This window comes from Channa argus, chromosome 1, assembly GCF_033026475.1.
Source record: "Channa argus isolate prfri chromosome 1, Channa argus male v1.0, whole genome shotgun sequence".
In the NCBI taxonomy this organism is placed as follows: Eukaryota; Metazoa; Chordata; class Actinopteri; order Anabantiformes; family Channidae; genus Channa; species Channa argus.
Window position 1 is genome coordinate 6,137,727 of NC_090197.1, and position 1,143,184 is coordinate 7,280,910.

Here is a 1,143,184-nt window from a genome sequence, read left to right on the forward strand (position 1 = left end):
TGTCATCCAGGTTTGGTTATCTGAATCATGTCAACTGGACTAATTTCTGACAGCTCTCAACGCCTGTGGTTATGCTAAGTGGGCCTTAAACAAGATGGCGTCCAGATCCAGCAGAAGTGTCAGAAGCTAAGAGGGATCTTCAGAAATAACACATACCTGTTCACTTCATACCCACCAAACAGAGACTCGTCCACCCAAAAGACTTAAAACCCAAACACAAGAGCAGCAACATAGTGTATGATGTCCAGTGAAGTGTTCAGAGCTCTACACTGGAGAAACCAAACAGCATCTACACAGGAGGAGCAGTACTGTAGGACCAGAATCAGCAGTGTACCTAAACTTGAAGGACAAAGTGGTGTTAAAGTCGTGATCATCACATCTTCATGAGTTCATCCTCTTCTCACCTCCCTACCTAATGAGCCTGTTCAGACCAGGTGTGAAACCAGGCTGTCATTGTTGTTGTTGACAGTCTGCATCCCTGGACTCCTTTGGAAGAGATGTGAGACTGATGCTCAGAATTTGCGACTCAATCAGTAAAGACGTCTGCTTGTAATCAGCCGAAACATTTCGCTTTTCTGGAGCCTCTGTCGGTGACACGGGGGAGAAAATTCTCTTGGGCAACAACAGTTTGTGTCATTTGTGCCAAAGTGTATCACAAACGGTTCAACCAGCTGAAACGTGACAATCTCACCTTATGACTCACTGGAGAGTTACTGCGACAGACGTTTCTTCATCTACGGCCTAATTCCCACACTGGGTCTTGGTTTTGGCTGGTTCTACGCCAGACTCCTGTGGCTTCATGGCTCTTTTACATAGTCAATTTTAATCCTATCTGGGATCGTCAAACAAGATGGTCTGCACCCAAACTGTCTGGGATCCCAGGTCTTAACATAGAAAACTGTCCACAGCATCAGTTTCTGGTGACTGGTTGACCATTGGAAACACCTGTGGCTCTGATGTGCTCCCCTCCTCTGCATCCTCCCCTCCAACCACTGACAACATCCAGATGTATGCACATTCTGAGATGTTTCTAGAATCTGACATTACCAACAGACACAGTTCTGCTCTTATGGACTAAAATTTTTTACCCGGGGAATTTTATCAGTTTCTTGAATTTTATGATCATTGCACAATCACCAATATAACTGTCATCAATCACCCAGATAATTCACCAAATACGACATTTGCTTTGCCTTGTTTTGTTGTTGACTTCTTTTTTTTTTAATTCCAATTTTGTTGGACCTCATCACTGTTATGATTATTTATCTTGTTTTGGTTTTTTTAACTTCCAGTCTTCTGGCAAGTACTTTCTATTATCTGAACGAAAGGTGCTACATTGTGTAAATAAAGTTTTGAGTGTTTCCAGCATAGACGACGGCTGATTTAGCGAATGAGCATAAATTATGAAAGATGCATTTATGGTGTTGTCTGTTTTCCAGAACAGTACAATGCTTTATTAGAAAGTTCAAATTTAGGTCTGACCATGAAACAATTTTATACATAAACGTAGGTACTTTCAAAGGATTTATGTAGATTTACTGTATTTTGGATAAAATACTTAATAATTTATGCACTTGTGTGTTTTCCCTAGGTAGACAATAAAAATCTGTGGTTTAGAGGAGAAATATCAGCAGATGGAAAATTTGGTTTCACTTCTTCTCTTGTCTTTTACAGTATATGCCACCACAAACTCCCCCAGCCTTTGATCCACATAAGTATTTGTCATGTGGTTTTATTAGTATTATTGAAAGATAGAAATTAAATTTTTTTGTCTGACTTTGCAAAACAAACATCTGTAGAGAACTGAAACTCCTGTCCAGACGTTTATGCAGCCCATTGTGGGGAGGCAGCAGCTACCACAGACCAAAAAGAACAGAACATTTCTGCATGCAACACAGCAGCTGGAACTTCATTTTTAAAAAATCTGTCATGTGGCTGTTACACTGATTTAAGATGTAAATCCTGCTGAGCTGGGGATGAGTCCAGTTCCAATAAAGTGCAAAATCACTTTCTGTGAAGACAATATTCTGTCAAGTTGATTTCTACAGGGAGTTTAATTTTTATTTATTAAAACCATTCTCTCTGCAGGCGTGACATTACTGCAACATGTCAACGGGTATCATGACTGAAGTGAAAAAGGCGTAAATGTTACAGTAAGTGGCCCGAAATTTCTGCATTAATACACAGATGAAAATTTCAGGATTTTCTAAAATACTGCAAAAAACTTACAACGGTGGCAGAGGATTTTCTATTTACCCACAGGCCTCTGTATTTGGCAAGAGTTGGTTTAACCAAATTGTCAAGATACAGGAAAGGCCTTATTTCCCAATGTTTGCTGGCTTCTAATGAATGACATAGTGTAATTTGGGTTAAACTTTTTATGGAGAGGTTTTCTGGAGCAATAAATTGTGTATCATGTTCCCTCATACTATGAGATATACAGTAACTCTTGATGTGATGTTCTTACATATTTCAGTAAGAACTGCTGACTAGGCAAACTGTAAAAAGAAACTGCAAACTGTTGTGGTGGAAGTTAACCCTCCTGTTATGTTTGTTTCTGAGGAACAGCCTTGATGTTCCCGGGTCAATTTGACCCGGGGGACACTTAATTATACAAAATTGTCAGAAACCAAAAAGTCCCAAAAAACATTGTTTATATTTCATCATTAACTCCATTACTAACCATTTCAATCAAGTTTTAGTTCAATAATGTTCTTTACTGTTCACAGATCATGGTTCAATGAGCATAGGTCACTCGTTTATTAAAGAAAGATCATGTTAAAATTTTTTTTAATGTAAACTGAAAAGACCTACATATAAATTACGATACTTTATATGCAATAGATTTTTAAACATTTTATTTTATATTTAGAATTTTTTTTTGTTTATGGAGTGATGTTGATAAATTGAAATGAGACACCTCTTCTGTTCAGGGTCAAATTGACCCATTTTAAAGTTAACAATCTAAAAAAAATACTTAAAAGTATTTTTTCACCTTGAAATTTCTCCTGCTTGGCTTATTTAGTGTAATCAACATAAAATAAAAATGGTTCAGTTCACACTACATGTTTCTATTACAAAGCTACTGTTTGGGTCAATTTGACCCGGCGACAAAATGGAAGGTAAAAACACTTAGAAAGATCTACTATTTGTTTCTTTGCAACTATGAGACATAATACACCCCTGTCTCACACTCACACACACAAACATACATTCACACTCTCTCTCTCTCACACACACACGCACACTCACACACACACACTCACACACATGTATTCTCTTGACCTCGTCTTTGAAGTGTGAGAATGCAGGTGTTGACTTTTGACAGGAACCTTCAAACTCTACCCACAGTGGCCACTCAGATGTGTATTTGGGGACGAAGACCACTGATTTCAAACATTTTTTGATGTGAATGTCTTCAAAGACGAGGTCAAGAGGATGCATGTGTGTGTGTGTGTGTGGTGTGAGTCTGAGACAGGGGTGTATTATGTCTCATAGATGCAAAGAAACAAACAGTATTTGATCTTTCTGACTGTTTTTAGCTTCCATTTTGTCGCCGTGTCAAATTGACCCGAACAGTATCTTTGTAATAGAAACATGTAGGGGGGGGTTGCAAATATGTGAACTGAACCATTTTTATTTTATATGTTGATTACACTAAATAAGCCAAGCAGGAGAAGTTTCAAAGTGAAAAAAATACTTTTAAGTATGATGATGCACAATGTATGCTATGATGATGATGCAATGTATGATGATGCAAAATGTTTAGATGCAAAGAAACAAACAGTATTTGATCTTTCTGACTGTTTTTAGCTTCCATTTTGTCGCCGTGTCAAATTGACCCGAACAGTATCTTTGTAATAGAAACATGTAGGGGGGGGTTGCAAATATGTGAACTGAACCATTTTTATTTTATATGTTGATTACACTAAATAAGCCAAGCAGGAGAAGTTTCAAAGTGAAAAAAATACTTTTAAGTATTTTTGTTTGAGATTGTTAAGCTTTAAAACGGGTCAATTTGACCCTGAACATAACAGGAGGGTTAAGGAAGTGAAACTGAAGGTGCATGGGCAACTAAAGAAAGACAAATATGTAAAGCATGGAGACGAGGGGGTCATGGTGCATAATTTCTTAATGCTCCATAGACTCCATAACCTCAAATTGTATCAAGCAGGTTTGGTTTCTACTACAATGTGAAATCCTGTTGTTTGAAAGTGTTTGATCACTAAGCAAAAAACCCAAAAACCCTTATTTTTTGTGCACAAAACGGCACAAATGCTTCTTGCAGACATATCTGGCAATGATGAGCCGCTTCCATATTGTGGTTTTTACTTTTGATTTTATCCAAGATGTTTCTGTGAGATCCCAGGTCCCTGAAATGACTGCTCTAAAATTTACCAAAAATGCCAATTTTATTGTTTTAGTTCTTGAATCTTCTGGTTTAAAATCCAAAGAAATCAGTTGAATCTGTCTTTGTCTGTTTTCTCACTTTTTTGAAATGGTTAAGATTTGAAACCCTCTGTGCCTCAGACTTTAGTCAAGTGTTGGGCCCCATTTGCCACCAAATAAACCTGTTGGTCTAATATTCTTCCTTTAGCCAACCAATGTAGCAGAGTTTTCATTTCTGCAGTCGCACCACTCGAGCTCCTTCTTGGCTGGTGAAGCAGTAACAGCACACCACCTAAGGGCCACCAGAACCCCTCACTGCTGAGGGGTCGAACATTCAGGCCTGTGTACTGCTTGCTTGGTTTACACTGTGGAGATTTGTGCACAGTTTGACACACAGCCATCACATGTGCACTGTTGAGCACATTTACTGATCTTTCCCACACATTTAAATACAGATGTAACATTAGTCGAGTCCTTTGTGAAGCCCACAACCACGGAGGGTACTTTTTTGGGGCGGTGGGGGAGAATCAGGCTGTCCTTCCTGGTTTGTAGGAAAAGGGATGTGGCTAAGAGTGAAGGACTGAGACTAGCTCCTTGGAAACAGTGTGCACAGATGTCATATGCTTCTCGCTGCAGGTTTTCAGTACTGTAGTTGGAACAGAGCAGGTAGACGCCTGATAGGTAGATTCGCTTTGAGTCAACATACTATATGTTTGATTTTCTTGCATGTAAAGTTAACGCCGAAACGTGAGTTTTTATCATATGGTCACTACCTGCACTCAATAGGACCTAAAAAGATGGTGGAACTTCTTTTTCTGCTCGTCCTCCTTCCTGCCACACTTTCAGGTAAGATCATCTACCGAATCCTAATCTGCACTGTTGGTTGGATTGAACTCTAATTTAAAATTTAATTTGGAAAAAAAAAGAAATTAAATTGAAGGTTAAATACCTTAAGCTTAATATTTTAGATGTAGCAATTACTGGGACCTACAGTACCACTTCAGGTAATCATACGGTCAGCTAAGTAGAGACAATGCACGTGAGGTATATGCAGTAATTAACAAAAGATTATGACGAGATGTCTGTTGCAAACTTCAAAATGTAGCTATTGATGCTCAGAATGCAGCACATGGCCTCTCACTGTTGTGGTGGGGCAGTAGTGCTCACTTCCTGATCTTTGATCGCAACCAGTTTGACTTTTATCAAACCAAACAATGGGACATTAGCCAGTGTTTGTTACATTAGTTCTGATGAGAAGGAGGCAGCTGTATTAAATGTGACTCTTTAAGGGCAAACAGGGTTAATTTTTTTGCTCTTGGTTTTTGCCGTGTGAACTTTTGAAATAAATAAATAAATAAGAAGATATATTTCAAAGTGCTGAAAGGCTTTTGGACTTTTGAAAGTCAAATAACTGTCACACGTTCTAATATGTGACATAGTTCGTTCTACTTTTCTATACGGAAGTAGGAAACCATAAAATATTCATTGAATTATGTTTATCAGAGCAGGAAAACATAAAAAAATCTGTTGGGTATTTTTTCGGTTTTTTTTCCTTTTGGTTTTTGTAGGGTTGAATTCAGAACTAGTACTAGTATTGCAAATAGAGAATGTGAAGTTGTGACACAACTGTTGGGGGACAGTTGAGGACAAATTCACACCCAGGAACAGGGGCCTGTACCACAAAGCAAGTTCAACTTATTCTGTGTAAATTGTCGTTACCAGGAGTCATTGAGCCAAACTGTCCTGAAACTGTTACCATGAAGCAGGTTATCAGTTTGCTCTGTGAGAGCTGTGTTTCCCTGTCTGGCTTGAAACGTCACACGACTACATCATATTGAATTGCTTCAAGCACTAAAAAATAGTAGTCACCACGATGTTACAATATTCAGTTTTATACAATATATAAAACTGTATAAAAACATGTGTTCAAATATTTCAAAAATGCTTGAAATATATTATTATCTACTATGTAAGCATGAGGAGAACATGGAAACTCCACACAGGGAGGCCACAGCCAGCAAGTATTCGAACTGCACAACAAATTTTGACTTTAAAAACTTAAAACTTTGACTTTGAACACAAAACTCCTTTTAGGGATTCTACAATCTCAAGGCTCTGGTCAACTGTTTTAATAGTTTCAGACAAAATGAAAAGATCAAACCTCCGGCAACACTTACAGAATGTTGAACAACTTTATCGTTATATGACCAATGCGTTTTGGCCTATAGCCTTCATCAAGATCTGGTAATAGCACATAGTAAAAAAAATTACAGTAAAGTTGTTCTATAATCTATAAAAAGTGTTGCCGGCTATTTGATCTTTTCAGTTTGTGTTTCCAAGTCTGTGCACCTTAACAGTAGGTGGGATTGTGCCAGAGGAGAGGTTCCTTTCTAACACCAGACGAACATCAGAAATCAGGATTAAATTCATAAACTTCCAAATACTGTATTAACTTAGTGTACATGAAATTGATGATTGTTGTGTTTTTTATTTCATGGCTTTCAAAGCTCGATTTTAAAGTAAAGATCGGTTTAAAAAACGTCTTAATGCCTTAATGCAAAAATGTCTGGGATTAACTGGGTCAGCTGTGGGTCCAATACGAAGATATTGGTGTTGTGTTAGGAATTGCCGCCAGAGTAAACAAGGCATACAGAGATGATTTTTTTCTAAGATCATATATATATATTTGTGGCAGAACTTTGTTGCATTACAGCCTGTTCTCATTAAAGAGCGATGCTTTGTCCATTCCGTTCTGTGTTACATGCTGACGCTTAAGTTACCCATTTGCATCTGTGATTGACCCTCAGTGTAGTAAATTAGAAATGTTAAAATGCTGATTTTTGATTTTGCATTTTCTCTTGTGGGCAGCACTGTAGTGGAGTCTGCCAGCCTCTATGTGTTGAAATTGCATGTTCTCCCAGTGCTTGCATTAGTTTACTCCCACAGTCCAAAGAAATGCATGTTAGGTTAAATGCCAACTCTAAATTGTCTATAGGTATGAACGTGAGTGTGAGTGGTTGTCTGTCTGTGTATGTCTCTCTGTGTTGGCCCTGAGAGAGACTGGAGACCTGTCCAGGATGGACCCGACCTCTCATCCAAAAGCCAGCTTGGAAAAGGACAATTGGTTAATATAATAAATGAATTTCCTCTTGTCACTGAGCAAGTCTGTGAGTGGTCTATTAAATCATAACAGGATCTTTATATGTGCAGGGCCTTGGGAAAGTTTAAGACTGCGGGCGTTCTGTGCACAAATCTACAGTACACTGAGTTACAGAATAGGATGACAGTCATGTTCTGTGGCAACTGACTTGGCTGAACGTTTTTTAAGAGAATCATGAAGATCTTCCCAGACTTTTATACCCAATATTTACAACATTATTCTATATAATTGAAGATTAGAATCATATAATTAAATTTAGCTTAATGTGAATGCATCAAATTGTTGGAAAGATAAGTGTGAAGATTCTATAAAGCCCCAGTGAGGCCATAATCTCAGAGAATGTCAGTTTCTAATGTAGTTGATATTTTAGCTGTCCCTAGCGGTCCTGAAGTGTTTGGAGGTTTATCGGTAATTTGAAGCAGTCCAGTGTGTCATTAATGGACCATCATGACATTCTTCAGATTTTTCTTTGCAGTTTTACTTCATGTTTTGTTCTTGAAAGGTTATAAAGAGCAATTCCTCTGTATCAAATTTCAATTTACAGTGTGGGAGGGTAGAATTGAGATTGAAACATTATTGGATCTGAGGTGTTAACAACACGCTGACACATCCAGACATGACTATTGTCAGAGCTACAAGACCTATGGTGTGACTGGCTGATTATTTCATTATTTCCACACCCATGTTTCCAAACTGCACTTTCTTTTTGCACTTTGTGCTGCTGCACTGAGGCTGGATGAACAGTAAACTGAAAGCTCCTCACTAAAGAAACAATGGAGCTTTGTTTCCTACTCGTCTTCTTTCCCGTAACATATTCAGGTAAGATCGACTTGAAAAATTGTGTTTTAAAAATCCTTACACTTGATGCAGTCTAAATGTCTTATCGTTACAACATGAACAGACTTTGTGTTTTCAGTTTAAATGAAAATACAACTTTTCTACTTTAAGTTTTCAAAACAACAGAATAGACTACAAACTCCACAAATGCTCTTTTATCTTATTCTGAATGATATTGTGTTGGACATATTGAATCAAATAAAATAAAGTAAACAACAGTTTCTAGTGATTTAATCTTTTTGTGTGTGTGTTAACTTGTCATCAGTAACTGGTTTAGGGAGTTGACAGTAACCTACAAACCACAGGAACTAAGACTCTAATTACTGTGATGCCACCTTCAGAAAACGTGTTCCATTGTCTAAATAAAGTTCCCGTTTGAAATAAGCAACCTTATACCAGAACTGCCACTGCTTATTATGTCTGGTTCTTTTTTCTTGGCTGTTTTTTTTTTACAACAGGATATTATCAAATGTATCTATTTGTGCCATGATCAAACATAAATTTGCACACATTGACATCTCTGTCAATAAAAAAAAGCTGTTTCTCGAAAACCTAACACCGTTTTCTTGCCCAACAGTTAAACACTCCCTGACATATTTCGTCACTACATCCTCTGAGCTTAAAACCTTCCCAGAATATGTGGTTGTTTCAGAGTTTGATGGAGTTCAGCTCGGTTACTGTGACAGCACCAATCTGATAGCTGAGTTCAGACTGGACTGGGTGAAAAAACTAAATGAAGATGATCCTGAGCACATGGAATGGCATGCTGAGAGTTGTAAGAATTACTATTATGACCAAAGAGCTATACTAGAGGGAATAAAACAGCACTTTAACCAAACTGAAGGTACATGTTTATTTTTTTATTTTTTTTGCACTACCTTAATGTTGACATGTTTTGCTGGTTATTTCTTTGTTTTTGTCTACGTGAACAAAATATAATTTTCCTGAATGTCTCATATAATTGTGTTGACTGTCTACAAAGCAAATTTTACATTTTTAAAGAGAATTTTAGAAAGCTCAGTTTTAGAGTCTGTGGATCAGTGTCTTTGTACCGTTTGTATCTGACTGTACGGAGATCTTACTTGCTTTTTTTCGTCTCTTTCTTCCAGGTGTTCACTATTTACAACTCTTCTCTGGCTGTGAATGGGACAATGAGACTGAGGAGATGAATGGATATGTGAAGTACAGTTATGATGGAGAAGACTTTATAACAATGGACATGAAAAACCAGAGGTGGCTGTACACAGAACAGGCTGCCACCTACAAACACAAGTGGGATCCAGACAAAGCTAGATTATACAGGGATATTGTTCTCCTTGAAAACAATGTGTTTCAATGGTTAAAGAAGTATTTGGCCAATGGGAAGAGCTACCTGCTGAGAAAAGGTACAAATACATGACTTCATATAACAGTAATAAACACAAGAATATTTCATTTCTAAAGTCTCACCCTCCTCTCTCTCCTCCAGATCGTCCCTCAGTGTCTCTCCTCCAGAAGTCTCCGTCCTCTCCAGTCAGATGCCATGCTACAGGTTTCTACCCTGACAGAGCCACAATGTTCTGGAGGAAAGATGGACAGGAGCTTCATGAGGACGTGGATCATGGAGAGATCCTCCCCAACCATGATGGAACCTTCCAGATGAGAGTTGATCTGAACATTTCATCAGTCAAACCTGAAGACTGGAAGAGATACAACTGTGTGTTTCAGCTCTCTAGTGTTGAGGACATCATCACTAAACTGGACAAAGCTGTGATCAGGACCAACTGGGAAAAAACTGGGATTAGAAACAATGAAGGTGAGAAACAGTGAATTTTAGTTAAAACCTTGAATGTTCCCTTTGTTTGTTTACTGGGTTATGACTGGAAACTGATTTGGAGATTAAAAATTCACCCGTTACATTAATATACTGGTGGCGTCCCGCAACAATATCGTCTCTGACATCACTAAGTAAAACAGATAAAATCTTCATTGTGGAGCTTCCTTTCTGTTTTGTGTTGTTTACCATATTAAGATAAATACAATAATATAAAAGCTGAAAGTCGTAACTCTCACCTCAGAATCATATTTTAATAATATAACCCAAATGTCTCCAGTGTTGAGCCAAAACAAATGAATCAGCCATTCTGTCCAAATACTTCTGAAAGGGACTGTACTTAATTCTAAAGTGGATTCCCTCCACTCAACAATAGATAGTGTGAATGTTGTGTTCTGGTTCCAGTTCCTCCTGTTGGTGCTGTCATTGGAGTTGTTGTAGCACTGATGCTGCTGACAGTCAGCATCGGTGGATTCTTCATCTGGAGGAAGAAGAAGACGAAGAAGAAGAAGAAGAAGAAGAAGAAGAAGAAGAAGAAGAAGAATGGTGAGAATAAAATAGGTTTTCATTCTTTGTTTTTACACCACTTTTCAATGTAACCTGCAGATTGAACTTTAAATTAAATTTAAATATAAGTATAATTTGAAATAATAAATGTGTTAAAGGATAACTTTTAAATATTTTTTCCACAATCCCCATACAGACACTAAAACCAACAATGAGTTTCCTCTACTCACAGGTGAAGTTCATAAGCAGACGTCTGCAAAAATTAAAAACACATCAGTCAGACACACAGCTCCACTAGTTGACATGATTCTTCTCCAAAATGCATGAGTGAGATATTGTTAAGAAAATGTTGCCTGGAGGTTTATGGCAAAAACAAATGAGCTAATCCAGTTTGCAGGGTGATAGACACGAAATATAAGTAGAGGCAAATCTTTGATTTGCTGTTTGTATGGGGATTGTTAAAATACTGGTAATTAAAACAAAACATGATGTAAATATTGTTTTAATGTCTAAATGTTTGGTTGACTTCTTATAAATATGTTTTAGTGTCTTTGCTTGCTTAAAGCATCATAATTTTAATGCTGTAATGTCTTTTCTGTATTTCAGGATTCCAACCTGCAAACAGTAAGTTTCCATGTGACAAGTTATTTTTTGTTTTTAAAAAAATCAGAACAATTTGTTTTAAAAGATTAGAAATCACTCTTTTTATTTTTAGTCCAATTTTTAATTTCATTATCTGTAATTTGAATAAATAATAATATTAATATTCTGCTTCTAGTTTCAGACTCAAACACAAATTTAGCTCCTACAGTCACAGTGAGGACGTCATTATTATCAGGCTGCATAATGTACAAATGTCATCCTGTATTTTATATGTAGCTGATAATTCACATACATTATAAAACGTCTTCTGACTTACCCAGTAAAACTACAAGAAGCAGTGACACTGTGGTTTTAACATAGTACTTAATGCACATATTAAGTGCTGTCAGTGATTGGTTAGAAAGATAAGCTGCACTAAAAAAGTGAATATCTAGAAGTAGATATTTTTAATACATATTGTTTGAACAGTGAATATAACAACAAGTCAAAGGCAAAAACGTCCATCTACAGAGGCTAAAAGGAAAATGCTTTAGAAAACTACAATTAAATTAACTTTGTACAAAAGGATTTGAGATAATAAATAGTTTTACCTTACACAGCTTCTAGTAAATAGTAGTATTTCAATAAGTACTTAACCACTTACTTATATATATAATTTATTGTCTATGAATCTGTTTTGACAGGTTCGTAGTGAAGATTAGAAGAAGACCTCAGTTAAGTCACTGTGGATACAAAACCATTATTTCTTGGAGAACAATTGAAAACAAAAATTTAGAAATAACAACGAGAGAGAAGTGAGGCTGCTGGTCGGCTGTTTGTTCTGTTTGTGTGTGTGTGTGTGTGTGTGTGTGTGTGTATTAAAATGACTAAAGATTTGAAGATACTAAAAATAATGATGTCTTAATAATGAACTTTCCTTAGACATTTGTCTTAGGTGGTGAGAGATGTTGTCCATTAAATACAGACATGTTGAAGCTGAAGCCCAACGTGTCTGTCAGCACACATCTGTTTAAATTCTTCCCCTTTAACAGCTCAACATTGGCGCCTTCTGTCTTTTACAATGGCAGCTGTTGTTGAACCATTTTCTTCTTGAACTTTTGAAATCACTGTATTACTGTACAACTGGTGCGTAAACCAAACACAGATTAGGTTTAGATACTAAATAAACATGGTTATGTTTAGTAAAAATGTTCTGGTTTAGCTTAAAATCACTGCTTCCCTAATATTATGCAGAGTACTGCATGTACATACAGAACATCCTGGTGGTCACAGTAACAACAAAGTGTGTTTCCAGTCTCCTGTTGGATGTTTTTGGCTCTAAATATAATGTAACTGTTTCCAGTTAAAGTTGCTTTACCAAATGCTGCTCTTCCTTCTTCTGAACATGTTTGGTTGCTGTTACGTTTTTCTTAATTTTGTTTTTCCATGTTTTTTTATTTTCCATGGTTTTGCCTCTGTCCCGTTACACAGTAGCTAATCTGTTTACCTTTCACACAATAAAAGTCTGATCAAAAAAAGTTTTGCCATATTTTATTTGTTTAGTTCTTATTATTGTATGTTCATATTAGTTTCTATCACAATTTCAGTGTGATAGAAAAAGGTGTAAAAAACAAACCAACAAACATACATGTGGCTGGGATGCACACAGACATTGGTTGTAATTTCTGTGTGTTTTAAATATGTGTTTAAACTTTTATAATAAATCAAAAACATATTCAAAAAGCAAATATGATCAAAACGTTTACCATCATTTTTTAAATGACCCTTTAGGATTCTCTTTTTACAACTCTCTTTGGTTTTAAGCAATTTATACAAAATAATACCAAAATAGTAACTGGAGACAGTGTATCTTCCAATAAGTAATTCAAGTACTACATTTGTATTCTGGACTTTCACAAAAATGTTGCTGCATATTTTGGTTAAGGAGAGAAAGCTGTTTGTACAGTATGAAATTGGATCTTGGTCCAGTGTTAAAGTCCTTAAATCACCCCATGAACAGACATGCAGTGTGTTTTCATACTGTGACAAAGGGCAGTTTCACTGGTTAGAGGAAGATATGCAGAAGCCTTTTGGTGCCTAATGTTGACTAGATTCCAACAGGAATTGTTGCAGAGGTTGAGCCACAGGTACATAAACAACACTCACTGATATGTTTGTATTTAACAAGTATAAGAAGGATGAGAAAGGAAAGAGTCAGTGGATATCAACATTGTCAGGTCATGTTACAGAGCAACACTCCCAGTACAGAAGACGAACCCTAAAGATTCACAATAACAGACTCAAATTGTAAGGTTAATGTGCAATTTATTTTTTTTTTTTTTTTCAGCTTATCCAATGAGTTCAGGGTTGCAACAGTGGATCATTGTCCACATGTTGATTTGGCCCATTTTGTATGCCAGATGCACTTACTGACACTACTGGGTTTGGGGATGGGATGGGAATTAGCTGATAGGAGTTCAGTGCCTTTAGTGACTTTGACAAATTGAACCATTGGGATTAAACCACTGACCCTGTGGTCTGTGAACGACTGCCTTACCAACTGAGCTACAGCTGCCCCCTTACTGTGCAACAAATCTTCAGAGGAAATGCTGGTAAGTATTCATTGCATTGCAATAGACAGAAAAAAATAAATAAACCCAAAACATGATGCTCTCTAAATATTGAGTTAAGTTCATTCCTGCCAACTACAGTAGTGAAAGAGCTACTGCAGGTGCATTCAGGGTTAAACAACAAGGTGCGTCTGTTGTGTTTGTTGGGTCTGGAAAGCATGAAGAAGTGACGACTTGCAAAACAAGTTCTCCAAAAACACAACACATCATGAAGTTTCACTATGTTAATTCGAGGAATAAAAATAAACTGTAGTTACTTTGAAAACAGAGTGAAAGTAAAGGTTCACAAGTCCCACCCATTCTTAAACCCTTCATTTGCACAAATAAAAAGGCCCATAACTTTATAAATGTATGTAAAGAAAATGTAAAAACAAAAAATGAATTCAGGCTATAAATGACATGGCCATTGAATGGCCTGTATATTTGTCTGTGGTGTTTGTGTCAGTTTGCTAGTGTAGTTGTATGTTAAATCCTATTATTAAGGAGAATGAGCTGTAATTGATACTTGCCTGATACCTTTTAAAGAATGTCACTCATCAGTCAAATGTATACAAATTTACAGTTATTCACCTTTAAACACTGCATAATGTCACCATTTGGTGATTTTCTGCCTTATGTTTGCTATATGTATTTGCTTTTTTTGCAATGGATGGATCACTGAACAGGTCTATGAAGCACAGGTCCAGGGAGCAGAGCCTGACTACAAAGACAAAAACCTGCAAAATGTCTCCAAAAGTATGAGGTGAGAAAGTCCTATCAACAAGACTGTTGGACTTAAAATGCGCAATATAAAGATTCAGTTCCAAAGATGTATTTACTAGAAGTTTCTGTTGTGCTGTAAAGTTTATGGATGAATTGTTCCAAAAAATGCAGAGTTGTTGTCTTTTTATAAAAAATGTGGTCTATTTTTGCTTCTTTAGAATCATTTTTCTTCAGTCTCTTAGAGGTCCACCCTGAAAACAGTAAGTTGTCCTCCCATTAAATTTGTATTATTTTACTGACAAATGTTGTGGATGATGTTTTGCATCATTTATTTGTAATAGATCAGTTTTGTTTGATTAGTCTGAGCTGGTCACAATTACAGTTTTACATTGAAGCATTTCACTGTTTTTTTCTTCTTTCTTTGACCCGACTCAGCTCATTACTGATCATAGTACTAGTAAGTAAGTACTGCAAGGACATTAATTCTCCCTGTGTGCTGAAAAACTATGCATTAAATAAAAAGCACATCACATTTTACTTTTTTCATGAACAAACACAGATGGAACTGTCCAGTATGAATTCTAATAACAATTTAAATCATTGCTCAACTTGTTCATTTATTTATTTTTTTGTCTTGTCAGGCTCCCAGTGAAGATGGGAGAACTGCAGTAAAGTTTCTGCATCATAACTAGTATTTCCTTACTAAAGAGCAACACACAAATGTGAATTAAAGTCAGATTTGTAAACTCTTGTCACCTCAGTGTCTCACAAAATGAGTTTATGATCCTTCTGATTGTAAAAATGTCCTGGACAGCCCAAAGATTCATCACTGACCTTCTTTTATATGCCAGTATTTGATGTAGCTACATCCCACAAAATACTACAAGATACTTACACATCCAGGTGGTCTGTAAAATGTCAGCATGCTGCCGAATATGTGAGATCACTAGATTAATGAGGTATCACAGTGTGACACTCATTTAGTTTTTCATTGCAGGTTTGAAATGCAATAAATATACAATAATGTTTTATCACATTTTAAAATACAACTTGAGGAAGCAAAATTAAGATTAAAATTAAATGAAATTATACCAGCCCTACTACAGGAGAAATGATTGTATTACTACTTGGAACAATATGAAAAGCCAACCACAAATATGAACATTCAGAAGCATTAAATCTCATGTCTGCCTGCCACTGCTTTGCCACCGTCTGACTGTTGTGTTTGTGCCTGTTACAGTACATTACTTTTCAATTTTCCTTTGTCCTATGATCAAACAGAATTTTATTACACATTGACATCTCTGCAGTAAACATAAAGTAAAAAACTGTTTCTCAAAAACAAGACCTTGGGCAAGACACTGAACCCCAAGTTGCTCCGGTGGGTCAGGTGAGCACCTTGCATGGCAGCCTCGGCTATCGTTGTGTGAATGGGTGAATGAGAATCAACATTGTAAAGTGCTTTGGATAAGGGCGCTATATAAGCGACTATTTACCATTTACCATTTAGACTGACCTGTCCAGGTTTTACCACCTCTGGACCAGTGACAGCTGGCTCCACTCTCCGTGACCCTAACCAGGATAAGTGGTTACAGATAATGGATGGAATTGTATACTACAGTTCTGTTCTGCTTGTGTATTAAGTCTAAATACCTGTACTTGGCCATACTGCAGTATTTCCTATTTCTATGAGTTCGCCTGGTGGCGTAGCGGCTCACTTATCTGCAGTTTTGTCTGTGCAAACAAAACTCAAGCGGTGATGGGCTTGAAGCACATGAGAACATCTTGACACACAGTACTCACTAAAAAATGGAGCTATTTATTCTGCTCATCTTTGTTCCTGTAACATATTCAAGTAACCCTCTGTAAAAACTAGAACTAGAATCTTGATACTGACTAATTTGCTTATATCTTGAGTTTATGGGACAAACTTTTATATTTATTTACTGTATATTTGTATTTCTTATTTTGGGTTTTTAAAGCACAAGAAAAAAAATATCTATTTGCCAAATAGTCTTATTTTGTTTTGGAATGAGTGCGTTTACAAGCACTCAAGAAACCTGTTTACTGGAAATCCCCATCTACATGAAGCAGCAATGTGACTTTTCCACCTCAGACTTATTTTAGAAGTGATGGAAAACACTGCTTTTTGACTTAAATTTTTGTGTATCGAACATAGTGACAGCGATATAAAGATATAATAGTATATATACATATATATTTGCATACATATGTATATATACTCACTGCTTACATCAGTACATGTGTGGTATATATATAATATATGTGGTGGTATATAATAATATATAATATTACACAGCCTCAGTGTGATGATGTGCTATGAGACTTCACTGAAGGACACGTGCCACATCCCCCACATATGAAAAGACCACTTGGAGAAATAATTTCTTTGAGACATCCAGCCTGCTGAAATTAAAAGCTGGTGTAAAATTCCCTCTGCCTGGTTAAAGACAATTAAGCTGTAGCTGCTTCTAATTACCAGCCTTAAACGTTACCTCGCGTTCTGTCTGCGCAAACTGAACGTGGGCTTCTGCTGTTGTAAGAACTCAGAGTGGATCCTGTTGATTTATATGCTGGATTGACACAATGTTCTGTTCACAGCTGCTTCTGAAACATTTCTGACCCTGAGGGCAGCAGGGCACGTGCGCTAGTGAGCAGTGGGATTACGGTAACGCGCGACCACCCACCGTATTAACCTGGATTAAATCATGTGCAAAGGAGACAAATTTGCCTTGTATAGCTTTGTATACGTTTTTCTGTGGCTCCTGACCTTATTTCCAGCTCTCATGAGACTTTATCAGTGGTCCATGCTCCATTCTTACAGCCCTTACACTGACGCGATGGGATGTTAACTCAGTCAACTAAAAAAAGCATCAGATCATTGGATCTAAACAGCTTCGACAAATTTCTTGTCTGTTGGCATTGGGTAGTTAAAGTGTCATGTTTGCCTGCCAACCTTGTTATCTTCAGTAAACACCGCCCCTTCCAAGAAACGCTTATGGAAACGTTGTCGTTTTCTTTCAAGAACCGGATCAGTTGACTCCAGCTTTTGAGCTCCACTCATCAAAACAACATAACATGGTGATGTTATATGTGCTGCTGCTCCTCTGTCAGGTTACATCTGCAGGTAACATCACACTTTAACTCTGCTGTGATTTTGGACACTGTAAAATTTTTTTTATATGATCACTTTTACTTTGAGCACAACAGATTTAGTTTCACTTTCAACTTTTAAAGTCACACTGTGCTCACATAATGTGCTCATTTGACATATAGTAATTGTTATTATTGGTTTTATAAACTCGCTGCATTACGGAATTTGCTCTAAATCAAATAAATTACATTTTTCCCCCTTGTACCTCACTTGTAAGTCGCTTTGGATAAAAGTCTAAAATCTAAATGTGAATGTAACAGTAAATCCTGTAGACATTATTTATACTCGTTATTTATATGAATGTGCTATACTTTGATTTGGCAATGAACTATGTATTTTAGGGAAAAAATACTTATAAAGTAGCTTTACATTGTAGAATGAGAGTGCTCATGTGGCTGGATAGATGAGGAAAAAGTTAGGTGCATTTTTCTTATTAGGAAAAAAACAGTTTTAATCATTTTGGGATTTAATTGATTTCTTCTTTTGCTGAAAACCTCTCTAGCTTTGAAAAATGTTCTCTCACAGGGCACAGTTGTTGCAGGTATGGAGAGATATTCCTTAGCAAGATTGTACAGATCTCAAACGATGCATATATAACTGCTCCCACACAAGTGAACTCATTCTGCAGGACGCTCCTTCCATTTCAACAAATCTCTTCAAATTCTTTTTCTTTTTCTTTGTTTATATTTCCTCTTCATAAACAAACAAAGTCTGGCCTTTTTAAAGGTGTTTTTATGGTGACAGTGAGTAAAACCAATTTACATCTTGTGAGCTAAAGACAAACATTATCACTGATTGGGTATCACCCTGAACTCATTTGAATATTCATGTAGTGCAAGTGTCAACTGACTCAACTGACTCGGTATCAGTTGCTGTTTATGTTCTGTGAAAGATTCAACTTCAGGACGATCAAAGTGAAATTTCAAACTTTCATGAAGCGATTACGACACAACCACATGATATGGTCACATTGATACACGCAGCATGTAACGGAAGTGTCGTAAATGTTTTGAAGTACTAAACGGTCTATTTCATTTCCGCGCATCACTTCCTGTGAGGGAATGATTGTTATGAAATGCGGAATACCTGCAAATATATATTTTGTTTACAATCGTGATGTATATCTGAGCAGTAAACCAAGACCGAGCTGTCAATTAGGAGTTTAACATTAGCTAAAACGAGATATCGGTTTACATTCTCACCAGAAGCGAACCGCTCCTTAGTTCATTTCGGACCTGCAAAACTATATCGAGTTAATGTTCTCGGAGCAGTTGTCGTGGTCCACAGCCAAGTGCAATTGTGATGTTCAGATGTGCGCAAACGAACCACACGAAGGGGGAAAACTAACTAGAGTCCGATTCGAGAAAGAGGGTAGAAGCGTTTAGGCAACTTCAAGACTTTGTGGTCTTTGGGGAATTGTCTTTACTGTTGTCATGGCTGAGAAAATTAGAAGATGAGACACAAACCTCATGAACACAGGTGTGGAGATAGTTTCAAGATTTTATCAGTCAAATTAACCGTTGACTGTTCAGTGGATGTATATTCAGCCTCCCAGTATTAGTGTTAGGTTATTTTGTTTATTTGGTAAGAAACAGTCACATAACATTTGTATATGAGCATCCTTTTAATTTCATATATCAAAAAATGAAATAAAATAAACATCTCCTTTGTTCTGCAGCAAAACACTCCTTGAAATATTTCCTTACTGGAACCCCCGGAGTGCCAGACCTTCCAGAATTTGTGGGTGTTGCATTGGTTGATGATGTCTTGTTGGGCTATTGTGATAGCACAATCAAGACAGCTGAACCCAAACAAGACTGGATGAAAAAATTAATCAAGGACGACCCACAGCACCTAGATTGGTATTCTCTAGAGTGCTCAAGGTATCAGCAGGTCTTTAGAGCCAACATCAACAGCTTGAAGCAACGCTTAAACCATACTGACGGTATGTAATTCACAGTAATTCATGTCAGTGTGCACCTTTAACTCTACATCTGTAAGATGTTTTTCTCCTGGGGCCAATTGAAACACACACACTGCCTCTAAGGTAGGGTAACAGGACTGTTGGACAGTCTTGTGATGATTCAGATTATCCAAAAACAGTAGTGGGTGCTATAGTCTTTGTGGATTAGTGTGTCTCTGTGGCAAACATTTAATGGTTTGCATCTCTCTTTGTCTTAGGTGTCCACATTTTACAGAGAATGAATGGCTGTGAATGGGATGATGAGACTGGTGACATCACAGGTTTTAACCAGTACGGTTACGACGGTGAAGACTTCATTGCACTAGACCTGAAGACGCTGACATGGACTGCTCCAAAACCACAGGCATTCATCACTAAACTGAGATGGGACACTGAAAAGGCGAGATTTTAATATAATAAGAACTTTTACATCTACATATGTCCAGACTGGCTGAAGAAGTATGTGCACTATCTGCAAAAACCAGGTAGAATTCCATGAAGGGATGTAACATACTATTGGAAATGATACAACAATGGGTCCGTGCATGAAGTGCAAATCATTATTCATATGTAACATGGATATTGGGGATAGTCTTTTCATGCTGTGTTTAGTTGAAGTAAGTTATTTCCCAATATATTAGGGACACCTAAACAAATGCAGTTTGATCCACAGCCCTGTGACAAAATCTCTGGAAATGACAAATATCGTGTTAATTTTTGTGTAGCAATTTTTTTTGGAGAAGAAAATTGCTCATTTTCATGTGAAAAGGACAACAACAATATAAATTCTTAGAACCTTTACCTTTATAACATTAGCACCTATTAGAAAGATATCTAGACATAATGAGTTTCAATCGGTAATTTTTAGAAATCTTAAACACCAAATCGTTACTTGGCAGAGATGCAAACAACCATAGTGACTGAACCACAGTTTCTTACAGTCTGTAAAATAGCAAAATCGTTGTTCAAATCCATTATCTGTAAAATTAAGTCATTTTAACTGAGATTCTTTTATAACAAGTTTGTAATTGAGCACTTACAGATGCAAACGTGAGCCGTTTTAACAATTAATGCAGGTCTGCTCATGCTCTCTCACTGCTCCTTAATGCGGTTGTGACAGGTAATGTGCTCTGACTGCTGCTGAATATAAAAACATACTTAAATGAATAAACCAAAGCCGTTTTCTCAAATATTACCTAATTAAATAATGACAAATAAGAGCACCACTACACAATGACCTTATGGCAAACTGAACTATCAGAATAAACAGGACCAAGAAAATAAGGCAGGACAAGCAAGGTAGTGGAAGAACTTAATCCTCCCAAATCCACAATGACTGCAGAGATAAATGCAGCTAATAAATATGTATAACTGAAACACACTGTAGAACAAGCTAATATCATTCTCATTGAGTGCTGACCAAAGTCTTTATGCTCTTGGCATTGAACTGATTAACCCTAACTAAACAGAATCTTCTTCTTTTCCTTTCAGGTGTCGCCACAGCGAATCATGTGCCTCCTTCTAACTCTGTCCTCTGCATCCTCTTCTCTCATACCAACTAACGTCATGTCCTCTCTCACTACATCCATAAATCTCCTCTTTGGTCTTCCTCTAGACCTCCTGCCTGGCAGCTCCAACCTCAGCATCCTTCTACTGATATATTCACAGTTTCTCCTCTGAACATGTCCAAACCGCCTCAATCTGGCCTCTCTGACTTTATCTCCAACACATTTAACATGATCTGTCCCTCTGATGTCCTCATTCCTCATCCTGTCCATCCTCGTCCCTCCCAAAGAGAACCTCAACATCTTAAGCTCTGCTACCTCCAGCTCTGCCTCCTGTCTTTTCTTCAGTGCCACTGTCTCTAAGCCGAACAACATCTCTGGTGTCACCACCGTCTTGAACATCTTTCCTTTCATTCTCACTGATACTCTTTTATCACACAACACCTGACACTTTTCTCCACCTGTTCCAACCTGCCTGCACTCGCCTCTTCACCTCTTTTCCACACTCTCCGTTGCTCTGAACCATTGACCCTAAGTACTTAAAGTCCTGCACCTTCTTCACCTCTGCTCTCTGTAACCTCACCGTTCAGCCTGTCCATCACCAGAGCAAACAAGATGGGGCTCAGAGCCGATCCTTGATGCAGACCCACCTCCACCTTGAACTCCTCTGTCACACCTACAGCACCTCACCACGGTCTTACAGCTCTCATACATGTCCTGCACCACTCTAACATACTTCTCTGCCACTCCAGACGTCCTCATACAATACCACAGCTACTCTCTCGGCACCCTGTCATACGCTTTCTCTAAATCTACGAAGACACAATGCAACTCCCTCTGACCTTGTCTGTACTTCTCCATCAGCATCCTCAAAGCAAATACTGCATCTGTTGGACTCTTTCTAGACCAGAAACCATTTTGCTGCTCACAAATGTTCACCTCTGTCCTTAGCCAAGCTTCCACTACTCTTTCCCACAACTTCATTAATCGGCTCATCAGCTTTATTCCTCTGTAGTTGCCACAGCTCTGCACATCTCCCTTGTTCTTAAAATTGGTACCAGTACACTTCTCCTCCAGTCCTCAGCATCCTCTCACTCTCCAAGATCTTGTTAAACAAACTAGTCAGAAACTCTACTGCCACCTCTCCTAGACACTTCCATACCTCCACAGGTATGTCATCAGGACCAACTGCCTTTCCACTCTTCATCCTCTTCAACGTCATCCTCACTTCACTCTTACTAATCTTTGCTACTTCCTGCTCCACACCAGTCACCTCTTCTACTCTTCGTTCCCTTTCATTTTCCTCGTTCATCAACTCTTCAAAGTTCTCCTTCCATCTTCCCATCACAGTCCTGGCACCTGTCAATACATTTCCATCCTTATCTTTAATCACACTAACCTGCTGCACATCCTTCCCATCTCTATCTCTTTGTCTGTCCAACCTGTACAAATCCACCTCTCCCTCTTTAGTGTCCAACCTAACATACAAGTCCTCATATTCTCTTTGTTTGGCCTTTGCCACCTCTACCTTCACCTTACGCTGTATCTCCCTGTACTCCTGTCTACTCTCTTCAGTCCTCTCAGTGTCCCACTTCTTCTTAGCTAACCTCTTTCTCTGTATACACTCCTGAACTTCCTCGTTCCACCACAAAGTCTCCTTGTCCGCTTTCCTCTTTCCAGATGACACACTGAGTACCCTCCTACCTGTCTCCCTGATCAAATTAGCTGTAGTGGTCCAGTCATCTGGAAGCACCTCCAAACCACCCAGAGTCTGTCTCAACTCCTCACTGAAAACTACACAACATTCTTTCTTTTTCAACTTCCAACACTTCGTCCTCTGCTCTGCCTTAGTCCTCTTCATCTTCCTCACCACCAGCATCATTTTACACACCACCATCCTGTGTTGTCTGGCTACACTCTCCCCTACCAATACTTTACAGTCACTGATCTCTTTCAGATTACAGCGTCTACACAAGATGTCGTCTACCTGAGTGCTTCTCCCTCCGCTCTTATACGTCACCCTATGTTCCTGCCTCTTCTGGAAGAAAGTGTTCACTACAGCCATTTCCATCCTCTTTGCAAAGTCAACCACCATCTGTCCTTCTGTGTTCCTGTCCTGAAGACCAAACCTGCCCATCACATCCTCATCACCTCTGTTCCCTTCACCTACATGTCCATTGAAATCTGCACCAATCACCACTCTCTCACCTCTGGGGATGCTCTGCATCACTTCATCTAACTCACTCCAGAATTTCTCCTTCTCTTCTAACTCACATCCTACATGTGGGGCAGAACCACTCACAACATTGAACATCACCCCTTCAACTTCCAACTTCAGACTCATCAACCTGTCTGATACTCTAATCACCTCTAGAACATTCCTCACAAACTCCTCTTTCAGGATAACTCCTACTCCATTTCTCTTCCTATCTGACCCATGGTAGAACAACTTAAACCCTGCTCCTAAGCTTCTAGCCTTGCTACCTTTCCGCCTGGTCTCCTGGACACACAGTATGTCCACCTTCCTTCTCTGCATCATGTCAATCAACTCTCTATCCTTCCCTGTCATAGTCCCAACATTCAAAGTCCCTACTGTCAGTCCTACATTCTTAGCTTTCCTCTTCTTTCTCTGACTACGAACACACCTTCCTCCTCTTCTTCTTCGTCTTCGACCAACAGTAGTCTAATTTCCACCGGTACCCTGTAGGTCAAAAGAACCGGTGGCGGTCTTTGTTAACCTGGGCCCCGACCGATCCGGTATGGAAGTCATTGTCACGATTAGCATGTTTGATTTGGCATGTGTTTTACGTCGGATGCCCTTCCTGCATCAACCCTCTGCATTTATCCAGACTTGGGACTGGCACAAGAAGACACTGGCTTGTGCCCCTTTGCGGTTGCATTAACCCTAACTAAACAGAATGCTATCAGCTAACTGGCTAACTTTCCTTTAGTGTTACACGTTTGTGTTATGTTTCAGCAAGAGATTGTCCGTAGACATCTAGTGATGTGTGATATTTGAACAGTTGGACAGTGAAAGTTATTTTGTACATTGAGGTTAAACAGCAGGTAACACTGACACAGGTAACCAGGTGTATCAGGAGAGATGAGCTGGATGACCAGAAGTCTCTCCAGTCCCTCTGAAGATTCAGGTCGTTAGCACAGAGAACTGATGAGCTTCAGTTCAATATATCTCACTCATATAAGTTCCTCAGGTATCAGCCAGTATCTGTCAGAGCACAGCATCAGACCTCAGAAAACCATGAGCTTATTCGATGCTGTACTTCAAATTACTCGCAGGTGTTTTAACGTGAAAGTCTGGTGACTGGCCGCGTCCCCTGCTTTTTTCTTCTTTCACTGTGCAAATGAAGAGATGGAGAATAAAGAAAGCGCTATGTCACAAGAGTGTTAGATCGACTTACTTCAAATATGGACCAACAATCATCTCTGTTTTTTATTTTCAATGTACAATAACATTTGAATTAACATGGGACTGTATCTGTATCTCTCTGTGTCTCTCTGCAGATCGTCCCTCAGTGTCTCTCTCCAGAAGTTTCCATCCTCTCCAGTCAGCTGCCATGCTACAGGTTTCTACCCTAACAGAGCCACAATGTTCTGGAGGAAAGATGGACAGGAGCTTCATGAGGACGTGGACCATGGAGAGATCCTCCCCAACCATGATGGAACCTTCCAGATGACAGTTGATCTGAAACTTTCATCAGTCAAACTTGAAGACTGGAGGAGATACGACTGTGTGTTTCAGCTCTCTGATGCTGATGATGACATCGTCACAAAACTGAAGGAAACTGCCATCAGGACCAACTGGGGTAAGAATGAGATTATAGGTGCTGATGGCTGAGTTTTTGTTAACTGTCCTGTTGGTCATGTCTTGTATATTTGTTTTTGTATTCACGTTATCTGCAAACTCTCAAATATTTTGTTTAAACAAATTAACAGCCTAATTAGAGTTGCAGTAACAGTCCAAGGTGTCCTGTTATGGCTTTACATTAAGTCATTTAGCAGATGCTTTTATCCAAAGCGACTTACAAGTGAGGCACAAGGCATTAAAAAATTCTGAAAAAATCAAAAGCAAAGTTTGCTAAGTGTGCAGAGTTTTGCTTGGTGTCTTCTGTGTGGTGCTGGGACCACCAGACATCATTCACTGGCAGACTGCAGCGGAGGGGAGGGATTGTAGACCTGAGTGAGGGAGTTGAGGTAGGCAGGAGCTGTTGAGTTGACCACCCTGTAGGCAAGAGACAGAGCTTTGTACCTCTTTACAGGAAGAGACCTGAAGATCCGTGTGACATGAGTCATTTCTGACCGATTAAAAATGAGGTGAGCTGCCACATTTTAGATCATCTGCAAGAGTTTGATTGTTCAAACCAATAACCCCATTAACAGGGCAGTGCAGTAATCAAGATCAGATAAGAGCAGCACCTGTACAAGTTGGGTTGGGTTGAGTTGGGTTGTATATTCTGTGACATAAGGTCTGATCTTTCTGATGTTGTAGAGGGCAAATCTGCTGCCCTAGAGACTGAGGAGATGTGGTCCTTAAAGCTCAGTTGGTCATCGATGATGAAAAGCCATGTGGGTTGATGATAGAACCCAGGGATGTAGTATAGACGGAAAAAAGAAGAGGACCAAGAACTGAACCCTGTAGAGACCGGTAGAGAGGCTGTGAGAGTTAGAACCTTTCACACACACATTCACACTTATGGGCAATTAAATTTTTTATTTTAGATTCACCAATTAACCTAACATGCATGTTTTTGGATTGTTTTTGGAACTACGCAAGCACGGGGAGAACATGCAAACTCCACACAGAAAGGCCCATTTATTTTATGAACCAGAATAATGCAGTAGAGCTGTGAGAAACTGGCACCACCCTGCGGTTAGTTATATCATGAACTCACAAGTATAAAGGCAAATGTTTTTTCTTGCTTCAAAACAGATCTAAAGAAGATGTTGTTTGGACTTGCTAAGATTCCTTCCAGTGGACAGCTACACTTAGAATAAAAGACTTGCTGCTGTTCATGTCTTTGTCTAAACTAGGTTTTAGTGACTGGAGAGTTGATTGTCCAGTTGTAACTGCCAGAAATAATTACTGTCCAAATAAACACTGGAAAAGATTTAGAGATGAATACTCAGAGCTAGGACACCAGTGGTTCAGAACTACACAGCTTGGAATGAAGGAATGAAGTCAAAGTGTAAATGTTGTGTTCTGGTTCCAGTTCCTCCCTCACAGGTTCCTGTTGGTGCTGTCGTTGGAGTTGTTGTAGGACTGATGCTGCTGTCAGTCTGCATCACTGGACTCTTTATCTGGAGGAAGAAGAAGACGACTGGTAAGGAAAACATTTTACATTCATAAATAATTTAAAAGGACCTGCACATATTATATTGTATTTTTGATAAGTGATAGTTGAGCACAAAGTATTTTTTTTCTCCTTCCATAAACTTTACATTTTATTCATTTTCTAATATTGTTGTCTGTCATCTGTATTTCAGATCTCCAGCTCACTAAAGGTAACTATTTCACTTTTAAATATTTCAAATTCATTTCTGTTTTTTTCTTGTAGACAAGCACCCAATATATTTTCTCTTTAACAAGCAAAAGTGCATTTATTACCATGTATTTACTGTGTATCTTTATCAAAATAACTAATAAGACTTTCTCCTCAAGAAAAGCCTCTGAATGTTACTGCTGTTGAATAGAGAGCTGCACCAGTGGTTCAGAACTACACAGCATGGAATGGAAGTGTAAATGCTCTGTTCTGGTTCCAGTTCCTCCCTCACAGGTTCCTCTTGGTGCTGGGAACAACTTGGGGTTCACTGTCTTGCCCAAGGACACTTTGACATGTAGGTGGGAGCAGGGATCGAACCACTGACCCTGTCGTCCATGGACAACTGCCTTACCAACTGAGCTACAACCGCCCCTTTTTTCTTTGTGTTGATGCAAGCAACTGTGCAGTGATTACTTATGTCATTTAAAAAAATACCAACTGAATAATATTTTTGAGGTGCATCTGTTTACATTATATCAATTAAAGTATTTCCACGGAGACGTGACAGATTCACTAAGTTGAGTGAGATTCAGAGAGTCGCACATCTGTTCAGATTTATCACGTAGCCAGTCTAGGTTTAAATCACCCATTAGAATAATTTCTGGGGATAACAAGTAAGAGAATATGTTAGTCAAGCTCCTGATTGAATCACTTGCAGCTTATGGGGTCTATTACAGCCAACAACAGTGATGGGTGTTTTTTTTTTCACAACCAATATTTGTGCTCAAGCTAACTTATGGTTCCCTACTTATACATATTGAATGGATACATACAATAAAAAGATTTTTTTAAAGTGAACGCTGTCTGTTTTTGTGAGTTCAAACATCTGCTATTAATTATAATGTACACATTTATAATGGGGCTGCAGGGCATGATTTGGTTTTGTGTTTTTGTTTTACCCTGCAAAAAATTTCCTTTCCAAACAAATCTGCAAATCAGTAGTTTAATATATGTAAGCAAACCAGCAAAAGCCCAACAGGTATTTATAATAACTATTTGATGATATTTTAGTACAACAACTCCACAGTGTTTGTCTTTCCAAATAATGTGAATCTTCACTAAATCGCCTATAAATTATATAAGAAATGATGATTTGTTTGTCTACTTTAGGTGATTTAACACAATAAAAGCACAACCAATTCCCCAAACTCTGTTTTATCTTATTCTGAATGTTATGTGTTGTGTCATATGTAATCAAACAGAGGTCGGCACTGATTTCACCTTTTGTTAACATACCATCAGTAACTGGTTTGGGGAGTTGTCAATAGTCTGTTTGTGTGTGTTTAGTGTTTTGTTGTTCACATATGTCAGTAACAGTTGGTCAATGGAAGGTATAATTTCTGTTGACTTGCTGTTTCACCAGAATGCAGTATCATATTAATCTGTGTGTGTTGCTTATTAAATTTCACAATAAATATGATAAACAGAGCTGTGCTGAATATGAGAGAATGATGAATGTGTTGGACAGAATCACAATCTCCTGCCTCTGCTTTAATTACATTGAATTGTCTTTTTAAATGTGTGATGTACACAGGAAATTGCTGTTAAACACATTTACCACACAATATTTTTTGTCCCATGATCAACTTTAAAACAAAATGAAAAAACAGGATCAAAAACCAAATATCACCAAAAACATTTTTTTTTTAATGATCTTGTATTATTCTCTTTTTACAACTCTCTTTTATTAAATGTAGTTTAAACAACATAATAACAAAATGGTAGTGAATGACACATATCTTCTAATAAGTATTTCAGTTAGTACATTTGTATTCTGGCTTTTTATGACAGTGTTGCTGTGTAATTTGTTTGAGGAGATGAGGCCGTTTGTACAGTTTGAAACTGGATCTTGGCCCAGTGTTAAAGTCCTTAAATCAATCACATGAACAGACATGCAGTGTGTTTTCATACGGTGCCTGTCAAAGATAAAACCAGTTCAGTCTGGTTCAGTTCTGTTTGATATCAATAAAATTTGTCCACAGAAAGTGAAAGATGTTCAGTCAGTATAGTTATGAAAAATGATCTCAATCGGGCAAATGTTGACTTCATGCACATAACAACTGATAGTAGATGTTTTCACATATTAAACAACTATTGATGTAATAATATCTTTCAGTAACCTCACACATTTAAAGTGTAGCTGCTGTTGAAAAGGTCAGATTATTGGTTTTGGAGACATAATTTTTTATAGTTTTGAAATTTCAAAGCACACTTTATTCTGTCGTTAAGCACAATAAACATTTTTAATTTCTGTAACAAAATTAAAATTCATGTTTTTGAGAGCTAGGAGAGATCCTCCACAACCACGATTAGATGTTTAATTAGTGTGTTTTTAATCAGACTTTCATTCATTGGCTATTGGAGGTTGTTAATATAGGTGTCGGTAAACTGCAATGCAATAAATAGCCAGTAATGTTTTATCACATTTTAATTTACAACGTGAGGATGTAAAATTAGGATTAAAATGAAATTAAGTTATACCAGCCCTACTACAGGAGAAATTATTAAATTACCACTTAGAACAATATGAAAACCAACCACAAATATGAACATTCAGAAGCATTAAATCTCATGTCTGCCTGCCACTGCTTTAATCACCTCTGACTGTTGCGTTTGTGCCTGTTACAGTACATTACTTTTCAATTTTCCTTTGTCCTATGATCAAACTGAATTTTATTACACACTAACATCTCTGCAGTAAACATAAAGTAAAAAGCTGTTTCTCAAAAACCTAAAAACAGTTTCTTGTCCTACAGTGAAACATTCCTTGATACATGTTGCCTCTGCTCTAACTACATTGAATTTAATTTCTTCCAATGTGGCTCCCATTCATCCCTCAACATCCCATTTGTCCCTACTGTGTATATAACTATAAGTGTTACTTGCTAAAATGAAACGTTAGAAATCTATTTTTTCAAGGGCCTCAGATACAGGAAACCAGTCAAACCTCAAACCAATCATTCATCTTTTTTTATTTTCATTTGTATTTTATTTTATTTCTATTTTTTGTATATTCTCATCTTCTTTACTGTGTGACATTCAGAGTGGAGGGCAAAGTAAGAATTTCATTGTACAGGGAAACATGCGTTCTATCTGTGCATATGACAATAAACTTTGAATCTTGAATCTTGAATCTCGGTCACACCATCACCCACACCACTTCTAGTTCCTGACCCCGTTTCTGAGTTGGCTGATGTTCTTTTTGTTCCCGAGTTGGCTTCGGATTCAACCACAGTCCTGCCTGTCCCTGAGTCACTGCGCTGCCCACCTGTTCCTGTTTAAGTTCCTGATTCAACCTTCCACCAGACCACAACCTCCACGCTACTTATTTCTGAACTGCCAGTTCCTGTTTCTGAGCCACAGGTGGCTGACACCACCAGTCGTAGGATCAACCAACAAGACGTCAGAGATCCCGCCACACCTGTTCCCCCAGGCTTCAAACATCCCTGCCATGCACCTCACTCCAACACCACCCCTGTAACAGACTCACCAGCCTATACAGTAACAGACCTAGAGCAGCAAGTACAATATCCGGTCATTTATCAGGTAATGGCAATCCTCCAAAACAAGATGGAGACTTCCAGAAACCCTGAATCCTGCTGTGCCACAGCTCATCAAATGGAGGAGATAATAAAGTCTAGATCTTGGCTACTTTACTGGGAGGGTATACCCTCCCCTAGCCCAGGTCTCCTCACCTGTTTATGTTGTGGACATCCCTGCGCCTGCCTTTGGTCCTGGGTAGAGAGACACTCTCTCTTCCCCCGTTCCGGTTTCCGAGCGTGTTCACTCCGCCTCCAGTTCTGGTCCTGTTCCTGTTAGTCCAGTTCCTGTTCGCCCTGTTCCTGTCTTTGAGTCGGCCGACACCACGTCTGCTTCTGCTTCTGATCTTGTTCCTGTCCCCGAGCGGGTTTGTCCTGTCCATGTTTCTCCTGTCCCTATTCCTCCAGGTCCTGTCCTGGTGCCGGGGTCAGCTGACTCTCCTGTTTCTGTTTTCCCAGTTCCTGTCTCTGGGTTGGTCAATGTCTGTGAGTGGGTCAACGCCGGCCCCGGTCCTGGTCTTACCCCTGGCTCCGGGTCGGCCGAGGTCCGGACGGGTTCTGATCCTGTTCCCGGCTCTGGGTCAGCCAAGGTCCGACCTGATTCTGTTCCTAAACCAGGCTCCAGGTCGGCCGAGGTCCGGCCTGGTTCTGATCCTGTTCCTGCCTCCGGGGTTGGCCGATGTCCCTTCGGGTCCAGCTCCTGGTCCTCCATTGCTGGGTTCCAGCCTTCACCGCCAGCCTCCTGCCCGGCCCCCGGAGGGTTTCAGCCATCATCGCCGGCCTCCTGCCCAACCTCCTATGGACCAGCTGCCCCAGGCAGGGACAGTTCGATCTCTGCAATACTCTTCACTATGCTATTTGGGATGTGCTACTGTATCAGCCTGGTCTCCACTGATGGTCAGAGTGAAGTCCGTCTGTGATCCACTATCTGAAAAATGATCTGGAATCCCTGATGCTCATTGATCAGTATAATATATAAGAAGTTTAGAGGTTTCTTCATCTTTATGTTGGTACCAGTTGGAATAGGGTCTAGCAGGCAGGTTGTTGGTTTAGATGAGGTAATAATTAAAGTTAATTCAGAGAGATCTATGGGTAAAAAGCAGTCTAACAGGGATTGGGGCCTTATCCATGATTCTAGCACTGCTGTACATGAAGATCTATCTGTAATATTTGGGGGGAGGATCTGGTGATTTCTTTCTCTAATAGCTACAATTTTATTCATAAAAAAAGTCATGAAGTCATTGCTGCTCAGAGTTAAGGGAAAACTAGGCTCAACAGAACTATGGCTCTTAGTCAGTCTGGCTACAGTGCTGAACAGAAACCGGGGTTTTTTCTTGTTTTCTTCTATTAATGATCAATAATATGTTGTTCTGGCATCACAGAGAGCCTTTTTGTACATTTTTAAACTATTTTTCCAGGGTAAATGAGATTCTTCTAAATTTCTGGAACCACTTCCTTTCTAACTTTCATGTTGCCTGTTTTAAGTTGTGTGTTTGTGAACTATACCATGGAGATCACCTCTTCTGGTTTACTGCCTTCTTTTTCAGAGGGGCAACACTATCGAGTATTGTATGTAGTGAGGCTGCAGAATTGTCAACAAGATAATCAACTTGTGCAGGAGTAACATTAAGGTGGCTACTTTCCATTGTCAAATGGTGAAGCAAATGAAAGAATTGTTTCTTTAAATTTGTTGACAGCTTTTTCACTTAAGCATCTGCTATAATGGAATTTTAGTGTTTTAAGCTGTCTGGACTTATTGTGCCCCCCCGTGTTTCATGGTGCCAAAGTGGAACATCCTTAATCACGCCTTCTCCCCATTTATCTGCCATTATTTTAGCAGGGCCTGTAAGAGGATCAGATCATTTTTCTAGTTTCCCTGTTTTGTTTCCCATGTTTTCTAGACTCACTCAACTTTTTATGGGCTTATCATTCACACACAATTTACTCTCTCATACTGATCATTCCATCGCATCGTATGGTTGGATCTTGTCACACATACACTAATTTCAGCCAGGTAGTTTGTATGACACATTCGTTCTGACCAACTACCCCATAGTATGCACAGTGGTTTGTGCACACTAGACACTGAAGGAGTCATCACAAAGCTTTTTTTTTTTAGTAATATTTATTTATGTTTTAATCTGTATTGAGTCAGTCATACGCCCATTTTGTTCAAATGGAACCTAAACCAGACTTTCATATATGTAAGATGACTTATCTAGGTATTTATTTCTTTAAACGTATCTAATTATTGATTTATTTCTTTATTTATTGAGGATGGTACTTCTCAGTACTATACATGTATTTATTTTCCCTTATTTCACCTTTTTTCCTTATTTTCCTTTTTCTTACACTACATGTAGAATTACACAGACAATTGTTCACTACCACACAGGCTTTACAAGAATATTACAGTTGCTATCACACACATTTTATGGAACCTCGGTGGCTATTACTAAAAATAAATTGTTCATAACACTGTACTCACTTATTGTTTGAATGGAGCATCTGCCTGCCACCACTTGTCCCTGACATCAGATGTGATCCAATGTGATAGATGCAAATATTCTAAGGCCTAATTAGGAAAACACAAAGACTCAGGGTGGACAGTGTGGATGACTTGGTGCAAGAGTGAACATTATCAACACAAACCTGACAGCAACCTAAATGATTGGCAGTAATGAAAGAACCATCCAAATGTTTCTCTTGAGTCCAAGTATCAATGGTGCAGAGTGTGTGAGATGGTAAACAAAGGGAACTTTGATTTTAGCAGCTGATCTTCAGTCAGGACAGTTTCTGTCCTCAGGAGACACTCTCACACCTACACACTGCACAGAGACAACGAGGAACCAGGACTAAACCTGAACCCAGGATACAGAGGTTCAGTGAATGTGGTGTTGAAGGTGTGGAGGTGGATCAGTTTGTCAGAGGAGACACTGTAGAAGGACAGAGAGCCAGCAGGACAGTCCACATACACTGCTACTCTGTGAGAGACAGAGGACGAGGAGATGGTTGTGTTTTTTTTATTGTGCCTGACAGAGTAACCACGATCAGAGCACCTCAGACTCCAGGACTGATCGTTAGCTCCAAACAAACAGTCATTAGTGACTCCTTTCCTTCTGATTCCTCTGTAACTCACTGATATATAAACTGTTCTTCTCCACTCGACCTCCCAGTAACAGCGACCAGTCAGAACATTTCTACACAGCAGCTGAGACCAGAAGTTAAATCTGTCTGGATGATCAGGATATGACTGATCATCCTCCACATCTGTCACCTTCCTGTTGTTGTCAGACAGTTGTAGGTTTCTGTTTACTGTGTTTGCGTCCAGTTCCAGTTCACAGGCATCTGATGGAGAGAACAAGACACAAACAGCTGCAGTTTATCATCTGTTGATTTATCACCAACTTTACTGACAATGACTGAAAGTAAATCGTTCCAACTTCCATTTCATCTTCAACTGTGAAGAATGTTTGACTCCATTTCAAGTGAAATTCAACAATCCAGTTAGAACAACAATCCACATGAGCATCTCACGGAGCAGATAGAATTGCATTTTATCAAATGGATCAATGAAATCCACATCATACACACATTAGACACAAGTCAACTCTGGAACATCTGTTTTTTTTTTATTTTTCTCCTCCTGGTGTTTAGTGAAGTTTCATCTTTAAAGACACGTGTTTCAATGTGTTTTAAAGCTGTTGCAAACTTTTTCCTGGTGTCTTTATTAGTGTTGTCAATAGTATTGATTTATCAATACATGTCTATACTGAATATTTGAAAAAGTTTTAATATACACACAGATCATTGCCAGTGTTTTCACACAAATGACCCAAACATTCATGTGTCCTCCTCACAGAGCCTGAAGTTAAACCTCCTTCCTTTATAGACCAAATGAACTGCACCCAATCAGCGAGCAGCTAAAAACTCACCTCTTCAGTCTTTGACTGAATCAACTTGGTCTGAATGTGGCTAATGAGGATTCTGTCCTCATGGTCTCCACCACATACTCTGCTACAAGCCACCTTAGCTCCTTCAAAGACCCTGTTTTTACCAATGCCAAATTTAGTTTCTACCAGTTACCGGGCAGCACCTGAAGGTAACAAAACTCAAAGTCAAAAAACCCAGAAGAAACAAACTTCACTTTTTGTTGGCTCCACTGTTAATAAAATGTATTTCTTAGTTTTGTTGGATCACTGTGTTCACTTTGTTGTGTTTGTGGATTTGAAATTGATTGATTGAATTCTAACATCTTTCCAGCCACACTGACAAAAAACAGAAGGTAAATCCTGAATGAAACTCTGGAGAAATTCATCTTTGTTCTTCAGTCAAGAAAAGCTTCAAATCTAGTGAAACATGTGCAGCTGTGTTCTCAGGAATCAAACTTAAAACACACTCACACTTCCTCACACCAGGTTTCCGTCTCTGTGGTCCACCATGGTCCAACCTGGAGACAGAGACAAAGTCAGAATCCGCTTCATCCACCTTCACTCATCTCCACCATTAAACATGAACCAGAGTTCTTCAGTTAGTCAGAGACACAGAGAAACAGTGTGAGAGCTGCTGTTGTCCATCTCTCCATACCTGAGAGTGTCCAGTCTCCAGTGTTTCTCCTTCAGTCCAGCAGACAGCAAATTCACTCCTGAGTCTCCTGGATGATTGTAGCTCAGGTCCAGCTCTCTCAGATGGGAGGGGTTGGAGCTCAGAGCTGAGGCCAGAGAAGAACAGCCTTCCTCTGTGATCAGACAACCTGACAGACTAAACACACACACACACACACACACACACATTTCCATAACAAGACAAGACATTGACTTTATTAATTTGCTGGAGACATAACCATAAACTAAATATAGGCTATAAAATGTCATAATTCAAATTCATGCTCCACCTTTTTACCAACTAAACTGTACAAACTAGAATTAAGGTGGATCATGGAGCCAAGTCAGGTTGTGGACTTGCACTTTGCCTTTGCAAGGACACTGGAGAGGTCATATTTTCCTGCTTATGATCTGCAGAATCTCGTGTGTTATAGTAACTAATGTCCATCATTTGTTCCTTTCATTTCTGACAATAATACAATGACATTGGAGCCTTGTAGTTAGTGTGAAGTAAACGCTCTGCATTAGTTCATCTGTGTACAATTCAATTATTGATATTTTATTGGTTGTGGGGATTATTCTCTTCAGACCAAACATGTTGGAGTCCAACTGAATATAGTTGAGCAACTTTACTCAATCAGTTTTTATAAACAAGTCGAGTTTCTGTGGTTAGAACAAAGCTGACAATCTGCTGAGTCAGCAAACTTCTTGATCACGATAGCTTGTCAAATGACTGAAAAATCTGCATCCTGACCTGAGAGTTTCCAGTCTGCAGTGATGTTGCTTCAGTCCAGCACACAACAGCTTCACTCCTGAATCCTGCAGGTCATTATTACTCAGGTCCAGTTCTCTCAGACGAGAGGACTGGGAGCTGAGAACTGAGGACAGAGCTTCACAGCTTCTCTCTGAGAGGTTACAGCCACTCAGTCTAAAAATAATCCAGTAAAACAAAAGAAACCAGTTACAAACATTAGTTTTGTGTCATGCCAACAACAATCCACTTAATCTGAAATAGTCTATGTGCACATACAGAGCTTTGTTGGAGGCTTTGACCACTGGCAGCAGCCTCAGAAGAGCCTCCTCTGAAGCAGAGTATTTCTTCAGGTCAAACACGTCCAGATCTTTTTCTGATGACAGTAAGATGAAGACCAGAGCTGACCACTGAGCAGGAGACAGTTTATCTGTGGAGAGACGTCCTGATCTCAGGGACTGTTGGATCTCCTCCACTAGAGAACCATCATTCAGTTCAGTCAGACAGTGGAACAGGTTGATGCTTTTCTCTGCAGACAGATTCTCACTGATCTTCTTCTTGATGTACTGGACTGTTTCCTGATTGGTCTGTGATCTACTTCCTGTCTGGGTCAGCAGGCCTCGTAGGAGAGTCTGATTGTTCTGCAGTGAAAGACCAAGGAGGAAGCGGAGGAACAAGTCCAGGTGTCCGTTTGGACTCTGTAAGGCCTTGTCCACAGCACTGTGGCAGAGAAGTTTTAGATCAGGACTAAACAGTTTAGACCACAGAGATGTTGATTCTTTCTCTGACAGCAGATTGACTCCAGAGTTGCTGAATGTCAGATGGACATGAAGAGCAGCCAGAAACTCCTGAACACTCAGATGGACGAAGCAGAATACCTTGTCCTGGTACAGTCCTCTCTCCTCTTTAAAGATCTGTGTGAACACTCCTGAGTACACTGAGGCTGCTGTGATATCGATGCCACACTCTGTCAGGTCTGATTCATAGAAGATCAGGTTTCCTTTCTGCAGCTGCTCAAAAGCCACTTTTCCCAGAGACTTAATCATCTTCCTTCCCTTTTTATTCCAGAGTGGATCTGTCTCAGCTCCTCCATCATACTTGGTGTTCTTCAGTTTGGACTGAACCACCAGGAAGTGGATGTACATCTCAGTCAGGGTCTTGGGCAGCTCTCCTCCCTCTCTGGTTTTCAACACATCCTCCAGAACTGTAGCAGTGATCCAGCAGAAGACTGGGATGTGGCACATGATGTGGAGGCTTCGTGATGTCTTGATGTGGGAGATGATTCTGCTGGCCTGCTCCTCATCTCTGAATCTCTTCCTGAAGTATTCCTCCTTCTGTGGGTCAGTGAACCCTCTGACCTCTGTCACTATGTCTACACACTCAGGAAGGATCTGATTGGCTGCTGCAGGCCGAGTGGTTATCCAGAGGCGAGCAGAGGGAAGCAGGTTCCCCCGGATGAGGTTTGTCAGCAGAACATCCACTGAGGTGGACTCTGTAACATCAGTCAGGATCTCATTGTTGTGGAAGTCCAGAGGAAGTCGACACTCATCCAGACCGTCAAAGATGAACACAACCTGGAACTCTTCAAACCTGCTGATTCCTGCTTCTTTGGTTTCAGGAAAGAAGTGATGAACAAGTTCCACCAAGCTGAACTTTTTCTCTTTCAGCACATTCAGCTCTCTGAAAGTCAATGGAAATGTGAACTGTATGTCCTGGTTGTCTTTGTCTTCGGTCCAGTCCAGAGTGAACTTCTGTGTTAAGACTGTTTTCCCAATTCCAGCCACTCCCTTTGTCATCACTGTTCTGATTGGTCCATCTCTTACAGGTGAGGCTTTAAAGATGTCTTCATGTCTGATTGTTGTTTCTGGTCTGTCTGGTTTCCTGGATGCTGTTTCAATCTGTCTGACCTCATGTTCATCATTGACCTCTCCAGTCCCTCCCTCTGTGATGTAGAGCTCTGTGTAGATCTGATTCAGAAGGGTTGGGTTTCCTGCTTTAGCGATGCCCTCAAACACACACTGGAACTTCTTCTTCAGTTTACACTTGAGTTTACGTCCACACACTGCAGCATCAAATCCTGAATGAACAAAGAAGAAATGAAATCAGTGAGTGGATCCTTCAGAAAATCAGAGAATCTGAACATTTAAGTGTTTGTTTTTCTTCCTCCATCAGTTTTATCATCAGTGGAGGACAAACAGCCTCTGATCTGATACAGATGTGTGCAGCATAATTACAGCAGAGTTTGGAAATGGAAACCTCTCTCCTGCTGTTTCCATTTCCTCTTTCCATCATGTTAAATCTGTTCAAATCCTCTTACTGCTCTGCAGACAGTCAGCCAGCTCCTCCTGCTTCATTCTCCTCAGGAAGTTCACTGTGATCTTCACAAATGACTCTCTGCTGCTCCGCCTCTGCTCTTCATACTCACTGTCCAACACCTCCTCATCCTCCTTCTGACTCTCTGAGCATTCTGGGTAATCTGGTCTCAGGCCCCTCTGGATCTCCTTCAGCTGGTTCTTCACAAAAGTGACAATGTTGTCCTCCAGCAGCTGGAACAGAATGAGAAGTGAACATTTCATTTAAACTGGTAGAAGACAACATGTGATTCATCTGTCAGACTGAAGACCTGCTGGTCTGAACACAGCAGCATGGACTCTGTTAGGACCTGAATGGTTGTTGAACATTCAGTCTGGGTTTTATGTAGTTCATAGTCAAAGTGTGATTGGACATGTACAGACCATAAATATGGAGTCCAGGTCTGGTTGATGCTGCTGGGCAAACTGATCACTGTGAACCTCTGAGCTCTGCTGCTCAACTCTGGGGAGAAAATAGAAACTTTAAGGAAATGTAATGACTCATGAACAAAGTCAGTAAAAATTAAGTGTTCATGTGGACACCTGGTGGACACCTTCACTTCAGGACAAATGGGAAACATTGAGTAAAAGTTGCAGTACAGTGGCTGAATGTGGACAGGGTGTAAACCTGTATGTCCTGCACATATTAAAAGATGTTTCTTTCCTTTTAAGACTGAAATTGGTAATCGAAGGCCAAAAATGTCTTGTTTGCTTTACAGGTCAGTTGCATGGACTTCTGAATGTCAAGATTCAGTTTGAAATTCTTACCTTCCATCAGCAAATTGTTCATCTTAAAAGTCAATAGAATGAATCTTAAACCTGTCAGTCCTCATGGAGACCGAGCTGTGTATCATCCTGATATAAACAAGTGACAAAGTATTTTAAAGCTAAAAAATAGATGATTTTTGACTGAATCTCATTTGCAGTTTTCCTGTTTTGGTTTGTTGCTGACTCAATACAAAGTGTTTGTGCTGTAAACGTCTGAACTGTGATAACAGTATTTTGAATCAACCTTAATAAACTGCTGATGTTATGTGACACAAACAAGACACTGGATAAAGTCTAAGTCTTCAGTTCACTAAAGCTCATATGGATATTGTCCTGTCAGGGTTATGACTAAAGTCGTGTTGCCACCAACAACTGTGAAGGTGATAGAAAGGGAGATGAGCAGCTGGTCAGACAAGATCAGGCTGATCACTGTGAACCTCTGAGCTCTGTGGCTGAACTCTGGAGAGAAAATAGAAACTTTAAAGGACGACTTCACTGATTTCACTGAACTGGCTTCTTTTGGTTCTAGTTTGGTTAGTACAAAGGAAATTATTTTAACATAAGGAAGTCAGATAGAAGTTTAAAATCAGTAATGCATATTTACACCCTGAACTAATAACTAATAAATACAAATTTTAGTTTAAACTTCTTACCTTTGACCAGGAGCAACTTTAAAGCTAATTGGGTTTTCCATAGACCGGTCACTCTTGATGGATACACAGCTGGGTTCAGCAGAGTCTGGTCTCTGCTTCTTCATCCTGATCCAAACAAACAAGAGAAAATTGAAGTCGCCCTTTAAGTGAAATTACAATTAGTTATTTGTTAGATGCTTTTATCCAAAGCGACTGCTTGGGATCTTTTTTGTAGTGATGGGACCAGCAGACCCTGTTCATTGGCAGAGCGCAGTAGACCCCAATAAAAATAAGTAAGGAGCACACATCAAGGACAACTTGGGGATTCAGTGTCTTGCCCAAAGACACTTTGACATGTACCCAGAAGGAACCTGGGACTGAAATACTCTCTTCTCAGGATAATCACATAAAACCACAGTTATCATCTAATTTGTAGTTGTTGTTGTTTTGTATGTTGCTGACACTTGACTCAATACAAACTCTGTGAATTTGTGAACTGTGATGATCATAATAATAATAATAATAATAATAATAATAATAATAATAATAATCATTATCATCATCATTATAATCATTTTTTAACTTTTTACAGGAATGTAACATATAGGGCTGCACGTAATGCTTATCTTTTTTTTCTCACATCAAGTTTTTTTTCAATTAATATATAATGTAGCTACACTGGTCCAAAGAAATACTGCCCACGCATCATACAGGTGTCTTAAGTATTTATTTTCCACTCTCTCTCTCTCTCTCTCTCTCTCTCTCTCTTCATTTGACACCGTGAAAACTACAAGAAATAAAAGAACATACAACTTTTGAAATGAAAACATGTTTTCCAGTCAAAATCTCTCAGGCTAGCGTTCGTACAAAAGCACATCAACATGAATAGAGCACTGTTACTGTGTGCGCCTCTTGAACCAAGTGCAGAATAATTCTTTTGGGGCCTCGTGTCTTTCCTCAGGATGCACGTTAGCTTGACCCATATTGCCACCGTGATGCCCCTCACCAACTCTAGTCACATGACCCGTCCATCAAAATAAAAGCTTTTACAAGCCCATTCAACTTTGACCAAACATTTTGTATTTCACAAAAATGTATTTACAAATAAATTTTAACAGTTGTATGTAATAAAATAATTCTGAACTTATAACAGAAACATAATAATAAACATGTCATTCAGACAGTTACATATAATAATATAAAAAATAATTAATTTATCAAAAATTTAAAAAAAATAATTAAATAGTCATTTATATATCAATAGAATAATTCAAAGTATGCACTGCAGGTCATTATTCGTCCCCCCTAAAATAGGCCAAGAGTTCGACGTAAAGCAGGAGTTTGTTCCATTTAAGTTAAAGCCAGTTACAGTTACTGTAACAGAACAGAAGGATGAACATGAAATCAGTCCCTATCACTGATCCCTGTCCTCCTCTGTCTGCTGCTGACAGCTACAGGGTCCTGTCTGGTTTGGGACTGTGACTGTCTCAGTGTCCACCAGTGGCACATTAGGTTAAACAGCATTAAGTGCAGCACATCCAGCTTTTGATGACTTCCAGCTTTAAGTGGATGGAAACTAACATGTTTGTAGCAGTCAGTGATTAACCAACAAGCTTGTTGTGGTGATGAGGAACTGTGGTCACAGCTGAAATGATCACTTTTCTGCACATTTATGCCACAGACAGGGAAACTTGGCTGAAATCCGTCCTCACTCAGACTCAGAGAGAAGAAGCTGATCCACAAGTTTATTTTCTTATTCACTAATCTCAGTGGTGTCTGTAAGAATTCATACCCGGTGATTTCAGAACACAAATATTTATATTTTTGTGCTCTACTTCACCTTTAACAAGTAAATCTGCACACTGCGAGGTCATTTCTTTATTGTCCCAGGTACCTAATCTTTGTGTAGCGTTAATGTGTAGCCCAACATGTGACGTGTTGAAGCACTTTTCATCAATCAATGTATTTTGTAATCGATTATGTTGACGTGTCGCCCCACCACTAAATATAAAGAAGGTACTGGATAATGTGTAAGTGTTCAGTTCACTGACACACACATGTGCACATTGTCCTGTCAGGGTTATGTGTAAACTACCACCAACAGTGGAGTTGATAGTGACAGAGATCAGCAGTTATTAAAGCAGGAAGTTCAGTAAAGTTCTGGAGTAAAGTAATTATTATTTTTCTCTGTCAATTAAATACATAGTTCAGTTTGAGATTCTTAACTTTGATCAGGAGCTTGTTCATCTTTAAAGTGAATAATTTGATCCTTAATTTGATCAACTGCTCTACCTCCTGTGCCACAGTCGCCCTTAGCTCAGCAGAATATTTCTATTTAATTATCTTTTATGTCACAGGTTATGTTTATTATATTTTGCTTGCATGTCTCTCAGATTTCTGGTGTTGTTGTATTGACTTTGACATGGACTCAGGTTGGCAAAAGCAGGATGTGCTGTTTCATGTGCTGCTTTATTTAACAAAATTTAACAAAAACTATAAAGCTCGGGACCAAGAGAAGTCTTCTAATCTGAGTCTGACAGTAACTAAAACATTTCTTACCTTCCATGAGCAGGTTGTTCACCTTTAAAGTCAATATTGCGACTTGCAGACCGGTCACTCTTCATAGAGACACAGCTGGGTTCAGCAGAGTCTGGTCTCTGCTTCTTCATCCTGATCCAAACAAACAAACGTTAAATGAAAAGTAGTTTAAAGCTGAAAGCAGATGAATTGTGATCAGACTGTCAGCAGCTGAAATGTTAGAAGCAGATAGAAAGTCAGTAAGAAGACAGTGGATGAGGAACGTTGTCCTGTTCATCAACATGGAATCTGATGAAAGATGCTGTCTCATCTTAGTTGGTTAGTGGACTAATCAGTGGTTGGCTCTTTGTTAACTAAGGCAGTTAGTAGTTCATGATTAGTTCTTCTAAGCTGTTATTGAGGAGCTGAGTGGCAGATGTGACAGTGAGTGGGAATAATGATGGTGGACTGATTTGACAAGGACAAGAGTCATGGACAGTTAGAGATCCTCATCTCACCTCTGGTCTTTGGTCTCTCTCTCATGTCCCCCACACAGAGTGGTTTTAGAGGGAGGGACTCCCTCCTCTCTGTCCTCACACTGATTCATAGCAGAGTCAACACCTGCTGGAGAGCTGAGCTCAGTCTTTACAGCAACAACACTGATAATGTTCCCTTGAAGCAGCTCAGCTGCTGAATTCACATCCAGTCACAGAGACTTTGGAGCTTCAGCTGGAAACACAGAGAAGATCAGAGACAAATGAAACATATAAAGTTTTATTAAACATCCTTCACTGCAAATTAGACTTTTTTTTTTTTTTTTTCTCAAGGCTTGTGCACTATTTTCCTGTTACTTGTGCTAATTATTGTGCTCAGGTTAGAGGAGTCAGAGAGACCAGGGGATGGGAGAGAGGGGGGAATCAGACAGCATCTCAGAGGAGGAAATAAACCCCTGATGCCTTCCATTTTGATTATCCACATATGCTTCCCTAAGGGGAAAAGTTCTGTTATAAATACTGTGATTCATGGGTCATGGTTTTCACAGAAATTTGGCTTAATCAGTCTATTCCAGATTTGTGAGGTAGAAGTTTGGACTGGACATACGGTAAGAGAGACACTGTGCAGACTGGACACTGAATTGCTGAGCCTGAGTTTAAGACCATGTTACCTACAAAGAGAATGTGGATGCATTATTTTATGTGCTGTTTATGTTCCACTGAGTGACAGTGTAATCACTTTATGTGACAACAATTGTCACAAAGAAATTATTATTTTTTGTCCTTTCAGTTTATCCCGTGAGTTCAGGGTCGCCACAGCGGATCATTGTCCGCATGTTTATTTGGCACAGTTTTTACGCCTTCCTGACGCAAACCTCCCCAATTTCTACCAGGTTTGGACAGGCACTGCACAGCTGGGGTGGGGAATGGGCTGTTAGGGGTTCAGTGTCTTCAAGACACTTCAACATATAGCCAGGACCGGGGATCGAACCACTGACCCTGTTGTCCGTTGACAACTTTTTTTTTGCCAACTGAGCTACAGCCGCCCCTGTTGCAGAAACTATTACGAAAGAAACAAATAACATGTTATCCAAATAATAAATCATATGTAACCAAAGAAATTAAAGAAAGTATAAATAGGAAAAAGCTGGCTTTTATAAAGCAGGACAGACGACTGAAGAAAAGCCTACAAATAGAACTAAATGACTTGCTACAAGAAGCAAGAAGAGAAAAAAAGACATCATGGAACAATCAATTTCTACTGGGAATTCTAAGAACATCTGGGATAAGATGAAAGCCATCGCAAACATGAACCCACCCAGGAAGACTATGTATGACTCCAGTGACTTGGCTGAAGTCACTGAGCTGAATTTCATGACTTTTTTTTGTTGCTTTAATAAACAGGCTCTTGTTGTTGCTGTGGAATTTAGTATGGCTGATTTGTAGTTATGGGCCATACAGCAAAAGTTTGTATCGATCCGATACCAAGTAAATACCAATACTTTTTTATTTTTAGCACACAATATAAATAACATTTACTTTCTTGCATAGGGGATATCACTGTATCACAATTTATGAAGTGATTGCGTAATTTTGCTAAATCTGAATACATCCGTGATTTGTGATGTGATTTGCTCTGTGCCTGTAAGTAGTCATGTGTGAGGTTAACAAAAAACAGGACATTTTCAAATATGAAAAAAAATATAATAAACTCAATATGCAAACATGAAACTGCATGAAAATTACAAGAATAGTAATAAAATTAAGAACTGAAAAACAAAACAGATCTGATTTGCCTCCTCTCTTTCTTTTTGTAGTTCCGAGCTCCTTGTCATGTTGTTTTATGCGTTTGTGTAAGTTGGTGTTGTTACCACAGTAGCAAATAACCTTTTTACAGACGTCTCAATTCGTTGTGTTTTCATTCACAGCAGTAAAATACTTCCACACAGTGCTGTTTTTTTATCTGCCAGCTCCATGATACCAAGGCAGGACCACCTCACTCTCACTCTCTCTGCAGCTGCTTGCTGTTGGTGCTGCTGAGTCACGTGATAGTAGGGCAACAAAACATAGCAGAGCAGGGAGGGGTGACCCATGTGCGTGACGTGTGAAAGGAGCTGCATAAGAGAAAGCGTTATATACAAGCTCACTTTAAATATTGTATTTCAGGCAAAATAAATAAAATCCCTGGTTTTAAAAAGCCCTTAATATCAATATTTTGACTTTTGGATCGATCATTTTCAATACAACCCCTATATCAAAAGTATCGATATTAAGGATTGATCCACCATCCATTCATCAAATCACTGATTTGGTAAATGGAAACCATATTGCTGCTCTCAAATGTTCACCTCTGCCCTTAGCCGAGCTTCCACTACCCTTTCCCACAACTTCATTGTTTGGCTCATCAGGTTTATTCCTCTGTAGTTGCCACAGCTCTGCACATCTCCCTTGTTCTTAAAATTGGGCACCAGTACACTTCTCCAGGGTGGAGAATGTTCTGCCCAGCAACAGAAGGTTAGAAAACTAATGTGTGATGTATGAAGTTTAGAACTGCATAGGATGGAGACTCTGTTGTTCTTCTCTCTTGCAAGATAATAAAACCCTAAAAGACGTCCTGGATGCTGAAGCTTCTTTAATAATTACACTTGAGGTGTCTAAGACCAGATATTGTCATTTTTGTCATGACAACACTTCTCCTCCAGTCCTCAGCATCCTCTCACTCTTGATAAACAAACTAGTCAGAAACTCTACTGCCACCTCTCTCCTAACAACATCGAACATCACAACTTCAATTTCCAGCTTCAGACTCATCAACCTGTCTAATTCTCTTTTCCCCTCCAGAACCCCTCAACAACTTGAACCCTGCTCCTAAGCTTCTAGCCTTGCTACCTTTCCACCTGGTCTCCTGGACACACAGTATGTCCACCTTCCTTCTCTGCATCATGTCAATCAAATCTCTTACCTTCCCCGTCATAGTCCCAACATTCAAAGTCCCTACTGTCAGTCCTACATTCTTGACTTTCCTCTTCTCTCTCTGCCTACAAACACACCTTCATCCTCTTCTTATTTCAGAGTAACAGGCCTAAACATTGTATTAATTGACAAGTAGCTGATTTTCATTTGCCTATTTTAGCATTAAAACTGGAGGCAGAGATAAGTTTATCTCTTTTTCTTCTCCTTCGTGGATTCAATATTTTAAATAATGAATTAGATGCTGTTGATAATATAAATGTACAAATCCAGTCAAACATTGTTCAACAAACTTTTAAAAAGGGAAAGTTATGTGGACGAAAAGTCATAGCAATGAATGAAAAAAGGACAAAGATCTGTATTACATATGGTTTAAGTATGTTGAGTTTAGGAACCTTAACAGGTTTTATTCATGATTAAAAGAAACCAATGATGACTGTTGGCGATGGGATGTCAGTTTTTCTACAGATTTGTGCAAACAGGATGTTGAGACAAATTTGTTCACAGATAGTGAACATTAAGACGTGAACATTAAGACTTGTATTTTAAGATCAATGTACAAGTTTAGTCCAGATATGTTCAACAAACTATGACAAATTAGGTGCAAATACATTTTCTAAAAATAATTTCCACCTGAGAAGGAAGATCAGTGTTACTATAGAGACTTTGTGTGGAACAAGAACAGGAACAGCTGTAAGTGGAGCCACTTTTAATGACTTTGAAATACTTTCCGCAGCTACATGTGTAATAATACATCAGCATTAGTGGAACTAAAGTAACTGTGAACCAAAAGCTCAAATAAAAAAATCTATTCCGACCATCAAACGTGAAAACACACGCCAATAATTAGCAGCAATAACACATGGGAAATATGAAGAATCATTAACAGCGAGCTAAACAACCCTCACATAGTTAAGCAGATAATGTCGACCTTCGTTCACATTAGACTCTAGCGCTAAATATAGAAGAGTAGTGGTACATGTCGCTTCGTTCTTCCCTTTGCTGCCACTTCAATCAAATCTGGGGGACAAATGTACAGTTTACTTGCTTCTGCAGACACCAATAAGCCGCTGGTTAGAGTCCGCAGAGTTCCTGACAACTTTCTGCTACTGGCTCCTCTACTGAAACTGCGTCGCCGTCGTTTGTTGGAACACGGTCCATCCAGCCGGCGCTATAGTTTGTTGCGCATTTCCCCTGTACTTACGGTACGAGTAGGAGGAAAAGCTGAGGCTGGGGGATTGTTTGGATGCTCAGAAAGTATCAGGTAACCTTCATAGGTTACCTCAAAGCTTCAATGTATTCTTGTTCACACTCATGTCTACTATAACACTCATTTTGGACTCATTTTACTGTACAGTTTGAGTAAAATAAAGGGAAAGTTTCTCCCCCAACACCATTAGAAATAAATTGGCATGATGAGGATACACATCACTCTAAAAGAGAATGCATTGAAAGTGTCTTATAACCTCTAAAGAACAGCTTTTTATGAAAGTTCAAAGGTAAAGAGTGTGAGTTACTTTGCTGTTAGGGGAGAATTTCGCTTTAATGTTTTCAAAACCTGTACAGTAGAATTGGCTCAAAATGAGTATAGTTAGACATCACTCTTAACGAGAATGCTTTGAAATATTGTGGTAACCTCTGAAGAAAAACTTTTTATAAGAATCCAAACGTGAGAACACCGTTAGTTAAAATGGTGACTTGGGGGATTTTCCCTTTACTTTATTAAAACTACTAAAAGAATGTAACTAAAGAGACTAAAGAAGGTATAAATAGGAAAAAGCTGGCTTTTATAAAGCAGGACAGACGACCAGAGAATAGCATACAAATAGAACTAAATGACTTACTACAAGAAACATAGAAGAGACAAAAAGACATCATGGAACAATCAATTTCTACTGGGAATTTCAAGAACATCTGGGATAAGATGACAAATTAGGTGCAAACCTTTTGCTTCTAAAAATAATTTCCAACTAAGAAGGAAGTGTACAGAATTTGTTACTTTCTAAGTTTGACACATTTTCACTATATATTGGAAAATACCCTATTTCACATATCAGAATTTTTACTGGTTTTATTGGTTCTGTTATGATTTATATTTGTCATATTCCAATGAAGTGTTAATTAATACAGTCTATCAACTACGTGTAAAATATATTGCAACTTGTCTGATTGCAACACTCTCCGTGTCAGGATTTTGGTTTGGACCCAAGCGAAGAGAGAAGAACTGAAACAGGTTTTATTGAAAAAGGCTAAAGGGTTAACAAACTCACTCCTGAGAGGAGGACACTAAAGAAAACAAGCCAGGTAGCAAACATGAAACACGAGGATATACAGCAGGGATAATTAAACTGAATCATAAACCGAGCGAACCAAAACCTCGGACAGGGAACAGAGTTCGAAAACCAGAGTCCGGAATCCAAAGACAGAAGACAAGAAAACCATACTAAATCTGAATGGATAGACGGGGAAAACTAAAGTAACAAACACCAAATAAAATACAGGGATGAGAAACATAAACCACTAAAATAGAATGAACACAAAAAACTAATAAACGGGAGCACAGAGACTAACACAGGAACTCAGGGGAGGCAGACATGAACAAATTAAACATAAAGTACTTTCAAATAGAAAAACACAGAAGCAAAACCTGAAATAACCAGGGCCAAACAAGTGGAAAATAGATCAAATCACTAAATCAAACAAAAGGCAAACCTCAGACCAAAGGGGACAGCTGCACAGGGTCCCGAATACAAAAGTCCAAAAAGAAACAAGAGTCCAGAATAGAAGGGTCCATGAAACACGCGTTCAGCTTTAGTCTAATTGTGGGGTTGGTGACGGTAATAATGACGGCAGGGGAGTGAGGGGAAGACTGAACTTAAATAGAGGAGGGAACAGGTGCAAACCATCAGGGACAAATGAAAGCAAAGCTGGGGAAAAGAACCAAGGCACAGGAAGTGGGGAGAAGGGGCCACAAAATAAAGGTCCAGGAACAGTAAGTGCACTTAGATCCTGACAGTCCGAGCTTCTACGCTCCTTTTTTTAGCCTATACCGTAAGTACGGGAAGAAAGGGGCAACTAAACTTTAGCGGCGACGGGTGTGTCGGAGCTTTTACTTCTCCTGCTCCATCAGTCAGTTTGTCTGTTAAACACAAAATGTCACTTTGAATGAGTTTCATTTCAAGTTTATTCCCCTTTCGGACGTTTATCTTGTCTTTTAATTGGTGTTTTCGGGGGTAAAACTAATGTGAAAGCAGATAAACTAAAGTCAAACCAACATGTTCCTGTTCTTCACTGCCGGAGCGGTGGAGGGTTTCGGTGGTGTGGAAGAAGTATTCAGGTTCCTTGAGTAGTAAAAATATCAATACCAGAGTAAAAGTACTCCATTACCTGTTAAAGTCCTACTCTGAAAAGTACTGACTGTCTGTTTGGACCCAGTAGTTGTTGCCGCCTTAATAATCAACATCTAAAATAGTATTTAAAAAATACAGAGGCTAAAAGTAGCTGCTGGGTTTTTTCATAAGAAAATTCAAAAGAAAATGAGCAACAATTGTTTGTAATTGTTTTATTATTTCATAATTTCAGTCAGATTTCTGTCAGAAATGCTAAATGTTCTCTGGTTCCAGCTCTTCAGATGTGAGGATTTGCTGCTTTTTGAAAAACCATTCACCTGCACGTACTGTGGCCGGGCCTTCGTGGAGAAGGGCAACCTGACGGTTCACCTGAGGACGCAGACCGGCGAGAGGCCGTACTGGTGCTTCACATGTGCCCGGTGCTTCAGCCAGCTGTCCTGCTTCTAAACACCCCTGTCGGAGGAGACCCCTCATCTCCACTCGCGTCAATCCCACCTGACCACCTAAAAACATGACGGGGATTCTGTAGCTCTGCAAATGAAACAGTCAACATGTGGTGGACGTTTCCACAGGTCCACTCTTGAGGACAGAGGCTGAGTCTAATTTTACTGCTGCAGGTGTCTGGTCTGTGTGTCAGCATGTTTAACACCTGAGAGGATCTGATTGGACCTCGGTGTGTGAGGTGTCAGGTGGGTTTCAGGTGAGATGAGCATGAAGAAGTTCACAGCTCAGCTTTGTTCTGACAGAAGAAGAAAAATTAGTTCACGTGATTTTTCTGCTGTCGATATGAAACAGATCAGAATATTGACTTTGTCTTTTATTCTGAATGACAGAGGTCAGATACAGTTGTTGTACTAGCTGAGGCCTAATGTTTAGACTGTTACTGTTCACACTAACTAATGAAACAGACCCTGGGACTAAATGAAAATGTAATAATTGTTAAAAGCAAAAACCGTAACCGTGATGTGTTTGGCTTTTCTGAATTTCTATTGGTCCGAATTTTCTGCAGCACAGACGACATTTAAATTTAAATGTCGACGAGCTCCAGCTGATGCTTTGCTGCTTTTTCTTTCTTTTTTCCATGTTTAAAACTAGTCAGGCTGCTTTTTCTGCTGTTGATACTTCACCTTGCATCTCCAGGTGAGATCATATTCCAGGTGTTATGTTTTAAAGACGTTTCTTGGACTTTGAGTGTTGCTTCATCAGTTTGCTGTAAAACAACAGATAATCCTGCATGTTCAGACAGTACAAAGCTTCTTTCACCGTCAGAAATAACAACAAATGATCAAAAAAAGGTTTAGTAAGATAATGAACATTGTTAGGTCAAAGGTTTACAACCCCCTTGATAAAAAGAAAATTAAATCCATTTTTCACAGATCCAGTTCTGAAAATATTGATTATTATTATCATCAGAAACATATTTCGTTCTCCATTTTCCTTGTTGATCACAATATGCAGCATAGGACCATTTTGTGTCATGCAGCTCTGCTGTGGACAATGTTAGTGTTGAACTCAGTTCAAACACCTCATTATAAAAACATTAAAACTGACTGAGAGTTTAAATCCACGAGTTTCTGGCAGATTTGCAGTTTTTGATCAGTGACTCTGCTCAGACTCCAGCAGCATTTAGTTTCTTCCTGCTCTGATTCCTGCACATGTTCAGTAGTGTTTCTCTCTCTGAGCCCAGTCACTGTCTGTTAGACTTTTCACTTTGTCAACAGGTTTCCTCACATCACTTTCAGCTTTGTCTCTGAGGAAAAGACAGCAGCAGTCTCATGTTACTGTCAGCACTGATCCATCCACCCATTCCCACTGACATCCTCCTGAAGTGTATTGAGTCATTAAACCAATCCAAGACTCCTCATTTATATTCAGCTCAGTGACAAATTCCTAATAATTAACAAGAGATGATCATTTTACTATTTATATTTCAGTTTTTCTTTCTGTTGGGAGTAAAATCTGTTAAATCTGTTACATTTCTTTTTCTCTGTGTCGCACATCCACCAACTATTGTCACAGTTCACACAACTTTAACCATTTCCAACAAAAGAGAAGCCTCCATTTTCAGGGCTTTGACCCCTATATATTCTGATTCTGAAGAAGTTCTAAAACACTGTACACTGGTCACACACACAGTAACAAACACTCACCTGTTCCTCTTTGCTGGTGATGATCACCAGATGTTCACCTCTGTTCTGTTCTCAGACCAAGTTTTCTTTTTAGTGGATTTAAAGTAACAGCTGGATCCAAATCTCTTCCATCCTTCACAACATTCTGATCAAACGAGTTTAAAAGTTAGATTCATGTCAGTCAAATGCACTTTCACTTAATAGTTTAGTGTCACTTTGTTCTCTGACTATATTTCCATATTTTTAAATGACCACAGAGGAAAACAGTTTAAAATATGAAGTAAAGGCACATTTTTGTACTTTTACATAAAACTAAACTGTCAAACTTCTCTCACCTTTAGTTTTGACCTGCTGTTTCTTTACTTCATCCTGCAGATGACTGTTGATAACCAACAAGTTTGGAGAGAAACAATCAGTAAAACAAAGACAGACAGACATATTTCTGCAGGAGGATTTTTGGAGGATTTTCTCACCTGTAATTTGACCCTGAAGCTCCTTCACCTCATTCTGTGACTGATCCAGTGAATTTGTGTCTGACCGTGGGCTCCACACATCAGCAGAGCAGAGGTGGACGTGTGTCCCTGTTGAATTGTGCTTTAGAACATAATCACAGTGAAACCATCAGATTCCTCAGATTTACTGCTTTGTTCTTGTTACCACCACTTACTCTCTTCATTCCATCTCTACAACACTTGACCACTCTGTCTTTCTGTCTTGCTCACTGACTAAGGGACAAAGGGGCAACTGATTTCTGTTTCTGACTAATCAGTTCATATGGTCCAGTAGTTATATAACTGAATGTCCATACAACTGTAACTGAGAGACACTGTGGGTAACTTCATTAACCAGAACATCATTGGACTAAACACTCACAGTCCGCAGCAGTGGGACGCAGCCACCCACCATATTGTTTTTATCATCTATGTTGAAACCTATAAAGGTTCAGTGGTTAAAGCAATGCTCTCATATCAAGAGCTCACTGGTTCAGACCTACCTGGGCTTCTCTTAATAGGAATTCTCTCAATCTCTTAACAGGGAAAACCAGGAAGGATTAGTCTTAGTTCCTGAAACCAGATGCTGAAAGTGAACAGTTACTTTACACCTCCCACTTCTTCCTGTTGTGTGTTTGTTCCACTCTGTGGTAAAACTCTCTTTACCAGAGCTGATGCTTCTACAGATCTGAAAACTGATTCAATGTTAAACTGTGACCAGTAGGACTGATGCCAAACACTGAACACATTCAGCAACAAAACCCCTGAAAATGAGTTTTCTGTGGAGACTTAGTGTTACTGTACATTTTGGTAACAGAACATCATCCAACTAACTGAAACATGTAGGGACAAAGATACAGAGATGAGTTTTATATTCCAAAATAAGGAATTTGCCTAAAGTACCTTTATGATCTGCAACAACAATGATCCTTTAGTAAACACTCGGATCATATTAGGAAATGTGTCCCAGCTCAAAACACCTTTAATGGAGAATAATGTAAACAAAATTCAGGAAGAGCAACAAGATGAACAGATGTGCAGTAGATGCTGTGTGGACAGAACACAGCAACAAAGCAGATTTACACCTGTGTCCAATCACTTACCTTCTTCCTGTGCCTGAATATCAGTGACATCATCTCTGATAACATCTCTACTCTTGTAGATATCCACCTCTCTTTCCTCCCACTCTCCTCCATCTTCCTCCACCTTTCTGTTGTATCTCACCTTCTTGGAAAAATCTGGTTTGGTGTAAATATCTGAAGACATCTTGAGACGACTGAGACAGACGGACAGTAGCTGAACTTCACTGACTGTTACTGTGCTGCAGTAAAACAGTTAAAGTTATACTGTAGTATAAACTACTTTCTGTGGCAGATAGAAAGTAACATGATCGACTTTACTGATGCTGCTGTCAGGGTTCAACCTTCTGTCTGGTTCAGGAAGTAACAAGAAAGTAAATGTGTTCACACCTTTTTATTCATTTGTCTGGTGGATAAAAAAAGAATAGTTTGTTGTTTCATTTACTCCAGTCAGGAAACTGTGATTTTCTGTTTTTGGATTTATGAAACTATTTAAAGTAGAACAACCTGGCTACAAAACTGAAAACATTTTATTTTTAAATATTGTTTTCAGTTTCTGATCTCCAGCACACACACACACACACACACACCAAAAGCAGATTAACAGGAGATAATTAAATGAAACAGGAAATTATTCTTTCTTTCTTACAAATGAACAGAAACATTTTGATGAAGGAAACATTAATGACAATAAATGATAAACTAATGTCTTTGCTCTGGAACGAAGTATCAGACCATCAGTCTGTCAATGATTTAACAACATCATAGTGTCACTAATGCAGAGCAGGCTGCAATGAAAATGGTTGTGGTCAGACTCTGATGTTTCCATTAGTACAAACAAACCTGCTGTTGAATTTAGTAGAATAGTCGAATTTCCAGCAGTGAATTTAGGAAGTTTTTGGTCATGATTAGTGTTTCACCTGGTAAAGCAGTAAACTGCAAGTTCATTATCCTGAGCAGTGGCTTCAGCGTCATTGATGTTTGAACTTGAACTGATGTTTGAGCCAAAATTCAGATCAACTCAAGTTTATTATCGTAGCAAAGAGAAACAGATTATGAATTTGCTGATGCAGACAACACAGTTAATAAAGCACCATTTTTAATTTCATAACAAACATGGAGATTATGATGGTGAAATGGTGATGCACCACCTCCTGACTCAAAGCACAGTAAAAGCATTAAATAAAATCCAACATTTGACTCTACATCTGCATAAAATACATGTTTCTTTCTGTGTGGCTGTGTGCTGCTTGTTACGTAGCACTAGGAAGCTCTGCTGGTTTGATGCTGATCTTCATCAGCTGATAAATGTTTTGATTGAACACTCGTGAAGAGCAGACTCGTGTCAAACGTTCATTATATTGGCTTATTTAATTCCATCATAAGATATTTTTAATCAAATACAGTGTTTGGATCCACACAGCCAGCAGCTTCACCATCTCACCACCACAGTCTTCTGATTGTTGTATGTTGTACTTTACTATGTTGTCTGTGTGAGAATGTCCATAATTTGTTGCTGTTTAACTTTAGTTAGTTAATATCAGAGTAAATATAAGGTGTGGACGTGGCTCCAGCAGCAACTTGGCGTCCTTCCTTTAGCAGGAGACAAAATTCAACTTCCCAATGTGGAGATAAAGAGCATTTCAGATTACATTCCTCTGATTGTGACTGCAGACAGAATTCAGAAAAATTAAATGCAGTCACAAAATCTTCCTCCTTTTTACTTTGACCTTTGATTCTGACCGATTTTGCTCTCTACAATACACAGCATTTTGACTTTTTACTCCCCCAGATTTGACGTACTCTACATCCCTCTTTGTCTCAGATATAAAATGAATTATTATTATTATTACCATCCAATATCTTCCAGTTATCTGGATCATGGTGGCAGCAGGTTTAGTAGGCTTTCCAGATGTCCCTCTTCCTAGCAACTATTTACAGTTCCTCCATGTACACAAAGGTTAGCTATGGAGTTCCACAAGGCTCTGTGTTAGGACCAATACTTTTTACTTTACATATGTCTCCTTTAGGCAACATTATTAGAAAACACTGCTATGCTGATGATAAACAGTTTTATCTATCTATGGAACCAGCGGGAAAAAAAACAGTTAATCAAGCTTCAAACCTACAAGACACAAAGACTTGGATGTCCCACAATTTTTTACTTCTAAACTCAGACAAAACTGAAGTCATAGTATTTGGGCCCAAAAATTTCTGAAATATGATGTCCAACCATATCATTACTCTAGATGGCATAAATCTGGCCTCCAGTACTACTGCAAGGAACCTTGGAGTTATTTTTGATCAGGATTTGTCCTTTACCTCACATATAAAACAAATATCTAGAACAGCCTCCTTCTACCTACGGAACATTGCTAAAATTAGGAGCATTCTGTCTCAAAGTGATGCCGAAAAACTGGTCCATGCATTTGTTACTTCTAGGTTGGACTGCTGTAATTCCCTACTTTCAGGATGCCCCAGTAACTCCCTAAAGAGCCTGCAATTAATCCAAAATGCTGCAGCACGAGTGCTGACTGGAACTAGCAAGAGATATCATATTTCACCTTCACTAGCTTCTCTCCATTGGCTTCCCATTAAATCTAGAATAGAATTTAAAACCCTCTTACATATAAAGCTCTGAATGGGCACGCTCCATCATAGACCACTTCAATGCCAGAATACAAGCCTACTTGTGGTTCCCAGAATTTCCAAAGGTAGAATGGGAGGCAGAGCCTTTAGCTATTAAGCTCCTCTCCTGTGGAACCAGCTCCCAGTTCAGATTCAGGAATTGCCGATTATGTGAGATCACTGGATTAATGAGGTGTCACAGTGTGACACTCAATAAATTTTTCATTGCAGGTTTGAAATGCAATAAATAGACAATAATGTTTTATCACATTTTAAAATACAATGTGAGGAAGCAAAATTAAGATTAAATTAAATTAAATTAAACCAGCCCTACTACAGGAGAAATTATTAAATTACCAACAATATTAAAAGACAACCACAAATATGAACATTCAGAAGCATTAAATCTCTTGTCTGCCTGCCACTGCTTTAATCACATCTGACTGTCGTGTTTGTGCCTGCTACAGTACATTACTTTTCAATTTTACTGTCCTTCTTTTAAATTGTTTTTTAATTCATCCCATTGTTGAATAAATGTTAAAATGCACGTTGGCAACTGATGTGTAACTGCAAACCTTTTGTTAACTGTAAAATCAGTGCTAAGGAAACCAAAGCTGACTGCGCCTGGATAATTTATCACATGTGGAGTTTAAAGGACAGAGTTGGTAAAATTTGGCTGTTGATCCTCCAATACAAGAGGTTGTGCTGTTGTCAGTCACCATCACCCACACTATATAATGCAAATGTTAGATTTATTATAATTCCAGACAACTTGAAATTTGTTTTGTATGCTTTTGTTCTCAAAACATGGGAGGCCTCCCAGCACGAGAACTCAATCCAAAAAACTCCTCACTCATCAGTTGCAGAACATCATCAGAAAGATCTTCTATGCAAGACTGCCCTCTCAACATAGATGGATGGATTTAAAAAATAAATAAATGCAAATGGTGACAGAAATGGCAAAGAATGTTCTAAAGAAAAAGATGGTTTTCTTTGTGCAAGCATTAAGGGAAACATTAGAGCTGCATTATCTGTTCCTTCCTGGTTAAATGACGATTTCTGAAATACCATTTCAACTGTTACTATATATAATGTCCTGACAGAATCTGCTAGAACAACGGCAATTTTCTTTTTCTCAAAAGGTTTTTAGTACAATTCTTGACAATTTGGCTTTACAAATCGAATCTGGAGGTTTTCACACTACAGAAAATAGTAGTATTGTTAAATGCTGATTCTCTCAAAGTTACATGTTTACTGGTACATACATATAGGTATACATATAATCTTGAAAGAACTGATTAGAATTTGCATCTGGACAGACATGAAGAGACAATGCTATTTGACTGGTTGGCAGCAGGATACAATGATGTAATTTTAGTTTTTCTTCGTACAGAATTTTTGTTTTGCCCTGGTTGCTGAGCTCAGAGAGGGAAGTGAAACACTGAAGACCAGTTTGTCTTCCCATCCTCGTCGCCAAAATCTAATAGAAATTTTCCCAATTCCTTAGTCAACTGTTACTAGATCTTGGAAGAATTTTAAAACAGAAGACAGAGACTCAGCGTGATGAACCATCTCAGTTTAACACATGCCGGCACTGAGAAGAACACATGGATGTTGGTGTCTTCTGGCTTGTCTTTCTCAAACCCCTTCTATTTATACTTAAACCCAAGAAGTTACCACCCTCACAAAACATGACTGAAGAAACCAGGTGCACATAATTGACATCATTCTTGTTCCTTTTTAGATTATCTGTTAATGTCAGTTGTAAAGCAATAAAACTTTTTATTTCACTTTCTTGTAGATCTTGTGAACCCAGGACCCTCTATCTACTACATTCTTTCAGGCCTTATAACAACAAAGTGCCTACTGTGATCTTAAGCCGTCCTCTAAACATGACACATCCTGTGACTTCTTATCCTATTTGTGAAATTTCAGGAATATCAGCTGTTTCCTTTTTTATCTGATTTAATTAAAGAGATCAGTTGCCTCCAACTCCCCTGTGACAAGAAAAGCAGTTCATATAATGGAAAGATGTTTTTTAAAATTAATAAAACAATTCAAGCACTATTTGAAATTTCTAATAAAAAAATAGTTTTTTTGAAAATCAGGAAATGTTCTTTTTTGAGTTTGTCAGTCGTCTCTCAGCTCAGTGACTTTTTATCACTGTGGTGGACTTTTGGTGGAGGAATCAGACCGGATGATAAGTATAAGTACGTATGACATCTGCATGAATTCAAATGAAGTAGTAGAACATTTCCTGAAGAAAATGCTCGTGATCGCTGAAGCCAAGCTGCCGTTGCTTACAGCCATCATCACTGTGAGACTGAAAACACTGAAAAATGTGAAAGTAAAAACAGATGCAAGAAAAATATTTCCCCATAAATCCATAGATCCATAAATGGCCAGTTGGTGGTGTGGTGGCTACCATCTTGTATGTGAAGCAGTACATCATGATGTAGTGGTGAACCAAGTGTCATTACTCTGACATTTAGTTTCTGAGACACAAAGATGAACTCTGCTCCACACTAACCACACAAGTCGAGCGTCCACATCAGAGTTTTCATTATTCTCCTACTTATATCGGAGGCAGGATCACAGTCTGTGCATCCTGCTCATTCTTTTTCTCTTTCTTTGCTGTTAGTGCTGAAGTTCTGTGGAAATGTGATAGATGCTATTGTCTTAAAACAATGACATTTGTCATGTTCTAATTAGGAAAACACAAAGACTCAGGGTGGACAGTGTGGATGACTTGGTGCAAGAGTGAACATCATCAACACAAACCTGACAGCAACCTAAATGATTGGCAGTAATGAAAGAACCATCCAAATGTTTCTCTTAAGTCCAAGTATCAATGGTGCAGAGTGTGTGTGATGGTGAACAGAGGGAACTTTGATTTCAGCAGCTGATCTTCAGTCAGCACAGTTTTTGTCCACAGGAGACACTCTCACACCTACACAATGCACAGAGACAACGAGGAACTAGGATAGATCAAGAACCCCGGACACAGAGGTTCAGTGAATGTCGTGTTGAAGGTGTGGAGGTGGATCAGTTTGTCAGAGGAGACACTGTAGAAGGACAGAGAGCCAGCAGGACAGTCCACATACACTGCTACTCTGTGAGAGACTGAGGACGAGGAGATGGGTGTTTTTATCTTATTATGGATGACAGAGTAACTATGATCAGAGCAGCTCAGACTCCAGGACTGATCGTTCCATCCAAACAAACAGTCATAACTATTTCCTTTCCTTCTGATTCCTCTGTAACTCACTGATATATAAACTCTTCCTCTCCACTCGACCTCCCAGTAACAGCGACCAGTCACAACATTTCTACACAGCAGCTGAGGACAGAAGTCAAATCTGTCTGGATGATCAGGATATGACTGATCCTCCGTCACACGTGTCACCTTCCTGTTGTTGTCAGACAGTTGTAGTTTTCGGTTTACTGTGTTTGGGTCCAGTTCCAGTTCACAGGCATCTGATGGAGAGAACAAGACACAAACAGCTGCAGTTTATCATCTGTTGAATTATCACCAACTTTACTGACAATGACTGAAAGTAAATCATTCCAACTTCCATTTCATCATCAACTGTGAAGAATGTTTGACTCCATTTCAAATGAAATTCAACAATCCAGTTAGAACAACAATCCACTTGAGCATCTCACAGAGCAGATAGAATTGCATGTTATGAAATGTATCAATGAAATCCACATCATACACATATTAGACACAAGTCAACTCTGGAACATCTGTTTTCTTCCACTTGAAGTCTATTTTTCACCTCCTGGTGTTTAGTGAAGCTTCATCTTTAAAGACACGTGTTTCAATGTGTTTTAAAGCTGTTGCAAACTTTTTCCTAGTGTCTGTATGTGTTGTCAATAGTATTGATACAATCAATACATGTCTTTACTGAATATTTGAAAAGGTTTTAATATACACACAGATCATCGCCAGTGCTTTCACACAAATGACCCAAACATTCATGTGTCCTCCTCACAGAGCCTGAAGTTAAACCTCCTTCCTTTATAGACCAAATGAACTGCACCCAATCAGCGAGCAGCTAAAAACTCACCTCTTCAGTCTTTGACTGAATCAACTTGGTCTGAATGTGGCTAATGAGGATTCTGTCCTCATGCTCTCCACCACATACTCTGCTACAAGCCACCTTAGCTCCTTCAAAGACCCTGTTTTTACCAATTACAGGGCTTCATCTCCAACTTTTAGTGCTCTACACCTTCCTGCTGCACAGAGACAGCATTTCTGAACAGTCTTTTCTGCACCACAAAGTTGTCAGAAGTGGACAAGATCAGGATGGAACCTCCAATAAGGGGATGTGGCCCTGATACCAGATTATGCTGCTTCTCACAATGTCTGGATAAAGGGGCAGAGCACCAAAGCCAAACGTACAGTAAGACATGTCATCATGCAGAACATTAAACTAGACAGACCTGGGAGTGAGCTTTGTTTGATACAAGTCACTATAAAAAATGACTCCAAGACATGTGATCTGTGAGCCTTAACTGAGTGGGAGACAATCAGGCTTAAGAGCACAGTTTTCTAACCAAACTAGGAAGGACCAACCTATCAATCTAAGACTAACTTTGAGCTTCCAGCTAACTGAAGAAAGAAACTATTTCCATTATTTGAATGCTTTGTACAGTAAATTCAGTTTCTGAACACTGATTTATTAAACACACAGAAGAAAGTGAGGGGTCCTTGAACACAACTTCCATTGGTCAAACCTGTGAAGTACTAGTTACCGAGCAGCACCTGAAGGTAACAAAACTCTTCAGTGACAGTCAAAAGACCCAGAAGAAACAAAGTTCACTTTCTGTTGGCTCCACTGTTAATAAAATGTATTTCTAAGTTTTGTTGGATCACTGTGTTCACTTTGTTGTGTTTGTGGATTTGAAATTGATTGATTGAATTCTAACATCTTTCCAGCCACACTGACAAAAAACAGAAGCTAAATCCTGAATGAAACTCTGGAGAAATTCATCTTTGTTCTTCAGTCAAGAAAAGCTTCAAATCTAGTGGAACATGTGCAGCTGTGTTCTCAGGAATCAAACTTAAAACACACTCACACTTCCTCAGACCAGGTTTCAGTCTCTGTGGTCCACCATGGTCCAACCTGGAGACAGAGACAAAGTCAGAATCAGCTTCATCCACCTTCACTCATCTCCACCATTAAACATGAACCAGAGTTCATCAGTTAGTCACAGACACAGAGAAACAGTGTGAGAGCTGCTGTTGTCTGTCCATCTGTCCATACCTGAGAGTGTCCAGTCTCCAGTTTGGATCCTCCAGTCCAGCAGACAGCAACTTCACTCCCAAGTCTCCTGGATGATTGTAGCTCAGGTCCAGCTCTCTCAGATGGGAGGGGTTGGAGCTCAGAGCTGAGGCCAGAGAAGCACAGCCTTCCTCTGTGATCAGACAACCTGACAGACTAAACACACACACACACACACACACACACACGTTTCTATAACAGGACAAGACTTTATTAATTTGCTGGAGACATAACCATAAACTAAATCTAGGCTATAAAATGTCATAATTTAAATTCCTGCTCCACCTTTTTACCAACTAAACAGCCAACTGTACAAACTACAATTAAGGTGGATCGTGGAACCAAGTCAGGTTGTGGACCTGCTCTTTGCCTCTGCAAGGACACTGGAGAGGTCAGAGGAGTTTGCTACACAAGTGAAAACATATTTTCCTGCTTATGATCTGCAGAATCTCATGTGTGTTATAGTAACTAATGTTCATCATTTGTTCCTTTCATTTCTGACAATAATACAATGACATTAGAGCCTTGTAGTTAGTGAGAAGTAAACGCTCTGCATTAGTTCATCTGTGTACACTTCAATTATTGATATTTTATCGGTTGTGGGGATTATTTTATATTATTTATATCATCATGAGATGATCAAATTCAGTGTCTTGGAGCAATGATGGTTTGATGTTAGATTGACTATTCTCTGGATTAGGTGCCAAGTCTGATTGAACCTGTTGGGCTCCTCGTGCGGTAAGCGTATTGCGTCACTTCCTGTTTCTGCACACTCTTGGGTTTCTACCGGACTGTTTAATGATTAATTGTAGCTGTTATTTTTACTTAAATAAGTGATTTCTTCACACAAGAATTAATACTTAGTCGTAACATACGCTTGTAGTACACAAGCACCTGCTTTTGCAAAACATAACCAGCTAAAGTTTACAAATTCTAGATTTCACCTATATTAGCTTCGTTAGCTTAGCAGTTATCCATTAGCAATGGCTTCTCTGTCTCCCTCTGTCTCTCCTTCTCTCACTTGCTTGGTGTGTCTCATGTTCAGTTTTTCCTCTGCCTCCTTTAGTGATAATGGTTTATGTAATAAGTGTAAGGTTTTTGCAGCTTTGGAGGCGAGGCTCACGGAATTGGAAGCGCGGCTCCGCACCATGGAAAACAACTCAGCTAGTCAGGCCCCGGTAGCTGGTGTGGGTCGACCTAGCGTAGCCCCTGCTAGCTGTCCCCCGTCAGTTCCCGTGCAGCCGGGAAGCCAGTCCAGCTGGGTGACGGTTCGTAAGAGATCTAATGCTAAACAGACGCCCGAGGTTCAGCACCAGTCGGTTCACGTTTCTAATCGATTTTCCCCACTAAGCGACAAACCCGCTGAGAAACCAACTCTGGTAATTGGCAGCTCCATAGTCAGAAACGTGAAGTTAGAGACTCCAGCGGCCGTAGTCAAATGTCTTCCTGGGGCCAGAGCAGGCGACGTTGAATCATATTTGAAACTCCTGGCTAAGGATAAACGTAAATACAGTAAGATTATTATTCACGTGGGAGTTAATGACGCCCGATTACGCAAATCGGAGGTCACTAAAATGAATGTTGAATCGGTGTGTAACTTTGCCAAAACAATGTCGGACTCCGTAATTTTCTCTGGTCCCCTGCCAAATCTGACCAGTGACGACATGTACACCCGCATGTCGTCATTCAACCGCTGGCTGTCTAGGTGGTGTCCAGCAAACGATGTGGGCTACATAGATAATTGGAAACGTTTTTGGGGAAAACCTAGGCTGATTAGGAGAGATGGCATCCATCCTACTTTAGATGGTGCAGCTTTCTTATCCAGAAATATGGCTGGTTTTATTAGACAACCAAAAGTATGACAATCCAGATTTGAGCCTAGGGTGCTGAGATCCAGTCCTACACGCCTCTCTGCAGTATCCTTACAACCGTCACCCCCCCACAACTCCCGCATACCTATAGAGACTGTGTCTGTTCCCCGACCTAAATTACATAAAGTAAATATGACAACAAGAGGAGTTAATCATGAAAACCTAATAAAAGTTAAGACTACTCCTCTTACAGAACAAAACCCCAAAACTATTAAATGTGGATTATTAAATATCAGATCTCTCTCTTCTAAATCTCTGTTAGTAAATGACTTGATAAATGATCATCAAATTGATTTATTTTGTCTTACTGAAACCTGGTTGCAGCAGGAAGAATATGTCAGTTTAAATGAGTCAACCCCCCCAAGTCATATTAATTATCATGTTCCTAGAAGCACAGGCCGAGGTGGAGGAGTAGCAGCAATATTTCACTCTAGCTTATCAATAATTCCTAAACCTAAACATAGTTATAACTCATTTGAGAGTCTTACTCTTAGCCTTTCACACCCAAACTGGAAAACTCAAAAACCACTATTATTTGTTATTGTGTACCGTCCTCCAGTCCCTTATTCAGAGTTTTTGATAAAATTTTCTGATTTTCTATCTGATTTATTGCTTAGTACAGATAAAGTCATTATAGTGGGTGACTTTAACATTCATGTAGATGCTGACAGTAACTGCCTGAGCACTGCGTTTAATTCATTATTAGATTCAATTGGTTTTTCCCAAAATGTAAATAAACCCACTCACTGTTTTAGTCACAAGTTAGACCTTGTCCTTACGTATGGAACTGAAGCGGATAATTTAACCATATTTCCTCACAACTGTCTTCTGTCTGACCATTTTTTAATAACATTTGAATTTACAATAACGGACTATACAGCAGTTAGGGAAAAATTCCACTATAGCAGATGCTTAAGTGAAAAAGCTGTCAACAAATTTAAAGAAATTATTTCTTCATCATTTGCTTCACCATATGTTAATACAATGGAAAGTAGTCTCCTTAATGTTACTACTGCACAAGTAGATTATCTTGTTGACAATTCTGCAGCCTCACTACGTACAATACTCGATAGTGTTGCCCCTCTGAAAAAGAAGGCAGTAAACCAGAAGAGGTGATCTCCATGGTATAGTTCACAAACACGCAACTTAAAACAGAAAACACGAAAGTTAGAAAGGAAGTGTTCCAGAAATTTAGAAGAATCTCATTTAGCCTGGAAAAATAGTTTAAAAATGTACAAAAAAGCTCCGTGATGCCAGAACAGCATATTATTCATCATTAATAGAAGAAAACAAGAACAACCCCCGGTTTCTGTTCAGCACTGTAGCCAGGCTGACTAAGAGCCATAGTTCTGTTGAGCCTAGTTTTCCCTTAACTCTGAGCAGCAATGACTTCATGACTTTCTTTATGAATAAAATTGAAGATATTAGAGAAAGAATTCACCAGATCCTCCCCCCAAAAATTACAGATAGATCTTCATGTACAGCAGTGCTAGAATCATCAATAAGGCCCCAATCCCTGTTAGACTGCTTTTTACCCATAGATCTCTCTGAGCTAACTTCAATTATTACCTCATCTAAACCAACAACCTGTCTGCTAGACCCTATTCCAACTAAGCTGCTCAAGGAAGCTTTACCCTTAATAGATACGTTCATATTAGATATCATCAATCTGTCTTTAGAAACAGGCTATGTACCACAGGCCTATAAGGTAGCTGTAATTAAACCACTACTTAAAAAACCCTGTCTTGACCCAGGTGTTTTAGCCAATTACAGACCAATATCTAATCTCCCCTTTATTTCTAAAATAATTGAAAAAGTAGTTGAAAAACAATTATGTGATCACCTTCATAGGAATAATTTGTATGAAGACTTTCAGTCAGGATTTAGAGTTCATCATAGTACAGAAACAGCACTGGTAAAAGTCACCAACGATCTTCTCATGGCCTCAGATACTGGACTCATCTCTATACTTGTTCTGTTAGATCTTAGTGCTGCATTTGATACCATTGATCATAACATTTTATTACAGAGACTGGAACATGAAATTAGAATTACAGGAACTGCACTAGGTTGGTTTAAATCTTATCTATCTGATAGATTTCAATGTGTTAATGTTAATGATTAATCCTTCATGCACACAAAGGTTAGCTATGGAGTCCCACAAGGCTCTGTGTTAGGACCAATACTTTTTACTTTATATATGTCTCCTTTAGGCAACATTATTAGAAAGCGCTCCATAAATTTCCACTGCTATGCTGATGATACCCAGCTATATTTATCTATGGAACCAGATGAAAATAATCAGTTAATAAAGCTTCAAGCCTACAAGACATAAAGGCCTGGATGTCCCACAATTTTTTACTTCTAAACTCAGACAAAATTGAAGTCATAGTATTTGGGCCCAAAAATCTCAGAGATATGATGTCCAACAATATTGTTACACTAGATGGCATAAGTCTGGCCTCCAGTACTACTGCAAGGAACCTTGGAGTTATTTTTGATCAGGATCTGTCCTTTAAGTCACATATAAAACAAATCTCTAGAACAGCCTTCTTCCACCTACAGAACATTGCCAAAATTAGGAGCATACTGTCTCAAAGTGATGCTGAAAAACTGGTCCATGCATTTGTTACTTCTAGGTTGGACTACTGTAATTCCCTACTTTCAGGATGCCCCAATAACTCCCTAAAGAGCCTGCAATTAATCCAAAATGCTGCAGCAAGAGTGCTGACTGGAACTAGCAAGAGAGATCATATTTCACCTTCACTAGCTTCTCTCCATTGGCTTCCCATTAAATCTAGAATAGAATTTAAAACCCTGCTTCTTACATATAAAGCTCTGAATGGTCAGGCTCCATCATATATAGAAGACCTCATAGCACCATATCATCCCAGTAGACCACTTCGCTCTCAGAATGCAGGCCTACTTGTGGTTCCCAGAATTTCCAAAGGTAGAATGGGAGGCAGAGCCTTTAGGTATCAAGCTCCTCTCCTGTGGAACCAGCTCCCAGTTCAGATTCAGGAAGCAGACACACTCTCTACTTTTAAGTCTAGGCTTAAAACCTTCCTCTTTAATAAAGCATATAGTTAGTTATAGTTATGCTGCCATAGGCTTAGACTGCTGGGGGACCCACCCCCCAATGCACTGAGCTCCTTTCCTCCTCTTGACCATCTCTCCTCTCCTCTCACCCCGCAATTGTCACCACTGTATGTCATTAACTCTGTGTGTTCTCTCCCGTAGTTGTCTTTGTCCTCCTCTGTCCCCTTCTCTCTGTCCCTTTCTGCAGGTGTCCCCCGGCTTTGAAGCTGTGTGTCTTCCAGCGTGCAGCTACTGGTCCTACCAACCTGCCTGATATTTTGTTGTTGCTTTTTGTTGCTCTGTTCTTTTCTCTCTCCCCTTTCCACTCACCCCAACCGGTCGAGGCAGATGGCCGTCCACCCTGAGCCTGGTTCTGCTGGAGTTAAAGGAAGTTTTTCCTCTCCACTGTTGCCTATGGCTTGCTCCAGGGGGAATTGTTGGGTTCTCTCTATACATCTTTATAATCTTGACTTTATTCTGTAAAGTGCCCTGAGATGACTTTGTTGTGAATTGGCGCTATATAAATAAAGTTGAATTGAAATTGAATTGAATATTATTTATTCTTCAGATCAAACATGTTGAAGTCCAACTGAATATAGTTTAGCAACTTTACTCAATCAGTTTTTTTATAAACAAGTCAAGTTTCTGTGGTTAGAACAAAGCTAACAATCTGCTGAGTCACCAAACCTCTTCATCAGGATAGTTTGTCAAATGAATGTTTACAAAAATCTGAATCTTGACCTGAGAGTTTCCAGTCTGCAGTGATGTTGCTTCAGTCCAGCACACAGCAGCTTCACTCCTGAATCCTGCAGGTCATTGTTACTCAGGTCCAGTTCTCTCAGACTAGAGGACTGGGAGCTGAGAACTGAGGACAGAGCTTCACAACTTATCTCTGAGAGTTTACAGTCACTCAGCCTGAAATAGATTTTTAGTCAGTTAAAACAAAGTTCAGATATAGAAACACAAACAATTGAATGTGTAAACTTGAAAAAAATAGCTGTTAAGTGACCTGAGAGTTTCCAGTCTACAGTGATGTTGCTTCAGTTCATCACACAACAGCTTTACTCCTGAATCCTGCAGGTCATTGTTACTCAGGTCCAGTTCTCTCAGACTAGAGGACTGGGAGCTGAGAACTGAGGACAGAGCTTCACAGCTTCTCTCTGAGAGGTTACAGCCACTCAGTCTAAAAATTATCCAGTAAAACAAACAAGTTACAAACATTAGTTTTCTGTCATGCCAACAACAATCCACTTAATCTGAAATAGTCTATGTGCACATACAGAGCTTTGTTGGAGGCTTTGACCACTGGCAGCAGCCTCAGAAGAGCCTCCTCTGAAGCAGAGTAGTTCTTCAGGTCAAACATGTCCAGATCTTTTTCTGATGACAGTAAGATGAAGACCAGAGCTGACCACTGAGCAGGAGACAGTTTATCTGTGGAGAGACATCCTGATCTCAGGGACTGTTGGATCTCCTCCACTAGAGAACCATCATTCAGTTCATTCAGACAGTGGAACAGGTTGATGCTTTTCTCTGCAGACAGATTCTCACTGATCTTCTCCTTGATGTACTGGACTGTTTCCTGATTGGTCTGTGATCCACTTCCTGTCTGGGTCAGCAGGCCTCGTAGGAGAGTCTGATTGTTCAGCACTGAAAACCCAACGAGGAAGCGGAGGAACAAGTCCAGGTGTCCATTTGGACTCTGTAAAGCCTTGTCCACTGCAGTCTGGTAGAGATTTTTTAGTTTATGTTTGTCTCTAAATTTTTTAGATGAGTTAGATGTTGATTCTGACAACAGATTGATTCCAGAGTTGCTGAATGTCAGATGGACATGAAGAGCAGCCAGAAACTCCTGCACACTCATATGGACGAAGCAGAACACCTTGTCCTGGTACAGTCCTCTCTCCTCTTTAAAGATCTGTGTGAACACTCCTGAGTACACTGAGGCTGCTCTGATATTGATGTCACACTCTGTCAGGTCTGATTCATAAAAGATCAGGTTTCCTTTCTGCAGCTGCTCAAAAGCCAGTTTTCCCAGAGACTCAATCATCTTCCAGCTCCCTGGACTCCAGGGTGGATCTGTCTCAGCTCCTCCATCATACTTGATGTTCTTCAGTTTGGACTGAACCACCAGGAAGTGGATGTACATCTCAGTCAGGGTCTTGGGCAGCTCTCCTCCCTCTCTAGTTTTCAACACATCCTCCAGAACTGTAGCAGTCATCCAGCAGAAGACTGGGATGTGGCACATGATGTGGAGGCTTCGTGATGTCTTGATGTGGGAGATGATTCTGCTGGCCTGCTCCTCATCTCTGAATCTCTTCCTGAAGTACTCCTCCTTCTGTGGGTCAGTGAACCCTCTGACCTCTGTCACCATGTCTACACACTCAGGAGGGATCTGATTGGCTGCTGCAGGTCGTGTGGTTATCCAGAGGCGAGCAGAGGGAAGCAGGTTTCCCCTGATGAGGTTTGTCAGCAGCACATCCACTGAGGTGGACTCTGTAAGATTAGTCAGGATCTCATTGTTGTGGAAGTCCAGAGGAAGTCGACACTCATCCAGACCGTCAAAGATGAACACAACCTGGAACTCTTCAAACCTGCTGATTCCTGCTTCTTTGGTTTCAGGAAAGAAGTGATGAACAAGTTTCACCAAGCTGAACCTTTTCTCTTTCAGCACATTCAGCTCTCTGAAAGTCAATGGAAATGTGAACTGTATGTCCTGGTTGGCTTTGTCTTCAGCCCAGTCCAGAGTGAACTTCTGTGTTAAGACTGTTTTCCCAATGCCAGCCACTCCCTTTGTCATCACTGTTCTAATTGGTTCCACTCTTCCAGGTGAGGCTTTAAAGATGTCTTCTTGTCTGATTGTTGTTTCTGGTTTGTCTGGTTTCCTGGATGCTGTTTCAATCTGTCTGACCTCATGTTCATCATTGACCTCTCCAGTCCCTCCCTCTGTGATGTAGAGCTCTGTGTAGATCTGATTCAGAAGGGTTGGGTTTCCTGCTTTAGCGATGCCCTCAAACACACACTGGAACTTCTTCTTCAGGTTAGACTTGAGTTTACGTCCACACACTGCAGCATCAAATCCTGAATGAACAAAGAAGAAATGAAATCAGTGAGTGGATCCTTCAGAAAATCAGAGAATCTAAACATTTAAGTGTCTATAGAGTTTTTCTTCCTCCATCAGTTTTATCATCAGTGGAGGACAAACAGCCTTTGATTTGATACAGATGTGTGCAGCATATTTACAGCAGATTTTGGAAATGGAAACCTCTCTCCTGCTGTTTCCATTTCCTCTTTCCATCATGTTAAATCTGTTCAAATCCTCTTACTGCTCTGCAGACAGTCAGCCAGCTCCTCCTGCTTCATTCTCCTCAGGAAGTTCACTGTGATCTTCACAAATGACTCTCTGCTGTTCCTCCTCTGTTCTTCATCCTCACTGTCCAACACCTCCTCATCCTCCTTCTGACTCTCTGAGCATTCTGGGTAATCTGGTCTCAGGACCCTCTGGATCTCTTTCAGCTGGTTCTTCACAAAAGTGACAATGTTGTCCTCCAGCAGCTGGAACAGAATGAGAAGTGAACATTTCATTTAAACTGGTAGAAGACAACATGTGATTCATCTGTCAGTCTGAAGACCTGCTGGTCTGAACACAGCAGCATGGACTCTGTTAGGACCTGAATGGTTGTTGAACATTCAGTCTGGGGTTTATGTAGTTCATAGACAAAGTGTGATTGTACATGTACAGACCATAAATATGGAGTCCAGGTCTGGTTGATGCTGCTGGGCAAACTGATCACTGTGAACCTCTGAGCTCTGCTGCTCAACTCTGGGGAGAAAATAGAAATGAATGGATGGATGAGTAAACAAGTTAAATGGAAATTGCTTACGTGAACAAATATGAAACACTGACAATTGCAGTACAGTGGCTAAATGTGTACAGATTTTAGATTCATTGACCTTCACATATGAAGTGATTTGTTTTTCTTTATTAACTCTCTAGTTGAGCTGGGAATTGAAATGCATGGACATCTGAACTTCAAGTGGATGAGGAACTGTGGTCACAGCTGAAATTTTCACTTTTCTGCACATTTATTATATTATTATATAGCGTTTTTACACATGGAACCAAACGACCACTGATGTTGTCCTGTCGAGCTAAGGAGTAATTGTGACTTTACCTGAGCTGTGTCCCTCTCTGCTGCAGACAGGGACACTTGGCTGAGCTCCGTCCTCACTCAGACTCAGAGAGAAGAAGCTGCTCCACAAGTTTATTTTCTTATTCACTAATCTCAGTGGTGTCTGTAAGAATTCATACCCGGTGATTTCAGAACACAAATATTTATATTTTTGTGCTCTACTTCACCTTTAACAAGTAAATCTGCACACTGCGAGGTCATTTCTTTGTTGTACCAGGTACCGAATCTTTGTGTAGCATTAATGTGTAGCCCAACATGTGACGTGTTGAAGCACTTTTCATTAATCAATGTATTTTGTAATCGATTATGTTGACGTGTCGCCCCACCACTAAATATAAAGAAGGTACTGGATAATGTGTAAGTGTTCAGTTCACTGACACACACGTGCACATTGTCCTGTCAGGCTTATGTGTAAACTACCACCAACAGCTGTGGAGTTGATAGTGACAGAGATCAGCAGTTATTAAAGCAGGAAGTTCAGTAAAGTTCTGAAGTAAAGTAATTATTATTTTTCTCTGTCAATTAAATACATAGTTCAGTTTGAGATTCTTAACTTTGCTTGTTCATCTTTAAAGTGAATAATTTGATCCTTAATTTGATCAACTGCTCTACCTCCTGTGGCACAGTCGCCCTTAGCTCAGCAGAATATTTCTATTTAATTATCTTCTATGTCACAGGTTATGTTTATTATATTTTGCCTGCATGTCTCTCAGATTTCCGGTGTTCTTGTATCGACTTTGACATGGACTCAGGTTGGCAAAAGCAGCATGTGCCGCTTTATTTAACAAAATTTAACAAAAATTATAAAGCTCGGGACCAAGAGAAGTCTTCCAATCTTAGAGTCTTGAGTCTGACAATAACTAAAACATTTCTTACCTTCCATGAGCAGGTTGTTCACCTTTAAAGTCAATATTGCGACCAACAGACCGGTCACTCTTCATAGAGACCCAGCTGAGTTCAGCAGAGCCTGGTCTCTGCTTCTTCATCCTGATCCAAACAAACAAGAGACAAATGAAAAGTAGTTTAAAGCTGAAAGCAGATGAATTGTGAGCAGACTGTCAGCAGCTGAAATGTTAGAAGCAGATACAAAGTCAGTAAGAAGACAGTGGATGAGGAACGTTCTCCTGTTCATCCACATGGAATCTGATGAAAGACTCTGTCTCATCTTAGTTGGTTAGTTGACTAATCAGTGGTTGGCTCTTTGTTAACTGAGACAGTTAGTAGTTCATGATTAGTTCTTCTAAGCTGTTATTGAGGAGCTGAGTGGCAGATGTGACAGTGAGTGGGAATAATGATGGTGGACTGATTTGACACGGACAAGAGTCATGGACAGTTAGAGATCCTCATCTCACCTCTGGTCTTTGGTCTGGCTCTTATGTCCCCCACATAGAGTGGTTTTAGAGGGAGGGACTCCCTCCTCTCTGTCCTCACACTGATTCATAAAGTCCATACCTGCAGGGAGAGCTTACAGCAAGGTTTCATCACAGGACACATTAGTTGTCCTTCCTCTCTAACATATAACGGATAAAGTAGAAAACAGTGAAGCAGCTGATCTTTCCATCAGACCCACTGAGCAGGTCCATCTAAGGACTCTGCAACCTCTGGGACAGTCCACATATGGACTGTGCTAAAGAGCTTTCATTCAAACCAAATCTGTCTCAGTGTTGGAAGATGTTTGTGTTTTGGATAAAATGCAGCTCAGCCAGTTTGATCCAAGTCGTCCGACCAGTTCTGACACTCTGAGCTCAGATTACAATCAAACTGCTGTTGGTTCTACCTGAGAACCACTGACAGTAAAATCTGCAAATCATTCTCAATCCACTCTCCTTTAACTCAGAGAGAAACTCTGAAGAATCAAAATCTGAAGAATTCAACAGATCTTAGGAAACAGACCATCATCATCCAGAAAAATTTCTACTCTCCAGTCAATCAGTGATACAACACAATGTGATCCCAGTGATCCTGTTCATCACACATTTACACATTTCTCTAGTAGGATTCTCACCTGCTGAACTCACTTCAAGTCCACTTCCAGACACTTTCCACCTTCATGTGTAAAGAAGAAGCTCCTCAGTCCTGGTGTCTGTGAGCATTTGATCTGAAGACGCCGTCACATTCTCATAACTTCAGAGTCCAAGTCTAAAAAAACAATCGAGTGATGTCAAAACCAGTGGAACCTGTTTCAGAAACCCAGTGTCAAAGAACTCCCACATCAGATGATGGAGTTCTACTACCTGTCCACTAGATGGTGCTGACTGACCAGAGAATCTCCATGACAGCAACATCCTCAGGAAATGGAAAATGGTGGAGATCCACCACTGATGCTGCTCTGCAAACACACTTGAACTGGAACTGAATGATGTTCAGTCTGTGTCACATTAATCAGAGAAGCAGCTAAGAGGCCCATGTTAACTCTGGAGGAGCTGCAGAGATCCACAGCTCAGGTGGGAGAATCTGTCCACAGGACAACTATTAGTTGTGCACTCCACAAATGTGGTGTTTATGGGAGAGTAGCAAGAAGAAAGCCATTGTTGAAAGAAAGCCATAAGAACTCCCCACCAAACCATGTAGGAGACACAGCAAACCTGTGGAGAAGGTTCTCTGGTCAGATGAGACTAAAATTGAACTTTTCGCCTAAATGCAAAATCCTATGTGTGAAACACTGCACATCACCCTGAACACACCATCCCCACCCTGAAACATGGTGGTGCCAGCATCCTGTTCTGGGGATGCTTTTTTCAGCAGGGACAGGGAAGCTGGTCAGAGTTCATGGGAAGATGGATGGAGCCAAATACAGAACAATCCTAGAAGAAAACCTGTGAGAGTCTGCAAAAGACTAGAGACTGGGAAAGAGGTTCACCTTCCAGCAGGACAACAACCCTAAACATACAGTCAGAGCTACAATGGAATGGTTTAGATCAAAGCATATTCATGTGTTAGAATGACCCAGTAACAGTCCAGTGTCACAGCATCTGCCCTTCCATCCTCCCCTCCATCTCTCTCTCACAGTCCAGACCTAAATCCAACTGAGAATCTGTGGCAAGACTTAAAAATTGCTGTTCACAGACACTTTCCATCCAATCTGACTGAGCTTGAGCTATTTTGCAAAGAAGAATTTGCAAAAGTTTTACTCTCTAGATGTGCAAAGCTGGTAGAGACAAACCCCAAAAGACTTTTGTTATTGCATCAAAAGGTGGTTTTACAAAGTATTGACTCAGCTGAATACAAATACAGGCCACAATTTGTGGATATTTATTTCTGAAAAACTGTGAAAACCATTTATCATTTTCCCTTCAGTTCACAATTATGTTCCACTTTGTGTCAAAGGTCACAGGTGCTGGAAATACTCAGTTTTTACAGCAGTGTGAAGTCACCAAGAGTTTACTGCACATGCACAAGTTCTCTGTGCAGCAGCTGTTGTGTTTAGACTCTGCTTTGTGAGCTCTTCATGCTACACAGCTTGACTTTAGGTTAAAGTCAAGCTGTCTGTTTCATGTCAAAGACATGAAACAGTTGAATATGATGAACTTATAGAGCCATTGTTTGATCAATCTTTGCTTCTTATTGACTTGTGCTGCATTTGCCTGTGACATTAGGGTTAGGGGAAGGGGCGGGGCTGCCTCTGGACTATGTTCGGGATACAAGATGCACCAGATGGTCCTGACCTTGTTCCTTCCTTGTTTGTATGATATAATCAATGTTGAATAGAAACACTCTCCATTTTGACTGTAATATTGCACATGTCAATCAGGATTCCTGCAAAGTTATCTTTGAAAACTAGATCTGTGTTGCTCTATTATCTCAGCCTTTAATGGCTTTGTCCTCTCAGCCAATATTTCTATAATGCAATAATGTTTTTCAGATTGATTTTCTTTTTCATTTACAATAAATAATGTAAATGTGGAATCTCTTTTTATATTTAGCAGAGCAATGAAGAAAAAAATATTTTCCAAACTAAACCTCTCAGTCTCCTGATGAAGGTTTTCACTGGAAGATGAACATAAAGAGTTTCCTGTGACTGCAGCAGTTTAGTGGGACTACAGAGTTAGTAAGTCCACATGTAGTTGTTGTGTTGACGACTTCCAACCCCACTACTCTGTCTGCACCATAGAGCACAGAGGGACAATATCTATGGAATAAAGAGGATTGAACATGTGACACAGAATGAACAAGTCAACAAATGTGAGATGACTCTGAGGATCAGGAAGAACATTTCAGAGTTTGGTCTCTCTGCTCTGATTTGACATCAGTGGAAGCAGGACATCTTTTTCTCCCAGATCCACTTGTTTTGACCAGAGTTTGGTTTTTGTGTCCATTTTCTGTGTGAATACAATCCGATATGGCAGCTCTGCCATAAAATCTACTACAAGGTTTTAACTTTTTAGTTTGTTTTTTAACAAAAACTGTTTCTGACCTCAACTTTGACACTGTAATAGAAAAAAGACACGTCTTACATTTCTGTCAGCAGTGATCCGTCCACCCATACCCACATATCTTTTCCTGATTTTAGTTCTGTCCAATCCAGGACGCTTCGTTAATATTTAGCTCACTGACAAAGTCCTAACAATTCAAAAGAGACAACAATCGTTTCTTCAGTCATAATTTGTACTAAAGCTGTGACTGTGAAAATATGAATCAGTTGCAACATTTCTTTTCCTCCGTGATGCAGAAACACACAAAGAACTAATGAAGAGCATCTCCCCCTGTTGACCAACCAATATTAACAACTGTAACATGTCTTTTTCCCCCCAAAATATATAAAAAGAGAAAATAAACATGCTGGGGATTTAAATATTAATGAGTTTGTTTTCCAGAAATGATACAACATTTTTATGCAGATGTTGTTGAATTGATTAAAATTTCACATAATTTCCTCCATTCATGCTGTTGATCACATTCTATGCAGGTTTACATTTTTTATGAAATGGGTCAAAAACATTTATTCTACTGTTTTCTCAGATGTGTAGAAATACAGTGATTTTAAAAGTATTCATCCCCCTTGGAGATTTTCAACTTTTATAGTTTTTAACAATATTTAATCACAGTCAAATTAATTTGAATGTTTTAAATAAAAAAGTTTACAAATGAGACTTTGTCTTGCCAAAGTAAAAACAGATCATTTGAAAGAACCATGAAAATCAAACTCAAGTAGGTGAAAATGTCGACTTATGGCTATTTCCTGGAGTCAGTTGCTTCCTGGATAATCTTGATAATCTGATTAGTTCATCTTGGAATAGCAGAAAAATAAACCCATCGGGGTCCAGACAGGAAGCAGGTCACAAACCAAAGGAACAGATCTTTGGTAGTTCCATTAAAGATCACACACATTAACAAACACACTCACATGTTCCTTTGGCTGTAGATCACCACCAGATCTGATCTCTGCTCTGATACCAACCTTTCTTTTCAGTGGACATAAATTAACAGCTCCATCCAAATATCTTCCATTCCTCAGGACACAATGTCTCTAAATGTCAAAAGGACAAAAAGAGCTTTAAGTCATTATGCATCAAACTAATGATGTGTGGGTCTTGGAATCTACAATTCACCATGACAATTCAGTGGTGTTAGAAGTACTAATGTGTGACAATGTTGATTTGTGATTTTAAAATGGAACAACAGGAGATAAAAGTAAAGATGACAGTTACTCTGATACATCATTCATTCATTCTTTAGTAATTCTTTGGATAACAGACCTAATTCTTCAGCTATAATCTGACAGGGGCAAAATGCCTATGCAGACAGATTCATCTATTAAAAAATATGGTTCTTCCACAGCAAAACACTCCTTGAAGTATATCCTCACTGTTACTTCCGGAATCCTGAACTTTGCAGAGTTTGTGGCTGTTGCAGCAGTGAATGATGTTGAGATGGGTTACTGTGATGGCAGCAGTAAACATCCAGAGCCCAAAACAAAGTGGATGAAAAAACTTTTAGAGGACGACCCTCAGCACCTGGAGTGGTACATGAGCAAGTGTGTTGGTAACCAGTACGACCTCCGAGCCAAAATCGAAAGTTTAAAGCAGCGCTTTAACAAATCTGGAAGTATGTTACAGGTGGCTAAACTCATCCACTAAAAGAAATTTGCAGATCTTTAATTAATTTTTTCATTTGTGTCATTAGTTTGTTAACCTGCAAATAGTTGAAAACTGTAAAACTATTGGAAGGACTGTGTACATTTACAATTGCTTTTAATCACTGGGCAGCGACTTTTATCCAAAGTGACTTACAGTGAGGTACAAGTCAGGCAAAAGGAGAAGACCCTGCAGAGTTTTGTAGCCCGTTCCAGCATCGTGGGACCACTGAGCTCAAGAGTTGTCCTTGCTGTTTTTTTGCTGTGTAGTGAAGGGACCATCAGATGCTGATGTTGTGTTGTTGATACTGAGTTGAAATGCGTGATGAGACAGTGGAGTCATCTGGTGGAAAGGACAGGAAGGACTGTTTGTCATTTGCATAGCAATGATAGAAAACGTCGTGCGAGTGTATGTTCAAACCCAGGGATGTAGTTTAGATGGAAAACAGAAGAGTACCAACAACTGAGCCTTGTGGCACAGCGGTAGAGAGGTTGTGAGAGTTAGAAACCAGCCCCCTAACACTGATCCTTTCTTTATTCAACTCTATGTTTTGTTCATCTCAACCTGCTGGTGTTGCTGCAAACAAGGGACAAAGTGACAATAAACCGGACTTACCTGTGAGTGAGTCTGAGTTCAAACACTCCTATTGTTAAAATGTGCTAAACTTTGTTCGTCTTTTATAAATGTCAGTTTAAAACTAAATCATTCAGCTATCGGTTCCTCATTTGTGGCCTGTGTTAACTGCTGCATTTACTGGTTGTAGTGACAAACGATTTCAGTTGTTACTGTAGTGAAAATCAATTCAATGAGCAAACTTGTTAGTTAAAGATGAACAACCAGCAGAGAGTTGATGCATGTATTTAAATAATGCTTCACCTCTGATGTTTAACCTGTTTTTGACACATTGTCACCACATGAATGTATTTTTAGGTTTGTAGAGGACATGGTTTGTAGTTCTTCTCCTACAAACCACTACAACCTTGCTGCAGTCTCTTGTCTTTTCAAGGTGTCCACATTTTTCAGAGGATGAATGGCTGTGAATGGGATGACAAGACCGGAGACATCAAAGGCTTTAATCAATATGGCTACAATGGAGAAAACTACTTAACGTTTGACTTGAACACTCTGACGTGGGTTTCTCCGGCGTCACAGGCCGTCCTCTCCAAACATGACTGGGACAGAGATAGACAAATAAATCTGTTTTGGAAGAATGCACTGACCTTTCAATGCACCCATTTCCTTAAGAAGTATGTGACGTATGGGAAGGACTCCCTGCTGTCAACAGGTGGAGTCACATCATGTGACATGATGTAGTTAGAGACAAATAGTCTATGAATATAGGGACCAATGTAGATTATATCACATGTTAAGTACACTCACTGGACAAGGTACATATCTATAATTACTGAAATTCAAAATATAATGTCATGTTAATGTCCTTGTCCAGAAAAATAAAAATAAAAAATAAAAATAAACCAAAACAAAAAAACAATTCCACATAAGTTACCTCTCCATTGACTACTTCTCTCCTCCAGTTCCTCCCTCAGTGTCTCTCCTCCAGAAGTCTCTGTCCTCTCCAGTCAGCTGCCACGCTACAGGTTTCTACCCTAACAGAGCCACAATGTTCTGGAGCAAAGATGGACAGGACCTTCATGAGGACGTGGACCATGGAGAGATCCTCCCCAACCATGATGGAACCTTCCAGATGAGAGTTGATCTGAACATCTCATCAGTCAAACCTGAAGACTGGAGGAGATACGAATGTGTGTTTCAGCTCTCTGGTGTTAAGGACATTGTCAACAAACTGGACAAAGCTGTGATCAGGACCAACTGGGAAAAAACTGGGATTAGAAACAATGAAGGTGAGAAAGAGTGAATTTTAGTTAATACCTTAAAGGTTCCCTTTGTTTGTTTACTGGGTTATGACTGGAAACAGATTTGGAAATTTGAAATACATTTGTTACATTAATTTACTGGTGGCGTCCCGCAACAATATCATCTCTGACATCACTTAGGATGATTTTATCTACTGATAAAATCTTCATTGTGGAGCTTCCTTTCTCTTTTGTGTTGTTTACCATATTAAGATAAATACAATAAAATAAAAGCTGAAAGTCGTAACTCTCACCTCAGAATCATATTTTGATCCTATAACCCAAATGTCTCCAGTGTTGAGCCAAAACAAATGAATCAGCCATTCTGTCCATATACTTCTGAAAGGGACTGTACTTAATTCTAAAGTGGATTCCCTCCACTCAACAATAGATAGTGTGAATGTTGTGTTCTGGTTCCAGTTCCTCCTGTTGGTGCTGTCATTGGAGTTGTTGTAGGACTGATGCTGCTGACAGTCAGCATCGGTGGATTCTTCATCTGGAGGAAGAAGAAGAAGAATGGTGAGAATGAAATAGGTTTTCATTCTTTGTTTTTACACCACTTTTCAATGTAACCTGCAGATTGAACTTTAAATGAATTTCAATATAAGTATAATTTGAAATAATAAATGTTTTAAAGGAAAACTCCATTTTAAATATATTTTCCACAATCCTCATACTGACACTAAAACCAACAATGAGTTTCCTCTACTCACAGGTGAATTTCATAAGCAGACGTCTGATGTGCAAAAGTTAAAAACAGTCAGACACACAGCTCCACTAGTTGACATGATTCTTCTCCAAAATGCATGAGTGAGATAATGTTCCCTGGAGGTTTATGGCAAAAACAAATGAGCTAATCCAGTTTGCAGGGTGATAGACACTAAATATAAGTAGAGGCAAATCTTTGATTTGCTGTTTGTATGGGGATTGTTAAAATACTGGTAATTAAAACAAAACACAATGTATTTTTTTAATGTGGGAATGTTTGGTTGACTTCTTATAAATATGTTTTGGTGTCTTTGCCTGCATAAAGCTTCCTAATTTTAATGCTGTAATGTCTTTTCTATATTTCAGGATTCCAACCTGCAAACAGTAATGTGCCAAGTTATTTTTTGTTTTGCTTTTTAAAAAATCTGAATAATTTGCTTTAAAAGATTAGAAATTTTCATTTTTAGTCCCATTTTTCATTTCATTATTGGTAATTTGAATAAACAATATTTGACTTAATTTTCTGTTTCTAGCTTCAGACTCAAACACAAATTCAGCTCCTACAGTCACAGTGAGTACGTCATTATTATCAGGCTGCATAATGTACAAATGTCATCCTGTATTTTACATGTGGCTGATAATTCACACGCATAATAAAAAGTCCCAGTAAAACTACAAGAAGCAGTGACACTGTGGTTTTATCATAGTACTTAATGCACATATTAGGTGCTGTCAGTGATTGGTTAGAAAGATAAGCCTCACTAAAAAGTGAATATCTAGAAGTGAATAATACAGATCTTATATTAAAAAGTAACATATTAACACAGCAAGATAAAAATTGTCCATTAAAACTAAAGTTCTGAATCTCAACCTATTTACTGACATTATCTCATTATTGTTTGAACAGTGAGTATAACAACAAGTCAAAGGCAAAAACTTCCATCTTCAGAGGCTAAAAGGAAAATGCTTTAGAAAACTACAATTAATTTAACTTTGTACCAAAGATAATACATTTGAGATAATAAATAATTTTTCTTTACACAGCTTGTAGCTTCTAACCACTTACTCATCTAACTAATTTATTGTCTATGAATCTGTTTTGACAGGTTTGCAGTGAAGAATAGAAGAAGACCTCAGTGAAGTCACTGTGGATACAAAACAATTATTTCTCTGAGAAAATTTGAAAATAAAAATTCTGTTAGAAACAATGAGAGAGAAGTGAAGCTGCTGATCAGCTGTTTGTTCAGTGTATACGTATTAAAATGACCCGGGTCAATTTGACCCGGCAGACACATCAAGGCTGTTCATCAGAAACGAACATAACAGGAGGGTTAACAGCTCAATATTGGCGCCTTCTGTCTTTTACAATGGCAGCTGTTGTTACACCATTTTCTTCTTGAACTTTCAAAATCACTGTATTACTGTACAACTGGTGCGTAAACCAAACACAGATTAGGTTTAGATACTAAATAAACATGGTCATGTTTAGCAAAAATGTTTTGGTTTAGCTTAAAATCACTGCTTCCCTAATAATATGCAGAGTACTGCATGTACATACAGAACATCCTGATGATCACAGAAAACAAAAAAGAGTTTTTCCTGTTGGATGTTTTTGGCTCTAAATTTAATGTAACTGTTTCCAGTTAAAGTTACTTTACCAAATGCTGCTCTTGCTTCTAATGAACATGTTTGGTTGCCGTTACATTTTCCTTATTTTTGTTTTTCCAGGTTTTTTTATTTTCCATGGTTTTGCCTCTGACCTGTTACACAGTAGCTTTTCTGTTTAGCTTTCACACAATAAAAGTCTGATCAAAAAAAGTTTTGTCATATTTTATTTGTACAGTTTGAAACTGGATCTTGGTCCAGTGTTAAAGTCCTTAAATCACCACATGAACAGACATGCAGTGTGTTTTCATACTGTGACAAAAAGGGAGTTTCACTGGTTAGAGGAAGATATGCAGAAGCTTTTAGGTGACTAATGTTGACTAGATTCCAACAGTAATTGTTGCAGAGGTTGAGCCACAGGTACATAAACAACACTCACTGATATGCTTGTATTTAACAAGTATAAGAAGGATGAGAAAGGAAAAATTTACTTGATATTAACATTGTCAGATCATGTTACAGAGCAACAGTCCCAGTAAAGAAGACAAACAGACTGTGTTCTCAAATTGTAAAGTTAATGTGCAACAAATTATTTTCTTTTTTTTGGCTTATTATCCAATGAGTTCAGGGTTGCAACAGTGGATCATTGTCCACATTTTGATTTGGCACAGTTTTTACACTAGATGCCCTTACTGACACAACTGGGCTAGCACTGCACACTCCCACAGGATGGGAATGGGCTGATAGGGGTTCAGTGTCATCATTGTCCAGAGACACTTTGACAAATAGCCATGACGGGGGGATTGAACCGTGAACAACTGCCTTACCAACTGAGCTACAGCTGCCCCCTCACTGTGCAAAAAAACTTCATGGGAAGATCATTGCATCGCAATAGACGGAAAAGAATAAATAAACCCAAAACATGATGCTCTCTAATTATTGAGGTAAGTTCATTCCTGCCAACTACAGTAGTGAAAGAGTTACTGCAGGTGCATTCAGGGTTAAACAACAAGGTGCGTCTGTTGTGTTTGTTGGGTCTGGAAAGCATGAGAAATGACGACTTGTGAAACAAGTTCTGCAAAAACACAGCACATCATGAAGTTTCACTAAGTTAATTAGAGGAATAAAAATAAGCTGTAGTTACCTTGAAAACAGAGCGAAAGTAAAGGCTCACAAGTCCCACCCCCCTCCCCATTCTTAAACCCTTCATTTGCACAAGTAAAAAGGCCCATAACTCTATAAGTTGTTGTGTTTTTATAAAAAATTAGGTCTATTTTTGTTTCTTTAGAATCATTTTTCTTCTGTCTCTTAGAGGTCCACCCTGCAAACAGTAAGTTGTCCTCCCATTACATTTTTATTATTTTACTATCAAATGCTGTTGATGATGTTTTGCATCATTTATTTGTAATTAATCAGTTTTGTTTGATCAGTCTGATCTGGTCACAATTCCATTTTTTAAATTGAAGAATTTCACAGTTTTTTTCTTCTTTCTTTGACCCGACTCAGCTCATTACTGATCATAGTACTAGTAAGTAAGTACTGCAAGGAAAAAAATTCTCCCCGTGTGCTGAAAAACTATGCATTAAATAAAATGCACATCACATTCAATTTTTTTCATGAACAAACGCTGATGGAACTGTCCAGTATGAATTCTAAATAACAATTTAAATAACAATTTAAATCATTGCTCAACTCCTTCATTTATTTTATTTTTTTGTCTTGTCAGGCTCCCAGTGAAGATGGGAAAACTGCAGTAAAGTTGCTGCATCATAACTAGTATTTCCTTACTAAAGAGCAACACACAAATGTGAACTAAAGTCAGATTTGTAAACTCTTGTCACCTCAGTGTGTCACAAAATGAGTTGTAAGATCCGTCTGATTGGGCCATTCAGGGCTTTTTTTTTTTTACAAAGATTCATCTCTGACCTATCGGTATTTGAAGCTACATCCCACAACTCAAGCCTTAAAATACCCTATAGTGTAAAACTCAGCTTTTGTACATATTACTGAAATACTTAAAATAAGGCAGGAGTAAGTGCAATGATAGTGGAATGTATTGACAAAAATATTACCAACAAAATCAAGCAGAAACTTTCAGACTGAAGAAAACAGCCCAAAACACATTGATTAAAAATTGAAGTCTTCCAGTGACCTGCTCTCCATCTCCATTCACCTGTATCATGTTTAACCTTCTCAGCCTCACCTTACTGGGACCTACCACCTCATCAGACAGGGCCAGACTGTTAAGGTGAAGACCATGGATTCCCCGCAACCATTTCTACAGGACACTCAATCACAGAATAAGAGGATTTTGTTTACATCTGTTCATTGTTCAGCCATTGTGCTAAAGTATCAATGCAAAGAAACAACTACAACTTGAACTACCCACTTTATGCTGATATTTTCTAAAGAAGTAATGTTCTGTGGCAACAGCCTTGTCTGGGTGTTTTTAGATAAGACAAGCCTGGATGACTGACAATCTTCAGACTTTTTTTCTGAATGTTCCCAGTTTCTTAATTGATGTGTGGGTACTAATCTTGCAGACTAATAGAGGAAAATGCATGTTGAAAAACAGAACATACTAAAACAATAAGAAAAGAAAATGATTAACAGTTTGTTATAAATGGGAAAATGGCATTTAGGGTTTTTCACCTGATAAAAGCTAAATTTAAACTTTTCTGCTGGGTTTACAACTACTACTGATGAATACACCCCAAACTGCAAGAAGACAATATGTTAGAAGCCTACACTTCACTTTAGCTGTATCTAGCTCGCATTCATTTTACTATTTCATTAACAATTGTGTCTTTTACATGCTCTCACCTGACACCTGAGTTAGTCCTGATGTGCCGCTGGCACTTTTTTAAATCCCTATTTACTGCCGCATGTCACATCCTGGGTTTCTTCCTCTTTTCTGTCTTCTCTCTTACCTCTCGTTTACTCTCTGAGAATATAAAAGTTAAAACGGGGGTGTTATGAAGCAGCAAACATGATAAATACCACTGGTTACACAACATGATATAAAATAGTATAACTCATAAAATAAGCTCATAACTGCTAATTTTGTGCTCATGTTTAAAATCGAGATGTCATGTGATCCCTGATCAACTCTGTGATCATGAAAGCTGCAGGGTGTCTTCAGCTCAAAGTTTAAGTCCAGTATAGCAGTGGGTGGTAGATTGATATTTGCTGAGTAATTAGTCTCCAAAATCCAGTGCTCCAAGAGTTTGTGACAGAAATTGAGACGGGGAGCCTGGTTTTAGCACATGAACAGGTGAAAAGTGTCCTTACACACTCACTGAGGTGGGGGTGCTTCAGTATTGATCCTATTGGCAGTAGTAATGATGTCAGTGACATTGACATTTTCTTGATTAATCCTCACACCCCTCACAAGAACTGCAGCCTCTGGATTTCAGAGTGCAGTGCTGTAACACACGACCCCCCACTGTGAACCTTCACTAAATCACCTATAAATGATATAAAGCTGATTCTTCATTTGTTGAGCTGTCATAGGTTACTCAGCACAGACATGAGACCTGTGATGTGACTGGATAAAATATTAATCACCACACCCACTCATGTATAATTTCCACCCTACCGAGTCTTTTTTGCACTTTGTTCTGCTGCACTGAGGCTGCATGAACCACATTTTGTCTGTGCTGCTCTGTTCTAACACTGTGGATTTGGTGAATTCAGTAGACCGATAGCTGCTCACCTTTACAAAAATGGAGCTTGTTTTTCTGTTTATCTTCTTTCCTGTAACATATTCAGGTAAGATCAACTTGAAAAATCATATTTTAAATATCTAGTTGTTGAAACTAAATTGTTTAATAGCTCTTCACTTAGCCCACACTTTGTACAGTCTAAATACTTTATCATTGTAAGTCAGACAGAGATTTGTGGTTTTATATTTTAAAGAAATTGATAAATCTTGTCTACTTTAGCTTAAGGAACGTAAAGAACCACAAACTCTAATTTATTTATTTTATCTTTATCTTTATGTGTTGTTCAAATGAAATCCAACAGAAGACAGAAACATAGAGATCAGCACTGATTCGACCACTAAATGTTCTGGTTCAATGACAATTTGTATTTAAACAGTCCTCTTCATCGTGCTTTTCACATTTTGACATCGTGAGACCAAGATGACACTTGATCAACAGTACCTGGCCATTCCGAGGCTTCAAATAGGATGAAAAAAGTTGCCACTGAGCTTAGAGTGTCACAGAGGGTCATCAGCAGGTTGCAACAGAAAGTGGACGTCCTCTGGCCACATCCCATGCTGATGACTGCTTCACTGTGAACAGTGCCCTGCACTGCATAAGCCACTGTTGTCACCAGACGAGCCTGGTGTTACAGTCTGGGCAGGTGTGTCTAGTCAATACAGTCAATACAGAACTGCCCTACACCTTGTGAATGGTAGAGGGTTGTAACCCTGCACCAGAGAACCTCAATGACCTGAGGGGAGCACTTCAAGATGAGTGGATAACAGACTATAAGTTGACTATTGACATCACCAGATGTCGTCAAGCTGTAATTGATGCTTAAGGACAAGTTATTGAGAAATTGACATTTTTTGTTGTGGTCAACCCACCACTGTTGTTAGGGTTTGTTTCAAAAAATAGTTTGAGATGAAGAAATTACTATTTCATGCTTCTACGTATGCCCTACTTTCATAATATAATATCACTGTAGCACAAACTTTTTACAATTTCCATACATTTCACCCAAAAGTCAAATATCCCTAACTTTTTGTGAGTAGTGTATGTTATACAGACCTCTGCTGAGTATGATAGAATGATGAATGTGTTGGTCAAAACCACAAAATCCCCTGCATCTGCTCAAATTACACGTGATTCTCTTATTGACATTTCAGCAGAAAAAAAAAATCTCTATATATAAAGGAACTGTTTTTCAAAAACCTGAAATCTTTTTCTTGTCTTGCAGTTAAACATTCCCTGAGATATTTCTTCACTACATGCTCTGGACTCCAAAGCTTCCCAGAGTATGTGGCTGTGTCAAAGATTGATGGAGTTCAGGTCGGTTGCTGTGACAGCATCAACCTGACAGTAGCGTACAAACCAGACTGGGTGAAAAAACTAAATAAAGAAGATCCTCAACACTTGGATTGGCAGAATCAGGCATGCAGGAATCGCTATCACCACATGAAAACTCTACTTGAGGGTTTAAAGCAGCACTTTAACCAAACTGAAGGTATGAATTTTTTATTTGTACTATATGTTTATTGACATGTTTTAGTAACTTGGAGACTACATCTATAAGTACTTGCACCTGTTTGCAATGCTTAATCTGTTATTCTTATGTTAAGGATGTTTTATATTTTTTAAGACACTTTTGATACTGTAGAATTTTATGTAAAAAGGCAGTCGTCCACGGACCACAGGGTCAGTGGTTTGATCCCCGGCCCTGGCTATATGTGGACGTGTCTCTGGGCAAGACACTGAACCCCTAACAGCCCATTCCCCTCCCCAGCTGTGCAGTGCCAGTCCAGGGTAGAAATTGGGGAGGGTTGTGTCAGGAAGGGCATCCGGCGTAAAAAACTGTGCCAAATCAACATGCGGACAATGATCTGCTGTGGCGACCCTGAACTCATGGGATAAGGCGAAAGGACAAAAAAAAAAAGAAAATTGCAATGTTTTTGTGAAACAGATAATCTGTATAAATAAAGAAATAATAAGATAAAAATAACTATATTTATTTATTCATGTTAGTTTGCACACACATCATTGGTACATTAGATACAATACTTCAAAAGTCTTATCATATTGTATAATGCAAATTATTTATCTTACATTAATCTCACCTCCCTTGGTCTATGGTTACTGTGCGCTTATGAACCTAGGCTGGTTTATTTTAAAAGAGGCATCATAAGTGCAGTCTTTAATAAAGTTTCTGTCCAGGTTGTTCTGATCCTATCCACCAAGTTTCAGATTGATTTCATTGTTAAAACTTCCCAGAATTCAGAGCTGAATGTCTCAAAGAAATGCGTTGAATGTCTACAAAGCAAATTTTAAATGTTATAAAATGTTTGTAATGTGTTAGTATCTAACTTCATAGAGGTGAAGTTGCTCAGTTTTAGTGTTTGGAAATCAGTGTCTCATCCGTTCATATCTGACTGAGATATCACCCTGGTTTTCTAATGCCTCTGTCTTTTTTCAGGTGTTCACATCTTACAGAGATTTTCTAGCTGTGAATGGGATGATGAGACTGGAGAGACTAATGTATATATACAGTTCGGTTATGATGGAGAAGACTTCGTATCATTGGACCCAAAGAACCAGAGGTGGCTGTTCTCAGAACAGGCTGCGACCTACAAAGACAAGTGGGATCCAGACAAAACTAAATTATACTACAATATTAACCTTGCCAATAATTATATATTTCCCTGGTTGAAGAAGTATTTGACCTATGGGAAGAGCTATCTGCTGAGAAAAGGTACAAACATGACTTAATGTAATAATAAAAATATACAATTTTTAAAGTCTCTCACCATCCACTCTCTCCGATTCCTCCCTCAGTGTCTCTCCTCCAGAAGTCTCCGTCCTCTCCAGTCAGCTGCCACGCTACAGGTTTCTACCCTGACAGAGCCACAATGTTCTGGAGGAAAGATGGAGAGGAGCTTCATGAGGACGTGGACCATGGAGAGATCCTCCCCAACCATGATGGAACCTTCCAGATGAGAGTTGATCTGAACATTTCTTCAGTCAAACCTGAAGACTGGAGGAGATACGACTGTGTGTTTCAGCTCCCTGGTGTGAAGGACGACATTGTCACCAAACTGGACAAAGCAGTGATCAGGACGAACAGGGAAAAAACTGGGATGAGAAGTGATGAAGGTGAGACACAGTTAATTTTGTAGTCCTAAAAGGTCTCTTTGTTTGTTTCCTGGGGTATGATCTGAATCAGATGTGATGCAGATTTTAAATATACAAAACATATATTATATATTTATATATATTCAAATATATATTAATGGTTAAAATGGGTGACCTGTCAAGAATGTACTGTAAGAGGTGGAATGTGCAGGAAACACTGCAGGATGTGACGTGCGAGACAACGCAGGAGAGGGCGGCACAAAGACCCTGACATGGCAGCATCTAGTCAGTGAACCAAAAACAAACTAACAACTTTCCCATTCCATTTTGAAAAAAACGGACTATTACTACTGATTTTAAGAAAAATACTAAGACAGCTCAACCCGCAAACAACACCCGGAACAGATTTTTTCTTTTTTTTCATTTTTCGCTTTACACTGGAAGACTTAACGGACTTGGAAGCATTCATAGATCAAAACTACTTCCACTGCAACATGGATAACAACACACAAACATCCCAGCATCCTCCAACCCGAGCAAAAGATGAAAAACATCATCATCTACAGTCTCTTTTAAAATAAACCAGCCTACAAATGAAAGAAACTATATTTGATATTCAAACTAGAAGCATGCGCGACAACCTGATATCCCAGACTGTGCACCGTTTCGGTGTCAGGATTGCCAACTTGTACCACCTTCCACCCAATTCCACCTACTGGACTTTTATTTTGCACCGTCTTCCTGTTCCTGGTCCCGTCACATTTTCCCTGTTTAACCAACCACCAGTAATCAGTTTCACCTGCTCTCACCACTCTGCTTATATACGTCCTCAGTCCTCTCACCAAGCTGACAGATCATCTGTGACTTTCCAGCCTTCATTGAAATCCTCATTACTGTCTACGGTTCAGACCACGCTACATTTTTCTGACCTGACTCTGCTGCTACTCTGGTTTTGTGAGTAACCGCTTCCTATTGACTCTCTGTTGCCGACCACACGTGTGTGACTAAGGATTATGAGTATTGTTATATGTCCCTAAAGAATCAAGATTATCACGAGCTCTTGTAACCACGTCAATCTAAGAAGAGGATTTACCACGTTATGTCTATGCTTTAATCATGCACACGTTTGTTTTACCAAGTCATGTGATTATCTGTTTTCTACTTTTTACGGAACCCAGAGCTCAGAGATTTTGGAGAATTTGATTTTGTATCACTAAAGAGGAATTTTAGGTTTTTAAGTTCTTTTCACGTCAGGGATTGAAGATTCATCACGGCTACGTTCCACACGCTCACTACCAGACCTTCCTCTGTGTTACGGATCCAGACCACTACATCTTCCCCAGTGGACCCTCCTCCTGCCATTTCCCTACACTTTCCTCAAGTTACTCATCTTCTCTGCATCTAAAGACCTATGTACTCTGCCAGCACCATACTCCACTCTTCTCCATAAAAACCTTGCTTCTCCTCTAGACTTCGCTCGTCACCCCACCCACTCTAACTGGAGTTCAGCACCACTTCTCCATCTCCATCCTGTCCCTAACACTTGGATCACGTTCAAACAGAACACCCCGACCCATCATCGCCCAACTTAAATGCTATAAACACAAAGAACTGATTGAGAGCAAAGGAAAAGAACTAAAAGGAACCAAATGGCGGAAAATACTCTATCCCATCATGAAACAACACAGACAAAACAATAATTATTATAAATGCATCGATTAATCACACAAAGCTTACACTTGTTAACATCTATGGCCCAAACAATGACGATCCATTTTTTTTCCATAATCTATTTTTATTATTATATGACTCAACAAACATCATTATCACTGGAGACATTAATACTGTCATAAACCCCAAAATTGATCGCTCAAACACATCTGACAACACAAGAAATTGGCTTCTTCTTTTCCTTTGGGCTGTTCCCTTTCAGGTGTCGCCACAGTGAATCATGTGCCTCCATATAACTCTGTCCTCTGCATCCTCTTCTATCACACCAACTAACTTCATGTCCTCCCTCACTACATCCATAAATCTCCTCTTTGATCTTCCTCTAGACCTCCTGCCTGGCAGCTCCAACCTCAGCATCCTTCAACCGATGTATTCACAGTTTCTCCTCTGAACATGTCCAAACCACCTCAATCTGGCCTCTCTGACTTTATCTTCAACACATCTAACATGAGCTGTCCCTCTGATGTCCTCATTCCTGATCCTGTCCATCCTCGTCACTCCCAAAGAGAACCTCAACATCTTAAGCTCTGCTACCTCCAGCTCTGCCATCTGTCTTTTCTTCAGTGCCACTGTCTCTAAGCCGAACAACATCTCTGGTCTCACCACCGTCTTTCCTTTCATTCTCGCTGATACTCTTTTATCACACAACACACCTGACACTTTTTTCCACCCGTTCCAACCTGCTTGCACTCACCTCTTTACCTCTTTTCCACACTCTCCGTTGCTCTGAACCGTTGGCCCTAATATCACGATCTGGCCCCCAGTTACACTTCCTCCCTTTGGACTTTTATTTTGTAGCCCCTTTTTCCCCACTTCCTGTTCCTAGTCCTGTTCTTTAACGTTACCTTTTGTTATCCCTCTTTATTGTTTGCACCTGTTCCCCTCAGTATTTAGGTCCAGCCTTCCCCACAGTTCCCTGCCAGATCCTCACTCCCAGCCTACGTTCTTAACTCATGGTTTACCTGATTGTAGCAATCCTGACTGCTGTGTATTGGTCTCTGTTTTTCCAGCAACTTTTGGTGTGAAGTTTGGTCTGTTTCTGTTTATTAGTTTCCTACTCTTTTCCTTTGTGCTCATTTAGATTTATGTTTCACATCCTTGTCTTATTATATAACATAGCCTTTTTGTAGTCTTGATTTTGGTTAACTATGTATCCTTCCTGTTCTTGACATTAGTTCTGTTTGGCGTATTGTTTTCTTTAAGTTAACTTCCCTAGTGTTCAGTCAAGTGGATAAGTTTGTTAGTCTTTTATCTGCCATGAGCCTGTTTCTTTGTACCCTCCTGTTAGGAGCGGTTTTCTGTTTGTCATTAGGTTTTTATCAATAAACGCTCTTTGATACACCTAAGTCTGCCCCTGTTTCTGAGGGTATCTCTGGGCCAGCTGATGCTGCTTCTGCCCCTGACACTACCCCTGAGCCTGTCACAGCACCGCCCTTCTTCAAGCCAGCCGGCTGTCCACCTGTGTCCGTTTTGGCTCCATTAGAACCAACTCCACCAACGCCTGAGAAGTCAGCTCCTGTTTCTGGGCTACCTGCATGTCTGGCCGAAGCTATGTCTGACTCGGCGTGGGAAACGCTCAGCCAGACATCGAAGGTCCCATCATGCCAGCTCCTCCAAACCCCCCAGCCAGGAACCTCTTTCCTGTACCATCCCCAAAATCTGACAATCCAGTTATAACAGCTCCGGACACTAATCAACAAGATCAATACCCGGTTGTCCAGCAGCTGCTCGTATATCTACATGAGACCATGGCCACCTCCGTGGATCCTGAGGCTCGCTGTTCAGCAGCACGGAAATTGAAGAAGATCATCAGGTCCAGATTGTGGTTGTTGAGCCTGCATGTGGTGCCCCAAATACTGGCCAGTTTAGGTGCGTTCAGGGCAGAGTTTGGACGAGCAGAACCTCCCCCTGCCCAGAACTGCGCTTCTGAGTTGACCAATGTTCCGCCTGTTCAGGTTTCCGAGCTTACAAGCACTCCACCTGAACCCGCTCCTAGTTTGGCTAACACCCCTGAGCCTGCTTCTGGTCCTGACTCTGATCCTGCTCTGGCATCTGCCTCTGGGTCAACCAACATTTCTACTGTCCCTGTTTGTCCTGTCCCTGTTTGTCCCGTCCCTGTTTGTCCTGTCCCTGTTCATCCAGGTCCTGTCCTCAGGCCGGAGTCAGCTGCCGCTCTTTTGGTTCCAGTTCCTGCTTGTCCTGTTCCCATTTCTGGGTTGGCTTATGTCTCCAGGCGGGCCAACATCACCAGTTCCAGCTCAGTTCCTGTTCCTGTCTCTGAGCGGGTCAACGCCTCCTCCGGTCCTGTTCGTGTCTCCGAGCGGGTCGACGCTGCCTCTGGCTATGTTTGTCCAGGTCCTGCTCCGGGTCGGCCGAGTTCCAACCGGGCCCTAGGAGGGCTTCAGCCATTGTTGCCGGCCTCCAGCCCGTCCCCCGGAGGAGTTCTGCCTTTGTCGTCACCTCCTGCCCGGCCCCCAGAGGGCCTCCACCTTCATCGATGGCCTCCCGTCCGTCCCTGGAGGGCTTCAGCCATCATCGCCGGCCTCCTGCTCGGCCTCCAAGATATTCAACTTTTCAACTTTCAACTTTATTTTATTTATATAGCGCCAAATTACAACAAAGTCATCTCAGGGCACTTTACAGAATAAAGTCAAGATTATAAAAGATGTATAGAGAGAACCCAACAATTCCCCCAGGAGCAAGCCATAGGCAACAGTGGAGAGGAAAAACTCCCTTTAACGGAAGAAACCTCCAGCAGAACCAGGCTCAGAGTGGATGGCTATCTGCCTCGACCGGTTGGGGTAAGTGGAAAGTGAAGAGAGAAAAGAACTGAGCAACAAAAAGCAACAACAAAACATCGGGTAGATTGGTAGGACCAGTAGCTGCACGCTGGAAGACACACAACTTCAAAGCTGGGGACACCTGCAGAAAGGGACAGAGAGAGGGGGACAGAGAAGAACAAAGACAACTACGGGAGAAAACAAACAGAGTTAATATCATGCAGTGGTGACAATTGTGGGGTGAGAGGAGAGGAGAGATGGTCAAGAGGAGGAAAGGAGCTCAGTGCATCGGGGGGTGGGTCCCCCAGCAGTCTAAGCCTATGGCAGCATAACTATAACTAACTATAAACTTTATTAAAGAGGAAGGTTTTAAGCCCAGACTTAAAAGTAGAGAGGGTGTCTGCTTCCCGAATCTGAACTGGGAGCTGGTTCCACAAGAGAGGAGCTTGATAGCTAAAGGCTCTGCCTCTCATTCTACCTTTGGAAATTCTGGGAACCACAAGTAGGCCTGCATTCTGAGAGCGAAGTGGTCTACTGGGATGATATGGTGCTATGAGGTCTTCTATATATGATGGAGCCTGAACATTCAGAGCTTTATATGTAATAAGCAGGGTTTTAAATTCTATTCTAGATTTAATGGGAAGCCAATGGAGAGAAGCTAGTGAAGGTGAAATATGATCTCACTTGCTAGTTCCAGTCAGCACTCTTGCTGCAGCATTTTGGATTAATTGCAGGTTCTTTAGGAAGTTACTGGGGCATCCTGAAAGTAGGGAATTACAGTAGTCCAACCTAGAGGTAACAAATGCATGGACCAGTTTTTCGGCATCATTTTGAGACAAGATGTTACAGGATATCAATCCAAGATAGAGAGAAGACACATTGGGAGTATATAGTGGTGGTATATGTGTTTATCTTTGTTCTCCTGCAGTATTGTCATGAGCTCTTTCACTTTTTTTCTCTATTCTCTACTTAGGTTTTCCACATACTCAGACATTCTTTATGCAAGTCATATATGTTTCTGTGACCCTCTCTTTTTAACCTTCAGATTCTTTTCTTGTCTCAACAATTTTTCTTCTAATTTTACGAGTTAATTATTACTAAAGGAACCACCTTGAGGAAAACCAAAAGTATGTGTTCAGTCCTCCTTCAGTCCTCCTTCTCTCGCTTATTCTTGAAGTGGAAGTTGAAGCCGAAGTTTGTTTCTTTTCAAGGGCGCATTCAAACCAATGTTTACACACTCCTCCAGCAGCCACTCGCACATCCTGTTCGTGATGCCAAAATTGTCGTGGCAAAATTCGACATTTACTGGTGACAGACACCACGAGTGTAATCACTAAAGAAGCTTCCACATACAGAATATCTTTAAGGGTTTTATTTTCTTGCAAGAGAAAAGTGCACCAACAAAGTTTCAAGCCTCCAGCCAGTGCAATTCTAGGGACTTAACATGTCAAACATGAATTTATATCATTCTGTTGCTGGGCAGAATACTCTTTATAAACCCCCTAAAATACATTAAGCACATAGGAATCTGGCGTAACTTTGAGACATCTCCGTGTGGACAGTCTACCATATAGCTGACCTTGCACACTTGCGCACAAAACATGTTGTGACACATCAAACCAAGTGTCACAACATCCCTATAAAACATCCTGCATAAGTATAATGAGCACATTTTATCATTACAGCTAGACAAAACATAAGCATTAAAATTATTCATAGTGGATTTTCCATCACAATACCAACGATTTTATTAATATCCATCATTACAATTATTAGCAGTAGCAATCTAATCTTCACCACAAAACAAAAAGTGCAAATCACACAATACAAAAGATAATATATATATATATATATATATATATATATATATATATATATATATATATATACACACACACATATACATACACATATATATATGTATATGTATATACACATTATTATCTTTTGTATTGTGTGATTTGCACTTTTTGTTTTGTGGTGAATTAAACAAAAAAGAAACAAGTTGTTAAGATAGTGTTACCCTTACATTGAATTACTGGTACCGTCCCGCAACAATATCAAATGTCAACTGAGTTCCACTCAGTGATATCTTATAGTATATAATGTGTAAATGTTCTGGTTCCAGTTCCTCCCTCACAGGTTGCTGTTGGTGCTGTTATTGGAGTTGTTGTAGCACTGATGCTGCTGACAGTCTGCATCACTGGACTCTTCATCTGGAGGAAGAAGAAGAACAATAGTGACAATGGTAAGAGACAGAGATATTCATTCTTTATTTTTACGCTTTTGAATTTAACATGCAGGTTCAACTAAAAACCAATCAGTCAGAAAACTTAAGCAAAAATAAGTCTGGTTTGCAGGCTAATGAAGACTTGTGAGTAAAGAATGTTGAAAATACCTCTAATTTCAAAAAAATAATGCAACATTTTTTTTTTCAGAACTCTCCTTTTATAATAAGAGCAGACATTTGTGGTGTGTGTGTGCATTTATATAAACATGTTTTTGTGTCTTTGCTGCACAAAGTTTCATTATTTTATTACTGTAATCTCTTTGCTGTATTTCAGGATTCCAACCTGCAAACAGTAAGTTTTTACATATTTGTTCATTTCATTTCTAGTCCTCTTTGTCATTTTATTACTGTTAATCTAAATTTTATAAAAAATTAACTAACCTTCTGTTTCTTCTTCTAGCTTCAGAGTCAAACACAAATTCAGCTCCTACAGTCACAGTAAGTTCTTCACTATTATTAGGCTGTAAAATGTACAAATCTCATCCTGTATTTTTATGCAGCTGATGGTTATAATTCACATATATAATAAAATATCTTCTCAGTGACCCAGTATAACTACAAGATACAGAGACACTATCACAGTGCTCAATACACACAAGAAGTATTTTCAATGACTGGTTAGAAAGAAGGGCCTTGCTCAAAAACTTAGGAACTTATATCTACTATAAATAACATACTAACACTGCAAGATAGAAATCTACTAAAAGTATCATGAGTATAAAGTAAAAATGTGAAGTATTAGTACAGGTGAGGCTTATTTTTTTCTCCTACCTAAACAGAATTTCTCTAGTGTTATTTTTGAAAGTGTGTTTAATGTAAAATCTTAATTTCATAAGTAAGTATAACAACAAGTGAAAGGCAAAAATATCCTTCTATAGAGGCATAAAAGGAAATTGCTTTAGCAGAGTACAATTAATTTAACTTTGCACTAAAGCATTTGAGATAATAACCAGAGTTTCGTTCTACAGCTTCCAAAAACACAGTACATAGAAGTATTTCAACAAGTGTTTAACTACTTGTACCTAATTGTCTATGAATCTGTTTTGACAGGCTCACAGTGAAGATTAGAAGAAGACTTCAGTCAAGTCATGCAGCAACAAAATCATTATTTCTTAGAGAACAGTTGAAAAAAAACCTCCATTAGTAACAACAATGAGAGAGAAGTGATGCTGCTTGTCAGCTGTTTGTTCAGTGTATATCTATATCTATATAGATATCGATCATAAAGACTCTGGTCTTAGGTGGTTAGAGATGTTGTCCACATGTTGAAGCTGAAGCCCAATGTGTCTTTCAGCACACACGTTTAAATTGTTCCCATTTCCCAGCTCAATATTGGCGCCGGCTTTTATGAAATCACTGCTTCCCCAATATTACACAAAATACTACAAGTCACAAACAAAACATCCTGATGGTCACAGTAACAACCCAGAGTTGTTTCCCAGTCTCCTGTTGGAAGGTCTTTTGCTGTTTGGGTCTAATTGTAATGTAACTGTGTCATGTCCTGTAGCTGCTACATGTCACACTTTTACTGAGCCGTGATTCTACTGTATTTATAAAGTTTCCAGTTAAAGTTGCTTTAACAAATGCTGCTCTTCCTTCTAATGAACATGTTTGGTTGCTGTTACAATTTCTTAATTTTGTTTTTCTTATTTCTGTGGTTTTTTTTGATTACCTTTTTAGAAAATAAAGTCTGATCAATAGCACTTTTGACATGTTTTATTTGTTCTGTTTATATTTATATCATAGTATGTTAATATTTAAAGTTTGATTAAAAAAATATGTAAAAAACAAACCAAAACACATGGGGCAGAAATGTGTCATTTTTCCTGCTTATAGTTGTAATTTCTGTGTCTTTTAAAATGTGTTTCAACAAAATGTTAATATAAAAACATGACCAAAACATTTACTATCACATTTTTAAAACAATCTTGTATGATTCTCTTTTTAAAACGTTCTTTTATTTAATGCGGTTTAAACACAATAATACCAAAATGGTAATGGATGCTGTTTATTTAATTAATTCATGTAGTACATTTGTATTCTGGCCTTTCACAAAAATGTTGCTGCATATTTGGGTTAAGGAGAGAAAGCTGTTTGTACAAAACTGAATCTTGGTCCAGTGTTAAAGTCCTTAAATCACCACATGAACAGACATGCAGTGTGTTTTCATACTGTGACAAAAGGCAGTTTCACTTGTTAGAGGAAGATATGCAGAAGCCTTTTGGTGCCTAATGTTGACTAGATTCCAACAGTAATTGTTGCAGAGGTTGAACCACAGGTACATAAACAACACTCACTGATATGTTTGTATTTAACAAGTATAAGAAGGATGAGAAAGGAAAGATTTACTTGATATAAACATTGTCAGGTGACTCCCAGTTTTCATCTTACTGTGCAACAAATTTTGAATATTTTCAGAGGAAATGTTGGAAGTATTCACTGCATTGTAATAGATGGAAAAAAGGAAGAAAAAAAAAACACCATGTTCTCTATTTATAAAGGTAAGTTAATTCCTGCCCACTACAGTAGTGAAAGAGTTACTGCAGGTGCATTCAGGGTTAAACAACAAGGTGCGTCTGTTGTGTTTGTTGGGTCTGAAAAGCATGAAAAAGTGACGACTTGCAAAACAAGTTCTGCAAAAACACAGCACATCATGAAGTTTCATTCGGTCAATTAGAGGGATGAAAAACTCAAACACTGTAATGTCACCGTTTTTACAAAGCACGGTGAACTTCTTCTGCCTTATGTTTGCTATATGCTAAATGCTTCTTTAACAATGGATCTCTGAACAGTCCCACTGAGCACAGTGTTGCAGGTGGTGGAGTATAAGGCAACCGACTCATATCTTTCTTTTGCTTGACACTAAAGGTTTTCTTCATTTAAAGAAACAAACCGAATTGTAAAACCTTTTACTAGTATTCATTCATTTAGTTTAGTAACAAAAATATTTACAGCAGTTATTTTAACTTTTATTCTCTCACAGTTTGTAGATTATTTTCCACCACATTATTTTACAGTCACTAAGCAGGTGTGTGTAGTTTTAAATAATAGGCTATGCTACAGTATTTCCGGTTTGTGTGTAGTTCCTGGATGACGTCACCAGGTGGCGCTTGAATTTCCTTCATCCATAACCAATCTTTACTTCGTTGTTAGTTTTACTGACATGATAAAACGGTTTTGAACAGGTGCTGAGGCGACACACAACTCTTCACCTTTACAGTCTGAAGTGATATAAATCTTCCCAGACGCAGTGACACTGTGGTTTTCTCATAGTACTTCAAATCAACGAGTCTTCGTCTTCCCAGCCAGACCTTCCACGCAACACATCAGCATTAACATTGGAGCTACAGTGATTGTTCCCACTAAGTTGGCCAGAAATCTGGGGGTCATCATCGACGACCAACTGAGCTTTAAGGATCACATCTCCTCAGTCTCTAGAGGATGCAGATATACAACCCAACTCATTGTACAGGTGCTGGTCACATCTCGTCTTGATTACTGCAACGCTTTGTTGATGGGGTCACCGATATCCACAATCAAACCCTTGCAAATGATCCAAAATGCAGCAGCTCACCTCATTTTTAATCAGCCAAAAAGGACTCATGTCACACCCCTCTTCAGATCTCTACACTGGCTTCCTGTAGCTGCTCGCATCAGGTTCAAAGCTCAGTCTCTCCCCTACAGGGTGATCAACTTACCAGCTCCTGTGTACCTCAACTCACTCATTCAGGTCTACAATCCTTCCCGTCCGTTGCGGTCTGCCAACGAACGACGTCTGGAAGACACCAAGCAAAACTCTTCTACACCAATATACATTTTCAGCAAAATCTACTGATGTATTACTAGCATTAATGTGCATAAATGTGAAAATGTTCAGTATTACTACAGGTGAAGCTACTTTTTACCAACGTATTTCATAGATTATAAACAGTTTTACCTTTCACAGTTTCCATAAACACAGTACATAGAAGTATTTAAAGTGTTTAACTACTTGTAACTAATCAATTGTCTATGAATCTGTTTTGACAGGCTCACAGTGAAGATTAGGAGAAAACCTCAGCGAAGTCACTGTGGCAATAAAAACCATTATTACTTTTACTGAACTCTGATTGTACTGTATTTATAAAGTTTCCAGTTAAAGTTGCTTTACCAAATGCTGCTCGTCCTTCTAATGAACATGTTTGGTTGCTGTTACATTTTCTTGTTTTTGTTTGTCCATGTTTTTCCATTTTTGCCTCTCACCTGTTAGACAGTAGCTTTTCTGGTTACCTTTCACCAAATACAAGTCTGATCAAAAACACTTTTGACATGCTTTATTTTTTTCAGTTCTTATCATTGTATGTTAATATAGACATTTTCATTGTGATAATGATAATGTCTGTGCATCGACAATTGATCACTTTATGTCTTTTAAATATGTGTTTCAACTTTTATACAAAATCAAAAACATATTGAAAAAGCAAAACTTTTACCATAATTTTTAAATGACCCTCTATGATTCTCTTTTTACAACTCTCTTTGTTTGAAAGCAGTTTAAACAAAATAACACTGAAATAGTAATGGGTAACGTGTATCTTCCAAAAAGTACTTTGGGAGTACTTTTGTATTCTGGCCTTTCACAAAAATGTTGCTGCATATTTTGGTTAAGGAGAGAAGGTGGTTTGTACACTGGATCTTGGTCCAGTGTTAAAGTCCTTAAATCATCACATGAACAGACATGCAGTGTGTTTTCATACTGTGAAAAAGGGGAGTTTCACTGGTTAGAGGAAGATATGCAGAAGCCTTTTGGTGACTAATGTTGACTAGATTCCAAAAGTAACTGTTGCAGAGGTTGAACCACAGGTACATAAACATGACTCACTGATATGTTTGTATTTAACAAGTATAAGAAGGATGAGATTTAGTTGATATCAACATTGTCAGGTCATGTTATAGAGCAACACTCCCAGTACAGAAGACAAACCCTAAAGATTCACAATAACAGAAAGCTGAGGCTGCTCTCTCAAATTCTAATGTAACAAACTTATTTGAATATTTTCAGAGGAAATGCTAGAAGTATTCACTGCATTGTAGTAGATGAAAAAAACAAACAAATCAAAACACAATGCTCTCCTTTTATTGAGGTAAGTTCATTCCTGCCCACTACAGTAGTGAAAGAGTTACTGCAGGTGCATTCAGGGTTAAACAACAAGGTGCGTCTGTTGTGTTTGTTGGGTCTGGAAAGCATGAGAAATGACGACTTGCAAAACAAGTTCTGCAAAAACACAGCACATTTTGAAGTTTCATTCAGTCAATTCGAGGGATGAAAAACTCAAACACTGTAATGTCACCATTTTTTACAAATCACGGTGAACTTCTTCTGCCTTATGTTTGCTGTATGTAAATGCTTCTTTAACTTTGGATCTCTGAACAGGCCCAATGAGCACAGGCCCGTTGGGTCAGAGAACGGCTGCAAAAAAGCCTGAAAAATGTCTCAAAATGATGAACATCGCCCTGAAACTGTCAGACCGGTTCCCAGACCTTCACACGCCCAGATTCTCCTTAATGTTCGTGTTTTCCTCTATTACTTTAAATAAGTTTAAATATAACAAATGAGTATTTTATTCTGCAGTCCATAGTGTGGATATGATGTGGATTTGTTCATAGTTAGTTCAGTTTTCTTTACTTTACCTTGACTGACATAAAACTCATAAGACAGGTCCCCACAAATGTCCAAGCAGCAACAGGGGACAGTGTAAGAAGGTTTGGTTTCAGCTAAAAGTGCTGCATTTAAAATAGTACAAAAGGCTTTGTCCCCTCAGGGGTCGCCACAGCGGAACATGTTCCTCACGTTGATTTAACAGGCGTTTTTACGCCCGATGCCCGTCCTGCCGCACCCCTCCCGTGCTCGGGACCGGCACCGGGGTCTCGCCCTTTGTTGGCTGGGTCGCCTGACGGGGTGGGAGTCGAATACAAGTACAAACGTATTATCGGAAAAAATCTCGCATATTGTTGAATATTATTAGTTTTGGATGCGTTCATGTGTTCCTCACTATGGTGTCGCAGATGGAGCTACAGTTTAATTCCTTTATTTACTTATTGTCTTAATTTAATCATGCACCATATTTGTTTACATGTATCTATTTGTTATTTCATATCTTGATATGAAAAGTAACTACAGCAATGAGCTAAATGTAGCGTAGTGAAACATATTATAGAATGGAAATACTGAAATATTGTAGAAATACATCCAAATTGCGTTTAAGTACTTGAGGAAATGTACTTTCTAACTTCCCCCACTGCAGAAAACGTCATGTTTCTCATCCAGCGGCTCCTTAAAAGCAACACTATAGTTTAGGACAAATAAGGTGCTGAGTTACCTGTAACTTGGATTGATCTGCACCTAAATAACAAGTTACTTTAATCTCAGGACCATCCATTAAACATCTTCACACCTGGCTGTGACCTGTGATCTGTGCCTGATTCAGTTTGTTTGTCTGGTGTTTGGACCTGGACAGGATAGTCTGTAAAAGAGCATTTACACCCACCATCCCAGAGCTGAACAAGAACTGAAAGTCTCCTCATTTGTTTCACAGTGAAAAACACCCTGACATATTTCTTCACCACGTCGTCTGGACTCCAAACCATCCCAGAGTTCACAACCGTTGCAGTGGTTGATGGAGTTCAGGTGGGATACTGTGACAGCAACAACAGGACGGCACAACCCAAAGTAGACTGGATCACTAAATTTGCTGACTCCTTGTGCTGACGATGATCCTCAGCACTTGGAGTTGAACACTCAGGCCTGCAGAGACATGTGCGATGAGTCAAAAGCTCTGATTGAGGATTTAAATCAGCACTTTAACCAAAGTGGAGGTACAGTATATTATAAGTTATATATCTGTATCACCTCAGTGTGCTGTGCAACATTTCTTTATACATTTGTATGTTTACTCTTAGATACACACATTGTACTAACTTACACAAGATTTACTAACTTCAGTAAAAAAATCCATCATGATAAACTGCACACATCAGTTTGTAAATACAAATTATTATTGATGATTGGAGCAGTAGCATGCTGCAAACACGCTGTGCACGTTCTTCATTATAATGAAGGAGTTCAATCTAAGAGACGATTTAATAAAGTTACTGCTGCTGTGCCGCCTTTTCCCAGTACATGCAAACAGCAGTTCTCTCACTCTGGAGACATTAATTATGATCCTGCTGCTGTTTGACAGTTACAGATATCTAATAAACTCGGAGGTCAGACTCCTAGAAAAACAGCAGCTGTAAAAACTGTAGCTTCTGTTAACATGTCGGTAGAACTTGGATACATTCATACAATAAGATTCACACAGACTGAGGGTGAGTGTTACAGGCCAGAAGAGGTGAACAAAAATGTCCAACATTTAAACATTGTTACCAGAGTCTCAGTGATTGTAAAAGTCCAGGATTTGGTTGAATCTGTATCTGCTGCTCAGGATAAGATGTTCATTATTAGAACAGATGACTGAGGTGGACCTCACTCTGTCTCTCTCCCTCAGGTGTCCACATTTTACAGGAGTTTTATGGCTGTGAAGTGGATGATAAAACTGAAGAGCTTCATGGATTTGATCGCTACAGTTATGACGGAGAGGACTTCACGACATTTGACCTGAGGACATTGACGTGGGCGTACACAGAAAAGGCAGCCACGTTCCAAACCAAGTGGGAAAGACTTTATTCTGAAGTAGAGAACAACAATAACTTCCTCAAAACAATCTGCCCTCAGTGGTTGAAGAGTTACATGGACTATGGGAGGAGCTATCTGCAGAGAAAAGGTAGATTCACGTGGCTTAAAGATTTTAGGAAGTAAAGTGCACAAAAAGTTCAGTTACATGACCAACAGAGTGAGACACACTGGAATTAAAGATGAGATGGTCCTGAGTTTGAGTTTCAGGACATAATAAACTTCCAGTCTAGTTCTGCAGTTTCTGTTCTGGTGCTGTCACCTTTCACTTGGAAATGATACAAACATTACTTTAAAAGTACGACAGAATAAGATGGCAAACATGACTTCATTGACTGTACACTTCAGTCCATGTTTCATAGCCAAAAACCTGGTTCTGTTCTGTGACATTGTGAGTGCTGTCAGAACAGGCTGCTGTCTGCTGTCTTTCAGAAACCCTGTCATCCTGCCTTTCATGTGTCCTTTAAACTGTATGAATACACTGATCATGGTTCAACAGTTTCTATCGTCTACCTGATTCAGGATTTTGTCCTTGTGCAGATGTTGAAGTCCATATTGCTACTGTGCCACAGCAGAGGATCAGTTAATCAGTTATTGTTTGGACATGTGCTCATAGAAAATTGTTTATCTGTGTTTTATGTAGAAGAAAGTTTTATGGTAAATGCTCTGCACTTATTTAGCGCTTTTCTACCTGTTGGTACTCAAAGTGCTTTACACTGCTTCTGATTCACCCATTCACACTGACAATCACACACACACACACACACACACACACACACACACACACACACACACACTCCTACACCGATGGGGGAGCTGCTATGCAGCTGGCCAACACTCACCGGGAGCAACTAAGTTGGGGTTCAGTGTCTTGCTCAAGGACACATTGACATGTGACGGGAGGAGCCAGGGATTGAACCAACAACTGTGACATTGGTGGACAACTGCTCTACCTTCCTGCGCCACAGTCGCCCAACAATATTTTTTATTTTTATATTTTATATTTTTTCGTCTCTCTCTTCCAGTTCCTCCCTCAGTGTCTCTCCTCCAGAAGTCTCCGTCCTCTTCAGTCAGCTGCCACGCTACAGGTTTCTACCCTGACAGAGCCACAATGTTCTGGAGGAAAGATGGAGAGGAGCTTCATGAGGACGTGGACCATGGAGAGATCCTCCCCAACCATGATGGAACCTTTCAGATGAGAGTTGACCTGAAACTTTCATTGCTGCTACATGAAGACTGGAGCAGGTACGAATGTGTCTTTCAGCTCTCTGGTTTAGAGGACGACATTATCACCAAACTGGACAAAGGAGCGGTCAGAAGCAACGGAGGTAAGAAGGATTTCAGAGGACACTGGATGTTTGTTGGTAATTTAGCTGTTGTCCTTCAGTTCAGCTGGTTGTTTGGACTGTGAGACAAAACTTTGTCGCTGTGAGGAGACAGTGCCACCACTTCACTGCTGTGTTGCCCGTGTTTACCTTTTTATTTGTTTATTGCTGTCACCTGTTTTCAGTCTAACTTACAACCTATCATTATTTTTGGAGTCAAATCATTGATCATATTGTGATGGTTTGAAAGTTGAACCTGTTTCTGTTCTGACCTTCTTAATACTATTTATTTTGTTGTTTCTCCCCCAGAGAGGCACATTAATACGACCCTTCTCATCGTGATGATGTTTTTTCTTGTTCTCATCCTCATTGCTGCAGCTGGATTCATGTTTTACAAAAAGAAGACAGGTGAGATGGAAAAATGAGCATATTTGTAGCTTCAGCGACTTTCTCAGTACAGTACTGTTGGGGAGAAGTGGTAGGAAATAAAGTAATGATGTGGATGAGGAGTCAGATGACCTCTTTCAAGTTTGTGTCACTAAGTTCACTGCAGGACATGTGGATTAACTTTGTGTTTCTGACCTTACAGCTCCCGTTGGAAGCTTTGAGCTCTTTGAGAGACTGAATTCAGAAACCTGATTCACAAACACCTTGAGTTTCCTGCAGTGAGATGAAAAAAATCACTAACATTTGCCAAATTTTATACTTTACATCCAGTAAATCATTTGTGTTTTTTATGTCATTTATTTATGTTGATGCTGTTAAATGTTTTGACCATTTTGTGCACAAAATGTTTTTTTTTTTGATGTTGCTAACTACACTAGTGACCATCAGTATGACTAATGGAAGGACAAACAATGGTTATAACTGGACTATGGACTATGTACTGTATATTCACATGATGTTTCCCATCAGGACAGTTGAGCCAGTCGACATCCAGCCTGACCTAAGCAGATACAGTGTAGGTATAAACACAAAGCAAGCTGCTGAGAATCTGCTATTTACTTGAGCCAATGTAGGATCTGAAGGCAGCTCACAGGTACATCAGCTCAGGGACAGAGGAAGGTTAGCAGATTATTGAAGGTGCAGCCTGATTCCACATAAGGCCTAGTGAATGGCCATTTTATATGAACACTGAGCTTCCACAGCAATGTTCATCACTTTTTAGCCCATTTACTGTGTTTTAATCATTATACATTACATGATTATGTTTGTAACAGGTGTACAATTTTGTACACCTGGTACATATTTTCTTTTAATATGCTAATGCTTCACTTTTCAATAAAGCCCTTAAATATAATTTTAAAAACGTCTTTTTTTCTACAGTATGTCCACTTGTATATGACTGTAGTAGTTGTAATCATAAATACTGCCTGTGGAGGAAGAGACAAGCATAATCTAAAATGAACAACGCAGAAGTGGACTGCAAACATGAGGGGGGAGATCAGGTACTGTATGACATGCAGCAAAGGCCTCCAGCTGGACTTAATTCCAGAATGCATGTCCATGTCTATATTAATTTTAACATAAGAAGAATTATTTACAATTGTTTGAGTTGGTCTTCATTTTGCCCAGGGCCCAGCAGACACACATGCCAATCGTGTGTTTGTGTAGGTGAGCAGATAAGGTGTGTGTGTCTGTTCACATGGATTAAAATGTCATGAATACCATTATGGGGTGTGTCCTTTCACAAACTGTACATGGCCAATGGTCATTACTCAGTGCACATAGTAACACAACTACAAAATATCCTTCAGTTATATCCAAACAATGATGACAGTAGATTAGAAAAGTACTGATGAGGTTTGGAAAAATGAAAGTCTTTAGATTTCATGGAGCTCTTTTAGCCTGACACACGTAAAAGTTTCATGAAATAGGAAGGAAACATTTAAGTTGCAAGAGCAATAAAACACTAAGTTTATATTAAGTTTAAAACAAAGCTTTACAGAATAAGAATCAACTACATTATCTCACATAGTGAAGATCTTTGGCCTCCAACTAATCTGAGCAGTCAAGTCAGTTTATTGTAGCCTAATATCAGGTATCAATATCATTAATTTAAATTTAATGCAATTTAATTTAATTAATTTAATGCAACCGCAAGGGGCCACAAGCCAGTGTCTTCTTGTGCCAGTCCCAAGTCTGGATAAATGCAGAGGGTTGTGGCAGGAAGGGCATCCGACGTAAAACACATGCCAAATCAAACATGCGAACCGTGACAAAGACTTCCATACCGGATCGGTCGGGGCCCGGGTTAACAACGACCGCCACCGGTGCTGTTGACCTACAGGGTACCAGTGGAAATTGGACTACTGTTGGTCGAAGACGAAGAAGAAGAGGAGGAAGGTGTGTTCGTAGGCAGAGAGAGAAGAGGAAAGCTAAGAATGTAGGACTGACAGTAGGGACTTTGAATGTTGGTACTATGACAGGGAAGGATAGAGAGTTGATCGACATGATGCAGAGAAGGAAGGTGGACATACTGTGTGTCCAGGAGACCAGGTGGAAAGGTAGCAAGGCTAGAAGCTTAGGAGCAGGGTTTAAGTTGTTTTACCATGGGTCAGATAGGAGGAGAAATGGAGTAGGAGTTATATTGAAAGAGGAGTTTGTGAGGAATGTTCTAGAGGTGAAAAGAGTATCAGACAGGTTGATGAGTCTGAAGCTGGAAATTGAAGGGGTGATGTTCAGTGTTGTGAGTGTTTCTGCCCCACAGGTAGGATGTGAGTTAGAAGAGAAGGAGAAATTCTGGAGTGAGTTAGATGAAGTGATGCAGAGCATCACCAGAGGTGAGAGAGTTGTCATTGGTGCAGATTTCAATGGGCATGTAGGTGAAGGGAACAGAGGTGATGAGACAGTTATGGGCAGGTTTGGTCTTCAGGACAGAAACACAGAAGGTCAGATGGTGGTAGACTTTGCAAAGAGGATGGAAATGGCTGTAGTGAACACTTTCTTTCAGAAGAGGCAGGAACATAGGGTGACATATAAGAGTGGAGGTAGAAAGACTCAGGTGGACGACATCTTGTGTAGATGTTGTAATCTGAAAGAGATCAGTGACTGTAAAGCATTGGTAGGGGAGAGTGTAGCCAGACAACACAGGATGGTGGTGTGTAAAATGACGCTGGTGATGAGGAAGATGAAGAGGACAAAGGCAGAGCAGAGGATGAAGTGGTGGTCTGCATCAGACAGATGAGGTTAGACAAGAATCTCCATGGACTATGATGTTTGCAGATGACATTGTGATTTGTAGCGAGAGCAGAGAGCAGGTGGAGGAAAATCTAGAGAGGTGGAGGTCTGCTCTGGAAAACAGAGGAATGAAGTTTAGCCGCAGAAAGACAGAATACATGTGTGTGAATGAGAGGGACCCAGGTGGAATGGTGAGGTTACAGGGAGCAGAGGTGAAGAAGGTGCAGGGCTTTAAGTACTTAGGGTCAACGGTTCAGAGCAACGGAGAGTGTGGAAAAGAGGTGAAGAGGCGAGTGCAGGCAGGTTGGAACAGGTGGAGAAAAGTGTCAGGTGTGTTGTGTGATAAAAGAGTATCAGCGAGAATGAAAGGAAAGGTGTTCAAGATGGTGGTGAGACCAGAGATGTTGTTCGGCTTAGAGACAGTGGCACTGAAGAAAAGACAGGAGGCAGAGCTGGAGGTAGCAGAGCTTAAGATGTTGAGGTTCTCTTTGGGAGTGACGAGGATGGACAGGATCAGGAATGAGGACATCAGAGGGACAGCTCATGTTAGATGTGTTGGAGATAAAGTCAGAGAGGACAGATTGAGGTGGTTTGGACATGTTCAGAGAAGACATTGTGAATATATCGGTAGAAGGATGCTGAGGTTGGAGCTGCCAGGCAGGAGGTCTAGAGGAAGAGCAAAGAGGAGATTTATGGATGTAGTGAGGGAGGACATGAAGTTAGTTGGTGTGAGAGAAGAGGATGCAGAGGACAGAGTTACATGGAGGCACATGATTCGCCGTGGCGACTCCTGAAAGGGAACAGCCCAAAGGAAAAGAAGAATATCATTAATTTGTCTGAAGTTGCTTCAAAATCAGTTTTTTATTTACTAATTTGTTTTTCAGACAATTCTCTGTAAACCTTGTGGATGGTGCATGAAAAGCCCAGTAGATTTTCAGTTTCTAAAATAATTACCAACCATGTCATGTTCAAACAGGTTTACCTAATAAAGTGGCTGGTGAGTGTATATAGTCTTGAGCATCATTAGTAGTATTTATTATTTTGCTTTTTTAATACTTTTGTGACGGAGTAATTGTGCTACTTTCTAAATCGAACTCGTTATTCCTGCTTTAACCTACAGGAAAAAAGGAAAATTCCACAGTCATGTGGTGAGAACATTTTCCAAACAGTATCTGTGTTCTGTATGGTTGGGAAAATGCAATGACAGTGCCCTGCTCTTCCCAACCACATGTCAAAATGTCCCTGGGCAAGACGCTGAACCCCTACTCCCTAGCCAGTCCCAAGCCAAGTAGAAATTGGGGAGGGTTGTGTCAGGAAGGGCATCTGGTGTGAAAACTGTACCAAGTGACCATGTGGACAAATGATCTGCTGTGGCGACCTGGAAGGTTCGGGATAAGCTGAAAGGGCAAAACAAGATAATCTGTGTTCTGTGTGGTTGAGAGTGAATGCATCTATGAAATCTAAACTTGACCCCATAAACTGAACATTCAGTGGTAGGAACGGTTTTTAATGGTTTCCTGTTTGCAGAGCTTCCTATTGGTGCTTTTGCTGTCTGTCTGCATCCGAGGACAAAGAAGATCAGCTTCAAATGTTGGAGCCAATGAAATTCAAACTTTAAATGTTAATGACAATAGGTTTTGTACACAATACTTTCAAAAAAGAACATTTTTATGGATGTTACTTTATGTTCATTAATTTGATTTTTGAGCTGGAGAAATTCTAAAGTCATTTTTATGTGATTATTCCTGTAGTTTGAACTATTAAAACCGACATTAAACATAAAGGTTCTACTTTAAATTCATTGACATTGCTGCACTACATTACATGCACCAGTAGGTGACATTATTGTCAGAATATTAATCATCTGAATGTGGTTTAACTCTGACATCTTCAGCTTAATTGTAGTTTGACTGCTGTTGGTTCAAATTGTGAAGTTCAGTTCACAATGGAAGGTAAACTAAGTATGTGCAGGTTAAGCACGTTTTTCCCAACAGGGGTTGCAGAAACACATTAAACATAACAAAAGAGACCCATTTATAACTAATATCCCACTGTGTGTGTGTGTGTGTGTGTGTGTGTGTGTGTGTCAGACTCTAATCCTGCTGTGTTGTCTCTGAGTGATACTGTTTGATTTGGAATTTAGCAGACAGACAAGTACAGAGTTATTAAGTAGTGAACATGTCTCATGTGTCAGAAAGCAAAAATTCAAGTCTTGAAACCAGGAAACAGCGTGCGACTGAAAAATAATCACATCGCTTTGCTTGACTTTGCGCTATAGCTCAACTTCTCTCTCAAATATGAACTTTGTTTTGTTGCTCCTCATCTGTCATGTTTCATACACAGGTAAGACAACATTTAAAATCTTTACCTTAAGTTTATTGCTGCCACAGAAGCTTACAGAAATACCATTTGGAGGTGTGTCCTGTAACTGCTATTGTAATCGTACTTTTGCACAGAGGATTTAAAAAAAATTCAAATGCTGTTTTTAACTAAAAACCCCGTATTCCTGTTTGTACTACAGTGAAACACTCTGTGAAGGTTTTCTTCACTGCATCTTCTGGGGTCCCAAACTTCCCAGAGGTTGTGGCTGTTGCACTGGTTAATGATGTCTAGGTGAGTTACTGTGACAGCAAACTGAAGACAGCAATACCCAAACAGGACTGGGTGAAAAACCTAAGAGACGGGGATCCAGACTACTGGAGGCGACACATAGGGGAAGTGCACAGTGCATCAGCAGCTCTTCAAAGATGAACTTCACAATTTGAAGAAGCGCTTAAACCAAACTGGAAGTATGTTACTGCAAATATGCTTTACAGATACACACGTAGGGCAGAAACGCAAACACAGACACACAGCATCTTTCCTTCTTCTATACTGTTTAACACAAAATCAATCCACCCAAGGCCTCAAATACTGACACTGTTTCAACCTCTGTGGAGTCCAGAGGTACATTTTATGCTCAAGTAAGAGATTTTTAAATGTTAACATCTCTTTCAGGTGTCCACATTTTACAATGCCTGTCCAGCTGTGAATTGGATGATGAAGCTGGAGCCATCAGTGGTTTCCATCAGTATGGTTTTGACGGAGAAGACTTACTAGTATTTCACCTGGAGACGCAAACATGGATCGCCCCAAAGCCCCAGTCTGTCATCATCAAACACCTGTGGGATGCAGATAAAAGGAGAAATGAGCTTTGGAAGAACTTTATTAACTATGTTTGTGTTGATGGTCTGCTGAAGCATTTGAAGTATGGGAGCAGGTTTCTGCTGACAACAGGTTATTAACAGGTTCTGGTCTTACTGCAGAATGTGTCGCACAGTAATTCTCCATTTGTAGAGTGCAGTTACATTATTATAAACCAATACAGGGAGGCCTGTCATATCTGGAATTGGAGTTTCTTTTTTAACTTTTCAGTTCCTCCCTCAGTGTCTCTCCTCCAGAAGTCTCCGTCCTCTCCAGTCAGCTGCCACGCTACAGGTTTCTACCCTGACAGAGCCACAATGTTCTGGAGGAAAGATGGACAGGAGCTTCATGAGGACGTGGACCATGGAGAGATCCTCCCCAACCATGATGGAACCTTCCAGATGACAGTTGACCTGAACATTTCATCAGTCAAACCTGAAGACTAGAAATACAAGACTTTGCACACAAAGAATTCAAAGGAACGTTGCCACAACAATATGATGATAATATGAAGTTTGGGTGGAGACTCCTGGCAGAGGGCTCTGGAGTCTTGAGCCCTCTGCTGGTAGGTGGTGGTGACAGGTGGTGGCTGCAAGATGAGCATGATGGACAATAAGGTTTTTCAAAGGTTTATGAATGAGAGGAGAAGAAATAGAAAGTGTGAATGTGTGCAGTGACTTCCCAAACAGGATGAAGGGTGTGTTCTGACTTATCCAGCAAGTGTCTGGGGAGGACAAGGCTTTTGCTGGACATTTAAACTGTGACAATATGACACCTGCTTTCCTAAAATCATGAAGACACAGACTCATAACAAGTCATGGATCTTAAAGAAAACTTTAATTGATGTAAAATGTCAGTGATGTGGTAAAATATTTATGAAAAAGCTTTTATTATTTAATATTTAGTTACCAATGTATAATTATTATAAAATAATTCCCAATCAGCTTGCTCCCATGGATGTTGCTGGTGTCTCCTCTGTGTTTTTTACAGCGGCTCCCAGATTTTGGACCAGTGCTAATTCTCCCCTTCGGCTCCATCAGCTGATTCTGACCCTTGGTTTTGTGTTGCCACCTGTTAGGTGTGTCCCAATTCGGTTTGGCAGTGAGCGCGAGGACTTTAAACTCCTTCAAATAGGGGGTTTTAAAAGGTAGAATCAAAGCTGAGGTTTATGAATGAAGGTCAGTATTTCTCAGTATTTTTCTTGTAATTGACCTGCAACAAAATCAGTTAGCAACATAATTATCATAGTTTATCCTTGTTTTTATATTTTTAAAATGATCACTAGTTCACCTGATGTAAATAAGGAGTGCAACTCTGTACAATTTATTCAATATGAATGACTGTGGCCTCTATAGGATTTGTAGAGTCATACTTAAATAATCATTAAATATAATCATTTCTATCATTTCTAAATATATGTGATAATATAGGATTCATGTGTGGAGTATGTGGCAGTGTGTTTCTGGACATACAAACATCTGACAGGGATCTGTTGACCGGAAGTTTTTCCAACCAAACATCTGCGAATATCCAACTTGAAACCAGGTTCACCGCCCTTTAAAGCTTCTCTCATAGCTGCAGCAGATGGATCTTATTCAAGGATACTTGCTCTTACTGTTGCATACATTTAGCTGTAATATATGATGTAGCACAATCAATATTTGGAAATATAGTTGGTTTTTCTTTGTTTGTTTGTTTGTTTTGTTTTTTCCATTGTCTGGCGAAAGGATACAGTGACCCCAGTGGGTATTTATAACTAGCTGGAGTGAGTGAACATTGCCCTTGATGCTTTTAACTGTACTATTAATCCGAGAGTGAAAATATCTCTGATTATATAATTTACTATTATTAAGTATCACATTTGAATATTTACTCAGCTGGTAAAGGTTAAGCTGATTTTACGTACTGACAGGTAGTTAATCTACAATATACATAAATATATTTATTAGTTAATTAGATTTTGTGTTAAGACTCTTAATGGGAAAATTGTAACTAGTAACCAAAGCTATAAAAAATGTAGTGGAATAAAAGTAAAATATTTTGTTCAGAACTGTAGTGGAGTAGAAGTAGAAGTAGACTGAAATAAAAATACTCCAGTGATGGACAAGTACTGCAAAACTGTACTTAAATAGGCCACACTATTTACAGTTGGATGCCAAAGTTTTCATGCCTTTATTTTCAACATACTATTTAATGCACAATTAGCTTGTACAAATGTTCCTTGATCAGAAATAAAAGTTAATTCTTAATTTATAAAGGGGGATGGAAACCTTGGCATCAATGTAATTGTCATTGTTTTACTAAAACATTTTATACACTCTGACCATTTTTGTTACTTCTGATGATAAAAGAATATTTGTATAAGCTGAATGTGAATTAGATTCAGGGTTAAGTTTGCATCACCTTACTCTGAAATTGCATCCAAACCTAACAACAAACCAATAGTTGTTGAGTATATTTTAAAAAAGTTATAGTAAAATAATTAGAAATGTAAAATGTAAATGAATAACGGGCCAAGCTGTTGTACAGGTGGACCTAGTGAAGTGGCCACTGAGTTTATGTGGTTTTGAATCAGCAGTGACCCTGTTCTCACAGACCAGACCACATGTACTGTAAATGTGTGTAACTGATCCTCCTCAGTGCTGCTCAGCTCATGATGTTCTTTGGCTTCTCTGCTGTCTGTGGCTTTTATATAGATGTCAGTGTTGCCATGGTAAACACCACTGAGCCCAAACCAGCACTGAACAGCCCAATCATCTTTGCCTGTCCACTGAAGGACAAAACGGTTGTGCAGAACGGTTTTGGTATTTATTGTTCTAGGGAATCTGCTGGACCAGAATTGTTTTAGAACTTGAAGAAAAAAGAAAATCATAAATTTACTTTCCAAAGGTCTTGAATGTATATTCTTGTCTGACAAATTTTGTAACTTTATTTGAGTTTTTTTTTTTTATATTCTGTTGTCTCCTTTTAAGAGATACATCTGTAAACAACACCTGAGATGGATAAGAAAGTGGACTGTGCTGTTTAGTCTCTTTTTAATGGAATTTCAATCGTGCATAACTTACCACTTATGAGTGTTATGATGTTTCACATACAATTACCTGCAAACCTGACTGAATGTCATTTAGAAGTAAAAGTGTAGCTGTTTACATTGTCTCTCGTCTTTCTGTTTGGTATTAATCTGACTCCCCTCTGATCCCAGTTTCCTCAGTACTCATGCAGACTCATCTCAGAGAGATGTCTCTAACACTTGGTGACACAGAGCTCTTTAAAAAAGTAATAGTTGTGTCACAATTGATTGACTTTTGTCAGAGAAGAACCTTAAACCTCACTGTTCTTGTAATGTGGATTCATTTTCTGTGGAAATTCGAAAATGACAGCTTGATTTGTTTTCTCAGTTTACGTGGATGAACAAAACAAAGAGCAGAAAACATTAGAAACTGAATATTATTTAGTTTAATACAGCTCCATGACAAGCTTGAACAATAAATGATTTAATGAAAGAGCCAAAAAGATTTAGTATAAAACATTTGGAAACATCTTCAGATGTCAGTGCAGATCAGATCTGGCATTTTTCAGGAAGATGCTTTGGAAATGTGCAATAATGTAAAAATGTGTGTATACAGGTAATGGCAGCAAGCTCATTATGTCACAATTCAGAACAAACAAACCCAACATTTAACTACAATACGCTACTTTATGACACACTGAAGGGACTTTGTGTTTACAGCTGGCATTTTAAAATGCTAAATGTTAAGAGAACTTGTTTATGAGATATGATTATGTTTCTACTAATTCTGCTATGTACTGTTACTACTGATCATCATCAGAGACAACACATTAGAAAACATCCCGATGTCTTAACGATGTACACCGATCAGCCAAAACTTTATGACCACCTGTACAATCTAATGCAATCAAATGCAGCCGATCTGCCATGAATGATGCTGTTACAAGTTTACAGTTTCTCAGCGTTTCAGTTGTGACTGTGAAAAAAGTGATAGTGGTCACAGTAGGTGATGGAGTTATACTTGTTTTACAATATTAAAAGGTGGTTCTAATGCTTTTACTAATGGTTTTACCTGCATATGTGGTACTGTACCTCCTGGAGGACTTTCCATGGTAATTATATTTATTCATATGGTACTTGTCCACTTTGACTTATCCTCAGATGCTGAGAATCAACTGCAAGAACAGCTCTGATGCCACAGTGACTTACGTCCTTCTCTAATTGTCCCTGGGAGCCTGTCAAGACACATTAATAAAGGAACAAGAAGAACACATGGTGAAGTTCACACTGAGTTCACACTGAATATTATTATAGTTGATTGTATGAGAGAGTGAATAATGTTCTTAGGCGCAAGTTGGAGGTAAATTATTTACTCTTACATTACATTTATTGGAGAGCTATTCTTTTTCAGATAAAGATTTGACAATCAAATGTGTATGAAAATAAACTGTTTGAGCGTCGGCCAGTGGTTACCAGTTTTTTGTACTTTACAAAAAAGCAGCAGAATTAAATTTGTTCTTTTCAAATACTCTCAAGGCTTCCTATATTCTTTGAGTCACCCTTTAGCCCATTAGTAAGCGACCACAGTACTAAACTACTTATATCCCTAAGTGTGTTTTACGTCATTACTGTTATTTACATAAAACTTTGAATGCAGCATTTGACTTGTAATTGAGTATTGAGCTTCACTGCTGCCTATGGTTGACTAGCTGAAAATTGCTTTCCCAGAATTGAAATGATATTTGCTTATTTGATTTGTTTCAAGAATGAACTTCACATTCTGCAAGAATGGTGTCCACAGAATATCTGAAATACTCACTGTGATCAGTCAGGAGCTGAATTTGTGCTTGATGAAAAGTCTGAAGTTAGCAGGAGAAAAACAATTAAAATCATTTATTTAAAACTGACAGTAATTCTATGAAAGTCATGACTTCAATCAGCATTAACATCAAATACTAAACCTAATTAATTGTGAATAAGACAATATACCTTTTGAAAACTGTGGGAAACTGTTTGTAGGTCTGAACCCTGAAACACAGAGACCAGTTATAAATGGTATATAAATATCCTTAAGCTGAACCCAGATGTTAAATCCAACAGTGGAGTTGATACCTTTGTAAGACGTGAAAACCTTTTTCTTCTTCTTCCACCAGATGAAGAGTCCAGTGATGCAGACTGACAGCAGCATCAGTCCTACAACAACTCCAATGACAGCACCAGCAGGAACCTGTGAGGGAGGAACTGGAACCAGAACAGAACATTTAAAATTTACAACTACCATTGGATGGAAATTAATATGTTTGATTTAAGGAATAAATTTGTTTATATGGAGCACATCAAATATATTAACTCTTAACACGTAGATTGGCTCAAAGCTGAGAAACAATTTGTTTTTTGTGTTGTACAAATTACCAACATTTTTATAATGGTACCATGAGATGAATGTATAAAAATAAAAAAGTAATAATTCTGTTAGCCCAATTTAAGAATAAGCATTTAAAATTCCGTGCTATGAGTTAACATCCTGGTCTACTTCAAATCCTGGTCTGAATATTTGGTAATGAGATGCATCAGTTTTTGATTTGTTAATCAATTTGCAAAGAAAGTGATGCCAATAATGATTCTGATTAAGGCTGTTTCACTGTATTTATCTCTGTCTTACCCCAGTTGGTCCTGATCACAGCTTTGTCCAGTTTAGTGATGATGTCATCAACACCAGAGAGCTGAAACACACAGTCGTATCTCCTCCAGTCTTCAGGTTTGATTGATGAAATGTTCAGATCAACTCTCATCTGGAAGGTTCCATCATGGTTGGGGAGGATCTCTCCATGGTCCACGTCCTCATGAAGCTCCTCTTCATCTTTCCTCCAGAACATTGTGGCTCTGTCAGGGTAGAAACCTGTAGCGTGGCAGCTGACTGGAGAGGACGGAGACTTCTGGAGCAGAGACACTGAGGGAGGAACTGGAGGAGAGACAGTGGAAAAGGGAGAAAAATTGAAAAAGCAAGAGTAAATTGGGTAGAAAAAGAAGGAAGATAACAAAGAGGGAAGCAAAGGAAATCAGGATGTCAGAGAATGACTTCTCTGGACACTATCAATATTTTTACACAGTTTTGTGGCAATTCATCATTTGCTGTCCAGAGAAAACAAAGAAAGGCTGTGGTGAGGTATTGCCAAAATTATTACTGTACATTGTGTAAACCATTACTGTCAAAAACCTCATTACTGTCACAGGAAGAATTAGCTTTTTGTGTGGTTCACAGCAGTCAAACATTGTAAACTAGAGATTTCATGACTAAATTAGGCTTAACTTCCGATTTAGTGAATACACCAGTTTGAGTACTAAATTAAACTGTCCATGAAACCACTGTTGCGTCAGATTATGTGATTCTACCTGTTATAAGTGAAGAGCTATTCCCATACTCCACATACGTCTTCAGCCATGGAAGACACCGATTTGCAAAGAAGCTCTCAGTCTTTGTTATTCTGTGTTTGTCAGTATCCCATTGCAGTTTGGTATGAACAGCTAGTGGTACCAGAGCATCCCAAGACTTTTTCTTCAGGTCCAGTTTTATAAAGTCCTCTCCATCATAACCATACTTTAAAAAACTTGAAGTCTTTCCTGTATTTTGGTCCCAAACACAGCCGCACATTCGCTGTAAAATGTGGACTCCTGAGAGAGAAGGAGACAGACAATAATTACCAATGGTGAATAGTTGATATAGACTATACTCACCGAAAAAGATGATATCAAAAATATTGAGCCTCGTGCTCTGTAGTAGCTTACATGTGGATTAAGATATGTTGGGCATTCACCAGTTTATTTTCTTTTCTCTTAGGTCCAAATGAAATCTACAAATGGTCCTGGTGTCAAGAAGAGGTAAACATCTTTTTTCATAGGGAGAAAACACATGACTTAAGTATTACAGTGGCTCAAATGAAAAAAAAAAAATCAGTTTAAATGTACCAAAAATAATTTAATTAGAACATTTTAATTAGAACTTAATACAAAACTAACATTCTACCTCAACGCTCTACCTCAGTTGGAGTTAAGATTACTAAAAACCTGCTGAAATCCCAGACAATCTCAAGACTGGCAGACCTTCAGTGTTTTTCTCTTTATTTGAATGGTTGCAAATTATAGGCATGATCACCAAAATATTACTACCTGATAGTTTAAGTTAAATATGTTTTTATAACATAATTCTGAAGTAAAAAATATTCAAGTACCATTACGTGTTAATCACCTTTTTGTTTTACTTTTATTATTATACTTTAAGTCAAATGTAGATCATTTGCTCCGTACTTTTACTTCCGTATTAAGTCTGTGTACTTCTACTACTTTTGCACACAAAGTATCACATTTTGATGTGTAGCTGCAGACTGCTCAGAGTGGACATGCTGACCCTTGTCCTCCATGACAATAGAAATATTAAGTGATAATGTTGGTGTAAATAATGACCAGTCATAAGTTGCCATGCATTATATGTGACTAGAGTGACTTTTACAACTTGTTGAATAATATGACAACTCAATTGAAGCTTTTTTCAGTTATGAGCATGGTTGGTACTTGTACTTTAAGAGGGACAGGTCATAATAAGAAACAATAGTTTGGTGGAAAACTACTGTACCTCCACTTTGGTTGAGGGGCTGCGTGACAGTGTGGAGCTTGGCCCTGAACAGCTTGGGCATAGTTGTTAAACATATCCGAGTGAAGAACTCGGACAGCGGCGGATTGTCACCCAACAACCGTTTCCACGCATCCTGTTTCACTTCCGTTTTATTGCTGCTGTCGCAGTAACCCGTCTCAATGTCATTAACCACAGCGACAGCCAGAAAATCTGGGAGGTTTGAGGTTCCAGAAGATGCCATGAGGAAAAACTTCAAAGTGTGATTCACTGTGGGAGAAATATTACATAATCATAATTCACACGCATTCATCGCACTTATCACAAACACACTGGCTGCGCAAGATGAATCAGTTTTACGAAGCTGACGTAAAAGTGAAACCGAATTCCAAGTGTGAGGACGGCGATGCAGAGTCCGGATGCGGACCCGAGGGAAAGTGAAGTAAAGAGTCGCCTTACGTGGAGATGAAAGGTGACAGAAGAAGACAAGCAACAACAATGGCGTCTTCATGCTGCTTTAAGAAAGACGGCTGGAGAAAACACCGAGTTGCTGCAGATGCGTCTCCGCGGTAGGAGACGGATGAATCCAAGTGTTAGGAATTAATTCAGTATGGTAAGATTTACATTTTTGTGTGTGCGTGTTCAGCGTAATTGTTATAAAAAACTAATTTCCTAGACAAGAAGAGGGAAACGCAATGGTCATGGGCTGTTCCTGTGTCCACATCTTCTTGACGTAATTAGGTTTCACAACTATCACATAAGGGAAAACATCTCATATGAAAAAGTGATTTTTACTATTTTGTTATTAGGAAAACTGGAATGATTGAAATTCTAGTGCCGTGTGTCATATTATTATTATTATTATTATTATGTTTAGGGAGGCCGCAACCAACGGCGATTCCATCAACTTGGAGGAATACACGTCAACAGTAACCAGCTACATCAGCAAGTGCGTTGACGATGTGACCATCTCCAAGACCATCACTACACGCTCCAACAGGAAGCCGTGGATAAATGCCAATGTGTGTGCGCTGCTGAAACAAAGAGACGCTGCCTTCAGAACAGGAGACAAGACGGCCTTGAGAACAGCAAGGGCCAAACTGTCCCGTGCCATTAGAGAGGCAAAGCGCGCACACTCAAAGAAAATCCACGACCACTTCGAAGACAGCGGAGACACCCGGCGCATGTGGCAGGGCATCCAGGCGATCACGAACTACAAGACAACTTCACCTGATTGTGACCGGGACGCCTCCCTCCCAGATGCGCTGAACCACTTCTACGCCCGGTTTGAGGCACAGAACAACGTGAAGGCGAGGAAGTCCACTCCACCTCCCAGTGACCAGGTGCTCTGTCTAACCACAGCTGAAGTGAGGAAAACTCTATGCAGAGTTAACCCATGGAAGTCTGCTGGACCAGACAACATTCCTGGCAGAGTGCTCAGGGAATGTGCAGCTAGCGGATGTCTTTACAGACATCTTCAACATCTCCCTGAGCAGCAACGTTGTTCCTACGTGCCTCAAGGCAACGACCATCGTGCCTGTGCCTAAGAAGTCTACTGTCTCCTGCCTCAATGACTACCGTCCCGTCGCGCTCACACCCATCGTGATGAAGTGCTTCGAGAGGCTCGTCATGAGGCACATTAAGACCCAACTCCCAACCTCCCTGGACCCCATGCAGTTTGCGTATCGTCCAAATCGTTCCACGGACGATGCCATCTCCACGACCCTCCATCTGGCCCTCACCCACCTGGACAGTAAGGATTCATACGTACGAATGCTGTTCATTGACTTCAGCTCAGCATTCAACACAATCATCCCTCAGCACCTGACCGAGAAATTGAGCATACTGGGCCTGAACACCTCCCTCTGCAACTGGATTCTGGACTTCCTGACTGGGAGGCCCCAGTCAGTCCGGATCGGGAACAACATCTCCAGCACCACCACACTGAGCACTGGGGCCCCTCAGGGCTGTGTGCTCAGCCCTCTGCTGTTCACTCTGCTGACGCACGACTGTGTAGCAATGCACAGCTCAAACCACATAGTCAAGTTTGCTGATGACACGACCGTGGTGGGTCTAATCAGCAAGAACGACGAGTCAGCCTACAGAGAGGAGGTGCAACGATTAACAGCCTGGTGTGGAGCAAACAACCTGTCTCTGAACGTTGACAAAACTAAAGAGATGGTTGTGGACTTCAGGAGAGCACAGGGTGACCATTCTCCATTGATCATCGATGGATCCTCAGTGGAGATAGTCAAGAGCACCAAATTCCTTGGTGTTCATCTGGCGGACAACCTCACCTGGTCAGTCAACACCAGCTCCATCACCAAGAAGGCCCAGCAGCGTCTCTACTTCCTGAGAAGGCTGAGGAAAGCCCATCTCCCTCCCCCCATCCTGACCATGTTCTACAGAGGGACCATTGAGAGCATCCTGAGCAGCTGCATCACTGCCTGGTTTGGGAACTGCACCGTCGCGGATCGCAAGACCCTACAGAGGATAGTGAGGACAGCTGAGAAGATCATCGGAGTCTCTCTGCCCTCTATCATGCACATTTACACCACACGCTGCATCCGCAAAGCCAACAGCATTGTGGACGACCCCACACACCCATCACACACACTCTTCACACTCCTGCCATCAGGAAAGAGGTTCCGAAGCATTCGGGCCACCACATCCAGACTATGCAACAGTTTTTTCCCACAAGCCATCAGGCTCCTCAACACACAGAACTGAAATAGAACTTAAACACACTGCAAACCGAACTCAGCACATTCTCATCACTCACTACTCATCTCATTCCACCACCACTTATTTATTATTATTTACTTTTATCATTCTACATTTACTGCACTACACTGTTTACCTGCTGTTTTTTGCACATTCCAATGCAATTGCACTTTTTTTACATGCTGGACATTTAAATGCACTATACCGTTTACATGCTGCTCTTGTTTTTAACACCCCTAGCACACTTAACTGAACTGTACTGTACTGTAAAATAGTATACAGTAGGTTTACTGGTCGGCACTGTCTTGGGTTTTGTGTCTTGTGTCCTGTCCTGTGTTACTTGTGTTGTCTGTCTACACTGTCCCTCTGTACTGTTTTTTTTCGTCTGCACTGTTTGCACTTGGTTGCACTCGATGCACTTTATTATAGCTTGTGTTGTTTGTAGCACCTTGGTTCTTGGAGGAACGTTATCTCGTTTCTACTGTGTACTGTGTACCACTGTGTATAGTAGAAATGACAATAAAAGCCACTTGACTTGACTTGACTTATTACTGATCATCTAAATTTTAAATTAATTTACCTAATTCTTCTGTTTCCAGCTTCAGACTCACACACAAATTCAGCTCCTACAGTCACAGTGAGTACGTCATTATTATCAGGCTGCATAATGTACAAATGTCATCCTGTTTTTTATATGCAGCTGATGCTTATATTTCACATACATAATAAAAGTATCATCTCAGTGTAACTACAAGATGCAGTGACACTGTGGTTAAATCACAGTACTCAGTACACAAAAGAAGTGATGTGAGTGACTGGTTAGAAAGCTTAGGAACCTTATGTTTACTATAAATTTTCCAAAAAGTAACATACTAACACTGCAAGATAAAAATTATCTATTAAATTTAAAGTTCAGAATCTATTTACTGTATGTGAAATAGCAAGACATTGTCAGCACATTATCACAAGTATAAAGGAAAAATGTGAAAATGTGCAGTAATAGTACAAGTGGGGCTACTTTTTATTCCTACCTAAACAGAGTTTCTCTAAAGTTATTTCTAAACCTACTTTACTTTTTTTTTTACTTCGTTAAACTGTGTTTTTAACTTTGTGTTTATTAGTTACTGTATATATAGTAAGAAAACTCCCCCTGATTCTACAGGCCTGGGCGACTTTCCATAACTGAGGGGAACATGATGCTGTGGCAGGACCTTAAACACGTTGTCCCCATTTGTCTCCAGTGTGTCTGAAGAAGATTGGACCACTGCACCTCTAATACTGAACTCCAGTTATCTAAAGTGTTTGTTGCTGCTAAATGTGGCAGGTATCAGGTTATTAGGTCAAATGAGCTCAAAGTGACTTATTTACTTCAGTAAGTGCATTTAACATTTGCTCATCTTGCAGACAGACTGAGCCTCTTTTGGTTGGTTTAAACCTCATCAATCCCAAATCTCTCCTCCTGCAGCTCTTTTGCCTTATAGTTGTGTTTATAATTTGTTTGTTGCCTTTGTTGTATTTTCTAGGACAACAACTTAATTTACCTTATTGTCAGCATGTAAATACATTCAGCCTGTTGCCGTTTGCCCCAGGTGCTTTTGGGCTTTAGACACAAAGATGTGTGGAAGCTCACGTGGGGTCAGTCCTCATTCTCACTTAACGGGGTCACAGCTGATAATTCTCATGTTCGTGTATATTGAAATAAGACCCCGCCAGTTTCTAGCTAAATTTAGAATCATCTTGAAGCATAACGATTGAAAATTGAAGACAAACTTCTGTTATGAAGCAAAATTAAAATCAAAGTGGGAAACAACACGGTCATCTATTGTGGATTTAGCTAAATGTATGAGTTTAAATTATATTCAGCTTCTTAATGGAAGAGTTAGTCTCCTTATGTTTTTTAGATAGATTAAATTGTGGCATACACTGATCAGCCACATCATTAATAACGGTGGTCTTAATAATGTTATGGAGGTCAAGGGTCAGCATGTCCACTCTGAGCAGCCTGCAGCTACAAAGAAAGAATGTGATACACTGTGCACAGAGGTGGTGGAAATACACAAACTCAATACTGAAGTACAAGTGCAAGTATTGGCTTAAGAAATGATCCAGTACCACTTCAAACTCCAACAACAGTCAGATTATTGACATTCTACCTAAAGTACAACAGTAAAAGTACTCACATAAGAAAACAATGTATTTTAAACAATGTTTATTGTGGTAATTCTGGCAAAACAATAATAAAAAAATAAGTGTCAAATGTCTCATTTTAACAACTTTATGTGCTGACAGGTGGTTAACTCATAACAATTCCATGGGTTTTTCTCTCTCAGAGAGGAAGAACAGATTTTGAGTTGCCAGATTGTGGAGAATTGAATTTAAATAAGAATTAAAATGGCATTTCACTATTTTTTTTTACATATTACAAAACTGCAAACGAGATAACTGTATGTGCACTTCTGCAGTTGTAAATAATAAGGTTTTATAATAAGAATTGTCGATTTTTACTCTTACAATATTTAAAATACCACAAATTGGTAACTTCTCAAAGTCTCAAACCTATAATTTAAATTGAAAACATTAGAATTCACATTTGTATGAGTGAAGCCGTTATTTTTGACTATGTGTCTCTGGTGTTGACATTGACATCATAATCATCATTAAACTTGACAAGCAGTGATCAGGACCAAGAGATGTAAGACTCACAGGTGTCAGTGTTTTAAGTTTTCAGAATATAAACCTCACAAACTATGTTTAAATTATTCTCTAGTGTCTCTTTTATAATCTAGATCTAATCTGAACGGTCTAAGTGTGGTATTTGATCTGTGCCTGGTCAACAGGTGAGAACATCAACCTCAAATCCTTAATTTTTTGCAGTTATGAAGAAAATACATTTGAAAATATATAGCATAAAGTGTGTAGACCAGATCTACTTAAGTACAAATAAAGAAATAAATGCTCTCTGGTTATTAAGTAGAAGCTCTTTACTGACATTTCTACCTAAATAAAAGAACATGATGTATAATTTACTAACCAGACAGCTTTTCTCCCTGACTTTTTCTCTGGACCTTTATGATGTTGTTAAATCAGTAAATGCTTGTCTTATTTAACAAAATGCCTACAAATCATTCTACTAAATTTACTGACCATCATATATCAACTACATCAAATATTACTGTATTATCTACTAAATTTCCTCCATGATATACTTCACACCAGTATTCAGTAAAGCAGCACAGTCTTGATGTCACCTGCCAAACAAAATACTATTAAACAAAATGGTGGCAATAAGAAAATATGTATTATCAGATTAGTGTCAGCTGCCAACTTGGTTGTTAGTTTTACTACAGTTTCACTTTCAGTCTTAGCAATAATTTCTCGACAGGACTCCGCAACATAACCACGATGGAGGTTATTTTTCTGCTGTTGTTTCTTTCAGGCGCACATTCAGGTAAGAGGAAATGTTAATTTTAAACATTTTATTGTTGAAATCGACTTGTTGTTGTCAATGACAATGACATTTGAATATTATATTATTCTAAACATTATTAATATCCATTAATAAGTGTTTTTTATCCCTGAATCGGAGGATGTAGTTATAGGTTAAAATGTTATGAGAAATATTAGGATCCTATCTGGTTCTAATGTGTTCACAGAAAAGTGAGTCATGGTATCTAAGAATTTCTAGTGTTTCTGCAACAGCGTCACAGTACGCAGTAGGTTTTAGTAGGCGTTTATGGTACAGGCACTAGACGCTAGAATGCTTGAACTTCATTAAGACATATTTTAGTTATATTTCTGTAGTGTGTTAAATAATACACTTTCATTAACTATGTGAAAAATTAATTTCTATTGCATTTCGCTGTGTGCAACGATCCCTGATCCTGTCCACGTTCAGCTTCCCTGCTCCTTGTACTCGTACCGTACGTACTGCAGAAAATGCGTAACAAGAGGCAACTGGTTTGTCAGGAGTTTTGCTGGACCCCACGTTTGCCACCAGGGCTGTAGCCAGCACTGATGTCACTAAGAGCAGTGTAAAGTTCTTACCTCGTAAAAATACACACACAATATCTGTGCTGTTACTCTACTGTTTACCAGCAAATATATGTTAAAATTGCTTGTAAAGGCATGAAAACATAACACTAAGGTAATAATATTGCAGACTGAACTATTAAAAATGTTCCTTCATCATCAGAAGTAACAAAAATGCTCAAGGAGTTTGTAAAGAAGTTATGGGAAAATAATCTAAATTATGCCACTGCAAAACATTAACATTTTAAAATGACCTTTATTTTTTATGAGGAAACATTTGTACTAGATGAATGTGCATTAAATATTATGTTGACGAAAAAAATCTTTGTATTATGTTTTTTGCCATTTCAAAATAAGGGGCAGCAAAATATTGTACCCAACTGTTTGTCAAGCTTAGCACAGAATGTTCCAGACAGAAAGATAACTTCAGTCAGAATTACATAGGGATGTGTCTGAGTTGATTTTTGGCTCATTCTCTTTGGGATTGCAAGTATGAAAACAATAGCGGACAGCTGTGTATATTCAACTCCCTTATGTCAGTGTTCACCGTATCACATTTATTACTGATGCAGATTCTACGTCACTTCCGTAGTTTCGAAATGGCGGTCTGTTCAAACTGTGTACACGTTTTCACGCAGTTGCAAGAAACAATCAAACTTTTGGAAAACGAACTAAGAAAAAAAAATGAACTTATCTTGGGGTTTTCCAACGTTGCCGCCACACAAGCGAAGCACCTCGCAGCTCTTAACACCTCGAGCTACATGGAACAAACAGTTTCTATCCACCCAGCTGTTTGTTCAGTGACCCAGGACACCGATGACACGCTGCCGTGGTCTGGCCCTGTTGCTACTGCTGGAATAGCGATGCCAACCCGCGGCCTTCTGGCCCTGTCGGATGACCAATGGCCTGTCCCGACACGGGCCTGCTCCTCGCCGCTGACACAGGAGGCCTGGATCCCGGCTAAAAGGAGACATCGGACGACACCTGCTGCAGCTAATCTTGTCAACCAATCCATTGGACCACCTTCCCCGGTCCAGATGGAGAACCGTTTCACTGTTCTTGAAGAGCTGGAAAGGCCGACTTCCCCGGCGGCGGTTCCCTGTGACTCCCTGCCCCGTGAGATACCACACTGCTCCACCTCCCGCGGGCAGCGCGGTCGGGGCCTCGCCAGACCAGACGTGCCACCGCCACCAACACCATGCCTCCAGAGAGGAATCCACATGCTCCTCCTTGGCGCACCTCTCCACCGCACCGTCCTCCCGGTCCGACCATGCTAATTATTGGCGACTCCATCGTTAGAGACGTCCGCTTAAAATTTGCTAAAACGTTTTGCTTTCCTGGAGCCACAGTCACTGACATAGCGGAGAAAATTCCAAACCTGATTGAAAGACATCCTACAGCAACAAAAGTAGTGATACACGTTGGCACAAATGACACTAAACGCCAACAGTCTGAGTTGCTGAAACGTGACTTCATGTCATTTTTCAACTCACTGGAGAGTTTCCACGACAGACGGTTCTTCATTTCCGGCCCAATTCCCACGCTGGGTCGCGGTGTTGGCTGGTTCTCCAGACTCCTCAGCCTGCACACATGGCTTCAACCACAAGTCTCCGCACACGGACTCTTCTACGTAGACAATTTCAATCTTTTTTGGGATCGTCCTCAGTACTTCAAGCAAGATGGACTGCACCCGAACTTTCTGGGATCACGGATGTTGACTGAGAACATTGTCCACAGCATCTCAGTCTCCGGAGACTGACTGACCATTGAAAACACCTGTGGCTCTGATGTGCTCACCTGTCCTGCATCCTCCGCTCCAACACCCGACAACATCCACAGGTATAAACAGTCCGAGATATTTATAGAATCTGACGTTACCAACAGACAAAATGCAGCTGTTATGGATTCTAATTTTTCACACAGGGAATATTATTATTTTGCTGAATGTTATGATCTTAACCACACTGCTATTTGCCCCATAGAGACTATGTCTGCTCCACGACCAATTAAACTTTTTAAACCAAAAATGAACACAAGGGGAGTTAATCATAAAAATCTAATACAAGTTAAGACTAATGCTCATACTGAACCAAAACCCAAAACTATTAAATGTGGATTATTAAATATCAGATCTCTCTCTTCTAAATCTCTGTTAGTAAATGACTTAATAAGCGATCATCCATTCGATTTATTTTGTCTCACTGAAACTTGGTTGCAGCAGGAAGAATATGTCAGTCTAAATGAGTCAAACCCCCCCAAGTCATATTAATTATCATGTTCCTAGATGCACAGGCCGAGGTGGAGGAGTAGCAGCAATATTTCACTCTAGCTTATCAATAATTCCTAGACCTAAACATAGTTATAACTCATTTGAGAGTCTTACTCTTAACCTTTCACACCCAAACTGGAAAACTCAAAAACCACTATTATTTGTTATCATGTACCGTCCTCCAGTCCCTTATTCAGAGTTTTTGATAGAATTTTCTGATTTTCTATCTGATTTAGTGCTTAGTACAGATAAAGTCATTATAGTAGGTGACTTTAACATTCATGTAGATGCTGACAGTAACTGCCTGAGCACTGCATTTAATTCATTACTAGATTCAATTGGTTTTTCCCAAAATGTAAATAAACCCACTCACTGTTTTAGTCACACATTAGACCTTGTACTTACATATGGCATTGAAACTGATAATTTAATAGTATTTCCTCATAATTCTCTTCTGTCCGACCATTTTCTAATAACATTTGAATTTACAATAACTGACTATACAGCAGTTAGGAAAAAATTCCACTACAGCAGATGTTTATCTGAAAATGCTGTGAATACATTTAAAGAAATTATTTCTTCATCTTTTTCACCACCATGTGTCAATACTATGGTGAGTAGCCATCTTACTCCTGTACAAATTGATTACTTAGTTGACGATTCTGCAGCCTCATTGCGTATGATACTAGATACAGTTGCTCCTCTGAAAAAGAAGGCAGTGAATCAGAGGAGCCGACCTCCATGGTACAATTCACAAATGCACAGCTTAAAGCAGGCGTCACGAAAATTAGAGAGGAAGTGGCGTTCCACTAATTTAGAAGAATCCCGGTTAGCCTGGAAAAACAGTTTAAAAATGTACAAAAAAGCTCTCCGTGATGCCAGAACAGCATATTATTCCGCACTAATAGAGGAAAACAAGAACAACCCCCGGTTTCTGTTCAGCACTGTAGCCAGGCTGACTAAGAGCCATAGTTCTGTTGAGCCTAGTTTTCCCTTAACTTTGAGCAGCAATTACTTTATGACTTTCTTTACTGATAAAATTGCAGCCATTAGGGAAAAGGTTCACCAGATCCTCCCTACAAATATTACAGATAGATCTTCATGTACAACAGCTCTAGAATCCTCAATAAGGCCCCAATCCATCTTAGACTGTTTTTCACCCATAGATCTCACTGAGCTAAGTTCAACTATCGCCTCCTCAAAACTAACATGTCTTTTAGACCCTGTTCCAACCAAATTGCTTAAAGATGTTCTACCTTTAATAGACACATTCATATTAGATTTGATTAACCTATCTTTAGAAACTGGCTATGTACCAAAGGCTTATAAAGTTGCTGTAATCAAACCATTACTTAAAAAACCCTGTCTTGATCCAGGTGATTTAGCCAACTATAGACCAATATCAAATCTCCCGTTTATTTCTAAAATCCTGGAAAAAGTAGTTGCAAAACAATTATGTGATCACCTTTACAGGAATAATTTGTATGAAGATTTTCAGTCAGGATTCAGAGCTCATCACAGTACAGAAACAGCACTGGTAAAAGTCTCCAATGATCTTCTCCTCGCTTCAGATAATGGACTTGTGTCCGTACTCGTCTTACTAGACCTTAGTGCCGCATTTGACACCATTGACCACAACATTTTATTACAGAGACAAGAACATAGATTTGGGATTAAAGGAACCACATTACATTGGTTTAAATCTTATCTGTCAGACAGATTCCAACTTGTTCATGTTAATGATGACTCTTCTTTATGCACCAAAGTTAGCTATGGAGTTCCACAGGGCTCTGTGCTAGGACCAATACTTTTTAATCTGTACATGTCACCTTTAGGCAAAATTATTAGGAAACATTCCATAAACTTCCACTGCTATGCAGATGATACCCAGCTCTATTTATCTGTGAAACCAGAAGATACTAACCAATTAGTCAAACTTGAAGCATGTCTAAAAGACATAAAGACCTGGATGTCCCACAATTTCCTACTTCTAAATTCAGACAAAACTGAAATCATCCTCTTTGGGCCTAAAAACATGAGAAATATGCTGTCTAACAATATAGTTACTTTAGATGACATCACTTTGGCCTCCAGTACTGCGGTGAGGAACCTTGGAGTTATTTTTGACCAGGATTTGGCATTTACGTCACATATAAGACAAATCTCTAGAACAGCTTTCTTCCACCTACGGAACATTGCTAAAATTAGAAGCATCCTGTCTCAAAGTGATGCCGAAAAACTGGTCCATGCATTTGTTACTTCTAGGTTGGACTACTGTAATTCCCTACTTCTGGAGTTCTCCTAATAAGTCTCTAAAAAGCCTTCAATTAATCAAAAATGCTGCAGCAAGAGTGCTGACTGGATTAGGAAAGAGAGATCATATTTCACCTTCACTAGCTTCTCTTCATTGGCTTCCCATAAAATCTAGAATAGAGTTCAAAACCCTCCTCCTTACATACAAAGCTCTTAATGGTCAAGCTCCATCATATTTAAAAGATCTCATAGTTCTGTATCGCCCGATTAGACCACTTCGATCCCAAAATACAGGCCTACTTGTGGTTCCCAGAGTTTGCAAAAGTAGAATGGGAGGCAGAGCCTTTAGCTATCAAGCTCCTCTCCTGTGGAACCAGCTTCCAATCCAAATTCGGGGAGCAGACACCCTCTCTACTTTTAAGACTAGGCTTAAAACCTTCCTTTTTGATAAAGCTTATAGTTAAACTGCTCACTCAACCTGAACTAGCTTTTCTCTATACATTTACTTGTCACTACTGTATACCATTAATTCTATATCCTACAACCTGTACGATGCTTTGTTGTTGCTTTTTTGTTGTTTTGTTGTTGCTTTTCTTGTTTTGTTGTTGCTTTTTGTTGTTTTGTTGTTGCTTTTTTGTTGTTTTGTTGTTGCTTTTCGTTGCTCTTTTCTTTTCTTTCTCCACTTTCCACTCACCCCAACCGGTCAAGGCAGATGGCCGCCCACCCTGAGCCTGGTTCTGCTGGAGGTTTCTCCCATTAAAGGGAGTTTTTCCTCTCCACTGTTGCCTAGGGCTTGCTCAAGGGGGATTTGTTGGGTTGCTTCTACATACTTGTGTAGTCTGGACTTTATTCTGTAAAGTGCCTTGAGATGACTTTGTTGTAAATTGGCGCTATATAAATAAAGTTGAATTGAATTGAATTGAAATGCACTGATCCGTCAACATCAAGTAGTGTAATATACTGTTTGGTGATTCATTTAAAACATAAGAATATGTAATAAATTATATCATAAATAAATGGTTTAATATCAATGCCAATATATTTCATTTATTTAATATGTGTTGCTGCAAGTGCTGCCTGTGATGAATGTGATTCCCCTTTTAGTGATAAGCTGTACCTGTATTTTAATGTATTTTGTTTCTACTACAGTGAAACACTCCATGAAATATGTCCTCACTGGATCTTCTGGAGTCCCAAACTTCCCTGAGTTTGTGGGTATTGCAAAGGTTAATGACGTTCAGGTGGGATACTGTGACAGCAACATGAAGAGAGTTGAACTCAAACATGAATGGATGAAGAAAATACAAGAGATTAATCCACAATACATTGAGTGGAACATCCAGGAGTGTTTGAATAGTCAGTATTACTTCACAGACTTCACTGAAGACTTAAAGCAGCGCTTTAACCACTCTGGAGGTAAAGTATGTAATATGTGTACTTTACTATACCATGTATAAAAAATGTTATTTATTATATCTGTGATTTTGTTGCATTTAGTTGTTAAGGTTAATTTCCAACATGCAAAAAAAGTCTGACCCTAAAGAAAGATAGACCTCGTACAGTATTTAGTGGAGAATTTCACACTGTTACCTCACAATCTAGACACATTACCAGCAGGGGAAGAAACAGCCATTTGCTTCTTGTAAGCTTCACTGGGACGTATAAAATAAAAGGAAACAGCATTAGTATGTGATGGATCTGTGTCTTACTGTGTTGGAGTTTCACTGATTGGATAAAGTCTCGGTCCTGCTCTCTCAGGTGTCTTTGTCCAGCAGATTTTTGGCATTGAATGGGATGATGAGACTGGAGAGGTTACTGGCTTCAATCAGTTTAGTTATGATGGAGAAGACTTCATAGCGCTCGACATGAAGACACTGACATGGATCGCTCCCAAGTCACAAGCTGTCTTTACCAAACACAAGTGGGACAATGACAAGGCCAGACTGAACCACAACAAAATGTTTCTCACTGAACGTTTTCCTGAGTGGCTGAAGATGTATTTGAAGTTTGGAAGAAGTTATCTACAGAGAATAGGTTTATTCACAATGATCTCATAGACACAGCATTGTCTTTTACAGTAACGTTACAATTAAGAGAGAAATTTTACAATCACAATCTTTCTATTTTCATGTCTATCAATAATTGTCACAATTTAATTCAAGTCATCATAGTAAAAGTTAAAGGGGTTTGTTACTGCTGTTGATCTCTGGCATCTTTTATTATCTGCTCTGTACATTGTCTGTGTTTGTGTTCGATTGGTTTGAATACTGATAATATTTGCAATATGATGATATGATACTGTAAGGCATAGCTGGTCATATGTTACTTCTCTCCTCCAGTTCGTCCCTCAGTGTCTCTCCTCCAGAAGTCTCCGTCCTCTCCAGTCAGCTGCCACGCTACAGGTTTCTACCCTGACAGAGCCACAATGTTCTGGAGGAAAGATGGACCGGAGCTTCATGAGGACGTGGACAATGGAGAGATCCTCCCCAACCATGATGGAACCTTCCAGATGAGAGTTGATCTGGACATTTCATCAGTCAAACCTGAAGACTGGAGGAGATACGACTGTGTGTTTCAGCTCTCTGGTGTTGAGGACGACAGTGTCATTAGACTGGACAAAGCAGTGATCAGGACCAACTCAGGTACGAGTGAATCATGACTTTATAGTGTTTATAAAATGTATTTTGAAGGTACTATTTGCTCTGAATCTGGAGATTGAGTCATATCAACTGGACTTCTGCTCAAAAGACTTTTTTAGAAAACATCAGCAAGACACTGACACAGAGACTCGTCCAGCTAAAAGATCAGACATTAAAACACAATTGGTACACTAGTGTATGCAATCCAAAGCAGTAAAGAGTGTTCAGAGCTCTACTTTGGAAAAACCAAACAGGAGAGTGGGCTAGCACAGCAGAGTCAACACCTCAGGACCAGAATCTGCACTGTACCTACACCTGAAGGACAAAGAACACTCGTTTGAGGACAACAATATACTGTCCACATTTTAGACAAAGAAGACAAATGGTATGAGAGAGGAGTTTGTGAAGCCATAACAGTTAGGTTTATTGAAATATTGGAACAAGCCTCTATACACCACCACATTGAATCTGAGATGAAACTCACATCAAAGTGTGAGTGAAACCAGGACTTTCAGCTTTAATTCAAGGGGTTTGACAAATGTGTGGCATTAACCACTCAGGAATTACTGCAATTTTCAAACACACACACCCATTTTTGCTGGCTCACAAGTAAAAGAACAAATGGTTCATAAGCAGTTGCATTGCCATTTATGGTCGGTTTTCTTTGTTACTCCATGTTTTATCAAGGAGATAAAAGGTCTGGAGTTGGTTCTGAGTGTTACATTTACATTTGGTAGCTGTTCACTGAAACTCAAGGTTCAAAGAGGTGTCTATGCAAGTGAAGGAGGCCATCATCAGGCGGAAAATAAACGGTAACACCTTAGATTACAGCCTGCATCTTACCATATACAGTACATCCAGAAAGTATTCCCATCACTTAACTTTTCCCACATTTTGTTATGCTACAGCTTTAATTCTACAATCAATACCCCATAATGACAACTGAAAGAAGTTTGTTTGAAATTTTGGTAAATTTATTAAAACTAAAAAAAAATGAAAAAAAGTATTCACGGCCAATGCCATGAAACTCAGAACTGAGCGCTGGTGGATCCTGTTTCCATTGATCATCCTTGAGATGTTACTAGAACTTGACTGGAGTCCACCTGTGGAAAGTTCAGTTGACTGGACATTGTAGAGGCGTCTCACTCGTATCCAATGGTCCAACAATTATCCACTCTAGAGATCGTTGTATGATGAACACTGAAGATTTCTTGAATTCCACGTTTTTCAACTTAACCGATAACAGAGTAATTCTATAGTACACATTTACGAATAGTAACTTCACAACGTGTTCACAAATCAGTTCCACTGAACAACGTAGGAAACCGCGTGCCTCCACAGTTATACACTTAACTTTCCACCGCTACCTTGTTGCTCTCCAAATTCTTGTTGTCAGTTCCTTCCGATAGCTTCAATAGCTGTATCTTGTAGCTCCAATAGCTGTGTGTGCGATATGATGTCATTAATGACATCATCAGTACATACATACATTTCCTAATCTAACTATCCTTACAATACACAATACAAAAAAAACAAACAAAAAAAAAACAAAAAAAAAAAAAAACAGAGGAAACCCTGGTTGGCTCATACAGGCATGATTTAGAAAATCATACACCTGTCTGTATAAGGTCCCACAGTGCAGGTGCATTAAGAGTGCATGTCAGGTTGTTAAAACTGTATAATATTACTGTAGCATGTCAGTTAGCATCATTGTTTGGTCTCAGATGATTTTCTTTGCCAGTTCAGCAAAAGCTTCAGCTTGTAAACAAATGCACAAGGACCACTGTCCATGATGGGGACTCAAACCCTTATTTTGCTTCCAGTTCCTCCCTCACAGGTTCCTGTTGGTGCTGTCATTGGAGTTGTTGTAGGACTGTTGCTGCTGTTAGTCTGCATCATTGGACTCTTCATCTGGAGAACGAAGAAGAAGAAGACTGGTGAGAAACAAAGATCAATCAATCAATACACTGGTTTAAATAAAAATAGTAGATTTATTCCTAAAATGTATTTCATTGATTTCAAAAGGCTGTTTTTTATTCAGTAACTTTATTGACAAAAGAACCAAGTTAATGTTTAGTACCAATGTAGTGTGTTTGTTGTAAAAAAAAATTGTACAATTCACTCCTTTTCATTTGTTTTAATCATTTAGCATTGTATCTCTTATCTCTATTTCAGGGTTCAGACCTGCAAACAGTAAGTTTTCCCATATTAAAAGAATATAATACTAGTGTATCCCAGTAAACTATAAGGAAAAAAGTGAAAACATATATACAATATTTTTTTTTACTTTTTTCTAATTTAATTAAAATAGTGAAAATCTCATGTATTTTAGATTCTTTAAATGTAAAGTGAAATAGTTCTGTATATAAAAATATTAGAATACTTCATTTTGATTTAGAGCATCGTGTATCTCTGTCTAGTTCATTACATTTATCCACAATCATGGGGAACACAGCTGGCTTGACAGTTGTCCAGATGACCATCTTTGACCCCCTCCACGAGGAGGTTAAACCTCAAACAGCCAATTCTGGTAGTATTGGCTGTTTGCAGATTTCTGTATTGAAGCATATTCCAATTCCAATACAATTACAAGTATTACAATTACAAGTATTGGGATTGTTACAGATTAAAATGTGTGATATTGCTAAGGCTTTTAAAAAAAAGTGTTACATAGTGTTTAATTTACACAGAATTCATGGCAGATTGGGTGAATTAATTATTTTGATCACATCATCGCAAATTCTTGGGGTGACTGATATTCATGGAAAGTTGACTGGAAGGGAAAAGTGTGCACAGGCAACAGAAATGATCGTAGACTTAACAACATGGTTTCACAAAAAGTGGAGTTAAGCTTGAACCAATGCATCCAGAGCCACCACGCACAGCCATCTTCAGGAGATGGGCTATAACTGTTGCGTTCTTAATATCAACCCCGTGCTGGATCAGTGACAATGTCAGAAGGGGCTTACCTGGGGTAAGAAAAAAAAGAACTGGGCCGTTAGTCAGTGGCCCAAAGTCTTCTTCAGGTGAAAGTAAATGTTGCATTTCATTCGGAAATCAAAGTATCCAGAGTCTAGCAGAAGTGTGAAGAGACAAAGAATCCAACTCGCTTAGAGTGTAGAGTGAACTTTCCACAGTCTGCAATGATTTGTGGTATCATGTCAGCAGCTGGTGTTGGTCCACTGTGTTTTATTAAGTCCAAAGGCAACACAGTCACCTACAATGAGAGCTTGAAATAGCTGAATGCCATCAAAACAACCTGGTCTTCAGTAACACCTCAGCAGTTCAATACGCTGAATGCCTCCATGGCATGCCACACTGATAAATGAACACACCTTTCAGACGTTGGAAATGTATGTGTGCTTATTTGATTGATTCAAATTTATTCAAATTAAAATTAGCATAATGAATTTAGAGTATATGAGAATTTCCATCTATCCATTATCTGTAACCGCTTATCCTGTTCAGGGTCACGGGGGTGTAGTAGCCTATCCCAGCTGTCATAGGGTGAGAGGTGTGGTACACCCTGGACATGTCTCCACGTCTATCTCAGGGCCAACACAGAGAGACATACACAGACAGACAAACCATTCACACTCACATTCAGAGCTACAGGCAATTTAGAGTCAACAGTTAGCCTAACATGCATGTCTTTGGACTGTGGGAGGAAAGTCACACAAGCACAGGGAGAACATGCAAATTCCACACAGAAAGGCCACAACCGGTCAGGGGCATGAACTTCTATGTGAATTTCACTTTTTGACTTTAATTACCAAAAAATGTAACTTTTCCATTATATTCTAATTTACTAAGATAATATATCTACAGCCCTAACAACATAATATCCATGTTGCACTTCTCCTATCATCTACATCCTTCACTGCTGACTTTTACAGATGTCTCCCAAAGGCTTGTTTTGTATTTTGATGTACATTGTTAAAAATGAAACAATTTTAATGTGCAGTTTATTGCTCATGTGTCTCCTGTTTTTGTCGCAGTCTAAGAGCTTAGCTGTAACACATCATTGGTCTTTTCAAATTAAATAATTAATAATTAATAACTTAATTTTCTGTTTCCAGCTTCAGAATCTACCTTATCATCTGAATAAAATTCAGCTCCTGATTGATCAGTGAGTATTTCCTTTTTTTTCATCTAAGCTGTGCGGATACATATAGCAGTACACTGGTCGAATGTATCATTTTCACCATGAATTTTAAATGCATTTAATGTTTATAATTCGCAAACATATTCCACGTGATTTATTTTTCAGTTAGTGATCCATTCGAACTATAGGAGGCAGTGACACAGTCTACATACACATTTGATACCTGAGCAGGACTCTATAGTAGAAGTAGCATTCAGATTCTGCACCTGTAGCTGTTTTATACAACTATGTGAAAAGTACTCCATTACAGGTCAAAGTCCTGCATTCAAAATCTTACTGAGGTGCTGTCAGCTAAATGTAATCGAAAGTACTAAAATTGTATGCTGTTAGAAAATGTCAGTCATATCAGTAACGTGGAGCTAGTTTTTGGTTTAATTTGGGATAAAGAATAACAATCCCCATACAGACATGTATATGTCTATGTGAATATAATCCCAATTGTTGTATTGGAGTATAATTAAAAGCACCAGCTGCACACATTGCTCCATAGGGTGACACGTTTTTCATCAAAAAATGCTGGGTCGAGACTTTGTTACAATTTATGTTGTGCCACGGTGGCACAGACAAAGAAGCTAATCCAGTCTGCAGACTGATTGTGGTTCCAGACAAGCAAATTTCCTTGTTGGTTTAGTGTCTGTATGGGAATTGTTGAAAAGTTATGCTTAAAGTAATTTAGTCCAGTTATTCCCAATATGTTTAAATACAAAGTTACATATATATATATATATATATATATATATATATATATATATTGGTTAAATCTTTGCTGTTTTGTGACAAACTGGATATTTTTCCCCATTGAAGTTTAAGACTTGAGGACCACTGACCTACTCTCTTGACAACTGAGTGCATTTCATAAGATGATCATATGCTTTCATCAATGTCAAAACTTTATCTGAAAAGTAATTATAGACGTCAAATAAAAGTAAAAAAGTTTTTTCCATTTGGAATGTAGCTGGCTAGAAGTCCAAAGCAATTGTATAAGTGCGAAGAAGAAGGTGTAATCACATCCAAACTGCATCTTACTACAACATTTTAATTAAAGTAATGGTTTGCTTATTTTCCACCAATGCTAGAACTCTGCAAACTCAGCAATGCTGTGATGTTCAGCTTTTCCTTTCATGTATCTGTTTGACAGGCTACTAATGGGAAAAAAAGAAGAGGACTCCACTGAAATGATTGTTGCTTAAAAGCAGTTTCTTCTATTAGAGAGCATTTCATTCAAATTAGCAAAAACTAGAAATTAGATCTTACTTTCTCCCCCAACTCTGACTTTTGGATACAAATCTGTAACAACACCTTCTCCATGACTAGCAACACAAACTTACAACTTATACAATACAAAACCATTCACAGAACCCACATCACTCAAAGCAAAATCTTTAAAATGGGCTTTAACCAACACGGATACCTGCTCACAATGCACCTCAGGTAGCACAGACAGTTACTTCCACACCACTTGGGCCTGCAACCCGATGCATTTTTTCTGTGTAGCGATGACAGACACTCTCCTCTATCCTGAGCTGCAGAATCCCCACATCTCCGTCTCTCTGTTTACTTGGAAACATCTCAGAAGTGGATCATCTCCAAGTTAAAAACTGGAAATCTAAACTCACTACATATCAGTCACTGGACAAATCTTCTCTTATTATTATTGTTATTATCATTCTTGTTATTATTATTATTATTAAGTGGTATCAGTAGACATTGGGGTTTAAGATCAAAATGTGGATATGAGAATAATTTTCAAATCATTCTTTGATGGTATTAACACCTTAATATGTTTAACAAAATAGAGGATAGCACCTTCATTAAAAAGTTTATCAAATTTTACATGTGTAAAAGAATTGGAAATCTCTTTTCTCTTGCTTAATTCGACAAAAACAAAATAATTAAATATTGTTCTAAGTTAAAAATATTTTTTTAACATTATGCATTAAGTTAAGTTTAAACTCTGGCATGATTTTAATTTGTTTTATGCAGTATTTTAGGAGACTTTGTTTTTCTTCAAAAATAACAATTTATTAAATGTGTTTGATTGTAATAATCATAGAAATCTGTAAAATAAACTGATGGTGGTGGCCAAATGGTATAGAAGATATTTTCTTGGTCCCTTAGTACCAATTTGAGCTTTGTCCTATAAATGTTCAGTCTGTTAATTCCAACAAAGCGAGACAACATTTTTTTGCACTTGTTTGATTTAGTGCACTGCATTTATCAACTGAGGGCCCATGGTCTTCAACTTGCCAAGGGCCTCAGAGACACACAGACTGTGTGTGTAAATGAGCAGGTAAGGTGTGTGTGCGTGTGTCTGTTTAAATTGAATAAAATGTCATGATTATGATTATGGGGTGTGTCCTGTCACAAACTGTACATGGCCAATAGTCTTTTTTCAGTGCACATAGTAACACAACTTCAAAATATCCTTCAGTTATAGCCAAACAATGATGACAGTGGTTTAGTGCTCTCAACCACATGAACAGACATGCAGTGTGTTTTCATACTGTGACAAAAAGGGAGTTTCACTGGTTAGAGGAAGAAGCCTTTTGGTGACTAATGTTGACTAGATTCCAACAGTAATTGTTGCAGAGGTTGAGCCACAGGTACATAAACAACACTCACTGATATGTTTGTATTTAACAAACATATCATAATGTTTAAGAATGTTTAAGTATAAGAAGGATGAGAAAGGAAAGATTTAGTTGATATCAACATTGTCAGGTCATGTTACAGAGCAACACTCCCAGTACAGAAGACGAAGCTGAGGCTGCTCTCTCAAATTCTAATAACTTATTTGGAAATGCTGGAAGTATTCACTGCATTCTAGTAGATTAAAAAAAAGAAGAAAAAAAACACCATGGTCACTCTATTTATAGGGGTAAGTTCATTCCTGCCAACTACATTAGTGAAAGAGTTACTGCAGGTGCATTCAGGGTTAAACAACAAGGTGCGTCTGTTGTGTTTGTTGGGTCAGGAAAGCATGAGAAATGACGACTTGTGAAACAAGTTCTGCAAAAACACAGCACATTTTGAAGTTTCATTCAGTCAATTACAGAGGTGAAAAACTCAAACACTGTAATGTCACCGTTTTTACAAATCACGGTGAACTTCTTCTGCCTTATGTTTGCTGTATGTAAATGCTTCTTTAACTTTGGATCTCTGAACAGGCCCAATGAGCACAGGCCCGTTGGGTCAGAGAATGGCTGCAAAAAAGCCTGAAAAATGTCTCAAAATGATGAACATCGCCCTGAAACTGTCAGACCGGTTCCCAGACCTTCACACGCCCAGATTCTCCTTAATGTTCGTGTTTTCCTCTATTACTTTAAATAAGTTTAAATATAACAAATGAGTATTTTATTCTGCAGTCCATAGTGTGGATATGATGTGGATTTGTTCATAGTTAGTTCAGTTTTCTTTACTTTACCTTGACTGACATAAAACTCATAAGACAGGTCCCCACAAATGTCCAAGCAGCAACAGGGGACAGTGTAAGAAGGTTTGGTTTCAGCTAAAAGTTCTGCATTTAAAGTAGAGTACAAAAGGCTTTGTCCCCTCAGGGGTCGCCACAGCGGAACATGTTCCTCACGTTGATTTAACAGGCGTTTTTACGCCCGATGCCCGTCCTGCCGCACCCCTCCTGGGCTCGGGACCGGCACCGGGGTCGCCCTTTGTTGGCTGGGTCGCCTGACGGGGTGGGACTCGAATACAAGTACAAACGTATTATCGGTAAAAATCTCGCATATTGTTGAATATTATTAGTTTTGGATGCGTTCATGTGTTCCTCACTATGGTGTCGCAGATGGAGCTACAGTTTAATTCCTTTATTTACTTATTGTCTTAATTTAATCATGTACCATATTTGTTTACATGTATCTATTTGTTATTTCATATCTTGATATGAAAAGTAACTACAGTAATGAGCTAAATGTAGCGTAGTGAAACATATTATAGAATGGAAATACTGAAATATTGTAGAAATACATCCAAATTGCGTTTAAGTACTTGAGTAAATGTACTTTCTAACTTTCCCCACTGCAGAAAACGTCATGTTTCTCATCCAGCGGCTCCTTAAAAGCAACACTATAGTTTAGGACAAATAAGGTGCTGAGTTACCTGTAACTTGGATTGATCTGCACCTAAATAACAAGTTACTTTAATCTCAGGACCATCCATTAAACATCTTCACACCTGGCTGTGACCTGTGATCTGTGCCTGATTCAGTTTGTTTGTCTGGTGTTTGGACCTGGACAGGATAGTCTGTAAAAGAGCATTTACACCCACCATCCCAGAGCTGAACAAGAACTGAAAGTCTCCTCATTTGTTTCACAGTGAAAAACACCCTGACATATTTCTTCACCACGTCGTCTGGACTCCAAACCATCCCAGAGTTTACAACCGTCGCAGTGGTTGATGGAGTTCAGGTGGGATACTGTGACAGCAACAACAGGACGGCACAGCCCAAAGTAGACTGGATCACTAAATTTGCTGACGATGATCCTCGGCACTTGGTGTCGAACACTCAGACCTGCAGAGACATGTGCGATGAGTCAAAAGCTCTGATTGAGGATTTAAATCAGCACTTTAACCAAAGTGGAGGTACAGTATATTATAAGTTATATATCTGTATCACCTCAGTGTGCTGTGCAATATTTCTTTATACATTTTTATATCTGTATGTTTACTCTTAGATACACACATTGTACTAACTTACACAAGATTTACTAACTTCAGTAAAAAAATCCATCATGATAAACTGCACACATCAGTTTGTAAATACAAATTATTATTGATGATTGGAGCAGTAGCATGTTGCGAACACGCTGTGCACGTTCTTCATTATAATGAAGGAGTTCAATCTAAGAGATGATTTAATAAAGTTAATGCTGCTGTGCCGCCTTTTCCCAGTACATGCAAACAGCAGTTATCTCACTTTGGAGACATTAATTATGATCCTGCTGCTGTTTGACAGTTACAGATATCTAATAAACTCGGAGGTCAGATTCCTAGAAAAACAGCAGCTGTAAAAACTGTAGCTTCTGTTAACATGTCGGTAGAACTTGGATACATTCATACGATAAGATTCACAGACTGAGGGTGAGTGTTACAGGCCAGAAGAGGTGAACAAAAATGTCCAACATTTAAACATTGTTACCAGAGTCTCAGTGATTGTAAAAGTCCAGGATTTGGTTGAATCTGTATCTGCTGCTCAGGATAAGATGTTCATTATTAGAACAGATGACTGAGGTGGACCTCACTCTGTCTCTCTCCCTCAGGTGTCCACATTTTACAGGAGTTTTATGGCTGTGAAGTGGATGATAAAACTGAAGAGCTTCTTGGATTTGATCGCTACAGTTATGACGGAGAGAACTTCATGATGTTTGACCTGAAGACAATGAAGTGGGCGTACACAGAAAAGGCAGCCACGTTCCAAACCAAGTGGGAAAGACTTTATTCTGAAGTAGAGGTCAACAATAACTTCCTCAAAACAATCTGCCCTCAGTGGTTGAGGAGTTACATGGACTATGGGAGGAGCTATCTGCAGAGAAAAGGTAGATTCACGTGGCTTAAAGATTTTAGGAAGTAAAGTGCAAAAAAAGTTCAGTTACATGACCAACAGAGTGAGACACACTGGAATTAAAGATGAGATGGTCCTGAGTTTGGGTTTCAGGACATAATAAACTTCCAGTCTAGTTCTGCAGTTTCTGTTCTGGTGCTGTCACCTTTCACTTGGAAATGATACAAACATTACTTTAAAAGTACGACAGAATAAGATGGCAAACATGACTTCATTGACTGTACACTTCAGTCCATGTTTCATAGCCAAAAACCTGGTTCTGTTCTGTGACATTGTGAGTGCTGTCAGAACAGGCTGCTGTCTGCTGTCTTTCAGAAACCCTGTCATCCTGCCTTTCATGTGTCCTTTAAACTGTATGAATACACTGATCATGGTTCAACAGTTTCTATCGTCTACCTGATTCAGGATTTTGTCCTTGTGCAGATGTTGAAGTCCATATTGCTACTGTGCCACAGCAGAGGATCAGTTAATCAGTTATTGTTTGGACATGTGCTCATAGAAAATTGTTTATCTGTGTTTCATGTAGAAGAAAGTTTTATGGTAAATGTTCTGCACTTATTTAGCACTTTTCTACCTGTTGGTACTCAAAGTGCTTTACACTGCTTCTGATTCACCCATTCATACTCACAATCACACACACACTGATGGGGAGCTGCTATGCAGCTGGCCAACACTCACCGGGAGCAACTAAGTTGGGGTTCAGTGTCTTGCTCAAGGACACATTGACATGTGACGGGAGGAGCCAGGGATTGAACCAACAACTGTGACATTGGTGGACAACTGCTCTACCTTCCTGCGCCACAGTCGCCCAACAATATTTTTTATTTTTATATTTTATATTTTTTCGTCTCTCTCTTCCAGTTCCTCCCTCAGTGTCTCTCCTCCAGAAGTCTCCGTCCTCTTCAGTCAGCTGCCACGCTACAGGTTTCTACCCTGACAGAGCCACGATGTTCTGGAGGAAAGATGAAGAGGAGCTTCATGAGGACGCTGACCATGGAGAGATCCTCCCCAACCATGATGGAACCTTTCAGATGAGAGTTGACCTGAAACTTTCATTGCTGCTACATGAAGACTGGAGCAGGTACGAATGTGTCTTACAGCTCTCTGGTTTAGAGGACGACATTATCACCAAACTGGACAAAGGAGCGGTCAGAAGCAACGGAGGTAAGAAGGATTTCAGAGGACACTGGATGTTTGTTGGTAATTTAGCTGTTGTCCTTCAGTTCAGCTGGTTGTTTGGACTGTGAGACAAAACCTTGTCGCTGTGAGGAGACAGTGCCACCACTTCACTGCTGTGTTGCCCGTGTTTACCTTTTTATTTGTTTATTGCTGTCACCTGTTTTCAGTCCAACATACAACCTATCATTATTTTTGGAGTCAAATCATTGATCATATTGTGATGGTTTGAAAGTTGAACCTGTTTCTGTTCTGACCTTCTTAATACTATTTATTTTGTTGTTTCTCCCCCAGAGAGGCACATTAATACGACGCTTCTCATCGTGATGATGTTTTTTCTTGTTCTCATCCTCATTGCTGCAGCTGGATTCATGTTTTACAAAAAGAAGACAGGTGAGATGGAAAAATGAGCATATTTGTAGCTTCAGTGACTTTCTCAGTACAGTACTGTTGGGGAGAAGTGGTAGGAAATAAAGTAATGATGTGGATGAGGAGTCAGATGACCTCTTTCAAGTTTGTGTCACTAAGTTCACTGCAGGACATGTGGATTAACTTTGTGTTTCTGACCTTACAGCTCCCGTTGGAAGCTTTGAGCTCTTTGAGAGACTGAATTCAGAAACCTGATTCACAAACACCTTGAGTTTCCTGCAGTGAGATGAAAAAAATCACTAACATTTGCCAAATTTTATACTTCATATCCAGTAAATCATTTGTGTTTTTTATGTCATTTATTTATGTTGATGCTGTTAAATGTTTTGACCATTTTGTGCACAAAATGTTTTTTTTTTTGATGTTGCTAACTACACTAGTGACCATCAGTATGACTAATGGAAGGACAAACAATGGTTATAACTGGACTATGGACTATGTACTGTATATTCACATGATGTTTCCCATCAGGACAGTTGAGCCAGTCGACATCCAGCCTGACCTAAGCAGATACAGTGTAGGTATAAACACAAAGCAAGCTGCTGAGAATCTGCTATTTACTTGAGCCAATGTAGGATCTGAAGGCAGCTCACAGGTACATCAGCTCAGGGACAGAGGAAGGTTAGCAGATTATTGAAGGTGCAGCCTGATTCCACATAAGGCCTAGTGAATGGCCATTTTATATGAACACTGAGCTTCCACAGCAATGTTCACCACTTTTAAGCCCATTTACTGTGTTTTAATCATTATACATTACATGATTATGTTTGTAACAGGTGTACAATTTTGTACACCTGGTACATATTTTCTTTTAATATGCTAATGCTTCACTTTTCAATAAAGCCCTTAAATATAATTTTAAAAACGTCTTTTTTTCTACAGTATGTCCACTTGTATATGACTGTAGTAGTTGTAATCATAAATACTGCCTGTGGAGGAAGAGAAAAGCATAATCTAAAATGAACAACGCAGAAGTGGACTGCAAACATGAGGGGGGAGATCAGGTACTGTATGACATGCAGCAAAGGCCTCCAGCTGGACTTAATTCCAGAATCCATGTCCATGTCTATGTTAATTTTAACATAAGAAGAATTATTTACAATTGTTTGAGTTGGTCTTCATTTTGCCCAGGGCCCAGCAGACACACATGCCAATCGTGTGTTTGTGTAGGTGAGCAGATAAGGTGTGTGTGTCTGTTCACATGGATTAAAATGTCATGAATACCATTATGGGGTGTGTCCTTTCACAAACTGTACATGGCCAATGGTCATTACTCAGTGCACATAGTAACACAACTACAAAATATCCTTCAGTTATATCCAAACAATGATGACAGTAGATTAGAAAAGTACTGATGAGGTTTGGAAAAATGAAAGTCTTTAGATTTCATGGAGCTCTTTTAGCCTGACACACGTAAAAGTTTCATGAAATAGGAAGGAAACATTTAAGTTGCAAGAGCAATAAAACACTAAGTTTATATTAAGTTTAAAACAAAGCTTTACAGAATAAGAATCAACTACATTATCTCACATAGTGAAGATCTTTGGCCTCCAACTAATCTGAGCAGTCAAGTCAGTTTATTGTAGCCTAATATCAGGTATCAATATCATTAATTTAAATTTAATGCAATTTAATTTAATTAATTTAATGCAACCGCAAGGGGCCACAAGCCAGTGTCTTCTTGTGCCAGTCCCAAGTCTGGATAAATGCAGAGGGTTGTGGCAGGAAGGGCATCCGACGTAAAACACATGCCAAATCAAACATGCGAACCGTGACAAAGACTTCCATACCGGATCGGTCGGGGCCCGGGTTAACAACGACCGCCACCGGTGCTGTTGACCTACAGGGTACCAGTGGAAATTGGACTACTGTTGGTCGAAGACGAAGAAGAAGAGGAGGAAGGTGTGTTCGTAGGCAGAGAGAGAAGAGGAAAGCTAAGAATGTAGGACTGACAGTAGGGACTTTGAATGTTGGTACTATGACAGGGAAGGATAGAGAGTTGATCGACATGATGCAGAGAAGGAAGGTGGACATACTGTGTGTCCAGGAGACCAGGTGGAAAGGTAGCAAGGCTAGAAGCTTAGGAGCAGGGTTTAAGTTGTTTTACCATGGGTCAGATAGGAGGAGAAATGGAGTAGGAGTTATATTGAAAGAGGAGTTTGTGAGGAATGTTCTAGAGGTGAAAAGAGTATCAGACAGGTTGATGAGTCTGAAGCTGGAAATTGAAGGGGTGATGTTCAGTGTTGTGAGTGTTTCTGCCCCACAGGTAGGATGTGAGTTAGAAGAGAAGGAGAAATTCTGGAGTGAGTTAGATGAAGTGATGCAGAGCATCACCAGAGGTGAGAGAGTTGTCATTGGTGCAGATTTCAATGGGCATGTAGGTGAAGGGAACAGAGGTGATGAGACAGTTATGGGCAGGTTTGGTCTTCAGGACAGAAACACAGAAGGTCAGATGGTGGTAGACTTTGCAAAGAGGATGGAAATGGCTGTAGTGAACACTTTCTTTCAGAAGAGGCAGGAACATAGGGTGACATATAAGAGTGGAGGTAGAAAGACTCAGGTGGACGACATCTTGTGTAGATGTTGTAATCTGAAAGAGATCAGTGACTGTAAAGCATTGGTAGGGGAGAGTGTAGCCAGACAACACAGGATGGTGGTGTGTAAAATGACGCTGGTGATGAGGAAGATGAAGAGGACAAAGGCAGAGCAGAGGATGAAGTGGTGGTCTGCATCAGACAGATGAGGTTAGACAAGAATCTCCATGGACTATGATGTTTGCAGATGACATTGTGATTTGTAGCGAGAGCAGAGAGCAGGTGGAGGAAAATCTAGAGAGGTGGAGGTCTGCTCTGGAAAACAGAGGAATGAAGTTTAGCCGCAGAAAGACAGAATACATGTGTGTGAATGAGAGGGACCCAGGTGGAATGGTGAGGTTACAGGGAGCAGAGGTGAAGAAGGTGCAGGGCTTTAAGTACTTAGGGTCAACGGTTCAGAGCAACGGAGAGTGTGGAAAAGAGGTGAAGAGGCGAGTGCAGGCAGGTTGGAACAGGTGGAGAAAAGTGTCAGGTGTGTTGTGTGATAAAAGAGTATCAGCGAGAATGAAAGGAAAGGTGTTCAAGATGGTGGTGAGACCAGAGATGTTGTTCGGCTTAGAGACAGTGGCACTGAAGAAAAGACAGGAGGCAGAGCTGGAGGTAGCAGAGCTTAAGATGTTGAGGTTCTCTTTGGGAGTGACGAGGATGGACAGGATCAGGAATGAGGACATCAGAGGGACAGCTCATGTTAGATGTGTTGGAGATAAAGTCAGAGAGGACAGATTGAGGTGGTTTGGACATGTTCAGAGAAGACATTGTGAATATATCGGTAGAAGGATGCTGAGGTTGGAGCTGCCAGGCAGGAGGTCTAGAGGAAGAGCAAAGAGGAGATTTATGGATGTAGTGAGGGAGGACATGAAGTTAGTTGGTGTGAGAGAAGAGGATGCAGAGGACAGAGTTACATGGAGGCACATGATTCGCCGTGGCGACTCCTGAAAGGGAACAGCCCAAAGGAAAAGAAGAATATCATTAATTTGTCTGAAGTTGCTTCAAAATCAGTTTTTTATTTACTAATTTGTTTTTCAGACAATTCTCTGTAAACCTTGTGGATGGTGCATGAAAAGCCCAGTAGATTTTCAGTTTCTAAAATAATTACCAACCATGTCATGTTCAAACAGGTTTACCTAATAAAGTGGCTGGTGAGTGTATATAGTCTTGAGCATCATTAGTAGTATTTATTATTTTGCTTTTTTAATACTTTTGTGACGGAGTAATTGTGCTACTTTCTAAATCGAACTCGTTATTCCTGCTTTAACCTACAGGAAAAAAGGAAAATTCCACAGTCATGTGGTGAGAACATTTTCCAAACAGTATCTGTGTTCTGTATGGTTGGGAAAATGCAATGACAGTGCCCTGCTCTTCCCAACCACATGTCAAAATGTCCCTGGGCAAGACGCTGAACCCCTACTCCCTAGCCAGTCCCAAGCCAAGTAGAAATTGGGGAGGGTTGTGTCAGGAAGGGCATCTGGTGTGAAAACTGTACCAAGTGACCATGTGGACAAATGATCTGCTGTGGCGACCTGGAAGGTTCGGGATAAGCTGAAAGGGCAAAACAAGATAATCTGTGTTCTGTGTGGTTGAGAGTGAATGCATCTATGAAATCTAAACTTGACCCCATAAACTGAACATTCAGTGGTAGGAACGGTTTTTAATGGTTTCCTGTTTGCAGAGCTTCCTATTGGTGCTTTTGCTGTCTGTCTGCATCCGAGGACAAAGAAGATCAGCTTCAAATGTTGGAGCCAATGAAATTCAAACTTTAAATGTTAATGACAATAGGTTTTGTACACAATACTTTCAAAAAAGAACATTTTTATGGATGTTACTTTATGTTCATTAATTTGATTTTTGAGCTGGAGAAATTCTAAAGTCATTTTTATGTGATTATTCCTGTAGTTTGAACTATTAAAACCGACATTAAACATAAAGGTTCTACTTTAAATTCATTGACATTGCTGCACTACATTACATGCACCAGTAGGTGACATTATTGTCAGAATATTAATCATCTGAATGTGGTTTAACTCTGACATCTTCAGCTTAATTGTAGTTTGACTGCTGTTGGTTCAAATTGTGAAGTTCAGTTCACAATGGAAGGTAAACTAAGTATGTGCAGGTTAAGCACGTTTTTCCCAACAGGGGTTGCAGAAACACATTAAACATAACAAAAGAGACCCATTTATAACTAATATCCCACTGTGTGTGTGTGTGTGTGTGTGTGTGTGTGTGTGTCAGACTCTAATCCTGCTGTGTTGTCTCTGAGTGATACTGTTTGATTTGGAATTTAGCAGACAGACAAGTACAGAGTTATTAAGTAGTGAACATGTCTCATGTGTCAGAAAGCAAAAATTCAAGTCTTGAAACCAGGAAACAGCGTGCGACTGAAAAATAATCACATCGCTTTGCTTGACTTTGCGCTATAGCTCAACTTCTCTCTCAAATATGAACTTTGTTTTGTTGCTCCTCATCTGTCATGTTTCATACACAGGTAAGACAACATTTAAAATCTTTACCTTAAGTTTATTGCTGCCACAGAAGCTTACAGAAATACCATTTGGAGGTGTGTCCTGTAACTGCTATTGTAATCGTACTTTTGCACAGAGGATTTAAAAAAAATTCAAATGCTGTTTTTAACTAAAAACCCCGTATTCCTGTTTGTACTACAGTGAAACACTCTGTGAAGGTTTTCTTCACTGCATCTTCTGGGGTCCCAAACTTCCCAGAGGTTGTGGCTGTTGCACTGGTTAATGATGTCTAGGTGAGTTACTGTGACAGCAAACTGAAGACAGCAATACCCAAACAGGACTGGGTGAAAAACCTAAGAGACGGGGATCCAGACTACTGGAGGCGACACATAGGGGAAGTGCACAGTGCATCAGCAGCTCTTCAAAGATGAACTTCACAATTTGAAGAAGCGCTTAAACCAAACTGGAAGTATGTTACTGCAAATATGCTTTACAGATACACACGTAGGGCAGAAACGCAAACACAGACACACAGCATCTTTCCTTCTTCTATACTGTTTAACACAAAATCAATCCACCCAAGGCCTCAAATACTGACACTGTTTCAACCTCTGTGGAGTCCAGAGGTACATTTTATGCTCAAGTAAGAGATTTTTAAATGTTAACATCTCTTTCAGGTGTCCACATTTTACAATGCCTGTCCAGCTGTGAATTGGATGATGAAGCTGGAGCCATCAGTGGTTTCCATCAGTATGGTTTTGACGGAGAAGACTTACTAGTATTTCACCTGGAGACGCAAACATGGATCGCCCCAAAGCCCCAGTCTGTCATCATCAAACACCTGTGGGATGCAGATAAAAGGAGAAATGAGCTTTGGAAGAACTTTATTAACTATGTTTGTGTTGATGGTCTGCTGAAGCATTTGAAGTATGGGAGCAGGTTTCTGCTGACAACAGGTTATTAACAGGTTCTGGTCTTACTGCAGAATGTGTCGCACAGTAATTCTCCATTTGTAGAGTGCAGTTACATTATTATAAACCAATACAGGGAGGCCTGTCATATCTGGAATTGGAGTTTCTTTTTTAACTTTTCAGTTCCTCCCTCAGTGTCTCTCCTCCAGAAGTCTCCGTCCTCTCCAGTCAGCTGCCACGCTACAGGTTTCTACCCTGACAGAGCCACAATGTTCTGGAGGAAAGATGGACAGGAGCTTCATGAGGACGTGGACCATGGAGAGATCCTCCCCAACCATGATGGAACCTTCCAGATGACAGTTGACCTGAACATTTCATCAGTCAAACCTGAAGACTAGAAATACAAGACTTTGCACACAAAGAATTCAAAGGAAGTTGCCACAACAATATGATGATAATATGAAGTTTGGGTGGAGCCTCCTGGCAGAGGGCTCTGGAGTCTTGAGCCCTCTGCTGGTAGGTGGTGGTGACAGGTGGTGGCTGCAAGATGAGCATGATGGACAATAAGGTTTTTCAAAGGTTTATGAATGAGAGGAGAAGAAATAGAAAGTGTGAATGTGTGCAGTGACTTCCCAAACAGGATGAAGGGTGTGTTCTGACTTATCCAGCAAGTGTCTGGGGAGGACAAGGCTTTTGCTGGACATTTAAACTGTGACAATATGACACCTGCTTTCCTAAAATCATGAAGACACAGACTCATAACAAGTCATGGATCTTAAAGAAAACTTTTAATGATGTAAAATGTCAGTGATGTGGTAAAATATTTTATGAAAAAGCTTTTATTATTTAATATTTATTTACCAATGTATAATTATTATAAAATAATTCCCAATCAGCTTGCTCCCATGGCTGTTGCTGGTGTCTCCTCTGTGTTTTTTACAGCGGCTCCCAGATTTTGGACCAGTGCTAATTCTCCCCTTCGGCTCCATCAGCTGATTCTGACCCTTGGTTTTGTGTTGCCACCTGTTAGGTGTGTCCCAATTCGGTTTGGCAGTGAGCGCGAGGACTTTAAACTCCTTCAAATAGGGGGTTTTAAAAGGTAGAATCAAAGCTGAGGTTTATGAATGAAGGTCAGTATTTCTCAGTATTTTTCTTGTAATTGACCTGCAACAAAATCAGTTAGCAACATAATTATCATAGTTTATCCTTGTTTTTATATTTTTAAAATGATCACTAGTTCACCTGATGTAAATAAGGAGTGCAACTCTGTACAATTTATTCAATATGAATGACTGTGGCCTCTATAGGATTTGTAGAGTCATACTTAAATAATCATTAAATATAATCATTTCTATCATTTCTAAATATATGTGATAATATAGGATTCATGTGTGGAGTATGTGGCAGTGTGTTTCTGGACATACAAACATCTGACAGGGATCTGTTGACCGGAAGTTTTTCCAACCAAACATCTGCGAATATCCAACTTGAAACCAGGTTCACCGCCCTTTAAAGCTTCTCTCATAGCTGCAGCAGATGGATCTTATTCAAGGATACTTGCTCTTACTGTTGCATACATTTAGCTGTAATATATGATGTAGCACAATCAATATTTGGAAATATAGTTGGTTTTTCTTTGTTTGTTTGTTTGTTTTGTTTTTTCCATTGTCTGGCGAAAGGATACAGTGACCCCAGTGGGTATTTATAACTAGCTGGAGTGAGTGAACATTGCCCTTGATGCTTTTAACTGTACTATTAATCCGAGAGTGAAAATATCTCTGATTATATAATTTACTATTATTAAGTATCACATTTGAATATTTACTCAGCTGGTAAAGGTTAAGCTGATTTTACGTACTGACAGGTAGTTAATCTACAATATACATAAATATATTTATTAGTTAATTAGATTTTGTGTTAAGACTCTTAATGGGAAAATTGTAACTAGTAACCAAAGCTATAAAAAATGTAGTGGAATAAAAGTAAAATATTTTGTTCAGAACTGTAGTGGAGTAGAAGTAGAAGTAGACTGAAATAAAAATACTCCAGTGATGGACAAGTACTGCAAAACTGTACTTAAATAGGCCACACTATTTACAGTTGGATGCCAAAGTTTTCATGCCTTTATTTTCAACATACTATTTAATGCACAATTAGCTTGTACAAATGTTCCTTGATCAGAAATAAAAGTTAATTCTTAATTTATAAAGGGGGATGGAAACCTTGGCATCAATGTAATTGTCATTGTTTTACTAAAACATTTTATACACTCTGACCATTTTTGTTACTTCTGATGATAAAAGAATATTTGTATAAGCTGAATGTGAATTAGATTCAGGGTTAAGTTTGCATCACCTTACTCTGAAATTGCATCCAAACCTAACAACAAACCAATAGTTGTTGAGTATATTTTAAAAAAGTTATAGTAAAATAATTAGAAATGTAAAATGTAAATGAATAACGGGCCAAGCTGTTGTACAGGTGGACCTAGTGAAGTGGCCACTGAGTTTATGTGGTTTTGAATCAGCAGTGACCCTGTTCTCACAGACCAGACCACATGTACTGTAAATGTGTGTAACTGATCCTCCTCAGTGCTGCTCAGCTCATGATGTTCTTTGGCTTCTCTGCTGTCTGTGGCTTTTATATAGATGTCAGTGTTGCCATGGTAAACACCACTGAGCCCAAACCAGCACTGAACAGCCCAATCATCTTTGCCTGTCCACTGAAGGACAAAACGGTTGTGCAGAACGGTTTTGGTATTTATTGTTCTAGGGAATCTGCTGGACCAGAATTGTTTTAGAACTTGAAGAAAAAAGAAAATCATAAATTTACTTTCCAAAGGTCTTGAATGTATATTCTTGTCTGACAAATTTTGTAACTTTATTTGAGTTTTTTTTTTTTATATTCTGTTGTCTCCTTTTAAGAGATACATCTGTAAACAACACCTGAGATGGATAAGAAAGTGGACTGTGCTGTTTAGTCTCTTTTTAATGGAATTTCAATCGTGCATAACTTACCACTTATGAGTGTTATGATGTTTCACATACAATTACCTGCAAACCTGACTGAATGTCATTTAGAAGTAAAAGTGTAGCTGTTTACATTGTCTCTCGTCTTTCTGTTTGGTATTAATCTGACTCCCCTCTGATCCCAGTTTCCTCAGTACTCATGCAGACTCATCTCAGAGAGATGTCTCTAACACTTGGTGACACAGAGCTCTTTAAAAAAGTAATAGTTGTGTCACAATTGATTGACTTTTGTCAGAGAAGAACCTTAAACCTCACTGTTCTTGTAATGTGGATTCATTTTCTGTGGAAATTCGAAAATGACAGCTTGATTTGTTTTCTCAGTTTACGTGGATGAACAAAACAAAGAGCAGAAAACATTAGAAACTGAATATTATTTAGTTTAATACAGCTCCATGACAAGCTTGAACAATAAATGATTTAATGAAAGAGCCAAAAAGATTTAGTATAAAACATTTGGAAACATCTTCAGATGTCAGTGCAGATCAGATCTGGCATTTTTCAGGAAGATGCTTTGGAAATGTGCAATAATGTAAAAATGTGTGTATACAGGTAATGGCAGCAAGCTCATTATGTCACAATTCAGAACAAACAAACCCAACATTTAACTACAATACGCTACTTTATGACACACTGAAGGGACTTTGTGTTTACAGCTGGCATTTTAAAATGCTAAATGTTAAGAGAACTTGTTTATGAGATATGATTATGTTTCTACTAATTCTGCTATGTACTGTTACTACTGATCATCATCAGAGACAACACATTAGAAAACATCCCGATGTCTTAACGATGTACACCGATCAGCCAAAACTTTATGACCACCTGTACAATCTAATGCAATCAAATGCAGCCGATCTGCCATGAATGATGCTGTTACAAGTTTACAGTTTCTCAGCGTTTCAGTTGTGACTGTGAAAAAAGTGATAGTGGTCACAGTAGGTGATGGAGTTATACTTGTTTTACAATATTAAAAGGTGGTTCTAATGCTTTTACTAATGGTTTTACCTGCATATGTGGTACTGTACCTCCTGGAGGACTTTCCATGGTAATTATATTTATTCATATGGTACTTGTCCACTTTGACTTATCCTCAGATGCTGAGAATCAACTGCAAGAACAGCTCTGATGCCACAGTGACTTACGTCCTTCTCTAATTGTCCCTGGGAGCCTGTCAAGACACATTAATAAAGGAACAAGAAGAACACATGGTGAAGTTCACACTGAGTTCACACTGAATATTATTATAGTTGATTGTATGAGAGAGTGAATAATGTTCTTAGGCGCAAGTTGGAGGTAAATTATTTACTCTTACATTACATTTATTGGAGAGCTATTCTTTTTCAGATAAAGATTTGACAATCAAATGTGTATGAAAATAAACTGTTTGAGCGTCGGCCAGTGGTTACCAGTTTTTTGTACTTTACAAAAAAGCAGCAGAATTAAATTTGTTCTTTTCAAATACTCTCAAGGCTTCCTATATTCTTTGAGTCACCCTTTAGCCCATTAGTAAGCGACCACAGTACTAAACTACTTATATCCCTAAGTGTGTTTTACGTCATTACTGTTATTTACATAAAACTTTGAATGCAGCATTTGACTTGTAATTGAGTATTGAGCTTCACTGCTGCCTATGGTTGACTAGCTGAAAATTGCTTTCCCAGAATTGAAATGATATTTGCTTATTTGATTTGTTTCAAGAATGAACTTCACATTCTGCAAGAATGGTGTCCACAGAATATCTGAAATACTCACTGTGATCAGTCAGGAGCTGAATTTGTGCTTGATGAAAAGTCTGAAGTTAGCAGGAGAAAAACAATTAAAATCATTTATTTAAAACTGACAGTAATTCTATGAAAGTCATGACTTCAATCAGCATTAACATCAAATACTAAACCTAATTAATTGTGAATAAGACAATATACCTTTTGAAAACTGTGGGAAACTGTTTGTAGGTCTGAACCCTGAAACACAGAGACCAGTTATAAATGGTATATAAATATCCTTAAGCTGAACCCAGATGTTAAATCCAACAGTGGAGTTGATACCTTTGTAAGACGTGAAAACCTTTTTCTTCTTCTTCCACCAGATGAAGAGTCCAGTGATGCAGACTGACAGCAGCATCAGTCCTACAACAACTCCAATGACAGCACCAGCAGGAACCTGTGAGGGAGGAACTGGAACCAGAACAGAACATTTAAAATTTACAACTACCATTGGATGGAAATTAATATGTTTGATTTAAGGAATAAATTTGTTTATATGGAGCACATCAAATATATTAACTCTTAACACGTAGATTGGCTCAAAGCTGAGAAACAATTTGTTTTTTGTGTTGTACAAATTACCAACATTTTTATAATGGTACCATGAGATGAATGTATAAAAATAAAAAAGTAATAATTCTGTTAGCCCAATTTAAGAATAAGCATTTAAAATTCCGTGCTATGAGTTAACATCCTGGTCTACTTCAAATCCTGGTCTGAATATTTGGTAATGAGATGCATCAGTTTTTGATTTGTTAATCAATTTGCAAAGAAAGTGATGCCAATAATGATTCTGATTAAGGCTGTTTCACTGTATTTATCTCTGTCTTACCCCAGTTGGTCCTGATCACAGCTTTGTCCAGTTTAGTGATGATGTCATCAACACCAGAGAGCTGAAACACACAGTCGTATCTCCTCCAGTCTTCAGGTTTGATTGATGAAATGTTCAGATCAACTCTCATCTGGAAGGTTCCATCATGGTTGGGGAGGATCTCTCCATGGTCCACGTCCTCATGAAGCTCCTCTTCATCTTTCCTCCAGAACATTGTGGCTCTGTCAGGGTAGAAACCTGTAGCGTGGCAGCTGACTGGAGAGGACGGAGACTTCTGGAGCAGAGACACTGAGGGAGGAACTGGAGGAGAGACAGTGGAAAAGGGAGAAAAATTGAAAAAGCAAGAGTAAATTGGGTAGAAAAAGAAGGAAGATAACAAAGAGGGAAGCAAAGGAAATCAGGATGTCAGAGAATGACTTCTCTGGACACTATCAATATTTTTACACAGTTTTGTGGCAATTCATCATTTGCTGTCCAGAGAAAACAAAGAAAGGCTGTGGTGAGGTATTGCCAAAATTATTACTGTACATTGTGTAAACCATTACTGTCAAAAACCTCATTACTGTCACAGGAAGAATTAGCTTTTTGTGTGGTTCACAGCAGTCAAACATTGTAAACTAGAGATTTCATGACTAAATTAGGCTTAACTTCCGATTTAGTGAATACACCAGTTTGAGTACTAAATTAAACTGTCCATGAAACCACTGTTGCGTCAGATTATGTGATTCTACCTGTTATAAGTGAAGAGCTATTCCCATACTCCACATACGTCTTCAGCCATGGAAGACACCGATTTGCAAAGAAGCTCTCAGTCTTTGTTATTCTGTGTTTGTCAGTATCCCATTGCAGTTTGGTATGAACAGCTAGTGGTACCAGAGCATCCCAAGACTTTTTCTTCAGGTCCAGTTTTATAAAGTCCTCTCCATCATAACCATACTTTAAAAAACTTGAAGTCTTTCCTGTATTTTGGTCCCAAACACAGCCGCACATTCGCTGTAAAATGTGGACTCCTGAGAGAGAAGGAGACAGACAATAATTACCAATGGTGAATAGTTGATATAGACTATACTCACCGAAAAAGATGATATCAAAAATATTGAGCCTCGTGCTCTGTAGTAGCTTACATGTGGATTAAGATATGTTGGGCATTCACCAGTTTATTTTCTTTTCTCTTAGGTCCAAATGAAATCTACAAATGGTCCTGGTGTCAAGAAGAGGTAAACATCTTTTTTCATAGGGAGAAAACACATGACTTAAGTATTACAGTGGCTCAAATGAAAAAAAAAAAATCAGTTTAAATGTACCAAAAATAATTTAATTAGAACATTTTAATTAGAACTTAATACAAAACTAACATTCTACCTCAACGCTCTACCTCAGTTGGAGTTAAGATTACTAAAAACCTGCTGAAATCCCAGACAATCTCAAGACTGGCAGACCTTCAGTGTTTTTCTCTTTATTTGAATGGTTGCAAATTATAGGCATGATCACCAAAATATTACTACCTGATAGTTTAAGTTAAATATGTTTTTATAACATAATTCTGAAGTAAAAAATATTCAAGTACCATTACGTGTTAATCACCTTTTTGTTTTACTTTTATTATTATACTTTAAGTCAAATGTAGATCATTTGCTCCGTACTTTTACTTCCGTATTAAGTCTGTGTACTTCTACTACTTTTGCACACAAAGTATCACATTTTGATGTGTAGCTGCAGACTGCTCAGAGTGGACATGCTGACCCTTGTCCTCCATGACAATAGAAATATTAAGTGATAATGTTGGTGTAAATAATGACCAGTCATAAGTTGCCATGCATTATATGTGACTAGAGTGACTTTTACAACTTGTTGAATAATATGACAACTCAATTGAAGCTTTTTTCAGTTATGAGCATGGTTGGTACTTGTACTTTAAGAGGGACAGGTCATAATAAGAAACAATAGTTTGGTGGAAAACTACTGTACCTCCACTTTGGTTGAGGGGCTGCGTGACAGTGTGGAGCTTGGCCCTGAACAGCTTGGGCATAGTTGTTAAACATATCCGAGTGAAGAACTCGGACAGCGGCGGATTGTCACCCAACAACCGTTTCCACGCATCCTGTTTCACTTCCGTTTTATTGCTGCTGTCGCAGTAACCCGTCTCAATGTCATTAACCACAGCGACAGCCAGAAAATCTGGGAGGTTTGAGGTTCCAGAAGATGCCATGAGGAAAAACTTCAAAGTGTGATTCACTGTGGGAGAAATATTACATAATCATAATTCACACGCATTCATCGCACTTATCACAAACACACTGGCTGCGCAAGATGAATCAGTTTTACGAAGCTGACGTAAAAGTGAAACCGAATTCCAAGTGTGAGGACGGCGATGCAGAGTCCGGATGCGGACCCGAGGGAAAGTGAAGTAAAGAGTCGCCTTACGTGGAGATGAAAGGTGACAGAAGAAGACAAGCAACAACAATGGCGTCTTCATGCTGCTTTAAGAAAGACGGCTGGAGAAAACACCGAGTTGCTGCAGATGCGTCTCCGCGGTAGGAGACGGATGAATCCAAGTGTTAGGAATTAATTCAGTATGGTAAGATTTACATTTTTGTGTGTGCGTGTTCAGCGTAATTGTTATAAAAAACTAATTTCCTAGACAAGAAGAGGGAAACGCAATGGTCATGGGCTGTTCCTGTGTCCACATCTTCTTGACGTAATTAGGTTTCACAACTATCACATAAGGGAAAACATCTCATATGAAAAAGTGATTTTTACTATTTTGTTATTAGGAAAACTGGAATGATTGAAATTCTAGTGCCGTGTGTCATATTATTATTATTATTATTATTATGTTTAGGGAGGCCGCAACCAACGGCGATTCCATCAACTTGGAGGAATACACGTCAACAGTAACCAGCTACATCAGCAAGTGCGTTGACGATGTGACCATCTCCAAGACCATCACTACACGCTCCAACAGGAAGCCGTGGATAAATGCCAATGTGTGTGCGCTGCTGAAACAAAGAGACGCTGCCTTCAGAACAGGAGACAAGACGGCCTTGAGAACAGCAAGGGCCAAACTGTCCCGTGCCATTAGAGAGGCAAAGCGCGCACACTCAAAGAAAATCCACGACCACTTCGAAGACAGCGGAGACACCCGGCGCATGTGGCAGGGCATCCAGGCGATCACGAACTACAAGACAACTTCACCTGATTGTGACCGGGACGCCTCCCTCCCAGATGCGCTGAACCACTTCTACGCCCGGTTTGAGGCACAGAACAACGTGAAGGCGAGGAAGTCCACTCCACCTCCCAGTGACCAGGTGCTCTGTCTAACCACAGCTGAAGTGAGGAAAACTCTATGCAGAGTTAACCCATGGAAGTCTGCTGGACCAGACAACATTCCTGGCAGAGTGCTCAGGGAATGTGCAGCTAGCGGATGTCTTTACAGACATCTTCAACATCTCCCTGAGCAGCAACGTTGTTCCTACGTGCCTCAAGGCAACGACCATCGTGCCTGTGCCTAAGAAGTCTACTGTCTCCTGCCTCAATGACTACCGTCCCGTCGCGCTCACACCCATCGTGATGAAGTGCTTCGAGAGGCTCGTCATGAGGCACATTAAGACCCAACTCCCAACCTCCCTGGACCCCATGCAGTTTGCGTATCGTCCAAATCGTTCCACGGACGATGCCATCTCCACGACCCTCCATCTGGCCCTCACCCACCTGGACAGTAAGGATTCATACGTACGAATGCTGTTCATTGACTTCAGCTCAGCATTCAACACAATCATCCCTCAGCACCTGACCGAGAAATTGAGCATACTGGGCCTGAACACCTCCCTCTGCAACTGGATTCTGGACTTCCTGACTGGGAGGCCCCAGTCAGTCCGGATCGGGAACAACATCTCCAGCACCACCACACTGAGCACTGGGGCCCCTCAGGGCTGTGTGCTCAGCCCTCTGCTGTTCACTCTGCTGACGCACGACTGTGTAGCAATGCACAGCTCAAACCACATAGTCAAGTTTGCTGATGACACGACCGTGGTGGGTCTAATCAGCAAGAACGACGAGTCAGCCTACAGAGAGGAGGTGCAACGATTAACAGCCTGGTGTGGAGCAAACAACCTGTCTCTGAACGTTGACAAAACTAAAGAGATGGTTGTGGACTTCAGGAGAGCACAGGGTGACCATTCTCCATTGATCATCGATGGATCCTCAGTGGAGATAGTCAAGAGCACCAAATTCCTTGGTGTTCATCTGGCGGACAACCTCACCTGGTCAGTCAACACCAGCTCCATCACCAAGAAGGCCCAGCAGCGTCTCTACTTCCTGAGAAGGCTGAGGAAAGCCCATCTCCCTCCCCCCATCCTGACCATGTTCTACAGAGGGACCATTGAGAGCATCCTGAGCAGCTGCATCACTGCCTGGTTTGGGAACTGCACCGTCGCGGATCGCAAGACCCTACAGAGGATAGTGAGGACAGCTGAGAAGATCATCGGAGTCTCTCTGCCCTCTATCATGCACATTTACACCACACGCTGCATCCGCAAAGCCAACAGCATTGTGGACGACCCCACACACCCATCACACACACTCTTCACACTCCTGCCATCAGGAAAGAGGTTCCGAAGCATTCGGGCCACCACATCCAGACTATGCAACAGTTTTTTCCCACAAGCCATCAGGCTCCTCAACACACAGAACTGAAATAGAACTTAAACACACTGCAAACGAACTCAGCACATTCTCATCACTCACTACTCATCTCATTCCACCACCACTTATTTATTATTATTTACTTTTATCATTCTACATTTACTGCACTACACTGTTTACCTGCTGTTTTTTGCACATTCCAATGCAATTGCACTTTTTTTACATGCTGGACATTTAAATGCACTATACCGTTTACATGCTGCTCTTGTTTTTAACACCCCTAGCACACTTAACTGAACTGTACTGTACTGTAAAATAGTATACAGTAGGTTTACTGGTCGGCACTGTCTTGGGTTTTGTGTCTTGTGTCCTGTCCTGTGTTACTTGTGTTGTCTGTCTACACTGTCCCTCTGTACTGTTTTTTTTCGTCTGCACTGTTTGCACTTGGTTGCACTCGATGCACTTTATTATAGCTTGTGTTGTTTGTAGCACCTTGGTTCTTGGAGGAACGTTATCTCGTTTCTACTGTGTACTGTGTACCACTGTGTATAGTAGAAATGACAATAAAAGCCACTTGACTTGACTTGACTTATTACTGATCATCTAAATTTTAAATTAATTTACCTAATTCTTCTGTTTCCAGCTTCAGACTCACACACAAATTCAGCTCCTACAGTCACAGTGAGTACGTCATTATTATCAGGCTGCATAATGTACAAATGTCATCCTGTTTTTTATATGCAGCTGATGCTTATATTTCACATACATAATAAAAGTATCATCTCAGTGTAACTACAAGATGCAGTGACACTGTGGTTAAATCACAGTACTCAGTACACAAAAGAAGTGATGTGAGTGACTGGTTAGAAAGCTTAGGAACCTTATGTTTACTATAAATTTTCCAAAAAGTAACATACTAACACTGCAAGATAAAAATTATCTATTAAATTTAAAGTTCAGAATCTATTTACTGTATGTGAAATAGCAAGACATTGTCAGCACATTATCACAAGTATAAAGGAAAAATGTGAAAATGTGCAGTAATAGTACAAGTGGGGCTACTTTTTATTCCTACCTAAACAGAGTTTCTCTAAAGTTATTTCTAAACCTACTTTACTTTTTTTTTTACTTCGTTAAACTGTGTTTTTAACTTTGTGTTTATTAGTTACTGTATATATAGTAAGAAAACTCCCCCTGATTCTACAGGCCTGGGCGACTTTCCATAACTGAGGGGAACATGATGCTGTGGCAGGACCTTAAACACGTTGTCCCCATTTGTCTCCAGTGTGTCTGAAGAAGATTGGACCACTGCACCTCTAATACTGAACTCCAGTTATCTAAAGTGTTTGTTGCTGCTAAATGTGGCAGGTATCAGGTTATTAGGTCAAATGAGCTCAAAGTGACTTATTTACTTCAGTAAGTGCATTTAACATTTGCTCATCTTGCAGACAGACTGAGCCTCTTTTGGTTGGTTTAAACCTCATCAATCCCAAATCTCTCCTCCTGCAGCTCTTTTGCCTTATAGTTGTGTTTATAATTTGTTTGTTGCCTTTGTTGTATTTTCTAGGACAACAACTTAATTTACCTTATTGTCAGCATGTAAATACATTCAGCCTGTTGCCGTTTGCCCCAGGTGCTTTTGGGCTTTAGACACAAAGATGTGTGGAAGCTCACGTGGGGTCAGTCCTCATTCTCACTTAACGGGGTCACAGCTGATAATTCTCATGTTCGTGTATATTGAAATAAGACCCCGCCAGTTTCTAGCTAAATTTAGAATCATCTTGAAGCATAACGATTGAAAATTGAAGACAAACTTCTGTTATGAAGCAAAATTAAAATCAAAGTGGGAAACAACACGGTCATCTATTGTGGATTTAGCTAAATGTATGAGTTTAAATTATATTCAGCTTCTTAATGGAAGAGTTAGTCTCCTTATGTTTTTTAGATAGATTAAATTGTGGCATACACTGATCAGCCACATCATTAATAACGGTGGTCTTAATAATGTTATGGAGGTCAAGGGTCAGCATGTCCACTCTGAGCAGCCTGCAGCTACAAAGAAAGAATGTGATACACTGTGCACAGAGGTGGTGGAAATACACAAACTCAATACTGAAGTACAAGTGCAAGTATTGGCTTAAGAAATGATCCAGTACCACTTCAAACTCCAACAACAGTCAGATTATTGACATTCTACCTAAAGTACAACAGTAAAAGTACTCACATAAGAAAACAATGTATTTTAAACAATGTTTATTGTGGTAATTCTGGCAAAACAATAATAAAAAAATAAGTGTCAAATGTCTCATTTTAACAACTTTATGTGCTGACAGGTGGTTAACTCATAACAATTCCATGGGTTTTTCTCTCTCAGAGAGGAAGGACAGATTTTGAGTTGCCAGATTGTGGAGAATTGAATTTAAATAAGAATTAAAATGGCATTTCACTATTTTTTTTTACATATTACAAAACTGCAAACGAGATAACTGTATGTGCACTTCTGCAGTTGTAAATAATAAGGTTTTATAATAAGAATTGTCGATTTTTACTCTTACAATATTTAAAATACCACAAATTGGTAACTTCTCAAAGTCTCAAACCTATAATTTAAATTGAAAACATTAGAATTCACATTTGTATGAGTGAAGCCGTTATTTTTGACTATGTGTCTCTGGTGTTGACATTGACATCATAATCATCATTAAACTTGACAAGCAGTGATCAGGACCAAGAGATGTAAGACTCACAGGTGTCAGTGTTTTAAGTTTTCAGAATATAAACCTCACAAACTATGTTTAAATTATTCTCTAGTGTCTCTTTTATAATCTAGATCTAATCTGAACGGTCTAAGTGTGGTATTTGATCTGTGCCTGGTCAACAGGTGAGAACATCAACCTCAAATCCTTAATTTTTTGCAGTTATGAAGAAAATACATTTGAAAATATATAGCATAAAGTGTGTAGACCAGATCTACTTAAGTACAAATAAAGAAATAAATGCTCTCTGGTTATTAAGTAGAAGCTCTTTACTGACATTTCTACCTAAATAAAAGAACATGATGTATAATTTACTAACCAGACAGCTTTTCTCCCTGACTTTTTCTCTGGACCTTTATGATGTTGTTAAATCAGTAAATGCTTGTCTTATTTAACAAAATGCCTACAAATCATTCTACTAAATTTACTGACCATCATATATCAACTACATCAAATATTACTGTATTATCTACTAAATTTCCTCCATGATATACTTCACACCAGTATTCAGTAAAGCAGCACAGTCTTGATGTCACCTGCCAAACAAAATACTATTAAACAAAATGGTGGCAATAAGAAAATATGTATTATCAGATTAGTGTCAGCTGCCAACTTGGTTGTTAGTTTTACTACAGTTTCACTTTCAGTCTTAGCAATAATTTCTCGACAGGACTCCGCAACATAACCACGATGGAGGTTATTTTTCTGCTGTTGTTTCTTTCAGGCGCACATTCAGGTAAGAGGAAATGTTAATTTTAAACATTTTATTGTTGAAATCGACTTGTTGTTGTCAATGACAATGACATTTGAATATTATATTATTCTAAACATTATTAATATCCATTAATAAGTGTTTTTTATCCCTGAATCGGAGGATGTAGTTATAGGTTAAAATGTTATGAGAAATATTAGGATCCTATCTGGTTCTAATGTGTTCACAGAAAAGTGAGTCATGGTATCTAAGAATTTCTAGTGTTTCTGCAACAGCGTCACAGTACGCAGTAGGTTTTAGTAGGCGTTTATGGTACAGGCACTAGACGCTAGAATGCTTGAACTTCATTAAGACATATTTTAGTTATATTTCTGTAGTGTGTTAAATAATACACTTTCATTAACTATGTGAAAAATTAATTTCTATTGCATTTCGCTGTGTGCAACGATCCCTGATCCTGTCCACGTTCAGCTTCCCTGCTCCTTGTACTCGTACCGTACGTACTGCAGAAAATGCGTAACAAGAGGCAACTGGTTTGTCAGGAGTTTTGCTGGACCCCACGTTTGCCACCAGGGCTGTAGCCAGCACTGATGTCACTAAGAGCAGTGTAAAGTTCTTACCTCGTAAAAATACACACACAATATCTGTGCTGTTACTCTACTGTTTACCAGCAAATATATGTTAAAATTGCTTGTAAAGGCATGAAAACATAACACTAAGGTAATAATATTGCAGACTGAACTATTAAAAATGTTCCTTCATCATCAGAAGTAACAAAAATGCTCAAGGAGTTTGTAAAGAAGTTATGGGAAAATAATCTAAATTATGCCACTGCAAAACATTAACATTTTAAAATGACCTTTATTTTTTATGAGGAAACATTTGTACTAGATGAATGTGCATTAAATATTATGTTGACGAAAAAAATCTTTGTATTATGTTTTTTGCCATTTCAAAATAAGGGGCAGCAAAATATTGTACCCAACTGTTTGTCAAGCTTAGCACAGAATGTTCCAGACAGAAAGATAACTTCAGTCAGAATTACATAGGGATGTGTCTGAGTTGATTTTTGGCTCATTCTCTTTGGGATTGCAAGTATGAAAACAATAGCGGACAGCTGTGTATATTCAACTCCCTTATGTCAGTGTTCACCGTATCACATTTATTACTGATGCAGATTCTACGTCACTTCCGTAGTTTCGAAATGGCGGTCTGTTCAAACTGTGTACACGTTTTCACGCAGTTGCAAGAAACAATCAAACTTTTGGAAAACGAACTAAGAAAAAAAAATGAACTTATCTTGGGGTTTTCCAACGTTGCCGCCACACAAGCGAAGCACCTCGCAGCTCTTAACACCTCGAGCTACATGGAACAAACAGTTTCTATCCACCCAGCTGTTTGTTCAGTGACCCAGGACACCGATGACACGCTGCCGTGGTCTGGCCCTGTTGCTACTGCTGGAATAGCGATGCCAACCCGCGGCCTTCTGGCCCTGTCGGATGACCAATGGCCTGTCCCGACACGGGCCTGCTCCTCGCCGCTGACACAGGAGGCCTGGATCCCGGCTAAAAGGAGACATCGGACGACACCTGCTGCAGCTAATCTTGTCAACCAATCCATTGGACCACCTTCCCCGGTCCAGATGGAGAACCGTTTCACTGTTCTTGAAGAGCTGGAAAGGCCGACTTCCCCGGCGGCGGTTCCCTGTGACTCCCTGCCCCGTGAGATACCACACTGCTCCACCTCCCGCGGGCAGCGCGGTCGGGGCCTCGCCAGACCAGACGTGCCACCGCCACCAACACCATGCCTCCAGAGAGGAATCCACATGCTCCTCCTTGGCGCACCTCTCCACCGCACCGTCCTCCCGGTCCGACCATGCTAATTATTGGCGACTCCATCGTTAGAGACGTCCGCTTAAAATTTGCTAAAACGTTTTGCTTTCCTGGAGCCACAGTCACTGACATAGCGGAGAAAATTCCAAACCTGATTGAAAGACATCCTACAGCAACAAAAGTAGTGATACACGTTGGCACAAATGACACCAAACGCCAACAGTCTGAGTTGCTGAAACGTGACTTCATGTCATTTTTCAACTCACTGGAGAGTTTCCACGACAGACGGTTCTTCATTTCCGGCCCAATTCCCACGCTGGGTCGCGGTGTTGGCTGGTTCTCCAGACTCCTCAGCCTGCACACATGGCTTCAACCACAAGTCTCCGCACACGGACTCTTCTACGTAGACAATTTCAATCTTTTTTGGGATCGTCCTCAGTACTTCAAGCAAGATGGACTGCACCCGAACTTTCTGGGATCACGGATGTTGACTGAGAACATTGTCCACAGCATCTCAGTCTCCGGAGACTGACTGACCATTGAAAACACCTGTGGCTCTGATGTGCTCACCTGTCCTGCATCCTCCGCTCCAACACCCGACAACATCCACAGGTATAAACAGTCCGAGATATTTATAGAATCTGACGTTACCAACAGACAAAATGCAGCTGTTATGGATTCTAATTTTTCACACAGGGAATATTATTATTTTGCTGAATGTTATGATCTTAACCACACTGCTATTTGCCCCATAGAGACTATGTCTGCTCCACGACCAATTAAACTTTTTAAACCAAAAATGAACACAAGGGGAGTTAATCATAAAAATCTAATACAAGTTAAGACTAATGCTCATACTGAACCAAAACCCAAAACTATTAAATGTGGATTATTAAATATCAGATCTCTCTCTTCTAAATCTCTGTTAGTAAATGACTTAATAAGCGATCATCCATTCGATTTATTTTGTCTCACTGAAACTTGGTTGCAGCAGGAAGAATATGTCAGTCTAAATGAGTCAAACCCCCCCAAGTCATATTAATTATCATGTTCCTAGATGCACAGGCCGAGGTGGAGGAGTAGCAGCAATATTTCACTCTAGCTTATCAATAATTCCTAGACCTAAACATAGTTATAACTCATTTGAGAGTCTTACTCTTAACCTTTCACACCCAAACTGGAAAACTCAAAAACCACTATTATTTGTTATCATGTACCGTCCTCCAGTCCCTTATTCAGAGTTTTTGATAGAATTTTCTGATTTTCTATCTGATTTAGTGCTTAGTACAGATAAAGTCATTATAGTAGGTGACTTTAACATTCATGTAGATGCTGACAGTAACTGCCTGAGCACTGCATTTAATTCATTACTAGATTCAATTGGTTTTTCCCAAAATGTAAATAAACCCACTCACTGTTTTAGTCACACATTAGACCTTGTACTTACATATGGCATTGAAACTGATAATTTAATAGTATTTCCTCATAATTCTCTTCTGTCCGACCATTTTCTAATAACATTTGAATTTACAATAACTGACTATACAGCAGTTAGGAAAAAATTCCACTACAGCAGATGTTTATCTGAAAATGCTGTGAATACATTTAAAGAAATTATTTCTTCATCTTTTTCACCACCATGTGTCAATACTATGGTGAGTAGCCATCTTACTCCTGTACAAATTGATTACTTAGTTGACGATTCTGCAGCCTCATTGCGTATGATACTAGATACAGTTGCTCCTCTGAAAAAGAAGGCAGTGAATCAGAGGAGCCGACCTCCATGGTACAATTCACAAATGCACAGCTTAAAGCAGGCGTCACGAAAATTAGAGAGGAAGTGGCGTTCCACTAATTTAGAAGAATCCCGGTTAGCCTGGAAAAACAGTTTAAAAATGTACAAAAAAGCTCTCCGTGATGCCAGAACAGCATATTATTCCGCACTAATAGAGGAAAACAAGAACAACCCCCGGTTTCTGTTCAGCACTGTAGCCAGGCTGACTAAGAGCCATAGTTCTGTTGAGCCTAGTTTTCCCTTAACTTTGAGCAGCAATTACTTTATGACTTTCTTTACTGATAAAATTGCAGCCATTAGGGAAAAGGTTCACCAGATCCTCCCTACAAATATTACAGATAGATCTTCATGTACAACAGCTCTAGAATCCTCAATAAGGCCCCAATCCATCTTAGACTGTTTTTCACCCATAGATCTCACTGAGCTAAGTTCAACTATCGCCTCCTCAAAACTAACATGTCTTTTAGACCCTGTTCCAACCAAATTGCTTAAAGATGTTCTACCTTTAATAGACACATTCATATTAGATTTGATTAACCTATCTTTAGAAACTGGCTATGTACCAAAGGCTTATAAAGTTGCTGTAATCAAACCATTACTTAAAAAACCCTGTCTTGATCCAGGTGATTTAGCCAACTATAGACCAATATCAAATCTCCCGTTTATTTCTAAAATCCTGGAAAAAGTAGTTGCAAAACAATTATGTGATCACCTTTACAGGAATAATTTGTATGAAGATTTTCAGTCAGGATTCAGAGCTCATCACAGTACAGAAACAGCACTGGTAAAAGTCTCCAATGATCTTCTCCTCGCTTCAGATAATGGACTTGTGTCCGTACTCGTCTTACTAGACCTTAGTGCCGCATTTGACACCATTGACCACAACATTTTATTACAGAGACAAGAACATAGATTTGGGATTAAAGGAACCACATTACATTGGTTTAAATCTTATCTGTCAGACAGATTCCAACTTGTTCATGTTAATGATGACTCTTCTTTATGCACCAAAGTTAGCTATGGAGTTCCACAGGGCTCTGTGCTAGGACCAATACTTTTTAATCTGTACATGTCACCTTTAGGCAAAATTATTAGGAAACATTCCATAAACTTCCACTGCTATGCAGATGATACCCAGCTCTATTTATCTGTGAAACCAGAAGATACTAACCAATTAGTCAAACTTGAAGCATGTCTAAAAGACATAAAGACCTGGATGTCCCACAATTTCCTACTTCTAAATTCAGACAAAACTGAAATCATCCTCTTTGGGCCTAAAAACATGAGAAATATGCTGTCTAACAATATAGTTACTTTAGATGACATCACTTTGGCCTCCAGTACTGCGGTGAGGAACCTTGGAGTTATTTTTGACCAGGATTTGGCATTTACGTCACATATAAGACAAATCTCTAGAACAGCTTTCTTCCACCTACGGAACATTGCTAAAATTAGAAGCATCCTGTCTCAAAGTGATGCCGAAAAACTGGTCCATGCATTTGTTACTTCTAGGTTGGACTACTGTAATTCCCTACTTCTGGAGTTCTCCTAATAAGTCTCTAAAAAGCCTTCAATTAATCAAAAATGCTGCAGCAAGAGTGCTGACTGGATTAGGAAAGAGAGATCATATTTCACCTTCACTAGCTTCTCTTCATTGGCTTCCCATAAAATCTAGAATAGAGTTCAAAACCCTCCTCCTTACATACAAAGCTCTTAATGGTCAAGCTCCATCATATTTAAAAGATCTCATAGTTCTGTATCGCCCGATTAGACCACTTCGATCCCAAAATACAGGCCTACTTGTGGTTCCCAGAGTTTGCAAAAGTAGAATGGGAGGCAGAGCCTTTAGCTATCAAGCTCCTCTCCTGTGGAACCAGCTTCCAATCCAAATTCGGGGAGCAGACACCCTCTCTACTTTTAAGACTAGGCTTAAAACCTTCCTTTTTGATAAAGCTTATAGTTAAACTGCTCACTCAACCTGAACTAGCTTTTCTCTATACATTTACTTGTCACTACTGTATACCATTAATTCTATATCCTACAACCTGTACGATGCTTTGTTGTTGCTTTTTTGTTGTTTTGTTGTTGCTTTTCTTGTTTTGTTGTTGCTTTTTGTTGTTTTGTTGTTGCTTTTTTGTTGTTTTGTTGTTGCTTTTCGTTGCTCTTTTCTTTTCTTTCTCCACTTTCCACTCACCCCAACCGGTCAAGGCAGATGGCCGCCCACCCTGAGCCTGGTTCTGCTGGAGGTTTCTCCCATTAAAGGGAGTTTTTCCTCTCCACTGTTGCCTAGGGCTTGCTCAAGGGGGATTTGTTGGGTTGCTTCTACATACTTGTGTAGTCTGGACTTTATTCTGTAAAGTGCCTTGAGATGACTTTGTTGTAAATTGGCGCTATATAAATAAAGTTGAATTGAATTGAATTGAAATGCACTGATCCGTCAACATCAAGTAGTGTAATATACTGTTTGGTGATTCATTTAAAACATAAGAATATGTAATAAATTATATCATAAATAAATGGTTTAATATCAATGCCAATATATTTCATTTATTTAATATGTGTTGCTGCAAGTGCTGCCTGTGATGAATGTGATTCCCCTTTTAGTGATAAGCTGTACCTGTATTTTAATGTATTTTGTTTCTACTACAGTGAAACACTCCATGAAATATGTCCTCACTGGATCTTCTGGAGTCCCAAACTTCCCTGAGTTTGTGGGTATTGCAAAGGTTAATGACGTTCAGGTGGGATACTGTGACAGCAACATGAAGAGAGTTGAACTCAAACATGAATGGATGAAGAAAATACAAGAGATTAATCCACAATACATTGAGTGGAACATCCAGGAGTGTTTGAATAGTCAGTATTACTTCACAGACTTCACTGAAGACTTAAAGCAGCGCTTTAACCACTCTGGAGGTAAAGTATGTAATATGTGTACTTTACTATACCATGTATAAAAAATGTTATTTATTATATCTGTGATTTTGTTGCATTTAGTTGTTAAGGTTAATTTCCAACATGCAAAAAAAGTCTGACCCTAAAGAAAGATAGACCTCGTACAGTATTTAGTGGAGAATTTCACACTGTTACCTCACAATCTAGACACATTACCAGCAGGGGAAGAAACAGCCATTTGCTTCTTGTAAGCTTCACTGGGACGTATAAAATAAAAGGAAACAGCATTAGTATGTGATGGATCTGTGTCTTACTGTGTTGGAGTTTCACTGATTGGATAAAGTCTCGGTCCTGCTCTCTCAGGTGTCTTTGTCCAGCAGATTTTTGGCATTGAATGGGATGATGAGACTGGAGAGGTTACTGGCTTCAATCAGTTTAGTTATGATGGAGAAGACTTCATAGCGCTCGACATGAAGACACTGACATGGATCGCTCCCAAGTCACAAGCTGTCTTTACCAAACACAAGTGGGACAATGACAAGGCCAGACTGAACCACAACAAAATGTTTCTCACTGAACGTTTTCCTGAGTGGCTGAAGATGTATTTGAAGTTTGGAAGAAGTTATCTACAGAGAATAGGTTTATTCACAATGATCTCATAGACACAGCATTGTCTTTTACAGTAACGTTACAATTAAGAGAGAAATTTTACAATCACAATCTTTCTATTTTCATGTCTATCAATAATTGTCACAATTTAATTCAAGTCATCATAGTAAAAGTTAAAGGGGTTTGTTACTGCTGTTGATCTCTGGCATCTTTTATTATCTGCTCTGTACATTGTCTGTGTTTGTGTTCGATTGGTTTGAATACTGATAATATTTGCAATATGATGATATGATACTGTAAGGCATAGCTGGTCATATGTTACTTCTCTCCTCCAGTTCGTCCCTCAGTGTCTCTCCTCCAGAAGTCTCCGTCCTCTCCAGTCAGCTGCCACGCTACAGGTTTCTACCCTGACAGAGCCACAATGTTCTGGAGGAAAGATGGACCGGAGCTTCATGAGGACGTGGACAATGGAGAGATCCTCCCCAACCATGATGGAACCTTCCAGATGAGAGTTGATCTGGACATTTCATCAGTCAAACCTGAAGACTGGAGGAGATACGACTGTGTGTTTCAGCTCTCTGGTGTTGAGGACGACAGTGTCATTAGACTGGACAAAGCAGTGATCAGGACCAACTCAGGTACGAGTGAATCATGACTTTATAGTGTTTATAAAATGTATTTTGAAGGTACTATTTGCTCTGAATCTGGAGATTGAGTCATATCAACTGGACTTCTGCTCAAAAGACTTTTTTAGAAAACATCAGCAAGACACTGACACAGAGACTCGTCCAGCTAAAAGATCAGACATTAAAACACAATTGGTACACTAGTGTATGCAATCCAAAGCAGTAAAGAGTGTTCAGAGCTCTACTTTGGAAAAACCAAACAGGAGAGTGGGCTAGCACAGCAGAGTCAACACCTCAGGACCAGAATCTGCACTGTACCTACACCTGAAGGACAAAGAACACTCGTTTGAGGACAACAATATACTGTCCACATTTTAGACAAAGAAGACAAATGGTATGAGAGAGGAGTTTGTGAAGCCATAACAGTTAGGTTTATTGAAATATTGGAACAAGCCTCTATACACCACCACATTGAATCTGAGATGAAACTCACATCAAAGTGTGAGTGAAACCAGGACTTTCAGCTTTAATTCAAGGGGTTTGACAAATGTGTGGCATTAACCACTCAGGAATTACTGCAATTTTCAAACACACACACCCATTTTTGCTGGCTCACAAGTAAAAGAACAAATGGTTCATAAGCAGTTGCATTGCCATTTATGGTCGGTTTTCTTTGTTACTCCATGTTTTATCAAGGAGATAAAAGGTCTGGAGTTGGTTCTGAGTGTTACATTTACATTTGGTAGCTGTTCACTGAAACTCAAGGTTCAAAGAGGTGTCTATGCAAGTGAAGGAGGCCATCATCAGGCGGAAAATAAACGGTAACACCTTAGATTACAGCCTGCATCTTACCATATACAGTACATCCAGAAAGTATTCCCATCACTTAACTTTTCCCACATTTTGTTATGCTACAGCTTTAATTCTACAATCAATACCCCATAATGACAACTGAAAGAAGTTTGTTTGAAATTTTGGTAAATTTATTAAAACTAAAAAAAAATGAAAAAAAGTATTCACGGCCAATGCCATGAAACTCAGAACTGAGCGCTGGTGGATCCTGTTTCCATTGATCATCCTTGAGATGTTACTAGAACTTGACTGGAGTCCACCTGTGGAAAGTTCAGTTGACTGGACATTGTAGAGGCGTCTCACTCGTATCCAATGGTCCAACAATTATCCACTCTAGAGATCGTTGTATGATGAACACTGAAGATTTCTTGAATTCCACGTTTTTCAACTTAACCGATAACAGAGTAATTCTATAGTACACATTTACGAATAGTAACTTCACAACGTGTTCACAAATCAGTTCCACTGAACAACGTAGGAAACCGCGTGCCTCCACAGTTATACACGTAACTTTCCACCGCTACCTTGTTGCTCTCCAAATTCTTGTTGTCAGTTCCTTCCGATAGCTTCAATAGCTGTATCTTGTAGCTCCAATAGCTGTGTGTGCGATATGATGTCATTAATGACATCATCAGTACATACATACATTTCCTAATCTAACTATCCTTACAATACACAATACAAAAAAAACAAACAAAAAAAAAACAAAAAAAAAAAAAAACAGAGGAAACCCTGGTTGGCTCATACAGGCATGATTTAGAAAATCATACACCTGTCTGTATAAGGTCCCACAGTGCAGGTGCATTAAGAGTGCATGTCAGGTTGTTAAAACTGTATAATATTACTGTAGCATGTCAGTTAGCATCATTGTTTGGTCTCAGATGATTTTCTTTGCCAGTTCAGCAAAAGCTTCAGCTTGTAAACAAATGCACAAGGACCACTGTCCATGATGGGGACTCAAACCCTTATTTTGCTTCCAGTTCCTCCCTCACAGGTTCCTGTTGGTGCTGTCATTGGAGTTGTTGTAGGACTGTTGCTGCTGTTAGTCTGCATCATTGGACTCTTCATCTGGAGAACGAAGAAGAAGAAGACTGGTGAGAAACAAAGATCAATCAATCAATACACTGGTTTAAATAAAAATAGTAGATTTATTCCTAAAATGTATTTCATTGATTTCAAAAGGCTGTTTTTTATTCAGTAACTTTATTGACAAAAGAACCAAGTTAATGTTTAGTACCAATGTAGTGTGTTTGTTGTAAAAAAAAATTGTACAATTCACTCCTTTTCATTTGTTTTAATCATTTAGCATTGTATCTCTTATCTCTATTTCAGGGTTCAGACCTGCAAACAGTAAGTTTTCCCATATTAAAAGAATATAATACTAGTGTATCCCAGTAAACTATAAGGAAAAAAGTGAAAACATATATACAATATTTTTTTTTACTTTTTTCTAATTTAATTAAAATAGTGAAAATCTCATGTATTTTAGATTCTTTAAATGTAAAGTGAAATAGTTCTGTATATAAAAATATTAGAATACTTCATTTTGATTTAGAGCATCGTGTATCTCTGTCTAGTTCATTACATTTATCCACAATCATGGGGAACACAGCTGGCTTGACAGTTGTCCAGATGACCATCTTTGACCCCCTCCACGAGGAGGTTAAACCTCAAACAGCCAATTCTGGTAGTATTGGCTGTTTGCAGATTTCTGTATTGAAGCATATTCCAATTCCAATACAATTACAAGTATTACAATTACAAGTATTGGGATTGTTACAGATTAAAATGTGTGATATTGCTAAGGCTTTTAAAAAAAAGTGTTACATAGTGTTTAATTTACACAGAATTCATGGCAGATTGGGTGAATTAATTATTTTGATCACATCATCGCAAATTCTTGGGGTGACTGATATTCATGGAAAGTTGACTGGAAGGGAAAAGTGTGCACAGGCAACAGAAATGATCGTAGACTTAACAACATGGTTTCACAAAAAGTGGAGTTAAGCTTGAACCAATGCATCCAGAGCCACCACGCACAGCCATCTTCAGGAGATGGGCTATAACTGTTGCGTTCTTAATATCAACCCCGTGCTGGATCAGTGACAATGTCAGAAGGGGCTTACCTGGGGTAAGAAAAAAAAGAACTGGGCCGTTAGTCAGTGGCCCAAAGTCTTCTTCAGGTGAAAGTAAATGTTGCATTTCATTCGGAAATCAAAGTATCCAGAGTCTAGCAGAAGTGTGAAGAGACAAAGAATCCAACTCGCTTAGAGTGTAGAGTGAACTTTCCACAGTCTGCAATGATTTGTGGTATCATGTCAGCAGCTGGTGTTGGTCCACTGTGTTTTATTAAGTCCAAAGGCAACACAGTCACCTACAATGAGAGCTTGAAATAGCTGAATGCCATCAAAACAACCTGGTCTTCAGTAACACCTCAGCAGTTCAATACGCTGAATGCCTCCATGGCATGCCACACTGATAAATGAACACACCTTTCAGACGTTGGAAATGTATGTGTGCTTATTTGATTGATTCAAATTTATTCAAATTAAAATTAGCATAATGAATTTAGAGTATATGAGAATTTCCATCTATCCATTATCTGTAACCGCTTATCCTGTTCAGGGTCACGGGGGTGTAGTAGCCTATCCCAGCTGTCATAGGGTGAGAGGTGTGGTACACCCTGGACATGTCTCCACGTCTATCTCAGGGCCAACACAGAGAGACATACACAGACAGACAAACCATTCACACTCACATTCAGAGCTACAGGCAATTTAGAGTCAACAGTTAGCCTAACATGCATGTCTTTGGACTGTGGGAGGAAAGTCACACAAGCACAGGGAGAACATGCAAATTCCACACAGAAAGGCCACAACCGGTCAGGGGCATGAACTTCTATGTGAATTTCACTTTTTGACTTTAATTACCAAAAAATGTAACTTTTCCATTATATTCTAATTTACTAAGATAATATATCTACAGCCCTAACAACATAATATCCATGTTGCACTTCTCCTATCATCTACATCCTTCACTGCTGACTTTTACAGATGTCTCCCAAAGGCTTGTTTTGTATTTTGATGTACATTGTTAAAAATGAAACAATTTTAATGTGCAGTTTATTGCTCATGTGTCTCCTGTTTTTGTCGCAGTCTAAGAGCTTAGCTGTAACACATCATTGGTCTTTTCAAATTAAATAATTAATAATTAATAACTTAATTTTCTGTTTCCAGCTTCAGAATCTACCTTATCATCTGAATAAAATTCAGCTCCTGATTGATCAGTGAGTATTTCCTTTTTTTTCATCTAAGCTGTGCGGATACATATAGCAGTACACTGGTCGAATGTATCATTTTCACCATGAATTTTAAATGCATTTAATGTTTATAATTCGCAAACATATTCCACGTGATTTATTTTTCAGTTAGTGATCCATTCGAACTATAGGAGGCAGTGACACAGTCTACATACACATTTGATACCTGAGCAGGACTCTATAGTAGAAGTAGCATTCAGATTCTGCACCTGTAGCTGTTTTATACAACTATGTGAAAAGTACTCCATTACAGGTCAAAGTCCTGCATTCAAAATCTTACTGAGGTGCTGTCAGCTAAATGTAATCGAAAGTACTAAAATTGTATGCTGTTAGAAAATGTCAGTCATATCAGTAACGTGGAGCTAGTTTTTGGTTTAATTTGGGATAAAGAATAACAATCCCCATACAGACATGTATATGTCTATGTGAATATAATCCCAATTGTTGTATTGGAGTATAATTAAAAGCACCAGCTGCACACATTGCTCCATAGGGTGACACGTTTTTCATCAAAAAATGCTGGGTCGAGACTTTGTTACAATTTATGTTGTGCCACGGTGGCACAGACAAAGAAGCTAATCCAGTCTGCAGACTGATTGTGGTTCCAGACAAGCAAATTTCCTTGTTGGTTTAGTGTCTGTATGGGAATTGTTGAAAAGTTATGCTTAAAGTAATTTAGTCCAGTTATTCCCAATATGTTTAAATACAAAGTTACATATATATATATATATATATATATATATATATATATATATTGGTTAAATCTTTGCTGTTTTGTGACAAACTGGATATTTTTCCCCATTGAAGTTTAAGACTTGAGGACCACTGACCTACTCTCTTGACAACTGAGTGCATTTCATAAGATGATCATATGCTTTCATCAATGTCAAAACTTTATCTGAAAAGTAATTATAGACGTCAAATAAAAGTAAAAAAGTTTTTTCCATTTGGAATGTAGCTGGCTAGAAGTCCAAAGCAATTGTATAAGTGCGAAGAAGAAGGTGTAATCACATCCAAACTGCATCTTACTACAACATTTTAATTAAAGTAATGGTTTGCTTATTTTCCACCAATGCTAGAACTCTGCAAACTCAGCAATGCTGTGATGTTCAGCTTTTCCTTTCATGTATCTGTTTGACAGGCTACTAATGGGAAAAAAAGAAGAGGACTCCACTGAAATGATTGTTGCTTAAAAGCAGTTTCTTCTATTAGAGAGCATTTCATTCAAATTAGCAAAAACTAGAAATTAGATCTTACTTTCTCCCCCAACTCTGACTTTTGGATACAAATCTGTAACAACACCTTCTCCATGACTAGCAACACAAACTTACAACTTATACAATACAAAACCATTCACAGAACCCACATCACTCAAAGCAAAATCTTTAAAATGGGCTTTAACCAACACGGATACCTGCTCACAATGCACCTCAGGTAGCACAGACAGTTACTTCCACACCACTTGGGCCTGCAACCCGATGCATTTTTTCTGTGTAGCGATGACAGACACTCTCCTCTATCCTGAGCTGCAGAATCCCCACATCTCCGTCTCTCTGTTTACTTGGAAACATCTCAGAAGTGGATCATCTCCAAGTTAAAAACTGGAAATCTAAACTCACTACATATCAGTCACTGGACAAATCTTCTCTTATTATTATTGTTATTATCATTCTTGTTATTATTATTATTATTAAGTGGTATCAGTAGACATTGGGGTTTAAGATCAAAATGTGGATATGAGAATAATTTTCAAATCATTCTTTGATGGTATTAACACCTTAATATGTTTAACAAAATAGAGGATAGCACCTTCATTAAAAAGTTTATCAAATTTTACATGTGTAAAAGAATTGGAAATCTCTTTTCTCTTGCTTAATTCGACAAAAACAAAATAATTAAATATTGTTCTAAGTTAAAAATATTTTTTTAACATTATGCATTAAGTTAAGTTTAAACTCTGGCATGATTTTAATTTGTTTTATGCAGTATTTTAGGAGACTTTGTTTTTCTTCAAAAATAACAATTTATTAAATGTGTTTGATTGTAATAATCATAGAAATCTGTAAAATAAACTGATGGTGGTGGCCAAATGGTATAGAAGATATTTTCTTGGTCCCTTAGTACCAATTTGAGCTTTGTCCTATAAATGTTCAGTCTGTTAATTCCAACAAAGCGAGACAACATTTTTTTGCACTTGTTTGATTTAGTGCACTGCATTTATCAACTGAGGGCCCATGGTCTTCAACTTGCCAAGGGCCTCAGAGACACACAGACTGTGTGTGTAAATGAGCAGGTAAGGTGTGTGTGCGTGTGTCTGTTTAAATTGAATAAAATGTCATGATTATGATTATGGGGTGTGTCCTGTCACAAACTGTACATGGCCAATAGTCTTTTTTCAGTGCACATAGTAACACAACTTCAAAATATCCTTCAGTTATAGCCAAACAATGATGACAGTGGTTTAGTGCTCTCAACCACATGAACAGACATGCAGTGTGTTTTCATACTGTGACAAAAAGGGAGTTTCACTGGTTAGAGGAAGAAGCCTTTTGGTGACTAATGTTGACTAGATTCCAACAGTAATTGTTGCAGAGGTTGAGCCACAGGTACATAAACAACACTCACTGATATGTTTGTATTTAACAAACATATCATAATGTTTAAGAATGTTTAAGTATAAGAAGGATGAGAAAGGAAAGATTTAGTTGATATCAACATTGTCAGGTCATGTTACAGAGCAACACTCCCAGTACAGAAGACGAAGCTGAGGCTGCTCTCTCAAATTCTAATAACTTATTTGGAAATGCTGGAAGTATTCACTGCATTCTAGTAGATTAAAAAAAAGAAGAAAAAAAACACCATGGTCACTCTATTTATAGGGGTAAGTTCATTCCTGCCAACTACATTAGTGAAAGAGTTACTGCAGGTGCATTCAGGGTTAAACAACAAGGTGCGTCTGTTGTGTTTGTTGGGTCAGGAAAGCATGAGAAATGACGACTTGTGAAACAAGTTCTGCAAAAACACAGCACATTTTGAAGTTTCATTCAGTCAATTACAGAGGTGAAAAACTCAAACACTGTAATGTCACCGTTTTTACAAATCACGGTGAACTTCTTCTGCCTTATGTTTGCTGTATGTAAATGCTTCTTTAACTTTGGATCTCTGAACAGGCCCAATGAGCACAGGCCCGTTGGGTCAGAGAATGGCTGCAAAAAAGCCTGAAAAATGTCTCAAAATGATGAACATCGCCCTGAAACTGTCAGACCGGTTCCCAGACCTTCACACGCCCAGATTCTCCTTAATGTTCGTGTTTTCCTCTATTACTTTAAATAAGTTTAAATATAACAAATGAGTATTTTATTCTGCAGTCCATAGTGTGGATATGATGTGGATTTGTTCATAGTTAGTTCAGTTTTCTTTACTTTACCTTGACTGACATAAAACTCATAAGACAGGTCCCCACAAATGTCCAAGCAGCAACAGGGGACAGTGTAAGAAGGTTTGGTTTCAGCTAAAAGTTCTGCATTTAAAGTAGAGTACAAAAGGCTTTGTCCCCTCAGGGGTCGCCACAGCGGAACATGTTCCTCACGTTGATTTAACAGGCGTTTTTACGCCCGATGCCCGTCCTGCCGCACCCCTCCTGGGCTCGGGACCGGCACCGGGGTCGCCCTTTGTTGGCTGGGTCGCCTGACGGGGTGGGATTCGAATACAAGTACAAACGTATTATCGGTAAAAATCTCGCATATTGTTGAATATTATTAGTTTTGGATGCGTTCATGTGTTCCTCACTATGGTGTCGCAGATGGAGCTACAGTTTAATTCCTTTATTTACTTATTGTCTTAATTTAATCATGTACCATATTTGTTTACATGTATCTATTTGTTATTTCATATCTTGATATGAAAAGTAACTACAGTAATGAGCTAAATGTAGCGTAGTGAAACATATTATAGAATGGAAATACTGAAATATTGTAGAAATACATCCAAATTGCGTTTAAGTACTTGAGTAAATGTACTTTCTAACTTTCCCCACTGCAGAAAACGTCATGTTTCTCATCCAGCGGCTCCTTAAAAGCAACACTATAGTTTAGGACAAATAAGGTGCTGAGTTACCTGTAACTTGGATTGATCTGCACCTAAATAACAAGTTACTTTAATCTCAGGACCATCCATTAAACATCTTCACACCTGGCTGTGACCTGTGATCTGTGCCTGATTCAGTTTGTTTGTCTGGTGTTTGGACCTGGACAGGATAGTCTGTAAAAGAGCATTTACACCCACCATCCCAGAGCTGAACAAGAACTGAAAGTCTCCTCATTTGTTTCACAGTGAAAAACACCCTGACATATTTCTTCACCACGTCGTCTGGACTCCAAACCATCCCAGAGTTTACAACCGTCGCAGTGGTTGATGGAGTTCAGGTGGGATACTGTGACAGCAACAACAGGACGGCACAGCCCAAAGTAGACTGGATCACTAAATTTGCTGACGATGATCCTCGGCACTTGGTGTCGAACACTCAGACCTGCAGAGACATGTGCGATGAGTCAAAAGCTCTGATTGAGGATTTAAATCAGCACTTTAACCAAAGTGGAGGTACAGTATATTATAAGTTATATATCTGTATCACCTCAGTGTGCTGTGCAATATTTCTTTATACATTTTTATATCTGTATGTTTACTCTTAGATACACACATTGTACTAACTTACACAAGATTTACTAACTTCAGTAAAAAAATCCATCATGATAAACTGCACACATCAGTTTGTAAATACAAATTATTATTGATGATTGGAGCAGTAGCATGTTGCGAACACGCTGTGCACGTTCTTCATTATAATGAAGGAGTTCAATCTAAGAGATGATTTAATAAAGTTAATGCTGCTGTGCCGCCTTTTCCCAGTACATGCAAACAGCAGTTATCTCACTTTGGAGACATTAATTATGATCCTGCTGCTGTTTGACAGTTACAGATATCTAATAAACTCGGAGGTCAGATTCCTAGAAAAACAGCAGCTGTAAAAACTGTAGCTTCTGTTAACATGTCGGTAGAACTTGGATACATTCATACGATAAGATTCACAGACTGAGGGTGAGTGTTACAGGCCAGAAGAGGTGAACAAAAATGTCCAACATTTAAACATTGTTACCAGAGTCTCAGTGATTGTAAAAGTCCAGGATTTGGTTGAATCTGTATCTGCTGCTCAGGATAAGATGTTCATTATTAGAACAGATGACTGAGGTGGACCTCACTCTGTCTCTCTCCCTCAGGTGTCCACATTTTACAGGAGTTTTATGGCTGTGAAGTGGATGATAAAACTGAAGAGCTTCTTGGATTTGATCGCTACAGTTATGACGGAGAGAACTTCATGATGTTTGACCTGAAGACAATGAAGTGGGCGTACACAGAAAAGGCAGCCACGTTCCAAACCAAGTGGGAAAGACTTTATTCTGAAGTAGAGGTCAACAATAACTTCCTCAAAACAATCTGCCCTCAGTGGTTGAGGAGTTACATGGACTATGGGAGGAGCTATCTGCAGAGAAAAGGTAGATTCACGTGGCTTAAAGATTTTAGGAAGTAAAGTGCAAAAAAAGTTCAGTTACATGACCAACAGAGTGAGACACACTGGAATTAAAGATGAGATGGTCCTGAGTTTGGGTTTCAGGACATAATAAACTTCCAGTCTAGTTCTGCAGTTTCTGTTCTGGTGCTGTCACCTTTCACTTGGAAATGATACAAACATTACTTTAAAAGTACGACAGAATAAGATGGCAAACATGACTTCATTGACTGTACACTTCAGTCCATGTTTCATAGCCAAAAACCTGGTTCTGTTCTGTGACATTGTGAGTGCTGTCAGAACAGGCTGCTGTCTGCTGTCTTTCAGAAACCCTGTCATCCTGCCTTTCATGTGTCCTTTAAACTGTATGAATACACTGATCATGGTTCAACAGTTTCTATCGTCTACCTGATTCAGGATTTTGTCCTTGTGCAGATGTTGAAGTCCATATTGCTACTGTGCCACAGCAGAGGATCAGTTAATCAGTTATTGTTTGGACATGTGCTCATAGAAAATTGTTTATCTGTGTTTCATGTAGAAGAAAGTTTTATGGTAAATGTTCTGCACTTATTTAGCACTTTTCTACCTGTTGGTACTCAAAGTGCTTTACACTGCTTCTGATTCACCCATTCATACTCACAATCACACACACACTGATGGGGAGCTGCTATGCAGCTGGCCAACACTCACCGGGAGCAACTAAGTTGGGGTTCAGTGTCTTGCTCAAGGACACATTGACATGTGACGGGAGGAGCCAGGGATTGAACCAACAACTGTGACATTGGTGGACAACTGCTCTACCTTCCTGCGCCACAGTCGCCCAACAATATTTTTTATTTTTATATTTTATATTTTTTCGTCTCTCTCTTCCAGTTCCTCCCTCAGTGTCTCTCCTCCAGAAGTCTCCGTCCTCTTCAGTCAGCTGCCACGCTACAGGTTTCTACCCTGACAGAGCCACGATGTTCTGGAGGAAAGATGAAGAGGAGCTTCATGAGGACGCTGACCATGGAGAGATCCTCCCCAACCATGATGGAACCTTTCAGATGAGAGTTGACCTGAAACTTTCATTGCTGCTACATGAAGACTGGAGCAGGTACGAATGTGTCTTACAGCTCTCTGGTTTAGAGGACGACATTATCACCAAACTGGACAAAGGAGCGGTCAGAAGCAACGGAGGTAAGAAGGATTTCAGAGGACACTGGATGTTTGTTGGTAATTTAGCTGTTGTCCTTCAGTTCAGCTGGTTGTTTGGACTGTGAGACAAAACCTTGTCGCTGTGAGGAGACAGTGCCACCACTTCACTGCTGTGTTGCCCGTGTTTACCTTTTTATTTGTTTATTGCTGTCACCTGTTTTCAGTCCAACATACAACCTATCATTATTTTTGGAGTCAAATCATTGATCATATTGTGATGGTTTGAAAGTTGAACCTGTTTCTGTTCTGACCTTCTTAATACTATTTATTTTGTTGTTTCTCCCCCAGAGAGGCACATTAATACGACGCTTCTCATCGTGATGATGTTTTTTCTTGTTCTCATCCTCATTGCTGCAGCTGGATTCATGTTTTACAAAAAGAAGACAGGTGAGATGGAAAAATGAGCATATTTGTAGCTTCAGTGACTTTCTCAGTACAGTACTGTTGGGGAGAAGTGGTAGGAAATAAAGTAATGATGTGGATGAGGAGTCAGATGACCTCTTTCAAGTTTGTGTCACTAAGTTCACTGCAGGACATGTGGATTAACTTTGTGTTTCTGACCTTACAGCTCCCGTTGGTAGCTTTGAGCTCTTTGAGAGACTGAATTCAGAAACCTGATTCACAAACACCTTGAGTTTCCTGCAGTGAGATGAAAAAAATCACTAACATTTGCCAAATTTTATACTTCATATCCAGTAAATCATTTGTGTTTTTTATGTCATTTATTTATGTTGATGCTGTTAAATGTTTTGACCATTTTGTGCACAAAATGTTTTTTTTTTTGATGTTGCTAACTACACTAGTGGCCATCAGTATGACTAATGGAAGGACAAACAATGGTTATAACTGGACTATGGACTATGTACTGTATATTCACATGATGTTTCCCATCAGGACAGTTGAGCCAGTCGACATCCAGCCTGACCTAAGCAGATACAGTGTAGGTATAAACACAAAGCAAGCTGCTGAGAATCTGCTATTTACTTGAGCCAATGTAGGATCTGAAGGCAGCTCACAGGTACATCAGCTCAGGGACAGAGGAAGGTTAGCAGATTATTGAAGGTGCAGCCTGATTCCACATAAGGCCTAGTGAATGGCCATTTTATATGAACACTGAGCTTCCACAGCAATGTTCACCACTTTTAAGCCCATTTACTGTGTTTTAATCATTATACATTACATGATTATGTTTGTAACAGGTGTACAATTTTGTACACCTGGTACATATTTTCTTTTAATATGCTAATGCTTCACTTTTCAATAAAGCCCTTAAATATAATTTTAAAAACGTCTTTTTTTCTACAGTATGTCCACTTGTATATGACTGTAGTAGTTGTAATCATAAATACTGCCTGTGGAGGAAGAGAAAAGCATAATCTAAAATGAACAACGCAGAAGTGGACTGCAAACATGAGGGGGGAGATCAGGTACTGTATGACATGCAGCAAAGGCCTCCAGCTGGACTTAATTCCAGAATCCATGTCCATGTCTATGTTAATTTTAACATAAGAAGAATTATTTACAATTGTTTGAGTTGGTCTTCATTTTGCCCAGGGCCCAGCAGACACACATGCCAATCGTGTGTTTGTGTAGGTGAGCAGATAAGGTGTGTGTGTCTGTTCACATGGATTAAAATGTCATGAATACCATTATGGGGTGTGTCCTTTCACAAACTGTACATGGCCAATGGTCATTACTCAGTGCACATAGTAACACAACTACAAAATATCCTTCAGTTATATCCAAACAATGATGACAGTAGATTAGAAAAGTACTGATGAGGTTTGGAAAAATGAAAGTCTTTAGATTTCATGGAGCTCTTTTAGCCTGACACACGTAAAAGTTTCATGAAATAGGAAGGAAACATTTAAGTTGCAAGAGCAATAAAACACTAAGTTTATATTAAGTTTAAAACAAAGCTTTACAGAATAAGAATCAACTACATTATCTCACATAGTGAAGATCTTTGGCCTCCAACTAATCTGAGCAGTCAAGTCAGTTTATTGTAGCCTAATATCAGGTATCAATATCATTAATTTAAATTTAATGCAATTTAATTTAATTAATTTAATGCAACCGCAAGGGGCCACAAGCCAGTGTCTTCTTGTGCCAGTCCCAAGTCTGGATAAATGCAGAGGGTTGTGGCAGGAAGGGCATCCGACGTAAAACACATGCCAAATCAAACATGCGAACCGTGACAAAGACTTCCATACCGGATCGGTCGGGGCCCGGGTTAACAACGACCGCCACCGGTGCTGTTGACCTACAGGGTACCAGTGGAAATTGGACTACTGTTGGTCGAAGACGAAGAAGAAGAGGAGGAAGGTGTGTTCGTAGGCAGAGAGAGAAGAGGAAAGCTAAGAATGTAGGACTGACAGTAGGGACTTTGAATGTTGGTACTATGACAGGGAAGGATAGAGAGTTGATCGACATGATGCAGAGAAGGAAGGTGGACATACTGTGTGTCCAGGAGACCAGGTGGAAAGGTAGCAAGGCTAGAAGCTTAGGAGCAGGGTTTAAGTTGTTTTACCATGGGTCAGATAGGAGGAGAAATGGAGTAGGAGTTATATTGAAAGAGGAGTTTGTGAGGAATGTTCTAGAGGTGAAAAGAGTATCAGACAGGTTGATGAGTCTGAAGCTGGAAATTGAAGGGGTGATGTTCAGTGTTGTGAGTGTTTCTGCCCCACAGGTAGGATGTGAGTTAGAAGAGAAGGAGAAATTCTGGAGTGAGTTAGATGAAGTGATGCAGAGCATCACCAGAGGTGAGAGAGTTGTCATTGGTGCAGATTTCAATGGGCATGTAGGTGAAGGGAACAGAGGTGATGAGACAGTTATGGGCAGGTTTGGTCTTCAGGACAGAAACACAGAAGGTCAGATGGTGGTAGACTTTGCAAAGAGGATGGAAATGGCTGTAGTGAACACTTTCTTTCAGAAGAGGCAGGAACATAGGGTGACATATAAGAGTGGAGGTAGAAAGACTCAGGTGGACGACATCTTGTGTAGATGTTGTAATCTGAAAGAGATCAGTGACTGTAAAGCATTGGTAGGGGAGAGTGTAGCCAGACAACACAGGATGGTGGTGTGTAAAATGACGCTGGTGATGAGGAAGATGAAGAGGACAAAGGCAGAGCAGAGGATGAAGTGGTGGTCTGCATCAGACAGATGAGGTTAGACAAGAATCTCCATGGACTATGATGTTTGCAGATGACATTGTGATTTGTAGCGAGAGCAGAGAGCAGGTGGAGGAAAATCTAGAGAGGTGGAGGTCTGCTCTGGAAAACAGAGGAATGAAGTTTAGCCGCAGAAAGACAGAATACATGTGTGTGAATGAGAGGGACCCAGGTGGAATGGTGAGGTTACAGGGAGCAGAGGTGAAGAAGGTGCAGGGCTTTAAGTACTTAGGGTCAACGGTTCAGAGCAACGGAGAGTGTGGAAAAGAGGTGAAGAGGCGAGTGCAGGCAGGTTGGAACAGGTGGAGAAAAGTGTCAGGTGTGTTGTGTGATAAAAGAGTATCAGCGAGAATGAAAGGAAAGGTGTTCAAGATGGTGGTGAGACCAGAGATGTTGTTCGGCTTAGAGACAGTGGCACTGAAGAAAAGACAGGAGGCAGAGCTGGAGGTAGCAGAGCTTAAGATGTTGAGGTTCTCTTTGGGAGTGACGAGGATGGACAGGATCAGGAATGAGGACATCAGAGGGACAGCTCATGTTAGATGTGTTGGAGATAAAGTCAGAGAGGACAGATTGAGGTGGTTTGGACATGTTCAGAGAAGACATTGTGAATATATCGGTAGAAGGATGCTGAGGTTGGAGCTGCCAGGCAGGAGGTCTAGAGGAAGAGCAAAGAGGAGATTTATGGATGTAGTGAGGGAGGACATGAAGTTAGTTGGTGTGAGAGAAGAGGATGCAGAGGACAGAGTTACATGGAGGCACATGATTCGCCGTGGCGACTCCTGAAAGGGAACAGCCCAAAGGAAAAGAAGAATATCATTAATTTGTCTGAAGTTGCTTCAAAATCAGTTTTTTATTTACTAATTTGTTTTTCAGACAATTCTCTGTAAACCTTGTGGATGGTGCATGAAAAGCCCAGTAGATTTTCAGTTTCTAAAATAATTACCAACCATGTCATGTTCAAACAGGTTTACCTAATAAAGTGGCTGGTGAGTGTATATAGTCTTGAGCATCATTAGTAGTATTTATTATTTTGCTTTTTTAATACTTTTGTGACGGAGTAATTGTGCTACTTTCTAAATCGAACTCGTTATTCCTGCTTTAACCTACAGGAAAAAAGGAAAATTCCACAGTCATGTGGTGAGAACATTTTCCAAACAGTATCTGTGTTCTGTATGGTTGGGAAAATGCAATGACAGTGCCCTGCTCTTCCCAACCACATGTCAAAATGTCCCTGGGCAAGACGCTGAACCCCTACTCCCTAGCCAGTCCCAAGCCAAGTAGAAATTGGGGAGGGTTGTGTCAGGAAGGGCATCTGGTGTGAAAACTGTACCAAGTGACCATGTGGACAAATGATCTGCTGTGGTGACCTGGAAGGTTCGGGATAAGCTGAAAGGGCAAAACAAGATAATCTGTGTTCTGTGTGGTTGAGAGTGAATGCATCTATGAAATCTAAACTTGACCCCATAAACTGAACATTCAGTGGTAGGAACGGTTTTTAATGGTTTCCTGTTTGCAGAGCTTCCTATTGGTGCTTTTGCTGTCTGTCTGCATCCGAGGACAAAGAAGATCAGCTTCAAATGTTGGAGCCAATGAAATTCAAACTTTAAATGTTAATGACAATAGGTTTTGTACACAATACTTTCAAAAAAGAACATTTTTATGGATGTTACTTTATGTTCATTAATTTGATTTTTGAGCTGGAGAAATTCTAAAGTCATTTTTATGTGATTATTCCTGTAGTTTGAACTATTAAAACCGACATTAAACATAAAGGTTCTACTTTAAATTCATTGACATTGCTGCACTACATTACATGCACCAGTAGGTGACATTATTGTCAGAATATTAATCATCTGAATGTGGTTTAACTCTGACATCTTCAGCTTAATTGTAGTTTGACTGCTGTTGGTTCAAATTGTGAAGTTCAGTTCACAATGGAAGGTAAACTAAGTATGTGCAGGTTAAGCACGTTTTTCCCAACAGGGGTTGCAGAAACACATTAAACATAACAAAAGAGACCCATTTATAACTAATATCCCACTGTGTGTGTGTGTGTGTGTGTGTGTGTGTGTCAGACTCTAATCCTGCTGTGTTGTCTCTGAGTGATACTGTTTGATTTGGAATTTAGCAGACAGACAAGTACAGAGTTATTAAGTAGTGAACATGTCTCGTGTGTCAGAAAGCAAAAATTCAAGTCTTGAAACCAGGAAACAGCGTGCGACTGAAAAATAATCACATCGCTTTGCTTGACTTTGCGCTATAGCTCAACTTCTCTCTCAAATATGAACTTTGTTTTGTTGCTCCTCATCTGTCATGTTTCATACACAGGTAAGACAACATTTAAAATCTTTACCTTAAGTTTATTGCTGCCACAGAAGCTTACAGAAATACCATTTGGAGGTGTGTCCTGTAACTGCTATTGTAATCGTACTTTTGCACAGAGGATTTTTAAAAAATGCTGTTCTTAAATAAAAACCCCTTATTCCTGTTTGTCCTACAGTGAAACACTCTGTGAAGGTTTTCTTCACTGCATCTTCTGGGGTCCCAAACTTCCCAGAGGTTGTGGCTGTTGCACTGGTTAATGATGTCTAGGGGAGTTACTGTGACAGCAAACTGAAGACAGCAATACCCAAACAGGACTGGGTGAAAAACCTAAGAGACGGGGATCCAGACTACTGGAGGCGACACATAGGGGAAGTGCACAGTGCATCAGCAGCTCTTCAAAGATGAACTTCACAATTTGAAGAAGCGCTTAAACCAAACTGGAAGTATGTTACTGCAAATATGCTTTACAGATACACACGTGGGGCAGAAACGCAAACACAGACACACAGCATCTTTCCTTCTTCTATACTGTTTAACACAAAATCAATCCACCCAAGGCCTCAAATACTGACACTGTTTCAACCTCTGTGGAGTCCAGAGGTACATTTTATGCTCAAGTAAGAGATTTTTAAATGTTAACATCTCTTTCAGGTGTCCACATTTTACAATGCCTGTCCAGCTGTGAATTGGATGATGAAGCTGGAGCCATCAGTGGTTTCCATCAGTATGGTTTTGACGGAGAAGACTTACTAGTATTTCACCTGGAGACGCAAACATGGATCGCCCCAAAGCCCCAGTCTGTCATCATCAAACACCTGTGGGATGCAGATAAAAGGAGAAATGAGCTTTGGAAGAACTTTATTAACTATGTTTGTGTTGATGGTCTGCTGAAGCATTTGAAGTATGGGAGCAGGTTTCTGCTGACAACAGGTTATTAACAGGTTCTGGTCTTACTGCAGAATGTGTCGCACAGTAATTCTCCATTTGTAGAGTGCAGTTACATTATTATAAACCAATACAGGGAGGCCTGTCATATCTGGAATTGGAGTTTCTTTTTTAACTTTTCAGTTCCTCCCTCAGTGTCTGTCCTCCAGAAGTCTCCGTCCTCTCCAGTCAGCTGCCACGCTACAGGTTTCTACCCTGACAGAGCCACAATGTTCTGGAGGAAAGATGGACAGGAGCTTCATGAGGATGTGGACCATGGAGAGATCCTCCCCAACCATGATGGAACCTTCCAGATGAGAGTTGATCTGAACATTTCATCAGTCAAACCTGAAGACTGGAGGAGATACGACTGTGTGTTTCAGCTTTATGGTGTTGAAGACATCATCACTAAACTGGACGAAACTGTGATCAGGACCAACTGTGGTAAGATCGGACTTGAAAGGTGGAAAATCATCTTCTAATGTGTAGTTGCTCTACATTTCATACATGACTTGTTGCTGGATGGAAATCTTAGTAGCTTACTTTTAGTTAACAAGAGTCACCAACTCTGCAGAAGTTTTTTATTTTATGTCTGCTCAACTTTTGCCATTAGTTCAGTTTGCAATTTGTCATGTCAAAAAGGATTTTAAAGCTTTTATTTAAGATTTATTTATTTAAATCTTTTATTTTCAAACCAATGCATAAAATGTCCCATACAATCAGTTCATCTGTTCTAAACTGCCATGTCTGCATGGTTTGTTGTTTGCTCAACAGAGACACCTCTGTCATTATCGTTCTAGTCATTGCCGCTGTGTCTCTTCTTGCTGCCATTCTCATGGCTGTTACTGGATTCACTGTTTTAAAAAAGAAGAAAGGTAAGTGGGGGACATTTAAACGTTATCTGCTTTCATGAAGGAAAAAGCCTTAAACAAAAATATTTGTTCATTCACGGTTCTGACTTTTTGGATTTTTGACTGTTAGTTGATGCTTTTACCCAATTTACTACAATAAAAGGGAGGAAGAGAAAACACCTTAACGGTTATGTGAAGCCACCATTAGTAAGACTGTTGGAAGGAGATAGAGAAAAAAATATGGAAATGGAAAGAGATGTTTCTTTAATGCATGTAGCACAATAATTGAATCTAACAGTGTTTGTTAAAGGCAGCTTAGTGCACGATACGTTGACTCACAGTGTGTTTCCTTCACAGCTCCTGACCACAGCTCTGAACTGTCTGAGAAACTGCATCCAGAAACCTGATTTAAAACACCTGCACTCTGATTTACTTCCAATGAGATAGCAAAGCATTAAATCCTGCACTGTGAGCTATTTACACCACCAGTTAAACTTACCATAAGAAATTATTAGCAAAAGAAACTTGTTTCCTGCTTTGTCTCCGTGTTAAGCAAGAGAACTCTGACAAAAATGTATTTTTTCTATACAACAAAGATAAAGGAATCTTTGTATTAAAGCCTCTGATAGCATGTCTTTAATTTAATTTAAATAAGGTGATGAGCTGGGAGAAAATACTAGAAATACAAGACTTTGCACACAAAAAATTCAAAGGAACGTTGCCACAACAATATAATGATAATATGATTTACTAATAAAGTTTGGGTGGAGACTCCTGGCAGAGGGCTCTGGAGTCTTGAGCCCTCTGCTGGTAGGTGGTGGTGACAGGTGGTGGCTGCAAGATGAGCATGATGGACAATAAGGTTTTTCAAAGGTTTATGAATGAGAGGAGAAGAAATAGAAAGTGTGAATGTGTGCAGTGACTTCCCAAACAGGATGAAGGGTGTGTTCTGACTTATCCAGCAAGTGTCTGGGGAGGACAAGGCTTTTGCTGGACATTTAAACTGTGACAATATGACACCTGCTTTCCTAAAATCATGAAGACACAGACTCATAACAAGTCATGGATCTTAAAGAAAACTTTACTTGATGTAAAATGTCAGTGATGTGGTAAAATATTTATGAAAAAGCTTTTATTATTTAATATTTAGTTACCAATGTATAATTATTATAAAATAATTCCCAATCAGCTTGCTCCCATGGCTGTTGCTGGTGTCTCCTCTGTGTTTTTTACAGCGGCTCCCAGATTTTGGACCAGTGCTAATTCTCCCCTTCGGCTCCATCAGCTGATTCTGACCCTTGGTTTTGTGTTGCCACCTGTTAGGTGTGTCCCAATTCGGTTTGGCAGTGAGCGCGAGGACTTTAAACTCCTTCAAATAGGGGGTTTTAAAAGGTAGAATCAAAGCTGAGGTTTATGAATGAAGGTCAGTATTTCTCAGTATTTTTCTTGTAATTGACCTGCAACAAAATCAGTTAGCAACATAATTATCATAGTTTATCCTTGTTTTTATATTTTTAAAATGATCACTAGTTCACCTGATGTAAATAAGGAGTGCAACTCTGTACAATTTATTCAATATGAATGACTGTGGCCTCTATAGGATTTGTAGACTCATACTTAAATAATCATTAAATATAATCATTTCTATCATTTCTAAATATATGTGATAATATAGTATTCATGTGTGGAGTATGTGGCAGTGTGTTTCTGGACATACAAACATCTGACAGGGATCTGTTGACCGGAAGTTTTTCCAACCAAACATCTGCGAATATCCAACTTGAAACCAGGTTCACTGCCCTTTAAAGCTTCTCTCATAGCTGCAGCAGATGGATCTTATTCAAGGATACTTGCTCTTACTGTTGCATACATTTAGCTGTAATATATGATGTAGCACAATCAATATTTGGAAATATAGTTGGTTTTTGTTTGTTTGTTTGTTTGTTTTGTTTTTTCCATTGTCTGGCGAAAGGATACAGTGACCCCAGTGGGTATTTATAACTAGCTGGAGAGAGTGAACATTACCCTTGATGCTTTTAACTGTACTATTAATCCGAGAGTGAAAATATCTCTGATTATATAATTTACTATTATTAAGTATCACATTTGAATATTTACTCAGCTGGTAAAGGTTAAGCTGATTTTACGTACTGGCAGGTAGTTAATCTACAATATACATAAATATATTTATTAGTTAGTTAGATTTTGTGTTAAGAATCTTAATGGGAAAATTGTAACTAGTAACCAAAGCTATAAAAAATGTAGTGGAATAGAAGTAAAATACTTTGTTCAGAACTGTAGTGGAGTAAAAGTAGAAGTAGACTGAAATAAAAATACTCCAGTGATGGACAAGTACTGCAAAACTGTACTTAAATAGGCCACACTATTTACAGTTGGATGCCAAAGTTTTCATGGCTTTATTTTCAACATACTATTTAATGCACAATTAGCTTGTACAAATGTTCCTTGATCAGAAATAAAAGTTAATTTATAAAGGGGGATGGAAACCTTGGCATCAATGTAATTGTCATTGTTTTACTAAAACATTTTATACACTCTGTGACCATTTTTGTTACTTCTGATGATAAAAGAATATTTGTATAAGCTGAATGTGACTTAGATTCAGGGTTAAGTTTGCATCACCTTACTCTGAAATTGCATCCAAACCTAACAACAAACCAATAGTTGTTGAGTATATTTAAAAAAAAGTTATAGTAAAATAATTAGAAATGTAAAATGTAAATGAATAACGGGCCAAGCTGTTGTACAGGTGGACCTAGTGAAGTGGCCACTGAGTTTATGTGGTTTTGAATCAGCAGTTGTTCTAGTTGTTCTATTGTTCTAGGGAATCTGCCGGACCAGAATCGTTTTAGAACTTGAAGAAAAAAGAAAATCATAAATTTAAGGTCTTGAATATATATTCTTGTCTGACAAATCTTGTAACTTTATTTGAGTTGTTTTTTTTAAATATTTTGTTGTCTGCTTTAAAGAGATACATCTGTAAACAACACCTGAGATGGATAAGACAGTGGACTGTGCTGCAGGAGCCTGTTTGGTCTTTTTTAAATGGAATTTCAATTGTGCATAACTTACCACTTATGAGTGTTATGATGTTTCACATACAATTACCTGCAAACCTGACTGAATGTCATTTAGAAGTAAAAGTGTAGCTGTTTACATTGTCTCTTATCTTTCTGTTTGGTATTAATCTGTCTCCCCTCTGATCCCAGTTTCCTCAGTACTCATGCAGACTCATCTCAGAGAGATGTCTCTAACACTTGGTGACACAGAGCTCTTTAAAAAAGTAATAGTTGTGTCACAATTGATTGACTTTTGTCAGAGAAGAACCTTAAACCTCACTGTTCTTGTAATGTGGATTCATTTTCTGTGGAAATTCGAAAATGACTGCTTGATTTGTTTTCTCAGGTTACGTGGATGAACAAAACAAAGAGCAGAAAACATTAGAAACTGAATAATATTTAGTTTAATACAGCTCCATCACAAGCTTAGTGTTTACAAAAACCTGAACAATAAATGATTTAATGAAAGAGCCAAAAAGATTTAGTATAAAACATTTGGAAACATCTTCAGATGTCAGTGCAGATCAGATCTGGCATTTTTCAGGAAGATGCTTTGGAAATGTGCAATAATGTAAAAATGTGTGTATACAGGTAATGGCAGCAAGCTCATTATGTCACAATTCAGAACAAACAAACCCAACATTTAACTACAATACGCTACTTTATGACACACTGAAGGGACTTTGTGTTTACAGCTGGGATTTTAAAATGCTAAATGTTAAGAGAACTTGTGTATGAGATATGATTATGTTTCTACTAGTTCTGCTATGTACTGTTACTACTGATCATCATCAGAGACAACCACAGTCAACCAGCCACAGTGACTTACGTCCTTCTCTAATCGTCCCTGGGAGCCTGTAAAGACACATTAATGAAGGAACAAGTTGAACAAATGGTTCAGTACTCGAGTTCACACTGAATATTATTATAGTTGATTGTATGAGAGAGTGAATAATGTTCTTAGGCGCAAGTTGGAGGTAAATTATTTACTCTTACATTACATTTATTGGAGAGCTATTCTTTTTCAGATAAAGATTTGACAATCAAATGTGTATGAAAATAAACTGTTTGAGCGTCGGCCAGTGGTTACCAGTTTTTTGTACTTTACAAAAAAGCAGCAGAATTAAATTTGTTCTTTTCAAATACTCTTAAGGCTTCCTATACTCTTTGAGTCACCCTTTAGCCCATTAGTAAGCGACCACAGTACTAAACTACTTATATCCCTAAGTGTGTTTTACGTCATTACTGTTATTTACATACAGCTTTGAATGCAGCATTTGTCTTGTAATTGAGTATTGAGCTTCACTGCTGCCTATGGTTGACTAGCTGAAAATTGCTTTCCCAGAATTGAAATGATATTTGCTTATTTGATTTGTTTAAAGAATGAACTTCACATTATGCAAGAATGGTGTCCACAGAATATCTGAAATACTCACTGTGATCAGTCAGGAGCTGAATTTGTGCTTGATGAAAAGTCTGAAGTTAGCAGGAGAAAAACAATTAAAATCATTTATTTAAAACTGACAGTAATTCTACGAAAGTCATGACTTCAATCAGCATTAACATCAAATACTAAACCTAATTAATTGTGAATAAGACAATATACCTTTTGAAAACTGTTTGAAACTGTTTGTAGGTCTGAACCCTGAAACACAGAGACCAGTTATAAATGGTATATAAATATCCTTAAGCTGAACCCAGATGTTAAATCCAACAGTGGAGTTGATACCTTTGTAAGACGTGAAAACCTTTTTCTTCTTCTTCCACCAGATGAAGAGTCCAGTGATGCAGACTGACAGCAGCATCAGTCCTACAACAACTCCAATGACAGCACCAGCAGGAACCTGTGAGGGAGGAACTGGAACCAGAACACAACATTTAAAATTTACATCTACCATTGGATGGAAATTAATATGTTTGATTTAAGGAATTAAATTTGTTTATATGGAGCACATCAAATATATTAACTCTTTTAACACGTAGATTGGCTCAAAGCTGAGAAAAAATTTGTTTTTTTGTGTTGTACAAATTACGAACATTTTTATAATGGTACCATGAGATGAATGTATAAAAATAAAAAGTAATAATTCTGTTAGCCCAATTTAAGAATAAGCATTTAAAATTCCGTGCTATGAGTTAACATCCTGGTCTACTTCAAATCCTGGTCTGAATATTTGGTAATGAGATGCATCAGTTTTTGATTTGTTAATCAATTTGCAAAGAAAGTGATGCCAATAATGATTCTGATTAAGGCTGTTTCACTGTATTTATCTCTGTCTTACCCCAGTTGGTCCTGATCACAGCTTTGTCCAGTTTGGTGACGATGTCATCAACACCAGAGAGATGAAACACACAGTTGTATCTCCTCCAGTCTTCAGGTTTGATTGATGAAATGTTCAGATCAACTCTCATCTGGAAGGTTCCATCATGGTTGGGGAGGATCTCTTCATGGTCCACGTCCTCATGAAGCTCCTGTCCATCTTTCCTCCAGAACATTGTGGCTCTGTCAGGGTAGAAACCTGTAGTGTGGCAGCTGACTGGAGAGGACGGAGACTTCTGGAGGAGAGACACTGAGGGAGGAACTGGAGGAGAGACAGTGGAAAAGGGAGGAAAATTGAAAAAGCAAGAATAAATTGGGTAGAAAAAGAAGGAAGATAACAAAGAGGGAAGCAAAGGAAATCAGGATGTCAGAGAATGACTTCTCTTCATTTTTACACAGTTTTGTGGCAATTCATCATTTGCTGTCCAGAGAAAACAAAGAAAGGCTGTGGTGAGGTATTGCCAAAATTATTACTGTACATTGTGTAAACCATTACTGTCAAAAACCTCATTACTATCACAGGAAGAATTAGCTTTTTGTGTGGTTCACAGCAGTCAAACATTGTAAACTAGAGATTTCATGACTAAATTAGGCCTAACTTCTGATTTAGTGAATACACCAGTTTGAGTACTAAATTAAACTGTCCATGAAACCACTGTTGCGTCAGATTATGTGATTCTACCTGTTATAAGTGAAGAGCTATTCCCATACTCCACGTACGTCTTCAGCCATGGAAGACACCGATTTGCAAAGAAGCTCTCAGTCTTTGTTATTCTGTGTTTGTCAGTATCCCATTGCAGTTTGGTATGAACAGCTAGTGGTACCAGAGCATCCCAAGACTTTTTCTTCAGGTCCAGTTTTATAAAGTCCTCTCCATCATAACCATACTTTAAAAAACTTGTATTCTTTCCTGTATTTTGGTCCCAAACACAGCCGCACATTCGCTGTAAAATGTGGACTCCTGAGAGAGAAGGAGACAGACAATAATTACCAATGGTGAATAGTTGATATAGACTATACTCACCGAAAAAGATGATATCAAAAATATTGAGCCTCGTGCTCTGTAGTAGCTTACATGTGGATTAAGATAAGTTGGACATTCACCAGTTTATTTTCTTTTCTCTTAGGTCCAAATGAAATCTACAAATGGTCCTGGTGTCAAGAAGAGGTAAACATCTTTTTTCATAGGGAGAAAACACATGACTTAAGTATTTCTCTTTATTTGAATGGTTGCAAATTATAAGCATGATCAACCAAAATATTACTACCTGTTAGTTTAAGTTAAATATGTTTTTATAACATAATTCTGAAGTAAAAAATATTAATGTACCATTACGTCTTAATCACCTTTTTGTTTTACTTTTATTATTATACTTTAAGTCAAATGTAGATCATTTGCGCCGTACTTTTACTTCCGTATTAAGTTTGTGTACTTCTACTACTTTTGCACACAAAGTATCACATTTTGATGTGTAGCTGCAGACTGCTCAGAGTGGACATGCTGACCCTTGTCCTCCATGACAATAGAAATATTAAGTGATAATGTTGGTGTAAATAATGACCAGTCATAAGTTGCCATGCATTATATGTGACTAGAGTGACTTTTACAACTTGTTGAATAATATGACAACTCAATTGAAGCTTTTTTCAGTTATGAGCATGGTTGGTACTTGTACTTTAAGAGGGACAGGTCATAATAAGAAACAATAGTTTGGTGAAAAACTACTGTACCTCCACTTTGGTTGAGGGGCTGCGTGACAGTGTGGAGCTTGGCCCTGAACAGCTTGGGCATAGTTGTTAAACATGTCCGAGTGAAGAACTCGGACAGCGGCGGATTGTCACCCAACAACCGTTTCCACGCATCCTGTTTCACTTCCGTTTTATTGCTGCTGTCGCAGTAACCCGTCTCAATGTCATTAACCACAGCGACAGCCAGAAAATCTGGGAGGTTTGAGGTTCCAGAAGATGCCATGAGGAAAAACTTCATGGTGTGATTCACTGTGGGAGAAATATTACATAATCATAATTCACACGCATTCATCGCACTTATCACAAACACACTGGCTGCGCAAGATGAATCAGTTTTACGAAGCTGACGTAAAAGTGAAACCGAATTCCAAGTGTGAGGACGGCGATGCAGAGTCCGGATGCGGACCCGAGGGAAAGTGAAGTAAAGAGTCGCCTTACGTGGAGATGAAAGGTGACAGAAGAACACAAGCAACAACAATGGCGTCTTCATGCTGCTTTAAGAAAGACGGCTGGAGAAAACACCGAGTTGCTGCAGATGCGTCTCCGCGGTAGGAGACGGATGAATCCAAGTGTTAGGAATTAATTCAGTATGGTAAGATTTACATTTTTGTGTGTGCGTGTTCAGCGTAATTGTTATAAAAAACGAATTTCCTAGACAAGAAGAGGGAAACGCAATGGTCATGGGCTGTTCCTGTGTCCACATCTTCTTGACGTAATTAGGTTTCACAACTATCACATAAGGGAAAACATCTCATATGAAAAAGTGATTTTTACTGTTTTGTTATTAGGAAAACTGGAATGATTGAAATTCTAGTCCCGTGTGTCATATTATTACTGATTTAAAATTAATTTACCTAATTCTTCTGTTTCCAGCTTCAGACTCACACACAAATTCACAAATTCAGCTCCTACAGTCACAGTGAGTACAAATGTCATCCTGTATTTTATATGCAGCTGATGCTTATATTTCACATACATAATAAAAGTATCATCTCAGTGTAACTACAAGATGCTGTGACACTGTGGTTTTATCACAGTGCTCAGTACACACAAGAAGTGATGTGAGTGACTGGTTAGAAAGCTTAGGAACCTTATGTTTACTATAAATTTTCCAAAAAGTAACATACTAACACTGCAAGATAAAAATTATCTATTAAATTTAAAGTTCTTAATCTATTTACTGTATGTGAAATAGCAAGACATTATCAGCAAAATCTACTAAAAGTATCACAAGTATAAAGGAAAAATGTGAAAATGTGCAGTAATAGTACAAGTGGGGCTACTTTTTATTCCCACCTAAACAGAGTTTCTCTAAAGTTATTTCTAAACCTACTTTACTTTTTTTTTACTTCGTTAAACTGTGTTTTTAACTTTGTGTTTATTAGTTACTGTATATATAGTAAGAAAACTCCCCCTGATTCTACAGGCCTGGGCGACTTTCCATAACTGAGGGGAACATGATGCTGTGGCAGGACCTTAAACACGTTGTTCCCATTTGTCTCCAGTGTGTCTGAAGAAGATTGGACCACTGCACCTCTAATACTGAACTCCAGTTATCTAAAGTGTTTGTTGCTGCTAAATGTGGCAGGTATCAGGTTATTAGGTCAAATGAGCTCAAAGTGACTTATTTACTTCAGTAAGTGCATTTAACATTTGCTCATCTTGCAGACAGACTGAGCCTCTTTTGGTTGGTTTAAACCTCATCAATCCCAAATCTCTCCTCCTGCAGCTCTTTTGCCTTATAGTTGTGTTTATAATTTGTTTGTTGCCTTTGTTGTATTTTCTAGGACAACAACTTAATTTAACTTATTGTCAGCATTTAAATACATTCAGCCTGTTGCCGTTTGCCTCAGGTGCTTTTGGGCTTTAGACACAAAGATGTGTGGAAGCTCACGTGGGGTCAGTCCTCATTCTCACTTAACGGCGTCACAGCTGATAATTCTCATGTTCGTGTATATTTGGATCCACCCTGTGAAATAAGACCCTGCCAGTTTCTAGCTAAATTTAGAATCATCTTGAAGCATAATGATTGAAAATTGAAGACAAACTTCTGTTATGAAGCAAAATTAAAATCAAAGTGGGAAACAACAAGGTCATCTATTGTGGATTTAGCTAAATGTATGAGTTTAAATTATATTCAGCTTCTTAATGGAAGAGTTAGTCTCCTTATGTTTTTTAGATAGATTAAATTGTGGCATACACTGATCAGCCACATCATTAATACCGGTGGTCTTAATAATGTTATGGAGGTCAAGGGTCAGCATGTCCACTCTGAGCAGCCTGCAGCTACAAAGAAAGAATGTGATACACTGTGCACAGAGGTGGTGGAAATACACAAACTCAATACTGAAGTACAAGTGCAAGTATTGGCTTAAGAAATGATCCAGTACCACTTCAAACTCCAACAACAGTCAGATTATTGACATTCTACCTAAAGTACAACAGTAAAAGTACTCACATAAGAAAACAATGTATTTTAAACAATGTTTATTGTGGTAATTCTGGCAAAACAATAATAAAAAAATAAGTGTCAAATGTCTCATTTTAACAACTTTATGTGCTGACAGGTGGTTAACTCATAACAATTCCATGGGTTTTTCTCTCTCAGAGAGGAAGAACAGATTTTGAGTTGCCAGATTGTGGAGAATTGAATTTAAATAAGAATTAAAATGCCATTTCACTATTTTTTTTTACATTTTACAAAACTGCAAACGAGATAACTGTATGTGCACTTCTGCAGTTGTAAATAATAAGGTTTTATAATAAGAATTGTCGATTTCTACTCTTACAATATTTAAAATACCACAAATTGGTAACTTCTCAAAGTCTCAAACCTATAATTTAAATTGAAAACATTAGAATTCACATTTGTATGAGTGAAGCCGTTATTTTTGACTATGTGTCTCTGGTGTTGACATTGACATCATAATCATCATTAAACTTGACAAGCAGTGATCAGGACCAAGAGGTGTAAGACTCACAGGTGTCAGAGATGACACAGCCATTATTTAATAAACAAGGAACTGCTGGAGAATCATGATGGTGGTCTACATGTAGAAAAATGTAAAAGTAAAATAGCCCTTTTTTAAGTTTTCAGAATATAAACCTCACAAACTATGTTTAAATAATTCTCTAGTGTCTCTTTTATAATCTAGATCTAATCTTAACGGTCTAAGTGTGGTTTTTGATCTGTGCCTGGTCAACAGGTGAGAACATCAACCTCAAATCCTTAATTTTTTGCAGTTATGAAGAAAATACATTTGAAAATATATAGCATAAAGTGTGTAGACCACATCTACTTAGGTACAAATAAAGAAATAAATGCTCTCTGGTTAAAGCTCTTTACTGACATTTCTACCTAAATAAAAGAACATGATGTATAATTTACTAACCAGACAGCTTTTCTCCCTGACTTTTTCTCTGGACCTTTATGATGTTGTTAAATCAGTAAATGCTTGTCTTATTTAACAAAATGCCTACAAATCATTCTACTAAATTTACTGACCATCATATATCAACTATATCAAATATTACTGTATTATCTACTAAATTTCCTCCATGATATACTTCACACCAGTATTCAGTAAAGCAGCACAGTCTTGATGTCACCTGCCAAACAAAATACTATTAAACAAAATGGTGGCAACAAGAAAATATGTATTATCAGATTAGTGTCAGCTGCCAACTTGGTTGTTAATTTTACTACAGTTTCACTTTCAGTCTTAGCAATAATTTCTCGACAGGACTCCGCAACATAACCACGATGGAGGTTATTTTTCTGCTGTTGTTTCTTTCAGGCGCACATTCAGGTAAGATGAAATGTTAATTTTAAACATTTTATTGTTGAAATCGACTTGTTGTTGTCAATGACAATGACATTTGAATATTATATTATTCGAAACATTATTAATATCCATTAATAAGTGTTTTTTATCCCTGAATCGGAGGATGTAGTTATAGGTTAAAATGTTATGAGAAATATTAGGATCCTATCTGGTTCTAATGTGTTCACAGAAAAGTGAGTTATGGTATCTAAGAATTTCTAGTGTTTCTGCAACAGCGTCACAGTACGCAGTAGGTTTTAGTAGGCGTTTATGGTACAGGCACTAGACGCTTGAATGCTTGAACTTCATTAAGACATATTTTAGTTATATTTCTGTAGTGTGTTAAATAATACACTTTCATTAACTATGTGAAAAATTAATTTCTATTGCATTTCGCTGTGTGCAACAATCCCTGATCCTGTCCACATTCAGCTTCCCTGCTCCTTGTACTCGTACCGTACGTACTGCAGAAAATGCGTAACAAGAGGCAACAGGTTTGTCAGGAGTTTTGCAGGACCCCACTGATGTCACTAAGAGCAGTGTAAAGTTCTTACCTCGTAAAAATACACACACAATATCTGTGCTGTTACTCTACTGTTTACCAGCAAATATATGTTAAAATTGCTTGTAAAGGCATGAAAACATAACACTAAGGTAATAATATTGCAGACTGAACTATTAAAAATGTTCCTTCATCATCAGAAGTAACAAAAATGCTCAAGGAGTTTGTAAAGAAGTTATGGAAAAATAATCTAAATTATGCCATTGCAAAACATTAACATTTTAAAATGACCTTTATTTTTTATGAGGAAACATTTGTATTAGATGAAAGTGCATTAAATATTATGTTGACGAAAAAAATCTTTGTATTATGTTTTTTGCCATTTCAAAATAAGGGGCAGCAAAATATTGTACCCAACTGTTTGTCAAGCTTAGCACAGAATGTTCCAGACAGAAAGATAACTTCAGTCAGAATTACATAGGGATGTGTCTGAGTTGATTTTTGGCTCATTCTCTTTGGGATTGCAAGTATGAAAACAATAGCGGACAGCTGTGTATATTCAACTCCCTTATGTCAGTGTTCACCGTATCACATTTATTACTGATGCACTGATCCGTCAATATCAAGTAGTGTAATATACTGTTTGGTGATTCATTTAAAACATAAGAATATGTAATAAATTATATCATAAATAAATGGTTTAATATCAATGCCAATATTATTAAATTTATTTAATATGTGTTGCTGCAAGTGCTGCCTGTGATGAATGTGATTCCCCTTTTAGTGATAAGCTGTACCTGTATTTTAATGTATTTTGTTTCTACTACAGTGAAACACTCCATGAAATATGTCCTCACTGGATCTTCTGGAGTCCCAAACTTCCCTGAGTTTGTGGGTATTCCAAAGGTTAATGATGTTCCGGTGGGATACTGTGACAGCATCATGAAGAGAGCTGAACCCAAACATGAATGGATGAAGAAAATACAAGAGACTGATCCACAACACATGGAGTGGAACATCCAGGAGTGTTTGAATAGTCAGTATTACTTCAAAGATATAACTGAAGACTTAAAGCAGCGCTTTAACCACTCTGGAGGTAAAGTATGTAATATGTGTACTTTACTATACTATGTATAAAAAATGTTATTTATTATATCTGTGATTTTGTTGCATTTAGTTGTTAAGATTAATTTACAACATGCAACAAAAGTCTGTCCCTAAAGAAAAGATAGACCTCGTACAGTATTTAGTGGAGAATTTCACACTGTTACCTCACAATCTAGACACATTACCAGCAGGGGAAGAAACAGCCATTTGCTTCTTGTAAGCTTCACTGGGACGTATAAAATAAAAGGAAACAGCATTAGTATGTGATGGATCTGTGTCTTACTGTGTTGGAGTTTCACTGATTGGATAAAGTCTCGGTCCTGCTCTCTCAGGTGTCTTTGTCCAGCAGATTATTGGCAGTGAATGGGATGATGAGACTGGAGAGGTTACTGGCTTCAATCAGTATAGTTATGATGGAGAAGACTTCATTTCGCTCGACCTGAAGACACTGACATGGATCGCTCCCAAGTCACAAGCTGTCCTTACCAAACACAAGTGGGACAATGACAAGGCCAGACTGAACCACAACAAAATGCTTCTCACTGGACCTTTTGCTGAGTGGCTGAAGATGTATTTGAAGTTTGGAAGAAGTTATCTACAGAGAATAGGTTTATTCACAATGATCTCATAGACACAGCATTGTCTTTTACAGTAATGATACAATTAAGAGAGAAATTTTACAATCACAATCATTCTATTTTCATGTCTATCAATAATTGTCACAATTTAATTCAAGTCATCATAGTAAAAGTTAAAGGGGTTTGTTACTGCTGTTGATCTCTGGCATCTTTTATTATCTCCTCTGTACATTGTTGGTGTTTGTGTTCAGATGGTTTGAAAGTACTGATACTATTTGCAATATGATGATATGACAATGTAAGGCATAGCTGGTCATATGTTACTTCTATCCTCCAGATCTACCCTCAGTGTCTGTCCTCCAGAAGTCTCCGTCCTCTCCAGTCAGCTGCCACGCTACAGGATTCTACCCTGACAGAGCCACAATGTACTGGAGGAAAGATGGACAGGAGCTTCATGAGGACGTGGACCATGGAGAGATCCTCCCCAACCATGATGGAACCTTCCAGATGAGAGTTGATCTGAACATGTCATCAGTCAAACCTGAAGACTGGAGGAGATACGAGTGTGTGTTTCAGTTCTCTGTTGTGAAGGACAACATCATCACTAAACTGGACAAAACTGGGATCAGGACCAACCCAGGTAGGAGTGAATCATGACTTTATAGTGTCTGTAAAATGTATTTTGATGGTACTATTTGCTGTGAATCATGAGATTGAGTTGTGTCAACTGGACTTCTGCTCAAAAGATTTTGCAAAAAAACATCACCTACACTATCTGATCACTTTACTTGACAAGTGGAAAAACATCTTCTATTCTTCAGGCTCGACCTTTCTGTTGTCTTCTTGCTGGATGGACCTCTTAGTAGTGTGACTCTTATTTAGCAAATGAGCTTTGATTTAATCTATTGAAGCCCATGCAAATGTATAAAATCTCACATACATTTAGTTCATCTGTACTATTTGTTTTTTGTTCAACAGAGGACATTTCTGACTTTATCATGTACATCCTTATCCCACTGTCTCTTGTCGTTGTCTTGCCTGTTGCTGTCACTTTTTGCAAATGGAAGAAAGGTAAGTGGGAAAAAGTGTAATGTTTTGAATTTTTGAATTTTGCAGTTTACAGAGGAAATTGATCCCCAAACAAAAATGCTTGCTCATTACATTTTCTGACTTATTATCGATTTTTTACTGTTAGTTGATGCTTTTACCCGATTTACAAAGACAAAACAGAGAAAGAGAACACACCTTAACTGTTAATATGAAGCAATGATTAGCAAAGCTGTAAATCTAATGCACGTAGCATAATAATTAAATATATAAAATAATTTGCATTAGATTGATTTGGGAGAAAGTGACAATATTCTCGCACATACAGCTGTGACAGCTAAAATTATTTGTCTCCTCTTCTTTCAGCCAAATATCCACCATGTTTTAAGTAGACCCTGATTTTATTGTTTTCTGTCTAATGGGTTTGTTTAAGTCCACTTGGTGCAGGATACATTAACTAACAGTGTGTTTCTTTTTACAGCTCCTGACAACGGCTCTGAACTGTCTGAGAAAACTGGCGTAAAGACATAAATGATGTGATATGAATGATTTACAGCAAGAAACTATAAGCAAAAGACATTTGTTTCCTGGTTTGTCTCTGTGTTAAGCAAGGAAACGTTGACAAAAAAGTTATTTTTCTATACAACAAAGATTTCAGTTCCACTTGAGATTTGGACTCTGTTTTCCCTGTTACTTTTATGTCTGAGGTTTGGTGTGTCTTTCATTCTGTTTCATTCGTTCCCCCGAGTGTTCATTTAAGGTTTGTGGTATTTTTGTCTGCAGTCAGCCCAGACTACAGTCTGCCAGACCTCCAGCCTGGCTTCAGGCTCTAGGTCTGGAGCCTGGCTTCAGTCATCTATGTCGGACTTCTCATTTTTCTAGTGTTCATTTTGGGCCATGCTCTAGATTTCATATCCCAGATTCCCTGTAGCTCAGTGTTTCAAGTGTCTCAAGTGTCTTTTTCAATAAACTGGTTTATTAGTTAGTGTTACACAAAAAATATTGTTTCTAGTGAAATTGCCAACGCAGACTTACATATGTGGGCCAAACCAAGCATCATGGATCAGCTTCTACTCTTCAATTTATTGCCTTAACCCAGGAGGAAGTGATGCTGTGAAACAGCTACTGAGAAACTAAACACCTAGTTTATTATGTTCTCTGTATTTACAGGTGTACAGGGAAAGTTTCAGCTGTTTTGTTCAAATAGATACATTTTGGATATTTATTATGAATTTTCAAGTGTATTTTCAGCTGCAAAACTTTGCTTGCATTTTTTTGTTTTTGTTTGGTTATTTTGTAATAGTTTTATTGATTGTATTTAGAACAAATGTGAAACATTGTGTTGTAAGAGATGATTAAATAATAGATTGAATGTGATAAACACCAGTGTTAATGTTTTTAGAAAAAACATAAGAGTCCTTGTGACTGACAGGTCTCATCCCTAATTATCAAGTGTAAAAAAGATGTCATGTGAAATGTGTTGTTCACAGACTGGTTCATGTAGGAATATTAATAAATTAAAGATCCAAAAGTGTTTTTGTTATTAAAATATAAATACACACAAACAGATTAAGGTCATTGCAGGTTATTTTACAGACCTGCAGACACACACCCACTGTGTGTGTCTGTAAGTGAGCAGATAAAGTGGGTGTGTCTCTGTTCACATGGATTAAAATGTCATGATTAGCATTATGGGGTGTGTCCTATTACAAACTGTACATGGCCAATAGTCATTTCTCAGTGCACATAGTAACACAACTACAAAATATCTTTCAGTTCTATCCAAACAATGATGACAGTAGATTAGAAAAGTACTGATGAGGTTTGGAAAAATGAAAGTCTTAAGATTTCATGGAGCTCTTTTTGACTTAGTGGTGTAACATGGAGAGGTGGGTGCACTTGTTAAACAAGTTCTGCAAAGCAGCCTGACACATGTAGAAGTTTTATTAAATAAACCATAGCAAGAAAAACGTAACGCTGCAAAAGCAATAAAACACCAATCTACTACATTATCTCACACAGTGAGGATTGTTAGCATCCAACTAATCTGAGCTTTCAAGTCAGTTTATTGTAGCCTAATAACAGCCATCAATATCATTACTTTGTCTGAAGGGGCTTCACAATCTGTTTCTTTATTTCCCAATTTGTTTCAGACAATTCTCTGTAAACCCTGTGGATGTTCCATGGAAATCCCAGTAGATTTACAGTTTCTAAAATACTTACCAACCATTTCATGTTCAAAATCACTTAAATTTCCTTTCTCACTGTTCTGATGCTCAGTTTGAACTTCATCAGATCATATTATTTTTACTGCAGTTTCACTTTCACTACTGACTTTCACAGGGACTCACCAACATAAACACGATGGAGGTTCTGTTTCTGCTCTTCTTTCTTTCAAGCGCACAATCAGGTAAGAATTTTTTTTCGATTTGTTGCTTGTACAATGAGTATAGAGTATACAAGTTATTATATCATTCTATAAAGCAGTAATATCTATTATAATATCCATAGTAACAAAGTGGTTCTTATCTCTGAGTCTGCAAATTCAGCTATACGTTAAAATGTTGTTATGAGAAATTTTAGGATCCTATCTAATTCTATGGTTCCAATGTGTTCACAGAAAAGTGAGTTATGCTAACTGAGAATTTCTAGTGTTTCTGGAACTCCATCAGAGCACCCAGTAGTAATGTAATGTAAGGACATGCAAACGTAACACTAAGGTAATAACAATGTACACTGGACTAGTAAAAATGTCCATCATCCAAAAGGAGTGTATGAAAAAGTTATGGCAAAATAATGTAAATTATATCAGTGTAAAAGTTTGTGTCCCCTGGAATAAATTAGTTCACTTTTAAAATGACGTTACATATGTGGGCCAAACCAAGCATGATCGTAAACTGAGAATAGCTGAACATAAATTAGCGATGCGAATGCACATTTAAATTATATAGATTAAACACTGATCCATGAAGTGATGCTGTAAAACAGTAACTGGGAAACTAAACATGTTCTCTGTATTTAAAGGTAAATTGTGTAACTATTTTTCAAATAGATCAATTTTGGATATTTATTATGAATTTTCCTTGTAGTTGCTACTTGTTTTCAATCGCAAATATTTGCTTGCATTTGTTTTGTTTGTTTGTAATAATTTTATTGATTTTATTTAGAACAAATGTGAAATGTAGTGTTGTTGGAAATGATTAAATCATGGAATAAATGTGATAAACACCAGTGTTAATGTTTTTAGAAAAAACATGTATTGTTTTTATATTCTATGAGTCCTTGTGACTGACAGCGCTCATCTTATCAGTCCCCAACGAGGGGTTTGCACCTTCCAATATTATTTCCAATTACTGAAAGAAAACAAGGTTTGATAAAATAGGCACTGTGTTCAACTTAAATTACAGCCATTTTGTGCAAAATGCCCAACTTTACCTTTTCTTTAGTTCAGGTTCAGAGGGTCTCCCTCCTCTAATGTTGCGATCTGTCGTTTCCTGGTTTAGGATTGAAGTTGATTGTGATCGAATATCAAATTGTTATGACTTTTAACAATTAAGATGAAGGAGTTATTTGCAGTTCTGTTCTTTCTTTTCTGTCTTGATGTATCTCCAGGTGAAATCCTATGATTTCCTTTTAAACCATTTTCATTTTCTGTAGCAACAGTTAAAATTATTTGACTAAACATGACTTGGCCTAAAAACTTAATTACAATTGTAAAATATTATTTTTTTAGCCAAAAGTGTCTTAAAACATATAGAATATGTATGTTTATGTCCATTCGGTGCCCAAAACCTATTTTTCTCCACAGTGAAACATTCCCTGAAGTTTTTCTTCATCGGATCGTCTGGAGTTACAAACATCCCAGCATTTTTGAGTGTGGTGAAGATTGATGAAATTGAGGTGGTGCACTTTGACAGCAACGTCAAGAAAGCAGAACCCAAACAGGAGTGGATGGATTTCTTCATTCAGTTTCCAGAGGAGAAACAGTTCTACATTTTGGAATGTTTGCATAGTTCTAAATTCTTCATTAATGCCATTGATGTTCTGACAAAGTGCTGCATCCAAACTGAAGGTACATGTTTTTGAAGTTTTCACCTTTAAAGTGTATCACAGCACATACACAGATACAAACACTCATATTGTTTGTTGCGTGTGCATGTAAACATAATCTTACACTGTTTAACCAATTGTGGCACAATATTTGACTAATGCAGTACCAACACTGTTACTGTGGTCATTAATGTATATCTGTACTGCATACGTTGGTACTACATATGATAACATGTACCAAATTAATCATGTTTAGTAATTTTTAATCAGAATATTCCATTTCTGACTCAGTGTGTCAGGATGGAATGAATGTGTGTAATAAGTATGAAATGCAACCACTCATAATAGCTGACTGTGCTGAATTCTCATGTCGATTTACTCCTGTCTCTGTCTCTCAGGTGTTCACACCTTCCAGAGGATGTATGGCTGTGAATGGGACGATGAGAGTAAAGAGTTGAAAGATTTTGATCAGTATAGTTACGATGGAGAAAACGTTACACAGGGAAACACTGTCCAACATGAGTGGGACAAAATTAGAATAGAACACATGAAGCATTATGTCTACAAGTGTCCTTACTGGCTGGAGAAGTTTTTGAACTATGGGAAGAGCTTTCTTCAGAGAACAGGTAGAATCACTTGGTGTGATGCAGTTTTATGGAAACATTATATTATTAGTATGATGCTTCTGTTCATAATGTGCAGTAACATTACCCTGAATATGCATAGTATAAAGAATCAGTGCACAGACAATGTGATGACATCACACCGTGAACAGCTGGAGTCTGTGTTCTGACAAAACAAATTATATGCAGGTAACCCACTCAAACCACCTCAGCTGTCAGAGGTAAACAGATTTTATACCTCATAAGATTTTCGCCACGTCCCCCAACAGTTAACACGTTGTGATGTAACTTCATATTATCTATTGATTTACACTATGTTACATTTATAAAAAACTTTTTTTTTCATTATCTTTCTCCAGTTCGTCCCTCAGTGTCTCTCCTCCAGAACTCTCTGTCCTCTCCAATCAGCTGCCATGCTACAGGTTTCTACCCTGACAGAGCCACAATGTTCTGGAGGAAAGATGGACAGGAGCTTCATGAGGACGTGGACCATGGAGAGATCCTCCCCAACCATGATGGAACCTTCCAGATGACAGTTGACCTGAAATGTCAATCACTCTTGGATGAAGACTGGTGGAGATACGACTGTGTGTTTCAGTTCTCTGATGTTAAGGACGCCATCATCACCAGACTGGACAAAGCAGTGATCAGAACCAACACAGGTAAGAGGAACTGTTTGTATGCTTGTGTGAGTTTAGCTTTTTATCAGAACCCACTTGGCTAAGTTACATCACACATTTGGTTAAAAATAGAAAGATTGACTATAAGAAAGACTATGAATCAGTGACTCACACATTGATCCTGGAATGCTTGGAACTCTACAAGATCAACACGATCCTGATGTTTGATGAAGAGCCTTCATCGAGAACTCATTGGGGAAGTGGAAAACAACCCTAGAGACGATCGGTATGTCATTCAGACTGGATAAGTGTGGTCAGTTTGTAAAAGGGAGAGGAAAAGTAGTCAGAACTGAGGGCGTTGTACAACCAGTAGGCAAGATAGCAGAAGTTGAGGACAGCTACAAGTACCTTGAAATCCCACAGGCAAATGTTAAGCATGAAGAGGCCACAAGGAAAGCAGCTACTACCAAGCACCTACAAGGAGTAAGGTCCTCGAGACATCGAGACAGAACAGTACTGCAGTACTGATCTTGTGGGACTTCCAGATACAGATTGACAAACTGGTAACTAACCAGACATAGTATTTGTGGGCAAACAGAAGAACAAGGCCAAGGTGGAAGATGTTGCTATCCCAAGCGATAGCAACATCAGGAAGAAGGAACACAAGAAGTTCTAGAAATGCCAAGGGCTGAAAAGATGTGGAAGGTGAAGGTACAATTGGTCCACGTGGTAACAGGAACACTGGGGGCTGTGACCCCCAAACTGGGAGAGGGGCTCCAGCACATTCCAGGAAAAACCTCTAAGATCTCTGTCCAGAAGTGTGCAGTCCTGAGATACTGCACAGGACCCTCAAGCTCCCAGGCCTTTGGCAGATGTGTGTGTGTGTGTGTGTGTGTATGTATATATATATATATATATATATATATATATATATTTGTATTCATCTTTGTTCTGCTTTTCTTCTAGATTACGCCATATGTACTAATCCTGAAATTAAAAACACCATCATTGTTACAGCGATCACCATTATTGCTCTGCTCTTAATTGAACTTGGATTACTTGTCTACAAAACTATGACAGGTGAGAGTACAAAGAAAAAATATGTATTTATTTGACATTTATTTGACACAAGTCTTTTTGTTTTACTATTGAAATTTGTTCTTTGATTGAGATGAAGTAAAACAAACTCTCATCTCTAGTGCATCACAAGACAGTATAATGTAAGGCTCAGATGATGCTAATATTAGTCTGGTTATGAAGCAGAGTCAGAATAATTCACCAAGTAGCAAGTACAAGGACGTTTACAGCAAAAGTGAACATATAGCAAGAGGCATAATTTAATGTCAACAGTATAGACGTACAGTATAGAGGTTTTCCTCTATACTTCACACATTACACTGAATTTAGCCAAAGTAAAGTGGACTTAGTGTAACGGACCTTGTATCTGAGGGCTGTATGCAGATATATGTTACAATACCTGTAAACAACAGTAAAATTATGAGACGGACGACATTGGTCTGTTTTCTTCCCCTGCTTCAGCCAGACTTTATTACTCAAATCTACAATGACATTTAAATGCACCTTAACTGTAGTTCTCCAACCAAAATGTCCCATGCAAGTCTCTTACAACTCATTTTCAAAGAAAAATCTAAAATCTAATCACAATTATTGTGCCTTAAGTACTTCCCTCAGAAAGAAGAAAAGAAAATAAATAAGAAAATAAATTTTTATCATTCTGCTGTTTTACAAGCTTGACATCTGCACCATTAAGTACAAATATGTTACCAAATGCATTATCTGCTGGGCTACTGAGCTTATTTAATACTGTTAGCGAGCAGCAGAATTCCCTGAAGCAAAGTAGTGAATCTAGCGAAGACATAATGTTCCTCAAAAACTCATTTAAACCGGTTTACACTCTACGCAAACAAACCCAAATCAATGGAATAAACTTATAACATTCAGCAAACAGGTGATAACATAGCAGGAGCCAGGTGCTAACACAGGTGTTTGGTAGGCTAAGCTAAGCTAGCTTCCTTAGCTTTAGCATACTGTTCACATCATGTTCCAAACAAATAAAAATATAATATATACATTCTTGTACACAGAAATAATTTCAGACACACATTTGTGTCTTTATTTGTATTGTTACTGACCTGTAAACAACAGTAAAATTATGAGACGGACGACGTTGGTGTGTTTTCTTCCCCTGCTTCAGCCAGACTGAAGTAGAGAGCGAGCTGCAGGCCACTATGAACGTCTCAGCTGGGTGACGAGCCCCCCTGTGGCAGGAAGTGTGTACTACCTCTCCAAACAGATATTCAAATAAAGGACATCTTTAATTTGTTTCTTCATTTATATATGCATACAACGTCACCACATGGTGCTGTGCATCACATTAGCCAAAGATGCTAATAGTGGTAAATATCACATCAGACATCAGCATGTTATCAGCATGTGCGTGTGCTCATGTCAGCACTGTTCCTCTTAGAGCCTCACAGATCCATTAGCAGGTCTCTTTAGACTGTTAGTCTGGTTTATACTGAATAGTATTTATTATACAGCATATCATAATGCAAACTCATATTTTTATAAAACTATAGCAATTGCAGTATCCATGCTACTTCGTCTTTATGACCTTCTTTTTAAATTAATGTTTGTGTGAACTGTGTGAAGATTTAAGTAGTGAATAATAATATGAATGATAATAAATAATAATACACATAAGTTGTAACTTACCTTTCATAACTTGCAAGTTATTCAATTAAAATATCAAAGAAATCATTGCAAGTTGAGCCACAGTGTCTCTATTGACTCATGACTAGTCAACCACAAGATTGGAAAGGAAGTAAATGTTAAATTGAACCGTTGCATTACAGCAGACATTTCAAAGACAGAAAAGTTTCTGCCCACTGAGCTTGCAGGGACGGTATGTTACTGGCTATAATGTTAAATAGGTTCTGTATGTGCAAAGGAAGCATCACTCATCTCTTTCTTAGCAAAACTAATATTCACACCAGGAGTCCCACACATATGTTTGCATGGTTTAATAATTTTTACACTTGTTCATTAGGTAAATTGTACCATTGTCTGAGCTGATATTAATTTGCACTGTCAAGACGCAGAATTGCCATCTATGCTTTGATTTCTTTGCATGTGTGGATTGCATGAGTTGTTACCAAGATCTAGTGAACATTTCATGTCAATAGCACCTTTAGAAATATAGTTATTTGGAAAAACGCTGACGTATCTAATAAATATTTTACCCGCTGTTTGTTTTCTCCTAAACTGTTTTGTTTGAACAGGTAACTTGAGATCCTACATGCCCATTCTTCTTCCTGTCATCCTCTTGGGTTTTCATGGATTCCTATTTTATAAACTGAAGAACGGTGAGAGACTGAAATTCAGACCAAAACGATTAAGATAAATGTAAACAGGCTGTTAGGTCTCAGTTCTACTCATTCCACATAATCAAGAATTTCCTTCTATTTCAGTGGGTTGAAGTTTCTCAAACATAGATGATCATTTACACCTGTGATGTCTTTGTCTTCTTTTTTCAGTTTTTTACCTCATCCTTTCAACTCGTAAGAAAAACTCACACTTTGTCCACACACAAATACACATATATGCAATCATGCTATTGTGTACAATATTATTTTTGTCTGTTAGTTTCAAGTAATGATTCTTTCTCTTTCTTTAGGTGATTTGTTGAAATGGAGAAGGCTTTTACCTAGAAAAGGATAGACATTCTAAACAAAATATAATCACAAGATTGTATTAGCAGACACAGTGCTGCAGAGATCGATTCCTGACTGACCTTTAACCTTTCTCCCAGACGAAGGAGAGTGGACACCCTCCTTTCTCAGAATGTGTCTTGGGTGGCTGTTGCTCAGTTGGTAGAGCAGTTGTCCATAAACCAGAGGGAAGAACACAACTCAAGTTATCACAGCAACACAAATTCTCACAACCCAAAACAATATACATAAATACATAATGTAGGCCAAGTACAAAATTAATTATCTTATAACTTACAGTTTTATAGTTTCTCTAAAGTGCATTCAGAGCTTCACTGTCTGTGCAGTATTTTACACATGCTGCACCTACATGTACCTGTTTGTGGAGTAAATATTTGAAGGACTATAAGGATGCAGGTGGCAGGGCCCTTTAACTGATAGTCTGCATGGTTTCACATCTATGGCCAAGCAGAGCAGGCTACAGAAGGTCGTCAACACCAAAGTGTTTCTGATTTGTTTTTCAGCTTTTATGTTTATTACTTAACACAGTATTTAGAGTTACATTCAGTAAAGTTTGTGTGTGTGTTAATGTTCTTGTAAATGTTGGAGTAGTGTTATTAAATATTTTGAATTCCAAGCTGTTTTAACTACTGGCAGTTTATTTGTGACGTCCTCGTTGCTCCTGTAAATTGGAAATTATTAAGAAGATACAGCAGATCATTGGGGGCGGGTGTAGCTCAGTGGGTAAGGCAGTCGTCCACGGACCACAATGATCCGCTGTGGCGACCCTGAACTCATGGGATAAGCTGAAAGGACAAAGAACAATGAAAAAGAAGATATGGATCATTATTGAGGTTTGGCAGCTTGTAAATATTCATCGTACTGACTTAGTTTTCTACTTTTACTATGGGAATGAGCAGGCCTACATTTCCCTCATGTTTCTGCACCAGTTGCCTGTTGGCAAGTTGATCGCTGGAAGATAAATTTAATGCCAGCTATTATATCAATTGTTTGGCTACTGGCACCAAAATTCGTAACTTTTAGTTCTGATTGTGAACTAGGTGCTGTTCTTCAAAGAGTATGAATGTGTAATTCTGTTTCATTCAGACATATTAGGCAAAAAGTTGTTTAATAACTTTATCCAAATCATCCTAAATGGTGATCAGTTGACTTCTCTCCACCTCTACCACCTCCCTGGCTTTAATCATCTGGCTTCTCCCACAGTTTCGTTGATATGCTGACGACACACAGCTCTTCCCTTCCATCATGCATTTTGACATGTATTTCTGACATTTTACTGGATAAGAGAAAGAGAGAGAGACATCTTCAATGGAGCCTCTGCAAGACAGGAGTTTGGCTTGATTAAATATTATATTGAATTTGATATACACAAAGGTGGTGGTTAATGAGTCCTTTTCACTGACAGGTCTTATCCTTATTTATCAAACATGAAAAAGATGTCACGTGAAATGTGTTATTCACATACTGGTTCATGTAGAAATATTAGAGTAAAGATCTGAAAGTGCACTGGAACTTTTGTTATTAAATATAAACACACACAAACAAACAGACCCAACAGATTAAGATGCTACAAAAATTGTTGAGACTCTTGGCAACGATCATCTGTAATAAAGATTTGAGGAAGAAAGGGATGTTGCACACTCCTGGAGCTTCCAGTAAAGCTTCAGACATTATAAAACATAAAGAAAATATACCAGAAGCAAATCCATATGGATTAGTGTTTATTAAATTGGTAGAAATAACTCATAGATCCAGTCAATTCGGTGTCTATAATGCAGCTGAAGAAAACGTGTTGCTTAACGAGGGGTTTGCACCTTCCAATATTTATTACTGAAAAAAAAGGTTTGCTAAAATATGCATTGTGTTAAACTTATATTGTTTTTTTTTCACTAAGAGTCATTTTGAAATAATGAACAATATGATGGAACCACTCATAATAGCTGACTTAGCTGAATTCTCATTTCAATTTACTTCTGCCTCTGTCTCTCAGGTGTTCACACCTTCCAGAGGATGTATGGCTGTGAATGGGACGATGAGAGTAAAGAGTTGAAAGATTTTTATCAGTATAGTTACGATGGAGAAAACGTTACACAGGGAACATCAGGACAGTTGAGCCAGTGGACATATCCTGACCTAAGCAGATACAGTGTAGGTATAAACACAAAGCAAGCTGCTGAGAATCTGCTATTTGCTTGGGCTAATGTAGGATCTGAAGACAGCTCACAGCTACATCAGCTCAGGAACAGAGGAAGGTTAGTAGATTATTGAAGGTACAGCCTGAGGCTCAACATATGAACATTTAATATAAACAACCAGTAGTTTTACTGTGTCATTATCTACCAGTTTTCTGATGCTTCACTTTGCAATAAAGCTCTTATATATGATAATAAAAATATCTTCTTTTCTACAGTACCTCCACGTGTATGTGACTGTAGTAGTTGTAATTATATAATACTTCCTGTGGAGGAAGGGAAAATTACAATCTGACCTAAGACGGTTGAACTGCAGCTTACTGTAATGTAAAGATGATTTCTCTGCTCATGTTAAATTTTGCCTTAAGGTGGAGAAAAGACAGCTGGACCTGATCCCAGGACACAAGTGCTCTAACAGTTTCATATAAAAATATAGATATATATTTTATTTTATAGATTTTTTTGCACTTGTTTGATTTGCAGCACTGGATATTTATACACTGAGGACCTGTGGTCTTCATTTTACGGACCTGCAGACACACACGCCAACTGAGTGTGTGTGTAAGTGAGCAGATAAAGTGGGTGTGTCTCTGTTCACATGGATTAAAATGTCATGATTAGCATTATGGGGTGTGTCCTATTACAAACTGTACATGGCCAATAGTCATTTCTCAGTGTACATAGTAACACAACTACAAAATATCTTTCAGTTCTATCTAAACAATAATGACAGTAGATTAGAAAAGTACTGATGAGGTTTAGAAAAATGAAAGTCTTTAGATTTCATGGAGCTCTTTTTGACTTTGTGGTGTAACATGGAGAGGTGGGTGCACTTGTTAAACAAGCAGCCTGACACATGTAGAAGTTTTATTAAATAAACCATAGCAAGAAAAACGTAACGCTGCAAAAGCAATAAAACACCAATCTACTACATTATCTCACACAGTGAAGATTGTTAGCATCCAACTAATCTGAGCAGTCAACTCAGTTTATTGTAGCCTAATAACAGCCATCAATATCATTACTTTGTCTGAAGGGGCTTCACAATCTGTTTCTTTATTTCCCAATTTGTTTCAGACAATTCTCTGTAAACCCTGTGGATGGTCCATGAATATCCCAGTAGATTTACAATTTCTAAAATACTTACCAACCATTTCATGTTCAAAATCACTTAAATTTCCTTTCTCACTGTTCTGATGCTCAGTTTGAATTTCATCAGATCATAATATTTTTACTGCAGTTTCACTTTCACTCCTGACTTTCACAGGGACTCACCAACATAAACACGATTGAGGTTCTGTTTCTGCTCTTCTTTCTTTCAAGCGCACAATCAGGTAAGAATTTTTATTTCAAACGTTTTATTGTTTAAATCGACTTGTTGCTTGTACAATGAGTATAGAGTATACAAGTTATTATATCATTCTACACATTAGTAATATCCATTATAATATCCATAGTAACAAAGTGGTTCTTATCTTTGAGTCGGCAAATTCAGCTATAGGTTAAAATGTTGTTATGAGAAATTTTAGGATCCTATCTAATTCTATGGTTCCAATGTGTTCACAGAAAACTAAGTTATGCTAATTATGCACTAATTTCTAGTGTTTCTGGAACTCCATCAGAGCACCCAGGAGGTTTTGTTGCGCATCTTACGCAGTAGTTACGGGGCAAGTAATTACTGCGTAAGATGCGCAATTACTATACGTAATTAGGCGCTTTAATCCTTCAATGTTATTAAGACATATTTTAATTATATTTCAGCGAAGTGTTAAATAATACACTTTCATTAACTATCTGAAAAGTGAAGCTCTATTGCATTTCGCTGTGTGAAACGATCCCTGATCCTGTCCACATTCAATTTGCCTGCTCGTTGTACACTTACCGTAAGTACTATAGACAATGCGCAACAAGAGGCAGCTGGTTTGTCAGGAGTTTTGCTGGACCCCACAGTTGGCACCAGGACTGTAGCCAGCACTGAAGTCACTAACAGCAGTGTAAAGTTATCTTATATAATAATATCTATGCTGTTACTTTACTGTTTACCAGCAGATGTTAAAATGTAAGGACATGCAACCGTAACACTAAGGTAATAACAATGTACACTGAACTAGTAAAAATGTCCATCATCTAAAGTAACACAAATGCAAAAGGAGTGTATAAAAAAGTTATGGCAAAATAATGTAAATTATATCAGTGTAAAAGTTTGTGTCCCTTTGAATAAATTACTTCATATTTAAAATGACGTTACATATTCGGGCCAAACCAAGCATGATCGTAAACTGAGAATAGCTGAACATAAATGAGCGATGCGAATGCACATTTAAATTATATAGATTAAACACATGGATCAGCTTCTACTGATCCACTGAACCATGAAGTGATGCTGTAAAACAGCAACTGGGAAACTAAACATGTTTTCTGTATTTACAGGTAAATTTTTTGTGTAGAGGGAAAGATTTAGCTGTTTTTTTCAAATAGATCAATTTTGGATATTATTTATGAATTTTCCTTGTACTTGCTACTTGTTTTCAATTCCAAATGTTTGCTTGCATTTGTTTTGTTTGTTTGTAATAGTTTTATTGATTGTATTTAGAACAAATGTGAAATGTAGTGTTGTTGGAAATGATTAAATCATGGAATAAATGTGATAAACACCAGTGGTAATGTTTTTAGAAAATAATTATATTATTTTTATATTCTATGAGTCCTTGTGACTGACAGCTCTCATCCATTTTCATTTTCTGTATACAGTTACAATTATTTGACTAAACATTAATTGGCCTAAAAACTTTCACATTCCAATTGTAATATATTATTATTTTGTCCATCCGGAGCCCAAAACCTATTTTTCTCCACAGTGAAACATTCCCTGAAGTTTTTCTTCACCGGATCGTCTGGAGTTACAAACATCCCAGCATTTTTGAGTGTGGTGAAGATTGATGAAATTGAGGTGGTGCACTTTGACAGCAACGTCAAGAAAGCAGAACCCAAACAGGAGTGGATGGATTTCTTCATTCAGTTTCCAGGGGACAAACAGTTCTACACTGTGGAATGTTTGCATAGTTCTAAATTCTTCATTAATGCCATTGATGTTCTGACAAAGTGCTGCATCCAAACTGAAGGTACATGTTTTTGAAGTTTTCATCTTTAAAGTGTATCACAGCACATACACAGATACAAACACTCATATTGTTTGTTGCGTGTGCATGTAAACATAATCTTACACTGTTTAACCAATTGTGGCACAATATTTGACTAATGCAGTACCAACACTGTTACTGTGGTCATTAATGTATATCTGTACTGCATACGTTGGTACTACATATGATAACATGTACCAAATTAATCATGTTTAGTAATTTTTAATCAGAATATTCCATTTCTGACTCAGTGTGTCAGGATGGAATGAATGTGTGTAATAAGTATGAAATGCAACCACTCATAATAGCTGACTGTGCTGAATTCTCATGTCGATTTACTCCTGTCTCTGTCTCTCAGGTGTTCACACCTTCCAGAGGATGTATGGCTGTGAATGGGACGATGAGAGTAAAGAGTTGAAAGATTTTGATCAGTATAGTTACGATGGAGAAAACGTTACACAGGGAAACACTGTCCAACATGAGTTGGACAAAATTAGAATAGAAGACATGAAGCATTATGTCTACAAGTGTCCTTACTGGCTGGAGAAGTTTTTGAACTATGGGAAGAGCTTTCTTCAGAGAACAGGTAGAATCACTTGGTGTGATGCAGTTTTATGGAAACATTATATTATTAGTATGATGCTTCTGTTCATAATGTGCAGTAACATTACCCTGAATATGCATAGTATAAAGAATCAGTGCACAGACAATGTGATGACATCACACCGTGAACAGCTGGAGTCTGTGTTCTGACAAAACAAATTATATGCAGGTAACCCACTCAAACCACCTCAGCTGTCAGAGGTAAACAGACTTTATACCTCCTAAGATTTTTGCCACGTCCCCCAACAGTTAACACGTTGTGATGTAACTTCATATTATCTATTGAGTTACACTATGTTACATTTATAAAAAACTTTTTTTTCATTATCTTTCTCCAGGTCCTCCCTCAGTGTCTCTCCTCCAGAACTCTCCAATCAGCTGCCATGCTACAGGTTTCTACCCTGACAGAGCCACAATGTTCTGGAGGAAAGATGGACAGGAGCTTCATGAGGACGTGGACCATGGAGAGATCCTCCCCAACCATGATGGAACCTTCCAGATGACAGTTGACCTGAAATGTCAATCACTCTTGGATGAAGACTGGTGGAGATACGACTGTGTGTTTCAGTTCTCTGATGTTAAGGACGCCATCATCACCAGACTGGACAAATCAGTGATCAGAACCAACACAGGTAAGAGGAACTGTTTGTATGCTTGTGTGAGTTTAGCTTTTTATCAGAACCCACTTGGCTAAGTTACATCACACATTTGGTTAAAAATAGAAAGATTGACTATAAGAAAGACTATGAATCAATGACTCAGACATTGATCCTGGAATGCTTGGAACTCTACAAGATCAACACGATCCTGATGTTTGATGAAGAGCCTTCATCGAGAACTCATTGGGGAAGTGGAAAACAACCCTAGAGACGATCGGTATGTCATTCAGACTGGATAAGTGTGGTCAGTTTGTAAAAGGGAGAGGAAAAGTAGTCAGAACTGAGGGCGTTGTACAACCAGTAGGCAAGATAGCAGAAGTTGAGGACAGCTACAAGTACCTTGAAATCCCACAGGCAAATGTTAAGCATGAAGAGGCCACAAGGAAAGCAGCTACTACCAAGCACCTACAAGGAGTAAGGTCCTCGAGACATCGAGACAGAACAGTACTGCAAATAACTCCTTCATCATAATCTTTAAAAGTCATAAAGTCATGAGATTTCAGCTGAATGGGAAGAACAAAGTATGGACAATGCATGGAGGCTTTCACCCCAAATCCAGCATCCTGAGACTGTACACTAATCAAAAGGAAGGAGGCAGAGGCTTAGTGAACATCAGAGCCACTATCAATTAAATTCAATTCAACTTTATTTATATAGCGCAACTTTACAACACAGGCATCTCAAGGCACTTTACAGAATGAAGTCCAGACTATACAAGCATGTAAAGGCAACCCAACAAATCCCCGTTGAACAAGCCCTTGGCAACAGTAGAGAGGAAAAACTCCCTTTAATGGAACAAACCTCCAGTAGAACCAGGCTCAGGGTGGGCGGCCATCTGCCTTGACCGGTTGGGGTGAATGGATTAAACAACCAAAATCCAGAAATCAGAGAAGCAATGGAAAGAAGAGCAGGAATCCTCATGGAAGGACAAACCGCCATCAGATAGAAGAAGTGGCTAATATCAAAAAATCCTACCAGTGGCTGGATAAAGCTGGACTGAAAGACAGCACAGAGGCACTAATCCTGGCACCACAGGAGCAGGCTCTAAGTACAATATCAATAGAGGCCGCGGTCTACCATACCAGACAGAACTCTAGGTGCAGGCTGTGCAAAGACAATCCAGCACATAACAGTGGAGTGCAAGCTGCTAGCAGGCAGGGCACACATGGAACGTCACAACCCAGTGGCTGGCAAAGTGTACCGAAACATCTGTGCCGAGTACGGGCTGGAAGTCCTAAAGTCAAATTGGGACACACTTCCAAAGGTGGTTGAGAATGACAGAGATAAGATCTTGTGGGACTTCCAGTTACAGATTGACAAACTGGTAACTAACCAGACATAGTATTTGTGGGCAAACAGAAGAACAAGGCCGAGGTGGAAGATGTTGCTCTCCCAAGTGATAGCAACATCAGGAAGAAGGAACACAAGAAGCTCTAGAAATACCAAGTGCTGAAAAGACGTGAAAGGTGAAGGTACAATTGGTCTACGTGGTAACAGGAACACTGGGGGCTGTGACCCCCAAACTGGGAGAGGGGCTCCAGCACATTCCAGGAAAAACCTCTGAGATCTCTGTCCAGAAGTGTGCAGTCCTGAGATACTGCACAGGACCCTCAAGCTCCCAGGCCTCTGGCAGATGTGTGTGTGTGTATATATATATATATACGTATATATATATACGTATATATATATATATACGTATATATATATATATATATATATATATATATATGCACCTGTAAAAAACAAAGTATGACAACAGCATCACTGTTTTTTTAAACTATGTGGATTCATTTGTATTCATCTTTGTTCTGCTTTTCTTCTAGATTACGCCATATGTACTAATCCTGAAATTACCTACACCATCATTGTTACAGCGATCACCATTATTGCTCTGCTCTTAACTGAACTTGGATTACTTGTCTACAAAACTATGACAGGTGAGAGTACAAAGAAAAAATATGTATTTATTTGACATTTATTTGACACAAGTCTTTTTGTTTTACTATTGAAATTTGTTCTTTGATTGAGATGAAGTAAAACAAACTTTCTTCTCTAGTGCGTCAACGAACAGTATGTGACGTAAGACTCAGATGATGCTAATATTAGTATGGTTATGAAGCAGAGTCAGAATAATTCACCAAGTAGCAAGTACAAGGACGTTTACAGCATAAGTGAACATATAGCAAGAGGCACAATTTAATGTCAACAGTATAGACGTACAGTATATAGGTTTTCCTCTATACTTCACACATTACACTGAATTTAGCCAAAGTAAAGTGGACTTAGTGTAACGGACCTTGTATCTGAGGGCTGTATGCAGATATATGTTACAATACCTGTAAACAACAGTAAAATTATGAGACGGACGACATTGGTCTGTTTTCAGATTTTGCCAGATTTTATTACTCAAATCTACAATGACATTTAAATGCACCTTAACTGTAGTTCTCCAACCAAAATGTTCCATGCAAGTTTCTTACAACTCATGTTCAAAGAAAAATCTAAAATATAATCACAATTATTGTGCCTTAAGTACTTCCCTCAGAAATACAAAGAAAATAAATTTTTATCATTCTGCTGTTTTACAAGCTTGACATCTGCACCATTAAGTACAAATATGTTACCAAAGGCATTATCTGCTGGGCTACTGAGCTTATTTAATACTGTTAGCGAGCAGCAGAATTCCCTGAAGCAAAATAGTGAATCTAGCAAAGACATAATGTTCCTCAAAAACTCATTTAAACCAGTTTACACTCTACGCAAACAAACCCAAATCAATGACCTTCTTTTTAAATTTATGTTTGTGTGAACTGTGTGAAGATTTAAGTAGTGACTAATAATATGAATGATAATAAATAATAATGTGTTAACTAACAGTATATTTCTGACTTTACAGCGGATGAAGGAAAAGAACATAAGTTGTAACTTACCTTACATAACTTGCAAGTTATTCAATTAAAATATCAAAGAAATCATTGCAAGTTGAGCCACGGTGTCTGTATTGACTCATGACTAGTCAACCACAAGATTGGAAAGGAAGTAAATGTTAAATTGAACCGTTGCATTACAGCAGACATTTCAAAGACAGAAAAGTTTCTGCCCACTGAGCTTGCAGGGACGGTATGTTACTGGCTATAATGTTAAATAGGTTCTGTATGTGCAAAGGAAGCATCACTCATCTCTTTCTTAGCAAAACTAATATTCACACCAGGAGTCCCACACATATGTTTGCATGGTTTAATAATTTTTACATTTGTTCATTAGGTAAATTGTACCATTGTCTGAGCTGATATTAATTTGCACTGTCAAGACGCAGAATTGCCATCTATGCTTTGATTTCTTTGCATGTGTGTATTGCATGAGTTGTTACCAACATCTGGTGAACATTTCATGTCAATAGCACCATGCTATTGTGTACAATATTATTTTTGTCTGTTAGTTTCAAGTAATGATTCTTTCTCTTTCTTTAGGTGATTTGTTGAAATGGAGAAGGCTTTTACCTAGAAAAGGATAGACATCCTAAACAAAATATAATCACAAGATTGTATTAGCAGACACAGTGCTGCAGAGATCGATTCCTGACTGACCTTTAACCTTTCTCCCAGACGAAGGAGAGTGGACACCCTCCTTTCTCAGAATGTGTCTTGGGTGGCTGTTGCTCAGTTGGTAGAGCAGTTGTCCATGAACCAGAGGGAAGAACACAACTCAAGTTATCACAGCAACACAAATTCTCACAACCCAAAACAATATATATAAATACATAATGTAGGCCAAGTACAAAATAAATTATCTTATTACTTACAGTTTTATAGTTTCTCTAAAGTGCATTCAGAGCTTCACTGTCTGTGCAGTATTTTAAACATGCTGCACCTACATGTACCTGTTTGTGGAGTAAATATTTGAAGGACTATAAGGATGCAGGTGGCAGGGCCCTTTAACTGATAGTCTGCATGGTTTCACATCTATGGCCAAGCAGAGCAGGCTACAGAAGGTCGTCAACACCAAAGTGTTTCTGATTTGTTTTTCAGCTTTTATGTTTATTACTTAACACAGTATTTAGAGTTACATTCAGTAAACTTACATTCAGTAGACATTTCAAAGACAGAAAAGTTTCTGCCCACTGAGCTTGCAGGGACGGTATGTTACTGGCTATAATGTTAAATAGGTTCTGTATGTGCAAAGGAAGCATCACTCATCTCTTTCTTAGCAAAACTAATATTCACACCAGGAGTCCCACACATATGTTTGCATGGTTTAAAAAAAATTACACTTGTTCATTAGGTAAATTATACCATTGTCTCTCCTGGTTAAAAATCAATCATTATTTTTTTTTGTGGAACACATATTGGATGGACACCAGTAAAAATAACATAATGTTTATTTTTATGTTGCTTCCAGCAAAAGAAAACTGACTGTAGCACTGAGGTGATTATTTTTTAATCCTAAATTCTTCTCACTTGTATGTAGCCCCAAGAACTTTCAGCATCTGTGATATATTGTGAGAATGAACTAGATAAAGATCTGTATCAATGTATGTGTAGATATAGCAGGTAAAATAAGTACTGAATAATGTACCATTTAAATGTATTTCTAAAGGTGCTATTGACATGAAATGTTCACCAGATGTTGGTAACAACTCATGCAATCCACACATGTCCATAAATTAAGTCACGTGTAATAATGTGAAATGACACCAGGTAAAAGTATTGAACACACTTCCTGAAATTTATTTAATACTTGATGATGACAGCTTCAAGATGTCTCCTGTATGGAGAAACTAGTCGCATGCAGTGCTCAGGTTCTTTGTTCCACACAAACCGTCTTCAAATGTTGAAGGTTCCGTGGGCCTCTTCTATGAAATCTGTTCTTTAGTTCTTTCCATAGATTTTGAGTTGGATTCAAGTCAGGTGATTGGCTGGGCCTTTCATTGTTTTCTTTCTCTGAAAGTAACTGAGAGCTTCCTTGGCCTCGTGTTTGGGTTCATTATCTTGCTGAAATGTCCCCCCTCGTTTCAGCTTCATCATCCTGGTAGATGGCAGCAGATGGCTGTAGATTTTTTTCACTCATCTTTTCTGTAATTATATAAAGTTTGTCAAAGGCAACTTTTCATAAGCCATCAGTTGAGACTCAATGAGCTGATATTAATTTGCACTGACAAGACGCAGAATTGCTTTCTAATTACTGGTGTCTTGGCGTTCCATGTCTTCATGTGTTCAATATGTTTTCCTTATGTCATTTCACATCAATACACCTAATTTGTGGACATCTATGCTTTGATTTCTTTGCATGTGTGGATGCATGTGTTGTTACCAACATCTGGTGAACATTTCACGTCAATAGCATATTTTGAAATATAGTTATTTAGAAAAATGGTGACGCGTTCAATGGTTATTTTACCCGCTGCTTGTTTCTCTACTAAACTGTTTTGTTTAAACAGGTAACTTGAAATTCTACATGGTTATAGCCATTGTTATTCCTTTCATCCTCCTGGATGGATTTCTAATAGAGAAACTGAAGGAAGGTGAGAGACCAGAATTCAAGAACTGAATTATTATACCTTTCAATAGTATTTAGTAGAAAACCTTTTTTTTCCAGCAGTCACTGGCTTAAGACTAAAAGGTTTGAGGCTTGGATTCACAGCTAAAATGAATTAAAGTACAAAGTGTAACGTACACTATCAAGAAACTGTGTCTATAGCATAATGATGTAGGAAACAGGCTGTTAGAAAGAATTTCTTGATTATGTGGAATGAGTAGAACTGAGACCTATTTCAGTGGGTTGAAGTTTCTCAAACATAGATTAGCATTTACACCTGTGATGTCTTTGTCTTCTTTTTTCAGTTTTTTACCTCATCCTTTCGTCTCGTAAGAAAAACTCACACTTTATCCACACACAAATACACACATATATATATTTTACATATATATATAAAAAAAAAAAAAAAAAATCCTTTCTGCTCTCTTGCACTTGCATCTCGTGAACTGTGAACACATTTCTCATAGGACTTTGCTTTGATGTTTTCTCCTTGGCTTAGATTTTTGCTGCCTTGTACCTCACTTGTAAGTCGCTTTGGATAAAAGCGTCTGCTAAATGACTAAATGTAAATGTAAATGTAAATATATGCATTTATGCTATTGTGTATAATATTATTTTTGTCTGTTAGTTTTAAGTTTTAGGTGATTTGTTGAAATCGAAAAGGCTTTTACCTGGAAATGGATACCTGCCCTAAACAACATATAATCACAAGATTGTATTAGCAGACACAGTGCTGCAGAGATCGATTCCTGACTGACCTTTAACCTTGCTCCCAGAAGAAGGAGAGTGGACACCCTCCTTTCTCAGACCGTGTCTTGGGTGGCTGTTGCTCAGTTGGTAGAGCAGTTGTCCATGAACCAGAGGGAAGAACACAACTCAAGTTATCACAGCAACACAAATTCTCACAACCCAAAACAATATACATAAATACATAATGTAGGCCAAGCCCAAGATAAGTACAAAGCAAATTATCTTATTATTTGCAGTAAAAAACATAATGAGCCAGCATCCATATCAATGTGCAAACAATAAAAACAAAAAAACTTGTAAGAATATTACTAATATTGGAGTTTAGAGTTTTCGATCCATAACTGTTTGCACATGATAAACAGAATTCACCATAGACTGTTGCCTGGGAAATGTTTTTTATGTCATTGGCTTGCTGCTTTCCACCTCAGGGGTCGCCACAGTGAAATGTGCTCCACATGTTGATGTTTTTGGCATGACCACCCCAATCCAATGCTCTATCACTGAACCACCAGGCCCCCGTAGAATAAAAATGTAGTCTGTTGTTATATTAAACATTATAATTATCAACCCCAATTCAAAAAAGTTGGGACCATGTACCAAATGTTTTCTATTAGTGAAAGGTTCCAACTTTTTTAAAATGTGTTGCTGCCATCAAATCCAATTTGAGCTAATATTTTCCATGAAATGGTAAAATGCCTGTTTCAACTTCTGATATGTTGTTTATATTTATGTTCTACTGTGAATAAAATATGGGTTGATGAGGTCTGCAAATCTTTGCATTTTGTTTTTATTTACATTTTAAACATTGTGCCAGGTTTTTTAAAATTGGGGTTGTACAATATCTCATTAAAGCATAGGTGAAGTCCATATCACCAGATAGATACAATTTTACCACATAGTGCTGGTCACTTATCTTCGTTTTATTACTTTAACAAGTACAATGTGTAAATCAATGCAGAAACCTCTAAAAAGTGACAGCTAACTAATAGTCATATATAGCTTAGTCAAAATTACACTTAAAGGTTGAGATAATATTTTTTTAAGTACTACATCAAAAACCTCATTGTTCAAATTAGCAAACTATTGTCACAATAAATATTGTAATAAATTTGGCAAAGAGCGAGACCACAATTAACTCAGCTGAGTTAGCAATATTCCACTCAGAGCAATAATTTACTGCCACAATAGTCCAAAATAATTAACAAGAGGCCTAATATGTAGCAGTAACATACTAGGTTTATAAAATACACACTAAACTTAAAAAACTAATCTTAGCTAATTCTGAAGTAATATGGCAAATATCTGAGAGACAACTTCCACTGGACAGTGACACAGCAGACATCTTCAGAAACACTAACGCTGGCTTTATGAGCACACAAATCCTCTCCAGCTAACTCACATTAATCTGAGGTTAGTGTCAGATGAGAGCATGTGGACCAAAAGACAGAAAATTGTAAAATAAATGCCACTTGCTTTGCACTTACTCCTTAGTATGTGTATAATATGTACAAAAAGTTATATACAAAAATATATACATTAGGGAGGCAAGAGATTACAACTTTGTGTGTTTAGTTCACATTTTCTTTAGTTCGAAGTCAGTTGCTATCTAATGGGAAACACCAGTTTTGATGCAGTAATTTTGTTGGCATCCAATCTTCACTGGCAGCCTGTCAAAACAAAAATAAGTACAAGTTGAGCATTGCATTAAAATAATTCATTAGATTTTACATTGAACATTATCTATTTATCAGATTGTGTTCTGAGAGACAACTTAGATTATGAGTAACATGATAAACCAAAATTCTTGTTCCAGCATAATGTGATTTATTTAATGCATAATTTTGCAGCACACAGGGAGAATTTATTTCTTTGCAGTACTTACATATTAGTACTATGATCAGTTATGAGCTGAGTCGGGTCAGTCAGGAGTCAGAGGCTACAAGAAGAAAATAGCAAAATGCTTCAATCTAACACCTGCATTTTTTTTCAGTTTAAAACTAACCATGATCAGACTGCTTGATCACAAATTTCCACTAATATATGACACAAAACATCATCAACAGCATCTGATAGTAAAATAATAAAAGAAAACGTACTGTTTGCACGGCGGAACCCTGAAAAACAGGAGGAAAATTATTCTAAAAAAATTCTAGATAGACCTCACTTTTTATAAAAAAGACAACCGCTTTGCATTTTTTGGAACAATTCATCCATAAACTTAACAGCAGGACAGAAACTCCTGGTAAATACATATGTGGAGCTGAATCTCCATATTTTGATTTTAAGTCCTTCTTAACACTTCCTTACTATTCTTCTTCTTCCTCCAGATGAAGAGTCCAGTGATGCAGGCTGACAGCAGCATCAGTCCTACAACAACTGCGATGGCAGCACCAGCAGGAACCTCTGAGGGAAGAACTGGAACCAGAAAAGAACATTCACACTTTATAACTATCATTGGATGGAAATTAATATTTTTGGTTTAAGGAATTCAATATTGTTTACACATCTCTGCACTGCAGAAGGAAACTGAAGTATCTGGACAAAACCCATATATGCAAAAATAACGGGAAGCCCCTTCCTTGTGCAGCAGCTCAATCATGTGTGACCCCAGTCTTACCTAAGTTGGTTCTGATCACAGCTTTGTCCAGTTTGGTGACAATGTCTTCAACACCAGAGAGCTGAAACATACAGTCGTATCTCTTCCAGTCTTCAGGTTTGACTGATGAAATGTTCAGATCAACTCTCATCTGGAAGGTTCCATCATGGTTGGGGAGGATCTCTTCATGGTCCACGTCCTCATGAAGCTCCTGTCCATCTTTCCTCCAGAACATTGTGGCTCTGTCAGGGTAGAAACCTGTAGCGTGGCAGCTGACTGGAGAGGACGGAGACTTCTGGAGGAGAGACACTGAGGGACGATCTGGAGCAGAGGGAGAGAGAAAGTTAAACAGAAAGATGGGAGAATGAAGTAAACCATGGAGGATGAGAAAGATAAGGGCGACTGTGGCACAGGAGGGATAGCGGTCATCCACAAATCCCACAGTTGTTAGTTTAATCCCCGGGTCCTCCGGTCAAATGTCGAAGTGTCTTTGAGCAAGACACTTGACTCCAACTTAGTTGCTCTGAAGTATCTAGTCAAAACCCATACATGCAAAATAATGTGAAGCCCCTGCCTTGTGCAGCAGCTAAATCAAAGTTTGTGTTACTAAATTTCCAAATATGAAAGGGCAGCACCTGGATTTTAATATTAAACAATAATGTGGCTTTTACAATACTTACACTTTGTGATGTAGATAGTTTTTAATATCATTAAAAAGATGAGAGCCTGCAGAACTGAATGCATGTAATCTCCTCCAAAATTTTTTATTTGCTCACTTTCAGAAATGCTCAGTTCTCCTCTGAGGGAATGTAGTCAACTGCTATGCAGCTCCCATGTGTGTGCATGTGGTTGTGATTGTGAATGGGTGAATGAGAAGCAGTGTAAAGTGCTTTGAGTACCAACAGGTAGAAAAGCGCTAAATAACTGCTGACCACATACCATGAAAAGGAAAGGGAACAATGAAAAGTGTTAAATTCAGGAGGGATATACCAGGATTAAAAAAGAAAAGGAAAAAGAGGAAGAAGACACATACATAAGTGTGGTTACTGTATATGAACATAGCCGTGACCATGAAATTTCATCAGGTCATGTGATTCTACCTGTTCTTGACAAGAAGCTCCTCCCATAATTTAGAAACATCCTCAGCCACTTCGGGTAATTCTGAGTAACAAAGTTAACATATGTGTCCATTCTGGTTTTGTCAGCCTCCCACTCCTGTTTGATGGCGTCGGCCTCTGGTTTCACAGTGATCCACATTCGCTTCTTCAGGTCTATTGACATGAAGTCTTCTCCATCATAACCACCCTGTACAAAAACAACCTCTCCAGTCTGTTCATCTGATTCATAGCTTTCCGTCAACTGTAAAATGTGGATACCTGAGAGAGACAGAGAAAAACAAAGTCTACAATGATGCATAAATGATGTCTGCAGTGGAAAGATGATCTTATTGCATCCTTTATAAATACTACTCTTCCCTCAGTATAACAGTTCGTTTCTGATTCAAAAGCTTAATGAGGGATTAAACCAAATGCTATGTTTTAGTTTAAAAGTGCATATTAACAGTCTTCAAGTTGCACCCATGACATTAACCCTCAGGGCTCATTACGCCAGCAAGATCAAATCAAATGATTGGTTCAATATGAGAAACTTTTTTCACTTGTTTTACTTTGTATTTTCCTTTTTACCACTGATAACTGTTATCACGAGGAGTTGAGCATGTTTCATAAAGATGCACAGAGCTAGGTTGGCTTTCAGGCATGCAACAGCTGTGTGGAGCAGGTAAGAAGACAGGACTTCAGTGTCCTCTGTAAGGAGAAACACGGTCCTTTGTGAGGCTTCTTTAAGACTAGCCTATTACAGTCTGGACTATTAAGGAGGAGATGTTGAAGCTGGAACCATGTCAGACTGATATTTCATCTCACACTGCCCCCGTCACAGATCCAATAACTGGCGAAGAGGTTACCATGGAGATGATGTTTGATTTACTGTCATGTTGGTCTCTATAACCACTATCCATGCACACATGCAATTATGATTATTCAATATTTTTACTTAAATGGTTTGACATACACCAATCAACCACAACATTAATACCACTTGGTTGCTGTGATGTCAACTGTGGTGGACTTTTTTGCAAACAGCAAACTGTAACATATAAATGTGTGTTTTGACACTTGCAATCATAATGTTTTCTCATATTATCAGTGGAGTGTGTATTCAAGATTTTCACACTTTCATTCTTGTGCTGTGGATCAGTGTGTTATGGTCTTGATATGTCATTTCTGTGAGGAGCAGCCATGTCATGTAATTCAAGCTCAGAGGCCCTGTCACCTTTAATCTGCCCCCAGTGAAAACTCCCTCCCATTACTTTCCAAGTGATGTAGAACATAGAACATACTGCACCTTCAGTTTGATTGAAGTGCTGCATAATTCTGTTGAGTATGGATTTAAAGCGTTTAGGCTGTATCTCGAAACATCGCTGAGTGAACACCTCCATTAGCCAGGGATTGTCTTTCAATAGTTTTTTCCACACGTCCTGTTTTATTTCTATGGTTTTGTTGCTGTTGCAGAAAGCTGCCTGAACGTCATCAACCATGGCAGCAGCCATCAGCTCTGGGAGGTTTTGGCTTCCAGAAGATGTAGTGAAGAGAAACTTAAGCGAATGTTTCACTGTGAGACAACATAAAAATACATTCAGTATTCAGCCTTAATATACTGTACACATATTGTCCCAAATGGGACAATTACAGTGTGAACATGTTCAGTTGAAGCCTAAAGTCTTTTCAAACTGAGGTAAAACTGTGGACGCAGGGACAAAGTGCAGACTGAAGTAAAGAGTTTAGAGATTGAAATGTGAACTTACCTGGTGATGAAACGTGACAGAAGAGAAGCAACAGAAATAACGACTTCATCCTGATTTGACCAAGAATCACGGAGAAATAATCGAGTTGCTTCGGTCTCTGTGAAAGATGGGAGTGTTGAACCTAAAAATAGTCCTTAAAAGTCATTTGTTTAGTTGATTTATCATACACCGTGTGACTGAATATGTTTTCCTTTCTCCTGGGTGAAACGATCAGATGTAAAACTTTACCAAAAAAAGCAGGAAGTGGCTTATAACAGCAATTTACAAAACGATACCGAAATATGTTTCAGAGGAACAAAAGCTCCGCCCACAAACGTTTGACAAGTGATTCATTAAGTAACAATTAACAGGTAATGTAGTTCACACGCGTGTAAACTCATATTTCACTGGTTTGAACCAAGTTTTTTTAACGTTAGGAGAAACTGTTAGCAGTTTATCATTGATATCTGTCAGTGAAGTGCTGTGACACGAAAAACGTGTAACAACGGCAGGATTCTCGCCGATCGCGGACTAGATCCCGTTTTCCTGCCCACCCGTGTTATTGTTTGTTGTAATAACATTTTTATTTTATTTTTTTTTTGGCTATGTAATTTCTAACCAAAAGCCCACTGGATCATAGACAGTACGCTGAGTGTGAAGATTTGGATTATCCCGTCAACTTCGACGTTAAAGACACTTCAACGACTATGCAAAATTACATTATCACCCCCAAAAAAATACTCTGCTGCAAGTTAAAGTCTGTCAGTCAGCCTTTACTAAAGGGGAAGTACAGATCTAACTGTAAAATAATGCCTAGAATCTATTAAACATAATAAAAGTAGAAAAATAAATACTCATTATATATTTAATATAATTATTAATGTTATCCTGTATAGAAAAGCAGCACTTTCTGTAACATGGCATAATCTAATATGCCCATTTACCTCAAGATGTAAAAAAAATCCAGAAATTGGGTTCAGGTTTAATGTGACATCAGTTTTTGAACGTTAAGTAAAAAACAGCGAATGGACATGTGAATTTACAGGAGATGCAACAATGTCGCAAAGGCAACACAATTCATCTCGTTTTTAATGATATCTGTTGTTAACTACTAGTAGAGTTGAATTTGTTTGAACTGAACTGAAGTAGAACTATCTACAAGTATTTGACACTGCGTTTATTAGCAGCATTTATACAAAATGTAACACTTTACTGACTTTACGTGGTGGCGAGGAGCAGGTCTTTGGAGAAACGCAAGAATAGAGCATTTTTAACAGTATAAATCAGTGGGCCAGGACAGTGAGGACGGAGTAGGAGGACATCCTGTATAGCAAATTATACGGACTGGATTTCCATTCCTTTTTGGGTCAGAAGGTCAGAAAGAGACATTGATTTTACATTTTCACAAGACAAAGACACTCGTTATTTTACTAATTACTAAATAACCAAAGAACTTCGGAGCTAATATCTACTACACATTTTTTCAAAAAAGCGACACACTTACACTGCAAGATAAAGTATTTTTTATTTTATGTAAAAACTGTGCAGTATTAGTACAGGTGAGGCCACTTTTTTCTCCTACCTAAACAGAGTTTCTCTAGTGTTTTTCTAGTTTTAGAATTGTGAGTGTAACAACAAGTGAAAGGCAAAAATTTCCTTCTGTAGAGGCATAAAATGAAAACGCTTTAGCAAAGTATAATTAATTCAACTTTGCACCAGACACTTTCAGGTAATAACCAGAGCTGCGTTTGACAGCTTCCAAAAACAACAGTTCATAACAATGTTTCAAAAAGGGTTTTACTGCTTAGAACTAATTGTCTATGAATCTGTTTTGACAGGCTCACAGTGAAGATTAGAAGAAAACCTCAGCAAAGTCACTGTGGCATCAAAACCATAATTTCTTGGAGGGAACTTGAAAAAAACCTCCATTAATAACAAAGATGAGAGAGAAGTGATGCTGCTGGTCAACTGTTTGTTCTAAAGACTCTGTCTTAGGTGGTTGAACATGGTGTCCATTAATTACAGACATGTTGGAGCTGAAGCTAAATTGTTCCCATTTCCCAGCTCAACATTGGAGCTGGCTCTTATGAAATCACTGCTTCCCTAATGTTACGCAAAATACTACAAGTCACAAACATATCATCCTGATGGTCACAGTAACAACCCAGGAAGGTCTTTGGCTGTTTGGGTCTAATTGTAATGTAACTGTGTCATGTCCTGTAGCTGCTACATGTCACACTTTTACCAAGCTGTGATTCTACTGTATTAATAAAGTTTCCAGTTAAAGTTGCTTTAACAAATGCTGCTCTTCCTTCTAATGAACATGTTTGGTTGCTGTTACATTTTTTTTAATTTTGTTTTTCGCTATTTTTTCCATTTTCAGTGATTTTGTCTCTCTTCCCTTACACAGAAGCTTTTCCTGGTTAACATTCACACAATGAAAAAACAGTTAAAAAAAATGTTTTGACCTGTTTTATTTCTTCTGTTTATACTCGTGTCATAGTATATTAATATTTGCACATTTTCAGTGTGATAAAAATGGAAAAAAACAAGCGCACACACACAGGACTGGAGCGTGCACAGACATTGGCCACTTTACAAATACAATTTTTGTGTCTTCTACAAATGTGTTTCAACTTTTATACACAATAAAAAACAGAATAAAGAACACACAGCGGATGCTTAGTGACTGGAGTAATGGCAGGACTGCGGCTCCTCCTCACACTCATCATCTGGAAACATAAAGGTATTTCTGAGTGTGACATCATGTGATGGTATGGTTAGTGCAACATACAAACAGCTGCTGTTGTAGGACTTTCACAGCAATTACCATTATATCCCCCAAATAACTTCATAAAGCCAAGTGAGTGAACTGCAAAAACAAGGTGAGTGTACATCACATTTCCGTCAAGACTGACAAACTCTGACCGTGGTCAATCTGACTGAATAAGTTTGAGGGGGGGGCAGGTTATTTCCAGCCTCCTCCTGACCTCCGTCCGGCCCCCGGAGTTCTAGACACTTGACACTTACCAGGATCTGGAAGGGGACGATGGCGCATCCACGTAGACATCTACATCTGTGCTTCCTTCTGGGCTCTTCCTCAAGCCTGCGTCTGTGTCTTGGGGGGGGGACACAATGAGACAAATGGATGTGAAATTGAAAAAACTGACTGTGGATGGTTTGGACTGTATGTATCTGGATGGGACAGTGCACAGAGATGCTCTAACTGTGAGTTATGTATCACTGGAAGAGAAAAAATGATTGGAACCGGGGACTCCAGAAACATCAGGGACGTGTAGCTACTAAGAAATTGTCAGGCCAGAGAAAAATCAGTGGCTACGGAAAACGCTGATTTGTTTGCCATCAATACAACGGTCAACCACAACATTAATACCCTCTGGTGGTGTCAGTGTGCTTCAACGCAGACACGGGGGAAAAAAAATCATATTTTTATATTTTATACTCCTACCACTCAAACTAAATTACATTCAGTTTCTCATGTTGTTGCACAGATGTGATTGATACCTGTCATTCTCTCTGCTTCTGCTCCTCCCTCTTTGGTTTGTTCATCCACGAGACCTGAGAGAACAAGTAAGTCATTTTGTAATTTCCACAGAAAACTCTTTTACAGCATTTCTGCAAAGTGCTGTGTGACTATCAGAGAACTACAGCATAAAGAGCTCTGTGTCGATAGGTGTTAGAGACGTCTCTTCTCAGTGTTAGAGACATCTGCACGTCTCTGCCTCAGGTATCTCCCAACGATCAAGACCAACTCCCAACGATCACGACCTCACAGTTGTTGTATGCCAGCGTGATTTTTTTTTTAAGTTAAAACTGTTGATAATTTGCTCTAATTCAACTTCAAAAGTGGCTCCAAAACTAGGTCACTGAATTGTTGCCCCGTTCGGAGTGATTTCCTCCTGTGAGACGCTTGATAAATCCAGCTGCGTGTTATTGTTTGAAACACTGCAGACACTGTTAAAACCAACACACTACTTTCTGATTATTCCTGATCAAATAATTCCAGTCAATAAAGTATGATGTCATTTCTGGCTAATTATAACTGTCTTACACGTGTGAATACTGCACATGATCATATACATATTAATAACAATTCACAGATGTAGAACTGTGTATTTTTACCATAATTCTTACCATCTATTACAACTTTACTGCTTCTGCAAAGATATTTTGTCTTGTGGCTGGACATTTGTGGATTATGTTGAGATGGATCTGCTCTTCTCCTTCTTCTTCTTCTTCTTTCTGCTGCCGTGCTCTCCTCCTCTATGACCACCGGCTGATTCCTGCTGGTGCAGCATGAACTGAGGAGCAGGGCGCTGCTAACATTGATCCCAAAGGCGAGCCAGAACACTTTCCTCCAGCCCTGCAGAGTGCGCTGACCACCAGAGAAGGAGACGAAGAGGCGTCAGTACCGCATCACTGCAGTGAGTCTGTATCTTCAGCATGTGCATGTAAATAATATCTTCATTATAACTTTAACTGAAATTGATCCGTTTCCAGCAGTACAGTTTACAGTAGATACTACTGCATCACAGTACAGGGTTACTAATAACTTCCTGATAGTTATTTTTCACACAGTTGAACAAATTTATTTATGTTATTTTCGTGAAATTTAAAGCAATTTTCCAGCTTAATGTTATTGTTCAACTGTTTCACAATTGGCAACTGACAAGGCTCGAAAAACATGAAATACTTTTAGCCACTGTGAGCTCACGTGCTATACTGTACATCATCTTTTGAGACACTTCCGGCCTTTTAAGACATTTAGGACCTTAAATGTCGAAAATCAAATGTACGAGTTTTTAAGACTTTTTAAGATGTGCAGACACCCTGAAACTAAGAGTTTAATTTTTACAGACTTACATCTTTTGTGATGTAGCCTACGACAATCGGTACCATGAATCCAGGAATGGCACTGAACGTGCGGCTGATTCCCAGAACAAATCCTCTGTACCCAAAGTGGAGAGAAAAACAAAAGGTCTTCAGCATTTTGTAACAATTAACACACAAGAAGAGGAGGGAGCTCAACTATTTGTCTACTTTTCATTTATACAAAGATCACAGTTCAATTCAGTTTTACTGTAGCGTCACTAACAATTCCAGCCAGCAGCTTGGAGGAAACACATTAATGCAGCTGTTAATAGTTGATTAAATCCACAAACCAGCAGTGGCTAGTAATGAAGAGCATGATGCTCCTGCAGCCTAAGAGATAAGGTACATATCACGTAACTGGAACAGAATGCCCCAAAATAATCATTCAAAAGATTAAGAGCAATTTTGCAACGCTGCTCTTTGCTACAAATGCTACAAAGGGTCAATAGAAGATTTGTTAGACAGCATAACAGGAAGCCTGCACTACATGTATCCCAACAGTATTTATCTGAAAGACATGAGGATCATGAATGTGAATTCATTCAATGAATTCAGAGATGAACTACTGGTCAGACAAAACAACATTTATATGTAAAATCATTTTTCAGCAGGCAGCGACAGACAGGAGCACCCACCGTTGAGCAATTTGCTTTTCCATGACGCTGGAGATTCGGGTCCCTGTGGCGAGCGCCGCGAAGGTGAGCAAGGCGATGCTGAGGCTGTGTCTGCACCCGGCGTAGCCAAGAGCCACGAGGGGAACTGCAGAGAGCAACATACCTACAGACATAGGTCGACACGACATTGATTCAGTAAGTGCCTGTTCTCAATCCCTCTGACATAAACTTGAAAAATAAAATACTCATATACAAACGTTCAGGTACGTTCTGTGGCTGGCTCATCAAAACCTGTATCAATCATTAGTTCACTTACATGTAACTATAAAGAGTTTTTGAATCCTCCACTTCTTTAAGTTGTCCGCTGCAATACGTAATAATACTGCAAACAGGAAGGCACAGAGGAACGGCAAAGCAGACAGGAGGCCAATCTGGAGAAAGGAGATAGACAAATAATCTATTGACTACATATTCTCAAATGACAGGACACGCTGCCTTTCTTTGTTATACACTTTGTATCTACATATTACTGTGTATTTGGAAGATTCATCTAAAATAAGACATTTAAAATGGAAATTTCTGCCTACTTTGAGATGTTTAATAAAAAAATTATTTAATGTACAAAACAATGTGAAAACTCTAATTACATTATCCCTAAACACTTTCAATTACAATGCATCAACATGTTTCTTTTAAAACATAAAAACCAAATAATGAAAAGCTCACAGTTCTGATATCGAACTTCAGGACGGTCGCCATGTATGAGGGCAGAAAGGTGAGCAGGGTGTAGTAGCACCAATCTGAGCACATCTGCGTGGTGATGATGATCCACAGAGGGACGGACAACAGCACAGAATGCAGAGGAATGAATGAGCCCTGAGCTGCACCCTGCAGTTTCAGTGCAGATAAAAAAGTGAGCACAGCACGACGCAGCTGTTACAAGTGATATTAGTAAAACACACTTAGATTCTCTTACGTCTAAATGCAGCTTGGGAACTATTGGGTTCATAAGCTTTAATAAATATATAGTAATACTCTTTACAATTGTGTGAACATTTTGATAATGATATGCTAAAATACACATTTTTCACTATTCAATTTGACTCCCGCTCACACATACAAGTACTCAGTATTGTTAGTATTCTAATGTCTGTGATGTTTTTATATGAAAAATAAAAAGCAATTTTGTTGCAGAAATAAATGAAATCCATTCACACTGAGGATAATCCTAACAGGACAAGTCAGCCAGCAGGTTCACATGCTAAATGATGAGCATATTTATTTTTGTGTTTGCAAATTTATTTTTTTAAATGTGCAATTTAAAGGGTTCATGTTTTGTGTTCACCTGAGACTGAAGAGACTCGGTCATGGTACCTGCTTCATCAATGTCCCCAGACACAAAAAAGAACCAGACAATGGCCCAAATACAACCAGCACCCCCTGAAAGAAGAAGAGTCAAAAATGTGTTGTACAAGGTGGTGAATAATAAAACGAATTCGACAGTTTTCAGTGACAGTACTCAGTGAGCCTCTGAGGTTTACTGTTATCTTTGGAGCCCGTAAGATAGACACTGTCATAAAAATTGAAATAACACTACAAAATCAGAACACTCCTGTTATTTTTGTTATGTGGTGGTGAAACAGTTTACCAGTCTACACATTTAATAAAATCCAATACAGCAGCTCTGCCATGAATTTCACTTTTACAAGGTCATAATTTCTCAGTTTTTAGGTTGAAACTATCAGAAAGGTGATAATTGTATGTGTTTGTTATTGAGATCGAAGTGGGCAGTGGAGTCGTACTGGAGTGTATAATGAGAAGAGGTGGTTCTAATGTTTTGGCCTCCTCACTCATTTTAAAAAGGTGAACACAATTCATGGCAGAGCCACTGTACAGAACTACATTCAATTGCACAGGTGGTCATAATCTTATGCCTGATCGGTGTATCTTATATTTTATTTCTTGAATATTAATCCCTACAAAGATTTGCACACCCAAATTCAAGGGAAATTTACTAGCACATGCAAAATCTGCACCAGGGTGGAAAACTGCTAACATTTCAGCTTCTTTAGTTTAACCAGAAACCTGATTTAAGACCAACAATGAATTCAGGTCCTGCATATCTTGCTCTGTAACAAGAAAAGGAAAAGCACCTCAACCAAACCAAGGAGAAACCACACCGGCAACTTCAATTGCTTAATATTGTTTACTTTCCAGGCAATCTGACAATATTACACTACGGACACATTTTGAAGAAGTCCAAACTCTCTGATTTCATGTAAATCACCAGAAAATGTCATTTTATGGCAAACGCATTTTGATTGTGATTAACAATACTGCGATATTATTATCTGTGATGTTATCTCCTAAATTCCACGATGTATGTTATATGATGAATGTGAGCATTTGATCCTATTCAGGATTGCGTAGAGAATTTTTCCTCCCTCACCGCAGATGTAAAAGATGGTGGGCCAGTTGATTCCTTGGTAGAGGAAGCTGGTGAGCAGCATAGCCCAAATGGCTCCGAAGTCGGTCCCCAATTCTGACAGGCTCATCAGCCAAGAGTGGCTCTGAGGTGTAGCCCAGCGAGCCCACATTGCCAGCATGGCTGGGTAAGTCAGACCCTGGAGAAGCATGAACACAGACTCCTAAACACCACGGCTCAATCATGGCATAATAAAAAAAAAAAAAAAAACTGAAAAAACATTTCCAAAAGGAAAAAATCTGAACTGTTTTTGCTGAAATAGCTGAAATGTGATGTAAAATTCCTTCCTTATATACTGGTTAGGCAAAGTTCAACGCCGGTTAGCCTTAAAAGCTTCAAAGGCAAAAACTTCAAAGGCCGTTATGTGACGTCATGTGTCGATGCCATCGATGAGGGAGATATTATCGAGCCTATGTGGTGACTTGGCCGTTGGAGATATGGATGAATGAATTTCCACTCAGCTGAAAGTTCATTACGCTCAGACCCGGTCATTCTAAGTAACAGTCCTGCAGTTAATCCTCCCTCACAAAGGTGATAATGTTCAGTTTGGGTTCAGACTTGCTTCAATTTTGGAGGCTGTTTTTGTGCTGCTGTTAGTGCACACAGGAGATTTTTTTATTCAGCCAGCAGTGACTTATTAAATGGGGTGGACAAAATAATAATGACATGCAGCTCTGCAGACATAGGTACAGAAACAGGTTACTGTTGGAATTGGGTTATTTCTCTTTAGTTTCCTGTGTTTTCCCACTGTGTCTACTCAAATTTCCCACATTGTTTGTTTCAAGCCCCCCCTCTTGTTTCCAGCACCATCTTACCTCCCCTAAGCCGTTCAACACTCTTATCACAAACAGTATGTATGGATCATCCTGAGCCGTCTGGGGGGTGAGCAGGGTGAGGGCAGAGGTACCCAGCACACTCCAGCCCAACAATTTCCTCCCCCCATAGTAACCACCCAGGAGATGTCCAGGCACATTTGCACACAATTGGCCAAAGAAGAATCCTCCGAGCAGCCAGCCCTGAGTCTGCGAGCCCCACGAGTACTGAGGGAACTGGGATCAGAGGGGAGTCAGATTAATACCAAACAGAAAGGTGAGAGACAATGTAAACAGCTACACTTTTACTTATTTGATATACAGGGTCAACATGAGAAAGGATAACGAGTTTGGGTGCTGTACCTGGACAAGTGGCACAAAACGGATTTATGGATGAACCAATTAAAAAAGAGTTAAAGTGGTTTTTAAATTGACACTGCACTTGTTAGCAGTAGCTGCTAAGCTATGAACTATTTGCTTTAGGTATAATAATCCCGATTGAAATTCCATAAAAGCAGATTAAACAGGCTCCTGCAGCATCTTATCCATCTCAGGTGTTGTTTACAGATGTACCGCTTAAAAGCAGACAACAGAATATTCAAAAATATTTCAATAAAATTGAAAAATAATAACATTATCAAAAAAACTTAACCCTTTGAGGCGGTAGAGTTGTGTTGTCTTTTCCTCTCTCTGACGGCAGCGGACAGGCAAAGGTGCTCAAGTGGTTCGCGGCTGGTTTGGGCCCAGTGGTATTTACCATGGCAACCATGATGACGCTGAAGTTGACATGGAGGCCACAGACCACAGAGAAGCCAATGAACATGACAATGGTCAGGTTTCGAGGAAACGAGGAGCACTGAGGAGGAACTGTTCACAAACAGAACCACAACATCTTTAGTACGTTGTAATATGTATAGTACATGCTTTATATTAAGAGGTGGTTCTAATATTTTACAACCCTCATTTATTTTACAGTTGGGTGTAAATGTTTGCATTTAATTTAAAATGGCAAGAAAAGAGTAAAAAATGTACTACAAAACTTAGAAATGTAAGTAAAGTTTTAATTAATATCTCATACATTTTTCTTCTACTTCTGAATTAAATTTGTACTTGCTGAATGTTCATTGTTATTCCGTTAGGTTTACACGCAATTTCAATAGAAGGCGGATACAAAAAGTTTTTGTAAAACAACGAAAATTACACTTGTTGCAAATGTATAAAAAAAGCATTAATTAATTTCTGATGAAGGGAGATTTGTACTAGCAAATTGTGCATTAAATATTACTTCTTTCGCCATTTCAAAATAAAGGAAATGCAACCGTTGGCATCCCAACTGTAAATAGGGCCTATTCAAGTAAAATATTGTACTACGTTTACTTCACTGGAGTATTTCCATTTCAGTCTACTTTTATTTTCACTTCACTATAATGTGGGGGAGAATGTTGTACTTGTGTTCCACTACATTTATTTGAGTTACTAGTTCAGTTACCTTTTTTCACATTAAGTTTCTTAACACAAACTCTAAATCTCAGTAAATGATTACGTGTTAAGTAGATTAATCACCTGTTGGTACATAAAGTGGTTGAAAGCTTAAACTTTACCAGTTAAGTGATAATTCTATTTGTAGCAGAGTATGTTTTAGCTATAACCCGCACTTTTACTTGAACAGTGAGTTTGTGTACCTGCACCACCTCTGTTGTCTTCGTTGTCCAAAGAGGCTGAATGTTTGGAGGGAGTTGATGGCGACATGCCGGTCCAGTTTTCTGTTACTGAGGTGCAGCTTAAAGCGGGAAAACAATGGAAATCAATTACGAGGCGGCGATAACAAGTCTGGGATACCCTACTGATCTGGACTAAGTTTTGGATAGTGATGGGTACTGAGTCCTTGTCCTGAACAACAAGGTGGAGTGGAGATCAATGCACACACACACACACACACACACACACACACACACACACACACACACAGGCGGTGCATTTGGTGACTATGCGGGTCCTTCTTAGCTAACTGACGAGCTACGAATGCTAATTTATGAAATTTAGATGCAAAGGATTTTAGAGCAGGTAAGTTATTGTGCTATGTGCAGTGTGGTATGGTGTGTATTTTATGGTATTTTCCATATCTTAAACACGGCAGTTTTATGTTTGCCTGGGCCCCATCAGACACTAGGAGCTTCGCCACTGATCTTCACAGACAGTTAGCTGCCGTTAGTGTGAATCAGAAACATCAATATACAGAAAAAGTTTCACATCTAAAGCACCTACCAACCACATCCAGGCATATTGTAAACCTCAACTAATTCAAACTGTTCTTACCTTTTTTCAACGCAACCCATCGCACATAGAAATATTCACTTCTGTATCAAAGTTATGCGTCGTCACGGTAACCGATTGCCAAGGCAATATTCAAGATTCGAAGAGCTTTATTGATCCCATAAAGGGGATGTGTTGCATCGTTACAGCTGCTCTGTAACAAGAAAGGAAAAGCACCTGTGGAGAAACCACACCGGCAACTTCAATTGCTTAATATTGTTTACTTTCCAGACTATCTGACAATATTACATTATGATCAAATTTTGAAGGAGTCCAAACTCCAAACAGATTAAGTCATTTTATGTCACACACTGCTTACTCCTATGTTGTCGTATGGTTGTTCTCTACAGGACATTTAAAAAACCAGATTTCAAGAATTTGATTGTGATTAAAAAGACTGATATTATCTGTGATGTTATCCAGCCTCAGCGGGACGGTATTGTGGATCTTTGGGGTTCGTCTTCTGTACTGGGGGTACAGAGGGTACTGGGTCCTTTGTCATCCTTTTGAGTGTCTGCTCTCAAAAAATAGGAATTTTACTCAAATGTCCAATCCAGTAACCCGAACTGCACAATGACTTCACCGCAAATGTATGAGTTTATTGACATATTTAAAAAGATATTAATACATCCATAGTAGTTTAAGATGTGATTGGATTCAACATTTGCCTGATTTCAGAGTGAGATCATTTTTCATAACTATACTGACCGAACAACTTTCACTTTCTGTGGACAAATTTTCCTGATATCAAACAGAACTGAACCAGCCTGAAATGGTTTTATCAAACCACATGTCTGCATGTCTGTTCATGTGGTGGATTTAAGGACTTTAACACTGGACCAAGCTCCGGTTTCAAATTGTATAAACAGGAACTACAACCAATGTACAAAGCACATTTCAGCCTCCTTCTTTTTTTTTTCTTGCCTCACATTAAAAAAAGTCTACACTTACACAAATATGAGCATAGGTTCTGTACAATGACATGACTGTGATTTTAGGCTAAACCACAACATTTGTACTGAATCTAACCATTTTATTTAGTGCCTCAACCTAATCTATGTTCGGTTTAGGCGCTAAACTGCTGTTGTAAGCGAGTTTTAAGGAAGGAATGTTTATGAGGAAAACGGTTTAATACCAGCCGCCACTGTGAGAGACAGCAGACACCAATATGGTGTCTGACATTAAAGAGGAACAACATCTTTACATCATTTACAACCTCGCTAACCCACTGAGCCACAGTCATTACAGTATATAACTATATAATGGTTTTTAGTATCTTCAAATCTTTACTCATTAATATACCCTGAACAAACAGAAACAAGAAGTAATGGTGTCACTGAGCTCCTCTTCTAATCTTCACTGTGAGCCTGTCAACACCGATTCATAGACAGTTATTTAATTGGTTAAATAAGTGATTTAAAACAGTTCTGCAAGCTGAAGACTACTGTGGAAGGTTGTACTCCACAAAAGCATTTTCATTTCATGATCTATAGAGAGAAGTTTCATTCCTTTTACACCTCATGCATTAGTTTCTCTAATATATATATCAATAGTATAGGCAGGTGTAGAAAGTAGACCCATTTGTACTAATACTGCATATTTTTACTTTATACTTGAGATACTTATAGTAGATTTTGGTGATAATACATCAGTAGTTTTCCACAGTTATTTTTGAATATTTATAGTAGGATGCGGATGTGTTTGGGTGGGTTTCCTCCGGGTACTCCGTCTCCTTCCACAGTCCAAAAACATGCAGGTTAGGTTAATTGGTGACTCTAACATTGTCCGTAGGTGTGAATGTGAGAGTGACTGGTTGTCTGTCTGTGTCTGTCAGTCTGTGTGTGGCCCTCCGAACACAGACAGTGTTGCAGCCCCCCCCAACAAACCAAATAGGATAAGTGGTTACAGATAATGGATGGATGGATAGTAGAATGCTTCCACTTATCTTAATATGGAGATGTGCTGTGAAGACAGACTCAAAGAACAAAGAGATATTTACAGCTACGTTTTGACTGAGGCTCATCCTTCTAACCAAACATTCACAACACTTCATGTTTGTATTGAGTACTGTGATAAAACCCTAGTGTCTCTGCATCTTGTAGTTATACTGGGTCACTGAGAACATATTTATTATGCAGCCTGAGAATTATAAATATCAGCTGCATATAAAATACAGGATGAAATGTGAATATTATACCAGTCTAATAATAATGATATTCACTGTGTGATCAGTAACTGTAGGAAATTCAAATCACATTTAAATCAGATAAGTATTACTTTACACTGAGATTTCTGGTTACACATACGTGGGAGCTTCATTATCTGATCGTTTCTAAGTGAATCCCGTCTTAAGTTTGTCGGCGGAGCGTTTGTTCCTCAGAAACAGGTGCGCGTATCGTGTTGTAAAGTGTTGGATAAGTCCCTTCCTGATTCTTTTGGAAGGTTTGACACCTGTCCATACGAGGAGACATTTAAAACTCATTTAAATACGCGGTGTATCATCAATGAAACAAATGGCTTTTTAAGGACATTTGTATTAGGTTCTTCTGGGAGACGTTTTATATTCAGACCTGCAGAATCTGCTTTTCATCTTCATATAATCTGCTCCATATACTTCAAATCTAAAGTGGATTTGAAGTGGACATACCTCCAATTCTATTAGTTTGTTCCATCAAGCTGGCAGAATAGAGTTGTTGTTGTTGTCTAGTTGTGTGGACAAATGCAGTGCACCAGATAACACCATAGACACATTTTCTAAAAACTGTTACCAATGTGACACTTACCACATGTTTATGTGTGCTTCACTCCATCCACCAACAGGCAACAGGTCCACACTGTCAAACATCAAACAGGAGCTTTGAAAGCTCTTTATAGCAGAGGGAAATGAGTCCAAACCATACTGGGCTGAACTAGAGGGGGAAATCATTTCTACCCTAAATAACATCCATTGGATCCATCCACAAACTAGAATAATATAGTGAAGTGAAGTTTATATTGTTTCTACATAGAAAAAGTAATCGATTGTCTTAATTGGTTATTAATTAGTGGTGGTTTGTCTTTGTAGGAGGGGCTTCTGGTCTATAATACCAGGAGTAAAAGCTCCTTGACAGTGATTGTTTGCAGGAGTTCAGATGTAGACCTGCTGCTACTGTCATGTGTTCCTGCTCTGTTTCCTGTTTCTTGGCTTTTATTTTGTACTTCCCTCCATCTCACTTCCTGTTTCACTCTGGTAACTTCACTTCTCATCATTAGCCCTGATTGTTCTCACCTGTGCCCCCGTCTCTAAACCCAGCTCCCCTCACAGTTCTCTGCATTTCTACAGTGAGAGTTTCAGAATTGTCCACATGTTGATTTGGCACAGTTTTTACGCAGGATGCTCTTCCTGACGCAACCCTCCCCAATTTCTACCGGGCTTGAACCGTTCGCTGCACAGCTGGGGAGGGGGATGGGCTGTTAGGGGTTCAGTGTCTTCCCCAGAGACACTTCGACATATAGCTGAGACCGGGGATCGAGCTACTGACCCTGTGGTCCGTGGACGACTGCCCCCACTACCCCCCAATAACTTTATAAAGGGATGTCATTTTATTCATCTCTGTGTTCTGAGCTTTTTGGCTCCTACACACCTTCAGCTAGTTGCCCAATAGTAATGAGCCTGGCTTAGTTTTTCCCTTTCTGTTGACTTTCAGTTTTTATTTGGACCAGGTTTTAGCTTTAATTTTTTTGCGTTTATGTCTTCATCACTTTGCCAACTCTTGATATATTTGATGGATCTGTGTAAACTGGTTAATTTAAGTCTCTGTTACATGTTTTTTGCTGCTTCCACTAAACTTCTTGTTTCTGCTCGTCCGTTGCTAAAGTCTGACACCTGCTGGTTCATGTAACACAGTACAGTACATCAAGGTGACAGAGATCCTCAGATGTGGAGATGAATGTAGATCTGTTAATGAAACTCCTCAATTGTCAGAACAACATCATCTGTTAAACAGGTTATAAAGGTTATATTTAGTTGAACTTTTGTTATTGATCAAATACTTATTTTACGCAGGAATTTATAAATGAATTCTTTAAAAAAACAATAAGTTGATGTCCTGTTTTTTTTCTCCACATTCTGTCTCTCACAGTTGAAGTGTACTATGATGAAAATTACAGACCTCTGTCATCATTTTAAGCTGGAGAACTTGCACAATCGGTGGCTGACTAAATATTTTTTTTGCCTCACGTGGGAACTTAATTTCGTAATTGTTCTTTAATGTTTGTTCCTCAGAAACACATTTGTGTATCGTGTTGTAAAGTGGGTCCCGTGGGTGACTTCCTGATTCTTTGGAAAGATTTACTTCTGTAAAGAGGCAGAGACGTTTAACATGTAATGTAACTCAAAAGAAAGGAAAACTCATTTAAATACGCGGTGTATCATCAATGAAACAAATGGCTTTTTAAGGACATTTGTATTAGGTTCTTGTCTCTACTTTACTATTTCAGTGTTTTCTTATTATCGCAGCATTGAAATCTGGCGACGTTGTGGGATTTGTGCCAAATATCCAACCACTCCCATCTTTCACAGAGACCGAAGCAACTCGATTATTTCTCCGTGATTCTTGATCAAATCAGGATGAAGTCGTTATTTCTGTTGCTTCTCTTCTGTCATGTTTCATCACCAGGTAAGTTCACATTTCAATCTCTAAACTCTTTACTTCAGTCTGCACTTTGTCCCTGCGTCCACAGTTTTACCTCAGTTTGAAAAGACTTTAGGCTTCAACTGAACATGTTCACACTGTAAATGTCCCATTTGGGACAATATGTGTACAGTATATTAAGGCTGAATACTGAATGTAGCGTCCAGTCAGAAATTTGAAGTCTTACTGATGGTCTGATAATAGTTTATTGTTCTTATCTTTTTCCTCAAACCAACGTAAGAGCTACACAAAGCAAACACAGACAAAACAATAGATTAAAACCACATCAGACCGTTAATACGTCCTATAGCAGATTTACGTTAAACTAACATAAAGACAAATTACCATCTTACAAATTTATATAAATCATAAAACCAACCTTGTTACCACTTTCAACTGGAGCTAAACACAAAAACATACTATCCGTAACCGTCTCCTTAATGTCTTCAGTCTCCTTTTATTTCTCCGTCTGTTACCTTTTACCGTCTTCTACCGTTGTTAAGTTTCATTCTTTATTATGTGTTAGCTGTCCTTTCAAAATAAAACATATCCATCTTACAGGAAGTTATAAAAATAAAAGCCACAAAACAAATCACAAAGGTTTGAACTAGGAACATTTGCAGGAGAAAAAGATTGTAAGGACGTTACACTGAATGTATTTTTATGTTGTCTCACAGTGAAACATTCCCTCAAGTTTCTCTTCACTGCATCTTCTGGAATCCAAAACCTCCCAGAGTTGGTGATTGTTGCCCTGGTTGATGACGTTCAGGCAGGTTACTGCAACAGCAACAAAACCATAGAAATACACCAGGAAGTTTGGAAAAAACTGTTCAAAGACAATCCTTGGCTAATGGAGCTGTTTACTCCACAATGTTTCGAGATACTGCCAATATACTTTAAATCTACACTTGACCGAATTATGCAGCACTTCAATCAAACTGAAGGTGCAGTATGTTCTATGTTCTACATCACTTGGAAAGTAATGGGAGGGAGTTTTCACTGGGGGCAGATTAAAGGTGACAGGGCCTCTGAGCTTGAACTACATGACATGGCTGCTCCTCACAGAAATGACATATCAAAACCACAACACACTGATCAAAGCACAAGAATGAAAGTGTGAACTGATCATCACACAGGGAGTTTTTAAGAAGGTCAACATGACAGTAAGTAACATAGTAGGTCTTTACCAGTGATTGGGTGTAACTAAATACACTAAGTGTATTAATAGTGTATATAGGAAATATTATACTATACATTTTACTCCACCTCATTTGTCAGACAGGTAGGTTTTATTTATGTTTCCTTTCTGATTAGAAGTTTTCATACCATTGCTGCTCAGTGAAAACAATGTATATTTGAATTTGTTGTCCTGTTTGAAATATCAAATGATCCTTAACATGTTAAAGCAAAAGTCTCAAAATCCTTAAGGTTAATAAAATGTATAAAGCAATTTAATGAAGTTGTTTTAATCACCTGGCTTGAATGTCGAGCTGGATCTGTGAGTGGGGGCAGTGTGAGATTAAATCTTATTCTGACACCGTCCCAGCTCCAACATCTCTTCCTAAATTAAATTGTCCAGAATATAATCCTCTAGTCTTACATGAGCAGCTTAAGGACAGTGTGTCCTTGGAGGCATAAAACCTAAGCTTGCTCTGTTCCTCTTCCAGTTAACAAATCGAGTATTTACCTGGTATTAACATCCTTAACTCCTCCCGGTAACAGTTAACAGTGGTAAACAGTTAAAAGTGAAAAACGTTCTATCTGCTCAGACTTATCACCACTCTTTACTAAGGCAGAGCTGACTCCCTCAACTCCCTGTAATTTGATTAGTTGTGTAAAAACAGCTATTTTTAAGAGCAGAGCTCAAACTCTTATCTTATGTCTTGTACAATAAAATAAAAATGTGTATTTCATTTTTCATTGGACATTTCCAGGTTAATTTTATGTTTAAAACTTTTGAACTGAAACGTAAAACCACTCATAAAGAAAAGGACACAGAATCATAATCAAACTGTAATACTGTGAGAAGAGCAGGACTTTATAAAACATGCAATATTGTTAAGTTCAGCTTTCTACTGGAGACATCACTTATACATCATTGTAAACTGTGTTTTCTCTCTCAGGTTTCCACATTTTACAGTTGATACAAAGTTTTGAATCTGACGAAAAGACCGAAAAGAGTTCTTCTGTACAGTATGGTTATGATGGAGAAGACTTCATGTCATTAGACCTGAATAATCAAAAGTGGATCCCTCTGAAACCAGAGGCTGATGTGATCAAACAGGAATGGGATGCTGACAAAGTCCTAACAGAAGATACTGTTCGCTTTGTCACTCAGATTCATCCTGAGTGGCTGATGAACGCTGTGAATTATGGGAGGAGCTTCTTGTTGAGAACAGGTAGGATCACATGACCTGATGAGATTTTATAACTATGTTCATATAAACACACTGAATTATCGCTTTAATTGCTTTTCTTCTTACCCGTTCTTTTAATCTTGATGTATTACTATTGCATTTAATCCTTGTGGTTTCGTTTCCTTTCTCATTTATCTTTCTCAGCCTACATGGTTTATTTCTTTCTCTAACTTCTCCAGATCCTCCCTCATTTTTATAATTTATTTTACTGTTCATTTCTTCCTACCCCTCTCTCCATTCATTGTTTGAAATTTCAGAAGAAAGTGTGTTTGTTGATTTTTCTAACAGTATTACGAGGAATTGGAGTATTGCAGGAATTCTTAAAGGTTTATCATTTTTATAAAAATACTGAGATTGTTAATGTCTGGATTTATCAGAGGCCACTGTGCAGATAATCTATTTTTGTTGTTTTCTTGTTATTGAACAATGCATAGTGATAAACACAATTCTCTCTTTCCTCCAGATCGTCCCTCAGTGTTTCTCCTCCAGAAGTCTCCGTCCTCTCCAGTCAGCTGCCACGCTACAGGTTTCTACCCTGACAAAGCCACAATGTTCTGGAGGAAAGATGGACAGGAGCTTCATGAGGACGTGGACCATGGAGAGATCCTCCCCAACCATGATGGAACCTTCCAGATGAGAGTTGATCTGAACATTTCATCAGTCAAACCTGAAGACTGGAGGAGATACGACTGTGTGTTTCAGCTCTCTGGTGTTGAGGACGACAGTGTCATTAGACTGGACAAAGCAGTGATCAGAACAAACTGGGGTAAGACTGGAGTCAGATGTGATGAAACTTGAAAACACACACCAGTTTGTCTGGTAACCAAAGTAGACCCTGAATGCAACCCAGAGTTTGATCCATCCATTATCTTTAACCGCTCATCCTGGTTGGGGTCTGGGGGGGTAGGAACCTATCCCAGCTGTCATGGGGTGAGAGTCAGGGTCCACCCTGGACATCTCTCCAGTCTATCTGGAGAGATGTCACATCATGTATTGGACTTATAACATAATAGGAAATAGTTAAACACAGAGATACATACAAACACATTCACACTCACATTCACATCTACAGGCAATTTCAGAGTCACCTATTAACCTAACATGTCTTTGGACTGTGGGAGGAAACCTACACAAGCACAGGGAGAATATGAACACTGCAACCCAGAGTTTTACACCATGAAGAATTAATTATCAGTTCAAATTCTGACAAGATGTTAGGATGTCAAGTCTTGACTCTTATTTTAAAAGATAATTCCATTTAATGTTCCTTTTTTTTTTTTAGTTTGTAAAACATTGTCAAATTTAAAGTCAGTGACAATTATGTGAACACAGAACATCTGAACAAGTGTGTGAGAAACCAGGTTCAATAATCTTCTGTTCTGGTTCCAGTTCCTCCCTCACAGGTTCCTGCTGGTGCTGTCATTGGAGTTGTTGTAGGACTGCTGCTGCTGTCAGTCTGCATCACTGGACTCTTCATCTGGTGGAAGAAGAAAAATGGTGAGAAACAAAGATGGTTCAGGGACAACACATTAGATATTAAGGATAAAAGATATTTTCCTATTTTCCATTAATTTATTTGTAACATCTGGCTGATTCAGTAACTTCTGAAAACCCAAGAAAAATCACATATGGAGTCTTTAGTCACTGTACAGAATCTGTTGAGCTGTTTTTATACCATTATATGGGAAACAACTACAAAACATAAACCAATGTATTTCTGTTTATATTTTTATTATATTTACAATATTTATTAGATTTTAATAGATATTACTGTAAACTTTCATTTATATTTTAGGTTTCAGACATATAAACTAGTAAGTGTTTTATAAATCATTGGTGTATTATTACAAATTTAATGTCAGTTGTCAGTTGACATCAGACAAACTGATCACAGTGAGTACTTCATTATTTCACTATACACTATGCTGTGTACATAACAGTACTACAAACATCAGCTACAATACTATTATTATTACTATTAATATCATGATGGAGGACAATCATCAGCATGGCCACTCTGAGCAATCTGCAGCTACACAACCCCAAACACCGCAAACTGTGATACACTGTGTACAGAGGTGGTAGAAATACACAAACTCAACAGTCAAGTAAAAGTACTAAGCAGATAAACTACATTTAATAAAGTACAAAAGTAAAGGAACTTGAAGGAACGATATTTGTATTTAAAACCACCAGGTGTTGTTAATGTTGTAGCTGATCACATCATATCATAATGTAAAATTATGATCCTGTAGTTTACATTCAGATAATATTTGAGTGGAAGTGTAAAATAAAATATAATAGAGATTTTTTTATAGCCCAGTATCACAAACTTGACTTAAGGTGCTTTATAATGTCTTAACAGGGTCCAGAGAAATAAGAAGAGACGTCCTGTGAAGCTACTTGTCATGGTCACTTCCTGGTTTTGGACTTTTATTTTGTGGCCCCTTCTCCTTACTTCCTGTCCCTGGTTCTTTTTGCCCAGCTTTACCCTCGTTGTCCCTCATTGTTTGCACCTGTTCCCGCCTCTATTTAAGTTCAGTCTTCCCTTCACTCCCCTGCCAGATTCTTGTGGTCATTGTGGTTGTTATTACCCCACAAACCCCTCAGACTCTGGACTCTAGGTAAAAGCTGAATGTGTGTTTCATGGACTCTTGTTTCTCTTGGACTTTTGTATTCTGGACCCTGTGCATCTTTCCCCTTTGGTCTGAGGTTTGGTCATATTCCTGTTTGCAGTTTTGTTTTTCTGTGTCTCGTTAATTTAGTTTATCTGTTTGTTAATTAGACTTCCCCATGTGTTTACCTGTTTAGGGACTTTTATGTTTGTTTTTTTATGTATGTTTCTTATTTATCTGGTTTACCTCTGTTTATCAGTTTTCCTTAGTCCCCCTCTGTGTATTACCTGTTACTAGTCAGTTCATGTTTATCCCTGTCTTGTTTATTTAGTAGCATATGCTTTTCCCAGTGTCCTGTTTTCATTTTGGAGTTTTATTTCAGTTTGTTAATCTCCTAGTTTTTCCCCTGTGTGGTCATTTAGACTATTAGATTTTCCAGCCTTGTTATTCCTGACTCTAGTGTTTATTTTTGGTTAACTAAGTTCCTCTCTTGTTGTCGACCTTAGTTTCTGTTGTCTTCCTATTTTCTATAATGTTAACGCCCCTCGTGTTTCGGTCCTGTGGATAGTTTTGTCTGTCTTATCTGTTCTGAACCTGTTTTCTGTACCCTCCTGTTAGGAGCGATTTCTGTTTACCCTTTTCAGTCTGTCAATAAAAGCACTTTAGTTCATCCCTCACACTGTCTCTTGGGTCCATCCCTAACCAAAACCGTGACACTACTGTCACCTCAAAATCTGAGTTTATGCATTTCATTTAATCTAAACATAACTATCAGAAGATCACAGATCAAACTGGTTAAATGACTTTTTTATTTCTCTTGAATTATCAAAGTGGAATGAAAACTACAATATTTGAGTACATCAGATTTACATCAAAATTGCACTTAAATATATGACAGCTTCATGTACTTTTAGAATCAGAATCAGAGAACTTTATTGCCAGGCATGTTTACACATACTAGGAATTAGTTTTGATGACAAAGCTTCACAGTGCAACAGAATGACAGTGACAATACAAGAACAAATAATAAGAATAAAGGAATAATATACAATATAAAGATAAATGCAAAAAGCTAAACAAAATGTAAAATTGACAAATGTGAACACAGTAGTTATGTGTGCAACATGAAAAGTAAAAGAGTGAGTTTTAATTAGATTATATGCAATAGTGTTATGTGTTCTGTGATGGTCAAGTGTTCATGAGGGTGATTGCCTGAGGGAAGAAACTGTTCCTGTGTCTGGTCGTTCTGGTACTCAGGGCTCTGTAGCGTCGACCAGAAGGCAACAGTTCAAACAGGGAGTGTGCTGGATGTGAGGGGTCCAGAGTGATCTTCTTTGCCTTTTTCCTCACTCTGGATAAGTACAGTTCTTGGAGGCTGGGGAGTGCTATACCAATGATTCGTTCAGCAGTCCGGACTACTCTCCGTAGTCTTCTGAGATCAGACTGGGTAGCTGAGCTGAACCAGACAGATATAGCAGTGCAGAGGATGGATTCTATGATTACAGAGTAAAACTGTTTCAGCAGCTCCTGTGGGAGGTTGAACTTCTTCAGCTGGCGAAGAAAGTACAACCTCTGCTGGGCCTTTTTCACAATGGAGTCAATGTGTATGTCCCACTTCAGGTCCTGGGAGATTGTGGTGCCCAGGAATCTGAATGACTCCACTGCAGTCACAGTGCTGTCCATGATGGTGAGTGGGGGGAGAGCAGGAGGGGTTCTCCTGAAGTCTACGATCATCTCCACTGTCTTGAGCGTGTTGAGCTCCAGGTTGTTAAGGCCGCACCAGACGGCCAGCTGTTCCACCTCCAGTCTGTAAGCCGACTCGTCACCGTCCTGGATGAGGCCTATAAGTGTGGTGTCGTCCGCAAACTTCAGGAGCTTGACAGAGGAGTGTTTAGAGGTGCAGTCGTTGGTGTACAGGGAGAAGAGCAGTGGGGAGAGAACACAGCCCTGAGGGGCGCCGGTGCTGATGGTGCGAGTGCTGGATGAGAGTTTACCCAGCCTCACTAGCTGCTGTCTGTCTGTCAGGAAGCTGGTGATCCACTGACAGACAGAGGAGGGCACGGAGAGCTGAGTAAGTTTGAGCTGGAGGAGTGATGGGATAATGGTGTTAAAAGCAGAGCTGAAGTCCACAAACAGGATCCTCACATAAGTCCCTGGTCTGTCCAGATGCTGTAGAACATAATGCAGTCCCATGTTCACCGCATCGTTCACAGACCGGTTTGTTCGGTAAGCAAACTGCAAGGGGTCCAGTAAGGGTCCAGTGATGTCCTTCAGATAAGCCAAAACCAGTCTTTCAAATGACTTCATGACCACAGACGTCAGAGCCACGGGTCTGTAGTCACTAAATCCAGTGATTTTGGGTTTGTTTGGGGCCGGAAAAATGGTGGAGCGTTTAAAGCAAGCTGGGACTTCGCACAGCTCCATTGATCTATTGAAAATCCGTGTAAAGATGGGGGGCCAGCTGTTCAGAACAGGTTTTCAGACAGGCTGATGACACGCCGACTGGGCCTGGTGCTTTACTTCTTTTGTTCTTTCTGAAGACCTGACGCACATCATCTTCACTGAACTGAATTTCAGGTGTGGGGGGGACGGGGGTTACCGGAGGTGTGAATGGGGATCTTGTAGTTCCTGCTCTGTTTCTGTAGTCCATCTCTTTACAGTCTTTGCTACGGGTTTAGCTGATTTTAGTTTCTGCCTGTAGGTCGGTATGAGATGAACTAAGCAGTGATCAGAGACCCCCAAAGCTGCCCGTGGGACAGAGTGATATGCATCTTTTATTGCAGTGTAACAGTGATCCAATGTGTAACTGTCTCTGGTGGGACATGCGACATGCTGTCTGTATTTTGGCAGTTCACGTGAGAGAATTGCTTTATTAAAGTCTCCGAGAATGATTAAAACAGAGTCCGGGTGTTGTTGCTCGCTCTCTGTGATCATATCAGCGAGTAACTGTAAAGCAGAGCTCACGTGCGCTTGCGGAGGGATATAAACACTGACTAGAATGAACGAGCAGAACTCCCGCGGTGAATAGAACGGCTTACAGTTAATGACGAGTGATTCAAGATCGGAACAGCACATCTTCTTTAACACAGTCACATCTGAACACCACCTGTTGTTAATGTAGAAGCACGTCCCACCGCCGCGCGATTTCCCCGTTGATTCAGCGTCGCGATCAGATCTAAACAGCTGAAAGCCCGGCAGACTTAACACGCTGTCCGGAATGGCGTCGTTCAGCCAGGTCTCCGTGAAGCACAAAACAGCCGAGTTGAAGAAGTCCTTATTTGTCCGGGAGAGCAGAAGAAGTTCGTCCGTTTTGTTGGGAAGAGAGCGAAGATTCGCCAGGTGGATGCTAGGCAGTGGCGTTCTCAGTCCGCGCTGTCGGAGCTTCACGAGAGCGCCAGCGCGCTTCCCCCGTCTGCGCGTCCTGGAGATATACAGCGCAGCCGCTCCACCGACTACAACATTGAGCAAAACGTCTGAGTACTGGAAATCTGGTAAAAGATTTTGTGGTGTGTGCTGCCTGATGATCAGCAGTTCGTCCTTGGTAAAACTGATCATGTTAGAGTAGCAAAAAACAGGAAAAACTAACAAAGACAGTTTAGTTGTAAGTTTGTTTCCAACGCTGCCAGAAACACAGAAATCACCACCACACTGAACGTTACAACTCTGTCTCCTCTATCCAACTAAACCAGATACATATTCACATGTTTGTGGCGAAAATAACTTATGCAACATAATTTGAAAATGAATTCAATGTTTGGGGAAGAAGGCGCCTGCACAAGAGCAGGACTGTCACACCACAGACTGCAGAGTACGATATGTGGCTGGGTTTAGGCAACAAAGGCACTTTGGTTAAGGTTAGAGGAAGATTGTGGTTGGATTTAAAAGCAAATCAACACGTGTGTGAAGTGATGGTTTTTTCCTGTGAGAGTCTAAATACAGCAATAATGTTTAATAACTGTAGTCAGACAAATTAGATATTGTACTGCAACAATTGATAAATGATAGACAGTATTTGGGTTGAAAAAGGATCATTGTCTGGGAACATGCTGCTGATAGTTTCAGTATTAACATATTTGCAACATGTTGTTTAAATTACCTGTCAATAGGTAACTTAATCCAACTGTAATATTCTTTTAAATTACTATTTGTTATTGCATTTTTTAGAAGAAGTATTTAACAAACTATTTAACTTAATTTATTGGTTTGTCTTGACAGGCTCCCAGTGGAGATTAGAGGACTGTAGTGACGTTAGTCTGAAGTCAAAACAACATTTTTTTTAAATTTTCTTAGAGCATGTCATCTAAATTTACTGGATTTATTTACAAGAATTTTTTTTTCATTTATTATTGAGTTATGAAATTGTTGAGCCAGTCAACTGGTCAGTGTGAGGTTCAGTAAATCACTGAGCTGAATGAAACTTTATGGCCTGTGTCTTTAAGTTCTATTTTATATTTGTTATAGTAATGTTTACATTTCATCTGTTTTATTGTCATTATATCAATGTTGCACTGTGTTAAACAACATTTTGAGTTGCTCTTCCAGTTTATTTCCAAATTGTGTATATGTGTGTAGTTCATTAAGTCTCTGTTACATGTTTCTGCTGCTTCCACTAAACTTCTTGTCTCTGGTCGTCTGATGCTAAAGTCTAACACCTGCTGGTTCATGTAACACAGCACAGTACATCAAGGTGATGGAGTTCCTCAGATGTGGAGATGATGTCTCCAGCTGCAGCTTGTCACTGAATTCTTTTATTATCTTTACTCTCTGTGGGTGTGGGGGCAATGAAGATCTGTTCATTAACCTCTTCAATTAAAGCTCTTTAGATAAAGTGTAGTTGAATGAATTCTTGTTTGTGGATTTATGTTTCACATTCAGTAACCTCACAAAAACAAGTGCTTGTTTATTGTTCTTCCATCTCATTCTGTTCACTTTCTCTATAGACAAATTCACAGGTTTACTGTAACCTGTCAGAATGACATCAACTGTTAAACAGCTCCATCCCTGTGACCTTGTTGTTATTCTGATCCCATTATTACAACATGGTCCCTGCACTGAGCAGAGTGACTGAGACACAAACAACCATCTGCTCTGAAGTACGGAGCAGATTCAACTTTAACCCGTAATGATGTTTGATTCGTATAAATATATAATTGTCCTCAACACTTTGTTCTTTAGACTAAATCAAGCAAATTGTCAATAAAAACTGTCTTCATCATTACAAAGCTAAAGGCCTCAACAAAACCTGTATCATATATCAAAAAATCTCTAATCTTCAAAAACATAAGTAGGCAAACAGCTCTATTCTGAAGCATTTTAGTAACAGAAACTCTGATTCCCTGATGTTGTTAAACAACATGAGAGATGTACAAAAAAGAAAAAAAAAATGATAATAAATACATGTCAGTCTAAAACAAATGCTAAATTAATACTTATAATTTCTCTATACTATAGACTGTGCCGGGTTTTCCTGTCTCCATAATTTCACTCATGTTTAAAAAGTCATTATAATTAGTCCACTAGTGTGTAGAGCGTTTGACAGTGATCCATTAAACGGTGTGATAAGATGCTGCTGTAGCCTTTGTGTTTGGAGTTTGCATGTTCTCCCCGTGGTTGCGTTGGTTTCCTGCAGATACTTTGGGTGTGATTTTCTTCCCACAGTCCAAAAAAATGCATGTTAGCTTAATAAGTGACTCTAAAATTGCCAGTTGGTGTGAATGTGAGTATGAATGGTTGTGTGACGACTTCTCAGTATATTCTGTCTGAGATATGTCAAACCAACTGATTTTTCATATGTGCCTCATCCTACTACATGCACAGTAGTTTTTTTTTATTTTCAAGACACCCCACGAGGAAAGGGGGCCAGTCAGGGCTGCAAATGATTACAATTATTTATTAGATTGTGTTTATTGTTTAAAAAAAGTTAGTTTTTTTGCAGCAGCACCCTCTCCAGCAGGTGGCGCCCTGGGCAACCGCCTTCTATGGCCTATGCCAAGATCCAGTTCTGTGTGGAGTAAAGGTTGGTCTGTTTGGTTGAATCTTCCACAAGAGCTTCTGTAGAACATCTGCTGAAAGACTGTACTGTGTACTGAGCATAATCAACAGGTGTCAGAACACACAGTGTAACACAGCTTGCTGAGACTGATCACAGGGTCCCTGCATTGTGTTTCTCATGCTACAGCTGATTGTTCTTACTCACTGTAAGAATGGACGTCCATGGATGTTGCTGTGTTTCTGTGTTGAAGGACACTTCATCTCCACAGTGGTGGTGTTGTATTTGAACCCATGCACAGTGACAGAGAATTATATAGCTTATAGAAGTAACACAGATGTCCAGGTGTGATGGCATCTCCTGGGAACTAATATTATTTTCTCTTTCATACATCTATGGCCATCATCCCAAGACACAGAGCTTTTACTGCATAAAAGCTTTCACTGCCACACCCCCACGTCCATTTGATGACTTAGTTAAATTCAAACTTTCCTTCCCCTTTTTCAGTCTTTTATTTTCAAAATAGGAACAGAAAAATGTAAATTTGTGCAATATACATATGTGAAAGCAAAAAAGGCAATTTCTCTTTTTTCATTCTCGTATTTGAAATTGAAGAATTAACTTGTTTTTCCATTTTCCCATTTCTGATCTCAAAACAGATATGGACTCTGGCCTTTTTATGTTAAATCTAACTATTGACACCTGAAATTGCATTTTGACTAGTCATATGAAATGTGGACATTTAGACTGGTAACAATTCAAAGTTACATTATAGATATGTGAAATGCTTTTTTCAGTTTGGACATGTGAAAGTATGACTGGTAACAGTTGCACTGTAAACATCTGAAATGGGAGTTTTTCTCAGCACCTCTAAAGTGTTGTATTGTCTCTTACAGTATAATTTCTGCTCCTGTTTCTGGTTTGGCCTGATGTTGATAGCTGCCTTTCATGGCCCACTTCCTCATTTGAAACATCTGTTGTAAATTATCTTTGGCTGTCAGATTTCCCTCACTCTGTCACGTTGGCTTTGTCTGTTTTCTTTAGTTCCTGACCTTAGTTCCAGATCTTCTGCCTCAGCTTGTACTAGTCCTGTTTTCTCTCTGTGGATTGGATTTTGGATGTATGAGGATCTTGGATATACGTTTTGGATTTTTCTCTTCTGTGGTAATTGCTTCTGTTCTGGTGGGGCTGCTCTAAGAGGAGGATAGTGTGTATATTTATCCTCTATTCACTAATGTCTAATCTCTTCTTCCTTCTGACTATGTACATGCAGGCACATGTTTTTTCACACGTCAGCTCTCTGTCAGCCCCAGTCTTTCCACTTCCTGGTCTCTGTGATAGAGAGTCATACATCAGCACTGGTGTTGCCATGTCCTGCAGAGGAATAACTATTCCCTTCTTCCCCTACTCCATCATTATTCCTTTCAAATACTTACCTTAATTTTTCAAACTTACCTGTCGTGTGTGTGCTTCTCACTGTGTCTAACTAAAATCAAACTGAACACACATCCAAGCTTAATGTGTTATTTGCATCTATTCCCACTTTTGTCATTAAAAAGTAGGAAAAATCCAACAATTAGCAGTGAATGAGTGTCTCTGTGATGAATATCTGAAATCAACTGATAACTAACTTCAATTTAACTCTGGTTTGCTGCAATTTCCGTCACATTTCTTTTCACATTTTCCAGGAGTGTTTTGCCTGTGAATGGGATGATGAGTCTGGACAGGATGGTGGATATCAACAGTTTGGTTATGATGGAGAGGACTTCATTTCATTAGACCTGAAGAATCTAAGATGGAATTACACAGACCAGGCTGCCACCCACGAACAAAACATCACTACTATAATAAACTCTTCAGCAATTTGTCCTTGAATGTTGAAGCAGTGTTTGCATTATGGGAGCAGAATCACATGACCAGATGTAGTTTTAAAATCATAAGGTTACTCAGTGTGCAGTAACATATACGTGGTTTATGAAACATTGAAGTGAGTCTCACTGAAAACTGACAAACTGAATCAATCTGTGCCTCTTATACCCCCGTAGTTCCTCCCTCAGTGTCTGTCCTCCAGAAGTCTCTGTCCTCTCCAGTCAGCTGCCACGCTACAGGTTTCTACCCTGACAGAGCCACAGTGTTCTGGAGGAAAGATTGAGAGAAGCTTCATGAGGACGTGGACCATGGAGAGATCCTCCCCAACCTTGATGGAACCTTCCAGATGAGACAGGAGATACGACTGTGTGTTTCAGGCTCTAAGGTGTTGAGGACATCATCATCACTAAACTGGACAAAGCAGTGATCAGGACCAACTGGGGTAAGACTGAAGTTAGATGTAAAATGACAAATATACACCAGTTTCTTTGCTTGTTTTCCCTCTAAAACTTTAGTTCTCAAAATGTTTGAGAGCACACTGTTAAGTTCATATACTGCTCCAAAACAAGTATGAAAATATTATATATTTGCCCTCAGCTTTAACAGTAGCACGGTTAGTAGGGAAACCACACATTGTGCTGTGTGTCTCAAAATAGTCATAGCCAGTCATTTCCTGATTAGGCAATTGCTCAATGTGGTTCCTACAAAACAGTCTACAGAGTCACCAAGTATGAAAAAAACCCACACTAACGTGCACAAAGCACAGTCCATGCATGTCCATCACCAGCTGCTGACTTCAGCACAGAGGAAATCTGACTCCTATTTAACAGTGAGGCTGCAGTTTGGGTCCAAGACCTGAACTTCTAGGCTACACTTCTACTGTTCCTCCACATCCCACTTGTGTCATGGATTCCAGGTCAAAGCTGGACAAATGAGCTCAGAGTGTCAGTCTCACAGCTACTGCTGCACTTTAACAGGGTCTGACACACTGTAGAACTAAATGCTGCTATTTAAAAAAAACAAGCTTTTCTCCAACAGGATCAATATGATTTATGACTATTGTCATAGTTCAGTTTTGATAGTAGTATACTAGTCAAATTCATCATATCTGTAACACAGCTCTCTGTGGTTTCCTACCTCACCATCTTATTCATGTGATTTGCTCTATGTTCTTAAAAACTAACAACCTAAACACAAATTATGTGCAGCTATAGAGACAGGGTCTGAATGTTCTGTTCTGTTCTGCTGTTTGTGCAGTAATTCTAAGAATCTACTGAGTCTAAACACAGAGTCATGTCCTTATCCTCCAAATATCTAATGCACAATCTCGGGCACCAGTTGGTTTAATGCGCTGCCTTTGGTGGTGATTAGTCATAAGTCCAGTCATGGGAGATCAAGTCAGACACATCAGTGTCTTTGTCATTTCATGGACCTTTGAAACACATTACTGAAGCTTCTGCACCAACTTCTAGTTGTTATCTCTTGTTTCATAAAATGGATGGATTGATGGAAAACTTGATGGTTCTCTTCCATCCAGACTTTATCTTTAACCTCAGCTGATGTCATTTTGCTTTCAAATGTTTTTATTACACTGATGAATTAGATTTTTTTCTTTGTAAAGCACCTGGAACTGTCATTTTGTATAGAGTGTTGGCCAACTATAATTATAATGAGTTTTAGTTTTTATTTGTTCACTTGTGTGGACTGAAATTTTAGCTGAAAAAGAACAAACACGCTCAGTAGCCACAACGTTACAACCACCTGCCAAATATTGAGTAGGTCTCCGTTTTACAGGCATCAAGCCGTCAGTAGCTGATGCTTGAAGTCCTGTGAGCTGGGCCTCCATGGATCACACTTGTTTTCCAGCACATCCCACAGATGCTCGATTGGACTGAGATCTGGAGAATTTAGAGGCTGAGTCAACACCTGAAAGTGCTGTTCCTCAAACAATGTGTCAGGGTGATTTATCCTGCTAAAACAGGCCACTGCATTCAGGAAGACCATTTCCAAGAGGGGGTGGACTTGGACCTCAACAATATTTAGGTACTGTATTTGTCAGAGTAACATCTACATGAAAAGACCCAAGGTTTTCGCAGCAAAACATTTCCCAAAGCATCACGCTGCCTCCACTGGTTGCCTTTTTCCCCATAGTGCATCCTGGTGTTATCTCTTTCTTAGGTAAGTGACGCAACACACTCAACCTTCTGCATGATGAAAAAGGAAGCGTGATTCATAGGATCTGTGTCTGACTCATCAGACCAGGCCACCTCCTTCCATTGCTCTGTGGTCAAGTTCTAATGCTCACATGCCCATTGTAGGCAGTTTTTGCAATGGACACGGGTCAACATGGGCACCATAGTCTGTGACTATGCAGCCCCACACACAACTGACTACAATGTGTATTCTGACACTTTTCTATTGGAACCAGCAACTTGAGCTGCAGTAGCTGTTCTACTGAATCGGGACTACAAGGCTCAGCCTTCGCTCCCCGCGTGTATCAATGAGCCATGACGCTGTCGCCCGCTCACCAGTTTTGTTTCTATGGACAAATTTGTTTGGTCCTGACCATTGCAGGCTGAGAACATCCTACAAGAGCTGCAGTTTTAGATCCAGTCACTTGAGTTGTTGTCAACGTCGCTTAAATCCTCTCTTCATGTTTTGTGCTTCACACATTAACTCCAGGGACAAAAAGGTCATTTGCAGCCTGATACATCCCACCCACTTCCAGGTGCTGCTGTAATGAGAGAGAAAACATTAACTGTACCTGTCAGCGGTCTTAATATTATGGCTGATCGGCATGTTGTAACAAAACATTTCACCTTTTTACAGTTTCATTTCTGTGTTGAATCTGTCTCTTAATGTTTGTTCAGTGTTTATAGTCTGTTGGAATTTGAGCATTTAGCTCAAGTGTGTAGTGAAGTTGATCAAGTGTAACCTGTTCATTGTGTTGCCGTTTGCTCAAATGTTGCATCTCCTGTAAATTCATGTCTTTAAGTTTATGTGAATGTTCAGTGGCTGATTTTTACTCAACTGATTTAAAAACTGATGTCACATTAAACTGAACTCAGTTTCTGGATTATTAACATTCTGAGGTAATTGTGCATATTTGAATATTTCCATGTTACAAAAAGTGCTTTTCTATACAGAATAACATTAATAATTATATAAGATACAGAATATTTATTTCTAAAAAGGGCCTTTCTCCATAGTGAACATTTATATATTTGATATTTTACAAACACTATTTTGCTGTTAATTCAGTACTTTCCCTGAAGTGAAGGGTGACTGACAAACTTTTGCTTGTATTGGAGTATTTTTTGGTGGTATTACTGCTTTTAACATTAGAATTGACCGGTTGACAGGAAACACTTCAGTTTAAAGCACCACACTGAATTATATCTATTAAGCTTCTGATAATGAATTACATAGCTATAATAAAAGCAAAATCAAGAATTCATAATCATAACACAAGAATGACAAACTAATAATTTTAGGCAAATGGGATCTAAAGGTTTTTTTATGTGCTCTCCTGCTGCTCCCACAAAATCCTGGAAACGAAATCTCAAGAGAATCGTTCCGTTTTTAAATTGTCTTCATTATCAGGGTAATTAACTGACAAATATCAGTGACAGACATCAGAGGTGTGGTGAATATAATATATGTAATTCATCCAATCAACATTTTTATTAATGGCACAAAGACTCAAATCCTGCAGCTATTTGGTTTCTAATTTTCCATCAAATTATCTTTTATGGGCACTGCACTTCCTCCCTGGAGGAGGCGGGAGATGTCACGTTTGATTCCTACCTTCCAAACATCACCTGTGGACACGTTCTGGGACAGAGTCTGTTGTGGTTTGTGTCTTTCAAAGCACATGTTTTACTTGACCAGTGTACTGTGGCACAAGGAGTCTCATTCAATTGTGATGGAAAATCAAGTATTATTAAATGATGATTACATTTAATCCTTAGAATTTTACCTAGTTATAATAGCAACTTGTACTCAGTGTACTTTTGAAGAATGTTTAAAAGATTGTATGTTGTTCAAACTTTGTCTCGTATATATGTTTTGTCTTGAAGTGTTTGCAGAACTGCTCCAAGGTCAGTTATTGTCTAACAGCAGACCATCCCACACTGCAGTGACCCAGAGTCACTCCATGCTCACAGGTGCTTATCAAAGTGCTGAAAAGGGAAAAGGTTTCCATAAAAGGAGAAAGGAGCTGGGAGCAGTAGCCTGAGGGTGGAGAATGTTCTGCCCAGTAAGAGAAAGATATTAAAACTAATGTGTGATGTATAAAGTTTAGAACTGCATAGGATGGAGAACTGAAACTCTGTTGATGTTCTTCTCTCTTGCAAGATAATAAAACCCTAAAAAACATCCTGGATGTTGAAGCTTCTTTACTAATTACACTTGAGGTGTCTAAAACCAGATATGATCATTTTTTGCCATGACAATCAGTAAAGTAAATGATGTAATGGAAACAGCAGCTGCTAACAGTGAATTCGGTGGACTTCAATTTTCTAAATATAAACAGCACTGTGTTAAAAACCGGATTTAAATCAGTGACATTTGTGTGAACTTCATTACCTGATTGTCTGTTAGTGAATCACCTGTCTGAAGTTTGTGGGCGGAGCGTCTGCGCCTCACTAACTCATTTGTTTACAGTTTTGGTTCCCGTTATAAATCACTTCCTGAGTTTTTAGGAAGTTGCACAACTGATCATCGGGGAAACATTTAACATCTAATGTAACACTCAAAAGAAAGGAAAACTGATATAAATACGCGGTGTATGATTGATGAACTTAAAAGGTTTTTGTGGCACTGATTTGATGGAAATTGCTCATGTTATAAAGAACTTCAGCCAAATAGTCCTAACACTCCGATTATTTCTCTGTGATTCTTGATCAAATCAGGATGAAGTTGTTATTTCTGTTGCTTCTCTTCTGTCACGTTTCATCACCAGGTAAGTTCACATTTCAATCTCTAAACTCTTTACTTCAGTCTGCACTTTGTCCCTGCGTCCACAGTTTGACCTCAGTTTGAAAAGACTTTAGGCTTCAACTGAACATGTTCACACTGTAAATGTCCCATTTGGGACAATATGTAAACAGTATATATGACTTTTTTTTATTTTGTCCCACAGTGAAACATTCCCTTAAGACTCTCTACACTGTAACATCTGGATTCCCAAACCTCCCAGAGTTGATGATATCTGTCCTGGTTGATAATGTTCAGGCAGGTTACTGCGACAGCAACAAAACCATCTCAGTAAACCACGATGTGTGGAAAAAACTGTTCAAAGACAATCCTGGGCTCCTGGACCTGTGCACTGAACAATGTGTGGAGATACAGCCTAAACACTTTAAATCCAGACTTGACAGAATTATGCAGCACTTCAATCAAACTGAAGGTGCAGTATGTTCTATGTTCTACATCACCCAGATTAAAGGTGACAGGGCCTCTGAGCTTGAATTACATGACATGGCTGCTCCTCACAGAAATGACATATCAAGACCACAACACACTGATCCACAGCACAAGAATGAAAGTGTGAACTGATTTCTGCTTCATGACCTCATCATGAAAACACACACTCCACTAATCATTAACTCCACCTAGTGGTGTGAAGTGAATATGGGGAAAATAATGTTAACTTATGTTCCAGTTTGCTGTGTGTGGGGCTTCAAAACTGAGTCCATCACAACACTGAAGGATCCAGATGGTGTTAATGTTGTGGTTGACTGGTGTAAGTCAAACTATTTAAGTAAAGATATGAAATAATCATTATTAATGCATGTGTGCATGGAGAGTGGTTAAAGAGACCAACATGACACTAAATAACAAACATAATCTACATATTGGCTCTTTACTAGTGATTAGATGTAGCTAAATATACTTAGTGTCAATTTCATGTATTTACACTTTACTTAAATATAAACAAATAATTTATTATTTATCTCCATCACATTTCACAAGGAAATAATAATATACATTTTTCTTTTCATTTAAATTTTTATACCATTGCTACCCAGTAAAAACCATGTTATTCAACCTTTAAATGATCCTTAATATCTCAAGGTAAATAAACAATTCAATGCAGTTTAATAAAGTTGTTTGAATCTTGAATGTGGAGCTGGATCTGTGACTGGGGGGCAGTGAGAGAGTCTGACATGGTCCAGGCTTCAACATCTCCTAAATGAAATAGTTCAGAATATAATTTCAAATAAACAGCGTGAAGGACCATGTGTCCTCACAGAGACAGCAGTGATGTCCCCTCTTTTCACCTGCTCTGCAGATATGAAAGCTGACCTTGCTCTGTTCCTCTGTGTGAAACATGCTCTGTTCCTCATGATAACGGTTCACAGTGGTGAACAGTAATGTAGTTATGGATGCACTTTGAAAACAGTTTAACCTGTAAGATGCACTTAAACCTTTAAAACTGAAACTTATAATTTGGGTTAATCACTCATCAACCACAGAATCTGCTTTAAAGTCATGAAGAAGCTGTGATACTAGAAGAAGAGCAGAACATTGTTGTTAAAATCCTCATTTATACGTCATCGTGAACTGTTTGTTCTTCTCTGACTCTCTCAGGTGTCCACATTTTACAGTTCATAGAAGGAGTTCAATTGGATGAACAGAGCAGAGAACACACTCTTTTTGTACAGTGTGGTTATGATGGAGAAGGCTTCATGTCATTAGACCTGATGATGCAAACGTGGATCAGTGTGAAACCAGAGGCTGACGCCATCAAACAGGACTGGGAGGCTGACAAAGCTGGAATAGGAACATATATTCACTTCCTCACTCAGACTTATCCTGCGTGGCTGGGGATGTGTTTATATCATGGGGGGAGCTTCTTGTTGAAAACAGGTAGAATCACATGATCTGATGACATTTCACAACTGTGTTCATATAAACACAGTGAATTATGTCTTTGATTGCTTCTCCTCCTTTTGTCTTGTAAGCCTGATATGTCCCTGTTCAATTTAATACTTTGTCTTTCTCTCTCTCCCTCTTTCTCCAGATCTCCCCTCAGTGTCTCTCCTCCAGAAGTCTCCGTCCTCTCCAGTCAGCTGCCACGCTACAGGTTTCTACCCTGACAGAGCCACAATGTTCTGGAGGAAAGATGGACAGGAGCTTCATGAGGACGTGGACCATGGAGAGATCCTCCCCAACCCTGATAGAACCTTCCAGATGAGAGTTGATCTGAATATTTCATCAATCAAACCTGAAGACTGGAGGAGATACGATTGTGTGTTTCAGCTTTTTGCTGTAAAGAAAAACATCACCACCAAACTGGACAAAGCTGTGATCAGGACCAACTGTGGTAAGAAGAAAGTCAGACGTTTTGAAAATATGTGTTTCTTTGTTAGTTTTGATTGTCCTCTAAAGTTGGACCAGGACCTCTATTTATCGAGCATCTCAGAGTAGGAAATCACTCCTGTCTGCACCAAAATGTAGCAGAGCTTCAGAGGTGTCTGAACTGGTGAGAAATTACCAGGAGAGATTCTCTCAGTTAATGGAAAAATCATTGCAACTTCACATTTTGACTTAACAGGACGAGTGTAGACCAGTAAAGGTTAGAATTGTTATAAGGCACTTTATGAAAACTTTGTGTATTATTTGTATTATGATTTTAAAGACAAACTTCGATAGTGATTTGAGAATTTCAGTTTTCAATTCTCTAAAACATTGAACTTCAATTGTTACAAAAAGACTCCAACACGTCCCTACAACTTGTGAGGTCACATTGTTTCCTGGTCGTCCTTCACCTTCACCAAAAGTAAGAGTAGGACGCTTCATAAATACTGTAAGTTTTACTCAGTGGTAGAATTGTTTATAGTTTTAATTTAACTTTCAGAGCCATGAAGTAAGTGATTCTGAGATGCTGGACAAATACAGAAATATAATAAATATGAGTGAAAGCCAAAACTACATTTGACTAACTACTTGGTCTTATTCATATAATCTGCTCCATATACTTCAAATCTAAAGTGGATTCTATAAACTGAGCATTTTCATTTCCACCCAAGTGTAGATGTTACAGGCCCCAAACAACAGTGACCTGTACACAGGTTAGATGTTCTGTTTTGGACAGGACAAAGTAGAGACAGGAGACGTTAGTTGTGTCCCTTCAATCAGGCTGTTTCTGTGTGAGAAGCAGAAGCCTGAAGATTTTCAGCCTTCAGTTCAGTTTCAGTTTCAGTTTGAACTAGCGCTCACTTTGGTGAATAATCCACCTAGTGGTGTAATTTGACAGTTACAATGTAGAAGACCTTGGTTCTTCAAACCATGGTAGATGTACAGACATTTAGCCTCTTTACACAAAAATACAAAAAAAACATAATCTTACTCAACAATTGTGATCGATCATTGGTGGGTGTCACATAGACACAAATCTAAATGCTGTGTCCTGGTTCCAGTTTCTCCTGTCGGTGCCATCGTTGGAGTTGTTGCAGGACTGATGCTGCTGTCAGTCTGCATCACTGCACTCGTCATCTGGAGCAAGAAGAAGAAGAATATTAGTGAGAGACTGGTGAATGATTTCTTGTGTGGCTGAATTTCAGTAACTTTACTGCCAAAAGAACCCAGTTAACATCCTCAGCAGAAGTATTTATTAAGACTTGATATCTTGTCTTTATAATCCCAGCAACAAAAAAAAAGAAATAGTATTTTTCCCTCATAAAATAATTTACCTATTTATTATTACCATATTATTTTTTTAAATAATAAAAAAACAATCAATGTGTCTGGTATTATTTGATAATCATCAGATAAAACTTCACCTCCTGACTGATCACAGTGACTTTGTTTTTATGATATTAGCATAATGTATCCTACAATTTACATCCTGTATTTCACATGTGGCTGATTATTATTCACATTCTGCATTAAGAACAATGTTCTGTTAAACCGATCAAAAGCTAAAAGAAGCTTCCACACTCTGAAAAATGTCTCTTGATGAGCAAAACTGTCCAGTTGTTTGAATAGAGCCCATAAGACCAGAAATGTACCTAAAGTAAGCACAGCACGGTGGGGGAGGGGTTTGTGCTGGTGCCTCACAGCTAGAAGGTCAACAGTTTGAATCTCAACCGGTTGTTCACTCTGCAATTCAGCCAGTTTGAAAATGATTGGTTAAACATCTAACAATTTATTGTATTCTATGAACTTATTATGTATTTTTATATTGTAAAATCTAAATTTGAACATAACTGAAAAATTACATTTCTCTCCTAAAACTTTGTGTAAAATGTAAAACAAAAGTACAATATTCAAGTAAACTACAATTACATCAAAATTCCACTTAAAAACACGACGAGTTGTAAGTTTGTTTCCAGTGCTGCCAGAAACACAGAAATCATAATCACACTGAATGTTACAACCCTGTCTCCTAAAAACCTTCTATGCAACATTTGTAGTGAACAGAACTTATGAAGAAATAAGTCATTAGATTTATCACCAGAAAAAAACTGCAAACGTGTTTTGGGGCAGAAGGTGTCTGTACAAAAGCAGGACTGTGACACCAAAGACTCCAGAGTGGGTTTAACAAAAGCAGCTTGGTTAAGGTTAGAGGAAGATTGTGGTTTGGTTTAAAAGCAAAATATACAAGTGATGTTCTTTTTGCCATAATAATGTTTAATAACTGTAGTCAGTCGAGTTAAATATTGTAGTTAAAGTTGCAACATATGATATATGATGTACAAAATGCTGCAGCAAGAGTTCTGACTGGAACTAGCAAGAGAGATCATATTTCACCTTCACTAGCTTCTCTCCATTGGCTTCCCATTAAATCTAGAATAGAATTTAAAACCCTGCTTCTTACATATAAAGCTCTGAATCCTCAGGCTCCATCATATATAGAAGATCTCATAGCGCCATATCATCCTAGTAGACCACTTCCATCTCAGAATGCAGGCCTACTTGTGGTTCCCAGAATTTCCAAAGGTAGAATGGGAGGCAGAGCCTTTAGCTATCAAGCTCCTCTCCTGTGGAACCAGCTCCCAGTTCAGATTCGGGAAGCAGACACCCTCTCTACTTTTAAGTCTAGGCTTAAAACCTTCCTCTTTAATAAAGCTTATAGTTAGTTATAGTTATGCTGCTATAGGCTTAGACTGCTGGGGGACCCACCCCCCCAATGCACTGAGCTCCTTTCCTCCTCTTGACCCTCTCTCCTCTCCTCTCACCCCACAATTGTTACAACTGTATGTCATCAACTCTGTGTGTTTTCTCCTGTAGTTGTCTTTGTCCTTCTCTGTCCCCCTCTCCCTGTCCCTTTCTGCAGGTGTCCCTGGCTTTAAAGCTGTGTGTTTTCCAGTGTGCAGCTACTGGTCCTACTAACCTGCCCGATGTTTTGTTGTTGCTTTTTGTTGCTCTTTTCTTTTCTCTCTTCACTTTCCACTCACCCCAACCGGTCGAGGCAGATGGCCGAACACCCTGAGCCTGGTTCTGCTGGAGTTTCTTCCATTAAAGGGAGTTTTTCCTCTCCACTGATGCCTATGGCTTGTTCAAGGGGGATGTGTTATATAGTATAGTATAGTTTTGAGTTTCAGTTCTGAATTTGCGCTATATAAATAAAGTTAAATTGAATCGAACACTGGTAGAAAAAAGATCATTGTCTGGGAACTTGCTGTTGAAAGTTTCAGTATTAGCATATTTTCACATGTTTACATTACAGAAATATATATGTCAGTAGGTCACTTAATGCAATATTTGATTTTGTTTTTTAGAAAAAGTATTTAACAAACTATTCAACTTTGTCTTGACAGGCTCCCAGTGAAGATTAGGACTCTAGTGAAGATACTGAAGTCAAAACCACTATTTTTATTATTTTTCACAGCACTAAATGTACTAAATATATTTTTATACCAAGTAATATTTTTACATTTATTGTTAAGATATGTAATTGTTGAGCCTGGTCAGTGTGGAGGTTCAGTACATCACTGACCTGAATGAAACTTTATGGCCTGTGTCCTTAAAATTCTCTTTAAAATTTGTTATCATTTTTGTATTTCATCTGTTTTAATTGTGTGTAAATGTGTCTGTTTTAACACTGTGTGTTAAACCTGCAACAGCAACTCAAAGCTTAATTTATTTAAAGAATTTTGGTGTTTTTTTATTTTATCTGTTATATTCTGAAGTACTAAAGCTTAAAGTGTGTGTCTGTAGCTCAGCATCCCACCTGTTACACAGATGAACTTTATGGTTACACCTGTGGAGATTCTCCATCAAAGTTCTTGAGGACATTTATCTGACATGAAGTCTGATGAAAACTAAATAAGATGTATTTTTATCCATTTGTGACTTCAAAGTGTGAGAACTTCCTTTTACAGGAACATCCAGATACATGATGATACCTTTCAACCTATGGAAGTAGATACAGATGTTTCCTTTCATACGTTTTCTAAAGTTCTTTATTGTGGCAAAATGTGTAACATCTCATCTTCAGGCTAAAACAAACAAAGCAGGCAAAAATTCAAGCTGTGAAATGATGATGAGATCTGTTGCATGTAAACAAGTAACAAATGAAGGAAGAGCATTTCAATAAATATCACATGGTAAATAAAACAGTCAGATCACATTATTTCTTTAAGCATTTCACCATCTACCTTCTCATTTCCCTGTTGATTCTGTCATGTAACTTGTAGTCGTCCACTCTGTTCACTTTTGTTAAAAAACAACAAATTACTGAGTTAAGTTTGATCATCCAAACAAAAAATGAGGTTTTCTACCTCACAGTGGCAGATACACAGGAATATGATCTAAATTGTTTGTTTTAATTGTATTAAAGTGTCGTTGAAGGACTTCTTGTGTTGTGGGTTTATGTTTCACATGCAGTAACTTAACTTAACTCTCTCTAGACAAATTCACAGGTTTACTGTAACTCGTCAGAGATCAAGTACTTTTGAAGTACTTCAAAACTACTTCTCCAATCAAACTGTTTGTGTGGAACTAACTGTTGTGTAATTTTACTTAACTGGTTTAAAAACTGATGTCATATTAAACCAGAATTCAAATACAGTATTTTTAACATTTTGAGATATTTGTGCATATTTGAATATTTCCATGTTATAAAAAGCTACAGAATAAAATAAACAATTATATATTATATAATTCTTTCTCTATATTGAGCATTTATATGTTTGATAGCAAAACAATGTTTGTAATGTCTCAGTTCTACACTTTTCCTTTAGTAAAGGACGACTGACTGTTCCTTAATAATTCACCTGTCATATGATCCTCAGAAACACATTTGTGTATCATGTTGTGAAGTGGGTCCCGTTATAAGTCACTTCCTGATCTGTCCAGAGGGGGGAGACATCAATGACACAAATGGCTTTTTAAGGACATTTGTATTAGGTTCTTGTCTTTACTTTACTATTTCATTGTTTTCTTATTATCGCAGCATTGAAATCTGGCGACGTTGTGGGATTTGTGCCAAATATCCAAACACTCCCATCTTTCACAGAGACCGAAGCAACTCGATTATTTCTCCGTGATTCTTGATCAAATCAGGATGAAGTCGTTATTTCTGTTGCTTCTCTTTTGTCACGTTTCATCACCAGGTAAGTTCACATTTCAATCTCTAAACTCTTTACTTCAGTCTGCACTTTGTCCCTGCGTCCACAGTTTTACCTCAGTTTGAAAAGACTTTAGGCTTCAACTGAACATGTTCACACTGTAAATGTCCCATTTGGGACAATATGTGTACAGTATATTAAGGCTGAATACTGAATGTATTTTTATGTTGTCTCACAGTGAAACATTCCCTCAAGATTCTCATCACTGCATCTTCTGGAATCCAAAACCTCCCAGATTTGGTTATTGTTGCCCTGGTTGATGACGTTCAGGCAGTTTACTGCAACAGCAACAAAACTATAGAGATGAAGCAGGATGTGTGGAAAACGTTATTCTAAGAAAATCCTCAGCTAATGGAGCTGTTCACTTGGCGATGTTTCGAGATTCTGCCTAAATTCTTCAAATCAGTACTTGGCAGAATTATGCAGCAACTCCAACACAGAGGAGGTTAAATATCTTCTATGTTCTACATCTGACTTGAAAAATAAATGGAGGGAGCAGCAGAGCTCAACACAGGTCCTGGAGGCATGAAAGCTAAGTCTGTTCTGTTCCTCTTCCAGGAAACAAACCGGGTGAAACAGGCTCAACTCCTCACGGTAACAGTTAACAGTTTTAAACAGTAAAATACAAAGTAAAACAAGTGGAAAAAAGTTCTATATACTCTATATACAATTTTCCAACAGTACAAAGAGGAAATGGAGTATTGCAGTAATTCTTAAAGGTTAAACATGTTTTTTATAAAAATACTGAGATTGTTAATGTACTGCAGTTTTTATGGAAAATTTAAAGTTAGTCCGGATTTATCAGGGGCCACTGTGGAAATGACCTATATTTGTTTTCTTGTTTTTGTACAATAACAAGAAAACAAATATTTAAGGATAAATTTAAGGATAAAAGACAAAACATTTCACCCTCTAACTTCTCATTTCCCTGTTGATTCTGTCATGTAACTTGTTTTAAATATTTAAAAACAGGATAATTGGGTTAATGTTGGTGCTTCTCTATCTTCTCTAATGTTGCTCTGTAAAGAGGTTTATTATTAATTATATGATTATATATCTTCTTCTTTTCCTTTGGGTTGTACCCTTTTAGGGGTCTCCAGAGTGAATCATGTGCCTCCATCTAACTCTGTCCTCTGCATCCTCTTCACTCACACCAACTAACTTCATGTCCTCCCTCACTACATCCATAAATCTCCTCTTTGGTCTTCCTCTAGACCTCCTGCCTGGCAGCTCCAACCTCAGCATCCTTCTACCGATATATTCACAGTTTCTCCTCTGAACATGTCTAAACCACCTCAATCTGGCCTCTCTACATTTCCATCCTTATCTTTAATCACACTAACCTGTACAAATCCATCTCTCCCTCTTTAGTGTCCAACCTAACATACAAGTCCTCATATGCTCTTTGTTTGGCCTTTGCCACCTCTATCTTCACCTTATGCTGCATCTCCCTGTGCTCCTGACTGGCTTTAATTTGCATAAATTCAGAGGTTTCTAGGCAGGTATCATTTGATGATACCATAGATGCCTTTGCCGCAAGGACGTTCAGATGTGTACAAATTAAATGAAAGATTTTAGTTCTACATTATAGTTTTATGTTGTCTTGTTTGCACATTTTGCCCCATTGTTACCAAATACATGTACAAAGTATTCACTGACCATAGCACCGTTTCCATTTATGTTGTTTCTATTGTTGTTTGTGTTATTTTATGTTATTTTAGTGTGTGTGTGTTTGTTTGTGTGTTTGATCAACAATTAAACCTTTAAGGTCAGTTTCATTATATCCTGGATGGAGCTCTGAGAACTGTATGACTAAGTGTAAGCTCCTGACAACACAGCAGGCTGAGAATGTGAATTATTAGATAAAATATTCAAGTTGATGAGCCTGAAGAAAAAAAACAGTTGAATGTGGGTCATGTTTAAAGGAGGAACTCATTATTTAGAGACGTTTATAATTAAAAAAAACTAACAAATGATGCTCACTGATAAAAAACATTGGTTTTATTGGTGCAAACTAATGTTTCAACATCACTGAGTCTTCACAGAGTAAAATCATTAAAACATTAAAACAATAAACATTAGTAAAACCCAACATGTACATGGACTGGATGACCAATAAAAAGAATTTTAATCTTTCAACCACTTTATAAATCATAAAAGAAATATGTTCAAAATCTAAACCAAATTTACAAAAACAAACAAAAACACAAAACTCAAACCTAAACTCATCACCTACAGGAAACATGACAAGTTAAGTTCTTCACTGTGGACTTTCTGGTTCATCAGTAATGAAAGAAGAGACAGCAGAGCCTCAAACACAGATGATCATATCACTGCTTCTTCTTTCTGAGTATCTCACTCTTTATCTTACTTGTCATTCTCTCCTTTCATCACATCATTTTTAGTCGTCTTTATTATAGTTTTACAGTTGCTCAGTTCCCCAAAAGTAGTTTGTAGTTAAACATGAAGATCAATTGAGTCTCTTTAAAATGTTGTCAATTAAAATAATTTACTTCCTCAAAATAAACTGAAAATTGATAAGGAAGTTGACGTTTTACACAATTGTACATATTCTCATTCAGTTCAAGTGAAGTCAAGTGGAACTTATGAAAAATCATTCTTGCATATAAACAAGTTAAAAGGATGTAAATGAATGAGGATGGAAACTCAACATGGAGCAAAATCTCCTCTCACTGGTTCAAGTGGGAATTTACATCATTGGCAATGTTTGAATTAAAGAGGATTTAGAGGGGAGCACAGGAAAACACAATGAGGGTTAACAAGGAGAAAGCTAAAGTAACTAACTAGGAAATGGTACTGAGGGACTTCAAAATAAAAGCCAGGGGCAGGAAGTAAATCCAAGAACCAGGACCATGACTGATATAGGTTTTGTTATCCAGCCAATTAATAAACTACATATATTTAGAACATATGTAATATGTTATGACTCTCCAGTGACAGAGAACCATCAGTTGTTGTTGATGTTGCGGTTGATTGATTTTGATAGAAAGAGTTGAGGAGAGTGGAGATGAGTGTGTTTGAAGGAGGGACTCTGTCTTCTAGAGAAGTGACAAGTTCCTGGTTTGACAGTGAAGAAGGAAGAGAGGCAGCATTAAGTCATCAGAGCCTCAACATGGACGTTCATCACATTTTAATCTGCTTCTTCTTCCTCTGTGAGTATTTTTATTTTCTAGACTTATTTGGATTTTCTGAATGAGCTTTTTCTCTTAGTTTTAATGGAGGTTTAGTTTAGTCACACACACATCAGCATTGCTCTGTTTGTTCTGTCTCTTCCATGTCTCAATACTATGCAGCATTAGTGCAACTTTTCTCCACTTGCTCTTCATCATAACCTAAGACTGTCACTGGGCGTCTGTCTGGACATGACTCACTTCTTAGTAAAAAATGGTGATAAATTGTGCAGCACAAACCCTGTTTCAGCAGAAGTTCCTCTTTAAATATGTCACTTATTTAACTTTACTCTGTTGTATAGTAGAAGGAGTTTGTCAATGTGAAAAATATCAAAAATATAAATTATTTTCAAATCTTTATTACGGAAAATGGAAAACAAGTCTGTGTTCGTGTCTCAGTTATGCTGCTTCTATCTTTAGGTGTTTTCTGTCTATTCAGTGCTGCTAACACACAAAGTAAGTTCCTGTTCATGCTGCACACAAAGTGGTACTTCTGACTTTTTCATGGTGGGTTCCTCCCATACACAGCACACCACTTGTGTCTTATTTAGGTTAGTCCAGCGTCTTCTTCATGGGTTGTTGCTCATCCAGCTGTTGTCCTCTGAGTTGCTCTAGTCACAGCTAAACAGCCCCTGCAGAACCCACATGGAAAAATAAAATTAATTTATTGATTGTACAACTGGATGAATGAAGAAATACCTGCAGTCTGTAAAGTAAAAGTATAACTACTTTTACTAACAAGTAAAAATGACTATAGTTGGTTGTCCAGGATGCTTCCTGAGCAGGTAAATAATAATTGTAGTCTGTGTGTTCACACATAACTTGTAACAGTAGTAGCTACAGGAAACCCACATTTTAACACTGCAACTCATTCTCCACCTCACCCACCCAGCCCCAGCACATAATGTGGAAATCCTCAGTGACAACACCACAGCAGATTGACCTAAGTTCCATTATAAAGTTACAGTTATAAAGTTAATTATTAAACATTCCTGGTGTGACTCTAAAGTTACTTTACAAAATAAGAAGTAGATACAGTAAATTCTACTCACTGACTCCATATGTTGATCAAAGGAATTGGTGCATTCACCCTCATACCAGAACAAATCTGACTCCAGATCAAAGAAATCACCTTGATTATCCTGCTCACTATTCTCTTCTTTTTACTTTGACTTTTTATCTCTGTGTTTTCCTCTGTTCCCTTCTTGTAACTTACAAACTTGGAATCTCTGTTTTAGTCTGTAGTATGAACATCATTTGTCTACACACATCTCTTTCTCACCTGCTCACACCAACCGTGTCATCTGATTGGCTGTTCAAAACAACAAAAAATAAATGCCTCCTACAAATGTTAACTAACCCAAAACCAAGGACCCAAAAAACAATTATTGCAGATGATTTTTATCAAATAATGCTTAAAAATACACATATGCATTTGACTGGGAAGGTGTTGTATTAGTGCAGAGTTCAGATTGTTTAACACTTTGTCTGCATGAAGGATTTCATGTTGTGGTTGATTGATTTTGATAGGGACCCACCCCCCAATGCACTGAGCTCCTTTCCTCCTCTTGACCCTCTCTCCTCTCCTCTCACCCCACAATTGTCACCACTGTATGTCATTAACTCTGTGTGTTTTCTCCCATAGTTGTCTTTGTCCTCCTCTGTCCCCCTCTCTCTGTCCCTTTCTGCAGGTGTCCCCAGCTTTAAGCTGTGTGTTTTCCAGTGTGCAGCTACTGGTTCTACCAACCTGCCCGATGTTTTGTTGTTGCATTTGCTGCTCTTTTTCTTTTCTCCCTTCACTTTCCACTCACCCCAACCGGTCAAGGCAGATGGCCGAAAACCCTGAGCCTGGTTCTGCTGGAGGTTTCTTCCGTTAAAGGGAGTTTTTCCTCTCCACTGTTGCCCAGAGCTTGATCAAGGGGAAATTGTTGGGTTTTCTCTATACATCTTTATAGTCTTGACTTTATTCTGCAAAGTGCGTTGAGATGACTTTGTTGTAAATTGGTGTTGTATAAATAAAGTTGAATAAAATTGGGGGAAAAAAAGGCATTAAAATATTTTTGATCACAGATGGACCAATATCTACGGTATTTTAAAGATGGTTTAGTGAATTTCATCATTAATGACTCACCTGATCTCATAGATTCAACTGTTCCAGCTTAATTTCATGTAACATGAAATGAACAAACTGTACAGTCAAATACAGTCTAACAGAAAACTATGGTTGTGATATGCAACACATCTACAACATTGCAGCATTGTATTCTCATGCAAAGAGAAAACACTCAGGGCAAAATGTGTGCAGGAACAGATATCAAACAAACGTTTGGGTCACTGCCCACATCTCCAGTTTGTCTAGAAGTTCAGCAGGTCTGGTCTTGTGATTGACAGCTATTTTTCCCTAAAGAAAAAGAAAACAGTTTGGACACATTCTCATTCAGTGTTTATGCTATTTTTCTACAATGTAGAATAAATTTCAAGGACACATCTTAACATCAGCTTTTCCGAGAGGACACTTTATAAACCAGGCCTTAATGGTTTAATTGCTGCAAAGAAGCTGAGAGGGACCAGAAAGAAGATGAGAATTGCTTTAGACCAAGAGATACAAAAAAGAAATAGGTGTTAGACCAGTAGAACATGTACGGTTTAGTCTGACAAGTCTGAACTTGGGGTTTGGTTTGGCTGCATAGTTGGTTCAAACTGCTGGGACTTTGTGACTCTGTGGTGTAATATCTGCATGTCTGGTTCCCACTGTGAAGCATGGATGAGGTGATGGTGTGGGGTGTTAGTCAGTGATTTCTTCAAGGAGTTCAGGACACCTTCAGCCAGCATGTCTACTACAACATACTGTGGGATTTGCATTTAGTGAGACCAAGATTATTTTTTCAACAGGACAATGAGCGAGCATCAGGTGACCTGGCCTCCACAATCACCTGACTTGAACCCAAATGAGATGGTTTGAGAGTAGTTGCCAACAGAGTGATGGAAACTCAACCTTTCCAGGTCCCTGTCTCTCAAAGCTGGCTGAGACACAAAGTGGTCACTTTTAAGAATTTACCATTTAAACTCATTTGCTTTGTGTTTGGATCTTAATTGTTTGATGTCAACAAAATAAACCCAAAAAATATAAAAATGAGAACAGAGACTGACTCCCAACAAAAAAGCAGTGTGGAAAATCAGCCCAATCAGACAAGTGAAATTTAAACTGTCAAGTTTAACAATCAACACAGTTTGTGTTCAGCTAATATGTAAAATGATGGACCTGCTTAAAGGGAAATTTAAAGAAGAATCTTTAGCTACGTACATTGTTTTTACTCCAGTCTGAGATTTGGATCAGTTTCTTCTGACACGAGGCTGTTGAGCAACAATCTTCCTCTACACTGTTAAAATGTTTCAGAGTTGATGCACATCTTACTCTCCTTGTTTCATTTCATAGCACATGCAGTGAGCTGCCTGTCAATGTTATTACAGGTTACAGCAGCCTATTGAATATCTGTGTGGGATATATGTAATGTGTACAGGACACAATTTATTGAAAGAAGAACAAACAGACCAGCCCTCTCACACTGAGACAGACTGACCCACTAGGAGAATTCATGAGCTTCCTAGGTTGTAATTCACAAGCTACTACACTAAACCAATTAATAACTGTGAAAGATAAAAATGGTCACTGTAATGTTGAAAAGCTTGAATGAGATCAACACATCTGTTGAGGAACATGTGATAATAACTGATTAGGAAAAGAAATCAAACCACAAATAGTGATCACATGAACACAATGACAGACTGAATGACTGAAGGGAAACAAAATGATCAACATCACTCAGTTAAAACAGACTCAAACAGGTGGATGAGAGAATTTTTCTAAATCTTTGACAGAATCAAAAAGTGTGACTGTAGTAGAAGTGATGAGCTCTGTGCTCAGTGTGACTGTGTGGAAATGTAAAACAGGAATCATCATCAGACTGTAGCATCTTACAGGAAGATAGTAATTATTGATTGTTCATCTTTTCAACAGCTCTGCAGGATGGAAACACTGGTCTCACCAATGCACAAATCACCACTCGTACAGGAACTGAAGGAGGAAACATCACAGTTAAATGCTCATTTTATTTCTCTGGAAGCAGGAAGTTGTTCTGTAAAGGAGACTGTACAACAGGAAACATTCTCATTGAAACAACCAGTAACAGAGCTCAGAGCGGCAGATACAGTATTGAATATAAAGAAGGATTTTTTCCATCAACACCAACACTCATGTATGTGAGCATCACACAGCTGAACAAGTCTGACTCAGGATTGTACAGGTGTAGTTTGGACAGACGTCTGCGCCCAGATTCACATGATGAGTTTAAGATCACTGTCACAAAAGGTGAGTTTCTACTGAAAGTTCTGAAAATGTTCCTTCATGTCTGTGAAACTGTGAGAAAACTGACTGTTCTCTGACAGCTTCTCATGTTACAAATCAGCAGGTAAAATAAGTGCTGCATCTTTTCATCATTAACAGTAAAAACAAGCTAAACAACTAACAGCTAATGTTCTACATGAATCAGCACAAGAGCAGGTGTTACCACTTCCAATCTCCTGTTAGTGGCTTATTCAGAAACATTGGTACATTTGCTGAACCTCTGTCAACATGTGTGGATGATCAAAAACTAGAACTTCACTAACACAAAATGTAACATCAGCTAAAAAGAATGATTTACTCATCTACCAGCAAGAACTAGTCAGCTCCACATCCATCTTGTTTCCTTTTCTCTCTTTTAGCTCTCACTAACCAGTAACAGCCAGTCTGATGTTCTTCTCTGCACAGTCTCCTCAAACGTTGTTTTCTTGCTGCATCTGTGATGTTTAGTGAACACCTATGGATGAACTCCATGAATGGATGTATTACAAGAATACTGAGCTACAGTAATCTCACAATTGAGGCCTGTTGTCAGGACGACAGAAAAGCAGTTCATCTTATTAACATCATGAGGAAAACAGCATCTCCTCTGGATCATTATCTGATTGTTTCATTGTTCACAGCTTCAACCTCTTCACCACCAAGCACAGCTCTCCAACCTTCAACAACATCACGTACATTCTCTTCATCATCATCCTTTGAAACCTACAAACAGCCTGAAACTGGATCATCAGGTACATTTAAAGTTCCCTCTATAATAAACATAGTGTTACTCAGCACAGAAACATGAACATGACCCTCAGTGACAGTTGCTGTAGACCTGATACAATGATGCACTAAAGAAAGTAAAAAGTAAAAATGCTACACTGCAATATCAGTGCATTATTATGTGATCTTTAAAACTCATAAGATCATAGTGAGATATGGAGTCAAAACATGAAACGAGACTTTCTAGAGCGAGTGGGGAGACGCAAGGTTTCTAATGGGGAGGAGTGGAGTATGGTGCTGGCAGAGTAGTTAGGTCTTTAGATGCAGAGGTGATGAGTAACTTGAGGAAAGTGTAGGGAAATGGCAGGAGGAGGGTCCACTGGGGAAGATGTAGTGGTCTGGATCCGTAACACAGAGGAAGGTCTGGTAGTGAGCGTGTGGAACGTAACTGTGATGAATCTTCAATCCCTGACGTGAAAACAACTCCAAATTCCTCTTTAGTGATCAAATTCTCCAAAATCTGAGCTCTGGTCTCCGTAAAAAGAAGAAAACAGATAATCACATGACTTGGTAAAACAAACGTGTGCATGATTAAAGCATAGACATAACGTGGTAAATCCTCTTCTTAGATTGACGTGGTTACAAGAGTTCATGATAATCTTGATTCTTTAGGGACAAATAACTTCTTCTTTTCCTTTCGGCTGCTCCCTTTCAGGTGTCGCCACAGACATTCATGTGCCTCCATCTAACTCTGTCCTCTGCATCCTCTTCTCTCACACCAACTAACTTCATGTCCTCTCTCACTACATCCATAAATCTCCTCTTTGGTCTTCCTCTAGACCTCCTGCCTGGCAGCTCCAACCTCAGCATCCTTCTACCGATATATTCACAGTTTCTCCTCTGAACGTGTCCAAACCACCTCAATCTGTCCTCTCTGACTTTATCTCCAACACATCTAACATGAGCTGTCCCTCTGATGTACTCATTCCTGATCCTGTCCATCCTCGTCACTCCCAAAGAGAACCTCAACATCTTAAGCTCTGCTACCTCCAGCTCTGCCTCCTGTCTTTTCTTCAGTGCCACTGTCTCTAAGCCGAACAACATCGCTGGTCTCACCACCGTCTTGAACACCTTTCCTTTCATTCTCACTGATTCTCTTTTATCACACAACACACCTGACACTTTTCTCCACCCGTTCCAACCTGCCTGCACTCGCCTCTTCACCTCTTTTCCACACTCACCGTTGCTCTGAACCGTTGACCCTAAGTACTTAAAGTCCTGCACCTTCTTCACCTCTGCTCCCTGTAACCTCACCATTCCACCTGGGTCCCTCTCATTGACACACATGTATTCTGTCTTGCTGCGGCTAAGCTTCATTCCTCTGTTTTCCAGAGCAGACCTCCACCTCTCTAGATTTTCCTCCACCTGCTCCCTGCTCTCACTACAAATCACAATGTCATCTGCAAACATCATAGTCCAGGGAGATTCTTGTCTAACCTCATCTGTCAGTCTGTCCATCACCAGAGCAAACAAGAAGGGGCTCAAAGCCGATCCTTGATGCAGACCCACCTCCACCTTGAACTCCTCTGTCACACCTACAGCACCTCACCACGGTCTTACAGCTCTCATACATGTCCTGCACCACTCTAACATACTTCTCTGCCGCTCCAGACGTCCTCATACAATACCACAGCTCCTCTCTCTGCACCCTGTCATACGCTTTTTCTAAATCTACGAAGACACAATGCAACTCCCTATGACCCTCTCTGTACTTCTCCATCAGCGTCCTCAAAGCAAATACTGCATCTGTTGTACTCTTTCTAGGCATGAAACCATATTGCTGCTCACAAATGTTCACCTCTGCCCTTAGCCGAGCTTCCACTACTCTTTCCCACAACTTCATTGTGTGACTCATCAGCTTTATTCCTCTGTAGTTGCCACAGCTCTGCACATCTCCCTTGTTCTTAAAAATTGGTACCAGTACACTTTTCCTCCAGTCCTCTGGCATCCTCTCACTCTCCAAGATCTTGTTAAACAAACTAGTCAAAAACTCTACTGTCACCTCTCCTAGACACTTCCATACCTCCACAGGTATGTCATCAGGACCAACTGCCTTTCCGCTCTTCATCCTCTTCAATGTCCTCCTCACTTCACTCTTACTAATCTTTGCTACTTCCTGCTCCACACCAGTCACCTCTTCTACTCTTCGTTCCCTTTCATTTTCCTCGTTCATCAACTCTTCAAAGTTCTCCTTCAATCTTCCCATCACACTCCTGGCACCTGTCAATACATTTCCATCCTTATCTTTAATCACACTAACCTGCTGCACATCCTTCCCACCTCTCCCTCTTTAGTGTCCAACCTAACATACAAGTCCTCATATGCTCTTTGTTTGGCCTTTGCCACCTCTATCTTCACCTTACGCTGTATCTCCCTGTGCTCCTGTCTACTCTCTTCAGTCCTCTCAGTGTCCCACTTCTTCTTAGCTAACCTCTTTCTCTGTATACACTCCTGAACTTCCTCGTTCCACCACCAAGTCTCCTTGTCCGCTTTCCTCTTTCCAGATGACACACCGAGTACCCTCCTACCTGTCTCCCTGATCAAATTAGCTGTAGTAGTCCAGTCATCTGGAAGCACCTCCAAACCACCCAGAGTCTGTCTCAGCTCCTCTCTGAAAACTAAATGACATTCTTCCTTTTTCAACTTCCACCACTTCGTCCTCTGCTCTGCCTTAGTCCTCCTTATCTTCCTCACCACCAGTATCATTTTACACACCACCAACCTGTGTTGTCTGGCTACACTCTCCCCTACCAATGCTTTACAGTCACTGATCTCTTTCAGATTACAGCGTCTACACAAGATGTCGTCCACCTGAGAGCTTCTACCTCCACTCTTATATGTCACTCTCTGTTTCTGCCTCTTCTGGAAAAAAATGTTCACTACAGCCATTTCCATTCTCTTTGCAAAGTCAACCACCATCTGTCCTTCTGTGTTCCTGTCCTGAAGACCAAACCTGTCCATCACATTGTCATCACCTCTGTTCCCTTCACCTACATGTCCATTGAAATCTGCACCAATCACCACTCTCTCACCTCTGGAGATGCTCTGCATCACTTCATCTAACTCACTCCAGAATTTCTCCTTCTCTTCTAACTCACATCCTACCTGTTGGGCAGAACCACTCACAATATTGAACATCACCCCTTCAATTTCCAGCTTCAGACTCATCAACCTGTCTGATACTCTAATCACCTCTAGAACATTCCTCACAAACTCCTCTTTCAGGATAACTCCTACTCCATTTCTCCTCCTATCTGACCCATGGTAGAACAACTTGAACCCTGCTCCTAAGCTTCTAGCCTTGCTACCTTTCCACCTGGTCTCCTGGACACACAGTATGTCCACCTCCCTTCTCTGCATCATGTCAATCAACTCTCTATCCTTCCCTGTCATAGTCCCAACATTCAAAGTCCCTACTGTCAGTCCTACATTCTTAGCTTTCCTCTTCTCTCTCTGTGTACGAACACACCTTCCTGCTCTCCTTCTTTGACTTCGACCAACAGTAGTCCAATTTCAACCCGTACCCTGTAGGTCAACAGGGTAACCCGGGCCCCAACTGATCTGGTATGGAAGTTGCATTTTTAATTTGGCATGTGTTTTACGTTGGATGCCCTTCCTGACACAACACTCTGCATTTATCCAGACTTGGGACTGGCACAAGTAGAAACTGGCTTGTGCCCCTTTGCGGTAGCATCAGGTACATTTAAAGTTCCCTCTATAATAAACATAGTGTTACTCAGCACAGAAACATGAACATGACCCTCAGTGACAGTTGCTGTAGACCTGATACAATGATGCACTAAAGAAAGTTAAAAGTAAAAATGCTACACTACAATATCAGAGTATTATGATGTAAAATTCATACTGTGATTTGTCGGCTGTTTCTCTTTTTATTAAGAATCTGGATCTGCAGAGTAACTCAAGGAATGAAATGTAGTGGAGTAAAAAGTTGAACAGTTCCTTCTGAAGTGTAAAGGACTAGAAGTACAATATAACAGGAGGCAGAGAGTTTACCAGCAAGTACAGAAGCAGACGTCTTTAACAAAACAAAGACTAAGGAAAGACGTCTTTAAGATCAGGATGTGAAGCCTGTTTCACACTAGTTAGACTTTTCCTAACTAGAAAAACCTGTTTTAAATGTTCCCGTGTTCACATACAAGTTAGCAGGATATTGTAATGGGAAAGGATGTAGGAGTGGAATATAATAAAGTGTTAAACATACAGTATCATCTCAGGCCTGTAGCAGAGCTGAAATGATGTGGCTCATCAGTCTGGTTCAGGAGGTTTCTTTAGGTGAAGAAGAACCAACTACGATGTCCTCACTGCTGTGTATTTCCATCAAGCTACTGCAGTTTTCACAACATTGTTACAAAATCCCAAATGTTAATGTTTGTTACTTTGTGCAGCTGCTAAGTAGTTGTGTTTAATCTGTGTGTGAAAGTATGTTGTCTTCTAGTGAGTAACATGAATGCAGTATTTGTACTTTTACTCTGTGATCACTGCAGCAAAACATCGTTGCTGTTGTACATTTGCAGAGCTGTATAATGACTATGATAAATCACTGTGCAGCATTTTGGCATCTGACGAGTCTTTAAACTTCCACATGGGTCTCACTGCTAACACGACTCCTTGTACTGTGTTAAGGCAGAGCTGCTTTTGATCTGTATGTCTGAGGCAGAGAGGGGCTTTAAATGATGTCTTAGATGTGTTAGATAAGCTTAGTGCAGGTTACACAGTTTGACAAAACTAACAAACGTAATTAGAATGTGACACTGACATCATGCAGACGACATTGTGATCTTTGCTTTCTGTTTACTGTGTCTAATACAGTTGTTTGAATGAGTTACCAGCATATCATCTAAAAAAAAGTTCTATCAATTATTTACATTTTATGGAGATGGGAAGAGACAAGTGGAAGAAAATGGATCCTACCCAGAGACATTAAATCTCACAAGATGGTGCATCTGTCCCCTAACAGTTACCAAGTTCATATTGTCATTAACTTGACAGTGCTGCTTCAAACGGTCCTGTAGAAATTCAAACCAGCCAATATGTCACAATGAGCCATGAAGTTTCAGAGTAAAACAAACTGGTTTTACTGTTAATTCTGCCACAGGTGCAGCGCTGGTTATCAGTCTGATTCTGGTCTTCATGATCATCATATTATCAGTGGCTGTGCTGATATTCTGCAGGAAGAGGAGCAGTAAATTCAAAGGTACACACACACACACACACACACACACACACACACACACACACAGAAAAGAGCTGGAATCTGGAATCTAAGGCATGAAGACTTTCAGAGTTGGGGCCTCTGAGCAACTATCATAAGAAGGAATCAGGTAGCAACTTGTAATCTGTTACCCAGTTCTACTAAATACATCCATGATGTGCACAGGATGGTCTGGGTAGATGAACGGGTTAATAAATGCAAAACGTACAGATATGGAAAACAACTTTAGATTGTGTTTCTAACTAGAGGATTTAGTTTCTTTTAACCTGTTTCACAGTTGTGTGTTGATAATCAGAACCATGATGTCAATGGTCCAGTGATCTATTTCAATTCAAATCATTGTAACCATGGTGATGAAGTTGTAGTACAGCTGCTGTGGCTCATATCAGAGGGTTGGGACTAACTATCTACATTATGACTGTTTAGGTTGAATGGAAAATGTCATAATGCAACATGTACAGAGCTGTTCCACTTTTGATGTAGTGCTTAAAAAAGTACAGTGTTTTTTCTTTCTTTCAGCACTTTCTTTCAGCACAAAATTGAAATAAGAATTTCTGAAGCTTTAGTCTGAGCTGATGTGTTTTTAAGTCTCTGAACCATGTTTTTCAGGAAGTCCTGTGGAAACAGTGTATGATAATGTTAGAGAGGTGAGTCTGAATAAATCCTATCATCAGTAATATTTGTTAAAACCAGCTGATACATATCAAACCTTTCTCCTCCTACAGTCCAGCAGAGTGTATGAAGAGGTCAGAGATCCTGTGGAAGTGTCTACAGTTTACACTTTGATCCATCAAGATGAGGTCAGGACCACAGATATATACAGCTTGGCCACTGCCACCTGTGCTCAGGATGTAAGTATGTAAAAAAAAAAGCTTTTGGACCAGAACATTGTTTAAGCCCAGACCCAAAGATTGTAGTTAGAAATAAGCTAATTGTCTTCTCTTTTGCCTTAATAACACTTAGCAGCACTTCTCAAAGTCACAAAAACCTTAACAGTAAAAAGAATAAAACTAATAGATGAAAAGATGTAAAACTAAAACTTACATTAAACAAATTACACCAATATTACAGATTAAGAAAAAGTCAAAACAAGTGAGTTTGAGGAAGAGATTTAAGAAGACTGAGTTCACCTGTGACAGATACAAGCAGATACAGTCTGATCATTCAAAGCTCCTGTATGTCTCACTGGGGGCCTCAGTTAAAGCCCTCTGGGATGTTCCTCCTCTAACAGGCTGTTTATGCTGATGGCTTATACAACAGAATATTCCTTTATTCATTTACAAGGGCACATGTCATAATGAATGAATACAATTTGAAATACACATTACCAACAATAAGTTCAAATAAACAATAGTTTAGGTTTTGGATACAGCTTAACATTACAAAGTGCAGTAGTTGAGGTCAAGGTAACAGTTTAAAAACACAAGCACTGTCCAAAGGACTCTCGTTGTTTGGTGATTAGGAAAGAACAGAAGGTTTCAAGTGAAATGACTTCTGTTTGGAGATTAAGCAACAGCTTAAGCAAAACACAAGAACAACAACATAGTGTGTCCAGTCCAGTGCAGTGAAGAGTCTTCAGAGCTCTACATTGGAGAAACCAACAATATCACTATCAGGAGAAGCAAGACTTCAGAACCAGAATCAGCAGTGTATCTACACCTAAAGGACACTTGTTTGAGGTCAACAATGTAACCACTTAGGACCCAAACACAATTTGTCTCCCATTTATCATGCACACATCCATCTGGGGATTCCACACCTAACAATCCCTCCTAGAAGGATGATGGATGGTGATCATTACAATCCCATGACTCTGTCCTACTCTCACCTTCTCTATTATTCAGCTAACAAGCCTATTTAGGCAACCTGGAGGATAGAACTGGGTGCCCTAGCCCACTTTCCGTCGGGGTGAAAAGGTGGTTGGACAAGTAGGAAAATGTTTTAAAAAGCACATGACTTAACCTCCTGATAACTAGACCTGGATGACTTAACACCTTCACTAACATCTGATAAGAAATGCTGTTGTTACGCATTGTATGACACAATAGTAGCATGTATGGAATAAAAAGAAGAGGTTCTAGGACTGACCCTTACAGTATTTTACAGGTCTGTACCAGATCTTTACCCATTGAGAGCAGCTACACACCCAGTTTTGTAGCCTTTGAAGCAACACTCCATGGTCCCAGTAGACAATGCAGCAGTAACATCAAGTAGGACTAAGACTGAAATAAACTTTTTTTTTACTTCTCATAATATCTGGAGATTCAGGTCAGGATATTCTCTGCAGTGGGTCTACACAAAGTATGCTGTAGAAATCGCAGCATTTTATTTACAGCACAACAAAGATCATATGCAAAAAAAAGAAGTGAAAGAAGTCAGTGGCTAATTGTGAGGGTTGATTCATTTATCCTTTAATAACAGCATTAAGATAAATTATATGTGATGATGCTCATCTAACAAAACAGAGAAAAACTAAAACTATCAGACTGCTGCAGTGCAGCTTCCTGTTCTGGTGGTTGTGACTCAGCTGGTGTCCTTCACAAACCACAGGGTCAGTGTTTGACTTCCGCTTCCTCTTGGCTACATGTCAAAGTGTCCCTGGACAAGACACTGAACACACAGTTGCCTCTAGTGTCTGCTAATTACTTGTAAGCTGCTTTGGATAAAATCATCTGCTAAATGTCTAATGTGGCTTCCTGACTCTTAAGTATAAGTCAAGACAAGATGAACTTAAATAAAGTTTTAAACACATGTGACAGTGATTAAGAGCTAATTTCTGACCTGTGATTTTTACATTTCAGACTGAAGACAATTCTGGTAACTTAGTCTACTCCAAGGTGGACGTTCCTAAAAGAGAAGCCAGCTCCCCCTGTGCTGACACAGACAAAGTTGTCTACTCTGAACCTCGGGTAGAAGCGAGTTCTCGCAGCCTCCCTGAAGATGCTTCACCTCCTCTCTACTCTGTTGCTTTACCTCAGGAGAAACTTCTTTGCTAATGTAGCTACATTCACTCTCTCACAGACTGAGCGTTGTACTAGATGTAGTCTTCATTCTTTTTCATATATTTTTTTATATTGTATAATATTGTATAATGTAGCACACTTGACAAAACACGCAGACAGGGTCTTGTGGTTTTCCTCTCTTTACTGCAAAATTACAGACAAAGCAGTAAACTGTTGTTAACATAGTTCTGTCTCGTGTCTCATCTCAGCGCTATATGACAGTGTGTCTGCGCTGTCTGTCTCCCTCTTGTGGCGAATATCGGTAACAACACTTATAAAAGCTCACTGTATTGTCTGTGTGCAGAAAACTGAAGTGCAGATGTCTCAAAATAAGGTAAACTAGCAAATCAAATGTGCCAAAAGAACAGTGTAGAATATGAACTAAGATACAATGGGGTTAAATAACAATATGTGTTGGGGCTCTGACCTGTTTTAATTCACTGCCCTCACAATAAGTTATAACTCTCTCATGTGTACGATACAGTGTGTTGTCATGTGCCATTTAAAGTTTAAATATCAAGACTAAATTGTATCATAACATACAGCACTTTTAGGAGTAAAGTTAGCTATTGCTGTTTGTTAGCTGTTAGCTACACTAGCTGTAGCTGTTGAGCTGCCTGCATCTGCTAACGTTAGCTGCTGTAGCTAACAGTACAGAAACACTAGAAACACTGTTTGGCTGAGCAGGACAAAGTCAAGGACAAATCTCTGTACACACAGACAAATGTCCCAGATGACAGGACAGAAGCAATAATCCACGTGTAAAAAAACAGCCAGTTGTGAGTCTTTTCACCTCTTTTAGTTAAAAACTGTGTTTTCTATGATAACTAGATATTTACATTTAGTTTTTGGAGTGAATACATTTGCACATTATTTTACATACACAATTACAGATTTGTGTACAGACACACAAGTCTGATTTAAAGTCTGATTTCTAATTTTGTTTTGATGCATATTGCGCATTTTCTGTTAATCCAATAAACCTCATTTCACTAATGAAATATTACTGTGTCCTTCAGTTATTTGATAGATAAAAATGAAATTGATGATCCAAACACCCAAATATTTATAAATGAAACTTCCTAAACTTTTGCATACAACTGTATTTACCAGCAGTCCAAGCAGGCTCATATCACGGGATTCTCTTTTGGAGCTAAGCCGCCTGCAGCAGGAGCCAGCGGAGGTGGCGCCACCTAGATTCCAGGTGAGAAGCCTTGGAACAATAGTAAACCTTCCCAGAAGTGACTAAAACTCCAAATTATTCATCCAGGAAGTCAGAATAACTTGGATTCTAGGTGGTGAATGAACTTTTGGCGGGTCTGAAGAAACAGACTCTGTGTTGACTCACAGCCGAGACATCAGTGACGCTGCAGTGAAAGTTAGATACCTGTTTGCTAATGAAATCGCAGGCTTCCAAACCATTTAGTGACGGTGAATTTGTAAAAACATGCATGATGAAGGCAGCGGAGATTGTGAGCCCTGAAAAGCTCCAGGCTTTTGCAAATATCAGCCTGACAAGAAACACAGTTGCAGACAGGATTTCCGATCTTTCAGTGGATCTGGACAGTCAGTTGAAGCGAGAAGTAAAGTTATTTATTGCGTTTTCAGTTACAATTGGTGAAAGCACGGACTTTACAGATGTTACACAACTGGCCATTTTCATCCTCGGAGTTGATGACACATTGACCGTCACCGAGGATTTCGTGGAGTTGGTGCCGATGACAGATACAACGACATCACCTGATATTTTCACCACAGTCGTCGGTGCGCTGGACAGGGTCGGAGTGGACTGGTGTTCAAAACCAGGCGTTGTGACAAAGTGCAGAGAGAAAGTGCAATCTGCAAATGGAGGACGTGAATTTTGGACTTTTCACTGTATTTTGCACCAGGAGGCTTTGTGTTGCAAGTCATTAAAGATGGACAACGTCATGAAGGTGTCATCCAAACTGTTACTTTCATCCGATCCAGAAGCCTGAATCACCGTCAGTTTGACGGTCTTCTCACAGAGAAAGACCACATCTATGGCCTGTCATACCACACTGAGGCAAGATGGTTAAGCCGAGGTGCTGTGCTGAGGCGTTTCTTTGATTTACGAGAAGAAATTGAACAGTTCATGGAAGAAAAGGACAAACCAGTGTTAGAATTTCATTCCGCAGAGTGGATACAGGACCTTGCATTTATGGTGGATGTTACAGAGCAGCTGAATAACTTGAACAAACAGCTGCAAGGGCGCAACAAAGTTGTCACGCAGTATCATGACAAACGTTCTTTCAAGTTGAAGCTGTCAGTGTGGGAGACGCAACTCGCCGGTGGTGATGCAGCTCACTTCCCCTGTCTGAAAACTGTGTGCACGACCCAACATGAAGCGGTTCAAAGATAAAATAACGGGACTTCAGATTTTTGGTGAACTGGAGAAAGACTTCAAAGTTTGTTGCTCGCCATTCACCGCGAATCCCTCTGATCTGCCCGTCAGCATCCAACTTGAAATAATAGACTTGCAGTGTGACTCGGATTTGAAGCTGACTTGGACACATTTTATCAGAATCTCTTGCCTTGTTACCACAACTTGACAGCCCTCGCTGCAAAACTGTTGTGCATGTTTGGAACCACATATCTCTGTGAGCAAGTTTTCTCTGTAATGAGCATAAATAAAACAAAGCTTCGCTCAAGGCTCACGCACAAGCACGTGAATCACATCCTGAAGTTGGCTGCCACTCAGGATGTGACGCCTGATATTGATGCGCTGGTGAAAACTAAAACATGCCAAGTAACAGGAGTCAAATACACTATGCAACCCAACTTAAAGTGCTGCATGAGACACCGTGATATACTTCTGTGAATCACTGAGGCTTTGTGTGTTTCTATGTTCTTTTTCTTTACAATTTTCAAATAAACTTGAGGTGTTTTATGATTAATAGTGATGTTGTGCTTCTACTATTTTGGACACACTGTCCTCAGGCTCCAGCTTTATCTTTTTTGTTGATCGTATTAAAACAATCAAACAAAAAAACAATCTGAAGTTGTTGTTTTTAAGTTATCTATACCGTGATTTCACCGGTCCGGCCCACTTGGGAATAGATTTTCCTCCATGTGGCCCCTGAGCTAAAATGAGTTTGACATCCCTGACCTAGATGATACCGTTGGAGTTACTTCGGGGATACAAGCGAAGGCGAAGATTAAGGAAAAGAGGCTCCAGAGGAGGGATACGGAACAGACTGAGGCGAAGGGGCAACCGGCTACATCACGCTGTGTTGAGCGCAGGAACACTTCGTTCACTCTGCGTGTGGAGATAAAGTAAAAATCATTCTGGTCTCTTTGGCCACACAATGAAACGTTTATTTAGCAAAAGAACAGCTTTGTCGGCTCTGTCCATCCGACACGGTCAGTCAGAACGTGACAACAGTTTTCTTCTCCTCTCTCCTAAAAGGTGTTTACCGTAATACAGGTAATGAGAAGGTACAGAACATTTTGGGTGTAACACTACCGTATACAATGAGTAAAGAGCGCATATGATGTACAGACCTCAACACCCCCACTCGCTCTTAGCTCATCAACTTAACACTTATGCACAAACATCTCAAGACTATTATATTGTCTTGATCATATGGTACATTATAGACATTCTTAAGTACCAAACATGTCTTCAGTAAACATAGACAACTTCAGTTTAGTGGCTGGTTTTGTCATTATGTCAGCAACCATCTTTTCACTTGGGCAATATTCTAGATTGACTCTGCCACTGTTGACAGTTTCCCTCATAAAGTGGTACTTGATGTCAATGTGTTTACACCTCTGCCTGTTAACTGGGTTTCTGGCTAGTGCTATAGTACCTTGGTTGTCTTCGTACACTATGGTGCTTGTATATTCATACGAATCAATCCCTGTGAGTAGTTGTTCCAGATAGATGCTTTCCTGTATAGCTGATGCTAAGGACACATATTCTGCCTCACAAGTAGACAGTGCTACTGTTGGTTGTTTCCTTGTCTTCCATGCAATCAGAGCACTGTTTTTGCTTAGACTGATACAATAACCTGATGTACTGCGTCTGTCCGTAGTGTCTGATGCCCAGTCAGCATCACTGTACACTATTAGACCCAATTTCTCCCTGATTGTTTGAGACCATAAAGTGATTTCTGTAATTTACATACAAGTTTGTCACCTGTTTTTGACCTTTTTTCGTAGCCTTCTGGTTGTTCAATGTATATTTCACAGTCAATTGGTGCATGTAGGTAGGCAGTTTTAACATCCATCTGGTGTAAAACTAAGTTTTCTTGAACTGCCTTCTGCATGACCACTCTTACACTTGTCATATCAGCTGTGGGTGAAAATTTCTCCTCATAGTCAGTTCCTGGTTTCTGACTGTAGCCTTTCGCTACGAACCTTGCCTTGTACTTTTCACGTCCATCAATGTCCGTTTTTATTGCGTAGACCCATCTACCTCCCACTGTCCTTTTCCCTGGTGGTAGCTGTGTGAGTGTGAAGGTTTTGTTCTCTTCCAACGAACTCATCTCCTCGTCCATAGCTCTTTTCCACTGCTGTGAGTCGGTTGATGATATGGCCTCCTCATAGTTCTGGGGTATGTTACATATCATTCTGTAACAAAAGTCAACACACATTTTAAGATTGTCCTGAGTACTCGGTCTCAAATCCCAATAGATGTGTTGGTTTCCTCCTAGTTCTTGGGGGGTTTCTTCTGATCATTTCTGTGTGTTTTTCTGGGCATGTGGGCTCACTTTGTTCAGGTAAAACTTCATGAACATCCTTTCCATCTTTTTCCACCATTACATCATTTCTCTCTTGGTTTTGAACCCCAGGATACACATTCTCATACCCTGTGTGCGATTCAGAAGTTTGTGTTTCCTTCTCTTCAGTCGCTTTAGTTTTAAATTTCACCAACCTGTGCTTCTGAATCTTTTCTGTGTCTGGGTAGTACACTAAGTAAGCCAGGCTGTTTTTATCATAGCCAATGAAAATACCCTGATCACATCTGGAGTCTAATTTTCCACTCTCTTGCTTGTAAGCAAAACATATAGATCCAAATTTTTGCATCTTGGATAAATTTGGCTTCCTGCCTGTGAACAACTCGTATGTTGTTTTCTTCGTGTACCTATTGTAGCACCTGTTCCTCACATACGCTGACGTTTGCATGGCATAGTTCCATAACTTATTGGGTAATCCACTCTCTATTAGTAAGCATCTACTCATCTCATATAGAGTTCTCCAACTCCTCTCTGCAGTGCCGTTTTGATGAGGTGAGTAAGGTGCAGATGTTTCATGCCTTATCCTGTTCTTTGTTAGCAATGTTTGGAAGTCTCGGCTTGTAAACTCAGTGCCATTATCCGAACGGATGCATTTTACTTCTCCATATGGTGCTATGTCTGCCAGGAATTTTTCTGTGGCTTTTACTGTATCACTTTTGGATCTTAGGAAATACACAAATATAGTACCTGAATAGTCATCTGTGATGGACTGAGCATATCTGTACCCTTCAACAGTTGGTGTTGGCATGGGGCCAGCTAAATCAGTGTGGACTAGCTCTAAGGGTTTCTTTGCCTTTATATCTGGCTCCCTATTTCTCGTCTGACTGAATTTTCCTTGAGTGCACACTTCACATAGCTTGTCTGGCTTTGTGTTTCCCTTCATCCCCATTCTTCTCACTACACCTTGTAGTTTTTGTATATCATCGTAATTGCAATGACCTAGAATTTCATGCCAGGTTTGAATATCATGACATACATTGCATTGGTCAACATTCTCTTCTACGGTTGACAAGTAGTACAAAGTTCCTGTCTCATGAATGTCAAACCTGCTGCCATCTTTGGTAATCAAGTGATTGTCCTCCCTTTTGAAAGTAATAGTCGCTCCTCCATTTGTTGCTTTCACTACTGAGAAGATATCTTGTGGGTAGGAGGATACGTAGAGTGTGTCTCGTAGCTGTGCTCTGTGTTGTTTTCCAGCATTGTCCAGAAGGTAGATCACTGCTGTACCTCTTTTTTCTGCTATTCCACTGCATCTTGTCCCGTCGGCCAGCTCTACAGAATGAGAACCCGGTTGGAATGAAGAGTCGAAGTTGATGAACTTTCTTATGTCGTTGATAATGTGGGATGTCGCTCCTGTGTCCACCATGATGCCTTTTAAGTTTTTCGTACCTGCTGGTTTCTCCTTCTTTGTGTGCTTAGCCTTGAAGAGGTGGTCTTTATCCATCTCTTGGTTCTCTGCAATCTTTCTGAGATCATCGCGTTCTCCCTTTTTCTTGCAAATAGATTCTGTGTGCGTGTTGCTTTTACAATGATTACACCACACTTTTCTGGAACACTTTCTTGCTTTGTGTCCTTTCGTTCCACATTTGTAACAGATTACATTTATGTCTTCATCTTTCCTGTTGTGTGATTTAGTACTAACTCTTCCATGTAGTGTTTTCATTACATTATCTGTTGTCCCCGTTATTCTCATTTTTTCTGACTCTTCGTAGACTCGTAATCTTCTCTTAAAGTCTGCAAAAGTGACATTGTCCTCATTTTGTGTCACATGGACAGCTAGTGGTTTGAAGGAGTCTGGGAGCCCGCCTAGGATCATGGCTACAATTAGACCGTCACTCAATGGCTCGCCAGCATTTCTCAGAGCTGTAATAATGTTCTCTGCCCTTATAATGTAGTCTGTAACACTCTCGGTTTCTGCCATTCTTAAATTAGTTAGAGATGTGTACATGTTTATTATCCGTGGCTTGCTTTTTCCACAATAATGTTCCTTTAATATCTTCAGGGCTCCTCTACCATCATCACTGGCTTCATGTCTTATCAGCGAGAGGCTTCTGTCGTCTATTAGCCTTATTAGCTCAGCATAGCAATCTGCATTTTTCGTGCGTCTTCGGCTAGTTCTTCATCATTAGCATTAGCAGGCACATTCAGGATAGTGTCTTTTAGCTTTAGCACGTGCAAATATCCTAGGAATCTTGTTTCCCAAAGCTCATACTTAGCTTCTGTGCCGTCGAAGTAAAGTTGGCGAGTCGTGATCCCGGTCGCTCGACTTGCCATTTTATCAGTTTCTCTGTTCTTGCTAAATCGGCTTCTTTATCGCGCGTAATGCGTCACGCCAAAAATGTCCATAAAAGAGACTGTTAAGACGTTCACTTATCTTCCACTCTGGGCCCATAACCTGTTGGAGATAGAGTAAAAATCATTCTGGTCTCTTTGGCCACACAATGAAACGTTTATTTAGCAAAAGAACAGCTTTGTCGGCTCTGTCCATCCGACACGGTCAGTCATAACGTGACAACAGTTTTCTTCTTCTCATCCCTAAAAGGTGTTTACCGTAATACAGGTAATGAGAAGGTACAGAACATTTTGGGTGTAACACTACCGTATACAATGAGTAAAGAGCGCATATGATGTACAGACCTCAACACATTTGAATTTTTGTGTTGATTAAATTGCTAATTTGTCTTTATGTTAGTTTAACGTAAATCTGCTATAGGACGTATTAACGGTCTGATGTGGTTTTAATTTATTGTTTTTTCTGTGTTTGCTTTGTGTAGTTCTCCTGACAAATATGTCAGGAAATGTTTCAGGACTGTGCCAGACCCGAGCGGATCCAAACACGAGTTTTGTTCAATATGTAGCTATTAAAACACACACACACACACACACACACACACACACACACACACACAGCTTCTTTTTTAAGCCTTTAATATAACTTTTCTGAATGTATAAGTAAAACAGAGGTAACAACTTTTCTCTCTCTCTTTCTTAAGCCTGTTTCATACATGAAGTCCAGACAATGTCCGGAGAAATCAGCTCCAGTGTCCAGACTTCATGTATGAAACAGGCTTTACAGAGAGAGAGAAGACATGGACGACCAAGAAACTCTTTTTGAGTCTGTGTCAGACTGAAGAAGAGCAGTAAATGAAGCAAACTTTAATTCACAAAATGGGCAGAAACACAAAAACGAGCTCATCTACATGTTTTTTGTCTCGTGAAAAATGTCAGTTGTGAAAAATGAAAGAGAAAGAAATTCACAAAACAGAGCAAGACTTTAAATGATATCAACCTCAGGAATACTCTGTTACAAGTAGTTGTATTTTTACAGTATTGGACTTTAAAATATCATGTACCACATTTAAAGGCAACATTATTATTTTATACATATTACACATTACTGAAAAGTAACCTCCAGTATATTCATCTACATCACCAACCAAAGCTCGTTTCACTGATTACTTTCTGAACCATCTTCTAGACTTATAATAACTCCACCTGTACTGCACACACCAATACATATTTGTAGGTGGACAGAAGAACAATGTGCAAAGCTCGGGGTCAAAGGGGTCAAAGACTTAATAACTTCAAATCTATTTTACTGTAAGTACTTTTTAAGTAAGAGGTACAATTGACTGACAAAAACACACCAGGCACTGCTCATCAGGTGGTGAACACCATCCCTATGGGGGCAGCATCATCCTGTGGGTGGGCTTCTCAGCCCGAGGAACAGGGAGACTGGTCATTGAATTGAAGTTAGATGAATGCAGCAAAATGTAGAAGGACGCTTAAAGAAAACCTGCTGAGTCTGGGATGATGTTCACCTTTCAGCATGAGCATAATTCAAGGATCTATATTAATTCAGTGCATTGAGGAGTATTGGAATAAAGCAGACATGAGACTTACCCATAGAAATGATACTGTGGCTGTAATTATTGTCTAAGAGGGGAAATACTTCTAATCTATACTATAAATGACAGATTTCACTTTACAGTCTGAAGGCCTCTGGTGTATATGTGTCATGAATATCAATTACATTTATGTCAACAGAGTCCAATATTTGAGTATAGACTGGATGGAGCTGTGGGGACTGGATGACTTTAGGTGTGAGTAACTTACAAGCTACAAGGAAAACTTACAATGTGAATTAATACATGAAACATTCAGGATCCGTCTGAAGAAAATGATGGATGAATGTAGATTAACTTTGAAGGAGGAACTCAAACATTTAGAGAAGTGGAGTTTCTGCTTTAAAACCAAAGAAAAAACTGCAGCCCACTAATAAACATGTTGGTTTTATTGGTGCAAACAAACGTTTCAACACTACTGTGTCTTCATCAGAGTAAAAACACTGATATAATAATAAAACCCAAAGGCTACATGTGATGGACTGAATGACCAAGAAACAGAATCCAGACCTACTAGATGATCAATAGAATAATCAACATCCCCAAGTCTATGTCTGCTGCTGATGACATCATGTCAAATCATCATCATCAAATACATCATATCCACTAAAACCTAAACTCATCACCTACAGGAAACATGACAAGTTCTTCATGGTGGAGTTTGTGGTTCATCGGTAAAGAAGGAAGAGACAGCAGAGCATTAAACATTAGGATCGAGTCTCTTTAAAATGTTGTCAATTATATTAATTTCTTACTTCCTCAAAAAAAAAGTTAATTAATAAGGAATTGGGGGTCAAATGTACATATTGTCATTTAGTTCCAGTAAAGTCAAGTGGAACTATTTAGAAATCATACTTGCATGTACAAAGGAGGCAAATGAATGAGGAAGAAAAACAAGAACTGAATTTATTAAATGCATTTAAATGTATTTTCATAAATTTGGGCACCCTTGTCATTTTGTTGATTTGAATACCTCAATACCACAATTGGTTTGTTGACCTCATTAAGCCTTGAACTGCATAGACAGGTGCATCCCATCATGAGAAAAGATATTTGAGGTGGCCAATTGCAAGTTGTTGTTCTCTTTGACTCTCCTCTGAAGAGTGGCAACATGGGGGTCTCAAAACAACCCTCCAATGACCCGAAAAAAAGATTGTTCAACATTATTGTTTAGGGGAAGGCTACAAAATGTTATCGCAGAGATCTAATCTGTCAGTGTCCACTGTGAGGAACATAGTGAGGAAATGGAAGAGCACAGGCACAGTTCTTGTTAAGACCAGAAGTGGTAGGAAACATAAAATATTGGAGAGACAAAGGTGAAGGATGGTGAGAACGGTCAAAAACAGCCCACAGACCACCTCCAAAGACCTACAACATCAACTTGCTGCAGATGGTGTCACTGTGCATCGTTCAACAATTCAGTGCACTTTGCACAAGGAGAAGCTGGGAGAGTGATGCCAAAGAAGCCTTTTCTGCACACACGCCACAAATGGAGTCACTTGAGGTATGGAAACGCACATTTGGACAAGCCAGCTTCATTTTGGAATAAGGTGCTGTGGACTGATGAAACAAAGATTGAGTTATTTGGTCATAACAAGGGGCTCATGCATGGCAGCAAAAAAACACAGCGTTCCAATAAATACACTTGCTACCCACAGTAAAATTTGGGCAAGGTTCCATCATGCTGTGGGGCTGTGTGGCCAGTGCCGGTACTGGGAATCTGGTTGAAGTTAAGAGTCACAAGGGTCCAGTCAATATCAGCAGATTCTTGAGAATAATGTTGAGGAATCAGTCACAAAGTTGAAGTTACGCTGGGGCTGGATATTTCAACAAGACAACAACCCAAAACACTGCTCAAAATCTACTCTGCATTTATGCAGAGGAACAAGTACAATGAAAGGAAAGGCCATCCCAGTCCCCAGACCTTAATGTCATTGAACATCTGTGGGGTGATTTGAAGCGGGCTGTCCGTGCTCAGCAGCCATCAAACCTAACTGAAGTGGAGATGATTTGTAAGGAGGTGTAGCGTGGTCAAAATCAGGAGAGGACTATGACTGTCTTTTAAGATGCTTTATTCTATGATAACAAAATTAATACTATAATCTAATTAATACAAGGTACAAATGCAAAATGTATGGAGCTCCGGGTCAGAGTTCTCTTCCCTAACAACAACAGAGAGTGTCAGGGCAGAAGTCTGACTAGATATCTCTCCCTTGACCCAATCTTATATAGAGAGTCTGTTTTGATGATTTTACAGCTTCCTGCCAGGAGTGTGTCTTTTCGGGTTGTCTTCCTTATCAGGAGAAGTATAGAAGAAGAGTTGTGAAATGGTTTAAAATGGTGATCTCCAGGAGATCACCATTTTAAACCATTTCCACCATGATTAGATCAAGGCTCCCTGAAAAACATTGTGACACTGTTGGTTAATTCACTTCGTCTTATACACAAACTTATGTTCAAGAGATGGTAACCTTCGAAATAACTGTTAAACACTCAATAACTTGTGTTTCCAAAGAGACAATGTCTTTTTGAATTCACTCAATACTTCTCTGAGGCTCTTCAGCAGGCGTTGTCATACTCCAGTGAAACCAAGTGTCTCATTTGCCCTTGAGCCTCACTGCATGCCATGTTCTCTCCACTACGTCGAATGGTCCTGTCCAACGTGGCTCCTGATTTTGTTTTTCAGATTTTGTTCATCCTTTCTACTTTTCCCTGTGATTGTGGGTGATACACTGTGCCATAACGATGGGTGAGGCCTAGTGCTTGTTCTACCTGAGCCAGGTCCTTATTTTTGAAATGTGTACAATTATCAGATCTGATAAGTTTGGGGAACCCGTGTCTGGGAATGTAATCATTTATCAAACACTTTATTACCGCTTTAGCATCTTCTTTCCCTGTAGGCCAGGCTTCGGGCCATCCTGTACAGGCGTCCACTGCAACTAAAAGATACCTCTTTCCTCCAACTCTATCAATCATGTCAGTGAAGTCAATGATAATTTCTTCCCCCAGAAATGTTCTAATGGGAAAGGCTCCAGCTGTTACTTTTACAGTAGGTTTTTGATTAAATTCATTACACACAACTCTTCACATGGTGTTTTACCAGGTCTTAAAGAAATGGGTGCCACCAACCACCCATCTGTCTCATCATCTGTTTGAATCCTATATGCCCTATCCATGTGCTTCCTTGAACACCGCTCTTCTCAACTCTCCTTGTGGTACTACCACTCTACCATCTGCAATCCTCCACAATCCCTCTGTCTGTGTTGCACCTCATTGCTTCCACACTGACTTCTCCTGAGGATCTACTCTTTCCTGTTCTTTCACAATCACTTCTTCTGTCAATTCAGGTAGTAAATTAATTACCTCCTGTGACACCATTCTAAGATTATCACCATCCTTGTAACCCGCTGCATGTTTAGCTACCTCATCTGCTCTGTTATTTCCCTGCGCCACTGCTCCTTGATCTCCTGCATGTCCTCTACATTTCACAATGGCCACCTCTGCTGGGAGCAAAATGGCCTCTGCCAGTTCTCTCATCTGTTCCTGGTGTCTTATAGGCTTTCCTCCTGCTGTCAAAAACCCTGCTCTTAGCCACTGTGGTAGCTCCACCAATGCTGCTCCTACCGCGTAAGCTGAGTCTGAGTAAATGTTAACCCGTTTTCCTTTTGCCCATTTCAGAGCTTCCATCATTGCTACCAATTCAGCTGTCTGTGCTGATGGCTGTTTTGCCCTGCACTGACAACTTCATACTGACCTTCTATAGTCCTTCTGACCACTCCATAACCTGTTTTAATCCTTCTATGCTATGCCTGAAACAACATCCATCTGTAAACACCATCTCTGCTTTGCCTTTTAGCATTTCTGTTTGGAGATCTGCTCTAACTTTTGTCTCTATCTGCACTCTGTCTTCACGCATGTGCGGCTGCCCATCCACCATATGGTCTGCGATGTTAATACCGTTGTGTGTGTATATAATATTTGGTCGGTCTAAAACTTTTAGGATTCTTTGTTGACGTGTGTTTGTCATTGTGAACGCCGCTAAATTTATAAATGCCATGATGCTATGTGTTGTTAGCACAATCATTTGATGTCCCATCACAATGTGCCGTTTTCTGGATCAGTTTTGCTACTCCTGCTATGTTCAATTCAATTCAATTCAACTTTATTTATATAGCGCCAATTCACAACAAAGTCATCTCAGGGCACTTTACAGAATAAAGTCAAGATTATAAAGATATATAAAGAGAACCCAACAATTCCCCCTGGAGCAAGCCATAGGCAACAGTGGAGAGGAAAAACTCCCTTTAACGGAAGAAACCTCCAGCAGAACCAGGCTCAGGGTGGACGGCCATCTGCCTCGACCGGTTGGGGTGAGTGGAAAGGGGAGAAATGTGTCGTGTGCATCCTGGTTGTCTACTCTCCATATTGTCTAAAGGGATGCTGCAGTACAAATGAACAACCTCCTCGATGTCAACCAGTCAGGCTTCAAGAGGGGTCATTCCACGGAAACGGCACTCCTGACTGTTGTGGAATATCTTCGAGCTGCAAAAGCCACAGGTCAATCATCTGTCTTAATTCTACTTGATCTATCATCAACCATCAGATACTCTTGTCCACACTCTTTGACTTGGGCATCTCTGGATCAGCTCTAGACTGGCTTTGTTCTTACCTATCAGGACGAAGCTTCAAGGTATCCTGGAGGGGGCATCTTTCTCACTCTCATAGCCTCTCTACCGGTGTGCCGCAGGACTCAGTTCTTGGTCCTCTCCTCTTTTCTATCTATACTTCATCCCTAGGTGCCATCATTCACTCACATGGTCTTTCCTATCACTGCTATGCTGATGACACACATCTCTTCCTGTCCTTTCCACCGGACGAGTCCACTGTCTCATCGCGCATTTCTGCCTGTCTCTCAGACATGTCAGCCTGGATGAGTGAGAGACACCTTCAACTCAACCTCTCTAAGACCGAAGTCCTTGTCTTCCCAGCCAGATCTTTGATGCAACACAACATCAGCATCAACATTGGATCTACAGTGATTGTCCCCACTAATTCGGCCAAAAATCTGGGGGTCATCATCGACGACCAACTGAGCTTTAAGGACCACATCTCCTCAGTCTCTAGGGCAGCAGATTTGCTTTTTACAACATCAGGAAGATCAGACCCTACATCACGGAATATACAACCCAACTCATTTTACAGGCGCTGGTCACATCTCGTCTTGATTACTGCAACGCTTTGTTGATGGGGTTACTGATATCCACAATCAAACCTGTTAGAGTTTGTTATATTTTCTATTATATTCTATATTATATTCTTTGTGTTATTATCATTATGTGAAGAGTGGTAGGTCACAGGACTCACATGGTCAACTTGGTGTGATGTATGTATTCTATGCTACATTCCTTCTTAATTTAGTTTACCCTTGGGACAGAGCAGGATGTGCATCCTGTTCTGTAAATCTTCTAGTTTAGGGCCTGTAGAGCAGGACATAAATCCTGTGTCCACATTCCTTCTTGGGTGAGAATATCTGGTTGTTCAGTAACCAGATGGTTTGACTTAAAGAGAAGTAATGTATGCATGAAATGTCCAATCATGTAAAGGCATACCCTTCTCTGTTCTGTCCTGTTTACAATAAAAAGAGCTTGCAAGGGGATACTCTTTGGAGTGGCTGTGTTCGGGTGAGTGCAACTGTCACTGAGACCCGCCGACTCCCCTTGCAGCAAGTAAAAGACAAAGTCGACTTCTGTGTTTATTTCACTGTTGTAGAACTGTACTTCCTGGTGTAATCAGCGCTGTTGTGGTTATTAGAACCCAACAAAACCCTTGCAGATGATCCAAAATGCGGCAGCTCGCCTAATTTTTAATCAGCCAAAAAAGACCCATGTCACACCACTTTTTAGATCTCTACACTGGCTTCCTGTAGCTGCTCGCATCAGGTTCAAAGCTCTGTCTCTTGCTCACAGGGTGGTTAACTCGACAGCTCCTGCTTACCTCAACTCACTCATTCAAGTCTACAATCCTTCTCGCCCGCTGCGGTCTGCCAACGAACGACGTCTGGTGGTCCCAGCACCGCACAGAAGACACCAAGCAAAACTGTTCAGCACAATGATCCCACGATGGTGGAACGAGCTACCAAATGCTGCACGCTCAGCTGACTCTCTCCCAATATTCAAAAAACTGCTGAAAACTGAACTCTTCCGCATCTTCCTATGCACTTAAATCTTTAACAAAAAAAAAAAAAAAAAAAAACCTTTCTGCTCTCTTGCACTTGTATCTCGTGAACTGTGAACACTTTTCTGATAGGACTTTGCTTTGATGTTTTCTCCTTGACTTAGATTTTTGATGCCTTGTACCTCACTTGTAAGTCGCTTTGGATAAAAGCGTCTGCTAAATGACTAAATGTAAATGTAAATGTAAATGTACTCTTCTTGCTCCCCCTTTTTTCTGTAACAGCACACCATTGGCTTTGTGTGCTGTTACAGAAACATCTAAGTGAAATGGCAGTTTGTGATCTGGGACTGCTAAATCTGCGGCTGAGGACAAAGCTGTTTGATGTCAATAAATTTTCTGCAATTTCAGTCCATGTTAATGAAGCTGAAAGGTTTCTAACTCCACACTCGCGCACTAAGTCTCTCAACCCGGATGTCAATCCTACGTAATCTGTAAGACCTAAAAATGACAACATATCTTTTACTGTCACTGGCTTTGTGTGGTGTAAAATGGACGTGCGATGTGTGGGAGAGACACCTGAGCCTAGTGAGGTTACTATTCTTCCCAAACAGATGACCTCCTTTTGGCAACACTGCAATTTCGAGCGGCTGACTTTAAATCCAGCCTGAAAAAGGTGGAGAAGGACAGCTTTGGCGGCTGTAAGACAGACATCTGCTGTAGTGGCTGCTAATAACAGATCATCAACATATTGTACGAGAACCGCTCCATCAGGTAAAGGACAGTCCTTCAACAACATTTTCAATGCATGATTGAACAATCCAGGAGACAATGCAAAGCCCTGTGGCAGTCTAGTATATCTCAGTTGCTGACCTATACGTGAAAGAAAACCAGTCCCTGCACTCCTGGGCCAATGGCAAACAGAAAAATGCATTAGCTAATTCAATACATGTAAACCACTGATGATCAGGAGTAACAGCAGCTAAAGCTGTGAAAGGGTTTGGCACTGGGAGTGTGGGTGTCGCTGTAATGTTATTAATGCGCCTAAGATCATCTGCCATCCGATATTTACCTGTGTTTTGTTTCTCTACTGGTAAGATGGGTGTGTTCCATGTAGAATTAGAAGGCTCTAAAACACCACTTTCAATGAGACCTTCTATGGTTGATTTAATTCCCTCACAAGCAGCTGGCTTGTGGGGGTACCAAGGTTGCCAAATAGGAGTGTATGTTTTCAGTTGACATGTAATTGGTGGTATAGCAGGGCAGAACCCCACGTCAGTTGCTGACGTGGACCATAGCTGCATAGGTAATGAGTCTAATAAGACTGCAGCCTGTTCATGGTCTGTTCTAAGGCGACCATGGTATCTTTAGATGATTTGATGTGTCAAGAGTGCTGTGTCAGTCGCAGGTGTTTTTACAAAATATGCGTTATTAGCAGGAGAGAACTGTAACATGGGAATCTGGGTGTTCTGCCAATCTGATGCTGTATGTAATTTACGCACTATCTGTCCTAAATCTTTTGGTTGGTGACCAGGACTAACTGCCAAAGTGACATGTGGAAGTGCCTCCTCCGTCATCCTATACCACTGTTTCTGTTCTGAAGTTAACTGAACATCAGTTGCTACACCCTCTTGCAATACTTTGAAATTCTTCCAGATACACCCAGTCATTTTGTCTGCCATAATACAAAGTCACATGTAATGGGTCAGGTGGGGGAACATAGGGTGCCAGCATGTTCAGCCAAGGATTCAACTGCAGGTATAGGGAGTATAGGCCCACACTTGGCCTGACCGCTTGGTGTTCAGGTTGAATCAGTCCCCAATATATGTCAGCTGTGTCTTGCTGTCCTGCTGACTCATCTATGGCCCCTAACAACCACTGGGTGCCACTGAAAAGGGCATTTTCAGAGCAACTGTGCTGTTGTCCATTTGGAAAGCGGACTACAAAGCCCTTTTCATCACATAAGATCATCACTCCCATTTGAAGTAAAAGGTCTCTTCCCAAGAGATTGACAGGCATTTGTGGGGACACCAGAAATGAATGTTTCAGCATTTGTCCCGCTACTTTAACTTGACATGGCTTAGTGAGTGGCAGCTGTGTTGGTACCCCAGAAAAACCCATAACAGTCACTGTTTTAGTCGAGAGTTGAGATGGAGAGAAATCGCCTCAAAGTGTGGAGTATGTGGCTCCCGTGTAGACCAGAAAAGGCAGATTCTGTCCGTCCACCTTCATTGCCAACATGGGGTCTGCCGTTCCCATGTGGCTGGGTTCCTGTGGGCACCTTCAGAGCTCATGTTCTTCCTCGTAGGTTCACACCGGGAACTTTCCACAAGGAGCTACGGCTGAGTTGGGAGCCACGTGTGTTCCTCGACCACGAGGTGCTCCTCTGCCGCGGATGGAAGGGCCCTGGCCTTGTAGCTGTCGACCAGGATATGGATTTACAGGACAATCTCTTTGGAAATGTCCAAGTTGGCCACTGGCATGGCAGGCCCAATTCCCTCCCCAGCTTCCACCTCTGTTTCCCATGCAACCCCCACGTCCCCGATTACCACCATAATATTGAAACCCACCTCTATGTGGTGCTGGGTCATACCCTGCAGGACCGTAACCACTGTACATTGGATAGGGACCCCACTCAGGAGTGGGGTTTAAATCGGGGTATTTAGGTTCAATCGGGGCTTCTGCTCCCTGCTGAACCATCTGTTTTTTTACCCTTCTTTTCTTCATTAATTTTCTTTCTAGCCTCCCCCAGCTGTAATTTAAAAAGCTGGACCTCTAAATCTGCTTTTTCCTTACTTGCTTGCTCTTCTTCATCCACATAACGTTGTAGGTGATGGTGGAGGTGGCGCTCCCATGTCTCAGTGTTGCATCCTGGAATGTCCGGATTGGCTTCCATCGCATCTTTTACAGTTTTGGGTACACCTGCCAAGACTGCTCCTCTAAACATGGTCTCTTGCACTTGGTCTACATGCGGGTGCATACCTGTGTGATCCAGCCACTCTCCCTGTGCACTGGCCAGAAATGCTGAGGGTTTTTCGCCTGGGTTTGGAATAAATTTAGTAATTACAGGTGCTTTAGAACTCGGATATTTTTATCTCATGGCTAACCCTATATCTGTGGCATATGGTGCAAATATTCTATCATCTGGAACATCTTCCACATGTGCATGAGCTTCTAATTGTTGCATATCAAACCTATTAGTTTGTCTTCCCACCAAAGCTCTCCAATCTCCCATCGTAACAGTATATTCATTAGTTAGCTGGGCCCATGAAGAGAGCCATTTAGCTCCTCCATCGGTCAGCGGAGGCATCTTTTCCACTATCATATTCATGTCTGTCATGGACCATGGTTTATAGAGAATCTGTCCAGTTGAACTACGCAGTAATGGTGCTTGTATGTGCGTCCCTTTTTCTTTATCAATTTTAGATCTCAAATAATATCCCCCATATGTTTTTGGTGTGCTATGTGGTGGGCTTGTTCCATGTGTGATCATTTCCCCAAAAATTGTAACCCTCTTAGGGTTTCTATCTTCCAGACCTACTTCTTCTCCTTCGCTATCACTACTCCTTAGGCTATTAACACTAACTTCTTCTTCCTCTTCTGCATCATAACCATTTCTCTGACTCCTTTTATTAAACATCTGTTCAACACTACCAACCTTAACACTCCCTCCATCAGCTTGCTGTTTCTTCCTTGCCTTGTTGCAATCATCTAAAGTCTGCAGTGGAGCCTGTACTTCCCTTTGTCTGACTTCCTCTTTTTTAGTTTCTTCTACAACACATTCCAACAACAATTTACTAAGACTCTGCACTGTCCTACTCTTTTCTTCAAGCTGCCTACGCAATACTGCATTCTCCTCCAGTGTTATTGCTCCCTGTGCCGGCTCCATGTCCAGCAATCCCCCTTTAACTTTCATTAATGGGGTTTGTATACTAACTCCTCCTTTCTGATATGGGGGAGGGGTGGAAGGTAGGACTGGGTAGAGTCCTGTTTTCGCCCCTCCTTTCTCTTTCTTCTCCTGAACTCTCCTACTCACCAGAGAGGCCATTGCAGCCATCTGGTGTCTGTGTTGATGCAGGGTCTCTAATGCGTCTATCTTTTTCTTTTTCAACCCGCACACATTCTGTGGCTTCATATTCACTTTTTTTTTTTTTTTTCCTCCCAGGCTACCATATGTTTCCCTAAATTCTCTATTTCTTCGCCCGTTTTTCCTTTTAATTTCTTCCATTCTGCATAATAATTATCTAATTGCTTTCTTTTCCTTTTAATTTTATCGCGCTCTATTCCACTAATAATTTGCTTGACTGTCTCAGTCCACTGTGCGTCCAGCGACAAATACTCTCCACCTTCCTCACATTCTTTAGCGCACTCCTCCACCATGCTAACCTACTATGTCTGTGTGATTGGGTGTGTGTATGTGTATCACCTATCCTCTGTGTGATCTCCAGCTCCTCTTCTTTGTCTTCTTTTTCGTGTTCAAAAGGCCAGGCGGTTTGTATGGAATTCACCGGAGCAACAACCCTTAGAACATAATACTCTGTGTCTTTTACTGTTTTTGTTGACACCGTTAGGTTTCCATACAGTTAGACACTTTTCTTATTTTCAGACACCTTTTGAACACTGTTGATTCAACTCTGGAGGATTTTGACGGAGCCTATCCCGTCGGGCTTTTCCACACCCAGCCACACTGGTCCTCGTCAGGTCCCAGTCTTGGTTGCCAACCTAGCTTTTCCACATGCGACTTCTTTACCTTAATTTCCTAGGATTATACTGGCAGTGACCCAGTTAGTCAATTCAAGCGCTTTTCGCATGTCACAACTCATATTCCATTTCTTTAACTTCACTTCTTTAATTCTACTTCTTCTTTTAATCACAATTTTTGATTTTGCATTTGTCCCTTTTTTTCCAAAGCATTTTTTTCTTTCAGGGAAAACTCCCAGTCCTTCTCCGGATCACGTCGGGGTCACCAAATTCTAGCGTGGTCAAAATCAGGAGAGGACTACGACTAAGATGCTTTATTCTATGATAACAAAATTAATACTATAATCTAATTAATACAAGGCACAAATGCAAAATGTACGGAGCTCCGGGTCAGAGTTCTCTTCCCTAACAACAACAGAGAGTGTCAGGGCAGAAGTCTGACTAGATATCTCTCCCTTGACCCAATCTTATATAGAGAGTCTGTTTTGATGATTTTACAGCTTCCTGCCAGGTGTGTGTCTTTTCGGGTTGTCTTCCTTATCAGGAGAAGCATAGAAGAAGAGTTGTTTCTGTTCTTCCGCAGTTCCCTGGTAGCCACCTGGAAGACAACTCCCATGCATTCCTCACCTTATCTTTCACACTCCCCATCCACTATGCTTGGTTTTATTATCATTCATACAATATTCTACTCATGTTACCTCTATACACTTCTCTATGCTATAATAACACATGTTACATATAAAACTACATTACATACATTATTAATATAAGTAAAACAAAAATATAAGGCATATTCAAATAATATTTCCCACAGAGGAATGGTCCAAAATACATTCATCCAGAATCCAGAGACTCATTACAGGCTATAGGAAGCGTCTAGAGGCTGTTATTTCTGCTAAAGGATGCTCTACTAAATATTGATGTGATTTTTCTGTTTGGTGCCCAAATTTATGCACCTGTCTAATTTTGTTTCGATGCATATTGCACATTTTCTGCTAATCCAATAAACCTCATTTCACTACTGAAATATTACTGTGTCCTTCAGTTATTTGATAGATCACAATGAAATTGATGATCCAAACACCCAAATATTTATAAATGTAAATCATGGACATTGTCAGGGGATCCTAAACTTAAGCATACAACTGTACCTGTGCCGGTTTGAAATAAAGTCCATTCACATGGCATTGGCCCATAAATGTGAGCCAACGGCATGTTGAGAAGAACACTGTCGTCAATAACACACAAAAAAAACAAGCCTTTTTTCAGGAGTTGCTCTCTCAGAGCAGTGCCCCCGTTTTCATATGAAACAATGAACAAACACAGTAATAGATCATATAAAAAAGAAAACACTGATTAAAATTAGCACAGATGCATGAATGATTAAATTAGCCAGTGTCTTAAGGTCAGCAACTCCTGCCACATGATGCCATGACAATGACAGATCCAATAACAGGTGAACCTTCTGACTCAGCAGGAGAAACAGTTGTTCTGCTTATGTTTAGGACATGTGCTCATTCAGGTGGATGAGGACTATGGTGTGGACTGGACAGGACCACATAATCACCATCCATCAACCAAAGTCACCTGAGATCCAGCTCCCACGTGGACTGAATGAACAAGAACTTGCAGCATTACCAAACCCCAATGTTCCACTTTGCAAGTTGACTTTGAAACTGTTCTCGTACTCAAACATATGTTGAAGACATTGTGTGACTTTTTATTTTGTCTCATATTTAATTTAATTAGTAATTTCTGTGCTTGACAGAACAGTTGTAGCTAATACAGAGTAGCTCTTATAACAGATTCACCAAGTGAACTCCTTTTAAACTAAAGTATGGGAGCAGAATAGTAGCTCAATTATTTGTATATGTACATGGATTTATGCTTGTGGACTCAGACTTGTGTGTCTGTACACAAATCTGTAATTGTGTATGTAAAATAATGTGCAAATGTATTCACTCCAAAAACTAAATGTAAATATCTAGTTATCAGAGAAAACACAGTTTTTAACTAAAAGAGGTGGAAAGACTCACAACTGGCTGTTTTTTTTTACACGTGGATTATTGCTTCTGTCCTGTCTTCTGGGACATTTGTCTGTGTGTACAGAGATTTGTCCTTGACTTTGTCCTGCTCAGCCAAACAGTGTTTCTAGTGTTTCTGTACTGTTAGCTACAGCAGCTAACGTTAGCAGATGCAGGCAGCTCAACAGCTACAGCTAGTGTAGCTAACAGCTAACAAACAGCAGGAGCTAACTTTACTCCTAAAAGTGCTGTTCAGTGGCAACTGCACTTGTGCTTGAACAAACCTTTCAGAGGACAGGGGACACGTCTTGGAGACCTACAAGCAGAAGTCCACTTTCCACTGAACAGCACTCTGGGACAACCAGGACCTGTCTAGACTGAAGGTTTGGATCCAAATATGAACAGTGTAGGAAGTGAAGCTACTGATTTTACTTGTGATGATACTTTTAGCAAATATCATTTCACCAGTTATGATACAATTTAGTCTTGATATTTAACTTTAAATGGCACATGACAAAACACTGTATCCTACAAATGAGAGAGTTATAACTTATACAATATAAATAATATATAAAAAAGAATGAAGACTACATCTAGTACAACGTTGAGTCTGTGAGAGAGTGAATGTAGCTACATTAGCAAAGAAGTTTCTCCTGAGGTAAAGCAACAGAGTAGAGAGGAGGTGAAGCATCTTCAGGGAGGCTGCGAGAACTCGCGTCTACCCGAGGTTCAGAGTAGACAACTTTGTCTGTGTCAGCACAGGGGGAGCTGGCTTCTTGTGGCTTCTTGTGAAGCATGGATGAGGTGATGGTGTGAGGTGTTAGTCAGTGATTTCTTCAAGGAGTTCAGGACATCTTCAGCCAGCAGGTCTACTACAACATACTGTAGGATTTGCATTTAGTGAGACCAAGATTATTCTTTCAACAGGACAATGAGCGAGCATCAGGTGACCTGGCCTGAACCATCACCTGACTTGAACCCAAATGAGATGGTTTGAGAGTAGTTGCCAACAGAGTGATGGAAACTCAACCTTTCCAGGTCCCTGTCTCTCAAAGCTGAATGAGACACAAAGGTAAAATAACTGCTGCATATTTACTAAGTGTAAGCTCCTCACAACCAAAACAGGCTGAGAATGTGTATTAATAAATACAATATACAAGTTGATGAGCCTGAAGAAAAAAAACTGTGGGTCATGTTTAAAGGAGGAACTCATTATTTAGAGAAGTTTATGGTTTTAAAAAACTAACAAATGATGCTCACTGATAAATCCATTGGTTTTATTGGTGCAAACTAATGTTTCAACATCACTGAGTCTTCACAGAGTAAAATCATTAAAACATTAAAACAATAAACATTAGTAAAACCCAACATCTACATTTGATGGACTGGATGACCAAAAAAAAGAATTTTAATCTGTCAACCACTTTATAAATCATAAAAGAAATATATTCAAAATCTGAATCAAATGTAAAAACACAAACACAAAACTCAACCTACATGAAACATGACAAGTTAAATTCTTCATTGTGGACTTTCTGGTTCATAGAAATAAGGAAGTAAAGAAGAAGGAAGAGACAGCAGAGCCTCAAACACAGATGATCATATCACTGCTTCTTCTTTCTGAGTATCTCACTCTTTATCTTACTTGTCATTCTCTCCTTTCATCACATCGTTTTTAGTCGTCGATTAATATAATTTCTTACTTCCTCAAAATAAACTGAAAATTGATAAGGAATTTGGGGTTTTACAAAATTGTACATATTCTAATTCAGTTCCAGTGAAGTCAAGTGGAACTTATGAAAAATCAGTCCTGCATGTAAACAAGTTAAAGGATGTAAATGAATAAGGAAGAAAAACAAGAACTGAATTGATTAATGGCCATTTAAACTAATCAGCTTTTTTCTGACTAACGTCTCTGAGCACAGTTTTCTGCCCAAATGTGACCTGTTTATTTCATATCAAAGATGTTTTAGTATTTTTGTTTCTGTTTCAGCCTGTGTGGTAACTGGTTTGGAAATGTGACTTAAGTGTCTAAGCAAAAGAGAAAAACTGTAGCACTACCTGGTGGTTTGAATGTTGTGGTGGACAGAGGTCAGTGTGGGACAAACATGCACAGTAGGTGTGGAGATGTGTGGTCTGTGTGTCCATGCTGACCCCTGTCCACCAGAACCATCAGTTGGTGTTGATGTTGTGGTCGATTGATTTTGATAGAAAGAGTTGAGGAGAGTGGAGATGAGTGTGTTTGAAGGAGGGACTCTGTCTTCTAGAGAAGTGACAAGTTCCTGGTTTGACAGTGAAGAAGGAAGAGAGGCAGCATTAAGTCATCAGAGCCTCAACATGGACGTTCATCACATTTTAATCTGCTTCTTCTTCCTCTGTGAGTATTTTTATTTTCTAGACTTATTTGGATTTTCTGAATGAGCTTTTTCTCTTAGTTTTAATGGAGGTTAATTTAGTCACACACACATCAGCATTGCTCTGTTTGTTCTGTCTCTTCCATGTCTCAATACTATGCAGCATTAGTGCAACTTTTCTCCACTTGCTCTTCATCATAACCTAAGACTGTCACTGGGCGTCTGTCTGGACATGACTCACTTCTTAGTGAAAAATGGTGATAAACTGTGCAGCACAAACACTGTTTCAGCAGAAGTTCCTCTTTAAATATGTCACGTATTTAACTTTAACTGCTGTACAGTAGAAGTAGTAGTTTTTCAATATGAAAACTATCAAAAATGTTAATTATTTTCAGTCTTTTTTTGTGTCTCAGTTTTTATCTCTGCTCCTTCTGTCTTTAGCATTTTCTTTAGCTGTTTTCTGTCTATTCAGTGCTGCTAACACACAAAGTAAGTTCCTGTTCACGCTAAGTTTTTCACAGTAGGTTCCTCCCATACACAGCACACCACTTGTGTCTCATTTAGGTTAGTCCAGCGTCTTCTTCATGGATTGTTGCTTGTCCAGCTGTTGTCCTCTGAGTTGCTCTAGTCTCAGCGAATTAGCTCCAGCAAAACCACAACATTAACACCAACTGATGATTGTGGTGAACAGGCTCCAGGCCTTCTGTGACCCACAGGGAATAACCGGTTACAGATAATAGATGAATGTATATTGTTCTTACTGCTTTTTCCTTAGTTACCTTCTTGTAATTTTGTACTTTTTTCAAACTTGGCATCTCTGTTTTAGCCTGTAACATAGGCATCATTGGTCTGCACACATTTCTTGCTCACCTCCTCACACTAACCCTGTCATCTGATGTAATCAACAAAAAACAATATGGCTCCTCACAGCTTATCTAAAAATGGAACTAAAGCCAAGGTCCTCAAAAACCCAGTTATGACCCAGTTATTCCAGATGAACTTTACCACATTACAACAATGCTTGAAAACACACATGGTGAATTGACTGGGAATGTGTTGCATGTCAGTGCAAAGTTCGGATTGTGTAGTTTAAAGTTAAATTAAATTGTTCTCAAATCTACAGCATTTTAAAGATGGTTTGTTATATTTCATCACTGAGTGATGATTCGCATGATCTCAGAGATTCAACCAAACCTCTTAGTTTACCTCCTTAGAGTTAAAGAGGAAACTGTTCCAGCTTTGTTTCACGTAACCTAAGATAAACAAACACTATGAAAAATTAGTGGCAGCTTTTTTAACTAACAGAAAGGTATGGTTGTTTTATGCAACACATTTAAAACTTTGATTCTCGTGCAAAGAGGAAATACTGTGACAATGTGTGCAGGAACAGAAATATCAAACTTTAGGTCACTGCCCACATCTCCAGTTAGTCTAGAAGTTCAGCAGGTCTGGTCTGAATTCTCAGTGTTTTTCTCTTCATTTATTATTTCTACAATGTACAATTTGAAAGACACATCTCAACATCAGGTTCCCAGGTCCCTGTCTTTCAAAGCTGGCTGAGACACAAAGTGGCCACATTGAAGAATCTAACATTTAAAATGATTTGCTTTGTGTTTGGATCTTAATTGTTTAAAGTCAATAAAATAAACCCAAAAAATATTAATTGAAAACAGAGACCGACTCCCAACATTAAAAGCAGTGTGGAAAATCAGCCCAATCAGACAAGTGAAATATAAACTTAATTTTTACAGACACAGTTTGTGTTCAGCTAATATGTAAAATGATGGACCTGCTTAAAGGGAAATTTAAAGAAGAATCTTTAGCTACGTACATTGTTTTTACTCCAGTCTGAGATTTTGATCAGTTTCTTCTGACATGAGGCTGTTGAGCAACAATCTTCCTCTACACTGTTCAAATGTTTCAGAGTTGATGCGCATCTTACTCTCCTTGTTTCATTTCATAGCACATGCAGTGAGCTGCCTGTCAATGTTATTACAGGTTGCACCAGCCTATTGAATATCTGTGTGGGATATATGTAATGTGTACAGGACACAATTTATTGAAAGAAGAACAAACAGACCAGCCCTCTCACACTGAGACAGACTGACCCACTAGGAGAATTCATGAGCTTCCTAGGTTGTAATTCACAAGCTACTACACTAAACCAATTAATAACTGTGATAGATAAAAATGGTCACTGTAATGTTGACAAGCTTGAATGAGATCAACACATCTGTTGAGGCACATGTAATAATAACTGATTAGGAAAAGAAATCAAACCACAAATAGTGATCACATGAACACAATGACAGACTGAATGACTGAAGGGAAACAAAATGATCAACATCACTCAGTTAAAACAGACTCAAACAGGTGGATGAGAGAATTTGACATTTTCTAAATCTTTGACAGAATCAAAAAGTGTGACTGTAGTAGAAGTGATGAGCTCTGTGCTCAGTGTGACTGTGTGGAAATGTAAAACAGGAATCATCATCAGACTGTAGCATCTTACAGGAAGATAGTAACTATTGATTGTTCATCTTTTCAGCAGCTCTGCAGGATGGAAACACTGGTCTCACCAATGCAGAAATCACCACTCGTACAGGAACTGAAGGAGGAAACATCACAGTTGGATGCTCATTTTCTTTCTCTGGAAGCAGGAAGTTGTTCTGTAAAGGAGGCTGTACAACAGGAAACATTCTCATTGAAACAACCAGTAACAGAGCTCAGAGCGGCAGATACAGTATTGAATATAAAGAAGGATTTTTACAATCACATCAGACACACATGTATGTGAGCATCACACAGCTGAACAAGTCTGACTCAGGATTGTACAGGTGTAGTTTGGACAGACCTTGGTTCAGAGATCCACATAATGAGTTTGAGATCATTGTCACAGAAGGTGAGTTTCTACTGAAAGTTCTGAAAATGTTCCTTCATGTCTGTGAAGCTGTGAGAAAACTGACTGTTCTCTGACAGCTTCTCATGTTACAAATAAGCAGGTAAAATAAGTGCTGCATCTTTTCATCATTAACAGTAAAAACAAGCTAAACTACTAACAGCTAATGTTCTACATGAATCAGCACAAGAGCAGGTGTTACCACTTCCAATCTCCTGTTAGTGGCTTATTCAGAAACATTGGTACATTTGCTGAACCTCTGTCAACATGTGTGGATGATCAAAAACTAGAACTTCACTAACACAAAATGTAACATCAGCTAAAAAGAATGATTTACTCATCTACCAGCAAGAACTAGTCAGCTCCACATCCATCTTGTTTCCTTTTCTCTCTTTTAGCTCTCACTAACCAGTAACAGCCAGTCTGATGTTCTTCTCTGCACAGTCTCCTCAAACGTTGTTTTCTTGCTGCATCTGTGATGTTTAGTGAACACCTATGGATGAACTCCATGAATGGATGTATTACAAGAATACTGAGCTACAGTAATCTCACAATTGAGGCCTGTTGTCAGGACGACAGAAAAGCAGTTCATCTTATTAACATCATGAGGAAAACAGCATCTCCTCTGGATCATTATCTGATTGTTTCATTGTTCACAGCTTCAACCTCTTCACCACCAAGCACAGCTCTACAACCTTCAACAACATCACGAACATTCTCTTCATCATCATCCTTTGAAACCTACAAACAGCCTGAAACTGGATCATCAGGTACATTTAAAGTTCCCTCTATAATTAAAGTACTGTTACTCAGCACAGAAACATGAACATGACCCTCAGTGACAGTTGCTGTAGACCTGATACAATGATGCACTAAAGAAAGTAAAAAGTAAAAATGCTACACTGCAATATCAGTGCATTATTATGTGACCTTTAAAACTCATAAGATCATAGTGAGATATGGAGTCAAAACATGAAACGAGACTTTCTAGAGCGAGTGGGGAGACGCAAGGTTTCTAATGGGGAGGAGTGGAGTATGGTGCTGGCAGAGTAGTTAGGTCTTTAGATGCAGAGGTGATGAGTAACTTGAGGAAAGTGTAGGGAAATGGCAGGAGGAGGGTCCACTGGGGAAGATGTAGTGGTCTGGATCCGTAACACAGAGGAAGGTCTGGTAGTGAGCGTGTGGAACGTAACCGTGATGAATCTTCAATCCCTGACATGAAAACAACTCCAAATTCCTCTTTAGTGATCAAATTCTCCAAAATCTGAGCTCTGGGCTCCGTAAAAAGTAGAAAACAGATAATCACATGACTTGGTAAAACAAACGTGTGCATGATTAAAGCATAGACATAACGTGGTAAATCCTCTTCTTAGATTGACGTGGTTACAAGAGCTCGTGATAATTTTGATTCTTTAGGGACATATAACAATACTCATAATCCTTAGTCACACACGCGTCGGCAAAAGAGAGTCAATAGGAAGCAGTTACTCACAAAACCAGAGTAGCAGCAGAGTCAGGTCAGAAAAACGTTGCGTGGTCTGAACCGTAGACAGTAATGAGGATTTCAATGAAGGCTGGAAAGTCACAGATGATCTGGCAGCTTGGTGAGAGGACTGAGGACGTATATAAGCAGAGTGGTGAGAGCAGGTGAAACTGATTACTGGTGGTTGGTTAAACAGGGAAAATGTGACGGGACCAGGAACAGGAAGTGGTGGTTTTTCTTTGACTGTGGTTTGATTTGCATTTTTTGCTAAAGCCTTTGTTTAAAAAGGAGGAAGAAATTGACAGTAAATGATTCAGACTGAATATACAGCTGAGGAGAACTGGAAGTGAGCTGTCAGTTTAGATGTGACCTGCACCTGCCCCCCTCCCATGAGCAATGCTGAGCAGTCCTACACACTTAGAGGAGACAAACTTTGAAGCAGCAACTACTTTTTTCTTTGCATTTATCCATTTATACTTACAAGCACATTTAGATTTGCAAGTTTACTGAAGACGTTAAATCTGTTGGATTTCTTCATTCACTCATTTGTTAGATTTTATTTTGTGTGAGAGTTGAAGTTTAAAGGCTACAGAGGGAGTTTATCTAGTATCTGACCTGCCAGGCTCAGAGGAGGGAATAGATAACAGATAGTTAGAAAGACATTGAAGCTTTCAGGTAGAAATCCCAGACATAGAAGTGATATCATCATAATGTCATTGTGACAGTGGTTTGTGGATATAATGTAAAACATGTTTAAATTATGTGAGATAATTTGAGATACGTGATATAACAATCAAACATTGTGGTCTCTAAAGTCTTATTTATTAGTTTGAGATTAAAGTCTTTGATATTTGTGTATTTGTTAATAGAAATCCTTCATCCTCTCTCCTCTTTCTCACTCACCTTCTGTGTCTCTTGTTCAGTTTCCCTCCTGGTTCCTTTGGTTCCTGTACTTGTGGTGGTGGTGGTTGTAGTTGTGTTAGTTGTTGTTGGGCTGCTCCTCTGCAAAAAGAAGACAAACGACTCTGATGGTGAGTTATCTCATGACAACAGTGGAAACACAAAAGACATTAAGCACTTTTGTTTGTCCTCCACTAAAATTCAGAGACAAATATACGTTTTACTGCATCACATTTGTTTGATAGTTAGAGTTATTTAGTTCTAGATGCAGATTGTAATGTAAAATACCCTGTTAGTACATAAAGTGGTAAAAATCAGCTCCATCTTTTAGCAGCTGCAATATTAGTGATGTGGACATGTCATCAGTAAGAACCATCCAATAATATGATGTTCTATTACATTACATGTTATATTTGGACAAATAAACTGCTGCTTATACTTCTATACTATTACTTAAAGTTTCTCATGCAGGACTTTCACTTGTAATATTGTAGTTTTACTCAGTAGCAATGATACATTTACTTTTTACTTCTTCCACCACTGCTCAGTGATGCCATAAACATGGTGATGATCAATAAAATGTTTTCTCTATAATCACATAAGTCAAAGTTAAAATTTGAAGAAGTAGAATTTAAATCGAGTACTGAGTTTGTGTACTTTTACCACCTCTGTCTCTCACCATGATCTGTATCTGGAATAATAACTCATTTAAATGTGTCTGTTCCACAGGTTTGAACATGAGGGGAATCTCAGACCAAACCAACATGGAGGTGATTTTAAAGCTTTTTTCCTCTGTTTCTTCTCACTGTCAGCTCTTTTCATTAGTCTCATGTCCCATCGACTGGGGGTGAACATAAAGGCCTCACCCCCACCTGCTATTGAATAATCAAAACGTTCCATTTTCTTTTCTTGCTTTCAAAAAGACAGAAGAGAATCTGGACTTTTTGTAAAGATGGATTCAGAGAACTCTAAACAACTTAATGTTGTAGATATGTTTAAATCAAATACAGACAGATTGAACTATGGCAGAGATGTAGGATGAAAGAAAACCAGTGTTCAGTCACATTTTTCTTCCTTGTTGAAACATTCTCCCCTAAATCAAAGTGAACAGAGTCTAACATCACCCCTCATACTGACACTAAGCTCACTGGCAAATGAAGCATGTTTCAGCTCCTGTTTTCACAGGTTTCCTCATGTGCGAGCTGATCCCACACTGAAATCTAATCTCTTTCCTCACACTAACACTAAGCTCAGAGAAGAAGCACAAGTCAACCAGAGTGGAGGGACACAATCAAGGGAATGAAGCATTTGCCGCTTGCATTCACTTTGTACTAAGTGAACAACTCTTCCGTTCACTTTCTTATGTTGCAAATTCATTTGCACATTTCAACAAAGTTCTTCAAAAAAAATCAGCCTGTTCAATGAACAAAGCTCTTTTATTGACTGGCAGTTACTGGTTAAGAAACATTGAGTTTATAGATGTTCAGCACCAAATGAGACAAAACAAAGTGATTATAGGAGACAAACAGAGTTTGAGGGACAAACATCTGTCTCTGGGCCTTAATTGTTCCCGTTTAAAACATCACCTGTACAAATGTATTGACAGCTCCTGTTTTCACAGATTTCAGCTGTTCTGTCATTTCCTGTCACGTCTGTAAACTTCCTGTTGTTTTTCTTTGTTCCTTCAGTTTTCCAACTATGAGAACTGTCCACCAGCCTCCACAGGCCAAGACTCCACCTACCAGAGCCTCAGTCCAGTAACCAGGGACCAGGACCAGATCTACTGTTCACTCACACAGAAACACTAGTGATACTGTCTGGGTTTTGTTTCTGTGCAGCTTCATGCTCTGGTGTCACAGTATGAATATGAGGGAGCTCCAATTTAAGATCCAAGTTATTATGACTTCCTGGATGAATCGCTGTGGTCTTGGACTAATTTGGAATTTTAGTCACTTCTGTTCTTCTTCTCTTTTCAACACAAATATTATATTTTCTAATTAGAAATTCAAGTTTGTAAATGTGTCTTTTTAAGGGTTTCAATGCTTAATTTTGTCTTTAGTCACTTTTAAAATGTTTAATTCAATAATGTCCAGAGGAATCAGCTCTAGTGTCCAGACTTCATATATGAAACAGGCTTTAGAGAGAGAGGAGACATGGACGATCAAGAAACTGCAGGTGTCTCTCTTTGTGAGTCTGTGTCAGACAGAAGAAGAACAGAAAAGGAAACTTTAATTTACAAAAGAAATAAAAACAAAAAACACAAAAATTGTCTAATCTCCATCAATCAGAGATGAGCACCGTGTTTATTATCTCTGAAAATGTCATTGTGATTTGCTTATGACAAAGGACTGTGTTCCAGAAATAAATAAGTTGGAAAAACGTAACAACAAAACTCTTCCGCATCTTCCTATGCACTTAAATCTATAAAAAAAAACAAAGAAAAAAAAACTTCCTCTTTGCTCTTTCTCTCACTTGCATCTCGTGAAATGTGAACACTTTTTTGATAAGACTTTGCTTTGATGTTTTCTCCTTGACTTAGATTCTTTCTCTTGTACGTCACTTTTAAGTTGCTTTGCATAAAAGCATCTGTTAAATGACTAAATGTAAATGTAAATCTCATTGAAAAATCATAAATTCCATTGAGGTTCCATTTTTTTTTTTACATTAAGCTATTTAATCGATTTCTCCTGTTTTGTTAAATGATAAACAATTTTGAAAAATTAAAAAGAAAAAATTCACTTGTGAAACAGCAAAACCACCTCAGAAATATCTATTATAAGTATCTATATTTTCACAATATTTGAGTTTAAAATACCATGTAAGGCACAATTATCCTTAATCAATAGATATTCTACATTTTCTGAAAAGAAAACTACAGTATATTCATCTACATCAACAATTAAAGCTTGTGAAAGAAGAGACAGGGACACCTACAGAAAGGGACAGAGAGACGGAGACAGAGAAGGAGAAAGACAACTACGGGAGAGAGAACACACAAAGTTAATGTCGTACAGTGGTGACAAACAAATGTGGGGCAAAAGGAGAGAAGAGAGGGAAGAGAGGAGCTCAGTGCATTGGGGGGTGGGTCCCCCAGCAGTCTAACAATGTGCAAAGTTTGGAGAAAAATGGGGGGAAAACATGGAAACATGAAATGTATTTCTACTAGAAGTACTTTCTAAGTAATTGATTGACAAAATGAAGCTCTTTGAAACTTTAAGCTCTATATGTCTGGGAAACACCAGGCACTGCTCATCAGGTGGTGGATGCCATACACCATGTGGGGGCAGCATCATCCTGTGGGTGGGCTTCTCAATAGGAGGCACACAGCCAAGATCATGTTGTAGTAGCTTCAGGACATGTCTCTGATTGTCCTTAATTGGCTGCAATTACTGCTGAAGGCTTTTCCACAAGGTCCAGAATAAAGTAAATACTGTACTATAAATGACAGATTTCACTTTACAGTCTGAAGACCTCTGGTCTAAGTGTCTCATGAACAGCCATGACATTTATTATGGGTATGTTAATAAAAACAATACACTGGTACTGGTACATGCACTAAAATCCCGGTAATGTGAGAGACCTCTCTGGGTAAATATGTGGTCTGAAGGATACAGTCATTACTTCACAGTGTTTCCAGCACTGTGATGTTTGCTGCCAGACAGATTCTGCCCCCAATCGACTTCCCTGTTGTTGCAGTGTCTCTGTCAAAACGAATGAAGTTAAATCCATCAAGCTGCACGTCCACATCCTCAGAAAGCCAAGTCCCTGTGAAGCAGAACAGGCTGGTTTGCCGATAGTCCACATCCGACTTCACGAGTGTGGAAAGTTCCTCACTTTTGTTCCGTAGCGATCGGACATTTGACAGCGTGATGTAGCCGGTTGCCCCTTCGCCTCAGTCTGTTCCGTTTCCCTCCTCTGGAGCCTCTTTTCCTTCTTCTTCGCCTTCGCCTGTATCCCCGAAGTAACTCCAACGGTATCATCTAGTTCAGGGATGTCAAACTCATTTTAGCTCAGCGGCCACATGGAGGAAAATCTATTCCCAAGTGGGAATTATTTCAAGTTGGATGCTGACGGGCAGATCAGAGGGATTCGCGGTGAATGGCGAGCAACAAACTTTGAAGTCTTTCTCCAGTTCACCAAAAATCTGAAGTCCCGTTATTTTATCTTTGAACCGCTTCATTTTGGGTCGTGCACACAGTTTTCAGACAGGGAAAGTGAGCTGCATCACCACCGGCGAGTTGCGTCTCCCACACTGACAGCTTCAACTTGAAAGAACGTTTGTCATGATACTGCGTGACAACTTTGTTGCGCCCTTGCAGCTGTTTGTTCAAGTTATTCAGCTGCTCTGTAACATCCACCATAAATGCAAGGTCCTGTATCCACTCTGCGGAATGAAATTCTAACACTGGTTTGTCCTTTTCTTCCATGAACTGTTCAATTTCTTCTCGTAAATCAAAGAAACGCCTCAGCACAGCACCTCGGCTTAACCATCTTGCCTCAGTGTGGTATGACAGGCCATAGATGTGGTCTTTCTCTGTGAGAAGCCCGTCAAACTGACGGTGATTCAGGCTTCTGGATCGGATGAAAGTAACAGTTTGGATGACACCTTCATGACGTTGTCCATCTTTAATGACTTGCAACACAAAGCCTCCTGGTGCAAAATACAGTGAAAAGTCCAAAATTCACGTCCTCCATTTGCAGATTGCACTTTCTCTCTGCACTTTGTCACAACGCCTGGTTTGTTACCGATCATTGAAGGCGCAACATCTGTAGCCAGGCTGACAGCGCGGGACCAGTCCACTCAGACCCTGTCCAGCGGACCGACGACTGTGGTGAAAATATCAGGTGATGTCGTTGTATCTGTCATCGGCACCAACTCCACGAAATCCTTGGTGACGGTCAATGTGTCATCAACTCCGCGCGTGAAAATGGCCAGTTGTGCAACATCTGTAAAGTCCGTGCTTTCACCAATTGCAACTGAAAACGCAATAAATGACTTTACTTCTCGCTTCAACTGACTGTTCAGATCCACTGAAAGATCGGAAATCCTGTCTGCAACTGTGTTTCTTGTCAGGCTGATATTTGCAAAAGCCTGGAGCTTTTCAGGGCTCACAATCTCCGCTGCCTTCATCATGCATGTTTTTACAAATTCACCGTCACTAAATGGTTTGGAAGCCTGCGATTTCATTAGCAAACAGGTATCTAACTTTCACTGCAGCGTCACTGATGTCTCGGCTGTGAGTCAACACAGAGTTTGTTTCTTCAGACCCGCCAAAAGTTCATTCACCACCTAGAATCCGAGTTATTCTGACTTCCTGGATGAATCGCGGTGGTCTTGGACTAATTTGGAGTTTTAGTCACTTCTGGGAAGGTTTACTATTGTTCCAAGGCTTCTCACCTGGAATCTAGGTGGCGCCACCTCCGCTGGCTCCTGCTGCAGGCGGCTTAGCTCCAAAAGAGAATCCCGTGATATGAGCCTGCTTGGACTGCTGGTAAATACAGTTGTATGCAAAAGTTGGACAATGTGCATGATTTTCGTTTATAAATATTTGGGTGTTTGGATCATCAATTTCATTTTAATCTATCAAATAACTGAAGGACACAGTAATATTTCAGTAGTGAAATGAGGTTTATTGGATTAACAGTAAAGGCACAATATACATCAAAACAAAATTAGAAATCAGACTTTAAATCAGACTTGTGTGTCTGTACACAAATCTGTATTTGTGTATGTAAAATAATGTGCAAATGTATTCACTCCAAAAACTAAATGTAAATATCTAGTTATCAGAGAAAACACAGTTTTTAACTAAAAGAGGTGGAAAGACTCACAACTGGCTGTTTTTTTTACACGTGGATTATTGCTTCTGTCCTGTCGTCTGGGACATTTGTCTGTGTGTACAGAGATTTGTCCTTGACTTTGTCCTGCTCAGCCAAACAGTGTTTCTAGTGTTTCTGTACTGTTAGCTACAGCAGCTAACGTTAGCAGATGCAGGCAGCTCAACAGCTACAGCTAGTGTAGCTAACAGCTAACAAACAGCAGGAGCTAACTTTACTCCTAAAAGTGCTGTTCAGTGGCAACTGCACTTGTGCTTGAACAAACCTTTCAGAGGACAGGGGACACGTCTTGGAGACCTACAAGCAGAAGTCCAGTTTCCACTGAACAGCACTCTGGGACAACCAGGACCTGTCTAGACTGAAGGTTTGGATCCAAATATGAACAGTGTAGGAAGTGAAGCTACTGATTTTACTTGTGATGATACTTTTAGCAAAGATCATTTCACCAGTTATGATACAATTTAGTCTTGATATTTAAACTTTAAATGGCACATGACAACACACTGTATCCTACAAATGAGAGAGTTATAACTTATACCATATAAATAATATATAAAAAAGAATGAAGACTACATCTAGTACAACGCTCAGTCTGTGAGAGAGTGAATGTAGCTACATTAGCAAAGAAGTTTCTCCTGAGGTAAAGCAACAGAGTAGAGAGGAGGTGAAGCATCTTCAGGGAGGCTGCGAGAACTCGCTTCTACCCGAGGTTCAGAGTAGACAACTTTGTCTGTGTCAGCACAGGGGAACTGGCTTCTCTTTTAGGAACGTCCACCTCGGAGTAGACTAAGTTACCAGAATTGTCTTCAGTCTGAAATGTAAAAAACACAGGTCAGAAATTAGCTCTTAATCACTGTCACATGTGTTTAAAACTTTATTTAAGTTTATCTTGTCTTGACTTATACTTAAGAGTCAGGAAGCCACATTAGCCATTTAGCAGATGCTTTTATCCAAAGCAGCTTACAAGTAATTAGCAGACACTAGAGGCAACTGTGTGTTCAGTGTCTTGTCCAGGGACACTTTGACTTGTAGCTAAGAGGAACCTGAAGTCAAACACTGACCCTGTGGTTTGTGAAGGACTGTTACACCAGCTGAGTCACAAGCACCAGAACAGGAAGCTGCACTGCAGCAGTCTGATAGTTTTAGTTTTTCTCTGTTTTGTTAGATGAGCGTCATTACATATAATTTATCTTAATGCTGTTATTAAAGGATAAATGAATCAACCCTCACAATTAGCTGCTGACTTCCTTGACTTGATAAATGTAATGTGTATGTGATGTGTAATATAAAGTTTTAGCTTGAAAGCTGTTGCTTAACGTTTAGATGATTACATGGACTTAATTGCAACACTTTCTTTCCTCCTCGCTCTGTCTGTTCAAAACAGTGGAACCTTTCAGTCAGAGATTCACTGATAAATCTGACTAAATCTAAATCTTTGGACTGAACTGGGGAAGCATTGGGGAGCATTCAGTTTTGCTGCCCCCTCTGATTGGAATAATCTCCAAACAGAAGTCATTTCACTTGAAGCCTTCTGTTCTTTCCTAATCACCAAACAACGAGAGTCCTTTGGACAGTGCTTGTGTTTTTAAACTGTTACCTTGACCTCAACTACTGCACTTTGTAATGTTAAGCTGTATCCAAAACCTAAACTATTGTTTATGTTAACTTATTGTTGGTAATGTGAATTTCAAATTGTATTCATTCATTATGACGTGTGCCCTTGTAAATGAATAAAGGAATATTCTGTTGTATAAGCCATCAGCATAAACAGCCTGTTAGAGGAGGAACATCCCAGAGGGCTTTAACTGAGGCCCCCAGTGAGACATACAGGAGCTTTGAATGATCAGACTGTATCTGCTTGTATCTGTCACAGGTGAACTCAGTCTTCTTAAATCTCTTCCTCAAACTCACTTGTTTTGGATTTTTTCTTAATCTGTAATATTGGTGTAATTTGTTTAATGTAAGTTTTAGTTTTACATCCTTTCATCTATTAGTTTTATTCTTTTTACTGTTAAGGTTTTTGTGACTTTGAGAAGTGCTGCTAAGTGTTATTAAGGCAAAAGAGAAGACAATTAGCTTATTTTTAATTACAATCTTTGTGTCTGGGCTTATACAGTGTTCAGTGTTCTGGTCCAAAAGCTTTTTTTTTACATACTTACATACTGAGCACAGGTGGCTGTGGCCAAGCTGTATATATCTGTGGTCCTGACCTCATCTTGATGGATCAAAGTGTAAACTGTAGACGCTTCCACAGGATCTCTGACCTCTTCATACACTCTGCTGGACTGTAGGAGGAGAAAGGTTTGATATGTATCAGCTGGTTTTAACAAATATTACTGATGATAGGATTTATTCAGACTCACCTCTCTAACATTATCATACACTGTTTCCACAGGACTTCCTGAAAAACATGGTTCAGAGACTTAAAAACACATCAGCTCAGACTAAAGCTTCAGAAATTCTTATTTCAATTTTGTGCTGAAAGAAAGTGCTGAAAGAAAGAAAAAACACTGTACTTTTTTAAGCACTACATCAAAAGTGGAACAGCTCTGTACATGTTGCATTATGACATTTTCCATTCAACCTAAACAGTCATAATGTAGATAGTTAGTCCCAACCCTCTGATATGAGCCACAGCAGCTGTACTACAACTTCATCACCATGGTTACAATGATTTGAATTGAAATAGATCACTGGACCTTTGACATCATGGTTCTGATTATCAACACACAACTGTTAAACAGGTTAAAAGAAACTAAATCCTCTAGTTAGAAACACAATCTAAAGTTGTTTTCCATATCTGTACGTTTTGCATTTATTAACCCGTTCATCTACCCAGACCATCCTGTGCACATCATGGATGTATTTAGTAGAACTGGGTAACAGATTACAAGTTGGTACCTGATTCCTTCTTATGATAGTTGCTCAGAGGCCCCAACTCTGAAAGTCTTCATGCCTTAGATTCCAGATTCCAGCTCTTTTCTGTGTGTGTGTGTGTGTGTGTGTGTGTGTGTGTGTGTGTGTGTGTGTGTGTTTACCTTTGAATTTACTGCTCCTCTTCCTGCAGAATATCAGCACAGCCACTGATAATATGATGATCATGAAGACCAGAATCAGACTGATAACCAGCGCTGCACCTGTGGCAGAATTAATAGTAAAACCAGTTTGTTTTACTCTGAAACTTCATGGCTCATTGTGACATATTGTCTGGATTGAATTTCTACAGGACTGTTTGAAGCAGCACTGTCAAGTTAATGACAATATGAACTTGGTAACTGTTGGGGACAGAGGCACCATCTTGTGAGATTTAATGTCTCTGGGTAGGATCCATTTTCTTCCACTTGGTCTCTTCCCATCTCCATAAAATGTAAATAATTGATAGGACTTTTTTTTAGATGATATGCTGGTAACTCATTCAAACAACTGTATTAGACACAGTAAACAGAAAGCAAAGATCACAATGTCGTCTGCATGATGTCAGTGTCACATTCTATCTACGTTTGTTAGTTTTGTCAAACTGTGTAACCTGCACTAAGCTTATCTAACACATCTAAGACATCATTTAAAGCCCCTCTCTGCCTCAGACATACAGATCAAAAACAGCTCTGCCTTAACACAGTACAAGGAGTCGTGTTAGCAGTGAGACCCATGTGGAAGTTTAAAGACTCGTCAGATGCCAAAATGCTGCACAGTCATTTATCATAGTCATTATACAGCTCTGCAAATGTACAACAGCAACGATGTTTTGCTGCAGTGATCACAGAGTAAAAGTATAAATACTGCATTCATGTTACTCAGTAGAAGACAACATACTTTCACACACAGCTTAAACACAACTACTTAGCAGCTGCACAAAGTAACAAACATTAACATTTGGGATTTTGTAACAATATTGTGAAAACTGCAGTAGCTTGATGGAAATACACAGCAGTGAGGACATCATAGTTGGTTCTTCTTCACCTAAGGAGACATCCTGAGCCAGACTGATGAGCCACATCATTTCAGCTCTGCTACAGGTCTGAGATGATACTGTTAGGGTTTGTTAATTGTTTCAAAAATTAAATGTAATGTTTGCCAGTGTGTGTAATGTAATGTATGTTTGTGATGTGTCTATGTACTGATGATGTCATTAGTGACGCCATATAGCTTTGATAGTTGCCTTTGTAGTTTACCTTTAAAGTCTGTTGACCAGTGGTCAAGGAAACAATGCAACGCTATATTATCATTATGTGATGAATTGCATTTTTCATTGGCCTGTACTTATACGGAGTTGTTTTTTTTGCATTGAACTCTCTATCTGCTTTGATCTCTGTTTTCCAATAAATGGTGCCGACAAGGAAGAGCCCGGTGGAGTTGGCTGAGTTCGGGTAAAGTGTTATGTCACTAACCCGCGGGGCTCCCCTTGTGCAAGTAAAACACAAAAGTCGACTCTTGTGTGTTATTTCACTGTTGTTGAACTGTATTTCCAGGTGTAATCAGCGCTGTTGTGGTTGTCAGAACCCAACAGATACTGTATGTTTAACACTTTATTATATTCCACTCCTACACCCTTTCCCATTACAATATCCTGCTAACTTGTATGTGAACACGGGAACATTTAAAACAGGTTTCTCTAGTTAGGAAAAGTCTAACTAGTGTGAAACAGGCTTTTAGAGTGAGTTTATGAATTTTTACTTTCTTTAGTGCATCATTGTATCAGGTCTACAGCAACTGTCACTGAGGGTCATGTTCATGTTTCTGTGCTGAGTAACACTATGTTTATTATACAGGGAACTTTAAATGTACCTGATGATCCTGTTTCAGGTTGTTTGTAGGTTTCAGTGGAGGATGAGGATGAAGTTGTGAATCTTCCTGAACTGGAGCTTAAACTCTGTGTTGATGACAATGGTGAAGATGATGAAGGTGATGATGATGATGATAATAAGAAGAATGTTCGTGATGTTGTAAAAGGTTGGAGAGCTGTGCTTGGTGGTGAAGAGGTTGAAGCTGTGAACAATGAAACAATCAGATAATGATCCAGAGGAGATGCTGTTTTCCTCATGATGTTAATAAGATGAACTGCTTTTCTGTCGTCCTGACAACAGGCCTCAATTGTGAGATTACTGTAGCTCAGTATTCTTGTAATACATCCATTCATGGAGTACATCCATAGGTGTTCACTAAACATCACAGATGCAGCAAGAAAACAACGTTTGAGGAGACTGTGCAGAGAAGAACATCAGACTGGCTGTTAGTTAGTTGTTTAGCTTGTTTTTACTGTTAATGATGAAAAGATGCAGCACTTATTTTACCTGCTTATTTGTAACATGAGAAGCTGTCAGAGAACAGTCAGTTTTCTCACAGCTTCACAGACATGAAGGAAAATTTTCAGAACTTTCAGTAGAAACTCACCTTCTGTGACAATGATCTCAAACTCATTATGTGGATCTCTGAACCAAGGTCTGTCCAAACTACACCTGTACAATCCTGAGTCAGACTTTTTCAGCTGTGTGATGCTCACATACATGTGTGTCTGATGTGATTGTAAAGATCCTTCTTTATATTCAATACTGTATCTGCCGCTCTGAGCTCTGTTACTGGTTGTTTCAATGATAATGTTTCCTTTTGTACAGCCTCCTTTACAGAACAAAGTCCTTCTTCCAGAGAAAGAAAATGAGCATGAAACTGTGATGTTTCCTCCTTCAGTTCCTGTATGAGTGGGGATTTGTGCATTGATGAGACCAGTGTTTCCATCCTGCAGAGCTGTTGAAAAGATGAACAATCAATAGTTACTATCTTCCTGTAAGATGCTACAGTCTGATGATGATTCCTGTTTTACATTTCCACACAGTCACACTGAGCACAGAGCTCATCACTTCTACTACAGTCACACTTTTTGATTCTGTCAAAGATTTAGAAAATGTCAAATTCTCTCATCCACCTTTTTGAGTCTGTTTTAACTGAGTGATGTTGATCATTTTGTTTCCCTTCAGTCATTCAGTCTGTCATTGTGTTCATGTGATCACTATTTGTGGTTTGATTTCTTTTCTTAATCAGTTATTATCACGTGTTCCTCAACAGATGTGTTGATCTCATTCAAGCTTGTCAACATTACAGTGATCATTTTTATCTATCACAGTTATTAATTGGTTTAGTGTAGTAGCTTGTGAATTACAACCTAGGAAGCTCATGAATTCTCCTAGTGGGTCAGTCTGTCTCAGTGTGAGAGGGCTGGTCTGTTTGTTCTTCTTTCAATAAATTGTGTCCTGTACACATCACATATATCCACACAGATATTCAATAGGCTGGTGCAACCTGTAATAACATTGACAGGCAGCTCACTGCATGTGCTATGAAATGAAACAAGGAGAGTAAGATGTGCATCAACTCTGAAACATTTTAACAGTGTAGAGGAAGATTGTTGCTCAACAGCCTCGTGTCAGAAGAAACTGATCAAAATCTCAGACTGGAGTAAAAACAATGTACGTAGCTAAAGATTCTTCTTTAAATTTCCCTTTAAGCAGGTCCATCATTTTACATATTAGCTGAACACAAACTGTGTTGATTGTTAAACTTGACAGTTTAAATTTCACTTGTCTGATTGGGCTGATTTTCCACACTGCTTTTTTGTTGGGAGTCAGTCTCTGTTCTCATTTTTATATTTTTTGGGTTTATTTTGTTGACATCAAACAATTAAGATCGAGACGCAAAGCAAATGAGTTTAAATGTTAGATTCTTCAAAGTGGCCACTTTGTGTCTCAGCCAGCTTTGAGAGACAGGGACCTGGAAAGGTTGAGTTTCCATCACTCTGTTGGCAGCTACTCTCAAACCATCTCATTTGGGTTCAAGTCAGGTGATTGTGGAGGCCAGGTCACCTGATGCTCGCTCATTGTCCTGTTGAAAAAATAATCTTGGTCTCACTAAATGCAAATCCTACAGTATGTTGTAGTAGACATGCTGGCTGAAGGTGTCCTGAACTCCTTGAGGAAATCACTGACTAACACCCCACACCATCACCTCATCCATGCTTCACAGTGGGAACCAGACATGCAGATATTACACCACAGATTCACAAAGTCACAGCAGTTGGAACCAACAATGCAGCCAAACCAAACCCCAAGTTCAGACTCATCAGACTAAACCGTACATGTTCTACTGGTCTAACACCTATTTCTTTTTTGTATTTTTTGGTCTTAAGCAATTCTCATCTTCTTTCTGGTCCCACTCAGCTTCTTTGCAGCACTTAAACCATTAAGGCCTTGTTTATAAAGTGTCCTCTCGGAAAAGCTGATGTTGAGATGTGTCCTTGAAATTTATTCTATATTGTAGAAAAAAAAAGAAAAACACTGAATGAGAATGTGTCCAAACTGTTTTCTTTTTCTTTAGGGAAAAATAGCTGTCAATCACAAGACCAGACCTGCTGAACTTCTAGACAAACTGGAGATGTGGGCAGTGACCCAAACTTTTGTTTGATATCTTTTCCTGCACACATTTTGCCCTGAGTGTTTTCTCTTTGCATGAGAATGCAATTTTGCAATTTTGTAGATGTGTTGCATGTCACAACCATAGTTTTCTGTTAGACTGTATTTGACTGTACAGTTTGTTCATTTCAGGTTACGTGAAATTAAGCTGGAACAGTTTCCTCTGTAGCTCTAAGGAGGTAAACTAAGTGCTTGGTTGAATCTCTGAGATCAGGTGAATCATTAATTATGAAATTCACTAAACCATCTTTAAAATGCCGTAGATATTGGTCCATCTGTGATCAAAAACATTTTAATGCCTTTTTTCCCCCCAATTCTATTCAACTTTATTTATATAGCGCCAATTCCCAACAAAGTCATCTCAAGGCACTTTACAGAATAAAGTCAAGATTATAAATGTAACCAGGTGGTGAAAATCACCTATATCCTGTCAACTGTATTTTGTGGTGTAGTAGTTTTGCTGCAGTTACCGAGTTTCAACACCAGAGGGCAAAGTCATAACTGTGTGAACAGCGGTGTATTGCGCTCAGGTGAAGGGCTGCCGGGAAAAATACAGGAAGTGGGAAAACACGCGCTCGACGAGTGGAGAGTACTGCAGTTAAGCACGGAGTGGAAATATTTGTGCATTAAAAACACATGCCCCACTGCGTGATATGTGAGTTGAGATAAATGAATGTTTTCTAAAGTGTTTAATAGTATTTCCTGTACATTATTTCAAAGCAAAGAGAAATATGACGGTTAATGAGCACCACGCGGTGTGGAGTTGTGAACGTTTTCTGTTTCTTCCACCCTTTAGAGGTGCCACTGCCGTCTTTATACGTTATTTGTGTGAATATTTGAATCTAGTTGTGCTACACAGTTTGTCAAATTATCCTTTTTGAGGGTTATTATTTTTATTCTATTTACCATAGAACTTGCACTGGGCTTCTAGTGTTTGTTTGTTTCTTTTTGAAATTTCTACATTTGTTAAAAACTTTAGTCACTGTCCATCAGTGGGAAATAATACCTTTAATACTTTTAAGAAATAAAGAACCCACATAAAATTTATTTGAAGTGTGGAGTGTCATTTGCCCGGCTTCATAAAGATGTATAGAGAGAACCCAACAATTCCCCCTTGATCAAGCTCTGGGCAACAGTGGAGAGGAAAAACTCCCTTTAACGGAAGAAACCTCCAGCAGAACCAGGCTCAGGGTGTTCGGCCATCTGCCTTGACCAGTTGGGGTGAGTGGAAAGTGAAGGGAGAAAAGAAAAAGAGCAACAAATGCAACAACAAAACATGGGCAGATTGGTAGGACCAGTAGCTGCACACTGGAAAACACACAGCTTCAAAGCCGGGGACACCTGCAGAAATGGACAGAGAGAGGGGGACAGAGGAGGACAAAGACAACTATGGGAGAAAACACACAGAGTTAATGTCATACAGTGGTGACAATTGTGGGGTGAGAGGAGAGGAGAGAGGGTCAAGAGGAGGAAAGGAGCTCAGTGCATTGGGGGGTGGGTCCCTATCAAAATCATTCAGCTACAACATGAAATCCTTCATGCAGACAAAGTGTTAAACAATCTGAACTTTGCACAAATACAACACATTCCCAGTCAAATGCATGTGTGTATTTCTAAGCATTATTTGGTAAAAATCCTTCTTATTTTGTAAAGTAACTTTAGAGTCACACCAGGAATGTTTAATAATTAACTTTATAACTGTAACTTTATAATGGAACTTAGGTCAATCTGCTGTGGTGTTGTCACTGAGGATTTCCACATTATGTGCTGGGGCTGGGTGGGTGAGGTGGAGAATGAGTTGCAGTGTTAAAATGTGGGTTTCCTGTAGCTACTACTGTTACAAGTTATGTGTGAACACACAGACTACAATTATTATTTACCTGCTCAGGAAGCATCCTGGACAACCAACTATAGTCATTTTTACTTGTTAGCAAAAGTAGTTATACTTTTACTTTATAGGCTGCAGGTATTTCAAAAAGTCAGAAGTACCACTTTGTGTGCAGCATGAACAGGAACTTACTTTGTGTGTTAGCAGCACTGAATAGACAGAAAACAGCTAAAGAAAATGCTAAAGATAGAAGGAGCAGAAGTGAAACTGAGACATGAACACAGACTCATTTTTCATTTTCCGTAGTAAAGATTGGAAAATAATTTATATTTTTGATATTTTTCACATCGACAAACTTCTTCTACTATACAACAGAGTAAATTTAAATAAGTGACATATTTAAAGAGGAACTTCTGCTGAATCAGTGTTTGTGCTGCACAATTTATCACCATTTTTCACTAAGAAGTGAGTCATGTCCAGACAGACGCCCAGTGACAGTCTTAGGTTATGATGAAGAGCAAGTGGAGAAAAGTTGCACTAATGCTGCATAGTATTGAGACATGGAAGAGACAGAACAAACAGAGCAATGCTGATGTGTGTGTGACTAAACTAAACCTCCATTAAAACTAAGAGAAAAAGCTTATTCAGAAAATCCAAACAAGTCTAGAAAATAAAAATACTCACAGAGGAAGAAGAAGCAGATTAAAATGTGATGAACGTCCATGTTGAGGCTCTGATGACTTAATGCTGCCTCTCTTCCTTCTTCACTGTCAAACCAGGAACTTGCCACTTCTCTAGAAGACAGAGTCCCTCCTTCAAACACACTCATTTCCACTCTCCTCAACTCTTTCTATCAAAATCAATCGACCACAACATTAACACCACCAGGTAGTTTTACAGTTTTTCTCTTTTGCTTAGACACTTGTGTTCACTCTGAAGTCACATTTCCAAACCAGTTACCACACAGGCTGAAACAGAAGCTCACTGCTCAAAATGTGCTCAAAAAGAAGCAGAAGTAAGCTTTTACACTTGTTCCTTCTGTTACTATACAATAGGCAACACAATACTAAATAAATCTAGATCTGAAAATCCCATGTTGATACCAGAGAAAACAACAAACAAAAACTGCTGTACTCTGCACCTGCACTTTATTCAAGATGGCCTGTTGAAATACTGTAAAGAGATTTACTGAGAAAGATTGTTGATGTACATGTTCCTCTGTGCAGGTCCTTTTGCATCCAACTGTCTTTGACATGCAGTGAGCATCAGACAGGACAAATTCAGACACTCGTTATTCCCATTGTACTGTTTTCTTTCCCCAGAGAAAGAAAAAAATAGAAATTTCACCTAAAATCTGTATTTGATTTCATTATTTTTCCATATTGTTCAAACACAGAAAATACTACTGAGAAAATACAGACAAACAAAAAGAAACCAAATGAATCTTATTGGTGATTATATCCAAAAAGTCAAAACGAAGACATGAAATCAAATTTTATATTTAGTCCATTTGCTCCTGTCAATCAGATAAGACTGAAAACACAATGGATTCAAAACACCCACATTAACTGTCCTCTAAGTCCAACACTGCCAAAAGTGTAACTTCCCATTTGTACCAATGACAAGAGCGAAAGTAAAACAAAAATACAAGAACATATGTGATATGAAATAAACAGGTTAAATTTGGGCAGAAAACTTTTCTCATGTACATTACTCATAGAAAAAATCTGATTGTGAAAATACATTTAAATGCATTTAATGAATTCAGGTCTTGTTTTTCTTCCTCATTCATTTGCCTCCTTTCTACATGCAAGTATGATTTCTAAATAGTTCCACTTGACTTTACTGGAACTAAATGACAATATGTACATTTGTTGAAAACCCCCAATTCCTTATTAACTTTTTTTTTGAGGAAGTAAGAAACTTATATAATTGACAACATTTTAAAGAGACTCGATCCTAATGTTTACCTACAAATGTATGTTGGGGAACAGAATGACTAAAAAAATAATACAGATGCCTAAAAATGATGTGATGAAAGGAGAGAATGACAGAATAAGATAAAGAGTGAGATACTCAGAAAGAAGAAGCAGTGATATGATCATCTGTGTTTGAGGCTCTGCTGTCTCTTCCTTCATTACTGACGAACCAGAAAGTCCACAGTGAAGAACTTAACTTGTCATGTTTCCTGTAGGTGATGAGCTTAGTTTTTAGTTTATATGATGTATTTTTTATATACTTATTTTGTAATTTCTGAAGCATTTATTTTGTTACTTTTGTTACACGATGTCATCAGCAGCAGACATAGACTTGGGGATATTGATTATTCTATTGATCATCTAGTAGGTCTGGATTCTGTTTCTTGGTCATTCAGTCCATCACATGTAGCCTTTGAGTTTTATTATTATATCAGTGTTTTTACTCTGATGAAGACACAGTAGTGTTGAAACTTTGTTTGCACCAATAAAACCAACATCTTTATTAGTGGGCTGCAGTTTTTTCTTTGGTTTTAAAGCAGAAACTCCACTTCTCTAAATGTTTGAGTTCCTCCTTCAAAGTTAATCTACATTCATCCATCATTTTCTTCAGACGGATCCTGAATGTTTCATGTATTAATTCACATTGTAAGTTTTCCTTGTGGCTTGTAAGTTACTTACACCTAAAGTCATCCAGTCCCCAGAGCTCCATCCAGTCTATACTCAAATATTGGACTCTGTTGACATAACAGTTATAAATGTAATTGATATTCATGACACATATACACCAGAGGCCTTCAGACTGTAAAGTGAAATCTGTCATTTATAGTATAGATTAGAAGTATTTCCCCTCTTAGACAATAATTACAGCCACAGTATCATTTCTATTGGTAAGTCTCATGTCTGCTTTATTCCAATACTCCTCAATGCACTGAATTAATATAGATCCTTGAATTATGCTCATGCTGAAAGGTGAACATCATCCCAGACTCAGCAGGTTTTCTTTAAGCGTCCTTCTACATTTTGCTGCATTCATCTAACTTCAATTCAATGACCAGTCTCCCTGTTCCTCGGGCTGAGAAGCCCACCCACAGGATGATGCTGCCCCCATAGGGATGGTGTTCACCACCAGATGAGCAGTGCCTGGTGTGTTTTTGTCAGTCAATTGTACCTCTTACTTAAAAAGTACTTACAGTAAAAATAGATTTGAAGTTATTAAGTCTTTGACCCCTTTGACCCCGAGCTTTGCACATTGTTCTTCTGTCCACCTACAAATATGTATTGGTGTGTTCGTCAAAAATGACCCACTTATGCATCGAAGTGGTAAAAAAGAAGCTAACATTAGTGAATGTACTGTGTGTGTGTGTGTGTGTGTGTGTGTTTTATATAGCTACATATTGAACAAAACTCGTGTTTGGATCCACTCGGGTCTGGCACAGTCCTGAAACATTTCCTGACATATTTGTCATAGTTTCAGTGTTGGATGGAGTTCAGGTGCATCACTGTGACTGCAGCATAAAGAAAAGCAGAATTAAAGCAGGACTGGGTCCAGAAAGTTCAGGAGGCAAACACACATTTTATATTTTTATATAAAGTCAAACACCATAACTTTCACCAGGTGGTCAGACTGCTCAACTTTTTAACCCATAAATGTTATGACAGACCCAAAACCTCAGGGGATTTAAAGCCCTACTTTTACTACATACATTAAAATACAAAACACGTCCACAGTTTTACCTCAGTTTGAAAAGACTTTAGGCTTCAACTGAACATGTTCACACTGTAAATGTCCCATTTGGGACAATATGTGTACAGTATATTAAGGCTGAATACTGAATGTAGCGTCCAGTCAGAAATTTGAAGTCTTACTGATGGTCTGATAATAGTTTATTGTTCTTATCTTTTTCCTCAAACCAACGTAAGAGCTACACAAAGCAAACACAGACAAAACAATAGATTAAAACCACATCAGACCGTTAATACGTCCTATAGCAGATTTACGTTAAACTAACATAAAGACAAATTAGCAACTTACAAATTTATATAAATCATAAAACCAACCTTGTTACCACTTTCAACTGCAGCTAAACACAAAAACATACTATCCGTAACCGTCTCCTTAATGTCTTCAGTCTCCTTTTATTTCTCCGTCTGTTACCTTTCTCCGTCTTCTACCGTTTTTAAGCTTCATTCTTTATTATGTGTTGGCTGTCCTTTCAAAATAAAACACATCCGTCTTACAGGAAGTTATAAAAATAAAAGCCACAAAACAAATCACAAAGGTTTGAACTAGGAACATTTGCAGGAGAAAAAGATTGTAAGGACGTTACACTGAATGTATTTTCATGTTGTCTCACAGTGAAACATTCCCTCAAGATTCTCTACACTGCATCTTCTGGAATCCAAAACCTCCCAGAGTTGATGATTGTTGTCCTGGTTGATGACGTTCAGGCAGGTTACTGCAACAGCAACAAAACCATAGAAATACACCAGGAAGTGTGGAAAAAACTGTTCAAAGACAAACCTGAGCTAATGGAGCTGTGCACTCGATGGTGTTTCGACATACTGCCTAAACTCTTTAAATCTACACTTGACAGAATTATGCAGCAATTCAATCAAACTGAAGGTGCAGTATGTTCTATGTTCTACATCACTTGGAAAGTAATGGGAGGGAGTTTTCACTGGGGGCAGATTACACACTTCACTCATCATTAACTCCACCTATTGGTGTTAAGTGAATATGGGAAAAATAATGTTAACTTATGAACCAGATGGTGTTAGTGTTGTGGTTGACTGGTGTAAGTCAAACTATTTAAGTAAAGATATGAAATAATCATTATTAATGCATGTGTGCATGGAGAGTGGTTAAAGAGACCAACATGACAGTAAATAACAAACATAATCTACATATTGGCTCTTTACCAGTGATGGTGTGTAACTAAGGACACTTCTTAGTAACTAAGGACACTTCCTAGTAACTAAGGACACTTCCTAGTGCACTTAGTGCCATCTTCATGAACTTGAATATTTATTATTTTTCTCCATCACATTTCATAAGGAATCTGTATAATGTACTTTTTCATTCATAATTGGTCGATTTGTTTGAACCATTAAATGATCCTTAACAGGGTTAAGGAAAGTCTCATTTTCTTAAGTTAAATAAACAATTTAAAGCCATTTCCCTCTTTGATTAATTAAGTGGTTTTAATCTTGAATGTTTTAAATCATCAACAAACTGCAGTACTGGGAGACGAGCAATACTTAAAAACTGTAAACTGTATTTGATTATCTCTGTCTCTCTCAGGTGTCCACATTTTACAGTACATGGAAAGCTGTGAATCGGATGAACAGACCGGAAACACTTATCTTGTGGAGGGTGGTTATGATGGAGAAGACTTCATATCATTTGATGTGACGAAGCGAAAGTGGACCAGTCAGAAACCAGAGGCTGACGTCATAAAGCAGGAATTAGAGGCTGACAAAGACAGAATAGAAGAGACTGTTTACCTTATCACTCAGACTAGTTCTGTGTGGCTGAAGTTAGCTTTGAATTATGGGGAGAGCTTCTTGTTGAGAACAGGTAGAATCACATGACCAGAGGACATTTCATGGACACAACTATGTTCATATAACCACACTGAAGTATTTTTTTAAATGTTTCTCACTCTCTTCCCTTTTCTCTGTTCCTTCTCATATGACCCCATTGAATTTAGTCCTTTTTCTTTTTCCTTTTCTGATCTTTCTCAGCCTCCATGGTTTACTTCTTTCATTCATTCTTTCTCTTTAACCTTTTCTCCCTCTTTCTCCAGTTCCTCCCTCAGTGTCTCTCCTCCAGAAGTCTCCGTCCTCTCCAGTCAGCTGCCACGCTACAGGTTTCTACCCTGACAGAGCCACAATGTTCTGGAGGAAAGATGGAGAGGAGCTTCATGAGGACGTGGACCATGGAGAGATCCTCCCCAACCATGATGGAACCTTCCAGATGAGAGTTGATCTGAACATTTCATCAGTCAAACCTGAAGACTGGAGGAGATACGACTGTGTGTTTCAGCTCTCTGGTGTTGAGGACGACAGTGTCATTAGACTGGACAAAGCAGTGATCAGAACAAACTGGGGTAAGACTGGAGTCAGATGTGATGAAACTTGAAAACACACACCAGTTTGTCTGGTAACCAAAGTAGACCCTGAATGCAACCCAGAGTTACATCCATCCATTATCTTTAATTGCTTATCCTGGTTGGGGTCTTGGGGGGGTTGGAGCCTATTCCAGCTGTCATGGGGTGAGAGTCAGGGTCCACCCTGGACATCTCTCCAGTCTATCTCAGAACAAACACAGAGATACATACAAACACATTCACACTCACATTCACATCTACAGGCAATTTCAGAGTCACCTATTAACCTAACATGTCTTTGGACTGTGGGAGGAAACCTACACAAGCACAGGGAGAATATGAACACTGCAACCCAGAGTTTTACACCATGAAGAATTAATTATCAGTTCAAATTCTGACAAGATGTTAGGATGTCAAGTCTTGACTCTTATTTTAAAAGATAATTCCATTGAATGTTCCTTTTTTTTTTTAGTTTGTAAAACATTGTCAAATTTAAAGTCAGTGACAATTATGTGAACACAGAACATCTGAACAAGTGTGTGAGAAACCAGGTTCAATAATCTTCTGTTCTGGTTCCAGTTCCTCCCTCACAGGTTCCTGCTGGTGCTGTCATTGGAGTTTTTGTAGGACTGATGCTGCTGTCAGTCTGCATCACTGGACTCTTCATCTGGAGGAAGAAGAAGAACAATGGTGAGAAACAAAGATGGTTCAGGGACAACACATTAGATATTAAGGATAAAAGATATTTTCCTATTTTCCATTAATTTATTTGTAACATCTGGCTGATTCAGTAACTTCTGAAAACCCAAGAAAAATCACATATGGAGTCTTCAGTCACTGTACAGAATCTGTTGAGCTGTTTTTATACCATTATATGGGAAACAACTACAAAACATAAACCAATATATTTCTGTTTATATTTTTATTATATTTACAATGTTTATTAGATTTTAATAGATATTACTGTAAACTTTCATCTATATTTTAGGTTTCAGACATATAAACTAGTAAGTTTTTTATAAATCATTGGTGTATTATTACAAATTTAATGTCAGTTGTCAGTTGACATCAGACAAACTGATCACAGTGAGTACTTCATTATTTCACTATACACTATGCTGTGTACATAACAGTACTACAAACATCAGCTACAATACTATTATTATTACTATTAATATCATGATGAGGACAATCATCAACATGGCCACTCTGAGCAATCTGCAGCTACACAACCCCAAACACCGCAAACTGTGATACACTGTGTACAGAGGTGGTAGAAATACACAAACTCAACAGTCAAGTAAAAGTACTAAGCAGATAAACTACATTTTAATAAAGTACAAAAGTAAAGGAACTTGAAGGAACGATATTTGTATTTAAAACCACCAGGTGTTAATGTTGTAGCTGATCACATCATATCATAATGTATAATTATGATCCTGTAGTTTACATTCAAATAATATTTGAGTGGAAGTGTAAAATAAAATATAATAGAGATTTTTTTATAGCCCAGTATCACAAACTTGACTTAAGGTGCTTTATAATGTCTTAACAGGGTCTAGAGAAATAAGAAGAGACGTCCTGTGAAGCTACTTGTCATGGTCACTTCCTGGTTTTGGACTTTTATTTTGTGGCCCCTTCTCCTTACTTCCTGTCCCTGGTTCTTTTTGCCAAGCTTTACCCTCGTTGTCCCTCATTGTTTGCACCTGTTCCCGCCTCTATTTAAGTTCAGTCTTCCCTTCACTCCCCTGCCAGATTCTTGTGGTCATTGTGGTTGTTATTACCCTCACAAACCCCTCAGACTGTGGACTTTAGGTAAAAGCTGAATGTGTGTTTCTTGGACTTTTGTATTCTGGACCCTGTGCATCTTTCCCCTTTGGTCTGAGGTTTGGTCATATTCCTGTTTGCAGTTTTGTTTTTCCGTGTCTCGTTAATTTAGTTTATCTGTTTGTTAATTAGACTTCCCCATGTGTTTACCTGTATAGGGACTTTTATGTTTGTTTTTTTATGTATGTTTCTTATTTATCTGGTTTACCTCTGTTTATCAGTTTTCCTTAGTCCCCCTCTGTGTATTACCTGTTACTAGTCAGTTCATGTTTATCCCTGTCTTGTTTATTTAGTAGCATATGCTTTTCCCAGTGTCCTGTTTTCATTTTGGAGTTTTATTTCAGTTTGTTAATCTCCTAGTTTTCCCCCTGTGTGGTCATTTAGACTATTAGATTTTCCAGCCTTGTTATTCCTGAGTCTAGTGTTTATTTTTGGTTAACTAAGTTCCTCAATTGTTGTCGACGTTAGTTTCTGTTGTCTTCGTATTTTCTATAATGTTAACGCCCCTCGTGTTTCGGTCCTGTGGATAGTTTTGTCTGTCTTATCTGTTCTGAACCTGTTTTCTGTACCCTCCTGTTAGGAGCGATTTCTGTTTACCCTTTTCAGTCTGTCAATAAAAGCACTTTAGTTCATCCCTCACACTGTCTCTTGGGTCCATCCCTAATCAAAACCGTGACACTACTGTGACATCAAAACCTGACTTTGTTTTCATTTAATCTGAACATGTAACTATCAGAAGATCACAGATCAATCAAACTGGTTAAATGACTTTATGATAATTCAAGAGAAAAAATAAAGTGGAATGAAAACTACAATATTTGAGTAAATTAGATTTACATCAAAATTGCACTTAAATATACGACAGCTTCATGTAGTTAATATGTTTAGTTGTAAGTTTGTTTCCAACGCTGCCAGAAACACAGAAATCACCACCAATTTTTTTCATTTTATTATTGAGATAGAAATTGTTGAGCCGGTCAACTGGTCAGTAAATCACTGAGCTGAATGAAACTTTATGGCCTGTTTCTTTAAGTTCTATTTTATATTTGTTAAAGTAAGTTTTGTATTTCATCTGTTTTAATGTCAAGATATCGATGTTGCTGTGTGTTAAACAACATTTTGTGTTGCTGTTCCAGTTTATTTCCATTAATTTTGGTGTTTGTTTTTTATAATTGTTATATTATATTATGAAGTACTGAACCTTAAATTGTGTATATGTGTAGCTCAGCATCCCACCTGTTACACAGATAAGCTTTATTGTTACACCTGTGGAGATTCTCCATCATCCAGCTCATGGTATTTTCCAAAGATGCTATTTGATGACTGCTGGTCAAAGTCTGAACTAAATAAGATGTTTTTTTTGTCCATTTGTGAGTTTAAAATGTCAGAACTTTCTGCTTTGCATCCATCCTGTCTTTTACAGGAACATCTAGATACTTGATACCTTTTAAACCATGGAAGTAAATACAGAAGTTTATTTTCTTAATCGTGGCAAAATGTGCAACACCTCCTGTTTTCAGACTAAAGCAAACAAAGCAGGCAGAAATTCAATAAATACCACATGGTAAATAAAACATGTATTGTGAAGATTATTTCTAATATAAAAATCAAAGCATTTCACACTCTACATTCTCATTTTCTCTGAATCTGTCAGACTCTACTAATACAGTGAGTTCAGTTTCACCTTTTGTTAAAAAAATAACACGTTAAGACAATTTTACTGACTTATTTCTAAATTCTTATTGGTTGACATGTTTTAAATATTTAAAAACACGATGAATGGGTTAATTTTGTTGCTTCTCTGTAATGTTGCTCTGTAAAATGTATTAATTATATGATCATCTTATAAAATATCATGTATTGGACCTATAACATAATAGGAAATAGTTAAAATTAGCTAAAGTTGTCATGGGGCTATAGTCCATGTCCTGCAGAGAGCAGATTTCTAAGTTTTATATTGTGACATACCTCCAATTCTATTAGTTTGTTCCATCAAGCTGGCAGAATAGAGTTGTTGTTGTTGTCTAGTTGTGTGGACAAATGCAGTGCACCAGATAACACCATAGACACATTTTCTAAAAACTGTTACCAATGTGACACTTACCAAATGTTTATGTGTGCTTCACTCCATCCACCAACAGGCAACAGGTCCACACTGTCAAACATCAAACAGGAGCTTTGAAAGCTCTTTATAGCAGAGGGAAATGAGTCCAAACCATACTGGGCTGAACTAGAGGGGAAATCATTTCTACCCTGAATAACATCCATTGGGAGACAAACTAGAATAATATAGTGAAGGAGTTTATATTGTTTCTACATATGAAAAGTAATCAATTGTCTTAATTGGTTATTAATTAGTGGTGGTTTGTCTTTGTAGGAGGGGCTTCTGGTCTATAATACCAGGAGTAAAAGCTCCTTGTCAGTGATTGTTTGCAGGAGTTCAGATGTAGACCTGCTGCTACTGTCATGTGTTCCTGCTCTGTTTCCTGTTTCTTGGCTTTTATTTTGTACTTCCCTCCATCTCACTTCCTGTTTCACTCTGGTAACTTCACTTCTCATCATTAGCCCTGATTGTTCTCACCTGTGCCCCCGTCTCTAAACCCAGTTCTCCTCACAGTTCTCTGCATTTCTACAGTGAGAGTTTCAGCTTTGATCTGTGTTGAGTTTGGATCCTGGTTTTCTGTTCACTCATCAGCTGCCTGCTTGTTATCTGCTGCCTGCCTCTACATTGCTGGACCTGGATACCTGTAATTCACCTGAGCCTCCACCTACACCTCGCAGTCCTCAGTCCCCTCCTTCTTCTTTTGTTGTGTTGTTTTGATACATTAAAATTGGATCCTGGACTGGATACTGATTGGGATTTTGAGTGGGATTAGTTTGTTGCATGTTGTCATATGCTCTATGTAACTGACCCGCTCTGTTCTTACTGTGGATCTGGACATTATTCTTGTGTGCTTTTCTCCTCCACACTCGTCAGATGTGGAGATGATGTCTCCATCTGCAGCTTGTCGCTGAATTCTTTTATTATCTTTAGTTTCTGTGGGGGCAATGTAGATCTGGGGTTTTCTAACTCACACACACACAATCACACAAAAATAGGATTTGATACAATAAAAACTTTCGATAAAGTGTAGCTAAAAGACTTATTTTGTTATGGATTGATGTTTCACAAGATGTAAACAAGTGCTTGTTTATTGTTCTTCATATCCTTGAGAGGTTGCTCTCAAAGACATGTTCAAGCAGTAACAATGCAGACAATGTGAAAATGACAAATAAACAAGAAAAACAGAAAAAAATGTAAGAATGGCTTAAAGAAGGCTTTCAATGTGTCCAAGTCCTGGAGAGTGGGCAGGGGAGCAGCAATGATTCATTCGGCAGTTCTTCCTGTCCACTGCAGGAGTGTGGAACTGGACCAGCAGCTCCTGTAGCAGGGTGAACTTCATCCGCGGTCGTAGGAAATGCATCCTGTCCTGAGCCTTTGGCACAGTTTTTAGGCCAGATGCCCTTCCTGACGCAGGAATGATGATTTCTACCAGGCTTGGACCAGCACTGCACAGCTGGGGATGGGAAATGGCTGGTGGGGTTCAATGTCTTGCCCAGAGACACTTCGACATATAGCCAGGACCGGGGATCAAACCACTGACCCCTATGTCTTTAATTGCTTCTCTCTCCCCCTTTATCTTAATATCTACATTTCACCTTTCTTTCCTGTTTCTCACATTTCTCCACCTCCTTCACTTTCTCTTCCTCCATTGTCTCAGTTCCTCTTTCCCACCTTCCACCTTCCCTCAGTAGAGCTTCACATACTGTATCATAAAGAAGTTTTCAGTTTGGATCTCTCTGTCCTCCATTACCTCCCTCAGTGTCTGTCCTCCAGAAGTCTCCGTCCTCTCCAGTCAGCTGCCACGCTACAGGTTTCTACCCTGACAGAGCCACAATGTTCTGGAGGAAAGATGGACAGGAGCTTCATGAGGATGTGGATCATGGATAAATCCTCCCCAACCATGATGGAACCTTTCAGATGAGAGTTGATCTGAACATTTCATCAGTCAAACATGAAGACTGGAGCAGATACGACTGTGTGTTTCAGCTTTATGGTGTTAAAGACACCATCACTAAACTGTACGAAGCTCCGATCAATGTTGTCTGTGGTAAGACGAAAATCAGACGTGTTGAAAATATGTGTTTCTTTGTTAGTTTTGATTGACCTCTAAAGTTGGACCAGGACCTCTATTTATCGAGCATCTCAGAGTAGGAAATCACTCCTGTCTCCACCAAAATGTAGCAGAGCTTCAGAGGTGTCTGAACTGGTGAGAAATTGCCAGTTAATGGAAAAATCATTGCAACTTCACATTTTGAATTAACAGGACGAGGACACTTACATGAATCTAAAACATTATCACAGCTTCAACATTTAAATGAAAGACTACAAACTATGGACCAGATTTATATATTTGCCTACAGGATCCTAAGTGATAACAGAATAAATCATTTGTCTGAAAATAACCCTGTTCCTATGAATCCAAAGGATTGATTATGTAGAACTGATGAGGATAATTTTAGAGTTGAGTCACAGTTTAAGTTGCTATCCACTAAACTGTAGCACAATAAAGTAAAAGGTTATAAAGAACATTATTAAAACTTTGTGTATTATTTGTATTATGATTTTAAAGCGAAGTTTGGCTTTAAATTATGATTTGAGAATTTCATTTTTCAATTCTCTAAAACATGGAACTTCAATTGTTACAAAAAGACTCCAACACGTCCCTACAACTTGTGAGGTCACATTGTTTCCTGGTCGTCCTTCATTTTCACTAAAAGTAAGAGTATGACGCTTCATAAATACTGTAAGTTTTACTCAGTGGTAGAAGTGTTTATAGTTTTAATTTAACTTTCAGAGCCATGAAGTAAGTGATTCTGAGATGCTGGACAAATACAGAAATATAATAAATATGAGTGAAAACCAAAACTACATTTGACTAACTACTTGGTCTTATTCATATAATCTGCTCCATATACTTCAAATCTAAAGTGGATTCTATAAACTGAGCATTTTCATTTCCACCCAAGTGTAGAGACAAAGTCTAAATGTTGTGTCCTGGTTTCAGGTCGTCCTTTCAATCACATCATTGGAGTTGCTGTAGCACTGATGCTGCTGCCAGTCTGCATCACTGCACTGTTTTGGAGGAAGAAGAAGAAGAATATTGGTGAGAGACTGGTGAATGATTTTTTGTGTGGCTGAATTTCAGTAACTTAGTAACGGCTATAACTTCAGTAACTGCCAAAAGAACCCAGCTGACATCCTCAGCAGAAGTATTCATTAAGACTTGATTACTTGTCTTTATAATCCCAGCAAAAACAAAAGGAAATAGAAAAAAATACTATCATAAAAGTATTTATCTATTTATTATTACTATATTATGTCACAGTGACTTTGTTTTTATGATATTAGCATAATGTCACCTACAATTTACATCCAGTATTTCACATGTAGCTGATTATTATTCACATTCTGCATTAAGAAGAATGTTCTCACTCAATGATCCAGAATAAATAGAAGAAGCAGAGACACTGGAGTTTCACCATATTTTTCCATGCACACATTTGATGCCTGTTAAACCAATCGAAGGTTTAAAGAAGCTTCCACACTCTGAAAGTTGTTTGATTAGTGTCTGTTAGACCAGAAAAGCAACATTTGATGCCTGTTAAGCAACATTTGATGCCTGTTAAACCAATCGAAGGTTTAAAGAAGCTTCCACACTCTGAAAGTTGTTTGATTAGTGTCTGTTAGACCAGAAAAGCAACAATGTACAATTAAGTAAAATCCTCCAACGGTACTGAAGTATTATCAGCAATCTCCCAGTGGAGATTAGAGGACTGTAGTGACGTTAGTCTGAAGTCAAAACAACATTTTTTTTAAATTTTCTTAGAGCATGTCATCTAAATTTACTGGATTTATTTACAAGAATTTTTTTTCATTTATTATTGAGTTATGAAATTGTTGAGCCAGTCAACTGGTCAGTGTGAAGTTCAGTAAATCACTGAGCTGAATGAAACTTTATGGCCTGTGTCTTTAAGTTCTATTTTATATTTGTTATAGTAATGTTTGTATTTCATGTGTTTTATTGTCATTATATCAATGTTGCACTGTGTTAAACAACATTTTGAGTTGCTCTTCCAGTTTATTTCCAAATTGTGTATGTGTGTAGTTCATTAAGTCTCTGTTACATGTTTCTGCTGCTTCCACTAAACTTCTTGTCTCTGGTCGTCTGATGCTAAAGTCTAACACCTGCTGGTTCATGTAACACAGCACAGTACATCAAGGTGATTGAGTTCCTCAGATGTGGAGATGATGTCTCCAGCTGCAGCTTGTCACTGAATTCTTTTATTATCTTTACTCTCTGTGGGTGTGGGGGCAATGAAGATCTGTTCATTAAACTCTTCAATTAAAGCTCTTTAGATAAAGTGTAGTTGAAGGAATTCTTGTTTGTGGATTTATGTTTCACATTCAGTAACTTCAAAAAAAAAACAAGTGCTTGTTTATTGTTCTTCCATCTCATTCTGTTCACTTTCTCTATAGACAAATTCACAGGTTTACTGTAACCTGTCAGAATGACATCAACTGTTAAACAGCTCCATCCCTGTGACCTTGTTGTTATTCTGATCCCATTATTACAACATGGTCCCTGCACTGAGCAGAGAGACTGAGACACAAACAACCATCTGCTCTGAAGTACGGAGCAGATTCAACTTTAACCCGTAATGATGTTTGATTCGTATAAATATATAATTGTCCTCAACAATTTGTTATTTAAGACTAAATCAAGAAAATAGTCAATAAAAACTGTCTTCATCATTACAAAGCTAAAGGCCTCAACAAAACCTGTATCATATATAAAAATATCTCTAATCTTCACAAACATAAGTAGGCAAACAGCTCTATTCTGAAGCATTTTAGTAACAGAAACTCTGATTCCCTGATGTTGTTAAACAACATGAGAGATGTACAAAAAAGAAAAAAAATGATAAGGCCACAAGTAAATACATGTCAGTCTAAAACAAATGATAAATTAACACTTATAATTTCTCTATATTATGCACTGTGTAGACTGGTTTTAATGTCTCCATACTTTCACTCATGTTTAAAAACTAATTACATTTCCAAAAGTTATACATTAATTATATTAAATATTAATGAGGCCTAAAACTACCGTTTTTTGCATGATGATGACGTTCTGGGCTCATTATAGTTTCCCTTTGACTTTGGCCATTAAACCGTGTGATAATATGCTGCAGTAGTCTTTGGTCCGAACATTTACGAACGTGGTCCGAACGTGGTCCGAACATCTCCGAACGTCATCCGAACACAGATGCGACCACTCCGAAGAAACGGGACAAAAGAGCCAATCAATTCCTAACAAAAAGTCGCCCGTGGATTGGATGTTTCCTCCTGGTGGGAGGGTCGAAAAGTTCATGACGGTCAAGCTTCGAGAAGATGCTGTTTTAAATCAAACATTTAACACGAATTCTGGCCGCTGGAGGTTACAGGTAAAGTTTGTAAAACACGGAATGAATTAAAGAAAGTTTTAACTTCTTTATTACATTTAGTAAAGTGAGTGAAATCCTCGGTAGTGTTGCTGTCCTATCTACATTACATTGGTTAACGTCGTTCACTAGTTAAGTTACTGTGGTTCGAGTATTTGTTGGGTTTCAGTTGTTAAAGCAGAGCTAGCTTCTAAATGCACTAGCTTAACTCTAACATTACAATGCTAAAGGCCGTGGGGTGAATTGTGGGATATCTTGGCAACATCACAGTGACATTTACCTCTCTGACATAAATTCTACTTTTACAAGGTTATAATAGTGGAGATTGTAATAAGAGGTGGTTTTTGGTGGTCACAGAGCTTCAGTATGTTAAATATCCTGGCCAGTGTTACAAGTGGCAACAGCTTATTTGTTTCTGCAGCTATGACTAAAACAGGGAAGTCCACCTCCTACTGGATGGACATCTGCTTTAAGTGTGCACAGGGCAAGTTCCATTTCACTACTGGAAAAAACTTCAGACTCTCTACTTCAGAGATGGTCCCTAACTTCAGACTGTAAACATCAGTATGTGCACTGTGAGAAACCTTTTTCTCTTTCCTTTTGCCCTACAGCTAAACATTCCCTGACATATTTCCTCACCACGTCCTCTGGACTCCAAACCTTCCCAGAGTTTGTGGCTGTTACGGTGGTTGATGGAGTTCAGGTGGGATACTGTGATAGCATTAATAAGACAGCGGTATCAAAACAGGACTGTGTGAAAAACCTTCTGGAAGCTGATCCTGAACACTTGGAGTGACACACTGCAGCCTGCACCAATGTCCATCTGTATTTTAAAGCAAAGCTGGAAAACATACAACAGCACTTTAACCAAACTGGAGGTTTGTGTGTTTTTTAGTAACTATATGTTAATTTCTTTAGTTGCATGAATGTATTGACAGATAGATACAGCAGATTAGTACATTTAGAGAAACTATACATCATCCAGTAAACAAAGTAAATTGACTTAATGATTTGGGGCGACTGGCTCAGGAGATAGAGAAGTCGCCCACCTGGGGTTGGCAGTTCGATGCCCACTGGAGCACAAATTGCTGAGCTTGGCTAACATCCCTCTCACCCACCCCCTCCACAGAGTCCAGCGGGCAGCCCAGGACAGAGCTGGCCTTCTTTACCAGCTTGTTCAGTCTCTTCCTGTCCCGGACATTGCTGCCTGCACCCTATTTAATATGAGTTGTTGTTGATGTCCATCAATAGGAACCGCTACCTGAGATGTGCACCGATAACTCTTCCCATCCCCATCAATCAAAAAATGAGAAACAACAGAAGGGGACTTTGTTCCTGTTGATTATTTTATTTTCAAGACAGCCCACGAGGAAAGGGGGCCAGTCAGGGCTGCAAATGATTACAACTATTTATTAGATTGTATTTATTGTTTAAAAAAAGTTAGTTTTTTGCAGCAGCACCCTCTCCAGCAGGTGGCGCCCTGGGCAACCGCCTTCTATGGCCTATGCCAAGATCCAGCTCTGTGTGGAGTAAAGGTTGGTCTGTTGGAGATACGACTGTGTGTTTCAGCTGTAATAGAATTTTTTCCTCTTGGAAGAGTTGTAGACAGAACTCAGCGTGATGAACCATCTCAGTTTAATACATGCCGGCTTGGAGAAGAACACATGGATGTTGAGTGTTGTTTCTGACTTGTATCTCTCAAACCCCTTCTATTTATACTTAAACCCAAGAAAGGAACCACCCTCACAAAACATGACTAAAGAAACCAGGTGCATGCAGTTGACAGTCATCACTCTTGTCCCTATCTAGGTTCTCTGAAGATGTCAGTTGAGAAGCAATAAAACCCTTTTCATTGCACCTTCTTGTAGATCTTGTGACCCCAGGACTCACTATCTACTACATTGCTTTGGGCCTTGTAACAACAAAGTGCCTGCTGTGATCTCAAACATTCCCCCAAACATGACCCATCCTATGATCTCTTGTCCTCTTTGTGACCTCTTCAATAACTCATCTTGGTTGATTGTTTGCTAATTATCTAATCATATGACTAAATTTACTCTATTCCCTCACACAGCTCTCTGGTGTTGAGAAAAACATCATCACCAAACTGGACAAACTTTGTCTTTTTAAGGATAAAAGACAAAACATTTCACCCTCTAACATCTCATTTCCCTGTTGTTCTGGCATGTAACTTGTTTTAAATATTTAAAAACAGGATAATTGGGTTAATGTTGGTGCTTCTCTATCTTCTCTAATGTTGCTCTGTAAAGAGGTTTATTATTAATTATATGATTATATATCTTCTTCTTTTCCTTTGGGTTGTACCCTTTTAGGGGTCTCCAGAGTGAATCATGTGCCTCCATCTAACTCTGTCCTCTGCATCCTCTTCTCTCACACCAACTAACTTCATGTCCTCTCTCACTACATCCATAAATCTCCTCTTTGGTCTTCCTCTAGACCTCCTGCCTGGCAGCTCCAACCTCAGCATCCTCCTACCGATATATTCACAGTTTCTCCTCTGAACATGTCTAAACCACCTCAATCTGGCCTCTCTACATTTCCATCCTTATCTTTAATCACACTAACCTGCTGCACATCCTTCCCATCTCTGTCTCTTTGTCTGGCCAACCTGTACAAATCCATTTCTCCCTCTTTAGTGTCCAACCTAACATACAAGTCCTCATACGCTCTTTGTTTGGCCTTTGCCACCTCTACCTTCACCTTATGCTGCATCTCCCTGTGCTCCTGGCTGGCTTTAATTTGCATAAATTCAGAGGTTTCTATGCAGGTATCATTTGATGATACCATAGATGCCTTTGCCGCAAGGACGTTCAGACGTGTACAAATTAAATGAAAGATTGTAGTTCTACATTATAGTTTTATGTTGTCTTGTTTCCACATGTTGCCCCATTGTTTACAAGGCCCATTGTTACCAAATACATGTACAAAGTATTCACTGACCATAGCACCATGTCCATTTATGTTGTTTCTATTGTTGTTTGTGTTATTTTATGTTATTTTAGTGTGTGTGTGTTTGTTTGTGTGTTTGATCAACAATTAAACCTTTAAGGTCAGTTTCATTATATCCTGGATGGAGCTCTGAGAACTGTATGACTAAGTGTAAGCTCCTGACAACACAGCAGGCTGAGAATGTGAATTATTAGATAAAATATTCAAGTTGATGAGCCTGAAGAAATTAATTGGTTAATTGGTTTAATTGGTGCAAACTAATGTTTCAACATCACTGAGTCTTCACAGAGTAAAATCATTAAAACATTAAAACAATAAACATTAGTAAAACCCAACATCTACATTTGATGGACTTGATGACCAATAAAAACAACTTTAATCTTTCAACCACTTCATATATCATAAAAGACATATGTTCAAAATCAAAAACAAATTTACAAAAACAGACAAAAACACAAAACTCAAACCTAAACTCATCACCTACAGGAAACATGACAAGTTAACAAGTTCTTCATTGTGGACTTTCTGGTTCGTCAGTAATGAAGGAAGAGACAGCAGAGCCTCAAACACAGATGATCATATCACTGCTTCTTCTTTCTGAGTATCTCACTCTGTCATTCTCTCCTTTCATCACATCATTTTTAGTCGTCTTTATTATAGTTTTACAGTTGCTCAGTTCCCCAAAAGTAGTTTGTAGTTAAACATGAAGATCACTTCAAATGTTGTCAATTAAAATAATTTACTTCCTCAAAATAAACTGAAAATTGATAAGGAAGTTGAGGTTTTACACAATTGTACATATTCTCATTCAGTTCAGGTGAAGTCAAGTGGAACTTATGAAAAATCATTCTTGCATGTAAACAAGTTAAAACGATGTAAATGAATGAGGATGGAAACTCAACAAGGAGCAAAAGCTCCTCTCACTGGTTCAAGTGGGAATTTACATCACTGGCAATGTTTGAATTAAAGAGGATTAGAGGGGAGAACAGGTGAACACAATGAGGGTTAACAAGGAGAAAGCTAAACAAACTAACTAGGAAATGGTACTGAGGGACTTCAAAATAAAAGCCAGGGGCAGGAAGTAAATCCAAGAACCAGGACTGTGACAGATATAGGTTTTGTTATCCAGCCAATTAATAAACTACTTATAATTAGAACATATGTAATATGTTATGACTCTCCAGTGACAGAGAACCATCAGTTGTTGTTGATGTTGTGGTTGATTGATTTTGATAGAAAGAGTTGAGGAGAGTGGAGATGAGTGTGTTTGAAGGAGGGACTCTGTCTTCTAGAGAAGTGAGAAGTTCCTGGTTTGACAGTGAAGAAGGAAGAGAGCCTCAGTCATCAGAGCCTCAACATGGACGTTCATCACATTTTAATCTGCTTCTTCTTCCTCTGTGAGTATTTTTATTTTCTAGACTTATTTGGATTTTCTGAATGAGCTTTTTCTCTTAGTTTTAATGGAGGTTTAGTTTAGTCACACACACATCAGCATTGCTCTGTTTGTTCTGTCTCTTCCATGTCTCAATACTATGCAGCATTAGTGCAACTTTTCTCCACTTGCTCTTCATCATAACCTAAGACTGTCACTGGGCGTCTGTCTGGACATGACTCACTTCTTAGTGAAAAATGGTGATAAATTGTGCAGCACAAACACTGTTTCAGCAGAAGTTCCTCTTTATATATGTCACTTATTTAAATTTACTCTGTTGTATAGTAGAAGAAGTTTGTCGAGGTGAAAAATATAAATTATAAATTATTATATAAATTATTTTCAAATCTTTATTACGGAAAATGGAAAACAAGTCTGTGTTCGTGTCTCAGTTATGCTGCTTCTATCTTTAGGTGTTTTCTGTCTATTCAGTGCTGCTAACACACAAAGTAAGTTCCTGTTCATGCTGCACACAAAGTGGTACTTCTGACTTTTTCATGGTGGGTTCCTCCCATACACAGCACACCACCTGTGTCTCATTTAGGTTAGTCCAGCGTCTTCTTCATGTTGCTTGTCCAGCTGTTGTCCTCTGAGTTGCTCTAGTCACAGCTAAATAGCCCCTGCAGAACCCACATGGAAAAATAAAATTAATTTATTGACTGTTCAACTGGATGGATGAAGAAATACCTGCAGTCTGTAAAGTAAAAGTATAACTACTTTTGCTAACAAGTAAAAATGACTATAGTTGGTTGTCCAGGATGCTTCCTGAGCAGATAAATAATAATTGTAGTCTGTGTGTTCACACATAACTTGTAACAGTAGTAGCTACAGGAAACCCACATTTTAACACTGCAACTCATTCTCCACCTCACCCACCCAGCCCCAGCACATAATGTGGAAATCCTCAGTGACAACACCACAGCAGATTGACCTAAGTTCCATTATAAAGTTACAGTTATAAAGTTAATTATTAAACATTCCTGGTGTGACTCTAAAGTTACTTTACAAAATAAGAAGTAGATACAGTAAATTCTACTCACTGACTCCATATGTTGATCAAAGGAATTGGTGCATTCACCCTCATACCAGAACAAATCTGACTCCAGATCAAAGAAATCACCTTCATTATCCTGCTCACTATTCTCTTCTTTGTACTTTGACTTTTTATCTACTTTTTATCTTTGTGTTTTCCTCTGTTCCCTTCTTGTAACTTACAAACTTGGAATCTCTGTTTTAGTCTGTAGTATGAACATCATTTGTCTACACACATCTCTTCCTCACCTCCTCACACCAACCGTGTCATCTGATTGGCTGTTCAAAACAACAATAAATAAATGCCTCCTACAAATGTAACTAAACCCAAAACCAAAGACCCAAAAAACAGATATTCCAGAGGATTTTTACCACATAATGCTTAAAAATACACACATGCATTTGACTGGGAATGTGTTGTATTAGTGCAGAGTTCAGATTGTTTAACACTTTGTCTGCATGAAGGATTTCATGTTGTGGTTGATTGATTTTGATAGGGACCCACCCCCCAATGCACTGAGCTCCTTTCCTCCTCTTGACCCTCTCTCCTCTCCTCTCACCCCACAATTGTCACCACTGTATGACATTAACTCTGTGTGTTTTCTCTCGTAGTTGTCTTTGTCCTTCTCTGTCTCCCTCTCTCTGTCCCTTTCTGCAGGTGTCCTCAGCTTTAAGCTGTGTGTTTTCCAGTGTGCAGCTACTGGTTCTACCAACCTGCCCGATGTTTTGTTGTTGCATTTGCTGCTCTTTTTCTTTTCTCCCTTCACTTTCCACTCACCCCAACCGGTCAAGGCAGATGGTCGAACACCCTGAGCCTGGTTCTGCTGGAGGTTTCTTCCGTTAAAGGGAGTTTTTTCCTCTCCACTGTTGCCCAGAGCTTGATCAAGGGGGAATTGTTGGGTTCTCTTTGTACATCTTTATAGTCTTGACTTTATTCTGCAAAGTGCCTTGAGATGACTTTGTTGTAAATTGGTGTTGTATAAATAAAGTTGAATAGAATTGGGGGGAAAAAGGCATTAAAATGTTTTTGATCACAGATGGACCAATATCTACGGTATTTTAAAGATGGTTTAGTGAATTTCATCATTAATGACTCACCTGATCTCAGAGATTCAACCAGGCACTTAGTTTACCTCCTTAGAGCTACAGAGGAAACTGTTCCAGCTTAATTTCACGTAACCTGAAATGAACAAACTGTACAGTCAAATACAGTCTAACAGAAAACTATGGTTGTGACATGCAACACATCTACAAAATTGCAACATTGCATTCTCATGCAAAGAGAAAACACTCAGGGCAAAATGTGTGCAGGAACAGATATCAAACAAAAGTTTGGGTCACTGCCCACATCTCCAGTTTGTCTAGAAGTTCAGCAGGTCTGGTCTTGTGATTGACAGCTATTTTTCCCTAAAGAAAAATAAAACAGTTTGGACACATTCTCATTCAGTGTTTATGCTATTTTTCTACAATGTAGAATAAATATCAAGGACACATCTTAACATCAGCTTTTCTGAGAGGACACTTTATAAACCAGGCCTTAATGGTTTAATTGCTGCAAAGAAGCTGAGTGGGACCAGAAAGAAGATGAGAATTGCTTTAGGCCAAGAAATACAAAAAAGAAATAGGTGTTAGACCAGTAGAACATGTACGGTTTAGTCTGACGAGTCTGAACTTGGGGTTTGGTTTGGCTGCATTGTTGGTTCCAACTGCTGTGACTCTGTGGTGTAATATCTGCATGTCTGGTTCCCACTGTGAAGCATGGATGAGGTGATGGTGTGGGGTGTTAGTCAGTGATTTCTTCAAGGAGTTCAGGAAACCTTCAGCCAGCATGTCTACTACAACATACTGTAGGATTTGCATTTAGTGAGACCAAGATTATTCTTTCAACAGGACAATGAGCGAGCATCAGGTGACCTGGCCTCCACAATCACCTGACTTGAACCCAAATGAGATGGTTTGAGAGTAGTTGCCAACAGAGTGATGGAAACTCAACCTTTCCAGGTCCCTGTCTCTCAAAGCTGGCTGAGACACAAAGTGGTCACTTTTAAGAATTTACCATTTAAACTCATTTGCTTTGTGTTTGGATCTTAATTGTTCGATGTCAACAAAATAAACCAAAAAAATATTAAATGAGAACAGAGACTGACTCCCAACAAAAAAGCAGTGTGGAAAATCAGCCCAATCAGACAAGTGAAATTTAAACTGTCAAGTTTAACAATCAACACAGTTTGTGTTCAGCTAATATGTAAAATGATGGACCTGCTTAAAAGGAAATTTAAAGAAGAATCTTTAGCTACGTACATTGTTTTTACTCCAGTCTGAGATTTTGATCAGTTTCTTCTGACACGAGGCTGTTGAGCAACAATCTTCCTCTACACTGTTAAAATGTTTCAGAGTTGATGCACATCTTACTCTCCTTGTTTCATTTCATAGCACATGCAGTGAGCTGCCTGTCAATGTTATTACAGGTTGCACCAGCCTATTGAATATCTGTGTGGGATATATGTAATGTGTACAGGACACAATTATTGAAAGAAGAACAAACAGACCAGCCCTCTCACACTGAGGCAGACTGACCCACTAGGAGAATTCATGAGCTTCCTAGGTTGTAATTCACAAGCTACTACACTAAACCAATTAATAACTGTGAAAGATAAAAATGGTCACTGTAATGTTGACAAGCTTGAATGATATCAACACATCTGTTGAGGAACATGTGATAATAACTGATTAGGAAAAGAAATCAAACCACAAATAGTGATCACATGAACACAATGACAGAATGAATGACTGAAGGGAAACAAAATGATCAACATCACTCAGTTAAAACAGACTCAAACAGGTGGATGAGAGAATTTTACATTTTCTAAATCTTTGACAGAATCAAAAAGTATGACTGTAGTAAAAGTGATGAGCTCTGTGCTCAGTGTGACTGTGTGGAAATGTAAAACAGGAATCATCATCAGACTGTAGCATCTTACAGGAAGATAGTAACTATTGATTGTTCATCTTTTCAACAGCTCTGCAGGATGGAAACACTGGTCTCACCAATGCACAAATCACCACTCGTACAGGAACTGAAGGAGGAAACATCACAGTTGGATGCTCATTTTCTTTCTCTGGAAGCAGGAAGTTGTTCTGTAAAGGAGACTGTACAACAGGAAACATTCTCATTGAAACAACCAGTAACAGAGCTCAGAGCGGCAGATACAGTATTGAATATAAAGAAGGATCTTTACAATCACTCATTTATGTGAGCATCACACAGCTGAACAAGTCTGACTCAGGATTGTACAGGTGTAGTTTGGACAGAATTCTGTTCCCAGATTCACATCATAAGTTTGAGATCATTGTCACAGAAGGTGAGTTTCTATGAAAGTTCTGAAAATGTTCCTTCATGTCTGTGAAGCTGTGAGAAAACTGACTGTTCTCTGACAGCTTCTCATGTTACGAATCTTCTTCTTCTTCTTTTCCTTTGGGCTGTTCCCTTTCAGGAGTCGCCACAGTGAATCATGTGCCTCCATCTAACTCTATCCTCTGCGTCCTCTTCACTCACACCAACTAACTTCATGTCCTCCCTCACTACATCCATAAATCTCCTCTTTGATCTTCCTCTAGACCTCCTGCCTGGCAGCTCCAACCTCAGCATCCTTCTACCGATATATTCTCAGTTTCTCCTCTGAACATGTCCAAACCACCTCAATCTGGCCTCTCTGACTTTATCTCCAAAACATCTAACATGAGCTGTCCCTCTGATGTCCTCATTCCTGATCCTGTCCATCCTCGTCACTCCCAAAGAGAACCTCAACATCTTAAGCTCTGCTACCTCCAGCTCTGCCTCCTGTCTTTTCTTCAGTGCCACTGTCTCTAAGCCGAACAACATTGCTGGTCTCACCACCGTCTTGAACACCTTTCCTTTCATTCTCGCTGATACTCTTTTATCACACAACACACCTGACACTTTTCTCCACCCGTTCCAACCTGCCTGCACTCGCCTCTTCACCTCTTTTCCACACTCACCGTTGCTCTGAACCGTTGACCCTAAGTACTTAAAGTCCTGCACCTTCTTCACCTCTGCTCCCTGTAACCTCACCATTCCACCTGGGTCCCTCTCATTGACACACATGTATTCTGTCTTGCTGCGGCTAAGCTTCATTCCTCTGTTTTCCAGAGCAGACCTCCACCTCTCTAGATTTTCCTCCACCTGCTCCCTGCTCTCACTACAAATAACAATGTCATCTGCAAACATCATAGTCCAGGGAGATTCTTGTCTAACCTCATCTGTCAGTCTGTCCATCACCAGAGCAAACAAGAAGGGGCTCAAAGCCGATCCTTGATGCAGACCTACCTCCACCTTGAACTCCTCTGTCACACCTACAGCACCTCACCACGGTCTTACAGCTCTCATACATGTCCTGCACCACTCTAACATACTTCTCTGCCACTCCAGACGTCCTCATACAATACCACAGCTCCTCTCTCGGCACCCTGTCATACGCTTTTTCTAAATCTAGGAAGACACAATGCAACTCCCTCTGACCTTCTCTGTACGTCTCCATCAGCGTCCTCAAAGCAAATACTGCATGTGTTGGACTCTTTCTAGGCATGAAACCATATTGCTGCTCACAAATGTTCACCTCTGCCCTTAGCCGAGCTTCCACTACTCTTTCCCACAACTTCATTGTGTGACTCATCAGCTTTATTCCTCTGTAGTTGCCACAGCTCTGCACATCTCCCTTGTTCCTTCTCATGTTACGAATAAGCAGGTAAAATAAGTGCTGCATCTTTTCATCATTAACAGTAAAAACAAGCTAAACTACTAACAGCTAATGTTCTACATGAATCAGCACAAGAGCAGGTGTTACCACTTCCAATCTCATGTTAGTGGCTTATTCAGAAACATTGGTACATTTGCTGAACCTCTGTCAACATGTGTGGATGATCAAAAACTAGAACTTCACCAACACAACCACACACCAAGCAAACACAACACAAAATGTAACAAGCAGCTAAAAAGAATGATTTACTCATCTACCAGCAAGAACTAGTCAGCTCCACATCCATCTTGTTTCCTTTTCTCTCTTTTAGCTCTCACTAACCAGTAACAGCCAGTCTGATGTTCTTCTCTGCACAGTCTCCTCAAACGTTGTTTTCTTGCTGCATCTGTGATGTTTAGTGAACACCTATGGATGAACTCCATGAATGGATGTATTACAAGAATACTGAGCTACAGTAATCTCACAATTGAGGCCTGTTGTCAGGACGACAGAAAAGCAGTTCATCTTATTAACATCATGAGGAAAACAGCATCTCCTCTGGATCATTATTTGATTGTTTCACTGTTCACAGCTTCAACCTCTTCACCACCAAGCACAGCTCTCCAACCTTCTACAACATCATGTACATTCTCTTCATTATCATCGTCATCATCACCATCATCATCTTCACCATTGTCATCAACAGAGAGTTTAAGCTCCAGTTCAGGAAGATTCATAACTTTATCCTCATCCTCCACTGACACCCACCAACAGCCTGAAATGGGATCATCAGGTACATATAAAGGTCTTCTTCTTCTTTTCCTTTGGGCTGTTCCCTTTCAGGAGTCACCACAGAGAATCATGTGCCTCCATCTAACCCTGTCCTCTGCATCCTCTTCTCTCACACCAACTAACTTCATTTCCTCCCTCACTACATCCATAAATCTCCTCTTTATTCTTCGTCTAGACCTCCTGCCTGGCAGCTCCAACCTCAGCATCCTTCTACCGATATATTCACAGTTTCTCCTCTGAACATGTCCAAACCACCTCAATCTGTCCTCTCTGACTTTATCTCCAACACATCTAACATTAGCTGTCCCTCTGATGTCCTCATTCCTGATCCTGTCCATCCTCGTCTCTCCCAAAGTTCACCTCAACATCTTAAGCTCTGCTACCTCCAGCTCTGCCTCCTGTCTTTTCTTCAGTGCCACTGTCTCTAAGCCGAACAACATCTCTGGTCTCACCACCGTCTTGAACAAATTCAAACACATTCAAAGTCCCTACTGTCAGTCCTACATTCTTATCTTTCCTCTTCTCTCTCTGCGTATAAAACACACTTTCCTGCTCTCCTTCTTTGACTTCGACCAACAGTAGTCCAATTTCAACCCGTACCCTGTAGGTCAACAGGGTAACCCGGGCCCCAACTGATCTGGTATGGAAGTTGCATTTTTAATTTGGCAAGTGTTTTACATTGGATGCCCTTCCTGACACAACCCACTGCATTTATCCAGACTTGGGACTAGCACAAGTAGAAACTGGCTTGTGCCCCCTTGCGGTAGCATCATTTAAAGTTCCCTCTATAATAAACGTAGTGTTACTCAGCACAGAAACATGAACATGACCCTCAGTGACAGTTGCTGTAGACCTGATACAATGATGCACTAAAGAAAGTAAAAAGTAAAAATGCTACACTACAATATCAGAGCATTATGATGTAAAATTCATAAGCTCACTCTAAAACACACTGTGATTTGTCGACTTTTTCTCTTTTTATTAAGAATCTGGATCTGCAGAGTAACTCAAGGAATCAAATGTAGTGGAGTAAAAAGTTGAACATTTCCTTCTGAAGTGTAAAGGACTAGAAGTACAATATAACAGGAGGCAGGGAGTTTACCAGCAAGTACAGAAGACAAAGACTAAGGAAAGACGTCCTTAAGATCAGGATGTGAAGCCTGTTTCACACTAGTTAGACTTTTCCTAATTAGAAAAACCTGTTTTAAATGTTCCCGTGTTCACATACAAGTTAGCAGGATATTGTAATGGGAAAGGATGTAGGAGTGGAATATAATAAAGTGTTAAACATACAGTATCATCTCAGGCCTGTAGCAGAGCTGAAATGATGTGGCTCATCAGTCTGGCTCAGGAGGTTTCTTTAGGTGAAGAAGAACCAACTACGATGTCCTCACTGCTGTGTATTTCCATCAAGCTACTGCAGTTTTCACAACATTGTTACAAAATCCCAAATGTTAATGTTTGTTACTTTGTGCAGCTGCTAAGTAGTTGTGTTTAAGCTGTGTGTGAAAGTATGTTGTCTTCTAGTGAGTAACATGAATGCAGTATTTGTACTTTTACTCTGTGATCACTGCAGCAAAACTTTGTTGCTGTTGTACATTTGCAGAGCTGTATAATGACTATGATAAATCACTGTGCAGCATTTTGGCATCTGACAAGTCTTTAAACTTCCACATGGGTCTCACTGCTAACACGACTCCTTGTACTGTGTTAAGGCAGAGCTGTTTTTGATCTGTATGTCTGAGGCAGAGAGGGGCTTTAAATGATGTCTTAGATGTGTTAGATAAGCTTAGTGCAGGTTACACAGTTTGACAAAAGTAACAAATGTAGATAGACTGTGACACTGACATCATGCAGACGACATTGTGATCTGTTTACTGTGTCTAATACAGTTGTTTGAATGAGTTACCAGCATATCATCTAAAAAAAAGGAGATGGGAAGAGACCAAGTGGAAGAAAATGGATCCTACCCAGAGACATTAAATCTCACAAGACAGTGCCTCTGTCCCCTAACAGTTACCAAGTTCATATTGTCATTAACTTGACAGTGCTGCTTCAAACGGTCCTGTAGAAATTCAATCCAGACAATATGTCACAATGAGACATGAAGTTTCAGAGTAAAACAAACTGGTTTTACTGTTAATTCTGCCACAGGTGCAGCGCTGGTTATCAGTCTGATTCTGGTCTTCATGATCATCATATTATCAGTGGCTGTGCTGATATTCTGCAGGAAGAGGAGCAGTAAATTCAAAGGTGCACACACACACACACACACACACACACACACACACACACACACAGAAAAGAGCTGGAATCTGGAATCTAAGGCATGAAGACTTTCAGAGTTGGGGCCTCTGAGCAACTATCATAAGAAGGAATCAGGTAGCAACTTGTAATCTGTTACCCAGTTCTACTAAATACATCCATGATGTGCACAGGATGGTCTGGGTAGATGAACGGGTTAATAAATGCAAAACGTACAGATATGGAAAACAACTTTAGATTGTGTTTCTAACTAGAGGATTTAGTTTCTTTTAACCTGTTTCACAGTTGTGTGTTGATAATCAGAACCATGATGTCAATGGTACAGTGATCTATTTCAATTCAAATCATTGCTTTATTATTGTAACCATGGTGATGAAGTTGTAGTACAGCTGCTGTGGCTCATATCAGAGGGTTGGGACTAACTATCTACATTATGACTGTTTAGGTTGAATGGAAAATGTCATAATGCAACATGTACAGAGCTGTTCCACTTTTGATGTAGTGCTTAAAAAAGTACAGTGTTTTTTCTTTCTTCAACCAGCACAAAATTGAAATTAGAATTTCTGAAGCTTTAGTCTGAGCTGATGTGTTTTTAAGTCTCTGAACCATGTTTTTCAGGTCCTGTGGAAACAGTGTATGATAATGTTAGAGAGGTGAGTCTGAATAAATCCTATCATCAGTAATATTTGTTAAAACCAGCTGATACATATCAAACCTTTCTCCTCCTACAGTCCAGCAGAGTGTATGAAGAGGTCAGAGATCCTGTGGAAGCGTCTACAGTTTACACTTTGATCCATCAAGATGAGGTCAGGACCACAGATATATACAGCTTGGCCACTGACACCTGTGGTCAGGATGTAAGTATGTAAAAAAAAAAGCTTTTAGACCAGAACATTGTTTAAGCCCAGACACAAAGATTGTAGTTAGAAATAAGCTAATTGTTCACTTTTTGTTTTGTGGCCTGTGAAACAAAGACTTTTTAGTCATTATGTTGTAATAAAAGTATTGGTAAATAAAGCCTCAGGAAATAGAAAAGTGAAGGAAGTCAGCAGCTAATTGTGAGGGTTGATTAATTTATCCTTTAATAACAGCATTAAGATAAATTATATGTGATGATGCTCATCTAACAAAACAGAGAAAAACTAAAACTATCAGACTGCTGCAGTGCAGCTTCCTGTTCTGGTGGTTGTGGCTCAGCTGGTGTAACAGTCCTTCACAAACCACAGGGTCAGTGTTTGACTTCCACTTCCTCTTGGCTACATGTCAAAGTGTCCCTGGACAAGACACTGAACACACAGTTGCCTCTAGTGTCTGCTCATTACTTGTAAGCTGCTTTGGATAAAAGCATCTGCTAAATGTCTAATGTGGCTTCCTGACTCTTAAGTATAAGTCAAGACAAGATGAACTTAAATAAAGTTTTAAACACATGTGACAGTGATGAAGAGCTAATTTCTGACCTGTGTTTTTTACATTTCAGACTGAAGACAATTCTGGTAACTTAGTCTAAGGTGGACGTTCCTAAAAGAGAAGCCAGCTCCCCCTGTGCTGACACAGACAAAGTTGTCTACTCTGAACCTCGGGTAGAAGCGAGTTCTCGCAGCCTCCCTGAAGATGCTTCACCTCCTCTCTACTCTGTTGCTTTACCTCAGGAGAAACTTCTTTGCTAATGTAGCTACATTCACTCTCTCACAGACTCAGCGTTGTACTAGATGTAGTCTTCATTCTTTTTTATATATTTTTTTTATATTGTATAAGTTATAACTCTCTCATTTGTAGGATACAGTGTGTTGTCATGTGCCATTTAAAGTTAAATTTTAAGACTAAATTGTATCATAACTGGTGAAATGATCTTTGCTAAAAGTATCATCACAAGTAAAATCAGTAGCTTCACTTCCTACACTGTTCATATTTGGATCCAAACCTTCAGTCTAGACAGGTCCTGGTTGTCCCAGAGTGCTGTTCAGTGGAAACTGGACTTCAGCTTGTAGGTCTCCAAGACGTGTCCCCTGTCCTCTGAAAGGTTTGTTCAAGAACAAGTGCAGTTGCCCCTGAACAGCACTTTTAGGAGTAAAGTTAGCTCCTGCTGTTTGTTAGCTGTTAGCTACACTAGCTGTAGCTGTTGAGCTGCCTGCATCTGCTAACGTTAGCTGCTGTAGCTAACAGTACAGAAACACTAGAAACACTGTTTGGCTGAGCAGGACAAAGTCAAGGACAAATCTCTGTACACACAGACAAATCTCCCAGACGACAGGACAGAAGCAATAATCCACGTGTAAAAAAAACAGCCAGTTGTGAGTCTTTCCACCTCTTTTAGTTAAAAACTGTGTTTTCTCTCAAACTAGATATTTGCATTTAGTTTTTGGAGTGAATACATTTGCACATTATTTTACATACACAATTACAGATTTGTGTACAGACACACAAGTCTGATTTAAAGTCTGATTTCTAATTTTGTTTCGATGCATATTGCACCTTTTCTGTTAATCCAATAAACCTCATTTCACTACTGAAATATTACTGTGTCCTTCAGTTATTTGATAGATTAAAATGAAATTGATGATCCAAACACCCAAATATTTATAAACGAAAATCATGGACATTGTCCAACTTTTGCATACAACTGTATTTACCAGCAGTCCAAGCAGGCTCATATCACGGGATTCTCTTTTGGAGCTAAGCCGCCTGCAGCAGGAGCCAGTGGAGGTGGCGCCACCTAGATTCCAGGTGAGAAGCCTTGGAACAATAGTAAACCTTCCCAGAAGTGACTAAAACTCCAAATTAGTCCAAGACCACAGCGATTCATCCAGGAAGTCAGAATTGGATTCTAGGTGGTGAATGAACTTTTAGCGGGTCTGAAGAAACAAACTCTGTGTTGACTCACAGCCGAGACATCAGTGACGCTGCAGTGAAAGTTAGATACCTGTTTGCTAATGAAATCGCAGGCTTCCAAACCATTTAGTGACGGTGAATTTGTAAAAACATGCATGATGAAGGCAGCGGAGATTGTGAGCCCTGAAAAGCTCCAGGCTTTTGCAAATATCAGCCTGACAAGAAACACAGTTGCAGACAGGATTTCCGATCTTTCAGTGGATCTGGACAGTCAGTTGAAGCGAGAAGTAAAGTCATTTATTGCGTTTTCAGTTACAATTGCTGAAAGCACGGACTTTACAGATGTTGCACAACTGGCCATTTTCATCCTCGGAGTTGATGACACATTGACCGTCACCGAGGATTTCGTGGAGTTGGTGCCGATGACAGATACAACGACATCAGCTGATATTTTCACCACAGTCGTCGGTGCGCTGGACAGGGTCTGAGTGGACTGGTCCCGCGCTGTCAGCCTGGCTACAGATGTTGCGCCTTCAATGATCGGTAAAAAAAACAGGCGTTGAGACAAAGTGCAGAGAGAAAGTGCAATCTGCAAATGGAGGACGTGAATTTTGGACTTTTCACTGTATTTTGCACCAGGAGGCTTTGTGTTGCAAGTCATTAAAGATGGACAACGTCATGAAGGTGTCATCCAAACTGTTACTTTCATCCGATCCAGAAGCCTGAATCACCGTCAGTTTGACGGCCTTCTCACAGACAAAGACCACATCTATGGCCTGTCATACCACACTGAGGCAAGATGGTTAAGCCGAGGTGCTGTGCTGAGGCGTTTCTTTGATTTACGAGAAGAAATTGAACAGTTCATGGAAGAAAAGGACAAACCAGTGTTAGAATTTCATTCCGCAGAGTGGATACAGGACCTTGCATTTATGGTGGATGTTACAGAGCAGCTGAATAACTTGAACAAACAGCTGCAAGGGCGCAACAAAGTTGTCACGCAGTATCATGACAAACGTTCTTTCAAGTTGAAGCTGTCAGTGTGGGAGACGCAACTCGCCGGTGGTGATGCAGCTCACTTCCCCTGTCTGAAAACTGTGTGCACGACCCAACATGAAGCGGTTCAAAGATAAAATAACGGGACTTCAGATTTTTGGTGAACTGGAGAAAGACTTCAAAGTTTGTTGCTCGCCATTCACCGCGAATCCCTCTGATCTGCCCGTCAGCATCCAACTTGAAATAATTCCCACTTGGGAATAGATTTTCCTCCATGTGGCCGCTGAGCTAAAATGAGTTTGACATCCCTGAACTAGATGATACCGTTGGAGTTACTTCGGGGATACAGGCGAAGGCGAAGAAGAAGGAAAAGAGGCTCCAGAGGAGGGAAACGGAACAGACTGAGGCGAAGGGGCAACCGGCTACATCACGCTGTCAAATGTCCGATCGCTACGGAACAAAGTGAGGAACTTTCCACACTCGTGAAGTCGGATCTGGACTATCGGCAAACCAGCCTGTTCTGCTTCACAGGGACTTGGCTTTCTGAGGATGTGGACGTGCAGCTTGATGGATTTAACTTCATTCGTTTTGACATAGACACTGCAACAACAGGGAAGTCGATTGGGGGCAGAATCTGTCTGGCAGCAAACATCACAGTGCTGGAAACACTGTGAAGTAATGACTGTATCCTTCAGACCACATATTTACCCAGAGAGGTCTCTCACATTACCGGGATTTTAGTGCATGTACCAGGGCCTGAGCCGAGCACATCGTGGACAGTTATAATAGAGCTGTCAATCAGACTGGAGATCAGCCTGTGTTCATACTGGGGGATTTTAAAAAGTGTGACATCGCTCCACATCTGTCCAGTTTGGAACAATATGTCCCAACCCCCACCAGAAAAGAGAAAACACTGGACTTGTGCTTTGGCAACATCCTTAATGCGAACACTTCAAAATCATTTCCACCCCTTGGCCTTTCTGACCATAATGTTATTTTGTTATCTCAACTGAAAACTGGTGAACCCATCAAAAAAAACATAAAGTCTGGAATAAAGATGCAGTCGAAGCACTAACAGGATGTTTAGAGCCGACAGACTGGGACTTGTTTTTTAATGACTGTGGTGATGACTTTAATCAGCTGACTGAGGTATTGACCTCATATATTTTGTTCTGTGAAGGTATTTTTACCTCCACCCGGCAGATAACTATATATCCTATAACTTAAAGTCATGTAGTCTCCAGAGCTCTATTCATAACCAAATATTGTTTTTATTAACATACCCATAATAAATGTCATGGCTGTTCATGAGACACTTAGACCAGAGGTCTTCAGACTGTAAAGTGAAATCTGTCATTTATAGTACAGGAGTATTTACTTTATTCTGGACCTTGTGGAAAAGCCTTCAGCAGTAATTGCAGCCAATTAAGGACAATCAGAGACATGTCCTGAAGCTACTACAACATGATCTTGGCTGTGTGCCTCCTGTTGAGAAGCCCACCCACAGGATGATGCTGCCCCCACATGGTGTATGGCATCCACCACCTGATGAGCAGTGCCTGGTGTTTCCCAGACATATAGAGCTTAAAGTTTCAAAGAGCTTAATTTTGTCAATCAATTACTTAGAAAGTCCTTCTAGTAGAAATACATTTCATGTTTTCATGTTTTCCCCCCATTTTTCTCCAAACGTTGCACATTGTTAGACTGCTGGGGGACCCACCCCCCAATGCACTGAGCTCCTTTCCTCCTCTCTTCCCTCTCTTCTCTCCTCTTACCCCACATTTGTTTGTCACCACTGTACGACATTAACTTTGTGTGTTCTCTCTCCCGTATTTGTCTTTCTCCTTCTCTGTCTCCGTCTCTCTGTCCCTTTCTGTAGGTGTCCCTGTCTCTTCTTTCACAAGCTTTAATTGTTGATGTAGATGAATATATTGTAGTTTTCTTTTCAGAAAATGTAGAATATCTATTAATTAAGGATAATTGTGCCTTACATGGTATTTTAAACTCACATATTGTAAAAATACAGATACTTATAATAGATTTTTCTGAGGTGGTTTTGTTGTTTCACAAGTGAATTTTTTCCCTTTCATTTTTCACAGTTATAGTTCAATTAATTTTTCGTGTTTTGTTAAATGATAAACAGCTTAATGTAAATACAAACCAACAAAAAACAGAACCTTAAACGAATTTATGATTTTGTTAACGAGATTTTTTGTTGGTCCAACTTATTTATTTCTGGAACACAGTCCTTTCTCATAAGCAAGTCACAATGACATTTTCAGAGATAATAAACACGGTGCTCATCTCTGAATGAAGGAGATGTTTTTGTGTTTTTTTATTTCTTTTTTAAATTAAAGTTTCATTTTCTGTTCCTCTTCTGTCTAACAGACTCACAAAGAGAGACACCTGCAGTTTCTTGATCGTCCATGTCTCCTCTCTCTTTAAAGCCTGTTTCATATATGAAGTGTGGACACTAGAGCTGATTTCTCTGGACATTATTGAATTTAAAAAGTTTTAAAATTGACTAAAGACTAAATTAAGCATTGAAGCCCTTAAAAAGACACATTTACAAACTTGACTTTCTAATGAGCAAATATAATATTTATGTTAAAAAGAGAAGCCTTGGAACAATAGTAAACCTTCCCAGAAGTGACTAAAATTCCAAATTAGTCCAAGACCACAGCGATTCATCCAGGAAGTCATAATAACTTGGATCTTAAATTGGAGCTCCCTCATATTCATACTGTGACACCAGAGCATGAAGCTGCACAGAAACAAAACCCAGACAGTATCACTAGTGTTTCTGTGTGAGTGAACAGTAGATCTGGTCCTGGTTCCTGGTTACTGGATTGAGGCTCTGGTAGGTGGAGTCTTGGCCTGTGGAGGCTGGTTGACAGTTCTCATAGTCGAAAAACTGAAACAACAGGAAGTTTACAGACGTGACAGGAAATGACAGAACAGCTGAAATCTGTGAAAACAGGAGCTGTCAATACATTTGTACAAGTGATGTTTTAAACAGTAACAATTAAGGCCCAGAGACAGATGTTTGTCCCTCAAACTGTGTTTGTGTCCTATAATCACTGTGTTTTGTCTCGTTTGGTGCTGAACATAGATCAGGTAGATCAGAGAGTCAGAACTGTTCTCACGGGAGAAACTCTGCTAGATTTCAGTGTGGGATCAGCTCACGTATGAGGAAACCTGTAAAACCAGGAGCTGAAACATGCTTCATTTGCCAGTGAGCTTAGTGTCAGTGTGAGGGGTGAGATTAGACTCTGTTCACTTTGATTTAGGGGAGAATATTTCAACAAGGAAGAAAACTGTGACTGAACACTGGTTTTCTTTCATCCTACATCTCTGCCATAGTTCAATCTGTCTGTATTTGATGTTTGGGATGTGAGAGCATAAAAAACGTAGGTCATTTCTGTTTCATAAGAGCCAAACTGAATCACAGACACTGCAACTAACAACTTCTGACCCACCAATGACACAAGTATCTCACAGAAATGAAGTTTTCTAGGTTGTGACATGAACTAATTTAAATTGTGTGAACTGAACTTTAGTCGAGCTCTTAGAAAGTGGGAACTTCCACAACTAAAAACAGCTGCCTGCTACGTCTCTTCATGGGCTTTAATAACACATTAGAAGACTTTTTGTATCAACTGGAGGGAGACAGAAATAACAGGAAAAATTAATAACACAACCAAGTCATGAAAATACAGAAAAGAACAACAGTAATAATAATAACAATAGTTTGTCATTGAAACATATCTACAACATTAAGTTGTTTAGAGTTCTCTGTATCCATCTTTACAAAAAGTCCAGATTCTCTTCTGTCTTCTTGAAAGCAAGAAAAGAAAATGGAACGTTTTGATTATTCAATAGCAGGTGGGGGTGAAGCCTTTACGTTCACCCCCAGTCGATGGGACATGAGACTAATGAATAATCTGATGTTTTGGCTTCAGCTGGAAATAATCCAGGTTACAGACTGACAGACACTAACAGTGAGTAGAGAAGATTCAGTGTTGGTTTGAACCTCTGAGTGGGGATCATGGATTATATGATTCATTTAGAAAATGTCCTAAGAGCTGACAGTGAGAAGAAACAGAGGAAAAAAGCTTTAAAATCACCTCCATGTTGGTTTGGTCTGAGATTCCCCTCATGTTCAAACCTGTGGAACAGACACATTTAAATTAGTTATTATTCCAGATACAGATCATGGTGAGAGACAGAGGTGGTAAAAGTACACAAACTCAGTACTCGATTTAAATTCTACTTCTTCAAATTTTAACTTTGACTTATGTGATTATAAAGAAAACATTTTATTGATCATCACCATGTTTATGGCATCACTGAGCAGTGGTGGAAGAAGTAAAAAGTAAATGTATCATTGCTACTGAGTAAAACTACAATATTACAAGTGAAAGTCCTGCATCAGAAACTTTAAGTAATAGTATAGAAGTATAAGCAGCAGTTTATTTGTCCAAATATAACATGTAATGTAATAGAACATCATATTATTGGATGGTTCTTACTGATGACATGTCCACATCACTAATAGTGCAGCTGCTAAAAGATGGAGCTGATTTTTACCACTTTATGTACTAACAGGGTATTTTACATTACAATCTGCATCTAGAACTAAATAACTCTAACTATCAAACAAATGTGATGCAGTAAAACGTATATTTGTCTCTGAATTTTAGTGGAGGACAAACAAAAGTGCTTAATGTCTTTTGTGTTTCCACTGTTGTCATGAGATAACTCACCATCAGAGTCGTTTGTCTTCTTTTTGCAGAGGAGCAGCCCAACAACAACTAACACAACTACAACCACCACCACCACAAGTACAGGAACCAAAGGAACCAGGAGGGAAACTGAACAAGAGACACAGAAGGTGAGTGAGAAAGAGGAGAGAGGATGAAGGATTTCTACTAACAAATACACAAATATCAAAGACTTTAATCTCAAACTAATAAATAAGACTTTAGAGACCACAATGTTTGATTGTTATATCACGTATCTCAAATTATCTCACATAATTTAAACATGTTTTACATTATATCCACAAACCACTGTCACAATGACATTATGATGATATCACTTCTATGTCTGGGATTTCTACCTGAAAGCTTCAATGTCTTTCTAACTATCTGTTATCTATTCCCTCCTCTGAGCCTGGCAGGTCAGACACTAGATAAACTCCCTCTGTAGCCTTTAAACTTCAACTCTCGCACAAAATAAAATCTAACAAATCGGTGATTGAAGAAATCCAACAGATTTAACGTCTTCAGCAAACTTGCAAATCTAAATGTGCTTGAAGTATAAATGGATAAATGCAAAGAAAAACCACCACTTCCTGTTCCTGGTCCCGTCACATTTTCCCTGTTTAACCAACCACCAGTAATCAGTTTCACCTGCTCTCACCACTCTGCTTATATACGTCCTCAGTCCTCTCACCAAGCTGCCAGATCATCTGTGACTTTCCAGCCTTCATTGAAATCCTCATTGCTGTCTACGGTTCAGACCACGCTACGTTTTTCTGACCTGACTCTGCTGCTACTCTGGTTTTGTGAGTAACTGCTTCCTATTGACTCTCTGTTGCCGACCACACGTGTGTGACTAAGGATTATGAGTATTGTTATATGTCCCTAAAGAATCAAGATTATCACAAGCTCTTGTAACCACGTCAATCTAAGAAGAGGATTTACCACGTTATGATTTTGGAGAATTTGATTTTGTATCACTAAAGAGGAATTTTAGGTTTTTAAGTTCTTTTCACGTCAGGGATTGAAGATTCATCACGGTTACGTTCCACACGATCATTACCATTAAAGATCCAGACCACTACATCTTCCCCAGTGAACCCTCCTCCTGCCATTTCCCTACACTTTCCTCAAGTTACTCATATTCTCTGCATCTAAAGACCTAACTACTCTGCCAGCACCATACTCCACTCCTCCCCATTAGAAACCTTCCGTCTCCCCACTCGCTCTAGAAAGTCTCGTTTCATGTTTTGACTCCATATCTCACTGGTCATTGCCATTACTCATCTTTGTGTCCTCTCTAATAGACTGGAGTTCAGCACCACTTGGTGATTTTATGAATTTTAAAGATCACATAATAATGCACTGATATTGTAGTGTAGGATTTTTACTTTCTTTAGTGCATCATTGTATCAGGTCTACAGCAACTGTCACTGAGGGTCATGTTCATGTTTCTGTGCTGAGTAACACTATGTTTATTATAGAGGGAACTTTAAATGTACCTGATGATCCCGTTTCAGGCTGTTTGTAGGTTTCAGTGGAGGATGAGGATGAAGTTGTGAATCTTCCTGAACTGAAGCTTAAACTCTGTGTTGGTGATAATAAAGAGACTGTACGTGATGTTGTTGAAGGTTGGAGAGCTGTGCTTGGTGGTGAAGAGGTTGAAGCTGTGAACAATGAAACAATCAGATAATGATCCAGAGGAGATGCTGTTTTCCTCATGATGTTAATAAGATGAACTGCTTTTCTGTCGTCCTGACAACAGGCCTCAATTGTGAGATTACTGTAGCTCAGTATTCTTGTAATACATCCATTCATGGAGTTCATCCATAGGTGTTCACTAAACATCACAGATGCAGCAAGAAAACAACGTTTGAGGAGACTGTGCAGAGAAGAACATCAGACTGGCTGTTACTGGTTAGTGAGAGCTAAAAGAGAGAAAAGGAAACAAGATGGATGTGGAGCTGACTAGTTCTTGCTGGTAGATGAGTAAATCATTCTTTTTAGCTGCTTGTTACATTTTGTGTTAGTGAAGTTCTAGTTTTTGATCATCCACACATGTTGACAGAGGTTCAGCAAATGTACCAATGTTTCTGAATAAGCCACTAACAGGAGATTGGAAGTGGTAACACCTGCTCTTGTGCTGATTCATGTAGAACATTAGCTGTTAGTAGTTTAGCTTGTTTTTACTGTTAATGATGAAAAGATGCAGCACTTATTTTACCTGCTTATTTGTAACATGAGAAGCTGTCAGAGAACAGTCAGTTTTCTCACAGCTTCACAGACATGAAGGAACATTTTTAGAACTTTCAGTAGAAACTCACCTTCTGTGACAATGATCTCAAACTCATGATGCGAATCTGGGAACAGAATTCTGTCCAAACTACACCTGTACAATCCTGAGTCAGACTTTTTCAGCTGTGTGATGCTCACATACATGAGTGATTGTAAAGATCCTTCTTTATATTCAATACTGTATCTGCCGCTCTGAGCTCTGTTACTGGTTGTTTCAATGAGAATGTTTCCTGTTGTACAGTCTCCTTTACAGAACAACGTTCTTCTTCCGAAAAAAGAAAATGAGCATCGAACTCTGATGTTTCCTCCTTCAGTTCCTGTATGAGTGGTGATTTGTGCATTGGTGAGACCAGTGTTTCCATCCTGCAGAGCTGTTGAAAAGATGAACAATCAATAGTTACTATCTTCCTGGAAGATGCTACAGTCTGATGATTCCTGTTTTACATTTCCACACAGTCACACTGAGCACAGAGCTCATCACTTCTACTACAGTCACACTTTTTGATTCTGTCAAAGATTTAGAAAATGTAAAATTCTCTCATCCACCTTTTTGAGTCTGTTTTAACTGAGTGATGTTGATCATTTTGTTTCCCTTCAGTCATTCAGTCTGTCATTGTGTTCATGTGATCACTATTTGTGGTTTGATTTCTTTTCCTAATCAGTTATTATCACATGTGCCTCAAAAGATGTGTTGATCTCATTCAAGCTTGTCAACATTACAGTGACCATTTTTATCTATCACAGTTATTAGTTGGTTTAGTGTAGTGTTGTGCATCCTGGACAACCAACTATAGTAATTTTTACTTGTTAGCAAAAGTAGTTATACTTTTACTTTACAGACTGCAGGTATTTCTTCATCCATCCAGTTGTACAATCAATAAATTAATTTTATTTTTCCATGTGGGTTCTGCAGGGGCTATTTAGCTGTGACTAGAGCACCTCAGAGGACAACAGCTGGACGAGCAACAACCCATGAAGAAGACGCTGGACTGACCTAAATGAGACACAAGTGGTGTGCTGTGTATGGGAGGAACCCACCATGAAAAAGTCAGAAGTACCACTTTGTGTGCAGCATGAACAGGAACTTACTTTGTGTGTTAGCAGCACTGACTAGACAGAAAACAGCTAAAGAAAATGCTAAAGATAGAAGGAGCAGAAGTAAAACTGAGACACGAACACAGACTTGTTTCATTTGTCGTAATAAAAATTTGAAAATAATTTATATTTTTGATATTTTTCACCTCGACAAACTTCTTCTACTATACAACAGAGTAAAGTTAAATACGTGACATATTTAAAGAGGAACTTCTGCTGAAACAGTGTTTGTGCTGCACAATTTATCACCATTTTTCACTAAGAAGTGAGTCATGTCCAGACAGACGCCCAGTGACAGTCTTAGGTTATGATGAAGAGCAAGTGGAGAAAAGTTGCACTAATGCTGCTTAGTATTGAGACATGGAAGAGACAGAACAAACAGAGCAATGCTGATGTGTGTGTGACTAAACTAAACCTCCATTAAAACTAAGAGAAAAAGCTCATTCAGAAAATCCAAATAAGTCTAGAAAATAAAAATACTCACAGAGGAAGAAGAAGCAGATTAAAATGTGATGAACGTCCATGTTGAGGCTCTGATGACTTAATGCTGCCTCTCTTCCTTCTTCACTGTCAAACCAGGAACTTGTCACTTCTCTAGAAGACAGAGTCCCTCCTTCAAACACACTCATCTCCACTCTCCTCAACTCTTTCAATCAAAATCAATCAACCGCAACATCAACACCAACTGATGGTTCTGGTGGACAGCATGGACACACAGACCACACATCTCCACAGCTTGCTGTGCATGTTTGTCCCACACTGACCTCTGTCCACCACAACATTAACACCACCAGGTAGTGTTATAGTTTTTCTTTTTTGCTTAGACACTTGTGTTCACTCTGAAGTCACATTTCCAAACCAGTTACCACACAGGCTGAAACAGAAGCTCACTGCTCAAAATGTTCTCACACTAACAAATCAGTAAGAACATGTGAAAACAAAATAACTTGTGGTCAAGCTTTTACACTTGTTCCTTCTGTTACTATACAATAGACAACAAAATACTAAATAAATCGGGATCTGAAAATCCCATGTTGATACCAGAGAAAAGAACAAACAAAAACTGCTGTACTCTGCACCTGCACTTTATTCAAGATGGCCTGTTGAAATACTGTAAAGAGATTTACTGAGAAAGATTGTTGATGTACATGTTCCTCTGTGCAGGTCCTTTTGCATCCAACTGTCTTTGACATGCAGTGAGCATCAGTCAGGACAAATTCAGACACTCGTTATTCCCATTGTACTGTTTTCTTTCCCCAGAGAAAGAAAAAAATAGAAATTTCACCTCAAATCTGAATTTTGTATCAATTTGCTCCTGTCAATCAGATAAGACTGAAAACACAATGGATTCAAAACACCCACATTAACTGTCCTCTAAGTCCAACACTGCCAAAAGTGTAACTTCCCATTTGTACCAATGACAAGAGCGAATGTAAAACAAAAATACAAAAACATATGTGATATGAAATAAACAGGTTAAATTTGGGCAGAAAACTTTTCTCATGTACATTACTCATAAAAAAAAATCTGATTGTGAAAATACATTTAAATGCATTTAATGAATTCAGTTCTTGTTTTTCTTCCTCATTCATTTGCCTCCTTTGTACATGCAAGTATGATTTCTAAATAGTTCCACTTGACTTTACTGGAACTAAATGACAATATGTACATTTGTCAAAAACCCCCAATTCCTTATTAACTTTTTTTTTGAGGTAAGAAGTAAGAAACTAATATAATTGACAACATTTTAAAGAGACTCGATGCTAATGTTTACCTACAAATGTATATTGGGGAACAGAATGACTAAAAATATAATACAGATGGCTGAAAATGATGTGATGAAAGGAGAGAATGACAGAATAAGATAAAGAGTGAGATACTGAGAAAGAAGAAGCAGTGATATGATCATCTGTGTCTCTTCCTTCATTACCGATGAACCACAAACTCCACCATGAAGAACTTAACTTGTCATGTTTCCTGTAGGTGATGAGTTTAGTTTTTAGTTTATATGATCTATTTTTTTATATACTTATTTTGTAATTTATGAAGCATTTATTTTGTTATTCTTGTTACACGATGTCATCAGCAGCAGACATAGACTTGGGGATATTGATTAATCTATTGATCATCTAGAAGGTCTGGATTCAGTTTCTTGGTCATTCAGTCCATCACATGTAGCCTTTGGGTTTTATTATTATATCAGTGTTATTACTCTGATGAAGACACAGTAGTGTTGAAACTTTGTTTGCACCAATATAACCAACATGTTTATTAGTGGGCTGCAGTTTTTTCTTTGGTTTTAAAGCAGAAACTCCACTTCTCTAAATGTTTGAGTTCCTCCTTCAAAGTTAATCTACATTCATCCATCATTTTCTTCAGACGGATCCTGAATGTTTCATGTATTAATTCACATTGTAAGTTTTCCTTGTAGCTTGTAAGTTACTTACACCTAAAGTCATCCAGTCCCCAGAGCTCCATCCAGTCTATACTCACATATTGGCCTCTGTTGACATAACAGTTATAAATGTAATTGATATTCATGACACATATACACCAGAGGCCTTCAGACTGTAAAGTGAAATCTGTCATTTATAGTATAGATTAGAAGTATTTCCCCTCTTAGACAATAATTACAGCCACAGTATCATTTCTATGGGTAAGTCTCATGTCTGCTTTATTCCAATACTCCTCAATGCACTGAATTAATATAGATCCTTGAATTATGCTCATGCTGAAAGGTGAACATCATCCCAGACTCAGCAGGTTTTCTTTAAGCGTCCTTCTACATTTTGCTGCATTCATCTAATCCAATTCAATGACCAGTCTCCCTGTTCCTCGGGCTGAGAAGCCCACCCACAGGATGATGCTGCCCCCATAGGGATGGTGTTCACCACCTGATGAGCAGTGCCTGGTGTGTTTTTGTCAGTCAATTGTACCTCTTACTTAAAAAGTACTTACAGTAAAATAGATTTGAAGTTATTAAGTCTTTGAACCCTTTGACCCCGAGCTTTGCACATTGTTCTTCTGTCCACCTACAAATATGTATTGGTGTGTGCAGTACAGGTGGAGTTATACAGTTAGTTTACAATACTGTAAAAATACAACTACTTGTAACAGAGTATTTCTGAGGTTGATACCATTTAAAGTCTTGTTCTGTTTTGTGAATTTCTTTCACTTTCATTTATCACAACTGACATTTTTCACAAGACAAAAAGATGTAGATGAGCTTGTTTTTGTGTTTCTGCCCAATTTGTGAATTAAAGTTTGTTTCATTTACTGCTCTTCTTCAGTCTGACACAGACTCACAAAGAGTTTCTTGGTCGTCCATGTCTTCTCTCTCTCTGTAAAGCCTGTTTCATACATGAAGTCTGGAAACTGGAGCTGATTTTTGTCTGGACTTCATGTATGAAACAGGCTTAAGAAAGAGAGAGAGAAAAGTTGTTACCTCTGTTTTACTTATACATTCAGAAAAGTTAAATTAAAGGCTTAAAAAAGAAGCTAACATTAGTGAATGTACTGTGTGTGTGTGTGTGTGTGTGTGTGTGTTTTATATAGCTACATATTGAACAAAACTCGTGTTTGGATCCACTCGGGTCTGGCACAGTCCTGAAACATTTCCTGACATATTTGTCATAGTTTCAGTGTTGGATGGAGTTCAGGTGCATCAGTGTGACTGCAGCATAAAGAAAAGCAGAATTAAAGCAGGACTGGGTCCAGAAAGTTCCGGAGGCAAACACACATTTTATATTTTTATATAAAGTCAAACACCATAACTTACACCAGGTGGTCAGACTGCTCAACTTTTTAACCCATAAATGTTATGACAGACCCAAAACCTCAGGGGATTTAAAGCCCTACTTTTACTACATACATTAAAATACAAAACACGTCCACAGTTTTACCTCAGTTTGAAAAGACTTTAGGCTTCAACTGAACATGTTCACACTGTAAATGTCCCATTTGGGACAATATGTGTACAGTATATTAAGGCTGAATACTGAATGTAGCGTCCAGTCAGAAATTTGAAGTCTTACTGATGGTCTGATAATAGTTTATTGTTCTTATCTTTTTCCTCAAACCAACGTAAGAGCTACACAAAGCAAACACAGACAAAATAATAGATTAAAACCACATCAGACCGTTAATACGTCCTATAGCAGATTTACGTTAAACTAACATAAAGACAAATTACCATCTTACAAATTTATATAAATCATAAAACCAACCTTGTTACCACTTTCAACTGGAGCTAAACACAAAAACATACTATCCGTAACCGTCTCCTTAATGTCTTCAGTCTCCTTTTATTTCTCCGTCTGTTACCTTTTACCGTCTTCTACCGTTGTTAAGTTTCATTCTTTATTATGTGTTGGCTGTCCTTTCAAAATAAAACACATCCGTCTTACAGGAAATTATACAAATAAAAGCCACAAAACAAATCACAAAGGTTTGAACTAGGAACATTTGCAGGAGAAAAAGATTGTAAGGACGTTACACTGAATGTATTTTCATGTTGTCTCACAGTGAAACATTCCCTCAAGTTTCTCTTCACTGCATCTTCTGGAATCCAAAACCTCCCAGAGTTGGTGATTGTTGCCCTGGTTGATGACGTTCAGGCAGGTTACTGCAACAGCAACAAAACCATAGAAATACACCAGGAAGTTTGGAAAAAACTGTTCAAAGACAAACCTGAGCTAATGGAGCTGTTCACTCCACAGTGTTTTGAGATACAGCCAATATACTTTAAATCTACACTTGACAGAATTATGCAGCACTTCAATCAAACTGAAGGTGCAGTATGTTCTATGTTCTACATCACTTGGAAAGTAATGGGAGGGAGTTTTCACTGGGGGCAGATTAAAGGTGACAGGGCCTCTGAGCTTGAATTACATGACATGGCTGCTCCTCACAGAAATGACATATCAAGACCACAACACACTGATCCACAGCACAAGAATGAAAGTGTGAACTGATTTCTGCTTCATGACCTCATCTTGAAAACACACACTCAACTAATCATTAACTCCACCTAGTGGTGTTAAGTGAATATGGAAAAAAATAATGTTAACTTATGAACCAGATGGTGTTAATGTTGTGGTTGACTGGTGTAAGTCAAACTATTTAAGTAAAGATATGAAATAATCATTATTAATGCATGTGTGCATGGAGAGTGGTTAAAGAGACCAACATGACAGTAAATCACAAACATAATCTACATATTGGCTCTTTACCAGTGATGGTGTGTAACTAAGGACACTTCTTAGTAACTAAGGACACTTCCTAGTAACTAAGGACACTTCCTAGTGCACTTAGTGACATCTTCATGAACTTGTACTTCACTTGAATATTTATTATTTTTCTCCATCACATTTCATAAGGAATCTGTATAATGTACTTTTTCATTCATAATTGGTTGATTTGTTTGAACCATTAAATGATCCTTAACAGGGTTAAGGAAAGTCTCATTTTCTTAAGGTAAATAAACAATTTAAAGCCATTTCCCTCTTTGATTAATTAAGTGGTTTTAATCTTGAATATTTTAAATCATCAACAAACTGCAGTACTGTGAGACGAGCAATACTTAAAAACTGTAAACTGTATTTGATTATCTCTGTCTCTCTCAGGTGTCCACATTTTACAGTACATGGAAAGCTGTGAATCGGATGAACAGACCGGAAACACTTATCTTGTGGAGGGTGGTTATGATGGAGAAGACTTCATATCATTTGATGTGACGAAGCGAAAGTGGACCAGTCAGAAACCAGAGGCTGACGTCATAAAGCAGGAATTAGAGGCTGACAAAGACAGAATAGAAGAGACTGTTTACCTTATCACTCAGACTTGTTCTGTGTGGCTGAAGTTAGCTTTGAATTATGGGGAGAGCTTCTTGTTGAGAACAGGTAGAATCACATGACCAGAGGACATTTCATGGACACAACTATGTTCATATAACCACACTGAAGTATTTTTTTAAATGTTTCTCACTCTCTTCCCTTTTCTCTGTTCCTTCTCATATGACCCCATTGAATTTAGTCCTTTTTCTTTTTCCTTTTCTGATCTTTCTCAGCTTCAATGGTTTACTTCTTTCATCCGTTCTTTCTCTTTAACCTTTTCTCCCTCTTTCTCCAGATCTTCCCTCAGTGTCTCTCCTCCAGAAGTCTCCGTCCTCTCCAGTCAGCTGCCACGCTACAGGTTTCTACCCTGACAGAGCCACAATGTTCTGGAGGAAAGATGGAGAGGAGCTTCATGAGGACGTGGACCATGGAGAGATCCTCCCCAACCATGATGGAACCTTCCAGATGAGAGTTGATCTGAACATTTCATCAGTCAAACCTGAAGACTGGAGGAGATACGACTGTGTGTTTCAGCTCTCTTGTGTTGAGGACGACAGTGTCATTAGACTGGACAAAGCAGTGATCAGAACAAACTGGGGTAAGACTGGAGTCAGATGTGATGAAACTTGAAAACACACACCAGTTTGTCTGGTAAACAAAGTAGACCCTGAATGCAACCCAGAGTTTGATCCATCCATTATCTTTAATTGCTTATCCTGGTTGGGGTCTTGGGGGGGTTGGAGCCTATCCCAGCTGTCATGGGGTGAGAGTCAGGGTCCACCCTGGACATCTCTCCAGTCTATCTCAGAACAAACACAGAGATACATTCAAACACATTCACACTCACATTCACATCTACAGGCAATTTCAGAGTCACCTATTAACCTAACATGTCTTTGGACTGTGGGAGGAAACCTACACAAGCACAGGGAGAATATGAACACTGCAACCCAGAGTTTTACACCATGAAGAATTAATTATCAGTTCAAATTCTGACAAGATGTTAGGATGTCAAGTCTTGACTCTTATTTTAAAAGATAATTCCATTGAATGTTCCTTTTTTTTTTAGTTTGTAAAACATTGTCAAATTTAAAGTCAGTGACAATTATGTGAACACAGAACATCTGAACAAGTGTGTGAGAAACCAGCTTCAATAATCTTCTGTTCTGGTTCCAGTTCCTCCCTCACAGGTTCCTGCTGGTGCTGTCATTGGAGTTGTTGTAGGACTGATGCTGCTGTCAGTCTGCATCACTGGACTCTTCATCTGGTGGAAGAAGAAAAATGGTGAGAAACAAAGATGGTTCAGGGACAACACATTAGATATTAAGGATAAAAGATATTTTCCTATTTTCCATTAATTTATTTGTAACATCTGGCTGATTCAGTAACTTCTGAAAACCCAAGAAAAATCACATATGGAGTCTTCAGTCACTGTACAGAATCTGTTGAGCTGTTTTTATACCATTATATGGGAGACAACTACAAAATAATAAACCAATGTATTTCTGTTTATATTTTTATTATATTTACAATGTTTAATAGATTTTAATAGATATTACTGTAAACTTTCATTTATATTTTAGGTTTCAGACATATAAACTAGTAAGTCATTTATAAATCATTGGTGTATTATTACAAATTTAATGTCAGTTGTCAGTTGACATCAGACAAACTGATCACAGTGAGTACTTCATTATTTCACTATACACTATGCTGTGTACATAACAGTACTACAAACATCAGCTACAATCTTATTATTATTACTATTAATATCATGATGGAGGACAATCATCAGCATGGCCACTCTGAGCAATCTGCAGCTACACAACCCCAAACACCGCAAACTGTGATACACTGTGTACAGAGGTGGTAGAAGTACACAAACTCAACAGTCAAGTAAAAGTACTAAGCAGATAAACTACATTTAATAAAGTACAAAAGTAAAGGAACTTGAAGGAACGATATTTGTATTTAAAACCACCAGGTGTTGTTAATGTTGTAGCTGATCACATCATATCATAATGTATAATTATGATCCTGTAGTTTACATTCAGATAATATTTGAATGGAAGTGTAAAATAAAATATAATAGAGATTTTTTTATAGCCCAGTATCACAAACTTGACTTAAGGTGCTTTATAATGTCTTAACAGGGTCCAGAGAAATAAGAAGAGACGTCCTGTGAAGCTACTTGTCATGGTCACTTCCTGGTTTTGGACTTTTATTTTGTGGCCCCTTCTCCTTACTTCCTGTCCCTGGTTCTTTTTGCCCAGCTTTACCCTCGTTGTCCCTCATTGTTTGCACCTGTTCCCGCCTCTATTTAAGTTCAGTCTTCCCTTCACTCCCCTGCCAGATTCTTGTGGTCATTGTGGTTGTTATTACCCTCACAAACCCCTCAGACTCTGGACTCTAGGTAAAAGCTGAATGTGTGTTTCATGGACTCTTGTTTCTCTTGGACTTTTGTATTCTGGACCCTGTGCATCTTTCCCCTTTGGTCTGAGGTTTGGTCATATTCCTGTTTGCAGTTTTGTTTTTCCGTGTCTCGTTAATTTAGTTTATCTGTTTGTTAATTAGACTTCCCCATGTGTTTACCTGTATAGGGACTTTTATGTTGGTTTTTTTATGTATGTTTCTTATTTATCTGGTTTACCTCTGTTTATCAGTTTTCCTTAGTCCCCCTCCGTTTATTACCTGTTACTAGTCAGTTCATGTTTATCCCTGTCTTGTTTATGTAGTAGCATATGCTTTTCCCCATGTCCTGTTTTCATTTTGGAGTTTTATTTCAGTTTGTTAATCTCCTAGTTTTCCCCCTGTGTGGTCATTTAGACTATTAGATTTTCCAGCCTTGTTATTCCTGACTCTAGTGTTTATTTTTGGTTAACTAAGTTCCTCTCTTGTTGTCGACCTTAGTTTCTGTTGTCTTCCTATTTTCTATAATGTTAACGCCCCTCGTGTTTCGGTCCTGTGGATAGTTTTGTCTGTCTTATCTGTTCTGAACCTGTTTTCTGTACCCTCCTGTTAGGAGCGATTTTCCGTTTACCCTTTTCAGTCTGTCAATAAAAGCACTTTAGTTCATCCCTCACACTGTCTCTTGGGTCCATCCCTAACCAAAACCGTGACACTACTGTCACCTCAAAATCTGAGTTTATGTATTTCATTTAATCTAAACATAACTATCAGAAGATCACAGATCAAACTGGTTAAATGACTTTTTTTTTTCTCTTGAATTATCAAAGTGGAATGAAAACTACAATATTTGAGTAAATCAGATTTACATCAAAATTGCACTTAAATATATGACAGCTTCATGTACTTTTAGAATCAGAATCAGAAAGAACTTTATTGCCAGGCATGTTTACACATACTAGGAATTTGTTTTGATGACAAAGCTTCACAGTGCAACAGAATGACAGTGACAATACAAGAACAAATAATAAGAATAAAGGAATAATATACAATATAAAGATAAATGCAAAAAGCTAAACAAAATGTAAAATTGACAAATGTGAACACAGTAGTAATGTGTGCAACATGAAAAGTAAAAGAGTGAGTTTTAATTAGATTATATGCAATAGTGTTATGTGTTCTGTGATGGTCAAGTGTTCATGAGGGTGATTGCCTGAGGGAAGAAACTGTTCCTGTGTCTGGTCGTTCTGGTACTCAGGGCTCTGTAGCGTCGACCAGAAGGCAACAGTTCAAACAGGGAGTGTGCTGGATGTGAGGGGTCCAGAGTGATCTTCTTTGCCTTTTTCCTCACTCTGGATAAGTACAGTTCTTGGAGACTGGGGAGTGCTATACCAATGATTCGCTCAGCAGTCCGGACTACCCTCCGTAGTCTTCTAAGATCAGACTGGGTAGCTGAGCTGAACCAAACAGATATAGCAGTGCAGAGGATGGATTCTATGATTACAGAGTAAAACTGTTTCAGCAGCTCCTGTGGGAGGTTGAACTTCTTCAGCTGGCGAAGAAAGTACAACCTCTGCTGGGCCTTTTTCACAATAGAGTCAATGTGTATGTCCCACTTCAGGTTCTGGTAGATTGTGGTGCCCAGGAATCTGAATGACTCCACTGCAGTCACAGTGCTGTCCATGATGGTGAGTGGGGGGAGAGCAGGAGGGGTTCTCCTGAAGTCTACGATCATCTCCACTGTCTTGAGCGTGTTGAGCTCCAGGTTGTTAAGGCCGCACCAGACGGCCAGCTGTTCCACCTCCAGTCTGTAAGCCGACTCGTCACCGTCCTGGATGAGGCCTATAAGTGTGGTGTCGTCCGCAAACTTCAGGAGCTTGACAGAGGGGTGTTTAGAGGTGCAGTTGTTGGTGTACAGGGAGAAGAGCAGTGGGGAGAGAACACAGCCTTGAGGGGCGCCGGTGCTGATGGTGCGAGTGCTGGATGAGAGTTTACCCAGCCTCACTAGCTGCTGTCTGTCTGTCAGGAAGCTGGTGATCCACTGACAGACAGAGGAGGCCACGGAGAGCTGAGTAAGTTTGAGCTGGAGGAGTGATGGGATAATGGTGTTAAAAGCAGAGCAGAAGTCCACAAACAGGATCCTCACATAAGTCCCTGGTCTGTCCAGATGCTGTAGAACATAATGCAGTCCCATGTTCACCGCATCGTTCACAGACCGGTTTGTTCGGTAAGCAAACTGCAAGGGGTCCAGTAAGGGTCCGTGATGTCCTTCAGATAAGCCAAAACCAGTCTTTCAAATGACTTCATGACCACAGACGTCAGAGCCACGGGTCTGTAGTCACTAAATCCAGTGATTTTGGGTTTGTTTGGGGCCGGAAAAATGGTGGAGCGTTTAAAGCAAGCTGGGACTTCGCACAGCTCCATTGATCTATTGAAAATCCGTGTAAAGATGGGGGCCAGCTGTTCAGAACAGGTTTTCAGACAGGCTGATGACACGCCGTCTGGGCCTGGTGCTTTACTTCTTTTGTTCTTTCTGAAGACCTGACGCACATCATCTTCACTGAACTGAATTTCAGGTGTGGGGGGGACGGGGGTTACCGGAGGTGTGAATGGTGATCTTTCAAACCTGCAGTAGAACTCGTTCAGATCGTCTGCCAGTCGTTGATTCTCCACAGAGCTGGGGGATGGCGTCTTGTAGTTGGTAATGGCTTTCACACCTCTCCAGACGGAGGATGAGTCGTTAGAGGAGAACTGTTTCCGAAGATTATCAGAATAATTCCTTTTCACTACTCTGATCTCCTTTTCCAGTGTGTATTTGGCCTGTTTGTACAAGACCCTGTCCCCATTTCTGCGAGCATCTTCTTTGGCCTGACGGAGCTGGCTGAGTTTTGCAGTGAACCATGGCTTGTTGTTATTGAATGTTAAATAAGTCTTTGTTGGAATGCACATATCCTCACAGAAACTGATGTATGAAGTTACAGTCTCAGTGAGCTCATCCAGATCGTTGGCAGCAGCTTCAAAAACACTCCAATCAGTGCATTGGAAGCAGGCTTGTAGTTCCTGCTCTGTTTCTGTAGTCCATCTCTTTACAGTCTTTGCTACGGGTTTAGCTGATTTTAGTTTCTGCCTGTAGGTCGGTATGAGATGAACTAAGCAGTGATCAGAGACCCCCAAAGCTGCCCGTGGGACAGAGTGATATGCATCTTTTATTGCAGTGTAACAGTGATCCAATGTGTAACTGTCTCTGGTGGGACATGCGACATGCTGTCTGTATTTTGGCAGTTCACGTGAGAGAATTGCTTTATTAAAGTCTCCGAGAATGATTAAAACAGAGTCCGGGTGTTGTTGCTCGCTCTCTGTGATCATATCAGCGAGTAACTGTAAAGCAGAGCTCACGTGCGCTTGCGGAGGGATATTAACACTGACTAGAATGAACGAGCAGAACTCCCGCGGTGAATAGAACGGCTTACAGTTAATGACGAGTGATTCAAGATCGGAACAGCACATATTCTTTAACACAGTCACATCTGAACACCACCTGTTGTTAATGTAGAAGCACGTCCCACCGCCGCGCGATTTCCCCGTTGATTCAGCGTCGCGATCAGATCTAAACAGCTGAAAGCCCGGCAGACTGAACACGCTGTCCGGAATGGCGTCGTTCAGCCAGGTCTCCGTGAGGCACAAAACAGCCGAGTTGAAGAAGTCCTTATTTGTCCGGGAGAGCAGAAGAAGTTCGTCCGTTTTGTTGGGAAGAGAGCGAAGATTCGCCAGGTGGATGCTAGGCAGTGGCGTTCTCAGTCCGCGCTGTCGGAGCTTCACGAGAGCGCCAGCGCGCTTCCCCCGTCTGCGCGTCCTGGAGATATACAGCGCAGCCGCTCCACCGACTACAACATTGAGCAAAACGTCTGAGTACTGGAAATCTGGTAAAAGATTTTGTGGTGTGTGCTGCCTGATGATCAGCAGTTCGTCCTTGGTAAAACTGATCATGTTAGAGTAGCAAAAAACAGGAAAAACTAACAAAGACAGTTTAGTTGTAAGTTTGTTTCCAACGCTGCCAGAAACACAGAAATCACCACCACACTGAATGTTACAACTCTGTCTCCTCTATCCAACTAAACCAGGTACATATTCACATGTTTGTGGCGAAAATAACTTATGCAACATAATTTGAAAATGAATTCAATGTTTGGGGAAGAAGGCGCCTGCACAAGAGCAGGACTGTCACACCACAGACTGCAGAGTACGATATGTGGCTGGGTTTAGGCAACAAAAGCACTTTGGTTAAGGTTAGAGGAAGATTGTGGTTGGATTTAAAAGCAAATCAACACGTGTGTGAAGTGATGGTTTTTTCCTGTGAGAGTCTAAATACAGCAATAATGTTTAATAACTGTAGTCAGACAAATTAGATATTGTACTGCAACAATTGATAAATGATAGACAGTATTTGGGTTGAAAAAGGATCATTGTCTGTGAAGATGCAGATGATAGTTTCAGTATTAACATATTTGCAACATGTTGTTTAAATTAACTGTCTATAAGTAACTTAATCCAATTGTAATGTTTTGTAAAAAAAAAATAAGATTTGTGATTTTTTTTTTTTTTTTTTAAGAAGTATTTTACAAACTAACTTATTTCTTTTTAGAGGAATCTAGTGAAATTACTCTGAAGTCAAAAAATTAAATATTTTTATAGAGCAGGTCATTTAAATTTCCTGAATGTATTTTCCTGAAAGAAATGTTTTTCATTTTATTATTGAGATAGAAATTGTTGAGCCGGTCAACTGGTCAGTGTGAAGTTCAGTAAATCACTGAGCTGAATGAAACTTTATGGCCTGTTTCTTTAAGTTCTATTTTATATTTGTTAAAGTAAGTTTTGTATTTCATCTGTTTTAATGTCAAGATATCGATGTTGCTGTGTGTTAAACAACATTTTGTGTTGCTGTTCCAGTTTATTTCCATTAATATTGGTGTTTTTTTATAATTGTTATATTATATTATGAAGTACTGAACCTTAAATTGTGTATATGTGTAGCTCAGCATCCCACCTGTTACACAGATAAGCTTTATTGTTACACCTGTGGAGATTCTCCATCATATCCAGCTCATGGTATTTTCCAAAGATGGTATTTGATGACTGCTGGTCAAAGTCTGAACTAAATAAGATGTTTTTTTTGTCCATTTGTGAGTTTAAAATGTCAGAATCCTGTCTTTTACAGGAACATCTAGATACTTGATACCTTTTAAACCATGGAAGAACATCCAGAAGTTTATTTTCTTAATCGTGGCAAAATGTGCAACACCTCCTGTTTTCAGACTAAAGCAAACAAAGCAGGCAGAAATTCAATAAATACCACATGGTAAATAAAACATGTATTGTGAAGATTATTTCTAATATAAAAATCAAAGCATTTCACACTCTACATTCTCATTTTCTCTCTGAATCTCCTTGACAGTGATTGTTTGCAGGAGTTCAGATGTAGACCTGCTGCTACTGTCATGTGTTCCTGCTCTGTTTCCTGTTTCTTGGCTTTTATTTTGTACTTCCCTCCATCTCACTTCCTGTTTCACTCTGGTAACTTCACTTCTCATCATTAGCCCTGATTGTTCTCACCTGTGCCCCCGTCTCTAAACCCAGTTCTCCTCACAGTTCTCTGCATTTCTACAGTGAGGGTTTAGCTTTGATCTGTGTTGAGTTTGGATCCTGGTTTTCTGTTCACTCATCAGCTGCCTGCTTGTTATCTGCTGCCTGCCTCTACATTGCTGGACCTGGATACCTGTAATTCACCTGAGCCTCCACCTACACCTCTCAATCCTCAGTCTCCTCCTTCTTCTTTTGTTGTGTTGTTTTGATACATTAAAATTGGATCCTGGACTGGATACTGATTGGGATTTTGAGTGGGATTAGTTTGTTGCATGTTGTCATATGCTCTATGTAACTGACCTGCTCTGTTCTTACTGTGGATCTGGACATTATTCTTGTGTGCTTTTCTCCTCCACACTCGTCAGATGTGGAGATGATGTCTCCATCTGCAGCTTGTCGCTGAATTCTTTTATTATCTTTAGTTTCTGTGGGGGCAATGTAGATCTGGGGTTTTCTACCTCACACACACACAATCACACAAACATAGGATTTGATACAATAAAAACTTTCGATAAAGTGTAGCTAAAAGACTTATTATGTTATGGATTGATGTTTCACAAGATGTAAACAAGTGCTTGTTTATTGTTCTTCATGTCCTTTAGAGGTTGCTCTCAAAGACATGTTCAAGGAGTAACAATGCAGACAATGTGAAAATGACACACAAGAAAAACAGAAAAAAAATGTAAGAATGACCTAAAGAAGGCTTTCAATGTGTCCAAGTCCTGGAGAGTGGGCAGGGGAGCAGCAATGATTCTTTCTGCAGTTCTTCCTGTCCACTGCAGGTCCTGTTTGGAGTGTGGAACTGGACCAGCAGCTCCTGTAGCAGGGTGAACTTCATCAGCTGTCGTAGGAAATGCATCCTTTCCTGAGCCTTTGGCACAGTTTTTACGCCAGATGCCCTTCCTGACGCAGGAATGATGATTTGGGGTTCAGTGTCTTGCCCAGGGACACTTCGACATATAGCCAGGGCCGGGGATCGAACCACTCACCCTGTGGACGACTGCCCTTACCAACTGAGCTGCCCCGTTCAGGTGACTTGTGTAATGTCTTTAATTGCTTCTCTCTCCCCCTTTATCTTAATATCTACATTTCACCTTTCTTTTCTGTTTCTCACATTTCTCCACCTCCTTCACTTTCTCTTCCTCCATTGTCTCAGTTCCTCTCTCCCACCTTTTTCTCAGTAGAGTTCCACATACTGTATCATACAGAAGTTTTCAGTTTGGATCTCTCTGTCCTCCATTACCTCCCTCAGTGTCTGTCCTCCAGAAGTCTCCGTCCTCTCCAGTCAGCTGCCACACTAAAGGTTTCTACCCTGACAGAGCCACAATGTTTTGGAGGAAAGATGGACAGGAGCTTCATGAGGACGTGGACCATGGAGAGATCCTCCCCAACCATGATGGAACCTTCCAGATGAGAGTTGATCTGAACATTTCATAAACCAATTTATGTTTAATTATTAGTAGTTGGTCGATATTTTTGTCCAGTCTTGAGTTTCATTTAATACCTGTTAATTTCAGATTCAATAATTTCACTTAATCTTCTGCTTCACTCTTTATCACTTGACATCAGGCAAACGTTAGTTCCTGACTGATCACTGAGTACTTTGGGATTTCAACTACACAATGTTGTGTACATAACAGTACAACACTAACACTGGGGGTCTTAATAATGTGGCCTGTAGCTACACTGGTCCAAAGAAATACTGCCCACACATCATACAGGTGTCTGTAAGTATTTATTTTCCGCTCTCTCTCTTTCTCTCTCTTCATTTGACACCGTGAAAACTACAAGAAATAAAAGGACATACAACTTTTGAAATGAAAACATGTTTTCCAGTCAAAATCTCTCAGGCTAGTGTTCGTACAAAACCACATCAACATGAATACAGCACTGTTCCCGTGTGCGCCTCTGGAACCAAGTGCAGAATAATTCTTTTGGGGCCGCGTGTCTTTCCTCAGTATGAACGTTAGCTTGACCCATATTGCCACCGTGATGCCCCTCACCAACTCTAGTCACATGACCCGTCCATCAAAATAAAAGCTTGTACAAGCCCATTCAACTTTGACCAAACATTTTTTATTTCACATAAAATGTATTTACAAATACATGTTAACAGTTGTATGTAATAAAATAATTCTGAACTTATAACAGAACCATAATAATAAACATTTCAATAAACATGTCATTCAGACAGTTACATGGCCACTCTGAGCAGTCTGCGACTACACAACCCCATACACAAACTCAGTACTGAAGTAAAATGAGCAGATTATCTACATTTTACTAATGTACAAAAGTAAAAGTCCTCAGTAAGAATCAATTTATGATACTGATAATGGTAAAAAACATGGACAGTAATTAATTTTTCTCAGGAATCTGTCACTTAATGTCTATTTCACTGTCGTGAGTGTATTGAGAGTCAGATACTCGTAGATACTTGTACTAGTGGACTCTGACTTTAGTTTCATTTTTGTTAAGCTTGAAGGCGGAGCATTTGTTCCACAGTGCGTCCCGTTATAAGATACGTCCTGTTTGACATCAGTCTATGGGGGGAGACACTCCAAATCTAACACCCAAAAGAATGGGGAAGGACATCTCTACAGGGTGGACGATAGACCAACTAAACTAATGGCTTTTTAAGGACATTTGTATTAGGTTCTTGTCTCTACGTTACTATTTTATTGTTTTCTTATTATCGCAGCATTAAAATCTGGCGACGTTGCGGGATTTGTCTGTCACAGAGACCGAAGCAACTCGATTATTTCTCCGTGATTCTTGATTAAATCAGGATGAAGTCGTTATTTCTGTTGCTTCTCTTCTGTCACGTTTCATCACCAGGTCAGTTCACATTTCAATCTCTAAACTCTTTACTTCAGTCTGCACTTTGTCCCTGCGTCCTCCCTTTATACACTCGCGGTTTAGTTTCTTAATGTGTATGTCAGATCCATGAGGGCTGTGATGACGATGTGTGAATATTTCTGTTATACTGAAACTTTTTATTTTTTTTCCCAGCAGTAAAAAACTCCCTTAAGTTTGTCTACATTGTATCTTCTGGAGTCACAAATCACCCGGAGTTCCTGGGCAATCTATTGGTTGATGACAATCAGGTGGGTTACTGTGCCAGCAACAAGAAGCCAGAAGTAAAGGATGTGTGGAAGAAATTATTCGAAGACAAACCTCAGCTCTTAAAGGATTATACTCAAATATGTTTGGAGAGACTACCTACACGCTTGAAAACCAGACTTCATAGATTCATGCAGCATTTCAACCAAAGTGGAGGTACAGCACTGCACACTTTAGGTTTTATTTTACTTTGAACTTCTGCACAGTTTTTCGTTATAATTTAAGAATAATGGGATCCTATGCATTGTTTCATTCATGCCTTGATCATAACAGGTTTATTTAGCTTCTGAGGCTAAACAAACTATTAAAAGCATCAAGCACATTAGCATATTAGGTCATTAATACATGGGAGATAAATGCAGCAAAGGTCCTTCAAGCAGACATGTTGCAACTTGTGCTCAGCATCCTAAACCATAAGCTACAGCAGTCATCTGTGAATTTACAGAACAATTGCTTTTAAAATGTAAACTGCAAATCTTCACAAAGAACATCTTTTCTTAAATCATGAACCACAAGACTGGGCAACATAATACTTCATAAAGCATGCAGTATGGTTACTGCAGACATCATTTATACATCACTGTTATCTTTGTTAACTTTGGTTAACTTTGGTTTTTCTGTATCTCTCTCAGGAATCCACATTTTACAGTTGATTGAAGGCTGTGAAGTGGATGAAATTACCAAAGAGAGAAATGGTTTTCTAAACTATGGTTATGATGGAGAAGACTTCATATCATTAGACCTGACGATGCGGATGTGGATCCCTCTGAACCCAGAGGCTGACACCATCAAACAGGAATGGGATCCTGACAATGGCAGAATAAAAAGTAATGATCGTGTTCTCACTGAGCTTTGCCCTGTGTGGCTGGAGATGTACTTGGATTATGGGAAGAGCTTCCTGCTGAGAACAGGTAGAATCACATGACCTGATGAAATTTCTCATATTAACACTCCAATCATTACCATCCTTTTGACTGTTTTTCACCACATGGCTGCAGTAAGATCTGAATTTGCTCTGACTTCTTAGTGGAGACTTTGGACATGTTTAGGTGCTTTGACATTACTTTTGGAATTGATTACCACTGACACTTCACTTCACTGCCCCTCCGTTTCCTACCTGTTCAGAGACCCTTTCCGTTGACCACAGTGCTACTTAAAAGGCAGGAATGCTACTCGGCTATTGCGAGACACAATGATATGTGCTTAGAATTAAGTAAAGTGTCCCGGTTTTGTATAAATCAAAGACAAAGTAAAAAATCACCACAGGAGGAAGGACAAATCTGATGTGAACCTAAACCAAGACTGAATAAGTCTTTGACAACTAAATAAACTGAACTTTAGGAAGGAAGCTTTGTGGCAATGGCTTTTATATTGACGAGTAACTAACATTCATTAAGACATTGCAGCATCCAGTCAGGAAGAGTGAGTAGGCTTCTAATGCTTCAGTTTGATGGGAACCCATACGGAAACCTACGGAATTGAATCATTTTTCTTTTCTAATCTTTCTAAGCATCCATGGTCTCCTCCCTGAGAACTGCATCTCTTTCTCTTTAACCTTCTCTCCCTCTTTGTCCAGTTCGTCCCTCGGTGTCTCTCCTCCAGAAGTCTCCGTCCTCTCCAGTCAGCTGCCACGCTACAAGTTTCTACCCTGACAGAGCCACAATGTTCTGGAGGAAAGATGGACAGGAGCTTCATGAGGACATGGACCATGGAGAGATCCTCCCCAACCATGATGGAACCTTCCAGATGAGAGTTGATCTGGACATTTCATCAGTCAAACCTGAAGACTGGAGGAGATATGACTGTGTGTTTCAGCTCTCTGGTGCTGAGAACAGCACAGTCATCAGACTGGACAAAGCTGTGATTAGGACTAATTGGGGTAAGAGTTTACTTTGTTTGCTTTTATATTGTGTACTGAAACACGACCTGAGTCCATTTTTTTCAAGTGTTTTAGAAAAGGGAAACACAACTAACTTGGCAAAAATCCTGCAAGAAATTCATCTTTGGTCCTATTTTAAAAGAGGTAAGAGCAATTAATTCACATATTTGTTATTTAGACAATCCACTCGAGTGTCAGAGGCGTCCTTACTGGTTAGGAATAACCAAGACAAGATGTTTTGGACATTAAATGACACATTAAATTCAAAGTTACAATTCAGAAATTTTTTTAAAAAGGTTTTATGACAGGTCTACCTAGAAATTATTGTAACTTTACACTTTTAACAGAGATGTTGTAGACAGCAAAAGCATTAAAATGAGCATCTTGGACACTGAGGAGGACACGTACGTGAATCTAAAACATTATCACAGCATTACCACTTAAATAGATGGCTACAAACTATCCATCATCTTCTCCACCTGTTTAGGATTGCGGGACAGCTGGAGCCTATACTAGCTGTCATAGGGCAAGAGGCAGGGTCCAATTGTTGTCGCTAATCTTCCTGAATTCCACATCATAAATCATAATTCATGATTTTAAGTAAATCCAAAGTCTAAGATTAAATACACACAATTCTGACATTGCAGATGTCAGCAGTAGAATACAATCAATCTTAATCAAACCAGCTTCACATGTAAATGCAGTTACAAACATTTTATATGATTGATGAGAACAACTTCACAGAGTTGAGTCACAGTTTAAAGATGTAATGTGGCTCAAAAGTGTTTAACTCTGATGTAGAAGTGTTTAAAGTTTAGTTTAAGTTTCAGTGCTGTGCAGCAAATGATTCTGGATGTTTGACAAATATGGGATGATGATTTTAATACTATATAATATGTAAGTGAAAAACAGATCTACAGTTGTTTAACTTGATTAACTTGTTCATATGATCAAAAAAATTAAAGTGGATTTGATAATTCAAATGTTTTTTAAACCAGATAGAGATAAAGTCTAAATGTTGTGTTCTTGTTCCAGTTTCTCCTGTTGGGGCTGTCGTTGGAGTTGTTGTAGGACTGATGCTGCTCCTGTCCCTCTGCATCGGTGGACTCGTCGTCTGGAGGTTAAAGGAGAATGGTGAGAGACAAATTATGCTTTTTCTGAAGTGTGGCTGATGTTCAGTAACTTTACTGCCAAAAGATGTCCTCAAAAGAAGTAAGTCCTAAGACCTGCTCCATTCACACATCTAAACACTAAGTTTCACTTATAAAAATATATTTTGACATTTTTTAAATTAAACGTCTGGTAACAATCACTTAAATTTATATACACTAATTTGGCCAACTTTTCATGGTTTTAAACATTGTCAGCAGACATCATCCAATATAAGATATTGGCTTTATGTATCAATTTACATCCTGTATTTCACATGTGGCTGATTATTATTCACATTCTGCATTAAGAAGAGTTTTCTCACTCAATGATCCTGAATAAAAAGTGGAAGCAGAGACACTGGAGTTTCATCATATTTTTCCTTACATATATTTGATGGCTGTTAAACCAATCAAAGGTTTAAAGAAGCTTCCACACTCTGAAAGTCTCTTGTTCAGCAAAACTGTCCCGTTGTTTGATTAGTGTCTATTAGACCAGAAATCAAGTAGAAGACGTTTTCAGTAGCTTGAGTATCATGAACCTTAGTTAAAGCAACAATACAACAATGTGAAGATGCACATTACAAGTAAACCCCTGCCTTAAAATCCTACAAAGGTACTGAAGTATTATCAGCTAAAGTTAAGACGGCACAGAGGTGCAGGGGTTACTGCTGCTGCCTCACAGCTAGAAGGTCAACAGTTGGAATCTTGGCCTTTCTGTCCGGTCTGTCCAGGGTGTACTTTGCCGTTTGCCAAATGACAGCTGGGATCAACTGCGGTTAGTGGAATAAAAATTGCAATATTCAAGTAAACTACAGTTACCTCAAAATTCCACTGAAATACACGACTGGTTCATGTACTTAACATGTTTCTAATTGTAAGTTTGTTTCCAGTGCTGGCAGAAACACAGAAATCATGATCACACTTAACCACAAACATATTTACATTTTTGTAATCAACATCACTGATGCAACCTATTTTTTAAATATGAAATAATTACCACCAGAAACTGGTGAGCCAACTATTCAACTTGTCCATTGATTGATTTGTCTTAACAGGGTCCCAGTGAAGATGAGAGGAAGTTACTGTGAAGTTAAAAGCAAGATTTTCATTTTTTATTTTCACTGCACTGTTCTACTAAATGTACTAAATATCTTTTTAGACAAAGAAATAAATTTACATTTATTGTTGAGATATGAAATTGTTGGGCCGGTCCGTAAATCACAAACTGGTCAGTGTGGAGGTTCAGTACATCACTGACCTGTACAGAATGAAACTTTATGGCCGGTGTCTTTAAATTTTCTTTTACATTTTTTATAATAGTTTTTGTACTTCATTTGTTTGAATGTCGTTATTATAAATGTTGCACTGTCTGTTAAAGTTTTGAGTTGCTGTTACAGTTTATTTCAAATTATTTTGGTGTTTTTGTTTATTAGAATCGGTTATATTCTGAAGTATTAAAGCTTAAATATGTGTAGCTCAGCATCCCACCTGTTGTAAAGATAAGCTTTATGGTTACATCTGTGGAGATTCTCCATCATCCAGGTCATCGTATTTCTAAAGATGCTGTTTGATGACAGCTGGTCATGTTTGAAATTCTTGAGCACATTTATCTGACATGAAGTCAAATGAGAACTAAATAAGATGTTTTTCTCCATTTGTGAGTTCCTGCTTTGCATCCATCCTGTGTTTTACAGGAACATCCAGATATGTGATGATACCTTTTGACCTATGAGAAGTAGATATAGAAATTAAATTTTTACGTTTTCTGAAGTTGTTTATCTGCCAAAATGTGTAACATCTCCCCTTCAGACTAAAGCAAACAAAGCAGGCAGAAATTCAAGCTGTGAAATGAGGATGAGAGATCATGTTTGAAATATTTAAAAACAGGAAGAATGGGTTTGATTTGCCACTTCTCTGTAAAGTGGTTTCATATTGTATAAGATCATGTATTGGACCTTTTCTTATAGATAAAAATGTTGAGCATAATATGAAATAGTTTAAACTAGATGACGTTTAACCATCCAAACAACACTTTTCTATGAAGACCATATGCTGCCATTAACAATCACTTTGGCCCAGTCAAGCTGGTAAACTTTAAATGTCACTTTATCTGGAGATGAATCGTGGCAGAAGCTACAGAAATTAATGTGGTATTTTGCAGAAGCAGAGCTGAGAGGTTCTGATCTTCACTGGTTCATATCTGTGTTTCCTGGTTTAATGAGATGTGAATGTTTCATCATCAGCATATGAGCTGAGTTCACCTGAGAATGACTCCTTCAGGGTGAACACGCTCTTACTTCTGACCAATGAGAAGTCAGTTTAAAGGACCTTGTCATGGGGCTATAGTCCATGTCCTGCAGAGAGCAGATTTCTAAGTTTTATATTGTGACATACCTCCAATTCTATTAGTTTGTTCCATCAAGCTGGCAGAATAGAGTTGTTGTTGTTGTCTAGTTGTGTGGACAAATGCAGTGCACCAGATAACACCATAGACACATTTTCTAAAAACTGTTACCAATGTGACACTTACCACATGTTTATGTGTGCTTCACTCCATCCACCAACAGGCAACAGGTCCAGACTGTCAAACATCAAACAGGAGCTTTGAAAGCTCTTTATAGCAGAGGGAAATGAGTCCAAACCATACTGGGCTGAACTAGAGGGGAAATCATTTCTACCCTGAATAACATCCATTGGGAGACAAACTAGAATAATATAGTGAAGGAGTTTATATTGTTTCTACATATGAAAAGTAATCAATTGTCTTAATTGGTTATTAATTAGTGGTGGTTTGTCTTTGTAGGAGGGGCTTCTGGTCTATAATACCAGGAGTAAAAGCTCCTTGTCAGTGATTGTTTGCAGGAGTTCAGATGTAGACCTGCTGCTACTGTCATGTGTTCCTGCTCTGTTTCCTGTTTCTTGGCTTTTATTTTGTACTTCCCTCCATCTCACTTCCTGTTTCACTCTGGTAACTTCTCATCATTAGCCCTGATTGTTCTCACCTGTGCCCCCGTCTCTAAACCCAGCTCCCCTCACAGTTCTCTGCATTTCTACAATGAGAGTTTCAGCTTTGTCCACATGTAGCTGAGACCAGGGCTCGAGCTACTGTCCCTGTGGTCCATGGACGACAGATGTTTATCCATCTCTGTGTTCTGAGCTTTTTGGCTCCTACACACCTTCACAGCTAGTTGCCCAATAGTAATGAGCCTGGCTTAGTTTTTCCCTTTCTGTTGACTTTCAGTTTTTATTTGGACCAGTTTTTAGCTTTATTTTGTTTGCGTTTATGTCTTCATCACTTTGCCAACTCTTGATATATTTGATGGATCTGTGTAAACTGGTTAATTTAAGTCTCTGTTACATGTTTTTTGCTGCTTCCACAAAACTTCTTGTTTCTGCTCGTCCGTTACTAAAGTCTGACACCTGGTTCATGTAACACAGTACAGTACATCAAGGTGACAGAGATCCTCAGATGTGGAGATGAATGTAGATCTGTTAATGAAACTCCTCAATTAAAACTTGTCAGAACAACATCATCTGTTAAACAGGTTATATTGAGTTGAACTTTTGTTATTGACCAAATACTTATTTTACGCAGGAATTTATAAATAAATTCTTTAAAAAAACAATAAGTTGATGTCCTGTTTTTTTCTCCACATTCTGTCTCTCACAGTTGAAGTGTAATATGATCAAAATTACAGACCTCTGTCATTTTAAGCTGGAGAACTTGCACAATCGGTGGCTGACTAAATACTTTTTTGCCTCATTGTACGTGGGAACTTAATTTCGTAATTGTTCTTTAATGTTTGTTCCTCAGAAACACATTTGTGTATCGTGTTGTAAAGTGGATTCCGTTATAAGTCACTTCCTGATTCTTTGGAAAGATTTACATCTGTACAGAGGCGGAGACGTTTAACATGTAATGTAACTCAAAAGAAAGAAAAACTCATTTAAATACGCGGTGTATCATCAATGAAACAAATGGCTTTTTAAGGACATTTGTATTAGGTTCTTGTCTCTACTTTACTATTTCATTGTTTTCTTATTATCGCAGCATTGAAATCTGGCGACGTTGTGGGATTTGTGCCAAATATCCAACCACTCCCATCTTTCACAGAGACCGAAGCAACTCGATTATTTCTCCGTGATTCTTGATCAAATCAGGATGAAGTCGTTATTTCTGTTGCTTCTCTTCTGTCACGTTTCATCACCAGGTAAGTTCACATTTCAATCTCTAAACTCTTTACTTCAGTCTGCACTTTGTCCCTGCGTCCACAGTTTTACCTCAGTTTGAAAAGACTTTAGGCTTCAACTGAACATGTTCACACTGTAAATGTCCCATTTGGGACAATATGTGTACAGTATATTAAGGCTGAATACTGAATGTAGCGTCCAGTCAGAAATTTGAAGTCTTACTGATGGTCTGATAATAGTTTATTGTTCTTATCTTTTTCCTCAAACCAACGTAAGAGCTACACAAAGCAAACACAGACAAAACAATAGATTAAAACCACATCAGACCGTTAATACGTCCTATAGCAGATTTACGTTAAACTAACATAAAGACAAATTACCATCTTACAAATTTATATAAATCATAAAACCAACCTTGTTACCACTTTCAACTGCAGCTAAACACAAAAACATACTATCCGTAACCGTCTCCTTTTATTTTTCCGTCTGTTACCTTTTACCGTCTTCTACCGTTGTTAAGTTTCATTCTTTATTATGTGTTAGCTGTCCTTTCAAAATAAAACACATCCGTCTTACAGGAAGTTATAAAAATAAAAGCCACAAAACAAATCACAAAGGTTTGAACTAGGAACATTTGCAGGAGAAAAAGATTGTAAGGACGTTACACTGAATGTATTTTTATTTTGTCTCACACTGAAACATTCCCTCAAGTTTCTCTACACTGGATCTTCTGGAATCCAAAACCTCCCAGAGTTGGTGATTGTTGCCCTGGTTGATGACGTTCAGGCAGGTTACTGCAACAGCAACAAAACCATAGAAATACACCAGGAAGTTTGGAAAAAACTGTTCAAAGACAAACCTGAGCTAATGGAGCTGTTCACTCAACAGTGTTTCGACACACTGCCTAAACTCTTTAAATCTACACTTGACAGAATTATGCAGCACTTCAACCAAACTGAAGGTGCAGTATGTTCTATGTTCTACATCACTTGGAAAGTAATGGGAGGGAGTTTTCACTGGGGGCAGATTAAAGGTGACAGGGCCTCTGAGCTTGAATTACATGACATGGCTGCTCCTCACAGAAATGACATATCAAGACCACAACACACTGATCCACAGCACAAGAATGAAAGTGAACTGATTTCTGCTTCATGACCTCATCTTGAAAACACACTGATCATTAAGTATGAGGAAAAAATACTGCTTTACTTGAATGTTTATGAATTAGTTTATTCTTTTTCTGCATCACATTTCAGGATGAAATAGTATAATATACATTTTGCTGCAGCTCATTTGTCAGACAGCTATTACACTGATTATTTGTCAGTAATCCTGTGCACATCTGCTCACTTACCAATCAGGAAAAAAATTGTTTTTCTACCACAAATCTCTGTGCATTCCACAGACTTTTACATCTTCACTTTATTAATAATCTTATGTGACCCAGTCTGGGCAGCACAGTGGGGGAGTGTCCACAGCTAAAAGGTCCCCGTTTGAATCCACCTGCCGGCTGCAGCCTTTCTGTGTGGAGTTTGCATGTCCTCCCTGTGTTTGTGTGGGTTTCCTCCATGTACTCTGGTTTCCTCCCACAGTCCAACAACATGCATGTTAGGTTCATTCCTGTCCATGTTGTTCCCCACCTCTTAGTACTAGATATATTCTTGTCAAAGAATGATGTATATGTGTCGACTTCTGGAAGATAATTCCAATAAAAGTCTGGGTGATATTATGGTTGTTGATGGCAGTGATGGACTCAGGCTGCTAATGATTGATGCAGAGTGTTCAGCAGGTTCATGCTTATGAAGGTAACCTTCACCAAGTGACTAGACAAATTAATCAGGAGGCCTGGAGACACATCAGAAACTCATCACTGTGCTTCAAAGAGCAACAGAAGAGAACATTTCTCACAGTGACCATTAACTGTACAACTCATCCCCAGAAAATCAACTGAAAAAAAATATGTTGTTCTCTGTTGTTCTCAGGTTTCCACATCTTACAGTTGATGGAAGGCTGTGAATTGGATGAACAGACTGGAGAGACAGTTTTTTTCACAGTATGGTTATGATGAAGGAGACTTCATGTCATTTGACCTGAAGAAGCGAACGTGGATCCTTCTGAAACCAGAGGCTGACGTCATCCAACAGGAATGGGAGGCTGACAAAGCCAGAATAGACATGTATATGAATGTCCTCACTCAGAATTATTCTGAGTGGCTGAGGAAATCTGTGAATTATGGGAAGAACTTCTTGTTGAGAACAGGTAGAATCACAAGGACTCATGAAATCTTTTAATTATTTATCATTAAATGTTTTTATCTTTTGTATCCTCCATGGTTTACATCTTTTCTCCCTTCTTTTTCTTTAACTTTCTCCTTCTCTCCTCCAGAACTTCCCTCAGTTCCCTCTCCTCTGGAAGTCTCCGTCCTCTCCAGTCAGCTGCCACGCTACAGGTTTCTACCCTGACAGAGCCAAAATGTTCTGGAGGAAAGATGGACAGGAGCTTCATGAGGACGTGGACCATGGAGAGATCCTCCCCAACCATGATGGAACCTTCCAGATGAGAGTTGATCTGAATATTTCATCAATCAAACCTGAAGACTGGAGGAGATACGATTGTGTGTTTCAGTTTTCTGGTGTAAAGAAAAACATCACCACCAAACTGGACAAAGCTGTGATCAGGACCAACTGTGGTAAGACGAAAGTCAGACGTTTTGAAAATATGTGTTTCTTTGTTAGTTTTGATTGACCTCTAAAGTTGGACCAGGACCTCTATTTATCGAGCATCTCAGAGTAGGAAATCACTCCTGTCTGCACCAAAATGTAGCAGAGCTTCAGAGGTGTCTGAACTGGTGAGAAATTACCAGGAGAGACTCTCTCAGTTAATGGAAAGATCATTGCAACTTTACATTTTGAATTAACAGGATGAGTGTAGACCAGTAAAGGTTAGAATTGTTAGGTTCAAAGGCACTTTATGAAAACTTTGTGTATTATTTGTATTATGATTTTAAAGACAAACTTCAACTGTGATTTGAGAATTTCAGTTTTCAATTCTCTAAAACATTGAACTTCAATTGTTACAAAAAGACTCCAACACGTCCCTACAACTTGTGAGGTCACATTGTTTCCTGGTCGTCCTTCACCTTCACTAAAAGTAAGAGTAGGACGCTTCATAAATACTGTAAGTTTTACTCAGTGGTAGAAGTGTTTATGGTTTTAATTTAACTTTCAGAGCCATGAAGTAAGTGATTCTGAGATGCTGGACAAATACAGGCCCTGTCTGTGCTACAGAAATATAATAAATATGAGTGAAAACCAAAACTACATTTGACTAACTACTTGGTCTTATTCATATAATCTGCTCCATATACTTCAAATCTAAAGTGGATTCTATAAACTGAGCATTTTAATTTCCACCCAAGTGTAGAGACAAAGTCTAAATGTTGTGTTCTGGTTCCAGGTCCTCCTGTCTTTGAGGTCGTTGGAGTTGTTGTAGGACTGATGCTGCTGTCAGTCTGCATCACTGCACTCGTCATCTGGAGGAAGAAGAAGAAGAATATTGGTGAGAGACTGGTGAATGATTTTTTTGTGTGGCTGAATTTCAGTAACTTTACTGCTAAAAGAGCCCAGTTGACATCCTCAGCAGAAGTATTTATTAAGACTTGATTGCTTGTCTTTATAATCCCAGCAAAAAAAAAATACTATAATAAAAGTATTTATCTATTTATTATTATTATTATTTCACATTCTGCATTAAGAAGAATGTTCTCACTCAATGATCCAAAATAAATAGAGGAAGCAGAGACACTGGAGTTTCACCATGATTTTCCATGCACACATTTGATGCCTGTTAAACCAATCGAAGGTTTAAAGAAGCTTCCACACTCTGAAAGTTGTTTGATTAGTGTCTGTTAGACCAGAAAAGCAACAATGTACAATTAAGTAAAATCCTACCACGGTACTGAAGTATTATCAGCAAAATGCACTTGAAGTAAGGGCAGCACGGTGGAGGAGCGGTTAGTGCTGCTGCCTCACAACTAGAAGGTCAATAGCTTGAATCTCAGCTTGCTGTGGACTCAGTGTTGACCACAATTCAACAAGTTTGGAAATGATTGGTTAAACATCTAACAATTTATTGTTATTATGTATTAATGTAAAATCTAAATTTGAACATAACATAAAAAAATACATTTTGAATTTATTATAAAGTGGAATGAAAACTACAATATTTGAGTAAATCAGATTTACATCAAAATTGCACTTAAATACACGACAGCTTCATGTACTTAACATGTTTAGTTGTAAGTTTGTTTCCAACGCTGCCAGAAACACAGAAATCACCACCACACTGAATGTTACAACTCTGTCTCCTCTATCCAACTAAACCAGATACATATTCACATGTCTGTGGTGAAAATAACTTATGCAACATCATTTGAAAATGAATTAATTGTTTGGGGAAGAAGGCGCCTGCAGAAGAGCAGGACTGTAACACCACAGACTGCAGAGTACGATATGTGGCTGGGTTTAGGCAACAAAAGCACTTTGGTTAAGGTTAGAGGAAGATTGTGGTTAGATTTAAAATCAAATCAACACGTGTGTGAAGTGATGTTTTTTCCTCCAGACCACAATCTTTCTGTAATCTTAGCAAAGTCCTGTGAGAGTCTAAATACAGCCATAATAATGTTTAATAACTGTAGTCAGACAAATTAGATATTGTACTGCAACAATTGATAAATGATAGACAGTATTTGGGTTGAAAAAGGATCATTGTCTGGGAACATGCTGCTGATAGTTTCAGTATTAACATATTTGCAACATGTTGTTTAAATTACCTGTCAATAGGTAAATTAATCCAACTGTAATGTTCTTTTAAATTACTATTTGTTATTGCATTTTTTAAAAGAAGTATTTAACAAAGTATTTAACTTGTCCATTTATTGGTTTGTCTTGACAGGCTCCCAGTGGAGATTAGAGGAGTCAAAACAACAATTTTTTAGATTTTCTTAGACAATGTCATCTAAATTTACTGAATTTATTTCTATACCAAATTATTAAACCTTAAATTGTGTATATGTGTAGTTCATTAAGTCTCTGTTACATGTTTCTGCTGCTTCCACTAAACTTCTTGTTTCTGCTCGTCTGATACTAAAGTCTGACACCTGCTGGTTCATGTAACACAGCACAGTACATCAAGAGACTTCAGCGATGGTCCCTAACTTCAGACTGTAAACATCAGTATGTGCACTGTGAAAAAGCTTTTTCTCTTTCCTTTTGCCCTACAGCTAAACATTCCCTGACATATTTCCTCACCACGTCCTCTGGACTCCAAACCTTCCCAGAGTTTGTGGCTGTTACGGTGGTTGATGGAGTTCAGGTGGGATACTGTGATAGCATTAATAAGACAGCGGTATCAAAACAGGACTGGGTGAAAAACCTTCTGGAAGCTGATCCTGAGCACTTGGAGTGACACACTGCAGCCTGCACCAATGTCCATCTGTATTTTAAAGCAAAGCTGGAAAACATACAACAGCACTTTAACCAAACTGGAGGTTTGTGTGTTTTTTAGTAACTATATGTTAATTTCTTTAGTTGCATGAATGTATTGACAGATAGATACAGCAGATTAGTACATTTAGAGAAACTCTATACATCATCCAGTAAACAAAGAAATTTGTCTTAATGATTTGGGGCGACTGGCTCAGGAGATAGAGAAGTCGTCCACCTGGGGTTGGCAGTTTGATGCCCACTGGAGCACAAATTGCTGAGCTTGGCTAACATCCCTCTCACCCACCCCCTCCACAGATTCCAGCGGGCAGCCCAGGACAGAGCTGGCCTTCTTTACCAGCTTGTTCAGTCTCTTCCTGTCCCGGACATTGCTGCCCGCACCCCATTTAATATGAGTTGTTGTTGATGTCCATCAATAGGAACCACTACCTGAGATGTGCACCGATAACTCTTCCCATCCCCATCAATCAAAACATGAGAAACAGCAGAAGGGGAGGTTGTTCCTGTTAATTTTTTTATTTTGAAGACACTCCACGAGGAAAGGGGGCCAGTCAGGGCTGCAAATGATTACAATTATTTATTAGATTGTATTTATTGTTAAAAAAAGTTAGTTTTTTGCAGCAGCACCCTCTCCAGCAGGTGGCGCCCTGGGCAACCGCCTTCTATGGCCTATGCCAAGATCCAGCACTGTGTGGAGTAAAGGTTGGTCTGTTTGGTCGAATCTTCCACAAGAGCTTCTGTAGAACATCTGCTGAAAGACTGTACTGTGTACTGAGCATAATCAACAGGTGTCAGAACACACAGTGTAACACAGCTTGCTGAGTTTGGGGCTGTGCGGCTGCAGACTGATCACAGGGTCCCTGCATTGTGTTTCTCATGCTACAGCTGATTGTTCTTACTCACTGTAAGAATGGACGTCCATGGATGTTGCTGTGTTTCTGTGTTGAAGGACACTTCATCTCCACAGTGGTGGTGTTGGATTTGAACCCATGCACAGTGACAGAGAATTATATAGCTTATAGAAGTAACACAGATGTCCAGGTGTGATGGCATCTCCTGGGAATTAATATTATTTTCTCTTTCATACATCTATGGCCGTCATCCCAAGACACAGAGCTTTTACTGCATAAAAGCTTTCACTGCCACACTCCCACATCCATTTGATGACTTAGTTAAATTCAAACTTTCCTTCCCCTTTTTCGGTCTTTTATTTTTAAAATAGGAACAGAAAAATGTAAATTTGTCTAATATACATATGGGGGAAAGTAAAAAAGGCAATTTCTCTTTTTTCATTCTTGTATTTGAAATTGAAGAATTAACTTGTTTTTCCATTTTCCCATTTCTGATCTCAAAACAGATATGGACTCTGGCCTTTTTATGTTAAATCTAACTATTGACACCTGAAATTGCATTTTGACTAGTCATATGAAATGTGGACATTTAGACTGGTAACAATTCAAAGTTACATTATAGATATGTGAAATGCTTTTTTCAGTTTGGACATGTGAAAGTATGACTGGTAACAGTTGCACTGTAAACATCTGAAATGGGAGTTTTTCTCAGCACCTCTAAAGTGTTGTATTGTCTCTTACAGTATAATTTCTGCTCCTGTTTCTGGTTTGGCCTGATGTTGATAGCTGCCTTTCATGGCCCACTTCCTCATTTGAAACATCTGTTGTAAATTATCTTTGGCTGTCAGATTTCCCTCACTCTGTCACGTTGGCTTTGTCTGTTTTCTTTAGTTCCTGACCTTAGTTCCAGATCTTCTGCCTCAGCTTGTACTAGTCCTGTTTTCTCCCTGTGGATTAGATTTTGGATGTATGAGGATCTTGGATATACATTTTGGATTTTTCTCTTCTGTGTTAATTGCTTCTATTCTGGTGGGGCTGCTCTAAGAGGAGGATAGTGTGTATATTTATCCTCTATTCACTAATGTCTAATCTCTTCTTCCTTCTGACTATGTACATGCAGGCACATGTTTTTTCACACGTCAGCTCTCTGTCAGCCCCAGTCTTTCCACTTCCTGGTCTCTGTGATAAATATCTGAAATCAACTGATAACTAACTTCAATTTAACTCTGGTTTTCTGCAATTTCCGTCACATTTCTTTTCACATTTTCCAGGAGTGTTTTGCCTGTGAATGGGATGATGAGTCTGGAGATGATGGTGGATATAAACAGTTTGGTTATGATAGAGAGGACTTCATTTCATTAGACCTGAAGAATCTAAGATGGAATTACACAGACCAGGCTGCCACCTACGAACAAAACATCACTACTATAATAAACTCTTCAGCAATTTGTCCTTGATGGTCGAAGCAGTGTTTGCATTATGGGAGCAGAATCACATGACCAGATGTAGTTTTAAAATCATAAGGTTACTCAGTGTGCAGTAACATATACGTGGTTTATGAAACATTGAAGTGAGTCTCACTGAAAACTGACAGTCAATCAATCTGTGCCTCTTATACCCCCGTAGTTCCTCCCTCAGTGTCTGTCCTCCAGAAGTCTCCGTCCTCTCCAGTCAGCTGCCACGCTACAGGTTTCTACCCTGACAGAGCCACAATGTTCTGGAGGAAAGATGGAGAGAAGCTTCATGAGGACGTGGACCATGGAGAGATCCTCCCCAACCTTGATGGAACCTTCCAGATGAGACAGGAGAGACGACTGTGTGTTTCAGGCTCTAAGGTGTTGAGGACATCATCATCACTAAACTGGACAAAGCAGTGATCAGGACCAACTGGGGTAAGACTGAAGTTAGATGTAAAATGACAAATACACACCAGTTTCTTTGCTTGTTTTCCCTCTAAAACTTTAGTTCTCAAAATGTTTGAGAACACACTGCTAAGTTCATATACTGCTCCAAAACAAGTATGAAAATATTATATATTTGCCCTCAGCTTTAACAGTAGCACGGTTAGTAGGGAAACCACACATTGTGCTGTGTGTCTCAAAATAGTCATAGCCAGTCATTTCCTGATTAGGCAATTGCTCAATGTGGTTCCTACAAAACAGTCTACAGAGTCACCAAGTATGAAAAAAACCCACACTAACGTGCACAAAGCACAGTCCATGCATGTCCATCACCAGCTGCTGACTTCAGCACAGAGGAAATCTGACTCCTATTTAACAATGAGGCTGCAGTTTGGGTCCAAGACCTGAACTTCTAGGCTACACTTCTACTGTTCCTCCACATCCCACTTGTGTCATGGATTCCAGGTCAAAGCTGGACAAATTTGTTTAGAGTGTCAGTCTCACAGCTGCTGCTGCACTTTAACAGGCTCTGACACACTGTAGAACTAAATGCTGCTATTTAAAAAAAACAAGCTTTTCTCCAACAGGATCAATATGATTTATGACTATTGTCATAGTTCAGTTTTGATAGTAGTATACTAGTCAAATTCATCATATCTGTAACACAGCTCTCTGTGGTTTCCTACCTCACCATCTTATTCATGTGATTTGCTCTATGTTCTTAAAAACTAACAACCTAAACACAAATTATGTGCAGCTATAGAGACAGGGTCTGAATGTTCTGTTCTGTTCTGCTGTTTGTGCAGTAATTCTAAGAATCTACTGAGTCTAAACACAGAGTCATGTCCTTATCCTCCAAATATCTAATGCACAATCTCGGGCACCAGTTGGTTTAATGCGCTGCCTTTGGTGGTGATTAGTCATAAGTCCAGTCATGGGAGATCAAGTCAGACACATCAGTGTCTTTGTCATTTCATGGACCTTTGAAACACATTACTGAAGCTTCTGCACCAACTTCTAGTTGTTATCTCTTGTTTCATAAAATGGATGGATTGATGGAAAACTTGATGGTTCTCTTCCATCCAGACTTTATCTTTAACCTCAGCTGATGTCATTTTGCTTTCAAATGTTTTTATTACACTGATGAATTAGATTTTTTTCTTTGTAAAGCACCTGGAACTGTCATTTTGTATAGAGTGTTGGCCAACTATAATTATAATGAGTTTTAGTTTTTATTTGTTCACTTGTGTGGACTGAAATTTTAGCTGAAAAAGAACAAACACGCTCAGTAGCCACAACGTTACAACCACCTGCCAAATATTGAGTAGGTCTCCGTTTTACAGGCATCAAGCCGTCAGTAGCTGATGCTTGAAGTCCTGTGAGCTGGGCCTCCATGGATCACACTTGTTTTCCAGCACATTCACATACACAGATGCTCGATTGGACTGAGATCTGGAGAATTTAGAGGCTGAGTCAACACCTGAAAGTGCTGTTCCTCAAACAATGTGTCAGGGTGATTTATCCTGCTAAAACAGGCCACTGCATTCAGGAAGACCATTTCCAAGAGGGGGTGGACTTGGACCTCAACAATATTTAGGTACTGTATTTGTCAGAGTAACATCTACATGAAAAGACCCAAGGTTTTCCCAGCAAAACATTTCCCAAAGCATCACGCTGCCTCCATTGGTTGCCTTTTTCCCCATAGTGCATCCTGGTGTTATCTCTTTCTTAGGTAAGTGACGCAACACACTCAACCTTCTGCATGATGAAAAAGGAAGCATGATTCATAGGATCTGTGTGTGACTCATCAGACCAGGCCACCTCCTTCCATTGCTCTGTGGTCAAGTTCTAATGCTCACATGCCCATTGTAGGCAGTTTTTGCAATGGACACGGGTCAACATGGGCACCATAGTCTGCGACTATGCAGCCCCACACACAACTGACTACAATGTGTATTCTGACACTTTTCTATTGGAACCAGCAACTTGAGCTGCAGTAGCTGTTCTACTGAATCGGGACTACAAGGCTCAGCCTTCGCTCCCCGCGTGTATCAATGAGCCATGACGCTGTCGCCCGCTCACCAGTTTTGTTTCTATAGACAAATTTGTTTGGTCCTGACCATTGCAGGCTGAGAACATCCTACAAGAGCTGCAGTTTTAGATCCAGTCACTTGAGTTGTTGTCAACGTCGCTTAAATCCTCTCTTCATGTTTTGTGCTTCACACATTAACTCCAGGGACAAAAAGGTCATTTGCAGCCTGATACATCCCACCCACTTCCAGGTGCTGCTGTAATGAGATAGAAAACGTTAACTGTACCTGTCAGCGGTCTTAATATTATGGCTGATCGGCATGTTGTAACAAAACATTTCACCTTTTTACAGTTTCATTTCTGTGTTGAATCTGTCTCTTAATGTTTGTTCAGTGTTTATAGTCTGTTGGAATTTGAGCATTTAGCTCAAGTGTGTAGTGAAGTTGATCAAGTGTAACCTGTTCATTGTGTTGCCGTTTGCTCAAATGTTGCATCTCCTGTAAATTCATGTCTTTAAGTTTATGTGAATGTTCAGTGGCTGATTTTTACTCAACTGATTTAAAAACTGATGTCACATTAAACTGAACTCAGTTTCTGGATTATTAACATTCTGAGGTAATTGTGCATATTTGAATATTTCCATGTTACAAAAAGTGCTTTTCTATACAGAATAACATTAATAATTATATAAGATACAGAATATTTATTTCTAAAAAGGGCCTTTCTCCATAGTGAACATTTATATATTTGATATTTTACAAACACTATTTTGTTGTTAATTCAGTACTTTCCCTGAAGTGAAGGGTGACTGACAAACTTTTGCTTGTATTGGAGTATTTTTTGGTGGTATTACTGCTTTTAACATTAGAATTGACGGGTTGACAGGAAACACTTCAGTTTAAAGCACCACACTGAATTATATCTATTAAGCTTCTGATAATGAATTACATAGCTATAATAAAAGCAAAATCAAGAATTCATATTCATAACACAAAAATGACAGACAAACTAATAATTTTATGCAAATGGGATCTAAAGGTTTTTTTATGTGCTCTCCTGCTGCTCCCACAAAATCCTGGAAACAAAATCTCCAGAGAATCGTTCCGTTTTTAAATTGTCTTCGTTATCAGGGTAATTAACTGACAAATATCAGTGACAGACATCAGAAGTGTGGTGAATATAATATATGTAATTCATCCAATCAACATTTTTATTAATGGCACAAAGACTCAAATCCTGCAGCTATTTGGTTTCTAATTTTCCATCAAATTATCTTTTATGGGCACTGCACTTCCTCCCTGGAGGAGGCGGGAGATGTCACGTTTGATTCCTACCTTCGATTCCAAACATCACCTGTGGACACGTTCTGGGACAGAGTCTGTTGTGGTTTGTGTCTTTCAAAGCACATGTTTTACTCGACCAGTGTACTGTGGCACAAGGAGTCTCATTCAATTGTGATGGAAAATCAAGTATTATTGAATTATGATTACATTTAATCCTTAGCATGTTACCTAGTTATAATAGCAACTTGTACTCAGTGTACTTTTGAAGAATGTTTAAAAGATTGTATGTTGTTCAAATGTTGTCTCGTATATATGTTTTGTCTCGAAGTGTTTGCAGAACTGCTCCAAGGTCAGTTATTGTCTAACAGCAGACCATCCCACACTGTAGTGACCCAGAGTCACTCCATGCTCACAGGTGCTTATCAAAGTGCTGAAAAGGGAAAAGGTTTCCATAAAAGGAGAAAGGAGCTGGGAGCAGTAGCCTGAGGGTGGAGAATGTTCTGCCCAGTAAGAGAAAGATATTAAAACTAATGTGTGATGTATAAAGTTTAGAACTGCATAGGATGGAGAACTGAAACTCTGTTGATGTTCTTCTCTCTTGCAAGATAATAAAACCCTAAAAAACATCCTGGATGTTGAAGCTTCTTTACTAATTACACTTGAGGTGTCTAAAACCAGATATGATCATTTTTTGCCATGACAATCAGTAAAGTAAATGATGTAATGGAAACAGCAGCTGCTAACAGTGAATTCGGTGGACTTCAATTTTCTAAATGTAAACAGCACTGTGTTAAAAACCGGATTTAAATCAGTGACATTTGTGTGAACTTCATTACCTGATTGTCCGTTAGTGAATCACCTGTCTGAAGTTTGTGGGCGGAGCGTCTGCTCCTCACTAACTCATTTGTTTACAGTTTTGGTTCCCGTTATAAATCACTTCCTGAGTTTTTAGGAAGTTGCACAAGTGATCATCGAGGAAACATTTAACATCTAATGTAACACTCAAAAGAAAGGAAAACTGATATAAATACGCGGTGTATGATAGATCAACTTAAAAAGGTTTTTGTGGCACTGATTTGATGGAAATTGCTCACATTATAAAGAACTTCAGCCAAATAGTCCTAACACTCCGATTATTTCTCTGTGATTCTTGATCAAATCAGGATGAAGTCGTTATTTCTGTTGCTTCTCTTCTGTCACGTTTCATCACCAGGTAAGTTCACATTTCAATCTCTAAACTCTTTACTTCAGTCTGCACTTTGTCCCTGCGTCCACAGTTTTACCTCAGTTTGAAAAGACTTTAGGCTTCAACTGAACATGTTCACACTGTAAATGTCCCATTTGGGACAATATGTGTACAGTATATTAAGGCTGAATACTGAATGTATTTTTATGTTGTCTCACAGTGAAACATTCCCTCAAGTTTCTCATCACTGCATCTTCTGGAATCCAAAACCTCCCAGATTTGGTTATTGTTGCCCTGGTTGATGACGTTCAGGCAAGTTACTGCAACAGCAACAAAACTATAGAGATGAAGCAGGATGTGTGGAAAACGTTATTCTAAGAAAATCCTCAGCTAATGGAGCTGTTCACTTGGCGATGTTTCGAGATTCTGCCTAAATTCTTCAAATCAGTACTTGACAGAATTATGCAGCAACTCCAACACAGAGGAGGTTAAATATCTTCTATGTTCTACATCTGACTTGAAAAATAAATGGAGGGAGCAGCAGAGCTCAACACAGGTCCTGGAGGCATGAAAGCTAAGTCTGTTCTGTTCCTCTTCCAGGAAACAAACCGGGTGAAACAGGCTCAACTCCTCACAGTAACAGTTAACAGTTTTAAACAGTAAAATACAAAGTAAAACAAGTGAAAAAGTTCTATCTACTCAGACTTATCACCACTCTTTACGTTACTAAGACTAAATTTGATAAGTTGTGTAAAAACAGCCATTTTTAAGAGCAGAGCTCAAAATCTTATCTATCCTTTGAATATCTGTCCTTATGTCTTGTACAATAAAATAAAAATGTGTATTTACTTTTTCATTGGACATTTCCAGGTTAATTTTATTTTTGCATTAAAACTTTTGAACTGAAACGTAAAACCACTCATAAAGAAAAGGTCACAGAATCATAATCAAACTGTAATACTGTGAGAAGAGCAGGACTTTATAAAACATGCAATATTGTTAAGTTCAGCTTTCTACTGGAGACATCACTTATACATCATTGTAAACTGTGTTTTCTCTCTCAGGTTTCCACATTTTACAGTCGATAGAAAGATTTGAATCTGATGAAAAGACCAGAAAGACTTTTTCTGCACAGTATGGTTATGATGGAGAAGACTTCATGTCATTAGACCTGAAGAATTGAAAGTGGATCCCTCTGAAACCAGAGGCTGATGTGGTCAAACAGGACAAAGTCCTAACGGAAGATACTGTTCACTTTGTTACTCAGATTTATCCTGAGTGGCTGAGCATGTGTCTGAATTATGGGAGGAGCTTCTTGTTGAGAACAGGTAGAATCACATGACCTGATGAAATTTCAGAACTATGTTCATATAAACGCACTAAATTACAACTTTAATTGCTTCTCTTCTTCCCTTTTCTCTTTTAAGCCTGATGTGTCTCTATTGAATTTAATCCTTGTTCCCTTTTCTCTTTCTCAGCCTCTATGGTTTACTTCTTTCTCCCCTCTCTCTTTAACTTTCTCTCCTCCCTGTTTTTATTGCCTTCTCTCTCACCTACCAATTTATTTTACTGTTGCTCTCTTCCTTCCCCTCTGTGCATTCAGTCTTTTACATTTCAGAAGAAAGTGCATTTGTCAATTTTCCAACAGTACAAAGAGGAAATGGAGTATTGCAGTAATTCTTAAAGGTTGATGTTAAACATGTTTTTATAAAAATACTGAGATTGTTAATGTTCTGCAGTTTTTATGGAAAACTTAAAGTTAGTCCGGATTTATCAGGGGCCACTGTGCAAATGACCTATATTTGTGTTGTTGTGTTGTTTTTGTACAATATATAAAATTCTCTCTCTCCTCCAGATCGTCCCTCAGTGTCTGTCCTCCAGAAGTCTCCATCCTCTCCAGTCAGCTGCCACGCTACAGGTTTCTACCCTGACAGAGCCACAATGTTCTGGAGCAAAGATGGAGAGGAGCTTCATGAGGACGTGGACCATGGAGAGATCCTCCCCAACCATGATGGAACCTTCCAGATGACAGTTGATCTGAACATTTCATCAGTCAAACCTGAAGACTGGAGGAGATACGACTGTGTGTTTCAGCTGTAATAGAATTTTTTCCTCTTGGAAGAATTGTAGACAGAAATCCGCGTGATGAACCATCTCAGTTTAATACATGCCAGCATGGAGAAGAACACATGGATGTTGAGTGTTGTTTCTGACTTGTATCTCTCAAACCCCTTCTATTTATACTCAAACCCAAGAAAGGAACCACCCTCACAAAACATGACTGAAGAAACCAGGTGCATGCAGTTGACAGTCATCACTCTTGTCCCTATCTAGGTTCTCTGAAGATGTCAGTTGAGAAGCAATAAAACCCTTTTCATTGCACCTTCTTGTAGATCTTGTGACCCCAGGACTCACTATCTACTACATTGCTTTGGGCCTTGTAACAACAAAGTGCCTGCTGTGATCTCAAACATTCCCCCAAACACGACCCATCCTATGATCTCTTGTCCTCTTTGTGACCTCTTCAATAACTCATCTTGGTTGATTGTTTGCTAATTATCTAATCATATGACTAAATTTACTCTATTCCCTCACACAGCTCTCTGGTGTTGAGAAAAACATCATCACCAAACTGGACAAACTTTGTCTTTTTAAGGATAAAAGACAAAACATTTCACCCTCTAACATCTCATTTCCCTGTTGTTCTGTCATGTAGCTTGTTTTAAATATTTAAAAACAGGATAATTGGGTTAATGTTGGTGCTTCTCTATCTTCTCTAATGTTGCTCTGTAAAGAGGTTTAATATTAATTATATGATTATATATCTTCTTCTTTTCCTTTGGGTTGTACCCTTTTAGGGGTCTCCAGAGTGAATCATGTGCCTCCATCTAACTCTGTCCTCTGCATCCTCTTCTCTCACACCAACTAACTTCATGTCCTCCCTCACTACATCCATAAATCTCCTCTTTGTTCTTCCTCTAGACCTCCTGCCTGGCAGCTCCAACCTCAGCATCCTTCTACCGATATATTCACAGTTTCTCCTCTGAACATGTCTAAACCACCTCAATCTGGCCTCTCTACATTTCCATCCTTATCTTTAATCACACCAACCTGTACAAATCCACCTCTCCCTCTTTAGTGTCCAACCTAACATACAAGTCCTCATACGCTCTTTGTTTGGCCTTTGCCACCTCTACCTTCACCTTATGCTGCATCTCCCTGTGCTCCTTGCTGGCTTTAATTTGCATAAATTCTGAGGTTTCTAGGCAGGTATCATTTGATGATACCATAGATGCCTTTGCTGCAAGGACGTTCAGACGTGTACAAATTAAATGAAAGATTTTAGTTCTACATTATAGTTTTATGTTGTCTTGTTTCCACATGTTGCCTCATTGTTTACAAGGCCCATTGTTACCAAATACATGTACAAAGTATTCACTGACCATAGCACCGTTTCAATTTATGTTGTTTCTATTGTTGTTTGTGTTATTTTATGTTATTTTAGTGTGTGTGTGTTTGTTTGTGTGTTTGATCAACAATTAAACCTTTAAGGTCAGTTTCATTATATCCTGGATGGAGCTCTGAGAACTGTATGACTAAGTGTAAGCTCCTGACAACACAGCAGGCTGAGAATGTGAATTATTAGATAAAATATTCAAGTTGATGAGCCTGAAGAAATTAATTGGTTAATTGGTTTAATTGGTGCAAACTAATGTTTCAACATCACTGTGTCTTCACAGAGTAAAATCATTAAAACATTAAAACACTAAACATTAGTAAAACCCAACATCTACATTTGATGGACTTGATGACCAATAAAAACAACTTTAATCTTTCAACCACTTTATATATCATAAAAGACATATGTTCAAAATCAAAACCAAATTTACAAAAACAGACAAAAACACAAAACTCAAACCTAAACTCATCACCTACAGGAAACATGACAAGTTAAGTTCTTCATTGTGGACTTTCTGGTTCGTCAGTAATGAAAGAAGAGACAGCAGAGCCTCAAACACAGATGATCATATCACTGCTTCTTCTTTCTGAGTATCTCACTCTTTATCTTACTCTGTCATTCTCTCCTTTCATCACATCATTTTTAGTCGTCTTTATTATATTTTTACAGTTGCTCAGTTCCCCAAAAGTAGTTTGTAGTTAAACATGAAGATCACTTGAGTCTCTTTAAAATGTTGTCAATTAAAATAATTTATTTCCTCAAAATAAACTGAAAATTGATAAGGAAGTTGACGTTTTACACAATTGTACATATTCTCATTCAGTTACAGTGAAGTCAAGTGGAACTTATGAAAAATCATTCTTGCATGTAAACAAGTTAAAAGGATGTAAATGAATGAGGATGGAAACTCAACAAGGAGCAAAAGCTCCTCTCACTGGTTCAAGTGGGAATTTACATCAATGGCAATGTTTGAATTAAAGAGGATTTAGAGGGGAGCACAGGAAAACATAATGAGGGTTAACAAGGAGAAAGCAAAAGTAACTACCTAGGAAATGGTACTGAGGGACTTCAAAATAAAAGCCAGGGGCAGGAAGTAAATCCAAGAACCAGGACCGAGACAGATATAGGTTTTGTTATCCAGCCAATTAATAAACTACTTATAATTAGAACATATGTAATATGTTATGACTCTCCAGTGACAGAGAACCATCAGTTGGTGTTAATGTTGTGGTTGATTGATTTTGATAGAAAGAGTTGAGGAGAGTGGAGATGAGTGTGTTTGAAGGAGGGACTCTGTCTTCTAGAGAAGTGACAAGTTCCTGGTTTGACAGTGAAGAAGGAAGAGAGGCTGCATTAAGTCATCAGAGCCTCAACATGGACGTTCATCACATTTTAATCTGCTTCTTCTTCCTCTGTGAGTATTTTTATTTTCTAGACTTATTTGGATTTTCTGAATGAGCTTTTTCTCTTAGTTTTAATGGAGGTTTAGTTTAGTCACACACACATCAGCATTGCTCTGTTTGTTCTGTCTCTTCCATGTCTCAATACTAAGCAGCATTAGTGCAACTTTTCTCCACTTGCTCTTCATCATAACCTAAGACTGTCACTGGGCGTCTGTCTGGACATGACTCACTTCTTAGTGAAAAATGGTGATAAATTGTTCCTCTTTAAATATGTCACTTATTTAAATTTACTCTGTTGTATAGTAGAAGAAGTTTGTCAATGTGAAAATATCAAAAATATAAATTATTTTCAAATCTTTACTACGGAAAATGAAAAATGAGTCTGTGTTCATGTCTCAGTTTCACTTTTGCGCCTTCTATCTTTAGCATTTTCTTTAGGTGTTTTCTGTCTATTCAGTGCTGCTAACACACAAAGTAAGTTCCTGTTCATGCTGCACACAAAGTGGTACTTCTGACTTTTTCATGGTGGGTTCCTCCCATACACAGCACACCACTTGTGTCTCATTTAGGTTAGTCCAGCGTCTTCTTCATGGGTTGTTGCTTGTCCAGCTGTTGTCCTCTGAGTTTCTCTAGCCCCTGCAGAACCCACATGGAAAAATAAAATTAATTTATTGATTGTACAACTGGATGAATGAAGAAATACCTGCAGTCTGTAAAGTAAAAGTATAACTACTTTTACTAACAAGTAAAAATGACTATAGTTGGTTGTCCAGGATGCTTCCTGAGCAGGTAAATAATAATTGTAGTCTGTGTGTTCACACATAACTTGTAACAGTAGTAGCTACAGGAAACACACATTTTAACACTGCAACTCATTCTCCACCTCACCCACCCAGCCCCAGCACATAATGTGGAAATCCTCAGTGACAACACCACAGCAGATTGACCTAAGTTCCATTATAAAGTTACAGTTATAAAGTTAATTATTAAACATTCCTGCTGTGACTCTAAAGTTACTTTACAAAATAAGAAGTAGATACAGTATATTCTACTCACTGACTCCATATGTTGATCAAAGGAATTGGTGCATTCACCCTCATACCAGAACAAATCTGACTCCAGATCAAAGAAATCACCTTGATTATCCTGCTCACTATTCTCTTCTTTTTACTTTGACTTTTTATCTACTTTTTATCTCTGTGTTTTCCTCTGTTCCCTTCTTGTAACTTACAAACTTGGAATCTCTGTTTTAGTCTGTAGTATGAACATCATTTGTCTACACACATCTGTTTCTCACCTGCTCACACCAACCGTCATCTGATTGGCTGTTCAAAACAACAAAAAATAAATGCCTCCTACAAATGTAACTAAACCCAAGGCCAAGGACCCAAAACCCAGATATTCCAGAGGAGTTTTACCACATAATGCTTAAAAATACACACATGCATTTGACTGGGAATGTGTTGTATTTGTGCAGAGTTCAGATTGTTTAACACTTTGTCTGCATGAAGGATTTCATGTTGTGGTTGATTGATTTTCATAGGGACCCACCCCCCAATGCACTGAGCTCCTTTCCTCCTCTTGACCCTCTCTCCTCTCCTCTCACCCCACAATTGTCACCACTGTATGACATTAACTCTGTGTGTTTTCTCCCATAGTTGTCTTTGTCCTTCTCTGTCTCCCTCTCTCTGTCCCTTTCTGCAGGTGTCCTCAGCTTTAAGCTGTGTGTCTTCCAGTGTGCAGCTACTGGTCCTAACAACCTGCCCGATGTTTTGGTGTTGCATTTGTTGATCTTTTTCTTTTCTCCCTTCACTTTCCACTCACCCCAACCGGTCAAGGCAGATGGCCGAACACCCTGAGCCTGGTTCTGCTGGAGGTTTCTTCCGTTAAAGGGAGTTTTTTCCTCTCCACTGTTGCCCAGAGCTTGATCAAGGGGAAATTGTTGGGTTTTCTCTATACATCTTTATAATCTTGACTTTATTCTGCAAAGTGCGTTGAGATGACCTTGTTGTAAATTGGTGTTGTATAAATAAAGTTGAATAAAATTGGGGGAAAAAAAGGCATTAAAATATTTTTGATCACAGATGGACCAATATCTACGGTATTTTAAAGATGGTTTAGTGAATTTCATCATTAATGACTCACCTGATCTCATAGATTCAACTGTTCCAGCTTAATTTCATGTAACATGAAATGAACAAACTGTACAGTCAAATACAGTCTAACAGAAAACTATGGTTGTGATATGCAACACATCTACAACATTGCAGCATTGTATTCTCATGCAAAGAGAAAACACTCAGGGCAAAATATGTGCAGGAACAGATATCAAACAAACGTTTGGGTCACTGCCCACATCTCCAGTTTGTCTAAAAGTTCAGCAGGTCTGGTCTTGTGATTGACAGCTGTTTGTCCCTAAAGAAAAATAAAACAGTTTGGACACATTCTCATTCAGTGTTTTTCTTTTTTTTTCTACAATGTAGAATAAATTTCAAGGACACATCTCAACATCAGCTTTTCTGAGAGGACACTTTATAAACCAGGCCTTCATGGTTTAATTGCTGCAAAGAAGCTGAGAGGGACCAGAAAGAAGATGAGAATTGCTTTAGACCAAGAAATACAAAAAAGAAATAGCTATTAGACCAGTAGAACATGTACGGTTTAGTCTGACGAGTCTGAACTTGGGGTTTGGTTTGGCTGCATTGTTCCACCTGCTGTGACTTTGTGGTGTAATATCTGCATGTCTGGTTCCCACTGTGAAGCATGGATGAGGTGATGGTGTGAGGTGTTAGTCAGTGATTTCTTCAAGGAGTTCAGGACACCTTCAGCCAGCATGTCTACTACAACATACTGTAGGATTTCCATTTAGTGAGACCAAGATTATTCTTTCAACAGGACAATGAGCGAGCATCAGGTGACCTGGCCTCCACAATCACCTGACTTGAACCCAAATGAGATGGTTTGAGAGTAGTTGCCAACAGAGTGATGGGAACTCAACCTTTCCAGGTCCCTGTCTCTCAAAGCTGGCTGAGACACAAAGTGGCCACTTTGAAGAATCTAACATTAAAACCCATTGGCTTTGTGTTTGATGTCAACAAAATAAACCCAAAAATTATTATATGAGCATATAGACTGACTCCCAACAAAAAAGCAGTGTGGAAAATCAGCCCAATCAGACAAGTGAAATTTAAACTGTCAAGTTTAACAATTTGTTTAACAGTTTGTGTTCAGCTAATATGTAAAATGATGGACCTGCTTAAAGGGAAATTTAAAGAAGAATCTTTAGCTACGTACATTGTTTTTAATCCAGTCTGAGATTTTGATCAGTTTCTTCTGACACGAGGCTGTTGAGCAACAATCTTCCTCTACACTGTTAAAATGTTTCAGAGTTGATGCACATCTTACTCTCCTTGTTTCATTTCATAGCACATGCAGTGAGCTGCCTGTTAATGTTATTACAGGTTGCACCAGCCTATTGAATATCTGTGTGGATATATGTAATGTGTACAGGACACAATTATTGAAAGAAGAACAAACAGACCAGCCCTCTCACACTGAGACAGACTGACCCACTAGGAGAATTCATGAGCTTCCTAGGTTGCAATTCACAAGCTACTACACTAAACCAATTAATAACTGTGATAGATAAAAATGATCACTGTAATGTTGACAAGCTTGAATGAGATCAACACATCTGTTGAGGAACATGTGATAATAACTGATTAGGAAAAGAAATCAAACCACAAATAGTGATCACATGAACACAATGACAGACTGAATGACTGAAGGGAAACAAAATGATCAACATCACTCAGTTACAACAGACTCAAAAAGGTGGATGAGAGAATTTGACATTTTCTAAATCTTTGACAGAATCAAAAAGTGTGACTGTGTGGAAATGTAAAACAGGAATCATCATCAGACTGTAGCATCTTACAGGAAGATAGTAACTATTGATTGTTCATCTTTTCAACAGCTCTGCAGGATGGAAACACTGGTCTCACCACTCATACAGGAACTGAAGGAGGAAACATCACAGTTAAATGCTCATTTTATTTCTCTGGAAGCAGGAAGTTGTTCTGTAAAGGAGACTGTACAACAGGAAACATTCTCATTGAAACAACCAGTAACAGAGCTCAGAGCGGCAGATACAGTATTGAATATAAAGAAGGATTTTTTCTATCAACTCAGACACTCATGTATGTGAGCATCACACAGCTGAACAAGTCTGACTCAGGATTGTACAGGTGTAGTTTGAACAGAATTCTGCCCAGATATTCAGATGATGTGTTTGAGATCATTGTCACAGAAGGTGAGTTTCTACTGAAAGTTCTGAAAATGTTCCTTCATGTCTGTGAAGCTGTGAGAAAACTGACTGTTCTCTGACAGCTTCTCATGTTACGAATAAGCAGGTAAAATAAGTGCTGCATCTTTTCATCATTAACAGTAAAAACAACCTAAACAACTAACAGCTAATGTTCTACATGAATCAGCACAAGAGCAGGTGTTACCACTTCCAATCTCCTGTTAGTGGCTTATTCAGAAACATTGGTACATTTGCTGAACCTCTGTCAACATGTGTGGATGATCAAAAACTAGAACTTCACCAACACAACCACACACCAAGCAAACACAACACAAAATGTAACAAGCAGCTAAAAAGAATGATTTACTCATCTACCAGCAAGAACTAGTCAGCTCCACATCCATCTTGTTTCCTTTTCTCTCTTTTAGCTCTCACTAACCAGTAACAGCCAGTCTGATGTTCTTCTCTGCACAGTCTCCTCAAACGTTGTTTTCTTGCTGCATCTGTGATGTTTAGTGAACACCTATGGATGAACTCCATGAATGGATGTATTACAAGAATACTGAGCTACAGTAATCTCACAATTGAGGCCTGTTGTCAGGACGACAGAAAAGCAGTTCATCTTATTAACATCATGAGGAAAACAGCATCTCCTCTGGATCATTATCTGATTGTTTCATTGTTCACAGCTTCAACCTCTTCACCACCAAGCACAGCTCTCCAACCTTCAACAACATCATGTACATTCTCTTCATTATCATCATCATCTTCACCATCATCATCTTCACCATTTTCATCAACACAGAGTTTAAGCTCCAGTTCAGGAAGATTCACAACTTCATCCTCCACTGAAACCTACAAACAGCCTGAAACAGGATCATCAGGTACATTTAAAGCTCCCTCTATAATAGACATAGTGTTACTCAGCACAGAAACATGAACATGACCCTCAGTGACAGTTGCTGTAGACCTGATACAATGATGCACTAAAGAAAGTAAAAAGTAAAAATGCTACACTACAATATCAGAGCATTATGATGTAAAATTCATACTGTGATTTGTCGGCTGTTTCTCTTTTTACTAAGAATCTGGATCTGCAGAGTAACTCAAGGAATCAAATGTAGTGGAGTAAAAAGTTGAACATTTCCTTCTGAAGTGTAAAGGACTAGAAGTACAATATAACAGGAAGCAGAGAGTTTACCAGCAAGTACTGAAGCAGACGTCTTTAACAAAACAAAGACTAAGGAAAGATGTCGTTAAGATCCGGATGTGAAGCCTGTTTCACACTAGTTAGACTTTTCCTAGAAAAACTAGAAACTAGAAACTAGAAAAACCTGTTTTAAATGTTCCCGTGTTTACATACAAGTTAGCAGGATATTGTAATGGGAGTGTAGGAGTGGAATATCTTCTTCTTCTTCTTTTCCTTTGGGCTGCTCCCTTTCAGGTGTCGCCACAGCGAATCATGTGCCTCCATCTAACTCTATCCTCTGCATCCTCTTCACTCACACCAACTAACTTCATGTCCTCCCTCACTACATCCATAAATCTCCTCTTTGTTCTTCCTCTAGACCTCCTGCCTGGCAGCTCCAACCTCAGCATCCTTCTACCGATATATTCACAGTTTCTCCTCTGAACGTGTCCAAACCACCTCAATCTGTCCTCTCTGACTTTATCTCCAAAACATCTACCATGAGCTGTCCCTCTGATGTCCTCATTCCTGATCCTGTCCATCCTCGTCACTCCCAAATAGAACCTCAACATCTTAAGCTCTGCTACCTCCAGCTCTGCCTCCTGTCTTTTCTTCAGTGCCACTGTCTCTAAGCCGAACAACATCTCTGGTCTCACCACCGTGTTAAACACCTTTCCTTTCATTCTCACTGATACTCTTTTATCACACAACACACCTGACACTTTTCTCCACCCGTTCCAACCTGCTTGCACTCGCCTCTTCACCTCTTTTCCACACTCACCGTTGCTCTGAACCGTTGACCCTAAGTACTTAAAGTCCTGCACCTTCTTCACCTCTGCTCCCTGTAACCTCACCATTCCACCTGGGTCCCTCTCATTGACACACATGTATTCTGTCTTGCTAAGCTTCATTCCTCTGTTTTCCAGAGCAGACCTCCACCTCTCTAGATTTTCTTCCACCTGCTCCCTGCTCTCACTACAAATAACAATGTCATCTGCAAACATCATAGTCCAGGGAGATTCTTGTCTAACCTCATCTGTCAGTCTGTCCATCACCAGAGCAAACAAGAAGGGGCTCAAAGCCGATCCTTGATGCAGACCCACCTCCACCTTGAACTCCTCTGTCACACCTACAGCACACCTCACCACTGTCTTACAGCTCTCATACATGTCCTGCACCACTCTAACATACTTCTCTGCCACTCCAGACGTCCTCATACAATACCACAGCTCCTCTCTCGGCACCCTGTCATACGCTTTTTCTAAATCTATGAAGACACAATGCAACTCCCTATGACCTTCTCTGTACTTCTCCATCAGCGTCCTCAAAGCAAATACTGCATCTGTTGGACTCTTTCTAGGCATGAAACCATATTGCTGCTCACAAATGTTCACCTCTGCCCTTAGCCGAGCTTCCACTACTCTTTCCCACAACTTCATTGTGTGACTCATCAGCTTTATTCCTCTGTAGTTGCCACAGCTCTGCACATCTCCCTTGTTCTTAAAAATTGGTACCAGTACACTTTTCCTCCAGTCCTCAGCATCCTCTCACTCTCCAAGATCTTGTTAAACAAACTAGTCAAAAACTCTACTGCCACCTCTCCTAGACACTTCCATACCTCCACAGGTTTGTCATCAGGACCAACTGCCTTTCCGCTCTTCATCCTCTTCAATGTCCTCCTCACTTCACTCTTACTAATCTTTGCTACTTCCTGCTCCACACCAGTCACCTCTTCTACTCTTCGTTCCCTTTCATTTTCCTCGTTCATCAACTCTTCAAAGTTCTCCTTCCATCTTCCCATCACACTCCTGGCACCTGTCAATACATTTCCATCCTTATCTTTAATCACACTAACCTGCTGCACATCCTTTCCATCTCTATCTCTTTGTCTGGCCAACCTGTACAAATCCACCTCTCCCTCTTTAGTGTCCAACCTAGCATACAAGTCCTCATATGCTCTTTGTTTGGCCTTTGCCACCTCTATCTTCACCTTACGCTGTATCTCCCTGTACTCCTGTCTACTCTCTTCAGTCCTCTCAGTGTCCCACTTCTTCTTAGCTAACCTCTTTCTCTGTATACACTCCTGAACTTCCTCGTTCCACCACCAAGTCTCCTTGTCCGCTTTCCTCTTTCCAGATGACACACCGAGTACCCTCCTACCTGTCTCCCTGATCAAATTAGCTGTAGTAGTCCAGTCATCTGGAAGCACCTCCAAACCACCCAGAGTCTGTCTCAGCTCCTCTCTGAAAACTAAACGACATTCTTCCTTTTTCAACTTCCACCACTTTGTCCTCTGCTCTGCCTTAGTCCTCCTTATCTTCCTCACCACCAGTATCATTTTACACACCACCATCCTGTGTTGTCTGGCTACACTCTCCCCTACCAATACTTTACAGTCACTGATCTCTTTCAGATTACAACGTCTACACAAGATGTAGTCTACCTGAGTGCTTCTCCCTCCGCTCTTGTACGTCACCCTATGTTCCTGCCTCTTCTGAAAGAAAGTGTTTACTACAGCCATTTCCATCCTCTTTGCAAAGTCAACCACCATCTGACCTTCTGCATTCCTGTCCTGAACACCAAACCTGCCCATAACTGTCTCATCACCTCTGTTCCCTTCACCTACATGCCCATTGAAATCTGCACCAATGACAACTCTCTCACCTCTGGAGATGCTCTGCATCACTTCATCTAACTCACTCCAGAATTTCTCCTTCTCTTCTAACTCACATCCTACCTGTGGGGCATAACCACTCACAACATTGAACATCACCCCTTCAACTTCCAGCTTCAGACTCATCAACCTGTCTGATACTCTTTTCACCTCTAGAACATTCCTCACAAACTCCTCTTTCAATATAACTCCATTTCTCCTCCTATCTGACCCATGGTAAAACAACTTAAACCCTGCTCCTAAGCTTCTAGCCTTGCTACCTTTCCACCTGGTCTCCTGGACACACAGTATGTCCACCATGTAGGAGTGGAATATAATAAAGTGTTAAACATACAGTATCATCTCAGGCCTGTAGCAGAGCTGAAATGATGTGGCTCATCAGTCTGGTTCAGGATGTCTCCTTAGGTGAAGAAGAACCAACTACGATGTCCTCACTGCTGTGTATTTCCATCAATCTACTGCAGTTTTCACAACCTCCCCCTCTACTTTTTACTTGATCCACAACATTGTTACAAAATCCCAAATGTTAATGTTTGTTACTTTGTGCAGCTGCTAAGTAGTTGTGTTTAATCTGTGTGTGAAAGTATGTTGTCTTCTAGTGAGTAACATGAATGCAGTATTTGTACTTTTACTCTGTGATCACTGCAGCAAAACATCGTTGCTGTTGTACATTTGCAGAGCTGTATAATGACTATGATAAATCACTGTGCAGCATTTTGGCATCTGACGAGTCTTCAAACTTCCACATGGGTCTCACTGCTAACACGACTCCTTGTACTGTGTTAAGGCAGAGCTGTTTTTGATCTGTATGTCTGAGGCAGAGAGGGGCTTTAAATGATGTCTTAGATGTGTTAGATAAGCTTAGTGCAGGTTACACAGTTTGACAAAACTAACAAACGTAGATAGAATGTGACACTGACATCATGCAGACGACATTGTGATCTGTGCTTTCTGTTTACTGTGTCTAATACAGTTGTTTGAATGAGTTACCAGCATATCATCTAAAAAAAAGTCCTATCAATTATTTACATTTTATGGAGATGGGAAGAGACAAGTGGAAGAAAATGGATCCTACCCAGAGACATTAAATCTCACAAGATGGTGCATCTGTCCCCTAACAGTTACCAAGTTCATATTGTCATTAACTTGACAGTGCTGCTTCAAACGGTCCTGTAGAAATTCAATCCAGACAATATGTCACAATGAAACATGAAGTTTCAGAGTAAAACAAACTGGTTTTACTGTTAATTCTGCCACAGGTGCAGCGCTGGTTATCAGTCTGATTCTGGTCTTCATGATCATCATATTATCAGTGGCTGTGCTGATATTCTGCAGGAAGAGGAGCAGTAAATTCAAAGGTGCACACACACACACACACACACACACACACACACACAGAAAAGAGCTGGAATCTGGAATCTAAGGCATGAAGACTTTCAGAGTTGGGGCCTCTGAGCAACTATCATAAGAAGGAATCAGGTACCAACTTGTAATCTGTTACCCAGTTCTACTAAATACATCCATGATGTGCACAGGATGGTCTGGGTAGATGAACGGGTTAATAAATGCAAAACGTACAGATATGGAAAACAACTTTAGATTGTGTTTCTAACTAGAGGATTTAGTTTCTTTTAACCTGTTTCACAGTTGTGTGTTGATAATCAGAACCATGATGTCAATGGTACAGTGATCTATTTCAATTCAAATCATTGCTTTATTATTGTAACCATGGTGATGAAGTTGTAGTACAGCTGCTGTGGCTCATATCAGAGGGTTGGGACTAACTATCTACATTATGACTGTTTAGGTTGAATGGAAAATGTCATAATGCAACATGTACAGAGCTGTTCCACTTTTGATGTAGTGCTTAAAAAAGTACAGTGTTTTTTCTTTCTTCAACCAGCACAAAATTGAAATTAGAATTTCTGAAGCTTTAGTCTGAGCTGATGTGTTTTTAAGTCTCTGAACCATGTTTTTCAGGAAGTCCTGTGGAAACAGTGTATGATAATGTTAGAGAGGTGAGTCTGAATAAATCCTATCATCAGTAATATTTGTTAAAACCAGCTGATACATATCAAACCTTTCTCCTCCTACAGTCCAGCAGAGTGTATGAAGAGGTCAGAGATCCTGTGGAAGCGTCTACAGTTTACACTTTGATCCATCAAGATGAGGTCAGGACCACCGATATATACAGCTTGGCCACTGACACCTGTGCTCAGGATGTAAGTATGTAAAAAAAAAAAAAGCTTTTGGACCAGAACATTGTTTAAGCCCAGACCTGAGGATTGTAGTTAGAAATAAGCTAATTGTCTTCTCTTTTGCCTTAATAACACTTAGCAGCACTTCTCAAAGTCACAAAAACCTTAAAAGTGAAAAGAATAAAAATAATATTATTAGCAGATGTAAAACTAAAACTTACATTACACAAATTACACCAATATTACAGATTAAGAAAAAGTCAAAACAAGTGAGTTTGAGGAAGAGATTTAAGAAGACTGAGTTCACCTGTGACAGATACAAGCAGATACAGTCTGATCATTCAAAGCTCCTGTATGTCTCACTGGGGGCCTCAGTTAAAGCCCTCTGGGATGTTCCTCCTCTAACAGGCTGTTTATGCTGATGGCTTATACAACAGAATATTCCTTTATTCATTTACAAGGGCACATGTCATAATGAATGAATACAATTTGAAATACACGTTACCAACAATAAGTTCAAATAAACAATAGTTTAGGTTTTGGATACAGCTTAACATTACAAAGTGCAGTAGTTGAGGTCAAGGTAACAGTTTAAAAACACAAGCACTGTCCAAAGGACTCTCGTTGTTTGGTGATTAGGAAAGAACAGAAGGTTTCAAGTGAAATGACTTCTGTTTGGAGATTATTCCAATCAGAGGGGGCAGCAAAACTGAATGCTCCCCAATGCTTCCCCAGTTCAGTCCAAAGATTTAGATTTAGTCAGATTTATCAGTGAATCTCTGACTGAAAGGTTCCACTGTTTTGAACAGACAGAGCGAGGAGGAAAGAAAGTGTTGCAATTAAGTCCATGTAATCATCTAAACGTTAAGCAACAGCTTAAGCAAAACACAAGAAGAACAACATAGTGTGTCCAGTCCAGTGCAGTGAAGAGTCTTCAGAGCTCTACATTGGAGAAACCAACAATATCACTATCAGGAGAAGCAAGACTTCAGAACCAGAATCAGCAGTGTATCTACACCTAAAGGACACTTGTTTGAGGTCAACAATGTAACCACTTAGGACCCAAACACAATTTGTCTCCCATTTATCATGCACACATCCATCTGGGGATTCCACACCTAACAATCCCTCCTAGAAGGATGATGGATGGTGATCATTACAATCCCATGACTCTGTCCTACTCTCACCTTCTCTATTATTCAGCTAACAAGCCTATTTAGGCAACCTGGAGGATAGAACTGGGTGCCCTAGCCCACTTTCCGTCGGGGTGAAAAGGTGGTTGGACAAGTAGGAAAATGTTTTAAAAAGCACATGACTTAACCTCCTGATAACTACACCTGGATGACTTAACACCTTCACTAACATCTGATAAGAAATGCTGTTGTTACGCATTGTATGACCCAATAGTAGCATGTATGGAATAAAAAGAAGAGGTTCTAGGACTGACCCTTGCAGTATTTTACAGGTCTGTACCAGATCTTTATCAACCCATTGAGAGCAGCTACACACCCAGTTTTGTAGCCTTTGAAGCAACACTCCATGATCCTCAGTAGACAATGCAGCAGTAACATCAAGTAGGACTAAGACTGAAATAAACTTTTTTTTTACTTCTCATAATATCTGGAGATTCAGGTCAGGATATTCTCTGCAGTTGGTCTAAACAAAGTATCCTGTAGAAATCGCAGCATTTTATTTACAGCACAACAAACAGCCTATGCAAAAAAGAAGAAGTGAAAGAAGTCAGTGGCTAATTGTGAGGGTTGATTAATTTATACTTTAATAACAGCATTAAAATAAATGATATGTGATGATGCTCATCTAACAAAACAGAGAAAAACTAAAACTATCAGACTGCTGCAGTGCAGCTTCCTGTTCTGGTGGTTGTGACTCAGCTGGTGTAACAGTCCTTCACAAACCACAGGGTCAGTGTTTGACGTCCACTTCCTCTTGGCTACATGTCAAAGTGTCCCTGGACAAGACACTGAACACACAGTTGCCTCTAGTGTCTGCTCATTACTTGTAAGCTGCTTTGGATAAAAGCATCTGCTAAATGGCTAATGTGGCTTCCTGACTCTTAAGTATAAGTCAAGACAAGATGAACTTAAATAAAGTTTTAAACACATGTGACAGTGATTAAGAGCTAATTTCTGACCTGTGTTTTTTACATTTCAGACTGAAGACAATTCTGGTAACTTAGTCTACTCCGAGGTGGACGTTCCTAAAAGAGAAGCCAGCTCCCCCTGTGCTGACACAGACAAAGTTGTCTACTCTGAACCTCGGGTAGAAGCGAGTTCTCGCAGCCTCCCTGAAGATGCTTCACCTCCTCTCTACTCTGTTGCTTTACCTCAGGAGAAACTTCTTTGCTAATGTAGCTACATTCACTCTCTCACAGACTCAGCGTTGTACTAGATGTAGTCTTCATTCTTTTTTATATATTATTTATATGGTATAAGTTATAACTCTCTCTTTTGTAGGATACAGTGTGTTGTCATGTGCCATTCAAAGTTAAATATCAAGACTAAATTGTATCATAACATACAGCACTTTTTGGCTGAGCAGGACAAATCTCTGTACATACAGACAAATCTCCCAGACGACAGGACAGAAGCAATAATCCACGTGTAAAAAAAACAGCCAGTTGTGAGTCTTTCCACCTCTTTTAGTTAAAAACTGTGTTTTCTCTGATAACTAGATATTTACATCTAGTTGTTGGAGTGAATACATTTGTACATTATTTTACATACACAATTACAGATTTGTGTACAGACACACAAGTCTGATTTCAAGTCTGATTTATAATTTTGTTTTGATGCATATTGCGCATTTTCTGTTAATCCAATAAACCTCATTTCACTACTGAAATATTACTGTGTCCTTCAGTTATTTGATAGATAAAAATGAAATTGATGATGCAAACACCCAAATATTTATAAATGAAACTTCCTAAACTTTTGCATACAACTGTATTTACCAGCAGTCCAAGCAGGCTCATATCACGGGATTCTCTTTTGGAGCTAAGCCGCCTGCAGCAGGAGCCAGCGGAGGTGGCGCCACCTAGATTCTGGGTGAGAAGCCTTGGAACAATAGTAAACCTTCCCAGAAGTGACTAAAACTCCAAATTAGTCCAAGACCACCGCGATTCATCCACGAAGTCAGAATAACTCGGATTCTAGGTGGTGAATGAACTTTTGGCGGGTCTGAAGAAACAGACTCTGTGTTGACTCACAGCCGAGACATCAGTGACGCTGCAGTGAAAGTTAGATACCTGTTTGCTAATGAAATCGCAGGCTTCCAAACCATTTAGTGAGGGTGAATTTGTAAAAACATGCATGATGAAGGCAGCGGAGATTGTGAGCCCTGAAAAGCTCCAGGCTTTTGCAAATATCAGCCTGACAAGAAACACAGTTGCAGACAGGATTTCCGATCTTTCAGTGGATCTGGACAGTCAGTTGAAGCGAGAAGTAAAGTTATTTATTGCGTTTTCAGTTACAATTGGTGAAAGCACGGACTTTACAGATGTTACACAACTGGCCATTTTCATCCGCGGAGTTGATGACACATTGACCGTCACCGAGGATTTCGTGGAGTTGGTGCCGATGACAGATACAACGACATCAGCTGATATTTTCACCACAGTCGTCGGCCCGCTGGACAGGGTCGGAGTGGACTGGTGTTCAAAACCAGGCGTTGTGACAAAGTGCAGAGAGAAAGTGCAATCTGCAAATGGAGGACGTGAATTTTGGACTTTTCACTGTATTTTGCACCAGGAGGCTTTGTGTTGCAAGTCATTAAAGATGGACAACGTCATGAAGGTGTCATCCAAACTGTTACTTTCATCCGATCCAGAAGCCTGAATCACCGTCAGTTTGACGGGCTTCTCACAGAGAAAGACCACATCTATGGCCTGTCATACCACACTGAGGCAAGATGGTTAAGCCGAGGTGCTGTGCTGAGGCGTTTCTTTGATTTACGAGAAGAAATTGAACAGTTCATGGAAGAAAAGGACAAACCAGTGTTAGAATTTCATTCCGCAGAGTGGATACAGGACCTTGCATTTATGGTGGATGTTACAGAGCAGCTGAATAACTTGAACACACAGCTGCAAGGGCGCAACAAAGTTGTCACGCAAACGTTCTTTCAAGTTGAAGCTGTCAGTGTGGGAGACGCAACTCGCCGGTGGTGATGCAGCTCACTTCCCCTGTCTGAAAACTGTGTGCACGACCCAACATGAAGCGGTTCAAAGATAAAATAACGGGACTTCAGATTTTTGGTGAACTGGAGAAAGACTTCAAAGTTTATTGCTCGCCATTCACCGCGAATCCCTCTGATCTGCCCGTCAGCATCCAACTTGAAATAATTCCCACTTGGGAATAGATTTTCCTCCATGTGGCCGCTGAGCTAAAATGAGTTTGACATCCCTGAACTAGATGATACCGTTGGAGTTACTTCGGGGATACAGGCGAAGGCGAAGAAGAAGGAAAAGAGGCTCCAGAGGAGGGAAACGGAACAGACTGAGGCGAAGGGGCAACCGGCTACATCACGCTGTCAAATGTCCGATCGCTACGGAACAAAGGTGAGGAACTTTCCACACTCGTGAAGTCGGATCTGGACTATCGGCAAACCAGCCTGTTCTGCTTCACAGGGACTTGGCTTTCTGAGGATGTGGACGTGCAGCTTGATGGATTTAACTTCATTCGTTTTGACATAGACACTGCAACAACAGGGAAGTCGATTGGGGGCAGAATCTGTCTGGCAGCAAACATCACAGTGCTGGAAACACTGTGAAGTAATGACTGTATCCTTCAGACCACATATTTACCCAGAGAGGTCTCTCACATTACGGGGATTTTAGTGCATGTACCAGGGCCTGAGCCGAGCACATCGTGGACAGTTATAATAGAGCTGTCAATCAGACTGGAGATCAGCCTGTGTTCATACTGGGGGATTTTAAAAAGTGTGACATCGCTCCACATCTGTCCAATTTGGAACAATATGTCCCAACCCCCACCAGAAAAGAGAAAACACTGGACTTGTGCTTTGGCAACATCCTTAATCCGAACACTTCAAAATCATTTCCACCCCTTGGCCTTTCTGACCATAATGTTATTTTGTTATCTCAACTGAAAACTGGTGAACCCATCAAAAAACCATAAAGTCTGGAGTAAAGATGCAGCTGAAGCACTAACAGGATGTTTAGAGCCGACAGACTGGGACTTGTTTTTTAATGACTGTGGTGATGACTTTAATAACCTGACTGAGGTATTGACCTCATATATTTTGTTCTGTGAAGGTATTTTTACCTCCACCCGGCAGATAACTATATATCCTATAACTTAAAGTCATGTAGTCTCCAGAGCTCTATTCATAACCAAATATTGTTTTTATTAACATACCCATAATAAATGTCATGGCTGTTCATGAGACACTTAGACCAGAGGTCTTCAGACTGTAAAGTGAAATCTGTCATTTATAGTACAGGAGTATTTACTTTATTCTGGACCTTGTGGAAAAGCCTTCAGCAGTAATTGCAGCCAATTAAGGACAATCAGAGACATGTCCTGAAGCTACTACAACATGATCTTGGCTGTGTGCCTCCTATTGAGAAGCCCACCCACAGGATGATGCTGCCCCCACATGGTGTATGGCATCCACCACCTGATGAGCAGTGCCTGGTGTTTCCCAGACAGATAGAGCTTAAAGTTTCAAAGAGCTTCATTTTGTCAATCAATTACTTAGAAAGTCCTTCTAGTAGAAATACATTTCATGTTTTCATGTTTTCCCCCCATTTTTCTCCAAACGTTGCACATTGTTAGACTGCTGGGGGACCCACCCCCCAATGCACTGAGCTCCTTTCCTCCTCTCTTCCCTCTCTTCTCTCCTCTTACCCCACATTTGTTTGTCACCACTGTACGACATTAACTTTGTGTGTTCTCTCTCCCGTATTTGTCTTTGTCCTTCTCTGTCTCCGTCTCTCTGTCCCTTCCTGTAGGTGTCCCTGTCTCTTCTTTCACAAGCTTTAATTGTTGATGTAGATGAATATATTGTAGTTTTCTTTTCAGAAAATGTAGAATATCTATTGATTAAGGATAATTGTGCCTTACATGGTATTTTAAACTCACATATTGTAAAAATACAGATACTTATACTAGATTTTTCTGAGGTGGTTTTGTTGTTTCACAAGTGAATTTTTTCCCTTTCATTTTTCACAGTTATAGTTCAATTAATTTTTCGTGTTTTGTTAAATGATAAACAGCTTAATGTAAATACAAACCAACAAAAAACAGAACCTTAAACGAATTTATGATTTTGTTAACGAGATTTTTTGTTGGTCCAACTTATTTATTTCTGGAACACAGTCCTTTCTCATAAGCAAGTCACAATGACATGTTCAGATATAATAAACACGGTGCTCATCTCTGAATGAAGGAGATGTTTTTGTGTTTTTTTATTTCTTTTTTAAATTAAAGTTTCATTTTCTGTTCCTCTTCTGTCTAACAGACTCACAAAGAGAGACACCTGCAGTTTCTTGATCGTCCATGTGTCCTCTCTCTCCAAAGCCTGTTTCATATATGAAGTGTGGACACTAGAGCTGATTTCTCTGGACATTATTGAATTTAAAAAGTTTTAAAATTGACTAAAGACTAAATTAAGCATTGAAGCCCTTAAAAAGACACATTTACAAACTTGACTTTCTAATGAGCAAATATAATATTTATGTTAAAAAGAGAAGCCTTGGAACAATAGTAAACCTTCCCAGAAGTGACTAAAATTCCAAATTAGTCCAAGACCACAGCGATTCATCCAGGAAGTCATAATAACTTGGATCTTAAATTGGAGCTCCCTCATATTCATACTGTGACACCAGAGCATGAAGCTGCACAGAAACAGAACTCAGACAGTATCACGAGTGTTTCTGTGTGAGTGAACAGTAGATCTGGTCCTGGTCCCTGGTTACTGGATTGAGGCTCTGGTAGGTGGAGTCTTGGCCTGTGGAGGCTGGTGGACAGTTTTCATAGTTGGAAAACTGAATGACAAAAAGAAAAACAGGAAGTTTACAGATGTGACAGGAAATGACAGAACAGCTGAAATCTGTGAAAACAGGAGCTGTCAATACATTTGTCGGGTGATGTTTTAAACAGGAACAATTAAGGCCCAGAGACAGATGTTTGTCCCTCAAACTGTGTTTGTCTCCTATAATCACTGTGTTTTGTCTGTTTGGTGCTGAACATAGATCAGGTAGATCAGAGAGTCAGAACTGTCCTCACGGGAGAAACTCTGCTAGATTTCAGTGTGGGATCAGCTCACGTATGAGGAAACCTGTGAAAACAGGAGCTGAAACATGCTTCATTTGCCAGTGAGCTTAGTGTCAGTGTGAGGGGTGATGTTAGACTCTGTTCACTTTGATTTAGGGGAGAATGTTTCAACAAGAAAGAAAAATGTGACTGAACACTGGTTTTCTTTCATCCTACATCTCTGCCATAGTTCAATCTGTCTGTATTTGATGTTTGGGATGTGAGAGCATAAAAAACGTAGGTCATTTGTGTTTCATAAGAGCCAAACTGAATCACAGACACTGCAACTAACAACTTCTGACCCACCAATGACACAAGTATCTCACAGAAATGAAGTTTTCTAGGTTGTGACGTGAACTATTTTAAATTGTGTGAACTGAACTTTAGTCGAGCTCTTAGAAAGTGGGAACTTCCACAACTAAAAACAGCTGCCTGCTACGTTTCTTCGTGGGCTTTAATAACACATTAGAAGACTTTTTGTATCAACTGGAGGGAGACAGAAATAACAGGAAAAATTAATAACACAACCAAGTCATGAAAATACAGAAAAGAACAACAGTAATAATAATAACAATAGTTTGTCATTGAAACATATCTACAACATTAAGTTGTTTAGAGTTCTCTGTATCCATCTTTACAAAAAGTCCAGATTCTCTTCTGTCTTCTTGAAAGCAAGAAAAGAAAATGGAACGTTTTGATTATTCAATAGCAGGTGGGGGTGAAGCCTTTACGTTCACCCCCAGTCGATGGGACATGAGACTAATGAATAATCTGATGTTTTGGCTTCAGATGGAAATAATCCAGGTTACAGACTGACAGACACTAACAGTGAGTAGAGAAGATTCAGTGTTGGTTTGAACCTCTGAGTGGGGATCATGGTTTATATGATTCATTTAGAAAATGTCCTAAGAGCTGACAGTGAGAAGAAACAGAGGAAAAAAGCTTTAAAATCACCTCCATGTTGCTTTGGTCTGAGATTCCCCTCATGTTCAAACCTGTGGAACAGACACATTTAAATGAGTTATTATTCCAGATACAGATCATGGTGAGAGACAGAGGTGGTAAAAGTACACAAACTCAGTACTTGATTTAAATTCTACTTCTTCAAATTTTAACTTTGACTTATGTGATTATAAAGAAAACATTTTATTGATCATCACCATGTTTATGGCATCACTGAGCAGTGGTGGAAGAAGTAAAAAGTAAATGTATCATTGCTACTGAGTAAAACTACAATATTACAAGTGAAAGTCCTGCATCAGAAACTTTAAGTAATAGTATAGAAGTATAAGCAGCAGTTTATTTGTCCAAATATAACATGTAATGTAATAGAACATCATATTATTGGATGGTTCTTACTGATGACATGTCCACATCACTAATAGTGCAGCTGCTAAAAGATGGAGCTGATTTTTACCACTTTATGTACTAACAGGGTATTTTACATTACAATCTGCATCTAGAACTAAATAACTCTAACTATCAAACAAATGTGATGCAGTAAAACGTATATTTGTCTCTGAATTTTAGTGGAGAACAAACAAAAGTGCTTAATGTCTTTTGTGTTTCCACTGTTGTCATGAGTTAACTCACCATCAGAGTCGTTTGTCTTCTTTTTGCAGAGGAGCAGCCCAACAACAACTAACACAAGTACAACCACCACCACCACAAGTACAGGAACCAAAGGAACCAGGAGGGAAACTAAACAAGAGACACAGAAGGTGAGTGAGAAAGAGGAGAGAGGATGAAGGATTTCTATAAACAAATACACAAATATCAAAGACTTTAATCTCAAACTAATAAATAAGACTTTAGAGACCACAATGTTTGATTGTTATATCACGTATCTCAAATTATCTCACATAATTTAAACATGTTTTACATTATATCCACAAACCACTGTCACAATGACATTATGATGATATCACTTCTATGTCTGGGATTTCTACCTGAAAGCTTCAATGTCTTTCTAACTATCTGTTATCTATTCCCTCCTCTAAGTGTGTAGGACTGCTCCTCACAAAAATGACATATCAAGACCACAACACACTGATCCACAGCACAAGAATGAAAGTGTGAACTGATCATTTTAAATGCATGTGTGCACAGGGAGTTTTTAAGTAGGTCAACATGACAGTAAGTAACATAGTAGGTCTTTACCAGTGATTGGGTGTAACTAAATACACTAAGTGTATTAATAGTGTATATAGGAAATATTATACTATACATTTTACTATACTATAATTTTTTTTTACTGGGGAGGTGGGGAGTGGGGATCCCCGGTCCTGGCTATATATCAAAGTGTCTCTGGGCAAGACACTGAACCCCTAACAGCCCATCCCCCCTCCCCAGCGATGCAGTGCTGGTCCAAGCCCGGTAGAAATTGGGCAGGGTTGTGTCAGGAAGGGCATCCGGCGTAAAAACTGTGCCAAATCAACATGTGGACAATGATCTGCTGTGGCGACCCTGAACTCACTGGATAAGCCGAAAGGAGAGTAGTATTAGTAGAAGATACTATACATTTTACTCCACCTCATTTGTCAGACAGGTAGGTTTTATTTATGTTTCCTTTCTGATTAGAATTTTTCATACCATTGCTGCCCAGTGAAAACAATGTATATTTGAATTTGTTGTCCTGTTTGAACTATCAAATGATCCTTAACATGTTAAAACAAAAGTCTCAAAATTCTTAAGGTTAATAAAAAGTATAAAGCAATTTAATGGCGTTGTTTGAATCACCTGGTTTGAATGTCGAGCTGGATCTGTGAGTGGGGGCAGTGTGAGATGAAATCTTATTCTGACACCGTCCCAGCTCCAACATCTCTTCCTAAATTAAATTGTCCAGAATATAATCCTCTAGTCTTACATGAGCAGCTTAAGGACAGTGTGTCCTTATAGCTCCTGAAAGCATAAAACCTAAGCTTGCTCTGTTCCTTCTTCCAGTTAACAAACCGAGTATTTACCTGGTATTAACATGCTCAACTCCTCACGGTAACAGTTAACAGTGGTAAACAGTAAAAAGTGCAAAAAGTTCTATCTGCTCAGACTTATCACCACTCTTTACTAAGGCAGAGCTGACTCCCTCAACTCCCTGTAATTTGATTAGTTGTGTAAAAACAGCCATTTTTAAGAGCAGAGCTCAAACTCTTATCTATCCTTTGAATATCTGTCCTTATGTCTTGTACAATAAAATAAAAATGTGTATTCACTTTTTCAGTGGACATTTCCAGGTTAATTTTATGTTTGCATTAAAACTTTTGAACTGAAATGTAAAACCACTCATAAAGAAAAGGTCACAGAATCATAATCAAACTGTAATACTGTGAGAAGAGCAGGACTTTATAAAACATGCAATATTGTTAAGTTCAGCTTTCTACTGGAGACATCACTTATACATCATTGTAAACTGTGTTTTCTCTCTCAGGTTTCCACATTTTACAGGTGATACAAAGTTTTGAATCTGACGAAAAGACCGGAAAGACTTTTTCTGTAAAGTGTTGTTATGATGGAGAAGACTTCATGTCATTAGACCTGAAGAATCGAAAGTGGATCCCTCTGAAACCAGAGGCTGATGTGGTCAAACAGGAATGGGATGCTGTAAAAGTTGTAATAGAAGATATTGTTCACGTTGTCACTCAGATTCATCCTGAGTTGCTGAGTAACTTTGTGAATTATGGGAGGAGCTTCTTGTTGAGAACAGGTAGGATCACATGACCTGATGAGATTTCATAACTATGTTCATATAAACACACTGAATTATAGCTTTAATTGCTTTTCTTCTTACCCGTTCTTTTAATCTTGATGTATTACTATTGGATTTAATCCTTGTGGTTTCGTTTCCTTTCTCATTTATCTTTCTCAGCCTACATGGTTTATTTCTTTCTCTAACTGGAATTGGAGTATTGCAGGAATTAAAGGTTTATCATTTTTATAAAAATACTGAGATTGTTAATGTCTGGATTTATCAGAGGCCACTGTGCAAATAATCTATTTTTGTTGTTTTCTTGTTATTGGACAATGCATATTGATAAATACAATCCTCTCTCTCTTCCAGTTCGTCCCTCAGTGTCTCTCCTCCAGAAGTCTCCGTCCTCTCCAGTCAGCTGTCACGCTACAGGTTTCTACCCTGACAGAGCCACAGTGTTCTGGAGGAAAGATGGAGAGGAGCTTCATGAGGACGTGGACCATGGAGAGATCCTCCTCAACCATGATGGAACCTTCCAGATGAGAGTTGATCTGAACATTTCATCAGTCAAACCTGAAGACTGGAGGAGATACGACTGTGTGTTTCAGCTTTATGTTGTTGAGGACGACATTATCACTAAACTGGACAAAGCAGTGATCAGGACCAACTGTGGTAAGACTGAAAATAAAAAAATACACACCAGGTTTTAATTTTATCACTAAAGTAAATCTCTGATCCCAACCACAAATATTTGTTGTCAAATGTTCAAATGTGGACATGTTTTGATGCTAATTCCTGATTTACATTTGAATCCTTCACCTTAAGCAACAGAATTAGTCTGGTTTACACCTTAGGCGAAATTTTCATAGTTCAGTTAATAACATTGTACTTATCAAGTCATAATATCTGAGGGACATAATTCAAACACCCAAACAAGAACAAGATTCTTAGAATTGACCTTTAGTGAAGCAAATGAACTCAACTGGCGTCTACTGTCTTATTCATATGAAACACACAGAGTTTGTTAAACTTAAAGTGGATTCCATGTTCATCTTCATCCACTGGCAGAGACAAACTGTAAATGTTCTGTTCTGGTTCCAGTTCCTCCCTCACAGGTTCCTGTTGGTGCTGTCGTTGGAGTTGTTGTAGGACTGATGCTGCTGTCAGTCTGCATCACTGGACTCTTCATCTGGAGGAAGAAGAACAACAATGGTGAGAAACAGGTGTTTTCAGTTATTGTACCATTTTTACTCCACTGTGGGAATAATTTTGTAGGTTCAACCAATGTCAAAAATTGATAATGTCATAAAAACATTGTATGAGCCAACCAGGGTTTCCTCAGTTTAGTTTTTGTTTTATGTAGTGTGTATTGTGAACTGTACTGTATTGTGTGTTGTGATATGTTTCTCCGTACTGATGATGTCATTAGTGACATCATACAGCTTTGATAGTTTGCCTTTGTACTTTACCTTTTGTTTGTTGTGCGCTAGTCAAGGGAACAATGCAACGCAAATGGTTTGTGGCAAGAGAGGCAATTCAGCTCAGCTACTGAAGGGTGAAGATGTGACACGGTGGCTGGAACTGCTCCAGCCACCGCAAGAAGGTAGAAGAAAAAGGTTCAGTGCATAGCTGTGAAGGCACAAGTTTTCTTAACGAGTTCTGTGAGTTCAGTAAGTTCTGCCATACTTTGAGAAACTTGTTTGATGAAGCGGTTTACAAACGTGCTAGTGAGATTTCTGTACTTAAACTAGTACGTACAATTGACCCATCATAAGCTAAGTTGAGAAGCAAGTACACAAAATGTTCGTCAATCAACGATCTCTGGAGTGACGTTTTTGCTGGAGCATCAGATTCAAGTAAGACCCACCTCTACTTTAGTAAGAAACCCTCTCTAAGCCTCGAGGCCAGGGAGGATGCTTTGCAAAGTCTGATAGACAAAAGAAAAGCTGCGTTTGACCAGCTGACGCCACAAGAGACCAGGATGAGCTGTCTCATGGATGAGGACTTCTACAGGGTGGTGGAAACCAAGCTGTACCCAGAGTTCAACAAGCTGTTTGGCGAGGTTTGTAGCATAAATACCTCACTCAGAGAAGCATTCCATGAGCTTAATCTCGAAGTAATGAAAACCGATCAGAAAGACTGGTTCGAGCCGAGGTAAAATACACTTAGAGGTTGCAAGCTGGTTAACAAAGACACGTCAACATCGTGAGGAAGCACGTAAGGCAGATGAGAGCATTGCTCCTGAGGACAGTGTGTCTGTAGCGTCTTCATGGAGATCTAGGAAATCCAGAACGAGTTCTGTAGCATCTGCAGTTTCAAAGCCTTGAGGTCAAACTAAAAAGAGCTAATCTATTGGCGAGGGCGTTAAAGCAAAGACGCCCTAGAGCAGCAAGAAGATAAGCTTAGAGCAGAATAAGAAGAATTGGAAATGAACGCTGCTCTTGCAGCTGCTAATGCACGAAGCCAGATCTTGAAGAAACACGGGGCCTCGTCATGTGGTCCGACTGTCAGCAATGACGACTTCAATCAGTCAGACACAGATAACGTATGCTGGGGAGGAAGTACCCGTTGTCGATGTGGCTGTACAGTTTGAAGAAGCAAGAGATGAAACTGTTAGGGGGTGTTTGGGTGCCGAGTACAGTGGGAGTGTACAGGCTGAGCCTCACCGCTGTGATCTCCAAGCAAGGGTTGTTAGCCAGCTTCCAGTTTCAACAGGTCAACATGTGTTGTTTAAGGATGCTCAGTGTCAAAACTACTTTACCGAAATTCCGGATAAACACCACAGGTTTTATGCTCAATCTCCTCAAGTGATTCCTACTTTTAGTGGAGACCCTCTAGACTATGGTCTCTTCAAAGCATTTGAGGACGCGGTTGTGAATAGAGTATGGGATGACAGTGATTGACTTTCTGTTGGAGCAGAGCACAATTGGAAAACCCAGGGAGATTGTGTGGAGTTGCTTCCACATGGAACCGAGCCAAGGAGGATATCAAAAGGCCAGGCCGCTTTTAAAGGAGCATTTTAGCAATGAATAAGCTATGAGTAGCCTAAATGGAAAGAGCCTTAAATTGGCAAACAATTAGGGCTGAAGATGGTTAATTTGAAAGGATTAAAGTAAATAAAGTACAAAACACATATAAAAAAATATTTGTATTTTAAAACCACCAGGTGTTAATGTTGTAGCTGATCAGATTATATCATAATGTATAATTATGATCCTGTAGTTTACATTCAGATAATATTTGAGTGGAAGTGTAAAATAAAATAAATTGAGCCCAGTGTCACAAACTTATTTTAAGGTGCTTTATAATGTGTCTTAACAGGGTCCAGAGACATAAGAAGAGACGTCCTGTGAAGCTACTGTGACATCAAAACCTGAGTTTGTGTTTTCATTTAATCTGAACATATAACTATCAGAAGATCACAGATGAATCAAACTGGTTATGTGAGAGTGTTTTTTACATCTGAAGACACAATAATGAAATATTAATTTCATGCTGTTTGTGAAGCACCTTCAGAGTCACTGTGCAGGTAAATAGAATTGATTTGATATCTGTGAAATCTGATATGACTGAACAGTTTTCATTTGTTCTTGTGAGTTTATGATCATTTCATTGTTTATTAAAATGTGTTATGATGTTTTAAATGTGACATTTAATATGTATGAAGTCATTTGTCATTTGATTCAGAATAAAAGACAAAATATTTCATATTTCTAGCTGCTGTGTTCAATCTGTCTCCTAATGTCCATTTAATGCTCATTGTCTGTTGGAATTGTATCATTTTTAACAAACACATTGTGTTGTACTTTTTCAGCTGGCAGTCATGTAGTTAGAGTCAGATACTTGTAGATACTTGTACTAGTGGTGTTTTTTTGTGGTGATGCTTTGTTGCTCCAGGGGAGTTTTCTTACTTGGACTCACACAATAAACATTTACTGCATTGTCCAAACTGATTTTTTGGCTTATACTAATGAGAACTTGTTCTAAGACCTTTGTCCTTTTGTCCTACATTTAAACATTTCACACATTTGTCATAGTTTCAGTGTTGGATGGAGTCCATGTGGATTATTGTGACTGCAGCATAAAGAAAACTGAATTAAAGCAGGATATTAACTTTTTACACAACTATATAGATACACAACATAAACAGACTTTAATAAATTCTATCTGACTATAAATCAACTTTGAACATGTGCATCTACACATCAGACAGTCGTGTGCTTTGTTATGTTCCCTACAAACATGTGTGTAGACACAGAAGTAACATATTACTGACCAGTTATTGCCCTTAATTCCTGAAGGACTATGTGAACTACAGGTTATGTTTCTCAATGATAATTGTTATAAAACTAAAAATCTCATGAAGACGTGGAACATGCAGAAATTCTAATGAGACTTATTTGCCTTTGGCTTTAACAGTAGTACGGTTGGTAATGAGAGCGTATTGTGTTGTGTGTCTCAAATTATTAGTATCTGACAGTCTGTCCAGTCATTTTCTGAATAAGAAATTGCTCAATGTTGTTCTTCCAAAACTGTCTACAGAGGTAAAGTACACAAAGTACAGTACATTCTGATGCACAAAAGCATGACACATTCATACTCGTCTCCAGCTGCTGACTTCAGATTTTAATCCTATTTAACAATGAGGCTGCAGTTTGGGTCCAAGACCTGAACTTCTAGGCTGGACAAGGTCAAAGCTGGACAATTGAGCTCAGAGTGTCAGTCTCACAGCTGCTGCTGCACTTTAACAGGGTCTGACACACTGTAGAACTATTTAAGACAAAAACCAAGTCGTTGTGATGTAAACGTGTAGAAAAACATATAGAACAGGCATCTTTAAAGCTAAACCCTTAACTTTGCTCCAATAGCATCAATATGACCTATATCTATTGTCATAGTTCAGTTTTGATAGTATTATACTGATCATATTCATCATATCTGTAACACAGTGATGTTACAGCACATAAGTGTGTTAGTGGGAAACAATGTTCTTCACTCTGAGCTCCCTGTGGTTTCCTACCTCACCGTCTTATTCATGTGATTTGCTCTATGTTCTTAAAAACTAACAACCTAAACACAAATGATGTGCAGCTGTAGACACAGGGTCTGAATGTTATGTTCTGGTTCCAGTTCCTCCCTCACAGGTTCCTATTGGTGCTGTCATTGGAGTTGTTGTAGGACTGATGCTGCTGTCAGTCTCCATCACTGGACTCTTCATCTGGAAGAAGAAGAAGAACAACAATGGTGAGATAGAGATGTTTTCACTTGTCATTGAAACCTTTCAAGTCATCATCAAGTTATCATTGTTGTTTTTTTTCCTCATTTACATTTTCTTATCTTTCTCATCCTCCATGGTTTACTGCTTTACTGCTTACACAAATTGATTTGCTACACAAATTGACATAATTGTTCGCCATCATGAAGAAAATGCTACATTAACTGTAGACCTGTAGAGATCACAATGACCAGGTATTGTGTCTCACAGCAGTTGACATGAGGAAAAATCTACGCAGAGTCAACACACGGAAAGCAGCTGGACCAGACATCATTCCTGGCAGAATGCTCAGGGGATGCACAGATCAGCTAGCAGATGTTCTCAGACATCTGTAACATCTCTCTGAGCAGAGCTGTTGTCCCGATGTGCAAAACCACAACCTTTGTCCCTGTCCTGAAGAAATCACCAGTGTCCTGCCTCAACAACCACCGTCCCATTGCACTCACACCTATTATCATGAAGCGCTGGAAGAGGCTGGTCATGAAGCACATCAAGACCATGTTACCACCTACACTAGACCCACTGCAGGATTCGTACCGTCCCAAAAGCTCAACGGACGATGCCATCACCTCCACTTTGCACCTGTCACTTACTGATCTGGACAATAAAGACACACGTCCAAATGCTGTTTATAGACTTCAGTTCAGCGTCCAACACAATCATCCCACAGCAACTTAGCATGAAGCTGAGCATGCTGGGCCTGAACACCTCACTCTGCAAGGAAATGGTTGTCGACTTCAGGAGAGCACAGAAGGATCATGCGCCGCTGAACATCAATTTCAATTTTTGCAAAATATTTCCATCCAAAATCTGGTTAAGTCAAAGTGTTTATCACAGCACATTTTTATGAATATCTTGACAGGCTCCCAGAATGGAGATTGTCCACTACATGTTTTGTGCTGATGTCAGAACTGATGGTAGCTGTGTTGTCTTGAAAGAAGTTTGTGAAGATGTTTGGTCGTCTATGTGGTTGGTATTGTTTTCGATTGGGTTTTAAATGTTCTCAATTGTGTTAAAAAAGCACCTTTGGTTTGTTTATGGTTTATAAAGTAAACCTGGGGAAAATAATTTTGTAAATGTTTTTTTTCTTTGTGCACATAAGTCAAAAAATGTGCCATGTGCCAATAAATTTGCGGTTACTTCTGAAGTAAAACAAATATGCAGTGATGGTCTGACAGAGCAGCAACATAGGACATGATTACACTAAGACAATGTCCAGAGTTTGCCCTAAACTGAGTTTGCTCATTAACATGTTGAGTGATGTTCTTACAGTCTAACAAATTGATAAAATTCATCACTTAGCTGCCTTGTTATCAACATGGATATTTAAATCACTAGTTAAGATACAATTGTCATATTTACAGTGAATGAAAGAAAGAAGTTAATCAAATCCAGTTAAAAAAGTGGAAAGACACAGTTTTGGGGGTTGAGAAGTCGTAATTACAGCACTACATTCAAAGACAGAAAACCTTTTAGAGTTTCTCTGTAAACAGTAGCTGTTCCCCTGCCTGTCCTCTGCTGTCTGCAGCTGTGGGACAAGGTAAAGTCTGGGGGACAGATTTATATTGAGGAATGATTCATGTATCTTATGGTCCATGATGACTTCACTGAAAGTCAAAGTCTTTTTGTTTCTGATTTTGTGGCCTGCAGCTGTGTGTGTGGTAGGTTCACTCACTTTTATGTTGTGTGGGTTGTTGTGTGCTTATTTAATTTGGTTTTGGTTTGTTATATGGTTAATGTACATTTATGATACTCCAGCCTCCCTTCATATCAGGCTTCTACTTTTCCATTTTTACATGTTTTTAATAAATAGTGGTTATGGTCATTAACCCACACTGGTTGTTGTGGCCTCTTTATTGGCCTCTGCCAGTGATCAAGTATAACAAGAGGAAACATTGTGGTTATATCATATTACTCCATCCACACATTTGATGCCTGTTAGACCACAATGCACCAGGGGGAGAAATATTCAGATCCCATATTTAAGAAAAAGTGGTAAAAATACAACAAGGTAAAAATATGTGTCTGTGTTTTTGTAAAGAATCACAATCAGGACCATTTCTGTGAAATGTCCTCTCCTGCCCTGTGGGTCTGAATGTTTTTTCATTAGAATATCTTTGCATGATTATCACATGATGAGGTTAAGTGTTTATCATGTTGCTTTTCAGCTATACTTTTGCAATAATGCAGCACACTGTGTTTTTATACCACATCACTTCTTTTGTTGTTTGTCTTGTTTTTTATTTTGTCCTTTTCTCCACCAGTGATTAACTCTCCCCTCACCTCTTTTTGTCCGTCTTCTGCTCAGCTCCTTTAAGTGACCTTCATGTGTGTTGTTGCTGTGGATTAACAAGTAAAGGAATAAAAGCACCAGGCTCTGTAGGTGTAGTTAATATCAAACACACTGTGTGTTTATCACACCCTCAGAAAAAACGGTGGGTGTTAAAGTACTAGAAGGAATGTGCTGAAGCAGGCTGCATGTTACTACATATCTGACCTTCTTTCTTCTTTCTTTTTTTTACTGTTTGCAGACAGGATGAAACTGGACACTTGCAGGAAAAGCAGACTGGAAAGTGGATGACTTTGTTCAAAGCCTGTGTGGTTTTTTTTGTTTGTTTTGTTTTGTTTCATTTTCTTAATGCCATGAGCTCCTGAAGGGAAAAGTGGAACGAGCCAAATAGTCCAGCCCCTCCTGAAAAGACAGGACAGCTAAAGTAACTGGTTCAGACTCGGTCAGAACAAGATGGTAAAATTATTGTTGTTGCTTCTCTTCTGTAACATGTCCTCATCAGGTCCAATTTTAAATCTTTAAAACTCTTTACTCCAGTGTCCACTCAGCACAATGTCCTGCTCCTGTCTCACATTATGAAACTTGAATTAGTTTTATTTTTACTTCAGCTCAATAAGACAGAGTTTAAAACCAGTTATATGCTGTAGGTGTTGTATTTATGATTGAAATGTTTGATTTGCCATCAAGTGTTCATGTCTTTAATGTTTGTCCCTCAGTGAGACACTCCCTGAACTATTTGATCACTGCATCTACTGGACTCCCAACCGTCCCAGAGTTTATGGCTGTTTTGCTGGTTGATGACCTTCAGTCATGTTACTGCAGCAGCAACAAAACTCTGGAAGTAAAACACGATGCGTGGAAACAGTTATTTGAAGATACTAAGCTGTGGGACTGGGTGAAAGAACAATGTTTTGACGTTCTGCCTGACCTCTACAAATCCAGACTTCATAGATTCATGCAGCACTTTAACCAAAGTACAGGTACAGTATGTTCTGTGTTATAGCCCTTTTATTTATATTTGAAATGTGAAGCCATTGCAAATTATTCAATGTATTTTTTGTTGAACCACTGTCTCTGATATTACCTGGCCATTATTTTCACAACTCTTCAATCTCTTGTCTAACATATACTAAGCAAAAAGACAACGTTAACTCCGACCTAACAATTGTAATGTGCCTTTTACAGACACATACAGTCATTGTAAAGTGCAACAGAATTTTATTAGAACAAACTTTCATAGAACACAGCTGCGTGGATAATATATGTAAAACATATTATCAAGTTTTCACTGCTGCTCTGAATTAGCCACTGATGAGCTTTGTGAAGAACACAGGCTCTAAAGTCACTGAAGAAAGATTTTGGAAACACCTACACACTTTAGAATTTTTCTTATCTTTTGTTGCTTTTATTCAAACTGTTGTAAATGGATCCCAATAAATCTCTGCTGGAACCAGGTAAAGTTACACGGCCTGATGTCTTTTCATGAACACAACTATGTTGACAGATTATAAACACACTGATTTACCAACTTATCAGTCTGATCTTTACCATCTTTATGGTAAATCTTGTCACTTTGTGACAGAACCGTTCCCTGTTTATTTCTGTCACAGTTCAGTGCTGCTCTGAAGACTGAGAGATAAACATTTTCTAATTCTGTTACTCAGGTAAAGTCTAAAAAGTTAAAGACATTTTAGACAAGAATACAAAATGTTCTTGCATGAGGTTCAGTGTACGTATATTTTAAGGATTCATCATTACCAGCAGGACAAATACGTTTGCCTTAAGATTTTCAGCAGATATTGATGGTTTCACTATACATGAAACTAATGTGTCTTTAAGTTATGGTCATGTGACTTATATACTCTGTCTTTATTTGCTTCTCTTATCCTCCTTCTTCTCTTGATACATCATTATTGAATTTCACCTTGTATTCACATTTCTCCACCTCCTTCACCTTCTCTCACTTTCTCTTCCTCCATTGTCTCAGTTCCTCTTTCCCACCTTCCACGTTCCCTCAGTAGAGCTTCACATACTGTATCATAAAGAAGTTTTCAATTTGCATCTCTCTCTAATCCAGTTCCTCCCTCAGTGTCTATCCTCCAGAAGTCTCCGTCCTCTCCAGTCAGCTGCCACGCTACAGGTTTCTACCCTGACAGAGCCACAATGTTCTGGAGGAAAGATGGACAGGAGCTTCATGAGGACGTGGACCATGGAGAGATCCTCCCCAACCATGATGGAACCTTCCAGATGAGAGTTGATCTGAACATTTCATCAATCAAACCTGAAGACAGGAGATACAACTGTGTGTTTCAGGCTCTAAGGTGTTGAGGACATCATCATCACTAAACTGGACAAAGCAGTGATCAGGACCAACTGGAGTAAGACTGAAGTCAGATGTAAAATGACAAATATACACCAGTTTCTTTGTTTTTTAGCAGTGTGTTCTCAAAATGTTTGAGAACACACTGCTAAGTTTATATGCTGCTCCAAACCTCTGTGTTGGATAAAACAAGTATGAAAATATTATATATTTGCCCTCAGCTTTAACAGTAGCACGGTTGGTAGGGAAACCACACATTGTGCTGTGTGTCTCAAAATAGTCATAGCCAGTCATTTCCTGATTAGGCAATTGCTCAATGTGGTTCCTACAAAACAGTCTACAGAGTCACCAAGTATGAAAAAAACCCACACTAACGTGCACAAAGCACAGTCCATGCATGTCCATCACCAGCTGCTGACTTCAGCACAGAGGAAATCTGACTCCTATTTAACAATGAGGCTGCAGTTTGGGTCCAAGACCTGAACTTCTAGGCTACACTTCTACTGTTCCTCCACATCCCACTTGTGTCATGGATTCCAGGTCAAAGCTGGACAAATGAGCTCAGAGTGTCAGTCTCACAGCTGCTGCTGCACTTTAACAGGGTCTGACACACTGTAGAAGTAAATGCTGCTATTTAAAAGAAAAAAACAAGCTTTGCTCCAACAGGATCAATATGATTTATGATTATTTTCATAGTTCAGTTTTGATAGTATTATACTGATCATATTCATCATATCTGTAACACAGTGATGTTACAGCACATAAGTGTGTTAGTGGGAAACAATGTTCTTCACTCTGAGCTCCCTGTGGTTTCCTACCTCACCGTCTTATTCATGTGATTTGGTCTATGTTCTTAAAAACTAACAACCTAAACACAAATGATGTGCAGCTGTAGACACAGGGTCTGAATGTTATGTTCTGGTTTCAGTTCCTCCCTCAGAGGTTCCTGTTGGTGCTGTCATTGGAGTTGCACTTGGGAATATTTTGATCTATTTACATTTATATACACATTTATATATTTTTAATTAATGCAGCTGATGCTCAGTAACTTTTCCATTTAATTTGCGAAATTAATTGACAAAAGTCTTCAAACTTTTCATTCAAGCACTTTATTTCTAAATGCTTGTTTTATTATTAGAGATTGAATGTGTCTGATAGTATTTGCTTGTTAACAAATCAATAACTTATTTCCAGTCCTGTGTTTTGTTGTGCACAATAGCGCAGCAAAAACAACAAAAAATAATTCATAATCATAACACAAATATGATAATCTAATAATTTTTGGCAAACGGGATCTAAAGCTTTTCATGTGCTCTCCTGCTGCTGCCCCAAAATCCTGGAAACGAACTCTCCAGAGAATCGTTCCATCTTTAAATTGTCTTCGGTATCACAGTAACTAACTGACAGATATCAGTAAGTAAATGATGTAATGCAAACAGCAGCTGCTAACAGTGAATTTGGTGGACTTCAATTTTCTAAATGTAAACAGCACTGTGTTAAAAACCTGATTTAAATCAGTGGCATTTGTGTGAACTTCATTACCTGATTGTCCATTAGTGAAGTGAAGTTTGTGGGCGGAGCGTCTGCTCCTCACTAACTCATTTGTTTACAGTTTTGGTTTCCATTATTAATCACTTCCTGAGTTTTTAGGAAGTTGCACAACTGATCATTGGGGAAACATTTAACATCTAATGTAACACTCAAAAGATAGGAAAACTGATTTAAATATGCGGTGTATGATAGATCAACTTAAAAAGGTTTTTGTGGCACTGATTTGATGGAAATCACTCACATTATGCAGAACTTCAGCCAAATAGTTCAAATACTCCGATTATTTGTCCATGATTCTTGATCAAATCAGGATGAAGTCGTTATTTCTGTTGCTTCTCTTCTGTCACGTTTCATCACCAGGTAAGTTCACATTTCAATCTCTAAACTCTTTACTTCAGTCTGCACTTTGTCCCTGTGTCCACAGTTTTACCTCAGTTTGAAAAGACTTTAGGCTTCAACTGAACATGTTCACACTGTAAATGTCCCATTTAAGACAATATGTAAACAGTATATATAACTTTTTTATTTTGTCCCACAGTGAAACATTCCCTTAAGACTCTCTACACTGTAACATCTGGATTCCCAAACCTCCCAGAGTTGATGATATCTGTCCTGGTTGATAACGTTCAGGCAGGTTACTGCGACAGCAACAAAACCATCTCAGTAAACCACGATGTGTGGAAAAAACTGTTCAAAGACAATCCTGGGCTCCTGGACCTGTGCACTGAACAATGTGTCGAGATACAGCCCAAACGCTTTAAATCCAGACTTGACAGAATTATGCAGCACTTCAATCAAACTGAAGGTGCAGTATGTTCTATGTTCTACATCACTTGGAAAGTAATGGGAGGGAGTTTTCACTGGGGGCAGATTAAAGGTCACAGGGCCTCTGAGCTTGAATTACATGACATGGCTGCTCCTCACAGAAATGACATATCAAGACTTAAACACACTGATCCACAGCACAAGAATGAAAGTGTGAACTGATTTCTGCTTCATGACCTCATCTTGAAAACACACACTCCACTAATCATTAACTCCACCTAGTGGTGTGAAGTGAATATGGGAAAAATAATGTTAACTTATGAACCAGATGGTGTTAGTGTTGTGGTTGACTGGTGTAAGTCAAACTATTTAAGTAAAGATATGAAATAATCATTATTAATGCATGTGTGCATGGAGAGTGGTTAAAGAGACCAACATGACAGTAAATACAAAACATAATCTACATATTGGCTCTTTACCAGTGATTAGATGTAACTAAAGACACTTAGTGTCAATTTCATGTATTTACACTTTACTTAAATATAAACAAATAATTTATTATTTATCTCCATCACATTTCACAAAGAAATAAAATAATATACATTTTTATTTTCATTTAACTTTTTATACAATTGCTGCCCAGTAAAAACCATGTTATTCAATCTGTAAATGATCCTTAATATCGGGTTACAGAAAGCCTCCCAACTTCTCAAGGTAAATAAACAATTCAATGCAGTTTAATAAAGTTGTTTGAATCTTGAATGTGGAGCTGGATCTGTGACTGGGGGGCAGTGAGAGAGTCTGACATGGTCCAAGCTTCAACATCTTCTAAATGAAACTGTTCGGAATATAATTTTAAACAAGCAGCGTGAAGGACCATGTGTCCTCACAGAGACAGCAGCGATGTCCCCTCTTTTCACCTGCTCTGCAGATATGAAAGCTGACCTTGCTCTGTTCCTCTGTGTGAAACATGCTCTGTTCCTCATGATAACAGTTCACAGTGGTGAACAGTAATGTAAATATGGATGCACTTTGAAAACAGTTTAACCTGTAAGATGCACTTAAACCTTTAAAACTGAAACTTATAATTTGGGTTAATCACTCATCAACCACAGAATCTGCTTTCAAGTCATTAAGAAGCTGTGATACTAGAAGAAGAGCAGAACATTATAAAACATGCAATGTTGTTAAAATACTCATTTATACGTCATCGTGAACTGTTTGTTCTTCTCTGACTCTCTCAGGTGTCCACATTTTACAGTTCATAGAAGGAGTTCAATTGGATGAACAGAGCAGAGAACACACTCTTTTTGTACAGTGTGGTTATGATGGAGAAGGCTTCATGTCATTAGACCTGACGATGCAAACGTGGATCAGTGTGAAACCAGAGGCTGACGCCATCAAACAGGACTGGGAGGCTGACAAAGCTGGAATAGGATCATATATTCACTTCCTCACTCAGACTTATCCTGCGTGGCTGGGGATGTGTTTATATCATGGGGGGAGCTTCTTGTTGAAAACAGGTGGAATCACATGATCTGATGATCCTTTTGTCTTTTAAGCCTGATATGTCCCTGTTCAGTTTAATACTTTGTCTTTCTCTCTCTCCCTCTTTCTCCAGATCGTCCCTCAGTGTCTCTGCTCCAGAAGTCTCCGTACTGTTTACCTTCTTACTCAGACTTGTCCTGTGTGGCTGAAGTTAGCTTTGAATTATGGGAAGAGCTTCTTGTTGAGAACAGGTAGAATCACATGACCAGAGGACATTTCATGAACACAACTATGTTCATATAACCACACTGAAGTATTTTTTTAAATGTTTCTCACTCTCTTCCCTTTTCTCTATTCCTTCTCATATGACCCCATTGAATTTAGTCCTTTTTTATTTCTCATTTACCTTTTCGGATCTTTCTGAGCCTCAATGGTTTACTTCTTTCATTTGTTCTTTCTCTTTAACCTTCTCTCCCTTTTTCTCCAGTTCCTCCCTCAGTGTCTGTCCTCCAGAAGTCTCCGTCCTCTCCAGTCAGCTGCCACGCTACAGGTTTTTACCCTGACAGAGCCACAATGTTCTTGAGGAAAGATGGACAGGAGCTTTATGAGGACGTGGACCATGGAGAGATCCTCCCCAACCATGATGGAACCTTCCAGATGACAGTTGATCTGAATATTTCATCAATCAAACCTGAAGACTGGAGGAGATACGACTGTGTGTTTCAGCTTTTTGTTGTAAAGAAAAACATCATCACCAAACTGGACAAAGCTGTGATCAGGACCAACTGTGGTAAGATGAAAGTCAGACGTGTTGAAACTATGTGTTTCTTTGTTAGTTTTGATTGTCCTCTAAAGTTGGACCAGGACCTCTATTTATCGAGCATCTCAGAGTAGGAAATCACTCCTGTCTCCACCAAAATGTAGCAGAGCTTCAGAGGTGTCTGAACTGGTGAGAAATTACCAGGAGAGATTCTCTCAGTTAATGCAAAAATCATTGCAGCTTCACATTTTGACTTAACAGGACGAGTGTAGACCAGTAAAGGTTAGAATTGTTAGGTTATAAGGCACTTTATGAAAACTTTGTGTATTATTTGTTTTGTGATTTTAAAGCCAAACTTCGATAGTGATTTGAGAATTTCAGTTTTCAATTCTCTAAAACATTGAACCTCAATTGTTACAAAAAGATTTTCAGGCTTCATTTCAGTTTCAGTTTCAGTTTGAACTAGCGCTCACTTTGGTGAATCCTCCACCTAGTGGTGTAATTTGACAGTTACAATGTAGAAGACCTTGGTTCTTCAAACCATGGTAGATGTACAGACATTTAGCCTCTTTACACAAAAATACAAAAAAAACATAATCTTACTCAACAATTGTGATCGATCATTGGTGAGTTTCACATAGACACGAATCTAAATGCTGTGTCCTGGTTCCAGTTTCTCCTGTCGGTGCCATCGTTGGAGTTGTTGCAGGACTGATGCTGCTGTCAGTCTGCATCACTGCACTCGTCATCTGGAGCAAGAAGAAGAAGAATATTGGTGAGAGACTGGTGAATGATTACTTGTGTGGCTGAATTTCAGTAACTTTACTGCCAAAAGAACCCAGTTGACATCCTCAGCAGAAGTATTTATTAAGACTTAATATCTTGTCTTTATAATCCCAGCAACAAAAAAATAAAAATTTGTATTTTTTCCCTCATAAAATAATTTACCTATTTATTATTGCCATTTTATTATCATGTGTCTGATATTATTTGATAATCATCAGACAAAACTTCAGCTCCTGACTGATCACAGTGACTTTGTTTTTATGATATTAGCATAATGTATCCTAAAATTTACATCCTGTATATCACATGTGGCTGATTATTATTCACATTCTACATTAAGAACAATGTTCTGTTAAACCAATCAAAAGCTAAAAGAAGCTTCCACACTTTTAAAAATTTCTCTTGATGAGCAAAACTGTCCAGTTGTTTGAATAGAGCCCATAAGACCAGAAATCCCAAGGGGAAGAAAAATGTACCTAAAGTAAGCACAGCACGGTGGGGGAGGGGTTTGTGCTGCTGCCTCACAGCTAGAAGGTCAACAGTTTGAATCTCAGCCGGTTGTTCACTCTGCAATTCAGCCAGTTTGAAAATGATTGGTTAAACATCTAACAGTTTATTGTATTCTATGAACTTATTATGTATTTTTATAATGTAAAATCTAAATTTGAACATAACTTAACAATTACATTTTTCTCCTAAAACTTTGTGTAAAATGTAAAACAAAAGTACAATATTCAAGTAAACTACAATTACATCAAAATTCCACTTAAAAACACGACGAGTTGTAAGTTTGTTTCCAGTGCTGCCAGAAACACAGAAATCCTAATCACACTGAACGTTACAACCCTGTCTCCTAAAAACCTTCTATGAAACATGTGTAATTAACATAACTTATGAATGAATAAGACATTAGATTTATCACCAGAAAGTAACTGCAAACAGGTTTTGGGGCAGAAGGTGTCCGTACAAAAGCAGGACTGTGACACCAAAGACTCCAGAGTGGGTTTAACTCTGCACCTTGGTTAAGGTTAGAGGAAGGTTTGGTTTAAAATCCACTGTGTGTGAAGTGATTTTCTTTTTACTATAATAATGTTTAACAACTGTAGTCAGTTGAGTTAAATATTGTAGTTAAATTTACAACATATGATATATGATGTACAAAATGCTGCAGCAAAAGTTCTGACTGGAACTAGCAAGAGAGATCATATTTCACCTTCACTAGCTTCTCTCCATTGCTTCCCATTAAATCTAGAATAGAATTTAAAACCCTGCTTCTTACATATAAAGCTCTGAATGGTCAGGCTCCATCATATATAGAAGATCTCATAGCACCATATCATCCCAGTAGACCACTTCGATTTCAGAATGCAGGCCTACTTGTGGTTCCCAGAATTTCCAAAGGTAGAATGGGAGGCAGAGCCTTTAGCTATCAAGCTCCTCTCTCTTCCGTTTAAGGGAGTTTTTCCTCTCCACTGTTGACTAGAGCTTGCTCAAAGGGGATGTGTTGGGTTTTCTCTATATCTGTATAGTTTTAACCTTATGAGATGACTCTGTTCTGAATTTGCGCAAGATAAATAAAGTTGAATTGAATCGAACACTGGTAGAAAAAAAGATCATTGTCTGGGAACCTGCTGTTGAAAGTTTCAGTTTTAGCATATTTGCATATTTGCACGTTTACATTAAGAAATATACACTGTCAGTAGGTCACTTAATCCAATATTTGATTTTGTTTTTTAGAAAAAGTATTTAACAAATTATTCCACTTTGTCTTGACAGGCTCCCAGTGAAGATTAGGACTCTAGTGAAGTTACTGAAGTCAAAACCAATATTTTTATTATTTTTCACAGCACTTCATCTAAATGTACTAAATATATTTTTATACCAAGTAATATTTTTACATTTATTGTTAAGATATGTAATTGTTAAATGTGGTCAGTGTGGAGGTTCATTACATCACAGACCTGAATGAAACTTTATGACCTGTGTCTTAAAATTGTCTTTTAAATTTGTTATAATTTTTGTATTTCATCTGTTTTAATGGTGTGTAAATGTGTCTGTTTTAACACTGTGTGTTAAACCTGCAACAGCAACTCAAAGCTTAATTTATTTAAAGGATTTTGGTGTTTTTTTATTTTATCTGTTATATTCTGAAGTACTGAATCTTAAAGTGTGTGTCTGTAGCTCAGCATCCCACCTGTTACACAGATGAACTTTATGGTTACACCTGTGGAGATTCTCCATCAAAGTTCTTGAGGACATTTATCTGACATGAAGTCTGATGAAAACTAAATAAGATGTTTTTTTCTCCATTTTGGGGTTAAAGTGTGAGAACTTTCTTTTACAGGAACATCCAGATACATGATGATACCTTTCAACCTATGGAAGTAAATACAGACGGTTACTTTCATACGTTTTCTAAAGTTCTTTATTGTGGCAAAATGTGTAAAAGCTTATCTTCAGACTAAAGCAAACAAAACAGGCAAAAATTCAAGCTGTGAAATGATGATGATATCTGTTGAATGTAAACAAGTAACAAATGAAAGAAGAGCATTTCAATAAATATCACATGGTAAATAAAACAGTCAGATCACATTATTTCTTTAACTCGTCAGAGATCAAGTTCTTTGATCAGTTTCAAAGTTTGTTATACTCTATATGAAACTCACACAATGACTCTTCTCCAATCAATCATGTTTGTGTGGAACTAACTGTTGTGTAATTTTACTTAACTGGTTTAAAAACTGATGTCATATTAAACCAGAATTCAAATACAGGAGTTTTAAAATTTTGAGATATTTGTGCATATTTGAATATTTCCATGTTATTAAAAGCTACAGAATAACATCAACAATTGTTTTGCTCTCAATTCTGCACTTTTCCTTTAGGAAAGACTTAGTGGAGTGTTTCGGGTTTTTTTGTGGTGGTAAAATGTGCAAGTTTTAAGTGTTTTTAAAATCAGAGTTGACAGAAAACACTTCAGTCTAAAACATCAAACTTTATTAGATCTAATGACCTTATAAAAATATTACATGACCATAATAAATTAAATTATAGTGCAAGAACAAACAATAACACAACACAGAGGTTTGTGATGCTGCTGCTACGTTTTTAAACTTTCTTCAGCATCACAGTCATTAACTGACAGATATCAGCGCAGTAAATGATGTAAAGGAAACAGCAGCTACTAACAGTGAATCAGTTTTCTACATTTAAACAACACTGGGTTAAAAAACACGATTCAAATCACGTAGATCAAGTAACTAGTAATTCATCTTAATAAAATCCCCATAATTCACAATTTATAGTGACATTTGTGGATCTACAGACGTGGGAACTTCATTTCCTAATTGTTCTTTAATGTTTGTTCCTCAGAAACACATTTTGTGTATCGTGTTGTAAAGTGGGTCCCGTTATAAGTCACTTCCTGATCTGTCCAGAGGGGGGAGACATTTAACATGTAATGTAACTCAAAAGAAAGGAAAACTCATTTAAATACGCGGTGTATCATCAATGAAACAAATGGCTTTTTAAGGACATTTGTATTAGGTTCTTGTCTCTACTTTACTATTTCATTGTTTTCTTATTATCGCAGCATTGAAATCTGGCGACGTTGTGGGATTTGTGCCAAATATCCAACCACTCCCATCTTTCACAGAGACCGAAGCAACTCGATTATTTCTCCGTGATTCTTGATCAAATCAGGATGAAGTCGTTATTTCTGTTGCTTCTCTTCTGTCACGTTTCATCACCAGGTAAGTTCACATTTCAATCTCTAAACTCTTTACTTCAGTCTGCACTTTGTCCCTGCGTCCACAGTTTTACCTCAGTTTGAAAAGACTTTAGACTTTAGGCACCGGTGGCGGTCGTCGTTAACTCGGGCCCCGACCGGGTTATGGAAGTCGTTGTCACGATTCGCATTTTCAATTTGTCCTGTGCTTTACGTCGGATGCCCTTCCTGACACAACCCTCTGCATTTATCCAGACTTGGGACTGAAACAAGAAGACACTGGCTTGTGCCCCCTTGTGGTTGCATTAGCTCCACAAAGTAACAAACATTAACATTTGGGATTTTGTAACAATGTTGTGGATCAAGTAAAAAGCAGAGGGGGAGGTTGTGAAAACTGCTTGATTTACTCTGCAGATCCAGATTCTTAATAAAAAGAGAAACAGCCAACAAATCACAGTGTGTTTTAGACTGAGCTTATGAATTTTACATAATAATGCACTGATATTGTAGTGTAGCATTTTTACTTTAATCAGTGTGAAACACTGAGCTACACCCTGAGCTGTAGTGGGCAGTCAGACCTGGTGTCATGATCCCACACACTTCCTGTCCTTGGACTTTTATTTTGTGGCCCCTTCTTCCCACTTCCTGTTCTTGGTTTTTTCCCCATCTTTACCTTCGTTGTCCCTTATTGTTTGCACCTGGTCCCCTCACTTTTTAAGCCCAGTCTTCCCCTCACTTCTGGGCCAAATCCTTGTTGTCATCTAACCCACAATAGACTCTGAACTTTTGAGCCTTAACTGTGTTTACTTTGGAAAACTATGTTCCCCTCTTGTTTTCAACATCCATTCTGTTATCTTATTTTCTATTAAGTTAACTCCCCTCGTGTGCTGGTCCTGTGGTTAGTTGTCTTAGTCTGTATCTGTTCTGAATCCAGTTTCTAATACCCTCCTGTTAGGAGCGACCTCTGTTTACTATTTGAGTCTCTGTCAATTAAAGCCCTTTTTAGTTCATCCCTCGCACTGTCTCCTGTCTTGGCTCCACCCTTAACCAAAACCTTGACACCTGGATTAAAAGGAACTGGCACTGGAGTTGCAAACTTTCCCGGATCTGCCAAAGCATGAGATACCAACTTATCTTTTTCCTACACGAGAAGATACTAAATGTTTGTCCTAATATGTGACAGTAGCTGCTGCAGAAAGGAGCTTCTCTAGACTAAAGTTTATCAAACTGCACCTGAGATCCACAATATCTCAAGAGCATCTCAATAGACTTGCTTTAATTTGTATAAATTGTGAGGTTTCTAGAAAGGTAACATTTGATGATACCATAGATGCCTTTGCTGCAAGGAAGTTCAGACGTGTACAAATTAAATGAAAGATTTTAGTTCTACATTATAGTGTTATGTTGTCTTGTTTGCACATTTTGCCCCATTGTTACCAAATACATGTACAAAGTATTCACTGACCATAGCACCACGTCCATTTATGTTGTTTCTATTGTTGTTTGTGTTATTTTATGTTATTTTAGTGTGTGTGTGTTTGTTTGTGTGTTTGATCAACAGTTAAACCGTTAAGGTCAGTTTCAGTATAACCTGGATGGAGCTCTGAGAACTGAATGAGTGTAAGCTCCTGACAACCAAAGCAGGCTGAGAATGTGAATTATTAGATATAATATTCCAGTTGATGAGCCGTCTAAAGCTTTTTATTGTTAGAACAGTCAATCGGACTCTGATAAATGACACAAGCCAAAATGTGTTTGTTCAATAATCTGCACCAAGTAATTAAGTGCTGCCGAACGTTTTTTTTTTGTTCCGTTTACTTTCCTCGTCCATGCACCTTGACAGAAGGTGAACATAATATAACATTGGTGGTGAAACAGAAGAAAGAGCAGAGTGAGTCTGAACTCTGTCCCACTAAGGAGAAATGAAAATGAGCAGCATGGGGTTACTTTGGATGCCCCATAAATGAAGGTGGAGTTGTCCTCAAAGACTCAAACAAATGTGTGTTTCTGGCTTAAAGGTGTTGACAGGATCAGTCTGACTACGCTGTTCATCACCTAAATTATGACTAAATCAGGCTGTTCCACACTTGCAGTAAATCTGACACCACATTTCTCACTGTTTTCACAATTGCTAAACCAAACAATCATCTGATTAAAGAAGAAAAACCTCGGCAATTATTCCATCTTAAAAAGTTTTAATTTGATACAAAGTTAAAAAGAGCTTAACCTCCACCACCTGCACCAGGTAAAATTACAGCTTTTACATTATAGTTACATGATAATGTCACATTACCACAGTGTAGTTAGTTTTCTAATCAGGACCCAAAAGAGGAGACGGTGAGAGGAGGTTTGAATGTGAATGATGGTTTATTAACAGTCCAAACTTGGGGATCAGGCTGAGCACTGAGGGAGAACACACACACAACAGGGAGAGCAATGTCCAAAGGTACTGACTGTCCATAGAAATGTTCAGGGAAAAGGAAAGTAGAGACGATCTGGTGGACAGTGGGGAGAGCTGGGTATAAATACACGGGAGCACAGGTGAAAAACATTAGGGTTAACAAGGAGAAAGCTAAAGAAACTAACTAGGAAATGGTACTGAGGGACTACAAAATAAAAGCCAGGGGCAGGAAGTAAAACTAAAGAAAGTCCAAGAACCAGAACCGTGACAGATATAGGTTTTGTTATCCAGTTGGTGTTAATGTTGTGGTTGATTGATTTTGATAGAAAACGTTTAGGAGAGTGGAGATGAGTGTGTTTGAAGGAGGGACTCTGTCTTCTAGAGAAGTGACAAGTTCCTGGTTTGAAGAAGGAAGAGAGGCAGCATTAAGTCATCAGAGCCTCAACATGGACGTTCATCACATTTTAATCTGCTTCTTCTTCCTCTGTGAGTATTTTTATTTTCTAGACTTATTTGGATTTTCTGAATGAGCTTTTTCTCTTAGTTTTAATGGAGGTTTAGTTTAGTCACACACACATCAGCATTGCTCTGTTTGTTCTGTCTCTTCCATGTCTCAATACTATGCAGCATTAGTGCAACTTTTCTCCACTTGCTCTTCATCATAACCTAAGACTGTCACTGGGCGTCTGTCTGGACATGACTCACTTCTTAGTGAAAAATGGTGATAAATTGTGCAGCACAAACCCTGTTTCAGCAGAAGTTCCTCTTTAAATATGTCACATATTTAACTTTAACTGCTGTACAGTAGAAGTAGTTTGTCAATGTGAAAACATCAAATTATAATTATTTTCACATTTTAATTACATAAAAAATGAAAAGTCTGTGTTCGTGTCTCAGTTTTACTTCTGCTCCTTCTATCTTTAGCAATTTCTTTAGGTGTTTTCTGTCTATTCAGTGCTGGTAACACACAAAGTAAGTTCCTGTTCACGCTGAGTTTTTCACAGTAGGTTCCCCCCATACACAGCACACCACTTGTGTCTCATTTGGCCCCTGTGGTTAGTCCAGCATCTTGCTTGTGGGTTGGTCAAGGCAGATGGCTGCCCACCCTGAGCCTGGTTCTGCTGGGTTCTTCTGGTAAAGGGAGGTTTTCCTCTCCACTGTTTCCTAGGCCTTGGAGGATTTGTTGGCTTTTCTCTATGCAAACTTTTAACTCTTGACTTTATTATGTGAAGTGTCTTAAAATGAATCCAGCTGTTGTCCTCTGGGTTCCTCTAGTCTCAGCGAATTAGCTCCAGCAAAACCACAACATTAACACCAACTGATGATTGTGGTGAACAGGCTCCAGGCCTTCTGTGACCCACAGGGAATAACCGGTTACAGATAATAGATGAATGTATATTGTTCTTACTGCTTTTTCCTTAGTTACCTTCTTGTAATTTTGTACTTTTTTCAAACTTGGCATCTCTGTTTTAGCCTGTAACATGGGCATCATTGGTCTGCACACATTTCTTGCTCACCTCCTCACACCAACCCTGTCATCTGATGTAAACAACAAAAAACAATATGCCTCCTCACAGCTTATCTAAAAATGGAACTAAAGCCAAGGTCCTCAAAAACCCAGTTATGACCCAGTTATTCCAGATGAACTTTACCACATTACAGCAATGGTTGAAAACACACATGGGGAATTGACTGGGAATGTATTGTATGTTAGTGCAAAGTTCAGATTGTGTAGTTTTAAGATCTACAGCATTTTTAAGATGGTTACTTAAATTTCATCACTGATGATTCGCATGATCTCAGAGATTTCACCAAACCTCTTAGTTTACCTCCTTAGAGCTAAAGAGGAAACTGTTCCAGCTTTATTTCACGTAACCTGAGATAAAAAAAAACTATGAAAAATTAGTAGCAGCTTTTTTTAACTAACAGAAAGCTATGGTTGTTTGATGCAACACATTTAAAACTTTGATTCTCGTGCAAAGAGGAAATACTGTGACAATGTGTGCAGGAACAGGAAAATCAAACTTTAGGTCACTGCCCACAGTTAATCTAGAAGTTCAGCAGGTCTGGTCTGAATTCTCATTCAGTGTGTTTCTTTGTTATTTCTGCAATGTAGAATACATTTCAAGGACACATCTCAACATCAGCTTTTCCGAGAGGACATTTTATAAACCAGGCCTTCATGGTCTAATTGCTGCCAAGAAGCTGAGTGGGACCAGAAAGAAGATGAGAATTGCTTCATAAATTGCCTCCACAATCACCTGACTTGAACCCAAATGAGATGGTTTGAGAGTAGTTGCCAACAGAGTGATGGAAACTCAACCTTTCCAGGTCCCTGTCTCTCAAAGCTGGCTGAGACACAAAGTGGCCACTTTGAAGAATCTAACATTAAAACTCATTTGCTTTGTGTTTCGATCCTAATTGTTTGATGTCAACAAAATAACCCAAAAATAATCTTTAGCTACGTACTTTGTTTTTACTCCAGTCTGAGATTTGGATCAGTTTCTTCTGACAGTTTCTCTACACTTTTAAAATGTTTCAGAGTTGATGCACATCTTACTCTCCTTGTTTCATTTCATAGCACATGCAGTGAGCTGCCTGTCAATGTTATTACAGGTTACAGCAGCCTATTGAATATCTGTGTGGGATATATGTGATGTGTACAGGACACAATTATTGAAAGAAGAACAAACAGACCAGCCCTCTCACACTGAGGCAGACTGACCCACTAGGAGAATTCAGGAGCTTCCTAGGTTGTAATTCACAAGCTACTACACTAAACCAATTAATAACTGTGATAGATAAAAATGGTCACTGTAATGTTGACAAGCTTGAATGAGATCAACACATCTGTTGAGGCACATGTGATAATAACTGATTAGGAAAAGAAATCAAACCACAAATAGTGATCACATGAACACAATGACAGACTGAATGACTGAAGGGAAACAAAATGATCAACATCACTCAGTTAAAACAGACTCAAAAAGGTGGATGAGAGAATTTTACATTTTCTAAATATTTGACAGAATCAAAAAGTGTGACTGTAGTAGAAGTGATGAGCTCTGTGCTCAGTGTGACTGTGTGGAAATGTAAAACAGGAATCATCATCAGACTGTAGCATCTTACAGGAAGATAGTAACTATTGATTGTTCATCTTTTCAACAGCTCTGCAGGATGGAAACACTGGTCTCACCAATGCACAAATCACCACTCATACAGGAACTGAAGGAGGAAACATCACAGTTTCATGCTCATTTTCTTCCTCTGGAAGAAGGAAGTTGTTGTGTAAAGGAGACTGTACAACAGGAAACGTCCTCATTGAAACAACCAGTAACAGAGCTCAGAGCGGCAGATACAGTATTGAATATAAAGATTCAGCAACACTCATGTATGTGAGCATTACACAGCTGAACAAGTCTGACTCAGGATGGTACATGTGTAATTTGGACAGTACTTGGTTCAGAAATCATAAGTTTGAGATCATTGTCACAGAAGGTGAGTTTCTACTGAAAGTTCTGAAAATGTTCCTTCATGTCTGTGAAGCTGTGAGAAAACTGACTGTTCTCTGACAGCTTCTCATGTTACAAATAAGCAGGTAAAATAAGTGCTGCATCTTTTCATCATTAACAGTAAAAACAAGCTAAACAACTAACAGCTAATGTTCTACATGAATCAGCACAAGAGCAGGTGTCACCACTTCCAATCTCCTGTTAGTGGCTTATTCAGAAACATTGGTACATTTGCTGAACCTCTGTCAACATGTGTGGATGATCAAAAACTAGAACTTCACTAACACAAAATGTAACATCAGCTAAAAAGAATGATTTACTCATCTACCAGCAAGAACTAGTCAGCTCCACATCCATCTTGTTTCCTTTTCTCTCTTTTAGCTCTCACTAACCAGTAACAGCCAGTCTGATGTTCTTCTCTGCACAGTCTCCTCAAACGTTGTTTTCTTGCTGCATCTGTGATGTTTAGTGAACACCTATGGATGAACTCCATGAATGGATGTATTACAAGAATACTGAGCTACAGTAATCTCACAATTGAGGCCTGTTGTCAGGACGACAGAAAAGCAGTTCATCTTATTAACATCATGAGGAAAACAGCATCTCCTCTGGATCATTATCTGATTGTTTCATTGTTCACAGCTTCAACCTCTTCACCACCAAGTAGAGCTCTCCAACCTTCAACAACATCACATACATTCTCTTCATCATCATCCTTTGAAACCTACAAACAGCCTGAAACTGGATCATCAGGTACATTTAAAGTTCCCTCTATAATAAACATACTGTTACTCAGCACAGAAACATGAACATGACCCTCAGTGACAGTTGCTGTAGACCTGATACAATGATGCACTAAAGAAAGTAAAAAGTAAAAATGCTATACTGCAATATCAGTGCATTATTATGTGACCTTTAAAACTCATAAGATCATAGTGAGATATGGAGTCAAAACATGAAACAAGACTTTCTAGAGCGAGTGGGGAGACGCAAGGTTTCTAATGGGGAGGAGTGGAGTATGGTGCTGGCAGAGTAGTTCGGTCTTTAGATGCAGAGAAGATGAGTAACTTGAGGAAAGTGTAGGGAAATGGCAGGAGGAGGGTCCACTGGGGAAGATCTAGTGGTCTGGATCCGTAACACAGAGGAAGGTCTGGTAGTGAGCGTGTGGAACGTAACCGTGATGAATCTTCAATCCCTGACGTGAAAACAACTCCAAATTCCTCTTTAGTGATCAAATTCTCCAAAATCTGAGCTCTGGTCTCCGTAAAAAGTAGAAAACAGATAATCACATGACTTGGTAAAACAAACGTGTGCATGATTAAAGCATAGACATAACGTGGTAAATCCTCTTCTTAGATTGACGTGGTTACAAGAGTTCATGATAATCTTGATTCTTTAGGGACATATAACAATACTCATAATCCTTAGTCACACACGTGTGGTCGGCAACAGAGAGTCAATAGGAAGCAGTTACTCACAAAACCAGAGTAGCAGCAGAGTCAGGTCAGAAAAATGTAGCAGGGTCTGAACCGTAGACAGCAATGAGGATTTCAATGAAGGCCGGAAAGTCACAGATGATCTGGCAGCTTGGTGAGAGGACTGAGGACGTATATAAGCAGAGTGGTGAGAGCAGGTGAAACTGATTACTGGTGGTTGGTTAAACAGGGAAAATGTGACGGGACCAGGAACAGGAAGTGGTGGTTTTTCTTTGACTGTGGTTTGATTTGCATTTTTTGCTAAAGCCTTTGTTTAAAAAGGAGGAAGAAATTGACATTAAATGATTCAGACTGAATATACAGCTGAGGAGAACTGGAAGTGAGCTGTCAGTTTAGATGTGACCTCCACCTGCCCCCCTCCCATGAGCAATGCTGAGCAGTCCTACACACTTAGAGGAGACAAACTTTGAAGCAGCAACTACTTTTTTCTTTGCATTTATCCATTTATACTTACAAGCACATTTAGATTTGCAAGTTTACTGAAGACGTTAAATCTGTTGGATTTCTTCATTCACTCATTTGTTAGATTTTATTTTGTGTGAGAGTTGAAGTTTAAAGGCTACAGAGGGAGTTTATCTAGTGTCTGACCTGCCAGGCTCAGAGGAGGGAATAGATAACAGATAGTTAGAAAGACATTGAAGCTTTCGGGTAGAAATCCCAGACATAGAAGTGATATCATCATAATGTCATTGTGACAGTGGTTTGTGGATATAATGTAAAACATGTTTAAATTATGTGAGATAATTTGAGATACATGATATAACAATCAAACATTGTGATCTCTAAAGTCTTATTTATTAGTTTGAGATTAAAGTCTTTGATATTTGTGTATTTGTTAGTAGAAATCCTTCATCCTCTCTCCTCTTTCTCACTCACCTTCTGTGTCTCTTGTTCAGTTTCCCTCCTGGTTCCTTTGGTTCCTGTACTTGTGGTGGTGGTGGTTGTAGTTGTGTTAGTTGTTGTTGGGCTGCTCCTCTGCAAAAAGAAGACAAACGACTCTGATGGTGAGTTATCTCATGACAACAGTGGAAACACAAAAGACATTAAGCACTTTTGTTTGTCCTCCACTAAAATTCAGAGACAAATATACGTTTTACTGCATCACATTTGTTTGATAGTTAGAGTTATTTAGTTCTAGATGCAGATTGTAATGTAAAATACCCTGTTAGTACATAAAGTGGTAAAAATCAGCTCCATCTTTTAGCAGCTGCAATATTAGTGATGTGGACATGTCATCAGTAAGAACCATCCAATAATATGATGTTCTATTACATTACATGTTATATTTGGACAAATAAACTGCTGCTTATACTTCTATACTATTACTTAAAGTTTCTCATGCAGGACTTTCACTTGTAATATTGTAGTTTTACTCAGTAGCAATGATACATTTACTTTTTACTTCTTCCACCACTGCTCAGTGATGCCATAAACATGGTGATGATCAATAAAATGTTTTCTCTATAATCACATAAGTCAAAGTTAAAATTTGAAGAAGTAGAATTTAAATCGAGTACTGAGTTTGTGTACTTTTACCACCTCTGTCTCTCACCATGATCTGTATCTGGAATAATAACTAATTTAAATGTGTCTGTTCCACAGGTTTGAACATGAGGGGAATCTCAGACCAAACCAACATGGAGGTGATTTTAAAGCTTTTTTCCTCTGTTTCTTCTCACTGTCAGCTCTTTTCATTAGTCTCATGTCCCATCGACTGGGGGTGAACGTAAAGGCTTCACCCCCACCTGCTATTGAATAATCAAAACGTTCCATTTTCTTTTCTTGCTTTCAAAAAGACAGAAGAGAATCTGGACTTTTTGTAAAGATGGATTCAGAGAACTATAAACAACTTAATGTTGTAGATATGTTTCAATCAAATACAGACAGATTGAACTATGGCAGAGATGTAGGATGAAAGAAAACCAGTGTTCAGTCACATTTTTCTTCCTTGTTGAATCATTCTCCCCTAAATCAAAGTGAACAGAGTCTAACATCACCCCTCACACTGACACTAAGCTCACTGGCAAATGAAGCATGTTTCAGCTTCTGTTTTCACAGGTTTCCTCATGTGCGAGCTGATCCCACACTGAAATCTAATCTCTTTCCTCACACTAACACTAAGCTCAGAGAAAAAGCACAAGTCAACCAGAGTGGAGGGACACAATCAAAGGAATGAAGCATTTGCCGCTTGCATCCACCTTGTACTAAGTGAACAACTCTTCCGTTCACTTTCTTATGTTGCAAATTCATTTGCACATTTCAACAAAGTTCTTCAAAAAAAATCAGCCTGTTCAATGAACAAAGCTCTTTTATTGACTGGCAGTTACTGGTTAAGAAACATTGAGTTTATAGATGTTCAGCACCAAATGAGACAAAACAAAGTGATTATAGGACACAAACACAGTTTGAGGGACAAACATCTGTCTCTGGGCCTTAATTGTTCCCGTTTAAAACATCACCTGTAGAAATGTATTGACAGCTCCTGTTTTCACAGATTTCAGCTGTTCTGTCATTTCCTGTCACATCTGTAAACTTCCTGTTGTTTTTCTTTTTGTCATTCAGTTTTTCGACTATGAGAACTGTCCACCAGCCTCCACAGGCCAAGACTCCACCTACCAGAGCCTCAATCCAGTAACCAGGAACCAGGACCAGATCTACTGTTCACTCACACAGAAACACTAGTGATACTGTCTGGGTTTTGTTTCTGTGCAGCTTCATGCTCTGGTGTCACAGTATGAATATGAGGGAGCTCCAATTTAAGATCCAAGTTATTATGACTTCCTGGATGAATCGCTGTGGTCTTGGACTAATTTGGAATTTTAGTCACTTCTGTTCTTCTTCTCTTTTCAACACAAATATTATATTTTCTAATTAGAAATTCAAGTTTGTAAATGTGTCTTTTTAAGGGCTTCTATGCTTAATTTTGTCTTTAGTCACTTTTAAATTTTTTTAATTCAATAATGTCCAGAGGAATCAACTCTAGTGTCCAGACTTCATATATGAAACAGGCTTTAGAGAGAGAGGAGACATGGACGATCAAGAAACTGCAGGTGTCTCTCTTTGTGAGTCTTTGTCAGACAGAAGAGGAACACGTTTACGTTAAGTTATTTAATTAATTTTTTCTGTTTTTTTAAACGATAAACAATAATTGTGAAAGATGAAATTCACTAAATTCACTTGCTTAACAGAAAAAAAACCTCAGAAATAACTATTATAAGTATCTTTATTTTTACAATATTTGACTTTAAAATACCATGTAAGGCACAATTATCCTTAATAATTCATAGATATTCTACATTTTTTGAAAAGAAAACTACAGTATATTCATCTACATCAACAATTAAAACTTGTGAACGAAGAGCCAGGGACACCTACAGAAAGGGACAGAGAGACGGAGACAGAGAAGGACAAAGACAACTACAGGAGAGAGAACACACAAAGTTAATGTTGTACAGTGGTGACAAACAAATGTGGGGCAAGAGGAGAGAAGAGAGGGAAGAGAGGAGGAAAGGAGCTCAGTGCATTGGGGGGTGGGTCCCCCAGCAGTCTAACAATATGCAAAGTTTGGAGAAAAATGGGGGGAAAACATGGAAACATGAAATGTATTTCTACTAGAAGGACTTTCTAAGTGATTGATTGACAAAATGAAGCTCTTTGAAACTTTAAGCTCTATATGTCTAGGAAACACCAGGCACTGCTCATCAGGTGGTGGATGCCATACACCATGTGGGGGCAGCATCATCCTGTGGGTGGGCTTCTCCACAGAAGGCACACAGCCAAGATCATGTTGTAGTAGCTTGAGGACATGTCTCTGATTGTCCTTGATTGGCTGCAATTACTGCTGAAGGCTTTTCCACAAGGTGCAGAATAAATAATACTCCTGTACTATAAATGACAGATTTCACTTTACAGTCTGAAGACCTCTGGTCTAAGTGTCTCATGAACAGCCATGACATTTATTATGGGTATGTTAATAAAAACAATACACTGGTACTGGTACATGCACTAAAATCCCGGTAATGTGAGAGACCTCTCTGGGTAAATATGTGGTCTGAAGGATACAGTCATTACTTCACAGTGTTTCCAGCACTGTGATGTTTGCTGCCAGACAGATTCTGCCCCCAATCGACTTCCCTGTTGTTGCAGTGTCTCTGTCAAAACGAATGAAGTTAAATCCATCAAGCTGCACGTCCACATCCTCAGAAAGCCAAGTCCCTGTGAAGCAGAACAGGCTGGTTTGCCGATAGTCCACATCCGACTTCACGAGTGTGGAAAGTTCCTCACTTTTGTTCCGTAGCGATCGGACATTTGACAGCGTGATGTAGCCGGTTGCCCCTTCGCCTCAGTCTGTTCCGTTTCCCTCCTCTGGAGCCTCTTTTCCTTCTTCTTCGCCTTCGCCTGTATCCCCGAAGTAACTCCAACGGTATCATCTAGTTCAGGGATGTCAAACTCATTTTAGCTCAGCGGCCACATGGAGGAAAATCTATTCCCAAGTGGGAATTATTTCAAGTTGGATGCTGACGGGCAGATCAGAGGGATTCGCGGTGAATGGCGAGCAACAAACTTTGAAGTCTTTCTCCAGTTCACCAAAAATCTGAAGTCCCGTTATTTTATCTTTGAACCGCTTCATGTTGGGTCGTGCACACAGTTTTCAGACAGGGAAAGTGAGCTGCATCACCACCGGCGAGTTGCGTCTCCCACACTGACAGCTTCAACTTGAAAGAACGTTTGTCATGATACTGCGTGACAACTTTGTTGCGCCCTTGCAGCTGTTTGTTCAAGTTATTCAGCTGCTCTGTAACATCCACCATAAATGCAAGGTCCTGTATCCACTCTGCGGAATGAAATTCTAACACTGGTTTGTCCTTTTCTTCCATGAACTGTTCAATTTCTTCTCGTAAATCAAAGAAACGCCTCAGCACAGCACCTCGGCTTAACCATCTTGCCTCAGTGTGGTATGACAGGCCATAGATGTGGTCTTTCTCTGTGAGAAGCCCGTCAAACTGACGGTGATTCAGGCTTCTGGATCGGATGAAAGTAACAGTTTGGATGACACCTTCATGACGTTGTCCATCTTTAATGACTTGCAACACAAAGCCTCCTGGTGCAAAATACAGTGAAAAGTCCAAAATTCACGTCCTCCATTTGCAGATTGCACTTTCTCTCTGCACTTTGTCACAACGCCTGGTTTTGAACACCAGTCCACTCCGACCCTGTCCAGCGCACCGACGACTGTGGTGAAAATATCAGCATATGTCGTTGTATCTGTCATCGGCACCAACTCCACGAAATCCTCGGTGACGGTCAATGTGTCATCAACTCCGCGCATGAAAATGGCCAGTTGTGCAACATCTGTAAAGTCCGTGCTTTCACCAATTGTAACTGAAAACGCAATAAATGACTTTACTTCTCGCTTCAACTGACTGTCCAGATCCACTGAAAGATCGGAAATCCTGTCTGCAACTGTGTTTCTTGTCAGGCTGATATTTGCAAAAGCCTGGAGCTTTTCAGGGCTCACAATCTCCGCTGCCTTCATCATGCATGTTTTTACAAATTCACCGTCACTAAATGGTTTGGAAGCCTGCGATTTCATTAGCAAACAGGTATCTAACTTTCACTGCAGCGTCACTGATGTCTCGGCTGTGAGTCAACACAGAGTCTGTTTCTTCAGACCCGCCAAAAGTTCATTCACCACCTAGAATCCAAGTTATTCTGACTTCCTGGATGAATCGCTGTGGTCTTGGACTAATTTGGAGTTTTAGTCACTTCTGGGAAGGTTTACTATTGTTCCAAGGCTTCTCACCCAGAATCTAGGTGGCGCCACCTCCGCTGGCTCCTGCTGCAGGCGGCTTAGCTCCAAAAGAGAATCCCGTGATATGAGCCTGCTTGGACTGCTGGTAAATACAGTTGTATGCAAAAGTTTAGGAAGTTTCATTTATAAATATTTGGGTGTTTGCATCATCAATTTCATTTTTATCTATCAAATAACTGAAGGACACAGTAATATTTCAGTAGTGAAATGAGGTTTATTGGATTAACAGAAAATGCAAAATATGCATCAAAACAAAATTAGAAATCAGACTTTAAATAAGACTTGTGTGTCTGTACACAAATCTGTAACTGTGTATGTAAAATAATGTGCAAATGTAAAAAAACACTAAATGTAAATATCTAGTTATCATAGAAAACACAGTTTTTAACTAAAAGAGGTGAAAAGACTCACAACTGGCTGTTTTTTTACACGTGGATTATTGCTTCTGTCCTGTCGTCTGGGACATTTGTCTGTGTGTACAGAGATTTGTCCTTGACTTTGTCCTGCTCAGCCAAACAGTGTTTCTAGTGTTTCTGTACTGTTAGCTACAGCAGCTAACGTTAGCAGATGCAGGCAGCTCAACAGCTACAGCTAGTGTAGCTAACAGCTAACAAACAGCAGGAGCTAACTTTACTCCTAAAAGTGCTGTTCAGTGGCAACTGCACTTGTGCTTGAACAAACCTTTCAGAGGACAGGGGACACGTCTTGGAGACCTACAAGCAGAAGTCCAGTTTCCACTGAACAGCACTCTGGGACAACCAGGACCTGTCTAGACTGAAGGTTTGGATCCAAATATGAACAGTGTAGGAAGTGAAGCTACTGATTTTACTTGTGATGATACTTTTAGCAAATATCATTTCACCAGTTATGATACAATTTAGTCTTGATATTTAACTTTGAATGGCACATGACAACACACTGTATCCTACAAAAGAGAGAGTTATAACTTATACCATATAAATAATATATAAAAAAGAATGAAGACTACATCTAGTACAACACTCAGTCTGTGAGAGAGTGAATGTAGCTACATTAGCAAAGAAGTTTCTCCTGAGGTAAAGCAACAGAGTAGAGAGGAGGTGAAGCATCTTCAGGGAGGCTGCGAGAACTCGCTTCTACCCGAGGTTCAGAGTAGACAACTTTGTCTGTGTCAGCACAGGGGGAGCTGGCTTCTCTCTTAGGAACGTCCACCTCGGAGTAGACTAAGTTACCAGAATTGTCTTCAGTCTGAAATGTAAAAATCACAGGTCAGAAATTAGCTCTTCATCACTGTCACATGTGTTTAAAACTTTATTTAAGTTCATCTTGTCTTGACTTATACTTAAGAGTCAGGAAGCCACATTAGACATTTAGCAGATGCTTTTATCCAAAGCAGCTTACAAGTAATGAGCAGACACTAGGGGCAACTGTGTGTTCAGTGTCTTGTCCAGGGACACTTTGACATGTAGCCAAGAGGAAGCGGAAGTCAAACACTGACCCTGTGGTTTGTGAAGGACTGTTACACCAGCTGAGCCACAACCACCAGAACAGGAAGCTGCACTGCAGCAGTCTGATAGTTTTAGTTTTTCTCTGTTTTGTTAGATGAGCGTCATTACATATAATTTATCTTAATGCTGTTATTAAAGGATAAATTAATCAACCCTCACAATTAGCCACTGACTTCCTTCACTTTTCTATTTCCTGAGGCTTTATTTACCAATACTTTTATTACAATATAATGAATAAAAACTCTCTTTGTTTCACAGGCCAGAAAACCAAAAGTGAACAATTAGCTTATTTCTAACTATAATCTTTGGGTCTGGGCTTAAAGAATGATCTGGTCCAAAAGCTTTTTTTTTTTACATACTTACATACTGAGCACAGGTGGCTGTGGCCAAGCTGTATATATCTGTGGTCCTGACCTCATCTTGATGGATCAAAGTGTAAACTGTAGACGCTTCCACAGGATCTCTGACCTCTTCATACACTCTGCTGGACTGTAGGAGGAGAAAGGTTTGATATGTATCAGCTGGTTTTAACAAATATTACTGATGATAGGATTTATTCAGACTCACCTCTCTAACATTATCATACACTGTTTCCACAGGACCTGAAAAACATGGTTCAGAGACTTAAAAACACATCAGCTCAGACTAAACCTTCAGAAATTCTTATTTCAATTTTGTGCTGGTTGAAGAAAGAAAAAACACTGTACTTTTTTAAGCACTACATCAAAAGTGGAACAGCTCTGTACATGTTGCATTATGACATTTTCCATTCAACCTAAACAGTCATAATGTAGCTTGTTAGTCCCAACCCTCTGATATGAGCCACAGCAGCTGTACTACAACTTCATCACCATGGTTACAATAATAAAGCAATGATATGAATTGAAATAGATCACTGGACCATTGACATCATGGTTCTGATTATCAACACACAACTGTGAAACAGGTTAAAAGAAACTAAATCCTCTAGTTAGAAACACAATCTAAAGTTGTTTTCCATATCCGTACGTTTTGCATTTATTAACCCGTTCATCTACCCAGACCATCCTGTGCACATCATGGATGTATTTAGTAGAACTGGGTAACAGATTACAAGTTGGTACCTGATTCCTTCTTATGATAGTTGCTCACAGGCCCTAACTCTGAAAGTCTTCATGCCTTAGATTCCAGATTCCAGCTCTTTTCTGTGTCTGTGTGTGTGTGTGTGTGTGTGTGTGTGTGTACCTTTGAATTTACTGCTCCTCTTCCTGCAGAATATCAGCACAGCCACTGATAATATGATGATCATGAAGACCAGAATCAGACTGATAACCAGCGCTGCACCTGTGGCAGAATTAACAGTAAAATTAAAATTAACTAGTGATAAACAGGCTTCACATCCTGATCTTAACGACGTCTTTCCTTAGTCTTTGTTTTGTTAAAGACGTCTGCTTCTGTACTTGCTGGAAAACTCTCTGCCTCCTGTTATATTGTACTTCTAGTTCTTTACACTTCAGAAGGAAATGTTGAACTTTTTACTCCACTACATTTGATTCCTTGAGTTACTCTGCAGATCCAGATTCTTAATAAAAAGAGAAACAGCCGACAAATCACAGTGTGTTTTAGAGTGAGTTTATGAATTTTACATCATAATGCACTGATATTGTAGTGTAGCATTTTTACTTTTTACTTTCTTTAGTGCATCAATGTATCAGGTCTACAGCAACTGTCACTGAGGGTCATGTTCATATTTCTGTGCTGAGTAACACTGTTTATTATAGAGGGAACTTTAAATGTACCTGATGATCCTGTTTCAGGCTGTTTGTAGGTTTCAGTGGAGGATGAGGATGAAGTTATGAATTTTGCTGAACTGGAGCTTAAACTCTGTGTTGATGATGATAATGAAGAGAATGTACGTGATGTTGTTGAAGGTTGGAGAGCTGTGCTTGGTGGTAAAGAGGTTGAAGCTGTGAACAATGAAACAATCAGATAATGATCCAGAGGAGATGCTGTTTTCCTCATGATGTTAATAAGATGAACTGCTTTTCTGTCGTCCTGACAACAGGCCTCAATTGTGAGATTACTGTAGCTCAGTATTCTTGTAATACATCCATTCATGGAGTTCATCCATAGGTGTTCACTAAACATCACAGATGCAGCAAGAAAACAACGTTTGAGGAGACTGTGCAGAGAAGAACATCAGACTGGCTGTTACTGGTTAGTGAGAGCTAAAAGAGAGAAAAGGAAACAAGATGGATGTGGAGCTGACTAGTTCTTGCTGGTAGATGAGTAAATCATTCTTTTTAGCTGCTTGTTACATTTTGTGTTAGTGAAGTTCTAGTTTTTGATCATCCACACATGTTGACAGAGGTTCAGCAAATGTACCAATGTTTCTGAATAAGCCACTAACAGGAGATTGGAAGTGGTAACACCTGCTCTTGTGCTTATTCATGTAGAATATTAGCTGTTAGTTGTTTAGCTTGTTTTTACTGTTAATGATGAAAAGATGCAGCACTTATTTTACCTGCTTATTTGTAACATGAGAAGCTGTCAGAGAACAGTCAGTTTTCTCACAGCTTCACAGACATGAAGGAACATTTTCAGAACTTTCAGTAGAAACTCACCTTCTGTGACAATGATCTCAAACTCATCATGTGAATCTGGGAGCAAACGTCTGTCCAAACTACACCTGTACAATCCTGAGTCCGACTTGTTCAGCTGTGTGATGCTCACATACATGACTGTTGCTGAATCTGTATATTCAATACTGTATCTGCCGCTCTGAGCTCTGTTACTGGTTGTTTCAATGAGAATGTTTCCTTTTGTACAGCCTCCTTTACAGAACAAAGTCCTTCTTCCAGAGGACGAAAATGAGCATGAAACTGTGATGTTTCCTCCTTCAGTTCCTGTATGAGTGGTGATTTCTGCATTGGTGAGACCAGTGTTTCCATCCTGCAGAGCTGTTGAAAAGATGAACAATCAATAGTTACTATCTTCCTGTAAGATGCTACAGTCTGATGATGATTCCTGTTTTACATTTCCACACAGTCACACTGAGCACAGAGCTCATCACTTCTACTACAGTCACACTTTTGATTCTGTCAATAAAGATTTAGAAACATCCACCTGTGTGATTTCTTTTCCTAATCAGTTATTATCACATGTGCCTCAACAATTCAATTCAATTCAACTTTATTTATATAGCGCCAATTCACAACAAAGTCATCTCAGGGCACTTTACAGAATAAAGTTAAGATTATAAAGATGTATAGAGAAAACCCAACAATTCCCCCTTGAACAGTGGAGAGGAAAAACTCCCTTTAATGGAAGAAACCTCCAGCAGAACCAGGCTCAGGGTGTTCGACCATCTGCCTTGACCGGTTGGGGTGAGTGGAAAGTGAAGACAGAAAAGAAAAAAAGCAACAACAAAACATCGGGCAGGTTGGTAGGACCAGTAGGAAACGGGAAAACACACAGCTTCAAAGCTGAGGACACCTGCAGAAAGGCACACAAAGAGGGGGACCCCTCTTTGTGTGCCTTTCTGCAGGTCAAAGGACAAAGACAACTACGGGAGAAAACACAGAGTTAATGACTCTGGAATATCTGTGTTTTGGGTCCTTGGGTTTAGTTACATTTGTAGGAGGCATTTATTTTTTGTTGTTTTGAACAGCCAATCAGATGACACGGTTGGTGTGAGGAGGTGAGAAACAGATGTGTGTAGACAAATGATGTTCATACTACAGACTAAAACAGAGATTCCAAGTTTGTAAGTTACAAGAAGGGAACAGAGGAAAACACAGAGAAAAAAGTAGATAAAAAGTCAAAGTACAAAGAAGAGAATAGTGAGCAGGATAATGAAGGTGATTTCTTTGATCTGGAGTCAGATTTGTTCTGGTATGAGGGTGAATGCACCAATTCCTTTGATCAACATATGGAGTCAGTGAGTAGAATTTACTGTATCTACTTCTTATTTTGTAAAGTAACTTTAGAGTCACACCAGGAATGTTTAATAATTAACTTTATAACTGTAACTTTATAATGGAACTTAGGTCAATCTGCTGTGGTGTTGTCACTGAGGATTTCCACATTATGTGCTGGGGCTGGGTGGGTGAGGTGGAGAATGAGTTGCAGTGTTAAAATGTGTGTTTCCTGTAGCTACTACTGTTACAAGTTATGTGTGAACACACAGACTATAATTATTATTTACTTGCTCAGGAAGCATCCTGGACAACCAACTATAGTCATTTTTACTTATTACTGAAAGTAGTTATACTTTTACTTTACAGACTGCAGGTATTTCTTCATCCATCCAGTTGTACACTCAATACATTAATTTTATTTTTCCATGTGGGTTCTGCAGGGGCTGTTTAGCTGTGACTAGAGCAACTCAGAGGACAACAGCTGGACAAGCAACAACCCATGAAGAAGACGCTGGACTAACCTAAATGAGACACAAGTGGTGTGCTGTGTATGGGAGGAACCCACCATGAAAAAGTCAGAAGTACCACTTTGTGTGCAGCATGAACAGGAACTTACTTTGTGTGTTAGCAGCACTGAATAGACAGAAAACAGCTAAAGAAAATGCTAAAGATAGAAGGAGCAGAGATAAAAACTGAGACACAAAAAAAGACTGAAAATAATTTATATTTTTGATATTTTTCACATCGACAAACTTCTTCTACAACAGAGTAAAGTTAAATACGTGACATATTTAAAGAGGAACTTCTGCTGAAACAGTGTTTGTGCTGCACAATTTATCACCATTTTTCACTAAGAAGTGAGTCATGTCCAGACAGACGCCCAGTGACAGTCTTAGGTTATGATGAAGAGCAAGTGGAGAAAAGTTGCACTAATGCTGCTTAGTATTGAGACATGGAAGAGACAGAACAAACAGAGCAATGCTGATGTGTGTGTGACTAAACTAAACCTCCATTAAAACTAAGAGAAAAAGCTCATTCAGAAAATCCAAATAAGTCTAGAAAATAAAAATACTCACAGAGGAAGAAGAAGCAGATTAAAATGTGATGAACGTCCATGTTGAGGCTCTGATGACTTAATGCTGCCTCTCTTCCTTCTTCACTGTCAAAGCAGGAACTTGTCACTTCTCTAGAAGACAGAGTCCCTCCTTCAAACACACTCATCTCCACTCTCCTCAACTCTTTCTATCAAAATCAATCAACCACAACATCAACACCAACTGATGGTTCTCTGTCACTGGAGAGTCATAACATATTACATATGTTCTAATTATAAGTAGTTTAATAATTGGCTGGATAACAAAACCTATATCTGTCCTGGTTCTTGGACTTTCTTTAGTTTCACTTCCTGCCCGTGGATTTAATTTTGTAGTCCCTCAGTACCATTTCCTAGTTAGTTTCTTTAGCTTTCTCCTTGTTAATTCAAACATTGCAGATGATGTAAATTCCCACTTGAACCAGTGAGAGGAGCTTTTGCTCCTCGTTGAGTTTCCATCAACTCAACAAAAATACTAAAACATCTTTGATATGAAATAAACAGTCAGAAAATTGCTCATAGACATTAGTTTGAAAAAAAGCTGGTTAGTTTGAATGGCCTTTAATCAATTCATTTCTTGTTTTTCTTCCTTATTCATTTACATCCTTTTAACTTGTTTACATGCAAGAATGATTTTTCATAAGTTCCACTTGACTTTACTGGAACTGAATGAGAATATGTACAATTGTGTAAAACCCCAAATTCCTTATCAATTTTCATTTTATTTTGAGGAAGTAAATTATTTTAATTTACAACATTTTAAAGAGACTTAAGTGATCTTCATGTTTAACTACAAACTACTTTTGGGGAACTGAGCAACTGTAAAAATATAATAAAGACGACTAAAAATGATGTGATGAAAGGAGAGAATGACAGAGTAAGATAAAGAGTGAGATACTCAGAAAGAAGAAGCAGTGATATGATCATCTGTGTTTGAGGCTCTGCTGTCTCTTCCTTCATTACTGACAAACCAGAAAGTCCACAGTGAAGAACTTAACTTGTCATGTTTCCTGTAGGTGATGAGTTTAGGTTTGAGTTTTGTGTTTTTGTTTGTTTTTGTAAATTTGGTTTAGATTTTGAACATATTTCTTTTATGATTTATAAAGTGGTTGAAAGATTAAAATTATTTTTATTATTCATCCAGTCCATCAAATGTAGATGTTGGGTTTTACTAATGTTTATTGTTTTAATGTTTTAATGATTTTACTCTGTGAAGACACAGTGATGTTGAAACATTAGTTTGCACCAATAAAACCAATGTTTTTTATTAGTGAGCATCATTTGTTAGTTTTTTTTTTAACCATAAACTGCTCTAAATAATGAGTTCCTCCTTTAAACATAACCCACATTCAACTGGTTTTTTTCTTTAGGCTCATCAACTTGAATATTTTATCTAATAATTCACATTCTCAGCCTGCTGTGTTGTCAGGAGCTTACACTTAGTCATACAGTTCTCAGAGCTCCATCCAGGATATAATGAAACTGACCTTAAAGGTTTAACTGTTGATCAAACACACAAACAAACACACACACACTAAAATAACATAAAATAACACAAACAACAATAGAAACAACATAAATGGAAACGGTGCTATGGTCAGTGAATACTTTGTACATGTATTTGGTAACAATGGGGCAAAATGTGCAAACAAGACAACATAAAACTATAATGTAGAACTAAAATCTTTCATTTAATTTGTACACGTCTGAACGTCCTTGCGGCAAAGGCATCTATGGTATCATCAAATGATACCTGCCTAGAAACCTCTGAATTTATGCAAATTAAAGCCAGTCAGGAGCACAGGGAGATGCAGCATAAGGTGAAGGTAGAGGTGGCAAAGGCCAAACAAAGAGCGTATGAGGACTTGTATGTTAGGTTGGACACTAAAGAGGGAGAGATGGGAAGGATGTGCAGCAGGTTAGTGTGATTAAAGATAAGGATGGAAATGTAGAGAGGCCAGATTGAGGTGGTTTGGACATGTTCAGAGGAGAAACTGTGAATATATCGGTAGAAGGATGCTGAGGTTGGAGCTGCCAGGCAGGAGGTCTAGAGGAAGAACAAAGAGGAGATTTATGGATGTAGTGAGAGAGGACATGAAGTTAGTTGGTGTGAGAGAAGAGGATGCAGAGGACAGAGTTAGATGGAGGCACATGATTCACTCTGGAGACCCCTAAAAGGGTACAACCCAAAGGAAAAGAAGAAGATATATAATCATATAATTAATAATAAACCTCTTTACAGAGCAACATTAGAGAAGATAGAAAGCTGAACTTAACAATATTGCATGTTTTATAAAGTCCTGCTCTTCTCACAGTATTACAGTTTGATTATGATTCTGTGACCTTTTCTTTATGAGTGGTTTTACGTTTCAAAAGTTTTAATGCAAACATCAAATTAACCTGGAAATGTCCATTAAAAAAGAAACTACACATTTTTATTTTATTGTACAAGACATAAGGACAAATAGTCAAAAGATAGATAAGATGATCAGCTCTGCTCTTAAAATTGGCTGTTTTTACACAACTTATCAAATTTAGTCTTAGTAACATAAAGAGTGGGGATAAGTCTGAGTAGATAGAACTTTTTTCCACTTGTTTTACTTTGTATTTTACTGTTTACAACTGTTAACTGTTACCGTGAGGAGTTGAGCCTGTTTCACTCGGTTTGTTTCCTGGAAGAGGAACAGAACAGATTTAGCTTTCATGCCTCCAGGACCTGTGTTGAGTTTCAAGTAAGATGTAGAACATAGAAGATATTTAACCTCCTCTGTGTTGGAGTTGCTGCATAATTCTGTCAAGTACTGATTTGAAGAATTTAGGCAGAATCTCGAAACACTGCTGAGTGAACAGTTTCATTAGCTGAGGATTTTCTTTGAATAACGTTTTCCACACATCCTGCTTCATCTCTATAGTTTTGTTGCTGTTGCAGTAAACTGCCTGAACGTCATCAACCAGGGCAACAATAACCAAATCTGGGAGGTTTTGGATTCCAGAAGATGCAGTGATGAGAAACTTGAGGGAATGTTTCACTGTGAGACAACATAAAAATACATTCAGTATTCAGCCTTAATATACTGTACACATATTGTCCCAAATGGGACATTTACAGTGTGAACATGTTCAGTCGAAGCCTAAAGTCTTTTCAAACTGAGGTAAAACTGTGGACGCAGGGAAAAAGTGCAGACTGAAGTAAAGAGTTTAGAGATTGAAATGTGAACTTACTTGGTGATGAAACATGACAGAAGAGAAGCAACAGAAATAACGACTTCATCCTGATTTGATCAAGAATCACGGAGAAATTATCGAGTAAAGTAGAGACAAGAACCTAATACAAATGTCCTTAAAAAGCCATTTGTTTCATTGATGATACACCGCGTATTTAAATGAGTTTTCCTTTCTTTTGAGTTACATTACATGTTAAATGTCTCCCCCCTCTGGACAGATCAGGAAGTGACTTATAACGGGACCCACTTTACAACACGATACACAAATGTGTTTCTGAGGAACAAACATTAAAGAACAATTAGGAAATTAAGTTCCCACGTCTGTAGATCCACAAATGTCACTATAAAATGTGACTTATGGGGATTTTATTAAGATGAATTACTAGTTACTTGATCTACGTGATTTGAATCGTGTTTTTTAACCCAGTGTTGTTTAAATGTAGAAAATTGATTCACTGTTAGTAGCTGCTGTTTCCTTTACATCACGTACTGCGCTGATATCTGTCAGTTAATAACTGTGATGCTGAAGAAATTTTAAAAACTTAGCAGCAGCATCCCAAAGCTCTGTGTTGTGTTATTGTTTGTTCTTGCACTATAATTTAATTTATTATGGCCATGTAATTTTTTAAAAAGGTCATAAGACTTTATGATGTTTTAGACTGAAGTGTTTTCGGTCAACTCTGATGTTAAAAACACTTAAAAGTTGTACATTTTACCACCACAAAAAAAAAAAAAAAAAAAAAAAAAACAACACTCCACTAAAAGTCTGTCAGTCGTCCTTTACTAAAGGAAAAGTGCAGAACTGAGACATTACAAACATTGTTTTGCTATCAAACATATAAATGCTCAATATAGAGAAAGAATTATATAATATATAATTGTTTATTTTATTCTGTAGCTTTTTATAACATGGAAATATTCAAATATCCACAAATATCTCAAAATGTTAAATCCTGTATTGGAATTCTGGTTTAATATGACATCAGTTTTTAAACCAGTTAAGTAAAATTACACAACAGTTAGTTCCACACAAACAGTTTGATTGGAGAAGTAGTTTTGAAGTACTTAAAAAGTACTCGATCTCTGACGAGTTACAGTAAACCTGTGAATTTGTCTAGAGAGAGTTAAGTTGTTAAGTTACTGCATGTGAAACATAAACCCACAACACAAAAAGTCCTTCAACGACACTTTCATACAATTAAAACAAACAATTTAGATCATATTACTCTGTATCTGCCACTGTGAGGTAGAAAACCTCATTTTTTGTTTGGATGATCCAACTTAACTCAGTAAAATTGTCTTAATTTGTTGTTTTTTAACAAAAGTGAACAGACTGGACAAGTACAAGTTACATGACAGAATCAACAGGGAAATGAGAAGGTAGATGGTGAAATGCTTAAAGAAATAATGTGATCCGACTGTTTTATTTACCATGTGATATTTATTGAAATGCTCTTCCTTCATTTGTTACTTGTTTACATGCAACAGATCTCATCATCATTTCACATCTTGAATTTTTGCCTGTTTTGTTTGCTTTAGTCTGAAGATGTTACACATTTTGCCACAATAAAGAACTTTAGAAAACGTATGAAAGTAACTGTCTGTATCTACTTCCATAGATTGAAAGGTATCATCATGTATCTGGATGTTCCTGTAAAAGGAAGTTCTCCCACTTTGAACTCACAAATGGAGAAAAAAAAAACATCTTATTTAGTTTTCATCAGACTTCATGTCAGATAAATGTCCTCAAGAACTTTGATGGAAAATCTCCACAGGTTTAACCATAAAGCTCATCTTTGTAACAGGTGGGATGCTGAGCTACAGACACACACTTTAAGCTTTAGTACTTCAGAATATAACAGATAAAATAAAAAAACACCAAAATTCTTTAAATACATTAAGCTTTGAGTTGCTGTTGCAGGTTTAACACACAGTTAAAACAGACACATTTACACACAATTAAAACAGATGAAATACAAAAATTATAACAAATTCAAAAGAACTTGAATTTTAAGACACAGGTCATAAAGTTTCATTCAGGTCAGTGATGTACTGAACCTCCACACTGACCAGGCTCAACAATTACATATCTTAACAATAAATGTAAAAATATTACTTGGTATAAAAATATATTTAGTACATTTAGATGAAGTGCTGTGAAAAATAATAAAAATAGTGGTTTTGATTTCAGTAACTTCACTAGAGTCCTAATCTTCACTGGGAGCCTGTCAAGACAAAGTTGAATAGTTTGTTAAATACTTTTTCTAAACAACAAAATCAAATATTGCATTAAATGACCTACTGACATATATATTTCTGTAATGTAAACATGTGCAGATATGCTAAAACTGAAACTTTCAACAGCAGGTTCCCAGACAATGATCTTTTTTTCTACCAGTGTTCGATTCAATTCAACTTTATTTATCTTGCGCAGATATAGAGAAAACCCAACACATCCCCTCTGAACCAGCCTTAGGAGGAAGGGAAAAACTCCCTTTAACGGAAGAAACCTCCAGCAGAACCAGGCTCAGGGTGGACGACCATCTGCCTTGACCATTTGGGGTGAGTGGAAAGTGAAGAGAGAAAAGAAAAGAGCAACAAAAGCAACAACAAAACATCGGGCAGGTTGGTAGGACCAGTAGCTGCATGCTGGAAAACACACGGCTTCAAAGCTGAGGACAAATGCAGAAAGGGACAGAGAGAGGGAGACAGAGAAGGACAAAGACAACTACGGGAGAAAACACACACAGAGTTAATGTCATACAGTGGTGACAATTGTGGGGTGAGGGGAGAGGAGAGAGGGTCAAGAGGAGGAAAGGAGCTCAGTGCATTGGGGGGTGGGTCCCCCAGCAGTCTAAGCCTATGGCAGCATAACTATAACTAACTATAAGCTTTATTAAAGAGGAAGGTTTTAACCCTGGACTTAAAAGTAGAGAGGGTGTCTGCTTCCTGAATCTGAACTGGGAGCTGGTTCCACAGGAGAGGAGCTTGATAGCTAAAGGCTCTGCCTCCCATTCTACCTTTGGAAATTCTGGTAACCACAAGTAGGCCTGCATTCTGAGAGCGAAGTGGTCTACTGGGATGATATGGTGCTATGAGATCTTCTATATATGATGGAGCCTGAGGATTCAGAGCTTTATATGTAAGAAGCAGGGTTTTAAATTCTATTCTAGATTTAATGGGAAGCAAATGGAGAGAAGCTAGTGAAGGTGAAATATGATCTCTCTTGCTAGTTCCAGTCATAACTCTTGCTGCAGCATTTTGTACATCATATATCATATGTTGCAACTTTAACTACAATATTTAACTCGACTGACTACAGTTATTAAACATTATTATGGTAAAAAAATCACTTGTATATTTTGCTTTTAAACCAAACCACAATCTTCCTCTAACCTTAACCAAGGTGCTTTTGTTAAACCCACTCTGGAGTCTTTGGTGTCACAGTCCTGCTTTTGTACGGACACATTCTGCCCTTTTTTTCTGGTGGTAAATCTAATGACTTATTTCTTCATAAGTTATTTTCACTACAAATGTTGCATAGAAGGTTTTTAGGAGACAGGGTTGTAACGTTCAGTGTGATTAGGATTTCTGTGTTTCTGGCAGCACTGGAAACAAACTTACAACTCGTCGTGTTTTTAAGTGGAATTTTGATGTAATTGTAGTTTACTTGAATATTGTACTTTTGTTTTACATTTTACACAAAGTTTTAGGAGAGAAATGTAATTTTTCAGTTATGTTCAAATTTAGATTTTACAATATAAAAATACATAATAAGTTCATAGAATACAATAAATTGTTAGATGTTTAACCAATCATTTTCAAACTGGCTGAATTGCAGAGTTAACAACTGGCTGAGATTCAAACTGTTGACCTTCTAGCTGTGAGGCACCAGCACAAACCCCTCCCCCACCGTGCTGTGCTTACTTTAGGTACATTTTTCTTCCCCTTGGGATTTCTGGTTTTATGGGCTCTATTCAAACAACTGGACCGTTTTGCTCATCAAGACACATTTTTCAGAGTGTGGAAGCTTCTTTTAGCTTTTGATTGGTTTAACAGAACATTGTTCTTAATGCAGAATGTGAATAATAATCAGCCACATGTGAAATACAGGATGTAAATTGTGGGGGTCATTGTGCTAATATCATAAAAAGAAAGTCACTGTGATCAGTCAGGAACTGAAGTTTTATCTGATGATTATCAAATAATACCAGACACAGCTTTTTTTATTATTTAAAAACATATGGTAATAATAAATAGGTACATTATTTTATGAGGGAAAAATACTTTCTTTCTTCTTTTCTTTCTTTTGTTTTTTTGCTGAGAATATAAAGACCAGAAATCAAGTCTTAATAAATAGTAGAGTATGTTAACTGAGGATGTTAACTGGGTTCTTTTGGCAGTAAAGTTACTAAAATTCAGCCACACAAAAAATCATTCACCAGTCTCTCACCAATATTCTTCTTCTTCTTCCTCCAGATGACGAGTGCAGTGATGCAGACTGACAGCAGCATCAGTCCTGCAACAACTCCAACAATGGCGTCGACAGGAGAAACTGGAACCAGGACACAGCATTAAGATTTGTGTCTATGTGAAACTCACCAATGATCGATCACAATTGTTGAGTAAGATTATGTTTTTTTTGTATTTTTGTGTAAAGAGGCTAAATGTCTGTACATCTACCATGGTTTGAAGAACCAAGGTCTTCTACATTGTAACTGTCAAATTACACCACTAGGTGGAGGATTCACCAAAGTGAGCGCTAGTTCAAACTGAAACTGAAACTGAACTGAAGCCTGAAAATCTTCAGGCCTCTGCTTCTCAGACAGAAACAGCCTGATTGAAGGGACACAACTAACGTCTCCTGTCTCTACTTTGTCCTGTCCAAAACAGAACATCTAACCTGTCTACAGGTCACTGTTGTTTGGGGCCTGTAACATCTACACTTGGGTGGAAATGAAAATGCTCAGTTTATAGAATCCACTTTAGATTTGAAGTATATGCAGCAGATTGTATGAATAAGACCAAGAAGTTAGTCAAATGTAGTTTTGGTTTTCACTCATATTTATTATATTTCTGTAGCACAGACAGGGCCTGTATTTGTCCAGCATCTCAGAATCACTTACTTCATGGCTCTGAAAGTTAAATTAAAACCATAAACACTTCTACCACTGAGTAAAACTTACAGTATTTATGAAACGTCCTACTCTTAGTTTTGGTGAAGGTGAAGGACGACCAGGAAACAATGTGACCTCACAAGTTATTGGGACGTGTTGGAATCTTTTTGTAACAATTGAGGTTCCATGTTTTAGAGAAAACAGAAATTCTCAAATCACTATCGAAGTTTGGCTTTAAAATCACAAAACAAATAATACACAAAGTTTTCATAAAGTGCCTTATAACCTAAGAATTCTAACCTTTACTGGTCTACACTCGTCCTGTTAAGTCAAAATGTGAAGCTGCAATGATTTTTGGATTAACTGAGAGAATCTCTCCTGGTAATTTCTCACCAGTTCAGACACCTCTGAAGCTCTGCTACATTTTGGTGGAGACAGGAGTGATTTCCTACTCTGAGATGCTCAATAAATAGAGGTCCTGGTCCAGCTTTAGAGGACAATCAAAACTAACAAAGAAACACATATTTTCAACACGTCTGACTTTCGTCTTACCACAGTTGGTCCTGATCACAACTTTGTCCAGTTTGGTGGTGATGTTTTTCTTTACACAAGAAAACTGAAACACACACTCGTATCTCCTCCAGTCTTCAGGTTTGATTGATGAAATATTCAGATCAACTCTCATCTGGAAGGTTCCATCATGGTTGGGGAGGATCTCTTCATGGTCCACGTCCTCATGAAGCTCCTGTCCATCTTTCCTCCAGAACATTGTGGCTCTGTCAGGGTAGAAACCTGTAGCGTGGCAGCTGACTGGAGAGGATGGAGACTTCTGGAGGAGAGACACTGAGGGAGGAACTGGAAGAGAGAAGAAGTTAAAGGGAAAGAGTGGAGAAAGGAGTAAAAGGGTAAATAAGAAAAGAAAAAGAATTATATTGAACAGGGACATATCAGGCTTAAAAGACAAAAGGAGGAGAAGCAATTAAAGACATAATTCACTGTGTTTATATGAACACAGTTGTGAAATGTCATCAGATCATGTGATTCCACCTGTTTTCAACAAGAAGCTCCCCCCATGATATAAACACATCCCCAGCCACGCAGGATAAGTCTGAGTGAGGAAGTGAATATATGATCCTATTCCAGCTTTGTCAGCCTCCCAGTCCTGTTTGATGGCGTCAGCCTCTGGTTTCACACTGATCCACGTTTGCATCGTCAGGTCTAATGACATGAAGCCTTCTCCATCATAACCACATTGTACAAAAAGAGTGTGTTCTCTGCTCTGTTCATCCAATTGAACTCCTTCTATGAACTGTAAAATGTGGACACCTGAGAGAGTCAGAGAAGAACAAACAGTTCACGATGACGTATAAATGAGTATTTTAACAACATTGCATGTTTTATAATGTTCTGCTCTTCTTCTAGTATCACAGCTTCTTAATGACTTGAAAGCAGATTCTGTGGTTGATGAGTGATTAACCCAAATTATAAGTTTCAGTTTTAAAGGTTTAAGTGCATCTTACAGGTTAAACTGTTTTCAAAGTGCATCCATATTTACATTACTGTTCACCACTGTGAACTGTTATCATGAGGAACAGAGCATGTTTCACACAGAGGAACAGAGCAAGGTCATCTTTCATATCTGCAGAGCAGGTGAAAAGAGGGGACATCGCTGCTGTCTCTGTGAGGACACATGGTCCTTCACGCTGCTTATTTAAAATTATATTCCGAACAATTTCATTTAGAAGATGTTGAAGCTTGGACCATGTCAGACTCTCTCACTGCCCCCCAGTCACAGATCCAGCTCCACATTCAAGATTCAAACAACTTTATTAAACTGCATTGAATTGTTTATTTACCTTGAGAAGTTGGGAGGCTTTCTGCAACCCGATATTAAGGATCATTTACAGATTGAATAACATGGTTTTTACTGGGCAGCAATTGTATAAAAAGTTAAATGAAAAGAAAAATGTATATTATTTTATTTCTTTGAGAAATGTGATGGAGATAACTAATAAAATATTTGTTTATATTTAAGTAAAGTGTAAATACATGAAATTGACAACAAGTGTCTTTAGTTACACACCATCACTGGTAAAGAGCCAATATGTAGATTATGTTTGTTATTTAGTGTCATGTTGGTCTCTTTAACCACTGTCCATGCACACATGCATTAATAATGATTATTTCATATCTTTACTTAAGTAGTTTGACTTACACCAGTCAACCACAACATTAACACCATCTGGTTCATAAGTTAACATTATTTTTCCCATATTCACTTCACACCACTAGGTGGCGTTAATGATTAGTGAAGTGTGTGTTTTCAAGATGAGGTCATGAAGCAGAAATCAGTTCCCACTTTCATTCTTGTGCTGTGGATCAGTGTGTTTAAGTCTTGATATGTCATTTCTGTGAGGAGCAGCCATGTCATGTAATTCAAGCTCAGAGGCCCTGTCACCTTTAATCTGGGTGATGTAGAACATAGAACATACTGCACCTTCAGTTTGATTGAAGTGCTGCATAATTCTGTCAAGTCTGGATTTAAAGCGTTTGGGCTGTATCTCGACACATTGTTCAGTGCACAGGTCCAGGAGCCCAGGATTGTCTTTGAACAGTTTTTTCCACACATCGTGGTTTACTGAGATGGTTTTGTTGCTGTCGCAGTAACCTGCCTGAACATTATCAACCAGGACAGATATCATCAACTCTGGGAGGTTTGGGAATCCAGATGTTACAGTGTAGAGAGTCTTAAGGGAATGTTTCACTGTGGGACAAAATAAAAAAGTTATATATACTGTTTACATATTGTCCCAAATGTGGCATTTACAGTGTGTACATGTTCAGTTGAAGCCTAAAGTCTTTTCAAACTGAGGTCAAACTGTGGACGCAGGGACAAAGTGAAGACTGAAGTAAAGAGTTTAGAGATTGAAATGGGAACTTACCTGGTGATGAAACGTGACAGAAGAGAAGCAACAGAAATAACGACTTCATCCTGATTTGATCAAGAATCACGGAGAAATACGGTGTTTGGACTATTTGGCTGAAGTTCTGCATAATGTGAGTGATTTCCATCAAATCAGTGCCACAAAAAAACCTTTTTAAGTTGATCTATCATACACCGCGTATTTAAATCAGTTTTCCTTTCTTTTGAGTGTTACACTAGATGTTAAATGTCTCCCCGATGATCAGTTGTGCAACTTCCTAAAAACTCAGGAAGTGATTTATAATAGGAACAAAAACTGTAAACAAATGAGTTAGTGAGGCGCAGACGCTCCGCCCACAAACTTCAGACAGGTGATTCACTAATGGACAATGAGTTAATGAAGTTCACACAAATGCCACTGATTTGAATCCGGTTTTTAAAACAGTGCTGCTTACATTGAAAAAAATTGAAGTCCACCGAATGTTAGCAGCTGCTGTTGCAGCAGGAGAGCACATAAAACGCTTTAGATCCCGTTTGCCTAAAATTATTAGATTGTCATCTTTGTGTTATGATTATGAATTATTTTTTGTTGTTTTTGCTGCGCTATTGTGCAAAACAAAACACAGGACTGGAAATAAGTTATTGATTTGTTAACAAGCAAATACTATCAGACACATTCAATCTCTAATAATAAAACAAGCATTTAGAAATAAAGTGGATGAATGAAAAGTTTGAAGATTTTTGTCAATTAATTTCGCCAATTAAAGGGAAAAGTTACTGAGCATCAGCTGCATTAATTAAAAATATATAAATGTGTATATAAATATAAATAGGTCAAAAAATTCCCAAGTGCAACTCCAATGACAGCACCAACAGGAACCTCTGAGGGAGGAACTGAAACCAGAACATAACATTCAGACCTTGTGTCTACAGCTGCACATCATTTGTCTTTAGGTTGTTAGTTTTTAAGAACATAGAGCAAATCACATGAATAAGACGGTGAGGTAGGAAACCACAGGGAGCTCAGAGTGAAGAACATTGTTTCCCACTAACACACTTATGTGCTGTAACATCACTGTGTTACAGATATGATGAATATGATCAGTATAATACTATCAAAACTGAACTATGACAATAGTCATAAATCATATTGATCCTGTTAGAGAAAAGCTTGGTTTTTGTCTTAAATAGCAGCATTTACTTCTACAGTGTGTCAGACCCTGTTAAAGTGCAGCAGCAGCTGTGAGACTGACACTCTGAGCTCATTTGTCCAGCTTTGACCTGGAATCCATGACACAAGTGGGATGTGGAGGAACAGTAGAAGTGTAGCCTAGAAGTTCAGGTCTTGGACCCAAACTGCAGCCTCATTGTTAAATAGGAGTCAGATTTCCTCTGTGCTGAAGTCAGCAGCTGGTGATGGACATGCATGGACTGTGCTTTGTGCACGTTAGTGTGGGTTTTTTTCATACTTGGTGACTCTGTAGACTGTTTTGTAGGAACCACATTGAGCAATTGCCTAATCAGGAAATGACTGGCTATGACTATTTTGAGACACACAGCACAATGTGTGATTTCCCTAATAACCGTGCTACTGTTAAAGCTGAGGGCAAATATATAATATTTTCATAGTTGTTTTGGAGCAGTATATGAACTTAGCAGTGTGCTCTTTAACATTTTGAGAGCTAAAGTTTTAGGGGGAAAACAAGCAAAGAAACTGGTGTATATTTGTCATTTTACATCTAACTTCAGTCTTACCCCAGTTGGTCCTGATCACTGCTTTGTCCAGTTTAGTGATGATGATGTCCTCAACACCTTAGAGCCTGAAACACACAGTCGTCTCTCCTGTCTCATCTGGAAGGTTCGATCAAGGTTGGGGAGGATCTCTCCATGGTCCACGTCCTCATGAAGCTTCTCTCCATCTTTCCTCCAGAACATTGTGGCTCTGTCAGGGTAGAAACCTGTAGCGTGGCAGCTGACTGGAGAGGACGGAGACTTCTGGAGGACAGACACTGAGGGAGGAACTACGGGGGTATAAGAGGCACAGATTGATTCAGTTTGTCAGTTTTCAGTGAGACTCACTTCATTGTTTCATAAACCACATATATGTTACTGCACACTGAGTAACCTTATGATTTTAAAACTACATCTGGTCATGTGATTCTGCTCCCATAATGCAAACACTGCTTCGACCATCAAGGACAAATTGCTGAAGAGTTTATTATAGTAGTGATGTTTTGTTCGTAGGTGGCAGCCTGGTCTGTGTAATTCCATCTTAGATTCTTCAGGTCTAATGAAATGAAGTCCTCTCTATCATAACCAAACTGTTGATATCCACCATCATCTCCAGACTCATCATCCCATTCACAGGCAAAACACTCCTGGAAAATGGGAAAAGAAATGTGACGGAAATTGCAGCAAACCAGAGTTAAATTGAAGTTAGTTATCAGTTGATTTCAGATATTTATCACAGAGACACTCATTCACTGCTAATTGTTGGATTTTTCCTACTTTTTAATGACAAAAGTGGGAATAGATGCAAATAACACATTAAGCTTGGATGTGTGTTCAGTTTGATTTTAGTTAGACACAGTGAGAAGCACACACACAACAGGTAAGTTTGAAAAATTAAGGTAAGTATTTGAAAGGAATAATGATGGAGTAGGGGAAGAAGGGAATAGTTATTCCTCTGCAGGACATGGCAACACCAGTGCTGATGTATGACTCTCTATCACAGAGACCAGGAAGTGGAAAGACTGGGGCTGACAGAGAGCTGACGTGTGAAAAAACATGTGTCTGCATGTACATAGTCAGAAGGAAGAAGAGATTAGACATTAGTGAATAGAGGATAAATATACACACTATCCTCCTCTTAGAGCAGCCCCACCAGAATAGAAGCAATTACCACAGAAGAGAAAAATCCAAAACCTATATCCAAGATCCTCATACATCCAAAATCTAATCCACAGGGAGAAAACAGGACTAGTACAAGCTGAGGCAGAAGATCTGGAACTAAGGTCAGGAACTAAAGAAAACAGACAAAGCCAACGTGACAGAGTGAGGGAAATCTGACAGCCAAAGATAATTTACAACAGATGTTTCAAATGAGGAAGTGGGCCATGAAAGGCAGCTATCAACATCAGGCCAAACCAGAAACAGGAGCAGAAATTATACTGTAAGAGACAATACAACACTTTAGAGGTGCTGAGAAAAACTCCCATTTCAGATGTTTACAGTGCAACTGTTACCAGTCATACTTTCACATGTCCAAACTGAAAAAAACATTTCACATATCTATAATGTAACTTTGAATTGTTACCAGTCTAAATGTCCACATTTCATATGACTAGTCAAAATGCAATTTCAGGTGTCAATAGTTAGATTTAACATAAAAAGGCCAGAGTCCATATCTGTTTTGAGATCAGAAATGGGAAAATGGAAAAACAAGTTAATTCTTCAATTTTAAATTTCAAATACAAGAATGAAAAAAGAGAAATAGCCTCTTTTGCTTTCACATATGTGTATTGCACAAATTTACATTTTTCTGTTCCTATTTTAAAAATAAAAGAACGAAAAAGGGGAAGGAAAGTTTGAATTTAACCAAGTCATCAAATGGATGTGGGAGTGTGGCAGTGAAAGCTTTTATGCAGTAAAAGCTCTGTGTCTTGGGATGATGGCCATAGATGTATGAAAGAGAAAATAATATTAGTTCCCAGGAGATGCCATCACACCTGGACATCTGTGTTACTTCTATAAGCTATATAATTCTCTGTCACTGTGCATGGGTTCAAATACAACACCACCACTGTGGAGATGAAGTGTCCTTCAACACAAAAACACAGCAACATCCATGGACGTCCATTCTTACGGTGAGTAAGAACAATCAGCTGTAGCATGAGAAACACAATGCATGGACCCTGTGATCAGTCTGCAGCCGCACAGCCCCAAACTCAGCAAGCTGTGTTACACTGTGTGTTCTGACACCTGTTGATTATGCTCAGTACACAGTACAGTCTTTCAGCAGATGTTCTACAGAAGCTCTTGGGGAAGATTCGACCAAACAGACCAACCTTTACTCCACACAGAGCTGGATCTTGGCGTAGGCCATAGAAGGCGGTTGCCCAGGGCGCCACCTGCTGGAGAGGGTGCTGCTGCAAAAAACTAACTTTTTTTAAACAATAAACACAATCTAATAAATAATTGTAATCATTTGCAGCCCTGACTGGCCCCCTTTCCTCGTGGGGTGTCTTGAAAATAAAAAAAAAACTACTGTGCATGTAGTAGGATGAGGCACATATGAAAAATCAGTTGGTTTGACATATCTCAGACAGAATATACTGAGAAGTCGTCACACAACCATTCATACTCACATTCACACCAACTGGCAATTTTATAGTCACTTATTAAGCTAACATGCATTTTTTTGGACTGTGGGAGGAAAATCACACCCAAAGTATCTGCAGGAAACCAACGCAACCACGGGGAGAACATGCAAACTCCAAACACAAAGGCTACAGCAGCATCTTATCACACCGTTTAATGAATCATTGTCAAATGCTCTACACACTAGTGGACTAATAATAATGACTTTTTAAACATGAGTGAAATTATGGAGACAGGAAAACACGGCACAGTCTATAGTATAGAGAAATTATAAGTATTAATTTATCATTTGTTTTAGACTGACATGTATTTATTATCATTTTTTTTCTTTTTTGTACATCTCTCATGTTGTTTAACAACATCAGGGAATCAGAGTTTCTGTTACTAAAATGCTTCAGAATAGAGCTGTTTGCCTACTTATGTTTTTGAAGATTAGAGATATTTTTATATATGATACAGGTTTTGTTGAGGCCTTTAGCTTTGTAATGATGAAGACAGTTTTTATTGACTATTTTCTTGATTTAGTCTTAAATAACAAATTGTTGAGGACAATTATATATTTATACGAATCAAACATCATTACGGGTTAAAGTTGAATCTGCTCCGTACTTCAGAGCAGATGGTTGTTTGTGTCTCAGTCTCTCTGCTCAGTGCAGGGACCATGTTGTAATAATGGGATCAGAATAACAACAAGGTCACAGGGATGGAGCTGTTTAACAGTTGATGTCATTCTGACAGGTTACAGTAAACCTGTGAATTTGTCTATAGAGGAAGTGAACAGAATGAGATGGAAGAACAATAAACAAGCACTTGTTTTTTGTGAAGTTACTGGATGTGAAACATAAATTCACAAACAAGAATTCCTTCAACTACACTTTATCTATTTAGAGTTTTAATTGAAGAGTTTAATGAACAGATCTTCATTGCCCCCACACCCACAGAGAGTAAAGATAATAAAAGAATTCAGTGACAAGCTGCAGCTTGAGACATCATCTCCACATCTGAGGAACTCAATCACCTTGATGTACTGTGCTGTGTTACATGAACCAGCAGGTGTTAGACTTTAGCATCAGACGACCAGAGACAAGAAGTTTAGTGGAAGCAGCAGAAACACGTAACAGAGACTTAATGAACTACACACATACACAATTTGGAAATAAACTGGAAGAGCAACTCAAAATGTTGTTTAACACAGTGCAACATTGATATAATGACAATAAAACACATGAAATACAAACATTACTATAACAAATATAAAATAGAACTTAAAGACACAGGCCATAAAGTTTAATTCAGCTCAGTGATTTACTGAACTTCACACTGACCAGTTGACTGGCTCAACAATCTCAATAATAAAATGAAAAAAATTTCTTTCAGGAAAATACATTCAGGAAATTTAAATGACCTGCTCTATAAAAATATTTAATTTTTTGACTTCAGAGTAATTTCACTAGATTCCTCTAAAAAGAAATAGTTAATAGTTAGTTTGTTAAATACTTCTTTAAAAAAAAAATCACAAATCTTAGTTTTTTTACAAAACATTACAATTGGATTAAGTTACTTATAGACAGTTAATTTAAACAACATGTTGCAAATATGTTAATACTGACACTATCAGCAGCATGTTCCCAGACAATGATCCTTTTTCAACCCAAATACTGTCTATCATTTATTAATTGTTGCAGTACAATATCTAATTTGTCTGACTACAGTTATTAAACATTATTGCTGTATTTAGACTCTCACAGGAAAAACATCACTTCACACACGTGTTGATTTGTTTTTAAATCAAACCACAATCTTCCTCTAACCTTAACCAAAGTGCTTTTGTTGCCTAAACCCAACCACATATAGTACTGCAGTCTGTGGTGTTACAGTCCTGCTCTTGTTCAGGCGCCTTCTTCCCCAAACACCTGCTTGCAGGTACTTTCTGGTGATAAGTTAATTCATTTTCAAATGATGTTGCATAAGTTATTTTCGCCACAAACATGTGAATATGTATCTGGTTTAGTTGGAAGAGGAGACAGAGTTGTAACGTTCAGTGTGGTGGTGATTTCTGTGTTTCTGGCAGCGACAAACTTACAATTAAGTTGAAAAGGGTAAACAGAAATCGCTCCTAACCGGAGGGTACAGAAAACAGGTTCAGAACAGATAAGACAGACAAAACTATCCACAGGACCGAAACACGAGGGGCGTTAACATTATAGAAAATAGGAAGACAACAGAAACTAACGTCGACAACAAGAGAGGAACTTAGTTAACCAAAAATAAACACTAGACTCAGGAATAACAAGGCTGGAAAATCTAATAGTCTAAATGACCACACAGGGGAAAAACTGGGAGAGTAACAAACACAGGACATGGGGAAAAGCATATGCTACTAAATAAACAAGACAGGGATAAACATGAACTGACTAGTAACAGGTAATACACGGAGGGGGACTAAGGAAAACTGAAACAGGTAAACCAGATAAATAAGAAACATACATAAAAACAAACCTAAAAGTCCCTATACAGGTAAACACATGGGGAAGTCTAATTAACAAACAGATAAACTAAATTAACGAGACACGGAAAAACAAAACTGTAAACAGGAATATGAACAAACCTCAGACCAAAGGGGAAAGATGCACAGGGTCCAGAATACAAAAGTCCAAGAGAAACAAGAGTCCATGAAACACACATTCAGCTTTTACCTAGAGTCCAGAGTCTGAGGGGTTTGTGAGGGTAATAACAACCACAATGACCACAAGAATCTGGCAGGGGAGTGAAGGGAAGACTGAACTTAAATAGAGGTGGGAACAGGTGCAAACGATGGGGGACAACAAGGGTAAAGCTGGGCAAAAAGAACCAGGGACAGGAAGTAAGGAGAAGGGGCCACAAAATAAAAGTCCAAAACCAGGAAGTGACCATGACAAGTAGCTTCACAGGACGTCTCTTCTTATTTCTCTGGACCCTGTTAAGACATTATAAAGCACCTTAAGTCAAGTTTGTGATACTGGGCTATAAAAAAAAATCTCTATTATATTTTATTTTACACTTCCACTCAAATATTATCTGAATGTAAACTACAGGATCATAATTATACATTATGATATGATGTGATCAGCTACAACATTAACACCTGGTGGTTTTAAATACAAATATCGTTCCTTCAAGTTCCTTTACTTTTGTACTTTATTAAAATGTAGTTTATCTGCTTAGTACTTTTACTTGACTACTGAGTTTGTGTATTTCTACCACCTCTGTACACAGTGTATCACAGTTTGCGGTGTTTGGGGTTGTGTAGCTGCAGATTGCTCAGAGTGGCAATTTGATTGTCCTCCATCATGATATTAATAGTAATAATAATAGTATTGTAGCTGATGTTTGTAGTACTGTTATGTACACAGCATAGTGTATAGAGGAATAATGAAGTACTCACTGTGATCAGTTTGTCTGATGTCAACTGACAACTGACATTAAATTTGTAATAAAACACCAATGATTTATAAATGACTTACTAGTTTATATGTCTGAAACCTAAAATATAAATGAAAGTTTACAGTAATATCTATTAAAATATAATAAATATTGTAAATATAATAAAAATATAAACAGAAATACATTGGTTTATGTTTTGTAGTTGTCTCCCATATAATGGTATAAAAATAGCCCAACAGATTCTGTACAGTGACTGAAGACTCCATATGTGATTTTTCTTGGGTTTTCAGAAGTTACTGAATCAGCCAGATGTTACAAATAAATTAATGGAAAATAGGAAAATATCTTTTATCCTTAATACCTAATGTGTTGTCCCTGAACCATCTTTGTTTCTCACCATTGTTCTTCTTCTTCCTCCAGATGAAGAGTCCAGTGATGCAGACTGACAGCAGCATCAGTCCTACAACAACTCCAATGACAGCACCAGCAGGAACCTGTGAGGGAGGAACTGGAACCAGAACAGAAGATTATTGAAGCTGGTTTCTCACACACTTGTTCAGATGTTCTGTGTTCACATAATTGTCACTGACTTTAAATTTGACAATGTTTTACAAACTAAAAAAAAAAAAGGAACATTCAATGGAATTATCTTTTAAAATAAGAGTCAAGACTTGACATCCTAACATCTTGTCAGAATTTGAACTGATAATTAATTCTTCATGGTGTAAAACTCTGGGTTGCAGTGTTCATATTCTCCCTGTGCTTGTGTAGGTTTCCTCCCACAGTCCAAAGACATGTTAGGTTAATAGGTGACTCTGAAATTGCCTGTAGATGTGAATGTGAGTGTGAATGTGTTTGTATGTTTCTCTGTGTTTGTTCTGAGATAGACTGGAGAGATGTCCAGGGTGGACCCTGACTCTCACCCCATGACAGCTGGAATAGGCTCCAACCCCCCCAAGACCCCAACCAGGATAAGCGATTAAAGATAATGGACCCAGATAACTCTGGGTTGCATTCAGGGTCTACTTTGTTTACCAGACAAACTGGTGTGTGTTTTCAAGTTTCATCACATCTGACTCCAGTCTTACCCCAGTTTGTTCTGATCACTGCTTTGTCCAGTGTAATGACACTGTCGTCCTCAACACCAGAGAGCTGAAACACACAGTCGTATCTCCTCCAGTCTTCAGGTTTGACTGATGAAATGTTCAGATCAACTCTCATCTGGAAGGTTCCATCATGGTTGGGGAGGATCTCTCCATGGTCCACGTCCTCATGAAGCTCCTGTCCATCTTTCCTCCAGAACATTGTGGCTCTGTCAGGGTAGAAACCTCTAGCGTGGCAGCTGACTGGAGAGGACGGAGACTTCTGGAGGAGAGACACTGAGGGAGGAACTGGAGAAAGAGGGAGAAAAGGTTAAAGAGAAAGAACGGATGAAAGAAGTAAACCATTGAGGCTGAGAAAGATCAGAAAAGGAAAAAGAAAAAGGACTAAATTCAATGGGGTCATATGAGAAGGAACAGAGAAAAGGGAAGAGAGTGAGAAACATTTAAAAAAATACTTCAGTGTGGTTATATGAACATAGTTGTGTCCATGAAATGTCCTCTGGTCATGTGATTCTACCTGTTCTCAACAAGAAGCTCTCCCCATAATTCAAAGCTAACTTCAGCCACACAGAACTAGTCTGAGTGATAAGGTAAACAGTCTCTTCTATTCTGTCTTTGTCAGCCTCTAATTCCCGCTTTATGACGTCAGCCTCTGGTTTCTGACTGGTCCACTTTCGCTTCGTCACATCAAATGATATGAAGTCTTCTCCATCATAACCACCCTCCACAAGATAAGTGTTTCCGGTCTGTTCATCCGATTCACAGCTTTCCATGTACTGTAAAATGTGGAAACCTGAGAGAGACAGAGATAATCAAATACAGTTTACAGTTTTTAAATATTGCTCGTCTCCCAGTACTGCAGTTTGTTGATGATTTAAAATATTCAAGATTAAAACCACTTAATTTATCAAAGAGGGAAATGGCTTTAAATTGTTTATTTACCTTAAGAAAATGAGACTTTCCTAAACCCTGTTAAGGATCATTTAATGGTTCAAACAAATCAACCAATTATGAATGAAAAAGTACATTATACAGATTCCTTATGAAATGTGATGGAGAAAAATAATAAATATTCAAGTTCATGAAGATGGCACTAAGTGCACTAGGAAGTGTCCTTAGTTACTAGGAAGTGTCCTTAGTTACTAGGAAGTGTCCTTAGTTACACACTATCACTGGTAAAGAGCCAATATGTAGATTATGTTTGTTATTTACTGTCATGTTGGTCTCTTTAACCACTCTCCATGCACACATGCATTAATAATGATTATTTCATATCTTTACTTAAATAGTTTGACTTACACCAGTCAACCACAACACTAACACCATCTGGTTCATAAGTTAACATTATTTTTCCCATATTCACTTAACACCAATAGGTGGAGTTAATGATTAGTGAAGTGTGTAATCTGCCCCCAGTGAAAACTCCCTCCCATTACTTTCCAAGTGATGTAGAACATAGAACATACTGCACCTTCAGTTTGATTGAATTGCTGCATAATTCTGTCAAGTGTAGATTTAAAGAGTTTAGGCAGTATGTCGAAACACCATCGAGTGCACAGCTCCATTAGCTCAGGTTTGTCTTTGAACAGTTTTTTCCACACTTCCTGGTGTATTTCTATGGTTTTGTTGCTGTTGCAGTAACCTGCCTGAACGTCATCAACCAGGGCAACAATCACCAACTCTGGGAGGTTTTGGATTCCAGAAGATGCAGTGTAGAGAATCTTGAGGGAATGTTTCACTGCGAGACAACATAAAAATACATTCAGTATTCAGCCTTAATATACTGTACACATATTGTCCCAAATGGGACATTTACAGTGTGAACATGTTCAGTTGAAGCCTAAAGTCTTTTCAAACTGAGGTAAAAACTGTGGACGCAGGGACAAAGTGCAGACTGAAGTAAAGAGTTTAGAGATTGAAATGTGAACTTACCTGGTGATGAAACGTGACAGAAGAGAAGCAACAGAAATAACTACTTCATCCTGATTTGATCAAGAATCACGGAGAAATAATCGAGTTGCTTCGGTCTCTGTGAAAGATGGGAGTGGTTGGATATTTGGCACAAATCCCACAACGTCGCCAGATTTCAATGCTGCGATAATAAGAAAACAATGAAATAGTAAAGTAGAGACAAGAACCTAATACAAATGTCCTTAAAAAGCCATTTGTTTCATTGATGATACACCGCGTATTTAAATGAGTTTTCCTTTCTTTTGAGTTACATTACATGATAAATGTCTCCTCGTATGGACAGGTGTCAAACCTTCCAAAAGAATCAGGAAGGGACTTATCCAACACTTTACAACACGATCCGCGCACCTGTCTCTGAGGAACAAACGCTCCACCCTCAAACTTAAGACGTGATTCACTTAAAAACGATCAGATAATGAAGCTCCCACGTATGTGTAACCACAAATGTCACTATGAAATTGTTACTTATCTGATTTGAATCCTGTTTTAACCCAGTGTTTTCTTGTCAACTATGATGTTAAAAACACTTACTTTCATTTAAAAACAGTAATACCATCAAAAATACCCCATTATAAGTAAAAGTCTGTCAGTGACACTTTACTAAAGGGAACAGAACTGTAAAATACATAAGTAACAGCAAAATAACGTTTGTAATGTATCAAACATATAAATGTTGAATAGAGAAAGGTTCCTTTCAGAAATACATATTATACCATTTATATAATTATTGATGTTATCCTGTAACACTTTTTATAACATGGAAACTGTTACGCGATAACAGAAATCCTTAAAAATGGCAGCATTTAGTTCTACAGTGTGTCAGACCCTGTTAAAGTGCAGCAGCAGCTGTGAGACTGACACTCTGAGCTCATTTGTCCAGCTTTGACCTTGTCCAGCCTAGAAGTTCAGGTCTTGGACCCAAACTGCAGCCTCATTGTTAAATAGGATTAAAATCTGAAGTCAGCTGCTGGAGACGAGTATGAATGTGTCATGATTTGTGCATTAGAATGTACTGTACTTTGTGTACTTTAGTGTGTTTTTTTTATACTTGGCACCTCTGTAGGCAGTTTTGTAAGAACAACATTGAGCAATTTCTTATTCAGGAAATACTAATAATTTGAGACACACAACACAATACGCTCTCATTACCAACCGTACTACTGTCAAAGCCAAAGGCAAATAGGTCTCATTATAATTTCTGCATGTTCCACGTCTTCATGAGATTTTTAGTTTTATAACAATTATCATTGAGAAACATAATAAATCTTTTTTGAATATACAGCAAAGTGCAAACATCAACTCAGCTCTATGTAGAAAGTTTTTAATCCTAAAGTATTAATTAAAGTATTTCTACACCTGATTACATCATTAGACTACATCAGGTCACCTGATTCTACCTTTTCTCTGCAGAAAGATCTTCCTGTAGTTCATAGTCCTTCAGGAATTAAGGGCAATAACTGGTGAGTAATATGTTACTTGAATAAAAAAAAAACATTGTTTTAACCCCACGTATGTTTGTAGATTGCAGCCTGTTCTGAGAAACAGCCACCTCTGCTTCTTCTGGTCCAGCGTTATGAAGTCTTCTCCATCAGAACCAAACTGTTGATGTCCAACAATGTCTTCAGTCTCATCTTTACATTAAGAGCCAAACATCTCCTGCAAAATGCGAACATCTGGGTCACAGAGACTTCAGTCAACAAGGGTTTTAGTCAGTTGTAACAGATATTAGGAAATAACTACTATGTACACACTTTCTCATTTTCAACTTTATTATCGGACTGAGGGTGTTTACTTTTCTCTTAAACCAATCAGATTCTGCCACAGTCTCTGTGGAATAATAGAATTTATTAAAGTCTGTTTATGTTGTGTATCTATATACTTCTGTAAAAAGTTAATATATAGAAATAACTAAACAAAACACAGTAGCTACAATATAAAAGAGAGACAAGCCTCCACGTTTGTTACAGTGCTGTTCTACATTCTCTAATTCTGCTTTTGAGGACACACGTGACAATCAAGACGGAAAACTCAAATATTATCTGAATGTAAACTACAGGATCATAATTATACATTATGATATAATCTGATCAGCTACAACATTAACAACACCTGGTGGTTTTAAAATACAAATATTGTGTTTTTATATGTGTTGTGTACTTTATTAAAATGTAGTTTATCTGCTTAGTACTTTTACTTGAGTATTGAGTGTGTGTGTACTTCTACCACCTCTGTACACAGTGTATCACAGTTTGCAATGTTTGGGGCTGTGTAGCTGCAGATTGCTCAGAGTGGACATGCTGAAACTTGTCTTCCATGATAATATTAATAGTAATAGTATTGTAGCTGATGTTTGTAGTACTGTTATGTACACAGCATAGTGTATAGTGAAATATTGAAGTACTCACTGTGATCAGTTTGTCTGATGTCAACTGATAAAATTGACAACTGACACTGAGGATTTATTGTAATAATCATTTGGAGAAAGAGGGAGAGAAGGTTAAAGAGAAAGAATGAATGAAAGAAAGTAAACCATGGAGGCTGAGAAAGATCAGAAAAGGTAAATGAGAAAAAAAAAGGAAAAACAAAAAGGACTAAATTCAATGGGGTCATATGAGAAGGAACAGAGAAAAGGGAAGAGAGTGAGAAACATTTAAAAAAAATACTTCAGTGTGGTTATATGAACATAGTTGAGTCCATGAAATGTCCTCTGGTCATGTGATTCTACCTGTTCTCAACAAGAAGCTCTCCCCATAATTCAAAGCTAACTTCAGCCACACAGAACAAGTCTGAGTAAGAAGGTAAACAGTCTCTTCTAATCTGCCTTTGTCAGCCTCTAATTCCTGCTTTATGACGTCAGCCTCTGGTTTCCGACTGGTCGACTTTCGCTTCGTCACATTGAATGATATGAAGTCTTCTCCATCATAACCACCCTCCACAAGATAAGTGTTTCCGGTCTGTTCATCCGATTCACAGCTTTCCATGTACTGTAAAATGTGGACACCTGAGAGAGACAGAGATAATCAAATACAGTTTACAGTTTTTAAGTATTGCTCGTCTCCCAGTACTGCAGTTTGTTGATGATTTAAAACATTCAAGATTAAAACCACTTAATTAATCAAAGAGGGAAATGGCTTTAAATTGTTTATTTACCTTAAGAAAATGAGACTTTCCTTAACCCTGTTAAGGATCATTTAATGGTTCAAACAAATCAACTAATTATAAATGAAAAAAGTACATTATACAGATTCCTTCTGAAATTTGATGGAGTAAAAGAATAAATAAATTAATATATGAGTTTTCCTTTCTTTTGAGTTACATTACATGTTAAATGTCTCCCCCCTCTGGACAGATCAGGAAGTGACTTATAACGGGACCCACTACACAAATGTGTTTCTGAGGAACAAACATTAAAGAACAATTAGGAAATGAAGTTCCCACGTCTGTAGATCCACAAATGTCACTATAAATTGTGACTTATGTGGCAGGTAGACACTAGGACTCATGTAGGGCGGTGGAGAGAGGAGAAATGTGAAGCAGGTGTGGGAGGCTGCTGCTGCTCATTCTGCTGGGACTTTGGACATTTGTCTGCTTGTGGTCTTAGTAAGTTCATCTTTATTCTTTTGTGTTTTGTATTTTAATGTATGTAGTAAAAGTAGGGCTTTAAATCCCCTGAGGTTTTGGGTCTGTCATAACATTTATGGGTTAAAAAGTTGAGCAGTCTGACCAACTTGGTGTAAGTTATGGTGTTTGACTTTATATAAAAATATAAAATGTGTGTTTGCCTCCGGAACTTTCTGGACCCAGTCCTGCTTTAATTCTGCTTTTCTTTATGCTGCAGTCACACTGATGCACCTGAACTCCATCCAACACTGAAACTATGACAAATATGTCAGGAAATGTTTCAGGACTGTGCCAGACCCGAGTGGATCCAAACACGAGTTTTGTTCAATATGTAGCTATTAAAACACACACACACACTTACACACGCACACACATAGTACATTCACTAATGTTAGCTTCTGTTTTGGGCGACTGTGGCGCAGGAAGGTAGAGCGGTTGACCACCAATCTCACAGTTGCTGGTTCAATCCCCGGCTTCTCCAGTCACATGTCGAAGTGTCCTTGAGCAAGACACTGAACCCCAACTTAGTTGCTCCCGGTGAGTGTTGGCCTGCTGCATAGCAGCTCCCCATTGGTGTATGAGTGTGTGTGTGTGTGATTGTGAGTACGAATGGGTGAATAAGAAGCAGTGTAAAGCGCTTTGAGTGCCAATAGGTAGAAAAGCGCTATATAAGTGCAGACCATTTACCATTTTTGTACCTCACAAATGAGCTGTGCTTGTCCTTTATGACAACTGTGTGAAAGAGTATGTGTTATAGTCTGTGTGCTCCACTGAGTATATATACGATATAAATATATAAATAAGTGATTTCTTTATTATTAATATATATAATATATATATTCCTGACAATCAAAGAATCATGAAAAAAACTTCTTCTCTGCTCTTTCTTGTACTTGCATCTCATGAAAAAAGAAAAAGCTGGACTATGAAATGATAACAACTCTTCATTACAAAGATATTGCTAGAAAACAACAGCACAGGGTCATTTTTGACGAACTTATGCATCTAAGGGTTAAAGCCTTCAATTTAACTTTTCTGAATGTATAAGTAAAACAGAGGTAACAACTTTTCTCTCTCTCTTTCTTAAGCCTGTTTCATACATGAAGTCAATCACCTCCAGTGTCCAGACTTTATATATGAAACAGGCTTCACAGAGAGAGAGAAGACATGGACGACCAAGAAACTGTTTGTGAGTCTGTGTCAGACTGAAGAAGAGCAGTAAATGAAGCTGTCATTATCTGACACTCCCACTCACTTCCTGCCCTGGACTTTTATTTTGTACCACCTTTTCTTCACTTCCTGTTCCCAGTTCATGCCTCCAGCTTCACCAATCATCACCGCTCTCAATTCAATTCAATTCAACTTTATTTATATAGCGCCAATTCACAACAAAGTCATTTCAGGGCACTTTACAGAATAAAGTCAAGATTATAAAGATGTATAAAGAAAACCCAACAATTCCCCCTGGAGGAAGACATAGGCAACAGTGGAGAGGAAAAACTCCCTTTAACGGAAGAAACCTCCAGCATAACCAGGCTCAGGGTGGACGGCCATCTGCCTCGACCGGTTGGGGTGAGTGGAAAGGGGAGAGAGAAAAGAACAGAGCAACAAAAAGCAACAACAAAACATTGTTCTACCAGATTGGTAGGACCAGTAGCTGCAGGCTGGAAGACACACAGCTTCAAAGCCAGGGACACCTGCAGAAAGGGACAGAGAGAGGGCGACAGAGAAGGACAAAGACAACTACGGGAGAGAACACACAGAGTTAATGACATACAGTGGTGACAATTGCGGGGTGAGAGGAGAGGAGAGATGGTCAAGAGGAGGAAAGGAGCTCAGTGCATTGGGGGGTGGGTCCCCCAGCAGTCTAAGCCTATGGCAGCATAACTATAACTAACTATATAACTATTAAAGAGGAAGGTTTTAAGCCTTGACTTAAAAGTAGAGAGGGTGTCTGCTTCCCGAATCTGAACTGGGAGCTGGTTCCACAGGAGAGGAGCTTGATAGCTAAAGGCTCTGCCTCCCATTCTACCTTCTTGAGCAGCTTAGTTGGAATAGGGTCTAGCAGACAGGTTGTTGGTTTGGATGAGGTAATAATTGAAGTTAGCTCAGAGAGATCTATGGGTAAAAAGCAGTCTAACAGGGATTGGGGCCTTATTGATGACTCTAGCACTGCTGTACATGAAGATCTATCTGTAATATTTGGGGGGATGATCTGGTGAATTCTTTCTCAAATAGTTACAATTTTATTCATAAAGAAAGTCATGAAGTCATTGCTGCTCAGAGTTAAGGGAAAACTAGGCTCAACAGAACTAAGGGTCTTAGTCAGCCTGGCTACAGTGCTGAACAGAAACCGGGTTTTTTTCTTGTTTTCTTCTATTAATGATGAATAATATGCTGTTCTGGCATCACAGAGCTTTTTTGTACATTTTTAAACTATTTTTTGAGGCTAAATGAGATTCTTCTAAATTTCTGGAACCACTTCCTTTCTAACTTTCGTGTTTCCTGTTTTAAGTTGCGTGTTTGTGAACTATACCATGGAGATCACCTCTTCTGGTTTACTGCCTTCTTTTTCAGAGGGGCAACACTATCGAGTATTGTACGTAGTGAGGCTGCAGAATTGTCAACAAGATAATCTACTTGTGCAGGAGTAACATTAAGGAGACTACTTTCCATTGTATTAACATATAGTGACGCAAATGATGAAACAATAATTTCTTTAAATTTGTTGACAGCTTTTTCACTTAAGCATCTGCTACAGTGGAATTGTTTCCTAACTGCTGTATAGTCCGTTATTGTAAATTCAAATGTTATTAAAAAATGGTCAGACAGAAGAGAGTTGTGAGGAAATATTGTTAAATTATCCGTTTCAATTCCATACGTAAGAACAAGGTCTAACGTGTGACTAAAACAGTGAGTGGGTTTATTTACATTTTGGGAAAAACCAATAAAATCTAATAATGAATTAAACGCAGTGAATGTTAAAGTCACCCACTATAATGACTTTATCTGTACTAAGCACTAATCAGATAGAAAATCAGAAAATTCAATCAAAAACTCTGAGTAAGGGACTGGAGGACGGTACACGATAACAAATAATAGTGGTTTTTGAGTTTTCCAGTTTGCGTGTGAAAGGTTAAGAGTAAAACTCTCAAATGAGTTATAACTATGTTTAGGTCTAGGATTTATTGATAAGCTACAATGGAAGATTGCTGCTACTCCTCCACCTCTGCCTGTGCTTCTAGGAACATGATCATTAATATGACTCATTTAAACTGACATATTCTTCCTGCTGCAACCAAGTTTCAGTGAGACAAAATAAATCGAATTGATGATCAGTTATCAAGTCATTTACTAACAGAGATTTAGAAGAGAGAGATCTGATATTTAATATTCCACATTTAATAGTTTTGGGGTTTTGTTCTGTAAGAGGAGTAGTCTTACCTTTTATTAGTTTATCATGATTAACTCCTCTTGTTGTCGATTTTAGTTTATGTAATTTAGGTCGGGGAACAGACACAGTCTCTATAGGTATGTGGGAGTTGTGGGGGGGTGACGGTTGTAAGGACACTGCAGAGAGACGTGTAGGACTGGATCTCTGCATCCTAGGCTCAACTCTGGATTGTCATACTTTTGGTTGTCTAATAAAACCAGCCATATTTCTGGATAAGAAAGCTGCACCATCTAAAGTAGGATGGATGCCATCTCTCCTAATCAGCCTAGGTTTTCCCCAAAAGAGTTTCCAATTATCTATGTAGCCCACATCGTTTGCTGGACACCACCTAGACAGCCAGCGGTTGAATGACGACATGCGGGTGTACATGTCGTCACGGGTCAGATTTGGCAGGGGGCCAGAGAAAACTACGGAGTCCGACATGATTTTTGCAAAGTTACACACCGATTCAACATTCATTTTAGTGACCTCTGATTTGCGTAATCGGGCGTCATTAACTCCCACGTGAATAATAATCTTACTGTATTTACGTTTATCCTTAGCCAGGAGTTTCAAATATGATTCAACGTCGCCCGCTCTGGCCCCAGGAAGACATTTGACTACAGCCGCTGGAGTCTCTAACTTCACGTTTCTGACTATGGAGCTGCCAATTACCAGAGTTGGTTTCTCAGCAGGTTTGTCGCTGAGTGGGAAAATCGATTAGAAACGTGAACCGACTGGTGGTGAACCTCGGGGGTCTGTTTAGCATTAGATCTCTTACGAACCGTCACCCAGCCGGACTGGCTTCCCGGCTGCTCGGGAACTGCCGGGGGACAGCTAGCAGGGGCTACGCTAGGTCGGCCCGCACAAGCTACCGGGGCCTGACTAGCTGAGTTGAAGCCGCGCTTCCAATTCCGTGAGCCTCGACTCCAAAGCTGCAAAAACCTTACACTTATTACATAAACCATTATCACTAAAGGAGGCAGAGGAAAAACTGAACATGAGACAAACCGAGCAAGTGAGAGAAGGAGAAACAGAGGGAGACAGAGAAGCCATTGCTAATGGATAACTGCTAAGCTAACGAGCTAATAAAAGTGAAATGTGGAATTTGTAAACTTTAGCTGGTTATGTTTTGCAAGAGCAGGTGGTTGTGTAATAACAAGCATATGTTACGACTCAAACATTAATTGTTGTGTGAAGAAATCACTTATTTAAGTAAAACGAGAGCTGTAATTAATCAGTAAACAGTCCTTCGGTAGAAACCAAAGAGTGTGCAGAAACAGGAAGTGACGCAATACGCCTACCGCACGAGGAGCAGTGACAATGGGACGGACTTTGCAAATCACTGGAACAGGTAGAATCACATTATAATTCTATATGTAAACTAAACTATGTTCATATAAACACTGAATTCATTGAATTTAATCTTATCATTGTTCTTTTTCTTTTCTCATTCTCCATGGTTTACTCCTTTCTTTCTCTTTCTCTTTCTCATTCTCTCCTTCAGTTCGTCCCTCAGTGTCTCTCCTCCAGAAGTCTCCGTCCTCTCCAGTCAGCTGCCATGCTACAGGTTTTTCTCTACTTTCGGGAGGCTCCATTACTCCCTAAAAACCTTCCATTAATCCAAAATGCTGTGGCAAAAGTGCTGACTGGGCACCTACAGGTCCCATCTTGTATTTAGTTCTCCCCTGATGTGTGTTTTCCTTGGTAAATGTCTCTTAAGGTCCAAGTCCATGTGTTGCCCTCCTTGTTGAAGAGATTTCTAGTTTCTTCCTTTGATGATCCGTGTAATTTAACTTAGTTCCTTGGTTAATGTAATGAGTTGTGTTCTGTATTTGCTGTCTGTCATAATCCCCCGTTGTTTGTTCTGTTCAATATTACTGAATATTACTATTATTATTGAAACTGAATCTGGATCCAGTCTCAGCCTGTTTAATATCTATTAATACTGTGTCTGTCACACGAACACTTTTAATGTTCTTTAATACTTTTTAAACTGTGTTCACAGAAAGTGAAAGGTGTAATGTTGGAGGACATGCTGAATTGTATGGGAAGATCCTTCTGCAGAGAAAACGCCGAATCAGCAAACTATTAGTCTGATCATGTGCATTTCATCATTTCACAGACGTTTTAACAGTCCGGCCCCCTAATAAAAAATCTAGAAGATAATTTATTACCTGTAGTGATGTTCGAAGGAACTTGAGTACTTTTACTTTTGTATTTCAACCTGATCAAATGTCGTGGAACAGTGCAGATGCAGCGGTCATTTAATTTATTCTAATATTTTGTTCCACTTTGGGCTTTTTTGGCTGCATCAGCTCCATTATTACCTAAAACTTTCCTCCAGCTCAGCTGTGAAACATTCGCATCACATCAACCTTTTATTACTATGGGAAATGGAAACTGCATCCGTTTCGTACCACATCATCAGAGCCGGATCGATTCGGTCGAGACCTGGACAGGAAGTGCTGCTCCCGTAGAGTGTTGGCCCGCTGCCCAGCATCTCATCCAGAAGCCGTGTGAAGCGCTTCGGGTAGCAGCAAGGCAGAAAAGCGCCATCTCATTTCACCAACCAGATGGAGCTAATAGTTTTTCTGCTCGTCTTCCTTCCTGTCACGGAGTCAGGTAAGATGAGCTCTAAACCTCTGCGGTGGGTTAAACACTTTACTGGGTGTTGGAACTGGTGAACATCAGCAGGCTACAACAGGCCACGACCGTAGTTTCTGCTGTTCGAAGAGCAACAAAAACCAGGTCAGCTCAGCTGTTTAACGTGTCTGTCACGAGCAGGGATCTGATAAGTTTAATACAAATTAATCTGATAAGTTATGAGTCTAATAAAGATAAAATGTAGAAGTAGCATCTGCTGAATCATAACGGATCGATGAGGAGTTTAAGGTGTGGTCCCGCTCCTGAACGTCACATACTGTATTAATCTCCATTTTTCCGTGTCCAGAACAGCTGATTATGCTGTTCCATATAGAAATAGGTGAATTTCCTTTGGAGACACACACAGAGCTGAGTACAAATGAAAGGCATTATTATACTATTCTTAGTTTGGAAATGTTCTTACAGATAGAAACCTGGACTTTCTTTATAATAACTGGGGAAATTCTTCCTACATAAATGCAGATGCCTCAAATTAAAGTCCTGCCTGAACCACTGCAGGAATGAGTTGAAACTGCACTTTGATTTCAAATAGCTCCTCCTTTAGTTTGTCCTTTTATTTATCTGATTTTATTTTATTATTTTTTTCACCCTATTTACATTTTTGTTTACTGCTCAGCTTGATCATGTACGTTATCTTGTTTTTGGAATGTGCCTTAAATGCTGTATATTATACTTTTCAATAAAACTTAATTTTAAAAAAATGCTGTTATTTTTTTATGTCCTAATCTTGAGATTATTACCTCAGTTTTCGGGTGATGACACATCTTCACACGTTTTTGTTTGTGTGTTTATCGCTGTGCACACATTTTTTCTAGACCTTCCAACCTCAAAGGCCTGTTTGAGGGTTAATACTTGGTTTTGTGGGTAAGATTTAAATCAGGTTGGGGTTAGAGTGTGTGTCCCCTCTTACAGTAAACTGCACTGATTTCCTATAACATTTCTGCATTAATGTAAATTATGGCGTTATCATGTTCCATGTTCTGAGCCAGTGTTGGAGTGGAAGAAGAGGGGCACCAGGCCCAGTTATGTATTTAGCAGAGAAGCTACGATTTTACACATTTCTACATAGTTTTGTTGTAATTGTGAGGAGGCTGGGAAGTGAACGACAGTCACTACACGTAGGCAATAAACTAAGAGTTTTTCCATTTTGAGGTACTGGTACTTTCTTTAACTTTAACTTATACTTCACTACATCTCAGAGGGAAATATTGTATTTCTGACTCTTGTTTTAGCACTGCATTTATTTTACATTTGCAGATTTAAACAGGACTTCAGCTGCTGGACTGTACAGGTCACAAGAGAGGGACAATAGTTTGTCTTTCTTCAGGTATTATTTTTATTTGTAGGCATTTAATCTGTGTGAGACATAATGTAAACACTGTTATGGTTTAATTGTAAATGTTTTAGGTTTAATCTGTTGGTTTTCACTTACCCTTCAGGATCTCAGGGTTGTAGGATTCTGACGTTTTAAATGCTGAGTAGAAAAAGTGTAGTCTGTTACTGTCAAAGGAAAAAACACCTACTGTCACTTAGAAAAAGAGACAGTAGGACATATTGTATCCTACAGGAAGTAGACAGAAGAAAGGCACAGATGATAATCCAGTTGCAGAAGTTAGGACATGTAGATGTCAGCGTTGTAACTATAATAATTTATAAAGAAGAAATAGATGATGAGGTGTAAGACATCAAAGCGTATGGGGCTCATAATTGAAATGGCAAATCATATTTCAATTAGCAATTTAATTTTCAGTTTGGTCATACAATTTGAAAATGCATCTTGCAATGGACACTTTAGTTTGCAAAGGGACAATTCAATCCTCAATTCACTTGAATTCAAATGAATTGTAAGAATTATCAATTATCGAGATCCCTCAAACCATCTGTTCCTCAAATCACAATAATGAAGTTTGATGATCTATAGGATTTTAAAATCATTCAGTTATTATATAAAGCAAGTTTAAAATAAATCCTACCAAAGATCATACAAAATAGATTTCAAGAGAGAGAGTTGCTATAATCTTAAAGGAGCATTTAGGTTCAAGAAAATTAGAGCCAGAACAAATTTGAAAAGCAGATGTGTTTCAGTCAGAGAGTAAATTAATGGGACAAATTTGTGGATGAATTAAAAACATGCAAAATTCTCTTAATAACTGTTGGAATAAATTTTCTAGGTGTTTAGACCTGACAATAACCTACTTAAAAAACACATTAAACAAGTAAGAAAGTAGTTCAACATGACTGGGGAACAGATTGTTCATTGACATGATGTCTTCTTATTTTCTGTTTGTTCATTTGACCATTACTTTTTTGTCCTATTGGGGATGTTGAGAGGATTAAAGTATAAATGTGTAGGTGATTACAAAGGGTGGTGTTAGAAATAAGCTTTGGCTTCAGCTTCTTCCCTTTTTGGTCACATTTGAGAAGACAAGTATCAATTTACAGTCAATTGACACTGACTGTAAATTGTGTAAAAATGCAATGATATGCAGGATGAATGTTCATTTAATTCTAAAGACTCCAAATAAATCCATATGAAATGAAATGAAATTATTTTGATTAAAAAAACTGACCAGGCCCTGGTTCCAAGGCAGCTAATGTTAGTTCTAATAACACCAGCTTTTTGTTTCCAAGGACAAAAATGACACAAAAAAAGTCTGAATCTGTTGAATTGTACTGCATTACAATAACAGTTGTTGATACTATTTTATTTATCATTTTATATTAATGCCACTATTACAATGACCTGTGTTTCTAATGGAGTATATCTCATACAAAAATATTGTAATACATACAATATTTTTGTTTGAGATGATGAATGACGATGCGTTACAGCACTGTTTTATTACGCAGCGTTGGTTTGAGCTGAGTGTAACTGATATACAGAGTCTTTGCACAGTCACACAATGTTTCAAATAAATATTGAATTGCAACTTTTAATACGGAATTTTCAGTTGCATAATCCATTTTGAAATTTCATGACCAAACTTCATACTGAATAACCAATTACAAGTTGAATTGTCAATTCAGTAAAGACAACAAAACGCCATGACATTTTGCAAATGATTTAGTGTCTCGATACAATTTTAATAAAATTATTCAAACTGAATTGAGGATTGAATTGTGACTTTGCATATTGAAAAATGATAAGACAGGATTCTGACATGAGGCTTCAGTTTGTATCCTGTTTAATATCATTGTTCAGTGTTGTTACTTTAGCTAATGTTGTTTCTGTATTTTAAACCACCACACAATCCTTTCCTAACCCTAAGTGTCCTGTTTTTTTCTTTGCATTAATTTTTCCCAGCATGCTTTGTTTGTGCCTAAACCAAATGACATTGTGCCACATGATATAACATGATGCTTAGCTACTGAGCTTCGAGTGTGCAGAGCGTTTCCCTACTGGTCCATATCTGTGATGGTGACAATAGAAATGAAACGGTGTGATAACATCCTGCTGCAGCCTTTCTCTGTGTCTGTGCTGCCCTGAGATAGACTGGAGACCTGTCCAGGGTTTACTCCACCTCTGGACCAATGGGCTCCAGGCCTCCTGTGACCCTGATCAGTATAAATGCTAACAGATAATGTGCGGGGGGATAAAATCAGCGTTAGGGGGCTCAGGGGCTTTACCATGTAGCCTGATAGCTAATGACTAAGAAAATGCCCTGTTAGCGTCAATAGCTTTATAAAATTAACCATCCACAAAATGTTCACATATGTGGTGTTAAAAAGTTCATACAGCAGTCAGCAATAATCTACAATGTTTTTCTTTGGCCTATGAAACAATTAAACAAGAATTAAAACTGTTGTGCTCATAGAATTGACAACTGCATTAAAATATTATTTTCACTGTTTTCTTTAACCTGAAAACGTCGGTTTATCCCACAGTGAAACACTCCCTGACATATTTCCTCACTACTTCGTCTGGACTCCAAACATTCCCAGAGTTTGAAGCGGTTTTAGTATTTGATGGAGTTCAGGTGGGTCACTGTGATAGCATCAGCAAGAGGGCAGAACCCAGACAGGACTGGGTGAAAAAACTGAATGAAGACAAACCTGAGAATGTAGATTGGCACACAAATAGATGCATTGCCACCTATCAGTTCTCAAAAGCAATTACTGAGAAAATACAACAGCACTTTAACCAAACTGGAGGTATGTCTACTTTAATTCTTTTTAACTTGCTAATATTTATTGATAAGAATATTTGTAGGTGATACACCATGATACACTATGAGAAGCCTTATACTTATATATCCATCTAAATACATGTAGCCTCATTTGAAGTAACTTCAAAGTATATATTTCCTTATGCACACTGGAAAGTACAAATCACATCTGCTGGAGTTTTCTACACCTTGGTGCTTAGAATATAGTGTGAATGTGGCTATATTCTGCAGCCACACTGCCATCCCGTACCTAACAGACACACACTGTTTATGCCACAAACATTGCAGCAAAGCCTATTTCTAGAAACAATGCAATAAGCAGCAATAAGCATTTATCATTTTTAATGTCATGTAATCTAACCTTACGTTGTATCTCTGTATCTGATAACAGCTGGCTGCCATCTCTGTCTCAGGTTTTCATTTTTTCCAGGAGATATCCAGCTGTGAACGGGACGATAAAACTGGAGAAGTTGGTGGATATCAGCAGTACGGTTATGATGGAGAAACCTTTATATTATTGGACCTGAAGAACCAGAGATGGGTTTACACAGAACAGGCTGTCACCTTCAAACCCATGTGGGATCAACACAACGCCTTATTAAACTACCACATAAAGTTCCTCAACGGCGACTGCATTCAGTGGTTAAACATGTATTTGGAGTATGGGAAGAGTTCTCTGCAGAGAAAAGGTAGTGAATACATTTTCATTAAAAAATTGTGGCATCATTCATCTTAAAAGGCGAAAACATCGTCAATTTTCCAGCGGTACAAAATGGAGTAGGAGCATTGGAGGAATTATTGGAGGTTGATGTTAAACACGATTTTATAAAAATAATGAGATTGTTAAGGAGTGTATACAGAGAAAGAGGTTAGCTAGGAAGAAGTGGGACAGTGAGAAGACTGAAGAGAGTAGACAGGAGTAGAGGGAGCTGCAGCGTAAGGTGAAGGTAGAGGTTGCAAAGGCCAAACAAAGAGCATATGAGGACTTGTATGTTAGGTTGGACACTAAAGAGGGAGAGATGGATTTGTACAGGTTGGCCAGACAAAGAGATAGAGATGGGAAGGATGTGCAGCAGGTTAATGTGATTAAAGATAAGGATGGAAATGTAATGACAGGTGCCAGGAGTGTGAAGGGAAGATGAAAGGAGAACTTTGAAGAGTAATGAATGAGGAAAATGAAAGGGAACGAAGAGTAGAAGAGGTGACTGGTGTGGAGCAGGAAGTAGCAAAGATTAGTAAGAGTGAAGTGAGGAGGACGTTGAAAAGGATGAAGAGTGGAAAGGCAGTTGTTCCTGATCACATACCTGTGGAGGTATGGAAGTGTCTAGGAGAGGTGGCAGTAGAGTTTTTGACTAGTTTGTTTAACAAGATCTTGGAGAGTGAGAGGATGCTGAGGACTGGAGGAGAAGTGTACTGGTGCCCATTTTTAAGAACAAGGGAGATGTGCAGAGCTGTGGCAACTACAGAGGAATAAAGCTGATGAGCCAAACAATTAAGTTGTGGGAAAGAGTAGTGGAAGCTCGGCTAAGGGCAGAGGTGAACATTTGTGAGCAGCAATATGGTTTCATGCCTAGAAAGAGTACAACAGATGCAGTATTTGCTTTGAGGACGCTGATGGAGAAGTACAGAGAGGGTCATAGGGAGTTGCATTGTGTCTTCGTAGATTTAGAGAAAGCGTATGACAGGGTGCAGAGAGAGGAGCTGTGGTATTGTATGAGGACGTCTGGAGTGGCAGAGAAGTATGTTAGAGTGGTGCAGGACATGTATGAGAGCTGTAAGACAGTGGTGAGGTGCTGTAGGTGTGACAGAGGAGTTCAAGGTGGAGGTGGGTCTGCATCAAGGATCAGCTCTGAGCCCCTTCTTGTTTGCTATGGTGATGGACAGACTGACAGATGAGGTTAGACAGGAATCTCCATGGACTATGATGTTTGCAGATGACATTGTTATTTGTAGTGAGAGCAGGGAGCAGGTGGAGGAAAATCTAGAGAGGTGGAGGTCTGCTCTGGAAAACAGAGGAATGAAGCTTAGCAAGACAGAATACATGTGTGTCAATGAGAGGGACCCAGGTGGAACGTTGAGGTTACAGGGAGCAGAGGTGAAGAAGGTGCAGGACTTTAAGTACTTAGGGTCAACGGTTCAGAGCAACAGAGAGTGTGGAAAAGAGGTGAAGAGGCGAGTGCAGGCAGGTTGGAACAGGTGGAGAAAAGTGTCAGGTGTTGTGTGATAAAAGAGAATCAGCGAGAATGAAAGGAAAGATGTTCAAGACGGTGGTGAGACCAGAGATGTTGTTCGGCTTAGAGACAGTGGCACTGAAGACAAGACAGGAGGCAGAGCTGCAGGTAGCAGAGCTTAAGATGTTGAGGTTCTCTTTGGGAGTGACGAGGATGGACAGGATCAGGAATGAGGACATCAGAGGGACAGCTCATGTTAGATGTTTTGGAGATAAAGTCAGAGAGGACAGATTGAGGTGGTTTGGACATGTTCAGAGGAGAAACTGTGAATATATCAGTAGAAGGATGCTGAGGTTGGAGCTTTTATGGATGTAGTGAGAGAGGACATGAAGTTAGTTGGTGTGAGTGAAGAGGATGCAGAGGACAGTGTTAGATGGAGGCACATGATTCACTGTGGAGACACCTGAAAGGGAACAGCCCAAAGGAAAAGAAGACTGAGATTGTTAATGTACTGCAGATTTTATTTCAAACAGCCAGGACCTGGATAACTTCAAGAGAGGCTAGATTTACCAGGGGCCACTATGCAAATGACCTATTTTTGTTTTCTTGTTATTGGACAGTAAATAGTAATAAATACAAGTCTCTCTATCCTCCAGTTCGTCCCTCAGTGTCTCTCCTCCAGAAGTCTCCGTCCTCTCCAGTCAGCTGCCACGCTACAGGTTTCTACCCTGACAGAGCCACAATGTTCTGGAGGAAAGATGGACAGGAGCTTCATGAGGACGTGGACCATGGAGAGATCCTCCCCAACCATGATGGAACCTTCCAGATGAGAGTTGATCTGAACATTTCATCAGTCAAACCTGAAGACTGGAGGAGATACGACTGTGTGTTTAATCTCTCTGGTGTTGAAGACATCGTCACCAAACTGGACAAAGCAGTGATCAGGACCAACTGGGGTAAGACAGAGATAAATACAGTGAAACAGCCTTAAACAGAATCATTATTGGCATCACTTTCTTTGTAAATTGATTAACAAATCAAAAACTGATGCATCTCATTACCAAATATTCAGACCCTTTGCTGCAGCACTGACTTTGGGGTCAGGTGCATCCTGTTTGCTTTAACTTTGGCAAATTGATTGGACATAATTTACAAAATGACAGATCTGCGTTTACAGTGTCATCCCACAGCTTACACCACATGTAGAGTAAAACAAGCCAAGAAGCCAAAGAATCCTCTGTGGTCTGCACTTATTTAGCGCTTTTCTACCTATTGGCACTCAAAGCACTTTACACTGCTTCTTATTCACCCATTCACAATCACACACACACACACTCATACACTGATGGGGGAGCTGCTATGCAGGTGGCCAACACTCACTGGGAGCAACTAAGTTGGGGTTCAGTGTCTTGCTCAAGGACACTTCGACATGTGACCAGACGGGCCGGGGATTGAAACAACAACTGCAAGATTGGTGGGCAACCGCTCTACCTTCCTGTGCCACAGTCACCCCAGGACTGAAGGAAAACCAAGTGAACAAAGCAAGAAAGAAAAATCTTCCAACAAGTAGCAAACTGAAGATAAATTTGAAAAAGTATTTATCTTATAATGCATCAGCTCATCTGGTCTAGTGGGTGAAATTATTCGTTTTAGCTCCACACAATCTGCTTCTCATACTAAAAAGCTAAAGTCGATGACACATAGATGAATTTATCTTCAGTCTAAATGTTGTGTTCTGGTTCCAGTTCCTCCCTCACAGGTTCCTGTTGGTGCTGTCGTTGGAGTTGTTGTAGGACTGATGCTGCTGTCAGTCTGCATCACTGGACTCTTCATCTGGAGGAAGAACAACAACAATGGTGACAGATGGAGCTGTTTTAAATGATCATGAAGCCATTTTTTATACCACTGTTGGATTTAACATGTTGATTTAAATTCAAAAATATTATATTTATAATTATATATGTAGCCAAATGTAATATCTCTTCTTTTTTGTGCTAATGAACACTTGCTTTGTCTCATGTCCGTTCACTATTTTTTTTATTTAGCATTAAACAATTTCACTTTTCTTTCTGCTTGTGGCTTCAGAACCTTTGCCTCCATCAAACTCATCATAATCTGCTGTGCAAACATCTAGTAAATGAAAGACACAACTATAGTAACCTGCTATATTACGTTTAACATAATAAGTAAAAATTCTGTCTGTGCCTGAACTGAATTTGCTACATAAACTCACGTGTGCATTTGTCTATTCTTAAAAAACATTTAAAGTAGTTTGTAGTTAAACATGAAGATCACTTGAGTCTCTTTAAACAATTGTACATATTCTCATTCAGTTCCAGTGAAGTCAAGTGGAACTTATGAAAACTCATTCTTGTATGTAAATGAATGAAGAAGAAAAACAAGAACTCAATTTATTAAAGGCCATTTAAACTAATAAGCTTTTTTTCTGACTAACGTCTCTGAGCACAGCTTTCTGCCCAAATGTGACCTGATTATTTCATATCAAAGAAGTTTTAGTATTTTTGTTGAGTTGATGGAAACTCAACGAGGAGCAAAAGCTCCTCTCACTGGTTCAAGTGGGAATTTACATCATCTGCAATGTTTGAATTAAAGAGGTTTACAGGGGAGAACAGGTGAAAACAATGAGGGTTAACAAGGAGAGAGGTAAAGAAACTAACTAGGAAATGGTACTGAGGGACTTCAAAATAAAAGCCAGGGGCAGGAAGTAAAACTAAAGAAAATCTAAGAACCAGGACTGTGACAGATATAGGTTTTGTTATCCAGCCAATTAATAAACTACTTATAATTAGAACATATGTAATATGTTATGACTCTCCAGTGACAGAGAACCATCAGTTGGTGTTAATGTTGTGGTCGATTGATTTTGATAGAAAGAGTTGAGGAGAGTGGAGATGAGTGTGTTTGAAGGAGGGACTCTGTCTTCTAGAGAAGTGACAAGTTCCTGGTTTGACAGTGAAGAAGGAAGAGAGGCAGCATTAAGTCATCAGAGCCTCAACATGGACGTTCATCACATTTTAATCTGCTTCTTCTTCCTCTGTGAGTATTTTTATTTTCTAGACTTATTTGGATTTTCTGAATGAGCTTTTTCTCTTAGTTTTAATGGAGGTTTAGTTTAGTCACACACACATCAGCATTGCTCTGTTTGTTCTGTCTCTTCCATGTCTCAATACTATGCAGCATTAGTGCAACTTTTCTCCACTTGCTCTTCATCATAACCTAAGACTGTCACTGGGCGTCTGTCTGGACATGACTCACTTCTTAGTGAAAAATGGTGATAAATTGTGCAGCACAAACCCTGTTTCAAGAGAAGTTCCTCTTTAAATATGTCACTTATTTAAATTTACTCTGTTGTATAGTAGAAAAAGTTTGTCAATGTGAAAAATATCAAAAATATTAATTATTTTCAGTCTTTTTTTGTGTCTCAGTTTTTATCTCTGCTCCTTCTATCTTTAGCATTTTCTTTAGGTGTTTTCTGTCTATTCAGTGCTGCTAACACACAAAGTAAGTTCCTGTTCATGCTGCACACAAAGTGGTACTTCTGACTTTTTCATGGTGGGTTCCTCCCATACACAGCACACCACTTGTGTCTCATTTAGGTTAGTCCAGCGTCTTCTTCATGGGTTGTTGCTTGTCCAGCTGTTGTCCTCTGGGTTCCTCTAGTCTCAGCGAATTAGCTCCAGCAAAACCACAACATTAACACCAACTGATGATTGTGGTGAACAGGCTCCAGGCCCTCTGGGACCCACCGGGAATAACCGGTTACAGATAATAGATGAATGGATATTGTTCTTACTTCTTTACCTTCTTGTAATTCTGAGATAAACAAACACTACTATGAAATATTGGTAGCAGCATTTTTAACTAACAGAAAGTTGTGATATGCAACACATTTAAAACTTTGATTCTCGTGCAAAGAGGAAATACTGTGACAATGTGTGCAGGAACAGAAATATCAAACTTTAGGTCACTGCCCACATCTCCAGTTTGTCTAGAAGTTCAGCAGGTCTGGTCTTGTGATTGACAGCTATTCCCTAAAGAAAAATAAAACAGTTTGGACACATTCTCATTCAGTGTTTTTCTTTGTTATTTCTGCAATGTAGAATAAATTTCAAGGACACATCTCAACATCAGCTTTTCCGAGAGGACACTTTATAAACAAGGCCTTCATGGTTTAATTGCTGCAAAGAAGCTGAGAGGGACCAGAAAGAAGATGAGAATTGCTTTAGACCAAGAAATACAAAAAAGAAATAGCTATTAGACCAGTAGAACATGTACGGTTTAGTCTGACGAGTCTGAACTTGGGGTTTGGTTTGGCTGCATTGTTCCACCTGCTGTGACTTTGTGGTGTAATATCTGCATGTCTGGTTCCCACTGTGAAGCATGGATGAGGTGATGGTGTGGGGTGTTAGTCAGTGATTTCTTCAAGGAGTTCAGGACACCTTCAGCCAGCATGTCTACTACAACATACTGTAGGATTTGCATTTAGTGAGACCAAGATTATTCTTTCAACAGGACAATGAGCGAGCATCAGGTGACCTGGCCTCCACAATCACCTGACTTGAACCCAAATGAGATGGTTTGAGAGTAGTTGCCAACAGAGTGATGGAAACTCAACCTTTCCAGGTCCCTGTCTCTCAAAGCTGGCTGAGACACAAAGTGGCCACTTTGAAGAATCTAACATTTAAAGTCATTTGCTTTGTGTTTCGATCCTAATTGTTTGATGTCAACAAAATAAACCCAAAAAATACAAAATGAGAACAGAGACTGACTCCCAACAAAAAAGCAGTGTGGAAAATCAGCCCAATCAGACAAGTGAAATTTAAACTGTCAAGTTTAACAATTTGTTTAACAGTTTGTGTTCAGCTAATATGTAAAATGATGGACCTGCTTAAAGGGAAATTTAAAGAAGAATCTTTAGCTACGTACATTGTTTTTACTCCAGTCTGAGATTTGGATCAGTTTCTTCTGACACGAGGCTGTTGAGCAACAATCTTCCTCTACACTGTTAAAATGTTTCAGAGTTGATGCACATCTTACTCTCCTTGTTTCATTTCATAGCACATGCAGTGAGCTGCCTGTCAATGTTATTACAGGTTGCACCAGCCTATTGAATATCTGTGTGGGATATATGTAATGTGTACAGGACACAATTTATTGAAAGAAGAACAAACAGACCAGCCCTCTCACACTGAGGCAGACTGACCCACTAGGAGAATTCATGAGCTTCCTAGGTTGTAATTCACAAGCTACTACACCAATTAATAACTGTGATAGATAAAAATGGTCACTGTAATGTTGACAAGCTTGAATGAGATCAACACATCTGTTGAGGAACATGTGACAATAACTGATTAGGAAAAGAAATCAAACCACAAATAGTGATCACATGAACACAATGACAGACTGAATGACTGAAGGGAAACAAAATGATCAACATCACTCAGTTAAAACAGACTCAAACAGGTGGATGAGAGAATTTTACATTTTCTAAATCTTTGACAGAATCAAAAAGTGTGACTGTAGTAGAAGTGATGAGCTCTGTGCTCAGTGTGACTGTGTGGAAATGTAAAACAGGAATCATCATCAGACTGTAGCATCTTACAGGAAGATAGTAACTATTGATTGTTCATCTTTTCAACAGCTCTGCAAGATGGACACACTGGTCTCACCAATGCACAAATCACCACTCGTACAGGAACTGAAGGAGGAAACATCAGAGTTACATGTTCATTTTCTTTACCTGGAACCAGGAAGTTGTTCTGTAAAGGAGACTGTACAACAGGAAACATTCTCATTGAAACAACCAGTAACAGAGCTCAGAGCGGCAGATACAGTATTGAATATAAAGAAGAATTTTTACAATCACCTTCGACAATCATGTATGTGAGCATCACACAGCTGAACAAGTCTGACTCAGGATTGTACAGGTGTAGTTTGGACAGAATTCTGTTCCCAGATTCGCATCATGAGTTTGAGATCATTGTCACAGAAGGTGAGTTTCAACTGAAAGTTCTGAAAATGTTCCTTCATGTCTGTGAAGCTTCTCATGTTACAAATCAGCAGGTAAAATAAGTGCTGCATCTTTTCATCATTAACAGTAAAAACAAGCTAAACAACTAACAGCTAATGTTCTACATGAATCAGCACAAGAGCAGGTGTTACCACTTCCAATATCCTGTTAGTGGCTTATTCAGAAACATTGGTACATTTGCTGAACCTCTGTCAATATGTGTGGATGATCAAAAACTAGAACTTCACCAACACAACCACACACCAAGCAAACACAACACAAAATGTAACAAGCAGCTAAAAAGAATGATTTACTCATCTACCAGCAAGAACTAGTCAGCTCCACATCCATCTTGTTTCCTTTTCTCTCTTTTAGCTCTCACTAACCAGTAACAGCCAGTCTGATGTTCTTCTCTGCACAGTCTCCTCAAACGTTGTTTTCTTGCTGCATCTGTGATGTTTAGTGAACACCTATGGATGAACTCCATGAATGGATGTATTACAAGAATACTGAGCTACAGTAATCTCACAATTGAGGCCTGTTGTCAGGACGACAGAAAAGCAGTTCATCTTATTAACATCATGAGGAAAACAGCATCTCCTCTGGATCATTATCTGATTGTTTCATTGTTCACAGCTTCAACCTCTTCACCACCAAGCACAGCTCTCCAACCTTCAACAACATCATGTACATTCTCTTCATTATCATCATCATCTTCACCATCATCATCTTCACCATTTTCATCAACACAGAGTTTAAGCTCCAGTTCAGGAAGATTCACAACTTCATCCTCCACTGAAACCTACAAACAGCCTGAAACAGGATCATCAGGTACATTTAAAGTTCCCTCTATAATAAACATAGTGTTACTCAGCACAGAAACATGAACATGACCCTCAGTGACAGTTGCTGTAGACCTGATACAATGATGCACTAAAGAAAGTAAAAAGTAAAAATGCTACACTACAATATCAGTGCATTATTATGTGATCTTTAAAATTCACAAGATCACCAAGTGGTGCTGAACTGCTGTTTATTAGAGAGAAAACGAAGATAAGTAACAGCAATGACCAGTGAGATATGGAGTCAAAACATGCTCAGTTGACCATGGACCACAGGGTCAGTGGCTTGATCCCTGCTCGCGGCTACATGTCGAAGTGTCCTTGGGCAAGACACTAAACCCCCAAGTTGCTCCCGGTGGGTCAGGTGAACACCTTGCATGGCAGCCACTGCCATCGGTGTGTGTGTGTGTGAATGGGTGAATGGGAATCAACATTGTAAAGTGCTTTGGATAAAAGTGCTATATAAGTGACTATTTGCCATTTATTTACCATAATCACATGACTTGGTAAAACAAACGTGTGCATGATTAAAGCATAGACATAACGTGGTAAATCCTCTTCTTAGATTGACGTGGTTACAAGAGCTCGTGATAATCTTGATTCTTTAGGGACATATAACAATACTCATAATCCTTAGTCACACGTGTGGTCGGCAACAGAGAGTCAATAGGAAGCAGTTACTCACAAAACCAGAGTAGCAGCAGAGGCAGGTCAGAAAAATGTAGCGTGGTCTGAACCATAGACAGTAATGAGGATTTCAATGAAGGCTGGAAAGTCACAGATGATCTGGCAGCTTGGTGAGAGGACTGAGGACGTATATAAGCAGAGTGGTGAGAGCAGGTGAAACTGATTACTGGTGGTTGGTTAAACAGGGAAAATGTGACGGGACCAGGAACAGGAAGTGGTGGTTTTTCTTTGACTGTGGTTTGATTTGCATTTTTTGCTAAAGCCTTTGTTTAAAAAAGAGGAAGAAATTGACAATAAATGATTCAGACTGAATATACAGCTGAGGAGAACTGGAAGTGAGCTGTCAGTTTAGATGTGACCTCCACCTGCCCCCCTCCCATGAGCAATGCTGAGCAGTCCTACACACTTAGAGGAGACAAACTTTGAAGCAGCAACTACTTTTTTCTTTGCATTTATCCATTTATACTTACAAGCACATTTAGATTTGCAAGTTTACTGAAGACGTTAAATCTGTTGGATTTCTTCAATCACCCATTTGTTAGATTTTATTTTGTGCGAGAGTTGAAGTTTAAAGGCTACAGAGGGAGTTTATCTAGTGTCTGACCTGCCAGGCTCAGAGGAGGGAATAGATAACAGATAGTTAGAAAGACATTGAAGCTTTCAGGTAGAAATCCCAGACATAGAAGTGATATCATCATAATGTCATTGTGACAGTGGTTTGTGGATATAATGTAAAACATGTTTAAATTATGTGAGATAATTTGAGATACGTGATATAACAATCAAACATTGTGGTCTCTAAAGTCTTATTTATTAGTTTGAGATTAAAGTCTTTGATATTTGTGTATTTGTTAATAGAAATCCTTCATCCTCTCTCCTCTTTCTCACTCACCTTCTGTGTCTCTTGTTCAGTTTCCCTCCTGGTTCCTTTGGTTCCTGTACTTGTGGTGGTGGTGGTTGTAGTTGTGTTAGTTGTTGTTGGGCTGCTCCTCTGCAAAAAGAAGACAAACGACTCTGATGGTGAGTTAACTCATGACAACAGTGGAAACACAAAAGACATTAAGCACTTTTGTTTGTTCTCCACTAAAATTCAGAGACAAATATACGTTTTACTGCATCACATTTTTTTTTTTTATAAAGAAAACATAATACAATGTTTTCTTTATAATCACATAAGTCAAAGTTAAAATTTGAAGAAGTAGAATTTAAATCGAGTACTGAGTTTGTGTACTTTTACCACCTCTGTCTCTCACCATGATCTGTATCTGGAATAATAACTCATTTAAATGTGTCTGTTCCACAGGTTTGAACATGAGGGGAATCTCAGACCAAACCAACATGGAGGTGATTTTAAAGCTTTTTTCCTCTGTTTCTTCTCACTGTCAGCTCTTAGGACATTTTCTAAATGAATCATATAATCCATGATCCCCACTCAGAGGTTCAAACCAACACTGAATCTTCTCTACTCACTGTTAGTGTCTGTCAGTCTGTAACCTGGATTATTTCCAGCTGAAGCCAAAACATCAGATTATTCATTAGTCTCATGTCCCATCGACTGGGGGTGAACGTAAAGGCTTCACCCCCACCTGCTATTGAATAATCAAAACGTTCCATTTTCTTTTCTTGCTTTCAAGAAGACAGAAGAGAATCTGGACTTTTTGTAAAGATGGATTCAGAGAACTCTAAACAACTTAATGTTGTAGATATGTTTCAATCAAATACAGACAGATTGAACTATGGCAGAGATGTAGGATGAAAGAAAACCAGTGTTCAGTCACATTTTTCTTCCTTGTTGAAACATTCTCCCCTAAATCAAAGTGAACAGAGTCTAACATCACCCCTCATACTGACACTAAGCTCACTGGCAAATGAAGCATGTTTCAGCTCCTGTTTTCACAGGTTTCCTCATGTGCGAGCTGATCCCACACTGAAATCTAGCAGAGTTTCTCCCGTGAGGACAGTTCTGACTCTCTGATCTACCTGATCTATGTTCAGCACCAAATGAGACAAAACACAGTGATTATAGGACACAAACACAGTTTGAGGGACAAACATCTGTCTCTGGGCCTTAATTGTTCCTGTTTAAAACATCACCTGTAGAAATATATTGACAGCTCCTGTTTTCACAGATTTCAGCTGTTCTGTCATTTCCTGTCACATCTGTAAACTTCCTGTTGTTTTTCTTTTTGTCATTCAGTTTTCCAACTATGAGAACTGTCCACCAGCCTCCACAGGCCAGGACTCCACCTACCAGAGCCTCAATCCAGTAACCAGGGACCAGGACCAGATCTACTGTTCACTCACACAGAAACACTAGTGATACTGTCTGGGTTTTGTTTCTGTGCAGCTTCATGCTCTGGTGTCACAGTATGAATATGAGGGAGCTCCAATTTAAGATCCAAGTTATTATGACTTCCTGGATGAATCGCTGTGGTCTTGGACTAATTTGGAATTTTAGTCACTTCTGTTCTTCTTCTCTTTTCAACACAAATATTATATTTTCTAATTAGAAATTCAAGTTTGTAAATGTGTCTTTTTAAGGGTTTCAATGCTTAATTTTGTCTTTAGTCACTTTTAAAATGTTTAATTCAATAATGTCCAGAGGAATCAGCTCTAGTGTCCAGACTTCATATATGAAACAGGCTTTAGAGAGAGAGGAGACATGGACGATCAAGAAACTGCAGGTGTCTCTCTTTGTGAGTCTGTTAGACAGAAGAGGAACAGAAAAGGAAACTTTAATTTACAAAAGAAATAAAAAAAAAAACACAAAAATTGTCTAATCTCCATCAATCAGAGATGAGCACCGTGTTTATTATCTCTGAAAATGTCATTGTGATTTGCTTATGACAAAGGACTGTGTTCCAGAAATAAATAAGTTGGAAAAACGTAACAACAAAACTCTTCCGCATCTTCCTATGCACTTAAATCTATAAAAAAAAACAAAGAAAAAAAAACTTCCTCTTTGCTCTTTCTCTCACTTGCATCTCGTGAAATGATAAGACTTTGCTTTGATGTTTTCTCCTTGACTTAGATTCTTGCTCTTGTACGTCACTTGTAAGTTGCTTTGCATAAAAGCATCTGTTAAATGACTAAATGTAAATGTAAATCTCATTGAAAAATCATAAATTCCATTGAGGTTCCATTTTTTTTTTACATTAAGCTATTTAATCGATTTCTCCTGTTTTGTTAAATGATAAACAATTTTGAAAAATGAAAAAGAAAAAATTCACTTGTTAAAAAGCAAAACCACCTCAGAAATATCTATTATAAGTATCTATATTTTCACAATATTTGAGTTTAAAATACCATGTAAGGCACAATTATCCTTAATCAATAGATATTCTACATTTTCTGAAAAGAAAACTACAGTATATTCATCTACATCAACAATTAAAGCTTGTGAAAGAAGAGACAGGGACACCTACAGAAAGGGACAGAGAGACGGAGACAGAGAAGGAGAAAGACAACTACGGGAGACAGAACACACAAAGTTAATGTCGTACAGTGGTGACAAATAAATGTGGGGTAAGAGGAGAGAAGAGAGGGAAGAGAGGAGGAAAGGAGCTCAGTGCATTTGGGGGTGGGTCCCCCAGCAGTCTAACAATGTGCAAAGTTTGGAGAAAAATGGGGGGAAAGAATGTGGGTGATGTTTAAAGTAGGAACCCAAACATTTAGAGAAGTTTCTATGGAGCAAAGTTTTCAAAATCCAACAAGTTAATAGGACATTATGAAATACATAAATATATGAATAAATGGGAGACAAATATATAAAATGACCATGAAATTGGGAAATAATCACAAACACTTTCCAAATTAAGCTCATTATTATGAAATATCTTTCATTCTGCTTTAAAATCTGTTCATTATCATGAAATATTATTTCATACTGATTATTTTCATGAAATACAGATTATTACCTAGATACAGTGGGAAAGGTCAGAAGTGGCCGACTTGAATGAACTCTGTACAGCTCTGCTTACTTTAGCAGATCAACTACACAGAGATCATTTGCCAGCAGATGCTGTTTTGAGTCATTTGGATGATGTTTTTGATGACAATTGCTCTTCAAGTTTCTCACATTGATGACGCCATTTTCGACAGTTTGAGAGCAATTGAGCATCGTGTCCATGTAGAATGTGCACTATAGGAACAGTCTTTAGGTAAGTCTGAAAACAAGTGGACATTATCTTTAGGTTCTTTCACTATATTTTGTTCAAATTGTATCTCCCATTGAAGCCTGCTGCAACATGATGATGTTTTTATATGCAGAAAATCTGACAGGTGAAGATTTGGATGCTATAGCACTGGATATTCAGCGTTGTCACCCAAATGCTGGCTGCAGAAGGGTGATGGGACATCTACTATACACAGTAAAAGTAAGGTGATACTCCACCACCCACTATGACCTCGATATTAAACACATAGCAGAATTATCACCTTTTTGACACTTTCAACTGAGAAATTATAACCTAAGAGTAGAAATCATGGCAGAGCTGCTGTACTGGATTCCATATGATTGTACAGCTGTACCTAATAAAGTGGCCAGTAAGTGTATGATTATGACAGTCCATGTTCTCCCCCATTTCAACCAGTCAGCACTAAATTGTCTGTTCTCAAAACATCTGTAAACCATCTGTAAAGCCACAGCATTAAGTCAGAGAATTAACTGCTTAAAGTGTCTTATCAGGATACAACTGGCAGATTCCATGAGACAAGTCAAAAATCCAGGTGGAGATTCAGGGACTGTTCAGTCCTGGTGAAGAAATTGACCTGTTTGCACTGCACAGATGCTTTTTGCATCATATTCAGCATCGACTTTAGTCATTCAAGGAATCAGCACAGACTGAGAACAACAAACAACAATTCACCCCTGCAGCTCTGGCTGCTTCACAGAAAGGAGGGACATGATTTTTTACATTCTACTGTGGAGATTAGAGACAAGTTTACTTGTCTACAAATCCACGTTCTTATTCTATCCACCATACTGGGCTTTGCTTATCTGTGTTTTCATATGAAACAATGTACAAACACAGAAATAGATCATATAAAGAAAGAAAACACTGATTAAAATTAGCACAGATGCATGAATGATTAAATTAGCCAGTGTCTTAAGGTCAGCAACTCCTGTCACATGATGCGAGAAACAGTTGTTCTGCTTATGTTTAGGACATGTGCTCATTCAGGTGGATGAGGACTATGGTGTGGACTGGACAGGACCACATAACACCATCCATCAACCAAAGTCACCTGAGATGCAGCTCCCACGTGGACTGAACAAGAACTTGCAGCATTACCAAACCCCAATGTTCCAAAGTCAAGCTTTGCAAGTTGACTTTGAAACTGTTCTCGTACTCAAACATATGTTTGATAGTACCCTCTGAAGTAAGAGGGTACAAAATGTAGCCCCCTTTTTGTAAAATACACAAAATATATATGTAAAATACACACATTAAATACAGGTCAACTTTCCACTAAAAGCCTGATTTCCAGTTCTGTTTTAAATAAACATTCATAAATCTTCATTAGTAATTTCTGTGCTTGACAGAACAGTTGTAGCTAATACAGAGTAGCTCTTATAACAGATTCACCAAGTGAACTCCTTTTAAACTAAAGTGTGGGAGCAGAATAGTAGCTCAATTATTTGTATATGTACATGGATTTATGCTTGTGTACTCAGACTTGTGTGTCTGTACACAAATCTGTAATTGTGTATGTAAAATAATGTGCAAATGTATTCACTCCAAAAACTAAATGTAAATATCTAGTTATCAGAGAAAACACAGTTTTTACCTAAAAGAGGTGGAAAGACTCACAACTGGCTGTTTTTTTTACACGTGGATTATTGCTTCTGTCCTGTCGTCTGGGACATTTGTCTGTGTGTACAGAGATTTGTCCTTGACTTTGTCCTGCTCAGCCAAACAGTGTTTCTAGTGTTTCTGTACTGTTAGCTACAGCAGCTAACGTTAGCAGATGCAGGCAGCTCAACAGCTACAGCTAGTGTAGCTAACAGCTAACAAACAGCAGGAGCTAACTTTACTCCTAAAAGTGCTGTATGTTATGATACAATTTAGTCTTGATATTTAAACTTTAAATGGCACATGACAACACACTGTATCCTACACATGAGAGAGTTATAACCTATTGTGAGGGCAGTGAATTAAAACAGGTCAGAGCCCCAACACATATTTTTATTTAACCCCATTGTATCTTAGTTCATATTCTACAATGTTCTTTTGGCACATCTGATTTGCTAGTTTACCTTATTTTGAGACATCTGCACTTCAGTCTTCTGCACACAGACAACATAGTGAGCTTTTATAAGTGTTGTTATCAATGTTCGCCACAAGAGGGAGACAGACAGCGCAGACACACTGTCATATAGCGCTGAGATGAGACACGAGACAGAACTATGTTAACAACAGTTTACTGCTTTGTCTGTAATTTTGCAGGTAAGCTGACGAGATATTGAATAGAGGATTAATGTTTCATATAAAGCACAGGGTTATGAGCAAAGTGGGGAAGTTGGCCGTTCAGTGTGTGTTGGACGAGATAGATTTAAGCAATGACAACGTAGCAGTTAAGCTAACTCGGCCATTAGTATTAGGACCCTGTACAGTACATTTGACTGAGACATGTCTAAATTGCATTGCATGTAACTGTAAAGATGTCAGGGGTAAGAACTGATGTTGCAGTAGTGCTGCTTCATTATTGGTGCCAAACATTTATTATTGTTGCTACGAGTATGTGTTAAATATGCTCAGGTCCGGAGTTTTACAGGCAGCGCGATACACTGTCATATAGCGCTGAGATGAGACACGAGACAGAACTATGCTAACAACAGTTTACTGCTTTGTCTGAAACTTTGCAGTAAAGAGAGAGAAACCACAAGCCTGTCTGCGTGTTTTGTCAAGTGTGCTACAATATACAATATAAAAAATATAGAAAAAAGAATGAAGACTACATCTAGTACAACGCTCAGTCTGTGAGAGAGTGAATGTAGCTACATTAGCAAAGAAGTTTCTCCTGAGGTAAAGCAACAGAGTAGAGAGGAGGTGAAGCATCTTCAGGGAGGCTGCGAGAACTCGCTTCTACCCGAGGTTCAGAGTAGACAACTTTGTCTGTGTCAGCACAGGGGGAGCTGGCTTCTCTTTTAGGAACGTCCACCTTGGAGTAGACTAAGTTACCAGAATTGTCTTCAGTCTGAAATGTAAAAAACACAGGTCAGAAATTAGCTCTTCATCACTGTCACATGTGTTTAAAACTTTATTTAAGTTCATCTTGTCTTGACTTATACTTAAGAGTCAGGAAGCCACATTAGACATTTAGCAGATGCTTTTATCCAAAGCAGCTTACAAGTAATGAACAGACACTAGGGGCAACTGTGTGTTCAGTGTCTTGTCCAAGGACACTTTGACATGTAGCCAAGAGGAAGCGGAAGTCAAACACTGACCCTGTGGTTTGTGAAGGACTGTTACACCAGCTGAGCCACAACCACCAGAACAGGAAGCTGCACTGCAGCAGTCTGATAGTTTTAGTTTTTCTCTGTTTTGTTAGATGAGCATCATCACATATAATTCATCTTAATGCTGTTATTAAAGGATAAATGAATCAACCCTCACAATTAGCCACTGACTTCCTTCACTTCTTCTTTTCTGCATATGATCTTTGTTGTGCTGTAAATAAAATGCTGCGATTTCTACAGGATACTTTAGACCAACTGCAGAGAATATCCTGACCTGAATCTCCAGATATTATGGGAAGTAAAAAAAAGTTTATTGTAATGATCACCATCCATCATCCTTCTAGGAGGGATTGTTAGGTGTGGAATCCCCAGATGGATGTGTGCATGATAAATGGGAGACAAATTGTGTTTGGGTCCTAAGTGGTTACATTGTTGACCTCAAACAAGTGTCCTTTAGGTGTAGATACACTGCTGATTCTGGTTCTGAAGTCTTGCTTCTCCTGATAGTGATATTGTTGGTTTCTCCAATGTAGAGCTCTGAAGACTCTTCACTGCACTGGACTGGACACACTATGTTGTTCTTCTTGTGTTTTGCTTAAGCTGTTGCTTAACGTTTAGATGATTACATGGACTTAATTGCAACACTTTCTTTCCTCCTCGCTCTGTCTGTTCAAAACAGTGGAACCTTTCAGTCAGAGATTCACTGATAAATCTGACTAAATCTAAATCTTTGGACTGAACTGGGGAAGCATTGGGGAGCATTCAGTATTGCTGCCCCCTCTGATTGGAATAATCTCCAAACAGAAGTCATTTCACTTGAAACCTTCTGTTCTTTCCTAATCACCAAACAACGAGAGTCCTTTGGACAGTGCTTGTGTTTTTAAACTGTTACCTTGACCTCAACTACTGCACTTTGTAATGTTAAGCTGTATCCAAAACCTAAACTATTGTTTAGTTTAACTTATTGTTGGTAATGTGTATTTCAAATTGTATTCATTCATTATGACATGTGCCCTTGTAAATGAATAAAGGAATATTCTGTTGTATAAGCCATCAGCATAAACAGCCTGTTAGAGGAGGAACATCCCAGAGGGCTTTAACTGAGGCCCCCAGTGAGACATACAGGAGCTTTGAATGATCAGACTGTATCTGCTTGTATCTGTCACAGGTGAACTCAGTCTTCTTAAATCTCTTCCTCAAACTCACTTATTTTGACTTTTTCTTAATCTGTAATATTGGTGTAATTTGTGTAATGTAAGTTTTAGTTTTACATCTGCTAATAATATTATTTTTATTCTTTTCACTTTTAAGGTTTTTGTGACTTTGAGAAGTGCTGCTAAGTGTTATTAAGGCAAAAGAGAAGACAATTAGCTTATTTCTAACTACAATCTTTGGGTCTGGGCTTAAACAATGTTCTGGTCCAAAAGCTTTTTTTTTTTTTACATACTTACATCCTGAGCACAGGTGTCAGTGGCCAAGCTGTATATATCTGTGGTCCTGACCTCATCTTGATGGATCAAAGTGTAAACTGTAGATGCTTCCACAGGATCTCTGACCTCTTCATACACTCTGCTGGACTGTAGGAGGAGAAAGGTTTGATATGTATCAGCTGGTTTTAACAAATATTACTGATGATAGGATTTATTCAGACTCACCTCTCTAACATTATCATACACTGTTTCCACAGGACCTGAAAAACATGGTTCAGAGACTTAAAAACACATCAGCTCAGACTAGACCTTCAGAAATTCTAATTTCAATTTTGTGCTGGTTGAAGAAAGAAAAAACACTGTACTTTTTGAAGCACTACATCAAAAGTGGAACAGCTCTGTACATGTTGCATTATGACATTTTCCATTCAACCTAAACAGTCATAATGTAGATAGTTAGTCCCAACCCTCTGATATGAGCCACAGCAGCTGTACTACAACTTCATCACCATGGTTACAATAATAAAGCAATGATTTGAATTGAAATAGATCACTGTACCATTGACATCATGGTTCTGATTATCAACACACAACTGTGAAACAGGTTAAAAGAAACTAAATCCTCTAGTTAGAAACACAATCTAAAGTTGTTTTCCATATCTGTACGTTTTGCATTTATTAACCCGTTCATCTACCCAGACCATCCTGTGCACATCATGGATGTATTTAGTAGAACTGGGTAACAGATTACAAGTTGCTACCTGATTCCTTCTTATGATAGTTGCTCAGAGGCCCTAACTCTGAAAGTCTTCATGCCTTAGATTCCAGATTCCAGCTCTTTTCTGTGTCTCTGTGTCTGTGTGTGTGTGTGTGTGTGTGTGTGTCTGTGTGTGTGTGTGTGTGTGTGTACCTTTGAATTTACTGCTCCTCTTCCTGCAGAATATCAGCACAGCCACTGATAATATGATGATCATGAAGACCAGAATCAGACTGATAACCAGCGCTGCACCTGTGGCAGAATTAACAGTAAAACCAGTTTGTTTTACTCTGAAACTTCATGTCTCATTGTGACATATTGGCTGGATTGAATTTCTACAGGACTGTTTGAAGCAGCACTGTCAAGTTAATGACAATATGAACTTGGTAACTGTTGGGGACAGAGGCACCGTCTTGTGAGATTTAATGTCTCTGGGTAGGATCCATTTTCTTCCACTTGTCTCTTCCCATCTCCATAAAATGTAAATAATTGATAGGACTTTTTTTTAGATGATATGCTGGTAACTCATTCAAACAACTGTATTAGACACAGTAAACAGAAAAGCACAGATCACAATGTCGTCTGCATGATGTCAGTGTCACATTCTAATTACGTTTGTTAGTTTTGTCAAACTGTGTAACCTGCACTAAGCTTATCTAACACATCTAAGACATCATTTAAAGCCCCTCTCTGCCTCAGACATACAGATCAAAAACAGCTCTGCCTTAACACAGTACAAGGAGTCGTGTTAGCAGTGAGACCCATGTGGAAGTTTAAAGACTTGTCAGATGCCAAAATGCTGCACAGTGATTTATCATAGTCATTATACAGCTCTGCAAATGTACAACAGCAACAAAGGTTTGCTGCAGTGATCACAGAGTAAAAGTACAAATACTGCATTCATGTTACTCACTAGAAGACAACATACTTTCACACACAGCTTAAACACAACTACTTAGCAGCTGCACAAAGTAACAAACATTAACATTTGGGATTTTGTAACAATGTTGTGAAAACTGCAGTAGCTTGATGGAAATACACAGCAGTGAGGACATCGTAGTTGGTTCTTCTTCACCTAAGGAGACATCCTGAACCAGACTGATGAGCCACATCATTTCAGCTCTGCTACAGGCCTGAGATGATACTGTATGTTTAACACTTTATTGTATTCCACTCCTACATCCTTTCCCATTACAATATCCTGCTAACTTGTATGTGAGCACGGGAACATTTAAAACAGGTTTTTCTAGTTAGGAAAAGTCTAACTAGTGTGACTCTTACTCTTTGTCTTCTGTACTTGCTGGTAAACTCTCTGCCTCCTGTTATATTGTACTTCTAGTCCTTTACACTTCAGAAGGAAATGTTCAGCATTTTACTCCACTACATTTGATTCCTTGAGTTACTCTGCAGATCCAGATTCTTAATAAAAAGAGAAACAGCCATAAAATCACAGTGTGTTTTAGAGTGAGCTTATGAATTTTATATCATAATGCACTGATATTGTAGTGTAGCATTTTTACTTTTTACTTTCTTTAGTGCATCATTGTATCAGGTCTACAGCAACTGTCACTGAGGGTCATGTTCATGTTTCTGTGCTGAGTAACACTATGTTTATTATAGAGGGAACTTTAAATGTACCTGATGATCCTGTTTCAGGCTGTTTGTAGGTTTCAGTGGAGGATGAAGTTGTAAATCTTCCGGAACTGGGGTTTAAACTCTGTGTTGCTGACAATGGTGAAGATGATGATGATGGTGATGATGATGATGATGATGAAGAGAATGTATGTGATGTTGTTGAAGGTTGGAGAGCTGTGCTTGGTGGTGAAGAGGTTGAAGCTGTGAACAATGAAACAATCAGATAATGATCCAGAGGAGATGCTGTTTTCCTCATGATGTTAATAAGATGAACTGCTTTTCTGTCGTCCTGACAACAGGCCTCAATTGTGAGATTACTGTAGCTCAGTATTCTTGTAATACATCCATTCATGGAGTTCATCCATAGGTGTTCACTAAACATCACAGATGCAGCAAGAAAACAACGTTTGAGGAGACTGTGCAGAGAAGAACATCAGACTGGCTGTTACTGGTTAGTGAGAGCTAAAAGAGAGAAAAGGAAACAAGATGGATGTGGAGCTGACTAGTTCTTGCTGGTAGATGAGTAAATCATTCTTTTTAGCTGCTTGTTACATTTTGTGTTGTGTTTGCTTGGTGTGTGGTTGTGTTGGTGAAGTTCTAGTTTTTGATCGTCCACACATGTTGACAGAGGTTCAGCAAATGTACCAATGTTTCTGAATAAGCCACTAACAGGAGATTGGAAGTGGTAACACCTGCTCTTGTGCTGATTCATGTAGAACATTAGCTGTTAGTTGTTTTCTCACAGCTTCACAGACATGAAGGAACATTTTCAGAACGTTCAGTTGAAACTCACCTTCTGTGACAATGATCTCAAACTCATGATTTCTGAACCAAATTCTGTCCAAATTACACCTGTACAATCCTGAGTCAGACTTGTTCAGCTGTGTGATGCTCACATACATGAGTGATGGTAAAAATCCTCCTTCATATTCAATACTGTATCTGCCGCTCTGAGCTCTGTTACTGGTTGTTTCAATGAGAATGTTTCCTGTTGTACAGTCTCCTTTACAGAACAACTTCCTGCTTCCAGGGAAAGAAAATGAGCATCCAACTGTGATGTTTCCTCCTTCAGTTCCTGGATGAGTGGTGATTTCTGCATTGATGAGACCAGTGTTTCCATCCCGCAGAGCTGTTAAAAAGATGAACAATCAATAGTTACTATCTTCCTGTAAGATGCTACAGTCTGATGATGATTCCTGTTTTACATTTCCACAGAGCTCATCACTTCTACTGCAGTCGCACTTTTTAATTCTGTCAATAAAGATTTAGAAAATGTCAAATTCTCTCATCTCATTGTTTCCCTTCAGTCATTCAGTCTTTCATTGTGTTCATGTGATCACTATTTGTGGTTTGATTTCTTTTCCTAATCAGTTATTATCCCATGTGCCTCAACAATTCAATTCAACTTTATTTATATAGCGCCAATTCACAACAAAGTCATCTCAGGGCACTTTACAGAATAAAGTCAAGATTATAAAGATGTATAAAGAAAACCCAACACATCCCCTTTGAACAAGCGATAGGCAACAATGGAGAGGAAAAACTCCCTTTAACGGAAGAAACCTCCAGCAGAACCAGGCTCAGGGTGAGCAGCCATCTGCCATGCTGAGAAGCCCACCCACAGGATGATGCTGCCCCCATAGGGATGGTGTTCACCACCTGATGAGCAGTGCCTGGTGTGTTTTTGTCAGTCAATTGTACCTCTTACTTAAAAAGTACTTACAGTAAAAATAGATTTGAAGTTATTAAGTCTTTGACCCCTTTGAATCTGAGCTTTGCACATTGTTCTTCTGTCCACCCACAAATATGTATTGGTGTGTGCAGTACAGGTGGAGTTATGATAAGTCTAGAAGATGGTTCAGAAAGTAATCAGAGAAAACGAGCTTTGGTTGGTGATGTAGATGAATATACTGTAATATGTATAAAATAATAATGTTGCCTTTAAATGTGGTACATGGTATTTTAAAGTCCAATACTGTAAAAATACAACTACTTGTAACAGAGTATTTCTGAGGTTGATACCATTTAAAGTCTTGCTCTGTTTTGTGAATTTCTTTCACTTTCATTTCTCACAACTGACATTTTTCACAAGACAAAAAAGATGTAGATGAGCTTATATTGTTTTTCTGCCCATTTTGTGAATTAAAGTTTGCTTCATTTACTGCTGTTCTTCAGTCTGACACAGACTCACAAAGAGTTTCTTGGTCGTCCATGTCTTCTCTCTCTCTGTAAAGCCTGTTTCATACATGAAGTCTGGACACTGGAGCTGATTTTTGTCTGGACTTCATGTATGAAACAGAGAAAGAGAGAGAAAAGTTGTTACCTCTGTTTTACTTATACATTCAGAAAAGTTAAATTAAAGGCTTAAAAAAGAAGCTAACATTAGTGAATGTACTGTGTGTGTGTGTGTGTGTGTGTGTGTGTGTGTGTGTGTGTGTGTGTGTGTGTGTGTGTGTGTGTGTGTGTGTGTGTGTGTGTTTTATATAGCTACATATTGAACAAAGCACGCGTTTGGATCCACTCGGGTCTGGCACAGTCCTGAAACATTTTCAATTCAATTCAATTCAACTTTATTTATATAGCGCCAATTTACAACAAAGTCATCTCAAGCACTTTACAGAATAAAGTCCAGACTACACAAGTATGTAGAAGCAACCCAACAAATCCCCCTTGAGCAAGCCCTAGGCAACAGTGGAGAGGAAAAACTCCCTTTAATGGGAGAAACCTCCAGCAGAACCAGGCTCAGGGTGGGTGGCCATCTGCCTTGACCGGTTGGGGTGAGTGGAAAGTGAAGACAGAAAAGAAAAAAGCAACAACAAAACATCGGGCAGGTTGTTAGAACCAGTAGCTGCACACTGCAAAACACACAGCTTCAAAGCTGAGGACACCAGAAAGGGACACAGAGAGGGGGACAGAGAAGGACAAAGACAACTACGGGAGAAAACACACAGAGTTAATGACACTGCAATATCTGGGTTTTGGGTCCTTGGCCTTGGGTTTAGTTACATTTGTAGGAGGCATTTATTTTTTGTTGTTTTGAACAGCCAATCAGATGACACAGTTGGTGTGAGGAGGTGAGAAACAGATGTGTGTAGACAAATGATGTTCATACTACAGACTAAAACAGAGATTCCAAGTTTGTAAGTTACAAGAAGGGAACAGAGGAAAACACAGAGATAAAAAGTAAATAAAAAGTCAAAGTACAAAGAAGAGAATAGTGAGCAGGATAATGAAGGTGATTTCTTTGATCTGGAGTCAGATTTGTTCTGGTATGAGGGTGAATGCACCAATTCCTTTGATCAACATATGGAGTCAGTGAGTAGAATTTACTGTATCTACTTCTTATTTTGTAAAGTAACTTTAGAGTCACACCAGGAATGTTTAATAATTAACTTTATAACTGTAACTTTATAATGGAACTTAGGTCAATCTGCTGTGGTGTTGTCACTGAGGATTTCCACATTATGTGCTGGGGCTGGGTGGGTGAGGTGGAGAATGAGTTGCAGTGTTAAAATGTGGGTTTCCTGTAGCTACTACTGTTACAAGTTATGTGTGAACACACAGACTACAATTATTATTTACCTGCTCAGGAAGCATCCTGGACAACCAACTATAGTCATTTTTACTTGTTAGCAAAAGTAGTTATACTTTTACTTTACAGACTGCAGGTATTTCTTCATTCGTCCAGTTGTACACTCAATAAATTAATTTTATTTTTCCATGTGGGTTCTGCAGGGGCTATTTAGCTGTGACTAGAGCAACTCAGAGGACAACAGCTGGACAAGCAACAACCCATGAAGAAGACGCTGGACTAACCTAAATGAGACACAGGTGGTGTGCTGTGTATGGGAGGAACCCACCATGAAAAAGTCAGAAGTATCACTTTGTGTGCAGCATGAACAGGAACTTACTTTGTGTGTTAGCAGCACTGAATAGACAGAAAACACCTAAAGATAGAAGCAGCATAACTGAGACACGAACACAGACTTGTTTTCCATTTTCCGTAATAAAGATTTGAAAATAATTTATATAATAATTTATAATTTATATTTTTCACCTCGACAAACTTCTTCTACTATACAACAGAGTAAATTTAAATAAGTGACATATTTAAAGAGGAACTTCTGCTGAAACAGTGTTTGTGCTGCACAATTTATCACCATTTTTCACTAAGAAGTGAGTCATGTCCAGACAGACGCCCAGTGACAGTCTTAGGTTATGATGAAGAGCAAGTGGAGAAAAGTTGCACTAATGCTGCATAGTATTGAGACATGGAAGAGACAGAACAAACAGAACAATGCTGATGTGTGTGTGACTAAACTAAACCTCTATTAAAACTAAGAGAAAAAGCTCATTCAGAAAATCCAAATAAGTCTAGAAAATAAAAATACTCACAGAGGAAGAAGAAGCAGATTAAAATGTGATGAACGTCCATGTTGAGGCTCTGATGACTTAATGCTGCCTCTCTTCCTTCTTCACTGTCAAACCAGGAACTTGTCACTTCTCTAGAAGACAGAGTCCCTCCTTCAAACACACTCATCTCCACTCTCCTCAAGTCTTTCTATCAAAATCAATCAACCACAACATTAACACCAACTGATGGTTCTCTGTCACTGGAGAGTCATAACATATTACATATGTTCTAATTATAAGTAGTTTATTAATTGGCTGGATAACAAAACCTATATCTGTCTCAGTCCTGGTTCTTGGATTTACTTCCTGCCCCTGGCTTTTATTTTGAAGTCCCTCAGTACCATTTCCTAGGTAGTTACTTTTGCTTTCTCCTTGTTAACCCTCATTGTGTTTTCCTGTGCTCCCCTCTAAATCCTCTTTAATTCAAACATTGCCAGTGATGTAAATTCCCACTTGAACCAGTGAGGAGCTTTTGCTCCTTGTTGAGTTTCCATCCTCATTCATTTACATCGTTTTAACTTGTTTACATGCAAAAATGATTTTTCATAAGTTCCACTTGACTTCACCTGAACTGAATGAGAATATGTACAATTGTGTAAAACGTCAACTTCCTTATCAATTTTCAGGTTATTTTGAGGAAGTAAATTATTTTAATTGACAACATTTTAAAGAGACTCAATTGATCTTCATGTTTAACTACAAACTACTTTTAGGGAACTGAGCAACTGTAAAACTATAATAAAGACGACTAAAAATGATGTGATGAAAGGAGAGAATGACAGAGTGAGATACTCAGAAAGAAGAAGCAGTGATATGATCATCTGTGTTTGAGGCTCTGCTGTCTCTTCTTTCATTACTGACGAACCAGAAAGTCCACAATGAAGAACTTAACTTGTCATGTTTCCTGTAGGTGATGAGTTTAGGTTTGAATTTTGTGTTTTTGTTTGTTTTTGTAAATTTGGTTTAGATTTTGAACATATTTCTTTTATGATTTATAAAGTGGTTGAAAGATTAAAATTCTTTTTATTGGTCATCCAGTCCATCAAATGTACATGTTGGGTTTTACTAATGTTTATTGTTTTAATGTTTTAATGATTTTACTCTGTGAAGACACAGTGATGTTGAAACATTAGTTTGCACCAATTAAACCAATTAACCAATTAATTTCTTCAGGCTCATCAACTTGAATATTTTATCTAATAATTCACATTCTCAGCCTGCTGTGTTGTCAGGAGCTTACACTTAGTCATACAGTTCTCAGAGCTCCATCCAGGATATAATGAAACTGACCTTAAAGGTTTAATTGTTGATCAAACACACAAACAAACACACACACACTAAAATAACATAAAATAACACAAACAACAATAGAAACAACATAAATTGAAACGGTGCTATGGTCAGTGAATACTTTGTACATGTATTTGGTAACAATGGGGCAAAATGTGCAAACAAGACAACATAAAACTATAATGTAGAACTAAAATCTTTCATTTAATTTGTACACGTCTGAACGTCCTTGCGGCAAAGGCATCTATGGTATCATCAAATGATACCTGCCTAGAAACCTCTGAATTTATGCAAATAAAAGCCAGCCAGGAGCACAGGGAGATGCAGCATAAGGTGAAGGTAGAGGTGGCAAAGGCCAAACAAAGAGCGTATGAGGACTTGTATGTTAGGTTGGACACTAAAGAGGGAGAGATGGGAAGGATGTGCAGCAGGTTAGTGTGATTAAAGATAAGGATGGAAATGTAGAGAGGCCAGATTGAGGTGGTTTGGACATGTTCAGAGGAGAAACTGTGAATATATCGGTAGAAGGATGCTGAGGTTGGAGCTGCCAGGCAGGAGGTCTAGAGGAAGAACAAAGAGGAGATTTATGGATGTAGTGAGAGAGGACATGAAGTTAGTTGGTGTGAGAGAAGAGGATGCAGAGGACAGAGTTAGATGGAGGCACATGATTCACTCTGGAGACCCCTAAAAGGGTACAACCCAAAGGAAAAGAAGAAGATATATAATCATATAATTAATAATAAACCTCTTTACAGAGCAACATTGGAGAAGATAGAGAAGCACCAACACTAACCCAATTATCCTGTTTTTAAATATTTAAAACAAGTTACATGACAGAACAACAGGGAAATGAGAAGTTAGAGGGTGAAATGTTTTGTCTTTTATCCTTAAAAAGACAAAGTTTGTCCAGTTTGGTGATGATGTTTTTCTCAACACCAGAGAGCTGAAACACACAGTCGTATCTCCTCCTGTCTTCAGGTTTGACTGATGAAATGTTCAGATCAACTGTCATCTGGAAGGTTCCATCATGGTTGGGGAGGATCTCTCCATGGTCCACGTCCTCATGAAGCTCCTGTCCATCTTTCCTCCAGAACATTGTGGCTCTGTCAGGGTAGAAACCTGTAGCGTGGCAGCTGACTGGAGAGGACGGAGACTTCTGGAGGACAGACACTGAGGGACGATCTGGAGGATAGAGAGAATTTTATATATTGTACAAAAACAACACAACAACACAAATATAGGTCATTTGCACAGATAAATCCTGACTAACTTGAAGTTTTCCATAAAAACTGCAGAACATTAACAGTCTCAGTATTTTTATAAAAACATGTTTAACCTTTAAGAATTACTGCAATACTCCATTTCCTCTTTGTACTGTTGGAAATTAGACAAATGCACTTTCTTCTGAAATTTAAAAGACTGAATGCACAGAGGGGAAGGAAGAGAGCAACAGTAAAATAAATTGGTAGGTGAGAGAGAAGGCAATAAAAACAGGGAAGAGAGAAAGTTAAAGAGAGAGGGGAGAAAGAAGTAAACCATAGAGGCTGAGAAAGAGAAAAGGGAACAAGGATTAAATTCAATAGAGACACATCAGGCTTAAAAGAGAAAAGGGAACAAGAGAAACAATTAAAGATGTAATTTAGTGCGTTTATATGAACATAGTTATGAAATTTCATCAGGTCATGTGATTCTACCTGTTCTCAACAATTCAGACACTCAGAATAAATCTGAGTAACAAAGTGAACAGTATCTTCCGTTAGGACTTTGTCCTGTTTGACCACATCAGCCTCTGGTTTCAGAGGGATCCACTTTCAATTCTTCAGGTCTAATGACATGAAGTCTTCTCCATCATAACCACACTGTACAGAAAAAGTCTTTCTGGTCTTTTCGTCAGATTCAAAACTTTGTATCAACTGTAAAATGTGGAAACCTGAGAGAGAAAACACAGTTTACAATGATGTATAAGTGATGTCTCCAGTAGAAAGCTGAACTTAACAATATTGCATGTTTTATAAAGTCCTGCTCTTCTCACAGTATTACAGTTTGATTATGATTCTGTGGCCTTTTCTTTATGAGTGGTTTTACGTTTCAGTTCAAAAGTTTTAATGCAAACATAAAATTAACCTGGAAATGTCCAATGAAGAAGGAAATACACATTTTTATTTTATTGTACAAGACATAAGGACAGATATTCAAAGGATAGATAAGATTTTGAGCTCTGCTCTTAAAAATGGCTGTTTTTACACAACTTATCAAATTTAGTCTTAGTAACGTAAAGAGTGGTGATAAGTCTGAGTAGATAGAACTTTTTCACTTGTTTTACTTTGTATTTTACTGTTTAAAACTGTTAACTGTTACCGTGAGGAGTTGAACCTGTTTCACCCAGTTTGTTTCCTGGAAGAGGAACAGAACAGACTTAGCTTTCATGCCTCCAGGACCTGTGTTGAGCTCTGCTGCTCCCTCCATTTATTTTTCAAGTAAGATGTAGAACATAGAAGATATTTAACCTCCTCTGTGTTGGAGTTGCTGCATAATTCTGTCAAGTACTGATTTGAAGAATTTAGGCAGAATCTCGAAACATCGCCAAGTGAACAGCTCCATTAGCTGAGGATTTTCTTAGAATAACGTTTTCCACACATCCTGCTTCATCTCTATAGTTTTGTTGCTGTCACAGTAACCTGCCTGAACGTCATCAACCAGGGCAACAATAACCAAATCTGGGAGGTTTTGGATTCCAGAAGATGCAGTGATGAGAAACTTGAGGGAATGTTTCACTGTGAGACAACATAAAAATACATTCAGTATTTTGCCTTAATATACTGTACACATATTGTCCCAAATGGGACATTTACAGTGTGAACATGTTCAGTTGAAGCCTAAAGTCTTTTCAAACTGAGGTCAAACTGTGGACGCAGGGACAAAGTGCAGACTGAAGTAAAGAGTTTAGAGATTGAAATGTGAACTTACCTGGTGATGAAACGTGACAGAAGAGAAGCAACAGAAATAACGACTTCATCCTGATTTGATCAAGAATCACGGAGAAATAATCGAGTTGCTTCGGTCTCTGTGAAAGATGTAAGTGGTTGGATATTTGGCACAAATCCCACAACGTCGCCAGATTTCAATGCTGCGATAATAAGAAAACAATGAAATAGTAAAGTAGAGACAAGAACCTAATACAAATGTCCTTAAAAAGCCATTTGTTTCATTGATGATACACCGCGTATTTAAATGAGTTTTCCTTTCTTTTGAGTTACATTACATGTTAAATGTCTCCCCCCTCTGGACAGATCAGGAAGTGACTTATAACGGGACCCACTTTACAACATGATACACAAATGTGTTTCTGAGGATCATATAACAGGTGAATTATTAAGGAACAGTCAGTCGTCCTTTACTAAAGGAAAAGTGTAGAACTGAGACATTACAAACATTGTTTTGCTATCAAACATATAAATGCTCAATATAGAGAAAGAATTATATAATATATAATTGTTTATTTTATTCTGTAGCTTTGGCTCATGGAAATATTCAAATATGCACAAATATCTCAAAATGTTAAAAATACTGTATTTGAATTCTGGTTTAATATGACATCAGTTTTTAAACCAGTTAAGTAAAATTACACAACAGTTAGTTCCACACAAACAGTTTGATTGGAGAAGTAGTTTTGAAGTACTTCAAAAGTACTTGATCTCTGACGAGTTACAGTAAACCTGTGAATTTGTCTAGAGAGAGTTAAGTTAAGTTACTGCATGTGAAACATAAACCCACAACACAAGAAGTCCTTCAACGACACTTTAATACAATTAAAACAAACAATTTAGATCATATTCCTGTGTATCTGCCACTGTGAGGTAGAAAACCTCATTTTTTGTTTGGATGATCAAACTTAACTCAGTAAAATTGTCTTAATCAGTTGTTTTTTTTTAACAAAAGTGAACAGAGTGGACGACTACAAGTTACATGACAGAATCAACAGGGAAATGAGAAGTTGGATGGTGAAATGCTTAAAGAAATAATGTGATCTGACTGTTTTATTTACCATGTGATATTTATTGAAATGCTCTTCCTTCATTTGTTACTTGTTTACATGCAACAGATCTCATCATCATTTCACAGCTTGAATTTTTGCCTGCTTTGTTTGTTTTAGCCTGAAGATGAGATGTTACACATTTTGCCACAATAAAGAACTTTAGAAAACGTATGAAAGGAAACGTCTGTATCTACTTCCATAGGTTGAAAGGTATCATCCTGTATCTGGATGTTCCTGTAAAAGGAAGTTCTCACACTTTGAACTCACAAATGGAGAAAAAATACATCTTATTTAGTTTTCATCAGACTTCATGTCAGATAAATGTCCTCAAGAACTTTGATGGAGAATCTCCACAGGTGTAACCATAAAGTTCATCTGTGTAACAGGTTGGATGCTGAGCTACAGACACACACTTTAAGCTTTAGTACTTCAGAATATAACAGATAAAATAAAAAAACACCAAAATTCTTTAAATAAATTAAGCTTTGAGTTGCTGTTGCAGGTTTAACACACAGTGTTAAAACAGACACATTTACACACAATTAAAACAGATGAAATACAAAAATTATAACAAATTTTAAAGAGAATTTTAAGGACACAGGCCATAAAGTTTCATTCAGGTCAGTGATGTACTGAACCTCCACACTGACCAGGCTCAACAATTACATATCTTAACAATAAATGTAAAAATATTACTTGGTATAAAAATATATTTAGTACATTTAGATGAAGTGCTGTGAAAAATAATAAAAATAGTGGTTTTGACTTCAGTAACTTCACTAGAGTCCTAATCTTCACTGGGAGCATGTCAAGACAAAGTTGAATAGTTTGTTAAATACTTTTTCTAAAAAACAAAATCAAATATTGCATTAAGTGACCTACTGAAATATATATTTCTGTAATGTAAACATGTGAAAATATGCTAATACTGAAACTTTCAACAGCATGTTCCCAGACAATGATCTTTTTTTCTACCAGTGTTCAATTCAATTCAACTTTATTTATATAGCGCAAATTCAGAACAGAAACTCAAAACTATACTATACTATATAACACATCCCCCTTGAACAAGCCATAGGCAACAGTGGAGAGGAAAAACTCCCTTTAATGGAAGAAACTCCAGCAGAACCAGGCTCAGGGTGTTCGGCCATCTGCCTCGACTGGTTGGGGTGAGTGGAAAGTGAAGAGAGAAAAGAAAAGAGCAACAAAAAGCAACAACAAAACATCGGGCAGGTTGGTAGGACCAGTAGCTGCACACTGGAAAACACACGGCTTTAAAGCCGGGGACACCTGCAGAAAGGGACAGAGAGAGGGGGACAGAGAAGGACAAAGACAACTACAGGAGAAAACACACAGAGTTAATGACATACAGTTGTAACAATTGTGGGGTGAGAGGAGAGGAGAGATGGTCAAGAGGAGGAAAGGAGCTCAGTGCATTGGGGGGTGGGTCCCCCAGCAGTCTAAGCCTATGGCAGCATAACTATAACTAACTATAAGCTTTATTAAAGAGGAAGGTTTTGAGCTCAGACTTAAAAGTAGAGAGGGTGTCTGCTTCCTGAATCTGAACTGGGAGCTGGTTCCACAGGAGAGGAGCTTGATAGCTAAAGGTTCTACCTCCCATTCTACCTTTGGAAATTCTGGGAACCACAAGTAGGCCTGCATTCTGAGATGGAAGTGGTCTACTAGGATGATATGGTGCTATGAGATCTTCTATATATGATGGAGCCTGAGGATTCAGAGCTTTATATGTAAGAAGCAGGGTTTTAAATTCTATTCTAGATTTAATGTGAAGCCAATGGAGAGAAGCTAGTGAAGGTGAAATATGATCTCTCTTGCTAGTTCCAGTCAGCACTCTTGCTGCAGCATTTTGTACATCATATATCATATGTTGCAACTTTAACTACAATATTTAACTCGACTGACTACAGTTATTAAACATTATTATGGTAAAAAGAAAATCACTTGTATATTTTGCTTTTAAACCAAACCACAATCTTCCTCTAACCTTAACCAAGGTGCTTTTGTTAAACCCACTCTGGAGTCTTTGGTGTCACAGTCCTGCTTTTGTACAGACACCTTCTGCCCCAAAACACGTTTGCAGTTACTTTCTGGTGATAAATCTAATGACTTATTTCTTCATAAGTTCTGTTCACTACAAATGTTGCATAGAAGGTTTTTAGGAGACAGGGTTGTAACGTTCAGTGTGATTAGGATTTCTGTGTTTCTGGCAGCACTGGAAACAAACTTACAATTCGTTGTGTTTTTAAGTGGAATTTTGATGTAATTGTAGTTTACTTGAATATTGTACTTTTGTTTTACATTTTACACAAAGTTTTAGGAGAGAAATGTAATTTTTCAGTCATGTTCAAATTTAGATTTTACAGTATAAAAATACATAATAAGTTCATAGAATACAATAAACTGTTAGATGTTTAACCAATCATTTTCAAACTGGCTGAATTGCAGAGTGAACAACCGGCTGAGATTCAAACTGTTGACCTTCTAGCTGTGAGGCAGCAGCACAAACCCCTCCCCCACCGTGCTGTGCTTACTTTAGGTACATTTCTGGTCTTATGGGCTCTATTCAAACAACTGGACAGTTTTGCTCATCAAGAGACATTTTTCAGAGTGTGGAAGCTTCTTTTAGCTTTTGATCGGTTTAACAGAACATTGTTCTTAATGCAGAATGTGAATAATAATCAGCCACATGTGAAATACAGGATGTAAATTGTAGGATACATTATGCTAATATCATAAAAACAAAGTCACTGTGATCAGTCAGGAGGTGAAGTTTTATCTGATCATTATCAAATAATACCAGACACATTGATTGTTTTTTTATTATTTAAAAAAATAATATAGTAATAATAAATAGGTAAATTATTTTATGAGGGAAAAATACTATTTCTTTAGTTTGTTTGCTGAGAATATTAAGACAAGAAATCAAGTCTTAATAAATACTTCTGCTGAGGATGTTAACTGGGTTCTTTTGGCAGTAAAGTTACTGAAATTCAGCCACACAAGAAATCATTCACCAGTCTCTCACTAATATTCTTCTTCTTCTTGCTCCAGATGACGAGTGCAGTGATGCAGACTGACAGCAGCATCAGTCCTGCAACAACTCCAACGATGGCACCGACAGGAGAAACTGGAACCAGGACACAGCATTTAGATTTGTGTCTATGTGACACCCACCAATGATCGATCACAATTGTTGAGTAAGATTATGTTTTTTTTGTATTTTTGTGTAAAGAGGCTAAATGTCTGTACATCTACCATGGTTTGAAGAACCAAGGTCTTCTACATTGTAACTGTCAAATTACACCACTAGGTGGAGGATTCACCAAAGTGAGCGCTAGTTCAAACTGAAACTGAAACTGAACTGAAGCCTGAAAATCTTCAGGCCTCTGCTTCTCAGACAGAAACAGCCTGATTGAAGGGACACAACTAACGTCTCCTGTCTCTACTTTTTCCTGTCCAAAACAGAACATCTAACCTGTCTACAGGTCACTGTTGTTTGGGGCCTGTAACATCTACACTTGGGTGGAAATGAAAATGCTCAGTTTATAGAATCCACTTTAGATTTGAAGTATATGAAGCAGATTATATGAATAAGACCAAGTAGTTAGTCAAATGTAGTTTTGCTTTTCACTCATATTTATTATATTTCTGTATTTGTCCAGCATCTCAGAATCACTTACTTCATGGCTCTGAAAGTTAAATTAAAACTATAAACACTTCTACCACTGAGTAAAACTTACAGTATTTATGAAGCGTCATACTCTTACTTTTAGTGAAAATGAAGGACGACCAGGAAACAATGTGACCTCACAAGTTGTAGGGACGTGTTGGAGTCTTTTTGTAACAATTGAAGTTCCATGTTTTAGAGAATTGAAAAATGAAATTCTCAAATCATAATTTAAAGCCAAACTTCGCTTTAAAATCATAATACAAATAATACACAAAGTTTTAATAATGTTCTTTATAACCTTTTACTTTATTGTGCTACAGTTTAGTGGATAGCAACTTAAACTGTGACTCAACTCTAAAATTATCCTCATCAGTTCTACATAATCAATCCTTTGGATTCATAGGAACAGGGTTATTTTCAGACAAATGATTTATTCTGTTATCACTTAGGATCCTGTAGGCAAATATATAAATCTGGTCCATAGTTTGTAGTCTTTCATTTAAATGTTGAAGCTGTGATAATGTTTTAGATTCATGTAAGTGTCCTCGTCCTGTTAATTCAAAATGTGAAGTTGCAATGATTTTTGCATTAACTGGTAATTTCTCACCAGTTCAGACACCTCTGAAGCTCTGCTACATTTTGGTGGAGACAGGAGTGATTTCCTACTCTGAGATGCTCGATAAATAGAGGTCCTGGTCCAACTTTAGAGGACAATCAAAACTAACAAAGAAACACATATTTTCAACACGTCTGACTTTCGTCTTACCACAGACAACATTGATCGGAGCTTCGTACAGTTTAGTGATGGTGTCTTTAACACCATAAAGCTGAAACACACAGTCGTATCTGCTCCAGTCTTCATGTTTGACTGATGAAATGTTCAGATCAACTCTCATCTGAAAGGTTCCATCATGGTTGGGGAGGATTTCTCCATGATCCACATCCTCATGAATCTCCTGTCCATCTTTCCTCCAGAACATTGTGGCTCTGTCAGGGTAGAAACCTGTAGCGTGGCAGCTGACTGGAGAGGACGGAGACTTCTGGAGGAGAGACACTGAGGGACGATCTGGAGGAGAGAAGGAGAAAGTTAAATAAAAAGAGGGGATAAGAGATGTAAACCATGGAGGATACAAAAGATAAAAAAATGTAATTATAAAAAATTATAATATTTGATGAGTCCTTGTGATTCTACCTGTTCTCAACAAGAAGTTCTCCCCATAATTCCCAGCTTTCTTCAGCCACTCAGAATAATTCTGAGTGAGGAAGTAAACATGATTTTCTATTCTGGCTTTGTCAGCCTCCCATTCCTGTTGGATGACGTCAGCCTCTGGTTTCAGAAGGATCCACGTTCGCTTCTTCAGGTCAAATGACATGAAGTCTTCTCCATCATAACCATACCGTGAAAAAACTGTCTCTCCAGTCTGTTCATCCAGTTCACAGCCTTCCATCACCTGTAAAATGTGGACACCTGAGAACAACAGAGAATAACACAATTTTTTTCAGTCGATTTTCTGGGGATGAGTTGTACAGTTAAAGGCCACTGTGAGAAATGTTCTCTTCTGTTGCTCTTTGAAGCACAGTGATGAGTTTCTGATGTGTCTCCAGGCCTCCTGATTAATTTGTCTAGTCACTTGGTGAAGGTTACCTTCATAAGCATGAACCTGCTGAACACTCTGCATCAATCATTAGCAGCCTGAGTCCATCACTGCCATCAACAACCACAATATCACCCAGACTTTTATTGGAATTATCTTCCAGAAGTCGACACATATAGATCATTCTTTGACAAGAATATATCTAGTACTAAGAGGTGGGGAACAACATGCACAGGAATGAACCTAACATGCATGTTGTTGGGCTGTGGGAGGAAACCAGAGTACATGGAGGATACCCACACAAACACAGGAAGGACATGCAAACTCCACACAGAAAGGCTGCAGCCGGCAGGTGGATTCAAACGGGGACCTTTTAGCTGTGGACACTCCCCCACTGTGCTGCCCAGACTGGGTCATATAAGATTATTAATAAAGTGAAGATGTAAAAGTCTGTGGAATGCACAGAGATTTGTGGTAGAAAAACTAGTATTTTCCTGATTGGTAAGTGAGCAGATGTGCACAGGATTACTGACAAATAATCAGTGTAATAGCTGTCTGACAAATGAGCTGCAGTAAAATGTATATTATACTATTTCCTCCTGAAATGTGATGCAGAAAAAGAATAAACAAATTCATAAACAATCAAGTAAAGCAGTATTTTTTCCTCATACTTAATGATCAGTGTGTTTTCAAGATGTGGTGAAGAAGCAGAAATCAGTTCCCACTTTGATTCTTGTGCAATGCGAGTGAAAACTCCCTCCCTTTACTTTCCAAGTAAGATGTAGAACAGTTTAAAAGTAGAACATAGAACATACTGCACCTTCAGTTTGGTTGAAGTGCTGCATAATTTTGTCAAGTGTAGATTTAAAGAGTTTAGGCAGTGTGTCGAAACACTGTTGAGTGAACAGCTCCATAAGCACAGGATTGTCTTTGAACAGTTTTTTCCAGACTTCCTGGTGTATTTCTATGGTTTTGTTGCTGTTGCAGTAACCTGCCTGAACGTCATCAACCAGGGCAACAATCACCAACTCTGGGAGGTTTTGGATTCCAGAAGATCCAGTGTAGAGAAACTTGAGGGAATGTTTCACTGTGAGACAACATAAAAAAACATTCAGTGTAACGTCCTTACAATCTTTTTCTCCTGCAAATGTTCCTAGTTCTAACTTTTGTGATTTGTTTTGTGGCTTTTATTTTTATAACTTCCTGTAAGACGGATGTGTTTTATTCTGAAAGGACATCTAACATAAAAAGGAACAAAACTTAACAACGGTAGAAGACGGAGAAATAAAAGGAGACTGAAGACATTAAGGAGACGGTTACGGATAGTATGTTTTTGTGTTTAGCTCCAGTTGAAAGTGGTAACAAGGTTGGTTTTATGATTTATATAAATTTGTAAGATGGTAATTTGTCTTTATGTTAGTTTAACGTAAATCTGCTATAGGACGTATCAACGGTCTGATGTGGTTTTAATCTATTGTTTTGTCTGTGTTTGCTTTGTGTAGCTCTTACGTTGGTTTAAGGAAAAAGATAAGAACAATAAACTATTATCAGACCATCAGTAAGACTTCAAATTTCTGACTGGACGCTACATTCAGTATTCAGCTTTAATATACTGTACACATATTGTCCCAAATGGGACATTTACAGTGTGAACATGTTCAGTTGAAGCCTAAAGTCTTTTCAAACTGAGGTAAAACTGTGGACGCAGGGACAAAGTGCAGACTGAAGTAAAGAGTTTAGAGATTGAAATGTGAACTTACCTGGTGATGAAACGTGACAGAAGAGAAGCAACAGAAATAACGACTTCATCCTGATTTGATCAAGAATCACGGAGAAATAATCAAGTTGGTTCAGTCTCTCTGAAAGACAAATCCCGCAAAATCCCACAACGTCGCCAGATTTTAATGCTGCGATAATAAGAAAACAATAAAATAGTAACGTAGAGACAAGAACCTAATACAAATGTCGTTAAAAAGCCATTAGTTTAGTTGGTCTATCGTCCACCCTGTAGAGATGTCCTTCCCCATTCTTTTGGGTGTTAGATTTGGAGTGTCTCCCCCCATAGACTGATGTCAAACAGGACGTATCTTATAACGGGACGCACTGTGGAACAAATGCTCCGCCTTCAAGCTTAACAAAAATGAAACTAAAGTCAGAGTCCACTAGTACAAGTATCTACGAGTATCTGACTCTCAATACACTCACGACAGTGAAATAGACATTAAGTGACAGATTCCTGAGAAAAATGAGACCCCATTTTAATTAATTACTGTCCATGTTTTTTTTACCATTATCAGTATCATAAATTGATTCTTACTGAGGACTTTTACTTTTGTACATTAGTAAAATGTAGATAATCTGCTCATTTTACTTCAGTACTGAGTTTGTGTATGGGGTTGTGTAGTCGCAGACTGCTCAGAGTGGCCATGTAACTGTCTGAATGACATGTTTATTGAAATGTTTATTATTATGGTTCTGTTATAAGTTCAGAATTATTTTATTACATACAACTGTTAAAATGTATTTGTAAATACCTTTTATGTGAAATACAAAATGTTTGGTCAAAGTTGAATGGGCTTGTAAAAGCTTTTATTTTGATGGACGGGTCATGTGACTAGAGTTGGTGAGGGGCATCACGGTGGCAATATGGGTCAAGCTAACGTTCATACTGAGGAAAGACACGAGGCCCCAAAATAATTATTCTGCACTTGGTTCCAGAGGCGCACACGGGAACAGTGCTGTATTCATGTTGATGTGGTTTTGTACAAACACTAGCCTGAGAGATTTTGACTGGAAAACATGTTTTCATTTCAAAAGTTGTATGTCCTTTTATTTCTTGTAGTTTTCACGGTGTCAAATGAAGAGAGAGAAAGAGAGAGAGCGGAAAATAAATACTTACAGACACCTGTATGATGCGTGGGCAGTATTTCTTTGGACCAGTGTAGCTACAGGCCACATTATTAAGACCCCCAGTGTTAGTGTTGTACTGTTATGCACACAACATTGTGTAGTTGAAATCCTAAAGTACTCTGTGATCAGTCAGGAACTAACGTTTGCCTGATGTCAAGTGATAAAGAGTGAAGCAGAAGATTAAGTGAAATTATTGAATCTGAAATTAACAGGTATTAAATGAAACTCAAGACTGGACTAAACTGTCTTTGTTAGTTTTTCCTGTTTTTTGCTACTCTAACATGATCAGTTTTACCAAGGACGAACTGCTGATCATCAGGCAGCACACACCACAAAATCTTTTACCAGATTTCCAGTACTCAGACGTTTTGCTCAATGTTGTAGTCGGTGGAGCGGCTGCGCTGTATATCTCCAGGACGCGCAGACGGGGGAAGCGCGCTGGCGCTCTCGTGAAGCTCCGACAGCGCGGACTGAGAACGCCACTGCCTAGCATCCACCTGGCGAATCTTCGCTCTCTTCCCAACAAAACGGACGAACTTCTTCTGCTCTCCTGGACAAATAAGGACTTCTTCAACTCGGCTGTTTTGTGCTTCACGGAGACCTGGCTGAACGACGCCATTCCGGACAGCGTGTTAAGTCTGCCGGGCTTTCAGCTGTTTAGATCTGATCGCGACGCTGAATCAACGGGGAAATCGCGCGGCGGTGGGACGTGCTTCTACATTAACAACAGGTGGTGTTCAGATGTGACTGTGTTAAAGAAGATGTGCTGTTCCGATCTTGAATCACTCGTCATTAACTGTAAGCCGTTCTATTCACCGCGGGAGTTCTGCTCGTTCATTCTAGTCAGTGTTTATATCCCTCCGCAAGCGCACGTGAGCTCTGCTTTACAGTTACTCGCGAGCAACAACACCCGGACTCTGTTTTAATCATTCTCGGAGACTTTAATAAAGCAATTCTCTCACGTGAACTGCCAAAATACAGACAGCATGTCGCATGTCCCACCAGAGACAGTTACACATTGGATCACTGTTACACTGCAATAAAAGATGCATATCACTCTGTCCCACGGGCAGCTTTGGGGGTCTCTGATCACTGCTTAGTTCATCTCATACCGACCTACAGGCAGAAACTAAAATCAGCTAAACCCGTAGCAAAGACTGTAAAGAGATGGACTACAGAAACTGAGCAGGAACTACAAGCCTGCTTCCAATGCACTGATTGGAGTGTTTTTGAAGCTGCTGCCAACGATCTGGATGAGCTCACTGAGACTGTAACTTCATACATCAGTTTCTGTGAGGATATGTGCATTCCAACAAAGACTTATTTAACATTCAATAACAACAAGCCATGGTTCACTGCAAAACTCAGCCAGCTCCGTCAGGCCAAAGAAGATGCTCGCAGAAATGGGGACAGGGTCTTGTACAAACAGGCCAAATACACACTGGAAAAGGAGATCAGAGTAGCGAAAAGGAATTATTCTGATAATCTTCGGAAACAGTTCTCCTCTAACGACTCATCCTCCGTCTGGAGAGGTAAAAAAAAAGTCATTTAACCAGTTTGATCTGTGATCTTCTGATAGTTATGTTTAGATTAAATGAAATACATAAACTCAGATTTTGAGGTGACAGTAGTGTCACGGTTTTGGTTAGGGATGGACCCAAGAGAGGAGATGAACTAAAGTGCTTTTATTGACAGACTGAAAAGGGTAAACGGAAAATCGCTCCTAACAGGAGGGTACAGAAAACAGGTTCAGAACAGATAAGACAGACAAAACTATCCACAGGACCGGGACACGAGGGGCGTTAACATTATAGAAAATAGGAAGACAACAGAAACTAACGTCGACAACAAGAGAGGAACTTAGTTAACCAAAAATAAACACTAGACTCAGGAATAACAAGGCTGGAAAATCTAATAGTCTAAATGACCACACAGGGGAAAAACTGGGAGAGTAACAAACACAGGACATGGGGAAAAGCATATGCTACTAAATAAACAAGACAGGGATAAACATGAACTGACTAGTAACAGGTAATACACGGAGGGGGACTAAGGAAAACTGAAACAGGTAAACCAGATAAATAAGAAACATACATAAAAACAAACCTAAAAGTCCCTATACAGGTAAACACATGGGGAAGTCTAATTAACAAACAGATAAACTAAATTAACGAGACACGGAAAAACAAAACTGTAAACAGGAATATGAACAAACCTCAGACCAAAGGGGAAAGATGCACAGGGTCCAGAATACAAAAGTCCAAGAGAAACAAGAGTCCATGAAACACACATTCAGCTTTTACCTAGAGTCCAGAGTCTGAGGGGTTTGTGAGGGTAATAACAACCACAATGACCACAAGAATCTGGCAGGGGAGTGAAGGGAAGACTGAACTTAAATAGAGGAGGGAACAGGTGCAAACAATGAGGGACAACGAGGGTAAAGCTGGGCAAAAAGAACCAGGGACAGGAAGTAAGGAGAAGGGGCCACAAAATAAAAGTCCAAAACCAGGAAGTGACCATGACAAGTAGCTTCACAGGACGTCTCTTCTTATTTCTCTGGACCCTGTTAAGACATTATAAAGCACCTTAAGTCAAGTTTGTGATACTGGGCTATAAAAAAATCTCTATTATATTTTATTTTACACTTCCATTCAAATATTATCTGAATGTAAACTACAGGATCATAATTATACATTATGATATGATGTGATCAGCTACAACATTAACAACACCTGGTGGTTTTAAATACAAATATCGTTCCTTCAAGTTCCTTTACTTTTGTACTTTATTAAATGTAGTTCATCTGCTTAGTACTTTTACTTGACTGTTGAGTTTGTGTATTTCTACCACCTCTGTACACAGTGTATCACAGTTTGCGGTGTTTGGGGTTGTGTAGCTGCAGATTGCTCAGAGTGGCCATGTTGATGATTGTCCTCCATCATGATATTAATAGTAATAATAATAGTATTGTAGCTGATGTTTGTAGTACTGTTATGTACACAGCATAGTGTATAGTGAAATAATGAAGTACTCACTGTGATCAGTTTGTCTGATGTCAACTGACAACTGACATTAAATTTGTAATAATACACCAATGATTTATAAATGACTTACTAGTTTATATGTCTGAAACCTAAAATATAAATGAAAGTTTACAGTAATATCTATTAAAATCTAATAAATATTGTAAATATAATAAAAATATAAACAGAAATACATTGGTTTATTATTTTGTAGTTGTCTCCCATATAATGGTATAAAAACAGCTCAACAGATTCTGTACAGTGACTGAAGACTCCATATGTGATTTTTCTTGGGTTTTCAGAAGTTACTGAATCAGCCAGATGTTACAAATAAATTAATGGAAAATAGGAAAATATCTTTTATCCTTAATACCTAATGTGTTGTCCCTGAACCATCTTTGTTTCTCACCATTTTTCTTCTTCCACCAGATGAAGAGTCCAGTGATGCAGACTGACAGCAGCATCAGTCCTACAACAACTCCAACGACAGCACCAGCAGGAACCTGTGAGGGAGGAACTGGAACCAGAACAGAAGATTATTGAACCTGGTTTCTCACACACTTGTTCAGATGTTCTGTGTTCACATAATTGTCACTGACTTTAAATTTGACAATGTTTTACAAACTAAAAAAAAAAAAGGAACATTCAATGGAATTATCTTTTAAAATAAGAGTCAAGACTTGACATCCTAACATCTTGTCAGAATTTGAACTGATAATTAATTCTTCATGGTGTAAAACTCTGGGTTGCAGTGTTCATATTCTCCCTGTGCTTGTGTAGGTTTCCTCCCACAGTCCAAAGACATGTTAGGTTAATAGGTGACTCTGAAATTGCCTGTAGATGTGAATGTGAGTGTGAATGTGTTTGTATGTTTCTCTGTGTTTGTTCTGAGATAGACTGGAGAGATGTCCAGGGTGGACCCTGACTCTCACCCCATGACAGCTGGGATAGGCTCCAACCCCCCCAAGACCCCAACCAGGATAAGCAATTAAAGATAATGGATGGATCAAACTCTGGGTTGCATTCAGGGTCTACTTTGTTTACCAGACAAACTGGTGTGTGTTTTCAAGTTTCATCACATCTGACTCCAGTCTTACCCCAGTTTGTTCTGATCACTGCTTTGTCCAGTCTAATGACACTGTCGTCCTCAACACCAGAGAGCTGAAACACACAGTCGTATCTCCTCCAGTCTTCAGGTTTGACTGATGAAATGTTCAGATCAACTCTCATCTGGAAGGTTCCATCATGGTTGGGGAGGATCTCTCCATGGTCCACGTCCTCATGAAGCTCCTCTCCATCTTTCCTCCAGAACATTGTGGCTCTGTCAGGGTAGAAACCTGTAGCGTGGCAGCTGACTGGAGAGGACGGAGACTTCCGGAGGAGAGACACTGAGGGAAGATCTGGAGAAAGAGGGAGAAAAGGTTAAAGAGAAAGAACGGATGAAAGAAGTAAACCATTGAGGCTGAGAAAGATCAGAAAAGGAAAAAGAAAAAGGACTAAATTCAATGGGGTCATATGAGAAGGAACAGAGAAAAGGGAAGAGAGTGAGAAACATTTAAAAAAATACTTCAGTGTGGTTATATGAACATAGTTGTGTCCATGAAATGTCCTCTGGTCATGTGATTCTACCTGTTCTCAACAAGAAGCTCTCCCCATAATTCAAAGCTAACTTCAGCCACACAGAACTAGTCTGAGTAAGAAGGTAAACAGTCTCTTCTAATCTGCCTTTGTCAGCCTCTAATTCCTGCTTTATGACGTCAGCCTCTGGTTTCTGACTGGTCCACTTTTGCTTCGTCACATCAAATGATATGAAGTCTTCTCCATCATAACCACCCTCCACAAGATAAGTGTTTCCGGTCTGTTCATCCGATTCACAGCTTTCCATGTACTGTAAAATGTGGACACCTGAGAGAGACAGAGATAATCAAATACAGTTTACAGTTTTTAAGTATTGCTCGTCTCCCAGTACTGCAGTTTGTTGATGATTTAAAACATTCAAGATTAAAACCACTTAATTAATCAAAGAGGGAAATGGCTTTAAATTGTTTATTTACCTTAAGAAAATGAGACTTTCCTTAACCCTGTTAAGGATCATTTAATGGTTCAAACAAATCGACCAATTATGAATGAAAAAGTACATTATACAGATTCCTTATGAAATGTGATGGAGAAAAATAATAAATATTCAAGTTCATGAAGATGGCACTAAGTGCACTAGGAAGTGTCCTTAGTTACTAGGAAGTGTCCTTAGTTACTAAGAAGTGTCCTTAGTTACACACCATCACTGGTAAAGAGCCAATATGTAGATTATGTTTGTTATTTACTGTCATGTTGGTCTCTTTAACCACTCTCCATGCACACATGCATTAATAATGATTATTTCATATCTTTACTTAAATAGTTTGACTTACACCAGTCAACCACAACACTAACACCATCTGGTTCATAAGTTAACATTATTTTTCCCATATTCACTTAACACCAATCGGTGGAGTTAATGATTAGTGAAGTGTCTAATCTGCCCCCAGTGAAAACTCCCTCCCATTACTTTCCAAGTGATGTAGAACATAGAACATACTGCACCTTCAGTTTGATTGAATTGCTGCATAATTCTGTCAAGTGTAGATTTAAAGAGTTTAGGCAGTATGTCGAAACACCATCGAGTGCACAGCTCCATTAGCCAAGGTTTGTCTTTGAACAGTTTTTTCCACACTTCCTGGTGTATTTCTATGGTTTTGTTGCTGTTGCAGTAACCTGCCTGAACGTCATCAACCAGGGCAACAATCATCAACTCTGGGAGGTTTTGGATTCCAGAAGATGCAGTGTAGAGAATCTTGAGGGAATGTTTCACTGTGAGACAACATAAAAATACATTCAGTATTCAGCCTTAATATACTGTACACATATTGTCCCAAATGGGACATTTACAGTGTGAACATATTCAGTTGAAGCCTAAAGTCTTTTCAAACTGAGGTAAAACTGTGGACGCAGGGACAAAGTGCAGACTGAAGTAAAGAGTTTAGAGATTGAAATGTGAACTTACCTGGTGATGAAACGTGACAGAAGAGAAGCAACAGAAATAACGACTTCATCCTGATTTGATCAAGAATCACGGAGAAATAATCGAGTTGCTTCGGTCTCTGTGAAAGATGGGAGTGGTTGGATATTTGGCACAAATCCCACAACGTCGCCAGATTTCAATGCTGCGATAATAAGAAAACAATGAAATAGTAAAGTAGAGACAAGATCCTAATACAAATGTCCTTAAAAAGCCATTTGTTTCATTGATGATACACCGCGTATTTAAATGAGTTTTCCTTTCTTTTGAGTTACATTACATGATAAATGTCTCCTCGTATGGACAGGTGTCAAACCTTCCAAAAGAATCAGGAAGGGACTTATCCAACACTTTACAACACGATCCGCGCACCTGTCTCTGAGGAACAAACGCTCCGCCGACAAAGTTAAGACGTGATTCACTTAGAAACGATCAGATAATAAAGCTCCCACGTATGTGTAACCACAAATGTCACTATGAAATTGTTACTTATCTGATTTGAATCCTGTTTTAACCCAGTGTTTTCTTGTCAACTATGATGTTAAAAACACTTACTTTCATTTAAAAACAGTAATACCATCAAAAATACCCCAGTATAAGTAAAAGTCTGTCAGTGACACTTTACTAAAGGGAACAGAACTGTAAAATACATAAGTAACAGCAAAATAATGTTTGTAATGTATCAAACATATAAATGTTGAATAGAGAAAGGTTCCTTTCAGAAATACATATTATACCATTTATATAATTATTGATGTTATCCTGTAACACTTTTTATAACATGGAAACTGTTACGCGATAACAGAAATCCTTAAAAATGGCAGCATTTAGTTCTACAGTGTGTCAGACCCTGTTAAAGTGCAGCAGCAGCTGTGAGACTGACACTCTGAGCTCATTTGTCCAGCTTTGACCTTGTCCAGCCTAGAAGTTCAGGTCTTGGACCCAAACTGCAGCCTCATTGTTAAATAGGATTAAAATCTGAAGTCAGCTGCTGGAGACGAGTATGAATGTGTCATGATTTGTGCATTAGAATGTACTGTACTTTGTGTACTTTAGTGTGTTTTTTTTATACTTGGCACCTCTGTAGGCAGTTTTGTAAGAACAACATTGAGCAATTTCTTATTCAGGAAATACTAATAATTTGAGACACACAACACAATACGCTCTCATTACCAACCGTACTACTGTCAAAGCCAAAGGCAAATAGGTCTCATTATAATTTCTGCATGTTCCACGTCTTCATGAGATTTTTAGTTTTATAACAATTATCATTGAGAAACATAATAAATCTTTTTTTTGAATATACAGCAAAGTGCAAACATCAACTCAGCTCTATGTAGAAAGTTTTTAATCCTAAAGTATTAATTAAAGTATTTCTACACCTGATTACATCATTACACTACATCAGGTCACCTGATTCTACCTTTTCTCTGCAGAAAGATCTTCCTGTAGTTCACATAGTCCTTCAGGAATTAAGGGCAATAACTGGTGAGTAATATGTTACTTGAATAAAAACAAACAAACATTGTTTTAACCCCACGTATGTTTGTAGGTTGCAGCCTGTTCTGAGAAACAGCCACCTCTGCTTCTTCTGGTCCAGTGTTATGAAGTCTTCTCCATCAGAACCAAACTGTTGATGTCCAACAATGTCTTCAGTCTCATCTTTACATTAAGAGCCAAACATCTCCTGCAAAATGTGAACATCTGGGTCACAGAGACTTCAGTCAACAAGGGTTGTAGTCAGTTGTAACAGATATTAGGAAATAACTACTATGTACACACTTTCTCATTTTCAACTTTATTATCGGACTGAGGGTGTTTACTTTTCTCTTAAACCAATCAGATTCTGCCACAGTCTCTGTGAGCCAATCATCTCATAGCTGTCTACATTTAAATCAATGCTGGCTTCTAAAATTTCTGTGTCTACATACATGTTTGTAGGGAACATAACAAAGTACATGACTGTGTAGATGCACATGTTTCAAATTTGATTTACAGTCAGATAGAATTTATTAAAGTATGTTTATGTTGTGTATCTATATACTTGTGTAAAAAGTTAATATATAGAAATAACTAAACAAAACACAGTAGCTACAGTATAAAAGAGAGACAAGCCTCCACGTTTGTTACAGTGCTGTTCTACATTCTCTAATTCTGCTTTTGAGGACACACGTGACAATCAAGACGAAAAACTCAAATATTATCTGAATGTAAACTACAGGATCATAATTATACATTATGATATAATCTGATCAGCTACAACATTAACAACACCTGGTGGTTTTAAAATACAAATATTATGTTTTTATATGTGTTGTGTACTTTATTAAAATGTAGATTATCTGCTTAGTACTTCTACTTGAGTATTGAGTGTGTGTGTACTTCTACCACCTCTGTACACAGTGTATCACAGTTTGCAGTGTTTGGAGCTGTGTAGCTGCAGATTGCTCAGAGTGACCATGCTGACGATTGTCCTCCATCATAATATTAATAGTAATAGTATTGTAGCTGATGTTTGTAGTACTGTTATGTACACAGCATAGTGTATAGTGAAATATTGAAGTACTCACTGTGATCAGTTTGTTAGTTGTGAACTGATAAAGTTGACAACTGACATTGGGGATTTATTGTAATAATCATTTGGAGAAAGAGGGAGAGAAGGTTAAAGAGAAAGAACGGATGAAAGAAGTAAACCATGGAGGCTGAGAAAGGTAAATGAAAAAAAAAAAAGGAAAAACAAAAAGGACTAAATTCAATGGGGTGATATGAGAAGGAACAAAGAAAAGGGAAGAGAGTGAGAAACATTAAAAAAAAATACTTCAGTGTGGTTATATGAACATAGTTGTGTCCATGAAATGTCCTCTGGTCATGTGATTCTACCTGTTCTCAACAAGAAGCTCTTCCCATAATTCAAAGCTAACTTCAGCCACACAGAACAAGTCTGAGTAAGAAGGTAAACAGTCTCTTCTATTCTGCCTTTGTCAGCCTCTAATTCCTGCTTTATGACGTCAGCCTCTGGTTTCTGACTGGTCGACTTTTGCTTCGTCACATTGAATGATATGAAGTCTTCTCCATCATAACCACCCTCCACAAGATAAGTGTTTCCGGTCTGTTCATCCGATTCACAGCTTTCCATGTACTGTAAAATGTGGACACCTGAGAGAGACAGAGATAATCAAATACAGTTTACAGTTTTTAAGTATTGAGGGAAACGGCTTTAAATTGTTTATTTACCTTAAGAAAATGAGACTTTCCTTAACCCTGTTAAGGATCATTTAATGGTTCAAACAAATCAACTAATTATAAATGAAAAAAGTACATTATACAGATTCCTTCTGAAATTTGATGGAGAAAAAGAATAAATAAATTCATATATATTCAAGTAAAGTACAAGTTCATGAAGATGTCACTAAGTGCACTAGGAAGTGTCCTTCGTTACTAGGAAGTGTCCTTCGTTACTAGGAAGTGTCCTTAGTTACTAGGAAGTGTCCTTAGTTACTAGGAAGTGTCCTTAGTTACACACTATCACTGGTAAAGAGCCAATATGTAGATTATGTTTGTTATTTACTGTCATGTTGGTCTCTTTAACTACTCTCCATGCACACATGCATTAATAATGATTATTTCATATCTTTACTTAAATAGTTTGACTTACACCAGTCAACCACAACATTAACACCATCTGGTTCATGAGTTAACATTGTTTTTCCCATATTCACTTAACACCACTAGGTGGAGTTAATGATTAGTGGAGTGTGTGTTTTCAAGATGAGGTCATGAAGCAGAAATAAGTTCACACTTTCATTCTTGTGCTGTGGATCAGTGTGTTGTGGTCTTGATATGTCATTTCTGTGAGGAGCAGCCATGTCATGTAATTCAAGCTCAGAGCCCCTGTCACCTTTAATCTGCCCCCAGTGAAAACTCCCTCCCATTACTTTCCAAGTGATGTAGATGTCTGGCTGATGTGCAATAATTGTATAATATATAAATAATATATATAAATAATTTTAATTTGTGTATCTTAAGGCTGTAAGAATAATACATATTGGGAGGGACACTGCATGTCTGACATGTTCAGGTTAGAGACGACACTGCTGCAGCAACAACAGCTGGAGAGAGAGGGAGAGGGAGGACTGTGCACAGAGAGGCACAGTCACTGTGTGTGTACTGTAGAAAGCAGCTGAAGATGAATAAAAACAACAGGAAACATCCGCACATTGAGGGAAAGCAGATTGGAACCTGGGTAACTTTGTTGAAAACCTATGGTTTAGAAAGTGGATTAAGCTAAATAGTTCAGCCCTTCTCAACAAGACAGAGCAGCTGAACTGACTGGGTCTTTATCAGAACATGATGGAAACTTTGTTGTTGTTGCTTCTCTTCTGTAGTGTGTCATCATCAGGTAAGGTCCCATCTCAAATCTTAGAGTTTACTTCAATGTCCACTCTGCTCTGTGATCTGTTCCTGTCTCACGTTAAGTCAGTTTCATTTTTACTTCAACTCAGACAACTGGTTTAAAACCAGTTATATACTGTAGGTGTTATATTTATGAGTGAAATGTTTGATTTGCCATCAAGTGTTCATGTCTTTAATGTTTGTCCCTCAGTGAGACACTCCCTGAACTATTTGATCACTGCATCTACTGGACTCCCAACCGTCCCAGAGTTTATGGCTGTTTTGCTGGTTAATGACCTTCAGTCATGTTACTGCAGCAGCAACAAAACTCTGGAAGTAAAACACGATGCGTGGAAACAGTTATTTGATGACACTAAGCTGTGGGACTGGGTGAAAGAACAATGTTTTGACATTCTGCCTGACCTCTACAAATCCAGACTTCATAGATTCATGCAGCACTTTAACCAAAGTACAGGTACAGTATGTTCTGTGTTATAGCCCCTTTATTTATATTTTACCTTCTACACTGCTCTTTCTTTCAGCACAAGTGTTACACAACATACATGCTGTTACAATGAAGGCAAACCCTTCCAATGAGATCTCCAGACAGAATAATTTCTTCCTTTTTACGTCACTACAGCTGCAGCTGCTCAGCATATTTTTGAAATCTAACCCAGATGTGCATTCACGAGTGTTTTCTCACATGAGATGTTATTGTTAGATTAAACCAGAATTCTCTTCAAAAATGAGTGAGACTAAATTGTGAGCATGTTTGAATAAAGTTTGTAATGCAGTGTTTGTTCTGTAGCCGTAACATTTTTGTATCCTTAATGAAATCTTAAACATGAGGTAGGGTCTTCATTGATGCTAATTGTAAGTGTAGCAGACATGCTTTTAGGATGTCTGCTAACAGCTGTTTCAGAACAAGTTTTAAACAGTTACGATTCTGTGGCTGCAGTGCAAAAGATTTACTGGACAGGGAAAAGCAAAACCCTGTGACACATCCAACAGAGTCACATGTGCAGACTATGCTCTGAATATCTTAGTTTAACCCACAAGTGGTCTTCAGGTTGCTTCTGAGAATGATGGTCCCTGGGTCACAGTTAGTAGAAAACCCCTGTTTTAAACAGATATGTATCTTAGTTGTAAAGTGACCTTCTAACCAAGATGATGAATTTGGTGACTTGTAGCTTTGAGTGCAGCATAAATGGAAGTCTGACTTCACAAAACAATAGTTGGAAAGTTGTGGTTTTTACAATTCTCAGTATTGACAGACCATAACGTGACACCCAGACAACACACATTCAAACAGCTGATGGCATTAATACCAGGGGCTGGTATCACAAAACAAAGTTACTGTGTTATTCAAGCTAACTTAAGCGTTAACTTGGGCTTTTCTGTAAACAAAGCTGATCAGATCCACAGAAACAACTAGACCCTAGGAATCTATCCAAGAATACAGGTCTGGCTCTGTGTTATATACAGTGATGCACCAAGTAGATCAACGGCTTTTGGCTTGTCCCCTCTGGGTCAACACATTGGAATGTTTTCCGCACGTTGATTTAGCATGGGTTTCTAGGCCTGATGCTCTACCCTCCCATTTTATCCGGGTTCGGGACGGGCACTTAATGGCCGGGCGGGGCCACACCTGGGGGCCTGGAATTCAAACCCTTAGCCTTCTGCATCTCAACCCAATGCTCTACCACTGACCCACCAGGCCCCTATACAGTGTAACCAATCCTAAATGAGGAGGAGAGGGACACATCAAAGATCCCCACTGGTCATCTGTGCAATCTGGAGCATGGTTAAAATCATCTTTGCACAGAATAAAACATTTAAATCTCTATTGTCTGTCTGTTTCTCTCAGGTGTCCATGTTTTACAGGTGATGCGTGGCAGTGAATGGGACAATAAGACTGGAGAGGTCAGTGGTTTTATGAAGTGTGGTTATGATGGAGAAGACTTAATGACACTGAACCTGTCCACAAAGACATGGATCCCTCTGAAAGGACAAGCTGACATTATCAAAAAGCAGTGGGATGCTGACACAGGGTCAAATAATGAGCGTGTGAACTTCATCACTCAGATTTATCCTCAGTGGCTGAAGATGTATTTGAGTTATGGGAATAAATCTCTGCTGAAACCAGGTAAAGTTACTCGGCCTGATGTCTTTTCATGAACACAACTATGTTCACAAAGTAGAAACACTGATTTGCAAACTTATCAATCTGATCTTTACCATCTTTTTGGTAAATTTTGTCACTTTGTCACAAGAAGATCTCACTTTGCTCCATTTAATGATCCTATTTGGGGGGGTCTTTTTTTTACCCTGTGACATCATTTTCAGTCATTACATTTGGTCAATTCTGTGGCTAGAAATTAATTTTCATTTACAGATTTACATTATTAGTATACAACAGTTGTTGTTTAATAGAAGAGAGTCCGTACATGCAGTTCATTTACTTGAAGCAAAGGTTGTTCACATGTGAGACTAACTTACCTGTTATATCGCGAGTCGAACTTTAACATTCAGAATCTACAAACTGAAGAAAACCCACATTATATGATTTCCATAAAGATCTACATGATTAGTAGCATCATTGTCTCCATGTGATTATAGTTTAATATCTTAACATCTTTTTGATAGATTGGCCCTGAGTTTTTGTCAGATATTCATAGATTGCAGACAATGGACCACATTTTAGGGCAGCACATACAAATGATCTAAAACAATTTGTGTCATTCAAAAATGTTCTTGTACTCAGTGTTTCTCTTAGCTACAAACAAAAGTCCCAACTGGACTTATCATGCATGTCATAAACAGAATAATTGCTGTTCTTCACAGCAGAAAACATGCAATTGACTTGATGATTACAGTGACTTCATCTAAATGTTCTTGTTTTCTTTAAGGAAACTTCTCCAGTCTTCATTCAAGTTGATAGTGTTAGTCTGTTACCTGCCATGAGCCTGTTTCTTTGTAACCTCCTGTTAGGAGCAATTTCTGTTTGTCATCGAGTTCTTACCAATAAATGCTTTTGTTAGTTCAGTCCCTCACTATGCAGATGACACAATTATTTACATATATGCTCCTTTTGTAGCACAGGTGATTGAAGAACTTCAGTTTGCATTTCAATCATGCCCAGAAAACAAAGTTTATGGTTTTATCAACAGTTTCCCTGCAAAATATTCATAAGAATATATACATCTGTTGGTACATTGATTGAAATGATGTCTTTCTACAAGTACTTGGGGATATGGATTAATGAAAAGCTTTCATTTAATAGACATATTTTTCACTTCTAACTAAGAAACTCAAAATGAACATTGGCTTTTATTTTCACTTTCCACTGCATTCTCTATGATTTAGTTGGCTGGACATCATTAACTTCGTAGAAAGTAACATTGGTATATGTTCACCTGTAAAGCTTGGTGGGGTACCCTCCTTTCTGGCAGTTCTCGTTGTTATAATAATGTTTGCGGTTGTTCCTCAGGCTTGGACAAACCTTGGCAAAACATCATTTTAGATGATTATTGAATAATCTCCAAAAAAACTCCTAAACTAAAAACATTCATGGCCATTAATGATTTTAGGAGTATCATAAAGAATGCAGTGAAGAAGTGTCGGTATAGCTGTCATTCTGTTTTATTGTTTATGTATTTTGTATGGCTGCTACTGTACTTTACTGCCTGGTGTCACTTGCAAGAGAGATTCCTGATTTCAATGGAATTTTCCTGGTTAAATAAAGGTAAAAAATGAATAGTAATAAAATGAAATAACATTTTTCTAATCGTGTTGGCTCCTTTTTAATGTTGATGCCAACTCAGCTTAGTTAAAAAGAAATTTAGGACAAAGATACAAAATGTTCTTGCATGGGGTTCAGTGGACGTATATTCTAATGATTTATCATCACCAGCCGGATACATATGTTAAGTTTGCTTTTAAATTTTCAGCACATATTGATGGTTTCACTATAAATCAAATTGATGTGTCTTTACTCTGTCTTTATTTGCTTCTCTTATCCCCCTTTTCTCTTGATACATCATTATTGAATTTCACCTTGTATCATTTCTTTCCTGTTTGCCTTTTCTCACATTTCTCCACCTCCTTCACCTTCTCTCACTTTCTCTTCCTCCATGGTCTCAGTTCCTCTTTCCCACTTTCCACCGTTTCTCAGTGGAGCTCCACATACTTTATCATACAGAAGTTTTCAGTTTGTATCTCTCTCTACTCTAGTTCCTCCCTCAGTGTCTCTCCTCCAGAAGTCTCCGTCCTCTCCAGTCAGGTGCCACGCTACAGGTTTCTACCCTGAAAGAGCCACAATGTTCTGGAGCAAAGATGGAGAGGAGCTTCATGAGGACGTGGACCATGGAGAGATCCTCCCCAACCATGATGGAAGCTTCCAGATGAGAGTTGATCTGATGAACATTTCGTCAGTCAAACCTGAAGACTGGAGGAGATACGACTGTGTGTTTCAGTTTTCTGGTGTTAAAGTCATAATTACCAAACTGAACGAAGCAGTGATCAGAACAAACTTGGGTAAGACTGTAAGTCAGATGTAATGAAACTTAAACACACATGTTTAGTTTGTAAAACACTGTCAAGGTCAAAGATCGTGACAATTATGTAAACACAGAACATTTGTGAGAAATCAGGTTCAGTAATCTTCTGTTCTGGTTCCAGTTCCTCCCTCACAGGTTCCTGTTGGTGCTGTCATTGGAGTTGTTGTAGGACTGATGCTGCTGTCAGTCTGCATCACTGGACTCTTCATCTGGAGGAAGAAAAGAAAAGGTAAGAAACACCACTGCTGGATTTAATATGTTGGTTCAACTCAGGGACAACACATTAAGTAATAAGGGTAAAAGATATGTTATAATTTTCTGTTAATTTATTTGTACGATCTTAGATTTATTTTAATAGATATTACTATAAACTTTTATCTGTGTTTCAGGTTTCAGACATATAATCTAGTAAGTTTTTCTGATCCAATTTATTTATAAATCATTGTTGTATTATTATGAATTTAATATGCTTGTTATTATTACCATTAGTAGTTGATCAATAATTTATGTCCAGTCTTTTATTTAAATAATTCAATAATTTTACTTAATTTTCTGCTTCAGACTCTCAGTTGATATGATAGTTGACATCAGACAAACTGATCACAGTGAGTACTTCATTATTTCAACTAAAATATGCTGTGTACATACCAGTACTACAAACATCAGCTACAATATTATTACTATGAATATTATGATGGAGGACAAGCGTCAGCATGGCCACTCTGAGCAATCTGCAGCTACACAGCCCCAAACACTGCAAACTGTGATACACTGTGTACAGAGGTGGTAGAAGTACACACACACTCAATACTCAAGTAAAAGTACTAAGCAGATAATCTACATTTTAATAAAGTACAAAACACATATAAAAACATAATATTTGTATTTTAAAACCACCAGGTGTTGTTAATGTTGTAGCTGATCAGATTATATCATAATGTATAATTATGATCCTGTAGTTTACATTCAGATAATATTTGAGTGGAAGTGTAAAATAAAATAAATTGAGCCCAGTGTCACAAACTTATTTTAAGGTGCTTTATAATGTGTCTTAACAGGGTCCAGAGACATAAGAAGAGACGTCCTGTGAAGCTACTGTGACATCAAAACCTGAGTTTGTGTTTTCATTTAATCTGAACATATAACTATCAGAAGATCACAGATGAATCAAACTGGTTAAGTGAGAGTGTTTTTACATCTGAAGACACAATAATGAAACAGCTGATTTTATTAATCTGGTTGTCAACTCTTTTGTCCAATATGTCATTAAAAATGTTTGTGTTTGCACATAATGCACAGACAGAAATGTCACCTTTAACACCAGGTGATATTTTTATTTTAAAATGTATTAATTTCATGCTGTTTGTGAAGCACCTTCAGGAGTCACTGTGCAGGTAAATAGAATTAATTTGATATCTGTGAAATCTGATATGACTGAACAGTTTTCATTTGTTCTTGTGAGTTTGTGATCATTTCATTGTCTATTAAAATGTGTTATGATGTTTTAAATGTGACATTTAATATGTATGAAGTCATTTGTCATTTGATTCAGAATAAAAGAGAAAATATTTCATATTTCTAGCTGCTGTGTTCAATCTGTCTCCTAATGTCCATTTAATGCTCATTGTCTGTTGGAATTGTATCATTTTTAACAAACACATTGTGTTGTACTTTTTTCAGCTGGCAGTCATGTAGTTAGAGTCAGATACTTGTAGATACTTGTACTAGTGGATCTGACTTTATTTTCATTTTTTATTTTTATTTATTTTTTTGTCGTGATGCTTTGTTGCTTCAGGGTCTGGGTGACTTTCCATAACTGAGGGGAACATGATGCTGTGGCAGGACCTTAAACACGTTGTTCTCATTTGTCTCCAGTGTGTCTGAAGAAGATTGGACCACTGCACCTCTAATACTGAACTCCAGTTATCTAAAGTGTTTGTTGCTGCTAAATGTGGCAGGTATCAGGTTATTAGGTCAAATGAGCTCAAAGTGACTTATTTACTTCAGTAAGTGCATTTAACATTTAAACCTACTTTGTGTTTAGTCTTTGTATTAGATTTTCTGTAGTTTATGATGAGATGAACCACATTCCCCTTTTCCCATTTCTCAGGTCACAGCACATGTTCAGGTCTTTATTCTCCTATTTATATTGTCCGTTTTGCTTATCTTGCAGACAGACAGAGCCTCTTTCAGTTGGTTTAAACCTCATCCTTCCCAAATCTCTCATCCTGCAGCTCTTTTGCCTTATACTTTATCATTTGTTTCTTTGTTTCCTTTGCTATATTTTTTAAGACAACTCCACACTCTACATCCACACATGCAGTGTTTAATATTTTTTCCATAAGCTGATGAACCAGCTTCCAATCTAAATTCGGGGAGCAGACACCCTCTCTACTTTTAAGACTAGGCTTAAAACTTTCCTTTTTGATAAAGCTTATAGTTAAAACTGCTTTTCTCTATACATTTACTTGTCACCACTGTATGCCATTAATTCTGTGTCCTACATCCTGTAGGATGCTTTGTTGTTGCTTTTTTGTTGTTTAGTTGTTGCTTTTCTTGTTGTTTTGTTGTTGCTTTTTGTTGTTGTTTTGTTGTTGCTCTTTTCTTTTCTCTCTTCACTTTCCACTCACCCCAACCGGTCAAGGCAGATGGCCGCCCACCCTGAGCCTGGTTCTGCTGGAGGTTTCTCCCAATAAAGGGAGTTTTTCCTCTCCACTGTTGCCTAGGGCTTGCTCAAGGGGGAATTGTTGGGTTGCTTCTACATACTTGTGTAGTCTGGACTTTATTCTGTAAAGTGCCTTGAGATGACTTTGTTGTAATTTGGTGCTATATAAATAAAGTTGAATTGAATTGAATTGATTTGAATTGATGAAAAATCGTAAGCAGCTGCTGAAGTGACATAACATTAATTTAATTTATTGTCAGCATTTAAATAAATTCAGCCTGTTGCAGTTTGGCTCAGGTGCTTTTGGGCTTTAGACACAAAGAAGCTCAGTCAGTCCTCATTCTCTTCTCCTCTGCATGACTGATAATCTGGTCACAGCTGATACGGCTCATGTTCGTGTTCATTTGGATCCACTTGGGTCTGGCACAGTCCTGAGACCTGCTCCTGTGAAACAAGACTCTTCCAGTTTTGAGCTAAATTTATAATTGGGGGAGTTTTCTTACTTGGACTTACTTACACATTAAACATTTACTTGTACTAGTAAGAACTCGTTCTAAGACCTTTGTCCTTCATTTCCGGACATATTTGTCATAGTTTCAGTGTTGGATGGAGTTCAGGTGCATCAGTGTGACTGCAGCATAAAGAAAGCAGAATTAAAGCAGGACTGGGTCCAGAAAGTTCCGGAAGCAAACACACATTTTATATTTTTATATAAAGTCAAACACCATAACTTACACCAGGTGGTCAGACTGCTCAACTTTTTAACCCATAAATGTTATGACAGACCCAAAACCTCAGGGGATTTAAAGCCCTACTTTTACTACATACATTAAAATACAAAACACAAAAGAATAAAGATGAACTTACTAAGACCACAAGCAGACAAATGTCCAAAGTCCCAGCAGAATGAGCAGCAGCAGCCTCCCACACCTGCTTCACATTTCTCCTCTCTCCACCGCCCTACATGAGTCCTAGTGTCTACCTGCCACATAAGTCACAATTTATAGTGACATTTGTGGATCTACAGACGTGGGAACTTCATTTCCTAATTGTTCTTTAATGTTTGTTCCTCAGAAACACATTTGTGTATCGTGTTGTGAAGTGGGTCCCGTTATAAGTCACTTCCTGATCTGTCCAGAGGGGGGAGACATTTAACATGTAATGTAACTCAAAAGAAAGGAAAACTCATTTAAATACGCGGTGTATCATCAATGAAACAAATGGCTTTTTAAGGACATTTGTATTAGGTTCTTGTCTCTACTTTACTATTTCATTGTTTTCTTATTATCGCAGCATTGAAATCTGGCGACGTTGTGGGATTTGTGCCAAATATCCAAACACTCCCATCTTTCACAGAGACCGAAGCAACTCGATTATTTCTCCGTGATTCTTGATCAAATCAGGATGAAGTCGTTATTTCTGTTGCTTCTCTTCTGTCACGTTTCATCACCAGGTAAGTTCACATTTCAATCTCTAAACTCTTTACTTCAGTCTGCACTTTGTCCCTGCGTCCACAGTTTTACCTCAGTTTGAAAAGACTTTAGACTTTAGGCACCGGTGGCAGTCGTCGTTAACCGGGGCCCCGACCGGGTTATGGAAGTCGTTGTCACGACTCGCATTTTCAATTTGTCCTGTGCTTTACGTCGGATGCCCTTCCTGACACAACCCTCTGCATTTATCCAGACTTGGGACTGAAACAAGAAGACACTGGCTTGTGCCCCCTTGTGGTTGCATTAGCTCCACAAAGTAACAAACATTAACATTTGGGATTTTGTAACAATGTTGTGGATCAAGTAAAAAGCAGAGGGGGAGGTTGTGAAAACTGCTTGATTTACTCTGCAGATCCAGATTCTTAATAAAAAGAGAAACAGCCGACAAATCACAGTGTGTTTTAGAGTGAGCTTATGAATTTTACATAATAATGCACTGATATTGTAATGTAGCATTTTTACTTTAATCAGTGTGAAACACTGAGCTACACCCTGAGCTGTAGTGGGCAGTCAGACCTGGTGTCATGATCCCACACACTTCCTGTCCTTGGACTTTTATTTTGTGGCCCCTTCTCCCCACTTCCTGTTCTTGTTTTTTTCCCCATCTTTACCTTCGTTGTCCCTTATTGTTTGCACCTGTTCCCCTCACTTTTTAAGCCCAGTCTTCCCCTCACTTCTGGGCCAGATCCTTGTTGTCATCTAACCCACAATAGACTCTCTGAACTTTTGAGCCTTAACTGTGTTTATTTTGGAAAATTATGTTCCCCTCTTGTTTTCAACATCCATTCTGTTATCTTATTTTCTATTAAGTTAACTCCCCTCGTGTGCTGGTCCTGTGGTTAGTTGTCTTAGTCTGTATCTGTTCTGAATCCAGTTTCTAATACCCTCCTGTTAGGAGCGACCTCTGTTTACTATTTGAGTCTCTGTCAATTAAAGCCCTTTTTAGTTCATCCCTCGCACTGTCTCCTCTCTTGGCTCCACCCTTAACCAAAACCTTGACACCTGGATTAATAGGAACTGGCACTGGAGTTGCAAACTTTCCCGGATCTGCCAAAGCATGAGATACCAACTTATCTTTTTCCTACAGGAGAAGATACTAAATGTTTGTCCTAATATGTGACAGTAGCTGCTGCAGAAAGGAGCTTCTCTAAACTAAAGTTTATCAAACTGCACCTGAGATCCACAATATCTCAAGAGCATCTCAATAGACTTGCTTTAATTTGCATAAATTATGAGGTTTCTATGCAGGTATCATTTGATGATACCATAGATGCCTTTGCTGCAAGGAAGTTCAGACGTGTACAAATTTAAATGAAAGATTTTAGTTCTACATTATAGTTTTATGTTGTCTTGGTTGCACATTTTGCCCCATTGTTACCAAATACATGTACAAAGTATTCACTGACCATAGCACCATGTCCATTTATGTTGTTTCTATTGTTTTGTTGTGTTATTATGTTATTTTAGTGTTTGTGTTTGATCAACAGTTAAACCTTTAAGGTCAGTTTCAGTATAACCTGGATGGAGCTCTGGGAACTGTATGAGTGTAAGCTCCTGACAACAATAGCAGGCTGTGAATTGTTAGATATAATATTCCAGTTGATGAGCCGTCTAAAGCTTTTTACTTAGTCATACAGTTCCCAGAGCTCCATCCAGGTTATACTGAAACTGACCTTAAAGGTTTAACTGTTGATCAAACACACAAACACTAAAATAAGATTACTCAAACAGGTGGATGAGAGAATTTTACATTTTCTAAATCTTTGACAGAATCAAAAAGTGTGACTGTAGTAGAAGTGATGAGCTCTGTGCTCAGTGTGATTGTGTGGAAATGTAAAACAGGAATCATAATCAGACTGTAGCATCTTACAGGAAGATAGTAACTATTGATTGTTCATCTTTTCAGCAGCTCTGCAGGATGGAAACACTGGTCTCATCAATGCACAAATCACCACTCACACAGGAACTGAAGGAGGAAACATCACAGTTGGATGCTCATTTTATTTCTCTGGAAGCAGGAAGTTGTTCTGTAAAGGAGACTGTACAACAGGAAACATTCTCATTGAAACAACCAGTAACAGAGCTCAGAGCGGCAGATACAGTATTGAATATAAAGAAGGATTTTTTCTATCACTCATGTATGTGAGCATCACACAGCTGAACAAGTCTGACTCAGGATTGTACAGGTGTAGTTTGGACAGAATTCTGCTCCCAGATTCGCATCATGAGTTTGAGATCATTGTCACAGAAGGTGAGTTTCTACTGAAAGTTCTGAAAATGTTCCTTCATGTCATTTTATGTTATTTTAGTGTGTGTATGTTTGTTTGTGTGTTTGATCAACAGTTAAACCGTTAAGGTCAGTTTCAGTATAACCTGGATGGAGCTCTGAGAACTGTATGAGTGTAAGCTCCTGACAACCAAAGCAGGCTGAGAATGTGAATTATTAGATATAATATTCCAGTTGATGAGGCGTCTAAAGCTTTTTATTGTTAGAACAGTCAATCGGACTCTGATAAATGTCACAAGCCAAAATGTGTTTGTTCAATAATCTGCACCAAGTAATTAAGTGCTGCCGAACGTTTTTTTTTTTGTTCCGTTTACTTTCCTCGTCCATGCACCTTGACAGAAGGTGAACATTATATAACATTGGTGATGAAACAGAAGAAAGAGCAGAGTGAGTCTGAACTCTGTCCCACTAAGGAGAAATGAAAATGAGCAGCATGGGGTTACTTTGGATGCCCCATAAATGAAGGTGGAGTTGTCCTCAAAGACTGAAACAAATGTGTGTTTCTGGCTTAAAGATGTTGACAGGATCAGTCTGACTACGTTGTTCATCACCTAAATTATGACTAAATCAGGCTGTTCCACACTTACAGTAAATCAGAGACCACATTTCTCACTGTTTTCACAATTGCTAAACCAAACAATCATCTGATTAAAGAAGAAAAACCTCTGCACATTATTCCATCATAAAAAGTTTTAATTTGATACAAAGTTACAAAGAGCTTAATCTCCACCACCTACACCAGGTAAAATTACAGCTTTTACATTATAGTTACATGATAATGTCACATTACCACAGTGTAGTTAATTTTCTAATCAGGACCCAAAAGAAGAGACGGTGAGAGGAGGTTTGAATGTGAATGATGGTTTATTAACAGTCCAAACTTGGGGATCAGGCTGAGCACTGAGGGAGAACACACAACAGGGAGAGCAATGTCCAAAGGTACTGACTTTCCATAGAAATGTTCAGGGAAAAGGAAAGTAGAGAAGATCTGGGGGACAGTGGGGAGAGCTGGGTATAAATACACGGGAGCACAGGTGAAAACAATGAGGGTTAACAAGGAGAAACCTAAAGAAACTAACTAGGAAATGGTACTGAGGGACTACAAAATAAAAGCCAGGGGCAGGAAATGAATCTAAAGAAAAGTCCAAGAACCAGGACAGATATAGGTTTTGTTATCCAGCCAATTAATAAACTACTTATAATTAGAACATATGTAATATGTTATGACTCTCCAGTGACAGAGAACCATCAGTTGGTGTTGATGTTGTGGTTGATTGATTTTGATAGAAAGACTTGAGGAGAGTGGAGATGAGTGTGTTTGAAGGAGGGACTCTGTCTTCTAGAGAAGTGACAAGTTCCTGGTTTGACAGTGAAGAAGGAAGAGAGGCAGCATTAAGTCATCAGAGCCTCAACATGGACGTTCATCACATTTTAATCTGCTTCTTCCTCTGTGAGTATTTTTATTTTCTAGACTTATTTGGATTTTCTGAATGAGCTTTTTCTCTTAGTTTTAATGGAGGTTTAGTTTAGTCACACACACATCAGCATTGCTCTGTTTGTTCTGTCTCTTCCATGTCTCAATACTATGCAGCATTAGTGCAACTTTTCTCCACTTGCTCTTCATCATAACCTAAGACTGTCACTGGGCGTCTGTCTGGACATGACTCACTTCTTAGTGAAAAATGGTGATAAATTGTGCAGCACAAACACTGTTTCAGCAGAAGTTCCTCTTTAAATTTGTCACATATTTAACTTTACTCTGTTGTATAGTAGAAGAAGTTTGTCTATGTGAAAAATATCAAAAATGTAAATTATTTTCACATCTTTATCACATAAAAAACGAAACCAGTCTGTGCTCTAGTTTCAGCGAACGAGCCCCAGCAAAACCACAACATTAACACCAACTGATGATTGTGGTGAACAGGCTCCAGGCCTTCTGTGACCCACAGGGAATAACCGGTTACAGATAATAGATGAATGGATATTGTTCTTACTGCTTTTTCCTTAGTTACTGCTTGTAATTTTGTACTTTTTTCAAACTTGGCATCTCTGTTTTAGTCTGTAACATGGGCATCATTGGTCTGCACACATTTCTTGCTCACCTCCTCACACTAACCCTGTCATCTGATGTAATCAACAAAAAACAATATGGCTCCTCACAGCTGATCTAAAAATGGATCTAAACCCAAAGCCAAGGCCCCCGAAAACCCAGTTATGACCCAGTTATTCTTGACGACTTTTACCACATTACAACAATGCTTGAAAACACACATGGAGAATTGACTGGGAATGTGTTGTATGTTAGTGCAAAGTTCAGATTGTGTAGTTTAAAGGTAAATAGTTCTTAAATCTACAGCATTTTAAAGCTGGTTTGTTAAATTTCATCAGTGATGACTCGCATGATCTCAGAGATTCAACCAAACCACTTAGTTTACTCCTTAGAGCTAAAGAGGAAACTGTTCCAGCTTTCTGTTAGTTAAAAAACGTAACCTGCGATAAACAAACAATACTATGAAATATTGGTAGCAGCTTTTTTAACTAACAGAAAGCTATGGTTCTTTAATGCAACACAAGGACATATCTCAACATCAGCTTTTCCGAGAGGACACTAGAAAATGTACGGTTTAGTCTGATGAGTCTGAACTTGGGGTTTGGTTTGGCTGCATTGTTGGTTCCAACTGCTGTGACTTTGTGAATCTGTGGTGTAATATCTGCATGTCTGGTTCCCACTGTGAAGCATGGATGAGGTGATGGTGTGGGGTGTTAGTCAGTGATTTCTTCAAGGAGTTCAGGACACCTTCAGCCAGCATGTCTACTACAACATACTGTAGGATTTGCATTTAGTGAGACCAAGATTATTCTTTCAACAGGACAATGAGCGAGCATCAGGTGACCTGGCCTCCACAATCACCTGACTTGAACCCAAATGAGATGGTTTGAGAGTAGTTGCCAACAGAGTGATGGAAACTCAACCTTTCCAGGTCCCTGTCTCTCAAAGCTGGCTGAGACACAAAGTGGCCACTTTGAAGAATCTAACATTTAAACTGATTTGCTTTGTGTTTGGATCTTAATTGTTTGATGTCAACAAAATAAACCCAAAAAATATAAAGAACAGAGACTGACTCCCAACAAAAAAGCAGTGTGGAAAATCAGCCCAATCAGACAAGTGAAATTTAAACTGTCAAGTTTAACAATCAACACAGTTTGTGTTCAGCTAATATGTAAAATGATGGACCTGCTTAAAGGGAAATTTAAAGAAGAATCTTTAGCTACGTACATTGTTTTTACTCCAGTCTGAGATTTGGATCAGTTTCTTCTGACACGAGGCTGTTGAGCAACAATCTTCCTCTACACTGTTAAAATGTTTCAGAGTTGATGCACATCTTACTCTCCTTGTTTCATTTCATAGCACATGCAGTGAGCTGCCTGTCAATGTTATTACAGGTTGCACCAGCCTATTGAATATCTGTGTGGGATATATGTAATGTGTACAGGACACAATTATTGAAAGAAGAACAAACAGACCAGCCCTCTCACACTGAGGCAGACTGACCCACTAGGAGAATTCATGAGCTTCCTAGGTTGTAATTCACAAGCTACTACACTAAACCAATTAATAACTGTGATAGATAAAAATGGTCACTGTAATGTTGACAAGCTTGAATGAAATCAACACATCTGTTGAGGAACATGTGATAATAACTGATTAGGAAAAGAAATCAAACCACAAATAGTGATCACATGAACACAATGACAGACTGAATGACTGAAGGGAAACAAAATGATCAACATCACTCAGTTACAACAGACTCAAACAGGTTGATGAGAGAATTTTACATTTTCTAAATCTTCATTGACAGAATCAAAAAGTGTGTCTGTAGTAGAAGTGATGAGCTCTGTGCTCAGTGTGACTGTGTGGAACATTTAGACATTTACATTTAGTCATTTAGCAGGCGCTTTTATCCAAAGCGACTTACAAGTGAGGTACAAGGCAGCAAAAATCTAAGTCAAGGAGAAAACATCAAAGCAAAGTCCTATCAGAAAAGTGTTCACAGTTCACGAGATACAAGTGCAAGAGAGCAGAAAGGTTTTTTTTTGTTGTTTTTTTTTTCTTTTTTTTAATTGTTTTTTTTTAAAGATTTAAGTGCATAGGAAGATGCGGAAGAGTTCAGTTTTCAGCAGTTTTTTGAATATTGGGAGAGAATCAGCTGAGCGTGCAGCGTTTGGTAGCTCGTTCGTGTCATCAGCGTAGCAGTGATAGGAAAGACCATGTGAGTGAATGATGGCACCTAGGGATGAAGTATAGATAGAAAAGAGGAGAGGACCAAGAACTAAGCCCTGCGGCACACCGGTAGAGAGGCTATGAGAGTTAGAAAGATGCCCCTGCCAGGATACCTTGAAGCTTCGTCCTGATAGGTAAAAACAAAGCCAGTCTAGAGTTGATCCAGAGATGCCCAAGTCAGAGAGTGTGGACAAGAGTATCTGATGGTTCACAGTGTCAAAGGCTGATGATAGATCAAGTAGAATTAAGACAGATGATTGACCTGTGGCTTTTGCAGCTCGAAGATATTCCACAACAGTCAGGAGTGCCGTTTCCGTGGAATGACCCCTCTTGAAGCCAGACTGGTTGACATCGAGGAGGTTATTCTTGGAAAGGAAGTCTGAGAGTTGGTTGAAGACTGCTCGTTCCATAGTCTTGGCCAGAAAAAGGAAGGAGGGAGACAGGTCTGTAGTTCTCCACTACAGAGGGATCAAGAGAAGGCTTCTTGAGCAGTGGGTTAATCAAGGCCTGCTTGAAAGAGGTTGGAAAAGTCCCTGTTTTGAGAGATGTGTTGATGACTTGTGTAATAGCTGGCATGAGTGCAGGTGCAACTGCTTGAAGAAGAGTGGAAGGGATTGGATCCAGAGTGCAGGTGGTCGGATGATTAGAGAGGAGGAGGGTGGATACGTCAACCTCAGTCAGAATTGCAAATGATGAGAGCAATGCAGTGTTGGAAGAGGTTAGATGGATGTCATCATCTGGAGGAGAGAACTGTGAGCTGATGGCTGCCACCTTGTTGGTAAAAAAGTTGGCAAAGTTGTCAGCAGTGAGAGAGGTAGATGGCGGTGGTGAAGGTGGGTAGATGAGTGATTTAAAAGTGGAGAACAGCTTTCTCGTGTCCGTGGTGTTGCTGAGCTTCTCCTGGTAGTAATTGATCTTTGCCCTGGTGACACTGTGAGAAAAAGGTCCAAGCAGATTCTGATACTCAGCAAGGGCAGATGGAGTCTTGGATTTGCGCCACTTCCTCTCAGCACTCCTGAGCGTGGTGCGTTGTTCACGGATCCCGTCAGTGAGCCACGGATTAGAAGGTGAGAGACGGGCGGGTCTCGAAGACATAGGACAGAGACAATCCAGACATGATGAAAGTGTATTGCAAAGACTGTCTGTGGCTGCATCTGCATCGCAGATGGAGAGGTCCTGTGTTGGGGGCAGAGTTGCGGAGACCAGCTAGGAGAATCGATCCGGGTTGGGAGACCTGAGGTTGCACCGGAATGTTACAAGTGTGGGAGGAGATTGCGAAGGTCTCGGGATAAGGACTGTGAGTTGAATGAAGAAATGATCCGATACATGCAGAGGAGTGACCAAGATGTTGTCTGTGGTGCAGTTCCGGGTGAGAATGAGGTCGAGGTTGTTGCCAGCTTTGTGGGTCGGAGGAGTGGAGACCAGACTCAGGTCAAATGTGTTTACAAGAGCAAACACATCAGCCGCCTGTGGTTTCTCCGGGTGAATGTTCAGGTCTCCCATGACGATGAGAGGAGTGCCATCTTGTGGGAAGTGGGACAGCAACATGTCCAGTTCATCGCAGAAGTTCCCCAGTATCACAATCACCATGACTGCAATCGGTGCCGTGATCCTAACGGCATGATATTCCAGAGAAGACAGATTGCTGAGTGGTGCTGTCGAGGAAAACTTCCAGGTGTCATTGATGAGGAGTCCAGTCCCACCCCCCCGGCCTGATGAGCGAGGAGTGTGAGAGAATGAAAAATTGGTGGAGAGTGCAGCTGGGGTGGGTGTGTTCTGTGGCATGATCCAGGTTTCTGTAAGTGCAAGCAGGTGAACAGCTGAGTGTGTAGCAAAAGCTGGAATGAAGTCGGCCTTGTTCACGGCAGACTGGCAGTTCCACAGGGCAAGAGAAAAAGAGGCTGGTGGCAAAGTGGTCTGGGTGAGAGTGCGCAGGTGAGAAACATGTCGTCCCCTAGTAGGGCGCCATGTCCTACGTCTGCGAAGGAGAACAGGGATCTGCTGAAAACACATAGTAAAACAAAGAAAAGGCTTTTCTGGGTAGAAAGGGTTAATGTGAAGCAAAGTAGAGAAATAGAAGTAGAAGAAGTTTGAAATAAACTACCTAGTGTCCTCGTTCGGTGGACTCACGCAGGTAGACTCGCTTGTCTTTACACCGTCGGTCTTCACACAAGGAGGGCTGAACAAGGGCTGATGCTCCAGCCCAACAGGTGCCTTAAATATGGTCTTAATTGGCTACAGCCGAAACCGCCCCCTCGTTGAAACCAACCTACCTCTTGTGCCTTTGTTAGGTCAAAGGTGTGAACGCTTGGTGATTACTAAGCTGAAACTACCACCAACAACAGACCAAATATCCACTTCACCAGAAGAGCAAAACTTTCTACCTACAGTTCTTAACTATTACAAAAAACCAGACTAAATCAGCAGACTCAAGAAAAATGACAGAAACTCAGCTACCTCTGAAACCAACAAACAAATTTCAAACAGTACTTACTAGTTGAGTATATCTCCTGTCCGAGCTTGGTGCTTGTGGAAATGTAAAACAGGAATCATCATCAGACTGTAGCATCTTACAGGAAGATAGTAACTATTGATTGTTCATCTTTTCAACAGCTCTGCAGGATGGAAACACGGGTCTCACCAATGCACAAATCACCCCTCATACAGGAACTGAAGGAGGAAACATCACAGTTGGATGCTCATTTTCTTTGTCTGGAAGCAGGAAGTTGTTCTGTAAAGGAGACTGTACAACAGGAAACATTCTCACTGAAACAACCAGTAACAGAGCTCAGAGCAGCAGATACAGTATTGAATATAAAGAAGGATCTTTACCATCACCAACACTCATGTATGTGAGCATCACACAGCTGAACAAGTCTGACTCAGGATTGTACAGGTGTAGTTTGGACAGAATTCTGCCCAAATATTCAGATGATGTGTTTGAGATCATTGTCACAGAAGGTGAGTTTCTACTGAAAGTTCTGAAAATGTTCCTTCATGTCTGTGAAGCTGTGAGAAAACTGACTGTTCTCTGACAGCTTCTCATGTTACAAATCAGCAGGTAAAATAAGTGCTGCATCTTTTCATCATTAACAGTAAAAACAAGCTAAACAACTAACAGCTAATGTTCTACATGAATCAGCACAAGAGCAGGTGTTACCACTTCCAATCTCCTGTTAGTGGCTTATTCAGAAACATTGGTACATTTGCTGAACCTCTGTCAACATGTGTGGATGATCAAAAACTAGAACTTCACTAACACAACCACACACCAAGCAAACACAACACAAAATGTAACAAGCAGCTAAAAAGAATGATTTACTCATCTACCAGCAAGAACTAGTCAGCTCCACATCCATCTTGTTTCCTTTTCTCTCTTTTAGCTCTCACTAACCAGTAACAGCCAGTCTGATGTTCTTCTCTGCACAGTCTCCTCAAACGTTGTTTTCTTGCTGCATCTGTGATGTTTAGTGAACACCTATGGATGTACTCCATGAATGGATGTATTACAAGAATACTGAGCTACAGTAATCTCACAATTGAGGCCTGTTGTCAGGACGACAGAAAAGCAGTTCATCTTATTAACATCATGAGGAAAACAGCATCTCCTCTGGATCATTATCTGATTGTTTCATTGTTCACAGCTTCAACCTCTTCACCACCAAGCACAGCTCTCCAACCTTCAACATCGCATACATTCCCTTAATCATCATCATCTTCCTTTGAAACCTACAAACAGCCTGAAACAGGATCATCAGGTACATTTAAAGTTCCCTCTATAATAAACATAGTGTTACTCAGCACAGAAACATGAACATGACCCTCAGTGACAGTTGCTGTAGACCTGATACAATGATGCACTAAAGAAAGTAAAAAGTAAAAATGCTACACTACAATATCAGTGCATTATTATGTGATCTTTAAAATTCACAAGATCACCAAGTGGTGCTGAACTGCTGTTTATTAGAGAGGATACGAAGATGAGTAACAGCAATGACCAGTGAGATATGGAGTCAAAACATGCTCAGTTGACCATGGACCACAGGGTCAGTGGGTTGATTCCTGCTCCCGGCTACATGTCGAAGTGTCCTTGGGCAAGACACTAAACCCCCAAGTTTCTCCCGGTGGGTCAGGTGAACACCTTGCATGGCAGCCACTGCCATCGGTGTGTGTGTGTGTGTGTGAATGGGTGAATGGGAATCAACATTGTAAAGTGCTTTGGATAAAAGCGCTATATAAGTGACTATTTACCATTTATTTACCATAATCACATGACTTGGTAAAACAAACGTGTGCATGATTAAAGCATAGACATAACGTGGTAAATCCTCTTCTTAGATTGACCTGGTTACAAGAGCTCGTGATAATCTAGATTCTTTAGGGACATATAACAATACTCATAATCCTTAGTCACACACGCGTCGGCAACAGAGAGTCAATAAGAAGCAGTTACTCACAAAACCAGAGTAGCAGCAGAGGCAGGTCAGAAAAACGTAGCGTGATCTGAACCGTAGACAGTAATGAGGATTTCAATGAAGGCCGGAAAGTCACAGATGATCTGGCAGCTTGGTGAGAGGACTGAGGACGTATATAAGCAGAGTGGTGAGAGCAGGTGAAACTGATTACTGGTGGTTGGTTAAACAGGGAAAATGTGACGGGACCAGGAACAGGAAGTGGTGGTTTTTCTTTGACTGTGGTTTGATTTGCATTTTTTGCTAAAGCCTTTGTTTAAAAAGGAGGAAGAAATTGACATTAAATGATTCAGACTGAATATACAGCTGAGGAGAACTGGAAGTGAGCTGTCAGTTTAGATGTGACCTCCACCTGCCCCCCTCCCATGAGCAATGCTGAGCAGTCCTACACACTTAGAGGAGACAAACTTTGAAGCAGCAACTACTTTGTTCTTTGCATTTATCCATTTATACTTACAAGCACATTTAGATTTGCAAGTTTGCTGAAGACGTTAAATCTGTTGGATTTGTTCATTCACCCATTTGTTAGATTTTATTTTGTGTGAGAGTTGAAGTTTAAAGGCTACAGAGGGAGTTTATCTAGTGTCTGACCTGCCAGGCTCAGAGGAGGGAATAGATAACAGATAGTTAGAAAGACATTGAAGCTTTCAGGTAGAAATCCCAGACATAGAAGTGATATCATCATAATGTCATTGTGACAGTGGTTTGTGGATATAATGTAAAACATGTTTAAATTATGTGAGATAATTTGAGATACGTGATATAACAATCAAACATTGTGGTCTCTAAAGTCTTATTTATTAGTTTGAGATTAAAGTCTTTGATATTTGTGTATTTGTTAGTAGAAATCCTTCATCCTCTCTCCTCTTTCTCACTCACCTTCTGTGTCTCTTGTTCAGTTTCCCTCCTGGTTCCTTTGGTTCCTGTACTTGTGGTGGTGGTGGTTGTAGTTGTGTTAGTTGTTGTTGGGCTGCTCCTCTGCAAAAAGAAGACAAACGACTCTGATGGTGAGTTATCTCATGACATCAGTGGAAACACAAAAGACATTAAGCACTTTTGTTTGTTCTCCACTAAAATTCAGAGACAAATATACGTTTTACTGCATCACATTTGTCTGATAGTTAGAGTTATTTAGTTCTAGATGCAGATTGTAATGTAAAATACCCTGTTAGTACATAAAGTGGTAAAAATCAGCTCCATCTTTTAGCAGCTGCACTATTAGTGATGTGGACATGTCATCAGTAAGAACCATCCAATAATATGATGTTCTATTACATTACATGTTATATTTGGACAAATAAACTGCTGCTTATACTTCTATACTATTACTTAAAGTTTCTGATGCAGGACTTTCACTTGTAATATTGTAGTTTTACTCAGTAGCAATGATACATTTACTTTTTACTTCTTCCACCACTGCTCAGTGATGCCATAAACATGGTGATGATCAATAAAATGTTTTCTTTATAATCACATAAGTCAAAGTTAAAATTTGAAGAAGTAGCTCATAAATAACTCATTTAAATGTGTCTGTTCCACAGGTTTGAACATGAGCGGAATCTCAGACCAAACCAACATGGAGGTGATTTTAAAGCTTTTTTCCTCTGTTTCTTCTCACTGTCAGCTCTTAGGACATTTTCTAAATGAATCATATAATCCATGATCCCCACTCAGAGGTTCAAACCAACACTGAATCTTCTCTACTCACTGTTAGTGTCTGTCAGTCTGTAACCTGGATTATTTCCAGCTGAAGCCAAAACATCAGATTATTCATTAGTCTCATGTCCCATCGACTGGGGGTGAACGTAAAGGCTTCACCCCCACCTGCTATTGAATAATCAAAACGTTCCATTTTCTTTTCTTGCTTTCAAGAAGACAGAAGAGAATCTGGACTTTTTGTAAAGATGGATTCAGAGAACTCTAAACAACTTAATGTTGTAGATATGTTTAAATGACAAACTATTGTTATTATTATTACTGTTGTTCTTTTCTGTATTTTCATGACTTGGTTGTGTTATTAATTTTTCCTGTTATTTCTGTCTCCCTCCAGTTGATACAAAAAGTCTTCTAATGTGTTATTAAAGCCCATGAAGAGACGTAGCAGGCAGCTGTTTTTAGCTGTGGAAGTTCCCACTTTCTAAGAGCTCGACTAAAGTTCAGTTCACACAATTTAAAATAGTTCACGTCACAACCTAGAAAACTTCATTTCTGTGAGACACTTGTGTCATTGGTGGGTCAGAAGTTGTTAGTTGCAGCGTCTGTGATTCAGTTTGGCTCTTATGAAACACAAATGACCTACGTTTTTTATGGTCTCACATCCCAAACATCAAATACAGACAGATTGAACTATGGCAGAGATGTAGGATGAAAGAAAACCAGTGTTCAGTCACAGTTTTCTTCCTTGTTGAAATATTCTCCCCTAAATCAAAGTGAACAGAGTCTAATCTCACCCCTCACACTGACACTAAGCTCACTGGCAAATGAAGCATGTTTCAGCTCCTGTTTTCACAGGTTTCCTCATACGTGAGCTGATCCCACACTGAAATCTAGCAGAGTTTCTCCCGTGAGGACAGTTCTGACTCTCTGATCTACCTGATCTATGTTCAGCACCAAACAGACAAAACATAGTGATTATAGGAGAAAAACACAGTTTGAGGGACAAACATCTGTCTCTGGGCCTTAATTGTTCCTGTTTAAAACATCACCTGTACAAATATATTGACAGCTCCTGTTTTCACAGATTTCAGCTGTTCTGTCATTTCCTGTCACATCTGTAAACTTCCTGTTGTTTTTCTTTGTTCCTTCAGTTTTTCGACTATGAGAACTGTCAACCAGCCTCCACAGGCCAAGACTCCACCTACCAGAGCCTCAATCCAGTAACCAGGGACCAGGGCCAGATCTACTGTTCACTCACACAGAAACACTAGTGATACTGTCTGAGTTCTGTTTCTGTGCAGCTTCATGCTCTGGTGTCACAGTATGAATATGAGGGAGCTCCAATTTAAGATCCAAGTTATTATGACTTCCTGGATGAATCGCTGTGGTCTTGGACTAATTTGGAATTTTAGTCACTTCTGGGAAGGTTTACTATTGTTCCAAGGCTTCTCTTTTTAACATAAATATTATATTTGCTCATTAGAAAGTCAAGTTTGTAAATGTGTCTTTTTAAGGGCTTCAATGCTTAATTTAGTCTTTAGTCAATTTTAAAACTTTTTAAATTCAATAATGTCCAGAGAAATCAGCTCTAGTGTCCACACTTCATATATGAAACAGGCTTTGGAGAGAGAGGACACATGGACGATCAAGAAACTGCAGGTGTCTCTCTTTGTGAGTCTGTTAGACAGAAGAGGAACAGAAAATGAAACTTTAATTTAAAAAAGAAATAAAAAAACACAAAAACATCTCCATCATTCAGAGATGAGCACCGTGTTTATTATCTCTGAAAATGTCATTGTGATTTGCTTATGAGAAAGGACTGTGTTCCAGAAATAAATAAGTTGGACCAACAAAAAATCTCGTTAACAAAATCATAAATTCGTTTAAGGTTCTGTTTTTTGTTGGTTTGTATTTACATTAAGCTGTTTATCATTTAACAAAACACGAAAAATTAATTGAACTATAACTGTGAAAAATGAAAGGGAAAAAATTCACTTGTTAAACAGCAAAACCACCTCAGAAAAATCTAGTATAAGTATCTGTATTTTTACAATATGTGAGTTTAAAATACCATGTAAGGCACAATTATCCTTAATCAATAGATATTCTACATTTTCTGAAAAGAAAACTACAATATATTCATCTACATCAACAATTAAAGCTTGTGAAAGAAGAGACAGGGACACCTACAGAAAGAGACAGAGAGACGGAGACAGAGAAGGAGAAAGACAACTACGGGAGAGAGAACACACAAAGTTAATGTCGTACAGTGGTGACAAACAAATGTGGGGTAAGAGGAGAGAAGAGAGGGAAGAGAGGAGGAAAGGAGCTCAGTGCATTGGGGGGTGGGTCCCCCAGCAGTCTAACAATGTGCAACGTTTGGAGAAAAATGGGGGGAAAACATGGAAACATGAAATGTATTTCTACTAGAAGGACTTTCTAAGTAATTGATTGACAAAATGAAGCTCTTTGAAACTTTAAGCTCTATCTGTCTGGGAAACACCAGGCACTGCTCATCAGGTGGTGGATGCCATACACCATGTGGGGGCAGCATCATCCTGTGGGTGGGCTTCTCAATAGGAGGCACACAGCCAAGATCATGTTGTAGTAGCTTCAGGACATGTCTCTGATTGTCCTTAATTGGCTGCAATTACTGCTGAAGGCTTTTCCACAAGGTCCAGAATAAATAATACTCCTGTACTATAAATGACAGATTTCACTTTACAGTCTGAAGACCTCTGGTCTAAGTGTCTCATGAACAGCCATGACATTTATTATGGGTATGTTAATAAAAACAATATTTGGTTATGAATAGAGCTCTGGAGACTACATGACTTTAAGTTATAGGATATATAGTTATCTGCCGGGTGGAGGTAAAAATACCTTCACAGAACAAAATATATGAGGTCAATACCTCAGTCAGCTGATTAAAGTCATCACCACAGTCATTAAAAAACAAGTCCCAGTCTGTCGGCTCTAAACATCCTGTTAGTGCTTCGACTGCATCTTTATTCCAGACTTTATGTTTTTTTTGATGGGTTCACCAGTTTTCAGTTGAGATAACAAAATAACATTATGTTCAGAAAGGCCAAGGGGTGGAAATGATTTTGAAGTGTTCGCATTAAGGATGTTGCCGAAGCACAAGTCCAGTGGTTTCTCTTTTCTGGTGGGGGTTGGGACATATTGTTCCAAATTGGACAGATGTGGAGCGATGTCACACTTATTAAAATTCCCCAGTATGAACACAGGCTGATCTCCAGTCTGACTGACAGCTCTATTGTAACTGTCCACGATGTGCTCGGCTCAGGCCCTGGTACATGCACTAAAATCCCGGTAATGTGAGAGACCTCTCTGGGTAAATATGTGGTCTGAAGGATACAGTCATTACTTCACAGTGTTTCCAGCACTGTGATGTTTGCTGCCAGACAGATTCTGCCCCCAATCGACTTCCCTGTTGTTGCAGTGTCTATGTCAAAACGAATGAAGTTAAATCCATCAAGCTGCACGTCCACATCCTCAGAAAGCCAAGTCCCTGTGAAGCAGAACAGGCTGGTTTGCCGATAGTCCACATCCGACTTCACGAGTGTGGAAAGTTCCTCACTTTGTTCCGTAGCGATCGGACATTTGACAGCGTGATGTAGCCGGTTGCCCCTTCGCCTCAGTCTGTTCCGTATCCCTCCTCTGGAGCCTCTTTTCCTTCTTCTTCGCCTGTATCCCCGAAGTAACTCCAACGGTATCATCTAGTTCAGGGATGTCAAACTCATTTTAGCTCAGCGGCGACATGGAGGAAAATCTATTCCCAAGTGGGCCGGACCGGTGAAATCTTCGGATTGTTTTAATACGATCAACAAAAAAGATAAAGCTGGAGCCTGAGGACAGTGTGTCCAAAATAGTAGAAGCACAACATCACTATTAATCATAAAACACCTCAAGTTTATTTGAAAAATTGTAAAGAAAAAGAACATAGAAACACACAAAGCCTCAGTGATTCACAGAAGTATATCACGGTGTCTCATGCAGCACTTTAAGTTGGGTTGCATAGTGTATTTGACTCCTGTTACTTGGCATGTTTTAGTTTTCACCAGCGCATCAATATCAGGCGTCACATCCTGAGTGGCAGCCAACTTCAGGATGTGATTCACGTGCTTGTGCGTGAGCCTTGAGCGAAGCTTTGTTTTATTTATGCTCATTACAGAGAAAACTTGCTCACAGAGATATGTGGTTCCAAACATGCACAACAGTTTTGCAGCTAGTGTTGTCAAGTTGTGGTAACAAGGCAAGAGATTCTGATAAAATGTGTCCAAGTCAGCTTCAAATCCGAGTCACACTGCAAGTCTGTTATTTCAAGTTGGATGCTGACGGGCAGATCAGAGGGATTCGCGGTGAATGGCGAGCAACAAACTTTGAAGTCTTTCTCCAGTTCACCAAAAATCTGAAGTCCCGTTATTTTATCTTTGAACCGCTTCATGTTGGGTCGTGCACACAGTTTTCAGACAGGGGAAGTGAGCTGCATCACCACCGGCGAGTTGCGTCTCCCACACTGACAGCTTCAACTTGAAAGAACGTTTGTCATGATACTGCGTGACAACTTTGTTGCGCCCTTGCAGCTGTTTGTTCAAGTTATTCAGCTGCTCTGTAACATCCACCATAAATGCAAGGTCCTGTATCCACTCTGCGGAATGAAATTCTAACACTGGTTTGTCCTTTTCTTCCATGAACTGTTCAATTTCTTCTCGTAAATCAAAGAAACGCCTCAGCACAGCACCTCGGCTTAACCATCTTGCCTCAGTGTGGTATGACAGGCCATAGATGTGGTCTTTGTCTGTGAGAAGGCCGTCAAACTGACGGTGATTCAGGCTTCTGGATCGGATGAAAGTAACAGTTTGGATGACACCTTCATGACGTTGTCCATCTTTAATGACTTGCAACACAAAGCCTCCTGGTGCAAAATACAGTGAAAAGTCCAAAATTCACGTCCTCCATTTGCAGATTGCACTTTCTCTCTGCACTTTGTCACAACGCCTGGTTTTGAACACCAGTCCACTCCGACCCTGTCCAGCGCACCGACGACTGTGGTGAAAATATCAGCTGATGTCGTTGTATCTGTCATCGGCACCAACTCCACGAAATCCTCGGTGACGGTCAATGTGTCATCAACTCCGCGGATGAAAATGGCTGGTTGTGCAACATCTGTAATGTCCGTGCTTTCATCAATTGCAACTGAAAACGCAATAAATGACTTTACTTCTCGCTTCAACTGACTGTCCAGATCCACTGAAAGATCGGAAATCCTGTCTGCAACTGTGTTTCTTGTCAGGCTGATATTTGCAAAAGCCTGGAGCTTTTCAGGGCTCACAATCTCCGCTGCCTTCATCATGCATGTTTTTACAAATTCACCCTCACTAAATGGTTTGGAAGCCTGCGATTTCATTAGCAAACAGGTATCTAACTTTCACTGCAGCGTCACTGATGTCTCGGCTGTGACTCAACACAGAGTCTGTTTCTTCAGACCCGCCAAAAGTTCATTCACCACCTAGAATCCAAGTTATTCTGACTTCGTGGATGAATCGCGGTGGTCTTGGACTAATTTGGAGTTTTAGTCACTTCTGGGAAGGTTTACTATTGTTCCAAGGCTTCTCACCTGGAATCTAGGTGGCGTCACCTCCGCTGGCTCCTGCTGCAGGCGGCTTAGCTCCAAAAGAGAATCCCGTGATATGAGCCTGCTTGGACTGCTGGTAAATACAGTTGTATGCAAAAGTTTAGGAAGTTTCATTTATAAATATTTGGGTGTTTGCATCATCAATTTCATTTTTATCTATCAAATAACTGAAGGACACAGTAATATTTCAGTAGTGAAATGAGGTTTATTGGATTAACAGAAAATGCGAAATATGCATCAAAAAAAAATTAGAAATCAGACTTTAAATCAGACTTGTGTGTCTGTACACAAATCTGTAATTGTGTATGTAAAATAATGTGCAAATGTATTCACTCCAAAAACTAAATGTAAATATCTAGTTATCAGAGAAAACACAGTTTTTAACTAAAAGAGGTGAAAAGACTCACAACTGGCTGTTTTTTTACACGTGGATTATTGCTTCTGTCCTGTCATCTGGGACATTTGTCTGTGTGTACAGAGATTTGTCCTTGACTTTGTCCTGCTCAGCCAAACAGTGTTTCTAGTGTTTCTGTACTGTTAGCTACAGCAGCTAACGTTAGCAGATGCAGGCAGCTCAACAGCTACAGCTAGTGTAGCTAACAGCTAACAAACAGCAATAGCTAACTTTACTCCTAAAAGTGCTGTATGTTATGATACAATTTAGTCTTGATATTTAAACTTTAAATGGCACATGACAACACACTGTATCGTACACATGAGAGAGTTATAACTTATTGTGAGGGCAGTGAATTAAAACAGGTCAGAGCCCCAACACATATTGTTATTTAACCCCATTGTATCTTAGTTCATATTCTACACTGTTCTTTTGGCACATTTGATTTGCTAGTTTACCTTATTTTGAGACATCTGCACTTCAGTTTTCTGCACACAGACAATACAGTGAGCTTTTATAAGTGTTGTTACCGATATTCGCCACAAGAGGGAGACAGACAGCGCAGACACACTGTCATATAGCGCTGAGATGAGACACGAGACAGAACTATGTTAACAACAGTTTACTGCTTTGTCTGTAATTTTGCAGTAAAGAGAGGAAAACCACAAGACCCTGTCTGCGTGTTTTGTCAAGTGTGCTACATTATACAATATTATACAATATAAAAAAATATATGAAAAAGAATGAAGACTACATCTAGTACAACGCTCAGTCTGTGAGAGAGTGAATGTAGCTACATTAGCAAAGAAGTTTCTCCTGAGGTAAAGCAACAGAGTAGAGAGGAGGTGAAGCATCTTCAGGGAGGCTGCGAGAACTCGCTTCTACCCGAGGTTCAGAGTAGACAACTTTGTCTGTGTCAGCACAGGGGGAGCTGGCTTCTCTTTTAGGAACGTCCACCTTGGAGTAGACTAAGTTACCAGAATTGTCTTCAGTCTGAAATGTAAAAATCACAGGTCAGAAATTAGCTCTTAATCACTGTCACATGTGTTTAAAACTTTATTTAAGTTCATCTTGTCTTGACTTATACTTAAGAGTCAGGAAGCCACATTAGCCATTTAGCAGATGCTTTTATCCAAAGCAGCTTACAAGTAATGAGCAGACACTAGAGGCAACTGTGTGTTCAGTGTCTTGTCCAGGGACACTTTGACATGTAGCCAAGAGGAACCGGAAGTCAAACACTGACCCTGTGGTTTGTGAAGGACACCAGCTGAGCCACAACCACCAGAACAGGAAGCTGCACTGCAGCAGTCTGATAGTTTTAGTTTTTCTCTGTTTTGTTAGATGAGCATCATCACATATAATTTATCTTAATGCTGTTATTAAAGGATAAATGAATCAACCCTCACAATTAGCCACTGACTTCTTTCACTTCTTCTTTTTTGCATAGGCTGTTTGTTGTGCTGTAAATAAAATGCTGCAATATCTACAGCATACTTTGTGTAGACCCACTGCAGAGAATATCCTGACCTGAATCTCCAGATATTATGAGAAGTAAAAAAAAAGTTTATTTCAGTCTTAGTCCTACTTGATGTTACTGCTGCATTGTCTACTGGGACCATGTTGCTTCAAAGGCTACAAAACTGGGTGTGTAGCTGCTCTCAATGGGTTGATAAAGATCTGGTACAGACCTGTAAAATACTGTAAGGGTCAGTCCTAGAACCTCTTCTTTTTATTCCATACATGCTACTATTGGGTCATACAATGCGTAACAACAGCATTTCTTATCAGATGTTAGTGAAGGTGTTAAGTCATCCAGGTCTAGTTATCAGGAGGTTAAGTCATGTGCTTTTTAAAACATTTTCCTCCTTGTCCAACCACCTTTTCACCCCGACGGAAAGTGGGCTAGGGCACCCAGTTCTATCCTCCAGGTTGCCTAAATAGGCTTGTTAGCTGAATAATAGAGAAGGTGAGAGTAGGACAGAGTCATGGGATTGTAATGATCACCATCCATCATCCTTCTAGGAGGGATTGTTAGGTGTGGAATCCCCAGATGGATGTGTGCATGATAAATGGGAGACAAATTGTGTTTGGGTCCTAAGTGGTTACATTGTTGACCTCAAACAAGTGTCCTTTAGGTGTAGATACACTGCTGATTCTGGTTCTGAAGTCTTCTTCTGATAGTGATATTGTTGGTTTCTCCAATGTAGAGCTCTGAAGACTCTTCACTGCACTGGACTGGACACACTATGTTGTTTTTCTTGTGTTTTGCTTAAGCTGTTGCTTAATGTTTAGATGATTACATGGACTTAATTGCAACACTTTCTTTCCTCCTCGCTCTGTCTGTTCAAAACAGTGGAACCTTTCAGTCAGAGATTCACTGATAAATCTGACTAAATCTAAATCTTTGGACTGAACTGGGGAAGCATTGGGGAGCATTCAGTTTTGCTGCCCCCTCTGATTGGAATAATCTCCAAACAGAAGTCATTTCACTTGAAGCCTTCTGTTCTTTCCTAATCACCAAACAACGAGAGTCCTTTGGACAGTGCTTGTGTTTTTAAACTGTTACCTTGACCTCAACTACTGCACTTTGTAATGTTAAGCTGTATCCAAAACCTAAACTATTGTTTAGTTTAACTTATTGTTGGTAATGTGTATTTCAAATTGTATTCATTCATTATGACATGTGCCCTTGTAAATGAATAAAGGAATATTCTGTTGTATAAGCCATCAGCATAAACAGCCTGTTAGAGGAGGAACATCCCAGAGGGCTTTAACTGAGGCCCCCAGTGAGACATACAGGAGCTTTGAATGATCAGACTGTATCTGCTTGTATCTGTCACAGGTGAACTCAGTCTTCTTAAATCTCTTCCTCAAACTCACTTATTTTGACTTTTTCTTAATCTGTGATGTTGTTGTAATTTGTTTAATATAAGTTTTAGTTTTACATCTGCTAATAATATTATTTTAATTCTTTTCACTTTTAAGGTTTTTGTGACTTTGAGAAGTGCTGCTAAGTGTTATTAAGGCAAAAGAGAAGACAATTAGCTTATTTCTAACTACAATCTTTGGGTCTGGGCTTAAACAATGTTCTGGTCTAAAAGCTTTTTTTTTTACATACTTGCATCCTGAGCACAGGTGTCAGTGGCCAAGCTGTATATATCTGTGGTCCTGACCTCATCTTGATGGATCAAAGTGTAAACTGTAGACGCTTCCACAGGATCTCTGACCTCTTCATACACTCTGCTGGACTGTAGGAGGAGAAAGGTTTGATATGTATCAGCTGGTTTTAACAAATATTACTGATGATAGGATTTATTCAGACTCACCTCTCTAACATTATCATACACTGTTTCCACAGGACCTGAAAAACATGGTTCAGAGACTTAAAAACACATCAGCTCAGACTAAACCTTCAGAAATTCTTATTTCAATTTTGTGCTGGTTGAAGAAAGAAAAAACACTGTACTTTTTTAAGCACTACATCAAAAGTGGAACAGCTCTGTACATGTTGCATTATGACATTTTCCATTCAACCTAAACAGTCATAATGTAGATAGTTAGTCCCAACCCTCTGATATGAGCCACAGCAGCTGTACTACAACTTCATCACCATGGTTACAATGATTTGAATTGAAATAGATCACTGGACCATTGACATCATGGTTCTGATTATCAACACACAACTGTGAAACAGGTTAAAAGAAATTAAATCCTCTAGTTAGAAACACAATCTAAAGTTGTTTTCCATATCTGTACGTTTTGCATTTATTAACCCGTTCATCTACCCAGACCATCCTGTGCACATCATGGATGTATTTAGTAGAACTGGGTAACAGATTACAAGTTGGTACCTGATTCCTTCTTATGATAGTTGCTCAGAGGCCCCAACTCTGAAAGTCTTCATGCCTTAGATTCCAGATTCCAGCTCTTTTCTGTGTGTGTGTGTGTGTGTGTGTGTGTGTGTGTGTGTGTGTGTGTGTGTGTGTGTGTGTGTGTGTGTGTGTGTACCTTTGAATTTACTGCTCCTCTTCCTGCAGAATATCAGCACAGCCACTGATAATATGATGATCATGAAGACCAGAATCAGACTGATAACCAGCGCTGCACCTGTGGCAGAATTAACAGTAAAACCAGTTTGTTTTACTCTGAAACTTCATGGCTCATTGTAACATATTGTCTGGATTGAATTTCTACAGGACTGTTTGAAGCAGCACTGTCAAGTTAATGACAATATGAACTTGGTAACTGTTAGGGGACAGAGGCACCATCTTGTGAGATTTAATGTCTCTAGGTAGGATCCATTTTCTTCCACTTGTCTCTTCCCATCTCCATAAAATGTAAATAATTGATAGTTGTTTTTTTAGATGATATGCTGGTAACTCATTCAAACAACTGTATTAGACACAGTAAACAGAAAGCACAGATCACAATGTCGTCTGCATGATGTCAGTGTCACATTCTATCTACGTTTGTTAGTTTTGTCAAACTGTGTAACCTGCACTAAGCTTATCTAACACATCTAAGACATCATTTAAAGCCCCTCTCTGCCTCAGACATACAGATCAAAAACAGCTCTGCCTTAACACAGTACAAGGAGTCGTGTTAGCAGTGAGACCCATGTGGAAGTTTAAAGACTTGTCAGATGCCAAAATGCTGCACAGTGATTTATCATAGTCATTATACAGCTCTGCAAATGTACAACAGCAACGATGTTTTGCTGCAGTGATCACAGAGTAAAAGTACAAATACTGCATTCATGTTACTCACTAGAAGACAACATACTTTCACACACAGCTTAAACACAACTACTTAGCAGCTGCACAAAGTAACAAACATTAACATTTGGGATTTTGTAACAATGTTGTGGATCAAGTAAAAAGCAGAGGGGGAGGTTGTGAAAACTGCAGTAGCTTGATGGAAATACACAGCAGTGAGGACATCGTAGTTGGTTCTTCTTCACCTAAGGAGACATCCTGAACCAGACTGATGAGCCACATCATTTCAGCTCTGCTACAGGCCTGAGATGATACTGTATGTTTAACACTTTATTATATTCCACTCCTACATCCTTTCCCATTACAATATCCTGCTAACTTGTATGTGAACACGGGAACATTTAAAACAGGTTTTTCTAGTTAGGAAAAGTCTAACTAGTGTGAAACAGGCTTCACATCCTGATCTTAAAGACGTCTTTCCTTAGTCTTTGTTTTGTTAAAGACGTCTGCTTCTGTACTTGCTGGTAAACTCTCTGCCTCCTGTTATATTGTACTTCTAGTCCTTTACACTTCAGAAGGAACTGTTCAACTTTTTACTCCACTACATTTGATTCCTTGAGTTACTCTGCAGATCCAGATTCTTAATAAAAAGAGAAACAGCCAACAAATCACAGTGTGTTTTAGAGTGAGCTTATGAATTTTAAATCATAATGCACTGATATTGTAGTGTAGCATTTTTACTTTTAACTTTCTTTAGTGCATCATTGTATCAGGTCTACAGCAACTGTCACTGAGGGTCATGTTCATGTTTCTGTGCTGATTTTATTTTATTATATTATTTTATTATATTATTTGTTTATTATAGAGGGAACTTTAAATGTACCTGATGCTACCGCAAAGGGGCACAAGCCAGTGTCTTCTTGTGCCAGTCCCAAGTCTGGATAAATGCAGAGGGTTGTGTCAGGAAGGGCATCCGACGTAAAACACTTGCCAAATTAAAAATGCAACTTCCATACCAGATCAGTTGGGGCCCGGGTTACCCTGTTGACCTACAGGGTACGGGTTGAAATTGGACTACTGTTGGTCGAAGTCAAAGAAGGAGAGCAGGAAGGTGTGTTCGTACACAGAGAGAGAAGAGGAAAGCTAAGAATGTAGGACTGACAGTAGGGACTTTGAATGTTGGGACTATGACAGGGAAGGATAGAGAGTTGATTGACATGATGCAGAGAAGGGAGGTGGACATACTGTGTGTCCAGGAGACCAGGTGGAAAGGTAGCAAGGCTAGAAGCTTAGGAGCAGGGTTCAAGTTGTTCTACCATGGGTCAGATAGGAGGAGAAATGGAGTAGGAGTTATCCTGAAAGAGGAGTTTGTGAGGAATGTTCTAGAGGTGATTAGAGTATCAGACAGGTTGATGAGTCTGAAGCTGGAAATTGAAGGCGTGATGTTCAGTGTTGTGAGTGTTTCTGCCCCACAGGTAGGATGTGAGTTAGAAGAGAAGGAGAAATTCTGGAGTGAGTTAGATTAAGTGATGCAGAGCATCTCCAGAGGTGAGAGAGTGGTGATTGGTGCAGATTTCAATGGACATGTAGGTGAAGGGAACAGAGGTGATGACAATGTGATGGACAGGTTTGGTCTTCAGGACAGGAACACAGAAGGACAGATGGTGGTTGACTTTGCAAAGAGAATGGAAATGGCTGTAGTGAACATTTTTTTCCAGAAGAGGCAGAAACAGAGAGTGACATATAAGAGTGGAGGTAGAAGCTCTCAGGTGGACGACATCTTGTGTAGACGCTGTAATCTGAAAGAGATCAGTGACTGTAAAGCATTGGTAGGGGAGAGTGTAGCCAGACAACACAGGTTGGTGGTGTGTAAAATGACTAGGAATCTCCATGGACTATGGTGTTTGCAGATGACATTGTGATTTGTAGTGAGAGCAGAGAGCAGGTGGAGGAAAATCTAGAGAGGTGGAGGTCTGCTCTGGAAAACAGAGGAATGAAGCTTAGCCGCAGCAAGACAGAATACATGTGTGTCAATGAGAGGGACCCAGGTGGAACGGTGAGGTTACAGGGAGCAGAGGTGAAGAAAGTGCAGGACTTTAAGTACTTAGGGTCAACGGTTCAGAGCAACGGAGAGTGTGGAAAAGAGGTGAAGAGGCGAGTGCAGGCAGGTTGGAACGGGTGGAGAAAAGTGTCAGGTGTGTTGTGTGATAAAAGAGCATCAGCGAGAATGAAAGGAAAGATGTTCAAGATGGTGGTGAGACCAGAGATGTTGTTCGGCTTAGAGACAGTGGCACTGAAGACAAGACAGGAGGCAGAGCTGGAGGTAGCAGAGCTTAAGATGTTGAGGTTCTTTTTGGGAGTGACGAGGATGGACAGGATCAGGAATGAGGACATCAGAGGGACAGCTCATGTTAGATGTGTTGGAGATAAAGTCAGAGAGGACAGATTGAGGTGGTTTGGACATGTTCAGAGGAGAAACTGTGACTATATCGGTAGAAGGATGCTGAGGTTGGAGCTGCCAGGCAGGAGGTCTAGAGGAAGAACAAAGAGGAGATTTATGGATGTAGTGGGAGAGGACATGAAGTTAGTTGGTGTGAGTGAAGAGGATGCAGAGGACAGAGTTAGATGGAGACACATGATTCTCTGTGGTGACTCCTGAAAGGGAACAGCCCAAAGGAAAAGAAGAAGAAGACCTTTAAATGTACCTGATGATCCTGTTTCAGGCTGTTTGTGGGTGTCAGTGGAGGATGAGGATGAAGTTGTGAATCTTCCTGAACTGGAGCTTAAACTCTCTGTTGATGACAATGGTGAAGATGATGATGGTGAAGATGATGATGATAATGAAGAGAATGTACGTGATGTTGTAGAAGGTTGGAGAGCTGTGCTTGGTGGTGAAGAGGTTGAAGCTGTGAACAATGAAACAATCAGATAATGATCCAGAGGAGATGCTGTTTTCCTCATGATGTTAATAAGATGAACTGCTTTTCTGTCGTCCTGACAACAGGCCTCAATTGTGAGATTACTGTAGCTCAGTATTCTTGTAATACATCCATTCATGGAGTTCATCCATAGGTGTTCACTAAACATCACAGATGCAGCAAGAAAACAACGTTTGAGGAGACTGTGCAGAGAAGAACATCAGACTGGCTGTTACTGGTTAGTGAGAGCTAAAAGAGAGAAAAGGAAACAAGATGGATGTGGAGCTGACTAGTTCTTGCTGGTAGATGAGTAAATCATTCTTTTTAGCTGCTTGTTACATTTTGTGTTGTGTTTGCTTGGTGTGTGGTTGTGTTGGTGAAGTTCTAGTTTTTGATCGTCCACACATGTTGACAGAGGTTCAGCAAATGTACCAATGTTTCTGAATAAGCCACTAACAGGAGATTGGAAGTGGTAACACCTGCTCTTGTGCTGATTCATGTAGAACATTAGCTGTTAGTTGTTTTCTCACAGCTTCACAGACATGAAGGAACATTTTCAGAACGTTCAGTTGAAACTCACCTTCTGTGACAATGATCTCAAACTCATGATTTCTGAACCAAATTCTGTCCAAATTACACCTGTACAATCCTGAGTCAGACTTGTTCAGCTGTGTGATGCTCACATACATGAGTGATGGTAAAAATCCTCCTTCATATTCAATACTGTATCTGCCGCTCTGAGCTCTGTTACTGGTTGTTTCAATGAGAATGTTTCCTGTTGTACAGTCTCCTTTACAGAACAACTTCCTGCTTCCAGAGAAAGAAAATGAGCATCCAACTGTGATGTTTCCTCCTTCAGTTTCTGTACGAGTGGTGATTTGTGCATTGGTGAGACCAGTGTTTCCATCCTGCAGAGCTGTTGAAAAGATGAACAATCAATAGTTACTATCTTCCTGTAAGATGCTACAGTCTGATGATGATTCCTGTTTTACATTTCCACACAGTCACACTGAGCACAGAGCTCATCACTTCTACTACAGTCACACTTTTTGATTCTGTCAAAGATTTAGAAAATGTAAAATTCTCTCATCCACCTGTTTGAGTCTGTTTTAACTGAGTGATGTTGATCATTTTGTTTCCCTTCAGTCATTCAGTCTGTCATTGTGTTCATGTGATCACTATTTGTGGTTTGATCACATGTGTATTATCACATGTGCCTCAACAGATGTGTTGATCTCATTCAAGCTTTTCAACATTACAGTGACCATTTTTATCTATCACAGTTATTAATTGGTTTAGTGTAGTAGCTTGTGAATTACAACCTAGGAAGCTCATGAATTCTCCTAGTGGGTCAGTCTGTCTCAGTGTGAGAGGGCTGGTCTGTTTGTTCTTCTTTCAATAAATTGTGTCCTGTACACATTACATATATCCCACACAGATATTCAATAGGCTGGTGCAACCTGTAATAACATTGACAGGCAGCTCACTGCATGTGCTATGAAATGAAACAAGGAGAGTAAGATGTGCATCAACTCTGAAACATTTTAAGAGTGTAGAGGAAGATTGTTGCTCAACAGCCTCGTGTCAGAAGAAACTGATCCAAATCTCAGACTGGAGTAAAAACAATGTACGTAGCTAAAGATTCTTCTTTAAATTTCCCTTTAAGCAGGTCCATCATTTTACATATTAGCTGAACACAAACTGTTAAACAAATTGTTAAACTTGACAGTTTAAATTTCACTTGTCTGATTGGGGTGATTTTCCACACTGCTTTTTTGTTGGGAGTCAGTCTCTGTTCTCATTTTATAATTTTTGGGTTTATTTTGTTGACATCAAACAATTAAGAAACATCAAACACGAAGCAAATGACTTTAAATGTTAGATTCTTCAAAGTTGCCACTTTGTGTCTCAGCCAGCTTTGAGAGACAGGGACCTGGAAAGGTTGAGTTCCCATCACTCTGTTGGCAACTACTCTCAAACCATCTCATTTGGGTTCAAGTCAGGTGGTTGTGGAGGCCAGGTCACCTGATGCTCGCTCATTGTCCTGTTGAAAAAATAATCTTGGTCTCACTAAATGCAAATCCTACAGTATGTTGTAGTAGACATGCTGGCTGAAGGTGTCCTGAACTCCTTGAAGAAATCACTGACTAACACCCCACACCATCACCTCATCCATGCTTCACAGTGGGAACCAGACATGCAGATATTACACCACAGAGTCACAAAGTCCCAGCAGTTTGAACCAACTATGCAGCCAAACCAAACCCCAAGTTCAGACTCGTCAGACTAAACCGTAATGTTCTACTGGTCTAACACCTATTTCTTTTTTGTATCTCTTGGTCTAAAGCAATTCTCATCTTCTTTCTGGTCCCTCTCAGCTTCTTTGCAGCAATTAAACCATTAAGGCCTGGTTTATAAAGTGTCCTCTCGGAAAAGCTGATGTTAAGATGTGTCCTTGAAATTTATTCTACATTGTAGAAAAATAGCATAAACACTGAATGAGAATGTGTCCAAACTGTTTTCTTTTTCTTTAGGGAAAAATAGCTGTCAATCACAAGACCAGACCTGCTGAACTTTTAGACAAACTGGAGATGTGGGCAGTGACCCAAACTTTTGTTTGATATCTGTTCCTGCACATATTTTGCCCTGAGTGTTTTCTCTTTGCATGAGAATGCAATTTTGCAATTTTGTAGATGTGTTGCATGTCACAACCATAGTTTTCTGTTAGTCTGTATTTGACTGTACAGTTTGTTCATTTCAGGTTACGTGAAATTAAGCTGGAACAGTTTCCTCTGTAGCTCTAAGGAGGTAAACTAAGTGCCTGGTTGAATCTCTGAGATCAGGTGAGTCATTAATTATGAAATTCACTAAACCATCTTTAAAATGTCGTAGATATTGGTCCATCTGTGATCAAAAACATTTTAATGCCTTTTTTTCCCCCAATTCTATTCGACTTTATTTATATAGCGCCAATTCACAACAAAGTCATCTCAAGGCACTTTACAGAATAAAGTCAAGACTATAAAGATGTATAGAGAGAACCCAACAATTTCCCCTTGATCAAGCTCTGGGCAACAGTGGAGAGGAAAAACTCCCTTTAACGGAAGAAACCTCCAGCAGAACCAGGCTCAGGGTGTTCGGCCATCTGCCTTGACCGGTTGGGGTGAGTGGAAAGAGAAGGGAGAAAAGAAAAAGAGCAGCAAATGCAACAACAAAACATTGGGCAGGTTGTTAGGACCAGTAGCTGCACACTGGAAAACACACAGCTTCAAAGCCGGGGACACCTGCAGAAAGGGACAGAGAGAGGGGGACAGAGGAGGACAAAGACAACTATGGGAGAAAACACACAGAGTTAATGACATACAGTGGTGACAATTGTGGGGTGAGAGGAGAGGAGAGAGGGTCAAGAGGAGGAAAGGAGCTCAGTGCATTGGGGGGTGGGTCCCTATCAAAATCAATCAACCACAACATGAAATCCTTCATGCAGACAAAGTGTTAAACAATCTGAACTTTGCACAAATACAACACATTCCCAGTCAAATGCATGTGTGTATTTTTAAGCATTATGTGGTAAAACTCCTCTGGAATATCTGGGTTTTGGGTCCTTGGCCTTGGGTTTAGTTACATTTGTAGGAGGCATTTATTTTTTGTTGTTTTGAACAGCCAATCAGATGACACGGTTGGTGTGAGCAGGTGAGAAAGAGATGTGTGTAGACAAATGATGTTCATACTACAGACTAAAACAGAGATTCCAAGTTTGTAAGTTACAAGAAGGGAACAGAGGAAAACACAGAGATAAAAAGTCAAAGTAAAAAGAAGAGAATAGTGAGCAGGATAATCAAGGTGATTTCTTTGATCTGGAGTCAGATTTGTTCTGGTATGAGGGTGAATGCACCAATTCCTTTGATCAACATATGGAGTCAGTGAGTAGAATATACTGTATCTACTTCTTATTTTGTAAAGTAACTTTAGAGTCACACCAGGAATGTTTAATAATTAACTTTATAACTGTAACTTTATAATGGAACTTAGGTCAATCTGCTGTGGTGTTGTCACTGAGGATTTCCACATTATGTGCTGGGGCTGGGTGGGTGAGGTGGAGAATGAGTTGCAGTGTTAAAATGTGGGTTTCCTGTAGCTACTACTGTTACAAGTTATGTGTGAACACACAGACTACAATTATTATTTACCTGCTCAGGAAGCATCCTGGACAACCAACTATAGTCATTTTTACTTGTTAGCAAAAGTAGTTATACTTTTACTTTACAGACTGCAGGTATTTCTTCATTCGTCCAGTTGTACACTCAATAAATTAATTTTATTTTTCCATGTGGGTTCTGCAGGGGCTATTTAGCTGTGACTAGAGCAACTCAGAGGACAACAGCTGGATGAGCAACAACGCATGAAGAAGACGCTGGACTAACCTAAATGAGACACAAGTGGTGTGCTGTGTATGGGAGGAACCCACCATGAAAAAGTCAGAAGTACCACTTTGTGTGCAGCATGAACAGGAACTTACTTTGTGTGTTAGCAGCACTGAATAGACAGAAAACACCTAAAGAAAATGCTAAAGATAGAAGGAGCAGAAGTGAAACTGAGACATGAACACAGACTCATTTTTCATTTTCCGTAGTAAAGATTTGAAAATAATTTATATTTTTGATGTTTTTCACATTGACAAACTTCTTCTACTCTACAACAGAGTAAAGTTAAATATGTGACATATTTAAAGAGGAACTTCTGCTGAAACAGTGTTTGTGCTGCACAATTTATCACCATTTCTCACTAAGAAGTGAGTCATGTCCAGACAGACGCCCAGTGACAGTCTTAGGTTATGATGAAGAGCAAGTGGAGAAAAGTTGCACTAATGCTGCATAGTATTGAGACATGGAAGAGACAGAACAAACAGAGCAATGCTGATGTGTGTGTGACTAAACTAAACCTCCATTAAAACTAAGAGAAAAAGCTCATCAGAAAATCCAAATAAGTCTAGAAAATAAAAATACTCACAGAGGAAGAAGAAGCAGATTAAAATGTGATGAACGTCCATGTTGAGGCTCTGATGACTTAATGCTGCCTCTCTTCCTTCTTCACGGTCAAACCAGGAACTTGTCACTTCTCTAGAAGACAGAGTCCCTCCTTCAAACACACTCATCTCCACTCTCCTCAACTCTTTCTATCAAAATCAATCAACCACAACATTAACACCAACTGATGGTTCTCTGTCACTGGAGAGTCATAACATATTACATATGTTCTAAATATATGTAGTTTATTAATTGACTGGATAACAAAACCTATATCTGTCACGGTCCTGGTTCTTGGACTTTCTTTAGTTTCACTTCCTGCCCCTGGCTTTTATTTTGAAGTCCCTCAGTACCATTTCCTAGTTAGTGTCTTTACCTCTCTCCTTGTTAACCCTCATTGTTTTCACCTGTTCTCCCCTGTAAACCTCTTTAATTCAAACATTGCAGATGATGTAAATTCCCACTTGAACCAGTGAGAGGAGCTTTTGCTCCTCGTTGAGTTTCCATCAACTCAACAAAAATACTAAAACATCTTTGATATGAAATAAACAGGTCACATTTGGGCAGAAAATTGTGCTCAGAGATGTTAGTCAGAAAAAAGCTGGTTAGTTTAAATGGCCTTTAATCAATTCAGTTCTTGTTTTTCTTCCTCATTCATTTACATCCTTTTAACTTGTTTACATACAAGAATGATTTTTCATAAGTTCCACTTGACTTCACTGGAACTGAATGAGAATATGTACAATTGTGTAAAACCCCAAATTCCTTATCAATTTTCAGTTTATTTTGAGGAAGTAAATTATTTTAATTGACAACATTTTAAAGAGACTCAAGTGATCTTCATGTTTAACTACAAACTACTTTTGGGGAACTGAGCAGCTGTAAAAACATAATAAAGACGACTAAAAATGATGTGATGAAAGGAGAGAATGACAGAGTAAGATAAAGAGTGAGATACTCAGAAAGAAGAAGCAGTGATATGATCATCTGTGTTTGAGGCTCTGCTGTCTCTTCCTTCATTACTGACGAACCAGAAAGTCCACAATGAAGAACTTAACTTGTCATGTTTCCTGTAGGTGATGAGTTTAGGTTTGAGTTTTGTGTTTGTTTTTTAAATTTGGTTTAGATTTTGAACATATTTTTATTATCATTTATAAAGTGGTTGAAAGATTAAAATACTTTTTTTGGTCATCCAGTCCATCAAATGTAGATGTTGGGTTTTACTAATGTTTATTGTTTTAATGTTTTAATGATTTTACTCTGTGAAGACACAGTGATGTTGAAACATTAGTTTGCAGCAATTTAACCAATGGATTTATCAGTGAGCATCATTTGTTAGTTTTTAAACCATAAACTTCTCTAAATAATGAGTTCCTCCTTTAAACATGACCCACATTCAAATGTTTTTTTTCTTCAGGCTCATCATCAGGCTCATGGGTGACTGTGGCGCAGGAAGGTAGAGTGGTTGTCCACCAATCTCACTGTTCTTGGTTCAATCCCTGGCTTTTCTGCTCACATGTTAAAGTGTCCTTGAGCAAGACACTGAACCCCAACTTCGTTGCTCCCAGTGAGCATTGGCCAGTTGCATGGCAGCTTCCTCATCGGTGTGTGAGTGTGTGTGTGATTGTGAGTGTGAATGAGAAGCAGTGTAAAGCTCTTTGAGTGCCAATAGGTAGAAAAGTGCTATATAAGTGTGGAACATTTACCATCAACTTGAATATTTTATGTAATAATTCACATTCTCAGCCTGCTGTGTTGTCAGGAGCTTACACTTAGTCATACAGTTCTCAGAGCTCCATCCAGGATATAATGAAACTGACCTTAAAGGTTTAATTGTTGATCAAACACAAAAACAAACACACACACACTAAAATAACATAAAATAACACAAACAACAATAGAAACAACATAAATGGAAACGGTGCTATGGTCAGTGAATACTTTGTACATGTATTTGGTAACAATGGGCCTTGTAAACAATGGGGCAACATGTGGAAACAAGACAACATAAAACTATAATGTAGAACTAAAATCTTTCATTTAATTTGTACACGTCTGAACGTCCTTGCGGCAAAGGCATCTATGGTATCATCAAATGATACCTGCATAGAAACCTCAGAATTTATGCAAATTAAAGCCAGCAAGGAGCACAGGGAGATGCAGCATAAGGTGAAGGTAGAGGTGGCAAAGGCCAAACAAAGAGCATATGAGGACTTGTATGTTAGGTTGGACACTAAAGAGGGAGAGATGGATTTGTACAGGTTGGCCAGACAAAGAGACAGAGATGGGAAGGATGTGCAGCAGGTTAGTGTGATTAAAGATAAGGATGGAAATGTAGAGAGGCCAGATTGAGGTGGTTTGGACATGTTCAGAGGAGAAACTGTGAATATATCGGTAGAAGGATGCTGAGGTTGGAGCTGCCAGGCAGGAGGTCTAGAGGAAGAACAAAGAGGAGATTTCTGGATGTAGTGAGAGAGGACATGAAGTTAGTTGGTGTGAGAGAAGAGGATGTAGAGGACAGAGTTAGATGGAGGCACATGATTCACTCTGGAGACCCCTAAAAGGGTACAACCCAAAGGAAAAGAAGAAGATATATAATCATATAATTAATAATAAACCTCTTTACAGAGCAACATTAGAGAAGATAGAGAAGCACCAACATTAACCCAATTATCCTGTTTTTAAATATTTAAAACAAGTTACATGACAGAATCAACAGGGAAATGAGAAGTTAGAGGGTGAAATGTTTTGTCTTTTATCCTTAAAAAGACAAAGTTTGTCCAGTTTGGTGATGATGTTTTTCTCAACACCAGAGAGCTGAAACACACAGTCGTATCTCCTCCAGTCTTCAGGTTTGACTGATGAAATGTTCAGATCAACTGTCATCTGGAAGGTTCCATCATGGTTTTGGAGCATCTCTCCATGGTCCACGTCCTCATGAAGCTCCTCTCCATCTTTGCTCCAGAACATTGTGGCTCTGTCAGGGTAGAAACCTGTAGCGTGGCAGCTGACTGGAGAGGACGGAGACTTCTGGAGGACAGACACTGAGGGACGATCTGGAGGAGAGAGAGAATTTTATATATTGTACAAAAACAACACAACAACACAAATATAGGTCATTTGCACAGATAAATCCTGACTAACTTGAAGTTTTCCATAAAAACTGCAGAACATTAACAGTCTCAGTATTTTTATAAAAACATGTTTAACCTTTAAGAATTACTGCAATACTCCATTTCCTCTTTGTACTGTTGGAAATTAGACAAATGCACTTTCTTCTGAAATGTAAAAGACTGAATGCACAGAGGGGAAGGAAGAGAGCAACAGTAAAATAAATTGGTAGGTGAGAGAGAAGGCAATAAAAACAGGGAGGAGAGAAAGTTAAAGAGAGAGGGGAGAAAGAAGTAAACCATAGAGGCTGAGAAAGAGAAAAGGGAACAAGGATTAAATTCAATAGAGACACATCAGGCTTAAAAGAGAAAAGGGAACAAGAGAAACAATTAAAGTTGTAATTTAGTGCGTTTATATGAACATAGTTCTGAAATTTCATCAGGTCATGTGATTCTACCTGTTCTCAACAAGAAGCTCCTCCCATAATTCAGACACATGCTCAGCCACTCAGGATAAATCTGAGTAACAAAGTGAACAGTATCTTCCGTTAGGACTTTGTCCTGTTTGACCACATCAGCCTCTGGTTTCAGAGGGATCCACTTTCAATTCTTCAGGTCTAATGACATGAAGTCTTCTCCATCATAACAACACTGTACAGAAAAAGTCTTTCTGGTCTTTTCATCAGATTCAAATCTTTCTATCGACTGTAAAATGTGGAAACCTGAGAGAGAAAACACAGTTTACAATGATGTATAAGTGATGTCTCCAGTAGAAAGCTGAACTTAACAATATTGCATGTTTTATAAAGTCCTGCTCTTCTCACAGTATTACAGTTTGATTATGATTCTGTGACCTTTTCTTTTTGAGTGGTTTTACGTTTCAGTTCAAAAGTTTTAATGCAAAAATAAAATTAACCTGGAAATGTCCACTGAAAAAGTAAATAGTAAGTAAATAAGGACAAATATTCAAAGGATAGATAAGGTTTTGAGCACTGCTCTTAAAAATGGCTGTTTTTACACAACTTATCAAATTTAGTCTTAGTAACGTAAAGAGTGGTGATAAGTCTGAGTAGATAGAACTTTTTTCCACTTGTTTTATTGTGTATTTTACTGTTTCCCACTGTTAACTGTTACTGTGAGGAGTTGAACCTGTTTCACTCGTTTTTTTTCCTGGAAGAGGAACAGAACAGACTTAGCTTTCATGCCTCCAGAAGTGTTAAGCTCTGCTGCTGTCAAGTACTGATTTGAAGAATTTAGGCAGAATCTCGAAACAGCTCCGAGTGAACAGCTCCATTAGCTGAGGATTTTCTTTGAATAACGTTTTCCACACATCCTGCTTCATCTCTATAGTTTTGTTGCTGTCACAGTAACCTGCCTGAACATCATCAACCACGACAACAGCCATCAGCTCTGGGAGGTTTTGGATTCCAGAAGATGCAGTGATGAGAAACTGAAGGGAATGTTTCACTGTGAGACAAGATAAAAATACATTCAGTATTCAGACTTAATATACTGTACACATATCCACAAATGTCACTATAAATTGTGACTTATGTGGCAGGTAGACACTAGGACTCATGTAGGGCGGTGGAGAGAGGAGAAATGTGAAGCAGGTGTGGGAGGCTGCTGCTGCTCATTCTGCTGGGACTTTGGACATTTGTCTGCTTGTGGTCTTAGTAAGTTCATCTTTATTCTTTTGTGTTTTGTATTTTAATGTATGTAGTAAAAGTAGGGCTTTAAATCCCCTGAGGTTTTGGGTCTGTCATAACATTTATGGGTTAAAAAGTTGAGCAGTCTGACCACCTGGTGTAAGTTATGGTGTTTGACTTTATATAAAAATATAAAATGTGTGTTTGCCTCCGGAACTTTCTGGACCCAGTCCTGCTTTAATTCTGCTTTTCTTTATGCTGCAGTCACAGTGATGCACCTGAACTCCATCCAACACTGAAACTATGACAAATATGTCAGGAAATGAAGGACAAAGGTCTTAGAACGAGTTCTCAGTAGTACAAGCAGTATCAGCTGTGACCTCGTTAAGTGAAAATGAGGACTGTACCCACCTGAACTTCCACACATCTTTGTGTCTAAAGCCCAAATGCACCTGAGGCAAACTGCAACAGGCTGAATGTATTTACATGCTGACAATAAGGTAAATTAATGTTATGTCACTTCAGCAGCTGCTTATAATTTTTCATCAGCTCATGGAAAAAATATTAGAAACACTGTATGTGTTTGCAATGTTAGTGTTGTGGCTGATTGGTGTAGTACTGTTATGTACACAGCATATTGTAGTTGAAATAATGAAGTACTCACTGTGATCAGTTTGTCTGATGTCAACTATAAATAGTCTGAAGCAGAAAATTAAGTGAAATAATTGAATCTGAAACTAACAGGTATTAGATGAAAGATAAGAATAGACAATAATTATTGATCAACTACTAATAACTAAACATAAATTGGTTTGTGTTTTGTAGTTGTTTCTCATATAATGGTAGAAAAACAGCTCTCAACAGATTCTGTACAGTGACTGAAGACTCCATATGTGATTTTTCTTGGATTTTCAGAAGTTACTGAATCAGCCAGATGTAAAAAAAAAAGAAAAAAGATTATTGAACCTGATTTCTTACACACTTGTTGGTGTGTTTTGTTCAGACGTTCTGTGTTCACTTTATTGTAGTTAACTTTGATCAGTACACTGTTATAGGAGATGAAATATGAACAGAAAATGAAATTGTCTTTGGCCCAAGGCTAAAGATTCACATTTAAAATATTCTGTCAACATTTGAACTGACAACTAATTTGTAATGGAATCAAACTGTGGGTTGCATTCAGGGACTAACATTAGTTAAAAAATAGACCGGTGTGTGTTTTACATTTACATCATATCTGACTCTAGTCCTACCAAAGTTGGTTCTGATCACAGTGATGATGTCGTCCTCAACACCATAAAGCTGAAACACACAGTCGTATCTACTCCAGTCTTCAGGTTTCTCATCTGGAAGGTTCCATCATGGTTGGGGAGGATCTCCCCATGGTCCTCGTCCTCATGAAGCTCCTGTCCATCTGTCCATCTTTTCAGTTTTTAGAAAATGTGTCTATGGTGTTATCTGGTGCACTGCATTTGTCCACACAACTAGACAACAACAACAACTCTATTCTGCCATCTTGATGGAACAAACTAATAGAATTGGAGGTATGTCACAATATAAAACTTAGAAATCTGCTCTCTGCAGGACATGGACTATAGCCCCATGACAAGGTCCTTCAAACTGACTTCTCATTGGTCAGAAGTAAGAGCGTGTTCACCCTGAAGGAGTCATTCTCAGGTGAACTCAGTTCATATGATGATGATGAAACATTCACATCAAAACAAAAGTGAACAGAGTGGACAAGTACAAGTTACATGACAGAATCAACAGGGAAATGAGAAGGTAGATGGTGAAATGCTTAAAGAAATAATGTGATCTGACTGTTTTATTTACCATGTGATATTGAAATGCTCTTCCTTCATTTGTTACTTGTTTACATTCAACAGATCTCATCATTTTTCACAGTTTGAATTTTTCCCTGCTTTGTTTGTTTTAGTCTGAAGATGAGATGTTACACATTTTGCCACAATAAAGAACTTTAGAAAACGTATGAAAGTAACCGTCTGTATCTACTTCCATAGGTAGAAAGGTATCATCATGTATCAGGATGTTCCTGTAAAAGGAAGTTCTCACACTTTGAAGTCACAAATGGATAAAAAAACATCTTATTTAGTTTTCATCAGACTTCATGTCAGATAAATGTCCTTAAGAACTTTGATGGAGAATCTCCACATAACCATAAAGCTCATCTGTGGTGGGATGCTGAGCTACAGACACACACTTTAATGAATGACAGAATCAATCAATTATTATAAGACCTTTAAAAGAGAACATAAAGACACAGGCCTTGAAGTTTTATTCTGTACAGATCAGTGATTTACTGAACCTCCACAATGACCAGTGATGACATTGATAATTTTATATCTCAACATTACATGTAAACATGTTTTTGTTTATGTCAAAATGCATTTAGTAAATTTGGATGAAGTGCTGTAACAAACAATAAAAAACACAGGTCTAATCTTCCCTGGGAGCCTATAAAGACGAATGAATAACTGGAAGAAGTTGAATAGTTAAACACTTTTAAAAAATAAATAAATGAAATCACAATTGTTTATTTGAAAGAACATTACAATTATATTAATCTAACTTTTGACAGTTACTGTAAACATGTGCAAATATGTTAATACTGAAACCAAAATATGACATCATTTATCAGTTGTTGCAGTACAATGTCTAATTGGTGTGATACAGTTATTAAACATTATTATGGTTGTATTTAGACTTCTACCCCTTCTACCCCAAACACCTGTTTGCAGTTACTTTCTGGTCAGAAATCTAATGATTCATTCATTCATTTAAAAATGTGATGCGTTCACTCCAAAAATGTAAATATGTTTGTGGTTTATTTGCAAATCTTCCAGTTTTTAGGAGACAGGGTTGTAACATTCAGTGTGGAGGTGATTTCTGTGTTTCTGGCAGCGTTGGATGCAAACTTACCTCTAAAACAGGTAAATACATTCACCAGTCAAGTATTTAAGTCAAAGTTTGATGTAATTGTAGTTAACTTGAATATTTTACCTGTATTGTAAATTTGAGAGAGAAATGCAATTTATAACAACGATGTTCAACTTTAGATTTGACATAAAAAACATACGTTTATAACATACAATAAATTGTATCTAAGCGTTTGTCTTCAAAGCCGCTGATTTGCAGTGGATTGCAGATGTCACTGGGTGAACAGCAGGCTGATTGTTAAACTCCTGCTAACCCCCTCCCCGTTTGATTTCCGGTCTAATAGGCTCTATTCAAACAATTGGACAGTTTTACTCTGTCAGGGACAAATGTGTGTGTGGAATAACATGAATGAATGGATCATTGAGTGAGAAAATGCTTTGTGATTCAGAATGTGAATAATAATCAGCCACATGTAAAACACGGTAAGTTTTGTCTGATGACTGTCGGTAGTAACAAGCACATAATACCAGACATTTAATAAAAATGGAAACTTATGAAAATAAATATTTTTCATAAAGAAAAAGTCACTATTTCATTTAGTTTTTATTAGAAATATAAAGACAAGAAATCAACTCTTAATAAATACAGTACTATGTTCTTTAGGCAGTAAAGTTACTGAACATCAGCCATCAGTCAATCAATTGTTTCTCACCCTTGTTCTTCTTCCTCCAGATGAAGAGTCCAGTGATGCAGACTGACAGCAGCATCAGTCCTACAACAACTCCAACGACAGCACCAACAGGGGAAACTGGAACAAGGACACAACATTTAGACTTTGTCTCTACAGCTGAGTGGAGATGAAAATGCTTATTTTATGGAATCAAGTTTTGGTTTTCACTCATATTTATTATATTTCTGTAGCACAGACAGGGCCTGTATTTGTCCAACATCTCAGAATCACTTACTTCATGGCTCTGAAAGTTAAATTAAAACTATAAACACTTCTACCACTGAGTAAAACTTACAGTCCTACTCTTACTTTAGACACAAAGTTGACATTAGAGGGACATATGAGTTTTATTTGTAACAATTAAAGTTTCTTGTTTCTTGTTTCATGGAAAACTGAAACGCTAAAATCAGCACTATTTAAGTTTGGTTCTAAAATCATAATACAAATATAAATAAAATAACTACAACTTTTGTTTTGTAACAACTGTAGCCTTTTTCTTTAGTGGGTTACAAGTTAGTGGACAGCAACTTAAACTGTGACTCAGCTCTGAACTTATCCTCACAAGCTGTATATAGTATAAATCATAAAATAAAACACTTTTAAGTGAGGTGTGAATTAATAGGAACAAAATTGTTTCAAACAAATGATTTATTCTGTCATCACTTAGGACCCTGTAGACAAATATATATCTGGGCTATAGACTGTAGTCATTCATTTAAGTGTTAATGCTGTGAAAATGTTTTAGATTCTTGTAAATGTCCTCAGTGTTAGATTTTAATGATTGTGCTGATAAAGTTGCAGTGATTTCACAACACGTACTTTTTTCTGGTTCATGGAGAATTTTCCATCCTGCAAGATCTAAACTAAACTGTTTGTTTTAATGAATTTGATATGTTTTAACTGTGAGAGAGTCTCTCCTGGTAATTTCTCACCAGTTCAGACACCTCTGAAGCTCTGCTACATTTTGGTGGAGATGGGAGTGATTTCCTACTCTGAGATGCTCAATAAATAGACGTCCTGCTCCAACTTTAGAGGACAATCAAAACAAAGAAACGTGCATTTCAAGACGTCTGACTCGTCTTACCACTGTTTGTCCTGATCACTGCTTTGTGCAGTTTGGTGATGATGTTTTTCTCAACACCATAAAGCTGAAACAGACAGTCGTATCTCCTCCAGTCTTCAGGTTTGACTGATGAAATGTTCAGATCAACTGTCATCTGGAAGGTTCCATCATGGTTGGGGAGGATCTCTCCATGGTCCACGTCCTCATGAAGCTCCTGTCCATCTTTCCTCCAGAACATTGCGGCTCTGTCAGGGTAGAAACCTGTAGCGTGGCAGCTGACTGGAGAGGACGGAGACTTCTGGAGCAGAGACACTGAGGGAAGTTCTAGAGAAAGAGGGAGAGAAGCTTAAAGAGAAAGAACAGATGAAAGAAGTAAACCATTGAGGCTGAGAAAGATCAGAAAAGGAAAAACAAAAAGGACTAAATTAAATGGGGTCATATGAGAAGGAACAGAGAAAAGGGAAGAGAGTGAGAAACATTTAAAAAAATACTTCAGTGTGGTTATATGAACATAGTTGAGTCCATGAAATGTCCTCTGGTCATGTGATTCTACCTGTTCTCAACAAGAAGCTCTTCCCATAATTCAAAGCTAACTTCAGCCACACAGAACAAGTCTGAGTAAGAAGGTAAACAGTCTCTTCTATTCTGCCTTTGTCAGCCTCTAATTCCTGCTTTATGACGTCAGCCTCTGGTTTCTGACTGGTCGACTTTCGCTTCGTCACATTGAATGATATGAAGTCTTCTCCATCATAACCACCCTCCACAAGATAAGTGTTTCCGGTCTGTTCATCCGATTCACAGCTTTCCATGTGCTGTAAAATGTGGACACCTGAGAGAGACAGAGATAATCAAATACAGTTTACAGTTTTTAAGTATTGCTCGTCTCCCAGTACTGCAGTTTGTTGATGATTTAAAATATTCAAGATTAAAACCACTTAATTAATCAAAGAGGGAAATGGCTTTAAATTGTTTATTTACCTTAAGAAAATGAGACTTTCTTTAACCCTGTTAAGGATCATTTAATGGTTCAAACAAATCAACTAATTATAAATGAAAAAGTACATTATACAGATTCCTTCCAAAATTTGATGGAGTAAAAGAATAAATAAATTAATATATATTCAAGTAAAGTACAAGTTCATGAAGATGTCACTAAGTGCACTAGGAAGTGTCCTTAGTTACTAGGAAGTGTCCTTAGTTACTAGGAAGTGTCCTTAGTTACACACTATCACTGGTAAAGAGCCAATATGTAGATTATGTTTGTTATTTACTGTCATGTTGGTCTCTTTAACTACTCTCCATGCACACATGCATTAATAATGATTATTTCATATCTTTACTTAAATAGTTTGACATACACCAGTCAACCACAACATTAACACCATCTGGTTCATAAGTTAACATTGTTTTTCCCATATTCACTCAACACCACTGGGTGGAATTAATGATTAGTGGAGTGTGTGTTTTCATGATGAGGTCATGAAGCAGAAATCAGTTCACACTTTCATTCTTGTGCTGTGGATCAGTGTGTTGTGGTCTTGATATGTCATTTCTGTGAGGAGCAGCCATGTCATGTAATTCAAGCTCAGAGGCCCTGTCACCTTTAATCTGCCCCCAGTGAAAACTCCCTCCCATTACTTTCCAAGTGATGTAGAACATAGAACATACTGCACCTTCAGTTTGATTGAAGTGCTGCATAATTCTGTCAAGTGTAGATTTAAAGTATATTGGCTGTATCTCAAAACACTGTGGAGTAAACAGCTCCATTAGCTCAGGTTTGTCTTTGAACAGTTTTTTCCAAACTTCCTGGTGTATTTCTATGGTTTTGTTGCTGTTGCAGTAACCTGCCTGAACGTCATCAACCAGGGCAACAATCACCAACTCTGGGAGGTTTTGGATTCCAGAAGATCCAGTGAAGAGAAACTTGAGGGAATGTTTCACTGTGAGACAACATAAAAATACATTCAGTGTAACGTCCTTACAATCTTTTTCTCCTGCAAATGTTCCTAGTTCAAACCTTTGTGATTTGTTTTGTGGCTTTTATTTTTATAACTTCCTGTAAGACGGATATGTTTTATTTTGAAAGGACAGCCAACACATAATAAAGAATGAAACTTAACAACGGTAGAAGACGGTAAAAGGTAACAGACGGAGAAATAAAAGGAGACTGAAGACATTAAGGAGACGGTTACGGATAGTATGTTTTTGTGTTTAGCTGCAGTTGAAAGTGGTAACAAGGTTGGTTTTATGATTTATATAATTTTCTAAGACATTTGAATTTTTGTGTTGATTAAGTTGCTAATTTGTCTTTATGTTAGTTTAACGTAAATCTGCTATAGGACGTATTAACGGTCTGATGTGGTTTTAATCTATTGTTTTGTCTGTTTGCTTTGTGTAGCTCTTACGTTGGTTTGAGGAAAAAGATAAGAACAATAAACTATTATCAGACCATCAGTAAGACTTCAAATTTCTGACTGGACGCTACATTCAGTATTCAGCCTTAATATACTGTACACATATTGTCCCAAATGGGACATTTACAGTGTGAACATGTTCAGTTGAAGCCTAAAGTCTTTTCAAACTGAGGTCAAACTGTGGACGCAGGGACAAAGTGCAGACTGAAGTAAAGAGTTTAGAGATTGAAATGTGAACTTACCTGGTGATGAAACGTGACAGAAGAGAAGCAACAGAAATAACGACTTCATCCTGATTTGATCAAGAATCACGGAGAAATAATCGAGTTGCTTCGGTCTCTGTGAAAGATGGGAGTGGTTGGATATTTGGCACAAATCCCACAACGTCGCCAGATTTCAATGCTGCGATAATAATAAAACAATGAAATAGTAAAGTAGAGACAAGAACCTAATACAAATGTCCTTAAAAAGCCATTTGTTTCATTGATGATACACCGCGTATTTAAATGAGTTTTCCTTTCTTTTGAGTTACATTACATGTTAAATGTCTCCCCCCTCTGGACAGATCAGGAAGTGACTTATAACGGGACCCACTTTACAACACGATACACAAATGTGTTTCTGAGGAACAAACATTAAAGAACAATTAGGAAATGAAGTTCCCACGTCTGTAGATCCACAAATGTCACTATAAATTGTGACTTATGTGGCAGGTAGACACTAGGACTCATGTAGGGCGGTGGAGAGAGGAGAAATGTGAAGCAGGTGTGGGAGGCTGCTGCTGCTCATTCTGCTGGGACTTTGGACATTTGTCTGCTTGTGGTCTTAGTAAGTTCATCTTTATTTTTTTGTGTTTTGTATTTTAATGTATGTAGTAAAAGTAGGGCTTTAAAACCCCTGAGGTTTTGGGTCTGTCATAACATTTATGGGTTAAAAAGTTGAGCAGTCTGACCACCTGGTGTAAGTTATGGTGTTTGACTTTATATAAAAATATAAAATGTGTGTTTGCCTCCGGAACTTTCTGGACCCAGTCCTGCTTTAATTCTGCTTTCTTTATGCTGCAGTCACAGTGATGCACCTGAACTCCATCCAACACTGAAACTATGACAAATATGTCAGGAAATGTTTCAGGACTGTGCCAGACCCGAGTGGATCCAAACACGAGTTTTGTTCAATATGTAGCTATATAAAACACACACACACACTTACACACGCACACACATAGTACATTCACTAATGTTAGCTTCTGTTTTGGGCGACTGTGGCGCAGGAAGGTAGAGCGGTTGACCACCAATCTCACAGTTGCTGGTTCAATCCCCGGCTTCTCCAGTCACATGTCGAAGTGTCCTTGAGCAAGACACTGAACCCCAACGTAGTTGCTCCCGGTGAGTGTTGGCCAGCTGCATAGCAGCTCCCCATCTGTGTGTGTGTGATTGTGAGTACGAATGGGTGAATAAGAAGCAGTGTAAAGCGCTTTGAGTGCCAATAGGTAGAAAAGCGCTATATAAGTGCAGAACATTTACCATTTTTGTACCTCACAAATGAGCTGTGCTTGTCCTTTATGACAACTGTGTGAAAGAGTATGTGTTATAGTCTGTGTGCTCCACTGAGTATATATAAGATATAAATATATAAATAAGTGATTTCTTTATTATTAATATATATAATATATATATTCCTGACAATCAAAGAATCATGAAAAAAACTTCTTCTCTGCTCTTTCTTGTACTTGCATCTCATGAAAAAAGAAAAAGCTGGACTATGAAATGATAACAACTCTTCATTACAAAGATATTGCTAGAAAACAACAGCACAGGGTCATTTTTGACGAACTTATGCATCTAAGGGTTAAAGCCTTCAATTTAACTTTTCTGAATGTATAAGTAAAACAGAGGTAACAACTTTTCTCTCTCTCTTTCTTAAGCCTGTTTCATACATGAAGTCAATCACCTCCAGTGTCCAGACTTTATATATGAAACAGGCTTCACAGAGAGAGAGAAGACATGGACGACCAAGAAACTGTTTGTGAGTCTGTGTCAGACTGAAGAAGAGCAGTAAATGAAGCTGTCATTATCTGACACTCCCACTCACTTCCTGCCCTGGACTTTTATTTTGTACCACCTTTTCTTCACTTCCTGTTCCCAGTTCATGCCTCCAGCTTCACCAATCATCACCGCTCTCAATTCAATTCAATTCAACTTTATTTATATAGCGCCAATTCACAACAAAGTCATTTCAGGGCACTTTACAGAATAAAGTCAAGATTATAAAGATATATAAAGAAAACCCAACAATTCCCCCTGGAGCAAGACATAGGCAACAGTGGAGAGGAAAAACTCCCTTTAACGGAAGAAACCTCCAGCATAACCAGGCTCAGGGTGGACGGCCATCTGCCTCGACCGGTTGGGGTGAGTGGAAAGGGGAGAGAGAAAAGAACGTAGCAACAAAAAGCAACAACAAAACATTGTTCTACCAGACTGGTAGAACCAGTAGCTGCAGGCTGGAAGACACACAGCTTCAAAGCCAGGGACACCTGCAGAAAGGGACAGAGAGAGGGAGACAGAGAAGGACAAAGACAACTACGGGAGAGAACACACAGAGTTAATGACATACAGTGGTGACAACTGCTGGGTGAGAGGAGAGGAGAGATGGTCAAGAGGAGGAAAGGAGCTCAGTGCATCGGGGGGTGGGTCCCCCAGCAGTCTAAGCCTATGGCAGCATAACTATAACTAACTATATAACTATTAAAGAGGAAGGTTTTAAGCCTTGACTTAAAAGTAGGGAGGGTGTCTGCTTCCCGAATCTGAACTGGGAGCTGGTTCCACAGGAGAGGAGCTTGATAGCTAAAGGCTCTACCTACCATTCTACCTTCTTGAGCAGCTTAGTTGGAATAGGGTCTAGCAGACAGGTTGTTGGTTTGGATGAGGTAATAATTGAAGTTAGCTCAGAGAGATCTATGGATAAAAAGCAGTCTAACAGGGATTGAAGCCTTATTGATGACTCTAGCACTGCTGTACATGAAGATCTATCTGTAATATTTGGGGGGATGATCTGGGGAATTCTTTCTCAAATAGTTACAATTTTATTCATAAAGAAAGTCATGAAGTCATTGCTGCTCAGAGTTAAGGGAAAACTAGGCTCAACAGAACTAAGGGTCTTAGTCAGTCTGGCTACAGTGCTGAACAGAAACCGGGTTTTTTTCTTGTTTTCTTCTATTAATGATGAATAATATGCTGTTCTGGCATCACAGAGCTTTTTTGTACATTTTTAAACTATTTTCTGAGGCTAAATGAGATTCTTCTAAATTTCTGGAACACCACTTCCTTTCCAACTTTCGTCTTGCCTGTTTTAAGTTGCGTGTTTGTGAACTATACCATGGAGATCACCTCTTCTGATTTACTGCCTTCTTTTTCAGAGGGGCAACACTATCGAGTATTGTACGTAGTGAGGCTGCAGAATTGTCAACAAGATAATCTACTTGTGCAGGAGTAACATTAAGGACACTACTTTCCATTATATCAACATATGGTGTAGCAAATGATGAAAACTTAACCATCTGCTATAGTGGAATTTTTCCCTAAATGCTATATAGGCTGTTATTGAAAGTTCAAATGTTATTAAAAAATGTTTAGACAAAGAGAGTTGAGGTAATATTGTTAAATTATCCGCTTCAATTCCATACGTAAGGACTTCCTTTTCTGGCCAAGACTATGGAACGAGCAGTCTTCAACCAACTCTCAGACTTCCTTTCCAAGAACAACCTCCTCGATGTCAACCAGTCTAGCTTCAAGAGGGGTCATTCCACGGAAACGGCACTCCTGACTGTTGTGGAATATCTTCGAGCTGCAAAAGCCACAGGTCAATCATCTGTCTTAATTCTACTTGATCTAACATCAGCCTTTGACACTGTGAACCATCAGATACTCTTGTCCACACTCTCTGACTTGGGCATCTCTGGATCAGCTCTAGACTGGCTTTGTTCTTACCTATGAGGACGAAGCTTCAAGCTATCCTGGCGGGGGCATCTTTCTCACTCTCATAGCCTCTCTACCGGTGTGCCGCAGGGCTCAGTTCTTGGTCCTCTCCTCTTTTCTATCTATACTTCATCCCTAGGTGCCATCATTCACTCACATGGTCTTTCCTATCACTGTGATGACACACAGCCCTTCCTGTCCTTTCCACCGGACGACTCCACTGTCTCATCGCGCATTTCTGCCTGTCTCTCAGACATCTCAGCCTGGATGAGTGAGAGACACCTTCAACTCAACCTCTCCAAAACCGAAGTCCTTGTCTTTTGATGCAACACAACATCAGCATCAACATTGGATCTACAGTGATTGTCCCCACTAATTCGGCCAAAAATCTGGGGGTCATCATCGACGACCAACTGAGCTTTAAGGACCACATCTCCTCAGTCTCTAGGGCAGCAGATTTGCTCTTTACAACATCAGGAAGATCAGACCCTACATCACAGAATATACAACCCAACTCATTGTACAGGCGCTGGTCACATCTCGTCTCGATTACTGCAACGCTTTGTTGATGGGGTTACCGGTATCCACAATCAAACCCTTGCAGATGATCCAAAATGCGGCAGCTCGCCTCATTTTTAATCAGCCAAAAATGACCCACTTTTTAGATCTCTACACTGGCTTCCTGTAGCTGCTCGCATCAGGTTCAAAGCTCTGTCTCTTGCTTACAGGGTGGTTAACTCGACAGCTCCCGCTTACCTCAACTCACTCATACAAGTCTACCATCCTACCCGCCCGCTGCGATCTGCCAACGAACGACGTCTGGTGGTCCCAGCACCGCACAGAAGACACCAAGTAAAACTGTTCAGCGCAATGATACCACGATGGTGGAACGAGCTGCCAAACTCTGCACACTCAGATGATTCTCTCCCAATATTCAAAAAACTGCTGAAAACTGAACTCTTCCGCATCTTCCTATGCACTTAAATCTCTTAATAATAAAAAAAAAAAAAAACTTTCTGCTCTCTTGCACTTGTATCTCGTGAACTGTGAACACTTTTCTGATAGGACTTTGCTTTGATGTTTTCTCCTTGACTTAGATTTTTGCTGCCTTGTACCTCACTTGTAAGTCACTTTGGATAAAAGCATCTGCTAAATGACTAAATATAAATGTAAGGTCTAAGGTGTGACTAAAACAGTGAGTGGGTTTACTTACATTTTGGGAAAAACCAATTGAATCTAATAATGAATTAAACGCAGTGCTCAGGCAGTTACTGTCAGCATCTACATGAATGTTAAAGTCACCCACTATAATGACTTTATCTGTACTAAGCACTAAATCAGATAGAAAATCAGAAAATTCAATCAAAAACTCTGAATAAGGGACTGGAGGACGGTACATGATAACAAATAATAGTGGTTTTTGAGTTTTCCAGTTTGGGTGTGAAAGGTTAAGAGTAAGGCTCTCAAATGAGTTATAACTATGTTTAGGTCTAGGAATTATTGATAAGCTAGAATGGAAGATTGCTGCTACTCCTCCACCTCAGCCTGTGCATCTAGGAACATGATAATTAATATGACTCATTTAAACTGACATATTCTTCCTGCTGCAACCAAGTTTTAGTGAGACAAAATAAATCGAATTGATGATCATTTATCAAGTCATTTACTAACAGAAATTTAGAAGAGAGAGATCTGATATTTAATAATCCACATTTAATAGTTTTAGGGTTTTGTTCCGTAAGGAGTAGTCTTACCTTTTATTAGGTTTTCATGATTAACTCGTCTTGTTGTCATATTTAGTTTATATAATTTAGTTGGTCGGGAAACAGACACAGTCTCTAAAGGTATGTGAGAGTTGTGGGGGGGTGACGGTTGTAAGGACACTGCAGAGAGACGTGTAGGACTGGATCTCTGCATCCTAGGCTCAACTCTGGATTGTCATACTTTTGGTTGTCTAATAAAACCAGCCATATTTCTGGATAAGAAAGCTGCACCATCTAAAGTAGGATGGATGCCATCTCTCCTAATCAGCCTAGGTTTTCCCCAAAAGAGTTTCCAATTGTCTATGTAGCCCACATCGTTTGCTGGACACCACCTAGACAGCCAGCGGTTGAATGACGACATGCGGGTGTACATGTCGTCACTGGTCAGATTTGGCAGGGGGCCAGAGAAAACTACGGAGTCTGACATTGTTTTTGCAAAGTTACACACCGATTCAACATTCATTTTAGTGACCTCCAATTTGCGTAATCGGGCGTCATTAACTCCCACGTGAATAATAATATTACTGTATTTACGTTTATCCTTAGTCAGGAGTTTCAAATATGATTCAACGTCGCCCGCTCTGGCCCCAGGAAGACATTTGACTACGGCCGCTGGAGTCTCTAACTTCACGTTTCTGACTATGGAGCTGCCAATTACCAGAGTTGGTTTCTCAGCAGGTTTGTCGCTGAGTGGGGAAAATCGATTAGAAACGTGAACCGACTGGTGGTGAACCTCGGGCGTCTGTTTAGCATTAGATCTCTTACGAACCGTCACCCAGCCGGACTGGCTTCCCGGCTGCTCGGGAACTGCCGGGGGACAGCTAGCAGGGGCTACGCTAGGTCGGCCCGCACCAGCTACCGGGGCCTGACTAGCTGAGTTGAAGCCGCGCTTCCAATTCCGTGAGCCTCGACTCCAAAGCTGCAAAAACCTTACACTTATTACATAAACCATTATCACTAAAGGAGGCAGAGGAAAAACTGAACATGAGACAAACCGAGCAAGTGAGAGAAGGAGAAACAGAGGGAGACAGAGAAGCCATTGCTAATGGATAACTGCTAAGCTAACGAGCTAATAAAAGTGAAATGTGGAATTTGTAAACTTTAGCTGGTTATGTTTTGCAAGAGCAGGTGGTTGTGTAATAACAAGCATATGTTACGACTCAAACATTAATTGTTGTGTGAAGAAATCACTTATTTAAGTAAAACGAGAGCTGTAATTAATCAGTAAACAGTCCTTCGGTAGAAACCCAAGAGTGTGCAGAAACAGGAAGTGACGCAATACGCCTACCGCACGAGGAGCAGTGACAATGGGACGGACTTTGCAAATCACTGGAACAGGTAGAATCACATGACCTAATGAAATGTTATAATTCTATATGTAAACTAAACTATGTTCATATAAACACTGAATTAAGTCTTTAATTGTTTCTCCCCCTTTTTCTCTTTTAATCCTGATATGTCCCCATTGAATTTAATCTTATCATTGTTCTTTTTCTTTTCTCATTCTCCATGGTTTACTCCTTTCTTTCTCTTTCTCTTTCTCATTCTCTCCTTCAGTTCGTCCCTCAGTGTCTCTCCTCCAGAAGTCTCCATCCTCTCCAGTCAGCTGCCATGCTACAGGTTTTTCTCTACTTTCGGGAGGCTCCATTACTCCCTAAAAACCTTCCATTAATCCAAAATGCTGTGGCAAAAGTGCTGACTGGGCACCTATAGGTCCCATCTTGTATTTAGTTCTCCCCTGATGTGTGTTTTCCTTGGTAAATGTCTCTTAAGGTCCAAGTCCATGTGTTGCCCTCCTTGTTGAAGAGATTTCTAGTTTCTTCCTTTGATGATCCGTGTAATTTAACTTAGTTCCTTGGTTAATGTAATGAGTTGTGTTCTGTATTTGCTGTCTGTCATAATCCCCGTTGTTTGTTCTGTTCAATATTACTGAATATTACTATTATTATTGAAACTGAATCTGGATCCAGTCTCAGCCTGTTTAATATCTATTAATACTGTGTCTATCACACGAACACTTTTAATGTTCTTTAATACTTTTTAAACTGTGTTCACAGAAAGTGAAAGGTGTAATGTTGGAGGACATGCTGAATTGTATGGGAAGATCCTTCTGCAGAGAAAACGCCGAATCAGCAAACTATTAGTCTGATCATGTGCATTTCATCATTTCACAGACGTTTTAACAGTCCGGCCCCCTAATAAAAAATCTAGAAGATAATTTATTACCTGTAGTGATGTTCGAAGGAACTTGAGTACTTTTACTTTTGTATTTCAACCTGATCAAATGTCGTGGAACAGTGCAGATGCAGCGGTCATTTAATTTATTCTAATATTTTGTTCCACTTTGGGCTTTTTTGGCTGCATCAGCTCCATTATTACCTAAAACTTTCCTCCAGCTCAGCTGTGAAACATTCGCATCACATCAACCTTTTATTACTATGGGAAATGGAAACTGCATCCGTTTCGTACCACATCATCAGAGCCGGATCGATTCGGTCGAGACCTGGACAGGAAGTGCTGCTCCCGTAGAGTGTTGGCCCGCTGCCCAGCATCTCATCCAGAAGCTGTGTGAAGCGCTTCGGGTAGCAGCAAGGCAGAAAAGCGCCATCTCATTTCACCAACCAGATGGAGCTAATAGTTTTTCTGCTCGTCTTCCTTCCTGTCACGGAGTCAGGTAAGATGAGCTCTAAACCTCTGCGGTGGGTTAAACACTTTACTGGGTGTTGGAACTGGTGAACATCAGCAGGCTACAACAGGCCACGACCGTAGTTTCTGCTGTTTGAAGAGCAACAAAAACCAGGTCAGCTCAGCTGTTTAACGTGTCTGTCACGAGCAGGGATCTGATAAGTTTAATACAAATTAATCTGATAAGTTATGAGTCTAATATAGATAAAATGTAGAAGTAGCATCTGCTGAATCATAACGGATCGATGATGACGTCATGAGTGAAAAACCGTGCAATTGTGAAAAAAAGAAACAAGGTTGGGTGGGTGGGTAGATGGTTGGGGTACGAATAACGAAAACGCTCGGACGATCATGGAGGCAAGTGGTGTGTTTAAGGTGTGGTCCCGCTCCTGAACGTCACATACTGTATTAATTTCCATTTTTCCGTGTCCAGAACAGCTGATTATGCTGTTCCATATAGAAATAGGTGAATTTCTTTTGGAGACACACACAGAGCTGAGTACAAATGAAAGGCATTATTATACTATTCTTAGTTTGGAAATGTTCTTACAGATAGAAACCTGGACTTTCTTTATAATAACTGGGGAAATTCTTCCTACATAAATGCAGATGCCTCAAATTAAAGTCCTGCCTGAACCACTGCAGGAATGAGTTGAAACTGCACTTTGATTTCAAATAGCTCCTCCTTTAGTTTGTCCTTTTATTTATCTGATTTTATTTTATTATTTTTTTCACCCTATTTACATTTTTGTTTACTGCTCAGCTTGATCATGTACGTTATCTTGTTTTTGGAATGTGCCTTAAATGCTGTATATTATACTTTTCAATAAAACTTAATTTTAAAAAAATGCTGTTATTTTTTTATGTCCTAATCTTGAGATTATTACCTCAGTTTTCGGGTGATGACACATCTTCACACGTTTTTGTTTGTGTGTTTATCGCTGTGCACACATTTTTTCCAGACCTCACAACCTCAAAGGCCTGTTTGAGGGTTAATACTTGGTTTTGTGGGTAAGATTTAAATCAGGTTGGGGTTAGAGTGTGTGTCCCCTCTTACAGTAAACTGCACTTATTTCCTATAACATTTCTGCATTAATGTAAATTATGACGTTTTCATGTTCCTTCCCATTTTTGCTGTGGCTTATGTGCCATGTTCTGAGCCACTGTTGGAGTGGAAGAAGAGGGGCACCAGGTTATGTATTTAGCAGAGAAGCTACGATTTTACACATTTCTACATAGTTTTGTTGTAATTGTGAGGAGGCTGGGAAGTGAACGACAGTCACTACACGTAGGCAATAAACTAAGAGTTTTTCCATTTTGAGGTACTGGTACTTTCTTTAACTTTAACTTATACTTCACTACATCTCAGAGGGAAATATTGTATTTCTGACTCTTGTGCATTTATTTTACATTTGCAGATTTAAACAAGGCTTCAGCTGCTGGACTGTACAGGTCACAAGAGAGGGACAATAGTTTGTCTTTCTTCAGGTATTATTTTTATTTGTAGCCATTTGATTTAATATGTGTGAGACATAATGTAAACACTGTTAGGGTTTAATTGTAAATGTTTTAGGTTTAATCTGTTGGTTTTCACTTACCCTTCAGGATCTCAGGGTTGTAGGATTCTGACGTTTTAAATGCTGAGTAGAAAAAGTGTAGTGTGTTACTGTCAAAGGAAAAAAAACACCTACTGTCACTTAGAAAAAGAGACAGTAGGACATATTGTATCCTACAGGAAGTATACAGAAGAAAGGCACAGATGATAATCCAGTTGCAGAAGTTAGGACATGTAGATGTCAGCGTTGTAACTATAATAATTTATAAAGAAGAAATCGATGATGAGGTGTAAGACATCAAAGCGTATGGGGCTCATAATTGAAATGGCAAATCATATTTCAATTAGCAATTTAATTTTCAGTTTGGTCATACAATTTGAAAATGCATCTTGCAATGGACACTTTAGTTTGCAAAGGGACAATTAAATCCTCAATTCACTTGAATTCAAATGAATTGTAAGAATTATCAATTATCGAGATCCCTCAAACCATCTGTTCCTCAAATCACAATAATGAAGTTTGATGATCTATAGGATTTTAAAATCATTCAGTTATTATATAAAGCAAGTTTAAAATAAATCCTACCAAAGATCATACAAAATAGATTTCAAGAGAGAGAGTTGCTATAATCTTAAAGGAGCATTTAGGTTCAAGAAAATTAGAGCCAGAACAAATTTGAAAAGCAGATGTGTTTCAGTCAGAGGGTAAATTAATGGGACAAATTTGTGGATGAATTAAAAACATGCAAAATTCTCTTAATAACTGTTGGAATAAATTTTCTAGGTGTTTAGACCTGACAATAACCTACTTAAAAAACACATTGAATAAGAAAGAAAGTAGTTTAACATGACTGGGGAACAGATTGTTCATTGACATGATGTCTTCTTATTTTCTGTTTGTTCATTTGACCATTACTTTTTTGTCCTATTGGGGATGTTGAGAGGATTAAAGTATAAATGTGTAGGTGATTACAAAGGGTGGTGTTAGAAATAAGCTTCGGCTTCAGCTTCTTCCCTTTTTGGTCACATTTGAGAAGACAAGTATCAATTTACAGTCAAAATGCAAAAATGCAATGATATGCAGGATGAATGTTCATTTAATTCTAAAGACTCCAAATAAATCCGTATGAAATGAAATGAAATTATTTTGATTAAAAAAACTGAATAAAAGCTGAACCAGCTGCAGGTCTTTCTGCGCGGGCAGAGCCGCAGCTGAGTCATATTTCAGTGTAGTATTTTAGTACAGTAAAGTATCCGGTTGGCTGTGTAAAGCTTCCCCTCTCTGATCGTGTGGTTGGAGTTTTTCTCTTTGCTTTTTCTGCTTCAAGCTGTGACCGGAGCTGGAGCCGCTCATGTGGTTACAGTCGGGAACAGCTGATCGGGCTGCAGCAGACCGGCACCGTGGGTTTAAGTTTCGTTCGGACTTTAAACGACGAAATAAGGAGAAAAACAGCGAGAGGCCGCAGAGCTGGTAAAAGGCGGAGGGTGGAACAGAAAACAGGCGAGCGAGGGAGAGAAGATTCAGGCCGCATCTCCCATCTGTGATTACGGGAAACATGAGGTCTCTGGAGAACAAGGCGGACGAGCTGAGTGTAACTGATATACAGAGTCTTTGCACAGTCACACAATGTTTCAAATAAATATTGAATTGCAACTTTTAATACTGAATTGTCAGTTGCATAATCCGTTTTGAAATTTCATGACCAAACTTCATACTGAATAACCAATTACAAGTTGAATTGTCAATTCAGTAAAGATAACAAAACGACATGACATTTTGCAAATGATTTAGTGTTTCGATACGATTTTAATAAAATATTTCAAACTGAATTGAGGATTGAATTGTGACTTTGCATATTGAAAAGTTATAAGACAGGATTCTGACATGAGGCTTCAGTTTGTATCCTGTTTAATATCATTGTTCAGTGTTGTTACTTTAGCTAATGTTGTTTCTGTATTTTAAACCACCACACAATCCTTTCCTAACCCTAAGTGTCCTGTTTTTTTCTTTGCATTAATTTTTCCCAGCATGCTTTGTTTGTGCCTAAACCAAATGACATTGTGCCACATGATATAACATGATGCTTAGCTACTGAGCTTCGAGTGTGCAGAGCGTTTCCCTACTGGTCCATATCTGTGATGGTGACAATAGAAATGAAACGGTGTGATAACATCCTGCTGCAGCCTTTCTCTGTGTCTGTGCTGCCCTGAGATAGACTGGAGACCTGTCCAGGGTTTACTCCACCTCTGGACCAATGGGCTCCAGGCCTCCTGTGACCCTGATCAGTATAAATGCTACCAGATAATGTGCAGGGGGATGAAGTCAGCGTTAGGGGGCTCAGGGGCTTTACCATGTAGCCTGATAGCTAATGACTAAGAAAATGCTCTGTTACCATTGATAGCTTTATAAAATTAACCATCCACAAAATATTCACATACGTGGTGTTAAAAAGATTATACAGCAGTCAGTAATAATCTACAATGTTTTTCTTTGGCCTATGAAGCATTTAACAAGAATTAAAACTGTTGTGCTCATAGAATTGACAACTGCATTAAAATATTATTTTCACTGTTTTCTTTAACCTGAAAACGTCGGTTTATCCCACAGTGAAACACTCCCTGACATATTTCCTCACTACTTCGTCTGGACTCCAAACATTCCCAGAGTTTGAAGCGTTTTTAGCATTTGATGGAGTTCAGGTGGGTCACTGTGATAGCATCAGCAAGAGGGCAGAACCCAGACAGGACTGGATGAAAAAACTGAATGAAGACAAACCTGAGAATGTGGATTGGCACACAAATAGATGCACTGCCATCCATCAGTTCTCAAAAGCAATTACTGAGAAAATACAACAGCACTTTAACCAAACTGGAGGTATGTCTACTTTAATTCTTTTTAACTTGCTAATATTTATTGATAAGAATATTTGTAGGTGATACACCATGATACACTATGAGAAGCCTTATATTTATATATCCATCTAAATACATGTAGCCTCATTTGAAGTAACTTCAAAGTATATACTTCCTTATACACACTGGAAAGTACAAATCACATCTGCTGGAGTTTTCTACACCTTGGTGCTTAGAATATAGTGTGAATGTGGCTATATTCTGCAGCCACACTGCCATCCCGAACCTAACAGACACACACTGTTTATGCCACAAACATTGCAGCAAAGCCTATTTCTAGAAACAATGCAATAAGCATTTATCATTTTTAATGTCATGTAATCTAACCTTACGTTGTATCTCTGTATCTGATAACAGCTGGCTGCCGTCTCTGTCTCAGGTGTTCATTTTTTCCAGGAGCTATCCAGCTGTGAACGGGACGATAAAACTGGAGAAGTTGGTGGATATCAGCAGTACGGTTATGATGGAGAAACCTTCATATTATTGGACCTGAAGAACCAGAGATGGGTTTACACAGAACAGGCTGTCACCTTCAAACCAATGTGGGATCAACACAACGCCTTATTAAATGACAACATCAAGTTCCTCACCGGGGACTGCATTCAGTGGTTAAACATGTATCTGGAGTATGGGAAGAGTTCTCTGCAGAGAAAAGGTAGTGAATACATTTTTATTAAAAAATTGTGGCATCATTCATCTTAAAAGGCAAAAACATAGTCAACTTTCCAACAGTACAAAATGGAGCATTGGAGGAATTATTGGAGGTTGATGTTAAACACAATTTTATAAAAAATAATGAGATTGTTAAGGAGTGTATACAGCAAAAGAGGTTAGCTAGGAAGAAGTGGGACACTGAGAGGACTGAAGAGAGTAGACAGGAGTAGAGGGAGCTGCAGCGTAAGGTGAAGGTAGAGGTGGCAAAGGCCAAACAAAGAGCATATGAGGACTTGTATGTTAGGTTGGACACTAAAGAGGGAGAGGTGGATTTGTACAGGTTGGCCAGACAAAGAGATAGAGATGGGAAGGATGTGCAGCAGGTTAGTGTGATTAAAGATAAGGATGGAAATGTATTGTCAGGTGCCAGGAGTGTGATGGGAAGATGGAAGGAGAACTTTGAAGAGTTGATGAACGAGGAAAATGAAAGGGAATGAAGAGTAGAAGAGGTGACTGGTGTGGAGCAGGAAGTAGCAAAGATTAGTAAGAGTGAAGTGAGGAGGACGTTGAAGAGGATGAAGAGTAGAAAGGCAGTTGGTCCTGATGACAAACCTGTGGAGGTATGGAAGTGTCTAGGAGAGGTGGCAGTAGAGTTTCTGACTAGTTTGTTTAACAAGATCTTGGAGAGTGAGAGGATGCTGAGGACTGGAGGAGAAGTGTACTGTTGCCAATTTTTAAGAACAAGGGAGATGTGCAGAGCTGTGGCAACTACAGAGGAATAAAGCTGATGAGCCAAACAATGAAGTTGTGGGAAAGAGTAGTGGAAGCTCGGCTAAGGACAGAGGTGAACATTTGTGAGCAGCAATATGGTTTAATGTCTAGAAAGAGTCCAACAGATGCAGTATTTGCTTTGAGGATGCTGATGGAGAAGTACAGAGAAGGTCATAGGGAGTTGCATTGTGTCTTCGTAGATTTAGAGAAAGCGTATGACAGGGTGCAGAGAGAGGAGCTGTGGTATTGTATGAGGACGTCTGGAGCGGCAGAGAAGTATGTTAGAGTGGTGCAGGACATGTATGAGAGCTGTAAGACAGTGGTGAGGTGCTGTAGGTGTGACAGAGGAGTTCAAGGTGGAGGTGGGTCTGCATCAAGGATCAGCTCTGAGCCCCTTCTTGTTTGCTCTGGTGATGGACAGGCTGACAGATGAGGTTAGACAGGAATCTCCATGGACTATGATGTTTGCAGATGACATTGGGATTTGTAGTGAGAGCAGGGAGCAGGTGGAGGAAAATCTAGAGAGGTGGAGGTCTGCTCTGGAAAACAGAGGAATGAAGCTTAGCAAGACAGAATACATGTGTGTCAATGAGAGGGACCCAGGTGGAACAGTGAGGTTACAGGGAGCAGAGGTGAAGAAGGTGCAGGACTTTAAGTACTTAGAGTCAACGGTTCAGAGCAATGGAGAGTGTGGAAAAGAGGTGAAGAGGTGAGTGCAGGCAGGTTGGAACAGGTGGAGAAAAGTGTCAGGTGTGTTGTGTGATAAAAGAGTATCAGCGAGAATGAAAGGAAAGATGTTCAAGAGGGTGGTGAGACCAGAGATGTTGTTCGGCTTAGAGACAGTGGCACTGAAGAAAAGACAGGAGGCAGAGCTGGAGGTAGCAGAGCTTAAGATGTTGAGGTTCTCTTTGGGAGTGACGAGGATGGACAGGATCAAAAATGACGACATCAGAGGGACAGATCATGTTAGATGTTTTGGAGATAAAGTCAGAGAGGCCAGATTGAGGTGGTTTGGACATGTTCAGAGGAGAAACTGTGAATATATCAGTAGAAGGATGCTGAGGTTGGAGTTGCCAGGCAGGAGGTCTAGAGGAAGACCAAAGAGGAGATTTATGGATGTAGTGAGAGAGAACATGAAGTTAGTTGGTGTGAGTGAAGAGGATGCAGAGGACAGAGTTAGATGGAGGCACATGATTCACTCTGGAGACCCCTAAAAGGGTACAACCCAAAGGAAAAGAAGAAGATATATAATCATATAATTAATAATAAACCTCTTTACAGAGCAACATTGGAGAAGATAGAGAAGCACCAACATTAACCCAATTATCCTGTTTTTAAATATTTAAAACAAGTTACATGACAGAACAACAGGGAAATGAGAAGTTAGAGGGTGAAATGTTTTGTCTTTTATCCTTAAAAAGACAAAGTTTGTCCAGTTTGGTGATGATGTTTTTCTCAACACCAGAGAGCTGAAACACACAGTCGTATCTCCTCCAGTCTTCAGGTTTGACTGATGAAATGTTCAGATCAACTGTCATCTGGAAGGTTCCATCATGGTTGGGGAGGATCTCTCCATGGTCCACGTCCTCATGAAGCTCCTGTCCATCTTTCCTCCAGAACATTGTGGCTCTGTCAGGGTAGAAACCTGTAGCGTGGCAGCTGACTGGAGAGGACGGAGACTTCTGGAGGACAGACACTGAGGGACAATCTGGAGGATAGAGAGAATTTTATATATTGTACAAAAACAACACAACAACACAAATATAGGTCATTTGCACAGATAAATCCTGACTAACTTGAAGTTTTCCATAAAAACTGCAGAACATTAACAGTCTCAGTATTTTTATAAAAACATGTTTAACCTTTAAGAATTACTGCAATACTCCATTTCCTCTTTGTACTGTTGGAAATTAGACAAATGCACTTTCTTCTGAAATTTAAAAGACTGAATGCACAGAGGGGAAGGAAGAGAGCAACAGTAAAATAAATTGGTAGGTGAGAGAGAAGGCAATAAAAACAGGGAGGAGAGAAAGTTAAAGAGAGAGGGGAGAAAGAAGTAAACCATAGAGGCTGAGAAAGAGAAAAGGGAACAAGGATTAAATTCAATAGAGACACATCAAGCTTAAAAGAGAAAAGGGAACAAGAGAAACAATTAAAGATGTAATTTAGTCCGTTTATATGAACATAGTTATGAAATTTCATCAGGTCATGTGATTCTACCTGTTCTCAACAATTCAGCCACTCAGGATAAATCTGAGTAACAAAGTGAACAGTATCTTCTGTTAGGACTTTGTCCTGTTTGACCACATCAGCCTCTGGTTTCAGAGGGATCCACTTTCAATTCTTCAGGTCTAATGACATGAAGTCTTCTCCATCATAACCACACTGTACAGAAAAAGTCTTTCTGGTCTTTTCGTCAGATTCAAAACTTTGTATCAACTGTAAAATGTGGAAACCTGAGAGAGAAAACACAGTTTACAATGATGTATAAGTGATGTCTCCAGTAGAAAGCTGAACTTAACGATATTGCATGTTTTATAAAGTCCTGCTCTTCTCACAGTATTACAGTTTGATTATGATTCTGTGGCCTTTTCTTTATGAGTGGTTTTACGTTTCAGTTCAAAAGTTTTAATGCAAACATAAAATTAACCTGGAAATGTCCAATGAAGAAGGAAATACACATTTTTATTTTATTGTACAAGACATAAGGACAGATATTCAAAGGATAGATAAGATTTTGAGCTCTGCTCTTAAAAATGGCTGTTTTTACACAACTTATCAAATTTAGTCTTAGTAACGTAAAGAGTGGTGATAAGTCTGAGTAGATAGAACTTTTTCACTTGTTTTACTTTGTATTTTACTGTTTAAAACTGTTAACTGTTACCGTGAGGAGTTGAGCCTGTTTCACCCAGTTTGTTTCCTGGAAGAGGAACAGAACAGACTTAGCTTTCATGCCTCCAGGACCTGTGTTGAGCTCTGCTGCTCCCTCCATTTATTTTTCAAGTAAGATGTAGAACATAGAAGATATTTAACCTCCTCTGTGTTGGAGTTGCTGCATAATTCTGTCAAGTACTGATTTGAAGAATTTAGGCAGAATCTCGAAACATCGCCAAGTGAACAGCTCCATTAGCTGAGGATTTTCTTAGAATAACGTTTTCCACACATCCTGCTTCATCTCTATAGTTTTGTTGCTGTCACAGTAACCTGCCTGAACGTCATCAACCAGGGCAACAATAACCAAATCTGGGAGGTTTTGGATTCCAGAAGATGCAGTGATGAGAAACTTGAGGGAATGTTTCACTGTGAGACAACATAAAAATACATTCAGTATTTTGCCTTAATATACTGTACACATATTGTCCCAAATGGGACATTTACAGTGTGAACATGTTCAGTTGAAGCCTAAAGTCTTTTCAAACTGAGGTAAAACTGTGGACGCAGGGACAAAGTGCAGACTGAAGTAAAGAGTTTAGAGATTGAAATGTGAACTTACCTGGTGATGAAACGTTCAGAAGAGAAGCAACAGAAATAACGACTTCATCCTGATTTGATCAAGAATCACGGAGAAATAATCGAGTTGCTTCGGTCTCTGTGAAAGATGTAAGTGGTTGGATATTTGGCACAAATCCCACAACGTCGCCAGATTTCAATGCTGCGATAATAAGAAAACAATGAAATAGTAAAGTAGAGACAAGAACCTAATACAAATGTCCTTAAAAAGCCATTTGTTTCATTGATGATACACCGCGTATTTAAATGAGTTTTCCTTTCTTTTGAGTTACATTACATGTTAAATGTCTCCCCCCTCTGGACAGATCAGGAAGTGACTTATAACGGGACCCACTTCACAACATGATACACAAATGTGTTTCTGAGGATCATATGACAGGTGAATTATTAAGGAACAGTCAGTCGTCCTTTACTAAAGGTAAAGTGTAGAACTGAGACATTACAAACATTGTTTTGCTATCAAACATATAAATGCTCAATATAGAGAAAGAATTATATAATATATAATTGTTTATTTTATTCTGTAGCTTTTTATAACATGGAAATATTCAAATATGCACAAATATCTCAAAATGTTAAAAATACTGTATTTGAATTCTGGTTTAATATGACATCAGTTTTTAAACCAGTTAAGTAAAATTACACAACAGTTAGTTCCACACAAACAGTTTGATTGGAGAAGTAGTTTTGAAGTACTTCAAAAGTACTTGATCTCTGACGAGTTACAGTAAACCTGTGAATTTGTCTAGAGAGAGTTAAGTTAAGTTACTGCATGTGAAACATAAACCCACAACACAAGAAGTCCTTCAACGACACTTTAATACAATTAAAACAAACAATTTAGATCATATTCCTGTGTATCTGCCACTGTGAGGTAGAAAACCTCATTTTTTGTTTGGATGATCAAACTTAACTCAGTAAAATTGTCTTAATCAGTTGTTTTTTTTTAACAAAAGTGAACAGAGTGGACGACTACAAGTTACATGACAGAATCAACAGGGAAATGAGAAGTTGGATGGTGAAATGCTTAAAGAAATAATGTGATCTGACTGTTTTATTTACCATGTGATATTTATTGAAATGCTCTTCCTTCATTTGTTACTTGTTTACATGCAACAGATCTCATCATCATTTCACAGCTTGAATTTTTGCCTGCTTTGTTTGTTTTAGCCTGAAGATGAGATGTTACACATTTTGCCACAATAAAGAACTTTAGAAAACGTATGAAAGGAAACGTCTGTATCTACTTCCATAGGTTGAAAGGTATCATCATGTATCTGGATGTTCCTGTAAAAGGAAGTTCTCACACTTTGAACTCACAAATGGAGAAAAAATACATCTTATTTAGTTTTCATCAGACTTCATGTCAGATAAATGTCCTCAAGAACTTTGATGGAGAATCTCCACAGGTGTAACCATAAAGTTCATCTGTGTAACAGGTGGGATGCTGAGCTACAGACACACACTTTAAGCTTTAGTACTTCAGAATATAACAGATAAAATAAAAAAACACCAAAATTCTTTAAATAAATTAAGCTTTGAGTTGCTGTTGCAGGTTTAACACACAGTGTTAAAACAGACACATTTACACACAATTAAAACAGATGAAATACAAAAATTATAACAAATTTTAAAGAGAATTTTAAGGACACAGGCCATAAAGTTTCATTCAGGTCAGTGATGTACTGAACCTCCACACTGACCAGGCTCAACAATTACATATCTTAACAATAAATGTAAAAATATTACTTGGTATAAAAATATATTTAGTACATTTAGATGAAGTGCTGTGAAAAATAATAAAAATAGTGGTTTTGACTTCAGTAACTTCACTAGAGTCCTAATCTTCACTGGGAGCATGTCAAGACAAAGTTGAATAGTTTGTTAAATACTTTTTCTAAAAAACAAAATCAAATATTGCATTAAGTGACCTACTGAAATATATATTTCTGTAATGTAAACATGTGAAAATATGCTAATACTGAAACTTTCAACAGCATGTTCCCAGACAATGATCTTTTTTTCTACCAGTGTTCAATTCAATTCAACTTTATTTATATAGCGCAAATTCAGAACAGAAACTCAAAACTATACTATACTATATAACACATCCCCCTTGAACAAGCCATAGGCAACAGTGGAGAGGAAAAACTCCCTTTAATGGAAGAAACTCCAGCAGAACCAGGCTCAGGGTGTTCGGCCATCTGCCTCGACTGGTTGGGGTGAGTGGAAAGTGAAGAGAGAAAAGAAAAGAGCAACAAAAAGCAACAACAAAACATCGGGCAGGTTGGTAGGACCAGTAGCTGCACACTGGAAAACACACGGCTTTAAAGCCGGGGACACCTGCAGAAAGGGACAGAGAGAGGGGGACAGAGAAGGACAAAGACAACTACAGGAGAAAACACACAGAGTTAATGACATACAGTTGTAACAATTGTGGGGTGAGAGGAGAGGAGAGATGGTCAAGAGGAGGAAAGGAGCTCAGTGCATTGGGGGGTGGGTCCCCCAGCAGTCTAAGCCTATGGCAGCATAACTATAACTAACTATAAGCTTTATTAAAGAGGAAGGTTTTGAGCTCAGACTTAAAAGTAGAGAGGGTGTCTGCTTCCTGAATCTGAACTGGGAGCTGGTTCCACAGGAGAGGAGCTTGATAGCTAAAGGTTCTACCTCCCATTCTACCTTTGGAAATTCTGGGAACCACAAGTAGGCCTGCATTCTGAGATGGAAGTGGTCTACTAGGATGATATGGTGCTATGAGATCTTCTATATATGATGGAGCCTGAGGATTCAGAGCTTTATATGTAAGAAGCAGGGTTTTAAATTCTATTCTAGATTTAATGTGAAGCCAATGGAGAGAAGCTAGTGAAGGTGAAATATGATCTCTCTTGCTAGTTCCAGTCAGCACTCTTGCTGCAGCATTTTGTACATCATATATCATATGTTGCAACTTTAACTACAATATTTAACTCGACTGACTACAGTTATTAAACATTATTATGGTAAAAAGAAAATCACTTGTATATTTTGCTTTTAAACCAAACCACAATCTTCCTCTAACCTTAACCAAGGTGCTTTTGTTAAACCCACTCTGGAGTCTTTGGTGTCACAGTCCTGCTTTTGTACAGACACCTTCTGCCCCAAAACACGTTTGCAGTTACTTTCTGGTGATAAATCTAATGACTTATTTCTTCATAAGTTCTGTTCACTACAAATGTTGCATAGAAGGTTTTTAGGAGACAGGGTTGTAACGTTCAGTGTGATTAGGATTTCTGTGTTTCTGGCAGCACTGGAAACAAACTTACAATTCGTTGTGTTTTTAAGTGGAATTTTGATGTAATTGTAGTTTACTTGAATATTGTACTTTTGTTTTACATTTTACACAAAGTTTTAGGAGAGAAATGTAATTTTTCAGTCATGTTCAAATTTAGATTTTACAGTATAAAAATACATAATAAGTTCATAGAATACAATAAACTGTTAGATGTTTAACCAATCATTTTCAAACTGGCTGAATTGCAGAGTGAACAACCGGCTGAGATTCAAACTGTTGACCTTCTAGCTGTGAGGCAGCAGCACAAACCCCTCCCCCACCGTGCTGTGCTTACTTTAGGTACATTTCTGGTCTTATGGGCTCTATTCAAACAACTGGACAGTTTTGCTCATCAAGAGACATTTTTCAGAGTGTGGAAGCTTCTTTTAGCTTTTGATCGGTTTAACAGAACATTGTTCTTAATGCAGAATGTGAATAATAATCAGCCACATGTGAAATACAGGATGTAAATTGTAGGATACATTATGCTAATATCATAAAAACAAAGTCACTGTGATCAGTCAGGAGGTGAAGTTTTATCTGATCATTATCAAATAATACCAGACACATTGATTGTTTTTTTATTATTTAAAAAAATAATATAGTAATAATAAATAGGTAAATTATTTTATGAGGGAAAAATACTATTTCTTTAGTTTGTTTGCTGAGAATATTAAGACAAGAAATCAAGTCTTAATAAATACTTCTGCTGAGGATGTTAACTGGGTTCTTTTGGCAGTAAAGTTACTGAAATTCAGCCACACAAGAAATCATTCACCAGTCTCTCACTAATATTCTTCTTCTTCTTGCTCCAGATGACGAGTGCAGTGATGCAGACTGACAGCAGCATCAGTCCTGCAACAACTCCAACGATGGCACCGACAGGAGAAACTGGAACCAGGACACAGCATTTAGATTTGTGTCTATGTGACACCCACCAATGATCGATCACAATTGTTGAGTAAGATTATGTTTTTTTTGTATTTTTGTGTAAAGAGGCTAAATGTCTGTACATCTACCATGGTTTGAAGAACCAAGGTCTTCTACATTGTAACTGTCAAATTACACCACTAGGTGGAGGATTCACCAAAGTGAGCGCTAGTTCAAACTGAAACTGAAACTGAACTGAAGCCTGAAAATCTTCAGGCCTCTGCTTCTCAGACAGAAACAGCCTGATTGAAGGGACACAACTAACGTCTCCTGTCTCTACTTTTTCCTGTCCAAAACAGAACATCTAACCTGTCTACAGGTCACTGTTGTTTGGGGCCTGTAACATCTACACTTGGGTGGAAATGAAAATGCTCAGTTTATAGAATCCACTTTAGATTTGAAGTATATGAAGCAGATTATATGAATAAGACCAAGTAGTTAGTCAAATGTAGTTTTGCTTTTCACTCATATTTATTATATTTCTGTATTTGTCCAGCATCTCAGAATCACTTACTTCATGGCTCTGAAAGTTAAATTAAAACTATAAACACTTCTACCACTGAGTAAAACTTACAGTATTTATGAAGCGTCATACTCTTACTTTTAGTGAAAATGAAGGACGACCAGGAAACAATGTGACCTCACAAGTTGTAGGGACGTGTTGGAGTCTTTTTGTAACAATTGAAGTTCCATGTTTTAGAGAATTGAAAAATGAAATTCTCAAATCATAATTTAAAGCCAAACTTCGCTTTAAAATCATAATACAAATAATACACAAAGTTTTAATAATGTTCTTTATAACCTTTTACTTTATTGTGCTACAGTTTAGTGGATAGCAACTTAAACTGTGACTCAACTCTAAAATTATCCTCATCAGTTCTACATAATCAATCCTTTGGATTCATAGGAACAGGGTTATTTTCAGACAAATGATTTATTCTGTTATCACTTAGGATCCTGTAGGCAAATATATAAATCTGGTCCATAGTTTGTAGTCTTTCATTTAAATGTTGAAGCTGTGATAATGTTTTAGATTCATGTAAGTGTCCTCGTCCTGTTAATTCAAAATGTGAAGTTGCAATGATTTTTGCATTAACTGGTAATTTCTCACCAGTTCAGACACCTCTGAAGCTCTGCTACATTTTGGTGGAGACAGGAGTGATTTCCTACTCTGAGATGCTCGATAAATAGAGGTCCTGGTCCAACTTTAGAGGACAATCAAAACTAACAAAGAAACACATATTTTCAACACGTCTGACTTTCGTCTTACCACAGACAACATTGATCGGAGCTTCGTACAGTTTAGTGATGGTGTCTTTAACACCATAAAGCTGAAACACACAGTCGTATCTGCTCCAGTCTTCATGTTTGACTGATGAAATGTTCAGATCAACTCTCATCTGAAAGGTTCCATCATGGTTGGGGAGGATTTCTCCATGATCCACATCCTCATGAATCTCCTGTCCATCTTTCCTCCAGAACATTGTGGCTCTGTCAGGGTAGAAACCTGTAGCGTGGCAGCTGACTGGAGAGGACGGAGACTTCTGGAGGAGAGACACTGAGGGACGATCTGGAGGAGAGAAGGAGAAAGTTAAATAAAAAGAGGGGATAAGAGATGTAAACCATGGAGGATACAAAAGATAAAAAAATGTAATTATAAATAATTATAATATTTGATGAGTCCTTGTGATTCTACCTGTTCTCAACAAGAAGTTCTCCCCATAATTCCCAGCTTTCTTCAGCCACTCAGAATAATTCTGAGTGAGGAAGTAAACATGATTTTCTATTCTGGCTTTGTCAGCCTCCCATTCCTGTTGGATGACGTCAGCCTCTGGTTTCAGAAGGATCCACGTTCGCTTCTTCAGGTCAAATGACATGAAGTCTTCTCCATCATAACCATACCGTGAAAAAACTGTCTCTCCAGTCTGTTCATCCAGTTCACAGCCTTCCATCACCTGTAAAATGTGGACACCTGAGAACAACAGAGAATAACACAATTTTTTTCAGTCGATTTTCTGGGGATGAGTTGTACAGTTAAAGGCCACTGTGAGAAATGTTCTCTTCTGTTGCTCTTTGAAGCACAGTGATGAGTTTCTGATGTGTCTCCAGGCCTCCTGATTAATTTGTCTAGTCACTTGGTGAAGGTTACCTTCATAAGCATGAACCTGCTGAACACTCTGCATCAATCATTAGCAGCCTGAGTCCATCACTGCCATCAACAACCACAATATCACCCAGACTTTTATTGGAATTATCTTCCAGAAGTCGACACATATAGATCATTCTTTGACAAGAATATATCTAGTACTAAGAGGTGGGGAACAACATGCACAGGAATGAACCTAACATGCATGTTGTTGGGCTGTGGGAGGAAACCAGAGTACATGGAGGATACCCACACAAACACAGGAAGGACATGCAAACTCCACACAGAAAGGCTGCAGCCGGCAGGTGGATTCAAACGGGGACCTTTTAGCTGTGGACACTCCCCCACTGTGCTGCCCAGACTGGGTCATATAAGATTATTAATAAAGTGAAGATGTAAAAGTCTGTGGAATGCACAGAGATTTGTGGTAGAAAAACTAGTATTTTCCTGATTGGTAAGTGAGCAGATGTGCACAGGATTACTGACAAATAATCAGTGTAATAGCTGTCTGACAAATGAGCTGCAGTAAAATGTATATTATACTATTTCCTCCTGAAATGTGATGCAGAAAAAGAATAAACAAATTCATAAACAATCAAGTAAAGCAGTATTTTTTCCTCATACTTAATGATCAGTGTGTTTTCAAGATGTGGTGAAGAAGCAGAAATCAGTTCCCACTTTGATTCTTGTGCAATGCGAGTGAAAACTCCCTCCCTTTACTTTCCAAGTAAGATGTAGAACAGTTTAAAAGTAGAACATAGAACATACTGCACCTTCAGTTTGGTTGAAGTGCTGCATAATTTTGTCAAGTGTAGATTTAAAGAGTTTAGGCAGTGTGTCGAAACACTGTTGAGTGAACAGCTCCATAAGCACAGGATTGTCTTTGAACAGTTTTTTCCAGACTTCCTGGTGTATTTCTATGGTTTTGTTGCTGTTGCAGTAACCTGCCTGAACGTCATCAACCAGGGCAACAATCACCAACTCTGGGAGGTTTTGGATTCCAGAAGATCCAGTGTAGAGAAACTTGAGGGAATGTTTCACTGTGAGACAACATAAAAAAACATTCAGTGTAACGTCCTTACAATCTTTTTCTCCTGCAAATGTTCCTAGTTCTAACTTTTGTGATTTGTTTTGTGGCTTTTATTTTTATAACTTCCTGTAAGACGGATGTGTTTTATTCTGAAAGGACATCTAACATAAAAAGGAACAAAACTTAACAACGGTAGAAGACGGAGAAATAAAAGGAGACTGAAGACATTAAGGAGACGGTTACGGATAGTATGTTTTTGTGTTTAGCTCCAGTTGAAAGTGGTAACAAGGTTGGTTTTATGATTTATATAAATTTGTAAGATGGTAATTTGTCTTTATGTTAGTTTAACGTAAATCTGCTATAGGACGTATCAACGGTCTGATGTGGTTTTAATCTATTGTTTTGTCTGTGTTTGCTTTGTGTAGCTCTTACGTTGGTTTAAGGAAAAAGATAAGAACAATAAACTATTATCAGACCATCAGTAAGACTTCAAATTTCTGACTGGACGCTACATTCAGTATTCAGCTTTAATATACTGTACACATATTGTCCCAAATGGGACATTTACAGTGTGAACATGTTCAGTTGAAGCCTAAAGTCTTTTCAAACTGAGGTAAAACTGTGGACGCAGGGACAAAGTGCAGACTGAAGTAAAGAGTTTAGAGATTGAAATGTGAACTTACCTGGTGATGAAACGTGACAGAAGAGAAGCAACAGAAATAACGACTTCATCCTGATTTGATCAAGAATCACGGAGAAATAATCAAGTTGGTTCAGTCTCTCTGAAAGACAAATCCCGCAAAATCCCACAACGTCGCCAGATTTTAATGCTGCGATAATAAGAAAACAATAAAATAGTAACGTAGAGACAAGAACCTAATACAAATGTCGTTAAAAAGCCATTAGTTTAGTTGGTCTATCGTCCACCCTGTAGAGATGTCCTTCCCCATTCTTTTGGGTGTTAGATTTGGAGTGTCTCCCCCCATAGACTGATGTCAAACAGGACGTATCTTATAACGGGACGCACTGTGGAACAAATGCTCCGCCTTCAAGCTTAACAAAAATGAAACTAAAGTCAGAGTCCACTAGTACAAGTATCTACGAGTATCTGACTCTCAATACACTCACGACAGTGAAATAGACATTAAGTGACAGATTCCTGAGAAAAATGAGACCCCATTTTAATTAATTACTGTCCATGTTTTTTTTACCATTATCAGTATCATAAATTGATTCTTACTGAGGACTTTTACTTTTGTACATTAGTAAAATGTAGATAATCTGCTCATTTTACTTCAGTACTGAGTTTGTGTATGGGGTTGTGTAGTCGCAGACTGCTCAGAGTGGCCATGTAACTGTCTGAATGACATGTTTATTGAAATGTTTATTATTATGGTTCTGTTATAAGTTCAGAATTATTTTATTACATACAACTGTTAAAATGTATTTGTAAATACCTTTTATGTGAAATACAAAATGTTTGGTCAAAGTTGAATGGGCTTGTAAAAGCTTTTATTTTGATGGACGGGTCATGTGACTAGAGTTGGTGAGGGGCATCACGGTGGCAATATGGGTCAAGCTAACGTTCATACTGAGGAAAGACACGAGGCCCCAAAATAATTATTCTGCACTTGGTTCCAGAGGCGCACACGGGAACAGTGCTGTATTCATGTTGATGTGGTTTTGTACAAACACTAGCCTGAGAGATTTTGACTGGAAAACATGTTTTCATTTCAAAAGTTGTATGTCCTTTTATTTCTTGTAGTTTTCACGGTGTCAAATGAAGAGAGAGAAAGAGAGAGAGCGGAAAATAAATACTTACAGACACCTGTATGATGCGTGGGCAGTATTTCTTTGGACCAGTGTAGCTACAGGCCACATTATTAAGACCCCCAGTGTTAGTGTTGTACTGTTATGCACACAACATTGTGTAGTTGAAATCCTAAAGTACTCTGTGATCAGTCAGGAACTAACGTTTGCCTGATGTCAAGTGATAAAGAGTGAAGCAGAAGATTAAGTGAAATTATTGAATCTGAAATTAACAGGTATTAAATGAAACTCAAGACTGGACTAAACTGTCTTTGTTAGTTTTTCCTGTTTTTTGCTACTCTAACATGATCAGTTTTACCAAGGACGAACTGCTGATCATCAGGCAGCACACACCACAAAATCTTTTACCAGATTTCCAGTACTCAGACGTTTTGCTCAATGTTGTAGTCGGTGGAGCGGCTGCGCTGTATATCTCCAGGACGCGCAGACGGGGGAAGCGCGCTGGCGCTCTCGTGAAGCTCCGACAGCGCGGACTGAGAACGCCACTGCCTAGCATCCACCTGGCGAATCTTCGCTCTCTTCCCAACAAAACGGACGAACTTCTTCTGCTCTCCTGGACAAATAAGGACTTCTTCAACTCGGCTGTTTTGTGCTTCACGGAGACCTGGCTGAACGACGCCATTCCGGACAGCGTGTTAAGTCTGCCGGGCTTTCAGCTGTTTAGATCTGATCGCGACGCTGAATCAACGGGGAAATCGCGCGGCGGTGGGACGTGCTTCTACATTAACAACAGGTGGTGTTCAGATGTGACTGTGTTAAAGAAGATGTGCTGTTCCGATCTTGAATCACTCGTCATTAACTGTAAGCCGTTCTATTCACCGCGGGAGTTCTGCTCGTTCATTCTAGTCAGTGTTTATATCCCTCCGCAAGCGCACGTGAGCTCTGCTTTACAGTTACTCGCGAGCAACAACACCCGGACTCTGTTTTAATCATTCTCGGAGACTTTAATAAAGCAATTCTCTCACGTGAACTGCCAAAATACAGACAGCATGTCGCATGTCCCACCAGAGACAGTTACACATTGGATCACTGTTACACTGCAATAAAAGATGCATATCACTCTGTCCCACGGGCAGCTTTGGGGGTCTCTGATCACTGCTTAGTTCATCTCATACCGACCTACAGGCAGAAACTAAAATCAGCTAAACCCGTAGCAAAGACTGTAAAGAGATGGACTACAGAAACTGAGCAGGAACTACAAGCCTGCTTCCAATGCACTGATTGGAGTGTTTTTGAAGCTGCTGCCAACGATCTGGATGAGCTCACTGAGACTGTAACTTCATACATCAGTTTCTGTGAGGATATGTGCATTCCAACAAAGACTTATTTAACATTCAATAACAACAAGCCATGGTTCACTGCAAAACTCAGCCAGCTCCGTCAGGCCAAAGAAGATGCTCGCAGAAATGGGGACAGGGTCTTGTACAAACAGGCCAAATACACACTGGAAAAGGAGATCAGAGTAGCGAAAAGGAATTATTCTGATAATCTTCGGAAACAGTTCTCCTCTAACGACTCATCCTCCGTCTGGAGAGGTAAAAAAAAAGTCATTTAACCAGTTTGATCTGTGATCTTCTGATAGTTATGTTTAGATTAAATGAAATACATAAACTCAGATTTTGAGGTGACAGTAGTGTCACGGTTTTGGTTAGGGATGGACCCAAGAGAGGAGATGAACTAAAGTGCTTTTATTGACAGACTGAAAAGGGTAAACGGAAAATCGCTCCTAACAGGAGGGTACAGAAAACAGGTTCAGAACAGATAAGACAGACAAAACTATCCACAGGACCGGGACACGAGGGGCGTTAACATTATAGAAAATAGGAAGACAACAGAAACTAACGTCGACAACAAGAGAGGAACTTAGTTAACCAAAAATAAACACTAGACTCAGGAATAACAAGGCTGGAAAATCTAATAGTCTAAATGACCACACAGGGGAAAAACTGGGAGAGTAACAAACACAGGACATGGGGAAAAGCATATGCTACTAAATAAACAAGACAGGGATAAACATGAACTGACTAGTAACAGGTAATAAACGGAGGGGGACTAAGGAAAACTGATAAACAGGTAAACCAGATAAATAAGAAACATACATAAAAAAACAAACATAAAAGTCCCTATACAGGTAAACACATGGGGAAGTCTAATTAACAAACAGATAAACTAAATTAACGAGACACGGAAAAACAAAACTGCAAACAGGAATATGACCAAACCTCAGACCAAAGGGGAAAGATGCACAGGGTCCAGAATACAAAAGTCCAAGAGAAACAAGAGTCCATGAAACACACATTCAGCTTTTACCTAGAGTCCAGAGTCTGAGGGGTTTGTGAGGGTAATAACAACCACAATGACCACAAGAATCTGGCAGGGGAGTGAAGGGAAGACTGAACTTAAATAGAGGAGGGAACAGGTGCAAACAATGAGGGACAACGAGGGTAAAGCTGGGCAAAAAGAACCAGGGACAGGAAGTAAGGAGAAGGGGCCACAAAATAAAAGTCCAAAACCAGGAAGTGACCATGACAAGTAGCTTCACAGGACGTCTCTTCTTATTTCTCTGGACCCTGTTAAGACATTATAAAGCACCTTAAGTCAAGTTTGTGATACTGGGCTATAAAAAAATCTCTATTATATTTTATTTTACACTTCCATTCAAATATTATCTGAATGTAAACTACAGGATCATAATTATACATTATGATATGATGTGATCAGCTACAACATTAACAACACCTGGTGGTTTTAAATACAAATATCGTTCCTTCAAGTTCCTTTACTTTTGTACTTTATTAAATGTAGTTCATCTGCTTAGTACTTTTACTTGACTGTTGAGTTTGTGTATTTCTACCACCTCTGTACACAGTGTATCACAGTTTGCGGTGTTTGGGGTTGTGTAGCTGCAGATTGCTCAGAGTGGCCATGTTGATGATTGTCCTCCATCATGATATTAATAGTAATAATAATAGTATTGTAGCTGATGTTTGTAGTACTGTTATGTACACAGCATAGTGTATAGTGAAATAATGAAGTACTCACTGTGATCAGTTTGTCTGATGTCAACTGACAACTGACATTAAATTTGTAATAATACACCAATGATTTATAAATGACTTACTAGTTTATATGTCTGAAACCTAAAATATAAATGAAAGTTTACAGTAATATCTATTAAAATCTAATAAATATTGTAAATATAATAAAAATATAAACAGAAATACATTGGTTTATTATTTTGTAGTTGTCTCCCATATAATGGTATAAAAACAGCTCAACAGATTCTGTACAGTGACTGAAGACTCCATATGTGATTTTTCTTGGGTTTTCAGAAGTTACTGAATCAGCCAGATGTTACAAATAAATTAATGGAAAATAGGAAAATATCTTTTATCCTTAATACCTAATGTGTTGTCCCTGAACCATCTTTGTTTCTCACCATTTTTCTTCTTCCACCAGATGAAGAGTCCAGTGATGCAGACTGACAGCAGCATCAGTCCTACAACAACTCCAACGACAGCACCAGCAGGAACCTGTGAGGGAGGAACTGGAACCAGAACAGAAGATTATTGAACCTGGTTTCTCACACACTTGTTCAGATGTTCTGTGTTCACATAATTGTCACTGACTTTAAATTTGACAATGTTTTACAAACTAAAAAAAAAAAAGGAACATTCAATGGAATTATCTTTTAAAATAAGAGTCAAGACTTGACATCCTAACATCTTGTCAGAATTTGAACTGATAATTAATTCTTCATGGTGTAAAACTCTGGGTTGCAGTGTTCATATTCTCCCTGTGCTTGTGTAGGTTTCCTCCCACAGTCCAAAGACATGTTAGGTTAATAGGTGACTCTGAAATTGCCTGTAGATGTGAATGTGAGTGTGAATGTGTTTGTATGTTTCTCTGTGTTTGTTCTGAGATAGACTGGAGAGATGTCCAGGGTGGACCCTGACTCTCACCCCATGACAGCTGGGATAGGCTCCAACCCCCCCAAGACCCCAACCAGGATAAGCAATTAAAGATAATGGATGGATCAAACTCTGGGTTGCATTCAGGGTCTACTTTGTTTACCAGACAAACTGGTGTGTGTTTTCAAGTTTCATCACATCTGACTCCAGTCTTACCCCAGTTTGTTCTGATCACTGCTTTGTCCAGTCTAATGACACTGTCGTCCTCAACACCAGAGAGCTGAAACACACAGTCGTATCTCCTCCAGTCTTCAGGTTTGACTGATGAAATGTTCAGATCAACTCTCATCTGGAAGGTTCCATCATGGTTGGGGAGGATCTCTCCATGGTCCACGTCCTCATGAAGCTCCTCTCCATCTTTCCTCCAGAACATTGTGGCTCTGTCAGGGTAGAAACCTGTAGCGTGGCAGCTGACTGGAGAGGACGGAGACTTCCGGAGGAGAGACACTGAGGGAAGATCTGGAGAAAGAGGGAGAAAAGGTTAAAGAGAAAGAACGGATGAAAGAAGTAAACCATTGAGGCTGAGAAAGATCAGAAAAGGAAAAAGAAAAAGGACTAAATTCAATGGGGTCATATGAGAAGGAACAGAGAAAAGGGAAGAGAGTGAGAAACATTTAAAAAAATACTTCAGTGTGGTTATATGAACATAGTTGTGTCCATGAAATGTCCTCTGGTCATGTGATTCTACCTGTTCTCAACAAGAAGCTCTCCCCATAATTCAAAGCTAACTTCAGCCACACAGAACTAGTCTGAGTAAGAAGGTAAACAGTCTCTTCTAATCTGCCTTTGTCAGCCTCTAATTCCTGCTTTATGACGTCAGCCTCTGGTTTCTGACTGGTCCACTTTTGCTTCGTCACATCAAATGATATGAAGTCTTCTCCATCATAACCACCCTCCACAAGATAAGTGTTTCCGGTCTGTTCATCCGATTCACAGCTTTCCATGTACTGTAAAATGTGGACACCTGAGAGAGACAGAGATAATCAAATACAGTTTACAGTTTTTAAGTATTGCTCGTCTCCCAGTACTGCAGTTTGTTGATGATTTAAAACATTCAAGATTAAAACCACTTAATTAATCAAAGAGGGAAATGGCTTTAAATTGTTTATTTACCTTAAGAAAATGAGACTTTCCTTAACCCTGTTAAGGATCATTTAATGGTTCAAACAAATCGACCAATTATGAATGAAAAAGTACATTATACAGATTCCTTATGAAATGTGATGGAGAAAAATAATAAATATTCAAGTTCATGAAGATGGCACTAAGTGCACTAGGAAGTGTCCTTAGTTACTAGGAAGTGTCCTTAGTTACTAAGAAGTGTCCTTAGTTACACACCATCACTGGTAAAGAGCCAATATGTAGATTATGTTTGTTATTTACTGTCATGTTGGTCTCTTTAACCACTCTCCATGCACACATGCATTAATAATGATTATTTCATATCTTTACTTAAATAGTTTGACTTACACCAGTCAACCACAACACTAACACCATCTGGTTCATAAGTTAACATTATTTTTCCCATATTCACTTAACACCAATCGGTGGAGTTAATGATTAGTGAAGTGTCTAATCTGCCCCCAGTGAAAACTCCCTCCCATTACTTTCCAAGTGATGTAGAACATAGAACATACTGCACCTTCAGTTTGATTGAATTGCTGCATAATTCTGTCAAGTGTAGATTTAAAGAGTTTAGGCAGTATGTCGAAACACCATCGAGTGCACAGCTCCATTAGCCAAGGTTTGTCTTTGAACAGTTTTTTCCACACTTCCTGGTGTATTTCTATGGTTTTGTTGCTGTTGCAGTAACCTGCCTGAACGTCATCAACCAGGGCAACAATCATCAACTCTGGGAGGTTTTGGATTCCAGAAGATGCAGTGTAGAGAATCTTGAGGGAATGTTTCACTGTGAGACAACATAAAAATACATTCAGTATTCAGCCTTAATATACTGTACACATATTGTCCCAAATGGGACATTTACAGTGTGAACATATTCAGTTGAAGCCTAAAGTCTTTTCAAACTGAGGTAAAACTGTGGACGCAGGGACAAAGTGCAGACTGAAGTAAAGAGTTTAGAGATTGAAATGTGAACTTACCTGGTGATGAAACGTGACAGAAGAGAAGCAACAGAAATAACGACTTCATCCTGATTTGATCAAGAATCACGGAGAAATAATCGAGTTGCTTCGGTCTCTGTGAAAGATGGGAGTGGTTGGATATTTGGCACAAATCCCACAACGTCGCCAGATTTCAATGCTGCGATAATAAGAAAACAATGAAATAGTAAAGTAGAGACAAGATCCTAATACAAATGTCCTTAAAAAGCCATTTGTTTCATTGATGATACACCGCGTATTTAAATGAGTTTTCCTTTCTTTTGAGTTACATTACATGATAAATGTCTCCTCGTATGGACAGGTGTCAAACCTTCCAAAAGAATCAGGAAGGGACTTATCCAACACTTTACAACACGATCCGCGCACCTGTCTCTGAGGAACAAACGCTCCGCCGACAAAGTTAAGACGTGATTCACTTAGAAACGATCAGATAATAAAGCTCCCACGTATGTGTAACCACAAATGTCACTATGAAATTGTTACTTATCTGATTTGAATCCTGTTTTAACCCAGTGTTTTCTTGTCAACTATGATGTTAAAAACACTTACTTTCATTTAAAAACAGTAATACCATCAAAAATACCCCAGTATAAGTAAAAGTCTGTCAGTGACACTTTACTAAAGGGAACAGAACTGTAAAATACATAAGTAACAGCAAAATAATGTTTGTAATGTATCAAACATATAAATGTTGAATAGAGAAAGGTTCCTTTCAGAAATACATATTATACCATTTATATAATTATTGATGTTATCCTGTAACACTTTTTATAACATGGAAACTGTTACGCGATAACAGAAATCCTTAAAAATGGCAGCATTTAGTTCTACAGTGTGTCAGACCCTGTTAAAGTGCAGCAGCAGCTGTGAGACTGACACTCTGAGCTCATTTGTCCAGCTTTGACCTTGTCCAGCCTAGAAGTTCAGGTCTTGGACCCAAACTGCAGCCTCATTGTTAAATAGGATTAAAATCTGAAGTCAGCTGCTGGAGACGAGTATGAATGTGTCATGATTTGTGCATTAGAATGTACTGTACTTTGTGTACTTTAGTGTGTTTTTTTTATACTTGGCACCTCTGTAGGCAGTTTTGTAAGAACAACATTGAGCAATTTCTTATTCAGGAAATACTAATAATTTGAGACACACAACACAATACGCTCTCATTACCAACCGTACTACTGTCAAAGCCAAAGGCAAATAGGTCTCATTATAATTTCTGCATGTTCCACGTCTTCATGAGATTTTTAGTTTTATAACAATTATCATTGAGAAACATAATAAATCTTTTTTTTGAATATACAGCAAAGTGCAAACATCAACTCAGCTCTATGTAGAAAGTTTTTAATCCTAAAGTATTAATTAAAGTATTTCTACACCTGATTACATCATTACACTACATCAGGTCACCTGATTCTACCTTTTCTCTGCAGAAAGATCTTCCTGTAGTTCACATAGTCCTTCAGGAATTAAGGGCAATAACTGGTGAGTAATATGTTACTTGAATAAAAACAAACAAACATTGTTTTAACCCCACGTATGTTTGTAGGTTGCAGCCTGTTCTGAGAAACAGCCACCTCTGCTTCTTCTGGTCCAGTGTTATGAAGTCTTCTCCATCAGAACCAAACTGTTGATGTCCAACAATGTCTTCAGTCTCATCTTTACATTAAGAGCCAAACATCTCCTGCAAAATGTGAACATCTGGGTCACAGAGACTTCAGTCAACAAGGGTTGTAGTCAGTTGTAACAGATATTAGGAAATAACTACTATGTACACACTTTCTCATTTTCAACTTTATTATCGGACTGAGGGTGTTTACTTTTCTCTTAAACCAATCAGATTCTGCCACAGTCTCTGTGAGCCAATCATCTCATAGCTGTCTACATTTAAATCAATGCTGGCTTCTAAAATTTCTGTGTCTACATACATGTTTGTAGGGAACATAACAAAGTACATGACTGTGTAGATGCACATGTTTCAAATTTGATTTACAGTCAGATAGAATTTATTAAAGTATGTTTATGTTGTGTATCTATATACTTGTGTAAAAAGTTAATATATAGAAATAACTAAACAAAACACAGTAGCTACAGTATAAAAGAGAGACAAGCCTCCACGTTTGTTACAGTGCTGTTCTACATTCTCTAATTCTGCTTTTGAGGACACACGTGACAATCAAGACGAAAAACTCAAATATTATCTGAATGTAAACTACAGGATCATAATTATACATTATGATATAATCTGATCAGCTACAACATTAACAACACCTGGTGGTTTTAAAATACAAATATTATGTTTTTATATGTGTTGTGTACTTTATTAAAATGTAGATTATCTGCTTAGTACTTCTACTTGAGTATTGAGTGTGTGTGTACTTCTACCACCTCTGTACACAGTGTATCACAGTTTGCAGTGTTTGGAGCTGTGTAGCTGCAGATTGCTCAGAGTGACCATGCTGACGATTGTCCTCCATCATAATATTAATAGTAATAGTATTGTAGCTGATGTTTGTAGTACTGTTATGTACACAGCATAGTGTATAGTGAAATATTGAAGTACTCACTGTGATCAGTTTGTTAGTTGTGAACTGATAAAGTTGACAACTGACATTGGGGATTTATTGTAATAATCATTTGGAGAAAGAGGGAGAGAAGGTTAAAGAGAAAGAACGGATGAAAGAAGTAAACCATGGAGGCTGAGAAAGGTAAATGAAAAAAAAAAAAGGAAAAACAAAAAGGACTAAATTCAATGGGGTGATATGAGAAGGAACAAAGAAAAGGGAAGAGAGTGAGAAACATTAAAAAAAAATACTTCAGTGTGGTTATATGAACATAGTTGTGTCCATGAAATGTCCTCTGGTCATGTGATTCTACCTGTTCTCAACAAGAAGCTCTTCCCATAATTCAAAGCTAACTTCAGCCACACAGAACAAGTCTGAGTAAGAAGGTAAACAGTCTCTTCTATTCTGCCTTTGTCAGCCTCTAATTCCTGCTTTATGACGTCAGCCTCTGGTTTCTGACTGGTCGACTTTTGCTTCGTCACATTGAATGATATGAAGTCTTCTCCATCATAACCACCCTCCACAAGATAAGTGTTTCCGGTCTGTTCATCCGATTCACAGCTTTCCATGTACTGTAAAATGTGGACACCTGAGAGAGACAGAGATAATCAAATACAGTTTACAGTTTTTAAGTATTGAGGGAAACGGCTTTAAATTGTTTATTTACCTTAAGAAAATGAGACTTTCCTTAACCCTGTTAAGGATCATTTAATGGTTCAAACAAATCAACTAATTATAAATGAAAAAAGTACATTATACAGATTCCTTCTGAAATTTGATGGAGAAAAAGAATAAATAAATTCATATATATTCAAGTAAAGTACAAGTTCATGAAGATGTCACTAAGTGCACTAGGAAGTGTCCTTCGTTACTAGGAAGTGTCCTTCGTTACTAGGAAGTGTCCTTAGTTACTAGGAAGTGTCCTTAGTTACTAGGAAGTGTCCTTAGTTACACACTATCACTGGTAAAGAGCCAATATGTAGATTATGTTTGTTATTTACTGTCATGTTGGTCTCTTTAACTACTCTCCATGCACACATGCATTAATAATGATTATTTCATATCTTTACTTAAATAGTTTGACTTACACCAGTCAACCACAACATTAACACCATCTGGTTCATGAGTTAACATTGTTTTTCCCATATTCACTTAACACCACTAGGTGGAGTTAATGATTAGTGGAGTGTGTGTTTTCAAGATGAGGTCATGAAGCAGAAATAAGTTCACACTTTCATTCTTGTGCTGTGGATCAGTGTGTTGTGGTCTTGATATGTCATTTCTGTGAGGAGCAGCCATGTCATGTAATTCAAGCTCAGAGCCCCTGTCACCTTTAATCTGCCCCCAGTGAAAACTCCCTCCCATTACTTTCCAAGTGATGTAGATGTCTGGCTGATGTGCAATAATTGTATAATATATAAATAATATATATAAATAATTTTAATTTGTGTATCTTAAGGCTGTAAGAATAATACATATTGGGAGGGACACTGCATGTCTGACATGTTCAGGTTAGAGACGACACTGCTGCAGCAACAACAGCTGGAGAGAGAGGGAGAGGGAGGACTGTGCACAGAGAGGCACAGTCACTGTGTGTGTACTGTAGAAAGCAGCTGAAGATGAATAAAAACAACAGGAAACATCCGCACATTGAGGGAAAGCAGATTGGAACCTGGGTAACTTTGTTGAAAACCTATGGTTTAGAAAGTGGATTAAGCTAAATAGTTCAGCCCTTCTCAACAAGACAGAGCAGCTGAACTGACTGGGTCTTTATCAGAACATGATGGAAACTTTGTTGTTGTTGCTTCTCTTCTGTAGTGTGTCATCATCAGGTAAGGTCCCATCTCAAATCTTAGAGTTTACTTCAATGTCCACTCTGCTCTGTGATCTGTTCCTGTCTCACGTTAAGTCAGTTTCATTTTTACTTCAACTCAGACAACTGGTTTAAAACCAGTTATATACTGTAGGTGTTATATTTATGAGTGAAATGTTTGATTTGCCATCAAGTGTTCATGTCTTTAATGTTTGTCCCTCAGTGAGACACTCCCTGAACTATTTGATCACTGCATCTACTGGACTCCCAACCGTCCCAGAGTTTATGGCTGTTTTGCTGGTTAATGACCTTCAGTCATGTTACTGCAGCAGCAACAAAACTCTGGAAGTAAAACACGATGCGTGGAAACAGTTATTTGATGACACTAAGCTGTGGGACTGGGTGAAAGAACAATGTTTTGACATTCTGCCTGACCTCTACAAATCCAGACTTCATAGATTCATGCAGCACTTTAACCAAAGTACAGGTACAGTATGTTCTGTGTTATAGCCCCTTTATTTATATTTTACCTTCTACACTGCTCTTTCTTTCAGCACAAGTGTTACACAACATACATGCTGTTACAATGAAGGCAAACCCTTCCAATGAGATCTCCAGACAGAATAATTTCTTCCTTTTTACGTCACTACAGCTGCAGCTGCTCAGCATATTTTTGAAATCTAACCCAGATGTGCATTCACGAGTGTTTTCTCACATGAGATGTTATTGTTAGATTAAACCAGAATTCTCTTCAAAAATGAGTGAGACTAAATTGTGAGCATGTTTGAATAAAGTTTGTAATGCAGTGTTTGTTCTGTAGCCGTAACATTTTTGTATCCTTAATGAAATCTTAAACATGAGGTAGGGTCTTCATTGATGCTAATTGTAAGTGTAGCAGACATGCTTTTAGGATGTCTGCTAACAGCTGTTTCAGAACAAGTTTTAAACAGTTACGATTCTGTGGCTGCAGTGCAAAAGATTTACTGGACAGGGAAAAGCAAAACCCTGTGACACATCCAACAGAGTCACATGTGCAGACTATGCTCTGAATATCTTAGTTTAACCCACAAGTGGTCTTCAGGTTGCTTCTGAGAATGATGGTCCCTGGGTCACAGTTAGTAGAAAACCCCTGTTTTAAACAGATATGTATCTTAGTTGTAAAGTGACCTTCTAACCAAGATGATGAATTTGGTGACTTGTAGCTTTGAGTGCAGCATAAATGGAAGTCTGACTTCACAAAACAATAGTTGGAAAGTTGTGGTTTTTACAATTCTCAGTATTGACAGACCATAACGTGACACCCAGACAACACACATTCAAACAGCTGATGGCATTAATACCAGGGGCTGGTATCACAAAACAAAGTTACTGTGTTATTCAAGCTAACTTAAGCGTTAACTTGGGCTTTTCTGTAAACAAAGCTGATCAGATCCACAGAAACAACTAGACCCTAGGAATCTATCCAAGAATACAGGTCTGGCTCTGTGTTATATACAGTGATGCACCAAGTAGATCAACGGCTTTTGGCTTGTCCCCTCTGGGTCAACACATTGGAATGTTTTCCGCACGTTGATTTAGCATGGGTTTCTAGGCCTGATGCTCTACCCTCCCATTTTATCCGGGTTCGGGACGGGCACTTAATGGCCGGGCGGGGCCACACCTGGGGGCCTGGAATTCAAACCCTTAGCCTTCTGCATCTCAACCCAATGCTCTACCACTGACCCACCAGGCCCCTATACAGTGTAACCAATCCTAAATGAGGAGGAGAGGGACACATCAAAGATCCCCACTGGTCATCTGTGCAATCTGGAGCATGGTTAAAATCATCTTTGCACAGAATAAAACATTTAAATCTCTATTGTCTGTCTGTTTCTCTCAGGTGTCCATGTTTTACAGGTGATGCGTGGCAGTGAATGGGACAATAAGACTGGAGAGGTCAGTGGTTTTATGAAGTGTGGTTATGATGGAGAAGACTTAATGACACTGAACCTGTCCACAAAGACATGGATCCCTCTGAAAGGACAAGCTGACATTATCAAAAAGCAGTGGGATGCTGACACAGGGTCAAATAATGAGCGTGTGAACTTCATCACTCAGATTTATCCTCAGTGGCTGAAGATGTATTTGAGTTATGGGAATAAATCTCTGCTGAAACCAGGTAAAGTTACTCGGCCTGATGTCTTTTCATGAACACAACTATGTTCACAAAGTAGAAACACTGATTTGCAAACTTATCAATCTGATCTTTACCATCTTTTTGGTAAATTTTGTCACTTTGTCACAAGAAGATCTCACTTTGCTCCATTTAATGATCCTATTTGGGGGGGTCTTTTTTTTACCCTGTGACATCATTTTCAGTCATTACATTTGGTCAATTCTGTGGCTAGAAATTAATTTTCATTTACAGATTTACATTATTAGTATACAACAGTTGTTGTTTAATAGAAGAGAGTCCGTACATGCAGTTCATTTACTTGAAGCAAAGGTTGTTCACATGTGAGACTAACTTACCTGTTATATCGCGAGTCGAACTTTAACATTCAGAATCTACAAACTGAAGAAAACCCACATTATATGATTTCCATAAAGATCTACATGATTAGTAGCATCATTGTCTCCATGTGATTATAGTTTAATATCTTAACATCTTTTTGATAGATTGGCCCTGAGTTTTTGTCAGATATTCATAGATTGCAGACAATGGACCACATTTTAGGGCAGCACATACAAATGATCTAAAACAATTTGTGTCATTCAAAAATGTTCTTGTACTCAGTGTTTCTCTTAGCTACAAACAAAAGTCCCAACTGGACTTATCATGCATGTCATAAACAGAATAATTGCTGTTCTTCACAGCAGAAAACATGCAATTGACTTGATGATTACAGTGACTTCATCTAAATGTTCTTGTTTTCTTTAAGGAAACTTCTCCAGTCTTCATTCAAGTTGATAGTGTTAGTCTGTTACCTGCCATGAGCCTGTTTCTTTGTAACCTCCTGTTAGGAGCAATTTCTGTTTGTCATCGAGTTCTTACCAATAAATGCTTTTGTTAGTTCAGTCCCTCACTATGCAGATGACACAATTATTTACATATATGCTCCTTTTGTAGCACAGGTGATTGAAGAACTTCAGTTTGCATTTCAATCATGCCCAGAAAACAAAGTTTATGGTTTTATCAACAGTTTCCCTGCAAAATATTCATAAGAATATATACATCTGTTGGTACATTGATTGAAATGATGTCTTTCTACAAGTACTTGGGGATATGGATTAATGAAAAGCTTTCATTTAATAGACATATTTTTCACTTCTAACTAAGAAACTCAAAATGAACATTGGCTTTTATTTTCACTTTCCACTGCATTCTCTATGATTTAGTTGGCTGGACATCATTAACTTCGTAGAAAGTAACATTGGTATATGTTCACCTGTAAAGCTTGGTGGGGTACCCTCCTTTCTGGCAGTTCTCGTTGTTATAATAATGTTTGCGGTTGTTCCTCAGGCTTGGACAAACCTTGGCAAAACATCATTTTAGATGATTATTGAATAATCTCCAAAAAAACTCCTAAACTAAAAACATTCATGGCCATTAATGATTTTAGGAGTATCATAAAGAATGCAGTGAAGAAGTGTCGGTATAGCTGTCATTCTGTTTTATTGTTTATGTATTTTGTATGGCTGCTACTGTACTTTACTGCCTGGTGTCACTTGCAAGAGAGATTCCTGATTTCAATGGAATTTTCCTGGTTAAATAAAGGTAAAAAATGAATAGTAATAAAATGAAATAACATTTTTCTAATCGTGTTGGCTCCTTTTTAATGTTGATGCCAACTCAGCTTAGTTAAAAAGAAATTTAGGACAAAGATACAAAATGTTCTTGCATGGGGTTCAGTGGACGTATATTCTAATGATTTATCATCACCAGCCGGATACATATGTTAAGTTTGCTTTTAAATTTTCAGCACATATTGATGGTTTCACTATAAATCAAATTGATGTGTCTTTACTCTGTCTTTATTTGCTTCTCTTATCCCCCTTTTCTCTTGATACATCATTATTGAATTTCACCTTGTATCATTTCTTTCCTGTTTGCCTTTTCTCACATTTCTCCACCTCCTTCACCTTCTCTCACTTTCTCTTCCTCCATGGTCTCAGTTCCTCTTTCCCACTTTCCACCGTTTCTCAGTGGAGCTCCACATACTTTATCATACAGAAGTTTTCAGTTTGTATCTCTCTCTACTCTAGTTCCTCCCTCAGTGTCTCTCCTCCAGAAGTCTCCGTCCTCTCCAGTCAGGTGCCACGCTACAGGTTTCTACCCTGAAAGAGCCACAATGTTCTGGAGCAAAGATGGAGAGGAGCTTCATGAGGACGTGGACCATGGAGAGATCCTCCCCAACCATGATGGAAGCTTCCAGATGAGAGTTGATCTGATGAACATTTCGTCAGTCAAACCTGAAGACTGGAGGAGATACGACTGTGTGTTTCAGTTTTCTGGTGTTAAAGTCATAATTACCAAACTGAACGAAGCAGTGATCAGAACAAACTTGGGTAAGACTGTAAGTCAGATGTAATGAAACTTAAACACACATGTTTAGTTTGTAAAACACTGTCAAGGTCAAAGATCGTGACAATTATGTAAACACAGAACATTTGTGAGAAATCAGGTTCAGTAATCTTCTGTTCTGGTTCCAGTTCCTCCCTCACAGGTTCCTGTTGGTGCTGTCATTGGAGTTGTTGTAGGACTGATGCTGCTGTCAGTCTGCATCACTGGACTCTTCATCTGGAGGAAGAAAAGAAAAGGTAAGAAACACCACTGCTGGATTTAATATGTTGGTTCAACTCAGGGACAACACATTAAGTAATAAGGGTAAAAGATATGTTATAATTTTCTGTTAATTTATTTGTACGATCTTAGATTTATTTTAATAGATATTACTATAAACTTTTATCTGTGTTTCAGGTTTCAGACATATAATCTAGTAAGTTTTTCTGATCCAATTTATTTATAAATCATTGTTGTATTATTATGAATTTAATATGCTTGTTATTATTACCATTAGTAGTTGATCAATAATTTATGTCCAGTCTTTTATTTAAATAATTCAATAATTTTACTTAATTTTCTGCTTCAGACTCTCAGTTGATATGATAGTTGACATCAGACAAACTGATCACAGTGAGTACTTCATTATTTCAACTAAAATATGCTGTGTACATACCAGTACTACAAACATCAGCTACAATATTATTACTATGAATATTATGATGGAGGACAAGCGTCAGCATGGCCACTCTGAGCAATCTGCAGCTACACAGCCCCAAACACTGCAAACTGTGATACACTGTGTACAGAGGTGGTAGAAGTACACACACACTCAATACTCAAGTAAAAGTACTAAGCAGATAATCTACATTTTAATAAAGTACAAAACACATATAAAAACATAATATTTGTATTTTAAAACCACCAGGTGTTGTTAATGTTGTAGCTGATCAGATTATATCATAATGTATAATTATGATCCTGTAGTTTACATTCAGATAATATTTGAGTGGAAGTGTAAAATAAAATAAATTGAGCCCAGTGTCACAAACTTGCCTTAAGGTGCTTTATAATGTGTCTTAACAGGGTCCAGAGACATAAGAAGAGACGTCCTGTGAAGCTACTGTGACATCAAACCTGAGTTTGTGTTTTAATTTAATCTGAACATATAACTATCAGATCACAGATGAATCAAACTGGTTAAGTGAGAGTGTTTTTACATCTGAAGACACAATAATGAAACAGCTGATTTTATTAATCTGGTTGTCAACTCTTTTGTCCAATATGTCATTAAAAATGTTTGTGTTTGCACATAATGCACAGACAGAAATGTCACCTTTAACACCAGGTGATATTTTTATTTTAAAATGTATTAATTTCATGCTGTTTGTGAAGCACCTTCAGGAGTCACTGTGCAGGTAAATAGAATTAATTTGATATCTGTGAAATCTGATATGACTGAACAGTTTTCATTTGTTCTTGTGAGTTTGTGATCATTTCATTGTCTATTAAAATGTGTTATGATGTTTTAAATGTGACATTTAATATGTATGAAGTCATTTGTCATTTGATTCAGAATAAAAGAGAAAATATTTCATATTTCTAGCTGCTGTGTTCAATCTGTCTCCTAATGTCCATTTAATGCTCATTGTCTGTTGGAATTGTATCATTTTTAACAAACACATTGTGTTGTACTTTTTTCAGCTGGCAGTCATGTAGTTAGAGTCAGATACTTGTAGATACTTGTACTAGTGGATCTGACTTTATTTTCATTTTTTATTTTTATTTATTTTTTTGTCGTGATGCTTTGTTGCTTCAGGGTCTGGGTGACTTTCCATAACTGAGGGGAACATGATGCTGTGGCAGGACCTTAAACACGTTGTTCTCATTTGTCTCCAGTGTGTCTGAAGAAGATTGGACCACTGCACCTCTAATACTGAACTCCAGTTATCTAAAGTGTTTGTTGCTGCTAAATGTGGCAGGTATCAGGTTATTAGGTCAAATGAGCTCAAAGTGACTTATTTACTTCAGTAAGTGCATTTAACATTTAAACCTACTTTGTGTTTAGTCTTTGTATTAGATTTTCTGTAGTTTATGATGAGATGAACCACATTCCCCTTTTCCCATTTCTCAGGTCACAGCACATGTTCAGGTCTTTATTCTCCTATTTATATTGTCCGTTTTGCTCATCTTGCAGACAGACAGAGCCTCTTTCAGTTGGTTTAAACCTCATCCTTCCCAAATCTCTCATCCTGCAGCTCTTTTGCCTTATACTTTATCATTTGTTTCTTTGTTTCCTTTGCTATATTTTTTAAGACAACTCCACACTCTACATCCACACATGCAGTGTTTAATATTTTTTCCATAAGCTGATGAACCAGCTTCCAATCTAAATTCGGGGAGCAGACACCCTCTCTACTTTTAAGACTAGGCTTAAAACTTTCCTTTTTGATAAAGCTTATAGTTAAAACTGCTTTTCTCTATACATTTACTTGTCACCACTGTATGCCATTAATTCTGTGTCCTACATCCTGTAGGATGCTTTGTTGTTGCTTTTTTGTTGTTTAGTTGTTGCTTTTCTTGTTGTTTTGTTGTTGCTTTTTGTTGTTGTTTTGTTGTTGCTCTTTTCTTTTCTCTCTTCACTTTCCACTCACCCCAACCGGTCAAGGCAGATGGCCGCCCACCCTGAGCCTGGTTCTGCTGGAGGTTTCTCCCAATAAAGGGAGTTTTTCCTCTCCACTGTTGCCTAGGGCTTGCTCAAGGGGGAATTGTTGGGTTGCTTCTACATACTTGTGTAGTCTGGACTTTATTCTGTAAAGTGCCTTGAGATGACTTTGTTGTAATTTGGTGCTATATAAATAAAGTTGAATTGAATTGAATTGATTTGAATTGATGAAAAATCGTAAGCAGCTGCTGAAGTGACATAACATTAATTTAATTTATTGTCAGCATTTAAATAAATTCAGCCTGTTGCAGTTTGGCTCAGGTGCTTTTGGGCTTTAGACACAAAGAAGCTCAGTCAGTCCTCATTCTCTTCTCCTCTGCATGACTGATAATCTGGTCACAGCTGATACGGCTCATGTTCGTGTTCATTTGGATCCACTTGGGTCTGGCACAGTCCTGAGACCTGCTCCTGTGAAACAAGACTCTTCCAGTTTTGAGCTAAATTTATAATTGGGGGAGTTTTCTTACTTGGACTTACTTACACATTAAACATTTACTTGTACTAGTAAGAACTCGTTCTAAGACCTTTGTCCTTCATTTCCGGACATATTTGTCATAGTTTCAGTGTTGGATGGAGTTCAGGTGCATCAGTGTGACTGCAGCATAAAGAAAGCAGAATTAAAGCAGGACTGGGTCCAGAAAGTTCCGGAAGCAAACACACATTTTATATTTTTATATAAAGTCAAACACCATAACTTACACCAGGTGGTCAGACTGCTCAACTTTTTAACCCATAAATGTTATGACAGACCCAAAACCTCAGGGGATTTAAAGCCCTACTTTTACTACATACATTAAAATACAAAACACAAAAGAATAAAGATGAACTTACTAAGACCACAAGCAGACAAATGTCCAAAGTCCCAGCAGAATGAGCAGCAGCAGCCTCCCACACCTGCTTCACATTTCTCCTCTCTCCACCGCCCTACATGAGTCCTAGTGTCTACCTGCCACATAAGTCACAATTTATAGTGACATTTGTGGATCTACAGACGTGGGAACTTCATTTCCTAATTGTTCTTTAATGTTTGTTCCTCAGAAACACATTTGTGTATCGTGTTGTGAAGTGGGTCCCGTTATAAGTCACTTCCTGATCTGTCCAGAGGGGGGAGACATTTAACATGTAATGTAACTCAAAAGAAAGGAAAACTCATTTAAATACGCGGTGTATCATCAATGAAACAAATGGCTTTTTAAGGACATTTGTATTAGGTTCTTGTCTCTACTTTACTATTTCATTGTTTTCTTATTATCGCAGCATTGAAATCTGGCGACGTTGTGGGATTTGTGCCAAATATCCAAACACTCCCATCTTTCACAGAGACCGAAGCAACTCGATTATTTCTCCGTGATTCTTGATCAAATCAGGATGAAGTCGTTATTTCTGTTGCTTCTCTTCTGTCACGTTTCATCACCAGGTAAGTTCACATTTCAATCTCTAAACTCTTTACTTCAGTCTGCACTTTGTCCCTGCGTCCACAGTTTTACCTCAGTTTGAAAAGACTTTAGACTTTAGGCACCGGTGGCAGTCGTCGTTAACCGGGGCCCCGACCGGGTTATGGAAGTCGTTGTCACGACTCGCATTTTCAATTTGTCCTGTGCTTTACGTCGGATGCCCTTCCTGACACAACCCTCTGCATTTATCCAGACTTGGGACTGAAACAAGAAGACACTGGCTTGTGCCCCCTTGTGGTTGCATTAGCTCCACAAAGTAACAAACATTAACATTTGGGATTTTGTAACAATGTTGTGGATCAAGTAAAAAGCAGAGGGGGAGGTTGTGAAAACTGCTTGATTTACTCTGCAGATCCAGATTCTTAATAAAAAGAGAAACAGCCGACAAATCACAGTGTGTTTTAGAGTGAGCTTATGAATTTTACATAATAATGCACTGATATTGTAATGTAGCATTTTTACTTTAATCAGTGTGAAACACTGAGCTACACCCTGAGCTGTAGTGGGCAGTCAGACCTGGTGTCATGATCCCACACACTTCCTGTCCTTGGACTTTTATTTTGTGGCCCCTTCTCCCCACTTCCTGTTCTTGTTTTTTTCCCCATCTTTACCTTCGTTGTCCCTTATTGTTTGCACCTGTTCCCCTCACTTTTTAAGCCCAGTCTTCCCCTCACTTCTGGGCCAGATCCTTGTTGTCATCTAACCCACAATAGACTCTCTGAACTTTTGAGCCTTAACTGTGTTTATTTTGGAAAATTATGTTCCCCTCTTGTTTTCAACATCCATTCTGTTATCTTATTTTCTATTAAGTTAACTCCCCTCGTGTGCTGGTCCTGTGGTTAGTTGTCTTAGTCTGTATCTGTTCTGAATCCAGTTTCTAATACCCTCCTGTTAGGAGCGACCTCTGTTTACTATTTGAGTCTCTGTCAATTAAAGCCCTTTTTAGTTCATCCCTCGCACTGTCTCCTCTCTTGGCTCCACCCTTAACCAAAACCTTGACACCTGGATTAATAGGAACTGGCACTGGAGTTGCAAACTTTCCCGGATCTGCCAAAGCATGAGATACCAACTTATCTTTTTCCTACAGGAGAAGATACTAAATGTTTGTCCTAATATGTGACAGTAGCTGCTGCAGAAAGGAGCTTCTCTAAACTAAAGTTTATCAAACTGCACCTGAGATCCACAATATCTCAAGAGCATCTCAATAGACTTGCTTTAATTTGCATAAATTATGAGGTTTCTATGCAGGTATCATTTGATGATACCATAGATGCCTTTGCTGCAAGGAAGTTCAGACGTGTACAAATTTAAATGAAAGATTTTAGTTCTACATTATAGTTTTATGTTGTCTTGGTTGCACATTTTGCCCCATTGTTACCAAATACATGTACAAAGTATTCACTGACCATAGCACCATGTCCATTTATGTTGTTTCTATTGTTTTGTTGTGTTATTATGTTATTTTAGTGTTTGTGTTTGATCAACAGTTAAACCTTTAAGGTCAGTTTCAGTATAACCTGGATGGAGCTCTGGGAACTGTATGAGTGTAAGCTCCTGACAACAATAGCAGGCTGTGAATTGTTAGATATAATATTCCAGTTGATGAGCCGTCTAAAGCTTTTTACTTAGTCATACAGTTCCCAGAGCTCCATCCAGGTTATACTGAAACTGACCTTAAAGGTTTAACTGTTGATCAAACACACAAACACTAAAATAAGATTACTCAAACAGGTGGATGAGAGAATTTTACATTTTCTAAATCTTTGACAGAATCAAAAAGTGTGACTGTAGTAGAAGTGATGAGCTCTGTGCTCAGTGTGATTGTGTGGAAATGTAAAACAGGAATCATAATCAGACTGTAGCATCTTACAGGAAGATAGTAACTATTGATTGTTCATCTTTTCAGCAGCTCTGCAGGATGGAAACACTGGTCTCATCAATGCACAAATCACCACTCACACAGGAACTGAAGGAGGAAACATCACAGTTGGATGCTCATTTTATTTCTCTGGAAGCAGGAAGTTGTTCTGTAAAGGAGACTGTACAACAGGAAACATTCTCATTGAAACAACCAGTAACAGAGCTCAGAGCGGCAGATACAGTATTGAATATAAAGAAGGATTTTTTCTATCACTCATGTATGTGAGCATCACACAGCTGAACAAGTCTGACTCAGGATTGTACAGGTGTAGTTTGGACAGAATTCTGCTCCCAGATTCGCATCATGAGTTTGAGATCATTGTCACAGAAGGTGAGTTTCTACTGAAAGTTCTGAAAATGTTCCTTCATGTCATTTTATGTTATTTTAGTGTGTGTATGTTTGTTTGTGTGTTTGATCAACAGTTAAACCGTTAAGGTCAGTTTCAGTATAACCTGGATGGAGCTCTGAGAACTGTATGAGTGTAAGCTCCTGACAACCAAAGCAGGCTGAGAATGTGAATTATTAGATATAATATTCCAGTTGATGAGGCGTCTAAAGCTTTTTATTGTTAGAACAGTCAATCGGACTCTGATAAATGTCACAAGCCAAAATGTGTTTGTTCAATAATCTGCACCAAGTAATTAAGTGCTGCCGAACGTTTTTTTTTTTGTTCCGTTTACTTTCCTCGTCCATGCACCTTGACAGAAGGTGAACATTATATAACATTGGTGATGAAACAGAAGAAAGAGCAGAGTGAGTCTGAACTCTGTCCCACTAAGGAGAAATGAAAATGAGCAGCATGGGGTTACTTTGGATGCCCCATAAATGAAGGTGGAGTTGTCCTCAAAGACTGAAACAAATGTGTGTTTCTGGCTTAAAGATGTTGACAGGATCAGTCTGACTACGTTGTTCATCACCTAAATTATGACTAAATCAGGCTGTTCCACACTTACAGTAAATCAGAGACCACATTTCTCACTGTTTTCACAATTGCTAAACCAAACAATCATCTGATTAAAGAAGAAAAACCTCTGCACATTATTCCATCATAAAAAGTTTTAATTTGATACAAAGTTACAAAGAGCTTAATCTCCACCACCTACACCAGGTAAAATTACAGCTTTTACATTATAGTTACATGATAATGTCACATTACCACAGTGTAGTTAATTTTCTAATCAGGACCCAAAAGAAGAGACGGTGAGAGGAGGTTTGAATGTGAATGATGGTTTATTAACAGTCCAAACTTGGGGATCAGGCTGAGCACTGAGGGAGAACACACAACAGGGAGAGCAATGTCCAAAGGTACTGACTGTCCATAGAAATGTTCAGGGAAAAGGAAAGTAGAGAAGATCTGGGGGACAGTGGGGAGAGCTGGGTATAAATACACGGGAGCACAGGTGAAAACAATGAGGGTTAACAAGGAGAAACCTAAAGAAACTAACTAGGAAATGGTACTGAGGGACTACAAAATAAAAGCCAGGGGCAGGAAATGAATCTAAAGAAAAGTCCAAGAACCAGGACAGATATAGGTTTTGTTATCCAGCCAATTAATAAACTACTTATAATTAGAACATATGTAATATGTTATGACTCTCCAGTGACAGAGAACCATCAGTTGGTGTTGATGTTGTGGTTGATTGATTTTGATAGAAAGACTTGAGGAGAGTGGAGATGAGTGTGTTTGAAGGAGGGACTCTGTCTTCTAGAGAAGTGACAAGTTCCTGGTTTGACAGTGAAGAAGGAAGAGAGGCAGCATTAAGTCATCAGAGCCTCAACATGGACGTTCATCACATTTTAATCTGCTTCTTCTTCCTCTGTGAGTATTTTTATTTTCTAGACTTATTTGGATTTTCTGAATGAGCTTTTTCTCTTAGTTTTAATGGAGGTTTAGTTTAGTCACACACACATCAGCATTGCTCTGTTTGTTCTGTCTCTTCCATGTCTCAATACTATGCAGCATTAGTGCAACTTTTCTCCACTTGCTCTTCATCATAACCTAAGACTGTCACTGGGCGTCTGTCTGGACATGACTCACTTCTTAGTGAAAAATGGTGATAAATTGTGCAGCACAAACACTGTTTCAGCAGAAGTTCCTCTTTAAATTTGTCACATATTTAACTTTACTCTGTTGTATAGTAGAAGAAGTTTGTCTATGTGAAAAATATCAAAAATGTAAATTATTTTCACATCTTTATCACATAAAAAACGAAACCAGTCTGTGCTCTAGTTTCAGCGAACGAGCCCCAGCAAAACCACAACATTAACACCAACTGATGATTGTGGTGAACAGGCTCCAGGCCTTCTGTGACCCACAGGGAATAACCGGTTACAGATAATAGATGAATGGATATTGTTCTTACTGCTTTTTCCTTAGTTACTGCTTGTAATTTTGTACTTTTTTCAAACTTGGCATCTCTGTTTTAGTCTGTAACATGGGCATCATTGGTCTGCACACATTTCTTGCTCACCTCCTCACACTAACCCTGTCATCTGATGTAATCAACAAAAAACAATATGGCTCCTCACAGCTGATCTAAAAATGGATCTAAACCCAAAGCCAAGGCCCCCGAAAACCCAGTTATGACCCAGTTATTCTTGACGACTTTTACCACATTACAACAATGCTTGAAAACACACATGGAGAATTGACTGGGAATGTGTTGTATGTTAGTGCAAAGTTCAGATTGTGTAGTTTAAAGGTAAATAGTTCTTAAATCTACAGCATTTTAAAGCTGGTTTGTTAAATTTCATCAGTGATGACTCGCATGATCTCAGAGATTCAACCAAACCACTTAGTTTACTCCTTAGAGCTAAAGAGGAAACTGTTCCAGCTTTCTGTTAGTTAAAAAACGTAACCTGCGATAAACAAACAATACTATGAAATATTGGTAGCAGCTTTTTTAACTAACAGAAAGCTATGGTTCTTTAATGCAACACAAGGACATATCTCAACATCAGCTTTTCCGAGAGGACACTAGAAAATGTACGGTTTAGTCTGATGAGTCTGAACTTGGGGTTTGGTTTGGCTGCATTGTTGGTTCCAACTGCTGTGACTTTGTGAATCTGTGGTGTAATATCTGCATGTCTGGTTCCCACTGTGAAGCATGGATGAGGTGATGGTGTGGGGTGTTAGTCAGTGATTTCTTCAAGGAGTTCAGGACACCTTCAGCCAGCATGTCTACTACAACATACTGTAGGATTTGCATTTAGTGAGACCAAGATTATTCTTTCAACAGGACAATGAGCGAGCATCAGGTGACCTGGCCTCCACAATCACCTGACTTGAACCCAAATGAGATGGTTTGAGAGTAGTTGCCAACAGAGTGATGGAAACTCAACCTTTCCAGGTCCCTGTCTCTCAAAGCTGGCTGAGACACAAAGTGGCCACTTTGAAGAATCTAACATTTAAACTGATTTGCTTTGTGTTTGGATCTTAATTGTTTGATGTCAACAAAATAAACCCAAAAAATATAAAGAACAGAGACTGACTCCCAACAAAAAAGCAGTGTGGAAAATCAGCCCAATCAGACAAGTGAAATTTAAACTGTCAAGTTTAACAATCAACACAGTTTGTGTTCAGCTAATATGTAAAATGATGGACCTGCTTAAAGGGAAATTTAAAGAAGAATCTTTAGCTACGTACATTGTTTTTACTCCAGTCTGAGATTTGGATCAGTTTCTTCTGACACGAGGCTGTTGAGCAACAATCTTCCTCTACACTGTTAAAATGTTTCAGAGTTGATGCACATCTTACTCTCCTTGTTTCATTTCATAGCACATGCAGTGAGCTGCCTGTCAATGTTATTACAGGTTGCACCAGCCTATTGAATATCTGTGTGGGATATATGTAATGTGTACAGGACACAATTATTGAAAGAAGAACAAACAGACCAGCCCTCTCACACTGAGGCAGACTGACCCACTAGGAGAATTCATGAGCTTCCTAGGTTGTAATTCACAAGCTACTACACTAAACCAATTAATAACTGTGATAGATAAAAATGGTCACTGTAATGTTGACAAGCTTGAATGAAATCAACACATCTGTTGAGGAACATGTGATAATAACTGATTAGGAAAAGAAATCAAACCACAAATAGTGATCACATGAACACAATGACAGACTGAATGACTGAAGGGAAACAAAATGATCAACATCACTCAGTTACAACAGACTCAAACAGGTTGATGAGAGAATTTTACATTTTCTAAATCTTCATTGACAGAATCAAAAAGTGTGTCTGTAGTAGAAGTGATGAGCTCTGTGCTCAGTGTGACTGTGTGGAACATTTAGACATTTACATTTAGTCATTTAGCAGGCGCTTTTATCCAAAGCGACTTACAAGTGAGGTACAAGGCAGCAAAAATCTAAGTCAAGGAGAAAACATCAAAGCAAAGTCCTATCAGAAAAGTGTTCACAGTTCACGAGATACAAGTGCAAGAGAGCAGAAAGGTTTTTTTTTGTTGTTTTTTTTTTCTTTTTTTTAATTGTTTTTTTTTAAAGATTTAAGTGCATAGGAAGATGCGGAAGAGTTCAGTTTTCAGCAGTTTTTTGAATATTGGGAGAGAATCAGCTGAGCGTGCAGCGTTTGGTAGCTCGTTCGTGTCATCAGCGTAGCAGTGATAGGAAAGACCATGTGAGTGAATGATGGCACCTAGGGATGAAGTATAGATAGAAAAGAGGAGAGGACCAAGAACTAAGCCCTGCGGCACACCGGTAGAGAGGCTATGAGAGTTAGAAAGATGCCCCTGCCAGGATACCTTGAAGCTTCGTCCTGATAGGTAAAAACAAAGCCAGTCTAGAGTTGATCCAGAGATGCCCAAGTCAGAGAGTGTGGACAAGAGTATCTGATGGTTCACAGTGTCAAAGGCTGATGATAGATCAAGTAGAATTAAGACAGATGATTGACCTGTGGCTTTTGCAGCTCGAAGATATTCCACAACAGTCAGGAGTGCCGTTTCCGTGGAATGACCCCTCTTGAAGCCAGACTGGTTGACATCGAGGAGGTTATTCTTGGAAAGGAAGTCTGAGAGTTGGTTGAAGACTGCTCGTTCCATAGTCTTGGCCAGAAAAAGGAAGGAGGGAGACAGGTCTGTAGTTCTCCACTACAGAGGGATCAAGAGAAGGCTTCTTGAGCAGTGGGTTAATCAAGGCCTGCTTGAAAGAGGTTGGAAAAGTCCCTGTTTTGAGAGATGTGTTGATGACTTGTGTAATAGCTGGCATGAGTGCAGGTGCAACTGCTTGAAGAAGAGTGGAAGGGATTGGATCCAGAGTGCAGGTGGTCGGATGATTAGAGAGGAGGAGGGTGGATACGTCAACCTCAGTCAGAATTGCAAATGATGAGAGCAATGCAGTGTTGGAAGAGGTTAGATGGATGTCATCATCTGGAGGAGAGAACTGTGAGCTGATGGCTGCCACCTTGTTGGTAAAAAAGTTGGCAAAGTTGTCAGCAGTGAGAGAGGTAGATGGCGGTGGTGAAGGTGGGTAGATGAGTGATTTAAAAGTGGAGAACAGCTTTCTCGTGTCCGTGGTGTTGCTGAGCTTCTCCTGGTAGTAATTGATCTTTGCCCTGGTGACACTGTGAGAAAAAGGTCCAAGCAGATTCTGATACTCAGCAAGGGCAGATGGAGTCTTGGATTTGCGCCACTTCCTCTCAGCACTCCTGAGCGTGGTGCGTTGTTCACGGATCCCGTCAGTGAGCCACGGATTAGAAGGTGAGAGACGGGCGGGTCTCGAAGACATAGGACAGAGACAATCCAGACATGATGAAAGTGTATTGCAAAGACTGTCTGTGGCTGCATCTGCATCGCAGATGGAGAGGTCCTGTGTTGGGGGCAGAGTTGCGGAGACCAGCTAGGAGAATCGATCCGGGTTGGGAGACCTGAGGTTGCACCGGAATGTTACAAGTGTGGGAGGAGATTGCGAAGGTCTCGGGATAAGGACTGTGAGTTGAATGAAGAAATGATCCGATACATGCAGAGGAGTGACCAAGATGTTGTCTGTGGTGCAGTTCCGGGTGAGAATGAGGTCGAGGTTGTTGCCAGCTTTGTGGGTCGGAGGAGTGGAGACCAGACTCAGGTCAAATGTGTTTACAAGAGCAAACACATCAGCCGCCTGTGGTTTCTCCGGGTGAATGTTCAGGTCTCCCATGACGATGAGAGGAGTGCCATCTTGTGGGAAGTGGGACAGCAACATGTCCAGTTCATCGCAGAAGTTCCCCAGTATCACAATCACCATGACTGCAATCGGTGCCGTGATCCTAACGGCATGATATTCCAGAGAAGACAGATTGCTGAGTGGTGCTGTCGAGGAAAACTTCCAGGTGTCATTGATGAGGAGTCCAGTCCCACCCCCCCGGCCTGATGAGCGAGGAGTGTGAGAGAATGAAAAATTGGTGGAGAGTGCAGCTGGGGTGGGTGTGTTCTGTGGCATGATCCAGGTTTCTGTAAGTGCAAGCAGGTGAACAGCTGAGTGTGTAGCAAAAGCTGGAATGAAGTCGGCCTTGTTCACGGCAGACTGGCAGTTCCACAGGGCAAGAGAAAAAGAGGCTGGTGGCAAAGTGGTCTGGGTGAGAGTGCGCAGGTGAGAAACATGTCGTCCCCTAGTAGGGCGCCATGTCCTACGTCTGCGAAGGAGAACAGGGATCTGCTGAAAACACATAGTAAAACAAAGAAAAGGCTTTTCTGGGTAGAAAGGGTTAATGTGAAGCAAAGTAGAGAAATAGAAGTAGAAGAAGTTTGAAATAAACTACCTAGTGTCCTCGTTCGGTGGACTCACGCAGGTAGACTCGCTTGTCTTTACACCGTCGGTCTTCACACAAGGAGGGCTGAACAAGGGCTGATGCTCCAGCCCAACAGGTGCCTTAAATATGGTCTTAATTGGCTACAGCCGAAACCGCCCCCTCGTTGAAACCAACCTACCTCTTGTGCCTTTGTTAGGTCAAAGGTGTGAACGCTTGGTGATTACTAAGCTGAAACTACCACCAACAACAGACCAAATATCCACTTCACCAGAAGAGCAAAACTTTCTACCTACAGTTCTTAACTATTACAAAAAACCAGACTAAATCAGCAGACTCAAGAAAAATGACAGAAACTCAGCTACCTCTGAAACCAACAAACAAATTTCAAACAGTACTTACTAGTTGAGTATATCTCCTGTCCGAGCTTGGTGCTTGTGGAAATGTAAAACAGGAATCATCATCAGACTGTAGCATCTTACAGGAAGATAGTAACTATTGATTGTTCATCTTTTCAACAGCTCTGCAGGATGGAAACACGGGTCTCACCAATGCACAAATCACCACTCATACAGGAACTGAAGGAGGAAACATCACAGTTGGATGCTCATTTTCTTTGTCTGGAAGCAGGAAGTTGTTCTGTAAAGGAGACTGTACAACAGGAAACATTCTCACTGAAACAACCAGTAACAGAGCTCAGAGCAGCAGATACAGTATTGAATATAAAGAAGGATCTTTACCATCACCAACACTCATGTATGTGAGCATCACACAGCTGAACAAGTCTGACTCAGGATTGTACAGGTGTAGTTTGGACAGAATTCTGCCCAAATATTCAGATGATGTGTTTGAGATCATTGTCACAGAAGGTGAGTTTCTACTGAAAGTTCTGAAAATGTTCCTTCATGTCTGTGAAGCTGTGAGAAAACTGACTGTTCTCTGACAGCTTCTCATGTTACAAATCAGCAGGTAAAATAAGTGCTGCATCTTTTCATCATTAACAGTAAAAACAAGCTAAACAACTAACAGCTAATGTTCTACATGAATCAGCACAAGAGCAGGTGTTACCACTTCCAATCTCCTGTTAGTGGCTTATTCAGAAACATTGGTACATTTGCTGAACCTCTGTCAACATGTGTGGATGATCAAAAACTAGAACTTCACTAACACAACCACACACCAAGCAAACACAACACAAAATGTAACAAGCAGCTAAAAAGAATGATTTACTCATCTACCAGCAAGAACTAGTCAGCTCCACATCCATCTTGTTTCCTTTTCTCTCTTTTAGCTCTCACTAACCAGTAACAGCCAGTCTGATGTTCTTCTCTGCACAGTCTCCTCAAACGTTGTTTTCTTGCTGCATCTGTGATGTTTAGTGAACACCTATGGATGTACTCCATGAATGGATGTATTACAAGAATACTGAGCTACAGTAATCTCACAATTGAGGCCTGTTGTCAGGACGACAGAAAAGCAGTTCATCTTATTAACATCATGAGGAAAACAGCATCTCCTCTGGATCATTATCTGATTGTTTCATTGTTCACAGCTTCAACCTCTTCACCACCAAGCACAGCTCTCCAACCTTCAACATCGCATACATTCCCTTAATCATCATCATCTTCCTTTGAAACCTACAAACAGCCTGAAACAGGATCATCAGGTACATTTAAAGTTCCCTCTATAATAAACATAGTGTTACTCAGCACAGAAACATGAACATGACCCTCAGTGACAGTTGCTGTAGACCTGATACAATGATGCACTAAAGAAAGTAAAAAGTAAAAATGCTACACTACAATATCAGTGCATTATTATGTGATCTTTAAAATTCACAAGATCACCAAGTGGTGCTGAACTGCTGTTTATTAGAGAGGATACGAAGATGAGTAACAGCAATGACCAGTGAGATATGGAGTCAAAACATGCTCAGTTGACCATGGACCACAGGGTCAGTGGGTTGATTCCTGCTCCCGGCTACATGTCGAAGTGTCCTTGGGCAAGACACTAAACCCCCAAGTTTCTCCCGGTGGGTCAGGTGAACACCTTGCATGGCAGCCACTGCCATCGGTGTGTGTGTGTGTGTGTGAATGGGTGAATGGGAATCAACATTGTAAAGTGCTTTGGATAAAAGCGCTATATAAGTGACTATTTACCATTTATTTACCATAATCACATGACTTGGTAAAACAAACGTGTGCATGATTAAAGCATAGACATAACGTGGTAAATCCTCTTCTTAGATTGACCTGGTTACAAGAGCTCGTGATAATCTAGATTCTTTAGGGACATATAACAATACTCATAATCCTTAGTCACACACGCGTCGGCAACAGAGAGTCAATAAGAAGCAGTTACTCACAAAACCAGAGTAGCAGCAGAGGCAGGTCAGAAAAACGTAGCGTGATCTGAACCGTAGACAGTAATGAGGATTTCAATGAAGGCTGGAAAGTCACAGATGATCTGGCAGCTTGGTGAGAGGACTGAGGACGTATATAAGCAGAGTGGTGAGAGCAGGTGAAACTGATTACTGGTGGTTGGTTAAACAGGGAAAATGTGACGGGACCAGGAACAGGAAGTGGTGGTTTTTCTTTGACTGTGGTTTGATTTGCATTTTTTGCTAAAGCCTTTGTTTAAAAAGGAGGAAGAAATTGACATTAAATGATTCAGGCTGAATATACAGCTGAGGAGAACTGGAAGTGAGCTGTCAGTTTAGATGTGACCTCCACCTGCCCCCCTCCCATGAGCAATGCTGAGCAGTCCTACACACTTAGAGGAGACAAACTTTGAAGCAGCAACTACTTTGTTCTTTGCATTTATCCATTTATACTTACAAGCACATTTAGATTTGCAAGTTTGCTGAAGACGTTAAATCTGTTGGATTTGTTCATTCACCCATTTGTTAGATTTTATTTTGTGTGAGAGTTGAAGTTTAAAGGCTACAGAGGGAGTTTATCTAGTGTCTGACCTGCCAGGCTCAGAGGAGGGAATAGATAACAGATAGTTAGAAAGACATTGAAGCTTTCAGGTAGAAATCCCAGACATAGAAGTGATATCATCATAATGTCATTGTGACAGTGGTTTGTGGATATAATGTAAAACATGTTTAAATTATGTGAGATAATTTGAGATACGTGATATAACAATCAAACATTGTGGTCTCTAAAGTCTTATTTATTAGTTTGAGATTAAAGTCTTTGATATTTGTGTATTTGTTAGTAGAAATCCTTCATCCTCTCTCCTCTTTCTCACTCACCTTCTGTGTCTCTTGTTCAGTTTCCCTCCTGGTTCCTTTGGTTCCTGTACTTGTGGTGGTGGTGGTTGTAGTTGTGTTAGTTGTTGTTGGGCTGCTCCTCTGCAAAAAGAAGACAAACGACTCTGATGGTGAGTTATCTCATGACATCAGTGGAAACACAAAAGACATTAAGCACTTTTGTTTGTTCTCCACTAAAATTCAGAGACAAATATACGTTTTACTGCATCACATTTGTCTGATAGTTAGAGTTATTTAGTTCTAGATGCAGATTGTAATGTAAAATACCCTGTTAGTACATAAAGTGGTAAAAATCAGCTCCATCTTTTAGCAGCTGCACTATTAGTGATGTGGACATGTCATCAGTAAGAACCATCCAATAATATGATGTTCTATTACATTACATGTTATATTTGGACAAATAAACTGCTGCTTATACTTCTATACTATTACTTAAAGTTTCTGATGCAGGACTTTCACTTGTAATATTGTAGTTTTACTCAGTAGCAATGATACATTTACTTTTTACTTCTTCCACCACTGCTCAGTGATGCCATAAACATGGTGATGATCAATAAAATGTTTTCTTTATAATCACATAAGTCAAAGTTAAAATTTGAAGAAGTAGCTCATAAATAACTCATTTAAATGTGTCTGTTCCACAGGTTTGAACATGAGCGGAATCTCAGACCAAACCAACATGGAGGTGATTTTAAAGCTTTTTTCCTCTGTTTCTTCTCACTGTCAGCTCTTAGGACATTTTCTAAATGAATCATATAATCCATGATCCCCACTCAGAGGTTCAAACCAACACTGAATCTTCTCTACTCACTGTTAGTGTCTGTCAGTCTGTAACCTGGATTATTTCCAGCTGAAGCCAAAACATCAGATTATTCATTAGTCTCATGTCCCATCGACTGGGGGTGAACGTAAAGGCTTCACCCCCACCTGCTATTGAATAATCAAAACGTTCCATTTTCTTTTCTTGCTTTCAAGAAGACAGAAGAGAATCTGGACTTTTTGTAAAGATGGATTCAGAGAACTCTAAACAACTTAATGTTGTAGATATGTTTAAATGACAAACTATTGTTATTATTATTACTGTTGTTCTTTTCTGTATTTTCATGACTTGGTTGTGTTATTAATTTTTCCTGTTATTTCTGTCTCCCTCCAGTTGATACAAAAAGTCTTCTAATGTGTTATTAAAGCCCATGAAGAGACGTAGCAGGCAGCTGTTTTTAGCTGTGGAAGTTCCCACTTTCTAAGAGCTCGACTAAAGTTCAGTTCACACAATTTAAAATAGTTCACGTCACAACCTAGAAAACTTCATTTCTGTGAGACACTTGTGTCATTGGTGGGTCAGAAGTTGTTAGTTGCAGCGTCTGTGATTCAGTTTGGCTCTTATGAAACACAAATGACCTACGTTTTTTATGGTCTCACATCCCAAACATCAAATACAGACAGATTGAACTATGGCAGAGATGTAGGATGAAAGAAAACCAGTGTTCAGTCACAGTTTTCTTCCTTGTTGAAATATTCTCCCCTAAATCAAAGTGAACAGAGTCTAATCTCACCCCTCACACTGACACTAAGCTCACTGGCAAATGAAGCATGTTTCAGCTCCTGTTTTCACAGGTTTCCTCATACGTGAGCTGATCCCACACTGAAATCTAGCAGAGTTTCTCCCGTGAGGACAGTTCTGACTCTCTGATCTACCTGATCTATGTTCAGCACCAAACAGACAAAACATAGTGATTATAGGAGAAAAACACAGTTTGAGGGACAAACATCTGTCTCTGGGCCTTAATTGTTCCTGTTTAAAACATCACCTGTACAAATATATTGACAGCTCCTGTTTTCACAGATTTCAGCTGTTCTGTCATTTCCTGTCACATCTGTAAACTTCCTGTTGTTTTTCTTTGTTCCTTCAGTTTTTCGACTATGAGAACTGTCAACCAGCCTCCACAGGCCAAGACTCCACCTACCAGAGCCTCAATCCAGTAACCAGGGACCAGGGCCAGATCTACTGTTCACTCACACAGAAACACTAGTGATACTGTCTGAGTTCTGTTTCTGTGCAGCTTCATGCTCTGGTGTCACAGTATGAATATGAGGGAGCTCCAATTTAAGATCCAAGTTATTATGACTTCCTGGATGAATCGCTGTGGTCTTGGACTAATTTGGAATTTTAGTCACTTCTGGGAAGGTTTACTATTGTTCCAAGGCTTCTCTTTTTAACATAAATATTATATTTGCTCATTAGAAAGTCAAGTTTGTAAATGTGTCTTTTTAAGGGCTTCAATGCTTAATTTAGTCTTTAGTCAATTTTAAAACTTTTTAAATTCAATAATGTCCAGAGAAATCAGCTCTAGTGTCCACACTTCATATATGAAACAGGCTTTGGAGAGAGAGGACACATGGACGATCAAGAAACTGCAGGTGTCTCTCTTTGTGAGTCTGTTAGACAGAAGAGGAACAGAAAATGAAACTTTAATTTAAAAAAGAAATAAAAAAACACAAAAACATCTCCATCATTCAGAGATGAGCACCGTGTTTATTATCTCTGAAAATGTCATTGTGATTTGCTTATGAGAAAGGACTGTGTTCCAGAAATAAATAAGTTGGACCAACAAAAAATCTCGTTAACAAAATCATAAATTCGTTTAAGGTTCTGTTTTTTGTTGGTTTGTATTTACATTAAGCTGTTTATCATTTAACAAAACACGAAAAATTAATTGAACTATAACTGTGAAAAATGAAAGGGAAAAAATTCACTTGTTAAACAGCAAAACCACCTCAGAAAAATCTAGTATAAGTATCTGTATTTTTACAATATGTGAGTTTAAAATACCATGTAAGGCACAATTATCCTTAATCAATAGATATTCTACATTTTCTGAAAAGAAAACTACAATATATTCATCTACATCAACAATTAAAGCTTGTGAAAGAAGAGACAGGGACACCTACAGAAAGAGACAGAGAGACGGAGACAGAGAAGGAGAAAGACAACTACGGGAGAGAGAACACACAAAGTTAATGTCGTACAGTGGTGACAAACAAATGTGGGGTAAGAGGAGAGAAGAGAGGGAAGAGAGGAGGAAAGGAGCTCAGTGCATTGGGGGGTGGGTCCCCCAGCAGTCTAACAATGTGCAACGTTTGGAGAAAAATGGGGGGAAAACATGAAAACATGAAATGTATTTCTACTAGAAGGACTTTCTAAGTAATTGATTGACAAAATGAAGCTCTTTGAAACTTTAAGCTCTATCTGTCTGGGAAACACCAGGCACTGCTCATCAGGTGGTGGATGCCATACACCATGTGGGGGCAGCATCATCCTGTGGGTGGGCTTCTCAATAGGAGGCACACAGCCAAGATCATGTTGTAGTAGCTTCAGGACATGTCTCTGATTGTCCTTAATTGGCTGCAATTACTGCTGAAGGCTTTTCCACAAGGTCCAGAATAAATAATACTCCTGTACTATAAATGACAGATTTCACTTTACAGTCTGAAGACCTCTGGTCTAAGTGTCTCATGAACAGCCATGACATTTATTATGGGTATGTTAATAAAAACAATATTTGGTTATGAATAGAGCTCTGGAGACTACATGACTTTAAGTTATAGGATATATAGTTATCTGCCGGGTGGAGGTAAAAATACCTTCACAGAACAAAATATATGAGGTCAATACCTCAGTCAGCTGATTAAAGTCATCACCACAGTCATTAAAAAACAAGTCCCAGTCTGTCGGCTCTAAACATCCTGTTAGTGCTTCGACTGCATCTTTATTCCAGACTTTATGTTTTTTTTGATGGGTTCACCAGTTTTCAGTTGAGATAACAAAATAACATTATGTTCAGAAAGGCCAAGGGGTGGAAATGATTTTGAAGTGTTCGCATTAAGGATGTTGCCGAAGCACAAGTCCAGTGGTTTCTCTTTTCTGGTGGGGGTTGGGACATATTGTTCCAAATTGGACAGATGTGGAGCGATGTCACACTTATTAAAATTCCCCAGTATGAACACAGGCTGATCTCCAGTCTGACTGACAGCTCTATTGTAACTGTCCACGATGTGCTCGGCTCAGGCCCTGGTACATGCACTAAAATCCCGGTAATGTGAGAGACCTCTCTGGGTAAATATGTGGTCTGAAGGATACAGTCATTACTTCACAGTGTTTCCAGCACTGTGATGTTTGCTGCCAGACAGATTCTGCCCCCAATCGACTTCCCTGTTGTTGCAGTGTCTATGTCAAAACGAATGAAGTTAAATCCATCAAGCTGCACGTCCACATCCTCAGAAAGCCAAGTCCCTGTGAAGCAGAACAGGCTGGTTTGCCGATAGTCCACATCCGACTTCACGAGTGTGGAAAGTTCCTCACTTTGTTCCGTAGCGATCGGACATTTGACAGCGTGATGTAGCCGGTTGCCCCTTCGCCTCAGTCTGTTCCGTATCCCTCCTCTGGAGCCTCTTTTCCTTCTTCTTCGCCTGTATCCCCGAAGTAACTCCAACGGTATCATCTAGTTCAGGGATGTCAAACTCATTTTAGCTCAGCGGCGACATGGAGGAAAATCTATTCCCAAGTGGGCCGGACCGGTGAAATCTTCGGATTGTTTTAATACGATCAACAAAAAAGATAAAGCTGGAGCCTGAGGACAGTGTGTCCAAAATAGTAGAAGCACAACATCACTATTAATCATAAAACACCTCAAGTTTATTTGAAAAATTGTAAAGAAAAAGAACATAGAAACACACAAAGCCTCAGTGATTCACAGAAGTATATCACGGTGTCTCATGCAGCACTTTAAGTTGGGTTGCATAGTGTATTTGACTCCTGTTACTTGGCATGTTTTAGTTTTCACCAGCGCATCAATATCAGGCGTCACATCCTGAGTGGCAGCCAACTTCAGGATGTGATTCACGTGCTTGTGCGTGAGCCTTGAGCGAAGCTTTGTTTTATTTATGCTCATTACAGAGAAAACTTGCTCACAGAGATATGTGGTTCCAAACATGCACAACAGTTTTGCAGCTAGTGTTGTCAAGTTGTGGTAACAAGGCAAGAGATTCTGATAAAATGTGTCCAAGTCAGCTTCAAATCCGAGTCACACTGCAAGTCTGTTATTTCAAGTTGGATGCTGACGGGCAGATCAGAGGGATTCGCGGTGAATGGCGAGCAACAAACTTTGAAGTCTTTCTCCAGTTCACCAAAAATCTGAAGTCCCGTTATTTTATCTTTGAACCGCTTCATGTTGGGTCGTGCACACAGTTTTCAGACAGGGGAAGTGAGCTGCATCACCACCGGCGAGTTGCGTCTCCCACACTGACAGCTTCAACTTGAAAGAACGTTTGTCATGATACTGCGTGACAACTTTGTTGCGCCCTTGCAGCTGTTTGTTCAAGTTATTCAGCTGCTCTGTAACATCCACCATAAATGCAAGGTCCTGTATCCACTCTGCGGAATGAAATTCTAACACTGGTTTGTCCTTTTCTTCCATGAACTGTTCAATTTCTTCTCGTAAATCAAAGAAACGCCTCAGCACAGCACCTCGGCTTAACCATCTTGCCTCAGTGTGGTATGACAGGCCATAGATGTGGTCTTTGTCTGTGAGAAGGCCGTCAAACTGACGGTGATTCAGGCTTCTGGATCGGATGAAAGTAACAGTTTGGATGACACCTTCATGACGTTGTCCATCTTTAATGACTTGCAACACAAAGCCTCCTGGTGCAAAATACAGTGAAAAGTCCAAAATTCACGTCCTCCATTTGCAGATTGCACTTTCTCTCTGCACTTTGTCACAACGCCTGGTTTTGAACACCAGTCCACTCCGACCCTGTCCAGCGCACCGACGACTGTGGTGAAAATATCAGCTGATGTCGTTGTATCTGTCATCGGCACCAACTCCACGAAATCCTCGGTGACGGTCAATGTGTCATCAACTCCGCGGATGAAAATGGCTGGTTGTGCAACATCTGTAATGTCCGTGCTTTCATCAATTGCAACTGAAAACGCAATAAATGACTTTACTTCTCGCTTCAACTGACTGTCCAGATCCACTGAAAGATCGGAAATCCTGTCTGCAACTGTGTTTCTTGTCAGGCTGATATTTGCAAAAGCCTGGAGCTTTTCAGGGCTCACAATCTCCGCTGCCTTCATCATGCATGTTTTTACAAATTCACCCTCACTAAATGGTTTGGAAGCCTGCGATTTCATTAGCAAACAGGTATCTAACTTTCACTGCAGCGTCACTGATGTCTCGGCTGTGAGTCAACACAGAGTCTGTTTCTTCAGACCCGCCAAAAGTTCATTCACCACCTAGAATCCAAGTTATTCTGACTTCGTGGATGAATCGCGGTGGTCTTGGACTAATTTGGAGTTTTAGTCACTTCTGGGAAGGTTTACTATTGTTCCAAGGCTTCTCACCTGGAATCTAGGTGGCGTCACCTCCGCTGGCTCCTGCTGCAGGCGGCTTAGCTCCAAAAGAGAATCCCGTGATATGAGCCTGCTTGGACTGCTGGTAAATACAGTTGTATGCAAAAGTTTAGGAAGTTTCATTTATAAATATTTGGGTGTTTGCATCATCAATTTCATTTTTATCTATCAAATAACTGAAGGACACAGTAATATTTCAGTAGTGAAATGAGGTTTATTGGATTAACAGAAAATGCGAAATATGCATCAAAAAAAAATTAGAAATCAGACTTTAAATCAGACTTGTGTGTCTGTACACAAATCTGTAATTGTGTATGTAAAATAATGTGCAAATGTATTCACTCCAAAAACTAAATGTAAATATCTAGTTATCAGAGAAAACACAGTTTTTAACTAAAAGAGGTGAAAAGACTCACAACTGGCTGTTTTTTTACACGTGGATTATTGCTTCTGTCCTGTCATCTGGGACATTTGTCTGTGTGTACAGAGATTTGTCCTTGACTTTGTCCTGCTCAGCCAAACAGTGTTTCTAGTGTTTCTGTACTGTTAGCTACAGCAGCTAACGTTAGCAGATGCAGGCAGCTCAACAGCTACAGCTAGTGTAGCTAACAGCTAACAAACAGCAATAGCTAACTTTACTCCTAAAAGTGCTGTATGTTATGATACAATTTAGTCTTGATATTTAAACTTTAAATGGCACATGACAACACACTGTATCGTACACATGAGAGAGTTATAACTTATTGTGAGGGCAGTGAATTAAAACAGGTCAGAGCCCCAACACATATTGTTATTTAACCCCATTGTATCTTAGTTCATATTCTACACTGTTCTTTTGGCACATTTGATTTGCTAGTTTACCTTATTTTGAGACATCTGCACTTCAGTTTTCTGCACACAGACAATACAGTGAGCTTTTATAAGTGTTGTTACCGATATTCGCCACAAGAGGGAGACAGACAGCGCAGACACACTGTCATATAGCGCTGAGATGAGACACGAGACAGAACTATGTTAACAACAGTTTACTGCTTTGTCTGTAATTTTGCAGTAAAGAGAGGAAAACCACAAGACCCTGTCTGCGTGTTTTGTCAAGTGTGCTACATTATACAATATTATACAATATAAAAAAATATATGAAAAAGAATGAAGACTACATCTAGTACAACGCTCAGTCTGTGAGAGAGTGAATGTAGCTACATTAGCAAAGAAGTTTCTCCTGAGGTAAAGCAACAGAGTAGAGAGGAGGTGAAGCATCTTCAGGGAGGCTGCGAGAACTCGCTTCTACCCGAGGTTCAGAGTAGACAACTTTGTCTGTGTCAGCACAGGGGGAGCTGGCTTCTCTTTTAGGAACGTCCACCTTGGAGTAGACTAAGTTACCAGAATTGTCTTCAGTCTGAAATGTAAAAATCACAGGTCAGAAATTAGCTCTTAATCACTGTCACATGTGTTTAAAACTTTATTTAAGTTCATCTTGTCTTGACTTATACTTAAGAGTCAGGAAGCCACATTAGCCATTTAGCAGATGCTTTTATCCAAAGCAGCTTACAAGTAATGAGCAGACACTAGAGGCAACTGTGTGTTCAGTGTCTTGTCCAGGGACACTTTGACATGTAGCCAAGAGGAACCGGAAGTCAAACACTGACCCTGTGGTTTGTGAAGGACACCAGCTGAGCCACAACCACCAGAACAGGAAGCTGCACTGCAGCAGTCTGATAGTTTTAGTTTTTCTCTGTTTTGTTAGATGAGCATCATCACATATAATTTATCTTAATGCTGTTATTAAAGGATAAATGAATCAACCCTCACAATTAGCCACTGACTTCTTTCACTTCTTCTTTTTTGCATAGGCTGTTTGTTGTGCTGTAAATAAAATGCTGCAATATCTACAGCATACTTTGTGTAGACCCACTGCAGAGAATATCCTGACCTGAATCTCCAGATATTATGAGAAGTAAAAAAAAAGTTTATTTCAGTCTTAGTCCTACTTGATGTTACTGCTGCATTGTCTACTGGGACCATGTTGCTTCAAAGGCTACAAAACTGGGTGTGTAGCTGCTCTCAATGGGTTGATAAACATCTGGTACAGACCTGTAAAATACTGTAAGGGTCAGTCCTAGAACCTCTTCTTTTTATTCCATACATGCTACTATTGGGTCATACAATGCGTAACAACAGCATTTCTTATCAGATGTTAGTGAAGGTGTTAAGTCATCCAGGTCTAGTTATCAGGAGGTTAAGTCATGTGCTTTTTAAAACATTTTCCTCCTTGTCCAACCACCTTTTCACCCCGACGGAAAGTGGGCTAGGGCACCCAGTTCTATCCTCCAGGTTGCCTAAATAGGCTTGTTAGCTGAATAATAGAGAAGGTGAGAGTAGGACAGAGTCATGGGATTGTAATGATCACCATCCATCATCCTTCTAGGAGGGATTGTTAGGTGTGGAATCCCCAGATGGATGTGTGCATGATAAATGGGAGACAAATTGTGTTTGGGTCCTAAGTGGTTACATTGTTGACCTCAAACAAGTGTCCTTTAGGTGTAGATACACTGCTGATTCTGGTTCTGAAGTCTTCTTCTGATAGTGATATTGTTGGTTTCTCCAATGTAGAGCTCTGAAGACTCTTCACTGCACTGGACTGGACACACTATGTTGTTTTTCTTGTGTTTTGCTTAAGCTGTTGCTTAATGTTTAGATGATTACATGGACTTAATTGCAACACTTTCTTTCCTCCTCGCTCTGTCTGTTCAAAACAGTGGAACCTTTCAGTCAGAGATTCACTGATAAATCTGACTAAATCTAAATCTTTGGACTGAACTGGGGAAGCATTGGGGAGCATTCAGTTTTGCTGCCCCCTCTGATTGGAATAATCTCCAAACAGAAGTCATTTCACTTGAAGCCTTCTGTTCTTTCCTAATCACCAAACAACGAGAGTCCTTTGGACAGTGCTTGTGTTTTTAAACTGTTACCTTGACCTCAACTACTGCACTTTGTAATGTTAAGCTGTATCCAAAACCTAAACTATTGTTTAGTTTAACTTATTGTTGGTAATGTGTATTTCAAATTGTATTCATTCATTATGACATGTGCCCTTGTAAATGAATAAAGGAATATTCTGTTGTATAAGCCATCAGCATAAACAGCCTGTTAGAGGAGGAACATCCCAGAGGGCTTTAACTGAGGCCCCCAGTGAGACATACAGGAGCTTTGAATGATCAGACTGTATCTGCTTGTATCTGTCACAGGTGAACTCAGTCTTCTTAAATCTCTTCCTCAAACTCACTTATTTTGACTTTTTCTTAATCTGTGATGTTGTTGTAATTTGTTTAATATAAGTTTTAGTTTTACATCTGCTAATAATATTATTTTAATTCTTTTCACTTTTAAGGTTTTTGTGACTTTGAGAAGTGCTGCTAAGTGTTATTAAGGCAAAAGAGAAGACAATTAGCTTATTTCTAACTACAATCTTTGGGTCTGGGCTTAAACAATGTTCTGGTCTAAAAGCTTTTTTTTTTACATACTTGCATCCTGAGCACAGGTGTCAGTGGCCAAGCTGTATATATCTGTGGTCCTGACCTCATCTTGATGGATCAAAGTGTAAACTGTAGACGCTTCCACAGGATCTCTGACCTCTTCATACACTCTGCTGGACTGTAGGAGGAGAAAGGTTTGATATGTATCAGCTGGTTTTAACAAATATTACTGATGATAGGATTTATTCAGACTCACCTCTCTAACATTATCATACACTGTTTCCACAGGACCTGAAAAACATGGTTCAGAGACTTAAAAACACATCAGCTCAGACTAAACCTTCAGAAATTCTTATTTCAATTTTGTGCTGGTTGAAGAAAGAAAAAACACTGTACTTTTTTAAGCACTACATCAAAAGTGGAACAGCTCTGTACATGTTGCATTATGACATTTTCCATTCAACCTAAACAGTCATAATGTAGATAGTTAGTCCCAACCCTCTGATATGAGCCACAGCAGCTGTACTACAACTTCATCACCATGGTTACAATGATTTGAATTGAAATAGATCACTGGACCATTGACATCATGGTTCTGATTATCAACACACAACTGTGAAACAGGTTAAAAGAAATTAAATCCTCTAGTTAGAAACACAATCTAAAGTTGTTTTCCATATCTGTACGTTTTGCATTTATTAACCCGTTCATCTACCCAGACCATCCTGTGCACATCATGGATGTATTTAGTAGAACTGGGTAACAGATTACAAGTTGGTACCTGATTCCTTCTTATGATAGTTGCTCAGAGGCCCCAACTCTGAAAGTCTTCATGCCTTAGATTCCAGATTCCAGCTCTTTTCTGTGTGTGTGTGTGTGTGTGTGTGTGTGTGTGTGTGTGTGTGTGTGTGTGTGTGTGTGTGTGTGTGTGTGTGTACCTTTGAATTTACTGCTCCTCTTCCTGCAGAATATCAGCACAGCCACTGATAATATGATGATCATGAAGACCAGAATCAGACTGATAACCAGCGCTGCACCTGTGGCAGAATTAACAGTAAAACCAGTTTGTTTTACTCTGAAACTTCATGGCTCATTGTAACATATTGTCTGGATTGAATTTCTACAGGACTGTTTGAAGCAGCACTGTCAAGTTAATGACAATATGAACTTGGTAACTGTTAGGGGACAGAGGCACCATCTTGTGAGATTTAATGTCTCTAGGTAGGATCCATTTTCTTCCACTTGTCTCTTCCCATCTCCATAAAATGTAAATAATTGATAGTTGTTTTTTTAGATGATATGCTGGTAACTCATTCAAACAACTGTATTAGACACAGTAAACAGAAAGCACAGATCACAATGTCGTCTGCATGATGTCAGTGTCACATTCTAATTACGTTTGTTAGTTTTGTCAAACTGTGTAACCTGCACTAAGCTTATCTAACACATCTAAGACATCATTTAAAGCCCCTCTCTGCCTCAGACATACAGATCAAAAACAGCTCTGCCTTAACACAGTACAAGGAGTCGTGTTAGCAGTGAGACCCATGTGGAAGTTTAAAGACTTGTCAGATGCCAAAATGCTGCACAGTGATTTATCATAGTCATTATACAGCTCTGCAAATGTACAACAGCAACGATGTTTTGCTGCAGTGATCACAGAGTAAAAGTACAAATACTGCATTCATGTTACTCACTAGAAGACAACATACTTTCACACACAGCTTAAACACAACTACTTAGCAGCTGCACAAAGTAACAAACATTAACATTTGGGATTTTGTAACAATGTTGTGGATCAAGTAAAAAGCAGAGGGGGAGGTTGTGAAAACTGCAGTAGCTTGATGGAAATACACAGCAGTGAGGACATCGTAGTTGGTTCTTCTTCACCTAAGGAGACATCCTGAACCAGACTGATGAGCCACATCATTTCAGCTCTGCTACAGGCCTGAGATGATACTGTATGTTTAACACTTTATTATATTCCACTCCTACATCCTTTCCCATTACAATATCCTGCTAACTTGTATGTGAACACGGGAACATTTAAAACAGGTTTTTCTAGTTAGGAAAAGTCTAACTAGTGTGAAACAGGCTTCACATCCTGATCTTAAAGACGTCTTTCCTTAGTCTTTGTTTTGTTAAAGACGTCTGCTTCTGTACTTGCTGGTAAACTCTCTGCCTCCTGTTATATTGTACTTCTAGTCCTTTACACTTCAGAAGGAACTGTTCAACTTTTTACTCCACTACATTTGATTCCTTGAGTTACTCTGCAGATCCAGATTCTTAATAAAAAGAGAAACAGCCAACAAATCACAGTGTGTTTTAGAGTGAGCTTATGAATTTTAAATCATAATGCACTGATATTGTAGTGTAGCATTTTTACTTTTAACTTTCTTTAGTGCATCATTGTATCAGGTCTACAGCAACTGTCACTGAGGGTCATGTTCATGTTTCTGTGCTGATTTTATTTTATTATATTATTTTATTATATTATTTGTTTATTATAGAGGGAACTTTAAATGTACCTGATGCTACCGCAAAGGGGCACAAGCCAGTGTCTTCTTGTGCCAGTCCCAAGTCTGGATAAATGCAGAGGGTTGTGTCAGGAAGGGCATCCGACGTAAAACACTTGCCAAATTAAAAATGCAACTTCCATACCAGATCAGTTGGGGCCCGGGTTACCCTGTTGACCTACAGGGTACGGGTTGAAATTGGACTACTGTTGGTCGAAGTCAAAGAAGGAGAGCAGGAAGGTGTGTTCGTACACAGAGAGAGAAGAGGAAAGCTAAGAATGTAGGACTGACAGTAGGGACTTTGAATGTTGGGACTATGACAGGGAAGGATAGAGAGTTGATTGACATGATGCAGAGAAGGGAGGTGGACATACTGTGTGTCCAGGAGACCAGGTGGAAAGGTAGCAAGGCTAGAAGCTTAGGAGCAGGGTTCAAGTTGTTCTACCATGGGTCAGATAGGAGGAGAAATGGAGTAGGAGTTATCCTGAAAGAGGAGTTTGTGAGGAATGTTCTAGAGGTGATTAGAGTATCAGACAGGTTGATGAGTCTGAAGCTGGAAATTGAAGGCGTGATGTTCAGTGTTGTGAGTGTTTCTGCCCCACAGGTAGGATGTGAGTTAGAAGAGAAGGAGAAATTCTGGAGTGAGTTAGATTAAGTGATGCAGAGCATCTCCAGAGGTGAGAGAGTGGTGATTGGTGCAGATTTCAATGGACATGTAGGTGAAGGGAACAGAGGTGATGACAATGTGATGGACAGGTTTGGTCTTCAGGACAGGAACACAGAAGGACAGATGGTGGTTGACTTTGCAAAGAGAATGGAAATGGCTGTAGTGAACATTTTTTTCCAGAAGAGGCAGAAACAGAGAGTGACATATAAGAGTGGAGGTAGAAGCTCTCAGGTGGACGACATCTTGTGTAGACGCTGTAATCTGAAAGAGATCAGTGACTGTAAAGCATTGGTAGGGGAGAGTGTAGCCAGACAACACAGGTTGGTGGTGTGTAAAATGACTAGGAATCTCCATGGACTATGGTGTTTGCAGATGACATTGTGATTTGTAGTGAGAGCAGAGAGCAGGTGGAGGAAAATCTAGAGAGGTGGAGGTCTGCTCTGGAAAACAGAGGAATGAAGCTTAGCCGCAGCAAGACAGAATACATGTGTGTCAATGAGAGGGACCCAGGTGGAACGGTGAGGTTACAGGGAGCAGAGGTGAAGAAAGTGCAGGACTTTAAGTACTTAGGGTCAACGGTTCAGAGCAACGGAGAGTGTGGAAAAGAGGTGAAGAGGCGAGTGCAGGCAGGTTGGAACGGGTGGAGAAAAGTGTCAGGTGTGTTGTGTGATAAAAGAGCATCAGCGAGAATGAAAGGAAAGATGTTCAAGATGGTGGTGAGACCAGAGATGTTGTTCGGCTTAGAGACAGTGGCACTGAAGACAAGACAGGAGGCAGAGCTGGAGGTAGCAGAGCTTAAGATGTTGAGGTTCTTTTTGGGAGTGACGAGGATGGACAGGATCAGGAATGAGGACATCAGAGGGACAGCTCATGTTAGATGTGTTGGAGATAAAGTCAGAGAGGACAGATTGAGGTGGTTTGGACATGTTCAGAGGAGAAACTGTGACTATATCGGTAGAAGGATGCTGAGGTTGGAGCTGCCAGGCAGGAGGTCTAGAGGAAGACCAAAGAGGAGATTTATGGATGTAGTGAGGGAGGACATGAAGTTAGTTGGTGTGAGAGAGGAGGATGCAGAGGACAGAGTTAGATGGAGACACATGATTCTCTGTGGTGACTCCTGAAAGGGAACAGCCCAAAGGAAAAGAAGAAGAAGACCTTTAAATGTACCTGATGATCCTGTTTCAGGCTGTTTGTGGGTGTCAGTGGAGGATGAGGATGAAGTTGTGAATCTTCCTGAACTGGAGCTTAAACTCTCTGTTGATGACAATGGTGAAGATGATGATGGTGAAGATGATGATGATAATGAAGAGAATGTACGTGATGTTGTAGAAGGTTGGAGAGCTGTGCTTGGTGGTGAAGAGGTTGAAGCTGTGAACAATGAAACAATCAGATAATGATCCAGAGGAGATGCTGTTTTCCTCATGATGTTAATAAGATGAACTGCTTTTCTGTCGTCCTGACAACAGGCCTCAATTGTGAGATTACTGTAGCTCAGTATTCTTGTAATACATCCATTCATGGAGTTCATCCATAGGTGTTCACTAAACATCACAGATGCAGCAAGAAAACAACGTTTGAGGAGACTGTGCAGAGAAGAACATCAGACTGGCTGTTACTGGTTAGTGAGAGCTAAAAGAGAGAAAAGGAAACAAGATGGATGTGGAGCTGACTAGTTCTTGCTGGTAGATGAGTAAATCATTCTTTTTAGCTGCTTGTTACATTTTGTGTTGTGTTTGCTTGGTGTGTGGTTGTGTTGGTGAAGTTCTAGTTTTTGATCATCCACACATGTTGACAGAGGTTCAGCAAATGTACCAATGTTTCTGAATAAGCCACTAACAGGAGATTGGAAGTGGTAACACCTGCTCTTGTGCTGATTCATGTAGAACATTAGCTGTTAGTTGTTTAGGTTGTTTTTACTGTTAATGATGAAAAGATGCAGCACTTATTTTACCTGCTGATTCTTAACATGAGAAGCTGTCAGAGAACAGTCAGTTTTCTCACAGCTTCACAGACATGAAGGAACATTTTCAGAACTTTCAGTAGAAACTCACCTTCTGTGACAATGATCTTAAACTCATCATGTGAATCTGGGCGCAGACGTCTGTCCAAACTACACCTGTACAATCCTGAGTCAGACTTGTTCAGCTGTGTGATGCTCACATACATGAGTGTTGGTGTTGATGGAAAAAATCCTTCTTTATATTCAATACTGTATCTGCCGCTCTGAGCTCTGTTACTGGTTGTTTCAATGAGAATGTTTCCTGTTGTACAGTCTCCTTTACAGAACAACTTCCTGCTTCCAGAGAAAGAAAATGAGCATCCAACTGTGATGTTTCCTCCTTCAGTTCCTGTACGAGTGGTGATTTGTGCATTGGTGAGACCAGTGTTTCCATCCTGCAGAGCTGTTGAAAAGATGAACAATCAATAGTTACTATCTTCCTGTAAGATGCTACAGTCTGATGATGATTCCTGTTTTACATTTCCACACAGTCACACTGAGCACAGAGCTCATCACTTCTACTACAGTCACACTTTTTGATTCTGTCAAAGATTTAGAAAATGTAAAATTCTCTCATCCACCTGTTTGAGTCTGTTTTAACTGAGTGATGTTGATCATTTTGTTTCCCTTCAGTCATTCAGTCTGTCATTGTGTTCATGTGATCACTATTTGTGGTTTGATCACATGTGTATTATCACATGTGCCTCAACAGATGTGTTGATCTCATTCAAGCTTTTCAACATTACAGTGACCATTTTTATCTATCACAGTTATTAATTGGTTTAGTGTAGTAGCTTGTGAATTACAACCTAGGAAGCTCATGAATTCTCCTAGTGGGTCAGTCTGTCTCAGTGTGAGAGGGCTGGTCTGTTTGTTCTTCTTTCAATAAATTGTGTCCTGTACACATTACATATATCCCACACAGATATTCAATAGGCTGGTGCAACCTGTAATAACATTAACAGGCAGCTCATTGCATGTGCTATGAAATGAAACAAGGAGAGTAAGATGTGCATCAACTCTGAAACATTTTAAGAGTGTAGAGGAAGATTGTTGCTCAACAGCCTCGTGTCAGAAGAAACTGATCCAAATCTCAGACTGGAGTAAAAACAATGTACGTAGCTAAAGATTCTTCTTTAAATTTCCCTTTAAGCAGGTCCATCATTTTACATATTAGCTGAACACAAACTGTTAAACAAATTGTTAAACTTGACAGTTTAAATTTCACTTGTCTGATTGGGGTGATTTTCCACACTGCTTTTTTGTTGGGAGTCAGTCTCTGTTCTCATTTTATAATTTTTGGGTTTATTTTGTTGACATCAAACAATTAAGAAACATCAAACACGAAGCAAATGACTTTAAATGTTAGATTCTTCAAAGTTGCCACTTTGTGTCTCAGCCAGCTTTGAGAGACAGGGACCTGGAAAGGTTGAGTTCCCATCACTCTGTTGGCAACTACTCTCAAACCATCTCATTTGGGTTCAAGTCAGGTGGTTGTGGAGGCCAGGTCACCTGATGCTCGCTCATTGTCCTGTTGAAAAAATAATCTTGGTCTCACTAAATGCAAATCCTACAGTATGTTGTAGTAGACATGCTGGCTGAAGGTGTCCTGAACTCCTTGAAGAAATCACTGACTAACACCCCACACCATCACCTCATCCATGCTTCACAGTGGGAACCAGACATGCAGATATTACACCACAGAGTCACAAAGTCCCAGCAGTTTGAACCAACTATGCAGCCAAACCAAACCCCAAGTTCAGACTCGTCAGACTAAACCGTAATGTTCTACTGGTCTAACACCTATTTCTTTTTTGTATCTCTTGGTCTAAAGCAATTCTCATCTTCTTTCTGGTCCCTCTCAGCTTCTTTGCAGCAATTAAACCATTAAGGCCTGGTTTATAAAGTGTCCTCTCGGAAAAGCTGATGTTGAGATGTGTCCTTGAAATTTATTCTACATTGTAGAAAAATAGCATAAACACTGAATGAGAATGTGTCCAAACTGTTTTCTTTTTCTTTAGGGAAAAATAGCTGTCAATCACAAGACCAGACCTGCTGAACTTTTAGACAAACTGGAGATGTGGGCAGTGACCCAAACTTTTGTTTGATATCTGTTCCTGCACATATTTTGCCCTGAGTGTTTTCTCTTTGCATGAGAATGCAATTTTGCAATTTTGTAGATGTGTTGCATGTCACAACCATAGTTTTCTGTTAGTCTGTATTTGACTGTACAGTTTGTTCATTTCAGGTTACGTGAAATTAAGCTGGAACAGTTTCCTCTGTAGCTCTAAGGAGGTAAACTAAGTGCCTGGTTGAATCTCTGAGATCAGGTGAGTCATTAATTATGAAATTCACTAAACCATCTTTAAAATGTCGTAGATATTGGTCCATCTGTGATCAAAAACATTTTAATGCCTTTTTTTCCCCCAATTCTATTCGACTTTATTTATATAGCGCCAATTCACAACAAAGTCATCTCAAGGCACTTTACAGAATAAAGTCAAGACTATAAAGATGTATAGAGAGAACCCAACAATTCCCCCTTGAACAAGCCATAGGCAACAGTGGAGAGGAAAAACTCCCTTTAACGGAAGAAACCTCCAGCAGAACCAGGCTCAGGGTGTTCGGCCATCTGCCTTGACCGGTTGGGGTGAGTGGAAAGTGAAGGGAGAAAAGAAAAAGAGCAGCAAATGCAACAACAAAACATTGGGCAGGTTGTTAGGACCAGTAGCTGCACACTGGAAAACACACAGCTTCAAAGCCGGGGACACCTGCAGAAAGGGACAGAGAGAGGGGGACAGAGGAGGACAAAGACAACTATGGGAGAAAACACACAGAGTTAATGACATACAGTGGTGACAATTGTGGGGTGAGAGGAGAGGAGAGAGGGTCAAGAGGAGGAAAGGAGCTCAGTGCATTGGGGGGTGGGTCCCTATCAAAATCAATCAACCACAACATGAAATCCTTCATGCAGACAAAGTGTTAAACAATCTGAACTTTGCACAAATACAACACATTCCCAGTCAAATGCATGTGTGTATTTTTAAGCATTATGTGGTAAAACTCCTCTGGAATATCTGGGTTTTGGGTCCTTGGCCTTGGGTTTAGTTACATTTGTAGGAGGCATTTATTTTTTGTTGTTTTGAACAGCCAATCAGATGACACGGTTGGTGTGAGCAGGTGAGAAAGAGATGTGTGTAGACAAATGATGTTCATACTACAGACTAAAACAGAGATTCCAAGTTTGTAAGTTACAAGAAGGGAACAGAGGAAAACACAGAGATAAAAAGTAGATAAAAAGTCAAAGTAAAAAGAAGAGAATAGTGAGCAGGATAATGAAGGTGATTTCTTTGATCTGGAGTCAGATTTGTTCTGGTATGAGGGTGAATGCACCAATTCCTTTGATCAACATATGGAGTCAGTGAGTAGAATATACTGTATCTACTTCTTATTTTGTAAAGTAACTTTAGAGTCACACCAGGAATGTTTAATAATTAACTTTATAACTGTAACTTTATAATGGAACTTAGGTCAATCTGCTGTGGTGTTGTCACTGAGGATTTCCACATTATGTGCTGGGGCTGGGTGGGTGAGGTGGAGAATGAGTTGCAGTGTTAAAATGTGGGTTTCCTGTAGCTACTACTGTTACAAGTTATGTGTGAACACACAGACTACAATTATTATTTACCTGCTCAGGAAGCATCCTGGACAACCAACTATAGTCATTTTTACTTGTTAGCAAAAGTAGTTATACTTTTACTTTACAGACTGCAGGTATTTCTTCATTCGTCCAGTTGTACACTCAATAAATTAATTTTATTTTTCCATGTGGGTTCTGCAGGGGCTATTTAGCTGTGACTAGAGCAACTCAGAGGACAACAGCTGGATGAGCAACAACGCATGAAGAAGACGCTGGACTAACCTAAATGAGACACAAGTGGTGTGCTGTGTATGGGAGGAACCCACCATGAAAAAGTCAGAAGTACCACTTTGTGTGCAGCATGAAGAGGAACTTACTTTGTGTGTTAGCAGCACTGAATAGACAGAAAACACCTAAAGAAAATGCTAAAGATAGAAGGAGCAGAAGTGAAACTGAGACATGAACACAGACTCATTTTTCATTTTCCGTAGTAAAGATTTGAAAATAATTTATATTTTTGATGTTTTTCACATTGACAAACTTCTTCTACTCTACAACAGAGTAAAGTTAAATATGTGACATATTTAAAGAGGAACTTCTGCTGAAACAGTGTTTGTGCTGCACAATTTATCACCATTTTTCACTAAGAAGTGAGTCATGTCCAGACAGACGCCCAGTGACAGTCTTAGGTTATGATGAAGAGCAAGTGGAGAAAAGTTGCACTAATGCTGCATAGTATTGAGACATGGAAGAGACAGAACAAACAGAGCAATGCTGATGTGTGTGTGACTAAACTAAACCTCCATTAAAACTAAGAGAAAAAGCTCATCAGAAAATCCAAATAAGTCTAGAAAATAAAAATACTCACAGAGGAAGAAGAAGCAGATTAAAATGTGATGAACGTCCATGTTGAGGCTCTGATGACTTAATGCTGCCTCTCTTCCTTCTTCACTGTCAAACCAGGAACTTGTCACTTCTCTAGAAGACAGAGTCCCTCCTTCAAACACACTCATCTCCACTCTCCTCAACTCTTTCTATCAAAATCAATCAACCACAACATTAACACCAACTGATGGTTCTCTGTCACTGGAGAGTCATAACATATTACATATGTTCTAAATATATGTAGTTTATTAATTGACTGGATAACAAAACCTATATCTGTCACGGTCCTGGTTCTTGGACTTTCTTTAGTTTCACTTCCTGCCCCTGGCTTTTATTTTGAAGTCCCTCAGTACCATTTCCTAGTTAGTGTCTTTACCTCTCTCCTTGTTAACCCTCATTGTTTTCACCTGTTCTCCCCTGTAAACCTCTTTAATTCAAACATTGCAGATGATGTAAATTCCCACTTGAACCAGTGAGAGGAGCTTTTGCTCCTCGTTGAGTTTCCATCAACTCAACAAAAATACTAAAACATCTTTGATATGAAATAAACAGGTCACATTTGGGCAGAAAATTGTGCTCAGAGATGTTAGTCAGAAAAAAGCTGGTTAGTTTAAATGGCCTTTAATCAATTCAGTTCTTGTTTTTCTTCCTCATTCATTTACATCCTTTTAACTTGTTTACATACAAGAATGATTTTTCATAAGTTCCACTTGACTTCACTGGAACTGAATGAGAATATGTACAATTGTGTAAAACCCCAAATTCCTTATCAATTTTCAGTTTATTTTGAGGAAGTAAATTATTTTAATTGACAACATTTTAAAGAGACTCAAGTGATCTTCATGTTTAACTACAAACTACTTTTGGGGAACTGAGCAGCTGTAAAAACATAATAAAGACGACTAAAAATGATGTGATGAAAGGAGAGAATGACAGAGTAAGATAAAGAGTGAGATACTCAGAAAGAAGAAGCAGTGATATGATCATCTGTGTTTGAGGCTCTGCTGTCTCTTCCTTCATTACTGACGAACCAGAAAGTCCACAATGAAGAACTTAACTTGTCATGTTTCCTGTAGGTGATGAGTTTAGGTTTGAGTTTTGTGTTTGTTTTTTAAATTTGGTTTAGATTTTGAACATATTTTTATTATCATTTATAAAGTGGTTGAAAGATTAAAATACTTTTTTTGGTCATCCAGTCCATCAAATGTAGATGTTGGGTTTTACTAATGTTTATTGTTTTAATGTTTTAATGATTTTACTCTGTGAAGACACAGTGATGTTGAAACATTAGTTTGCAGCAATTTAACCAATGGATTTATCAGTGAGCATCATTTGTTAGTTTTTAAACCATAAACTTCTCTAAATAATGAGTTCCTCCTTTAAACATGACCCACATTCAAATGTTTTTTTTCTTCAGGCTCATCATCAGGCTCATGGGTGACTGTGGCGCAGGAAGGTAGAGTGGTTGTCCACCAATCTCACTGTTCTTGGTTCAATCCCTGGCTTTTCTGCTCACATGTTAAAGTGTCCTTGAGCAAGACACTGAACCCCAACTTCGTTGCTCCCAGTGAGCATTGGCCAGTTGCATGGCAGCTTCCTCATCGGTGTGTGAGTGTGTGTGTGATTGTGAGTGTGAATGAGAAGCAGTGTAAAGCTCTTTGAGTGCCAATAGGTAGAAAAGTGCTATATAAGTGTGGAACATTTACCATCAACTTGAATATTTTATGTAATAATTCACATTCTCAGCCTGCTGTGTTCTCAGGAGCTTACACTTAGTCATACAGTTCTCAGAGCTCCATCCAGGATATAATGAAACTGACCTTAAAGGTTTAATTGTTGATCAAACACACAAACAAACACACACACACACTAAAATAACATAAAATAACACAAACAACAATAGAAACAACATAAATGGAAACGGTGCTATGGTCAGTGAATACTTTGTACATGTATTTGGTAACAATGGGCCTTGTAAACAATGGGGCAACATGTGGAAACAAGACAACATAAAACTATAATGTAGAACTAAAATCTTTCATTTAATTTGTACACGTCTGAACGTCCTTGCGGCAAAGGCATCTATGGTATCATCAAATGATACCTGCATAGAAACCTCTGAATTTATGCAAATTAAAGCCAGCAAGGAGCACAGGGAGATGCAGCATAAGGTGAAGGTAGAGGTGGCAAAGGCCAAACAAAGAGCGTATGAGGACTTGTATGTTAGGTTGGACACTAAAGAGGGAGAGATGGATTTGTACAGGTTGGCCAGACAAAGAGACAGAGATGGGAAGGATGTGCAGCAGGTTAGTGTGATTAAAGATAAGGATGGAAATGTAGAGAGGCCAGATTGAGGTGGTTTGGACATGTTCAGAGGAGAAACTGTGAATATATCGGTAGAAGGATGCTGAGGTTGGAGCTGCCAGGCAGGAGGTCTAGAGGAAGAACAAAGAGGAGATTTCTGGATGTAGTGAGAGAGGACATGAAGTTAGTTGGTGTGAGAGAAGAGGATGTAGAGGACAGAGTTAGATGGAGGCACATGATTCACTCTGGAGACCCCTAAAAGGGTACAACCCAAAGGAAAAGAAGAAGATATATAATCATATAATTAATAATAAACCTCTTTACAGAGCAACATTAGCGAAGATAGAGAAGCACCAACATTAACCCAATTATCCTGTTTTTAAATATTTAAAACAAGTTACATGACAGAATCAACAGGGAAATGAGAAGTTAGAGGGTGAAATGTTTTGTCTTTTATCCTTAAAAAGACAAAGTTTGTCCAGTTTGGTGATGATGTTTTTCTCAACACCAGAGAGCTGAAACACACAGTCGTATCTCCTCCAGTCTTCAGGTTTGACTGATGAAATGTTCAGATCAACTGTCATCTGGAAGGTTCCATCATGGTTTTGGAGCATCTCTCCATGATCCACGTCCTCATGAAGCTCCTCTCCATCTTTGCTCCAGAACATTGTGGCTCTGTCAGGGTAGAAACCTGTAGCGTGGCAGCTGACTGGAGAGGACGGAGACTTCTGGAGGACAGACACTGAGGGACGATCTGGAGGAGAGAGAGAATTTTATATATTGTACAAAAACAACACAACAACACAAATATAGGTCATTTGCACAGATAAATCCTGACTAACTTGAAGTTTTCCATAAAAACTGCAGAACATTAACAGTCTCAGTATTTTTATAAAAACATGTTTAACCTTTAAGAATTACTGCAATACTCCATTTCCTCTTTGTACTGTTGGAAATTAGACAAATGCACTTTCTTCTGAAATGTAAAAGACTGAATGCACAGAGGGGAAGGAAGAGAGCAACAGTAAAATAAATTGGTAGGTGAGAGAGAAGGCAATAAAAACAGGGAGGAGAGAAAGTTAAAGAGAGAGGGGAGAAAGAAGTAAACCATAGAGGCTGAGAAAGAGAAAAGGGAACAAGGATTAAATTCAATAGAGACACATCAGGCTTAAAAGAGAAAAGGGAACAAGAGAAACAATTAAAGATGTAATTTAGTGCGTTTATATGAACATAGTTCTGAAATTTCATCAGGTCATGTGATTCTACCTGTTCTCAACAAGAAGCTCCTCCCATAATTCAGACACATGCTCAGACACTCGGGATAAATCTGAGTAACAAAGTGAACAGTATCTTCCGTTAGGACTTTGTCCTGTTTGACCACATCAGCCTGTGGTTTCAGAGGGATCCACTTTCAATTCTTCAGGTCTAATGACATGAAGTCTTCTCCATCATAACCACACTGTACAGAAAAAGTCTTTCTGGTCTTTTCATCAGATTCAAAACTTTCTATCGACTGTAAAATGTGGAAACCTGAGAGAGAAAACACAGTTTACAATGATGTATAAGTGATGTCTCCAGTAGAAAGCTGAACTTAACAATATTGCATGTTTTATAAAGTCCTGCTCTTCTCACAGTATTACAGTTTGATTATGATTCTGTGGCCTTTTCTTTATGAGTGGTTTTACGTTTCAGTTCAAAAGTCTTAATGCAAACATCAAATTAACCTGGAAATGTCCACTGAAAAAGTAAATAGTAAGTAAATAAGGACAAATATTCAAAGGATAGATAAGGTTTTGAGCACTGCTCTTAAAAATGGCTGTTTTTACACAACTTATCAAATTTAGTCTTAGTAACGTAAAGAGTGGTGATAAGTCTGAGTAGATAGAACTTTTTTCCACTTGTTTTATTGTGTATTTTACTGTTTCCCACTGTTAACTGTTACTGTGAGGAGTTGAACCTGTTTCACTCGTTTTTTTTCCTGGAAGAGGAACAGAACAGACTTAGCTTTCATGCCTCCAGAAGTGTTAAGCTCTGCTGCTGTCAAGTACTGATTTGAAGAATTTAGGCAGAATCTCGAAACAGCTCCGAGTGAACAGCTCCATTAGCTGAGGATTTTCTTTGAATAACGTTTTCCACACATCCTGCTTCATCTCTATAGTTTTGTTGCTGTCACAGTAACCTGCCTGAACGTCATCAACCACGACAACAGCCATCAGCTCTGGGAGGTTTTGGATTCCAGAAGATGCAGTGATGAGAAACTGAAGGGAATGTTTCACTGTGAGACAAGATAAAAATACATTCAGTATTCAGACTTAATATACTGTACACATATCCACAAATGTCACTATAAATTGTGACTTATGTGGCAGGTAGACACTAGGACTCATGTAGGGCAGTGGAGAGAGCAGAAATGTGAAGCAGGTGTGGGAGGCTGCTGCTGCTCATTCTGCTGGGACTTTGGACATTTGTCTGATTATGGTCTTAGTAAGTTCATCTTTATTCTTTTGTGTTTTGTATTTTAATGTATGTAGTAAAAGTAGGGCTTTAAATCCCCTGAGGTTTTGGGTCTGTCATAACATTTATGGGTTAAAAAGTTGAGCAGTCTGACCACCTGGTGTAAGTTATGGTGTTTGACTTTATATAAAAATATAAAATGTGTGTTTGCCTCCGGAACTTTCTGGACCCAGTCCTGCTTTAATTCTGCTTTTCTTTATGCTGCAGTCACAGTGATGCACCTGAACTCCATCCAACACTGAAACTATGACAAATATGTCAGGAAATGAAGGACAAAGGTCTTAGAACGAGTTCTCAGTAGTACAAGCAGTATCAGCTGTGACCTCGTTAAGTGAAAATGAGGACTGTACCCACCTGAACTTCCACACATCTTTGTGTCTAAAGCCCAAATGCACCTGAGGCAAACTGCAACAGGCTGAATGTATTTACATGCTGACAATAAGGTAAATTAATGTTATGTCACTTCAGCAGCTGCTTATAATTTTTCATCAGCTCATGGAAAAAATATTAGAAACACTGTATGTGTTTGCAATGTTAGTGTTGTGGCTGATTGGTGTAGTACTGTTATGTACACAGCATATTGTAGTTGAAATAATGAAGTACTCACTGTGATCAGTTTGTCTGATGTCAACTATAAATAGTCTGAAGCAGAAAATTTAGTGAAATAATTGAATCTGAAACTAAAAGGTATTAGATGAAAGATAAGAATAGACAATAATTATTGATCAACTACTAATAACTAAACATAAATTGGTTTGTGTTTTGTAGTTGTTTCTCATATAATGGTAGAAAAACAGCTCTCAACAGATTCTGTACAGTGACTGAAGACTCCATATGTGATTTTTCTTGGATTTTCAGAAGTTACTGAATCAGCCAGATGTAAAAAAAAAAGAAAAAAGATTATTGAACCTGATTTCTTACACACTTGTTGGTGTGTTTTGTTCAGACGTTCTGTGTTCACTTTATTGTAGTTAACTTTGATCAGTACACTGTTATAGGAGATGAAATATGAACAGAAAATGAAATTGTCTTTGGCCCAAGGCTAAAGATTCACATTTAAAATATTCTGTCAACATTTGAACTGACAACTAATTTGTAATGGAATCAAACTGTGGGTTGCATTCAGGGACTAACATTAGTTAAAAAATAGACCGGTGTGTGTTTTACATTTACATCATATCTGACTCTAGTCCTACCAAAGTTGGTTCTGATCACAGTGATGATGTCGTCCTCAACACCATAAAGCTGAAACACACAGTCGTATCTCCTCCAGTCTTCAGGTTTCTCATCTGGAAGGTTCCATCATGGTTGGGGAGGATCTCCCCATGGTCCTCGTCCTCATGAAGCTCCTGTCCATCTGTCCATCTTTTCAGTTTTTAGAAAATGTGTCTATGGTGTTATCTGGTGCACTGCATTTGTCCACACAACTAGACAACAACAACAACTCTATTCTGCCATCTTGATGGAACAAACTAATAGAATTGGAGGTATGTCACAATATAAAACTTAGAAATCTGCTCTCTGCAGGACATGGACTATAGCCCCATGACAAGGTCCTTCAAACTGACTTCTCATTGGTCAGAAGTAAGAGCGTGTTCACCCTGAAGGAGTCATTCTCAGGTGAACTCAGTTCATATGATGATGATGAAACATTCACATCAAAACAAAAGTGAACAGAGTGGACAAGTACAAGTTACATGACAGAATCAACAGGGAAATGAGAAGGTAGATGGTGAAATGCTTAAAGAAATAATGTGATCTGACTGTTTTATTTACCATGTGATATTGAAATGCTCTTCCTTCATTTGTTACTTGTTTACATTCAACAGATCTCATCATTTTTCACAGTTTGAATTTTTCCTTGCTTTGTTTGTTTTAGTCTGAAGATGAGATGTTACACATTTTGCCACAATAAAGAACTTTAGAAAATGTATGAAAGTAACCGTCTGTATCTACTTCCATAGGTTGAAAGGTATCATCATGTATCAGGATGTTCCTGTAAAAGGAAGTTCTCACACTTTGAACTCACAAATGGATAAAAAAACATCTTATTTAGTTTTCATCAGACTTCATGTCAGATAAATGTCCTCAAGAACTTTGATGGGGAATCTCAACATAACCATAAAGCTCATCTGTGTAACAGGTGGGATGCTGAGCTACAGACACACACTTTAATGAATGACAGAATCAATTAATTATTATAAGACCTTTAAAAGAGAACATAAAGACACAGGCCTTGAAGTTTTATTCTGTACAGATCAGTGATTTACTGAACCTCCACAATGACCAGTGATGACATTGATAATTTTATATCTCAACATTACATGTAAACATGTTTTTGTTTATGTCAAAATGCATTTAGTAAATTTGGATGAAGTGCTGTAACAAACAATAAAAAACACAGGTCTAATCTTCCCTGGGAGCCTATAAAGACGAATGAATAACTGGAAGAAGTTGAATAGTTAAACACTTTTAAAAAATAAATAAATGAAATCACAATTGTTTATTTGAAAGAACATTACAATTATATTAATCTAACTTTTGACAGTTACTGTAAACATGTGCAAATATGTTAATACTGAAACCAAAATATGACATCATTTATCAGTTGTTGCAGTACAATGTCTAATTGGTGTGATACAGTTATTAAACATTATTATGGTTGTATTTAGACTTCTACCCCTTCTACCCCAAACACCTGTTTGCAGTTACTTTCTGGTCAGAAATCTAATGATTCATTCATTCATTTAAAAATGTGTTGCATCAGTTATGTTCACTCCAAAAATGTAAATATGTTTGTGGTTTATTTGCAAATCTTCCAGTTTTTAGGAGACAGGGTTGTAACGTTCAGTGTGGAGGTGATTTCTGTGTTTCTGGCAGCGTTGGATGCAAACTTACCTCTAAAACAGGTAAATACATTCACCAGTCAAGTATTTAAGTCAAAGTTTGATGTAATTGTAGTTAACTTGAATATTTTACTTTTATTGTAAATTTGAGAGAGAAATGCAATTTATAAAAACGATGTTCAACTTTAGATTTGACATAAGAAAACATAAGTTTATAACATTCAATAAATTGTATCTAAGCGTTTGTCTTCAAAGCTGCTGATTTGCAGTGGATTGCAGATGTCACTGGGTGAACAGCAGGCTGATTGTTAAACTCCTGCTAACCCCCTCCCCGTTTGATTTCCGGTCTAATAGGCTCTATTCAAACAATTGGACAGTTTTACTCTGTCAGGGACAAATGTGTGTGTGGAATAACATGAATGAATGGATCATTGAGTGAGAAAATGCTTTGTGATTCAGAATGTGAATAATAATCAGCCACATGTAAAACACGGTAAGTTTTATCTGATGACTGTCGGTAGTAACAAGCACATAATACCAGACATTTAATAAAAATGGAAACTTATGAAAATAAATATTTTTCATAAAGAAAAAGTCACTATTTCATTTAGTTTTTATTAGAAATATAAAGACAAGAAATCAACTCTTAATAAATACAGTACTATGTTCTTTAGGCAGTGAAGTTACTGAACATCAGCCATCAGTCAATCAATTGTTTCTCACCCTTGTTCTTCTTCCTCCAGATGAAGAGTCCAGTGATGCAGACTGACAGCAGCATCAGTCCTACAACAACTCCAACGACAGCACCAACAGGGAAAACTGAAACTGAAGAACATGGAATCAGAACAGCAAATGAAAACTTTCTTTCTGCCATGATGAGATGAATATGTGCTGTTGGAGAAATCTAGTCAAACTTTTAAGATTAAGATTATAATGTAGAGCAGATATTAGCAGTATTTTAAATTGCATGTCAGGCAACAAGTATTAGAGCTGAGAACCTTCTTCTACTTTGTTACTGGTTTGTTGTAGTAATATCACTGTGAAATTAACAATTATCATAACTCAACTGTGAAAGCAAAGTAAGTTGTAAATTGGACTTATTCTGTTGGCCCAAGGTTTAAAATCTAAATTAACATCATATCATCTTGTCTACATTCAAATCGACAACAGGTGTTGTTACAATCAAGGACATCAGAGAACACTGCTCTGATCAGAAACTGGAAGATAACATCTTAGATGAAGCAAAATTGGTCTCTTCAACTTCTGATTAGCTAAACACACCTGATCCAGATTAGCAGCGGTGGGTGGTGCAGGGATAGATAGAAAACGAGCAAAGCAGTGTTCCCAGAGGACCAGGATTTGGAATCATCACAACTGACTCCAGTCTTACCTCCGTTGGTCCTGATCACAGCTTTGTCCAGTTTAGTGATGATGTCCTCAACACCAGAGAGATTAAACACACAGTCGTATTTCCTCCAGTCTTCAGGTTTGACTGATGAAATGTTCAGATCAGCTCTCATCTGGAAAGTTCCATCATGGTTGGGGAGGATCTCTCCATGGTCCACGTCCTCATGAAGCTCCTGTCCATCTTTCCTCCAGAACATTGTGGCTCTGTCAGGGTAGAAACCTGTAGCGTGGCAGCTGACTAGAGAGGACGGAGACTTCTGGAGGAGAGACACTGAGGGACGAACTAGAGTACAGGGGTGTAGAGGAACAAGCAGAAAATTGAAAGGATGAATCGAGGAAACATTTCAGAGGGGCGGAAACTACCTGCAATCGCATTCACTTACATGTAACTTGTGACATTATTACATGTGGTCATGTGATTCTACCTGTTCTTTGCAGTGAGCTGTTCCCATAGTCCAAATACTTCTTCAACCATTCAGGGCAAATGTTGCTAAGAACTGTATTACTGTGGAGTAATCGATTTTTGTCTTTATCCCACGTGGGTTTTAAGCTGACTGCCGATTCGGAGAACAGCCATGTCTGAGCCTTCAGGTTTAATGTTATGACGTCTTCTCCATCATAACTGTACTGTTCATATCCATCGACTTCTTTAGTCTCGCTGTCCCATTTACAGCCAGACATCTCCTGTAAAACGTGAACACCTGGAAGAAAAATGGAGATTTCAGGAAACTAATGGGAGATTGTTCACACACACTGTAAAATCTTATGCTGTAAGCTTACAGTAAACTACTGGCTACTGGTTGCATTACTTTCACAGTATGTAGCTGTGTGTAAATTTACAGCTCTGTACTGTGACTTCACAGTAAGTTTGACATTAAATTACTGTGAGTTAACGGTGTGCTACTGTGAAAATACTGTATAATGTTGTGATTGTACAATACATTTAGCAAATGTTACCGTGATGCAACAGTATGCTGTTTACTGTAGTTTACTGTATTTAATTGTAATTTCACAGTAAATGTTTTATGACATTGCTGTGAGGTCACAGTATGCAATTGCAGAATGACAGTAGATACTGTAAAAGTAATTCAGGTCAGTAGCCAGTAATTAACTGTAAATTTACAGGTATAATTATATTGTAATATTGTAAATTTGATTTAGTTTAGAAACTAATGTAGTGGTACAAAAACAAATCATATTACTACAATAACAGCATCAATTGTACTAAGTTATTTTGCCAACAGTACAGTAGGAGTTGCTGCAGTCATGTAAATGTATATAAACCCGTAAACAGGGTTGTTTAAGACTCAATGTAGGGAAATAGATTATTAAACCGGACATTCTGATTGGAAAAATCAAAAACTGTAGTACATATAATCAACTATAAGACAAAACATTTGGACATTTCTTTAACTTCCTTGAGCTTTTTAAAACACTAATGACAGTTTTCAAAACATACTGACATTAACACGCATTTCCTCCAACAACTGTCAACCATTTATGGCTCTTTTAACATGAAAAAACAGGTTCCAAGTTATGAGTGTTCCTCCAACCCTTCTCTGATTTCCAACTTTTCACACAGTCCTGTCACATTGTGTCTATGACGTCCACTCAAAGTCAATGAGTTTTCTGATAAAAGTATCACATTTCTCCCACAGAGACTCCAGAACATGGGATTTTCATCCTCTGGGAGCTGAGTGGAGTTGAGATGAAGTTTTTTTCTGTATTTCCAGTGGAACGGACAGAGCAGTATACAGTGTCTCTACATGTGTCCATGTGCTCTAGTGGTTTGTATCCAGCACCAAATAAATAATGCAAAAATAAAAAAAAAAAATAAACAGTAGGGAGGAACAAATAAAAATAAGCACACAGTACCTCCAGTGGGGTCCAGCTGCTGTTTTAAGGTCTCCAATAAAGCTTTTAAATCCTGATGTGCTCTTATGCAGGTCTGAATGTGCCACTGCTTCTGCTGAGGATCATCTTCAACTAGTTTCTTCACCCAGTCCTGTCTGGGTTCTGCCGTTTTGATGTCGCTGTCACAGTAACCCACCTGAACCCCATCTACCACCGAAACGGCCACAAATTCCGGGAAGGTTTGGACTCCAGGGGACGTGGTGAGGAAGTATAACAAGGAGTGTTTCACTGTGAGCCAAAGTACATTTTTCATAAATAATCAGTCGTCAGTTCTACATAATCAGCAGACTTTTATAGACTGTATTGATGATGCACTATGATTTAGGCTGTTTAAATTGTAAAACATATATTTAGAGTCACGTTTGAAAAGTAAAAGCATGACGAACAAACAAAAGCATTTTCAGTGAGAACTGGATAGAATTCATCATACAATCACAAGTCAGTGAAGCGGCCAGCGCCGTTATTCGTGGCCCAGTTCAAAAACGCACGCAGCCGAAAACCTTCGACTCTGCGAAGTGAAAGTAAAACTATGTCCGCGCTCACTGCGTAAAAGCTCCAACAATCACCCGACTGCACATGTGAATCACACATTCTAAGCAGATTCTTACCCGACTGTGTCAGGGGAAGGAAAACGAGCAGAAGAACAAGCTCCATACTCTTCATATCAAGGCGCGTACCGTTGGAGCCTGATGCGCGGGTGAGGCTGCACGCGGCAGAGAGACGCGAGGGGGGGACGTCACGTGCAGGTGGGTGACGCAGCAATAACCGTCGACTGATGAAAGATATAAAACCTGCTGTCTTTCTTAATTTAATTCCAATTCACTTTTTACAGAAGCTCGATGACACTGTATTCTCAAATAACAGAAAACAAAATGGAGACGTTTTATCTGTGTAGAATGTTGAGATCAAAATAACGTACATCTGATTTACTGCTCATGGTGCGTGCAGACAGACAGACAGACAGACAGACAGACAGACAGACAGACAGACAGACAGACAGTTATTAGTAATATCTCAAAAGCTAAGTGAGGGATCAAATGCTTTAGCAGCTTGGTGTGATGCTTTCATAGCTGCCTGCTCTCTAGTAGTGACACAAGGAAACACCCACTGATCCACAGAGCTCAGTGTAATTTTAAGTAAACCAACTAAAGTTTCTATCATTATTACTCTGCAGTGCTGTTTCTTCCTCTCAAACACTGTCAGAAAATAAGTGATATATTGTAGAAGGCCACAGTTGTACTTTTCACACCAGGTACCTATATGTACCCTTGTGGTTTCTTTGGAGCAGAGAGCAGCTGTAACAAGGCAAAGCCATTTCCATCTGGGATTAGTACAACGAAAACATATTCATGAAAATAATCGTGTCGCTTGATAATTTTACCAACATTTTTTCTTTATTTCTTGTCCAGTATAGTGGTGATGAAGGCTTCAACATCAGCGAGCTGCCACAGTAACCCAGATGGACTCCATCAAACGCTGAAACACCCACAAACAGGGATGATTTGGAGTCCAGACGATGTGGTGAGAAAATATGTCAGAGAGTGATTCACTATGGGACAAAACTCTTTTTAAAGTGATTTTTTTTAGATACTTTTACATGAAAGTTCTGTTTTTCTGCATTAACTTTACAGTGTAAATCAAACTGCTAGTCAACAGCTAAAGTGGATCTTACCTGAATATGTGACAGGAAGAAATATGAAGAGAAAAATAAGCTTCATTTTCTGTGTAGTCAGTACATGTCAAGCACAAACTGCTGGAGTTAACTGTGCGAGACCACAAACAAGTCCAGTCACTGCACTTCATATCACAGCCTGTGTTTTACTGTTTGGAATGAGGACAAGGGGACAAAGTGCAATAAACTCTGACAATAGATTCAAAGAGAGGTATGTTGTTTGAGCACAAAATAAAAAAAATGTCTTATCAGATCATGGAAAACCCGAAAAGTGTGGGTGAGGGAGTGTCCACACCTGTGCAGCTAAAAACTAAATCTGAGGCTAAGTAAGAAAGAGGGAAAACAAAGTGAAACACGAATTGCTTTAATTCAAACACGATACTGAAAAACAGACTTAGAAATAACACACACTTGATATATTACTGCAACTACTCTAATGCTTCTGACAGTGTCTCCACAAACAATAATTTGACTTTATATTTAACTCCAACATGTTTAAAAATGTTTTCTAAGAATAGAAAAGAATAGACAAATGCACACGTGAGTTTATGTAGCAAACTCAGTTCAGGCACAGACAGAATTTTTAGTTATATTTTTACTTAAATAAAGAAAATAGTGAATGGACATGAGACAAAGCAAGTGTTCATTAGCTCACAAAAATAACAGATACTACATTTGGCTACATATTTAATCATAAATATAATATTTCTGAAGTTGAATCAACATGTTAAATCCAACAGTGGTATAAAAAATGGCTTCATGATAATTTAAAACAGCTCCATCTGTGACTATTGTTCTTCTTCTTCCACCAGATGAAGAATCCAGTGATGCAGACTGACAGCAGCATCAGTCCTACAACAACTCCAACGACAGCACCAACAGGAACCTGTGAGGGAGAAACTGGAACCAGAACACAATATTTAGACTCTGTCTCTACCACTAGATGAAGATATATTCATCTATGTGGCATCGACTTTAGCTTTTTAGTATGAGAAGCAGATTGTGTGGAGCTAAAACGAATCATTTCACCCACTAGACGAGATGAGCTGATGCATTATAAGATAAATACTTAAATAAATACTTAATTTTTATTAAAATGTATCTTTAGTTTGCTACTTGTTGAAAGCTTTTTTTTTTTTTTCGTTTTTTCGGCGTAAAAACTGTGACAAATGAGACAATGAGCCGCTGTGGTGACACTGAACTCACGGGATAAACCGAAAGGACAAAAAAAATCCATGCTACATGACAGATCGCCTCAAGCTCCATCGGACTGGATGTGAGGTGTTTATGAACGGCCATCTTTGAGTCTTTTTACAGAGTTGAATTCAGAGCCTTGACCTGTGGATAATTACCGAGGCCACTGGGCTCCACATACTCTAATGTTTTAGCCTTGATCTGTGCCTCACCACAAACTATTGGAGGTCCACAGAGGGTTGTTTGGCTTCATGGCTTGTTTTACTCTACATGTGGTGTAAACTGTGGGATGATACACTGTAAACGCGGATCTGTCATTTTCTACTACAGTGTAATGACTAAAGTAAAACAGAGCACGACTTAAAAAAAACACACTGGAAGGGAAAGATACCAGAGTAACAGATTTAGTGGAGCACAAACTAACACAGGAACTAAGGGGAGGCAGACACGAACAAAGTGAACATAAAGCACTGGCAAACTGAAAAAACACAGAAGCATAGCTAAACATGAAAAAACCAGGACCAAACAAGTGGAAAATAGCAAGAGGCTGGATCAAATCACTGAATTAAACAAAAGGCAAAACCTAAAACACAAAACCCAGGAGCGACAAGCAGAGAAAACGGGACTAAACCAAGAAACTCGGATTTAAAGCGAACCTCAGACCAAAGGGGAAAGATGCACAGGGTCCAGAATACAAAAGTCCAAAAAGAAACAAGAGTCCATGAAACACACATTCAGCTTTACTTAGAGTCCAGAGTCTACTGTGGGGTTGGTGAGGGTAATAACAAGGATCTGGCAGGGGAGTGAGGGGAAGACTGAACTTAAATAGAGGAGGGAACAGGTGCAAGGCTGTTTCACTGTTTTTATCTCTGTCTTACCCCAGTTGGTCCTGATCACTGCTTTGTCCAGTTTGATGACGATGTCATCAACACCAGAGAGATTAAACACACAGTTGTATCTCCTCCAGTCTTCAGGTTTAATTGATGAAATGTTCAGATCAACTCTCATCTGGAAGGTTCCATCATGGTTGGGGAGGATCTCTCCATGGTCCACGTCCTCATGAAGCTTCTCTCCATCTTTCCTCCAGAACATTGTGGCTCTGTCAGGGTAGAAACCTGTAGCGTGGCAGCTGACTGGAGAGGACGGAGACTTCTGGAGGAGAGACACTGAGGGACGAACTGGAGGAGAGAGAGACTTGTATTTATCACTATTTACTGTCCAATAACAAGAAAACAAAAATAGGTCATTTGCACAGTGGCCCCTGATAAATCTAGCCTCTCTTGAAGTTATCCAGGTCCTGGCTGTTTGAAATAAAATCTGCAGTACATTAACAATCTCAGTCTTCTTTTCCTTTGGGCTGCTCCCTTTCAGGTGTCTCCACAGAGAATCATGTGCCTCCATCTAACTCTGTCCTCTGCATCCTCTTCTCTCACACCAACTAACTTCATGTCCTCCCTCACTACATCCATAAATCTGCTCTTTGATCTTCCTCTAGACCTCCTGCCTCGCAGCTCCAACCTCAGCATCCTTTTACCGATATATTCACAGTTTGTGCTCTGAACATGTCCAAACCACCTCAATCTGTCCTCTCTGACTTTATCTCCAAAACATCTAACATGAGCTGTCCCTCTGATGTCCTCATTCCTGATCCTGTCCATCCTCGTCACTCCCAAAGAGAACCTCAACATCTTAAGCTCTGCTACCTCCAGCTCTGCCTCCTGTCTTTTCTTCAGTGCCACTGTCTCTAAGCCGAACAACATCTCTGGTCTCACCACCGTCTTGAACATCTTTCCTTTCATTCTCGCTGATACTCTTTTATCACACAACACACCTGACACTTTTCTACACCCGTTCCAACCTGCCTGCACTCACCTCTTCACCTCTTTTCCACACTCTCCGTTGCTCTGAACCGTTGACCCTAAGTACTTAAAGTCCTGCACCTTCTTCAACTCTGCTCCCTGTAACCTCACCGTTCCACCTGGGTCCCTCTCATTGACACACATGTATTCTGTCTTGCTAAGCTTCATTCCTCTGTTTTCCAGAGCAGACCTCCACCTCTCTAGATTTTCCTCCACCTGGTCCCTGCTCTCACTACAAATCACAATGTCCTCTGCAAACATCATAGTCCATGGAGATTCCTGTCTAACCTCATCTGTCAGTCTGTCCATCACCAGAGCAAACAAGAAGGGGCTCAGAGCTGATCCTTGATGCAGACCCACCTCCACCTTGAACTCCTCTGTCACACCTACAGCACCTCACCACTGTCTTACAGCTCTCATACATGTCCTGCACCACTCTAACATACTTCTCTGCCGCTCCAGACGTCCTCATACAATACCACAGCTCCTCTCGCTGCACCCTGTCATACGCTTTCTCTAAATCTATGAAGACACAATGTAACTCCCTGTGACCTTCTCTGTACTTCTCTATCAGCATCATCAAAGCAAATACTGCATCTGTTGTTCTCTTTCTAGACATGAAACCATATTGCTGCTCACAAATGTTCACCTCTGTCCTTAGCCGGATTCCACTACTCTTCACACTCCTGGCACCTGTCAATACATTTCCATCCTTATCTTTAATCACACTAACCTGCTGCACATCCTTCCCATCTCTATCTCTTTGTCTCACCAACCTGTACAAATCCATCTCTCCCTCTTTAGTGTCCAACCTAACATACAAGTCCTCATATGCTGTTTGTTTGGCCTTTGCCACCTCTACCTTCACATTACGCTGCATCTCCCTGTGCTCCTGTCTACTCTCTTCAGTCCTCTCACTGTCCCACTTCTTCCTAGCTAAGTATTTTTATAAAATCGTGTTTAACATCAACCTCCAATAATTCCTCCAATGCTCCTACTCCATTTTGTACTGTTGGAAAATTGATGATGTTTTTGCCTTTTAAGATGAATGATGCCACAATTTTTTAATAAAAATGTATTCACTACCTTTTTCTCTGCAGAGAACTATTCCCATACTCCAGATACATGTTTAACCACTGAATGCAGTCGCCGTTGAGGAACTTTATGTTGTAGTTTAATAAGGCGTTGCGTTGATCCCACATGGGTTTGAAGGTGACAGCCTGTTCTGTGTAAACCCATCTCTGGTTCTTCAGGTCCAATAATATGAAGGTTTCTCCATCATAACCGTACTGCTGATATCCACCAACTTCTCCAGTTTTATCGTCCCGTTCACAGCTGGATATCTCCTGGAAAAAATGAACACCTGAGACAGAGACGGCAGCCAGCTGTTATCAGATACAGAGATACAACGTAAGGTTAGATTACATGACATTAAAAATGATAAATGCTTATTGCTGCTTATTGCATTGTTTCTAGAAATAGGCTTTGCTGCAATGTTTGTGGCATAAACAGTGTGTGTGTGTGTGTGTGTGTGTGCACATAGACTGTGTGTCTGTTAGGTACGGGATGGCAATGTGGCTGCAGAATATAGCCACATTCACATTATATTCTAAGCACCACACTCACATTCTAAGCACCAAGGTGTAGAAAACTCCAGCAGATGTGATTTGTACTTTCCAGTGTGCATCAGGAAATATATACTTTGAAGTTACTTCAAATGAGGCTACATGTATTTAGATGGATATATAAGTATAAGGATTCTCATAGTGTATCATGGTGTATCATCTACAAATATTCTTATCAATAAATATTAGCAAGTTAAAAAGAATTAAAGTAGACATACCTCCAGTTTGGTTAAAGTGCTGTTGTATTTTCTCAGTAATTGCTTTTGAGAACTGATGGATGGCAATGCATCTATTTGTGTGCCAATCCACATTCTCAGGTTTGTCTTCATTCAGTTTTTTCACCCAGTCCTGTCTGGGTTCTGCCCTCTTGCTGATGCTATCACAGTGACCCACCTGAACTCCATCAAATGCTAAAAACGCTTCAAACTCTGGGAATGTTTGGAGTCCAGACGAAGCAGTGAGGAAATATGTCAGGGAGTGTTTCACTGTGGGATAAACCAACGTTTTCAGGTTAAAGAAAATAGTGAAAATAATATTTTAATACAGTTGTCAATTCTATGAGCACAACAGTTTTAATTCTTGTTTAATTGCTTCATAGGCCAAAGAAAAGCATTGTAGATTATTGCTGACTGCTGTATGAACTTTTTAACACCACGTATGAGAATATTTTGTGGATGGTTAATTTTATAAAGCTATCAACGGTAACAGAGCATTATCTTAGTCATTAGCTATCAGGCTACATGGTAAAGCCCCTGAGCCCCCAAACGCTGACTTCATCCCCCTGCACATTATCTGTTAGCATTTATACTGATCAGGGTCGCAGGAAGCCTGGAGGCAGTTGGTCCAGAGGTGGAGTAAACCCTGGACAGGTCTCCAGTCTATCTCAGGGCAGCACAGACACAGAGAAAGGCTGCAGCAGGATGTTATCACACCGTTTCATTTCTATTGTCACCATCACAGATATGGACCAGTAGGGAAACGCTCTGCACACTCGAAGCTCAGTAGCTAAGTATCATGTTATATCATGTGGCACAATGTCATTTGGTTTAGGCACAAACAAAGCATGCTGGGAAAAATTAATGCAAAGAAAAAAACAGGACACTTAGGGTTAGGAAAGGATTGTGTGGTGGTTTAAAATACAGAAACAACATTAGCTAAAGTAACAACACTGAACAATGATATTAAACAGGATACAAACTGAAGCCTCATGTCAGAATCCTGTCTTATCACTTTTCAATATGCAAAAGTGACAATTCAATCCTCAATTCAGTTTGAATTATTTTATTAAAATCGTATCGAAACACTAAATCATTTGCATTGCAAAATGTCATGGCGTTTTGTTGTCTACTGAATTGATAATTTAACTTGTAATTGGTTATTCAGTATGAAGTTTGGTCATGAAATTTCAAAACGGATTATGCAACTGACAATTCAGTATTAAAAAATGCAATTCAATATTTATTTGAAACATTGTGTGACTGTGCAAAGACTCTGTATATCAGTTACACTCAGCTCGTCCGCCTTGTTCTCCAGAGACCTCATGTTTCCCGTAATCACAGATGGGAGATGCGGCCTGAATCTTCTCTCCTTCGCTCGCCTGTTTTCTGTTCCACCCTCCGCCTTTTAATAGCTCTGCGGCCTCTCGCTGTTTTTCTCCTTATTTCGTCGTTTAAAGTCCGAACGAAACTTAAACCCACGGTGCCGGTCTGCTGCAGCCCGATCAGCTGTTCCCGACTGTAACCACATGAGCGGCTCCAGCTCCGGTCACAGCTTGAAGCAGAAAAAGCAAAGAGAAAAACTCCAACCACACGATCAGAGAGGGGAAGCTTTACACAGCGAACCGGATACTTTACTGTACTAAAATACTACACTGAAATATGACTCAGCTGCGGCTCTGCCCGCGCAGAAAGACCTGCAGCTGATTTAGCTTTTATTCATTTTTTTAATCCAAATAATTTCATTTCATTTAATTTCATACAGATTTATTTGGAGTCTTTAGAATTAAATGAACATTCATCCTGCATATCATGGCATCTTTAGCCAGGTTACAGTCAGTGTTAATTGATTGTAAATTGATACTTGTCTTCTCAAATGTGACCAAAAAGGGAAGAAGCTGAAGCCGAAGCTTATTTCTAACACCACCCTTTGTAATCACCTACACATTTATACTTTAATCCTCTCAACATCCCCAATAGGACAAAGAGTAATGGTCAAATGAACGAACAGAAAATAAGAAGACATCATGTCAATGAACAATCTGTTCCCCAGTCATGTTGAACTACTTTCTTACTTGTTTAATGTGTTTTTTTAAGTAGCTTCTTAAGAGAATTTTGCATGTTTTTAATTCATCCTCAAATTTGTCCCATTAATTTACCCTCTGATTGAAACACATCTGCTTTTCAAATTTGTTCTGGCTCTAATTTTCTTGAACAAAAGGCTCCTTTAAGATTATAGCAACTCTCTCTCTTGAAATCTATTTTGTATGATCTTTGGTAGCATTTATTTTAAACTTGCTTTATATAATATCTGAACGATTTAAAATCCTGTAGATCATCAAACTTCATTATTGTGATCTAAGAAACAGATGGTTTGAGGGATCTCGATAAGAACATCTATTGATAATTCTTACAATTCATTTGAATTCAAGTGAATTGAGGATTGAATTGTCCCTTTGCAAACTAAAGTGTCCATTGCAAGATGCATTTTCAAATTGTATGACCAAACTGAAAATTAAATTGCTAATTGAAATATGATTTGCCATTTCAATTATGAGCCCCATACGCTTTGATGTCTTACACCTCATCATCTATTTCTTCTTTATAATTTATTACACTTACAACGCTGACATCTACATGTCCTAACTTCTGCAACTGGATTATCATCTGTCTCCTTTCTTCTGTCTACTTCCTGTAGGATACAATATGTCCTACTGTCTCTTTTTCTAAGTGACAGTAGGTGTTTTTTCCTTTGACAGTAACACACTACACTTTTTCTACTCAGCATTTAAAACGTCAGAATCCTACAACCCTGAGATCCTGAAGGGTAAGTGAAAACCAACAGATTAAACCTAAAACATTTACAATTAAACCCTAACAGTGTTTACATTATGTTTCACACAGATTAATTCAAATGCCTACAAATAAAAATAATAATTGAAGAAAGACAAACTATTGTCCCTCTCTTGTGACCTGTACAGTCCAGCAGCTGAAGTCCTGTTTAAATCTGCAAATGTAAAATAAATGCAGCGCTAAAACAAGAGTCAGAAATACAATATTTCCCTCTGAGATGTAGTGAAGTATAAGTTAAAGTTATAGAAAGTACCAGTACCTCAAAATGGAAAAACTCTTAGTTTATTGCCTACGTGTAGTGACTGTCGTTCACTTCCCAGCCTCCTCACAATTACAACAAAACTATGTAGAAATGTGTAAAATCGTAGCTTCTCTGCTAAATACATAACTGGGCCTGGTGCCCGTCTTCTTCCACTCCAATAGTGGCTCAGAACATGGAACATGAAAACGCCATAATTTACATTAATGCAGAAATGTTATAGGAAATAAGTGCAGTTTACTGTAAGAGGGGACACACACTCTAACCCCAACCTGATTTAAATATTACCCACAAAACCAAGTATTAACCCTCAAACAGGCCTTTGAGGTTGTGAGGTCTGGAAAAAATGTCTGCACAGCGATAAACACACAAACCAAAACGTGTGAAGCTGAGTCATCACCCGAAAACTGAGATTATTATCTCAAGATTAGGACATAAAAAAATAACAGCATTTTTTAAAATTAAGTTTTATTGAAAAGTATAATATACAGCATTTAAGGCACATTCCGAAAACAAGATAAGAACATAATCAAGCTGACGGTGGAAAATAAAAAATCAAATCAGATAAATAAAAGAACAAACTAAAGGAGGAGCTATTTCAAATCAAAGTACAGTTTCGACTCATTCCTGCAGTGGTTCAGGCAGGACTTTAATTTGAGGCATCTGCATTTATGTAGGAAGAATTTCCCCAGTTATTATAAAGAAAGTCCAGGTTTCTATCTGTAAAAACATTTCCAAACTAAGAATAGTATAATAATGCCTTTCATTTGTACTCAGCTCTGCGTGTGTCTCCAAAAGTAATTCACATATTTGTATATGGAACAGCATAATTGGCCGTTCTGGACACGAAGAGATGGAGATTAATATGTGACGTTCAGGAGCGGGACCACACCTTAAACTCCTCATCGATCCGTTATGATTCAGCAGATGCTACTTCTACATTTTATCTTTATTAGACTCCTAACTTATCAGATTAATTTGTATTAAACTTATCAGATCCCTGCTCGTGACAGACACGTTAAACAGCTGAGCTGACCTGGTTTTTGTTGCTCTTCAAACAGCAGAAACTACGGTCGTGGCCTGTTGTAGCCTGCTGATTTTCACCAGTTCCAACAGCTAGTAAAGTGTTTAACCCACCGCAGAGGTTTAGAGCTCATCTTACCTGACTCCGTGACAGGAAGGAAGACGAGCAGAAAAACTATTAGCTTCATCTGGTTGGTGAAATGAGATGGCGCTTTTCTACCTTGCTGCTACCCGAAGCGCTTCACACGGCTTCTGGATGACATGCTGGGCAGCGGGCCAACACTCTCCGGGAGCAGCACTTCCTGTCCAGGTCTCGACCGACTCGCTCTGATGATGTGGTACGAAACAGATGCAGTTTCCATTTCTCATAGTAATAAAAGGTTGATGTGATGCGAATGTTTCACAGCTGAGCTGGAGGAAAGTTTTAGGTAATAATGGTGCTGATGCAGCCAAAAAGGCCCAAAGTGGAACAAAATATTAGAATAAATTAAATGACCGCTGCATCAGCACTGTTCCACGACATTTGATCAGGTTGAAATACAAAAGTAAAAGTACTCAAGTTCCTTCGAACATCACTACAGGTAATAAATTATCTTCTAGATTTTTTATTAGGGGGCCGGACTGTTAAAACGTCTGTGAAATGATGAAATGCACATGATCAGACTAATAGTTTGCTGATTCGGCGTTTTCTCTGCAGAAGGATCTTCCCATACAATTCAGCATGTCCTCCAACATTACACCTTTCACTTTCTGTGAACACAGTTTAAAAAGTATTAAAGAACATTAAAAGTGTTCGTATGACAGAAACAGTATTAATATATATTAAACAGGCTGAGACTGGATCCAGATTCAGTTACAAAGTGAAGAAAAAAAATGTCCGATTCATATTTTGATCCTTCAGAAAACTTGAACAAAAACCAAATGCAGGTCTAAATAAAGTAACAATAAATCATAAAAAAGGTGTCAAAAATGAACGTTTGCTCACCAAAACTGGTTTGATGACGTCACTTCGATTCCCATTTTACCTCTTCAAGTATTTTTTGTCCTGTTGCCTAAAATGATTAGGCTGTCATTTCTATTTAGTTTTGGAAGAAGGCATAGTTCTGTTAGTTGTGGTGATCGTGGTTTTAACTTTAGTTCATATAATTTAGTTTGGTTTATAACAAAGACAGATCAGAGAGGACAGAACCGTGCTGATAAATTGTAATTTAATGAGATTTGGGTCCCATTTGTTAATTCACTTTTAAAGTGACAGCACGTTTTACCAGAAACAGAAACCACCACATGTCTACTTGTGGTTATCGCAGTAACAAAGTCCAAACATCTTTAACGGACTAACAAATGTCGGCTGCCTAAGGTGCCATGCAGTGAATGGAGACAACGGTTGAGAAACTTTATTCAGCTGTTGGTTTTCTTCCATTTGGTGTTTCTACACTGACCTAAACGGACCCATACACACTTACAGTATTCAAACCAGGAATGTCAGAACATACACAAGATGAATGATAGAAAAATATATAATTTAAACAAAATGTTAACAGGTTCAGCTTAATTAACCACTGCAAAGGCAAAGTGCCAGCCTCACCCCAGCTGGTTCCAACCTGAACCAAGTTTTATGCTTTTATGAAGATTAATTGCTACAACACTTTGCGTGAGCTGGTGGCTTAGATACTGGAGCTAATTGTCCTGAATGAGCTGTGGATGGTGTTTGTCTGGTGCCAAAGATGGTAGAGTCAGGTGGGGATGAGTGAGTATGAGCAGCGACACTGAGGGTGAATGTTTAGCAGGCAGAAAAACCAAAAAAAAAGGCAGAACTGTGAGAACTAGCATAAAACAATCTCATAATTGTGGCATAATCATAGCAGAACCCCAATGTAAAAAGTAATGATCAGGACTCTGAAGACCTGCACAGTCCAGGAAGTGTCCCCTCTGGTAAACTTGATGTTAATGTCCACAGCATTGATTTGGTCTCTGAAAGCCTGAACTTCCTGGTTCTTGATCTTCACCCAGGTCTCATCTTCACATCGGAATCATTCTCGGGAAAGAGCTAAGTGCTTACTTCTCCTCTTCCTCCACGTACAGACTGACAACAGTCACTTCTGTGGTGTTCAGACACAAGTCCAGGGGGAAGCAGCTTAACTAAAGTCCAATTCTGCTCTTCTCCAGGAGCCTGTCAATACACAGAAATGAGCACGTTGAATAAATAATTATTCACCAGAGTTAATATTAGACAATATACGAGTGATTTTCTGTTTCTGCTAGTGATAAAAAAAAGTGTCTTAACTTATATTTATATTATATCACTTTTCAAACATGTTGCATTTTTTATTTTACCACATCATTTGAGAACTACAGTTACTTCTTAAATTAAATAACACTGATTTGATTTTCAAACATCAAATCTGAGGTTTCCACACATTTTGATAGTGACTCTTGCTTGTTTTCAAAGATGCATAAAATATTCAATATTTTAGCAAAAAAAAAAGCAAAGATTCAACTTTAAAAGATGAAATAAATTGAATGAAGCAAAACCTAATATTTTAAAGGCTTAGGAATCTATGTCACACTTCTTTGAAATACCCTAATGAAAAATACTGAAGACATCTTTGTCTCTCACCATCTTTCTTCTTCCACCTGATGAAGAGTCCAGTGATGCAGACTGACAGCAGCATCAGTCCTACAACAACTCTAATGACAGCACCAACAGGAACCTGTGAGGGAGGAACTGGAAAAGAACACAAACTGCACTTTTCATAAAAGTATCTACCACTGGATAGAGCTGTTTCATTTATGTTTGTCTAAAAGACTTCAGTGTCATTAAAGGTGAGAGATGCCAACATTAGGCTACTCTGAGCCTTTTTGGCCAGTTTCAAAGCAGTGGATCAAAGCCTGTCACCAGCCTGATCACTGATCAATAGAAAAACTGTTTTATCAGTCACAGAAGATCCCAATGGGGACAAAAGTGAATGGACTGCAATATTGTGCTAAACAGGGATTAGTCAAATGTTTTTTCTGTTTCAGACTTTATGAGTCACTCTGGTCTGAAAACAGTTTCTAACACACTGATGAGGAGTTGATCAGTAAATAACCAGTCTGCATAATGATGATTAACATTCTGACCTATTCCATCACTGTGGCTCACACTTAATAAATAAACCACACGATTTTTTTCTGTGATAATGAAATAACGTTGCAGTAACAATCGAATCGTGAGACATTTGAATTTTTAATCTGCATTATTTGTTCAGAATAGTTTCTTCATTATAATACAACTTTCCAACTAGACCATTTTAATAGGGGGGTGGACTAAATGTCAACAGGTCATCAGAGCAGCAGCAGGGTCTGAATCATTAGGGGATTTTGGCAAATTGATAGATTTATTTTGTGCTTTGGTGTCTAAAGTGCAGTGACTGTTTGAAAGAGTGTAAAGGTTTGACTCCAAGTTATTTGAGGGAAAATGGGCTTTTGTTGCATGTTGTTAATGTTTTGCACTTTGCAAACAAAATGTGTCATTTTAAGCAGTGAGTGTTGTGTTGCAGCCAGAGTTGTAACTGTTAAATGTGACTTCTGTGTTGAAACAAGTGTCTAAGGAAATGACAAAGACTCTACAGTAAGTTGAACTCACTTTGTGGTACAGGCCCCAAGTCTAGAGTTAGTGGACCAAAGATTTAAGTAAAATTAAATAAAGAGACATATGTTCCACACTTACCCAAGTTGGTCCTGATCACAGTTTTCTCCAGTTTAGTGACGATGTCATCAACACCAGAGAGATTAAACACACAGTCGTATCTTCTCCAATCTTCCGGTTTGACTGATGAAATTTTCATCACATCCACTGTCATCTGGAAGGTTCCATCATGGTTGGGGAGGATCTCTCCATGGTCCACGTCCTCATGAAGCTCCTGTCCATCTTTCCTCCAGAACATTGTGGCTCTGTCAGGGTAGAAACCTGTAGCGTGGCAGCTGACTGGAGAGGACGGAGACTTCTGGAGGAGAGACACTGAGGGGAGATCTGGAGGAGACAGTGAAAGATGAGAAAGGGGAAATGATTCAATTTAAGAAGGAGACATCAGGACAAAGACACAGAAGCAACTAAAGACATACAGCAAGAGCTAATCGAAAGACATCAGTTTCATGGCCGAGTGTAACTGTATTGTTTTCTCTGTGTGTGTGTTCAAAATGTAGTCGTACACACGTTTGTCTCTAAACTACCTGTTTTCAGCAGAAAGCTCCTTCCGTAAGTCAAATACGTCTCCAGCCATTCGGGGAAAAGCCTAATGAGGTTGTCCTCCTTCTCATTTAGAATAGCGTCTGCAGCATCCCACTTTCGTTTGAAGCTGTCGGCCTCAGGTTTCAGAACGATCCACGTCCGCGTCTTCAGGTCCAGTGATATGAATTCTTCTCCGTCGTAGCCAAACTGTAAATAACCACTTACAGTTTTTGTCTTTTCATCCCATTCACAGCCTTCAATCACCTGCAAAGTGTGGACACTTGAGGGAGACAGAGGACAAAGAGACTGGAATCACTAATGACGTCTCTAGTGGACAGATGACTTAGTAACGCTGCACTGCTGTCACTTCAGTCCACCTTCCCTTTCAGCCAATCCAATGCCTACTGATGCTAAATGTCTTTGTACGGGGACAAACGTGCTGCGTTAAGGAAAGACACCTGAAGGAGTCAGGTATGTGATGATCACTGAGACGCAGTGAACTTTGGCCAGGAATGAAATCTGCTTGTGAAAGAAGAGACGGTGATTATTTGAGATATAACAAGCTCGTTGTCCAGCCGCCGTCACAGAAACACAGTGGCGCTGGTGATCACATGCTGGGCCACTTCAAACTTCTAGCTGTTCATATTTCTGATCTATCCAGAGGGGCCTGATTTTTAATCCCTTTGACTTGTCCTAATGTTAACGTAGACGCAGACTTAATTTATTTATCTTAACGTACTGTGTTTAATGTTCCATATTTTATACAATTATAACCAATTTCCTGAGCTTTGTCACTGCCGAGCTCCTGATGATTTCTCTACTTTGCGCTTAAAAGTTAGTCTTTCTAGAAATTATGATTCATTTGATTCATGATTATTATTTGTTGTTTCTTTTGGGACTATGGGGGTGAATCACCTGTGGAGCTGACCCCAGCACCTTTACACAGATGTTATGACCTCTGTTTTAGAGATGACCTTTGCTGGAGCTTTTCCTTTAAGAGTGATGGCACCATGTAGTATCTCCAAGCAGAGCGTCTCTTAGTTTACAGCTAAGATGCAGAGAGGTTTTTCAAAGTGCATATAAAAGAACATACTGTTCCTCCACTTTGGTTGAAGTGCTGCATGAAACTTTGAAGTCTGGATTTGATGCACCTAGGAAATCTCTGAGAGCAGTCTGCAATGTGCAGGTCCAAGAGCTCTGGGTGCTCTTCAAATAATGTTTCCCACACATCCTGTTTCACTTCTCTCCTGTTGTGGCTGTCACAGTAAAATGCTGGAACCCCGTCCACCAGCAGGGTACCGACAAACTCTGGGAGGGTCGGGACTCCACAGGATGCAGTGAAGAAACGTGTGAGGGAGTGTTTCACTGTGGGACAAAGACCTTTATATTTCTACATGTTGGTGCCATCATCACTCGTTTCCATTACCTGTCCCCAATTAACCGAACATGCACGTCTGCGGACTGTGGGGGGGAACCAGCCGGAAACGGACCTAAATAGCGCGTGCACGGAAAACAGACTGATTAAAAACGGGACTTTACCTGGTGATGAAACGTGACACACGAGCAGCAGCGTCTCCATCTTGCTCTGAGAAAAATACTTTACATGGGAGTTGGATCCGTCGTTCTGTCGTCATGGAGGGAGGGGGCACAATCTGTCAGGGATTCCCACATAGTTTAACGCTGAGCTAAAGGCCAACAGGTCTGACAGGCTGCGTCATTGCATCTGCGTCTGCACTGACCCGTTAAATCCCGCTTCTGAAGAATCCGTGAAACGGGAGGATCGAACTCGTTTTTACTAACGGGGAGGCTAATTTGGCAGTTATAAAAAAAAAGGCTTTCAACTCGTCACATATACTGTAAGAAAATGTGTTTATAAAGTCTTCAAATTGTTAAACAAATAATAAATAATAAACACATTTTCATCCTGAAATCACGACACTTTCCGGCGTCACACTGCGCTGCACATGGAGCAACTTCACAGTACGAACACAGGAAAGTGAACTTTAGCTTAACCTTAAGAGAGAACATGGGTTTAGGTTTGACACCAACACTTTTCACAAATTGGGAAAACAACAGTAAAATGTCCCACATGTACGTCGTAGGACGTCCGTCCTACATGTGGGTCACGTGGACCAATCGTCAATAAAGTGCACAATGTCTGGCCTCCATCCCATGTCTTGTTCCCACCACCACCTCTTCTTCCTGTCCACTTCCAGTCCTTCCTGTAACTTTTCCACTCCACTTGTTACAGGTAAAAGTCGGGATTTCACACTTTACTTCAGCAAAATATAAGTCGTCAATATGAACTCAAAAACAGTGGGAACTGTCTGACCTGACCAACATTGGAGTTTAGTTTCAGCAGATGCAACACAACAAGAGAAGAACTTGAACTGAAAATTAACTCCTTTGTCTGTTGTGACACATAGAGGTCAAGAAGTAGTGTCCACTCCATTTTTTCCTCATGTTTTAGGTAATATGACGTCATTGCATTAGCTCTATTGGAATAACGCCTTGTAAAAGTCCACACACTCCTTCAGTAAGAATGGAATGAATGTGCAGCACAAACACTTTTTGTTTTAGCATCATGCCTCCTCCCTCTGTGGAGGCCTGTGATCTGTGACAGTTTCTCCTCCAAACAGTGTTTTCACACTTACTGGCACAGTGGCTTCATCTGTCAATGGGGTTAGTGTTCAAATGTCTGGACTCTGGAGGGAAACCACATCAGAGGGGAGAGCATGAAAACTTCAGACAGATAACACTGCAGCCTGCAGATGGGACTTAACCAGTGGTGCAGACTCGGATGAATCTATATTTGATGCTCTCAAAAGTTTTAAAAATCTGCTTTTGATCTAAGATAGAAGAATAATGCCATCATGGCAGGGTGGGTGTAATGTTCCTGTTATAAATTCATAATGATTTGATTTCACACAACTGCTAAAAATGAATTTAAAACTGTGGCTGTATGTGAGATGCTAGAATAATGTTTGGTCGAAAGTTTAAGGGACTTGTAAAAGCTTTTATTTGGATGAATGGGTCATGTGACTAGAGTTGGTGAGGGGCATCACAGTGGCATTATGGGTCAAGCCAACGTGGATATAGAGGAAAGACACACAGCCCCCAAATTACCTTATTCTGCACGTGGTTCCAGAGGCGCACACGAATACTGTGCTCCATTTATACTGATGTGTTGTTGTATGAACACGAGCCGGAGAGATTTAGACTTTGACTGGAAAACATGTATTCAGTTCAAATGTTTCATGTCCTTTGATTTCTTGTAGTTTTCACAGTGTCTAATGAGGAAAGAGACAGAGAGTAGAAAATAAACACATGATGCGTGGGCAGTATTTCTTTGGACCAGTGTAGTTACAATGGGACTCAGGGGTCTTCAAGGGGAACTGGGCTCTTATGGTAAAAAAGGATCATTGTTCATTTTTTTCATGATGTTATTTGAGCAGCACAGTTTTTTATCTAAATAACAACCAAGACAAGCGATAAGTTACAGTAGGATTTAGATCAGATTCAAACTTAAACATTAAACATTCATTATTACGGGAAACACACACACACACACACACACACACACGCACACACACACACAAACACACACACACACACAGCAAAAAAAGCCACAGAGAAGTAAACAGGGAAACTCTTTGTCTTAACAACACAATCACAATGCTGCTCTCTCTTCTCATTCGCTCACTATTCGTCCCTCGACCATCACACTTTGACTCTCGCCGACATGTGGAGAAGCCAGAAACACTGATATAATACTGAAAAGTGTGGATGCCTGAATAATACTGAGACTAATTTTCCAATGTTATGGTTCAACAGTACAACACAAGCAAATCAAAGCACATTTATCATGAAACAGTTTAACGTAAAAATAAAATACAACCAAATACCCGGAAGCAATTAGTGCAATGAATTTAAAAATTCTGTATATGTTGATATGATAACACTTAGAAAACAGTAGCAGGTGACCTAACAAGACTCTTTACTGTCTGAACAGTGGAAATGTTAATTCAGTGCTGTGTAAATGTGTCTCCCATTACTGGAGTTGCTGCTAATAACCATAGAAGCCACACATTAGACGACTACCTGCTTCAAATTTCAAAAGAGACACTTGAAGGATTAAGACATTATTAGTTTTTCTCATCTTTTTTCTTAAAATGTCTGCAGAAACAGTTTGGCGGCAGCACAAATTTCCTTCAGTTGTGGTTGTTCCTGGTTGTTTTCTTGGTGAGTAAATGAAATTCAGACTTGACCAAGTGCAAAGATTTGTGATGACACAGTAACTTCAGTGGAGTCTTCTATTAATTCTCACTGGGAGTCTGTGAAGACACATGAAGAAATGGTAAATTCTCAGAGGTAAAATTGGACATTATTAACTTTCATTAAGTGAATAATTTATCAGATTGTGCTGAAAAGTACCATTCTAAGATAAATGAATGTTGTCCAATCTGATTCTAGAGTCTAAGTGTGGAGGATGTTGTATATAGTGTGAAGCCACTAGGGTTTGATATATTTTGTTATTGGTTTGATTGGATTTAGATTTTAACTCATCACATTTATTTGGCATCCACAGTTACTTTTGACGTGAAGAAAATGACGGGGAAGAAAATGAACAGTTGATTATATAAAGCTTCTTCTTATGATTCCACATTATGCACCATGTGATTCATAAACATGAGCTCCATAGAAAATACTAGTTAAAAACTGAACTCTGGACATTATACCAACATTAACAGTACTCACTGTCATTTTATTCTCATGACAATGGAGATTCGGAGGCAGAAAACAGAAAAGTTCATGGAAAAAAAGGACACGACGTAAATTACTGATTATTATTAATAATAATAATCATTTATAATACATTTCAGAAAGGAAAACTTATTGTTTGCAGGACTGAATCCTGAAATACAGATGAGAAGTATTAAATATACCACAGTGAAAAGGATTAAAGAAACTTGTTAGATCAAAATCCATTTAAACAGCCACTGATCTGACAAAGTGATACAGCTGATACATAGTTGGACAAAATAATTTCAGTTCATGGACAAAAAAAAAACAACAAAGTCCCCCAGTTCACTAATTACTGCTTCAAATACACAGTAAGAGCAGGACATCATAACATACTGTACACTATGTTATTTAATCATCCACTGTGATCTTCTCTTAGTAAAGTTTTAACCATCAGACACATTTTTCAGAATTAGTATTTGTGACATGTTGTCATTTTGTAAAATCAACAATTTCAACCCAACAGTGGAGTAAAATGTCCACAGTCCAGTGATGCAGACTGACAGCAGCATCAGTCCTACAACAACTCCAATGAGAGCACCAACAGGAACCTGTGAGGGAGGAACTGGAACCAGAACACAACATTTACACACTTACACACGATTCCAGAATCCTGAGCCGGGTCAGGTTCAAGCAACAAAACCACTGACGTTAGGGTTAGAGAAAGATTGTCTGGACTATGTACTGCAGGACAGCATGTTACAGCAGAAAACGAAGCCGGATATTTTGGTTCATATCCATCGACTTCTTCAGTCTCACTGTCCCATTTACAGCCAGACATGTCCTATAAAACCTGAACACCTGGAATAAAAATGGAGATTTCAAGAAACTAGTGGGAGATGGTTTACACAGATATCACATTTCTCCCACAGAGACTCCAGAACTTGTGATTTTCATCCTCTGGGAGCTGAGTGGAGTTGAGATGAAGTTTTTTTTCTGTATTTCCAGTGGAATGGACAGAGCAGTATACAGTGTCTCTACATGTGTCCATGTGCTCTGGTGGTTTGTATCCACCACTAAATAAATAATGCAAAAATGAAAAACCAATAAACAAGAAGGAGGAACAAATAAAAATAAGCACACAGTACCTCCAGTGGGGTCCAGCTGCTGTTTTAAGGTCTCCAATAAAGCTTTTAAATCCTGATGTGCTCTTATGCAGGTCTGAATGTGCCACTGCTTCTGCTGAGGATCATCTTCAACTAGTTTCTTCACCCAGTCCTGTCTGGGTTCTGCCGTTTTGATGTCGCTGTCACAGTAACCCACCTGAACCCCATCTACCACCGAAACGGCCACAAATTCCGGGAAGGTTTGGACTCCAGGGGACGTGGTGAGGAAGTATAACAAGGAGTGTTTCACTGTGAGCCAAAGTACATTTTTCATAAATAATCAGTCGTCAGTAAACTCTCACTTTACTAGTTTAACAACAAAACATCGTACAATAAAACAGTCAGATATTTATTTTCTAATTAAATAAATGTCCAGTCCATGAAATTACAGTTTTGGTGCCACAGTTACATCACTGGGAACCTCTAAAGACAAATAAATTCAATGATAAGTTGAAAAACCTTTTGAACACTCTATTTATTTTTAATTTATTTAGAACATTCTTAAATATTTTAATGTAATAGTTCTAGCAGAAGTGGAAAGTTACTGACTACATGTCTAAACACTGGTGACCTACAACTCAAAATGTCGCCTTTGTATAGAAAATGTAACTGTAGGCAACATAAAGTAATGAAAACTCGTTCCACTTGTACTAATGCGTCCTTGTTGATGCTTTAAGTACAGTTAGCTAATAATACCTCAATACGTTTACATCTGTATGATTTTGAATGCAGGACTTCATTAAGTATTTATACATTGTTGTATTAGTACTTTTAAGTACTAAATACATGCAGGATGATAATCATACACTAAGCCAGCACACTGTTAAGTCCACAGCACAGTTTAAATGATGAAATATTCTCGGTGATCTGATGGAGGATGAATTTTAGTTTGACGATGAAGCGTCTAAAGCTAAAAGGATTCAAGAAACATGTTAGATCAAAATCCATTTAAACAGCCACTGATCTGACAAAGTGATACAGCTGATACATAGTTGGACAAAATAATTTCAGTTCATGGACAAAAAAACAACAAAGTCCCCCAGTTCACTAATTACTGCTTCAAATACACAGTAAGAGTAAAAAGTGGAGTAAAAATGTGTTGGAATGGACCAGTCACAGTCCAGACCTAAATCCAACTGAGAATCTGTGGCAGACTTGAAAATTGCTGTTCACAGACTCTCTCCATCCATTTCACTCTCCAGATGTGCAAAGCTGGTGGACAAACCCCAAAAGACCTGCTGCTGTAATTGCAGCAAAAGGTGGTTTTACAAAGTACTGACTCAGGGGGCTGAATATAAATGCAGCCACACTTTTCAGACATTTATCTGTAAAAAAGTTTGAAAAACATCTATCACTTTCCTTCCACTTGACATTTATGTGCCTCTTTGTGTTGATCTATCAAGTAAAATCCCAATAAAATACATTTACATTTGTGGTTGTAACGTGACTAAATGTGGAAAAGTTCAAGGGGCGTGAATACTTTTGCAAGGCACCGTACATCCACTGAGGATATCTACCGTGTAAAGTTACCATCTGCCAGTTCACAACTTTGATTAAAACTTTTGTCCTTTTATAATAAATGTTTTTGATATATTACATCATAGTTCAACCTGCATTTTAAGTGTGAGTTTCCAGAAAGAATTTTCCATAATGACTGAGCAAATCTTTCTTCATCACCGTGACTATGAAGGTCACATGAAGTTCACTTAAAGGAGCTGAGCAGAAGACGGACAAAAAGAGGTGAGGGGACAGTTAATCACTGGTGGAGAAAAGGACAAAATAAAAAACAAGACAAACAACAAAAGAAGTGATGTGGTATAAAAACACCATGTGCTGCATTATTGCAAAAGTATAGCTGAAAAGCAACATGATAAACACTTAACCTCATCATGTGATAAACATGCAAAGATATTCTAATGAAAAAACATTCAGACCCACAGGGCAGGAGAGGACATTTCACAGAAATGGCCCTGATTGTGATTCTTTACAAAAACACACACATATTTTTACCTTGTTGTATTTTTACCACTTTTTCTTAAATATGGGATCTGAATATTTCTCCCCCTGGTGCATTGTGGTCTAACAGGCATCAAATGTGTGGATGGAGTAATATGATATAACCACAATGTTTCCTCTTGTTATACTTGATCACTGGCAGAGGCCAATAAAGAGGCCACAACAACCAGTGTGGGTTAATGACCATAAGCACTATTTATTAAAAACATGTAAAAATGGAAAAGTAGAAGCCTGATATGAAGGGAGGCTGGAGTATCATAAATGTGCATTAACCATATAACAAACCAAAACCAAATTAAATAAGCACACAACAACCCACACAACATAAAAGTGAGTGAACCTACCACACACACAGCTGCAGGCCACAAAATCAGAAACAAAAAGACTTTGACTTTCAGTGAAGTCATCATGGACCATAAGATACATGAATCATTCCTCAATATAAATCTGTCCCCCACACTTTACCTTGTCCCACAGCTGCAGACAGCAGAGGACAGGCAGGGGAACAGCTACTGTTTACAGAGAAACTCTAAAAGGTTTTCTGTCTTTGTTTTCTGTCACTGTAAATATGACAATTGTATTTTAACTGGTGATTTAAATATCCATGTTGATAACAAGGCAGCTAAGTGATGAATTTTATCAATTTGTTAGACTGTAAGAACATCACTCATCATGTTAATGAGCAAACTCAGTGTAGGGCAAACTCTGGACATTGTCTTAGTGTAATCATGTCCTATGTTGCTGCTCTGTCAGACCATCACTGCATATTTGCATATATACATTTTTTCCACTGTTTTACTTCAGAAGTAACGGCAAATTTATTGGCACATGGCACATTTTTTGACTTATGTGCAGAAAGAAATTTTACAAGAAAAAAATGTATAAAATTATTTTCCCCAGGTTTACTTTGTAAACCATAGACAAACCAAAGGTGCTTTTTAACACAATTGAGAACATTTAAAACCCAATCGAAAACAATACCAACCACATAGACGACCAAACATCTTCACAAACTTCTTTCAAGACAACACAGCTACCATCAGTTGTGACATCAGCACAAAACATGCAGTGGACAATCTCCATTCTGGGAGCCTGTCAAGAAATTCATAAAAATGTGCTGTGATAAACACTTTGACTTAACCAGATTTTGGATGGAAATATTTTGCAAAAATTGAAATTGATGTTCAGCGGCGCATGATCCTTCTGTGCTCTCCTGAAGTCGACAACCATTTCCTTGCAGAGTGAGGTGTTCAGGCCCAGCATGCTCAGCTTCATGCTGAGTTGCTGTGGGATGATTGTGTTGGACGCTGAACTGAAGTCTATAAACAGCATTTGGCTGTCTTTTGGCTGTCTTTATTGTCCAGATCAGTAAGTGACAGGTGCAAAGTGGAGGTGATGGCATCGTCCGTTGAGCTTTTGGGACGGTACGAATCCTGCAGTGGGTCTAGTGTAGGTGGTAGCATGGTCTTGATGTGCTTCATGACCAGCCTCTTCCAGCGCTTCATGATAATAGGTGTGAGTGCAATGGGACAGTGGTTGTTGAGGCAGGACACTGGTGATTTCTTCAGGACAGGGACAATGGTTGTGGTTTTGAAGCACATCGGGACAACAGCTCTGCTCAGAGAGATGTTACAGATGTCTGTGAGAACATCTGCTAGCTGATCTGTGCATCCAATACAAATCTACATCTTAACTACATGTAAAATACAATAACAATAAATGGCTCACTGTGATCAGTCAGGAGCTGAGTTTCTGTCTCATGACAAAGAGTCTGAAGGAGAAAGCATAAATGTATTTAGTAACAAGCAAATAATGTCACTTTAAATTCTTAATAACAAAGCATTGATTTATTGCTAAACTCCATAAGAGTAAACTTACTGTTTGCAGGTCTGAATCCTGAAACAAGAGTTTACATTATTAAATTAAAAGATAATTCACTTTGACATTAACGAGGTATTTTTCTGAAATAAGTTTGTCAAAGTCAACAACTTATATTGACCATGGTTGATGTAAAATGTCAATAAAAGGGGAGAATACTTTTGACAAGCACTGTACATGTCACTTAGTGGAGCAATTCATAGGTTTTTAAATCTCTTTAGGACTTTGAGACAGACAGACATAAACTGTGAGTAAAGGGGATTCATTGCTGGTTTAAATGTCACTATGTGAACTGTTGATCCTTTTAGAAAATGACCCAAGTTGAGCATGTTTACTTCACCTGCTGAGAATTTCCATTGTGTCCTTTTGGTAGAAAAGTTACAGCCAGTTTTTCTAACATATTATCAATTTTTGACATTGGTTGAACCTACAAATTTATTACCACAGTGGAGTAAAAATGGTACAATAACTAAAAACATCTGTCTCTCACAATTGTTCTTCTTCCACCAGATAAAGAGTCCAGTGATGCAGACTGACAGCAGCATCAGTCCTACAACAACTCCAATGACAGCACCAACAGGAACCTGTGAGGGAGGAACTGGAACCAGAACACAACATTTCCAGTTTGTCTCTGCCAGTGGATGAAGATGAACATGGAATCCACTTTAAGTTTCATATGAATAAGACAGTAGACGCCGTTTCATTTTATTTGCTTCACTAAAGGTCAAATCTAAGAATATTGTTCTTGTTTGTTTGAATTATGTCCCTCAGATATTATGACTTGATAAGTACAATGTTATCAAGTGAACTATGGAAATTTGACCTAAGGTGTAAACCAGACTAATTCTGTTGGCTTAAGGTGAAGGATTCAAATGTAAATCAGGAATTAGCATCAAAACATGTCCACATTTGAACATTTGACAACAAATATTTGTAGTTGGGATCAGAGATTTACTTTAGTGAAAAAACTAAAACCTTGTGTGTATTTTTTATTTTCATCATATCTGACTCCAGTCTTACCCCAGTTGGTCCTGATCACAGCTTTGTCCAGTTTAATGACAGGGCTGTTCCTCACACCAGAGAGCTGAAACACACAGTCGTATCTCCTCCAATCTTCAGGTTTGACTGATGAAATGTTCAGATCAACTCTCATCTGGAAGGTTCCATCATGGTTGGGGAGGATCTCTCCATGGTCCACGTCCTCATGAAGCTCCTGTCCATCTTTCCTCCAGTACATTGTGGCTCTGTCAGGGTAGAAACCTGTAGCGTGGCAGCTGACTGGAGAGGACGGAGACTTCTGGAGGAGAGACACTGAGGGAAGATCTGGAAGAAAGAGGGAGAAAAGGTTAAAGAACGGATGAAAGCAGTAAACCACGGAGGCTGAGAAAGATCAGAAAAGGTAAATGAGAAAAGAAAAAAAACAATAATAAGATTAAACTCAATAGGGACGTATCAGGATTAAAAGAGAAAAAGGGGGAGAAACAATTAAAGACATAATTCAGTGTTTATATGAACATAGTTTAGTAACATATAGAATTATCAGGTCAGGTCATGTGATTCTACCTGTTCTTACAAATTACAAACATCCTCAGCCTCTCAGGATAAATCTGAGTGAGGAAATTAACATTATGTTCTATTCTGGCTTTGTCAGCCTCCCATTCCTGTTGGATGACGTCGGCCTCTGGTTTCAGAGAGATCCACATTCGCTTCTTCAGGTCAAATGACATGAAGTCTTCTCCATCATAACCATACTGTAAAAAAACTGTCTGTCCAGTCTGTTCATCCAATTCACAGCCTTCCATCAACTGTAAGATGTGGACACCTGAGAACAACAGAGAATTTTTTCAGTCGATTTTCTGTGGATGAGTTGTACAGTTTAATGGTCACTGGGAGAAATGTTCTCTTCTGTTGCTCTTTGAAGCACAGTGATGAGTTTCTGATGTGTCTCCAGGCCTCCTGATTAATTTGTCTAGTCACTTGGTGAAGGTTACCTTCATAAACATGAACCTGCTGAACACTCTGCATCAATCATTAGCAGCCTGAGTCCATCACTGCCATCCACAACCACAATATCACCCAGACTTTTATTGGAATTATCTTCCAGAAGTCGACACATATACATCATTCTTTGACAAGAATATATCTAGTACTAAGAGGTGGGGAACAACATGCACAGGAATGAACCTAACATGCATGTTGTTGGACTGTGGGAGGAAACCAGAGTACATGGAGGAAACCCACACAAACACAGGGAGGACATGCAAACTCCACACAGAAAGGCTGCAGCCGGCAGGTGGATTCAAACGGGGACCTTTTAGCTGTGGACACTCCCCCACTGTGCTGCCCAGACTGGGTCATATAAGATTATTAATAAAGTGAAGATGTAAAAGTCTGTGGAATGCACAGAGATTTGTGGTAGAAAAACTAGTATTTTCCTGATTAGTAAGTGAGCAGATGTGCACAGGATTACTGACAAATAATCAGTGTAATAGCTTTCTGACAAATGAGCTGCAGTAAAATGTATATTATACTATTATACTATATACTATACTCATGTGATGCAGAAAAAGAACAAACAATTTCACATTCAAGTAAAGCAGTATTTTTTCCTCATACTTAATGATCAGTGTGTTTTCAAGATGAGGTCATGAAGCAGAAATCAGTTCACACTTTCATTCTTGTGCTGTGGATCAGTGTGTTGTGGTCTTGATATGTCATTTCTGTGAGGAGCAGCCATGTCATGTAATTCAAGCTCAGAGGCCCTGTCACCTTTAATCTGCCCCCAGTGAAAACTTTACTACTTTTCTACTTTCCAAGTAGAACAGTTTAAAAGTAGAACATAGAACATACTGCACCTCCACTTTGATTGAAGTGCTGCATAATTCTTTCAAGTCTGGATTTAAAGCGTTTAGGCTGTATCTCGAAACATTCTTCAGTATACAGCTCCATTAGCCAAAGATTGTCTTTGAACAGTTTTGTCCACACATCGTGATTTACTTCCATGGTTCTGTTGCTGTTGCAGTAACCTGCCTCAATGTCCTCAACCAGGGCAACAATCACCAAATCTGGGAGGTTTTGAATTCCAGAAGATGCAGTGATGAGAAACTTAAGGGAATGTTTCACTGTGAGACAACATAAAAATACATTCAGTATTCAGCCTTAATATACTGTACACATATTGTCCCAAATGGGACATTTACAGTCTGAACATGTTCAGTTGTCTTTTCAAACTGAGGTAAAACTGTGGACGCAGGGACAAAGTGCAGACTGAAGTAAAGAGTTTAGAGATTGAAATGTGAACTTACCTGGTGATGAAACGTGACACAAGAGAAGCAACAGAAATAACGACTTCATCCTGATTTGATCAAGAATCACGGAGAAATAATCGAGTTGCTTCGGTCTCTGTGAAAGATGGGAGTGGTTGGATATTTGGCACAAATCCCACAACGTCGCCAGATTTCAATGCTGCGATAATAAGAAAACACTGAAATAGTAAAGTAGAGACAAGAACCTAATACAAATGTCCTTAAAAAGCCATTTGTTTCATTGATGATACACCGCGTATTTAAATGAGTTTTCCTTTCTTTTGAGTTACATTACATGTTAAATGTCTCCCCCCTCTGGACAGATCAGGAAGTGACTTATAACGGGACCCACTTTACAACATGATACACAAATGTGTTTCTGAGGAACAAACATTACAGAATAATTAGGAAATGAAGTTCCTACGTCTGTATATCCACAATTGTCACTATAAATTGTGAATTATGTGATTAAAATCCTGTTTAAATATAGAAAAATTAAGTCAGCCGAATTTACTGTTAGTAGCTGCTGTTTACACCGTTTACTGTACTGATATCTATCAATATTATTTATTTTTAATTGAATATTATGTATAATTAAATTTATTATGGCTATGCAATTCCTTAAAAAGCTTCATAGATATAATACAGTGTGATGTTTTAGAGTGAAGGGTTTGCTTTCAACTATGATGTTAAAAACACTTACTGTCGTTTAAAAACAGTGATACCGTCTAAAAATACCCCAGTATCAGTAAAAGTCTATCAGTGACACTAAAGGGAACAGAACTGTAAAATACATAAGTAACAGCAAAATAATGTTTGTAATGTATCAAACGTATAAATGTTCAATAGAGAAAGGTTCCTTTCAGAAATACATATTATATCATTTATATTATTTATGTTACACTTTTTATAACATGTTACAGGACAACATAAATTGTTAAAAATATCTATATCAAATAGCAAATATCTATCTATCTATCTATCTATCTATCTAGATATCTCCTGTAATAGCAGCATTTAGTTCTACAGTGTGTCAGATCCTATGAGACTGACACTCTGAGCTGGAATCCATGACACAAGTGGGATGTGGAGGAACAGTAGGAGTGTAGCCTAGAAGTTCAGGTCTTGGACCCAAACTGCAGCCTCATTGTTAAATAGGAGTAAAATATGAAGTCAGCAGCTGGAGACGAGTATGAATGTGAGAGACACTGAGGGAGGAACTGGAGGAAGGGGATTTTAGTTTTAGCTTCCTGTAGTTCACATAGTCCTTCAGGAATTAAGGGCAATAACTGGTGAGTAATATGTTACTTGAATAAAAAAAAAAAAACATTGTTTTAACCCCACGTATGTTTGTAGATTGCAGCCTGTTCTGAGAAACAGCCACCTCTGCTTCTTCTGGTCCAGTGTTATGAAGCCTTGTCCATCAAAACCAAACTGTTGATGTCCAACAATGTCTTCAGTCTCATCTTTACATTAAGAGCCAAACATCTCCTGCAAAATGTGAACATCTGGGTCACAGAGACTTCAGTCAACAAGGGTTGTAGTCAGTTGTAACAGATATTAGGAAATAACTACTATGTACACACTTTCTCATTTTCAACTTTATTATCGGACTGAGGGTGTTTTCTCTTAAACCAATCAGATTCTGCCACAGTGTCTGTGAGCCAATCATCTCATAGCTGTCTACATTTAAATCAGTGCTGGCTTCTAAAAATTCTGTGTCTATGTACATGTTTGTAGGGAACATAACAAAGCACATGACTGTCTGATGTGTAGATGCACATGTTCAAATTTGATTTACAGTCAGATAGAATTGATCAAAGTCTGTTTATGTTGTGTATCTACATACTTGTGTGAAGAATTAATATATAGAAATAACTAAACAAAACACAGTAGCTACAGTATAAAAGAGAGACAAGCCTCCACGTTTGTTTAAGTGCTGTTCTACATTCTCTAATTCTGCTTTTGAGGACACACATGTGACAATCAAGACGTCACTGCACCAGTCCAAGTGCTCAGGATCAGATTCCAGAACATTTTGGAACTTTTTTAAATTCTGCTTTCTTTATGCTGCAGTCACAACTGAACTCCATTAAACACTGAAACAATGACAAATGTGTCATTTGTTAGGAAAAAAGAACTTAGAACAAGTTCTCACTAGTACAAGTGAAAAAATCTGTTTGGACAATGCAGTAAATGTTTAATGTGTAAGTAAGTCCAAGTTAGAAAACTCCCCTGATTCTAAATTTAGCTCAAAACTGGAAGAGTCTTGTTTCACAGGAGCAGGTCTCAGGACTGTGCTTGACCCAAGTGGATCCAAATGAACACGAACATGAGCCATATCAGCTGTGACCAGATTAGCAGTCATGCAGAGAAGAGAATGAGGACTGACTGAGCTTCCACACATCTTTGCGTCTAAAGCCCAAAAGCACCTGAGGCAAACTGCAACAGGCTGAATGTATTTACATGCCGACAATAAATTAAATTAATGTTATGTAACCTCAGCAGCTGCTTATGCAAAAAAAAAAAAAAACACTGCATGTGTGGATGTAGAGTCTGGAGTGGTCTTAAAAATACAAAAAAAAAACAAAACAAAAACCAAAAGAGGCTCAGTCTGTCTGCAAGATGAGCAAGATGGACACAAACCATTTACAGGTGCTGGTCATATAATTAGAATATCTTCACAAAGTTGATTTATTTCACTAATTCCATTCAATAAGTGAAACTTGTATAATGTTTACATTCATTCCACACAGTCTGATATATTTCAAATGAATATTTCTTTTAATTTTAATGAAAACCACAAATTCAGTATCTCAGAAAATTAGAATTTACTTAAGACCAATACAAAGAAAGGATTTTTAGAAATCTTGGCCAACTGAAAAGTATGAACATGTACAGCACTAAATACTTAGTTGACAATACTGTACTTTTTAATAGCTGTACTTTTGCCTGAATTACTGCAGCAATGCGGCTTGGAGTCGATCAGTCTGTGGCACTGCTCAGGTGTAATGAGAGCCCAGGTTGCTCTGATAGTGGCCTTCAGCTCTTCAGCAGAAAAGGGGAATGTGGTCCATCTCATCATAAACTACAGTAAACTTCTAATACAAAGACTAAACACAAAGTAGGTTTAAATGTTAAATGCACTTACTGAAGTAAATAAGTCACTTTGAGCTCATTTGACCTAATAACCTGATTGTGCCACATTTAGCAGCAACAAACACTTCAGATAACTGGAGTTCAGTATTAGAGGTGCAGTGGTCCAATCTTCTTCAGACACAGAAATGATCATAAACTCACAAGAACAAATGAAAATTGTTCAGTCATATCAGATTTCACAGATATCAAATCAATTCTATTTACCTGCACAGTGACTCCTGAAGGTGCTTCACAAACAGCATGAAATTAATACATTTTAAAATAAAAATATCACCTGGTGTTAAAGGTGACATTTCTGTCTGTGCATTATGTGCAAACACAGACATTTTTAATGACACATTGGACAAAAGAGTTGACAACCACGATAAAATCAGCTGTTTCATTATTGTGTCTTCAGATGTAAAAAACACTCTCACATAACCAGTTTGATTCATCTGTGATCTTCTGATAGTTATATGTTCAGATTAAATGAAAACACAAACTCAGGTTTGATGTCACAGTAGCTTCACAGGACGTCTCTTCTTATGTCTCTGGGCCCTGTTAAGACACATTATAAAGCACCTTAAAATATGTTTGTGATACTGGGCTATGAAAAAAATCTCTATTATATTTTATTTTACACTTGCACTCAAATATTATCTGAATGTAAACTACAGGATCATAATTATACATTATGATATAAGCTACAACATGAACAACACCTGGTGGTTTTAAAATACAAATCTTATGTTTTAATATGTGTTTTGTACTTTATTAAAATGTAGTTTATCTGTTTAGTACTTTTACTTGAGTATTGAGTGTGTGTGTACTTCTACCACCTCAGTACACAGTATATCACAGTTTGCAGTGTTTGGGGCTGTGTAGCTGCAGATTGCTCAGAGTGGACATCCTGAAACTTGTCTTCCATGATAATATTAATAGTAATAATATTGTAGCTGATGTTTGTAGTACTGGTATGTACACAGCATATTGTAGTTGAAATAATGAAGTACTCACTGTGATCAGTTTGTTGTCAACTGATAAAGAGTCTGAAGCAGAAAATTAAGTGAAATTATTGAATCTGAAATTAACAGTTATTTAAAGACAACATTAAATGAAAGACAAGACTGGACACTAATTATTGATCAGCTACTAACAGTAATATCAAACAAATTAAATGTATAAATTGGATTTGATAAACTTTAGTTTATAGTTCTGAAACTTTAAAAACAGATGAAAAACAGCTCAACAGATTCTGTACAGTGACTGAAGACTCCATATCTGATTTTTCTTGGGTTTTCAGAAGTTACTGAATCAGCCAGACTTTAAAATAAATTAATAAAAAAAGAAAATATATTTTATGTGTTGTCCCTGAGTTAAATCAACATATTAAATCCAACAGTGGAGTAAAAATGTCTTTATCATGAATAAAACCATCTTTGTTTCTCACCATTGTTGTTCTTCTTCCTCCAGATGAAGAGTCCAGAGATGCAGGCTGACAGCAGCATCAGTCCTACAACAACTCTGACAGCACCAACAGGAACCTGTGAGGGAGGAACTGGAACCAGAACAGAAGATTATTGAACCTGGTTTCTCACACACACATTGGTGTGTTTTATTCAGACGTTCTGTGTTCACATTATTGTAGTTGACTTTGATCAGTACACTGTTATAGGAGCTGAAATATGAACAGAAAATGAAATTGTCTTTGGTCAAAAGCTTAAGATTCACATTTAAAATATCCTAATAACTCAGGAAAACATTTGAACTGACAACTAATTTCTAATGGCATGAAAATGTGGGTTGAATTTAGGAAATAACATTAGTTAAAAGATAAACTGGTTTGTGTTTTAAATCTGCATCATATCTGAATCCAGTCTTACCCATTCCTGTTGGATGACGTCGGCCTCTGGTTTCAGAAGGATCCACGTTCCCTTCTTCAGGTTAAATGACATGAAATCTTTTCCATGATAACCATACTGTGAAAAAACAGTCTGTGTTTTTTCATCCAAATTACAGCTTTGCATCAACTGTAAAATGTGGACACCTGGGACACACAGAGAAAAACAGTTTACAATAATGTCTCCAGTGGAAAGATGATCCTAACAATAAAGAATGTTTTATCAAGTACTGCTCTTCTCCCAGTGGTTTGTTTGACTCAAAACCAGATTCTGTGAAACACTCAGTCGTGATCAGTTTTGGTAAAACACGAACCTGCTAAACACCTGCATCAATCATTAGCAGCCTGAGTTCATCACTGGCATCAATAACTACAATATTACCCAGACTTTTATTGGAATTTTATCCCATTCTACAGGCTTCACAAACTGTATGTATTTTCCTGTTGTAATAATGTAGTCAGCAAGCTTAATGTGCAGAAATGCTTATATATGACCTCTTACCAACACTTTAAACAGCAATTCATAATCACAACAAATAACATGAACTTCTCCCTGGACATGGCTAGTACAATGGGACATGGTGCTGTAAGGCGGCAGCACTTACCACTCCCCCACCGTGCTGCTCAGAATGGTTCATGTAAGATTATCAATAAATTAAAGAACTGCAATTCTGTTGAGTGCACAGACATTTTTGGTAGTAAAACATTTGTATTTTCCTGTTTTGCACCTTTCGAATTATAATAGAATGTCAATGGTAAAAATTAAACCAAAAGAGAAACGTTCATGAAGTTTGTCGTTCTGTCAGTGTGTGACGTGTGTGTGCACAAGCAAAAAGCCACAACACAACCAAATTCTGAAACTTACTCTGCCCCCAGTGACAACTTCCTCCCTATAGTTTACAAGAAAGATAAAGAACTGTTTCAAAGTACAACATGGAAACTTCTGTACCTCCACTTTGATTGAAGTGCTGCATAATTCTGTCAAGTCTGGGTTTAAAGCGTTTAGGCAGAGTCTCAAAACACTGTTGAGTGTACAGCTCCAGGAGCCAAGGATTTTCTTTGAACAGTGTTTTCCACACATCGTGATTTACTTCAATGGTTTTGTTGCTCTTGCAGTAACCTGCCTGAACGTCATCAACCAGGACAACAACCACCAACTCTGGGAGGTTTTGGATTCCAGAAGATGCAGTGATGAGAAACTTAAGGGAATGTTTCACTGTGAGACAACATAAAAAGGCTATAAGTCAAAGCAATTTTATTTATATAGCACATTTCATACACAAAGCAACTCAAGGTGCTTTACAAAAGATAAGAAGAATGAAAACACAGGACAAACTAGAAAACACATTTGCATGACTCAGCTTTTCTGCGATATCGAATTCTACAAATATTTTTACGATGATAAAAAACAGATAATGCAGGTCTGAATATAAAACGTCTCCCAGATCTTTTATAGTAAGACTTACACTATATGACACTATGAAATAAGGTACATTCAGTACAGCCTTACTATACTGTGGACATGTTGTCATCACACTCACACAAATTTGACTTTTACAGTCAAACTGAGATAAAACTGTGGACGCAGGGACAAAGTGCAGACTTTACAGAAGTAAAGAGTTTAGAGATTGAAATGTGAACTTACCTGGTGATGAAACGTGACAGAAGAGAAGCAACAGAAATAACGACTTAATCCTGATTTGATAAATTGGTTCAGTCCTTGTAAACATTTGAGTGGTGGGTTGTTTTTCAGAATTTCTGCAAGACGTCGCCAGATGTCCAATGCTAAAAGACGCAGAAGTAGACGATGAAGTAGGAAAGTAGAGACAGGAAGCTAAAAAAAATCGTCCCTAAAAGCCATTTTTGGAGTTGGTCTATCGTAAACGTTTCTTCTCTTATGGGTGTTGCATTAGATGCTACATGTCTCCTCCTATGATCACATGTAAACGTTTCCCAAAAAAGCAAGAAGCGACTTTACAACACTTCACAAAACAACAAACAAACACGTTTCCGCTCCGCCCACAAACGCTCCGCCCACAAACGCTCCGCCCACAAACGCTCCGCCCACAAACGCTCCGTCCTTTAGCAAGACGCGACTTTACAGCGCTTCGACTTTACAAACATGTTTCTGCGGACGCACGTTTGAGTGTGTGTGTGAGAGAGTGAGAGAGTGTGTGTGTATGTTTGTGAGTGTGAGTGTGAGACAGGGGTGTATTATGTCTCATAGTTGCAAAGAAACAAACAGTATTTGATCTTTCTGACTGTTTTTAGCTTCTATTTTGTCACCAGGTCAAATTGACCCGAACAGCACTTTTGTAATAGAAACATGTAGGGGGGGGTTGCAAATATGTGAACTGAATTTTTATTTTATATGTTGATTATACTAAATAAGCCAAGCAGGAGAAGTTTCAAAGTGAAAAAATACTTGTAAGTATTTTTTTTTTAGATTGTTAAACTTTAAAACGGGTCAATTTGACCCTGAACATAACAGGAGGGTTAAAGACATGATTAAGGTGAATTTAGAACATTAGAAGGAAACTGCCACAAAAGTCACTATTTGTATTTATTACCTACAAAGTAAAGGTTTTCTCACACGGTGGCTGTTACACAAACCTGCTGTATTTCTAAAAAATATAGACTCAGCTGTGTAAGCATCACATCTCACTACATTGTGTGTGTGTGTGTGTTAAAAATCAATGCTTGTTGCTTTAAACTTCTTGACACATTCGCTCTCTCTCTTCAGTGCTGAAAGAGAAACCGATGAGCAACAAAAAAGGAGGGAAATGGTCCAAGTGGCTGAGTCTGAAAACGATCCATTTTTAAACTGAAGTCATGGTTCTAACAAACAGTGTGTGTGTGAGAAAGTATTTTTTTAAAAAGAGCGGTGCATGTGATTATTGGACGAGGGCCGGTCAGGGGCTGGACAGGGCAGGCTGCAGACAGACGCAGAGAAAAGGGACATTTACCTTGAACTCCAATCATCCCGTCTCTTGGATGGGGTCAGATTGATTTGGATGTCTGTCTGTCTGTCTGTCTAGGAGTGTGGCTGACATCTGTCTTCCTGTGAAAACGTTTCTCACAGAATGAAAAAGACAAAATAAATTGTTGGTGTTTGGACGGCACTTTTCCTTTTAGAGCTACTACAAGTGAGGGGCCAGATTCATTCATTTACTTGCTGCTACGCAGAGGCCGATGTGACACAATGCTTTCGGTTTTGTGTTATTTTAATTCAATTCAATTCAATTCAACTTTATTTATATAGCACCAATTCACAACAAAGTCATCTCAGGGCACTTTACAGAATAAAGTCAAGATTATAAAGATTTATAAAGAGAACCCAACAATTCCCCCTGGAGCAAGACATAGGCAACAGTGGAGAGGAAAAACTCCCTTTAACGGAAGAAACCTCCAGCAGAACCAGGCTCAGGGTGGACGGCCATCTGCCTCGACCGGTTGGGGTGAGTGGAAAGTGAAGAGAGAAAAGAACAGAGCAACAAAAAGCAACAACAAAACATCGGGCAGATTGGTAGGACCAGTAGCTTCACGCTGGAAGACACACAGCTTCAAAGCCGGGGACACCTGCAGAAAGGGACAGAGAGAGGGGGACAGAGGAGGACAAAGACAACTACGGGAGAGAACACACAGAGTTAATGACATACAGTGGTGACAATTGCTGGATGAGAGGAGAGGAGAGATGGTCAAGAGGAGGAAAGGAGCTCAGTGCATTGGGGGGTGGGGTCCCCCAGCAGTCTAAGCCTATGGCAGCATAACTATAACTAACTATATGCTTTATTAAAAAGGAAGGTTTTAAGCCTAGACTTAAAAGTAGAGAGGGTGTCTGCTTCCCGAATCTGAACTGGGAGCTGGTTCCACAGGAGAGGAGCTTGATAGCTAAAGGCTCTACCTCCCATTCTACTTTTGGAAATTCTGGGAACCACAAGTAGGCCTGCATTCTGAGAGCGAAGTGGTCTACTGGGATGATATGGTGCTATGAGGTCTTCTAAATATGATGGAGCCTGAACATTCAGAGCTTTATATGTAAGAACAGGGTTTTAAATTCTATTCTACATTTAATGGGAAGCCAATGGAGAGAAGCTAGTGAAGGTGAAATATGATCTCTCTTGCTAGTTCCAGTCAGCACTCTTGCTGCAGCATTTTGGATTAATTGCAGGCTCTTTAGGGAGTTACTGAGGCATCCTGAAAGTAGGGAATTACAGTAGTCCAACCTAGAGGTAACAAATGCATCGACCAGTTTTTCGGCATCACTTTGAGACAGGATGCTCCTAATTTTGGCAATGTTCCGTAGGTGGAAGAAGGCTGTTCTAGAGATTTGTTTTATATGTGAGTTAAAGGATAGATCCTGATCAAAAATAACTCCAAGGTTCCTTGCAGTAGTACTGGAGGCCAGACTTATGCCATCTAGTGTAACAATATGGTTGGACATCATATCTCTGAGATTTTTGGGCCCAAATACTATGACTTCAGTTTTGTCTGAGTTTAAAAGTAAAAAATTGTGGGACATCCAGGCCTTTATGTCTTGTAGGCTTGAAGCTTTATTAACTGATTATTTTCATCTGGTTCCATAGATAAATATAGCTGGGTATCATCAGCATAACAGTGGAAATTTATGGAGTGTTTTCTAATAATGTTGCCTAAAGGAGACATATATAAAGTAAAATGTATTGGTCCTAACGAAGAGCCTTGTGGAACTCCATAGCTAACCTTTGTGTGCATGGAGGATTCATCATTAACATGAACAAATTGAAATCTATCAGATAGATAAGATTTAAACCAACCTAGTGCAGTTCCTGTAATTCCAATTTCATGTTCCAGTCTCTGTAATAAAATGTTATGATCAATGGTATCAAATGCAGCACTAAGATCTAACAGAACAAGTATAGAGATGAGTCCAGTATCTGAGGCCATGAGAAGATCGTTGGTGACTTTTACCAGTGCTGTTTCTGTACTATGATGAACTCTAAATCCTGACTGAAAGTCTTCATACAAATTATTCCTATGAAGGTGATCACATAATTGTTTTGCGACTACTTTTTCAATTATTTTAGAAATAAAGGGGAGATTAGATATTGGTCTGTAATTGGCTAAAACACCTGGGTCAAGACAGGGTTTTTTAAGTAATGGTTTAATTACAGCTACCTTATAGGCCTGTGGTACATGGCCTGTTTCTAAAGATAGATTGATGATATCTAATATGAATGTATCTATTAAGGGTAAAGCTTCCTTGAGCAGCTTAGTTGGAATAGGGTCTAGCAGACAGGTTGTTGGTTTAGATGAGGTAATAATTGAAGTTAGCTCAGAGAGATCTATGGGTAAAAAGCAGTCTAACAGGGATTGGGGCCTTATCAATGACTCTAGCACTGCTGTACATGAAGATCTATCTGTAATTTTTTGGGGGAGGATCTGGTGAATTTGTTCTCTAATAGCTACAATTTTATTCATAAAGAAGCTCATGAAGTCATTGCTGCTCAAAGTTAAGGGAATAGTAGACTCAACAGAACTATGGCTCTTAGTCATCCTGGCTACAGTGCTGAACAGAAACCGGGGGTTGTTCTTGTTTTCTTCTATTAATGATGAATAATATGCTGTTCTGGCATCACTGAGAGCTTTTTTGTACATTTTTAAACTATTTTTCCAGGCTAAATGAGATTCTTCTAACTTTCTTGAACGCCACTTCCTTTCTAACTTTCGTGTTTCCTGTTTTAGGTTGCGTGTTTGTGAACTATACCATGGAGATCGCCTCTGCTGGTTTACTGCCTTCTTTTTCAGAGGGGCAACACTATCGAGTATTGTATGTAGTGAGGCTGCAGAATTGTCAACAAGATAATCTACTTGTGCAGGAGTAACATTAAGGAGACTACTTTCCATTGTATTAACATATGGTGAAGCAAATGATGAAGAAATAATTTCTTTAAATTTGTTGACAGCTTTTTCACTTAAGCATCTGCTATAGTGGAATTTTTCCCTAACTGCTGTATAGTCTGTTATTGTAAATTCAAATGTTATTAAAAAATGGTCAGACAGAAGAGAGTTGTGAGGAAATATGGTTAAATTATCCGCTTCAATTCCATACGTAAGGACAAGGTCTAACGTGTGACTTTTAACCTTTAACATGTTAAAGAGTCCAGCTCAAGAGTAAACCTGATGTTCAGACAGACGTTACGCAAACAAACTTATCAATTCCAATTATGATGCTGGGAAACTCAGACGCTTTTCTAAAAAAGACACTGCCCCAAAAATGATATTTCAACAAGCTATTAGTTCATCAGAAATGAACCAATAAAAAATTCCTCAATTGCCGAATATCATTAAGAATTAAAATAACCCATACACAGTATACTCACCAGCACTGACACAATATCACTCTGACAACCTGAGAGACAAATACTTTAATTAAAATATGATCTGTACCCTTAAAGAGGGGCAGCTGTGGGTCAGTTGGTGAGGCACGGGAACTCTCGGGAAAAAGCCAAAAGGACAAAAAAAATAAATAAAATAAGTTGTTGTGCACAAACTGGAGGAATGTTTGCCTTTCTTCTTTTCAGTAAATGTAAAGATATTTCAGAAAAAACAAATCAAGTGATATTGAGATCTGATGAGCAGTAACATGACAGCACTTTGACTCCATCTTGGTTGTTCTATTACCATGTTTAACATATTTCAAATGAATGAGGAGGCCAAAACATACGAACCACCTCTTCTTATAATGCAGTCAAGTACGACTGCACTGCTCACTTACACCTCAATAATAAACACATAGTAGAATCATCACCTTCCTGAGAGTTTAATCCTAAAAACTGAGCAATTATAACCTGATAAAAGTAGAATTCATGGCAGAGCCGTTGTATTGGACACAAATTTGAAACAGAACCTTTAATGATTCCCGCAGCCCCACAATGTTCCAATCCCCAGAGTTGAATCCCCAATAGAATCACACATTGGCAAACTGGGTTTTGTCTCGTTAAAAATATACTAAGTAAAAGAAGATATCAAAAAAAGTAACAATTGCCTTTCACACACAAGGAAAAGGATACAAAAAGATAGTGAAGGCACTGAATGTTCCAAGAGACATAGTTCAGAGTTAAAGGAGCAGTGGAGGAAGCTATTAAAGGCTGCACCCAGATAGCTGAGGAGGGCAGGTGGAGAAAAATCCTTGAGTGACTTGGTGGGAGCAGGCACTGAGGTTTCAGTTTGCACATCAAGTCGCTTTCTACACGCTGAGGGTTTCAATGTCAGAACTCTGTGACATATAGTACTGCTGACCTAAAAGACCAAGTAGTGACTCAAAATCATATATTCTGTTCTGTGGAGCAATTAAACAAAACTGGAACTCGCTGCTCATGGACCAGCGAGGAAGAAGAATGAAACCCTGCCTACCGTGAAGCATGCTGTTTGCACAGTGGTGCTCTGGGGCTGCTTTGCTTCACACGCCACTGGATACACTCGATGGTTTCATTCAAGTATCAGAGCGTCCTGGGAGAAAACATCATGCTGCCTGTGGGGAAGCTGGAGCCTAGGCATTAATTCACCTGTTCAACAGCACCGTGATCCCAAGCACCAAGCCTTGGTGGACTAACTTGTTTGATGTGTTCTTCGCAAACAGCTGAAAGTTTGGCGAAAAATTCTAATTTGCAATGAGGGTTGAAAAAGTCCAAGCGTATAAGTTGCAGTATTCATAATCAACATGTAGAAATGTGGTGCATCAAAACTAAAATAAGGAACTCAGGTCACACTTCATATGGTTTTGTGAAAAAGTTTATAGTATATGGTAAATACAGTACATCCATCCATCCATGGTCCTATGTTGTAAGGTCGTGGAGAGATGCCGCCTCTCCCAGCTGTCAGTGCGAGAAAGGCAGTGTAGACACCGGACAGGTCGCCAGACTTGAGATAAACATCCATTTACATTCAAACACAGGCAACATGGAATCACTGTTTAACCCAACAGCAAGTCTCTGGACTGCAGGAGGAAACAACTAAGTACACACTGTACATACAACGACTTCCTCAAACAAAATCAGATAAAGGGTTTTAAATAACATTTAGTGCCTCTTCTTCCTCTTTTCCTTTATCCTCTGCAGCGCTACAGTTTAATTTTACGTAAGTGACTTAATATTCAGATACGCAAAAGAAACCAAAAGCACCTTTAATTAAGTAAGAAAACACATAGAAATGCCGGATTTTCAAAATGCTGTGGCAGCTGGTTTCAGTGTGGTGACCTGTCCCTCTCACTTTCAGGGACTTTTAGGGTTTTGTTTCCCTCTAGCGATGACACAAGGAACCACACTCAGAGCCACAAGGTTCAGTAGTTTGGGTTGAACAAACCAAACGTGTTAATTCACCCTCAAATACTGAAAATGTCTTATTAGGTTTCAAATCTGTTTTTCTTCTGCAAATGATCCTGATTCCTTTAGTAAATGCATATGAAGATGTGATGTTAAATTCATTACAGAAAAATGTTTAACACTGCACAATGTGGGTTTTGCTGTTTATGACAATTAACTAAATAGAGATAAATAGGAGCCATATTTGAACTTGGGAATTTGAGTTCTTCTAGTTGCAAAATCACATGAAACCCAATATTACATTTTCAGCACCATAAAATACATCGTTAACATCACACTGATAATATCTTATCAAAACTTAACAGACAATAAAATGGCTTTAAAGTTAGAAAAGAACAACAACAAACTTAAACACAAACGTATTAATACCATGAGCTAGAACACTGACAAAATGCCAGTTTACTCATAAAACAAGTATATTAACAGGAGAGATACTCAAACACACACATACACAAAATTAATAAACAAGTACCCTCAGATCTCAAATGAGACCCTATGCTACAGTCTGCTACTCTCTGCTCAGTGCTTCACATTTATGAAATTACAATAATAAGAATGCACCAACACTGACGAGTCAAGAAGCAATTGTTGGAATTGACTGACTGGTTAGAGCCAATGGAGTTAAGTACCTCTGTATCACTGTGACGTGTCCTCTTCACATTTGGATGTTTTTGTGTTTCTTTCTAGTAAAATTACAATCAAATACGTTACTTAGAGTAGAAGTAGAATACAAAAGAATCAAAGCCATGAAAGCACTTTGCATGAGCTAAAAATAATAGAAAGGGGGAAAAAATCTTTAAAGTTTAAAGTTAAAGTAACTCAGGAACATACCAAGATTCACACTGTTAATTCTGGTCAAAGATGCTGAACACGTTGATATATTACTGCAATTACTCTAATGCTTCTGCCAGTGTCTCCACAAACAACTATTTGACTTTATACTTAACTCCAACATGTTTAAAAATGTTTTTTAAGAATAGACAAATGCACACGTGAGTTTATGTAGTAAATTCAGTTAGACACAGACAGAAGCAGAAAGAAAAGTGAAATTTTTAATGCTAAATAAAGAAAATGGTAAATGGAAATGAGACAAATCAAGTGTTCATTAGCTCAAAAAACAACAGATACTACATTTGGCTACATATTTAATCATAAATATAATATTGCTGAAGTTAAATCAACATGTTAAATCGAACAGTGGTATAAAAAATGGCTTCATGATAATTTAAAACAGCTCCATCTGCCACGATTGTTGTTGTTCTTCCACCAGATGAAGAGTCCAGTGATGCAGACTGACAGCAGCATCAGTCCTACAACAACTCCAACGACAGCACCAACAGGAACCTGTGAGGGAGGAACTGGAACCAGAACAGAACATTTAGACTGAAGATAAATTCATCTTTGTGGCATCGACTTTAGCTTTTTAGTATGAGAAGCAGATTGTGTGGAGCTAAAATGAATCATTTCACCCACTAGACGAGATGAGCTAATGCATTATAAGATAAATACTTAAATAAATACTTAATTTTTATTAAAATTTATCTTTAGTTTGCTACTTGTTGGAAGCTTTTTCTTTTGTGCTTTGTTCACTTGGATTTGGGCAGTGCCAGTCCAAGCCCAGTAGAAATTGGGGAGGGTTGCGTCAGGAAGGGCATCCGGCGTAAAAACTGTGACAAATGAGACAATGAGCCGCTGTGGTGACACTGAACTCACGGGATAAACCGAAAGGACAAAAAAAATCCATGCTACATGACAGATCGCCTCAAGCTCCATCGGACTGGATGTGAGGTGTTTATGAACGGCCATCTTTGAGTCTTTTTACAGAGTTGAATTCAGAGCCTTGACCTGTGGATAATTACCGAGGCCACTGGGCTCCACATACTCTAATGTTTTAGCCTTGATCTGTGCCTCACCACAAACTATTGGAGGTCCACAGAGGGTTGTTTGGCTTCTTGGCTTGTTTTACTCTACATGTGGTGTAAACTGTGGGATGATACACTGTAAACGCGGATCTGTCATTTTCTAAATTATGTCCAATCAATTTGCCAAAGTTAAAGCAAACAGGATGCACCTGACCCCAAAGTCAGCGCTGCAGCAAAGGGTCTGAATATTTGGTAATGAGATTTTCACGGTTTTTGTTAGGGGATGGACCCAAAAGTGGAGACAGTGCGAGTGATAGAAAATAAGGGGCTTTTATTGACAGAAACTTGATGGTGAACAGAAGTCGCTCCTAACAGGAGGATACTAGAAATCAGATTCAGAACAGAATACAGACTAAGACAACTAACCACAGGACCAGCACACGAGGGGAGTTAACTTAATAGAATCTAAGATGACAACAGAGTGGACATTGAAAACAAGAGGGGAACAGAATTTACCAAAACACACGTTAGGCCAGGAAATGAAAGAATAAAAAACAAAACAAAGGCTACTAAATAAATAGGGCACGGATAAATGTAAAACTACTAAAGCAGGTAAACACAAGGGGAAGGCAAAGGACTAACAGGAATATAAAAGAACACAAACTACTGAACAAATAAACACACAGTGTAATGACTAAAGTAAAACAGAGCACGACTTAAAAAAAACACACTGGAAGGGAAAGATACCAGAGTAACAGATTTAGTGGAGCACAAACTAACACAGGAACTAAGGGGAGGCAGACACGAACAAAGTGAACATAAAGCACTGGCAAACTGAAAAAACACAGAAGCATAGCTAAACATGAAAAAACCAGGACCAAACAAGTGGAGAATAGCAAGAGGCTGGATCAAATCACTGAATTAAACAAAAGGCAAAACCTAAAACACAAAACCCAGGAGCGACAAGCAGAGAAAACGGGACTAAACCAAGAAACACTGATTTAAAGCGAACCTCAGACCAAAGGGGAAAGATGCACAGGGTCCAGAATACAAAAGTCCAAAAAGAAACAAGAGTCCAGAGTCTACTGTGGGGTTGGTGAGGGTAATAACAAGGATCTGGCAGGGGAGTGAGGGGAAGACTGAACTTAAATAGAGGAGGGAACAGGTGCAAGGCTGTTTCACTGTTTTTATCTCTGTCTTACCCCAGTTGGTCCTGATCACTGCTTTGTCCAGTTTGATGACGATGTCATCAACACCAGAGAGATTAAACACACAGTCGTATCTCCTCCAGTCTTCAGGTTTAATTGATGAAATGTTCAGATCAACTCTCATCTGGAAGGTTCCATCATGGTTGGGGAGGATCTCTCCATGGTCCACGTCCTCATGAAGCTTCTCTCCATCTTTCCTCCAGAACATTGTGGCTCTGTCAGGGTAGAAACCTGTAGCGTGGCAGCTGACTGGAGAGGACGGAGACTTCTGGAGGAGAGACACTGAGGGACGAACTGGAGGAGAGAGAGACTTGTATTTATCACTATTTACTGTCCAATAACAAGAAAACAAAAATAGGTCATTTGCACAGTGGCCCCTGATAAATCTAGCCTCTCTTGAAGTTATCCAGGTCCTGGCTGTTTGAAATAAAATCTGCAGTACATTAACAATCTCAGTCTTCTTTTCCTTTGGGCTGCTCCCTTTCAGGTGTCTCCACAGAGAATCATGTGCCTCCATCTAACTCTGTCCTCTGCATCCTCTTCTCTCACACCAACTAACTTCATGTCCTCCCTCACTACATCCATAAATCTCCTCTTTGATCTTCCTCTAGACCTCCTGCCTCGCAGCTCCAACCTCAGCATCCTTTTACCGATATATTCACAGTTTGTGCTCTGAACATGTCCAAACCACCTCAATCTGTCCTCTCTGACTTTATCTCCAAAACATCTAACATGAGCTGTCCCTCTGATGTCCTCATTCCTGATCCTGTCCATCCTCGTCACTCCCAAAGAGAACCTCAACATCTTAAGCTCTGCTACCTCCAGCTCTGCCTCCTGTCTTTTCTTCAGTGCCACTGTCTCTAAGCCGAACAACATCTCTGGTCTCACCACCGTCTTGAACACCTTTCCTTTCATTCTCGCTGATACTCTTTTATCACACAACACACCTGACACTTTTCTCCACCCGTTCCAACCTGCTTACACTCGCCTCTTCACCTCTTTTCCACACTCACCATTGCTCTGAACCTTTGACCCTAAGTACTTAAAGTCCTGCACCTTCTTCACCTCTGCTCCCTGTAACCTCACCGTTCCACCTGGGTCCCTCTCATTCACACACATGTATTCTGTCTTGCTGCGGCTAAGCTTCATTCCTCTGTTTTCCAGAGCAGACCTCCACCTCTCTAGATTTTCCTCCACCTGCTCCCTGCTCTCACTACAAATAACAATGTCATCTGCAAACATCATAGTCCAGGGAGATTCTTGTCTAACCTCATCTGTCAGTCTGTCCATCACCAGAGCAAACAAGAAGGGGCTCAGAGCTGATCCTTGATGCAGACCCACCTCCACCTTGAACTCCTCTGTCACACCTACAGCACCTCACCACTGTCTTACAGCTCTCATACATGTCCTGCACCACTCTAACATACTTCTCTGCCGGTCCAAACGTCCTCATACAATACCACAGCTCCTCTCTCTGGACCCTGTCATACGCTTTCTCTAAATCTACGAAGACACAATGCAACTCCCTCTGACCTTCTCTGTACTTCTCTATCAGCATCATCAAAGCAAATACTGCATCTGTTGTTCTCTTTCTAGACATGAAACCATATTGCTGCTCACAAATGTTCACCTCTGTCCTTAGCCGGATTCCACTACTCTTCACACTCCTGGCACCTGTCAATACATTTCCATCCTTATCTTTAATCACACTAACCTGCTGCACATCCTTCCCATCTCTATCTCTTTGTCTCACCAACCTGTACAAATCCATCTCTCCCTCTTTAGTGTCCAACCTAACATACAAGTCCTCATATGCTGTTTGTTTGGCCTTTGCCACCTCTACCTTCACATTACGCTGCATCTCCCTGTGCTCCTGTCTACTCTCTTCAGTCCTCTCACTGTCCCACTTCTTCCTAGCTAAGTATTTTTATAAAATCGTGTTTAACATCAACCTCCAATAATTCCTCCAATGCTCCTACTCCATTTTGTACTGTTGGAAAATTGATGATGTTTTTGCCTTTTAAGATGAATGATGCCACATTTTTTTAATAAAAATGTATTCACTACCTTTTCTCTGCAGAGAACTATTCCCATACTCCAGATACATGTTTAACCACTGAATGCAGTCGCCGTTGAGGAACTTTATGTTGTAGTTTAATAAGGCGTTGCGTTGATCCCACATGGGTTTGAAGGTGACAGCCTGTTCTGTGTAAACCCATCTCTGGTTCTTCAGGTCCAATAATATGAAGGTTTCTCCATCATAACCGTACTGCTGATATCCACCAACTTCTCCAGTTTTATCGTCCCGTTCACAGCTGGATATCTCCTGGAAAAAATGAACACCTGAGACAGAGACGGCAGCCAGCTGTTATCAGATATAGAGATACAACGTAAGGTTAGATTACATGACATTAAAAATGATAAATGCTTATTGCTGCTTATTGCATTGTTTCTAGAAATAGGCTTTGCTGCAATGTTTGTGGCATAAACAGTGTGTGTGTGTGTGTGTGTGTGTGTGCACATAGACTGTGTGTCTGTTAGGTACGGGATGGCAATGTGGCTGCAGAATATAGCCACATTCACATTATATTCTAAGCACCACACTCACATTCTAAGCACCAAGGTGTAGAAAACTCCAGCAGATGTGATTTGTACTTTCCAGTGTGCATCAGGAAATATATACTTTGAAGTTACTTCAAATGAGGCTACATGTATTTAGATGGATATATAAGTATAAGGATTCTCATAGTGTATCATGGTGTATCATCTACAAATATTCTTATCAATAAATATTAGCAAGTTAAAAAGAATTAAAGTAGACATACCTCCAGTTTGGTTAAAGTGCTGTTGTATTTTCTCAGTAATTGCTTTTGAGAACTGATGGATGGCAATGCATCTATTTGTGTGCCAATCCACATTCTCAGGTTTGTCTTCATTCAGTTTTTTCACCCAGTCCTGTCTGGGTTCTGCCCTCTTGCTGATGCTATCACAGTGACCCACCTGAACTCCATCAAATGCTAAAAACGCTTCAAACTCTGGGAATGTTTGGAGTCCAGACGAAGCAGTGAGGAAATATGTCAGGGAGTGTTTCACTGTGGGATAAACCAACGTTAAAGAGGTTAAAGAAAATAGTGAAAATAATATTTTAATACAGTTGTCAATTCTATGAGCACAACAGTTTTAATTCTTGTTTAATTGCTTCATAGGCCAAAGAAAAGCATTGTAGATTATTGCTGACTGCTGTATGAACTTTTTAACACCACGTATGAGAATATTTTGTGGATGGTTAATTTTATAAAGCTATCAACGGTAACAGAGCATTATCTTAGTCATTAGCTATCAGGCTACATGGTAAAGCCCCTGAGCCCCCAAACGCTGACTTCATCCCCCTGCACATTATCTGTTAGCATTTATACTGATCAGGGTCGCAGGAAGCCTGGAGGCAGTTGGTCCAGAGGTGGAGTAAACCCTGGACAGGTCTCCAGTCTATCTCAGGGCAGCACAGACACAGAGAAAGGCTGCAGCAGGATGTTATCACACCGTTTCATTTCTATTGTCACCATCACAGATATGGACCAGTAGGGAAACGCTCTGCACACTCGAAGCTCAGTAGCTAAGTATCATGTTATATCATGTGGCACAATGTCATTTGGTTTAGGCACAAACAAAGCATGCTGGGAAAAATTAATGCAAAGAAAAAAACAGGACACTTAGGGTTAGGAAAGGATTGTGTGGTGGTTTAAAATACAGAAACAACATTAGCTAAAGTAACAACACTGAACAATGATATTAAACAGGATACAAACTGAAGCCTCATGTCAGAATCCTGTCTTATCACTTTTCAATATGCAAAAGTGACAATTCAATCCTCAATTCAGTTTGAATTATTTTATTAAAATCGTATCGAAACACTAAATCATTTGCATTGCAAAATGTCATGGCGTTTTGTTGTCTACTGAATTGATAATTTAACTTGTAATTGGCTATTCAGTATGAAGTTTGGTCATGAAATTTCAAAACGGATTATGCAACTGACAATTCAGTATTAAAAAATGCAATTCAATATTTATTTGAAACATTGTGTGACTGTGCAAAGACTCTGTATATCAGTTACACTCAGCTCGTCCGCCTTGTTCTCCAGAGACCTCATGTTTCCCGTAATCACAGATGGGAGATGCGGCCTGAATCTTCTCTCCTTCGCTCGCCTGTTTTCTGTTCCACCCTCCGCCTTTTAATAGCTCTGCGGCCTCTCGCTGTTTTTCTCCTTATTTCGTCGTTTAAAGTCCGAACGAAACTTAAACCCACGGTGCCGGTCTGCTGCAGCCCGATCAGCTGTTCCCGACTGTAACCACATGAGCGGCTCCAGCTCCGGTCACAGCTTGAAGCAGAAAAAGCAAAGAGAAAAACTCCAACCACACGATCAGAGAGGGGAAGCTTTACACAGCGAACCGGATACTTTACTGTACTAAAATACTACACTGAAATATGACTCAGCTGCGGCTCTGCCCGCGCAGAAAGACCTGCAGCTGATTTAGCTTTTATTCATTTTTTTAATCCAAATAATTTCATTTCATTTAATTTCATACAGATTTATTTGGAGTCTTTAGAATTAAATGAACATTCATCCTGCATATCATGGCATCTTTAGCCAGGTTACAGTCAGTGTTAATTGATTGTAAATTGATACTTGTCTTCTCAAATGTGACCAAAAAGGGAAGAAGCTGAAGCCGAAGCTTATTTCTAACACCACCCTTTGTAATCACCTACACATTTATACTTTAATCCTCTCAACATCCCCAATAGGACAAAGAGTAATGGTCAAATGAACGAACAGAAAATAAGAAGACATCATGTCAATGAACAATCTGTTCCCCAGTCATGTTGAACTACTTTCTTACTTGTTTAATGTGTTTTTTTAAGTAGCTTCTTAAGAGAATTTTGCATGTTTTTAATTCATCCTCAAATTTGTCCCATTAATTTACCCTCTGATTGAAACACATCTGCTTTTCAAATTTGTTCTGGCTCTAATTTTCTTGAACAAAAGGCTCCTTTAAGATTATAGCAACTCTCTCTCTTGAAATCTATTTTGTATGATCTTTGGTAGCATTTATTTTAAACTTGCTTTATATAATATCTGAACGATTTAAAATCCTGTAGATCATCAAACTTCATTATTGTGATCTAAGAAACAGATGGTTTGAGGGATCTCGATAAGAACATCTATTGATAATTCTTACAATTCATTTGAATTCAAGTGAATTGAGGATTGAATTGTCCCTTTGCAAACTAAAGTGTCCATTGCAAGATGCATTTTCAAATTGTATGACCAAACTGAAAATTAAATTGCTAATTGAAATATGATTTGCCATTTCAATTATGAGCCCCATACGCTTTGATGTCTTACACCTCATCATCTATTTCTTCTTTATAATTTATTACACTTACAACGCTGACATCTACATGTCCTAACTTCTGCAACTGGATTATCATCTGTCTCCTTTCTTCTGTCTACTTCCTGTAGGATACAATATGTCCTACTGTCTCTTTTTCTAAGTGACAGTAGGTGTTTTTTCCTTTGACAGTAACACACTACACTTTTTCTACTCAGCATTTAAAACGTCAGAATCCTACAACCCTGAGATCCTGAAGGGTAAGTGAAAACCAACAGATTAAACCTAAAACATTTACAATTAAACCCTAACAGTGTTTACATTATGTTTCACACAGATTAATTCAAATGCCTACAAATAAAAATAATAATTGAAGAAAGACAAACTATTGTCCCTCTCTTGTGACCTGTACAGTCCAGCAGCTGAAGTCCTGTTTAAATCTGCAAATGTAAAATAAATGCAGCGCTAAAACAAGAGTCAGAAATACAATATTTCCCTCTGAGATGTAGTGAAGTATAAGTTAAAGTTATAGAAAGTACCAGTACCTCAAAATGGAAAAACTCTTAGTTTATTGCCTACGTGTAGTGACTGTCGTTCACTTCCCAGCCTCCTCACAATTACAACAAAACTATGTAGAAATGTGTAAAATCGTAGCTTCTCTGCTAAATACATAACTGGGCCTGGTGCCCGTCTTCTTCCACTCCAACAGTGGCTCAGAACATGGAACATGAAAACGCCATAATTTACATTAATGCAGAAATGTTATAGGAAATAAGTGCAGTTTACTGTAAGAGGGGACACACACTCTAACCCCAACCTGATTTAAATATTACCCACAAAACCAAGTATTAACCCTCAAACAGGCCTTTGAGGTTGTGAGGTCTGGAAAAAATGTCTGCACAGCGATAAACACACAAACCAAAACGTGTGAAGCTGAGTCATCACCCGAAAACTGAGATTATTATCTCAAGATTAGGACATAAAAAAATAACAGCATTTTTTAAAATTAAGTTTTATTGAAAAGTATAATATACAGCATTTAAGGCACATTCCGAAAACAAGATAAGAACATAATCAAGCTGACGGTGGAAAATAAAAAATCAAATCAGATAAATAAAAGGACAAACTAAAGGAGGAGCTATTTCAAATCAAAGTACAGTTTCGACTCATTCCTGCAGTGGTTCAGGCAGGACTTTAATTTGAGGCATCTGCATTTATGTAGGAAGAATTTCCCCAGTTATTATAAAGAAAGTCCAGGTTTCTATCTGTAAAAACATTTCCAAACTAAGAATAGTATAATAATGCCTTTCATTTGTACTCAGCTCTGCGTGTGTCTCCAAAAGTAATTCACATATTTGTATATGGAACAGCATAATTGGCCGTTCTGGACACGAAGAGATGGAGATTAATATGTGACGTTCAGGAGCGGGACCACACCTTAAACTCCTCATCGATCCGTTATGATTCAGCAGATGCTACTTCTACATTTTATCTTTATTAGACTCCTAACTTATCAGATTAATTTGTATTAAACTTATCAGATCCCTGCTCGTGACAGACACGTTAAACAGCTGAGCTGACCTGGTTTTTGTTGCTCTTCAAACAGCAGAAACTACGGTCGTGGCCTGTTGTAGCCTGCTGATTTTCACCAGTTCCAACAGCTAGTAAAGTGTTTAACCCACCGCAGAGGTTTAGAGCTCATCTTACCTGACTCCGTGACAGGAAGGAAGACGAGCAGAAAAACTATTAGCTTCATCTGGTTGGTGAAATGAGATGGCGCTTTTCTACCTTGCTGCTACCCGAAGCGCTTCACACGGCTTCTGGATGACATGCTGGGCAGCGGGCCAACACTCTCCGGGAGCAGCACTTCCTGTCCAGGTCTCGACCGACTCGCTCTGATGATGTGGTACGAAACAGATGCAGTTTCCATTTCTCATAGTAATAAAAGGTTGATGTGATGCGAATGTTTCACAGCTGAGCTGGAGGAAAGTTTTAGGTAATAATGGTGCTGATGCAGCCAAAAAGGCCCAAAGTGGAACCAAATATTAGAATAAATTAAATGACCGCTGCATCAGCACTGTTCCACGACATTTGATCAGGTTGAAATACAAAAGTAAAAGTACTCAAGTTCCTTCGAACATCACTACAGGTAATAAATTATCTTCTAGATTTTTTATTAGGGGGCCGGACTGTTAAAACGTCTGTGAAATGATGAAATGCACATGATCAGACTAATAGTTTGCTGATTCGGCGTTTTCTCTGCAGAAGGATCTTCCCATACAATTCAGCATGTCCTCCAACATTACACCTTTCACTTTCTGTGAACACAGTTTAAAAAGTATTAAAGAACATTAAAAGTGTTCGTATGACAGAAACAGTATTAATATATATTAAACAGGCTGAGACTGGATCCAGATTCAGTTACAAAGTGAAGAAAAAAAATGTCCGATTCATATTTTGATCCTTCAGAAAACTTGAACAAAAACCAAATGCAGGTCTAAATAAAGTAACAATAAATCATAAAAAAGGTGTCAAAAATGAACGTTTGCTCACCAAAACTGGTTTGATGACGTCACTTCGATTCCCATTTTACCTCTTCAAGTATTTTTTGTCCTGTTGCCTAAAATGATTAGGCTGTCATTTCTATTTAGTTTTGGAAGAAGGCATAGTTCTGTTAGTTGTGGTGATCGTGGTTTTAACTTTAGTTCATATAATTTAGTTTGGTTTATAACAAAGACAGATCAGAGAGGACAGAACCGTGCTGATAAATTGTAATTTAATGAGATTTGGGTCCCATTTGTTAATTCACTTTTAAAGTGACAGCACGTTTTACCAGAAACAGAAACCACCACATGTCTACTTGTGGTTATCGCAGTAACAAAGTCCAAACATCTTTAACGGACTAACAAATGTCGGCTGCCTAAGGTGCCATGCAGTGAATGGAGACAACGGTTGAGAAACTTTATTCAGCTGTTGGTTTTCTTCCATTTGGTGTTTCTACACTGACCTAAACGGACCCATACACACTTACAGTATTCAAACCAGGAATGTCAGAACATACACAAGATGAATGATAGAAAAATATATAATTTAAACAAAATGTTAACAGGTTCAGCTTAATTAACCACTGCAAAGGCAAAGTGTCAGCCTCACCCCAGCTGGTTCCAACCTGAACCAAGTTTTATGCTTTTATGAAGATTAATTGCTACAACACTTTGCGTGAGCTGGTGGCTTAGATACTGGAGCTAATTGTCCTGAATGAGCTGTGGATGGTGTTTGTCTGGTGCCAAAGATGGTAGAGTCAGGTGGGGATGAGTGAGTATGAGCAGCGACACTGAGGGTGAATGTTTAGCAGGCAGAAAAACCAAAAAAAAAGGCAGAACTGTGAGAACTAGCATAAAACAATCTCATAATTGTGGCATAATCATAGCAGAACCCCAATGTAAAAAGTAATGATCAGGACTCTGAAGACCTGCACAGTCCAGGAAGTGTCCCCTCTGGTAAACTTGATGTTAATGTCCACAGCATTGATTTGGTCTGTGAAAGCCTGAACTTCCTGGTTCTTCATCTTCACCCAGGTCTCATCTTCACATCGGAATCATTCTCGGGAAAGAGCTAAGTGCTTACTTCTCCTCTTCCTCCACGTACAGACTGACAACAGTCACTTCTGTGGTGTTCAGACACAAGTCCAGGGGGAAGCAGCTTAACTAAAGTCCAATTCTGCTCTTCTCCAGGAGCCTGTCAATACACAGAAATGAGCACGTTGAATAAACAATTATTCACCAGAGTTAATATTAGACAATATACGAGTGATTTTCTGTTTCTGCTAGTGATAAAAAAAAGTGTCTTAACTTATATTTATATTATATCACTTTTCAAACATGTTGCATTTTTTATTTTACCACATCATTTGAGAACTACAGTTACTTCTTAAATTAAATAACACTGATTTGAGTTTCAAACATCAAATCTGAGGTTTCCACACATTTTGATAGTGACTCTTGCTTGTTTTCAAAGATGCATAAAATATTCAATATTTTAGCAAAAAAAAGCAAAGATTCAACTTGCAAACACAGTGTGTCATTTTAAGCAGTGAGTGTTGTGTTGCAGCCAGAGTTGTAACTGTTAAATGTGACTTCTGATTTAAAACAAGTGTCTAAGCAAATGACAAAGACTCTACAGTAAGTTGAACTCACTTTGTGGTACAGGCCCCAAGTCTAGAGTTAGTGGACCAAAGATTTAAGTAAAATTAAATAAAGAGACATATGTTCCACACTTACCCAAGTTGGTCCTGATCACAGTTTTCTCCAGTTTAGTGATGATGTCATCAACACCAGGGAGATTAAACACACAGTCGTATCTCCTCCAGTCTTCAAGTTTGACTGATGAAATGTTCATCAGATCAACTGTCATCTGGAAGGTTCCATCATGGTTGGGGAGGATCTCTCCATGGTCCACGTCCTCATGAAGCTCCTGTCCATCTTTCCTCCAGAACATTGTGGCTCTGTCAGGGTAGAAACCTGTAGCGTGGCAGCTGACTGGAGAGGACGGAGACTTCTGGAGGACAGACACTGAGGGACGAACTGGAGGAGAAATTGAAAGATGAGAAAGGGGAAATGATTCAATTTAAGAAGGAGACATCAGGACAAAGAGACAGAAGCAACTAAAGACATACAGCAAGAGCTAATCGAAAGACATCAGTTTCATGGCCGAGTGTAACTGTACTGTTTTCTCTGTGTGTGTGTTCAAAATGTAGTCGTACACACTTTTGTCTCTAAACTACCTGTTTTCAGCAGAAAGCTCCTTCCGTAAGTCAAATACGTCTCTAGCCATTCGGGGAAAAGCCTAATGAGGTTGTCCTCCTTCTCATATAGAATAGCGTCTGCAGCATCCCACTTTCGTTTGAAGCTGTCGGCCTCCGGTTTCAGAGCGATCCACGTCCGCGTCTTCAGGTCCAGTGATATGAAGTCTTCTCCGTCGTAGCCAAACTGTAAATAACCACTTACAGTTTTTGTCTTTTCATCCCATTCACAGCCTTCAATCACTTGCAAAGTGTGGACACTTGAGGGAGACAGAGGACAAAGAGACTGGAATCACTAATGACGTCTCTAGTGGACAGATGACTTAGTAACGCTGCACTGCTGTCACTTCAGTCCACCTTCCCTTTAAGCCAAACCAATGCCTACTGATGCTAAATGTCTTTGTACGGGGACAAACGTGCTGCGTTAAGGAAAGACACCTGAAGGAGTCAAGTATGTGATGATCACTGAGACGCAGTGAACTTTGGCCAGAAATGAAATCTGCTTGTGAAAGAAGAGGTGTTGATTATTTGAGATATAACAAGCTCGTTGTCCAGCCGCCGTCACAGAAACACAGTGGAGCTGGTGATCACATGCTGGGCCACTTCAAACTTCTAGCTGTTCATATTTCCACAGAGGACAAACTCTGATCTATCCAGAGGGGCCTGATTTTTAATCCCTTTGACTTGTCCTAATGTTAACGTAGACGCAGACTTAATTTATTTATCTTAACATAATGTGTTTAATGTTCCATATTTTATACAATTATAACCAATTTCCTGAGCTTCGTCACTGCCGAGCTCCTGATGATTTCTCTACTTTGCGCTTAAAAGTTAAAAGTTCTAAAAATTATGATTCATTTGTACATTAGTTATCTTTTCTCAATCATGTGTTTTCAGTCATAATTTCATCAGGAACTAAAATTATACAGATGAATTGATCTAAATAATGTGCCACATTATAACTGGGGTCATGCAATAAGAAAGATCAGTGTTCACACATTATGATTATGAATAAGAATTAAAAAGTAACAAACTCTTTAACTGGACTGTGGTGAGGAATTCTGGGATTGTAAATGCTCATCTATCGGCTCAATTTCCTATTTTAAATATTCTGAAATGAAAAGGACCAAAGGAAAATCGAATACCAACGAGAATTATGACAATGTGGGATCTGATATCATAGGACGACTTTACAGTACTTCAGCTCCATTTTCACACTGCTCTAAAAAAATGCTAAAAGCATTTAAAAAAAATCCTTGGTTTTATGCTGATTTACTTACGTTTGTAACGAAAACTTTAACTGTACAAAAACAGAAACAGATTCACACAATGTTAAGATTCTGCTAAAGCCACATGTCTCCGTCTCTAAGCCATTTAGTGAAACCTGTGGGCAGCACGACCACAATGACAACAGCAGTTTCCAGAGGACACAATCATGATCCATGCAGATACAGCAAACTGGGAAACAGTGTTTTATCGTATTGTGAAATGATTATTATTTGTAGTTTCTTTTGGGACTATGGGGGTGAATCACCTGTGGAGCTGACCCCAGCACCTTTACACAGATGTTATGACCTCTGTTTTAGAGATGACCTTTGCTGGAGCTTTTCCTTTAAGAGTGATGGCACCATGTAGTATCTCCAAGCAGAGCGTCTCTTAGTTTACAGCTAAGATGCAGAGAGGTTTTTCAAAGTGCATATAAAAGAACATACTGTTCCTCCACTTTGGTTGAAGTGCTGCATGAAACTTTGAAGTCTGGATTTGATGCACCTAGGAAATCTCTGAGAGCAGTCTGCAATGTGCAGGTCCAAGAGCTCTGGGTGCTCTTCAAATAATGTTTCCCACACATCCTGTTTCACTTCTCTCCTGTTGTGGCTGTCACAGTAAAATGCTGGAACCCCGTCCACCAGCAGGGTACCGACAAACTCTGGGAGGGTCGGGACTCCACAGGATGCAGTGAAGAAACGTGTGAGGGAGTGTTTCACTGTGGGACAAAGACCTTTATATTTCTACATGTTGGTGCCATCATCACTCGTTTCCATTACCTGTCCCCAATTAACCGAACATGCACGTCTGCGGACTGTGGGGGGGAACCAGCCGGAAACGGACCTAAATAGCGCGTGCACAGAAAACAGACTGATTAAAAACGCGACTTTACCTGGTGATGAAACGTGACACACGAGCAGCAGCAGCAGCAGCGTCTCCATCTTGCTCTGAGAAAAATACTTTACATGGGAGTTGGATCCGTCGTTCTGTCGTCATGGAGGGAGGGGGCACAATCTGTCAGGGATTCCCACATAGTTTAACGCTGAGCTAAAGGCCAACAGGTCTGACAGGCTGCGTCATTGCATCTGCGTCTGCACTGACCCGTTAAATCCCGCTTCTGAAGAATCCGTGAAACGGGAGGATCGAACTCGATTTTTACTAACGGGGAGGCTCATTTAGCAGTTATCAAAAAAAAAAAAAGGCTTTCAACTCGTCACATGTACTGTAATAAAATGTGTTTATAAAGTCTTCAAATTGTTAAACAAATAATAAATAATAAACACATTTTCATCCTGAAATCACGACACTTTCCGGCGTCACACTGCGCTGCATATGGAGCAACTTCACAGTACGAACACAGGAAAGTGAACTTTAGCTTAACCTTAAGAGAGAACATGGGTTTAGGTTTGACACCAACACTTTTCACAAATTGGAAAAACAACAGTAAAATGTCCCACATGTATGTCCTTACTATATGTGGGTCACGTGGACCAATCATCAATAAAGTGCACAATGTCTGGCCTCCATCCCATGTCTTGTTCCCACCACCACCTCTTCTTCCTGTCCACTTCCAGTCCTTCCTGTAACTTTTCCACTTCACATGTTACAGGTAAAAGTCGGATTTCACACTTTACTTCAGCAAAATATAAGTCGTCAATATGAACTCAAAAACAGTGGGAACTGTCTGACCTGACCAACATTGGAGTTTAGTTTCAGCAAATGCAACACAACAAGAGAAGAACCTGAACTGAAAATTAACTCCTTTGTCTGTTGTGACACATAAAGGTCAAGAAGTAGTGTCCGCTCCATTTTTTCCTCATGTTTTAGGTAATATGACTACAGTTCATTAGCTCTATTGGAATAACGCCTTGTAAAAGTCCACACACTCCTTCAGTAAGAATGGAACGAATGTGCATCACAAGCACTTTTTGTTTTAGCATCATGCCTCCTCCCTCTGTGGAGGCCTGTGATCTGTGACAGTTTCTCCTTCATGCAGTGTTTTCACACTTACTGGAACAGTGGCTTCCTCTGTCAATGGGGTTAGTGTTCAAATGTCAGGACTCTGGAGGGAAACCACATCAGAGGGGAGAGCATGAAAACTTCAGACAGATAACACTGCAGCCTGCAGATGGGACTTAACCAGTGGTGCAGACTCGGATGAATCTATATTTGATGCTCTCAAGTTTTAAAAATCTGCTTTTGATCTAAGATAGAAGAATAATGCCATCATGGCAGGGTGGGTGTAATGGTTCTGTTATAAATTCATAATGATTTGATTTCACACAAATGCTAAAAATGAATTTAAAACTATGGCTGTATGTGAGATGCTAGAATAATGTTTGGTCGAAAGTTTAAGGGACTTGTAAAAGCTTTTATTTTGATGGACGGATTCAAATTTAAACATTGAACATTCGTTATTACGGGAAACACCCAGACACACACAGACATACACACACAAACACACACACACACACACACAGACACACACACACAGCAAAAAAAGCCACAGAGAAGTAAACAGGGAAACTCTTTGTTGTAACAACACAATCACAATGCTGCTCGCTCTTCTCATTCGCCCACTATTCGTCCCTCGACCATCACACTTTGACTCTCGCCGACATGTGGAGGAGCCAGAAACACTGATATAATACTGAAAAGTGTGGATGCCTGAATAATACTGAGACTAATTTTCTAGTGTGATGGTTCAACAGTACAACACAAAGCAAATCAAACCACATTTATCATGAAACAGTTTAACGTAAAAATAAAATACAACCAAATACACGGACGCAATTAGTGCAATGAATTTAAAGATTCTGTATATGTTGATATGATAACACTTAGAAAACAGTAGCAGGTGACCTAACAAGACTCTTTACTGTCTGAACAGTGGAAATGTTAATTCAGTGCTGTGTAAATGTGTCTCCCATTACTGGAGTTGCTGCTAATAACCATAGAAGCCACACATTAGACGACTACCTGCTTCAAATTTCAAAAGAGACACTTGAAGGATTAAGACATTATTAGTTTTTCTCATCTTTTTTCTTAAAATGTCTGCAGAAACAGTTTGGCGGCAGCACAAATTTCCTTCAGTTGTGGTTGTTCCTGGTTGTTTTCTTGGTGAGTAAATGAAATTCAGACTTGACCAAGTTCAAAGATTTGTGATGACACAGTAACTTCAGTGGAGTCTTCTATTAATTCTCACTGGGAGTCTGTGAAGACACATGAAGAAATGGTAAATTCTCAGAGGTAAAATTGGACATTATTAACTTTCATTATGTGAATAATTTATCAGATTGTGCTGAAAAGTACCATTCTAAGATAAATGAATGTTGTCCAATCTGATTCTAGAGTCTAAGTGTGGAGGATGTTGTATATAGTGTGAAGCCACTAGGGTTTGATATATTTTGTTATTGGTTTGATTGGATTTAGATTTTAACTCATCACATTTATTTGGCATCCACAGTTACTTTTGACGTGAAGAAAATGAGGGTGAAGAAAATGAACAGTTGATTATATAAAGCTTCTTCTTATGATTCCACATTATGCAGCATGTGATTCAAAAACATGAGCTCCATAGAAAATACTAGTTAAAAACTGAACACTGGACATTATACCAACATTAACAGTACTCACTGTCATTTTATTCTCATGACAATGGAGATTCGGAGGCAGAAAACAGAAAAGTTCATGGAAAAACAGGACACGAAGTAAATTACTGATTATTATTAATAATAATAATCATGTATAATACATTTCAGAAAGGAAAACTTACTGTGTGCAGGACTGAATCCTGAAATACAGATGAGAAGTATTAAATATACCACAGTGAAAAGGATTAAAGAAACTTGTTAGATCAAAATCCATTTAAACAGCCACTGATCTGACAAAGTGATACAGCTGATACATAGTTGGACAAAATAATTTCAGTTCATGGACAAAAAAACAACAAACTCCCCCAGTTCACTAATTACTGCTTCAAATACACAGTAAGAGCAGGACATCATAACATACTGTACACTATGTTATTTAATCATCCACTGTGATCTTCTCTTAGTAAAGTTTCTAACCATCAGACACATTTTTTCAGAATTAGGATTTGTGACATGTTGTCATTTTGTAAAATCAACAATTTCAACCCAACAGTGGAGTAAAATGTCCACAGTCCAGTGATGCAGACTGACAGCAGCATCAGTCCTACAATGAGATTGAAGAAACTAGTGGGAGATGGTTTACACAGATATCACATTTCTCCCACAGAGACTCCAGAACATGTGATTTTCATCCTCTGGGAGCTGAGTAGAGTTGAGACGAAGTTTTTTCCTGTATTTTTAGTGGAATGGACAGAGCAGTATACAGTGTCTCTACATGTGTCCATGTGCTCTAGTGGTTTGTATCCACCACTAAATAAATAATACAAAAATGAAAAACCAATAAACAATAGGGAGGAACAAATAAAAATAAGCATACAGTACCTCCAGTGGGGTCCAGCTGCTGTTTTAAGGTCTCCAATAAAGCTTTTAAATCCTGATGTGCTCTTATGCAGGTCTGAATGTGCCACTGCTTCTGCTGAGGATCATCTTCAACTAATTTCTTCACCCAGTGTTAATAATTCTAGCAGAAGTGGAAAGTTACTGACTACATGTCTAAACACTGGTGACCTACAACTCAAAATGTCGCCTTTGTATAGAAAATGTAACTGTAGGCAACATAAAGTAATGAAAACTCGTTCCACTTGTACTAATGTGTCCTTGTTGATGCTTTAAGTACTGTTAGCTGATAATACCTCAATACTTTTACATGTATATGATTTTGAATGCAGGACTATTAGTACACTATTAGTACACTATTAGTATACTATTAGTATTGAATACTATGTTAAATACATGCAGGATGATAATCATACACTAAGCCAGCACACTGTTAAGTCCACAGCACAGTTTAAATGATGAAATATTCTCGGTGATCAGATGGAGGATGAATTTTAGTTTGACGATGAAGCGTCTAAAGCTAAAAGACAATTAAAGAATTTAATTAAACAGACTTAAAATGATGTAATTTGATATGAATGATTACAAGTTTTACATGCAAATGAGATGACATAGGTGACAATCTACATAAAATAACAAAATGTGCAGTATTACAGTATATAAAATATAATAATATTTTGTTTTTCCTATGGGAAACTCACTGTTTGCAGGTCTGGATCCTGAAAAACACAAGAGAGAGCATTAAATCAGAATTCATGAAAGAGCACAAAGACAAAACTTTGTCCTGTTTTGAAGTCGTAGTAATAATAATCTATTTCAACATATTATCGCTGAGTTGCAAGTTAAAGTGGAGTAAAAATGTGTTGGAATGGACCAGTCACAGTCCAGACCTAAATCCAACTGAGAATCTGTGGCAGACTTGAAAATTGCTGTTCACAGACTCTCTCCATCCATTTCACTCTCCAGATGTGCAAAGCTGGTGGACAAACCCCAAAAGACCTGCTGCTGTAATTGCAGCAAAAGGTGGTTTTACAAAGTACTGACTCAGGGGGCTGAATATAAATGCAGCCACACTTTTCAGACATTTATCTGTAAAAACGTTTGAAAAACATCTATCACTTTCCTTCCACTTGACATTTATGTGCCTCTTTGTGTTGATCTATCAAGTAAAATCCCAATAAAATACATTTACATTTGTGGTTGTAACGTGACTAAATGTGGAAAAGTTCAAGGGGCGTGAATACTTTTGCAAGGCACCGTACATCCACTGAGGATATCTACCGTGTAAAGTTACCATCTGCCAGTTCACAACTTTGATTAAAACTTTTTTCCTTTTACAATAAATGTTTTTGATATATTACATCATAGTTCAACCTGCATGTTAAGTGTGAGTTTCCAGAAAGAATTTTTCATAATGACTGAGCAAATCTTTCTTCATCACCATTGTTCTTCCTCCTCCAGATGAAGAAGAAGAGTCCAGTGATGCAGACTGACAGCAGCAACAGTCCTACAACAACTCCAGTGACAGCACCAACAGGAACCTCTGGGGGAGAACACGGAACCAGAAAATTCACACTATATCTAATCCAGTCGTAAATGTTCAGCATGTGGGTGGAGGATGAGCAGATAAAGTGATAATGAAGTAACATTTTTTATAGAATAGTTCGTTTCTTTTAATACCAGCATTTGCTCAGAGCTGGTAAAGTCCCACATGCTTGTGTTTGTGTATTGAAATCACCATGTTAACAGAAATTACTCTGATAAGAGTTATTCTGTTGCCCGAACATTAATTATGAAGATGTTAAATATGAAGACGTTAAATATGAAGACTTTAAATCAAAGCCAACATTTTCATCCTATCAAACTTGTCTACATTTGGTACATTTGGTACTGATGATACATGGTTTGTAGTAAAAATCTCACTACAAGCTTCAGTGAACTGATCTCACTCTTACCACTGTTTTTCCTGATCACTGATTTGTCCAGTTTAGTGATGATGTCGTCTTTAACACCATGGAGCTGAAACACACAGTCGTATCTCCTCCAGTCTTCAGGTTTGACTGATGAAATGTTCAGATCAACTCTCATCTGGAAGGTTCCATCATGGTTGGGGAGGATCTCTCCATGGTCCACGTCCTCATGAAGCTCCTGTCCATCTTTCCTCCAGAACATTGTGGCTCTGTCAGGGTAGAAACCTGTAGCGTGGCAGCTGACTGGAGAGGACGGAGACTTCTGGAGGAGAGACACTGATGGAAGATCTGGAAGAAAGAGGGAGAAAAGGTTAAAGAACGGATGAAAGCAGTAAACCACGGAGGCTGAGAAAGATCAGAAAAGGTAAATGAGAAAAGAAAAAGAACAATGATAAGATTAAATTCAATAGGGACATATCAGGATTAAAAGAGAAAAAGGGGGAGAAACAATTAAAGACATAATTCAGTCTTTATATGAACATAGTTTAGTAACATATAGAATTATCAGGTCAGGTCATGTGATTCTACCTGTTCTCAACAAGAAGCTCCTCCCATAATTTACAAACATCCTCAGCCTCTCAGGATAAATCTGAGTGAGGAAATTAACATTATGTTCTATTCTGGCTTTGTCAGCCTCCCATTCCTGTTGGATGACGTCGGCCTCTGGTTTCAGAGAGATCCACATTCGCTTCTTCAGGTCAAATGACATGAAGTCTTCTCCATCATAACCATACTGTAAAAAAACTGTCTGTCCAGTCTGTTCATCCAATTCACAGCCTTCCATCAACTGTAAGATGTGGACACCTGAGAACAACAGAGAATTTTTTCAGTCGATTTTCTGTGGATGAGTTGTACAGTTAAAAGCCACTGGGAGAAATGTTCTCTTCTGTTGCTCTTTGAAGCACAGTGATCAGTTTCTGATGTGTCTCCAGGCCTCCTGATTAATTTGTCTAGTCACTTGGTGAAGGTTACCTTCATAAACATGAACCTGCTGAACACTCTGCATCAATCATTAGCAGCCTGAGTCCATCACTGCCATCAACAACCACAATATCACCCAGACTTTTATTGGAATTATCTTCCAGAAGTTGACACATATACATCATTCTTTGACAAGAATATATCTAGTACTAAGAGGTGGGGAACAACATGCACAGGAATGAACCTAACATGCATGTCGTTGGACTGTGGGAGGAAACCAGAGTACATGGAGGAAACCCACACAAACACAGGGAGGACATGCAAACTCCACACAGAAAGGCTGCAGCCGGCAGGTGGATTCAAACGGGGACCTTTTAGCTGTGGACACTCCCCCACTGTGCTGCCCAGACTGGGTCACATAAGATTATTAATAAAGTGAAGATGTAAAAGTCTGTGGAATGCACAGAGATTTGTGGTAGAAAAACTAGTATTTTCCTGATTAGTAAGTGAGCAGATGTGCACAGAATTACTGACAAATAATCAGTGTAATAGCTGTCTGACAAATGAGCTGCAGTAAAATGTATATTATACTATTTCCTCCTGAAATGTGATGCAGAAAAAGAAAAAAAAATCATAAACATTCAAGTAAAGCAGTATTTTTTTCCTCATACTTAATGATCAGTGTGTTTTCAAGATGAGGTCATGAAGCAGAAATCAGTTCACACTTTCATTCTTGTGCTGTGGATCAGTGTGTTGTGGTCTTGATATGTCATTTCTGTGAGGAGCAGCCATGTCATGTAATTCAAGCTCAGAGGCCCTGTCACCTTTAATCTGCCCCCAGTGAAAACTTTACTATCTTTCTACTTTCCAAGTAGAACAGTTTAAAAGTAGAACATAGAACATACTGCACCTCCACTTTGATTGAAGTGCTGCATAATTCTTTCAAGTCTGGATTTAAAGCATTTAGGCTGTATCTCTAAACATTCTTTAGTGCACAGGTCCAGGACCCCAGGATAATCTTTCAATAGATTTTTCCACACATCGTGATTTACTTCCCTGGTTTTGTTGCTGTTGCAGTAAACTGCCTGAACGTCATCAACCAGGACAGATATCATCAACTCTGGGAGGTTTTGGATTCCAGAAGATGCAGTGAAGAGAAACTTAAGGGAATGTTTCACTGTGAGACAAAATAAAAATACATTCAGTATTCAGCCTTAATATACTGTACACATATTGTCCCAAATGGGACATTTACAGTGTGAACATGTTCAGTTGAAGCCTAAAGTCTTTTCAAACTGAGGTAAAACTGTGGACGCAGGGACAAAGTGCAGACTGAAGTAAAGAGTTTAGAGATTGAAATGTGAACTTACCTGGTGATGAAACGTGACAGAAGAGAAGCAACAGAAATAACGACTTCATCCTGATTTGATCAAGAATCACGGAGAAATAATCGAGTTGCTTCGGTCTCTGTGAAAGATGGGAGTGGTTGGATATTTGGCACAAATCCCACAACGTCGCCAGATTTCAATGCTGCGATAATAAGAAAACACTGAAATAGTAAAGTAGAGACAAGAACCTAATACAAATGTCCTTAAAAAGCCATTTGTTTCATTGATGATACACCGCGTATTTAAATGAGTTTTCCTTTCTTTTGAGTTACATTACATGTTAAATGTCTCCCCCCTCTGGACAGATCAGGAAGTGACTTATAACGGGACCCACTTCACAACACGATACACAAATGTGTTTCTGAGGAACAAACATTAAAGAACAATTAGGAAATGAAGTTCCCACGTCTGTAGATCCACAAATGTCACTATAAATTGTGACTTATGTGGCAGGTAGACACTAGGACTCATGTAGGGCGGTGGAGAGAGGAGAAATGTGAAGCAGGTGTGGGAGGCTGCTGCTGCTCATTCTGCTGGGACTTTGGACATTTGTCTGCTTGTGGTCTTAGTAAGTTCATCTTTATTCTTTTGTGTTTTGTATTTTAATGTATGTAGTAAAAGTAGGGCTTTAAATCCCCTGAGGTTTTGGGTCTGTCATAACATTTATGGGTTAAAAAGTTGAGCAGTCTGACCACCTGGTGTAAGTTATGGTGTTTGACTTTATATAAAAATATAAAATGTGTGTTTGCCTCCGGAACTTTCTGGACCCAGTCCTGCTTTAATTCTGCTTTTCTTTATGCTGCAGTCACAGTGATGCACCTGAACTCCATCCAACACTGAAACTATGACAAATATGTCAGGAAATGCAGGACAAAGGTCTTAGAACAAGTTCTCAGTAGTACAAGCAGTATCAGCTGTGACCTCGTTAAGTGAAAATGAGGACTGTACCCACCTGAACTTCCACACATCTTTGTGTCTAAAGCCCAAATGCACCTGAGGCAAACTGCAACAGGCTGAATGTATTTACATGCTGACAATAAGGTAAATTAATGTTATGTCACTTCAGCAGCTGCTTATAATTTTTCATCAGCTCATGGAAAAAATATTAGAAACACAGTATGTGTTTGCAATGTTAGTGTTGTGGCTGATTGGTGTAGTACTGTTATGTACACAGCATATTGTAGTTGAAATAATGAAGTACTCACTGTGATCAGTTTGTCTGATGTCAACTATAAAGAGTCTGAAGCAGAAAATTAAGTGAAATAATTGAATCTGAAACTAACAGGTATTAGATGAAAGATAAGAATAGACAATAATTATTGATCAACTACTAATAACTAAACATAAATTGGTTTGTGTTTTGTAGTTGTTTCTCATATAATGGTAGAAAAACAGCTCTCAACAGATTCTGTACAGTGACTGAAGACTCCATATGTGATTTTTCTTGGATTTTCAGAAGTTACTGAATCAGCCAGATGTAAAAAAAAAAGAAAAAAGATTATTGAACCTGATTTCTTACACACTTGTTGGTGTGTTTTGTTCAGACGTTCTGTGTTCACTTTATTGTAGTTAACTTTGATCAGTACACTGTTATAGGAGATGAAATATGAACAGAAAATGAAATTGTCTTTGGCCCAAGGCTAAAGATTCACATTTAAAATATTCTGTCAACATTTGAACTGACAACTAATTTGTAATGGAATCAAACTGTGGGTTGCATTCAGGGACTAACATTAGTTAAAAAATAGACCGGTGTGTGTTTTACATTTACATCATATCTGACTCTAGTCCTACCAAAGTTGGTTCTGATCACAGTGATGATGTCGTCCTCAACACCATAAAGCTGAAACACACAGTCGTATCTCCTCCAGTCTTCAGGTTTCTCATCTGGAAGTATTCCATCATGGTTGGGGAGGATCTCTCCATGGTCCTCGTCCTCATGAAGCTCCTGTCCATCTGTGTGTCTTTTCAGTTTTTAGAAAATGTGTCTATGGTGTTATCTGGTGCACTGCATTTGTCCACACAACTAGACAACAACAACAACTCTATTCTGCCATCTTGATGGAACAAACTAATAGAATTGGAGGTATGTCACAATATAAAACTTAGAAATCAGCTCTCTGCAGGACATGGACTATAGCCCCATGACAAGGTCCTTCAAACTGACTTCTCATTGCTCAGAAGTAAGAGCGTGTTCACCCTGAAGGAGTCATTCTCAGGTGAACTCAGCTCATATGATGATGATGAAACATTCACATCAAAACAAAAGTGAACAGAGTGGACAAGTACAAGTTACATAACAGAATCAACAGGGAAATGAGAAGGTAGATGGTGAAATGCTTAAAGAAATAATGTGATCTGACTGTTTTATTTACCATGTAATATTGAAATGCTCTTCCTTCATTTGTTACTTGTTTACATTCAACAGATCTCATCATTTTTCACAGTTTGAATTTTTCCTTGCTTTGTTTGTTTTAGTCTGAAGATGAGATGTTACACATTTTGCCACAATAAAGAACTTTAGAAAATGTATGAAAGTAACCGTCTGTATCTACTTCCATAGGTTGAAAGGTATCATCATGTATCTGGATGTTCCTGTAAAAGGAAGTTCTCACACTTTGAAGTCACAAATGGATAAAAAAACATCTTATTTAGTTTTCATCAGACTTCATGTCAGATAAATGTCCTCAAGAACTTTGATGGAGAATCTCCACATAACCATAAAGCTCATCTGTGTAACAGGTGTGATGCTGAGCTACAGACACACACTTTAATGAATGACAGAATCAATCAATTATTATAAGACCTTTAAAAGAGAACATAAAGACACAGGCCTTGAAGTTTTATTCTGTACAGATCAGTGATTTACTGAACCTCCACAATGACCAGTGATGACATTGATAATTTTATATCTCAACATTACATGTAAACATGTTTTTGTTTATGTCAAAATGCATGTAGTAAATTTGGATGAAGTGCTGTAACAAAGAATAAAAAACACAGGTCTAATCTTCCCTGGGAGCCTATAAAGACGAATGAATAACTGGAAGAAGTTGAATAGTTAAACACTTTTAAAAAATAAATAAATGAAATCACAATTGTTTATTTGAAAGAACATTACAATTATATTAATCTAACTTTTGACAGTTACTGTAAACATGTGCAAATATGTTAATACTGAAACCAAAATATGACATCATTTATCAGTTGTTGCATCATTTGTTGCAGTACAATGTCTAATTGGTGTGATACAGTTATTAAACATTATTATGGTTGTATTTAGACTTCTACCCCTTCTACCCCAAACACCTGTTTGCAGTTACTTTCTGGTCAGAAATCTAATGATTCATTCATTCATTTAAAAATGTGATGCGTTCACTCCAAAAATGTAAATATGTTTGTGGTTTATTTGCAAATCTTCCAGTTTTTAGGAGACAGGGTTGTAACATTCAGTGTGGAGGTGATTTCTGTGTTTCTGGCAGCGTTGGATGCAAACTTACCTCTAAAACAGGTAAATACATTCACCAGTCAAGTATTTAAGTCAAAGTTTGATGTAATTGTAGTTAACTTGAATATTTTACCTGTATTGTAAATTTGAGAGAGAAATGCAATTTATAACAACGATGTTCAACTTTAGATTTGACATAAAAAACATACGTTTATAACATACAATAAATTGTATCTAAGCGTTTGTCTTCAAAGCCGCTGATTTGCAGTGGATTGCAGATGTCACTGGGTGAACAGCAGGCTGATTGTTAAACTCCTGCTAACCCCCTCCCCGTTTGATTTCCGGTCTAATAGGCTCTATTCAAACAAGTGGACAGTTTTACTCTGTCAGGGACAAATGTGTGTGTGGAATAACATGAATGAATGGATCATTGAGTGAGAAAATGCTTTGTGATTCAGAATGTGAATAATAATCAGCCACATGTAAAACATGGTAAGTTTTGTCTGATGACTGTCGGTAGTAACAAGCACATAATACCAGACTTTTAATAAAAATGGAAACTTATGAAAATAAATATTTTTCATAAAGAAAAAGTCACTATTTCATTTAGTTTTTATTAGAAATATAAAGACAAGAAATCTACTCTTAATAAATACAGTACTATGTTCTTTAGGCAGTAAAGTTACTGAACATCAGCCATCAGTCAATCAATTGTTTCTCACCCTTGTTCTTCTTCCTCCAGATGAAGAGTCCAGTGATGCAGACTGACAGCAGCATCAGTCCTACAACAACTCCAACGACAGCACCAACAGGGGAAACTGGAACAAGGACACAACATTTAGACTTTGTCTCTACAGCTGAGTGGAGATGAAAATGCTTATTTTATGGAATCAAGTTTTGGTTTTCACTCATATTTATTATATTTCTGTAGCACAGACAGGGCCTGTATTTGTCCAGCATCTCAGAATCACTTACTTCATGGCTCTGAAAGTTAAATTAAAACTATAAACACTTCTACCACTGAGTAAAACTTACAGTATTTATGAAGCGTCCTACTCTTACTTTAGACACAAAGTTGACATTAGAGGGACATATGAGTTTTATTTGTAACAATTAAAGTTTCTTGTTTCTTGTTTCATGGAAAACTGAAACGCTAAAATCAGCACTATTTAAGTTTGGTTCTAAAATCATAATACAAATATAAATAAAATAACTACAACTTTTGTTTTGTAACAACTGTAGCCTTTTTCTTTAGTGGGTTACAAGTTAGTGGACAGCAACTTAAACTGTGACTCAGCTCTGAACTTATCCTCACAAGCTGTATATAGTATAAATCATAAAATAAAACACTTTTAAGTGAGGTGTGAATTAATAGGAACAAAATTGTTTCAAACAAATGATTTATTCTGTCATCACTTAGGACCCTGTAGACAAATATATATCTGGGCTATAGACTGTAGTCATTCATTTAAGTGTTAATGCTGTGAAAATGTTTTAGATTCTTGTAAATGTCCTCAGTGTTAGATTTTAATGATTGTGCTGATAAAGTTGCAGTGATTTCACAACACGTACTTTTTTCTGGTTCATAGAGCATTTTCCATCCTGCAAGATCTAAACTAAACTGTTTGTTTTAATGAATTTGATGTGTTTTAACTGTGAGAGAGTCTCTCCTGGTAATTTCTCACCAGTTCAGACACCTCTGAAGCTCTGCTACATTTTGGTGGAGATGGGAGTGATTTCCTACTCTGAGATGCTCAATAAATAGACGTCCTGCTCCAACTTTAGAGGACAATCAAAACAAAGAAACGTGTATTTCAAGACGTCTGACTCGTCTTACCACTGTTTGTCCTGATCACTGCTTTGTGCAGTTTGGTGATGATGTTTTTCTCAACACCATAAAGCTGAAACAGACAGTCGTATCTCCTCCAGTCTTCAGGTTTGACTGATGAAATGTTCAGATCAACTGTCATCTGGAAGGTTCCATCATGGTTGGGGAGGATCTCTCCATGGTCCACGTCCTCATGAAGCTCCTGTCCATCTTTCCTCCAGAACATTGTGGCTCTGTCAGGGTAGAAACCTGTAGCGTGGCAGCTGACTGGAGAGGACGGAGACTTCTGGAGCAGAGACACTGAGGGAAGTTCTAGAGAAAGAGGGAGAGAAGGTTAAAGAGAAAGAACAGATGAAAGAAGTAAACCATTGAGGCTGAGAAAGATCAGAAAAGGAAAAACAAAAAGGACTAAATTAAATGGGGTCATATGAGAAGGAAAAGAGAAAAGGGAAGAGAGTGAGAAACATTTAAAAAAAATACTTCAGTGTGGTTATATGAACATAGTTGAGTCCATGAAATGTCCTCTGGTCATGTGATTCTACCTGTTCTCAACAAGAAGCTCTCCCCATAATTCAAAGCTAACTTCAGCCACACAGAACAAGTCTGAGTAAGAAGGTAAACAGTCTCTTCTATTCTGTCTTTGTCAGCCTCTAATTCCTGCTTTATGACGTCAGCCTGTGGTTTCCGACTGGTCGACTTTCGCTTCGTCACATTGAATGATATGAAGTCTTCTCCATCATAACCACCCTCCACAAGATAAGTGTTTCCGGTCTGTTCATCCGATTCACAGCTTTCCATGTACTGTAAAATGTGGACACCTGAGAGAGACAGAGATAATCAAATACAGTTTACAGTTTTTAAGTATTGCTCGTCTCCCAGTACTGCAGTTTGTTGATGATTTAAAACATTCAAGATTAAAACCACTTAATTAATCAAAGAGGGAAACGGCTTTAAATTGTTTATTTACCTTAAGAAAATGAGACTTTCCTTAACCCTGTTAAGGATCATTTAATGGTTCAAACAAATCAACTAATTATAAATGAAAAAGTACATTATACAGATTCCTTCCAAAATTTGATGGAGTAAAAGAATAAATAAATTAATATATATTCAAGTAAAGTACAAGTTCATGAAGATGTCACTAAGTGCACTAGGAAGTGTCCTTAGTTACTAGGAAGTGTCCTTAGTTACACACCATCACTGGTAAAGAGCCAATATGTAGATTATGTTTGTTATTTACTGTCATGTTGGTCTCTTTAACCACTCTCCATGCACACATGCATTAATAATGATTATTTCATATCTTTACTTAAATAGTTTGACTTACACCAGTCAACCACAACACTAACACCATCTGGTTCATAAGTTAACATTATTTTTCCCATATTCACTTCACACCACTAGGTGGAGTTAATGATTAGTGGAGTGTGTGTTTTCAAGATGAGGTCATGAAGCAGAAATCAGTTCACACTTTCATTCTTGTCCTGTGGATCAGTGTGTTGTGGTCTTGATATGTCATTTCTGTGAGGAGCAGCCATGTCATGTAATTCAAGCTCAGAGGCCCTGTGACCTTTAATCTGCCCCCAGTGAAAACTCCCTCCCATTACTTTCCAAGTGATGTAGAACATAGAACATACTGCACCTTCAGTTTGATTGAAGTGCTGCATAATTCTGTCAAGTGTAGATTTAAAGTATATTGGCTGTATCTCAAAACACTGTGGAGTAAACAGCTCCATTAGCCCAGGATTGTCTTTGAACAGTTTTTTCCAAACTTCCTGGTGTATTTCTATGGTTTTGTTGCTGTTGCAGTAACCTGCCTGAACGTCATCAACCAGGGCAACAATCACCAACTCTGGGAGGTTTTGGATTCCAGAAGATCCAGTGAAGAGAAACTTGAGGGAATGTTTCACTGTGAGACAACATAAAAATACATTCAGTGTAACGTCCTTACAATCTTTTTCTCCTGGAAATGTTCCTAGTTCAAACCTTTGTGATTTGTTTTGTGGCTTTTATTTTTACAACTTCCTGTAAGACGGATATGTTTTATTTTGAAAGGACAGCCAACACATAATAAAGAATGAAACTTAACAACGGTAGAAGACGGTAAAAGGTAACAGACGGAAAAATAAAAGGAGACTGAAGACATTAAGGAGACGGTTACGGATAGTATGTTTTTGTGTTTAGCTGCAGTTGAAAGTGGTAACAAGGTTGGTTTTATGATTTATATAATTTTGTAAGACATTTGAATTTTTGTGTTGATTAAGATGGTAATTTGTCTTTATGTTAGTTTAACGTAAATCTATAGGACGTATTAACGGTCTGATGTGGTTTTAATCTATTGTTTTGTCTGTGTTTGCTTTGTGTAGCTCTTACGTTGGTTTGAGGAAAAAGATAAGAACAATAAACTATTATCAGACCATCAGTAAGACTTCAAATTTCTGACTGGACGCTACATTCAGTATTCAGCCTTAATATACTGTACACATATTGTCCCAAATGGGACATTTACAGTGTGGACATGTTCAGTTGAAGCCTAAAGTCTTTTCAAACTGAGGTAAAACTGTGGACGCAGGGACAAAGTGCAGACTGAAGTAAAGAGTTTAGAGATTGAAATGTGAACTTACCTGGTGATGAAACGTGACAGAAGAGAAGCAACAGAAATAACGATTTCATCCTGATTTGATCAAGAATCACGGAGAAATAATCGAGTTGCTTCGGTCTCTGTGAAAGATGGGAGTGTTTGGATATTTGGCACAAATCCCACAACGTCGCCAGATTTCAATGCTGCGATAATAAGAAAACAATGAAATAGTAAAGTAGAGACAAGAACCTAATACAAATGTCCTTAAAAAGCCATTTGTTTCATTGATGATACACCGCGTATTTAAATGAGTTTTCCTTTCTTTTGAGTTACATTACATGTTAAATGTCTCCCCCCTCTGGACAGATCAGGAAGTGACTTATAACGGGACCCACTTTACAACACGATACACAAATGTGTTTCTGAGGAACAAACATTAAAGAACAATTAGGAAATGAAGTTCCCACGTCTGTAGATCCACAAATGTCACTATAAATTGTGACTTATGTGGCAGGTAGACACTAGGACTCATGTAGGGCGGTGGAGAGAGGAGAAATGTGAAGCAGGTGTGGGAGGCTGCTGCTGCTCATTCTGCTGGGACTTTGGACATTTGTCTGATTATGGTCTTAGTAAGTTCAACTTTAGTTGAACTTTATGGACCCAGTCCTGCTTTAATTCTGCTTTCTTTATGCTGCAGTCACAGTGATGCACCTGAACTCCATCCAACACTGAAACTATGACAAATATGTCAGGAAATGTTATAGGACTGTGCCAGACCCGAGTGGATCCAAACACGAGTTTTGTTCAATATGTTGCTATTAAAACACACACACACACACACACACACACACACACACACACACACACACACACACACACACACACACACACACACACAGTACATTCACTAATGTTAGCTTCTTTTTTAAGCCTTTAATTTAACTTTTCTGAATGTATAAGTAAAACAGAGGTAACAACTTTTCTCTCTCTTTCTTAAGCCTGTTTCATACATGAAGTCCAGACAATGTCCGGAGAAATCTGCTCCAGTTTCCAGACTTCATGTATGAAACAGGCTTTACAGAGAGAGAGAAGACATGGACGACCAAGAAACTCTTTGTGAGTCTGTGTCAGACTGAAGAAGAGCAGTAAATGAAGCAAACTTTAATTCACAAATTGGGCAGAAAAACAAAAACAAGCTCATCTACATCTTTTTTGTCTTGTGAAAAATGTCAGTTGTGAAAAATGAAAGTGAAAGAAATTCACAAAACACAACAAGACTTTAAATGGTATCAACCTCAGAAATACTCTGTTACAAGTAGTTGTATTTTTACAGTATTGGACTTTAAAATACCATGTACCACATTTAAAGGCAACATTATTATTTTATACATATTACACATTACTGAAAAGTAACCTCCAGTATATTCATCTACATCACCAACCAAAGCTCGTTTAACTGATTACTTTCTGAACCATCTTGTAGACTTATAATAACTCCACCTGTACTGCACACACCAATACATATTTGTAGGTGGACAGAAGAACAATGTGCAAAGCTCAGATTCAAAGGGGTCAAAGACTTAATAACTTCAAATCTATTTTACTGTAAGTACTTTTTAAGTAAGAGGTACAATTGACTGACAAAAACACACCAGGCACTGCTCATCAGGTGGTGAACACCATCCCTATGGGGGCAGCATCATCCTGTGGGTGGGCTTCTCAGCACGAGGTACAGGGAGACTGGTCATTGAATTGGATTAGATGAATGCAGCAAAATGTAGAAGGACGCTTAAAGAAAACCTGCTGAGTCTGGGATGATGTTCACCTTTCAGCATGAGCATAATTCAAGGATCTATATTAATTCAGTGCATTGAGGAGTATTGGAATAAAGCAGACATGAGACTTACCCATAGAAATGATACTGTGGCTGTAATTATTGTCTAAGAGGGGAAATACTTCTAATCTATACTATAAATGACAGATTTCACTTTACTGTCTGAAGGCCTCTGGTGTATATGTGTCATGAATATCAATTACATTTATAACTGTTATGTCAACAGAGGCCAATATGTGAGTATAGACTGGATGGAGCTGTGGGGACTGGATGACTTTAGGTGTAAGTAACTTACAAGCTACAAGGAAAACTTACAATGTGAATTAATACATGAAACATTCAGGATCCGTCTGAAGAAAATGATGGATGAATGTAGATTAACTTTGAAAGAGGAACTCAAACATTTAGAGAAGTGGAGTTTCTGCTTTAAAACCAAAGAAAAAACTGCAGCCCACTAATAAACATGTTGGTTTTTTTGGTGCAAACAAACGTTTCAACACTACTGTGTCTTCATCAGAGTAAAAACACTGATATAATATTAAAACCCAAAGGCTACATGTGATGGACTGAATGACCAAGAAGCAGAATCCAGACCTACTAGATGATCAATAGAATAATCAATATCCCCAAATCTATGTCTGCTGCTGATGACATCATGTAACAAAAGTAACAAAATAAATGCTTCAGAAATTACAAAATAAGTATATAAAAAAATACATCATATAAACTAAAAACTAAACTCATCACCTACAGGAAACATGACAAGTTAAGTTCTTCATGGTGGAGTTTGTGGTTCATCGGTAATGAAGGAAGAGACACAGATGATCATATCACTGCTTCTTCTTTCTCAGTATCTCACTCTTTATCTTATTATGTCATTCTCTCCTTTCATCACATCATTTTTAGGCATCTGTATTATTTTTTTAGTCATTCTGTTCCCCAACATACATTTGTAGGTAAACATTAGGATCGAGTCTCTTTAAAATGTTGTCAATTATATTAGTTTCTTACTTCCTCAAAAAAAAAGTTAATAAGGAATTGGGGGTTTTCGACAAATGTACATATTGTCATTTAGTTCCAGTAAAGTCAAGTGGAACTATTTAGAAATCATACTTGCATGTAGAAAAGAGGGAAATGAATGAGGAAGAAAAACAAGACCTGAATTCATTAAATGCATTTAAATGTATTTTCACAATCAGATTTTTTCTATGAGTAATGTACATGAGAAAATTTTTCTGCCCAAATTTAACCTGTTTTGTTGTTTGAACAATATGGAAAAAGAATGAAATCAAATGCAGTGTGGGGATACAAAATACAGATTTTAGGTGAAATTTCTATTTTTTTCCTTCTCTGGGGAAAGAAAACAGTACAATGGGAATAACGAGTGTCTGAATTTGTCCTGTCTGATGCTCACTGCATGTCAGAGACAGTTGGATGCAAAAGGACCTGCACAGAGGAACATGTACATCAACAATCTTTCTCAGTAAATCACTTTACAGTATTTCAACAGGCCATCTCAAAAAAGTGCAGGTGCAGAGTACAGCAGTTTTTGTTTGTTGTTTTCTCTGGTATCAACATGGGATTTTCAGATCTAGATTTATTTAGTATTGTGTTGCCTATTGTATAGTAACAGAATGAACAAGTGTAAAAGCTTACTTCTGCTTCTTTTTGAGCACATTTTGAGCAGTGAGCTTCTGTTTCAGCCTGTGTGGTAACTGGTTTGGAAATGTGACTTCAGAGTGAACACAAGTGTCTAAGCAAAAGAGAAAAACTATAACACTACCTGGTGGTGTTAATGTTGTGGTGGACAGAGGTCAGTGTGGGACCAACGTGCACAGCAAGCTGTGGAGATGTGTGGTCTGTGTGTCCATGCTGACCCCTGTCCACCAGAACCATCAGTTGGTGTTGATGTTGCGGTTGATTGATTTTGATAGAAAGACTTGAGGAGAGTGGAGATGAGTGTGTTTGAAGGAGGGACTCTGTCTTCTAGAGAAGTGACAAGTTCCTGGTTTGACAGTGAAGAAGGAAGAGAGGCAGCATTAAGTCATCAGAGCCTCAACATGGACGTTCATCACATTTTAATCTGCTTCTTCTTCCTCTGTGAGTATTTTTATTTTCTAGACGTATTTGAATTTTCTGAATGAGCTTTTTCTCTTAGTTTTAATGGAGGTTTAGTTTAGTCACACACACATCAGCATTGCTCTGTTTGTTCTGTCTCTTCCATGTCTCAATACTATGCAGCATTAGTGCAACTTTTCTCCACTTGCTCTTCATCATAACCTAAGACTGTCACTGGGCGTCTGTCTGGACATGATTCACTTCTTAGTGAAAAATGGTGATAAATTGTGCAGCACAAACCCTGTTTCAGCAGAAGTTCCTCTTTAAATATGTCACTTATTTAACTTTACTCTGTTGTATAGTAGAAGAAGTAATTTGTAAGTGTGAAAAATATCAAAAATTTTAATTATTTTCACATTTTTATTACATAAAAAATTAAACAAGTCTTTCTTGTATCTCAGTTTTTATCTCTGCTCCTTCTATCTTTAGCATTTTCTTTAGCTGTTTTCTGTCTATTCAGTGCTGCTAACACACAAAGTAAGTTCCTGTTCATGCTGCACACAAAGTGGTACTTCTGACTTTTTCATGGTGGGTTCCTCCCATACACAGCACACCACTTGTGTCTCATTTAGGTTAGTCCAGCGTCTTCTTCATAGGTTGTTGCTTGTCCAGCTGTTGTCCTCTGAGTTGCTCTAGTCACAGCTAAATAGCCCCTGCAGAACCCACATGGAAAAATAAAATTAATTTATTGAGTGTAAAACTGGATGGATGAAGAAATACCTGCAGTCTGTAAAGTAAAAGTATAACTACTTTCACTAACAAGTAAAAATGACTATAGTTGGTTGTCCAGGATGCACAACACTACACTAAACCAATTAATAACTGTGATAGATAAAAATGGTCACTGTAATGTTGACAAGCTTGAATGAGATCAACACATCTGTTGAGGCACATGTGATAATAACTGATTAGGAAAAGAAATCAAACCACAAATAGTGATCACATGAACACAATGACAGACTGAATGACTGAAGGGAAACAAAATGATCAACATCACTCAGTTAAAACAGACTCAAACAGGTGGATGAGAGAATTTGACATTTTCTAAATCTTTGACAGAATCAAAAAGTGTGACTGTAGTAGAAGTGATGAGCTCTGTGCTCAGTGTGACTGTGTGGAAATGTAAAACAGGAATCATCATCAGACTGTAGCATCTTACAGGAAGATAGTAACTATTGATTGTTCATCTTTTCAACAGCTCTGCAGGATGGAAACACTGGTCTCACCAATGCAGAAATCACTCGTACAGTAAATGAAGGAGGAAACATCACAGTTGGATGCTCATTTTCTTTCTCTGGAAGCAGGAAGTTGTTCTGTAAAGGAGACTGTACAACAGGAAACATTCTCATTGAAACAACCAGTAACAGAGCTCAGAGCGGCAGATACAGTATTGAATATAAAGATTCAGCAACACTCATGTATGTGAGCATCACACAGCTGAACAAGACTGACTCAGGATTGTACAGGTGTAGTTTGGACAGAATTCTGTTCCCAGATTCGCATCATGAGTTTGAGATCATTGTCACAGAAGGTGAGTTTCTACTGAAAGTTCTGAAAATGTTCCTTCATGTCTGTGAAGCTGTGAGAAAACTGACTTTTCTCTGACAGCTTCTCATGTTACAAATCAGCAGGTAAAATAAGTGCTGCATCTTTTCATCATTAACAGTAAAAACAAGCTAAACTACTAACAGCTAATGTTCTACATGAATCAGCACAAGAGCAGGTGTTACCACTTCCAATCTCCTGTTAGTGGCTTATTCAGAAACATTGGTACATTTGCTGAACCTCTGTCAACATGTGTGGATGATCAAAAACTAGAACTTCACTAACACAAAATGTAACAAGCAGCTAAAAAGAATGATTTACTCATCTACCAGCAAGAACTAGTCAGCTCCACATCCATCTTGTTTCCTTTTCTCTCTTTTAGCTCTCACTAACCAGTAACAGCCAGTCTGATGTTCTTCTCTGCACAGTCTCCTCAAACGTTGTTTTCTTGCTGCATCTGTGATGTTTAGTGAACACCTATGGATGAACTCCATGAATGGATGTATTACAAGAATACTGAGCTACAGTAATCTCACAATTGAGGCCTGTTGTCAGGACGACAGAAAAGCAGTTCATCTTATTAACATCATGAGGAAAACAGCATCTCCTCTGGATCATTATCTGATTGTTTCATTGTTCACAGCTTCAACCTCTTCACCACCAAGCACAGCTCTCCAACCTTCTACAACATCACATACATTCTCTTCATTATCATCATCATCATCACCATCATCATCTTCACCATTGTCATCAACACAGAGTTTAAGCTCCAGTTCAGGAAGATTCACAACTTCATCCTCATCCTCCACTGAAACCTACAAACAGCCTGAAACAGGATCATCAGGTACATTTAAAGTTCCCTCTATAATAAACATAGTGTTACTCAGCACAGAAACATGAACATGACCCTCAGTGACAGTTGCTGTAGAGCAAATACAATGATGCACTAAAGAAAGTTAAAAGTAAAAATGCTACACTACAATATCAGTGCATTATGATGTAAAATTCATAAACTCACTCTAAAACACACTGTGATTTGTCGGCTGTTTCTCTTTTTATTAAGAATCTGGATCTGCAGAGTAACTCAAGGAATCAACTGTAGTTGAGTAAAAAGTTGAACATTTCCTTCTGAAGTGTAAAGGACTAGAAGTACAATATAACAGGAGGCAGAGAGTTTACCATCAAGTACAGAAGCAGACGTCTTAAACAAAACAAAGACTAAAGAAAGATGTCGTTATGATCAGGATGTGAAGCCTGTTTCACACTAGTTAGACTTTTCGTAACTAGAAAAACCTGTTTTAAAATTTCCGGTGTTCACATACAAGTTAGCAGGATATTGTAATGGGAAAGGATGTAGGAGTGGAATATAATAAAGTGTTAAACATACAGTATCATCTCAGGCCTGTAGCAGAGCTGAAATGATGTGGGTCATCAGTCTGGCTCAGGAGTTTTCTTTAGGTGAAGAAGAACCAACTACGATGTCCTCACTGCTGTGTATTTCCATCAAGCTACTGCAGTTTTCACAACATTGTTACAAAATCCCAAATGTTAATGTTTGTTACTTTGTGCAGCTGCTAAGTAGTTGTGTTTAAGCTGTGTGTGAAAGTATGTTGTCTTCTAGTGAGTAACATGAATGCAGTATTTGTACTTTTACTCTGTGATCACTGCAGCAAAACATTGTTGCTGTTGTACATTTGCAGAGCTGTATAATGACTATGATAAATCACTGTGCAGCATTTTGGCATCTGACGAGTCTTTAAACTTCCACATGGGTCTCACTGCTAACACGACTCCTTGTACTGTGTTAAGGCAGAGCTGTTTTTGATCTGTATGTCTGAGGCAGAGAGGGGCTTTAAATGATGTCTTAGATGTGTTAGATAAGCTTAGTGCAGGTTACACAGTTTGACAAAACTAACAAACGTAATTAGAATGTGACACTGACATCATACAGACGACATTGTGATCTGTGCTTTCTGTTTACTGTGTCTAATACAGTTGTTTGAATGAGTTACTTCTAAAAACAAGTTCTATCAATTATTTACATTTTATGGAGATGGGAAGAGACCAAGTGGAAGAAAATGGATCCTACCCAGAGACATTAAATCTCACAAGACGGTGCCTCTGTCCCCAACAGTTACCAAGTTCATATTGTCATTAACTTGACAGTGCTGCTTCAAACAGTCCTGTAGAAATTCAATCCAGACAATATGTCACAATGAGCCATGAAGTTTCAGAGTAAAACAAACTGGTTTTACTGTTAATTCTGCCACAGGTGCAGCGCTGGTTATCAGTCTGATTCTGGTCTTCATGATCATCATTTTATCAGTGGCTGTGCTGATATTCTGCAGGAAGAGAAGCAGTAAATTCAAAGGTACACACACACACACACACACACACACACACACAGAAAAGAGCTGGAATCTGGAATCTAAGGCATGAAGACTTTCAGAGTTAGGGCCTGTGAGCAACTATCATAAGAAGGAATCAGGTACCAACTTGTAATCTGTTACCCAGTTCTACTAAATACATCCATGATGTGCACAGGATGGTCTGGGTAGATGAACGGGTTAATAAATGCAAAACGTACGGATATGGAAAACAACTTTAGATTGTGTTTCTAACTAGAGGATTTAGTTTCTTTTAACCTGTTTCACAGTTGTGTGTTGATTATCAGAACCATGATGTCAATGGTCCAGTGATCTATTTCAATTCAAATCATTGCTTTATTATTGTAACCATGGTGATGAAGTTGTAGTACAGCTGCTGTGGCTCATATCAGAGGGTTGGGACTAACTATCTACATTATGACTGTTTAGGTTGAATGGAAAATGTCATAATGCAACATGTACAGAGCTGTTCCACTTTTGATGTAGTGCTTCAAAAAGTACAGTGTTTTTTCTTTCTACAACCAGCACAAAATTTAAATTAGAATTTCTGAAGGTCTAGTCTGAGCTGATGTGTTTTTAAGTCTCTGAACCATGTTTTTCAGGAAGTCCTGTGGAAACAGTGTATGATAATGTTAGAGAGGTGAGTCTGAATAAATCCTATCATCAGTAATATTTGTTAAAACCAGCTGATACATATCAAACCTTTCTCCTCCTACAGTCCAGCAGAGTGTATGAAGAGGTCAGAGATCCTGTGGAAGCATCTACAGTTTACACTTTGATCCATCAAGATGAGGTCAGGACCACAGATATATACAGCTTGGCCACTGACACCTGTGCTCAGGATGTAAGTATGTAAAAAAAAAAAAAGCTTTTGGACCAGAACACTGAACACTGTATAAGCCCAGACACAAAGATTGTAGTTAGAAATAAGCTAATTGTCTTCTCTTTTGCCTTAATAACACTTAGCAGCACTTCTCAAAGTCACAAAAACCTTAAAAGTGAAAAGAATTAAAATAATATTATTAGCAGATGTAAAACTAAAACTTACATTACACAAATTACACCAATATTACAGATTAAGAAAAAGTCAAAACAAGTGAGTTTGAGGAAGAGATTTAAGAAGACTGAGTTCACCTGTCACAGATACAAGCAGATACAGTCTGATCATTCAAAGCTCCTGTATGTCTCACTGGGGGCCTCAGTTAAAGCCCTCTGGGATGTTTCTCCTCTAACAGGCTGTTTATGCTGATGGCTTATACAACAGAATATTCCTTTATTCATTTACAAGGACACACGTCATAATGAATGAATACAATTTGAAATACACGTTACCAACAATAAGTTAAAATAAACAATAGTTTAGGTTTTGGATACAGCTTAACATTACAAAGTGCAGTAGTTGAGGTCACGGTAACAGTTTAAAAACACAAGCACTGTCCAAAGGACTCTCGTTGTTTGGTGATTAGGAAAGAACAGAAGGCTTCAAGTGAAATGACTTCTGTTTGGAGATTATTCCAATCAGAGGGGGCAGCAAAACTGAATGCTCCCCAATGCTTCCCCAGTTCAGTCCAAAGATTTAGATTTAGTCAGATTTATCAGTGAATCTCTGACTGAAAGGTTCCACTGTTTTGAACAGACAGAGCGAGGAGGAAAGAAAGTGTTGCAATTAAGTCCATGTAATCATCTAAACGTTAAGCAACAGCTTAAGCAAAACACAAGAAGAACAACATAGTGTGTCCAGTCCAGTGCAGTGAAGAGTCTTCAGAGCTCTACATTGGAGAAACCAACAATATCAGGAGAAGCAAGACTTCAGAACCAGAATCAGCAGTGTATCTACACCTAAAGGACACTTGTTTGAGGTCAACAATGTAAACACTTAGGACCCAAACACAATTTGTCTCCCATTTATCATGCACACATCCATCTGGGGATTCCACACCTAACAATCCCTCCTAGAAGGATGATGGATGGTGATCATTACAATAAACTTTTTTTTTACTTCCCATAATATCTGGAGATTCAGTTCAGGATATTCTCTGCAGTTGGTCTAAAGTATCCTGTAGAAATCGCAGCATTTTATTTACAGCACAACAAAGATCATATGCAGAAAAGAAGAAGTGAAGGAAGTCAGTGGCTAATTGTGAGGGTTGATTCATTTATCCTTTAATAACAGCATTAAGATGAATTATATGTGATGATGCTCATCTAACAAAACAGAGAAAAACTAAAACTATCAGACTGCTGCAGTGCAGCTTCCTGTTCTGGTGGTTGTGGCTCAGCTGGTGTAACAGTCCTTCACAAACCACAGGGTCAGTGTTTGACTTCCGCTTCCTCTTGGCTACATGTCAAAGTGTCCCTGGACAAGACACTGAACACACAGTTGCCTCTAGTGTCTGCTAATTACTTGTAAGCTGCTTTGGATAAAAGCATCTGCTAAATGTCTAATGTGGCTTCCTGACTCCTAAGTATAAGTCAAGACAAGATGAACTTAAATAAAGTTGTAAACACATGTGACAGTGATGAAGAGCTAATTTCTGACCTGTGTTTTTTACATTTCAGACTGAAGACAATTCTGGTAACTTAGTCTACTCCGAGGTGGACGTTCCTAAAAGAGAAGCCAGCTCCCCCTGTGCTGACACAGACAAAGTTGTCTACTCTGAACCTCGGGTAGAAGCGAGTTCTCGCAGCCTCCCTGAAGATGCTTCACCTCCTCTCTACTCTGTTGCTTTACCTCAGGAGAAACTTCTTTGCTAATGTAGCTACATTCACTCTCTCACAGACTGAGCGTTGTACTAGATGTAGTCTTCATTCTTTTTTTATATTTTTTATATTGTATATTGTAGCACACTTGACAAAACACGCAGACAGGCTTGTTGTTTCTCTCTCTTTACTGCAAAGTTTCAGACAAAGCAGTAAACTGTTGTTAGCATAGTTCTGTCTCGTGTCTCATCTCAGCGCTATATGACAGTGTGTCTGCGCTGTCTGTCTCCCTCTTGTGGCGAACATTGATAACAACACTTATAAAAGCTCACTGTATTGTCTGTGTGCAGAAGACTGAAGTGCAGATGTCTCAAAATAAGGTAAACTAGCAAATCAAATGTGCCAAAAGAACATTGTAGAATATGAACTAAGATACAATGGGGTTAAATAAAAATATGTGTTGGGGCTCTGACCTGTTTTAATTCACTGCCCTCACAATAAGTTATAACTCTCTCATGTGTAGGATACAGTGTGTTGTCATGTGCCATTTAAAGTTTAAATATCAAGACTAAATTGTATCATAACATACAGCACTTTTAGGAGTAAAGTTAGCTCCTGCTGTTTGTTAGCTGTTAGCTACACTAGCTGTAGCTGTTGAGCTGCCTGTATCTGCTAACGTTAGCTGCTGTAGCTAACAGTACAGAAACACTAGAAACACTGTTTGGCTGAGCAGGACAAAGTCAAGGACAAATCTCTGTACACACAGACAAATGTCCCAGACGACAGGACAGAAGCAATAATCCACGTGTAAAAAAACAGCCAGTTGTGAGTCTTTCCACCTCTTTTAGTTAAAAACTGTGTTTTCTCTGATAACTAGATATTTACATTTAGTTTTTGGAGTGAATACATTTGCACATTATTTTACATACACAATTACAGATTTGTGTACAGACACACAAGTCTGAGTCCACAAGCATAAATCCATGTACATATACAAATAATTGAGCTACTATTCTGCTCCCACACTTTAGTTTAAAAGGAGTTCACTTGGTGAATCTGTTATAAGAGCTACTCTGTATTAGCTACAACTGTTCTTTTAAGCACAGAAATTACTAATGAAGATTTATGAATGTTTATTTAAAACAGAACTGGAAATCAGGCTTTTAGTGGAAAGTTGACCTGTATTTAATGTGTGTATTTTACATATATATTTTGTGTATTTTACAAAAAGGGGGCTACATTTTGTACCCTCTTACTTCAGAGGGTACTATCAAACATATGTTTGAGTACGAGAACAGTTTCAAAGTCAACTTGCAAAGCTTGACTGAGTGGAACATTGGGGTTTGGTAATGCTGCAAGTTCTTGTTCAGTCCACGTGGGAGCTGCATCTCAGGTGACTTTGGTTGATGGATGGTGATTATGTGGTCATGTCCAGTCCACACCATAGTCCTCATCCACCTGAATGAGCACATGTCCTAAACATAAGCAGAACAACTGTTTCTCGCATCATGTGGCAGGAGTTGCTGACCTTAAGACACTGGCTAATTTAATCATTCATGCATCTGTGCTAATTTTAATCAGTGTTTTCTTTCTTTATATGATCTATTACTGTGTTTGTACATTGTTTCATATGAAAACACAGATAAGCAAAGCCCAGTATGGTGGATAGAATAAGAACGTGGATTTGTAGACAAGTAAACTTGTCTCTAATCTCCACAGTAGAATGTAAAAAATCATGTCCCTCCTTTCTGTGAAGCAGCCAGAGCTGCAGGGGTGAATTGTTGTTTGTTGTTCTCAGTCTGTGCTGATTCCTTGAATGACTGAAGTCGATGCTGAATATGATGCAAAAAGCATCTGTGCAGTGCAAACAGGTCAATTTCTTCACCAGGACTGAACAGTCCCTGAATCTCCACCTGGATTTTTGACTTGTCTCATGGAATCTGCCAGTTGTATCCTGATAAGACACTTTAAGCAGTTAATTCTCTGACTTAATGCTGTGGCTTTACAGATGGTTTACAGATGTTTTGAGAACAGACAATTTAGTGCTGACTGGTTGAAATGGGGGAGAACATGGACTGTCATAATCATACACATACTGGCCACTTTATTAGGTACAGCTGTACAATCATATGGAATCCAGTACAGCAGCTCTGCCATGATTTCTACTCTTAGGTTATAATTTCTCAGTTGAAAGTGTCAAAAAGGTGATAATTCTGCTATGTGTTTAATATCGAGGTCATAGTGGGTGGTGGAGTATCACCTTACTTTTACTGTGTATAGTAGATGTCCCATCACCCTTCTGCAGCCAGCATTTGGGTGACAACGCTGAATATCCAGTGCTATAGCATCCAAATCTTCACCTGTCAGATTTTCTGCATATAAAAACATCATCATGTTGCAGCAGGCTTCAATGGGAGATACAATTTGAACAAAATATAGTGAAAGAACCTAAAGATAAAGTCCACTTGTTTTCAGACTTACCTAAAGACTGTTCCTATAGTGCACATTCTACATGGACACGATGCTCAATTGCTCTCAAACTGTTGAAAATGGCATCATCAATGTGAGAAACTTGAAGAGCAATTGTCATCAAAAACATCATCCAAATGACTCAAAACAGCATCTGCTGGCAAATGATCTCTGTGTAGTTGATCTGCTAAAGTAAGCAGAGCTGTACAGAGTTCATTCAAGTCGGCCACTTCTGACCTTTCCCACTGTATCTAGCTAATAATCTGTATTTCATGAAAATAATCAGTATGAAATAATATTTCATGATAATGAGCAGATTTTAAAGCAGAATGAAAGATATTTCATAATAATGAGCTTAATTTGGAAAGTGTTTGTGATTATTTCCCAATTTCATGGTCATTTTATATATTTGGCTCCCATTTATTCATATATTTATGTATTTCATAATGTCCTATTAACTTGTTGGATTTTGAAAACTTTGCTCCATAGAAACTTCTCTAAATGTTTGGGTTCCTACTTTAAACATCACCCACATTCTTTCCCCCCATTTTTCTCCAAACTTTGCACATTGTTAGACTGCTGGGGGACCCACCCCCAAATGCACTGAGCTCCTTTCCTCCTCTCTTCCCTCTCTTCTCTCCTCTTACCCCACATTTATTTGTCACCACTGTACGACATTAACTTTGTGTGTTCTCTCTCCCGTAGTTGTCTTTCTCCTTCTCTGTCTCTGTCTCTCTGTCCCTTTCTGTAGGTGTCCCTGTCTCTTCTTTCACAAGCTTTAATTGTTGATGTAGATGAATATACTGTAGTTTTCTTTTCAGAAAATGTAGAATATCTATTGATTAAGGATAATTGTGCCTTACATGGTATTTTAAACTCAAATATTGTGAAAATATAGATACTTATAATAGATATTTCTGAGGTGGTTTTGCTTTTTAACAAGTGAATTTTTTCTTTTTCATTTTTCAAAATTGTTTATCATTTAACAAAACAGGAGAAATCGATTAAATAGGTTAATGTAAAAAAAAAATGGAACCTCAATGGAATTTATGATTTTTCAATGAGATTTACATTTACATTTAGTCATTTAACAGATGCTTTTATGCAAAGCAACTTACAAGTGACGTACAAGAGCAAGAATCTAAGTCAAGGAGAAAACATCAAAGCAAAGTCTTATCATTTCACGAGATGCAAGTGAGAGAAAGAGCAAAGAGGAAGTTTTTTTTTCTTTGTTTTTTTTTATAGATTTAAGTGCATAGGAAGATGCGGAAGAGTTTTGTTGTTACGTTTTTCCAACTTATTTATTTCTGGAACACAGTCCTTTGTCATAAGCAAATCACAATGACATTTTCAGAGATAATAAACACGGTGCTCATCTCTGATTGATGGAGATTAGACAATTTTTGTGTTTTTTTTTTTATTTCTTTTGTAAATTAAAGTTTCCTTTTCTGTTCCTCTTCTGTCTGACACAGACTCACAAAGAGAGACACCTGCAGTTTCTTGATCGTCCATGTCTCCTCTCTCTCTAAAGCCTGTTTCATATATGAAGTCTGGACACTAGAGCTGATTCCTCTGGACATTATTGAATTAAACATTTTAAAAGTGACTAAAGACAAAATTAAGCATTGAAACCCTTAAAAAGACACATTTACAAACTTGAATTTTTAATTAGAAAATATAATATTTTTGTTGAAAAGAGAAGAAGAACAGAAGTGACTAAAATTCCAAATTAGTCCAAGACCACAGCGATTCATCCAGGAAGTCATAATAACTTGGATCTTAAATTGGAGCTCCCTCATATTCATACTGTGACACCAGAGCATGAAGCTGCACAGAAACAAAACTCAGACAGTATCACTAATGTTTCTGTGTGAGTGAACAGTAGATCTGGTCCTGGTCCCTGGTTACTGGATTGAGGCTCTGGTAGGTAGAGTCCTGGCCTGTGGAGGCTGGTGGACAGTTCTCATAGTTGGAAAACTGAAGGAACAAAGAAAAACAACAGGAAGTTTACAGATGTGACAGGAAATGACAGAACAGCTGAAATCTGTGAAAACAGGAGCTGTCAATACATTTCTACAGGTGATGTTTTAAACAGGAACAATTAAGGCCCAGAGACAGATGTTTGTCCCTCAAACTCTGTTTGTCTCCTATAATCACTGTGTTTTGTCTCATTTGGTGCTGAACATCTATAAACTCAATGTTTCTTAACCAGTAACTGCCAGTCAATAAAAGAGCTTTGTTCATTGAACAGGCTGATTTTTTTTGAAGAACTTTGTTGAAATGTGCAAATGAATTTGCAACATAAGAAAGTGAACGTAAGAGTTGTTCACTTAGTACAAAGTGAATGCAAGCGGCAAATACTTCATTCCCTTGATTGTGTCCCTCCACTCTGGTTGACTTGTGCTTCTTCTCTGAGCTTAGTGTTAGTGTGAGGAAAGAGATTAGATTTCAGTGTGGGATCAGCTCGCACATGAGGAAACCTGTGAAAACAGGAGCTGAAACATGTTTCATTTGCCAGTGAGCTTAGTGTCAGTGTGAGGGGTGATGTTAGACTCTGTTCACTTTGATTTAGGGGAGAATGTTTCAACAAGGAAGAAAAATGTGACTGAACACTGGTTTTCTTTCATCCTACATCTCTTCCATAGTTCAATCTGTCTGTATTTGATTGAAACATATCTACAACATTAAGTTGTTTAGAGTTCTCTGAATCCATCTTTACAAAAAGTCCAGATTCTCTTCTGTCTTTTTGAAAGCAAGAAAAGAAAATGGAACGTTTTGATTATTCAATAGCAGGTGGGGGTGAGGCCTTTACGTTCACCCCCAGTCGATGGGACATGAGACTAATGAATAATCTGATGTTTTGGCTTCAGCTGGAAATAATCCAGGTTACAGACTGACAGACACTAACAGTGAGTAGAGAAGATTCAGTGTTGGTTTGAACCTCTGAGTGGGGATCATGGTTTATATGATTCATTTAGAAAATGTCCTAAGAGCTGACAGTGAGAAGAAACAGAGGAAAAAAGCTTTAAAATCACCTCCATGTTGGTTTGGTCTGAGATTCCCCTCATGTTCAAACCTGTGGAACAGACACATTTAAATGAGTTATTATTCCAGATACAGATCATGGTGAGAGACAGAGGTGGTAAAAGTACACAAACTCAGTACTTGATTTAAATTCTACTTCTTCAAATTTTAACTTTGACTTATGTGATTATAAAGAAAACATTGTATTATGTTTTCTTTATAAAAAAAAAAAAAATGTGATGCAGTAAAACGTATATTTGTCTCTGAATTTTAGTGGAGAACAAACAAAAGTGCTTAATGTCTTTTGTGTTTCCACTGTTGTCATGAGATAACTCACCATCAGAGTCGTTTGTCTTCTTTTTGCAGAGGAGCAGCCCAACAACAACTAACACAACTACAACCACCACCACCACAAGTACAGGAACCAAAGGAACCAGGAGGGAAACTGAACAAGAGACACAGAAGGTGAGTGAGAAAGAGGAGAGAGGATGAAGGATTTCTATAAACAAATACACAAATATCAAAGACTTTAATCTCAAACTAATAAATAAGACTTTAGAGACCACAATGTTTGATTGTTATATCACGTATCTCAAATTATCTCACATAATTTAAACATGTTTTACATTATATCCACAAACCACTGTCACAATGACATTATGATGATATCACTTCTATGTCTGGGATTTCTACCTGAAAGCTTCAATGTCTTTCTAACTATCTGTTATCTATTCCCTCCTCTGAGCCTGGCAGGTCAGACACTAGATAAACTCCCTCTGTAGCCTTTAAACTTCAACTCTCACACAAAATAAAATCTAACAAATGGGTGAATGAAGAAATCCAACAGATTTAACGTCTTCAGCAAACTTGTAAATCTAAATGTGCTTGTAAGTATAAATGGATAAATGCAAAGAACAAAGTAGTTGCTGCTTCAAAGTTTGTCTCCTCTAAGTGTGTAGGACTGCTCAGCATTGCTCATGGGAGGGGGGCAGGTGGAGGTCACATCTAAACTGACAGCTCACTTCCAGTTCTCCTCAGCTGTATAATCAGTCTGAATCATTTAATGTCAATTTCTTCCTCCTTTTTAAACAAAGGCTTTAGCAAAAAATGCAAATCAAACCACAGTCAAAGAAAAACCACCACTTCCTGTTCCTGGTCCCGTCACATTTTCCCTGTTTAACCAACCACCAGTAATCAGTTTCACCTGCTCTCACCACTCTGCTTATATACGTCCTCAGTCCTCTCACCAAGCTGCCAGATCATCTGTGACTTTCCAGCCTTCATTGAAATCCTCATTACTGTCTACGGTTCAGATCACGCTACATTTTTCTGACCTGACTCTGCTGCTACTCTGGTTTTGTGAGTAACTGCTTCCTATTGACTCTCTGTTGCCGACCACACGTGTGACTAAGGATTATGAGTATTGTTATATGTCCCTAAAGAATCAAGATTATCAGGAGCTCTTGTAACCACGTCAATCTAAGAAGAGGATTTACCACGTTATGTCTATGCTTTAGTCATGCACACGTTTGTTTTACCAAGTCATGTGATTAGGGTAAATAAATGGTAAATAGTCACTTATATAGCGCTTTTATCCAAAGCACTTTACAATGTTGATTCCCATTCACCCATTCACACACACACACACACACCGATGGCAGTGGCTGCCATGCAAGGTGTTCACCTGACCCACTGGGAGCAACTTGGGGGTTTAGTGTCTTGCCCAAGGACACTTCGACATGTAGCCGCGACCAGGGATCAAGCCACTGACCCTGTGGTCCATGGTCAACTGAGCATGTTTTGACTCCATATCTCACTGGTCATTGCTGTTACTCATCTTCGTATCCTCTCTAATAAACAGCAGTTCAGCACCACTTGGTGATCTTGTGAATTTTAAAGATCACATCATAATGCACTTTTACTTTTTACTTTCTTTAGTGCATCATTGTATCAGATCTACAGCAACTGTCACTGAGGGTCATGTTCATGTTTCTGTGCTGAGTAACACTACGTTTATTATAGAGGGAACTTTAAATGTACCTGATGATCCTGTTTCAGGCTGTTTGTAGGTTTCAGTGGAGGATGAGGATGAAGTTGTGAATTTTGCTGAACTGGAGCTTAAACTCTGTGTTGATGATGATAATGAAGAGAATGTACATGATGTTGTTGAAGGTTGGAAAGCTGTGCTTGGTGGTGAAGAGGTTGAAGCTGTGAACAATGAAACAATCAGATAATGATCCAGAGGAGATGCTGTTTTCCTCATGATGTTAATAAGATGAACTGCTTTTCTGTCGTCCTGACAAAAGGCCTCAATTGTGAGATTACTGTAGCTCAGTATTCTTGTAATACATCCATTCATGGAGTACATCCATAGGTGTTCACTAAACATCACAGATGCAGCAAGAAAACAACGTTTGAGGAGACTGTGCAGAGAAGAACATCAGACTGGCTGTTACTGGTTAGTGAGAGCTAAAAGAGAGAAAAGGAAACAAGATGGATGTGGAGCTGACTAGTTCTTGCTGGTAGATGAGTAAATCATTCTTTTTAGCTGCTTGTTACATTTTGTGTTGTGTTTGCTTGGTGTGTGGTTGTGTTGGTGAAGTTCTAGTTTTTGATCATCCACACATGTTGACAGAGGTTCAGCAAATGTACCAATGTTTCTGAATAAGCCACTAACAGGAGATTGGAAGTGGTAACACCTGCTCTTGTGCTGATTCATGTAGAACATTAGCTGTTAGTTGTTTAGCTTGTTTTTACTGTTAATGATGAAAAGATGCAGCACTTATTTTACCTGCTTATTCGTAACATGAGAAGCTTCACAGACATGAAGGAACATTTTCAGAACTTTCAGTTGAAACTCACCTTCTGTGACAATGATCTCAAACTCATGATGCGAATCTGGGAACAGAATTCTGTCCAAACTACACCTGTACAATCCTGAGTCAGACTTGTTCAGCTGTGTGATGCTCACATACATGTGTGTCTGATGTGATTGTAAAAATTCTTCTTTATATTCAATACTGTATCTGCCGCTCTGAGCTCTGTTACTGGTTGTTTCAATGAGAATGTTTCCTGTTGTACAGTCTCCTTTACAGAACAACTTCCTGGTTCCAGGTAAAGAAAATGAACATGTAACTCTGATGTTTCCTCCTTCAGTTCCTGGATGAGTGGTGAGACCAGTGTTTCCATCCTGCAGAGCTGTTGAAAAGATGAACAATCAATAGTTACTATCTTCCTGTAAGATGCTACAGTCTGATGATAATTCCTGTTTTACATTTCCACACAGTCACACTGAGCACAGAGCTCATCACTTCTACTACAGTCACACTTTTTGATTCTGTCAAAGATTTAGAAAATGTAAAATTCTCTCATCCACCTGTTTGAGTCTGTTTTAACTCAGTGATGTTGATCATTTTGTTTCCCTTCAGTCATTCAGTCTGTCATTGTGTTCATGTGATCACTATTTGTGGTTTGATTTCTTTTCCTAATCAGTTATTATCACATGTGCCTCAACAGATGTGTTGATCTCATTCAAGCTTGTCAACATTACAGTGATCATTTTTATCTATCACAGTTATTAATTGGTTTAGTGTAGTAGCTTGTGAATTACAACCTAGGAAGCTCATGAATTCTCCTAGTGGGTCAGTCTGCCTCAGTGTGAGAGGGCTGGTCTGTTTGTTCTTCTTTCAATAAATTGTGTCCTGTACACATTACATATATCCCACACAGATATTCAATAGGCTGGTGCAACCTGTAATAACATTGACAGGCAGCTCACTGCATGTGCTATGAAATGAAACAAGGAGAGTAAGATGTGCATCAACTCTGAAACATTTTAACAGTGTAGAGGAAGATTGTTGCTCAACAGCCTCGTGTCAGAAGAAACTGATCAAAATCTCAGACTGGAGTAAAAACAATGTACGTAGCTAAAGATTCTTCTTTAAATTTCCCTTTAAGCAGGTCCATCATTTTACATATCAGCTGAACACAAACTGTGTTAAACAAATTGTTAAACTTGACAGTTTAAATTTCACTGGTCTGATTGGGCTGATTTTCCACACTGCTTTTTTGTTGGGAGTCAGTCTCTGTTCTCATTTTTATATTTTTGGGGTTTATTTTGTTGACATCAAACAATTAAGATCCAAACACAAAGCAAATGAGTTTTAATGTTAGATTCTTCAAAGTGGCCACTTTGTGTGTCAGCCAGCTTTGAGAGACAGGGACCTGGAAAGGTTGAGTTTCCATCACTCTGTTGGCAACTACTCTCAAACCATCTCATTTGGGTTCAAGTCAGGTGATTGTGGAGGCCAGGTCACCTGATGCTCGCTCATTGTCCTGTTGAAAGAATAATCTTGGTCTCACTAAATGCAAATCCTACAGTATGTTGTAGTAGACATGCTGGCTGAAGGTGTCCTGAACTCCTTGAAGAAATCACTGACTAACACCCCACACCATCACCTCATCCATGCTTCACAGTGGGAACCAGACATGCAGATATTACACCACAGCGTCACAAAGTCCCAGCAGTTTGAACCAACTATGCAGCCAAACCAAACCCCAAGTTCAGACTCGTCAGACTAAACCGTACATGTTCTACTGGTCTAACACCTATTTCTTTTTTGTATTTCTTGGTCTAAAGCAATTCTCATCTTCTTTCTGGTCCCTCTCAGCTTCTTTGCAGCACTTAAACCATGAAGGCCTGGTTTATAAAGTGTCCTCTTGGAAAAGCTGATGTTGAGATGTGTCCTTGAAATTTATTCTACATTGTAGAAATAACAAAGAAAAACACTGAATGAAAATGTGTCCAAACTGTTTTATTTTTCTTTAGGGAAAAATAGCTGTCAATTACAAGACCAGACCTGCTGAACTTCTAGACAAACTGGAGATGTGGGCAGTGACCTAAAGTTTGATATTTCTGTTCCTGCACACATTGTCACAGTATTTCCTCTTTGCACGAGAATCAAAGTTTTAAATGTGTTGCATATCACAACTTTCTGTTAGTTAAAAATGCTGCTACCAATATTTCATAGTAGTGTTTGTTTATCTCAGAATTACAAGAAGGTAACGAAGTAAGAACAATATCCATTCATCTATTATCTGTAACCGGTTATTCCCTGTGGGTCACAGAAGGCCTGGAGCCTGTTCACCACAATCATCAGTTGGTGTTAATGTTGTGGTTTTGCTGGAGCTAATTCGCTGAGACTAGAGGAACCCAGAGGACAACAGCTGGACAAGCAACAACCCATGAAGAAGACGCTGGACTAACCTAAATGAGACACAAGTGGTGTGCTGTGTATGGGAGGAACCCACCATGAAAAAGTCAGAAGTACCACTTTGTGTGCAGCATGAACAGGAACTTACTTTGTGTGTTAGCAGCACTGAATAGACAGAAAACAGCTAAAGAAAATGCTAAAGACAGAAGGAGCAGAGATAAAAACTGAGACACAAAAAAAGACTGAAAATAATTAAAATTTTTGATATTTTTCACATTGACAAACTTCTTCTACTATACAGCAGAGTAAAGTTAAATATGTGACAAATTTAAAGAGGAACTTCTGTTGAAACAGTGTTTGTGCTGCACAATTTATCACCATTTCTCACTAAGAAGTGAGTCATGTCCAGACAGACGCCCAGTGACAGTCTTAGGTTATGATGAAGAGCAAGTGGAGAAAAGTTGCACTAATGCTGCTTAGTATTGAGACATGGAAGAGACAGAACAAACAGAGCAATGCTGATGTGTGTGTGACTAAACTAAACCTCCATTAAAACTAAGAGAAAAAGCTCATTCAGAAAATCCAAATAAGTCTAGAAAATAAAAATACTCACAGAGGAAGAAGAAGCAGATTAAAATGTGATGAACGTCCATGTTGAGGCTCTGATGACTTAATGCTGCCTCTCTTCCTTCTTCACTGTCAAACCAGGAACTTGTCACTTCTCTAGAAGACAGAGTCCCTCCTTCAAACACACTCATCTCCACTCTCCTCAACTCTTTCGATCAAAATCAATCAACCACAACATTAACACCAACTGATGGTTCTCTGTCACTGGAGAGTCATAACATATTACATATGTTCTAATTATAAGTAGTTTATTAATTGGCTGGATAACAAAACCTATATCTGTCCTGGTTCTTGGACTTTCTTTAGTTTTACTTCCTGCCCCTGGCTTTTATTTTGTAGTCCCTCAGTACCATTTCCTAGTTAGTGTCTTTACCTCTCTCCTTGTTAACCCTCATTGTTTTCACCTGTTCTCCCCTGTAAACCTCTTTAATTCAAACATTGCAGATGATGTAAATTCCCACTTGAACCAGTGAGAGGAGCTTTTGCTCCTTGTTGTTGAGTTTCAACTCAACAAAAATACTAAAACTTCTTTGATATGAATTAAACAGGTCACATTTGGGCAGAAAACTGTGCTCAGAGACGTTAGTCAGAAAAAAAGCTGATTAGTTTAAATGGCCTTTAATCAATTGAGTTCTTGTTTTTCTTCCTCATTCATTTACATACAAGAATGAGTTTTCATAAGTTCCACTTAACTTCACTGGAACTGAATGAGAATATGTACAATTGTGTAAAACCCCAAATTCCTTATCAATTTTCAGTTTTTTTTGAGGAAGTAAGAAAGTTTTTAATTGACAGCATGTTTAACTACAAACTACTTTTGGGGAACTGAGCAACTGTAAAAATATAATGAAGACGACTAAAAATTATGATGAAAGGAGAGAAAGACAGAATAAGATAAAAAGTGAGATAATCAGAAAGAAGAAGCAGTGATATGATCATCTGTGACTGAGGCAGGAAGGCAGTTAGTTAGTTAGTTAGTAGTAATATCTGAAGCTAAGTTAAGCTAAGTGAGAGATTTAATCAGTGGTCACCAACCTTTTTGAAACTGAGAGCTACTTCTTGGGTACCAATTAATGTGAAGGGCTACCAGTTTAATACGCACTTTTGAAATAACAAATTTGCTCAACTTACCGTTAATTATATGGTATTATTAATTAATTAAATTATTGATATTCATCTATGTGAAGAAACGGACCTTGTTAATGATTTCTCAGAGAATAGCAACAAAAACATTTGATGCAGCTCATTGGTAAGTGGTGCTATGGTGAGCTATTTTTAAAACAGGCCCACGGGCACCATGTTGGTGACCCCTGGATTAAATGCTTTAGCAGCTTGGTGTGATGCTTTCTTAGCTGTCTGCTCTCTAGTAGTGACACAAGGAAAAACCCACTGATCCACAGAGCTCAGTGTAATTTTAAGTAAACCAACTAAAGTTTCTATCATTTATTACGCTGCAGTGCTGTTTCTTCCTCTCAAACACTGTCAGAAAATAAGTGATATATTGTAGAAGGCCACAGTTGTACTTTTCACACCAGGTACCTATATGTACCCTTGTGGTTTCTTTGGAGCAGAGAGCAGCTGTAAGAAGGCAAAGCCATTTCCATCTGGTATTAGTACAACGAAAACATATTCATGAAAATAATCGTGTCGCTTGATAATTTTACCAACATTTTTTCTTTATTTCTTGTCCAGTTTAGTGGTGATGAAGGCTTCAACATCAGCGAGCTGCCACAGTAACCCAGATGGACTCCATCAAACGCTGAAACACCCACAAACAGGGATGATTTGGAGTCCAGAGGATGTGGTGACATAATATATCAGAGAGTGATTCACTATGGGACTAAACTCATTTTAAAATGATTTTTTTAGATACTTGTACATGAAAATTCTGTTTTTCTGCATTAACTTTACAGTGTAAATCAAACCACTAGTCAACAGCTAAAGTGGATCTTACCTGAATATGTGACAGGAAGAAATATGAAGAGAAAAATAAGCTTCATTTTCTGTGTAGTCAGTACATGTCAAGCACAAACTGCTGGAGTTAACTGTGCGAGACCACAAACAAGTCCAGTCACTGCACTTCATATCACAGCCTGTGTTTTACTGTTTGGAATGAGGACAAGGGGACAAAGTGCAATAAACTCTGACAATAGATTCAAAGAGAGGTATGTTGTTTGAGCACACAATTAAAAAAAGTCTTATCAGATCATGGAAAACCCGAAAAGTGTGGGTGAGGGAGTGTCCACACCTGTGCAGCTCCAAACTAAATCTGAGGCTGAGTAAGAAAGAGGGAAAACAAAGTGAAACATTCATTGGTTTAATTCAAACAAGATACTGAAAAACAGATCAAAGATGCTGAACACTTTGATATATTACTGCAATTACTCTAATGCTTCTGCCAGTGTCTCCACAATTTGACTTTATATTTAACTCCAACATGTTTAAAAATGTTTTTTAAGAATAGACAAGAATAGACAAATGCACACGTGAGTTTATGTAGCAAATTCACTTCAGACACAGACAGAATTTTTACTTATTATGTTAAAAGTAATATAGCAGGTTACTATAGTTGTGTCTTTCATTTACTAGATGTTTGCACAGCAGATTGTGATGAGTTTGATGGAGGCAAAGGTTCTGAAGCCACAAGCAGAAAGAAAAGTGAAATTGTTTAATGCTAAATAAAAAAAATAGTGAATGGACATGAGACAAAGCAAGTGTTCATAAGCACAAAAAAGAAGAGATATTACATTTGGCTACATATTTAATCATAAATATAATATTGCTGAAGTTAAATCAACATGTTAAATCCAACAGTGGTATAAAAAATGGCTTCATGATAATTTAAAACAGCTCCATCTGTCACCATTGTTCTTCTTCTTCCACCAGATGAAGAGTCCAGTGATGCAGGCTGACAGCAGCATCAGTCCTACAACAACTCCAACGACAGCACCAACAGGAACCTGTGAGGGAGGAACTGGAACCAGAACAGAACATTTAGACTGAAGATAAATTCATCTTTGTGGCATCGACTTTAGCTTTTTAGTATGAGAAGCAGATTGTGTGGAGCTAAAACGAATCATTTCACCCACTAGACCAGATGAGCTGATGCATTATAAGATAAATACTTAAATAAATACTTTTTCAAATTTATCTTCAGTTTGCTACTTGTTGGAAGATTTTTCTTTCTTGCTTTGTTCACTTGGTTTTCCTTCAGTCCTGGGGTGACTGTGGCACAGGAAGGTAGAGCGGTTGCCCACCAATCTTGCAGTTGTTGTTTCAATCCCCGGCCCGTCTGGTCACATGTCGAAGTGTCCTTGAGCAAGACACTGAACCCCAACTTAGTTGCTCCCGGTGAGTGTTGGCCACCTGCATAGCAGCTCCCCCATCGGTGTATGAGTGTGTGTGTGTGTGATTGTGAATGGGTGAATAAGAAGCAGTGTAAAGTGCTTTGAGTGCCAATAGGTAGAAAAGCGCTAAATAAGTGCAGACCACAGAGGATTCTTTGGCTTCTTGGCTTGTTTTACTCTACATGTGGTGTAAACTGTGGGATGATACACTGTAAACACAGATCTGTCATTTTGTAAATTATGTCCAATCAATTTGCCAAAGTTAAAGCAAACAGGATGCACCTGACCCCAAAGTCAGTGCTGCAGCAAAGGGTCTGAATATTTGGTAATGAGATGCATCAGTTTTTGATTTGTTAATCAATTTGCAAAGAAAGTGATGCCAATAATGATTCTGTTTAAGGCTGTTTCACTGTATTTATCTCTGTCTTACCCCAGTTGGTCCTGATCACTGCTTTGTCCAGTTTGGTGACGATGTCATCAACACCAGAGAGATTAAACACACAGTCGTATCTCCTCAGATCTTCAGGTTTGACTGATTTAATGTTCAGATCAACTGTCATCTGGAAGGTTCCATCATGGTTGGGGAGGATCTCTCCATGGTCCACGTCCTCATGAAGCTCCTCTCCATCTTTCCTCCAGAACATTGTGGCTCTGTCAGGGTAGAAACCTGTAGCGTGGCAGCTGACTGGAGAGGACGGAGACTTCTGGAGGACAGACACTGACGGACGAACTGGAGGAGAGAGTGACTTGTATTTATCACTATTTACTGTCCAATAACAAGAAAACAAAAATAGGTCATTTGCACAGTGGCCCCTGATAAATCTAGACTCTCTTGAAGTTATCCAGGTCCTGGCTGTTTGAAATAAAATCTGCAGTACATTAACAATCTCAGTCTTCTTTTCCTTTGGGCTGTTCCCTTTCAGGAGTCGCCACAGAGAATCATGTGCCTCCATCTAACTCTATCCTCTGCATCCTCTTGTCTCACACCAACTAACTTCATGTCCTCCCTCACTACATCCATAAATCTCCTCTTTGTTCTTCCTCTAGACCTCCTGCCTGGCAGCTCCAACCTCAGCATCCTTCTACCGATATATTCACAGTTTCTCCTCTGAACATGTCCAAACCACCTCAATCTGGCCTCTCTGACTTTATCTCCAAAACATCTAACATGAGCTGTCCCTCTGATGTCCTCATTCCTGATCCTGTCCATCCTCGTCACTCCCAAAGAGAACCTCAACATCTTAAGCTCTGCTACCTCCAGCTCTGCCTCCTGTCTTTTCTTCAGTGCCACTGTCTCTAAGCCGAACAACATCTCTGGTCTCACCACCATCTTGAACACCTTTCCTTTCATTCTCACTGATTCTCTTTTATCACACAACACACCTGACACTTTTCTCCATCCGTTCCAACCTGCCGGCATCGCCTCTTCACCTCTTTTCCACACTCTCCGTTGCTCTGAACCATTGACCCTAAGTACTTTAAGTCCTGCACCTTCTTCACCTCTGCTCCCTGTAACCTCACTGTTCCACCTGGGTCCCTCTCATTGACACACATGTATTCTGTCTTGCTAAGCTTCATTCCTCTGTTTTCCAGAGCAGACCTCCACCTCTCTAGATTTTCCTCCACCTGCTCCCTGCTCTCACTACAAATCACAGTGTCATCTGCAAACATCATAGTCCATAGAGATTCTTGTCTAACCTCATCTGTCAGCCTGTCCATCACCAGAGCAAACAAGAAGGGGCTCAGAGCCGATCCTTGATGCAGACCCACCTCCACCTTGAACTCCTCTGTCACACCTACAGCACCTCACCACGGTCTTACAGCTCTCATACATGTCCTGCACCACTCTAACATACTTCTCTGCCACTCCAGACGTCCTCATACAATACCACAGCTCCTGTCTCGGCACCCTGTCATACGCTTTTTCTAAATCTACGAAGACACAATGCAACTCCCTATGACCCTCTCTGTACTTCTCCATCAGCATCCTCAAAGCAAATACTGCATCTGTTGGACTCTTTCTAGGCATGAAACCATATTGCTGCTCTCAAATGTTCACCTCTGCCCTTAGCCGAGCTTCCACTACTCTTTCCCACAACTTCATTGTGTGACTCATCAGCTTTATTCCTCTGTAGTTGCCACAGCTCTGCACATCTCCCTTGTTCTTAAAAATTGGCACCAGTACACTTCTCCTCCAGTCCTCAGCATCCTCTCACTCTCCAAGATCTTGTTAAACAAACTAGTCAGAAACTCTACTGCCACCTCTCCTAGACACTTCCATACCTCCACAGGTTTGTCATCAGGACCAACTGCCTTTCCACTCTTCATCCTCTTCAACATCCTCCTCACTTCACTCTTACTAATCTTTGCTACTTCCTGCTCCACACCATTCACCTCTTCTACTCTTCGTTCCCTTTCATTTTCCTCATTCATCAACTCTTTAAAGTTATCCTTCCATCTTCCCATCACACTCCTGGACCCTGTCAATACATTTCCATCTTTATCTTTAATCACACTAACCTGCTGCACATCCTTCCCATCTCTCCCTCTTTAGTGTCCAACCTAACATACAAGTCCTCATATGCTCTTTGTTTGCCCTTTGCCACCTCTACCTTCACCACGCTGCATCTCCCTGTACTACTGTCTACTCTCTTCAGTCCTCTCAGTGTCCCACTTCTTCTTAGCTAACCTCTTTCTCTGTATACACTCCTGAACAATCTCAGTATTTTTATAAAAACGTGTTTAACATCAACCTCCAATAATTCCTCCAATGCTCCTGCTCCATTTTGTACTGTTGGAAAATTGACGATATTTTTGCCTTTTAAGATGAATGATGCCACATTTTTTTAATAAAAATGTATTCACTACCTTTTCTCTGCAGAGAACTCTTCCCATACTCCAGATACATGTTTAACCACTGAATGCAGTCACCGGTGAGGAACTTTATGTTGTAGTTTAATAAGGCGTTGTGTTGATCCCACATGGGTTTGAAGGTGACAGCCTGTTCTGTGTAAACCCATCTCTGGTTCTTCAGGTCCAATAATATGAAGGTTTCTCCATCATAACCGTACTGCTGATATCCACCAACTTCTCCAGTTTTATCGTCCCGTTCACAGCTGGATATCTCCTGGAAAAAATGAACACCTGAGACAGAGACGGCAGCCAGCTGTTATCAGATACAGAGATACAACGTAAGGTTAGATTACATGACATTAAAAATGATAAATGCTTATTGCATTGTTTCTAGAAATAGGCTTTGCTGCAATGTTTGTGGCATAAACAGTGTGTGTGTGTGTGTGCACATAGACTCTGTCTGTTAGGTACGGGATGGCAGTGTGGCTGCAGAATATAGCCACATTCACACTATATTCTAAGCACCAAGGTGTAGAAAACTCCAGCAGATGTGATTTGTACTTTCCAGTGTGTATAAGGAAGTATATACTTTGAAGTTACTTCAAATGAGGCTACATGTATTTAGATGGATATATAAATATAAGGCTTCTCATAGTGTATCATGGTGTATCATCTACAAATATTCTTATCAATAAATATTAGCAAGTTAAAAAGAATTAAAGTAGACATACCTCCAGTTTGGTTAAAGTGCTGTTGTATTTTCTCAGTAATTGCTTTTGAGAACTGATAGGTGGCAATGCATCTATTTGTGTGCCAATCCACATTCTCAGGTTTGTCTTCATTCAGTTTTTTCACCCAGTCCTGTCTGGGTTCTGCCCTCTTGCTGATGCTATCACAGTGACCCACCTGAACTCCATCAAATGCTAAAACCGCGTCAAACTCTGGGAATGTTTGGAGTCCAGACGAAGTAGTGTGGAAATATGTCAGGGAGTGTTTCACTGTGGGATAAACCGACGTTTTCAGGTTAAAGAAAACAGTGAAAATAATATTTTAATGCAGTTGTCAATTCTATGAGCACAAAAGTTTTAATTCTTGTTTAATTGCTTCATAGGCCAAAGAAAAACATTGTAGATTATTGCTGACTGCTGTATGAACTTTTTAACACCACATATGTGAACATTTTGTGGATGGTTAATTTTATAAGGGTATTGACGCTAACAGGGCATTTTCTTAGTCATTAGCTATCAGGCTACATGGTAAAGCCCCTGAGCCCCCTAATGCTGACTTCATCCCTCCGCACATTATCTGTTAGCATTTATACTGATCAGGGTCACAGGAGGCCTGGAGCCCATTGGTCCAGAGGTGGAGTAAACCCTGGACAGGTCTCCAGTCTATCTCAGGGCAGCACAGACACAGAGAAAGGCTGCAGCAGGATGTTATCACACCGTTTCATTTCTATTGTCACCATCACAGATATGGACCAGTAGGGAAACGCTCTCCACACTCGCAGGCTCAGTAGCCAAGTATCATGTTATATCATGTGGCACAATGTCATTTGGTTTAGGCACAAACAAAGCATGCTGGGAAAAATTAATGCAAAGAAAAAAACAGGACACTTAGGGTTAGGAAAGGATTGTGTGGTGGTTTAAAATACAGAAACAACATTAGCTAAAGTAACAACACTGAACAATGATATTAAACAGGATACAAACTGAAGCCTCATGTCAGAATCCTGTCTTATCACTTTTCAATATGCAAAGTCACAATTCAATCCTCAATTCAGTTTGAATTATTTTATCAAAATTAGCCAATTACAAGTTGAATTGTCAATTAAATATGTAGTTTGGTCATGAAATTTCAAACTGGATTATGCAACTGACAATTCAGTATTAAAAGTTGCAATTCAATATTTATTTGAAACATTGTGTGACTGTGCAAAGACTCTGTATATCAGTTACACTCAGCTCGTCCGCCTTGTTCTCCAGAGAGATCACGTTTCCAGTAATCACAGATGGGAGATGCGGCCTGAATCTTCTCTCCCTCGCTCGCCTGTTTTCTGTTCCACCCTCCGCCTTTTAATAGCTCTGCGGCCTCTCGCTGTTTTTCTCCTTATTTCGTCGTTTAAAGTCCGAACGAAACTTAAACCCACGGTGCCGGTCTGCTGCAGCCCCATCAGCTGTTCCCGACTGTAACCACATGAGCAGCTCCAGCTCCGGTCACAGCTTGAAGCAGAAAAAGCAAAGAGAAAAACTCCAACCACACGATCAGAGAGGGGAAGCTTTACACAGCGAACCGGATACTTTACTGTACTAAAATACTACACTGAAATATGACTCAGCTGCGGCTCTGCCCGCGCAGAAAGACCTGCACCTGGTTCAGCTTTTATTCAGTTTTTTTAATCAAAATAATTTCATTTCATTTCATACGGATTTATTTGGAGTCTTTAGAATTAAATGAACATTCATCCTGCATATCATTGCATTTTTGCATTTTGACTGTAAATTGATACTTGTCTTCTCAAATGTGACCAAAAAGGGAAGAAGCTGAAGCCGAAGCTTATTTCTAACACCACCCTTTGTAATCACCTACACATTTATACTTTAATCCTCTCAACATCCCCAATAGGACAAAAAAGTAATGGTCAAATGAACAAACAGAAAATAAGAAGACATCATGTCAATGAACAATCTGTTCCCCAGTCATGTTGAACTACTTTCTTACTTGTTCAATGTGTTTTTTTAAGTAGCTTCTTAAGAGAATTTTGCATGTTTTTAATTCATCCGCAAATTTGTCCCATTAATTTACTCTCTGACTGAAACACATCTGCTTTTCAAATTTGTTCTGGCTCTAATTTTCTTCAACCTAAAGGCTCCTTTGAGATTTTAGCAACTCTCTCTCTTGAAATCTATTTTGTATGATGTTTGGTAGCATTTATTTTAAACTTGCTTTATATAATATCTGAATGATTTTAAAATCCTCTAGATCATCAAACTTTATTATTGTGATTTGAGGAACAGATGGTTTGAGGGATCTCGATAATTGATAATTCTTACAATTCATTTGAATTCAAGTGAATTGAGGATTGAATTGTCCCTTTGCAAACTAAAGTGTCCATTGCAAAATGCATTTTCAAATTGTATGACCAAACTGAAAATTAAATTGCTAATTGAAATATGATTTGCCATTTGAATTATGAGCCCCATACGCTTTGATGTCTTACACCTCATCATCGATTTCTTCTTTATAAATTATTATAGTTACAACACTGACATCTACATGTCCTAACTTCTGCAACTGGATTATCATCTGTCTCCTTTCTTCTGTATACTTCCTGTAGGATACTACAATATGTCCTACTGTCTCTTTTTCTAAGTGACAGTAGGTGTTTTTTTTCCTTTGACAGTAACACACTACACTTTTTCTACTCAGCATTTAAAACGTCAGAATCCTACAACCCTGAGATCCTGAAGGGTAAGTGAAAACCAACAGATTAAACCTAAAACATTTACAATTAAACCATAACAGTGTTTACATTATGTCTCACAGATTAATTCAAATGCCTACAAATAAAAATAATACCTGAAGAAAGACAAACTATTGTCCCTCTCTTGTGACCTGTACAGTCCAGCAGCTGAAGTCCTGTTTAAATCTGCAAATGTAAAATAAATGCAGTGCTAAAACAAAAGTCAGAAATACAATATTTCCCTCTGAGATGTAGTGAAGTATAAGTTAAAGTTAAAGAAAGTACCAGTACCTCAAAATGGAAAAACTCTTAGTTTATTGCCTACGTGTAGTGACTGTCGTTCACTTCCCAGCCTCCTCACAATTACAACAAAACTATGTAGAAATGTGTAAAATCGTAGCTTCTCTGCTAAATACATAACCTGGTGCCCCTCTTCTTCCACTCCAACACTGGCTCAGAACATGGAACATGATAACGCCATAATTTACATTAATGCAGAAATGTTATAGGAAATAAGTGCAGTTTACTGTAAGAGGGGACACACACTCTAACCCCAACCTGATTTAAATCTTACCCACAAAAACAAGTATTAACCCTCAAACAGGCCTTTGAGGTTGTGAGGTCTGGAAAAAATGTCTGCACAGCGATAAACACACAAACAAAAACGCGTGAAGATGAGTCATCACCCGAAAACTGAGATTATTATCTCAAGATTAGGACATAAAAAAAAAACAGCATTTTTTTTAAATTAAGTTTTATTGAAAAGTATAATATACAGCATTTAAGGCACATTCCAAAAACAAGATAAAGAACATAATCAAGCTGAGCAGTAAACTAAAATGTAAATAGGGTGAAAAAAATAATAAAATCAAATCAGATAAATAAAAGAACAAACTAAAGGAGGAGCTATTTGAAATCAAAGTGCAGTTTCGACTCATTCCTGCAGTGGTTCAGGCAGGACTTTAATTTGAGGCATCTGCATTTATGTAGGAAGAATTTCCCCAGTTATTATAAAGAAAGTCCAGGTTTCTATCTGTAAAAACATTTCCAAACTAAGAATAGTATAATAATGCCTTTCATTTGTACTCAGCTCTGTGTGTGTCTCAAAAAGAAATTCACCTATTTCTATATGGAACAGCATAATTGGCCGTTCTGGACACGAAGAAAAGGAGATTAATATGTGACGTTCAGGAGCGGGACCAAACCTTAAACACACCACTTGCCTCCATGATCGTCCGAGCGTTTTCGTTATTCGTACCCCAACCATCTACCCACCCACCCAACCTTGTTTCTTTTTTTCACAATTGCACGGTTTTTCACTCATGACGTCATCATCGATCCGTTATGATTCAGCAGATGCTACTTCTACATTTTATCTATATTAGACTCATAACTTATCAGATTAATTTGTATTAAACTTATCAGATCCCTGCTCGTGACAGACACGTTAAACAGCTGAGCTGACCTGGTTTTTGTTGCTCTTCAAACAGCAGAAACTACGGTCGTGGCCTGTTGTAGCCTGCTGATGTTCACCAGTTCCAACAGCCAGTAAAGTGTTTAACCCACCGCAGAGGTTTAGAGCTCATCTTACCTGACTCCGTGACAGGAAGGAAGACGAGCGGAAAAACTATTAGCTCCATCTGGTTGGTGAAATGAGATGGCGCTTTTCTACCTTGTTGCTACCCGAAGCGCTTCACGCGGCTTCTGGATGAGATGCTGGGCAGCGGGCCAACACTCTACGGGAGCAGCACTTCCTGTCCAGGTCTCGACCGAATCGATCCGGTACGAAACGGATGCAGTTTCCATAGTAATAGTAATAAAATAGTAATAAAAGGTCGATGTGATGCGAATGTTTCACAGCTGAGCTGGAGGAAAGTTTTAGGTAATAATGGTGCTGATGCAGCCAAAAAAGCCCAAAGTGGAACAAAATATTAGAATAAATTAAATGACCGCTGCATCTGCACTGTTCCACGACATTTGATCAGGTTGAAATACAAAAGTAAAAGTACTCAAGTTCCTTCGAACATCACTACAGGTAATAAATTATCTTCTAGATTTTTTATTAGGGGGCCGGACTGTTAAAACGTCTGTGAAATGATGAAATGCACATGATCAGACTAATAGTTTGCTGATTCGGCGTTTTCTCTGCAGAAGGATCTTCCCATACAATTCAGCATGTCCTCCAACATTACACCTTTCACTTTCTGTGAACACAGTTTAAAAAGTATTAAAGAACATTAAAAGTGTTCGTGTGACAGACACAGTATTAATAGATATTAAACAGGCTGAGACTGGATCCAGATTCAGTTTCAATAATAATAGTAATATTCAGTAATATTGAACAGAACAAACAACGGGGATTATGACAGACAGCAAATACAGAACACAACTCATTACATTAACCAAGGAACTAAGTTAAATTACACGGATCATCAAAGGAAGAAACTAGAAATCTCTTCAACAAGGAGGGCAACACATGGACTTGGACCTTAAGAGACATTTACCAAGTAAAACACACATCAGGGGAGAACTAAATACAAGATGGGACCTATAGGTGCCCAGTCAGCACTTTTGCCACAGCATTTTGGATTAATGGAAGGTTTTTAGGGAGTAATGAAGCCTCCCGAAAGTAGAGAAAAACCTGTAGCATGGCAGCTGACTGGAGAGGATGGAGACTTCTGGAGGAGAGACACTGAGGGACGAACTGAAGGAGAGAAGGAGAAAGAGAAAGATAAAGAAAGAAGTAAACCATGGAGAATGAGAAAAGAAAAAGAACAATGATAAGATTAAATTCAATAGGGACATATCAGGATTAAAAGAGAAAAAGGGGGAGAAACAATTAAAGACTTAATTCAGTGTTTATATGAACATAGTTTAGTTTACATATAGAATTATAATGTGATTCTACCTGTTCCAGTGATTTGCAAAGTCCGTCCCATTGTCACTGCTCCTCGTGCGGTAGGCGTATTGCGTCACTTCCTGTTTCTGCACACTCTTAGGTTTCTACCGAAGGACTGTTTACTGATTAATTACAGCTCTCGTTTTACTTAAATAAGTGATTTCTTCACACAACAATTAATGTTTGAGTCGTAACATATGCTTGTATTACACAACCACCTGCTCTTGCAAAACATAACCAGCTAAAGTTTACAAATTCCAGATTTCACCTATATTAGCTTCGTTAGCTTAGCAGTTATCCATTAGCAATGGCTTCTCTGTCTCCCTCTGTTTCTCCTTCTCTCACTTGCTCGGTGTGTCTCATGTTCAGTTTTTCCTCTGCCTCCTTTAGTGATAATGGTTTATGTAATAAGTGTAAGGTTTTTGCAGCTTTGGAGTCGAGGCTCACGGAATTGGAAGCGCGGCTTCAACTCAGCTAGTCAGGCCCCGGTAGCTGGTGCGGGCCGACCTAGCGTAGCCCCTGCTAGCTGTCCCCCGGCAGTTCCCGAGCAGCCGGGAAGCCAGTCCGGCTGGGTGACGGTTCGTAAGAGATCTAATGCTAAACAGACGCCCGAGGTTCACCACCAGTCGGTTCATGTTTCCAATCGATTTTCCCCACTCAGCGACAAACCTGCTGAGAAACCAACTCTGGTAATTGGCAGCTCCATAGTCAGAAACGTGAAGTTAGAGACTCCAGCGGCTGTAGTCAAATGTCTTCCTGGGGCCAGAGCGGGCGACGTTGAATCATATTTGAAACTCCTGGCTAAGGATAAACGTAAATACAGTAAGATTATTGTTCACGTGGGAGTTAATGACGCCCGATTACGCAAATCAGAGGTCACTAAAATGAATGTTGAATCGGTGTGTAACTTTGCAAAAATCATGTCGGACTCCGTAGTTTTTTCTGGACCCCTGCCAAATCTGACCAGTGACGACATGTACACCCGCATGTCGTCATTCAACCGCTGGCTGTCTAGGTGGTGTCCAGCAAACGATGTGGGCTACATAGATAATTGGAAACTCTTTTGGGGAAAACCTAGGCTGATTAGGAGAGATGGCATCCATCCTACTTTAGATGGTGCAGCTTTCTTATCCAGAAATATGGCTGGTTTTATTAGACAACCAAAAGTATGACAATCCAGAGTTGAGCCTAGGATGCAGAGATCCAGTCCTACACGCCTCTCTGCAGTGTCCTTACAACCGTCACCCCCCCACAACTCCCACATACCTATAGAGACTGTGTCTGTTCCCGACCAACTAAATTACATAAACTAAAATCGACAACAAGAGGAGTTAATCATGATAAACTAATAAAAGGTAAGACTACTCCTTACAGAACAAAACCCCAAAACTATTAAATGTGGAATATTAAATATCAGATCTCTCTCTTCTAAATCTCTGTTAGTAAATGACTTGATAACTGATCATCAATTCGATTTATTTTGTCTCACTGAAACTTGGTTGCAGCAGGAAGAATATGTCAGTTTAAATGAGTCATATTAATGATCATGTTCCTAGAAGCACAGGCAGAGGTGGAGGAGTAGCAGCAATCTTCCATTGTAGCTTATCAATAAATCCTAGACCTAAACATAGTTATAACTCATTTGAGAGTTTTACTCTTAACCTTTCACACACAAACTGGAAAACTCAAAAACCACTATTATTTGTTATCGTGTACCGTCCTCCAGTCCCTTACTCAGAGTTTTTGATTGAATTTTCTGATTTTCTATCTGATTTAGTGCTTAGTACAGATAAAGTCATTATAGTGGGTGACTTTAACATTCACTGCGTTTAATTCATTATTAGATTTTATTGGTTTTTCCCAAAATGTAAATAAACCCACTCACTGTTTTAGTCACACGTTAGACCTTGTTCTTACGTATGGAATTGAAACGGATAATTTAACAATATTTCCTCACAACTCTCTTCTGTCTGACCATTTTTTAATAACATTTGAATTTACAATAACGGACTATACAGCAGTTAGGAAACAATTCCACTGTAGCAGATGCTTAAGTGAAAAAGCTGTCAACAAATTTAAAGAAATTATTGTTTCATCATTTGCGTCACTATATGTTAATACAATGGAAAGTAGTCTCCTTAATGTTACTCCTGCACAAGTAGATTATCTTGTTGACAATTCTGCAGCCTCACTACGTACAATACTCGATAGTGTTGCCCCTCTGAAAAAGAAGGCAGTAAACCAGAAGAGGTGATCTCCATGGTATAGTTCACAAACACGCAACTTAAAACAGGAAACACGAAAGTTAGAAAGGAAGTGGTTCCAGAAATTTAGAAGAATCTCATTTAGCCTCAAAAAATAGTTTAAAAATGTACAAAAAAGCTCTGTGATGCCAGAACAGCATATTATTCATCATTAATAGAAGAAAACAAGAAAAAAACCCGGTTTCTGTTCAGCACTGTAGCCAGGCTGACTAAGAGCCTTAGTTCTGTTGAGCCTAGTTTTCCCTTAACTCTGAGCAGCAATGACTTCATGACTTTCTTTATGAATAAAATTGTAACTATTTGAGAAAGAATTCACCAGATCATCCCCCCAAATATTACAGATAGATCTTCATGTACAGCAGTGCTAGAGTCATCAATAAGGCCCCAATCCCTGTTAGACTGCTTTTTACCCATAGATCTCTCTGAGCTAACTTCAATTATTACCTCATCCAAACCAACAACCTGTCTGCTAGACCCTATTCCAACTAAGCTGCTCAAGAAGGTAGAATGGGAGGCAGAGCCTTTAGCTATCAAGCTCCTCTCCTGTGGAACCAGCTCCCAGTTCAGATTCGGGAAGCAGACACCCTCTCTACTTTTAAGTCTAGGCTTAAAACCTTCCTTTTTAATAAAGCATATAGTTAGTTATAGTTATGCTGCCATAGGCTTAGACTGCTGGGGGACCCACCCCCCAATGCACTGAACTCCTTTCCTCCTCTTGACCATCTCTCCTCTCCTCTCACCCCGCAATTGTCACCACTGTATGTCATTAACTCTGTGTGTTCTCTCCCGTAGTTGTCTTTGTCCTTCTCTGTCGCCCTCTCTCTGTCCCTTTCTGCAGGTGTCCCTGGCTTTGAAGCTGTGTGTCTTCCAGCCTGCAGCTACTGGTCCTACCAATCTGGTAGAACAATGTTTTGTTGTTGCTTTTTGTTGCTCTGTTCTTTTCTCTCTCCCCTTTCCACTCACCCCAACCGGTCGAGGCAGATGGCCGTCCACCCTGAGCCTGGTTATGCTGGAGGTTTCTTCCGTTAAAGGGAGTTTTTCCTCTCCACTGTTGCCTATGTCTTCCTCCAGGGGGAATTGTTGGGTTTTCTTTATACATCTTTATAATCTTGACTTTATTCTGTAAAGTGCCCTGAAATGACTTTGTTGTGAATTGGCGCTATATAAATAAAGTTGAATTGAATTGAATTGAGAGCGGTGATGATTGGTGAAGCTGGAGGCATGAACTGGGAACAGGAAGTGAAGAAAAGGTGGTACAAAATAAAAGTCCAGGGCAGGAAGTGAGTGGGAGTGTCAGATAATGACAGCTTCATTTACTGCTCTTCTTCAGTCTGACACAGACTCACAAACAGTTTCTTGGTCGTCCATGTCTTCTCTCTCTCTGTGAAGCCTGTTTCATATATAAAGTCTGGACACTGGAGGTGATTGACTTCATGTATGAAACAGGCTTAAGAAAGAGAGAGAGAAAAGTTGTTACCTCTGTTTTACTTATACATTCAGAAAAGTTAAATTGAAGGCTTTAACCCTTAGATGCATAAGTTCGTCAAAAATGACCCTGTGCTGTTGTTTTCTAGCAATATCTTTGTAATGAAGAGTTGTTATCATTTCATAGTCCAGCTTTTTCTTTTTTCATGAGATGCAAGTACAAGAAAGAGCAGAGAAGAAGTTTTTTTCATGATTCTTTGATTGTCAGGAATATATATATTATATATATTAATAATAAAGAAATCACTTATTTATATATTTATATCGTATATATACTCAGTGGAGCACACAGACTATAACACATACTCTTTCACACAGTTGTCATAAAGGACAAGCACAGCTCATTTGTGAGGTACAAAAATGGTAAATGGTCTGCACTTATATAGCGCTTTTCTACCTATTGGCACTCAAAGCGCTTTACACTGCTTCTTATTCACCCATTCGTACTCACAATCACACACACACACACTCATACACCAATGGGGAGCTGCTATGCAGCAGGCCAACACTCACCGGGAGCAACTAAGTTGGGGTTCAGTGTCTTGCTCAAGGACACTTCGACATGTGACTGGAGAAGCCGGGGATTGAACCAGCAACTGTGAGATTGGTGGTCAACCGCTCTACCTTCCTGCGCCACAGTCGCCCAAAACAGAAGCTAACATTAGTGAATGTACTATGTGTGTGCGTGTGTAAGTGTGTGTGTGTGTTTTAATAGCTACATATTGAACAAAACTCGTGTTTGGATCCACTCGGGTCTGGCACAGTCCTGAAACATTTCCTGACATATTTGTCATAGTTTCAGTGTTGGATGGAGTTCAGGTGCATCACTGTGACTGCAGCATAAAGAAAAGCAGAATTAAAGCAGGACTGGGTCCAGAAAGTTCCGGAGGCAAACACACATTTTATATTTTTATATAAAGTCAAACACCATAACTTACACCAAGTTGGTCAGACTGCTCAACTTTTTAACCCATAAATGTTATGACAGACCCAAAACCTCAGGGGATTTAAAGCCCTACTTTTACTACATACATTAAAATACAAAACACAAAAGAATAAAGATGAACTTACTAAGACCACAAGCAGACAAATGTCCAAAGTCCCAGCAGAATGAGCAGCAGCAGCCTCCCACACCTGCTTCACATTTCTCCTCTCTCCACCGCCCTACATGAGTCCTAGTGTCTACCTGCCACATAAGTCACAATTTATAGTGACATTTGTGGATCTACAGACGTGGGAACTTCATTTCCTAATTGTTCTTTAATGTTTGTTCCTCAGAAACACATTTGTGTATCGTGTTGTAAAGTGGGTCCCGTTATAAGTCACTTCCTGATCTGTCCAGAGGGGGGAGACATTTAACATGTAATGTAACTCAAAAGAAAGGAAAACTCATTTAAATACGCGGTGTATCATCAATGAAACAAATGGCTTTTTAAGGACATTTGTATTAGGTTCTTGTCTCTACTTTACTATTTCAGTGTTTTCTTATTATCGCAGCATTGAAATCTGGCGACGTTGTGGGATTTGTGCCAAATATCCAACCACTCCCATCTTTCACAGAGACCGAAGCAACTCGATTATTTCTCCGTGATTCTTGATCAAATCAGGATGAAGTCGTTATTTCTGTTGCTTCTCTTCTGTCACGTTTCATCACCAGGTAAGTTCACATTTCAATCTCTAAACTCTTTACTTCAGTCTGCACTTTGTCCCTGCGTCCACAGTTTTACCTCAGTTTGAAAAGACTTTAGGCTTCAACTGAACATGTTCACACTGTAAATGTCCCATTTAGGACAATATGTGTACAGTATATTAAGGCTGAATACTGAATGTATTTTTATGTTGTCTCACAGTGAAACATTCCCTCAAGTTTCTCTACACTGCATCTTCTGGAATCCAAAACCTCCCAGATTTGATGATATCTGTCCTGGTTGATGACGTTCAGGCAGTTTACTGCAACAGCAACAAAACCAGGGAAGTAAATCACGATGTGTGGAAAAATCTATTGAAAGATTATCCTGGGCTCCTGGACCTGTGCACTAAAGAATGTTTAGAGATACACCCTGAACGCTTTAAATCCAGACTTGACAGAATTATGCAGCACTTCAATCAAACTGAAGGTGCAGTATGTTCTATGTTCTACATCAATTGGAAAGTAATGGGAGGGAGTTTTCACTGGGGGCAGATTAAAGGTGACAGGACCTCTGAGCTTGAATTACATGACATGGCTGCTCCTCACAGAAATGACATATCAAGACCACAACACACTGATCTACAGCACAAGAATGAAAGTGTGAACTGATTTCTGCTTCATGACCTCATCATGAAAACACACTGATCATTAAGTATGAGGAAAAAAATACTGCTTTACTTGAATGTTTATGAATTTTTTTTTTCTTTTTCTGCATCACATTTCAGGAGGAAATAGTATAATATACATTTTGCTGCAGCTCATTTGTCAGACAGCTATTACACTGATTATTTGTCAGTAATCCTGTGCACATCTGCTCACTTACCAATCAGGAAAATACTAGTTTTTCTACCACAAATCTCTGTGCATTCCACAGACTTTTACATCTTCACTTTATTAATAATCTTATATGACCCAGTCTGGGCAGCACAGTGGGGGAGTGTCCACAGCTAAAAGGTCCCTGTTTGAATCCACCTGCCGGCTGCAGCCTTTCTGTGTGGAGTTTGCATGTCCTCCCTGTGTTTGTGTGGGTTTCCTGTACTCTGGTTTCCTCCCACAGTCCAACAACATGCATGTTAGGTTCATTCCTGTCCATGTTGTTCCCCACCTCTTAGTACTAGATATATTCTTGTCAAAGAATGATCTATATGTGTCGACTTCTGGAAGATAATTCCAATAAAAGTCTGGGTGATATTGTGGTTGTTGATGGCAGTGATGGACTCAGGCTGCTAATGATTGATGCAGAGTGTTCAGCAGGTTCATGCTTATGAAGGTAACCTTCACCAAGTGACTAGACAAATTAATCAGGAGGCCTGGAGACACATCAGAAACTCATCACTGTGCTTCAAAGAGCAACAGAAGAGATCATTTCTCCCAGTGACCATTAAACTGTACAACTCATCCCCATAAATCGACTGAAAACTGATGCACTAAAAAATTGTGTTATTCTCTGTTGTTCTCAGGTGTCCACATCTTACAGTTGATGGAAAGCTGTGAAATGGATGAACAGACTGGACAGACTGTTTTGTCACAGTATGGTTATGATGGAGAAGACTTCATGTCATTTGACCTTAGGAAGGGAACATGGATCTCTCTAAAACCAGAGGCTGATATCATCCAACAGGAATGGGAGGCTGACAAAGACAGAATAGAACATAATGTTCACTTCCTCACTCAGGATTATCCTGAGAGACTGAGGATAGCTGTGAATTATGGGAAGAGCTTCTTGATGAGAACAGGTAGAATCACATGACCTGATGAAATGATATAATTCTATACGTTAACTAAACTATGTTCATATAAACACTGAATTATGTCTTTAATTGCTTCTCCCCCTTTTCTCTTTTAATCCTGATACGTCCCTATTGAATTTAATCTTATCATTTTTTTTCTCATTTACCTTTTCTTATCTTTCTCATCCTCCATGGTTTAATGCTTTCTCCCCTCTTTGTCTTTAAATTTCTCTCTCTCTCCTCCAGTTCGTCCCTCAGTGTCTCTCCTCCAGAAGTCTCTGTCCTCTCCAGTCAGCTGCCACGCTACAGGTTTCTACCCTGACAGAGCCACAATGTACTGGAGGAAAGATGGAGAGGAGCTTCATGAGGACGTGGACCATGGAGAGATCCTCCCCAACCATGATGGAACCTTCCAGATGAGAGTTGATCTGAACTTTTCATCAATCAAACCTGACGTCTGGAGGAGATACGACTGTGTGTTTCAGCTCCATGGTGTTAAAGACGACATCATCACTAAACTGGACAAATCAGTGATCAGGAAAAACAGTGGTAAGAGTGAGATCAGTTCACTGAAGCTTGTAGTGAGATTTTTACTACAAACCATGTATCATCAGTACCAAATGTACCAAATGTAGACAAGTTTGATAGGATGAAAATGTTGGCTTTGATTTAAAGTCTTCATATTTAACGTCTTCATATTTAACATCTTCATAATTAATGTTCGGGCAACAGAATAACTCTTATCAGAGTAATTTCTGTTAACATGGTGATTTCAGTACACAAACACAAGCATGTGGGACTTTACCAGCTCTGAGCAAATGCTGGTATTAAAAGAAACAAACTATTCCATAAAAAATGTTACTTCATTATCACTTTATCTGCTCATCCTCCACCCACATGCTGAACATTTACGACTGGATTAGATATAGTGTGAATTTTCTGGTTCCGTGTTCTCCCCCAGAGGTTCCTGTTGGTGCTGTCACTGGAGTTGTTGTAGGACTGTTGCTGCTGACAGTCTGCATCACTGGACTCTTCTTCTTCATCTGGAGGAGGAAGAACAATGGTGATGAAGAAAGATTTGCTCAGTCATTATGAAAAATTCTTTCTGGAAACTCACACTTAACATGCAGGTTGAACTATGATGTAATATATCAAAAACATTTATTGTAAAAGGACAAAAGTTTTAATCAAAGTTGTGAACTGGCAGATGGTAACTTTACACGGTAGATATCCTCAGTGGATGTACGGTGCCTTGCAAAAGTATTCACGCCCCTTGAACTTTTCCACATTTAGTCACGTTACAACCACATATGTAAATGTATTTTATTGGGATTTTATATGATAGATCAACACAAAGAGGCACATAAATGTCAAGTGGAAGGAAAGTGATAGATGGTTTTCAAACTTTTTTACAGATAAATGTCTGAAAAGTGTGGCTGCATTTATATTCAGCCCCCTGAGTCAGTACTTTGTAAAACCACCTTTTGCTGCAATTACAGCAGCAGGTCTTTTGGGGTTTGTCCACCAGCTTTGCACATCTGGAGAGTGAAATGGATGGAGAGAGTCTGTGAACAGCAATTTTCAAGTCTGCCACAGATTCTCAGTTGGATTTAGGTCTGGACTGTGACTGGTCCATTCCAACACATTTTTACTCCACTTTAACTTGCAACTCAGCGATAATATGTTGAAATAGATTATTATTACTACGACTTCAAAACAGGACAAAGTTTGTCTTTGTGCTCTTTCATGAATTCTGATTTAATGCTCTCTCTTGTGTTTTTCAGGATCCAGACCTGCAAACAGTGAGTTTCTCATAGGAAAAACAAAATATTATTATATTTTATATACTGTAATACTGCACATTTTGTTATTTTATGTAGATTGTTACCTATGTCATCTCATTTGCATGTAAAACTTGTAATCATTCATATCAAATTACATCATTTTAAGTCTGTTTAATTAAATTCTTTAATTGTCTTTTAGCTTTAGACGCTTCATCGTCAAACAAAAATTCATCCTCCATCTGATCACCGAGAATATTTCATCATTTAAACTGTGCTGTGGACTTAACAGTGTGCTGGCTTAGTGTATGATTATCATCCTGCATGTATTTAACATAGTATTCAATACTAATAGTATACTAATAGTGTACTAATAGTGTACTAATAGTCCTGCATTCAAAATCATATACATGTAAAAGTATTGAGGTATTATCAGCTAACAGTACTTAAAGCATCAACAAGGACACATTAGTACAAGTGGAACGAGTTTTCATTACTTTATGTTGCCTACAGTTACATTTTCTATACAAAGGCGACATTTTGAGTTGTAGGTCACCAGTGTTTAGACATGTAGTCAGTAACTTTCCACTTCTGCTAGAATTATTAACACTGGGTGAAGAAACTAGTTGAAGATGATCCTCAGCAGAAGCAGTGGCACATTCAGACCTGCATAAGAGCACATCAGGATTTAAAAGCTTTATTGGAGACCTTAAAACAGCAGCTGGACCCCACTGGAGGTACTGTATGCTTATTTTTATTTGTTCCTCCTTCTTGTTTATTGGTTTTTCATTTTTGCATTATTTATTTGGTGCTGGATACAAACCACTAGAGCACATGGACACATGTAGAGACACTGTATACTGCTCTGTCCATTCCACTAAAAATACAGGAAAAAACTTCGTCTCAACTCCACTCAGCTCCCAGAGGATGAAAATCAAAATCATGTTCTGGAGTCTCTGTGGGAGAAATGTGATATCTGTGTAAACCATCTCCCACTAGTTTCTTGAAATCTCCATTTTTCTTCCAGGTGTTCTCGTTTTACAGGAGATGTCTGGCTGTAAATGGGACAGTGAGACTAAAGAAGTCGATGGATATGAACAGTACAGTTATGATGGAGAAGACGTCATAACATTAAACCTGAAGGCTCAGACATGGCTGTTCTCCGAATCGGCAGTCAGCTTAAAACCCACGTGGGATAAAGACAAAAATCGATTACTCCACAGTAATACAGTTCTTAGCAACATTTGCCCTGAATGGTTGAAGAAGTATTTGGACTATGGGAACAGCTCACTGCAAAGAACAGGTAGAATCACATGACCACATGTAATAATGTCACAAGTTACATGTCATCAAACCCTAACGTCAGTGGTTTTGTTGCTTGACTCAGGATTCTGGAATCATGTGTTAGTGTCTAAATGTTGTGTTCTGGTTCCAGTTCCTCCCTCACAGGTTCCTGTTGGTGCTCTCATTGGAGTTGTTGTAGGACTGATGCTGCTGTCAGTCTGCATCACTGGACTGTGGACATTTTACTCCACTGTTGGGTTGAAATTGTTGATTTTACAAAATGACAACATGTCACAAATCCTAATTCTGAAAAAATGTGTCTGATGGTTAGAAACTTTACTAAGAGAAGATCACAGTGGATGATTAAATAACATAGTGTACAGTATGTTAAGATATCCTGCTCTTACTGTGTATTTGAAGCAGGAATTAGTGAACTGGGGGAGTTTGTTGTTTTTTTGTCCATGAACTGAAATTATTTTGTCCAACTATGTATCAGCTGTATCACTTTGTCAGATCAGTGGCTGTTTAAATGGATTTTGATCTAACAAGTTTCTTTAATCCTTTTCACTGTGGTATATTTAATACTTCTCATCTGTATTTCAGGATTCAGTCCTGCAAACAGTAAGTTTTCCTTTCTGAAATGTATTATACATGATTATTATTATTAATAATAATCAGTAATTTACTTCGTGTCCTGTTTTTCCATGAACTTTTCTGTTTTCTGCCTCCGAATCTCCATTGTCATGAGAATAAAATGACAGTGAGTACTGTTAATGTTGGTATAATGTCCAGAGTTCAGTTTTTAACTAGTATTTTCCATGGAGCTCATGTTTATGAATCACATGCTGCATAATGTGGAATCATAAGAAGAAGCTTTATATAATCAACTGTTCATTTTCTTCACCCTCATTTTCTTCACATCAAAAGTAACTGTGGATGCCAAATAAATGTGATGAGTTAAAATCTAAATCCAATCAAACCAATAACAAAATATATCAAACCCTAGTGGCTTCACACTATATAACATCCTCCACACTTAGACTCTAGAATCAGATTGGACAAAATTCATTTATCTTAGAATGGTACTTTTCAGCACAATCTGATAAATTATTCACTTAATGAAAGTTAATAATGTCCAATTTTACCTCTGAGAATTTACCATTTCTTCATGTGTCTTCACAGACTCCCAGTGAGAATTAATAGAAGACTCCACTGAAGTTACTGTGTCACCACAAATCTTTGCACTTGGTCAAGTCTGAATTTCATTTACTCACCAAGAAAACAACCAGGAACAACCACAACTGAAGGAAATTTGTGCTGCCGCCAAACTGTTTCTGCAGACATTTTAAGAAAAAAGATGAGAAAAACTAATAATGTCTTAATCCTTCAAGTGTCTCTTTTGAAATTTGAAGCAGGTAGTCGTCTAATGTGTGGCTTCTATGGTTATTAGCAGCAACTCCAGTAATGGGAGACACATTTACACAGCACTGAATTAACATTTCCACTGTTCAGACAGTAAAGAGTCTTGTTAGGTCACCTGCTACTGTTTTCTAAGTGTTATCATATCAACATATACAGAATCTTTAAATTCATTGCACTAATTGCTTCCGTGTATTTGGTTGTATTTTATTTTTAAGTTAAACTGTTTCATGATAAATGTGCTTTGATTTGCTTTGTGTTGTACTGTTGAACCATCAAATTGGAAAATTAGTCTCAGTATTATTCAGGCATCCACACTTTTCAGTATTATATCAGTGTTTCCGGCTCCTCCACATGTCGGCGAGAGTCAAAGTGTGATGGTCGAGGGACGAATAGTAGGCGAATGAGAAGAGCGAGCAGCATTGTGATTGTGTTGTTACAACAAAGAGTTTCCCTGTTTACTTCTCTGTGGCTTTTTTTGCTGTGTGTGTGTGTCTGTGTGTGTGTGTGTGTTTGTGTGTGTATGTCTGTGTGTGTCTGGGTGTTTCCCGTAATAACGAATGTTCAATGTTTAAATTTGAATCCGTCCATCCAAATAAAAGCTTTTACAAGTCCCTTAAACTTTCGACCAAACATTATTCTAGCATCTCACATACAGCCATAGTTTTAAATTCATTTTTAGCATTTGTGTGAAATCAAATCATTATGAATTTATAACAGAACCATTACACCCACCCTGCCATGATGGCATTATTCTTCTATCTTAGATCAAAAGCAGATTTTTAAAACTTGAGAGCATCAAATATAGATTCATCCGAGTCTGCACCAATGGTTAAGTCCCATCTGCAGGCTGCAGTGTTTCTGTCTGAAGTTTTCATGCTCTCCCCTCTGATGTGGTTTCCCTCCAGAGTCCTGACATTTGAAGACTAACCCCATTGACAGAGGAAGCCACTGTTCCAGTAAGTGTGAAAACACTGCATGAAGGAGAAACTGTCACAGATCACAGGCCTCCACAGAGGGAGGAGGCATGATGCTAAAACAAAAAGTGCTTGTGCTGCACATTTGTTCCATTCTTACTGAAGGAGTGTGTGGACTTTTACAAGGCGTTATTCCAATAGAGCTAATGAACTGTAGTCATATTACCTAAAACATGAGGAAAAAATGGAGCGGACACTACTTCTTGACCTTTATGTGTCACAACAGACAAAGGAGTTCATTTTCAGTTCAGGTTCTTCTCTTGTTGTGTTGCATTTGCTGAAACTAAACTCCAATGTTGGTCAGGTCAGACAGTTCCCACTGTTTTTGAGTTCATATTGACGACTTATATTTTGCTGAAGTAAAGTGTGAAATCCCGACTTTTACCTGTAACAAGTGAAGTGGAAAAGTTACAGGAAGGACTGGAAGTGGACAGGAAGAAGAGGTGGTGGTGGGAACAAGACATGGGATGGAGGCCAGACATTGTGCACTTTATTGATGATTGGTCCACGTGACCCACATATAGTAAGGACGTACATGTGGGACATTTTACTGTTGTTTTTCCCAATTTGTGAAAAGTGTTGGTGTCAAACCTAAACCCATGTTCTCTCTTAAGGTTAAGCTAAAGTTCACTTTCCTGTGTTCGTACTGTGAAGTTGCTCCATATGCAGCGCAGTGTGACGCCGGAAAGTGTCGTGATTTCAGGATGAAAATGTGTTTATTATTTATTATTTGTTTAACAATTTGAAGACTTTATAAACACATTTTATTACAGTACATGTGACGAGTTGAAAGCCTTTTTTTTTTTTGATAACTGCTAAATGAGCCTCCCCGTTAGTAAAAATCGAGTTCGATCCTCCCGTTTCACGGATTCTTCAGAAGCGGGATTTAACGGGTCAGTGCAGACGCAGATGCAATGACGCAGCCTGTCAGACCTGTTGGACTTTAGCTCAGCGTTAAACTATGTGGGAATCCCTGACAGATTGTGCCCCCTCCCTCAATGACGACAGAACGACGGATCCAACTCCCATGTAAAGTATTTTTCTCAGAGCAAGATGGAGACGCTGCTGCTCGTGTGTCACGTTTCATCACCAGGTAAAGTCGCGTTTTTAATCAGTCTGTTTTCTGTGCACGCGCTATTTAGGTCCGTTTCCGGCTGGTTCCCCCCCACAGTCCGCAGACATGCATGTTCGGTTAATTGGGGACAGGTAATGGAAACGAGTGATGATGGCACCAACATGTAGAAATATAAAGGTCTTTGTCCCACAGTGAAACACTCCCTCACACGTTTCTTCACTGCATCCTGTGGAGTCCCGACCCTCCCAGAGTTTGTCGGTACCCTGCTGGTGGACGGGGTTCCAGCATTTTACTGTGACAGCCACAACAGGAGAGAAGTGAAACAGGATGTGTGGGAAACATTATTTGAAGAGCACCCAGAGCTCTTGGACCTGCACATTGCAGACTGCTCTCAGAGATTTCCTAGGTGCATCAAATCCAGACTTCAAAGTTTCATGCAGCACTTCAACCAAAGTGGAGGAACAGTATGTTCTTTTATATGCACTTTGAAAAACCTCTCTGCATCTTAGCTGTAAACTAAGAGACGCTCTGCTTGGAGATACTACATGGTGCCATCACTCTTAAAGGAAAAGCTCCAGCAAAGGTCATCTCTAAAACAGAGGTCATAACATCTGTGTAAAGGTGCTGGGGTCAGCTCCACAGGTGATTCACCCCCATAGTCCCAAAAGAAACTACAAATAATAATCATTTCACAATACGATAAAACACTGTTTCCCAGTTTGCTGTATCTGCATGGATCATGATTGTGTCCTCTGGAAACTGCTGTTGTCATTGTGGTCGTGCTGCCCACAGGTTTCACTAAATGGCTTAGAGACGGAGACATGTGGCTTTAGCAGAATCTTAACATTGTGTGAATCTGTTTCTGTTTTTGTACAGTTAAAGTTTTTGTTAAAACGTAATTAAATCAGCATAAAACCAAGGATTTTTTTTAAATGCTGTTAGCATTTTTTTAGAGCAGTGTGAAAATGGAGCTGAAATACTGTAAAGTCGTCCTATGATATCAGATCCCACATTGTCATAAGTCTCGTTGGTATTCGATTTTCCTTTGGTCCTTTTCATTTCAGAATATTTAAAATAGGAAATTGAGCCGATAGATGAGCATTTACAATCCCAGAATTCCTCACCACAGTCCAGTTAAAGAGTTTGTTACTTTTTAATTCTTATTCATAATCATAATGTGTGAACACTGATCTTTCTTATTGCATGACCCCAGTTATAATGTGGCACATTATTTAGATCAATTCATCTGTATAATTTTAGTTCCTGATGAAATTATGACATGATTGAGAAAAGATAACTAATGTACAAATGAATCATAATTTTTAGAACTTTTAACTTTTAAGCGCAAAGTAGAGAAATCATCAGGAGCTCGGCAGTGACGAAGCTCAGGAAATTGGTTATAATTGTATAAAATATGGAACATTAAACACATTATGTTAAGATAAATAAATTAAGTCTGCGTCTACGTTAACATTAGGACAAGTCAAAGGGATTAAAAATCAGGCCCCTCTGGATAGATCAGAGTTTGTCCTCTGTGGAAATATGAACAGCTAGAAGTTTGAAGTGGCCCAGCATGTGATCACCAGCTCCACTGTGTTTCTGTGACGGCGGCTGGACAACGAGCTTGTTATATCTCAAATAATCAACACCTCTTCTTTCACAAGCAGATTTCATTTCTGGCCAAAGTTCACTGCGTCTCAGTGATCATCACATACTTGACTCCTTCAGGTGTCTTTCCTTAACGCAGCACGTTTGTCCCCGTACAAAGACATTTAGCATCAGTAGGCATTGGTTTGGCTTAAAGGGAAGGTGGACTGAAGTGACAGCAGTGCAGCGTTACTAAGTCATCTGTCCACTAGAGACGTCATTAGTGATTCCAGTCTCTTTGTCCTCTGTCTCCCTCAAGTGTCCACACTTTGCAAGTGATTGAAGGCTGTGAATGGGATGAAAAGACAAAAACTGTAAGTGGTTATTTACAGTTTGGCTACGACGGAGAAGACTTCATATCACTGGACCTGAAGACGCGGACGTGGATCGCTCTGAAACCGGAGGCCGACAGCTTCAAACGAAAGTGGGATGCTGCAGACGCTATTCTATATGAGAAGGAGGACAACCTCATTAGGCTTTTCCCCGAATGGCTAGAGACGTATTTGACTTACGGAAGGAGCTTTCTGCTGAAAACAGGTAGTTTAGAGACAAAAGTGTGTACGACTACATTTTGAACACACACACAGAGAAAACAGTACAGTTACACTCGGCCATGAAACTGATGTCTTTCGATTAGCTCTTGCTGTATGTCTTTAGTTGCTTCTGTCTCTTTGTCCTGATGTCTCCTTCTTAAATTGAATCATTTCCCCTTTCTCATCTTTCAATTTCTCCTCCAGTTCGTCCCTCAGTGTCTGTCCTCCAGAAGTCTCCGTCCTCTCCAGTCAGCTGCCACGCTACAGGTTTCTACCCTGACAGAGCCACAATGTTCTGGAGGAAAGATGGACAGGAGCTTCATGAGGACGTGGACCATGGAGAGATCCTCCCCAACCATGATGGAACCTTCCAGATGACAGTTGATCTGATGAACATTTCATCAGTCAAACTTGAAGACTGGAGGAGATACGACTGTGTGTTTAATCTCCCTGGTGTTGATGACATCATCACTAAACTGGAGAAAACTGTGATCAGGACCAACTTGGGTAAGTGTGGAACATATGTCTCTTTATTTAATTTTACTTAAATCTTTGGTCCACTAACTCTAGACTTGGGGCCTGTACCACAAAGTGAGTTCAACTTACTGTAGAGTCTTTGTCATTTGCTTAGACACTTGTTTTAAATCAGAAGTCACATTTAACAGTTACAACTCTGGCTGCAACACAACACTCACTGCTTAAAATGACACACTGTGTTTGCAAGTTGAATCTTTGCTTTTTTTTGCTAAAATATTGAATATTTTATGCATCTTTGAAAACAAGCAAGAGTCACTATCAAAATGTGTGGAAACCTCAGATTTGATGTTTGAAACTCAAATCAGTGTTATTTAATTTAAGAAGTAACTGTAGTTCTCAAATGATGTGGTAAAATAAAAAATGCAACATGTTTGAAAAGTGATATAATATAAATATAAGTTAAGACACTTTTTTTTATCACTAGCAGAAACAGAAAATCACTCGTATATTGTCTAATATTAACTCTGGTGAATAATTGTTTATTCAACGTGCTCATTTCTGTGTATTGACAGGCTCCTGGAGAAGAGCAGAATTGGACTTTAGTTAAGCTGCTTCCCCCTGGACTTGTGTCTGAACACCACAGAAGTGACTGTTGTCAGTCTGTACGTGGAGGAAGAGGAGAAGTAAGCACTTAGCTCTTTCCCGAGAATGATTCCGATGTGAAGATGAGACCTGGGTGAAGATGAAGAACCAGGAAGTTCAGGCTTTCACAGACCAAATCAATGCTGTGGACATTAACATCAAGTTTACCAGAGGGGACACTTCCTGGACTGTGCAGGTCTTCAGAGTCCTGATCATTACTTTTTACATTGGGGTTCTGCTATGATTATGCCACAATTATGAGATTGTTTTATGCTAGTTCTCACAGTTCTGCCTTTTTTTTTGGTTTTTCTGCCTGCTAAACATTCACCCTCAGTGTCGCTGCTCATACTCACTCATCCCCACCTGACTCTACCATCTTTGGCACCAGACAAACACCATCCACAGCTCATTCAGGACAATTAGCTCCAGTATCTAAGCCACCAGCTCACGCAAAGTGTTGTAGCAATTAATCTTCATAAAAGCATAAAACTTGGTTCAGGTTGGAACCAGCTGGGGTGAGGCTGACACTTTGCCTTTGCAGTGGTTAATTAAGCTGAACCTGTTAACATTTTGTTTAAATTATATATTTTTCTATCATTCATCTTGTGTATGTTCTGACATTCCTGGTTTGAATACTGTAAGTGTGTATGGGTCCGTTTAGGTCAGTGTAGAAACACCAAATGGAAGAAAACCAACAGCTGAATAAAGTTTCTCAACCGTTGTCTCCATTCACTGCATGGCACCTTAGGCAGCCGACATTTGTTAGTCCGTTAAAGATGTTTGGACTTTGTTACTGCGATAACCACAAGTAGACATGTGGTGGTTTCTGTTTCTGGTAAAACGTGCTGTCACTTTAAAAGTGAATTAACAAATGGGACCCAAATCTCATTAAATTACAATTTATCAGCACGGTTCTGTCCTCTCTGATCTGTCTTTGTTATAAACCAAACTAAATTATATGAACTAAAGTTAAAACCACGATCACCACAACTAACAGAACTATGCCTTCTTCCAAAACTAAATAGAAATGACAGCCTAATCATTTTAGGCAACAGGACAAAAAATACTTGAAGAGGTAAAATGGGAATCGAAGTGACGTCATCAAACCAGTTTTGGTGAGCAAACGTTCATTTTTGACACCTTTTTTATGATTTATTGTTACTTTATTTAGACCTGCATTTGGTTTTTGTTCAAGTTTTCTGAAGGATCAAAATATGAATCGGACATTTTTTTTCTTCACTTTGTAACTGAATCTGGATCCAGTCTCAGCCTGTTTAATATATATTAATACTGTGTCTGTCACACGAACACTTTTAATGTTCTTTAATACTTTTTAAACTGTGTTCACAGAAAGTGAAAGGTGTAATGTTGGAGGACATGCTGAATTGTATGGGAAGATCCTTCTGCAGAGAAAACGCCGAATCAGCAAACTATTAGTCTGATCATGTGCATTTCATCATTTCACAGACGTTTTAACAGTCCGGCCCCCTAATAAAAAATCTAGAAGATAATTTATTACCTGTAGTGATGTTCGAAGGAACTTGAGTACTTTTACTTTTGTATTTCAACCTGATCAAATGTCGTGGAACAGTGCTGATGCAGCGGTCATTTAATTTATTCTAATATTTTGTTCCACTTTGGGCCTTTTTGGCTGCATCAGCACCATTATTACCTAAAACTTTCCTCCAGCTCAGCTGTGAAACATTCGCATCACATCAACCTTTTATTACTATGAGAAATGGAAACTGCATCTGTTTCGTACCACATCATCAGAGCGAGTCGGTCGAGACCTGGACAGGAAGTGCTGCTCCCGGAGAGTGTTGGCCCGCTGCCCAGCATGTCATCCAGAAGCCGTGTGAAGCGCTTCGGGTAGCAGCAAGGTAGAAAAGCGCCATCTCATTTCACCAACCAGATGAAGCTAATAGTTTTTCTGCTCGTCTTCCTTCCTGTCACGGAGTCAGGTAAGATGAGCTCTAAACCTCTGCGGTGGGTTAAACACTTTACTGGGTGTTGGAACTGGTGAACATCAGCAGGCTACAACAGGCCACGACCGTAGTTTCTGCTGTTTGAAGAGCAACAAAAACCAGGTCAGCTCAGCTGTTTAACGTGTCTGTCACGAGCAGGGATCTGATAAGTTTAATACAAATTAATCTGATAAGTTAGGAGTCTAATAAAGATAAAATGTAGAAGTAGCATCTGCTGAATCATAACGGATCGATGAGGAGTTTAAGGTGTGGTCCCGCTCCTGAACGTCACATATTAATCTCCATCTCTTCGTGTCCAGAACGGCCAATTATGCTGTTTCATATAGAAATATGTGAATTACTTTTGGAGACACACACACAGCTGATTACAAATGAAAGGCATTATTATACTATTCTTAGTTTGGAAATGTTCTTACAGATAGAAACCTGGACTTTGGTAATAATAACTGGGGAAATTCTTCCTACATAAATGCAGATGCCTCAAATTAAAGTCCTGCCTGAACCACTGCAGGAATGAGTCGAAACTGTACTTTGATTTGAAATAGCTCCTCCTTTAGTTTGTTCTTTTATTTATCTGATTTTATTTTTTATTTTCCACCCTCAGCTTGATCATGTACGTTATCTTGTTTTCGGAATGTGCCTTAAATGTTGTATATTATACCTTTCAATAAAACGTAATTTAAAAAAATGCTGTTATTTTTTTATGTCCTAATCTTGAGATAATAATCTCAGTTTTCGGGTGATGACTCATCTTCACGCGTTTTGGTTTGTGTGTTTATCGCTGTGCAGACATTTTTTCCAGACCTTCCAACCTCAAAGGCCTGTTTGAGGGTTAATACTTGGTTTTGGGGCTAAGATTTAAATCAGGTTGGGGTTAGAGTGTGTGTCCCCTCTTACAGTAAACTGCACTTATTTCCTATAACATTTCTGCATTAATGTAAATTATGGCGTTTTCATGTTCCATGTTCTGAGCCACTGTTGGAGTGGAAGAAGACGGGCACCAGGCCCAGTTATGTATTTAGCAGAGAAGCTACGATTTTACACATTTCTACATAGTTTTGTTGTAATTGTGAGGAGGCTGGGAAGTGAACGACAGTCACTACACGTAGGCAATAAACTAAGAGTTTTTCCATTTTGAGGTACTGGTACTTTCTATAACTTTAACTTATACTTCACTACATCTCAGAGGGAAATATTGTATTTCTGACTCTTGTTTTAGCGCTGCATTTATTTTACATTTGCAGATTTAAACAGGACTTCAGCTGCTGGACTGTACAGGTCACAAGAGAGGGACAATAGTTTGTCTTTCTTCAATTATTATTTTTATTTGTAGGCATTTGAATTAATCTGTGTGAAACATAATGTAAACACTGTTAGGGTTTAATTGTAAATGTTTTAGGTTTAATCTGTTGGTTTTCACTTACCCTTCAGGATCTCAGGGTTGTAGGATTCTGACGTTTTAAATGCTGAGTAGAAAAAGTGTAGTGTGTTACTGTCAAAGGAAAAAACACCTACTGTCACTTAGAAAAAGAGACAGTAGGACATATTGTATCCTACAGGAAGTAGACAGAAGAAAGGAGACAGATGATAATCCAGTTGCAGAAGTTAGGACATGTAGATGTCAGCGTTGTAAGTGTAATAAATTATAAAGAAGAAATAGATGATGAGGTGTAAGACATCAAAGCGTATGGGGCTCATAATTGAAATGGCAAATCATATTTCAATTAGCAATTTAATTTTCAGTTTGGTCATACAATTTGAAAATGCATCTTGCAATGGACACTTTAGTTTGCAAAGGGACAATTCAATCCTCAATTCACTTGAATTCAAATGAATTGTAAGAATTATCAATAGATGTTCTTATCGAGATCCCTCAAACCATCTGTTTCTTAGATCACAATAATGAAGTTTGATGATCTACAGGATTTTAAATCGTTCAGATATTATATAAAGCAAGTTTAAAATAAATGCTACCAAAGATCATACAAAATAGATTTCAAGAGAGAGAGTTGCTATAATCTTAAAGGAGCCTTTTGTTCAAGAAAATTAGAGCCAGAACAAATTTGAAAAGCAGATGTGTTTCAATCAGAGGGTAAATTAATGGGACAAATTTGAGGATGAATTAAAAACATGCAAAATTCTCTTAAGAAGCTACTTAAAAAAACACATTAAACAAGTAAGAAAGTAGTTCAACATGACTGGGGAACAGATTGTTCATTGACATGATGTCTTCTTATTTTCTGTTCGTTCATTTGACCATTACTCTTTGTCCTATTGGGGATGTTGAGAGGATTAAAGTATAAATGTGTAGGTGATTACAAAGGGTGGTGTTAGAAATAAGCTTCGGCTTCAGCTTCTTCCCTTTTTGGTCACATTTGAGAAGACAAGTATCAATTTACAATCAATTAACACTGACTGTAACCTGGCTAAAGATGCCATGATATGCAGGATGAATGTTCATTTAATTCTAAAGACTCCAAATAAATCTGTATGAAATTAAATGAAATGAAATTATTTGGATTAAAAAAATGAATAAAAGCTAAATCAGCTGCAGGTCTTTCTGCGCGGGCAGAGCCGCAGCTGAGTCATATTTCAGTGTAGTATTTTAGTACAGTAAAGTATCCGGTTCGCTGTGTAAAGCTTCCCCTCTCTGATCGTGTGGTTGGAGTTTTTCTCTTTGCTTTTTCTGCTTCAAGCTGTGACCGGAGCTGGAGCTGCTCATGTGGTTACAGTCGGGAACAGCTGATCGGGCTGCAGCAGACCGGCACCGTGGGTTTAAGTTTCGTTCGGACTTTAAACGACGAAATAAGGAGAAAAACAGCGAGAGGCCGCAGAGCTATTAAAAGGCGGAGGGTGGAACAGAAAACAGGCGAGCGAAGGAGAGAAGATTCAGGCCGCATCTCCCATCTGTGATTACGGGAAACGTGAGGTCTCTGGAGAACAAGGCGGACGAGCTGAGTGTAACTGATATACAGAGTCTTTGCACAGTCACACAATGTTTCAAATAAATATTGAATTGCATTTTTTAATACTGAATTGTCAGTTGCATAATCCGTTTTGAAATTTCATGACCAAACTTCATACTGAATAACCAATTACAAGTTAAATTATCAATTCAGTAGACAACAAAACGCCATGACATTTTGCAATGCAAATGATTTAGTGTTTCGATACGATTTTAATAAAATAATTCAAACTGAATTGAGGATTGAATTGTCACTTTTGCATATTGAAAAGTGATAAGACAGGATTCTGACATGAGGCTTCAGTTTGTATCCTGTTTAATATCATTGTTCAGTGTTGTTACTTTAGCTAATGTTGTTTCTGTATTTTAAACCACCACACAATCCTTTCCTAACCCTAAGTGTCCTGTTTTTTTCTTTGCATTAATTTTTCCCAGCATGCTTTGTTTGTGCCTAAACCAAATGACATTGTGCCACATGATATAACATGATACTTAGCTACTGAGCCTGCGAGTGTGCAGAGCGTTTCCCTACTGGTCCATATCTGTGATGGTGACAATAGAAATGAAACGGTGTGATAACATCCTGCTGCAGCCTTTCTCTGTGTCTGTGCTGCCCTGAGATAGACTGGAGACCTGTCCAGGGTTTACTCCACCTCTGGACCAACTGCCTCCAGGCCTCCTGCGACCCTGATCAGTATAAATGCTAACAGATAATGTGCAGGGGGATGAAGTCAGCGTTTGGGGGCTCAGGGGCTTTACCATGTAGCCTGATAGCTAATGACTAAGATAATGCTCTGTTACCGTTGATAGCTTTATAAAATTAACCATCCACAAAATATTCTCATACGTGGTGTTAAAAAGTTCATACAGCAGTCAGCAATAATCTACAATGCTTTTCTTTGGCCTATGAAGCAATTAAACAAGAATTAAAACTGTTGTGCTCATAGAATTGACAACTGTATTAAAATATTATTTTCACTATTTTCTTTAACCTGAAAACGTTGGTTTATCCCACAGTGAAACACTCCCTGACATATTTCCTCACTGCTTCGTCTGGACTCCAAACATTCCCAGAGTTTGAAGCGTTTTTAGCATTTGATGGAGTTCAGGTGGGTCACTGTGATAGCATCAGCAAGAGGGCAGAACCCAGACAGGACTGGGTGAAAAAACTGAATGAAGACAAACCTGAGAATGTGGATTGGCACACAAATAGATGCATTGCCATCCATCAGTTCTCAAAAGCAATTACTGAGAAAATACAACAGCACTTTAACCAAACTGGAGGTATGTCTACTTTAATTCTTTTTAACTTGCTAATATTTATTGATAAGAATATTTGTAGATGATACACCATGATACACTATGAGAATCCTTATACTTATATATCCATCTAAATACATGTAGCCTCATTTGAAGTAACTTCAAAGTATATATTTCCTGATGCACACTGGAAAGTACAAATCACATCTGCTGGAGTTTTCTACACCTTGGTGCTTAGAATGTGAGTGTGGTGCTTAGAATATAATGTGAATGTGGCTATATTCTGCAGCCACATTGCCATCCCGTACCTAACAGACACACAGTCTATGTGCACACACACACACACACACACACACACTGTTTATGCCACAAACATTGCAGCAAAGCCTATTTCTAGAAACAATGCAATAAGCAGCAATAAGCATTTATCATTTTTAATGTCATGTAATCTAACCTTACGTTGTATCTCTGTATCTGATAACAGCTGGCTGCCGTCTCTGTCTCAGGTGTTCATTTTTTCCAGGAGATATCCAGCTGTGAACGGGACGATAAAACTGGAGAAGTTGGTGGATATCAGCAGTACGGTTATGATGGAGAAACCTTCATATTATTGGACCTGAAGAACCAGAGATGGGTTTACACAGAACAGGCTGTCACCTTCAAACCCATGTGGGATCAACGCAACGCCTTATTAAACTACAACATAAAGTTCCTCAACGGCGACTGCATTCAGTGGTTAAACATGTATCTGGAGTATGGGAATAGTTCTCTGCAGAGAAAAGGTAGTGAATACATTTTTATTAAAAAATTGTGGCATCATTCATCTTAAAAGGCAAAAACATCATCAATTTTCCAACAGTACAAAATGGAGTAGGAGCATTGGAGGAATTATTGGAGGTTGATGTTAAACACGATTTTATAAAAATACTTAGCTAGGAAGAAGTGGGACAGTGAGAGGACTGAAGAGAGTAGACAGGAGCACAGGGAGATGCAGCGTAATGTGAAGGTAGAGGTGGCAAAGGCCAAACAAACAGCATATCAGGACTTGTATGTTAGGTTGGACACTAAAGAGGGAGAGATGGATTTGTACAGGTTGGTGAGACAAAGAGATAGAGATGGGAAGGATGTGCAGCAGGTTAGTGTGATTAAAGATAAGGATGGAAATGTATTGACAGGTGCCAGGAGTGTGAAGAGTAGTGGAATCCGGCTAAGGACAGAGGTGAACATTTGTGAGCAGCAATATGGTTTCATGTCTAGAAAGAGAACAACAGATGCAGTATTTGCTTTGATGATGCTGATAGAGAAGTACAGAGAAGGTCACAGGGAGTTACATTGTGTCTTCGTAGATTTAGAGAAAGCGTATGACAGGGTGCAGCGAGAGGAGCTGTGGTATTGTATGAGGACGTCTGGAGCGGCAGAGAAGTATGTTAGAGTGGTGCAGGACATGTATGAGAGCTGTAAGACAGTGGTGAGGTGCTGTAGGTGTGACAGAGGAGTTCAAGGTGGAGGTGGGTCTGCATCAAGGATCAGCTCTGAGCCCCTTCTTGTTTGCTCTGGTGATGGACAGACTGACAGATGAGGTTAGACAGGAATCTCCATGGACTATGATGTTTGCAGAGGACATTGTGATTTGTAGTGAGAGCAGGGACCAGGTGGAGGAAAATCTAGAGAGGTGGAGGTCTGCTCTGGAAAACAGAGGAATGAAGCTTAGCAAGACAGAATACATGTGTGTCAATGAGAGGGACCCAGGTGGAACGGTGAGGTTACAGGGAGCAGAGTTGAAGAAGGTGCAGGACTTTAAGTACTTAGGGTCAACGGTTCAGAGCAACGGAGAGTGTGGAAAAGAGGTGAAGAGGTGAGTGCAGGCAGGTTGGAACGGGTGTAGAAAAGTGTCAGGTGTGTTGTGTGATAAAAGAGTATCAGCGAGAATGAAAGGAAAGATGTTCAAGACGGTGGTGAGACCAGAGATGTTGTTCGGCTTAGAGACAGTGGCACTGAAGAAAAGACAGGAGGCAGAGCTGGAGGTAGCAGAGCTTAAGATGTTGAGGTTCTCTTTGGGAGTGACGAGGATGGACAGGATCAGGAATGAGGACATCAGAGGGACAGCTCATGTTAGATGTTTTGGAGATAAAGTCAGAGAGGACAGATTGAGGTGGTTTGGACATGTTCAGAGCACAAACTGTGAATATATCGGTAAAAGGATGCTGAGGTTGGAGCTGCGAGGCAGGAGGTCTAGAGGAAGATCAAAGAGCAGATTTATGGATGTAGTGAGGGAGGACATGAAGTTAGTTGGTGTGAGAGAAGAGGATGCAGAGGACAGAGTTAGATGGAGGCACATGATTCTCTGTGGAGACACCTGAAAGGGAGCAGCCCAAAGGAAAAGAAGACTGAGATTGTTAATGTACTGCAGATTTTATTTCAAACAGCCAGGACCTGGATAACTTCAAGAGAGGCTAGATTTATCAGGGGCCACTGTGCAAATGACCTATTTTTGTTTTCTTGTTATTGGACAGTAAATAGTGATAAATACAAGTCTCTCTCTCCTCCAGTTCGTCCCTCAGTGTCTCTCCTCCAGAAGTCTCCGTCCTCTCCAGTCAGCTGCCACGCTACAGGTTTCTACCCTGACAGAGCCACAATGTTCTGGAGGAAAGATGGAGAGAAGCTTCATGAGGACGTGGACCATGGAGAGATCCTCCCCAACCATGATGGAACCTTCCAGATGAGAGTTGATCTGAACATTTCATCAATTAAACCTGAAGACTGGAGGAGATACGACTGTGTGTTTAATCTCTCTGGTGTTGATGACATCGTCATCAAACTGGACAAAGCAGTGATCAGGACCAACTGGGGTAAGACAGAGATAAAAACAGTGAAACAGCCTTGCACCTGTTCCCTCCTCTATTTAAGTTCAGTCTTCCCCTCACTCCCCTGCCAGATCCTTGTTATTACCCTCACCAACCCCACAGTAGACTCTGGACTCTAAGTAAAGCTGAATGTGTGTTTCATGGACTCTTGTTTCTTTTTGGACTTTTGTATTCTGGACCCTGTGCATCTTTCCCCTTTGGTCTGAGGTTCGCTTTAAATCCGAGTTTCTTGGTTTAGTCCCGTTTTCTCTGCTTGTCGCTCCTGGGTTTTGTGTTTTAGGTTTTGCCTTTTGTTTAATTCAGTGATTTGATCCAGCCTCTTGCTATTCTCCACTTGTTTGGTCCTGGTTTTTTCATGTTTAGCTATGCTTCTGTGTTTTTTCAGTTTGCCAGTGCTTTATGTTCACTTTGTTCGTGTCTGCCTCCCCTCAGTTCCTGTGTTAGTTTGTGCTCCACTAAATCTGTTACTCTGGTATCTTTCCCTTCCAGTGTGTTTTTTTTAAGTCGTGCTCTGTTTTACTTTAGTCATTACACTGTAGTAGAAAATGACAGATCCGCGTTTACAGTGTATCATCCCACAGTTTACACCACATGTAGAGTAAAACAAGCCAAGAAGCCAAACAACCCTCTGTGGACCTCCAATAGTTTGTGGTGAGGCACAGATCAAGGCTAAAACATTAGAGTATGTGGAGCCCAGTGGCCTCGGTAATTATCCACAGGTCAAGGCTCTGAATTCAACTCTGTAAAAAGACTCAAAGATGGCCGTTCATAAACACCTCACATCCAGTCCGATGGAGCTTGAGGCGATCTGTCATGTAGCATGGATTTTTTTTGTCCTTTCGGTTTATCCCGTGAGTTCAGTGTCACCACAGCGGCTCATTGTCTCATTTGTCACAGTTTTTACGCCGAAAAAACGAAAAAAAAAAAAAAGCTTTCAACAAGTAGCAAACTAAAGATACATTTTAATAAAAATTAAGTATTTATTTAAGTATTTATCTTATAATGCATCAGCTCATCTCGTCTAGTGGGTGAAATGATTCGTTTTAGCTCCACACAATCTGCTTCTCATACTAAAAAGCTAAAGTCGATGCCACATAGATGAATATATCTTCATCTAGTGGTAGAGACAGAGTCTAAATATTGTGTTCTGGTTCCAGTTTCTCCCTCACAGGTTCCTGTTGGTGCTGTCGTTGGAGTTGTTGTAGGACTGATGCTGCTGTCAGTCTGCATCACTGGATTCTTCATCTGGTGGAAGAAGAAGAACAATAGTCACAGATGGAGCTGTTTTAAATTATCATGAAGCCATTTTTTATACCACTGTTGGATTTAACATGTTGATTCAACTTCAGAAATATTATATTTATGATTAAATATGTAGCCAAATGTAGTATCTGTTATTTTTGTGAGCTAATGAACACTTGCTTTGTCTCATGTCCATTCACTATTTTCTTTATTTAAGTAAAAATATAACTAAAAATTCTGTCTGTGCCTGAACTGAGTTTGCTACATAAACTCACGTGTGCATTTGTCTATTCTTTTCTATTCTTAGAAAACATTTTTAAACATGTTGGAGTTAAATATAAAGTCAAATTATTGTTTGTGGAGACACTGTCAGAAGCATTAGAGTAGTTGCAGTAATATATCAAGTGTGTGTTATTTCTAAGTCTGTTTTTCAGTATCGTGTTTGAATTAAAGCAATTCGTGTTTCACTTTGTTTTCCCTCTTTCTTACTTAGCCTCAGATTTAGTTTTTAGCTGCACAGGTGTGGACACTCCCTCACCCACACTTTTCGGGTTTTCCATGATCTGATAAGACATTTTTTTTATTTTGTGCTCAAACAACATACCTCTCTTTGAATCTATTGTCAGAGTTTATTGCACTTTGTCCCCTTGTCCTCATTCCAAACAGTAAAACACAGGCTGTGATATGAAGTGCAGTGACTGGACTTGTTTGTGGTCTCGCACAGTTAACTCCAGCAGTTTGTGCTTGACATGTACTGACTACACAGAAAATGAAGCTTATTTTTCTCTTCATATTTCTTCCTGTCACATATTCAGGTAAGATCCACTTTAGCTGTTGACTAGCAGTTTGATTTACACTGTAAAGTTAATGCAGAAAAACAGAACTTTCATGTAAAAGTATCTAAAAAAAATCACTTTAAAAAGAGTTTTGTCCCATAGTGAATCACTCTCTGACATATTTTCTCACCACATCGTCTGGACTCCAAATCATCCCTGTTTGTGGGTGTTTCAGCGTTTGATGGAGTCCATCTGGGTTACTGTGGCAGCTCGCTGATGTTGAAGCCTTCATCACCACTATACTGGACAAGAAATAAAGAAAAAATGTTGGTAAAATTATCAAGCGACACGATTATTTTCATGAATATGTTTTCGTTGTACTAATCCCAGATGGAAATGGCTTTGCCTTGTTACAGCTGCTCTCTGCTCCAAAGAAACCACAAGGGTACATATAGGTACCTGGTGTGAAAAGTACAACTGTGGCCTTCTACAATATATCACTTATTTTCTGACAGTGTTTGAGAGGAAGAAACAGCACTGCAGAGTAATAATGATAGAAACTTTAGTTGGTTTACTTAAAATTACACTGAGCTCTGTGGATCAGTGGGTGTTTCCTTGTGTCACTACTAGAGAGCAGGCAGCTATGAACGCATCACACCAAGCTGCTAAAGCATTTGATCCCTCACTTAGCTTTTCAGATATTACTAATAACTGTCTGTCTGTCTGTCTGTCTGTCTGTCTGTCTGCACGCACCATGAGCAGTAAATCAGATGTACGTTATTTTGATCTCAACATTCTACACAGATAAAACGTCTCCATTTTGTTTTCTGTTTTTTGAGAATACAGTGTCATCGAGCTTCTGTATAAAGTGAATTGGAATTAAATTAAGAAAGACAGCAGGTTTTATATCTTTCATCAGTCGACGGTTATTGCTGCGTCACCCACCTGCACGTGACGTCCCCCCCTCGCGTCTCTCTGCCGCGTGCAGCCTCACCCGCGCATCAGGCTCCAACGGTACGCGCCTTGATATGAAGAGTATGGAGCTTGTTCTTCTGCTCGTTTTCCTTCCACTGACACAGTCGGGTAAGAATCTGCTTAGAATGTGTGATTCACATGTGCAGTCGGGTGATTGTTGGAGCTTTTACGCAGTGAGCGCGGACATAGTTTTACTTTCACTTCGCAGAGTCGAAGGTTTTCGGCTGCGTGCGTTTTTGAACTGGGCCACGAATAACGGCGCTGGCCGCTTCACTGACTTGTGATTGTATGATGAATTCTATCCAGTTCTCACTGAAAATGCTTTTGTTTGTTCGTCATGCTTTTACTTTTCAAACGTGACTCTAAATATATGTTTTACAATTTAAACAGCCTAAATCATAGTGCATCATCAATACAGTCTATAAAAGTCTGCTGATTATGTAGAACTGACGACTGATTATTTATGAAAAATGTACTTTGGCTCACAGTGAAACACTCCTTGTTATACTTCCTCACCACGTCCCCTGGAGTCCAAACCTTCCCGGAATTTGTGGCCGTTTCGGTGGTAGATGGGGTTCAGGTGGGTTACTGTGACAGCGACATCAAAACGGCAGAACCCAGACAGGACTGGGTGAAGAAACTAGTTGAAGATGATCCTCAGCAGAAGCAGTGGCACATTCAGACCTGCATAAGAGCACATCAGGATTTAAAAGCTTTATTGGAGACCTTAAAACAGCAGCTGGACCCCACTGGAGGTACTGTGTGCTTATTTTTATTTGTTCCTCCCTACTGTTTATTTTTTTTTTTTATTTTTGCATTATTTATTTGGTGCTGGATACAAACCACTAGAGCACATGGACACATGTAGAGACACTGTATACTGCTCTGTCCGTTCCACTGGAAATACAGAAAAAAACTTCATCTCAACTCCACTCAGCTCCCAGAGGATGAAAATCACATGTTCTGGAGTCTCTGTGGGAGAAATGTGATACTTTTATCAGAAAACTCATTGACTTTGAGTGGACGTCATAGACACAATGTGACAGGACTGTGTGAAAAGTTGGAAATCAGAGAAGGGTTGGAGGAACACTCATAACTTGGAACCTGTTTTTTCATGTTAAAAGAGCCATAAATGGTTGACAGTTGTTGGAGGAAATGCGTGTTAATGTCAGTATGTTTTGAAAACTGTCATTAGTGTTTTAAAAAGCTCAAGGAAGTTAAAGAAATGTCCAAATGTTTTGTCTTATAGTTGATTATATGTACTACAGTTTTTGATTTTTCCAATCAGAATGTCCGGTTTAATAATCTATTTCCCTACATTGAGTCTTAAACAACCCTGTTTACGGGTTTATATACATTTACATGACTGCAGCAACTCCTACTGTACTGTTGGCAAAATAACTTAGTACAATTGATGCTGTTATTGTAGTAATATGATTTGTTTTTGTACCACTACATTAGTTTCTAAACTAAATCAAATTTACAATATTACAATATAATTATACCTGTAAATTTACAGTTAATTACTGGCTACTGACCTGAATTACTTTTACAGTATCTACTGTCATTCTGCAATTGCATACTGTGACCTCACAGCAATGTCATAAAACATTTACTGTGAAATTACAATTAAATACAGTAAACTACAGTAAACAGCATACTGTTGCATCACGGTAACATTTGCTAAATGTATTGTACAATCACAACATTATACAGTATTTTCACAGTAGCACACCGTTAACTCACAGTAATTTAATGTCAAACTTACTGTGAAGTCACAGTACAGAGCTGTAAATTTACACACAGCTACATACTGTGAAAGTAATGCAACCAGTAGCCAGTAGTTTACTGTAAGCTTACAACATAAGATTTTACAGTGTGTGTGAACAATCTCCCATTAGTTTCCTGAAATCTCCATTTTTCTTCCAGGTGTTCACGTTTTACAGGAGATGTCTGGCTGTAAATGGGACAGCGAGACTAAAGAAGTCGATGGATATGAACAGTACAGTTATGATGGAGAAGACGTCATAACATTAAACCTGAAGGCTCAGACATGGCTGTTCTCTGAATTGGCAGTCAGGTTAAAACCCACGTGGGATAAAGACAAAAATCGATTACTCCACAGTAATACAGTTCTTAGCAACATTTGCCCTGAATGGTTGAAGAAGTATTTGGACTATGGGAACAGCTCACTGCAAAGAACAGGTAGAATCACATGACCACATGTAATAATTTCACAAGTTACATGTAAGTGAATGCGATTGCAGGTAGTTTCCGCCCCTCTGAAATGTTTCCTCGATTCATCCTTTTAATTTTCTGCTTGTTCCTCTACACCCCTGTACTCTAGTTCGTCCCTCAGTGTCTCTCCTCCAGAAGTCTCCGTCCTCTCCAGTCAGCTGCCACGCTACAGGTTTCTACCCTGACAGAGCCACAATGTTCTGGAGGAAAGATGGACAGGAGCTTCATGAGGACGCGGACCATGGAGAGATCCTCCCCAACCATGATGGAACCTTCCAGATGAGAGTTGATCTGAAACTTTCATCAGTCAAACCTGAAGACTGGAGGAAATACGACTGTGTGTTTAATCTCTCTGGTGTTGAGGACATCATCACTAAACTGGACAAAGCTGTGATCAGGACCAACGGAGGTAAGACTGGAGTCAGTTGTGATGATTCCCAATCCTGGTCCTCTGGGAACACTGCTTTGCTCGTTTTCTATCTATCCCTGCACCACCCACCGCTGCTAATCTGGATCAGGTGTGTTTAGCTAATCAGAAGTTGGAAGAGACCAATTTTGCTTCATCTAAGATGTTATCTTCCAGTTTCTGATCAGAGCAGTGTTCTCTGATGTCCTTGATTTAACAACACCTGTTGTCGATTTGAATGTAGACAAGATGATATGATGTTAATTTAGATTTTAAACCTTGGGCCAACAGAATAAGTCCAATTTAACTTACTTTGCTTTCATAGTTGAGTTATGATAATTGTTAATTTCGCAGTGATATTACTACAACAAACCAGTAACAAAGTAGAAGAAGGTTCTCAGCTCTAATACTTGTTGCCTGACATGCAATTTAAAATACTGCTAATATCTGCTCTACATTATAATCTTAATCTTAAAAGTTTGACTAGATTTCTCCAATAGCACATATTCATCTCATCATGGCCGAAAGAAAGTTTTCATTTGCTGTTCTGATTCCATGTTCTTCAGTTCCAGTTTTCCCTGTTGGTGCTGTCTTTGGAGTTTTTGTAGGACTGATGCTGCTGTCAGGCTGCATCACTGGACTCTTCATCTGGTGGAAGAAGAAAGAGGGTGAGAGACAGAGATGTGATTTCTCATTATTTTTTACTCCATGTGTCAAGGAACATTACTTGGGCAAAAGTGTCTAATCAAAGAGTGTGTTTACATGCGATTAATGTTTATAATTTCCTTTCTGCACAACAGAGAATTTCTCACTCAGTGATCTAACCCTCAGTACACACGTTTGATGCCGGTTACAGCAGAATTTCATACTAGAAGAACTTTTAAAGCCCTATAGTACAAGTACTCGTAAAACAATGTAAAATACTCCATTACAGAATGCAGAATACTTTCAAAGTCCTATAAAAATACTGAGGTAATATCAGAAAAACATACTTACAAGTGTTAAAACTCAAATGACTCATTCTGCAGAAAAATCTAAGTAATATGCACAATTAGTACAGGTGGAGACAGTTTTTGCAACTTTATACACAGTTATGTAGTTTAGTTCCAAATGAGGTCAAGTTCCTTATAAAGTTTCAGATTAAATCTGGAGAGGCCTTCAACTGTAATACAAAATGTTTGGAAAGCACTGGTTCAATCTAACTATTTATTGTATTTTATTGATATTTTAAAGTACATTTTAAATGTAAAAATGTAACTAAATGTCAAGTAAGTGTAACAAAGTAAAAGCCTGTTCGCTCAGGTTTAGTGCAACGTAGCATAAAATGACAATATTGGCGTAAAGAAAAGTCACCTCAGAGTTTATCTTCAAGGTAAACTTTGGCCATTTTCTAAATGAATCCCATTTTTAACAATCCAGACTGGCAGATATTACACACTGCTGGGTTTGGCGTCTTTGTGTGGATTGTGGAAAATAGGATCAATTTAGAAAATGGCCACTTGTTGCCAGAAACACGTAAATCGTCCAAATACAATATTCAATGGTAATAATGACCAGTATGAACTCTGATTGGTGTTTTGATTTTCAATCTGTCTGTACAGGCCTCCAGCAAAATTTACTATCCTGATGAAGTGTTTTGACAACCGGAGCTGACAGAACCATTAGTGTGGAGGAAAACCAAACAGGAGTAACAACAGATGCATCTGTCTTTCTACAGACATTTTAGCATGAAAGCTTTCCCACACCTGCAAAGAAAGTACACACCAAAAGTACAAATATTCTTCTTATAGGATAGAACATAAATTAATTCTGGAAATAAACAGAAAAGCCAAATGCAAATAATTGGTTACATGTGTGATTATACCACCTTGATCTGCATTGTCCCAAGTTTGAAACACCTTCGACATGCAGTATTACACCCAATGAGAAACTTTAAAGGTTTTTTTTCCCCCTTTCTATTATTTTTAGCTCATGCAAAGTGCTTTCATGGCTTTGATTCTTTTGTATTCTACTTCTACTCTAAGTAACGTATTTGATTGTAATTTTACTAGAAAGAAACACAAAAACATCCAAATGTGAAGAGGACACGTCACAGTGATACAGAGGTACTTAACTCAATTGGCTCTAACCAGTCAGTCAATTCCAACAATTGCCTCTTGACTCGTCAGTGTTGGTGCATTCCTATTATTGTAATTTCATAAATGTGAAGCACTGAGCAGAGAGTAGCAGACTGTAGCATAGGGTCTCATTTGAGATCTGAGGGTACTTGTTTATTAATTTTGTGTATGTGTGTGTTTGAGTATCTCTCCTGTTAATATACTTGTTTTATGAGTAAACTGGCATTTTGTCAGTGTTCTAGCTCATGGTATTAATACGTTTGTGTTTAAGTTTGTTGTTGTTCTTTTCTAACTTTAAAGCCATTTTATTGTCTGTTAAGTTTTGATAAGATATTATCAGTGTGATGTTAACGATGTATTTTATGGTGCTGAAAATGTAATATTGGGTTTCATGTGATTTTGCAACTAGAAGAACTCAAATTCCCAAGTTCAAATATGGCTCCTATTTATCTCTATTTAGTTAATTGTCATAAACAGCAAAACCCACATTGTGCAGTGTTAAACATTTTTCTGTAATGAATTTAAGATCACATCTTCATATGCATTTACTAAAGGAATCAGGATCATTTGCAGAAGAAAAACAGATTTGAAACCTAATAAGACATTTTCAGTATTTGAGGGTGAATTAACACGTTTGGTTTGTTCAACCCAAACTACTGAACCTTGTGGCTCTGAGTGTGGTTCCTTGTGTCATCGCTAGAGGGAAACAAAACCCTAAAAGTCCCTGAAAGTGAGAGGGACAGGTCACCACACTGAAACCAGCTGCCACAGCATTTTGAAAATCCGGCATTTCTATGTGTTTTCTTACTTAATTAAAGGTGCTTTTGGTTTCTTTTGCGTATCTGAATATTAAGTCACTTACGTAAAATAAAACTGTAGCCCTGCAGAGGATAAAGGAAAAGAGGAAGAAGAGGCACTAAATGTTATTTAAAACCCTTTATCTGATTTTGTTTGAGGAAGTCGTTGTATGTACAGTGTGTACTTAGTTGTTTCCTCCTGCAGTCCAGAGACTTGCTGTTGGGTTAAACAGTGATTCCATGTTGCCTGTGTTTGAATGTAAATGGATGTTTATCTCAAGTCTGGCGACCTGTCCGGTGTCTACACTGCCTTTCTCGCACTGACAGCTGGGAGAGGCGGCATCTCTCCACGACCTTACAACATAGGACCATGGATGGATGGATGTACTGTATTTACCATATACTATAAACTTTTTCACAAAACCATATGAAGTGTGACCTGAGTTCCTTATTTTAGTTTTGATGCACCACATTTCAACATGTTGATTATGAATACTGCAACTTATACGCTTGGACTTTTTCAACCCTCATTGCAAATTAGAAATTTTCGCCAAACTTTCAGCTGTTTGCAAAGAACACATCAAACAAGTTAGTCCACCAAGGCTTGGTGCTTGGGATCACGGTGCTGTTGAACAGGTGAATTAATGCCTAGGCTCCAGCTTCCCCACAGGCAGCATGATGTTTTCTCCCAGGACGCTCTGATACTTGAATGAAACCATCGAGTGTATCCAGTGGCATATGAAGCAAAGCAGCCCCAGAGCACCACTGTGCAAACAGCATGCTTCACGGTAGGCAGGGTTTCATTCTTCTTCCTCGCTGGTCCATGAGCAGCGAGTTCCAGTTTTGTTTAATTGCTCCACAGAACAGAATATATGATTTTGAGTCACTACTTGGTCTTTTAGGTCAGCAGTACTATATGTCACAGAGTTCTGACATTGAAAACCTCAGCGTTTAGAAAGCGACTTGATGTGCAAACTGAAACCTCAGTGCCTGCTCTCACCAAGTCACTCAAGGATTTTTCTCCACCTGCCCTCCTCAGCTATCTGGGTGCAGCCTTTAATAGCTTCCTCCACTGCTCCTTTAACTCTGAACTATGTCTCTTGGAACATTCAGTGCCTTCACTATCTTTTTGTATCCTTTTCCTTGTGTGTGAAAGGCAATTGTTACTTTTTTTGATATCTTCTTTTACTTAGTATATTTTCAACGAGACAAAACCCAGTTTGCCAATGTGTGATTCTATTAGAGATTCAACTCTGGGGATTGGAACATTGTGGGGCGGCGGGAATCATTAAAGGTTCTGTTTTAAATTTGTGTCCAATACAACGGCTCTGCCATGAATTCTACTTTCATCAGGTTATAATTGCTCAGTTTTTAGGATTAAACTCTCAGAAAGGTGATGATTCTACTATGTGTTTATTATTGAGGTGTAAGTGAGCAGTGCAGTCATACTGGAGTGCATTATAAGAAGAGGTGGTTCGTATGTTTTGGCCTCCTCATTCATTTGAAATATGTTAAACATGGTAATAGAACAACCAAGATGGAGTCAAAGTGCTGTCATGTTACTGCTCATCAGATCTCAATATCACTTGATTTGTTTTTTCTGAAATATCTTTACATTTACTTAAAACAACGGCAGGTTGGACCTGTCTGACAGAAGTACGCCAGCTACTGTCAAGAAGGCAAACATTCCTCCAGTTTGTGCACAGCAACTTATTTTATTTATTTATTTTTTGTCCTTTTGGCTTTTTCCCGAGAGTTCCCGTGCCTCACCAACTGACCAACAGCTGCCCCTCTTTAAGGGTACAGATCATATTTTAATTAAAGTATTTGTCGCTCAGTTTGTCAGAGTGATATTGTGTCAGTGCTGGTGAGTATACTGTGTATGGGTTATTTTAATTCTTAATGATATTCAGCAATTGAGGAATTTTTTATTGGTGCATTTCTGATGAACTAATAGCTTGGTGAAATCTCATTTTTGGGGCAGTGTCTTTTTTAGAAAAGCGTCTGAGTTTCCCAGCATCATAATTGGAATTGATAAGTTTGTTTGCGTAACGTCTGTCTGAACATCAGGTTTACTCTTGAGCTGGACTCTTTAACATGTTAAAGGTTAAAATAACACAAAACCGAAAGCATTGTGTCACATCGGCCTCCTCTGCGTAGCAGCAAGTAAATAAATGAATCTGGCCCCTCACTTGTAGTAGCTCTAAAAGGAAAAGTGCCGTCCAAACACCAACAATTTATTTTGTCTTTTTCATTCTGTGAGAAACGTTTTCACAGGAAGACAGATGTCAGCCACACTCCTAGACAGACAGACAGACAGACAGACATCCAAATCAATCTGACCCCACCCAAGAGACGGGATGATTGGAGTTCAAGGTAAATGTCCCTTTTCTCTGCGTCTGTCTGCAGCCTGCCCTGTCCAGCCCCTGACCGGCCCTCGTCCAATAATCACATGCACCGCTCTTTTTAAAAAAATACTTTCTCACACACACACTGTTTGTTAGAACCATGACTTCAGTTTAAAAATGGATCGTTTTCAGACTCAGCCACTTGGACCATTTCCCTCCTTTTTTGTTGCTCATCGGTTTCTCTTTCAGCACTGAAGAGAGAGAGCGAATGTGTCAAGAAGTTTAAAGCAACAAGCATTGATTTTTAACACACACACACACACAATGTAGTGAGATGTGATGCTTACACAGCTGAGTCTATAGTTTTTGGAAATACAGCAGGTTTGTGTAACAGCCACCATGTGAGAAAACCTTTACTTTGTAGGTAATAAATACAAATAGTGACTTTTGTGGCAGTTTCCTTCTAATGTTCTAAATTCACCTTAATCATGTCTTTAACCCTCCTGTTATGTTCAGGGTCAAATTGCCCGTTTTAAAGTTTGCAGAAGAAAAAGTATTTTTTCACTTTGAAACTTCTCCTGCTTGGCTTATTTAGTGTAATCAACATATAAAATAAAAATTCAGTTCACATATTTGCAACCCCCCCCTACATGTTTCTATTACAAAAGTGCTGTTCGGGTCAATTTGACCTGGTGACAAAATAGAAGCTAAAAACAGTCAGAAAGATCAAATACTGTTTGTTTCTTTGCAACTATGAGACATAATACACCCCTGTCTCACACTCACACTCACAAACATACACACACACTCTCTCACTCTCTCACACACACACTCAAACGTGCGTCCGCAGAAACATGTTTGTAAAGTCGAAGCGCTGTAAAGTCGCGTCTTGCTAAAGGACGGAGCGTTTGTGGGCGGAGCGTTTGTGGGCGGAGCGTTTGTGGGCGGAGCGTTTGTGGGCGGAGCGGAAACGTGTTTGTTTGTTGTTTTGTGAAGTGTTGTAAAGTCGCTTCTTGCTTTTTTGGGAAACGTTTACATGTGATCATAGGAGGAGACATGTAGCATCTAATGCAACACCCATAAGAGAAGAAACGTTTACGATAGACCAACTCCAAAAATGGCTTTTAGGGACGATTTTTTTTAGCTTCCTGTCTCTACTTTCCTACTTCATCGTCTACTTCTGCGTCTTTTAGCATTGGACATCTGGCGACGTCTTGCAGAAATTCTGAAAAACAACCCACCACTCAAATGTTTACAAGGACTGAACCAATTTATCAAATCAGGATTAAGTCGTTATTTCTGTTGCTTCTCTTCTGTCACGTTTCATCACCAGGTAAGTTCACATTTCAATCTCTAAACTCTTTACTTCTGTAAAGTCTGCACTTTGTCCCTGCGTCCACAGTTTTATCTCAGTTTGACTGTAAAAGTCAAATTTGTGTGAGTGTGATGACAACATGTCCACAGTATAGTAAGGCTGTACTGAATGTACCTTATTTCATAGTGTCATATAGTGTAAGTCTTACTATAAAAGATCTGGGAGACGTTTTATATTCAGACCTGCATTATCTGTTTTTTATCATCGGGAAAATATTTGTAGAATTCGATATCGCAGAAAAGCTGAGTCATGCAAATGTGTTTTCTAGTTTGTCCTGTGTTTTCATTCTTCTTATCTTTTGTAAAGCACCTTGAGTTGCTTTGTGTATGAAATGTGCTATATAAATAAAATTGCTTTGACTTATAGCCTTTTTATGTTGTCTCACAGTGAAACATTCCCTTAAGTTTCTCATCACTGCATCTTCTGGAATCCAAAACCTCCCAGAGTTGGTGGTTGTTGTCCTGGTTGATGACGTTCAGGCAGGTTACTGCAAGAGCAACAAAACCATTGAAGTAAATCACGATGTGTGGAAAACACTGTTCAAAGAAAATCCTTGGCTCCTGGAGCTGTACACTCAACAGTGTTTTGAGACTCTGCCTAAACGCTTTAAACCCAGACTTGACAGAATTATGCAGCACTTCAATCAAAGTGGAGGTACAGAAGTTTCCATGTTGTACTTTGAAACAGTTCTTTATCTTTCTTGTAAACTATAGGGAGGAAGTTGTCACTGGGGGCAGAGTAAGTTTCAGAATTTGGTTGTGTTGTGGCTTTTTGCTTGTGCACACACACGTCACACACTGACAGAACGACAAACTTCATGAACGTTTCTCTTTTGGTTTAATTTTTACCATTGACATTCTATTATAATTCGAAAGGTGCAAAACAGGAAAATACAAATGTTTTACTACCAAAAATGTCTGTGCACTCAACAGAATTGCAGTTCTTTAATTTATTGATAATCTTACATGAACCATTCTGAGCAGCACGGTGGGGGAGTGGTAAGTGCTGCCGCCTTACAGCACCATGTCCCATTGTACTAGCCATGTCCAGGGAGAAGTTCATGTTATTTGTTGTGATTATGAATTGCTGTTTAAAGTGTTGGTAAGAGGTCATATATAAGCATTTCTGCACATTAAGCTTGCTGACTACATTATTACAACAGGAAAATACATACAGTTTGTGAAGCCTGTAGAATGGGATAAAATTCCAATAAAAGTCTGGGTAATATTGTAGTTATTGATGCCAGTGATGAACTCAGGCTGCTAATGATTGATGCAGGTGTTTAGCAGGTTCGTGTTTTACCAAAACTGATCACGACTGAGTGTTTCACAGAATCTGGTTTTGAGTCAAACAAACCACTGGGAGAAGAGCAGTACTTGATAAAACATTCTTTATTGTTAGGATCATCTTTCCACTGGAGACATTATTGTAAACTGTTTTTCTCTGTGTGTCCCAGGTGTCCACATTTTACAGTTGATGCAAAGCTGTAATTTGGATGAAAAAACACAGACTGTTTTTTCACAGTATGGTTATCATGGAAAAGATTTCATGTCATTTAACCTGAAGAAGGGAACGTGGATCCTTCTGAAACCAGAGGCCGACGTCATCCAACAGGAATGGGTAAGACTGGATTCAGATATGATGCAGATTTAAAACACAAACCAGTTTATCTTTTAACTAATGTTATTTCCTAAATTCAACCCACATTTTCATGCCATTAGAAATTAGTTGTCTGTTCAAATGTTTTCCTGAGTTATTAGGATATTTTAAATGTGAATCTTAAGCTTTTGACCAAAGACAATTTCATTTTCTGTTCATATTTCAGCTCCTATAACAGTGTACTGATCAAAGTCAACTACAATAATGTGAACACAGAACGTCTGAATAAAACACACCAATGTGTGTGTGAGAAACCAGGTTCAATAATCTTCTGTTCTGGTTCCAGTTCCTCCCTCACAGGTTCCTGTTGGTGCTGTCAGAGTTGTTGTAGGACTGATGCTGCTGTCAGCCTGCATCTCTGGACTCTTCATCTGGAGGAAGAAGAACAACAATGGTGAGAAACAAAGATGGTTTTATTCATGATAAAGACATTTTTACTCCACTGTTGGATTTAATATGTTGATTTAACTCAGGGACAACACATAAAATATATTTTCTTTTTTTATTAATTTATTTTAAAGTCTGGCTGATTCAGTAACTTCTGAAAACCCAAGAAAAATCAGATATGGAGTCTTCAGTCACTGTACAGAATCTGTTGAGCTGTTTTTCATCTGTTTTTAAAGTTTCAGAACTATAAACTAAAGTTTATCAAATCCAATTTATACATTTAATTTGTTTGATATTACTGTTAGTAGCTGATCAATAATTAGTGTCCAGTCTTGTCTTTCATTTAATGTTGTCTTTAAATAACTGTTAATTTCAGATTCAATAATTTCACTTAATTTTCTGCTTCAGACTCTTTATCAGTTGACAACAAACTGATCACAGTGAGTACTTCATTATTTCAACTACAATATGCTGTGTACATACCAGTACTACAAACATCAGCTACAATATTATTACTATTAATATTATCATGGAAGACAAGTTTCAGCATGTCCACTCTGAACAATCTGCAGCTACACAGCCCCAAACACTGCAAACTGTGATACACTGTGTACAGAGGTGGTAGAAGTACACACACACTCAATACTCAAGTAGAAGTACTAAGCAGATAATCTACATTTTAATAAAGTACAGAACACATATAAAAATATAATATTTGCATTTTAAAACCACCAGGTGTTGTTCATGTTGTAGCTTATATCATAATGTATAATTATGATCCTGTAGTTTACATTCAGATAATATTTGAGTGCAAGTGTAAAATAAAATATAATAGAGATTTTTTTCATAGCCCAGTATCACAAACATATTTTAAGGTGCTTTATAATGTGTCTTAACAGGGCCCAGAGACATAAGAAGAGACGTCCTGTGAAGCTACTGTGACATCAAACCTGAGTTTGTGTTTTCATTTAATCTGAACATATAACTATCAGAAGATCACAGATGAATCAAACTGGTTATGTGAGAGTGTTTTTTACATCTGAAGACACAATAATGAAACAGCTGATTTTATCGTGGTTGTCAACTCTTTTGTCCAATGTGTCATTAAAAATCTCTGTGTTTGCACATAATGCACAGACAGAAATGTCACCTTTAACACCAGGTGATGTTTTTATTTTAAAATGTATTAATTTCATGCTGTTTGTGAAGCACCTTCAGGAGTCACTGTGCAGGTAAATAGAATTGATTTGATATCTGTGAAATCTGATATGACTGAACAGTTTTCATTTGTTCTTGTGAGTTTAAGATCATTTCTGTGTCTGAAGAAGATTGGACCACTGCACCTCTAATACTGAACTCCAGTTATCTGAAGTGTTTGTTGCTGCTAAATGTGGCACAATCAGGTTATTAGGTCAAATGAGCTCAAAGTGACTTATTTACTTCAGTAAGTGCATTTAACATTTAAACCTACTTTGTGTTTAGTCTTTGTATTAGAAGTTTACTGTAGTTTATGATGAGATGGACCACATTCCCCTTTTCTGCTGAAGAGCTGAAGGCCACTATCAGAGCAACCTGGGCTCTCATTACACCTGAGCAGTGCCACAGACTGATCGACTCCAAGCCGCATTGCTGCAGTAATTCAGGCAAAAGGAGCCAGACTAAGTATTTAGTGCTGTACATGTTCATACTTTTCAGTTGGCCAAGATTTCTAAAAATCCTTTCTTTGTATTGGTCTTAAGTAAATTCTAATTTTCTGAGATACTGAATTTGTGGTTTTCATTAAAATTAAAAGAAATATTCATTTGAAATATATCAGACTGTGTGGAATGAATGTAAACATTATACAAGTTTCACTTATTGAATGGAATTAGTGAAATAAATCAACTTTGTGAAGATATTCTAATTATATGACCAGCACCTGTAAATGGTTTGTGTCCATCTTGCTCATCTTGCAGACAGACTGAGCCTCTTTTGGTTTTTGTTTTGTTTTTTTTGTATTTTTAAGACAACTCCACACTCTACATCCACACATGCAGTGTTTAATTTTTTTTTTTGCATAAGCAGCTGTTGAAGTGACATAACATTAATTTAATTTATTGTCGGCATTTAAATACATTCAGCCTGTTGCAGTTTGCCTCAGGTGCTTTTGGGCTTTAGACGCAAAGATGTGTGGAAGCTCAGTCAGTCCTCATTCTCTTCTCTGCATGACTGCTAATCTGGTCACAGCTGATACGGCTCATGTTCGTGTTCATTTGGATCCACTTGGGTCAAGCACAGTCCTGAGACCTGCTCCTGTGAAACAAGACTCTTCCAGTTTTGAGCTAAATTTAGAATCAGGGGAGTTTTCTAACTTGGACTTACTTACACATTAAACATTTACTGCATTGTCCAAACAGATTTTTTCGCTTGTACTAGTGAGAACTTGTTCTAAGTTCTTTTTTCCTAACAAATGACACATTTGTCATTGTTTCAGTGTTTAATGGAGTTCAGGTGGATTATTGTGACTGCAGCATAAAGAAAGCAGAATTTAAAAAAGTTCCAAAATGTTCTGGAATCTGATCCTGAGCACTTGGACTGGTGCAGTGACGTCTTGATTGTCACATGTGTGTCCTCAAAAGCAGAATTAGAGAATGTAGAACAGCACTGTAACAAACCTGGAGGCTTGTCTCTCTTTTATACTGTAGCTACTGTGTTTTGTTTAGTTATTTCTATATATTAACTCTTCACACAAGTATGTAGATACACAACATAAACAGACTTTGATCAATTCTATCTGACTGTAAATCAAATTTGAACATGTGCATCTACACATCAGACAGTCGTGTGCTTTGTTATGTTCCCTACAAACATGTACATAGACACAGAATTTTTAGAAGCCAGCACTGATTTAAATGTAGACAGCTATGAGATGATTGGCTCACAGACACTGTGGCAGAATCTGATTGGTTTAAGAGAAAACACCCTCAGTCCGATAATAAAGTTGAAAATGAGAAAGTGTGTACATAGTAGTTATTTCCTAATATCTGTTACAACTGACTACAACCCTTGTTGACTGAAGTCTCTGTGACCCAGATGTTCACATTTTGCAGGAGATGTTTGGCTCTTAATGTAAAGATGAGACTGAAGACATTGTTGGACATCAACAGTTTGGTTCTGATGGAGAAGACTTCATAACACTGGACCAGAAGAAGCAGAGGTGGCTGTTTCTCAGAACAGGCTCTAACCTACAAACATACGTGGGGTTAAAACAATGTTTTTTTTTTTATTCAAGTAACATATTACTGACCAGTTATTGCCCTTAATTCCTGAAGGACTATGTGAACTACAGGAAGCTAAAACTAAAATCCCCTTCCTCCAGTTCCTCCCTCAGTGTCTCTCACATTCATACTCGTCTCCAGCTGCTGACTTCATATTTTACTCCTATTTAACAATGAGGCTGCAGTTTGGGTCCAAGACCTGAACTTCTAGGCTACACTCCTACTGTTCCTCCACATCCCACTTGTGTCATGGATTCCAGCTCAGAGTGTCAGTCTCATAGGATCTGACACACTGTAGAACTAAATGCTGCTATTACAGGAGATATCTAGATAGATAGATAGATAGATAGATAGATATTTGCTATTTGATATAGATATTTTTAACAATTTATGTTGTCCTGTAACATGTTATAAAAAGTGTAACATAAATAATATAAATGATATAATATGTATTTCTGAAAGGAACCTTTCTCTATTGAACATTTATACGTTTGATACATTACAAACATTATTTTGCTGTTACTTATGTATTTTACAGTTCTGTTCCCTTTAGTGTCACTGATAGACTTTTACTGATACTGGGGTATTTTTAGACGGTATCACTGTTTTTAAACGACAGTAAGTGTTTTTAACATCATAGTTGAAAGCAAACACTTCACTCTAAAACATCACACTGTATTATATCTATGAAGCTTTTTAAGGAATTGCATAGCCATAATAAATTTAATTTTTCATAATATTCAATTAAAAATAAATAATATTGATAGATATCAGTACAGTAAACGGTGTAAACAGCAGCTACTAACAGTAAATTCGGCTGACTTAATTTTTCTATATTTAAACAGGATTTTAATCACATAATTCACAATTTATAGTGACATTTGTGTATCTACAGACGTGGGAACTTCATTTCCAAATTGTTCTTTAATGTTTGTTCCTCAGAAACACATTTGTGTATCGTGTTGTAAAGTGGGTCCCGTTATAAGTCACTTCCTGATCTGTCCAGAGGGGGGAGACATTTAACATGTAATGTAACTCAAAAGAAAGGAAAACTCATTTAAATACGCGGTGTATCATCAATGACACAAATGGCTTTTTAAGGACATTTGTATTAGGTTCTTGTCTCTACTTTACTATTTCAGTGTTTTCTTATTATCGCAGCATTGAAATCTGGCGACGTTGTGGGATTTGTGCCAAATATCCAACCACTCCCATCTTTCACAGAGACCGAAGCAACTCGATTATTTCTCCGTGATTCTTGATCAAATCAGGATGAAGTCGTTATTTCTGTTGCTTCTCTTGTGTCACGTTTCATCACCAGGTAAGTTCACATTTCAATCTCTAAACTCTTTACTTCAGTCTGCACTTTGTCCCTGCGTCCACAGTTTTACCTCAGTTTGAAAAGACAACTGAACATGTTCAGACTGTAAATGTCCCATTTGGGACAATATGTGTACAGTATATTAAGGCTGAATACTGAATGTATTTTTATGTTGTCTCACAGTGAAACATTCCCTTAAGTTTCTCATCACTGCATCTTCTGGAATCCAAAACCTCCCAGAGTTGGTGATTGTTGCCCTGATTGAGGACATTGAGGCAGGTTACTGCAACAGCAACAGAACCATGGAAGTAAATCACGATGTGTGGAAAAAACTGTTCAAAGACAATCTTTGGCTAATGGAGCTGTGCACTGAAGAATGTTTCGAGATACAGCCTAAACGCTTTAAATCCAGACTTGAAAGAATTATGCAGCACTTCAATCAAAGTGGAGGTGCAGTATGTTCTATGTTCTACTTTTAAACTGTTCTACTTGGAAAGTAAAAAGATAGTAAAGTTTTCACTGGGGGCACATTAAAGGTGACAGGGCCTCTGAGCTTGAATTACATGACATGGCTGCTCCTCACAGAAATGACATATCAAGACCACAACACACTGATCCACAGCACAAGAATGAAAGTGTGAACTGATTTCTGCTTCATGACCTCATCTTGAAAACACACTGATCATTAAGTATGAGGAAAAAATACTGCTTTACTTGAATGTGAAATTGTTTGTTCTTTTTCTGCATCACATGAGTATAGTATATAGTATAATAGTATAATATACATTTTACTGCAGCTCATTTGTCAGAAAGCTATTACACTGATTATTTGTCAGTAATCCTGTGCACATCTGCTCACTTACTAATCAGGAAAATACTAGTTTTTCTACCACAAATCTCTGTGCATTCCACAGACTTTTACATCTTCACTTTATTAATAATCTTATGTGACCCAGTCTGGGCAGCACAGTGGGGGAGTGTCCACAGCTAAAAGGTCCCCGTTTGAATCCACCTGCCGGCTGCAGCCTTTCTGTGTGGAGTTTGCATGTCCTCCCTGTGTTTGTGTGGGTTTCCTCCATGTACTCTGGTTTCCTCCCACAGTCCAACAACATGCATGTTAGGTTCATTCCTGTGCATGTTGTTCCCCACCTCTTAGTACTAGATATATTCTTGTCAAAGAATGATGTATATGTGTCGACTTCTGGAAGATAATTCCAATAAAAGTCTGGGTGATATTGTGGTTGTTGATGGCAGTGATGGACTCAGGCTGCTAATGATTGATGCAGAGTGTTCAGCAGGTTCATGTTTATGAAGGTAACCTTCACCAAGTGACTAGACAAATTAATCAGGAGGCCTGGAGACACATCAGAAACTCATCACTGTGCTTCAAAGAGCAACAGAAGAGAACATTTCTCCCAGTGGCTTTTAACTGTACAACTCATCCACAGAAAATCGACTGAAAAAATTCTCTGTTGTTCTCAGGTGTCCACATCTTACAGTTGATGGAAGGCTGTGAATTGGATGAACAGACTGGACAGACAGTTTTTTTACAGTATGGTTATGATGGAGAAGACTTCATGTCATTTGACCTGAAGAAGCGAATGTGGATCTCTCTGAAACCAGAGGCCGACGTCATCCAACAGGAATGGGAGGCTGACAAAGCCAGAATAGAACATAATGTTAATTTCCTCACTCAGATTTATCCTGAGAGGCTGAGGATGTTTGTAAATTATGGGAGGAGCTTCTTGTTGAGAACAGGTAGAATCACATGACCTGACCTGATAATTCTATATGTTACTAAACTATGTTCATATAAACACTGAATTATGTCTTTAATTGTTTCTCCCCCTTTTTCTCTTTTAATCCTGATACGTCCCTATTGAGTTTAATCTTATTATTGTTTTTTTTCTTTTCTCATTTACCTTTTCTGATCTTTCTCAGCCTCCGTGGTTTACTGCTTTCATCCGTTCTTTAACCTTTTCTCCCTCTTTCTTCCAGATCTTCCCTCAGTGTCTCTCCTCCAGAAGTCTCCGTCCTCTCCAGTCAGCTGCCACGCTACAGGTTTCTACCCTGACAGAGCCACAATGTACTGGAGGAAAGATGGACAGGAGCTTCATGAGGACGTGGACCATGGAGAGATCCTCCCCAACCATGATGGAACCTTCCAGATGAGAGTTGATCTGAACATTTCATCAGTCAAACCTGAAGATTGGAGGAGATACGACTGTGTGTTTCAGCTCTCTGGTGTGAGGAACAGCCCTGTCATTAAACTGGACAAAGCTGTGATCAGGACCAACTGGGGTAAGACTGGAGTCAGATATGATGAAAATAAAAAATACACACAAGGTTTTAGTTTTTTCACTAAAGTAAATCTCTGATCCCAACTACAAATATTTGTTGTCAAATGTTCAAATGTGGACATGTTTTGATGCTAATTCCTGATTTACATTTGAATCCTTCACCTTAAGCCAACAGAATTAGTCTGGTTTACACCTTAGGTCAAATTTCCATAGTTCACTTGATAACATTGTACTTATCAAGTCATAATATCTGAGGGACATAATTCAAACAAACAAGAACAATATTCTTACATTTGACCTTTAGTGAAGCAAATAAAATGAAACGGCGTCTACTGTCTTATTCATATGAAACTTAAAGTGGATTCCATGTTCATCTTCATCCACTGGCAGAGACAAACTGGAAATGTTGTGTTCTGGTTCCAGTTCCTCCCTCACAGGTTCCTGTTGGTGCTGTCATTGGAGTTGTTGTAGGACTGATGCTGCTGTCAGTCTGCATCACTGGACTCTTTATCTGGTGGAAGAAGAACAATTGTGAGAGACAGATGTTTTTAGTTATTGTACCATTTTTACTCCACTGTGGTAATAAATTTGTAGGTTCAACCAATGTCAAAAATTGATAATATGTTAGAAAAACTGGCTGTAACTTTTCTACCAAAAGGACACAATGGAAATTCTCAGCAGGTGAAGTAAACATGCTCAACTTGGGTCATTTTCTAAAAGGATCAACAGTTCACATAGTGACATTTAAACCAGCAATGAATCCCCTTTACTCACAGTTTATTTCTGTCTGTCTCAAAGTCCTAAAGAGATTTAAAAACCTATGAATTGCTCCACTAAGTGACATGTACAGTGCTTGTCAAAAGTATTCTCCCCTTTTATTGACATTTTACATCAACCATGGTCAATATAAGTTGTTGACTTTGACAAACTTATTTCAGAAAAATACCTCGTTAATGTCAAAGTGAATTATCTTTTAATTTAATAATGTAAACTCTTGTTTCAGGATTCAGACCTGCAAACAGTAAGTTTACTCTTATGGAGTTTAGCAATAAATCAATGCTTTGTTATTAAGAATTTAAAGTGACATTATTTGCTTGTTACTAAATACATTTATGCTTTCTCCTTCAGACTCTTTGTCATGAGACAGAAACTCAGCTCCTGACTGATCACAGTGAGCCATTTATTGTTATTGTATTTTACATGTAGTTAAGATGTAGATTTGTATTGGATGCACAGATCAGCTAGCAGATGTTCTCACAGACATCTGTAACATCTCTCTGAGCAGAGCTGTTGTCCCGATGTGCTTCAAAACCACAACCATTGTCCCTGTCCTGAAGAAATCACCAGTGTCCTGCCTCAACAACCACTGTCCCATTGCACTCACACCTATTATCATGAAGCGCTGGAAGAGGCTGGTCATGAAGCACATCAAGACCATGCTACCACCTACACTAGACCCACTGCAGGATTCGTACCGTCCCAAAAGCTCAACGGACGATGCCATCACCTCCACTTTGCACCTGTCACTTACTGATCTGGACAATAAAGACAGCCAAAAGACAGCCAAATGCTGTTTATAGACTTCAGTTCAGCGTCCAACACAATCATCCCACAGCAACTCAGCATGAAGCTGAGCATGCTGGGCCTGAACACCTCACTCTGCAAGGAAATGGTTGTCGACTTCAGGAGAGCACAGAAGGATCATGCGCCGCTGAACATCAATTTCAATTTTTGCAAAATATTTCCATCCAAAATCTGGTTAAGTCAAAGTGTTTATCACAGCACATTTTTATGAATTTCTTGACAGGCTCCCAGAATGGAGATTGTCCACTGCATGTTTTGTGCTGATGTCACAACTGATGGTAGCTGTGTTGTCTTGAAAGAAGTTTGTGAAGATGTTTGGTCGTCTATGTGGTTGGTATTGTTTTCGATTGGGTTTTAAATGTTCTCAATTGTGTTAAAAAGCACCTTTGGTTTGTCTATGGTTTACAAAGTAAACCTGGGGAAAATAATTTTATACATTTTTTTCTTGTAAAATTTCTTTCTGCACATAAGTCAAAAAATGTGCCATGTGCCAATAAATTTGCCGTTACTTCTGAAGTAAAACAGTGGAAAAAATGTATATATGCAAATATGCAGTGATGGTCTGACAGAGCAGCAACATAGGACATGATTACACTAAGATAATGTCCAGAGTTTGCCCTACACTGAGTTTGCTCATTAACATGATGAGTGATGTTCTTACAGTCTAACAAATTGATAAAATTCATCACTTAGCTGCCTTGTTATCAACATGGATATTTAAATCACCAGTTAAAATACAATTGTCATATTTACAGTGACAGAAAACAAAGACAGAAAACCTTTTAGAGTTTCTCTGTAAACAGTAGCTGTTCCCCTGCCTGTCCTCTGCTGTCTGCAGCTGTGGGACAAGGTAAAGTGTGGGGGACAGATTTATATTGAGGAATGATTCATGTATCTTATGGTCCATGATGACTTCACTGAAAGTCAAAGTCTTTTTGTTTCTGATTTTGTGGCCTGCAGCTGTGTGTGTGGTAGGTTCACTCACTTTTATGTTGTGTGGGTTGTTGTGTGCTTATTTAATTTGGTTTTGGTTTGTTATATGGTTAATGCACATTTATGATACTCCAGCCTCCCTTCATATCAGGCTTCTACTTTTCCATTTTTACATGTTTTTAATAAATAGTGCTTATGGTCATTAACCCACACTGGTTGTTGTGGCCTCTTTATTGGCCTCTGCCAGTGATCAAGTATAACAAGAGGAAACATTGTGGTTATATCATATTACTCCATCCACACATTTGATGCCTGTTAGACCACAATGCACCAGGGGGAGAAATATTCAGATCCCATATTTAAGAAAAAGTGGTAAAAATACAACAAGGTAAAAATATGTGTGTGTTTTTGTAAAGAATCACAATCAGGGCCATTTCTGTGAAATGTCCTCTCCTGCCCTGTGGGTCTGAATGTTTTTTCATTAGAATATCTTTGCATGTTTATCACATGATGAGGTTAAGTGTTTATCATGTTGCTTTTCAGCTATACTTTTGCAATAATGCAGCACATGGTGTTTTTATACCACATCACTTCTTTTGTTGTTTGTCTTGTTTTTTATTTTGTCCTTTTCTCCACCAGTGATTAACTGTCCCCTCACCTCTTTTTGTCCGTCTTCTGCTCAGCTCCTTTAAGTGAACTTCATGTGACCTTCATAGTCACGGTGATGAAGAAAGATTTGCTCAGTCATTATGGAAAATTCTTTCTGGAAACTCACACTTAAAATGCAGGTTGAACTATGATGTAATATATCAAAAACATTTATTATAAAAGGACAAAAGTTTTAATCAAAGTTGTGAACTGGCAGATGGTAACTTTACACGGTAGATATCCTCAGTGGATGTACGGTGCCTTGCAAAAGTATTCACGCCCCTTGAACTTTTCCACATTTAGTCACGTTACAACCACAAATGTAAATGTATTTTATTGGGATTTTACTTGATAGATCAACACAAAGAGGCACATAAATGTCAAGTGGAAGGAAAGTGATAGATGTTTTTCAAACTTTTTTACAGATAAATGTCTGAAAAGTGTGGCTGCATTTATATTCAGCCCCCTGAGTCAGTACTTTGTAAAACCACCTTTTGCTGCAATTACAGCAGCAGGTCTTTTGGGGTTTGTCCACCAGCTTTGCACATCTGGAGAGTGAAATGGATGGAGAGAGTCTGTGAACAGCAATTTTCAAGTCTGCCACAGATTCTCAGTTGGATTTAGGTCTGGACTGTGACTGGTCCATTCCAACACATTTTTACTCCACTTTTTACTCTTACTGTGTATTTGAAGCAGTAATTACTTTGTTGTTTTTTTGTCCATGAACTGAAATTATTTTGTCCAACTATGTATCAGCTGTATCACTTTGTCAGATCAGTGGCTGTTTAAATGGATTTTGATCTAACATGTTTCTTGAATCCTTTTAGCTTTAGACGCTTCATCGTCAAACTAAAATTCATCCTCCATCAGATCACCGAGAATATTTCATCATTTAAACTGTGCTGTGGACTTAACAGTGTGCTGGCTTAGTGTATGATTATCATCCTGCATGTATTTAGTACTTAAAAGTACTAATACAACAATGTATAAATACTTAATGAAGTCCTGCATTCAAAATCATACAGATGTAAACGTATTGAGGTATTATTAGCTAACTGTACTTAAAGCATCAACAAGGACGCATTAGTACAAGTGGAACGAGTTTTCATTACTTTATGTTGCCTACAGTTACATTTTCTATACAAAGGCGACATTTTGAGTTGTAGGTCACCAGTGTTTAGACATGTAGTCAGTAACTTTCCACTTCTGCTAGAACTATTACATTAAAATATTTAAGAATGTTCTAAATAAATTAAAAATAAATAGAGTGTTCAAAAGGTTTTTCAACTTATCATTGAATTTATTTGTCTTTAGAGGTTCCCAGTGATGTAACTGTGGCACCAAAACTGTAATTTCATGGACTGGACATTTATTTAATTAGAAAATAAATATCTGACTGTTTTATTGTACGATGTTTTGTTGTTAAACTAGTAAAGTGAGAGTTTACTGACGACTGATTATTTATGAAAAATGTACTTTGGCTCACAGTGAAACACTCCTTGTTATACTTCCTCACCACGTCCCCTGGAGTCCAAACCTTCCCGGAATTTGTGGCCGTTTCGGTGGTAGATGGGGTTCAGGTGGGTTACTGTGACAGCGACATCAAAACGGCAGAACCCAGACAGGACTGGGTGAAGAAACTAGTTGAAGATGATCCTCAGCAGAAGCAGTGGCACATTCAGACCTGCATAAGAGCACATCAGGATTTAAAAGCTTTATTGGAGACCTTAAAACAGCAGCTGGACCCCACTGGAGGTACTGTGTGCTTATTTTTATTTGTTCCTCCTTCTTGTTTATTGGTTTTTCATTTTTGCATTATTTATTTAGTGGTGGATACAAACCACCAGAGCACATGGACACATGTAGAGACACTGTATACTGCTCTGTCCATTCCACTGGAAATACAGAAAAAAAACTTCATCTCAACTCCACTCAGCTCCCAGAGGATGAAAATCACAAGTTCTGGAGTCTCTGTGGGAGAAATGTGATATCTGTGTAAACCATCTCCCACTAGTTTCTTGAAATCTCCATTTTTATTCCAGGTGTTCAGGTTTTATAGGACATGTCTGGCTGTAAATGGGACAGTGAGACTGAAGAAGTCGATGGATATGAACCAAAATATCCGGCTTCGTTTTCTGCTGTAACATGCTGTCCTGCAGTACATAGTCCAGACAATCTTTCTCTAACCCTAACGTCAGTGGTTTTGTTGCTTGAACCTGACCCGGCTCAGGATTCTGGAATCGTGTGTAAGTGTGTAAATGTTGTGTTCTGGTTCCAGTTCCTCCCTCACAGGTTCCTGTTGGTGCTCTCATTGGAGTTGTTGTAGGACTGATGCTGCTGTCAGTCTGCATCACTGGACTGTGGACATTTTACTCCACTGTTGGGTTGAAATTGTTGATTTTACAAAATGACAACATGTCACAAATACTAATTCTGAAAAATGTGTCTGATGGTTAAAACTTTACTAAGAGAAGATCACAGTGGATGATTACATAACATAGTGTACAGTATGTTATGATGTCCTGCTCTTACTGTGTATTTGAAGCAGTAATTAGTGAACTGGGGGACTTTGTTGTTGTTTTTTTGTCCATGAACTGAAATTATTTTGTCCAACTATGTATCAGCTGTATCACTTTGTCAGATCAGTGGCTGTTTAAATGGATTTTGATCTAACAAGTTTCTTTAATCCTTTTCACTGTGGTATATTTAATACTTCTCATCTGTATTTCAGGATTCAGTCCTGCAAACAATAAGTTTTCCTTTCTGAAATGTATTATAAATGATTATTATTATTAATAATAATCAGTAATTTACGTCGTGTCCTTTTTTTCCATGAACTTTTCTGTTTTCTGCCTCCGAATCTCCATTGTCATGAGAATAAAATGACAGTGAGTACTGTTAATGTTGGTATAATGTCCAGAGTTCAGTTTTTAACTAGTATTTTCTATGGAGCGCATGTTTATGAATCACATGGTGCATAATGTGGAATCATAAGAAGAAGCTTTATATAATCAACTGTTCATTTTCTTCCCCGTCATTTTCTTCACGTCAAAAGTAACTGTGGATGCCAAATAAATGTGATGAGTTAAAATCTAAATCCAATCAAACCAATAACAAAATATATCAAACCCTAGTGGCTTCACACTATATACAACATCCTCCACACTTAGACTCTAGAATCAGATTGGACAACATTCATTTATCTTAGAATGGTACTTTTCAGCACAATCTGATAAATTATTCACTTAATGAAAGTTAATAATGTCCAATTTTACCTCTGAGAATTTACCATTTCTTCATGTGTCTTCACAGACTCCCAGTGAGAATTAATAGAAGACTCCACTGAAGTTACTGTGTCATCACAAATCTTTGCACTTGGTCAAGTCTGAATTTCATTTACTCACCAAGAAAACAACCAGGAACAACCACAACTGAAGGAAATTTGTGCTGCCGCCAAACTGTTTCTGCAGACATTTTAAGAAAAAAGATGAGAAAAACTAATAATGTCTTAATCCTTCAAGTGTCTCTTTTGAAATTTGAAGCAGGTAGTCGTCTAATGTGTGGCTTCTATGGTTATTAGCAGCAACTCCAGTAATGGGAGACACATTTACACAGCACTGAATTAACATTTCCACTGTTCAGACAGTAAAGAGTCTTGTTAGGTCACCTGCTACTGTTTTCTAAGTGTTATCATATCAACATATACAGAATTTTTAAATTCATTGCACTAATTGCTTCCGGGTATTTGGTTGTATTTTATTTTTACGTTAAACTGTTTCATGATAAATGTGCTTTGATTTGCTTGTGTTGTACTGTTGAACCATAACATTGGAAAATTAGTCTCAGTATTATTCAGGCATCCACACTTTTCAGTATTATATCAGTGTTTCTGGCTTCTCCACATGTCGGCGAGAGTCAAAGTGTGATGGTCGAGGGACGAATAGTGAGCGAATGAGAAGAGAGAGCAGCATTGTGATTGTGTTGTTAAGACAAAGAGTTTCCCTGTTTACTTCTCTGTGGCTTTTTTTGCTGTGTGTGTGTGTGTGTTTGTGTGTGTGTGTGCGTGTGTGTGTGTGTGTGTGTGTGTGTGTGTGTGTGTGTTTCCCGTAATAATGAATGTTTAATGTTTAAGTTTGAATCTGATCTAAATCCTACTGTAACTTATCGCTTGTCTTGGTTGTTATTTAGATAAAAAACTGTGCTGCTCAAATAACATCATGAAAAAAATGAACAATGATCCTTTTTTACCATAAGAGCCCAGTTCCCCTTGAAGACCCCTGAGTCCCATTGTAACTACACTGGTCCAAAGAAATACTGCCCACGCATCATGTGTTTATTTTCTACTCTCTGTCTCTTTCCTCATTAGACACTGTGAAAACTACAAGAAATCAAAGGACATGAAACATTTGAACTGAATACATGTTTTCCAGTCAAAGTCTAAATCTCTCCGGCTCGTGTTCATACAACAACACATCAGTATAAATGGAGCACAGTATTCGTGTGCGCCTCTGGAACCACGTGCAGAATAAGGTAATTTGGGGGCTGTGTGTCTTTCCTCTATATCCACGTTGGCTTGACCCATAATGCCACTGTGATGCCCCTCACCAACTCTAGTCACATGACCCATCCATCCAAATAAAAGCTTTAACAAGTCCCTTAAACTTTCGACCAAACATTATTCTAGCATCTCACATACAGCCACAGTTTTAAATTCATTTTTAGCAGTTGTGTGAAATCAAATCATTATGAATTTATAACAGGAACATTACACCCACCCTGCCATGATGGCATTATTCTTCTATCTTAGATCAAAAGCAGATTTTTAAAACTTTTGAGAGCATCAAATATAGATTCATCCGAGTCTGCACCACTGGTTAAGTCCCATCTGCAGGCTGCAGTGTTATCTGTCTGAAGTTTTCATGCTCTCCCCTCTGATGTGGTTTCCCTCCAGAGTCCAGACATTTGAACACTAACCCCATTGACAGATGAAGCCACTGTTCCAGTAAGTGTGAAAACACTGCTTGGAGGAGAAACTGTCACAGATCACAGGCCTCCACAGAGGGAGGAGGCATGATGCTAAAACAAAAAGTGTTTGTGCTGCACATTCATTCCATTCTTACTGAAGGAGTGTGTGGACTTTTACAAGGCGTTATTCCAATAGAGCTAATGCAATGACGTCATATTACCTAAAACATGAGGAAAAAATGGAGTGGACACTACTTCTTGACCTCTATGTGTCACAACAGACAAAGGAGTTCATTTTCAGTTCAAGTTCTTCTCTTGTTGTGTTGCATTTGCTGAAACTAAACTCCAATGTTGTTCAGGTCAGACAGTTCCCACTGTTTTTGAGTTCATATTGACGACTTATATTTTGCTGAAGTAAAGTGTGAAATCCGACTTTTACCTGTAACATGTGAAGTGGAAAAGTTACAGGAAGGACTGGAAGTGGACAGGAAGAAGAGCTGGTGGTGGGAACAAGACATGGGATGGAGGCCAGACATTGTGCACTTTATTGATGATTGGTCCACGTGACCCACATATAGTAAGGACATACATGTGGGACATTTTACTGTTGTTTTCCCAATTTGTGAAAAGTGTTGGTGTCAAACCTAAACCCATGTTCTCTCTTAAGGTTAAGCTAAAGTTCACTTTCCTGTGTTCGTACTGTGAAGTTGCTCCATGTGCAGCGCAGTGTGACGCCGGAAAGTGTCGTGATTTCAGGATGAAAATGTGTTTATTATTTATTATTTGTTTAACAATTTGAAGACTTTATAAACACATTTTATTACAGTATATGTGACGAGTTGAAAGCCTTTTTTTTTATAACTGCCAAATTAGCCTCCCCGTTAGTAAAAACGAGTTCGATCCTCCCGTTTCACGGATTCTTCAGAAGCGGGATTTAACGGGTCAGTGCAGACGCAGATGCAATGACGCAGCCTGTCAGACCTGTTGGCCTTTAGCTCAGCGTTAAACTATGTGGGAATCCCTGACAGATTGTGCCCCCTCACTCCATGACGACAGAACGACGGATCCAACTCCCATGTAAAGTATTTTTCTCAGAGCAAGATGGAGACGCTGCTGCTCGTGTGTCACGTTTCATCACCAGGTAAAGTCCCGTTTTTAATCAGTCTGTTTTCCGTGCACGCGCTATTTAGGTCCGTTTCCGGCTGGTTCCCCCCCACAGTCCGCAGACATGCATGTTCGGTTAATTGGGGACAGGTAATGGAAACGAGTGATGATGGCACCAACATGTAGAAATATAAAGGTCTTTGTCCCACAGTGAAACACTCCCTCACACGTTTCTTCACTGCATCCTGTGGAGTCCCGACCCTCCCAGAGTTTGTCGGTACCCTGCTGGTGGACGGGGTTCCAGCATTTTACTGTGACAGCCACAACAGGAGAGAAGTGAAACAGGATGTGTGGGAAACATTATTTGAAGAGCACCCAGAGCTCTTGGACCTGCACATTGCAGACTGCTCTCAGAGATTTCCTAGGTGCATCAAATCCAGACTTCAAAGTTTCATGCAGCACTTCAACCAAAGTGGAGGAACAGTATGTTCTTTTATATGCACTTTGAAAAACCTCTCTGCATCTTAGCTGTAAACTAAGAGACGCTCTGCTTGGAGATACTACATAGTGCCATCATTCTTAAAGGAAAAGCTCCAGCAAAGGTCATCTCTAAAACAGAGGTCATAACATCTGTGTAAAGGTGCTGGGGTCAGCTCCACAGGTGATTCACCCCCATAGTCCCAAAAGAAACTACAAATAATAATCATGAATCAAATGAATCATAATTTCTAGAAAGACTAACTTTTAAGCGCAAAGTAGAGAAATCATCAGGAGCTCGGCAGTGACAAAGCTCAGGAAATTGGTTATAATTGTATAAAATATGGAACATTAAACACATTATGTTAAGATAAATAAATTAAGTCTGCGTCTACGTTAACATTAGGACAAGTCAAAGGGATTAAAAATCAGGCCCCTCTGGATAGATCAGAAATATGAACAGCTAGAAGTTTGAAGTGGCCCAGCATGTGATCACCAGCGCCACTGTGTTTCTGTGACGGCGGCTGGACAACGAGCTTGTTATATCTCAAATAATCACCGTCTCTTCTTTCACAAGCAGATTTCATTCCTGGCCAAAGTTCACTGCGTCTCAGTGATCATCACATACCTGACTCCTTCAGGTGTCTTTCCTTAACGCAGCACGTTTGTCCCCGTACAAAGACATTTAGCATCAGTAGGCATTGGTTTGTCTGAAAGGGAAGGTGGACTGAAGTGACAGCAGTGCAGCGTTACTAAGTCATCTGTCCACTAGAGACGTCATTAGTGATTCCAGTCTCTTTGTCCTCTGTCTCCCTCAAGTGTCCACACTTTGCAGGTGATTGAAGGCTGTGAATGGGATGAAAAGACAAAAACTGTAAGTGGTTATTTACAGTTTGGCTACGACGGAGAAGAATTCATATCACTGGACCTGAAGACGCGGACGTGGATCGTTCTGAAACCTGAGGCCGACAGCTTCAAACGAAAGTGGGATGCTGCAGACGCTATTCTAAATGAGAAGGAGGACAACCTCATTAGGCTTTTCCCCGAATGGCTGGAGACGTATTTGACTTACGGAAAGAGCTTTCTGCTGAAAACAGGTAGTTTAGAGACAAAAGTGTGTACGACTACATTTTGAACACACACACAGAGAAAACAGTACAGTTACACTCGGCCATGAAACTGATGTCTTTCAATTAGCTCTTGCTGTATGTCTTTAGTTGCTTCTGTGTCTTTGTCCTGATGTCTCCTTCTTAAATTGAATCATTTCCCCTTTCTCATCTTTCACTGTCTCCTCCAGATCTCCCCTCAGTGTCTCTCCTCCAGAAGTCTCCGTCCTCTCCAGTCAGCTGCCACGCTACAGGTTTCTACCCTGACAGAGCCACAATGTTCTGGAGGAAAGATGGACAGGAGCTTCATGAGGACGTGGACCATGGAGAGATCCTCCCCAACCATGATGGAACCTTCCAGATGACAGTTGACCTGAACATTAAATCAGTCAAACCTGAAGATTGGAGAAGATACGACTGTGTGTTTAATCTCTCTGGTGTTGATGACATCGTCACTAAACTGGAGAAAACTGTGATCAGGACCAACGTGGGTAAGTGTGGAACATATGTCTCTTTATTTAATTTTACTTAAATCTTTGGTCCACTAACTCTAGACTTGGGGCCTGTACCACAAAGTGAGTTCAACTTACTGTAGAGTCTTTGTCATTTCCTTAGACACTTGTTTCAACACAGAAGTCACATTTAACAGTTACAACTCTGGCTGCAACACAACACTCACTGCTTAAAATGACACATTTTGTTTGCAAAGTGCAAAACATTAACAACATGCAACAAAAGCCCATTTTCCCTCAAATAACTTGGAGTCAAACCTTTACACTCTTTCAAACAGTCACTGCACTTTAGACACCAAAGCACAAAATAAATCTATCAATTTGCCAAAATCCCCTAATGATTCAGACCCTGCTGCTGCTCTGATGACCTGTTGACATTTAGTCCACCCCCCTATTAAAATGGTCTAGTTGGAAAGTTGTATTATAATGAAGAAACTATTCTGAACAAATAATGCAGATTAAAAATTCAAATGTCTCACGATTCGATTGTTACTGCAACGTTATTTCATTATCACAGAAAAAAATCGTGTGGTTTATTTATTAAGTGTGAGCCACAGTGATGGAATAGGTCAGAATGTTAATCATCATTATGCAGACTGGTTATTTACTGATCAACTCCTCATCAGTGTGTTAGAAACTGTTTTCAGACCAGAGTGACTCATAAAGTCTGAAACAGAAAAAACATTTGACTAATCCCTGTTTAGCACAATATTGCAGTCCATTCACTTTTGTCCCCATTGGGATCTTCTGTGACTGATAAAGCAGTTTTTCTATTGATCAGTGATCAGGCTGGTGACAGGCTTTGATCCACTGCTTTGAAACTGGCCAAAAAGGCTCAGAGTAGCCTAATGTTGGCATCTCTCACCTTTAATGACACTGAAGTCTTTTAGACAAACATAAATGAAACAGCTCCATCCAGTGGTAGATACTTTTATGAAAAGTGCAGTTTGTGTTCTTTTCCAGTTCCTCCCTCACAGGTTCCTGTTGGTGCTGTCATTAGAGTTGTTGTAGGACTGATGCTGCTGTCAGTCTGCATCACTGGACTCTTCATCAGGTGGAAGAAGAAAGATGGTGAGAGACAAAGATGTCCTCAGTATTTTTCATTAGGGTATTTCAAAGAAGTGTGACATAGATTCCTAAGCCTTTAAAATATTAGGTTTTCCTTCATTCAATTTATTTCATCTTTTAAAGTTGAATCTTTGCTTTTTTTTTTGCTAAAATATTGAATATTTTATGCATCTTTGAAAACAAGCAAGAGTCACTATCAAAATGTGTGGAAACCTCAGATTTGATGTTTGAAAATCAAATCAGTGTTATTTAATTTAAGAAGTAACTGTAGTTCTCAAATGATGTGGTAAAATAAAAAATGCAACATGTTTGAAAAGTGATATAATATAAATATAAGTTAAGACACTTTTTTTATCACTAGCAGAAACAGAAAATCACTCGTATATTGTCTAATATTAACTCTGGTGAATAATTATTTATTCAACGTGCTCATTTCTGTGTATTGACAGGCTCCTGGAGAAGAGCAGAATTGGACTTTAGTTAAGCTGCTTCCCCCTGGACTTGTGTCTGAACACCACAGAAGTGACTGTTGTCAGTCTGTACGTGGAGGAAGAGGAGAAGTAAGCACTTAGCTCTTTCCCGAGAATGATTCCGATGTGAAGATGAGACCTGGGTGAAGATCAAGAACCAGGAAGTTCAGGCTTTCAGAGACCAAATCAATGCTGTGGACATTAACATCAAGTTTACCAGAGGGGACACTTCCTGGACTGTGCAGGTCTTCAGAGTCCTGATCATTACTTTTTACATTGGGGTTCTGCTATGATTATGCCACAATTATGAGATTGTTTTATGCTAGTTCTCACAGTTCTGCCTTTTTTTTTGGTTTTTCTGCCTGCTAAACATTCACCCTCAGTGTCGCTGCTCATACTCACTCATCCCCACCTGACTCTACCATCTTTGGCACCAGACAAACACCATCCACAGCTCATTCAGGACAATTAGCTCCAGTATCTAAGCCACCAGCTCACGCAAAGTGTTGTAGCAATTAATCTTCATAAAAGCATAAAACTTGGTTCAGGTTGGAACCAGCTGGGGTGAGGCTGGCACTTTGCCTTTGCAGTGGTTAATTAAGCTGAACCTGTTAACATTTTGTTTAAATTATATATTTTTCGATCATTCATCTTGTGTATGTTCTGACATTCCTGGTTTGAATACTGTAAGTGTGTATGGGTCCGTTTAGGTCAGTGTAGAAACACCAAATGGAAGAAAACCAACAGCTGAATAAAGTTTCTCAACCGTTGTCTCCATTCACTGCATGGCACCTTAGGCAGCCGACATTTGTTAGTCCGTTAAAGATGTTTGGACTTTGTTACTGCGATAACCACAAGTAGACATGTGGTGGTTTCTGTTTCTGGTAAAACGTGCTGTCACTTTAAAAGTGAATTAACAAATGGGACCCAAATCTCATTAAATTACAATTTATCAGCACGGTTCTGTCCTCTCTGATCTGTCTTTGTTATAAACCAAACTAAATTATATGAACTAAAGTTAAAACCACGATCACCACAACTAACAGAACTATGCCTTCTTCCAAAACTAAATAGAAATGACAGCCTAATCATTTTAGGCAACAGGACAAAAAATACTTGAAGAGGTAAAATGGGAATCGAAGTGACGTCATCAAACCAGTTTTGGTGAGCAAACGTTCATTTTTGACACCTTTTTTATGATTTATTGTTACTTTATTTAGACCTGCATTTGGTTTTTGTTCAAGTTTTCTGAAGGATCAAAATATGAATCGGACATTTTTTTTCTTCACTTTGTAACTGAATCTGGATCCAGTCTCAGCCTGTTTAATATATATTAATACTGTTTCTGTCATACGAACACTTTTAATGTTCTTTAATACTTTTTAAACTGTGTTCACAGAAAGTGAAAGGTGTAATGTTGGAGGACATGCTGAATTGTATGGGAAGATCCTTCTGCAGAGAAAACGCCGAATCAGCAAACTATTAGTCTGATCATGTGCATTTCATCATTTCACAGACGTTTTAACAGTCCGGCCCCCTAATAAAAAATCTAGAAGATAATTTATTACCTGTAGTGATGTTCGAAGGAACTTGAGTACTTTTACTTTTGTATTTCAACCTGATCAAATGTCGTGGAACAGTGCTGATGCAGCGGTCATTTAATTTATTCTAATATTTTGTTCCACTTTGGGCCTTTTTGGCTGCATCAGCACCATTATTACCTAAAACTTTCCTCCAGCTCAGCTGTGAAACATTCGCATCACATCAACCTTTTATTACTATGAGAAATGGAAACTGCATCTGTTTCGTACCACATCATCAGAGCGAGTCGGTCGAGACCTGGACAGGAAGTGCTGCTCCCGGAGAGTGTTGGCCCGCTGCCCAGCATGTCATCCAGAAGCCGTGTGAAGCGCTTCGGGTAGCAGCAAGGTAGAAAAGCGCCATCTCATTTCACCAACCAGATGAAGCTAATAGTTTTTCTGCTCGTCTTCCTTCCTGTCACGGAGTCAGGTAAGATGAGCTCTAAACCTCTGCGGTGGGTTAAACACTTTACTAGCTGTTGGAACTGGTGAACATCAGCAGGCTACAACAGGCCACGACCGTAGTTTCTGCTGTTTGAAGAGCAACAAAAACCAGGTCAGCTCAGCTGTTTAACGTGTCTGTCACGAGCAGGGATCTGATAAGTTTAATACAAATTAATCTGATAAGTTATGAGTCTAATAAAGATAAAATGTAGAAGTAGCATCTGCTGAATCATAACGGATCGATGAGGAGTTTAAGGTGTGGTCCCGCTCCTGAACGTCACATATTAATCTCCATCTCTTCGTGTCCAGAACGGCCAATTATGCTGTTCCATATACAAATATGTGAATTACTTTTGGAGACACACGCAGAGCTGAGTACAAATGAAAGGCATTATTATACTATTCTTAGTTTGGAAATGTTTTTACAGATAGAAACCTGGACTTTCTTTATAATAACTGGGGAAATTCTTCCTACATAAATGCAGATGCCTCAAATTAAAGTCCTGCCTGAACCACTGCAGGAATGAGTCGAAACTGTACTTTGATTTGAAATAGCTCCTCCTTTAGTTTGTTCTTTTATTTATCTGATTTGATTTTTTATTTTCCACCGTCAGCTTGATTATGTTCTTATCTTGTTTTCGGAATGTGCCTTAAATGCTGTATATTATACTTTTCAATAAAACTTAATTTTAAAAAATGCTGTTATTTTTTTATGTCCTAATCTTGAGATAATAATCTCAGTTTTCGGGTGATGACTCAGCTTCACACGTTTTGGTTTGTGTGTTTATCGCTGTGCAGACATTTTTTCCAGACCTCACAACCTCAAAGGCCTGTTTGAGGGTTAATACTTGGTTTTGGGGCTAAGATTTAAATCAGGTTGGGGTTAGAGTGTGTGTCCCCTCTTACAGTAAACTGCACTTATTTCCTATAACATTTCTGCATTAATGTAAATTATGGCGTTTTCATGTTCCATGTTCTGAGCCACTGTTGGAGTGGAAGAAGAGGGGCACCAGGCCCAGTTATGTATTTAGCAGAGAAGCTACGATTTTACACATTTCTACATAGTTTTGTTGTAATTGTGAGGAGGCTGGGAAGTGAACGACAGTCACTACACGTAGGCAATAAACTAAGAGTTTTTCCATTTTGAGGTACTGGTACTTTCTATAACTTTAACTTATACTTCACTACATCTCAGAGGGAAATATTGTATTTCTGACTTTTGTTTTAGCACTGCATTTATTTTACATTTGCAGATTTAAACAAGGCTTCAGCTGCTGGACTGTACAGGTCACAAGAGAGGGACAATAGTTTGTCTTTCTTCAGGTTTTTTTTTATTTGTAGGCATTTGATTTAATCTGTGTGAGACATAATGTAAACACTGTTAGGGTTTAATTGTAAATGTTTTAGGTTTAATCTGTTGGTTTTCACTTACCCTTCAGGATCTCAGGGTTGTAGGATTCTGAAGTTTTAAAAGCTGAGTAGAAAAAGTGTAGTGTGTTACTGTCAAAGGAAAAAACACCTACTGTCACTTAGAAAAAGAGACAGTAGGACATATTGTATCCTACAGGAAGTAGAACAGAAGAAGAAGACAGATGATAATCCAGTTGCAGAAGTTAGGACATGTAGATGTCAGTGTTGTAACTATAATAATTTATAAAGAAGAAATCGATGATGAGGTGTAAGACATCAAAGCGTATGGGGCTCATAATTGAAATGGCAAATCATATTTCAATTAGCAATTTAATTTTCAGTTTGGTCATACAATTTGAAAATGCATTTTGCAATGGACACTTTAGTTTGCAAAGGGACAATTCAATCCTCAATTCACTTGAATTCAAATGAATTGTAAGAATTATCAATAGATGTTCTTATCGAGATCCCTCAAACCATCTGTTCCTCAAATCACAATAATAAAGTTTGATGATCTAGAGGATTTTAAAATCATTCAGATATTATATAAAGCAAGTTTAAAATAAATGCTACCAAACATCATACAAAATAGATTTCAAGAGAGAGAGTTGCTAAAATCTCAAAGGAGCATTTAGGTTCAAGAAAATTAGAGCCAGAACAAATTTGAAAAGCAGATGTGTTTCAGTCAGAGAGTAAATTAATGGGACAAATTTGCGGATGAATTAAAAACATGCAAAATTCTCTTAAGAAGCTACTTAAAAATACACATTGAACAAGTAAGAAAGTAGTTTAACATGACTGGGGAACAGATTGTTCATTGACATGATGTCTTCTTATTTTCTGTTCGTTCATTTGACCATTACTCTTTGTCCTATTGGGGATGTTGAGAGGATTAAAGTATAAATGTGTAGGTGATTACAAAGGGTGGTGTTAGAAATAAGCTTCGGCTTCAGCTTCTTCCCGTTTTGGTCACATTTGAGAAGACAAGTATCAATTTACAGTCAAAATGCAAAAATGCAATGATATGCAGGATGAATGTTCATTTAATTCTAAAGACTCCAAATAAATCCGTATGAAATGAAATGAAATTATTTTGATTAAAAAAACGGAATAAAAGCTAAATCAGCTGCAGGTGTTTCTGCGCGGGCAGAGCCGCAGCTGAGTCATATTTCAGTGTAGTATTTTAGTACAGTAAAGTATCCGGTTCGCTGTGTAAAGCTTCCCCTCTCTGATCGTGTGGTTGGAGTTTTTCTCTTTGCTTTTTCTGCTTCAAGCTGTGACCGGAGCTGGAGCCGCTCATGTGGTTACAGTCGGGAACAGCTGATCGGGCTGCAGCAGACCGGCACCGTGGGTTTAAGTTTCGTTCGGACTTTAAACGACGAAATAAGGAGAGAAACAGCGAGAGGCCGCAGAGCTATTAAAAGGCGGAGGGTGGAACAGAAAACAGGCGAGCGAAGGAGAGAAGATTCAGGCCGCATCTCCCATCTGTGATTACGGGAAACATGAGGTCTCTGGAGAACAAGGCGGACGAGCTGAGTGTAACTGATATACAGAGTCTTTGCACAGTCACACAATGTTTCAAATAAATATTGAATTGCATTTTTTAATACTGAATTGTCAGTTGCATAATCCATTTTGAAAATTCATGACCAAACTACATACTGAATTGACAATTCAACTTGTAATTGGCTAATTTAATAAAATTATTCAAACTGAATTGAGGATTGAATTGTCACTTTTGCATATTGAAAAGTGATAAGACAGGATTCTGACATGAGGCTTCAGTTTGTATCCTGTTTAATATCATTGTTCAGTGTTCTTACTTTAGCTAATGTTGTTTCTGTATTTTAAACCACCACACAATCCTTTCCTAACCCTAAGTGTCCTGTTTTTTTCTTTGCATTAATTTTTCCCAGCATGCTTTGTTTGTGCCTAAACCAAATGACATTGTGCCACATGATATAACATGATACTTAGCTACTGAGCCTGCGAGTGTGCAGAGCGTTTCCCTACTGGTCCATATCTGTGATGGTGACAATAGAAATGAAACGGTGTGATAACATCCTGCTGCAGCCTTTCTCTGTGTCTGTGCTGCCCTGAGATAGACTGGAGACCTGTCCAGGGTTTACTCCACCTCTGGACCAACTGCCTCCAGGCCTCCTGTGACCCTGATCAGTATAAATGCTAACAGATAATGTGCAGGGGGATGAAGTCAGCGTTTGGGGGCTCAGGGGCTTTACCATGTAGCCTGATAGCTAATGACTAAGAAAGTGCCCTGTTAGCGTCAATACCCTTATAAAATTAACCATCCACAAAATGTTCAAATATGTGGTGTTAAAAAGTTCATACAGCAGTCAGCAATAATCTACAATGCTTTTCTTTGGCCTATGAAGCAATTAAACAAGAATTAAAACTGTTGTGCTCATAGAATTGACAACTGTATTAAAATATTATTTTCACTATTTTCTTTAACCTCTTTAACGTTGGTTTATCCCACAGTGAAACACTCCCTGACATATTTCCTCACTGCTTCGTCTGGACTCCAAATATTCCCAGAGTTTGAAGCGGTTTTAGCATTTGATGGAGTTCAGGTGGGTCACTGTGATAGCATCAGCAAGAGGGCAGAACCCAGACAGGACTGGGTGAAAAAACTGAATGAAGACAAACCTGAGAATGTGGATTGGCACACAAATAGATGCATTGCCATCCATCAGTTCTCAAAAGCAATTACTGAGAAAATACAACAGCACTTTAACCAAACTGGAGGTATGTCTACTTTAATTCTTTTTAACTTGCTAATATTTATTGATAAGAATATTTGTAGATGATACACCATGATACACTATGAGAATCCTTATACTTATATATCCATCTAAATACATGTAGCCTCATTTGAAGTAACTTCAAAGTATATATTTCCTTATACACACTGGAAAGTACAAATCACATCTGCTGGAGTTTTCTACATCTTGGTGCTTAGAATGTGAGTGTGGTGCTTAGAATATAATGTGAATGTGGCTATATTCTGCAGCCACATTGCCATCCCGTACCTAACAGACACACAGTCTATGTGCACACACACACACACACACACACACTGTTTATGCCACAAACATTGCAGCAAAGCCTATTTCTAGAAACAATGCAATAAGCAGCAATAAGCATTTATCATTTTTAATGTCATGTAATCTAACCTTACGTTGTATCTCTGTATCTGATAACAGCTGGCTGCCGTCTCTGTCTCAGGTGTTCATTTTTTCCAGGAGATATCCAGCTGTGAACGGGACGATAAAACTGGAGAAGTTGGTGGATATCAGCAGTACGGTTATGATGGAGAAACCTTCATATTATTGGACCTGAAGAACCAGAGATGGGTTTACACAGAACAGGCTGTCACCTTCAAACCCATGTGGGATCAACACAACGCCTTATTAAACTACCACATAAAGTTCCTCAACGGCGACTGCATTCAGTGGTTAAACATGTATCTGGAGTATGGGAATAGTTCTCTGCAGAGAAAAGGTAGTGAATACATTTTTATTAAAAAATTGTGGCATCATTCATCTTAAAAGGCAAAAACATCATCAATTTTCCAACAGTACAAAATGGAGTAGGAGCATTGGAGGAATTATTGGAGGTTGATGTTAAACACGATTTTATAAAAATACTTAGCTAGGAAGAAGTGGGACAGTGAGAGGACTGAAGAGAGTAGACAGGAGCACAGGGAGATGCAGCGTAATGTGAAGGTAGAGGTGGCAAAGGCCAAACAAACAGCATATGAGGACTTGTATGTTAGGTTGGACACTAAAGAGGGAGAGATGGATTTGTACAGGTTGGCCAGACAAAGAGATAGAGATGGGAAGGATGTGCAGCAGGTTAGTGTGATTAAAGATAAGGATGGAAATGTATTGACAGGTGCCAGGAGTGTGAAGAGTAGTGGAATCCGGCTAAGGACAGAGGTGAACATTTGTGAGCAGCAATATGGTTTCATGTCTAGAAAGAGAACAACAGATGCAGTATTTGCTTTGATGATGCTGATAGAGAAGTACAGAGAAGGTCAGAGGGAGTTGCATTGTGTCTTCGTAGATTTAGAGAAAGCGTATGACAGGGTGCAGAGAGAGGAGCTGTGGTATTGTATGAGGACGTTTGGACCGGCAGAGAAGTATGTTAGAGTGGTGCAGGACATGTATGAGAGCTGTAAGACCGTGGTGAGGTGCTGTAGGTGTGACAGAGGAGTTCAAGGTGGAGGTGGGTCTGCATCAAGGATCAGCTCTGAGCCCCTTCTTGTTTGCTCTGGTGATGGACAGACTGACAGATGAGGTTAGACAGGAATCTCCATGGACTATGATGTTTGCAGAGGACATTGTGATTTGTAGTGAGAGCAGGGACCAGGTGGAGGAAAATCTAGAGAGGTGGAGGTCTGCTCTGGAAAACAGAGGAATGAAGCTTAGCAAGACAGAATACATGTGTGTCAATGAGAGGGACCCAGGTGGAACAGTGAGGTTACAGGGAGCAGAGGTGAAGAAGGTGCAGGACTTTAAGTACTTAGGGTCAACGGTTCAGAGCAACGGAGAGTGTGGACAAGAGGTGAAGAGGTGAGTGCAGGCAGGTTGGAACGGGTGTAGAAAAGTGTCAGGTGTGTTGTGTGATAAAAGAGTCTCAGCGAGAATGAAAGGAAAGATGTTCAAGACGGTGGTGAGACCAGAGATGTTGTTCGGCTTAGAGACAGTGGCACTGAAGAAAAGACAGGAGGCAGAGCTGGAGGTAGCAGAGCTTAAGATGTTGAGGTTCTCTTTGGGAGTGACGAGGATGGACAGGATCAGGAATGAGGAAATCAGAGGGACAGCTCATGTTAGATGTTTTGGAGATAAAGTCAGAGAGGACAGATTGAGGTGGTTTGGACATGTTCAGAGCACAAACTGTGAATATATCGGTAAAAGGATGCTGAGGTTGGAGCTGCGAGGCAGGAGGTCTAGAGGAAGATCAAAGAGGAGATTTATGGATGTAGTGAGGGAGGACATGAAGTTAGTTGGTGTGAGAGAAGAGGATGCAGAGGACAGAGTTAGATGGAGGCACATGATTCTCTGTGGAGACACCTGAAAGGGAACAGACCAAAGGAAAAGAAGACTGAGATTGTTAATGTACTGCAGATTTTATTTCAAACAGCCAGGACCTGGATAACTTCAAGAGAGGCTAGATTTATCAGGGGCCACTGTGCAAATGACCTATTTTTGTTTTCTTGTTATTGGACAGTAAATAGTGATAAATACAAGTCTCTCTCTCCTCCAGTTCGTCCCTCAGTGTCTCTCCTCCAGAAGTCTCCGTCCTCTCCAGTCAGCTGCCACGCTACAGGTTTCTACCCTGACAGAGCCACAATGTTCTGGAGGAAAGATGGAGAGAAGCTTCATGAGGACGTGGACCATGGAGAGATCCTCCCCAACCATGATGGAACCTTCCAGATGAGAGTTGATCTGAACATTTCATCAATTAAACCTGAAGACTGGAGGAGATACGACTGTGTGTTTAATCTCTCTGGTGTTGATGACATCGTCATCAAACTGGACAAAGCAGTGATCAGGACCAACTGGGGTAAGACAGAGATAAAAACAGTGAAACAGCCTTGCACCTGTTCCCTCCTCTATTTAAGTTCAGTCTTCCCCTCACTCCCCTGCCAGATCCTTGTTATTACCCTCACCAACCCCACAGTAGACTCTGGACTCTAAGTAAAGCTGAATGTGTGTTTCATGGACTCTTGTTTCTTTTTGGACTTTTGTATTCTGGACCCTGTGCATCTTTCCCCTTTGGTCTGAGGTTCGCTTTAAATCAGTGTTTTTTGGTTTAGTCCCGTTTTCTCTGCTTGTCGCTCCTGGGTTTTGTGTTTTAGGTTTTGCCTTTTGTTTAATTCGGTGATTTAATCCAGCCTCTTGCTATTTTCCACTTGTTTGGTCCTGGTTTTTTCATGTTTAGCTATGCTTCTGTGTTTTTTCAGTTTGCCAGTGCTTTATGTTCACTTTGTTCGTGTCTGCCTCCCCTTAGTTCCTGTGTTAGTTTGTGCTCCACTAAATCTGTTACTCTGGTATCTTTCCCTTCCAGTGTGGTTTTTTTTTAAGTCGTGCTCTGTTTTACTTTAGTCATTACACTGTGTGTTTATTTGTTCAGTAGTTTGTGTTCTTTTATATTCCTGTTAGTCCATAGCCTTCCCCTTGTGTTTACCTGCTTTAGTAGTTTTACATTTATCCGTGCCCTATTTATTTAGTAGCCTTTGTTTTGTTTTTTATTCTTTCATTTCCTGGCCTAACGTGTGTTTTGGTAAATTCTGTTCCCCTCTTGTTTTCAACGTCCACTCTGTTGTCATCTTAGATTCTATTAAGTTAACTCCCCTCGTGTGCTGGTCCTGTGGTTAGTTGTCTTAGTCTGTATTCTGTTCTGAATCTGATTTCTAGTATCCTCCTGTTAGGAGCGACTCACCATCAAGTTTCTGTCAATAAAAGCCCCTTATTTTCTATCACTCGCACTGTCTCCACTTTTGGGTCCATCCCCTAACAAAAACCGTGAAAATCTCATTACCAAATATTCAGACCCTTTGCTGCAGCGCTGACTTTGGGGTCAGGTGCATCCTGTTTGCTTTAACTTTGGCAAATTGATTGGACATAATTTAGAAAATGACAGATCCGCGTTTACAGTGTATCATCCCACAGTTTACACCACATGTAGAGTAAAACAAGCCAAGAAGCCAAACAACCCTCTGTGGACCTCCAATAGTTTGTGGTGAGGCACAGATCAAGGCTAAAACATTAGAGTATGTGGAGCCCAGTGGCCTCGGTAATTATCCACAGGTCAAGGCTCTGAATTCAACTCTGTAAAAAGACTCAAAGATGGCCGTTCATAAACACCTCACATCCAGTCCGATGGAGCTTGAGGCGATCTGTCATGTAGCATGGATTTTTTTTGTCCTTTCGGTTTATCCCGTGAGTTCAGTGTCACCACAGCGGCTCATTGTCTCATTTGTCACAGTTTTTACGCCGGATGCCCTTCCTGACGCAACCCTCCCCAATTTCTACTGGGCTTGGACTGGCACTGCCCAAATCCAAGTGAACAAAGCACAAAAGAAAAAGCTTCCAACAAGTAGCAAACTAAAGATAAATTTTAATAAAAATTAAGTATTTATTTAAGTATTTATCTTATAATGCATTAGCTCATCTCGTCTAGTGGGTGAAATGATTCATTTTAGCTCCACACAATCTGCTTCTCATACTAAAAAGCTAAAGTCGATGCCACAAAGATGAATTTATCTTCAGTCTAAATGTTCTGTTCTGGTTCCAGTTCCTCCCTCACAGGTTCCTGTTGGTGCTGTCGTTGGAGTTGTTGTAGGACTGATGCTGCTGTCAGTCTGCATCACTGGACTCTTCATCTGGTGGAAGAACAACAACAATCGTGGCAGATGGAGCTGTTTTAAATTATCATGAAGCCATTTTTTATACCACTGTTCGATTTAACATGTTGATTTAACTTCAGCAATATTATATTTATGATTAAATATGTAGCCAAATGTAGTATCTGTTGTTTTTTGAGCTAATGAACACTTGATTTGTCTCATTTCCATTTACCATTTTCTTTATTTAGCATTAAAAATTTCACTTTTCTTTCTGCTTCTGTCTGTGTCTAACTGAATTTACTACATAAACTCACGTGTGCATTTGTCTATTCTTAAAAAACATTTTTAAACATGTTGGAGTTAAGTATAAAGTCAAATAGTTGTTTGTGGAGACACTGGCAGATCAATTAGAGTAATTGCAGTAATATATCAACGTGTTCAGCATCTTTGACCAGAATTAACAGTGTGAATCTTGGTATGTTCCTGAGTTACTTTAACTTTAAACTTTAAAGATTTTTTCCCCCTTTCTATTATTTTTAGCTCATGCAAAGTGCTTTCATGGCTTTGATTCTTTTGTATTCTACTTCTACTCTAAGTAACGTATTTGATTGTAATTTTACTAGAAAGAAACACAAAAACATCCAAATGTGAAGAGGACACGTCACAGTGATACAGAGGTACTTAACTCCATTGGCTCTAACCAGTCAGTCAATTCCAACAATTGCTTCTTGACTCGTCAGTGTTGGTGCATTCTTATTATTGTAATTTCATAAATGTGAAGCACTGAGCAGAGAGTAGCAGACTGTAGCATAGGGTCTCATTTGAGATCTGAGGGTACTTGTTTATTAATTTTGTGTATGTGTGTGTTTGAGTATCTCTCCTGTTAATATACTTGTTTTATGAGTAAACTGGCATTTTGTCAGTGTTCTAGCTCATGGTATTAATACGTTTGTGTTTAAGTTTGTTGTTGTTCTTTTCTAACTTTAAATGCCATTTTATTGTCTGTTAAGTTTTGATAAGATATTATCAGTGTGATGTTAACGATGTATTTTATGGTGCTGAAAATGTAATATTGGGTTTCATGTGATTTTGCAACTAGAAGAACTCAAATTCCCAAGTTCAAATATGGCTCCTATTTATCTCTATTTAGTTAATTGTCATAAACAGCAAAACCCACATTGTGCAGTGTTAAACATTTTTCTGTAATGAATTTAACATCACATCTTCATATGCATTTACTAAAGGAATCAGGATCATTTGCAGAAGAAAAACAGATTTGAAACCTAATAAGACATTTTCAGTATTTGAGGGTGAATTAACACGTTTGGTTTGTTCAACCCAAACTACTGAACCTTGTGGCTCTGAGTGTGGTTCCTTGTGTCATCGCTAGAGGGAAACAAAACCCTAAAAGTCCCTGAAAGTGAGAGGGACAGGTCACCACACTGAAACCAGCTGCCACAGCATTTTGAAAATCCGGCATTTCTATGTGTTTTCTTACTTAATTAAAGGTGCTTTTGGTTTCTTTTGCGTATCTGAATATTAAGTCACTTACGTAAAATTAAACTGTAGCGCTGCAGAGGATAAAGGAAAAGAGGAAGAAGAGGCACTAAATGTTATTTAAAACCCTTTATCTGATTTTGTTTGAGGAAGTCGTTGTATGTACAGTGTGTACTTAGTTGTTTCCTCCTGCAGTCCAGAGACTTGCTGTTGGGTTAAACAGTGATTCCATGTTGCCTGTGTTTGAATGTAAATGGATGTTTATCTCAAGTCTGGCGACCTGTCCGGTGTGTACACTGCCTTTCTCGCACTGACAGCTGGGAGAGGCGGCATCTCTCCACGACCTTACAACATAGGACCATGGATGGATGGATGTACTGTATTTACCATATACTATAAACTTTTTCACAAAACCATATGAAGTGTGACCTGAGTTCCTTATTTTAGTTTTGATGCACCACATTTCTACATGTTGATTATGAATACTGCAACTTATACGCTTGGACTTTTTCAACCCTCATTGCAAATTAGAAATTTTCGCCAAACTTACAGCTGTTTGCGAAGAACACATCAAACAAGTTAGTCCACCAAGGCTTGGTGCTTGGGATCACGGTGCTGTTGAACAGGTGAATTAATGCCTAGGCTCCAGCTTCCCCACAGGCAGCATGATGTTTTCTCCCAGGACGCTCTGATACTTGAATGAAACCATCGAGTGTATCCAGTGGCGTGTGAAGCAAAGCATCCCCAGAGCACCACTGTGCAAACAGCATGCTTCACGGTAGGCAGGGTTTCATTCTTCTTCCTCGCTGGTCCATGAGCAGCGAGTTCCAGTTTTGTTTAATTGCTCCACAGAACAGAATATATGATTTTGAGTCACTACTTGGTCTTTTAGGTCAGCAGTACTATATGTCACAGAGTTCTGACATTGAAACCCTCAGCGTGTAGAAAGCGACTTGATGTGCAAACTGAAACCTCAGTGCCTGCTCCCACCAAGTCACTCAAGGATTTTTCTCCACCTGCCCTCCTCAGCTATCTGGGTGCAGCCTTTAATAGCTTCCTCCACTGCTCCTTTAACTCTGAACTATGTCTCTTGGAACATTCAGTGCCTTCACTATCTTTTTGTATCCTTTTCCTTGTGTGTGAAAGGCAATTGTTACTTTTTTTGATATCTTCTTTTACTTAGTATATTTTCAACGAGACAAAACCCAGTTTGCCAATGTGTGATTCTATTGGGGATTCAACTCTGGGGATTGGAACATTGTGGGGCTGCGGGAATCATTAAAGGTTCTGTTTTAAATTTGTGTCCAATACAACGGCTCTGCCATGAATTCTACTTTTATCAGGTTATAATTGCTCAGTTTTTAGGATTAAACTCTCAGAAAGGTGATGATTCTACTATGTGTTTATTATTGAGGTGTAAGTGAGCAGTGCAGTCGTACTTGACTGCATTATAAGAAGAGGTGGTTCGTATGTTTTGGCCTCCTCATTCATTTGAAATATGTTAAACATGGTAATAGAACAACCAAGATGGAGTCAAAGTGCTGTCATGTTACTGCTCATCAGATCTCAATATCACTTGATTTGTTTTTTCTGAAATATCTTTACATTTACTGAAAAGAAGAAAGGCAAACATTCCTCCAGTTTGTGCACAACAACTTATTTTATTTATTTTTTTTGTCCTTTTGGCTTTTTCCCGAGAGTTCCCGTGCCTCACCAACTGACCCACAGCTGCCCCTCTTTAAGGGTACAGATCATATTTTAATTAAAGTATTTGTCTCTCAGGTTGTCAGAGTGATATTGTGTCAGTGCTGGTGAGTATACTGTGTATTCAATTCAATTCAACTTTATTTATATAGCGCCAATTTACAACAAAGTCATCTCAAGGCACTTTACAGAATAAAGTCCAGACTACACAAGTATGTAGAAGCAACCCAACAAATCCCCCTTGAGCAAGCCCTAGGCAACAGTGGAGAGGAAAAACTCCCTTTAATGGGAGAAACCTCCAGCAGAACCAGGCTCAGGGTGGGCGGCCATCTGCCTTGACCGGTTGGGGTGAGTGGAAAGTGGAGAAAGAAAAGAAAAGAGCAACGAAAAGCAACAACAAAACAACAAAAAGCAACAACAAAACAACAAGAAAAGCAACAACAAAACAACAAAAAAGCAACAACAAAACAACAAAAAAGCAACAACAAAGCACTTACAGGTTGTAGGATATAGAATTAATGGTATACAGTGGTGACAAGTAAATGTATAGAGAAAAGCTAGTTCAGGTTGAGTGAGCAGTTTAACTATAAGCTTTATCAAAAAGGAAGGTTTTAAGCCTAGTCTTAAAAGTAGAGAGGGTGTCTGCTCCCCGAATTTGGATTGGAAGCTGGTTCCACAGGAGAGGAGCTTGATAGCTAAAGGCTCTGCCTCCCATTCTACTTTTGCAAACTCTGGGAACCACAAGTAGGCCTGTATTTTGGGATCGAAGTGGTCTAATCGGGCGATACAGAACTATGAGATCTTTTAAATATGATGGAGCTTGACCATTAAGAGCTTTGTATGTAAGGAGGAGGGTTTTGAACTCTATTCTAGATTTTATGGGAAGCCAATGAAGAGAAGCTAGTGAAGGTGAAATATGATCTCTCTTTCCTAATCCAGTCAGCACTCTTGCTGCAGCATTTTGGATTAATTGAAGGCTTTTTAGGGAGTTATTAGGACACCCCAGAAGTAGGGAATTACAGTAGTCCAACCTAGAAGTAACCAATGCATGGACCAGTTTTTCGGCATCACTTTGAGACAGGATGCTTCTAATTTTAGCAATGTTCCGTAGGTGGAAGAAGGCTGTTCTAGAGATTTGTCTTATATGTGACGTAAATGCCAAATCCTGGTCAAAAATAACTCCAAGGTTCCTCACCGCAGTACTGGAGGCCAAAGTTATGTCATCTAAAGTAACTATATTGTTAGACAGCATATTTCTCATGTTTTTAGGCCCAAAGAGGATGATTTCAGTTTTGTCTGAATTTAGAAGTAGGAAATTGTAGGACATCCAGGTCTTTATGTCTTTTAGACATGCTTCAAGTTTGACTAATTGGTTAGTATCTTCTGGTTTCACAGATAAATAGAGCTGGGTATCATCTGCATAGCAGTGGAAGTTTATGGAATGTTTCCTAATAATTTTGCCTAAAGGTGACATGTACAGATTAAAAAGTATTGGTCCTAACACAGAGCCCTGTGGAACTCCATAGCTAACTTTGGTGCATAAAGAAGAGTCATCATTAACATGAACAAGTTGGAATCTGTCTGACAGATAAGATTTAAACCAATGTAATGTGGTTCCTTTAATCCCAAATCCATGTTCTAGTCTCTGTAATAAAATGTTGTGGTCAATGGTGTCAAATGCGGCACTAAGGTCTAGTAAGACGAGTACGGACACAAGTCCATTATCTGAAGCGAGGAGAAGATCATTGGAGACTTTTACCAGTGCTGTTTCTGTACTGTGATGAGCTCTGAATCCTGACTGAAAGTCTTCATACAAATTATTCCTGTAAAGGTGATCACATAATTGTTTTGCAACTACTTTTTCCAGGATTTTAGAGATAAACGGGAGATTTGATATTGGTCTATAGTTGGCTAAATCACCTGGATCAAGACAGGGTTTTTTAAGTAATGGTTTGATTACAGCAACTTTATAAGCCTTTGGTACATAGCCAGTTTCTAAAGATAGGTTAATCAAATCTAATATGAAAGTGTCTATTAAAGGTAGAACATCTTTAAGCAATTTGGTTGGAACAGGGTCTAAAAGACATGTTGTTAGTTTTGAGGAGGCGATAGTTGAACTTAGCTCAGTGAGATCTATGGGTGAAAAACAGTCTAAGATGGAGTGGGGTCTTATTGAGGATTCTAGAGCTGTTGTACATGAAGATCTATCTGTAATATTTGTAGGGAGGATCTGGTGAATCTTTTCCCTAATGGCTGCAATTTTATCAGTAAAGAAAGTCATAAAGTCATTGCTGCTCAAAGTTAAGGGTATACTAGGCTCAACAGAACTATGGCTCTTATGGGTTATTTTAATTCTTAATGATATTCGGCAATTGAGGAATTTTTTATTGGTTCATTTCTGATGAACTAATAGCTTGTTGAAATCTCATTTTTGGGGCAGTGTCTTTTTTAGAAAAGCGTCTGAGTTTCCCAGCATCATAATTGGAATTGATAAGTTTGTTTGCGTAACGTCTGTCTGAACATCAGGTTTACTCTTGAGCTGGACTCTTTAATATGTTAAAGGTTAAAATAACACAAAACCGAAAGCATTGTGTCACATCGGCCTCCTCTGCGTAGCAGCAAGTAAATAAATGAATCTGGCCCCTCACTTGTAGTAGCTCTAAAAGGAAAAGTGCCGTCCGAACACCAACAATTTATTTTTCTCTTTTTCATTCTGTGAGAAACGTTTTCACAGGAAGACAGATGTCAGCCACACTCCTAGACAGACAGACAGACAGAAATCCAAATCAATCAATATCCTTGTCATTGAGTAAAGTCTACTTCAAGTTCACACGTTCTCTGGGGCGTCTGCGGCCGGCTGCTCATTTTGTCCAGGGGACTCCGCTGACCCCTGAGCTGCTGCCGCTGATTGTCTTGATGCAAATCAGGAGGGGGAACCAATTCATTGTCGCACAATTCGATTAGACATCTGCATATTGAGCATCTGCCCCCCAAGAAAACCTGCCAATAACTACTTTTCCTCCCCCACACTGCCCCCACTTACTCTGCTCCCCCCCACCATCCGCCCAAGGGGGGGGGGGGGGGGGGGGGGGGGTAGAGCTCCATGACCTCAAGGGCAGCCTCTGTCCCTACTATCCACTCACCTCCCCCTGTCTCCCTCTCTTGTCCCCTCGTGACCCTGTCAGGCCGGGCTACAATACCTGACCCCACCCAAGAGACGGGATGATTGGAGTTCAAGGTAAATGTCCCTTTTCTCTGCGTCTGTCTGCAGCCTGCCCTGTCCAGCCCCTGGCCGGCCCTCGTCCAATAATCACATGCACCGCTCTTTTAAAAAAAATACTTTCTCACACACACACTGTTTGTTAGAACCATGACTTCAGTTTAAAAATGGAGCGTTTTCAGACTCAGCCACTTGGACCATTTCCCTCCTTTTTTGTTGCTCATCGGTTTCTCTTTCAGCACTGAAGAGAGAGAGCGAATGTGTCAAGAAGTTTAAAGCAACAAGCATTGATTTTTAACACACACACACACACAATGTAGTGAGATGTGATGCTTACACAGCTGAGTCTATAGTTTTTAGAAATACAGCAGGTTTGTGTAACAGCCACCGTGTGAGAAAACCTTTACTTTGTAGGTAAAAAATAAAAATAGTGATTTGTGGCAGTTTCCTTCTAATGTTTCTTTGACAAGCACATTAAGTCACTTCTGAGTACACACAGTATTTGAAACATTTTTGAAACCTCACAATCACCACCATCCCAAATCCAGCATTTTTATTTGGCCTTTATCCTCCACAAAATGTTCTGCATGAATTTGAAAGACCAATTTTTGTTTTTGTCCTTTCGGATGATTTGTCCGCATGTTGATTTGGCACAGTTTTTACGCCGGATGCCCTTCCTGACACAACCCTCCCCAATTTCTACCGGGCTTGGGACCAGCACTGCACTGCTGGGGATGGGAAGATGGGGGGTTCAGTGACACTTTGCCAGGGACACTTGGTGGTATCTGGATGTGGAGTACAAGGTACAAAAGTAAATCATAAATCTATGTGATGTTTTTTTTTTTCATGCTTTCAAGAGCAGATGTGTTGATGAAGATAGTAGATCTTTTTAAAATGTATCCTAATCAATAAGAGTATTGGGGTGGTTTTTTTTGTAGATCTACTATCTGGAGACATCACCTGCTGCTGCAGTTGGTATTAACACAGAACCAAAGTCTCAGTGCAAACAGAAAATAACATTTGAAACATTCTGTGGGAAATTTTCTGATCAGGTTCACCTTAAAATTGCTCTCTCAGAAATGTTATTTGACGTGAAACAATGTCACCAGTCTTCTCTTTCAGATATTTTCTGATTAGCGTGAACACCAAATGTGGACAATGCCGATATGGATCTATGTCATAGATGGACCCAATGTGCCATCATAGAAAGCTTGTATGAATATTCACCTGAGACATGACAGTGAGTAAATCTTCTGTTATCTAACTGGGAAGATCGAGGTTTTGCTGTCGCATCAACAATCTCCCAGCAACCACAGCAGTCTTTGTTGTTCTCAGGCTCTTTGTATAACAGCCATGCTCAAAAGAAAAAGAGACAGCAGAGAGGGTTTATTAGAGCTTAAGTGTGGCTCACAGCAGGTAGTTTGAAGTAAAGATACCCTGAATGAAATGTGGTTCTCTTACATTAGTTGTCATTTGAAGCAATAGTTCATCGCAGGAGCTGTGTCGCCATAATGTGACACCTGTTTCTCGCTTTTTTTGTAACACGTTTTTAGTAGAAAACATTAGAAAAACATGCTTTAAAACATGTGGATGTGCAGAGGTTAAAGGTTTCTGGGACCCAGACTCATTGATCAGTCCTGCATCACTGAATGGACGACACCTCCTGAATGTTTCTGAGCGAGGCTCCTCCTCCTAACCAGAATCAGAGGAGACCATGTAGTTCGCCAGCTCTGGTGCGTTTCCTCGTATTTTTATTTATTGTAAGTTAATGAATAGCTAACAGCTGAAGGGCTGAGCAGAGTACAGCGGAGCAGCGTAGAGCCGAGCGGATGGATTTCGAGGCTCACGTCAGTAGATTGATACTCAAATGTTGCATGTTGTACCTTTAAGGTACAGTCACAGTACATTTACATCCAGTTGCCCTGCCCTCATTTGCCAGAGGAAGCTTGAGCTGTTTCCGATGTGGATTAAAAATAATCAGCCACACAAACTACTGGCTCCAGATCAGCTGAACATGGTGAACTCTGGAGCACAGTGGTGTACACATCCAGACTAAACTTATCTGTATCTGGGTTTGATTGTATGTCGGCTGTGGCCCCCCAATGGGTTTCCAGGTACTCTGGTTTCCTCCCACAGTTTACAGACATCATGCAGATTGGTGATTCTAAACATTACCCAGTATGTGTGAATGTTTGCCTGCCTATATGTGTGGCCCTGTGATAGGCTGGCACCCAAAGTCAAGAGAGGAATTTGTTTGAACAGTGCAAGATTCCAGTTCTTGAAAAGTAGAGAAAACTTGGGGGCTCAGTTTTTTAGCATGAAACCTGGTGGTCTGAAAAACATCCAACACTAACTCTGAAAACACGAGTGGGCGTTTATGTGTTTCCTAATTGCACGTGTGTCATTGTATGTGCTGCTTATCACTTTGAACCTCGTCTCTCTGCTTCTTGGCAGGAAGTGAGTGTCAGCAGCTCTTGGTCGTAAAACTGCTTCTTGGTCACTCTCCCAGAGTGCACTGGGAGGGGAGAGGACAGAGCATCTCTGTGTCATCGCGCCATGGCACGGGATGTGAGGAGGTCGCCGAGAATGTCAATAATCGCCCGAAATGAGGACAAGCCGCTGCACTCTCTCGGTGCAACACAACCACCTGGATTTCAATTCAAGAGAAAGTAAGATGCAATTTTTATTTCAACATATGATAATGTCATGAAGATGATGCCCTGCTTATTATCTGTTTGTGCTGAGAAGTCCAAGGCTTTTTTTTTTTTACAACATGTAACAATAAAGGGGAACCTGCAGTAGACAAAAGGTGAATATGAGAAAAGACTTTATACAGCCTCGCTCAAGAAGCCCAAGCTAACCAATCACAATGCACTTGTTTTTCTAGCCACAGCAAGCACCACGTGTGACATTTTTGAGGAAACACATGACAGCTGCAGTGCAGGCTCCACAGCTACTGTATACTGTGACCCCTCGACACACAACTATAAATTCAGCTTCTGTTTTTAATTCACGCAACTGTGATGATATTCTGCAGCAGCCCAAACTCCACCTCTTTTGCTGTAGTTTGCAACCTGGTAACAAAAGCTTTTGCCATTGTAATCTGGTCTGTTTCTGGGAAAAAATAATTTAAGCCTGCAGCAAGTGAGGTTTGGAATATTTTACCATTTTCCACTTCATCCAACAATAAACTCTTTAAATTAAATTTCAAAAATAAACTCTCAAAATAAAACCTAAATAAGAATAAAAAATAAAAAATAAACCCTTTCAGAATAAAGCGTCACTGCTAAAGACACCAGACAACATTATTATCGATTTACAAGAAAAGCAGGTTTTGAGCCGTCTCAAAAATTGATTGAGTTGTCAAAATCGCTGTCTGTTCGTTTTATCTGGTGTGGAACTCAGCGTTCTCCCATCGGGGTATATTTGTAGCTACAACACAATGTTCAAAAGCCTTTGTCCCTCATCCTATTGCTGTGATCTGCGTCTCAGGGCTCGTGGACAAAAGGTGTCAAATGGAGCGTCGGACTTGGCCTGCCATGTCCTGCAGAGGCTGCTCCTAATCCTATTACTTCGAGCTGTGGAGGAGTATGGATCCTGCTCTCGCTTCATCCCGCAAACTATTAAAGTCTAAAGGGGCCCTGTGTGTTTGCTCTATGTGTGCACGTCTGTGTATGTGTGTGTTCTTACGTGTGTAATTGCATTGTAAGCGCCTTCTTATCCACGTCGTCATAATGTGTTATCCACTGATGGGCTCGAGGTTTGCTGTCTTTCTCAGTTTGCCACGGGGCAGGTGGACATTTCAATCTTTACTGCGGCCACGGTTCAGCACGACTTTAGCCGCTTCACGCAAACTGTGCTGAAGCTTAAACCTGAATCTTCTTAAAAATTTAAGATTTCTCTGTTTCATTTAGATTATATGTGACAACGGATATGTTCAAGGGAAACTTCTTGAATTTGAACATACTTTAGGACATTGCCTCATATTGTTTCATAGCAGACAAGACTAATGTCACAGCACACGTGGCAACTTGTAATATGTAACATTTTGCAGTCGTAATATTTAATATTTTTAGTCTATATACATAGATGTGTATGAAATATTACACTGCAATGGTTTAAAGATAAAAAGTAAACCACTCATTGGACTATAAGGCAGATTCTCGTATAAGAATTCTGTGGTATTTTGAAAAGCTTTAAATAGTGACACCGCTGTGAATCTTTACACCTCAGCCTCATTTATAGATTCTCTCTAAAGATAATTGACTCTATCATCAGAGCAAAGCTTGTGAATTCTACCTCATATCTCAGATTTAAGGAGTTGAAAGTTAAAGGAACAGCACAAAAAAACCTATAGACAGTTCTTCAATGGTGAAACCTGTAGATTTAATGGGAAATTTGAAATATGATTTTTCCACATGTTTTAATATTCTTTGCAGATTTTGGGGGGGTTATACTGGCTCAACGATGCAATGATGCTCAACAATTTACTGATTTAATTGAAGAATACATTTTTTCACATTGTGTTTTACTTAATAAACATTAGTCAGAACAACGTGGTCCTATTTAATCAGGTAGCTTATAGTAAATCATATTTATCTATTTGAATCACTTTAATCCCTTTTTCAAGCCTCAAATTAGTGCACAGCAATACATGAATTCCTAACTGAATTGAAGCAAGATGACAAGTTCAAAGCTAAGTCTAAAGCACAGGTGAAGCCAGCTGCAGGAAGATTTAAACATGGGTTTTCCCATCTTATTGATTCATTATCCCGCTCATTTCGACTTATTGTCTGTGAGCCGGTTTCAGCTTAAAACGGCGAGAATTAAATGGTGTTGAATGGCCTTTTGTTTTCTCGCAGTATCACTTATCTGGATAAAGTGCAGGCCGTGGCCACACACACAGATGCACACACATTCCCAACTGTCCGCTGAATAGTTGCATTTGCGTGTACGTTGACCACAGTCAATTGTCTGTCACATGCAATGCACGATTAGACACCAGTAGGTTTAAAGCCTAAAGCAGGGGAGCCTCCCAAAGCCGGGACGCTGTGTGGGCCCCACTCTGTCTCTCACTTCCCTTTAGCCTCTCCAAACCCGTCACTTTTTCATCTCACCGCCCCGGTTCAATGTTAATGTCCAGTGGTGTCCACTCTTCGGCCGAGAGAAGAAATCCTGAGAAGAAAAGGGCAAAACAGAGAAAGAAAACCCAACCTTCCCTCCTTCTTTTCTCACCCTGGCCTCCTCTTGTGTGCTGTCCAGCTGGCTGTGACCCTTGACCCCCTGACCCTTACTCCTGACCCCTGGACCCGTTCCCACGCCACGCCTTTTTGTGTCCAGCTCGCCATGGCAACACCTTGGTCACTGCTGCTGCCACGGTAACAGATGGACCGGGGCCTGGAAATAACTTCATTCAGCCCCACCCGGTGGGGTGAGCATGGACAATCTGCCCTAACACCCCCCTCCTTCCATCCCTGTCTCTCACACACACACACACACCCACACACACAACTTTGACACCTCCTGTGCCACATTCTAACACCACAATCCACTTGGATCCATGCCTCAGCAGGGACCTCTTGGTATCAGGGCCTGATAGAGTCATTACCACAGAGCTCTCAGATTCACCCTGGCAGGTACACAGGACATACATGCTAATAAGCGTTAGAAAGTAATAAGTTGCCATTGTAGTCACAGGAAAAGCACACAAATAGGCACCGCAAAGTCACCCACACATCCCATTTCACACTGCTGGTATTTAGAGTTCCTGGCATAAGAGCTCCATCCTCATCGCCGTGCTGTAATTATCTGTCTACTTCTTTTATTAGCCCTATTGTTTTCTCACATCCTCCAATGAGAAAAGGGGCTTGGGGGTGTGGGTTGGGGGGGGGGCGAGTTGTAAAGACACAGAGCTGAGCAGCAGGGGATCTGTTTGCTAACTCGGAGACAAATGACAAACTGAATAGCATCACTGTGGAGCTCAATAAGGTGCAGCAGGAAAATGAACTGCAACAGTTTCGGTGCTAATCACTAACTAACCTCCAAACATGTTTGTGTGTGTTTTATCTTCTCCTTCGGGGAAACACCTCTCGCACAGCGGCAGTGAATAGATTCAAGGGGAACAGTGTACGTAATTACTTGTGCTGAATGGGGTGCAGAGGAGGAGAGGGTTTACACACTTGTCTTTGCAAAGAGAGCTCTGATCCTCTGGGTCTCATCTTGCGCTCCCTGCCGAGAGCAAACAAACAAGTAAACAAACAAAATGGCGACCGCTGACACAGAGGTCTCCCACCTCGTGGTTTCCAAAGATCCGTTATTAAAAAGGCCCACTTTATCCTCTTTGTGCAATTTTATTGAGGTTTGATTTTATTTAAAATGAGTCCGATGAGTGTGTGTAGAGCTGACTGGAGAGCAGGTGTGGGTGTGTGTGTGTGTGTGGGGGGGGGTCATTACAGGAAACCGCCAAAAACTGACAAGTGAGCCCAAATCACACGAGCGAAGCCACTTTTTTCAATTTTTGGGATTTCGTATCCCCCCCTTCCATCCTTGCATGCATCTGCATCCCACTATATTTCCCTCTAGTTTCACTCACCCCTCCTGTGTCCAATACCCCCTCATCCTACCATGCCCCCCGCCCCGCCCCCCCCCGCCTCTTGCCCAGTTCATTGTACCAAAGGAGATTTTCTCCATTGAGGCCCAGTCTCTTAGGTAACCCCAGCGCTGCATGAAATGAAGAGAGAGAGAGAGAGAGCAAGAGACAGGGAATGAGAGAAAGAGAGAGAGAGAGAGGGCGGGGAAAGTGAGGAGCGAGAGAGAGAGAAGGAAATGTAAAGAAGGAGGAGGGGGGTTGAAAAGGGTTGAAGAAGGAGCGTGGAGAAGGACGCAGGATCAGAGGAGGCAGAGGCGGAGAGAGTGAAAGATGGAGAAGTGGGACAAGTGTGGTCAGACGTCGACAGCGATGCAGCTTAAACTCAGCCCAGAACTGAGGGACGAAGACTGAGAGGCGAGGACGTCCATCGCACATGTAAGGATGAGAGGGACTTTATCACATGCTTTTTTCCTGTGATTCTTCATCCAGATTTTAGGCCCCAAATGGTCCAGTTACTGGGCACCACTGTGCTTTTGTCTTCTTGTCTCTTCCTCGTTTTCTCGCTTTGCGCTGACATTACCTCCTCTAAATTTAGGCATCACACTAGTCACTTTTCAACAAGTCCATTAGCCTTGTGTGGTGGTAGCAGTACAAACCGGATGAGTTCAGGCCTTCGGGCCTCTCCTACAACCTGTAAGGAGATAGAAGGGGATCTGCTCTAAAGTTTTAGTCAGGGAAGTGAAGTAGAAGATAGTAGTAGTAGTAGTAGAACACGGATGCTTTTAAAAGTTTTTGAAAACTTTATGCCTTATGTTTTTTGTATTAATTTGGTCCACGGCTTTAACTTCCACGTTACAATGTTCTGCATGGATGTGTGCATACTTTTATTTTAGAGCTTTTAAATGCTTTTTTAAAACTATGTGCCGGATTTTGTCATTGAACTACAAACTTTGTTCTGAACAGAGACTTTCCCTGTAAGGAATGGGCTCTCTGTAGCGCTGCCATCCTTTGTGGCCATGCTGCTCTGCACCTCAATGGTGGGCACACAGCACATGGGGTTCCCATGAATAGGCCAGGCCTCACCAAAGACCACATTATTTGGATAAAGACGGGCTCCCACAGAAAGAGAAAATGCCTCTTGGAGCAAACCAGATAAAGAAAAAATGTTGCGTACGGCAAATCAGATTAGAGCGAGTCAGAGCTTTTACTTTATTCAGTTTTTTTTTCCTTTCACCCCACCACCCTCCTCCTGCCTCAGTTAAATTTACTACCGCTGCTGCTCATGAGTCTGATAATAATGCGCTCCACTGCTGTGCTGAGTTATCATCTCACAGCTTTTGTCTTCTTTGATCTGCGTGACCGTTGGGGGACCCACTTCTTCTTTTGTCGGGGGGGGGGGTTACATCCCTGGCTCCTTTTGGACGGGCCTGCCCCTGGGTGGTGACCCCTTCGTTCATCATGGTGTCACCCACACAGAGCACAAGCATGAGTTAGAGCTTTCTCTCTCTTTTTTTCTCTCCATTTGCCTTCCCGCTCAATCCTCCGCTCCACTCTGACCACCTTTTTCTTCGTGTCCATCCAGATGCACTGACCGGATGCAAGCTGGGAACCACAATGAACCTGAGCATCAGAATGAAGAGGAAGTGATTTAAGGATGGAATCTCACCATTCGCTGTCTGATGTTTGGGACTTGAAGATCAGTGGACTTCAGAAAGCAGCCAGTGAACCAGGGCATCCACCTGATCAGCTTGAAGTGTGTGCATGAGTGTGTGTGAACGTATTGATGACCAAGAGAAAGATGGAGGTCTGGAGCTGATTGTCCAAACGCAATTCTTGCGTCTGCATCTGTGAAACCAGGAGTTGTGGATGGACATCACGCCCCTGGCCTCTGAAAGTCACCGAGAGACAGACCAACGTGGATTGTGGTAAAACTCTGGGGTTTTGTGAGTGGAAGAGGGAGAGACACTGAAGGACAAACAGAGAGAGGGAGAGTGTGTGTTTATGCAAATGTGAAGCCTGCAGGAAGCCTTTCAAACAAAACCAGAATAGTTCAAAGTTCTGTTTATGTTATTCAGTAACATTTCTTCCTCAGCAAAGTGAAAGCAGCTAAATGGGAAGTTAAGAGAAAAAGTCAGTTCATTGATTTGGCAATTGACACAGCACAAAATGATTTATGTCACATTCTACAAGACACATTTTACATTTGAAATGGACACAGTGCAAACATATCTAAGACTAATTTCCTTTACTTTTTTCCTTTTTTTCTGTTTTTCCTGCTCAGGTGCTTCTGCAGATCAGGGGTGTTCCATTTTTGGAAAGAGGGTTAGAGTCTGTCTGTGGAGCAGAAAGGCCTGAGTAGCTCTCACTGCGTTAAGTACAGTTGAACGTGTCCGGTTCGCACTTCAGCACCGGTGTCTAGAGAGGGTCTTGCTAAATTTGCACTGGAAGGGGTGATAGTGAAAGAAAAGGAGAATACGGGGAGGGATGTGTGTGTGTGTGTGTGTGTGTGTGTACTCAGCCTCTGTGTGTTTTCCTGTGTTGTACAAAGTTCAGGGGGTCAGACTTGGAGAAAGAAAAGGGAAAATGAGAGAAAGGGAAAAGGTTTGAATGAGGTTGAGAGAGTGAGCGAGAGAGGGAGAGAGAGAGAGAGAGAGAGAGAGAGAGAGAGAGAGAGAGAGACGGTGAGCAGGATGAAAAAGAAGGCAAAGATCTGACAGAGAGAAGAGGACAAGAGGACATTTTTGGAGGGAAAAGAAGACCGGGCACTTTGAATTTTATTAATATATTTTTTTTTTTGTGGCAAGATTGTCCGCTGTTTCACAGCACGAGTGGCGTAAATTGGTGAGATTTATAGATTGAAGCTGCAGGAAGCGACATCTCAGTCTGGGAAATATGTACAGAGAAAGAGAAAGAGCGAGCGAGAGGGAGTTCAGGCGAGAGAGGGTGGGAGGGAGATCAAGAGTGAGGCTGCATTAATATGCTAATGGCCTGAGTGAATGCACAACAGGCCCACTGACCAGGCTAATCACTGCTGGACACACACTGGGGCTAATCCCTCACGTAGCACTCAAACACACATGCAGGAGCACACGGACAGGGAGTGCAGGCTGAAATACCTGGAAACTAATGTATTTTCTTCTTATTTCCTCTCTGTATTCCAGCACAATGAGTTTAAAATGAAACACTGGGCATGAGGTTAAATTGTTTACTTTCAGAATTAATCAAAAGCAGGTAAAAAAAAAAAAAAAAAGTGAAGATGACTGTGGAACAGCAGGATCTCTAATAGACAAGATGTAAAGTGTCTGCTGATGTCTGTGGGCTGCAAACATTAGACAAAAGCTGACTGCAAAGAATTACAAATGATGACTCAAGCTTGTGTAACATTTTTAATTATTCAGGAGTCTTATAGTTTGAGGGAAAGTGATGTTACAGGGTTTAGAGATGTGGTTTAGTGTGGTTGGCAAATATATTATAATTGCTTATTTTTAATCCAGGAGTTTGGAGCTAAAATGACGAAAAAAGAGTGAGTGTCTAAGAGGGAGAAAACAGCGAGAGGAGCAGGAGTGAAGAACTGTTGTTATGTCTTATATTTATCATGACGTATAATATGTACTGATGTGGTTATATGACACTAATACAACTAATAAAAATTAATTTTTAGGACCAGTTTGGTGTTTTGTTGTGCTGCTTCTTCTGGATCTCAACTTTAAAACATTAAAATTAAAAAGCTAAAATGTCTCATGTCTGCTCTGTCTTTTGGGTGTTAAGTGTTAAATCTGCAGTTGTCTACCAAAAAAGGGTTTATTCCACAAAATATGCTTCATCAGACAAACACCTTATTTTGACAAACAGCCATTTCTAGCGTTAATATAACTTAATAATAAGGAATATAAAAAAGTGGATATGATTAATGATCTGTTTCATAGGCTGCAAGAATAAAACTATTGTAGAATTGGATTGAAATTAATTGGATGGCAGAAAGTGAAGTTCAGTATATTTAACAAAATAAAGTGTTTGATATATGGTTTTGTGCAAATTGTCTTATTTGGGGGTTGTGTAATGCCATTTTAGCCCCCTTGGGGGTGATAAAGTCTCAGAATAAAGACCCAGCACTAAACCACAAGAGGTGGACAGAACACTTTACCCAATTATCTGGATTGTATAATGTAAAACAAAATGCGGATTTGTCACTAATTATTTAAGTAATACAGCTGTTGTAGAGACTTCTCACCTTGTTGCAGACAATAAAACTGATGTAAACCCATCATCCCATCAGTTTGTGGAGGTGTTTAACCGTTTGTTACATCTATTTGTTACAATACTTGTATGAAATATGACACACATCCTTTCTTCTGCTCCTTTGAGTCATGATCTCTTCTTCCTTGCTGCCCCTTAACAACAGTTAATGAGAAACCTTAATATCTCCAGACAGGTTGATTCATTAGCGTGCACAGTATATCATCAGCCTTCATTACATTCTTGTGTTTTTGATTATTAATGTAATCATTAATCATGCAAAAATTGCATTTGTAACACCTACACAGCCTCTGTCAACATGACCACAATTCCTCTAAAGTAGAATAATAATGATCAAAATAATATTAAATATTCCGTAAACAGCGATACAGGAGACTTGATAGTGGAAAGGCAAATGTTTTGTTGATTCCTACCAAAAAAATGTTAATAATGGCTTTTCTTTAATCTTTTTTCCATGACTCTGTGATGACTAGTAAACTACAGCATGTCTCACAGTAACTGGTGCGTCATAATTATTAGTTTACTGTTAGGACGGCACATGATTTACACCCTAAGACTTTTGGTCACAGAGAAATGTACACATCGAAACATTTTGCCTGTCGTATTTGCAAAGGGCAGCCGGTCTGTATGTGGTTATGTTTTCTGCATTTGCAGCATTTTTTTTGTATCCATCTGTTTTTTGATGCATGTAAATGCTGTGTGTTGCCCGTGTATTTTCTTTTTTTGACAGGTAAGACCTTTTAAAACTGATGTTGCTTACTATGGCTCAGCTTTCAGCAAAATAAACAAAATAATAATTGAAATACAGTATTTTTCATTTTCAAATGTAGCTGTACAATATCTGAGACTTTCACGGTGCTGTCCAACTCTGTTCTGTAAAAAATCCCACACCCAAACTGGTACTTAACTTCTTAAGTAAAAATACAGAGGTCTGAACATCTTTTATTCAAGATAAATGATGAATGAAAGACATCAATAAATATGAACATTGGATTTTAATTATTGTTGTATTAAATGTGTTATTTACGATTATGTTGCAGCTGGTAACAGTCGGGCTGATTTTAAAAACCTTCTGCTATTTTGATGATCATATGTTTTGAACAACCCACAATTATCCTAGAATTTTACTTGTCAATCTTACAATGGGGATCGATAAAGTCTTTAGGTTTTAACATAATATTTTGCGTCACAACTCTGATCCTGAAAAGCTTCAACTATATAGTAATGAAGATCATTACAGTATTTATATTGGCCTAAATGCGGCTACACGCTCTTCTTCCAGACACCAGCCATTTCTCTGCATGTCTGCTGTTCTGAGAAGCAAGGAACATGATTTCATCATCCACGGGAAAGTCAGAGCTGACACTCCACAGCACAGGGCTGAGCGCCGCGGCGGGTCCGGCAACTGCTCCGGTGTCCTCTGGTAACCTCCGCAGACACACTGAGCTGAACTCGTCTTGACCTCCTGACCCCCTCGCGCTGGATGTGTCTCCCTCGGTCTGTGACATGTGAGGCTCGGCATGAGCACGCGAACCCTCCTCCTGCTGCGGGACACCCGGGTTCGCAGTGCTCTGCAGCGATTCCGAGCTGGCGTTCAACTGCGAAGAGAGCGCCAAGCCAAATGCTTTACCATCATCATGTTTTCATCCTTGCGGGGGGAGGGAGGGCTGACTACGAGGCAAAGTGTGGGGGGGGGGGAAGAGACAGACACACACACGGGGCCTAGCCGCCAGATCTTTTCATGCGAGGAAGCTGCGTCGCTAAACCGTCAGTAATACATATTTATTTACGCTAAATATGTGTTTAGCTAGTCGGTGAGTGGGGGAGCGTGGCAGAGGCGGAACAGCGGGCACAAATGCGCTTTGTTGCGGGTTAGTTAGCGCTCATGCGATGCACCCAGGCTAGCTAGCTTGCTAGCCGCTGTGGTGGCTAAACGTCGTTAGCCGTAAGGTTAGCGCTTCGCTTGTTTTGCATTTTTTTGTGCATAGAATTAAAAATTTGTGACCGGTTTGCTCGAAATATCATGTGGGATGTACATTGACGAATTTAGGTTCATGTGGAGATGGTGGCGCAAGCCACTTACGCAAACGCTAGCTACAGACACGTAGGGTTAGCTAGTAAACGAGCTAACACCAGCTAGCTTGCGTGAACGGGGGTTTGTTGCCGTCTGTCTGGGCTCCATCGAAAATACTGAAACGGGAAGTTTTTGGTTGTTTTTTTTTCCGATGCTCTGAAGCAAAATACTATAACCCGTGTTTGTTATCGGTATAGCGTGGTGCTTTTTTTCCCTTTTGGTTACATAACGTGGTATCATATGCCGCTGTAGGGCAAGACAGTCCTGGCATCCGCCGAGCAGCTGGCTGCTGTAACGCTGCTGCTACATCAAATGCCAAATGTTTCAAATAACATTACCGAAATGTTTCTCCTGACAGGCGCAGGCAGGCAGGCAGCTCACGCCCTCGCACCGGACTGGGCTTTTGTTCGTCCTGCCGCACGGTTTTAGGACCAAACTGGCCTCTTCTCTGCCAAACGCCACCGTCTAACACGAATCTCTCTCTTGTGCTGGCATTTCAGACCCGTTTTTGGCTTTCCCAAAGCGACTCCGGCCCGGGCCTCAGTCCGCGGTCTAGAGTTTGACAGCTTGGCTGTTTTGAGACGGAAGCACGTCAGCGCGAAGCTGCAAGCCATCCCCCCGCGTCCCAGCCACCATCATGGGAGACAGCAGAGGTAAGAAAATGACTGTGCTGATTCGGGTCTCACCAACGCAGCGGCGTGAATATCCGGCAAACATTTAGTTTATGTACATCTGGGTCAAAGCCACTTGACTTGAAATTATACCGTCAATATATTAGTTGCTTATGAAAGAGATGAATTATTATGACATAAAAACGTGTGACCTATAACCCCCTTTTGGGACAGGCAGTCAATTCAAACTGGTCAATAATCCAAATTATCACCATATGTCTAAAGCCAAGTGGACTTTTAAACTAAGTATTTAAAATGAAGTGTCCTATATTTCTTTTCAGCCTGGGCCATGTGTCGTAATAACACACACACTGTAATAGCTCTAAAAGTTTTAGCATTTATACATAGATGAGTATGATCTCAGTTCTAAATTTTGTTCCAAGCACATAATATCTTACTGTGACGCTCTTGATGTTTGCTGCCAAGCTTTCGCTGGGCTCTTAAGTGTGGAATTTACCTTTGGGGCTGATGATCATTTGACTTGAGCACGATCAGCACACAGAAATGTACGAGCATTGTAGCGGGGTCGCGCAAGTTTGCTTCGAACCTCTGTGTGTATATCAGGTATTAAAAAACAAACCATGCCACTGTTGGCACCACAGTTTCCTTAGCTACGCAGGACTCTTCAAACGCCTCAGTTAAAGTCCTTACTTGTGCTTATCCAGAGCCCTGGGGCTTCAGTCTTCAAGTCTTCAGGGGATAAAAGAACTTCTCGAAATGAGAAGAAAAGACGTGCCCTCAGTATTTAAAAGCATGCTTTCTTCTAAATCTGGAGTTGAATTGTATGAACATAGTCGTCCTTTCATAAGTCATCATGCAATAACTGGCCTCAGAGGGGCCACAGTGATTTGTGTGAGCATACGATTGACTGAATGCTATTCAGAGTGTTTGGGGCAAGAAAATTAATTAGTTGAGACACAGCAGTGAAAAGCATTGAAAGTGTTGCGCACAGCCAGCTCCAGGGAGAGTGCAAACCTAATAAAACTGGTACAAGTCCCATTTTTGTTCACCAGCTTTCAGGTTTGTAATTTTAATGTTTCAGTAAAATCTGACCCACAAATTTCTCCTAGATTCAGATCCCAGAGCCTGAAAGATGACAAAGACAAATAAAATACAGTTTGTTTGTTTTTTTCTCTTGATTGCACACCAGTCAGTGCACATCTCTGTAAACTTTACCCCAGGTGCCTTTTAAAAAACGATTTTAAATACTGACAGATCTAGGGAAGAACTACTCAGTTGTTGCCCATAGCTGTCCAGTGCATTTTCCTTTGGCGCCAAACTGCGAGGTTAAATATGAAGCAGATGTTACTGGGAGTAAAAACTTTTGTGTGCTTTACATTGTGCAGTATGAATATTTAACTGTTGTGTTTAGTGTTTAGCAAATGGAATCAAGACAGCATGAAAGTTGTCAGTAATTACAACCAGGTTGTATTTGTTTTTACAGCAAAAGCGTTAACATTGTGCAAATCCAGAATATTCAGTTGACCTCACCAGAGCAGGAAAGCATCAAGACTGCTTACAAGCAGGAGATATTAGTGATTAAATAGTGTTAAACCAAAATATTTATAAATTACTGCTTGTGTATCAGATTTATTCTTTTCCAGATTATAATTATTATTTTTACAGCTATTTGGTTGATGATTTTACTAGCACACTTGACTGTGCATAGTTTTTTTTTAGACTCCATTTGCTTTGGAAAGCTTAGTTTCCACCGCACTCTTCTCGTTTTTATTTATTTATTTATTTATTTTAGCTGTTTGTATAACCTCTCTACCTTTCTGTGTTTGATCAGATTCCCGTAGCCCGGATAGCTCGTCTGTGTCCTCCCCTCCATCAGGCCAGCGCTCTCCACCGTTGGTTCCCTCAGCCGCCGCTTCCATGACCTCCCTTCCTCCAATCACTTCCGCTGGTGTCAACAGCCCCATCAGCAGTATTGGGTCCCCGTTTTCTGTCATCAGCTCTTCACTTGGCTCACCCTGCTTACCTGGCACCCCTTCAGTGGGATATGGACCCATAAGCAGCCCGCAGGTTAGAAAGGACGGCTGTCATATTTAAGGGACATTTTCATAACAAACATTTCAGTCTATTCACTTGTTGCTTAATTTAATTCATGATTTAGTACCATTTTAAGATTCACTCACTATGTAAGCTTTACAGTTTGGATAATATTTGTCTTTTTTTTTTCCTGATTGTTGGGATGGTCAGATATAAAGTTCAAACATTATTACATTTTTGCAGTATCAAAGTTGGCTATTTAAAATCTTTCTGCCAGATTCTTGGTCAACCCCTTCACCAAGGCACTTTGTGCCCAGTTATGCAGTTTTTCAGTCACAATTCATGATCAGTGAGGCTACTGCTACAGTCCAAAGTCTAAGACAACTGAAGAGGTCAAACCTCTGGTAACACTTGTAGATTATCAAACACACTGTAGAATATGAATGGTAAAAAAAACATTGTGTAGGGGGAAAGTAAAGATTTCTTTGGTTGCGTCCATGTGCTGTGGAGTGTCAGCTCTGTTCATTTTTGGATATCTGAGGTCATGACATTGTTTCCCTCAAAATCTGAAGTTACATTTACAGTTACATTTTGAATTTAAATGCATCCATCGGGTGTGTAGTGGGAGAAAAACTAAGAAGTTACATGGGTGAAGAACTGTGAGCCAAGTTTGTGCCCTAGTAATAATTTAACCAGTCCATATTCTTAAATATGTTTGCGGGTGTATTTGTGTCCCTAAAGAAAAGAGAGAGGGGCTCATAGCTTGTTATCCAACATAAATCCATCTTTAAATGTGTTCATTTAATTCAAGTCTCTATATTTATTGGCACCTGGTTGGAGATCAGATGTTGTTCGCAGTCCACCCTAAATGTTCAGTAGAATGAGGCGTCGCTGAAACACAGCGTTGCAGATCTTATAATTTATTTTATTTTTATTTTCTCTCTTTTCTTTAGATTAACTCAACAGTCTCCATGTCAGGGCTTCATGCAGTGAGCAGCTCTGACGATGTGAAACCTCCTTTGGGCTTGAAGCAGCTGGGGTCCCACAGCCCAGGGCCCATGCTTTCCCAGAAGCGCCTTTGTTCCATCTGCGGAGACAGATCCTCCGGTGATTAAAAAAACCTAAATACAACTCCTTGTTTTCTGACCTTTGTCTTACATTTAGGGCCATAAACTGTAAACATTTTTTGTTTTTCACTCTTTTTCCTCCTCCTACCCACATCCTCTAGGTAAGCACTATGGTGTCTACAGCTGTGAGGGCTGTAAAGGCTTCTTCAAGCGAACTGTACGCAAAGACCTCACCTACACCTGCCGGGACAATAAAGACTGTATGGTTGATAAGAGACAGAGGAACCGCTGCCAGTACTGCCGCTACCAGAAGTGCCTGGCAATGGGGATGAAGAGAGAAGGTAAGCAGGCCGGGAACTAAGAGATCACTTGTTCTTTTGCTCAATCCCCTCTGCTCATAACTGGTAAAAAAAAAAACTGATACTCGTGATTTCTTATCACACAAACACACACAGGGTCAGGTTTACATTTACATGATATTGCGTTTCCTTCCAAATGATGACATGATTTTAGCCTGAACTGTTGTTAATGACAAATTATTTGAGGATGACTTCCCAGCAATCATAGATTTTTGTGAACAAGTTAATAAGAAACTGTATTTGTATTTGATGGACACAATTTGAGCGGCGTTCTTTCAGATTATGTGTTGTCTATTTCTAATATTTTTTAGTAACAGTAGTTTGAAGGGAAAAATATCTGTATATTTAGTGTTGATCAGCTAAATTATGGGTTTCCGGAGCAAGAAAAACTTTTTTTTTTTTTTTTTGTAAACAGTGGTATGTTTTGTATGTAGAATTGACACTACTAATAAAGTGCCCCCTGTTCTTTTGGTTTTTTTTCCCTTTCATATCAGAAAACCTACACTTTAGCCACCTTCACTTACATGTACGACTGACAAGATCCCATAAAACCACCAGATATTTCCCAGCTCAGGGAAAGAAAGATACATTCCAAGTCAAGAGTTCAGTGCAGTACACATACTAATATATCGTACACAATAATATATCGTACAATTAAGGGTGTCTCTTTCTCAACCTTGGTTCATCTGAGAAATTACAATCTTCCTTTGCATAAAAATAAAGGACGCTGTATATTCAAAAACCATTTCATGACAGCCAGTTTGTGTAGTAACACCCTCCTGTATACAGGAGTCTTTTTTGCTGTTGATATTCAACATGAACAATTCTAACTTGAGTGAGTACTTTCAAGAGGAATAACAATATGTAGTATAATTTCTTGCATAGTCATATTCTTGTATCAAAAAACACGTTAACCAGAATTTTAATCAGTCAGTGGTAAATATATCTCAAGAACTGTTCAAATAAAACAGCCATAGCAACAAGAAAGCTCATTAACTCCCCATGTTTTCTCACTATTAACAGCACCGCTGAGAATTCAACAGATACCAGCAGAATACAATGATTTACAAATCTCATCAACCCATATTTTATTCACAACATGACATATCAGATGTTGAAACTGAGATATTTTACCATTTCATGGGAAATATTAGCTTAATTTAAAATTGATGGCAGACTCACATGTCAAAAAAGTTTGAACAGGGGCAACAAAAGGCTGAAAAAGTAATTGCCACAAATCAAAAACAAATGGAGGAGCATTTGACAACTAATTAGGTTAATTGGCAACAGGTCAGTAACATGACTGGGTATAAAAGGAGCCATGTAAAGATGGGCAGAGGTTCACCAATCTGCGACGAACTGCGTCTAAAAAAAATGTGGAACAATTTCAGAAAAATGTTCCTCAATCTAAAATTGTGAAGACTTTAATAATATCATCCAAAAATTCAACAATACATTAGTCACAGTGGTGCTGAGCTGATCTGGCTCATTATATTTATGTAACGCTTACATTACTCAATGTTCCAATTGAAAGGGAGAACATTTTTAAAAGTTAACAATGACTTGTTTTTTGTGTCATACTAGTCACTTCACGGTGAAAATCACATCAGATCCGTTATAAGCCAGAAGATTAGTTGCTGCTAAGTCTCTTAAAGCTGAGACATTTGGTCACTGTTGTTACAGCAATGATCATTGTAGTCATGGGGTTTTGAATTAGATGAAAGGAACACTCAGTCAGCTGTCTGTGGCAGGTAGTTGGTACATAATCTGCAAAGCCTCAAGCTGTAATCTGGAGCCTAACCAGCTAACTTTAATGGCAGATCTGTAAAGTAGTCATTAAATGTGCATTGGTGTGCATTTTAAGTAAGCAAGCTTCAGCAATATTTGTTCAAAGTGAGACAGACAGAACGAGTAGAGAGGGAGATGGGGGTGGGTAAACCTTGTATACACTAACCCCCTTTCCCCCTCTCTTCCTCTTTTTGTTTCCTCTCGTTGTCTCTCTCCCCCCTCCCTCCTTCTGTAGTGGCCAAGATGAACGACAGATGTAAGGAGAAGAGGGAGGGAGGGGTGTGTGGCTGTGACTGCATGAGTGAAGCAGAGAGATATTACATTGCATTTCAATTAGTAGGAGCTAGTTCAAAATGTTTTTCCATAGTTTCTTGCCAGTGCTTAGAGGTGGATGAGTGCCAGCCTTGAATCACTTTCCCATGTTTTTCTAACCCTTATAGATCCAGGGAAAGTTTGCTGAGTATGCACAATCCTGTTAATCAACATCTTACTTTAGCTTAAGTTACTTATTGTTTTTTCTTATATGGGTGTTGTTTGTAGTCAGACATGTAAAATCAATAATTCATTTATTAAAAACAGATGCTTTTAGATGCTCAAGCCAATAAAATTAGCTGTTTTAATTATAAGTAATGACCACACATACAATGGTAAAACTGATAGTGCCCTTCCACAACAAAACAAAATCATCCTCGAAATACAGTGCATCCAGAAAGTAATCCCAACGCTTATGTTTTCCACATTTTGTTATGTTACAGGCTTATTCCAAAATGTATTAAATTCATTTTTTAAATGTTCTAAAACAATACCCCATAATGAAAATGTGAAAGAAGTTTGTTGGAAATATTTGCAAAGTAAAAAAAATCACATGTACATACTTATTCAATACCATTGCTTCATACTTTGTTGAAGCACCTTTAGCACCAATTACAGCCTCAAGTCCTTGAGTCTGATGCTACAAGCTTGGGACACCTATTTTGGGGCAGTTTCTCCCATTCTTCTCTGCAGTACCTCTCAAGCTCCTTCGAGTTGGATGGGCAGCGTCGGTGCGCAGCCATTTTCAGATCTCTGCAGAGATGTTCAATCGACTTCAAGTCTGGGCTCTGGCTGGACCACTCAAGGACATTGTCCTGTAACCACTTCCTTTGTTATCTTGGCTGTTCTTAGGTTGGTTGTCCTGTGGAAAGATGAACCCTCGCCCCAGTTTGAGGTCCAGAACAGGTTTTCATCAAGGATGTTTCGGTGCATTGCTGCATTCATCTTTCCCTTGATCCTGACATCAACAGCATGATGCTGCCACCACCAGGCTTTACTGTAGGGATGTATTGGCCAGGTGGTGAGCGGTGCCTGGTTTCCTCCAGACACGACACTTTCAGGCATTCAGGCCAAAGAGTTCCCTCTTTGTTTCATCAGACCCGAGCATTTTCTTTCTCGTGCTCTAAGAGTCCTTCAGGTGGGCTGTCATGTGCCTTTTACTGAGGAGTGGTTTCCGTCTGGGCACTCTAGTGCAGAGAGGGTTGTTCTTCTGGAAGGTTCTCCTCTTTCAACAGAGAAATGCTGGAGCTCTTTCGTAGTGAATATTGGGTTTGTGGTCAGCTCCCTGACTAAGGCCCTTCTCTCTCTCGATCAGCTCAGGGAAGTTTGCCCGGCCGGCTCGGCTTGCTCTGACATGCACTGTTAACTGTGGGACCTAATACAGACAGGTGTATGCTCAACTGAATTTCCCACAGGTGGATTCCAATCAAGTTGTAGAAACATCTCAAGGATGATCGATGGAAAAGGCTGTGAATAGTTATGTACAGTTAATTTTTTTTTTAAATAAATTTGCAAATATTTCAAACAAACCTTTTTCATGTTGTCATTATGGGGTATTGTTAATTTGATCCAGTTTGGAATAAGGCTGTAACATAACAATGTAGAAGAAGTTAAGCGTTGGAAATACTTTTTGGATGCACCGTAACTTGAAACTGCCCAAAGTAATACAGAGACAAAAAATAAAAATCAGTTTTTGCTTTTCCTTTTTTGATTCAACAGGATATGTAAAATTATACAACGAATGGAAATGGCCCTGACAAAAGTAATCAAACTCTAAACCTAATGTTTATGTGCAGAACCTTTCGAGACAATCGCTGCAAACAAGGCATTTCTGTAGCTCTAAGTTAGACTTTAGTATCTGCCAACAGGTAGCTTAGTAAACTGCTCTAGCAGATTCAGCTTTGAAGGGGGCCCTCTCCAGGCTGCACGTCACAGCTCTTTCTATAAATGTTGATTAGAAATCAGATCAGGGCTCATAAACATTGGACCCCCCCCCCCCTCCCATTTCAAGACAATGGAGCAAGAAGGTGAACCTGAACGTACAGTATAAACAACCAAGTTTTTAAGCCCTGTTGTTAAGTGACATCAGTGTTTGCTGATGGGTCTGGCTGGTTCCAAACAATTTGTAATGCAGTGACTTTAGCTATGTTTATTTCATTTGTCTTTATGTGTATAAATATGTCCACACAGTTTATCTGAAGGGGTAAAATGCTCCATCTGTGATTATTATGCATGTCAGCCTCATTAGGGCCTAAAGAAAAAGGGAAATGCAGTGTGTTTGCATTAAGTTCTATACTATACTTTGGCTTTATTTGCACATAAATCTGTGCTGCCATCTTCCCTCAGTGACCTGATTTCTCAAACGTGTGAACATTTAAAATCCTAACTTTCCCTATGTAGGACTTAATTTTCTGACAGATTAGTAATCTCCACAAATTTCCAGCTTTTAGAAAATGACACTGATTTCCATCTGAGTGTGGCTTCACAATACTAAGCTAATCCATTTGTTTGTCTTGTACGACCTATTTCTGTCTTTGAAGTGGGCCTGAGTATGAAAGGCTGTATGAGAGTGCCATGAACTTTACACATCTGTTTCTTCTTTCTCATTAATTATTGTCTATTTTCCCCTGTCCTTTTTTTTCCCTCTTTGATTGCAAACCTTTTGTACACCAATAATTTTCTTTCATTTCTCTGCTTCATTGTCATCACATTTTTTCTTAATCAATCTGGTGTTTGTGTCACATCTTTCCGACTCAACTTTTGCCCAGTACTTCTCATTCTCTTTCTCTGTTTTCCTTGTTTGTAACAATATCTGATGTGCCCAAACCCTTTGCTTCTCTGTCCTTTGCTCTGGCACCATTCCTGTTTCTGTGTTCTTTCACATTTCACAATCTTTCCATCCCACATACTTTACTTTTCTTTTGTCTCTTCGTCCTTTTTCTCATACTTTACTGTTTTTTCTTTCTTTTTTTTTTTTTGTCCTGTTCTCGTCTCTGTCCAACCCCAATCCCCCGTCTTGCAGCTGTCCAAGAAGAGCGGCAGAGGAACAAAGAACGAGAAGGAGAGGTGGAGTCAACCAGTGCGGTGAACGAGGAGATGCCGGTGGAGAAGATTTTGGAGGCAGAGATGGCCGTAGAGCAGAAGACTGAGCTTCATGCAGATGGAAGTTCAGGCAGCAGCTCTGTGAGTAGTCTGAGTCGTGCAGACCTGCCAGTGTGTATTCATTTTGTGTAGCAGGTACACATTTTAATATCAAGTATACTGGTATGATTATTCTCTCTAAATGAAGCGAAAAACAAGTGACACCTTGTGAGCAGTGTGTAAAAGTCACAGTTGGCCTTGTATTTGCATTAACCCTTCTATGTCATAGTAGGAATCAGATGGACCCAGTGCCTGCTGGGCCTTTAGCAGCTCTGACAGAGCTCTCAGTCAGACCTTTGGATCAGTCCAACCACTGACTAACAATAGCACTTTAGAGTTGCAGTTAGTGTTTCGTCAGTTGCGTTATTGTATTCATGTATTTATAATGTTTTCTCATGGCCTCATCAATCCATGGCTGCGTTTATATGCACTTAAGTAACCAGGTTACAGTTGGCTTTCACAGGAAAGCTGATTTATTAAGTGTCAGAAATCGGGGGAGGAGATTAGGGAAAATCAGAAATCCCAGGTAAATTTCTCTCGGAGAATGCAGATTAGCTTAATGCTAATCAGCATTCTTAATGAACAAGTTAAAACAAAGTCCGACAGAAAATGAACTACCACAAAGTGTCTCATAGAAGTCTAAATAAGTCTCCCTCCGCCATGGATTTTTAAAATTCAGACTGTTGTGCATCAGCTGCATGTGTCTGTCCTTTGTCTCCCCCTGTGCTATCACTCTGCTGTGACACCAACCCACACACAGGCACATGCAGAGATAGAGAAGCCAAATGCAGTGCTTTGCATCATTATACAGTTAAACACTGTGCACCAGGCTTCTGAAATAAGTCAGAGGTGGAGGAAAAATCAGGTTACACTTGTGTTGCATGTATATTAATATTTCCCGTAACCAGGTTTCATGCATGTAATCATCCTTCCCCGATTACCCGAAGAGCTGGTTTCTCGGAGTTCCCCGGTTACTTAAGTGCATGTTAACGCAGTCTATGATGACAAATGTCATCTAGAACTTGGTGCCATTCGCTTGTTAACACTCCATGGAAACATAGTAAGAGAAATTAAAAGTCCTGTCCTCTCTTTTCATAGGCTAGCAACAAATCATATAGCCTATGTGCTACATGTTAATGTTAATGCCCAGACACCACAGCTGAGATAGGCTCCTAAATTTTAATTTGTTTAAACCTTTTTCATGTAGAAGTTTACATTAATGTATAACTTTTGAGTTTATAATTAAGTTTGAGGTGCTTGAACAGAAAAAGGGTATGTTGTTTTAGGAAATGTAGTCCCTCATGGTTGAGTTATTTGAGTAAATAGTTACCCATAATCCTCCAAATCTGCTTTCCTCAGCCCAACGATCCTGTCACCAACATCTGTCAGGCAGCAGACAAGCAGCTCTTCACACTGGTGGAGTGGGCTAAGAGGATCCCTCACTTCTCTGAGCTGCCCCTGGATGACCAGGTCATCCTGCTACGTGCAGGTGAGCTTTCAGTCTGACTGAGAAATCGATAGTGATTCTACTGGTTACTGCTGATAACTTGTTGAGTATTAACTTGCACCCGACAGCATGCCAATAAATATAAAGTAAATGGTTATGTCAGTGCATCATTATATTGCTTCCAGTAAAATGTGTGGTCTCCTCTGTGCATATTAGAGATTGCTATAAGCTTGGCAGACACTGTACGGATTTGGCTTAATGTTTTGCCCGGATTTTTAGAATCAGTCTGAATTTCACTCTGACCGGTTGTCATTTGATGTGGAGTGTGAGCAGGGTCCTGGAACCCCATTAATTCCCTGAATGACAAATGGTCCTGCTTGCCAACAGTATATTGGATTTCTGGCACATCAAAGATTTTGGTCGGCCTTCTGCAGTGTTAGGAGTTCCAAGGTCTGATTTTTCACGTGGCTCCTGTCAAAATATCTGCAGCTTTAATATTATTGGAGTGGTTTATTTTACAAATGATCATATACAGAGTACTGTGATATAAAACAGAATGTCACTGCAGAACAGATGCATATTAACAGCTGTGTCTTGCAGCTATCTGTGGCTCCATATTATTCATGTCCCTCTTCTTAGAATCCCAAGAGCAACATTCCTATCTTTTTGTCATTTTGTTTGAGTAAATTTTATAGTAATTGCCACTGCACAAACCCAACCAGAGGCTCAGTGCTGATGTTTAGTGTCAGCTTCTCATCGTGACTGGCTGATTGATTGATTTGTACAGTGCAAGCAGAGATGTGACGGGTTCTGGCCAGCTGGGAAGGCTGATTTAACATCTAGTGCAAGTTAATTCATTGTACGTGATTAATAGATTTTGCACAGTGTGTCTAGGTTCAAAAAAGCATTATGATACCCTTCCAATCTTTCAAATCAGCACAGATGCTGTTTTGAACATCTCTCAGACATTATTAAGTGAAACCAAAAATTATGACCTGTGATTTTTGCTTATTTAAAAGCATTTAATAATGCGTTTAGAATCAACTTGATTAGAATTGTGAATGTTGTGCAGGTTTAACTTGGAGATTGCAGTAGTAACTCAGTGTAATCTAAAACACTTAAACAAAGTAGTTTTCCGAAGCCTTGTAAAACTATGGCAAATCAGAAATGCGTTGAATGTATTTGCTTTATTTATTTCCAGGCTAAGGTAACAGGTAGTTTGTGGCATTAGTTAATACAAATTAATAGCAGTAGGTGTTCATTGAGAAAACTTTCATTGGTTAAATTACCATTTGACACATTCAGTCAAATCAGGTATTAAGAAATCAAAATCCGCCCAGTAGTGAAACATCAATACATGGTTTGCTAGATATATTGAGACTCTTATCTTCAACAGGCTGGAATGAACTCCTGATTGCATCGTTCTCCCACCGCTCCATCTCAGTGAAGGATGGGATTTTACTGGCCACCGGCCTGCATGTCCACAGGAACAGCGCTCACAGTGCAGGTGTTGGAGCCATCTTTGACAGGTAATATTAGATTAGAAATTCTCCATAATGGAATAATTTCCTGTGCATTGAGACATTTGGGTGGGTGACTATTGGAGAGGACATGCCACTGTAATAATACTTAGTTTGCTGTAGAGATTTAGAATGATGTGCTTTTCTACTCCCCTTTGAAACTGTGTAGGATCCATGCTTAGATAGATTTACACCGTATTAGCAGTACAACTTATTCTAAGCTTAAAATAGACAGAATGCGAAATCCGCATTCCCTATTTGAAATCACTTTGTAAATTCACATAAGTCTCTAGATGAATTAAGAAGAAACCCTTGGCTTAATTTTTCCACATAAATTTCTTCATCTCCAATGGTTTCTCACACACACACACACATTCTTGTAATTTAACCACAAAAGTTACTGGGGTTTAGCTAGATTACCGACTGGTGTAAGAGTTTAGGATACTGTATCTTCATTTTTGGGTGGCTGCAGCTGCTGTGTTCTGCATTGGCTGTAATTGGCTGAGAGCCATTGTTGCTTTAGTACTGCCTGTAGGGTGACAGTGCATGCGAGGCTGGTGACTAATGCTTTACCCATAGACATGCATGCACACACTCAGCGGCATAGCATCTACTGCAGCACTTGGTAATGTGATAATGGCTGGCTATTGTACAATACTAATGTGACTATATATGTAATAGGAATGTCCCTAAAAATTTTTTTAAATAAAAGTTACCAGATTAATTGCAGCAACATCCCATTATGACATGAACCAGCAATGTTTTAGTACACGTTCTGTGCTTTGAGTTATTGTTCATTACATTGTCACCTACTTTCATTGTAAATATCAAAATGTCTGATTTTTATGTAAAATCTTTATTAGAAAGTGTCATTTCACTGTTAATTACACAGTAACAACATTATTGTAAATATTAATTTTGCTTAGACATCCCGTCAGTGTTAAAGCCAGCTAACTGGGCTCATGGCAAACGGCTGAATACTTTTCCTTTCATAGTTATTACTTCTCTTCCCATAGCACTGCTCTTTAGTAGCAGGCTTCTGTTTCAGCTTGGCATCAACATCTGTTTGAAGCACCTCAATGATTCTCTTATCAAAGCAGATAGAATTAATGAGACCTCTGAATCTTATTTCTTTGTAATGCATTTCTTTAAAAGATTTCTTAGTGAGGGGGCTTCTAGTACAGTAACTGAAAACTTGAACGCACAGCTATATGATGGAAAGGCATAAACTGACACAGTACTTCAGAAAGCTCAACATTTTATAAACCGCACCAGCTTTTTTGGTCATTTAAAGCCATATAAGCCAGTACCCCCGAATCCATCAGTGAAGGAAGTGTGATAACCTGTAACCAGGGCTCGAAATTAACACTGTCCCCAGGACAATAAAAAATCCTTAAATATTTCACACAATTTTGGGTTATTTGCTGTAAAAATGCAAAGATAAATAAATATTTGTTTTCTGAGTTCCTAGGATATCAGTACTTTAGGAAGACCAGGGAAATAAAGGGATCTGAAAATGTTGTAGCTGCCTATGTCTCTCTCTGTGAGTGAGGGCATAGTTCAGCCAACTGTCCCTGGTTGCAAGCAGAAAGGAAGCAGATGGCTCAGGTAAAGTCGAACTTGCTTTCCACTCGAGTTGAGTAGTATCCGCGCTTATTTGGCTACGTGCAAGAAAACCCCTCTCCGACCATTGATAATAAATTATTAAAACACACATTAAATGATCATAACTTCGTAGAAATGTGATAAATTCAGTTCAAATACACTTTGCAGTTAAAGGAATGAATTCCTTTTCAAACTGAGTCAGTCTAATTCATTAGTCCTGCAGTCGGTCCTTCCTCTTGAATTGATAATGAGAATTATCGATAATTTGATAATTCATTGCAAGAAAAAATGAATTTCGAGCTCTATGGGCAATAGGTTCACACAGAAAAAGCTAAGCACACATTGCATATTTTGTATAGATATAGTATTTTCTTTGTCACATCTACTAAATGAGATGAATGGCAATAATGTGTAGGCGTGTTTGGGTTTTGTCGTTAGTTAATTTTATGTTGTTCTAAGTTACTTTCCTAAAATATCGACGTTGAGAGTTAATAGTTTTAAAATTACAAGCAGCTTTTACATATTTACCAGTCTATTTAGCTGTTACACATTTAAATAATTTCTGCTTAAATAAATTTGAATGTAATTTTGTCTTTTTTTTTTTCTTCATTTTTGAAATCGTGTCAAGTGTTATTTATATAGCCCAGTTTCAGAAATCGCAAACTTGGCTCAATAAACGTCACAGTCTGTACAAAAACAACATTCTCCATCCTTTGACTTAAATCAAATAATAGAAACCTTTCCAAAAAAAAGCTTTAATTGAGGAAAAATGAAGGGACCCCCTCCTCCAGGACAAACTGACATGTCACTTTAAAATATAATATCCGAAAACTGATCAAATGTTTATCAGACTTTGATGATACAAATATCTTTGGGGGCAAATATTGAGCCCAGACATGGAAAGACTCAAAACGGTTCTGATGCAAGTTCTTAAATCTTCAGAAAGTAATCTTTATCACCACTGATCTTATTTTAATTTTTTTACCATTTGATATCATACATTATGTAATCATTCATTATCTCTCAGAAAACAGACCGAATATTGTAGTAACAATGTAACTGTGTAATGACATTGTAATAACACATTGTGATTGCATACACAGGGCGCACAATGCTGAGGTTGGGGCCATATTTGACAGGTAATTACGCCACTACACCAACACTTTTCTTAAACCCCTCCTCTTGAGTCAGTTTTAGGCTTTCGGGCATTACTGCAGCTTTGCAGAAGCCAGCCAGTTTTTGCCGTTACATGTCTTATCAAACCAAGTGCTGGTTGAGCCTCGCCAAAGTGTAATGAGCAAATCAGAATGTCTGGGCTGGCAGTGCAAAGCTAAGCTTGGGCATTAACTGTGGGATGTGGTCACATCATGCAATTTAGCTCAGTCCGGTCAATTAGTCTTTAGATGATGTAATTCATACTTTAGTTGAGCCTTTTGGAGCCGTTGTTGGCTCTCATCAGTCCAGAAATCTCTTTCCTCAGGTTTCTAAAAAAGCATTTATTAGTACCTTGTTGCAGGCTAAAATACCTGCTTTTGCGTCATCTTAAAAAAAATGTGATGGATGCTGCAATGTTTTAAATCCCAAGGTTTTTACAGAACTGTAATAATGCAAACTCCTGGGGGGGGAACTACTTTATCCCTTGTGTTCGGTGTATTAATAGTTCGTGCAGCGTTGCACTGGATTGTGGCCTTTGGTGTGTAATATCATTCTACCTCATTAATAGCTGGTGGATAAACTGTCATTACTAGTAAACTGGTGATAAACTGGTTATTGACTCTCTCTACTTTCCTCCTGGACTGGTCCACTCCTATTTAATGCAAGTCACAGTTTACAAAGTTTAAACACAGAGTTGTTGCCTAAACACAGTCCAAAGTGACATTAGTATGTTATTGAACTACACACGGAGGCATGATGATGCCTCTTTCTGAAGACGGACTGTGTTAATATAACGTTGCCAAGATACATCTTGGGTGTTTATTCTGTTTTTTTCCAGGTCAAGTTTTTGTTTCTACTGGTTGCATGCATTGTTTTTTAATAATAGGATGCCTGGGTTAGCTCGGTATGGTGCGTTCACACATATGGATACCAAGTATTTGGCCGTACCTGGACTCTGGCAAATCGATATTTTTGGGGGGGGGGTTGTATTAAGCATGTAATTTACCTGCTCTGCTCTCAGTGGACAGTTGTTTGCCAACTGCAGACACTGTACAGATTAATTTTTTTTTTTAGAGTGACAATGTTTGCCTTAAACACAGGTGTATATTAGTGCTGGGATAAAAATAAAAATATGTGTTCAAACCCAGAACACATATTTGTTTCACTCTTTTAAAATGGTCCTGAAGTTTAGTCTGGACTAAACAAGAAATATAACGTAAACACTAAAAACGGTGGAATTGTTAAGTAGAGTAAAACCAAAATTCTGACTCAGCCACAGCCAGAACCAGTTTGCCACCCTAGCCAGTGTTGTCTCTGCAGAACCAGCAGTTCAGCCATGCCTTAAGTAGTTTGGACAATGATTTGCTTTGAGAGGTAACCGTAATTAACAATTTAATTATGTAGTCTGGTTCCTCTCTGTTGTTCCTATGTTCTTTTTCCTTTCATTACTCCCCTCCTCTCCTCACCTCTCCTGTCCTCCCCTCTCCTCTCCTCAGGGTTTTAACAGAACTAGTAAGCAAGATGAGAGACATGCAAATGGACAAGACAGAGCTGGGCTGCCTTCGAGCCATCATCCTTTTTAACCCAGGTAGGCTTACTGGTGGAATAAAGAAAAAAACGAATGGAAGTTATCTAAAGTATTGCTAAGGAAAGTTTTTTCCATCTCCATGTAGAGATAATATAAATGTTTTCTTTTTTCACCTAAAGATGCCAAGGGTTTGTCCAACCCCAGTGAAGTGGAGCTCCTGAGAGAGAGGGTGTATGCATCTCTTGAGGCCTACTGCAAACAGAAATACCCCGATCAGCAGGGCAGGTAGGCTATAACACATTGTTCACATCCTGACAACGGCTTGTAATGAGCGATTTTGCTGCTTATAAGTATCAGCAGCCAAATATTCAACTCCGTGACCTGGGCCCATTTTTTGTACATGGATTTAACGGGTTAGCTAAACATGTTTTTGATGATTTAGGAGGAACCTTTTCCAGATCTCCTGGTTCATCTAAAGTCAATTTAAGCGGCTTGCAATCGCAACAGATATTTAGGAGCAGGTTTGTCTTTGTCTAGGTTTAGTCTGTTAACAAAGTAACCTCTGAGATTTGAACGCTTGTTGTACCAGGAAGTCTAAGGGCAAAAAAATGTGTGTTTAAAAAGTGTTGCATCGGCGTGTGAATGGGTGAATGAGAAGCAGTGTAAAGCGCTTTGAGTAGCAATAGTTAGAAAGGTGCTATAACAGTGCAGACCATTTATTTATGGTTTAGTCAACAACACAAGACTGAACAGTAATCTCAGACGATAAAATCCATCTTTTCTACTGCACGTCTCAATTGAGTTTGAAGAACTAACATAACTGTATAACCTGATCCAGCATTACTCATTTAATCTTAAATCTCTTAAGCCTCATATGAAGGAAAGAGCCCAGAAAATGTCACCTAAGCACAGAACTGCATTTTATAATTACCGTGGTTTTTGCCAGATGCCCGACAAACACATCTACCAAAAAGACACTGAGAACATCTGTCTTGTTAAAAGAGAACTTTTCTAAACTAATTATATTTTCCGTAAGCCTTGTACAGACACTAAAGCCAGCAATGAATTGCCTCTACTCACGGGAAATGTCTATCATTCTGCAACCTTTGCCCTGTCGCGGTGCCGTAGACCTCATTTACTGTCCAGAAATGAAAGCAGACCGTTCAATGGGTGACATGAAAATATTAAAAGATATCGCTCAGTATCCCAGTGAGTCGTGCTTACTTCAGACCACTGCACAAAGGGCTCCACCCAGTGGATTGGGGCGGCTGGCTGGTGTGGTTTTAATCATTTTTGAACAGCAACAGAATTGTTTTTTGTGTCTGTATGGAGGCTGATGACAATATAATTAATTGATATCTGTGCTTTAAAAAGTTTTCCATTTGACGACAGGGATCTACTTCTAATAACTTAAATTTGATGGTTGGTTACTCATCAAACTGGATGGTTACATGTTCTGATAGACTGCAGTAGCCTTTGTATAATTTTACTGCACAACCTGCAGCAATTTGTTATGCTAGATAGTTACATTTGTGCTTTTCTCCAGAATGCTCCATGAGCTGCGGACATTTCTCACTCTACTCACATTTTCTTTGCTTTTTCTGTTGTCCAGATTTGCCAAGCTCCTTCTCCGTCTCCCAGCACTGCGCTCTATTGGCCTGAAGTGCCTGGAGCACTTGTTTTTCTTTAAACTGATTGGTGACACACCCATCGACACCTTCTTGATGGAGATGCTGGAGGCGCCTCACCAGCTCACCTAGATGAGTCAGGTTGGGTCCGGCCAGGATCTGATGCACACAAGGATTATCGGCACGTTGCCCCGTGTTGGGTCATTGGCTCTTCTCGTTGGGCCGCACTTAACCTGCTGGTTTCAATGTACCAGCTCTCACAGTTTTACACACACACACACACATAAACACACACACACTTATTCACTGTCACCGGCTAATTATTGTCACACATGCACATGCAGGTGTTAACTTGCATACATTGATTGACATACAACATGACTAATATACAAATAATATGGCTCAGAATGAACAGTATGCTATACAAAAACATACACACGTGTTCACCATCTTTCCCATACTCGGTTTTCCACCATAGAGGTTACGACTCAAGGAATATATCCCTCTTATTCACATATACAGTAAATGTCTTAATTTCAGATTACCTATCATTTTCACATCTTCATCTCAGTGTTTTTTTTTTGTTTGTTTGTTTGTTTGGTTTCTGGTAACCGATATACTTCCTCTGTTTTTACTTGGGTTGCTTAGTTACTTTGCTAGGTGCCCCTTTGTTTAATCTGGTTACATAGTCAGATATGGTTTTAAGCTAAAATCAGGTGCGTAGCATTTCATCAGTCCACCACCAAACAAGTACGCTTTCTATTGGAACTGTTCTCTAATGGACAGGAAGACACACCATCCCAGTTAGTTCATTCGTTAACATTGAAATATTTTATTCATTTATTGAATATTCATGCTGAAACTTGTTTTGAGTTTCTATTTTGAAGTACTGTACTCATGAAATGAGAGCTTTTTCCAAGGCATTGAAATCCAGGAAAAGGGGGCTGGGAGCACTTTCTTGAACAAGCTTAGTCTCTCCCACCCTGATGCGCACAGCAGGCTTTGTAAGACAAGAAGAATGACTTGAATTTTATTTTCTTTTTTTCTTTTTTTTTTTTTTTTTCCAGTTTTGATTTTTGTCCTTTTCTCTGCTTGGGCAGTGTGTGGGTATTTTAAAGTGCATTAGGCTCACAGAAAATAAGGCCTCATGCTAGACAAAATAGTATTTGAAAAAAATGGTTTCTCTTATTTTTCTCCTGTTTTTCCAAATCCTCCCTTTGCTGGTGGTCATGTATGCACTTTTCTGAGTTGTAATTGTGTAAATGTTTTTATTTCCCAGAAGTGACCATCTATTCGCACACACCTAAGATGACCTTGAAGGTACTATGTGTAGGGTTTTCGCGTTATCACATCGTATTTGGCCACTTCCTGTACAGACGTCCCAGGCTTTAGGAATTAACACTAACCATCAGTCAAATGGTTGCAATTTTTTTTGGTTGCTATATTGGTCTGTCCTAACACTCTGAAGCTCAAAGTCTATTGTTCTTGATATGTTGCTCTGTGTGTCAGGACGCTACCTTTTATCGTCTGTCCATAGGCCATGGAAGAGGAAAATAATGTCCTTTGCTCTTTGAGCAATTCCGCATGTAATTAATTAGCCAATATCTAAGTTTTGTGGCCGATCAGGTAAACGCCCGACATTTCGGCACATATTGAAGTGTTCTTGTACAAGATATTTAAACCGTTTGAGAGGGACTGCTTTGTTTAAAGATGCTGCACTCTGTCCCCTCTGTTATTAATTATTACCAGTATAAGACAGGACCAGTTTAAGTGATCCAACAGTGGCAATAATGCAACATTTAATTTCACCAGTTAGCAACTTTTTTTGGCTTATTTGCAAATACTTTAGTAGTCGGCTGTTTATGAATAGATCTTGGTAGACAATGCACCGGTGTTGCAATTGTGTGTTGTTACTGTAATGCAATAATGAAATTATTTAGTGCTATGTAACGGAAATCCTACACCTACTACCTGCAGCTTTTGAACTTTACTTGTGTGTGTATTGACTTTTGTACAGTAGATGTAAATAATACAAAACAAACCCAAGACTCATGCAGAAACACAAGCCTGTTCATGCCTATGTAATTGTGAATACGTGAATCCACCAAACACATGAACACATGCTTTCTGCGGTTGAATCAGCATTAGAACTTACTCCCACGTGAGAATATCACCATAAAATTATTATTGAGCCCAGGGCCAAACTACACCTCACTGCTGCTTTTGCACCAGCTTCTGCCACTGTTTCCTGTTCTTGGTAATTGATAGACTGGATTTCAATGACAATAGCACTTGACATTTACTGTGATTGAAATTTGTGGGGAAACTGAATCTCAGCATAGCAGTGGGAAGTCAAAGCAGCTACCACATAATCAGGAGACGTAAAGCAAACTATCTTTACAAGCTCAAAGATGAGCAGTACTGGGGTGCACATAAAGATTTATTACCATTTTTTTGTTTTGTTTTGTTGAAGTATTTAAAAGAGTGTTGGAATTTTTGAGGCATTTTTGCCTTCATATTACTTGCCACATTTCATAGAAATTAGAAACATACATTTTGCAGTATCATTCTACAGGGAAGAGGTAAAGCTGACCTCTACAAGGTGCTAATTAATTAGTATGGTATTTTAGTTTAAAACTTGCACATTTACATCAATGCAAACACAATATGCAAGTACACCGAGACAAATCAACCCTTCTCAACTCTTTGAACAGATCTACGGAAGATGTAGAGTTCCCGCGTAGATTTTATTTTCTCCTTTTATGACACCCGACTATGGAAAATTTGCCGGTGGCTGATGAGCGTTTGTGGCTCGACCAAACGCAACCACTCTTTTGTATTTTACAAAGCAGTAAGGCTGGTGGAAGGAGACGGCGTAGCTGTTGAATGTTGGGGTCCAACAGCCACTTCGACCAGAACTAGCAACGAGCTTCCTGTCCTGCAGATAGTCCAAATATTTCTTCTTAGAGAGCCCGTCCACATGTGATGTGGACTTTAGGGCTGAAATTTTAAAGACCTGTAAAACAGGTAGTTTTATTTCACATGTCAGTGTGTTGTTCTAACCTTAGTGTTTAGTGTTTTCAGTTTTTCCCCATCCATGGATACGTATGGCCAACTCGGCAAAAAAAAATAAAAAGTCCGCAGATGTCCAATAATTTCCTGCATGCAGAGAAAATACAGCCCCCTTCTGTATCATTGCATTTTTTTTACTCTTTATTTTAATTTTTCTTTTCTTATGACAAAGTAAAGCAAGGTGGCATTAAGCACCAGCATCATCAACGGTGTGTTCTCATTGGTTTAGTGGGTTGAGTTGGTTGAGATGAGATGAATACTACCAGTCTACGTTTAGATACTTGAGTGAAAAATTATTTGTGGCTTTGAGAAACGTGATCTGGTTTAGAAGTTATAGGTTAGAACCAATATGAGCTCTTTTTCTCGATGTCTCCCATACCTCTTTTTGACCAATGCAAGCAAAGAGCTAGTTCTGCGCTTGTGCTTGTGCTTGTGCCACGTCGGGGTTAATTTATCTACCAAACCTTCATGGCAGTGCAGCGTCTCTTTACAAGTGATGTTTCTGGCTGCACAAGCCTACATTGGCATCCAGTCACGATTGTTCCGGTGCATTTCCGGTGCTCGTGATTGCAGAGGATTGGAATTATGTTCACGAAAACATTTTTTTTTCCTATTAACACTAAACGTAAGACATTAATATTAGCTTTTGATGTCTTTGCCTTTAGCTAAGCTGCTTAGCATCAGCTGCACTGGTATCATTCACATTGCAGTTAAAAACAACTAATAAATGATCCAAAAATTAACCATTACAACAAAGCTTTATTTGATCTTATTGGTTACAATAGTCTCATCCCAAGCAGTTCTTGGTTCTAGACTAGCAAAGGGCCGGTGCCGTTCTGGAACCAGTTTTCCTAGACTGTTTTTTGGATGTCAAAATGTGAATAACTGCTGCAGAAAGCAAGACTGGCTCTGAACCAGCCGTCTAACTGCCTTGGTGGAAAAGGGGCATCAGAGAACAGGCTGACTTTCGATTTTTGTGCTTTTGTAAATAATCCCACCCTCCGTTGACATCTCACCACCTTTCTCTCCAGAATTTTAATTTTGAAGCTTCGCCTGTTGAATGTTCAAGTCTGCTGCTACCGCATCATGTTTATAGCCGGGAATGGGAATGATTACAGTCGGCCAAGTGCTGAAGGATCCACTAGTTGACATTAAATGCAGCTGACTGAAAGAAAAGGCAAATTAGTGGTAATAAGTCACTGCGGAATCAAAATCTACAACTTGTATATTCATTATGTAGTAACACAGTTAAACAGGTGTCAGGCAGTACTTGTGTTTCTGGCCTTTGTGAATGTTAGCTTGAGTCTGTTACAAAAGTAACTGGCAGAAAGAATTCCCATCCCATCGCAGCAGGATTTTGATTCTTGTTTTGCTATGGCATTTCTATATTTCTCTACATTTTGCAATGAGTTTAGGTCATTTAGAGGTTAATAAACACAGTTAAAAAAAGCTATACAGCCAGTGCTTGTTCTGTATGCTAAGATTTGCTGATCAGCCAGACTAAGCAAGAGGTGGTGGTTGGATTTTATTTTGTTTGTTCTCTTCTTCTTTTTTTTTTTTTTAGCATTTGTTATAGGGCATATGTGGCCATGTGTGTATTTGCCTTTTTACTGGCACATACCTTTGGCTGTGATGTGATGAGCGCTGTTCAATTGATTTGTTTTGTGAAATAAAGACAGGATGCACAGAGCAAAGGGAGCCAGGCTGGAGGGGGGATTAATTAGCTTGTTGACCCTATGCTTTCTCAACAAAACCCAGCCTCCTCCCATTGTCCACTGCTTTACTTTAAACTTAACAAAGGCTTAGTCACTCACACACACGTGGGCTGAAGATTATTAGCTTTGTATTGGAATCGACTTGTGAGAAAACTTTGATTCTTGGTCTGCTTTGATAAGGATGTGAAGCTTTTTCGTGGGACGGGCGACAGGGAGCTGTGAGGAGGCGATTCAGTGCCACGTGTCCCTCTTTGCCCACTTTACTTGACGGCAGAGCAGCGACGATCAGCGGTGACCTCGGGACACCGCTGGATCGCACCGCACCGCCCACAAATGTTTGTCATTGCAACTGCGTGCACTCAAGGCAGACGCATGCTGTGACCTTTTGACTGTGTAGCAGCATTGTCGTCGCCATCTTTGTTACATTTTGAAATGACTCTCTCTTCTTTTTTTTGGAAATAAAGACATTGATTAAATGTGGTTTTAGAAACGGATCTAGAGAATTGACGTGGCAAATGACAGGCGCCTGGAGCCGAGGCCCTGTGATGATCAATGAGGTGCAGTGTGAGCTATGCAGCCTGGAAACTATCACCCTCACTGGTTCATTTATCACTGCCAACCTGTTTGCAGATGTGGCTCTGTTGAAGGTGGAGCCACTCAGTCCCCAGTGCTTGTTTGTCATGTATGTTGTGATTATTGCGCCCTAAAGGGTGTGCACGGTACTTGACCTGGGTAGTGCACACTAAGGAGGGGTTCTTAAAGGACTGGAATGACAGCTCGTGTAGAGAGGGGAGCACTGGTCACAGGAGTAAGACACGACCAGTGTGTGGCCCCCTCTGGGTGCTCAAGCTGTACATTGGTGCTGTTTCTGGGGATGTAAACATCTGCTCTGCTTTCCAAGATTGGAAATGCATATATGAGTAGAATGCAAATAAGGACTTATTTACCAGAGTTAGCTGTAGCCTACACCTGTGCTTCTTAAGGATTCGGTTGGGGGTTTTCTGCGAATTGTTGATTTTACCATCAGTAAGCGCAAATCTCTCATAATCTGTTAAGGATTACGGATAAAGGAAAAACTGCGGGTTGAGTTAAAGGCCACTAGAAGGCACAGGTCGGGTTAGCAGACATCACCACAGAGCAGGATGTGGCTCCAGTGAATGAATTTTACAGGTGGGATCAGCTGAATTTTATTGCCCTTCTAAATGAAGGGGGTTGTGGTTGTTTTAAAGTTGGATGAATTGTGGTGTGTAGGTCTGAGACAGAAAGAGGGATGAAAATAAGAGCAGGGACTTAAAGAACTCTGATCAGGTGTTCATATGTTGAACAAGAAGAAAAACTGAAAAAAAAAAAAAAACTATTTTCAAGTAGATCTAGAATCTTCCTGAATTGTTTACTCTTCACCTTAAATTTTTCACACGCAATTTCTTTCTCGTCTCCTGTCTCCCTCTTCTGCAACTATGCTAATTATCTTTTGTTTATTACAAAGTATTAAACAAATACAAGAACTGTAAAATCAGAATGGAATCTGTCACTTTTCTTTTTTTTAAATTTTTCTTCTTCTCTTGTGTCTGTTCTTTGTCCTGTTTGTATCCTACTCCATCATACATGTGGAGCTGAATATGACTATTGTGTGCTTCGGGGATTGAAAGAAGAAAAAAAATATGAATAATTCTTTCAGTCATTAATTCTGAATCTTGTTTCTGTTTGTTGTATCATGTCTTGAGTAAAGGTTTTAATACTATATGTGAAGTGTTTCTCATTTTCTATTTAAATACACACATTTCAAACTCTACAATGCATGATGCAGTTTAAGATGTGAATGAAAATGTGTTTAATTGGAGCAGTTATATTCTTTACACACCCAGTAGGCTGAAAATTACCACCGTACATTCATTTCCAAACAAAACACTCACTCTCTTTCCATGAAATGGAATGTCCCAACTTGGCTCCCACCGTGACCTTGAGGAAAGATGGTACGCGCCTCAGTCCAGCAGGACCCCAGGGCCCCGGCCGAGTGCTGGTGCCGCACTCCCACCTTTCAGCCTCTAGAGGGAGCACTGGCCTCTCATCGTCGTCCAACAACTGTGTGGGCTGCTGATGCTCCATCATCTCCCTCATCCGCCCTCCATCACAGCTGGTGGGTGGGGAAATTACTTGGTGTTGCACCTTCTTCACGCACCCTGGCCAATAAAGAAGCGGCAGAACTGCGATATGAACATTTTCATAGGTACATTTCCTCCTGCACTAGTGGCCCTATTCCCTCTGGCAGAGATTTAAATTTGAGAAAAGAGGAATGTGGGGTTGTATCTGTTGCCTCACAGGCTGCTCTCCTTCTCTGTCCCTGTCTGTGCTACCACCTCCTTCCACGGTGACTGTCCCTGTATGTAAAAGCCTTGCACAACATCACTTGCTGTTCCGTGTCTAAAATTATGCACAGACTGACTATAAGCTTATTCACTCTGTTGTGTAAGTTCCTAATTTATGTTTAGTTTGCGGGAGCTTCATGTTTCCACAGACAGAAAATGACAGAAATGGTAAATGTGTTCGTTTTGTTGTAGCATTTACTTTGAAAGCCGTGGTTATAGGCCACAAAATGGATCGTTCCTGTTTTCGCTAAACTCACATTTTGCACCGTTAAGCAGGTATTCGTTGGTGGATAATTTGCATTTTCATACCTTAGCATTTGCCCTTTTGAAATGATCATATTTGAGTTCCCTCAATCAAATTGTGGCACAAACTCGGCTCAGAAATCCTAGCAGTTATAGTTACAGTGCCATTATGTTTTTCCTTTGGTTTTATTTCACAGTCCCTGAAGAGGTTTTGGGTTTTTTTTATTTTGGTGTTTTACTGAGATGGCTCAACCTCTCCATTACACCGGTGGAGAGTATTGGTACCAAAGGGTTGTTTACTCAAATGAGTTGAATTAAGTAGTAGTAGAAAATGTGAGGGGCCCTGAAAAGCATCACTTTCCACATTGCAGATGTCCAAGCCAAGTGTGCCACTGTGGAAGCTGTTACACCAGCACCAGCCAGCAGGAGGAGCAGGCACAATGACGTCTCTGTTCCGGGACCAGTGCCTCCATGTCAGCAGCAGCACATTTAGAGAAGACCTCTCTACTTAAAGTGGTAGATAGTAAGTCACCCGTTTTGATTCAGGAAAATAGTTGCAAAATAAAGTATAAGTCTTTAACACCTGCTGAAAGATTAAAGTTTTCTTATAATACTGAGCTCAGAGCATCATCATGTCAGATATTTTAGTGATTTAAAATCAACAGAGCAGCTGATGTCGTGTTTTACAGTTGTCTATCTCCCCTCACTTTTCTCTCATCAGCATCTTGTCCCACTTTCTTCACCTCTGCTTTCTGTCCACATCTCTCTCGTTCTGACTCCCTTCGTCACGTCTGTCAGCTGTTGTTTTTTAGCATCTTTTCCCGCCCTCCTCCTCAGTCTCCTCCTGGCTCTTTCTCTTCCCTTCGGCTCTGCAGAAAGACGCCTTTATTCCAAGGGTCACATTCCTCTTTAATTCCTGCTTCACACATTTTCACTAGGTGCATGTTATTGGTGTGCACCGACCAAACGAGCCTCGTTTCAAGTCGTGTGCCAGCAGCGTTTGGATGAGTCCTCTGTGGTAGAAATACCCCACATGTCGTCTGTATGCACACACCTGAGGACAACAGAGCAGTATTGAGCTTGTGTACACTGTAGGCACAGGGCAGAGGGCAAATACCAATCAACAGGCCAAGATGTCAGGTGTGTTTGCTGCTCAGTGTTATTTTCTGTTCCCTCACTCCTACGCAAGGTTGCATGATTTCCTTTTTTTTTTTTTTTTTAAAGCAAACCTTTTATTTGTTATTTTGTGCCCCAAAAACAGCTTTAAAGCACTTTATTTTATCTATTCTTACACAGTTTTTGCTTAAAATAAAGTCCGGATACTGTACATTTTTCACATTCCCTTTTTGCTATTCATGAGCTTTTACGCTATATCTGCACTTCTAATCACTAAACATTGATCCACTATACTTTGCAAAGTTCTGAATCATGAGCAACAGCTACTTTAGGTTATTAAACTCTGTGCCAAAACCTAATTTAAGCCATGGTTATCTAAATTACAGTCAGGCAATTTAATTTAAAATCATTTAGTTTGCTAATTTTTGCAGCTCTATCAGTTGTATTAAACCAAATACATGTGCATGTTTACTTGCGTTTCAGTATTACATGTGTTGCTTGGCAGTAACTAAGGACATACGCGTGAATTTTAGCGATGTTTTGTAAACTTTATTTTTACCATCACATCTGTATTGTTTATGCTTTTTATGGCATTAAAACAAACCACTGCATTTTAGTGCTTGTTGCGTCTGTAAGGCCCAGACTGTTGGGATGGGAAGAAAACGTTGGAATGACAAGTGACAACATTTAGCAAAGCCAAATTACTGGTCAGCCACTGTCCCCATATGCTTTTGGCTCTAATGATACGGTAGCTTTTGGGTATACGCAGCCAAAATGTGAGCCAGGGTGCACTTAGATGACTGAGCGCGCCTCCCGAGAATATCTAAATCTGGGTCAACCTGAGAATGGGCCCCACGTGAAGTGTATAATTCTGCATCTGAGGGTGGTTGGTTTGGCTTTCTAGTCAAGGGAACATGGCAGATAAAAATATGATCGACCTGCTGAAAGAAGTTCTTTCCACTGGGGATGTAATCAGGAATGTGGAAAACAAATAACATCTGTTAAGTTCTGCAACTGAATGTAAAAGCCAATTATGGACAAAAAAACGAAATCTTTATATATGATAGAAAACACAAATTATGATGTGCATGAAGTGCCGCAGATTGTTGCCTAGTAGACCATGATTCAACCATGGTATTGTTTATAAAACCATCCTCAGTTGTGCAGTGATGTGATCTACTGCTAGTGTTTCCAATTTGTGCCCAACAGGGCCTGAATTAAATTATGTCAAATCAAGAGGAACTCTTGTCCTGGCGAGACAGCAAAGGGCCTCCTCTAATTTACGCCGCCGTGACAAGAGGAGCCTGGGCGGGATTAACGAGCCGCTGTCTGTGTGCCAGGACCGAACGTGAGCTTCTGTAGCTGAGACTTTTTGCACGTTTTGTGGGTAAAGTCACAGGCTGGATGGGACAACACTGAGGGCTGAGATGAAAAGCTCTTTGATGGCTCGTCACAGGACAGACCGGAATGACTTCATGGCCAGAGCAGCTCACATTGTTTTCATTGCTGGTTTTCCCTCAGCTCATTAACTGGCTGTTGTGTCTGCAGAGCTGCATGTTCAGCCTCTTGCTTTGGAAATTAATCATGTGTTTATCTTTTTTTTTTTTTCCCTCTTTGTGCCTTTGTCTCCGAGACGGCCAAGTCTCAGCTGCACACCGACCAGAACCATTTCTCATCCTCCTCATTCATTCCACCTTCATCTCTTTGGAATCCCCTCCTCCTCACCTCCTTCACTCTTCATGATTACATACATTATAACTTCTGTTTTTGCACTCTGTGCACATTACATATTGGGATATTTGTCTTTTGATTTAAAAAAAAAAATGCACCTTTATTTAACCAGCGACATTCCAGGACTAGTCTGTTCAAACTGCCCAGTAAAACCACAGTTAGAGCTCCACTGGAGCAGTTGAGGATTAAGTCAAGTGCTGATGTTGCATTTCCTCCTCCCAGATTTTCCCTGACTACGAAAGCACAATAAATAAATGAGTTGCTTCATATAACGGAGCCACTTTTAGAACCTGTAGATTGCTATTGCTCAAATTAACTGAACTGTGGACCCGCAAGGAAAAAGAAACCTGCACATTAATATCTGGACATGGACTATAGGCCTCTCCACTGTATCACTATATTCCTTCGTGTTCTCTAAATAGCATCTGTTTTATCACCTCGACTTCTTCTGCTCCTTCATCTTCCTCTCTGCCATCATCCACTCAGTCACATCCTTCTATATCACAGGTTTATCCCTGCTCCACTACTGTACCCAGAGAGAGGGCCCTGGTCTCAGCAGTTTCCTGTCTCACAAAAGGCCCTTCTGTTTCCCCCATTGGTGTTTCCTCCCCTGCCACCCCACCCCCTTCCTCAACACCCCAGTGGTACATTCCCTCCTCCTCCCCTGGTGCATTCCTGATTGACCTCGGCCAGGCTGAGGAGTCCCTCTGTCAGCGGGCTGAGAGTGCAAGCTCTCAGTTTTTTTGACTTTTCTGTAGAGACTTTGACTGCAAATAGAACTTGTGTTTGCTACAGGACATATAGGACGACATAGAATAAAACCTGTTCTCATTTGGTACATGTGCATATAACTATGAAATTTGTCCTCTGCATTAAATCCATCCTCCTGGGGGGGGAGCAGTGGCCCGCCACAGGGGGTGCCTGGGGAGCTAGTGCTGAGGGTCTCGTTCGAGCACTCACCTGGTGCCTGGGCTGTGATATGGTCTAGCAGACTTCGACATGCCAGCCTGGTGCTCTACCCACCAGGCCACTGCAAACACTAAAATAAAGCTCTAAATGCTGGGTTACGGTGACGGAGACACATTTTATTTTCTCAAACTTATTTCACAATTTGCTTATGGACAAAAATATCCATCTATTACTTTCTGCTTATTCCAAGTTGTTTTGCAGTAGCAACAGGTTCCAGAAAATAGTCCTGCTGACCCTTTCCCCAACTACGCTTTCAAGCTTCTTTGGGAGGGTCCCGACACATTTCCAGGGCAGATGAAGGACCTAATTTCTTCATCGTGTTCGGGGTCTACCCTGGGGTCACCTACACACATCACCTGCAATGTAAGGCAGCTTGGTGACTCCTTATCAGATGCCGGAAATGCCTCAATGGGGTCCTAAGTGACACCTGATCTCGTCCTCTACATGTCTCCGTCTTTAATTTCTCATTCTTACATTCTTCATTTTTTCTTGTTTTACTAATTTCTACTGATGCATCATGTCCCAGACTGGATGATGTGAAAGCTTCCAGGCTCCTGGGTTCTCCACAGTTCTTAGTTATGGTCAGCTGATAGTCAGGCCGAACAAGGCGGCACTCCAATGTCAAAATGACCCACCTGACCTTCGCCTCGACCTCACAGTGTCCTGCAGATTCGTCTGGGTTGCAGCCAGGGTTCACTGCCCTCTGTCCCCTCACTGTTCAACCAGCTGAATACTTTCAGTGCTTCACTCCGCTGGTCCTCTTTCATCCCTTACAAGGACGAACTGGGAGTTGTGTTTCAATTATCTCCTGACCTGCTAGAGTCAATGAGCAGCTCTCGCTTTACCCCAAACAATGCAACTTATTGTATTAAGCACCAAGAAGTGGGGAAGTACAATCTGCTTGTTGCTCTTTCCGCTGCTTGGGGCATGAAAACACTCTCTGTGTTTTGTCAGGATTTGTCAGTTGTTCTGCTGCAGACTGAACGAGTCAAACAGTTTCGAATGATCCTGTAATAAAACGTTAGTAATCTGTCCACATGTGCTGTAAGTGGTGATAATCCATCAATGTGTCGCAGCCGTTTAGTTCTAAGGAATTTGACCACGGTGGAATACAGCATTACTTCCTCATTTTATATTCCTGCCAGTTATTGCAGTTATTTTATCAAATTATTTTACTTGGAGTTAAAACTGTTTTAATAATAAAAGGTTTTAAATACTAATTTGCAATAAAAAGCTTTAACAAATTGTTTTTAGTTTAATGAAAACAAATGCAGCTGTTCTACCATAAAATCTGCTTTTTAAGATGCCTCTAATGTTTAGCAGTGACGCTGGTGGTGATGAATTATAGTATATTTAGAGGTGTTACCAATATTCTGCAATCAGAATTGAATTGACATGATACTGTTGTCAACATAAGCTGTAACATTCTGAACTTATTCAACCTATTAAGCTCAAATATTTAGCATTTATGGTAATTGCATTACCTTGTGGCTACTGAATGTGTATAGCGACACTATAACCAGGCACAAAGGCTAAAAAAACCAAACCCAAAATTCATGATTTCTCTGCCAGCTAAGGTGCTTTTGTCTGGAAGCTTCGGCTCCGCTTTGTGATGCTCCGACAGCTGGTGGGGTGACTTCATTTGTGGAAAAACCGGTGACTCTCGGGACACAAGTATGTCACTGTGCCAGAGACCAGGGTCCCACCCTGAGTTTTAGTCAGTAGGTTAGTTAGAAAAGCATGTGTCCATCCCTCCATGCAGTCTTTCCCTCTCAACCTGTGTTTTTTTTAAACCTCCAAATGTAAATACCTTTTGATCCCTTCTCCCTCCTCCTTGCTCTCTCCTCCTCTGTCAACTCTCGTGGTCTTTGTCAATGGCCTTCATTCATTCCCTCTCACCCTCTGCATGCCTGTGTGCCCCCCCACTATTCATTCCTTTTCCTTTTTTTTTTCTACCTGTACCTTTCCACGGCATCATTTTCCTCAAGCCTTCCTGCCAGTCCTATCTCTCTCCTCCATCTATTTGAATACGTTTCTTTTCAGGAATTTGGTATTTATACGAACATCTAGGTGTGTTCTAAGTAATGTTCATTTCCTGCTTCTCAGGCTATATACTGCATATTGTGAAATAATTTGGGCTGGGACTTTTCCTCTGTATCAACCAGTTCTTCTAATTATCTTTTAATAACGCAACCGCTTTGCACTATGTGAGCGAATTGCTTTCTAACAGTGAGTAATTGTGCTAAATTAAGCAAATCTTGAGCTCGGCTACTGCTATTTTTAACGTCAAAGAGTAAGGAAGGCTGCCTTCAAACGCCCCCCTTTAAAAAACAAAAAAAAACAAAAGAGCTCGTTTGAACACTCGCCCCACTTGTGTGCACCTTTTGCTGTACACCCCCCCCCCACACCCCATCCCTCCTTTCACATGTTCCTTCGTTACCCCCTTATACTCCCCCCTCCTCCTCTCCTGCCTGTTTAGAGGTATGTGGTTTACTGGGTGTGTTCGATGGCCAGGTTCAAAATAACTAAACCCTTCTTTACCTGTCTCTGCACACCTCTAGCAGCTTCACCGGGCCAGGGAGAGACACATGTAGACACACACACACTCTTACAATCTTTGACTAAGAGTATCAGTCAACTCCCTTTTTCTCTGTTCCCTCCCAGTCGAACCCCTGCTCCGATCTATTTCAGTGTGTTGTGGCTAACAGGGCGTGTGTGCTTTTGTGGCCCTGCCCAGTAAAATACAGACTTTTCAAGGAAGTCAGCAATCTAACATGGCCGCTTTATTGTAATTACAAGCTTCTTCTTTTAGAAATAGTGCACAGAGAGAGAGCTGCCCACAGGCACTTGCTGAGTTCGTCTTCTAGAGCTGATGCCCCCTCTGGCTGTTCCCTGTGCCGACTACCTTTTGTTGGTCTCCCTTTCTTGCATTGGTCCACATGTCGGCACACCAGGCAGCTGTATCAGCTGGATAATAGTCACCCTTTGGCACTGCAGCTAGTTTCCATCCGTCTGACTGGGTGAAGTGTCAAAACTGAGTCCAGTGGGTGGCTACGCCTGACGGAGCTTCCCCTCAGGGAAACCTTGTGGTCTCTGGGTTTTTATAACCCTTAAATTACTGCCCGGCAAATTATAAGGCCTTATTAATTCAAATATGGTTGACATTCAAGCTGAGTGGTTCTAATTAAAGGCTTCACATTGACCTGTTAACACAGATTTACTTCTGGCCTCGACAAATGGAAGCACCTGCCTTTTAATGTCTGGATACTTCACCTCATCATATTTCAGCAGCCTCACCTCTTGGTAAAGTGGTCAGTGGGATGTCCCATAAGTCTGTTTCAGGGTGATGAAGTCATGCCGCTGGTGGGGAGGGCATACGTACAATTCCTGCTCTTTGGAATCTGTGGTACGTCTATAATGCGGATGCTCAGCAGATTGTTGCAAAGGCAGGGCCGCTTCATGGTTAAGGGTGTGCGCATCCAGGGTGAAGCACGTCAGATATTAAAACTGCACATTTTCAGCTCCAAACTTTTCTACATGACATGCTGCATCAGCAAAATGCCATATTAAACCAACTGTATGCTCTATGTTAAAGGCTTGAAGTGAGTGTAACTTTTGTCGACTGGAAATGACAAAAGTGCATTGTTATAATCATGTTATAATCATGTTATAATCATGTTATAATCATGTCATAATCATGATAAGAACTGAAACTTAATCAAAGTATAGCGCAAACACAAAAGTGCATTTATCTGATCTAAAAGTTGGTTCAGAACAATCACATCGATGTTATACTGGTTAGTAAAACATAACTGTATGTGTTTCCTCCAGGTTTCCCTGCAAATCCAAATGTCAGTTGCTGATTGAAGCCGCATCAAGTCATTTCACCTACAGGGCCCCACAGCTGAAAGCCATAGGATCAGTCCACTAACAGGTAGGTCATTCATTTGCATGGAGACTCAGTGGTGTGGATGAGAGCAAAAGTTGATGCTGATGATGTAGAAGGATCCAAAAAACACCTGGGCACACTCACACTCACACTCACACACACACACACACACACACTCACACAGACTATTCTGTAGTCTGCTTTCTGTATATTTTGACTAGCAGACAGATGATAACAACATTATTTTTACATCTGCATTGTTTTCCTTGTTGGTGTCTCAATAAGTTTTTTGTGAATAAAATTAATCTCTCAGATGAAGCTCAATTGAAATGAATGATAAAAGCAGCTTGTAACTACTTTTAGGAAAAGACGAAACCATATGTAAATCATTTTTAAAAAAAAATTATTGGCCTGTGATGAAAGATTATAAACACGGCCGCCAAAAACCGTTCACTCCACCCAGACTAATCCAGCCTACAGAAATTAATGCTTGACTGTAGGAACCAAAAAACAGATGCTATTACAATCCTGGAATATGACTTTTGAGTTCAGGTGAGTAAAGGTTTTACAGACAGTAACACTCACACATGCACAGTCGAGCACAAACACATACCACCGATGTCTCTTGGGGTGTCTCTTTTTACGGCCTGTGGCATTTACTTTCAGAGCACAGGGAGGCCAGAACCAAACAGTCCGTCCTCAAAAGACACTTGGTCGACTGTGTCCAAGCAGCCAAAATGAAAGCCCAGAGCTGCCACACTGAGGGAACAGTTCCTGGACTTTCTGATTTAGTGTGAATAACCTCTCAGTGAAAATAACCGCCGAGCGACACTGTGTTTGCCTGAATAAAGGAAAATAAACTTTATAAAATTAGATAAAAAGTTATCTTCTATTTTATTACATCAGTTGCAATAATATTCAGGTTGCTTCTCTCTTTTTTTTTTTTTTTTTCCTGCTTAAGAAAATATAGCGTTTGGTTTTTCTACTCCATCCAAGAACAGGAAAGTCAGCATTTCACTCTTTCATATAGCAATGTGTAAGTTCAAAAATGTCCCAGCGCTCTTTTCTTTATGATCCCTCATGGATAATTGATGGTTGATGGTTTCTTAGAACAATCTCTACGTACATCAAACCTCAGTCCTGTCGTTGCTTATGAGACAGCAGCACAATTTTCTTCTTTTGGCAGCTTCATAGATGAACTCAGACAGCACGTTACCACTGAACAGAAGCTGAAACATGACCATTGTAGTTTGAGCGTGTCCCTTTTTCTCTAAGTCTGGAATTAGAGCCTGGGAGACATGTATTCTGGGAAAAGGGGCAGTGCAGTCAGACATCTAATGAGTCCTGACTCAAAGCTTGTTGCCCTTTCAGATAGTTGTTTTCCACCTGTAACAATACCATTTCTGCAAGCATCTCTTTCCATGACTGGGGTCGGGGGGGGTCAGGATCAGGGTAAGGTTCAGGAAGTGAAAACATACTGTGGCCTTGGCAAAACACCGGTATAATCCATGTGTATACAGTGGATTATTAAATGAGTTTTAAAATTTATAAAATGAAGTGATTTAATGGATTTAAACTTTCAGTAGCAACAAAATGCTTCAATATCCTTTAATACCTGTTTTTAAAGCAACAAAATGCAGTTGTTAAATATGTCTCCGTGGATTGATTATTGAATGGGACACATCATCACATGGATCCAGGCCCAAACGATGAGACAGAAAATGTAGACAGTAGACAGAAAATGACCAAAAACACTGTTAAAAAAAAAAAAGGGTCACGTAATCAACAAGAATAGACACATTACGAACTCAAAGGGTTGTAAACATTCAGACATAAAATATTGATAAAATGAAAAACAGTGATCGAAAATTAACAAAAGGCTATAACACATTTGAAATCTTACCAAACAGAGACTTGGGACAAACAAAAATACACAAACCGACTACAGACAGAGTGATGGTCTTATTGTTTTGTCTCTCTGTAGGACTGATGACCAATGCAGGCATCAAAGGGTCATTTTCTAAAGTAGCTAAAACCTTTTTAATGCTGAAACCTGCAATGTAAATAGTTCTCTGATGTGATTAAACAAAAGTCATGCACATCCACTGTACTTGGGTGAGGTACATATGATACAAGGCATCTGAAGGCTGCAACTTTACTCGCGTTAGTGTGTAGGAGGCATGTTTGCCGTTTTAGGGTTTTAATGGCAGAACTGCAAAAGAAAATTATTAGATATATCTCTGAGCCTGTTGCTTTCACTTTGAAAGAATCCCAGAAATCAGAAATTGTCCGAATATACTGTTTATTTATTAAAAGGTAAAAGAAAAAAGTTTGTATGTCTTCACATTTTTTTATTTATTTAGCTATGTCCCCCCCCAAAAAAGAAAGATGATAAATACAACAAAAATACAACATACAAATTCAGATTCACCTCAGATGATCATATAAATGAGTGGAGGGAATGAAATGAAGGGTGGAAAGGATGATTTGTATAGAGCCTGGAGAGATAATCATGGTTAATGACAGATTTCTGGATGTGAAGTCTGCAGTCAAGGAAAGCGACTAACCATGGGCTGCGTGACTGGAGAGACATTTACAAGGCAGACGGCTTTGAAATATACATTCGAGTGTTTATGGTATAAAAGCAACTGTGAAAATATGAAAGGAATGTCTCTTTAAGATTAAGGATGATTTAAAGTGTCTCAGTCCTAAATACGATCCGTGGCACGAAGGAGATTTACGTAAATGCACATACAGTACTTACACTTCTCATACAGTGAGATGACAGAAAACATGTTAAATACGGGGTTTTACAGCTCAGTACAATAACCAGAAACCTTTCTCATTGTTGTTCTACAGACCTTTTTCATATAGACCAAAAAAACAGACCGGAGACTAAAAACCACAAGAACCGATCCTCACAAGTATTGTCTGTGTGTGTGTGGCCAAAGCCTGGTCCTCTGGGCCACACTGATGGATGTTTTGCTGCAGACAGTGTGGGAAAGACAGAAATGTGTTTGATAGACATAGTAATGGCTTCAGAAGATTCCTGAGACAGTTTTCACTTAAGGTATATTATATATATTTCTAATGAACAAACTTTCTACAGATTAAATGCAGACCCTGCTCTTGGCGTCAGGCTTGGGAGAGCATCTTGCTAGGACGTGCATGGTCCCCAGGCCTGTGCTTTGCTTGCCCTCAACTAACAGAGGACCACACGCATAAAGTTGCGCCACTGGGCGGCAGTTGAGCCCAACGAGGAACAGCCAGTGTGAACTAACGCCAAGATGCACTTGGTTATTGTGACAGAACTGTCGGAACATCTTCAGCGCCACAGATTCAACTGAAGGTACTGTTTAGGACGCCATTTCACAGGTGTCACTTTAGCAGAGTTTGATCAATTATGGGAACTGAAATATGGCTGAAAAAGAACAGTGCTGCTGATCGTTTTCCTATTTTACCATGAACTGCGTTCGTGCGGGATCAAAGACTATTTCAACCTATTGATGTGTTCCGCAGATCATTTAACGCTTCTCTCTCTCCTCCTCTCTACCTGTCTCTCTCCTTCTTTTTAATCTTTCCTTTTCTCTTTACACCTGCACCCTGCAAAACAAGTCCACGTGGGGCTGACCAAGCCACGCGAAAGAGGCGTGGTGAGTAACGCGGACAGAAGCCTGATTGGCTGGTTGAGCGCTCAGTCACTTTCGCTGCACGGCGCGGTGCATGGTTCTGTTGTCTAATCTGACTTTTCCCTGAACGATGTTATTGACAATTTATGAAGCCAGCTTTTACATGAAGCAGACACGAGGACGATGAAATATAAGGGGGAAAGACAAATATTCTAGCAGCCATTTTCTGTAAAGATCATTGCAAAAGAATCGGGGACAGATTTTCTCTGACTGCCGAGCGTCCAATGAGCAACCACGATCCCACAGTTGAAAAGACCCCTTTGTTGTGTGTCTGAGCTGAAATATTTCTATAGGCCTATCATTAAAACCGCTCCGTTCTCACTCTTAGATGCTCCCTCGGCTCCTCCGCGCTCCTTCAAACTGTGTGCGCAATTACGCACGCCCTCTCTCTCTCTGTCTCTCTCTCTCTCTCTCACTTCCTCTTTGCAGCTCTCACTCTCCACACACACACACACACATTCACACACGCTCTCACTCTTCGTAGGAGAAAGTAAAGAAGGGGAGAGGGAAAGCGAGAGAAGGGAGAGAGAGAGCGTGGTTCCAGGTCTCTCTCTGCTGCTCTCTCCACTTTGGGTACTTGTACCCAATCTGACTCAATGGGGCTTCAGCACTAAGGGGTTAAAAGTTAAAATAAAATATATTTATTCACCCCAAATCCACTTTAGTTGTTAGCTTTTGTGCATGGACATAGGCCGACGTAGGTAGTAACTCATTAAGTCTCCGGGAGAAGCTTTTTGTCTCGTTACCTCGCAAAAGGTTCCGTCGGGGCTCCTCTCGTCGGCTGCCCTTCTGTGAGAGAATAACGTCCGAAACATCCCACATTTACAGCTCAACCAGGGCGGCAAACTACTGCAACACTATGGATATTGGAGATGATCCCTTTCGGAAGAAACGGAGACCACGACGCATGGGCTTCTCATCCTTCGCCCTGGTAACCGTGATCCTCGCTGTGTGCCAAACGACCGTGGTTCGGGCAGGTAAGATCGTTATTTTATTAATACTAGTGGTAAGTTCTGCGCTAAGAGGAGCTTGGGCACAATATGAAGTAGTATGAAGTAGTAAGTGCACTCTTGATCAGTCGCCTGCGCACCTGACGTGCTTCTTATCCCAGAGAAATGTGGTAAACACTGGGCCTAAAGTATCCACATAATGTAAATCAGTTTAGTGTTTGCTGGGTCCGCAGAGTACCTGGAAAATCTAGAAGTTTAACAAGGACGACTTGTGTTTGCGCGCTGGGCTTTTTTTTTTTTTTTTGTCTGCACCGTGCGACGATTGTTAGGTAATTTTGACTGTAGCTGGGAACAGAGAAAAGCTAAGTGAGTGGAAATTTAGGCGAATTTTGGTGCTGTGAGTGTAAAGGCGTGTTAACGGTGTTATTTTCTGTTATTTATTTGTGAGTTCTTCATTCATGTCCTTTGTCCGGTTGCTGGAATCTCATCAGCCTCAACAAACCTTGTCGTACGGTGGTTGCATCCATCAGTGATCACAGAGGAGACACGATACAGAAGTCTGGTGTTTGCATTTGCTTCTTGAAAGCACAAAGAAACAGGTTATTATGTTCTCAGCAAGAGTTTTGTGGCGGCTTCTGCCTTCTCTCTCTGTACGTACCTGCAGCCTGCTGACAGGTGTCATCTCCTCAAAGGTTGAGGTGGAATAGTTCAGATATCCTGAATCTTTTTAAAAGTCTTAAACAGTAACGAATGTTGTGTCATGTAAAATTTATTTCATCATTAAGAATTACTCTTATTTTCACCGGATAGTGCTTTTCCCCCAACCCGAGGGGGCATGAGGCAAAGACGGTGCAAAACTCTGCTTCGGTCGCTTTGGAGGGAGTTTGTTAAAAACACTGTCCGGTTTAAGAAATGTGTGCTGGTTCTCTTTTTTCTGTACCGTGGGCCTGCGAGCAAACTGATCTCTGGTAAACAGGCTGCCAGCAGGGACTGTGTGAGGTGGGCTGTGTGTTTACCAGTTCAGCCTGCGCACCAGTCCATCCATCACTGCCCCTGTTTGCACACGGAGGAGGGATCATCAACTTAGGAGGCTGTGACATTCAGCAAATAGAAAGTTGATTTTTGTCATGTTTCACTGTTGGAAAAAACTTGTGTAGAATGAAAAACAAAAATAAAATGACTGCACAATTAAGGAGAATAGTTCGTGCAGTTTTCCTGCAGCTCTCATTGATTTAAAAGCTTAACGTGTTTCTGAACTTGGTAACACACTCATCTTCTCTCGCTCGCAACTGTTGCACATGATTTCGCTTGAAAGGGAAGATCTGTGTGCGCTGCAGTTCCTTGGGTGGCCGCTGGTTGTCTGGAGTTGCTTTTGACAGAGACTCCATTGATTCACCTGAGTGCGGATCAGATCTGATTGAGGGCTTTTGACGCGGAATGGCACGTAGCTTACAAAGGCCAGAAAAAAGATTCAAGTGAAAACATTAATCGTGCAGAAACACTACACCGATTAGCAATGTGTCATCTAATCCACTGAGTTTTGACTTCACTACATTTTACTGTACAGTTCTTGTCATGTAAGTAGAAGTGATGCCAATGCAGAAACAGCAGAGCAGGTTTTGTTGGCACAACTTAACAGATGAATCGTTCCATAATTTGTGGGAACAGTTTCTGCAGTGGGTTTGTAACACGTTGCCCCCCTTCTGTCTGTTCATTGGCCCCCTTTCCATTTTCAGATTGCAGAGGCGATTGCGCCTTCCCGTCGTCTCCCGTGTGTATTTTGGAGGCGGAAGCTTGAGACATTCTTGCTGTTTATGAAAAGGTTATTATGCGGCGGCGCACCTCGGTTTTGGGAGTGAAGGCTTTTAGTGTGTCCCTGTCCGTGTGTGTATTTCTTCTTCTTCTTAGTTCAGGGGGTTGGACATGTATGTGCATGTTCCTCTGTGCGCAGCCCCGGACAGGTTGTGTTTCAAATCTTAAAGGATACGTACGTACGAATACGTTATTTAACCACCTGGTAATATCAGAGGGACGCAAAACAGCTTTAATTCCACCTGTAAGCGCGTGCCCGCACCCATGTGCGCGCGCATAAAGCGGCTTGCTGGTGCGTCAAAATGTCCATGTGTGGTGCAGCGGCAGATGTCAGTGTACATTATAACAGCGCCCCACCCAGGCAGTGAAAGACCGATTTAGAGGGAAAAAGTGGTCAGAATGCTTCATGTTTGTTCTGCTTTCTCTGTGAGAATGGAGACTAGAAGAAAAGGGAGGAGGGACGAGTGAAAGCCAGTGTTGTTCAAAGCCGGAGAAAATCTGAGGGCAACGTTTTCTTGACATGGATGTTCCTCAGCCCCGTTTGAAAGCAGAGCGCTCCTCAAAGGCCAGTCTGTCTCCGCCTGGCTAAACATAACCCCGCTCTCTCTCCCGTTCTCCCCCCTCTCTCTGGTGAATAGAGCCCCTATATGCGGCGGCAGAGCAGGGGGGGGGGTTGACAGCTCGTTCCTCTGACTGTATGGAAGTGTGTGGTATTTCAGGAATCTGCTGGTGGCTTTAACCTTGTCCCCTCGGTTTTCCTGTGAATTGTCACCACTTTTTGAACACACATCCTAATTTAGGGTAACGTGTGCAGACACCCCCATCAGCCCTGATCCTAACAGTTCCATTTGAACTCACCCACCTACACAGGTGTGTGAGGGGCTTTTAGCTGACTGTCCAGATCAGACTCACATTCTGCGTTCGAATTCTGCCTCCGTTGCAATGATTTTAACATCGCTCAACTCCAAACACAACCCCCCCCCCCCCCCCACCCCCCAAACACACACACACACACACACACACACATACACACACACAAACTCACACAATGGGAATTTGTAAAAGTGTTTCTCAGACTAAACCACATCAGCACTGCAGAAGTAAAGGAACACAGTGAGGACGACATGGTTCTTCCTTCTTCTTTGGTTTGATAGGTGATGATTTAGTGGTTTGCTTGTGCGGATAATGTGGCGTCATTCCTCCGAGGCCTTCTGTTCCAGCAGGAGATGCACAGGGACGGCAGGAGAGTGCGCCAATGTCATAATGACAGACCGTCTGTATAGGATGCTATTCCCGGTCGCTGTTATTTTGCTGCTTCTAGGAAGTCCGTGCATTTGGGTGTGGGGAGCAGCTGAGTGCTTTAACAGCGAATGTTAATGCACATCTCTTTTCCAGACCGTCTAACAATTCAAAGACGGATTTAAATTGCGGTGTGAACTCGGAGTCTCCCCCAGTTATGTATCATACAAGTGGAGCACTGGGAAGGAGGAATATGCTTTTGAGGAGAGTTATTTTTTGTAGAGGACACAACCCGATGGTTGCAGTGCTCTTAATAAGCTGCAGTTAGCAATTCTGATGGAAATATCATATGCACTACAGGTGGATTTAATATGCAACATCTTGACAACCCAATTTCTCGATATGTGTGGAGTTTGTTTTTACCTTTACACGTTGTAGTTTCCACACATTTGATTTATTATCTGTACATATTAAGGGCTTGTCAATATCAGAAAGCCAGAAATGGTGCAGTCCTGAGGTTTTAGTATGATCCACCAATCACAGTCCTCCTGCACTCCCTCGGCAACATACCCACCACCTCCTTGCATTTGTTTTTACAGCTAAATTACAGCTATAAAGATGCTCAGAATGTAGGACAGAGACTCCTCATGGGGAAATTCCACACTGGGTGGGAAAAAATTCATAGTAATCAAAGATGAGGATTATCATGCATTGCCGCTATTATAAGTCCGACTTGTCACCGCGTTGGCTAGACGCGAAGATAAATGCACAGGACAGGTTCACATTGGCTGTAAAGTGCATGGTTTCAAATTTAAAGTTGGTTTTCAGGATCAGAGCTTGAATTTGAGGATATGATTTTGTAGTTTGTGCAAGATTATGCGAGTGATCAGCATTAGCAGCGGCGTGTTTTCACAGGGTCTGTCCAACAGCTCGGGGTAACAGGCGCCTTTACTTTAAAAGTGGGTAACTATGAGCCGGTGAGAGCCGGTCTGTACCATGCTGCACACACACAGTGTGGAATCTGTCTCCTTGCAGACTCCCTGTCCCACGTGCTGGTGCGTTACAGGGAACCACTCAGTGTCTCCTGCTCAGGGGCCCCGTGGTCTCACGTAGGCCTTGCGGTGTCAGTACCCACCCTCTGATCCAAACTAAGACTGTGGCGTCCAGCCCTGCAACCACAGGAGTCGGCAGCACCATGTGCGGCACACACAGACTGGCACAGACCACGTAATGGTACACGGACCCAGTGGCTAAGTACTCTGACTGTAGTACAGTACATTAATGTTGGCACAGCCCTGCAGTGATACAAAGAACAGGAGACTGTGGGATTCATTAAAATAGATCCTCTTAGCTTGTTTATCGCGAGACATAAAAGTGTCCTGAAAATTGGCTTCCTGTGCCACTAAACTGCAAATGTGATTAGATTATTGTAGATAATAATATTGTTTGTAGTCAGCCAAACTGGATGTTACTCTGGAAGACTGGATATTTGGGCAAACGGCCAGTTTGATTGTTCAGTATTGACATATTCGATAAGCAACAGTTTGTTAACCATGTTAACAATATGCTCGGTTTGTTTGCAGCAAACCTCATTCAGCTGCAGTTTATTTCACAGCAACAAATGGTCGCATTTGTGGAAATGGAGTTTGTATGGGACAGGAACAGAATATTGACCATAATAGGAATATTTTGGCTTTATAAGGACAAAAAAACAGAAAATTAAAAGCAGAAAATGACATTTTCATGGCTACATGTTAGAGGATGGTACTTGTACTGCAGGGACAAAGGTATTAGCCGTAGTCATCGTAACAGATGTTTAAGTGAGTCACTTTCCCTTTATTTCTCAGTCTTTCCTGTTGCAGCAAAACACGTTCAAACCAGTTAAACCCAAGTGTAACAACAGTGAGGTTCTTGTTAGTCAAGTTCACAGCTTCACCCTCTTCTTTTCCTTTGGTCTTTTCCCTTTCAGGTGTCACCACAGCGAATCATGTGCCTCCATCTAACTCTGTCCTCTGCATCCTCTTCTCTCAAACCAACTAACTTCATGTCCTCCCTCACTACATCCATAAATCTCCTCTTTGTTCTTCCTCTAGACCTCCTGCCTGGCAGCTCCAACCTCAGCATCCTTCTACTGATATATTCACAGTTTCTCCTCTGAACATGTCCAAACCACCTCAATCTGGCCTCTCTGACTTTATCTCCAACACATCTAATATGAGCTGTCCCTCTGATGTCCTCAATTCTGATCCTGTCCATCCTCTAAGCCGAACAACATCACAGCTTCCCCCTGTTTTCTAAATCACTGATGACAGATGTTTGTAGACTGTATTAATAAATGTGTGTTTGACAGTTTGGATGCTTCTCTCCACCTGGTGCTCTGGGTAAATGAAAGACGGTGAGGGAAATAAGAGGCAGCACCTCTGTGTTTGCTCATTTATCAATTTTCTTCAAATACAAAGACGGCAGTGATGCTTTCGTACGTTCCTCACTCCCGTCACTTTATTCTCTACCTAGAAAGTTTGAAAGGAGAGTTGTTTGGGGGTTGTAATGGGGCTTTGATGGGAAATTCTTAAAAAGAATTTAGCAATAAATGTAAATATATTAAAGGTGAGCACATTAGCTAGCTAGTATCTTTGAATAAGAGGCAGGTAGAGAAATGTACTTGCAAGTAATTCTATATCTTTTTTCAGGGCAGAGTCGAGTTCAGTGCCAGCTCATTGATCAGTGACCTTGATGTCTGCAAATTCTGCTTTATTTAGATTATTTTACTTCACAGAAGTTTAGCTGTAGATCGCTGCAGCAGAGTTTGTGTTTGAACGACTTTCACTGAGATTACACATTCACATTAAGCCTCTCAGATGATCTGGTTTCGCTGATCTGCTGCTGTTACCAGGGCTCAGACTCCTTCTTGCACTTTAAGCTCATTTCCTCCCTGTTCTTTAGGTTGGGTGTAACTGTCCTCTCCGTCTTACTGCTGTGATGTCAGTGTTCAACCCGTCAGCATCTGGTGACATTCTTATAGCGTAAAAGCTGGTTCTGTGTTTGTGTTTTCCCTTTTTGGAGACGACATTAAGACAGACAGACAGACATGGCCGCACGGTTTAACATCGACGTGATAAATAACTACACTAACCAAAAGCTTTTATTTGATACAGTATAAATACTGTAAAATCCTCTTTTTGAACAGCAAAGACGCATGGATGGCTTTTCTGTCTGTGTATATAAGGCATTATAAATAAATCATAACTATAGGGCACCATGTTGTAAATTATAACTTGCAGCAGCTCATGTGCCCAACCATCGTGGTCAGGTGGGTGGATGGACACACAGCTGGTGAATGAGGAACAACTGGAGTTTAGTTTACGGTTTTTCTAAATTAGTTTTCTCTGTGTTTGTTCTATGGTTTTTATTTTTATGGAGATTGGGGGTTATTCTGGAAGATGACATTGGGTGTATGTGCTCGTGCGTGTCGCTCTGCGGTCGATGTTGCACATGGCTCTCGTTCTGTGCGTCCTGACAGTGTGGTGGCTGTGCAAAGGTGAGAGGTGAGGGGTCAGCGAGTCAGCTGGAGTGTGTGTCTGGTATTTGGCACAGCTGTACCAGAAGAGGATAGGGCACACACACACACACACACACACACACACACACACACATATATATATTCACACAGAAAATATTGCACAGGAGAGGACGTAAAAATTTCCCTGTGAAGTGAACAGTTGTCACGTCACATGAGGCTGCAGCTCAGAGCGCTGATGTCTGTGCATGCAGCAAACTCTGGGGTCTGAACCGATAAATCTTACTCTGAAGTCTGCTTCACCTCTAGGGAATCTCGTTTAAAACACTGTACTGAGAGATGCAACATAGTAAATAAATGCTACGACTCATATAAGTCTATTATTCATGTCACTTAGTCTTTTTGTAGCAAACAAAACAAGGTGAATTCCTTCACTGTGCAAACTTTTCTGACCATTGATCCTATTTCTTCTCTTGTCTCACATACCGGCTCTGATCTGTGTGCCCAGCTGAACACCGCAGTGTGTTTGTGTGTCCTCTCAGTCAACTTGTTTACCCTGGTATCTGACGGAATGTACTGACTCTGCTTAATCACTACTTGTTCAGTTAGCATTAGCATTGTTTATCTCTCACTCCTGTGAGTGTGTGTCTGTTTGCACAGTGTGTGTACATATAAACACTCTGTGTGTGTGTGTGTGTGTATTGTGTAACCAGCTCTTAAACAGACTCTGGGTGCAGTCATGTTAATTTAATCAGCTTCAGCTCCATCTAGTGGCAGCTGCTGGGAACTACAGCCCTCACCGAATTATTTTATTTATTTTTTTGGGGGGGGGGGCTGCAGGAAAGTACTCGCACACCTCATTTGACAAGGTCTCTGCAAACCTTTGTATTGCATATGTTTTCCCTTGGGTTGCTGTAAGCTGGTGGTCTTCAAGTTTTTTCTCTTGTGGTTTTGTAGAACCGGCTGCATTGGAGTTTAACAGTGACGGGATTGTTAGAGACCTGCAGCACCTGCATCCACCCCGTAGTTCAGTCCTCCATTATACAGCAGAAATTCCTTCTGTGGGACTTGAACCCCAGTTTAGTGGCTAAACATCAGCTGAAGGAGTCAGTACTGAACACAACCAACATAAATAGCACAATTTCAAAATGTTGTTTTTTTGGAGATTTTTATTATTATTTGCTTATTATTGTGTTTTACTGTGGGACACAACAAACACACAAAACCTGCAAAGTAGTTTAGTGACATGATTTCAAACTTAGATACACCTGTAGACCTCATCTCAAATTTCCTTTGTAAAACTTTTTTTTTTTTTTTTTTTTGCTCGCAAGAAATATATAAATATTTATATACAGGGAGGATTTAGTCAGAGAGAATAAATAGGATTCTTCACCAAACAATTTCAAGGCCCAGCTGTAAGACTGTCATATGTCCTGGAGACGCTCGTCCAGCTGTCAGTAGGAATCACTGTACGAGACCACTGTAATCTTTATTGGTGGTTGCAACTGCCTCATGTGCCGGTTTCCCTCCTTAGTGACAGCTGTGTAATTGGCCCACGTTTACATGAAAGAGCTGCAGCCGTCTGCGAGCACTTATGGTCAGAAAGGTCGATGGAGCGGGAAAAGCAGAAGGACGGAGAATAAAGGAGGAGAGTTTGTGACCCGCTCCAGTCTCCAGTCTTCCCACCTTGTCTAGTCTTACGTTCTCACGAGGTGTATCATCCACTTTTCCCTGCCTGAGCTGTGTGCACCTCTGTGGCGCTGTGTGTTATTTTTGTGGGTGTGTTTTTGTCGTGATTGTGGTCCTGCAGGCAGCAAGGGCCCCGGCTGCAGATGTGAGCTGGGCAGCCAGCGGTGGGAACAGAGCGGCACATTGTGCTGGACGTACTGGGGGAGCTCGGGCTGCAATCTGATCCCAGTATCCCGCCATCATAGAGCGACGCTGTCTACTGTCACTGCCTGACCCCCCAAAACACACATACACCTCATCTTCTTCCTCCCATCAACATCCTCCCTCCTTTCTTCCTCTCCCATTCCCAGGATTCCTGAGTAGCTCCCCAAAAGCTTTCACAGATATTAGACAAAAATTCATTGTTACTCAGCTCCAGCTTAATGTAGCATCACGGTACCACTCCCACTTTTCCTCCTGCTCTACTCCCCTCCTTCTTCCTCTTCCTCCTCTTTCCCTCTGGTGCATAGTGGTTTTCATGAATTGTGGTCTAGACGCACTGGGGCAATATTAACGCACCATTTGCTCTGTCTGAATAAATATTACCATCTGTGGACTAACTGTTAACTCTGAGACACTGGGTGTCACCTAAACACAAGCACCGCCGATGGAATCAGTGGGATTCCAGCACAAACACAAGGAAACTTCACATTAGAGGCCAAGATAAAACAGCATAAGTGGCTGCTAGAAATATTAAGACGGGTTTAAAATGCAGTGTTGCAGTGTTGTCAGGTTTACATTACGTTTATATTTGTCAGATTGTTGGATCTGTATGTTAATGTCTGTGCTCAGGAGCTGATGCCGTTGTTGATTTGGTCAAACGGTTGCTAGCATCACTTTGTGATGACACGTAGCTGTTTTGCACATTATAGCTCTTTGCTGTTCCAGATTAGGTCAGTTTTTATTCAATGTGCTGTTACGTGGGCGTGATTTCATAAGTTCAGCATCATGTTGATTGTACTCTAGAGCCTAGAAATGATCATTTATAAAATGAAAACTGATGTGTGTCTTCAAAGGCTGCATCCCAAGAGAGTAGCAACGGATCACTCCCACCTTAAGTTTATAATGAGCTGGCCACAGCAGGGCAGGCTGTAAATGAATTTAATTGGCTGTTAACTGCACGTTAGTTCTCTGGTGCGGCTCAAATACAGGAAGGCCAGCGAAGCGTGAGGGACTCTGGGACTTTTATTTATAGCTGACTCACTTTGAAACCAGAGGGAACAGTGAAGATGTTGAAACTGTCTGTGGTACATGATATAATTACATTTAATCTGTTTTGTCAAACGGTTTTGCAACATTTGGAGAATGTGTGTCATGCACATTTGTCATTTCGTGTTGGATTAGACAGCAGACTACAGCTCGGCGTATTGGGAGAAAAAGTAACAACAGAAGTGTTTTCTTGGTAAACTAGCAAAAAACAAGCACACGGAAGAGAGTATTGTGTTTGTTTGTTTGCACGTTCACACATTCATTTGCCAAAATAACATTTTGTAATAAGACACGGTACAGTATGATGCTTTTAAACTGTTGTGGAAGAAGTACTCAAATTATTTCCTTAACTGACAGTAACAATACCACTGAGTAGAAGTACTCTCCCCGAGTAACAATCCTGCAATTAAATGTTGGTTAAGAACATAATTAGCTCAAAAGGTTGAAGTAGCAAAAGTAAAAATACTCTTTAAGGAGAATGGTTCCTTTGTTGTCAGTGACTATTATAATAATGGATTATAGTTATTGATGACCATATGTTTTCAGTCTAATAATTAAAACTTCATTATTTTAAGTATTAAGCTTTTGTCTTAATTGTAACAATAGTTACAACAGTGAATACATGTGGAGTAAAAGCCGAGTATTTGACTGAAATGTGGTCAAAGTATGAAGTTGCAGGACATGGAAATACTCATGTAGAAATGCCCCAGAATTGTGCTGCATAAACTTTGTTGGTTACCTGTAAATTCTGTTCGAGATGATGTATTCAATCAAGAAAGCAGTGAAAATGTATAAGACACTGAACCATCAAGTAATCAAAGCTGCATAGTGTGAGTGAGCTCTATTGATACTTTTAACTTTCTCAGTTACTCGATGATTATGTATGCGATGGCTTGTTATCCTAATGTTTTTGGCCTCAGCTAAAGACAATCGAACCTCCGATTCCAAAATCGCTGACATGCACTGACTGACACAGTGCCTTTGAGCAAAGTGAGACGTGTAAACCACAGTGCGGACCGAGGCTGCAGCAACAGGCTGGTTGACCCGCGTGTGTGAAACTGTAGACTGGATGTGAGACGGGCGGCAACAGCGTCTGTGTGCATTTGTGTTTGTGTGGTTGCGCGTTCCTGCATTTTTGTGCGTTCGCTCGTGTCCGGGGGAAACTGTGAAACGATTGTGTCCTCAAACAAACGCGCGTTTTGACTCAGCACCTTGACGTCAACGGCCACTTGTTTCAGCTGCTTGATAAATGTCAGCAGAATAGGAGCCAGTGTCTCTGAGCCGCGAGCTTTCCTGTGCTGAACCTGCTGGGCTTCCTATAGGTGGCTTGGACTGTTGCCCGTTTTCTCTGGCACAGTGTTTCCTTTCTTACACTTCCACTACTAAATGTACAGTGGGAGCCATTGTGGACGTCGACCGTACCTGCTCCTGTGTCGCATTAATGCCGAGTGAGCATTTAAGATAAGGTGGAAGATTAACATTTCTGATCTTATGGGTCGCTGCAGCTGCCGAGAGTGTCAGGATACAACTGGGCTCTGTGTTGGATTTAGACTGGTCCTTTACATTAAACTCCTTACAGGCTGGAGGGTGTGGGGCCTTTTTTTAATAGCTTTGGGGAAAATGCCAGAACAAATGTGATCCTGTGTTAGATTTATTACATTTACAGACATACATACAGACATCGCAGGTTTTTTATTATTTCCCCAAATGAAGATTAAAAAACTGAACAAAAGTGCAAAAAGTTTTTGGTTCTTTTGTTGGGAAACATCACAGAGCAGCTGGATTAGTGCTGTTTGTGTCTCATGTACAGATGTGAAAGTACAGCATTTAATCTGCGTTAACAGTTGTAAAGTGTAGTGGTTAACGTCCTTCTGTCTCTCCATCAGACCCAGTGGACGTCCTGCGGGCTCTGCAGGTCCCCACTCTCCCCGAGGGCGTGAAGAAGGTCCCCGGTTTCTGCACATCCCGCCGCTCCAGCAGCCCCGACCACGCTTACCGCATCACCAAGAAGGCCCAGATCTCCGCCCCCACCAAGCAGCTCTTCTCAGGTAGGTCTCACCTGGAGCCTCTCATCACCGACTCTTTCCTAATGTGGAAGGAGAGAGGTTCAGAGTCGGGGCAGAAGCACGGTTACTTTCACAGACTGTGGCAAACTCCAGGCCGAGACACAGCTGAGTCGTCCTCCTCATGATGGATAAACTGAACTGTATTTTTAAAGGGCAACTTCAACAATCTTTAGCTTTGTTCCTACTGTATGGTCACAGCCTGGGGACTGATTAGCATTAAAGTTAGCACTGCCTTTCTTATATAATACATCTCTGCTGTGAGCTAAAAACTCCTCTGCATGATGTAGAAGAAGGTAGAAAAAGTGTTGAGAATGATCCTTTAAATTAACGCGAGAAATGCTTCAGCATCATTAAAAAAAATCCAGTTATGTGGTTTTAGCCTCAGGCTTTCTCATCCAATGATCATATCCATGTTTTTTGCAAATAAATGCAACATTTAGAATAGAATATTTGTTATACTGAGTATTTTAGGTTTATTTGGTTGAACAAACTGTCAGATTAAAAAGGACAGTTTGGCAAATGGTTTTGTGCAGGTCTGTATTCTACAAAACATTAAATGGGTTAACGTTGACGTGCTGCATCTACAGTATTGTAAATATTGAAACGCCTGATAAAAGTAGCCCTCTTTGATTTTTCTGACACCTCAAACAAACAGTTTAAATACTTGTGGCATCCACAGAAAAAGCAGCTGATTGTTGAGATCATTCCCTCTGCCAACGGAAGAAAGTGTGAAGTGTGTTGTTGTTGTAAGCTGCAGCAAAAATGCCCAAATATTAATCTAACAGACTCCTGTTTTAAAAAAATACAACAACCAAATCTAGCATTGTGTTTTTGCAGCGATGATTCAAACACACAGCTTTTGTAGCATATAGAGATTTAGTGGGGTTTTTTTGTTTTGTTTTTTTTTTTTTTAAATTTTGCTCAGGAAAGAGAAAACAAAATTAAAGTTCCTGTGGTTTAATTAAACTTACACTGGTACCACTGAAAATGGAAGGATGTGCGTGATATTTAATATTGCCCTCGAATGGCAAAGTGCCGAGACGCAGGCTGCTATTTTCTGTTTGGCTGTGTTTTAAACGTTCTAAAGTTAAGCGAGTCTGCTGCTCTGCTCTGTGATCGCTCATTGCCCATATAAAGTATAATTACGTGTTGCGTTGCAGGCGCTGAGTTAAACTGTGTGGGAAAGTGTTAACAAGCAAATTGCAGAATACTGTGTGACACCCTGGAGCGAGGAGAGAAAGTAGCACTTAGGTGGTTGTGAATAAATCCTCAAAAGTCAAAGCAGATTTTCACCGGTTTTCCGAGACTCAGCCTTTGTTCTCCAGCTGTGTCCACATGTGATTATGTGTCCTCATCCCCTGTGCCGGCTTCACGCGGAGCTTCGCATTGATCCTGACACAGATCCTTCCTTCTCTGTCCTTGGCTCCACCACAGGTCGTTTCCCAGAGAACTTCTCTCTCATGGCTCTGGTTAAGGCCCAGGCTGGTCTCCAGGCCTTCCTCCTCTCCATCTACAGTGAGCAGGGCATCCAGCAGCTGGGCGTGGAGCTCGGACGCTCTCCCGTTTTCCTGTATGAGGACCAGAACGGCAAACCAGCCCCTGAGGATTACCCACTGTTCAGAGGCGTCAACCTGGCTGATGGCAAGTCAGTAACCAGCAACGACCAGCTTGTGACTGGTTGAAATGAGTGGGGGGTTGTGTGGGTGTGATCGGTTGGGGCCAGTGTGTGTGAAGTGTTTTTTTTTATCTTCTTAATCAGGCCTGTAGTCTCATTACACATTTATTGGCCTCCGCTTCCTCCTTGTCGCCTCTAGGTGGCATCGCATCGCTTTCTCCGTTTCCAAGAAAAACGTGACACTGCTGCTCGACTGCAAGAAGAAGATGACCCGGCCCCTGCCCCGCGGCAACAACGCGGAGATCGACACCAACGGCATCACAGTGTTTGGAGCCCGTCTGCTCGATGAGGAGGTTTTCCAGGTGAGGAGCCGGCAGAACCTGCAGCTGCACCAGATCAAATTGCAAATTTATCCGGCAAATTATTTACACTCATTAATACTTAATATACTTTATATGGATACTTGAAATTGTTTTTCACCACAGGGAGACATCCAGCAACTGCTGATCGCCTCCAACCCTCAGGCCGCGTATGACTTCTGTGAACACTACAGCCCAGACTGTGACTCCCCTCTGCCCAAGACCCAGGCTCAGGACCCCAACACACACGTGAGTCGAACCCACTGCAGCCGAGATCATACACACCTATGAAACTTGAGTCAAACTGTTTAGTAAATAATGATCTGTATCCTGTTCTCTATGCGTTCGCACACACGTTCGTCTCTTCAAACATTTACTACAGACTGAGGCCACGATTGTTCACCTTCATCTGCACACAGTTCAAATAACTCGACACTGCTGAGAAGCATTAATTGTGGAGTCTGTAACCTCAGACTGTTCGCACTATGCAAACAAAAATCCATTCAGAAATTCGTAGGCTCATCTGTAGCTCCGACAAACCAGGCTCCAATAGAACCAGAGGACTTAGTTTTGCCTTTTCTGTGGGAATTTTTAATGTTGTGGCCATTCAGGAAAAAGTTCCTGTAATAAATCAACTCAGTTGATACTCACTGTATGAAGATTATAAGTTGTGTTGGGAAAGGGGCACTGCATAAACATGAGGTCAGATTATAAGAAGAGAGCGAAAACAGAGTCCTCAGGTTCAGTTCAGGTTCATCAAAGTGCTGCTCTCCCTTTCTGTCTTCCTCACGCATCCTCTTCATCAGCAACGGTTTGTATCAATTCACTTTCCTCCTCGACTCCTCTGTCTGTGTCGCCTCCCATTTACTGCACTTTGAAAAATGGGCTCATCACTTCCCACACACTGCACTGGAGAAGCCTAAACCGATTTTGTTATAACTGTGGATAAAACACAGAGAGCTAAGGGAAAGAGGATGATACAAGTTCGTGTCTTACCCTAATTATTTCCATGGGCTGAAAGAAAGAGAACCGGACCACAACCTAAAACATGCAAATTACATCACATTGTGATTGGTTTTCTGGTGCCACTGAGACACACAGCAGAGGGATCTGTGTATAGAGATGGCTTAAGATGGAGCCTCCTTGCTTACTGAGACTGGTTGTGCAATTGCATCAGAAGCTTTGCAGGCTCTCGCTCACTTGTCTCTCAAAAACACACTGATATTTGATATTTGGAAGTGATTCTCAGCTGCGTTCATCCACCCGAAGTACACGGCCGTTGTTTCGTAAGCCTGCGTGATGTTCAGCCAGTATGAATCAGATTAGTCAGCACAACACAACTCTGCCAAAGCCATGTCCTGTTGGTGCTGTTGAGGTTTCCTTCTCCTTCATCGAGGGCGTCTGTGTACAGATTATTTAACAGCGACACCTTTTAACCAGCTGCACAGGCTCCTGTGGATGAATGGAAAAATAAAAGCTTTGCATTTTATCTCCGTTGCTGTCGGTTTTTCCTCTTGCTGCTTCACTTCTCATTCTCTCTTTTTATTTATTTTTTTTTTTTTTACCATACTTATCCTCTTGTGGCCTCCGTGTCCAACACCTCCACGTAAAAATCCTTTTTTGCATTCCTCTCTATCCATTCGTCTTCCATTTACTGCACCATCCTCCCTCCCTTCTCCAACTCGTCTCTCCCCTCAATCTTTCCCATCTTTTCTCGGTACTTTGATGAGGAGCAGGACGGCCATGAATACCCCTATTATTATGAGCAAACAACAGGCGTTCCCTCCTCCTCTGCACCCCCCCCCCCTCCAACCTGGGGCCCCTGATCAACGGAGAAAGAGGGAGCAGAAGACGGGGAAAGCACAAGCAGGGTTTGTGGAAAAGAATGAGAGAGAGCGAGAGGTGTTACAGTAATTATATGGTTCATAATAAGTTTAGCTTTCTGAATACTTGACTGATGATAGTAACAAAATCCCTAAAATATTTCTTTCTAAGTTTACATCTTCACATTTAGTGTCTCTCATCTGTCATCGCTCCACCACCCGTTCTTTAATCTACATTACCTTGTGTTTTCTCATGTGATTTACATGTTGTCCTATTTTGTATATGTGTTCAGATGTGGCCAAACAAGGGGCTTTGGAGTGGCAGCTGTGTTGTCTCTCACACACACACACACACACACACACACACACACACACACTTTGTCTCATGTTCTTCTGATCTTCAGTATTCACATCTACTTCATTTTTAGCATCCTGTTCTAAACCAAAAAAAAAAAAAACCTTTTCCAAAGTGGGAAACGTTCGAAATCTTTTTAAGAATTCAAGTTGAGCAAGTTCAAGTTCAGAAAACTGGTGTCACAGAACGTTTTCACCCCCTATCAGAATCCTGTACTAGGAAAAAAGATGAAAGTCTGACACTATTTTGAACTTTCACAGGACATTTTATAATGAGATTATGTCAGCTGACAAACTGAGACCACGTGAATACTCATTAGTATAGGAACATATGAGAAAAGGGCGATGTAGCCTCATTATTGTTGCACATAAAGAAAACCTTTCATTTAAACGTTATGTAGATTAGCTTTGTCACACATCAGGCGTCACATTGAGAATCTCCTAGTTATTTGACATCTATCTGCTTCTCTGTGGTTGTTTGAGTTGTCTGGCTCTTTTTGCATGGTAGTCTTTGAAAAACTCCACCCATTTGTCTGGACAGTTTATAACAATCCGATTTGACCGGGGCATGTGTTCGTGTTGTCTTGTTACCTGCATGAATTTAATTGTCTCTGGAGGATGTCGCTCCGCATGCATCTACTATGTCACGAGTTTCCACATCGGTTTTTCCAGTCAACACGGGAATGTCGGTGCACATGTTTGATGTTTGGTAAAATACCCTCCTGACCTTTGTATGCATACATGACTTACATGTATGTCCCCAGTCTGTCCCCGTTTGTGTTCTGCATTACATATTGTAGGAGATAACAGTCACACATTTATTTCTACATTAGATTAGATTAGTAAATATTTTTCTACAATTTGTTTACATTTTAAATTTGCATCATGCATGAGCAGTAACAAATCATCACACACAGTAGTTTCCACTTTAATGTGACTAACATCCCTTTGCATGCCAGCCTGCCTTTCAGACTCTTATTCGCATGAACTAAACAGCAGCGACCCTCTCTGTCTTATAACCAGTGTGTGTGTGACCACAGCAGGTCAATGCATCAGTGGTGTGTGTGTGTGTGTGTGTGTGTGTGTGTGTGTGTGTGTGTGTGTGTGTTTTCAGCACCAGCTTTGCCTGACCAATCGCCCTCAGTGTCTCTGCCAAACCACGGGTTCCAATTCTTATTAGCACAGAAATGCTGCTTTGTCATTTAATAATGGGAATGGCATTACTGGAGAGATCGGCAATGTCCTGTCACCCACATGGGTCAATGACGTTCAATTTCTCAGATACGTTACGTGGAGTTTTTAAGCACTGGTTGTCTTTTAAGTCTCATTGTGTTTACAATTTTAAAACCTGTATTAATCCTCTGCTGTATCCAGTAATGCCTGCACAGTCTCAGTAATTCATCCAAGCCTTAGCCATCTTTATGTCATTGTTTCTCAAAAATCCATTTCTCTCTCTTTCTGTTCATCCCTTGTTTGTGCTTTTCCCCCCCCCCATCCCAACCCTTCCATGTATCTTTGTGTCTTCACACTCTCTCTCTGTCAATATGCACTTTTACATACTAAACAACATCTACCAAACAATAATCATGGGGTTTTTAGAAGAAGGAGCTCAATGGAAAAGCAGCCCCCACTAAAGCCACCCTTGTCAAACCCAAACCCAGTCCCCCTAAGCCGGCCAAGGCTGGAAAATTCAAAATAGTCAAGCCAGCTATGCCCACCAAAGCTCCTAAAGCTTCCAAAGCAAAACCCACTGCAGCAGAGATCCTGTTGTCTAAGATCAAACCGGCAGCTAAATCTAAGACCACATCCGCCCCCCTTAAGGACAGTAACGGTAAAGCAGCTGCCGAGAAGAAAGCAAATGCTGCCGCTAAAGCCAAAACCAACGGCAAAGCAGCTGTAGCTAAGCCCACAACTCAGCCCAATGGCAAGACTGTAGCTGAGAAGAAAGTCAATGGTAATGGAAATGGAAAATTGTCAGTGGAAAAGAAAACCAATGGAAACGGAAAAGCCACTATCGCGCCTAAGGCTAATGGAAATGGCAAAGCTACAGCAGAGAAGAAAGCCAATGGCAAAGCTGAGAATAAAGTCAACGGTGAGGCTAAGGCTAATGGCAACAGCAAAGTTAGTAACGGTGCTGCAAATGCGGCTAAAAGCGAAACCACTACGAAGGCAAAGGCTGAGAAAAGTGTTAAAGTAGAGAAGACTGTGGTCAGCACAGCAAAAGCTGCTGTAAAAGTAGGAGCTACTAAATCGCCTAAACCCACGAAAGCATCAAAACCTGCAAAAACTCAAGTGAAGCCAGACGTCACCAAATTTCAGTCAACGCCCCCGAAGAAATCTGCTTCAACGCCGGCCCCTGTCCGGCCCACTCCTCCCAGAATCACGAAATCACACCTGGGTGTGGACACTAACATCAAATCCCTGCACAAACCATTCCCGCCCTTCGTCAAGACTACGCTGAAGACAACTTCCAACGGCTATCAGCAGGTACAACAGGAGGGCTCGTGTTTGGGTCGCGGCGTCCAGAGCCGTATGTCCCATCCGGTATCCAGTTCTTTCCACCATCCAGGGTCTGCAGCAAAATATTTTTGAAGCTTAATGTTTTGGCATTTTGATGCAAATCCTTGATGATGGATAATCTGGTCCTCAGGATGGAACCTGGACGCCCTCTCCTCTGTTTATATATCATATGATCTTCACGATCGCCCCGACTTCTCCATATGATATGATACAGCGGTGCACACTGAAGCATGGCTAGTTGGGCGGTTTCATTCTTTACTTCTCTTCACACCCCTACTCAAATTGGATCTCCGAAATCTCAAACCCCCCCCCCCCCAGCACTTCACCTCTTTCTTTTCAGGGAGACCATTAACGTACAAGTCGAATGAATGAGCATGGGCTGCTTCAGCACAGAAACTAAACCTGGGAAAATCCAAACGCTAACACATTCTACACACACGCACCCCCACAACACTCTCACTCTCTCTTTGTATCTGTGTTTTCTCTCCGACACCTGTCTCTGGTCATATTTCGTATTAAATATGAATACAGCTGCCTCACCGAACCCAAAAAGCAGCGTGATTTACTTGCGAAGCTGTTTTGTGCTTTGAGGTAAAGAACCATCATAAGCTTCGTGGTTCTGTGAGGCTGCTCATTGGGGGTTGTCTCTGTTTTCTGGTCTCGGGTGAAACTAGACATCCCAAAGCATCGATGTGATGTTTTTATCTGGATGGATGGATAGAGGCTCCCAATAAGAGCCGACTTCACCCTTTCACGAATCTTTTGGCTTTGTGAGCTTCAAAAAGCAAAAAATGGTTCAACAATACAAAGGAAAGAAATCTCAGTGATGTCGTTTCAGCGACTCCCTAAATCTTGCATGAGGCAAAATTTATAGTCGCTGAGACCCTGAAACCACCTGAAATTTCTTTCCCAAAATGGATCTTTACAGCTCTAAAAGTGTGAGTTGCCTGCGTCGGGCAACCACAGTTTTATCATGTGTTCCATTTTCTTCTTTTAACTCGTCACTGTACAAGCAGACTTTGAACTAACCGCGCTCTTCCAATCAAATCTGCTTACTTCCTCCCTGCTCCCCAATTCAACTTGACCACTCAGGATGTAGAATTTTCCGAGGCTGGCCCCACCGCTACAGAGACTGATTATTTCTTTGAGGAGACCATCCCAGTGGCAGAGGGTGAGGTGATTGGACCAGAAGAGATCCCAGAACAGGTAAAAAGAAAAAAAGAAAAAACACACTGATCAGTGACCGACCGCAGCAGTGGAGAGTATTATACAGTATAATCTTTCCATCACACTTGATATTTCTACTTTTAGAAACTTTTTATTCCCCTAAATTTACTTGACAGGCGAAGTTAGTTGTTACAAACTAAGATTGTTGCATTTAAAATATCACAGTTAATAAAATGGGATGATGTTTATACAATTGGTGCTTAAACGATTTGCCCAAACGAACAATTCTTATAATGACGTGAGTCATTTTAAATACACAAAATGCTCGAAATGTGAACCTTTGCTGCTTTTCCGTTTAATTCCTGTTTAAACTGTAAGTTTAATTTATATTTGCTATTTGTTGAGGTTTAGTCTATTTGTTGGACAAACTTTTGCAAAGATGTCCAGATGTTACATCAATTCCAGTAATTTTCTCAGGCCAAATAATCCATCTATTAACGCAGAAAAAGTAAAACAACCAAATTTATATGAAAGAAATGGTCATTATGACAATGGCTTTACTTACATCAATTACAAAACGAAGCCAACACATTGAGGACAGTATTTGTACTTTACGGTTTACTTCGTGATTTTACTTTTTTAAGTGTAGGACTTGTAAGTATTTTTACAGCAAAGACTCACAATACTGACAGAATAGAAACATTAAATACCAAAGACCAATGGAGGGAGATCCTGCGGTACAATTAACCATAATAAAAAAAACAAAAATTGCCCAAATTAACACACAAAGAGAAAAACCAGACTAAAACATCAGCTGATCACAGGAGGCTTCTGTTACCACAGGGAGACACCGGTTCGTGGTGGTGAGCCCAGTCTTTGGAGCTGAACTAGGTAGTTTCCTTCCTAACCGCACATCACTGCTCCGTTGGCACCGAAGCCACGTGACGACACATAAAACAAACAATGCACCGCATTCATCCGCTCGGACCCTCATCAAACATTTTCCCGTGAATGTACTTTTCCCTAACGACAAGATTCCTCGTTCGTTCTCACCTCACGATCCTTCCGCTCGACCGGGCCGCGATCTTGACATGAGAGCGACAATCTTGTGAAAAGTGGATCCGCGTGAGGATGTTTGATCTGCGGGTTTAACCCCTGCGACAGAGTTGGATGAATATAATGCGTTGTTGGTTTTTTGTTTTTTTTGAGGGAAAGGTTGTTGGCTTTACAGCCGTAAAACTGTCAGAATTCACGGCGAGGTTCTCTCAGTTTGGGCCACAATCCATTGTGATGATGAGCATTTGATGGAAATCTTGTTGTAATAAGAACCACAGAATAATTCCGTTGGAGTCGGGATAGTTTTTACCAGTCATGGTAAGTAAAACCAAATCTAACCTAGTTGGTGCTTTGCATAGCAGCAGGTGTTTCCACAAGGTTTTCTATCAGTTTGTGTGTGTGTGTGTGTGTGTGTGTGTGTGTGTGTGTGTGTTCATGGACTATGTATAGTTTAAGCTTATTTAGAAAAAGAGTGTGATTACATGTCCTCGCACACAAGCCACTTTTGTGGAAACACATTATCAGAAGTTAACATTAGATGGTCACAGGATGAAGCTGCTAATCTATAACCAGCCCGAAGGACTGATAGTGTGTCAGATGTCTTTTCGTTGTCTGTCCCTGTTTATTTGCACAAGGTAAGACTGTCTCACTGTTGTCTCTCCTTTACTAACTCATTCCACTTTCATGCAAACCTCTCCCCCCTTCTTTCAACTCTTTTCTACTGTCTTTTCTTTCTCTTCGTCCCGGCCCCTCCATCCGTCCACCCCGCAGCCCCAGGTGGAGCCAGAGCTGGGCGGACAGGAGGTGGATGCCACCAAGGCGCTCGGGGCGGGCGAGGAAGTCTTCACGGAGGAGTATGTCACAGGGGACGTGGGCCTGCGGGAATACGACTATTCCTACAGGGACTACAATGAGCCGTTAGTGGAGACGGGAGAGATCGAGGCCGGCATGGGCCCCGCCCTGTCTGCTGTGACAGACGAGGGAGGCGTAAGTCCTTTTCACACACGGGCAAACAATTTCAACCAACGCTGAATGCGCAGGGACGGAGTTGTTTTCAGTGTCCTCTCACAGGTCTGGATTGAGCTTGTCTTCTCATTTGAGAACACGTGGTATCATAACCTTCACTTTAACACACTTCAAAGTCACATTGTATTAAAAAATACATAATATGATTTATGAGGACTATGAGCTATTTTTCAATCCTTACTGTGACTAACAACGCATCTTGTGCGGGTCCAGTGAAGGAGCTTGGTCATAATATACATCTTTATGTATTGATTATGCTTCAGCTTCCCATTCAACCATACAAGCAACTGCTATTTACAGATTGGATTTCATACGGGACAAGCTCAATCAGGCGCAGAGAAGCATGTATTTGAATGCATCTCAAATACATCGAGGATTGAAATGAGTTGAACTCTAGACAGCGTGTGAGTAGCGCGCGTAGCGAGCAAACCAGGAGGCCTGAAGCTATTTGAGATCCTTATGGATGTAAATAATAACTTCACGCTTGCTCTGCATGAAGTTGGCATTTCGAGGTGCAGCAAACGACCAGCTGCTGCATCCTCTGGTTTCAATGCCGGTCGTGTCAGTGCACAGCTGCATTTAGAGCCGCAGAGCCCACTTGAGGCACTTTCCGTGCAAGAAAATCTATAAGTAATGGACCAAGACTTTGGAGAAGCATTAAAACAGGTTGTCGCTCGATCATTTATTGTTTTTTCTGGACAAACTGACGTGGGTGTGTGAGTGTGCGTCGTCCGGTTGTCTGAATGCATGCAGCCAAAACGTATCTGTCTGCCATATGCATTATTTCTGTGTGTTTGTCTTTTAATCATCATCCTGATATTTGTCTCAGCTCCTTTATACTGACTGGGCTGTGTTGTTGGCTACATGTGTGTTTTCCTCAGGCCGCCATCAGAGGCCAGAAAGGAGAGAAAGGAGAACCTGCCGTACTGGAGCCGGTGAGTCACCAATTATCTCAGACAGCTGCTCATCATTTTTGTGATGATGTAGTTATTGGATGTGTGTTCGCTGCTTGTTACCTGCACTATGGTAAATTTAATTTGGTGCTGTACATCAGAGGAGAAATATCTGGGACCTACTGATCAGTGGATTTCTAGGGGGCATCGGGGCAAACTATTAAAAGGTGTTAAGTCCGAACAGCAGTATTCACGCCCATCAACCCATATTCCAGTTCCAAAAATGCTAAAATAACATATTTCATCTTAAATGGAGCTGTCGAAATGAGCAGAAAACAAAAAACAATCATCTCACAAAGGCAGAGGAGTCATTAGCTGTATTTACATTTTAACAGGGTATGCTGATTGAAGGACCTCCAGGACCGGAAGGACCTGCTGTAAGTAAAATTTGTCTGTTTTGCTTAAGTGAGTACATGTCTTTAATGCAAAGTTGGACCAGTTATTTTCACCGGTGCGGCTCTCAAAGAAATGCATCCACATTAAAACAGGCTTTATTCACCAAGCATTTCTGGCTGTTCTCTGCTCGATTACCAAATAACACAAAGTGCGTTGGAGAAGAGTTGAGCAACATGTCATCATTGTTTCTGGAATTTTACTTTTAGGATGTTTCAGTGCATAATAACATAATAACTTAACTGTACTTGACATTAACAAATAAAATTACCATTCATCAAAACCACCATACTTTAAAACCTGTTCTCTACCTTTTCTAGGGTCCTACTGGGCCCCCCGGCTCTTCTGGGCCTCCTGGCTCTGTCGGTGACCCTGGCGAGAGGGTGAGTGTTTCATTTAATCTGAAGAAATGCAGTGCACAGATGCTACGATCAGTCATTACAGATGCAATAAGCAACACTCCCTCTCCGTCCTGCAGGGTCCTCCCGGAAGGTCTGGTCTGCCTGGAGCTGATGGAGTCCCCGGACCTCCTGGAACCTCCGTCATGCTGCCTGTGAGTCACATTCAACCTTTGCTTCTTTATAGGAAATGGGTTTGAATAGTCGTAAATGTGGGGAATGACTGCTGCAATTCAGACACTGGATTTTTATGAAATATTTACATCCTCTGCTGAACCTGCCATCATCCTTTTGTTTGTTTGAATTAATTGGTTTAATTGTTTTTCTTAATCAATTCTTTTCAGTTTGTCCTTTTGCTTTACTTCTGCAGTTCCGTTTCAGTCAGAGTGGAGGAGAGAAGGGTCCTGTTGCTGCTGTACAGGAAGCTCAGGCTGCGGCCATCTTGTCTCAAGCCAGGGTCAGTAATAACTATTGCTTCACATTTCCACTGTGCTGGTAATTTGCTTCAAGAATCATATCAGTGGTGTCATGAAATGTTCTATACTGTGGAGCTCCGTTGGACTAAAAAGTGGTCAAAGTCTGCAAAGAAGTGTAGCATGACAAGAAAAGACAATCTCTCCTTTTAGACATTGAGGAAGTGAATATGAAGGGAGCTTTTTCCTTTCTAATTGCATCACAACATATTATAAGCAGCCACGTGTCTTCTTGCTTGTCATTGCTGATTTTGAGGTGTTGTTGCTTGTAGATGGCTCTGAAAGGACCTTCTGGACCAATGGGATACACCGGACGTCCTGGACCTCTGGTATGTCACCTGTCACCTGGATCTCCTGCGTATTTAGAGTGTGTTTATGTTGCTGAAACTGTAACAAGCCACCTGATAGTGAACTATGCTAAAAATGTGATCTAAATAGTTTTGATCTTATTTAAGCTTTGTGCTGATCATAATTATTGTCTCTGTTTTAGGGAAGTCCAGGTAGTCCTGGTGTGAAGGGAGAGAGTGGAGATCCCGGTCCTCAGGTAAAAACATAGCGGCCCTAACATCAAAACCAATACACCAGCACCTTCTCTGTCAAAGCTATCATAACTATTTATTTTTCAGGGCCCCAGAGGAACCCAAGGTTTGACCGGACCTCCAGGCAAACCAGGAAGAAGAGTGAGTCTATAAAGATCCAACACAACCTCAAACAGGCTTCTGTATTTCCGTAATAAACACTTGAGCTGTTCAAACAGATAACAGAGGCACCGTCTCAGTTTCTCTGCCGATGTTATCATTTGTAATACACGCACCTATTCTGTAGTCGTAACTAACTTATGTTTATCACATCAAGTGGCTCAACAGTCTTCTTCTTCCGCTCCTAACAGGGCCGCGCCGGAGCCGACGGTGCCCGGGGAATGCCAGGAGAGACTGGAATCAAGGTAACTTCTCCCTAATCGATATCACCAAAATTAACTCCACTGTACCGAACTTGGCTCTTGATGACCTTGATGACCTTGATGACCTTGGCCACTGGCTGGCATTTTACCATACATTACATAATACGGAACAGTGAAAGACCCTGTGCCATTTTAGTATCGACTCATGTCCCTTTTGTTTTTTTAATGCAGAAAATATGTTGCTGTGTACCCTTTACACTTTAGATGTTTGTGGTCCTATTTTTAAACCTACGTTTGAGATCTATTAGCTTATGCAACAGAAGTATAATTAAATATCTCTTACCTGGTTTTCTTGGTCTTTCTGGGACAAAAAAAGTCCACTCAAGAACTGCATGTTTTCTCAAGTTTCATTAAACAGGAAGAAACCAGCAATTTCAAAGTCACTATTAATTCATTAGCTGCACTTATAATGAATTTCTGCTTTCTATGTTTTAGTAATAGTTCAATGTGTTTTATGTGTTCTTCAGGGGGACCGTGGTTTTGATGGTCTTCCTGGTTTGCCTGGTGACAAAGGACACAGGGTAAGTTTAGAGTGAAACAATTACAATTAACAACTCAACATACTTTTAATATAAGAATTACTGTAGTAAAATAATCAATAAAAATATTGACTCTGAGCTCACAGGATTAACCGAAACAAAAATTACAGTATAAAAACATTAACGGGTGATTATCAGTTTGTCAGCAGACCCAAGTTATTTATTTTAAACCTCATCTTTTCATTCACAGGGGGACACTGGACCAATGGGACCCCCAGGACCTCAGGGAGAGGATGGAGAGAGGGTATGGGGACACGAGAAATAAATATCTGAAATTGTTCCTGGCATCTGTCGCTTTGTCACATACGTTAATAGTCAGCACCTTCCCTTACCTCGTTTGTGTGTCTTTCAGGGAGATGATGGAGACGTTGGACCAAGGGGTCTCCCAGGTGAACCAGTGAGTGTTTCCATGACAACCCAGCTGATTTTAAATATCTTCACTATAATAATTAGTGCACTACTATATATTCATTTGTCCTGATAACTGTGCTGCTGTCAAATCTGCTCTTGACCTTTGACCCATTGATAATTTTTGCATCAATTTAATTATTTATTTTATAATTCATTGTGCTTTCTAATAATATTGTATGTGTATATAGTTGGACTCTCATTTCCAAATGATTAAGTGTAGTTTACTGTGTGTGTGTGTGTCTTTGAGTTGGCCTGTGTGGTACTTGTGCACCTTTTTATTTGTGTGTTTGCGTGTGTTTTTAGGGTCCCCGTGGTTTGCTCGGACCCAAAGGTCCTGCTGGAATTCCTGGGCCTCCTGTGAGTAAAAACTACTTTAAACCACGTTGTGCAACTGTTGTTTCAGCAGCATTGTTTTATTGCTCTCTGACCACTGAGCACCCACAGCACCTCCTGAACAAACAGCTGCTGTCCTGAAATGAAGACAGGAATATCGTGTAATCACAAAAAATGTGAAATTCCAACAGTCAACTTAAAATAATTCCAAGTCACCCCCTATAACCCAGGATTTATGCAACCAAGTATCAAATTGAGATGCAAAAAAAATAAAAAACTGAATTAGCAACTAACCAAATTTAGGGAAATAAGTAATTGTCATAATAAATAATGATGAATACATTTTCATTTTTAACTTTTGGTTACACTACAATAACAGGCACAATATTCCTGAATGGGATGGATTAGCTCTGCCCACCTATTTCTCCTATTAGTTATTTTGGAGATATAATGCCAGTTATTGTTAACAAGTTATTATTGTTATTAAAGTTACAAGTTATTACAGTTATTGTTAATTCATCTCTGAACCATAAGGATTTTTCTATCAGTATTTTAAATGTTTTATATTTGAGTGTATTTGTAATATTCATTTTCCAAGTGTACCCCAGCCTGGGCCCCATAACAATGCTTAGACAGAAAAAAATAAACTTAGAATAAACTTTACAAAACTAAACTAAACTTAAAAAACTAAAAGCAGATTTAAAACAGTTGGTTGGATCTAATGTCCCTGGAGTTTCAAAGGTTTGCAGCGAACAACCAGTGATTTTGTCTTTTTACGTTACAAAGTCTTCTCCCTTGTCAAACCTTGGTTACCTGCACTACCCACAATGCAACTTGACTACTGGCTGCTAACGTAGCCTTTAGCTTCAAGGAGAAACAAGTTCACTTCTATCTCCACATTTTCAGATTTTTATTTTTTTACATTTCTTACTTGAAGTTTTATGCCTCGACCAACATCACCACCACTTCATCCAACTTCTCCAAGTTTTTCTTAAGCAGCTGCATTTAAATGCCACAAATCTAAAGACGCACACAAGGATCATTATCAAAATCTATCAAGTGACAGTAGTCAGTGACCTTGAACAAACCACTAGAGAAATCATTTCAGCTTAAAGGTTGCTTTGGATAGAAGCCCCCTCCTCACTGAGTTATTGGTGTTTGCATCTGTGCGTATTGGTTTTAGTTGTTGACATTCTGTTTTTTTCTCTCTCTTTTTCTTCTCTTTGCTCAGGGTGTACGAGGAAATGATGGGCCCCAGGGTCCCAAAGGAAACTTGGTCAGTCTCACTGTAGTACTTCTGAATCATCAGATAATTAGTATCTGATCATTTTATAATAACACAAAACTTTTCTTTTGAGTCATTTTGAGATTCTCACTCTCTCATCCTGCTCTGTCCTGCTGATCGGTTTGCATTTGTCATCATTTTAAATTTATCTGTTTCTGTCTGTCTGTCAGGGTCCACAAGGAGAACCAGGACCTCCGGGTCAGCAGGGAACCCCAGGAACTCAGGTGAGACCTTTTCTCAGTGACTGTGTACTGAGGCGTACATACACATGAACACAAAAATGAAAGGAACCAGTAAGACAGAGTAGGTGTTTATCCCATGTTCCTCATGCTTTTCTTGCTTTTTTTTGTTTTAATTATTATTTTCAGGGAATGCCAGGACCACAGGGAGCTGTTGGACCTCCAGGAGAGAAAGTAAGAACACCAAAGTCATGTCCTATATATTCCACAAGACAACAGTTTTATAAAGTGATACAGGAGTTGATGCAGTGCTGTGTACAGTGTAGTGAAGGAACGTGCAAAATTATAAAACTAGTAAGGTGTCAGTTTGGAAGAGAATGGCTGTTTATGCAATTTGATACAGTTAAATATTTAGTCAAGTATGATTCTTTGCCTTTTTGTCAGGAGTTGGGTAAGAACGTCTGTAATACTCTAATATGTGCCTGTTGAATATGAAGCTTTTGCCAGCAGCCAATTGGCTTGTGTCTATTACAGCAGAAATTGAAATGACACAACCTTTTCAAAATGTTTTCAGCATTTTAGTTATTTGTCTTGTGCTTTACGGCACAAGGTGAAACCCACCAGCCTGTTTACTGATGAAGACTGTACAGAGACGTTATCACAATTGTGATCCGCTGAACAGACGAGGCCTAAATTACATCATATCATCCAGATATTAGACAGTTGACATATGACGTCTTTAGGGGGCTTTGTGTTAACTGACTTATTTTACTCACGACCACTTTGTCTTCTCCTGCAGGGTCCCACAGGAAAACCAGGTCTGCCAGGAATGCCTGGAGCTGATGGACCCCCTGTACGTTTGACAAACTTGATTTTCTATGTTTCTATTAACAAATGATGTCCTTTCTGAGACTGGAGCTCTCTTGTCTTCTCTTCTCAGGGTCACCCAGGAAAGGAGGGGCCTTCTGGCACCAAAGGAAACCAGGTGGGAGTCAAGATAACTGCATCACCACACGTTTCCTATGTGTAACAAACTCAGTTTATTAATTAAATATACAGGGAAACAATGTGTTTGTTTAAAATGCACATGAACATTCTATTTAATTGTGCATTTATTTACTGACATATTGATTTTGAAGCGCTTACATTTCTGTCTTTGAACTTCCCCAGGGTCCCAACGGTCCTCAGGGAGCTATTGGCTACCCTGGGCCTCGTGGCATCAAGGTCCGTACAGTTCATTTGTAAAAAAAAAAACTGCAAATAATATGATTGTGAGGTCATTTTTTTACAGTTTGCATCACAGCTTTTTTTTTTTTTTTGAATGACGTTGTTTTGCATGAGCAATGAAGATGAAGCAACGTAAGACACTTTTTACTTCCATTAGTCTTAAACAAATGTGTCTATTGATCATGTGATACTTTGATTGCAGGGAGAACAAGGAATCCGGGGTCTAAAGGGGCACAAGGGAGAGAAGGTAAATGATTCCTTGCAAACAGACCCCCTTAAAAATAGCCTCCATTAAAAATAATTCTCCAGGTAAAATGTACATTTTTAATTGACGCAAATACATTGTGTTTCCGTCTTGTTTCATTTGTTTGTGTTCATGTTTCTAGGGAGAAGATGGCTTCCCTGGAATTAAAGGAGAGTTTGGCACCAAGGGAGAGAGAGTAAGACGGATTCATGAAGTAGCTGTTTTGTTGATATGAGGGGAAGTGGATGAATGAAGGGCTGGATTCATGGATGGTTTATTCATCTTATCCATCATTGTTTTATTGGTTTTGCTTGGTCTCCTGCTGACAGGGTGAAGTTGGAGTGCCGGGGTCCAGAGGGGAGGACGGTCCAGAGGGGCCAAAGGGTCGTGTAGGCCCCCCTGGTGAAGTCGGACCAATTGGACATGTTGGAGAGAAGGTACGGCCTGTTCAGTCAGGACAAAGGCCACAGGAAAGCCTCATACGTTAAGTGTGGAGTTGTCATTGTGCTGCCCTCTTGTGGTTGAATGTGAGACCTGAGCTTCATCTCATTCAGCCTTTATCACATAGCAAATATTCCCATATAAAAAAACCTCATCACAAACCGATTTGGTAAAGTCTTGCTGATATTTAATACAATAACAGCTGCTGTGACTCATTAAAGCTAAAGGATGATTTAACTGAGTGTTGGTGTCATCCGGTGATTCCAGGGTAAACTTGGTGTGCCTGGACTTCCTGGATATCCTGGAAGACAGGGACCCAAGGTAAGATAAACTTTCACACCAGCAGACCTCTGTGTGGTGAGAAGCAAGGCTGATGTTAAGATGTGGGTCTGTTTTGTTAGGGATCACTTGGATTCCCTGGATTCCCCGGCTCTAACGGCGAGAAGGGAACACGGGTAAGTTGTGGATGATTCTGATTCATCATTACAGACAATCTTCAGTGTTTGTTAGACTGACTCTGCACAGATGGATGCTGCAGACTTCTGTCTGACTGATTTGGTGGTGTTTTTATTTTCAGGGTTCTACCGGTAAAGCAGGGCCAAGAGGACAAAGAGGACCAACGGTATAGTTTCATGTTCACCCATTTTTTCAGTTTGTGAACACTTTTCTGCTCCCGTGATGAGGATCTTTTATCTTTTTAAGACATGAGTGGATTATGGTGACAATAGTTGTGCTGTTAAATTACCAAACGCCATCTCTGCAGTGATTCAAGCCTGTTTTACCTCCGATGGCACTTGACGTCCCTGCTGAGCGTGTTTGTGCTTTGTTACCAGCAGATGTCAGCAAAGATTCATGTTTCTCTTTAAACGTTGATTTCTTTGATTCGGTTGTCACAGATAAACTAGGCTCTGAGAGATGAGAACTTTTTTATTTACCGCACTTTTTGTGACCATCAGGGGCCCAGAGGGCAGAGAGGACCAAGGGGCGCAACAGGAAAACCAGGAGCAAAGGTTGGAGAAAGTGCTAAGCAAAACTATTAGGATGATTTTCTGTTTAAATATTGTTGATGTTAAATCACATATGCTGCATAATAAAGGCATAAAGTGCAGGATATTGTAAAACAAAGCTGGAAACTTTGATTTTTATATTTATAAACTTGATTTTCAAACCACGATGAAAATAATGAGCTAAATAATCTGGCTCAGGAGTGACACACAGTCGGTCTCATTTGGTTTGTGATCCAATGTTATTACGTTTGAAATTGTCTTTAAAGCAAAGCTTTTTGTTGATGTTGTCGCCTTTAGGGAACTTCAGGAAGCGATGGCCCTCATGGACCTCCTGGAGAAAGGGTAAGCACCTATTTTTCTTTAGAGGAAACAGGAATTTTGGTAAACAAGTCACCAATTAAATCTGTGCCTGACGTTTTTGGTATTATTACACGTTCTAACCAAACGTTGTCATCCTATCAGGGTTTGCCTGGACCTCAGGGAGCCAGTGGTTTCCCCGGACCAAAGGGACCTCCTGTACGGACGTGTCTAAGAACTGTTTTCATTTAATTTAGCATCACTTCGCTGCTTATTATATAGTTCTGATGTCTTTCTTAAGCTCTTTTAAGGTGGAATTAATATTTGATACTTAACGATGTTTCATTTCAGGGACCACCAGGAAAGGATGGACTGCCTGGACACCCTGGACAGAGAGGAGAAGTTGTAAGTTTGATGGTTTTGCTATAATTAAATATGCATCAGTGTCTCAACTTTTGTTAACAGGTGATTTGAGTATGTTTGTCTTGATTCCAGCTGGGACTTCATAGTAGGATGCAAAGATTTTAAAAATATACCCAACAATAGTCAAAGATTAAAATGTTAAATTAACAAAGATACAAGAAGTAACCAGTTTTGTAGATGATCTGTCCACTGGGTTTTTCTTCTGCAGGGTTTCCAAGGTAAAGTGGGGCCACCTGGGCCTCCTGGAGTTGTTGGACCTCAGGTGAGTTTTTGAATCATAGTGCAAAAATGTTCCGTTAATGATGAATCACAGTTTTCAAAACAACTTGACCTGCTCCTCTTTTTGTCTTCCGTCCGTTTTTGCACTTTATTTCCTCTTCCCTCCCCCAACCTCTTCTTCCTCTCTCCCAGGGTCCATCAGGAGAGACTGGCCCCTTGGGTGAACGCGGCCACCCCGGACCTCCTGGGCCACCTGGAGAGCAGGGACTTTCTGGTCCCTCTGGGAAGGAAGGCACCAAGGGAGACCCTGGACCCCCAGGAGGCCCTGGCAAAGACGGTCCACCAGGACTGAGAGGCTTCCCTGGGGAGAGAGGACTGCCTGGAACCCCTGTGAGTTTGACCCAGAGAAACACTCGAGAAATCTTCAATAAGAGTAAACGTGGCCTCTGAACTGATGTGGGCTGAAAGTTTCTGATTTATGCTCTTTTATCTTTTATACCAGGGAGGTGGAGGACTGAAGGGAAGTGAAGGACCTGCCGGACCTCCTGGACCTGCTGTACGTTAACAAACAACAATTTAGTTCCATCAGTCATTTGTGTCTTTGTCTGCTTTGACATTGTGTGGATTGTAATTTTGCTAATATATAACTATTGTGTTGTGAGATGTCCTGATGAAATACAGTTTTTCAGCCCATCTCACTTACGTATTACTGCAGGATTCACTTCCTGTCTAGCTGCTGTGTTTGATACACAGTGTTTTTTCTGTATTTTATTTATTTGTTGTAGGGTTCTCCTGGTGAGAGGGGACCAGCTGGTACTGCTGGACCTGTTGGACCACCTGGCAGACCGGGCCCTCAGGGGCCTCCAGGACCCGCTGGAGAGAAGGGAGTTCCTGTGAGTATTCTGGAAACGTCTCTCCAATCTGCAGTAGGACATTTATGCTACCAAAAAAATTGAATTATCAATTGTCTTTTGTCTTCCCTTTTTCCTGTTCAGGGTGAAAAAGGCCCAATTGGCCCGGCAGGTCGTGATGGAGTACAGGGTCCCGTGGGTTTGCCTGGCCCAGCCGGTACCCCCGGAGTACCTGGAGAGGACGGAGACAAGGCTAGTAACAGCCTTCATAACAGAACCACCTTAAATATCTTATCAGTCATCCTGAAAAATCTGTCTAGAGCCTAAATGTGGTTATCGAGTTGTTCTGTCTGATTGTTTCAGAGCTTTGTTGTGATGTTTGTTTGTCATTGCAGGGTGAGGTTGGGGAGCCTGGACAGAAGGGAGCCAAGGGAGGAAAAGGAGAACATGTGAGCGAACCATAGTTTGCATTAGACCCTAATATTCATCTTTGATTACAAATTTTAAAAAATGGGACGATTGTCTATATGTTGCAGTTTTTTGTTGTATCATTGATGTGTTGCTTTTCTCCTCATTGTATTTGTTTTCTGTTGGTAGGGTCCTCCTGGTCCACCCGGGCCAATGGGTCCTGTCGGTCAGCCTGGTCCTGCTGTAAGTGCGAACTTGAACTTTTAGAAGAGACGAGTGTTTGCAGAGCCAGTTGACTTTTTCCAGATTAGCAGGGTGATGTGTTCAGAGCCCAGTTGAAATATCACTGGTGACACTGCTCATGCTTAAAATTCAATTCGAGGACTTATTAAAAACAAAAAAGAGCATGTAACTGTTGTGAGGGGATGAGGCGATGTTTGAGGGTACGTATTGTCATCTCAATATCATTATTCACATTTTTTTCTTCTGTGGTGCAGGGTGCTGATGGAGAACCTGGACCAAGGGGTCAGCAGGGGCCATTTGGAAGTAAAGGCGATGAAGGGACCAGAGGATTCCCAGGGGCCCCAGGACCCATCGGACTGCAGGTAAAAACACCTGAAACTCACATTGCTGAGGCGGATTCACTCAAATCTTTCTGAAGTATTGAATTTTAATTTTACATAAACTTTAAAGACGTTTTGAGTTACTGTACAGTTTGTGCTATGTTGCTAAGCTAAACTAGCTCACTGTAGCTTTCACTTTGCCCCGCAGGGTTTACCGGGGCCAGCAGGAGAGAAGGGTGAGACAGGAGATGTTGGACCTCTGGTGAGTTTCACAGATATATGGTAACCGCAGTGGTTCTGTGACATTTTTTTTTTCTCACAATAACGATAATTCACAATAGTAAAACAACAAACCTTTTTATGTTTCCAGGGTCCTCCAGGCCCTCCAGGACCTCGTGGTCCAGCTGGACCCAGTGGTGCCGATGTGAGTGTTTACATGTCATAAAATATGTCACTAGAACTAGAAAGACCTGTTGTGGAGCTGTTCAATGAACTAAATCTCAGAAAAACAGTTAGTTTTAAAAATATCATAACAAACATCACCACATTTGTATTTGATTTCAAGGATTATATCTGCATAGTATGTAAAAATGTATTTTACTCTTAGCTGACGATAACCATGTTCATGTTTTGTCTGAACTTTTCTTGGGTTTGTTTTAGGGTCCTCAAGGTCCTCCAGGAGGTTTGGGTAATCCTGGACCAATTGGAGAGAAGGTGCAGACTAGTTTGTTGGAAACATTGAAGCAAAGCTAAGAAATACAACTAATATATAAGAACTAATTCAACATGTCCTGAAACCTAAAATAAATCCTGTTTGCTCGGCAGGGAGAGCCTGGTGAGGCTGGAGCACCTGGAATTGTAGGAGAGCCTGGAAAGAAGGTGAGTGTCTGTCCCTAACATCTTGAAATGATGCCTTTATTGCCCGCTGAGTTAACAATGAGTTCTGGGCTTCTGTCGGCAGGGTCCTCGTGGAGAGCGTGGGGAGAAAGGAGAGGCTGGACAACCTGGAACTGCTGGACCTACTGGAGGACGGGGACGACCTGGAGACGACGGACCCAAAGGAAACCCCGTAGGACAACCAGAATAAATACAAAACAGTGCCACACAGATCAGTGACTTTAAACACCACTTCAGAGGCAATTTGCAATTCTTTGATGTTTTGATCTTGTTGTTGTCAGGGTCCTGTTGGTTTCCCTGGTGATCCTGGTCCCCCTGGAGAGGTTGGACCCAGAGTGAGTATCAGTCCACTATGTTCCTTACACAGGTTGTGCTTAGCTTTTTACACTGAGCAACAAAAAGAAAAACTACTGATCCTGTGGTGCTTTACCTTCAGGGTCAGGATGGCGCCAAGGGAGAGAGAGGAGAGGACGGTGAACAAGGAGAATCTGTGAGTCAGAAGATGCAACGTTGCAGATATTTGAATAAAGTAAAAATATCTCAGGTCCTTTAATCTTCTCTCTCTGCCTCCTGCTGCAGGGCTCCCCTGGACCTCCCGGTGAGAACGGATCTACTGGCCCCCCAGGAAAAAGGGTAAGGTCACATGTTTGTTTCTCAGGGACCTGTTGTTACCAAGGAAGAGCACAGAGACAGGCATGAATGAATACATCATGCAGCCATCGCATATCTTAGGAAGGAAATGTAGCGCTAAATGTGTTTCACACCTGCTGAAAGGATAAAACTTAGGTTTTATAAACCCAAAATTCAGGAGCAATGCAGCAGTCGTCCAATACCAACTGCATATTATTTACATGGGCCTTGAATAACTTGTGTGCAAACAGTCCAAAAACATAAGGCAGTAGCCTTGTTAGTGATGTTTATTGCTGTAAACTGTGGAATTGATTAGAACATATTTTATTTTATGTTTGTTAATGCACTGATATGTTTTTTGACAGGGTCCCCCTGGAACAAGAGGACCAGAGGGACGTCAAGGAGAAAAGGGAACTAAGGTGAGTTCACAGCTTTTCAAACCTTTTGTGATTCTACATGAATCAAAGCAAAGGTGTGATTATGGTGTGAAGATACTTTACGCTTTTATCATGTATCTTTTTTTCTCATCTTATCTTCTTTTACTGATACAGAAAGCATGAAATAACTGATCGTGTTTCTTATCTTCCTAATTTGACAGGGAGACCCAGGTGCAGTCGGCCCCCCAGGAAAGACCGGGCCCGTCGGCCCCCAGGGTTCACCAGGAAAACAAGGAACAGAAGGTCTTCGAGGACTACCAGGATCAGTGGTCCGTGAGGCTTTGAATTGTTTCTGTATTTTATTATTGCAAAGGTTGAACCATACAATAATTCTGCATGTTGGATTTCCACACGTTGAATTAGTTTCTGTGTTTCAGGGCGAACAAGGATCTCCAGGTCCAGCTGGACAGAAAGGACCACCTGGACCTCTTGTATGACAACACCAAAACCTTTATTTTTCCTCATCCATTCTGCTCTTTGACTACATGTGCATTTGCATCTTCAATCCTCATCTCCACCTTCTGCAGGGACCTCCTGGTTTGCCTGGTCTGCGTGGAGACCCCGGTGCAAAGGGAGAGAAGGGACACCCAGGTCTTATCGGTCTCATTGGACCTCCAGGAGAGCAGGGAGAGAAGGGAGACCGAGGTCTGCATGGTCCTCAGGGAACCACTGGACCCAAAGGAGAGCCTGTAAGTTTGACGCCTGTCACATGTCAACCCTTTTGTAACAAAGAATAATGTTTAAAAACGATTTGGATCTTGTTTTATGACAGGGAATGTCTGGAGGAACCGGACCCATTGGCCCAGCTGGTCCTCCTGGTTTGCCTGTGAGTCCCTTTATCTTATCACATCTTGTCTCCATTCCCACTATGTCTCTGAGCTTTGTAGTAAATAATGACACAACACTGATGGAAGGTCATGAAACTAAATCCTTGTAATTTTTTCAGGGTCCTCAAGGTGTCAAAGGAGCTAAGGGCACTGCTGTGAGTCTACTTTAAGAGAGTTTGTCCCTCACTATGAGTGAAATTGTACATAAAAAATGCATCAGCAAAGCAATAATGCTTCTCAACTTGTTCCTCTTCCTGCTGTGTTTAGGGGGGAGCTGGTCCCAAGGGAGAAAAGGGTGTACAAGGACCTCCTGGACCTCCTGTAAGAAACACCAGGAAGATGTTTTTATCATTTATCATTTCACTTGCGTACTCAACAACTGATCAAACTGTATACTAACTTCCCAGGGCCCACCAGGCGAAGTCATTCAGCCCCTGCCCATCCAGAGGAGTCCCAAGTCCAAGCGCTCCATTGACGCCAGCCAGCTGCTCCCCGAGTCCGACCCTGACATGCCTGCTGCTGACGCCACAGGCACTGAGTTCCTGATGGGCAACGAAGGCATGGAGGAGATCCTCGGCTCTCTCAACTCACTTCGACAGGAGATCGAGACCATGCGTTTCCCTCTGGGAACCCAGGAAAGCCCTGCACGCACCTGCCAGGACCTGAACCTGAGTCAGCCAGACCTCAAAGATGGTGAGGGACTTAACCCAAAGAGTGACGAGTCGGAGTCATGATTCCCCCATTCAGTTTTTGGTCCTGATGTGATGGTCATTTCTTCTCACTGCGTGGCTGAAAAAACAATTGGAGTTTTTAAATTTCCCATCGTGCTTTATCTCTGTCTCCCTCTCCAGGTGAATACTGGATCGATCCCAACCAGGGCTGCTCCAGAGACGCCTTCAAGGTCTTCTGTAATTTCACAAGTGGAGCTGAAACTTGCCTCTACCCCAGCAAGAGCATCAACACGGTCAGTCCACCAAATCAGCAGCACAGGAAAACCCTCTTTAACCCTTAAGTTCTTGAATCCTGTGTGTCAATGATTGGCAGCAAAATTGATTTTGATACATTGTTTTGGTTTTTTGCAAAATTAGATTAACAATGTAAAAAAATCACACATTTCTCCCTAATGACAAAAAAATGCCAAAATATTTTTCTTCCGCTAATAAATACATCAAATATTAATTATATTTTTTAGTTTTTTAACCCTTTATTTACATATCTCCACAGTTTGTTTATTATCAAAACAAAGTGCGGCCTTCTAAGAGAAAACACCTATAATTTTGGACACACACACACACACACAGGAAGTGGGACATTTTTCTGCATCCTTTGACTAGGAAAAAGTAGCTGCCATCTGGTGGACAGATATTAAAATTACAAATAGACCTAAAGGAATGTTTCTGTTAGTTTCTGTTAATATAGATGTGGGATCAAAACTGGTATTTTCAATGGGACATTTAAATTTGTGTTATTTATTCGTGTAAAAATAGACATGTTGAACTGGAAGTGTCTGACAGTAATATGATGTGGTGGCAGGTGAAGATGAGCTCGTGGGACAAAGAGACTCCAGGATCCTGGTACAGTCAGTTCAGCACTGGCAGTAAGGTTAGTAACTCTGTGACATGAAGACTGGCTGTGAAACGTTTGTTCTCAGTTTCGTTGTTTGTTCTACAAACCCTATTCCTCTTCTCACGCCCCCCAGTTCTCCTACGTGGACTCTGACGGCGAGCCCGTGGGTGTAGTCCAGCTGGGCTTCCTGCGCCTCTTGAGCGTCCAGGCCCATCAGAACCTCACCTACCACTGTCACCGCTCAGTGGCCTGGGCCGACCAAAGCACCAATAATTACGACAGGGCGCTGCACCTGCAGGGCGCCAACGACGACGAGCTGAGCTACGAGACCAACCCTTACGTCAAAGCCTTGGTCGACGGCTGCTCTGTGAGTGTTACAGCCCGTGTGTGCCCTGCACCGGCAGGCGTCCAGCATCCGGTCAAAAAATAGTCTCAAGTCATTGGTTTACACATGAGATGAGTCTCTCATGTGGGGTTTCAAACTTTAGGGGTTTCCCCATCCTCCTTGCTTTAAGTTTGAGATATTACTACTTTAGTATTTTGATATTTGCTTATTTAAATTTAGAGGGATACTAAGGCTTTGCTAGTTCTCATTTTAGTGATTTTATGTGACACAAGCTTGGAGATAAATTCCCCACTCTGTCCACGATCAGTCCATTTCACATTTCATATACAGAATAATTAAGCTCCAGTACTGTGGCCCCTGTACATGACACAGGACAATCTTCTAGCTGTACTCACCAAAAGGCTTCATAAACTTTAGAAAATCTACATCAAAATAAAACCTGGAGCACATTAGGCTGTAACAGCTGCTGCTAATCAACTCAGGCTGCCTTAAACACAAAGACAGGAGGTGAGAAGGAAATTTAAAATGAATAGGAGGTTTGATTATACTGCAGATTACAGGAGAAACCATACATCTGTAGCTTTGTTGTTCATTTGTCCTTTATTTTGTAGTATTATTGGTTTACGTTTAAACTGCGGTTGTTATTTTTACTGCTGCTATTGCTACGTGTTCCCCATATCTGACACATACCTGTGTCTGTCTCCCTCCGCAGTATCGTAAGGGCTTCGACAGGACAGTCCTGGAGATCAACACACCACAGGTGGAGCATCTTCCTCTGCTGGATATCAAGGTGTCAGACTTTGGGGAGAGCAACCAGCAGTTTGGCTTTGAAGTGGGACCTGTTTGTTTCCAAGGCTAAACAAACACACACACACACACACACACTATGCAGAACACAACACATGCAACAAGTGCATATGTAATTAACGTACACGCCCCGTAATTTGTAAATTAACTTGTAAATGGCATGAAACACACAAATCCACACCCACTTACCAACACAAACACACTCATGCTCATGTACGTGCCTTGGGAAAACAACACCCTCCCAACAATTAATGGACGTCTTTTCAAAAAAAAAAAAAAAAAAAAAGTAAAGAGGAGAGAAATTAACATAAACTCGCGGAAATGGGACCATCGTATGGGAGCGCGACCGCGAGGAAGGAAGAAGAAACTTCCACACGAAACAGTGTTTTCTTTGCCAGCAGTGAAAAGGGGCCTGAGACACAGAGAGCAAGCCAGCAACTTGAAGCCTGAAGCCCCAGCCCCTGTCTCTGATCCCCCCTCTCGCTCCTCTCTCCACCCCGCTGTCTCTGTTTGATCCACTTATCTCACCTGCTCTACCTCCCTCCTCCTCCTCCTCCACCTTCTCCCTAAAAATGGGTCACACTCAGACATTATTTGCATTTTTTTTTTTTTAATCTCATGTTAACACTGTGAGCGACTTGTCTGAAGGTCAAACTGCGGCTCCTATGGAATTTGTTAATTTCCAACAGTGAAAATGTGTTTTGATTTGCCGTTTTGTCCTTTTGTCATTCAAAGAAAAAGTTGCTAAGAATTTAAAAAAATCTGAATCAGCTTTTTATATCTTTTGCATTTGGCAACCAGGAAGTCTACCCGTGAACCGAAATCTAGTCAAATCAAATGCAGGTTGAAGGATGAACTTATCCAGTCGCCTAGTTTTGGAAAAACTCGTCAATCATGCAGTTTACAGTGAAAACACAGGGAAACTTGTACCTCTTTTCCTTAATCTACGTCACCTACAGGAACCAGAGATTTAGTGCCACCAGTTTCCATCCAGGATAAAAAGAGGGAACCTACCATAGGAAACATGGGGCCCTTTCATCCTGAAACAAATCACTTTCTGGTGTTTTGCAGTGTGAGGCAGATTTTAACTTTCCTCAGCCCTGAAAGAAGCAGAAATTTGAATTCATTTAACATTAGACCAAAACTGCTGCATGCAGTCGGGTGGGATAGAAGATGTGTTAACACCCAGATCAGTCCATTTTAAAAGCCATTACTTTTGTGCATGGTGCTAAACATCTTACTGGTGCCTCTATTCTTCACATCGTGGACCATCCAGGGTTCATACGACCCACACACACCAGTCCAGTATTTGCTGACTCGCTCTGATATTTCCATCCCAGCACAAACCATCTTCAGGGTTTAAATGTGAGATTCAACGTTCTCTTCTTCTCCTGTTACTCTCCTGCAGCAGCGGTGAATAAAACACACACTTCAGTGAAAGAAACTGTGTGGTAAGGTGCTAATTATACCAAAAGCATAAAAGTTTTTAATATCCTCTCTGACGCTTTCATTTCCTTTTTTTTTTTTTTTACAATTCAATTTTTTTTACTGGGGAAAATGTGCATTACATTCCATTTGTACAGAGATAGTGATATTATTTTGTATTTATTTAAAACAAACAGGGTGCTTTGAAATAAAAAAAAAAAACCAAGGACCATCAAATATTCCAGTCAAATGTGGTATATTTCATTTGTATTTATTTCCTGTAGCCGACAATTGAAGGTCACGTTAAACTCACTGCCAGCCTGAGTTATGGTGCTTCTGTTCGCGCCCTGTCCAAACTCCTTTTGTACAACCAAACCATCTGTGGCCATGTTTTAATTGTAATATCCCATTTTTAGCGTTTCCATCGACTGTACTGTGCTGTTAAAATGTTGCTTCCACTGTAATGATTAAATGGTGACTCTCCAGTTCTGTCACACTGTTTGCTGTTTGATTCGCTGGGCTTCGAAATGCACCACAGAAATTCATGTTACTGATGCAGACTCTGCATCCAAGTTAGATTAAAGTGATTACAACACGCAGTCTTCTGACACGTTTACTTTCGTCCACAGGGACCACAGCGGGCGGGGGAAAGGTTGTGAGAGGGAGGGGACTCTGTGAGCCACTGTGGAATTAAAAGTGATTAATAACAATATGATTATTTGTATGAATAATGTGGCTGATTACATACAAGGGGTCTGAGTTCATATGTTTGGTTTTTTTATTTGTTTGTCTTTTTTTTTTTAGCGGGGAAACGGGGGAGAGATGGTCTAAACATGAAAACATTATAAATCTGTTCTCGAGCGAGATTCTCCAGGAGGAATGACCTCAAATATTTGTTTTTATTGTGTTGAAGACGACAACTTCAACATATGGTGCTGGAAAGAGAAAAAAGTATTATTTTATAAAGTGTGTAAGTAATTTTTTTTCAAAATACTTGTTTCTGTAATATATCATCTTTTTAAAAAGAGCTGCTTGACTCCTGTTTTTCTTCCTAACCCCTGATACAGGATACAGCTGTTTCTCACGTGCACAGGTAGTTTATACGTAGGACGAGAAAATGTAGTTTCGTCTTTTTGTTTCTTTTACAGATGTTGTGTTTTTTTTAAGAAACTACATCCAAACGTTATTGGTGTCTGTGTTATGTATCTTTGTTTCTATTGATGATTGTAAGAAATTTCTCCTTAATTTAATTTTGCTTGACAGTCACCGCCCTAAACAGTGTGAAGTTGGCGTGGTAGGAACTAAAGTTAGGAGCTGTAGCAGCTGCTGCAGTAATTTGGCAGTTGTTAGCCAGGTAACATGCTAACACCCACGTCGTGTTTGAGTTTTACTTACTAGGCTATTTTGTGGCCTGTTGTGCGTCACATCGATTTCCTGGGGCTGTTTTCACTCCATTTACTCTCAAAATATGTTTCTGCAAATAATCTAAAGAAATTCCCACAAACAACGCACTGTGTGAAACGAGTGTGTGTGTGTTTCATACGGTGTTGCTTTCTTTAATGCGTGCAGATATTTTACTGGTTCAAATGTTTAAGATGTTACTGCTTTGTTTTTACAATTACAGCTCATGAAAAACCCCAGTTTATGCAGCACATTGTTAAAATGTGCTTAATTTTCATCTCCAGATGCTCGTGGTTCTACATCTGAGACTAGGAAAACAACACACTACAAAGTAAACTGCTCTGTCCCTAAGTGGCTGTGTGTAAAACCTATGTTTGGGTAGTGACGACAAGCAGCTCCTACAGATCCTGTGGTTAAGAAAACCCAGAGGCAATGAAATGACGAAAGATTCTGCAGGGCCCTCGATGAAGACGGAGAGATTTACCAAGTATTAATAAATTACAAGCAATAAATTAATAATTTGTGCCGAGGTCAGTGGCTCAAAGCCCATTGAGGCCTTTACCTTACAGCAGTGTTTTAAAATGCTCTAATGAAACACCTGGAGTCAAAGGCTCAGTTCCTCACTGCTTCTGAACAAAGTTGACAGAAGCTCAGCAGACAGAGTTGAAATTAGATACTTAAGTTTTATATATTAAAAATCACAGCCAACCGTTCTGTACAGATACAGGTGTTTATTAGCTCAAAAACTGTCTGTACACTGTACAGAAAACTACAGTTACTGCATAAAACACAAACAGTACTGCTGACCCAAGTTGAATCCCATTAAAAAAATTAACTGTGCAGAAACTGGCATCCTATTGTTCTTCATCAGCGTGACAGACATTTTGATTTAGCCAATGAAAAGTCCACCTGACAAAGAGACAGGTTAAGTTTCAACACTAGAATGTGAGATTTCTTTTGACCAGCTGAAGAGTATACGTTTACTTTACTGACACTTTACTGACAACGTCTTATTCTTTCTATTTAAAATGAATCAAATACAGAGGTTTGTTTTTTAAGATAACAATCAGACTGTACCTGTGACTTCGATGCTGGCTCCTGTGACGTATCGAGAGTCATCTGAGGCTAAAAAGGCGCAGACGTCCGCAACTTCTGCAGGAGCACGAAAAATAAGATGACGTCAACAGATAAAAGGTGTTTGAAAGAAAAACACAATGGATAATCGAACAACGTATGTGTACTGACCTGCAGGTTCACCCATTCTTCCCATTGGCACCAAGGTCTTCATCTAAAACACACACACACACACACACACACACACACACACACACACACACACACACACACACACCATTAAGATTAAATATATTTGAGGAGGATGTGAGCGTAGTGTCACCAGGTTTGAGGGATGTAGTTTGTCAGACAAAGTAAACCCCCTCAGTTAGCCCCCAAAGCAACTGCCCACTGACCTCTAGTGGTAACAAACTATACAGATTATTTTTTATTTAACCATTCAAGAACAAGACAATGATTTCATGTTAACATTTGAAAACTTACAGAACAACTTTCAGCAATTTGTCTGACATGAAATGAATAAATACTTTTGGAATCAGTACTGGTTGTTGTGAACTGACCCTTTAATGTCTGCTCTAAAAGTCACAATTTCTAAGAGTTAATTATTAAAGTAAAAGCAAATGCATTTTAATTCAAAATAAAACCAAACACTGGTTTATGAAATGACCCTTTTCTGTAATATAGTATTATTATTTACACCCAGCAGTTTCTATGTGTTCAACAATTGTGTGTGACTCTATTGCATTTTATTGGCTTAGCAAATTAAAAAAATCACAACATTCAATTTGTCATCTACGTCATTTACCATTGTAATATAACAAGTATTAAAGTTTTGAATGTTTAAATACAATATCAATATTCACTAATATTAAATTCACCCTGATACCAATTGATCATGTCCTTTTCTGTCCTTTATCATGGCTGTTAATTGCGCTGTCAGCTTTTTTTAAATTTTCATTCCATGCTCACATTCCACGTATTCAACATAATCTATGTCAAACGGCGTTAATAAAGTTTCATGGATCTTAAAACCGAAGTTAGAATATTAGTTTTATTATTAATCACTGGTTTTTTATTAAATCTATCTGTACATGCAGTCGTCGCTTCCTCTACCTTGCTAATAACCTTCTCTGGCACTTTATCTGTCATCGGAGTGGAAATGAAACCTGGCAGCACACAGTTACAGCGAATCCCAAACCTGGAGAACAACAACAATAAAAAAATCACGTGTTTAAAAGGAAAACGAGCTGCACGTGTCCTGATGTGATCCTCCTCTCACCTGCTGAGCTCTTTGGCTGCAGTTCTGGTTAAAGCCTCCACTCCAGCTTTAGAGGCGGCGTAATTCGCCTGTCCGATGTTTCCCACCTATAGACACGAGTACAGTGACGTATTATGTCCTGTATCGTTGCAGGGTTTGCATGTACAGATCAGACCCAACACTCACTTTCACAGGCAGATTTATGGCTCCATAAATCCATATATTTGGCATTCATACTGTTCATAGAGCAGACTCAGACAAGTTCGTTCTTGTGGCTTATCCTTTGGAAAATATTGACTTGAAATTGGGGAATAACAAAAACACATTGCATCACACAGAGTGTTTCTAATGTCTGCAACAAGCTTCAGGCACAGATTTCAAACTCGCCAAAAACATTGGAAGTATTTCTATCTCGTGTTGGGTTGGACATATTTTAGTTGGTGTCTTTGAAAATGTTTAAAGTCCAGGAAGAAAATAGCACAAAGTGTAAGAGGTCCACGATCACACCTGCCCTTACGTCCTTCTGCACAAAAGGTGATGAGCTTCAGCTAATATCATACACATGACACTGACATCAGTTGCACAGCAGCCCTGTCGGCGTCTCACCTTTCCCACGATGCTGCCCACAGTAATGATGGATCCTTTGGGGGCTCCACACGCCACAAGAGCCTGAGCGACGGCCTGAGTGACCAAAAACGAGCCCTGAGAAGCACAAGAGCAAATAGGTGTAACACAAACCTTTATTCTCTTCTGCTGTCTGAACTTCCTTTACTTGCATACAGGACAGTTTTTTTTTTTCTTTTAGGATTTGACCCAACAGAAAGACTAATTGTTGTGAATTTTAATTCTTACAGATTTAAAAGTGGATCCTGCTGCAGCATCTTCTCATTTCTAAATTAAACGACACCTTCAGTTCCAAAAAATGACTCTAATGATACAGAAATATTATTTGACACCAGGTGTCTGCGCACCTTCAGGTTGACCTGGATTACTCTGTCAAACTGTTGCTCCTCCAGGTTGAGCAGGAAGTCGTCCTGAGTGATGCCTGCTGCGTTCACGCACACTGAGGGCGGCTGGAAGTAATTGGTCTGCAAAGGAAAGCGAGGAACTTTACCTGCTACCGTTAACAGTCCCTGCAGGAGTCTAACGCACTCTACAGTCTGATTCTCTCTTTCGTGGAAACACAGTGTGTGTCGGGGTCTATAACACACACCTGTATGCTTGTGAGCAGCTTCGTTACGCTGTCTTTCGACGACACGTCCACCACAGCGGCCATGTGACCCTGCCCTCGGAGGTCACTCTGCAGACCGCCCAGCGTTTCGTTGGCTGAGTCCTCGCTAATGTCTGCTACCACCACGGAGGCACCTTCAGAGGCGAAGCGCTGGCACACCGCCCGTCCAATCCCACTTCCCCCTCCTGGTCAGAAAAGAGGAAGAGTGAGCAGCAAAAAAACAAAAAAACAAAACGGAACTGCAACAGTTTGTCAGTTGATCAGCCAACAGAAAATGTATCTGCAACTGCTGCACTTTAAAAATGGAATCCTTGTTTTTAGGTGTTTTCGAAGCAAACTAGCTGAACATCTGCACCTCAGATTTGTTTTGTGGTTATATGATAATGCCAATGTTGAAAATATGCTGAGGGAAATTAACTATTTTCTGAAAAACAAATTAACTGAGAAGTGAATCAGCAGAATAATGAAAACAACCAAACGTTTTGGACCAAACTACTGCAGACACAGCTCGGCTCGTGACGAGTTATTGGGTTAATGGCTTTAGAGGAAAAGCGGAAACGCTGTGTTCATGGCACTTTTTTGGCACTAATCACTCACCTACACATTTTCATTTTTAGATTCATATAACCAAAACCATTAGACGAGGCTAAGCTCGTCTATTAGTCCAACTTTGCCAAATTAACACCGTTTACATTTCTAGCAAAGTCACTTGGGGCTTGGAAAAGTGGAAAACAAACGAAACCTGACAACGTGAAGAACATTTCTAAAAAGACCCAACATCCCGCCTTTTTGTGTGTGTGTTAATTTACACGTCTATCTAATTGTAATCGTGTATGCTAACAATAATAATAACCTCACCAGTGACCACTGCTAACCGTGACACCAGCCTTGTGGCCGCCGCCATGTTGGTTTTCATGTTGTTGTAGTTCGGCCACCAGATGGAGACAAAGGAGCCCGACGGGCTACGTCAGCCTGGATGAAGCTGTACTTCCGGTCTGTCGCCTTCTTTGTAAAGTAATCGTCCAAAAATATCGATATAATAAAAAATAATAGACTCAATAACACAATGTGTTACATTTCAATAGAGGAAGAAGTCGACAAACTTCAACAGCCCAATATATTTTCCTTAAAATACAGTTAAGCAGAAATATAAAGAAACATAAAATTAAATACTAATTAAGTACTTTTACATGTATTTTGTTAATTTCTACTCTTTTTAAGACATTTTACTTACGCATCATTTATTTAAGTACTTGGCCATTCTCAGTAATAAATTATAAAGTATATTATGTTACCATTCAAATTATTTACCTGGGGAAAAAAATTATTTATTCTTTTCTTAAATACTGTTACTAATGTTTGGCTTCAGGCTCATTAACCAGCATTTATTATATGAATTTTATCATATTAAATATGTTCATACATGGTACAAGATACAAGTCTTTATTTCCAGACTTTATAATCACATTAATGCTCATGCATATCATTGCATCATAGTAGGTTGAAGCCAAAGCATATTCTGCCATTGTATTTCTCTTCATATCTCATATAAATAAGTCCATTAATAAAAACATCTAGATTTACATCACACTAAATTATAGTACTTATTCAAAACATTATTTTAAAACATATTTACATACTTTTATTTATTCCGCTCTCTGACACTTTTTTTTAGACTAATACTTGCAGTTTTGAGTACTGAGTTTGTGTACTTCTACCACCTGTGCGGAGTCTACTACAATTGTGCTGTGTAGTGTCCATGCTGTCTCTTGTCCTCCATGACATTATTAAGTGTTAGATGCTGTGGCTTATCGGTGTATATACCAGTTCACATAACGAGCACATAAATCGCTCCCAGTCAGTAAAAAAGATGAACATGTCAGTTTATTTATGTACAGGTGTTCAGATGAAATAAGGAAGTCAAGTACAGAGGCGCTTCTGACAAACATCAGAAAAGTAAGACTGACAACTTGGGAGTGGTTTTTGTCTTAAAACAGAAGCCAAAGAAAGTTCTCAAGGAAATCTCTGAAGAAAAAAAACAAAAAAAACATGCTCCAAGACTGACTGTAAAATATGTACACTACTACAATCCTCACAGTTAATCTGTGCATATTACTTACTTAAAAGCTTTTGATTACTTTCAGTATTATTTCAAACTCCTCCTAAATAAATAATCAAAACATACAATACTCAAATCTCAAACCAGGCCATTGTAAAACCATAAAACTGATACACACCTTACCTAAAAATCACAAAAATTGTTTAGTAGTCCCACCAAAAGAAACAGTGCATCTTTATTACTCACAACATCAAACCACCTTTATGTCTAATGGATGCCCGGAGTTCGAAAAAGCCACTTTGATGTTTCGTTTGTTTCAGAACACTTTCACCATCCCAAATCTAATGTTAGCAGTGGGAACTTCCCAAACTGGTAATACTAATGTCTTAGTCACACAAATAAACTTACTGAATAAAAACCTGTTAACAGAAAACTCTAACTCTTCACAGCTGCCATAGATCTCAAAAGGCCAGATTAAAGACAATTCTGCTTATGACATCGTGTTAAGAAGTGACGGCCCATGTGGGGGAAAAAAATAAAAATAAAAAATCTTTACCAGTAAAACTTTTTCCTTGCATCTTGGAATACTGAAGTGTAATCAGATGTTGTGAGACTTGGTCAAACACCAAAATAAATCGAAAGATGTCATGTGGGCATGGGTGAGTGGACAAGACACGTCCTCACTATTTATTAGCAGATTGGTCACAAGAATAAAAGCAACTTACAGAGAAATTCAAATGGACAAAAAAAAGAAAAAGAAGACAGCCAGCATGGGAACAGAAATATTTACGCATAAGCTGATGTCACATTTCTGTACAGTGGCAAACCCTCTCAGACAAGTACATGAGTGTACACAAGGATGCAGTAAAGTAGTACATGAGTATGCGGGTTTTCTGTCAGCTTCTCTGTATTGCATGCATTCTGTATTCTACTGAACCAAGGTGCTTCTGAGTGCAGACTGGTTTTTTAACGCCTGCGTCAAAACTATGAGGAACTTCACAAGGCTGCCGCATCTCACACTCACACACGCAGGCACACACACACACACACACACAGACACACAACACAGCCATACAAACACACAGAAATGTGTTTTTTTCCCTCTCTGTTGCTCCAAAACAAAAAACAAAACAAAACCTAAAACTCCACCAACGCCAGTTTATCTTTCCCAATATGAGGGAATAAATTAGCTGCATAAAATGCTTCTTTATAAAAGAAAAAGATATTTATATAACTGTACACCTTATCTATACAGCATAAAGACAGGGAGCATGTAAGAAGGGAAATATTCTCCAGAAATTAGACAAGATTCTGGCTCTAGCACCCTTATCCCTCCAACACATGCGCTCCTCTTCCCCTTTATTTCTGGGAGATGGAACATCCCTCGCTCAGCCCAGCGAGGCCAGTTTTCCATGAATAGCAGGACTTTTCATTCATCCTCACGTTGTCTTTGTCCAGGACAGACGAGTGAGCTGAGCGCAGGGGAAGCCCCATCTCTCTCTGTTGGTTTGTCACTGGGAGTCAGACCTGCCAGGTCCTGGTTTCGTCCGACCCGCCCAGCGGCTCCGTCCATCAGTAGCTTCAACTTCAGTTCTGTCCACTCTGTGGGAAGCGAAACATCAAGGGTCTCCACACATGACCCTGTATTTTTGAAATGTCCTGCAGCTCAGCCCGAGTCTGAGTCGCTTGTGTCCGAAGATGAGGAGGAAGAAGATGATGAGGAGGAATCTGAGGAGGAGCTGCTGGCGCTGAGACGTGACGGCTGGGTGTGGGTCTCTGCTGCAGGTTTCTCTGCTGGAGGAAACAAAATACCATCTGTCAAGACCTTGTTGAACCAAAATTTAAAAGATTAGTAAAAAACATATTGAGATAAATCATTATGGTTATATTTTCCCATCAGTGTGACTGTTGGCTCAATGTAATACACAACTTGTATTATTTCTAACAATTATTAACACATTATAGAAAGATCCTGTGCATGAGGCAAAAGCAAAATAAAGAAGCCAGGAAAGGAAATATATCTATTCAACAGAGTCCTCATTCCTAACTGTCTGTCCTTTTGAATATCTGGACACTGAAGACTCTAATGCTAATAGTGTATTCATAAATCTGAATGGACGACTCACGTTTGGTCTTTGGGGGCTTTTTTCCGGAGTTGAGCTGGCCACTGACGTCCATCAGCCTCTTCTCCAGCTCCATTTGTTTCTCCAGAGCGAGCTCTTCCCGGGACTTTCCGGCACTGTTCTTTTTACTTGCTGCGTGCAAAAAGTTAGAATATTAGTCAGATGGGCGAAATGTACTGCGTTACCAAAACTCCCCAGCTGATATTTTATACTGAATACTTCAAGGCTACGACCTCAAACAACTGTTCTCCTTTCTTCTACTAACCATATGGCTTCCGAGGTTTCTTCCTCAGACATGTCATGACGTATCTCTCCAGCTCCCGCAGCGTAGACGGCTTCAGCGTCTCGAAGTCGATCTCAATCTCCTCGGGGTTGGTGTCTCGAAGTGAGGGCTCGCGGGACTGGATGATGTAAACCACGCGGCCCAGCTTCTCGCCAGGGAGCTTGTTGATGTCGAGGCTGAGTTGGCGCTTCTCGTCGTACGACATTGGTGCTGTGTCCTCCTCTTCATCTGAGTCGAAATGACTCACTATGGGATCGTGGATCACCTGAGGCACGTTAATCATCATAGCACTCTTTTTGGATCTGGGACCAGAAGAAGAGACTATTAGACGATGTCAGATGGATGGTCAACAGTATTATGTTTACATCTTTGACAACAAGCAGAAAACTGCTAAATTTCTCTATTCCAACATTATCGGCAGACATCAACACTTACTTGCTCTTGCTGTTTTTCTTTCTGGGAGCCTTGGTCACTGGTATTACAGGACACGCCACTGGTCTGTTGCTCTTGGGTTTCGGCGTTTTTGTGCTTTTAGGGGTCTTGGCTGGCCTTACAGGTATGACCTCCTCCTCTACTCTCCGATGCTTCTCTTTCTCCACCTTCTTCTTCTTTTTCTTGTCTTTCTTCTCTTTCTTTTTCTTGGGTTTGATGATGGGGCCCTGGGACAGTGCAGTGAGCTGCTCGTGTACGGCTTTTAGCTGAAAGTATACAGAAAGACAGAGGTAAGTCATGTGTCACCAAGGGGCACGGAGGAAAAGGGGCAGCTAAAACCTGTACGAAGTTCTACTTCATGGTCTGATGTGGATTTGCGTACGACGACAGTCTAACCTGTTCTTGCAGCTCTGCCAGCCTGTTGGCCCTCTCCTCCTCAGAGTCCGAGCTGGGGCTGCTCTCGCTCTCTTCGCTTTCACTGCTGAGCTCACTTTCAGAGGAGGATGAAGAGGAGGAGGATGAAGAGGAGGAGCTAGGTGGTGCTGGAGGCTCATCTGGCATCTTAGCAAAGCAGAACTCAAAGACATCCTAGCAAAAAGGATTATGTGTCAGTATGCGAGTTAAAAAAAATAAAACAAGGCAGATGAGGAGAAGCAGAATTAACCTGCTGCGAAGCAAAACAGGCAAATGGAATTTGCTTCTCTAAAATAAAAGGGCATCACCTGGAGTTTTCTGGCCATGGCCACCACGTCGTGGTCAGGAGGGTTGTACTTGTAGCAGTTGGAAAACATCAGTCTGACATCAGCAGAGAACTGCTGGGCATCACGATACTCCCTACTGTCCATCTTTCGCTGAAGAAGAGTAAGTTAGATATTAGCAAATACTGCATTTGGGGCAAAGAAAAATTATTTGCCTCACTATCTAGTGTAATTAGACCTTGCTGATGAAAGTGAATCACAACTTCCAGCAAAGAGTTTCCATCAAGAAAAAAAACTGAAAGGAGGCTACATTACAAGTAACTGCCTACATCTTTAGAATACATGAGGTGTGGTGTAAAAGGGCCATGTGTTTGACAATGTCACAGCAGTGACCTGTTTCCATTCTACACCCACAGCTGCAACTGCAGTTTGCAAATCCTTTGCATTGGAAACCAGGCAACACCCCCATTCTATCAATCTCTGAAGTTCAGTACCTTGATGGTGCTGAGGTCCATGGGCTGTTTGATGATTTCGTGGTAGTCGTGAAGACCAAGCGATGTGGCATCCACAGGCTTGTAGAAGGGCCAGGCGTACGCAGCGTGCTTCTTTGAAAGCAAATCCTTCAGGACCCCACTGCAGTAGCGCAGTTGCGGGCTCAGCTTGCTGCGACGCATCGGTGGCGGCTGCACTGAATCTGGTAAATCCTTCTTAGGGGGCTTGATGGGTCGTCCACTCACTCCTCTCCTGCCCCCACCTGCTGCTTTGGTACCCATCATTACTGTTCCATGCCCCATATTCATACCCATTCCCATCCCCATGCCCATGCCCTGACTGATGCCGAGCCCTTGGTTCATCCCCAGGCTGGAGCTGTGGTCCACCCCTAGAGAAGTGAGGGTGAGGGGCGAGTCACGTCCCCCACCCATCCCCAGGCTGACGCTCATGGTGCTCATGATGGGCATGCTTACAGTGGTGGGAGTGGTTGTGTCTGCTTTCCTCTTCACACCTTTTTTCTGTTGTTGAAGAAAAAGAGTATGGGTCAGAGCCCATCACGCTTTTTTGCTGTGGTCATGGTGAATTTGATTCGCTCTTCTGTAACATTTCGAATGCACAAATACAGAATGTCAAATACAATTACCTTAGCAGTGGGCTGTGTGGGAGGCAGACTAGTAATGGTAGGGAGGCTCTGTTCATTTGAAAGCATAGGAAGCAGGCTTTTGGACAAAATAGTCTGTGGGGGGATTGAGAGAATGTGGTCTGGTGTTTCTGGTGTGGAGGGGGAGTATGCTGACTGGGAGACAGCTGGGACTTGATGAGCCGTGGTGATTCCTCCAGAAACTGAGAGAAAATTGAGACACAGATTTAGTACAATGTATATTTTAACGCCCCTGCATATGGTGATTGCAGATAAACGTAGTCAGTGCTCACCTGCATTTCCTCTGCCTTTTTTGGCAGGTTTTCCTGGTTTGCTCCTGGGAGGTGGAGGAGACAGCTCTATCTCATCAGGGGGCATCTGAGCCACTTTTTGAAGGAAGGCCTTCTCCAGAGACTGGGCCATGAGTACTATGTCATCTGTAGGCTGCAGAGGTGGACAAAATGGTTACAACAGCAGAAAAATGCACAAAACCCAAAAACCAACAACAGTCACTAAAAAAAACAAAAAAAACAACAAGCAAAACAGTACTAATGCTGCATCTCAGATTTTCATATTTACGCAACTGGATCTCGTTAGATTTTGCAATAACAGTATACTCTTCGTCACATGTACAGATTATGAGTCGTTATCTTAGGGTCACACTGTCTCACACACACATACATGAGCCTCACCTTGTTATAAATGTAGCAATTAGTAAACATGGTGTTGAAGTCCTGCATGCACTCGCTGGCACTGCGGTAGTAGTTATTTTCTAATCTCCTCTTAATAGTGCCCATGTCCATGGGAGTTTTGATGATCTTATGATAGTCCTGCAAGGAGAAATTGACTTTAAATTTTGACACACTGATGAGACATAAACACATGTAAAGAGTGAGGTTGCTCCTACAAATACGGAAGCCACCCTCCCCTAGGATCCTCTAGTTTTGATAATGTCTTGACATTCATACTCACAGGCAAGTTGAGCTTGACTGCATCAACAGGTTCATGGAAGGGCCATGCAAAGTGGTGCCTCCACAAAGACTTGAGCAAGACCTTCTGTAGGAACTGAAGTTGGTTGGTCATCCTTCCCTGACGGCTGGGGTCTTTCACTGTGGGCTGTGGGGGCCCCAACGCGGCTAGCTGACTTAGGTGGGGCATCCCAGGACTCTCAAAGCCCTCAAAGAGCAGTGAGGGCTTACGGATGCGTTTACCTGCCGTGCCAGAAGTATGGTCCATTGTTGCAACTCCCATTAGACCAAGGTCAACCCCTCCCAGAGAGCTGTAGAGAGCACAGTTGAAGTCAGTTTATTAGTAAGTGGTGATGATGCTAGAAGACATGTGGTAATTCTATACACATTTACTAGTCTCCCATGTGAACAAAGTCTGCTCCTCATTATTAAAATGTTAACAAGCAGCCTTATTCTGTCAGTTTTCTAAATATATAAAACCTAATCCAATCAACAGAGCTGTGGAGACTGTCTCTATTTGTAACAAGACATTGTGCAACACTATTCAAAACAACATTCATATTAACAAAAAACCATCAATCAATTTTATGAGTATTGGCATCTTAACTTCTGAAACCTGATACCCAACTTCCATTTTTTAAATGAAGCAGGCATTTCTACTGGTTCTACAATCCCATTGAACTAAAAAGGGAGGCCTATCAAATGTTAATATTAATATGAAAACTAATCACCTTATTGTGTCATTCTGATATAATAGTATTCTATAAGCAAAGCATGTTACCCAGTCATACTCTGCTCACTCCTTTGTACATACAGGAAAGAGAAAAGCCCTTCACCCTACATCCACACCGAGTCTCTCAGTTTATTACTCAACAACCATAGATCAGCCGGACTTAGATTGTGCTCCTGCCAAATCAGCCCTCCCAGTCCCCAGAGAACATGCATGACTAACACTTCCTCCTCTGTAGGATTTAACAGGCATAAGCTCCACCCCCTCATTTCCATGCCGAAAAAACTGCTCTCCCACACCACGGTGGGTGGAGTCTCAGCATCATGTTACAGTAGCAAGGATGGGGCCGAGTTTCAGGATAGAAAGGCCCTTACCATGCCCCCAATTTAAAAATACAATCTGAGAACTGTTTACAACCAGCCACATGTTAATATCTTTAGACATACCTCTGTACTGCTAACAAAGCCCTATGAAGAGTCATTGCTCACTCATTCACTGTTTTGTAACTTGGGATAAGCAGAGGGGGCCGATAGCCACTTGACAAGAGTAGACAAAAACACTCATGTTAATAGCTTAAGTTTATCGATGTTGAAATTGTATTGATTCTTATCTCTAGTATAATTAACTCTCTCTATATGTGTATATATAAATAAATAGGTGTATGTAAACTTTACAGTATCTTTTTCAGTTCCCAAACAACACCCCTACTTCTCTTTATAATCAATGACTTACCAGTACTATAATTTCGTGTACTACATGAAGCATGTTGCAACGACGTGAACATTTTAAGACTTTAACTCTTCTCCATCACCAACTGCACCAAATCTCTGCTGCCCTACTGACTTTACCTGCGTAACAAGTCTTGCACCTGCAGAAAGCTGATTATGAAATACTGCATGTGCAACCTAAATTCATCCAGCCACACCAATGTTTGTTTATTGTCTTTACATTACCATGCATCAACTGATGCAAACAATGGCTACCATTAGTTTTTGCATCATGCTTAAAAAAAAGGAGCGCATGGAACAAGGACATCCACCTGTAGATTAAGCATGTTTGCACCAACCTACCCAACTGAAATTGAAAATTCCAAATGAGCAGTAATATTGCAGAAATGATAAATAAGCGTAGCTATAAGCAATAAATTTGGTCTGTGTTAAAGCAAGCCGTTTTGAATGATACAACTTTTGGAAACACATTTGACAGTTATTGTACTTTATTATTTTAAAAAAATGAATCAAAATCATGTACATATTGACAACACTAAACAAAAATAAATTGGTAAAAAAAAATAGTAGCAGAAATAATGGCAACTGTAACGTGTTGAAAACTTAAAAGCAAAAGACAGCTGATACTAAAAGTGTTAGTAGCCTGGGTTGAGTGACACTGCTGTAACCAAGCAACCAACTGAAAACCCATAACATAGAAAAAAGTGTTATTCTAACTATTATAATTTGCTCGAGGAAATAAACTAACGCCACGTGTGTATATAGGCTTATTTTGCCCCATTACATGTTAACGAATGTGCGGCGTTAGCCGAGTTAGCCTTTGAGCTACGACACCGTTGCACCTGTGATGACAACAAACCCTGACCGTCACATGGCTACAATAACAAACCACCGGCAAACGGAAACAAGCACAAACGCCGGCGGGACCAGTTAGTTACCTGCGGATACTGGCTACTCTGGGTCATACTCGACAAAACGACGGTCGCCGATATGCAACATACATGACTGATGGCCACTGTTAGCTGTGCACATCGATTTAGATTAGATTAGCCCCTGAATCGCATTGCTTTGATATACAAAACACCTCCAAAATGTTGAGCTACTGCCGAAGCTAACGCTAGCGACGCTAGCCAGCCAGGCAGCGGGAGAGAGCGGCAGAACCCCTCCGAAGATGGCGCCGAGTTACAGTCGTTTTTTTTTTTAAAACAACCCACAAACACAATTTCATTTCTTCACCGTACATTTTGCTTCTGATTAAAAACCTAGTCCTGTGCATAATAAATGTCCACTTCTCTGCCGCTTGCATTGCAGCAAATATAGACTCTCAGCAACAACATTTCGGGAAATTAAAATTTTAGGAATCGTTTAAAATATCCCCTGCGCTGGAAAGCTGAGAGTCAGTTTTACCGGTAGATACCTGTCAAGGAGCTGGTTAACAGCCATATCCATCAGGATGGATCCGGATTGGGTTTCTAGCTAGACTCAAACCAGGATCCGTCTCTGTTCGTCACTTCACGGTGATCCCCGCCACGTCTCACTCCTTCGAATCTGCTTCGGTGAAATGGCGACTATGCGACTACACCCGTTCATTTATACACAGAGCTTGTACGCTATTGGTAGAGCCGACTTAAGATGTCCACGCCCTCTGGGTTTCTATTCGTCAATTGTGCCGTCTCTCAAATTCACCACACCCCTGAACGCCGGAGCTGTAGCTACGGTTCGTCGCGCCCGGTCATTCGCAAGTTTTTCCTGTCCATCAAGGAAATTGCACAATAGCATTGGCTCAGGCGATTCGGTATCGCAGAAATGTTGTCTGTAACTAGCTCCTCCGCATAACCCCGCACAAAACGCCATTAAACCGAAACCTCCCTCTTTCCTTATCATGTTACATTACGTCAACGTGTACAAAGCCACGACCGTGATTGGTCTATACGGCTGTAACGCGGGCTTCTAGGGCAAATACCAAGACGCCCATTGGTTCTCCCACCGAGTCACGCGTAGCCGTCAGGGGCCCTCACGAGCGCTGTGCTCACCAGAACATCCGCATCTGTTTTTTTCCAGAAACCAGCAAAGACGCCATCTTTACGCATGTTGAAACAGAAAATTACACTTGAAAATCGACTCTCTTTCAGAGGTAAAACATACAAAAACACTATATATCGTGTTTGCAATCGTAAGTGGCATAGACAGCCCTTCTTGCTGTTGAATAAGATCGTGATTCTAACACACACCCCAAACAATCAAAGGAGGCCTCCCTCCACTGCTCACAGGTTAGAACAAAGACCAACTCTAATGTTGCCCTTTCAAGTAGAACGACGAGGTGGCCATTTCCCCTTTAACCATTAAACACGACTAAGAACAAGAAGCCACACCTAACAAGACCCAGCTAACCACTCAATGACACAGCACTTTTCCTTCACTGCCCTCAACATTACACTGGATCAAAAGGCTGCTTCCCAACAACACAATTCACACCACTTAAGAAATTAAACAAATCTGCAAACACTATAATACTGACTATGCTTGGAAAAAAAACAACATTTGAGTGTTAAGACTAAAAATTACTAAGCCAGAACTGTGAAACTAACAAATACGTAATTAGTAAAACAATTGTTTAAAACACTTATCTTCAAAAGGAAAAATTTCAAAACTAGAAATTCAGCAGCCACACAAAATGGTTCCCTAACCACATGCGCCCAACCCCCCACGCCAAGGTTACGGATCCCCTACAATGTCACTCAAATAAACCAAGAAAAGTAACATTACATCGGAAAACACTAAATATTACCAATGTTCTGACAAATACAAGCGGCTAATACAGAAAATGAACAATGATTCGAGAACAAAGTTAAAAAATGGAAAAAAGATTTAAAATAAAAAAAACTATATATATTGAGGCTACGAAATAAAAACCTTGAATTTAAAATAAATACAATGTTCGACTGGTAAATCCCATAATAATGCGAAACCTTTCTTCAAATAATCTTCTTGTCTTCCACCTCGATACTTTTTAGACAACACATTTCGCTCAAACATGTCCGCCTTCTCCCCCCCCCCCATTCCCCAGCGCATGGCGGGGAGTGGGGGAGGGGGAGTCATGTGATAGAAAAAAAATAATAAGCCTGATCCGACACTTGAACACGTGGCACTGCCCCAAAAACACAAACAAATCCACATAGGTTCTCTTTTCATTTAATAATGTCCACTACGCGTCCACGTGTCGCGATTTTAGCGAGAAGTTCGGCTCGAAATTTGAGAATAAAATTGGCAAAACATCCGAACAAAGAACATACTTTCCGTCGGATTTGGTTCGCTCCGATTGGTCAACGTGGACCACGTGACCAAAACGAGTTTAGTATCGCTGATTATGTTATTTTCCACACTTTCTCTACTGTAATCCTTTTTTCGGTGTAATAATCCTCCGGCTTTGTCGAAACGTCGCGCAGGTCACGTTTCTCATTTAGTCTCAAAGCGGTCAAAATTGTCTTTTTCCCCAAATCGCCGTCGCTGTCCACGTCCGTGTTTCACCATCGCGGAGCACTGCGCATGCGTCTCCGTACACGAAGACGCCAACGCTGCACCGAGGACACAGGAGGCTGATCCAGCAGGAGCTTGGGTTTGTTTTCATATGGTAAATAGGGAGGATTCAGCTACAGACTCACTGTTTAGGTTTCTAGATTAAATATATACAAGTAGATAAACAGATGAGATTCATTCTATTAAATATAAGAAAAATAACAGATTATACACATTTTTTTTTTTATTTTTAGCCTTACTCATCTTGCCTCCCCAGCAGCTGAACTTATGCCTTTTTTAATTTCCCTAAAGATTTGCACTTGCGTTAGTATTTGCTTTTCTGTGTATGTCTGTGCAGATAAACCCTTCTGATTAATTAAACCTTGACTGTATACTAGGAGCTGTGATGACTGTTATTACTACCACAAAGTGGAACCAAAGACATGTCAAACAGGCCAAACATAGACAAAAGGGGGATTTTCCCAAAATATCACCATCTTGTTGCACAGGTTGCACATTGCTGACCAGCTGTTTCCGTTTTGCTGGGAAAGTTTTGGCCATATTTCCCAGTTTATTTAGTTAATATGTGTGAATACATATTAATATCAACAACATTTGCAACATTAATAATATATGGGAATACAAAAGGATTTACAGTACGGGATTTTGAATGCAGTTCATTATGTGTTGTGGAACGGTGTAATTAAGAATGGTTTAATTTTCTCTTGTTTCAATTTCTATTATGTATTATATGGTTTATAATGAAAAGCTAAATCAGACATGCAGAATAAACTTTACTGTTTGAGCATTTTCTATTATCACTATTCTCACCATTGCTGAAACTTTTGAAAAAATGAAAATAAAGTTTGGCTTGGCGCTTCATCCTGTCAGCTAAAGGTAGCTCGTAATTCACTCATCTGTAAACACTACAAAATGTTGTGTTATGTTTAAATATTTTTTGTGTAGAACCAGACTCTGACCTGAACCTTCTGGAGCAGCCATGTAGACTGGGGGACAGGAAGGAGGGAGGGGTCAGAGGATTACGTCAGAATCAGCCTCCTCTGACTCATCCCTCCCTCTCTCTGTCTCTCTCTGTCTCTCTTTTTCCCTCCTTCCCTGACACACACACAGACACACACACAAACACTCCCCCTGAGCTTGCCTCTCTGTTTTTCTCTGTACTTGGCTGCATCATCTTGTCACATGGTGCATATCAGTCTAGAAATGGTTTCCAGGGAAGCGTTCTCCCTCACAACACCTCAGACCTGAGTCATGGGCTGACAGAGATTTACAGTAAAGAGGTTTTATTTCTCTCTCTCTCTCGCTCTCTCGCTCTCTGTCTTTCTTTCTCTCTCTCTCTCTATATATATATATATACACACACACACACACACACACTCCTATTATAAACAGTATAACGGGTATTACATATATTTTGGGTTTGGCACGACTGATCTGAGTCAGCCTCAGTTCATTCACTTCCTCTCACTATGTCTGACAATCCATCCTTATTAACAACAGCCAGCTCCCTTGACATCTGACACAACTGCACTTTTAGGTTAAAAAAAACCCTCTGTGTACTTAAAGTTTGTGCAAACAGACACACTACATGAAATCACAGTATTTGGTACCAGTATTAATTTCTAGCTATTTTTTATTTGCATCTCAATCTAATTTCTAATTTGAACACACCCCTGTAATGTTTTGCATTGTGTGGTTACTGCTGCAAGTGTCTCCACTTAATTTTGTTTTTCAACTTTGCTAACATTAGCCTAATTTGTCATTTTCTCAATTTCTCAATATAGGAAAGCAGTAGATTCAGTTAAAGTTGTCTTTTTTCAGACTCATTTTACAACAAAACGTATCATGCTACTATAAGACATCATGTATCTCACTGTAAAAGACAGTTTTAGGTTTTAAGGTATTTTTTAGGACATACGGAGCAGAGAACACTAAAGCCCATTGGCAACTATTGAAGAGAATGAAGACAACAGCTGCCCAATTATGCAGCCATTCAAAGTGAGTTGTAAATGTGTGAATCTGAGTAGGGACACTTCATTATACTCTCAAAAAAGGTGCAGCGATGATTTCCATGTGAATGGAAACTTCAGAAAGATCACCTTGGTGGAGACGGACAGTGAGAGAGACAGAGAGCAAATTCACAAAATTAAAATAAAAACAAGGATTATGACAAAGTGATCTAGCTGTATCATATGTCGCTGATTCGTTTTGTTTGAAGGTTTGTTGTGGGTATAATGTCGCTGTCAATTTATGAGCAACAGGAGACAGTTGCAGCAATAAAAGGGAGAGATGTGTGATTGCATGTGTTATTTGTGTCAGAGCTGGTGTGAGGTCAGGTTTATGTTTGGGTGTCTGAGGTTAGGAGTTGGGGTTAGGGTGTCCTTACAGCCACAGAAGACAAATGTGTGTTGTGTGTGACTGTGGGTGCTCTACAGGACCGGACAAACAGGTCGGGTTCAGGTGTGAAAGTCTGGCTTGTCATCATCTTGTGTTTATTTGTTAAACCACTGAAAGTCTGTAACCGATGCAATTGATAGAAACGTTTTTTCGTGCATGTGCAAACTGGTTCGGTCATATTTCCAGTTAATAAATATAATAAATAAACTAAAAAAATGAAAGACATAAAAGAATATTAAATCTCCAAAAGACATAAAAGGACCTAATGTTTTCAGACTTAATGTAAAAGTGGAGGTTCATTTGGTTTCGGCTGTGTTGAGGTGAAGACTTCTGCAATGAAACATATGTAATTTAAATAGGTTTGTATAATTCTTTCTTCAGACTTAATATAATAAACTAGCTCTGCATCTATCTGAGGAAGAGAAAAATGTTTGAAAAAAAATCTAATATTGTAAATGTTTGTGAAGATCGATCACTCACCTCCAGACTCCTCTCGTGTTTGCTCTTGTGTCTTTAAATATATATATTTTCATAATTTCTTGGAGCTTTATTCAAAACTCCTGGCCTTCCCAGTGATATCTGATTAGTTGGTGTTTATCCAATGAAACAGAAGATCTGTCCTTCTAAAATGGCTGCCATACCAACCATGGGCCCAAGAAATGTAAGTTATCAGATTTATACAGATGTTGTGCTTTTGGAGGTGAATATTGAATGTTTTTTCCAAACATTTAAAGTGTTTTAACCATATTTTGATGTGTTTTAGTACTGAATACAACACTTTTTTTCAATGTCCTCCGTGGTGGACACGGAGACTTGCTAAATCTATGTTTTTACATGAAATTCAAGGTACTTTATATGACGGGATTGACAGAAGAAGAGAGAATCTGGAGGTGTCGGAAAACGATTAGGAGGACAAAAAGGAAATAGAGGTTGAGGATGAGAGGTCAGTGGAGGAAGAGGACAATAAGGATGGAAGTTGTGAGGAAAATGAAACCCAACAAAGTTAGTTGTGTTGGGTTAGGAGCAACATTTAGCTTAGCAACTAAGCACCATGTGTTGTCATGCAATTCTGCGGGAGTTCTTCTGTTTACCTTCAGCTACATTTGGCTCTGCTTCATGTAGTATCATTCATGACCCGAAAAGGCTTAAAATGTGCGGCATGAGAACTTTGAAATGCCAAAACCATGAAAAGCTCAGACCAAGTTAAGTGTTGTTTTCAATGTTTCTTTTCCACTTTTGATGATGTCCATACACCTGAATAGAAGAGGGGAAAAACCTACAACTGTCACAAGTTAACCTGTTTTATTGCTGCCATCTCTGCAAAATGGTTGAAAAGATGATGGATGAAAGACAAGATGAAAGGATGAAAGGAAGTCCCGCTGTCCAGTGCAAAGGACATTCCATTATGTGTTTTTTTTAATGTTGTGGCATGCTGTATTTTACCCAAGACGAATATTTAATACAGAAAAAACAGAAAAAGCAACACTTATTTTTCTGGGTCTTAAGAGGATATAGTTTTGTGCTAATTATAGAATTTTTTTAAAAATGTAGTTAGTTCAATTAGGTTTGTTTTACCTTTAGATTAATTTCTATTAAAGTATATATAATCTGTAAAAGTCACATGAAAAACTACAATTCCGTCTAAACATGGAGGAAATACATCAGTGTGTATACAGCTGTTTTTATGTAAGTTTTTTATGTAATCAGTGTCTTAAAAATATGAACTAGCTGCACCAACAAGCTGTTAATGATGACTGGGCCACGATGTGCAGACAGTGTCAAATACAGTTTCCAAGAATAATGATTATCTGAGACCTGCTTTTAATTAAAGGGAATCTTGTGACTGGAGATTAGATCTAATTTGTCACCAGGCCGAGGAAACAACACCAGTCCAGATGATTCTAGCTGTATTATACTAAACCGAGTACTGTGGTCGAATAGGAAAACCAAGATTTCCATTGTAGATTAGAATTTTCAGTGGAATATTTGCGTGTGAGACCTCAAGTTTATGAGAAACCAAAGTAGACTAACAGTTCAATGCGCCACCTGTTGAGCGCTCCAGGTCAATACCAGGTCAATCCAGCTTTTTAATTGTATTATGTCGCCCCCTAGTGGCCATGTGTTAAAGCTGATGAGAGGCTGACCTCAATGGTAAATTACGCATGTAGTTTATTTCCAGTGTAAAATTATTAGGAGCAACAAAAATAAGTAAATAAATAAATAAGTTTAAATACATAAATAACCAAGTTGTATGGTTAATTTAGATGCTGCAAAGGCTTCAGATTTAGTAAAGAGACACTGCCATAGAGCATCTACCAGCATGTTCTAATGCTCAATCACCATCAGGAATGAAAACATGAATCTGCCCGCAGACAAAGAGAAGATGCACCATCACAATGAACACTGCAGGTTACCACAGTACAGTCATAAAACTCTTAGAGGACCATCACACCTGTGAGAAGCTGATAAGAGATCCACGGGAAAGTAGATCTACAGGGAACCCAGACACTGTCCAGTTCCTGCAATTTGACTCCCACCACCCTCTGGAACATAAACAGGGTTATCAGGACCCTGCAGCACAGGCCAGAAACATCCCTGCCCCCATGGAAGACTAAAAGGAAGACAGAGGACAACTCTCAACGCCTGTGGTTATCCTAAGTGGGCCTTAACACCCTCAACATCAGGCAGTGACTTGTCCGCCCAAAAGACTGGACATCAAAACACAAAAACAGGAACATGGAATGTATGACTCCCAGTGAAGCGAAGAATGTTCAGAGCTCTACACTGAAGAAACATTTCCCACGCTGCCCTTTCGTTCCTCCCCAGGTAAGACCACTTCACACATTGACCAAGGAGGACACACCCAACAATCCCGTCCTAGGGGGGTGAGGATCATGATGATTACATACCAATGACTCCTGCTCTCACTTTCCCTCTTGTCCACATAACAAGGCTCTTCAGGCCAGGACAGGAACAAAAAACCCACCGTGGAGGAAAAAAGTCGATCCCCTGAACAACTTTCCCTCAGACTTGGATGAGCAGTAAAACATTTCCACCCAAGAAGAAAGAAGTCCAGTTGACCTGACTCAACATCTCAGTACTTTTTCCTGAAGGAACATCAGCTGTATTGTATTAATGCAGGTCACTTTAATAGTTTCATTAGCTCAGTATCTTCTTGTACTGTACCACACAGAATTAATGGTAACATGACCTACAGCATCATCATTGTTTAATCATTACAGCTCAAAATTACATAAAATTCTAAATGAAACCAGTCTTAAGTTTTGTCACAAACACTGTGTTACTGTTTCACTCTACGTACTCAAAGACGTACATGTTATTCTACTTGGTGACTCTAAATTAGCCGTGAGTGCAGGCTGGGTTTGATAGCATACTATACTTCACATAGTTTCCCAATTCCCCATTTGAGCTTTGAAATGGCCACTCCTGTTATCTCTCATATTATTCATAGGTTTATTTAATAACAACAAAGGACAACTTCACATCCCCATCTGAGCAGCGAGTGCAGAAAACAAGGGAACTCAGAGGCTTCACATACTTTCTCTCATCAGTGTAATTTTGCATTCAGTACTACACCTCAGCCAGAGCATCCTGCCAGAAACCGCAGAAGTCTGATAAAGTTCAGGCCCATTTTATCGTTGAAATCCCGGTTTACCTATTCAGATGCTGAGTGCAAATCGTAGAACAACAGCATTTAATTTCTGTTTCCTACAAACCTCCAAATTCCCAAATTGGTGCTCAAACTGTCCTTATTGCACCAGCAGGTACTTTGATTTTGGAAAACGTCACACATTCAACTTCACACCACACAGATCACCAACATGGAACCGTAGATATATTTTACATAGAAGAAAATCAGTATATGTTGACGAGTGGATGATGGATTAATGGATTAGTATGGTTCTTTTTTAAAATATGAAGATTTCTGCATTTAATATACCCTGAATTATACAAAATGTCAATTCAATTCTATTATAAAAGTCATCTCTAGTTCGGTGGTGCTCATGGTGCCAAACATACTTATAGCTCATCCCACCTCACTAACTATTGATGGCAAAGACTTTAAGTGCAGAAAATCACCTCACCAATATTATTTATCCAGATGTTTCTAAAAGGAATAATGTCAATCAATTTCTTTACAAACAGGACATTAAAAAGATTCCAACGAAAAATCTCAAATTTCCAGTTCCACCTAAGGTTAAAGAAATCCATTATAAAATTCTCAATAATATCCATCAATCAAATGAGCTCCTAAGAAAAAGGTTCGGCATCAGTCCCAACAATTGTATTTTCTGTGACGTTAACATAAAAACTCATCATTTATTCCTCTTCTGTGACCTGTCATCAACCCTCTGGGACGACATGCATGAGTGATGTGTTTCCACAAAAACCTGCACCATCGCCCTTCGTTCCAAATGATATTATTTTTGGTATGTCACTAACTGAAGATCGATCTGAATTCCTTGTCAATGTCCTGCTATTATTTGGGAAGTTTTTTTATTCACAAATGTAAAACCTTAAAAACCAATCCTCTCTTCTCAGTTTTCCCAAAAGACGTAGAAAATAACTTCCTTCCCCTTTGAAATATATAGATAAGAAAAATGGTATGAAGATGTTTGCTATATGCCAGGACTTTAACATTATGAATGACACATAACTGTGTCCTCTAACACCCTACCCCATTTACTTATTGATTTAATATTATTTATCATTTTTTAAATTTTAATTGTATTTTTATTTTACTCCTGTTATTCTCTGGTATGTTAATATACTGCCAATTAAATTCTCAAAAAAATGTGATCTGTTTCCGGATTGTTTCTTCATTTACAGCTAATTGATGTTTGTTAAACCCGATACTGCCCTCGTGAGGACATGTACGTCTACGTGCAAGTAGAAAAGAATATTGCAGACTGGTTTTTCCCAAATCCAGCTTTGTTGCTTTGTTCTACTGATCAGCTTGTTCTGTATCACTCTTTGCTAAAGGGCTGACGTTACAGGACGCATTCACTAATTTTGAACTTGCTTCTTTTTGTTGTAGTTTGAGTAGTACCTGTAAATAAATCCCATTAAACTTCCCTTTGACTTCCCTACATTAACATATCTGCCTACTTCTAGCTGAAAAATGCCTCCAGATGACATCATTCTGAGGAACCATCAATTCAGAATATGTTATCTTGTTGCTCACGCTATGGAGTTTGTCATCATGGTCAACCTGCTTTTCCAGAGCTCCCCCAGATGACATCATCTGAACTCCAAATGATGAAAAACCTCCCCGATGGACGACATTCTGGAGGAGTTTTCAGCTAGAAGCAGAGAAAAGTTTAATACGGTGAAGTCAGAGGGAAGTTAAATTGCATTATTACACCCTAAACTAAAGCCATAGAAAGCAAGTTCAAAATTGGTGAAGTCGCCTTTTAACCTGCCAACAAGTCTCATGTCACAGGAATCTGTGAAAAAGCACGTAACAAGACAGAATAGGACAAAAATGGGATGTTTATTATTCAGGTAATATTTTTCATAGATATTTATACTTTTGTTTAACATGTTATTGCTTTTCTGGCTGGAAAACAGGAGAGTGGAAAAGCTACCAGGCCTTACAGGGTTATTTAAAGGCTCAGCTGCTTTGCTTTTCAGCCTGTTGTTTCATGTGAGTGTCAGGCAGAATATCAGGTATGAAATGCACACACAGGCTCACATGAACAAACTGTAAAGTGAAGTCTTTAAATAGGCCACGATTTACACGCTGTTACAAAACTATGTGTAGAACCCTTGTTTGCCTGTTTGCCTTTTTCAACTGTCAGTCATTACAAACACTTCCTGTGCAGCCAGTCTCTGTTCAAATCAACACAGCTTTAGTTTAGTCAAATGTGAAATTAGTGATGATGCAGAAGACAGCTGGAACATTCATATTTCATCCACTGCTGCACTCACAAAAACATAAGTTGAACATTTTTTCATTATGAGTAAAGAACTGACACAGATAATGTTTGTAAGAATGTGAAAAGAGCATGAAGCAATTAGAGAACAACGATGTCAAGGCAACGGTTTTAAAACTTTATGTAGTATTAAAGCTCTGTATTTGTGCCTACACTTATTGTGAACTGTATGTTTGATGACCGTTATCTAAGAAGTACTAAGATACTGTACTTACTGTAAATTGAAGGTGGTAATCTCACAATGTAAAAATACTCATTCAGAAGATTACTAGAGTAAAAGTATAAAAGTATTATTCGCAAAGTTTACCTCAAGTATCCAACGTGATGTAGAATGTAACAATAATGTGTATTATATAACCAGGAAATCCATTGATATAAGAGTAAAGTTCCTCCAAATAAACATTGGGGCATATTACTCCAAAGAAGAGTGTTTTGAGTATTGCCTGGGAATTTGTGTTGTGGTCTAAGACTGTGACATCATCAGCCTAAATGACACACCTGGATTTATTTACCTGTTGTGTCTTTGTCACGAACGTCTCCTCCTGAAAATACTTTTAAAGTAAAACTGAAAGCATGAAGCTGACACTATGGCTGTGGCTATTTTTAGAGTAACTTCAAACTTTCATACGTAAATAAATACTGTATTTACTGTGTAGGTGCTTATGAATTTTCCAGCAAGGATAAACACTGTCTTGTCCTATTCAGATCTGAATTTGAAAAGTCACTAGTAAGTAGAGTTCTAATAAATGCAGTGGAGTAAAGAATTCAGCATTCACTTCTGAAATATAGTAAAGCTGAAGTTTGAAGCGGAAGAAAAAGTAAATACTGAGGTAACAATAATTCAAAACTGTACTTGACAGTACATTTTCTTTGTTGCATTTCACCATTGACTGATCATGAAATGTTTTATATGTTTGATACATGACTTACACTGGATTTTGTTCCTGTTGCTTTGTACAATTGAAAGTAAAATAAACGCGACAAGTTAAAAATAAAACGGTTGACACGTTTCTTAGTCTCGTTCACAACACTTGTTAGTTTCATTCCACTTGGGGTCGCTGGAGACCCATCATTTACATCTGTTGCCAAGACTTGTTTGAACCAGCTCACAGTTGCCAGTTCACCACACCGAGCGGTTTCCAGGAAACCACGTGATTGCCCGGTGTCACTGTGAGGTGAGCACGTGGGGGCGCTGTTGCTCGTGATACTTACAAACCTATTTAAAGAAAATGAGTCACCTTCCTGACACTGTGAGAACCCCCCACCACCCTGAGTCTGACTGTCCTGGTGTGACCTTAGATATCTGGATCACTCAGTATAACACAGTATCACAGTGTGTTGGTGTCTTGTAACTAACATTTAACAGCCCCAGCTGCTTGAACCGACCACTTATCAGGCCCGAAACAGAGTCTCAAGCAAAAATGTTGAAATAAATTCTCCGTCTGTTAAACCTTTTGCTGAAATACACCAACTCTCATATGGATGTGGCTCTGTGGTGGCACATGCTGCTGTCACTTCTCTGCACTTACATGTGTGGTTTCCTGTCAGCCTGCACACAACTGAGCATATTGCTGCAAAGTGGGACAATCCACGACAAACGGCTGATGACCACTTTACAGTATCTGTGGTTTGTGTTTGTGGGGGTGAGTTTCGTCTAATTTCTGTCACTAGGTGTCAGTCAGGAGCAGTGTTTTCATTCCCCTGACTTTACCAAACTGCCTGAGCTGAAGGTTTGAAGGAAACCACGTGGTTTTTGGTAAAACAAAACCTATTGTGGCGATGTTATACAAGCCTTGTTACAGATTAGGCTTGTTGAGCTCTCAGTTTTGTTTCACTTCAGGCCGGGACTTCCCTCAACTGATCATGTGGGTTAGTGATTTACTGGGTGTTTTTTATATATTAACATTAACCCAGGAAACCACACATCAACTGCTCAGTGCCTTTCACATAATATCACATTTTTTTTCTGCTTCTGTTAATGTGGTGACACTCCCCAGGGAATGTTAGGGGATTCACACACACACACACACAGTGAGGGGTGGTAAAACAATACAAGTGGAGATATGTGCTTACTGTGATCAAAAATGATATCATGTGACTTTACTGTCCAAGATCAATAATTAAACCAATCATTAAACTTATAAAGCTTTTAAATAATGCAGGAACTTGTTTCCGTCTCTATTCTACTAAAAATCATTTTTCAGACATTATCCAACAAAATGAGACGAGTCGTGTAAAAGAAAAACCCTTCGCTGTCATGATTGTTGTGCTTTTTGCTGCATCATTTCCTTCATTTCTTTTGGTTTGCAGAGAGGAAGAGAAACAAGTATTATGTTAGGGTCAAGCTAATCTGCTCCAGTGATTTGTTTTCCCCTAAAATGATTCACTTTCGATTTAGTTTAGTTTTAGTAAAGAGCCTGATAGTGCGTTGAGTGTATCAGGGATGAAGAGAAAATACAAACCTGCTAATAAAAACCTGATTAATTGTGTAGATATTTGTCTGATCGATCTGTGTATACACGGCTTTTCTCCTTATTCAAAGAGTTGGTCAACATGAGAACAACTGTCAGAGCAGGAAGTGTCGCTAACAAACAGTGTTTTCAGCCAGGCTGTGTTCTCTGCACAGGAAAGTAAACTTACCAAACCACATTACATTCATTTAGAGCTCATTTATAAATAATTAGCACTCATCGGTTACACCTTCATGTCCTCTGTCTGTCTGTGTGGTCTTGTTTTTGCCAGCCTGTCCTCGTGTCTTAACTGTGACCATATTGTTATCATGCCAATCTGTTTACTGTCTGTGTTCTCGTCTTGTGTTTTATGATGTTTACAGTGTGACGCTTTTTATTACTCTGTAGTCCAATAGTGTCTTATATGATATAAAATCTGACCTTTACTTTTTTAGGTTGTGCTTTTTAGGTGCAACATTGTAAAATCTATTCGGGGACTAAAGTCCTGTAGCAGTTTTGGCTAATGTGCACTGTTCTCTGTCGAATAAAAGATCATTTGCACTGAACAGAATTTTTAAAATAAGATTTGATTCTGTTGCACATGAGCGATGCTGAAGCTTTTGTTGGAGAGTAGACCTGAATTAAAACGATGCATGTTAGCGGGTCTTTTAGCACTGAGAAAACCTGGTTTGAGGTGTTTTTAAGGCCTGGCTGGAGGAAACTGTAACTAAAGTGATATAAGATTGATTATTTTTGTTTTTGGTGAAGACCTCCAAAGCCAAACTGTTGCTCTGGGGAAACATGGAGTCCAGCTTTTACTTTTTTTTAATTAACTTTTTTTAATACTATGAAATATCAACTATATCATAGTCACAACTGCTGGAAAACATCAATATAAGCTGCACACAGAAAACACAGATAAGTGTCAGCATCAACAGCCATTACTTGGTGAAGGCTCCCAAACTCAAATCTGACTAATAATAGCTGCTCTGTCAAACTGTAGACCCCACAGAAAAACAGAAATACAGTCCAGCTTTTTGCCACATAACCTTTGGTCATCTGACTGTGTGGCAGATGTATTATTACATAAAATATGTCACTGTGAAAACATTTAGAAAATGTCAACACAAGCTCCACACCTAAAAATGTAAAGATTGTTGAACTGAGCATGTTTTCTGTCAGCAGACCGTGGGGTTTGGCTATGGTTTGGCTGGCAAATGCTGCTGCTAAATGGACGACACAGTCAAAAGAGAAAGTGAAAGAAAGAAAGAAAGAAGGGGGTTTTCCAGCTCGGTGGTGTGGTGCAATGGCACGAGGCAGAACTGGTTAGGCAAAACCCGGCACACACATCCAAAGACGCACACACACATTTGTAACGTAACAACATGCATTTAAGGGCCATCGGGATGCACACTGCTCTTTTCAATCATACCTATCATAGTTCAAACTAAGATCCTCATATCATCATATATATACCTTTATACCACGCATTATCTAACTTTTTGTGCATGCTGTCGGCCATTTTGTGTCTCAACTGTTTTGATACTCTCAACCTAAGATGGCGGCAACTTTGTGGCCTTGTACCTTTGTATCCTAGAGGCAGCACATTACTGATGGGCAGCAGCCAAGTTTCCTCATGAGTCAGTGTCCTGGTGTGAACCTGGTGTCAACACTGTCAGGAATTTAAGGAATTTAGTTAGAAACAAAGGTTTAATGAGCAGTAAAAAGAATATACTGTAGGAAAAGAAAGATGTGTAAAGACATGTGCCTTTAAATGTGTTGGAAAAGCATGAATGCCAAATTTCAAATGTGCCCCAGCTGCTTGAACCGACCACTTATCAGGCCCGAAACAGAGTCTCAAGCAAAAATGTTGAAATAAATTCTCCGTCTGTTAAACCTTTTGCTGAAATACGCCCCTCTCATACAGTGCAGCTGTCAAAAACAACCCATAATATTCATACTTCTATCACCTTTTGATGTATGTATGGATGTGGCTCTGTGGTGGCACATGCTGCTGTCACTTCTCTGCACTTACATGTGTGGTTTCCTGTCAGCCTGCACACAACTGAGCATATTGCTGCAAAGTGGGACAATCCACGACAAACGGCTGATGACCACTTTACAGTATCTGTGGTTTGTGTTTGTGGGGGTGAGTTTCGTCTAATTTCTGTCACTAGGTGTCAGTCAGGAGCAGTGTTTTCATTCCCCTGACTTTACCAAACTGCCTGAGCTGAAGGTTTGAAGGAAACCACGTGGTCTTTGGTAAAACAAAACCTATTGTGGCGATGTTATACAAGCCTTGTTACAGATTAGGCTTGTTGAGCTCTCAGTTTTGTTTCACTTCAGGCCGGGACTTCCCTCAACTGATCATGTGGGTTAGTGATTTACTGGGTGTTTTTTATATATTAACATTAACCCAGGAAACCACACATCAACTGCTCAGTGCCTTTCACATAATATCACATTTTTTTTCTGCTTCTGTTAATGTGGTGACACTCCCCAGGGAATGTTAGGGGATTCACACACACACACACACAGTGAGGGGTGGTAAAACAATACAAGTGGAAATATGTGCTTACTGTGATCAAAAATGATATCATGTGACTTTACTGTCCAAGATCAATAATTAAACCAATCATTAAACTTATAAAGCTTTTAAATAATGCAGGAACTTGTTTCCGTCTCTGTTCTACTCAAACTCATTTTTCAGACATTATCCAACAAAATGAGACGAGTCGTGTAAAAGAAAAACCCTTCGCTGTCATGATTGTTGTGCTTTTTGCTGCATCATTTCCTTCATTTCTTTTGGTTTGCAGAGAGGAAGAGAAACAAGTATTATGTTAGGGTCAAGCTAATCTGCTCCAGTGATTTGTTTTCCCCTAAAATGATTCACTTTCGATTCAGTTTAGTTTTAGCAAAGAGCCTGATAGTTTGATGAGTGTACCAGGGATGAAGAGAAAATACAAACCTGCTAATAAAAACCTGATTAATTGTGTAGATATTTGTCTGATCGATCTGTGTATACACGGCTTTTCTCCTTATTCAAAGAGTTGGTCAACATGAGAACAACTGTCAGAGCAGGAAGTGTCGCTAACAAACAGTGTTTTCAGCCAGGCTGTGTTCTCTGCACAGGAAAGTAAACTTACCAAACAACATTACATTCATTTAGAGCTCATTTATAAATAATTAGCACTCATCGGTTACACCTTCATGTCCTCTGTCTGTCTGTGTGGTCTTGTTTTTGCCAGCCTGTCCTCGTGTCTTAACTGTGACCATATTGTTATCATGCCAATCTGTTTACTGTCTGTGTTCTCGTCTTGTGTTTTATGATGTTTACAGTGTGACGCTTTTTATTACTCTGTAGTCCAATAGTGTCTTATATGATGTAAAATCTGACCTTTAGTTTTTTAGGTTGTGTTTTTTAGGTGCAACATTGTAAAAAATATTCGGGGACTAAATTTCCTGAAGCAGTTTTGGGTAATGTGCACTGTTCTCTGTCGAATAAAAGATCATTTAAAGTGAACAGAATTTTAAAAGTAAGATTTGATTCTGTTGCACATGAGCGATGCTGAAGGTTTTGTTGGAGAGTAGACCTGAATTAAAACGATGCATGTTAGCGGGTCTTTTAGCACTGAGAAAACCTGGTTTGAGGTGTTTTTAAGGCCTGGTGGGAGGAAACTGTAACTAAATTGATATAAGATTGATTATTTTTGTTTTTGGTGATGACCTCCAAAGCCAAACTGTTGCTCTGGGGAAACATGGAGTCCAGTTTTTACTTTTTTTTACTTAACTTTTTTAATACTATGAAATATCAACTATATCATAGTCACAACTGCTGGAAAACATCAATATAAGCTGCACCCACAAAACACAGATAAGTGTCAGCATCAACAGCCATTACTTGGTAAAGGGTCCCAAACTCCAATGTGACTAATAATAGCTGCTCTGTCAAACTGTAGACCCCACAGAAAAACAGAAATACAGTCCAGCTTTTTGCCACATAACCTTTGGTCATCTGACTGTGTGGGAGATGTATTATTACATAAAATATGTCACTGTGAAAACATTTAGAAAATGTCAACACAAGCTCCACACCTAAAAATGTAAAGATTGTTGAACTGAGCATGTTTTCTGTCAGCAGACCGTGGGGTTGGCTATGGTTTGGCTGGCAAATGCTGCTGCTAAATGGACGACACAGTCAAAAGAGAAAGTGAAAGAAAGAAAGAAAGAAGGGGGTTTTCCAGCTCGGTGGTGTGGTGCAATGGCACGAGGCAGAACTGGTTAGGCAAAACCCGGCACACACATCCAAAGACGCACACACAGATATGTAACGTAACAACATGCATTTAGGGGCCATCGGGATGCACACTGCTCTTTTCAATCATACCTATCATAGTTCCAACGAAGACCCTCATATCATCATATATATACCTTTATACCACGCATTATCTAACTTTTTGTGCATGCTGTCGGACATTTTGTGTCTCAACTGGTTTGATTCTCTCAACCTAAGATGGCGGCGACTTTGTGGCCTTGTACCTTTGTATCCCGGAGGCAGCACATTACTGATGGGCAGCAGCCAAGTTTCCTGATGAGTCAGTGTCCTGGTGTGAACCCCTGTGTATCAACACTGTCAGGAACTTAACAGCAAAATAGTTTGGTTTTCAGCTGGAGCACCACAAAATTTATGAGTTAGAAAAAAGGTTTCAGTGAGCAGTAAACAGAATATACCGTAGAAAAAGAAAGATGTGTAAAGACATGTGACTTTAAATGTGTTGAAAAAGCACGAATGCCAAACTGTAAATGTTCCTGCTCCCTCCTGCAGTTCTGTATCACATGATTTGACAACTCATATTACTGTGCACATTTAAAGCAGTTCCTTTTCATAATTTTAATGAGAATAATCTGTTCAATCTTGTCAGGATACTTTGTTTTAAAAAAGTTTTGCCGTCATATAAATCCAGGTGAAACAAATGCAGCACCTGTCGAGTCACGTGACATCAGTCACCATTTTACCGACGTACGAGTCTCAACAAAATGGCGGCAGATTTTACCTAAACAGAGCCTGAGCATTGTCGATAGAGGGAGTGTGTGCACAATTATGCTTATCACCTCATGGCACCTTTCGTTTCTGACATGTCACCAGGCAATTTGACAAAAAACCCTCACCAAGCAGTTGCTTACTCAGTGTTTGTAGTCTGGGACTTCCCAGGTCAGACTGAAACAATAAAAGCCAACTCCCACTGCCTGATGCACCCTATCAAAAAATGCTCTCAGGTGGCTTCAGAAGAGAAATACAAAAACTGAAACACAAACAAGAAACACTTATGTGACTCTATAAACACAGAAGCCTCAGACAATTTAACAACGTATACCTCATTCATAATTACCACGAGTAATACTTAAGTAGTTTAATTTTACCTTTTCTAAAAAAATGTTTACACATTTTCTAATTTAGGTAGTGTTCCTGTTTTTTTTAGCCGGGGATCGAACCAACAACGGCTTTACTCACTGCGTGTTGGTGTTTCACGTTTAGTGAAAGTGATGGAATATAACAGAACAGTACATTTACTCAAATACATGTTCTTATATTAACTGATTAATTCTATTTAATGCTACTTATTATATTTCTACATATTTAAGAAAGAATATTGTACCTTTTACACTAAATTTGTCTGTTCAGTTCACTGGTTACTACACTTAATTTGCAGTTTTACCTACAAGTTACATTTTAAGTAAAGATTTTAAAATTGACAACTTACATAAAATCAAAACATGTCTAACATGAGTTAAATCATTTATTTACACCATTTTTGAAAGTGGGTGCACAAATGCTTAATCTGTTTGGGGCCGACTGTCAGAGATATCTGTAAATTGGAAATAAAGAAATTTACGGAAAAAAAACAAGATTAGTTAAAGTCTAAAACATTAATGTACATTTGTGCAGCAGAACCTTATTTTTACTTTTCGTTAATCATCTCAGAATTTGTTTGTTGACCCCTAGATTACTTGACTATAAGTAAAATGGTTAAAATTGGCTCTATTCCAACAGATATAGTCAGAGGTGGCAGAAGTACTCACCACTCAAGTAAAAGTGAAAGTACAGGCGAGGTAATTGACTATGATTGACCATATCTGATACTGTTGATCGGTCTATTATTTGGGTCTTATTCACGAACCAACTTTTGTCTCTCTGATAATAAATAAACGTGGATAAACAGTTTTGTAACATTTACTCTAATCTCTCAAATCTCTTTAATAAAAAAATGAATCAAATAGATATTTCACTCATGTTTATTTTGATGAATTTACAATGCCTAATTCCATTTTTACCATTTGCAAAATAAATAACAATAGACATGACATAGACAAGAACATATTTCAATAAAGAAATCATACACTCTAAAGCCAAATTGTTTAATTTTTGATATTTAAACAAAACATTATTTTACAATATTTACAAAAACTCCAGCCTGTTCTGACACATTTCATAAGTTTAGCTGCTGTCAAACACATATAAGTTGTACAGAAAAATATCTCTCAACCACATATTAAGCTACAGCATCATCTGTAAAAAGCTTCTCTCTCAGTTTGTAGTAGCTCCCCTTCATGTCCATCAGTTCCTGGTGAGTCCCTCGCTCTTTAACTTGGCCATCACTGATCAAAGCAATCTGATCTGCTTTCTCAATGGTCTTGAGCTTGTGAGCGATCACCAGAAGGGTCTGGTTGGGGCAATTAGCCAGGGCCTGCTGCACCTGTAAAGGACAGAGATATTTATTATTTATTTATTACTTTACATGATAATATTTACAATTATTTTGACCAGGTATCTGGAAGCAGAGATAAAGGGTTGTTGGAAGACACACACAAAGAGCCTTTTGAAAGTCTACTAGAAGTTGTGAAAGCAGCATTATGAACAATCCCTACTGCAGACCATTTACTACGACCATCACTGAGACCAACAAGCTGATATACACCACGCCAACCCTGATCCTTGAAAGATTTGGTTATAAGTTCAGCTTAAGCCATAAGGAGCAGTATACTCCACGGAGAAGGAGCTTCTAGGCCATAGGCCAACTATGGGAAATTGCAGAAAACCATCATGAAGAAAGGGAAATCTAAGAAGTACAACAAATTGTACATACCCGAGGCCTTGGCGACACGTTCGACACGACAAGTGTCTCAACACGGGTACCTTAAGTTTCAGCATATAACTCAAAAGGACTGGACAGAGCGGTACTTCTGGCTCATAAGTAATGAGAAAGGGCTGGCCTTGGAGACTGCCAAGAAAATATTGTACTACCAGAAGCCAAAATAGCAGAGGTTGAGGACAGCTACAAGTACCTTGGGATCCCAGAGGCAAATGGGAACCGACAGATAGTAAGGCAAATCCTGAGAAGTCCACTGATTAGGCCATTAACGCCTATGCTCTGTCGGTCATCAGGTATACTGCTGTCATAACAAGCTGGCCAAAAGAGGATATAGAGACCAGGGACATCAAGATAAGGAAGCCTTGTATTATAACAGGAGGGTTTCACCCGAAGTCCAGCATTCTGAGATTGTACACTAAGTGGAAGGAAGGACGCAAAGGATTAGTGAGCTCAGAGCCAGTATCCAGGATGAAACAACCAAAATCCAAGGAAGATGGCCCCATGTGACGACCTGCTTTGTTAATACTTTAGGCAGCAGAATCCAGAGGAGCAAGAGAAGGAAGAGCAGGAGCCATCATGGAAAGGAAAACCTCTGCATGGTATGTATGTCATATAGAAGACCTGATATTAAAAAATTCTACCAGTGGCTGGACAAAGCTGGACCTAAAGACAGCACGAAGGCACTTATCCTCGCAGCACAGGAGCAGGCTCTAAGTACAAGATCAATAGAGGCTGGGGTCTCCTATACCAGGCTCTGCAAAGATGCTCCTGAGACAATTCAGACAATGCAGACCATAATATACTGAAATATCTGTGCCAAGTACAGCCATAGTCAAAATGGGGTACACCTCCGAAGGTGATTGAGAATGACAGAGCTAAGATCCTGTGAGACTTCCAGATACAGACCGACAAACTGGTTACCGACAACAAACCAGACAGTAGTGGTGGACAAAGAGAAGAACAATGCCCTATTGATAGATGTAGCAATGCCAATTAGCAAAACCCAGAAGAAGGAACATGAGAAGCTTAAGAAATACAATGGGCTGAAAGAAGGTGAAAGGTCCCCATGGTGATAGGAACACTGAGGGCTGTGATCCCCAAACTGGGAGAGTGGCTCCAGCAGAGTCCAGGAACAACATCTGAGATTTCTGTGCAGAAGAGTTTAGTACTAGGAACAATTAAGATACTGGGCAGGACCCTCAAGCTCCCGTGACTCTGGTATAGAACCCGAGATGAAAAGAAGGAATAAGACCACTCCAAAGTGGGATTTATTTATTTTTTATTAGAAAGTATTAGTGAGAGTTTAAACAAGAATAAATGAAAAACCTAGGCACTAACACTGAATGCTTACTGAAAATTAATAATTATTTTTTCTGTGAGTACAAATATTCTGTATGCAGATAAACATTGATAAAAATATGGTTTAGAACTGAGTGGACACATTTAGGGACACATCTGGGCAGAAGATGTGTTTTTGTTGTAGATTTATCTGTTTTTATTTGATTTGTGTCATGTCAGATATTGATTATTATGATAGAAATAAACCAGTGATGCACTTCAATTGCTTGGTTATATTTAGGTAATTTTTTATACTTTTGCAACTTCCTCTTTATCTGACAAATATTGGCATTATCATTGTATTAAGTAATAACACTGGGGCCACCACAGACTGTAACTAGTGACTGAGTGTCTTCACACCTGCACATTTCTCACTACTAAACTGATGGCATGTTACGACACCTGGCTGGGCAGTGTTATACTGTTGTTGTAACGTACCTTATTTTCACTCTCAACATCCAGTGAGCTGGTTATTTCATCCAGAATCAGGACCTGTGGCTGCCGGACCAGAGCTCGAGCGATAGCGATTCGCTGCTTCTCACTCTTGGATAACTGGCCACCACCCTCACCCACCTCTGAGAAGTTGGTAGAAAAGCATTTAAAATCAGATGTTCAATGTGAAAAATACTCCAAATATGTTTTTGTTAAAATGTATTTATTTAGCCTTCATTATGAACAAATAACAAGTACATAAATTAATAATTTTTATAATAAGTAAATAACACACTAATTAATTTAATATCAGTTTTGCTCTCCAAACATAATTTTTTCAACTTCCCTTTGACATATAAAGCAGGTTTCTGAAAATACACACATTTACCTGTGTCGTAGCCTTTGTGCAGCTGCACGATAAAGTCATGGGCGTTGGCTTTGCGCGCTGCATCCTGGATCTTTTCCAATGTACAGTCAGGAAGCCCGTAGGCAATGTTGTCTCTAATAGTGCCAGAGAAGAGCACAGGGTCCTGGCTCACCACTGCAACCTAGTAAACATAGCTCATGAATGTTATAATTTCCTTAAACATTTTCTTACATAATCAAAAGTCTAATGTATCTACTAATTATCTTAATGTCAGCACTATTTTCCTTAAAATTATAAAATCATCGAACTGAGTTCTGATCTAAACGGTCTAAAAGTCTCTCCGCTTTACTGACAATAGATTTCCTCACATAGAATTGTGGAATATAGATGTTTTTTCACAACAAATAATGCAGCCCATAACCAGAAAGAGCAATAACAATGAATCACCTTCTTATGGAGGAAATGATGGTCATAGGATTTCAGTGGTTCTTTGTCCAACAGGATCTGTCCTTCCTGTGGCTCGTAGAATCTCTCCAGCAGACTCACACAGGTGCTTTTTCCTTCACCAGATGGACCCACCAGTGCCGTCATCTCACCTGGTTTCAGCTCCAAAGAAAAGTCCTGGAACATTGCAGTTGTAATATTATAATATAACTGTAATTTGTGAAATCTAGTAGACACACGCTACAGCCAGTCTTCATTCATAAAATCGTCAATATTATGTCCATTAAGCGTCAAACTTTAAATCCTTGCATCTCACCTGCAGTACTGTTTTGTTGGTGTTTGCAGGGTAGGCGAATTTAAGACAGCAGAAATTGATGTGTCCTGTCAGCTGATTAGGTTTGAGTTTTCCTTCTGTGCTGACCTCAGGTTTTCGGTCAAGGTACTCAAACACTTTCCCAGCGGCTCCCACTGAGTTCAGCATGTCACCAAAGATGTAGGTGAGAGTCTGAAGGTTGACAGTCATAAAGTAGGTTAGTAGACTTACTACATTTGCAATTACAATTTTTTTTTAAATAAAGAGACTTTCAAATGCAGTACAAGGTCAGGGAGATGGCATTGTGACATAAGAAGTGACGTATTTAGGAATTAATTGTTCCACTAACAAAAGATGTGAGACCCAGATAGGGAGGAGAATTTTTTTTTTATTAATAAGAGTAATTTTTTTGTCCCAATGTATGACTGATCTTTTCACAGCTTTGCTTTGAGCCACAATAACCTTTAAGGTTTTTAACACATGCTGTTGTACTGCCCAGACTTGTCCTCTAATTTCTGTAGTCATGTCAAGCATTGTTTCTTTTTGTCTTCTTTGTGTAAGCATATGACATACAGCATTCACTGATAAGCTACAACACAGATACCACCTGGCTGAATGGTTAACAGTATACAAGATGGATGCTCTGCCTGTTCTTGACTATATAGCTGTTGTTGTTGGCTGCTTAAACAGTTATGACTGATGTCATCTCAGAGAGCAGCATGAAATACAGGTAATATACTGCAAAACTATTTTAACTGGTGATACCCTAATGTTGAGTCCAAGATTTGACTGGTAGAGGATGAAGGAAACCAGGTTGCCCGTGGTCATCTGTCCCCTCTGGATGAACAGCCTGCCATAGTACAACATAAAGACCTTCATGGCCACACCTGCCAACTATAAACACACGACAACACCTGTAAAATACGTTGACAGAAGAAATTATCTCCAAAGATAACAAAGTCACATAAAATTCCAAAATGTCTTACCTTCCGTGCGAGCAGGTAAATAGCCCTGACAGTGGCCCGGCGTGTCTTGAGGTTATGAATGTCCATCAAGCGGTTGTCATAGCGATTGGTCTCATGTTTTTCTGTTTTAAAACTCCTTACAACACGAATCCCAGATAGTACCTCACCTGCTGCTTCGTTTGCCAAGGCCATAGAATCCTGCATTGCCAGTGTCAACCTCTAAGGAAGGAATTAAAAACAATTCAGTTAAACTTGACAAGAGTGTGTGTTTTTTGTTTTTTGTTTTGAATTAGAGACCGAATATATTTGTTTTCAACTTTTGAAATTATGCAGGGGAAATTTGAACCTCAGATTATTTGATCAGCAAAAATGTTTAAGAATATGCTCTTGGTTATTAGAATATATAAAGATGAGTCTCCACGTCTATTTTACAGCTGGTATAAATCTGTTTTTACCTGGTGGTGTGTGTCATAAATCTTCTGAATGAGGCCAGTGATCGGTGTCTCCATCAGAACGAGGAACGTGAGCTTCCAGGAGAGACTCATCATCAGGGAGATCATACCCAGCGTCTTGATGAATGTCCTCAGCAGCACATTGACATTCAGACACACCGTTCTTGCTGTGAGGTTTGTGTCTCTGGACAGCCTGAATGTGATTTCACCTACACAGAAAATAAATACATATTACCGGCTTTCTTGGGCTGTCTTGTATTTTTTTTTTTTTGCCACCTCTACCTTTCCTTTCTGGACCCATGCTATCTTATTCTTACTCTGCTTCGCCCTGTCTCTAGATGTACTGTCTGGTCTTAATTGGACTTTTTTGTTCTTCATGTGAAATAAAAATTGTTCAGCATGAGACTCACCTGTCTTTGTGGTCTCAAAGAATCCAATTTCCTGTTTGGTCAAATTCTCAAACAGGTTGCCCTTAATTCTCCATATGAAGGAACTAATGGCCCAAAGTAAGACACCCCCTCTGCAGCCTGCACTTGCAGAACTGGGAAGTCAAACAAAAATGGAGTCAGTAAGATCTCACCAGAGGACACATATGCTGTTGTATGAATGTAAAGAGAAAACGATTTCTCTTACCTTCCCACAGAGTACAGGCCCATGAAGAGGACTGCAGTCAGGAATTCATTCTGCTGGTACTGACCACCCAAGATGTCAATGACTCTCCCAGTGTAGAATGGGATGAACATCTCACCTGAGAAGACATACACAGGTCAATCACACAATTATAAATAGATAAACAAAATCATCCATCATCATCATTAATGCAGTTCAGAGTAACAACTTTCACAAGGTTAAAACAACACAGGAGCTAAATAAAACAAAAACCATATGGTGCTAATAATTAAAATCCAATTTTAATTCCTAAAATCAATGTTATAATATTCATAGTATATATATCCATAGTTCATAGTACTATAATCATATTCAGCAAAGAAAGACTCAGGCTGTCTGAGGGGCAAAAACAAAAACATAAAAAACAAAATTATATCAAAGGCACCTGATACATTCAATGTGGCTAAAGTAAGCCCCGAGGTGACCATCATTCACACAAAGTTAATGGAGACGTTTGCAGATTCAGTGGCTGCCTATTAATTCAGGAGTCCTGTGTCTTGGCCAAGGATACTTCAACAAGTATCCAGGGGGAGCCAGGAGTGGAACACTGACCTTGTGGGTAATTGACATTAAACAACACAATGTAAGGGATATCAACTGAGGTCATCTAACGTGGCCCCACAGTAGAGCAAACGCAATGAGGAAACTTTATGTTTGGTGTAGTTAGGGGTATCTTAGAAGGACCTTAGCGGGCAGCAGTAGCTCAAGATGTAGAGCAAGTGCCCACCAACTGTGGGCTCTTATACTTACAGACAACAGCTAGCGTCAAAAACAAAAGCCCGGCAAGCAGCAGGAGGTAGTCGGGTTTGAACAGGCGCAGGACTCTTATGAAGAGGTCTTTCTGCTTTTGCTCTTTACCGCCTGCAGGTTTATCCGTGTCGGGGATGACGATCTCCCAAAACAGAGCAGCAGCCAGCGACGCTCCGGCGCAGATGAGCCAGCAGCGCAGATCCGCCAGTTGACCACACTGGGTCTCCTCATGGTAAAACACATTAGTCCCGGTCTCAAACAGCGCGGGCAGCAGACAGTACGCCGTTATAAATCGAAGTAGCAATGGTTTGAATTCTCCAAGAGTGACGAGAGATACCGCAGTTAGTGCCAAGAACCGGAGACCCGCAGAAACCCAAAGACGCGTAAAATGTCCAAAGACGCTGTGAGTCACTGCGAGTCCCGATGCGTAAAACAACGACAGGTCGACGCACACTGCTAAAACTAAAGCAACGACTTTGTGCATAGTCTCTGTGTTGCCTGCCATTTTCGCTTACAGTCGTCCTCCTATGACCTGCTCTGCGGCTGCTTCAGTGTTTTAGTTGTTATTCACTTTCAGTTTCATTTTCTGGCAGAATGGGGGGTTCCCTGAAACCCAAACTGCAAAGCAAATAACCAAACATTTAGGAACAGGCAGGATTTTATGCTTTTGGATGCGAGGACTGTTCACAAATATCATCATTATGTTCATCATCTCCCTGTAGATAAAAACATTACAACTAAAGTTCAATATCCAGTGTCTACACTAATAAAGCTAAAGCTAAGAGCTAATAAAATGATGATTTATTGTAAGAAAGAGAAGTCAACACATTTATTTCATTTTCAATTTCACACAATTATCATAAAAGCATTTAAACCATCAACCAGACGCCTCTATCTGGTCTTTATAACACACTAATGCTAATTGCATAAAAGGTGGCATGATCTGTGTGTGTGTGCTTGCAACATGTTTTGACTTTCACTTTCTGGTGTTTGTGAGGCTGAATATCTCACACACATACTGTAACTACTGAAAATATGATGTTAAAAGTTATTTTTATTTATTCTGCAACTCAGAGCAAATGAAACAGGTGGCTTGAAGCACATTAAGTGGGGTGGCCTCGGATGAGCGGGTGTCTTTTAGAAACAGTCAGGATTAGCGTTAACAAATATTCACGATCACTCCCATGTGATAAAATGTTGTTGAGTTACATGCAGGGACTCAAAAACAACCACAGTGTTGGTATAAATCTCTTGGCAAGTAAATCAACAAGGGTCATATTTTAGCAACAAATATGACCAACTGTATCTGTGTGATCATCTGGTGTGTGACCAGCTCACACTAACATACAGGCTGCTTGATATCACCCAAAAAATAGCTTCAGGAGAAAGGTGTAAGGAACTTTCTTTTTATTAGCAATGCTTGTCCTGTATTTTCACTTCAAAATAAGGTTAGTTGTTAGTTGACAGCTGAACATTTGCACCTGCACAGTTGGCTTGGTGTTTGTAAAGCTTAAAAAATACATATTGATCACTGATCAAAAAAGGTGGGTAAGTCATTTCCTAGAATGACTTTCTCCTCTGTGCTGTGTTCATCGATGGCGACGATATAGGCCACGCCACCACTGGAGCCGTCACGGTTCATCGCCAGTGAGAGAGCTAAAAGAAAGAGAAAGAGAATAAGTCACATGAAACTGAGCTACATGATTTAGACTTTAGGAAGTAAAATATTTAATAAAACACGTAAGCAGTCAGTGCGCAAAGCAATAACACAATCTCTTCTCCTAAAAACTGAATTTCTATACAACTACACTGCAATCAGATTATGTTTTCTATTAACTTAATGAGAATATGTTAACAGTTAACACAACTCTTTCTTAAAAAACATGTGGTGGAGAACACAGGGTAACGTTCTGTCTCCGCCTGTAGTTAACACCAGGTGAAAACATTGTCACATTTCATTCTCTTTATGCTTTAAACAAAACTACAACCTTTTTCTAATCAAACCAACATCTATATGCTTTTCCTTTATAAGCTTAACTACATACAAACTAAACCACCTCCTTTGCAACTCACTTATATTTAATAAATGTAGAGCTTTGTTCATTTACTCACTGAAACATAATTCTTCACTGATTACATTCTCTGAAAAAAAATAACGTCTGCGGTTTAGTTGCATAGGAACATGATTTTTAGGAGACAGCGCTGGTAAAAATCAGGTTGTTCTTTTCACTGTCCGGTTTAAAAAAATTCTGTAAAAAATCTTACCATTGACCACAAACTGCTGACACTCTTCCTTTTTCATGCCTCTGCGATACTCAGCATCAACAAACCCATAAATGTATGAGCTGCCAGAGCCACCGACTGCAAACGGCTGCCTGGTCAGGAGACCGTTCAGGGTTGCAAACACCTGGGACAGGTCAAAAGGAAATAGATAGAACATCGATAGATAAGTCATTCAGTGCAGACTTCTATAACACTGAATGTTTTACATGAGATTTCTTACTCGGTCATCCTGCAGCAAAAAGCCAGATGTGTTTACTGACCTGTCCTTTGTCTTTTCTGTCCCAGCCGGCCACGATAAGATGAGCTGACAGCTCCTCCTTGTACTTGTACGAGATGTTTCTCACCAGAGTAGCAGCTGAGCGAACCTGAGGATCCTCTCCTATCTCCATGCTGACAGAAGAAGACATGAGATTATGCCCCTGACACTGTTTAGGTCCATTCAAACCAGGGAATCAATAATAAAAAAAAAAAGTCAAAATATGAATAATGATAAAAACAATGCTCTTTGTAAATAAACATGATCACTATGAAATAAGCACTGATTCACTTGCATAATCACTGCAGTTTAGTGGCACCACAATAAACACAGCCTCAAAAATGATCAGTGTTGAATTATTGGCTTAAGTTCAGTGTGTCTATATATATATATATATATATATATATATATATATATATATATATATATATATATATATATATATATATATATATATATATATATATATATATATATATATATATATAATATTTATACTCCTATTAAAGCTGCATTTGCTTATTAGCTGCATACAACCTGACCATTTATGTGATACTCAGTGAAAGTACCTGTGCACATCCAGCTGGTAGTTGACGATCTCAGCGATGGTCTGAGCGTCTGCTGCAGATCCTGACAGAGCACAGTAGATCTTATCGTGAAGAGGAGACAGTTTGTTCATCACCCTGTTCACCACTGTTGCTCTGGATGGAAGAGGAATAGTGTGTGGGAATATGAGGTGAAGAAGAAAGAAATGTATAGCAGAATGTTTGGAAATCTATATAAGCATTACTACTGAAGACAGGGTTTTACTTGCTCTTAGCATATAAAATTTACAAATAACTTTTTTTTAATCTTTATTTTAGGTAATGGTTTCACTGAGAGGCTGCATCGGTTTTGCAGGAACAGCCTGATAACAATTAACAGACTCACACATTGAAGCTGCCCTGTACAACCAGAGTCTGGTCTGTTGACACTGAGCAGCCTTTCTCAAGGTGTTGGTGAGGCGGGGGCACAAGTGCATTTTATCAATGCATGACTCATGATCTTTTAATGCATAGATTGATGCACAGCACCAAATGATTAGGTAATTATAGGTTTATGTGAATGCAATGCTGTTCAGCCCTGTTAATTCACAGTTACAATGCACTTACCGACATATGACCAAATTAGCCTCATTTTAGTTAAACAATAGCAGTTTGCAGTCTCCTATGCAGGTGTGGACACACGCATGCGCATTACGCATACACTTACCCCGCAGACACTCGGGAATCAGACCCCAGAACGACCCCTCCATCAAACTCTATGGCAATAATGGTTGTCTACAAACAAAGGGGAAATCAAAATCACTATTACATTGCAGACATTGTAAATTCCGCATGCGGCTCGGAAGCAGACGTGCGCACCGGTGCGCACATAACTCACGAGCAAATCTCACAAAGACATTAAACGTTTCACTTACTCCGGTTTTCACCTCTTCTGACAACCATTCTGGTCCCGTTTCTTCCAGCATGTTGATGCACTGCAGAGACACAACTCAGGCCAAAACCGACCGTATCCGTCTGACAGGGAAGTAAAGCCTCCGCCTGGCGAAACCCTCAGTCGAGCAGGACGACTTTTATTTTTTTTTTTTTCTTTACAGCTAAGAAGCTGTATTACTGACTTTTTTTGGCTTCACAAAATGGAATTCTGCCCTCTAACATGGGGCAGACATGTTTTCCTGAAATAAATCGAAATTGAAAGTTCACATGTCCCTCCCCTAGCTGTGAGCTGTGAACCAGCCAGAGCTTGTTTCAAATAACTGGGCAGTGTTACGCACTTTCAGTGCAGTTTGGCCCATTGTCTGGTGATTGGGTCACAGAAAGTCAGAAAAAGTCTTGGTGGCTGTGGGTTAGGAGGTACCGCAGGTTGTCCATTAAATGCAGGGTCAGCGGTTCAGACCGCTGCTCCACCAGTTCACAAGTTAAAATGTCCTAGAGCAAAACTGAACCCTCAAGTTTCTCCTGTGATGGTTTCTTTCACTTCTAAACAAATTTGGATTAGTCCTCCAGGTACCAAATTATGAGAAAACAATGTGTACAGTTTTTTACTGGAATTTTTTTCAGAAACTTAAAACTCTTATATTGAGAATGTTTATGAACACAGTATAAACATATTTTACTTTGCTGTATCACAGACCTAAAATAACCGAGTCAATGGACAAAGCAATGTTGGAAAATATGCATTTTTATTTGTTTTATTTCTTTTACATAAAAACAACAAGACACAGGAAGAAAACCTGAAATCTGAGTGGAAATGTTCTAAAACTCATTGAATTATATTTAAACTAACCTGTTAAACTAACCATAACAGACTTAACTGTTTTCCCTTTTTTCATACATCAATCATAGATTTCATGTCGTTTTTCAGATTTCTGGTTTTTCAGAGGAGTGTGTGTTTGTTACACAGTCCTTAGAGTAAATTGTGATTAACTTCTAGCCTACGAATAAAAAAAAAAAGATTAGTGGTTTGACGACGTCACTCATCATGGAACTTGGGCAACTTGTTACCAGGAACAACCACATGCTCTGCTCCTTTCTCTGTGATCACCACCAGGTGAACCACACCTCCGCTCACGTTGTCTCTGCCCATCGCTAAAGCAAGAGCTGTGAAGAAGAGAGGAAGAAAGGGAAGAAGAAAAGCAAGAACAAAAAGCAGGAGAAATAAAGGCACTGACAGGCTGACATGCAAAACTATAGTCACTATTAAAACATCTAATTGTGTTTTTATTTTGTGATTTAATTTTACTTTTGTTATATGTTTTTGTGTGGATATAATGTTGCTGCTTTTATTTTTAACATCAGCCTGCTTAAGGACTGCAAATGAAATTTTGTACTATGGTTAAATCTGACATATTTACATATTTTGAGTCACCTCTTTACCAACTTATCAGTATTTAATAAAGTAATTCAAAAGTACCGTTAGTGGCAAACTGTTGACATTCCTCTCTGCTCATGTTGGGTTTGTATTTAGCATCAACGTAGCCGTAGATGAAGGTGCTGCCTGAGCCACCGATGGTAACAGGCTGACTCACTAACATCCCACCTAGAGACACAACATACACCTGGAGAAAGATGGAGATCATGTATTAGAGCTACATGCAGCAAGGTTCATGTACTACACTCCATCATCCTCCGTGATGTTTTGTCACTCTCTACCTGAGGTCCTTTCTTGTTGTCCCAGCCTGCTGTGAGGAAGCCAGCCTGCAGCTCGTCTTTGTTGTTGTAGCACAGCTCCTTTAGCACCGATGCTGCTGCTATTACCAGAGGAGGCGACTCCATCTGGACACTGTAAAGATCAAGAAATATCAGGGAGGATCACATTTTAAAGTTGGTGCTGTTTTAGTAGAACATAGTCTAAATCCCCTCAAATAAGTTTTTACAGATGAAGAAGAAATGTTATGTGTGTTTACTTAATGAGTGTCTAACGCATATAGGCTGTGTATTAGTTACAGTTGGGTGCATCCACTTATTTTGACATGACAACAAGAGCAAAACAAAGAATTGTTTTCATCAACATAATATTTAATTCACATTTAGTTAGTACAAATGCTGTTTAACAGAAACTAAAGTTATTTCTTAATTAATTTATCAAGGGGAGTGCAAAGCTTTGCACTTTTGTAATATTGATGATCTTACTTTAACTTAATTTTATACACTCCTTGATATTTTTTATAAAATCTGATGATGAGGAACATTTGTACAGGCTGATGGTGAGCTTTAGGTTTAGGGTGAAGTGTGCACTGCCCTGAAATGGCATTGAATTATTAAACATTAATGTTTGTACAAGCTAAATGTTATCTATATGTAATTTTTAAAGAAGGAGGTGGTTGACTTGGCATCTGTAAAGTTTAGAGGAAAATTAACATGAAAATAAAATGTGGCTGGAGAGAAAATATCAGGTATTTTTTCTCTGTGTTCAAACTAATATGCACAGATCACTGGTGGACAGGGTTCAGTTGGTCGCTGTTACTGGTCTGTGGCTTTTCAGGCCTTCATAGCAGGCATTGAAGAACTGTCTGTTGATCAAAACCAGCATGACAGTTTTATATGTTGACCCCTGCCCAACACATTAAGTGTTATTAAAGTAGCTGATCATAATCATGGGTATTCAGTACCTATGGAAGGAGAGGTGAAACTTTGCAGCCTTGGTGACAGCCTGAGCGTCTGCCAGTGAACCGGCCATGCAGCAGAATATCCGGTCATGAACCTGAATCACCTTGTTGATGGTCTTAGATGAAACATATTCCCTGAAGAAAGAGAGATGAAGGCACATTAGCACCAAAAAAGCAGGTTTTGGAATTGTTCTTAAGTTTGCATTAAAAACAATCCTAAAGCACAGTTTCTCATTCGATTCAGGAGCATGTGTCGATACCTTTGACTATTTTAACTGTAAGTATATATGATATAAAGTTTAAATACAATCAACCGATGAAGTTCTGATGTTAATGTAAATTGCTGTTGTAGCATAAAGGTTGTTAATCATTATTAGATGCTCATGACAGAAATACAGAAACTCACTGATTTTGGAATATGTAAAATTGCAGGATGTGTTCTGGAATGCTTTTAGTAGAAAGTTGTTTTTATTTGCTTATAAAAAGCAATATACTAATAAAATATGTTTTAAAATAGCTACCATCCTTCAAATAATGTGCAGAGTCTTTTTTTAATCTGTATCAGTAATTTAAACAATGAGTCCTTTAACACAAAGAGCAGTGTTTTGTCTCATCCTCACCCTCCAATTGAAGCTCTGGAATCTGAACCAATCACAACTCCTCCATCAAAAATGGCAGCAATGATGGTGGTCTAGGAAAAAAAAAGGGGGGGGGGGGGGGGAATTAGGATTTTATAGCCAGAAGAAACACAGGGTTATACAGCACCACAGACATCCTTGTTTTTCATAGCTGTATCAATGTTATCCATTCAAACAGACTGGGGAAGGCTATGAATTCTGGGACTTGTAGTTCGGTGAAGGGGTGGTTTTTCAGTGAAGATTATGAAAGTGTAGCCAGTCGATTTTCTTAGCGAAATTCAAGGCGCAACTTTCAGACCTAACATACAAACATTTACTGCTAATAAAACTTCAATGTAACTTCACTTCACTTTACGTTACGACTCAGGTACAGCATCACCTGTTCTTCCGCAAAATCGAGCATGGGGCGATTTAGGATTCAATAGGATTTGCTGGTGCTCTAGTAGACCAAGATATTAGTTATCTGGATGTACTCACCCCTGTGCTGACCCCTTTGACTCGCGAGTCCGTGCAGTGTTTCTCCATTTTCAGTCCCAAATCGAAAGAGAGGAAGGAGAGGTGACGCTCAGGCGCACTGAGACGCGCAGCGGAGCGGCAGACTGATCCACTATGGCGCTAGCAAATGTCCTCGATATTCCTGCAGCAGGGTTCAACTTCGACAACGTAGCGAGGTATGATATTGATTGTATTACTTCTGAGCAGCAGACTTTATCAATATGTCAAATTAAAGTAAAACTGTCGGTTAAACCGAGTTTTCAGATCAAAAGTGAAAGTAACTTTTTCCTACATGTTTATCAGTTCAGTCAGTGAAACGTTGTAGTGATGATGTGTTCACGATCTATTTATTTTTGCAATATTATACATTCATCACTTCTTCTCAATAACTTTCCTCCCCTCATAACCCCTCTTTTCTCTTCCTTTCTCCAGGAATGCTGCATTAAATGGTCTCTTTAAAGGAGGAGAGGCTCCTAAACCAATGAAAACAGGCACCACCATAGCAGGAGTTGTGTTCAAGGTGAGTGTAAAGCTGTGAAACTGCACTAATAAAATATGAACTGATAAAAAAAACTTTACTGTATTTTCTTTGATTTGTCTTTGTGGTGCCTTTATGTTTTCTTTGGTCAGTTACTAAAATGGTGCAGTAGATGTGAACACAGGTGTCCAATGGCACTGATTTCAAGACCTCACAAATGTGTTATAATTGCAAAACATCTAATCCAGGAGACAATCAAGGTGAAGTAAATGGACTTAAACATTTAATGAAATTGCTCACACATGTCTTTCATTGATGCAGTGCCATACAGTTATCTGCCCTTTTTATTCGTAGTCATCCACTGCTGCACCATCTCAGATCTTAGCACAAAGGCACCACTGGGTTTTATTTCTATGAGAATTAAACTACTTTTCTATAGATCTGTTATTGTTCTGCATGTCAGGCACTATGTTCTCAGTCATAAACTTGTTTAGTAGTAACCTAATTTAGCTGTGTTGGTGCAGGATGGAGTGGTGCTGGGAGCGGACACAAGAGCTACCTCCAGTGAAGTGGTGGCCGACAAGATGTGCGCCAAGATCCATTACATTGCTCCAAATATATAGTAAGTGTTGTGAGAGTTAGACTGAAACCAAGAGAGAAGAAATCTACCTGCAGATAGTCCCTATTTTCATTTTGTGATGTTCAGTGTTGAGTTGTAATTAGCATAAACTCTTTTCCTGTGATTGTGATTTCCCTAGTGATTGATGGATTCAAAGTGATAACTCAAAAAGGAGGCAGTAGCTCAACTTTTTGATCTTTCTCTACTTTTTCCATTTGGCCTTTTTGTTTTTAGTCTGTATCTAATCTGCCTCTTATTCCTCTCTCTCTCTTTCTCTAGTTGCTGTGGAGCAGGAACAGCAGCAGACACAGAAAAGACCACTGATGTCCTCTCTTCCAACCTCACCATCTTCTCCCTGAACAGTGGGAGGAACCCGCGTGTCATCATGGCCGTCAACATACTGCAGGATATGTTGTACAGGTTTGTGTTGCACACACACTTCTCCGTTTTCAGACTCGTGGGAATGAGTTACCTGTTAGTTAAGATTATATATTAAAGCTGGAGTTAAACTCATAGTTTATTAAAAACCTGTGGTGATAATCAGACTTCCATGTCTTGATTTCTCCATTCCTCAGGTATCACGGTCAAATTGGTGCCAACCTCATACTGGGAGGAGTAGATTGTACTGGGAACCACCTGTACTCAGTGGGACCATATGGAAGTGTAAATGAGGTGCCATATCTTACAATGGGTATGTAACATTGTTAGTGTGGCTATTTTTTCTTGTATTCTTAATTCCTGAAGTTTGTGTCACTGTGTCCACTTGTGCTGGTTATGGAAGTGAATGTATTCATAACAGCAAATACAAGCGTTTATGGTATATATTGATTATATCAAAAATGTTCTGTTGGTGTATTTTCTCTAGGAATATGTCCAGTCTTTATTTTGACTTTATTTTGTGCTCATTCAGGATCTGGTGATTTGGCTGCTCTCGGGATTTTAGAGGATGGATTCAGACCTGACCTGGAGGTATGTCATCTGGACAACTGTTATGATATTTTGTGACTGATAATTTGAACAAAATCAACAAAATCACATCACTTAATTATGGGAAAGTGTCTAGATTATGGAAAATGTTGTGAAAAACAATTCTTATCTTTATTGAACTGTGTCTTTCATCAAATAGAATGAAAATGTTTTGCTGCAGTTGTTCTTTAAAACTGATGAACACTTGTCTGTTTGCTCCTCCTTCCATCTTCTCCCTGATTCCTCTCAGATGGAGGAGGCGAAGGAGCTGGTGCGCGTTGCCATCCGTGCAGGAATCATGTGTGACCTCGGCTCAGGCAGCAACATTGACATCTGTGTCATCACCAGACAAGGAGTGGACTACATGAGACCGTACCAGGAGTCAGAGTTTAAAGACAACAGGTAGGAGTGTGACTTTATTCAACATGTGCTCTTTGGGCAGATTCTTAGAGGCAGAGAGTTTAAAAAAAGATACAGTGTAGTTATGTTATTGTGTATACACATTTACTTTTGAGTCAGTAGTGAATATCTTTAGTCTTTTTCTGTGGATCTGACAATGATGCATTAACATTTTATGTGACATGTTAGTGTAGGACACTGTCGTTCAGGGACCCAAAGGAAAATCCAACTTGTCACATTTATTTTGTGCAGGCACTTTACAGATATCAAGATGATAAGATTTATTCTGTAAAACAACAAAGTTTAACACACTATATCCCTTTTTAGGAAAATGAAATACAGATATCGTCCAGGCACGACACCGGTTCTGACAGAGAAAGTCGTCCCCTTAAAGCTGGAGGTTGTAACGGAGACGGTGCAGCAGATGGACACAGCCTGAACCTTGACACATAAACACCACAGGTTTAGGTGTTACATCTCTAATTTCATTACAATGTTGTTCACCAGGTTTTATCAAATAAAGAAAGGAACAAAACATCTCAGACTTATATTGTCCTCATGGTTTCTACTGCTACCAGATTGTAAAATGTTTGTTTTAATAGTATAATAATAAAAAATTATTAAGTTTGATACTTCTGGGTTATTTGTTTCATGTTGGGTAATTTGGTAATTTTATAAAGGTTTGTTTTATTCATTTTTAGTGAATGTTTTGTAATATTTTAAGGGACAGCCTTTTAGTTATATCAGGACTATAAAAAGAAGAGTCTACTAAGCATGCAATGCTAAGTTCTGTCATAAAACATGACATGAACATTATTGTATTTTTAATACAGCATTCTTATAATAATTGAATACTCAAATGTATTATTGTTTCAAAACCCTGAATACTGCAGTTCCGCATAGAGACTGATGATGAGCCAACACAGTGCTCTCCTATTGGTTTGTGCAATTCCGAGCCATTTATTTAATGTAAGCTAAGCTTTTTATTTAAACAATGAACCTTTGATTAAAATCAGTCAAGAGTGGTTCACTATAATTATTTTTATTTATTAATAATTGTTTGTGTTGTTGACTAAATTTACACACCTTCAGAGATAAAGTTTTTTTTTTATCCTTTCACTTTCGACTTCTTTGTCACGTACAAGGAAATTATCCTTGTTTCTGTCGGTCGCTTTCCTCATTTAGAAAAAACTTATAACCTGCAATTAAAAATATAATCAGAAATTAGTTTATCCACTTTAATATACAATGGCTCTTTTCGACGTAAGTGGTTTCAAGTCTTATTCCGAGCTCCGGGAGCAGATTCTTCCAACTCGACAGACGCATCTCGTCGACAGAACCAACCACTACAATTTTGGGAGCAAAACTCAGGAATTTGCTGTTCCTGTAGGAGTGGACGTGAGTATTATTTCACCGAGATTTGGTTGGAATTCACTGAATATTAACATCATTGAATCCAGTAAACCTGCATGAAGCATGACGCGTCAGACGCTGTGTGGTTCCGTTTTTACGCGTCTGAGGTGTGTTTGCTTTGTATGAAATGTTATATCAGTGGTTATTGTGATAATTTTAAGTTATGATAGATATTTCTCTCTCATGTTCTCACACACACATTACACGTCTTGCGGTTCACTGAGTTTTCTTTTTTTTGGTTTGATTCCAGCCGTCCGGGTTTCTCCAGTCCTGTAACCATGATGGAGGTGTGTGTATTGAGATGAACCACGGTACGACCACCCTGGCCTTCAAGTTCAGACATGGAGTCATTGTGGCTGTGGACTCCAGAGCCTCAGCTGGACGCTACTTAGGTAAATCTTCTTTCAAAGTTTTCTTTTTTTGTCCTTTTGGCTTATCCTGTGAGTTCAGGGTCGCCACAGTGGATTATTAGTCCGTATGTTGATTTGGCACAGTTTTTATGCTGGATGCAACCCTCCCCCATTTCTACTGTGCTTGGGTAGAAACCCCTGTTGGGGGTTCAATGTCTTGCCCAGAGACACTTCGACATGTGATTGATAAGAGCAGGGCACAAACCTCTGACAATATGGTTGGTAGGTGGTCACTCCACCAACTGAGCACCTACAAACACAAAAGTTCATGAGCATAAATTATATCTTGAAACACCTCCTCATCAGCTCAAGGAATAAGAAATCTTAAAGACATGTTAAGTTGTTGAGTTCAAAGGTTTGGGACCATGATCAAAAAATACAAATACTGTAACAAACAAGGGCTGAACAGAATAAGTGGTTACAGATAATGTATGAGTGAGAACTACAGTATGTGAGAACGTGCAGACTCCACAGTTATTTACGCACTCCACCACCATGCTGCACCCATCCTATGATCTGGTCACTAAATGTCTGCTTTCTCTGAATGTGTCTTGGCTCTGCAGCTTCCAATGATGTCAACAAGGTGATAGAGATCAACCCCTACCTGCTGGGCACCATGTCAGGCAGTGCAGCAGACTGTCAGTACTGGGAGAGACTCCTGGCTAAAGAATGCAGGTTTGTTATGTTTGACTCTTTGACCTCAGTGTGTGGAGTGTGTTTATTATCTGTTTGTTAGTCACTATGTTGGCTACACTCTTTGTGCAGTGTTTTGAATATTGTTGTACTGTCATCACATTATCTTCCACCATCATCTACTGAAAGGATCAGCAAATCACTATTGTAGATACTCTGGTCCAAAGTAATAATGACACATAAGGACATATATAATATATATATAAATATAATATACATCTTGTTTATATTTAAAATCTATCCAGCTAGTTTCCAGTAGTACAGAGGCACAACCACCCTAACATAGCAGGAATGTGATGATGGTAAAATGCTGAAAATTGTGAATGCAAAGTTACATTAACAACATAACAATTACCGTGTCCACCTCTTGAACCATGTACAGGATAAGGTTATTTTGGGGCTGTATATATTCTCTGCAGCCATGTTGTCTCTGACCAAAATGCCACCGGCAGATTGGCAGGGTTTTGTCTTTTAATGGATTTATTTTAAATAAAAAGATACATTAAATATTTTAATCCAAATTAAATTAAATCTGTCATGTCTGTGGCCTGACAAACCCATGATGAGATTTATAAATTGTTTTTTTTTCCACTGTTCACAGGCTCAGGCCAAACTGACTGATTAGTCAGCAGATTTTTAATATGAATTGCTTGATAACTTTTCACCATTTTCAACCATTTTCTTCCAGACTGTACAGGCTGAGGAACAATGAGAGGATCTCTGTGGCTGCTGCCTCCAAACTGCTGTGTAACATGATGCTGGGTTACAGAGGCATGGGTCTGTCTGTAGGAAGTATGATCTGTGGATGGGACAAACAGGTAAACTGTGGGGGTGATGGTGTGTGATGGTGGGGCTGAGGTTTTCACATTTGTGAATAGATATAATACAGTATATAGGTGCATTAGCATTATATATGCTTATTAATAATTACATTAACTAGGAAGTAGCTACTTTTCCTGTTGACATGGCCTTTATCTTTGTAACATCTATTAAAATACACACTACTCATAGGTAACATAGAAACTCTATGTTTATCAATTTAAGATAATAATGAGTTCACATAGCAAACATTTGTACTGCAGCTAATCTACAAAATAATTAAGGAAAAGGTTACAGACCAAAGAAAAGTTACATATATTACATCTAGAAATACACAAAACCACTACATATCAACATAGCATATAAAAATTACCATATGATTCTGATTTGTTCTCTGCCACTGGAATTTTGCTTTATGTACTTCTTCTAATCATATGTTACTATTCTCCAGGGTCCTGGTCTGTACTATGTGGATGATAATGGGACACGTCTCCCTGGTCGTATGTTCTCTACCGGCTGTGGGAACAGTTACGCCTACGGAGTGGTGGACAGTGGATACAGAGAAGACATGACAGTAGAGGAGGCGTATGAACTGGGGCGTCGAGGCATCGCTCACGCTACACACAGAGACGCCTACTCTGGTGGAGTGGTCAACAGTGAGTACAGTCTGAGAATGTCCTTAAACTTTGTTTCATTATATCTTTTGTTTTTATTTAAGGTTTGGATTTCAGCTAAACTCAATGTTGTCACTTCTTATTTGTTCCTGATTAAAACCTTAACTATTAGATGAGCAACCATGAAATTTGGTTCCTAGAGGATATTACAAATATTCATGTCCCATTTGGGGTGAAATGTACAGTGAACCCCTAACAGTTCATTCCCCTCCCCAGCTGTGCAGTGCTGGTCCAAGACCAATAGAAACTGGAGAGAGTTGCGTCAGGAAGGGCATCTGGCATAAAAACTGTAAAAAAAAACCTCAACCCTGAACTCACGGGATAAGACGAAAGAACAAAAAAAAAAAACAATTTAGGGTGAAGTGTAATAAATTTAGTTACCCTCTCTTTACATCTAGTGCAATAATCACATTAGCAATTCTCTGGAGCAAGGACCACACATTAAAATCTGAAGCCTCCAGAACATCTGTGACCTGGGGAAAGCTTTTGGGGCTATGCTGTGCATGTAGTAATAGCAGAGCCCCAAAAGCCTTCTTGAGAAAACTGACAGCTGACAGTCAAAAAGATGTGGCAAAATTGGTCTTAGGTTTTCGTAGTGTTGAAGACTAGCAGCTTAAGACTTGATAAGGATATGTAAGCTGTATCGGCATAGACAGTGTGGAAATTGAAATGGTCTTGGCCAAGTGAGGTTTACGAATTTCCATAATATCAGTTGTGAGCTCTAATCATATTCATTTGCACAATGCCAACGGCTTGCACATGCAAAAGTAATTAGCTTTTGAAAAGTTATTCTGCAGTTAAGCATTTTAAGGTAAAAGCTGCATAATTTGATTTTGCTTTACATTTATAACACCAGTTCGCATCAAAGTCATCACTTTACAACAAAACTTTACACATTTAGGGAAAACCCAACAAATTCCCTTTGAGCAAGCACTAAGGCGATGATAGAGAATAAAAATGTCCTTTAACAGAAGAAACCTCTGGCAGAACCTGGCTTAGGGTGGGCAGCCATCTGCCTTAACCAGTTGGGGTTGAGATAATAGGTGAATGAGGAAGTCACCTCAGTAAGTTGATGAAAAATAAAGATGGCATGCTAGATCTTGGGCATGAAAAAGCTACAATTCCTGTGGCTTGACTGAATTCTTTTATGGTGGATGACTGTTGTACTCAGCTCAGCTTTGAACTCTACCACCCTCAAAAAAGTGACCAGGGGTTAGATATTTGGACTCTTAAGACTTTTGAGCCAAGGTTGGGAGAAACCTCCAAACACAGAGTGAGGACAGCCTGGAGCTAGTAATGGAACAACTTTGTGACCAAAGTAGGACTGAAAAACTGGTCAAAAGAATTGCAAATTCGGCATGGAATGAGTGCCTGGAGACTTGGTATCAGAAAGTAAAATTATAGGCTTAAGTGAATGTTAAGTGTAGAACAATGCAACACTGGCTTCCCAGTGCATCGGAAGGTCATAGTTAAGGTGAACTAGGGGTATGCTAACCTGGCATTCTTGTGCACGAGAGAGGTAGAAGTAGTTAGGGTGACTAAGAATATAAAAAGGCAGCATCCTGGTGCCTTGTGGAGGTAGAAATAGTATACTTGAAATATGCAAACCTGACATCTCAGTGACTGATTCAGAAATAATGCAAATTTGGCAACGCAGTGCCTGTGACTACAGGCCTTTTTGTGGCACATTGTGTTTGTAGGTCTTCTGGGACGAATATGGCACACAGGAAAGTTGCAACCAGATGAGGCTGGTGCGTGGAAACTGAGCCAATAGCTCTGAATATGGTGTGTAACGTGGTTGACTTTGTCTTGCATGGATGCTGACACTCAACTGTTTTAAGAATGACGCTGAAAAGTCAGAGAGAAACTTGAGATGGTTGCTCGTCCTGGAGTACATCTTTAGCTACCCCTGTCAAAGACATGGCCCCGCGGTTTCTCCTGGGGCAGACTGAGGTGACTGACGGGATGAGGGGATGGGAAGAATGTTCTAGATGTTTTCAATGTCGGTTGAAGAGATTCGATGAAGTGTGAATTTCATAGTGTAGATGATGACCATGAAGGACAAGGCCTCTGGTCAGATAGTTGGCTTAAATAGGTGAGGTGATATTTGACATAGTTATTGCTGGTAGATTAGATGATGTATATCGGGCTAAGCATGTTACAGGTGATCTGAAGTTGTATGTACAAAAATTCTCAGCAACTTCATCACTAATGAAACAACAGTATTTACGAGATTGAGAATAGGGTGTGTTTGAGGTGTGGTCCCGCTCCGAACTTCAGATACTAATCTAAATTTTAAAAATTTAGCAAACTGTTGTGTAGTCCTAGAATGTATACATTTGTAAAAATGTTTGAACATTTTTATTTAGATATTCTCATCCCTGTGTTTCTGTGTGTTTCTCTAGTGTACCACATGCAGAAAGATGGCTGGATAAAGGTTTGTAAGGAAGACGTCTCAGAGCTGATCCATCACTACAGAAAAGGAATGTTCTGATTTTGACCCTAATCCCGAATGAGCCTCTACATTTTCAATATGGTGACAAGGAGTTTCTTCTTAAAAATATGTTTTGTTATGCTTTTTTCAACCACAATATTTTGATTTAGGGGGGAAAAGTTATTTGCACAAACACACATTTTTGACATATGATTTAAAAATTAATGACGTGTTACAGCAGAGTGCATAAGTGTGTGGTCCATTTCTGAGTTTTGATAAAATTGGTTAGCATTCCTTCATAATGCTTTTAGAAGCAAATATCTCTGCACCATTGAAAGTGCTGTTCAATGATTCTGTGTCACCAGAGCTTCCACTGTACCTCTGTTAGCATATTTCTATTAATAAAATATGTTGCACGCTGTAACTTTAATGTTACTGTTATTGCAGCTCTAGAAGCTTACATGGCTCAGTGTTTTGTTATTTGTCTAAACGAGAGACTAATAAACAATCTTACAAATACAACTATAAATTAAGACTGATCTCACTGTTCTGTACTTTAATACCATTAACCTTCACACCTACAGGCAATTTAGATTCACCAATTAATCTAACATGCAAGTCTTTGGACTGTGGGAGGAAACTCAATCACACAATCTCAACGAGAACATTCAAACTCCACACAGAAATGCTGGAGACGGCAAGGGATTTGAACCAGCTGTTGGGTGGCAGCGCTAACCACTCCACCACCATGCTCCCAGAAAAATGTAGTTCTTAAAACCAAGCCAGGTTTATTGAACTTTCAGTCCAGTTGCTGGACATACACCTAAGTATTTGCCCTTCTGAGCAGTATTTACGGCCATTTCCATGATTTTTTGGATTTAGCTGGGGCAGCGTTTTACTGTTCAAGTCCACCCGCAGCTCTGTGGTCTTACTTGTATTGACCTAGGGGCCAGAATCACAGTACTGTATTCCTCCAATGCTCTATAAGTGATTAACCCCAAAGAGCCAGGGTCAAATCTGTTAAAAACACTTAACTTCTTGGACCATTCAGTGCTGCCTTCACCCTGCCTCATACTGGATAAATAGGGCAATGGTTTAAATCTAGAAATGTTCCTCATGGTTCGTTCCTCTAAAGTCTCACAGTGCACCTCCAATAGATGGGCTATATTATAGTCAGATTTTTGAAAATGCAAAATACAATTATAATGTATTTATACACTATCTTTGCACTTAGAAAATCATCCAAATGATAACTACTATGATAAAAATTTGCTATATGAGCAGGGTGTATTTGTTGGGGGGTATTTTATAGGCTGTCAACTACAGGACATAATATCTACTTAAAAATATATTTTTAAAAGTCAAGACAATAGTGTCATGTCAGTTTTTTTTTTATTGAATGATAAGTGGAACAAATGTGAATTTGGTTATAAATATTAGTATTCCCTTAAAAGAATTATTAAAGTCTTGTATAAATCTTGATGAATAAAACGACTGTAACCCTGTATTAAGCCAAGCTGACATAGTGGATGCAAATCATTATGATATAACGTATAAACAAATGTTAATCATATACAGTCGTGCGAAAGTTAGTACCCCTTTATTTTTTACATTTTTGTGTGTGTTTGTAAAAACAATAAAAATCATCTGATCTTATTAGGTATATAAGACAACATAAGACAAACAACATCATAACTTTTTTCACCATGTCATTACTTATTTAAACAAACATAAAAAAAAACGTGGGCAATACTGTGTACTACCCATGATTCAATAGCTTCAGTGAAGTAGTTGTTTCCTGCATGACTATGGAGTAATTTTTCTATCTTATATCAAGAGTATATTTTTCTCAGATTTCCTGTGCTCCACCTCATATTTTGAGTGGTGCAGGACATGTATGAGAGCTGTAAGACCGTGGTGAGGTGCTGTAGGTGTGACAGAGGAGTTCAAGGTGGAGGTGGGTCTGCATCAAGGATCAGCTTTGAGCCCCTTCTTGTTTGCTCTGGTGATGGACAGACTGACAGATGAGGTTAGACAAGAATCTCCATGGACTATGATGTTTGCAGATGACATTGTGATTTGTAGTGAGAGCAGGGAGCAGGTGGAGGAAAATCTGCTCCCCTTTCAGGGGAATGGTCGGAAAATAAGTCTTGAGGAAAATTAAAATGTTAATTAAGCCTTTGTGTTCTTTTTGGTAAGCATTGAATTTTTCCTTGGAACTCCCCCTTGGATGTCATGCAGCTCGCCTCATTTTTATTCAGCCAAAAAAGACCCATGTCACACCACTCTTTAGATCTCTACACTGGCTTCCTGTAGCTGCTCGCATCAGGTTCAAAGCTGTTTCTTGCTCACAGGGTGGTTAACTTGACAGCTCCCGCTTACCTCAACTCACTCATTCAAGTCTACAATCCTTCCCGCCCGCTGCGATCTGCCAACAAACGATGTCTGGTGGTCCCAGCACCGCACAGAAGACACCAAGCAAAACTTTTTAGAGCAATGATCCCAAGATGGTGGAACGAGCTACCAAACTCTGCACGCTCAGCAGACTCCCTCCCAATATTCAAAAAACTGCTGAAAACAGAACTCTTCCGCATCTTCCTATGCACTTAAATCTTAAAAAAAAAACAAACAAACAAAAAAAAAACTTCTCGTGAACTGTGAACAATTTTCTGATGGGACTTTGCTTTGATGTTTTCTCCTTGACTTAGATTTTTGCTGCCTTGTACCTCACTTGTAAGTCGCTTTGGATAAAAACGTCTGCTAAATGACTAAATGTAAACGTAAATGTAGCAGCATAAGCATTTTACTTAATATCGTATTGAAAATATTTTCTATCAGTGAAATTCTTCTCTCCTCTCAATTGTCACCACTGTATGACATTAATTCTATGTGTTTTCTTCCGTAGTTGTCTTTGTCCTTCTCTGTCTCTGTCTCTCTGTCCCTTTCTGCAGGTGTCCCCAGCTTTGAAGCCGTGTGTCTTCCAGCGTGCAGCTACTGGTCCTACCAACCTGCCCGATGTTTTGTTGTTGCTCTGTTCTTTCCTCCCTTCACTTTCCACTCACCCCAACCGGTCGAGGAAGATGGTCGTCCACCCTGAGCCTGGTTCTGCTGGAGGTTTCTCCCGTTAAAGGGAGTTTTTCCTCTCCACTGTTCCCTCGGCTTGCTCCAGGGGGAATTGTTGGATTCTCTCTATACATTTTAATAGTCGTGACTTTATTCTGTAAAGTGCCTTGAGATGACTTTGTTGTGAATTTGCGCTATATAAATAAAGTTGAATTGAATTGAATGTGATCTTAATAAATTACTCTGGTCAAATACACTCATGACACTGTATTTGTAAAATTTAGCAGGATAAAATCAATTAATATATTTGGTAGAAATCAGCTCTGCTACTTTCTGAAAATAAAATAAAAACTAGAAATAGAAAATAGAAACACCTTTCTTAAATAAATATATTTAAGAAAGCTGTATAATTTTGTGAAACAAATATACACATACATTTTAAATATACAACAAATAAGCAGATAATACTTAAACTGGGTTTCAGAAGAAATTTATTATTTTTAAAAAGCCAAAGTGAAAATGCGGGCTGTTATACTATGTTATCTAATGTACATCAAAAACAGAATGTATCATTACAGATTTCAAAGAATTAAAACAAGCTTTGACTGAATTTCAAACTGCACTCAAGAAAAAAATTTAAAAAATAAATGATTCTAATCAAACTGACTGATTAAATAATTTACACATAAAATTTGTATAATATGACATATGTAATTTTTAAATGAGAAAAATCTAGTTTACTACATAAATCAAACTTCTAAATAAAATAATCTTCTAGACCCCACCCTAACTGTAGAGATTATAGATCATTTATACACAACACAGCTCTAAAGACCTATACAACATAACAGCACAGAGAGAAACACCAGCATCCCAACAGAACTGCTGTGAAACCAAATTCTACTTCAGCTTAACTCTAAACCAAAACCATTAAAGGGGAAATCATTCATAATTCAGTTAATGGTAAATTCAATCATTTGTATTTTTGATTAATTTACATGTCTGTGTGCTGTTTTTTGTTTCTCTCTACTTGTCTCTTGCTGCAAAGATCCCTCTCCACAAAACAATTACAGCAACATGTGGACAGTACCTTCGGTTTTCTCCTGATGTTATTTACTCACTGTGGAAGATTTACTTCAACAGAAATACTTCTAAAAGCTCTGACTGTCACATGTTTAACAAAATCAACAGCAAAAACAAAACTGCAAATAACAGTAGTCACAGCAGAATGTAGAATGTACAAAACAGCAGAATGTATAACAGTGGAAATTATTGTAAAAACATAGTATCAGAAAATAATAAAATATCCAGAAAAATCCTTTGTAGAGCAAATTATGCACATTCGACCAATTTGATTTTCTTTAAGATTTTCAATTTTGTTGTTCTACATTGCATCTTTGATTTTTTTGACAGCAGAATCACGCAGTGGTTTTCACCATCTTCACCTGCTCTTCACTGTTCTCCTGTTAAAACAGATTAATGAACATGGAGAAATATTGAACCGTCAGTTTTCATACATTTTCTTATTTTACTCTATACAGTGCGTGAAGGTAAAGCTTAAAATCTGTTGTGTGACTTACAGTTTTTTAGCACATACAGTAAAAACATATTTATGTTGTGACACTAAATCAAAGACTAAGATTTCAGCCTATTCTCATTCCCGAGGTGTTAAAAACCGGCACTTTGCACGGTCCCTTCTGCATTAAATGCTGACATTTAAGGTACCCGTTTGTGTTGGTGACTGATGCTCTGAGCTTTCAGTGTAGTCAATTAGAAACATTGTTGCATCATTATATGCCAAAAGACATACTAAGCGACACAATTTGACGCCTTAAGAAGCTTCAATATCTGATGCTGTGGGATGAGAACATGTTGGAAATGCATCATAGGAGAAATTTCTAATCTAAAATCTAAAAGACCTGTTACATCTTGAGTACAGTACACAGTCAAATGTGATGGGATTGGTAATACATTTATATTAAGTACTCACAGATGATGTCTCTGAACCTACAAAAAGAAAAAGAAAATGTAATTAAAAATTATAAATTCTGAGAGTTACTGAGTGACATGAGAGACAGATCACTGTTGTCTGACTTGTTTGTCAAGGTCTTCATATTTACATTTAAATAGGTTTAAAAGCAAACACATAATATCCATATATTACAGAAAGACCGGAAAAAATACATCAAATTGTAATATTCAAAATACTCACTCTTAGCAGGTTTAAACCCTGGAATAGAGAACAGTAATACACAGTTAATATTTGTTCTCAGTTTATCAAAAGACACTGTTACAACCTATTTGTACTAATTGTTATCAAAAGTGTACACTTTGTTTTGACAGAAGCACCTGATAAAACGAATTAAGTTTTAAAAAAAATTAACGAGAGATATGCACGTAATAAACATTTGTTTCAGTATAATTTGACGTTAAAACTTTATGAAATTGGTAAAAACATACCTTGCTGCTCTCTGTTATTCTTTCCTTTCCAGATGAAGAATACAGTGATGCAGACAGCCAGGAGGATCAGTCCTACAACAACTCCAACTACAGCACCAACAGGAAACTCTGAGCCTGAAATCAGAACAGAAAATTTATTTCACCACTGAACCTCTAGAAAATCATATAATCTTTAACACAACTTCAGCAAACTTGTGTCCCTTCACAGATATAAGTAAAATAATCAAATTCGTTTTGGAGAAACTGTCAAGTAGTAATAATGAAAATTTAGAAAATGTGCAACACTGTTCACATAAAGAAATGCTGCACTTATCAGTAACAGTTAGTGATTTGTAGGACATTTATATAAAAATGCAAAAGTAAAGAAATTTAGGACATAACGATACTGTTATGCTTTCCTTATTGTTTAATAAGTAAAATCTCCAAATATTAAGTAGAGATATTATCTTAATAAGAACAGGATATATTTAATACAACTGACTTTGACCTTTCACGACCTATATATATAAAATCTAAATTTATCAGTTCATCCTTGTGTCCAAGTGGATGATTAGCTTAAGGCAAATCTGTAATATCACTTTAATGAGAATGGGACAGACGGAGAACCCGAATCCAAATATTAGCCTAGATGACAGGAATTGAAATGACAAAAAAAATTATAATAATAATAATAACACAATATCCATCTTTACTAATATATCCATCACCTAAGATTCTAGTCTTACCTTCATTGATTCTGACTGCAGTTTTGTCCAGTTTAATGATAATGTCGTCCTTCACACCAGCGAGCTGAAACACACAGTCGTATCTCCTCCAGTCTTCAGGTTTGACTGATGAAATGTTCAGGTCAACTGTCATCTGGAAGGTTCCATCATGGTTGGAGAGGATCTCTCCATGGTCCACGTCCTCATGAAGCTCCTGTCCATCTTTGCTCCAGAACATTGTGGCTCTGTCAGGGTAGAAACCTGTAGCGTGGCAGCTGACTGGAGAGGACGGAGACTTCTGGAGCAGAGACACTGAGGGACGATCTGGAAGGTAAAGAGAAAATCGGTTTATTGTTTATCAGTAATACATGTATAGTTCCTGTTTGATGCAAGTTATTTTAAATGCATTGGTAATGCATAGATAGGAAAAGAAGTGTAGAGAATGGTAACAAATACAAAAAGAGAAGTAGGACAAAGCTGATGACATTGACATATGGGTAAGAAAGTGATTGTTAAAAAAGTATGATTAAGAGGGAGAGTCAAAGGGGGGAAAGAGTTGGAGACAAACTAATGAGGGAAACAACATAACATGTAGAGGTAAAACTAAGGAGAAAGAAGTAGATCATATCATGTGATTCTACCTGTTCTCAGCAAAGAGCTCCTTCCATAGTTCACATACTTCTTCAGCCACTCAGGACACTGTTGTTCCAGGTAGGCCTTTCTGTATTCTAATTCAGCTTTGTCATTATTCCACTTGTTTTTGGTAGCAACAGCCTCTTGTTTCGGAGCAATCCATGTGTTTGTCTTTGTGTCCCATGCTACAAAGTCTTCTCCATCGTAACCATACTGTCGATAACCACTAACTTCTCCAGTCTGATCATCCCATTCACAGCCGTACATTTTCTGGTAAATGTGTATACCTGCGAAAGAGAAACACAGGCTTCAGTAAACAACAGTAAAATATCAGGACAGTCAGTTGTTAACAGTTGACATTTACTCCAGAAACACATAATCATTTTGACATTTGTCTGCATTATTTCTCATCACTCTGTGCATTTTTATTATTATCTGTGTGGAAAGTGTTGCATTTACTCCAGAAACACATAATCATTTAAACTGTTGGCCGTGTGGCTTAATGTGAACTGCAGGAACAGACACACTGAGGTGGAGTCCAGACCAGCAGATACAGATTTAACCTGATCGTGGGCTCAATGTTCACACAAACAACACCACTCTTTTATTGACTTGATTTATTGATTTTATTGACTTTATTGTTCAAATAATTATATAACTTTAATAATTAAATACCACATAGTATTATCAAATAGTATAGATTCCATTAAACACACACAAACAAGTATAACTTAGAGACAAAATGTATGCAGGATAACTTAGGCTTTGGCTATTTAATTCCGATCCAAAGTTAATTGTTTTATTTCCGATTTTGTATGGATTTAATGTATTTTGAAAATATTTTATTTAAAATAAAAAAAAATAGACCCATCTTTTAAACATGTTGACACAGTTTTAATTTAAACTGTGTTGAATGAATTTAGCTGTTTTATGCAAATACATTTCTTGTAAATGGTTCACAGTGTAATCTGACAGAAATTAATAAAACATATGTAAAGTGAAATCTTCAAATTTCTTGTTTTGTTTGACATATATTGATACATATATAATGATTTTATGTTTAATTAAGATAACAATAATAAAAATAAACATAAAATTTAAATGTTATTTATTCAAACAACTCCAAGAGCCTTTAGTCTTTCACTGTATTTGTGTCAGATCAACAGTTCTGTTAACTGTTGATCTGAGCGACAAAGAGAACATAAACATGTTTCTGTTTAACTGCATTTTAAGTTATTTTCTATTAATAATATCACCGTGAACATGAGTAGAAGTTGATGTTGTTCAGAAATAAATAAATTTTAATTATCTTCAATCCTATTGACGATTGTTTAGTCAAATGAAGCTGAAACTCTGTTTGTGTCTGTTATAAATACAGTTTATTGTAATATATTTACATAATTTACACTTGTCTAAAACATTCATTAAATACTTTATTTACTGAACTCTGGGACATAAAACATAATTTGATCATAATCTGGATTAGACGATTATATTGTGAATTTGGAAATACCAATAAATCTGTTCAACAATGAATTAAATGTGTTGCTGCCATTAAATCATTGGCTCATGTGGATCCAGCATGAAGTGAAAAACATTGACACACTGTGGTTTGATCTGAGCACAGTACAAATAATTGATAGACGTGGGAACTGTGTGTCCTAATTATTATTTGGACAGTGTGTCTGTGGTCAAACATAAAGTCTAAAAGTCTCCACAGAACTAACAGCTGATCCAGCTGAACCTCCGTCATCACAAACAGACGGGGCTGCAGAGGACGCTTCAGAGGAAAGGACGTCTCATGTCTCTAAAGACACATTTCCTCTACTCCTCTCTCCTCAAATCCTCCCGTCATCTTTAGAGGGCGAAACGTTTATTAGTAACTTGGGATGTACCCGCTGGCATCTGCTCATGTGAATCTTAAAATCAGATTTACTTTTCAGAAGTTTAATTAATTTCCTGTCAGTTAATCTCAGTCTGTCTCTCCTGTTCATCTGTGAATGAGCTGTAAAACCAGGTTAAACTGAACGTTTCCTGTGAGGTCGGTGTCGGGAACATCAGCTTCAGTTTAGCTCACGTGGCCCTGTCTGTAAACTAACGTCACATTTCCAGTTAGTTTGTTGTTTGTCTGCGTTATTTATTTATCACTCAATGGGCCATTTTTCCATCACTTGAAACTGTATTTTATCATAGACTCACTGGTCACTGAACATTAATTTCGTGTAATTCTTGTCCTTATTTTTTATTTGTTATTATTAATAAATTCATAGTTTACATTGTGATAACTCAGAAAGTAAAAATTAAAATGATATAAAACCATGAGAAACAGCTCATTTTAACCCCTTTTACATTTAATGATTAATTTAAATATTAAATGTATTTAATCATCAAATTACAAAAAACATTTTTAACATGTTTTTTCTTGATAAAAGATGATTATCTGATTGTCAGCATTTTAATATTGATTTCCGTTGCTCGATCAATGACTTGTTTTCAGCACTATATAAACTCAGAGAGCTGAAAATGTTCATAATTCACTCTTCATCTGTTCACTGATGCAGAGCAGATGTGACACATGGAATAATTTCCATTATCAGCTTCGAGTCAGATCCAGTAGAAGAGTTCAAATCTAATCAGCTCAGGCTTCGTGCTTTTCACATTCAGACACCCGGACGACTTTCCGCTGAATCGCAGCTGCTGTTCGTGATGTTTGCTGACAGTTACAGCAGCTGAACTGCAGCGTGTTGGTGTCGATCTTTTTGTTAGCGCCGTCTAACGTCACGCGTGTTCAGAGTGGGTGTAGTTACCAACGGGCTCCAGCAGGGGGCGCTGGGAGCTGCCGAGCTTTGCTGTGGGACACACCGCGTCCTCCCTCCAGCCGTTAAGAGACACGAGCTGAGGAAAGTTCGCGTCCGCGTTTCATTCATACAAATCCCCCTTTTCATCTACGAGTCCCTACGTCAATAACGGCTTATGATCACGTGTGTGTAGATGGACGTGAACACGCGCTTAGGAAAGTATTTGTACTGCAGGGAGTTTGTTTAATGTGAAGTAATGAAGTAAATTGTCAGACACGGTGAAGCTAACAACATTAGCCTGGTCGTGTTAATCGCGTTGTCGCCCGTGGAGCCGTGTTGGCGCCGACCGCGGTGGCAGCCGATGCGGCTGGTGTCTCAGCGTGTCCCCGACTTTGTGGTCACGTCGTCCGAGTGTGTGTGTTACTCCGTGACGGTACTGTCAGCTCTGCACGTTGAAGCTGGGAGCTGAAGTGTGTTAGAAGGAGCAACAAGTTGCTTTGTGGGATGTTTTGTGAGTCGCTGCCGATGTTTGTGCGACGCTTTTCACGTCAGCGTCAAAAGTCGGACACGTTACTGCAGGTGTTAGTGTTTACTGACAGAACAGAGCTGCTGTCCTGATGTTTGACGTCTGTTTTTTTTTTTTTTCCACGGTAATATTTCAGCACAAGCCGCTGGTGTTTGTCCTGTTTCAGTACTGGAGGTGTTCAGCAGCAGAACTGTGCACACGGTGTGTTTTTAAAGTTGTGCTCACTGGATGAGATCACGCTGATAATCCAGTCATTCAAACACGTGAGCTGAGGAACGTTTGTGTCCCTGTTTCATTCCCACAAATTCCTCTTTCCGGGGCTTTTAAACAGACACCGGCTGCATCTCAAGTCTCTTAGAAGATTGTTAGTCGCTCGCCCTGAAAGTTGCTCTGCTCCTCCACGTTGAAGGACGTCGCTGAGCCTCTGATGTCGCTCTGAGGATCGAGGACAAACGAGGACACACGAGATCCTGCTTCGCTTAAGTCCTTTAACGGACAGACACACGTCTTCATTGGAAACCTGTTGGGGACTGGACGCTGCAGCTGATCAGACTGAACTGAACCTGCATCACAACACCAGCTCAGTTTCTTTTACTGTAGTAACAGAATCTAACAGTCTCAGGTTTTTATCTTATTTGTTTCAGATCTCGTTAAAACTCACGTTAACTGTTGATCTGATTGACAAAAGAAACAGGAACAACTTTCTATGTTTACATTAGAAAGTTTTTCTCTTCAGGTTTTATTATTTTCTACTATTAATAAAATCATCATGGACATGAGCAGAGTGTGACGTTAAGAAATAAACACAACTTAATTGTCTTTTATAATTTATATTATTTAGTCACATTAGGCTGAAAATCTGTGTGTGTTGAAGTTAAATATTGGATACTGGATGCAGGTTTTAATAAATACACAGATGTTTGTCAAACTGTTTTAAACACAGATTGAAAGAAAAACCACTCAGTGTCCATGATGGGAGCTGTGTGTCCTAATTATTATTTGGACAGTGTGTCTGTGGTCAAACATAAAGTCTAAAAGTCTCCACAGAACTAACAGCTGATCCAGCTGAACCTCCGTCATCACAAACAGACGTGGCTGCAGAGGACACTTCAGAGGAAAGGACGTCTCATGTCTCTAAAGACACAGTTCCACTGCTCCTCTCTCCTCACGTCTTTTCCCTCCGTTTATCTTTAGAAGGACGGACTAAGATGAAACATTTATTAGTAACTTGGTCTTTACCGTGTCTGCTCGTGTGAGTCTTAAAATCAGATTTACCTTAAAAAAATAATAAGAAAATTCGGAAGTTTAATTCCAGCCTCATTAATTCACTTCCTGTCAGTTAATCTCAGTCCGTTTCTCCTTTAGTTCAGACTTTAGTTCATTGTAGCCAAATGTTTCCAGTTTATTCCAACAGACTGTGGCTTTGTCACTAAGTTAAATGCAGGTTTCTGAAGAGGATCCTGGACCCGGATCATCAGCCTCTGGAGGATCAACATCTGCTCTAACACAATATTCCAACATGTCTAAAGACCCACAGAAACCTGCTAAATGTCAGATTGTCCTTTGTCAGACAGCAGGTGTCAGATATTGAACTTTGACTGTGGAAAAAGAAGTCTTTAGTTCTATGGTTTGGTTTTGCTTTAAAAAGAAATAACTGGGTCATTAAAAATAAATATTTAAAAATTTGGCCAAGAATCCTTAAGTATATGTCAGTAATATCTTGTATTTTATCTTTTATTTAAATAGACGTCAAATCAACCTGCAGCTTCTCACACGTCGGTAGTTTCATGTCACATTTTACTGTGTGTCTTCTTCATTTGATTGTTATGTGTGCTTTTATTTTATTTGTTTCACATCTCAGTAAAAGTTTTGTTGACTGTTGATCTGATTTACAAAAGAACCATGGACAACTTTTTATATTCATTAAACATATAGATTTTAGAATTCATGTCAATTATTCAGTCATGAGACTGAAAATGCCCAAGTGTTGAGTATAAAGGGGGAGTGTTCTGGTAGCCACATCCCATTTAACCGCAGCGTCCCAGGACCTTTGTTGCTCTTCTTGTTTCCTGTCTGCTCTCCACTTGCATATATTGAATAGAGGCAAAAATGCAAACCCATAAACAAAAACAAAAACTTTGGAGAACGGAAGAGCGGGATTGTCAACCATAATATAGTATATATGACTATTAGTCTAAGTCTCAATAATGTTTATATTAAAAATATAATAAATAAATGATTGTGTAAATAAACACGTCCACAACAGAATAAAACAGTGTTAATGAATCAAGTAAAGTTTGTGTGTGTGTGTGCATGGACCCTTGTTTACTGTACAAAAAGCAAGGTGGAAAAGAATTTCAGTAAAAAGTGAAACAAACAAACCTCCAGTTTGGTTGAAGCGTTCTTTTAGAATTCCAATGTTGGCTTTGAAGCTCTGCTGCGAACCCATGAAGTTACCAGTGTTCCTGTCCCAATACTGTGGATCTGCTGCCTCATTTACCCAGTCCTGCTTGGGTTCTGCTTTCCTGGTGTTGCTGTCATAGTAAACAATCTGAGCTTCGTCAACCATCCCAACAACCACAAACTCTGGGAAGTTTGGGACTTGAGAAGATGCAGTGTAGAAATACTTCAGAGAGTGAGTCACTGTGAGACAAAGTTTTACAGTTTTATAAATGACTGAATAATGAGAATTTCCTTCTAAATGAATCAAATGTAATAGTCATGCAATCATATATCTTTCCCATCATGTGCCCTCACAAATTCTGCCTTGGACTAAAAATATTTTGTAAACCTGTCCAGAACATAAATATTTTTCCTGTGAATTAATTCACAGGATTATACACAAGTAGGAAGTTTCTACTGCAGTTTCTTTTTTCTATTATAGCTGATAAGGTCAGCTGATATATGTTAGCCGACTTAGTGTAGTGCAGTTCTCGGCTATGTAACTATCAGTGTCCAACTTTGTTTTCTATATTGCAGTGTTACAGTCTGTGTACAGTAAGATTAGATTAGATTCAATGTTATTGTCATTACACCTGTACAAGTACAAGGCAGTAAATAGACATAACAAAGACATTTGTAAAATATTCTTTAGGGAATTGATTAAATAGTTTTTAAACTGCCTATGATTTTCAAGAGGATATTCTTACTTCAAAGTCTAGGATGTTATGACCATAGTAAGGTATATTTATATTCAGTTGTCATTCATTTTTTTGTGCTTTGCTATTCAGTACATAAAGGAGTAAGAATTTATAAAATAAGGTTTCAATCTTCTGGTGCCTTCTCTATCAGGAAATGTGTCAGGTTACACTGAAGTGAAGACAATTAATGTGTTATCTTACTATGTGTTACAATGTGAATGAAATTAAAATGTTTGGCTTCAGCAGACGTCAGTAAAAACGTAGTCAACTAAGTTTCTATAGTTAAAAATAAAAATTCAAAACGTAAATTGCAGCATTTAACTTACACAGTTGTAGAGACATGTAAAAGTGCAAAGTGTGTCGATCATCTCAAATGAATAAAAAGGCTATTGGAGCAATGACTAAAGTAACTAACGCACTGAACATGTAATTTGTGAATTTTCACATCGAAAAGACGTCAGGTGAACCATCTAGTGATTTACATGTCACAGTGCATTGATACTTGGATTTAAGTCAGTCCCCTATTTCACTTCTTTAGTTGAATGTGCGTTGGACGGTACCATGTTATTCGCTTTTTTGACCAGCACCAATATGGCGAATATAAAATCATGTCGCCAATAAAAGAAAAGATTCGGCAGCTCCTGAAACAGGGCTATGTAATGTAATAAACCCAAGTAAGCAATAAATTATTTGTAAGACCATGATATAAGCTGAGTTTGTTACTTCTTATAGACATTTATATTCTGCAAAACAGATCTCTCTCTATATATGTGTATATATAATGTATACATCTATATATATATATATTTAGTGATTTAAAATAAATGTTGAACTCACCAGCCGCCGCTCCGTGGATTCCCACGAGAAACAGAAAAACAAAGACTTTCATGGCGTCCGGTTCAGTCTAAATCTGCTGTAGATTAACAACGTTACTGTCCACGGAAAGAGACTCTGTCTCCACCTGAGTGTTCGAGTCTGAACTAAGTGGAGAACAAGGAGAGCTGTAATCATAAGACTCCACATGAGCCAATAGCAATTTATTTCGAGCAGTAACGTCACTTAAATCTGGGTTAAATTGATCCACTGAGGTTACTAACGAAAGTGAAACTGAACTCTGCTTATTTCAGCCTGTCTAAGAGGATGCGAATGAAAAAGAGGGTTTTGCTGGGATGGAGGAGGTACTGTCTTGGTGTCCCCACATTGATAAGCCTTCTTGAACTTTTGTTCCCTCAGACCTTGTCACCCCACTGATTTGTTGGCTAGTGAGATGAAATGTGCAGAAAAGTAGTTTCTGAAAAATCTGAGCATTCTTGTTCTTTTACTTTGTACTAGTGCACTGGCAGCCTAAATGTCAGAAACACATAATCAAGTGTTCTGTCATCCATGTTTTAACCCTTTCGGTTTATACTGTCTACGCGGGGTCACCGCATCGTATGGTGATTTGGCGCGATGTCCCTCCCGATGCAACTCTGCCCAGTTTACCGCCTTGGGACTCGCTGTATGATGTGCACAGGTTTACGCAACCTCAACGTCTGACACCGCCCCTCACTGCCTACACTTACACTTGCTGCTAACTGAGCAACTGCCGTCCCCTGTTGTTTCATCCAAATAACAGTCAATAAACGTGGAGAACTGCTCCCTCCAGCGGTTAAATGTTTACTTAACGAGGGCCTCTCCGTTTCTCCATGTGGAGCGTGTGTGCGTATAAATATAATTATTCTTTGAAATCTGGAGGTCATCATTGACGACCAATTGAACTTTACTGACCCCATCGCTTCTGTCTCTCGAAAATGCAGATTTGACCTCTAAAACAAAACCTACCTTTCTACAGTGGTCAAATCATAAAATGTTTGGATGATAACATTAATTGATGCTTTCAATGTATGTAGTTTTTTTTTATGAAATGCAGAAAAAATGCATCGAATGGAACCAGTTATGTTTAATATTGCTCATAGTTTCATTGAAAAAAAAATCTACCATTTCAGATGCCTGTAAAGGGGGTAAATAAACACATGTTTGTGCTTTTACTACACACACACTGCACATAGTCACTAGTGATAGATAACTATCGGTAGGGGACGTCATCAAAAATTGAAGAATGAACAATAGACCTGATTTTTCATGTTACAATCAAACATCCCATAAATGTGATTGCATTTTTCTTTACAGCTACAATATTATTTTCCACATAGTTTAAAGCAGCTTTGTTTGAGAGCAGCTGTTCACAGTTCATGAGTTCAGAGTCTGTGTGTGTGTGTGTGTGTGTGTTTTCCAGGGTTTTTTAATTAATTTAATCCATAACAATGATGATTACAGCTTTGTAAATAAAAACACACTGTTAGCCCAACTTTACACTGTGTTTTACAAGCAGTCATGAAAAAGTTCTTCAGCATTGATGATGATGATGACAATGATGAAAAACCACACAAAACAACCAACTTAAAGAATCTGCAATGATTTTATTACACATCAAAAATATATACATGTGTTTTTAAAACATCAATACAAAAGTTAAATGCACACATAACATCATCCATGAGCTAAATAACCAACTGATTAACACAAAATTCTCAATTGATCAATCAACAAAGAGCCAATGAATATTTTAAATCCAATGAATGTTGAGTAATAATCAACACACACAATGAGCAAGAATAGTAAAATAATAAAAATGTTAAAACTGTGACGACATGCAAATGTTTAAAAATGGAACACAAATACAAAGAAATATTTAAAATGATTAAGCTGTGGTCATATTTTAATTAGTTTCACTTTAGCAAAAGTAAAAGAATCAATTAAAAATTTATTATCAGTGTATGCTTGGAATACACCACGCAGTTTCCCTTTGTCTGTGTGTCTGACGAGCGAATGAGAGACATCAGCCACTCCAGGAATGACGCCTTTGTGTCGGTGGGAGTTTCTGCTGACAAGTAAAAAAACATCACAGTCTGTACAGATGAAGCAGGTGAGAGGAGAAGAACATTTTTTACCAACCAGAACTAAATCCTGTTTGTGTGTTTTCCACCTTCATAGCTTTGATTCAAATCTTACCTCCATTGGTCCTGATCGAAGCTTTGTCCAGTTTGGTGATGATGTCGTCCCTCACGCCAGAGAGCTGAAACACACAGTCGTATCTCCTCCAGTCTTCAGGTTTGACTGATGAAATGTCCAGATCAACTCTCATCTGGAAGGTTCCATCATGTTTGGGGAGGATCTCTCCATGGTCCACGTCCTCATGAAGCTCCTGTCCATCTTTCCTCCAGAACATTGTGGATCTGTCAGGGTAGAAACCTGTAGCGTGGCAGCTGACTGGAGAGGACGGAGACTTCTGGAGGACAGACACTGAGGGAAGATCTGGAGGAGAAAACAGAATAATTTGTATTTTCTTTATTATTTGCTGCATATTAATATTGACATTTCTTTTTGATGTCATATAGCAAAAAAGTGTATAAAGTGAGACATACACGTAGTGGGTCAGTGTATATTGTTATATGTAAATTATACTTTGGTTAGTGTTGGTTTGAAACAGAGGAACTGTGTGAGGATAGTTGTGTTCATAAAACTGCATCTTCTCATGTGGTTCTACCTGTTCTCAGCAGAGAGCTGCTCCCATAGTTCACATACTTCTTCACCCACTCAGGAAAAATCTGGGTGTAATAGTTCTTCGTCTGTGCTATTCGGGCTTTGTCATTATCCCACTTGTTTTTGGTGATGACAGCCTCTGGTTTTGGAGCGATCCATGTCTCTGTCTTCACGTCAAATATTATGAAGTCTTCTCCATCATAACCATACTGACGATAAGCAGTGACCTCATCAGTCTCATCATCCCATTCACAGCCGACCATCCACTGGAGAATGTGAACACCTGAGAGAGAAACAGTCTTCAGTAAACCAGAGTGTGATGTCAGCATAGTCACAGATCTACCACAGAGACACAAGATGTTCATCTTCTGCTGTCACAGCTTCTATGGGAACAAATCACATCCAGTCACCTGAACAGTGCTGATAGACAAGATAGACACAGAGAGGAAGAGACTGCTTCAAAGATTCAGCTTCTAGAACAGTCCATATTCTGTCTTTACCACAAAGACACACTGATCCATCAAGACTAAAATTTAAACACTTCAGTGTAAAATATTAATTTTAATAGTAAATTTAATATTTAAAATTAAAAAGGAACCAATATTTAGGACTTTTTCTTGGTAAAAGATGATTATCTGATTATCAGTAGTATTTATTTCTGTTACTTGATTAATTGCTCAGGTTAACCTGAACGTTTCCTGTCGGTGTCGGGAACATCAGCTACACACAATTTTCGTTTGTAATCTTTACTGACAGTTATAACAGCTGAACTGCAGTATTTTGGTGTTTACTTGATGTTAATCAACCATCTAACCTCACATGTCTAACAACACAAAACCTTTACATAAAAACTGGTTTATCTTTATGTTTGTGTGTTTCAGCTGCATTCAACAAAACAAACTCTGGGTTTTCTCTCGGTTTTAGTTTAAGACAAAAGCAACTAATTCTAATATTAAACTGAACTCAGCAAATATTTGATTTATCCAAATAATTAATGTTTTTATCTAAATAGATAAATAATAATGTTCTGTTAATCACATAACCAATTAATTGTAATTTTTCTAGCACTAAATATGTTTCATGACACAGACATGCTGTGGTCAAGTAAACTTAATCCATTCATTATCTTTAACCACTTACCCTGTTCACTATTCCAGCTGGCCCAGGGGTGGGGTCCACCAAGGACAGGTCTCCATCTCAGGTCCAACACAGACAGACATACACAGACACACAACCATTCACACTCACATTCACACATATGGATAATTTGGAGATAGTAATTAACTTAACATGCATGGTTTTGAAATGTGGGAGGAAATCGGAACAAACTCACAGAGTTAAACCTGGACCTTCTAGCTGTGAGGCGGCAGCGCCAAAAATTTAATTGCACTTGAAACTATACTTGTACCAATGTACAACACATTACAGTACACTATCACATGATCATATCCCCATGTATATTTTCAGGATTTACAGTAATGCAGTAAAAGTCCTCTGGATTGAACTGGTCATCATGAGCCAGTAGGGGGTCTTGGCATTTTGTTTGGATTTCCTGATTGTTTTCTTGTTATTTTGAACAGCCAATCAGACAACAGCCTTAGTGTAATGGGGACAGATGTGTGGAGACCAGCGATGTGCGTGGTGTTATAGGCTGATGCAGAGATGCAAAATTTGAAAAGAAAAGTAAGAAAGAAGACAATAAGACAACAAAACACAGAAATAGGCTGTAAGAATAATACAAGACAAGAAAAAGAAAGTTGGTGATTCTTCTGACCTGGAACCAGTTTTCTCTGGTTTGATGGTGCCTGAACCAAGTACTTTGATCCATACATTGGATAAGTAAATAAAATATATACTTCTTGTTTTATAATGTAAACTACATATTTGTAGCTTAAAGTGTCAAACAGTAGCTTAGATCACCTGTCTGTAAGGTTAGTTCTATGTTTCAAACTGAGGACAAATGAAACTAATGGTGTGTTTTCTCTCTGAACGTTTGCAGAGAAACAGGCTTCAACAGGCTTCAAAGATTGTTAAGCAGTATCACTGTGTAATATCTCTGAACAACCAGTGGACTAAGTGTCTTTGTACTGGTGGTTGTCTAATTAACTGGGACAATCTTGGACCCAGTTGACCTGAAAATATAGTTTTGGTGTTTGTGCTGAAAGTCGAGGTCGAGCTTCGCTACTTTACAAATGTTGCTACATGTGTTGCGAGTTAAATATGTATCTCTGTTTGAATCGTTCTTTTTGTCGCGCTGCAGTTGTTTTAGAATTTATATTGACTTCACAGTGATTCCACAGCTGCCAATCTGTATCCACACTGCACGTTTGAGTGCAGCTTGAAGCACTTTTGGATGTTTAAATCTGAGGCATATTCTATTTCAAAGAGGAGAGAGACAGAAATGAGGGATAAAGTCAGGCTGCTACAACAAGGGTTTACAACCAGTGGTCCACGGTCCTCTAGTGGTGCATGAAGGTCTTGCAGCTGGTCCCTGGCTATATATTGTATATTCAATGCAAAAATGTCATGTCAAGTGCTGTACATAGACAGTCAAATAATAACTCAAACACTTTAAAACAATACATATTTATAATGAAATGACAATAAAAATACAGAAACAATAAAACAATAGATCAGGAACATGTTGTTCTCATGTTGGGTCGAAAGCCAGGGAATAAAAATGGGTTTTCAGATAAGTTTTAAAAATGGACAATGAAGGGGCCTGTTAAATGTGCTTAATGTGCAGAGGTAGGACATTCCATAATTGATGTGCAGCTGTCCCCTCACAGCTTCTGCTTGGACCTCAGTACTTCCTGGAGGAGCTGATCAGCTGACCTGAGGAGCCAGGAAGGAGCGAAGGGTAAAAGCAGCTCAGTGAGTTAAGGGGGGGGGGGCAGTTTAAAGATTTAAAAACAAATAAAAGGATCGTAAAATGAACTCTAAAATGCACAGGCAGCCAGTGGAGAGATGGAAGAATTAAACTTAAAGAAGCTTGGGGCCATCCAGTCCTTAATGTCATCAAGACATGACAGAAGTGATTTAATAGAGAAAACATAATTCTCTCAGCATCGCTAACTTCACTTCCTCCTTCAGGCTTTTATTTTGCAATCACTTCTTGTTCGTGCTCAATTCACATTCATTTCGTTTCACTAATCACTGGTAACCGGTTTCACCTGCTCTCACCTCATCAGCTCCTTTACCAAGCTGCCAGATCGTCTGCTTTCCTTCATTAAGTTCATCTGACTGTCTACGTCACGTTATATGACCTGACTCTGCCTCCTTAATGACCATCTCTGTTATGAGTACTGTTATCTGCCTGTAGCATCTGAGACCACAAACACTAAATAATCAATGGGGAGACAGCAGGGGGGTCAACAGGTGACACTGATTACATGCCCATGAAGAATCAAGATAGTCACGGATCCTTGCAACCACGTCACTGTAATGAGGATATTTTTCACACTATGTCTGTGCTTCAATCACATCATGCATATGTTTTTACCAAGACGTTTGATTACCTGCCTAATTCTTCATATGGAGCTCAGACGAGTGTTCAGCACGTGCTCATGAATTTAACTTTTGATTGAATCAAGTGTCACGGACTTCTCCAGTAGAATCAAGCAAATATTCCCTGGAAGGCTTTTCATGTCGGCCTAAACTGTGAACCACATTAATGTCCCAGAAGGAGCCCAGAGTTAAAGGACTGTCCTTTGCTTTATGTACTTTGTTTCATTGGAGTTTGATGTTGTGTCACTTAAGGGGTTGTTGCATGTTGCATGCACTCACTACCAGGCCTGCCTCTGTGTTACGGATCCAGACCCCTACATCTTCCCCAGCGGACCCCTCTCCCACAGTCTTCCACCCCCTCATCAAATCACTCATCCGCGCTGCATCCAAGGATCTACCTCCACTGCCTGGACCATAGTCCACCATAGAGGACTCCTGCCTCTCCTCCAGACTCTGTTCATTTTAGACTCCACATCCCACAAGTCATTGCTGATTTACTCATGTACGTGTTCTCTCTCTCATAGACTAGAGTTCAGCACCACCTAGTGAATCAGATGCAATCGGCCTTATTGGAAAAGTGAAAATAAAATCAGTTTCTTTTATTCTGTGTCAGAGGGTGGGGAGACATGCAGCCTTTAGTTTGTTTTCTCAACTTTGTTCACTTTTTGAAGCAGTATTATAACTTTTTGCTCACACTGTTTAATATTTTGTAGGCAGATGTGTAGCAAAAGTGCAGCTATTTGCTTCATTTGTACCTCACTTGTATGTTATTTTGAATAAAAACATCTGCAAAATGTAAATGTAATCCAATGTAATCATTTTCTGTGAGGTCAAAGGTCACTGTGAGCTACAGATCAGATCCTCTAGAGTTTGTGGGGAAACTATAAGTTCTATAATAACTGACAACAGTGTGGTTTCACTTATATTGCATTAAATAATAGTAATAGCTTCATTCCTCCAGTGGTTCAAACCTCTAGTTAATGTGCAGGAAAGCAGTTTGGACAGCAGCAATTTTTAAATACAGATTTTTCTTAAGTGAGTTTTCAGAAGCATTTGATTTGTTCATAAATCCCTGATATCTCCAAGTTGTAAGATGGGAGATTTTAGACTCCGTATTATCCACAGTCACTACTGCACCAACTGTCTGACAGAGAAAATCTCAAAGAATAATTACAAAATAATAGGACATGTAGCATTTTGAAATAAGACAAATTAAAAGTCGCCAAGAGGCTGATGATGGGCCTTGTTTGTCTGACATGCTGAACAAAAAGATCAACATAGATCCAACGTGAGTTTAGAATATTTAATCAAAGATCTATTTGAAACATAAACAAAGCAGATGATAATAATCAAAGTCATAACTTTATTGATAAAGACCAAAAATATTAAGAGGGTGTAGGTTCAGAACTTGACCATGACTTGCTATGAAGTGTCTGAATGCGTTTATGAAGGAGTCACTGTGCTTGAACTGGAACTCAAGCACAAAACTCATAGGTTGTACTGGAGCTGAGAATTTGACTTTAATATCTTGCAAATATTTAAGGATGAGTTTATTGTCTTTCTGCAGCATGTCACTAAGCAGGTCAGCAGTTTTTGAAAACCAGAACTCAGGGATGCTTTTGGGGTCCTCTTTGTCATTCTTCTTGTCTATTTGATGTTTCTCCTTTAAGAGTTTCTGGTTTGATAACAATGCTGCCAGATCAGCCTCTGCTTTAAGATGAGCTGAACAAGAATCAGACACAGCAGAATCTCTTCCTCTAGTAGAAATTTGTGTCCTGGATGCTTTGCTTTTCACGTTGGACTGTTACTGGGTTTATGCCATCTTCAAAATTATTTCTCACCACTGTAGATACAACATACGTTAAAGTAATATAAGCTCTTCATCAGCAGTTGGATCAATTCTAACAGGGTTGTCATTGGGTAACATTCCCTCGCTTTCACTCAGTTATTGTTTAACCTTTCAAGTCACTGAGGGACTGATGATGGGTCGTGTTTATTAGACACGCTGAACAAAAAGAGGTCCACTGAGATCCACTATAAGTTTTAATATTTAATCAAAGATCTATTTGGTTACATAAACAAAGCAGACGATAATAATCAAAGTCATAGACTAAATCAATAAAGATCAAAACCCATTCAGAGAGCGGTCAAATAAAAATAGCAACTCTCCCAGCAGTAACCAGGTGTATCTTCTTTTCCTTTCGGCTGCTCCCTTTCAGAAGTCGCCACAGCGAATCATGTGCCTCCATCTAACTCTATCCTCTGCATCCTCTTCTCTCACACCAACTAACTTCATGTCCTCCCTCACTACATCCATAAATCTCCTCTTTGGTCTTCCTCTAGACCTCCTGCCTGGCAGCTCCAACCTCAGCATCCTTCTACCGATATATTCACAGTTTCTCCTCTGAACATGTCCAAACCACCTCAATCTGGCCTCTCTGACTTTATCTCCAAAACATCTAACATGAGCTGTCCCTCTGATGTACTCATTCCTGATCCTGTCCATCCTCGTCACTCCCAAAGAGAACCTCAACATCTTAAGCTCTGCTACCTCCAGCTCTGCCTCCTGTCTTTTCTTCAGTGCCACTGTCTCTAAGCCGAACAACATTGCTGGTCTCACCACCGTCTTGAACATCTTTCCTTTCATTCTCGCTGATACTCTTTTATCACACAACACACCTGACACTTTTCTCCACCCGTTCCAACCTGCCTGCACTCGCCTCTTCACCTCTTTTCCACACTCACCGTTGCTCTGAACCGTTGACCCTAAGTACTTAAAGTCCTGCACCTTCTTCACCTCTGCTCCCTGTAACCTCACCATTCCACCTGGGTCCCTCTCATTGACACACATGTATTCTGTCTTGCTGCGGCTAAGCTTCATTCCTCTGTTTTCTAGAGCAGACCTCCACCTCTCTAGATTTTCCTCCACCTGCTCCCTGCTCTCACTACAAATCACAATGTCATCTGCAAACATCATAGTCCAGGGAGATTCTTGTCTAACCTCATCTGTCAGTCTGTCCATCACCAGAGCAAACAAGAAGGGGCTCAAAGCCGATCCTTGATGCAGACCCACCTCCACCTTGAACTCCTCTGTCACACCTACAGCACCTCACCACTGTCTTACAGCTCTCATACATGTCCTGCACCACTCTAACATACTTCTCTGCCACTCCAGACGTCCTGATACAATACCACAGCTCCTGTCTCTGCACCCTGTCATACGCTTTCTCTAAATCTATGAAGACACAATGCAACTCCCTATGACCCTCTCTGTACTTCTCCATCAGCGTCCTCAAAGCAAATACTGCATCTGTTGTACTCTTTCTAGGCATGAAACCATATTGCTGCTCACAAATGTTCACCTCTGCCCTTAGTCTAGCTTCCACTACTCTTTCCCACGACTTCATTGTGTGACTCATCAGCTTTATTCCTCTGTAGTTGCCACAGCTCTGCACATCTCCCTTGTTCTTAAAAATTGGTACCAGTACACTTTTCCTCCAGTCCTCTGGCATCCTCTCACTCTCCAAGATCTTGTTAAACAAACTAGTCAAAAACTCTACTGCCACCTCTCCTAGACACTTCCATACCTCCACAGGTATGTCATCAGGGCCAACTGCCTTTCCGCTCTTCATCCTCTTCAATGTCCTCCTCACTTCACTCTTACTAATCTTTGCTACTTCCTGCTCCACACCAGTCACCTCTTCTACTCTTCGTTCCCTTTCATTTTCCTCGTTCATCAACTCTTCAAAGTACTCCTTCCATCTTCCCATCACACTCCTGGCACCTGTCAATACATTTCCATCCTTATCTTTAATCACCCTAACCTGCTGCACATCCTTTCCATCTCTATCTCTTTGTCTGGCCAACCTGTACAAATCCACCTCTCCCTCTTTAGTGTCCAACCTAGCATACAAGTCCTCATATGCTCTTTGTTTGGCCTTTGCCACCTCTATCTTCACCTTACGCTGTATCTCCCTGTACTCCTGTCTACTCTCTTCAGTCCTCTCAGTGTCCCACTTCTTCTTAGCTAACCTCTTTCTCTGTATACACTCCTGAACTTCCTCGTTCCACCACCAAGTCTCCTTGTCCGCTTTCCTCTTTCCAGATGACACACCGAGTACCCTCCTACCTGTCTCCCTGATCAAATTAGCTGTAGTAGTCCAGTCATCTGGAAGCACCTCCAAACCACCCAGAGTCTGTCTCAGCTCCTTCCTGAAAACTAAACGACATTCTTCCTTTTTCAACTTCCACCACTTCGTCCTCTGCTCTGCCTTAGTCCTCCTTATCTTCCTCACCACCAGCATCATTTTACACACCACCATCCTGTGTTGTCTGGCTACACTCTCCCCTACCAATGCTTTACAGTCACTGATCTCTTTCAGATTACAACGTCTACACAAGATGTAGTCTACCTGAGTGCTTCTCCCTCCGCTCTTGTACGTCACCCTATGTTCCTGCCTCTTCTGAAAGAAAGTGTTTACTACAGCCATTTCCATCCTCTTTGCAAAGTCAACCACCATCTGACCTTCTGCGTTCCTGTCCTGAACACCAAACCTGCCCATAACAGTCTCATCACCTCTGTTCCCTTCACCTACATGCCCATTGAAATCTGCACCAATGACAACTCTCTCACCTCTGGAGATGCTCTGCATCACTTCATCTAACTCACTCCAGAATTTCTCCTTCTCTTCTAACTCACATCCTACCTGTGGGGCATAACCACTCACAACATTGACCATCACCCCTTCAACTTCCAGCTTCAGAGTCATCAACCTGTCTGATACTCTTTTCACCTCTAGAACATTCCTCACAAAATCCTCTTTCAATATAACTCCTACTCCATTTCTCTTCCTATCTGACCCATGGTAAAACAACTTAAACCCTGCTCCTAAGCTTCTAGCCTTGCTACCTTTCCACCTGGTCTCTTGGACACACAGTATGTCCACCTTCCTTCTCTGCATCACGTCGATCAACTCTCTAGCCTTCCCTGTCATAGTCCCAACATTCAAAGTCCCTACTGTCAGTCCTACATTCTTAGCTTTCCTCTTCTCTCTCTGCCTACGAACACACCTTCCTCCTCTTCTTCTTCGTCTTCGACCAACAGTAGTCCAATTTCCACCGGTACCCTGAAGTTAACAGCACCGGTGGCGGTCGTTGTTAACCCGGGCCCCGACCGATCCGGTATGGAAGTCTTTGTCACGATTCGCATGTTTGATTTGGCATGTGTTTTACGTCGGATGCCCTTCCTGCCACAACCCTCTGCATTTATCCAGACTTGGGACTGGCACAAGAAGACACTGGCTTGTGCCCCCTTGCGGTTGCATTGTGTATATGAAGCCTAATTAGCCCATTGTTCCTCCTGTTCATCAAACAAAATTCTTCATATAACAATGATAACAAAATGATAGATAACACAAAAAAAATCTAACTTAACTGTAAATAGTACATAGAAACATTCTAAACACTAGTGAAGAGGAAAAAAACTCCAATAAATAAATCACTTTTTAAGGCCTGATTGAAATCAAAGCAACATTTTTTTATCAGTTTAAGGGTTAATATTTACATAATTGAGAACTAAAGTTTGTACTGATGAATACATATTTGGCTGCAACATGTTTTCATCCCTAGGCATCAGATGATGACGCTTCCTAAGGCGTCAAATTATGCTGCCAAAGAGTAAAGCATCTCGCACTAGACTCGAACCCTGATCTCCTGTGGAAAAGTCCTGTGTCTTGTTGTACAATTCACCTCCCCGTCCACTTCCCTGACACTGACACCTTTTCACTTAATATTCCACGACATTGTTTTAAGGCCTGATGATGGCGACCGAGGGGTATGTGGACAGTTAGTGAGCTCCAGACTGTCCGCAGGTGGAGTGGACAGGTACCTGTTAGTTAGCACAGACAGTGTTATGTGTCACTGTTCCAACTTTAACTAAGACTGAACTAATACTAATACTAATAATACTAACACTGACAGAACAGTATCAACAGAAACCAACTTGTTTCTGAGCTTCTTACACAGTCAGTTATTAACCATAAGAAACAAATCTAACAGTTTTACAGTTCTGTGACAGCACAGTAAACTCCACCCGACAAAGTGTGGTAGGTTTAAAGCTAATATAAGCAACATGCTATAAATGAGTTGAGTTAAAATTATTTTGTCAAAGTCAAGAATTAACTTTCAAGCTCAAATGTACAATGTTATTCATGGTTGAGTAAGATCTTTGTAGCTTTCTCAGCAGTAATAAAATTATATTTTCAAAAGTAAGCACTCTTTTTCTTTTTCTCCTGCAAATGTTCCTAGTTCAAACCTTTGATTTGTTTTGTGGCTCTTATTTTTATAACTTCCTGTAAGGCGGATGTGTTTTATTTTGAAAGGACAGCCAACACATAATAAAGAATGAAGCTTAACAACGGTAGAAGACGGTAAAAGGTAACAGACGGAGAAATAAAAGGAGACTGAAGACATTAAGGAGACGGTTACGGATAGTATGTTTTTGTGTTTAGCTCCAGTTGAAAGTGGTAACAAGGTTGGTTTTATGATTTATATAATTTTCTAAGACATTTGAATTTTTGTGTTGATTAAGTTGCTAATTTGTCTTTATGTTAGTTTAACGTAAATCTGCTATAGGACGTATTAACGGTCTGATGTGGTTTTAATCTATTGTTTTGTCTGTGTTTGCTTTGTGTAGCTTTTACGTTGGTTTGAGGAAAAAGATAAGAACAATAAACTATTATCAGACCATCAGTAAGACTTCAAATTTCTGACTGGACGCTACACTCATAACCTTTGAGTAATTATTCATAATTCTTACATTTATAAACTGGATCATAAAATCAAATGCTAAAAACTGCACAAGAGGTAATTTGTTAAAATTCCAAATGAAACAGCAGGTGATTTGATCAATAATTAGTAGCATGGCACAGTCTAACATATGATTAGCAATTTTGCAATACTTTATACATTATTTAACTGCTGCAACCCCAAATGTTGTAGATATTAACATTATAGTGTTGTTTTTATTCACTCTTTAAATACAATCACTGTCTTTTGGATGCAAAATATTTTTCAGGCCTGGACCACAATTATCAAATGCAACACTAAACAAATGCAGACTCTTGCTTTAAAAAAAAACTTTTCATCAGATACTCACATATTGTTTATCACAGATGTCACAGAATCCTATGGTAAGAACTGGATGCACATTGTTAATTTTAGCATTTTATTATAGTTCCAGGCTTAAGTATAAGCATTGTACTTAATACTTTATTCATACTGTAATACAGCAACATTAATATGAAGTTCTTATTTTTCATGTTATTAATTATTCAGCTCATCATCCACTCATCTCCCTGTTAATTCATTTTCTTAGTTTTTTTTTCCATTCCACTGGTAGGTCAAAGGTCACACTGAACAACAGCTCCAGATACTGCAGCTAGAGGGAACCAGTGTTGCTCAGGGACAACTCAGCTGATGGCTACTTGGCAAGCAGTGCCCCCCCCAGAAAATGTTCATGTTGTGGCCAGATGGGACCAGTGAAAATCGTAGGGTGGCAACCAAATCAGTCCTCCTTGTGATAACTTAGAGTCAGATCAGCCTGTGGCTGTGCATTACATGCCCCACTACTTTTTCCAGACGGGAAATTAAGAGTGAAAATGTGGCCAGTGGGGTGTCCAGCAATTTTCCAGGACTGACCATGGCCCCCCCAGTGCCACCTTGGGGGTACTATTGTTGTCAAGTCTGGCTGACTCAGACTCTGGACTCCTCCTTACTACTGATGACTGTGTTACCTTTACAAAGGAGTAACAATGTGATTGTGTCTCAACCTGCACAATTAACCCAAGAAATTCCTCTGGTCAAATACATTCATAAAACTGGGTGAGGGGGGATTCATATTTGCAGCCTTCTGCATATCCAATGCTCTACCACTGATCCACCAGGTCCCATCAGGATGAAGACTTATATATTTATTGTAAATTAATTGCTCTGCTACTTTCTGAAATGTAATATATATTTAAATGTTAACTACATTTTACATTTACATTTAGTCATTTAACAGATGCTTTTATCCAAAGCGACTTACAAGTGAAGTATAAGGCAGCAAAAATCGAAGTCAAAGAGAAAACATCAAAGCAAAGTCCTATCAGAAAATTGTTCACAGTTCACGAGATGCAAGTGCGAGAAAGAGTACAAAGGAATTTTTTTAGTTATTTTATTTTTTTATTTCAGTGCATAGGAAGCTGCGGAAGAGTTTTGTTTTCAGCTGAGGATACTACAAATAAAAAGATAATGACTTAAATGGGGTTTCAGAAGCACTTTGTTAATTTATAAAAAGATAATTCGGACAAGGTTAAGTAAAAAATGCAGGGCGTTATACTCTGTAATGTTATACTCTCTACATAATTTTTAATGACAGATTCCACATAAATAAAAGAAGCTTTGACAGAATTTCAAACTGCACTCAAGAAAAATGTACACGTAGAATTTGTATTATGTAAATGCTCTGCACTTATATAGTGCTTTTCTACCTTACTGGTACATAAGGTAGTTACTATTATGTGATGTGTAATTTTTTAAAAGAAAAAAAAACTACTTTAGCACATAAAACAAACTTCTAAACAAAAAAAAACAACAAAAACTGCATTTAACAGTAGTCATAGCAGAATATAGTCAATGGAGAGACTGTTTTTCTGACAGCAGAATCACTTAGTGGTTTTCACCATCTTCACCAGCTCTTCACTGTTCTCCTGTTAAAATAGGTTAATAAACATGGAGAAATATTGAACTAGTCAGTTTTAATACAATTAAGTTTCTCAGTTTAAAAAATGACAAATTCTCTGAATCTAAAAGACCCACTACATCCTAACTACAGTACATGTCTGAATGTGATGGGATTGGTAATATATTTATATGAAGTATTAAATACTCACGGAGGACGTCTCTGAACCTACAAAAAAAAAAAAAAAGTTAATTACTTTAAAAATTACAAATTCTGAGAGTTACTACTAGAACATTAGTGACAGATCATTTAAAATACTCTTAGCATGTTAAATCCCTGGAATAAAGAAAACGATACTGCAAAGTTATTATTTGTTCTCAGTTTATCAGAAGACACAATGATTTCAGAGGGTATCAGTGTCACTGTTACAACTTATTTGTACTAATTGTCATTGCAAATGTACTTTGTTGTGACAGAAGCACCTGATATAACATATGAAGTTTAAAAAAACATTAAACATGTTATAAACATATGTTGAAGTTGAAATATGTAAAACATACATTGCTGGTTCTTCCTCTCCAGATGAAGACTCCAGCAATGCAGACAGCCAGGATGAACAGTCCTACAACAACTCCAATGATGGCACCAACAGGAGACTCTGAGGAACCTGGTAGAAACACATACTATGCAATGTTATATCTTTCCTTACTGTTTAATGAGAAAAATCTTCACATTTTCATAAGATACATTACATTGATGAGATAAGGACAGATGTCATATCACTATGACCTTTGGCCACCATAATATAATCAGTCTAAGTGGATGATTGGCCTCAAGGCAAATCTGTGATTTACATCAATCAGAATGAAGGACAAACTGAAAACATAATGCTGATAGAAAATAAAATTACACCAAAACACCATGAAATCATAATCATCTTAACAATAAAATCACTTTATTTTACCTGCATTGATTCTAACTGCTTTGTCCAGTTTGGTGATGATGTCGTCCTTCACACCATAAAGCTGAAACACACAGTCGTATCTCCTCCAGTCTTCAGGTTTGACTGATGAAATGTTCAGGTCAACTGTCATCTGGAAGGTTCCATCATGGTTGGAGAGGATCTCTCCATGGTCCACGTCCTCATGAAGCTCCTGTCCATCTTTGCTCCAGAACATTGTGGCTCTGTCAGGGTAGAAACCTGTAGCGTGGCAGCTGACTGGAGAGGACGGAGTCTTCTGGAGGACAGACACTGAGGGGAGATCTGGAGGAGAGATAAGAACAATTTGTATTTTCCTTATTATTTGCTGCATATTAATATTGACATTTCTTTTTGATGTCATATAGCAAAAAAGTGTATAAAGTGAGACATACACATAGTGGGTCAGTGTATATTGTTATATGTTGGTTAGTGTTGGTTTGAAACAGAGGAACTGTGTGAGGATAGTTGTGTTCATAAAACTGCATCTTCTCATGTGGTTCTACCTGTTCTCAGCAGAGAGCTGCTCCCATAGTTCACATACTTCTTCACCCACTCAGGACAAATCTGGGTGAGATAGTTCTTCCTCTGTGCTATTCGGGCTTTGTCATTATCCCACTTGAGTTTGGTGATGACAGCCTCTGGTTTTGGAGCGATCCATGTCTCTGTCTTCAGGTCAAATACTATGAAGTCTTCTCCATCATAACCCTCCTGATGATAACCAGTGACCTCATCAGTCTCATCATCCCAGTCACAGCCAAACATCACCTGGACAATGTGAACACCTGAGAGAGAAACAGTCTTCAGTAAACCAGAGTGTGATGTCAGCATAGTCACAGATCTACCACAGAGACACAAGATGTTCATCTTCTGCTGCTTCTGCTGTAAATACATCTGAAGTCTAATAAGATGGTTCTGCTCCTCCATGTAGAAGGACGTCCCAAAGCCTCCTATTATGCTCAGAGGATTGAAGATTGATGTTTGAGGAGCAGTAAGTGAGGATACACACGATTGTCCTTTATTGAAGTCTTTTAACAGACAGATACGTCTTTAGTGTGTTGCTGCCATTAAATCATTGGCTCATGTGGATCCAGCAGGAAGTGAAGAACATTGACTCACTGTGGTTTGATCTGAGCACAGTAAAAATACTGGATGTTTGTCAAACTGTTTTAAACACAGATTGAAAGAAAATCCACTCAGTGTCCACGATGGGAGGTGTGTGTCCTTATCATTATTTGGACAGTGTGTCTGTGGTCAAACATAAAGTCTAAAAGTCTCCACAGAACTAACAGCTGATCCAGCTGAACCTCCATCGTCACAAACAGACGTGGCTGCAGAGGACAGTTCAGAGGAAAGGACGTCTCATGTCTCTAAAGACACATTTCCTCTGCTCCTCTCTGTTTTAAAGCTCTTCACTAACACTGTGTTAAATACAGACACGTTGTTGTGTTGCTTTTAAAGTTGAGTTTTTAGCACAGTGTTTGCAGCAAAGCTCATCGTGTGTTTGGATTCAACATGTTCACACGTCTTTGTCACCGTCCTGCTCTTTACACGTTTCTTGCTCCTTTTCTCTCCCTCACGTCGAGTCAATATTCACCCTCAGTCTCCCCAGTTTGTCCCCCCCCCCACAGCACCACCACCACAACCACCACCACCACCACAACCACAACCACCAGCTACTCACACACTCAGTCTCTCTCTTTGTTTCCTGTCCCTCCTTCACTGTCACACCTGAAAACATTCACATGTTGTTCATCCTCAGTTATCAGCCTCAGGATTTAGGTAAACAGCCCCCCCCCCCCCCACACACACACACACACAAACACACACACACACATGCACACAGTCAGATTGATAATTCATCTCCATTTGAACTGTGACTCTCTTGCAGCCTCCTGGTTTCTAACGTGTATTTATCAGACTGTTTCCCTGGACCTGGTCTCAGTCTGTCCCCCTTTCTACACTTTGTCTGCTCCGTGATCAAACTCCTGCTTTGTATCCTGAACTTGGGTTTTAGTCTGATCCTTGTCGGCTTTGTCTCTTCCTGGTATATGAAATATTTATCTAATGAAATTTTAAAAGACTGAATTATTTCATTAACAATTATATAAAAAGATAAATCAGCAAAATCTAATATTTAAAAAAACGAAAATCAGCAAATGTTGTTTTTTAATTAATAAAAAATATTTATCCAAAATGTTTGTTAATTTTCTATTGATCAAATTATACGTGGACCATTTTTCCATCACTTGAAAACTGTATTTGATCATAGACTCACTGGTCACTGAACATTAATTTCGTGTGATTCCTTATTTCTTATTTGTTGTTATTAATAAATTCATAGTTTACATTGTAATAACTCACAAAGTAGTTGAGATGTTGAATTATTTATACCTAATTAAAAAGTAAATAAAACGACGAGAACCTGCTCATTTTAACACCTACATTTAATGATGAATTTAAATATTAAATGTATTAAATCATCAAATTACAAAAAAACATTTATAACATGTTTGTCTTGATAAAAGATGATTATCAGATTGTCAGCATCGCGTCCTCCCTCCAGCAGTTAAGAGACACGAGCTGAGGAAAGTTTGCGTCCACGTTTCATTCATACAAATCCCCCTTTTCATCTACGAGTCACTATGGAAATAACGGCTTATGATAAAACTGAACCAAATCTAAAAAAAATAGGTCCAGAAACATAAATCCTTAATTCTCGTTGATATTTTATTCCTTTAGAACTAAAACAAATGATTGTCATTATTATTTATTAAAATCGCTGACAAGCAAAATCTTAATAAATTAAAAGATTAACAAATAGAGAAAATGTTGAACGTGTCTAACAAAAGAAAGGCTGCACTAGAGAGTGAGACTGTGTGTGAGAGAGTGAGACACATGAACCACTTACCTCCAGTCTGATTGAAGCGCTGCTTGGCGGTGTCGATGTTACCTTTAAAAACTGGCTCTGCACCAATGGAGGCCTGAGTCTCGCTTTCCCAGTACTCCGGTCCTTCAGTTTGGGCCATCCAGTCCTGCTTGGGAATCACTTTCCTAATGACACTGTCATAATAGGAGATCGGTTGCCCGTCGACTAATCCCACAGTCAGAAAGTCGGGGAAGCTTGGAATTCCTGAAGATCCCGTGTAGAAGTATTTCAGCGAATGTGTAACTGAGGAACAAGAAAACGCTGCATCAGTCATGTAGAACAGGTTTGGTCTCTGCTATACGTGCTTCCTGTTTTTGTTTAAATTGTAATTAAAAACTACTACACAGATTCTAGAAATGTGTATTATATGATAAATCGGATTTTAACCCTCCTGTTATGTTCAGGGTCCAATTGACCCTTTTTAAAGTTTAACAATCTGCAGCTTTGTAATATAAATATGTAGGAGGGTTAGAAATATGTGAACTGAACCATTTTTATTTTATATGTTGATGACACTAAATAAGCCAAGCAGGAGAAGTTTCAAAGTGAAAAAAGTATATATTTTTTTAGATTGTTAAACTTTGAAACGGGTCAATTTGACCCTGAACAGAAGAAGTGTCTCATTTTAATTTATCAACATCACTCCACAAACAAAAAAAAATCAAAATATAAAATAACATCTTTAAAAATCAATTGCATATAAAACTATTGTTATGTATATGTAGGTCTTTTCAGTGTACAATAAAAAAAGTTTTAACATGATTTTTTTGTAATAAACGACTTATGCTCATTGAACCGTGATCTGTGAACAGTAAAGAACATCACTGAACTAAATATTGAAATGGTTAGTAATGGAGCTAATGATGAGATATAAACAATGTTTTTGGGACTTTTTGGTTTCTGACACTTTTGTATAATTAAGTGTGAACATCAAGGCTGTTCCTCAGAAACGAACATAACAGGAGGGTTAAACATACATGTATCTGCCAGCACAACTGTTCTTCTCTCTGCGAAGTTAAGGAAACTATCGGCTACTTTGCATTTTTTTTACCATGTTTAATGTAACTGTTTGTTGTTTGTTGGTTGTTTTTTTTATGTAACTCTGTAGCTACATTTACTTTATTACTCTTTATATATAGTAGGTCCACAGTAAGGCTGCATTTTGTTCAACCACAGCCAAACACCTTTTAAATCCATTGTTTCTCTTAAAGCTTTTCATCACAATCTGTATTTCTGACTCATTATTGTATTAACATTAGTTTATTATACTAATGTTTAACATTTCTTGCTTTAGCCTAAAAAAAAGTGGTGTGTTTAAAAAAATATTTTTACATAAAAGATAAATGCAATTATTTCCCAAATAAATATTTATTTGAAAATTAAATAATTGGTGCATATAATCACCAAGTCTCAATCGGGTTAACAGAGTTTAAAAACACTTCATCATCCAAGTGCTTAAGGTTTAGAGTCAATCAAGCAGAATTTCAGTTTGCCAAACTTAGTGGGAGGTGGCAACCATCGACTCACCAGCCGCTGCACCGTGTGTTCCCAGAAGAATCACACTCAGCGCAAGGAGCGTCTTCATTTTCTCCTGCAGCATCTACAGCTTCGAGAGAGTGATAACAAACCCAAATACAGGCGTTTTCCTTCAAATGTCGAGAGGGACGCAGAGCTTTGTCAGCCAGTGCCATCGCTGAACTGAGGGCAACGAGTCAGGAGCGTCAACATGATGCTTCATCTGAACCAATACGCATTGAAGGAGAACACAGCGTCATGTAAATCTGAGCTGAACACTGCTCTTAGCTGAGTTTAGCCTATAGGCAGCTTAACATGCTGCACATTTTGTTGGGTTAGTCTATGAGAAAAGAAGAGGGTCCTCATAGCGCCCCCCGCCCCTCTGTGGTTAAGGGTAGAATCAGATTTGAAAACAGAAAGATCTGTTATCAGCCTCAGTCTGAACCAATGGGAATCAAGTGTGAACATGACGTCACTAAAATTTGCGTTAAACTGACAAACTGAGAATGAATAATGAAAGTGAAAAATCGGTTTACTTTAGTCTGTTTCAGAGGGTGGGGAGATATGCAAACTTTGTTTTCTAAACTTTGTCCACATATTGAAGCAGTATTATAATTTGTTGCTCAACATGTAAAATATTTTATGGGCTGATGTGTTGTAATGTGCAGCCATTTGCTTCATGTGTATCTCACTTGTAAGTTGCTTTGGATAAAAACATCTGCAAAACGATTACATGTACATGTCTGAATTTTCTGTGAGGTCAAAGGTCACTGTGAGCTACAGCTCAGCTACAGTAATGTCTCATTCCTGTTCTGCTGTGGAAGTGACAACAACAAAGGGCCAAGTGTGGTGTTTAACTGATTAGTGTCCACAGTGTCATCTGATTCTGAAATAAGAGTTAGGAGAGCAGTTTATCAATATTTATTAAATGTTGTTATAATATATTTAAACTATGACCTCCATTGATTTTGCAAATGAGTTTTGACTTTGTACATTATATCCCCTGATTTCCCTTTTTAAATCGACCTCATGATTCTAAGCCATCATCATCATCATCTACTACATGGTCTGTAAGGGTCAAAGGTTTGGCCACCCTGAATTTGGGGGCCAAAACATTACAAGCACCTCTTTATATAAAGCACTTCAGTGCAGCTATATATGTCATCAGAAAGTCAAGAATGAAACTAAGTCACAATCAGGTGCTAAAACTAACTGTAGCAGATTGATCAATAAATAAAAAAATAAAAATACATACATCAAGTAAAAAAATTATCATAGGATTAGTACAGTTTGCTGCAAATATACACCAACACAATAGACCTGATTTTTCATGTTACAATCAAACATCCCATAAATGTGATTGCATTTTCTTTACAGCTACAATATTATTTTCCACATAGTTTAAAGCAGCTTTGTCTGACAGCAGCTGTTCACAGTTCATGTCTCATATGAAGTCACGGAGGTCAGAGTGTGTGTCTGTGTGTTTTTTAGGGGTTTTTCAATTCATTTATTCATAACAGTGATGATTAAACCTGTATAATTAACACTGTGTTTTACAAGCAGTCATGAAAAAGTTCTTCAGCATTGATGATGATGATGATGATGACAATGATCAAGAACCACACAAAACAACCAACTTAAAGAATCTGCAATGATTTTATTAAACATCAAAAATATATACGTGTTTTTAAAACATCAATACAAATGTTAAATGCACACATAACATCATCTGTGAGCTAAATAACCAACTGATTAACACAAAATTCTCAATTAATCAATCAACAAAGAGCCAATTAATATTTTAAATCCAATCAAGGTTGAGTAATAATCAACACACACATGATGAGCGAGAATTGTAAAATGATAAAAATGTTAAAACTGTGACAACGACATGCAAATGTTTAAAAATGGAACACAAATACAAAGAAATACTTCAAATGGCTCAATATCTGTGTCAATTTGAGATCATTAAGTATCAACATATACAATAATCAGTGAAGGAAATGATTAACACGTATTGTGTAACAGGAAGTATTTTGGTGCATTGGTCATGGACAGAATGTTTGTTCCTCAAACACAAAATAATAATGTTTCATACAGGTCATAGTGATTTAGACAAATTTCTTTTATTTTTGAAACAAGAAAACACTAATTCAGGGTAAAAGGATTTGATCCCAATTTCTTCCAGTGACAATCGCCTCCACTGTTCAGTAAAAGTGATGACTGTCTTTCACCCGTTCAGATCTTACAGTATTTCTTTCCATACAAACGTCTAGCTCTCATCATTAAGCTGTGGTCGTGTTGTCACTTGTTTCACTTTAGCAAAAGTAAAAGAATCAATTAAAAATTTATTATCAGTGTATGCTTGGAATGCACCACGCAGTTTCCCTTTGTCTGTGTGTCTGACGAGCGAATGAGAGACATCAGCCACTCCAGGAATGACGCCTTTGTGTCGGTGGGAGTTTCTGCTGACAAGTAAAAAAACATCACAGTCTGTACAGATGAAGCAGGTGAGAGGAGAAGAACATTTTTTACCAACCAGAACTAAATCCTGTTTGTGTGTTTTCCACCTCCATTGGTCCTGATCACAGCTTTGTCCAGTGTGGTGATGATGTCGTCCCTCACGCCAGAGAGCTGAAACACACAGTCGTATCTCCTCCAGTCTTCAGGTTTGACTGATGAAATGTCCAGATCAACTCTCATCTGGAAGGTTCCATCATGGTTGGGGAGGATCTCTCCATGGTCCACGTCCTCATGAAGCTCCTGTCCATCTTTCCTCCAGAACATTGTGGCTCTGTCAGGGTAGAAACCTGTAGCGTGGCAGCTGACTGGAGAGGACGGAGACTTCTGGAGAAGAGACACTGAGGGGAGAACTAGAGAAGAGAGAGAAGACATATGAAATGTCATATTTACACAAAAAGACCTGTTAAAATTTGATGTAAGAGAATTAAAGAAAATGGACAAAAGGGAGAAAAAGAGAGACAGAGAAATCAAAATGACAGAAAATTAAAAAAATAGTGTAAACAGAAAGTTGTTGCGTTGGTTCTTGTTTATTGTCATGTTTGTGTTTGTGTCCATTAAACTACATCAGGTCATGTGAGTCCACCTGTTCTCAGCAGAGAGCTCCTCCCATAGCTCACATACTTCTTCAGCCACTCAGGACAAATCTGGGTGAGATAGTTCTTCAGCTGTGCTGTGTTTGCTCTGTCATGATCCCACTTGTGTTTGGTGATGACGGCCTGTGGTGTTGGAGCGATCCATGTCTCTGTCCTTATGTCAAATACTATGAAGTCTTCTCCATCGTAACCAACTAGGTCAAACCCATTCAGCTCATCAGTCTCATCGTCCCATTCACAGCCGTACATATACTGGACAATGTGGACACCTGAGAGACAGACACAGACACCTCACAGATCACAGGACATTTATACTGTATAGACAACTGGAGGGGACTAACTCCCCAAACATGCATGAGCTGAAGAAAGCAGTGATACAGGTCCAGCAGAGCATCACGAGATAATATAAGCAGCAACACATGGAGTCTGTGCAAACTTTAGCCACTTTTGAATTGTCTGTGAACAACATGCAGGAATTTACAGTATATAATCACTTGGCATTTACATTATTAGTAAATCTTAAAAATGAAAATATACATGTTTTCATCCTGTTTCTATATACAATGACAAACCTCCAGTTTGGTTGAAGCGTTGCTTTGCGATTTCAATGTTTGCTTTCAACACCGGCCTGTTGCTCACACAGATGTCAGTCTGACGCTGCCAGTACTGTGGATCACCTGCCGTGACTTTGTCCATCCAGTCCTGTTTGGGGACGTTCCTGCCGGTGCTGCTGTCACAGTGACTTATCTGAACTCCATCGACCAAACCAACAGACACATAGTCTGGGAGGTCTGGGACTTGTGACGAGCCAGTGTAGAAATACTTCAGAGAGTGAGTCACTGTAAGAAAACCACTGAACACTGTTAATTTCCTCTATGTTATTCAGTCAGAACCAGACTAACGTAAAATTCTTTCCTTGCTCTCTTTCATATGATGACCATGTCTTATAAAATGTGGATTTGGACATAAAAATATCAAATGAATCCAATAGTTCACTCATGCTTTTATGTACTTTTCTCATCATGTCTTTTGCAGATTCTAAAAACAGGTGATAGATCTTTAAACACGTGTGTTATCAGTTAGCAGACGTACTGAGTCCACTCTTAATGCTTGTCAAAATGTTTTTGTCCCAGATACAGTCAGCACAGAAAGAATTCTGGAAGAAATGTAGAAAAAAGTTTAAAATGGAAAAAAACACTATTTATCCCCAATAATCGAAACATTGTAATCCATTATTTACTCAGCAAAAACATGATTGTCAAATATTTTGCAAATGAATAAAAAATAGAAAAGTGAAAAACCTCGTTTACAAAAGTATTCACACCTACTTTGGATCAGTCTCATCAGACCACAGAATCTTTGTCCTCATGGTCTTAAAGTCCTTTCAGTGTTGCTTGACAAATTTCTGTCTGATCAATGAAGGTCTGATTCATGGAGTCTAATTGAGATGTTCATCCTTCTGCAGGTTCTTTCTTGTCTGGAGTGAACTTCTGTAGCCTTGTTAAAGTGACGTTTGGGTTCCTGGTCACCTCCCTGACCAAATCCCTCATTGGCTGGTCACTCAGTTTGGACTGACACAGTATTGAGTCCATCATGCTCCTGGGGACACTCGGAGCTTTAGAAACAGTTTTTCTGGCCTTGTCCTGATATGTGCCTCAGTACAAAATGTTAACATGGACGTCTACAGACAGTTCTGTGGACTTATGTGTGAATTATACAGTGTTACAGGTCTGTGCTTTTCCAAACTATTCAGTTTGCAACACGTTCGAGACGTTCTACTGTAGATTCATGTCTAGAAAACTCAAGGCAAACAGATTAAACCTGACCAACACTGGACTGCTACAGGAAAGTGTCTGAATACTTATGTAAATCAGAGATTTCTGTTTGATTTATAATTAATTAGCATCTTTTTACATTATGTTTTCACTTTGTTATTATTCAATGATGTGTTCAAGTTGCAAATGTAAGAAGAAAAAAACACCCACAATTTTTAAAAGCTGTTTATACAGAATATGAGCTTCACTTCCTGCCAAAAACATCAAGATTAGTAAAAATACATTATTATTAAACAAGATTTAACATGAACTTCAAAACACTGTTGTAAGTCCTGGAACTAAACATCAGGAAAACTGTTAAAACCCTTCATAAGTATTTTTTTCTTGTTTACCTCTATTTACTTTGTGCACAGTGTTTAACTCACCTGCAGCTGTGCCCTGTATTCCAAGGAGAATCAGAAGAATCATGGTCTTCATCACGACCTGTTGATTTAAATCTGTGATTCTCCTAAAATGAAACTGTTCTTTAGCTCAGAGAGAGAGACCCCTCGAGTTTGCGCTGCCCCAAAATGAACGAACTGATCTTTTCTATTGGTACTTTGGAGAGTTTGATTTGAATGGATTACATTACTGATACACTCCCTCCAGTAAATGATCAATACAAACAGGAGCTTTACATGGACCCTCAGCCTGCTCCATATGCTGAAGAACACCACACAAACCCAGTAGGACATTCAGGTCTCACCATTTCCCAAAGTCAGACAGTGGAGTCAGACTCTGGAGAGACTCACTGCTGCTGTTCAGCAAAACTGACCAAGGTTAACCAGCTAGAACCAACTAGTATTTATTGGCATTTCCACTACACACAGGTCTTGGCTTGTGTCAGGGTTTGTTCTCAGCTCTCAGATTGTGCTTCCCTCCTTTAGAATTGCGGTTCTCATAGCGCCCCCTCTCTGTGGTTAAGGGCAGGATCGGGTGTGATTCAGGTTATTGTGAAGGGAAACATACAGTAACAAAGTGGAAACAACACATATGATGTTAGTGTGTCTGAAATGATCTGAAATCACTGAAGCTGTGCCAGAAAACCTGAGGTACTGATACATTAGGGGTCTCGATCTGGTCCGTACAGACGGGGGAACACTAGAACTTCCCAGCAATAACTGGAGCATGTCTGAACTGAAGGGAAAACAGGAAATGTCATCAGCCTCAGTCTGAGCCAATGGGAATTTAGTGTGAACATGACGTCACTTAAATCTGGGTTAAACTGACAAACTGAGGTTATAAATGAAAGTGAAAGTAGAATCTGTTTATTTTAGTCTGTGTCAGAGGGTGGAGAGACATGCAGACAAGCAGTATTCTAACTTATTGCTCACATTGTATAATATTTTGCAGATTGATGTGTTGTAAACTGCAGCTATTTGCTTCATTTGTACCTCACTTTTAAGTTACTTTGGATAAAAACATCTGTGATGTCAAAGGTCACTGTGGGCTACAGATCAGATCCTGTAGACTTTGTGAGGCTGCAGTAAAGTCTTATTTTCTTCTTTTGTTGCATAGTAACTGACAACAACTAAGGGCCAGTTGTGGTTTCACTCATATTGCACTGAATAAACGTGATAGCGTGCTCCCTCCAGTGGTTCAAAGCTCTAGTTAAAGTGCATGAATCAGCAAGTTATTTAACAGATTAGTATCATGTAAATATAAAATAAGAGTCAGAAAAACAGTTTATCAATTCATAGTAAATGTGTTTATATTGTGTTTAAACTACTATATCAGTTCATTTGCCTTTGGCACAAATGTTAAGACATTAAATAATTTACTTTGTTCAGAAACTTTACGAAAGAAAAAGCTGAGATCTCTAAAAAGAGCAGGAAGATTCAGTCAATAAACTCAACATCAGATCAACTGATGTGGACGTGGAGCTCAAAACTGCTTAAACACAAGACGTTTGTATAATACGTTGAGACTCTGAGAGCTTATTTGACCTTCTTCTGTATTAAGACTGAAGGTTTTTATACAGCAGTGAACAAATACAGCAGCACATTTAATTCCTGCTTTGTAAACAAGAGCATTTTAAAAGGAACAGTGGCTCTAAAAGTCACTAGTGAAAATACTTATTTTTTAGATTTATTTCATTACAAACATGTTTGGTTAACAATTTCAGTTGAGTTGAATCCTTTAAAAATATACATGAATGTCAGAATATCATAATATTGAATAATACAAATGTTCAGTAAGGTTGAGGTCAGGTCACTGAAGTAAGTCCACACACAGAAAACAACTATGAATCTCAAATAAACAAAAAAACCAATGGATGATTTTTCACTGGGTTTTCTGAAGCATTTGATTTATTAATATATTTCTAATCTGTGCATGTTTTAGTAAGATGGGAGATTTTCCACAATCACTACAGCACCAACTGTCTGACAGAGCAGATCTCAAAGAAAAATATCAAATGCATAGGATGATATGAAAAGCTTTGAGAAAACATTCAAAAGACAGACAATACAAAAGAAATTTATGGCAAAAGCCATGTTATAGAAACATAATTTAAGGTTAGATTTACAGTATTAAATACAGTGAGGCTGCAAAGTTTGTGAAGCCTTTAAATTTTCTCTATTTCTGCATGAATTCGACCCACAACATGATCAGATTCACACACAGGGCGTAAAACTTGATGAAGGGAACGTAACTAAACAAATGAGACCAAACATTACACTTATCCATTTATTTATTGTGCATCAGTTCATTTGAGGAGGAAATTTCAGTCAAGTGTTTGACTCCATGTAGTGACAATCAGATGCGTCTTATAATAGCAGAGAAAGTTGGTTCTTTCACTACCTGACTATCAAAGTCTGATCTTGGCAACACAGGTTTGAGAAAGTGTGTCATGGTTCATACAAAGGGGGTTTCTGAAGACCCCAGGAGAAGAGCTGCTGATGCTCACCAAATGTCCAACCTTCCAGTTTCTGACACCTGATCCAGATAATCAGCCCTGGGTAGTTCAGGAGTAGCTGGACAACATGCAGGGCTGTGGTCCTCGAGTCCCAGACTTCACCACTGTCCTATATCCATCAAACAGCTGTACAGATGACAGATCATTTATTCACCATCACAGAGAACAACGACACACCGGCAGCAATTCAATTCAATTTTATTTATATAGTGCCAATTTACAACAAAGTTATATCACGGCCCTTTACAGAATAAAGTCCAGAGTACACAAGTATGTAGAAGCAACCCAACAAATCCCCTTGAACACGCTCTAGGCAACAGTGGAGAGGAAAAACTCCCTTTTTGAGAGTTTTTTGTTTTTGAGAGGAGGGAGTTTTTCCTCCCCACTGTTGCCTAGTACTTGCTCATGGGGGATTTGTTGGGTGCCTTTTTTTTCTACACATCTTTACTATTGAATTGAACTGAACATAATTTTAGGAACATGATGATGGAATGTTTTGAAAATCCTTGTGACTTAACACTTCTGATGAACTGTTCCTACTTTTGCTTAGCCCTGATGAATCCTGACCATATTTAGTTATCATAGAAAGTTGTTGTTCCTTTTAAGTTATAGTTTGTGGGAATGTTTTTGAATGAGAGTGAGTGTTTTTCTTGTTGTGTGGATCTGTGTGTCTGAGTTATAGATGCCCTGTCTGATTGGCTGATTGGGGGCAGTACCGGAAGCTGATTGGTCCATCCTACACTTCCTGAAGTTTAAAAAGTATGATTCCCACCAGCCACACTGGCTTCTCTGGCCACAGCACCTGTTTCCTGGCCTTGGCCTCCAAAGTTTTTTGAGTGGTGCAAACATTGGAAGGGTTTTATTAGAAGTAATTATTCTGGATATTTGGATTATTGGATTGTTGGGCCTCATGCCACAGTGTTTGTCAGCCCCTAGACAGGGGCGTAACAATCACCAGACAAGGAGTGGACAACATCAGAGTTTAAAGACAGCAGGTAGGAGTGTGACTTTATTCAACATCTGCTCTCTGGACTGATTCTTAGAAGAAGAGACTTTAAAAAGTTTTACAGTTGTGTCGAACATGTGTACAATTTACATTTTATTCAGTAGTTAATATCTTTAGTCTCTGAATGTTTGATTAAGCATTAAGTTTTTATGTTCTAACCCTTTAGCTGTTTAATTTATGACTTAATACTTTTAAAACAAAACACTTACAGTCAATCAGATTGTTCATCTGTGACCCCACAGCATATACACAATGCAAACTATTTTAAAAGTGTGAAAATGGGTGAAGCAAAGCAAAAACGTTATTATATTTATGATGTAATTCCCCCTCTTTCATCAAAATGTATCCCTGTATAAGTGCAGCACCAAAGGAAAATCTCACTTGTTTTTACATTTTTTGTGGAGGATTTTACAAATACCAACATAATCTGATTCATTTTGTAAAACAACAAAGTTTAACGCAGTATATCTCTTTAGGAAAATGAAATACAAATATGGTCCAGGCACCACACTGGTTCTAACATAGAAAGTCGTCCACTTAAAGCTGGAGGTTGTAACAAAGACTGTGATATGGTTTAAGAATTACAAGAAATGTCTTTAATTTCATTACAATATTGTTCACTGGTTTTTAAATAAAAAAACATCTCAGACTAATATTAAGTAAGGCCTTTTTAATCTTCAGTAGAGCTGACTTTTGAAGTAAAAATAGTATTTGTATGTCATGTCCACTCTCTGGATGTTAACTGCTCTAGCTGCATATATGTTCCTGCACAAGTCCATCACTCTTTGGTCTAATCCACGGTAAATGGTAAATACTCTGCTAATATAGCACTTTTATCCAAAGTGACAGGACTGTATTCATCCTCTGCTCCGTCAAAGATTAACCCCACAGCCCTGTGCTCTCACGTACTGTGATCTGTTGCTGACGTAGTCTAGACGACCGATTTGTCTTAAAATGTGATGGTTATACAGAGTTGAAGGAGAAGTTACACAGCAGGTCTGCACAGGCCTTGAGGACTCTGGAGCTGATCTCTGGACCACTGAGATAGGTGGTTAGGAGAAGGGGGGACTGAACTAAAGAGAGGGGTCCGGGCAGATGGGATGCTGGAGCTGAGTGAGCTGCCTGAGGATTAGAGAAACAGTCAAATCTGTTAAAAACAAATAAAACAAAAAGTTTTATTCACTCTGATAAATATACACAGAATAAATAGAAAAACTGTCAAATATTGTAAACATAAAAAAACAGTGCAACTTCATTTGACTTTATCCAACTATTTAATCCAACACATAAAGTTATTTAGAGGAAGTCTCTTGAATTTCTAAATACTCACATAACCAGAGCAAAAACATCCCTTGCACCTAAATATTAACAGAAAATAATTTTTTAAAACATTTCTATTTTAAATCTCAGCTATAATTAAAAAAATGGAAAACAAACCAAAAGATTCAGTGTAATTAAAAAAAATTCCAACGTACTCTTAAGAGGAGAGAGGAAAAAACTCAAAGACATAAATTACTTTGCCTTTAGGCCTAATGAGAATCAAAGAAAGTCTTTATCTTTTATAAGTTTTAAGGAAATATACAAGCAGAATATTTACACAATTGGATTTTTTTTTTTTTTTTTTACTGATGTCTATATTTTGTGTATGTGCTGAATGTCTAGGACAGATTTGTAATTCTCCCCAGTAAACTCGAGTCTTTGTTCCTGTGCCCCTGTTTCAGTTAACTGGTCTATCAACAAAATAATTGTTATCTCAAGGTTCTTTTTATATAGTTTCATGCAGTTTTGTTCACCACATCAAGTAACTCACAGTTTTCAGGGTTGGAGTTTGTTCTTTAGTTTGTTGGTTTGAGTTGTTCCATGGAATCAATGCTGCTGACAGCTGTTAAATCAGAAACACAGTGTTACTTCAGATCCTAACACTGAAACATTTCCAATCCAGAAATGTGTAAAGAACAGATTGCATGTCTGGTCTGAGGAAAGAAAATGAAACTTTGATGTTTGGCGGAAATAAAAAGACAAAAACAAACAAACAAAAAAAACAAACAAATTATTTCAGTTGTTACAGTTGAAAATGCCAAAGCTCGTTACTTTCTTTACTGTGATGGTCGTCTCCTCTATACGGACTTAATCTAGTGAATTGTTTGGCTCCTACCTGCACATTACTGTTTTTTTTTAAAACAACCCTTCCAGCTTATAGTGTATGATAAACAGATTTTGTAGTTTCACTTTGTAATAATTCAAGATTTAAAGATTCAAGATTCAAATAACTTCATTAAGATGGAAGAACACTTGTCACAAATGTTGCTGAAAAAGCATGAGAGAAAGAACTTTAATAAAAATTTAAAAATCAACATGCAAAAAAACAAAAATCTAGTATGCAATGAATGAAGTGTCATGATGTGCAATGCAAAGTAATAAATAATAATGGTCAAAAAGTTGGATGTAAAGATGTGATGATGATGATGATAATAATGATAATAACAGTAAATTAACAGCACAATTAACATTCATGACTGTGTTTGTGTTTTCATCTCTCACCAGCTCTCGTCTTCTTTCTGTAAATGATGAATCCAATCAGACCAATGAGGACGACAAGAACAACTACTGCAACGATGGCGATGATCATGTTCATGGATGTTTCTGTTGAACAAACAAGAATCAAATCACATCCTGTACAGATGAAGCAGCTCAGAAGAGAAGAATCTAATATAGAGACACACAGACCATATTTGTTTGTTTGTCCTGTATTTATACTGTAATTACATTATGTATCATTGTTAATCCTGATCAGCCTTTGTTATTTGTGTAAGTCTGTTTTGAATTCTCTCCCATAAGTTTGTTTGGTACCATGTGTAAAAATAATATGAGCATCTGACAATTTAAGTTATTTTAAAGTGTCAGCATACAGTATCAGACCGATTTAATCATCTTCTTCTTTCTTTTCCTTTGGGCTGTTCCCTTTCAGGTGTCACCACAGCGAATCATGTGCCTCCATCTAACTCTGTCCTCTGCATCCTCTTCTCTCACACCAGCTAACTTCATGTCCTCCCTCACTACATCCATAAATCTCCTCTTTGGTCTTCCTCTAGACCTCCTGCCTGGCAGCTCCAACCTCAGCATCCTTCTACCGATATATTCACAGTTTCTCCTCTGAACATGTCCAAACCACCTCAATCTGGCCTCTCTGACTTTATCTCCAAACATCTAACATGAGCTGACTACATCTTTCCTTTCATTCTCGCTGATTCTCTTTTATCACACAACACACCTGACACTTTTCTCCACCCGTTCCAACCTGCCTGCACTCGCCTCTTCACCTCTTTTCCACACTCTCCGTTGCTCTGAACCGTTGACCCCAAGTACTTAAAGTCCTGCACCTTCTTCACCTCTGCTCCCTGTAACCTCACCGTTCCCCCTGGGTCCCTCTCATTCACACACATGTATTCTGTCTTGCTGCGGCTAAGCTTCATTCCTCTGTTTTTCAGAGCAGACCTCCACCTCTCTAGACTTTCCTCCATCTGCTCTCTCCTCTCACTACAAATCACAGTGTCATCTGCAAACATCATAGTCCATAGAGATTCCTGTCTAACCTCATCTGTCAGTCTGTCCATCACCAGAGCAAACAAGAAGGGGCTCAGAGCTGATCCTTGATGCAGACCCACCTCCACCTTGAACTCCTCTGTCACACCTACAGCACCTCACCACGGTCTTACAGCTCTCATACATGTCCTGCACCACTCTAACATACTTCTCTGCCGCTCCAGACGTCCTCATACAATACCACAGCTCCTCTCTCTGCACCCTGTCATACACTTTCTCTAAATCTACGAAGACACAATGCAACTCCCTATGAACTTCTCTGTACTTCTCCATCAGCATAATCAAAGCAAATACTGCATCTGTTGTACTCTTTCTAGGCATGAAACCATATTGCTGCTCACAAATGTTCACCTCTGCCCTTAGCCGAGCTTCCACTACTCTTTCCCACAACTTCATTGTTTGGCTCATCAGCTTTATTCCTCTGTAGTTGCCACAGCTCTGCACATCTCCCTTGTTTTTAAAAATGGGCACCAGTACACTTCGCCTCCAGTCCTCAGCATCTTCTCACTCTCCAAGATCCTATTAACTAGTCAGAAACTCTACTGCCACTTTTCCTAGACACTTCCATACCTCCACAGGTTTGTCATCAGGACCAACTGCCTTTCCGCTCTTCATCCTCTTCAACGCCCTCCTCACTTCACACGTACTAATCTTTGCTACTTCCTGCTCCACACCAGTCACCTCTTCTACTCTTTGTTCCCTTTCATTTTCCTCGTTCATCAACTCTTCAAAGTTCTCCTTCCATCTTCCCATCACACTCCTGGCACCTGTCAATACATTTCCATCCTTATCTTTAATCACACTAACCTGCTGCACATCCTTCCCATCTCTATCTCTTTGTATGGCCAACCTGTCCAAATCCACCTCTCCCTCTTTAGTGTCCAACCTAACATACAAGTCCTCATATGCTCTTTGTTTGGCCTTTGCCACCTCTATCTTCACCTTACGCTGTATCTCCCTGTACTCCTGTCTACTCTCTTCAGTCCTCTCAGTGTCCCACTTCTTCTTAGCTAGCCTCTTTCTCTGTATACACTCCTGAACTTCCTCGTTCCACCACCAAGTCTCCTTGTCCGCTTTCCTCTTTCCAGATGACACACCGAGTACCCTCCTACCTGTCTCCCTGATCAAATTAGCTGTAGTAGTCCAGTCATCTGGAAGCACCTCCAAACCACCCAGATTCTGTCTCAGCTCCTCCCCGAAAACTACACAACATTCTTCCCTTTTCAACTTCCACCACTTCGTCCTCTGCTCTGCCTTTGTCCTCTTCATCTTCCTCACCACCAGCATCATTTTACACACCACCATCCTGTGTTGTCTGGCTACACTCTCCCCTACCAATGCTTTATAGTCACTGATCTCTTTCAGATTACAACGTCTACACAAGATGTCGTCCACCTGAATGCTTCTACCTCCGCTCTTGTACGTCACCCTATGTTCCTGCCTCTTCTGGAAGAAAGTGTTCACAACAGCCATTTCCATCCTCTTTGCAAAGTCTACCACCATCTGTCCTTCTGTGTTCCTGTCCTGAAGACCAAACCTGCCCATAACAGTCTCATCACCTCTGTTCCCTTCACCTACATGCCCATTGAAATCTGCACCAATGACAACTCTCTCACCAATTTCCAGCTTCAGACTCATCAACCTGTCTTATACTCTAATCACCTCTAGAACATTCCTCACAAAATCCTCTTTCAGGATAACTCCTACTCCATTTCTCCTCCTATCTGACCCATGGTAGAACAACTTGAACCCTGCTCCTAAGCTTCTAGCCTTGCTACCTTTCCGACTGGTCTCCTGGACACACAGTATGTCCACCTTCCTTCTCTGCATCATGTCAATCAATTCTCTATCCTTCCCTGTCATAGTCCCAACATTCAAAGTCCCTACTGTCAGTCCTACATTCTTAGCTTTCCTCATCTCTCTCTGCCTACGAACACACCTTCCTCCTATTAGTCAAATTTCCACCGGTACCCTGTAGGTCAACAGCACCGGTGGCGGTCGTTGTTAACCCGGGCCCTGACCGATCCAGTATGGAAGTCATTGTCACGATTCGCATGTTTGATTTGGCATGTGTTTTACGTCGGATGCCCTTCCTGCCACAACCCTCTGCATTTATCCAGACTTGGGACTGGCACAAGAAGACACTGGCTTGTGCCCCCTTGCGGTTGCATTTATCAGACCGATTTAATCATACATACAGTAAATACAGTAGATTTATCATAAAACATCTCCCTACACATTTTCAAAAACCAAGTAGTGGTTAAATTAGTGGAGAAGCTACATTTGTTTTACAATAATTTGTGTTGCATTGCTACATGGTTCTGTATTCATCAAATTAAACCGTGGACAGGCTGCATAAAAAAGTCTTTGTGGACAACACATTTTAAAGAAACACATTTTAAAGAATTCCATAAACTAAAAAGTTAAAAAAAACCTTTTACCTATTTGTGTAGCTTTTGTTTCATACTGATTTAGACTTATTAAATTACAAATTAAAAAAACAGGGTGAAAAACTGACCAAAAAAATAAAATCATACAGACAGAGAAAGTACCATTTAACACATGAAGAGCAGGATCATCAAAGCAAATTAAATGTGTCGTAAAACTTATTCAAACCTACCACTGGTCCTAATCACTGATTTGTCCAATTGGATGATGTCGTCCTTCACACCAGAGAGTTGAAACACACAGTCGTATCTCTTCCAGTCTTCAAGTTTGACTGATGAAATGTCCAATTTCATGCTCATCTGGAAGGTTCCATCATGGTTGGGGAGGATCTCTCCATGGTCCATGTCCTCATGAAGCTCCTGTCCATCTTTCCTCCAGAACATTGTGGCTCTGTCAGGGTAGAAACCTGTAGCGTGGCAGCTGACTGGAGAGGACGGAGACTTCTGGAGGAGAGACACTGAGGGACGAACTGGAGGAGAGAAGAGAACAATTTGTCATTTCTTTATTATTTGCTGCATATTAATATTGTGATTCCTTTTTAATGTAATATGGGGAGACAAGAAAAAAAGACAAGAAGAAATGTGTTAGGGAGAGAGAGAGATTTAAAACTGGACCGTAAGTGTCCAGAAAAAGTGAATGTAAACAGAATGTAGCGAACAGAGGTGATAAAGAGTGAAAGAGGAAACAGTAAAAAGAAGGAGGCAGAAAGTTGTAGAGAGGTGAGAGGGAAAATGTGAGAAATGAAAAAGTGTATAAAGTGAGACATACACGTAGTGGGTCAGTGTATATTGTTATATGTAAATTATACTTTGGTTAGTGTTGGTTTGAAACAGAGGAACTGTGTGAGGATAGTTGTGTTCATAAAACTGCATCTTCTCATGTGGTTCTACCTGTTCTCAGCAGAGACCTGCTCCCATAGTTCACATACTTCTTCACCCACTCAGGACAAATCTGGGTGAGATAGTTCTTCCTATTTTCTAGGAGTGCTTTGCTATGATCCCACTTGTTTTTGGTGATGACAGCCTCTGGTTTTGGAGCGATCCATGTCTCTGTCTTCAGGTCAAATACTATGAAGTCTTCTCCATCATAACTATACTGACGATAAGCAGTGACCTCATCAGTGTCATCATCCCAGTCACAGCCAAACATCACCTGGACAATGTGAACACCTGAGAGAGAAACAGTCTTCAGTAAACCAGAGTGTGATGTCAGCATAGTCACAGATCTACCACAGAGACACAAGATGTTCATCTTCTGCTGTCACAGCTTCTATGGGAACAAATCACATCCAGTCACCTGAACAGTGCTGATAGACAAGATAGACACAGAGAGGAAGAGACTGCTTCAAAGATTCAGATTCTAGAACAGTCCATATTCTGTCTTTACCACAAAGACACACTGATCCATCAAGACCACAAATTTAAACACTTCAGTCTAAAATATTAATTTTAATAGTAAATCTATTCTATCAAATTAAAAAGGAACCAATATTTAGGACGTTTTCTTGGTAAAAGGTGATTATCTGATTATCAGTAGTATTTATTTCTGTTACATGATTAATTGTTTTTCCACTGCTCCTCTCTCCTCACGTCTTTTCCCTCAGTTCATGTTTAGTGGGACGAACTAAGACGAAACGTTTAGAAGTAACTTGGGATGCAGACGCTGGCATCTGCTCATGTGAATCTTAAAATCAGATTTACTTAAAAAATATATATTTTCAGAAATTTAATTCCAGCCTCATTAATTCACTTCCCGTCAGTTAATCTCAGTCCTTCTCTCCTGTTCATCTCATTTGTGACTGAGCTGTAAAACCAGGTTAGTCTGTAAACTAACGTCACATTTCCAGTTAGTTTGTTGTTTGTCTGTGTTTTTATTATTATCTGTGTACAAAGTGTTGCATTATTGAAGCCACGACTCAGCTAAAATGATGATGTGCATTGTGTTGCTGGTTGTGTTTGACTTTAACGTGTGTCGACTGCAGCTGCTGAAATCCAGACGTGTGTGTTTCAGGAGGTTTGTGTGTGTGTGGAGTGAAGCTGGTTTCTCTTCAATCTGACCTGTGTGACATCAAACGGTTCTGATTAATGCTCAGAAAGACTTTAGTTCATTGTAGCCAAATGTTTCCTGTTTATTCCAACAGACTGTGGCTTTGTCACTAAGTTAAATGGAGGTTTCTGAAGAGGATCCTGGACCCGGATCATCAGCCTCTGGAGGATCAACATCCGCTCTAACACAATATTCCAACATTGAGGTTGAGGTTATTAACGAAAGTAAAACTACTCTAAGCTGAGTTTATCCTTGGTAGGTTAACATGCTGCACATTTTGTTGGGTTAGTCCATGAGAAGAGATCTGCATATAAATATTCTAAGAGGAAGTTTTCACCTAGAGACAAAAATGTAGTGATGGGTGGAAACTACGCACGAGCAATGTTACAAATTCTTAGAAAGACTTAAGATTTTTTTTAAAGTGAAAAAGAAAGTTGCCTTTAACCAGTAAAATGCAGTAACAAAAGTAAGACTACCCATGAATCATATTCAGAAAATGTGAATATTAGATTATAATAGCTACATGTTGTAGCTGATATGTTGTAGCTGATTTTATTTATGTATTGGCCAACTATTGAGGAGTTTGCGAATTTCTCCCCAGAGATCAAAAAGCATAATCTTATAATGATGCACCATAATTTATCATAAAAACAACAGTATCTGATATCAACAACTGTGGCTTCATTCATGTTCGACTGATTAAATGTGGTTAAGTGCTTCCCCCCAGTGGTGAGCAGCAGCATTCTCTCGTTGTGGAGGCCAGAGATACAGTTTTATTTGAAAAACATTAATGACTTTGGGGTATGAGATTACATTTAGAAAATCAGTTTATTCTTTTTCACGTCCATAATCAAAATGCTATTTTCAAAATATTTTTTATTCAAAGTCAGATTATTTAATTGACCTACATCCAGTGGTGGATGAAGTAATCAAAAAGTGTACTTAAGTAAATAACAAACAATAATGTAATCTAGTAAAAGAAGTACCTGCTGAAATTTCTACTTAAGTAAAAGTAAGTACATGATCTATATTTTACTTATTAAAAGTAATAAATGTAGAACTACTTGACTATTTTTGTTTCTCTGTAATTTTCTGTGGACCAGTGCTGTTTGTGGGGGACATAAACTAATTAACAGTAATAGACGTAAATGACAGTTTGAAGCTGATTAACTATATGATCTAATGCTTTTTCAGATTTATTTCTAAACTACTAATAGTGAGTGAGAAGAAGTGGTAGGCAACGACAAGTTCAAGTTCAGGAAGCCAAAGAGTAAAATGACTGCACTCCCGCTCACTTTAATTATTGCTAATATATCAAATAATTATTTTAAATCAAACCATGGGAGGAGAAATTGACACTATGTCTGTCTCTCTAGTCATTTGTTTTTATAAAAAAATGGAAAATGTTTTTTATTGTGAAATGTGTAAAGTGGCGTGATTGTAACTTTGATTAGAAATGTAGTGGAGTAAAAAGTATAGATATTTGCTCGTAGATGTAGTGGAGCAAAAGTCAAAGTAGCCAGAATACGATCTACTTAAAGTAAAGTACAGATACATGAAAAATGTATTTAAGTACATTAACAAATGACTTGTACTTACTTTCCACCAGTGCCTACATCTCACATTCGGAACAAATACATAAATAAATAAATAACAGTGCATGTTATATATGTCAGACAATAAAATAGAATAAAAAATTACATAAATTCAATCCCAGAATCAGATCAGCTTCTTTGGACCAGTGCAGTGTGTTACAATGTTCCACTGGCCCAGAAAAACATCTACAAAACAAATTATCAATCCCCAGTGCAACAAGTATTCTGAACAGCAAAAAATAGACTTCATCCTTTTGTTCTTTTAACTGGTTGGGTATTTTGTATTGTATGTAAAACATGTGAATTGTGGAACCTTGTCAATAAGGAATTTCTGTCACCAGTTGGGACAGACAATAAAGTTTATCCTATCTTACACTGCACACCCTGGGTTTCTGTTACAACTCAGAAAGCTACCACAAGCAAACGTCTTCGCTGACTGGTTAGATGCATCAGTAATGAGAACGGGGAGGGATTCATATCTGTGGTAGAGAGCTTTATACAGTGGTTCACAACAACTGCTTAAAGCTCAGTATCAATAAACTGGAAGATTTGGTTGCAGACCTTAGGAGGAGCAGACGACGATGGTGGACAAGATCAGTGCCATCCAGGACAACTTGTCTCACCCACTCTACAATAAACTGTGGAAAAGGGGGAAGCTCATTCAGACAGAATGACTCAGCCATGAGACTGTACAAAAAAGATCTATGCACCGTATATAAAAACACCCCAATCTCCACATATAAAACACTCCAACACCCAACATTGTAATAAACATACTAAAGGGATATCATCTAACTCAGTGGTGGCATCCATTTATCAAAACATCATAATGACCCATGAAGTTATATCAAACCAGGTAAAATTTAGTAAAACAAACAAGATTTTAAAAAGTATTTAGTTTTAATGAAAGGCTTTCTATATTACTGCATATTGTAACATGAACCTCAGATAAAATACAAATAAACAGATTCAATTCAATTCAATTCAATTCAATTCAACTTTATTTATATAGCGCCAATTCACAACAAAGTCATCTCAGGGCACTTTACAAAATAAAGTCAAGATTATAAAGATGTATAAAGAGAACCCAACAATTCCCCCTGGAGCAAGACATAGGCAACAGTGGAGAGGAAAAACTCCCTTTAACGGAAGAAACCTCCAGCAGAACCAGGCTCAGGGTGGACGACCATCTGCCTCGACCGTTTGGGGTGAGTGGAAAGTGGAGAGAGAAAAGAACAGAGCAACAAAAAGCAACAACAAAACATTGGGCAGATTGGTAGGACCAGTAGCTGCAGGCTGGAAGACACACAGCTTCAAAGCTGGGGATTGGGGCCTTATCGATGACTCTAGCACTGCTGTACATGAAGATCTATCTGTAATTTTCGGGGGAGGATCTGGTGAATTCTTTCTCTAATAGCTACAATTTTATTCATAAAGAAGCTCATGAAGTCATTGCTGCTCAAAGGGAATAGTAGACTCAACAGAACTATGGCTCTTACTCAGCCTGGCTACAGGGCTGAACAGAAACCGGGGGTTGTTCTTGTTTTCTTCTATTAATGATGAATAATATGCTGTTCTGGCATCACAGAACTTTTTTGTACATTTTTAAACTATTTTTCCAGGCTAAATGAGATTCTTCTAAATTTCTGGAACCACTTCCTTTCTAACTTTCATGTTGCCTGTTTTAAGTTGCGTGTTTGTGAACTATACCATGGAGATAACCTCTGCTGGTTTACTGCCTTCTTTTTTAGAGGGGCAACACTATCGAGTATTGTACGTAGTGAGGCTGCAGAATTGTCAACAAGATAATCTACTTGTGCAGGAGTAACATTAAGGAGGCTACTTTCCATTGTATTAACATATGGTGAAGCAAATGATGAAGAAATAATTTCTTTAAATTTGTTGACAGCTTTTTCACTTAAGCATCTGCTACAGTGGAACTTTTTCCTAACTGCTGTATAGTCTGTTATTGTAAATTCAAATGTTATTAAAAAATGGTCAGACAGAAGAGAGTTGTGAGAAAATATTGTTAAATTATCAGTTTCAATGCCATACGTAAGGACAAGGTCTAACGTGTGACTAAAACAGTGAGTGGGTTTATTTACATTTTGGGAAAAACCAATTGAATCTAATAATGAATTAAACGCAGTGAATGTTTAAGTCACCCACTATAATGACTTTATCTGTACTAAGCACTAAATCAGATAGAAAATCAGAAAATTCAATCAAAAACTCTGAATAAGGGACTGGAGGATGGTACACAATAACAAATAATAGTGGTTTTTGAGTTTTCCAGTTTGGGTGTGAAAGGTTAAGAGTAAGGCTTTCAAATGAGTTATAACTATGTTTAGGTCTAGGAATTATTGATAAGCTAGAGTGAAATATTGCTGCTACTCCTCTATCTCAGCCTGTGCTTCTAGGAACATGATAATTAATATGACTTGGGGGGTTGACTCATTTAAACTGACATATTCTTCCTGCTGCAACCAAGTTTCAGTGAGACAAAATAAATCGAATTGATGATCATTTATTAAGTCATTTACTAACAGAGATTTAGAAAAGAGATATCTGATATTTAATAATCCACATTTAATAGTTTTGGGGTTTTGTTCTGTAAGGAGTAGTCTTAACTTTTATTAGTTTATCATGATTAACTCCTCTTGTTGTCATATTTAGTTTATGTAATTTAGTTGGTCGGGGAACAGACACAGTCTCTATAGGTATGTGGGAGTTGTGGGGGGGTGACGGTTGTAAGGACACTGCAGAGAGACGTGTAGGACTGGATCTCTGCATCCTAGGCTCAACTCTGGATTGTCATACTTTTGGTTGTTTAATAAAACCAGCCATATTTCTGGATAAGAAAGCTGCACCATCTAAAGTAGGATGGATGCCATCTCTCCTAATCAGCCTAGGTTTTCCCCAAAAACGTTTCCAATTGTCTATGTAGCCCACATCGTTTGCTGGACACCACCTAGACAGCCAGCGGTTGAATGACGAAATGCGGGTGTACATGTCGTCACTGGTCAGATTTGGCAGGGGGCCAGAGAAAACTACGGAGTCCGACATGATTTTTGCAAAGTTACACACCGATTTAACGTTCATTTCAGTGACCTCCGATTTGCGTAATCGGGCGTCATTAACTCCCACGTGAATAATAATATTACTTTATTATTTTTATTATTACTTTATTATATTTCCGTTTATCTTTAGCCAGGAGTTTCAAATATGATTCAACGTCGCCCGCTCTGGACCCAGGAAGACATTTGACTACAGCCGCTGGAGTCTAACTTCACGTTTCTGACTATGGAGCTGCCAATTACCAGAGTTGGTTTCTCAGCAGGTTTGTCGCTGACTGGGGAAAATCGATTAGAAACGTGAACCGACTGGTGCTGAACCTCGGGCGTCTGTTTAGCATTAGATCTCTTACGAACCGTCACCCAGCCGGACTGGCTTCCCGGCTGCTCGGGAACTGCTAACAGGGGCTACGCTAGGTCGGCCCGCACCAGCTACCGGGGCCTGACTAGCTGAATTATTTTCCATGGTGCGGAGCCGCGCTTCCAATTCTCCAAAGCTGCAAAAACCTTACACTTATTACATAAACCATTATCAGTAAAGGAGGCAGAGGAAAAACTGAACATGAGACAAACCGAGCAAGTGAGAGAAGGAGAAACAGAGGGAGACAGAGAAGCCATTGCTAATGGATAACTGCTAAGCTAACGAAGCTAATATAGGTGAAATGTGGAATTTGTAAAGTTTAGCTGGTTATGTTTTGCAAGAGCAGGTGCTTGTGTAATACAAGCGTATGTTACCACTAAGTGTTAATTCTTGTGTGAAGAAATCACTTATTTAAGTAAAAATAACAGCTACAATTAATCAGTAAACAGTCCGGTAGAAACCCAAGAGCGTGCAGAAACAGGAAGTGACGCAATACGCTTACCGCACGAGGAGCAACAGTCAATATATCAATATATATTTTTAAACAATCAATACATATTAACAAAACCTGACAAGAGTTTGGTAGTTTTTATTGTATTAAAATGCCTGTGATTATATGTTTTGTTTTGTCCAGAACTTAATCAGTTTATTTCTTGCACTTTAAACTGTACCTTACTGTGTAATAGTGAGCAGAGAGCAGGAGGAAGAGGAACCACAGAACTGATGCAGCTCTTTCTCTACTAACACCCCCAAAAAACTGAACTCTAGCTTCCACAAACTGACATAAGAATTTGCATCAGCATTTACATTTGCCAGATCTGCAAGGAAACTTTTTTCAGCCAAGTCTCTCACTCTTCTTAGTTGGGATCAATATAAAGTGGTGAATCATGTGAAGGTAAAAAGACATAGAAAAGAAAAGATGGTTAAAAACCACTGTTTTGATGAGCTTTAATAATGTGCTGTGGGTTATAAGTGTCTTGTTTTGTAAACTATAGTGACTAGTAACTAAAATATTTGAAAATTTCTATATTTTAATTTAAACTAAATCCAGTCAAGGGCTTGAAGGGAGGATGATGATGTTATAATCAGCATCTTATACTGTACATACACATACATACAAGTTTTGAAATGTTTTTGGTTGTTTTTTTTTTACCAAAGTGGAAACAGAATCTATGTATATATTTAATATATAAACTGTAAAAAGCACATGTATCAAGTATTTACATTTTGTGGTTATGTATCTGTAATCTGTTAATTCATTGTCTGAGTTATAACATCAGCTTCTACTGTGTGAGTAAAAAGTAACGTGTGTTTTTAAGTATCATCTGCCAGTTATTTGTTCAGCAGCTACATAAAGAATCATTTGTATGTTACAGAACTGCTTGTTTGAATCTGAATATAAGGCTGCGTAGATTTAGTTTTTTGGAATTTGATTAAATGCATTTACTTAAGAATGTACACATTTGAGTTAAATGTACTTTGATTAATTGGATTTAAAGCAGACTTTCCCCTTTGTGCCCATTCTCAGAGGCACATGTTGCATTTGAAATGTTTTCATACATTTCCATTCCAGTGGAAATTGTGGATTAGTTTTCTCCTATAAACCAAAGCATTTGATGATCATTTTGTGTCTTTAGCTAAATAAACTGTTTTGAACATGTCACTGCCAACTACATAAAACTAAATAAAATGTGAACATTAAGAGGTGGATGTGATCATCTCCCTTTATTATAATTTTACAAAACCAAAAGAAAAATATTTTATTGAAAACCTGCAAGTGACAGATCCCAAAATACCGTGAAAATATCTTAATCACAAAAAACACAAGTTATACAGATTTAACCATGAATTTAAAATAAATCCTAAACTGATGTGCAGAACTATGCAGATACAGTTTATCTGCTTTAATGTACACATCAACTTTAACAGAGGTAAATACCCAAAAACACAAAACTGAATATGTCATAGCAAACACACTCATGAAGCAACGCATGACGTCTTATCCATCTCATTTGATCCTTCACCAAAAAGAAAAAGATCTTAAATGTGTTTAAGAAAAGAGGTAACAGCTTAAAAGAATTACTTATATTCACACGTTTAAAGACATTGCATGACTTTGTCAACAATGAGAATCGTCCTTTTGTATATAATTAATTTAGCATTTTCACATAAGCATTTGATTCTAAACATTGGATTTGCATAGTTGTGTGGATGCAACCTCACTGCATTGTATTTTGTCCATATTTAATTGCTATTCAAACTATTTTGGTGGTGTGACTTTTTGTTCATCTTCTGAATATACAATAAAGTGGGTCTCTGCTGTAACAAAACATTTTTGTTTCTCCTCCCGAGCAGAACTTTAATTCCAATTCTTGATGCTGCAGATCCTTTATTGCTACCTCACTCCTGTTGGGACAAATGATCACTGATAAATGAGCAGTGTAAAACATATTTTCAAAAACCCAAATTGTATTCAAAAATGAAAAGGTATGAAAGAGTTAAGACTTTAAGTTAGGTAAGAGTTAAGATTCTATATCTGCTTATTTACAGTTTATGTGCAAACAGTACAACACAGTTATATGCAGTGAATATAGTGATAGTTCAGACAGAGCAGTTAGTTACCTCTGATCTGTGGCTGTCAGCTCTGCCTTCAGATATAATAGGAATCGTCTGACCCTGAGGAGAGAAAGGAAAAAACGTTTCCAACTATTATCCAGTAATTAAATCAATCTATCAATTGATGAATCAGGAAATTTTAAACTTCACCTGAACTTAATTTCTCAGCTGTTGTAACATTATGTAACATTATGTAACATGACATATAACAACATTCAACAACAGTGGTTAAGTAAGGGGTTTGGTCATTATTTGTGATTGTATTAAAGCAGTTGGAAATGAATTTATTAATATAGTAGGTAACTGCTGGTCCATGATTTTATAATAATTTCTACGACCTAAAAACACTTGATTGCCATCTTTAAAACTTATGTTTCTATACAAGAGAAAATGGCAGCTCACTGTCATTCTTATCAATTGTGAGTTGTGTATAATAAGTGTATAATGTTTATATGATTATATTATGATATATTATCTCTCTCTATATATTATATTATTATACATCATGAGTCAAAGTACAAAAGCAGAAAGCTGAAAACTCAACAACAACATATACTGGGGTCTAAAAGACTGAGACCACATCTAAAATCTGCTGATTTTAATTAGCAGAAACTACAGAAAATCAGCCTGCAGCCATGTTTAGGTGTTAAAATTACGCCCGTGACTGAACAAGCTGCACATGATAGTGGGAAAGTGTCAGAAGTAAAATTGTTAACTTTCTAAAACCACTTAGTCTTTTGATTTGTATGGTGACAGACTGAAGTTTACATTTTCACTGTGATCATTGTGCTGCAAACAGCCACATGCTGAACAAGGCACCAGTGAAGCTAATGAAGCTCATAACAGACAGTTCACTATTATGATGGACTCACTGCTTCAATAGCTCCACTGTAGAACTGGACTGATGTGTCTATATATGTAATGTTCAAATCTTTCAGCGCAGGCTACAGGTTATGTAACATTACCTGATTTAACTATCAGTCTTTACAGGCTGCATTTGAACATGTTGCAGGGTTCTTGATACTGTAAGTAGTTTATATAAAATGTAAAACTAATGAAATAATCATATGTCCACAGTTGGCTTTTCTAGTGGTTTGTTGTAGGCTTCATTTGTCTGTTACTGTCGGACTTGGATCTCTGGACATACTGTATCTTCATTTACTTAAGGCAGTACTCATGGAGACAGTATCCAAAATCTCTCTGTAGTTCAGCTAATATAGGTTTTACTCACGTGTTGATTCCATATTACACTGGAATATCTTTCAAAAATGTTTCAAAAGAGTTTTCATGTGATAAAAGAAAAAACTTATATAGTATAATATAAAATAATTGAACATCTGTCAGCTTAAAGACGATTTCTCAAATGCTTTCAGATCCTCTCAAAGCATTGACTGCAAGCTTAACAACAGCCTTTTACTCTGAGCACAGCATGACTTTCACTGTAGATTATGGGATGTTTATCAGTAAGAGGATTCACAGTAGGTTTAGCTATAGGTGTCCCTAATAAAATGCACTAATGCCTACAACAGCAAAGACTCAATGCCCCCCTTGCAATAAAATCCATGTAATAAATAACAGTCCCAACGTTAATAACTGGGTGAAGTTTAAACAGACTAAAGAAAATAGAAATCACTGATTCAGTGGACGGGGGCAGAGGAAGGAGCTGGTTTCTCAGGTGGTAAGTCCACCAGAACCAGCCGAGTCCCTGCAGTCTTTAAGTGGAAATAAAAAGCAGCCATTTGAGAACCACTCAGGCTAATAACATTCACTCACACTGGTGCATCCAAACAAATTGTTCACACTTGCACAATCTAATTGTTGAATATGTGAGTGAAATGCTGACACTGTAAAGTCCTGAGAGACCTGCTTGGTTCTGTCATCAGACTGTGAGATGCCAGGATGTGAAGCTTGTTTCACTTAGTATCTGTGTAAGTTATCAGTCCTACATCATATAAGACCTGCAAAAATCTAATTTAGAGATGTGTACTTGTCTCACCTTTCTTCTTCTTTTTGTACATCACAGCTCCAATGACAACAAGGACAACAAGGACAAGACCAACAACCACTGCAGCAATGATTGGGACGAACATGTCACTGAGCTTCTCTGTTGAAAACAAACACAAAATATAATTTTCCACAGGTGAAACACAGTAAATGATTTTGTTTATAACCTTGTTTGTCTGTAAACATTTTTATTTTTATTGTTTGATTTCTGATATTGGCAGAAAAACAAACATGAAATAAATTTGACCCAAATAAAAATCTGACTTTAAGAACCAATCTGCAACTGATTTGAGAATGAACACAGTTCAAGTTCTCTGACTCAAATTTAAAAGCGCATAACAATTTAACTGTATAGAGCACGAAAAATTAAAATGTGGAACTACATGAGTCCAGTCTCACCTTCATTTCTCCTTAACACAGCTTTGTCCAGTTTGGTGGTGACATCATCCTTCACACCAGAGAGCAGAAACACACAGTCGTATCTCGTCCAGTCTTCAGGTTTGACTGACGAAAGTTTCAGATCAACTCTCATCTGGAAGGTTCCATCATGGTTGGGGAGGATCTCTCCATGGTCCACGTCCTCATGAAGCTCCTGTCCATCTTTCCTCCAGAACATTGTGGCTCTGTCAGGGTAGAAACCTGTAGCGTGGCAGCTGACTGGAGAGGACGGAGACTTCTGGAGGAGAGACACTGAGGGAGGAACTGGAGGAGAGATAAGAACAATTTGTCATTGCTTTATTATTTGCTGCATATTAATATTGTGATTCCTTGTTGATGTAATATGGGGAGACAGGAAAATAAGACAAGAAGAAATGTGTTAGGGAGAGAGAGAGAATTAAAACTGGGCCATAAGTGTCCAGAAAAAGTGAATGTAAACAGAATGTAGCGAAGGAGAAGAGAAAGAAAACAGAGGTGATAAAGAGTGAAAGAGGAAACAGTAAAAAGAAGGAGGCAGAAAGTTGTAGAGAGGTGAGAGGGAAAATGTGAGAAATGAAAAAGTGTATAAAGTGAGACATACACGTAGTGGGTCAGTGTATATTGTTATATGTAAATTATACTTTGGTTAGTGTTGGTTTGAAACAGAGGAACTGTGTGAGGATAGTTGTGTTCATAAAACTGCATCTTCTCATGTGGTTCTACCTGTTCTCAGCAGAGACCTGCTCCCATAGTTCACATACTTCTTCACCCACTCAGGACAAATCTGGGTGAGATAGTTCTTCCTCTGTGCTATGAGTGTTCTGTTATTATCCCAATTGTGTTTGGTGGTGAAACCCTCTGGTTTTGGAGCGATCCATGTCTCTGTCTTCACGTCAAATGCTATGAAGTCTTCTCCATCATAACCATACTGATCATAACCAGTGACCTCATCAGTCTCATCATCCCAGTCACAGCCAAATATCCACTGGAGAATGTGAAGACCTGAGAGAGAAACAGTCTTCAGTAAACCAGAGTGTGATGTCAGCATAGTCACAGATCTACCACAGAGACACAAGATGTTCATCTTCTGCTGTCACAGCTTCTATGGGAACAAATCACATCCAGTCACCTGAACAGTGCTGATAGACAAGATAGACACAGAGAGGAAGAGACTGCTTCAAAGATTCAGGTTCTAGAACAGTCCATATTCTGTCTTTGCCACAAAGACACACTGATCCATCAAGACCACAAATTTAAACACTTCAGTGTAAAATATTAATTTTAATAGTAAATTTATTCTATCAAATTAAAAAGGAACCAATATTTAGGACTTTTTCTTGGTAAAAGGTGATTATCTGATTATCAGTAGTATTTTTTTCTGTTACGTGATTAATTGTTTTTCCACTGCTCCTCTCTCCTCACGTCTTTTCCCTCCGTTTATCTTTAGTGGGACGAACTAAGACGAAACGTTTAGAAGTAACTTGGGATGCAGACGCTGGCATCTGCTCATGTGAATCTTAAAATCAGATTTACTTAAAAAATATATATTTTCAGAAATTTAATTCCAGCCTCATTAATTCACTTCCCGTCAGTTAATCTCAGTCCTTCTCTCCTGTTCATCTCATTTGTGACTGAGCTGTAAAACCAGGTTAGTCTGTAAACTAACGTCACATTTCCAGTTAGTTTGTTGTTTGTCTGTGTTTTTATTATTATCTGTGTACAAAGTGTTGCATTATTGAAGCCACGACTCAGCTAAAATGATGATGTGCATTGTGTTGCTGGTTGTGTTTGACTTTAACGTGTGTCGACTGCAGCTGCTGAAATCCAGACGTGTGTGTTTCAGGAGGTTTGTGTGTGTGTGTGGAGTGAAGCTGGTTTCTCTTCAATCTGACCTATGTGACATCAAACTGTTCTGATTAATGCTCAGAAAGACTTTAGTTCATTGTAGCCAAATGTTTCCAGTTTATTCCAACAGACTGTGGCTTTGTCACTAAGTTAAATGGAGGTTTCTGAAGAGGATCATCAGCCTCTGGAGGATCAACATCTGCTCTAACACGATATTCCAACATGTCTAAAGACCCACAGAAACCTGCTAAATGTCAGATTGTCCTTTGTCAGACAGCAGGTGTCAGATATTGAACTTTGACTGTGGAAAAAGAAGCTGGAGCCTGATCTCTGCTGCTCAGGACACCTGCACAAAACCTCCTAATAAAAACATGTTTGTGTGTTTCAGCTGTGTTCAATGACACACACTCCAACAGACGTTCATCTGTGGATCCAAATATTAATTATCACTAAATGAAGGCACCCGCACACACAATTTAATGTGACTGAAAATAATCAGATCAGATCCTGAAATTTGACCCAAACTGCCAAAAATAGGATGGAAAAATATTTGAGTAAAAACACAAACAAACCTCCAGTTTGGTTGAAGCCCTGCTTTAGAATTTCAATGTTGCCTTTGAAGGTCTGATGGGCAACCATTAAACTGTCAGTCTGAGTTTCCCAGTACTGTGGATCATCTGCTGTGATTCTGTTCATCCAGTCCTGTTTGGGTTCTAGTCTCCTGGTGTTGCTGTCATAGTAAAACATCTCCACTCCATCAACCATCCCAACAGCCACAAACTCTGGAAAGTTTGGGACTTGAGAAGATCCAGTGTAGAAATACTTCAGAGAGTGAGTCACTGAAAGAGAAGTTGATGTCATTATTTCATTATTTAAAATTGTTTTTTGTTTTATAACAATGTATATATATATATATATAAACAATGTTTTTGCACCATAAAATCAAATGACAATATAATATCCAAATCATCTCTCTTATTCATTCAATAAATAAATATATTCCTGAACCATTCATATTATTTCATGCCTTTGCTTATTTGATAGTGAACAATCTGAAACCAAAGCAGTGATACACAAAATGTTCATTATTATTTTAAAATATGTTCAATATTATAAAATTATTAATGAGCCTGCACTTTGTAAAAACAGCCATCAAAGCTGGTGGTGGATGAAGTAAAAGTACAAATACACAAACAAAAGTACACACTCAGATTTCAACTTAAGTAAAATGATAAGTATATGAGTTATATTCTACTTAAAGTATTATAAGTAAAAGTACTCAATCATTTTTTGGTCATTAACTAATTAATGGTAATAGAACATAAATGATGGGCTGAAGCTGTTTTAGTTATGATTTGATGCTTTTTCAGTTTTATTTCTAAACTGCTCCTTTTGTCACATCGCATAGTAACAGCAACAGTCTAACAGCTCTGTGATTTCAAGAATAAAACTCTGATACAACCACTGATAAAATGCCATGAGAGCTGGAAATAAGCCCAGGATGCAGTGAACAGAGTCACAGAAATCTGTTAGCAAAGACAAAATCTTCTTCTTTCCTTTCGGCTGCTCCCTTTCAGGAGTCGCCACAGTGAATCATGTGCCTCCATCTAACTCTGTCCTCTGCATCCTCTTCACTCACACCAACTAACTTCATGTCCTCCCTCACTACATCCATAAATCTCCTCTTTGTTCTTCCTCTAGACCTCCTGCCTGGCAGCTCCCACCTCAGCATCCTTTTACCGATATATTCACAGTTTCTCCTCTGAACATGTCCAAACCACCTCAATCTGACTTTATCTCCAAAACATCTAACATGAGCTGTCCCTCTGATGTCCTCATTCCTGATCCTGTCCATCCTCGTCACTCCCAAAGAGAACCTCAACATCTTAAGCTCTGCTACCTCCAGCTCTGCCTCCTGTCTTTTCTTCAGTGCCACTGTCTCTAAGCCAAACAACATCTCTGGTCTCACCACCGTCTTGAACATCTTTCCTTTCATTCTCGCTGATTCTCTTTTATCACACAACACACCTGACACTTTTCTCCACCCGTTCCAACCTGCCTGCACTCACCTCTTCACCTCTTTTCCACACTCTCCATTGCTCTGAACCATTGACCCTAAGTACTTAAAGTCCTGCACCTTCTTCACCTCTGCTCCATGTAACATCATTGTTCCACCTGGGTCCTTCTCATTAACACACATGTATTCTGTCTTGCTAAGCTTCATTCCTCTGTTTTCCAGACCAGACCTCCACCTCTCTAGATTTTCCTCCACCTGCTCCCTGCTCTCACTACAAATCACAATGTCATCTGCAAACATCATAGTCCACGGAGATTCCTGTTTAACCTCATCTGTCAGTCTGTCCATCACCAGAGCAAACAAGAAGGGGCTCAGAGCTGATCCTTGATGCAGACCCACCTCCACCTTGAACTCCTCTGTCACACCTACAGCACCTCACCACGGTCTTACAGCTCTCATACATGTCCTGCACCACTCTAACATACTTCTCTGCCGGTCCAGACGTCCTCATACAATACCACAGCTCCTCTCTCTGGACCCTGTCATACGCTTTCTCTAAATCTACGAAGACACAATGCAACTCACTATGACCCTGTCTGTACTTCTCCATCAGCATCCTCAAAGCAAATACTGCATCTGTTGTACTCTTTCTAGGCATGAAACCATATTGCTGCTCACAATCTGTTAGCAAAGACAAAATATGAGAGTAAATGTATGAGGGGTCTTAGCAATATTTTGTTATTTGCACCTGATTTAATCCCAGTAAACACAGTGGATGGTTGCGTTTAATCCCACTGTGTACGAGCGTTTGTATCTGCTTCCTTCAAAAGGCAAAAAGAACAAGGGGTGACTGTAGCGCAGGAAGATAGAGCGGTTGTCCACCAATCTCGCAGTTGTTGGTTCTATTGCCCAATATTTCAGATTTTATCTTGAAAACAAATACTTAAATAGAAAAAAAAAGAAAAATGTAAAAAATAAATATTAAAATGGTCATCAGATTCTGTATCTAACTTTCAGTGATAGAAAATACTGTAAAACAACCATCTTCTTCTAATGTTTTCATAACTGTAAGACCTGCAGCTCTTCTCCTATGGAATATTAAATAGTCATGGATTTGACTAAGAGGTTCTTAGTCCTGTTGTATATTCTCCAGCCTTTTTTTAAGTATTAACAGAGTAGATGTTTTGCCAAAGTAGATTCCATTTCATAATCCAGCATTGTCCTTTGCTGTATGCAGATCATATTTCTGTAACTTTACATTTACAAAGTGACTTGTAGTGTTTTCTGAAAATTATATTATATTTATGTTACTGTACATAAATATACAGATGTCAAACAATACAACATATGAACTTTGTACACATATTATATTATATTATACAAAGTTTTCACAGATGCCTTATTTACTTATTCTGAGATAGAAACAGGTTATTTGTTTTGTATATGTTATTTGTGTTTTGTTCTTCATATTACAGTGTCAATGTTTGTGTGATTAAAAAACATCAACCACATTTCTGGTATCATGTTAGAAAATGTTTAGAATGAATCATCTTAAATATTGTATCAATAAGCAGGACTTGTTTTGGCTTCAGCAAGTTCCAGTCTTTGAAAACAACACCATTAATGCACTTGTTGGGATAATTAAACAATGAACAGCAATAACAAAATATTATGTGCACAGGTAAAATCACGTTTCTACTCTGTGAAACTGTTTTAATTATAAACCAACCTATTTAATGCAAAAGATAATTATATTATTTACATCACATTTACACTACACTTTACTAAATTTCTTTTATAATTGCTCCTAATTATTTCTCTGAGTTTAGTTTTTTTTTCTCCTGCTCTGGGGTGTTTTGTGCTGCATATAGACTTTACGCTTTCATTTTGACATTAAGATCAAAGTTGTGCCACATGTCAAAACCAAAATGGAGGCATAAACAGACAAACAGCCCCATCCTGTATTTACAACATACATTGAAACAATTATCCAAATACTGGAAAATAAATTAAACATGTTATTAAACTGTGCCCCCTTTCAGAAATAAAAACACTAAATAATAAATAGTTAGGTACAAATAGTTTTGTCCTGATCATTGTCCGCATGTTGATTTGTTTTTACCGTTTTTACGCTGGATGCCCTTCCTGACGCAACCCTCCCCAATTTCTACCGGGCTTGGACCGGGACTGCACAGCTGTGGATGGGCTGTTGGGGGTTCAGTGTCTTGCCCAGAGAAACTTCGTCATATAGCCTGGACCGGGGATCGAATCACTGACCCTGTGGTCCGTGGACGCCTTTACCGACTGAGCTACAGCCGCTCAAATAGTAATAATGATAAATGAGAAGAAGGTTTTAGGCCTACTAACGTGAGCTTTAAGATTAGAAGTTATACTGTATTACATATAGGAACCTTTGGAAATAAACCTTCATATATTTAAGTCAGAGCTTATACAAACAGCCTGCAGATCATAAAAACATGACGCGTTTTTTCTTGTATGATCAAACGACACTAAGAAGTGTTTAACTCACCTCCCGTCGCGTCGTTTATTCCCAGGAGAAGCAGAAAAATCAAGGTGTCCATTGTTTCATTTTCTTCAGTATGTTTTAAATGTTCTGCACCTATACAGCGCTTTTCTACCTATTTGTACTCAAAGCACTTTACACTGCTTCTCATTCTCACATTCGCTAAGTTGGGGTTCGGTGTCTTGCTCAAGGACACTTCGGGGATCGGACTAACAACTGCGAGATTGGTGGACGACCGCTCTACCTTCCTGCCACAGTCGCCTTTTTCTTTAATAAACAGGTTAAGACGAGACGCGGGCTTCCAGGTGTTGTCTTTCTAAGTCTGAACCAAAGAAATGAAAAGGTGTTTAAGATCCGCCTCCACCTGAACCAATGGGATTTTAGTTTCAGTGTTACGTCACTAAAACAGACCAATCAAAATTAACATAGTTAGTTACACCATACAATGAAATAAAATACACAGAAATAAAATTAAAGAATAAAAATCAGTACATTTACAGTAAAAAATAAATAAATAAAAGTAAGTATATTTACAGTAAAAAAGGAGGACTGATCAGGAGTGATGAGAAATTTCACAAGCCTCATGGCCTGTGGATAAAATCTGTTTTCAGTTGATGTCTGTAATTACAATCAGCGTTGGACAGACATCATGACACAAATAAATACATACATAAAGATCGAAAATTATGGTGATCAAATATATATGTGTATTTGTATTGGCAATATTCTGTTACTTGTTGTTCAAAGGCCTCCAAAACATTAGTCTGACCATCATGTTCAACCAAGTTCTCTATTTAAACCAGACTGAGGAAGTGTACATGCGAATGTAAGATGACACTGGATGATCTCTGTTTCCTATTGTGAGGTGTCAGTTCAAACAGCTGCAGAACCGGTTATGTCTGTCTGACATTAAGTAGGTAAGTGTCCTCAGTTGTGTGGTTGTTTAACCTGATAGTTTGCTTACTGTACAACCACTGTACATTTCTCCTGATTTGTTTTTTTGTCTGAAACGTTTTTATTACTTACAAATGAATAAAAAATATATATAATTGAACAAACAATTGAATCTAGTGTCCGTCCTTAAGTACAGGTCTCTGTTGTAGTTAAAACTACACCTTAGCTGATTAAGACACAGCACTAAGTAGTATTGTAAAGTTTCTAAATGATGACACCTACAGTATTACAGTCAAGCAAATACTGTAAATGCCTGGCAGCCCTGTGACAGTACCACACTGTCAGTGAAGCTGCCACTACTCTAATGGATCCAACAACTATAGTATATGGAGTATATTTACTCATGTTTTGTACTAACACACACATCTCTACATTATTTATCGGTATTTAATGAAACTTTATACTTGTAATGTACTATACTTCAAATTGAAATTGAATCTGATATTTTCTGATTTACTGACTCAATGTACCTTAATTGTTGGTATTGTAGTAGTTAGTATTGTTAGTAGTATTGTTGCCAACTAAAGGACTGAAAGTCTTCCTTTAACCCGGACCTGTTGTCAAGGATGATTTTCCAACAACCTTATTGTTGTTATGGAAGCACAACAAAACTGTAATTGTGTCCTTACACATATTTACATAACACAAAATATGAAAATCTCAACGAGAACTAACTCAAAATACAGAAGAACTTTGGTTAGCGATAAGATACGACTGGAGATGCAAAAGCATCAGCATCAGGTGCGGTGGTCAGATAGAGAACGTGGTGTATTTAGGTGTTGTATATCATGTGTAGTTGTAGAATTATTTGTTTGGAATGTCCTCAATAATATTGTACATGTATTGATTATTACATGTTCTTCAATGGTAGCAGCACATCAGTCTTCTCTGAATTCAATAATGTCAGTTTTTGGAACGTTTTACAGAGAATTTGATGCTGGGGACTCTCTCCATGGCCTATAAGACTGCATGTGGACTTCTTGGTGGTCCTGATGTCCACCATAATGTCTTTTGTCTTTTTGGTTCTAGTGATCTTACAGACAATGTATTGCTACAACTACAGCAGCAAAATGCTAAATATACTTTAAGGTATAAGTAATATCATTCTATATAACAGCAAAACACTAAGAGGGATTTTTTTTTCATAACATTATGGCCACCTGTAGCATTAATGTAATCCAATACATTGGCTTTGACATGAATTTTACAAGGTTATAATTTCTCAGTTTTTAGGTTGAATGTGTCAAAAAAGCAATAATTCTGCAATGTGTTTATCATTTAGTTCATAGTGGGTGGTGGGGTCGTACTAGAGAGCATCATATAAAGAGGTGATGCTAATGGCTTGGTCGCTCAATTTCAAACAAATGTGGGGCCAAAACATTAGAATAACTTGTTATTTTAATGCTCCAGCACAAGTGAAGAAATGTATAAATTAAACTTGCAGAAAGACAATCTGGGAACTTCTAAACCATCTGATCAGTTCAGCTTTGTCTCTGTCTTCCTGGTTTGTTATAAAGCTCTGTACGCTGAAAACCACTGAACAAGAGACATTTTACAGTACTGTTGATGTTTGGACACTTGGACCATTTTACTGTGGCACAGTAAGTGAAATGATTGTGTAGCAACTTTGGGGTCACAAGTTTAAAAAGGTAAATGAGCAGATTTTGCTGCTTGTACAGTGAGTCTCAAGAAAAGGTAACGTCACCCCTTACAATCTCTTTTGATTTTCTGAAAAAATTGATCCCGAAATGTGGCTCTGATCTTTATCAAAGCCACAAATATTTCAAATATTAAACACAATATTGATAAAAGACAAACAGTCATGATCTTCATGTCTTTATTAAACACATTCATTAATCATAAAAGTAGTGTTGGAAAGAAAAATGGCAAAAGTGTTTTAATAACTGGTTAAACCAGCTTTGGCAGAAAAAGTGTTTTCTGGAGCTGTGGATCAGACCTGCACAAAGTTTGGACCATTCTTCTTTACAGAGCTGCTTCAGCTCAGCCATATTCTTTTAGCTAAATGATATTAAGTCCAATTATAGTGAGTAGATTTTAAGTAGAGAAAGTTTGGTCACAGTGTCCTTACTTTGTGTTGCAATGTGTCCTTACAGTATAGATGCTGTGGTGATGACTTTTGTTGCAGGTCTAAAACGTAGATTAAATAATAAAAATACAAAAAATCTCTGCATTACAACCATATTTACTTCCATATTTATTTACATATTTATTCACAGTGCCATATTTACTGCAGGAAGAAGTCAAGACATAATCTAGACTACATGATAAATAAAGATCAAACACCATCAGTGTCCAATAATATGTTGACATTTCTTTTTACATTTCAAATATTTTAAATTAAAATTCAAAAAGATTCAAAAAGCTAACGAATGAAAAGATCGAGGCTGATGTTAAAGATGGTAAATACCGTCTAAGAGTCCTGGCGCTTGATGTTATCCCCGCCAGTTTGACTTCTCTGTTTAAATGAAGATGTGTGTGTCTAGTACAGTTATTTGTTTCATCAACCTTAACAGAGGAAAATGCAAAAAAAACAACCAAACAACATATAAAACACATTTGCAGTCACTGCATATTATTTTCCCAACAATTCAATTCAAACCACTTTATTTGTCCCCTAGAGGCAATTTTAAAGGACATAAAAGTAGCTCATAAACATCAGTCAATAGACACAAACACATCCCACAGTACAGCAGACAACATTCACAGATAAAAAGTTTGTAAAGTAAATAGTCTTCACTTATATAACACTTTACACTGCTTCTTATTCACCCATTCACACTCACACACACCGATGGGGGAGCTGCTCTGCAGCTGGCCAACACTCACCAGGACACACTTGGGGTTCACTGTTTTGCTCGAGGACACTTCAACATGTGACTGGAGGAGCCAGGGATCCATCCAACAACTGTGAGATTGGTGGATGACCGCTCTACCTTCCTGCACCACAGTAAAGTGCATTGATGTGATGTAGACACACACTGATGACATCTGCCACCTCAGCTGTAATTAAAAGAACAATTAAAACAAATTAAAAGAGAGACAACAGAAAACAAACAAATGAAAACTTTACACCTAGAAAATTGATTAAGAGTAGAGAGGAAAAAAACTTTTACAAGTTTGAAAGAAAATTTACAAGCAGAGTATTTACACAATTGGAAACTTTTTACTGATGTCTATATTTTGTGTATGTGTCCATTGGTGGAACAACATTAATACAAATATTTATTGGATGTGTAATTTTAGGTTCTTACTTCGTATATTTTATAAAGTAATACATTCTCTGAATATTAAATCAACCCTCGGATTTACATTTAGACATGAAATATTTATTCTTTCCAGATGTTTTTGAAGTTTCTGATCTCCCCAGTGATCTACAGCCTTTGGTCCCATGCCCCTGTTTCAGTTAACTAGTCTAAGGGACATCTAGGACAATTATACTGTGTGTGTAGGTGCTTACACTGATAATAAGTCATTAGTCTCATGGATTTTGCCTGTGTGGGCTGGGGGTGCTCAGCATGTCTTTGATACAAGTGAGGGGGCTTCTAGAACAAAAAGGTTGAGAAGCACTGATCTAAAGAATCAAAGAAAGAACTTCCAAGTATAAGAAACGTTCCACAGTTTGACAAGAACATGTTAACTCAAGGTCTGTATCATATCAACTATGTAAATATAAGTAGAAGTGGGTCTATATGTATATTACATTGGTCACTATGGTGATTTCATTTTAAATAAACACACAAACCTTTAAATCAACTGTGTTTGTGTGTAAAGTGTTGATTCGTCCATTTTTATCTACTATCATCTCTGTTTTTGATTCTTTTTAACAAAGTTTCATGCAGTTTTGTTTAACATATCAAGTTACTCACAGTTTTCAGGTTTGGGAGTTTGTTCTATAGTTTGTTGGATTGAGTTGTTCCATGACATCAGTGCTGCTGGCAGCTGTTAAATCACAAACACACTGTTACTGGCATCCTGACACTGTGAGACATTTTCAATCCAGAAACATTTTGTAAAGCATAGAGTGGATGTCTGGTCAAACAAAAGCAGTTAGTTACCTCTATTCAATGGTGTGTCGCTGCCTTCGGAACCATTGGAATCGTCTGTCACTGAGGAGAGAAAGGAAAAAACGTTTCCAACTATTATCCAGTAATTAAATCAATCTATCAATCAATCAATGAATCAAGAAATTTTAAACTTCACCTGAACTTAATTTCTCAGCTGTTGTAACATTATGTTACATTGTGAAACATTACATATAACATTAAACATATAATATATATATATATATATATATATATATATATATATATATATATATATATATATTCAACAACAAGTGGTTAAGTAAGGGGTTTGGTCATTATTTGTGATTGTATTAAAGCAGTTGGAAATGAATTTATTAATATAGTAGGTAACTGCTGGTCCAAGATTTTATGATAATTTCTACGACCTAAAAACACTTGATTGCCATCTTTAAAACATATGTTTCTATACAAGAGAAAATGGCAGCTCACTATCATTCTTATCAATTGTGAGTTGTGTATAATAAGTGTATAATGTTTATATGATTATATTATGATATATTATCTCTTTATATATATATATTATATTATTATACATCATGAGTCAAAGTACAACAGCAAAAACCTGAAAGCTTAACAACATATACTGGGGTCTAAAAGACTAAGACCACATCTAAAATCTGCTGATTTTAATTAGCAGAAACTTGTTCAAGATAATCAGCCTGCAACTTTCTAAAACCACTTAGTCTTTTGATTTGTATGGTGACAGACTGAAGTTTACATTTTCACTGTGATCATTGTGCTGCAAACAGCCACATGCTGAACAAGGCACCAGTGAAACTAATGAAGCTCATAACAGACAGTTCACTATTATGATGGACTCACTGCTTCAATAGCTCCACTGTAGAACTGGACTGATGTGTCTATATATGTAATGTTCAAATCTTTCAGCGCAGGCTACAGGTTATGTAACATTACCTGATTTAACTATCAGTCTTTACAGGCTGCATTTGAACATGTTGCAGGGTTCTTGATACTGTAAGTAGTTTATATAAAATGTAAAACTAATGAAATAATCATATGTCCACAGTTGGCTTTTCTAGTGGTTTGTTGTAGGCTTCATTTGTCTGTTACTGTCGGACTTGGATCTCTGGACATACTGTATCTTCATTTACTTAAGGCAGTACTCATGGAGACAGTATCCAAAATCTCTCTGTAGTTCAGCTAATATAGGTTTTACTCACGTGTTGATTCCATATTACACTGGAATATCTTTCAAAAATGTTTCAAAAGAGTTTTCATGTGATAAAAGAAAAAACTTGGTAAATTATAAAATAATTGAACATCTGTCAGCTGAAACACAATTTCTCAAATGCTTTCAGTTCCCCTCATAAATGACACATGAACAGCTGATCCTCTCAAAGCACTGACTGCAAGCTTAACAACAGCTAAACAACATCTGTGTTCTTTTCCTGCTGAAGATGTAGAACCAGGTAATTATCTAGAAAGGAAAAATGTCTCCTAGACATTACAAAAAAGTGCCAGCAGATAAACACAGAGATGCATGTCTGTATAAAATGGTGTCTCAAGTTATTCCTGCCATGACAAAGCCTGAGGTAAAGCTATATGAATGTCTATTGGTGTTTTGCACAAACCATTGAGAACAGTGATAATGGAAAGTATGATGGATTTTATATGAATCATTACAATTAAATTCTCAAAGATCCCTAATAAGATCCTCCTTCCTACATCTTGGTATTTATTTATTTGACATGTGACATAAACGAGTTTCTAAGGTTAAATCAATTTGGCTTTAAGTTTCCTTTCTGCCTTTGTGTTATGATTTAACTTTCCTTTACGATCATTTCTCCTATTACAATGGCTCAATGCTTAAATTTAGTTTCAGGGGCTCCATTGCCAGTGCTGCCAGATTTCAGAAAACAATGTAAAAATGAAACTAATGTCTCTGTCATCTTTATTCCATTTATGAAGCAATATTAAAACCTCCCTGTAATAATCAATATGACACACCAGAAAAAACAGCCTTTTACTCTGAGCACAGCCGGACTTTCACTGTAGATTATGGGATGTTTATCAGTAAGAGGATTCACAGTAGTTTTAGCTATAGGTGTCCCTAATAAAATGCACTAATGTCTACAACAGCAAAGAATCCATGTAATAAATAACAGTCCCAACGTTAATAACTGGGTGAAGTTTAAACAGACTAAAGAAAATAGAAATCACTGATTCAGTGGACGGGGGCAGAGGAAGGAGCTGGTTTCTCAGGTGGTAAGTCCACCAGAACCAGCCGAGTCCCTGCAGTCTTTAAGTGGAAATAAAAAGCAGCCATTTGAGAACCACTCAGGCTAATAACATTCACTCACACTGGTGCATCCAAACAAATTGTTCACACTTGCACAATCTAATTGTTGAATATGTGAGTGAAATGCTGACACTGTAAAGTCCTGAGAGACCTGCTTGGTTCTGTCATCAGACTGTGAGATGCCAGGATGTGAAGCTTGTTTCACTTAGTATCTGTGTAAGTTATCAGTCCTACATCATATAAGACCTGCAAAAATCTAATTTGGAGATGTGTAGTTGTCTCACCTTTCTTCTTCTTTTTGTACATCACAGCTCCAATGACAACAACAATGACAAGACCAACAACCACTGCAGCAATGATTGGGACGAACATGTCAATGAGCTTCTCTGTTGAAAACAAACACAAAATATAACCTTCCACAGGTGAAACACAGAACAAATGATTTTGTTTATAACCTTGTTTTTCAGTAAACATAGATTTTTATTTTTATTGTTTTTATTTATTGATTTTTTCTTGTGGCAGAAAAACAAACATGAAATAAATTTGACCCAAATAAAAATCTAACTTTAAGAACCAATCTGCAACTGATTTGAGAATGAACACAGTTCAAGTTCTCTGACTCAAATTTAAAAGTGCATAACAATTTAACTGTATAGAGCACGAAAAATTAAAATGTGGAACTACATGAGTCCAGTCTCACCTTCATTGCTCCTGATCACAGCTTTGTCCAGTTTGGTGGTGACATCATCCTTCACACCAGAGAGCAGAAACACACAGTCGTATCTCCTCCAGTCTTCAGGTTTGACTGATGAAAGTTTCAGATCAACTCTCATCTGGAAGGTTCCATCATGGTTGGGGAGGATCTCTCCATGGTCCACGTCCTCATGAAGCTCCTGTCCATCTTTCCTCCAGAACATTGTGGCTCTGTCAAGGTAGAAACCTGTAGCGTGGCAGCTGACTGGAGAGGACGGAGACTTCTGGAGCAGAGACACTGAGGGACGATCTGGAGGAGAGATGAGAACAATTTGTCATTGCTTTATTATTTGCTGCATATTAATATTGTGATTCCTTTTTGATGTAACATGGGGAGACAGGAAAATAAGACACAAAGAAATGTGTTAGGGAGAGAGAGAGATTTAAAACTGGACCGTAAGTGTCCAGAAAAAGTGAATGTAAACAGAATGTAGCGAAGGAGAAGAGAAAGAAAACAGAGGTGATAAAGAGTGAAAGAGGAAACAGTAAAAAGAAGGAGGCAGAAAGTTGTAGAGAGGTGAGAGGGAAAATGTGAGAAACAAAAAAGTGTATAAAGTGAGACATACACGTAGTGGGTCAGTGTATATTGTTATATGTAAATTATACTTTGGTTAGTGTTGGTTTGAAACAGAGGAACTGTGTGAGGATAGTTGTGTTCATAAAACTGCATCTTCTCATGTGGTTCTACCTGTTCTCAGCAGAGACCTGCTCCCATAGTTCACATACTTCTTCAGCCAGTCAGGACAAATCTGGGTGAGATCATTCTTCCTCTGTGCTCTGACTGCTCTGTTATTATCCAACTTGAGTTTGGTAATAACAGCCTCTGGTTTTGGAGCGATCCATGTCTCTGTCTTCACGTCAAATGCTATGAAGTCTTCTCCATCATAACCATACTGATAATAACCAGTGACCTCATCAGTCTCATCATCCCAGTCACAGCCGTACATCCGCTGGACAATGTGAACACCTGAGAGAGAAACAGTCTTCAGTAAACCAGAGTGTGATGTCAGCATAGTCACAGATCTACCACAGAGACACAAGATGTTCATCTTCTGCTGTCACAGCTTCTATGGGAACAAATCACATCCAGTCACCTGAACAGTGCTGATAGACAAGATAGACACAGAGAGGAAGAGACTGCTTCAAAGATTCAGATTCTAGAACAGTCCATATTCTGTCTTTACCACAAAGACACACTGATCCATCAAGACCACAAATTTAAACACTTCAGTGTAAAATATTAATTTTAATAGTAAATCTATTCTATCAAATTAAAAAGGAACCAATATTTAGGACGTTTTCTTGGTAAAAGGTGATTATCTGATTATCAGTAGTATTTTTTTCTATTACTGGATTAATTGTTTTTCCACTGCTCCTCTCTCCTCACGTCTTTTCCCTCCGTTTATCTTTAGTGGGACGAACTAAGACGAAACATTTAGAAGTAACTTGGGATGCAGATGCTGGCATCTGCTCATATGAATCTTAAAATCAGATTTACTTAAAAAAATATATATTTTCAGAAATTTAATTCCAGCCTCATTAATTCACTTCCTGTCAGTTAAATTATCTTTATGATCACGAAACGAATGCGGGGGAAAAACACTGGAGGAGAAACAGTGAGACTGGAAATCAGAATGATGCTGAATAATGTTGATACAGGGATTTTTAGTTTTATGGTTCAGCTTTGGTTTAAAAAGAAATGACTGGGATTTATTAAAAATGAATCCTTTAAAATTTAGCCAAGAATCTTTAAATATCTGTCAGTAAAATCTTGTGTGTTATCTTTTATTTAAACAGACGTCACATCAACGTGCAGCTTCTCACATGTCGGTAGTTTCACGTCACATTTCACTGTGTGTGTTCTTCATTTGATTGTTATGTGGTGTTTTGTTGGTGTCTGTCACGTGTCACTGATACAATAACTAACAATCCTCACGTGTGTTTTAAAGCTCTTCACTAACACTGTGTTAAATACAGACACGTTGTTGTGTTGCTTTTAAAGTTGAGTTTTTGTCACCGTCCTGCTCTTTACACATTTCTTGCTCCTTTTCTCTCCCTCACGTCAAGTCAATATTCACCCTCAGTCTCCCCAGTTTGTCCCCCCCAACACAGCACCACCACCACCACCACCACCAGCAACTCACACACTCAGTCCCTCTCTTTGTTTCCTGTCCCTCCTTCACTGTCAGACCTGAACACACTCACATGTTGTTCATCCTCAGTTATCAGCCTCAGGATTTAAACAGCCTCCACACACACACACACACACACACACACACACACACACACACACACACACACACACACACACACACACACACACACACACACACACAGTCAGATTGATCATTCATCTCCACTTGGACTGTGACTCTCTTGCAGCCTCCTGGTTTCTAACGTGTATTTATCAGACTGTTTCCCTGGACCTGGTCTCAGTCTGTCCCCCTTTCTGCACTTTGTCTGCTCCGTGATCAAACTCCTGCTTCGTTTCCTGAACTTGGGTTTCAGTCTGATCCTTGTCTGCTTTGTCTCTTCCTGGTATATAAAATATTTATCTAATGAAATTTTAAAAGACTGAATTATTTCATTAACAATGATTTAAAAAGATAAAATCAGCAAAATCTAATATTTAAAAAAATGAAAATCAGCCTGTTTGTCTGTTTGTTTTTTTTATTGATCAAATAATAAATGGACAATTTTCCATCACTTAAAAACTGTATTTTATCATAGACTCACTGGTCACTGAACATTAATTTTGTGTAATTCTTGTCCTTATTTCTTCTTTGTTGTTATTAATAAATTCATAGTTTTCATTAATATTCATTAACAACGATATAAAAAGATAAACTCGGCAAAATCTAATATTTTAAAAAACAAAAATCAGCTATTTTTTTAATTGATTTGTTTTTTTTTAAATGTTTGTTAAATTTTGTCATTTCTTATTTGTTGTCATTAATAAATTCACAGTTTACATTGTGACTCACAAAGTAGTTAAGATGTTGAACTATTTATACTAAACTTAAAATGATATAAAACGATGAGAAACAGATTATTTTAACACTTACATTTAATGATTAATTTAAATATTAAATGTATGAAATCATCAAATTACAAAAAACATTTTTAACATGTTTTTTCTTGATAAAAGTTGATTATCTGATTGTCAGCATTTTAATTTTGATTTCAGTTGCTCGATCAATGACTTGTTTTCACCACTATATAAACTCTGAGTGCCGAAAATGTTCATAATTCACTCTTCATCTGTTCACTGATGCAGAGCAGATGTAGTTACCAAAGGGCTCCAGCAAGAGAGATGCTGAGCTTTGTTGTGGGACACAGCAGCACAAAACCTCCTAATAAAAACATGTTTGTGTGTTTCAGCTATGTTCAATGACACACACTCTTACAGACGTTCATCTGTGGATCCAAATATTAATTATCACTAAATGAAGGCACCCGCACACACAATTTAATGTGACCGAAAATAATTAGATCAGATCCTGAAATTTGACCCAAAATGCCAAAAATGAAATGAAATGAAAAAAGAAAGAATTGAACCCAAGTAAAAAATGAGGCATGGTGAGTATTTGTGTGTTCACATTCATCTAATACTGTAAAAAAAAATAGGATGGAAAAATCTCTGAGTAAAAAACACAAACAAACCTCCAGTTTGGTTGAAGCGCTGCTTTGCAATGTCAATGTTGACTTTGAAGGTCTGATGGGAAACCATTGCACTGTCAGTCTGAGTTTCCCAGTACTGTGGATCATCTGCTGTGATTCTGTTCATCCAGTCCTGTTTGGGTTCTGCTCTCCTGGTGTTGCTGTCATAGTAAACTGTCTCCACTCCATCAACCATCCCAACTATCACAAACTCTGGAAAGTGTGGTACTTGAGAAGATGCAGTGTAGAAATACTTCTGAGAGTGAGTCACTGAAAGAGAAGTTGATGTCATTATTTCAATTTTTAAAATTGGTATTTGTTTTATAACAAAGTATATATATGTATATAAACAATGTTTTTTGCACCATTCAATCAAATGACAATATAACATATCCAAATCATCTCTCTTATGCATTTAATAAATGAATATATTCCTGAACTATTTATATTATTTAATGCTTTTAGTTATTTGATACTGAACAATCTGAAACCAAAGCAGTGATACACAATATGTTTATTATTATTTTACAATATGTTCATTATTATAAACTTATTCATGAGCCTGCACTTTGTAAAACCAGGCATCATAGTTGGTGGTGGAGGCAGTAAGAGTACAAATACACAAACAAAAATGTAAAATGATAAGTATATGATTTATATTTTACTTAAAGTAATAAAAGTAAAAGTACTCAACTATTTTTTTGGTCATTAACTAATTAAGGGTAATAGAACATAAATGATGGGTTGAAGCTGTTTTAGTTATGATTTGATGCCTTTTCAGTTTTATTTCTAAACTGCTCCTTTTGTCACATCGCATAGTAACAGCAACAGTCTAACAGCTCTGTGATTTCAAGAATAAAACACTGATACAACCACTGATAAAATGCCATGAGAGCTGGAAATAAGCCCAGGATGCAGTGAACAGAGTCACAGAAATCTGTTAGCAAAGACAAAATATGAGAGTAAATGTATGAGGGGTCTTAGCAATATTTTGTTATTTGCACCTGATTTAATCCCAGTAAACACAGTGGATGGTTGCGTTTAATCCCACTGTGTACGAGCGTTTGTATCTGCTTCCTTCAAAAGGCAAAAAGAACTTTAAGAAGTGACATAGCTGCTGTACATCTGCCCCTTTCTGGCACAAAGATGCTCGTTATATTGTTTGATCGACTTTGACACCACGTACAATGATCCCATTTGAAGGCAAATTTCACCATGAATTCAGTAGTTTGATGTCTAATAATAGAGCAGCAGTCCGGGGTCTTCGCTTCGGTAGACAGGTCAAACTCAGCACAACACGCCAAAGAGTGAAATTGCTAATATGTCAACTAAGTCTTTTAATTGGGGGAATAACAGTATAACTGCACCTGGTTTAATCAAGCGATTCCTCGTCGCTTGTGTCTCGTTTTCATCAAAAAAACGGACAAAATGCTAAATTATGAAATTCTAACGTGTAATGCATCTTTGATTACAAATGCAGTGAAATAAAAAGTAAAGATATTTCCTCTTAGATGTAGTGGAGTAAAAGTAGCCGTAATTAAGTAAAGTACAGATACGTGGAACATGTACTAAAGTACATTAAGTAACAGCCTTTACACCACTGATCATAGTTTTAGATCTAAATAAGTGAAAGTTTTCAGTTATTGGTGGCTATTATTCAGAATGTCTCACTGACTGACTTTATTTTCTGTATTTAACAAAGTTAAAATTCTATTGGGGCAATAATTGTATTTCCTGGAGTTTTGCCATTTTTCGGGGGAATGTATGTTTTTCCTAACATCCCTCCACCTCTCATCAAAATTTGCCCAAAATATCAGGGACTAAAAAGGAGTTTTTATCCAAACGAGCAACGTAAATATCGATGATTACAAGAAGAGTCAAGTTTCAAGTTTTGAAAATGTGGGTGGTTATAGTTAAAAATAAAACTTTAATAACTTTGCAGCATCCTTTAACTTATATTACAATGAAATATAAAGAAATATATAAATAAAAAGATCCATCTTCAAGTCTCTATAACAGAGCTAGTAAATAAAATAAAGCACAATTAGGATTAAATAGCTTTCAAGAACAGGATTCTAACTATAAGTTTTGTACGTGTTTAAATATATAAAATTAAATATATAAATATGTGTTCTATTGCCCAATATTTCAGATTTTATCTTGAAAACAAATACATAAATATAAATAAATAAATATAAAATTTGAAAAATAAATATTAATCAGGTCATCAGATTCTGTATCTAACTTTCAGTGATAGAAAATACTGTAAAACAACCATCTTCTTCTAATGTTTTCATAACTGTAAGACCTGCAGCTCTTCTCCTATGGAATATTAAATAGTCATGGATTTGACTAAGAGGTTCTTAGTCCTGTTGTATATTCTCCAGCCTTTTTTTAAGTATTAACAGAGAAGATGTTTTGCGATTTGAGTTTTGCCAAAGTAGTTTCCATTTCATAATCCAGCATTGTCCTTTGCTGTATGCAGATCATATTTCTGTAACTTTACATTTACATAAAGTAACTGTTATAACTCAATGTGTGCAGTTAAAATTATGTGTAAAATGACTTGTAGTGTTTTCTGAAAATTGTATATTTATGTACACTAACATAAATATACAGATGTCAAACAATACAACATATGAGCTTTGTACACATATTATCACCTTACAAAGTTTTCACAGATGCCTTATTTACTTATTCTGAGAGAGAAACAGGTTATATGTTTTTTATATGTTATTTGTTTTTCTTCTTCATATTACAGTGTCAATGTTTGTGTGATTAAAAAACATTTCTGGTATCATGTTAGAAAATGTTTAGAAAGACTAAGATCCATGAATCAATAAATAGTTAGATTCAAATAGTAATAATGATAAATGAGAGGAAGGTTTACACCTACTAACGTGAGCTTTAAGATTAGAAGTTATATCGTATTCCATATATTTTGATAATCTGCCAGGAACCTTCGTATATTTAAGTCAGACCTTATTAAAACACACCATAATAACATGACGCATTTTTTCTTTTGTGATCAAACAACATTAAAAAGTGTTTAACTCACCTCCCGTCGCGCCGTTTATTCCCAGGAGAAGCAGAAAAAAGATGTACATTTTGTCCATTTTCTTCAGTATCTGTTGGACTGAAGTGAAGTGGGGTTTAACATCAGCCTCCATCTGAACCAATGGGATTTTAGTTTCAGTGTTACATAACTAAAAACTGGGTTACACTGATAAGATTGGGGTTATTAAAGAAAGTGAAAGCAAAAACATTTGAACTGACTCTTGATATAATGCACAAGACTGCAAGTGAAGGAATTAACTAATGAAACTTAAGCAGAAACACAATCATCAGTTCAGTTCAGCTTCGTCAACTGACTTTTCTGTATTTAATAATAAACTGAGCAGAACAATCCAGATCCACATCACCGTTGCCAACACTTGGTAAAGTTGCCACATTATGCAGCTGTATGAGCAGCACTAATATGTTATAATTTATATGTTTGTAATTGCACAATAAAAGTGATACAATCTGCAAATTAACAAAATAAAGCAAAATGAAGTCTAACAGCAGCTGCTGAACAGCTCTTCATAACTGACATCATACATTAGTTGTGAGTGCAACATTTCTTCACACAGACCAAACACACAACGCTCAGGTTAACTAAACTAATATAGTGTGAACGTTTGTTAGTTTAAAATTGCAATTTTTAAATAACAATAATTTCTGACATCAATACAGGAAGTTGTTTTTTATTGCTACTAACTTTGTGTTACTAAGACATTATCTGTTTCTAAGCATCAGTTGCAAAATAAAAGTTTCTCACAAAAAAAATAAGGAAACAAGCTGAAAAGACACTTGAGTGCATAGTCTTTTTTTTAAGGTAAAATGTATTAATTTTATCTTGAAAAAAATATAGCACAGCTTTTAACATGCTGTAAGTTTCCATGGACATTATCTCCTCCATCCAAACTTTATCTCTCATAAACACATGCTGACACGTGTCATCATAGCTCCACCCACAAACCTCTGAAAACACATGCGCTGCCATGTTGCGTCTTCACGTGTTGGCAGAAATGGCAGAAATACAAAACCTCTCTTTCTTGGCAGTATCTGAAGGGCAGACTGGCTGTCCATGCTTTATTTCTAACACAAAAACTATTTGCCTCAGTATCAACATATTTGCCTCGAGCCTTGATGACGTTCAGATTCGGGGCTCAAAAGAAGTTAATGAACACAGAAATGAAAGTCTCCATAATCAATTTCTGTAACAGGCCAAAATAAAACTACACTGTAGTTCTCTAGTGACTCTTTATGAAGCCCTGCTGCTTGGTGATGGGCGGATCGATAGCAAAAAATCGATATTTCCATCTTGACGGCCAATTTTTTAATATCAATTCTCAAGTTAAAATATCGATAATTTCTGTTTATTTATTCATATTTTGTCCGCAGTCATATCCGATTGTTTTCTGCTTCATTACACAGTCACATTGCTTTGAAGCCAGAAAGGTTGTCATCAACTTCCTGTAAAGCTTTGCAGAGTTCTTTTTTGGCACCAACAAAATTTGTCCCTTGGTCACACTTTATTTGTCTCACTGAGCCTCTCAATGCAGTAAAGCATCGCAGACCATTGACAAATGCATCAGTTGACAGATCCTCCAGCATCTCTATGTGGCTGGCCTTTGAGCAAAAACAAGTAAAGAGCAGGCCATATCTTTTGGGTTCTTTTCTACCTTCTTTGGTCATAAAAGGCCCAAAACAGTCCTTGCCACAGTATGTGAAAGGCGGAGATGGTTCCATTCGTTCTATAGGTAGATCACACGTTCTTTGTCTTTCCACAGGTCTCCTTAATCTCCGGCAAATCACACACTGGTGAATATAAGATGTGACAGCTCCATTCATACCTTGGATCCAATAGCCGTTAGCTCTTATTTCATTGAGGGTGAAGCCCTTTCCCTGATGTCCAACCCTTTCATGGTAGTATGCAATTATCAGCTTTGTAATGTGATGTTCTCTGGGAATGACTGTTGGGTGCTTGAGAGAACTTAGAAGTGTTGAAGAACCTAGTCTTCCTCCCCCCTTAAGAACACCGTCTTTGTCAAGAAAGACATCAAGCCACAGGCATCCTTGAAGTCGCTCTCTAAAGCACGGATTCCATGGCAAGGTGTTGCTCTGCCAACAATGCTCCAACCTAAGTCCGTTTGTACAGCATGGGGCTCCTCATCTATTCCTATTATCACTTGTTTAGGTGCCAAGGCTCGGGAACAGTTGTAGCCTACGAGGAGACCTACTTCACAACTGAGGAGAGGGAGAATTTCATCACTGATTGCTGACAGATGTCTCCAGCATTTGGGATTTGGTCACGATGTGCAGGTATACAGTCCTTTGTGTAAGCGGGAGGAAGGGGAATGTGTATGGCTGAGCTGTAGCTCCTAACACGAAGACCAGACCCCTTCTCACTGCTTACAACTGTATTTTTTCCCATCTAATTTTCAGTGTTAATTTCACTGAACAAGCATCTGCTTTTACGGCTTTTCAAGAGTTTCGTCCACTTGTGTAGTTGGTGAGTATCCTGACATAACATGCATAATGATCTTATATTTGTATTTGTTGATATTTGCTTGTCACGATCCACAGCTGGTTGGATACTGAAAACACTTGCCTTGTTTCTTTTGATCTCCTTTAAATTTCCCCTTTAGCTGTGAGCCTCAGATGAACGTAGAGCATAGATGGAGGTGACTGGTTTGCAAGCAATCTCTGTTTCTGTTGACACAAATGCAGAAAATGCACTAAAACGGGGAAACTCTTTGCCTTCCATAGGGGCCTGTGTTACCTGAAGATTCCATCTGGCTGCTGTCCAGTCAGGTAGTTTTTGTATCAGCTTCTGATTTACTTCACAGTCATTTAATATTTCCAGTCCCTTCACATGAGCCATAGCTTGAAGGCAGGCATTCAAAAAGTCTGCAAAGTTTCTAAGACCTTCAGCATCTTTAGACTGTATTTTTGGTCAGCATTCTCTCTAAATGCTCTTTGAATAACAAATGTCTGGCCATATCGTTGGTCAGGTTTTTTCCAGGCATCTTGGTACACCTCTTCATCATTTCCTTAGAAGGTCCCTTCAAGGCATTTACGAGCTGGGCCACTAACATATGTTTTGAGGTAATATACCTTTTCAGAAGGGGAAATGCCTTTTTGATCTATAAGAGACATGAAACAGGCTTTCCACTCAATGAAGTGGATTGGCTCACCAGTGAACACTGCCGGCTCAGGCATAGGAAGTCCGTTCATTGAAATACTGTCCTGAACAGCTTGTGCCAGTAGAGTGACTTCAGGAGGTGCTGAAAATATGGCGGTGTTGGATGGATGTGATGCAGGAGGTTGTGATACAGGAATCAACTGGCTGAATGTCAGTCATCTGAGTAATTTCTCTGTCGTATGCTTCCAACCTGGCTCTAGCTGCCATTAAATCCTTTCCAGCCTGCAGACGTTCCAATTCAGACAGTTGAATTTCCAATTCTTTCTTGTGCTGTTCCTCTAGGATTCTTATCTTTTCCTTTTGTTTTGTTTCCACTAGAAGGATGTTATACTTTCTGCATCAAAGTCTCCATTTTAATTATGTCACTGGTCACTGCCTAACATGCATCTACTTTTCGTCTTAAATTGGTTGTTGGTGTTATATAATCTCTCATTTTAGTGTAGAGTTTCATGATGTCGTCCTTCTCTTTCTCTAAAGTGTCTGCAATTGTTGCCATGTGCGTTTCAGTGATGTCTGACTATAGTTCTTCTCTTGCCTTAAGAACCTTAACTTTCCAATGTTCATATAAGCCAATAAGCCTCTTTTCCTTTTCGGTCGTTTCTTCCCTTTGGTAAGCGGCCATCCTTTCAGTTGGTGCTCTGGTGTGTTCTGAGCGGCGAAGAACCTCTGTAGTGTCTTTAATTTGTGGCTGTAGATCAGCGAGCATTTTTTCTTTACACCGTAATGTTTTATTGATATCTTGTCTTGTATTATCAGTTGCATTTTCAAGCAAGCCTGTGTATTCATAAATCTCCCTTTGCAGATCTGCAATCTGTTGGTTGTTGTCTTTAGCAAATGCAGATGAGGCCTCTATAACCTCCATGTGTCATGCTCATACTGTACTTCCTTGGTTTTGGACTAATTTGTGGCCCCTTCTCCTTACTTCCTGTCCCTGGCTCTTTTTGCCCAGCTTTACCCTCGTTGTCCCTCATTGTTTGCACCCTTTTCCCGCCTCTATTTAAGTTCAGTCTTCCCTTCACTCCTTTTTTTTTCTTTCAGCGTTGTCTTTAAGTTTTATTTCCCTGGTGTACGGTAGTGTGAGTTGTTAACTTAGAGTCATTTTCTTGTACCCTCCTGGTATGAGCGGTTTCTGTTATCGTTACGTTCCCTGTCAATAAAAGCCCTTTTGGTTTGTCCCTCACACTGTCTCTTCTCTTGGGTCCATCATTAACCTAAATTGTGACACCATGTCCATTGTAGCCTTCTTTATCTTTAATTCCTTAAAGTTTCAGACCAACTTCTGCTGCCTGCCGTCTGTTGTAAGTGAGGACTTTATAACCATGATGAAGGGAGGAGCAGCTGAGGTGCAAGCTCTTACTGTGGAGTCCAGTCAAACATTTGAAGTCTTACTGATGGTCTGATGATAGTTTAATTTCTTTATCCTTTTCCTCAAACCAACGTAAGAACTACGCAAAGTAAACACAGACAAAACAATAGATAAAAACCATATTATATTTCAAAATAAAACACATCCGTCGTACAGGAAGTTATAAAAGTAAAAGCCACAAAACAAATCAAAGGTTTGAACTGGGCACATTAGCAGGAGAAAAACATTGTAAGGACGTTACATCTGTTGTGTTTTCTCAACTGTATGACCTGCAGAAGTTCTCCGTGTAGGTTTTTAGGGCTTCATAAGGATTTTTCGTATTTAAATAGTTATGGATTTGAGTGTTAAGTTTTCAGAGATAGCTTATTTATTTATTTATTCTGAGAGGGAAACAGATTACATCATATTTTTCTTCTTTCTGTTGCTTGTAAGTGATTAAATGTGTAGGCCTGATACATATTATGGTTTGTGTTATTTAATAAAAAGCCAATCACATTTTTGGTATCATGTTACAAAATGGGGCAGCATGGTGGTCGAGTGGTTAGCTCCACCACTCACAGAAGGTTGCGGGTTCGCGTCATTGTCTGACTGTGGTTTGCATGTGCTCCCTGTGGTTGTGTGAGGTTCCTCCACAGCCCAAAGACGTGTGTGTTAGGTTAGTGTTCTAGTAGTAAATGTGTAGAGCAACAAGATGGGACGCAGGAGTCTGTGAGAACTACCCACCAGGTTGGTCCCTGATTGAGACCCGGACTAGCTCCCTTGTGGCTGCCCACTGTTCCCCTCATGTGCATGGGTTAAATTCAGAGAAACAATTTGTTTGTAATTGTAATTTCATTGTAACATGCACATGCAATATATATAAGTGCTCAACGACAACAAAGGTTCTTCTAATTGGTAGGTGTGAATATGTGTGTCTCTGTGTGTTTGTCCTGAGATGGACTGGACACCTGTCCAGGGTGGACCCCACCTCTCACCCCATGACAACTTGGATAGGCTCCAGCCCCCCCACAACCCTACAACTTTATTATGTTTGTTGTATTGTATTTCTATAATGTGCAACAAGGGACCCTTGGAAATAAACGTTCATATAGATAAGTCATAGCTGTGAAGCGTTTTTTCTTTTATGATCAAACGACCTTATAACTCACCTCCCGCCCCGCTGTTTATTCCCAGGAGAAGCAGAAAAATAAAGTTGACCATTGTGGGATTTTCTTCAATTTCGCTCCTCGTCTATAATACTCAGATAGGCTAAAATATGTTTTGTTTTTTTTTTCTCAAAGATGTTTCTGAGTCTGAAATAAGGAAGAACTGTGGAGATGTTCAACATCTGAACCAATGGGATTTTAGTTTTCGTTTTACGTCACTAGAATCTGCATTATACTAGAAGAATGCGGTTATTAACTAGCACTGTTCTGTGATGATGTTCTAAATACAACTTTTCATTAATCAAAAGATTTTTAGAAAATGAAGCAACTTCCTTCAAACTGAACATGCACCATGATAGTGCCCCTCACTAAGAACTGTCTAGTTGAACCCAATTATTCAAGTCTTCACTATCACTGACAATCCAATTTTATTTATTTGCATTTTAAACCCTCAGATCAGTTCAGCTTTGTCTCTGTCTTCCTGCTTTATTACAAAGCTGTGTACACTGAAAAACCACTGAACAAGAGACATTTTACAGTACTGTTGATGTTTGGACACTTAAGACCATTTTACACTTTACTGTTACTGTGGCACAGTTATTGAAATGATTGTGTAGCAACTTTGGGGTCAAAGGTTTAAAAAGGTAAATGAGCAGATTTTCTCTACAGAAGGTGACGTCACCCCTTACAAATGTTTTGAATTTCATTATACACTGGTCACGAAATGTGGCTCTGATCTTTATCAAAGCCAAACACAAAATGTTTAGGCTGATAAAACACAAACAGTCATGATCTTCATCTCTTTATTAAACACATTCAGTAATGACACAATGGCAACAGTGTCTTACTGTTCACAGATAAAAAGTAAACAGTCTGCACTTCTATAAGACTTTTCTACCTCAAAGCGCTTTACACTGTTTCTTATTCACCAATTCAGACACTCACACACCGATGTGGGAGCTGCTATGCAGCTGGCCAACGCTCACCGGACTCTGGCTCACCACAAATTAGTTGGGGTTCAGTGCTCAAGTCTTGCTGAAGGACACTTTGACAAGTGACTTGAGGAGACGGGGATCGATCCAACAACTACGAGTCGGTGTAGACACACACCGATGACATGGCATCCAAAGTCCTCACCTGACCCACTCAGAGCAACTTGGGGTTCAGTGTCTTGCCTGAGGACACTTCAGCACATAGCCAGGAGGAACCAGGAATCAGGAATCAAACCACTGACCCTGTGGTCCACAAACAACGGCCTTACCAGCTGAGCTACAGCCTCCATTTTATAAATCTCAGCTGTAATTAAAAGAATAATTGAAACAAATTTAAAGAGAGCAAACAGAAAACAAACAAATTACATCTTGACAATTAGAAAATTGATTAAGAGTAGAGAGGAAAAAACTCAAAGACCTAATTAGAATCAAAAAGTCTTATATATAAATATACAAGCAGAGTATTTACACAATTGGAAACTTTTTACTGATGTCTATATTTTGTGTATGTGTCCATTGGTGGAACAACATTAATACAAATATTTATTGGATGTGTAATTTTAGGTTCTTACTTCATATATTTTATAAAGTAATACATTCTCTGAATATTAAATCGACTTTCAGATTCACATTTAGACATGAAATATTTATTCTTTCCAGATGTTTTTGAAGTTTCTGATCTCCCCAGTGATCTAGAGCCTTTGGTCCCATGCCCCTGTTTCAGTTAACTAGTCTAAGGGACATCTAGGACAATTATACTGTGTGTGTAGGTGCTTACACTGATAATAAGTCATTAGTCTCATGGATTTTGCCTGTGTGGGCTGGGGGTGCTCAGCATGTCTTTGATACAAGTGAGGGGGCTTCTAGAACAAAAAGGTTGAGAAGCACTGATCTAAAGAATCAAAGAAAGAACTTCCAAGTATAAGAAACGTTCCACAGTTTGACAAGAACATGTTAACTCAAGGTCTGTATCATATCAACTATGTAAATATAAGTAGAAGTGGGTCTATATGTATATTACATTGGTCACTATGGTGATTTCATTTTAAATAAACACACAAACCTTTAAATCAACTGTGTTTGTCTGTAAAGTGTTGTGATGCTTTTGGTTTTTTATATTTTGCTTTACTTTTCTCTCCATGTAAGACAGATATTCATCCATTTTTATCTCCTGTCATTCCTGTTTTTGATTCTTTTGAACATAGTTTCATGCAGTTTTGTTTAACATATCAAGTTACTCCCAGTTTTCAGGGTTGGGGGTTTGTTCTATAGTTTGTTGGATTGAGTTGTTCCATGACATCAGTGCTGCTGGCAGCTGTTAAATCAGAAACACACTGTTACTGGCATCCTGACACTGTGAGACATTTTCAATCCAGAAACATTTTGTAAAGCACAGAGTGGATGTCTGGTCAGACAAAAGAATATGAAAAGAAGTTTTACTTACAGATCAGTGGGTGTTTGGCTGAAATTAAATAAAATACAAATAACTTCAGTTATTCATCATTAAGAAAGATGCAATAAAAGCAATAAACAGAAGTTGCATGTTGTGCAATGCACAGTAATAAATAATATTGCTGATGATGATGGTCAAAAAGTTGGATGTAAGTATGCGATGATGATTAACATCATGATGATTAACATGATAACATACAATTAACATTCATGACTGTGTTTGTGTTTTCATCTCTCACCATCTCTTGTCTTCTTTCTGTAAATGATGAATCCAATCAGACCAATGACGACTAGAACAACTACTGCAATGATGGCGATGATCATGTTCATGGATGTTTCTGTTGAACAAACAAGAATCAAATCACATCCTGTACAGATGAAGCAGGTCAGAAGAGAAGAATCTAATATAGAGACACACAGACCATATTTGCTTGTTTGTCCTGCTGTTGTTTTGCTAAATTGTCTGAACATATAATAATATAATTACAATGTGTATCATTGTTAATCCTGATCTGCCTTTGTCTGTTTTGGATTCTGTCCTACAGGTATGTTCATGGCACCACGTGTGAACACAATACGAGCTTCTGACAATCCTGTTTAAGTTCAGCATGCTGCATATTACCATTCAGTTTGATTCAGACTGATTTATTCATACAGTGGATGGATCACAAAATTCTCTACATAGTTGTGTTTATCAAAGTAAACAGTGCTGCAGAAAAAAATCTTTGTGGACAACAATTTTAAAAAATGCCTTATAACTTCAAAGTAATAATGTCTATTTGTTTGATTTGCTTATATAAGAAACTGGATGAAAAAAAATGGAAAAAAAATTAAAAAGAAAGAAAGAAAAAGAGATGAAACTAATGCAACACAGATAGACAATATACTGTTTAACACATGAACTACAGAATTATTAAAGTGAAATTAATGTTACCACTGGTCCTGATCACAGCTTTGTCCAGTTTAGTGAGGATGTCATCAACACCAGAGAGCAGAAACACACAGTCGTATCTCCTCCTGTCTTCAGGTTTGACTGATGAAATGTCCAGATCAACTCTTATCTGGAAGGTTCCATCATGGTTGGGGAGGATCTCTCCATGGTCCACGTCCTCATGAAGCTTCTCTCCATCTTTTCTCCAGAACATTGTGGCTCTGTCAGGGTAGAAACCTGTAGCGTGGCAGCTGACTAGAGAGGACAGAGACTTTTGGAGGACGGAGACTGAGGGACGAACTGGAGGAGACAGTTTTTCATTTTTCATTTACTACATACTAATAGTACTATTGATGTGTGATGTAACATATTCTGCTTTAGTCTGAAATAGTAATTTATGCCATATCAAGTAAAATTTAAAAAGGACAGGGAGGACAGAAAGAGAATTTGAGGAATGAAGCAGAGAAAAAGCAAACAAAATAGAAGATAAGACTGGTGATAAACTCATTGTAATGTTAGTGTAAAATAATAACAAAGGAGATATAATAACATTATTGTGCAAACTATTTAACCTCAGTCCATGTGATTCTACCTGTTCTCAGTAGTGAGGTTTGCCCATAGTTCACATACGTCTTCAACCAATCAGGACAAATCTGGGTGATGTAATGATGTATCTGCTCTGAAACAACTATGTCATTATCCCACTTGAGTTTGGTGATGAAACCCTGTCGCTTTGCAGTGATCCATGTCTTTGTGTTTAGGTCAAATATTATGAAGTCTTGTCCATCGTAACCAAAATGACTTAACCCACTAATCTCTCCAGTCTCATCATCCCATTCACAGCCGAACATGTTCTGGACAACATGAAAACCTGAGAGAGAAACAAAGACTTCAGTAAACCAGAGTGAAATCTCAGCACAATAACAGTTCATCTCACATATTTTCCACAATCAATGGATCAGTCCAACAACTTCCTGTGAAAAACTATGCTGTATGGAGGTTTTTCTAGAAGCTTCAATCCGGAATCAGTCAGTCAGCTCACCTGCTGCACCTGGTCAGTGGTCACTGGTTCAGCAGTTTGTTAGTACAACTGGTCAATGCAGGTTTGCTTCCTAAACAGATCACTCCATGTTCCCTTCTGTTGGATGATGTTCCACCATATTGTGAGGATCCCTCTGTCTTTCTGTTGGTGAGTCAGTTAAAGAACTTTCTATCCAAAGGAAAAAAAAGGTTTGCAGCATATCCATCGTAGAAGGTCTAAGTACACAGCGTATGTACCTCACAAGATGGCAGCCCAACCCTCCAACAGTTAACATGGTGTGATGTAACTTCATATTTTCTCTAATTGTTAAATGAATGTCTGATTATGCTGAGCAAGTGATTCACTAACAGATTTAGTAGGAATGTTGTGCATGTGTGTCTGTGCACGTACACATATCTTCACTAAAAAGAAAGCACAAAACAAAGAACAAAAAAACTGGTTAACTCAGCTTAAACAATATTTACCAATAAAAAGAGAAACGAAACAAACCTCCAGTTTGGTTAAAGCGCTGCTTTGCAATTTCAATGTTGTTTTTGTAGGTCTGCTGGGTAGCAATGAATCTCTCATTGTTCATCTCCCAGTAATGTGGATCATCTGCTGTGACTTTGATCATCCAGTCCTGTTTGGGTTCTGCTCTCATGGTGTCACTGTCATAGTGGATGATCTGAACATCATCAACCAAACCAATAGCCACAAACTCTGGAAAGTCTGGGACTCCAGAAGATGCAGTGTAGAAATACTTCAGAGAGTGAGTCTCTGAAAGAAAAAGTTAATGTCATGATTTTAGTTTAATTACATTTTACAAATCACTGAATGTAATTTCCCTGATATCAGAATCAAATGGATCTACATGTGTTCAAGACATTTAATCATATAAGTTGTGCACTACACAAATACAAACTTAAATATATAAATATGTGTTTTATTGTCCAATATTTCAGATTTTATCTTGAAAACAAATACATAAATAGAAATTTTTAAAAATCTATTAATCAAGTCATCGGATTATGTATCTAACTTTCATTGATAGACAATACTGTAAAACAACCATCTTCTTCTAATGTTTACTGTAAGACCTGCAGCTGTTCTGTTATGGAATATGTTTTTTTCACATGTTTGACTAAGAGGTTCTTTTTATTCTCCAGCCTTTTTTTTAAGTAACAGAGTAGATGTTTTGCACTTTGGGTTTTGCAAAATTAGTTTCCATTTCATAATCCAGCATTGTCCTCTGCTGTATGCAGATCATATTTCTGTAACTTTACATTTACAACTGTTATAACTCAATGTGTGCAGTTAAAATTATGTGTAAAATGACTTGTAGTGTTTTCTGAAAATTGTATATTTATGTACAGTAACATAAATATACAGATGTCAAACAATACAACATATGAGCTTTGTACACATATTATCACCTTACAAAGTTTTCACAGATGCCTTATTAACTTATTCTGAGAGAGAAACAGGTTTTATGTTTTTATATGTTATTTGTTTTTCTTCTTCATATTACAGTGTCAATGTTTGTGTGATTAAAAAACATTTCTGGTATCATGTTAGAAAATGTTTAGAAAGACTAAGATCCATGAATCATTTTCAACCAATCAAGCAGAACTATTGATGCATTAACACCATTAATGCACTTGTTGGGATAATTAATGATAATGTACACAGGTAAATCCACGTTTCTAACTGTATTAATTATAAACCAACTAATTTAATGCAAAAACTAATTATAATATTTACATTATGTTTACAAAATTACTTTTATAATTTATTTATATCTCTGAGTTTATTTTATTTCATTTTTTGCTTTGAACTGTTTTTTGCTGTTTACACTTCATTATGCCTTAATTTTGTCATTAAGATCAATGTTGTGCCACATCTCAAAGTCACTATGGAGGCATAAACAGAACAATCCTCTATTTACAACATGCATTGAAACAATGAACCTAATGCTGGAAAATAAATAAAACACGTAATTAAACTGTTTCCCCTTTCAGAAATAAAAACACTGAATAATAAATTGTTAGATTCAAATAGTAATAATGATAAATGAGAGGAAGGTTTACGCCTACTAACGTGAGCTTTAAGATTAGAAGTTATATCGTATTCCATATATTTTCATAATCTGCCAGGAACCTTCATATATTTAAGTCAGAGCTTATTAAAACAGACCATAATAACATGATGCATTTTTTCTTTTGTGATCAAACAACATTAAAAAGTGTTTAACTCACCTCCCGTCGCGCCGTTTATTCCCAGGAGAAGCAGAAAAATCAAGATGTACATTTTGTCCATTTTCTTCAGTATCTGTTATGCTCCCTAATTCCCAGATAGGCTAATTTTATTATTTTTTTCCTCGAAGGACGAGACATGGTCTCGTGTTGTCTTCCCAAGTCGGACTGAAGTGAAGTGGGGTTTAACATCAGCCTCCATCTGAACCAATGGGATTTTAGTTTCAGTGTTACATAACTAAAAACTGGGTTACACTGACAGATTGGGGTTATTAACGAAAGTGAAAGCAAAAACATTTGAACTGACTCTTGATACAATGCACAACACTACAAGTGAAGAAATGAACAAATGAAACTTAAGCAGAAACACAATCATCAGTTCAGTTCAGCTTCGTCAACTGACTTTTCTGTATTTAATAATAAACTGAGCAGAACAATCCAGATCCACATCACCGTTGCCAACACTTGGTAAAGTTGCCACATTATGCAGCTGTATGAGCAGCACTAATATGTTATAATTTATATGTTTGTAATTGCACAATAAAAGTGATACAATCTGCAAAATAACAAAATAAAGCAAAATGAAGTCTAACAGCAGCTGCTGAACAGCTCTTCATAACTTACATCATACATCATTTTTTAAAGTTGTGAGTGCAACATTTCTTCACACAGACCAAACACACAACGCTCAGGTTAACTAAACTAATATATGTGAACGTTTGTTAGTTTAAAATTGCAATTTTTAAATAACAATAATTTCTGACATCAACACAGGAAGTTGTTTTTTATTGCTACTACTGTACAACTTTGTGTTACTAAGACATTATCTGTTTCTAAGCATCAGTTGCAAAATAAAAGTTTCTCACAAAAAAAATAAGGAAACAAGCTGAAAAGACACTTGAGTGCATAGTCTTTTTTTTAAGGTAAAACTTATTTATTTTATCTTGAAAAAAATATAGCACAGCTTTTAACATGATGTAAGTTTCCATGGACATTATCTCCTCCATCCAAACTTTATCTCTCATAAACACATGCTGACACGTGTCATCATAGCTCCACCCACAAACCTCTGAAAACACATGCGCTGCCATGTTGCGTCTTCACGTGTTGGCAGAAATGGCAGAAATACAAAACCTCTCTTTCTTGGCAGTATCTGAAGGGCAGAAAACTATTTGCCTCAAAAACTATTTGCCTCAGTATCAACATATTTGCCTCGAGCCTTGATGACGTTCAGATTCGGGGCTCAAAAGAAGTTAATAAACACAGAAATGAAAGTCTCCATAATCAATTTCTGTAACAGGCCAAAATAAAACTACACTGTAGTTCTCTAGTGACTCTTTATGAAGCCCTGCTGCTTGGTGATGGGCGGATCGATAGCAAAAAATCGATATTTCCATCTTGACGGCCACTTTTTAAATATCAATTCTCAAGTTAAAATATCGATATTTTCTGTTTATTTATTCATATTTTGTCCGCAGTCATATCCGATTGTTTTCTGCTTCATTACAAAGTCACATTGCTTTGAAGCCAGAAAGGTTGTCATCAACTTCCTGTAAAGCTTTGCAGAGTTCTTTTTTGGCACCAACAAAATTTGTCCCTTGGTCACACTTTATTTGTCTCACTGAGCCTCTCAATGCAGTAAAGCATCGCAGACCATTGACAAATGCATCAGTTGACAGATCCTCCAGCATCTCTATGTGGCTGGCCTTTGAGCAAAAACAAGTAAAGAGCAGGCCATATCTTTTGGGTTCTTTTCTACCTTCTTTGGTCATAAAAGGCCCAAAACAGTCCTTGCCACAGTATGTGAAAGGCGGAGATGGTTCCATTCGTTCTATAGGTAGATCACACGTTCTTTGTCTTTCCACAGGTCTCCGGCAAATCACACACTGGTGAATATAAGATGTGACAGCTCTATTCATCCCTTGGATCCAATAGCCGTTAGATCTTATTTCATTGAGGGTGAAGCCCTGTTAATTTCACTGAACAAGCATCTGCTTTCAGATTACGGCAGATTACGGCTTTTCAAGAGTTTCGTCCACTTGTGTAGTTGGTGAGTATCCTGACATAACATGCATAATGATCTTATATTTGTATTTGTTGATATTTGCTTGTCACGATCCACAGCTGGTTGGATACTGAAAACACTTGCCTTGTTTCTTTTGATCTCCTTTAAATTTCCCCTTTAGCTGTGAGCCTCAGATGAACGTAGAGCATAGATGGAGGTGACTGGTTTGCAAGCAATCTCTGTTTCTGTTGACACAAATGCAGAAAATGCACTAAAACTGGGAAACTCTTTGCCTTCCATAGGGGCCTGTGTTACCTGAAGATTCCATCTGGCTGCTGTCCAGTCAGGTAGTTTTTGTATCAGCTTCTGATTTACTTCACAGTCATTTAATATTTCCAGTCCCTTCACATGAGCCATAGCTTGAAGGCAGGCATTCAAAAAGTCTGCAAAGTTTCTAAGACCTTCAGCATCTTTAGACTGTATTTTTGGTCAGCATTCTCTCTAAATGCTCTTTGAATAACAAATGTCTGGCCATATCGTTGGTCAGGTTTTTTCCAGGCATCTTGGTACACCTCTTCATCATTTCCTTAGAAGGTCCCTTCAAGGCATTTACGAGCTGGGCCACTAACATATGTTTTGAGGTAATATACCTTTTCAGAAGGGGAAATGCCTTTTTGATCTATAAGAGACATGAAACAGGCTTTCCACTCAATGAAGTGGATTGGCTCACCAGTGAACACTGCCGGCTCAGGCATAGGAAATTGAAATACTGTCCTGAACAGCTTGTGCCAGTAGAGTGACTTCAGGAGGTGCTGAAAATATGGCAGTGTTGGATGGATGTGATGCAGGAGGTTGTGATACAGGAATCAACTGGCTGAATGTCAGTCATCTGAGTAATTTCTCTGTCGTATGCTTCCAACCTGGCTCTAGCTGCCATTAAATCCTTTCCAGCCTGCAGACGTTCCAATTCAGACAGTTGAATTTCCAATTCTTTCTTGTGCTGTTCCTCTAGGATTCTTATTTTTTCCTTTTGTTTTGTTTCCACTAGAAGGATGTTATACTTTCTGCATCAAAGTCTCCATTTTAATTATGTCACTGGTCACTGCCTAACATGCATCTACTTTTCGTCTTAAATTGGTTGTTGGTGTTATATAATCTCTCATTTTAGTGTAGAGTTTCATGATGTCGTCCTTCTCTTTCTCTAAAGTGTCTGCAATTGTTGCCATGTGCGTTTCAGTGATGTCTGACTATAGTTCTTCTCTTGCCTTACGAACCTGAACTTTCCAATATTCATATAAGCCAATAAGCCTCTTTTCCTTTTCGGTCGTTTCTTCCCTTTGGTAAGCGGCCATCCTTTCAGTTGGTGCTCTGGTGTGTTCTGAGCGGCGAAGAACCTCTGTAGTGTCTTTAATTTGGGGCTGTAGATCAGCGAGCATTTTTTCTTTACACCGTAATGTTTTATTGATATCTTGTCAAGCCTGTGTATTCATAAATCTCCCTTTGCAGATCTGCAATCTGTTGGTTGGTGTCTTTAGCAAATGCAGATGAGGCCTCTATAACCTCCATGTGTCATGGTCACAGTGTACTTCCTGGTTTTGGACTATTTTGTGGCCCCTTCTCCTTACTTCCTGTCCCTGGCTCTTTTTGCCCAGCTTTACCCTCGTTGTCCCTCATTGTTTGCACCCTTTTCCCGCCTCTATTTAAGTTCAGTCTTCCCTTCACTCCTCTGCCAGATTTTCTTTCAGCGTTGTCTTTAAGTTTTATTTCCCTGGTGTACGGTAGTGTGAGTTGTTAACTTAGAGTCATTTTCTTGTACCCTCCTGGTATGAGCGGTTTCTGTTATCGTTACGTTCCCTGTCAATAAAAGCCCTTTTGGTTTGTCCCTCACACTGTCTCTTCTCTTGGGTCCATCATTAACCTAAATTGTGACACCATGTCCATTGTAGCCTTCTTTATCTTTAATTCCTTAAAGTTTCAGACCAACTTCTGCTGCCTGCCGTCTGTTGTAAGTGAGGACCTTATAACCATGATGAAGGGAGGAGCAGCTGAGGTGCAAGCTCTTACTGTGGAGTCCAGTCAGACATTTGAAGTCTTACTGATGGTCTGATAATAGTTTAATTTCTTTATCCTTTTCCTCAAACCAACGTAAGAACTACGCAAAGTAAACACAGACAAAACAATAGATAAAAACCATATTATATTTCAAAATAAAACACATCCGTCGTACAGGAAGTTATAAAAGTAAAAGCCACAAAACAAATCAAAGGTTTGAACTGGGCACATTAGCAGGAGAAAAACATTGTAAGGACGTTACATCTGTTGTGTTTTCTCAACTGTATGACCTGCAGAAGTTCTCCGTGTAGGTTTTTAGGGCTTCATAAGGATTTTTCGTGTTTAAATAGTTATGGATTTGAGTGTTAAGTTTTCAGAGATAGCTTATTTATTTATTTATTCTGAGAGGGAAACAGATTACATCATATTTTTCTTCTTTCTGTTGCTTGTAAGTGATTAAATGTGTAGGCCTGATACATATTATGGTTTGTGTTATTTAATAAAAAGCCAATCACATTTTTGGTATCATGTTACAAAATGGGGCAGCATGGTGGTCGAGTGGTTAGCTCCACCACTCACAGAAGGTTGCGGGTTCGCGTCATTGTCTGACTGTGGTTTGCATGTGCTCCCTGTGGTTGTGTGAGGTTCCTCCACAGCCCAAAGACGTGTGTGTTAGGTTAGTGTTCTAGTAGTAAATGTGTAGAGCAACAAGATGGGACGCAGGAGTCTGTGAGAACTACCCACCAGGTTGGTCCCTGATTGAGACCCGGACTAGCTCCCTTGTGGCTGCCCACTGTTCCCCTCATGTGCATGGGTTAAATTCAGAGAAACAATTTGTTTGTAATTGTAATTTCATTGTAACATGCACATGCAATATATATAAGTGCTCAACGACAACAAAGGTTCTTCTAATTGGTAGGTGTGAATATGTGTGTCTCTGTGTGTTTGTCCTGAGATGGACTGGACACCTGTCCAGGGTGGACCCCACCTCTCACCCCATGACAACTTGGATAGGCTCCAGCCCCCCCACAACCCTACAACTTTATTATGTTTGTTGTATTGTATTTCTATAATGTGCAACAAGGGACCCTTGGAAATAAACGTTCATATAGATAAGTCATAGCTGTGAAGCGTTTTTTCTTTTATGATCAAACGACCTTATAACTCACCTCCCGCCCCGCTGTTTATTCCCAGGAGAAGCAGAAAAATAAAGTTGACCATTGTGGGATTTTCTTCAATTTCGCTCCTCGTCTATAATACTCAGATAGGCTAAAATATGTTTTGTTTTTTTTTTCTCAAAGATGTTTCTGTCTGAAATAAGGAAGAACTGTGGAGATGTTCAACATCTGAACCAATGGGATTTTAGTTTTCGTTTTACGTCACTAGAATCTGCATTATACTAGAAGAATGCGGTTATTAACTAGCACTGTTCTGTGATGATGTTCTAAATACAACTTTTCATTAATCAAAAGATTTTTAGAAAATGAAGCAACTTCCTTCAAACTGAACATGCACCATGATAGTGTCCCTCACTAAGAACTGTCTAGTTGAACCCAATTATTCAAGTCTTCACTATCACTGACAATCCAATTTTATTTATTTGCATTTTAAACCCTCAGATCAGTTCAGCTTTGTCTCTGTCTTCCTGCTTTATTACAAAGCTGTGTACACTGAAAAACCACTGAACAAGAGACATTTTACAGTACTGTTGATGTTTGGACACTTAAGACCATTTTACACTTTACTGTTACTGTGGCACAGTTATTGAAATGATTGTGTAGCAACTTTGGGGTCAAAGGTTTAAAAAGGTAAATGAGCAGATTTTCTCTACAGAAGGTGACGTCACCCCTTACAAATGTTTTGAATTTCATTATACACTGGTCACGAAATGTGGCTCTGATCTTTATCAAAGCCAAACACAAAATGTTTAGGCTGATAAAACACAAACAGTCATGATCTTCATCTCTTTATTAAACACATTCAGTAATGACACAATGGCAACAGTGTCTTACTGTTCACAGATAAAAAGTAAACAGTCTGCACTTCTATAAGACTTTTCTACCTCAAAGCGCTTTACACTGTTTCTTATTCACCAATTCAGACACTCACACACCGATGTGGGAGCTGCTATGCAGCTGGCCAACGCTCACCGGACACTGGCTCACCACAAATTAGTTGGGGTTCAGTGCTCAAGTCTTGCTGAAGGACACTTTGACAAGTGACTTGAGGAGACGGGGATCGATCCAACAACTACGAGATTGGTGTAGACACACACCGATGACATGGCATCCAAAGTCCTCACCTGACCCACTCAGAGCAACTTGGGGTTCAGTGTCTTTCCTGAGGACACTTCAGCACATAGCCAGGAGGAACCAGGAATCAGGAATCAAACCACTGACCCTGTGGTCCACAAACAACGGCCTTACCAGCTGAGCTACAGCCTCCATTTTATAAATCTCAGCTGTAATTAAAAGAATAATTGAAACAAATTAAAAGAGAGCAAACAGAAAACAAACAAATTACATCTTGACAATTAGAAAATTGATTAAGAGTAGAGAGGAAAAAACTCAAAGACCTAATTAGAATCAAAAAGTCTTATATATAAATATACAAGCAGAGTATTTACACAATTGGAAACTTTTTACTGATGTCTATATTTTGTGTATGTGTCCATTGGTGGAACAACATTAATACAAATATTTATTGGATGTGTAATTTTAGGTTCTTACTTCGTATATTTTATAAAGTAATACATTCTCTGAATATTAAATCAACCCTCGGATTTACATTTAGACATGAAATATTTATTCTTTCCAGATGTTTTTGAAGTTTCTGATCTCCCCAGTGAACTACAGCCTTTGGTCCCATGCCCCTGTTTCAGTTAACTAGTCTAAGGGACATCTAGGACAATTATACTGTGTGTGTAGGTGCTTACACTGATAATAAGTCATTAGTCTCATGGATTTTGCCTGTGTGGGCTGGGGGTGCTCAGCATGTCTTTGATACAAGTGAGGGGGCTTCTAGAACAAAAAGGTTGAGAAGCACTGATCTAAAGAATCAAAGAAACAACTTCCAAGTATAAGAAACGTTCCACAGTTTGACAAGAACATGTTAACTCAAGGTCTGTATCATATCAACTATGTAAATATAAGTAGAAGTGGGTCTATATGTATATTACATTGGTCACTATGGTGATTTCATTTTAAATAAACACACAAACCTTTAAATCAACTGTGTTTGTCTGTAAAGTGTTGTGATGCTTTTGGTTTTTTATATTTTGCTTTACTTTTCTCTCCATGTAAGACAGATATTCATCCATTTTTATCTCCTATCATCTCTGTTTTTGCTTCTTTTGAACATAGTTTCATGCAGTTTTGTTTAACATATCAAGTTACTCACAGTTTTCAGTTTTGGGAGTTTGTTCTATAGTTTGTTGGATTGAGTTGTTCCATGACATCAGTGCTGCTGGCAGCTGTTAAATCAGAAACACACTGTTACTGGCATCCTGACACTGTGAGACATTTTCAATCCAGAAATATTTTGTAAAGCACAGAGTGGATGTCTGGTCAGACAAAAGAATATGAAAACAAGTTTTACTTACGGGTCGGTGGGTGTTTGGCTGAAATTAAATAAAATACAAATAACTTCAGTTATTCATCAATAAGAATTAAGATGCAATAAAAGCAATAAACAGAAGCTGCATGTTGTGCAATGCACAGTAATAAATAATATTGCTGATGATGATGGTCAAAAAGTTGGATGTTGATTATGATGATGATGATGATGATGATGATGTAAATTAACAGTACAATTAACATTCATGACTGTGTTTATGTTTTCGTCTCTCACCATCTTTCGTCTTCTTTCTGTAAATGATGAATCCAATCAGACCAATGAGGACGACAACAAGAACAACTACTGCAATGATGGCGATGATCATGTTCATGGATGTTTCTGTTGAACAAACAAGAATCAAATCACATCCTGTACAGATGAAGCAGGTCAGAAGAGAAGAATCTAATATAGAGACACACAGACCATATTTGCTTGTTTGTCCTGCTGTTGTTTTGCTAAATTGTCTGAACATATAATAATATAATTACAATGTGTATCATTGTTAATCCTGATCTGCCTTTGTCTGTTTTGGATTCTGTCCTACAGGTTATGTTCATGGCACCACGTGTGAACACAATACGAGCTTCTGACAATCCTGTTTAAGTTCAGCATGCTGCATATTACCATTCAGTTTGATTCAGACTGATTTATAACCTCAAAGTAATAATGTCTATTTGTTTGATTTGCTTTGTTTAATTTATTAAACCAAAATTTAGATTTAGACCCAAAAATTTTATATAAGAATTTATATTAAAAAAAAATGAAAAAGAAAGAAAGAAAGAGAGATGAAACAAATGCAACACAGATAGACAATATACTGTTTAACACATGAACTACAGAATTATTAAAGTAAAATTAATGTTACCGTTGGTCCTGATCACAGCTTTGTCCAGTTTGGTGATGATGTCATCAACACCAGAGAGCAGAAACACACAGTCGTATCTCCTCCAGTCTTCAGGTTTGACTGATGAAAGTTTCAGATCAACTGTCATCTGGAAGGTTCCATCATGGTTGGGGAGGATCTCTCCATGGGTCACGTCCTCCTGAACCTCCTGTTCATCTTTCTTCCAGAACATTGTGGCTCTGTCAGGGTAGAAACCTGTAGCGTGGCAGCTGACTGGAGAGGACGGAGACTTCTGGAGGAGAGACACTGAGGGAAGATCTGGAGGAGAGATAAGAACAATTTGTATTTTCCTTATTATTTGCTGCATATTAATATTGACATTTCTTTTTGATGTCATATAGCAAAAAAGTGTATAAAGTGACACATACACGTAGTGGGTCAGTGTATATTGTTATATGTAAATTATACTTTGGTTAGTGTTGGTTTGAAACAGAGGAACTGTGTGAGGATAGTTGTGTTCGTAAAACTGCATCTTCTCATGTGGTTCTACCTGTTCTCAGCAGAGAGCTGCTCCCATAGTTCACATACTTCTTCAGCCACTCAGGACAAATCTGGGTGAGATAGTTCTTCCTATTTTCTAGGAGTGCTTTGCTATGATCCCACTTGTTTTTGGTGGTGACAGCCTCTTGTGTGGGAGCGATCCATGTCTCTGTCTTCAGGTCAAATACTATGAAATCTTCTCCATCATAACCAAACTGATAATAACCAGTGACCTCATCAGTCTCATCATCCCATTTACAGCCGTACATCCACTGGAGAATGTGAACACCTGAGAGAGAAACAGTCTTCAGTAAACCAGAGTGTGATGTCAGCATAGTCACAGATCTACCACAGAGACACAAGATGTTCATCTTCTGCTGTCACAGCTTCTATGGGAACAAATCACATCCAGTCACCTGAACAGTGCTGATAGACAAGATAGACACAGAGAGGAAGAGACTGCTTCAAACATTCAGATTCTAGAACAGTCCATATTCTGTCTTTACCACAAAGACACACTGATCCATCAAGACCACAAATTTAAACACTTCAGTGTAAGATTTCATTTTAATAGTAAATTTATTCTATCAAATTAAAAAGGAACCAATATTTAGGACAGTTTATTCCAACAGACTGTGGTTTTGTCACTAAGTTAAATGGAGGTTTCTGAAGAGGATCATCAGCCTCTGGAGGATCAACATCTGCTCTAACACAATATTCCAACATGTCTAAAGACCCACAGAAACCTGCTAAATGTCAGATTGTCCTTTGTCAGACAGCAGGTGTCAGATATTGAACTTTGACTGTGGAAAAAGAAGCTGGAGCCTGATCTCTGCTGCTCAGGACACCTGCACAAAACCTCCTAATAAAAACATGTTTGTGTGTTTCAGCTGCTTTCAATGACACAGACTGTTACAGACGTTCATCTGTGGATCCAAATATTAATTATCACTAAATGAAGGCACCCGCTCACACAATTTAATGTGACTGAAAATAATCAGATCAGATCCTGAAATTTGACCCAAAATGCCAAAAATGAAATGAAAAAAGAAAGAATTGAACCCATGTAAAAAATGAGGCATGGTGAGTATTTGTGTGTTCACATTCATCTAATACTGTAAAGAAAAATCTTTGAGTAAAAAACACAAACAAACCTCCAGTTTGGTTGAAGCGTTGCTTTGCAATTTCAATGTTGTCTTTGAAGGTCTGATGTGTAACCATTAAACTGTTAGTCTGAGTTTGCCAGTACTGTGGATCATCTGCTGTGATTCTGTTCATCCAGTCCTGTTTGGGTTCTAGTCTCCTGGTGTTGCTGTCATAGTAAACTGTCTCCACTCCATCAACCATCTCAACTACCACAAACTCTGGAAAGTTTGGGACTTGAGAAGATGCAGTGTAGAAATACTTCAGAGAGTGAGTCACTGAAAGAGAAGTTGATGTTATTATTCCATTATTTAATTTTTTTTTATAACTATTTGTTTATAACAATGTATGTATATATATATATATATATATATATATATATATATATATATATATATATATATATATATATATATATTATTCAGAATGTCTCACTGACTGACTTTATTTTCTTTATTTAACAAAGTAAAAATTCTATTGGGGCAATAATTGTATTTCCTGGAGTTTTGCTGCTGATTCTGACAACCATTCTTTGGAGTGTGTATCAATATATAGACAGTCTATTTTTATTATGAAAAAAATTGATAAAGACTTTGTTTTCCAGAAGCCAAATTAAATTGTATTATTAAGTCCAGTTATTAGTGCTCTGGATGAGGTTTGTAAAGTGTCTCTTTTCTTTACCACAAACCTAAGTACGAGTTCCTACTGCAATTATTTCTGTTTACTTATTGCCTATAAGTAAATAAGTGGTTGATTTGACCTTAGTCAGTGGCGGATGCAGAGGCTACAGTCTTTTTTTGTCTCCTTTCTGAATTTTTATTGCGTATCTGTGAAACTTTAACGATTCAGATCATTAAACAAACAAATATGACCTGAATAAACACAGAATGCAGTTTTGAAATGAGGCTTTCATGTATTAAGGGCAAAAAGCCTCCAAACCTGTCTGACCCCATGTGACAAAGTAATTGCCCCCTAAACCTGATAACTGTTTTTTTCCACCTTTGGCAGCAACAACTGCAGTCCAGCATTTGGGATAATTGGCAACGAGTCTTTCACATTACTGTGGAAGAATTTTGCTGCACTCTTCTTTGCAGAATTATTTTAAAGAGAGCGTGTGATTTAGACCATCAGTCCATCGACTTCAGTGGGTTAAGGTTTTGGTGGCCTAGTCAAAGTCCCACTGGGATGCTGTGGCATGACCTTAAACAGGCCGCAGCTTTTTCCACTAATAAATGAAATCATCATTTCAAAGCAACATTTTGTATTTTCTCAGATTATCTGTGTGTAATATTAATATTTGTTTGATGATCTGAATTCTTTCGGTGTGACAAATATGCAAAACAACATAAAAAATCAGGAAGGGGCAACACTTTTTCACAGCACTGTGTGTTTTACAGTGAGTAAATGTGAAAAGTGCTGCCTCCAGTGGCTGAAACTTGAATTGAAGCGTGCAAGACATTTCCTCAGTGTGGAGACAAAAGCCCTTTAAAGGCCTATTTAAATTTGAATTTAAACTGTTAATAAAGTAAATAGGTAATTAAACAAATATGCCATCAAGCAGACATCAACCAAAAACCTTTGGTACAAAATCATTTATGTCATCAGACATATACTGTCCACTAACCAAAAAGTAATCACTACAGCACAAACATGCACATTTTAATGACTGAATAGATTTAAAAGAAAAACAACATGCAAATACGAGCTATTAAAAAAAACCTAAAAGTTAGTTTAAAAAGTTTAAAGAAATTCAAATACAGTTTACAACTCATGATTACACAATAATGTTCAATGTTGTATTTTACTACATGACATATTATATTATAATATATTATATTATATTATATTATATTATATTATATTATATTATATTATGATAATGATACAGTGCCTTCAGATAGTTTTCAGACCCCTTTCACTTTTTTTCAGTTTTATGCTGCAGCCTGATGCTACACTTGTTCAATAGTTCCTCTCATTAATCTACAATCAGTACCCTACAACTGCAAAGTGAAAACAGAATTTTATAAATGTCTAAATTTATTTTTAAAAAATTAAAAAAATTAATATCATGTGTACAGTAGGTGTCATGATCCCTGGATTTACGGTTGTGTCCTGTTACAGCTGCTCTCCACGTGAAAAGTAGAAAAGAAAGGAAAAAACTTCCAACAAACCAAGACAATGAACAAGTACAAGTACAAACTACTGATCAATAGATCAGAAAAAACTCAGCTAGAGGAGTAAAAGAAATAATAAAAGAAATAAAAATAATAAATGAAATAAAAACTACCATTTTGACCTGTCAGTCCCCCTCATTTTTACAGCCTGCTCTGTGTTTTCCTGTAGATTGATGCTGCATTAACTGACCAGTCCAGGTTATTGTCCTGGTGGACACTCAGGTATTTGTACTCTGAAAGTACTTCCACCCCCTCTCCCTGTATAGAGAGAGGATTGACAGGGGTCCTGGACCTTATGAAGTCCACCACTAGTTCATTTGTTTTACTGATGTTGAGCTGGAGATGATTGTCCTCAAAGCAGTTAACAAAGCTGTTCAGCACCGATCAGTGATATCTCCACCCTGGACACATCCAACCACCACAGAGTCATCAGAAAACGTCTGAAGGTTGCAGGACTCTGAGCTGTGTTACTGTGACTCTGATGACATACTGGGGTCGGTCAGTGAGGTATAGTCCAAAATCCAGGGAACCATGTCAACGAGCCCCTGGAGGACAGTCTGGGTTGTGTTAAAAGCTCTGGAGAAGTCACTATCACTGGAGGAGGCACAATGACCTCACAGTTACCATGGTGTGATGTAACCTAATGTTCCTAAATGATCTGATTATAACTTAGCAGCAAAGTGAATATTTGACTGATTTAGTGGAGGAAGATTGGTGTGCACGTGTGTCTGTGCATGTACGTATCTGTTTTACTACTATAAAAACACACAGTATTTACCAGTAAAAAGTGAAATGGGAACAAACCTCCAGTTTGGTTTAGAAGTTGATTGTTTTGCATGTAAATGTACTAGTGAATAGTAACTGGCTGTCAAATAAAACTACAGTGGACTAAGTAGTACTTGAAATCCAAGGGACAATATCATCACAGTATACGAGCCGTTTCTGGTTTGTGCATTTTTGCTGTTCGCTGTGCTGTTTGTCTGCCAAGGATGGTAAGAAAAAAACCTTCCATGCTGTGACTGTCTGACTTTCTTTTAATGTGTTAGCTCATATTTAACAAAAGCTTTTTACTATCACAGCATTTTACAGTTATCACCTTTCTGACAAAAATGGCAGAGCTGCTGTTATGGATTGCATTAGATTATACAGGTGTAGCTAATGAAGTGTAATGTTTCTAAGAGTATTTACTCCCTTTGGAAGTTTTCTTTTATTAAATATTATGTAGAAAATTCCAAAATATCCATCCCCCTTTAAAGTGATTCACCCAAATCATATCTGGTGCAGTCATTTGGTACAAAGTACAAATACACCTGTATGTGGTACTTCCAGGTACTGCTGAATCAGTATCCTGGCCAAAATGGCCTGTATGATTATTTGTCCTACCGATAACATTTTTATTTAGATACTTGTCTCAACATCTCTATGTGCTGTTTGTATATTACATTATTATTAAAAAACATCTCTATATATTTATAATCAATCAATAAATATTAAGAAAACCTGACAAGATTTTGGTACTTTGTATTAAAATGCCTGTTTTCTTCCTTTGCATGTTTTATTTAGTGTCATATAATTTTTAATGAGATTTTTTTGTTTTGTCCAGAACTTAATCAGTTTATTTCTTGCACTTTAAATGTTACCTTACTGTGTAATAGTGAGCAGAGCGCAGGAGGAAGAGGAACCACAGAACTGATGCAGCTCTTTCTCTACTAACACCCCCAAAAAACTGAACTCTAGCTTCCACAAACTGACATAAGAATTTGCATCAGCATTTACATTTGCCAGATCTGCAAGGAAACTTTTTTCAGCCAAGTCTCTCACTCTCCTTAGTTGGGATCAACATAAAGTGGTGAATCATGTGAAGGTAAAAAGACATAGAAAAGAAAAGATGGTTAAAAAGCACTGTTTTGATGAGCTTTAATAATGTGCTGTGGGTTATAAGTGTCTTGTTTTGTAAACTATAGTGACTAGTAACTAAAATATTTGAAAATTTCTATATTTTTAATTTATAATTTAAACTAAATCCAGTGTGTGTTTTTAAGTACTTTCTGCCAGTTATTTGTTCAGCAGCTACATAAAGAATCATTTGTATGTTACAGAACTGCTTGTTTGAATCTGAATATAAGGCTGCGTAGATTTAGTTTTTTGGAATTTGATTAAATGCATTTACTTAAGAATGTACACATTTGAGTTAAATGTACTTTGATTAATTGGATTTAAAGCAGACTTTCCCCTTTGTGCCCATTCTCAGAGGCACATGTTGCATTTGAAATGTTTTCATACATTTCCATTCCAGTGGAAATTGTGGATTAGTTTTCTCCTATAAACCAAAGCATTTGATGATCATTTTGTGTCTTTACCTAAATAAACTGCTTTGAACATGTCACTGCCAACTACATAAAACTAA

At 39.0% G+C, this 1,143,184-nt stretch overlaps 77 protein-coding genes, 10 long non-coding RNA genes and 7 pseudogenes across 164 annotated transcripts in view; 50 read left to right on the top strand and 44 right to left on the bottom strand.

Moving 5' to 3' along the window:
* Positions 1-12,839, top strand: part of LOC137102482 (uncharacterized) — a 21,522-nt gene extending 8,683 nt beyond the window's left edge. The window contains exons 7-13 of the mRNA XM_067482064.1: positions 7,385-7,392; positions 8,964-9,230; positions 9,496-9,771; positions 9,855-10,181; positions 10,605-10,745; positions 11,313-11,330; positions 11,485-12,839. Coding sequence (XP_067338165.1) covers positions 7,385-7,392; positions 8,964-9,230; positions 9,496-9,771; positions 9,855-10,181; positions 10,605-10,745; positions 11,313-11,330; positions 11,485-11,585 — 1,138 coding nt within the window. The 3' untranslated portion in view covers positions 11,586-12,839. The remainder of the gene's footprint in view (positions 1-7,384; positions 7,393-8,963; positions 9,231-9,495; positions 9,772-9,854; positions 10,182-10,604; positions 10,746-11,312; positions 11,331-11,484) is intronic.
* A 6,624-nt stretch (positions 12,840-19,463) lies between these two features.
* On the top strand, positions 19,464-25,134 carry LOC137102487 (major histocompatibility complex class I-related gene protein-like; annotated as a pseudogene).
* Positions 25,135-26,076: 942 nt separating this feature from the next.
* LOC137100405 (uncharacterized) lies at positions 26,077-27,563 on the top strand. Its single transcript, XR_010910897.1, has 3 exons — positions 26,077-26,602; positions 26,766-26,783; positions 27,042-27,563. It is a non-coding gene; the product is annotated as an uncharacterized lncRNA (long non-coding RNA).
* A 5,617-nt stretch (positions 27,564-33,180) lies between these two features.
* On the bottom strand, positions 33,181-42,141 carry LOC137100368 (NLR family CARD domain-containing protein 3-like). Its single transcript, XM_067478179.1, has 9 exons — positions 42,026-42,141; positions 39,488-39,592; positions 38,451-38,529; positions 38,033-38,261; positions 35,995-37,792; positions 35,719-35,892; positions 34,948-35,121; positions 34,764-34,810; positions 33,181-33,708 (listed from the first exon to the last, which is right to left on the bottom strand). The coding sequence occupies exons 1-9, from the start codon at positions 42,133-42,135 to the stop codon at positions 33,182-33,184; spliced, it is 3,243 nt and encodes a 1,080-aa protein (XP_067334280.1). The 5' UTR covers positions 42,136-42,141; the 3' UTR covers position 33,181.
* Positions 42,142-56,248: 14,107 nt separating this feature from the next.
* Positions 56,249-71,697, bottom strand: LOC137100296 (NLR family CARD domain-containing protein 3-like). 3 transcript variants are annotated; one of them, XM_067478049.1, is made up of 9 exons: positions 71,560-71,697; positions 70,431-70,541; positions 69,106-69,184; positions 68,688-68,916; positions 66,645-68,442; positions 66,374-66,547; positions 60,398-60,571; positions 60,210-60,256; positions 56,249-58,601 (listed from the first exon to the last, which is right to left on the bottom strand). In XM_067478049.1, exons 2-9 carry the CDS (start codon positions 70,538-70,540, stop codon positions 58,075-58,077), a joined length of 3,138 nt encoding a protein of 1,045 aa, XP_067334150.1. In that variant the 5' UTR covers position 70,541; positions 71,560-71,697; the 3' UTR covers positions 56,249-58,074. The 3 variants fall into 3 exon arrangements, 2 of the variants coding, with proteins under 2 accessions (XP_067334150.1, XP_067334138.1); XR_010910882.1 differs by lacking the exons at positions 56,249-58,601; positions 60,210-60,256 and adding an exon at positions 61,539-66,279 and having other exon boundaries at positions 60,437-60,571; XM_067478037.1 differs by lacking the exons at positions 56,249-58,601; positions 60,210-60,256; positions 60,398-60,571 and adding an exon at positions 60,582-66,279.
* A 3,778-nt stretch (positions 71,698-75,475) lies between these two features.
* Positions 75,476-95,250, top strand: LOC137102498 (uncharacterized). The gene is made up of 14 exons (XM_067482098.1): positions 75,476-75,599; positions 76,635-76,913; positions 77,164-77,490; positions 77,923-78,021; positions 78,577-78,594; positions 78,744-78,781; positions 83,523-83,586; positions 84,763-85,029; positions 85,996-86,271; positions 86,355-86,672; positions 93,291-93,410; positions 93,727-93,744; positions 93,853-93,890; positions 94,503-95,250. The coding sequence occupies exons 1-14, from the start codon at positions 75,476-75,478 to the stop codon at positions 94,518-94,520; spliced, it is 2,004 nt and encodes a 667-aa protein (XP_067338199.1). The 3' UTR covers positions 94,521-95,250.
* A 4,060-nt stretch (positions 95,251-99,310) lies between these two features.
* LOC137102506 (major histocompatibility complex class I-related gene protein-like) lies at positions 99,311-104,076 on the top strand (annotated as a pseudogene).
* A 2,828-nt stretch (positions 104,077-106,904) lies between these two features.
* On the top strand, positions 106,905-111,950 carry LOC137102511 (major histocompatibility complex class I-related gene protein-like; annotated as a pseudogene).
* Positions 111,951-112,324: 374 nt separating this feature from the next.
* On the bottom strand, positions 112,325-117,087 carry LOC137100308 (major histocompatibility complex class I-related gene protein-like). The gene is made up of 8 exons (XM_067478062.1): positions 116,948-117,087; positions 116,492-116,758; positions 115,255-115,533; positions 114,524-114,823; positions 113,974-114,102; positions 113,851-113,889; positions 113,681-113,720; positions 112,325-113,096 (listed from the first exon to the last, which is right to left on the bottom strand). The coding sequence occupies exons 1-7, from the start codon at positions 116,997-116,999 to the stop codon at positions 113,686-113,688; spliced, it is 1,101 nt and encodes a 366-aa protein (XP_067334163.1). The 5' UTR covers positions 117,000-117,087; the 3' UTR covers positions 112,325-113,096; positions 113,681-113,685.
* On the top strand, positions 117,008-120,959 carry LOC137100391 (uncharacterized). The gene is made up of 3 exons (XR_010910891.1): positions 117,008-117,101; positions 119,812-119,849; positions 120,375-120,959. It is a non-coding gene; the product is annotated as an uncharacterized lncRNA (long non-coding RNA).
* A 1,572-nt stretch (positions 120,960-122,531) lies between these two features.
* Positions 122,532-136,089, top strand: LOC137100333 (major histocompatibility complex class I-related gene protein-like). Its single transcript, XM_067478101.1, has 8 exons — positions 122,532-122,660; positions 128,913-129,179; positions 129,522-129,797; positions 130,103-130,405; positions 132,226-132,339; positions 132,578-132,595; positions 134,482-134,531; positions 135,706-136,089. Exons 1-7 carry the CDS (start codon positions 122,615-122,617, stop codon positions 134,508-134,510), a joined length of 1,053 nt encoding a protein of 350 aa, XP_067334202.1. The 5' UTR covers positions 122,532-122,614; the 3' UTR covers positions 134,511-134,531; positions 135,706-136,089.
* Positions 136,090-138,181: 2,092 nt separating this feature from the next.
* Positions 138,182-142,630, top strand: LOC137102519 (major histocompatibility complex class I-related gene protein-like). Its single transcript, XM_067482135.1, has 6 exons — positions 138,182-138,293; positions 138,897-139,163; positions 139,841-140,116; positions 141,004-141,306; positions 141,613-141,711; positions 141,893-142,630. The coding sequence occupies exons 1-6, from the start codon at positions 138,182-138,184 to the stop codon at positions 141,940-141,942; spliced, it is 1,107 nt and encodes a 368-aa protein (XP_067338236.1). The 3' UTR covers positions 141,943-142,630.
* A 3,089-nt stretch (positions 142,631-145,719) lies between these two features.
* On the top strand, positions 145,720-148,129 carry LOC137102528 (major histocompatibility complex class I-related gene protein-like; annotated as a pseudogene).
* A 3,010-nt stretch (positions 148,130-151,139) lies between these two features.
* Positions 151,140-155,902, bottom strand: LOC137100316 (major histocompatibility complex class I-related gene protein-like). The gene is made up of 8 exons (XM_067478075.1): positions 155,763-155,902; positions 155,307-155,573; positions 154,070-154,348; positions 153,339-153,638; positions 152,789-152,917; positions 152,666-152,704; positions 152,496-152,535; positions 151,140-151,911 (listed from the first exon to the last, which is right to left on the bottom strand). Exons 1-7 carry the CDS (start codon positions 155,812-155,814, stop codon positions 152,501-152,503), a joined length of 1,101 nt encoding a protein of 366 aa, XP_067334176.1. The 5' UTR covers positions 155,815-155,902; the 3' UTR covers positions 151,140-151,911; positions 152,496-152,500.
* Positions 155,823-159,773, top strand: LOC137100385 (uncharacterized). Its single transcript, XR_010910889.1, has 3 exons — positions 155,823-155,916; positions 158,626-158,663; positions 159,189-159,773. It is a non-coding gene; the product is annotated as an uncharacterized lncRNA (long non-coding RNA).
* A 1,572-nt stretch (positions 159,774-161,345) lies between these two features.
* Positions 161,346-174,903, top strand: LOC137100325 (major histocompatibility complex class I-related gene protein-like). Its single transcript, XM_067478087.1, has 8 exons — positions 161,346-161,474; positions 167,727-167,993; positions 168,336-168,611; positions 168,917-169,219; positions 171,040-171,153; positions 171,392-171,409; positions 173,296-173,345; positions 174,520-174,903. Exons 1-7 carry the CDS (start codon positions 161,429-161,431, stop codon positions 173,322-173,324), a joined length of 1,053 nt encoding a protein of 350 aa, XP_067334188.1. The 5' UTR covers positions 161,346-161,428; the 3' UTR covers positions 173,325-173,345; positions 174,520-174,903.
* Positions 174,904-176,995: 2,092 nt separating this feature from the next.
* On the top strand, positions 176,996-186,691 carry LOC137102535 (major histocompatibility complex class I-related gene protein-like; annotated as a pseudogene).
* A 12-nt stretch (positions 186,692-186,703) lies between these two features.
* LOC137100346 (major histocompatibility complex class I-related gene protein-like) lies at positions 186,704-187,975 on the top strand. Its single transcript, XM_067478127.1, has 3 exons — positions 186,704-187,001; positions 187,358-187,432; positions 187,766-187,975. Exons 1-3 carry the CDS (start codon positions 186,788-186,790, stop codon positions 187,813-187,815), a joined length of 339 nt encoding a protein of 112 aa, XP_067334228.1. The 5' UTR covers positions 186,704-186,787; the 3' UTR covers positions 187,816-187,975.
* A 2,902-nt stretch (positions 187,976-190,877) lies between these two features.
* Positions 190,878-195,424, bottom strand: LOC137100539 (major histocompatibility complex class I-related gene protein-like). The gene is made up of 8 exons (XM_067478417.1): positions 194,996-195,424; positions 194,540-194,806; positions 193,491-193,769; positions 192,771-193,070; positions 192,218-192,346; positions 192,095-192,133; positions 191,925-191,964; positions 190,878-191,343 (listed from the first exon to the last, which is right to left on the bottom strand). Exons 1-7 carry the CDS (start codon positions 195,045-195,047, stop codon positions 191,930-191,932), a joined length of 1,101 nt encoding a protein of 366 aa, XP_067334518.1. The 5' UTR covers positions 195,048-195,424; the 3' UTR covers positions 190,878-191,343; positions 191,925-191,929.
* Positions 195,425-198,211: 2,787 nt separating this feature from the next.
* On the top strand, positions 198,212-202,996 carry LOC137100693 (major histocompatibility complex class I-related gene protein-like). Its single transcript, XM_067478544.1, has 6 exons — positions 198,212-198,366; positions 199,713-199,979; positions 200,323-200,598; positions 200,906-201,208; positions 201,547-201,639; positions 202,097-202,996. Exons 1-6 carry the CDS (start codon positions 198,321-198,323, stop codon positions 202,144-202,146), a joined length of 1,035 nt encoding a protein of 344 aa, XP_067334645.1. The 5' UTR covers positions 198,212-198,320; the 3' UTR covers positions 202,147-202,996.
* A 562-nt stretch (positions 202,997-203,558) lies between these two features.
* Positions 203,559-223,159, top strand: LOC137100472 (major histocompatibility complex class I-related gene protein-like). Of its 5 annotated transcripts, none has more exons than XM_067478325.1 (8): positions 203,559-204,025; positions 205,424-205,687; positions 206,064-206,291; positions 206,648-206,950; positions 207,875-207,988; positions 210,211-210,294; positions 210,466-210,489; positions 210,606-211,460. In XM_067478325.1, the coding sequence occupies exons 1-8, from the start codon at positions 203,980-203,982 to the stop codon at positions 210,647-210,649; spliced, it is 1,107 nt and encodes a 368-aa protein (XP_067334426.1). In that variant the 5' UTR covers positions 203,559-203,979; the 3' UTR covers positions 210,650-211,460. The 5 variants fall into 5 exon arrangements, with proteins under 5 accessions (XP_067334426.1, XP_067334443.1, XP_067334449.1 ...); XM_067478317.1 differs by lacking the exon at positions 203,559-204,025 and adding an exon at positions 204,732-205,227; XM_067478333.1 differs by lacking the exons at positions 203,559-204,025; positions 210,466-210,489; positions 210,606-211,460 and adding exons at positions 204,728-205,227; positions 222,980-223,159 and having other exon boundaries at positions 210,211-210,350.
* On the top strand, positions 213,542-224,037 carry LOC137100970 (major histocompatibility complex class I-related gene protein-like). 7 transcript variants are annotated; one of them, XR_010910977.1, is made up of 9 exons: positions 213,556-214,186; positions 215,711-215,974; positions 216,351-216,578; positions 216,934-217,227; positions 219,078-219,191; positions 220,860-221,679; positions 222,692-222,775; positions 223,095-223,118; positions 223,418-224,037. XR_010910977.1 is itself a non-coding variant. In XM_067478735.1 (8 exons), the coding sequence occupies exons 2-8, from the start codon at positions 215,854-215,856 to the stop codon at positions 223,481-223,483; spliced, it is 918 nt and encodes a 305-aa protein (XP_067334836.1). In that variant the 5' UTR covers positions 213,548-214,186; positions 215,711-215,853; the 3' UTR covers positions 223,484-224,037. The 7 variants fall into 7 exon arrangements, 6 of the variants coding, with proteins under 6 accessions (XP_067334829.1, XP_067334836.1, XP_067334844.1 ...); XM_067478735.1 differs by lacking the exon at positions 220,860-221,679 and having other exon boundaries at positions 213,548-214,186; positions 223,431-224,037; XM_067478743.1 differs by lacking the exon at positions 220,860-221,679 and having other exon boundaries at positions 213,549-214,186.
* A 299-nt stretch (positions 224,038-224,336) lies between these two features.
* LOC137100863 (major histocompatibility complex class I-related gene protein-like) lies at positions 224,337-229,312 on the bottom strand. Its single transcript, XM_067478560.1, has 8 exons — positions 228,999-229,312; positions 228,539-228,805; positions 227,236-227,511; positions 226,157-226,456; positions 225,847-225,954; positions 225,636-225,653; positions 225,422-225,475; positions 224,337-225,206 (listed from the first exon to the last, which is right to left on the bottom strand). The coding sequence occupies exons 1-7, from the start codon at positions 229,045-229,047 to the stop codon at positions 225,462-225,464; spliced, it is 1,032 nt and encodes a 343-aa protein (XP_067334661.1). The 5' UTR covers positions 229,048-229,312; the 3' UTR covers positions 224,337-225,206; positions 225,422-225,461.
* A 610-nt stretch (positions 229,313-229,922) lies between these two features.
* LOC137102543 (sialin-like) lies at positions 229,923-239,530 on the bottom strand. The gene is made up of 13 exons (XM_067482170.1): positions 239,464-239,530; positions 238,539-238,648; positions 237,785-238,018; positions 236,934-237,108; positions 235,830-235,924; positions 235,211-235,372; positions 234,801-234,915; positions 234,506-234,647; positions 233,862-233,946; positions 233,133-233,373; positions 232,503-232,556; positions 232,008-232,095; positions 229,923-231,709 (listed from the first exon to the last, which is right to left on the bottom strand). Coding segments are annotated over exons 1-13 (1,569 nt in total). The 3' UTR covers positions 229,923-231,708.
* Positions 239,531-244,377: 4,847 nt separating this feature from the next.
* LOC137100771 (major histocompatibility complex class I-related gene protein-like) lies at positions 244,378-250,496 on the top strand. Of its 2 annotated transcripts, XM_067478551.1 has the most exons (6): positions 244,379-244,752; positions 245,445-245,711; positions 246,891-247,166; positions 247,648-247,950; positions 248,574-248,681; positions 249,550-250,496. In XM_067478551.1, exons 1-6 carry the CDS (start codon positions 244,704-244,706, stop codon positions 249,579-249,581), a joined length of 1,035 nt encoding a protein of 344 aa, XP_067334652.1. In that variant the 5' UTR covers positions 244,379-244,703; the 3' UTR covers positions 249,582-250,496. The 2 variants fall into 2 exon arrangements, with proteins under 2 accessions (XP_067334653.1, XP_067334652.1); XM_067478552.1 differs by lacking the exon at positions 248,574-248,681 and having other exon boundaries at positions 244,378-244,752.
* Positions 250,497-257,953: 7,457 nt separating this feature from the next.
* On the top strand, positions 257,954-380,824 carry LOC137100591 (class I histocompatibility antigen, Gogo-OKO alpha chain-like). 8 transcript variants are annotated; one of them, XM_067478525.1, is made up of 6 exons: positions 257,954-258,099; positions 262,801-263,067; positions 264,252-264,530; positions 336,943-337,245; positions 337,825-337,935; positions 338,801-339,018. In XM_067478525.1, the coding sequence occupies exons 2-6, from the start codon at positions 262,863-262,865 to the stop codon at positions 338,830-338,832; spliced, it is 930 nt and encodes a 309-aa protein (XP_067334626.1). In that variant the 5' UTR covers positions 257,954-258,099; positions 262,801-262,862; the 3' UTR covers positions 338,833-339,018. The 8 variants fall into 8 exon arrangements, with proteins under 8 accessions (XP_067334626.1, XP_067334598.1, XP_067334607.1 ...); XM_067478497.1 differs by lacking the exon at positions 257,954-258,099 and adding an exon at positions 262,370-262,620 and having other exon boundaries at positions 338,801-339,026; XM_067478506.1 differs by lacking the exons at positions 257,954-258,099; positions 262,801-263,067; positions 264,252-264,530; ... (1 more) ...; positions 337,825-337,935; positions 338,801-339,018 and adding exons at positions 262,376-262,620; positions 376,365-376,631; positions 377,465-377,740; ... (1 more) ...; positions 378,851-378,958; positions 379,828-380,820.
* On the top strand, positions 264,555-269,454 carry LOC137101074 (class I histocompatibility antigen, Gogo-OKO alpha chain-like). The gene is made up of 3 exons (XM_067478977.1): positions 264,555-264,987; positions 266,084-266,185; positions 268,427-269,454. Exons 1-3 carry the CDS (start codon positions 264,771-264,773, stop codon positions 268,435-268,437), a joined length of 330 nt encoding a protein of 109 aa, XP_067335078.1. The 5' UTR covers positions 264,555-264,770; the 3' UTR covers positions 268,438-269,454.
* Positions 272,385-287,853, top strand: LOC137100574 (uncharacterized). The gene is made up of 7 exons (XM_067478468.1): positions 272,385-273,411; positions 277,448-277,798; positions 278,455-278,565; positions 283,716-283,814; positions 284,442-284,479; positions 284,558-284,683; positions 286,634-287,853. Exons 1-7 carry the CDS (start codon positions 273,267-273,269, stop codon positions 286,826-286,828), a joined length of 1,065 nt encoding a protein of 354 aa, XP_067334569.1. The 5' UTR covers positions 272,385-273,266; the 3' UTR covers positions 286,829-287,853.
* LOC137101036 (triggering receptor expressed on myeloid cells 1-like) lies at positions 309,969-317,906 on the top strand. 2 transcript variants are annotated; one of them, XM_067478870.1, is made up of 6 exons: positions 309,969-310,772; positions 313,298-313,651; positions 314,308-314,418; positions 316,055-316,162; positions 316,761-316,801; positions 317,720-317,906. In XM_067478870.1, the coding sequence occupies exons 1-6, from the start codon at positions 310,628-310,630 to the stop codon at positions 317,837-317,839; spliced, it is 879 nt and encodes a 292-aa protein (XP_067334971.1). In that variant the 5' UTR covers positions 309,969-310,627; the 3' UTR covers positions 317,840-317,906. The 2 variants fall into 2 exon arrangements, with proteins under 2 accessions (XP_067334971.1, XP_067334980.1); XM_067478879.1 differs by having other exon boundaries at positions 309,999-310,772; positions 313,301-313,651.
* Positions 321,027-332,001, bottom strand: LOC137100565 (uncharacterized). Its single transcript, XM_067478457.1, has 7 exons — positions 331,842-332,001; positions 327,261-327,611; positions 326,655-326,855; positions 324,908-325,006; positions 324,233-324,270; positions 324,029-324,154; positions 321,027-322,680 (listed from the first exon to the last, which is right to left on the bottom strand). The coding sequence occupies exons 1-7, from the start codon at positions 331,984-331,986 to the stop codon at positions 322,570-322,572; spliced, it is 1,071 nt and encodes a 356-aa protein (XP_067334558.1). The 5' UTR covers positions 331,987-332,001; the 3' UTR covers positions 321,027-322,569.
* LOC137101044 (uncharacterized) lies at positions 350,924-361,600 on the top strand. The gene is made up of 7 exons (XM_067478891.1): positions 350,924-350,984; positions 355,072-355,413; positions 357,401-357,601; positions 359,755-359,853; positions 360,484-360,518; positions 360,597-360,722; positions 361,343-361,600. Exons 1-7 carry the CDS (start codon positions 350,945-350,947, stop codon positions 361,370-361,372), a joined length of 873 nt encoding a protein of 290 aa, XP_067334992.1. The 5' UTR covers positions 350,924-350,944; the 3' UTR covers positions 361,373-361,600.
* Positions 365,640-372,469, bottom strand: LOC137101022 (uncharacterized). 2 transcript variants are annotated; one of them, XM_067478832.1, is made up of 6 exons: positions 372,325-372,469; positions 370,775-371,116; positions 369,953-370,117; positions 368,454-368,561; positions 367,815-367,855; positions 365,640-366,601 (listed from the first exon to the last, which is right to left on the bottom strand). In XM_067478832.1, exons 1-6 carry the CDS (start codon positions 372,467-372,469, stop codon positions 366,482-366,484), a joined length of 921 nt encoding a protein of 306 aa, XP_067334933.1. In that variant the 3' UTR covers positions 365,640-366,481. The 2 variants fall into 2 exon arrangements, with proteins under 2 accessions (XP_067334933.1, XP_067334942.1); XM_067478841.1 differs by lacking the exon at positions 365,640-366,601 and adding an exon at positions 367,234-367,346.
* Positions 380,825-388,439: 7,615 nt separating the features above from the next.
* LOC137100935 (major histocompatibility complex class I-related gene protein-like) lies at positions 388,440-393,068 on the top strand. Of its 2 annotated transcripts, none has more exons than XM_067478633.1 (6): positions 388,440-388,558; positions 388,733-388,999; positions 389,476-389,754; positions 390,420-390,722; positions 391,758-391,856; positions 392,929-393,068. In XM_067478633.1, the coding sequence occupies exons 1-6, from the start codon at positions 388,510-388,512 to the stop codon at positions 392,937-392,939; spliced, it is 1,008 nt and encodes a 335-aa protein (XP_067334734.1). In that variant the 5' UTR covers positions 388,440-388,509; the 3' UTR covers positions 392,940-393,068. The 2 variants fall into 2 exon arrangements, with proteins under 2 accessions (XP_067334734.1, XP_067334742.1); XM_067478641.1 differs by having other exon boundaries at positions 388,736-388,999.
* Positions 393,069-396,035: 2,967 nt separating this feature from the next.
* LOC137101083 (major histocompatibility complex class I-related gene protein-like) lies at positions 396,036-407,069 on the top strand (annotated as a pseudogene).
* A 5,713-nt stretch (positions 407,070-412,782) lies between these two features.
* On the top strand, positions 412,783-426,485 carry LOC137100444 (uncharacterized). The gene is made up of 7 exons (XM_067478283.1): positions 412,783-413,694; positions 417,660-417,995; positions 418,679-418,873; positions 423,112-423,210; positions 423,833-423,870; positions 423,949-424,074; positions 426,223-426,485. The coding sequence occupies exons 1-7, from the start codon at positions 413,550-413,552 to the stop codon at positions 426,415-426,417; spliced, it is 1,134 nt and encodes a 377-aa protein (XP_067334384.1). The 5' UTR covers positions 412,783-413,549; the 3' UTR covers positions 426,418-426,485.
* A 3,034-nt stretch (positions 426,486-429,519) lies between these two features.
* LOC137101112 (uncharacterized) lies at positions 429,520-433,045 on the bottom strand. The gene is made up of 3 exons (XR_010910998.1): positions 432,936-433,045; positions 432,297-432,337; positions 429,520-431,074 (listed from the first exon to the last, which is right to left on the bottom strand). It is a non-coding gene; the product is annotated as an uncharacterized lncRNA (long non-coding RNA).
* Positions 433,046-433,858: 813 nt separating this feature from the next.
* LOC137101064 (putative HLA class I histocompatibility antigen, alpha chain H) lies at positions 433,859-438,795 on the top strand. Its single transcript, XM_067478948.1, has 4 exons — positions 433,859-435,042; positions 435,397-435,699; positions 436,129-436,239; positions 438,349-438,795. Exons 1-4 carry the CDS (start codon positions 434,862-434,864, stop codon positions 438,378-438,380), a joined length of 627 nt encoding a protein of 208 aa, XP_067335049.1. The 5' UTR covers positions 433,859-434,861; the 3' UTR covers positions 438,381-438,795.
* Positions 438,796-440,404: 1,609 nt separating this feature from the next.
* LOC137100797 (major histocompatibility complex class I-related gene protein-like) lies at positions 440,405-452,969 on the top strand. 6 transcript variants are annotated; one of them, XM_067478557.1, is made up of 7 exons: positions 444,031-444,256; positions 444,670-444,970; positions 447,002-447,268; positions 448,473-448,751; positions 449,204-449,506; positions 450,150-450,251; positions 452,039-452,958. In XM_067478557.1, coding segments are annotated over exons 2-7 (963 nt in total). In that variant the 5' UTR covers positions 444,031-444,256; positions 444,670-444,969; the 3' UTR covers positions 452,050-452,958. The 6 variants fall into 6 exon arrangements, with proteins under 6 accessions (XP_067334659.1, XP_067334655.1, XP_067334658.1 ...); XM_067478558.1 differs by lacking the exons at positions 444,031-444,256; positions 444,670-444,970; positions 447,002-447,268 and adding exons at positions 440,405-443,048; positions 443,309-443,572 and having other exon boundaries at positions 452,039-452,965; XM_067478554.1 differs by lacking the exons at positions 444,031-444,256; positions 444,670-444,970; positions 447,002-447,268 and adding exons at positions 441,348-443,094; positions 443,309-443,572 and having other exon boundaries at positions 452,039-452,953.
* Positions 452,970-456,304: 3,335 nt separating this feature from the next.
* On the top strand, positions 456,305-464,593 carry LOC137101049 (CMRF35-like molecule 8). The gene is made up of 6 exons (XM_067478907.1): positions 456,305-456,876; positions 459,559-459,888; positions 460,545-460,655; positions 462,295-462,402; positions 463,001-463,041; positions 463,961-464,593. Exons 1-6 carry the CDS (start codon positions 456,738-456,740, stop codon positions 464,078-464,080), a joined length of 849 nt encoding a protein of 282 aa, XP_067335008.1. The 5' UTR covers positions 456,305-456,737; the 3' UTR covers positions 464,081-464,593.
* A 914-nt stretch (positions 464,594-465,507) lies between these two features.
* Positions 465,508-467,313, bottom strand: LOC137100962 (general transcription factor II-I repeat domain-containing protein 2-like; annotated as a pseudogene).
* Positions 467,314-467,509: 196 nt separating this feature from the next.
* LOC137100525 (immunoglobulin mu Fc receptor-like) lies at positions 467,510-473,922 on the bottom strand. Of its 2 annotated transcripts, none has more exons than XM_067478397.1 (7): positions 473,673-473,919; positions 471,301-471,636; positions 470,476-470,643; positions 469,922-470,020; positions 469,265-469,299; positions 469,061-469,186; positions 467,510-468,437 (listed from the first exon to the last, which is right to left on the bottom strand). In XM_067478397.1, the coding sequence occupies exons 1-7, from the start codon at positions 473,815-473,817 to the stop codon at positions 468,243-468,245; spliced, it is 1,104 nt and encodes a 367-aa protein (XP_067334498.1). In that variant the 5' UTR covers positions 473,818-473,919; the 3' UTR covers positions 467,510-468,242. The 2 variants fall into 2 exon arrangements, with proteins under 2 accessions (XP_067334498.1, XP_067334505.1); XM_067478404.1 differs by having other exon boundaries at positions 468,369-468,437; positions 469,057-469,186; positions 473,673-473,922.
* Positions 473,923-477,806: 3,884 nt separating this feature from the next.
* On the bottom strand, positions 477,807-489,177 carry LOC137100547 (major histocompatibility complex class I-related gene protein-like). Of its 3 annotated transcripts, none has more exons than XM_067478438.1 (7): positions 489,021-489,177; positions 486,709-487,331; positions 484,528-484,794; positions 483,078-483,356; positions 482,583-482,885; positions 481,367-481,468; positions 477,807-479,138 (listed from the first exon to the last, which is right to left on the bottom strand). In XM_067478438.1, the coding sequence occupies exons 3-7, from the start codon at positions 484,730-484,732 to the stop codon at positions 479,128-479,130; spliced, it is 900 nt and encodes a 299-aa protein (XP_067334539.1). In that variant the 5' UTR covers positions 484,733-484,794; positions 486,709-487,331; positions 489,021-489,177; the 3' UTR covers positions 477,807-479,127. The 3 variants fall into 3 exon arrangements, with proteins under 3 accessions (XP_067334539.1, XP_067334547.1, XP_067334530.1); XM_067478446.1 differs by lacking the exon at positions 489,021-489,177 and having other exon boundaries at positions 486,709-486,974; positions 487,079-488,341; XM_067478429.1 differs by lacking the exons at positions 486,709-487,331; positions 489,021-489,177 and adding an exon at positions 484,973-486,122.
* Positions 489,178-490,989: 1,812 nt separating this feature from the next.
* LOC137100677 (major histocompatibility complex class I-related gene protein-like) lies at positions 490,990-539,739 on the bottom strand. Its single transcript, XM_067478543.1, has 6 exons — positions 539,403-539,739; positions 495,331-495,597; positions 494,377-494,652; positions 493,845-494,147; positions 493,154-493,264; positions 490,990-492,289 (listed from the first exon to the last, which is right to left on the bottom strand). The coding sequence occupies exons 1-6, from the start codon at positions 539,449-539,451 to the stop codon at positions 492,258-492,260; spliced, it is 1,038 nt and encodes a 345-aa protein (XP_067334644.1). The 5' UTR covers positions 539,452-539,739; the 3' UTR covers positions 490,990-492,257.
* LOC137101418 (uncharacterized) lies at positions 503,319-522,123 on the top strand. Its single transcript, XM_067479838.1, has 12 exons — positions 503,319-504,238; positions 504,392-505,509; positions 509,437-509,703; positions 510,131-510,406; positions 512,545-512,844; positions 513,634-513,764; positions 514,780-514,945; positions 517,551-517,901; positions 518,556-518,750; positions 520,361-520,468; positions 520,752-520,792; positions 521,646-522,123. The coding sequence occupies exons 2-12, from the start codon at positions 505,461-505,463 to the stop codon at positions 521,763-521,765; spliced, it is 2,004 nt and encodes a 667-aa protein (XP_067335939.1). The 5' UTR covers positions 503,319-504,238; positions 504,392-505,460; the 3' UTR covers positions 521,766-522,123.
* Positions 525,008-535,287, bottom strand: LOC137100436 (uncharacterized). The gene is made up of 7 exons (XM_067478272.1): positions 535,128-535,287; positions 531,526-531,861; positions 530,736-530,933; positions 529,251-529,349; positions 528,566-528,600; positions 528,362-528,487; positions 525,008-526,648 (listed from the first exon to the last, which is right to left on the bottom strand). The coding sequence occupies exons 1-7, from the start codon at positions 535,270-535,272 to the stop codon at positions 526,454-526,456; spliced, it is 1,134 nt and encodes a 377-aa protein (XP_067334373.1). The 5' UTR covers positions 535,273-535,287; the 3' UTR covers positions 525,008-526,453.
* Positions 539,740-540,208: 469 nt separating the features above from the next.
* On the bottom strand, positions 540,209-557,464 carry LOC137102547 (uncharacterized). The gene is made up of 13 exons (XM_067482183.1): positions 556,172-557,464; positions 554,734-554,893; positions 554,274-554,540; positions 553,320-553,595; positions 552,788-553,090; positions 552,100-552,207; positions 551,208-551,230; positions 549,033-549,272; positions 547,518-547,710; positions 546,578-546,844; positions 545,355-545,630; positions 544,929-545,228; positions 540,209-543,619 (listed from the first exon to the last, which is right to left on the bottom strand). Exons 2-13 carry the CDS (start codon positions 554,780-554,782, stop codon positions 543,483-543,485), a joined length of 2,439 nt encoding a protein of 812 aa, XP_067338284.1. The 5' UTR covers positions 554,783-554,893; positions 556,172-557,464; the 3' UTR covers positions 540,209-543,482.
* A 1,379-nt stretch (positions 557,465-558,843) lies between these two features.
* On the top strand, positions 558,844-565,274 carry LOC137100497 (major histocompatibility complex class I-related gene protein-like). Of its 2 annotated transcripts, none has more exons than XM_067478361.1 (8): positions 558,844-559,147; positions 559,352-559,615; positions 561,008-561,286; positions 563,284-563,676; positions 563,821-563,928; positions 564,089-564,107; positions 564,261-564,304; positions 564,758-565,274. In XM_067478361.1, coding segments are annotated over exons 1-7 (1,116 nt in total). In that variant the 5' UTR covers positions 558,844-559,095; the 3' UTR covers positions 564,262-564,304; positions 564,758-565,274. The 2 variants fall into 2 exon arrangements, with proteins under 2 accessions (XP_067334462.1, XP_067334468.1); XM_067478367.1 differs by having other exon boundaries at positions 558,848-559,147; positions 563,374-563,676.
* A 2,266-nt stretch (positions 565,275-567,540) lies between these two features.
* Positions 567,541-581,890, top strand: LOC137101050 (polymeric immunoglobulin receptor-like). The gene is made up of 6 exons (XM_067478923.1): positions 567,541-567,817; positions 569,761-570,105; positions 577,037-577,384; positions 578,068-578,181; positions 579,795-579,902; positions 580,437-581,890. Exons 1-4 carry the CDS (start codon positions 567,769-567,771, stop codon positions 578,127-578,129), a joined length of 804 nt encoding a protein of 267 aa, XP_067335024.1. The 5' UTR covers positions 567,541-567,768; the 3' UTR covers positions 578,130-578,181; positions 579,795-579,902; positions 580,437-581,890.
* A 191-nt stretch (positions 581,891-582,081) lies between these two features.
* LOC137100966 (general transcription factor II-I repeat domain-containing protein 2-like) lies at positions 582,082-586,001 on the bottom strand. Its single transcript, XM_067478713.1, is given in 2 exon segments — positions 582,082-585,445; positions 585,448-586,001. Coding segments are annotated over 2 exon segments (981 nt in total). The 5' UTR covers positions 585,983-586,001; the 3' UTR covers positions 582,082-584,999.
* Positions 586,002-586,280: 279 nt separating this feature from the next.
* LOC137101008 (uncharacterized) lies at positions 586,281-599,786 on the bottom strand. Its single transcript, XM_067478805.1, has 7 exons — positions 599,248-599,786; positions 594,818-595,153; positions 594,025-594,225; positions 590,613-590,711; positions 589,931-589,965; positions 589,723-589,852; positions 586,281-587,597 (listed from the first exon to the last, which is right to left on the bottom strand). Exons 1-7 carry the CDS (start codon positions 599,390-599,392, stop codon positions 587,593-587,595), a joined length of 951 nt encoding a protein of 316 aa, XP_067334906.1. The 5' UTR covers positions 599,393-599,786; the 3' UTR covers positions 586,281-587,592.
* A 6,489-nt stretch (positions 599,787-606,275) lies between these two features.
* LOC137100927 (major histocompatibility complex class I-related gene protein-like) lies at positions 606,276-612,650 on the bottom strand. The gene is made up of 5 exons (XM_067478621.1): positions 611,371-612,650; positions 610,388-610,654; positions 609,268-609,543; positions 608,736-609,038; positions 606,276-607,729 (listed from the first exon to the last, which is right to left on the bottom strand). Exons 1-5 carry the CDS (start codon positions 611,417-611,419, stop codon positions 607,611-607,613), a joined length of 1,014 nt encoding a protein of 337 aa, XP_067334722.1. The 5' UTR covers positions 611,420-612,650; the 3' UTR covers positions 606,276-607,610.
* Positions 612,651-616,945: 4,295 nt separating this feature from the next.
* LOC137101015 (major histocompatibility complex class I-related gene protein-like) lies at positions 616,946-824,872 on the top strand. Its single transcript, XM_067478818.1, has 6 exons — positions 616,946-618,203; positions 618,423-619,539; positions 623,714-623,980; positions 624,398-624,673; positions 823,045-823,347; positions 823,890-824,872. The coding sequence occupies exons 2-6, from the start codon at positions 619,491-619,493 to the stop codon at positions 823,922-823,924; spliced, it is 930 nt and encodes a 309-aa protein (XP_067334919.1). The 5' UTR covers positions 616,946-618,203; positions 618,423-619,490; the 3' UTR covers positions 823,925-824,872.
* LOC137100879 (major histocompatibility complex class I-related gene protein-like) lies at positions 629,747-637,713 on the bottom strand. Its single transcript, XM_067478561.1, has 5 exons — positions 637,053-637,713; positions 636,113-636,379; positions 634,890-635,165; positions 634,464-634,763; positions 629,747-633,154 (listed from the first exon to the last, which is right to left on the bottom strand). Exons 1-5 carry the CDS (start codon positions 637,099-637,101, stop codon positions 633,018-633,020), a joined length of 1,029 nt encoding a protein of 342 aa, XP_067334662.1. The 5' UTR covers positions 637,102-637,713; the 3' UTR covers positions 629,747-633,017.
* LOC137100709 (major histocompatibility complex class I-related gene protein-like) lies at positions 639,875-646,994 on the bottom strand. Of its 4 annotated transcripts, none has more exons than XM_067478547.1 (7): positions 645,868-646,994; positions 644,273-644,432; positions 643,813-644,079; positions 642,859-643,134; positions 642,327-642,629; positions 641,639-641,746; positions 639,875-640,769 (listed from the first exon to the last, which is right to left on the bottom strand). In XM_067478547.1, the coding sequence occupies exons 2-7, from the start codon at positions 644,319-644,321 to the stop codon at positions 640,738-640,740; spliced, it is 1,035 nt and encodes a 344-aa protein (XP_067334648.1). In that variant the 5' UTR covers positions 644,322-644,432; positions 645,868-646,994; the 3' UTR covers positions 639,875-640,737. The 4 variants fall into 4 exon arrangements, with proteins under 4 accessions (XP_067334648.1, XP_067334646.1, XP_067334649.1 ...); XM_067478545.1 differs by lacking the exon at positions 645,868-646,994 and adding an exon at positions 645,711-645,842; XM_067478548.1 differs by lacking the exon at positions 645,868-646,994 and adding an exon at positions 644,568-644,683.
* On the top strand, positions 648,383-834,348 carry LOC137100452 (major histocompatibility complex class I-related gene protein-like). Of its 3 annotated transcripts, XM_067478296.1 has the most exons (8): positions 648,384-648,686; positions 648,891-649,154; positions 650,547-650,825; positions 652,823-653,215; positions 653,360-653,467; positions 653,628-653,646; positions 653,800-653,843; positions 654,297-654,809. In XM_067478296.1, coding segments are annotated over exons 1-7 (1,116 nt in total). In that variant the 5' UTR covers positions 648,384-648,634; the 3' UTR covers positions 653,801-653,843; positions 654,297-654,809. The 3 variants fall into 3 exon arrangements, with proteins under 3 accessions (XP_067334393.1, XP_067334397.1, XP_067334404.1); XM_067478292.1 differs by lacking the exons at positions 653,360-653,467; positions 653,628-653,646; positions 653,800-653,843; positions 654,297-654,809 and adding an exon at positions 834,191-834,348 and having other exon boundaries at positions 648,383-648,686; XM_067478303.1 differs by lacking the exons at positions 653,360-653,467; positions 653,628-653,646; positions 653,800-653,843; positions 654,297-654,809 and adding an exon at positions 834,191-834,348 and having other exon boundaries at positions 648,386-648,686; positions 652,913-653,215.
* LOC137100410 (triggering receptor expressed on myeloid cells 1-like) lies at positions 656,904-783,532 on the top strand. Of its 4 annotated transcripts, none has more exons than XM_067478235.1 (8): positions 656,904-657,352; positions 659,296-659,640; positions 666,575-666,922; positions 778,617-778,817; positions 780,246-780,344; positions 780,963-781,000; positions 781,079-781,204; positions 782,920-783,532. In XM_067478235.1, the coding sequence occupies exons 1-8, from the start codon at positions 657,304-657,306 to the stop codon at positions 783,112-783,114; spliced, it is 1,401 nt and encodes a 466-aa protein (XP_067334336.1). In that variant the 5' UTR covers positions 656,904-657,303; the 3' UTR covers positions 783,115-783,532. The 4 variants fall into 4 exon arrangements, with proteins under 4 accessions (XP_067334336.1, XP_067334360.1, XP_067334344.1 ...); XM_067478259.1 differs by lacking the exon at positions 656,904-657,352 and adding an exon at positions 661,020-661,129 and having other exon boundaries at positions 659,523-659,640; XM_067478243.1 differs by lacking the exons at positions 656,904-657,352; positions 659,296-659,640 and adding an exon at positions 660,816-661,129.
* On the top strand, positions 666,929-671,428 carry LOC137101106 (uncharacterized). The gene is made up of 3 exons (XR_010910996.1): positions 666,929-667,719; positions 669,333-669,440; positions 669,975-671,428. It is a non-coding gene; the product is annotated as an uncharacterized lncRNA (long non-coding RNA).
* On the bottom strand, positions 674,413-675,642 carry LOC137100957 (general transcription factor II-I repeat domain-containing protein 2-like). The gene is given in 2 exon segments (XM_067478686.1): positions 674,413-674,983; positions 674,986-675,642. Coding segments are annotated over 2 exon segments (981 nt in total). The 5' UTR covers positions 675,521-675,642; the 3' UTR covers positions 674,413-674,537.
* On the bottom strand, positions 675,929-689,438 carry LOC137100999 (uncharacterized). Of its 2 annotated transcripts, XM_067478788.1 has the most exons (7): positions 688,903-689,076; positions 684,447-684,797; positions 683,563-683,763; positions 680,151-680,249; positions 679,469-679,503; positions 679,261-679,390; positions 675,929-677,135 (listed from the first exon to the last, which is right to left on the bottom strand). In XM_067478788.1, exons 1-7 carry the CDS (start codon positions 689,045-689,047, stop codon positions 677,131-677,133), a joined length of 966 nt encoding a protein of 321 aa, XP_067334889.1. In that variant the 5' UTR covers positions 689,048-689,076; the 3' UTR covers positions 675,929-677,130. The 2 variants fall into 2 exon arrangements, 1 of the variants encoding a protein (XP_067334889.1); XR_010910978.1 differs by lacking the exons at positions 675,929-677,135; positions 679,261-679,390 and adding an exon at positions 681,741-682,656 and having other exon boundaries at positions 688,903-689,438.
* LOC137100907 (major histocompatibility complex class I-related gene protein-like) lies at positions 695,434-700,649 on the bottom strand. The gene is made up of 5 exons (XM_067478569.1): positions 700,513-700,649; positions 699,866-700,132; positions 698,416-698,691; positions 697,974-698,273; positions 695,434-697,408 (listed from the first exon to the last, which is right to left on the bottom strand). The coding sequence occupies exons 1-5, from the start codon at positions 700,565-700,567 to the stop codon at positions 697,284-697,286; spliced, it is 1,023 nt and encodes a 340-aa protein (XP_067334670.1). The 5' UTR covers positions 700,568-700,649; the 3' UTR covers positions 695,434-697,283.
* On the top strand, positions 700,513-702,636 carry LOC137101099 (uncharacterized). Its single transcript, XR_010910994.1, has 3 exons — positions 700,513-700,650; positions 701,314-701,425; positions 702,389-702,636. It is a non-coding gene; the product is annotated as an uncharacterized lncRNA (long non-coding RNA).
* On the bottom strand, positions 703,500-710,868 carry LOC137101087 (major histocompatibility complex class I-related gene protein-like). The gene is made up of 4 exons (XM_067478995.1): positions 710,744-710,868; positions 706,473-706,739; positions 705,720-705,992; positions 703,500-703,951 (listed from the first exon to the last, which is right to left on the bottom strand). Exons 1-4 carry the CDS (start codon positions 710,790-710,792, stop codon positions 703,515-703,517), a joined length of 1,026 nt encoding a protein of 341 aa, XP_067335096.1. The 5' UTR covers positions 710,793-710,868; the 3' UTR covers positions 703,500-703,514.
* Positions 721,062-773,027, bottom strand: LOC137100920 (major histocompatibility complex class I-related gene protein-like). 2 transcript variants are annotated; one of them, XM_067478607.1, is made up of 7 exons: positions 772,520-773,016; positions 771,538-771,804; positions 770,438-770,713; positions 725,638-725,940; positions 724,618-724,635; positions 724,468-724,510; positions 721,062-724,353 (listed from the first exon to the last, which is right to left on the bottom strand). In XM_067478607.1, exons 1-6 carry the CDS (start codon positions 772,566-772,568, stop codon positions 724,497-724,499), a joined length of 927 nt encoding a protein of 308 aa, XP_067334708.1. In that variant the 5' UTR covers positions 772,569-773,016; the 3' UTR covers positions 721,062-724,353; positions 724,468-724,496. The 2 variants fall into 2 exon arrangements, with proteins under 2 accessions (XP_067334708.1, XP_067334700.1); XM_067478599.1 differs by lacking the exons at positions 721,062-724,353; positions 724,468-724,510; positions 724,618-724,635; positions 725,638-725,940 and adding exons at positions 766,938-768,885; positions 769,905-770,207 and having other exon boundaries at positions 772,520-773,027.
* On the bottom strand, positions 726,026-734,985 carry LOC137101072 (major histocompatibility complex class I-related gene protein-like). Its single transcript, XM_067478962.1, has 4 exons — positions 734,606-734,985; positions 727,923-728,082; positions 727,473-727,739; positions 726,026-726,439 (listed from the first exon to the last, which is right to left on the bottom strand). The coding sequence occupies exons 2-4, from the start codon at positions 727,969-727,971 to the stop codon at positions 726,177-726,179; spliced, it is 579 nt and encodes a 192-aa protein (XP_067335063.1). The 5' UTR covers positions 727,972-728,082; positions 734,606-734,985; the 3' UTR covers positions 726,026-726,176.
* On the bottom strand, positions 740,718-752,142 carry LOC137100511 (major histocompatibility complex class I-related gene protein-like). 2 transcript variants are annotated; one of them, XM_067478385.1, is made up of 5 exons: positions 751,491-752,142; positions 747,219-747,485; positions 746,461-746,736; positions 744,388-744,687; positions 740,718-742,681 (listed from the first exon to the last, which is right to left on the bottom strand). In XM_067478385.1, exons 1-5 carry the CDS (start codon positions 751,537-751,539, stop codon positions 742,539-742,541), a joined length of 1,035 nt encoding a protein of 344 aa, XP_067334486.1. In that variant the 5' UTR covers positions 751,540-752,142; the 3' UTR covers positions 740,718-742,538. The 2 variants fall into 2 exon arrangements, with proteins under 2 accessions (XP_067334486.1, XP_067334477.1); XM_067478376.1 differs by lacking the exon at positions 740,718-742,681 and having other exon boundaries at positions 742,906-744,687.
* LOC137101056 (major histocompatibility complex class I-related gene protein-like) lies at positions 752,449-756,861 on the bottom strand. The gene is made up of 4 exons (XM_067478935.1): positions 756,743-756,861; positions 754,567-754,844; positions 754,064-754,366; positions 752,449-753,521 (listed from the first exon to the last, which is right to left on the bottom strand). The coding sequence occupies exons 1-4, from the start codon at positions 756,844-756,846 to the stop codon at positions 753,487-753,489; spliced, it is 720 nt and encodes a 239-aa protein (XP_067335036.1). The 5' UTR covers positions 756,847-756,861; the 3' UTR covers positions 752,449-753,486.
* Positions 758,207-765,017, bottom strand: LOC137101092 (major histocompatibility complex class I-related gene protein-like). The gene is made up of 8 exons (XM_067479008.1): positions 764,602-765,017; positions 764,142-764,408; positions 762,839-763,114; positions 762,296-762,598; positions 761,782-761,883; positions 761,042-761,059; positions 759,487-759,643; positions 758,207-759,062 (listed from the first exon to the last, which is right to left on the bottom strand). Exons 1-7 carry the CDS (start codon positions 764,648-764,650, stop codon positions 759,579-759,581), a joined length of 1,080 nt encoding a protein of 359 aa, XP_067335109.1. The 5' UTR covers positions 764,651-765,017; the 3' UTR covers positions 758,207-759,062; positions 759,487-759,578.
* On the bottom strand, positions 784,480-794,867 carry LOC137101030 (uncharacterized). Its single transcript, XM_067478856.1, has 6 exons — positions 794,380-794,867; positions 791,416-791,751; positions 790,594-790,761; positions 788,891-788,998; positions 788,565-788,605; positions 784,480-787,506 (listed from the first exon to the last, which is right to left on the bottom strand). The coding sequence occupies exons 1-6, from the start codon at positions 794,522-794,524 to the stop codon at positions 787,387-787,389; spliced, it is 918 nt and encodes a 305-aa protein (XP_067334957.1). The 5' UTR covers positions 794,525-794,867; the 3' UTR covers positions 784,480-787,386.
* LOC137100755 (major histocompatibility complex class I-related gene protein-like) lies at positions 796,331-808,245 on the bottom strand. The gene is made up of 6 exons (XM_067478550.1): positions 806,965-808,245; positions 805,648-806,760; positions 801,325-801,591; positions 800,609-800,884; positions 798,171-798,470; positions 796,331-797,367 (listed from the first exon to the last, which is right to left on the bottom strand). The coding sequence occupies exons 2-6, from the start codon at positions 805,694-805,696 to the stop codon at positions 797,225-797,227; spliced, it is 1,035 nt and encodes a 344-aa protein (XP_067334651.1). The 5' UTR covers positions 805,697-806,760; positions 806,965-808,245; the 3' UTR covers positions 796,331-797,224.
* On the top strand, positions 811,908-816,638 carry LOC137100580 (major histocompatibility complex class I-related gene protein-like). The gene is made up of 7 exons (XM_067478469.1): positions 811,908-812,361; positions 812,555-812,821; positions 813,855-814,130; positions 814,371-814,673; positions 815,086-815,187; positions 815,909-815,926; positions 816,108-816,638. The coding sequence occupies exons 1-7, from the start codon at positions 812,313-812,315 to the stop codon at positions 816,149-816,151; spliced, it is 1,059 nt and encodes a 352-aa protein (XP_067334570.1). The 5' UTR covers positions 811,908-812,312; the 3' UTR covers positions 816,152-816,638.
* Positions 817,074-819,217, top strand: LOC137101110 (uncharacterized). Its single transcript, XR_010910997.1, has 3 exons — positions 817,074-817,208; positions 817,341-817,949; positions 818,372-819,217. It is a non-coding gene; the product is annotated as an uncharacterized lncRNA (long non-coding RNA).
* Positions 825,810-833,167, top strand: LOC137100895 (major histocompatibility complex class I-related gene protein-like). The gene is made up of 4 exons (XM_067478562.1): positions 825,810-825,920; positions 829,927-830,193; positions 830,676-830,951; positions 832,719-833,167. Exons 1-4 carry the CDS (start codon positions 825,872-825,874, stop codon positions 833,150-833,152), a joined length of 1,026 nt encoding a protein of 341 aa, XP_067334663.1. The 5' UTR covers positions 825,810-825,871; the 3' UTR covers positions 833,153-833,167.
* LOC137101101 (uncharacterized) lies at positions 834,147-836,117 on the bottom strand. The gene is made up of 3 exons (XR_010910995.1): positions 835,997-836,117; positions 835,242-835,353; positions 834,147-834,278 (listed from the first exon to the last, which is right to left on the bottom strand). It is a non-coding gene; the product is annotated as an uncharacterized lncRNA (long non-coding RNA).
* LOC137100634 (major histocompatibility complex class I-related gene protein-like) lies at positions 836,011-842,010 on the top strand. Of its 4 annotated transcripts, none has more exons than XM_067478540.1 (6): positions 836,011-836,134; positions 836,515-836,781; positions 837,956-838,231; positions 838,374-838,673; positions 839,237-839,338; positions 840,272-842,010. In XM_067478540.1, exons 1-6 carry the CDS (start codon positions 836,080-836,082, stop codon positions 840,295-840,297), a joined length of 1,026 nt encoding a protein of 341 aa, XP_067334641.1. In that variant the 5' UTR covers positions 836,011-836,079; the 3' UTR covers positions 840,298-842,010. The 4 variants fall into 4 exon arrangements, with proteins under 4 accessions (XP_067334641.1, XP_067334638.1, XP_067334642.1 ...); XM_067478537.1 differs by having other exon boundaries at positions 840,722-842,010; XM_067478541.1 differs by having other exon boundaries at positions 839,243-839,338.
* A 2,875-nt stretch (positions 842,011-844,885) lies between these two features.
* Positions 844,886-858,791, top strand: LOC137100944 (major histocompatibility complex class I-related gene protein-like). Of its 5 annotated transcripts, XR_010910968.1 has the most exons (9): positions 844,886-845,265; positions 851,772-851,931; positions 852,115-852,381; positions 853,414-853,689; positions 853,930-854,232; positions 854,655-854,762; positions 855,235-855,252; positions 855,360-855,402; positions 855,517-858,791. XR_010910968.1 is itself a non-coding variant. In XM_067478658.1 (8 exons), exons 2-7 carry the CDS (start codon positions 851,883-851,885, stop codon positions 855,371-855,373), a joined length of 927 nt encoding a protein of 308 aa, XP_067334759.1. In that variant the 5' UTR covers positions 844,887-845,265; positions 851,772-851,882; the 3' UTR covers positions 855,374-855,402; positions 855,517-858,790. The 5 variants fall into 5 exon arrangements, 1 of the variants encoding a protein (XP_067334759.1); XM_067478658.1 differs by lacking the exon at positions 854,655-854,762 and having other exon boundaries at positions 844,887-845,265; positions 855,517-858,790; XR_010910972.1 differs by lacking the exons at positions 851,772-851,931; positions 852,115-852,381; positions 853,414-853,689; ... (1 more) ...; positions 854,655-854,762; positions 855,517-858,791 and adding exons at positions 845,695-845,961; positions 846,764-846,927; positions 847,253-847,360 and having other exon boundaries at positions 855,360-855,406.
* Positions 858,792-858,844: 53 nt separating this feature from the next.
* On the top strand, positions 858,845-867,192 carry LOC137102562 (major histocompatibility complex class I-related gene protein-like). The gene is made up of 6 exons (XM_067482208.1): positions 858,845-859,151; positions 863,734-863,948; positions 864,778-865,039; positions 865,222-865,539; positions 866,524-866,631; positions 867,149-867,192. Exons 1-6 carry the CDS (start codon positions 858,860-858,862, stop codon positions 867,190-867,192), a joined length of 1,239 nt encoding a protein of 412 aa, XP_067338309.1. The 5' UTR covers positions 858,845-858,859.
* A 1,264-nt stretch (positions 867,193-868,456) lies between these two features.
* Positions 868,457-879,814, top strand: LOC137100916 (major histocompatibility complex class I-related gene protein-like). Its single transcript, XM_067478583.1, has 5 exons — positions 868,457-869,108; positions 873,032-873,298; positions 873,779-874,054; positions 875,822-876,121; positions 877,856-879,814. The coding sequence occupies exons 1-5, from the start codon at positions 869,060-869,062 to the stop codon at positions 877,996-877,998; spliced, it is 1,035 nt and encodes a 344-aa protein (XP_067334684.1). The 5' UTR covers positions 868,457-869,059; the 3' UTR covers positions 877,999-879,814.
* A 6,281-nt stretch (positions 879,815-886,095) lies between these two features.
* LOC137101695 (uncharacterized) lies at positions 886,096-888,113 on the top strand. Its single transcript, XR_010911100.1, has 3 exons — positions 886,096-886,175; positions 886,783-886,997; positions 887,821-888,113. It is a non-coding gene; the product is annotated as an uncharacterized lncRNA (long non-coding RNA).
* Positions 888,114-897,758: 9,645 nt separating this feature from the next.
* Positions 897,759-921,992, top strand: rxrba (retinoid x receptor, beta a). 4 transcript variants are annotated; one of them, XM_067529290.1, is made up of 12 exons: positions 897,759-897,901; positions 899,712-899,947; positions 900,868-901,021; positions 901,143-901,322; positions 903,364-903,384; positions 906,463-906,623; positions 907,941-908,070; positions 909,425-909,557; positions 912,257-912,292; positions 913,805-913,896; positions 914,016-914,121; positions 915,449-921,992. In XM_067529290.1, the coding sequence occupies exons 1-12, from the start codon at positions 897,886-897,888 to the stop codon at positions 915,594-915,596; spliced, it is 1,413 nt and encodes a 470-aa protein (XP_067385391.1). In that variant the 5' UTR covers positions 897,759-897,885; the 3' UTR covers positions 915,597-921,992. The 4 variants fall into 4 exon arrangements, with proteins under 4 accessions (XP_067385391.1, XP_067329884.1, XP_067385479.1 ...); XM_067473783.1 differs by lacking the exon at positions 912,257-912,292; XM_067529378.1 differs by lacking the exon at positions 903,364-903,384.
* A 12,703-nt stretch (positions 921,993-934,695) lies between these two features.
* On the top strand, positions 934,696-974,101 carry col11a2 (collagen, type XI, alpha 2). 7 transcript variants are annotated; one of them, XM_067474003.1, is made up of 65 exons: positions 934,696-935,231; positions 946,596-946,757; positions 948,210-948,420; positions 948,590-948,752; positions 948,876-948,998; positions 952,526-953,413; positions 954,539-954,652; positions 956,441-956,656; positions 957,577-957,630; positions 957,984-958,025; positions 958,362-958,424; positions 958,520-958,594; positions 958,810-958,896; positions 959,185-959,241; positions 959,403-959,456; positions 959,539-959,592; positions 959,802-959,855; positions 960,341-960,394; positions 960,603-960,656; positions 960,765-960,809; positions 961,127-961,180; positions 962,388-962,432; positions 962,612-962,665; positions 962,810-962,854; positions 963,420-963,473; positions 963,561-963,605; positions 963,791-963,844; positions 964,050-964,094; positions 964,234-964,287; positions 964,421-964,528; positions 964,800-964,853; positions 964,934-964,987; positions 965,110-965,154; positions 965,489-965,542; positions 965,837-965,881; positions 966,002-966,055; positions 966,188-966,241; positions 966,468-966,521; positions 966,671-966,868; positions 966,981-967,034; positions 967,264-967,371; positions 967,474-967,581; positions 967,725-967,778; positions 967,927-967,980; positions 968,235-968,342; positions 968,509-968,562; positions 968,671-968,724; positions 968,961-969,014; positions 969,126-969,179; positions 969,262-969,369; positions 969,479-969,532; positions 969,634-969,687; positions 969,777-969,830; positions 970,193-970,246; positions 970,426-970,533; positions 970,642-970,695; positions 970,792-970,953; positions 971,037-971,090; positions 971,211-971,246; positions 971,359-971,412; positions 971,499-971,784; positions 971,943-972,055; positions 972,625-972,693; positions 972,791-973,024; positions 973,716-974,101. In XM_067474003.1, exons 1-65 carry the CDS (start codon positions 935,114-935,116, stop codon positions 973,860-973,862), a joined length of 6,201 nt encoding a protein of 2,066 aa, XP_067330104.1. In that variant the 5' UTR covers positions 934,696-935,113; the 3' UTR covers positions 973,863-974,101. The 7 variants fall into 7 exon arrangements, with proteins under 7 accessions (XP_067330104.1, XP_067330197.1, XP_067330274.1 ...); XM_067474096.1 differs by lacking the exon at positions 954,539-954,652; XM_067474252.1 differs by lacking the exon at positions 952,526-953,413 and having other exon boundaries at positions 934,699-935,231.
* A 3,246-nt stretch (positions 974,102-977,347) lies between these two features.
* Positions 977,348-981,181, bottom strand: hsd17b8 (hydroxysteroid (17-beta) dehydrogenase 8). 2 transcript variants are annotated; one of them, XM_067474828.1, is made up of 9 exons: positions 981,058-981,180; positions 980,182-980,384; positions 979,940-980,056; positions 979,575-979,670; positions 978,990-979,075; positions 978,824-978,908; positions 977,882-977,924; positions 977,714-977,788; positions 977,348-977,545 (listed from the first exon to the last, which is right to left on the bottom strand). In XM_067474828.1, the coding sequence occupies exons 1-9, from the start codon at positions 981,113-981,115 to the stop codon at positions 977,526-977,528; spliced, it is 783 nt and encodes a 260-aa protein (XP_067330929.1). In that variant the 5' UTR covers positions 981,116-981,180; the 3' UTR covers positions 977,348-977,525. The 2 variants fall into 2 exon arrangements, with proteins under 2 accessions (XP_067330929.1, XP_067331006.1); XM_067474905.1 differs by lacking the exon at positions 979,940-980,056 and having other exon boundaries at positions 981,058-981,181.
* An 884-nt stretch (positions 981,182-982,065) lies between these two features.
* Positions 982,066-992,898, bottom strand: brd2a (bromodomain containing 2a). Of its 2 annotated transcripts, none has more exons than XM_067474714.1 (12): positions 990,770-992,898; positions 987,899-988,205; positions 987,619-987,756; positions 987,220-987,370; positions 986,930-987,129; positions 986,289-986,804; positions 985,819-985,947; positions 985,493-985,684; positions 985,100-985,362; positions 984,647-984,966; positions 984,385-984,513; positions 982,066-984,049 (listed from the first exon to the last, which is right to left on the bottom strand). In XM_067474714.1, the coding sequence occupies exons 1-12, from the start codon at positions 990,799-990,801 to the stop codon at positions 983,925-983,927; spliced, it is 2,502 nt and encodes an 833-aa protein (XP_067330815.1). In that variant the 5' UTR covers positions 990,802-992,898; the 3' UTR covers positions 982,066-983,924. The 2 variants fall into 2 exon arrangements, with proteins under 2 accessions (XP_067330815.1, XP_067330741.1); XM_067474640.1 differs by having other exon boundaries at positions 982,066-984,052; positions 990,770-992,896.
* Positions 992,899-1,009,971: 17,073 nt separating this feature from the next.
* Positions 1,009,972-1,017,133, bottom strand: tap2a (transporter associated with antigen processing, subunit type a). The gene is made up of 11 exons (XM_067479066.1): positions 1,016,575-1,017,133; positions 1,015,789-1,015,903; positions 1,015,566-1,015,696; positions 1,015,159-1,015,364; positions 1,014,725-1,014,922; positions 1,014,504-1,014,632; positions 1,013,742-1,013,930; positions 1,013,429-1,013,602; positions 1,013,003-1,013,162; positions 1,012,621-1,012,757; positions 1,009,972-1,010,448 (listed from the first exon to the last, which is right to left on the bottom strand). The coding sequence occupies exons 1-11, from the start codon at positions 1,017,077-1,017,079 to the stop codon at positions 1,010,245-1,010,247; spliced, it is 2,148 nt and encodes a 715-aa protein (XP_067335167.1). The 5' UTR covers positions 1,017,080-1,017,133; the 3' UTR covers positions 1,009,972-1,010,244.
* Positions 1,017,134-1,017,610: 477 nt separating this feature from the next.
* Positions 1,017,611-1,020,878, bottom strand: psmb9a (proteasome 20S subunit beta 9a). The gene is made up of 6 exons (XM_067479119.1): positions 1,020,573-1,020,878; positions 1,020,365-1,020,432; positions 1,019,683-1,019,814; positions 1,019,118-1,019,247; positions 1,018,840-1,018,981; positions 1,017,611-1,018,230 (listed from the first exon to the last, which is right to left on the bottom strand). Exons 1-6 carry the CDS (start codon positions 1,020,621-1,020,623, stop codon positions 1,018,103-1,018,105), a joined length of 651 nt encoding a protein of 216 aa, XP_067335220.1. The 5' UTR covers positions 1,020,624-1,020,878; the 3' UTR covers positions 1,017,611-1,018,102.
* A 440-nt stretch (positions 1,020,879-1,021,318) lies between these two features.
* Positions 1,021,319-1,024,512, bottom strand: psmb12 (proteasome 20S subunit beta 12). The gene is made up of 6 exons (XM_067479106.1): positions 1,024,379-1,024,512; positions 1,023,884-1,023,954; positions 1,023,267-1,023,398; positions 1,022,308-1,022,437; positions 1,022,069-1,022,213; positions 1,021,319-1,021,755 (listed from the first exon to the last, which is right to left on the bottom strand). Exons 1-6 carry the CDS (start codon positions 1,024,424-1,024,426, stop codon positions 1,021,628-1,021,630), a joined length of 654 nt encoding a protein of 217 aa, XP_067335207.1. The 5' UTR covers positions 1,024,427-1,024,512; the 3' UTR covers positions 1,021,319-1,021,627.
* Positions 1,024,433-1,027,488, top strand: psmb13a (proteasome 20S subunit beta 13a). The gene is made up of 8 exons (XM_067479079.1): positions 1,024,433-1,024,572; positions 1,024,829-1,024,916; positions 1,025,399-1,025,496; positions 1,025,773-1,025,913; positions 1,026,069-1,026,184; positions 1,026,404-1,026,462; positions 1,026,710-1,026,861; positions 1,027,186-1,027,488. Exons 1-8 carry the CDS (start codon positions 1,024,511-1,024,513, stop codon positions 1,027,295-1,027,297), a joined length of 828 nt encoding a protein of 275 aa, XP_067335180.1. The 5' UTR covers positions 1,024,433-1,024,510; the 3' UTR covers positions 1,027,298-1,027,488.
* Positions 1,027,489-1,027,966: 478 nt separating this feature from the next.
* psmb8a (proteasome 20S subunit beta 8A) lies at positions 1,027,967-1,033,564 on the top strand. The gene is made up of 6 exons (XM_067479094.1): positions 1,027,967-1,028,256; positions 1,028,522-1,028,663; positions 1,029,245-1,029,356; positions 1,030,063-1,030,192; positions 1,030,645-1,030,849; positions 1,033,273-1,033,564. The coding sequence occupies exons 1-6, from the start codon at positions 1,028,107-1,028,109 to the stop codon at positions 1,033,359-1,033,361; spliced, it is 828 nt and encodes a 275-aa protein (XP_067335195.1). The 5' UTR covers positions 1,027,967-1,028,106; the 3' UTR covers positions 1,033,362-1,033,564.
* Positions 1,033,565-1,036,838: 3,274 nt separating this feature from the next.
* LOC137101260 (major histocompatibility complex class I-related gene protein-like) lies at positions 1,036,839-1,047,663 on the bottom strand. The gene is made up of 8 exons (XM_067479443.1): positions 1,047,463-1,047,663; positions 1,045,868-1,046,128; positions 1,040,170-1,040,448; positions 1,039,550-1,039,852; positions 1,038,825-1,038,938; positions 1,038,577-1,038,594; positions 1,038,355-1,038,371; positions 1,036,839-1,037,827 (listed from the first exon to the last, which is right to left on the bottom strand). Exons 1-8 carry the CDS (start codon positions 1,047,512-1,047,514, stop codon positions 1,037,783-1,037,785), a joined length of 1,089 nt encoding a protein of 362 aa, XP_067335544.1. The 5' UTR covers positions 1,047,515-1,047,663; the 3' UTR covers positions 1,036,839-1,037,782.
* Positions 1,047,664-1,049,387: 1,724 nt separating this feature from the next.
* On the bottom strand, positions 1,049,388-1,068,061 carry LOC137101268 (class I histocompatibility antigen, F10 alpha chain-like). Of its 3 annotated transcripts, XM_067479455.1 has the most exons (7): positions 1,067,872-1,068,059; positions 1,066,327-1,066,587; positions 1,063,922-1,064,200; positions 1,063,401-1,063,700; positions 1,062,997-1,063,103; positions 1,062,648-1,062,664; positions 1,062,017-1,062,464 (listed from the first exon to the last, which is right to left on the bottom strand). In XM_067479455.1, the coding sequence occupies exons 1-7, from the start codon at positions 1,067,942-1,067,944 to the stop codon at positions 1,062,443-1,062,445; spliced, it is 1,059 nt and encodes a 352-aa protein (XP_067335556.1). In that variant the 5' UTR covers positions 1,067,945-1,068,059; the 3' UTR covers positions 1,062,017-1,062,442. The 3 variants fall into 3 exon arrangements, with proteins under 3 accessions (XP_067335575.1, XP_067335565.1, XP_067335556.1); XM_067479474.1 differs by lacking the exons at positions 1,062,017-1,062,464; positions 1,062,648-1,062,664; positions 1,062,997-1,063,103; positions 1,063,401-1,063,700; positions 1,063,922-1,064,200 and adding exons at positions 1,049,388-1,049,548; positions 1,049,677-1,049,979; positions 1,050,212-1,050,490 and having other exon boundaries at positions 1,067,872-1,068,061; XM_067479464.1 differs by lacking the exons at positions 1,062,017-1,062,464; positions 1,062,648-1,062,664; positions 1,062,997-1,063,103; positions 1,063,401-1,063,700 and adding exons at positions 1,049,388-1,049,548; positions 1,049,677-1,049,979 and having other exon boundaries at positions 1,067,872-1,068,060.
* A 1,435-nt stretch (positions 1,068,062-1,069,496) lies between these two features.
* Positions 1,069,497-1,073,488, bottom strand: LOC137101286 (class I histocompatibility antigen, F10 alpha chain-like). Its single transcript, XM_067479514.1, has 5 exons — positions 1,073,176-1,073,488; positions 1,071,548-1,071,814; positions 1,070,966-1,071,244; positions 1,070,430-1,070,732; positions 1,069,497-1,070,327 (listed from the first exon to the last, which is right to left on the bottom strand). Exons 1-5 carry the CDS (start codon positions 1,073,225-1,073,227, stop codon positions 1,070,200-1,070,202), a joined length of 1,029 nt encoding a protein of 342 aa, XP_067335615.1. The 5' UTR covers positions 1,073,228-1,073,488; the 3' UTR covers positions 1,069,497-1,070,199.
* Positions 1,073,489-1,075,076: 1,588 nt separating this feature from the next.
* On the bottom strand, positions 1,075,077-1,116,210 carry LOC137101179 (major histocompatibility complex class I-related gene protein-like). Of its 12 annotated transcripts, XM_067479250.1 has the most exons (12): positions 1,116,054-1,116,210; positions 1,112,999-1,113,265; positions 1,110,024-1,110,302; positions 1,109,283-1,109,585; positions 1,108,867-1,108,968; positions 1,106,293-1,106,343; positions 1,105,064-1,105,237; positions 1,101,797-1,104,742; positions 1,101,269-1,101,662; positions 1,100,861-1,101,056; positions 1,099,487-1,099,559; positions 1,097,398-1,097,560 (listed from the first exon to the last, which is right to left on the bottom strand). In XM_067479250.1, the coding sequence occupies exons 1-7, from the start codon at positions 1,116,163-1,116,165 to the stop codon at positions 1,105,167-1,105,169; spliced, it is 1,185 nt and encodes a 394-aa protein (XP_067335351.1). In that variant the 5' UTR covers positions 1,116,166-1,116,210; the 3' UTR covers positions 1,097,398-1,097,560; positions 1,099,487-1,099,559; positions 1,100,861-1,101,056; positions 1,101,269-1,101,662; positions 1,101,797-1,104,742; positions 1,105,064-1,105,166. The 12 variants fall into 12 exon arrangements, with proteins under 12 accessions (XP_067335396.1, XP_067335406.1, XP_067335433.1 ...); XM_067479240.1 differs by having other exon boundaries at positions 1,101,269-1,104,742; XM_067479260.1 differs by lacking the exon at positions 1,100,861-1,101,056 and having other exon boundaries at positions 1,101,269-1,104,742.
* LOC137101290 (uncharacterized) lies at positions 1,087,399-1,091,160 on the top strand. The gene is made up of 2 exons (XR_010911014.1): positions 1,087,399-1,089,744; positions 1,090,526-1,091,160. It is a non-coding gene; the product is annotated as an uncharacterized lncRNA (long non-coding RNA).
* Positions 1,116,211-1,122,542: 6,332 nt separating the features above from the next.
* On the bottom strand, positions 1,122,543-1,128,630 carry LOC137101241 (major histocompatibility complex class I-related gene protein-like). 3 transcript variants are annotated; one of them, XM_067479399.1, is made up of 7 exons: positions 1,128,408-1,128,630; positions 1,126,663-1,126,929; positions 1,125,724-1,126,002; positions 1,125,135-1,125,431; positions 1,124,440-1,124,538; positions 1,124,193-1,124,210; positions 1,122,543-1,123,052 (listed from the first exon to the last, which is right to left on the bottom strand). In XM_067479399.1, exons 1-7 carry the CDS (start codon positions 1,128,466-1,128,468, stop codon positions 1,122,943-1,122,945), a joined length of 1,131 nt encoding a protein of 376 aa, XP_067335500.1. In that variant the 5' UTR covers positions 1,128,469-1,128,630; the 3' UTR covers positions 1,122,543-1,122,942. The 3 variants fall into 3 exon arrangements, with proteins under 3 accessions (XP_067335500.1, XP_067335510.1, XP_067335520.1); XM_067479409.1 differs by having other exon boundaries at positions 1,122,543-1,124,063; positions 1,128,408-1,128,629; XM_067479419.1 differs by lacking the exon at positions 1,125,724-1,126,002 and having other exon boundaries at positions 1,128,408-1,128,629.
* A 5,781-nt stretch (positions 1,128,631-1,134,411) lies between these two features.
* The window catches only part of LOC137101278 (major histocompatibility complex class I-related gene protein-like), a 52,898-nt gene continuing 44,125 nt past the window's right edge, over positions 1,134,412-1,143,184 (bottom strand). The window contains exons 5-7 of one of the 2 annotated variants that reach the window (XM_067479490.1): positions 1,136,311-1,136,415; positions 1,135,861-1,136,080; positions 1,134,412-1,135,510 (exon numbers count right to left, since the gene is read on the bottom strand). In XM_067479490.1, coding sequence (XP_067335591.1) covers positions 1,136,055-1,136,080; positions 1,136,311-1,136,415 — 131 coding nt within the window. In that variant the 3' untranslated portion in view covers positions 1,134,412-1,135,510; positions 1,135,861-1,136,054. The remainder of the gene's footprint in view (positions 1,135,511-1,135,860; positions 1,136,081-1,136,310; positions 1,136,416-1,143,184) is intronic. The other variant, XM_067479499.1, reaches the window with a different exon arrangement.

Bases quoted from the DNA above. Each gene is read 5' to 3' on its own strand.
- LOC137100368 (XM_067478179.1), bottom strand. From the start codon at position 42,135: ATGAAGAAGCAGAGACCAGACTCTGCTGAACCCAGCTGTGTCTCTATG. The intron at 38,530-39,487 runs GTAAGAAGTTTA...TTTTCTCCCCAG, and splicing joins AAAGTTGCTCCTGGTCAAAG to AGTTGAGCAGCAGAGCTCAG. The intron at 38,262-38,450 runs GTCTGTACATGT...ATTCTGTTCCAG, and splicing joins ACCTGGACTCCATATTTATG to CTGCTGGAGGACAACATTGT.
- LOC137100296 (XM_067478049.1), bottom strand. From the start codon at position 70,540: ATGAAGAAGCAGAGACCAGGCTCTGCTGAACTCAGCTGGGTCTCTATG. The intron at 68,443-68,687 runs GTAAGAGGATTT...TTGTTCATTCAG, and splicing joins GGCTGACTGTCTGCAGAGCA to GATTTGATGCTGCAGTGTGT. The intron at 66,548-66,644 runs GTATGTGCACAT...GATAATTTTTAG, and splicing joins AAAGCCTCCAACAAAGCTCT to ACTGAGTGGCTGTAACCTCT.
- LOC137102498 (XM_067482098.1), top strand. From the start codon at position 75,476: ATGAAAAAACTTTTAGAGGACGACCCTCAGCACCTGGAGTGGTACATG. The intron at 75,600-76,634 runs GTATGTTACAGG...TGTCTTTTCAAG, and splicing joins GCGCTTTAACAAATCTGGAA to GTGTCCACATTTTTCAGAGG. The intron at 83,587-84,762 runs GTAAGATCAACT...CTTGTCTTGCAG, and splicing joins CTTTCCTGTAACATATTCAG to TTAAACATTCCCTGAGATAT.
- LOC137100308 (XM_067478062.1), bottom strand. From the start codon at position 116,999: ATGAAGACGCCATTGTTGTTGCTTGTCTTCTTCTGTCACCTTTCATCT. The intron at 116,759-116,947 runs GTAAGGCGACTC...TTTCTCCCACAG, and splicing joins CTGTCACCTTTCATCTCCAC to TGAATCACACTTTGAAGTTT. The intron at 114,824-115,254 runs GTAGAATCACAT...TCTCTCCTCCAG, and splicing joins TAGCTCTTCACTTATAACAG to TTCCTCCCTCAGTGTCTCTG.
- LOC137100333 (XM_067478101.1), top strand. From the start codon at position 122,615: ATGGAGGTTATTTTTCTGCTGTTGTTTCTTTCAGGCGCACATTCAG. The intron at 122,661-128,912 runs GTAAGAGGAAAT...TTTCTACTACAG, and splicing joins TCTTTCAGGCGCACATTCAG to TGAAACACTCCATGAAATAT. The intron at 130,406-132,225 runs GTACGAGTGAAT...TTTTGCTTCCAG, and splicing joins AGTGATCAGGACCAACTCAG to TTCCTCCCTCACAGGTTCCT.
- LOC137102519 (XM_067482135.1), top strand. From the start codon at position 138,182: ATGCCCGTCCTGCCGCACCCCTCCTGGGCTCGGGACCGGCACCGGGGT. The intron at 140,117-141,003 runs GTAGATTCACGT...TCTCTCTTCCAG, and splicing joins GAGCTATCTGCAGAGAAAAG to TTCCTCCCTCAGTGTCTCTC. The intron at 141,307-141,612 runs GTAAGAAGGATT...TTTCTCCCCCAG, and splicing joins AGCGGTCAGAAGCAACGGAG to AGAGGCACATTAATACGACG.
- LOC137100316 (XM_067478075.1), bottom strand. From the start codon at position 155,814: ATGAAGACGCCATTGTTGTTGCTTGTCTTCTTCTGTCACCTTTCATCT. The intron at 154,349-155,306 runs GTACAGTAGTTT...CTTCTCTCTCAG, and splicing joins GCCCCTCAACCAAAGTGGAG to GAGTCCACATTTTACAGCGA. The intron at 152,705-152,788 runs GTATCAACTCCA...TCTGTGTTTCAG, and splicing joins GGTTTTCACGTCTTACAAAG to GGTTCAGACCTACAAACAGT.
- LOC137100325 (XM_067478087.1), top strand. From the start codon at position 161,429: ATGGAGGTTATTTTTCTGCTGTTGTTTCTTTCAGGCGCACATTCAG. The intron at 161,475-167,726 runs GTAAGAGGAAAT...TTTCTACTACAG, and splicing joins TCTTTCAGGCGCACATTCAG to TGAAACACTCCATGAAATAT. The intron at 167,994-168,335 runs GTAAAGTATGTA...CTGCTCTCTCAG, and splicing joins GCGCTTTAACCACTCTGGAG to GTGTCTTTGTCCAGCAGATT.
- LOC137100346 (XM_067478127.1), top strand. From the start codon at position 186,788: ATGTTCTGGAGGAAAGATGGACAGGAGCTTCATGAGGATGTGGACCAT. The intron at 187,002-187,357 runs GTAAGATCGGAC...TTATCGTTCTAG, and splicing joins TGTGATCAGGACCAACTGTG to TCATTGCCGCTGTGTCTCTT. The intron at 187,433-187,765 runs GTAAGTGGGGGA...TTTCCTTCACAG, and splicing joins TGTTTTAAAAAAGAAGAAAG to CTCCTGACCACAGCTCTGAA.
- LOC137100539 (XM_067478417.1), bottom strand. From the start codon at position 195,047: ATGAAGACGCCATTGTTGTTGCTTGTGTTCTTCTGTCACCTTTCATCT. The intron at 194,807-194,995 runs GTAAGGCGACTC...TTTCTCCCACAG, and splicing joins CTGTCACCTTTCATCTCCAC to TGAATCACACCATGAAGTTT. The intron at 191,965-192,094 runs GTATATTGTCTT...TGCTAACTTCAG, and splicing joins TTTCAAACAGTTTTCAAAAG to ACTTTTCATCAAGCACAAAT.
- LOC137100693 (XM_067478544.1), top strand. From the start codon at position 198,321: ATGGAGGTTATTTTTCTGCTGTTGTTTCTTTCAGGCGCACATTCAG. The intron at 199,980-200,322 runs GTAAAGTATGTA...CTGCTCTCTCAG, and splicing joins GCGCTTTAACCACTCTGGAG to GTGTCTTTGTCCAGCAGATT. The intron at 201,209-201,546 runs GTAGGAGTGAAT...TTTGTTCAACAG, and splicing joins TGGGATCAGGACCAACCCAG to AGGACATTTCTGACTTTATC.
- LOC137100472 (XM_067478317.1), top strand. From the start codon at position 205,173: ATGAAGGAGTTATTTGCAGTTCTGTTCTTTCTTTTCTGTCTTGATGTA. The intron at 210,295-210,465 runs GTGAGAGACTGA...TTCTTTTTTCAG, and splicing joins ATTTTATAAACTGAAGAACG to TTTTTTACCTCATCCTTTCA. The intron at 210,490-210,605 runs GTAAGAAAAACT...CTCTTTCTTTAG, and splicing joins TTACCTCATCCTTTCAACTC to GTGATTTGTTGAAATGGAGA.
- LOC137100970 (XM_067478728.1), top strand. From the start codon at position 215,854: ATGGATTTCTTCATTCAGTTTCCAGGGGACAAACAGTTCTACACTGTG. The intron at 216,579-216,933 runs GTAGAATCACTT...ATCTTTCTCCAG, and splicing joins GAGCTTTCTTCAGAGAACAG to GTCCTCCCTCAGTGTCTCTC. The intron at 219,192-222,691 runs GTGAGAGTACAA...TTGTTTAAACAG, and splicing joins TGTCTACAAAACTATGACAG to GTAACTTGAAATTCTACATG.
- LOC137100863 (XM_067478560.1), bottom strand. From the start codon at position 229,047: ATGAAGTCGTTATTTCTGTTGCTTCTCTTCTGTCACGTTTCATCACCA. The intron at 226,457-227,235 runs GTAGAATCACAT...CCTCTGCTCCAG, and splicing joins GAGCTTCTTGTCAAGAACAG to ATCGTCCCTCAGTGTCTCTC. The intron at 225,955-226,156 runs GTAAGACTGGGG...TTCTGGTTCCAG, and splicing joins TGTGATCAGAACCAACTTAG to TTCTTCCCTCAGAGGTTCCT.
- LOC137102543 (XM_067482170.1), bottom strand. From the start codon at position 239,530: ATGTCGCCATCAACTCCCTCCAAACATTCAGCCTCTTTGGACAACGAA. The intron at 232,557-233,132 runs GTAAGAATTATG...TTGTTCTCTCAG, and splicing joins CAGTAAAGTTGTAATAGATG to GTCTCGTGGATGAACAAACC. The intron at 232,096-232,502 runs GTATCAATCACA...CCCCCCCCCAAG, and splicing joins AGAAGCAGAGAGAATGACAG to ACACAGACGCAGGCTTGAGG.
- LOC137100771 (XM_067478551.1), top strand. From the start codon at position 244,704: ATGAAGTCGTTATTTCTGTTGCTTCTCTTCTGTCATGTTTCATCACCA. The intron at 244,753-245,444 runs GTAAGTTCACAT...GTTGTCTCACAG, and splicing joins CTGTCATGTTTCATCACCAG to TGAAACATTCCCTCAAGTTT. The intron at 245,712-246,890 runs GTGCAGTATGTT...TTTCTCTCTCAG, and splicing joins GCACTTCAATCAAACTGAAG to GTTTCCACATTTTACAGTTG.
- LOC137100591 (XM_067478476.1), top strand. From the start codon at position 262,740: ATGTCCCATTTGGGACAATATGTAAACAGTATATATGACTTTTTTTTA. The intron at 264,531-336,942 runs GTAGAATCACAT...CTCTTTCTCCAG, and splicing joins GAGCTTCTTGTTGAAAACAG to TTCCTCCCTCAGTGTCTCTC. The intron at 337,936-379,827 runs GTGAGAAACAAA...ATGTCTTAACAG, and splicing joins GAGGAAGAAGAAGAACAATG to GGTCCAGAGAAATAAGAAGA.
- LOC137101074 (XM_067478977.1), top strand. From the start codon at position 264,771: ATGTTCTGGAGGAAAGATGGACAGGAGCTTCATGAGGACGTGGACCAT. The intron at 264,988-266,083 runs GTAAGAAGAAAG...TCCTGGTTCCAG, and splicing joins TGTGATCAGGACCAACTGTG to TTTCTCCTGTCGGTGCCATC.
- LOC137100574 (XM_067478468.1), top strand. From the start codon at position 273,267: ATGAGTGTGTTTGAAGGAGGGACTCTGTCTTCTAGAGAAGTGACAAGT. The intron at 273,412-277,447 runs GTGAGTATTTTT...TCTTTTCAACAG, and splicing joins AATCTGCTTCTTCTTCCTCT to CTCTGCAGGATGGAAACACT. The intron at 283,815-284,441 runs GTACACACACAC...CATGTTTTTCAG, and splicing joins GAGGAGCAGTAAATTCAAAG to GAAGTCCTGTGGAAACAGTG.
- LOC137101036 (XM_067478870.1), top strand. From the start codon at position 310,628: ATGAGTGTGTTTGAAGGAGGGACTCTGTCTTCTAGAGAAGTGACAAGT. The intron at 316,163-316,760 runs GTGAGTTATCTC...TCTGTTCCACAG, and splicing joins GAAGACAAACGACTCTGATG to GTTTGAACATGAGGGGAATC. The intron at 316,802-317,719 runs GTGATTTTAAAG...TTGTTCCTTCAG, and splicing joins CAGACCAAACCAACATGGAG to TTTTCCAACTATGAGAACTG.
- LOC137100565 (XM_067478457.1), bottom strand. From the start codon at position 331,986: ATGAGTGTGTTTGAAGGAGGGACTCTGTCTTCTAGAGAAGTGGCAAGT. The intron at 327,612-331,841 runs GTGAGTATTTTT...TCTTTTCAACAG, and splicing joins AATCTGCTTCTTCTTCCTCT to CTCTGCAGGATGGAAACACT. The intron at 326,856-327,260 runs GTGAGTTTCTAC...CATTGTTCACAG, and splicing joins TGAGATCATTGTCACAGAAG to CTTCAACCTCTTCACCACCA.
- LOC137101044 (XM_067478891.1), top strand. From the start codon at position 350,945: ATGGACGTTCATCACATTTTAATCTGCTTCTTCTTCCTCT. The intron at 357,602-359,754 runs GTACATATAAAG...ATTCTGCCACAG, and splicing joins GCCTGAAATGGGATCATCAG to GTGCAGCGCTGGTTATCAGT. The intron at 359,854-360,483 runs GTGCACACACAC...CATGTTTTTCAG, and splicing joins GAGGAGCAGTAAATTCAAAG to GTCCTGTGGAAACAGTGTAT.
- LOC137101022 (XM_067478832.1), bottom strand. From the start codon at position 372,469: ATGAGTGTGTTTGAAGGAGGGACTCTGTCTTCTAGAGAAGTGACAAGT. The intron at 368,562-369,952 runs GTACATTTAAAG...TCTCTTGTTCAG, and splicing joins GCCTGAAACGGGATCATCAG to TTTCCCTCCTGGTTCCTTTG. The intron at 367,856-368,453 runs GTGAGTTATCTC...TCTGTTCCACAG, and splicing joins GAAGACAAACGACTCTGATG to GTTTGAACATGAGGGGAATC.
- LOC137100935 (XM_067478633.1), top strand. From the start codon at position 388,510: ATGAAGTCGTTATTTCTGTTGCTTCTCTTCTGTCACGTTTCATCACCA. The intron at 389,755-390,419 runs GTAGAATCACAT...CTCTTTGTCCAG, and splicing joins GAGCTTCCTGCTGAGAACAG to TTCGTCCCTCGGTGTCTCTC. The intron at 390,723-391,757 runs GTAAGAGTTTAC...TTCTTGTTCCAG, and splicing joins TGTGATTAGGACTAATTGGG to TTTCTCCTGTTGGGGCTGTC.
- LOC137100444 (XM_067478283.1), top strand. From the start codon at position 413,550: ATGAGTGTGTTTGAAGGAGGGACTCTGTCTTCTAGAGAAGTGACAAGT. The intron at 413,695-417,659 runs GTGAGTATTTTT...TCTTTTCAACAG, and splicing joins AATCTGCTTCTTCTTCCTCT to CTCTGCAGGATGGAAACACT. The intron at 424,075-426,222 runs GTAAGTATGTAA...TTTACATTTCAG, and splicing joins CTGACACCTGTGCTCAGGAT to ACTGAAGACAATTCTGGTAA.
- LOC137101064 (XM_067478948.1), top strand. From the start codon at position 434,862: ATGTCATTAGACCTGAAGAATCGAAAGTGGATCCCTCTGAAACCAGAG. The intron at 435,700-436,128 runs GTAAGACTGAAA...TTCTGGTTCCAG, and splicing joins AGTGATCAGGACCAACTGTG to TTCCTCCCTCACAGGTTCCT. The intron at 436,240-438,348 runs GTGAGAAACAGG...GTGTCTTAACAG, and splicing joins GAGGAAGAAGAACAACAATG to GGTCCAGAGACATAAGAAGA.
- LOC137100797 (XM_067478553.1), top strand. From the start codon at position 446,754: ATGATTCTTGATCAAATCAGGATGAAGTCGTTATTTCTGTTGCTTCTC. The intron at 446,824-447,001 runs GTAAGTTCACAT...TTTGTCCCACAG, and splicing joins CTGTCACGTTTCATCACCAG to TGAAACATTCCCTTAAGACT. The intron at 448,752-449,203 runs GTGGAATCACAT...CTTTTTCTCCAG, and splicing joins GAGCTTCTTGTTGAAAACAG to TTCCTCCCTCAGTGTCTGTC.
- LOC137101049 (XM_067478907.1), top strand. From the start codon at position 456,738: ATGAGTGTGTTTGAAGGAGGGACTCTGTCTTCTAGAGAAGTGACAAGT. The intron at 456,877-459,558 runs GTGAGTATTTTT...TCTTTTCAACAG, and splicing joins AATCTGCTTCTTCTTCCTCT to CTCTGCAGGATGGAAACACT. The intron at 459,889-460,544 runs GTGAGTTTCTAC...CATTGTTCACAG, and splicing joins TGAGATCATTGTCACAGAAG to CTTCAACCTCTTCACCACCA.
- LOC137100525 (XM_067478397.1), bottom strand. From the start codon at position 473,817: ATGAGTGTGTTTGAAGGAGGGACTCTGTCTTCTAGAGAAGTGACAAGT. The intron at 471,637-473,672 runs GTGAGTATTTTT...TCTTTTCAACAG, and splicing joins AATCTGCTTCTTCTTCCTCT to CTCTGCAGGATGGAAACACT. The intron at 469,187-469,264 runs GTGAGTCTGAAT...CTCCTCCTACAG, and splicing joins TGTATGATAATGTTAGAGAG to TCCAGCAGAGTGTATGAAGA.
- LOC137100547 (XM_067478429.1), bottom strand. From the start codon at position 485,102: ATGGAAATCACTCACATTATGCAGAACTTCAGCCAAATAGTCCAAACA. The intron at 484,795-484,972 runs GTAAGTTCCCAT...TTTGTCCCACAG, and splicing joins CTGTCACGTTTCATCACCAG to TGAAACATTCCCTTAAGACT. The intron at 482,886-483,077 runs GTGGAATCACAT...TCTCTCTTCCAG, and splicing joins GAGCTTCTTGTTGAAAACAG to TTCCTCCCTCAGTGTCTCTC.
- LOC137101418 (XM_067479838.1), top strand. From the start codon at position 505,461: ATGGAGCTAATAGTTTTTCTGCTCGTCTTCCTTCCTGTCACGGAGTCA. The intron at 510,407-512,544 runs GTAGTGAATACA...TCTATCCTCCAG, and splicing joins GAGTTCTCTGCAGAGAAAAG to TTCGTCCCTCAGTGTCTCTC. The intron at 518,751-520,360 runs GTACATTTAAAG...TCTCTTGTTCAG, and splicing joins GCCTGAAACAGGATCATCAG to TTTCCCTCCTGGTTCCTTTG.
- LOC137100436 (XM_067478272.1), bottom strand. From the start codon at position 535,272: ATGAGTGTGTTTGAAGGAGGGACTCTGTCTTCTAGAGAAGTGACAAGT. The intron at 531,862-535,127 runs GTGAGTATTTTT...TCTTTTTAACAG, and splicing joins AATCTGCTTCTTCTTCCTCT to CTCTGCGGGATGGAAACACT. The intron at 529,350-530,735 runs GTACATTTAAAG...ATTCTGCCACAG, and splicing joins GCCTGAAACAGGATCATCAG to GTGCAGCGCTGGTTATCAGT.
- LOC137100677 (XM_067478543.1), bottom strand. From the start codon at position 539,451: ATGAAGTCGTTATTTCTGTTGCTTCTCTTCTGTCACGTTTCATCACCA. The intron at 494,653-495,330 runs GTGCAGTATGTT...TGTCTCTCTCAG, and splicing joins GCAATTCAATCAAACTGAAG to GTTTCCACATTTTACAGTAC. The intron at 492,290-493,153 runs GTGAGAAACAAA...ATGTCTTAACAG, and splicing joins GAGGAAGAAGAAGAACAATG to GGTCCAGAGAAATAAGAAGA.
- LOC137102547 (XM_067482183.1), bottom strand. From the start codon at position 554,782: ATGAAGTCGTTATTTCTGTTGCTTCTCTTCTGTCACGTTTCATCACCA. The intron at 552,208-552,787 runs GTAAGACTGGAG...TTCTGGTTCCAG, and splicing joins AGTGATCAGAACAAACTGGG to TTCCTCCCTCACAGGTTCCT. The intron at 546,845-547,517 runs GTAAGTTCACAT...GTTGTCTCACAG, and splicing joins CTGTCACGTTTCATCACCAG to TGAAACATTCCCTCAAGTTT.
- LOC137100497 (XM_067478361.1), top strand. From the start codon at position 559,096: ATGATGGAAACTTTGTTGTTGTTGCTTCTCTTCTGTAGTGTGTCATCA. The intron at 559,148-559,351 runs GTAAGGTCCCAT...TTTGTCCCTCAG, and splicing joins CTGTAGTGTGTCATCATCAG to TGAGACACTCCCTGAACTAT. The intron at 563,677-563,820 runs GTAAGACTGTAA...TTCTGGTTCCAG, and splicing joins AGTGATCAGAACAAACTTGG to TTCCTCCCTCACAGGTTCCT.
- LOC137101050 (XM_067478923.1), top strand. From the start codon at position 567,769: ATGAAGTCGTTATTTCTGTTGCTTCTCTTCTGTCACGTTTCATCACCA. The intron at 567,818-569,760 runs GTAAGTTCACAT...TCATCTTTTCAG, and splicing joins CTGTCACGTTTCATCACCAG to CAGCTCTGCAGGATGGAAAC. The intron at 570,106-577,036 runs GTGAGTTTCTAC...TCTTTTCAACAG, and splicing joins TGAGATCATTGTCACAGAAG to CTCTGCAGGATGGAAACACG.
- LOC137101008 (XM_067478805.1), bottom strand. From the start codon at position 599,392: ATGAGTGTGTTTGAAGGAGGGACTCTGTCTTCTAGAGAAGTGACAAGT. The intron at 595,154-599,247 runs GTGAGTATTTTT...TCTTTTCAACAG, and splicing joins AATCTGCTTCTTCTTCCTCT to CTCTGCAGGATGGAAACACT. The intron at 589,853-589,930 runs GTGAGTCTGAAT...CTCCTCCTACAG, and splicing joins TGTATGATAATGTTAGAGAG to TCCAGCAGAGTGTATGAAGA.
- LOC137100927 (XM_067478621.1), bottom strand. From the start codon at position 611,419: ATGAAGTCGTTATTTCTGTTGCTTCTCTTCTGTCACGTTTCATCACCA. The intron at 610,655-611,370 runs GTAAGTTCACAT...GTTGTCTCACAG, and splicing joins CTGTCACGTTTCATCACCAG to TGAAACATTCCCTCAAGTTT. The intron at 609,544-610,387 runs GTGCAGTATGTT...TGTCTCTCTCAG, and splicing joins GCACTTCAATCAAACTGAAG to GTGTCCACATTTTACAGCAC.
- LOC137101015 (XM_067478818.1), top strand. From the start codon at position 619,491: ATGGAGCTAATAGTTTTTCTGCTCGTCTTCCTTCCTGTCACGGAGTCA. The intron at 619,540-623,713 runs GTAAGATGAGCT...TTTATCCCACAG, and splicing joins CCTTCCTGTCACGGAGTCAG to TGAAACACTCCCTGACATAT. The intron at 623,981-624,397 runs GTATGTCTACTT...TCTCTGTCTCAG, and splicing joins GCACTTTAACCAAACTGGAG to GTGTTCATTTTTTCCAGGAG.
- LOC137100879 (XM_067478561.1), bottom strand. From the start codon at position 637,101: ATGAAGTCGTTATTTCTGTTGCTTCTCTTCTGTCACGTTTCATCACCA. The intron at 636,380-637,052 runs GTAAGTTCACAT...GTTGTCTCACAG, and splicing joins CTGTCACGTTTCATCACCAG to TGAAACATTCCCTCAAGTTT. The intron at 634,764-634,889 runs GTAGAATCACAA...TCTCTCCTCCAG, and splicing joins GAACTTCTTGTTGAGAACAG to ATCGTCCCTCAGTGTCTCTC.
- LOC137100709 (XM_067478547.1), bottom strand. From the start codon at position 644,321: ATGAAGTCGTTATTTCTGTTGCTTCTCTTCTGTCACGTTTCATCACCA. The intron at 642,630-642,858 runs GTAGAATCACAT...CTCTTTCTCCAG, and splicing joins GAGCTTCTTGTTGAGAACAG to ATCTTCCCTCAGTGTCTCTC. The intron at 640,770-641,638 runs GTGAGAAACAAA...ATGTCTTAACAG, and splicing joins CTGGTGGAAGAAGAAAAATG to GGTCCAGAGAAATAAGAAGA.
- LOC137100452 (XM_067478292.1), top strand. From the start codon at position 648,635: ATGATGGAAACTTTGTTGTTGTTGCTTCTCTTCTGTAGTGTGTCATCA. The intron at 648,687-648,890 runs GTAAGGTCCCAT...TTTGTCCCTCAG, and splicing joins CTGTAGTGTGTCATCATCAG to TGAGACACTCCCTGAACTAT. The intron at 649,155-650,546 runs GTACAGTATGTT...TGTTTCTCTCAG, and splicing joins GCACTTTAACCAAAGTACAG to GTGTCCATGTTTTACAGGTG.
- LOC137100410 (XM_067478235.1), top strand. From the start codon at position 657,304: ATGAAGTCGTTATTTCTGTTGCTTCTCTTCTGTCACGTTTCATCACCA. The intron at 659,641-666,574 runs GTGAGTTTCTAC...TCTTTTCAACAG, and splicing joins TGAGATCATTGTCACAGAAG to CTCTGCAGGATGGAAACACG. The intron at 781,205-782,919 runs GTAAGTATGTAA...TTTACATTTCAG, and splicing joins CTGACACCTGTGCTCAGGAT to ACTGAAGACAATTCTGGTAA.
- LOC137100999 (XM_067478788.1), bottom strand. From the start codon at position 689,047: ATGAGTGTGTTTGAAGGAGGGACTCTGTCTTCTAGAGAAGTGACAAGT. The intron at 684,798-688,902 runs GTGAGTATTTTT...TCTTTTCAACAG, and splicing joins AATCTGCTTCTTCTTCCTCT to CTCTGCAGGATGGAAACACT. The intron at 680,250-683,562 runs GTACATTTAAAG...ATTCTGCCACAG, and splicing joins GCCTGAAACAGGATCATCAG to GTGCAGCGCTGGTTATCAGT.
- LOC137100907 (XM_067478569.1), bottom strand. From the start codon at position 700,567: ATGAAGAGTATGGAGCTTGTTCTTCTGCTCGTTTTCCTTCCCCTGACA. The intron at 700,133-700,512 runs GTAAGAATCTGC...TTTGGCTCACAG, and splicing joins CCTTCCCCTGACACAGTCGG to TGAAACACTCCTTGTTATAC. The intron at 698,274-698,415 runs GTAGAATCACAT...CCTGTACTCTAG, and splicing joins CAGCTCACTGCAAAGAACAG to TTCGTCCCTCAGTGTCTCTC.
- LOC137101087 (XM_067478995.1), bottom strand. From the start codon at position 710,792: ATGAAGCTAATAGTTTTTCTGCTCGTCTTCCTTCCTGTCACGGAGTCA. The intron at 705,993-706,472 runs GTATGTCTACTT...TCTCTGTCTCAG, and splicing joins GCACTTTAACCAAACTGGAG to GTGTTCATTTTTTCCAGGAG. The intron at 703,952-705,719 runs AAAGGTAGTGAA...CTCTCTCTCCTC, and splicing joins GAATAGTTCTCTGCAGAGAA to CAGTTCGTCCCTCAGTGTCT.
- LOC137101072 (XM_067478962.1), bottom strand. From the start codon at position 727,971: ATGAAGTCGTTATTTCTGTTGCTTCTCTTGTGTCACGTTTCATCACCA. The intron at 727,740-727,922 runs GTAAGTTCACAT...GTTGTCTCACAG, and splicing joins GTGTCACGTTTCATCACCAG to TGAAACATTCCCTTAAGTTT. The intron at 726,440-727,472 runs GTGCAGTATGTT...TGTTGTTCTCAG, and splicing joins GCACTTCAATCAAAGTGGAG to GTGTCCACATCTTACAGTTG.
- LOC137100511 (XM_067478376.1), bottom strand. From the start codon at position 751,539: ATGAAGCTAATAGTTTTTCTGCTCGTCTTCCTTCCTGTCACGGAGTCA. The intron at 747,486-751,490 runs GTAAGATGAGCT...TTTATCCCACAG, and splicing joins CCTTCCTGTCACGGAGTCAG to TGAAACACTCCCTGACATAT. The intron at 746,737-747,218 runs GTATGTCTACTT...TCTCTGTCTCAG, and splicing joins GCACTTTAACCAAACTGGAG to GTGTTCATTTTTTCCAGGAG.
- LOC137101056 (XM_067478935.1), bottom strand. From the start codon at position 756,846: ATGACGACAGAACGACGGATCCAACTCCCATGTAAAGTATTTTTCTCA. The intron at 754,845-756,742 runs GTAAAGTCGCGT...GTCTCCCTCAAG, and splicing joins GTGTCACGTTTCATCACCAG to TGTCCACACTTTGCAAGTGA. The intron at 753,522-754,063 runs GTAAGTGTGGAA...GTGTATTGACAG, and splicing joins TGTGATCAGGACCAACTTGG to GCTCCTGGAGAAGAGCAGAA.
- LOC137101092 (XM_067479008.1), bottom strand. From the start codon at position 764,650: ATGAAGTCGTTATTTCTGTTGCTTCTCTTCTGTCACGTTTCATCACCA. The intron at 763,115-764,141 runs GTGCAGTATGTT...TGTTGTTCTCAG, and splicing joins GCACTTCAATCAAAGTGGAG to GTGTCCACATCTTACAGTTG. The intron at 762,599-762,838 runs GTAGAATCACAT...TCTTTCTTCCAG, and splicing joins GAGCTTCTTGTTGAGAACAG to ATCTTCCATCAGTGTCTCTC.
- LOC137100920 (XM_067478599.1), bottom strand. From the start codon at position 772,568: ATGAAATCGTTATTTCTGTTGCTTCTCTTCTGTCACGTTTCATCACCA. The intron at 771,805-772,519 runs GTAAGTTCACAT...GTTGTCTCACAG, and splicing joins CTGTCACGTTTCATCACCAG to TGAAACATTCCCTCAAGTTT. The intron at 770,208-770,437 runs GTAGAATCACAT...CTCTTTCTCTAG, and splicing joins GAGCTTCTTGTTGAGAACAG to AACTTCCCTCAGTGTCTCTG.
- LOC137101030 (XM_067478856.1), bottom strand. From the start codon at position 794,524: ATGAGTGTGTTTGAAGGAGGGACTCTGTCTTCTAGAGAAGTGACAAGT. The intron at 788,606-788,890 runs GTGAGTTATCTC...TCTGTTCCACAG, and splicing joins GAAGACAAACGACTCTGATG to GTTTGAACATGAGGGGAATC. The intron at 787,507-788,564 runs GTGATTTTAAAG...TTGTTCCTTCAG, and splicing joins CAGACCAAACCAACATGGAG to TTTTCCAACTATGAGAACTG.
- LOC137100755 (XM_067478550.1), bottom strand. From the start codon at position 805,696: ATGGAGCTAATAGTTTTTCCGCTCGTCTTCCTTCCTGTCACGGAGTCA. The intron at 798,471-800,608 runs GTAGTGAATACA...TCTCTCCTCCAG, and splicing joins GAGTTCTCTGCAGAGAAAAG to TTCGTCCGTCAGTGTCTGTC. The intron at 797,368-798,170 runs GTAAGACAGAGA...TTCTGGTTCCAG, and splicing joins AGTGATCAGGACCAACTGGG to TTCCTCCCTCACAGGTTCCT.
- LOC137100580 (XM_067478469.1), top strand. From the start codon at position 812,313: ATGAAGTCGTTATTTCTGTTGCTTCTCTTCTGTCACGTTTCATCACCA. The intron at 812,822-813,854 runs GTGCAGTATGTT...TGTTGTTCTCAG, and splicing joins GCACTTCAATCAAACTGAAG to GTGTCCACATCTTACAGTTG. The intron at 814,674-815,085 runs GTAAGAGTGAGA...GTTCTCCCCCAG, and splicing joins AGTGATCAGGAAAAACAGTG to AGGTTCCTGTTGGTGCTGTC.
- LOC137100895 (XM_067478562.1), top strand. From the start codon at position 825,872: ATGAAGCTAATAGTTTTTCTGCTCGTCTTCCTTCCTGTCACGGAGTCA. The intron at 825,921-829,926 runs GTAAGATGAGCT...TTTATCCCACAG, and splicing joins CCTTCCTGTCACGGAGTCAG to TGAAACACTCCCTGACATAT. The intron at 830,194-830,675 runs GTATGTCTACTT...TCTCTGTCTCAG, and splicing joins GCACTTTAACCAAACTGGAG to GTGTTCATTTTTTCCAGGAG.
- LOC137100634 (XM_067478537.1), top strand. From the start codon at position 836,080: ATGAAGAGTATGGAGCTTGTTCTTCTGCTCGTTTTCCTTCCACTGACA. The intron at 836,782-837,955 runs GTACTGTGTGCT...TTTTTCTTCCAG, and splicing joins GCAGCTGGACCCCACTGGAG to GTGTTCACGTTTTACAGGAG. The intron at 838,674-839,236 runs GTAAGACTGGAG...CATGTTCTTCAG, and splicing joins TGTGATCAGGACCAACGGAG to TTCCAGTTTTCCCTGTTGGT.
- LOC137100944 (XM_067478658.1), top strand. From the start codon at position 851,883: ATGAAGTCGTTATTTCTGTTGCTTCTCTTGTGTCACGTTTCATCACCA. The intron at 852,382-853,413 runs GTGCAGTATGTT...TGTTGTTCTCAG, and splicing joins GCACTTCAATCAAAGTGGAG to GTGTCCACATCTTACAGTTG. The intron at 853,690-853,929 runs GTAGAATCACAT...TCTTTCTTCCAG, and splicing joins GAGCTTCTTGTTGAGAACAG to ATCTTCCCTCAGTGTCTCTC.
- LOC137102562 (XM_067482208.1), top strand. From the start codon at position 858,860: ATGAAAAATGTACTTTGGCTCACAGTGAAACACTCCTTGTTATACTTC. The intron at 863,949-864,777 runs GTATGTTCTTTT...CACACTTTGCAG, and splicing joins TCAACCAAAGTGGAGGAACA to GTGATTGAAGGCTGTGAATG. The intron at 865,040-865,221 runs GTAGTTTAGAGA...CCCTTTCTCATC, and splicing joins GAGCTTTCTGCTGAAAACAG to TTTCACTGTCTCCTCCAGAT.
- LOC137100916 (XM_067478583.1), top strand. From the start codon at position 869,060: ATGAAGCTAATAGTTTTTCTGCTCGTCTTCCTTCCTGTCACGGAGTCA. The intron at 869,109-873,031 runs GTAAGATGAGCT...TTTATCCCACAG, and splicing joins CCTTCCTGTCACGGAGTCAG to TGAAACACTCCCTGACATAT. The intron at 874,055-875,821 runs GTAGTGAATACA...TCTCTCCTCCAG, and splicing joins TAGTTCTCTGCAGAGAAAAG to TTCGTCCCTCAGTGTCTCTC.
- rxrba (XM_067529290.1), top strand. The intron at 912,293-913,804 runs GTAATTACGCCA...TCCTCTCCTCAG, and splicing joins GTTGGGGCCATATTTGACAG to GGTTTTAACAGAACTAGTAA. The intron at 913,897-914,015 runs GTAGGCTTACTG...TTTCACCTAAAG, and splicing joins CATCATCCTTTTTAACCCAG to ATGCCAAGGGTTTGTCCAAC.
- col11a2 (XM_067474003.1), top strand. From the start codon at position 935,114: ATGGATATTGGAGATGATCCCTTTCGGAAGAAACGGAGACCACGACGC. The intron at 960,395-960,602 runs GTAAGTTTAGAG...TTTCATTCACAG, and splicing joins CTGGTGACAAAGGACACAGG to GGGGACACTGGACCAATGGG. The intron at 964,988-965,109 runs GTAAGTTGTGGA...TTTTATTTTCAG, and splicing joins ACGGCGAGAAGGGAACACGG to GGTTCTACCGGTAAAGCAGG.
- hsd17b8 (XM_067474828.1), bottom strand. From the start codon at position 981,115: ATGAAAACCAACATGGCGGCGGCCACAAGGCTGGTGTCACGGTTAGCA. The intron at 980,385-981,057 runs GTGAGGTTATTA...TTTTCTGACCAG, and splicing joins ACGGTTAGCAGTGGTCACTG to GAGGGGGAAGTGGGATTGGA. The intron at 977,789-977,881 runs GTCAGTACACAT...GTGCTCCTGCAG, and splicing joins AAGAATGGGTGAACCTGCAG to AAGTTGCGGACGTCTGCGCC.
- brd2a (XM_067474640.1), bottom strand. From the start codon at position 990,801: ATGGATATGGCTGTTAACCAGCTCCTTGACAG. The intron at 987,371-987,618 runs GTGAGGCTCATG...CCACCTCTGCAG, and splicing joins ATTGCTACATTTATAACAAG to CCTACAGATGACATAGTACT. The intron at 985,685-985,818 runs GTGATGCCCTTT...CCTTTTTGCTAG, and splicing joins CCATGGCCAGAAAACTCCAG to GATGTCTTTGAGTTCTGCTT.
- tap2a (XM_067479066.1), bottom strand. From the start codon at position 1,017,079: ATGGCAGGCAACACAGAGACTATGCACAAAGTCGTTGCTTTAGTTTTA. The intron at 1,015,904-1,016,574 runs GTAAGTATAAGA...ATGTCTTCTCAG, and splicing joins TTTGACGCTAGCTGTTGTCT to GTGAGATGTTCATCCCATTC. The intron at 1,014,633-1,014,724 runs GTAAGACATTTT...GTGTGTTTATAG, and splicing joins TTTACCTGCTCGCACGGAAG to TTGGCAGGTGTGGCCATGAA.
- psmb9a (XM_067479119.1), bottom strand. From the start codon at position 1,020,623: ATGCTGGAAGAAACGGGACCAGAATGGTTGTCAGAAGAGGTGAAAACC. The intron at 1,020,433-1,020,572 runs GTAAGTGAAACG...CTTTGTTTGTAG, and splicing joins CAGAAGAGGTGAAAACCGGA to ACAACCATTATTGCCATAGA. The intron at 1,019,248-1,019,682 runs GTACTTTCACTG...TTCTTCTGTCAG, and splicing joins TACCAGCTGGATGTGCACAG to CATGGAGATAGGAGAGGATC.
- psmb12 (XM_067479106.1), bottom strand. From the start codon at position 1,024,426: ATGGAGAAACACTGCACGGACTCGCGAGTCAAAGGGGTCAGCACAGGG. The intron at 1,023,399-1,023,883 runs GTGAGGATGAGA...CTCTTTCTTCAG, and splicing joins TCCAGAGCTTCAATTGGAGG to GGAATATGTTTCATCTAAGA. The intron at 1,022,438-1,023,266 runs GTACTGAATACC...TGATCTTTACAG, and splicing joins TTTCACCTCTCCTTCCATAG to TGTCCAGATGGAGTCGCCTC.
- psmb13a (XM_067479079.1), top strand. From the start codon at position 1,024,511: ATGGCGCTAGCAAATGTCCTCGATATTCCTGCAGCAGGGTTCAACTTC. The intron at 1,024,573-1,024,828 runs GTATGATATTGA...TCCTTTCTCCAG, and splicing joins AACTTCGACAACGTAGCGAG to GAATGCTGCATTAAATGGTC. The intron at 1,024,917-1,025,398 runs GTGAGTGTAAAG...GTGTTGGTGCAG, and splicing joins TAGCAGGAGTTGTGTTCAAG to GATGGAGTGGTGCTGGGAGC.
- psmb8a (XM_067479094.1), top strand. From the start codon at position 1,028,107: ATGGCTCTTTTCGACGTAAGTGGTTTCAAGTCTTATTCCGAGCTCCGG. The intron at 1,028,257-1,028,521 runs GTGAGTATTATT...GTTTGATTCCAG, and splicing joins CTGTTCCTGTAGGAGTGGAC to CCGTCCGGGTTTCTCCAGTC. The intron at 1,030,850-1,033,272 runs GTGAGTACAGTC...GTGTTTCTCTAG, and splicing joins CTCTGGTGGAGTGGTCAACA to TGTACCACATGCAGAAAGAT.
- LOC137101260 (XM_067479443.1), bottom strand. From the start codon at position 1,047,514: ATGAAAGTCTTTGTTTTTCTGTTTCTCGTGGGAATCCACGGAGCGGCG. The intron at 1,039,853-1,040,169 runs GTAGAATCACAT...TTTACCTTCCAG, and splicing joins GAGCTCTTTGCTGAGAACAG to ATCGTCCCTCAGTGTCTCTG. The intron at 1,038,939-1,039,549 runs GTAAGACTAGAA...TTCTGATTTCAG, and splicing joins TGCAGTCAGAATCAATGAAG to GCTCAGAGTTTCCTGTTGGT.
- LOC137101268 (XM_067479455.1), bottom strand. From the start codon at position 1,067,944: ATGCTGCAGGAGAAAATGAAGACGCTCCTTGCGCTGAGTGTGATTCTT. The intron at 1,066,588-1,067,871 runs GTGAGTCGATGG...CTTGTTCCTCAG, and splicing joins AACACACGGTGCAGCGGCTG to TTACACATTCGCTGAAATAC. The intron at 1,063,701-1,063,921 runs GTAGAACCACAT...TCTCTCCTCCAG, and splicing joins CAGCTCTCTGCTGAGAACAG to ATCTCCCCTCAGTGTCTGTC.
- LOC137101286 (XM_067479514.1), bottom strand. From the start codon at position 1,073,227: ATGAAGACCATGATTCTTCTGATTCTCCTTGGAATACAGGGCACAGCT. The intron at 1,071,815-1,073,175 runs GTGAGTTAAACA...GTTTTCTTACAG, and splicing joins AATACAGGGCACAGCTGCAG to TGACTCACTCTCTGAAGTAT. The intron at 1,070,328-1,070,429 runs GTGGAAAACACA...TTTACTTGTCAG, and splicing joins TGTGATCAGGACCAATGGAG to CAGAAACTCCCACCGACACA.
- LOC137101179 (XM_067479269.1), bottom strand. From the start codon at position 1,116,165: ATGGAGGCTGATGTTAAACCCCACTTCACTTCAGTCCAACAGATACTG. The intron at 1,110,303-1,112,998 runs GTTTGTTTGTGT...TTTCTCTCTCAG, and splicing joins GCGCTTCAACCAAACTGGAG to GTGTTCACATTGTCCAGCGG. The intron at 1,109,586-1,110,023 runs GTAGAACCACAT...TCTCTCCTCCAG, and splicing joins CAGGTCTCTGCTGAGAACAG to ATCGTCCCTCAGTGTCTCTG.
- LOC137101241 (XM_067479399.1), bottom strand. From the start codon at position 1,128,468: ATGGACAAAATGTACATCTTGATTTTTCTGCTTCTCCTGGGAATAAAC. The intron at 1,126,930-1,128,407 runs GTGAGTTAAACA...TTTTTCTTTCAG, and splicing joins AATAAACGGCGCGACGGGAG to AGACTCACTCTCTGAAGTAT. The intron at 1,126,003-1,126,662 runs GTTTGTTTCGTT...TTTCTCTCTCAG, and splicing joins GCGCTTTAACCAAACTGGAG to GTTTTCATGTTGTCCAGAAC.